Here is a 1,129,616-nt window from a genome sequence, read left to right as displayed (position 1 = left end):
CGCTTCACTTTTTTACATTTGTTTACCTGCACAAGATATTCTGATGTTCCTCTATAGTCCTTGCAAATGAATATTCCAGTAATATTCCTGATAACATGCAGCTGTGCATTCTCTGACTATGGAAAGTTCTCCACCACTGGGGAACTTATTCGATATTCGATATTTGCACATATCCAAAAACGCGCTGATATCCAAACCTTTCATAGCATTGGTGTGTTTCAGGTTTTTCTTTCTCCTCGCCAGCCTTAGTCACTGTTGGCCGGTGGGTTTGTTTGTGACGCACAGAGCCGATATAAACAGGCAAGAGGCGGTAAAAACCTCAGTTGTGATGCATCTGACGAATCTGCTGCATGCATGTTCTGAATAATAAGTCCTGAATAATACTGGCACGTCGTACGTCTTAATCGGAAAATGTTTAATTTGGAATTAGGGCTGCTTGGGAACATTTAAATGGAATATGCTGTTTACGTGATCCGTATTAAATTTGGGATATTATCTTATTCAGAATATTAGTGGTTGTTTGTTGAGGTTGTCGGTCTGTCCCATGCTTGAACGGAACATCTTAACAACATCTTGAGGGAATTTCTTCAAACTTGGCACAAATATCCACCGGGACTCGAGGACGAACAGATTAGAGTTTGGTGGCTGGAGGCTAACGTTGAAGGTCACTGTGACCTTGTGACCATCCCATCAGTGTTAAATTGTTCAGATTTGGACTCAAGAATTTGGTGGTCAAAGGTCATGTAATTTCAACACATGCATTATATGACATTTGGACAAACACTGAGTGTCATTTGGACTGGTTGGCAGTGACATAAGGCTGTGAGGTGGTAATTGTACTTTCTTTTTCTGTGGTATCAGTATTGTTTTCTAAAAAGTCTAGTATTAACATTGCATCTGTTGTCTCCTGGCTTTTGAAAAGCTGTATTTGCATTGTTATTCCATTATATCAGTGGCATAAAATCATCTTAAAATGACAATAATATCATTATCGCAGTTATCTCTGGGAGAATATATTGTCCAACAAAAGTAGTTATTGTGATAACCTGTAGGTGATAATGTATCAGGGCTTACTGTGTGATATTATTGTAGAAGTTTGGTGTGAAAAATCCACCCTGCGCCAACATGAGAACACCAAAGGTGGCAGCCATGCTGAAGAACGTTTGGGTGTGTGTCTGCATCGTGTTTGTCCAAACACTTTGTCTCTTATGGCAACAGTCAAAAAGAGATCAGTGGAACATGTAACAGCACTTTCCATAATTGTTCTGGTGCTCAGCAGAGTGAAAATCTGTGAACTTGTGGCTCGTCTTTTATCCAGTGAGGGCTGTGCGTCGATTCCTGAAGCGCCAAGACATGCCAGCATGTTTTTATGCAGGTTTACACGTTCTGGGCCAACAAAAATGTACTTTGGCCACTGAATTTAGGGGCTTCTTGGCCTGTGGGACCCGTGCTTAAAAATGTTAGCATCTATCCGTAGTAGGGTTGGAAATTTTGTGCCTTTTTCTCAATTGATAATTCAAAGTTTTTCTCTAATTTTTCTCTAATTTAAATGAGGTGTGATTACCACCATTTCTAGACTATCAATTGATCATTGATTAATACATTTTGACTTGGTTAAATTCTCACTGGTGATTAATTCATTAATCATCACTAATCAACCTCTTGCTTTCTGTCAGTCTGTTGTTTTTTTTAAAGATATTTTTGGCTCAGTTCCTCAGCATTTTTTTTATTTGTACTACAAAACCGCTGTTGCCTCTAAAAACAAGAAAGCAATTAATACACTCGGCCCGTCTGTGGATACACGCCGATGGTAACAAAAAGAAAAAACTTGGACGGATACCAGCTGATAATGCTCTGACTCCTGCTCAACGTTCATCTTCAGGGCCGCACAGGTTACATAACGCAGTTTTCATTGCAGTCGACCGACATCAGTAACCGTAGCGCAGCTGTATTTCTCTCGCCGGTCCTCAGCCGCGTAAATCAAATGCTGAACATTTGGAGCTAATTCAACCTCGGTGAAGAGAATTCATCAAACTGTACGAAGCCTAAGTGGTTATTCAGATGAGTGGTTTCCTATAAAAGAGGGAGTTGTCTTCAGGCGGTGTAATTTAGATATGATCTATGTGTGCGTTTAGGAAACTACAAGAGGTTTGCATGCTTTTTTTAAAGCCACTTAAAAGCAACTATGGATTCTACTTTACATTTTCTCCTTTTAAATACATTTAGCACGTTATTTTATGAATATCCAGCTGTCATTTACAGATTTTGGGAAACAAACAAACCTTAGACCTCTCAGATTTGACATTTGTCTCTGTTTTAAACGGTTTTTCCGTCCACATTCTTGGCAGACAGACTTCCAGCAGTGCCAGTATCTATACCCCTTTAATGATTGGCCTCTTTCTCAGCCGTCCACCTGCTGTTAATGGCGGCCGGAGGCTATTTATTCTGGACATTTTGGATCACGTCGACTTTAAACATAATGTTCGATTTTCACTCTTTAATCATTAGAGAGTGAGTAAAAACAACATGCAGCCAAACTGGCTTTTTCAGATGATCTTTTGTTAAGACCTCCGTCCTCAGTGAAACACCCTAACATCTGAAAAAATGGTTAAATCTCTCTTTCACTCTCTCTTGGAGGTGCAGTATAGGTGAGATCACCTGTACTGTGCCTTACTTTACAATTCAGTAGTTTAAGCATTTATTTTCTGCCAGAACGCTGAAAATAAAATACAGGTTCGAAGATGATTGAGGGTCATAAATGTTGTGTATTGAATTCTGAAGCTTCATGGCTTCATGATACACAAAATGTTTTTTAAGGCCTTGCGGAATACAAGCATGTGCTTAATGGACCACTATAAATGATGAACTAAATAAAACATTGTCTAAAGTAAGATAAGTTTCCTGATTCATATTAGGAATTTTCATTTTGATTGACATTTTGGATCATTGTGACTTTAAAGTTAATGTCAGTCTTGAATTTTTATTAAGTAAAAACAACATGCATCTAAAATGATGAGCTGCAAAAGATGTTTTCTTAATTTTACACACAGCCTCCAATCAGGCTTACTCCACTCTATTCTCAAAGCTCGGCTTTTCTTGTCTTTTCATAAAAGCATGAGGCAAAAGTTTGGGAAAACTTCGAGAAAGCTCTGCTCTTGGGTGTGAATAACTAGGACTGCCCCCTGAAAGTCACTGTACACAGAGCGATGCAGCAGTGTGACAGGCTGTAAGCTTTACAAACAGAGTCTCTAAATCACCACAAAGCACAAAACTAACTGTGACTGAAGCAGCGATAGAAGCGGTCGTCTGCAGCCCAGGAGAGACGCCTCGTGGTACGATGGGATTTTAAACCTAAACTATGAGCAGGATGCACACTTTTACTTTCTCTGTGGGGTAATCAGATGTTTTCACATCACAGATTATAAGGAAAGTCACTAAAACATGAGGACAAGTTTTGTGACTCACATTTTAACAAACAATGCACCTACTGCGACTTGAAAATTGCAGAAAGCCATACTGCAGTTTCAATAAAATTTCGACTAATTGTGCACTCAAGTTGGGTACAAGCCTAATGAGGGCAGAGGGACTGAAACTGAGGCAAAAAATGACATTTAAAACTCTCCAAAAGTGTTTTGTGACAGGCAGTTTGAATGCTTGAATCAGTCTTACGAGGTACTTATTTTATCATCCACATTCTGGTCTGTCCTGTGAAACTGGTTCCTTACAGAAAGATAGCGGTACGACAGTTTCTGTCAGTGGTTTCCAAAAAAACAGCGAGAGGCAGATGCACTGCAATTTGGGCGACCACCTCTTTACAGTACACTTACAGTGAATGCATTTCTAAATTTAAAAGGATAAACTCTGCTGCTTGTCTGTGCTGGTATGGATTTGATTGCATAACAGCAAATGCTCATGGGCTGCATGGTTAATGCTAGCGATTTGTTTTCCTTTTTTTTTTTTGTACATTCATTAAAAATAATTGTGCTTTCTACTGAGCATACCACAGACTGGCACCTCCTCTGAGTCGCAGCTCCTCTCTGGGCCAACATAAGCCCTGCATACCAAGGAGGGACTACTTGTGTTTACCTCTCCCTACCGGTACAGACCGACGGCAGACTGAGGGTCCTCTCCTTTTTCTTCTGTGGTTTCTGGCAGCCAGCGCCAGATTCCTCCATGTCTATCACTGCAATCAGCAGGCCAGACCCGCAGTCAGCCAAGCAGCTTGAAACAAAGCAGCATGAACGGCCGAACATAAAGTAGGTGAAGCGTTTCTTCTTGGATACCGAGAGGGAGGATCTGTGCTTTCTCTCTCAGCTCTGTCAGTTTTCCCCTCTCTGTCATCCGGAGGACAGTTTGTCTTTTCTTTCGTGAGCGCGGCATGCATCATTTCCCCCTCAGAGGGGCAACTTGGAGCAACAAAACTTGCCCTTAAATGTGTTTTGACACCTAACACTGTCATAAAGAAGTCAGCATATTATCTCCATGAGGTGCTGGTACACACTGTCTCCTCTGCTGATTCATCACTCTGACTAAATGAAACTTCCAGGATCCCACACCTCAAATTATACCATTACTCCATCAGCAGATGATTTCTTTCTTTCTTTTTTTTTTTTTGCTCAAACCAAAGTACGTGCTGATTTGCTAAATGTCTTATTTAAAAGGCAGAGGGTGTAAAGCATTCAGAAAATAAGGGTGTTGGTTAAAAATGCATGTAATGCAGAGACATGTTTACTGAGGAATGATAAATAGCATGATTTGCGCTGGCACCATCCGAATGCTTTTCTTGGAGCGCAGCTTTGCCTTCAGTGATTATTTGGATTAGACTAAATCATACTAATACTCCTCAAGAAAACAGCAGAGAAATATTAGTCCTGCAGTTTCTTTTTGAAATGAAACAACCTTTTGAACTGTGACATTCGTTAAGACAGTTGTTATTTTGTGATTCAGATTTTGAATATGTGGAAAATCTTAATGTGTCTGTCCTCTTGTCACAACTACAACCAACACAGTGGCTTTAAAAAGTGGCCTGATAATCACCCAGTCATTTTGTTTTCACTTCTTTCATTTCACTTCTCTTTATTCAGTCAGACTTGTGGGCTCACAAGCAGTTTGGAGTCGATCATGTTGCTCTAAACAGTCAGTAGTGTGATGGATGTGTCCCGTTCATGTGAAATTACTTTTGTACACTGCAATAAAAAACTGATCTGAGAGCAGGACTCTCAAACTGCAATCAAAATGGATTTACTGCAAGTAAAATAAGTTTGTCATAGAAATTGTATAAATGCGAATCAAAAGTTTTTGCTTGCAAATCCAAAAGTTTTGTCACAAATGCCAAAGTTTGGCTTGCAAGTCCAAATCCAAAAATGTCCACTATTATATAAGCGGAAAACTTTGACCACGTAGTGTCGGCCCTGAAGGAATCAAAATGCTTTGACTCACAAACCAAACTTTGATTCATAAGCCAAACTTTAGAATTTGCAAACAAATAGTTGATAGTTTCGCTCTCAAATCTGTTTTTTATTTACAAAGTTTTGCACTCAAACCTGTTTTGTTTGATTGGATAATAAGGACACAAAAGTAATGTCACAGTTTCTGTCATTTTAAGTCAACATGGAAACTCTTGGTAGGAGCGGTTAACTTAACGCGTCATGTTGGCTGAAGAAATATGTTGAAGAGTCGACTTAAAACGTCCTGTACAACTGCAGTAATCTCACCCACACTTTCTGCGCCGGCATTGAAAGATGATGCCCTCATTCTTATTCCTGCTTAAAAAGTTCTGATTTACATTTTCTGATTACGACGGTTAAGGGACACGCTGATATTACTCGTGTTTTCGGAGCCTTCTTTGGACATGTACACAGCACATTGTCTCTCTGTTGGGGTTTTCTCTGCAGTTCGTGACACGCTGCCTCTCGCCTGTTTACGATCATCTCTGTGGGCTGGAAACAAACCAACTAGCCAGCAGTTTGTTGGGCTGCACTGGAGATACAATCTGAAAGGAAAAGCCCACATCTCTGGTTAGAGGGAGAAACATACCAACTTTTGAACATTATGAAGGACAGTTTTCACTATTTTCTGACATTTTATGGATGTTGCAGCCCTACATCAAACATGACAACATTAGTTGCACTGTTGCTATTTGATTACATCTAATGTAGGGCCCGCAAGGTACACAGGGGCCCCTCCCTCCCCTCCTGTCAAAGCAGGTACCAATGTTGATGAGAGGATGAAGCAGAACTAAAGGGAAAATAATATCCCGGGAGTGAACGGGATGAACAGTAATCAGGTAAACTTGTGTTTGCTCCTTTCCAGATTTGATTTGATTCACTCGCAGTAACATTAAGTTTGCAGGGCGTGATGCTGCGGTGAGTCTGTCTCCTGCTCACAGACGCTTCCAGGGCTGCTCTGTGACTTTGTGTCTGACAGAGGTGAGAATGAAATACAACTATTTATCACATTTGATGAACACCAACGTCACGTCAAACAAATGTGCACACTTTCCCACAGCAGCCTCTGGAGACCAGGCTGTCTGTCTGTCCAGACAGTAAAACTGTTCAGGTTACAGTAAAATGTTCCCTGTCAGTGTTATTGTGTCTTGTGTGTATTGTGTACAGCAATGCATCATGGTCCATAAAACCATCTAATATCTGTAGCATCACTGCCTCTCTAAAAAGTCAGAAACCAGCCTGTTTTCAGCTTTATGGATTAAGAAAATACAGTATTTGCCTCTGGGATGTAGTATAGAAACATAAAGTTGAATAAAATGGAACTCAAGTACAAAATAAGTACAGTACTTGATGTAAATGTACTTAGTTACAGTCTACAGATTAAATATTGAATTTAATATCAAGTAACTGAGTAATTAGCAGGCAGCAGACCCATAGTTCAGTGTTATATTTCGGTATTTTCTACATTTTATATATAAGATTCTACACAAAATGGTTTTCATGGTTCTCTGGTCAGTTCGCAGGACCCCTTAGCAGAATTTTGCTTCGGGCCCCCGGGAGGTCAGGACAGTAAAAATTGACAAGTAGATTTCTGACCCACGTGGGCAAATGAAAAACGACATACATGTTGAACCTTGGTGTGCACAGCTGCATGTAAATGGAAAAAAAATCATTTCAAGTAAACAGCTCAGTAGGGATATTGTCTTTTTGGGGAATTAAGGCAAAAGGATTTGAAACTCCGAGCAGCCACTCAGTGAAGTCTCATTACTTTATAATATAGATATTTACGTCCTCATACTGTCTCGTGTTGATAACATAATTTTTCACACCTAATTTTCTTTAAACGTCTTCTTCAGCCTCAGGTAGCACCTCAGTCTGTGGTCTGTTGCACGCTGCATTTTACACTGTAATTATCAAATTAACCAAGAATGACACTGAGCTACAGAATGTGTCGACGCCATGGAAGGAAATTTAATGAAATGTATGCAGATATGAATCTCTGTGTCTCCTCTCTGCTATTTGGGCTCCAGTAACCCTGAACTTTCTACTGAGCAGTGAAACAGTTTTAAGAGAAATGTTTGTTATTTCACACCAAGCGCACGGAGCCAGCAGTAAACCCGTCTGTGAACTTAAGTGCTCTTCTATAAACTTCTCAACAGTGTATTCCCTAGTAAAAAAAAAAAAAAAAATGCTGTGTTGGTCAGAGATGGATAGGGGGCATTTTGGGACCAATAAACCCAAAGTACACAAATACCTCAAATGAGATGTCTCATTGTAGCCTGCAGACTGATTTACTGATTCCCAGAATCAAAGGCCGCTCACCCTCATACCGCCGCGTTTCACAAACAGAGTGGGAGTCGGGGGAGGACACACAATGGCTGTGACAATATTACTGTTATTATCATTCCGCTGTTGTTCACTCCACACTATCAAATCACTGGTAATAGATATAATTCATGGCCTGTTGCAAGAAATGTCGAAATCCCTTTTTAATTTGGCTTCTGGAAACCCATAATGCATTGCTTTGTCCATAAAAAGCAAAAGTGAAATGTCAGAATTTCGACTGAGGCTGCATATTTGTGTTCATTACCTGCTGGAGCTGACGTTTTGGCTTAAAAGTCAGAAAAGTGAAAGATGAAGCTGTCCTCTACCTCGCCTGACCCGCTCTCTCCATACAGCAGCAGTAATGAGCAGTAATGACTGCTCATCCTCTCCCTGCTCTCCAGTAATGCACTTAGATATGATTGAATCCTGCTCTCCGTCGGCTGTTTTTCGGACACGTGCCTGAAAAACTACCCCATTACAAACCCAGTTAACTGCAGTGATCCGGGCTGTGGCGGGAGCACATCTTGCAGTATCATTAATGCCACTGCTCATTACGGCTTTGCCCTTGAATCCACACATACCGGCAGGAATCGAAAGTGTTTCATGGCTGCAGCCATGGCAACAGAAATTCTGCCTCTTTGACTTTTTCCTGGAAAAATGCATCTTTAATCGACTGCACTGCACACTCAGTGTTAGTTACAGAGCAGGGGCCTCATTACAGCAACTTCCTAAGTCTGAAATCCAATCTTATCTCGGTTTAGGATGAAGGTCGGGATTTTTAGTAACTGCATTTAGGTTTGGGAATAAAATCTTATCCCAGTATAAGAATTTGGCTATTATAGAACAGTCCTAACTTAAGAATTTAGGAATCCTAACCCTGTAAAGCCTGAGATACCAAATAATACCAGAAAATTCTAATTTTTTAAAACTGTAGTGTAACAAAATCCAGAAATCAATAATCCATAATTTTTGTTTTAAACAAAAACAAATATTGTTCACAACATTTTTATTTCACAAAAAAAGGCTTGATCAATATAAACTGAACTGGTCACAGATTTGGTGAAAATCAATCAAAAAGATAATAATTTGCAAGCACTCTCTTGCTAATTTAATTGTTTACAACATCCAAGTTATTATGATGAAAGCAGGTTGCATAAAACAAAAATATTCCACTGTAGATTTATTTTTAGATTACATTTAATGGTGGTGCTGTGGTTAGCACTGTCGCCTCACAGCAAGAAGGTTCTGAGTTTGAATCTCCCAGCCTGCTAGCAGGCAGTGGAGTTTGTGGCTGGGGTCTTTCTGTGCAGAGTTATTATTCAAAATAATTAAACCCTGCATACTGACGTGACGCCATCTACCACCTCTTGCCACTTCAGACCTCTCAAAGAGGTGGGGTTTCCCCTCCACCACCACCAACACAATCATTGTCTTCGTCTCTTTGAAGCTAAAATTAAAAGCCCATGTTTTGCTTTGTTTTTTACATTGTAGCAAGCTAGCCAGTTTGCAAGATTTGTACAAGCTGTTTCTTTTAAATTGTGTTTTATAATGTGACAATGCTGTGACTAAAATCTATTTGTGTTTAGGGACAAAGAACACTTGGTTAGGGTTAACTCTGGTGAGAGCTTTCATGAGTCTGGGGTTGCCATCTAGACACAACCCTGTAAACTCGATTCTTCATGCCAATATCTGTTTAGCACGTATGCAAGACTGCAGGTATCCTTGACAACGGCTGTCTCACTTGGCTGTGTGTAGATGCTGACGCCAGATCTCGCGAGGATGATCATTTTAACCCAAACCATGATCTTTCCCTTGTGTTTTTTTCCCCCTAAAAATAAGCAGATCTTAAATGAGGAGGGATTAAGTAACCGCTGTGCAAGTCTCAAGTCTGAACCTTGAAGTTTCAAACAAGTCTCAAGTTTCTGTGACGAGAATCAGCAAGTCACAAGTCAAAGTTTCCGCATTTAAATCAGCGAAAAGAGTGTTATTTTCAACATTTACGAAAACTGATTACACCTCGTATATCTTACTGATATGTGACATTTTCTGGCAATCGATAACAAGCTTCCTAAATGGATAAAAGTGGAGAGTGGAGCTCTGAAATTAGTCAAAGGCAAGTCAGGTCTTTTATCAATGTCATTAAAGCAAGTCTCAAGTCCTCAAATTTGTGATTTAAGTCTGACTTAACTTAAGTCTGTTAACTCAAGTCCACCAATTCTGGACCACAGAGTTTTTACATTATAAAGCATAATTAGTTTGTACAACATGCATAATGAAAACAAAACATGCACAAAGATAAGATACAAGGTCTGAGATAGGATAAAGCACAGCCATGAGTTTAGGAATTGCTTTTGAATTAGGACGCTCCTGTCTTAAATGAAGATTTAGATTATTAGCCGTAATGTCATAATCATCCACAAGCTGTGACAAGTCCTACAAGTCCATGTGATATCAGCCTTGTTTTAAGAAAAACTTTTCATCCACAATGTCGGTGTGATTCCAGGTTTAAAACTCACTTCTGGAACTGGAGTTGAAAAAATGGGCAGTCAGTGTCGAGCTCTATGAGCCCCCAGAATCGTATCTCTGCAACCTTCTGCATCCACAAACAAAACTGAACAAAATGAAACTCGTGCACATAAATTATTCAATCTACCCCGTTTTAATCTGGTTATTCTGTTAGTGTGTTTTTGGGAGATAGGCCGAGGTCCAGACAGACTCAGGGCTTCCCGAGCTTGGCACGAACCCACTCTGCCGCCGTTAACTTTGTGTTTGTAATTAGTTTAATTCTACAGTTATTAAGCCGTCTCGCAAATACTGAAAGGAATTTGAGCTGCAGACTGGATTCTCACAGAGCTTGACATTCAGGCCTGCCCGGATGAGTCTGGTGCCGCGGTTCTTACGTGGGATGATTCCACATGTTGTAGTTTGTTTTTAGCTCTGCGGCTCTAAACTGTCAGTGGCGCACACACACTTCAAAATGAGAATCCTGTATACACACGGTCACAAGCGGGCTGAACCGAACAAATATTGTGAGAGGAAACGCTGGACCTTTGAACACCATTCCTCACAAGAAGCATGGGATGAGTAGATTTAAAATCTAAATATATCACAGACAATAATTATTATGTTCATGGCCTACCAATAAGATGCCTTTGGTAAAGACTATAAAATAGTAAATTCAATACCTCACCTTGAGAAATAGATTTCTGTTCCCCACAAAGTGTGTTTTTATTGAACAAAAGATGCCAACATTCACAAATATTACATTTCTAAACACAAACAGCCACACATCGGCTTCAACTGATTAAAACTCATTCTAAAATTGACAACATTTTGATTTAAATTATCTATGGAAGCCCTGAGACGCAAGTGAAAAAAAAATAAATCTGGTCATTAATTTTCTAAGTTTGATCTAAAAAATTTTTCTCCTCTGTATTTGTAACTTATGGAACAGGTGAAAATAAGGTTTTGCAAGGATAACCTTTCTAGGTTCCTTAATTCAAGCAAAAAAAGGGGTCACACAGTCTCATTTGAGATGCTGGTACCAGAGAACGTTTCGTATATTGAAAAAATAATAAATTGATTATCGAAATTTCTGTTGGCAGAACGATTAATGGATCCGGGAGTAAATACAGACATAACTCAGCACATAAATGAGCCCATGTTCCCTCTCAGAATCCTTTCATCTTCATATAATCTAAATATTTAGTAATGTCTGTTTCCCAAAAACAGAGGCTGGAAAGTAAAATAATAACCTCATGTTTTGATCTTTTGGGCTGAATAATGCATTTAGTGTTTTTCTTTCTGTTCCATTTCCTTTTGTTATTCTAATTATCCGTCTTTATTTTTGCCTCAATTACCGTAATGACCTCTGATGTTTATTTTAAACAAGCATCGATGCGACAGATAAGTACATCTTTTGAAGTGACGGGGTGTTCATCATTTCCCTCAGAGAATATACAGCGCTGATTATACGCGTTGCCGTATAATCCGAACTCTTTAAGTGGTTTACCTGCCGCCTGCACTGAGCGCTGGTCTGGATCCAGAGTGGATTGAGAGGAGCAGCTTTTGGCCTTTGTAGTCCCCCAGAGAGGCCGGAGTGGACAGGGCTGTGTTTAGTCTAACCCCGGTGTGTTTCTTCTGCTCTTTAAGCCTTTGGAGACGCCAATCTCAGAGCGTCTGATTGACTGGCGGGACATCATTCACTGTCAGCTCCCCAGAGCCTCGTCTGATGCTCCACATCAGCTTCTCCACCGGTGACACTGTCCCACAGTCGACGTTACTGTCAGAGAAGGCTGATCGGTGTATATGAAAATATGTGGGTCATTATACATAATTATCTTCAATCATCACTTATGACTGACTTGCCGTCCTGCGTTTCCTTACTTTTCTCATTTTTCTGTACTCTGGTTGCTTTACCAATCTGGATTATTAAGTATTCAATGTCCTTTTATTTCTCTGGTGCGTTTATCAACAGCTGGAACAAATCCTACTGATACTACTTTTAAGAAATGACCCAAAGCAGCATGATTGGGCATGAGTTGCCAAAATATAATCTCTTATTGAAATAATTTACTTTTCTTCTTTAGAAAAAATTGAATCTTTGAGGTTTGGAAACCGGCCGAAATTTGTATTTTAAAAATTGATCACAGTGAGTCCTGAACCTCATTTGTTATTATTTGGCTGCTCAAAAATTCAATGGTTGCAATTAAAAATATTAGAATATTAACCATTATTGGCGTGTAGTTAAGAATTTTTGATGTTGCCGTGGTCAGCTAATGTCCTATAGGGTTTATTTGGCGCATGGCGACAAAAAATAAAATGTTTAACCCATTTTTTCTTATAATGTTGACACCAGGAATCCAGTGGACCTGTAACTGATATAGTACCTCCATTCAAAGCACTAAAACTCAGTTTTGATGTATGAATTTTCTGTTTGGCGTCATGACTGTTAAAGTCTGCCTGTATTTGCAGACTTTCCCCTTCATGTTCAGAAAGCAGAGTGCAGCTCAGAGTTGGTATCAGGCAGCACAGGAACAGACACAACACCGAGCCGAATCAGCAAGACAGTATAAACAACCTGACCACAGACTCCTTCACCAGACCGGCCTTTTTGCTGCTGCAGAAAATCCTCCGAAACATGTTACAATATTAAATAAATCAGCTGTGCGGAGGACCCGCTGCCGTCCGTCAGGCTGTGATAACTCGGCCCGTCGCTGCCATTCAGATGCAAACTCTGCACAGGCCAGAAGACTGGGGCGCCATTTGTTATTTTTAAAAACTCCACAGGGAAAAGAATGGAAGTTTGTACAAAGCCTCAAATTATGTGACCTTTTCGCGAACATTTTGCCCCATCAGGCCACCATCAGCGCTCTAAGAAACGCTCAAATATTTCCCAAAGTTATCTTAAAGTCGTCTTTTTTAGATTCCATACCCGATTAGCTGACGTCTTTCTTCTTTTTCTTTGCTTTGTGGACATTTTTGAGGTTCGTGCTTTGCCTTAATCGACACAGTGTTGTTTTAATTTGCTATTATTTTAAAAACGATCTCCATAAAGAGCCGCAGCAGCTCTGCGAGGGATCTGGGTGGTCTGAGTTGGTCTTCTTTCTTTGTGGGAGCTTCTCGGTTGACTGTCTCCGGACCACTCAGGTAATTTGAGTGACTCCTAATTAATTGTTACAGCATGGCAAATAGCAGTCTCAGCTGGCGTCGGACTCGCATTTAAAGAAGGAAAAATAGAAGATTGTAACAGTGAGTCAGTCTCAGGGTCGGGTACCGGGCCTCTGTCTCTGAGCCACTATTTTCATACCTCTGTGTCTGGGAAGCTGAATTGGAGCAATAAATGTTCATAGACGGTATGATGGATTTTCACGGCACAGTTAAGGATCGGTCGGAGCAGCTGGACGGACCGGAGCGACGTCGAGCTGAACGTAAAAACAGATGGAGCCGATGATGGTGGATGGATGTCATATTTATCATAAAGACGCATCATGGTTCCAGTCAATTTAAGCTCTCCAGTTTCTCCATCAGTTTACACTGACCAGCGACCGCAGAACATTAAAATGACATCAACCTATTGTGAACTGAATTTCTGCAGGAATTTAGTCCAATTTTGTCCAGAAGATATTATTCCTGGTTGACAGCTGAATGAGCCTTTTATTGTTTTGTCATCATAGCAGTTTCTCTCCTGACACCATAAAAAGCTGATATAATCCTATTAAATATCACTCTGTTTTCACAATACCCTAAATCATTACTCATGCCAGCCCGTAAATTATACATTTACTGAAACCTCCACATGCATTTCTCTGCTTAACTCAGCTTTTATTTTGTATTTTGTCTGGAAAAAGCATTTTATTTATTGCAGATTCTGTTATGACACCATAAAAAGTTGGTAGAAGTGTGTTAGATTTAATTGTTTTTCATTTACAATCCATTACAGCGTTTCCCATCAGTCTATTGCATTGTAGCTTATTCCAGTTGCTCAGTTTACTACTTTTACTTAATAGAGACTGTTGACTCGCTTATATTTAAAATAAAAATGCAGTTAGTTAGCATATTTCCTGTCATTACTATGCATTACTATCATTTGGCACAACCCACACTAGTCAGGTGATGCAGGTAAAATATCAATTTAAAGTGAGCGAATGAATGATAATGAAATGAATGCATTTATTTACATATTTGTATCATTATTTTTTGGCCTTAAATGCAAAACTGCATGCTAAAAATAAAATGATAATGTGTTCAGACAGCGTAGACACTAAGGGACTGTTGCCAAAGATTTTCACTTGTGTTTTTATTAATATTTGGTTGCACCGCCTGATGTTTTTTGGGCTGTGAAGTTAAAAATCCAGCCATAAAAATAAAATGAAATCATTTTAAAATGTTATTTATCAAAGAAGACAGATCAAACACTCAACACATATGCACAATATCATAAACTCTAATGCAAACCCACAAATTATACATTTAACAAAACTTCACCAAAAGCATTTGAGTAATCTGCTCTTTAAATTTATCTGGTTTATCTGGTAACGGTGGTTCGTAGCAGTTTGCACTGATTGAATAAAGAATACTGAAATTGAATCCACTTTTTCCTAAATGAATTTCTGGAGCCTTTTTTTTGTTCAAAAGATATTATTCATGGTTGACAGCTAAATTAGTTTGTTATTGTTTGGTCATGATAGCAGTTTCTCTCATGTCGACATAAAAATCTGATATTATCCCATTAAATATCACTTTGCAAACACAGTAACATAAATCATTTGTCATTCCAGCCCATAAATTATACATTTACTGAAACCTCCACAGGCATTTTCTTTACTTTACTGTGCTTTATATTTTGCATTTTGTCTGGAAAAAAGCTTTTATTCATAATAATTTCTGATACAACAACATAAAAAAGCTCATATAATCATATAAATATCACTACACATGCAAACAGAGAAGCTCGTGCTTTTATTCTCCTTATTTTGAGACTGATGTTAAATCCTCACTATAGTGACTGTTGTGCAGCAGAAATTGAACAAAGTACATGATGTCAGCACAATGCTGTTAAGCTTCCCTACTGAATTCAATTAAAATGCCTTACCTGACTTTTCTCACACTGATATTGCAAAAAATGACTGCTAACTTTATTTTAGATTCAAAATGTAAGTTTTCTATGAAATATAATTCATTTTAATTTAATAAATTTTACATAACAATTGTTTTTGGCCCATGTCCCACCGTTCAGATTAATGTTTGTCCCTTTACATGAAAGAATTTGGGCACCTCTGTCATAAACGGTCGTGTAAACTCCCAGTAGTTCATAGCAGTTTGCACTGATTGAATGAAGAATATTGAAACTGAATCCAATTTCTGGAGCCATTTTTGACCAAAAGATATTAGTCATGTTGACAACTAAATGAGCTTTTATTCTCTCATGAAATCAATTTTTGTCAATTATGATACAAGATATAACCAGATAAGATATCCATAAATATTCAGTAAATATGATCATATGACGATTTTTTTCCGTGATCATTACTTGATTCCATTTTGATTACATCTTAAAATATGGCAACTTTAAAATGAAAGTATTCAGATTACAAAACTTTTTTGTAATCCAATTGATTTTCTGTGTAATATGTAATCTGTAATCCAACCCTGCTCACGCTGCAAATCACACAGTATGAATTTAGCACCAATGTGACGACGTCTCTTGATTGGTTGGAGTATTAAATTCACTGGATTAAACAGGCATTCACTGTTATTTTATCCAGAAACTATGAATTGGATTTTCCAGAAAATGTCATATGTACTGATTTTGTGATATAAAATATACTGAGACAGATTTTGTATCTGTATCTTCAGAATATAATTTTCCATTTACTGAATGAATAACATGCCCTATGAACTTAGTAAACACATTCTTTTCCTGTCTAAAAATAGTTTATTTTAGAGGTTTCACTTGTGCATTTTTATCAATAAAAGCCCTCGGCAGAAGTTACATAATTTAACCCTTTCAGAGACGGTGAGGAATGTCCTGAGAGTTGCCTAGTAAAAGTGTTTTATTGATTCAGAGGCGCTCAAATTAGCTTTAAGGGCGTGATAACAAGTCGTACACGCTCACATTTACGCCCAAGAAAGAAAAATTCATACACATAAACAGATTTTTAAAACAAAGACGATGCTGTGGTCTCTGCCTTCATATGGGCATTTAAGCACAGCTTCTGTTTTTGTTTAATAAAGCACCAGCTTGAGTCGCAGAGTCGGCAGGGATCGACCATCCTGGTTGCTGAGACGAGTTAAAGATCTTAAGCTGGGTGTCTCTGCTCTGCACCCAGTGGGCTTAAACATATATCACACTGGCAGTAGGCTGTTTGCTTTCAAACCCCCCCTCCTCCTCCCTCCCTCAGCCAGGCAGGCCACTGATCCCCTCTTCGTTTCTATCTCACAGTGAATCCCTTCTAGTCAGCGGCACAGCGTTGAGTTTTCACAGTCAAACAGCACCATGCTGGCCGAGAATTTCTTTGATCCCCTGAAGAGCTCGTATCAGACGGAGCTGCTGAACAACCTCCGTCTGCCAAGTTAATGACTCCTCTTAACTTAATGCTGACAAAATGAAAGGAATAATCATTTGTAGCATAGAATAGTTAAATCATCCAAGATAGGAAAATATCTGTTTTGTGACTACAATAGCACACAAGAGTGACTTGATGAGCTTCCAGTTCATTAAAGGTTTTATTGTGGCTGTAAATACCAGGTGTCAGGTAGGTCTTCCTGGGAAAAACACTCTGAACTGAGCGGTGATAATTGCTAAGAAAAAAAAACGCCGCCTGCAGAAAATCTTGTCAACACAGAATCCGAACAAGATGACACTGAGTTTTTCTTTATTATTATCATTTTTATTACAGAGCTCAGCTGATGATTTGACAGGAAAAAGGGTAGCGAGAGATGTTGTATTTTTTTTTTTGTTAGAATCTTTTTTACACAAACTGGGCTATTTATAGCTGTAAAAACATCACTTGAACAGATGCAAAAGAAAAGAAGAATGAAAAAAATGTTTGTGTGTTGGGTGCTTAAAACCTCCCTGCATTGTGTAACACGCAAAATAACACTACAACAATTAAAATCCTGCACCCAGTGGGAAACCCTCTCTATACACAAAGAAATATATCATCATATTGTCTCACATACATTAACTTGAGCTACTTTATTAAACCATTCACAGACATTCCCCCAGTAGTGTTAGGTAGTTAATCCTACCTTTGACAAACCTGATGAGAGACCTGTTGTTGCTCTGGGATTGAGTGTCCATCTCTTAAAAAATGGAGTCGGTCATAAATAGCTCTCGGTTTCGTCTTGCGATGTACATTATAGCAAAAACTCTTTCTGTCATTCAGTCGCTGGGACGTCACACTCATACCTCAAGATAATTCTCGCTGCCTTATTCTGTGTCTTTTGGAGTTTCTAACTAACCGATAGCTGTGTTGCCCCAAATGGCTGAGCATCAGCTGACCTGACTGCCAATCAAAGCTTTGGTTAACTGTTCTAATACCTTCATAGACAAATATAGCAATCTTAAAATGTAATTGTGGATACAGCAGCTTCTAACAGTCTTTAAACTCTGCAGTCTGTGCAGCTTTCTTTTTGCACTATCTAGTCATTTTTGCACAATCTTGTGCTGTCTGTCTGCACATCTTCAGGTCCAGTGTGTGGAAAACACACTGGGACCAACCAAACATCTTATATGGTTGCACACTAAATGTACTTTATGTGTACTGTGTAGCATCCTCTTCTTTTCTCTTTTTGCACTCATTTGTATATGTACACATTTCTGTTTATATACGTCTGTCATGGTTTTTGCTTTACACTTAAAACTCCATGTCAGGGTTTTTCCTGGATGTTTTTGAGACAAAGGTGGCAAAGTCTGGAGAACATACGTGGCATGCAAGGTGTACACATATATATATATATATATATATATATATATATATATATATATATATATATATAAAATATAAGAAGCACTAAAATGTTTTGGTACTTGGGTCGCAAGTTATTGAAAACACTGCACTTATCTTCTGCTAAACCAGGTGTGCTACATGAGACAAATTTAGTGCATCTTTTGACCATAATTTTCACTAATATGTGTTAGGGTTTAGTCACAGTCAGCACAAAAGTATTGGCACAAAATAAACAAAAAACTTTGCATTTTTGTTGGAATTTTCAACAAAGGTGGCGACCAATAATACAAAGTAGTGCAAAAATATGACCGAAATTATTATTTAGCACCCAGAAACATAATTTAACAAAAACTTTATTTTAGGTACCATATATAAGCTGGATATACACATTTAATAAATAGTTTAGAGCACACTATAATCACTGGTGGAAGACGTATTCAGATCCTTTATTTAAGCAAAAGTAGAGATCAGGGGCTGATTAAATACTCAGTATCAATATGGGTTAAATTCTGGCGAAACACACGCAATCTGATACCATGTGGGGAAAAAAAGCATAATCAGCTACAAATTCCTTTGCCAAAACAATCACATAAATGCTTAAACTAAACGTGGAGTGAAATGCTGTAAAGAGAGATGCGTCAGTAACACAGATGAGCAGCGTGTGTCACATGAACAGTAGCTGAACGTGAGTGAGACCTGTCAGTGCTGCTGTCATCATGTCAGCTCAGTGAGCTTATTTTAAGCTCAGGGGGGAAAAAACAAAACAGCCGAGTGCACTTTTACATTTCATTTTGAACGCTTGACTTATTTTATATTATTACATCTGTGGTTTTACTATGTTGTCATTCATGATTTGTTTTTACAGCAGCCTCCACTTTCAGGTTTCCACTGGAAGACGACTTACAACTGTTATAATGGCTTATTAACATTTGTTAAACATTTATAAAATGCTTTTAACAGCTAAATATGGAGACAAAAATATTTCCCAGACATGGTTTGTCTGCAGCCGGCAGTCAGAGCTCCAGAGTTCACCCGGCAGGGGACGAGATGTAGAAATATGCAGTGATTCTGAAGGAGGGCTGGTGTGAGAGTGAGGACTGTGAACTGTCCTGCTGACCCCTGTGACTCCTTTGATCACTGGACCTTGGTGACAGTGCACCATTCCGTGCCAAATTGCCATGTCACAACATGGCAGACCATCTATCACTCTAGATTTCCCTCAAAGAAGCGACAATTATCTGCAGCAGATTTGAAATGCTGCAAGACGGCAAAGCAGAAAAAACACTGGGAGCAGCTCTGCAGCACCACTGACCCATTTTCTGTGATTTATTCTGGAAAATAATTAATCATTTAATTGATTACTTAATTGACAGAATATTAGTCAACAATTCTGATGGTAAATCAACCCTAAAAAGTTGACAGACACCACACATTCAGTGGTACAAACTTATCAAGTGTTGCTTTTTTCGGTTCTCATTTTTGGTCGGACAGATCAAGCAACAGCAAAGTATAGACTCATATAAACATTATCCCTTTCAGTCATCACTTATGAGCCACTAGATGCTGGTTGCATCTGGCAGTTGTGGTGGCACTGCAGTAGGTGCTTCACCATCTCTACTGAGTGACCTCATCTAGTCTGTACATGACAGGACTAAACTCTCATTTCATTGTGCAACTCCGTGTTGTATCATGATAATTAAGTACCTTAATAATGCTCCTCTCTCTCCTCATTCACTCTCTTGCTCTCTTGATCAATGTAGCAGCATCTCACCCTGCTGACGTTGAGCCAGGGAGGCGGGGCCAACTTTGAATGTTGATTCAATGGGTATTCTTTGTTAAATGTTTGTCTTTTCGGGGTTCAGTAAATTAAAATAGCGGTAGATCCCAACTGTGTTGGAAGCAAACGGCTTCCACTGCTGCTCTCCACATAGTTTTTCTTCTTATTCTTATTATCCACTCTGTGCACATGTACCTCTCCTTTTAATTTTGTCAGAAGTACATCAGATTCAACATTTAGTTTTTGAGAAATTGTGCAAAAACTAATTGCATCTGTTCAGTACTGTCTGCATCTCAGCGTCTTCCCATAAAAGTCAGTTTTGTAGCCACTTCAGGGCCAAAAATGAACACGACTGTCACCTAAATACTGAAGGTTTTTAGAAATAAAATACATGAATGCAGCTGGTGGCTGCTGTGGAGCCCTGTAGGTGCCACGCCGGGTGTCCGTGGAAGTCTTTACATTTCATTGTGCGTGAGAAAAATGCTTCAGAAAACAAACAGCACGGAGACTGAAGCAGTGGAAAATGTCTTTTCTTTCTGTGTTTATGTGATGGTCTAATTTAAACTAAAACAGATCTCATTGGTACAAATTGCCTGATAATTTGCTTGTGTGAAACACAGATGTTCTATTTCATAGTCCAATAAATTTACCCACAAGAATCCCTCGAAAACAATCAGGATTACACTTTAAGTGCCGCTATTTAGCATTTATAAGCAGTCTAGAAATATTTGATTCAAGGTTCATAACACACTATAATGGAGACATATAAAGGACATTTTTAGTGTCTGTTATTGTACAGAATTTATCAGTTATAACAGTTATAACTTACTATGAAGACATATTTTATATGGCACCACTTTATGACGGTCATGTATATAATGTATTACAAACATATTTATAATACTTATTTACTAATGAAACATACTTACATAAAATACTTATCTGCTTGTAGCGCTGTATAATTATAGTTATAAGCACTCATAAATATTCATTATGCTTTATAATAATAATTATAACACATATCATAATACTATATATTTTTTATTCATTTATTTATTTATTTATTTCAAGGATCGTAGTGTATTACAGTACAGTTAATATTTAAAGAATGGTTAATGGTTAAATGAAAAGAAGAAGAAGTTTAATAGCAGGAGTATTAATGAAATTAATGTTAATTTGTTATATGTCATTTCTCAAAGTTTAGCCTATTTGATTTAACTAGACACGCATGATATGGTAAAAATAATCGTATTAGGATTACTATTATTCTTATTATTATTATTGATCACGAGTGGTGGGAATGAAAAGTTTTGCATCACAATTTGCATTTTCACTGAAAAAATATTTAAATTACTCAAAAATCAGTTGCCTTTAAATTTTGAGTTTTCTCATTTTGTTCATTTTTACAGCGTGGTTTTTGATAAATAAGAGAATGAACACTTATATCTGCTTATAACCACACTATGAGACATTTATGAAATGTTTACATGTTGTGTGTAAATGCTAAATTGGCAGATTTAAAGTGTTGCCAAATAAATTCTGCTTAGAAAACTGTTTCTTCACATGCAGCATGTACAGACAAATGTAAAACGAAGTGACTTCTTTATGCTCTTGCAGGCTTTCTGGGAATTCTGGGAATCTGCAGGGCGTATAAATCAAAGTTAATCAGCCACCTGAGCAGGTATGATGTCTCACTAGTGTTTTTATGTTTGACAAAAGAAAGATGAAGTAGAACAACCAACACATTTTTAGTGTTTGACTGCGGGGCCTTTGGGAAGAATGTGTCTCCCACTAAAGCGTCACCTCTTAAAGAAAGCATATTACGTTACATACAAACATGTCATTTGTGGGACACTGGGGTGGAAATGTCTCCCTGGGGAGCAATCAGACTGACTCCAGCTTTTTAAAAAGTCTCCTCTCTCTGCCACTCCTCATTTTTCAGACTCCTGGAATTAGCCGAAATCCTAGCTCGTAGTATTTGCCTTACCCACAGAGCTCAGTTACATTGATTAGAAATCAATTAACATTTTCCTGTTGTGAAAGTCGCTTTGTAATTCAGCTCCACTGGAGATAAATCAGAGCTGGGAACATTTTGCATGCAGCGATTCTTGTATCTGTTTGACTCAAGAGAATCTGGAACTGCGATTAATGCAAAATTATATTTATTTTAAAAAGTAGTTCGGTTTAGTAACTTTATTGTCCTACAAAAAAAGTCAATAACAAAATGCAATAATAACAATACAGCAAACTTCAAATAGTCTGCTGATTTAAGCAGATTAAATACGTTTATTGCACATGAAATTAGAATTCAAAGAGAAAATGTTGAATTTCTTAACAGATGAAGTTAATGTTATTGTCAACAAATCCTATGAAAAGGTTTCTTAATACTTCCTGACTTCACTGTGGTACTCAGCACCAAGATTTAAACAGTATGTCCTCTTTCTATTAAAGACATAAATCTTTAAAAAAATGGCTCACGAATATATAGTTTACATTTTTAAAAAGAATCCTTCCTAAAGCAGCTGCTTATTGTATATTTTATCAAACGTTACTCAAGATATTTTAGTTTTGGGCAATATTTCAGTGGCAAATTAATGCACATTTGGTGCATTAATTTGTTTTAGTGGGTGTTTTTAAGACAGTAGGACGGTTTGTGTGGGCCTGAGTCAAAAAAAAACAACAGTGTGTGCGTTCACGGAACATGTCACCCAGTCCAACAACAGCGTGACTCACTGATGTGTTTTTTTTGGACAACAATGGAAACTTTGCCATAACACAACTACCTTGCGGTCAGACAACCTTTTTTCTGACAGGAAACCACCGTTATATGAGCCAAACACCGCTGTCTTTAAAGCCACGAGATTCCTGAAGGGTCATTTTACCTCGCAGAGTTGCTGGTCTACTGCTGCTTCGATTGGTTAGTTTGTTTGTGTTATTGTGTGACTTTGGTGTATTCAAGGGTTAGTTTGGACTCACCAGTAACACAAACAAACTAAGAGATCGAGGCAGCGGTGGACCAGCAACTCCCAGTTTCTGTGAGGTAAAAATTTTGCCAAAGGAGTCTGGTTGCTTTGAAGAAAGTGAAATTCGCCAGATATGATGGCCGTTTGCTTTTGGAAGTAGCCGACAATGCATATACATATACATATCTGTATACTGCGTATACAGACACGCTGCAAATAAGAAAACAAATGCAAAAGGAAAACACTGCATATCCAGTCATACAACATAAGTGCTTCAGGCCTCTAGGGGCAGTGCTGAGCATTTGTATTCTCATATGCAACGCATTTCTGTGTATGTAACTTGTTTTTGTATTTGCTATGCGTTAACCCTCGTCGGCCGCCATACATATTCTCTACAAATTAGTCACAGTGGAGGAAACCTTTCTACATCACAAGCAGAGATCAAATTTTGTCCATGCTGATTATAAACAGCAAGGAAATAGAACGTGGTAACTGATATAAAATATAAGAGTTTTGGCTGGACTCCTTTTTTATCAGTCCCCAATGCAGCTGCAACTATTAATATATTACTGACTGTTAACTTATAATCAAGTTATTGTTTTGAGTCATTTTTTAATTAAATCCTCTGATTCCAGCTTTTCAAATGGATATCTTTGGATTGGAGACAAAACAAGACATTTGAGGACATCATCTTGGGACATTTTCTGATATTTTATAGACCAAATAACTAATTGATTAATCGAGAAAATAGTAAACGTCTCTGTCTGATTTGTTCTGTACCACAGAATTATGTCCAGTTGCTCATTAGCCATTAGCCACCATCCTGGCTTGACATAAACTGCTTTTTCTCTCTAGAAGTGAAAATTATTTTTTAGTCTTTCACAATAAAATAATGCATCAAACAAAACATCAAACAGGTAATAGAATTGTATTAGCTAAAGCAGCGTTTCTCAGATAGGGGTGCAGAGACCCCCAGAGGTCCTGTGGCATGTGTATGTATGTTATGGGCATTCTGTGTAGACATGGTGCAAATATTTGTAATACATGTTTAATATCTTTCTAATCCAATTCTGTTGTGTTGTTCTTTCACATAACTAAGTAGATTTGTGAAAAAAAAGGCTACATAAAAATATTCCAAGAGACATACATGAAGGTGCCCCTGGTATGTTTTCTCTCTTGTAAGGGGTTCATGGCGAGGAAAAAGTTGGACCTGAAGTGGTTAAGTGCAAAGACAGTAAATGCATCATCTTTCTTTAGGCTCTGGGAACATTAGCTAACCTGAGAGACTTTCTGTTACTATTTGGACAATTTTGGAAATGCACTCAGGGGCTTCAAACCTGATCCAGCCTGTTAACTCCAGCAACAGAAAGGGCATCTGCTCAGTAGGGCCGAGGGTGGCTGTATAAGGTTGCACCCGAACATTTACGCACTTGGCACCGGCAACAAAGCAGCCATTCCTCTGGCAACCACCGCCGGTCATTAAGCATAATTTGTCTGGTATCCCTGTGTTGAAAATGCACAAAGGAGTGTGAGTAAAGCCAGCGTGAGGTTGTCTTCTGAGCTGTCATGTGGAGGGATGGTCGGGGGCCCCATGCTGGGCAGTGGTGGTGGTGGTGGGGGGCAGACAGCGACAGAGAGGCTGGCTGGGGGAGCTCCCAAAGGACTGCTTGGGGACAGCAGCAACCCGAGAGGGATGCCCCCCCCCCCTCCCAAAATCCCACCTATAACCACTGCACCACCCCCTCCCTGCAGCCGTGTGTCTGACAGTTAAAACAACAGCCCCTGTGGCCAGCCAGGCTCCATCTCCCCTACTGGATTCACGCTTGTTTCTCAGTTCCCACCATCCTCAACTACACCCTCCCCTCTGTCTCCTACTTCTGCTCCATCCTCCAGGAAACCTACTCCTCTTCCTGACTCTCTTCCTCTGTCAGGGCTCCTCTGCTGCCCTTGCAAACAGGTTCTACTACAAGACACTGCAGCGAGTTAAAGCACTTTAGAGACATTGAATTTCACCTGGGATTTTAGACACTGTCAGCTTGATATGTCGCCAATTAACAAGCAGCTGCAGCCACTTTTATCTCTACTGCTGATTATGAAACACCACATGATCAGAGCTGCTTGTCTGATTGGATCCGGTTCAGTATTAGACATGTCGACACAAACCAGAGACCTGCAGACCTTTTGTTGAACCAATTCGACTCAATATAACTTGGACCTAGCCTCAAGGGTCCAGGGGACACCTAGGACATGGAGTATGAACAAAGAATGAATCTACTCAGCAGCCAGGCCAAAGCGAGCCTGACTCGCCTCCAAGCGGGCTGCGGTGACACCTTGTTGACCATGGCCAACCTGTGACAAGCCTCCTTTTCTCCCCCTCGAAACAAGCAAGTGTTGTGAAACTGAGCTTGTGTGCAGGAAAGCAGAGAGAAAAGTCATGTTTAGCTCTCAGTATGTCTGTAGATTCACACTGAATCTTTATGTTTTGAAATGTAGTTTCTCTCCTCTGTCGCTGTTTGTACTTCCAGGTGTCTGCTTTATTACTCACAGTTTGTGTCTGTTGGTCTGTTCTCACTCACGATTGTGTCAGTAAACTGTTGTGTGCATGCATGAAGCACATGCTGCTCGTCTGGTAGGAGGGGCTCAGGACGGAGAAAACAAAATCTAACTCAGCGAGAGACTCAACAATCAACCGTTTTTAGGCTTTCTACCTACTGCAGCTTTTAAGTTAAATTCTTTATTTCCACTCCGTAGAGCCAGTGTTTTATTTGGTGGCCTTGCTGCCCTAGCATTTGGTCTTTGTGCCCTCAAAAGTGGCCTTAAATAAAAAAGAGCCCCTAAAATGATAAATTTCAGGCTTGGTTGATGCTTTTACTTGAGGTTTTTGACGCATTTCAGCTGCAGTGGTCTGCACCTTGGGTTGGATGCACATATTGTTCATAATCTGGAATCATTTGAAAACGTTTATGTGTGACACTAGGTTTTGTCCACACTGGTAAGTCTTCACATCTGCATGTCAAAAGAACATATCAGTCTCTTCCAAAGCCCTGTGCGGTTATGGTGTTAATTTTGGGCAACTGCAGCTGCATGGTTTGGGGAAAGATCTGGTTATGGTTTAAAAAAAACATCAACAACAACAACAAAAAAAAACAATGCTGATTGTTGGAGGACAAAACATGAATTCCAGTTTCAAATGTACCCCATCCATCTTCACTGACTGTCTTCCTGTCAGACTACTTCCTGTTACTTTTACTTGCTTTGGTACTGAAAATAACCATTGTTTTTTTTTAAGCTATTTAAACAAATGACCTATGGCTTGTTGTTGTGGAGATTAAAGCTTCCATTTTTACATTGTCCTCTTAAAGTTTGCCAGCTACACTGAAATACCAAACCAATTAAAGTGTCTCTTTTCTTCCTTTTACTTTTCAGTCTGCGCTGCCTCCATCATCCTGTGACAGACAGACCAACATCATCTGGTAAGGACCGTTTGATTTCCTCAGGTTAAAACTGTGTCACTGCTGATTCTTTATGCCACTAAGCTCTAATTTGATTTTGGGTCATAAGTGGAAGCTGTGAACAGAAATTCCTTAGCTGCTGGCTCTTTGACACTCAACTCATTCATACATATACAGTGATGTTGCTGCAAGAAGCAGGAGCTGTTCACGCGGGGAACATGACTCTCAAGCTCTCAAGTTTTCTAATACATCCACTGTGGAGAGCGGAGTCAAGAGGCTCAGTTTTGTACTTTTTTACATCAAAATTAGTGCATATATACAGGTATTTTAAGCTAAGCATGTTAAAAATAGATAATTAAGCCTTTTTCCATTGCCAGTAGAAGAAATTGCCTTTTTTTTGCTGTCTGATGTTCGAGACTCAGCTCATATCAGTGCAGGACAGTGTCTGTGTGCAGCTCTTGGTACATCTGTAGCTTATAACTGAAACTCTGTGGTTTGAAGTTTAGTTTCTCTCCTGATCACCATTTGTACTTTGAGGTATCTGCTTTATTTTACTGTTTCATGTTCGCTTCCAGCTGGATAAAAGTGTTAGGTTTCTTCTGATGAAATCCCAACATTTCCTGATTTTGCTGCTTCATGATAAAAGCTTTTAGATAACAAAACAAGGGACTTTTATTGTGAAGGATTTATAGGAAGTAAAAAGTCACGGCAGGCCAGCAGCACGTGTTCTTCATGTCCTCTGCAGAAAATGCAGTCGTTTGTTCTGGGAATGAACGCCAATAGCATCCTTTCCCAAAGCCAGATGTTGGAAGGTGTTAGTGTTTTTTTTTGTCCAGTGTAAAAGAGGCTCTACAAATGGAAACCTAAAGCCCCAAAATGAAAAGAAAAAGATGCATTTTCAAATTGGTTTTGGTTTTGTCAAAGGTTTGCGTATTTGCTAACCTGAGGAAATGCTGCCGTTTTTGTCATGTGTTGTCATTATGTCCTTCCACAATTTACACACAGTAGTTTTACTGGTTGTTGGAATCTTTTCGAGTGAAATGCAGCTACTTCCGACCGTTTCGCTTTGCATTTTAACTGTGCTTATTAGCTACGAGTTAACGGTGGCTACCAGCTGCCAGAGCCATGTAGAGAGCGTGTTGCAGAAACATCAACTAGGCACATTTGGTGACGCATCTGTAATGTCCAAACCAGAGGGCAACTATGTTGTACCCAACCTTTGCTACTTCTCAGCAGCATCCTTTACGCCATTTTTGCCCCAGGATGATGAAGACATTCATTCTCATTATGTATTTTTCATGTTTTACATAAGGTTCAGTCTCAAAACAATGATAGCTATCATATCACATTCATGCAGGGTTCGTTGTACAGTATAAAGGAGCAAGTTGGAGCCATAGATGGTGTATTAAATAAATTGAAATCCTATTTAATATACAATCTATGTTTGAATCGAGTTGTTTCCCCCTGTCTGCAGAGTGTTAACTATTCTACAAATAAAAAGCCTGACCTAAATCCTGACGTCTTTACAGTCTGTAGCACAATTTCTTTCTATTTCTATTTGTGAGTTTTTTTTACACTTGAGAAACTGCTGATTTAAACCAGCAGAGCTCCCGTTGAATAACAGAACACAGGAACTTCATGGCCTCACTGTCACGTTTTATGATTAAAAGGAAAAAGAGCGAGAGAAAAAAAAAAAGATTCCGTCTGCCAGAAATGGTATGAAATCCCGTCTGCCTCCACTTCTGTTTGAATTCACAGCAACAACGCTGCCTGTCGCATGTTGAACCAACACGAGAGGCCGGCTGAGGTGTGAATTGGAGGAGGTGTGAGAAGCTTATAGAGCCAATAAAGTGATTATAGGTTCCTTCCTATCAAGCCTGCGGAGCTGCCTGACAGCTCAGTTCAACAGCAGCTGATAGTTAAACAAACATGTTGGTTTTGTCTTCACAGACGCTCAAACACACACATCTGTCTTATTTAATTTATCATTTATTGACTCAGTCTGACTCATTGTAATTCATGGATTCAGTCACAGATTGTTTGTTCCATCTATGCTGCAACTAATCCTTATTTTCTGAGCTTGATGAGCCTTTTTATTCTTTTATGAATTGATAAATTATTTACTGTATATGTCAGGGAATAGATCCATCACAATTTCCCAGAGGTGACGTCTGATTAACAAGCCAAAAGATATTCAGCATGTCGACATGTAAGACCGAGAAAATCAGTAAATCTGAGGAGATGGAACCAGGAAATGTTTGGTGTTTCAGGCATAGCAATATTATGGGGTTCTCTGTAGAACCATCTGGGGCAGGTTCTTGTTAGCACCATTAGAATGTGGAAAAGTTCTGAATAGAACACCCAAAGAGGGGTGTAGGTGGAACCATTACACCATAGATGTGTTCTCTGTAGAACCTCTCATAGGGGTTTCTGAGGTGTTCCACAGAGAACCTGACTGTTTAATCTAGAACCCACCGAGGGGGGTTTTTATCAAGAGTTTCACCTACAAGTCACCAAGAGGGTGCTACTAGGAACCCTTTTATATTATGGTACAAAGAACCCTTGATAAACCCTGGACAAAAGTTCTTTAAGGATCTGAACCACCCTTAAAGAAATTCTCATCACAGGTGGTTCTAGACATAATCCTTTATGTTGGGTTCTTGGTAGAACTCTCTGAAAGGGTTCCATTGAAACCTTTATAAAAGGTTCTACCAGGGAGTGTTCAACAAGAACCTTTTATGGCTCTAGTTAGAATATTAATGTGGTCAGATTTAAAGATAGTGAGAAGTTGATCAGCCACAGACTGTCTGTCAGAAACTCATTTTTATTTACATGTTTGCATGAAGTCACTCCTTCATTTGATTTGACACAGAGCAGCGACCGACATGAAGGTGAAGTATGAAGTCATGAAAGTGTCGCTCTGCTCAGAGCTGAGCCACTGGCTGGTGAAAGTGACTGTCTGTCTACGGCCTGCTTTCACTCCTGGTTGTCTGTCACAGTGAAGCCACGTGGAGGACCGCTGACGGCCTCACCCCGCTGACGGCCTCACCATGATCTGCTGCGGCTGCAGGAGCCGCGGAGGTGAGCTGGGAAGCGCCTGGGTGGCAGGGCAACACACGGGGCCTCCCTGGCTGGCGCCTGTAATTTTACCTTCCCATTCATCAGCCAGAGATATTAATAATAACAGCACATCTGGATTCACTTTACTGTCTCGTGTTAACCCTTTCCACTGCAGCGCTGACTGCTACTGCAGCGGCTGGCCAGCCCCAAACCCCCCCGCACCCGCCCCAACTCAAGTCCCATTCCTCTTGCTGTCAGTCTTCATTTCTCTGTCTCATCTGCTGCTGCACCGTTTCCTTTTTCTGCTTCACAGAAAGTCGGCTAGCTCACCTGAAAAACTTTGTGTGTGTTCACTCTGACCAGTCAGTTGCTCTTCTGTGACCATGTGAGTGGCATTACATTATAAATAACGTGTAGGCGTATAAATGAAACCATTTCTGTTTTTATATGTAACATTTTTTAAATCTGTGTAACAAACCACACAGGGAATCCCTGTTCCCTCTATGTAATGTTTTCCCCTGTTCTTTCTTTTCAGTGATGCCCATGTTAACAGACAGGGATGTTGTGCACCACATGGCTGCAGCCATTATTACAACATAAACTCTTCTGCAGTATTATTCACCATGGCTGCACTTTATTGCAGCTTAGCTACAAACAGTTTGGACAGCGAGGTGTCTCTGCCAGCGGTCTGCCCACCCTCTTGACTCTCCTTTGACTCCAGAAAAATCTCTTTGCTTTTCATTGTTTCTCGCACCGAAAGCAACAACAGAATCACAAACGGCATCATGCAGCTGCATGCCCAAAAAGGTCACACTCCACCTGCACACATTCTGGACTTAAAAGGGACAGTTCACTCCAAAGCAACACAAAAAACAAAGCAGGAACAGAAAGACAGTCAGTTACACCACCCAACACATTTCACTCTGAACCCTTACAGTATTTTGCATAAAAAAGAATGCTAAAAGAGCGGCGGTCATTGAACGTGCTCCTGTTTTTTGTGAAAGGTGAACTGAAGGGATTAGTTTGAAATGAATGAACATGAGCGACTCCTGAGAGACATCACCCGATTAAAAAAAAACGTGTGATCAGACCAGAGAGACAGAGTGTGCAAATCTGGACAGAAGCATCACTGTGGTATAAAAACTTTGTTTGATCATGCAGCTTGAAGTGTATGAACTACACTGAAGACTGGAGAGAAACAGACTGATTGATCTACGCTGTATTCACTCTTCCGCTCTGCCTCGTCTCACTCTTCATATCCCTGCAGTTCTCATGTATTATGGGGCGTTCAGTTTGCACTGGGCAGTCGGAATTTCGTGTTCCCAGGTGGAAATTTCAGCAGTATGTTGGTGTTCACATTTGCTGCTGTGTAAAAAAAGTTTTCAAATTGTTGTGAATTATTGTTAGTAACTACAGATATGAGTAATCCTGGATCTTTAATTTAAAACATATCATTTACCACTTAGTATTACTTCATTATTAAGACTTCAGCATCCCTGGAAATGGAAGAAATGAACGTGAACTAGTTCATTTTAATCTGTGTGAACTGAACTTTGAGCGAGTTCTTTTTAAGCATGAACTTGCACAGCACTGCCCATATATACATGAAAGTGCTGAGCCCTTAATGAAAAAGAAAAAAAATTGTTGACTTCATCAAATTTCCTATTTTTATTATTTATTTGAGCAGATAAGCATTCAAAGGAGGCAGTTTCCATCATAAGTTTAACCTTCTCAGTGAATTTTCCAATTTAATATCACAATATTTATATCCAAATGAAAAAAATAAAGGTAGATGCAAATAATAGAACAGTTAGAACAGTCAAGAAAGTTCAGAAAATTACCTCACTTTACTGTAATACAGCCTTTAAAACCAGGAAAAGATAACATTTATGCCATATAACAATATCCAAAATCTAAGATGATATCTACTCTCATATTGTGATATTGATATAATATTGATATATTACCCACCCCTGTTTGGTGCAGGTATAAACAAATATAAATATTCTGAGCCCTAACTGGTCTTTTTCAAAGTGCAGGGGTTCTTTTCACCTAATTCAGTGAAGAAAGAACTAATTAGCCGTCCCATCCATTTGATTTTTGTCACCGAGCCAAACAATCCAAAAATAAAAACCACACTTTGTTTCATGTCAACATGAGACGTTGTCGGGGTGTAAAAACCCAGACACTCGCCTGGCCATGTGCCGCCGCTACCATATACGAGTGTCCGTAGACACCTCGGCATGGAGGCAGAGTAAATCACCCCGCTGAGCTGTCTATAGGTGGAGCCAGGGCCCTGCTACTGGCCGCCAGGCTTGGCTCCGCGCCCGTCGCCTGAGCCTCCCGCTGGTGGCAACAGGTGACAGAGGTCTGCTGTGTGTAGAGCTGACAGCCCCCTCGCAACGCATAGGAACACTTGCTTCATTACCAGACCCCCCGCCCCCCCTTCTCCTCCTCCCCTCCTCCAGCTGCAGAGAGAGCGACAGGGAGACAGACAGAAGTGGAGAGAGGCTTTACTGCTGTTTCTGTGGCACTAAACATGAGTTTGAGAGGAGGCAAAAAGCTCAGTGTGCATCACTCATCTGCTCATGAGTCAACACTCATGATGTCACACGCCGCCCTGCCAGCCTCACACACAACTATACTGTATTACCAATTTTCGTATAAAAGACCTTATTTATTAAAAAAGGGGGAGAGACGGCTCTTTTTCCATGCAGTGGACTGAGCCGTACCTCCCAGAGAGCCCTGACTGTTAAACCATCGTGCCACAAACAACCTGCTAAAAACACTTAGAGTATTTCTCCCATACAGAAATAAACACTGGCCAATTAGTGTTCTTATTTTTGGAACTATTTTAGCTGCCAGAGGAGTTGAAAATATAACCAACCAGACGTGGCCTGACACGGAGGACTGCAATTTCAGTCCCCGACATCTCCGCATGGACATCCAGGGAGCTGCTTTAGCTATCAGGGCTGTACGTCGGCCTCTGGGATAGTTTATGTCCCTGAAATGAATCCTCGCCGTGGAACAATAGCGCCACTATTATCCAGCACAGAGAAAGATGAATTCACACGAGGACAGGTCATCTTGATTTATGAAGTGTGAATTAGGAGCTGAGAGTTTGAGACCAAGGTGGGGTCGGTGAGGGGGGGAGAGGGGGTTGCATGGCACAAACAGCCGTCTGTGCTGTAGGGGCTGGAGACACCGCGACCTCCCGTCATCCCCCTCTCCACCACCACCACCAGCACCACCACCACGCTCTGACTCCCGGCCTGTTCGCTCATTCACAGGAGCCCCTGGCACGGCTGCAGCTCTGGCTTCTGATGATCTGTAGAAATCCAGCCAGATCGCCATGTGGGGATCAACGCCTCAGCTTCGGCGGGGCGTTGAAATGCGCTAAATGCCCTGCTAGCTGCAGCAGACGCCTGCTGTGTGTCTGTGCTGGTCGTCAGGCTTCATTTAGATCACACGGCGGGTTGATGGAGTGCTGAATCATCCATCAAGAGCACAAGTATTTACTTTGATTCCAGTAAAATAAAGGCTGATCTAAAACTGCTGACCTGGACTTGCTCATGAGCCAAAATGGCAAAGTGCGAGAGTGTGTGTGTGGCGGTTGTGTGTGCAAGCGTACTTGTGAGTATTCGCCTATAGCAGAGTTTGATATAATATAGCTGATGAATTACAGCTGACTGTAGTTGATATGGTTTAAACCAGTAAGTGGCTGTTAACGAGCTGCACATGGGAAAATAATCTGACAATCAATTTGGGAAAAAAGACAAAAGATGGTTGCAATGCAGCAGTTGTAATAATGAAGATTTTACTGTCAAGCATTCAAGAAAAATACTTAATTTCCTGTTTGTGCAGCCTCACCAGAGACTTCACTTGTGTGCCACAGCTGAAGTAGGTGTCAAGTGAATGAAATTTGCACAGCATGGTGTTGAGCTGCCCCCTGGCAATCGAAGATTCAAATCATCAGTTGGCGATACCTCAGTTAACTGAGATTCTTCAAGTCTAGCAGTTGTTTATTTATTTATTCATTTATTTATTGTTTCATTTGTCAGTCATTGAGCATTATTACCAAAGGACAAAACACACAAACCTACAAAAGTGCACAGGGATAACATTTCACTGAGGAATTACAAATAAGGGGAATCATAAATATGTTAGCAAAGTAAGCAAACTTTTTTAAAACATTATCATCATCAGCTTAATTCAAACACAACAGAAACAAAATAAATCTCTGGTTCGTCTTTTTTCACTTTAACAATGATTATCAACTCTGGTTTGGGCGAAATAATTCATGGCGTGAAGGAGCACTGTGTGCAGGGCAGGTGACGCCAGACAGCGGCTGCAGCGCTGTCAGCAGCCTGGGAAGCGCTGCTTTCTCAAACACATCTCTCTCAAACAGACACTGCTGCTGCAGTGGTGCGCGCAGCAACCAGCGCATCCAGTGCGCTCTCAGCTCAGTTATGAAGGACGAAGAGATGAGAAAGAAAGAGAGAAAACAAAGACTTACTTGTTTTACTGCTATCAATGGATAGAAGCTGGGGTCTGTATGTGGTTTAATGTCAAGTTTTGCAAGTTTTTGCGATTTCAGATTCAATGTTAATTCCATTATATTGGCAATATTCCATCTCTCATTGGGCGTAATAGTCGCAATATGAAAATTCTCCTGCTGATATCCTTATAAGTAATTTTCATATAAACAAAACCTCTATTTTACACCTTTACATTAACTGTATTTTTTTCTTTTTTTGTAAACCCCCAACCATAAAGTTCAAACTGTGCCTATGCATGAGACTTCCTGTATCCTTGACAACAGCTGTCTCACGTCACTTGTACCTGACTAGCTAGGTTGCTATGATGATACAAGAAAAGACGGGTGTTCGATTTTTGCTCAGTGATGTTAAAGTCTGTAAGTCTGTGAGTCATCTTTAAAAACCAAAAAGAAACACAGTGCTTTGTGATTTGTTAAAGCTATAAAATATAACATTTCTCCACTAAATTGCCTAAAAATGCTATACATATGTTATAAAATTCAAGACAGCAACTCTCTGATTTGTCTTTTGTTATTGTTTTCCACCAAAAGTTGTCGGATAGCATTTAATTTTCTTCTTATCAGAATACCCTGTTTCAGTGCTCCTACTGAGCCAACACAGTGGTCCCATTAAAATTAGTGAGGCATCCACTTTGTTTTATTATCACAGCTAAATAATGTAGTTTATCAACATTCCTGGTATTATCAGTAATCTAGGAGGTCAATATACTGTGTGTAAAATTTTATTTCGATCAACCTTGACAAAAGAAATGCTCAATAAAATTCAAAATACTGGAAAAATGATTATGCAGAAAGGAAAATCAGCACGCACCAAATGAGCCAAAATCTCTGAGGAGGAAAAATTTAAAGGAAGTCATAATTCAGGAGTTCATAAAAATACTTGTCACAGTGCCACTAGTTGACCTATTTGTGTATTTTAATTAACTTATGTAACGTCTAATACCTGTCTAGCAGTGCAGATTTGATTCTCATCAACCTTCTGATCTTTTCAGGACCTCATCACGTTGTTTAAAGGCAGAAAAATAAAAAATACGTTTCATCCAGCTTCTCTCAAAGAACCCCTAAACTGACACAGAAGAGCACCGTCGCATTTCACGTACGTTTTCCCGATGAACCCGTCAGTCACCTGTATACCTGAGTGCAAATAATCCAGTCTCCTGCGTAATCGCTGAGGACTTCGGTCTGACTTTCTGGTTTAATGACTTTGTTTGGATGCAGAGTTTCTGTCTGTGAAAGCTTTTATGGAGGAATGGAAGGAACACACACTCACACCAGGCTCTGGGTGCTTTGAGGATCAACTCTGCGACCTGTGGGAAAAGTGAGCTAAATGTGCTAATTATAGTGCTCATTAAAAGCCACAGATATTTAGTGTATGAGTGTTCTCCACAACCTGAGGATGACTCTGTGTAGATTTGTATTAAGAGTTCATTTGAATAACATATTATCTAATGTACTGACCTGTGAGGCTCAGGGTTCAATGTGTGTATCAAAGTATTTGAATAAAATATTCCTACTGTCTCTCCTTATAAATATTAGAAATGTGAATAAAATTAAACCTTTATGGACTGAAAGACTTATCTATGGAAGCCCATTTCTGCCAATGTAATGAAAAATAAAGATCCCATAAGTCATTAGATGAGAGACACTTTCTTGAAATATTGAGTTAATATCTCAAAATAATGACTCAGACATAAAAATCTTAGTAAATTTTCATGTTTCAGGTTGATGCAAGCCTGAAATTGTTCTATTAAATGCTTTATGAGACACAAGGTGGACAAAAAGTGACTTCTTGTAACAAAGTTCTTGATTCAAAAAAAAAAAGTGTGACTTTCAAGAATGCAAATCTGCCATGCGACTCATGGTCAGTGGTCCGAAGTAGCAATTAATTTTAATTAAGCTCCCAGCATGAGTGGTTATTGTGATTGTGTGCTCTTGGATTGCAGAGGGATGGAAAAAAGTGCTAAACAAACTAGCAAATTGCACACCTCCCGAGTGCCAGAGTAAACAGAATAGCACCCACTTCATGTCTGTGTGTATTCAGCTTGGCAATGTGGCCTCAATTAGCACGAGGTGTGAAACGGCGTACCGAGGGAGATAAAGCGTGTGAAAGGTGCTTTGTGTGTCATTGATAACCTTCTGCACGGGGTCCCCTGCAGATACGAAGCCTTATAACGGTCCACGTGAATGATTTTGTTTCAAAGAAGGACTCCTAAAGCAGATTTTAAAAATATCTTTGTGGTTTGCTCTTGCAGGGATGAAAGCTATCGGAATCATTGAGTTCTTTCTGCCGTTGTGTGTGTGTGTGTGTGTGTTTCTACCTGAGCGTGCCTTCTCTTGGTAGCGGCGCTGAAGGTGTCTGCCAAGAGAGAAGTCTGCTTTCCCTCACTAAATGAGAAATCAGCAGGGAAGGCTACAATGACCTGTGCACGGCTCAAACAAGGAGATTCATTTTGAACGCATATCCTTAAGCGCAGGTTTAAAAGTCTTCTCAAGAGCCAGACCCCACGAAAAAAAAAAAAAAGGTCATTACATCGGTTGGTTTATTAGCCAAAGGGAACTGTGTTTGGTTAACTCGAGAATAAAAAAAAAAACTCCTCCATTAAGCAGGCGTCTGTCTCAAGTAGCCTGTCTTTTTAAGGAGGAATATTTCACTATCAAAATGTTCCTGTGGTAAAACAGTAGGAAGGGATTAGAAGAAACAAAAACAACTCAGCGTTAAATGAGCCTGACACTTAATGAGAACCATATTTGGACTTCACCCATGCAGCCACATTAGAAGATGAAATATTCCAGTGTGTGAAATATTATTTAACATGCCAGTTTCACTTTGAAAGTTCCTCAAGTGTGCGATTAAGCACGACAAGCACTTCATTTAAATTGTCGAGAGGAAAAGAAGTGGTCTTAATCTTTAATTGCAGTGATTTCTCGTGTTTTTAAGAGGCTGACATTAGCTTTATATGGATTACTCTGCACAGTCCCACGTGTGAAAGTGCTGGATTGATGTGTCAAGTGTTTTCTAGGGGGGATTGATAGTTTATGATACATGCAGGTCAGATGAAAAGTATAAGGGTGACGTTTGCCAGACTTTCTCACCATCATTCAACCGGAAACTAAACTCTACGAATCGACTTAGTGTTTGAAAATAATGACTTTTGAATCTGAAAATAATGACTTTTAATCTGAAAAAATGACTTTTAATCTGAAAAAATGACTTTAAATCTGAAAATAATGACTTAATACCTAAAATAATGACTTAAATTACGAAAATAATGACTTGGTATCTCAAAATAAAAAGTTAGTATATAAAAACAGTGAATATTTGAAATTACTGACTCTCAGAATGATGGATCTTTTTTCCAGTCACATTGGAGGAAATGGGCTCCGTACTTACAAACAGACAGTCAGTTGATTTTCAGGTTTCAGGCTGATATAAGTTTGAATCTGTTATATTATTTGCGACTGAGCACTTCAAGTACTTCATTTAAATTGTAATGGAGAAAATAAGAGATTGGTCTTAATGTTTAATTGCAGAGATTTCTTGTTTTTAAGAGGCTTACATCAGGTTTGTGTGTATCTGTATGTGTGAGCAGTGAATGCACTGGATTGAGCCTATCTGTCAAGCTTTTTTTTGGAGGGGGGGGGCGATAGTTTATGATACGTGCAGGTCAGATGAAAAATATAAGGGTGACATTTTCCAGACTTTTTCACCATCATTTGACCGTAAACTAAATGAGTCGTGTGCTCAAGTGCTTGTGTGAATTAGCTCATTCAAATTGAAACAGAGATGCATTTATCTAAAGCGCGATGGTTTATGGCTGATGTAGCAGCTGGCTAAGTTCTTCCATTAAATTATTTTTCAAAGAATGATTCTCTGAGCATGAGTTTAGACAGGTTCGCAAATTGTGATACTTTCCATGGCTGCCGCTTAGCGAGCGTTGTTTATTTGGGAGCTAATTTGTCCGGCTTTATTGAGAGGCTTGCTGTGGCACCGTTACAGGCAGAAATATTGTCCCACTTGAGTTGGACACGGGTAGTAAATACACTGCAAAAAGTGTACTTAACAGGCCATTTCATCTCATATTCAGGCTGTAAATCCTGCTTCTCTTCACATTAGTGAAAGGTTCTGCTAACTGGATGATATTATTTCACTTGTTTGATGTGCAGTGTGACTCGTTTGAGTGTTTGGGATCATTTTTAATAAAGGCGCATGACCGCACAAATTTGCGAACTAATTGGAAATTTATTTTTGTGTTTCCACTTATGTCCTGTTGTATTCAGGTTATTAATATGATCTTATCCTTCACTGTGTGACAGCGTCACATACAGTATATTCTGTATCAGCTTATTTATGCTCAAATGGAAATTTCTTTTTGATGTCTCGTAAATCATTTTATAGATTTTCCACAAAATTCAATCTGACATATTTGGAAACTTTTGGATTTCCACAAGAATTGAGGATAAAGTTTAGATGGTTTGAAGGATGTTTGGCTGCACAGCCTGAGTTTTCTAATGACTGACCCACTGGCTGGTTGCTGCTTATTAACAATATTGTACCTGAGTGTATTAATCAGCCTGTCTTCGTCATCTGTGATGTGAAAACCTCAGATTTTCATACAGTCAGAAAAAGTAAAAGTGTGCTTTCTCCTGTAGTTCAGTTATAAAATCAGAGCATGCTGTGCGTGCTCTGCACTCCTTCACGCTGTGAATTAAAAGTATAGTTCACCCAAAAATGACAATTTGGTCATTATCTGCTCACCCTGAAGCTGATTGAAGTTTGGGTTGAGTTTTTTAGTCCGCAAAACACTGATGGAGTTGAACAGGAAAACAGTGGAGGTGAATGGTGACCAGTTTTCAAACGTAAAGAAATAACAGAATAAAAACGTAAAATGCCTCCATACTGCTCGTCTGTTATAATCCAAGTCTCAAAAAGCCTGAACTTTCCAAGTTGACCAAAGAAATGTTGTTTACACCGTGTTTTTGGCCCAAATCTTCACTGCAAATCCTTTGCTTGGACCCTCGTTTACGTGCACATGCACACCGTCTGAACTGTGCGTGTGTTGTGACAGTGTGCACACGGCATGGCGGGACTTTATGAGAGTTGGAGTACGCCAGATGAGCAGTATGGAGGCATTTCATGATTTTTTCCCAGTTCTTTTTTACGCTAGAAAACTGGTCACCATTCTCTCTCACTGGGAGATTCTGCAACGCTGTTTTCCTGTGAAACTCCAGCAGTGTTTTGCAGACTAACAAAATAAACCCAATCATCAATCGGCATGAGGGCGAACTATTCCTTTAAGGGTTAATTTCGACCAAACCAGATCAAACAGTGCAATGACAAAAAAACAGGTTGAGTTTTATTTTGTTTCTGTTGAGTTGTAAATTTTTTAAATTTTTTTTTACAAAAGGAGAAAACAGCTGTTTCTGGTTAAAGAAAACTTTTCTTATGCTTTAAAGAAAGGTCTCTCACTGCAGCAATAATTTCTATAATGCTCTAAGACTGTTAGAATAATAATCTGAACCCGTCAGTGACAAAAACATGCAAGCGTCATCTGTCTTGCTCACTCAGGTGCCCTGAGCTGAAGCAGCTGACAGAGCATCATCTGCACTCCATTTCACTCTTCTCTGCTTCCACCACAGTTAGTTTTGTGGTTTGTGGTAAAATTGTGTCAACTCCTGTGTGTGACGAGTCTTGTGCGACACATATTTGAACAAAATATATATATTTGTGGACCAACCAACTCTGATTAGAAGGTGTTAACATTTTTAGAATATGAATTTCATGACATAGACCAGTCCCAAACTGTCTCTATCTGAACATTGGCCTTGCAAATCTCAGGAAAATTGAAAACAGTGGGAACATTTAGTTTACAGCTTAAAAAAACTTGTACAGCTGTTTGCAAACGTACCGGAAAGATAGTTGTTGGTTCACTCTCATTCCCAGGACATCAAATACCAACATTTTGCACTGGAGAAGCAGTGCTGACACAGCAAAATAATGAGTAATACAGGCAGAGGGCAGGTCTCTGCAGATACAGCCACCGGCACACACTTCTAGTGGGTCATAAGTGATGATTGAGAGGGATTATGTCTACATGAATCAATGCATTGTTTTATAGGAAACTGTTGCATGTTATGCTTTTCATATGACAAAAGCACAGACAAAACAGAACTCACTATTTTCATCAGGAATATGTAATATGTAATGTATTGACTGTAATGAACAATAAAATGATTGTGATGTGTCAGAAACTAAGGAAACATTCAGAAAAAGTTAAGAGTGAAACGTAATGTTGAATTACTTGCAGCTGAAATGCTGATTCCAGGTCGGAAAAACTTGTATTGTTTGTCTGTTTCACGTTGATTAGAGTTCAAATTGATGCCGAATGAGTTAGTGTTTGTTTATGAGTTGTAACAAATCATTAATAATCTTTTAGAAGGAGTAGATGTTTATAACAGTGACACTGAGCGATATGTTAATGGAGTCTGGCAGGCAGTCACTCATCTCCAACTCCAGAGTGTGTATTTTCAGAGCAGCAAGCTTTTGTTTTCAGGACTTAACTTTACATTGACAGACAAATGACAGTTAAAGATCAACTTGCAGTGGAGGACTGGTCATAGCTTGTTATTATCAAATTACAATGTTGTGCCCATCTTGTGCTCCTGCAGTATTCCTGCGGCCTGCCAAAGCTTCCTTGCGTCTGGGAAGAAGGGGTGGGGGAAAACAACTCACTTCAGCCATAGATTGTAAATTAGGATTTTAGGATTACAACCTATTTAATATACAGTCCATGGCTCCAACTTGCTTTCTGGACTGCAGTACTTATTTTTGGGCATGCAATTGTTACAGATTGCTCCTTTAAATATGGTGAAAATATGTTGGTAATGAAAACAAAAAAGTAAATTTCCAGAAATGTTGCACTTTCTTGCAGTATTTTAACGTTGCTGTGGCCCCTCTATGAGATTACAATACCATCAGTGGCCCCAAGCCAGTTAAAGTCTGAGACCCCTGCTTTATACTGAAGCTCCAGCTGAAGGATTCTCCAGATGAAAGACTTCAACAGTCATTCCCACTATGAGACTGATTTAAGGACGTCTGGCAAACCGACAGGGGGCGTCTCCTCTCGCTGCATACCCCCTCCTCCTCCTCCCCCTCCTCCCCCTCCACCACCACCAGCCCTCTCCAGTGCGGTGGAAGAAGGAGGTATTGGGGATCTCCTCCTAGACAACAAACCCACATTCAAAGAGGGGCACACGAATTACGTCACGCTCCGTGTGGAGAATATAACGGAGGGTGGCGGGTGAAGCTCAGCGCTTTTCTGTGGAGGAGACACCGGGAGCATCATGCCGAGCCGGCGCGCACGGAGCCCGAGGAGAGATCTGAGCTTTGTCACGCAGTTTGTCATGAAAGAATAGTTTCCACTGATGCTGCTGCGGATGAACTTTTTATTCCTGTCACGGATTTTCATCATGGGAAACTGAGTTTTAAGGGACACTCAGGTCAGACGCACGTTTGGATACGGCTCACGCGTAATTGCGCACAAGAAAGTGGCCCTCGAGCAGCTCCCGTGCGCGCACTGATCTCACCACCGGAGCGTCTGGCATGGATCAGTCCCAGCAGTGTGTGGCCATGTATCTGCTGGTGCTCTCCCTCGGACTTCTGATCGACAGGGGGATCTGTCAGCACTACTTCCTCCTCCGCCCCATCCCGAGTGACAGCCTGCCGCTTGTGGAATTAAGAGAGGACCCCGACCCGGTCTTCGACCCCAGGGAGCGGGACCTTAACGAGACCGAGCTCAAGAGCATCCTGGGGGACTTTGACAGCCGGTTTTTGTCCGTTTTACCGCCCGTGGAGGACAAATACACCGGGAACGACGAGCTGGATGACTTCGATATCCAGAAACCCGGTGGAGTACTGCCGAAGGAGATCCGAGCGGTGGATTTCGACGTGCAGTTCGGCAAGAAGCACAAGCCGAGTAAGAAACTGAAGCGCCGGCTGCAGCAGTGGCTGTGGGCGTACTCGTTCTGCCCGGTCGTGTACACGTGGACCGACCTGGGGAACAGGTTCTGGCCGCGGTTCGTGCGGGTGGGCAGCTGCCTCAGCAAGAGGTCGTGTTCGGTTCCGGAGGGGATGGTGTGTAAACCCGCGAACTCGACCCACCTGACGATACTGAGATGGAGATGCGTGCAGAGGAAAGGGGGACTCAAATGCGCGTGGATACCGGTGCAGTATCCGATCATCACAGACTGCAAATGCTCCTGTTCAAGTTAAAAAATAAAAGACTCTGAAGATAAATTATAAGCTCATTATTTTTGTGATTCTTTTTTCACGTGCACTACCGAGTGTAGGAATGTATTTTCTGTATATGCGGTGCCATGCAGTTATATATAGCTCCCTGTACAAAGTCAGTATTATTTGTAACCAGAGTCTACTTTATTTGTGGAGAATATTGGTTATATATTTTGTATTTATGGAGATATGGCGCATAGAGCCACGTAAGGACTTGCTGTTTTCCATATTTGGATGAAGCAGATCGACCTCAGAGTTAAACGTGGATAATCGATACAGCCGTGTATCTGTGACTTGTTTTATCCTGTAAATTAAGGAAACGTGCTATTTATTCTTTATATTCGTACAATAAAACGACACTGAAATGATTTTAAATGCTTTTTCCTTTTCCTTCCTTTCATCAATGAGCGATTGGATACCTTTAAGTCACCTGCCATAGTGCGCACAGTGTGTAGTTCTCACGCTAACACCATTTTACGCATCACATACTTCTTACAATCATGCATTTATATGCAGCACCATATGATGACTGGTTTACTCCATAATACAGTTTATGTTCTAAGACCATGAAATTATAGAAACAAAAGAGGATTTAGAGGCAGATATTGGATTTATGTATATTTATAGGGTTGCACTTTGGTAACACTTAATCGCAATTAAAAAACTTAAAAGATTTAGACAAACCAGACATTACCAAATGTGCCCCCCCCCCCAAACAAACACCCCCAAACAGCAAAACACTGAATATTCTCTAACAGCATTACATAACCTGAAACATAATGCAAGTGAATATCAGCTAACATGCAACTCCTGCTCCTAAAAATAATACTTGCCTCTTTGCAGCCCTTTATTTTACAGAAGATCAATTAGATTTTATGTGATCAGTCAAAAATAAAGTGTCCTGGCTGCCTTAAATGTTTAAGTTGACTGGATTTGAAAAGACAAGTTGAGGTAATTTTGTAATGATTCACTTCTTCTATTGTCATATAAACTTGATATTACTTCAGTTGTACTTGAAAATACATGTTCAGTAAGATATAAGGTCGAACCAACAACTCCTCAGTCACACATTTATAAAGTTTAATATGTATTATAAATCTATTAAATTGTAAGTGTAAGAGGTTCCATACGTCCTTCATCACGGTTCGCAGTGTTGTCATTATTGTGGGAACAAGCAACCATGACTTACCTTAAAGTGTGTTAAAGACACACAGCAAGTTTCCATCATTGCTTCAAACTATAAAAAAGGATGGGGAGTTTTGACAATCAAACAATGCATGCTGGGAAGTCTGCTCAGATGCTAAGCATGTTTCTTTAGAAACTTCATTTCAAGTCCAAAGACTTCAAGTCAGAATAGCCTGTGTTGTATAATAGCCTACTGCAAATGTTTTTGACCCAGTGATGGTGTTTGCTATAAACTTTTATGACTGTCATCTGTAGGCCTAGTGGATGGAGTTCAGCTTAGTTACCAAGAGTTGCATGTTGCATGTATCACAGTCTTCCTGGAGTAAGTTTATTTGAATAGTAATGAACCTCAGAGTGTGTATAAAATCTAAGAAAAACATCTGTAGCTCCATTGTCATGCACTTATTAGCATATCAATCCTGAACTACATCATATTTAATTAATAAAAGACCATTGTTTGAGAATTTAATAACTAACTAATAGTAATAAATGAACAAAAACCTTACACATGATGCTTGCAGTTGCAATCATCATACATCATTGCTCATAGAAACATGTTATGAGACATTCGGGGCTTTGGGATTTCTGGACACCACAAACATGGTCTTCAACTCTTGGATCACCTAAGTTAACTAAATGAAAAATTATAGTTATTTCCATTTTTGGCAAATAATTACCTCATTATGCTAAATACTCATTAAACTCTAAGCAACCAAACTAAATCTCGCATGCTGAGTCTGCAGATATCAATCAGAGGAAATAATATTGCAGAGATTTTTTTTTTTTTTGCAGTGCACGCGGTCAGTCGTTCTCTCCTGGCCTCCAGTTAACCGCCACTATCTTATCACCGTGAAGCTGTCAGTCATACATCAGACCCACTACGTGCTGATAAAGGAAGCAGCAGAGATTCGCTGATTGAAGGAATCAGCAGCTGCTAACAGTTCTCACTCTTTCATCTGAACAACTCCTCCTCCCCATTTGCAGCTCAGCAGGAGCCGAGGTGAGGAGAGGAGCCGGGTTTCTGCTCCGGTGGAAGAAGTGTAGAGGCTGATGCTCCACATGTCACTCTGACCGAGTCTGTGAAACCATTAGAGCCTATTTGAATTACTGTTCTTTTATATAAATCAGTGTCAGACTGACAAACAGCAGGGTGTTCATTAATGCTAAAGTATGTTTGGCGTGTGGACGGTGTCTTCTGAGGGAAAATGACAAGAGTGACATTTACAGGACAATCAGCACAAGAAGACACAAACAATCATAATGAAGCAATAACTTTTACACCACTGCTTTTATTGGACAGTTAATATCACTTTGCAAATTAATATTTTAGATACAAAATATCAACTCAAATCAAGAACAGTAACAGAAATAGTCCTGAATTTTACTGAATTATTGTAATGTTGAATAAACATGTAAGCAGCATTTTAATGTTGTCGCTGGTGGAGGTGGAGCTAATATTAACCATTTTATTTATAGTTGGGTAAGAAAATGCATCATATTTTTATGAGCTGATCACATGTTTTCAGTGTTTGAAATATTAATCTGTAACAAACTGTCAAATAAATATAGTGGAGTAAAAAGCGCAGTATTTCTCTGCAGAAAAATAGAAATATTCAAGTAAAGTACCTCAAAACTGTGCAGTAACTGAGTAAATGTACTTGTTTAGTTACTTCCCACCACTGATTTAAGTACCTATAATAGCCTGTATAAAACAAGGTTGCAAATCTTGTGCATTTTCTTTAACCAATAGTTGTAAATGCAAAAAATAGATTAACTATTAATAATTAATAAGATGCAAAATGCACGTTTTAGTCTCATTTTCATTTTTTCCTCTTTTTTTCATCATTTTACATTTGATTTTAAGTTTTCTTATTCAACAAACAGTTCTGCAAAAAAAAGTCAAATGAGGAGGAATTACAGCCATTTCTAGACTATATATGAATTATTGATTAATACATTTTTCATCTGTCAAATTCTTAATGGGGATTAATCGATTAAGGGAAAGGGTAATTAAATTAGCTCCAGCTGTAAGATTAAAATGCTATTAACACAGTAATAACTCAATGATAACTTTCCAGTGTTATCTTGTGTAATAACGCCTTTCTGTTCTGCATATTATTTTTGATATGTAAATACATTTTGCAAATAATACAACATCCAGTTTCCCCACTTTAAATGCCACTTAAGTAGCTTTTTAAAAAAATATATTTTTTGTGCTTTTTGCTTTTATTGGATAGTGAGAGCTGAAGAGCAGACAGGAAAGGTGGTAGAGAGAGAGGACGAGACGCAGTAAAGGGCCACATACAGGAAGCCAACGAGCGGCCGCTGCAGAGGACTGACAGCCACAGTACCATGGGACGCACGTTTCACCCACTGAGCTACAGGAGCTTTAAGGTTGCATGCATCACGTTTTTTTTTATTGAAGCTACATGATGTTAGAGTGAAACAATCAAATTCCAGCCTACATGATTTTATGGCTGCACCAGTCCATCAAACAGAAATATTAGCATGTTTTGTGCATAATTATAGACACGTTTTCCCTGAAATTCTGCTTCTTCAGAGGTTTTGGGGTTCTCCACAAAGGGCAAGAAACTTAACATAACACAACTGACTGTTGAATACAAATTTGAATGCAGGACTTGTAGTTCTGTTCTTCCACTGTAGAAGTAAGAGCTCTGAATGCATCTTCTAACACACATCCCTTCTGCTTCACATCTTGGCAGTCAGGTTCCTCCCTCTCATTTCACCACCACCACATAATAGCCATTTCTACTCACTCTGAACCTGATGATTAATGATTAATCTCTTCAACCCTTCAACTCTTCCCTCAAGTTTCTTTTAAATGTAGAAAAAAAAAGGTTTCCACAGCGTCACACATACTGTATATTCTGTGTCGGCTTGTTCCAGCACTTCATCAAAGACACACGATGCTATATTTTTTAACGACAGCACCGTTACATCAAAAGGAGATATTGTACGTGTCTTGTGTGTTATTTTATTAATAGTTTCCCTCAAAATTCAAACTGACATTTTTGTATTTTTGGAAACTTTGGGATCTTCCCCAGAATCTGAAGTTAAAGTCCTGTGGGTTTGAACAAAGTTGGCCGACCGACATGAGTTTATAAAGACGGAGCCGCCGGTGGGTCATGCAGGATTTAAGAAGCAAAAATAATCGTTTTTAATAAATTAGTTGCTCTAATCGCCTGACTTGTGTTTAGCTGCTTCCCTCTCTCGCTGACTAAAGACAGCTCCCCCTCCCTCTGTTCCACCAGAGCCTCAGTTGGGCAGACTGTGGGGCACCAGAAAGCCTGTGTTTTGTTTTAGTTGTGTTTAGTCCGTAATGATGCTCCTTAGCCTCAGAGCCAGCTCTGCACGTACACATGCAGCAGACAAATCCCTGTACTTGTCACCGGATAGCAACGTTAAGGGCGAAGATCTCCACTATGCAGCTTAAACAAACACAATAAATAGCCTTTGATGTATGTGTGTGTGTTGGATCCTCGGTGTTTGACAGTGATCCTCTTGTCTTCTCCATGATACTGTTTGTCCTGTTGCGTAAAGCTGACAAGCTCTGTGGATGTCCACCTATTTCAGGTTTTGTGTGTCACAGTTGGGCGTTAAAGCTCCCAGAGGGTTTAAAGGCTGGACGGTTAACAGCTGCCCCACAAAAATCTTAGAATAGTTTCTTATAACTTCTACTGTCCGCTATATTTTATAGAGCAGTTTTAGAGCCAGACATAAGGAAAAAAACAAGAGGAGGAGGATTTTTTTTAAACTGGCATTTCGAGTATAAATTTGAAATGTTGGGAGTAAAGTCAAGTGTCAAGCATAAAACTGAATTAAGAAAAGACAAGATACACTTTCTTGATCCCACACAGTCAGAATTCACTCATTACAGCGGATCAACGGTCAGAAATCAAATTATTTTCAAAATGTTATTTCAACTGTTTTCTTGATGTTTTGACATAATTCTTCAAATGCAAAATGAAAAACATCTTCCTCCTAGCATTTTTTCCCTTATGCTTGTCTCTAATACTTAATATTTCAGCCTGATTTTGTCTATTATGATGTCCTGAAGTAGCCTGGCGAAGGTAATGGAAGTAGTCGTTGTCAGTGTTAAACAGTCAACCATCTGTTGTGACTTATACCAGCCACCCTCAACCACTGGGTCACGGCCCACTGGTGGGCCTTTAAGGGCCGCAGAGGCAAGTGGTTGTATAAAAAATTCTATTCTGTGATCACAACACATCATCACATAGAGAAAAACTTGTGGTTAGCTTCTTCGGATGCTGTGACACAAAATGATTTGGTTATTTGAAACAAAAAGTTGGAGACCACCAACTGTGGTTCAAATTCAATTTGTGATCTGTGGTCAAAACAATCATAGTAAAAATGACTTCATGAGCAGGTTGTTAGTTGTTGCAAAGTTATAACATTACTGTACAATATAAACAATATTAAACAATACAGTGGCTAGCGCTTTTGTTCACCAACTTCCTTCCTCACTCTCCGATGTATCATCTTGTGTTTCCCAGATGTTTATCAGCAATTAGAGGTGATAAAGAGGACATGACGCCACTGATGGCTGGGCAAATGACACACAGTTATACTGAACAAAATGATGTGTTTTTCTGTGCTTGAACATAATTTTTTGAAATAATTTAAGTACACAGCTCAACAAAATATATAGCAGAGTCGTTGTAAGATATTTCAAGGGAACAAAATGTAGCAAGTGCGCATCCAGAAATGAGTACAGCATCCAAATAGCAAGTTGGAGCTATTGATGGTGTATTAAATAGGTTTAAGTCCTATTCTATACATGATACATGGTTGAAGCTCGCCAGACTCGAGGAGGCTCAGGCAGGCTGCAGGAACGCTGCAGGAATGCAAGACAACATTGCAACATTGCAATTTAACAATAACAAGTGACAAGTTCCCCACTGTCAGCTGATCAGCTCTTTATAACTGTCAGTTGTTTGTCGACGGAAAGTTAAGCCTGTTATCCTGAAAGCAAAAGCCCACTGCTCTGAAAATACAGTTCAGTGACTGCCTGTCAGACTCCATTAACATTTTGCTCAATTTAACTGTTATAAACATCTATTCCTTCTAAGAGATTAGTAATGATTTTTTACATCTCATAAACAGACACTTGGACATTTGGCAAACATTCGGCATTAATTTGAACTCCAATTAACGTGAAACAGGCAAACAGAAATAACAGAATAGATGGAATATTTCCACCGAGCATGTTTTCTAATTTCTCATGATTTATCAAAGCCATTTTATGTTTTATAACGCTGCATATATTACAAATTTCTGTGTGGAAATGTTACCGATAATGCCTTTAACAAAGAGGTGTCCTGCTCAGTGTATTTCTGTTTCCTCGTGTGTTCAGCTCACTGTGGACCTTTAAATATCCTTTCTATGATTAGTTTTGCAGCCATATATTCCAGATCCATATCTGAGAAACACCAGTTCCTCCTCTTCAAGTTTCTATCTTTCTTTCCCTCACTGTTGCTGTTGTAGTGCGGGCAAAGTGCTGACGCCGGTCAGATGATTTGTGTGTGGAGTAATACGTGTTGACAGAGCTCTCGGTGCCTGCTAATACCAGCTGCAGACTGGAGGATGCAGGGCTGCTAATGCCCTTCGTCACTCCTGAGCTGGCTCAGCGTGCCGCTCGTCGGCCTCGGCTGTCCGCAGATCTCTGCAGTCTCAGATACCCAGCAGCGTAATGCTTTTAGCCACCAGTAATCCATTAACTTAATGATATCTTTGGGTATGGGCTCATTTTTATTGCTTCTCTACTCCCTCCCCCTTTAACCTAATCAACTTTCTTTTTCTTTTTTTTTCTGTGGAGATATTCTGAAGCCAAAACCTTGCTGCTGATTAAATTCTGCTACGGGGTTCAGATATTTTCCTGATCAAAGCAAACTTCTCTTAAAGTTTTGCCAACAATATCAAACACGAGTCGTTCATTTTTCATTACAGATGATAAAATTGGTTTTAATAACTTTGACTGCCTCATTAATAGGCCAAAGGTAGCCTCTGTGGCACCTTCATTATGAACGCAATAACAAGGCGAGTGGGCCAGCTTGGTTTGTAAGAGTCAGACTGTTTATTCAATGAAAATGACAAATTTCAAATAATGCTGTTAAACAGTGGAGCACATGAAAGGATGTGCTGTAATGATGACGTTTGAAAGCTCTGAATACGTGTTCACCGCTGTGCTCGGACCACAACTCTATAATAAAATGATACACAAGGTTTTTTACGCAGTGATGAAAGCTGAAAAATACCTTTTGATCTCCAGAACGCCGCAGAGGGGTTTGTCTAGAGAGAGAAATTGTTCAGTGAGTTCAAATCCAACTGATTTACTATCTCAGAGATGTATTTTTATTGTCAAAAACTTGGAGAGAATGAACCTTTTCCTTTTGTTTTAAGTCTTTAAAAGTCTAAATGTTCGAAGTAAAATAATTTATTATCCCCAAAAATGACTGTTTACAAGCTCATGTTGTCCATTTGTGGGGAATGTGTATTGAATCAGTAACAAACTAATCCAGAGAAAGTTTCCTTATGATGAAATCACAGATATATATATATAAAAAAAACACCTTTGGTTTGATTTGACCCTAAAAAATCTTTAACTTACGGTCCACTTCCTAGCTTTTTTCCCATGCTTGCTTGTTTGCTCAGTTGTCAGTGCTTTGAGATTGTTCTGATGGCCCGTTATTTCAAAACCCAAATAGTCAGAAAAGTCTACCATTGGACTGAAAGCTGGCAGTGATCCCGAAAACAAATGTCCGTTGCTCCAAAGGCCTATTGCTCTGAAAACGCACACTTTCCCTTCAGTAACATACTAACCCTAACAGGAAGAGTGTGTATTTTTGGAGCAATGGGTATTTATTTTTGGGATAACAGGCTGAAGAATGGGCTTCCAGTCCAATGGGTTTTGGTCCTGGTGACAATTCTGTTGTCAAGTTGTCATCTCATGATCTTTTTGTACTGTTTCCAAGGTCACGTTCATCTTTAATTTGTGTATCTCAGTTTGTATGTGTGTATTATAAAGGGTTTGAGTTCCCAAATTATTTTGCTTCTTTGTGGGATACCTTACCTCACAGGGCAGCTGGATTCACAAGATCAGGCAAGGTGAGGTGGACTCCCCGGGGAACGCTGGCAGGGAGTGGCGGTGGAATGGGAATCAGATCTGGAGCTGGTTGAGCGGACAGTGGAACCGGGCTCAGCAGCCTCCCAGTGAACATGGATAGATCAGTCAGAACACCACCTCTGAGACAGTTAGAGACCAGATAGACAACAGGAGGGGACAGGAGAAGCAGGAAGCAGGAGAAAAGTGAGAAGGAGGTCGAGTATCAGTAAGTGCCCATGGGCATCCCTGTGTGTCAGGAGCGAAATCTGTAAGCAAACCACCCCGGTGTAGTCAGACTGAGGGCAGACTGAACACTACGGCAGCTCCCAGGGACCCACTTTTTAAAAATGACAAACCGCAGCAACCCACGTCACAATACACCTCATCAATAAATTTCAAGAAGAGTTCATTTGTGCATAAATGACCAATCCTGACCAAAACAGCCTGGAGGCCAACAGAGGCCAGTTTGACGACAGGGAAAAAGACTACATTACTGAGGTGGTGTTCTTGCTGGATTTGGCCCCCGGCACCCTGGAGCTAACCAAGCTTCAGTAAATTAGCTAACCGCTAACTGCGGTTAGCTTGGTTAGCCCCAGAGTGCTGGGAGCCAAACCCAGCAAGAATACCACTATGGTATGGCCACCCTGATGTATTCCCTGTAGATCCCTGTAATTAAATCACCAAGAGCTGAAGCTGAAAACCAGAACCAGAAAACATTTTCTCCATAATTTTGTTTTTTAGAGGTATATAATGTATAAATGGATACATATCAAGAAACCCCAGGGGGAAACAATAAGAAAATAAACAATGTTAACAAAATTTAATTATCTTGATTTATGTTTTTGTCTTAAAGTTCTAAAACTGCAGAACAAATAACAGTTTTTATTTCTCATGATGTCATTAAACTTCGCAACAAAGAGCCAGAATTTACTTATAAAGCCAGTATATTAATATTTATTGCCTTATTGTCTTGACAGTTTTTCTTGAGTGGTTTATTGATGTCCTTAGTTGGTCTATAAAATTGTGGACTTAAGTCTTTATACATTTCCAAAATATTCTTGGCTTCAGATGAAGCACACTTTAGAAACTGCCTGCTGTGTTCCCACATTGACATAATTGAGAAAGATGAAAAGTGGAAGATTTTGATTTAGTTTTAAATCTGTAAATTGAGCTCTGACCTGTTTTAACTTATATTTCATCAGTATTTCACAGCTTGTTGGTGAAGACAGGAGCTGCTTTAATGACCTGAGTGATTTGTCTGAGTACATCTGTCAATATGATCAAATATAAAGGAGTTGCTTTCATTCACTGTCCAGCTGTGGCTGTCGCTGAATGAAGGCAGGTGTTCACTCCCAGTGGAACAGGGAACAGCTGTTCCTGGTGTTCATACAGCTCAGATATCAACCTGTCGCTAAATTAAAGCCTTGTTTCTGTCCATCTTTTTTTGTTTGTCATATAGAACATTTTTATGCTCGTATGACCTCTGGTCTTCTGTTGCCAGTAGAAGTCACTGCTGCACTGGCTGACTGTTCGTACCTGTGTGGCGTGACGGCTGCGTGGCTGAGCCCACCTGCCTGCAGCGTCCACACAGGCAGCTTTTTGGCTGTGGAGCTGCTGCTGCCAGCTCTATCTTTCCAAACTGAGTTTTGAAGTGAAGAAAGGAGCTGTAACCAGAAAACAGTGTGATTTTTTTTCCCTGTTCAGAGAGAAAGAAAGAGAAAAGATTGCACATGCATCGACTGGCCAGGTGTGCGGAGATGAGAAAATAGGAAGGATTTGAACTTCAAATGTCCAAATGAGTGCATCAGCATGAGCATCCTCAAAGAGAACTGTCTAAAGATGTGCACGGATAACCCGATGTGAAAGATTATCAGATCTCACATCAGACGTGGTCTGACGGTACATTTTACAAACTTTGTATCAAGAATGCAGGCCTTAAGAAATCCTCTTCATTTCATGATCGGCAACAAAAACTAACCACGAACCATTTGGGCAGTTTGGCTCCTTGATCCATCCCATTGATATCTGGAAAAAGGTTTCAAATGGCCAATTTAGACTGATTGCAACCTAAAAGGATGGGACAATTAACAACAGAAAACAGAAAAGACAATTCCTTGGTTTTTCCATCAGTGCATATCACACATGACAGACATAATAAGATGAAAATGACATAACAAGACAAAAACAATTTAACAAGATGAAAAACATATAACAAGACAAAAATCTTCGTAAAAGACATAAGAGGGTGAAGACAATCTATCAAGAAGAAAAGGATGCAACACCACTAAAAACTATGTAAAAGTTATGAAATAAAATCAACTTTTAAAGATGAAAAAGAGAACAAGTGTAAACAGAGAGAGGGAGCCTCAAATGTGAGGCTCAGGTAGCTTTGCACAGAAACAAGTGGTAGAAATGTCTTTAAGAGGGCGACTTTTTACTTATACATATTTCAGAACCTCTTACTTGAGTAAAGAAGTTGAAACCGCATTTCTACTTTTATACGAGTGTCTGTACTTCTGCTTGAGTACAGACTGTGTGTAATTTTGTAAAAGATAAAGTTTGGCGTCAACCAGAATTTCATCTTCAGTTTTTTTTTTTTAATAACAGTATGAATGTTATTTCTTAAATTAAGTTACAGAAATCAGTGAGCGCTGAATATGAGAAGCATTTGTCGCTGCCCCGCATGAGCAGTTTGTTGGTGTGCAGTCCTCTGAAAGGCAGACACGTCCTGTCAAAAGTTTTTATTTGTTTGGTAAAGGATGCTGTTTGGCATGCGGCCCAGTTCATTGTGCTCTCCCACACATCAGATAATTGGAGGCTTTTGAAATATCCTCTCTGCTGCTGCTACTCCCCGTCCTGGTCACGATGTTCAAACTGGGATGCGTGGCAAGGTTGATGTTGATTTTTCCAGCATTTTTGTCTGCCGTAAATTTCAGCGAGCTGGGTTTGATGACTTGTGGGGGGTGATCCTGCTGTTTGATGTCCAGAGCTCGTTAATCCAAACCTCATCTGGTATGCAAGGTCAGACCCTACTTTGATGTGCACGGGCCGGCTCTGCCAAGTCTAGAGAGTCGACAGGGCACTGTTCGTTTACGAAAGATCAGGAACTGTAGCAACCCTGACACATTTTGGCTTTTGTCCACCAACTACTGTGAGGATGAGGTCTGGTTTGTTAAAGGGGCCTCTTAGCTCCACTGCAGCTGAAAGCGCACACATGAACGTTTCCTGAGAAGCTGAATCAAATACAAATCTCTTCCCAAACACACAGGGTAATTGGAGGAATGTGTGGAACTTGTATGTTTTCCTCAGGGAACGACCACTGCAGTTTATAAGAAGAAATCTCTGTGATAACCCTGAACATATAAATGAATTATTAGCGGGTGTTAACCTGCTGCTTCAATTTGTTTTTTAAAGACTCACCAGAATCGTCTTTATGGTCAAACTTGAGCTTTTCCTTTTACTTCTGTCATCCCCGCACCACATAACAACAAAAAATGAGCAATAATTTATCTTTTGTTAATTTTGGGTGAGGGGCTTTTTCTGATAAGCGCCATCGATTTGCAAGAACTCAAAAACTTTTTGCATGTTTGGTTCAAGTTCCTTAGAAACAGGGAAGAATGAGTAGAAACGGCGTGTTTGTTATGTAAAATAAAGCAACAACAGCCCCCACTTTGCACCCAGCGCAGGAATTCACTGCAATTAACTCTTGAGCGTCGCATGTAAATATGAAGGTTTGGGGCTCCACGGGCAGGCCGGCACTCACTCACACAGGGATCCTGGGCCTTTGTTCTCCCGGGGCTTTGGCTGGCCGCCACACTGCCTCAGTTGGCGGCACCTAGCTATAATTTTCTCACAATGGCTGGCGTGTGAGCCGTCCATCATTCCCCTCCCGTGTCTCCCTGTTTCTCCCAAGCACCCCCACCCCACCACCCCTCCGCTGGCAGGTTTACCCGTTCCCGAGTGCATGCCAAGTCTTTCCTATCATTCTGTCATCTCGCACAACTAAACAAGCTGCCCGAGGATATTTATTAATTCACTCTCTTCACACTTGGCTGTGCTTTGATCAGATGTTAAGTATCTACAGAAATCATTTCTGGAGGTCTGTCAGATTCTCGTGCTGCAGGACCTCTGCAAATTGTTTCCAGGTCTACCTCTTTCTGATTCAGCCTCTCACCTAGAATAACTTCAGAAAGTGATATCAAGGACTCCTGCTCTCTTGATATCTTTTCTGATTCCTATAATACCAGTCAGTATTCACTTCATACCAGCAACAACAACAAGACAGTGGAAAAAACTTGAGGTGCAAAGGAGGTGCAGAGTGATAAAAACCAGAGAGGATGTAGCTGTTTGACCACATTTAGATTTTATGATTCATGATTCAGTGATGGTCACATTGCTCACTGCATACGGTTGGATAGTGGTATTTTTTTTTAGATTTGTAAATGTAATTTAGTATGATGTGTAATTACACTGGTATTCAGTCACTCAGTGGTCAGTCTTGGAACCCACTGGCCACCCACTGGAACACATTAAAGCGATAGTTCGCCCAAAAATGAAAATTCACTAAATATCTCACCCCTGTGCTGATGTGAGGATGGGTGAAGATCTCCAGTTCACAAAACACTGCTCGTGTGGTGTAATCCAAGTGAAGTAAGACACCATTTACACCATTTTTTTGTCTAAATGTCAACTGTAGCCTCTCAGACCTGATCCACGTGCACCATCACCAGGTTTCCAACGCTCTCGCTCTGTAGTCTGCAGCTGCAGCAAAGAAATGATGTTCCTCTCCTATGTCGAAGTCCTCTGACATTTTCTTCGTTGAAAGTTTGGGAAGTCAAATGTATACGTAACAACTATTTGTTTATTTGTTTAGCGAAACTGAGGAAGCCACAGGCGAAACGTGTTATTCACTAAAGTCACAGTAACATATTTTGATTTGCCACCAAAGAGATGTTAACTGGGACTGGCACGCATCCAAAGCCAGCTCAAACATGATTGGTCAATCCTACTCGGACTACAAATGGAAACCAGAACGCTTCTGATGGCAAAATCTTGTCCCTCGCCTGCAAATTCTTATTCATATGCAGATACCTGTTTATATAAAGGTATTTTCTGTCATTTAGTTCCAGCATGTAAACACAGCATTGATTTGAATGCAGCCAGAAATAACTTATTGTCAGCCAAGCTTCTTTCATTCTCTACCGTTGGTCGTAAAAGCCAAAAAAAACTAACAAAGACCCCCAGAAAAATATTAGTAATAAAGAAAACTGAGAAGCAACCAAATAACCAGGAAGAAGCATCAGCTGGAATCATTTGTTTTGTAACTGGACTCTTGTTTTAAGATCTTCCACGGTCAGATGTTTTGGTTCAGGATGGTTTAACAATATTTGGCAAATGTCGAGTTTGGGAAGTTGGGGTGTGTGTGGCTTCTTTCCTGGACGTTCTCAGCTGGATTGTCTGTGTTTCTGTCTTTTCTCCAAAGGCTGAGCATTACATAGATGCTGTTGTTGTTCACCTTGGTTCTACAGGGATTTAGTATGATTAATATGGTGGCGCTTGAGAAGCATCACTACAGGTGAACGCTGTGTGTTGACAGCTATGTTTGCTGCAAGATTCTGCATCTTTGACTCATGTGAACTTTGAGACGGGGTATTAACGGTGCTTGCTTGGTGGTATTGACCTTTTGCTAGCTTGCATATCACTCTTTGGTTCGCATAACATTATTTTATCCCTGATTTTCCACTTGACAACAGTTTTTAAAGATCGCCGACAAAAGCCCCGGATCAGAGGCAAATCGGCGCTCGCTCCCATTAGCGGTGATTGCTACAGGTGAACCTTTCAAATATGCAATTTGAGAGATGCGCTGATGTGTTGCAGATGCCTGAGTGATATCTAGCAGGTTAAATATGTGGACCTGTCAGCAGTTCCAAGTCCTGTAATGTCTGTTTGTTTATACTGGCAATGACGGCGGCAATGACCTGAAGCCAATGAGAGTGCAGGATACAAGCCGAGGGAAATATTGGGTTGTAACACCTGCAACAGAACATCGGCCAACAATAGACATGGTCTTGTTATTTTAATGTATCACTTATTGCATGTTTTGGAGACAGATTTGTTGGGGATTCCTCCTTGTGAAACATCTTGTAATGTCTTGGAACTAGGAACCTTTAGAGGAACTTTCCAAAGGGTCAGGAACTTTGCTGAACATTTCTGATTGGTTGAGTGCTTGCAGTTTCATTTGCATTTTCTTTCAGCCGCCATGTTTAAAAGTCTGCAGCCAGAAGCCTACTGGCTGACGTAGATAGTCAGCTTGCAGCTTTTTTGGCATATCATGTTATCATATATCATGTTTTCTGTTAAGATCTTAGATCTTGACCACTGGAACTTTAAGTAGAATTTCAGATTCAGATTATCTCAGCTTGCTGGCATACCTCATGATGCTGACAGTCTGCTGTTGACCGATGAGGGAAAACGGGCCCGGCTCAGTGCTGCTTTGCTGCAGGCACAGGAGGTAATGTTCCAACAAAAAGTGAAAAGAAGGTCAAAAGGATATTGTCCTAAGTTGACCAGGAATGTTCACCATGTGGTTGTCAGAGTGAGAAAGAGAAGGTGAATTCATGTGACAAACTCGGATTATCTGAGAGTGACAGTTTTGGCAGCCTTGCCGAAAATACCAAAAGTTCATAAAACATAAAGGTTATCAGGAGCAGAAGCCCTCCAGCAGCAGAAACTGAGACTAAACCAACTTCATGTCTCCATCCTGATGACAGAGAACCATCATTAACACGCCTGTGGGTTGCTGATATAATTGCTTTCTGTCAAGGTGCTGCACAAACATGTCACTGTATGTTTTATGGGCAGGACGTGTCCCTACTTCAGGTTTAATCCCAGATTTCAGCAGTGAGATTTAAGCGAGCATGCATGTCACAAAGATGCATTTCTTCATTGTGTTTCTCACTTATTGAAAAGGAAAACCTGACTGACAGGTATCTCACATTTGACCTGGAGGGTCTAATACTCACAGAACATAGATTTGGTTGCAGAGGCATTTCCGTAGTTATTGTTTGTTATAAAATAGTTCCAGCATGTAACTCCTCCTAAAACCACAAATTGGTGTTTTTACATTTCTGTTTGTGTACGAGCTAAACAAACAAGATACAACGTGTTAATTAGTGAGCTTTAGGCCCAGTGTCCACATCGTGTTTTCTCTGGCAGAAAGGTGCTGGCAGGGCGATGCTGCGATGAAGCATCTGTGCGGTTAAAAAAAAGAATCTGCACGTGGGTTTTGTTTCTATGACTACAATATCCTGAAAATTGTTATGACCGCTGTTGTTTGTATCGCCCCTTTGGTATGTATTATCTATTTGTATCTATTTGTTTGACACTTTTAAACTATGAGCACCGACCAGAGGATGCTTGCTCTCAAATTGCCCTTTTGCATACACATGTGCTGGCTTGGTTGGCTCTCTCCTCATTAGGGAAAACTTAATAAAACCACTGGCACTCAGAAAACAAAAGCCAGGTTAACTGTTTTCCCATTCTTCCAGTCTTTGTGCTAAGCTAATCTCTGTACAGCTCCAACTCCTACTCGACACACAGACTTGGGAGTGGTATCAGTTTTGTCACCCAGCTCCTGGAAAGAAAGCAAAAGGGTTCATTTCTCAGCATGTTGAACTATTAGACAGATTTCCTGGATATAAAGTCTGTCAATCACATTACCTTTCATTAAAGAGTCCCAAAACCAGAGAATGGCATGCCATACCAAATGCGAGGTTTCCCTTGTTTGCCCCTAAGCGTCTTCACTGGAGCCACTGGTGGACTAAGAAGGGGTGTGGAGGTGTCTGGTCACATTGTGTCTGAAAAAATGCCACAAAAGTGCCCTCTTGGTTGCCCCTAAGGTGGATAAAACATGATAAAGTGACCTCTAGGGTGCCCTTCTGGTGGACAAAATGTGGTAAATTTCTTTCCCAGAGGCCTTACAGTGGAATAAATGTTATTGAAGTGCCCTAAAGAGTGACCTACAGTGGACAAAATATGGTAAAGTGTCTTCCTAGGTGCCCTTCTAGTGGACAAAACATGATAAGGTGCCCTCTAAGAGGCCCTTTTATTGGACAAAATGCAATAAAGTGCCTTATAATGTGTTCTTCCAGTGGCCAAAACATGATAAAGTGTCCTCCAGGGTGTCCTTCAGTAGACAAAATATGGTAAAGTGTCTTCTAAGGTCAACAAAATGTAGTAAAGTGCCCACTAGAGTGCCCTTCCAGTGGACAGAATATTGCAAAGTGCCTCCCAAGGTGCCCTTTCAGTCACCAAAATATGATTAATTGCATCACAACTTTCATTGTACGGGTGCTTCACCTCATACAGCTGGTGCCCTTATTTTTTTCGACCCTGCCCCTCAGACAGCCTGAGTCCGCTACTGACTGGAGCTGTGCCTCGCTCAAGGACATTTTCTTGTGCCGGTTCCCTTCCCTTCCCTTGTTATGCAGATGCAAACTCACAAACCCCTCTTCCTCAACCTATTTTGTGAGCAAAGCAGCCTGACCAGAGCGAAGGCAGAAGAAAAGCTTATAAAAGAGAGGAACAAGGGAGGCAGGCGGCAGAGGATGGAAGACTACAGATTTATCACCCAGGCATGGAGTGGAAAGAAGTGCTGCTAGTCTGGAGAGCGGGTTTCCACTTCACTTTAATTCAGTGTGAAGTGTTTAAGACACACGAGTGTGGTTTGGGGAGATAAATGGGAAACCCAGGCTTTTTCCGTTGAGACTGACATCTCTCTGTATCCTGAACTCTCTCAGTAGTATTTGCCAGTTAGTTGTTGACAGGCTTCACTGGTAATTTGCTGCATGTTGGTTCAGTATTTCAAGCATGTCTTGTTTTGGGGTTGAACTCCAGATAAATGTCCAAATTTATGTTTAGCCGGCGAACATTTCTACTTTTGTTGTGACACGACTGGAAGCCATCAGTTCTGAATTCTCAATGAGGGGAATATTAATGACAGCTGCTTTGTTTTGAACCGCACTGCAGAGTATTCCAGGGGATATCCGCCATCTAGTGGTACAGATGTGTGCAGATGTTTTCCAGAACTTGTTCAGTTCCCATTCTGCTTGTCTCAGTGATGATGGACGCAGCGTGCAAACTGCCACTCTGCTGCGGTCCATGATTAAAAAGCGCAAGTGTTCAGCATGTTAACCGGGGCTAATATTAGCACTGGACATTAGCTAAGCTTTTATCTGATATATTTAGGTCTAAGTTTAACATGAAGGAATCTGTTTTGACATGGTAAATCAGGATATTTCTGCAAATATTCAATTAAAAAAAGCTTTTGTAACTTCAGACAGAGGCTTTTTTAACACCTAAGATTTGCATCTTTGAAATGTCTTTGTGTGTGAAGAATTTCTTTGCGTTAGCTCTGAGAAATCTCCACTAAATGGCATGTTTGATGAAAGCTGAGTGACTTGGCCCTCATATTCTGAGGTCATTGGCACATTAATGGCTGCTTTATTACCATAGCATGTTAACCCGAAGCACTGCTTGCCGTCTAAGAAGAAACCGAGGAGCTGCATGAAAATGATTACACCGCAATTATATCAGCCACTTTGTTGCGACTCCTCACTGCCCAGCTGTCTGCTGCCTGCTGCCAAGAAATAGATTAGTTTCACTGCTCCTCTAATAAGACTGTTAGACCAACAGCATGAGCCCAAATAAATGAATGAAAGCTGCAGATAGGGGGACAGAAATAGATTAATACTGTCAGACTGTGGCGTGTGTCTTCATCCAGTCGTAGCTGGAAAACTGGCAGAAGCGAGGGGAGATTCTCATTATCTCCGAGGAACAGTGAACAGCCAGAAGACTCTCACCACGGTCAAAACCTGTCAAACGTTCTCACACAGGACAGGCCAACGTCAAACAGAGAGTGTTTTGTATCCCCGGAGGGCAGAAGTACAACCCAGGCGGTAATAAAACTCAGGCAGACCATGTTGGTCCTGTAAACGTAATCTGCAAAGTGTTAATTACAACCTGGCGCCTCTGTGAAGCTGTGTGTGCTGGAAGTCAGCTGAGTCGTCAGCGGCATCCTGATCTCCTTCTTAAACAACGCGGCTCGAGCCGTGGCGACAGCCTTGGAAACGAGATTTTCTCTCTGTCGATGGCCCTGTTTGAATGGGCTGCTTTAAACAAATTAAGAGCCGGTCAGATGCTGTGTTTGTGTGACCCCTCTGGGGGGTTGTGGGGGGGCTGCAGCCAGAGATCCTGAGTTGTTTACTGTCATTCATGTGAAGAGCAGAGAGGTTGTGTGTTTACCACACACAAGTCCTCACAGAGGCTCGCCCAACAGTGAAGCGACAGAGATGCAAGTTTGATAATCAATTAATTCTTTTGTTCATTTTCCAAACAGTCTCAGCGTCTCCAACATGAGAATCTGCTGCTTTTCTCTGTCATATAGAACAGCCAGCCCCTCCAGGAAGTTGTGTAAGTCACGCTAATTTAACTAATCTTCATGAATTCTACATGACCTTGTAATTTTGTCCAATCCCCACAACTTTTCTGCAAATTTAAGTCCCCCATGCAAATGCCATGCATGTATGTCTCAATGAACTGACTCACTGTTTGCATTATTTACTTTTTTTTTCATTAAGTCATGGGGACTGAAAAGAACACAAGGTTTGTCAGTGTTATTCAGTGGTGGACAGTAGTGAAGTGCATTTACTTGAGTACTGTACTTAAGTACATTTTTTGAGTATCTGTACTTTACTTGAGTATTTGTTTTTTTGGAAACTTATTACTTTCACTCCACTACATTTCAAAGACAAATATTGTACTTTTGACTCCACTACATTTCTAGGAAGGTTGTTGTTACTGTTGGTGTTTTTTCTTTCTAAAATGCAGTTGTCACATGCTGTGTTCCTCACAAAAGGAAACCAATCACAGTAGCTCCTCTCATATGGGACTGATGTAAAAGTGGAAATAGATCATCCAGGCGCTCATTGTAACAAGAACAAGGATGTTCTCCCTCTTTAATTCAAACAAAAAGTGGTAATGGTGATGGCAGGAGAAAGACAAAATTAAATCTCAAGATGTTATTATAATTATTCATTATTCCAGGTAGCTTTTAAAGTTGGATTGTTTTTGTCGGGATGAAAAATACCACATAATTCATGTATATATACTGCTTCTGAAGACAGAAAGAAATCTCAGTTATTTAACAGACTTGGAGAACTCATCTTACAGTTATCTTCAATCTAATGTTATGATGTGATTTTAATACAGTTACATCAGAAAATGACAATAACTGTCCTTTTAGTTTTTGATTGTATTTCTATGATAAAGTTTTTATAGGTGTTTCTATAAACTTTGTGTAGCAGAGTGATTCTACAAGCATCAGTGCATCATTAGATGGTTTCAGAGAGTTACAAGCTTCTGTAAATGCATCATGAAAACAATACAGCTTGTATTGATATTAGAAAATGTACTTTGTAATTTGTACTTTTGAATACTTAAGTATTTTTAAAAACATGTACTTTTGAATACTTAAGTATTTTTAAAAGCAAGAACTCTAGTACTTTAACTCAAGTAAAATTTTGACTGAGCAACTTTCACTTGTAGTTGAGTAACATTTGACCAGGAGTATCTGTACTTTGACTCAAGTACTGGGGTTGAGTACTTTGTCCACCACTGGTGTTATTGACATTTATCAATACTCCTCTCTTGTCCTCTTTCATATTTTATAATTGTGTGCTTGCTATTCTAACTGAGTTCAGCAAAATGATTTTGCTTTTTTGTGGAATACCCCCCAGATGCACTTCTTCAAATGAACCATATTTTATTACAATTTTTGTAATCTGGAGGCTTTTTGTTATGGTTACTTAGAACAGTCAGAATGGAGAGTGGTTTTATTTTCCCTAGAACAAGCTGGCTTTTATTTTGAATGAATTATGCAAAAAAGAAAAGACAACTTCTTTTGCGATTTTCACTGGCTCCCACTATTTTTGCAACACTTTTTTTTTTTTTTTAGAAAAGCTGCTGCAACAATCCCAAAACATGCCAGTGAAATCCTGAAAGGACTGAATAGTAAACTGGGTTTCGAGCAATTTATTGATGAAAGACAATTGATTAATCGAGATGGGATCGCAACTCATGATTATTTTAATTATCACTTAATCTATTGATCATTTTCATAATTAATTGATTAGTTGTTTGGTTCATAAAGTGTTGCCCTCAAATGTTTTTGTCTACAAACAGAAGATATTCAGTTAACAGTGTCACAGAGGACTAAAGAAATAAGAAAATATTCACATTTGAGAGGCTGAAATCTGAGAATTTGGCATTTTTGCTTAAAAATGTTACCAGAATACTTGTTAATTAATTGAGGAATCATTGCTGCTCTAAATCGAAAGAAAAAATTGGAAAGATTCATCAATCAGTTGCAGCTCTGCCCGCTGGCTCTCCTTTTATACTTTTCTTTCACTGTTTCTGATTAATTACATCCATCAGCTACCAGCTCTGTTTGATCCTGCAGAGCAATAAAAAAAAAAAGAAAAAGTTTTTTTTCTGTTTTTCAGGAAATTCATCCCTCCTCTCTTTGGTGAGACTTAATTGAGTAAGCTCTCTCCCTGTGCAGCCCCAGAGGAGCAGGGTTCAGTCAATGAGCCCCTCTTTCAGATTTTGTTATTTTGTTATTGTGTAATGGCCTCCAAAGGTTGAAGGATGGCTCCTCTACAGGTCTCCCCGAGGAGCAAACCCTCTATCTAGACATTAATCTACTGCTGTGAGACAGACACGCTTGTTTAGCTAGCACAAAGCCCAGTAAGCTGTTGTCTCTGAGAAAAAGCTGGCCGTCTCCAGAGCCACTGGAGGCTGCGATGGCTGGAGCCAGAGTAATGACCTGTGAAATTCACCGATAGACTTGTCCTGTTGCACACAGGTCCGCCGGCACCGGGCCTTGTTCGCGGCCTGCCGCTGATTTATCAGCGCGCCCCTTCTGGTGCCATTGGCTTTATGGAGTTTTATGTGGGTTGACCAGAGGACCCCAGTTTGGGGAAAATTAATGCAGTGTTCGTGAATGGCAAAGCTTGGAAAGGCCTGTATATATACATATGATATTCTAGCAGCACAACTTGACATTAAACTCCTGAAACTGACACTGAATAACCTGCTGGTGAAATGCTTTAAAAAGCTACATTTTAGGTTTCTAGATTATTTGGTTTAATTGTCAATATTTGAGCTCCATTTCCACCACTGTATCATAGCAATGGTTTCAAATATTTACACTGCTTTCTCCTGTGAAACAGTCAATATTTTCTCTCCTCCTCAATCAGATTAGGATGTGAGGCTGAAAGTTAAGGAGAGGCATCTTTGAAGGTGGTAAGGAGAGTAGCTGTGTCTTCCCCAGAGTAGATTATACAAAGATCAGAAGGGCAAACTTCCCGCTGGCACCTTCTGTCTGCTAGATACAGTTTGACTTTGTTACCTCAGTTTCACAGCAGAGGGAGATTCCTCCTTATTCCTGCCCTGTGGGTGTTAAAAGAAACTGCTCGCTGGAAGAGAAGCAGATTTTCATGTCTAAAACTGCTTTTGTACAAGCGCTTGTCAGACTCTCTGCCGTGCTACCTTCTTTCATGCTTTTTATTTGACTTTCTCCTGTTCCCTCTCGCTCTCACATAACAGTGCTTCATCAGGTTGTATTATTACTCAGTCATTAGTTGTTGAACCAGACTCTACACCGAAGCTAGTTGTTTTGCGAGGCTGCACAACACTCGGCAACCTTGAGGCCTGGTCTGGCGTCCCTAAGAAAAAAAAAAAAGTTCCACAGACTTGGAAGAAACAAAATAATAATTACACATTTTTGCAAACAAATGTCTGCACACCACAGCATATAGCCTTACCTAGTCCAAGTTTAAGTTTGATTACTGTAACACAGAAAATTAATATTTTACAGATGTTTTTTCTAAGAGTATGTTAGTTAGGCTGATCTTTGAAAAAATGTGCTCCTTCCCTTTAAAACTCTCAGTAAGAAAGAAAGAACTGGATACACCAGGCACTTAGAAGTTAGCCTTCTTGCAGAAATCTTGCTATTTTAACCCAAATTGGGTTAACTTTTTCCTCCCTAAAGCCAACCAAGGAGGGCTTTCTGGCAGAAATCCTTGAAGGCAAACTTCTCCCAGCAGCGGTTGCAACCACCTCTGTTCGGTGTCAATTGCATGCCACAACATTTGGTGTAGCTGTATTTTGTAGTCATAGAGCTTAGTTGCTGTACAGTGCCAGAGGTGGGTTGTAATATCGAAAAGAAAAAAAAAGGTGTGAAAATTTGTCATAAATTGTGAGAAATATAGAAGAATTGTGAGGAAAACAGGAGGTGTCACTGAATTGATGTGGGCTGCACAGTGTTGATGCTAAAATGCTAATGCGGGGATGCCAGCTTGCTAATGTTTGGCATATAGAATATTTATTATGTTCACAATCTTAGTTTAGTGTATTAGCATGCTATTAGCACTAAGCACGAAGTATAGCAGAGCTTTATTGGCAAAAAAACCCCTTCCTGTTGGGTTAATGGTAAGACTCCAAGAGGCTTTTTTAAAAGTCTGGACAAGATACATCTGCCTACTGATTTTCATACATCTCGGTGAAACGCACTATGAAGGCTGCTTCATGTTCGAGTTGCAACTTCCTGTTTCCTGGCAAAACATGGGAATTCAACGCCACGGTCACGCCATTCAGCGAAACCAAAAAAGCTTTGCAGTTAAGCATCAAGAGGGGCTTGAGACAAGACAGCATAAATAAAACATAAGAAAAATATCCAATTATATATATAAAAAAAACAAAATATGAAGACAGTAGAAACAATTTGTCCAAGTGTGACTTCAAATAGAAGAAGGAGATGTACAGTTTTGTGGAGGAGTGCAAAATATTTGAGGAGGAATGTACAAGTTCGCAGTCCAAGTAGAAGCTTCAAATAATTGTTTTTGTACAGTCTGGCTCTGACGTTGCTCTCTCATGTTTTACAGGTAGCTGAGCAGCAATTGAAAACGTGTTTATGGAGCCAGGATGACATCAGATACCATGACTAATCGATAGGTTTTCTCTCCGCCTGCTTGCCCTTCAGGTGTCCGTGAATTCAGAGGGAAGGAGGCGGAGTTCATCTGGTGTAATAAAAGTAAGCTTGGAGGAAAATGTGACAGATGTGGAGGCCTGTGCCAGCGAGAAAAGCGAGAGTGGGACTGTCAGACATGTCGACTCCGGCGTAGTGATGGATGGAGAGTGAGGTAAGACAGATGACATCGTCTGTCTGAGGCCGTGTTGTCATAGTGGAGGATTGCCGCTTGTCTTAACCTCTCAATATCAGAGAGCAAACTGAAGTTTGTTTACACTGCTCCAGTGGAGTGATTTAGAATGAGGGGCGAGGGAGACGTGGGTGTAGAAGGTATGCTCGCTGGAGGGCCGGATCAGGTTTCTAAACATTCCCTTTGAAATCGAATAGCAACCATCCCAGGCGTTTTAAACTCAACCAGCCCCGCTTGGTTACAATCCTCAAGGTAGAGGGGAGTCCAAACACAAATACAAACAGAGAAAATTAAACATCAGTATCGGTATTGGCCTTTAAATACTCATATTAGTCAACATGCAACCTGGATTCTGGCCAGTGATGAAGCAGAAAATAAAAAAAAAAGTGGGTAGATTATTGGTACCAGTTTGGTATGGAGCCATCATAAAACAAAAATGTGAATAAACAGATGTTTTTTTGGCCATATTCTATCAACTTTTAGGATTCACCTATCCGACGTGTCAAACTCAAGGCCTGCAGGCTGAATCCCTCATTTTATGTGGCCTTTTGAATAATATATTGTGTAATACAGCAGCATGCTGTGTTATGAAGGTACAGTGTCCCAGAATGCATCCTGATTTTGCTGTTTGTGCACTGAAGGCGCCTACAGGGCTCAGCAATAAGGCTTACCTGATTGCACAAGGCAATTAAATTGCAATGTCAAGCAAGAAAGTCTGGCAGCTTATTTGCCTGACTGGGTGAGTGGTGAAAAAAAAAAGTTTAACTATTGAACTATTTTGATAGTCAATTAATTGTTAAATTAATACATGACATAGCAAGATGAAAAATGATGCAACAAAAAGAAAAATGATGTAATAAGACAAAGAGATGAAAAAGACATAAGATGAAAACGATGTAACAAAACGAAAAATATGTAACAAGACTAAAAACAATGTAACATGAGGAAAAAAGATGACATAAGAAAAAACAGATGTATTGAGCAAAAAAGGCGTAACAAGACGAACCAAATACAACACAAATATCTGTACTTCTGCTTGAGTACATTTAAAAAAGTATAATAGTTGTACACTTGCATGTCTGCTTGCCTTTATTATTCTTAGACTTCTGCTTTCAGACTTATTTAAGTTGAATTATTCATTTAAAACCAATAATAATCAAATTCAGAGGCAATTATGTAACATGATAACAAGCAGATATGTTTATCTAGTCTTATATTTAGAACCGGACCTTTGAGGGCGACCAGAATTCTGATGTTGCCTGAAATAAAATGAGTTTGACGCCCCCGATCTGTGTTAGAAAGATTGTTGCCTGCAAAGGTAAGTAAAATGTTTTCTGCGAATCAAAATGTCAGTAAAATAAGTTCCCCTGAGCAGCTACTCACGTCTTTGGTTGCATCTTTTGTATCAATTGCTTACTTTCAACAATGCATCATGGAAAAAGCTTATTTCTGGCTTTCAAACAAGGGCCAGAGTTAAGCAAAGAGCTGATTGATTTATGGTATTGTGTGTTGCTAAAACAATAAGAGGTCCTGGGGAAAAAAACAAAAACATCCCCGGAGATGAACTTGCTGAATGCTCTTCAAAACAACATGGTTTGGGGTGTGTGTTATTGCGATGGAAGATGGATTGGAGTCTGGCTTATTTTGCCAGGAGTCAGGTGTGGGGTTGGGGCGGCGGAGGTGGGGGGGATCGGGGTTGGTGCATCGGCGCTGGGGGTGAGGTGGGGGTTTAGGCTCTTTTCCAACCCCTGCCTGAAGTCAGTGCTGGGCTGGGTTGTTGGGTATGTGTGTGTGTGTGTGTGTGTGTGTGTGTGTGTGTGTGTGTGTAGGGCTGGGGTGGGTGGGGGGTGGTGGGGTTGGGATTACACTGTCACACTGTTCATACTGTTTATGCATACCAGGCCACTGTGAGTGCCTCTTTGTCGCGTAAGTGTTTACTTGAATTTATTTTGGGAGAATTCCACATGACTGGGACGGGGATCTCTATAAATTATGGAATCGAGCGCTTTGTGTAATGATAACTTCTGTCAGTTAGTCAGGCTGTGTGACAGTGTTTTTAAGAGTGTGTAAATACAGGGGTGGTGAAAGAGGGAGAGGGGTGTCTGCGTGTTGAAAGGTGCTGCAGACTTTCTTGTTCATTTAGTCTCCTCAGCAGAACAATAACAATGCTTTCAAATGAGCTTCTTACACCACGTTAACTCACAGAGAACCAGACCTGGAACGTACTGTGACTGTGTGTATTGCTTAAGTACAATTTGAGATATTTGCACAGGTAATATTTCCACTTAATGCAATATAATTGTAGTCTGTGTTATGACTGAGGGCGCCTGCAGGGCTCAACAACAATTAATAAATAATAATAGCTTACTTGTTAAAGTAATTTTTCATGCATAAATGGCAGACAGTGCTGTTTACAGCCTCTGAAGTATGGGTATTTCTAGATTTGCGTTGTTTATTAGCATATTAAACAGAATATCTTTAGGAGTTTTGACAAAATAAGACATATTAAGAAATCACTCTGATCTTTGACAAACTGCGATGGACATTTTTCCCTTTTTTACGACACGCTAGTCTAGCCAGAGCTGCAGACTGTCTTGTTAATTTAGTCTCCTCAGCAGAACAATTTTTTGAGATATTTGCACTTTAGTTGATACATTTACTACTTAATGCTACTTCACACTTCGACTGGTTCTGGATTGTCGTGTGACTGTGTCTGTGTTGTTTTGGTGCCTTTCATACTCAGTTTTCTTTTTCAGTATTTTTGCCAGAGACAACTGATTTGATATATTTTGCTTTGGCCACTTCCTGGCTGTGACACCGATTCTGGAATACAGACTTGAAACATGATGCTGGTGAGCATGCTAGCTAACCATGGCTGCCTCACTGACTGGAAGCTGCTGTCTTGCTTGGTATTTTATGCAGACTTTGCTCAAACAAACAAAATGTCACAACCAAGGAAAAGAACTGCGCAGTATTCTAAATAAATAGATCAAAATTTCAGTGGGAAATACTTTAGTTATTCTGCTACCTCTGTAAGAAAGTTGTTACCAGAGTTGTGCACTCAAGTCTCATGACTTGGACTCAAGTCACACATTTGATAACTTTAGACTTGATCAAGAAGAGGCTTGCAGCTCCACTTGGACTTGAGCCTTTTGACTTGAAAATACCTGATACCTTCCCACAAAGCCAAAGATTAAAATTTGTAATTCATTTCCTAAATCAGCTGTGAACAATATTTATTCCTAACAAACTCACACTTAATTCCTCAGATCCACTTTGTTTAAACTGATCCAACAGAATCCAATCAAGTTGCAAGAACCACGAAGAACGAACGCTAATAACTGCTGAGCACCCGCTGAAAAGAATGTCAGCCAAATATAGTTTTGTTTGTGTACAAAAACTACGAAAATGGTCAACAAAAACAAATTGCAGTAGATCAGAATTACAACAACTTTCAACTCTGTTCGACGTTTGAAGTCGAGGCTAACATTAACATAGTTAGTGAGCTAATGGTTATGTAACATTAGTTTGACAGCAGAACGCAAGACTTTCTAAATTGACTTGGGGTTTGAGTGCAAAGACTTGAGACAAAACGTGACCTGTAAAACCATGACTTGGTCCCACCTGGCTACTGCTTCATTGCTTCGTTGCAGTTTTTATATAAGATGTGTTTTGGAGGTGACATCTTCAATTTGCACTTTTTTTTTCTATACAGTTAAAAAAACGATCTTCAGTCAAATGATGAAATGATGAAAGTTGGAAAAGAACAGCTTTTTGTCAAAGGAGTCTGGTTAGAGTGATCAGATGTCTTTGTTTTCAGGGGGACAGTCCCAGTTTTTGGTGGCCTGTCTGATTCGTCCTTGTTTTCAAGAAGACTGAACAGAAAGAAGAGTTAAGGAAATAGAGTTGTTAAACCGACTATTTTATTTAATAGTGTCCTATTTATTATTAAAGTTTGGAGAGGAAGAAGAGGACTGTGGTAGTGCAAACATGAGATACTTAATACCCAATTTTATCAGTACATGAAACTGAAATTGCCTCCCATTTTTTATTTCATGGATAATAACTTTTAATGAAGTAATGGCCGCCGAACTTACACCACCACCACCTTATAACCTTGTACAACTCCACTTGGAAAAAATCTAAACTATCCCTTTAATTAAACAAAATAGCCAGTGCTGGAGGCTGTCTGCAGCTGGGGAACTGTTGAAACAGTCAGACAGACTGGCTGTATTGTCCTCTGTCCTGTCAGAGACCGACTCTGCTGTTCCTGAGAGATTATTTGATTTGAGCGACTAAGTGCCAAATCAAAAGCCGAGTTATTCTGCGGTCGCCTTCAGTCCAGAACTCCACCGCTCTCTGCAGAGTCAAAGTTTGTGGGTTAGAGACACAACGCGTTGCGCACAGCCAAGCCATACACACACCCAATACCTACACGGGGGCCGAGGCAAATCAAATGGAACGAGTGGCTGAAATTTAATCACTCGCCATACAGTGGACGTGTTGGCATGTCAGAGGCATGTACGGGTTTTCACCATTATCAAGATCATCAGATGAGGATGAAGTGGAAACAGAGGACATCTACATTTCTCTTGGCAAGCACTTGAAATTAGAAACGGTGGTCATAGATAACTCAGAACTGGAGCCATTGTTGAGGAAAGAACCCTGTGTGGTTTATAGGTGTACTATTAAAGAGAGAACACTAATGTGGTGCTGGACTGAGAGACTTTCATGTCAATAAGTCAGAAAAATGTCATTTTATGTTTGCTGCATATAAGATACATTGAGTTTAAGGATTTAAATCTCCAGTGTGTGCCTAACTGATTATGTAATTATGGTTAATTAAGAAACTGGAGCACTCTTTGGTGTCTTTACCTTCAAGTGCAACAGCACCATCTAGTGGCTGTTACAGTGCAAGTTTCCATGAGTCATACTAGAGAGTTGCAGTGGAAATAAGATAGTAAGTCTTATTGACTGTGTTTCTGTCATATTGTTTCCTTCTTAATGGATGCAACTTATTTATCAGTGGTGCTAACAAATAATAATAAGAATGATAAACTTATACAGCACCTGTCAATGCACATTTATAAAGTGCTTTACAGTAAAAACAAGACATTTAAGCTTCTTTTGGCCCTAACCCTAACCCCCCACACAATACCTCCTCAATTATGGTGCAGTGCTTTTATAAAAAGAGGCTGAGGTCTAAGGAAATTAAGAGTGGTGTTTTAATTTGTCACATGACTCTCTGGAGGCCATGTTGGATCCCCGTTTTTGCAGTCTTCCGCACATGGTTCAGCTCCATCATCTCTCTCCACAAAAATGGTCAGAAAATGCACTTTTTCTGTGTTTGTAAAACGAAATGAAACTAAACTAAACAGAAAAGACAACTGTTTAATGTACTTTATTTGACAATTAAGTAATGGATAATTGCCTTGAAGTAACACCGTACCATTATGGATTCCCACCACAACATTTTTTGGTATTGTGTATTTCAGTTTACATACAGTTCAGCCAATGTAATATCATAAATATCATAAATCATAAACAGTGAGACAGCAACACAACAAATGGTGGCAACATGCTGCACGTCAGGAAAGACACAGCTGGAAACTGAAAACTTTATTATTATATAACATTATTATCTTAAAACTCAGTCTAACAGCAACAGATAACCGGAGAAGGGAAGCCGGGACGTGTGAGGTGAAGATGGTCGCGTTTCTTCAATCGAGTCAGAATCTGGGAAGCAGAACTTTGGATGAGCTGCAGAACGGAGAGCAGCGGATTACAGTAATCTAAACCACTGGTTACAGAGGCATGACTGACAGTTTCCAGATTCATGGCAGAGAAAAATTGCCTGATCCTTGAAATATAAGTAATTGTAAATGTAAACACTACAAATACACTACTTCAGAGGTATCAAGTCTTAACATCTTAAGTGTCTGTGAATTTTCTGACACTGTTCTCCCCAAAGTTAAACACCCTTAGTTATCCCCTGGCCTGTAGTGCTATTTATCCATCTAGATGGTTTTGGTGTACGTTGCAGTTTCGGAGATATCTGCTGCAGAGATCTCTGTCTTCTCTCGAACATAATGGAACCAGATGGCACTCAGTTTGATCAATTGAGGATTGATGAGGAGCTACAGTACTTTGTTTCTACGGTGCAAAGAAAGCAGCTCCTGCATGAAACAGATCACAACAAGGTCTGTGAACTATCTTGATTAAGTGGGTCGTGATTTCTGGAAAGAGACACTGCTGTTGTGTTTTCTAAATGTATTTTTTTGGTGCATTGAGCACAAGTCGAGTGCAGTACAGTCCCATTATATATGAGAGAAAGCAGATATCTCCAAAACTCTATCTAGCTTGATAAACACCACTACATGTGGGAGGAAAATTCTGTTTTTTCATTTTAGGTTGAACTGCTCCTCAATGCTACTGAAAAACACTAATAACAGGAGCCATGGTTAGAGCCTGCAAACTGCTTGTTTTGTCCAAACGTGTTCAATGTAAAACAGAAAAAAGCAGCAAATCCTCTAATTTAAGATTAAGGAACCAACAAATGTTTTAAATTGCTTAATAAAACACCCAAGTCAGACGTAAGGTTGTACCATTTATTAGTCGATTTGACAAGTGGCTCAATACAAGGATTGATGACACTGTCCTACCCTGAAAGGCTCTTGATTTGAAATAAATAGATTGTAAAGAAAACATTTCATTGAGATGGTTAGTATAGAAAAAAAGTCCACAACTGGAAACATATTTATACCAAATCTGTTCTTTTCATCAATTAAGAAATCAGATGCAATAAAAAGAAAAGTTCATATAAACACGTTGCGTAACCCCATAGCCTATCACATGGTGGTCATGAATGACATTCTGATTGCGCCTAAACTAATCTGTATCTACGGCCTGGTGCACTTTGAAGGAGTTATACTGGAGCTCTATTGGCAAGTCACCAAATTCACCTGCAACATGTAATATGAGAGTGCACTTTTGTTTTTCAGCTGATCCTGAATGTAAACTACTCCTCTAACTTTAGTCTAAACAGCTCTTAATGTTTCAATAAGGCATCAAGTATTTATCTGTTCTATGCATTTGTGAGAAATCTTCCAGCAGATTTTTTTTTTCAAAACAACACAGACAAGACAATAAAACTGGTCCAGTCTCCATGCTATGCTCTAGGGGTACTCCTTTATTGAACAACCTGAAATTCTAGCTATCTTTGGGGTAATGCCTTTTGTGTTTAGTCTTTGAGAGAAAGAAAGGCACAGTCTGCAGAGCAGGATTAGACAGAAGAGTTCAGTCGAAGTGCTTGGTTGCTGAACTCCTCTCAAGGGAGCAGAAAGTAGCGCACATTGTTGTGGTTTCTTTTCCGTTACAGAAGATAAAAAACCCTTTTTTTTTTTTTAACTCTGGGAGGCCGGGCCTGCAGCTCCTGAACCCATGCAGGCGGGTGAAATGAAACGTCTGCAGCTGCAAGTTTAAAAAAAACAAAAAACAAATCTGGTATTTCAGTACTTGACGATTTGAAACACCAGTAGCAACAGACAGAATGAAATCTGTTTTGTGGTCAGCGACAAACAATGCTGAGCGGTTTATTGTCAGGCGTTATCCACACCCAACCTTTCCCACAGCGGTTTCAAAGCCTTTATCGACCTCAAAGGCTCATGAGCAGCTCTGACAGACCGAAATAAGAAGCATCGTCAGGTGTAGCTTCCACGATCGCCCGGCCGTGTCAACACGAGCACTTATCCTCTGTTTTTTTTGAAAAGTCTGAGAAGATTCAAAGCTGCTGGTTAAAACCTCGAAGGACAGACGTGACAAACCTCCGCCAGGACCGAGTCTTATCTGAACCCCAGGGAGGAGCACAGATACTGTATCTGACTCCCCACATGCTTCAGCCCATTTGGAAAACCGCACTGATAAACTGGCTGCGCTGTGGAATGAAACTTCTTTTCAAGGCGATGACGGTGTGCACAGTTCAACACAGCGTGGAAGTCAGAGGCTGCTCTGTTGGAGTTTTTCATCACGCAGAAATTAGGGCTGTTGTCTGCTGCTTAAAGGCTCTACCACAACTTTATACAGCATTAAAGTCCAATACATTTAGAGCTATATAAAAAACAATTAAATGGACAGAATGATGGTATACCCTGGAGGGACAGGTTCTCTTGTCCCACGAGAAATGAATATACATATGCAGCAAACATAAAAAGAAAAGGAGGTAGCTAATTTATGATACAGTAAAACAAATAATACTATATACTAAGAATTAAAAACTGGTTTACATTAGCTATTGTTTGATATGGATTCACAACACTTGACACATTATGAACTAAATGTCTGCTACCCATAAAAGAAGCTAGCTACCCCTCCTGCTCATGTCTACCCTTTCAAAACTTCTTTACCCGAGACATTCCTCTAAAATGTTGTTCAACACAGATAATCTCAACGAACACAGAGGAGAGCAAGATTAATCAGGAAGTTGTGATCAATAAAAATGCAACTAATCCCGGTGAATTCTGCAGGACCCTGCAGTTTTGTTCGATCACCGCAACTTCTCAGCAAATTTGACTGATCTGTGTAGCTTCACCAATCATAGCAGTGCCCCCCATTGAAGTTTTTTTTTTGTTCTATTTTTGTCATGAATACTGAAATGGATACAAGGTTTGTCACTGTTATTGAAATTTATCAACTGTCCCTGGAACAAGCTGCATTTGTTTGGGGCTACAAACGATTAAAAGTCGAGCATTAAGTCAATCACCAACTACTCTGATAATCGATCAGAGTAATATTTTTTACAAAAAAAGTCAAAAGTCTCAGATTCCAACTTCTTAAAAAAGAATATTTTCTGGTTTATTTCCTCCTGTATGAAAGCAGACACATTTTGGGAAACACTGAACTAATGAAATCCTGCAGGGACCAATATAAATGTATAAATGTTGATATTTCACAGACTCACCAACTTAAATGACGTTTCTGTTTTTGACACTTATGGGACACTTCACCTCAAAATCAACAAATACATATTTGCTTCCTGGCCTAAAGTGCTATTTATCCATCTAGATTTTTTTGGTGCAAATGGGACTTGTAGTGAGCAGTTTCATGTAGGAACTGACTTCTCTCCTCAGGAGAATCTATCAAAACTACTTTAGAATCTACCAGGACTATTTTCATTTCTACTAGAAAGAAAGTAGTTCCTACACAAAACTGCTCACAACAAGGTCTGTGGATTATCTTGTGGAACCAGGTCGTCGTTTGTGGATTGGTTTTGAATTTTTCAAATGCTTTTTTTTCTAGTGCTTCGAGCACCACAAGGCGGGTGCCATTTAGTCTCATTACATTGGAGAGAAGGCAGACATCTCTAGAGCTGATATCCTCAAACCTCTGCAACTCACAGATAAAGAGCACAACAGGCGGGGGAAAAATATGTAGATTTGTTTTTGGGGGGAATTGTCCCCTTAAAAGATGAATGCGATTTACGTTATTTTCTTCAGGACTGTAACAACACAATGTTTAACTCAAAACGCAGCCTCTTGCATCTCCAGACATTACCCTTCTTCCAGTTTCTTCTTGAACAATTTGTAGACATGAGCAAATAAATAATCACAAACAATAACTTGTTTTTCTTTTTCTTTAAATCTAAAACTTAAACTTCTCCTAAAAGAAAACAAAGAGCAAATGAACCTCCAACGTCCTTCCGCGATGGATTCTTCAGGGATTCTCCAGCCAAAGGTTTATCTAACTCCCCATGAACTCCCCATGAACTGTTAGCTTTAAAAACCATCTGGTTTGCAGAGTCCGGAGTCCTGTCAGTAGTTGCGAATGCTGAAGAAGCCAACGCTGGTTGGCGACTCCTTGACCGTGACAGTAACTAGATTAGCAGTGACATCCGTTACGAACACATGCTCTATCAGACTCCGCGTGGGCTTCCAGTCCTGGTTCTGGACCGCCACCGAGCGATTCTCTCCGGCGTAGTCCTGATCAGAGTCTGAGCTGGTCTCGTCTTCACCCGTGCTCATGTCGTTCATTTTGGCTTTCTTGCCGTCTTTGGAGGCTGACCTGTCCTGCTGGCTCTGGACCTCTGCGGAGGACTTCTGCACGCCGCTCTTCTCCAGCCTGCCTTGGACTCTGGGGGTCTGGATTTCACTTGCTTCCTTGACGCTGTCCGCCCCAGGCTGGTTCTTCCTGGCCTGCAGTCTTCCAGGGGTCGCCGGACTCTTGGGAGGATTATACTCCTGATTTTGCGTGACGTTAGTTTTCCTCGCTGGGTTTGTTGCATTTCTCAGGCCTGATACCGGGGTAGTGCCATTTCCAGGAGCATCACTGCTTTGCACCAGTTTGTTCTGAAGGTTGAGAGGCTGAGGACCAGAACCTTGATTGGAGGAGGCGTTCTTGGACGGTAAGGACGCCACGGCTTTAGTATTGGGTATCCGTTGCAGTGTTGACACAGGGGCTTGGGGTTTCTTTTGTCCATTGGGGGAACTTAGTGTATGCTGAGTGGTTCCTTGAATGGGGTGTTTGGATGTATTCAAATTCAACGCTGCCACCCCTTTTGATTTACTAGCAGCTGCTTTCAAATCCAGACTTGTCCCGCTGTTCATACTGGAGATGGACAGTTTACCCTCAGTGACATTCCGGCTCTGACTGGATTTGTTCAGGGCGGGGGAGGCCGCTTGGACTGCCCTGCCAACAGCCCCACCCTGGGTCAGAGAGCTCCTGTTCTGACCACCCACTGCATCCCTCGCTGAGCCCCGATGGAAACCCATGAAGGTGAAGCTCGCTGGGTGAACCGGCTTCTTGATCGCGCCCGGAAGATCCGCATCTTTGGATGTCTTCAGGATCTTGCGAGGGCCCTTGTTCTGCTGGAAGTCCTTCACGTCGGAGGGCAGAGGTTTCCTGCTCCGTTTCTTTGGGGGCTCCTGCTTCGCCACGACGATCTGCGCCTTCTTCTGGGGGACGGGATGGAGGTCTCGCGTTCTGACGCCCGGGTTTGGCTGTTTGACGTGGCTGTTGTCGTCATCGTCGTCGTCTGATGAGGATGAAGAGGAGGAGCACGAGGATGAGGAATCAGAGGATGAGGATGATGAGCCAGATGAAGAGCTGCTTGACTTTGGCGCTTCAGGCACATTTTCCTAAATGCAAGAGCAAAAATTAGATACTGTGTACGATACTACGCCATCAAAGAATCATATTCTGCTTTAACGTGTACTTACTAGGATTTTCCGAGGTCGTCCCCTCGGCCTTTTCCCTTTCTTCCGTATCAGAAGCTCCTTTTCTTGCTCTCTACATAAAAAAAAAACCAGATTTCATCAAATGATCAGTGAGGGATGAATATTTATTCATTAACTAATGCAATAACTCCAAAATTTCCTTGTAAAAAACACATTTTTGTAGACTGTTTTTGACTTAATTGTCAGTGATTACAACAGAGAGAATAGAAGAAGATAGCCAACAAATTTAAATAAAAACTGTGATATGTGGTCAATCAGTAGCCTGGAATATCACATGACTCACGACTACATCTAGGGCTTCAGATTTCAACTTTACTTTCTGGGGTTATAAGAAATCAAGATCATAGATAAAAATTAAATTTATCTCTAAGATTGCACGCATATCACTTAATGTGTGTCTGAGTGTTACACGGCTAACTTTAAAGGTGATAGATAAACCACTCATGATGTGTTTAATGTCTCCATTAGGACACTCACTTCTTGTTGAACGCAGCCAACAGTCTCGGGTCAAGGATGTTTTCTTGGGGCTCCCAGCTGTTGTGTCTGAAATAAATGGACATGAAGACAGTCACACGTCACGTCAAGGTGGCCTGGGAAGGTTAAATGTGTCCTCCAGGCCTCAGCAGTGACCCCAAATACAGAACACGACCTCTCAACTGAGTTTCTTCATTTGGAAACAGGGGTCTGTTGTTCCAGCAGCTGTGAACACACTATATCCAATCTGTCTAATCAAATTATTTAAGTATCGGCTGAGGAAGACAGTTAGCTCAAAACAGAGCAGGAACTAAAATCTTTTATTTCACAGTAATGAAGAAAATGATACCTTAAATTAGGACAGCTTTCTTTTAAATAGACAAATACACCAGTTGAAATTGAAACTGGTTGAAATTTAAATATCTTCGGACAATTTCAACGTCATTTACGTTCCCAAAACTTTCTGTATCAAGTCTATTTTGTATCAAGTGTGATATAACGGCTGGTAAGTTATCGCCGAGGATTGTCACAATACCAGAATTTAAACTTTGATACAATACTAGAATAAAAACTATACTCTATACCTTTCAATACCACGGCTAAAAGAAAAAGTCCTACACAGACCAAACAGGATAATTTTCTTTTTTTTCTTAATCAACAACCTGCACAAACTGCCTGTACAGAGGAAGTCGCTTCACACTGTGTGGTTTCGCTGCATGCCATTTCATTTTTATAGCTTCAGTACTTTCAGTGTTATCAAATGCTGGTATCGTACGTGTGCCAGACACCGCAAGTAGGTGGGAGTGTAGAGGGAAAAAAGTAGTGGGAACATCACCGATTCTGAAATTGAAAGCTCAGTTTGATCGATTCGATATTGAAATCGAGACAAACCTGTTAATTCTCATTTTTTTCATTGCATGTCAGTTTATTATCAACCGCTTGTGTCCACAGGTCTGTACCGTCTAATTCAACAACTGATTATGAAATATCCATGTCAGTCTTAATGTGAAAGCTTTACATGCAGAGTCAACGACTTGAACGATGTGAATCTTTGACTGAAACTGGCTGCGTTTCCGATCACACCCGTGTTATGCAGCAACTGACTAGCTGTACAGAGGTGAGAAAGTGGGCAGGTTTTGAATATTCGAATACGGTTTCACGATAGACCGTGATAAAATTCCCAGCAATTACTGTTTCAAAATTTACTTGTAATTAAAACTTTTTGATCGACGCGCTTTAAAAACAGGTTTTCAATATACAATTTGGTGAAATGATTTCAGTTCTTTCTGATCAATTTGAGCACATTTTAACAATATCATGATAATAACACTGATACCTGTGGTAACTCTAATCAGGATAAGAAATTTCAGTTTCATCTCATCTCATATCAGTTTGCTGAGGATAAAAATGGGAATGCAGGGTAAAGTGTAAAGTTAAGTATTAGATGCATTTTCTGGGGTAGTTATACAGAAATATACGGGAAAGTTTTGCTTTTTTCAGTGCAGAAGGTAATTTAAAATTTGCCTCCCACCGAAACCAAATCAGATTCAGTTTTGAGTTATTGTTCTTTCCACCGCGAGCACAGCTGTGGTAAAAACCCAACTGCACCAAACGCACCAGGAAGGAAGAACATTTTTAGGTCATGGAAGAGCTCTGCCATTTATGGGAAGTCATGAGAACGACAACGTTGCTGTGCTTGTGACGGCACAGCATGGGATGTGTTTCAGATAGCAAAAATAACGCTGATTTTCAGATGCACCTGTACACTGTTGCAAGAACCACTGCTGTTTAATTTCTTAACTAATCAAGTGTACCATTTGCTTTGTTTTAGCTGAACTGTACTGCATCTGTCCAAGCATCTGTCAGCTGATTCACCAAACAACAAGTATTTTAGTGAGAAATTACAGTTCTCATGGTTATCTTTGACTAAAATAGGGCAGCTGACCAACAGAGGGGCTGGTAAAAGGTTGAGGCGACAACATCCAAAATCTTAATTTTGTCCAGAAGTACAGTTTACCTTCATGGATTTAACAGAAGCCGAATTGACAAGAAGACTGTCGACATATGACCCCTTTTATTTTCAGTTTATAAAGTTACACGTTTTTATGTACGTGCAAGAAATTGTTAATATTTCATATTTTTAAAAGGGAGTTTGGTGTAATATTTCCCACGCAGAGCACAGAAAGCTTTAGTTTGATTAAAACTGCAAGTATATATATATTTTTTACATTTTGTCACGACTACAGAAACACTGGGTCGCTGCTAAAATATTATACGGCCATCCAACATTGACTGCTGTCGTCGGTGTGATTAATGGTACAATAATGTGTGTATGTGTGGCCGACCAGGCTAACTGTACTCTGTTTCTAACAGCAGTGTGCAGTAAATGGTTGCTCTTTGTGTGCGTTTATCTGCCACTCACTGCTGAAAGTACAGAACATGATGAAAAACGAATAGTACATTATAAACTGAGTTTTATAGTGAAAGAGCGGCTTTATTGGTCATGATTGAGGGCTCTATATTGCAAGAAATGGTACAAATTTCCCCACTTTTAAGTATCTATGTGCCCATGATGAGCAGTATCAGGGGTGTCTAATATAACTGGATTATTTGCACAAATTTGGGAGGATAGAAACTTGTCTAGCTGCAGAAACAAACTGAAAACTGACACGTTCTTTGTTTTATTCTCGAAGTGATCTGAACTACATGCATGAGTAATGACCTTTCTCTCCTCATCACTTGTTGTTGAATAGCCTATTCTGATCAGCAGTCACCAGTGAAATAATCATCCCCCACCCTCCCTCTCCACACACACACACACACACACACACACACACACACACACACAAAGGATGTGGTTCTAACAGAAAGCCATGGAGCTGGCAGGCAACAGTGTGCATTGATGGTGGATTACAGCAACAATGTGGAGTGAACAGAAAGGGCAAGTGACAAGAAATGCAGGCACAGTGGAGCCTTACAAGCAGCAACATAAATGCACATGAAAAAAATGAGAACTACCTTAAAATCGGGGTTTTGTAACGATTCCAACATTATGGAAGGTAGTGTAAGACAAATATTAAATAATCCTAGCAATTTTGTTTCGAGTTGCACACAAAAAACTTACCAAAAGTCAGGAATAAAATTAATTAAACACGATTATCTGAATAAATAGAGCGATTAAAACGCATAAAAATTGATAAATTACCAAAAATCCTTCGGCTTTCCGCTAACTTCCCAAATTTTAGATGTTATGAACAAAAGAAAGCAAATGAAAAGGCAGTATTTGTGAGCTGTATTTGAACAAACTGCGGCTACGAACAAAATGTGATGATATCGAGTAATATATTACATTTTAGACCCGGAAATTTGACGGAAAAAAAGACGGGTTTGACTAAAAGCAACAAGCGACACGTTGTTGTTGTTTTCATTGTTTCGGGCTGAGCAGCAGCTCCACTTGTACTTACTTGGATGACCACCCCCTCCACTTCACCAGAAACTCCAACTTTCCCTGCAAGAGAACCAAATACACGAGGAACGTTTGAGAACAGCCGCCACAAACCAGTCGGACAACAGTTATAACGCTTCCCAGCTCGGACCTTTCTGAGTCGTTTGTTTAAAATGCATTCCGCATCAAAAACCTGCTCTCCCACGGCGCTGAGCTCCTCCATGTCTGCCTTCGCCCCGAATAAGAATCCTTTATCAAAAGACCAGAGGCGCGTCCAGCCAATCACGATTACGCTCGCGCAGGACCGGATGCTTATCGTTCTGCCTTCAAAATAAAGTTCTTCATTGACTCGAGGTTGTTATAGTTTTTTTTTTTCAAACAGTGTTTTTACCAGTGGTGGGAAAAGTCTGTACTCAAGTAGAGGAGACTGATAATTTGTGTTAATAATTGTGGCAGCACTAAATAGTTTCTTTAATTGCCTATACACCAAGTGTAAAACATATTTTGTGAACAAAACAGTAGCAATTTATAGTTTGTTTTAAAATGTCAGAAAATTGTGAAAAATGTCAATTAGTGTTTCCCAAAGCCCAATATATTCAGTTTACTGTCAGAGAAGCCTGAAAATATTCACATTTAAGAAGCTTCAAAAACTTTGAAACTGTGTTGTATTTTCTAAATTATTATTATCATCATTATTATTATTATTATGCAGCTCTGCTGGCTGAGGAGTCGGGGAGAGGAGTGAGGAGTTGGGGAGAGAGACGGTACGGTGGAGAGGAGAGGCGAGCCGACCCAGACGAAGCTCAATCCAACTGGACGTTCATCTGAGCCGGTTTGAGGTGCACTCTTATGGCGGCTCCTCCTTCTTCTCCTCTTCCCTCGCATCCTCATCTCCTCCTCCCATTCTAGCTCCTCTGTCCCCACTAACACTAATGTGGGTGGAGGAAATACAATCAGAAAGTGTTTCTGAAGTTTGATTGCCTGTGTGCAAAATTACACACATATAGCCAGCATCAGACTCTGAAAGAAGTACACAGACTTTTTTCTCTCAAGGTCATATATAACATCTTGTTCAGTTTGTATGTTATAGATCATAATTGTTTAATCTCTGTTTTGTGGATCCCAATGCACACACAGACACAAACACTACAGCTGCTCCAGCTGTCATGTTGACTGATCTGACAGCTGTGATCCCGTCCTGTGCGCACTTTGGAGGTCTGTTGATATATATTAGGCTTTATACAATAAATCCTTATTCATTATTAATGAGGAGAATTTTAGACACACATGCTCTCATGCTGTTTAACGTAAATGAAAGGTGTTTTGTGATTGTGGAGATGTGTGCGTGCATCTCAGCCGAGCACTAGACACGCTTTTAACTTAAAAAAGTCAGTAAACTAGCCCATAATTAATTAATTAAAAACTTATATTAATATGAGTTTTGTCATGCACATTTAGTAAACTGATTTAAGCAATAATAATAAAAAAAAATCCTTCAAAATTTAACGTGTAAATATAATGGATAGTAAGCTGATTAAAATGTTCAGTTAATGAAAGTGAGTTTTTCACTATTGGCCATTGCTACAAAACATTGGTCTATTCATAATGCATTATTTTCTTAATAAAAAATAAGAATACAACCAATCACCCTAGAATCAAAGTTTCCATCAAACGTGCATCAGAAACTCTGCAATGCTAATATCTGATTTAATGTCACACATAGTCTTATTTTGAAAGTCATAACCGGACGTGTGGTGCTGTCGCGGTTAACTTCACGCTATTATGCGAAGAGAGGCGGGCAAATGAGAATGTGGTTCCTTAAATATGTCCCTTGGCAGCCACCGTCCTCTGACCGTAACATGTTCACTTGTTGTAAGTGAAAGTAGAGAACGTAAAATATTGATCACCCTTCTCAAATCATATCTAAAAATAAATGTTAAGAATTTAAAATAATTTAAGCCTCAGCGATCAGCAGATAGTCTAGCTGCTTTATGTTCAGGGGCAAAAATGCTCTCATTGAAGGCAAGTAACAGTTGTGCACAATTTTAAGACAAGTAAATGCATGATATTTAAATTAAACGTATTCATTCAAACATTTAATCATTGAATGACTTGAAACAGACTGATAGTAATGCACATAAACCTTTTTTCACTCACACACTGCATCAGACATTTCGACAAATTACGCAGGACAACAAAATAAATTATTTTATTACTTTAATTCTGTTCCCCCAATTCCGCTCTTTGGTTCCTGGAGCATTTCACAGATTATTTCCTCACGTGGAATAAAATGACTGTCCGCTTCTCAACTTTGACTGTGGTGCGTTTTTGCTGCATGGTGATCAAAATGAAGTTTGTTTTGTGTTTTCTTTGTCTGGAAGATGTTTTGAACTTCCCGATCTGAAAAAGAAAAACAATACAGCTGAAATATTAATATATTATTGTTGATAAACTTTCAGCAGAGTTGTATAAAAGTGGTAGAAATATATTTTGTTTTACAACATTTGATGATGATTTGACAAGTTGAAAAAATAATTATTAATTGTTATTTCATGATTATTAAATAATAGTGAATAATTGTGAATAGTTAAGGTTTTTGGGGAAGACGTGTCATGAACAGTGTGTTTATGACTGTCGTCATTTAGCGCTCTTCTGTGAGTTATGTCATTTTTAATCCAAAATTGACATTGTTTGAGATTTCTTTGTTATGACAAACTGACATTATGAAGTACTACCATTTGGCCTTGTCATAGAGAGGTCATTAAACATAATAAGGCCACTTTGGCAACAAAGTACAGTATGAAGCTGATTTAGCTGACAGAGTTAGTCATGACCAAATTACTTTTTGTTAAAGTAGGCTAACTGCTGTCTGTTGTTATGTGTATCTGGTGCTACCGAGTTGGCTCCGTTAGCCGTGTAGCTAGCTGTCTAATTAGCTGACACAGCTCTGGAGTGCCGAGAGCCAACCTGTCAAACTGGCCACCATTTGCACACGTCTTTGTTGTGCACATATTTGCCAACTATGATTAAGCCTTTTAACTCTGGTTGCAGTCTGTTTGTTTATGTTGCACATATCAGACACAGCGTGCTTCATACAGATTAAAAGGTCCATTCATATAATAAATATTTTTAAATGAAAGTGAAAAATACAAAAAAAGTAATTAAAAGGCAGGGAGGGAGATACATTTTTAAAAGTATAATAAAAACACAATACAACCAACGATATAAAAAACTTAATCCCAGTGACCTCAGAGGACTGTGGACCGAAAAACAAATAAACTAGCTACATGTTATCTGTCCATCAGGTACAACTGTACTTTATCTATATCATTTAATCATGACATGTCCAAATGATAGCACTTTATTAGAAGTCCAGCCAGGACATTATTCATGACACTGTTATAAAAGCTTTTCACTGTGTGATAAAACTTAATGACATCTTTATGACAGGTCCAAAAAGTACCACTTTACCTGAGGTCAAGGAAAATTCATGGCTCACTTATAATGGTCAGACTTTAATGTAATTTTAAAACATAAAGCTAAACACTTTATTTATTTATTTTCTGATGTCATGACAAAGACATTGTCTGGGCTGATGTCATACCAAGGACATTTTTGACATTTTGATATAAAGCAGTGTCAACTGTACATTAAAAATGACATAACTGACAGAATGGCACCTAATGACAGCTTAAAGACTCCTTCATGTTCATATCAGGTGCATGGCATGATTATGACAGTGTATTGACAGTCTTATGCACACCCCTTCAAATAAAGTGTGACCAGTTTTTGTTGAGAAGAGTTTCGTCTGATGTGATGATTACAGCGATTTTGAATGAATATTAACATTAAAAGTATTTTTCGAATAGTTTTGACACTTATCAACCAGCCCCACACAGCAGACAAACAATTAAGACAAATAAAACTATTTTTTAAATTACTCGGTCGTTACCGTTTATTCTTGCGTGTCCTCTTGAGTACTTTGTAGGACGTCATCACTGCAAAAACTACAGCAAGGAATCCAGCCACTGCAGCCAGTCCGATGAAGACATTTTGGTGATTATTCACATCTACAGCTGAAACTAAACAGAAAATAGATTCACATTTGAACAATTGTTTAATGTAGTTTTTTGAGCTGACATTTTTTACGAATTTTGTTATTTTATTTTCTTCTGTTTTTTTCTAAGAGAAGTAACTGGATCTTCAGGAACTGTGAAACCTGCAGTAACCAAAGTACTGCTTCTACTCAGGCACCATGTTGCATCAGCGAACCACATGATGGCGCAATAACAACAGGCTGAAACCACCCAGCACGCTCCCCTGAATTTGCAGCCATTGTCCACTTCACATCAGCAGAGCTCATCTTGTGAATGTAGTTAATAACAATTTATTTTTTATTTTAATTTCATGAGCTGTTTTTTGAACTGTTTGGTTTTTTTTGTGGACGCTTAAAGGAGCAATAATTGTGCATCTAAAAGTGAGTACTACAGTTCAAATAGCAAGTTGGAGCCACAGACTGTATATTAAACAGGTTGAAATCATATTTAATACATGATCTATGGTTGAAGCGAGTTGTTTCCCCCGCCTCCTCCTCCCCAGACACGAGGAAGCTCAGGCAGGCACAGGAACGCCGAAGGAACGCAAGACAAGTTTAACATCATAATTCGACAATAACAAATGATGACAAGTACCTCCTCTGTAAGCTGATCAGCTGTTTATAACTGTCAGTTGTCTGTCAAAGTAAAGTTAAGCTCATTATCCCAAAAACAAAAACCCACTGCTCTAAAAATACACACTCTGGAGTTGGAGTTGAGTGACTGCATGCCTTACTGCCTGCCAGACTCCATTAACATTTTGCTCGATTTAACCGTTATAAACATCTGCTCCTTCTGAAACATTATAAGTGATTTCTTATGACTCATAAACAGACATTTACTCCTTTGGCAAACTTCAGCATTAATTTGAGCTCTAATTAACGTCAAATTTCAAAGGATGGTTCTGTAGCGTTGTTGTCAGAGAAGCCAGTAATTCAGCTTGGCATGTTTCCTCAATCTGTGATGACACGATTTATTGCAGTAAATATATTACAGATCTATCCTTTAATAAGTTACTCAGCTTTTGATATCATATGTGCATTTCTACTATTTCAAGCCAAATTTCCAGAGGCTTTAATGTCAGACGGCTGCAGATCTCGAGACCTCCTTTCCAAAAATCTTTCCAAACTTACCTTAAGCAACGCCAGATGTACTCACTAGTTTCAACCTACAGCAGCTCGACGACTGATTTGGACATATGTGAAGTCGGAAATGATGGATGAATGGCCTAGTAATGCAGGGAGCAGGTGTTGGAGCGACACACTTTCGAGGCCACAGGGAGAGACTCATTAGTCTGAAACAAACTCACCCCGAGTCGTGGCGCTCGTAACCAGCATGTGTTTGGTGGCATTCAGGTGGCCGTCGTTGACCTCCGGCTCGATGCCCAGGATGTGACACATCAAGGCGTAGACGTTGACCGACTCGAAGGGCCCGACCTCCAGGTTCTTGCGGAACGCTGGACCCACTGCCCTGAAGAAGGCCTTCATGTCCATGTCTTGGTTGTCAAAGCCGTGCTCGCCCCTGTTGAACTGGACGGGGAAATACTGCGGGGACATGCAGAGATGGAGAACATGACTTGTGTGACACAGTTTGTTAGATTCAATTAGACTGTAACTTTATTTTACAGTACTCTAATAAAACATTACAAGCTGTATTTTCTATATAATTAGACAAAAGCTAGACATACCATGATCTGTATTAGTCAGTAAACAAACACAGCTACACCGTAACAAGGAGTTTTTTTAATCAAATTAGACAAAAACAAGAAATTATATTGCTTTTATTAGAGTATTAGTCCTGTTATTAGATCCTTCAGTTTAGTTTACAGTCAAATTTTGTTGTTATTTGTCCTAAATCACCCTCTTCTAAAGTTTAATTAAGGTCTAACAATGGGAAACAAAAAAATAGTTGACAGTACAGTTCGATTCTAATGTGTCCCTTATTACCCTCTAATAAGGGTCTAATAAAGGGTCTAATACTGTCTAATAAAGAACACATCATTTCTAGCTTTTGTCTAATTTGGTACAAAGCACAATGTCTTATTAGTGCACTGTAAAATAAAGTGTGACTGTATCTTATATAAGCCAGTGATTTTAGCAGTATATCAGCAACAGAATTCACACATCTTGGCCTACTCTTACTCAGTCAGCAGAGGGAGGTATTGGCTAAGTGAAAGAGAGGTTTCCATGCTGGAGAATGAAAGCCTGTTTTCTCTTTGAGACTACTATCAACCCATGAAAGTGGCTAAATGAGGATTTAACTCCATCCCTAAAATTATAAGATTTATAAGACATAAATACATTTGATAATGTTGTAGTATATGTTCGTTACCAATAAAATGTGATGGAAACGTTGGTTTGTAGAATCCCTGGTTATCTTTTAGCAATTATGCAACATCCTCAGCAAGCTTATCCTTGTTCAGATGAAACTAAAGGGAGTTAAAGTCAAAGTGGCCATAAAAGAAGAGAAAAAAAGACTATAGACTATCGACTCTAGATAACCTGCTTCATCAGTGGTCTCACTGGACTGATTATTTTCCTCATATCCAGCATTTGAGAGAATTTTATGATTTGTTTGTTTTAGTCTTTAAAGGAGCAATATGTACGTTTCCCCTCGCCCTCTCCTCCCACGACTGGAGGAAGCTCAGGCAGGGTTTAGGAACACTGCAGGAGTGCAAGACAGCTGCAATATTGTAATTTGGACTCCTGCCTCCAAGTTGATCAGCTGTTCATAATTGCCAGCCTGTTATCCTGAAAACAAAAGCCCACTGCTCTGAAAACACACACTCTGGACTTTGAGTTAAGTGGCTAACTGTCTTACTTCCTGTAATACACCATTAACATATTGCTCAATTTAACTGTTATAAACATCTGTGCCCTCTACAATACAATTAATTATTTCTTACGACTCATAAATAGACATTCTGCATTAATTTGAACTCTGATTAACGTCAAACAGGCAAACTAGAACAGTTATTCCAGCCCAGAACAGAAATTTCAAAGGAGGAAACAGCAGCTGTAGTGTTGCCAGTATTTAATCTTAGCATGTTTCCCTGATCACTGAGGACATATCATGGTCATTTTATTACAGTAACTATATTACAGTTTTCTCCTTTAAATTAAGTTATGGCTCGATGGTCCTCAGTACTGACTGACACATTCAGCAGAAAGTTACTGCACAGTGGAGTGACTGAGCCAAATGAAAACGCTCATTTTTGAATTTCGAGGCATGAATAGCTTCATGAAGCATTTGAGAGCGCTGCATGTCATCAGCCAGGCCTGGATTATCCCGAGGATGTGCAAATGCACTTGATTAAAATTGTAATGTACTAAGATTAGAATTTAAGTCCTTGTTTCTGGTTGAAAAAAAAGCCCAGTTTCATTCTCATTCCTATGAGTGCAATGCAACTAGTAATTGCAGCAAAGACTGAAGGATATTTCTAGAATTACCTGGATGGCACGCAAAGGTTGTTAACCTGCCTTGTCTGTATTAGTATATCAGCTCTTGTCATTTGATTTTCTTATAACCACTTAATCGGGGCATGATAACATGTGTTTCTGACAGCTGTTAATAAGTTACCAGGGCCATTAAGGCATGAAATGTATAAATAAATGCTGTAGACGCTTTCGTTAAAGTCATGTTTTCACATTTTCCTGCTGGTTTAAAGCTGCACTTGGCAACTTGGCACGTTGATGGGGCACAAAGGGCAACCTGAGGTAACTGTTTACTTTAAAGGGTAAATCAATAGGACTTACAGTGGGCAGAAAACTGCTGCTGCACATCTCTTTATGGTTTTAAACTTTCCAGCATGTTTCATTTCTGGCCAAACCCGAGTAAGTGATGTCGGAGCAAACATACCATCTGACATGTCTGAACTCTAGTTGTATAACATCGAGCAGCTGTATTTCTGCAAAGATTCCTGGTTTACAGGCCAACCAGATCTTGTGCAATAAAGATATAAAGACAATTTGATTTTATCTGTCAACGCACCCCGTTGATTAGGTATCCAGTATCGGCCCATAAAATGATGGGGAGGATACGATCATTTTTGGAGAAGTGTAAACGCTCTGGCATATCCTCCTTCTTGTACACATGGAGGTGTGGATGAGCTCCCTTCAGGGCGTTGTAAACCTTCTCCAGCTTGCCTGGCTTTGGCAGAAGCATCCCAGAAGGGCCGTAATCCACCAGGTGGAAGGACAGGTCCCTGAATGAGAAGCCCGGGATCTTGGACAGGGTGATCTCTTCCACCAGGCCACTGCGTAACACCGTGGTCATGCCATGGTCCGCTGTGATGATGATGTTCAGGCGGTCGGTCAGCCCGTGTTGCTCGGCCGAGTGTCGAATGTAGCCCACGGTTCGGTCCACTTGCTGGACCATCTCCCGACGCTGCGGGGAGTCAGGCCCGTATCTGTGGCCTGTGCCGTCTGGTTCGCCAAAGTACAGGGACACAAAGTCTAGATCCTGATCTCTGAACCAGCCCATCACCTTATCTGAGTTGTCTCGCCAAGCGTTCTCGTCCTTGTAGTCGTAAAGCAGTGGCTCCACTTCCCGCACCATGGCAACCTGTCCCTGGTAACTGGAAGCCGTGCCAGGAAAGTGAAGGGAGCCAGCTTTTAGACCCTGGAAAATAAGATACATTAACATTAACGCACAATATGACACATGCACTTGACATATTTACAAGCATGCCAAAGGTTCTGTTGATACTGTGGGTCAACATTCAAGGACGCCAAATCAGTAGTTGCTGGGTTTTCATTAATTTTCTTACATCTACTCCTGAACCATTTAGGCAGCCTTACAGCAGCTGTCATTTGTATGCAGTTAACATCTATACCCACAAAATGATTTGCAGTATAACTGCGGTGATCTACCTGAAATTATTCAGCAGGCTTTCAGAGGTGTTTTGTCAAGAGAAATGGTTTCTAGTGCCGTAAACAGCAAAACAGTCTCTCACAGTGATAAGATGGAAATTGTGCTGCACAGACCTGTCTCTGCGCCGTGATCCAGATAGGCAGAGTGCCATTGTCCCACCAGTCATTCACAAACTGAGTCTGATAGTAAGGTGCCTTCTCGGTGGTGGTGGTGTTGAACCACATGTTGTGGATTACCCCGTGATTCTCGATGTAGCGGCCTACAGAAGAGAATCACTGTCAGTCTGCTGGCACTCATTATTCATAGCGTGACACATTCACATTAAAAATTCTATCAACTTAACGGGCTGAGTGGCATGACGCTTTTGGACAAGGTCTTATGACCAACTTCGGAGATTAGAGGAATTTAATTTCAAGGAAGTTAAATTTCTTTTAGCTGGCACTGATGATTTGAGAGTCAAAATAAGAAAGGGAGCACAGAATTCTTCCCTCAGTCATCCAAGCATAATTATCTTACTCAGCTATAAAAGCTGTTGGACCCTGGGACATTCAATTACAACTAATTCCTTTTTCCCGGGGCTTTTTTCAATCCTTCCAAAGTAAACTCTGAGCGGTTTCCTATTCCGCCATGATATGCAGATCCCCTGCCAACTGGAAGCACTGTTGTAGAAAATGAAACACTTTACCTGTCAAGAGGGTGAAGTGTGAAGGGCTGGTGACAGTGAGGTAAGGAGGTGTGACATACAGAGCTTTGACTCCATCCTTGGCCATTTTGTCGAGGTTCGGCGTGTCCACATCGCGGTCGTAATCCCAACGGAAGCCGTCGAAGGAGATCAGCAGCACTTTCTGTCTCTGTTTGTTTGCGGGAGCCCCGAGGACGGACGAGGCCCAGAGGAGGACGCAGACGCTCCCGGTCCACAGCATGGCAAACGCTTCCTTGACACAGATCCTTCCTCGACTGACTGTGTGCTTCAGCTGAAACACTCATTTACAAGAACATCCACCTCTTGGCATCTCACCTGAGCTTTTTGAAGCTAACACCTTCAGAGCAAAGTTTCACCAACTTATCTTATCTTACAGATTGGACAGACTTTATCTCAGCACTTTCTGCATGCGGCCCGATGATGTTTATGAGCCAATTTTACGGCTGGGAGTTGTGTTCACAGTGAATTTCCCCCCTGTTTTGCTCTTGAGGACTGGCAGTAAAGCAGATTAATCTCTCCGGGCATCATGGCTGTTTGTTTCCCCCTAACTCGCTTGTTGATGCTGTCTTTCTGTTTGTCTGCCTGCCCGTCTGTGTGTCGGAGTTTCCTGTGAATCATTGACAATGCCGGAATGACACTTTGATGGGTTTCACCTTGACTTGGGATGGTGCATGATTGATCTGACACCAGGAAAATGAAGAGGAAAATGAGAGTATATATCTCTTCGTCAGCTGGCAGTGGTCTCTCGGGAAGAAAAGACCCTAATAGACATATTCATTTTAATAACTCTAATGTGTATATTAGCCCCAGGATATTGTTAAAAAAAATCTACATTGATTTTTTTTCGCAATTTCCATGACGATGGACAAACTATTAAAACGTGAACTGCAACCCTCCTCAGTGTTTCAGCTCAGATCATACTCTGTTCTCATCCAGATATTATATATCACTGCTTTGTGATGTAACCCTATCAACGTCCATCAAATTGCTCGACAAGCTAACTCTTCAAATTTGTTCTTTATTGTGTGTGTCCTTGGCAGAGGTTCAAGGGAATTGTCCAATCTTTATGGAGATAAGGGATAACATTCATCAGCTTTCATTTACCTCATTCATATTCATTAGCTTTGCCCATATTAACTCTATCCGTTCGTCATCCACTGTCAGCAAGATTTGGAGGAGTGTTTTGGACTGCTGAGACTGCTGCTAGTCTCAGATCTTTGCTATGAGAACTTTATCAAACACACACACCCTGAACTTGAGGGGCAAGCAAACTTTATCTGACCCTCTCAGTCCTGCACAGAATTTCCACAGGGATGCTCACATTTTCTTGAAGAAGAGAAGTGAGGGGTTTTTGCCTTTAGCACTCCCTGCTGCCCATACACAACCACTGCAGTATACCTTCCCCAGACAGAAAGCCAAAACAACTTCATCCTGAGCCACAGCATGTACAGTAGAAATATAAGAACATGGCATTTCCCAGGCTGAACCGGCAACCAGCATCATTCACAATTTCTTGAATGTATTTACCCTCTGTGGGGTAACCTCACTTTGCCCAAAGAATAAGGAAAGTAATAGTATATATGTATAATTTAACTAGAGTTCATGTGTATACATGTGTATGTACAGAATTCTTCATATGAATCATATTTGTTCATATATATGAAGGTTGTTTGACTTGACATGAAACCAGAAGTAATCAAGACAGTCAACACTTTTTCAATTTTGTTCAAGTTGTGTTGTCCTCACACACACCCGTCACACATTCTGGTGCACAGAGATACACAAACACTAAATTGTTTTTGCTTTTTTCTGTCATGATGCTGTTGCAGCCTATTTAGTTTTATAAAAAAAAGTGTCTCTGAACAAACATGCAGCATAAAGCTGCTCAGTTTCAGCCAGAGAAAATGTAAGTAGGTGTTTCAGTGCTGTATGCCTGGATTTATTCTAATCTTTATACAACAGACCAACAATGTCACCAGAGTTGCATATATTATGATTTTTAACAAGATTTGAACTGTTTTTTCAACCTAAATGCAGCATTTATTTTAAAGGTTCAGTGTGTAAGCTGTAGGGAGACTTATTGTCAGAATATGAAAACTGAAACATAATATTCATAATTCTGTTTTGATTAGTTTATAATCGCCTAATAATAAGAATCATTGTGCTTTTTGTTACATTAGAATGAGCCCTTTATATCTTGAGAGGGTGCAGGTCCTCTTTAAGGTGAGGCTGCCATGTTTATACAGTAGCCCATAGTGGACAAACTGAATGCTCTAGAGAGGGCCTTCTGTGTTTTGCACGATTTGGTGCTGTTGCAGGTTCTCCTAGATGCTTGGAAGCAGGCCCGTAACTACCTACTGCCTTTTTAAATTTTTTATTGGGCCTACATTATATTCCTTAAAGCATTAAATTAAAGCGACAACTTGTTAAAAATACTGAGTTGCATCATGGTGTGTTGTGAACAGAGGTGGGCATCATCTTGCCAGCAGAGCTGACAAGCTATGTCAGCCTCCTCAGATATTGTGCTGCTAAATATTTTGGAGATTTCCTGATTCTTTTTGCTCTCTAATGCCATCATCTATCAGAATCTTTCCAGAGAGAAAATGTGCAGGAGATGAGGCGCAGATTAGATTTTGGCCATATTTATGATCTTGTGTTGGATTGATTGACTGACACTCTTTCCTAATGTGTGGATTTATACGATGGTCTTCAAAATTTGCCTTCAAACCCCCCTAGCAGGGCTACAACTCAAGACTTAAGTATTTCTTTGCTTTCTGCTTGGACTCATCACCAGATGCCAATAAATCCTCCACACTGGTCTTTTATACATCTGGACTCTAGTCCACTAAATGGCAACAAGCACTTATGAGTGTGTTTGTGAGGACTGTCGGGTTAAAAAACACTAACTCTAACTCATCTCACAAACACGTAAACACTTTAATATTTGTGTCTCCACAGTGCACATAAAATGTTTACTCCTAAATCAGAATTGCTGATGAAAGAGGAGTGAGATCTAAATGTAAAATACATGAACACAACCACTCTTTATAGGTGAAAATAAATCCTTTACTTCATCTGTATTCTGCTCACTTTGGAGTTTGAATGGCAAGCTGCTCCTTTCCCTGCTGTGACTGGAAGTAGACCATCAAGTTCATGCCAGCGTGCCGAGATCGATGTGTTTTGAATTGTGAGCAAACAAACTTTTAATGCATGAATGGCTTATTATCAGGTTACATGCAAGTAAGTCCAAGCGTAAAACTTAAATCCACAGGAAAACTCCACTGGAGGTGTTCACACATATAGTTCTCACTAAATAACTGCTACAAATGTTTTTTCTTTGATGCTACAACATAGTTAATTATCGTCATACTGGAGAAACACAGAATGTTGTTTGATCAGTTCTGGCGATGAAAGAGCTCGAACAAGGCTGAATGTGAAATATTGATCATAATCCTGTACAACCCAAAAAGAAAAAAACACAAACACTCTTCAGTTGCTATCAATATGTGCCAAAATATTGTGCAAAACGTATGCATACAGCTGTAAGCATACATCTCCTCACTCCTTTTAAACTTTTCAGTTTTATGAAGCTTTATGGTGAGTTTCATCACATATACCTGTTTGGCCCAAATCTTAACTGTCTGGGTTAAGAGTCACTGCTCTCATAGTGCCATTTTTGGTCACAGCAGGCACATACTTTCAGCTAAAATCTCAAAAAACCTACTGTATGCTACCTGCTCAGCATCAAACAGCAGACAGACACAGCTGACAGGTTACTAGCTAACTGAGGATGGTTGGGGACATGCTACACTATCGTACAAATCTTTGCATTTTAATGCATTGTAAGAGCAACAGTAATTACTTAAGTTGAAGTCATTGTTTTTCAGTTCAGTTTCTTATTGCACTGAAATAACTTTCGCCGTCAAACAAATTGAGCAGAGGAGCACAGCCGCAGTATTTTCCAGGTTATTTTCCCTAAAATATCTGACAGGTGTTCTAACACTCATTAGTCAAGCTCACCCAAACAATTAGCCAATTTAAAAGTTTCACATGACGTGACAGTGATAAATTACTGTGTAAAATATAGTAAAACAAATGGAGAAGCTTTAGCTTAAAAAAGATATCTAACTGCTGAGGCCAGAACCCCAAACACAAATGCGAGGTAAAAAAAATGCAAATGCAAGATTTAAAAAAACATGGATTAAGATATGTTTTAAAAAACAGCATTTATTTAAATTCATGCAAACTTATATTTTTGTTAAAAAATAGACTAACAGGTTCCACAGATTCAAGGGAGTCATGTAAAACCGCTGAAAAGATACGAGGCCTAATATGTCTCTGTGTCTATATCTAAATATATATCAACACTTATTGCCCTTTATAACTAGAAATAAAATAGCTGTTATTCTTATGTGCAAATGAAAGCATGCAGAGGTATTCATCTGTCTGCAACGCATTGGTTTTAGCAATTCATCACTAAAATTTAGCATTTTAGGAAATATACAGAGGACAGGACCTCGGTGTCTTCGGTGGCAGCTACAGACCTGAGCGGGAGCTTGTGGTGCAACAGAATAAGTGCTGCGAGGAGAGGACTCCTTCACACCTGTCAGACAGCCATGCCGAAACTGAAGAAGGCTGAGGAGGGTGTTGGCACCCAGGACAGTACACACCCACATATGGTCAACATGTGATGACAGCACAGGCCATGCAGGTCCAGAGATGCAGCACAGTAAAAGCTGTTGTGATCTGTTTTATTCACATCCATTGTTACTGTTGTTAGCCACGGGCAAAATTAACCATCTAATGTCCACATCAGCACTTTAATCAACCTGAATTTATACTCAGACTGACCTTGAGTGTCTGTCTGTATCCTTGGACAAAGTCTATATGTGCATGCTGCTCCTGTTATGCGTGTTGACGTTGATTTGATAACAATGAGATTAACATTTAGAGTGGGTGGCAGTCAGTTCCGCCTGAATGACACAGTGTACGTAACATACTGTATTAAAATGGAACAGCAGGAATATGACAGCAGATATTCCTATAATACAGTAGCTCTTCCTCCAGCAGACCACGAGCATATAATCATTTTCTCTTCAGTCCACCAGTGTCTTGAATCTTACTGCTGCTAAGCTGCAGTGCAACTTATTTTATTAATAGTAAGTTCACTGCGTATGACAGTGTCTAGAATAGTTTGGGTCACATAAATGCCAATGTTGTAAAGGGAAAAACAACATTTATTAATGACTTGGTTAATTGTTTTCATGCAAAGAACACTTTTCAACACGTTTATTTGGGATTAAAGTGCCTGTGAACGACAATTTTGATCCTATAACTTGATTACAACCCAATCAGACTGTTTTAGGGCTTCTTAAAGTCGACATGAAACTGAAAGCTGAGTGCTGTTTGCTTCTAGATATTTACTTGTTTCTTGTACAACCAGCTAGAGATGGACACAGTAGCCAGTAGCACTGAATGAGCCATGCAGCTACAGGGATCCATTACGCTGGCTGCATATTCCCAGACTGGGACTTCCTACGGCCAGACTGGCAGTAAATGCCACCTCCGAGACCAATTAGCAGTTAGGGTTAGGGTTGGGGTTAGGCATCCTGTCACTGAGTTGGCTAACTTAGCTGCATGGCTAACAGAGCTCATGGCAGTTAGCGGTTAGCTAGTTTAGCAACAAATAAAGCTATCAGGATGCTCAGGAAAGCATCAGGAAACTCCGTAAGCGGCCTCGGTACTATATTCTCTGTCTGTCGGCCCTGGTACAGACCTGCTCACCGGGAGGCCTCTGAGCCTGGCTGTGTTGTCCGCTAACGGCAACTGAGTTAGCAGAAATTCTAACCCAGAGTCGAAGCTGAGCAGCAAGAGAACATCGGAAGGAAAGCCAGAAAGCATTTTCTCCATAAAAATATGATGCAGTTTCACCTAAATTAGTGAATACAGTCATTACAAGTTATAAATTGTGCTTTTGAGGAGTAACATTAGAGAAAAGAGAACCCATAAGAACCCACGCTCCATGCAGCTAATGTAAGTTGCTGGTGCAACTGTCCACTGTAAAATGCCTTGTGCATAATCTGCTGTCACAGGCATCACTTTTCCCAAACTGAACAAATGTTAAAAACCTGCTCACTAGCAGGTGGAACTCCAGCTGTGGAGACTGTAAAATGAAGAAATAGATACCTTGTGGAGTCTTTGCCCGTTAGGCACTGCAGAGCAGTGTTTTCATGAGCGGACGTCTTTATCATGCGTATATCTTCTGGTCTATTAGCATGTGCTTGAGGATTGCACATGCATGCAACGAGTAATGTGACACTCTTCTTTGCTGAGTGTAGAGGACTATGTGCATATTGACTTTTGGAGATGGTAATGTGCCGTAAGCAGGAAGCAATGTACCAGTACAAAAGAAAACCACAAGCAGATGTAAACAATGTTGGTTTCAACACAAAAAAATGCTTGACAAATGTTTTATAGGTTAGGAAATGCATTAAATATGTTTGTTTGGCATTGAGGATACACACAATGCTTTTGGATGAATAAACCTTGAATGCAGAAGAAACATGTTTTAAAGATAAGGCGAGCCATGCTTCATATTTTTCTCATTGTAAACAAATTCAATGAAAAGACCAAAACCAACAATCAGTTTTCTGTGTGTCAAAGCTGATATATTTCTTCCTCTGTGCCACAGAGCTCCATTGTTATCCAAAAACTATTAAAAATACATCAATGAGTCACACTGTTGCACTGGGTGACGTGTTGCTTCATTACCATGAACACACACACACACACACACACACACACACACACACTGTAGTTTATTTTGACTCAATTCCACATACACAGTCCTACTGCCCCAAATACTCAATATACTTACTGAACATATATTAATCCGCAGCTGAAAATAGTCCCAAACAAATGCACCTTTTCCTTCTGTTTGAGTGACAGCTGTTAAAAACTGTTTGAAAATGTCGCTCCGTGTCCCAATGAGATTAGCCGTCTAAATAAAGGTTAAATACAAAAAAATTTAAAATGCAGTTTGGGAAGGAAGTTGCTCCTGATGGTTGCAGGCCCCTACACTAGACGGTTCTACCAAGAACCTTTTTTATATTGTAAGGGTTTTATCTAGTTCACACTCAGGGGTTCTGCTCAGAACCTTTAATATTCCAAGGATTTTATGTAATGCACACTTAGGGGGTTCTACCAAGAACATTTTTATATTTCAAGGGTTTTATCTCGTACACACATGGGGGTTCTACTGAGAACCTTTTTACAGTCCAAGGGTTTTATCTCGTACACACATGGGGGTTCTACTGAGAACCTTTTTACATTCCAGGGGTTTTATCTCATACACACTCGGGTGTTCTACAGAGAACATTTTTATATTTCAAGGGTTTTATCTTGTTCACACTCAGGGGTTCTCCGAGAACCTTTTTATATTTCAAGGGTTTTATCTAGTACACACTTGGGGGGGGGGGGGGGGGGGGGGTTACTGAGAACCTTTTTTTAAATATTCTAATGTTTTTATCCAGAACCTTTGATAAGCCTGAGGTGAAAGTATTCAAGAATCCTTAAAGAATTCTTTTTCTGGTTCTCAATTGAGTCCTTATTCCTTACAGAAAACTCTTGACAAAACCCCCAAAAAAAGGATCCTTCAGAAGCAAATGGTTCTGGGTAGATCCTCAGCCCTGCAGGGAGAACCCTCTTGTAACCCTTATTTCCAAGAGCGCATTAAGTAGTGGACAACATTGACGAGCCAACGTGAGCGATGTGCAGTATGCGGTGAACGTCCATTATCGCCCCAAGATATCTCAAACTGTGGCACGAGTACCGTATGTGTGCGCGGTGCATGTGTGTGTGAGAGACAGCGAGAGGGAGAACGAAGGTGAGAGAATGAGTAAGAGCTGGGAGCAGAGTGGAGGAGGCTCAGGCTTGTGGAGGCAGCTAGGCTGATTTGCGGCTTCATTCCAGCGCGTGGGCCCTTTCAGGCTCTGTTGCCTGTAACAGGTTGACGTGATAAACTCTGTAGCCGAGCCAGTCAGATGTGGCACAGTGGAGGCGCCCTCCTCCTCGTTCCTCTCCCCCTTGGCCTGGTGTCTCATTGTGGCGCTGTGGGGCTCCAGTGTGCTGGCATTACACTTTCGCACGGCAGTAATTGATTTCTTTAATTTGCTTCAAGAGAAACTGTTGTCAGCCAACCAGGCAGCCATTTTTCAGGCCACTTTAATTAAATGCCAGGTCTTTAGGTGTGATATGAAATTCGTTTGGCTCCTCTGATCTTCTACTCCTCAGACAATTCATTAACATTTTCGTTTCTGCCTTTATGTTTTACACAAAGCTTCAAAAAGGAGCCCATCAGTGACATTTCGGTTCCCGCGCTATACATTCAATCATTTATTTAAGTGCATTTAAACTAGAGATTAAGTGCAGTGTGGCTGTTTCACTTGAGATAATACAGAGTCTGCAGAGCCTCTGTCAGCTGGGGAATTCAAGAGAATAAAAAAAACAGGCCTCCAGTCGGGTGTCTTTTATTGAAGGCTCTGTTCTGTATTGTAACTGTTTCAGGTTACTAAACTGTACCTGAAGACGAGGAGATAACAGAATTAACTGCAGTCAGTGTCAAACAAGGATTCAGGTACACGTTCCTCCCTGTCTTAATTCTCACCCCGCTGGCTACACTCTTAGAAATAAGGGTTCCAAATCAGTTCTACCAAGAACCACTGAGGAAAGGGTTTGTCAAGTGTTCTTGGTAAGACTCGGGGTTCCATGAAAAATACTTTTCACCCAGAGACCCACTTTCAGAAGAAAGCGTTCTTTGAGGATTGTTGAAATCTTTGAAGAACTCTTTCATCAAGGGTTTTTTGTACCATAATATAAAAAGGTTATCTTTAGAACCCTCTTGAAAAAAAGCTCTTAAAATATTAAAAGGTTCTCAGTAGAACTGTCTGTTCTATGTTAAAACCCTATGAATATAAAACAGTTTTGGGTGGAACCTACCAGTATGCTCTGGATTAAACCTTAAGAATATGAAAAGGTTCCAGTAAAACCCAATGAATGTGTTCCAGGTGAAATCCTTGGTTTCTAAAAAAGTTCCCAATAGAACCTCCTTAGTGTGTACTACATAAAACCATTGAAAAATAAAAAGTTCCACCGTAGAACTCCTGCAGTGTGTTCTAAATGAAACCTTTGGAATATAAAAAGGTTCTTTATAGATCCCCCTGAATAAAACCCTTGGAATATTAGAAGATTCTCAGTAGAATCCCTGAATGTGTTCTTGATAAAACCCTTGTAATATAAACATGCTCTTGAAAGAATTCCCTTTGTGTGTTCTGGGTGAAACCCATTAGAATTTAAAAGGGTTCTCTGTAAACCTCCTGAGTGTGTTATACATTAAACCTTTGGAATATAAAGAGGCTTTTGGTAGAACCCCTAGAGCGTGTATATAATATAATATATGATAATATAAAATGGTTCTTGATAGAGCCCCCTGAGTGAGTTCTAAATTAAACCCTTGGAATATAAAAAGGTTCTTGTAGAACCCCCCGAATGGGTTCTTAGTGGCACTGTCCAAGGGTGGAAAGGTTCCAGACAGAACCATTAGGACATGTAAGGGTTCTTTGTGGAACCTTTCACAGATGGTTCAAGGTATAACCTTTTATGTTGGGTTCTGGGCAGAAGTCTCTGAAAGTGTTCCAGATGAAACCTTTAAAAAAGCTTCTACACAAAGGGTTCTCCTATAGGGGCCCTGTATGGTTCTGGTTAGCACCTTTATGTGTAAGAGCGCAGCAGTGACATTAATGTATGTCTGTGGTGAGCAGGTTTCATCCCGATGGCCTCTGTCTCTCTCCCAGCTGTCAGGAGTGTCATTAACCCTGTAATCTGATACGAATTACAGGTTTAATTGCGTCGGATCACTTTTACGTCTCACATGTAAAAGCCGATGAAACAACGCAGGGCAGGTGGATCTTCGGTCTAAAGCAGCAGAACCATTTATTTCAGCCATAATAGCAGGGCAGCAGGCACACCTCCCTAATAATATCCTGATGCCTCCCCACTCGCTCTGACTCAGAGATCTTCTGAAAGGCCCCTCTCCACTCATCCTCTCAGAGTGGCCTTCCTCTCATGGAGATGAACAGCAGCTGCCTCTTCCTGCCTCCCACCATACGTCAACACATCAGCACCACTCTGCCTGCCTGCCTGCCTTCAAACACCAAAAAATATGAGGCTCGCTAAGCCCGAAAGAATAGCCTGCTGCAGCTCATATTACAATGGTTGATATGTATTGACAAAGATATTTTTGCTGGCGGATACCTCAGTTACAGCTAGACTGAGCTCGCCGAGCAGGATTTTGTGTGAGTATGAAAATTATTATTTTTGGAGCAGGGGGCAGAAAAGGAGGAGGACTTGTATTGGTGAGGGTCTAAATGAACTTACAGTAGTGGCATGGCTTCATCAGACTTCTGTCCAGATTCAAATGTCTGAACAAACATTAAATTGCACGGACATTCGCGTTCACGTCTGACATTTCCTCTAGTGCCATCATGAGGTTGATAGTTTTGATTTTTAGTGAAATATCCCTCGGCATCAGCTAGATTCATTGGTTATTTCACAAATTCCCGGTTCCCAGATGATGATAACCCTTTATTGTTCTGCTCAGTCATTTGATAGAGCACAAAAAAGCCACTAGATGTTATGATGTTATCAGTTCACCTCCTAAAAAAAGTTGGAAACAAACAAGACGCTCCAGATACGTGGACTATCTTTGGTATAAGCACATTTTTTTCAACATATTATCATTTCAGAGCTCTCACTGGACAGAAATATGGAACTTGATACAACAACAAAAGAGTTTAATAAGGGTCAAACATTTCATTTGTTATTTATGATAAATGTAGGGAACCTAAACTAATTGAAACTAATTAAAACTGACATTTGATACAAGATTATATGGTATTATTTCTATGAAATAAAACCAACTTCTGATTAGTCATTGTTGCTATTATTGTAGAGTTAGTGTTATTTGCTTATATGTAGGCTGGAATAATTTCACAACCATGATTTTTTAGTATCTACAACTGTGCTCAACCAATGAGCTGTCATTTAGTGATGATAAGATAATTAGGTTTCAGTTTTTTATAAAATAATCTAATGCTCCAAATTATTTGAGCTGCTGCAGGGCCACACAGATGAGCAAGTCAGATTTAATCAGCTTTTTATTTGACTTTTTTTTTTCTTTGGTAAATGTATTTGGTACTTTTATCGTGATGTGATATCTCAACCGTTTTATAGAGGTCTGTATTTTAAAAAATGGAGGGTCTGTTACAATAGAAAAGAATGATTGTGGAAATAAAAACTGCAAAGAAAAATTGTGAGGGTGAGAAACATCAGATGGTTTATGACATTAGGGATCCCCTGACTTTCCCTTTAGCATCATCATGTGATTGAAGTTTGTGTTTTTGAGTTAAATACTGCCATAAAAAAAATCATTTTGATTAAAGTTTTGGTTTATGACCAGATACCTGCCAAATAATGGAATTATTAATTGATTCACATCAGCTTCAGCTGTACTTTATATGGCAGTATCGCTTTAGAAAAGTGTGGTGAAAAAAAACAAAATGTGAAAAAGACTTGTGCCAAAAAAGTTTCTACTCCTAATAATCACATAACAGTAATGGATGGGAACAAGGATTCATTCGCTGTGTCTTTCACTGATTTACTTCAATTTGGTTCAAATTTGCGATGCAAACTTTGCAGCTACTGGGAGCATGTTAGCATTCTGACTGGAGCATTCAGCTAAAAGCACAACTGCTCCTGAGCATGAAATTACAGAGCTGCTATCATGGCTGAAGACTCCTCTTGTCTTGTTTCTTTTTTTTTCTTTTCTTTTGAAATGGAAGGTGCTTTTCCAGATTGTTTCTCTGCACTTGTGTTCATGGTCTGCGTTTTAACTGAGCATAAATTAAGAAAGGAAACTCTCTGGCATCACATAACTAAGGAGCCCATAGACTGAGCCTAACCCTGCACAATGGATGCGGCTCCATCGCAGCCTGCTGGAAGCGATTCAGACCGGAGGCCTCTTCAAGCAGTCTGTTCTTCAGCAGCCGCATTTCAATAACTGTTTCGAGTTGTTTTGCAGACATATTTTGTGTTTTACAAGGATATTGAACACACATTGCCAGCTCATTCATAATTGATGTGCTAACAGGTACTTTGTAGCTGGACTTTACTCATTTTAATTACAGCACGCAGCACACTGTCTAATCTTTATTTTCTCTGTCCTGGATAGCAGAAAAATTCCTTCACAGACTTTGGGGAAGTCGCATAAACAAAAAAGAAAAACTAGATCGCTGGAGGACATAAAGGCAAAGTCAATAACTATGAAACACACCATTAAATATTAATTTCATAATAAATAAAAATCGGTATTCATATACGTTGACAAGTGAATTTCACACTACAGAGACGCGGGCTGTTCCTGCAAAAATAGACCCAGACATTGGGGGTGAAAAAAACAAAAAAACAAATTACCTCGACTTTAAAGAAGTTGTCCACACAAACATGTTGGTTTTTGAGAAACTGAAGAATCATGGTGCATGCAGTGTCAGGACTTCATCCCAAATGCATTTAAAAAAAGGTTTTCATCTGGAAATAGAGCGGGAGGCATTGTAAATGGGACATTAAAAGGAATCCCACATCAATTTCCCATACCAAATGCTGCATAACAGGAGTCATTTTGACAAAGTAGCCGTGTGATTATTTTTTATTTCCATTTGAAAGCAATTAGCTGAAAGGTCCTTCCCTTGAGTTCTGTGGCAGAATGTGTGGAATGACTCAGGATAATTGCTGTGAAATGAACAGAGTGCCAAGTTGAGAGAAGCACGAAAAACCGCAAGGGTTCCCTCTCCATGGAAACGCCCTCTGCCTTTGTCAGTGCACCAGGAAATTAGGCAGCAAGTGATAACGGGGCTTGAATGAGTAACAAATGCAGGGGGGCGAGTGATATTTACTCCATTTCAAGCCATTACAGAAATTGAGTGTTTCCCCACGTCTCACGCTGTGCCTACTGAGTGCTGGATACAGGAGGAGGAGGGTCATTAAACATGGCAGCCGCCAGCGACGTACTTGGAGAAAGCCGGGTTGAACAACACGGTGTTCGCACCACCGATGGGCAGGACAGATATAATGAAGCCCAGCGCTGTCAGCGTATGGCACCAACTGATGAGACTGATGCCTGAAAGGAGGACAAGGTGTTAGACGAAAAGACAAGGCTGAGACAGTGTTTGCAGCTCATCTCATGTCTTTGCCACAAGCTGCCTCCTCAGCTTCTGCCCTAATTGCTGCCTTGCTTGGAGGCAGCTCTCCCTCGGTATGCCTTTCATGCCTCCCTTAATTACGTCAGCCGGAAAGGAACGTGATTGTTATTGTCATTACTCTCGTTAGTAATTAAGCAGCTATTGACTCCTTCCCTACATTCGGCCTGTTTGATTAGGCCTGAGGTCTGGAGATATGGATTAGGCTCTCACAGTGCTGCAGCCTCAGAACGCTGCCGTCTTTTGTTGGCCGGGAGCCACACGGCCGTACAGATACAGACTGAGGAAGAGGAGGGTGGAAGCAGAGCTTACTTTTTATGTCGGCGAAGTAGACAACCTTCAGCCTGTGGTCATCACAGAGGAGCTGGAGCATACTTACCTGTTAATGCTACTTTATTATTGGTGACACCGGAGTGTGCGCCTCCCCAGAGCTGGAGGACATGGAACTCACCAACGCGGGAATGTCAACAAGTTTTGGCCTGGCAGTGATGGAGGAGGAGGAAAATGATTTTGCATACTCCAGGCCTTGAATTGCATCATTTTAGGGGCAAGGCCGCTTGCCCTTTGGTGTTGTCAATTTTTTGAGGGCACAAAGGCCAAACGCAGCAAGACCGGCAAATAAAACATTGATTTTAAGTCCATGAAAATATCACAATGAATTTTACTCAGGGGTTGAGGATGATTTTATTTTTATTCACTTTTTTCCTAACTTGTTAACTCCAAGTACAGGGACACTGGAAGTCAGTCAGAGGTCAGTCTGTTGATTAATTCATTCAGTCATTCGCCTTTATTTACTTCTCGGGGATACACAGAGGGGTGGCCCTCACTTTCAATGAGGCCGAGATTACAATAGACAAATTCAATATCAACAAAACAGAGAAAATAAAGACATTAAAATTTCTGAGCATGTTTTTTAAAATCTCACACAGTTATCAGGGACTCAAGATTTAAAGTGCATTAGAAGTTATTCCCTGAGTCCAGAGCACAAAACCTAAAATCAGTCTTGCCAAGTTCAGAACTGACACAACATTAAGCGTGCATAGCAAGGTAATGTAGGTTGTAGATAAATGTACACTAGTGCTGGTCTCATCTCACAGGCAGAGAGGCCCAGCTAATGTTTTAGAGAATAAAATGATGGGTACTGTAGGTACCGCTGGTGATGAATCTAAGACCAGAGTGGTATATTACATCGAGGGGCTTAAGGGTGGTAACAGCTGCATGTCTCTAAATTATATCACCATAATCCAATACAGATTCAATAATCTTTTTCGACTGAACATTGGAAAGCAGGATCTGAAAGCCAGTTTTTCCCCATCACATTAGCGGTAGTGGCCTTCCATAGTGCAATGAAGAGCAAACAAGTGTATTTATTACAGTTTTAGCTGTTTGTCTTTGTTGAGAGAGACTCCAGTCTGCAGTGTAAACCACAGACTTGTAGAGTGAAAAGGAATAGATGGTTATATCACCTCAACACTTATGTCCATATTCACACGCTCCCTTTCTCGCACTCATCCTGTGCGCTTTGTCTCTGCAGTGAATCATCGCACTTAAATAACCTGGTCTTCCAGCGGTTCCTCCCAGGCTCCAACTCGAACCTGCTGCAGTTTATGCGTGCAGCATTTTGCTTGATGTTACCGTCAAACATCTCAACAAGAGATAGTGGTTTCTAGAAACCATATTGTCAGGAAAGAGACAGAGGAGAAACAGTTAAATCAGCCGGTGCACAGCGGTCATGGCCGTTGTGGCAGCTGTGAAAATCTTTCCCCGGCATAATGTATAAGTAAAAGTCAGTAGAGCCCCGTGAGTGAAAGAAATCATATGTTATGGTGACTCATCATGCTCTTACATCTCTCAATGAAAAGGTTTCCTTGGAATAAAGCAGTGATAGCCAGCATGGGTGAACAGACAAGAAAAGAAAACTTCAACTTCAACAACAAAAAGTGTGAAAGTTAATTCTTGACCTCGGAAACTGTGATTTAACGAGAAAAAAAAAATCTCTTCTCAAGGTTCCCTTATTTTTCAAACCTGTATTGTCCACAGAGAGTGTTTTCATAGACTCCTTTATTCAACCACTATTCAGAATAATCACTGTCAGATTTTTTTAAAAGCCTTAGCTGAACACCTTAATGATTAAAAAATGGGTTTATGTTGGGAGAAATTTAATTCCATTTTAAAGGTATATCTGAATCTTTCCCCAGTCATTCAGCATAAAGTACATCTGTCGTGGAAATAGTCATTCTCACTACTTTGTTATACCACCTCTACTGAATACTAGAGGTGCACAGAGATCTCATTTTTTCTATCTGTATTTAATTATTTGTATCTATATCTGTTTAACCAAGAAAAGTATCTGTTTCTGTATCTGTATTCAGAGAGAAGACCGGTGTGGTTTTGAAGCTGTGTTAAGTCGAGCAAATGCTTTATTTTCTAACCTACAATTGTTGTTCCTTCAAAGCATGAAGTTGATTTAATATCGGCACATAATTATATCCACCAGGCTTAAACCTGGAGGGGATCATGTGATTGCTTGCGTATGTGCCTGTGTGTGCGTTATCAACAGACCCGTCATGGCTGGTGAGCCTAACATTTCTGGTATGCTGATGATATGCTGAAGGGCCTCTGTGAATCACAAGTTTGATAAACCTTTTTCTATGACTCCACACCAGAGATATTGTGTTTTTGGTCATCACATTCTTCTGAACTGAATATCTTAGGAATGCCTTGAGTGAATTTCTTCGATCTCAGTCTTCATTTTGACTCAAGGACTGATTAGATTTTGGCGGTCAAAGATCAGTGTGACCTCATGTTTGTAAAGTTCTTGTAACTGCAATATTTCATTTTCTTGAAGTATGGAAAACAGTTGAAAATGAGAAGAAGTATGTGCCACTGTCAGGACGGAAAATATGTCTCCTTTTTAGAGGATGAATAAGATACATGCATGGAGTTTGAAATGAAGCCCCCAATGTCATGTCCCTCACAAAGGATAAATATAACTTGCTGAGTCTACATCAAATTTCATGACGTTTGTTCGAACCCTATGCTCACAGACTTAAAAAAAAAATTAAATTAGCATTTAATTTTGTAATGATTCATAAAAATTGACACAAGCATTTCACTGGTTTATGCAAGTACAATAACCACTTATCACCAAAGGTGTCACCAAAATCAAAGAAACAGATCCCGTGGGTTGCCATTTTAAACCCCAGGGATTCCCTCCCTTTGGGAAGGTGGCAGAGTAGGATGAGAATAATAGTCTGAGTATAGAGGGGGGAGTTCAATAATCGTGCAGGAGTGACAAGGACCCAAAAGCAATTCCTGACTGAGCACTAATCCCCACTTTTTTCCGTGGGACGCACAGAGAGTGAGATAAGCCTGGAGGTTAATGCAGAGGCATCTCTCCTCTGTCCTCGGCGGTGACAGCCCCTGACAGGCGGACCCCAGCAGCACGCCTTGTTTATGTTAATGTAGGTGGCCCGGGCCAGCTCCCACACTGAGCGGCGCAGATAGAGACGTCAGAGGCTCGTCAGAGTGGCACTCGCAACCTCTCGCCGGGCTGCCCTGGATCTCCGCGTTCGCGTGTTGGGGGTTTTGGCGGCCCGTGGAGGAGTACCCAGGGTGAAGGAGATGGGTGAGGTGAGGTGGGCCTGCTGGGACTCCCTCCCACCTAATCATCTGCGGATGGTTCATCTACTTCTCCACACTTCGTTTAAACCACAAATGACATCTTGGAGAGGAAAGGAGAGGGAGAGGATTCTGCTTTTAATGTATGCGCCTTTGAAAATGTGCATTTTTATATCGACTCCTTCTCTATTCTGTTTTATTTTGACAGGGTCAGACCCTGACAGTTACAATCAAAACTAGCCATGCACTGCTGGCTTTGCCTTTCTTTTTCGACACATGTTGTTTTGTTCATAAAACTGCCATATTTGACTCACCAAGCATCATACACACCATACATCATATTGGTGTAATAAAAACACTGTAAAATACAACTATATACTATAACTATATAATGCATCTATAACTATCATTATAACAGTCAATTATTTTAATTGTTCAAAAGATAATTCATACAATTATAATAATTACTCTTTTATAAGGTACAAGCTTCATTTAAAGGGTTGTACAGTGAAATTCAAGTTTCCCTTTATGCTACTCACAAGACAAGAATTATATGATTGGATGATTAAGTAATAAATCATAAAAATAAACTGTTCTTTGACTGTTGGTTGGAAAATATGAGCAATTTGAGAAAGCCAGTTTGATCAGTGAATAATAGATATGTATACTGATATGAGTTATTTGTTTATTTGACAGGGACGGTGCACAGCTCCGTAGCTGTACCTGAGTTAGCTACAAGCTAATTTTCATCTGTTCAAATATGCAGTCTGTCCCTGAAATGTTCAGGAACATTTCCTGCTCGGGGTCCTGTGTAACTGGGAGCAGAGATCGATGTTCAAGGAAATCTGTGCTGCCAGTTTCCCACCTCAAGACCTAGTGAGTTTTCAGGGAAAATGCTGGTACAGCTGTGATGTGAATGAGCAACACTGCAGGGGACAAACACATAGAGGGTGACGTCTGTCTGACGAAAGATGCCTTCATGTGGAGTGAGCAAACCAATCACAAGACTCCAACAACGACTGGTGCCGCAGTGACCACAGACATCCAACACTTAAGGTTTTGATCCGTCCTCCACATGTCTGCAGCCCCCACCAGCAATGTTTCAGAAACGTTTCAGCAGCAGAGCGTTTTTGCCTGATCGTGTTAAGTTGCTCAGATTTGGTCCTCTTTCCTTGCTCTTTTTGGCTCTACCATGGAAAAGTACATTACGTAGTTAAATAGGTTCTTGTCTCTCCGTCATTATGATCGCAAATCTGCATGGGGTCTTTTATTTTGAAAATTTACCAGCTTCTCTGTACTTTTAATGTGTCTGACTTCCTGCCCATTGATCTGTGCTGTGCAAATTGACAAGGCATCAATCAAAAATAGACTGCACGTATTTGAAGTGGAGACCTGCTTCTGGGACACGCCTAGGTGCAGCTGGTGGAAAGTTGGCGATCAGCTCTGGCTGCCGCGGCGCAGCCATAACGCAGTGCAGCCATGCCTGGTGGAATTTAGCTGTAAGGTATTTTCACAGCAGGTACAATTACTTCATATTGTGCCTTAGTACCCCACTCCTCCCCCGCGATCAGAGTTCACATTAGTAATATTGTTCTGTGCCCGAAGACCCCACTGGCAGTCCTTGTTTTGGTACCGTTTGCTTTCATACCTACTCAAGGCCACCTTTTCAAATCGACCTGAGTACGGATCAACAAACCGTGCATGTGTTCATTCAAAGCCCCGTAGGTTCAGTAGCTTGTATCAGTTTATTGCCATCATTATTAGCATCAGTTCATCTTTTTGATTAGCATCTTTCTGCTTAATGTGTGAATAGTGACCGCTTCCTCGTGTGGTCATCAAAGGGCCTGACATCAATAATGTCTGTTCGTGATGACTGGATGAACAATGATTTGTGCTCATTATATATTCATAACTTCACCTCACCATCCTATGTACTGTATTTTACCCAAAGAATATAAACATTTTCAACTCTCCAGCCTTAAAAATTCACTTCTAAACTTTCATCCGCCATCAATTTCAACACTTTACCTCCTGTGCAGCTCCCCCGCACCAGCGTAACGTGTTGTCCCCTTGTTTATCTGTTTGCTACTCTGAGGTATCACTCTCATCATATGCCTTGTCTCTCACTGATGAATGGTTGTGGCTTGGTGACCCCCCCCCCCCCCCCCCCCACCACCACCACCTCTTGTTTGTGTCAGTGTGATGTAGGGCTGACCCGTGGAGGTGGGAGCAAGGTGGGGGACATTGAGACAGATGAAGGGTCAGAAATGTGTGCTGAGAAGCTTCTCCTCTGGGTCTCCTTCACCCCCGTGCGCTCGACCCGCGCCAGCCTTTCATTCTAATCTGATGATAATGATATTTGCTCAGGACGACCTCTGCTTGCACAGTGTAATTACCCACCCAGCTTTCTATGATCTCAGCTATTGGAAATCGATGGGCCATAAGAGGGCCCCATCAGAGCTTATTATTATCACTGCTCGCTTTTCGTTACAGCGCGATCAGAGTTAATATGTTGTCGAGTTTTTTACTGCATGTTTTTGCCCCTTTTCTTTACGTCGACTACTGTCAGTATGTTTAAGTCATTGTTGGGCTGTTCTTTATACATGCAGTCGCCAAACTTCTCACAAAAAATGTAGATGCTTCTTTATGGCACTATGAGCTCATCATGTGGTTTATACTGTGAATTCAAAGAGGACTTTAAGTTTGAAAAGTATTTAGTTTGTGAAAACAGGAAGTATGTCCAGGTGATGTGTAACCCTCGATAAATTATCAGGGGATGAATATCATGTTTTATTTTAATGTAAAAATACAATTATTGTTGAGAACAGAAGGAAGTACCTGCCAAAATAATTTGTTAATCATCTGTCTATCATCTTAAACTTGCAGACAAATGATCTTGTTTGTCATATGGATCTAGTTTGGTCATTTTCCATTGTGCTGTTGCTTTGTTTTATGCTAACATGATTAGCATAATGAGAAAATATCAAAGGAAATCAAATTTATTTTCAGTGTTTGTCAATGTGACTTTTCAAATTCCGTCAACTTAAAATTTTAAGGCTACCCGTATGCTAATTTTTTTAAGTTAAAGTCAGCGTAAAGAGAATTCAAAGGTTTTCTTCTAAATTCTTGCTGAAAACTTGAAGAGACTGAGGGCCGTGAACCGACACACCACCTCCCCCTCACCTCAACTTGTCTATATCGCACTTTAAATTTTATTTATTGCATGTGCTTGTCATGCTCGTCATGACTACAGGTGGAAATTAGCATCTCGCTAAATCTGGTGCAACCATATTGTCATTTCTTGTAAGTGATCAGTGTCATTGAACACTGTCTTTTTATGAATTAAATAAACTAAAAAAAAAATTCAGTCAACTAAAACTTTTTAAGTTTTTACATTTTTAGTTTTTTCAATTTGTGCTCAACTATGTTTGTTCTTTATATTAAACTCTCTGCTCAGCTTCTGTGGACATTGTTGAGTGTTATTTTGTCCCCTTAATAGCACCTTTGGCTTAGTAGCACTCAGCGGTTCCACGCTTATCCATGCATTTGTGAGTGGATGCCTATTTAAATCGGTTAGGTGAATCTGCTCTGGATGACTCCCTCCATTAGCTACTCATCCAGGGTTAAGTGCCCTCTGGAACAGACGGCGCTGGCCATCAGGTGACCCTGCCTCTGCACTGCCTCTGATTGAGACACTTCAGTTGAGGCCTTGCCGCCGTGACCTTCCGGAAGCCCGCCGCAAAGAGACCTTTCTTGTACTGCCAAGGGTACGCGTGTGGTCCACTGATCTGAACATTATTGCCACTACTTCAGCCTTATGAAACCCAAACTTGTTATTTCAAGAGTAAAGCAGTGTCATTGCGGTGACCTTCATGCTTGTTATTGTCAGTCTTGTCAAAGAGATAAGAGGATCACAGGTGAGATTTCATCAATGAGGGTAAACGAGGGCAGAGTTAAAACACACTTTTGGACACGAGACCGGGCCTGGCTATACAATTAAACAATGGCGATGGACTTTCTCTGTTGAAGGCCTGTGTTTTTTTTATTTATTTTTTCTCCAGATCAGGTCATAGTTGGAGTTGTATGTCTTAAGTCATACTCCCACAGCCTCTTTGAGCAGCAATTTCCTTTTATTGACCCCTGTAAAGTGCCTGGCTCTGTAAACATCCAGGGGCTGTCATGTTTTTATGAGCTAAAGGGACCTAATAACACAGCAATCAGCATTTATTTGAAGACGGCACGTTTGTGGGTTTTCACAAAGGAGTCTAATGCGAAACACGTCTCCAAATGCACAGGAGAGCCTCTGACCTCGGAATAACAGCGATCGTATCTTAAGGTCACAGAGCCTCGCGGAGGTCGCGAGATGGATTTTGATGAAACAAACATTTTGGATAGAAATATGAAAAGGATTAAAGCCCAAGGAGAGGGGGTCAAAGGATGAAGGGAAGAGGATTGGAGGTGGTCGCTGGCGACGCGGATTGGTTGTGAAAATGTATTTTTAGCCCAGGACAGAAAAGGTGACAAGGGAGGAGAGGTGGAAGTGATCGATATGTTTGTGCAAAAGGCAGAGGACTGCCGAGACACAACAGTGGAAGTCATGAGTGAAGCAGTCCCTCAAGGGGACGGCAGGCCCGGCCAATGTGGAGACACAACAAATGAGGAAATGGTAACAGAGATATGGCTGATGAGCAGGGGGGGTGTGCTGGGAGTGTGGGGGTGCTGCTAAGTGACAGGAAATATTTGTTATGAACAAACTGTAGGCCATTTGAACACAAAGTCCAGACTTCCAGTTACCAGACTGAGAATGGACAGAATACAAAGAAATATGCTGGCATTGACTAGTTGAAGTTGGTCCAATTCTATTCTAAGAAAGGAACATTGAATGTGGTTCTAATGCTTCCTTAATGCTTTTTTTATTAGAGAACAAAAGCGTGAAAATAATATTTGCATCGACAGTTGTGACACTTCAAGATAAAATCATGCAGTCTATTGCTTATTTTACAAAAGGTCCAACCGTTTATCAGCTGTTCTTCAACTTCTTCTGCTCTCTGAATCGACTTTGTGAGGTTAGAGGACAGAGATCTGAGATGAACCACAGAAGTTAATATAGATGGATGCCAAACCTGCTTTTGGCAATACAAGTGCTCCAACTGAGCTTATTTTTACACTGGTGGATAAAAAAAATATACATGTTCTAGCTTGTAGTACCAAAACTGTTGTTTTTAGATGCTTCATCCTTCTGCTCTTCTTCCAGTGCTTCGTTTTCTTGTCCTTCACAACTCAAAAAAAAAAAAAAAAAAGAAAGAAAGAGGACAGTAGAGTGTCTGACTTTTTCTGGTATTTTTAATTGTAGTGACATTTTGGTCCTTTTGGTTAAAGAAATCTTTCTATCAGCAAACTCTGTATATGACCTTTGTACTGTTTCCCCTGTCTGTCTCTGTGGTCGGTCCTAGTCCGGCCGTGTCCTTTGCTGAGCCTGGTTCGGTTGCTTTCTACCATCAGCTAACATGTTAACAGTTAGCCCTTAGCTACTTTAGCAACAAGTAGCAGTTTAAGCTATCTGTCCATTAGGAAACTGTGTAAAACACGAGAAGTGAAGCTGAGCAGCCGGAGGATGTCAGAGGAGAAGTATTTTCTCTATAAAATGTGATCCAGTTTCACCAAATTCTGTTGTGTTTTTGTACAGTGAGGCACAGCCCCGAGAAACACTTTGCTCAGGTTGCATCATCAGAAAGAAAGCATTATGCAAAATTAGCACATTAGCAAAATTAGCATTTTTTAAATTGTTTTTTTTAGGAAATTAGCAACTCTGAAATACCATTACCTGAGAATACCTACAAAACAACTTTTTTGTCATTTTTCGGCCAGATCTTGGTGAATTGGTGCACAATACAAATGTGAATATGAAAACGAGCGTCCCAGCATGGATGCTGCCTTTTATTTTGGCACTACTTTTTCTGGAACCTTCTGTATTCCTACGCATCAGCACGCCTGTCTGTGTTGCGCACTATGCCACAGATCAGCTGTTTGGGTCAGATTTACAGTGGTTTCTGGAAGAGACAACAAATGCAAGAAAATAAAAATTAGTGAGTGAAAATAAAAATGAGTGAGGGTGTTCACTGTGGAGACACGAGGAAGACTCTATGAAACAGGAGCTTTTGCAAAGGGATCCTTGCTGTGGTTTTTCATAATCCTTTTCAGAAAAATGATCACTGCAAATGCAGAATTGCTCCAGTGTTGCACGTTGAGTGTCGATGTATATATTCAGTGCAGCTTTCCACAGCTGTCTCAAGCCAATATCACTCAACTGAACACAATGGAATATATGGTGACAAGGACACTTGTTTGTTTGAACAGCCCAGAAAACACACACACACACCATCTTTGAAATCTTTAGGAAAGCGAAGTTTGATTTCAGGGCAGCACTGCTGCCTCACAGCAAGAAGACTCTGAGTTCAAATCTCCCAGCCTGCTGGGGGGGCTGGAGGGGTTTGCAGCAGGGGCAGGGCCTTTTTGGGCAGAGTTTGCACGTTCTCCCCTTGTTCGCATGGGTTCTCTCCGGGTACTCCGGCTTCCCTCCACAGTCCAAAGACATGCAGGTTAATAGGTTAACCGGTGACTCAAAACCAGCTGTAAGTGTGAATGTGAGCATGAATGGTTGCCTGTCTTTATGATTTGAAATTCCACCACAGCCACGTCCAACGCCCTAACTTATTAGTGCATTCATGTGGTGTCGGAATAATCGGAAAAATTGGAACAACAACTCTGAAAGTTTATTGTTCCTTGTTGACATCATATGTGCAGAAATGACAGATGAGAGTTAACGTACTATTAGGTTGTTGCTGTCAGTTGCTGTCCACATAGAGTGACCTAGATTAATTAGAAAAGTTATTTATTAGTATTAACCCTGAGAACAAGTCCCCCCACTCTATCCGTATTACCCTCTCTTCTTAGTAGCACTTTCTACTTGATTTAAATGCACACGAACACACCAAAGTCAGAATAACGACTTCCCATCTCAGAAACTGGGATCATCCGAAGAACCCCTGAATGCGCTCCACTGTGTATTTTTTGGTCACATGTAATTTGTTATATAGTATTAGTTGCTATTCAAGTGACCTAGATTCATTATAAACATTATTTATTGCAGCATTAACCCTCATAACAAGTCTCCTACTCCACCCTTCGTAGCATCCATGGTGTTTCTTTACAACTTAAACGCACGTGAACACACTGAAATCTGAGGAGCATGTGAATACGCTTATTAGTTAGCAGCCTTGTTGAGTGTGAAAGAGTCATCTTTTTGTTGCTGTGGTTTCCATGACAACTGACCAAACTTCATTTGCCGATGAAAGAAACCAAGAGTTGAGGTCAAAAGCTGGCAGTTAGTGGACCTTGAGTTGAGATTATTTAGTCAAGTATTATAATATAAATAAATTTAGTCACATCTGTTGTTTGCATGTTAACAAAAGCCTGATTTTTTTTTTTTTAAATCACTTCAGTCAACAAAATTAAACCAGTTCTTTCAAAAGGAACAATGTCAGTTGAACATATACTCTCAAAATTGTACTATAAATCACATAAGGTCACTGTCAGTCTCTCAGCCTCTGTAGTAAATCATGACTTTGACATTTTATTTTGCTGCTTAGACACATTTTTGCGCCATCTAACATGACTCACATTGACACAGTTTTTCTCTGCTTTGTGGACAAACAAATTTCCAACAGCTGATTTCTCATCATTATTCCAACTTTCAACGCATGGTTAGTGTATACCAGCAACCTTTGGTCTTTACTGTGTACAGTGTGTGTGTGTATTTGTCTGACTTTATGAGCGTGAGTGTGTGCATGCATGTGTGAATTTCTCTCAGCTGTGACTGGTTAAATGATTTCTTGAAGGGCTATAGAGCGACCATTTCATTTTGGCACCTAATAACAGTCAGGTCACACTGTGCCCCGGCTGATCCTCTTTGATATGGTCTGTGCACTTGCCCAAGTCCTCTTTCACAGGTGCCAATCATTATAATCAAGCCCTCACCCCCACCTTCAGCCCCAACACCGTCTCCAGCCCAACCCCTGAGGGCACATGGTGGCTTCACAGCACTTGTGTTGAGGAAGAGGAGAGTTTAATCTGCCCCCTGTTCTGGTAGACCGGCCATATTCTTTGACCCTCACTAAAGCCAGTTGGCAGCCTTATTCCCCATCTAAGCTTTCTCCAAAATACAGTTGTGAACAAAAGATTCTCTCGCTCTGTCACTGAACGTTTCTGCTAAGCATGCATGCTCTTACACTGGACCAGTTGCCTCATGTGCAAGGGCATCATGACTAATGGTTCTGGAAGGCAGAGCTTTTCCCCACTCATGCACCCCAGACACATTTCCCCAGCTGGCGTGGGGATTCGAACGGGTCACCTGGCAAAGGTTACCCATTTCAAAAAGGCCAAAGGTCAAAAGTGAGCCTGGTTTCCAGATTATATTTAGCGATTGGCTGGGTATGCCCTTTTCTGAGATGAATTACTAAGTTTATTGCTCTCCCCAATGGACTGGTCAGTGTTAAACCGATGACAGCAAGACAGAAATCAAATTGAACTCAAGATCAAATCAGGGCAAACAGGCGACAAAGGCAGCCTCTCCGTTAATGAAAACCTGTAGACCAGCTGATAGCTGCTACTTTTTTCTTTTTTTTCACATTTTCTGATGCTGCTGCATTTCAGAAGAAATAGAGAAATCGCCTATTTAGTCTGTTGTTAGCGCAGCATTTTGTTGTAATCTTATCATTGTGCATTGTGTCATCAGTAGGTTTCAACAGTGAAGGTTTGTAAGATTCAGGGGGATCTATAGAGGGTATGCACATCCTGCAACATGGCTGCCTTTAGGAGGGGAACCTGCAAAACAGAGAGTAAAACAACACATTATCTGTGTAAATTAAAGGCAGCTGGACTCAAGAGGGATCCTTACAATTTACTAAACACACAGTGGTTCATGGACATTGACACGTCATCAGGTGTCAGGTTTTCTGACATTTTTGACACCAGGAAAATACACAAATCAAAGGAGGCAAACAAGAGTGTTCACTTTGTGATGTCAAGGCAGGATTTGTTGGCAAAATTAAAGTAAAAAGGACACCAAAGGATATTCTGGTCGTATGTGGACAGGCCTGTGCAGATATTTTTATTTTATGACTTTTATTGGAGAGAAATGTTTGCTTGCAGCAGGGTTGGTTGTGATGCACGATTGTTGCATGGAATATAAATGAAAGATGCTAATGTATGTTTTTACCCAAAAATTCAACAAACCATAAGAAAATGGCAACCGCAAATTGACATTTCAGTGCCTGGATTCTAGTTGCTTTTGTAAATTGCAGTGATCCATTTGCTTTAGCTTTTGACAGTTTGTAAAAAGGTCGCTTTGATTACTTTTTGAATCTATTCATAGTTAAACCACACAGCAGTTCTTTCCTATTCTAGATGTGTTTTTTTGTGTTTTCATAGCATTCCTGTTTTCTATTCTTTTTCTTTGTTGGATCTCAAAGATGGTTTGCATCCAGAAACTTGTCCTCTTCTCGCACTGTATTCTTGTGATATGCTCTGCTTCTTCTCCATTGTGTTTTCTGGTGGATTGCAATACCAACTTTTTGGTGCATACTGCCACCTATTGTACCGGAGAACATAGATCCAGGATATATAGACACTTTTGCAGCCGACGACATCGAAAAGCTGCCATGGTGCAGCTGCAAAGGTTGAATTAAACGTTTTACCAGCACCAAAATCACCAAAATGTCTGGTTGTTGAGTATATGATACTTCAGAATTGATTTGCCGGTGGTCGATATAAGTTCTAGAATAATAGAAAAATAATTGTATGTGTTGAAAGAACAACTGACATAATTTCAATCACATTTCAATGCTGAAGGTCGGTCGTGTGCCGGCTGGGACAGGCCGAACTCAACCTGACGTGTTTATGTATGCTTTACGTCTATATGTGCATAAATGTGAGGATGATGCAGAATAAATAATAAAGGCACTGAATTTGCAACCTAGTCAGAGCAGAGTGCTGCTCTCTGGCTCTCTGCTCCGGTTTGTAATGTAGGTCGCAATGGCCCACATTTCCCATCATGCCTATTGTTTGTTAAGTGCACTGTTAGTGCAAATGTTTCTACCTGTTAGTGTTAGTTGTGATTTTTGTTAATAATTGGCAGTTTTGGGCTGGGTTATTGTCTTGACCAGTAAGGTAGCTGTGTTTTACTACAGTTTCACACACTTTTCAAGTGTCAAAGAGCTCTTTTGGTGCGTGGATTTGTTTAATTTCTTTGATGTGTGATACTTTTTTGATCCAGCATCCAACCCAGTAGGTTCAGGGATGTACCTGTCTTTCTTACATTGTTTTACACCTTCCTTTTGTAACATTACTTTTGCAGTGTTACCCCCAACACTACCCACCACCACAAATGACAATGAAATCACATCACATTAAATGCTAAAGGTTTGTGCATTACTCTGCAAAGAACACTCACTGGCATGACTTTCCTGAGAACAAGAACTTTATCGTCAGTGACTGCTTCAACGTGATTGTTCTGCACATGATAAATTTGAAGAAACCAGACCATTGCTTTAGAAAATCCATTGCAACTATCATTTTTTCAATTCTTCGTGCAGCTTGTGGATGATATCTCGAAACCTCACCAAGTAAAACCAGCATGGTGCCTTGGCCAAACGAAAGAAGAAAGAAGCTACTCAAATATAAAACATCCACAACACAAAAAGAACAAACTGTTTTTCTGTGTTACACCTGAAAATAACGTGCAAACAAACCCAGACCAGGTATTTCCTCTGTTTTCTTAAAAAAAAACCCTGAATTTACAATACATCACATCACCAGAGGACTGCTTATTCATTTATTTATTCATGTATTCATTCCTGCCCAGGGCCGACCATCATATGGTTTACGTTTATACTCTCCATGTAACATTGGAAAGGAATCTATATTCTGTCACAAAGTGATTGTTTTCCTTCGGTGTAGTCTTTTCTAACAGAAAATGTGAAAATAATTCAGTGAACCAATTATAAAAAAAGAGCATGTATTTCCTTCTTTCTTGTGTTAGGATTTGGTGGGTGTAAAAAAAAGTATTTCAGAGAGGCACAGATAGTCTATGGCTCCTCATCACTTTATAGTTTCTTCTGCAATTATTTTTTGTTTTTCCTTTCATGATCATGTTGTCAGATCCATTGTGATACATTAGTTTAATTGCTGAAAATCACCTCCGTCTCACAACACTGCAAGTCTTTCCCCAGTCACTGAATTACCCATAAACCACACTGATTCCCGTCACATACGGGGAGTGTCCTCCTTGCCCACCCTCCCCTGGGACACATTCTTTCTACCATCTGCTATTATCAGAAACTCTTAAAGCTTTAGTTGTCTTTCAGCCAGGAGTAAAGCGCCGTCTCCCCTCATGTGCTGTAAAGCAGAGCCTCTTTTTGCCTAAAAGAAAGCAAATTTATAACTAAATTTCGAGCCCGGTGCTGAGCTCAGGATGCTGTATCAACCCAAAACATTGGTATCTGATGTCCTTGGAATGAGACTCAATAACTTTCTGTCTGTTTTAAAACAGGAACTGACAAATAATGCTACTATTCTACCTTTAAAGGGTAATTCTGGTATTTTTACATATTTTGGCACAAATCTGCACCTGTCACAGTATGTCCACTGAAAGTGCTTGTTATTGCCACTGACAGTCTCAGATTGTTACTGTTGAAATTAGAAGGACAGCAAATTTACCTCTCAGAACACAGGAGCTGCTGACCCACTGCTGCCTCATTCAGTCTGTTTTTTTGTGTTATTGTGTGACTTTGGTATTTTAACACATTAGCTTGGACTGAAGTACAGTCTGAAAAGGTCTGTCTGTCTGGGGATCTTTTTTATAATGTTGTCAGACACTTGGAATAACAACTTGAGCCTGTCAGTGACAAAAACAAGCACCTTTAGGCTACACTCACACTGCAGACAAAAGTTGGCCAAATATGATATTTTCTTTTTTCTTTGGTCAAATGTTAGTCAGAATCTAATCAGATTTTTTTTTTCCATGCCAGTGTGAACAGCTCAGATCACATGGAAACTGATCTTTTTTAATTCTGACTTTCTTATGTGGTCCTAAATCAGATAGACATCAGTGAACAGTAATATTGGAATTCATGCAACTCATGCCTGAAGTGTTTTGTGGAGAGGAGCCGTCACATGAGGTTAAAAGTAACCTATGACGTCCTGAAATCTTGAATGAAATCTGTTTCTGTGAAGCTATTTATTAACTTCTTACAAAAACTTATAAATGAAACGCTAAACACTGACTTCAGTGGCATCCATATTTACTTTTTCTTTGTTATTGTAATTGTGGGTCATGGGTCATTTCAGGACCGTGACCTGTTTACACTGGAATCTGATTTTGACCACTTTTGAACAAAAATAAAACACAGCAATAAATCAAAATTAAGCACTAAGGCTTGCAGTGTAAACACAGCCTTAGTAGACGTACTTTGACTGCACCAGTTCCAGATATTTTTGGTCAATTAGTTCCCAAAAATATGTAACAATTAGGGTCCCAGGTTTAAAAATACCACAATTGCACTGAAAGGACCAGTCTGTAGGATTTAGTATCTGCTAGGGGTGAGCTTCAAACATCTCCCCACACCCTCCCCTTCCAAGCGTGTAGGAGAACCTACATAAAACTTGTGCAAAATGTGGAACGTCTTCACTAGTGCCAGTGTTTGGTTTGTCCCTTCTGGGTTACTGTAGAAACATGGCAGTGCAACATGGCAGCCACTGTGGATGAGGACCCGCACCCTCTGTGGATATAAACAGCTCATTCTAAGAAAACAAAAACACAATAATTCTTATTTTCAGGTGATTGTACTCAAATGAAAACATACTTAAGAATATTCTACTCCATTTCTGCCACATTCTGCCAATAAATTCCCACGAATCTTACACACTGGAGCTTTAAGTAAAAAGCCTTAAATTCAGTTTGTGAATTCATGGTAAGATTATTGAAAGGACGGGATGTTCATCCACTGCTGATGGCTGGTCTGGTAAAAAAAAAATATTTGTTTTTCTTTGAATGACACAAGCCTTTAATCACACATTTTGACTTTAAACACAGTTTATTAAAAAAAAGAACCACGAGTTCCGTTCCTACGTGGTGTAAAGAATTAAATAACCTTTAAAAAGGTCAGAATCTGCAGTGGTGTCAACATTTGTTTGTCAACGTATTTCTACAAGTTATGAGTGATGAGTCATTCCTTAACACTGCGAGAACGTGCAGTTTCTGAAATGTGGCTTTTGAGGTTTTCAGTCTACATGCAGCACCTTTTTAGTTATTTAACTTAGAAGATTTGATTCCTGTTGCTCGGCGTGTGTTATTTTCGGTCCTCTTCACACTGGCACACACTTGGCGGAGGCCAGAGCGGCTGAAGATGTGGTAGCAGCATGGCCTCAACCTGTGTTTTAGCCCTAATCTGTAATTGCATCCAGTGAAGGAGGAACAGCCTCTCTGACGTGACCGGCCATGGAGCGCGAGGCCAGAGCCGCCGCGCAAAGCCAGAGAGAGATGGAGAGATTGAGCAGGAACAGCAAACACAGATAAAATGAATAAAAAAAAAGAGAAAAGCAAACGGATTGACTTTGGTAAGAGGTCACTTTTGAAAGTCCTCCCAAGTGATTGTTCGAAAGTACCATTTTTTCTCAGTTCAGGACACCCCAGAGATGTGAAGTGTAAGGTTATAGTATGGCCCAGTGCTCTATATTAATGGTGACTTTGGCTCACCTAATACGGATTCTCAGGGTTATAGCCCCCGGGTGCCTGCTGAGCAGAATGTGAATGCAAAAAGAGCCAATCCCTCTCCCCATCCCCTCCCTGGTCACCAGGGCCCCACCAGCCCTCGCTCAAGGTTACAGCCCATACAGCCTGGCAGCGATGAAGCCATCAGGACTGATTTTAAATGATACCCTGGACTAGCCACCACTTAATGTGTTCCCTCTCCCTTTACTTTTTCTTTAAACTCTTGATTATCCCCTTTTCAAGTTGATATTGTAATGCATGATCAGAGGAGAGGCTGAATGGGAAAGACGCGTTTCTCCTTGAGTCGGTCGCCGGAGTTCCTGCTGGGAGAAAAAAAGGAAAGGTTATGATCAAGGGCCTGCCTCTTAAGCCCTGAGCTATGCGCAGGAGGTTTTTGTATTTCGGTGCGTTTCAATGTGAAACCGAGCCTGAGTGTAAATAATTTGCTTTGCTAAACTCCTGCACGACAAGCCTCTGCAAAGTCTCACACATCATGTGTTCATTTCCAGAGAAACTACACAGCTTGCAATTCTCATTCATTCACATCTGTAATTACACTGTTAGATATCCTCCTGCAGAGAAAAAGGTCCCTGCCATGACTGTCAAACGATAGCTCAGACGGACACTGGCACTTTTTTTTTTATGTTACTCCCTTCTCATTGCTCATGTAGATTCCGCTAATGCTTACTTGACGAGTAAAAATGTTATTCTAATGATGGTCGAGGGAGCAGGGTTTTTGCAGGTAGTTGTTATGGAAACTGCAGCTGCAGCTTAACTGTACGATAAGCCTCCACTCTTACCGCTCCCCCCCATCTTCTCTTCCTTTTCGATCTAGTGAACACAGCATGTTGGAGTCATTACCAGAGTACAAATGGTTAAGGACAGAGCCGAGACATGGGGGACAACATTCACTCCGAGGCTCAGAGAGCGTGTGCAAACTGTTCGGCATTGGTATCTTTGAGCCACAATCTGGTCTCCAAACGGGAGGATTGTGATGTATATCTGTTCAGTTTCAGTTAAAGGAGCAATACGTAGCGATTTCACATGCAAAAATTAGCAGAGTTGGAGCCATAGAAGGTGTAATAAATAGTTTGAAATCCTGTTTAATATACAATCTATGGTTGAAACAGATGTTTCTCATAGCTTCCTCCCACCTATATAAAAGCTGGCTGCAGGAGCACTGCAGGAGCGCAGGACAGACCAACGAGTCCTAAACTATAAGTTGATCAACTCTTTATAACATCAATAATCTGTCAATGTAAAGTTAAGCCCGTTATCCTGAAAAAAAAGAGTTAAGTGACTGCCTGTCTCACTGCCCACCAGACTCCATTGACATTTTGCTCAATTTAAAGGTTAGAAACATCTACACCTTCTAGAAGATTATTAATGACTTCCTATGACTCATAAACAGACACTGACTCATTTGGTGAATATTCTGCATTAATTTGAACTCTAATTAACGTGAAAAGGGCAAACAAAAACAGCCGGAGGAGCAGCTTAACTACAGTCCTTAACTACAACACATAAGTCACATGACATAACGCTCATGTCACGTTAGACACGTGAACATTAACATTCTGAAACAGTTTGGTTAGGCACAAAAACTAATTGGTTAGTTTTAGGAAAAGATTGTGGTTTGGGTTCAAATAGCTACGTTACGTATTTCACTGTCGATGGAAGTGACATCACTTGCACAACCAATTAAATCCATTAAGAAATTTTAAATCACTAAATAACTCCACGTTTACTTTTCGTTTGATACCTCTCCTTAGTGGAAGTCCTGTGGTTCTTTGAGGCATCCATCCGCCCAACCTCCTCCAAACGTAGACTTCCTCGCTCTTTATACATCTCCTGTCAAACTTAGAACGTCCACTGGGGGGCGATGTCGAGCAATAAACAGACAGAGACTCATCATCACCGTTTTCAGAGACACTCGTCTGATCAGAATTGTCCGGTTGCACGATTTACAAAACCAATAGTGGAATATTTGTTTTCCTCACTTTAGTGCTTCATATTGATTCACAGCTAAATTACTAAAACAGCTCATTATAAACTGTGTTGTTTAAATGCTGTTTATTTTGTAGCTGCTGGACACGAATCACTCAACAGAGTGAAGCTGAAATTCCCAAACTGTGATCAAATTCTCGAATGATTGCTGTGGCAAATTTTTCTGTGATCTTTTTTTGTTTTGTTTATCACATATTATTCTCATTTCAATTGCACCAATGATTAGATCAATTCCAGACCCTGAAACTGCTTCACTGCCTCCCACCCTTTTATCTGACCACCAATTTCAAGTGTTTACAGCTTTCAAAATAAAATACTTGAGTTCTTTAAGGGTAGACACAACAGGTGAATAGGGTAACAATTTTATTTAATATGTTAGATATCACCATGCATTTTCCAGTTAATTACTTACAATAAGGCAATTATTTTATTATTATTAAAATTAAATATGTTTCTTGTAATGTTTTATAGTGTGAAGTTGTAGCCAAACAAATGTCCTAGAGAATCTGAGCAAATGCATTCAGGTGGAGCTTAAAAGGATGTTGTTTTATACCTGTAACACACTTATGAGATTACGAAGGTTTATACACATTTTCTATGAATAATATCACTTATTTTGGTGCTGATAGGAGGTGAAGAGGAAGTTGTTGAGTTTATGGTGATCAGGGATCAAATTGAAAGCACTTTATTACGTTTTCATACAAAGGTTTGCATCATTACTAACAGAGAAAAAAGCTTTGCTTATTTCACCGATTGTTACTCCAGACAGGTACCCTCAGAATGAATTGGCATATTTTGCCACAGGTGTGTCTGAATGGAGTGTAAACAGAGAGACAACTGCACTCAAATGTGTCAACAACCTTTAAGAGATGTATTTTGCACTAAATCATCAGTGAATATGCCATTATAACTCAATTGCACATTTCACCTTTAGCAAAAGGTCTGTTACCATTGAAGGGATGGTTCAGTTTTACATGGGGGGAATCAACTTAATATTTTGAATTTGGACTGCAGTACTCATTTCTGAACACTAGGGTGTTACATGTTTCACAGCAGTAGCAGGTTTATACTGAACGTACAAGTGCTGTGTTATTTAACACACAAATGCTCAGAACAGCACCGCTCAAAAAAAGCTTCAAGAAAATAAAAAGATCAAGAGAACGTAGACATATGAACAACATATGTAAATATAGACAGTGCAGGCATTGCAGCTGCACTGGGGTCCATTATTGTGGGGTAATATGTATGTTGATGTTGTCCAATGTTATGTATCTTCTTGATCATGTGACATGACAAGAAAATATGCTTATCATAGGCTGCACTGGGACCTGTCGTAATTATTTTAGGCCAGCTGAGAGTCCTCAGACCAGTAACAGTTATACACTGCCTTCCAGAATGACCCAAATGAATGCGTCTTTGTCGCTGCCATCCAAACGTAACAAAAATTATTCACATGACTGTTTTGCGATCTGCCTACTCTGTGATCATTGTTCTGTTGGGTTTCATAAAAACTATTTGGAATGTGAACAACAGTCTCCCATCTTAAACGATCAGGGCACTCGTTGTTGGCCCAGCCGTTCACCAAGATGTTCTCCATATATAGGATGATCACACATCCCGAATTACAAATTATTGTCCTGAAAATAAACTGTTATACTAATAAATAATTAATAACATGTGAATTTGTGAAAATATTCAGATCAAATCAGTTATGTAGGCTATAATTTCTGCTTTCAGTTAGTAAAAAATGTCCTGTTTGTTGTTTTAAAACATGTAAGAAAATGATTGTGTTTTCACTGACTGGGCCATCATAAATATAAAACTGATGTCATTTGACCACTTTAAATCAGATGAAAGAGTGCAGATGCCACTGCAGGAGGAATATGTGATAAAAAAAATATATTATGGGAAGTAAATGTGTTTGTAGCTACTAAAAAGGCATTTAAAGTGACTGTAACACACCTGTCACCTGTGCCAGGCTGCTAACAATGTGCGCTGGCACCCCCAACCCCCTTCCTGAATTTCACACATTCTCATCTGGTCAGCCTGTATGATCATAATATTCATGGCAAGACAAGAAGTTCCCATCAGGTAAACACAAATATAGGTCATTACAGACAAACAAAGACAACAAAGAACAGATTCTGCCTTTTTTTCTGATGAGAACATTCTGTTATTTCTGCAACATATGATAATAATTTGCAGGTAGTATGGGACTACACTTGTGTATTTATCATCAGGTAAAGGTATGCATCTCACTTTGTGACTCATCTTGAGGTTCAGGGACATGCAGATATATGACGTGCTGAGCAAAACATCCAACCTTCATCCTTTATCCACCGCCCGTTCTTCAGTTTGCACATTTCAGTGGTTACGCCGACGTCTATGAATGAAGAGTGAACAAGTCTGTTATTTGAGTATAATACTGGGGTTGCTCATCTGGTCTCGGTGTGTCCCTTTAATTATGTTATTTATTAAATTGGTATTTATTAATTGATGGAGGTATTATCATAAGGCGCTCAAATGATGCCGAACCCTCCGCTGCAAGTGGAAGCTGAAGCAGGAATTTTCTTCAATTTAGACTTCTTAGTCCCAGCACAAGCAGTTCAATTAGTCAGTGATGGGAACCTTTTATTAAAAAATACCTTCAGATATGTTCCGCGAACGAGACCTCTCACATTCCTGGCACAGCTTGTCTTTCACCGAACAAATGTTTAATTCAGAAAAGAATTTAGATTGGAGACGGAAGAATTTTTCACAAGATTGAAGGCCAAACAAATTGTAATTACTGTGAATAAAAAAAAAGATATTTTGACTTTTTTTTTTTTTACCGATTTCGACATGGCAGATAATAGGATTGAACTGTTTGCAGTGACTAATGAGCTCCATGTGAGATCACTCAAGGTTATAGCCGGCAGCATCACATCTTAATGTGACTCGGTGTGTGACAAGTTCCCCCAGTTTCCATCGAGGTTCTGTCTTACTGAACTTCCACAAACTTCCACTGAAAGTGCGATGATGTCAGTAATGATCTCCAAGTAAACCCAGCTAAAATAGCACAGTGACCTCATTATTGTTTCCATAGTTACAGAATGGCAGGGTTACAGTTCCTATCTATAGCGGCATTCACTTCACACAAAATACTGCATTTTCACAGATGATAGTGGTTAACAGCTAAATAGCACAAACAGCTCATGATGATCTGATTCATGGGCGGTGTTTTCTAAGTGCTTGCTTATTTTGCAGCTGGACACTAATGCACTCAGCAGTGGAAAGCTCAAATTCCCAAATTGTGATCAAATTCTCTAACAATTGCTTTGACAAACTGAATTGAATTTGGTGGTAAATGACGGTGCAGCGCCGTTGATAATGGTTTGCATCGGTGTTTTGTGTCTTGTTTATCAAATATTATCATCATTTAAATTGCACAAACAATGGTATCAGTTCCAGACCCTGAAACTGCTTCACTGCCGCCCACCCACCTATTTCACTCTCTGTGCCAGAGAAAGCATCACACACTTAATTGAACCAGCTGGCTTTGTCAGGCAAGGATCCAAAACATGGATCTATATTTACTAGGTTATATCACTGTACATGAGTCAACTAAAATAAAATTAAACTCGTGTAATGATAGAAGACCCCATTGTCTCTCAGGCATATAATATGCAGAAACATGGCGAACCACTCTCTTTTTCCATCTGGGTAAAAAAAGGTAAAATTATCTTCCTGCGTGTGAGAGATGAGAGTTTGATTTTCACTAGTGAGGTGGCTGGTTTTTGTTGTTTTTGTTTTGCAGGCACGGTATTGCCTGTTCTCGTTTGGTATTTTGGTGACTCATTGTAAACTCGACTGCGCCAAAGGTGGAGGAGAGGCACAGCAGGGGGGCGTGTCAGCAGTAGAGAACTAGGACAGATCGGTGTCAGGAATAACAGAGATTGTGGCTTGCTTGTCTACTTGGTTTAGGTCATTTGTTTATACCACAAGTTGCCGACATGTTCTGTAAATGTGCAACATCTCATCTCATAATCAGGGACTTTAAAGGGGGGCAGTAAGCGTTTCTGGAGAAAGATAGATAATTGCTGAGCCTCATTTCTGAGTTGTCACGCTTTGGATTGGTGGCTTAAAGTGGTTGATTCTTATTCTCAAGTCATGAAGTACTGATGTTTTGGGAATTACTGACTTGTGATTGGCTCCTGTGATGAGCTAGATTTTTTTAATGCCTGAAAATAGAGCTTCACTGTTGGGGATGACAATCAAGAGAAACATTTCCTGAAAGGGCCACCAAAAGTGCCCAAAGTACTGTTTTATTAATGTATATAGTGGAAACCCTTAATACTAATTATTAAGAGCCATAGCAGTATGTTCAAATGTTTTAACTAATCGTATTAATAGTAGTAATAAAATAGCACTTTTCTTATCAGTATATTAGCCTGCATAGGTTATTGTTTTTTCGACCAGCCATACCAAGAATGGCCAGTAGGTGGCAATAGTGCACCAGATATGGGTGCTGTTTTATAATTATATTGGGCCTCATGCAAAAACAGTTTCGTGTCTTTTCTTAAATTTCTCTTTTTTTGTACAAAGGGCTCGTATGAACTCATCAGATTCAACAAACGCTTATAACTTCAGATAAATGTGTAAATTATCCACCTGTGTGTATTTGAGTGCATGTGCATGACACTTGTAAATTAGCGCAATTAATGCCCCAATAATACCATATATGGCTGTGCTTCCTGCTCCATATGTCAGGAAGTGTTCATTCATGAAAATGAGAAAAGAGAAGAAAAAAAAACAGAGCTTAAAGAGTTTGAAGTTTAACGTCCTGCTTTCAGAGATCCATAAAGGAAAATCTGTATCAGCAGTGAAACTAAAAGACCTGTTAAAGCAAAGAAACAGGAAAAGTGAGTGCTGTTAATGCTGTGTCACCGGAGGGTCGGACTGTCACTGAAATAGAGGACATGTCTCGATATGAAAATGACTTCAGCGGAAAAAAAAACCTCTCTCACCACAGACACAGAGGCGATCGATGACGGCAGCGAGAGGAGAGGGTTAAGGGGAAGTTTTTATCATAGAGACAGAGGACAGAATAAGCGAGGATGTTCACCTGGACAGAGACTTTATAAAGTATAAAATCTGTTCGTACGAGTGGTTCTTGCATGAGGCCCAAAGAGTACAATGTGATCTCATCTAACAGAATTTCCCTTTTAATCATATATTTCTGATACCTGTCACTGATCTAATCTCAGTAGCTTTACAAGAACATAAAGCTGAAATCAGCTCAGTTCTAAAAGAAGAAGAAATACTTCAATGAATAAACCAACTCAATCAAACAAAATATTCTTCAAAAACATTCATTTACTGTAGCGTCTCTCAAAACAAGTCATGGAAAATTATGCCACAAAATATATAGCAATCCTTTATAAATTTAAATTGATGCAAAGCACAAAGTTTTTTGGTATGAAAACCGTCATTGGGAAACACCAGACCAGACTTTTCTTGGTCTTGAGAGGCTGCAGTGTTGATCAACTGACACACAACCTGCACTGAACATTTACTGCCAGACTGACAACTTAGGCAACTCCAGACCAGTCATCTTTCTGCTGCTCGTGCTCTCTCACTGAACCACACACACATTTCAGGTCCTTTTTTTCTCAGTATGTGGTTGTTTATTACAACAAGGAGACACGCTTTGTTTGGGAAAAGGCTGCTGGCAACAAGACAAAAGACTGCTGAAAAAAGCAGTTTGGGAAATCCTACATCAGAGTGCAGAAAGCAAGCTGACTGTTGGTCCAATTCACTCTAACCAGTCAGTCTGTGCTGTTTTAACTCCACCTTTTAGTAAAGAGGCATAACAAAAGGCAGGACAGAATAGAGTCTATTGGTTCTGTCCACAAATTTGCCAATGAAAATGCATGATGAACTGGACTGCCTGGTGAAACTGTCCTGAGGTCCAACTCAGAAAAGGTCTGGCTCACAGTTGGTGTTCCAGCTCATCCCTGTTCCAGTGTTGGATGGGACTGAGGTCAGGGCTCTTTGCAGGTCAGTCAAGTTCCACACCAAACAGGGAGAACCATTTCTTTTGTGCTTGGCTTCATGCACTGTTGCCTCAAAGTTGGAAGCCCACTTTAGTCTAAAATATTAGTGTCTGCTGAAGCTTAAAGATTTCCTTACTGACAACTGTCTTCAGGTCAACTGGCTCTGCAGTAGGAGAGAAACTAAACTTCAAACCACAAAGATTCAGGTAGAAGCTACAAAAGTGCTGAGAGCTTTAAAAACCTCTTCTCTTGGCAGTCCTGCATGCACGACTTCAGTCTTGGCTCTCCAGCTCACATCAGAAAATACTCTACTGCCAATTAGTATTAGAGTCCCTAGACGAAAAGTGCATGAAATTATGTCGACAAGCTGTCCACTTACTTAAACACATATTGTTTTTTGTGTCTTTAAGAGCAGCTCTAATTACAAAAAAGTCAAGAAAACACCACGGTATGAAAAATAAAGATAAGTCATTTAGTTTCTGACAGCAGTGTAGACAGCAAAAACAATTTAATTTGAGAGTATGAATAAACAATACAATTTTATCAAGTAAAACAGAACAATGTTGCATTTACAGGTGAGAAAAGATGCCTGTTTTCTGATAAACTAATGAGCAAAATGTTTAAAAACAACAGACTGAGATGTAAACAGAATTGCCACAAATGAAATATGTTAAGAGAATAACCAATTATCAATTACATCAGTAAATCAGCTGTATTTATAAAGTGTGCATTCTGTTCGGTGTGCACCAGTGTGTAACCCAACACACTGTGATTTCTCATTTCATAGCGTGTAGCAGGACTCCATCTTAGAGACTCCAATTGAACGCTCCGACCACGCATTGTTGAACCGCGGGTTCAGCTGCAGACAGGTGCTCTTGAATATTCATTGGCAGTGAGCCCTCACAGATTCTAATCACTGTCAATATGTGTGCACTTTGCAACTGTCAACTATTCAGAAAACAAAATATGCCCCCCGCTTCAACTGCTTATGAAAATTTATGATGCAGGTAGAAAATAGAGGGTTCCCAGTATATTTAACTGAGATTTACACTAAGCTTGAACAATGGGAATTGTTTTTAAATTATGTGCAGGTATGGTGAGATTGAAGGTGGGGCTTTACGTAATACTTAATCTGTTCAAATGTGTCTGTCTCATGCTAATCCGGTTAAAATCTTCAATTAAAGGCACAAATCCATTTTGAGCTATAGGCGCTTATAGTACAGTTTGTACACTTAAAGGAATAGTTCACCCCAAAGTCAAACATAGATATTTGTCATCTGGCCTGTGGCAGTGTTTCCATCAACATGGTTTTGGTGTGAGTTGCAGAGTTTGGAGATGGATCATGGACACAATAGTCTTCTTCAGAGTATAGCTCCTGTCAAAACCCACAACAAAGTGTTAGAATTTTCCATGAAATTACCCCCAAATTACCCTGACATTTACCCCAAAGTTTCTATATATTTTCCAGAGATCACATCAGTAGTGATACTTAACGCAGAGACCTCTTGTATATCTTCGGTTTCGGTCTGACCTCTGCTGATCATTCGGGCTTAATTTCCAAACGGACGCAGTCAAACTTCTGTCGATCATGCCAGCTAGTTTCTGCCCAAATAATGCTGACCATGCCAGCTTTATTTCCAAATGGTTTCTGTCTAACTGTCTGATCATAATTTGAAATGAAGCTGCAACAGCACCTGTAAGATGAAGTATACCAGAATTAGAAAGCACTCAGCTTGCGATGCTCAAAGCCCCCAAACAATACAATAGTAAATAGTTCCTGCATGAAACTATTCACAACAAGATCATAGATTATCTTGAGTTTTCAGATTTTTCTACCTTATTTTTGGTGTTTTGAGCACCAGATGCCAAGTGCCATCTGGTTCCATTACATGTTAGAAGGCAGACATCTCTATGGCTGATATCTCCAAAACCGGCACCTCCCACCAAAACTATCTAGATGAATATGTTTTCTGTATTGTGACCAACGTACGAGAAGAGTGTAAATTTAAATCTGAACAACCTATATCTCGTTTTAGTGGCTGACTTATCTTCTTTGTGCCTACTGGTTCATAAAGAGGTAGAGACATCATCTCTTTTGATGGTCAAAACTCGCTTTTGCTCAAGTTTATTTGTAGAGCACATAAAAAAAAAACAGCAAATGTTGACCAAAGTGATTTACAAAGAGATTAAAAAATAAAACACGGGGAATAACTAACAGAATACACAGCAATGATCAAGTAAAACTACAGACAAATAATAATATGAACAGAAGCATAGAATAAACAGCATCAGAGAAATGACAAAATATTATAAAAAATAAATATGTCTTCAGTATGAAGATTGAGAGGCTGAAGAAAAGAGATGGGCCTTTAGACGAGATGTAGCCTCAGGTCAGCTTCATTTCAACTCTGTCTCCCCTGTCCTTTTGCAGAAATGTTTTGGACACCGTTGTTTGCAGTTTCTCTCGGAGATCTATCTAAGGTGGCGACAGCTGCTCAAACTCCACCCACTCCTTGTTATGGTGACATCCATACATTCCTGTCCTGTTTGTTACACTCGCTGTTTATCTGAAAAGGTTACTGTCCAGAAAATGTTCACGGCGCTGTGCATGCATTTGTTATGAACAACTTTCTGACAACTTTCTGAGCCGTGCAGCGAGGAACATTTGACAGGGTCCTGCTGCAGTTTCAGTCTACATGATACAGCTGAGGATCTGATTTTACATAACGGCTGCAGTGATGGATGGGTCTAAAACTTGCAATAAAACCTGCCTCCTCAGTAAGGAGCTCCTAACCCACTTAGGAACGTACCATATTTCAAAGTGAAGCAGGTCCTTACTTTATCTTGTGAGGAGTTAAAGAAATAAAGGTCATGCATATGTACCCTAGATGTCTACGAAACTTTTTCTTTACATTCAGCTATAGCTCATTTGTTACCGAGATGTCTTTGACCTGAAAATATCCAAACCGATGCTTATTTGCGAGTGTACCCTGTTTGTGCCAGGACTGCGGAGGCCTTTGCTCTCTTTTAAAATTTTTAGCTTTTGTCAAAGTCAGAAGAAGCTTTCTTAGTTTGCTGAAAAACTGAAAACAATCAGCAAAATCTTTTCGAGAGGATGCTGGTGTGGGCGGATGACAGGGCTCGAAATAGCGTTTTTCCTCGGTGTCCTGCAACTGTCATGAATTCTGCTTTCAACTGCCCCGGACTTTACTTCACTAATTTTGTTTCAGTAACTTGCATCACTTCATGGACTCAGTCTGGTCTGTCAGGGCAGTTCTGCTACTTGTCCCCTGCATTTATACATAGAAATAGAAGGACTGAAAACACCCTGGATGTTTGGCCACAATCAGCTTTCATTATTCTTTTAGTCACTGGTTGAGTCACTGTTTCTCTTTTATTTTTGTTTGATCACTACATCACTGCAAACTGAAGCGCATATACAGAACTGTCTATGATTGACATATGGCACTGGAAACTTACACACACACTTTTTGAACATATCTCATAGTTCAGTTTAGTTTAGTTTAATTTACTAGGTTCCCCATTAGTTGTGATTAGTCCCCAATCTGGCGGTCTGTTTAAACTGCTGAAACCTCCCATCTGTCCATCTGCCTGTCAGTGCCGTCACCGTCTGCACGTTCCCACCCCAGCGTCCACCTGCAGGCTCCGACAGGGGGTCCAGTGTATGTGTTCATCACTCCTCAGTATCTCTATGTAAACATAATCTGCGAGGAGTGATGAGGTCGGAGCTCAGACGGCAAACTCTAACTATGTTCTGCTGCTGCAATAAACATTCTGAGCTGTCAGTGTCCTTATAGCCACCATTTCACTTAATATTTCATTACATATTTCAAAAACTTACATGTCTTAATCTCATCTCCATATTTAAATAAGCCTATTTATAAATTGCATTATATATCATACTATAAACCATCTTATGAATTATATTACATATTGTGATATAATAATACTGTATACAACTTTAATGAAAATACTACCGCTACTACTTATATCAATGATAATATTAAATACTATGACACAGTGTGAGCACACATGTGATGTATTGTAGAGCTTGAGCTCATGCCACTGTCCATTTTTGTAATTTGCACACCTAACAATTAAATTTGTACATATATATATTTGGGCTTCCCCAATATAGAGCCGAAGTCATGCCCCTTCTGGTGGACCACCACGAGACCCAGCTTCGGAAAAAATATGAACTGTAGTCAAAGTCAATTTACTCCATTTAAAGGATAATTTTACATTTGTAAATTACAATTGTAATCACAAGTTTTTCTGTTGTCCCAGAAGTGTCCCAAAGACTGTATCTTTGTGTCCCAGGTGCTATTTTTTATTGTCCCTGGGACAACAGGGCATCCTTAATTTCAAGCACTGATGGATGCATCCATAAAGTGGGTAACCATGACACAGAAGACTGCTGTTTGCTTTCATTTCCAATCACTAGTCAGTTTCTTTCTTTCTAACCCAAATAAACACTTATATCAGAGAATGCAGAGAGAGAAAATGTCCTGCCAACAAATGCAACGATAAACAACATTTTGTTGTTTAGTTTGAAGGACTTGACAGCTAGATGTCTACTGACGTGCAAATCACCAAGTGTAAAACACTGCAAAGGTGTGGAGAGGCCTTTCAGTTGGAGCGTTTACAGCTTTTTAGCCTTCGTCAAAATCAGACTGTCCTCACCAGAAAAACAGAGGCATCGGCTGTCTCTTCAAACACTTAAACTGACTGACAAAAACCTTTTAGAGAGGAGGACTGGGTTGGATTGGTCATCAAAGTGAGTGACTTTGAAACAGGGGGACAGATGTTCACATCTCATTCCCAATCTACACTCAAGGATGGATTCTTTTAATCATGACCACAATGATCTTTTGAGGCGGCCATTTTCTATGGAAGGCACTGGGGAAAAAATGGGTTAGCCAGATCATAAAACATATTTTGGAGGACAATGACATGAGAGATGGATGTTCGTGTCCTACTTTCTACCAGCAGTCAATTCTTTGAACTGTAACCACAATTTTCCAAACCAGGGAAATGTTTATGTTTAACCAAAGTTCAGTCCTAGCAGAGGCACATCAGAAAACATATGGCATGAATTTAATGGCCGTATGACTTTTGGAAAGCAATGACAAACTGTCGGTTTTGTCTTTTAGATCAGACAACTTGCTGACATCCATCCTTTGTGTCTGGAGAGGCCTTTGTGCCGGAGCATTTAGCTCTCGTCACAATCATACCGTCCTCATCAGGAAAACAAAGGCATCCACACTTAAAATAACTGACAAAACCGGTTGGAGAGGAGGTCTGGGTTGGATTTTTCCTCAAAGTGAGTGACTTTGACACGGGCGACAGATGTTCACATCTCATTCTCGATCTACACTCAGTGATGGATTCTTTTAATCATCAACCGCAATGATTTTTCATGTGCTATGGAAGGGACTGGCAAAAAAAAATGGGTTAGCAAGATCATGAAACACATATATATTGGAAGACAATGACATGTATCCAGCAGCCAGTTCTTTGGACTGTGACCACAATTTTTGACGAACCCAAACCGAGTAAACGTTTGTGTTCAACTGAAGCTTTATCCCAACAGTGACAAGTCATTTAGGGGAGTTATTACCACCACTTAATGATAAACATTCAAATTTACTGATTTAGATAAACCTTTTTAAATTAAAAACATTATTTGATGAGTTGTGTTGACATAATAATGTTGGTAATTGCATCAGTGAAACATTGTGTGTAATTTAAACTCAAATTTCTGCATTAATTAATGTAAAACAAATCTTTTTAAAGGATAAATCAAAAGAGTAGTTAAAACTACCTTCAACTGTAGAGGAAAACCTAATTCTTCTAACTCAATGTAGTTCTGTGGTTGAACTTAATTTCATCAGAAGTTGTCATAATTTGAAAGATTGATTTTTCATTCGGCCACATTTGTTTTGTACAGCATGAAGGCAGTGGTAATGTGACTTTTAGAGGACAGTGACAAACAGAGACAGCCTCGCATCGTTGTGGACGGCGATCACAAACAACCAATTTTGTCATTTAGATCAGACAGCTCGCTGACATCTATCCTTTGCGTGCGAAATGCTGTCGGAGCCTTGGGGGGGGGTCTTTGTGTTGGAGGGTTTACAGCTTTTTAGCTTTTGTTGAAATCAGCAGGTTCAAACAGTGTCCTACAACCAGCTGGCACCGTCCTGAACCTCAGGACTCCACTGAACTGGGATGAGGAATGCGAGGTCAGAGCCAATGCCATTGCCAGGGCTGACTGAGTCATTTTACACTCTGTCATCACTCTTATCACAATTTTACCCCCTCTTTCACTCTATCTTGATTGGTCACTCCTCTCTGGAACACGTCTGCACCCTAGAGGCTTTATCTGTGATTCCTTATCATCCCAAACTCTGCCTATCTCGTGCAGCCCCCCCCCCCCCACTTCTCCTTTTCCCTTCTCTTTTTCTCACTGCACCTCTCTCACTCTTCTTTCCCATTTGTCTGTTGCTCTGTCATATTTGTCCTTCTCTATCTCCTGTAATAGAGCTGGAATTATATTTTGAAAGTAAATAGCATTGAGGTAAAATAGATGTAGGTTTCAGCCAGGCTTCCCCAGGGGGTACACATCTATAGCTCCTGACTTAATTATATTATTCATTCTTGGGTACATTTTCTGTCATATTTCCTGGTTTTATACCCTGTAATCACAAGGGATGGACTTATCACTGCAGTACATCAGTGAAGATAGCCGGACTTTACACTTTGCACAATGTCAGCAAGGCTTGACACTAATTATGATATTTTCAAAGTCAGTCAGATTCACAGCAGAAGCACATTTATGCAGGATCCATTTAAATTCTTAATTGTGCCTTACTGTTAAAAGTAGAGAGTCTGGGTATTTGGTGTATAGCCTGAGGAGCTGTTTGCCCTTGGCGATTCTTTCATCTTCAGATTTAATAGCATGAGTCAAACAGTGTTTGGTAAATTTGACTGGGGTACATCAAGTAGCTGGAGTTCCTTGTGCTAATATTGACCTGAAGGAGTGGGTGAAAAGGAACGTGTGGGACATGAAGATCCCTCGGAGGTGGAACAGGGGCTGAATGCAGTGAACATCGTTAGAGGACGACTGTGTTTGATATGTGTCCTTTGTCTTTCTTGCCTTGAAAGTCACCCGTATCCAAGACTTTTTGTTTGGCATCTGATTTTCATAATGAAGATGACGGTAGCTACTTTAAGGTCTTTCAACACCGCTTTGAGGTTTTTACGTGAACCTGTCACCGAGTTCAGCTGACACTTCCCAAAGTGCACCATGTTCCTCACAGTGCATTTCAGAGGAAAGGATTGGTGCTGATTAGAGAGGCACAGAAAATAAGTGACCACTAACCATTAACTGTGGTCACACTTAACACACAGCATGTGACTGCGACGTCATGACTGTGACATTTTCTTTGTGACATTGTAATGACATTTCTACCACACTGCAGTTACAACATTACCATAAGTTATGTTGCTGAAATGTTACAGCTTAACAGGTATTGCATGGTAATTTTGCAACCTATGGTCACCGTCTTCTGCATGGCATTTCTGGACTTAATATAATGATGTTGCTGCAGTGCAAATCACCAGGTGTCTAAAAGCACAGTATGTTGCTGCAACATTGTGATTGTGGCATTCATTCATTTAGGATGTAGCAATTTTCCTGCAGCAAATGTTAAGTTGCAGCAACATTCCTGCAACTTTGCATTTAAAACATTAATTTGCAGCAACGTTACTGCAAGATTACACTTAAAACATTACATTACAGCAATTTCCTGCAACTTTATATTTAAACCATTAGGTTGCAGTGAAATTACTGCAACATTATAGTTAAAGGGTTATGTTGCAGCAATGTTACTGCAACATTACACTGAAAACAGTACATCGTAGCAACTTCCTGCAACTTTATATTTAAACCATTAGGTTGTAGCGACATTACACTTAAAACATTACGTTGCAGCAACTTCTTCCATCTTTGTATTTAAAAGTTGTTAGTTGCAACAACGTTACTGCAACATTGCACTTAAAATGTTACGATACAGCAACATTACTGCAACTTTACCCTTAAAACATATTGCAGCAACGTTCCTGTAACTTCACATTTAAAAGTTACATTGCAGCGATGTTACTGCAACATCACACTTTACAATTGCAGCAACGTTCTTGACTGCCCTGTCTTAATAGAGACATTGCGTGCAATATCCCGGCAAAGTTCAAAATAACGTGCTGGTGACAACACTTTTACTCAACAGACTGCCATAACAACACGTTGCAAATATTACATTGAAACTACATTCCTGCAAGGACTTTGTGATAGTAGGGCAGAACCAACACAATATAATACAGTTGCTACTGTATTTGGGTTTGAACATTTGTGGAAGGTTTAGTCATTGTTAGACATTGTAATGTGGACATGTTACACATTATACCTTTAAATGCTGTTTGATGTACTACACAGCACCCAGCATGTGTTGTAGCCTTAGTTACATTAGGTTCAACAGGCTTGTGAGGCTCACAGAGACACAAATATATATATATATATATATATATATATATATATACATGTGTGGTATTCATTCACAGTAACAGAAAAACCAGAGCTTTTGTAAGAAAAGGTTCACACTATCAATGAACTGGCTGAGTTTCTATTGTCAGAACAATAATTACATTTTTTCATGTATCCAAGGATGTTATGTCCCTTAATATATTGTGCATGCTTGACTATTTTGAAAGCCATGTTGTAGTGTTTCACACCATTGAAAAGGTTTTTCTTTTCTTTCTTCTTCGCAGCTGTTGATTTCTATTCATTTTGGTATGAAAATCAATTACCAGACTGCTGAAACTTCTTTCAGTTGTGTAATCCATCACAGAGAATGTTAAGTCTGCAGAGGTTTTTCCTCAAAGTTTCAATATTATTACAAGGTAATGTCATAACAATAATGGAACTTTGAAAAAAGAAAAAAAAACATAATACAGACATGATTTTCAGTGTGATGGATGACACAACCTTCAGCGAGTGAAAACCTTCATTAATGGCTTGGAATGGAGTAAAAATATTATTTTCAAAATGGTCACCAATAGTGTTGCGTAATTTGTAGTTTCTAGACGAATTATGCAGAAATGCTGCATGTTAGGTGTCGGTCGTCTGTTTTGATTGTACGCTAATGAAGGACCTCAAATAATCAGTTTTCTGCTTTTAAAATTCTGCTTATTAATTTTCTGGCTGAGAATTAGATGATGAGAGTTGATTCTGTTTGAATGTAAGGATTTTTTAAAAAACACCAGTGGAAAAAAAAAGACATTTCATTGTTTTCTTTATCATTTTTAAATGCGCTCAGCGAGCAATTTTCATTTAAATGAGTGGGCGGCATATTTGACTCCAGTATCAAGTTCTTCTAATATATCTGTAGGTTGTGGACTGGACTATTTCCTGGCTAGGAACAGTTGCCAGGCAACCAGTGGAGACTCCAGGTATTTACTGTTCCCAGCCAAGAAGTAGCAATTACCCCTTTAAAATGTTCAGTGTGTCACCTCTTACACCTCAGATTACAGATTTGTTTCATCCTGTTCCCAGTCATCCACTAAGCTAAGCTAATCAGCTGCTGGTGTTAGCCTCATATTTAAAGGGTTGGTGAAGGTTTTCCAAAGCCTTTCTAAAAACTTTTTCTTCCTTTTAAACTGATGTAGGTTTCTGCAGGATGACAGGTTCGGTCAGTTCGGTTCCAGCTTGGAGCGTTTTGCTGCTTTTGATGCTGGGGCCTTCTGCTGCTTGTCATCCCCTAACTCTCTGCTCCTTTTCCTGTCTCTCTTTGGTCGTCCCTAAAAAATGAATCAATTAATTAAAAAAAAAAAGATCTTCTCATCCAACTCTTCACCAGAGAGTAAATAAGCACATTTCCCAAAAAGCCAAATCACTGCTTTAATGAAAATAATCTTGCAATCTCAAAACATCAGAACGATGATGGATCAAAAGTAAGTTCATCAACCCAGACGCAGCCTGTGTTCATCATGAGCTGTGATGAAAATGTCATTATTTGATAGTATCACATTTTTGTAAAATGCTGCACGGCCAGTGAGTGTTAGAAATACAAGACCATTGTTTAAATTTTTATTTTATCATGCATTTCTGTGAAAAGTAGTCTCATTTTATTAAGTTAAGTCACAATCCCTTCACATACTGGCGACTACTTATTGTGGCCATTTGTAAGGATATTGAACATTGCAATTGTGCAGAATTGTGCGGCTTCATTGTAAAATAATCTGTATCAGACTTCTATCCAAAAAACAATACTGTTGTTAAGGCTCTGCCAAAATGAAATGCTTTTTAATGCAGAGGATAACTTCTCCTTCTTCCTCATTAGTTTCCACTTTAGTAGTTGATGTGTGGCGATGCAGCATCACTACACAGGAGTGTAAATGTCTGGAAAATTAAAAGATTTTTTAGATCTTGTTCAAGTTAAAAGAAATACTACATTGTTGTTCAGGTCCAAAAGGCATAAATGTTTTGTGCTGCTGTGACAGTAGTTGCACTAAATTGCACTTATTTTTCTTTACCTTCTTTACCTGTAGTGCTATTTATCCATTGAGATAGTTTTGGTGTGAGTTGCAGAGTTTTGGAGATGTCTGCCTTCTCTCATATATAATGGAACTAGGGAAGAGGGTTACAGGTCCATAATTTCATGGCAAGTAGGTAGTAATTAGCTAGTAACATATTTGACTTTTTTTTTTTTTTAAATTACCCGCATTGACCCCAAATTTCATAGTAAGTAGGTAGTAATTCTTTCAGGATTGGTAGGAAGGAGGAACACAGACTGATACTGGGCATGGAAAAGCACAGGTTGTGAGAAAATAGCTGCACACTCGTAGCCACAGTGCAGAAGACAATATTCTTCTTCAGAGCTCCTTTCAAAACCCACAACAAAGTAAGTGGTAATTAGCTAGTAATGTATTAGAATTTGAAATGAATATGAAATTACCCCCCAAATACCCTGACATTTACCCCCAAATATTGCTAAATATTTTCCAGAGACCACATCAGTGGTGAAACCATTTACTGCAGAATTACGGGAAAAAAAATACATGTAGAAAAACTCAGCAGCAATGGCCTAATTACTCAAGATAATGCAGTTTTGTGTAGGAACTACTTTCTTTGTAGTAGAATGAAAGTAGTTCCCACATAAAACTACTCACAGCAATGTCTGCAGATTATGTTGAGTAACTGGGTCATAATTTATGGGAAATTTTTCAATTTTTTCCATATATTTTGTACGTAGTCCCATTTCATTGGAGAGAACACAGACAACTCTATGGCAGATATCTCCAAAACTAGATGGATAAAAAGCGCCACAAGCCAGGGGGGAAAATCTGCTTTTTTTTCATTTTGAGGTGAACTGTCTCTTTAGGATCAAACTGGGCTGCATGTTGTCTGTGAACTAAAATGAGTTTGACACTCCTGTTCTGCACGGATGGAAAGTATAGACTGCAGTGGCGCTGAACTGTTTGCCAATAAACATGTTCATCGCTTCAGATTAAACAAAATAATATTATAAATGCATATTTGTAAATCAGTATTTCTTAATTACGAGAGCGCTGCTTTGTGTTTGATTCAGTCTCTTGTCCTCTGAATGTGTGCACTTGACTTTTAATGGCACATTAGTATGTGTGTGTGAGACTCCCCGCAACACCTGGCTTTCCCATTTCCTCCACTCCAGTTCATTCAGCGACACATTTTGCTGGCGCTGAACTGACTTTTGATGATTATTTTGGCACCAAACATATTTTTATACTCTTTGAAGTGAATATATTTTAGAAACAGCTTGAAGTCCTCGCTCCCTGTGTTTAGTGAAGCTGTGGTTATCGCGGGTTACAGATCTGGAGACTTCCTTCATTTCCCTGTTTATCAGTTAATTCCGGCCAAAATGGCTTATTGTTATTTCCGCAACATGTCTAATGGAACGGCATTATCAAGGCTCTGTTTTTATGAGATAATGCCCGGGAAGACACTGTTCAAGGTCTGGCATGGTCTAGCAGATGTCAGATTACCACAAGAAAAGGCACTGTAAATAAAAGCACAGGCTGTCATGCTGTTGCATACCACTGTACACAACAACATTGTGAGATATCAAAATGATCAGCCTATTACAGCCTTGACTGTGCTAAAATCCAATACATGGCCTTCCTGTGTGCACTGAAAATCACCATCACCTCATCCATAAATAAAGCAAGTAAAGGCATTGTACAAAAGGAAAAAAAAAAAAAAAACGACTTGTCCAGTCTCCAGCGAGCTCCATTCCATTTTTTTTCCCCTTCCAGAGGCGAGTCACAGCTCACATTGTCTTATGTTTGCTCCATGTTGTCATTCTCAGCACATTTCATAATGGATGAACATATTTCCTTCGTATACAGGAAAGCGCTGATAATGAGAGTTCTCGTTCTTTAGAATTTGCACCACTGATGATAATGGACTTCATTATGTCCCTCTTCCAGTAAGCTGTCACCCTGAACAAATTTAAATTAGCCAGCCCAGAACAGATCTTACACCAAGATTATTTCCATTCAAGGCACCATTTGGAGCTGTTTTGATTCCCTTTTAATACAGGACTTTTCACTCCAGCAAGCAGCAGCCCTGTTTATTTGACTGTCACAACATTATAAATTACTGGCAGCTTTCTAAGCAATGACAAGAGGGGAGAAAGTCACCTAGAAGCAGCCCCGGCTAAGAGAACGGGGCTGATGTGAAGGATGCTGGCTCACTGGCTCCGAACAGGGCAAGGTGGGGTCTTGGGCAAGGGACCCTGAGGGAACCATGCGGTGGAAACCATACTGTGACTCATTCAATAAAGTTAATTAATGATATTTTATACATAATGAGGGTCGGCCTCCCATGTGGTCCTCTCTCAGGTTGAGTTCATGGAGAGACAGCAGTTTTGCTGCGGCTGCAGGGACCATTCTGGAAACAAAACAAGGGTTGTGTCAGGTTGTGTTAAGGTCATTTTGTTATGACTTTCTCTGTTTCAAACACACATTTTCATTGACATAAGCCTCTGGCGTGCACTGCTGAATGGATGTTATATGAAAAAATATTCTTTATACTAGGTCAATATTTTAACAATTATTAACTTAAATGCACAATATCTAAATTCTGGTCTCTCTCACTTTAAAACAAAAGACGTAGTTTGATGACACTGTGCAGCATGGAATCATGGGACTTGTTATCCTCGCTTTGAAACAACCTGATAAAAATCGATCTGATATGACTCAGGCAGAAATCGTTCATGGAGGCAGAAATATTTAAAAAAATTAACGTAATGTTTAGTCACGTCTGCTGCCTTTCTTCCTCACTCTCCAATGTATCTCATGTTTTTTTTTTCCAGAAGTTATAGCAACTAGCGACTTGCTAGCAACAGGAGCAGGAAACACACAGTTAGCTTGAATAAATTTCATATTTCTCCAGTTTGAACATTGTTGTAAACATCTGGGATAATGTTAACAATTGTCAGTATTAGCAAAAACATGTTAACATGTAAGGATGTTACTGATTAATAATTGATTGATTAATTGCTGTTAAGAATTTAGCCAAAGTGTATTAATCAATAATTCATCAATAGTTCAGAAATGCCTGTAGTTGTGCCTGATTTGACTTATTTGTGTTTTATCTGTTGGAGGCAGTTGTTGAATGTGGAAACTGCAACTTAAACTTAAAGTGAGAGAAAAGAAAAACATCAATATGTAAACAAATCAGAAAAAATTATCTTATTACTTATTAGTTATTAATCAATTAGAATCATGTCAAAATATGGTTGTGCTGAGCTGAAGGCTCGTCATCTCAGCTGTTAATTCATTATGAATTTCTACAATGGAAATATTTTTACATGCTTTATCACAACACTTTATTTCCATCTACATACAGCATGTACACAGAACAAATGCTTAGACTCAGGGACGATCCCAAAGAAACCGAACCTCCTTAGTGATGCAGATCGTCACCAAATGCAGAACGCAATCCTGCAGCAAGATAAGAGCAGATTTTATCCGTTTTTAATTCCTGTGTGTACACAAAACAAGACAGAGGTGTCTTAAAACACCAAACAAAAGCAACGGCGTTGACAGAATAGAAAGAAAGGGGGCAAAGTTCAAATTAATCTGATAAATACAAAAGCATGTTTGCATTGCAAATATAACGAGGCAACAAATATAACACCATTAACACAGCGCTGTAAGGAATAAATAAAGAGTTTTCATTTTCATAAAATATTTCTGTTAATAATGACTTGCACAGATAAAACAAAATATCATCCACTTCATCCATCCATCATTAATCATCAAATGAATTATTGGACACACAAACCTGTGTGGTTTAGTGTTCTGGTTGATGTTCTGTTAAATTATTGTGAAATTGCATAAAATTTAAAAGCAGACATTAGTTTCACAGTGACGTCCTGTTTGTCTGATTATTTGATGTCCACTAAAAGTTTCTGACTCTAATGGATTTTATAAGTGTCTGACAACATTGTGTAAAGGATTTGTAGACCTTTTTGTTAAAGAGTGAGTTCCTTTTAGTTTAACCGGTTTAACTAAAAACAATCATTTGACAGGACTCCTGAGGTCAGTGGCAAAATTAAGACCCATTCAAAAACGTATTGCACGTATAACTCATTTAGATCCCACAATATATAAAAATAGAACCCAGGTTTATACCGGAATATACCGGATTTATAATGCATATAAAAACTAAGTCTGATATCCTGAAAACAAAAGCCCACTGTTCTGAAAATACACACACTGGAGTTTGAGTTAACAAAGAACGTTTTCATTTCATCATTACAGTTATTCCAGAGAGTAACTTCTTTGATTGTAATGTAATAAACATCTATCCTACTTCTTCTTAAAAATACTGATGATTTCTTGTGACTCATAAACAAACTCATTATGCAAAAATGAACCATTTTTTAAAATTTTAAGTCCAATAAGTATGAAATGGCCGAACAAGAACAGTTCTAAAGGAGAGCACGCTGGCTGTAGCGTTGTTATCAGATCCTTTCATCCTTAATGACGTTTCATGATTATTTTATGATTTAGAACAGTAAATATATTACACATTTCTGCTGTAAATTTCATGGGAAATGTAGTCCTGATTCTAAGAAACATGAGCCTAAACAACACCATTTATTTTCTGCAGATATTCAACATTTAATTAGCAATAGTAATGCAGATATTTAAAAAAGTTACATATCCTTATCCTTATACCTACACAAGAGCAGCAGGCCAGCTGAACCTGATCAACTATGTCACGTAAGTAATGTGACCTAACTCACGTGATTTACATCGTAAAATGGTTACATTTCAGTAAGGTTTACACACAAAAAGATCATAGTCTGGGTTGAAATAATTACCTTATGTGTGACGGAAGTTGCTCAAAACTTTTAAATGCGCACTCCCTCCAACTGAGGACTTTGCTGCCCCTCATCCTGTCATACTTACTACATCCACAAGGGGGCGTTGGCTAACAATAAGCAGGTATATCATTTGGAATAAGCTGCAGCCAGGAAGGGGACGGGCTGCATATGAGCTGTGCAGTCATTCATGGTTTGGGGTTGAGACCCTGACAGAAGAGTGGACAGCAGATTTACTGAGGGAAAAGAATAAAAACAACACGTCATGTTTGCATCTTTTTTTAAACATGATCTCAGGAAAAGATGTTGTTCACAGTATGAAGTGTTCACACTAAAATAAAAATAAAACACACACAGCCAAGCTTTTCCACATATCATGTTTATCTGCTTGTGGGCCGAGGATTTGCTGCCAGTTTGTGGTTCTGATTAGCATGTTTTCAGCTGTATTGACTCATGGTGAGACTCCAGGCTGGCTTCCCTCGAAAGGTGTAATAAACAGAACCTGGGAGGCTGCAGCATCTGCATTAACACCTTGCCGGGGATGTCTCCTAGGGCCCGGGAGCCGAGGACAGTGCCTTCCCTTCACACCTCGTTACTCCTGTTCCCTCCCGTGACCTTTCCCTGCAGGCAAACACGCACCCCATGAGACGGCAAGCCAATCAGTACCCCACTCCCATCCCAGCCCCACCCCTCGCAACCCTTCCTCTTTGCTTCATTCCTTTTTTTTTTTTTTTTCAAATAAACTGTCGCTGCAACTGTCATAGACTCTTTGGCTGAGTGGTATCGTTGTCTCCGGCCCCATCATTGTCCTCCACTCTATCAGTCAGCGGTGTTTACGTTCAGGTGATTTTTTGCTTTGAATCACTCCAGCGGAAACTGATGTGACCTTGAAGAGTACGTCTGTGCCTTTAAAACCTGAAGGGGAAGGAGAGAACGCTCTTTGAAAGTCTTGTCTTTCATGTCACTAATAGACAGGAGGCTGTCTGAATTACCTTTTTTTTTTGACCAGTCATTACAAAGATCAGGACGGGCTTGAATGCATCAAGCCTTGGAGAGTGAAAATGGAGTTCTCCAGGTGAAAGGAAAACAGGCCCTCTGGCAAGGTTGCGTGGTTTGTCTTTGATGCTCCTGGCTTGACACGGGGACTCACCTTGACTGGGTCATTTATTCAGACACACACTACGTCACCTGGCACTGGGAGGCTGAGAGACAATTGCATTTAGCCTTCATGGAGCAATGATGCCAGGGCACCCGAAAACATCTATATTTTAAACTTTCAATGACCTGTCACAGTTTGAGTGCAATCTAGAATTAATAAACAACATTTTTAAATGACTCTGCTCTCAACTTAAATTAATTCTCAGTTAATTTTCCTCCTCAAAGTGAATATATTAAAAAAATGTTTTTACAGTCTCCCAGAAAAGTAAGAAAAGGCGTGAAAGGAGGCGTGAGAAACATGTAAATGGCACAGCGCCACTGGCTAGATGGCACTGCCCTTATCCCTTCTACCTTCTGAACAAACCATCCCAACCTGACCTAGGACGTCTGCAAGTCTCACACCATAGATGAGTTGCAAACTGCAAGTGTGGCGAGTCAGAGCACAGAAAAACCCTGTTAATTGGTCCAGTCTGGCTGGCCCCTGTCAGACGAGGCCTTTCATGGCCTTTTCATGGGTTTCTCCTGGGAGAACTGAGGAGGCTGCCTGTAATGAGGCACCGTACCTGGTTGCAGAGGGGGGAATCAGGAGGGTCACTCGTGGGCAATTAGGGAGAAATAATGAGAGCTTTCTCTTTCTCTCTGTCTCTGTTTCTGCCCCCCCCTCCTCCTCCCCCTCCGCCGGTTTCCTGTGAGGACGGTGGCTCATCAGGTAACTTTTTAGGGAGGGGATCCCGTGAGAGGCAGCTCGAAGCCAAAAGTAGCACTGCAAGAGGAGAGACGGAGCATTGTGGATTTTTAACAAATATGCACAAAACAGTATTCACCACACATGCTGCAGCTCTGCTGACCAACAGTGGCAGTGAGCCAGCTTGCAAACTTGAAACGATGATGTTGAAATGTGTGTACGTGACACTTATCCTGAGAGATCTTAAAGGTTTTGTTCAGGCTGCAGGCAAATCAGATTTGTTTCTTGCATCAGATGTTTAAGACAGACTGTCTGCACTGGTATTTGCAAGTGATCTGATTGGATTTGTGCGTCCAGAGCACTGATGGACTTGCAGGCGACCCTACTTGATACAGATCCTTCTAGGTCGCCCCTCCAGTGGAGAAAATGTGATAAAGTGCCCTCGAGGATGCCCTTTCCTGTGGAGAAATCATGAGAAAATGTTCTCATGGAACACTGAGTACACATGGATGCCCTTAAAGTGGATAAAACATGATAAATGATTCAGTGCACAAAACATGGTTCCCTTTCAGTGGAGAAAATGTGACGATTGATCAATTAGTTAATCCTGTCACAGTTTGTTGGTTGAAAAATGGGTGTTATTATTATAGATAGGTACATACCAATTTATTATCAATCAATCTGTCAATCATTTTATCCTCTAATCGATTAGTTATCTGGTCCATAAAATTTTCAGCAAATGCGGATCACTGTTTACCAAAGCTCAAGATGACGTCCTCAAATTATTGTAAGAGAGGAGTAAAGAAACCAGAAAATATTCACATTTAAGAAGCTGAAATGAGATAATTTTGACTTTGATTGATTATTAAATTAATCAGTGATTTTGATGATGAATTAATCAGTTTGAGTCCTTTTTTTAAAGAAAGAATTCTTTAAAAAAATGATAAACTGATTAATCCATCTTCAAAATTGCTGATTAATTTAATAATCTCTAAGAATTGATTAATCGTTTCTGATCTGCAACAATTGTTAGCTGGCATTTTCAACAAAAACAAACCTAGCAAACAGCATATATAAGTACAGGAAAGGAACAAGCTGACTGAGGTTCTGCTCAGGACAAATATGCTCAACTGTTATTGGAGCAGAGAGCAAAAAGGGGCGGGACTTAGGAAGAGTCAATGGGGACTGCATTTCAAACCACCTCTGAACATGGCTTGGATCCCATTTGCAAAAGTCAAATTTCTTTCTTTTTTTTTCCTTTCCAGACTTTCTAAAATCAATTTGGATACAGTCTGGTTTTTACCAAAAGTAAGATTTGGGATGGCAGTGTGAACAAGGCCAGTTAGTGACAGGTGATGCGTTCGAATGAGCTGAGTTTGTATGCACCAGCTATCATAACTGACATGTTGCTGGTGCCCAAGGGCTATGAGCTACTATAGCTGAGGTTGTATACAGTTCATTGTCCAAGGCCAGGATGAGATGCCATATCTAAGCTTGTATACAGTTCATTATACAGAACTAGTCTTCCCATCACTCCTGGGAATCCAGTTTTTATGCAGCTGGTGTTGGCTACTGTAGCTCCTTCCTGGCTGCTCCTGCCTGCAGACGGATTTCTACTTCTTTGACAGAGATTGATGTGCTGCCTGTCCCTGGCTGTAATAGCACTCAATATCCACTGCACTTAATATCCAAATGGCACCAAATCAAAATCAGCGCCAGTCTGACACCGGGGTGAAACACCTCGTCTAAGTACAGCACCTTATTTACATGCACAGGGCCGATTCATTTGTTCAGTGGCTGAAAGGTGATCAATAATTTACATTCAGGTAAGTGCTTTATGTGTGTGAAATTGTCCACACGCCTCTAAGAATAATGGAGAAGTATTTGAATTGCAATATACATGGTTAGAGTTGTTATTAGCTGGAAAGAGCCATATAAATTGATTAAAAATCAACTTGAAATTGTGCGGGGCAGTGAGTCCTTTTGCTGTGCATTTGCGGCTAAAAGGAACATGATTAAGTTTAGAAAGTATTATTTAGTTTTGCTTGTTTAGGTGTGAAAAAGCCAGAGAACAGTGGACAAAAAAAAAAGAAGATTCGCCTTTTTGTGCAGCCCGAAGGTTGTGCATTACATCAGACTGTGAGACCTACAAACTAAAATCACTGTGAAGCTGGTCCTCCCACTTCCTTCTACTTCAATGATAATCACAGATTCCCTCTCTACTGGCTGCGCCGGTCTTGCTTTTTTCTTGCTTTAGCCTTCAATTTTGCTTTTGCTGCTTTAGCACGCTGTTGAAAAACCCTTTTGAATACATTTGTTGTTGAGGGAATCTAAGCCACGGCGGGTGGAAGCGTAGCCGCTGCCCTTTTTCTGCGGACGGGTCGGACGTTGAGCTTGAAGGAGAGAGAATAACGTAGGTGCAGATCGGTACTGAAGGCTATGTTTTGCATTCAGCTTTTTTGTTTTGAAGTGGTACGACACACTGATGGCATGACAGATCTGGGTTAGGCTCCAGACCTTGTTTTGAATCTTGCCGTCGGAGAAAAGGGCCATAAATGTTATAGCAGTGGTGGAAATCCCTCCCTGGTTAAAGCTCCATCTGTGCACACGAGTAGCAGAATGCGCGTGAGGCAGTAAAAAATGAATGTGAGGATTGTGAGATGGCCCAGTGAGTCTGTTACGCTGATAGAAAATGTAAAGTGCTATAGTCATGGATGTAATGTAGAATGATTGTCTGTCTCCCCTGTTTATTTGCCAGTGTAAGGGCTGTAATGGAGACAAATGCTCGTCTGAGCCTGTGAACCTGCTGCTTTGGTAATCTAACTCCTCGGTATATGTAGCTGTGGAGGCAGCCTGCACTGAGAGGACTGTGTGAAGGCAGGTGAGAGGTCCTCAGGTGACTAACCTGGCTTTTATGCCTTAATGACTCCTTGTTACTCTCATAGCTATTTCCCAATTGCCACCAGCAATTCCACCCTCTGTGTCCATTAGATGCGGGGAACATGGATCAATATGTGATGCAATTTCCCTGGGGAATAAACGAGGCTTCTTTAGGGTGGCTGGCCCACCGTCTCCCCCTCTTTTTCACTCTCGTTCTCCTTCTCTCGCTTCCTCCTCCTCTTTTACATGCTACGCTGAGTAAACCTCAGGTAGGTGTTGCAGAGACAAAAGAAGATTTTGCTCAATCACTTATCTAAGTCAAGTAAAATTCACCGACGACAGGAAACACTTTGTTACATCAGCTAAAACAGAAACCTGTCACCCAGGTCTCTCTGAAGCAGATGAAGAATGAGTCATCAGCAGTCCAACACCCACCCAGCAGCGAGGCTGGCACTCAGCATGCCAGCAACATCATCTGCCTTACAAGGAATGTTGCCCAGCTATTATCTTTGAACAATGAGACACGGTTTGCTAGTATTCGATTTCGCAAAGGTCAACATCATTTTGCCACTGGAGTAAAGTGTTGTTTTCATAATGAATATGCCCTAGATTATGCACAGACACAACACAGCCTATACAGACTCGGTGCAGCGCATTAAAGCAGAGAGAGCAAAAGCACATTATAAAGCAATTGCATACCTTTGTTAAAAGAACCTTCAAAGTTCTTTTTTTAGGCTTGTGTCATGATATTTTACTGCAAACTGTGTTATTCCTTTGGCCGCAATAAAACCCATTAATAATCAAAGTAATGCTGAGCTGCAAAGGTTGTTTTAAAGATGCTTTTCATGTACCCGGCCCTCTTTACTTTGTCAACTTTCTGTGCTACTTTAGACCAATGTGTCCGCAGCATCCTTAATGAAACGCAGACAAAGCCCCCAGCTCTTCTGGGATTGTGATGTTTCCTCATGATTGTTGTTCTATTTTGAAAACCTATAAATAGGAACTACAGATACGGTATTATTTTAAAACAATGATGACCCAAAACAAACTGTCCCATCATAACTTGCCCCGCCACCTTTCCTGAAGACATAAAAACTTAAAATGCATGTTTCAGCACCCTCAACTGTTCCGACGGGTATGAGGAACTGCTCGGACCAAACAGCCCTGCAGCCTGGCAGGAGGATGTACGCTGTCAACTGAAAACATGCAAATTAGGCAAGGCCCCAAGTCCCAGTGGCATTCAGGCGATGGTGACGGCAGTCAGTTTCTTTCTCAAGAGACAGAAACCCCACCCTACAGGACCCAGCCACAACCAAAGAGTTATGTTAAACGCACCGGGGGGAAGCCTTAGGGCTGCCTTCAGAGAAGGCCAAACATATCAGCATTTCAAATGTTATATTTAATTTCTTTCTTTTAATAATTATTCTTCTCTAATTCTAATTTTTGCCTCATTTTCTAGCAAGTTTGCCTCAGAAATGAACGGGTTACTGTCCTGAAAACAATGACATAGCATTAGCCAATCAGATTTTTTGTCTCTGTCTTTAGGCAGAGACAGGTTAGAGCTGGCTCTGTCATTGGTTAGGACTTAATGACCAGGACAGAAGGCTGCGTGAGCCTGTTTAGAAAGTGACAGGTGAATTAACCAATAATGTTTTGATTTATAGTGGGTGGGACATTTCCAAAGGCCAGTGCTTTCATGATGTAGCGTAGGATCTGCAAAGGACTTTAATATTTTGGAGACTGAAAGGATGTCTGTCAGAAAATGACAATTAGACAGGAAATGGAAATGATCTCCTTCTCAAAACAAGTTTCATAAGTCTCACAGTTCTGCCGCTAGGTGTCTCTCAAATCTAAACAATTTCAAAAGGCACAGTTTGATGTCATCATAAAGTATTGTGGGATCGTGGGACTTGTTGTCTTCATTAAAAACTACCATTATAGATGAAAATCTGTCTGACATGACTCAGGCAGAAATCATGGACAACGTAAAGTATTAAAGTTTTATTCTCATAATGTTTAGTCACGTTTGCCGATGTCCTTCCTCACTCTCTGATGTATCCTGTGTTTCCCTGGAAGTTATAGCAAGTAGGAAAAGCATCATTACTTTGAACAGAGTTATGGATTTCTCTGGTTTTAATATATATTGTCAGAAACACTTTGGAAAATGTAAATACACTACTCAACAAAATATATAGCAGGTATAGTCCTCATAAACATTTTAATGCATGTTGTACCTTTACAGTAAATAATTACAAAGTTCTCAGAGTAACTGATGCCAAACTCCCTTCATCCCCAACAAGATGGCTTTGTTTGCCAACAAAGCCATCTTCTAAAAAAAAATTGACATCTCAATGTTCCTCCAGTCCTCATATAGTTGTTCATCAGTTTCTCAGCAAGAGACTACAGGCAGTAAAGATAGGCACAGTAAGGCCGTGCTCAGACAGACAATCAGGCCACTATACTTTGACGCAGTGGGGCTGCCGATGGGCTCCAGCAAAAACATGCAGGTCATCTGACAAAAAAGGTAGTTATTTTATTTAGTACTATTTTTCTTATTTTACATATTTATATTATGGAAGTCTGGGGATGTCATCTGGTACAGACATAGACACTCAGAAGCCAACAGTATGAAATTCTCCTCCACTGTTGTTGTTATTCAGCATGTAGGAATGTGACTGTCCCGCCCCTCCTCACTATGATTGGGTAAAAAGTGTGAGTGACAAGTGCACCATTCGTGCAAGTGCAGGAAACTGGTATGCAAGACAACAGATCATGTGCAAAGCATTTTACAGGTCATTTATGGAGTTTCTCACTGATAGCTTTACGTGTTGCTAAAGTAGCTAAATGCTAACTGCTGTTAGCTGAGTTAGCCATGCAGATAACTTAGCTTTAACTCTGCCTCGGGATGTCAGGAGCCAAACCCAGCATGCAAACCGCTTTTAGTCTATTAAATGTCAATAAAAGAACATTTAAGTGTTAAGTATATGAAAGTGCATATAAAACACTAAAATACTGAGAATAAAATGAGCACAAGTGGAAAATGTAGGACAATAAAGTTAAAATAAAACAGTAGTATAAAGACTTTATTGTATAGCTTATATTATTAGAAACTATAAAAATTATGTGGTGATGGAAAGTACAACATTGTTAAATGTAGGCTGTCTTGTAAAAGTGTGTTTTAAGGAGGCACTTAAAAAGCTCCCTCCTTAGCTGCCTCTTTTTTTTACAGGAAACACGGAATATACAGAAGCAAATAACACCCTGCTTTCTGTTTCATGTGGACTTTAAACAACACGCCCACATGCAGCCCATTGCATTTCTTTAATGCCGTGCAGCTTTGTAAGAACCAACAAATGTGTAGTGTTCACAGTTTCGCACAGTGACGCCTGGCTTCCCTTTTTAAAGCTACAATTGGGCCGGTGCCGTGTGAACCGCTTGATTCATTCAGTTTGTTTGGTGGAAGTCCTGTAATGATGGGGGTGGGGGTGGGGGGGTATGTAGTGCTTCATCTGAATGTTTTCTTGCTGTGGCAGTTTGGATCCTTTCTCAAGGTTAATTGTCTCATGACAAGAGATTGTAAATGCAAAATGCAATGTTTACAGGGCAATGGACCACATTTTTTGCCTCCGGTCCACACTGTCACGGGTCAGTGAATTTCTGTGGGCTTTAGGTTTTGTAGTTAGCACCACTGTAGCAGTTGAAAGATGTGCATGGTGCGGTGGGTGATCAGAAAGTCTGAAATTGGCCCGGAGAGAGCACCGCTGTCAGAAAAAGACCACAGCACTGAAGAAAAGAAATGGAAAATGCCATCCCCTGCTGAGTGAATGAATACATGAGTTTCTCTGTGAACTTTTGGTCGTACTGCTTGGATCACAGCATCAGCAAAAAGCACTCTTAACAGTCTACAGGTTTCTAAAGGGTATAATAAACAGGAAGGGTTATTTATTTCAAATGCATAGGTTGGGGTGAGGCAGGAGCAGGAGGAGGGTGTTCCTCTCATAAAACATGTCAGTGTGAAAGCAGAAGGAACCGACAGTTAACATCTTCACTTATCCCATTGTTGTATTTGTCCACAGGGGGGATATTTCTGTCAACCCTTCCGTGATGATTTCAAAAGGATGTTGTAGGTGTTTCCCTCCGTGTCTTTAATCAACACACAATGTTATCTTCCGCCAGCCCCGGCCCCGCATTTGTCTCCGTGACTGTTTCAGGACGGTGGCTACTGAATGGCACCATTCAAGAGATGAAAGAGCAGTTGGTGGAAATGTCGTAAAAAAAAAAAAAAAAAAACGGCAGAAGAGACAAGACAGATAAAGAGAGAGAATGAAACAGAGGAGACAAAAGCGACAAAAAGAAGTCTCTGGTTCAGGATCTGAAGAGGAGACATCAGTATGTGTGGGCAGTGTTAAATAATTTACTCCTCCCTGATCAGACCCTATTTAATTAGCCCTTGTTCCGCCGATTTAATCAGGCCCTTTTGGTTGGGGTGTTGGGCTATGAACTGTGAGGGGCGAAGAAGCATCATATGTTCGCCTGCTGTGTGATCACAGCGGGGCCTCAGGTAGAGGACACGGGGACACGTCCTGCCGGCTGACTACAGTTATTGCTAACAACACTAACAGGGCACAGCAGCAGACCTCAGTGACTCCTATAGGCCTGCTAACAGGTTGCCGTCTAACACCTTTCATGGCTTCACTTACTACTAGTTAGCCCTCTAATTACACTCCTCTGAACATGTCATACAATTATCTCTGTAGGAGAGAAAAGTCCACACCTTCCATGCTCAAGTAGAAGTACAGATACATGCGTGGAAAAAAAAGACTGTGGTAAAAGTAGAAGTACTAATTCAACTAACGTACAGGCTCTAAAATAAACTCTAAATATAAAAGTAAAGAGTTGCCCTGTGAAGGACATTTCTACCAACTGTTTTTGTGCAGAGCTTAATAAACCTCACCTTTACTCCACAGTCGATCCTCCCTCTCTTTCATCTTCTTATGACTTTTGTGTCTTGTTTTGTCTTCTACATGATTTTCCTCTTATTACCTTGTTTTTGTTTTATGTCTTTTACATCGTATTAGTCTTGTTACGTCTTTACTGTCGTTTTCCTCTTGTTGCATCTTTTACATCTTGTTATGTCATTTTCGTCTTGTTATGTTTTTTTGTGTCATGTTGTCTTTTATGTAATTTTCCTCTTATTACAGTCTTTTACCTTGTTTTTGTTTTGTTATGTCTTTTACTGTCTTGTTACATCATTTTTGTTTCGTTATATCTTTTACGTCATTTTCATCCTGTTACATCTTTAATGTTTTCCTCTTGTTACATCTTTGTAACATGTCTTGTTATGTTATTTTCATCTTGTTAAGTCTTTTACACAGTTTACATCTTGTTATGACTTTTATATCATTTTCATCTTGCTATGGATTGCTATGTCATTTTCATCTTATGTCATTTTTGTCTTGGTATATATTCTACAATTTTCATCTTGTTACGTCATTTTCATCTTGTAACATCATTTTAGTCTTACTAAATCTTTTATTTCATTTTTCGTTATGTCATTTTCATCATGTCATGTTGTTTACGTCTTGTTACATCTTTTATAGTATTTTATGTCTTTTTGTCTTGTTACGTTGTTTTCGTCTTGTTACATCCTTTATGTCATTTTTCATCTTGTTATGTTGTTTATGTCTTTTTATGTCCTCTCTACGATTTTTGTCTCATTATGTCTTTTTATATTGTTTCAGACCTGCATTAAAACTAAAGCGACAAGCTTGTTTTGAAAATGTAAAGAGTAGAAAGTACAGATATTTGTGGATATTTGTCTTTTTCTTGTCAGAAAAAGAAATACTCAACTAGCGTACAGATACCAGAAAAATCTACTTAATTACAGTAACTAAGATTTTAACCTTCCCATCTCTGTTGTTGTATGACATCGTGTGTATTGGTGAGTGTGTTACTGAACATCAGACCCAGAACCTTCCCTGCACCCCGTTTCTTCGGATTAGTGGCAGCATCTTTGGAGGGTGGATCTTTCTGGAAATGATAGCAGAGAGGTAGGGGTGCATTTAAGTATTGTGTTGCCCAAGGCTAGTTTAGAGGAACTGCAAGCTGCCAGAGGATCCAATTTCAGGCCATTTCCCCCCCTAAAAAAATTGTCTGAAGTGGAAAATCACACCTGATGGCCCACTAGCATGGCTTTCAAGCCACTAGATGGTAGTATGGAAGTCTTTGTACAAATCAGTTTTCTGAAAAAAAAAAAAGGGTTATGATAAAAAAAGAAAGGTTGGACAAAAGTCCAGATGACCATCTGTGTCCTTTGGTAAAAGGCTGTGTTCTCGTTTTTTTTTTTTTTTTTTTTTCCCACATAGTGTAGAGATGGACTTTTTCTCACACTGTAGGACAGACATGAATCTGCTAGTGGAGGATATTGAATTTGTTTCAAGCTACACTCCCACGACGTGCAGCCAGTGCTGAGGTACACACTTTGATTTGTGACATGCAGAGAAGGGGGAAAAGAGAAGACGATGAGGAAGAGTAAGAAGAAGCATGGGGAACAGAAGTGTAGTGTCCCGCTGAGGTAATTTGCCTTGGGTCTTATAGAGCTTACTCGCACTGCTGGCAGAGTCATATGCAGGCTGATACGGGAAAAGGAGAAGATGTGGGAACAGCGTGAGAAGCCAGCAGAATCACAAGTGTTGTGGCTTTACCTCATAGCTTCAGAGGAAATAAGAAAGAGTGAGATGGAGAGAAGGCTGCGAGTGGAGTAGGGTTTAACTAATGCTCAAACAAAGGTAACCGAGCATGTGTGCACAGGCACATGCTCACATACAGTCGTCTTCCAGTGCATCTGGGAAAGCTAAGGCCAATTTTCATGGGAGCGTAGCAGTTTTGAGCACACATAAGCGCCTGTGACACCTTTGGCAGTGCCAAGAGCCCACACATCAGCCGGCGTTGACAGCATGGCTGGCACATGCCTGAGGGGCTGGGAAACTTCCCCTCTATAATTGCATCCCATGTCAACCTGTGACAAGTCGGGCTCAACCAGCATGGGAGCTCACTAATCACCAGCCAGACGACCTCCACCTCCTTTACCCTCTCGTTACCCACCTACGCCCACTTTCATCCTGCTCAACACACTCCAGCTATCTTTGTTTTTTTGCATCTGTAGGGGCAGCACCCCTGAGCAAGCCATTATATCTTTATCTCAGCACCTGATGCCATCAGCATGACTCAACAGTCAAAGCAGCTCAGTCTCATTAGTCCTCCTCTTTAAAAGTATCTGTTAATTTAGCCATTTTCCATTTAATCCATCTGTTATTCTCACTGGCGCTCTCGAGCTGACACGTTTACTCATTTTATGTTAATTACATAAAATTTGTTAAAATGGGTGCCGGGATGAAAATGATAATAGTCTGTCTGCTCCTACAGGACTGCTGGCTGGCGATTCATGAGCTTCTTCACACCTCCCTTGAAAAGTCTGAGTGTGACTACGATACAGTCAGTCACCAGACGCGTTATAGGAATGTACTTTTGTGATTTAAGATGAGGAGGCGATTCGCAACAAGTTTATGTGCGTGACGGCAAGTTTGTAAAAGTCTGTACGGCGGAAAGTCCTTGTGATCTTTGATAAGAGATATCTGTGTGTGTGTGTGTGTGTGTGTGTGTGTGTGTGTGTGTCTGACCACATCTTTGATCTTTCCTGAGTGATGTGCGTGTGTGTGAGTGAGTGAGAAAGAGAGCGACATGGTGCTAGTGCCTCCTGCCTCCTACAGATTGAGGTGAGAGCAGCCAGGTGGGGCCCGGTCGTGTCTGTGTGCCACAGTAACTGGATGTGATGGGTGGCCTCTGGGGATCTCTGCCTTAGAAGTGCTAAACGAGCGAAGCAGAGCAATCACACTGTTCCTGTGTGCGTATGCGTCTGTGCATGCGTGCGTGCGTGTGTGTCGCAAGCCCACACACACCTATACATGATAGTCAGTTTGCTTTCCTGTTGCCACCGGCTCGCTGTCTGTGTAGGTGTGCGTGTCTGCTATAAAGGACACTGCATTTATCCGCGGACTAAATATAAGTGCCACGAGATGGATGATGAGATAAAGAAGCCTTTAATGTATTAAATGTTGCCCGGTAACAAGCCTTTTAAATAACAAACACATAAAGATGGCTGCTGTTTCAGGTGATGATAAGTGCTGCAGACAGTCCACATGCGGGGGAGCTGCAGTGCTGCTCTCCTGCCACAAAGGTGGTGACAATACACTGGTTCCTGTCTAGAGATTACGACCCCACCCTTCTCTAAACACCTCCACACCCCCCACGTCTCAATGTGATTGTTAGCCTCATGCCCCTGAAAGGGCAAACTGCCCCCCACCCCTTCATTAAACAAATGGAATTGACTTGATTCAATTAAGGAGCAAAATTTCCCCTCCCATGAGAGGAGCCGGCGTTTGTGTAGATTTCTGCAGTTTGCACATCAGCTGTGACTGGGTGTGGGTTCCTGTGCATGCTCGCACATATATTACAACATGCAACCTGCGAAATGAGCTCTCATGCATATGAAAACAAAACAAACGGGTGTGTGTCACAGGTTGTGTTCTTGCCGCGGGCCAACAGAGGCCCCAGTGGTGGAACCACAGAGGCCTCCGGTAACACCTGGGCCCCACGGCTCCGCCTGCGCCCTTGTGCGCCGCCAGATCCGAGGTGAATGCCAAGGAGTCTCCGAGCCACTCCATCAAGCAGCCCCCCAACCCCACCCCAGGGGAACACCAGCCAATGAATTACAGATTAGATCATTGTTACAGGATCATAACAGTGATCTAATTGCCAATTTTCTCTTTTTAATTGAATTTGGTGGAGTGAAGAGGCAGAGATAGGATTCATGGGACTTTGTGTGGAGCCGATTGGAGTCGGTCCTCTGTTGACCGGACACGACGGTTAATGAGGGAAAAAATACCGGAGCTTGACATTCGGCAGCAGACTGGGCGTTGACTGCAGAGACGTCAGGCCTAATATACTTGACAGTGCTTCTTGCTCAGGCTGAATCTAGTTTTTGGAACGTTTAGGGTGGTGGCTCAGTGAAATTAGTCAAATTGTATTGGCAGCATCATGCATCACAGTTAAATAAATGTAACAGGGTTGCACACCGATGCTTATTGATGGTCTAATCTCCTTTTCTTTTCCTGGTTTGTGTTTTCTAGTTCAAATTGCTTTCATCTGGACCTTTATCACACCAAATTAGCGCATATATAAACCTGCTAAGAATAGACCATTGATTCCTTTTCCATTGCCAGTAGATGAGTTTGTCTTTCTGTTTTTCTCCTGGTGTGCACTGGAAAGGCGAGACTATGCTCATGTGTGTGCAAGAGAACAAAGAGAGAGTGGTTTTAAAAGTTTCTATGTACTGAGCTTTCAGTACTTTTATAGCTTCTAACCGAATCTCTGTGGTTTATGGTTGAGTTTCTCTCCTTCGTCGCTGTTTGTACTTTCAGGTATGTGCTTTATTTTACAATTTCATGTTCGCTTTCAGCTGCGTAAGAGTCAATGAAAACCCAACATTTCTCATTTTGCTTCATAATAAAAGCTTCCTAGACAACAAAGTAGCAGGGGGGCGCCCAGGGGCCTGGGTTATATAGCTGGAAAGTCTATCATGATAGTGAAGTTTCATATCAATAGATATCAATAATTAGCAATAATGTAGCTTGTGACTGATGACATGTTATGTACTCCAAACAGTGGAAGCAGCTGAGGTGATAAAATTAGTTTGCTTGTGTTACCTGTATTGATCACACAACTATTCCTGCAGTTTACACACAACACTGTTTTGACAGTTGTCCATCCATCCATTTTCTTATGCTTATCCAGGGTTGGGTCGGTGTGGCAGCAGGCCGAGCATGACGTCCATATCTCCACTTCCTCCACCTCAGCTGGCTCCTTTCAGTACAAAGGGTACTGGTGACCTGACTTGTTTTGTTTTGTTTTGTTTTTTTGAAAATCTGCACTCCTTTTGTGCTCGGTTTGACCCTGATATTAACCAGTGCCATCACATTATGAAACATAAATAGTCTGTGTAGAAATAGAAATAGTAAATACTATATTGTCTACCATTTATGTGCAAAAGGCAGAAATTTGTCTTTGCTTACATGTGAAGAAAAACTGCTATTAACAAACGCTACATATCACTTCCAAGCAGAACACAACAAATATACATTTACATACAGACACAATAGAAGCTACATTAAAAGATCACCAGGTACTTGAGGTTAGGAGAAAGAATAACTCAATATAAAGTGCTGTGTACTGAGGTGGTAGGATGACCTCACTGATTAAGATATTTTATGGCAACAGGATTAAACGATAACATGCACAATTACGAACCAACACGTACAAATCTCACAAGACTTTAACAAATCTAGGACTCACTGACTGTTTCCCACAGAGACTCCTGAAATTCAGATCAAACTGTCAAACTGCTTTGTCTATTTCTTGCCTAAAATGTTTTCCAAAACATATTTTAGTGACTGTTAAACTTTAACATCGGAAAGTTACTCACCAGGCTGCCGTGTTGAAAGCAGACGCAGGGAAGACCGAGAGAGATTTGCATGCATGGACGTACACTTAATAGAACACAAAATAGAGAAGATATATATCTTTACATTGCAATTCGTTGTTTGCTGACATCATATGAGACTGAACATTGTATTTCGCAACATTTTATCAAGGTACTTTCTCATTGCTACTAATGACGTGTCTGTCGCCGACAGATATCACTGTCGTTTTATCGTCCAGGCCTGAGTTTGTTGCCTGTCCCCATATCCCCCACCCCACCCCAGCTCCAAAACCGTGCATCCTGTGCGACCCATAAATGAGCTCCACAGTGTTGTCTGATTATAGCTCAGTTAAATTAGATGAGATAAGTTAGCCCCACATCTCCTCCGCAGCCTTGCTTGAGAGCTGACAAGCCCAATACATCTGCTGTGGCCATGGTAATTGAGACGGGGAGGGGAGGAGAGGGGGTCGACGGTAGGGGATGTGGAGGAGTGATTTGTGTGTGTACATGAGTGTGTGTGTGTGTGTGTGTGTGTGTGTGTGTGTGTGTGTAGAGGCGTGTGAATGGGAGGAGAGGGGGGGCTCCCTCTGTCTCTTGTTCCTCAGTACCTGTCATTGATGAGGAGCCAAGGAGAAGCTTCAGCTTGAAGCTGTCATCGGCCCTCTGAATCTGTCTGCCTCACTCTATCATCCATCCCTCCTCCTCCTCCTCCTCCTCCTCCCTCCATCTCTCCCTCCGTCTCTCCCTCTCTGTGTGATGTGGATGCAGAGTGTGTGAGTCGTGAGCCAGCCAGGAGCGTGTGTGCGCCATAGGAATCCGCGCGACCGGCTCTTGAGGCGTTCAAATCGGAGACGCCGGCCGACCGACTGGGGTGCAGGCAGCCCGCCACCCTGACACCACCGAGACCGACGCTCCCTCTCCCGGACTGACAGGCCAATCGCAGGCCACCGCTCGCCCTCCCTCCATCCACGACGCTCTCTCTCTCCCTCACTCACACTCCCTCCTCCTCCTCTTCTTCTTTCTCTCTCTCTCTCTCTCTCACTCTGGTTTTCATTCCTTTGCGTTCAATCCGTGCATCCCCTCCGCCTCCTCCTCCTCCTCCTCCTCCTTCTCACACCTTTTGGTCAGAAGAGGAAGAGGAAGCCCAGCCCAGGGAGAGACGCTGAGAGGATGAAACTCTGACACGCCGACAGACCACAGGGAAACAAGAGCACAACTGTGAGTACAGCAGTCCTTTCACCTCTCACTCAGGCTTAACGCTGTCACACACACACACACCTCGTCTCTCTCTCTCACACACACACACACACAAACACACACACACGTGTCCGGCACATTTACTTCAAACACACAGTGACTTGACTCTGCGTACTCACCATCAATCCATTGCTCAAGTGTCTTTGTCTCTTTCAGGCAGTTTGATTGTGTTTCTGTCCAACATGTGCACTGTGTTCCTTTATGTCTGCTGTTTGCATTGAGCTTTGTGATGTGTTTATTGCAGTGCACACAGAATGCAAACAAAAACAACCCAGCAAAAGTGTTTTCCAGACTTTGCAATACGTGTGTGACATTTTCCCCCACTTTAATGGATTCACTTCTGTGCTTTTTGCCAAAAGTCAACAGTGCATTTTGATGTTTCTTTGTTTGGCTCAGATGAAAAATCACCCCAGCAATATGCAAGGTCAACTGAATAATGTTCCACACACTGCGCCTCATGTTGTGAGCTTCTTTTGTCTGTGCACTTCTGCTGTTTTTATTGGCAATATAGTCATGCTGGATCACCACATGAGGACAAGCGTCCCTGTTCTTATCTCCCATCTTAAACGTATAAGCTGCTATAAGCCAATAGATGCCTGCGGGGTGAAAAAAGGGGGCGTACTTTCTTCTCAACGGCACAAGAATCCCGAGCAATCCCCACTGCTTATTGTTTAGCGCTCAGCCAGGGGAGGTCTGCATGCCGGGCTGATCTGCACCGTTTGCGCCACACTATTTTTTGATTATGTTCCTGGTTCATCTCTGGCCGAGGCGATTTCCTATTTCCTTCTCCCATTTCGAGAGCGGGGAGTATAATATGATAGCGGCTCACATGCGGGGAAGTGCAGACAGTGGATCCGTACAGAGGACACAGATTGCATTTCCCCTGGAGAATGCTCTCGCTGTATTAAAGGCACTAGAGGGCTGCTCGGCACTTGTCATCAGCTCCGCTAGTAATGCCGGCGAGGGGAGAAAGTAGACGTGGTGTTTACCGCCACTCTCTCATTTAAAGAGCTCCCATTGGCCCTAATGCCACAGCTGCATCACACTGGCCCGTTGCAATCCAGGTTATATTACATTTGTGAGGCCGAGGATATTGTGCAGCGCCTCACTTTGCACTGACAATCTGATGAGCAAATGTGGAAAATGAAAAGATATATATGTTAAACATCCCCTAGTATATTAGATTTCTTGTCGGACTGTAAACTCCTAGAGTGAGAACTACAGTATTTGCATTTTTATGATGAGGTTTAACATGGATCACATGCTCCACAGCACCTGTTTATGCTTCAAACTGAATTTACATTACTCCTCATTTTAGTTGTATTTCATGTCCTTTTTATTTCTTTGATTTTCTGGCACATTTAGCTGCTATAGGTGATGCAAATAGATAAAAGCTACTCTGGACTTCAGCTTCTCAAATGTGAAATTTTTTTGGTTTCTTTCCTCCTCTCTGTCAGTAAACTGAATATCGTTGGGTTGTGGACAAAAGAAGACATTTTGTGGACGACATCTTGGTCTTTGGGAAACACTGACCGACATTTTTTACAGTTTTCTGACATTTTATAGACCAAACAACTAACTGATTAACACAGGAAATGATCAACAGTGAAAATAATCCATACAGAAAAGAATTGGTCCAATCGGAATGTGATGCATGTGATCCACATGTTCGGATTTATTTTTCAAGTATTTGATTGATCAAGAAAATAATCAACAGATTGATCGACAGTGAAAGTAATCATTAGCCGCAGCCCTAATATTTTATGTTTTCCGCGTTGCTGAATCTATATGCGGGATCGATTTTGACTGTAAGAAATGTGAAGTGACACATCAGTGGCTCTCGAGGCCCCCGACAAGCCCCCGGTCGCCCATGTGTCAGCAAAAGTGAATGAAAAGCCTGAGACTCACTTCCTCCTCGGCCTGGCCTTGGCAAATTTACAGAACCCTTGTGGTTCAACGCACACGCACGCACACGCACACACACACACACACACACACACACACACACACAGACACACAACGTTAAATCAAGGTAAACAAGACAATTATCTATCCTTCCCTGCTCTGTGGTTGCCCCTCTTTTTCCCATGCAAGGATTATTGGAAAAGACTGATTAGTTAGAGTTAAAAGGCAAACCGACTTAGTGTCCTACATAAGAAACTCCTCTGACCATGCCGCATCGCCTATAACCACCATCAAAGCTGTGGTATCCGTGGCACAGGAAAATTACAAAAGCCACATCACAAAAAGTAATTTAAACTCTCTCGATTAACGCAACTTTCATTTTTGGACTTGCCTGTGGCTTTCATTGGAAATTCCTGTAATTTAAATGCGGAAAAGCCTGTCTGCTTCTGACTTGGTCACTGACCGTCAATTTAAATTTATCTCCTCCACGTTGTGTGTTTCATTGTTGAGGAATATATTCAAGGCAAGTTAATAGCCTTTTATGCTCGGAAACATATTTAATTACATATATCTTTCTCCGCGGAGCGTTTACCCCAGAGGTGCTGTTAATGTAAGTCTGTGATCCTCGCAGTTATTAAAGCGTTTGTGAAGGCCAGATAAGTTACCGTCATCCCATATTTATTACTATCTGCTCGTGTATCTGCACTTATTGATTAGATGGTTGGTAACCAGTCCTGATCATCAATAGAGATCCTTACAAGGCGAGGGCCAGATAGTCTCTCCACTCTCCCTGAAGGCTCAATTACACGGCGTGCACAAGGAAATGCGGGGGGAAGGAGTTCAGCTTCTGACAAGGTCAAATTATACATGTCAGCCTCAAATCATTCTGTTGAGGTATTCGGCCACATCTGAATGTATAAAGAAAGACACATTTGGAGAGTCAATAAATGTTGTATGCCGGAGCTCTTTAAATATTCAGCTACTTTGCTTATTAAATTATGTCTACTGGAAGAGACGGTTTGAGCTCCTCCTGGGTGTTTTTCATTTATTCTCAGAAAATCTCCACCTGACTTTGGGGTATTGGAAGCCAGTAATTGCACATCTTGAATAAATGAGTGACGGAATTTACTAATTTGCCAACTAGTTACCATTTAAACGATGCTGATTACAATTGAAATCCCATCATATGTTTTCCAGTCTTGACAGAAATGCAGTGCTACTTGTGGAAAAGTTGATGCCGTAATTGGTACTTTGTGGGGCTGTTTACTCTTGCTGGTTATTCGTAGACAATGGCATACACAGCCTATTCAAACACTCATGAATACCACAATTCAATGATGAAGGACATGTGTAGCAAATATTGAAGGTACTTTTTTTTTTTTTTTTTTCTGTTGGTGGAGAGCCAAAAAGCAGAATTGATTTGTTGAGTGAGCCTGGGAAGGATAGCCTCTCCTCAAAAACCCTTTGTGAGAAAGATGGTAATTGCAGGGCAAAGTGCTGCTGACAAAATACAGGAGGATTACCATATGACTCCAATTGCAAGGTTTTGAAAGATATGCATATCAACAAAAACACTAGTTTCATCTCACAAAGTAGCTTCTACACTTCCAACATGTTTTGAGGGTCAGCTCACAGCACATTTTTGTCATTTACCCGTAGTGCTATCTATCCATGCAGATAGTTTGGGTTTTATTTGTCTCAAGTTTGAGATACGTGTCTTTAACGTTTCTGCCACCAGGACAATACAATGGAGGGAAATGGAATTCTGTTTGTGCTGCTAGAAACATTGAAAAATCCCATTTATGAACTCAACACCGTTTCTTAAAGGATGCAGCGTCAGTTCATATGACAAATGGGCTGCAAATAACAGCAGGTTGACGTACTGATTTATTTATTTGTTTGTACGATAAATCAATCAATCATTTGGTCTTTAACATGTAAACAAATGGTTACATCTTAAATGTCGCATCATTTCTGCTGTCATATTAGACTGGGAAAATCTAAATAAATTCACATTTGAATAGCAGGAACCAGTGCAGTTTTATCATGTTTCATTAAAATAGTTTCAGGTGTTGTTTTGGCAAATTGACCATTCAATTAATCGATTAATCAGTTTAGTTGCAATAAATACTATCACCAGTAATATCTGATGATTATCCAGATCAGTGATTGCAAAATAAACGTATATGAAATGTATTCATTCCATTATAATCAGATTAAATGACTGTTAAGTTTCTCACCACCTCAGAACAAACTTATGCTGTCCAGTGAAACACAAGAGGGCTTTTAATTTGAAAAGGATACAGGAAGTTTTGTATTGACAGTGTAATAGGAGTTAGAAGTGTTAATAGGAGTAGGTTCAAACGAGGCAACACTTCTTACTGTAGTGATAGCCTACATTTCCCATCATGCCCAGTTTTTTTAGTGTTTGTAATGTGTCTTTTCAGAATATGTTGGTTTATGTTGGTAGCCTGATTGTTGTTTTGCGTTGGTTCATAGTTTTAACCATTAGTGAGGTGGCTGTCAGATTTATTAATGACAGCTAACGTGTTTAGAGCACTTGTACCCTGTGCTGATTGGCACTGGGGTTAACGTTGCTAAGAGCTGCTTCCTGTTGCTAATTTCGTGCTGCCTGCAACAATATGATGAACTAAACTTATGAATCAGAAATAAATGCCTGTAGTACATGTCTCTTTCAGCTTAAGACTTCTGCAGTTGAGGTAAATAAAGACCTGTTTGAGGAAGTATAGCAGGGGTAGTTTTTTTTTAATAGTATAGTCTTGCCCCTGTACAAATTGTTTTATTTATCGGCAGTTAACTGATAACAAAGACTAAAGTTAATTGTCATGTCTAATCTAGAGATGCAACATCAATAAAATGTCAGAAAATAGTAAAAAGTTTCTTTCTAAAGTGATTTCTTTAAATGTCTTGGGTTTGTCAGTCTAAACCTCAAAGATGTTTAAAAGATAATAAATGAAGAAAGCGAAACATCTCCATATTTTAGAGGCCATTTTGCATGAAGAGTTACTTTAACAATTAATTGATGATCAAAATAGTTTGATGAGAGCTGGAATAAAAAACAGACATTTTCTATGGGGATTGTGCACCGATTTTGTGATGATATGTTGATGCAAAGGTACTAAGAAAGTTGCAAATATTAAATATAATTAAATATATAATAATGAAATATTTAAATTGTCAGTGAATTGTAGAGAAGAATAGTGAGATAATAAAGAATAATTACGAATAGCTGAATAATTATCAATACTGTCCAGTATCAGTACTTTTTCCTCACAAACGTCCTGCAACGTCACAACCAAAATTGTCATATAATCCTCGATGATCCCCACCTTTGATAAATTTAAAGAAGCTACCCCACATTTCACTAAATTTCAACACAGAATTTTTCATTTTGGCCAATTGCTGAATATTTTAATATGTAAGTCAATCAGGGGCAGGTTGTAAAACAAGAAGCAGCTTGTCAGTATTTACACCTTCTGGGGAGCTTCATATCAGGCCGATATCAGGTCGCTATATCGATTGATCGGTGTATCGATCAAGCTCTGTTTTAGGGTGGAGGTATGGTGGTTAGATGTCATGGTTAGACATCACTGGGAGGAGCGTGAATATGTGTGGAAATGCGCAAATTACCTTGTTAAAGTTGTCCTATACCTAAATTGTAAACCAAGTGTTTATTTAGTCCATTTCATTATAAAGTTTATGGCGGCCGTGGGTGGGCTTTTGCCACTCAGTCGCTATTTAATCAGTCTGTACCCCCAGCGTTAACCTTCATTACCTCTTTGTGTCATTCTCTGCAGGGTCATGCAAAGTATCATCAAATATTTATGATATTAATAACTGCCTTTAGGAAGGAAAAAAGGAACATAAATAAATCTGCTCTGCAAAGCACACGATTAAGGAGCCCATTCTATTTAATAAATGGGTGAAGGAGAAATAAAAGGGCAGTCCCAGAGCAAAAGGGGACGAGACGTTGCAAAACCCAGCGACTAAAGCCGGAGACGCCACAAAGCGGGAGCGGCAGACAGCTTTTGTGGTACGGTGGGATATTTCCTCTGTAAATTTCTTCATTATCTGCTGTGCAATTGTTCTTCTGAGAGCTTATGCGAGCTTGAGAGAAATCGTTGTTGTGGATGGCTTGAGCATCCGCGGTCCCCGGGGGGCCTCCTACATCGACAGACTCCAAATAGACGAACACGCAGACACCCACACACATGCGCACACATATGTACGCGGAGCTGTTTAGCATGGAAGCCGATTGAGGCAGGGCCCAACATTAATTATCTGTTTTTCAGCCGAGGTCTGGTGACAGTGATTAGAGTGAGGGGTTTTTTGGAGAGTGGTGCACACGCGGTCTAATGAGGAAAACTGGCCTCTCTATAGAGCTCTCCAGGCACACTTGATCTGCTCTGTGGCTCTGCAAGTGTATTTGTGTGTGTGCACAAGTGTGTGGGTGTGACTGTTGCTCCTCCAGGCTCACTGCTGGGAGAGACACACTCTGAATGTGAGGTTTAGAAGCTGATGTAAGAGTTGAGACACTCCCAAAGCAAAAAGGTCTTTTACATAATTGCTGTTTAATTGTGCCTTATTGTGATGATTAATGTTCGGTTTGCTGGTCGAGGCCGTTTTGGTGCTCGCTAAAGCTTGAGCTGCTTAAAAAATAATGTGATTCTGCGAGCAGACCACATGACAGCATGGACCAGTCTGTATCCCATGGAGTCTGTTTGGGAAAAGAAGCAAGCTGCTTTCCTTGTGAGAGAATTATAAATGGCTGTGTCCAAACTTTGGCAGCACTGAGCCAAAAATACTCTGCACAGTAGTGTGGAACAGCAGTGGATCTTGTGTTCATCTCAAAACAAAGGGATGATTTTCTACAGGCGGAGAAAGAAACGACTTGAATGGGGTTAGAGATTTAAAATTCAGAGTCAAATGCGCACAAGGTTCAGGTTACTTTGACCTAAATATGCTGTGATACGCTGCAGGGTTTCATATGTAAAACATTGTTTTATCTGAACACGACAGAGTTCAAACTGAACCAAATGCACAGACATTTTCAGCAGCAGGAGCAGCAGATTGCATGGCTTGAAATAGTAGTTTTCTTTCAGCAGACGCACTGGTCCAGCACATCAGCTCTCCAGTATCGTCGACTAAATCACATTTGTGAAAATGCCAATGTTGCTGTGCACCTGACTGATAGATTTCTGCCCGCACCAGGTTGGCTTTAGGCAAGGGCCTACACGTCATTTTCCACACCATTTTGTCCCAAAGTCGATTACTTTGCCTCTGCAGCTATGGCCGCCTCTGAATTGAACCACACATTTAGCTCGGGAGCTGCCAATAAAAGTCAGAGAGCCCGGCTTCCATCAGCGTAATGATATTTCAGCCTCAGTATTAGTTCAGCACTGTTCTCCACAGCAGTTTCTGCTCAATTAAAGATGGTCCATATTTAAATACGTAGAAAATCAGAGCGGCGGCCCGGCCCGTGTGCATTCAGATATGCTGTCGAACGGTTAAATGATGAAGTTTGAAATGGACTTTTTAAGCAGCCGAACGCTCCACACCTTTCGAGTTTGAATAAGGGGAACTGTTCATTTGTAGCTGTGAAAATTTCCTTTAACGTTATTGATGTAGATTAACTTTTAAAAAGGTAAGTAAGTGAAATGTGAAATAATTCATCAAGAGTCAGCCATGTAAGAAATGTGATTTTCGCTGGCAGAAAAAGCCCGTAGACCATTACCCCAAACAGAGGAAGTAGATTAAGGGCGGGTCTCTCTCTCTTTCTGTCTCTCTCTCACTCTCCAGGCCTAAAAGTATGAATAGCACATTTCCAACTAAATTGCCAGGCAGAGCGGAGGAAATAAATTTCAGCTGGTGTCAGCCCTGTGCGCTCGTGGTTTGGAACTTCCGTTGTCTTCCCTTCCCCGGCCACTTCGGCTTTATTTAGCGGGAGCTGTCATTTCCCATAAATCCCTAGGAGGAGGCGTCCGTCAGAGCTGCCAGCTCCCCTGTGTGGAGCACCTGTAACAGGGGAGCGAAGTGACAGTTGTGCTGGGACGGTCCCATCAAACACACAGACACACACAGACACACACAGACACACACAGACACACACAGAGGATTGCTTGCTCTGAGACCTTTTGTGAGTTTCTAAACAGAACAGCAGCTTCCACACTTATTAAAAAGTCAATACATCATAAGAAATGTAATAGATTTCTGGGCTACAAGTCGATTTGAATATCTTTAGAAGATTACTCACCCTTAGAAATGTGTTTCAAAAGGGTTCCCTCTGAAGGGCTGAGGTTCTACACAGAAGCATTTGCCTCTAAAGAACCCTTTTTTGAATAATGAGTTCTTCTGTGATTGTTGAAAGCAAGGGTGTTAAAATGTGTTCTCTCAATTTAAACAATAACTGTAACATAGACTGTCAAAATGATGGATGATGACGGTTTAGAATCTAGAGAACACAATATGGTTCTTCATAGAACCCTTAGACAACAAGAGGGTTATAGGTGAAACCCTTATGAAATATGTTGATATAAGCTTCCTCTGGGTGGTTTCTGCATGAAATCTTTAGGATAATAAAAGGGTTCTAGGAGGAACGTCCTGGGTGGGTTCTAGATCAAACCTTTGGAATATAAAAGGGTTCAGGACAGGGTTCTAGATGATACCCTTGAAACATAAATGGGTTCTCGATAAAACAACCTGGGTGGGTTCTGGATGATATCGTTGGAATATAAATGGGTTCTTGACAGAACAACCTGGGTGGGTTCTAGATAAAATGCTTGGAATATAAAAGGATTCTCAATAGAACAAATTGTGTGGGTTCTAGATGATATTGGAATATAAAAAAGGTTCCCGGTAGAACCTCCTGAGTGGGTTCTAGATGAAACCCTTTGAATATAAAAGGGTTTTTGATTGAATAACATAGGTGTGTTCTAGATGATAATGTTGAAATATAAATGGTTCTCGATAGAACAACCTGAGTGGGTTCTATGAAGTCTTCGTATGTAATCAGGTTCTTGGTAGAACAACGTGGGTGGGTTCTGGATGACATCATTGAAATATAAAAGCGTTCTCAGTAGATTGCCCTGGGTAGGTTCTAGATAACCTTTGGGTGGGTTTTTGATAAAATCGTTAGAATATAAAAGGGTTCTTGATAGAATAACATTGGTGAGTTCTACAATAGCCTTGTGATATAAACAGATTCTTGGGAGAACTCCTGGGTGGGTTCTCGTTAGCACCCTTAGAAGGTGGGGAGGTTCTGGATACAACTCCAAGAGAGGGTTCGAGGCAGAACTACTTACACCATAGCAGGGTTCTCTGTAGAACCTCTCACAGTTTCACGGCTGGTTAGAGTTATAACCCTTTGTTTCAGGCTCTGGATAGAACCCTCTAAAACTGTTTGTAAAACATTCTACCAGGAGACAAGAAGGGTTCTCCTATGGGGACAAGCTTATGAATGCTAAATGGTTCCAGTGAGAACCTTTGTTCCCAAGAGCGCACCTGTATAAGTGTAAGTAAGCAGCATTTAAATAACATGTTCCTATAGACTGAGTTAGTTTCTTTTGTGCCTCAATCACAGTGTTTTGTATTTATGTCTGCTCCTGTCAGCGCTGACACTTTAATAAATGACCGTAGTAAAAAATTTACAGAGCACACAAGGACATCGTATCTGTCAATTGTCATTTGCCACAGACTAATTGTTTTATTATTATATTTATAAATGTTGCTTAAAAATGCTCGTGAGGTGGAAAAAGAGGAGAAGTCTTTTTTCCTTTTTTTTTTTTATCAGATTCAGCTGTCAGCACACATGCTCCATCATCTGCGCTCCAGGAAATTAGAAAGGAGAAACGTTTGACAGCACAATTTCACAAAACACCGCCACGCCATCATTTCATTTTCTCTGAACCTTTTTTTTTTTCATTTATTTATTTCATTGTCTTTTGAAAAACAAACAGAGCGATAACAGTGGTTCCTTTTCAGGTAATTCATCCTTGTTGCCTGCGTTGTGTTTTACTCTCACCTTGCACAGCTTTAACCCCGGCTGATTAGCCGGTGCACAGGTCGGGTGTCACCCAATCAAAAGAGGAGAGGTCATATTATGTAGGAGATAATTAACATGAATAAAGGCCAGTTTGGTTTAACAGCTGCTGCTTTTTGATGACTGGGATCTGGGTGGAGGTGTTGGCTGATCTGGATCTGCACTCTTAGAAACAAAGATGCTAAATTAAACCGTAAAGGGTTCTTCTGCTTACCCCCACAGTAGAACGCTTTCGTGTTCCTGCTAGAACCTTTCATAAAGGTTCCACTCGGCACCCTTTCAGAGAGTCCTGTCTAAAACCCAACATTAAGGGTTGTATCTGCAACCAACTGTAACAGCTTTCACCCAGAACCCCAGAGAACCCTTCGACTGTGTAATGGTTCCACCCAGAACCCACTCTGGGGGTTCTATTCAGAACGGTTCCGCATTCAAGAGTAATGTCTAGAACACATTCAGATGGTCCTACTGAGAATCCTTCTATAATCCAAGGATTTTATCTGGAACTCGTGGGGGGGGGGGGGGTTCTGCTGGGAACCTTTTTATATTCCAATAGCTTCATCTAGAACCCAACTAGGAAGTTCTTCCGAGAACACATTTATATTCCAAGGCTTTTATCGAGAATCCACCATGGGGGTTCTACCGGTAACCTTCTTATATTCCAATGCCTTTATCTGGAACTCAACTGGGGATTCCTCCAAGAACCCTTTTATATTCCAAGGGTTTTACCTACAACATATTCAGTGGGTTCTACAGAGTACCATTAAATATTCCGAGGGTTTTATCAAGAACCCACCCCAGGGGGGTCTACTGAGAACCCTTTTATATTATGGCACAAAGAACCCTCGACAGCCCCTTTCTTCAAAAAAGTGTTCTTCAGGAGGACATGGTTCTGGGTAGAACCTCATTCCTTTATGAAGAACCCTTGTGGAACCCTCATTTCTCAGAGTGTGCCCTTGGTGTACTGGCCTGAGTTGCTCCAGTGAATCTTGACCAAGACGACAAGAAGTCATCAGTCGCCGTGCAGCCGCGGCGGTTATATATCACCAATATCAGTGGCTGACGGCTGCTTATCTCTCAGTTATCGATTGGAGGACTGTGCAGGGGGGACTAAAGCGGTGCGGCCAATCAATGGGGGCATTTCATTCTCCTTGAACGTCTGCTTTTTGATCCTCGACACCGATTGGTCGGTCTCACTCCGACGCTGCGGGGATTTTTTTTTTCCTGTTCTGTATTATGAAAAGGAGTGGGTGGAGAGTGATGAACACTTTGGTGTTGGCAGCCTGCAGAGCTTCTCGCGGATGTGCATGGCATATGTGCGAGAATCCTGTTGTGTTCCCCCTTCACTGCCAAGAACCCACAGATCTCGCTTAGAGGTTTGATTCAAATTTGCACTCTAATTTCGGTACACATAATTCCATCACAGAGATATGGAGACCAAAAAAGCTTTTCCACTCACAAAGTTTCCCTGGATTACCTCCAGTGTCTCGGCAGCTGAAGTACATGTGTAATCTGTGCAAAAACTGTGAGAGATCTTTGTATTCCACGTGCTTGTTGGAGATTTCATAGAATTACTGAGCTATGCTCTGTACAGCTGACATTTGAAGTCATTAAATCCAATTGTACGCATAATTTGTCTATTTTCAGCGAATTGACATTTGCATGTTGTGTGTTTTTATGTGGTTAAAAGGGACATGGTGTGTTCCGGGACAGTGGCTCCCAACCTGAAGGTCGGGAGAACCTGAGGGATCATGAAATAAATCTGACGGAATGACAGCTGAAAGAGGCACCAGCCAATAAAGGTGGGAATAAGCCTCATTGAAGAAAAAAAGTATGATTGCTTGTCATATTTTAAAGTTACTATAAGGAGTTTTTATCTGGTTATGTAAGAGTCTCAATTTAATACTGATGCCTTTACATGCCCTACATATCCTACAAGAAGACTGGCTGTTTCTTTACAGTCGTTCTTAATGCCTGCTGGATTCTCTGTGAAATCACATTAAACCAGCCTGTGTTTACATCTTCCCAGACAAAGTTACAGTGAGCTGGTTAAAAGTTTTACTTTGGATGTCATATTATGTGGTTATCGCGATGGAAATGCTACCGCTTTTGTCCCCAGGGGCCTCAAAAGTCAACAAAATATGAGAGAAAGATGAGAGAAACCATATCTTTTGCATCAATTCCTAAATCCATGCCTGTGTCCTGCCCTATCACAGACCTCTTATCTATCTAGTTTAAGAAATCCTAACTTTAATCTGTGCTTTAATCAGTATCGAGACTGCCTGTTTCGATGACAACGGCTGCCTCACTTCATTTGTCACTTGCTACCTAGCTTGGGCATGAAAATATGTTGAGTCAGAGGGATTAATCAAGTTGATGGAGAACAGGAAACCCCACCAATATGATCAACGTACCTGGAGATAAAATGGTTATTTGATTATTAAATTAACTATTTTGATAATCAATTAAATGGTTTACGGGAAAAAAGAAAGCAAAATTCTCTGATTACAGCTTCCTAAATGTGAATATTTTCTGGTTTCTTTTCTCCTTTGTGACAGTGAACTGAATATCTTTTGGTTGAGGGTGTTTTGGTTTTGGGAAACTCTGATCAACATTTATCGTCATTTTCTAACAATTTACAGACCAAACAACTAATCAGGGAATCTAGAAAATAATCGACAGTTAGATTGATAAATGATAAATGATAAATAATCATTAGTTGCAGCTCTCCACAGTTATTTTGACTGTAGGACAGGCTCCAGTGGTAATGTGTCCGAAATCTACTTCCCCCAGTTCAAATTTTACTCTTTTTATGCCCCTATAGAAATTTTTTTTATGTATTAGTGGTTATCAGTTAAGAATGATTAAAGATAAGTGTTTATTGTTAATTACTTGTTTGATCTGGGGCTGCAAATATGCGCATCACAGTTTTTCAAAGTCCAAAGTGTTGTCTTTAAATGTCTTCTTTTGTCTGTCAGTTTTTGCATGAAACATGACTTAAAAGATTAATTGATTTTACTTTCACTTACTTACTTAATTTAATATTTTAGTTATCTTTTATAGTTTGCATGGTTGGGCAAGTGAGCTGCTAGATTTACTTTCCTGACATGACATTTTATCCAGCTTTCAATCCTTATAGTTGAACCTGCTATGCTATCCTAATTTAGATTTAGGAAATTCATCTGTGAGGACACTTCACTATTAGCTAAATTCCCATCGTACGTTAAGACAGGTTTTTCTCCTCATGCATTTAGGAAACATGTTTCTGCAACAGCAAAACTCCTAAATGTCATCCTAAACTGAGATAAGATAAGATTTCAGACTCAGGAAGTTTCCATAATGAGGCTCTGGGGGTCTAATTCTAAACAAGCAACATGGACAGAATTTTTCCTCCCTCAGTCAAATCTGTGACACTTTCTTTGAGCCTCTTCTGTCCCCTTAAGGGAACAGCATCCTGTAATGGACAGAAATTAATTCAGCACATAAGCAAGCCAATCAGAGCTGGTGGTGTTGACAGAAACGGAGCAGAGAAAGACAGAAAATATCAAACGTCATTCTACGATGCGTACGGTGCTGATATTGTCGTTACGGCTCAGACCTTGTACACCTTGTGGCCCTCTTTATTTAAACCACTTTTGCTGATCAATCACCCTTCACGGGCTGAATACTGAGGCTGAGTGAGTTTTGAAGTGAGAACATCGATTGTGATTCTTTATTGTAGCTTAACTTGAGATCGGGGGACGAAAGGTTGATGGAGTTTTTGTCAGTCTGGGTTTGGCGTGAATGACTCCTGCTGGTTTTGAGGTTTTCCCTGAGCGGTGTTTATAATCATCATCATCATCTTTGCAATGACTTAAAGTCTTAAAATGTGGTAATTAATCCTCTGACATTTACAGGACGGTAAATCTCAGTTGGAGGACGCTGTCCTATTTGTCCTCCTCTCTGTATGTATAAATAACCAGGTTGTCATTGTTCTTTACATGTGAGAAGTTAAGATGATCTCTTCATGCTTGGTAAATAAAAGCTGGAGTACTGGATTTTTCTGGTATTCGTATAAAATATATGAAGTAGTCCATGTACAGTAGATACTAGATTCAGGCCTCAATTGTACAGAGCATGTCTGGCAGGTTGCAAAACATGAGGCGCAAACGTGAGGCTCTGATTGAGGGTGAACAGAGATCCATGTGAAGCCCTCAGACAGAGGAGAAATTACAGGCAACGTGCCCAGTGAGCAAACGTTAGCTTAACACAAACCGTGAACTGTATTAGTTCAGTTTAAGTGAATGAAAACAACTCACCCAAAATCTCAAGTACTGCATTTGTCTCCGGGCTCCTGTTTTCTGTTCAAGTCACGGCTGGTAAAATCACATAGCTTCAGATGTCCTGCAACAGCCACCGCTAGTTTGTCCTCCATGATTGTAAACTTTGTTCTCACCACCACACAAGGCTTGTCTCCCAATTAATAATCCAATTGGACAATGGGAAAAATAAAATGTGAGTGATGTTGGGTAGTTTTTTGCTTCGAGTTGAAGTTGAAGCCTCTTGCTAAAACATTAGGAGTCTGGGTTGCATTAGGAGCTCACTGCCAATAGAGAACAATAGAAACCAGTACCATTAAAGTGATACAGATAACAAGAATTTAATTTGATACCTTTTCTTTAGTTTTAGTGGCATCTTAGTACTCTTAACTGCTACTCAGCTACAAATAGTGCTCGACTTCACCACCTCAGAATATATGTACTTACTAGCTAGAGCTGCTGTGGTAGCTGGACAATCACATGTTGCATTAAATTGAAGAACACTTGTGGTGATTGGCTACCAGCAAAAGCAAAGCAAAATGGTACATTTTTTTGGATCTGTGGTACAAAAAGGTTTCATTGCAGGTATTGCTTGACTAGAGAAATTTTGACGCTATTTGGTACTGGGTAATTTCAGTCAGAACCTTAGTATTTGTGGAATTTTTTCTATATTTTTGTAAATATTTTAGAACATGAGCCTGGGACTTTCCAGGGCACGTGGGGTGAGCTGACCCACGAGGCGTATGTCATCAGTATACATCAACAGTGTTTCTGTAATTACTCTCAGTTCCAGAAGTGGGAGACAAAAGTTCTCCACTGCAGGTTTAAAGTCCTCGAAGTGAGTTTTGAAGCCAGGACTGTCAGAACCTGCTCGATTCGTCGGTGTGTCAGCGGTTATTGATTAAGGAATCCATCAGCTCTCCGCATTTTAAAATCCAGATAAAAATTATCCAAATTTCCTTGAAGAGGGATTAACAAATAACGATTGTTCTCGGTGAGAGGCCGCCTGATGCCATCTGATATGCTGTCTTTCAGTTTTTGTATTCACAAAGTACTCTGTCGAAGTGTATAGATGGCTCATATTGAATTCATAAGCCAGTCATGCAGGAAAACGGAGCAGCTTTCTGTGATTCACTTTCAGATGGAAAATGAACAAAGACGGTTATGCCACTCTATTTGTGGTTCTGCTCGATCCAGAGAGATCACTGTTTGCATAATATCTTTCTTATAGGTCTCCTTAACCTTTGCGGAAGGCTTATTGACTCTCACTAACCTTGCAGGGAGCTGCTGGAGGACAGGAGATGATGAGCGTGCTCAGTGTATGGAAAAAGGCCCATGTGGAGGTTTTTCCGCCCCCACCCTGCCCTTGCCGAGCGACACCTCTACCAACGCTTTGCGTGACCTTTGCCTTCTGATCTCTGTTACCATGGTGAAGCCCACAATGTTGTGAATTCAGGCACAATAGACATATGATACAGTAGCACAGTGTGCCTTTGATGTACATCCAGCAGGTAAAGCAGAAGTATAATGGCGGTTAAGATAGAGGTTAGAAGAGAAAGACAGTTGACAAATGAGTTAATCTCTGCAAATCGACAATTTTGTGTAAACTGTAGGTTCATATGTCAGATTTTCAAGGTCCCTCTTGACACACAAAAGTATGTCATGAGTTAGTATTATCCTCCTCTGACCACTAGGGGTGCAAAAGTAAAGTAGCAATACTATGACAAAGTGCACACTAAATATATCACTGCCAGTTACATCTGCAGCGTGACGAAGGCTGCAGGGGGGTACTTGTACTTTTATGAGTATTTTTTCAAGTCTGTAATTTTACTCATAGTTAATCACAGTAGGGCAAAGTGCAATATCCTAGTTGCAGAACCAAATCACATTTTTTTTGAAAAAGGAATAATGATAAAACAGTATTTATAATGAAGTACTGTAGTGCAGCAGAGATGCTCTGGTCTTTAAATATTGCTCTATAGATGAAAGGAAACATGTTTGTTTGGTACACACCCCAACTTACTAGTTTTTCCAGTAAAATTGTGATGAAAAAAATGATCATTCCCACTAATCCTATCACATATGGTACTTTCAGTCAAAATAATCACAATATAACTTTTATACTATATCATGCAGACTTAATACTGAGTACAATTTCATCATTTCAAGTTTACAGTGATAATAAAATGATGACTTACCTGCAATGATATGGTGTTCACAAGATGTTACTAAAACAAATACCAATCATGATTGTTGTTTTTTGTGTGCTGCTAATTTGTATACTGAGCTACAAGAAAAGAATGTGTAAGTGACGTACAAAAACACATGAGCTCCAGTTAAACCTCGTGTCTGCTGTTAAAGGGATTTTGTCCTCCTTTCCTTCTCTTAAAATGTCATTTTAAAAAAAATTTACATCTTTCACCACCATACATATATTTCCAAATTGGACCAAATTGCAAAAAAAATAGCTGAATCCACATAGTTATTGTAGCTGAACAATCGCTATTGTTGCTCGTGCATGTCCTTAATAGTGTGCAATAAAAGGCGTATAACCTTTGAGCTATGCTTCGAAGACCAAATTTGCACAGGTAACCATATCATTTCGATTCCTATTCTTTACAGATTCTGTCTGACATGTTCCATTTGTGACTGATGATGGTATTTGAAGTTAAATTATAGTCGTCCAAAGATCTGAACACGGTTAGCCTGCAGTAAAGGTTTTGGACAAATGAAGCCGGAGCATTTCAGTCTTCTTACAGTTAACAAACCATCTCCAGGATGGGGCCAATATTCAGTGGCTATAAAATGTTGCAAATGTTTAAGAGTTTCGTTAATGATCTTGTAAATGATACATTCATCAGTAGTCATAAAACTCCCCTTAAATATATCTAACCAGGAATGCAGGATGTTAGTGAGCAATTAGCTGCGTCACTTATGGAAATTGTTTCATTTGGGGCTTCAGTGTCAGCAAACAAAAAAATAAGGAAAGGTAGAAATTAAAGGTCCAGTGTGTAAGATTCAGGGTGACAGAAATAGATCATGTTCATGTTCTCATGAGTGTATAATCACCTGAAAAAAGAATCGTGTTGTCATTACCTCAGAATGAACCCTTTACATCTGCAGAGGACGCCACGTTGCACCACCATGTTTCTACAGTAACCTAGAACAGACAAACACTGGCTCTAGAGAGGGCCTTTCGAGGTGCAGGAGTATATTTTTCTTTCAGACCACTTGAATTACAATAGCAGAAAGATTATTACAGTTTTTTTTTTTGCCTCACCACACCTTTAACCTGGGCTTTTTGATATTTTAGGTATTTGGAATTAGTGCATGCTCAAAACAAATACAAAAATGCCACGTGCACAAGTATTAGAATCAGTTTTTAGCACAAGAGAATAAGTAGAGTCCACAAGTAACTGTATTAAACCAGGAGGAGCTAAGACTTAACCATCAGTCAGCGAGCACATAGGATGGCAACGTATCAAATAGAATCTCTTGCATCACTGTTGACGGTGCACAGTGAATTTCCTCGGATTCGATGTCGAAACCAGAGAATGGGGTCTTGGTGTTGGCGGTGTTGGAGGAGACTGGGGAGGGGCCAAAAAACAAGACGGAGCTGTCGAAACACTGAGAGCCATCCTTCACGTCTGACTGTAGTGGTTAAAGGGCAGCCAGGCTCTTAAAGAAACCATTAGCATTTAGATTTGAGATGCTCCCCCCACAGAGCTGCAGGGAGCGGGTTGCGTCACACCTCAGACTTTTTTTTTTTTTTTGCCTTGAGTGGGCCCAAGTGGCAGCTCCGTAGCCCTGATCAATCTCTCAATATGCCTAAATTGCTTTAGATGACCTCCTCGTGAAGAGACAGGATTGGCCATACTGATGCTCCTCCAATCAATAGCAGATGCTATCATGGCCCATCAACAATGAAGTGTTTTTAATGGAGGTCAGGGCATGGAAGATCTAATTCATTTTAATTTGTAAATTGTGGCATGACAAAATTCTAATCAGGGCGCTTTGCTATCAGATATGCAGACTTCTGAGTCTCTGGCTCTCGTTCCTTCTTCTCCACCTCATTTGCATTCATGCCTGTCTGTGAATCCACACAGGACTGGAAAACATGAATGTATACATGACATATATTAAATATCAGTCAGCAGCGAGTATCACTCAGTTTTTAATATTGAGCATTTCTTTTTTTTTTTTTAGGTGTATCATCTTTACCCAAGACAACTTTCACTCAGAAACACACCCTTGCACGTGTTCCAGCTCATTAAGTAAAGATTGAAAAGATTACAAATATGACATGTGCAATTTATTATCTTAATTAATTCACTGTCTTCCGTCAGAGACAGGCAGGGTGGCTCTGTCGTCTAGAAACCATTTTTCGGAGGGGCTGTTCATCGGGAGCCGGCGCGGTGTTGTTTGCCCAGATTAGTGTAAGAGGTGAGCCTTTTCCATCTCTCCTTCCATTTCAGCTAAATTTGCCTCAGCCACAGTAATATGCACCGTGGGACCCCCCCCCCCCCTCTCGTGAGCGGAAATGCAATTGGAATGGGATGCGGCCGTCCGTTGTGATTGTGTGCAGATGAACCTGTCTGCCCTTGCACCCCGTGCATGAGCGAGGCCGTGCAATGCTCATCGTCTGCGAAGGCTCTCAGTGCGGTGGAGAAGAGGGCAGGTCTGGGGGGTCACTGTCTCCACACAAGGCGGCACGCTTGCTGAGCTGTGACCAATGCAATCGCTAGAGAAGATCGCCACACCATTTCGAATGGATTATGCTTCCTTTCAACGCAGAGGGAAATTGGCAAAAACCTCCCGTCATTGTTAGCATAAACACAGAAAAGGTCGCTGTCATTACAGAAATATTCAAGTCAAGGATACTGCCGGTAAAAAAAAGAATAAAAAAGCTGTGTTTTGTGAAATATCAAAGAGCCTTGACGAAGTCCAAATGTGACGAACATGCATTCATTTTAGAGCGACTGCACTGAAGCTGTTCAAGGTCTGTTGTACCTCCCCCAGTGGTTGTAACACAGAAATCTATGAGTGAATTATGGAGAATAATTATTGATGAGAGGCAAGGGCATTGTGCTGTAAAGGAAAAAAAAAAGGAAGCTTCAGAAGAAAGCGGCGTCAACCCCCGTCTTCACTCCTGAGTGTCCCCATTGATTTATCAGGACTCTATTTTTAGTTGCACATGGAACAGTAATGGATTCATGGGAATTAACAATGATTCATGCGAAGCTAATATCAGAGATTTCAGAGGCTCGATTAATGCTGGAGGAATTCAGTGCCTCAACTCCCCAATTATTCATAATATTTCTCCTACTGCATAAACACAGACGCTTCAACCTTATCAGAAAGGCTTGTTAGAGGAGCAGGTGTGTTTGCTCTCTTTTACACTGCAAACTGTAAGAACATCTAATGGGTTGCAATTAATAGCATGAACTTTTTCCCTTCACGCTCGAGCTGATAATGGAATAATGCTGTTGGATCCCTGTTATCAAAACAACAACTCTAAAGCCACGTGATTGAATTACCCATTTATCCCTGGTGGTATCTAGTCATGCAGATCATTAGGGTTTTCTTCACTGAAGATTTCTGTCCCAACCCCGATACAATGGAGGTGAATGGAATTCTGCAGTGTCCAAAAAGGTTATTTACATATAATCTGTGCAGCTACTTTCAGACAGAAGTATACAGTTTTAGAATTGGTTGGTCAGCAATGCAGATATTTCTGGGGCTTCATTTGTCACAATGTCTCAGATTTATACTTGAATTTAGATCACAGGTGTGTAAGTTTTTATCCTTAGTATTTTTTATGAATCGAATCTTAAAGGGATGCTTCAGCCCCCCAAATCAAAACTACATATTTTCCCTCTTACCTTTAGTGCTATTTATCAATCTAGATAAGGTTTGGTGTGAGTTTCTGAGATATCAGCAGTGGAGATGTCTGCCCTCTCTTGAATAACTCTGATTCTGCCACAAAAAGAAAGTAGTTCCGGTAGATTCTACCATAGAAAGTAGTTCCACCCTGAAACCACACTGGCCTATCACTACCACTTAATTAAATGTATGGTAGAAAGGTAAAATTTCTAATTTATCTATTGATACACACCTTTTAAGTTGCAATCCTTATTTTGATGAGTTGTGTTGACTTAATAATGTTGATAATTACATTAGCTTCTGTAATTTAAACTCAAACTACTGCATTAATTGATTTAGGACTAAATTCAAGTTGTAGTTACTTAATTTTAAAGGTTAGTGGGTTTTTTTGTCTTTTTTTTACTGCATTCATTTTATTTATTTATTTATTTATTTATTTATTGAGCCAGAACATTTTTTAAGAGTTTGCTCACAACAAAGTCTGTGGACTATCTTGAGAAACCAGCTCATAATTTATGAAAAGTTGAGTTTTTCAAAGCATCAGAAGCTGAGGGTCATCATAGTTCTATTATATTGTTGTGAAGCTGTCTGGTTGCTTCTAATGTTCTAAATAAATAACAGTTTAAATGTAGAAGTATTGGCCTTTTCGTCCTGTTTACTTTTTGCTTAATAAGTTTATACAGTCAGGTGAACCCAGGAGCTTGGTCACAATAATATAACACTGCTCTGCATCTTGAGACTATTAAAAAACACTTAAGCTATATTATACTCTATCATACCACACTACTGTGCATTATAGATGCTGCTCCATCTGTTGTCTGGCCGAGATCTTAAAAATGTTAAATTTCCTTTCACCCCACTGTTGCAGCTACTTTGTCTGCTATAAATGACGTTGACAGGACGGATGCATCACACACTGCTGATTGGTCAGGGCAGAATAACAATCCCTCCCACACAGAAAACAGCCTGCACGAACATAATGTCAGGCTGAATAATGAAGTGGAACAAAATGGCAATTCAGTCTGATCGTCGGGCTCAGTTTATACAGCATCATCTGTTGGTCTGCGATGGACTTTAGATTCAATTTGATGGTTTGCTTCGCTGGATGAACGAGCACTTTGTCTGTGGTTCTACATTTATGATGACTTGTCTAATGTCGTAGGAGATCCTAATAGATCTGACTGGTCGGAACTTTTCTATTATCTAATTGAATCAGGCAAACATCGAGGGCCTGAGGCTGTTAAATGGTGTGTGTGGTCAACTATCCCAATACAAAGACAGAGGAACTTATACACTCTCAGAAATAAAGCTGCTTACTAGAAACATAAAGGGTTCTTCTGTTTGTCCTCATAGGAGAACACTTTTTTGGTTTCTCTTAAAATATTTTATAAAAGCTTCCACCTAGAACTCAACCATTCCTACAACCATCTGAGAAAGGTTTCCCACAAAACCTCTTATGAGAGGTTCTACAGAGAACCTTTCTATGGTGTAATGGCTTTACCCAGAACCCTCTCTGGTGGTTCTATTAAGAACCCTTTTGTCTTCCGGGTGCTAACAAAAACTACCCTGGGAGTTCTATTGAGAATCGCTTTGTATTCCAAGGGTTTTACTGAAAACCTTTTTTTTTTAATTCCATAGGATTTATCTAGAACCTGTTGGTGGTTTCTGCAGAGAATCCTTTTCTCATTCCAGAGGTTTTATCTAGAACCCACCCAGAGGATTCGACTAAGAACCCTTTAATATTCCAAAACCCATCCAGGAGTTCCTTCTGAGAACTTTTTCACACTCCAAATTATTATTATCTAGAACCTATCCAGGGGGTTTCTACTGAGAACCCTTTTTTATTACAAAGGTTTTACCCAGAACTCACCCAGGGGGTTCTACAAGAACCTTTTAGCTTCCAAAGGATCTATCCGGAACCCACCCAGGAGGTTCTACCCAAATCCCTTTAATATTCCAAAGGTTTTATCTAAAACCTATCCAGGGGGTTCTACAAGAAGCCGTTGATATTCCAAAGGTTTATCTAGAACCCATTCAGGGAGTTCTACCAAAAACCTTTAATATTCTAAATGCTTTATCTAGAACCCACACAGGAAGTTCTACTGTGAACTATATTATATTCCTCAGGCTTTATCTAGAACCCACACAGGAAGTTCTACTGTGAACTATATTATATTCCTCAGGCTTTATCTAGAACCCATCCAGATGGTTCTACCGAGAAACTCTTTGTATTCCAAAGGTTTTCTCAGGAACCTACTCAGGGGATTCTACTGAGAACCTTTTTATATTATGGTACAAAGAACCTTTGACAAACCTGTCATGAAAAAGTCCTTCAAGGATGTCAACAATCCTCAAAGAACTCTTTCTTTCATAAATGGTTTTCTGGATGAACTCTTCCATTAACAAAGGGTTCTTCGGAAGCAAATAGCTCTGGGTAGAACCTTCAGGAAGAACCATTTCGGAACCCTAATTTCTAAGAGTGTAGGCTAATAAAAACGTCGAAGGTATCAGGAGTCTTTGGATCAGTTTTGTGGCTGCGCACCTTTTATCCTACCTTTGTGCGGAAAGCATGAAATAATGACATTTGAAAATAAAAAGGACGACGTCTCCTTCTAGAAACAAACTAATCCACAGACCTCACTGTGAACAGTTTTCAGTGGTAATACTTTCAACTGAAGAAATAATCCACACTTGAGTATCAAGCGTGTTTATTTGAATCAGTGTCTTGAATACAGTCAGTGGAAGAAGTAATTTCAGTGTTATTACCCCAACGGATGCATTAAGAGTCAACAGCAGAATTCAGATTGTTGTGAAAAGAGAAGCAGAGTGTTTGCATGCAAGATTTGATAGTGTGTGTTCAGGTGTGTAATGTAAAATTTGTCTGAATGTGTGTGTTCAGGCTTGGCAGTCCTGCCACACAGCGGCTGATGTTGTTTGGTTCGTGCACTGGGGGATGACAGTGGCAGCCATGGCGCTGACCCCTGCCTTTGTTAGGACAGCGCAGGCAGTCAGTTCTTCTTCCAGACTCGTATTTTTTTTTACACGGGCGCTCCCGCCGCCGTCCTCCACCAGGTGGGAGTCCTCGCCTCACAACATTAACCTTACCTCAGAACTCCAGATAGCATCGTGTTGTTGTTGTCGACAAGATCAATGGAGCACAAAAAGCTCCTTTAGCTTAGTGTTGAGTTTATGAAAGGAATTATGAAACGGTTCTTATGAGTTTAGTCTTCCAAGCGAGACTTTTCTTATAACAACTCTGCAGTGTCTGGCAGAGACGATTCAGGTCTCCTGTTGAGTCAATATGTTTCCTCTCAAGAGCTTTCTTGGCAGAATAAAAATACTTCACTTGGTGTCCTTTACCATCAGTGTCTTATCCAATCAAATACCTTGCTTCTGTTGTCACATTTTTCAATGAATAATATTATGGCATTATTATACCCAGTTAGTGTCTGTAATGTATTTATTCTTAAAATGGGAAGAATTTCAGCACAGACACAAAGCCTGAAGCCTGAAGACTTTTAAGCCTCAGACAAATCATTTTTAACAGCAAATACTTTGTTTTGACAGAAATGAAGGTCAAATAAAGGTCAACTGATATTATTGTTAGCTTTAGGTAAATTTGATCTTTTTACTGAACTCAGGTTTAATAGTATAATAAAATATATATTTCTCTATTTGTGTTTTTTTATGTACAGTTATTTAAAATTATTTAAACTGGTGAAAGTTTACAGTTTAAGTCCCCTCATATTATTTTGTTTAACATATTATTCATATTATTGATTGTTAACCTGCTAAATATCCTGCTTTCATTATATCACAGTGTTAACCACTTTTAGAAAAAAATGTGTGTTTATTTTTCTATTCTATACATTGAATATTATACTCTACATAAAGAATGGCATCTCATATATTGATATTAGGGTTGTTTATTGGCAAAAATCTGGTGACACAATACGTTTCACACTACAGATTACAATACAATATATTGCAATATAATCAAGGCCATATATTGTTTTTTAAAACTAATTTTAGGAAGTTAGTATAAATAACACACCACCATACACATAAAATCTAACTTTTTTATGCAGTCAGAACATAGATGACATCACTGCTGTTTTGCGAATAAGGGTTTAAACAAAACTAACTGACAGTAACATTAACCTTACCTCACGCTCTTCTACTTCTACACTCTTCATTCACCAAATCTAAACTCACCAAAACCATTTTGGTTCATCTTCCCACTTTCCAACAAAGATAAGATCTGAATAAACCCTGCATCACTGTCCTCTTCATGATTATATGATCACAATGAAGTTGACCTTTACCTTTAATTCATCGAGTTAGATATGAAAATATTCCGTCTCTACGCCTCTGCTGGCAGCCGTGAAATCTGCACCCGTCAAATACACCCACTCAAAAGTGTTTGTTTTGCCACTGGCAGGCTCAGATTGTTGTTCATTGTTGACATTATGGAAAGGATCCCTACACAGATTAACCTTTTTGTTTATCCAGAAACAGCCGTTATATTGCCGTGCACAAAGCTACAGACTCCATCGAAAAACACAATTATTTTACCTTGCAGATCATCATAAAACACTGTTAAAAAGGCCGTCTCTGCCTCCTTCAAATAATAAAACTCATCGAAACCATCCTTTTTAGTCCTTACATTACTACAACAAGCAACAGGTCTGCGTTGGCCGATATAAATCCTTAATTCTGAGTTTGACGTGGAAAGAAACTGCTGTTATATCGCTCTCCTCAAAGTCAGCTCACATGCACACGCTGTCGAACCAGCTACCAAAACAAAGGACAGAGAAGCTCAGGTTCTAAAATGTTATATTTTAATACAATATAAGTGCTAAAACAATTCATAAATAAATAAAAATAATTACTCAGATGTACCAGTTGTGAGCTGTTTGTGGCAATCTCTTTAAGTCAAGTGAAACGACTATTTTCCATTGATGTAGTAAAAATGATGCAGTTAAAACCTTGTATAATTTGCACATATTTGACTGTTGAGTCATTTCTTTTTAGCCACAAACCAGCTACTGGAGGTGACGTTACAACACACCCCGACTGCTCCTGTCTTTCTCTCTCACGTTCCTCCAGCTTCTCGCCTTCCTCCCGCCCCTCGCTGCTTCAGTACGTTCATAGAATGGAGTTATTCGACAGCTCGGGATGAAAATTTTAGCTGTCAGCTCGCCTACAGCAATCTTCAGCTGTTTTCATCCTTTTTGCATCTTTCCATTGACTCCGTACACATTTGCGCCAACTCTAATTTTTGAGTCACGTTCGGTCTAAACACACCTCGAGGCTGCAAAGTTGACACCTCATGAAGATTCATCAGACCGGTTATGTCAGCAGCATTTTAATGATATGTTTCTACGTGTAATTAGAACCTGCCATATTGGAATATTTAAATGTGGTGTAAATAACACATATACATAACCAAGATGCCTAAAAACTTTAATTGGATGCTGGGCAGCCGTTAAGAATTATGGATGAGGGACAAAATTTACAAATTGCCCCCCGCCATCCACACCCACTCCAACACCACCGCCACTGACCCGTCCTCAGCTCTAATACCAACATGGGCAATTTCAAGTAAGCTCTTGGCCATTAGCGGTGACACAGATGGAGTCTCTAACAGCCATTTCCAAATCCGGCGCTATAGACCCATCCAGGTCACGCTCCGCTTTGGATGCATATACTCATTACGATTATAAAGCACAAAAGGTCAAGTCATTTATTTCAAAACACATAAAAATGACTTCTTCTTTCAAATGAGGCTGTGACAGTCATATTTCTTCTTTTACCTTTCAACCAATCATGGAGAGAAAAATGCCCTCCAATAAAGTCTAAAGAAATTACTGCGAGGCTTTAAATCATGAGATCAAGTCACAGGCAAACACAAAAATTACAGAGAGCAGGGTCATCAACTACATTTGTCCAAGGGCCAGAAATTTTTTTGAGCAGACACTTTACACCTAATTAGTCTATTATTGTTTGATATGTTCACTTTCTTACATAATTATTGTTATTTTTATTAGCCTTTATCAGTGTGAACACACAAACATAATATGGAGAATCCATAATGATAATTAGATATTTAAAATGTTCTCAGAGCTGCGCCGAGGAGGCAGGTTACTGAGGAGTGATGGGTAAAATCTGTGAGAGGCAGGAAATATTAATAAACTTTAACCAGTTCTGTCATTACTATGCAGTTGCAGGATTATTGTGGGTGTGACACCTGATGGCAACAGCAGACGTGGTTTAATACTAGAGGTCGCAGAATCCTGGGGGCAGCAAAACAGACTGTTGTGGTTTTGATAAAGCAGTCAGGCAATCATTAGCCTTTTTCTATCGTTTTGTGAGCAACTGTGATCTGATTTTCTGCTCCACACAACATGAGTATGTGAGCAGCTGCTGTCGGCGGGACACGGTGAACTTTACCTCACCGTGAAGCTGGTTGGAGGTGTGCAGCCTGTCGCCTGCATCTCTGCATCCAACGGCTCACTGTGGCTGCTCCTTCTTGTTCCATCACCCCCTGACATGTTACCATGACGGACGAAGACGTCGTATTTCCTTTGACAGCTTCAAAATAACAGTCAAGTCCTGATTTGCAAGTGAAATGCTTTTAATGTGAAGCTGCAGCAGTGGGAAATGTTGCATTAGCAGTAACTTCATACAGCGTCTTTTGATGACCACATATTGAGATTGAGAGTTTTGAGAAGTTAATTTAGCAGGAGGCTGTCAAGTGCAGTCACCTTTAGCTACCTTACACCCAGCGGGGAAAATTGTGAGTTATCGTAAAGTCACAGGTTGTGCAGATTTAGGTGGAACATGTAGAAACTATCACAAAGAAAAGGACACTTCCTGCGTTAAAGTTTGAGTTTTGAGCCCAACTCAGACTCTTGAATTTTGAAATAAACTAAAAAAAAAACAAACTTAGTTGCGATAATTAACTTTTCTTCTTTAGATAAATTTGAATCTTTCAGTTTTAGAAACTCAGAAATAATTGTATTTTTAAAAAAATTGGTCACCTTGGGCTGTGAAACCTATTTGCCATCGTTTGGGTGCCTGAAAATTCAGTCGTATTAATTTAAAATATTAACCATCATTCACTTTCACTTCAATCGGTTTACTCATTACTTTTACTCAATAATTTATTAAATTGAATTGTTGGGGTTTTTGAAAACTCAAAGATTCAAGTTGGTCTAAAGATGGAAAATAAATTCTCTCAACAAAAGATCAGTCGCTGGTAAAACGTTCTCTTAACAGTTTGAGTTGGGCTCAAAACTCAAAAATCTATTGCAGTAAGTTTGAAATTTTGAGTTTTCTCTACTTTTTCATTTTTACAGTGAACAAATACTGTGAAAATATCGATCTATAAATCGATTTGTCTGTAGTATAGAGATATTAGATGGACATTATATCAAAATTTCTAACTGATTTAATTTCTCACTCTCAGCTTTGGCGACATGTCCCACATTGTCCAACACAACCACACTCTTTGTCCAACATTTGGTTCATTAGGACCTGGTCACCGTGGACAGTGAGCCCGATTGGACGAACATTACTTAGGACAGACTTTATCCTAGTTGTATAGTCAACGCTCAAGCATCTTTTGACCTAAAAAGAAAGCAAAATTATAGTATTTTCCCGAGAAAAACCCACTGTTCACCGACTTTGACAGTGAAAAAAAGGAAAGAATTTGTACAAAAGCCATAGAAGACGACAACAAAGCTTCAATGTACTGGATGAAAGCTGCCTGTGGGTAGAAAACACAGTCTGTACTAGATTCAGTGTTTAGGTTGTGAGATGTCAGCGAGTTCAAGGCGAGGTTATATAATATCGTGTTGCCTTGAACCAGACTCAGACGCAGTAGTGGCACTTGTGTTAGTCTTTGTGCTTCAGTCACTTTATCTGAAGTTTTCTAAGCAGAACAAGAGCCAACGAATTGGACTGTGAAACTTCTGAGCTGATTTGCATTACCTGGTGCTCAGCGTTATCTGGAGCGACCCAGCCGGAGCTGTCCAAAAGCGTATTATGCAACGCACTCGTCCAAATGCGGCACTTTCACTTTTCAGACCTGTTACACAGCCACCACTCCTTCAAACCTATTCTGTGAATTAATTATTAATGCTTCAGGTCAGCCCCTGTTGGAGGCACTGAATCGTGAGAGTAAGCCTCTTCAAAAACTAAACAATGTGACGTTACTCCGGCTCCCTGTGTTGCACTACAGATAATAATATTTTGAAAAATTTCATCAAAAATGAAGCGAAATATCAAACAAAAAAAAAAAATCCCACAAAGCTTTTATTTTTGCAGTTGTCACCATTAAATGAATGACAGCTTTATGACGGAGACTTCATGTTCAAACGTCTGAAGTTACTCAAAAAGAAAGTCACTGTATGTGAGGAATATTTTCAAAAGCTTCATAATATTTTTTTTTAACTTTATCTAAACTGTGCACCACCATACCTCCAAATTATCTCTGTGAGCTGCCATTCTCTTCCACATAACTGACAAATAACTTCACACGAGCCTTTCATAGGCCTATCTGAAATGTTTTTTTCATGACTTCAGAATCTCGGAAATTGGACTCAAATGCCGTCCATGAATGAACCATGATCTGTACTTAAATATTTTAATAGCAGCATGCACACGCAGCCATACAATCCAGGCAGTTTCTTTATTTACAGGTCTTAATATTGGCTTTGATGTTTCCAGTCAAAACAATGTCAAAGCATAAAAAAAAAACAAAAAAAACCCTGAGATTGGTTTTACACAAATGCTGTCAGAATATTCTAATTTTATTAAAGTATATCCTGTTCAGAGCTCTGTGGTGCTCAAGCCTTTCCCAGCATGCAGTGGTTGAGGGGAGGGGTCTCTAGGTCGCGCTCTGCTTTACAGTATAGACGAATACGGCGACCACGTTGTGTGTTCCGCCATCTTGGTCTAGAAAGGAACCCCAAATTAGTGAGACTCTCACAAGATTTTTCACGGTTTCGGTCGAAATGTTCGCTCTCACAAGATCTTGCGGATGTGGGCTTCCTGTGCAGACACCGTGTCTGCTGTCACCTGCTAACAGTGACAGCAGGGATAATTGGATTGACAGCAGCCTTCAGTAAATGATGAAGATTCTTTTATTAGCGTTATTCAAATGTTGCACAGTAGTTAGACGTTGGTTGTGACAACAGCAATAACTGGTTAATGAAGAAGAGGAAAAACAGACCACCTCCACCACATTTAAGTGATTAAGTACTGTGTGATATATATTTAAAAAAATCTATACGAATTCACACATTTCATCAGGTAACAAAGTTCCTTTCTGTCTATATTTTTGATGTTGGTCCTCTGTACACTCAGTGAATCTCTGTAGAGTCTCTGGTCTCAGACAGCAGTTCTCTACATGGAGTGAAAGTTTTGCATTCTGTTTTTTTTTTTTTTTTTTCCCAAAAGTCGAAGTTTGACACGACTGTTGGAGCAGCGGAACTGCACAGGTTCTCCCCGACTTCCTAGACATTATTTTCAAAAGTAACGTTTCAGAAAAAGTAAGAGTAGGAGTAGAAAATTATAAACTGCGTATGACGACTCGCATTCATTCATGCTCTTACCGAAGGGAGACGCCACCGCAGCGATGGCGGCATGTTAACTTCCAGCACCAGGTTCAATTCATCATACTAAAAAGATCTAATGGGAACACTTCATTTTCCACGTGCCTTTATTTCATAGTAAATAGGTGGTAATTACCAAGCAATATATTTGAAATTTATCAGAAATTACCCACAAATTACCTACAAACTACCCTCAAATTTCACGGTTGGTGATGTGACAATTGTCAAATACCATTTTCATGTAGTTGGTGATGATTACAAACAAATATTTGATGCCAAAGAGCAGCAGCTCCTCTTTAAATAGGACATTGTTGTTATTCTTTATTGTACTTTTTTGTTTGTTTGTTTGTTTGTTTTCTCTCATTTTGACATCAATTTTTAATAGTTTAAGACTGATGATTTATTGTTTACCTTTGTGGCACCTTAGGAAGAGTTGTTGCTACCTTGGTTGATGGTTGACTAAAGTGTATTTGTTTAATATATTTTATCAGTTTCAGTTTACAGTACAGTAATAAAGGGTCTCATAGTGTCTGATAAAGAACATATTATTTCTAGTTTTTTACTAATTTAATACAAAGTACAGCTTGTTACATCTTATTACTGTACTGTGAAATAAAGTGCAACCAAAATCTCTAATCCAACCTCAAACTTTTTTTCCCCCAAAGACAATTTATGAGACGTCGTAACAAAACCAAGGCTTCTGTCGCAGCAGCTGTTTCTGTCTGCGAGTCTCTCTCTCATTGTGAGTGTCGAAGCTCATTTTTCACATGTTGTCAGGAAGGCGGCTATTTGCCACTTTCATTGTGAACTATAAACACGTAAACAAGCATGTCAAAAAAGGATCAACAGCGCTTCTCTCAGCGAATAAAAGGACACGAGGAAACAACAGACGAGGAGCTGCAGTTACACGCATGAATGCAACTGGTTGTTGTTGTTTCATATATTCCAGCTGAGGACTAATCGATGAGGAGCGTATACAATCCGTATTCTTTTACACTTGTGATGCACCGAAATTGCTTATTTTGTAGGAGAAAATCTGATACTTGTATTTTATAGAACAATAGTGGTGCTCTTCTTCTTGAAAAGGGGACATTCATACTTTGATGATTTGATCACTTTGATCGGATTGTAGAAGATCTATGAGCTACTTTTCTTTCATACAAACCTTTATTTAAACTCAAATAATCACTGAGGTTGCCCTCATTTACAATGATTACAAATGTTAAAGATAAATATGACAGAACAAAGATGAGAATTAAATAAAACAAACTAAAAGAAAAGGTTCACTTTCCATAATCAGGGGACCACAACTGTAAGCCAATAATTTGAGCAAATTGGATAATGTCCGGAGTTGCAATCCAGCATAGATGAGAGCATCCCATCCAGGCGTTTTGCTCCTGGGTCATGCCCCCACCCGTTTCTGGGTAAAAACAACCCCTCTAACTGGCGGTCACTACAAATTCGGAGGTCTTTGCCAGTTTAAACGTACAAAATAAGAAAACGGTGGTACTGTTTAGCTATTAGGAGCCCAGATCCTCCCATTGCTTAGACCCTTTATTTTGGTGTTTTGGTGCTGTTGAACCAAACCTCATTCTAAAAACAGGCGTTTTATGGTAGAGGCATATTTTTTTCCACTGTAAAAATTTTTGCTCAACCGTCACCGAGACTCTTTTCTGATTCACTTTGCTCTACAGACACAACCGGCGCACATCATTCACTCAGTGGCATCATTAACTAACTTGTGATCAAGTGTTTGCCACAGACGCACATACTGACCAGCTGCATTCATGGTGCTTGTTTTCATCCAAGGGGAGGTGTGGTAGTGGGATGTGACGCGTGGCTGCTCTCATCCGTAGCTGAGATGAAGGGTGGTAGCTTTCTGACAAGGGCTTCCTAAATAAACAGATACCAGTGCTTGTTTTGCCTCTCTTCCAAAGAAGACCAATCAACCTTGTTATATGTTATACAATATATAGGTATCACCAGTAATAACTCTGAGCTCCGAATGACCCACTGTGTCCAACATTTGACAGTTTTTTCTACACATTATATGGAATCTGGATCTGTGTCTGCAAAACAAGCCATTTTTTATGCTATTTTTTTTAACAAGATTGTCTTTATGATATTTAAATGCAAATTTCTCATCAAGCCAGATGCTGAGATTTTTGTATTCAGTAAATGTCTCAATGTTTGATCCATTTGCAGCAGATGTGTGCATATTACTGCAATCAATACATCTGGCTGTAGTGAACAGCATATATTTTATTTTATTTGGATAAAATGTTTGATTGGAAGATTAACAAGAGCATCTTGAAGGAAAAAAATACCAATTTAAAGCTGCAGTAAGTAGTTTATTTTTTGCTTCTTTGGGCAAAAGTTCCATAATAACTAATTTAAACATAATGTCAAAACTAATTCTGTTTTCAGGCTTTAGAAAATCTACGAGACTTTAGCCAGTCACAGGTTGATAAGATAATTGATTGTAGAGTCTCATTTTATTTTAATGTGTTAATTTTGAATATTTGAAATGCATTAAATACTCATTTTTTCAAAGTACTGATACTCTGTTACCAGCTGCATTTTCCCACGCTCTCTTCCCTCTGACAGCGAGTTGACACACACACACCGCTGCAGTGCCCACATAGTCCCACCTCCTCGTACTTATTCACAGCGCTGTCTTCTTGTCACTTGTCTCATTTGCTCTATTAGAATATCCATTGTCATGTTACAGCCTTGTTATGTTTATCTTTTCATATCAATCTAAATTTTTATGCCCCAAGTGTTGTGTCAGATTTTCCCCGTTTTATCAAAAATTGTATTGAATATTGATATTTTTCAAAGTATTGCATCAAAGTTAGAAATTTCAGTGTCTTGACAACACTGCCCTGTTCTTCTTACCATGACTTGAGTGGTGCGAGCATAAACCAAACGGTTAGTTTGGGGTATTGGTTTAGAGATTTCCCTGTGTTGGCAGGAATAAAGAGCCTGGGGCTAAGTTCTAGGGAAATAAGTCCTTCACTATAGTCACAAGGATGTTGGTTTGTTGAAATTATAGAATGGATTTTATTTGACTTTGGCTTGTAAAAGGGGTTTCTGAATTAGATTATTTTTATGTAGAAGACTGCGGGGACTAAACAAGCCTTTCAGCTGGATAATTTCTTTGTGGAACATTTTCCCAGTATTGCAGGTATCATCTGCCCTTGCAATCATTTTTTTGTGATCGCAAAATTGTGAATTGCTCGAGGGAGAGACTGCGCCGTTAATACCTTTATTACTTCTCATTAAAACCGTTGCTTCTTTAGCTTGAACAACATGGAGCATATACCTAGAAATGAGACTCTGAAACAAATGATATTTGCCACCCGGACCTGACTGGCAAAAGTGTTTTGTCTCCTGGGAGAATATTAAAATTTCTCAGCCGGTCTCCGGTCGCGTAATGTGATATGAAAGATGGGCGGAAAGCAGAGAGGAGTGGAGGCCAACCTCTCATCACCTGGTCACCCAGACCGGCAGACAGAGCGCTGGCCGTCTGTCCACTCGTCTGATTTCCATCCCCTTGGCACACTGGGTAATAGAGATCAGTAATTGGGTGCTATAAATCCTGGCCGAGGACAAGGTGGGTCAGAACAGGCTGATTACTTAGGCATTACAGTCAATCTAAGCAAGTCCTTGAATTGAAAGATTTGGTGAGGTGGATTCTCATTATCGGGCTCGGTGCATGTATGCATTTGTGTGAAAGAGTAAGGGCCAAGGTCCCCTTCCCATCCCCTCATGTAGGATGACATTATGCAATGCTCCAATGCCCTCAACCATGCAGACTCATAAACATCACAACAAATTTATTTTCCTCATCCCCCCACAGTTTTATAAGAATGTTTTCAGAATCGTCAGAGAGCAGTTGGAGGGAGGTTTTAAGACCCCGCCGAACCCAACGGCTCCTCGGTGCATTAAGGACCTCTGTCTGCGCCGGGTGACACGTGCACTGCAGGTCCAATGTTAGACCACAGGAAAGTCTTCAGGTTTCAATCTGCAACAGGCGTGCAACCAAACTCTTCTGCCTCCATCATCCCTCGGCTTCAGTTTCACAGAATGGTGTTTATCTTTCAGCGTAGCCAGAAAACAAGCTCTCAAGGTGATTAGCCCCGTCATTTAACATGAGGAAGATTGATGGCTATATGGTGAAATGCACCTTTCTGTTATTTTTCATCTCAGGGCCTATGAGCTAAATCCATTTTAAGCTCCTCAGTAAGAAAAAGACTCTATGGAAGGTGAATTAGAGTGTAAAGCCGATAGTCTTTCTCAGCATTCTCTCCAGCTGAGGGTGTGACTTACTGGATTATGGGAACAGTAGTTTCTGCTCCAACCCCCTTAAGTTCTCTGATGTGGCTTTTATATTCCTGCCTATTTTGATACAGTTTTTTTTTTTTGTATCGGGAGCGCATCGACACATTCTGACTGTGAATTTCTTCATCACAAGTTATCCCGCTCCTTTGTGCCATCAGGCCCCCGAAAAGTCTTTGATTCGCAGTCTTCAAAGTCGTTTGTCTGGGGGAAAAAAATAAAATAAAATCAGCAGACGCCTAAAAAATGTAGACTCATGTTATGAATAGTGATGTGGCCAGGGGATCCAAAATATGGGCTAAATGAGCAAATGTGATCAATTATCTCAGCATACATTTCGGGCTGCAGAGAAATATAAGCAAGAGGAAAAAGATATATGACAAATTTATGCTGTGGCATCAGTGCAAACCCCTGCAGTGTGAAGTGTTCCCACTCAGAAAAGCACTCATGCTACCATCATCCCTCGACTCCTATAACAGCATGCTACTTCACTTAGCAGCCTCCATTTGGGATACAGCACAAACACTGTTTTAGCGCTTTTATCTTAATGCACTGCAACACTCTGTAGCACTAAAGGCATGATTATTGTACAGAGATAGGAGCGGCGTGCATTTAAGCAAGACGTATTTAGACAGGAACTTAGCACCAACCTAACCACTCAAGGGCAGATGGCTTTGTGATTCTCATTGCTCATTTGGTTCATTTTGTTAAATGGACTCTTTCCATATATTTTAATATAACACTAATTCCTCGCATCGTTATCCCAGTTTAAGCCATAATGTCCTACTGAGTGTGTTTACTGTTTTGGAGAGCGATTCATCAGCCAGATACCAGACTGGTGTCACTTTAACCATCTGCTGGCTGGTTTGGCTGTGAAAAACTTGCTCAAGGAGAAAAAAAAAAAAGAAAAAAAAAGAAAAACAGCTGAAGGTTAGAGGGATCACAGTGTGGTCGGGTTCCTTATTTCCATTTTTGTGATGATGAGATGAGCGGCATATGGCTGCTGTCGGCTTTGTGGCGAAGCCAGGTGTGGAGGTGAGCCGCGGCAGAGCCTCGGCCGCCACGCCTGCCCCATCCGATGGCGTCCCTCAGCACGGGAGGATGAAACGTCCGTCACCCTCGGCTCTGAGCGCGCCCGGGCCCGATGTGACAGCGAGGCTTGTTCTCACACTTTCAGAGGCCACTGATTTAATAGAGGCACAGTGTCAGCGCTGACCTCATCCACTGATGTCTTCACAGCTAATGCCCTAACATGTGACACTGACACTCAGCAAGACAAACAGTAAAGGAGGGAGATGGATTGGCAGAGAGTCTCATATGTCTCTCCCTGGGTGGAGGAGAATGATGGGCAATAGACAGGAGGACAGCAATGTCAACAGGAAACAACAAAATCGAGCATGACATAGTTTATTTAGTGAAGCCTCATCATCATGTAATGTTACATCACATCATGTCATGTCATGTAACATCATGTCATGTTACTGTGGTGTGGACAGGCGTGTCTGGAGCACATTTTAGTGGAGTAACCTTTAAAGTACAATACTGATCGTCTGTTCGTGTCATGTTTTACATGCTTATTACCGTACATAAAAACCTGAAACTGAAAACAAAGCAGGGTATAAAAGTTGATTAAAATAAAATACTGAAATCGCTTCTTAAAAAAAACAAACAGAACTTACACTGAAAATATGCAAAAATAATTAAATATATAACACACATAAAATTGTCTGAAACAAGATGTTTTGACTGACCTGGATGTTCAGCTTTAAAGTTTATTAATTTAAATATTAAAAATTAAATACAGCAGTTTAAACAGTCATCTTTTGTTAGATGCCTTTACAGAGTGATCCATCTGTCCAGCATTTATTTATTTATTTATTACTTATTTATTTTTCTTATATACAAATGATTATACATATAGATAGACAGTGGTGGACAGTAGTGAAGTACATTTACTTGAGTACTGTACTTAAGTACATTTTTTGAGTATCTGTACTTTACTTGAGTATTTGTTTTTTTGGAAACTTCTGACTTTCACTCCACTACATTTCAAAGTCAAATATTGTACTTTTGACTCCACTACATTTGTAGGAAGGTTGTTGTTACTTTTCGACTGATCTTTGAAGTCAGCTGTTGGTGTTTTTTCTTTTCTAAAATGCAGTTGGTCACATGCTGTGTTCCTCACAGAAGAAAACCAATCACAGTAGCTCCTCTCAAATGGGACTGATTTAAAAGTGGAAATACATCATCCAGACACTCTCTGTAACAAGAACAAGCAAGTTCTCCCTCTGTCATTCAAACAAAAAGCGGTAACGGTGACGGCAGGAGAAAGACAAAATTAAATCTCAAGATGTTATTATAATTATTAATTATTCCAGGTAGCTTTTAAAGTTGGATTTTTTTTTTATCAGGGTGAAAAATACCACATAATTCATGTATATATACTGCCTCTGAAGACAGAAAGAAATCTCAGTTATTTAACAGACTTGGAGAACTCCTTACAGTTGGCTTCAATCTAATTTTATGTGGTGATTTTAATACAGTTACATCAGAAAATGACAACAGCTGTCCTTTTTGGTTTTGATTGTATTTCTATGCTAAATGTTTTATAGGTGTTTCTATAGGCTTTGTGTAGCAGAGTGGTTCTACAAGCATCAGTGCATCATTAGATGGTTTCAGAGAGTTACAAGCTTCTGTAAATGCATCATGAAAACAATACAGCATGTATTGATATTAGAAAATGTACTTTGTAATTTGTACTTTTGAATACTTAAGTATCTTTAAAAACATGTACTTCTGAATACTTAAGTATTTTTAAAAGCAAGAACCCTAGTACTTTAACTCAAGTAAAATTTTGACTGAGCAACTTTTACTTGTAGTTGAGTAATATTTGACCAGGAGTATCTATACTTTGACTCAAGTACTGGGGTTGAGTACTTTGTCCACCACTGTAGATAGATAGATAGATAGATAGATAGATAGATAGATAGATAGATAGTACACATATACATATGCACGTACTTCTACATATACATATACACACATGCATAAGCATATACATTTATATATTGCACAAACAAATTTAGTGAAAGACGGGCGTTTTGAGGAAATGTACATTTTCCAAGTTCCTAAAATTTATCTTCCTGAAGCCTCATGGAGAAAGTGAGTCTTTCCATTATAAATATATCATAAATTAGATTATAGCAGTTCTCTGTTGATGGGATTTCTGTCTTAAACAATTACAGGGAAATTGGAAGTTATATAGCTGCAACGCTGAGGATTTCAAACAAGTATTTTGCTTTAAAACTTATAGTTGTTGAAAGCGCGAGTCCAAAAAGAGGTTTGCTGCATTTAATGTTTCCCAGACTAAATCACTAATTCTGTCTAAATCCTATGCCAAAAATACATAGAAGAAGTTGTAGTGATTCACTTTATGGAAGCCAGAGTTCCTCCAGCAGCTGGAAGAGCCCGAGTGATGAGACGTCTGAACCGGTGTCATGAAATATCTACTGAAACTCTTCCAGCCAAACGTTCTCCGTGAGGTTTAACTTGATGTTCTCCATTGAAATTCACAATGTTCTCCTCCTCTCACTTAAAGTGCTCTCGTCTTTGTGTGACTCATCTCATTTGCTTCATTTGAATATCTGTTGTCTTGTTAAAGCCTTGTTAAGTTTGTTTTTAAATAAAAATCCAAAAATGCATGCCCTCGATGTCAAGTTTTCCTCGAGGTATCAAAAATGGTATCGGATATCAAAATTACTTAAGTCACTTTAAGATCAACAGTATCCACTTTTCTGTGCCGGCTCATTACTGTTGCCTGACTGAGTTCTGCCCAAAATACAGATTTGTCTTCCTTCTTCTTCACTGCTAAATTGTGACCAATTAAGCCCATGCAACAGCACCGTCACCGCCTACAGTCAAAGAAAAGATTAGTCATTACCTGATGATCACACTCACCAGCCATCAGCGATTGAAAATGATTGTGATAGTTTGATAGTTTTCAATGTAAGCTAGTTAGTTCAAACTTTTACTTTAAAAGACAAATGTTACTCAGCTCTAAAAAAGTTACACTTAATCAAGAAAAAATCATACAGAGCCGCAACCAAAGAGAAAAGAGGAGAGAGAGGCCCGACGCATTTTGGTTCTGAATGGATGCCCTTCAGAAAGGCAGAGTAATCAGTCAGGCTGCATACAAAGTGAAGAACTACTGAAATCAACTTAGCTGCCTTTGTGACAGTCAGTGCCACTGCTTTATGATTATTATTTATTATTAAAAGCAGCCTGTAATGTCAACCAACTTAATTTGCTCTTTTATGTGATTCTAGCATCACATCCTCATTCCTTATCGACAGAGTGGATCGTGTGCTAATGCCAGCCACTTCTGTCTTGCCTGAAACTGCAGAGGAGAGCAGGTAGCAGCCTGTTCCTTCATGTATGATCTGCGTAATCCAACCTTACGGAGGCGCGAGGCATTTTAGACAATGTGAGTTTGTTTTTCTTCTTAGTGTAATATAAACTTACCATCATATATATGTTTTTTGTTAACTACAGCAACACTTGGTTAACACACCCAGCTTCCTGCAGGTCCTCTTTTTCTAAATCCTTCTGTTTAAATAAAAGTGTAGCTTACAGCCAGCACTAGCAATGTTAGTAATAATGGGTGCAATTATCAAATTATGTAACTATACTAAAATAATAAAGCTTCACAAAAGTAATGTAATAGCACTGAAACAAAATAACTACTCTAAAAGAATACAGCAACATGAAAATAATTTTGCTCTAAAATAATAGAAACACGCAAAAATAATATAGCTATGTAAAACTAATGCAATTGCACCAAAATAATATAGCTACACTAAAATAATATGAATACACAAAATAATATTGCTAATAAAAAGAGACTTAAAGCAGACATTTTAAAGTAACGCAAAAGTTACTTTTCCTACTAACTAATTACTTTTATAATGCAGTAGTTAACTTGCCAAACACTGATCATTCCAGGGTTAATCTTGTGAAACTCTTGCAGTTTGGTTAGTTTAAGGCACAAAAACTAAGACGTTAAGTTTAAGAAAAGATCCTGGATTCACTAAAATAATTGTTAGTTACGTTAGTTAAGCAAATTTATGTCACATTACATACAGGATGCAAGTTAAAATGGGTCAACATTTACTTTTGGTTTCACACAAGATGCAAAGGGCAACCTCCGAGCTGAAAGTTTAGGTGTATTTGACCCATCTATCCACCTCAACCTCCTCACTACACAGACTTTGCCACTCTTTGTACTACGTCACCTGACTTCCTCGCTTGCTCCCGTCATAATTACTACATCCACTAGAGGTCACCACCTAACAGTAAACACAAATATGGGTAGTAATAAGCTGCTTGCACAGGTGACTTTTCTGGTGAGGACAGCCTGGATTCTAGGTGTATTATCAAATTTATTGTATCATCTATCAGTATGAGAGAGTAGTATCATGGACCATCTGTCCAAAAGTAACAAAAGTAAGTTTTGTAGCACGTGTGTCATGGACTTGAACTTAGTGGAAAAACCAGAGATCTGTTCAAAGAGAGAAATACCCAAAAATATAGTCAACAATACCAGAGCTAGCAAAGAGCAGTTAGCCAACAGACTGTAACATCATGCTTCAGTAAAGCTGCTGTGGTCACACCAGTCAGCAGAATACAAGAGAGAAGAGCAGTTTGTTTAATCAGGGATGTTTACCAGATTATGTGAAATAATCAGCCTTCAAAAGGTGCTGGGACATGCATGGACCCAAATTTAAAAACTCCCAGTGGAGTTTCTTGTTGCCGTTTTCCTCCAAATCAAGCTAAAGCTGAAACAGGCCTTTAGAAGTAAAATGTAATTGAAATAAGGGAAACTAAAACTGAACTGAAACTAAATTCTTAAGGGAAGTAGAACTGATTTGAAAATGTGGAACTAAAGTAACCTTGATGTGATTCCTCTCCTTGCTGCGCCATGGTGTGCTTTATTATGTTTGTGTTGTATTATACTCTCTGTTCATACATAGCTGAACTCTGCTTAATGGACTAACCTGCCAAACTCACAGCAGCACAAACACAAAGGACCCGCTGCTTTTAAAATGATTGAGCCATGACTTGTCAGCCAGAATCTACTTTCGCCCTTGAATACTAAATACGTGATGTTTATGCAAAGTCACGTACACACTCCCAAAGGATCTTAGCCTGGATTTCCAAACTCTTAAAACAAATCTTAACATGTTGTCAGCATAACAATGTCAATAAAATGACACTTCACTTTCTGTGTCAGTGAGGTATTTTTTATTCTCCCAAAAGGAACAGCTTCAATAAGACCCCCTCCTTCCCCTCCAGCATTCCACATTATCTAAATCTGTGACACAATTTCTACAATCAGCCTGACAGCTGCCCTAAAACAAATTAAAATGTATGAACTGAAAATGCAAATGCCATCCAACTCATTTCAGAAAGTTTTCTTCTGTTTAAATGTTTGCTGTAATCATTGTTCACGCTGTGTAGGGCAAACCCAGAGGCATATTTTATTAATATTTAAAAATCTATTTTTATCTGCGAATTTCTGGCATAAAAGTTGCATAAAACTTTGAAAAATTCTTTATACAGAGTTGAGTGTCTTAGTTATGTATTAGCTGGTAATTGCTGGAGACAGTGGAGACCTAGACTCTTTTAAGTCTAGTTTTATGTTGGCTTTGAAAAACTTGATATGCAAATTATTTTCATATTTCAGACTTTCACATTAACATATTAAGTAAGGTTATATTGTCAATGTTGTTGTCGACACATTTGTGATACTGCTGAAAGTGGGTGATAAACAAATGATTACCTGCATACTGATAACCTGTTTTTATTTCAAATAAGTTGTTCAGGGCCGTGACACGGTGCGATGCGAAAAAACTGAAGCACATACTGCGCCAATTTCAAGGTAAATACTGCAAAAATGCCCGTAATAGCCTTTAATTTCTCAGCCTGATTTTGCAAAATCACATTGTTCCTTGTGGTCAGGCACTGGTTCACAGCAGAGGGGTTGGGCATCAATTATTTATTACATGCAAGTCACAGAAATGAGCTACCATTTCTCTCAAGTAAAACAGGAGTGTACTTATACTCCTACGGCCCCAAATTCCCGGCGTACTAAGTTCCCAAAGTCCAACGCCCTAAGTTTGCAAGGTCCAAGGTTTCCAAGGTCCAGTGTTCTTAGGGTCCTGTGCTCCCTGGATCCAATGTCCCCAGGGTCCTAAGTTCCTAGGGTGCTGAATTCCCAGGTTCCAAAGTTCCCAAGGTCTTATGTTGCCAAGGTCCAATGCTCCCAGAATCCTTAGTTCCCATGGCCCTGTTCCCAAGATCCTGTGTTCCCCGGGCCCTAAATTCCAAAGGTTCTATATTCCCAGGCTCCCAATTTCCCAGGGTCCTCAATTCTCAATGTTCTATTTTCCCAAGGTCTTATGTTCCCAGAGTCCAGTATTCCCAGGGTCCAATGTTCACAGGTTCCTATTTTCCCAAGGTCCTGTGTTCCCAGAGTCCCGTGTTACCAGATTCCTAGGTCCCAATGCCCTGTGCACCCAGGGTCCAATGTTCCCAGGGTCCAGTTTTCCCAAGGTTCTAAGTTCCCAGTCTTACAGAGATGGCCATATATCCTGCCCCCAAACTCATGAACTTTGCCACAGGAGCATAAAACACAAATTAAATGGCCTTCCTTGAATCAGCAGTTTAGCACGTCTCTTTAGCCAAGTCTGGCTAAAGATTTACTTTAATTTAAAGAGGTACTTTAGTGATTCAGTATTTCTCTTCCATAAAAGTTGGGGAACTCACAACAGATGGATGAAGCCGAGGCTGAGACATCCAGACTTTTAGTCCTTGTTATCGGGTAAGATCCAAAAACACTCAATCCTACACTTCACATAATGCATCTTAATATGTCTCTTTGACAGACGGTAAACACCCACGTCTTCAAACTCCATGACCCGGTTTGTTATGAAGCCCTTCTGTTGTGACACCGTGGTCTTCTTAAACACGAACCAAGATTACCCAGATGACATCATTCGGGACTCCCTGAAAATTAAGTGTTTCATCAGAGAATGGTGCCTTATGTGTGATGCACGAGTCGCCGTGTTACTTTTTAATAATAATTTTACCTTCAAACAGAGATCATTTCTTTTAGGATTCATGCCGATAAACTAAGAATTTTCATCCATGTGCTGCTGGCACGGCACGGTGTAAAATTCACCATCATGTTATCCTGGAAATATTTATAAAAAGCTAAAATAGATGGATTAAATTATGTTGAACAACAAAAATCTACTCAGATGGAGGTTCTGTATTCTCATATCAATATGAATTAGCATCTTCTATCAATGTCCAGTACAAAGAGGTTTGAGACCTGATTTACAAATTATAGGAAAATTTGAATAATATATACCTTCATTCTTCACATGCATCAAATCAACTCATCTCATAATCTATGTGTATATTACTCCAGTTATCCTTATTTTCCACATTTTGGAAATAAAAGTAGAGTCACTAAAACCAACTTGTCATTGTCATCAAACCAAAATAATGCAGGATTTTCGTTCAGTGCAATTACTACTGGGTAAATGGGCAAATTAGTGCAAATTAGAAGCAAAAAATAAGTAGTAACCCACATTATTATATTTTTATCAAACTAACTCACCCTCAGTTGTGGAAAAAAGTTTTTAGGGAGTCTCAGCATGATTCGGGTTTATAAGCTCTTCCAGAACCACAGGCAGGCTGTTGTTGCGTTACCATATTATATTGTTTTCACAGGCTGGAGTAGCACTCCACATGATGAGTAAACTGATCTTGACATTTAAAGTCAGAAGAGTGCTTCTTTAACTTGGACAAAAGCAGGGACTCAGTTCTGTGGCTCAGAAGTGATAATTGGTGCAAAAATATTAAATAGAAAAAATGGTGATTGCATTGTTCAGGTGCTACACTCTTAGAAATAAAGGTGCTAGAGTTCTTTGGCTTCTCCCCATTAGAGAGCCCTTTTTGGTTGCTGGTAGAGTCTTTTCTAAAGGTTACAGTTGGAACCTTTTTAGAGAGTTTTACAGAGAATCCAGCATAAGGATTATTCTGGGTTTCACAGAGAATGCCCTGTGAGAGGTTCTACAGGGAATCCTTTTATTGTGCACTGGTTGCACCCAGAACCCTATCTGGGCGTGCTAACCAGAACATTTTTACCTTTTACCTAGGATGCAAACAAGAACTCAATCTAGCATTCATCCAGGGGGTCTACCAAGAACCCTTTAAATGACGAGGGTTTTATCTAGAACTTTTCTTGAAAAAATCTTTCTTCCTAAAATAGTTCTTAATTGAACCCTTAGTCTTACAAAGAACCTTTGATGAAACCTTTCTTCAAAAAGGGGTTGTTCAGAGGCAATTGGTTCTGGGTAGAACCTCAGCTCTGGTGGGAGAACCCTTTTGGAACCCTTATTTCTAAGAGCGCAGGGTTCATATTGATAGTAAGCTGCTTTAAGTTTTATTGTTTTTAATTAATTTAACATTTAAAATGCTAAAACTTAACGCATTTTCCTTGAAGGTGAAATTTAAGTCAGGTATCAAGATTTGTACGCAAAACTAAAGAACGTGAAATTACAATTGTTCCTTAAAAGTCAAAAGGTTATTTGTCCAAATGTCACCAAACTATCAATCCAATCATCTACGTACAAACGATTGTATACCGCCCTGCGCAAATCAGAATTTCTCGTGCTAACCCACTTGGCGTGTCAACATCTAATCAGTCCAATTTGAAATGAAGGGAAGACGAGGAGAGAAACAGAAAGCCAAAGAAAAATGAAGCGGGGGGGTGAGGGGGAGCTGGGGTGGGGGTGTAGAGTCACCGCCTGGCCCTGACACCTTGTGAAGAGTGCTCATTCATCACACGGCGCGGGGCTTGAGCCTCCGTAAATCACTGTGGATAAAGGACGCGCCATAAAGAATGGAATTGTGAAGGTAAGGGTTTTAAATCCCCCTAGATGATCCGAGATAAACACGGAGAGACTTTTGACAGTCCCTCGTTACCGCCACGAGCGAGAGGAGCTGTCACCGCTCCCTCCTCGCCTTTCATCTCTTGGTAACAGTCTGGCTGCTAATATCCTCAATTATCTCTGCAATATGTTGCTGGGAAAAAGGGAAAGTTCCGAGGAGGCATTCACACAATTTAAAAGTTTTAATTTGACAGCTTGTGGTGTAATGATGACTTGTGATGAGGGTAGAGGGGGCCCCCGCAGCCCACACCGAGAGTGTGACAAGTGATCGGGCCGGACTGAGAATGGTTTGTGGATGTCAAGACTTTCTGGATCAGATGTCAGGAAGCCAAATAGATGTTTCACAGGTTGATGTGAAAAAAGGAAAAAAAAAAGAAACGCTCCAAGCTCCTAATTGTAAACGGCAGTGGCATTTCATCTGCCGGGCTCGTTTTTGGTAGGAAGGCAAATATTTGTTTCATTTCCTTCAGCTAAAATTCTTTCTTACAACCAAATTAAAATAATTTAATTCTTCATTCTCCAGATGAGGCCTGTAACGGCGTCTCAGGTGAATGTCTCTGAGACCTCTGTGACATTTTCCCTCTCTTGTATCGAAGAGAGAATTGTAATAAAGCAGAGTGTTGCACAGTGTTTGGCTTCTCTTCTGAACTCACTACTGTTACAGAATCCACCAGAACGCGCAGGAGAACAAACAGAGAGCGTCTGTCTGATGGTGACGGCCACGAGACCGACGTGTGAAAGTTGACTCTCAGGAAATACAGACGCTAAATAGATCCATAAGGTGTTCTTTTGCTTGTCCCTGTAGGAGAACCCTTTTGCTTTCTAGTAAAACTTTTTAAAAGGTTCCATTTGGAACTCTGTCAGACAGTTCTACCTGCAACCCAGTATATATGGATATAGCTAGAACCATCTGTGAAATATTTCTCCCAGAACCCCCTATGAGAGGTTCTACTGAGAACCCTTCAGTGGTATAATGGTTCCAACCAAAACCCTGTCTCTTTTATATTTTAAGAGTTTTATCCAGAACACACACATTGGGTTCTAGCGAGAACATTTTTATATTTTAAGAGTTTATCTAGAACCCACCCAGGGGGTTCTGCTGAGAACCTCTTTATATCCCAAGAGTTTTATTTAGAATTCACACATGGGCTTTTATGTCGCAAGAGATTTATCTAGAACTTACACATTGGGTTCTACTGAGAACCTTTTTATATTATGGTACAAAGAACCCTTGACCTCACCAATTCTTGAAGAACTCTTTCTTCCAAACAAAAAATATTCTTTTGATGAAAAGGGTTCTTAATGGATTTCTTAGTCTTACAAATAACCTTTGACAAACTTTGACAAAAAATCTTTAATTTCGCAAGCAAATGGTTCTGAGAAGAACCTCAGCCCTTCAGGATGAACCCTTATATCTCAGAGTGTTTCCTCCTACCTGTGTACTCAGCAGGTAATCGTCTCTTTCCCTCCTTTTTTTTTCCTTTCTGATATATATACATAGCTTCAAGTTGGAGGATAAACCAATCGATCATTCCAAGTGTCTCAAGTAATAAGTGAAAGTGATAAATCAGGGCTTTGCACTCAGGTTTATGAAATATTGTCCGTCCTGCAGGTGTGGATGCATTATCTAGCAGTCAGTGTTCCTGGGCTTTAGGTGCCGGTGTCAGAGCACGTAGGCAGAAACTGTGCTGCGACTAATAGGAGGATCCGCCTACGGTGGAAGTGCCTACTCCATCAAGGGCTTTGTGCTGCAGTGCAATTAGTACACAAAATATTAACATAAGGATCAGACGTGGTGTTTCCACTGGGGCGCAACTTAAAAGTTCAAGGTAGTTCACATCAGCGTAGTCGTGATCTTTTTTCACTTGAGTAATTGCCTCAGGTTCATTCAGCTCGAATCAGTGTAAGGTGAAGTCAGTAGCTTCACTGGCATAATGACAGAGTACACACTTTCGTGCTCACATTAACAGCTTTTTCTTGATAGATAAAAGTCCCAAATAATGGCCTCTGTGATGGAGTGAAACCAGGATAACAAATTGGCCCTTTGTGATAACAACCCCCCTGTGAGCTTCCCGGGCGTGAGAGATAGACAGACAGCTTTGAGGAGAGTCGGGTCTGCAGCAGCTCTGCACCAGGGGAAAAGCTCCATGCCCTACAGAAGGATGGATAGTGCAGATTTGTAATGGTTCCTCTGCTTTTGACAAAGTAACCCAACCTGCAACTTTCATCCTCATTGGCTGAGTGAAAGGGCATTGGCAGAGGAGCTGGCCTGAGATAAGTGAGGTCTGTCGCTCCGGCTGGTACGTTATAAATCGCTGCTACCTCAATCATGTGCGTGAGACAAGCGAGCTGTCTCCTGTGACAACCTGCTTTTGACTTGACATGATGCAAAAAAACAAATTGATACAAGGCGGAGAAGGAGGGATTGAAAAGAATGAGGGCTGAGCGGATGTGGGAGGTGATGTCTTCCTCCACAACTTTTATTTCACATTGCATAATGTGAAAGTTTAATATTAAATTAAAATTCTGTACACACTTCTTCTAAAAAAAAAAGTAGAGCTGCAGGACAGAAGAGTGTCCAACACTGATTAATTAAAACCCCTCTGATTCACCTTATTTGTCCAAATTTGTCCAAAGAGGTATTTCTAGTTAATGTGCAGATAATTTATCAGAATTTAAGACTTTCCTGACCTACTGTGAGCAAATCTTTCAAGTTGAGGTTAAATAAAGGTTTCATTCAGGTTTAAGCCTCTTCACCACCCACCAAATTTTCTAAATTAATCGATCAGTTGTCTGGTCTGTAAAATGTTAGAGAATGATGAAAAACGTTCATCAGATTTTCCCCAAAAACCAAGATGATGTCCTCAAATCTCCACAACTTAAAGATATTCTGTTTACTGTCATAAAGGAGTGAAGAAACCAGAAAATATTCAAATTTAAGAAGCTGAAATCAGAGAATTTTGACCTGTTTTCTTAGAAAATTAATCAAACTGATCAATTAATTATCAGAAGTAGGGCCCAACCAATATTGGATTTCTAGGGCTGATACTGATATTAGGGAGTAAAATCGATATATCAGCTGATATTCTTTATACAGAACATAATATATAACATATATATAACATAAACACACATTTTTTGCAGCGATACCTCAGAAATGGTTGTGACAAATATATGTAATGGATTTTTTACAGTTTAATTATAAACTTTATTGTCCAAAATTACATCACAGCACTTCAACAGTAAACACTCACCAATATTTTTTGATAATTATAAGTAAAAAACACAAATAGAGCAAAATATATGTATATATTAAATGTGAATTAAGAAAAAGAAGCAAATATGTACAAAATACTGAAAAGAAAAGCAAACAAATAAACACAATCTGCATCGTGTTCTGTCAAAAACAGAAAGTTTTCATATCGGCACATATCAGACAACATATACGCTGATACTGATATAGTCTCTACATTTAGGAGTTTTTATGCTGTTAAAATGTCAAAACGGGTCAAAATGGACCCTAACAGCAAGCTGCTGAAGGGTCACTTCACCTATAATATATTCAGTTTAACCCCACACAAAATATCCAGCCAAGCAGATAAGTTTGATTTTATTTCTCAAAATTTTTAGATATGCTCCTCAGAAAAAAAAAGTGCCACTCTCCTCTCAACAGTTTTAACAGTTTTTTGTAGAAACTCTTCATGTAAAAAAAAAAGAATATTCAATGAAAACTTCTTTTCAAATTTGTCAAGGACCTCAAAGTAAATTCCATCACCTTTATTGTGCTGAATTCTGAGCAGCAGATTTCTCAAAACCTCTGAGAATAAAACAATATGCATGAGTAGATTTGAGTGATTTGGGTGAACTAACCCTTTCACACTCCACAGCTCAAGCCACACAGGTGTTCTCACTTTTTTTTTTTTTTTTTTGGCTAATTAGACTTTTTTCCTCTGACTGCGTGGGCGTGCACAGACTGCGGTTGATTGACATCTCACTGAGTCTTTTGTTTGTTTATCACACATTGAGTTGGATGTGCGGGGCCTCCGATGGCCCATACTACTGCATACCTTCAATAATTAATATAACAGCGGTGTATCTCATGGATCAGCTTGTGCAAGTTTCTTCTATCGCCGCAGGTCAGTGCCATCAATGGATACTTTCTCTGTTGCTAAGTGCTCAAAATGGGGAAGAATCTTGCTGTGTTGCATGTAATGCAAAAGAGATTACGTAACCTCGGCTGTGTGTTTTATGTGGGTGTTGCCGTGGACAAGCACAGTACTTTGTTGATCAAAGTCGCAGTGAAATAGTGGAGATATTTGACAGAGGAGTTGGGCTGAGGAGATAGATGTTTCCTTTTAACCCACACTCCTACCGAGTCTGTTCTCGCTCTGGAAAAAGCCTTTGACTTTTTGTTCTTGTTTTGACCGTGTGCGCAACACAAATCTCTTGTTATTGTAAACCAAAAAGCCAGGCATTAGCTCTTTGGCAAAGTCTCAGACAAGGGTATTAATCACATGACCACAGTTCACTGAACTCTGCCTTGAAATATGAGACTCATTTCTCCTTCCTGGATAATCAACTTAGGAAAGAAAAAAAAAATCAGATATTTCACCTTGAAATGCTTCATAACTTGCTTGCGGGATTCTCAACTCGTCATGCTCATGGCTGATTATACCAGACTGAAAGAAAACTAATGAAATAAAAGCTGGGATTCTGCAGCACAGCTTCTCTTAACACATGCACACCACTCTGTGCATGCCAACAAGCAAATGAATAAATCTACATGAAAGCTCATATTAATTGAAATGTAGTTTTTTCTACTTTTAGAGCCGACAGCAGATGCGAAATTCTGGCCTAAACACTGTATTTTGGCCAATTCTGGGCAGGCATGGATCTGTTTACCAGACCATTTACTTTCAAGATCATCAATCAATCACAGAGCCTGGGAGACAGCCCTGTGCCTCTCTCTCTCTCTCTCTCTCTCTCTCTCTCTCTCTATGTACAGTGCACACCTCACTCCTCCATTTAAGCTGTGGCTTTACTTTTCGTAGCTTATAAGTCAGACAACATTATGTAAGGAAATCCTTAAGATAATCTTATTTGGCACATTAAAGGAGGAAACACTACAAAATTCACATCATCACACCTGATGTCAGGTGTCTCAGTATTTCTTTGAGTGTTGCCTGCTTGTACACCAGAGGATTTTCAGATCTTAAAGGGACAGTTCACGCCAAAATCAAAAATATATATTTTTCCTTTTACCTGTGGTGCTATTCATCCATCTAGATTGTTTTTTTTTTGTGAGAGTTACAGAGTTTTGGAGATATCAGCTGTAGATATGTCGGCCTTCTCTCAAATATAATGGAAGCAGATGGCACTCGACACTCAGCAGGATTTGTGTTGCTCAAAGCGCCTGAAGAACTCAGAACCAGTTTCTCATTCCAGACATCATGAATCAATGACTCAAGGTAATCCACAGACCTTGTTATGACCAATTTCATGTGCAGACTTCTTTCTTTTGGCGCACTCCATTTCAGCGTGTCATTTAATGCATAAAATCGAGGGCCAGGAAACCTGTTTAAAGGGCCACTTCACGCATAAATTGTCCCCCCGGCAATAGAACCCAATGGAACTACTTTAGAATCTACTGGGACTACTTTATTTCTGCTAGAAGGAAAGTAGTTCCTACATGAAGCTGCTCACAACAAGGTCTGTGGATTATCTTCAGTAACTGGGTCATGATTTTTGGAAAGAGACGCTGGGTTTGAAATTTCCAAATGTATATTTTGGTGCTTTGGGGACCACAAGCTGAATGCCATTTAGTCCCATTAAATTGGAGAGAAGGCAAGTATCTTTATGGCCAAAATCTCCAGAACTCTGCAACTCACAAAAAAATCTACATGGATAAATAGCACTACAGGCCAGGGAAAAAAACATGTATTTTTGGGGTGAACTGGCCCTTTTATTGGGGTGTAATCTGTCAGTAGACAGCAGCAACCACATAACTGTCAGCTGACAAAAGAGACATTTACCTTCAAGCTACAATGATGTTAATCAGTTATCAAATTAATCATACATATCTTAATCATAAGAACTCACACATAGACTATTCAGTCAACTACACACTTGGCGTTTATACTTAACAAGTTCTGTGTGGCGATTCCAGGGATCTCACATAAACTTGCAGGATCGAACATGACTTCAGAAAAAAAGCAAAAGGAGGTGGACTGTCTTCGTCAGCTAGTTGCACTTGTGTGTCCAATGTTTTACACCAGAAAAAACTTTGGATTAATTGTGAAATTGTGGCTGAGAAGTTGGAATCAGCATGTCTGCAGCTCAGACTGGAGGTGAAGTTGATAAATAGGAGCAGCTACTACCAGTGAAAGAGTCCTGAAAATCTGTACGCAAGTACAAGTACTGTTATGTTATTAGAATATTTCCCAATTACAAGTAAAAGTACTGCTGTTAGAAAACTACTTAAGTAAAAGTACAAAGTATGAGGCACAAAAACTTCTCAGAGTATTAGTTACATTTAACCAATGATGTCACAGTCACCTCTGCAAAGTAGGGTTGCAAATTTTGTGTGTTTTTCTGAATTGTTGAAAATGCTAATAATCAATTAATCATTAAAAATCTATAATATACAATTTTTTTTCCTCACTTTCTCTTTTTTCAGGGTTTTTCTTTTCTTTTGGTAATTTTTTCTCATTTAAAGTCACAGAATGGCTGCAGACAGACAAAACAATGTCAAATGAGCAGCAGCAATTAATCGATTAATGATTAATCATTAGCATCCTTACTCCAGATGTGTGCTGCAGGGTTTTGTTTTTCTTTTGTATGTTCTGGTTTTCATCTGTCTGTTTGTGATCAGATCACCTGATTGGCTAAAATGCAGAATAAAGGTTTTGATATTAATTCAAATTGTACTCAGTACTGAACTATGATTTTAAAAGTAACTAAGTAGATTATCTTGCAATGCATACTTAAGTACGAGTAAAAGTACTGACTTGAAAGTCTACTCATCAAATTACAAATACCCCAAAAAACTACTTAATTACAGTTATTTGAGAATTTACCAACATCTGCTATTGGGTGTTGGGTGTTTGTGCTTAATATTCAATCTCTGTTCCTTTAACACTGCAGGATTCAGGTGTTAAATATGATGTTTGATGCATTGTGTCTGCAGACCCCTCACACCACAGGATCATTAGATAATCTGTTCAGGCCAGCCTGGACTGGAAACAGCCCTGCATTTGTCAGAGGGAGTGAAATTTGACCCAAAATCTGCCCAATTATCCTCCAGTGTTGGGCCGGCATTAGCTTCACACACCATTTTATGCAAATTATCCACTTGTCAGATGCTGAGTTTTAACACAATAACAACCCACTGAGCACAAAATATTGTTTAAGGACAACTTTGTTGCTAATTAGCTAAACATCCGATGTCCACTAATATCCCCATAAGCTGTTGTGCTAGCCACTTGTAGCGATCATACCAGAACAATTATGTTACAGAAAAATATATTGAACTCTTCTTCCAAGTGATAACCTTTTTATCATTAAATTTATTGTCAGTTTCTGTTGGTGTTTTCTGTGTTATGATGCACTTGATCAACTCAAAGGGGCAATCCACCCACATTTAGCTGTGATGACAGTTATATTTATAATGAGGTCTGAATTTGGATTTTGTTGTCATGGCCAAAGCTGGGCCGGCCTCTCAGGCGCCAGTGTTAGCCTGTTCCCAGAACTCTGAATCACATCTCACATATTTTTTTTCTGTGAATAATATGAAAATGAGCCTGGTATTGTGCTCATTGATGGCTGAGGCTGAATGAATGAATGGCTTTATTGGCATCTGTCCTGACGTACGCCCCCGTGACCCAGCGTGTGCTCAGGGCCACGTTAGTCACTCTTTTTCAGGATGATATGAGAGTGGACAGCGTCTGAAAAGTTTGTGTAATCTTTTGCCCCTCCTGCTGGGTTACATCCTTTCATAAAACCATGTTGAAAATCTTTAAAACTGTAGATAATATCCACATGCCGTCAATATGTTCTTTGAATAGACTCTACTGGTCTTTAAAGACTGGTAGCCATTGCATGTCTCACGCAACTTTTTCTATTTCTTCATAATTCTAACTTTCTATCTAATAAGTTTGTCTTTTCTAATTCATAAATTTGAGCTTTTACAGTTTAGATTGACTACAACTTTTTTATCTCGTAATTCTGACTTTTTGTCTCATAATTTCAACTTTTTCTCATAAATATGACTTTTGAACCCATAATTTCAATATATTATCTCACAATTTTGACTTAATTTCTCATTATGATTTTCACTCTCATAATTTAAACTTTTTTATCTTAAAATTCAAACTTTTTATGTCACAATTACAACTTGCCAGGGTAAGGTTTTTTTTTATTTTACTGGCAGAAATGGGCGTCCATATGGAGCAGAGTGAGCTGCTCCTCTTGTATTCCTACAGACTCTCTGTGAGAACCGACCATGCATGTGCAAACCTGCGAAAACGTTGGCCTTAGTGCAGTCGGAGGCACAGAGAGCTTCTGCCTCAGCTTTCAGGAAAGAGTTTTTTGAGCAATTTGTAGTAAAAGCAGTATACTTGTACACTTCTGACTAGTTTTACTGGAGTATGTGTAAATGTGAGGCGATGAAATGAATAAATTTACAAAATAATTAATATATATTACTGCAGACATGATGTATAGTGCAACTATATAGCTTTGGTGAGACATTACCTTCCCTGCCAGGTACAGAATACTACTTCTAGCCCTGATGTTTGGATGTGGATGGATGGAGGAGGTAAACTCAGCTGAGTCTGGCTACATTTCAAGGTAGTGTGGACGTTGTAGACATGCCTTAATCAATACCAATAAGGCTGAAAATCAGAGCAGTCTTTCTCAAATGACTGAGGTTAACAAACCCTCCAGCAACAAATTTATTGCTTTTTTTTTTTTTTTTTTTACACGCGGTCGCAGCTACACACCCCTACACACCGGCCTAACAAGGTAAACAAATGGCAAACGTGGCCTCCCATTTTTAAAAGTTTGGAAAACCCCATTTACTTGGAGAGACTTGAAAAATGACTATTCATGAAGGCAGTCAGATGTTGGAGGTCAAAGTGGTTCCCTGATGGTTCCACGTCCTCGTGCTGAGCAAAGCCTCCTCTGTCACCTCCACTGCTGCTCCCCTCTCAAACAACGCTCTGCATTCAATCCTTTCAGGAGGAGCTGTGCCCTTCCTACCAACACGCTGATGTTTAATTCATTCCCGGACACCTGGGGGACACTCATAACAACAACAGGAAAGAAAAAAAACAAAAGGAGAGAGACAGACACGGAGAAAGAAGGGGGATAGAAATGAGAAGGAGCTAAATGTTTGCTTTGTATTTGCTATCAGTGGATGTTAAATGAATGAAGGGCCTGCAACAAGACCGAGGAGACTTAAGACATTTGTGAGGGAACATCGGGGATGGGAGGCTGTGAAGACAAATAAATCCTGTTTCCCTCTGTTTTGCTTGACTTGAGGAGCGGATGGGGGGCAGCGAAGATGTTGCTGGACACCTTGGCGTGCTCCCTCTTAATCAGAGGTTGATTAAGCGCGCTTTCAGAGGCATGGATTAGGGGGCTCCCCTCGGACTCCGCTAAATTGGTCGGAAGGGAAGGAAGGCAGAGTGTTGAGCGCCGCCGAGGGAACTTTTGATGTGTCAGTCAGGGAGTCTGGCATGGTTTGCTTTTATTGACCTTCCCATCCTTGATTTGTGACAGATCCCCCGGTGCTGGGGTAGGTGCGCAATGAGAGGTGGAGGGAAGGTTAGAGGAGATTCAGCTTTTGAAGAATTTCCAAATTCTGCTGATTCGGTGGAGCTGCCACAAGCATTCCTGCAATTCATAACAATGAAGGGCACAGAGCTGCTAAACATCTGCAGCCTAGACGTTTTTTGAAGATTATATTTCTGTCACTTTTGCTTTATTTGACGACAACGGGAAAAGACATGTGGCAAAGGGTCCTGGGGCAAACTCAAACCCACGATGCACCTGCACAGTGTGCATCTGAGACCGGAGGTCCTGAATATTTCTCACCAAAGACCCCTTACAAGACAGAGAACATACCAGGGATTCTGATTATTTTTTAATGATAATATAGGCTGGTCTGGGACCTGAAATAATAGAGAGAGTTGTTTTCTGCCATTATTAGGTGATGCATGCTTAACTGGTGGGAGGAAGATATTTACTTTTTGTTCTGAGATTTGTTCTGAGGGGGAGTGAGAGGGGTAGGGGGCGCTGCTTACCACTGACCCTTGACTGACCGTTGCAGAGGTGTGGACAGTAACTGTGTTTACTCAAGTACTTTTACTTTAACTACTTTGTACTTCCGCACCACTGCAGTTTAGAGAAAATTCTTGTACTTTTTACTCCACTACTAGCTGCTAATTACTTTTTAGATTAAGGTTTTTCTTTTAATCTGATAAAATAATAATAATAAAATACATTAAACCATTGGTCCTCAATATTTTCAGGTTGTGGCCCCCCCAGATGTCAGAGTTGTTTTCAGGTCCATCAAAGAGACATTTCACCTTTAAACTTTCCACATGGTTTCATTTAAATAAATGTCTTTGTGCCAAACAACTCAAATTATCCACTATTTCACAAAAAAGTGAAGTTAACTGTATGTTCAGAAGTTAAACGGAGCTCCACCTCAAGCTACAACAATAAAATGCTGCTGAGACGATGATGATGAATCATCAGCCAATAATGTCACATATAATGTCAGTCACAGAGGCCAGAATGAATACTTTCACTATAGATATTTTAAGTATTTTGTAAAACTTTAAATTCAGGGCTCTAACTCGTAGGCTGGAGTATTTTCATATCGTAATTTTGTATTGGTAGGCTACTTTTATTTAAGTAAATGTTCTCAGTACCTCTGCATACCTGTCTGTCAATACATGACCATATTTATTCACTGTATATTAATTATAGATTGTTAGATTAAAACAATCTGTGAGCTATATTGAATTGAAAAGTTTAAATATTATTTGTTGAATTATGAAGTCTGTTAACACAAATGTAAATACTTTTTTATAATGTCATGATTATTTAAATGAATAAGACTGAGGGCCACGGACCCCTGAATGTCCCCGGGGCCCTGTTTGAGAAACTCTCAACGTCTCAGACGATTGATCTGCCAGGAAGTCCCGGCCTCGTTTTATATTAGCCGGTACTTTCCATCCGTCTTTCATTGAAATATAAACAATAGGTTTTCCTCATATCATCTCGTATCCACCGTTAATGGATTCAACAAAGTGCCACGGCTCAGGTCTAAATATATCTGTCCCCCTGTATGGACAGCGCGTGTCATTTATGGATTTATGGTTAATAATAGCCTGATGCTTTTTCCGCTGTCAGACTGGTTTGTAACCCCTTCACAGAAGGAATGGCATTATTCATGTTGCGGCGATGGCACCGCTATTAATGTAATGAGTCAGGCTGTTAATGTGATCCCGCTTCAGACACAAAGGGGATCTCTCAACCTGAGCTCCTGCTGCAGACAGGGGACCTCTGTGCCCTACATAACAACGATGGGACGTGTCATCGCTGATTTATTTTGCCCTTGAACCTCCTAGTGATAGGACCTTGTGGGATAGCCTTTAAAAGAAGCGCCCAGAGATGAAATGAATGCTCTGTACCAAACTATTGAAAGACGTGCACTACAGCTGAAGGCTTTTAGAGGGAGTGCTGTAATCTAAAATGTGCTATTTCTCACACATGGCGCAGCTCTGGGATGGGCTGATCAGATAGCCCGAGATGAATCTGACTTGACCTGTGAGCAGCAGTCACCGCCTCCTGCATTGCCGGCCATGAGAGGAATTTGCAATGGATTCCAGATAGATAGAAATCAATTCAAATTCAGCTGAGGCTCTGTAACCTCGATAAGGCGTTGCTACACCTATACTCGCAAATTTCATAATGAATAGATAAGGATTAATGTAATTTCAACCTGTCAGCGCCTGCCAGATGGCATGTCATGAATGAGCTTATCATTGTGCCGTGATTTTATTTACATCCAAGAACATAAACAGCCCTGCAAATTCGTGTCTTATCCATAAACATGACTCCATGGTAACCGTCCACAGAGGTGCATCCTCAGAAGTGTTTTAAACCGCCTTATTAGCTCAGTCCTCCTGCTCATGTAATTAATGTCTGCTTACAATGCAGCTAATATCCACTATGTAACCTGTGAAGACACGCAATAATTATGTGACCGTTTGAGTGACAGAGATCAGGGAAGCAAATAGAGCAGGCCTGTCCTCAGCCTCATCAGGAGGGGCAGAGTGTTGGTCCAGGTTAATAGGCTTCCTCCGGGGAAGGATTAGCTGGAGTTAAAGAAAGTAAGGAGGGAGGCATTTGAATTCACTTTAATAATGTCAAATACCCTAAAAATCTCTCTTTTGTAATCTCATTGTCACGGGCCATTTGCAAGATCTTGGTCCAAGGCTTTATGAAGTTCCCAACGCAGGCATTAAAAAACACTAAGATCCTGTGAAAGTACACTTTATTTGAGCTGGACACTCAGTAGTACCATCTAGAAATAGCCAGCCATCTGTTTCCTGCTTTTGCACCAGCCAAAAAAAAAAAAAAAAAAAAACTGAGTTAGAAACATTCTCAAGCTGACTTGAGTCTCGAGCGAGGAACAAAAGAGGAGGACGAAAGTGCTGCGCCGAACTGTGACTGAAGATACCGCGGGACCAAAAAAGTCCAGCCGGGGTGTCTGGATCTCGAAAGTCAGCGCGGGCAGGAAAATCTTACTTTATAATCGTAATGCCACTTGTAGTGGAGTGGACCCGTGATCGATTGGGATGTGAAGTGGCTTAGCCGTACCTCTGTGTGTCAATAGCTTCCCCCTCTCCCTCAACCTTGTGATAAAATAGAGGCTCATGGTTCTAAAGTCGGTCTGCACCTGTGAAACTGCCTGTAGCCATTCTTGACAACTGCAAGAAATCATGTGTTAAAAATTGTTAGCAACTAGTGTTGCCACGATACTAGAATTTCTAAATTCAATACAATTCCTCTAAATATTGATTTTTAATGCCACAGGGAAAAATTCACTCAACAATGAGAGCATAAAATTTTGTATTTTTATTAAAATAGAAATGTAACAAGGTCATAACGTGATTACTGATATTCAAGTGGAACTTAACTAATATCAATATTCTTTGGGGTGAAAATTTATTCTTTAAGAAATTAAATCTATGTAGTTTGTGAAATGTTTTGCTCTCTGCCAGAAAACACCCACATCTCAGATAAGAATTAACAACTTCAAAACAACAATTTTTTTTATTTTGTTAAAAGCCTTCAAAATCTAAAACTAACAGTGTAACATCTGCTCTTATAACCATCTTTATGTTAAAAATGTTTTTAATGAAAATGTTGACCATTTAAAGTTTTGTCCCACATTTCAGATTTTTACAAAAACAATTTATAGATACTTCTGATCAAATATCACTCAACTCCGAGTGAAAGTTGCTCAGTCAAAATTTTACTCAAGTTAAAGTACTAGAATACTTGTTTTTAAAATACTTAGTCAAAAGTACATGCTTTTGAAAATACATAAGTATTCGAAAGTACAAATTAAAATGTATATTTTCTAATATCAATACATACATAGTTTTGTTTTCACTTTTTTCAGACCGAGTACGAGTACTTAATAATGCCATCAAAATTTTACAATAACTTTTAAAACATGTTTTATTTTCATTAGATGCTCACTTTCTAAATGTAACAAATCATTGTTGCTGTTTCCTGCTACGAGTGTAACCATGGTTACTGTACACATGACATTTTTAGGTCATTTATAGTAAGTTACTTTACTGATTTTGTGTTCCTTATTAAACTGTGCAGTTTACTGTGTACATGATATATTTCAGTATAATAATTTCACAACATTATTATGGACTTGCACAATTAACTATTATAAATGGTGTTAAATATGATAATTATTTCAGTATCATTTACAGCATTTTAACTAGTATTTTAATGACACATTTACATGTGTAGTATTGAAGTTTCTTCTTCACGTCCCTCTTGTCTAAGAGCTAATTAGTTCCTACCTGTCATTGTTTGGGGGGGGACAGGTATGAGTGTGGGGCCAGGTGTGCAGCAGTTTTGTTGACCCTGCTGTGAACCATGTGAGTGAAGTTTCGTGTCCTGTGCTGTGAGGACGTTTTGGTGAAGAATAAATACACAAAGAGAAGTTGTAGAAGCTTTTTACGAAGAAAAGACGGTTACAGACTGATGGCTGCGGTGTTTTCTCTTCGTCTTCGGATTAATTTACCGACGCATCAACTAGTTTACAGCCGCCGGGACTTATTGGACAGCGGCTGGCTGCGGGCTGCAGGTGGACTCATGCATTTCAGTTATACGGACAGTTTGCAAAGTCTCTGCGGTCTTTAGTGGATGACGTTGAGGACAACGAGTCGCTGACGATGACGACGCGTCCAAAAAAGACGGTAAGCATCAGGAAACGCTTTGAACTCTGCGTCATGGCGGTTCGTTAGATCAGAGTCTCCCAGTCAGGTTGTTGTCAGGCTCCTGCAGAGGCTTGATGACGAGCTGATCATTTCAGTCAGGTGTGTTGGAGCAGGACAGGTGTTCCTGAGGACCAGGGTTGGGGATCACAGATGTTTGCTTGTATCGAGACGTGACGTGACGTGGATTCGGGTTGTGGCGTAGTTTTATGAGTACAAGTACGTGAGGACGGTGCTGGTATCGATATCGGTGCATCCCTAGTTTTCACAGTGTATTTACAGAAGCTTGTAACTCTGAAACCACCGGTTGATGCACTGACCTGCTTGTAGATCCACTCTGTTACACAAAGCCCATAGAAACACCTATAAAAACTTCAAAATAGAAATGCAATCACAAACAAAAAGCACCATTATTGTCATTTTCTGATGTACCTGTATTAAAATCACTGCATAAAATCAGATTGAAGCCAACTGTAAGGAGTTCTTCAAGTCTGTAAAATAACTGAGATTTCTTTCTTTCTTCAGGGGCAGAATATACTTTAATTATATGCTATTTTCACCCTGATAAAAAACGTTAACAACATTAAAAGCTACCTGGAATTAGTTCTCTTTTTCTAATCATAATAACTTCTTGAGATTTAATTTTGTCTTTCTCCTGCTGTCACCATTACGAGTTTTGTTTGACTGAAACTGGGAGCGTGCTTTCTCTTGTTACAGAGGACACCTGCGTGACGTATTTCTGCTTTTACATCAATCCCAGTTGAGAGGCCAACAGCTGACTTCAAAACTATGCTTAACCTAAAAGTAACAAGTAACAACAACCTTCCTAGAAATGTAGTGGAGTCAAAGTCATACATTTCCAAGAAAAAAACAAACTCAAATACTCAAGTAAAGTACAGGTAGTCAAATGTATTTAAATAAGTACTCAAGTAAATGTACTTCATTACTGTTCACCACGGTTTAGAATATATTCTCTAAGTAAAAACCACAACCCCTTGAAATCCGGTTTTGTCCCAGTTGTCTAGAATGACTGGATTTTCACCTTCTTTGTACTTCATCTGCAGCTAATTCCTCTGATCACACGATCAAAAGCGTCCAAACTTTTACTTCAGCAAACTCAAAGCCAGAACACAAGAGCTGGAGGTGTTAAAGGTTGAATTGACAACACATTAGAATGCGCTCCGCAGCGCCAAAGATTGAGACAAGGATTTAATTGGCTCCATATCAGGGTTAGATAGCACCGTTGTTGACTTTTGATTAGAAAAAAATAAAAGAACAAGGTGACTTGATATTGTAGTGATAAGCAAAAATCCCAACTCGATCACATCAATAAGTTTCCCGGGTGCACGTAGGTGGCTCACCTTGTAACCAATGACAGTGTCCGCAGTGTCTCGCTGGCAGATAGACATCAGTGGTTTTCAGGCGAGCGTGCATTGTCATACATTTATTGCTGTGTGTGCAGCGTCTGTTTTCCTTACAATCGTTCCGGTTGTTCTCGACATACTGTTGACTTAGAGGTCAAGCCGCGCAAAGGCATAAATTTCTGGAGCGTTGATGTTGGCTAATTCACAGCGTGTCACACAGCAGCTCTTCAAAATAAAGGTCACCTCTGAGCAGCACTTTATGGCTTTATATCCATTTTATAGGCAACCGTGCAGATTCACCACTGTACATTATCAGAATCTGAATCACCTTCGTATGTTCTTTACCTTCATACAGACACTTTGTTTCAACTCCAAGTATAATCACACATGGAGTTAAAGGGACACTTCACCCTTAATTAGAGATATATATTTTTCCCCTGGTCTGTAGTGCTGTTTATCCATCCATACTGTTTTGGTGTGATTTGCAGAGTTTTGAAGAAATCATCCGCAGAGATGTCTGCCCTCTTTCCAGTATAATGGGACTTAATAGCATTCAGCTTGTGGTGCTCAAAGTACAAAAATAATACATTAGAAAGCTTCAAATTGAAAAGGCTTTGTTGTGAGCAGTTTCATGTCGGAACAACTTCAGTTCTGCAGCAAAATCTACTGGAACTACTTTCTTTCAACTGGATCTATTCAAACTCACTGTCATCAACACTTAACCTAAACCTTCACTGACCTTAGTTATTCGGTAATTATTTGTACAATGTTAGCAGCAACTGCAATCTGAAAATTTAGGCAACTAAAACGTCTTGGTAATGTTCTGGAAAGATCGCAGTTATGATTAAAGCTACTCTCAGGATTGGTAGGAGGGAGGAATGCACACTAATATCTGAGAGGTGCAGAGCACGGAAATTCACAGGCTGTGCGAGGAAATAATTGGACACTCGTAGCCACGATGCAAAAGACAATATCCTTTATTTTACGAAGGTTTTGACATGTCAGCCTTCCTAAGACTGTCACGTGAAATTGGATGAAACAGGCCTGTGTTTACATTTTCCCCGGCAAAGTTACAGCGAGTAGTTCATTATCCAGTTAAAAAGAGGCAGGATGAGGTTTTTAATTACATAATTTTATTTTTTATGTTATATTTTGTGGTTATTATGGTTGTAGTAGCTTTAAATATTTTGAAAAAAGAACTACATTAGCAGCGTTTTGACTTTTTTTTTTTTGCAAATTTTAAAACAATGAATCAGAAGTGGTGGATGGAAATGGCAAATTTCACAAAAAAGGTTTACACTTGCACATATTTTTGAGGAAAGGACCTTCCTCACATTAATACACAGATGTAACAGACCAGTTATATTTATTGACGTCATCTTGTTGTGCCCTCTTTGTCTGCACTGGAGAATTTGTGCCACCCTACTGATTTTTCTCTCTGTGGTCTTTATTTTGCAGATTTACTCAACAATTGGCTAAAATTTGCAATACATTTGGATGGAAACACGGCTAATGACTGTTGGTATGAGACATAGGGAACCCTAACCCATGATGTAAAGGGCAAATGCATTATAAGTTGGAGTATACAGTCAGTAGATCCTGTACTCCAACAGAGACTAGACTGACTCAAAACACTGACAGTGAAAAGAAAAAAAATCTGAGAAAATCAGCATCCTAACCAACAAATCAGTAGCAGAAGAATCTCTTGAAAATATGATAGCTGCCAAATCAAATGCTTAATTCCAATCTAACCTTGATCCTAAATTTAATGTACCGTATTGTCCAGAACACAGCATAAGAGAATTCAGAACACTTTTAACTTTATTTTAGTTTGTTCAGTTTCTCAGCTATGAAAAGTCTTTATACAAAAGCAGTTGTTGCAGAAGGGCAAGTATTCTGACAATCAGGGTTGTGTTGCATGAATTTATGTTGTGCATGTGAGAAACACCATAATTTATGACCTCATAAATGATTTAACTTGACATTTAATTTTATTTTGCATAGAACCATTTATCCTTAGTTTTCCAGAACAGGTTACTTTGTGATATTCAGGAGATTAAAAACAAAAGACATAAGCAAAAATGATAAACTTATCCTCTCATAAAGAATAGCTACACTGTGCAACATGTGAAGTATAATTTAAACAAAAGACACTGAAGGTCCCAGTGTGCACAGTTGTGTTCAGGGTAATGAAATGTTTTGGTGTCTTGTAAAGAGGGCGTGGCATTTTGTGTGCATGACACAAAAATAAGAAAGTAATCAATCATGTTAAACTGCTAATAGTGTTCAGCATTCAGAGGTTGTTCATAGAGACCAGGATGTGTTCTGCCTCCAGTCCAGCTTTTGGAGTGGCCATATTCAAATTCAGTGTGAGAGTTTAATGATTTGATTCACAGGGCACTTAAATTTCTACCAGCCTTTGCAGCTACTGTACATGTTGATTCGAGGTTGAGCCCTCTGTGGCAAGACTGTGTTGACATTATGTCTCTTTGTCTAAGCTTGTTATCTTTGTGCACCACAGTTTGCTTCACTCGTTCCAAAATGCCACTCTATGTGTCTTTAGTTGCGAGCATATTAGTCTCCATGGAAACTCATTTTACCAATACTTCATTGGAGCCAAATGACCCTGTACTGTTACTTAGCTTCTCGCTGCTTTGTGTGGAAGTGTTTTCTTTTGGAGATTAAACGTTCGAAGGCAAATTGAGGTCCCGCTGGTTTTATCGCCGGGATATTGAATAAGCATATGTGGAAAATACCAAAGCGTGGTACTGTAACACATTATTTGAAAACAGATTATGATATATTTCTCTGCTTCTTAGGGGCTGGGGGATAACAACATGTGTAATGCCAGGGGTGCTGCACTATTTTATCAGGTGGAAACAGGGTGTATTTGACTCTTTAATATCCTTGCCCCTTTAATACAACACATTTGACAGCAGAGCATTTCTTCAGATTAGTGAGCAGACATGAAAACGCTGGTTGTTTTATGTAACCATATTTTGCTTCCTGTGGTTCTACCTGCTTTTGCTACCGAACGCTATCTGTTCCGGGATTCCCTCCGGAATATTTACGCCATTCCTGTCTTCAAAATGTCCACAGATAATTGCTTGAAGGAAGCGCCCAGGAAGGTCAGCCAAGTATCCCGCCGTAGGTGCCAAAGTGAAATCTACAGGACTACAATTACTTGGACAGACTGAGGCGGCGGAGCAAAGTGAATGACAGGTAGGAAATAATTCATATGAATCACCTGCTGTATTATGAATAACCACCTGCTGAGAGGACATAGCACGGTCAGTTATCCTCAGAATTGGTTCTGAATAGCCCTTTTTGTCATTTGTTGGTAATTGCCTTAATTCTCTTGATAATATAGTGAAATTAACCTCGGAGAACATTTCTTCCTTATGGCATTTATGAGACAAGGTTGAAGTTGACATGCCAGCAGTCCCACAATTATATTTAGATTATTCTACTCTGCTGCTATTTGGCTTCCTCGTTTGATGTCGACACTTTAGAGGAGTCCTTTCTGCTGCCACTAATAATTCATAGTCTTCGTTTTACCAAAACATACAGTGTGGAATCCTACACGAAGGGCGTTCTTCAGGAAATTCAGGATCACTCACGTCTATTTTCTATTTAGGCTACATCTGACCTTGTAGTGAACAGACATAAAAGGCTGTCAGTCAAACCATCATGCCGTCTTTGTTTCTTTGTGGTTGTCATTCTCCAGAGGAGTCAAGCAGCCACTGACTTAAATCTAGTGATTCTATGCTCCTGGCAAAATGCTTCTCTGTCCTTCTTTCTACCGAACTCAGCGACCGCCTCGGGGTAAGGTGGAAAGAAGGTGAATAAAATAAAAAAAGTTTTAGAACAGCGTTTGGATGGTTACAGAATTTAATCAACGCCAGTAGATGGTTAAATAGTTATTTTTTTTAAAGTAACACTCTGACCTTTAAGAGACTTTTAACCTTTTCTGTCAAACTGTAGTGGCGAAGAATAAAATGTGTTGACACATCTGCTGTTAAAGTCGCACTAAAACTTGTTTTATTGTCAACATGAACGAAAAACAGCCTGATTACACATTATAAATCTTACTGATATTTGACATTTTGTGGCGATCAATAACAAGCCTCCTAAATGAACAAGAATGGAGGATTTACGCCACATCGCTGCCCTGGTCATGACCGCCGCATGCGCTTCTGACGCTCCAGGCAAAAAAACAATTACACCACCCCCTCCCTTGAAACATACCACACCAGCAACAACACAGAAACATAAATATGTCATACAGGTAATTGTGCAGGCAAGAGTGCAGAAAGTGTGCATTACACAATCTGCAGACATTTTACGGATCCATATACAAATAACGTGGCTACGTAATAACTCCAATAACCTGGTTCAGAATTCTTTACAGTAGAGTCCTGACAGCAGCTCTTTTCCAAATAATCCATGATCAACAAGAGCACATCTTACCTGTCAGAAGTTTACTTGGTGCACCGTCATCACAGCAAAGGTCTTAACTGCATCATCTATCTGCTAACAGCGCTAACACCTGCTGCTGCTCCTTCTGGAGCAAGACTGGTAGCTGTGCTAACGCTGATGGTCTTTCGGTTTGGTGGTGAACTTGACTCTTCCTTGCTAACACTCATAATGTTTTACCAACAAATCCCTCTGGTTTTTGGAGTGCTTGCTTTGATAGTCTCCTCTTTTTGTATTCACAGCCAGATAATTTCTCATTCCTCAGTCCTTTTGAGTCATCTGTCTTTTATCAGTGTTTGTAAAGCAAGTCTCAAGTCCTCAAATGTATGACTCAAGTCAAGTCATGTGGCTGAAGTCCCTCACCTCTGCCAGACACCTCTCTTCTCTCTTTTGTATATGCACGCCTCTGCTCAATGTTTTCATATGGCCAGAACAGCTTACCATGTGTCCTTGAGAGTCATTTCAAATTGTAAAGCTCTGACTCACTGTGGGTTATCCTCTCGGGCAGAATGGCCAGCTCCGGCCACCTGTGCACTCTTACACATTTTTATATATAAGGCAATCCTTGGTCTGCTCCCACGCTACCTATGTGTCTTTATCACGCAAAAAAAGTGCCAGGCAGTATTCATTGCGCTCTCAGGACTTCTTTACGCTCTCTGCTCCAAATGCCCGGACAGAAATTGGAAAAAGGGCTTGAGGGTATTCTGCCCCCTCGGCCTGGAATATGGTGCAGAATTACTTAAAGCTCAAACACCTGTTACACAACTGACTCTGTTTCAATGCTTGCTAATTGTACTTTGTCTCAATTTGTGTCTCTGTTTGCAACTTTGTGCTTTGGCTGCTGACTGTCTTGGTCAAGCTGTGAAAAAAGAGATTCTTAATCTCTGTGGGACTCTTCTGGTTAAATAAAGGTTAAATAAAAAAAACAACAACACACAGGTAGTCTATTTAAAGTAATTGGCAACCAGCCACAGTAACAATCAAAGAGCATGCAGCGTTGGTGCAAGGAGGAAACTAGTTCACTGCAAAAAATGTGAGCACCATCCATTAGACTTCAAATTTCTTCATATATTCAAAGCATAAATAGTCACTACAAAACTACCTCTACATCAGAATATAAAGTAAGGAAGGACTTGTATAATATCTACAACCTTATAAAAGAGAGTCTTTTATGATGTAAGTGTACTCTGTGACCACGCTGTCAAATCTCACAGCAGCGGGTTCTCCTCTGGCCTCAGCACTCCGGTGTTTGAATCATGGAGTAACACACACAGCGCTGAGGTCACAGATTGGACTAAGAAATGGCAAACAACGTTAGCTCTCCGGCTGTTAGGCTGTTGGAAATGAAGTATATCCCAAACTATTTAGTGCCCACACAGATATCGCACCAGCCGTGATGCAGTACCAACATCGTCAGTTGGTACCAACAACACCCACCCACTAGCAGTAAAATAAATAACGTTTTTCAGTTTATTTTTCTTCTGCTTTTTCTTTTTTAATTTGACCAAATAATTACACAAGTAGGGAACAAACTATAGGCCAATATGAGAATTCATTCTTGTGTAGCCTTAAAGGTGCTGTGCACCAAATGTATCACTCCTGAAAGGCAGAATCTGTGATCCAAATCTAAACACAGCAGTCACTTCTTAATCAAATTTCAAAACACTTAGTTGTAGCCTGTTAGAAATCACCAAACCTGAGGCCAGACTCTCAGTCACTGCCAACTATTTAATATGCAGACACTAGATAACAGCACAATCAAGTTATTAATGTTTCCTGATGCTGTTTGAAGTTTGTGGTCAAGAGTAAACACCAGTAAACGTGCACATATTTAAATTAATTAGGGATGCCCCATGACAGTGGAAGGTTCGAATCGTCAGTCAGAGATGGATTCTTTCAGTTGAGCCGTGATTTTTTTTCTTTCTTTCTCAGTGCGTGTTACAATAACAGGATAAAACTGATTGAAGGTTACAAAAACACACAGGGAGAACATTTCAATGAGGAACTTTAACTAAGGTGAATCATAAATATATATTAGCTTAGCATCCACATGACAACATGCAACTTTCAGCTCTTGCTTTTTAGCTGCATAATTGAATACAGGCTGTGGACTCTGCAGGTGATGCGCTGTCAGCCACCTCACCAGGGCGCACCAGTGGAGCGCACAGAGTAGGTGACGCTTGCTTGTTTGCTTGTGCTTGTTTTTGCCACTGACAGGCTCAGATTGTTCTTGCGAGTTTCTTTTTTAACCAGTAAGATATGTTTTTTTTAAACCAGAGAAAGCTGTTTTATTGCAAATTCACAGAACAAACTTGACAGAAACAAAATAAAACTCACCAAAAATGTTTTGGTTCATCGTATCGCTAATCCAAGAATCACCAGCTGCGATTTGATGGAAATAAACCCTTAATTTATGGCGTGAAAAAGTGGCAGGTGACACTGGATTGGCTGGCTGCTGCAGTGCTGCAGGCTGGGGAGAGAAGCTCTGTGGTGCGCTGATTTGATGACTGAATTATGGGAGGATGCACACTTGTAGTTTCTCTGACCGTGTGAAAATCTGATGTTTTCACATCACATATGATGAAAAAAGAGTCTTACTGGTAAAACATACTCGTAAAGGCTGATATATTTGCACTGTACAGCCAAATCTGATTCGACTTTTAGTCTGAGACAACCCAACCATTAACATTAATTTAGATGCAAAAACATCCACATCTTTCACTGACTTGCATTTATATACCGTGTATTTTACGGATGAGATCATACTGATGAGGACCCAAATTTGACATGATACTGTATGTTAACGGTCAAAATGGAGACGCACATTCCCTTTAACACATTACGTTGATTTGCGTTTCACTGCGTTGGCATCTCATCCACCCATGTGTGCTGCCTCTGATGTCTCTGCATGTTGTTGACCGCGGTGTTTAAGGGAATTTCAGACGTTTGTCCGTCTAACCACCAGCTGGCCGGCTGACTCAAACCCTCAGCAGAACATCAAACATCACAGTATCTCACTGCTTGGCTCAGTTTCACATAAACAGATCAAGGGTAGCACAATGTTTTTATTCCAGTTGATATGGAAATGTCACATCATTTCAAAGAGAACTTCTGTTTTATTCATGTCTAATATCCCTTTACTTCTGACTGCCTAACACGGACCTGGAGGAGCTCGAAGCAATGCTATGAAGCAAAAGAAGCTTTGCTGTAGGAGGTACAGTGCGCTGTACATGCAATTGTTGTGCTGCAAAAAAAAAAAAAAAAAAATGTGGGATTTGTAAATACTTCTGAGGAGATAATATTAGCCTTTTCTGTACAGAGGGATTTTCTGCACAGATTCTAAAGCAGATTCTTCTTTTCCTGCTTTAAGGCAATTATTGTTAGATTTTCGCTGCATTGATGCCTCACAGTTTGAAGTGATGATCAGGTGAGTGCGAAATTGGTCAGGATGAAGTAACCTTTTCTGAGGGGAAAAGAAATATATATCTGCTCATATTTAGAAGCAGAACACATTTGATAGCTTTTGCCTCTTTCTTTCTATCACACAAGATTTGTTATTTTAACAGATGTTACGAGGTTCTGTTTGAAGAAAAAGAATATTTGTCATCAGACAGGAACATGTCTGGATGGTATACTGTAACCATGCTGATTTCAATTTCTGTTCTCATAAAATTAAACATTTATATTTTTCTTTATTAATAATGCTGATGACACTGTAATTAGTTTCTGTATTCAAGCAAAATATCTATAAGCAATTAGGGCAAAGTGTGTAGTTAATTACAATAATTTATCTAGGGCTGCAACCAAGCTAATTATTTTCATTGTCATTATCATTAATCTGCCTTGTTTCTACAGTTAATTGGTGAACAATATAATCTGTAAAATGTCAAAAAATAGTGAAGAATAGCCAGGTGACTTCATCAGGCTGCTTGTTTTTCCAGACCAACACTCCAAAACAAAAAGATATTTTCCTCACTATCATGTAAGACAAAGAAAAGAAGCAACTCTCACAGTAACAACTGAGATTTTTGCAATTTTTTGGCCGATTAGTTCTCTGTCAAACGGCTAATTTGCTGTAAACTTACGTGTGAAAAAATTGTGGTCTGTTGACATCAGAATAAAACTGAGTATTATTTGTTAAAGTACTCAGAAAGCATGTGTGAAGGGAAACTGGTAACCATATTTCATTGGTGGAGAGGGTCGTCAAATGATGCCGGCAGCAAAGTAACCTGAAAGTGTCCCGGTGACCAGGCGAATCTGCGAGCTCCTGTTTTATTTTCTCTGGCAGATGCGTCTGGCTCCCCTCCCGCTCAGACAGATTTCCAGTCGACCTGGATCTGGTTCAGGCCAGTCACAAGCGTTTATCTGGTATGGAGTGGGTTTGATATGAAACAAACAAGAATATCAGCATGTAGAGCCAGAATATCTCAACATCTCAGTGATTTAAGGGTTTATTCAAAAACCCAACAACCAGAGTCTGTGTTTGTTGGAACATTGGGAAGGTGAACAAAGATGGTATTGGTGAGTTTTAGTTTCTTTCAGTCAAGTTGTGGTTTATGATGATCTACGAGAAATTACTGTTTTTGTCAGTGGAGTCCAGTGGCTTTGAGAACTACGATATTAGCGACCATTTTGGGTCAAAAGGGCTTACTGTTTAACAAAAAGGTCTATCTTTGTAGGTATCCCTTCCAAAATGTTGTCAGTAACAAAACAAGTCACAAAAACAAGGACTTTTAGTGGACGTGCTTTGATGGAAGTATTAGACCCCAAGGATTATAATGCAGCCAAATCAAATTTTCACAGCAACATAAAGCAGGATAGACTTTTGCTTGCCAGAAAACAGACATAACAAAAAGTGTTTTAGTCAATATATAGTACAGTCCATTCTTTGTTATTTTTTTTAACTTTACAGTGCAATCATTCTTTATATAGGCTTATCAAATACAACAGAATTGGCTGTCTGAGAGATCTGTAGAGTTATCATTTCTGCATCGTCTGATTCTGTCTCCGCCGGCGTCAGTGCTGAAGGAGTCGCACTTGTTGACAGGGAGGGTAATAGAAAAACATACTCCTCAGCTGTAGTAGGACGTGTGTCTGGCTGTTCATCAATGCAAGTTTTTTATTTTTCTTAAAGAAGTTAAACAGCGAGCTCTATTTCATTTTGATAAACTAGTGGCTAAAGTGTTTTAGCATCAGCTGCAGGTGTTGCATTGTTTATGACACCACTGAACTCCCATGATGCTCGCTGGGGTCATGGGTCAATGGCTACCTGCGTATGTATCAGCTTTTAAAAATTTGATCCGTGAGCAGGCAGTGCATGATGGTGAATGTTGTTTTTTGATCATTTGTTGTTGTTTTTTATTTCTGTTACCTGCCGAGGGACTACAGATGTAAATTAGCATTCTTGCTAACTCTGGCATGTTTACATCATCTATTATACACTGAGGTCCCTGTAAGTAAATTTAAAAAAAAGTTTTAAAAAAATGTATTACTAAGACAATAATTAAAAATACTGAATATGATTTTTGGATGTGCCATCTGCCTTGTTGAGTGGCAGAGGCACACCCATGGCTACGCTATGGTTTACCGCCATTGTAGCCAGCTGAAGCGATCTACTGGACCAGTTCCAAAACTCTTTGCACCTATTAGTCATTTAGTTACGGACACATATATGCAACACCATCACAGCTCATCTATGCACGCTGCAGTCTGTTTACAATTTCCTGTCGCTCGTGTTTTGTTGATCTAATTGGTCGCAGGTCTATCAAACTGCGTCCCACAGGAGTTTTGTTCTACGCCTGTTGATAACGTCCCTTGAAATCCGAAAATGAACTGAGAGGTTCCAGACTAATGTGCATTTGCAAATTGGTTTGGCGATGCCAGATTAACCTAAAAATGACCCTCATACATTTTGTAACATAATGACATGACTTTGATAAGTCCAAATTATAACGATGCTTTTGTCTTCACTGGCGTGTGTTTGTTATTGAGGTGATATCTGTCTGGTCAGCTCTGTTAGCCACCACTGTTTTCTGTTTATTCAGGGACTCAGAATGAAAACATATGAGGAATGACCTCTTTTACACCAGAGGAAGTGACTGAACAGGTGTTCAAAACAGTGAAAAGGAGGCGAATTAGTTGTTTGGCAGCAGCGGCGCCATGCAGACTTGATAACGTTCTGTAAACTAGCAACTTTAATACCTTGCAATGTCATATTTGACCTCATCTGCATGTTATCTCAGCCTGTTACAGCGGCACGACTGGCACCTTCCTCGAGGGCCCTGCTTAATGTCTCCACTCGTATGTCTGCTGCCACACCCTATATATCTCCATTCTCAATTATACATGGCTGGAATGGGAAATTAACATAGGGCACATCATAAAAAGCTTGATAACAGAGCTAATACAATTACATTAGAGTGATTAAAAAAGGTTAAATAGGTGATCTATTACATTGATCTTAAATGCATTCAGACTTAATTTAATTTAACAGTGCTATAATGCTGTAGTTAAAATATGTCCTATTAGTGTTTGGAGCCTGCATGTATAACGATTAATTATTGAATAATTGTTCATGCATTTCAACACTGGCAGGCTCTGAAGGGTGATTTATTTTCTTCAGTGGCTGTACAGAGATAGGGCTTAATTACAGTGGATAGCCTTATCTCCCCTCTCTAATCCTCTCTTTGGAGTCTCCCGCGTTCACGCCATCTAGTCGTCGATATCATCAGACTGTTGGCAGAGCCAGACAGAGAAAGTGATCCCCAATTTCTCTGTCACATTAAGGCCCATTCATGAAGTCTCTCCGCTGTGGACCTGATTTAAGAACTCCAAAGTGGGAGGAAAGAAGAGTCGCTGAGTGCTGAAAACCTCTCCCTCCAGTCGGAGGTCAGTGCTGGCTGGCACATTACCCACTTGTGCTGTCTTTGTCAGCTGGATGGACTGAGGAATGTGTGGTCAAATCTGATCAGATAATGGGCTCAGTTTGTTGCCAGGAGCAATTTGTTGCGGATATTATTGTACTAATGTAGACAATTTGATTGCTTACTGCCTCGCTACAAGTCCAAAACTCTGTGTCTGTGCTGTTCACGAGGATGTTGACCAAGTACTTGCCAGATAAGCCATTTTAGCCCCAAGTGCATGCAGACAAATATCTGTTTTGACTTTCAGTTGACCACCAGTTTGACTTGATGACTCAACCGTGCTAGATCTTAATCAGGGAGACTCACAGTTTAATTATTGTCAGTTGATGGAAGATTTCCACCAGTGTTGGCACAGACAGTTGCATATATCAAATAAACTTGGGATGGCAGCTTAGATAGACTGCATTCTGAAGTTTCCAGCAGAAGTGGGATCAGCTGATGTGTCCAGAATGATGTGTTTGAGCCACAGCAATGTGATGCTCAAGATACTGCAAGGAAATACACTTGTAGGCGAAGGAAAATGAGGGATGAAACGTAGGGTTTGGACTAAAGAGGAGCCGACCTCCAGACAAAGAACAATGCAGTTGCCATCTTTAAACCACCAGCCAGATCAGCAGAATGGACCATCATGGACACCCCAGGAGGAGAGCAGGTGAGCATGGATGAGATTCATGCTACAGTTTGGACTGAAGTCTGCTTCTGGCTAACACCGGGACAGGAAAAAGAAACAAACGAAAAGGGACTGGCCAAGTAATGGGGAAACCAGAGACTATTGTCCCTACACAGAGAGTCCTGGTCCCCAAATCGCAAATCGAGGTATTGCACTTGATGGAAGGACCATTTCTGAAGTGACAGGACGTAACGTGCAAGACTCCAGCAGGCCGAGGGGACGAGGTCTCTGTGTTTACATCCATGATGCTTCGTGCGCAAACTCAGTCAAAGTTGACAGACGATTTCGGGTGGTATCTACAGACATGAATCACCAACACTTCTTGCAGGGACTCTTTCAGAAGCTGGGCAGGTGAGCGGTGGCAGCAGCAGTAGTTTTCCAGTTTTATTTAATTTTTGTTTAAGAATTTTATTTTATTTATGTATTTTGTGTGCAGCATGGAGGAACTACAATTCTAATTTCTTTGTACAAACCTGAGTTTTGCAATGATATATGATCCCTTGATTCCTTGATAAACCACTGCAAAATGTAGAAAACCTTATAGTTAATCAAGCAATGATATAATTAAACCTTAAACTCTTCACAGTGAGTTATTTTCAGCTATTTCCTTTGATTATAATTGGATGTATTTCATCAGAGAATGCCTAGATATAACTAAAAGTATGTGGACACTGCTGTCTGTAAACTTTTTTCACTTTCCTTTGTCCCAAATGAAATCAAATCTTAATGCAACACCATACAATGATATTTTAGACAAAAGTGTTCTTCCAACTTTTTGGAAAAAGTTTGATTCAACACTCACAAAACCAGGTCCATAAAGAACTGTTTTTTCCCAGTTTGGTGTGAAAGTACTTGACTGGCCTCCACAGAAACCCTGGCCTCAATGCCATCCAGCACCTCTGGGATGAACTGGAACACTGACTGTGAGCCAGCCGTCACCACCCAACATCAGTGTCGAACCTCATGAATGCTCTTGTGGCTGAACGGGAGCAAATCTGAGCAGCCTGGATCAAACATCTGGTGGAAAGGCTGAAACCAGAAGAGTGGAGGTGGATATAGCAGCAGAATAATGCTTGAAAGGAAATCGTTCGACAATTACCAACCCTGTCGCCAAACAATACATTTGATATTGGTGGATTCTGCAAGACCCGGGTTATGTTCATTGACAAGAGTTTTGAATTCTTTCTTTTTACAATATACCTCATGAAAAATGTGGTATGGTTGGATAATAATGTGGTTATAGCAGATAAACAATGTTTAAGTTATCTTTAAGGTTACGCAACTAAGAAAATTAGAGCGGGCATGTGGTCCCACGCACAAGTCCCAAGCCAGACACGCTACATGCCCATCCACCACTCCAACCTACACACTCTCTCAGAATCATGAAGTGCTGAATAGGCCAAGATTAATGCAATTCCTACGCATGCTGGTCTTAAGGCCGGTATGTAGTTGTGTGTAGGCCTAAGCTGTAGCCTACACCATTATGATCATTTATACTGTTTGTGTCTCCCTTGCTCTGCAATTACACCACCAAAATGCTACTTCACAGGAGAGTTTTTATGCTACTGGTTTTGGCTTCTTTGTGTACTTCAAACAATGGTGACTGAACCTTAGCTGGTCAAGTTGAAACTGAAGCTAATAAACGTTTGACAACCGCTACTTTTACTGAAACACAAAAAAAGAGAGGAGATGTCTGAGGAGATGGGACTTCATCGGTTAACCCCTCCTTGATTTGGTCCACGTTTGTTCAACTCACGTTCAGGAACCAGCCGGAAATGTGTATGAGGAAGTGAGATAATACCTAGCAGCCTAACCTGTTGTGTGGCGGCGCACTTCATACCTAGCTCCCAAGCTTTTACATGTAGATGCAATCATTAGATGTCTAGGTTTGGGCGTCCACATATTTTAAGGGAAGCCATACTACTACTACTACTATTGCTCCTACTAGGAAACAACACAATATATTGCAGTTATGTGCAGACAGTCTGATAGACCCTTTCTGAGCAGACACCATCATCACTTCAGAGTACTAAGCCACAAAACCTATGAAAATGTCATCGTGCTGAGCAGATGGTTGCCAGAATTGAATAGTGATGACTCAAAATTGAAGTTTAATCACATACTAGCTGCTTCTGCCAATCAAATAAAAAAGAAGACAAAGATTTAAGACGATAAGTGCACCGTCCGGATGGAGAATGAGTAACTAGAGAATAACCAAGTAAAATTATATTAACAGGTCAGTCTGACAAGTTAAATGAAGGTCCAAACATTGCTTCTCCCTAGACTTGTGAGTGAAAATATGCCTTCTAAAAGCAGTGCTAGGACGGCGACGTGCATGGTTGATGGAGTGGAATTATACACATTGACTGTCTTTGAAGTCCTTCACTGCCTTCCTGTTTTCTGGAGTGATGAAGACGGCGCCGGAGATGCTCAGTATGCTGATTTCTCAGCAAGATGACAGGGGAGGCTGGATGTTCTGCTGTACTTTTCATTGGCTGAGTGGGTTGATGTTTGTCGGAGCGGCAGGCATTACGGCTTGTGACTAGTTTGGGCATCCTAAACATCGGAGCCGCTGCCGTATTCCTGGTTTTTCAGTGACCGGAGAGAAGAATGTCAAACTGAATGCACTGACAAATTCGCTCCCATAAACCGTCATTCCAGCGTGTTCGGGCTCAGTGACAGCTCTGCCTGAAACTGACACAACTCCCACTGCAAAGAGACGAGCAGGCTAACTAATTAGAGCAGAGATCCAACACAGATGTTTTAATGAAGAGATTTTATATCACCACACAGAAACCTGAACTACTTTGTCATTTGTCTGTGTTTTTTACCTCCCTTATTGCACTTGGAAACTGCTTCAGGAAGATTTTAATACAAGTTAAGAAAGTTTTTTATTTTTTTATTCTCAGCATACTTTCATGATGAAGAACCCTTGCCTTGGATTTCATTTAGTTTTAGAAGATTAATCCGTTTTAAGGCACATTAAGCTCATTCGCTTCCATTTATTTTCAACTGATGATTTAGTATCTTCTTTATATTTTCTAATCATTATTCTGCCATTAAGCTACGTGGAGACCTTGTTTTTTGATTTGATGTTTACAGATAGAAACAACACTTTAATTTTCTCACATGCTTGTTACTATCAGCTTCCTGCTCTACATCTTACACTTTTTAATTTAAGCATTTTTTTCCCTTTCGCCAAATTATTATCTTTTTATGCCCTATCAAAGTGGATTTTTGTGATGAACGATATATCTGAGGCTGATGCATTATCCTCCAATGTGGACCCTTTTTTCCTTTTTATTACAATAGCTGTGATTCTTTTGTGACTCTGAATGAACACCGCGAGTATAATAATGCGGCAGATTAATTCGTATTAATTGCATTGCCTGTCAGCACTTTAAAAAAGGAAAAAAGATAAAGAAGAATGCCAGTGAAAGCGGCCTTTTCTTATCTCAGCTATAATTTGATCACAAGACTTGTATTGACAGCAGGAGGGACCTCTGGTATTTCTCAAAAGTTAGCCTTTATTGTCCTCCTCACATTTGTGCAATCGCAAAATTAATCATAATTATCGTTATCTTTCCCTGAAATTACGGGTGCATCTTTGTTTTTCCCCCTCGAAGACAAATATTTTATATAAACACACATCTCATGTCACCTGATTATTAAATTATTGGTTGTGGTTGAGTAATTTTAATTCTCTTTCTTTTCCTATTTTATTGTAATTCTATGGCAGAAAAATTTAAAAGAAGGTAATAAGACTAAGTCATCGTCTCGCCAGGAATGCAATCAATATTCAAACGAGGTAGCTGATTTCTGTTAACTGAATACCATATGCCGGCACCTGATGTTATAGTGATGGTAATAGCACTGTCAAGTTTGACAATGTGGAGAAAGCAATACTGTCATTCCCCATATTCACTTTTGAAAATCTCATTTTGCTTTCATCTCTTCACTAACACAGAGCTGTCAACATGTAATTCAATGAGTGTCACCACTGTGCTTGAACATTTTCTTCATCTCTTTTGCCAACGGTGCTCGCACCATCCAGCACGAGTTTACTTCTGTTGTGTTTAAATCATGTCACGGCCACTTTGGTTGCGATTGTAGTTAATTATAATGCTGAAACATCACCCCACCTTTTGCATTCTGCGTTATTTTTTTTTTTGCTAAAGGTCCTCTTGGTTTTTGGGGAACATTTGATCTGAAAGTGATGTGTTGATGTTTACAGTAATGCCTCTGCACAATAGCTGCCTTTATTCAAAGTTGCGGATGAAATGGGCTGTCAGAATGGAGGAAATTGAAACCAGTCAATATCTCGGGCATTGTGAGAACACTATCTTCTGCTTTCAAAAGCAGTCAAAGCCCAAAACACAAACACACACATAAACCTCCTTATGCACACACATATATAAAATATGCTCTGCCCCCCCCCTCCCAGCCTTCCACTGAATGAAACGCACCTCAAGAGGTAGCATTAACAAGTGAGCTTCAGCCGAGGCCATTCAGATGAAGCCAAGCAAATCGACGCAGGCTAACAATATTCTGCATTTTTCTTATTGTCAGCATGTCATATAAAAAGACTGGCAGCAACAATGAATTGACCCGTTTATCCAAAGCCTCATATCTTCTTCCTCTGTGCCACAGAGTTCCACTGTTGTCCAAAAACTAAACTCGGCAAGAGAAATGGTCCTCCACTTCCTTATTGTGATGTTGGTTGTTATGTGATCTTCAAATGCTTCATATCCCAAAAACTGTACAGCCAAAGCTAAAAGGCTGTGTATGTCAGTAAACCATAATAATCAATAAAAGTCACTTTACAAGTTATATGAAATCCAATAATCACACAAAACATGCCGATACAAAACAATACTGAATGTAGAAACATAAACAAAATATTTCTAAATGTTCCATATGTACATTTTTAGTTTGGGAGGCTTATGTTGTTTGAGCAGAGTGCAAAGATCTTTGATAGTTTCCCCAGTGCCTACATCGATTATGTTTTGTAATGTTGTCTTAAAATGCTTCATAGCCCTATAGATAAAAGGTTGTGTACATCAATAAACCGTAATGACTTATCAAATTATTAAAACTGTGTCATAAATTAAAAAAAATGTCTTCATAAAATTTGCATAAATAAACACACAAAGATGTTTGTTAGTTTCATCTGCGATAGAAACATTTCTCCAGTGCCTGCATCGGATATTTTTTTGTTATTGTGTTGTCATTTTCTATATTATCTTAAAATGCTTCATATCCCTAAAACCTGCACAAGATAGAAGGCTGTGTAAGACAACAAACCATAATGATTAACCTTTGCATAACCAAACACACAAAACTTATTGATCGTAACAATTCTGAATGTAGGAACACAAACAAAATACTGTATTTCTCAGCACAACTGACTCAGTCCCGTTTCTTTCAGGGTCTCTGACATGAACTATCGGACAGGACAGGAGAGCTAAGAGTATTCAGAAATGTCGACAAAGCGGTATTTTCTCAGTGTCCATTTAGTGACGGTTCTTTTGCTTTCGATCATCGCATGTTTTTCGTCAGCTGTCATGGAAATGTACATGTTGAGAATTAATCCAGAGCTTCGCAGCCGTGACCAAATGGACCTTGAGGTCAGAGCGTTTGGCCCACTGCAAGGTTGAGAATGTCCTTTGAAACTCGACTTTTGAGTCAACATCCTTTAGAAAAAGAACGGGAGAAAAATGTTGTTCCCATGACAAATAATGTGATCGTCTCAAAAGCTCAAGGACAGCATGAATACATGTATGAACCACAGGGTGGTGATTGTTGAAAACGTCTAATACTCAACACCGATTCCTGAAAAATACTTTTTTGATACCACTTGTATAAATTTTAACAAAAAGAATGACAAAAAATTATGGTGCAATTACTCACTGAAGCTTGTAAAAGACCTGAAACCCGCAGGAGAAGCTGTTTTTACTCTGAGCAAAAACATTTCCTTACCAATATCCAGGGATTACTGAATTGCAATAGCAACAATTTTGATCTAGTCAGTGTTAGTTCATGAGATTCAGTATTGTGACAAAGCACCTGTGCTAATCACAGACTTCAATACAATCCAAGGTCTATTTTAACGGGCAAAATATTTCATATATAAATTAAGGAACTCTCAGCAAAGTTATTCAGACCATTTGGGAGAAAATGAGAAATATACAGAAATCTATTATTTTTCCCATGCTGTAATCTTAGTCAGCACTCCTCTGGCAGCAGCACTGATTCTCGCTATCGCCCTTTACACCTGATAGCTTTTTTTTATTGGGACATTCTTCTTTCTGTATGAAAATTATTGTCAAAATCTGGAGGTGAATGACAAGGCATTTTTGATATTCAGTAGTATTGAAATAGTTTGATTGCTACCATAACTGTATCGATATTTGGTACTGAGCCCTTGGGGTGAGATTGTTTTAAACTATCTCTTGTTTGTTTAAACGGTGGGTAGAAATTGTTAAGGAGTCCTGTATTTCCTGAGCACAATTTAAAAAAAACATTTCCAAGCAGACATTTTCCTTTCTCAGACAGGATTTGAGTCACATGTTTAATCTGTTTCCTTGTTAAATGGCAAATACGTTTATCTTCTCCCTTTCTTTACCAGAGATCCAAAGATTCAAACGGATCATTTACATACAAAGGGATGATCCCTCTTTCTCAGCGCTACGAGTGATGGGAATTATCCGGTGTAGTGCTACTTGTGTTGTTGGCTTGTTTCACCATAAGACGTGTGAACAACACTTCAGTTGTTTCCAAGCAGGCCGACACTACAGTCATTTTCATCAGCACTCTTGTTCAGGTAATGTTCCTTCAGGCTCGCTGATTTCAGGGCTTATCTTGTTAAGAGCCCCCTGCTTCGCCACAGATCCGCGCGGCTGTCAGAGGCAGGGCCCGCGCTTTTCAGGACTATTATTGGTGATCGTAGAATGACACTAATTAAAGTCATTGATGTTTAAAATCAAGCGCCGTACGTCCCGCTTGTTTTGTCACAAAAGCTCAGATAGCTTCTCAACCTGGGCCCGTCGTGTAGTTATCATGTCATTTGTTTTCAAGCCATGTGGAGAAACTTAGCATGTGTGTGTCACTTCATTAAAAAAAAACAGACACCTCAAGATAAGGGAGAGCTCTGCTTGAGATATTTACATTTTAATTTTTGCAGGGGTATTCATTTGCTTTCACAAGGTGTAATACTATAGCTCACTGAGTCAGTGTTTAATCTAGTTTTTATTACAATGGAGCAAAATGAAAAATGGCAAAGACTATTTATAAGGTATCTTCCTTCCCTCTCAGCTGACTGTGGTGACATTTTATGCATTACTTGAAATACTAAGTGATACACCAAGTCAAATTCTTGATGTTCCAGCAGATTGTGAAAATTTAGTCTGAATGTTGTTGCTTCACTTGTCCTTAGCTTTCATGCTAAATAATAAAACCTTAGTCCTGATTGAACCCAGGGCTCTACTCAATGTACCTTTTACATTTTGCATTGCTGTCGCCCGTGCAAGCAGCTTATTATGACCCATATTTGCTTATGTTGTTAGGTGGTGACCTCCAATGACCGTGGTAATTATGATTGGAGCAAAGGGAGGACGTCAGGTGAGGTGGTGTAAAGAGCAACAGAGTTCACATAGGGAGTAGAGGAGGGTGATGGACGGGTCAAACACACCCGCTGACTTATTTTATCTTGCTAACTAAGTCCAAGAACATCCAAGAATGTCAACATTTTGACAGGCATCGTGACTATTGTGATCCCAACACATGTTCCTAGTTTATTCTTTATTTTATTTTTGTTGTCTTGCAGCTGAGCCACTAATTGAAGGATTGGCGGCTTCCTCGTGTCTGCGTGTTAAAGTGTCCTTGGGGCAAAGCACTGGACTCCAAATTGCTTGTGTGAATGAGTTTGGTCAGCCTCTGCATTTCCGTGAGCGAATGGGTGAAGTTGACGTGTATCGTAAGAGTAGAAATGCAAATCCATCCCAGTCTATTTACCATGCGTACTGGAGAACAACACGAGAACACACACACTCCTCAGAGAAAACTTGTGCCGTTGTTTTGTGAAAGTTTTGGTACCACAGTTGTCTCAGTTGTTTCGATAGGCTACATCATTAACAACAAGCCTCCCCCACATGCCACTCACCTACTGTTGTGACAACGGAATCGTGAGTGATAAAAATCCCAAAAAATGTGAGTTGTTTTTTTTTTTGGGCGGATTTTTAAAATATACTGCTGGTGAAGAAAGTCAACAGAAAACTGCAGAGCTAGTTGATGCCTCTGTTTGGTTTTATCACTACCAGCGACTTCTTTAATATTACACATAGTCCTCCATTGTTAATATAAAAATGGCGATTGGTGCAGCTTGTAGTAACTTGTTTCCTGTCTGCTGTCTGACGTCATGTTAAGACAAACCCGTTTCAATAATTGGGTTGAGGGATAGTCTTTTCTGCTTTTTGCTTCTGCGGATGTGCGTGATTTCTGACGGGGGACGCACGTGCTGTGACAGCGAAGTGGTGAGATAAGAGGGACGATCGCCACATCAAGCGATGCAGCTTTGTATTCAAAATAATTCAAGGTGTGACTTCAACCGAAACTGACGTTAAATAGATCCTTAAGGCCTAAATGAGGCAAATTTCGACATATTCATCCTGTGATAAAACATGCCTATCCTGTTCCCCCAGTGCTTAAAATAAGTAAAGCATCTTTCCAAAATATGATTGATGGTAGGTGAGAAATGATTTCTGACCTGCTGCATGTAAACATGGATTTTACAGTAAGCAGGTTACTCCGGTGCAGGTAAACATTCTGCAGCCTGCTTTCTCCCACCCACTTGATTTCTTGTGTAAACACAGTGACTGTGATGTGTCTGATTTCCACTTGGACAGGACTGATTACTAATACCCAATAATTTATTCTCTTATTGGTGGAAATTTACATAGACAAACACATTTTATCGGATAAATGAGTCGATACTGTTTTCAATTAGCAGAATCGCTCAAAGGACCTTTTCTGGAATGACTTCAGGGCCCGATTCGACCCAAGGACCACCATTTGAATAACCCTGCCTCAGGGTGTAATGAATTGACAACCTCTGATTTGAGACTTTTGCTTCAGTAGCTGCACATCAGCTCTCACCTCCCTGTTGTTGGACTGGCGTTCCGGATGCTCGATGCATGTTCCACCTTTATTTATGGCCGTAGTAGCATCTGGCTGGCAGCCACAGCCGGCCGCCTCCCACCCCACCCCCACCCCCCCTCCTGCTTAAGATGCAGTGGAGCCTCCATGGGTTAGGAGGGCCAGCTCTATCAATCTGCTCCCTTCCGGCCCCCACGTTCCCCAGTGCGGTTAATCACTGCCACTAATTAGTGCTAATTACTCATCGCTGCCCGGGAGAGCCCCCCTCGCTGGCTCGCACTGATCTGAAGGTCCTCTGTGGCACCCCGCTGCTTGGCATTCCTCAGGTACGGGAGGAGGTGCAGGGACGTGGGAGGTGCTGAGGGGACGGAGGAGGCTACAGGGAAGCTCATCTTTGCTAAATTACCTTTATTTTGGGTAACATTTTTTGCTAAATCAAACCCATCCCCGGTGTTTAGCCTCCGGTAGCTGCAGGTAGAAGGCTACGTCCCTGCGGGCCTGCAGGGCCGTGGCGTCGCTTTAGCCGAGCAGACTGGTTTGCGCTGGTCTGCTTTGGTCTGGCTGGTGGCCTTGTCTGCATGCACGGGCCCCGGCCAGGCTTAATGAGCCAGCACCTTTTTGCTCCCTCTGTCATTAATTGTCTGCGGCCATGACTCTGTGGGTTACGTTGCGTTTGGCTGACTTTTTTTTTTTTTTTCTCCCAGTAATTTTGTTTTAATAGATTCAATTTGCTTTCATTTGCTTTGTATTGATTTATTTGTCCTGCTTTGTCTTGTCAACCATAGAAACCTATAATTTCTCACAAAACTTTGCGAGGAAAAGGCAGAGAAAAAAAGCTCATTTAATTTGCTAATATTGAGCGAGTTATTAAAAAAAAACAGAGAAATGACAAATGATGTTGATATGGTGTGCAAGTGAGGCTTGACTAAAGCTGAACTCATTTCTTGGAGGCAAGAAAAAAACACATAAAAATATTGGAGGTTTCAGATCAGGAGCAAACGGTGAGGCTTAATAAAAGGTTGAGAGGTTGTTAAGTCTGACAGGTCACGCCGCTAAAAGCTATCATTTGATCTGTCAGGTTTTTCTCCATCCAAAAAAAACCCCCCAAACATCTCTGTAATGTCTGGTAATGGAAGGTGAGCATGTCATGTCAGCCCTAAATAATTAAACAATGACAGCTGATTGGGGGGAATGAGTAAATTGGTATTTCAGGACAACAGTTTGGACAAAGGGGCCGAGGACGTGTCTAAAATAGATTGCTTTAGCCTCTGTCAGAGGGACGCGGAGCGCGGCACCGAGTGTCACCGGGAATCAACGAGAGGGTAAAGCCTTTACCTCTCACTGACCTCCAAATGTGAAGTGTCCAGCTGTAGTAACTGTGACAGATGAACCGGCCACAATCATAACACACACACCGACACACACCGACACACACGGAAAGAGTCACAGAGAGACAAATATCCAGACATAGAAAGTTTCAAAAAGAGAAAGCTGCAAGTTCGCTTTGACCGAAACTCCTCTAACACTTTCTAATTACTCATATAGTATTGTGTATTTTATACCTAATAATTGTTTTTTCTCAGTGACTACGCTGTATAAATAACACTTGGTCCTGATGGACAGTTTTCCCTTGTGTGAGCTGAGTCTGAGGACAAGAACATATGTTGTACAGATTGTAAAGTCTGTACAACGTAGTTTGCTGTTTGATGTCACTCTTCGAGGTTAAACATGTGTTGTTAAAAGGGCAGACGTTACAAGCTGTAGCTTCAGCCTACACTTTATTCAGACCTCAGAAATCTTTCAGTTGCTTTATTGTGTTGTTTTAAAGGTCCAGCGTGTGAGATTTACACGGATTTATTAGCGGAATGTGACAGAAATGGAATGAAATATTCATAAGTATGTTTTTTATTAGTGTATAACCACCTGAAAATAAGATTTTTGCGTTTTAGTTGCCTGAGAATGAGCCTCTAGAGGGTGCAGGTCTCTTCCACAGAGTCACAATGATGTTTCTACAGTAACCCAGAATGCAAACTGCCTTTTAAGTTTTTCACGAGTTTCGTCCCTTATTTTTAACATCCTTAAAGGGCTGATGTCACTGAGAAATACTTCCTGGCTCTCATTTTCCACTACCATCCGACAACCCCCAGTTATCATTTCATGACCCTCTTGGTGGTCCCAGTCCCCAGGTTGAGAACCACTGCTTTAAGTATCTGCCTCTTTCTCATGCATGCATATGAATTTGTGTATTGAACCTGGAAAACAAAAGTATAAGGGAGTATTTTCATTTTGTTTTATTCAGCTGAATATTTTTTTACTTTCAGTAGATACAGATTGAGAATATCTCCAAGAAGCCAAACAAATCAATCAATTCCAAAAAAAAGACCAGCTTATGATATCCATTTTTTAGTCTATAATTGAGTCCTAAAAGACTTATTTTCTTAAAACAAGTGAAAACGCTGCCACTACACAGACCAATAAATTGTCTGCGTCTTGAAGCAAGAAACAAAATAACAGGTTCCTGCATACAAATTGAGAAAAACGGAAACTTAATTTTGACTTCGGAAGAAACTGAAGCTCATCATTTATTCTTGACCTCACAGGCAGCAGCTGAGAGAACAATGTCACCACAAGGTCGATTTAGTAGCCGTTCAGCAGCTTTCAATTACATAATATTATCTTCATCGGCAGATGGTGGCAGTACAATTGTAAATTTCCATTTTTCTGGCCACTTAAAGGACTTTCTTGTCGATGTTGGCGTAAAAAGCTGCGGTTCAAAATTCCTTTTTGACCTTGGAAACAGCAGCTGAGACAATAATTTTTCTGTAGCACAGGGTTGATTGAGTAGCTGCGCTGTAGCTTTTTAAATCAACTCAGATGGAAAGCCAAAAATAAATAGGAAATGTAAATTTGAAGGCTTAAAATTCAGTGACAATTGTGTTGCTGATTAAGATCATGTGATATGATCTGAAGTTCCAGAAATGCTACTAAATGGAAAGAGTGTTTTATCAATTGAAACAAGTTAATTTGCAATAAAAAATGGTTAGTTACAACACAAGCAGAATCTTTTACCTGTTATCAACAAAATTAAGCTTAATAGACATAATTACAGCCAAATATTAACTTTTGCAATAAGTGATACTGATATTCAAGAATGTGGATTATAATCTGAATGATATATACAAGACAATACATTCATTATGAGTTTAGAAAAAAGTAAAGCTATAATCACTTAAATTGTCCAGTCATGTAAATGTAAGTGAAGGAGATTGACACAAACTGAGTTTCTGAGTTCGTGTTCGCTCAGCGGCAGAACTGAGCTGACCAGACGTCCTCGTGTCGAAGCTTTTCTCATCCTTGTGATATTTGTCGCCAAGGCCAAATAAAAAGCTATACGGGCAGGTAAGACCATGAATAGAAAACACTCTCTGTTTATGTCTCTCTCTGTGTCATTACTTTCGGGGAGAATAGCAGTGGTTTTGAAAGCAATCTCAGCCGCAGCCTCTCAAAGAAGAGAAAAGGTGTCGGAATCAGAAACGCATCCGGGCAGGATAGTAAACTTCAAACTTTTAAACAAATGACAGGGCGGCGTTCTCTTTCCACCCTGATAACCTGATGGATGTTTCTCTGATGACAGGAAGGTGAAATTAAGTTATGGTTAATAACTTTTCTTTGACAAGCTGAGACAAGTGTTGACAGTGAAAGATGTCACAGATGTTTTTCTTAAAGCCTCACTCCAGTGTATTTTGACATTTTTATGATATTTCATATTTTTCTGAGTCATTTTCTGAGTCTATTTTGATGAGTCATGTTATTTTTTTTTTAAATATATAACTACAAATCAAAATAAAAGATCTCTCAGGACGCTTTTCAAGTAGAGCAGGTCTGGATCTCACTCTGTTTCCACCATGAGCAAGAACCAGGCAACAGTGGTGAGGAAAAACTCCATGTCAATAGGTAGAAATCTCAAATGTTCGTTAAACATTTTCTGACAATAACATAATTATCTGCTCGAGTTAAAACATTTAAGCAGTGGTGAGAATGGGATGAAGACGTACGCTTGCGGCGGGCAACCTGTAAATTGAGCACTATTTATTAATTGATTATATTAAACATTGTTAGACAAAAATACAGTGCGGATTAAGAAGCTGTTCATCACATTCTTCAATGACAAAATCTTATCATGAATGCGTCTGACATGTGTGGCACTTTGCACCGTACAATATGAACATTGAGCATTTTTGTGCAGGTAAACATATTTCACCAGGAGCTGCCAGCCTGCCACACAGTGTGGCTAATGCTAGCCGTGCTAGCAGCACCTGCTCTGCTTGCAGGTTTACGTCCACGCCTGTGCTGCGTGTGGTTACACATTTTTCAGTCGAGTGGTTATACACTTGATTATTCTAACACAGCTTACATTCATCCTTACACTCATTCCCCATCCTTATTATCCTCATGAAGTTACAAAATGATTTATACAGAGTTTCAGTACACTTGAGATAATCATACAGAATTGGCCCATATGTTTCTATAACATGTAGCTAACTAGCTTACTGTTATGGACAGGTGACACAGTGATTTAGCAGGTTAGCTAACTCACATGATTGCACAAATTGCCAGTGTTGTTTGTAATTTGTAGGACCCCGTGTACTAACTCTGAGGACCCCATAGGGGTCTTGGGTCCCCTGTTGAGGATCATAGTCTGACAAAAAGTGTGTTAAATGCCACAACCACATTTACCGAACTAAGACCTGCTCGTAAAACTCAGATGAGTGAATTCAACAGAGAAACATGTCGAACCAGGCTCTCCACTCTTCAAACAGTCATCAGCTCTGGTTTGGTCGAATCAATTCCTTAATTCAACTCCGAAGGCGAAGGATTCAGCTCATCGTCGATGGGCGCTGATTCTTAAACTTATGTCAAACAGCAATATTAGCAACTAAACTAAGGAGGGCATCTTTTACCAAACTTTGTCTGAACTTTGTGAGATCTTTGTCTGGTCTGAACCTTTATTTGAATCCCTTCACCTCATCTAAGAATCATCACCAGTGTATACAAAGTATTTTATTTATTGTTGTTTTTATTTCATTTTTTCCTTTCATAAATCCCCTTCAATGTCATTCCTTTGCTCTCATTATTTGATGTTGTTTTCTTGTTTTTGAAAAAAAAACAATTTAAAGAAGTATTTTAAAAGAAATGTGCCCAACGTTTTATGCAGGCGTTGTTCTTCTTTCCCTCACGTGTTTCTTGCAGTGGGACTTTAAAAAGAGACACCAAAGCATTTTTTTTTTCTGAAAGAATCTCTCTCAATGGAAGACATGAAGCCTCTTTACGGTTTGAAAATACATTTATATCTTGTCAGTATGCCTCCCTTGAAAGTGTATTCATCTTTCCAATAAGATAAATTCCCTCTACACAAACTTTGTTCATTAAACCTCCGAGAATCATTCAGGTTTATTTTTAGAGAGATATTCATCGTTATAGCGGTGTTGATTTTCTACACAGTCTAGTGGGTTTTATTCTGTTACTGCAGGTACTCCGGCAATATGTTTCCTCGGAGCAAACACGAAAGAGATGAGGTTGGAGGTGATCTCCTCAATAGTGGATTTCAGCGCTCTTAAAAATTCAGGTCCAGGGACAGGAACGTTATCGCTGCATGACTAGTATTCTTTTGTCAGGGGCCTTTAAAGGAAATCCGCTGCGTTCGTACATCCAACTGTGATTTCTCCTGGTCCCCCGACAACATCAGGTGTGTGAAGGTCGGGCGTCGCTTTGTGTTCGCAAAGCACTTCAAAATAAACGCTCGTTGTGTTTTATTTACTCAATCAAATTCTTTTAAATCAAATTTAATTGGTATCTCATTATTTTTCACTGTCAAGCTGTGTTTTAAATTATAGAACAAATTGACAGTTTTTATCAAAAAGGAAAGAAAATGTAACACAAAAGACCTGGGACAATGGAAGAGAGATAGCCTGTGCCAGTGTTTCAGTTGCAGAGGATCTTCTTTGCTCATTTGGAATAGCCATTGATAAACAAAAGCTCCCCCTCGCCCTTATAAAACGTGCCAAATCTGTGCTTTGTTTATGGGAGTCTTCTGGAGGATTTGTCTGTATGATACTTTGTTTGCTTTGTGTTACATTTCACCCACCACGCTAAACCCAAAATACTTTCACATAATTGAGAAACAGCGGGTGTCCAATGAAGATACTCCATCTGCAAATAATGTTTTTGTCACTACATTGTTAACTTCTCCAGATGCAAATGCATGCAGATGTCCCCAAAACCCCCTAAAAAAAAAAAAAAAAAAGGCGCCTCCATCTTAGAATTACCCTGAAAGAAAAGGATGACACAACAAATCGCTTTGCCACCTACCCACCTAACGTTTGCATTTGTAAATTGGAAATAATACATCACCAAAAAATGGCACAGATGTCACGGACACGGGGGACAACATCAAACAAACTGTAATCTGTTGCGTTTCACCGGCTCTTAATTGACCTTTTGTTCTCTCCCCTCGTTTCTTTTCTTCTTAATTCTCAATTCGCAAGAAATATAGCCATAAACCTGAAGCGAAAAACCCTGTAAAGCCAAACCAAAAGGCCATTCTTATTCATTAGACGAGCTCGCAGTGTTGTTGGCTGTCACTGCCACCGAGGGGCCTGTCCATGGCTGCAGCTGACATCTGTTGGCATAATGTAGCGTCCAGGGCTGTGATAGGCAACGGGATCTGATTTATAAGGTTCCCTGTTTAAGTGGGTGTCTTAAGGTAATTATAAACTGGTGGGGGGGTTGCTACTAATTGCACCTTCCCTGATCTGTAATGAAGGCCAAACAGCATGAATGAGCTCATCCTGCGCGTCTCAGGCAGTGGAGGAGCGAGGGCAGCTGAGCTTGACCAGTTAGTGTTGGTTTAGCTCTGGGCTGGAGCTCCTCACCTGCTGTTCTGCCGCGTCTTCAGCCAATTTCTCTTGAGTAATTAACTGTGATGCCACATATGGCGCAATGGTGGAAAATGTGATCGCTGGCGGATGCAGAGGAGTCGAAGAGAAAAACTAAACGCGGGAACCCTGCGGTGACCACAGCTCCAAACACCCAGCGCGAGCACAAATGGGATGACTGGAAAATTCTTTTGACATGCACAATTAAAAACAAATGTTGTTTCCACATGACACAAATGAGCGTAATTAATCACTGAACAAATGAATTATTAGGAAGATTAGAAAATGAGGTAGATTAAGTACACCAATGAGGCTTGAATTATTAACAATATTTGTATGAGTTGATTAAGATGTTATAGAAAGAGAGCACATTCTGCCAACATGCAACAAAGTAATTAGAGGTGGAGTTTCACATTTATTATACATCGGGAAGCAAAGATGAGCAAAGTTTCCAAAAAATATTAACAGCTGCACTCACCCTAATGAATTCTGAGCCTCTTGCATTAATTGTTTCTCTCATATTGTAAGTTCTCACACTTGAAAACTTGCATTAATTGTCATGTATCATGATCATGAGTATCATGATAATGTATTTTTCGATTCTCAGAACATCATGATATTGTGATACATGAAAAGATTTATGGCAGCGATTAATTTTGTGGTATTTAAACCCCCAACTGCGAGATAGCGGTGCTGTTACCCGTCTTCCCTGTTGTGATGGTGGTTTGTTGTTTATACATAACAGTTTTCCAAAAATTAGATAAAGAAATAGCCATATATCATTTTGCTTACAGAATAATACACAGGTAGATACAGAGAAAGTTGACATGGCACAATTAAAACAACACAAGAGCAAGATAAATTGGATATATCTATAAAAAATATGACAAAAGAGTAAAAGAAAGATTTAAATTAATAATTGTTATTGGTTTTACATGACCTGTTACATGTTAAAACTTAGGTCAGATTCCTTTTAACACCAAATTTTTTAACCCTAACCCTATACAACACAGTTAAGGCAGCACAAAGAGCAAGGTAAATGAGATAAATCTAGATAAAATAAGACAAACAGTAAAAAAAGGAACATAAACAAATAGTAAAAAATTTAAAATAAAAGTACAATGATAATAAGACCATAGGTTTTAAAAATATGTAGTAAAAAGCACTTGAGACATTTCTAAGAATCACAATCAGGCAGTTGGTTCCAGCTCTGTGCTGCATAACAACTCGAAACCACGTCTCCTTGTGTAGTTTTTGCCCTGGGCACCACCAGCAGTCCACTCCCCAGTGATCTGTGGGGTCTCCCAGGGTTATATTGATCAAACACGCCAGCTATATATGTAGGGCCAGCTCCACATAAGGATTTATAAATAAGCATTAAAACTTTAAAATCAATTCTTTGGCTCACTGGCAACCAGTGCAGGGATTTATGAAACTGGGGTGATGTGGGCTGTCTTTTTAGTTTTGGTTAGAACTTTTTGCAGCTGAATTTTTGAAAGTTGATGGTCTTTTAGTAAGTCCCCTGCTGTGATCAAGTTTGCTGGCGATAGAAGAATGAATCATTTTTTTTCCAGATGTTCCAGATGTTTTTAAGGTGAAAAAATGTGTCTTTTATTATTGCTTTTACACGACATGTTGCATGTTCAAACTTAGGTCAGAGTCCTTAAAACACCGAGGTTTTCAACCTGCTCTATTGTCTTTAGTGCTTTGTCCTTTAGCTGTGCAGCAACCTGAGCGTTTCATCTCTGCTGCTAAATAGCTGTTTTCGTCTTGCTTAATTCAAGGAAATTTCGAGCCATCCAGTTATTTATTTGCACGATGCATTTGCATGATGACTCAATAGGACTTGATAAGAGAGCAAAGTAAATTTGGGTGTCATCAGTGTAACTGTGATAAGCGAGGTTGTTGTTCTGAACGATGTGGCCAAGTGCGAGCATGCACGTTTAGAATTATTATTTTCAATAGTGACAATTTAATCCCCGTCCTCTAAGCATGATCAGTTTTCCTAATTAAATAAAAGTATATTGGGAATGTAAAAGCACTAAAACTGATGTATTCCCTGCATCACTATTAAAATTAATATAATTTAAAACCTTTATAAGAGAGTTCTGAACATTTCATATTATAGAAAAATACATGCACGTAAGAGCAGAATGTACGTATACTCTATTGTTTGTTATAAACATAAGAAAATAATGGATGTGTAGATGTGATAGGATGGTGGAAAAAGAAGGGAACAGGCCGCTTGTCGCACTGCGATTGGCTGAGAAGGTGGATCAGGTTGTCGTCCAGTTACCAAGCAGCATGGGAAGAGATGAAACACAAGTACTACAGCAAGGAGCCTTCAGCTGAGCCACTTGGATGCCACGAAGCGCACAGTAACTGTTCTCAAGCCAGCTTCTTTCTCTGCTCCCATAAGAAATCGGCTAAAAATAAAAACACAGAGGGAGAGTTTCCCCATTTGCTGAGTGTGTAACAAATGTCGAGCTTGACGGAAATCCAAAAGAGGTTTTAGATATGTTCTTAAAATATTCATACAGCCCTCTCACAGACAAACAAATCTGAAGCTTCTCTTTGCATTTGTTTAATACTGTAGATGACTTACTGTAGTTAAAAGGCATCTAACATGGCTAGGAGGATATCTAATAGAGTTATTGTGGAGGAAGACAATTTCACAGCAGTATTTTAGGGCTAAGAGAGCGTTACAGGGTCAGAGAGGAACATCCTGTGCCAGTGAAAGTCAAGTACACCAAAAGCAACTTTATCTACCTGCCACTAAATATTTTGGATGAAATGTCATTGCAGCCTGGATCATGTTAACAGGCAACATTTCATTTCAGTCTGAGTTAATTCTCATACTGCACTACATGTGTATGTATTCTAACACTTTGACTAAGGTTAGGTAATAAGCATACATGTTTTTTAATCTTCAAACTGTCTTGTGTCACTTGCAGTATTTAACCAAGATTACAATCTTCCCCAAACCTTAACAGAGCACTTTGATTTTCCTAAATGCACAAACACGACACCATAAAAGTGTCCATCATGCGTCAGTGATTCCCAACCAGGGGTGGTTTTACTTCAGGGGACACTTTTGCTGTTACCAGGGGGGTGTGGAGAGCTTGTAGAGTAGCTCAACTAATTTGAAAAAAAAAAAAAAACCTGAACTAATGACTTGAATAAAAAAAAATACATCCACACATTGAGTCAGCTATACCAATTAATTTAGGTGTGAATTGAAATTAAAAGTGCATGAAAAGCAGAGCAGAGGAGATGCAATAATCAGCTAAAAGTAATGGATAAACTGTTTAAATAGGTCAGTAAAACTAATGGATGAATGCTTGGAACATCCTGCACATGACACTCCATGTGGGTGAATGCAAACTTGCACAAAACAAGTTATAAATATTCTAACATCCACTATTATATCCATTTTTGTATGATTAATAGTTAAATAACTTCCAGTTTAAACTCAAATGAACAGATTTGGAACGTAAATGGTGTTGTTGATGAAGAGGTGCTTGAGTTCATCTGCGCTGTGGGCGTACATCTTACAAAAGAGGTTGGGATCCACTGTTCTAGTTGGAATGAGCAGATTGTTGAAGAGAAAAAAAACAATTTAAAGCATGTTATCAGTGAAGTTTTTTTTTGTTTTTGCAGGGCATTTCATTTCATTTGAAATGTATTTGCTGTTGTAGTGGTATAAACTGTACTATAAACCCCAATCCTAAAAAGTTGTGGCGCTGTGTAAAAGTTAAAATAACAGAATGCAATGATTGGCAAATACTGTTTGACCTATATTCCATTGAATACAGTACAAAGACAAGATATTCAATTGCTGACTTGATTGTACATATACGCTCATTCCTGCCTGTAACATCTTCCAAAAAAGTTTACCACTGTGATACCTCACCTTTTAACGACAGTCAGTGTTTGGGAACTGAGGACACTAATTGTCGAAGTTTTGAAAGTGAAATTCTCTCTCCTTCTTGCTTGATGCACGACTTCAGCTGCTCAACAGTTCGGGGTCTCTGTTGTCGTATTTTGTGCTTCATAATGCACCACATGTTCAATGGGAGACAGGTCTGGACTGCAGGCAGGTCAGTCTAGTACCTGAACACTTTTACTATGAAGACACGCTGTTGGCAGACGTGCACGATGTGTCTCGGCGTTGTCTCGCTGATATAAGCAGCGCGTGTGTTGTATGTTGTTCCAAAACCTTTATGTACCTTTCAGCATCAATTGTGCCTTCACAGGTGTGACAGTTACCCATGATGCCATGGTTGCTAACACACCCTCATACCATCACTGATGCTGGCTTTTGAACTTTGCACTTGTAACAGTCTGGATGGTCTGCAGCAGCCGACCAATAGCAGTTTTCCAAAGTGCCCCTAAGGAGTTTTCAGCTTTGCTCCTTACATACAGAGATTTTGTCCAGATTCTCTGAATCTTTTAATGACATTATGGATTGCAGATGGTGAAATTCCTAAATTACTTGCAGTTGTGTGTTGAAAAAACATTCTTAAACTGTTGTACTATTTGCCCACGCAGTGTTTCACAACGTTGTGAACCTCACCCCATCCTTGCTTGTGAACGTCTGAGAGAATGAGGAGGAGGAACTGCACAACTTTCACAGTCTTTTGTTGCCTTAGTTTCAACTTTTTTTGAATTATGTTGCAGGCATCAATTTCAGAATGAGCGTATATTTCCAGAAAAAAACAAAGGTTATCAGTTTGAACATTAAATGTCTTGTCTTTGTGCTGTATTCAATTGCATACAAGTCAAAAATGATTTTTTTTGGAATTGGGGTTTATACTGGGCAGTATATGAAATAGGTTGGTGAAGTTGCAAATGACTCCCAAAATGACATATATGACTAGTGAGGAGTACCAGCAACAGGCGTAAAAACATGGTTGGTTAGGTTTAAGCACCAAAACTACTTGGTTAGGTTTAAGAAAAGATCTGGTTTGGGTTGAAATAAGTATTTTATGTGATGTGATTTGACTTTTTGACACAGAAATTGTGTGACAGTCCCCATCCATCCCAGCCTCTTCCCTATAGAGACGTTCTTGCTCTTTATACTCCTCCAGTCATAATTACTACAGCCACTGGAGGTCACGGCCTAACAATAGACTGAAGTGTGAATAGAAATAAGCAGCTTGCACAGATTACCTGTATAGCTGTATTTGGTGAGGATGGGTTACTTTCAGAGACGGGGTTAAAAATAGATGAGACGGTAAAACTATTATTATTAAAAATGAGTTAAATTAAAATTAATAAGAGAATGTATTGTACATGTATTCATGTGAAAGTGTCAATATACATGTTTAGGATGATAGTTTAAATTTTGAAGCTGCCCAGAGTGAATTTTGGCTCTCATGGTTTCATTTTACATTTCTGAAATTAAAAAAAACCTTCAGAAGTAATTCGCAATAAGCACTGTAGTATATTCTATTAACTTTTTCATAGAATCCCTCATAATATTCAGGGATAATTTTGGTAATAAATGGTTTGTCAAATGATCAAATGTGCACAATGAGCCGTGGTTCAAGATCGCTGCTGTGTAAAGCAGCGAGGTATTAAAACAGGGAGGTGAAGCTGTGTTTAAGCACTGAGTTACAGAGGAAGAGTTTCCGTCAAGTGAGTGACACAAAAGCAAGATTAGGGGATCAAGTGCTGAAAGATGAGAGAGGAATTTAGTGGAATTGACAGCACATTCAAGGGTTTCCGAGAGGAAGAGAAGACAAGAGACAGGGCGATAATTTTAGAGATTTGAAGGGTCAAGATTAAGCTGCCTGATAATAAGCAGAGTGAAATGAACCAATTTTGAAAATATATGCTGATGCAGTGTAGACCGACGGGGGGAGGGAAGACAAAGAGGGTTGTCAGTGCTTCCACAAATGACTTGGTATCAGACAACAGGCTTTTGGAAATATTGGATTGTACAGTCAGACAGTTTCACTGCCTGCCGCACTATATTTATGCACAGATCATATTCGAGGCTGCATTAGGTCTCCTGCACGCCGCTGTTTCTTCACGGTAAATGTGAGAGACCAATAAAGAATCCAGATTTCTCGTGGATGTAATTAGCCGATCGTTTCTAATAGTGTCCATAGCAATGCATTTTCATGGCAGTGTCATTTTACCCCGGGCAGTATGCCTTGAAGTGTAATTTCTGCCTGAGCGTTTAGACACAGAGCTATCGATTGCATTCAGTGAATGATCTGCTCAGAAACCCATCATCTACTTTAATAATGTCACTCACCGCCACATTCTCTCTGCTTAGTTTCCATTAATACCCATCCTACGTGACATTGTCAACATTCACTGCTCAAACAACAGGGTCTTTGAAGCATGGCTGGTTCGCAATTGGGTCATTTAATCAATTTATACAATTGAACCTATTTAACATATTGATATGCAGTTACCCTGTAATGTGCATGGCCTTTTATCGCCTTGAGTGAAGGAAACTCCAAGGGAGCTTTTCAGATCTTCTGCCATTATTTATCATGTGACATTTAGCTGGGCCCTGATGGCGGCAGCTCTCCACTTTAATTAAAGGTTCAACCTCTTCACTGGGTGACAAATTGACTGGTTTGTGCCTTGGAAAAGTGGTGGAACATGTCTAGTCCACCCTGCCCCTCACTAACGGTGTGCTAACATCGGGGAGAGGGAGGTGGAGCTGGCATTTTAGTCAAGTCATCAGCGAGCAAGGTCAGAGAATGAGCCGGATTATCTACTGCACGGCTCTCTCAGACTAAATAAAACAAAATCATTTCTATCTGGTCTCTCAGAAGCTTATATGTCTGGAAAAAAATATCACAAAATAGATGTTTTTCTCTTTTTGTTTGTCCTTAATATTATTTCCTCCTTGTGCTGTTCTTTTGTTAAGTTTTTTGTGACCTTCTGTTTGTGCAGATGCGAGATCTGCAACTCGGTCGGTAGCAGCAAATGGCTAATGGTCCATCCCCCGGTTATTTTACGGCAGGCTGGAGAATATGTCCACTTTGCATGGTTCCCTTCTTCCATTTTTCAAACTTCGCCTGAGTTGGGGGGCGACACAGCTTGAAACGGGTTTCAGGAGAAGCAGCAACACAAATGGAAGAGTAGGCCCAGATGATACAATCACTTTGTTCAGCATGAACACTTCTGCAAACATGTTGGGGGGGGGTGGGGGGGGTTTCTGCAGGGCAGGCGCCAAGGCTTCTGTGTAAGATGAGATGGTGTAAACAGGCAGATTGGCTCTCTCCTCAACGTTAGCTCCTTGAGATTTCATGCCGGCTGGATTTATAGAGAGTCACAGTGCATCGGAATCTGCCTTGGGCTCCTCTGGGGCCAGTATCACAGAGAGCACAGAGCTGTGAACTTCAGATGGTAAACCAAATATGAATCTATATATATAAAAAAAGGAATACATTTTACCATCTTTAAAATAGAGTCCATCTTTTTATTGTGCCTTTCACATTGGAGCACCTCCTCGGCCTTCATTTTCATGCTACCTATAATTTATACTGTTTTCTCTTTATTACGTCTTTTACGTTTATTACTTTTAGTGTTTGAAAATTAATCTTAGTACATTCTTATTCTTTATTTTCTTAATTTTGTTGCCTCTTCTTTTCTGAGGGAATCTAGGCTGCATCCCTGCACAAGAGGTGCTACAAAGAAATAATATTAATAACACTATTACTATCTGGGTCATTTGGACGCAATGATAAAAATAAAGCTGTAGTACAAGCTATAGTCCTGGAATGTGGTGACCCGAAGATGCAGTAATAAAATGGCGCTTAAAATATACGTATAGTCACTTTATTGCAGTATCTATATGCTGCCGGGGTGTGGAGCGATGTTCAGACACGTTCCCCCTGTCAAAAATACAGAAATCAACTCCTGCATTTGTGTGTGAAGAGTTTTTGTCGGGCACAGATGAAGAAGTTCAGATATTATATAATGTCATCCAGAACTCATAGAACTTTAGTTACATATGTGGGCGTGTATTTATAGATGAGCATGTTTATTTCAGACATGTTAAAAAGACAAAATATATATTGCCTATAAGTAAGAAGAAAACAAAACAAAAATAACCAGTAAACTTATATAACACGTTCTCAATAAATAACATAAATAGTCCAAAAAAGGTGTGGGCTGCAGCTACATCTTATGCCTACCCTTTTAACCATGCATCTCGCCTTGGCCTACTCTCTCTTAGATACTAATAATATCAGACATTTTGCTATGTACGTGCACTGATTTAAAATCGACCAAATCTTTTAAACATTTAGAGCCTTTAATCTGACTGATATGACTTTGGTGCTTCTCTATAAGTAGTTTTCTTCACACAGAGTTTATAACTCACAATAATCAGAGTTCACAGCAAGTTCACATACAAGACATGATGCACAACTTTCTTTATGCAACAGACAAGCAAACATGTCAGCAGCTGACACAATGCAAAGTATTTCCCAATATCTGCTGCAAGTGACATAGTGCCTGTAGTGAACATACTGCCCCTGAATAAAAAAACAAACAAAAATAACTGTGTTGCATAAATGGCTTGTTGGTAAAATAATGTTTTATAGTTTTTTCACAGAATAAGCATAAAGGACATTGTGCAGGGTGGGTCTATAATACATAACATATGAACATTTGACCCTACAAATATAACCGCAGATTAACAATTTGCCCTGATATTTCTGAAACAAAAAGAAGAATGCAGGTTTCAAGAAATGTAGAACACTTAAAGTTAGTAGTATGAGTTGTCTGTGGAGATTCTCAGTCGTCCAGGTCGTGGCATTCATAGAAAAGGTCGTCATAGGCAACTGGACTTCTTGAAGACGTTTCGCCTCTCATCGACTGGTTGGGAGTTCCAGGTATTCAAACTCTGTGAGGTCATTAACACCTTGAGAGGCAGACTCATACTTCTACTACAAAATTAAACTACTACTAAATTAATAGCACCTTGAGAGGCAGACTCATACTTCTACTACAAAATTAAACTACTACTAAATTAATAGCTAATAAGACTTTAGTTATTTCACTGTTAACAAACAATAAAATGACATTGAGATGTTTTTGTTATGTGCAACAACAATAATGTAATTGTTATTGTCTCCTATCAGATATACAGATGAGTTCATATTAAACAAACTAATCATAAACTAACACATTATAGCATTGCTAATACTTGGGACTAATTCATCGTAAACATTATTTATTATACTAAAAAAAAGATTACCTAAGTTTAATTAACAATCAAGTTCCTGTTTTTTAAAGATGGTTATTATAACATGTTACCCTCCAGAAACATTTAAATAATGCATTACATTACATTTTGGTCAGTGAAATCTACTGTAGAGTTAAGAGACTAAAACTAAAACAATTCAGATGGCTAAAATATGGCTAACACTGAAACTAAATGGAATTTTGGTCAAAAGGCTATGACTAAAACTAAATCAAAATATTCAGTCAAAACCAGAGAGTAAATTAGTTCTTGCTTTGTACATTATTTGTGCGACTTCAAAGCACGAGTCTTGAAAGGTAGAAGCAGCAGGATTTGTCCAGGCTGTTCGTAAATGATCTTAAGAGATGCCCGGACATGAAACACGGATGTTTTGGGTTGGTCCCGAGCGTCCTGAGTGCAGAACATTTATGAGAAAATAAGGAAATACAGGCAGGGGGTTTGCAGGGTCTCTGCAGATACAGACACCACCACACACTTCTAGTGGCTCATAAATGATAATTAAAAGGGATTATGTTTATGTTATGTTTTTTTTTTAGGAAAATATTGCATTCTATGCCTTTGGAACAGCGTGTTAGTGTGTTTTCAATATCCTACATTATTTACTATCCTTCTGGCTCTTTTTTGTAGTACACACAACGTTTGAGGTGCTTTTGTCGGCGCTAGTTCACACTTCCACACAGTGAAGGAGGGGTAGTATTGTTGTTGTTTGTGTTGTCAGTACACCAAGCCCGTAAATGGACAGGAGAAGCAACTCGTCCCTCAGCGCAGCGGAGTGGACGAGGGCTGATAGAGGGACCGTGGCTCCCCAATAACGGTCCCGTGCAGAAGGGACAGTTGTCTCTGCTATGAGCCCTACTTCCTTGACAGCCCCTGGGATCCCTTTGTCCTGTTGTAAACTATTCTGAAGGAAGGACATTTAATTGCCCGGCACACACTAATGAGTTTGCAAACTAATTAAAGGGGGTATATTACGCCCTGTGGAGGCCCACATCACTAAGAAAGCCAGGGACATCTTTAATGAGGAGCCTTGATAACCCTTCAAAGGAGGAATGTGTAGTGTCTGTAATGATGCCCAGGGTAAAGCCGAGCTCAGCCAGGGAAAAGTGTGTGTGTGCTGGTGTGTGTGTCCCTCACCTCGGGTGTGTGGAGACTTGCAAGCAGATGCCAAGTGTTTTCAGTCCATCGCCCACAGCTACCTACCTACATGTCCTAATCAAAGAGTTTCACTCTCCTTCCAATAGGTTCAAAGAGACCAGCTCCAACTCCTCTCTCAGTGGGTGGTACACAGAGATTTCTGGGTTGTTTCATTTTCCTGTATTGTATTATTCACTTCAGAATAATTTGCTTTATTAAGGAATCAGAGGAGGCCTTTTAGGAGCATTTTTATGAGCAACTCGAATGACCTATATCACATGCGTAAGAATGAAAATACGGGATACAGAGGGAAAATCTTGGCTGGGCGAGAAAGGCAGAGGCCTGCATCGGACAGATGGACTGAATATGCCATCAGAATCGATGAAGGTCATGATTAGTCCTCATTTTGGACTTCATTAAATCACCCGGGGCGTTTTATGTTTTCAAACAAATTAAACTCTTTGACTGTTGCTGCGGTTCAGCCGTCATATCTGCCCGAGCTCCTGCTGCGGCTCGATGCAGCCGGCAGCCCTCTCCTCTGCAGAGTCAGTCCCCCCTCCAGTAAACAAGTGCATTTTTTTTGTTTGGTCACAATATTTTCCTCCCAGACAGTGACGGCTGTTATTTTGCCCGTGGCTCCTGTCAAAACTAACATGGCTTAATTGACTGCGAGCGAATGAGCTCCTGGATTGATCCTGTCAGGCTCCTCAGGAAGTGATGCTGCTCCATCTGTGAGGCGCAACTCCAGCGACAGCAGCAATCTGTTGCTTGGGACTGAGCCAAGGCTTGAAAAAAAAAAACGGGGGAGAAAAAAAAAAAGTCAAAATTACAGAAAGTACCTCAGGCGCTGTGTGTATTCTGATCAGCTGTCAGTGATGACACACTCAGATGAACACGCACATGCAAAAGCAACTCAAGAGCGAGACAGACAGACAGACATCCACATACACACAATGTAATTTTTGCATCATGCTTAGCAATGTCACATTCAAGGGGGCCTGTGTCTCTCCCTGCAGGTACGGCAGGAAATCAGAATGGTCTTGTCTGCCTTGTTAGACATTTGATGTCAGGCGAGGTTGTCCTCAGGGTATATTCAAAAACACAGCCTGTCATCTTCTCCTGCACCGCTGTCATTTGTCCAAACAATTGTGGCATATACTGTCATCTTAAGTTTTTACCTGTAACTCAGCTCAGCCAGGCCCAGTCGTGACCCCGCCAGCCTTTCACCTCCTACTCTCTTTTTCACTCCGTCCTCGCCTTTCATCTCTCACAGTCGATCCCTCTCAGACCGAGATACTGTATTTCCCCGGCTAAAGAGTGCGATGCAGCAGCGCCTTCTGGCACGATTAAATATTTAGACGGCTGTCTATGTAGATGGCGGCTCGGAGACGCGGAGGAATAATCTGGGAGACAGCTGCTATAGCACATCTGGGTGTCACTGATAGCAGAGGAAGGTGTGCGGCTGGCGTTGCTATGGAAGGGGGGAGACTTAAGAGGCACAGCTGTCAATCAGCCGGGCGGCATGGGCGCCGAGGCTTCATAGCGTCCCCGCTATGGTGGGCCGGCTCGCGCAGACTGACGCCTGACAGACTGAGGCTGCCTTTGACGTGTGAGCCGATGGACTTTTTGCCGGAGACGGGCGAATGCTAACGTTGCCACTAGCCACACTTTAAAAATGCATCAGCTCAGCCTGCCTACACGCCGATCTAATCCAGTTAATCTGATGTTAGCGCCGCGCTACAATGATAAATTCAGAATAAAAGCAGCAGTAACCGACTTCCCTCTCTCAGCGCGACTCCAGCAGGAGGCATTTTGGGTTTTTTAAATAGTGCTGATCCTTGTTGAGGTTTGCTGGTAACAGGGGGTGGCTGTAGGTGCAATGTGTCAGAAACATTTGAGGAAGATTGAGTGTGAAAAGCCGCCCACTTCTTCCCCCTGCACTCTTCATCCGCCAGCAGCCTGAACTTGGAGGCTGCACAGCGGCGCTGCGAGGCCGGCTGGCCTGAAAATCACTTTGTGTTCCTCTCCCAGGCACATGCGATATGGATGCGTCTCCACTCGGCTCAGGCCCTCCCGACACCGTGATTAATGGCACTCGCTTCTCTCCCCATCTCATTCTGTTACTGTCAGAGTTAAGTGGGCCGAAGACAATAATAAACAGTCAGTCTTCTGTGAACCCCCTAACACGATCATTCCACCCCACCCGATTCCCCCTTTCCAATGAGAAAAAGAGGAAGAGAGATGGAGTGAGAGATAGAGAGGAAGTGTGTGCATGTGTGTTGTGTGTCTGTGTGTGTGTGCGCAGTACATGTGCTGCACATGACAGACAAATACACAGTTAAAGACACAGAAACAGGACTCAGTAATGGAAATGCAGGCTGAGAGATATGTTAGTGAATCACATTGTCTCTTAAGCATGTGAAGTTTACAACATACAACTGCATGACTAACTTTTTAAGCTTTTTGTATATTACTCTGCATACTTACATTTTTATAAATTTTTCAGATTTCTGCTTTACAGTTTTAGATGTTGTGTATTTCTCTCCATTTACATCTATTAGCAGAGATATAAAACTTGCATATTATTGCATACAGAACTGATAGGATAGCTGAAATTGATAAGATCAGTATACTTCATCTGATTAAACCCACATATGAATCCCAGGTCGGCCTCGATCGTAAACCATGTCAGTATGTGATTATGATAATTAATCTCATTCAAAACATTTGAGCACATGATGCAATGAACGTGGTAAACATTCATTTATTCATGGTTTATTTGTTGGGGTATCGGTGTTTATAGTGGCTTTTAAAAAGGAAGTAAAGTGCGTACAGCAAGATAAAACATAAATTGAACTGAGCAAAAGATGCAGCTCTGTGGAGTGACATGTGAGACATCAGAGACAGCCTGCAAAATGTGTGCAGATAAAAAGGACACGGTTTTTGTTGTTTTTTGTTTTTTTTTAAGTTGGACAGGTATCAAGGGTGAGAGCTGAACTTGTCAGCTATATTGCCCAAGCTTCAGAGGAAAGCCCTCATACACTTACACACACTGAGGCAATGCAGAAGTATAGTGTCACAGAACACGATTTTATGTGTATCTGGAATTGATTTGTATCACTTGATGTGCTTGCTGGATGATGCATCAGCAATTAATTAAGATATAGGAAAACTTTTTTTTTCCCTGTTATAATAACAAGCAAGGAATATTTTTGTGTAATTTTTGCTTTCGGGAATAACGAATTCAAATTCAGGTGCATCCCTACTTCAAATCGGTGGAAATACAGATATCTGTCATGGGAAAGAACCTGTTTTGCTATTTTCTGAAGTATCTTGGCAAATATAATATTTCATGATTTTTTTTTCAAAATGTGACCTTTATTGTCCAATTTGAACCCACATCTTCCAAGATATATTGCTCAATTAGGGTATAAATGTAACTTTCCTCCCTTTTAATAATACTTCATGTGCCAACTTCTTAAAAACAGTTCATTAACTAAAAAGTGAAAATAACTGGACTTTATTCACATGCTGTGAATGATGGAAACAAACCTAATCTTTGAATAAACAACAAGCTATTAACATTTATGAACGAAACATTCCTGTTTTTATACTACCATATTCCCTGTTGTGCCCCACTGGCAACATCCTATCGGCAATGGAAGCTGAGGAAGCAAGAATTTTTTTTTTTTACCAGTAACAATGCAAAAATATGTGTACACAGTTATCAATTATTCACATGTTTATGTTATTAATAATCTGTAGAGTATAGGTCTCAAAACACAAGTTTGTCTTTGAGTTATTTCATACCCTTTTCTGGCCAGTGTCTCATCCAGAATACAGACCTTTAAAGCAAAGTTGTGAAAATGCATTTATTATTTTTCAGCAAGAACATACAAAATCCTAGATTCACCCACTCAATCCCACCATTTAAGGGATGAAAGAGGGACAGTTAAACTGGTCACAGCCTGATGTATGCAGCCTGTTTGTTTTAAAGGGTCATATTAGAAGAAGCTGATGAAGAAAACACCTTTTTTCAGGGCTTTTAGGATAAACTCCAGAATTCTGAGGAAGAAATTGAGATAGCTGCAGCCAGAAGAAAGCAAAGCGAACAGAGCAAGCGAAGACACTCTGTATCTCAGACCTGCCGGTTTAGTCACTAGTGAGCTGTCTCTCCCTGCAACTCCAACCTCCTCCTCCCTCCACGGGCCTGTCACTTCACTCTGCCATATCCTCTTCAGTGGAGCACTCCCCGCTTCTCTCTCTGTCTCTGCAAGACACCGACCAACCCACCACACGAGCAACCCACTGCTCGTCCTGCAGCAGCAGCAGCATTGCTCCGTCCTCCGAGAATCGGAGCAGGAATAAAGGGCTGGAGTTTGAGTTCCAGTCACCGACCTCGGTTTCAGGGCCTCAAAAGCCTCCACCGAGGCTGTGAGACCCTTCACCGGCATTACATCCTCCCCCTCCTCCTCTTCCTCTTCTTCTAATCTTTCTTATTACTGGGGATGACCTGCCTCACAGCCCCGGGCTCAGTGACCGAGAAATCCTGCGTCCCTCGCCGTCCCCATCCTCCTTGCTGCCGCCGGATTGTCTTTGTGTCTACCGGAGTGGCCTCGGAGAAATGAAGTGCCATGATCTCATCACGCCGAGCCCATTGTTTTCACTCTCATGCACACTGTGTAATAGCCATGGAGATAAGGGGATGATTCAGGCCTTTCACGGAAGGAAATGTGAAAAGCCTGCCTGTGAAAAAGTGAAATTACTGTTTTGATGGCTTTTGATGGCGGGGGGCATAATTGCTGGATGGAAGGAAGGATGGAGGGTGAAATACACATAGGAGATTAGTATTTCTAATACTGGAGACGGTTGGTAGGAGGCCTGCAGAAGGTTATGCACGCAGTGGGTAGTTCTAATGAAGCTGCCATATATGTAGAATAGCAGATTGACTAAAATAGCTCATTGTTCTTCTTTTCACCGCAACCTTTGCCCCTCTGGATTGAAACTACATTCTTGATGGCAGCACTGATTATGATATTGTTCGATGCTCATTGCCATAGTAACGGTGATTATTTTCACATTGTTTGTGCATGAAATAGTTGCCGGAGCCTTCAGGAATGGGAAACGAGCTTAAGTATTTTTGGCAACTGGCATAAGGCTCATCAACACATGCAGACAACACGGGTCGGAGGATTACAGCTTGTAGTAATGACAGGGGCAAAGCGTAAATAGTATAAATACTCCATGGGATTATAATTAGCCTTACTCTGCGCATTTAGACACACTCAAGTGGAACTAAAACCTTATTGACTTCTGGAGACAATTTCATATTAATTGGATGCCTGCACGTTCTCACTGTCTATTTCTTTGGTTTGTTTTCGAGCTGCTGACAAACACGGCGCAGTGGAGAGCATGGCGGATTAGCATTAGCCACCGCAGCGGCTCGACCGCGAGCGATGCCACCTTCGTGTCCGTCACCTGGGCCGACGGCGAGGGCGTCGATGGAGGAGAGGGACGAGAATCAAAAGGCAGTCAGGACGGCTTTGAAGCCGCCTATGAAGAGCAACTAAAAAGCGCAAAAAGGGGGATCGATGTGAGAGGGAGACTGATAAGATAAGGCACATGCTGGTAGGGGCTGTATCCCTCGGGTGGAGAGACGGCAGCGTGGAGGCGAGGAGGACGGGGTTTCCTGGTGATACTGGGGCCAGGACATGAGAGGAATTAATGTGAATCTTGTCCGCTGCCACCACCGCCCCCTCACACACACATAAACACACACTCTATTTCATCTTCCATCTCAGCATTCAGCATATGTCCTCCTCCCTCCACTGCTCTCCCTCCCTCTTTCTATCTGCGCACCGTCCACAAATTTATCCCTTATTTTCCATCCAGAAGTGGGGGAAAGTTGTAAAGCTAATTAAGGAGCGGGGATGCGGCAGCTCGACAGATGTGCATTGAGATGGGTGCTATTGAGTAGCGGGGATAATGGTGTGTGGACCTGGTGGGCAGCGGGGTTGTGTTGGAGGGAGCTCCTACCTGGGCGTGCATGTTAATCAGCGCGCCTGTCTGTTGAGAGCCGGGGAATTAAGGGGGAAGGGAAGCGTGTCGCCAGCCTCCAGTGAAGAGACAAGGCTGGCAAGCTGATTAAGAGCACAAATTTGCCAGTTTGGTCAGACAGGGAGATATGTGTACGAAGGAGGAAAAGGGCAAGAAAAGTGTGTATTGATTAACAGTGCAGGTGGTGGTGGAATTCAGGGGAAAAGAGGTGGGTAGAAATCTACCTACCGTTGTCAAACTAAATAATTTCACAGCACTTGAAGGCATCACAATACTTCAAAGGGGCAAAAATCACAAAATGGCCATCACATATCTGCAGGGAGGCTGTGAAAGTTGTTGATAAATGTTAATAACTTAATGATTTCTCGACCCGGTGCTGAGGTTTCCACCTGTGAAAACTCAGTTTGCCTCCACTCTGAACAAAAAAAAACCTCACAGCCTGATGAATTTCATGACATTCACAGTCTCCTTCACATCCACACGCATTTACAGCTGCTCAGCAATGGAGGACGCAGCGCCTGTGTGAGCAAGCAACATTCCAGTGATGAAAGCTTTTGGCTTGTTTTCAAGCAAAAACAGGCAATGACAAAGAAACGTTCTTTTGCTGTATTTTACATGAAAAGGCTGGAATCTCAATGACAGATAACCACTGAGATAACCTGTAGATTACTTCATCGTCTTCTTTGTCTTTCAGCTTCTCCCTGTAGGGGTCGCCACAGCGGTTCGTATGCATCTGGCTGGCTCGCCCAAACTGGCACGGGAGTTATTTTATGATCCACATATTTGATTTGGCATAGACTTCTTACTTCAGATTTCCTTTATCCGGGCGTGAGACCAGCAATTGGGGATGCACTGGATATTACATGCCTGGTAGCTGGGGAGCAACCTGTGGTTCAGTGTTTTGCCCAAGGACACTTGGACAGAAGGAAACGGAGATCGAACCACGAAACCCTGCAATTGATAGGCGATCAGCTCCACTTCTGGAGCCGCAGCTCCTTTTTATTTTACACAAATTACTGCCCGGGCCTTTAAATAGCCGATGCCAGTCATTAAACTGTTCTAACTTGCAACGCACGACAATGTGCAACTGTTGGTCTGATAAAACAAGGGCCGAAAACGGACCACTCGATAATGGAAATGATAATTAGTCTCTAAATAATCTCATCACACAGCCAAACTACCACAGAAAGGTGACCTGGTTGGATGCCAATTAGCAGCATTTCTCATGTATAAAAGAGGCGGCTTTAAAAGCAGCACAACTTGAAAAATCATCCGTGTCCAGACTGAAAATACATAAGTCAAAAAATTGTTGCTGCTTTTTTTAATGTCCCAATCAATAGAATTAAATAGGGTACAACAAGCACACGCCACATACAGAGAGACAGCAATCAAAAGTTGAAACTGACAAACAGGGAGATTATGGACTGTATACATCATATATACATGGTTATTTCAAAGTTTGTCACCACCCCTCTGCAACTAATATGGGCTGCAAGAGACACGCCAGGATTTTCAAGTGTAAATGTGAAACCCATCCATGGATACATAAGATGCCCCGGGCTGTTGACGTACGTAAGGTAATGTAGTTCTTGTAGTCCCAAACACGGTCTGATCATAAACCTAACCAAGTAGTTTTTGTGCCATAACTGAACTGAAGCCGCTAAAATGTACCTCGCGCTTCGGTATCAGACGCCGAGGGGCGGTGACAAATCATCGGTAGGTGATGAGTTGGTATGGGAACGTGTTGGAATAGCCTGATTTGATTCTGAGATATAGTAGTTTGGGAATTTTACTGTTTTTCCTACTTTTCCAGAGTCAGTAATTAATGCCTTTGGACTAGAGATATAAAGATCAATTAGTCGATCAAAAGAAAATTTGTCATTAGCTATTTAGTTAATCTATTAATTCAGAATAATTAATTTCTAATTCATCAAAGCGATCATTTCAGTCATTTTTCAAGCAAAAAAATGGGGTCCAAGCCTTTTAAATGGAAGAATTTGATGCTTTTCTTTGTCATTTATGATCATTATTGAGTTGGGTTTTGGATTGTTGGTTGGTAAACAGAAAGAGATTCAATGATGCCACAATTTTTTGGACATTTTATAGAATAAATCATCAATCATAGTTATTGTAACCCCAAACATGGTCTTGTTTGAAACATAACGCAGCAGTTGTTTTGCACACACTTAACCAAGTAGTTTTTGTGCCTAAACCAAACCAAAATGCAACCGTTTCACAGCACTGTTTCACAGTGTTAATGACGTGTTAAAACGGCTTCCTGGTCACGTCAGGTACAGCAGCTAAAGGGTAACTTGTGGTTCAGTATCAGACACTGAGGTGTGTTGACAAATCACTGGTACGTGACGAGTTTTGATGAGAACACTTTGGTTATTTTGTCACTGCAAAGTCCTTTTTTAATGAAGTATTGCTGTCATTTTATCCAACTGCTTTGCTGCAACGGGAACACTGCGCTGTCTGAATAGAAGTTTGAAGCAGTGCTGCCGCTTGATATTAAAATTTGAAAAGAATAGTCATTTGGTTTAGTGACACCTTGTAAACAACACAAAAGTTTTTCACACTTGAGTGAATAATAATTCACTCCCATAGATAGATTGATGCACAGCTTTATGCTTTCTTCCCCAGATATCTGCAAGTTTTTAATTAGAATTATCTCCCTTTTCACCAACACAGCCTGATCTAATTTCTCCCTAATTGTTGTTATTTACACAGTAAAGGTTTACGGGTATTTATCGACATTTCCTTTCCCAGATCTCAGTGTCTGTCGTCGATAATGAGTGGGGAAATTATTTTTAACACTCAGTCATTATCTCTGTGTTCAAGTAGTCTTCCTTTTAATATGCTAATGCGGCTGATATAATCAGCTGGTAATTGTAAAACACTTCAAGTACGACACATTTTGTGGCACTCTCTCCTGAATGAAGAAATCACAGCCAGTCAGCGGCACAGAGCTGTGGTTTGGATGTGCCGACGATCTGTTTGTGTTCTCGGGAGACGTTGTGGAGGGAACGCCCGCCATTCGATCCTGCATGGCACGAATCCAAATCACACAGAGACACCTATAGAAATGTGTAGGCTGGCGTAAAAGCCACATTGCTGTTAGTGATGCCACCACCGCCCACTTCTTTTGGGCTTTTTTCTCTTTTCTCATCTAGCTTTTTATTCTCAGAAAACCCACCTTTGATTACCATTGATTCCCCCATACAGTTGGTTTATACCTGCGTGCAAGTCACAACATCTTAAATGAATCTTTTTTTTATTGTGTGTTAACCAGAATGATGAAAGAAGTGTTCTCCCCATGTCCTCCGGGGATGCTAGTGCTTTTCTGCGGGAGAGGATGGGATCCTGACTTTGTTTTTCTCCTTCGGCTGTTATTTCCCTGAAGAGAAGAGCAGAGTGAAGGGAGCTATGAGTGATCGACTCTGCCTTTATTCTCCAGGTTTTCGGGGGATTTGAAGTTATTGAAAGTCTGGGGATGGGTGACAGCTCGGAGATGTCTGTGTGATGCCCGACAGGCGTGCGCCGGCCGCGCCGCGCTGTGTTTTTGCGTGCGTGCACGTGCAGGCATGCGTGCGTCCAGCCTCGCAGGCGGCGAGACCGAGGGCACCGGCTCCATGTTCTCAAATACATGTTATTCTTGTGGCCAATCATTTCTGCTCACACATGACATCTCTCCCAGATTGATTTCATTCAGCTGTAGAGGGCGGCAAGATCAAACAAATGTTGTCTGAAATAGCGGCGGCGGTGCAGGGAGGAGGAGGAGGAGGAGGGAGGGGGGGTCAGGGGTGGGAGGTTGCTTGCTTGAAAGATGAAGTGAGGGATGGAAATGGAGAGAAAAAGAATCAGTCATCCAGTCAGCACGGTGCCACGCGGTGACATGGTATAGCGGTGGAAGGTGTTACTCTATAAACCAACAATCCTTTCAACAACTGCGCCTCTTCACAGCGAGGTGGCTTTTTTGTAGAGGTGGTGCTGGGGCCCTATTCCTTCACGATGCCTCTGAGTACCCATGCAAGGAATAATGGATGCGTAATATGGAACGACAGCTTGCAGAGCACTATCATTAATGTTGTAATTCACTTTTAGTGTTTCTACTATTGCGCTGCAACAGGAGGCACAGATGTCACCTGAATCTGCTCCTTCTCGCAGCCAGAGCACACCCGGTTTTCACCAGCTGTCTTGGAACGCACCCTGCCAGCCCCCCCTGTGTGGGCAAATGTGGGCACGAGTGTGTGTGTGAGTGTGTGTGTGTGTGTGTATGTGGTCCTGTTTTTGCTAGCCTTCTGACTATAAGGTTTTGGATAGAGGATTTTTCATTGCATTTTCTCTCCGTTATATTTGTGCATTTAACATTTTGGTTGAGGGATTAGTTTAAGGATAATTAATCGTCCCTGCATGTTCTGTTAGATACAGAGGTCTTTGCTCTTTTATCATTTGTTCTTGTAAACTTGGGTTATAAGATGCATAAAGTGAGTTTTCACTTTTCTTTTAGCCACCCCCGTTTCCTCCAGTAAAGTTAATCCATCACTTTGAATGAGAGGATGACAAGCGTGTTTGGCAAAGCATTACATAAGCATAAGCTATAAACTTTAACATATCGGGAAATGAAAGTTATGTTTATCACTTGATGATAATGTACATTCTCAGCACACAAAAGTACTCGATCACAACCAACTTTAAGCGGAAAATGAAAGCAATAACATGTTTATTTGTGTAGCACCTTTCACAAAATAAAAAAAGTGCTTCACATCAATAGAAAATAGACTCTTAAAAATAATATTAAAAATACCAATGGCAAAAAAACCAGCACTACCTGCTATATTTGTAAAATACGATGAAAACTATATGCAGCATATGATTCAAAACATTTCAGAATGACCAAAAACTGACAATGAACTGGTTTCTCTGCCAGTCGTGGGAAAGTTTCCAACAGGACTAAACTCAGCCAGCCTCACTTTGATCTTCAGTACCTGACAGTGAATGTTACATGTAACATGCAAGGAAATTAATGTAAATGCAAATGCCCAAATGTATTGGATCTCTTTGTGGTTGATTTGTGTCTCTTTCTTATCGTTTTGCATTTCTTCATTGTTGTTTTGTGTCTTTTTGCAATAGTTTTGAGTCACATTTTCACATTTTTGTCTATTATTGTCTTATTTTATCTTTTTTCCTTTTTGTTTGTGTCTCATTGCTGTCATTTCTTGTTTCTTTGTGCTTGTGTTTTTTCTCTTTGTGGTACCTTCCTGATTGTTCTGTTTCTGTTGTTTTGTGTTTTTTTTATGGTACTTTTGTATCTCATTGTTGTCATTTTGCACATTTTTTGCCTCTCTGTTGTTTCATGTTTCTTTGTGGTTGTTTCACGTAACTTTTCTTTAATTTACTCTCCAATAATTACAGACCAGGCTCTGGGTTGAGGTTAAAGGAGTGCAACTACTTTGTCACATTCCTTTAAAGTGCAATGCAGTTGCAATGCAGTTTTTTTTTCTGAGGCAAAATGCAAAACAATAAGTAAATAATGATATGGATTTCATGGATACCGGGGCTATAATTGAAACAGGTGTGATTAGCATATTGTTTGTGTTTCATGCTGCACCGTAGGCCTGTTTGTGTTATACGGGGACCTATATGGAAATGAGCGCTTTGAAAAAAAAAAATCAACAGAAATGTATCCTATTTCTTTAAAAGGGGCACAAATTTACTGTGAAGATCATCCTGGCAAAACCACAGAGGGAAATGTCAGAAAGGGAAAAAAAGGTTCAAAGAGAAAATAGCTGACTGACTCTGTAAGTGAAGCTAAGCTCAAAATGAAAAATGTTCATTATATGCCCGTCAAGGTGAAAGGAAGCCATCTCCTCGCTGCTGCAGTTAAAATGTCGACCTCTCCTTCTCTGAGGGCGAAAAGAGGGGGGAATGTAAAAAGAGGAGAAAATACTGCATGGTGTGTGTGTGTGTGTGTGTGTGTGTGTGTGTGTGTGCACACATTACATGTTTTGCATGTGTGTGTGTGTGTGTGTGAGTGACTGATCTGAGCTCCAGTTCAGACAAGGGCAGCGATGTTAATGGTGCTGCTCAGTAAAATGACCCCCACATCCGTTTCTTCATACATTTTACAGTGCTTCAGAAGTCCTCATATTTTCCCCTTGTCAGCAGTGTTTGTGTATCATTGTTGTGTTGCATGCGAGCACATGCGCGTGACCTCCACAACAGGCACCCTCTCGGACCTCTCGCTTGTCTCTTCGCATGTACCTGCTCATGTTAAGGCAGTTAAATCGCACTCGGGATGCATTTTATCAGCAGCGAGGCAGAATGTTACGGTCGACCTCTGCGGATCACAGATGCCGTCCCCGGTGCCTCATTACTGACAATTTATATAATCTAATGTTACTTGAATTGCTCAGTGTGTTGGCAAATGTGTTTATTTTTAAGAACCGCTCTCATTCTGCGTTAACGCCGCAACCGCCACGATGCTACGAAAAACCCCTGCAAAATGAAGCAGCAGGTGGGAGCCGAGCAGCTGACCATATTTTTTGACAAAAAAAAAAAAAAAATCCAGAAGCAACCTTCATGGCCTGACTGCTAATGAGTGGAAGCCTCACAGTTTTGATTTGTTAGATTCTGTGCCGGTGCCAAGGCCCGTTACAATTTTCATAAGGATTCGATGCCAGCGTGGCCAAGCTTTAACTATCTGTTATGGATTATGAGCTAACCTTCCACCTCTCCATCCTATTTCTTACTGCAGTGTTGGATGTGAAAGATTTTCACGTTTTTTTTTTTTTTTATGAATTTGAGCAACGACATTAAAGTACAACAACTTCAAACTTGGTGCAGATATTATATCCCATCATTAGAAACCTCTCTGCTGCTGCGAAGCTTTTTATCTTCGTTGTCTTTGTAATGTATCAGTTAAGAGGGAAAGTTTCTGTCTGGTGAAATTCTTCATTTTTCTTATTGTCAATAAATCCCATAAAAAGCCCAAAACCAGCAGTCAAAGCATCGACTAACTTGCGCGTATCAAAGCCTGAGAGATCTTCTTCCTCTGCGCCATAGAGCCCCACTGTCCAAAAACTATTCAAATTAATCCACAGTGTTGCACAGGGTGACATCTTTCTATATTAGTTTAATTTAGGCTTAATCCCACATATACCATCTAGAAATACAAGATGTGTGTCATTGAGCAATAATGGAGAGGACATGACAGATTTAAGTTGGTGTAAGTTTTGTAAAATTGAATTATTTGTACATGAGGGGTGATGAAAATGAAGTGTTCAACCTTTATAAAATAACTGGACTGAGTAACAACACACTGCCTTTTGTTTTTCCTCCCAGAAACTGATTGGTATAGTGTGGCGTTGACGCCGGACTTCGCTCTCTGCATCAGCAACAAGTGATTTCTCTCCTTCCTTCCCGACACCTCCGACCTCGTACCTCCAACCTCTCACAGGTGAGATGACTCACTCTCACAAAAACATTCTGCTGAAGGATAGTGATATAAATGACTGTGTTGTTGTGAGACTAAGGAGGGGGGGTGGAGAGCATCTGCGCACCGGATTAAAGTGTCCAAAACTTCATAAGGCGAGATTTCATCATCAGTCTTTATCAGACAAACTAACAACACATGAAGATAAACAATACAGTATGTATTTTACAAAAGCTTCCAACACAACCCTCTAGATCAGCGGTTTGCAGACTTTTTTCCTTGGAGCCCCCCCCCCTTCTTGTATCTAAGGACAGCTGAGCCCCCCCACCCAAACACACACTTCTGCAGCGTTTGCACAGGTGCTGGAAATCCTTGAAAACACTTAAATTTTACTGCAGTGTTTTCCAGGTTTGAAAAGTACTTGGGTTTTGGATAAAGTGCTTGAAACTGGTTGAAACTGTAATCACATTACTGACTGAATTTATTAACTTAGTTAACTTTTTAGATATTTGCTGAGACAGATTGTACAGGACATTAATGATCAATCATTTATCAATTAATTGGTGAATAAAAATTTAACTGATTAAAGATGTATTAATTGATGATTAATCACAACACAATAAAAAAATTAGAAAAAATATATTATTATATTTAAGTAATCAATTGTTAGCATTTTCAACTATCAGTTAAGGAAAATGCACAAAACTTTCAAAGCCAAATCTATTTACAGACACATTTTGGTTGATAATAGCACAATAACTTCTGATTTAATGCGATGAAGCGGTGAAATGATCATTTTGTATAATTAATAGCTGTAATGTGCTGGAGAAGCTTGAAAATGAACCTTTAAAATGCTTGAAAAGTGCTTGAACTTGACTTTGGAAAAGGTGAACAAACCTTGAAGTTGTGATTTTAGTCGACGTGAGCAAATCTAATTTTTAGGACCTCAGAGTAGAAAAAGTCTTGGGGACCCCAGGTCAGGAACCAATGGTCTAGATTACGAAAAATCCAAATTTTGCAAAGTATGGAAGCCCATTTTTGCCAATGTAATGATAAAAAAACGTCTGGATGAAAATTATTGTATTTTATTATTGAATGATAGTGAAACAAACTTTATTCTGAAAGTTTATCATTATATTATTATGCATGATAAATATTAAATCTTTATTTTGTGATACTAAGTTATTATTTTGACAAAGTGAGTCATTATTTTGAGAAAGATTTGTATTATTTTGCAAAACTGGGTCACTGTTTTTGAGATACTAAGTCATTATTCTGAAATACTAAGTCTTTTTTCCATCAGATTGGCAGAGATGAGCCTCCATATAAGAGTTTGGGAAAATATAAAACATACTTAATATTATAAACGCAGTATTTTTAGAGGATTAGTGTTTAACACCCTGTCAGAAAATATTCAATAGACCTCACTGGCCAGAAACAAAAATACGTGGAAAAATCACTAACACAATGGTTTGTGCTCTCAAAATTTAGCATCTAATGATGAAAAATACACTGAAAAAAACCCGACTGTTCAGAGATGCAGATTGTTCTTTTTTTCTCAGTTATTTTTTGCTCAGAGAACTAAGTATAAGAAGTGAAGAAACTAATTTGCTAGGACTGAGATGACCTAAAAGTAAAATTAATAAAACATAGAAATCTTTCTCAGTACACTGCTCCTGTATTTTCTCATTATTTAGCTCATCCTCTAATTAAAAGATGTCTCAGCAGGTCTCTAAATGCCATATTGACTTTAGTTACAAACCACTGGACAACAAAGGAAATACCATTTTTCTTCTTTTGCCATTTTGTGTAATGAGCCGCTGTTTCCGCGTCCCTCTGCACGCTGTTGAAAATGCTTTCTTCCTGTCAGCCCGTGCTTATATGCGGCCGGTTAAAAGACATCAGGAGCAGACTCATTGGAATGATAATATAGTGTGTGTCTGCACTTACCGAGAATATCTCGAAGCATGTCAGACTTGCATCAAAGCCGGTTGTTGTAATTTTCTTTTCAAGGGCAACTTGAAAGAGGAGTCAGGAAGAAAGTGGCATTAGTTTCTTGTTTTCTCCTACAAGGCAGCCGGTTCAAAAGTAACCCGGCGCTTTACTGATGGGAGGGTAGGATGATTCAGCAGGAACCCAACAGCCCATCTGACTGATTCACATTTAAACATAAACAGAAATATGGCTGCTCCAGGGAGCTCCGTGGAGGAATGGAAAGTAGCCCCAAATTTCACAGCAGCAAATCAAACGTCTTTTTATTTAACTCTTCCTCTCTGTTTTTCCCTCCTCTCTCTGCGGCTCCCTGTAGCATTGTGCACACATAACAGCGCCTACTGATTGGGCTTATTTGAAGCACGTACCCTGACAAAAAAAAAAAAAAAATGGAGAAGAGGAGATTTTCCCGTGTCACAACGGGATTGAATGTGGTTCTCCAGAAGAGGAGGGCCTGAGAGGATTATATGGCTCAGTGGGCGCTGTATTGTGTGGGGAGTGGATACAGCAGGTACCCACCGAATCCCAGCCAAGAGACAGACACAGTGTTGCTAGGGATAATGTTGCCTCCCAGCAATTAAACTCTGGAGGTTTTGGAGTGGTTTAGGAGGAAGCTTGTTAAATTATCCCATCGCTTCTTCTCCCCCCCCCCCACCTTTTCTCTCTCTGTCGCTCTGCCTCTCCATGAGCCACGTTTCTTCCCTTTTTAGAGATGAAAACCTGAGAACTATAGGGGGAGTCATTTGCCTTGAATACTTTGCCGCCTTATTGAATCCTCTCCTGTTGGTTCTTTGGATCTTTTTTTTTTCAATCGCGCACGCCGCAGAATGCACGCAAATTGAGACATCAAGGAGAACTGCGCCCGCACCCTCATCCTGTGGAGGTGAAGTGACACTAAAAATGCCAAAAGCTGCCAGTTGATGGCGGCTTTGAATTAGGAACATATGAGCTTTTGAAAAAAACAAAAACCAAAAAACAAGACACTCTGAAATAGGCATAATAATCTAAACTTTATGTTTTATACTGAGATTTCAGTCATAAGAGGTTGTTCACTTTGTAATATCACTTTTCATTAACTCAGTGAGGATTCAGGAGCTCATTCTTATGCACTTTCTGTCAGAAAGGTATCTTTCTTTTCAAATTTTTGCTGAAAAAGGAGCATATGTAGTAGTAGTGTTTTAATTACTTTATTTCATATTTAGGATGTAAATCTTCTATGAAATATAAAACACTTTAATGTCATGTAATTTTACATGTAATCAGCATTTATTCTTGGCCTGCGGCTCTCCATCCAGATTCATTTCTGGCCCTTCATAAGAGAGAATGTGGACACGTCTGTTCTAAATGATAGGCTCCTGATTACTGTGACATACTGTACATTTCGTCAGCAGCACAATACGCCTCCTACTTGCTTCACTGAACAGTTTAATATGTAATGATACGTCTCAGTAGTTGAATATGCAGTTGAGTAGTAGCAGCTATTTAGATTTACTCAATTCCTCCACTTATGTACAACTATAAATACTTACTAAAATATGCTTCTATTCTACTCTGTTACATTTCAGAGATAATGTTGTACTTTGTACTTAACATCACTTAATAATACTACTGCTACTGTCATTACTACTACTATCACTACTACTATTAATGATAATAATGATGATGATGATGCAGATGATAAAAAACCTGATTTGAGCAATTTTTCTTAACAAGGCTATAAAGTAATTTACAGAGAGATAAAAACAACAATATAAACAATACAAAATCTGCCAACTATAGTCACAGTTACAGACTAAGCTTTTGGATACCTACAATAGTCATATAAATCATAAGCTTGACCAGGCACAAAAATGCTGCTTCCATATTAATGCATTGATAATAAATGTACAATAATCAATAATATACAGTAACACTGAAAGCAGATGTTCCACTTGCATAATGACTTGTTATACTTTTGATATTTTAAGCACTTTTACTCATAATTCTCTATTTGTAAGTAAAATGTTAAACATTTGAAGTGTTTTGTGTCGTACTACTGCTTTTAGTTAACGGTATGATCCTCAAGGTTTTCATTAAATCATAACCCATTTTTGATAATATTTATTCAGAAACAACAATTCAGTGTTTTTACAGTCTGTAATTTCCACCTTGGATTCAATTTGCCCTCTTATGCAAACTTATGCATTCACTTGCTCCTCGGCTGGTCCCGTTTCCTGAGTTTGGAAGTCATTCTTCCGACTCCAGTGTGTTGGTGAGGTTTTAAGTCATAATGTGGAAACAACATGGCGCTACAAAGGGCTCTGTAGTCTACTTGAAGCGTCTGGGTGATGGTTTGGCTGAGACGAGTGTCCCAGTGAAGATCTGTGTTGATACTTCCGGTCTGCTCAAACGGTTTTAAGTTTTATGATTTGTCCCAGACTTGTTGCTGCACCGGTACTTTACCTGACTTGTTATCAAGGTTAATGCTGATAAATAACTAAACCAGTGGACACCAACAGTAACAAATTAATACATGTTACAAATCACATGAGACCAAAAAACATTGATATGCCTGTAAAAACTGTCTTACATCAACTAAACATTTACTTTTGTCCACTGTGCTTCTGTGTATGATGTAAACTCATCAAGCTGTGTACTAAACTTTTTGCTGACTTTCAGAGTTGTTGTTCCAATCTGAGGGGGTGTTCACACACATTTTTTTCCGACTGTGTTGGAGGGGAGGGTTAAAATGACTGAATGGCTAAAAGAAAAGGTAACAGCTTCTAGTCTGTTTACATCCATACCAAGGTGCTAATTTGCCATTTGTAGCATACAGTTTGCTAGCTTGGAGGTTGTTGTTTTCCGTAGCTACAGGGGGACTTTAAAAATGCAGATAAGGGATACGGCATTTGTCACCTGAAACATAGCGGAAGTAGCAATCCACAATGGAACACACAGATTTTTAGTGCGGTTTTAAAAGAGAGAACTTACAGCGGTTCCCCGAAACTCGTGTTGAGTTCACTTTGTCGTCGTTTTGCCTTTGAGTTCAACCTCCATAAAACTCTCGTCTTGGGTTGGGCTTTATGGAGGAGGGGTGTTGCTCACTAACTTTGACCACTGTCCTCGTCCTCGGGCAAACAAACAGCCCATTTCAAAGGTGAAAGTCCACGGCATTCGTCTTGAAAAAAAAACATTCTCTCATTTATTTCCAAATGTGACACTGTGCTTCCCGATACCCTTGGGACTTCTGTGTCCGTAGTTCCAGGTCGGTTCCCAACAGCACAGCAGTGCTGCGTTAACCTCTTTTCCATACCCCTACACACACGCACACAATCACACACACACACCCCAAGGTAACTGTGGGTAGTAGAGCCCCAAAGCTTCGTCGTCCAGGACAAATTGGTAGCAAGCGGCTCATTTACTCGGAGCCGTCATGAATGGACTGTGCCGTGACTGTGTAAACAAGTGCAAAGACTCCCAAGGGCATTCCTGCATAAATAATGACTCCAAGAGATGTTTGCCATTTGTACCACTCACTGGTTGCAGACATGGGTCAGCTAGTCTCCTCTGTGGGGAGTCTTCAGTAAACAACAGCCGCCATGTCCATTAACGACTGTGTGGAAAGTTTACCTGGTCACAGGTGCAAGGGCTGGTCTCCCAGGCTGGGGGACGTTGGGAATTTATTTGGCTTCTTCCGCTGCTTATTTGGAAGCTTTTGGTTTTCGGAGACCAACCTAGAGGCTTTCTGCTTTGGTCTGAACCAAAGTAAAGAAGTTTGCTTCATTATATGTTTGTTTTTGGTTGGTTTACCCTGTCAGTGCCCGCTTTAAAACAAGACAGAACTCCTAAACCAAACTTGCACGGACTCAAAAGTAGTTATTTTGTCATGTGGACATTTGAGGGATTGTGTTTTGTCATCCTGCCAGGTTGGAGATTGTGGCGACCGGTGAGGAGTCAAAATGCATCACATCTCCTGTCACTGTAGCTGAGCATAGGAGCGTCTACAGTTTACTCTAAAAACACTCGTCTCTCCAAGCGTGATGGACTCAGGGAGCTTTGTGTTGGTCAGTTTAAGTTTGAGCTGAGTTTTCCTAGAAGGAGAATGTAATTACCATAATTACTGGTACGCTTGAATTTCAGCGGTACATTCTCACCTCACCAAATTAACTGGACTGAAGAATTCAACACTCTTGAGTTTGATTAAATTGCTCCAAACACTTTTTGTGTGAATGCACCTGAGGTTGGCACTAGAGAAGGGAGCCGTGTGGTTGTAAACAGCACTTTTTTGTTCTGGTCTTATTTTGATTAAGCTGTTCGGGTTCACCTCCAGTGTGTGACTCAAAATCCCTGTTTCTCCGACTGAACAAGAGAAGCTGCCTTTAATCGTTTTGCAGAAATTCCTAAAAGTAGAGCAAAAGGTCAAAAGTGTAAGCTCTTTTAATATTGTGAGTGAGTCAGGTGTCGTACCCGGGTGTCTTATAGTTAGACTGTGAGACTGTACTGGTGATTGTTGAGATGTTTTCCAACAGGTTACTTGAGTAATTGAGGGTTTATTTCTTTTTTTAACCAAGTAATTACGTGATTAAGTTGTAGCTTGGCTCCATTTTCATTACACACTAGAAAACCAAATTGTTAGAGGGCTCTAAAAAGGAAGGACATGTTGTTTCCTAAATCAAAAGAATCTGGCCTTCTTCAGACTGCCAGCACAGATCTGTTTTATTGTCATACCCAGGTTGTGTCCAGATTGATTTTCGAAAGTTTAGACAGCCAGAAAAACCCACAATCAGATCTTGTACAGATGCATCTGGACACTGACCGGGATTTCAAAGTGAATTTTGCATCACTCGCAACGTTAGACACAACGGCAAAAAAAAAAAAATGAAATCCAGAGTGACGGGAGTGCATCAGACCATCTGACCAGAATCCATGCTGCTGCTAGCAGAGTGTCTCTTTTATTTGTCCATGGATTGTTGTTCCCTGACACTTTTGGGGGGACTTCTGCATGTGCAAAGCTGGAGTTTTCCATGCTTCCACATCACCAGCATTTGTAGTTACTGATGGCTCCACCGTTTCTACAGCAAGCTATCCAGATATTGTAGTTCAGTGATGTCTGGACATACTGATCACTTGCAAATAACAGTGCGGAAGTCTGTCTTAAAGATCGGATTTGCCTGCAGTTTGAACAAAGCCTTACGGTCTTTTCACACCAGGGACAAAACGTAAAAACGAAACAAAAATGCAGGATACTTGTAGACGATTTTTTTTTTCAAGTTCAGATCTTTCACACCGAGTCAGAAACAAAGAGTTAGAGAGTAAATCCAGAAATCATGGACGCTTCAGGCAGCAGCAATGAGAAGTCTATCTTTCGAGTCGTAAAAGAAAAAAAACCCCGACATACCTCAGTTTGTCTAACCCAATTTTGAGAAAGAGAGGAGAACTTGGTGAGTTTCGCTGCTTGGTTCAAGGAGCTGAAACTGTACCACAGGCACTTCTGGATGTGTTTCAGGACGGCACCAAGTTCTTTTTATTGCTTGTATTTTTCGTGGAAAATGGATCCTGTCCTTTATTTTAGATTTTTTAAATACCCTTCTGAGTTTATAAAATAGTGGCAGTGTAGTCGTCTTTAGTTTGATTTTAGGTGGGTTTCTTTTACAAGCCCTCAGGGGATTTTTCATCCCACCTGTGCATTTTTTATGTTGTTGTATTTTTCTTCCCTTTTATTTTTATTATATGTACAAACAAAGAACTAAACTGAACTAAGAAGCACTGGAATCATTTCTGACAGCTGTTTATACATACTCCAACAGGAGGGCAGGTCAGATTATGAATTTAAACAAAGACAAACTTTTTGATAATACATAAATCAGTTTGAGTCTTTTTTTTTAAAGGAAATCAAGTTTAATTCTCTGATTTCAGCTTCTTGTATGTGAGTGTTTCTTTGGGTTGTGGAAAAAACAAGACTTTTGAGGACGTCATCTTGGACTGATCAACACTTCCTGACATTTTATGAACCAAAGAACTAATCAATTACCGGAGAAAACGACTGACTGATTAATTGACGACTGAAGCTCGTTTGCTGTTCGTCTCCACTGTGTCTTTGAAATCATTGTCTCTGTAGTTCTTTTCCCTTTTAATCATATAAAAGTGAACGATCCGCCATGTTGAACGTTTTGAATGTGATGTCATCAATAACACAGAGTTTGATTGGTCAGATATGTTCATGTCAGAAGTGAAACTTCAGAAAAATCTACATCGGTCAGAAAAATAAAACCCATTGATGTGAAGGCTTCCATTGGCTGCATGCAAGTTCAAAAACTATGAACGTGCAGATTATTAGCATGAAAAAACAAACACATCTGGTGTGAAAAAGGCCTTCAGACTTGTCAGGCTCAGCTCAACATTGTCAGGTTTGATTCAGCTTTTAGCCGTCTAACCTGTCAGTCTTTCCGTTTTACAGGGGCTAAGCTATACTTAACTTGCTATTATGGTTAATACTCTGACATTTAACATGTCACATTATAAAAATACATTAAACATATAGCTGAACTGATATGAGAAAGCCACACGAGCTCACATAACCTCCAGCCACCGTCATCCAGCTCAGTCTTCACTGGTTAAAACAGCATCACTGTCGTCACCAACACTTCGCTCAAGAAGCAGCGGTGCACTGACCTGATATCATCTCCAGCTCCGTGAGCATTATGCTCTTTTGACTGCTGTTGCTGCACGTCAGTAGCTGCCGGGAACTCTCCAGTCAGCTATGTTTTTAGACGGCCACCCAGGCTGCAAGCAGCACTCCAAATTGTGTTTCATAATTGTTTGGCATATAGGTTTCCGCTCCAAGCGTGGGTTTGAGGGAGAATGGAAAGCAAGAGGATGTGTCAGTGGGAGAGAGGGGAAGAAATAAAGAGGAAGACAAAGCAACACCCACTCCTCATTAGCTTAAACATTGCGTGTATCCGTTATCCTGTAAGATAACGTTTGAAGGAGGGAAAAAAAAAAAAAAAATAGCGGAAGCCCACATCCACTGCGCCACGACATGGGATGGAGATATAAAACAAATCTCCACACTTAGACTCTGCCATCTGTTCATCTTGGAGAAGAGCACGCCTTTGCGACACTTTTTCTCCCCTCCCTTAGAAACCATCAAGCTCTCTCAGAAACCATACAGCATGACAAAGTGACACGCCTGGATGCCAACCCTGTGGCTGCGTGTTTTCTTCCTCCTCCTTCCTTTACAGTTCCACTTTTTTTTTCCGCCGGATAGTTTGCATATCTAAATCCCGTTTTTGATAGCATATGCGAAATACAATGTGACATAATACAATTTGAGCTCCATGTGAGAAATGGAATTATCTTGGTTGTGATTGTCAGCGCTGTGTTACAGTAATCACTTTCTTCCAGGAGCGAAGACGTGACTCACTCACAACTTGACCTGCTGTCATTATCTATTCACTCTGACAGTATTTATGCATTTGGCTTGATATTTTGTTTTCCTTCAGGTGAATTAGAAATGAATTTGGAAAGAGAATAAATAAATGAAGGAATGATGAAAAAATGAGTAATCCCCTTTGCAAATTGGAACAAGGAGTAAATCCCACCGGCAGTAAATCCCCCCACTGTTTCTATCGCTGCCTCTTTTCTCTCTCAAAACGCTGTTTGGATGCTTCAGAGGAAGTGGTCGATCTTCACAGTGAAGACACGTCATGGGCTGCTTCTCTGTGATCTCCGCAGCCAGACAAACTCCCCGGTGGTCTAATTGATACAGGATGTGTTTCGCGGGCCTCCAGAGGAAGGTCACATCGCATGAGTCCGACACACTGTGAGGTGTGAGGAGATACACAGAGGATAGGAACAGACTCCGTCTGTGCCACCTAACAGTGGCTTGTTACACGTTGCAGGATCATGTATTTTTAATTTATTTCCTCACGTTTATACCTACTGCGCCCATTCAGCTTTATTTACCAGCTGATTCTCCATCCTAAATTTAACGTTGGAGCTTGATTTATGTAGTTTGGATCAGCATTTTTTCCAATGTTTGAGGATAAACGTCCAGAAATCTGTTTGGAAATAAGATTAAAATAGACTTATAACTTCACATCTACAGTATGGCATTGTTTTTGTTAGTCTGCGCCAATTTAATGGCTGAATTTCAGCACCAATAACTTAACTATCTATTTTAATACCTTAATCCGTGGAATATTATCCATTTAGCATATATGCTAAACCTCTCAATGTGTTTATAACATTTTATCAAACTTTATGTGCATAGAACATTAAACAATAGATCAATAAATATTATGATTTAGGAATAATATCATATATAAGGTCAGGAACACCCACAATTGCAATTATTTGTTTTATTGGTGTTCTCTAGAGATAACGCTAAAATTATTTTGTTATGTTGAAAAGATGAGCTTTGTTATTTTGAGGTGAGGAGATAATCAGCTCATTATCATAAGAAAACAAAAGGTTGTTTCCTCTTATTACTTATATTATTATTAAAGTCATATTATATTATAAATTATTTCATTTAGTTTGGCTCTTAGCTGCTGGCTGAAGCAGAGAGGTGGGAGTTGGTTGACCTCTCATCTCTGGCTACTGTCCAAACAAAGAGAAAACAGCATCTTGAAGGCTGGAATCAGGGGTGATCAAATGAACCAGACACAAATTGTCTGTAATTATCCCGTGATGTTAGCCCAGTCTCATTCCCAGTTCATCGCATACCAGCAAATTTCGTCCCTGACCCTCTCTGACTCACACAGACGGGGACAGTATCCATTCATGGCTGAGGTGAACTCAGTGGACACCCATTCACGGCTTTATGAGTCGCCCTGGGCAGCGGACGTAGCGTAGAGAGCGAGAGGGTCCACAGACGGAGGAGGTTAGGAGGTGGGGTGGGTGGACGGCTGGCTCAGGACTTTGAACCAGGAGAACAGGGTTCTGCTTGACACCAAAAAGTTATTAAAGAGTTGCATAAGGTTATGTCCATGACGTGACTTTCTTGTTATGAGTTGCTCCGGTGACACCTGACTTTTGTCATGTTTTGCAAGTTGCTTCAGTGATGTCATGTGACATACATAGTGTAACGCAGTTATTGTAACACTAAACATGGTCTTATCATAAACCTAACCAAGTAGTTTTCTTGTAGAATTAAACAAATTTTTCAAATTGAAAATGTTTGTTATCTTGAGATATGAGATTAATATTACCCAGTTATCATGAGAAAACTTATCTCAAGATAACAAAATAATTAACTTGAAATTTTGATTACGACATTTAAAAAATAATTGCAAGTCTGCTATTGGTTTCCATATGATCCTGTTAGTAGTTAATGCTTTCATTGCAAATATTCACCAAAAATGCAGAGAAATATCAGCTAAAAAAACAAAACGGGTCTCGAGGTGAAACCGACAGCTGCAGTTCACTGACACACGTTCTGCATGATGAGAACTTTAGTACCAAAACTCAGAACATAGACATAAAAAGATGCTGAAAAACTGTGGACAAAAGGGCAACAGTTATTAAGTTTCCTGCAAAGAAATAGAAATATTTTTGGTGTTAATTATGGCCAAATTAAAAATTAAGTTATGATCAGGTGTTTGAACAACACTTTATAGTTAAACCCAACTAAAAATTCATTCATCGTTCACTCACATTCTGGAAACTTTGCCCTCTGTGCATGAAGTGCATGCTACTCTGTAGACCAGTTTCACATTTTTGCATTCAGACTAACTAATTCTAAGTGTACCAATTTATCACTTTGTCTCCAGTATTTAACCTATAATTACTACCAAATTACAGTTTCTTTCCAGGGAATTTTTTTCAGGAAATAATTAAGGAATTACAAACAATGTCCTAAAAATATCCAAGAGTAGTACATCTGAGTACAGAAGAGAAAAGAACAAGCAATAACTGCTCAAGGGCTTAAAATAATATTTATACATTAATTGTTTCGATGGAATTGAATCACCTTTCCTCCCGACTGCCGTGGATTAAAGCGGAGCACGTGTCTCTCTGTATTTTGGGCACCGGTATCTGGGCGACGCACCCCTCCCACCCGCCTCTGCCAAGCGGTGACACATGGCCGGCTATGCATCATTTTTTGAGTGTTTGGTTGAAGCCTCGTCCTCCCTCCACGGCCCCGCAGCCTGCTTCCACAACCCGTAAAGAGGACATCCATCAGGACAGGTGTAATTTGCCATGCAGTCACGCTTCTCTGCTAATACAATTTGTTAACCAGTTGTTAAATGTGTATGTGCGTGTGTGTGTGTGTGTGTGTGTGTGTGTTTGTGTGTGTGTGTGTGAGCGCAGACTTATGACCCTTATGTTTTCAGTGATTTGGTTTTGCTTGATTTTCTTTGCACTTTGAATAACTTTTAGTTCACTTTCAGAATTCACGTCCTTTTGAATTCTCAGCTGTTTTGTGAGGACACTGACGATCGTAATTGGCTTGTTGGCTAATTAAATTTTGTTTTATCAAAATAATTAAGAATTTGTTCAAAGAAAGGCAAACTTCTCTTTTAATCCTGTTGAACATGGTCTAGATGAAAAGAGCCCTGAGCTTTCAACTCAGAGAGATACAACGATAATTTGCAGGCTTAACTGGTATTTACTGGCTGAGAGTGACATGGCAGGCGATGATGGACCACAGCACACTCTCAGAAATAAAGGCCCTCACTAGAACCGATAAGGGTTCTTACTATGGGCTTGTCCCTATAGAAGAACCCTTTTTGGTTCCCGGTAGTACCTTCTACCTAGAACCCAACATAAAGGATTATACCTAGAACTTCATATGGTGTAATGGTTCCACCCAGAACCCTTTCTGGGGCTTCTATTCAGAACTGTTCCAGGAACCCACCAGGGGTTCTACTGATAACCTTTTTAGATTGCAAGGGTTTTATCTACAACCCAAAATAAAAGGTTATACCCACAACTGTCTTTGAAAGGTTTCTTCCAGGACTTCCTGTGAGAGGTTCTATAGAAAACCCCTCTATGGTGTAATAGTTCCACACAGAACCCTCTCTGCAGGTTCTATTTAGAACTGTTCCACCTTCTAAAGGTGCTACCCACCCAGGAGGTTCTACTGATAACCGTTTTAGATTCCAAGGGTTTTATCTAGAACCTAAAATAAAAGGTTAAACCTGCAACCATCTTTGAAAGGTTTCACCCAGGGCCGCTGTGAGAGGTTCTATAGAGAACCCCTCTATGGTGTAATGGTGCTAACATGAACCCATTCTATATTCCAACACTTTCATCTAGACCACACAAGGGGTTCTACCAGGAACATTTGTAGTTTCCATGGGTTTTATCTAGAACAAACTCGGGGGGTTCTACTGGGAACCGTTTTATATTTCTAGTGTTTTATCTAGAATCCACTCAGGGAGTTCTACTGAGAACATTTTTGTATTCCAAGTATTTAAGCAAGAACCCAGCCAGGAGGATTTATTGAGAACCCCTTTATAGTATGAAGAACCTTTTCTTTAAGGATTTCAGCAATCTTTGGAGAACTCTTTCTTCTAAAAAGGGTCCTCTGGATGAAAAGGGTTCTTAACAGAACCTTCAGTCTTACAAAGAACCCTTGATAGAAGCTAATGGTTCTGGGTAGAACCCCAGCCCTCCAGGAAGAACCGTTTTGGAGCCCTTGTTTCTAAGAGTGTACTTCACACTCCAAACTATTTGTTGCTCAGTGACATTGAGGTGACCCAGAAAATTCTATGTCATTAAATGCTTGGAGGATTTTTCGCCGCTGACCGCAGTTTGTTCTCAGCTCGACAACACGTCGCTGGTTTCTCTCACTGCAGTTTGGAGTGTCATCTTTTTGTCCGTCCCGCTGTAATGAAATTCTACAATTACCGGCCTCTTCAGACCCGTTTGTTTTGTTTTCCCACCTCTTCCCCCAGTCTTGCATCACAGTCGCAGCTCTGCACTGAATGCTACCGAATGGCTTTCCCAGATACCCTCACACAATGCAGTTTAATTCTGGTTACACAACACTAGATGTCACTCCAATGTTCTGAGATTAGTTTGATGTGACTGCATTTGCCCACAACCTAGGTGGACATCCCTATTCGCCTTTTAGTGCATTTCCACACGTCGGCTTGCATGCTTTCACATCACATTACATCACATATCCCCATAGTTAACCATGGATCAAATGCTCGTGTCATCCAAGTCGGAGATGCTGTCTCAGATAAGCAGATTTAAAGTGTGTGTTATTTGAGCAGAAAACTGAAGAGGGGTTAGCACTGTGGTGTGATCCTGGGTCTCAAGGGGAGGCTCCCGCTTGTCAGAATGTGCTGTTGCAGGATCTTCCTGATGAAGTCATTAAGAAGTCATTAAGAAACCATTAAGAATCATTAAGTCGGTGAGGTGGCACTCCAATGCGCGCACAGCGAAGCGCCAGGCATCAGGAAAACTTGTTAATCACGCAGTTTATTTGTTTCCCCAGTGTGAGACTGTAAATACTATGACAGTGTGTTGAAGTGTGCATCCTAATGAAAGTCTGTATTAGCTCCTTTGCCAGTGTGTGAACGCCCGTCTCCAGAGGCGCCACTCTCATCATCACACAATGGCTGCCTCCTCGCCAGCTTACTCTCTAAAGCAATAAACAAGACCACGCGTTTCTGATTCTGTTCACTCATTTTCCCCTTAATCGGCCAGGTGGCTGATTTATAAAATGGCAGAAATATCAGGGAGCGGTGTGCTTTGTTTTTGTCCCTTCTGCATCGGTTTGAGATCTCTGGGCCGCACGCTCATGCATGCATGTGCATGGGTATGTGTGTCGCCAAGTGTCTGCACTTGTCATGCATATAGGCGTGCCCGTAGTGTTTTTCCAGCTGATTGTCTGCGACCACTAGAAGCCCCATACTGTGACAGGTCGGGAGGAGGAGGGCGCTGCTTGACAAACCACTGAAGAGCTCTTATCTTACTCATTAGGGCCCGAGCAAGATGTTGCCTTCCCCCATAATTATCTCCATACAGTAAATCTCTCATTAGGAGGTCCCTCTAAATCAAACCCTCCGAGACACGGGGCTATCTCCAGGATGAGGAGGGAAGGCTCAGGTGCAGCTTGACGCTGCTATCAGCCGGTAGTGGGCTCAACGCGGCGAGCACTGACGTACACGCTGACGTCCTTCACAACAGGAGGCGAGGTGTACAACTTACATGTCATTTCTTTCTATATTTTTTACAGATAAATAATGATAAAATACACAAAATAACATATACTTCATTAAGAAGGACTTAAAGGAGCAGATTGTAACAATTGTGCATTGAAAAATCAGTACTGCAGTCCAGTAGCAAGTTGAAGCCATAGACAATAGTTCATATTAAATAGGCTGAAATCCTATTTGATATACAATCTATAAAGAGTTATAGATTATAAAGAGTTGTTTCCCCCGCCCCCTCCTCCTCAGACTCAAGGAAGCTCAGGCAGACTACAGGAACAATGCAGGAGTGCAAGACGAGCGCAACATCGTAATTTGACAATAACAGGCAACAAGGACTCAGACTTGATCAGCTTTTTATAACCGTAAATTGTCTGTTGATGTAAAGCTAAGCCTGTTATCCTAAAAACAAAAGCCCACTGCTCTGAAAACACACACTCTGGAGTTGGAGTTCAGTGAATTATACTTTGTCGTTGTAAACACCTACTCCCTCTAAAAGATAATAAATGATTTCCTACGACTCATAAACAGACATTTACTTGTTTTGTGAACATTCAGCATCAATTTCAACAAACAGGGACACTGCAGCTGTAGCATTGATGTCAGAGTAGCGAGCATTTCAACTTAGCATGTTTCCTTCAGTTCAGATGAAATACCATGGTCATTGTATGATTATTACAGTAAAAATATCACAGATTTCTCCTTTAAACCTTGAAGAAACTAACATTTTACAGATGAAAAAAACTCTAAAATACTCTTTCAACTTGTCAAGGACACCAATTTTGAAAAATCATATGCCAAACAGCTTGTAAACTTTGCAGAGAAGAGCTCAAAGGCTGCGAGATGTGAGCATGATGGCTGCCGACTGAACCCGGAGTGCCAAAGAGGAAAAGCTTTAGCTTCCCATGCCTTTCTTTGATTGTTCGTGTTTAGCACTTCTTTCATATTCTTCCACTTTTGGTGACTTCAGCCGCTGTCATGGAAATAATTAAGTGACTGTGTTTGCGATCACACCGTGTGATAAAACACTCCCTGCAATTAGCTGTGTTGCCTTTCCTCAGGTTGCTTGAGACAATACAGGCTGTTTACATTTTTCTCTGAAACTGTGAGAGACTGCTTATGCTGCTTGTCAAAGCCAAGCATCGCTTTCTTTTATCCACGACTACAATCTTTCCTTAAGTTAAATAGTTTTTTGTGCCTCTGATAAAAAAGCAGATGATGTTTTCCTGATGACAGGAGCATCATATCAGGAAACACGTATGGGTTGGGCATTGGAGTTCATTGTTGACCTTTCAAAACACTTTGATGAACTTAATCTGCGTTCATGGTCTGCCAGTAGCAGCATGGATTCTGCTCAGCTGCACTGATGCACTCCCATCGCTCTGGAATTGATGTTGGGTGTCAAGTTGCAAGTGATGCAGAAGACACTTTAAAATCTGATTTGAGTGTCCAGACTGAGTCGTGTCTGCAGAAATCTGATTGGGATCGCATTTCAAATCATCCAAATGTGGCTCGGATCCAATTTGCAAAACACACATTTCCAGATGCTTCCTTAAATCAATCTGGATGCATTCTGGATTTGCCAAAAACAGATTTGGGCTGGCAGTCTGAAAAATGTTTTGTTGTTTAGTTTGTCTTTTCATTAGATCTACTCCCTTTTTAATGGCCAGTTCGGTTGGCGGCTTTACCGGAGTGCAGCTTTATCCAAGGCAACTTCATTTTAGAGTTTTGTCGAGTGTCTACTTCACAGATTAAAAGAGGTACACACCTACATGCTAGAAACTGTGGTTCCCCTGAAAACACCTCAACAGCAGCTCTGACGCGATATAAATCTGTCACCCTTGACATGTTCCAGCTCTGCGGCCCCTAAATCATTTAAGCCCGCCCCCGCCCCTGCCTGCTGCGACCAAACAACCAAAATAAACAATAAAAAATGCAGGTGTGTTCGACAAAGCGTGTCCTGTGATCACAGGATTGTAAATCCCTGCATGAACTTTTACTGCTGCTCAGCTGCTTGCAGCCATCGAAGAATATTGACATAAATGCTGTCAAAATACCAGAAAAGCCACATGACAGATGGCTTTCAGCTGCATTATTGGGCTTATGGATGTGCCTTTGTCCACACATTTGGCTTGACATCTCTCCCCACTGCTTTTCCTTCCCGAAAACACAACCCACCCGCTGACCGCGTGACCCAGGTCAACCAACTTCTCTCAGGGATTAATCCTTGCTGTGTGTAAACACATTAACTGGCAATTAATATGGTGATTCTGCTCCAGATGTGCTTGTAAAAGTGGAGTTTGGACTTGGCAAGCAGCTTTTCTGATCCATATGGGTTAGCTGCCGAAGCAATATTCCACCTGCTCCTGCCGCCATTATTTTTCACACAGGCAAACAAATGCCCCAAATGAGAGCCACAGCATTTGGTTTAGCGGCGCTGATGAGGGAGGGTGGGGGCGTCGGAGGTGGGGTGGGGGTGGGGGGAGACCGCCTCATTCCTGCAGCATTCATATACACCTGGTTAGTATGTGTTGAGACGTGGCACAGAATCTGTTTCTGCTCTTCCGTTATGTTAATTTCAGTCCTCCCACACTTGGAACATGATGATGTGAGGGTTTCATCAACAGCTGCAACTGTCTGTCGAGTGATACAACATTACTGCAGTATCAGTAGTTTTCTGTCAACTAGTTAAAGTCGACAAACTTTCACCTTCGGATTGCATTGATAACGCGGAAAAAAAAAAATGATGTAAAGCGGTGGAAATAGTGAATGTGTAGCAGTGGCTCAATCCCGTCTGTGGCATTTCACCTCACCTGCTAACTCAGACACACAAACCCAGCCCAGGATTCCTCAAACAAATTGAACCGAATTGTGCTAAATTACTTTTTTTATCGATCCAGCTTATTTTCAAGCCATGTAATTTAATCCTCCTATTACTAGGCCTATATATCATCTTTGTTTATAAAGAAAGGGCGATCAATAAAAAATAATACTGACTCTCTTTGAAAATGAATCAATGTGAAACATGATGCTGCAGTATTATCATTCAAAAGCGGTGTGGCAACCTGATCTGCCTCAGATGTACTGTCACAGCTTCAGTGGCAAAGGTCTTATCTGACTGGCAGCATGGAGGCATTAAAATAAAACAAACAGGGAAAGTAACACACTGAAACAGATAAAACCCATGCTGTGTGTCAACCAGAAACTTAATTTCTACCCCGTGCCCTGGATGACTGGATGTCGTGTTCGCCTGTCGCCTCGCAGTCCTCCGGTTTCTCTCAGTCAGGTGCACGCGGGTCACAGCTGAGATATTGTGTAATGCCTGCTGAGATGATCAGTTGCATCAACCAGCTGCAGAAAGAGTGATTGCATGCAGGCTCTGTTAACTCCTGCTCTCATCAGGATTTCCTCAAAAACACACGCTAATTCTGAATTCAGAGCAGCAGCCAAAGCGAGTGGCTACTTTTCATGTCACACATCCTCTCGGTTGTTTTTCCACTGCCACAAGAATTGCGGCACTCTCATCATCCACGAGAGACTCCATGATAGAAATATAAATGTATGCATATTTTAAAGCTGTCCTCAGTAGGAAACACCCACATTTGAAAGTATTTGTACTGAACAATCACAGGATTCCCAGGCTGGTTGCATCAGTTCCTCCTTCTCTCTCTGCCTGTACCTCTGTGTAATTAAAAAGCAGGTGTACAGCAAGACGCTGTTTTTGACATGACATGTGACTCTTGTGTATTGAAGCTCATTAAATGTTCATCTAGCATGTAACAATAAAGCTCTCATGCAGATGCTAGCCTTGATAGTTGATGGCCCTTTCATCATCTTATAGGCATGAGCAGAGACCACGGAAAAAAAGACAGTGATAGAGACAGAGATACTCCATCTGTAAGAATTTTTTTTTTTCCAGAAAATGTAACTTTGCCATTCAGAAAATGGACATTGAAGGCAGATGTTTTGTTATAATACAATACCACTTCAATTTGGACACAAACACTGGAAAACTGCTTGACAGTACAAAGAAGTATGACTTTATGGCATTTATTTTTTTTAGGCTTTTTATGTGTAAAAGTCATAGGTCATTTTATTATTTTATCAATTAATTGGTTAGTTGTTTGGTCTAGAAAATGTCAGAAAATACAGAATACAGAATACAGAAAAGACAATGATCAATGATCAACACTTTGTTTGCAGCAACGTTATGCAAGAATTCGTATATTTTGCAATTTTAATTTTTTGCAGTTTTCTTTGCTAATGCAGCCAAACATCAAGCAAGTGCAGTAACACAAGACATAACAAGCAACACGACAGCAGGAGGGACAGAGGGACAGATGGACAGATGGACATCTGTCCGTTAACATCCTCTACTGTTACTTCACCTCTTACATGACTGCCGTAGGGGCAGCTGAGCCTGGTTCTGTTGCCTGCTGGGTTCCCACCACCTTTGGCCCGATAACCTCCTCCTCCCAGCGGTCCTAAGTAGGCGTGGGTGGAATCTGTTTTTTCATACCTTCCTGACATTTTGCATACAGTATTGTGGCAATATTTGTGTAAAACTTCAAACTTCAAACAACTTGAATCTACTCAACTGCAGACTGTACTCGCTCAACATAGGCGTGACGCTGCTCCAGCAGCGCCGTCGCTGTACATTTACTGCCAGAGTGACGACTCCACTGCTCACCTTTTCCTCCACTTAGCGTGCATTCTCCATCAGTTAGCAATTAGTAGGCCACTTGCCCTCTCTTACGCTTGCTAATGTTGCATACTCACTACAATACATCTTCTGACCTGTCAGTAGTCTGCAGTGTTTGCTGTGTTACTTTTATCATTACGATTAAATCCAGGATTCTCTAAAACAGAAAAGTTTTTCTTTACTTTTACTAGTCAGCCCTGGAAGTTTATCTCCCTGATGCCATGTTTCACAGCTTTTCTTAACAGAGAGAAGAGTGTTTGCATTTAGGATAGTATTAATAATCATACCTTCCAGATTTCTTAATACCCCAGCATACTGTAATACTAATAGTACCACCCAAGTCTAGTCCAAAGCTAGAGATGTAAACTAAAACCAACACGTCCTCGGTTCTCAGAGCTCCCAGTCTGGTTTGGGCAGAGTCAGCTAGCTTCACGGCTAACACAGCTAACTAGCTGTTAATAGTTAGTAGCAGAAGGTGGTTAATTTAGCACCAAGTAAAGCTGTGTGTCCAGCAAGAAACCAAAAAAAAAAAAACTGTAAACAATTTCTCAATTAAATGTGAGAGTTTCATTAAAATCAGTGTTGTGTGCCTTAGTGCTGAGAACTGTTAGGCACTGAGCTCATACCTGGCAACCCAAGTTAACACAGCGTGAGAACGGCCGGTTGGGGTGCAGAGTGGGAATTAAAGAGGCACCATTCCCCCTATTTCAAGTCAGTGTAGCATCAAAATGATTTAGAAGCTCTTATTTTCGGGTAAAATAGTTACGTAATGTTGCTTTAAATATTCCATTTCTTGCTGGGAAATCTAAGCACTGAGGGGGGAAAGTCTACATGTCTAACATCTTCTTCAGTAAATGAAATGATGAAATGAACATTACCACTCCAGGATGACTTCTGTGCTAATATGCACCCTAGGAAACAGTGGGATTTGTGGGAAACTGTGACCTTAATTTTCCTACCACTTAAAACGCCACTGGCCACAAAGGAATCACAATTATCTGGACTATATTCCTGTAAATTCATGCTTAAAAATGCTTTACATGGCACTTTTATAGGCAGTGGGGATGCTTTGGCTTAAATTAGACATCAACAGTAAGAAACTAAAACAGGATACCAGGCTGCTGGCTGTTTTTCGAGTAACAGCCACAAACCTCCCACTCTCCGCCACATGGGCTCTGTCCTCCAGCTCGGCCCGGATGGACTAGCGCTCCCCTGATGGTTGCATCCTTTCCCCTGAGGTCCGCCGTGTGCCGACGGGTAAAGGGGAGAGATGCACTAGCAGACGCTGGCCACAGTTGCTCTGCCTGGCAAGAGCATCGTGTTGGCTCCGGCCAGGCCCGAGTCTTCCAAGAGCTCTGTCTTTTCCGGCCGGCCTGAGCGCCCGCATGGGGCCTGGCATGCTGTGCGTGAGCTTGGCATCCCGGACAAACAACAGGAGGTGGAGGCATCCTCGCTCTTTCTCTCTCCTGATGATCTGCTCCAAGGACGATTTCCCTTCTCTCAAAACTGGCTGCAGTTACGCACACAACAGCAGCAGCGTTTACAGACCTTCAAAAGGAATAGAATAGAACAAAAAGGAACTGAGGGAAAAGGTTTGATTAGCTTTGAGTCATGTTGTATAGACTCGCATCCAGGCTAATTAAATTGCATTCATGTTTGGATACAGATATATTGACATGCAGAAAGTGCATGCAGAATCTGTGGCAGGGCCTTGGCCTCTGTGCTTGAAAGATGGAAAATATTTGCCAGATTCTCTCCATGTCTGTTAATGGAGGAATACAAACTAATGACATGTTTTTTATTACTGCTGGGGCAACGGCATCCTGATAATCAGGCTGAATTTGCACCGTTTCTCCGCATTATTTAGTCTGACATCATGTTCATGCTCACAACAGTTTCTCAACACGTCCTCATGCCTCAACAACAGAACAGGTCTTTTACCGGCTATGCTTGCTTATAAGTTAATTTAAAAATATTATAACCAATCTAAAGGTTAAATTGCAAAATAAAGCATATTTTTCAAATCTTCCACGACTTCCCAAAATGCTTTAAACATGATAGTAACACCTTCTGAGGGTATGATGTGTTACAAATAGTAGCGACAAACAGTGGAGCATGAACGCTGTCCAATAAACATGCGCTTTGTAATGCAGTACACAATGTCTTGGCATATTAGTCATGTAGAAATTCTGTAATGCATAATTATTACAAAAATATGTTTCACATTTACACATAAAAATCATAATTTAACAATGGCACTGGGAGGCTGGCAGGCTGTGTGTTTTTTTTCCCCCACATTTTAACACCAGCGCTTCACAAACCTGAGCTGCACCAGTTTATTGTTGTATTTATAGCAAAACATCTCTGCTAAAAAAGTCCACTAAACACCTCTGAAGGAAAGTCAAAGATTGCTTAACAAACTTCCTGTATAAATGCTGCCAGCTGAAATCCAGACAAGCATAGAACTCCTGCTGCCAGCTGTATTGTTTCGCAGCAGACAGTATATGTTACTGACATCAATTCAAAACACTCTCTTACAACTGTCTGAATGTGTTTTGCTTGTTCCATTATATCATATGGTGAAAGTTAGAAGCTGCAAAAGGTGAAAAGGGACCAGTGATGTGAGGAGAAACCATCCAATCCTGCCTGTTTATTATTCACAGAGCTCCAAAAAAAAAAAAAGAAACACACACATCTCTTTTATTTGGATTACATCTCCATCACTGTTTCCAATGTGTCAGCATTATCATATTGATCTCGTACTGTGGCTAATGAGCTGGAAGCTATACTCTCTCCACTTCTCCCACCACGCTGACTGACCAACAGGAGATTTGAATCCTAACAACGTCCTTCAGGCGTCACGTGACCGAAAAGGAGCATCTCATTTCCATGCAGAGCTCTGCGGATGGCTAGTTTTCTGACCGCCCCAGCTGATGAAAATAAAGGAAACTGTATTTTAAAGCAGCGCCCTTCCTGCAACCCCCATAATTCATGCTGTTTATGATGTAAATATTTCAGAGAGGTGAGATGACCCCACAGCATGGCAAAGGCCATTAATAATCATAAAAAATATGAACCGCCCTCTCAATGATTAATTGCATGCGTTTTGCATAATGCTTTGTTTGCGGTGAGCTTTAAGCAATTTACCATCAGCCGACCAAACTGTCAAAGTAACCAAGGCTACTTCAAAGTGATTGTGGTCCCCGTATCACTGGTTACTCTCCAGTTATCTCCATAAAGGCTCAAAGGTGGCGTCAGCCTGTTATAAAACCAAGAACTGTGTGTCTATAAACAAGCATCACTGCAAATACTTGTCACAAAGAGTGACTCTAACAGTTTCATCAGTAGCTTCTTGTGCTGTAAGTGATGCATTATGCATATGGAGCATGCTCCATATCGTTGGTATTGATGAGTTGTGTATTGTGTTAAGATTAAAGCTGGATTGCACCAACAAGGAGTAATTAGAATTATTGTTTAACTTCAAATTATGTTGCACCAAACTTTTAAACTAGGTTAAAATTTAAAAAAGTTTCAATTTAAACCTTAGTTTAGTTTTTACTTAAGGAGGTTTAACATTTATTATGGCTGCCTTTTTGAGATGGATCGAACAAAATAATCAAGTTCCTTTAAAAAAAAGTTAAGGGACAAACTCGAGCCATATGAGTTTTATGGCATGTCTCTTCTTTCTTTCACCCCAGTTGATGATTTGATCGATAAGTTTTTCCTCAAAGGAGAAATTAGAGCTTAGCTGCTGAGCCTAACAAGGCTAGCTTACTTTTAAGATAGCTAACAAACAATAAGATGGCAATAAAAACAGTTTTTAACAATATAACAATCTTTTTTTTTTTTACTTTTTAGCTCACTGTCAAACAATGTAACATTTTGTCATCTTTTTTAGCTAGCTAGTAAACAATGTAATGTTTAGCTAGCTTTTCATCAAGCTAGCAAACTAGTGCTGTTTGTACACTATCGTAGTACACTTTGCACACTATGTACTCACTTGCGTAGTGCCTGAACTTTGACAGGGTTTAAATCTGGATTTACTCTTTTTAAGCCTAGTTTCACTTAACTCTGATATGAGCTAATCTTAGATTAAGTTAATCTTTGTTGGTGCAACCCAGTCTATGAGCTGTTTGGAAAACTGTCATTTACTTTGTTTTGTGGTTACATTTTGAAATCTCCCTGATTAATAACCACTTTCAAATGACCTTTTTTAAATATTTTGTCATTAGCATACCCAAATAACAAGGCTTGTAGAAGAACTGAGAGGTAAAAATGCATGTGTAAGGACTAATTTGAAAGGCAGTTTGTGAAAATGTGCTCACTGAGTGTTCATTCAGTGTGGGTCTCAAACACAACCTACATTACCTCAAACAAGAGGGAATGTGTTTTGTTTTTTTGGCTCTCATCCTCAATAAGTCATCTTTGAATATCATTAACAAGGCTCTGCTCAATGTTACAGCAGTGAAGACATTTTAAATCATGCTAACTACGTCTGAGGAGTTGGTGAGTTTTTAGCTTAAGGTGTGATCAAACCTGGATTCTAACAGGTGAGGCAGAGATAAACAACCCTAAACTCTAACTAAAATGACATATTTTATAGACAAAGTTGAATCAAAGTGTTTAAATGACATATGCTATAGCTTTTGTTCTTGTAAAGCTTAATTGTGTTTATTCTATGTAGCTTTGGGAAAAAAGAGTCAGCAAAATGAACATAATGTGATGCATAAAAGTTAATACAGAATAGTACAATATAAGGCATAAAAAGTAAGATTTAAAATTTTAAAAAGATTAGAAAAGAAAGACATTGGCATAGATGAATATTAAAGTAGTACAGGCGTGTACTTTAAGAGTGTCTCTTTAAGATTCAATCAACATATTTATATTTAAGATATTTATATTTTGTCTAAATAATCTGCAAAAATTATCTGCCAAAAATATCTGCCAAATGTTGTAAACCTGGTTTCTTGGCAGGTTCAACAAACCCTGCTGGCTCAGCTGAGAGCAGTTTGTCAACTGGACGGTTCGTGTTGTACACTTATATTAACGTTTAATTTCATGTGGAACAGACTGATTGGCTCATTACTGGATGCCTGTAAAAAGATAGAAACTTGTTTTAATATTGAAAATATGAGTTGAATATGAATTTGCAACAGCAAACCATAGGCAGTATAATAAGTGTCAGAGACTCTGTGACGTCACCCATTTATTTCTCGAGAGAAAGTGCTCTGTAGCACGTGACGTAGCCTGCACGCTGCACCGCCCACTGGCCGGAGCGTGGCGTGCTCCATTGTATTGAGATTCATCATAGTAAAATTTGGTGTGTTTGCTTATTTTTGGATTAGCCGGGAAGTTTGGCGCAAAGAGGTGGAGGGTGAGCAAACCAGCTGAGCTGGTATTCACCTGTCACTCAAAGCGGCCTTAATTATGCATAACTTTAAGCCTTAATATAATTGAAACAGCTGAGTTATATAAAAATTCAAAAAGTCGTAAACCTGAACTTTCTGCGTGCAGGAATGCATATGTTTACCTCATTATTTGAAAGTTTGGCCGTGTTTATTAGGAACACTCAACACTGTAACATTGTATATATATGAGTGAAAATAAAAAAAATGCAGGCTTCATTTAATAAGCAATTAATGTGGCGATTTAAATTAATGATCAGTTAGACATATAATCAACAAAGTGATAAGAACATTATTATTATTATCAATATAAATTCTGAAATGACTGAAAAGATTTATTAAACTGATAACACAATTCATTAATTTATTTGTATGCAAAATCAAGATACAGATGTGTTACACTTCAGATTCAGATCAGATTTCTATCCCAGGCTAATTTTTGCGACCCCGGTTGTTTTTCTGCTTAAAAAAGGTCATAACATGTCATATTGATATCATATACCGTGTCTCTCAGGAGTGGCTGCTCTCACTTGTTGCATACAGTGCATATTTACACACACTGGATTATTCTCTGCTGTATTTTTTATAGTGGCCTCTGCTGTCATAAAATCCAGCTCAGCGGCACACAGTTACATTTGGTGGTAAATCTGCTGGATTGTTTTATGGCACAAAGACAGATTGCTTCACAGCCCAAAACAGGAAGCAGGTATTGTTCTCTCGCTGTATTCAGAGGGTGAGCATCAAATACAAGAAAGCCGAGTCCCGTGTTTGTTTGTGTCCTTGTGGCAAACGATCCAGTTCCAAGTTATCTTGGAGAAAATTGAACAGAGAGAAGCATCCTTACAGTTTTGGATGGGCTGTGTGCTTGATATCGCATGTGTGACCAATTAAAACACACAGCTGTTCTTTCTCCCATCTGTTTGAAGCGGCTCTGTATTATAGACTGTTGCGGTGTCATTCTCACAATGAATCACCGGGCTCCTCATTTGTTCTCATCAGTCGACTTGCTGTCTGATTTATCCTCATCCGTCTCCTGTCCTCATGTTGTTTTCTTGTAGTATCTTAACTTATACGATTAAACGCCAGAAACAAGTTTTTAGAGGCCAGAAATGTGAGATTTAAGCAAGAAAGAAACTTTTGAAAGTAGAAATAACACCATCTTCCTACTACAAATGAAAATCATTAGCAAACTTGTTCAATTCAGCACATTCAGGGCCTTATGCCTGGTCTGCTGTGACTAATAGCTCATGTTGGCTAATGTAAATACATCTTATAGATACTGAATATTGAAGAAATAATGTTACTCACAAAAGAAAAGTTCCAGACAAAAGAGGGGTGTTTAACTTAAGAAATAACTTATCAAATTAGAAAAGCGTATTGACTCGTCTGTCGCATTTGAACGTGTACATTTATTACATTTGTAGTAAAATAACAAAAGGTAACATTTTGTGGCCCCTTTCCACTCTTTCTCAGTCAGTTGCATATTGATGATATCTTAAAAATCAATAAAGACAGAGCACATTTAAGCCCCGCCCGCACCAGAAGGGAAAACAATCCATGGCTCTTCACTGACTTGTATTGTGTGACGGAGTCACTTTTTGTCTGCTAGCAAACAACAGAAGAAAGTCTAAAAGCTGCTATGTGCTGCGATGCACTACCAAAAAGTTTTTATGAGCTGCCAAACCGAACAAAAACAGTCATTAAGAAGACAAATGTGGATGCAGACGTGAGGCGTCGGTAGGATGAATGAGGAAACTGTGGAATCCTGAAAATTAAGATGAGATCTAATGTTTTTAGCGAGCTGCAGTCGCTTTGTAAGCATTTAAGCACTTTGTTTCATAACGTGGGGCTGATTTTTTTCCCCCTTGTGGTTTTCAAAGTATGACACGTTCTATTATTCTGTGATTGCCTCTTGTTGCCACGGTGATCGCTGTTCATAAAAAAAGTTTCATCGTCTTACTTTAAAGGAGTTATACAGTTAGGGATGTTTCTGGCGACTAATTTCCCTGTCGATTAAACACAAAATTTAATTTAGACTAGTCGACTAGTCTAACACTAAGAAAACACTCAGAAAGCTGTTAAAATATAGCAAAATGTATTAATTTATATTGTTAAACACTGTCCGAAGATATACTGTGTGTATTAAGAGTCATTTGAAGATGTTAATCACAGTCTACAATCACCAACTTGTGTTTTAAATACTGCCGAAATGCGCGCTACTTTGTAGTACTGTGCTGTGCAATACAAACCTTACACATAAATGTACAAAACATGACAACAACTCAATAAACGCTTCACCTTTTAAGACCGAAGAGTGTCACAGTGTCTGCGGGTAAAGGACCCTGAGCTAACGTTAGCTGCCAGCCTGACACACAGTGTGGCTAATGTTAGTGCTAGCAGCAGCAGTGGCTGCTCTGCTTGCAGGCTTATGTCCGTGTATGTGCTTAATGTGGGCACGTTTCTCCAGTCAAGTGAATATTTATCAGCTTATTCTGTCACAGTCTACATTCATCTGTCCGACTTGTCCGATATAAACATCCAGGGTTGCCAGGGCGATCGGTTCATACGCGCTGGGCGAAAGAGACTGCCGTCTGAACATGCCGCAGCCCCAACTAGTGGCGTGCAGGTGCATAAAATCTTAGAGGCAGCAGATAACTGGCATTGTGCATGAATGAAATATTGCTAAATATTTTAAACGACTAGTATTTCTGGTGCCGACTAGCGTGGGTGGGGAAGTTTAATCGTATAGACGACTAATCGCCTGCATCCCTATATACAGTATGTAAGAATTGGCCACCTGTTTATTATCCATGCTGTACCATATTAACAATGTAAATGACATTATACATTTAGCTACCTTTGTAAGCTATTGCTAAATAGACAATGTTACCATTAACAAATTTTAACCTCCTAGTTGATAAGAAATGTTGCAAGTTCAGCGTCAGACTTCATCCCTTTACTTGTGAAGAGCTGCCTGCAGCAGCAGAAAGCAGCCTCACACAGCCGGTGTGTCCCAGCCATCAGGGCAGATCTGGTTAGCATGCTAACTTCAGCCGATATCTCTGCAACACAATGCATCCACGTCTTTCACACAGCGCCAGATTTTTCCACCATCTGTTGATAATTTATGAAAACTTTTGAGCATCTTGAACTCTTAAACCAAAGTTCCTGTATATATAAATATGTTTGTAGCTCCTTTAAAGATGGTCAGGGGTGCAGGGATGATAGCAGCAGCATAGCAGGGGATTACACAAATTATATTCTTTGACTGAAGTACTAATTATTATTCTTTCACATTGTTTTTCGTGCTGAAACAATTACCCGACTAATTCCTGAAATTATTTTTTTGACAATAAATTGCATCCATCATTTAAAAAACAAACACTTCTCCCGTCTGATGATTTTACTGCTTTTTCTTAGTTTTATAAAACATCAAGATCAACAGCCTCTTTTGAAGACGTCCCTCAGGTGTTTTCACCATTTTCTGATTTCCTTTATGGAATAAAAAAATCAATCAGTTAATTGCAAACATAATTTACAGACGAAGTAGAAGCTCTGTTGAAAAAAAATCACTGCTTGTAGCTGCAGTTACTATACCAACGAATCACATGTCATAGTGACACGTCGATCGTCTGAGCCTCGGGTTGACTGAGTCACCAGCGTATTGGATCAAGCAAGAGACAGACAAAACTGACCAAACAAAGGGCTCCTCTAGTGGAACATTTCAAGCGCTGGCAGTCAATAGTCTTATTTGATGTAGATTCCTGAGAGGCTGAACTAACCTGCAGCCTGAGTAAAGGCTGGCCCTGGATACGAACCACTGCCCCCCCTCTCCCCCGTTCTCTTTGGACGAAGACAATACATCTTGTGGCCTCGCAAAACAGGTGCTGGCAATTTAGCCCCGACCAGCAAGACATAATGTTTGATTGGAGTGGAGCCGGATCAGATTGTTCCCATCCAATTGAGCCACAACCAGCTGACATTTTCACAGTATTTAATAAAAGCCACTCTTGATTAGTGAGGCCTTACCACAATCTTTTTATTTATTCTCGGCGGCAGAAAAGCATTAATTCACAGTAATTAATGAACAAGTGGTGGAGGGCCTGGGAACAGCTGCCTCCTCTGGGAGGCTGGAGGAAGGGACTCTTCCCTTTGCCCTGATTAGATGCACTCCATTTCCAAGCTCCCCATGACACTTTTACTGTCTAATGATAGCTGCTGCTGTAGTGCTGTACCTGGGTTTTATATTGTACAACATATTGGAAAGAGCCAGACCTGTTTGGGTTTTTCTGATTACTGCTGCTGTGCAGCATGTTCCTGCTTCTTAGGGAACATGCAGGACTGTGAGGTCCAGACTCACCGCTCTCTCATTGCACCGACGGTGATTCGTGTTAGTAATGTTGTTTCAGATGCATCCTCATACCTAAATGACAGAATAGGTTGGTTGCTAATTGCTCCCAGTGGAGGCTGCCGGCAGCGTCAGACTCACCAGACCTTATTACATTGAGTCATGTGCATTACACACACAGTTTACATTGTGAAACGGTTGTAGTTTGGTTTGGTTAAAGCACAAAAACGGCTTGATTATGTGTAGGAGAGATCAAAATTCTCTGATTCAAGCTTCTCAAATGGTAATATTCTATGCTTTTTTTTTAGTCCTTTATAACAGATGAATTGAAAATCTGGCTTGTGTGCAAAACAAGACATTTGAAGATGCCATCTTGGGCTTTGGGAAACACTGATTGCTGATTTTTCACCATTCTCTGACGTTTTATAGACCAAACAATTAATTGATTGAGCCAGAAAATAATTGATGTTGAAAGTAATCGTCTTGAAAGTGATAACACCTGCACAACAACGTCACAGTTGTAGTTTGGGTAGGTTTAGGAAAAGATCATGGTTTGGGTTAAAATAACTACATTATGTATGTCACGTGACATTGCACACATCATTTATTGTTGGTTTGAGTTTGGTTAGGCACAATAACTACTTGGTTATGTTTCAGAATAGATTGTAGTTTGGGTTAAAATACTATGTTATGTATGAAAGCTGCGATGATTAATTGATTCTTAATTGATTATTAAATTAATCACTAACTATTTTGATAATCAGTTTGAGTCATTTTACAGAAAGGAGGGAAATATCTTCCTGCATCTTATACTTCTGCAGTCATACTTGCTACATCCACAAGGTGGTGCTGCCAAACAATAAACTGACATATCAGACAGAATAAGCTGCTTGCACTTGCAACCAGCACACAGGTTTTTCTGGTGAGGACGGGCTGTTTCAAATCAGTGCAACACAGAATATTGACCAATTTATGAATAATCAAACATCTAAACAGCACTTTGCATGTTCTGTCCTGCAGCTACAGTGGTGGAAGTGAAATTTACAACCACTGATTAGCATCAAAACTGAGATGAAAGTGTTAAAAATCCATTTTCAGAATATGATTTTATGCAGCAGCTACAGCAGACGTGTTATGAGTCCATTTGGAGTCGTTCAATTTGCCATCCATCTTATAATGTGCCCATTCCTGCATTGAGATTTTTTTTTTTATTTAGTTCAGAGTCATTTTGTTGTCTTCCAGCCGTTCCCTTCTCATATCCTCTGTCTTTGGCTGTCACTCGATTTTAGTCAGACGGATAAGCTGATCTCTTTTATCCACACTTGATCTTTTTCTCTTTTATCACCATGTCTTGATTTTTTTTTTTTCCCCTGACATCCCTCTTCCTTCCAGTTGGCTGGCCATAGAGCTCTGCTTTATGAAAACAGTTTAGACTTGAAAGGCAGGAGTGAGGTGGCGTTGAGGCGGAGAGGGTGGGGGGGGTGTCGGACAGCCTACAGGTCAGACTTTCATTCGTGTTTTGTCTGTCACCGTGAAAGCCAGGCATCAGCGCCTGGCATCCCATCAGCCACTAATTGTCTGCTTGCTGCTTATAGATACTGGTTAAAGACCTGGGCTTAAATTTAGACTTGCTTACGTGCCAAAAAGTAAGTTTTTCCTCCCACATGATGGTGTGAAGTGAGGGGAAATCGTGATAGTTGCTGTCACTTCCTGGCTGAAATGGTGAAAGTCACTGTTTCATTCCTGGCATGGACCACAGTTATACTGTAGTGGCTGTAACGTGTCCTTCTAAAGCTTATTTCTCTGCAGATTTTTATTATTGATAATTATAACATAAATCAGTAACTGTTTAGTCTTTAAACAGTTAGAAATGATTTGAACAGGGAACATGAAGCATCATGAATTTATGCATGAAAAAGCATGAGCACTGCTATGACTGATCAGAATTACCTGGGTGTTATAATCATGTATTATTTCTTCATGACTTGGTGTGACCCTTCAAATAAAACCAGCCTTTCTTTATATTTAGGCATTTGGAAAATAAAAATGCAAATTAGATCAAAAATTTGGACCTCATTTCAATTATCGCTCACTCAGTTAGGAAAAGAAAATGTGTCTCTATCATGTATGCTTCAGCAATGAATGGATAATACCTGTGATGTCATGATTATGTCACCATTGATCATGTATTAATTATCTGTATAAAGGCGGTCAGGTCGGCGGTTTATTTGACGGGAAAGTGACACTGAATTAATCAACACTTTCAGTTCGACAGAATACGTGTCCACTGCTGTGACTGTCCAGCATTTTTGTCTGTCCCCTTCATCTGCAGACCAAAGAGGACATGAACATTATTAATAACTCAGAAATCACAATGATTAAAATACTTTAGTGGTGCATTGATTAACACATTGTGCTTTCATTAAGTCATGCAGGTAAATCTGGTGCATTTCTGGTTGTTCATGAGGTACTACATGAGTGAATTCATGGTTTTTCATGTCTTCTTTTGACCTCATTATGTAATAACACCTGCATTTTGTAATATCTGTCTGCCACATTCTGGTATAAACAGCTTGAACATAATATATTCTAAACTTTCTCATGTTTTGTAATAAGTTATTACACATTTCAGTGGTTATTGATTGTGGGAGTTGAACTTATATATCATGAAAATATAATAATAATTAATAATAATCAATAAATCCATTTTTTGCTCATTATTACTGCTGCACTTCTTTTAAAATCTTGTTTTTTCCTTGATTCTATACATTATATATACTTTATTTTAATTGTATTATTATTATTCTTCAGTGTTTTTTCCATCCTATGTTATACATTTTATTGGTATCTTATTTTCTTTTTCTTTTACTACTATTATCAGGTGCGTTTTATCCATGTCAAGATGCATCTTATTTTACATTTATTGTGGCGTTCAGTGCTTTTTTCTGTTCACTCTGTCCTTTTCATATAATACACTGGATGCATGTCATTTCTCTGTATTTCTTCTATATTTCTGATACTTCTTCAAACAAAGAAGTTTATCAGTAATATTCTTATTATAATGCTCCGTGTTATTACAGTTTCATTAAAAAAATGTAACTCCCACATCATTGAATAACCACCGCAATATGTAATAATTGATTGCATAATGAGCCATTATTACATAACACCTTGATGGAAACTTTTTAATAGAAGTGTAGTTATCAAACATGCACAGTCAGTGCCAGAAAACTAATCATAAACATTACTCATCACTTCATACTGTTTGTTCTACATTTTTGGAAATGTAATAATAGTTGAATAGTAGAAGGGTCCACAGTTTGACTCCACGCACTGAAACACAAATCTGCTTTTGTATCACACGTTTACTAAGTTTGGAAATGAAAGGATGATATTCCGTCTTTTTCTTATTGTCGATAAATAATCAATCGATGAGCCACACTGTTGCACTGGTTGACACAGTCGCTTGTTTTGACTTGAACCCACATCCTGCTGCCCGAAATACTCACAGAGCATCAAGTTTGTTCTTCTCATCCAGTTGCTTAAAACAGTCCCCAACAGATCCACCATTTTGTTTGTTGAACAAGGAATGCTGGGAGAAGCTACTAATGTGAAAAATTACCTAAAGCTAAGTTATAAAAACTGAGTCCTAACTACTTTTTTCTTAAGTATTGAAAGTGTACATGAGATAAAATATTCTAACAAAATCAAATGCAAGAAAGTCATTTGCCAACACAAAGTGCCCCTTGATTGAATTGAGTGAGATTGAGACTTCACAAAAAAAAAAGAAACCATTTGTTCAGAGGTTGTACATAAACCACAAAGAAATGAATGAATGAATACTGAAGTATTCATGAGAAAGTTCAAGGAATGTTAGTTTTTAATTTGTACATAATGCCCAGCAGTCAGTAGAGAAGCAAGGGCGAAATAAAACTTTTAACTTTTACGGTCCAAAATTGTCAGACAGAATTATTTCCTGGATGTGTACATGTTTCTAGTGTGTAAATAACTGTACAAAGTTTTTTGTTTTTTAAGATTTTTTCCTATTCTATCAGATAGATGCGTCCTTTCGTGTTTTAAGCGAGTTTTGCAGCCACCGAAGTTTCTTCTGCACACTTGGAAGTGGGTCAGGTGAGGTGTTTGCGATATGCGAGATCACCGCGATGTACCACGACAAAAAAAAAAAAAAAAAAAAAAATTAACTACTGAACTACAAGCAAACTACTGCAAAATGCTGTTAAACCACTAATTTTATTACTTAGATCCCAACACTTGTAAGTTACAAAAATGATTCACGCTTGAGAAGCTGGAGTTTTAGTTAATCAGTCACTTTAAACAATTATCAAGTATTGAAATTGTGAATTAATATTGTATTTTTTGATGAAGCATTTGATTCTACTGACTGTAAACAAGCTCTTTCAGCACCACTTATAAAGCGTCTGCCTTTGATAGTGCTAAACCTGCACCAACCAGCTCTCACGCTCTTTTTTTGATCATTATCTCTGAAATCAATAATGACAAACTCGCTGAGCATCATCCAACAATGCTGAGGCAATAATCATCTAAACTCTATTTTTTTATTTTTTTATTTTGGAGTGCTTATTTCTTTCTACCCTCTAACTGTCCCTGTGTGATCCATCACCGGAAATCAAAGCAGGCAGGTAAATAAAGACAACCACTTTTGTTCTCAGAATATTGGGGAAGTTAAAGTTATTTCTGAAAACATCTGCGAACCTGTGTGTTGTATTAGCAAAACTTTATCGACGTATCGTACCTGGTGATTTAGTACTTATGGCATCATAACACTTTTTGTTGTAAGAGTGAAGGAGGAGCAGCCAGACCAATTTTCACCTGAGACAGTCGATAATCAGTCGGCGCTGTTTGGGTGACATTAGATACACGTGTAGCCATGCTATGAGCAAGTTTTAGATATTACATTTCATAGTATGCCGCCGATTAGATTGTATGCATGATCAAGTTCTGATGGTGTCACGTTGGAAATGGACAGCATATTTTATTCAACCTTCTGTTCTAATTTGTTTGAATGTATGAATAATGAGGAGAGCAGAGCGGCTGTCTATTGAACCTTGTATTTATGGGCCCAATGCATTAGAAAGTGCAATTCCTGAATGATAGAGAAACCCATTAAAGTAGTAATAAAATTGCAAATGTCTCCCTTCTCTGTTTTCCTGCCTTTCAATATGGGCAGCGGAACACGTTGCTCTCACCAACTGTGTGCGAGCCTCTGGCGAACACATACATAGCAATATGATACAGAACACATTTCCCAATCCAATTCCTCCCCGTTGCGTCGGTGAAACACTTGGTGAGATCCATCTTTTTCAATTACGCCGAGAGAGGACACGCATTCCTTTAAGCCTGGAGGGAGAGGGAGGTTTTAAGGACAGGTCTCATCCCCAGATCTCAGGCTACATTAAAATGTATTGGTGCCATTGGATATTGAAGGAGAATCTGCCGGATTAATCGGCAAGAGCCTTGCTGAGGAATCGTCGTCCAGAGACACGCACTTACTTACAGGGAAGACTGCTATGATAACAGATTTAAAAAACATCAGCTGCACGGCGGGGCTCGCTAAATGTGAGGGTTTGTCTGAGATGGTGCAGAGTAAAGGATAATTCCAGTTTATTAGAATTTGGGTCTAATTTTTGTCATATAAATCTCATAATTTCCATTCATTTCTATGCCATTATTTTGATCTGTTTGGTCTACATTGATAGTACTCAGCAAAATAATTGCTGCCAGCTGAGAGCCAACAAATCCTCCAAATCAAATGAAAAAAAATTTGCCACTGCCATGGTTACAATTTGCCTGGGTTTTACACCAGGGGAAAGATTGTGGAAAAAAAATTTGAATACCAGTACAAAATGGGAAAAGAACATCAGACACCCCACTAACAGGAAGTTGTTGCAAGAACGTACTTGCAACATAACTTCTGACGTCGTAGCAACCTACCAAGTGAAAATCCAGAGTGCCATTGCCACCACATACTTCCAAACATTGCCTGTATGTTGCATGAACATAGTTGCAACATACCTTTGGTGATATTTAATGCTATAGCAACCTACCACGATTTCCAACATTTTTCTGGTTTAAGGTGTGGTAACAGCCGCCTCAGCAAGGTAAGCAAGATGTCCTGAGATATTCTAAGGCCAGATTGGATATATTTTATGGCTTTGCTCTGCCTAAACCTAAAGCTAACTAATGTACTTAATTCAACTCAAACCATGATCATTTCCTAAACCTAACCAAATCATTTGCGTGCCTTTATTTTGAAAGTGTAACTGTAGAAACTGTAGAGCCCCTATGCAAAACAGTTCTGTTCAAGATTTTCAGAACCTTGGTACTATCGATTAAACCAGCCCACGTTTCCACCAGTTTTGTGTAGAACCATTGTAATCATGGATGTCATCAACAGAGGGCGCTGCAATGACCTGTAAAATATGACATGGCCACTTTGGTTCACAAGGAAAGCCGGCTAATTTTTGGTCCCAACTGGGAACGAACTTTTCAGGTTCTGAACCAGTCTGTTTTTGGTGGAAATGCTCAGAGCGGTTCAAAATTAGTTGCTTGAACCCACAATGGCCAGTACAATGTTGGTGGTCTCTGAGCTTCCAACCCTATCTAATGGTGATTCCACATTAGCTTCCTTACCTTACTGATGTTAGGACTCAGGGACTGTTCGTTTTAAGTTATTAAAGCGCCCCCAAAGTGCTATCTTAATGTTAGCCAATACTGTCATAACCACAACTTAACTACTGCTACTATGAGGAACTTTCCTATTTTGTTGATTTTGGAGGCCCCAGTGGACAAAAGTGGTAGTGTTTCTTCCACCATATCCACAAAATAAAAACACCAGAAATAACATGATGTAAATAAAAATCTTCTCTTGCTTCTTTTTAACTGGTTAATGTTCTACTCACTGTAACTTTGTCTGGAAAAATTTAAACAGACTAGTTTCTGTAAAATAAAAGAAGCTGAAATGAAGCCCTAGACCCTCACCCCTATGGAGTTTGCATTCGGGCTGAACAAATAATCAAAATTTTATCGGAATTGCAAAATGGTCTACTGCCATTTTCAAAATTGCAGGATGCGCAACATTTGTTAAAGGTGAAATTTGTGTCACAGTACCATTTTTTTTGTTACCATTTGCTGCAGAGGTGTCCTGACCAACACATCATTCACTAGACTTAAGGAAACAACTTTATTTAGTGCAGGTCCCTGAAAAAATGACACACAATAATCATTTTAATATTTTGGTTTTTTTGGTAATGATCCTTTGTTGTAATATCACAAGTCATATTGCAATGGCAGTATCAGTCACAATGATTGCAACTGGATATTTCTTCAAAATCATTCAGCCCTAGTTTGCATCTTTATCGCCTTTTTCAACCTTGATGAGTTTGCATCCCTGGGCGCTGGTCAGCACACAGTGCACAATGTTATAAGTGCTAGGAATGACGGCCAAAACTATGAAAACAACATCCAAGTTGATTACAGCGAAATGACTAATGAGCTTTAAAGTAAGAGGCGAGCAGGGAACAAAAGAGGGGACTGTGAAAATGCCGACACGCTCACCTGAAGGTGTAAGCAAAGATTCACAAGTCACCCACTAATGGCGTCGACCAGCTGCGGTGTGAAGGAACAGGAGCTGTGCAGTGAAAGGTTACAGGAGCGGAGTTTGCCCCCAGCCAGGCCCCCCTCGCAGCGCACTATAATCAGTTCAGTGTGTGATCATGGTGTTTGGTGTGTGATCACTCAAAAACCCTATTGTGAATGGGGATTGAAAACACCAGGACGCTTATGAGTAATGGACAGAGAGGGGTCCCTGTTCCCTAACCCACCTTCTCCATCATACACCGCCACTGCCCTGCAGGCAGGCGCAGGGGAGGGTGGGTGAGCCGCAGCAGCGGGTGGGGAAGCAGTGGCAGGGCTGCGAGCGTTTGATGCTCGCCCCACCTTCCCCCGTGATTCACAGCTGGTCATTTGTTTGCTTTATGTAGCGCGGCATGAGCGCTACAGCGGCCTTTCTGATCACCTTAAACATGCACAGGGGTGTGTGAAACCACGCCGGCAACAAGCCAGTCACATCCTCAGCTCCTAATCAGGGAGCCAGGCAGCATCCCTCCTCCTCCTCCTCCTCCTCCTCCTCATAGTCCTCACTCCTCTGACCGACCAGAGGAAGGGAATTACATTTCCCCTGGGTGGCCTAGCGCTGAGAAACAAGCCCCCACTGGCCTTGTGTTGGGGGGAAGATGAAGATAGCCTGTGGGGTAGATTGAAAAAGTGACAAAATCTTCCCCAAATCAGAGAGGTGACCTAGCCCAGATTGTTTGGCAGATTAAAAGTCTAAGTTTGTGATACTTTTCATTTGTCAGACTACGGTGATTGATTTGTGCTCTAAACCCTTTTTAAGTGCAGTGGCATCACGGCAGTCACAAGGGGCTGTGTCTCTCCCAATGACATTAAGAACACTGAGGTAGAGACATAGAGAAGCTCTTACCTCTATCTACACACTGTTTTATTTGTTCCATTGCGATATTTAGTGATGACAGGGTTAGTCAATTAATCAGTGTGTCAAACGAAAGAAAATCTATTGACGATATGATACCTTATCACAGAAATTCCCTTTGTATCCTCGGGCAGCTCCTTTCACGAGATTTAAACACACATACAGTACACATATGACATTTTTCACAGATGTACAAAACACATCAAACATTTGTGACAAATACAGAACATCAGTTTCAAACAAGCTGGGACATTGTGTAAAAACAGAATGCAATGATTTGCAAAAACCTTTCAATCTGTATTCAGTTCAGTTGCGATTAGTTTTATTGTTTTTGTATGAATTTAATTGCAGCAACTTGTTTCAAAAAACATTCAGTCTAGTACCTGAACTCTTTTACTACGAAGCTACACTGTTGGAACATGTGTACGATGTGTCTTGGCATCATCTCGCTGAAATAAGCAGGGATGTCTCTGAGAAACACGTCTGGATGGAGTCATATGTCGCTCCAATCCCTGTATGTACCTTTCAGCATTAACGGGGCCTTCAAATTCAGAATTAGTGTATATTTATAAAAGATTTTTCAGTTTCAGTTTCAGTGTCTTTGCAATGTGTTCAATTGAGTACAAGTCAGAAATGATTTGCAGATCATTGCATTCTGTTTGTATTTATATTTTGCACAATGTCCCAAGTTTTTTGAAAATGGTGTTGTGTATATCACATTTCAGCCTCTGGATTCAGATCTTTCTGAGCATGACTTGCTTAAAAGGTGTTTGCCACAGGTTGGCCAATAATCTTTGCACAAATTTGAGTTTGATTATAGAGTTTAGTTTTTCATTTTACAGGCAGGTTGCTGAGCGGGCCTACGTTAAACAGTGAAGTAATCTAGCTAATATTTTCTGTATTTTCTTACAAATAAATTCTTTATGAGGAGTCTGTGATAGGATGGCAGCCAGGTATAATAACAGCCACCTGTTTGTATGAAGAGATTTGTTTGATTTCTAGATTATTACTGAAAGCAGCTGACAACATTTATAATAGATAGTAAATTTAAGTCCTTCATCTAGAAAAAATACCCAACAGGTTTGAGCATATTACATGGGAAGATTTGTGGCACTTTTTTGTTTTATATAATTGTGAAATACATATTTTTGGTTGGACAAAATAAATTAGTGGAATTTTAATTTTTTTTATATCATTTTATTGACTAAACAGTTGTTTGGGTAAATGAAGCTGAATTTCTCAACATCTTTAAATGATTCCTCGCTAAAACTAATGAGCTAACAGACAAGTTCTCCAGTTTTTTTTTTCACGGTTGCGTCTCTCCTGTGCTTACTTTTCTTCAGGACTGTCAGTGCAAGACACCTGCAGATGAATCGTGATCAACGTTGGCTTTTAAACTGACTGCATTAGTAAAAAACTTGTTCCAAGCTTGACATTGTGTTCGTGCAGTAACATTGACATTGCTCCTCTCTATCAACAGTATTATCTAAATCATGTTATTCCACTAAATCTTTTCTGAAGGCTCCATAAAGAGTCTGTGTCGTTTAAATAGGCACTGGATGCCTCTTGCCCGATTCTCTGACCCCGTGAAGGTCACTGTCGGTCTTTGTAGTAAAACTTTATGGGATGAAAGAATCCCCAACTGAGTGGAGACCTTGGTCTGTAATTGCTTGATACCCTTCTGCTTAATACAAGAGAAAGAGAAAGAGAGAGAGACACTGAGGCTCAGACAGCGAGAGAGTCTCATCTGTGATATTCACAGATGAGATTGAGTGACATGGGGTTGAATATTCCGGATGATTCAGTTGGACGCGGCGATCGGGCTCATCCTCCATTGTTTTTTTTTTTTTTTTCCTTCTGTATCGCCACAGATGGGATAAGAGTGCGAGGGGCTTTTGTTGTCTCCGTGCTCGTCGCTGCTCCGTTCTTTATGATCCCGATGTCCCCAGTCTATTCTACACAGAACCAGCGATTGTCTGCGCAAACAAAACCTCCCTCCCAAGTGATCACTTTCATTGAACCATAGACACTGTATGAAAATATGTACTCCGCTATTCAGGCATGGGAAAGGGCAGCCGTCAACAATACCTTTGCCTTTTTCAATCCGCGGCGCACATCAAAAGACGACGCCGGGAAAAATGCAGCAGAGTTGCCAAGGACTTCACAGTGATTTCACTTTTTTTTTTCTTTTATTGTGGCTTTTTGTGTCCTCTTCATAAAGAATAACAATGGCTTATTGTCTCTGCCTCTCGCTGGGAGCCAGGCAGGGACTATCAGAGGAAGAGTAATAGGACGCACAGGTTGGGGCATATGTTGGCGCAGACATGGCCCCTAAACTTCCCCTCCATCATTCTCTCCATTTACCCACCGCTGAGGCACATCTGGGTCCAGGTGGCATCCGAACATGTTGTCAGCATGTTGTGGTAACTGCCTTAATGGCTTGAGTCATTCTAACTGACAAGATGGGAAAACAGACATGGCAGAGTCTCACTCAGCCTCTTTATCTTGTGTTTACCCACCACTGTTCGACTGATAACAAAGAGCCTCGTACCTCCATGGCCCGGAGAAGCCCCGGCTGGGCTGGCCAGGTTAGAGTCTTCAGGGTTTTCATAAAACAGATTAAATAGAGCCGCTTCCTGCTTTGCGGCGGTCAACTCGTGCAAACACACGGCTGAAAATGAACAGCGAGCGTGACTGAATGACATTCTGTTGTTGTTTCTTTAGCACTGTCTTTTCAGTAGCGTTAGCCTATCAAATTAAATTAACAATTAAATTACTTAAGATTGACGTGTCTGTGAAATGTTTTGGTTTGTTGGTGAAAAGGTTTGGCTGGCAAACACATATTGTTGACGGTATCAGCTGTTAATGTATGTTTCATTTAGGTTTGTGTGTGATCAGTCGGCTGGTTTATTAAACATCGGCACCAGAAACAGTTAAACTCTCGTTCTTGAGAACTGGGGCAGAACCAGATTTTTGGGGAGTTTTGAGTTATACGTTTCAATTTTGCTGATGAAATCTATTGTTTGCAGCTCAGACTCTTAGCTATTAAATCTTGTAACAAGCCAACCTCCTGGTGATTACATTTTCATTAAATATAGATGGAAATATCTTACAGAACTGACAAAATAAAGTAAGGTTTTTTTATTTCACAGTATAGCCGTAGTGAGCAGCCATTTTATTTCTTAAAGGTGCTAAGAGTTCTCTTGATGCTAATCAAAATACACATTTTTAAACCATAATTCTTCTTTAGCTTTGATTTAGAAGGACTACAGAGTTGACATGTTATGGCTGAGACACATCTGACAACAAATATTATCAAATGAATTTGTTGAAAACTAGTTTGGCAGTGCTTGAGCAGAATTCCTGCAGAGTCCTTACACTCTGACGAATTAAATCATGTTTTTGCAAAAATCTGACAGACTTTAAAGGGCCAACATTAAAAAAGAAATCGATTTTGTTTTGAATCGTTACAAATTACATCAGCAAGTCTTTTCAAATTCAATCAGCGTAAAATTTTAAAGCAGTCCAAACACTAACTTTTTCAAGTGAAAACAGATAGTATAGCAAGTAAATCTGCCAGATAGCTTTGGAAGATAGTAAAACAGAAACAGAAATAATACCCACAATGCCTTTCAGGGCGATCAGGAAAGCCAGTGCACCCTTTGTCCTGCTGTGATAATCTGCTCTGTGCTGTTAGCAGCTGTATTTGTTTAGAATTTACCATCTGAGCCAAAAAGTTGAGTTTAGTCCCTGCATGTACAGGACATACGCACGAGTCACGCACACACTGAGTCGACATATTCAGTGTAAATATCTTTGTAAATCTGCATGTGTGCATCAGTTCCGGATCTACCCGTATTTTGTGCACACACGCACACACAGACACACTCGCAGGTTAACACCAAAAATGTCTAAAATAAAGAATAAAAGTTAGCTTTAGATGAATCTTAATGAGCTGAACTCCCAAGATGAGCTCAAGGATTTTTAATTGACAGCACAGTCAGCTTGTTGCCTACGCACACACATGCACACATGCGCACACACATCAAATAAATTGGCCCTTGCCTCCGTTGAGCTTTGAGTGTTGCATAAGAGCTTCCAGGTACATCCTAAAAAATAGCGTTTTATTTTTTTCTAATAAAAACTTAGAGATTAGTCCTTGTTTGTGATGACAAGCAGAGCTACGATGACCTGGAGGAGTTAAGGATATTATCTGGATAGCAGAGGGACTGTGAACCACCATAAGTTATAGTGAGACGTGCACTCATGTTTAATTAACGCAGAGTTCAAGAACTGCTGGCTTCATCCGTTACAGAGACGGGCAGACGGAAGCTCCTTTAATTGGGGATGAGGGAAAAAAGAAGGGAAAAAAAAAAACAATTGAGCTGAGTGGATGGGTCATGCGTTAAGGTCAACATTTTTCATGGAAACCTCCAATCCTCTCTCCCGTACAGCATGATTAACTTTGTCACAGCTTCATTTTCTATTTGTGTGCGGCGAGATAATGAGTTTAGAGTTGAAGCTATAATTCATATTTTCTTCATTTCCGCCTCAGTCAGACTCAAGGTGGGTTTTTTTTTTTTTTCAATGTGTTACTGCTGGAAATCAGGCCAGCGATGTGGACGCTGTGACCTGAGGATGGACGAGGTCACTCAGGTAATGAGAGAGCGACAGTATAGTGTGAATTTCTTTTATCCTCTCAGAATTACATTGACACAGAAGTAGATTCAATATACATGAATGCAGATCAATGCTGACTACTGTTTACACACACAAATGATTCCTCTTCTGCTAATCTACACCGCTTAGTTTCCTATTCATGTCAATTTTGTCACTGAAAACAATGACAAAGGAATGTTAATTTATGGATTTTGACACAATGAAAACAAGACTAAAACTAAGTAAAAACTGACATATGGAACAACAACAAAAATAAAATTAAAGAATTAAATATTTTCCAGCTACAACAGAATCCTCTGCTGCTGATTTTGCACTTTAGCAACCTTATGTTCGCTGTTTGCAGCTCCTGGAAGGAAAAAAAAAATATTTATGGAATAAAATCCAAGAGCTGAAAATTAGACAGAGCAGCAACGAAGCAGCTGAGACAAACCACGAAAACATGCAAGCCATCACAGCAACATTTATAAAAGGTCAGCTAACATTACGAGGGGCTGTGGATGTGGAGGTAATGTTAACATTACTGTCAGTCGTGATTAATGTCGTCTGTCAACAATCTAAATCTTGCACTTGAAGAAGCCTGCAGTATTTTAGTGAGCAAGTGTGCACTGCAGTGAAAACCGCAGGGAGCTGCTATTTTTGATGCTTGATTAAGTGTTTGAGTCATTTTTCAAGCAAGAATATCAAACACTTGCGGGTCCCAGCTCCTTCAATTAGAAGATTTGCTGTTTTTCTTTGTGATTTATTGCAGAAAATGAAGCATCTTTGGTTTTTGGACTGTTGGTTGGACAAAAGATGCAATTTGAAGATGTCACTTTGGGTTCTGGGAAATCGTGGCTAGCATTTTATAGACTACAGGATTAGTCAGTTCATTGTGAAAATATTTGGGAGATTAACTGATACTGAAAATAATCGTTAGTTGTAGTGTTTCTCAAATGTTTAATACATAATCAATAACAGGCATTCAGTTGAAAGGGGTTTCTCGTTCTCCAGATTTTCGGTCTGTGCCTGCTGCACAGGTGTGTTTTTTCACCCATATGTCATGGTTTTCATTGGTTTTCATTGGCTGCAGTAATGCAGATGAAAGGTTTGGATATTAATTCAAATGATGACAGCTGTATTTACTAAGGAGAGTAAGTTTATTGTACTTATGTCACTGTGTGTATGAAGTATTAGGGCCTACAGCTGTGAGCATCTGAGGAGGGTTTGGAGGTGCAACGTTTGTTTTTTTTCAGCTGAGACACTTTGGTTGCTATAATCAGGGGCGTTTCTAGAGGGGAGGTATGGGGGGAGCGTCGGCCACCCCATCATCCTCAAGTACGATTGTGATGTGATGATCTGTCCAGGGAGAGATGGCACCTCAATCTGAGCCAGATCGGTGTGCTGAGGATTCATGAACGTGCATGGTTTTCTTTTGTATGCAGCCTAGTTTTAATTTTTTACAAGGTTAATTTACTTTATGGATCATTTTACAACACAGAGTTTTATAATGAGGCTGTGTAATGAGACCATGCATTAAAAAAAACAATATACAGCAAAGGGGTGAATAAATACCAAACAAAAATAATAAATAATAAATCATAGAAATGAAACTATTTTTCATGGTGGAATGCTGAGGATGAATTTCTCTCAGCCTGAGGACAGAGGGACAATAGAGGTGCAGTTTCTTTTTCAGGACATACAGAATAAGTCTGGAAGCTTTATCTTGTATTTTCAAGGTGCCACTCTGTTGTGTTGTGATTGACAGGACTGTTTATCTTTTGCATGAAAATAATTAAATGCAGAAATGTAAAAAAAACAGTAAGATACTACGATATTAGTAATTAAAGTCTGGACACAGCTCTGGCTATGATACATAATGTTGGCGGTTGATTCATGTGTTATGTGCAAGTTCTTAATTTTGCAGATAGTTTGTGTTATCAACAAATATTGAATGTAAAAATGACGGCACAGGGAAAACTGAAGCATGTAGAGAGAGAGGACAGACCCACCCGTCTATACGGGTTCATTAGATTTTGTGGGTGAGGAAACATTTCGGCGAGTGTTGTCATTTGGTTCAAGACCTGAAGTTAGACAGAGCCCGGTTCTTGGTGTGCAGTGTACAGTTTGTAGTATTCGTTCCGCCCCTCCTCCACCGTGTTTGGACAGTTGAACATCACGCAACTCAAGCCGACTAGAAAAAGACGCGCAGAATATGAGAGACGCTCAACGCCTTGTCACATGCCTTTTCCCCTAGTCTCACATCCATTGTGTAGTGCCAGATCCTCAGAGAACTTTTCAAATAGAGCAGATCTAGACCTAAATACTGCTCTCTAAGTTGTTCCCACCAAGAGCAAGCACTGAGGCGACTGTAGGCAAAAACAAACTTAAAAAAATAAAAGGGAGAAACCTCGAGCAGATCCAGGTTCTTTATGTAGTGTGGGGACCGTGGTTAGAGATTGAAATTTCACTGATTTAAAGTAAACTAAACTACTGAACAAAAACTATCAATAATAAAATGACTGAACTGTGGCTGAAACTAATATACTTTTTTATCAAAGGGATAAATATGAATACTAAATCAAAACTGTGCCAAAATGAACACTGTTAACATCAGAGGTTCGTAGACCTTTTTGAAGCATTTGCTGTTTTCTCTGTTTCTGACTTATAATGATATATATATCTGTATTCAGCTGTTTCTCGAGGTCACTTGGCGAAGAAATGTAAAATCACAGCCTGAAATGAAAAGACAGGACAACCAGTTTCATAAGGATTTTGGCAAAAATGTACGTTACCCTAAGAATTGGAGATTAAGTAAAAACGTGAGGCCCCTGCACAGCCCCTGTTTTAACTTGTCATCTCTGATTTACTCTTGCAGATGGAATATTAAGTATGTTCTTTTAAACACGAGAGGGAGGGAGAGGGGGGGGGGGGGACGGTAGAGAAAGGGAATTAATCCGCTTGGCTTTATTTTGATAATGTTTTAGAGCTACGCCTGCCCAAATCCATCGGCAGAGCTGTTCTACTTTCTCTTCCACAGACAAGCCAATTCTTAATCCCAATTCATCTAATTGTACCTCAGAGTGCTAATAAATATTGTTATGAATTATTCAGGCTCTGAGTGGGCTGATGACACAGAAACGGGTGCAGTGAGCGGAATTCAAAGCACTTCAAATTGGAAATGGGAAAGTGCACTAAATTCTCTCAGAATTTGAATTAATGAAAGTTACATGGAAAATGAATAGTGTGGGGACCTTCTCCACACGATTATTGTTCTAATGGGGATGTTAGTGCAACTGTCCAAGGCAAAATAGTGCTCGTTCATAGAATGCAAGCAGATATAAAAGGTAAGTGGCATTAAACCATAATGTTGCCAATGATAATAAACACCCACTGCATTAATATGCCTATTATACATGAAAGTTTGTGCACTCAACAACTAACTAACATTGCCCGCACCCAGGATTTTACCTGGGTGCTTATGTCACAGGAAAATGGCTCAATAATCTATTCATGCTGCACCTGGCAGTCATTTTGATGTCGTTTAAGTGCTGCTTTTAATGCATTCATCTCTTAATTTGCCGCCCAGATCCTGTATGTTTCCAAATGTCACCCATGTTCCGCACAGCTGGGGGTTTTACAACTTGCTTCATGACTGCAGGTCCACAGGGAGCACCCGGGGATTAGGCTCTGTGGCAGCATTGTGCCGAGCCTGTCTCGTCGCGGTACTGTTCCACTACTGAGCTCCACTAATGGCCGCGGCTCAGACCAGGCCTCATTAAGGCAAACTGACACCAGGAAACGGGGGCTTGCGGTAGGCGTGATTAGATTAAAAGTTCAGACAAGCCTTTGGTCTGTGTAATTTGTGGGGCTCCGGTGATACACAAATAAACAAAACGCAAGAGCACTTTAGAAACAGCCCCCTTAATTAGCTCATTGGGACTTGGGTAAGCAATATCAACACCGTGGCCTTGGGCTCTGGAAGTAGCTGCTGGAATAAGAGCGGAGCAGAGAGGAGGGGAGGGGGGGATGTCGGAGCTGAGGGGAAATGAGGGACAGAAGAATTATTCACTGTATGGTCATGTTTGTGTGAGTGTTATTTTTCGGCGGCAGAAGCAGGCGGGAGGTCATTGGAAGCAGCAGCTCAGGTCCAAGCTGCTGATTTGGGGCTGGAATTAAAATGTTCCACAGCTGTTTGGCTGGTCTCTGTACCTTGACTAATGAGTTGTGGAACAGGCTGATATCTCGCCAGTCGGTGACATCCTCACTCCGACCAGTCAACTGTTTCAAAGTGTTTTCTGACTAAAATAGCACCTGCCCCACTCAGCTGTTGCTACAAACAGCTGCCTTCACAACATGTGGACGGCGCCGCGCTGCGTGCAGACGCAACTTTTCATCCGACCACCGGCACGATTACAAGGCCTTTCATATTTGACACCACATATGGCTCTACTTTTTACACAATGACTTTGCTATTTTCTTTTCACATGCCAATTTAGCCGCAAGAACAAGAAGAAAGACAATTTAGTCACTGTTGCCAGGGGCTGTGGAACACACGCTGTTTGCTCATGCGGATGATATGTTACCTGAAATGTCTTTGCAAGGTCTTTGATAAGCTTATTAAAGGGATAGTCTGGATGTTTTTTATTATACGAGGTCTATCTATCCTATCGTCAGTGTATCACCTGTAGTAGATGGCTGTGGCATGACCCTGGTTTTAGAAAAGCAACACAGGAAGCTCAGCAATGTACTGCTGTGGGCACAGTCAGCAGCAGCACAAAATTTAATCAATATCAGTTTAAGTGTAAGTTATATTTAGAGTATCTTCATTGGTTTACCTTGCCTTTAGACAGCCTTTTGAAACTGGAAACTGCTCTTATACAAGTCCAATATTGCTCTCTCCAGAGAAACCCTTTGGCAAAAACGGTAATTTTACCTTGCAGAAAATGGGAGTGTCTCATCTGTCGCTGCGTCAGTTGCTTAGTTTCTTCATATCATTGTGTGACTTTGGTGAATCCAAACGAAATGACCATTTCACTAAAGTGTGGTTGGTTTGGAGCGGTTCTGTCTGATGGTCATAGCTGTAGGAACATGATGCAGTATGTGTGAGTTTCACTTATATGATAAAGAGCCGTAAAAATGATGCAAATGTTCATGTACACTGCATATTTTCTTACATGATTATGGACGTTAAAATAAGTTTGATGATAATTATATGACATATTTGTTGATGAAAGGAAGAAAACACACAAAGTGTAGGCTACACACACATACAACAGCGGCTGGACACTGATGCTGTTGATACAAATGACATTACAGCCAAAGCAAAAGCATCAGATCAAATATTAGGCTAATATGCATTTGGGGCTACTGTGCAGCGGCAGCGCATGAAAAACTTCTCTCGTCCTTTGCTGATACTGCTGATTTTCTTGCGCTCGGGATTCACGCTGATGAAACTTTTCATACCGCCCTGTATAACCTCCTCTCCACTAGCTTGATAAACGTTCGCTCCCCGCTCCACTGGCACAGAGTTCTGACCTGCCATTTTTGACAGATCCATAAAGAAATCTGAAATTCGCTTTTGCGTTACCATTTTCTCGCGCCAGTGAGCGCCTGTTTGCCACAAGCGCGTGGTCATGTTGTGAAACCTAAATGTAATTTCCAACTTGATGGACTTGATGAACTAAAATATCATTAGAACAAGAACATAACCAAAGAAAAAATAAATGAAACTTAAGTATGAGGCAGCAGCCTCAGCAAACTTACATCCCACAGCCTTGCTGACAGCAGGTAAAGTGGTGAAAATATTATAAATACAGTGTATAATTAAAGTGAAATTTATTTTGCTGTCCACAGAAGTACATTAGAGTCCTGCACTGATACTCTTTTTTGTTTCTCAACACTGTGAGTGTGCTGACCACCATCTACTGACTGTGAATAAGTACCTCACACAAGCCCACTTAGATAACACAAACTATTAAAGCTAAACTTCTTTAATTTTCTAATAAATAACCATTGTAACCCTGTTAGTTCGTCTCTGTTCTCACCGGTCAGCCTTTAGTGAAGGTTTAATTGATAAGCAGTGACAGGAAGTGTTGCATTGTATTTGCTTTGACAGAAACTTTGAGGTTGTCTGTTGAATCTCAAAACCTTCTGAATACCAACCAAATAACAAAAACTGCAACTCTATGTGGAGCAGATGAGAAAATAGAGTTTGATGTCAGCAGTGTTCCTGATTGCTGATGAAGATTAGTGTGTGCTCATTCAAGATATGGTAGATAAAACACTAAAGAATCACACAATAGCTTGTCCTTTGTGACAATCCTGCTCCTAAAACTTACATTTCTATATGACTGAATAGTTTTGGAGGAAACATAATTGCGTCCCGAGTGTCGTTCTAGCAAAATGTTCTGGAAATGTTTCTTTTTTGTGCCGCACAGAAATCGTAGGGGGGGTGTCAGGGTTATATTTGGTTCTGTAAGACACGGGACAGGACTGTTAGCATCCTGTGTCTCACCTGTAGTGAGCTTTAGTTTGCAGATGTGTCTTAGTCTGGACGCTCTGTCAGCTCATTTGGGTCACTCACAACATAATGTACATGGCGGGGCACCATTTAAAGTTGATTAAAGTAGTTTTTATTGTGTGTCAGCTTCTTCTAACTACACTGCATTGCATTTTATCCACTGGAAGGGCATGCTAGAGGCCACTTTATCATGTTTTGTCCAGCAGAAGGGCACTTGAAAGGGTACTTTACCACATTTTGTCCTCTAAAAGGGCATTTCATCATGATCTGTCTGCCATAAGGGGCACATTTGGGTCTTTTTTTTCAAGCATGAGGGCACCAGGAGGTGCGATCGCCCCCTCTGACCCCCTGCTTGAGTCCACAAGTGGTGGTATGGAAGACATCACAGAGAACAACAGTCCGTGGACAGATGCTGAAATTAATTTTCAGCTGGAAATTTGGGGGGCAGACGTCTGTGCACCTACTTGTCAGTGGCGTTGTTTGGAAGATGTCCATGCACATGTCGTCGTTACCACAGCAACACACGCAGATAGGTCGGTGATGTCTGGACGTACATATCTGTTCTCATCACGTGCAAATAACAGTGAGGACAGTCTGTCTCAAAGATCTGATTTGAGAGACAAATCTGATTTGCCTGCAGCCTGAACAAAGCCAAATAAACACAGCGAAGCATGTTTTGGACAGTGATGCAGAAAGTACAGCTGCCCTCTGCTTCAGTGATGGTCCGAATATCATGTTGACATGTCGTCACCGAAATTTGTAAAATGAGAATAGCCACATCATTTAATTTATAACCTCTGCCTACAAAGCATGCGGCCATTCTGCAGCTTCTGGCTACGGAGGAAGGACAAAAATGAGAAACATAACAAATTAAACAACTGAAAAAAAGAGACAACCTTGACTGTCAGGGGCCGCCTGGAGGAGTCAAACGCCCGTCCAATTAATTGTGTCTGGTGCCAGCACTGACTGGACCCCTGTCTGATGGTCTGAAGTGGTTTTTGAGCGCTGTTGCCAGTCCTAGATGTTTTGATGCCAGTTTGTTGGTAATTGATGACAGTGATCCTTGTCAAGCAGCTAAAACAAGAATAAAAGTGTCCACTATGTAAGTTGGTCATCACTGTCTGAGCATTTCTGCTTTTTCTGCAGCATCTGTACTTATTTAACACCTTTGATAAAGTATAGTAATATGTATTTTTTTCTCTTGGGAGCACCATCAGTAAACATTATTATAGAAGCTGCATGATAGCTAATCTGATTGATGGATCATGCATGAGTAATGGTGACACATAAGTGATGGATAGTGTTAATATCTTTGAAAACATTTTTTTCCCTCTAAAAAAGACAGCAGCAGGCAGCGGCACTCCTACACTTATTTTCCGTCCACCAGTTAACTTCCATTTATCATCACATTTGTCAAAATATGCGCACTAGATGTATTTTTACTTCTTTGCTCGTTCTCCTCGGTCGATAAAGTTTCCCGTGTGGTGATCTGCAGCCGATAGGTAATCAGATTTAAGTGATTTTCCAAACCTTTAGCATTGAGGCTTTAAAATTGTCATTTCAGGCTAGCTGTCAGAGAGAAGAGAAGAGAAGAGAAGGGAGGCAGTTCAAGCGGTTCTAACAGGCTGTTTGTGTGTGTGTGTGTGTGTGTGTGTTGTCATGGCTGCACCTCTGCAGTGTATTTAATAGGCCCGTGTCAGGTGATAGAGAAAGTTGGTGCATTCTTAATAGGAGATGTGTCTTTTCTATTTTCTTATTGGCTCAAATTGAGCCTTTTCAGGTTGGAAACCCAGAGCCAATTGGTTGCTATTCAAAACTCACCTAACACCTGGTCACCATAACCAGTTAGGATGCATATGAAGCAGTGTGATAGCATCCTCATGCTAATGATCAATACTCTACTTGTACTTGGAAAGCTTTTACCCAAAATTCATTTTTTTATTGTATTAAAGGGATAGTTTGTGAGCTACAGTCAGTGTTTTACCTACAGTAAATGGCAGTCCCCTAATTTTGGAAAGCAGAAAGGAGCTGCTACATGGAAGCTAAGCAATGTGCTGTTTAAGTGAAAGCTATATTTAGAATATTTTCTCTGCTTTACCTTTCTGTCAAACAGCTTTGTCCAACTGGAAACAGCGTTACATAAGCAAAATTACACTTTCTCGCTCACTCAACCAAACCCCTTTGGCAAAAACAGAAATTTTACCTCGCAGTATATGAGAGTTGCTGGTCTACTGCTGGCTCAATCTGTTAGAGGTAAAATTTCAGATTTTGCCAGTGGAGTGTGGTTGGTGTGGAGAGAGAGATATTTGGATTATGTATCTGTCAGAAAAGTCTGTCTGACAGCAGAGCAAAATTATGAAAATATTCTAAATATAGCGCACACTTGCAACTGATAATATTTTTTTAGGTGGCTAAAGTACACGTTGCTGCTGACTCTGTCCACAGCAGTAAACTGCTTATTGCTCCTGCTGCTTCTCCAAACCGGGGGCCGCCATTCGCTGCAGATGATACTGTAGATACGGCCACATTCATTGTGGATGGAACCTCCAGATAGCAGTGGAGCCACCCCTCTGATGCAAGATTCAAAAGTGGCCCAGAGGCGTAACTCGAGACGGGTTCAGCTTGATGCATTTCCTCTGATGTGCGAGAGCATCAACTTGGAGACGACCAATCAGGCCCGTTTTGATTCCCTTGAGAAACAGAAGCTCAGTTGTTAGCAGCCGAGCTGTTAGCCGCAACTCAACTCTGCAATAGCACTTCAAACGGACGTGGGAAAAGCAGATCGTTGTGGTAAACGGCTTCTCCACTCGCTACCTTATAACTTTAATGAGCTACTGGGACTTGAAAATGACGCGTGGAAACGCCTCGCTCGAGAATGAAGCTGCTTCCACTGAAACAGGAACAGGAGAAAATAACTGTCCAACCAGAGTTGAGAACTGTATGTAAATTACAGGCTTAACACCAAACACACCCAAAAGCTTCAGCACAGTGAGAGGCCAGGAGGAGCATGCTCCTTTGACTCCTTTGTTGTGATGTTGTATTGTGCAGCAGTGCAATGTGAAATTGCGCACTGCACACTTGAATGGAGAGTTCAAGTGTGCTCACACCAGAATTTAGTTTCAGAGGCTTTTCTACTCTGACAAGCCCCCCAGAAATGCAAGAATAGAAACGATGAAACTGTAATGATACCCAAAAGGAAATAACTGCAGGAAATAGTGAAAAAAAAAAGGGACAAGAATACAACAAACTGGGGTAAAATCAACTGATGGTGCAGTTTATGAATGAAAGGTATAGGAAACACGAATCAGTAGAATATGTTGAGACAAAAAGTAAATGCAGAAAATCTTTGAATATGAAAATTCTACTAGTATTGTGATTATTTGCACAGAATATGAGCTGTCCGCAGCAACCTTATCAGGCTTCAAAGCCAACTTGATCCCTTGTGGAAACAGAGCAATTTCAGGTTTGGAACAAGACTGTCTTTCAAAAATGCATCTCCTAGTCAAAATAGTGAAGATCAGACTCCCAGATTTTTTGCGATTTTCTCTGTTATTTCGATACGAACCAAACGTAATACAGCCAGCAAGGCTCTTAACTTGATGGATCTCAGAGATGCAATGTTTTATTTTACAAACAACTATCATGTACTGTACCTAAAGTCGTCGTTAATCACTTGTAGTTCTCAGATATTTACACATTTTTGTTTTTGTCAATGAAAGGTCTTGTATGGCTGCATTTGTTAAGTTTAAAGGGATAAGGGATTTTACTGAAACTTGAGTATCAAGGTGGCAGTAGTGTAGTAGCAGTGTTTGCATTTTGAAGTCTCCCATTAGAAAACTGAGGGCAGACGTTGGAAAATTCGGTTTATGTTCGGTTGAGGTTGGTTTTTGCCTCTGGACAGTAGAGCAGAGAGTTGGAGTTGGTAAACTAGGTGAAAGTTTTGCTCTAGTAAATGAGAACTTGAGTAAAGAGTAAAAAAATGAGCTTTCCACAAGTGTTAAGCTAATAGCAAAGTGTTAGAGATTGTAAAGATAATGTTGAAACCCACGAGCAGCTTTATTTATCAGGTCCGGGCAAACCTGCTGCGTGTGGACAAGCCACGTTTACTCATTTAATTCAGATGTGTTTTATTTTGATTTCTGTTTTTAATTTTAGGCTGATCACATCAAAAATATGACGCCAGACATTTAAAACTTCATTTAAAAACCACAAATGCAGAAAAATTACATCTGGTTCAGGACTGCATCGTGCTTTCTACATCATTTTTCACCATTTCAGGTTGGACTGGCGCTCTTTCAGTCATCTTGTTGTGCCCTCTTCTTTTGCAACTGGTATACTAGTTTGACAGACAATTTGCAGTTATGAACAGCTGATCAACCTACATTGGAGGACTTGTCTTCGCTTGTTAGTGTCACATTTCAATGTTAGGCTCGTCTTGTGCTCCTGCAGCCTGTCTTAGCTTCCTCAAGACTGTGGAGGAGGGGGCGGGGGAAACAACTGACTTCAACCACAGATTTTATATTAACCGTCTGTGGCTCAGACTCACTGTTTGGACTGCAGTACTCATTTTTGGACACGCAGTTGCTACATATTTCTCCTTTAACCAGCGGTTAAAATTTGTGACACATTTGGATGGAAACAAGGCCATTTTAACTGACATTGAAAGTTTTAAAATTATAACCTGCAAAAAAGTGTAAAGATGTAAAGGTTTCATTCGCAGTGTCGCTCAGGGTTTGTGAAATTAAAAAACAACTGTGAGGCAGAAAGTGACAGACAAGTCAGGCCACTTTCTTTTTCCTTTTAGATTCCTGTCCTCTGGCTTCTGCCACCCACAGCGCTAAATCACGGGGCCAAGATGAGCTCACTTCTGCTATATATATATGTGTGTGTGTGTGTGTGTGTGTGTGTGTGTGTGTGTGTGTGGAGGGGGGTGGTCACGGGGAGCTGCGAAGTGCATCAGTCCCATACCTGTCAGCAGGCCTACACTGCATGCCAGGTCCAAAGGCCAGGCCTGAGCGGTGGAGAACGCCGTGGTCGCCTCCACACCGCTCTGGTCCCAAAACATCCACGCTGCCCACCAAACAAAAACCCAGAGAGCGAGCAAACAAACCTCAAAGTATTATTATTATACAACATATACACATGGTGTGTTTGCACAGGGGCACTCTGTTTACAGTAGACATATACAGTATACATACACACACACACACACCGCCTCATAGAAGGTGTAAGCACACACACACCGGCACACACTCGGCTCAGGAAGCACAGAGTAGGAGGACAGGCCCGGTATCTCATCTCTTCCCCTCTTCCTGTCACTGTGCGGTGGTGTGGTGGATTCAGGCCTTGTGTTTGGCACAAAGGCCTCCTACATGCCTGCAGGCCAACTCCTACAGGCCGGATTTACCCAGCAGGTTCCCTCCCACCAGGATCCCGCTCTGAATCATTAACTCTTACCGAGGCTTTTCCGCAGTGTCAGCCATTGACAGAGCTAAACCTAGCTAATGAAAAAAAAAAAAAACGCAGAGGTCACTGTCACTTTTTTTGTCAGATTTTTGCATTACTCCTCCATTACTGAGACCGTTATTCTTCTGACAGAAAGTAGCTTCACTTTTTTTCCCGTCGCTGCTGCACTACCTCAAAGGCAATCTGATGGATTCCTTTTACTACATGCAAAATAATCTATTGGCGAAATAGATATGTATATTTTTCAAAGGCAAAAATACTCTACAGGCAGGAAAAGATTCACTAGTTGAGGTAAACTTTAATGGGCAGAGCCGAATAACCACCATTTCTACTGAGTACATTTTACTAAAGTGCTGAAGATCTAAAACTGGTTCATTATATTATCTTCTCTTTCCACATTTCACCTGGGTGTAAGAGTATTTTTTTTAAGCGAGTTTTCTTGGCTTCTGCCTCCATGATTTTGCCTCAACTAATGACATTATTTCTTCGCCTGGTTCTGACCTGCAAACTTTCATTTTTGCAGCAAATGGAAGAGCATTAGAGTTGTGCTCATAGGCCTTTTCACAGCGGGCGTTTTGACTTATTGAAGTCGGAAAAAACACGTGTTACCAGAGCTGGTGACTTGAGACTTGACTTGACGAAATCAAAAAAAGACTTGCAGCTGGACTTGGCCAAAGATTAAAGTGTTATTTAGAAAGTGAGCCACCAATTACATCATTTCCTGACTCAACTAAAGTCAACGCTATTCATTCACAGAATCCTTTCGAAAGCATGCAGTCAAGTTGCAGGAAGGACAATGAAGAACTGATGTTATGTTACAAAGCGGCAGTTATACAAATGATGACTAACTACAGATTAAAAATGTTTTAATTGATGATGTGTGTTTTGTGTACCATTTATCCGGAGCTCACGGGTTTTCTCACAGTGTGGTTTGTTCTGCCTTGTTAGTCTAAAAATGGCACATGAACACATTTGATATTATTTTTGCTTTACAGAGACGTTTGTTGAAAAAAGACAGGTGGACAACAGCAGCACTTTCAAGCAAGAGCCTTATGTCTAATTATTATGTTTGATTAAATTAAAAGATGCATTTCATATCTTATTTTTAATCATAATCAGTTAATTGATTAACATTTTCAACTATTAGTTAAGGAAGATGCACAAAATTTGCAGCCCTAGTTTGTGTGCAGAGACTATGGTCACCAAAAAACAGATTGCAGTACAAATTGCAGGTTTAAAACTTGTTTGTAATGTTGTTAATCTGGTCACTTTGTAAATTAATGAGGCTCAAAACTCACTGTAAAATTACAGTAAACTACTGGCAGCTTTGGACACCAGCAGCTGACTTCAGTAGTGAAGGTTTCCAGTGTAATACTGCTGCTACGCCTCCATGTTTACTGTATTTCTATAATGTTACTGTTGTAATGTACTGCACATTTATTACATTTGTAGCTCTTTAAGTTTTCTTTATGTTGATAAAACACTACTGTAAATTGCAGGTGTACTGCAAATATAAATGATGTAATATAATGTAAACAGTTATCATATAAATCTGATTTCATAAAAATAAGACAAACACTGACTGTCCAACTTACTGACAATAAATGTGTAAAGTAATGGATGACGGTCTATGATGATCCGAGGCACTCTGATGATAAATTTAAAAATTAAAAAAAGGATTTTTAAATTTATTATCGGAGTGCCTCGGATCATTCCAGACTGCCATCCATTACTTTATTACTCTTTCATCATCAGTAAGTTGGACAGTCGGTGTTCGTCTTATTTTTTTATGGAATTTTTGGTCCCAGCCTTGAAGACCACCTGATTTTTTTTTTTCTTTTGCATTGGCAGTACTACTTTCTTGACCCTGTGCAGTATAAGTATAATTTAATATTTGTGTGCCAAAGATAATTTATTAAAAGGCAGCATTGCAAAGTCCTTTATGAGGGCATTAATGTAAACTTTTTAATAACAGCAACCTGCCGATCTTGAGCCTGAACATCTAGTAACAACTTTGCAATCAACTCTGCAAACATTTTATTTATTGAAACAAACAAACCTCTGATTAACATGGTTTATAATGCCTTTATATGCACACTATTTTTATTGGAAGAGGAGGTTTATTATCCAGGTGTCCAGGCTTGAAATAAGAAGGAACAGCAAACTTTTTTTATATTGTATTTTGGAGATTATTATTATTATATTTATTATATTATATTTTTACAGCAATTTGTTACAGGACTCAAGACTTAAGTGCAAAGACTTGAGACTGACTTATGACAAACAAAACTAACAACTTTTAAAGTGGCATTTTTCTTCAGTCAGCGTTGAGTTAACTGCTCTTCACAGCTGCTACCACAGCCTCTTAATTGACTGAGAACAACATTGGTGTGACAGATTTGTCAATCAGTCATCAGTTCGGGCAAAATAACAGCAGGAAACATCAAATATGACCACGATGTCAGCCCGAATGATAAAGTTGAAACAAAAATCGGATTATCAGGCTGATTATTTTTTTCTTTCTGCCTCCATTACCTCGCCAAGAAACCTCGTTAAGTGAAATTTCAGTTTGATGTTTCACCCAGCAGACAAAGAAATGACCTTCAAAGGAAAGCAGTGACAAGAAAAGATTAGTACAGCTAAAGGACAGTGGGTTGTGTGTGTGTCTGTGTGTGTGTGTGTGTTTCAGGGGTCAGGGTTGTTTCAAGGATAAGAAATTAACTTCAGTCATGGGAAATATTTTCCTTTTTTTATTTCATTTATGAAGTTTTTTCTATTATTCTGTAGCTTCTCAGTAATGTTCCTTATGTGTAATATAGAACAATCAAATCTTGGTCAAAGCACGTGTGTTTCAGCATCAGGAGGCCTTCATGAAACATTTTCCCACGTGACCCGATATTTGCATGATGATGTTGCTGCATAAGTAGAAACCCCACTGAGGGAGGGAAAGGAGGGCATCAGCGCTGTAACCTACGTAACTTCTTCTTCATTCGATGTGATGTTTTTGCACTTTAAGAAACTTGTTTAATCGCATGTAGTTTGGGGCGAAAACCATGTTTCTTCATGCTGTATTGACATGTTTTGGCCCATTCTATCTCAGTATTCATCTTTACTGGGGTCTGGACAGTTATTTACTCGGTAGGATGAGAAAGCTGAGACTCTTGTGGACTCAGTTGGATTAATGTGATGATTTTAGTCCCAAAAGCATCTATATAATTGTTTTAAGACCGTTTTTTGAAACTTGACCTCACTAAAATTGCCCATTGCGACCTCATTATCACACCTCGTGAAGCTTCACAACCACAAACTACAGAACCGTGGGGTTCAGAGGATATGTAGCTTTCTTATGGAAAATACGGGGGTTTATGAGCAATTCCCAGAACAGAAGTGTTCACCATCCAGTCACAGAAATATTTTTTTTACCATTTTATTCACTTTTAAGTCATCAAAAATGGTAAAATGTTGCGCTATTTTTTGTAATAAATGATGAACAGCTTATGAGACATGACAGAGCGTCATGGAGATATCCATCACATACTTCAGTCATGATGTTCCACGCCCTTATACACTCAAAAATTGAAAAGGCACCTACAGAAAAGACCGTGTTTATTACAGATTTATGACTAGAAAAACTTGACACCGTGCTGAGCTGCATTTCAATTTCAACTGCAGGTTCCCAGCTTTTTAATGATGTATACTACCACAATGTGGTAATGTGGTAAAAATGACAAAAATGGTAGGCAGCAGGGCATGGAAGGGGCTAAAAAGGAGGCGTACAGGATAAAAGAAACAAAACCACATTAAATCAAATACTGCGGTGATACAACAGGAGAATGAGGATTGAAATTAGGAGGAAAATGACATCAAATGGACCCAATGAAATGGACAATGTTATGGGCAAAGCTGGACATTACAACATGAAAAAAAAAAGACAAGTTGTAAAATGTGATATGTGGAAATATTCTAACTGAATGCTCCCACAGTTTCTCAGGTCCACAGCTTTGTAAAAAATAAAAATAAATATGGTAATTAATACAGCAACACATTCTCTGCCATTTACTTGTATTAACTGGCTGAAAAAAGAGGAATTTGGTAGATTTGAGGCACGCGCCGGCCAACGTGGCTCTTCGACCAAACATGTTCATCTGAGCATCGTCATTACGTCTCTACGACCCCAACAACACCAACGTACGGACACACGTTGGGGGCGCGGCATCTCCGGGATGTCATAATGAGTCTGGACAGAATCAATAGACATCAAAGGTATGATTGATGACGACCCAGAGCCCCGCGCACCATCTCAGTCGTGATCCACTTATGGCAAGGTGCACATTAGCATGCCTTCTTTAATGAAGGAACAAAAACAAGGCACGGTCCTCGCGGGACTGTTGTCTAATTTTTTCCCGTCGCGCTTGATTGGGCTCGGTGGCGTCCTAGTACCCCATTCCAGTCACCGTCAACTAACTGCCGTACTCTGGGGCCTCCAGACCTGACTTAATCAGACCAGATATACATAAATAGCAGGCCAGCCATATGGTTCCAATGTGATGGCAAGTTCCTCATTACATCAGCTGTACGAGCAGCTACCTCCAGATCTTCTCCAGCAGGATGTAAAATAAATAATAAACAGCTGCGTTATGAGTGTAGGCATGGCCGACTGTATAGCATGTTCATATATGCTGCATACGTGGTGCAGTAGCCTCAGGCAGGGCAGCATTTACCATATGCACTGGCCTTGAGGTCAGCGCGGCGCTGGATACACAACATGTAATTTAGTCATACGAACACTCCAGTTGTCAAGCAGGTTACTGGTGGAGGGGGGAAAAATGTATCGGCGCTCCTGGCTGTGGAGTTGGTGGGAGGGAAATCTATAAATGTTTGCCGTATATTGTGTCAGAAGCGGTGTAATTGTAGCCCATTAAATCAGCAGGGTGTCCGGTGGGCTAGCTCTGATGAAACACCTCTCCGCTTCTGCCTCCACCATCCACAGCAGGGTCAGCAGGCTGGGGATCACTGGGATGATTTAAGACCCGGGTTGCTGGTTAATAGTTAATGAGAGCGAGTCGTTCAGAGGCTCTCGATGGTTTCCAAGGTCCGGCCAGCTCAGCGGCGGCAGCCTCGCAGCCACCGAGGGCTGGGATTGAGAGGCAACAGAGAGGTCTAATCACTTTGTTAAATAAAGATGGCCTCGTCTTCATCCTCTGCACACAGCGAGACAGAAAACAAACACAACGGATACACCTACACGCTCCCACGCTCGTGTTCCCCCCACCTCATCTCCCGCCCTGTCCCAGAACCAGATTTACAGCTGTCCCCGTCGCCTCGGCAACTTGTTCCCTCTGATTTTTTTTTTGTCCTGTTGTTCATCATTTTTCCATTTTTCAGGCCCCGCGCGCGTCACGCCATAATTCAGGATCACCGGATACCTTGTCATTCAGCCGTTTCCCTGGGGAAAATAAAAGGGGCTGTTTTTAGGGGGTGGGGGGGATAAAACCTGAGGCTTTTACACACAAACGCTTACAAGGGTACCTCTGTCGTGCCCCTCCATCCACGACCACAGCTGCAAGGAGTGATAAGTGAGACAGAATCAAGGGCACATTAGTCTGCAGAGAGGAAAAAAAAAAAAAGACCTACAGTAGGAAGCCGTTATTACTACAGGTGTTTTGCTAATGCATAAAGTGGCCATTATCTGAGCACGGCTGCCACACTTCTCCTTTGGTTCAGAGGTGTTTATTGGTTTATTAGGATCCACACTGACTTCACTGTACCAATTTAACGCAATGGAATTGAAATAGAGCAAGATATTAGTGTTGTCTGCAGGAGAGGAGAGGAGTGTGCTGCGTATCCCGTTAATGTTGTTTCATTACGAGACGGGATTAAGACCTGCAGAGGTGACGGCGAATTATAACCGGACTGCCTTTCTTTATGTTCCACATGAGTCCGTGCATACGGCATCACGCAACTGGCTTTGTGTGTCTGTTCCTCGTCGGCTGTGAGAAAAGACAGAGATTGGGTGAGAGCTGCAGAGAGACTCTCCAGGGTTTAGAGAGAATGCTCATTAAGGCCTCCTATAGCACAGCCAGCTCATTCCTCACAGTCCCAGCGGCCGGCTCTACTACGCTCTGCTTCCTCACCACATCCTCTCCCCTCTCTTTATCTGCTCTCCTCTATTTCTGTCTCCTTCTCTCTCTGTCTCCTTCCCCGTCTGTGTCTCACCTGCTTCCCTTCGCTCGGTCCTCCACCTGCCATTTGGAAGCTCAAACAGCAGATGTTTTTACATCAGGTAGATGCTGATGTGACGGCTTGCATGGATGTTAGCAACTTAGAAATATAGCAAATACAGTCTGGCAAGTTAAGCTTGAAGCAGAGTGTGTCTTTAGCTGCTATTTGCTTTATTTTGTGCAACTGGGCTCTACATATCTTTCTGTGGTCACTTCTGCATCTACAAATCACAGCTGGATATACTGATAACTTCGATTTTAATGCATAAACTTCATATTTGCACACTTCCTGGTCTTTACTGTCTTTGAGTGGTGAGGGCGGAGGTGTCGAACAGGTGGAGCCGTCACGGTGAGCCCAGCTCTGAGTCTCTGAAAGTTCACTGCTGTTTAAGAGACAGTTTTATATTTAACTCGCCCGTTTTGAGTCTTCACTCTTCAGCCAGTCCCACAATTAGGAAGAGAACACTCTTCTTTGTTTCTGCCTCATTTCCTGGTTTGAACTTAATGAGGTTACTGTATTATTGCGGGAATATCTCATGCAGCAGCTTTAAAGGATAATGCTGGTGTTATTTTGTTTTTTTTTTCTTTTTAATTTTATAAACAAATCCCCTGGAGAGACAAAAAACAATGAGTTTATCCTGTTATCTAATGCCTCCATGCTTTTTTTGTAGATATTTTTGGTAAAGAAATATTAAAAACATACAAAACAGCTGAACAACTGCACATGAATAACATATCGCGGCATGGAAAAGATAATTTTATTCTTAATCACCTCTACTGTATGTTTTGTTTGATATTTCTTTATTTAGTCTTATTCTGGTGTCAAATGATCCTGTTAGTTTTAGTCATATTTAGCCAACCTCATTCTGTGTTTTTGGTCAAATTTTAGTTGAATAAAAGTCTCAGAATTTTAGTCTTATATTAGACAGAGATGGTTTGTGGTATTCTTACCAGCCGCTTTATGGGCACAGTTTATTTGTGAGCCTTATAACCCTATTTTGGTAAGATACTACACTGATATCAGAATACAGATCCTAGACCGTGGTATATTTTTGTCGTTGGACATAATTTAGTCTATCTTGTCAATATATTTTAGCACTATTTTATTCAGGGTTGTGGAGGGGGGTAAACCCAAGTAAAGTCAGTTTAAATGAGGCTGAGAATTTACTCATCTATTTTCAGATCAGCTGTCAATCAATGAGGGAAAACAAGGTGGGTAAACTGTAGTTTGGTGAATGCAGCACAGGCAACTTTAGGGCTTCGATTTTGCTAGCTAACACGACCCACAGCGAGTTGACAAGAACGTGCATCGGGCACAGAACACTCTGTGTGATGGACGATGTAAGGTGCCGCCTGCGAGCAAAATACCAAGTTTTTAGGGAGTTTCTTTTCTAGAAAGTAACCATGTGTGTTGGGGAGATGACACTGAACATGCTTTAGGAGGATGGTATGTATTTACTTTAAGATAAATGAAACAAAACAAATTAAATGTTCTAATCATAATAAAGAGACCAAAATTGGTGAGTGTCGTCTTAATACTTTTGTATTAAGAGACACAGACAAGCTTGTTAGTAGTTATTGTTGGTTTTGGTCCTTATCATGAAAAATACAGCAGGTCATTTCCTGTAATATCTGTTTCTGTGATTCCATAACATTGCGTGAAATTGTGTTGGTTAATTGTAAACTTTGCTAACTCCTACTTTGTTGTGCATCACAGAAGCAAAATGGTGGACCCTGTGTGTGTGTGTGTGTGTGTGTGTGTGTGTGTGTGTGTGTGTGTGTGTGTGTGGGTGGGTCGGGTGTATTTGCGTGCTCGTGTGTACAGATGAGTGTTAGTGACGTTATCTGTCACGCAGACAGGCAGCCCGCTGTCGGCTTGATTACCGCTGGCCAGCCAAACGCTTGACCCGCGAGCGGTGGAGGCCCCGGCGGTGGCAGCGGTGGGAGCATTATCCACCTCCACCCCTGCCTGTGTATAATGGCCGCACCGTGTGATCGATGGCCTGTGTACCTGTGGAGCCCAGCAGCTACAAAGCCAGACGCACACACACACACACCGATACAACCAACCGGCTCTCATAAAGGCCAGGAGACACACAGTGCTCCTCAGGAAACACCTCGAAGTCACACTCTGACACATGGATCCATTATACAGGCTTGACTAGATGTATGGTATATTCATCATCTTGTCCAAATACACTGCAGTCTCAGTGCTGAATAGCCTGAATGCCAAAGCGCTCACTGGCGTTACACCTTTTTAAAAATGTTGACAAAGGATTTCAAATAAACAACGTGTGCAGATTATAAAAAGAATCTCTGTATAATCAAACTTTACTTTCAGACTTGAAATACGGTTTCTTTTTTTATCTTGTCCAAGGACATTTACTGCCAACGCCAAATTCACCAAACACTGAATTGCTCAAATACAACAGTTATTAAACACATATTTGGCAAAGAGAGAGGCTTTCACAGTCTTTAGAATGCCAAAAAGCATTCATTTACTATTAAACTTTCCGGATCCATTATGACCAGATGTTGAGCGAACTGCCTGAATGCCGAAATGCTTGAATTGCTTGTCAACTTGTCAACAGTCAGCTCATTCTTACAATCTACGTGTCAAATACAGCAGCTTGGTCAGACTATGGTGCTGTAGGCACACCTCTAGCATCATTTCTGGAAGCGCCCCTCTAGCTTTATGTTATATGTGCCGTGAAAGTCAGGCGACATAGTTTCAAGAGCCAGAAACTCCACAGATGGTTGGGTCAAACAAACAAAGACTGTTTCCTGGGATACTTGGGTTTGTGTCCCCCGGGTTGCGTGTTACATAACAGGTGGGAGTAAGCTGCACATGTACAAGTCATAAGCAGGAAGTCTTAACATTCAAGTCTCAAGCAAGTCCCAAATTACCATGGTTTGAATCAAGCAAGTTAAAAGAAGTCATACCTTGCATACCACTGTTCTCTTCTTATTGTCATCATAAGCCTTGAATCTTGAAGGTTTGTGCATGTAAAAATTACCCAAATTAATTGTGGTTCTTGAACCGGTTCAAGATCCTTTGTACTTCGGTGCTATCGATTGAACCAACCGTCCTTTTCACTAGTTTTCAGCAGAACCATTATAATTGAGGATGTCATCAGCAGAGGGCGCCCCACAACACACCTGCAAAATATAACATGACCACTTTGGTTCCCAAGGAAAACCTGCGATTTTTTTTTTTGGTTTCAGCTGGTGACCAACTTACAAGTTTCTGAACCAGTTCATTTTTGGTAGAAGAGAAAAGTTCAAAAACCAGGTTCTTGAATGGGAACAGAGCTGGTTCCATATTGATGTAAAAGGCCCAGTTTTGGCCATTGATCGAGCTGCTTTTGAAAAATATTGTCCAAGAATTTGATATAAACAGTGAATTCTTCATCTAGACTAAATACACTGAATCTTCATTGCTGAAGTGCCTGAATGTTGATTTTGCCGAATCCCGAATTTGCCTGAATGCTGAATTGTCCATCTGAGTTTTTCATCTGACATCTGATTTACTGAGTACATTTTTCCCTTTGCTTTAGAGAAGTATTTCACCAATGGTATGCCAGATTCTAAAAAGCATTCCTGTATTATCAGACGTCCTTGTTTGACTGTACAGGTTATGTCAGAATTTATGAATACAGCAAAAGAATAAAAGCTTGCCAGTTTAAATGAAGTCTTTATTTGCGCTCCACACGTTGAGGAAATTTTCTTTCCTTTAAGGTGTTAGGCTCTGATTTGAGTTCCTCTTCATACGAGAGGAATTCTACGGACGCCTCTTTAGATTGATCACACATCCATAAGTAGGAAAGGAATCGTGTTCTGCGTATGGTGCTATACATATATATATATATATTCCCCATGCGCACCTGTGTTCCCTGCACCGTCCTGTTCCTGTCCGTCTCCTCCATAAACAAAATCCCTCCCGCTTGATCTTTTCAAAACTCTCCGTTTGTCCTTTTGAGAGCCAAGGTTACCATGTCCATCGCTCCCTCCCGCCGCAGCAGAGATCTGTCAACAAACTTCTGAAGACTTTCTCACTTGGCAAACTTAAAGAGGAGCGGGGTTGTCCCAGGAGGTAATCAAGCTCCTTCTCCCGCAACCGGTATCTTTAAACAGAATAGATAAAGGAGGAGCGGGTCATGCAGGAGAGCTCAGGTACTCGGCAGGAAAAGTTCAGTGTATTGATGTGCTGCAAAGGGCTGCCGCTTCACAGAGAGAGGAGCCCGTCAGACCCCAGGCTTGATACCTGCACAGGTAGCCCAAAGGGAGCTAGGTTAGTGCCCAGAGAAATTGACTTGCTGAAAAAAAGATTACTCCCTCTTTCTTTTTCTTTTTTTTTTGCTCTCTGTCTTGGCCGCACGAACCCTCTTTCACTCTCAACTTTTTGTGGAAAAGAAGAGGAAAAAAAACACGTGGATAAATGACTGTCTTCTTCACTGGAGACTAATGATCCACTGGTGTCTTTCAGTCTTGGCACTGAAAGTGGAGAAGAGCTTTGATGATGGAGGATTGCGGCTGACAGATAAAAGCTGGATGCCCCCCTCCCCTCCCCACCGAGATGCTCCCCATCTCTCATACTACTTAGTTATGTGCTCCACTGTTATTGCTATGGTAACCCATTGTTATTTTATTTCGTCTTTGCCACGAAAGTTCAAGCTGAAGGCAGAGGAACCTGGTACGAATCGAGGTTGCCTCTCACTCTGTATCTGTTCGTCTGCTTTCCCCGTCTGCCTTTGTCTCCGTTCCACTCTTACTGTCTGGATTGGCTCGTCCTACAGAATGCACTTCTGTAGCGCGATGGCGTGTCGCTGAATGCCATATTTTCTTTAAGGTTCCTTTTGTTAGTCTTCCCATTCAAGTCTTCAGATAAACACTTGTGGTTTTCTAACAAATTTCTTATATCAGAACATCCAGTGACACCATTATACAATGAAAGGTCACAATATTGAGTGCTCCGTGTATAAAACTCTGCAAAGCTCTGTCTGATTTTTTTGTATTCTTTGCACTGACTTCCTTACCTTCCTCTATACTTGACTGTCTTGAATAAAACCGTAGCTGCTTTAAAGCTAGCTTTGTGCAAATTCAAATGCATTATTTAGTAAATTGCTGTTCTGAGCTATTAAAGGGTAGAAAGAACTTGAACTCCCTGAGAAAATGTGGCTGTTTTCAAGCCCTTTCCCTCTCCTTCCCCACTCCTCACTTTTTCATCCGAGCACAATTTGATTTGACTTGATTTGATTTGAGCCCTGCCACTTTCAGTTTGAATAAGGTAACCAAGAGTTATTTGCTAGGAGAGACAAGGGCCTCACCGGCCGGGAGGTTTGATGAATTTTCACACTGCTTAAAAATTCTAACTTTGCTTTATTCAAATGTAGCACATGACTACAAAGACCCGGTGTTTGATGAGGTGTATGAGATGTAAATGTCGAATGGAGCCTCTCCACTTATCTGCCCCGCCGAGGAAGGTGCCCAGCATCGTAATCATCTGATCTGAATGGATTCAAAGTGCGCTCCTTTATGTGAATGAGTGCTGCTCCATTGCTTTGACGGGGGGAGCCGTACAGTAACATCCCCTTGGGGCGCGGTGGATCAGATGGAGCTGGGAGATGTGTGCTGCAGCTTCTCTGGGATCTGAGATGTGGAGTACAGTTTTTTTTTTTTTTTTTTCCTCATGGCGTCCATTTTTCCTCAAGGAGGAACACTTCAAATCCCAGACTCCCTCTACGTTCATGCTACATTTGTACCTGATTTTTTTCCAGCGTCTCCCAAAAAAATCAACTTGCATCCCTTTTTTTGATACATCTCTATTACACACAATGATTTCAGTCATACTGAGCCATTTTTCTTCTGTAATCTAGCCACTCTAATTTTAACCTTTGACATCCTCACCGTCAGCTGCTTGGAGTGTTTGCATTTCAGTCATTTAGAATTACTCCACTCTTGTATGTATAGTAAGCCACTCTGGATGAGAGTGTCAGCTAAATGTCTAAGATGTAAATGTATGTAAATGTGAGACCTCCTGTGTGCGACTCCATGTCTGACTGTGCAGAAGCATCAGTGGCTCTACTGGGGAACCACATCAACTCCTTTCATTCAGTCCACAAAGTACCACAATGTCCAGCATCTCTCTGCAGCCACTCTTTGAATAAAGGTTCCAAAAAGGTTCTTCCTCATGGGCCGTGGTTCTACACAGAACCATTTGCCTCTGAAGAACTTTTATTTGAAAGAAAGGGTTTGTCAAGGGTTCTGTGTAAGACTAAGGTTTCTATAAGGAACCCTTTTTAGAAGACAGAGTTACAAAAGGTTTATTGAAATCCTTGAAGAACTCTTTCATCATGGGTTTGTCATGGATTTTTCGTGTCATAATATTGATAGGGTTCTTGGTAGGACCCCCAGGGTGGGTTCTAGATAAAGCTCTTGCAATGGAGAGGGTTCTCTGAAGAACCCTCTGTGTGTTTTAGATAAAACCCTTGGAATACAAAAAGGTTCTCTGGAGAACCTTCTTGGTTTGTTTTAGATAAAACATATTAACAATATTTTGGGTTTTTTTTTTTTCTTCTCGGTAGAATCTCTTGGACGGGTTCTAGATAAATTCTTGGAGTATACAGAAGGTTCAAGATAGACCCCCCACTTTGGTGGGTTCTTGAAGAAAATCCTTGGAATACAAAGACATTCTCCTTAGAACCCCCTACACATTCTACATAAAACCCATGGAATATGAAAGGGCTTTTGGTAAACCCCCCTGCGGTTCTTGATTTAAAAAAAACATGGGGCATAAAGGGTTCTCTTTAGAACCCCCTGAGCATGTTCTAGATAAAACCATGGGAATAAAAAAAGGGTTATCGATAGAACCTAGATAAAACCTTTAGAAGATAAAAAGATTCTCGGTAGAACTCCCTAAGTGGGTTCTTGTTGGCGCCGTTAAAAGATGGAAAGGTTCTGGACAGAAACTTCAGAGAGGGTTCTGGGTGAAACCAATATACCATAGAAGGGTTCTCTGTAGAACCTCTTATATGAAATCCATCACAGATGGTTCCAGGTTCAGCCCTTTATGTTGGCTTCTAGGTAGAAGTCTGGAAGGGTTCCAGGTGAAACCTTTATGAATGGTTCTAACAGGGACCAAGCATGCTTACTAGAACCCTTTATGGTTCTAGTAAGCATCTTTGTTTCTAACAGCGTACCATTCAGGCCTGAGGTTGGCAGTAATCTGCGTGATTCTGGATTTGCTTAATGAAAAAGAAAAAAACAGTAAAAATAAAATATCAGAGCTGAGATGTGAGCGATTGAGGAGCAGCTGTTTAGTAACACAGCAGATGTTCTCATATCATCAGCAGCGAGAGGCTACATACAGTAGCTTTCTGCTTGTACAGTTGCTAATGTGTGAGCTCATGCCTACCTCTGCACGTCGCCGAGCCTCTGGATGGCCATGCATCTGTCTGGGGGCAAGCTGAGCTCAACCTTAAACGCTTTGTGCTCGTGTGACCAACAGAATGCGTGCGCCTGGGCATGCATGGGCCTGTGTTTGTTTGTGTGTATTTGTGTGTGTGAGCCCTGAATCAAGCTGCTCGCTGCCTGCCTGTCTCTCGTCCCCTCCAGAGGGTCATTCAGCCTCTCTCCCAGCTTCTAATCCCGTCTGTCCGGGGGAGATAGAGGGGAGCGGACGGCCGCGGCGCACCCGGGGCGCCGCAAACACAATCACCAGCCTTTCACAGACACTTAACGGGGCTTTGCGCTTGTTCAACAAGGCAAAACGCGGCAGGAGGGATCAATTTAATACAAGGCCTGACTCAAATGGAAAGAGGGTAAATAAATAAGCAATGACAGCGAGGACTGTCGCACAATTTGTGTAGTGGCTGTCCACTTTTCTCTCAGTCTCTCCTCTGTTGCTCTTCGCCGTAGCACCTATAGGATTCCATTTCCTCCCTCAGCGGCATATGGGGACGAGCTTAGAAAGAGCAACCCTGGCTCCTCTCTCTCATCAGGGTGTGTTATTTTAATAAATCACTTCTGCCATTGCTTGGTACATTAATTCCCCGGGCCCAGAGGGCTGTGTTGCCACTAGCAGCGATCTGCATGAGGCGCTAAATGATGTGGGGGATCCCCCGGTGAGAGAACAGAGGCTCTCTGAATCTTCCCTCCATCTCAGCCTTGTCGGTTTGGCTCTCACCCTGGGCTGGCCCAGCTTTCAGCAGACATCATAATCAGAAGAGAGCCAAGGCCTCACCGCGTCGCACATACCAATGAGACGCACATATAGCCAGAAGGGAAGTCACCTGACACCTCGCTCTGCAGACACTAGCCCCTCGCGTGGCTTCATTAAGCTTCTTCACTCTGGGGCTTTATCATACGATGCATGTATACGGCAACTTTATGCACGCATGCAGCATGCCCTCTCTCTAAACACATTTTAGAAGAGAGTCGTGTGTATTCTCTTGGGGAGTTGTTCCCTTTTCATGTAATCCAAAGACAATAAGTCTCACAGCAGTTTAACCTACATGTTCCTTAACCTCTCGGTTTGCAGAAATGTTCCACTTGTCAAATGAAATTGCATCACGTTTTTCTGCACCGAGACGGTCGTAGCTCGCAGAATGAGCCACGTGTCCGCAGGTGGCGGCATGCATAAACACTACGTAGATGTAGATGCGGCTGTTTTACATGGCTGCTTGATTGAATCCAGCGCAGTGTGACTGCAAAGAGGCAGGTGGTGAGAGTAGCAGCCGCCACAGTGGTAACACCAGCACTGGTAGTGTTGATGGGAGTGATGTGAATGTATTTCTCCACTTGGGGTTTCCAGACACCCCCAAGTCCCCCCCCCCCAACATCTTGACGCATCACGGACTATCTTGCAGTTTTTTTTCCCCTCTCTTTATACATCATAACTCCTTAGACAGAGGTGAGGTTGCCATTGGTATGCACAGACAACACCGGCAGATTCACCACCCAGAATACCGCTGGGAGATTATACCCTTCCCGCTCCACGCAGCAGGGATTCGGCCACCGTAAATAGAGCGCTTGGGAGTGTGCGGTGTGCCCGGAATGACAGAGCACCGCGGCGGCTGAACACGCCAGCCAGGCGCCGAGCATAAACTCAAGGACTGCCGCAAATACAGTAATCTCTCATGCTTTTGGTTGTGGTTTTTACCTTTTCCTACGGGGACTCAGAAATCGGTGCACTGGAGATCCGTCTGGCTGATTGTCAGTGTGCAGTGGGCAACCGTTGGGGCATGCAGGACATAAGCTACAGACAAAATCTGTTGGACTGCAGAAAAGATATATCACATAAGATGGCAGGAAGAAAATGACTTTGGTACAGAGCTGTTCCTACATGTGTCATCCTTTATGTTAAAGCTACTCAGTCAAGGCAAGAATTCGGCATAATCAGAGTTTGCAGAAGAGAAAATTGGCCCCATTTATTAGCTTTTTGCTCAAACGTTAAACTAGTTTATTGATAAATTATTCATTGTATGTTTATAGAAAATCTTCTAAAGGACAGAGCACAAGTTGTATCTGTGGTTCAGCATGCAGATCAAATCATAAAAGAAAAGCAGGAGTTCTTCTGAAGGGCTTATGTAGTATCAGAGACAAAAACTGAATGACAGCAAGGGAGGTAATTTGAACGAGTATAATGACTTGCTGTTGCTATGGTGTGCAATGACACACAGTGGAAGCACAGACGCAGCACAGTGAAATTCTAGATGAGAAGTACTACGGCATGTTTTAACAACAAGCCCTGCTACCTATTACATTATGAAGGGGTAAATAATGCAAGTAGAATTTATTTCAAGTTTAATTAAAACATTTCACACTTTCAGTTTTCATCGCCAGTCTTTACCAGCTTGTTTTTTTTTTTTTTTCCCACATAACGATTTCAGTTTGTCTTACTTGTGAATACTCTGACCCATTAAAACTGCATCTGTGCATTTGACTTAATATGGGCACGGAGGGCTGTCTTAATTAATAAGCAGGCATCCACCAAACTAATCTGCCTGTGTTGTGAAGTCTGTCCTTTCCATTAAGTGGGACTCACATTATCTCCTAATCAAATTAGTCACTTAATTGTGGCCCTCCCTTGATGGATCCCATGAAAAAAGGAGCGCCGTGTTTGCTGGAGGGGGATGTGTGAAGATGGAACACGGCTGTTTCATTACGATATGAATTTTTTAATAACCAAAGCGTTCGCTGTCATCTCCTTGCTTTGAACCTTTGCAAAGGGTGAAGTTGAATTTGACATTTTATCCTCTCACACAGTTGAGTGTCTAGCTGGTGTGTTGGGGCTAAGTACCTAGCCCAAGGCCACTACCCAATTGCCCGACAGGGGATTGACCCCTGTCATCCGCTGATCACTAGTCTGCTTTCTTAATCACTTCCCCACACCGCCTGCCGCCGCACTACCTGATCTTAGTCAATACATTAGCTCCTTCAGCTCTGATAGAACTGCTATTCCCCGAGTCATGATTAAGGAGGGGAACCTTATGTGACCAAAGATGCCTCTCTGTCCATCCTCGGCTGTGCAGATCGGCCCCTGGGAGCTCACATTTTAAGCGAGAACGAAGGCTACCCCCGCGGCGTTTCGAGAGGTTGCGGTGGCCAGCGTCCACGGGGGGAAACCCCCGGGTGTCTGATGAATGGCGGCATGTGTGCTCGTTTGTCCTGCTGATGGAGTTTTATCCCCTGCCCTTTCAGAGCGGCCAGACAATAAAGAGAGCCACAGCCAAGCGTGACAGGTTAACCCAACAGTAATAGAATACTCTTAATAGTCTGGCTTGAGCCAAAGTCGGCGGCGGGGCCGGCCAAATCGCCGGGCTACCTCGGCGGTGAGAGTGCAGAGGCGGAGGGGCGACGCGCCACCGGCTCTTGCTGTTGTTGTCAGACAGGGGAGCAAGGACAAAGAGGGCAGCTTGATGGCTTAATGGGTGGTTTGATGGCTTCACAGGGTGAAATTGAAGTTGGTGAGGGCGACCAAACAGATGAACCAGGGTACGGGGAGCATTATACAAAACGAAAATTAGCCATATATAAGCGTGACGTCGAGTAACTGTATCGCATATAGATTTTATAGGAATCCTTGAGCTGTAGCGAGGTGGCATTGTCTCCTCTGCCTCCTCCATATGGATTTATAATGGATGTTATGACACTGCGATGCCTATAGAAGGTAGAAAATAAACACAATCAAACCGAGCAAACAGTCAAAAGAGATTTAGATGATGTTGTCATGACGTTGACGTGAACGTGCCTGTTTTCTGGCAGATAATCCTCACAAAGAGAATCCTCCGGGCTACATGCACCCGCGCAGGCAACGCTCCTGTCGGTATTTGTTTCTGTAGCACCTCCGCTCGCAGTTTGTCATGTCTGACTTGGGCTTTAATTAGGCCTGCGAATTGAAGCGGCGGCAGCAGGGCTGGGAGCCCTCTGTCCACAGCTCAGCCGTCCTCCACGGCGTCTCCTCGGAGGACCTCTCTGCTCTGTGTGGTTAAGATAATAGAGGCTCGCTCAGAAGATGTTAATTGAGGGGAGATAAAGTGCAGTAGTGGCTGGAGGGATGCAATGTGCGGGGGTGGAGGGGAAGGAGGGAGGGCTACCTGATTAGAGGCTGAGGTGTTTGACTTACAGCTCTTTTTTTGGTGATATATGTACAGCTAGATTTTTCAAAAAAGAAAGGAAGAAAAAAAAAACAGCAGCAGCATGCTTCAAAAAACCCAGACCTGAAAGACAGTTATTAAAGTTTCTCCTGAATCATTTGTGTTGTTCGCCGCTGTGCCGTGCCATGCCGCACTAGCCTTGCACGACCTGATAAGGCCGGGAGGATTAATATATTTCACCTCCCAGTAGCTGCTGGAGCTGAATGGCGCTGTCAGGTTGTGAGAGTTGAGAGTTTGTGGAGCTTTTTTTTTTTTTGGGAAGGGAGGGGGCAGGGAAAGGCGCAGCAGGCAAGCAGGTAGGGAAGGAGGCAGGCTCTACGTGGGCCGCAAAGGTGGACGCGGAGACAGAAGTGATCTGACCAAAAAACAGCTGAAGTGACAGAAGCTACATTAATAGTGGCATATGTCTGGAGCGTGGAGAAACTGAAAGGGAGAGAAAACAGACCCTCCACCAGCCCGAGAGAGGACGGAGGGAACGAGAAAGAGGAGGGGAGGACGAAAAAGGCAGAAAACAGTGCCAGCAGCCTCTATAATTGCCTCAATGCCACTGGGATTGCTTTCATTCAATTGAAGCATTCTCTTTCTCTGTACATTCGAGGTGGAAAGCGCGCACGGGAGCAGGGAGGAGGGTTTGGGCCGGGTGGCGTGGGCGGGCGGGAGATCCGACGGTGCCCTCCCTCTTTCGGTAACGTACAGCGATGAGGGCGATAGCTCCCCTGTAGCAGCTGAATCTCTGGCATCAGTGTGAGCAGCAGAGAGAGAAAGAGAGAGAAGGAGTGAGCAAACGAGTGAGAGATAGCGCGAGTGAGCGCTGTGGAAGAGTGAGGTAGCGATAAGGAGGTAGGTGGACCGCAGATCAGACCTGTCAGATGTGATTGCGCACCCAAGTGCAGCCCCGCATGTGAGTGTGTGTGTGTGTGTTTTATATTTCCCAAAGACAACCTACCTCCTCACCTCCCTCATAGCAACACACACACACACACATACACACACCACCACCACCACTGCCCAAACACACTCACATTCCTCGAGGAATCCTTTATTTCTTTATTTGGGCTCCTGTTGGTGCGTGCATTGGATGCTCTGCTCCCTCCTCCTCCCTCTTCTTCTTCTCCTCCTCCTCTGTGTCCTGCTCTTCTCTCCTCCTCCTCCTCCTCCTCCTCTCCCCTCTTTGCCGCTCTCACAGCCTAGTTTTCTTTTTTTTTTCCTCTTCAATCTTGTGTGTGCAGGTTGTATCTGACGGAGGGACCGGTGCCGCGCTCTCCCATCCCCGCGCTCCTTCAACAACAACACTGTGAGTATTCTCATGCTAATTTGGCTTCTCCAGCCTTTCCCAACGTCGGTTTGTCTCCTTCTCTCTCTCTCTCTCTCTCTCTCTCTCTCTTTCTTTCCCTTTTTTTTTTTTTTTTATTCTTTGCCTCTTTTATGTTTTCATCCACGGCGCCAAACGCAGCGGCGGCAGCGCGGGAAGGGAGAAAAAGAAGTGGAGACAAAAAGGAATGCACAGAAATAGAGAGAGGAGAGGGAAAAGGGAACAGGGGAGGGGAAAAAGAGACAAGGGGGGGAAAGAGGCTTCTGCTGTTGCTGCTGCTGCCGCCGCTGCTGCGAGCGAGCCGTTCTGCTTTCGGAGGTGTTTCTCTTGGAGGATGGTGGAATTGCCGAAGGGATGAAGGGGGCGGGTCTTGGTTTTGTGAGTAGATAGTTGTGCGAGAATGATAGGGGATGTTGTTGACAAGCATAGAGTGGCTCATCAGACAGCCGGGCAGCTGGAACCAAGGTTTTCTCTGTTGACTAAACTTCTGATTCATCCGTCACTTTCTATATTTGCACACACTGAGGCACCTCTGCTCCATCTTCTCTCCTTTCTTTACTTACATTGCTCTTATTTTATTATTTTAGAGTGAGCGCTTTTATGCCATGTAGCCGTTTGTCATGATGATGTGAGACGTGTCGTCGGTGCAGATGGGAGATGAAGCGTGGATGGATGTTTGTCTTGGTGCATACCTACGCCAAGATGTTCTGAGCATATGTGTGTGCCATTCATAATATGCACTTAGTTTTAATGACTACAGTAGCAGCTGCACAAATGAGCTTTTTTCATTCAACATTTGTTCCCACATGCAGCATGTGTGTGTGTGTATCAAGAATTGTGAGAGAGTTAGTGTTTATTTACATGTTATTCAGAAGTGTGCATCATCGGGTTCGGCTTATTATGCATACACAGTAATGAGCACATAGTGTATGGATATGGTGTGTGTACTCTGTGCATGTGTGTGTGTGTGTGGAGGTCAGTAAGTCAGTGTCCATTCCCACACGCTGCCCTTTGATCAAAGGGCCACATTTAGTCCGCCCACGGCATGTGTCTGAGCCATATGAAGAGTGGGTGTACTCTATGCATGTGTGTGTGGGGGCTAAGATGGATAGGCCCCTGTGCCCTCAGTGCAACGCCATGGCTAATGGGCACGCAGGTCAGCAGGGGTGGACACGCATCCGGCTGTGTGGATATGTCACAGAGACTGAAACCTCTCCCAGGCCTTCGCGGGGAGTCACGAAAACACAAATCTTTGCAAGAGAAGAAGCATATTGGGCCAACAAAACGCTCGGAACACACTTTGGCAGATTCATTTGGCAGAGTAAAAGGGATTGATCTGAGCGTGGCAATTAGGCAAATTTCAGAACTAAGCATCTGGCGAGGCGAGAACGCTTCGCCTGGCAGAGGATTACCATTTTAGTTCCATTTTGAGACGACGACGCAGCCCAGAATGTGTTATTTCACAGCACTCCAGCAGCACGGCGGCTCAGGCAAAAAAATAAAAAATAAAAAAACGGCACATGAGGGATCTTTGTGCAGCATTTATGTTGTGTATGTTGATTTCCACGACCTGCAAAGTAAGAGTACTGCTTTGATTAATGATGATTAGGTTTAATATGTGTGTTCGTAGCCGTGGCGGCCGACCTCCCTTTCCCCGGCCTTTATGAAAATGAATCGTTGGAGTAAAATGCCTGGGATGATAGCAGCCTGCCGATGAGCTTGCTTTCTAAAGTAGGCTGATATAAATGAGAACCATTCCCCCAATTACGGAAGATTAGGTTACCCTCCACCAATCTGAATCCTTAAATCCCTTCTGTTTTTACAGCTCTGTCTGCCGAATGTAATTCAGCTTCGAGACCTGGGCAGAATAGCAATAAAAGAAGGTAGAAACTTTACCAGTGAAACCAAGGCAGTAAAAATATCCATCGGGAGAGAGCTAAAGCACATGATAATTGACACAGTGCTGTGTTGCAGTTGGCTGTAATTAACTGTGTAACAGAGGTTGTCAGTTGGAAAGGGAGAAAGCCCAGACTATCTTAGTGCATTTAACACACTTGAAAGTGCAACATTTATCGTGTCTCTCCAGCCTTCACCAAGGGTGCGTTTCAGGTTAGCGTGGGCCTCTTAGCTGTATTTATCCAGATCTTTTACTACAGGCCCAGTCAGGCATTATACACCACTTCCTTTATCCTTTGTACCACAGTTTGTACACATGAAAAATCAAAAGGAGCCATTGTTTCTGGGGCGAGCGCAAAAAAAAAAAAAAAAAGCTTATCATCTATTTTTAGTGCACTTTTCCTCATTGTTGCCTGGGCCACGATTCATGCTTACGTCTGGCGGTTGTGTGCCATAAACTATGTTGTGCTTCGCAGCCAAGCGCTGGCTGGTGACAACTCTCACCCACACATAAGTGATGTATGAGCCATATACCACAGGCCCCCTGCTGCCTCGCCAGCCGCTTTTGAACGCACAGGACCACAACAATGTCATTCTCCCTGTGTGATAGCACCCATATGCGCCGAGAGCACCTGTATTAGCGTAATGTGCCAACCCTTTATTTCTCATCACTTATCACAACCCGCTACATGCTGTACCGAAAAAGGGGGGAAAAAAGCTCATAAAGATAAAAATCACATTTCACTAGAGGGTGCTTGTGTGACAGTGATATATGCTGTGAGCATCCTGCCACCTCATTGAGATGGGAGTGAGTTCTGGGTGGCTAAATCAATTTGTGCAAAGGCTGTTGGCGCTAGTATTGGTGTCGTGATATGATCTTTGTTGTCCATTTTTAGAGGTCAGCGTGAGCGCAACGACAAGGGCAAACGAACCTGACCGCTTTCTCTCTTGTTTCTAGGCTGGTAAACGATCCCCCCCGAGAGGATTGTGGGTAAACTCGGTCTTGATCAAAAAGGTATATGTTGTTTTTTTTTTTTTCTTATGTTCAGACACTATGGATTCTCTATTAAGAACGCACTTCCATCCATTACCGCACGCGTCTTGATAGAGTGTCCAGAGCCAGAGGCGAGCCGCGTCCGTGCATTAATCGCTGTAATTACTCAGCGAGGGTGACAGTGATTCTGGAGGTGCATCTGAGTACATATACCAGTATGGAGGACTGGGGGCGGGTGGTGGTAGACCAGTCGATAGCTGAACCTGACTCCCTGCTAATGTTAGAGATCTCCTGTCAGGAAGAAATGACGAGACGTGTCAGCAAGTGGAGCGATTCCCTCACATCCGTGTATTACTCTATTGAAGGGACAGTTCACCTCACAATCAAAAATACATATTTTTCCTCTTGCCTGTAGTGCTGTTTATCCATTTAGATTTTTTTTGGGTGTGAGCTGCAGAGTTTTGAAGATATCTGCTGTGAAGATATGTGCCTTCTCTCCAATATAATGGGATTAAATGGCACTTGGCTTGTGGTGCTAAAAGCGCCAGAAAAAACACATTTGAAAAATTCAAAACCAGTGTCTCCCTCCAGACATCCAGACCTGGTTACTCAAGATAATCCACAGACCAGGCCTTGTTATGAGCAGTAGAAACTACTTTCTTTCTCCACCAGAACCACTTAAGAGTCTAGTGGAACTGCTTTCTTTTCTCCTACAGTGAAAGTAGTTCCTACTAGGAGCTATCTAGTCCTTTTACACTGGAGAGAAGTCCGACATCTCTGCAGCTGATATCTCCAAAAACTGTGACTCACACCAAAAAAATGTAGATGATTAAGTGACAGGCCAGAGGAAAAATATCTGTTTTTGACTTTGAGGTGAACTGTCAATGTAAAGGGGAGTAAAGCAGCACAAATAGCAAGCTGGAACCATAGACGGTTTATAAAATAGGCTGAACATACGATCTAAGGTTGAAGCGAATTGTTTCCCTGATTGTAATTTGATGGTAACAAGCGACGAAGAGCCCTCGACTGTAAGTTGATCAGCTGTTTATAACTCTGTCAGTTGTCTTTCAGATGTAAAACTAAGCTTGTTATCCTGAAAACAAAAGCTCCCTGAAATACCTGCTCTGAAGCTTGAGCTCAGTGACTGCCTGCCTTACTGCCTGCAAGGCTCCGTTAGCATGTTGCTCAATTTAGCCGTTATAAACATCTACCCTTTCTAAAAGATTATTAATGGTTTGTCACACCTCATAAACAGACACTAACTCATTTGGCAAACATTCAGCAACTCTATGTAACATGAAACGGGCAAACATAATAAAGGATGTTACCAGAGAAGCCACTATTTTAACTTGGCTTATATCATGGTAATTTTATGATTCATTCCAGTAAATATATTACAGATTTCTCCTTTAAACTCATAATCCTGGGATTTCTTTCGTCTGACACGTTTTGTGTTCATAAAGCTGGTTTTACAAATGCTGTTCAGCCCTTTGATACACGTGATGTGATGTGTCTCGTGCTTCCAAAGCATGTGAGTAAAACGAAAGAATAACAGGGCGTGAGGCATTCAAGTTACATAAAAAAAGAGGAGTCAAAGTTCCCTTTCATCAAATTCACCGAGGAAGACGTCAGAGTAGCGGCCGCACTCTTTGACTGACTTGTGATCTCTGGGAAGTGCAGTGCAAAATCACCACAGCAACGACTGCTTAGCAACAAAGATGTTGCCAACATAAAAAACAAAAAAAAACAAAGAAGAAAGAAAAAAAACAACAACAACAAAAAAAAAGGAGATCTCGGAATTATCATGTTGGAATATAACTCTGCCACATTTGTTTTTGTAACACGGGTCGCTGCGACGTTGGCCGTGCAGATGTTCATTGTGAGAGATGCTCGTAAAGAAAAGGAGGCGAGTGGTCAAATCAAGGCTGTCCAGTCAGGGAAATAAAAGCGGAGGAGGGAGAGCTGAACATGCTGCAGCTCTGAGGGCTCCTTATTGTCTGTACAAGGGCAGCAGAGTTACTCTTTGTGTTACGCTTCTGGAATGTGCCTTATAACGATGTCAATGTGCCACTTAATCAGAACGGCATTGTTGGTCATAATAAGTGAATGGACTTTAATAGGTGAATGTCTCCCACTTCCCTTCTTATCTCCCAGTGACTTTCACTTTCTTGTACTGCCTTCAGCGAGCAATCATGGGAAATATACGACCGTTTTTTAATTAAGGACAGTTTGTAGCATCATGGAAGGGAAGAAGTGTTCTCGTGCGCGCACACACATATGCATGTAGAGCCAGATTTTTTTTTTTTTTTTTTTTTTTTTTTTTAGGGTTTGGTTTTCTCATTAATCACAGCAGAACCATGTCTGATACTCGCGTACAGGAGATGAAACCAGGCTGGAACGACGGAGTTGAATATTTGAACATCTCAGTGCTGATGTGTGCAAAGCAGAGTGTGTGTCTGCAGGGGAGGCTTTGAAATTTCATCCACTCCATCCCTTTTAACTCTGCGGAGGGGATGTGTGTGTCTCGCTCCGGTCGGCCAATGGCTGTTAGGAAGCTCCTGAACACCCCCCCCCCCCCCCGCTGCCGCCACCGCCGCCACATCACCATCCCTCCAACCATTCACACACGCACGCACACTCCTCGCTATTTGCCGCCCCTACTCTTCCCCCCACCCCACACACACACCTCCACCCCCCCTCTCCTACTCCACAGACCTGCATTGTGTCAGATAGTTTAATGTGAAATTGCTTTTCTTTCAAATTTCCCCCTGGAAACGCAGGTCGTCGCAAAATGTTACATCTCATAATGGCGTGTTATTGTTGTTCTTTCATACGAGTCCTTGGCTTCTGAGTGCAGGATTTTTCAGCGCGCAGCTGAGGTCACACTCGGCTATTTTTCCCCGTGCTGGTGCCGCTTCTCCTCTCTTTGTCATCACGGATTCTACACCGAGCTCTTCCTCTGCTGCGCCCATGGTAACCCCGCTGAAAAATTTATCACCACCTCACTCTATGATTACGCTATGCATTAGCAGGGCTTAAATTTAATTTGTCGGCGGGCCCTCGCGGCAGTGCTACGGGCCTGGCCTATCAGAGACACTTTGTAAAGGCCCTGGAAGAGCCTCCCGGGGTGATCCTATCAGTCAGACACACTGTCAGCAGACACACTCAGTTAGTCAGCATTGAGTCAGAAATGTGGCCCAGCCAAGCCACACGCCACCGTTGGCTGCTCCGCTGGGCCGCTGCTGTGGGCATCAAGCTCCCCCGCCTGCCAATCAAAGCTCCAGCAAGGATGCTGACCTTTGTTCCCCTGTTGAAATGAATGCTCTTCAACAGGTGATCCAACCGACATCCCTGCCTCGGCACCCTCAAGTTTAAATATAGCATGCTTCTCTGTTTTTTTATGTTCCGCCCTCCCTTCACATTAGCTTGTTAGAGCGCTGCTGTGTGTTTATGTCATCCGCTCTGTAGGATGTACTCACATTATTTCATATATTTTTAGACTTTATTCAGTACACAATGTCAATCCTCTGATGATCGCCTCAATAATAATCACCTGTCCTAAAGTGGCTATTAGTGCCTTCCACTCCTGTGATTTACATTAATACTTAGTGGTTAATGTCATGTTTCTTTACTGAGAGTATGTGGAACATTTAAGTGCGAGGCACCACCTCCGCAATAATACGCCGTGTGTGATTATGCTCCCTTTTGCTATGCCTTATTTTTACTTTCACATTTTCATCCTTGCAGACGACTATCAAAATAGCCTGATCTGAGGCCACTCAAGGCTGCTTTTATCGCCGCTCGCAGAATGAGAAGGTCAATTTTCAAGGCATTTCGTGGGGGGAAATGTTTAAACCAGCTAGTTACTAAGAGAACCAAGAGGGCCTTATGCTTCCTGCGGCTCTAATTGGGATCCATTTTCATTTTCATATGGTTTTAAATGTCAAGAACAGAGCACACGCAAAGTGTTTTGAATTTGCTCAGGAAGGCCTCAGTCCCTGGGTCAGACAGGTTGAAAGCATATTGGTTTATTATGAAAAGAGGACATACTGTAACAAGGCGCTCTGTAACCGGGGTTTTTTACCATTGGAAAAAGAAGAAAAAAGATGATATACTGCTTCTGACCTCATCCATGGTCCGCTGAGAACATAATGTCAAAAGTTGTCAGCGCCTTTCTTCATTTGACAGAAACAAATCCTCAGGAAGGACTCAGTGGCCCTCCCTCCCCGTGTGCAGCCTGTACACTCTCCTCGCCTGTGTGGGTTTCCCCTGGGGGCTCCAGCTTCCCCTCACGGTCCAAAGATATACAAGTTAGGTGGACCAGACCAAATTCATGAATGGGAATGTGTGTTTTATTGTGCTCGGCCACAGCAGAAAGTGCCACAGCAGAATTTATTCGGCCGTCCTCGTGAAATAGGTGATTGTGGGAGCCCGGCGATGTAGAGACGCCACACAGGTCGTGTTGGTGCCGCCTGGTCGTTTTTGTCCCTCCATGTTGTACATGGAAACTAGAGGAACACAATTAAGTGATTTTGATTAATTTGTGATGCAGACTTAAGCTTTATCAGTGCTGCTTTTCATTTGGCAGGTCATGGATTTACAAAGGAGCAGAGGTGAAACAATAAAGTGTGATAAAATTCCAGATGACTAGTTGTGGTAACAAGTTAGCAACAGTCTACCGGACATCGGCACAGCGGCGGCAACGTGGGTTTGTTTTGCATCAGTGAAACCACAAAAGATATGATGCCATTTCAAATTACTGAGAGGTTTTCAATATAAAAGTTGGTGAAATGACGTCAGTGTGTGTATTGATGTGTATTGAAAAAACATATTTTTGCAAAATAATACCTTTTTTCAACTGCGCACTGTCCTGTAAACCCACTGGTCTTCGTGACCGTGACCTCTGCTGACCTCAACAGTGCCATCTAGTGGACGGCGGACTAAACTAACTAGACTAAAAGTGTGAAATGAAACTGCTTTTTCAAATCCTGACCATGACATTGTGCATTTTTAGTGGGAAACCAGGCATGCTGTCGTCATAGAAACAGATCATAAGACCATGATGTTTATTATAACTTCAGTAATATCTGCTGCTCTCCCTTCAGTCTCCTCTCACTGTGTCTGTGACACAACCGTCAGTGTTGACTGGCTGTTTCTCGTGATATAAAACCGACCAGATAGCACTGTGGGCGGGACACTGAGCAAGACTAAAGAGTGTGGTATATTTATACTTCATAGTGTATGTCATATATAAGAGTATTATCCAAAAATGATCCGATCCATGACTCAAACTACAGTGGCGTCAGATCAGATGTGTTGCTTTCCACTGCCTGAGACTTAACGGCCATTGTCCCAAACTTCATTCTACATAAGAAATATAGTTTAATAACTTTTATTTGCAGTTATACCTGAAATAAAAAAAAGAAAACATCACCCTAACTGTTTGACCACAGTCGGTTTTCATGATTCTTTTAGTCGCTCGTTGAGTTACAGTTTCTTGTCATCAGTACAAACTGCAATGCGAATACAGAACTGTATCTGATTGGTATACGGTGATGGATGGATGCCATGACAGAGTGTAAGAGCACATGTGAATGCATTTCTTTGAATTTAAATACAATTTAAAATTATATACATTCAGTGACACATTAACACAATACTTTGCTGTCCCAGACAAATGATCTTTTTAATGTCAGCAGGACATCCTTAACTTTGAGCGCTGTCTGGAGGGCAGTTTCACACAACATATTTTGTCCTTTAATTTGGAGGACTTGTTCTAAACGGAGATATAATGGTAGATTTTGAACCCTCTGGTTGTCTCCTCTGTCAGGTGGTTTTCAGTTGATCAGCTGCACAGGTTCATGTCATCATTTCAAAAGTTGTGTGAAAGCTGGCCGCAGCGGTTTCGACAGAAATGGATTTAACGTCGTCCAAACTTTCGCCCGTTATAAATTCCTGTGCGGTCGAGCCCTGAGCCCAGCGATTTGTCCAGAAACCTGCACAGGTTTAATCAGGATCTTTTCTGTCTGCACCCATAGCATGCTGGGTATATGTGACCATGAATAGCTGTAAGGACAATACATTAATGAAATACCCAGGAGTCTGGATTTCGTATCTGGGGTTCAAATGCAATTTTTCATCCTGTAACAATGTATAATCCCTTGTCCAAGCAGGCCTGTATTTCTACCTTAAACATCCCTTTCATTCCTTCATTTAATAAATGACACCCAGAGGACGAAACGGGGACAAGTCCCCGCTGACACCTATGAAATATAGACTGATAATGCTCCTGCCACTCGCTTAATGCCGCTCCCTTCCACCTCCTTCTGTCTGACAGGCCGGCCCGATGCATGTATCATAATGAGCCGATCTCTACGCCGTCAATTAGGAGCACCTTAAAGCATGTGACTGAACTTCTGTGATTCCTGAGAATAAAAGGCGGAGATGAAGGATCTCTCCCGGCTCCTGGGAGCGAGCGCCATTTCTCCTTCGAGCACGCGCAGCGTCCCCTCAGTGTTCGCTATTTCTGCCAGACGATTACAGTCCGAGTGTCTGTTGCTTCTTTATTTTGTGTACGTGTGTGCTGTGAATGTGCGGTGGCGGTCCCAGGGGTGGTGTGACGGAGAGGAGCAAAAGCGTACCAGCTCCTCCGCCCCCCCCCCCCCCCTTGCAGATGTGAAAAACTCAGTCAGTCATTGTCTGCATGGCTCACTCTGAATGATTTAATTACTTGCTTTAGACTTGAGCAATTATAGCTGAGCAGCACATATGTTAATTATATCTGACCTCACATTTTTGCTGCTCTGTTAATTGTTCGCTTAGATGACATTCTGAGATGACTGTCATTGCTGCCTGCGTATCGGGCAATTTGAGGGGAAAGAAACGATGGCGAAATGGCCGCGTAACAGATTCTGGTCAATGGAAAAGTTTAAGCTGCAGTGTTCAGTTCCAGATGGAGGGGGTCACAGCATATAGGCCCCAGGACTCGTCCTTTTAACCCCCCTTGTCTCCCTCTGTTGCCAACGGTTAGATGCAACCCTCCACATCTCTATGAATGAGGACTATTTTTATGATTTCATGAACTATTTTAGCAAACTTCAGAAGCGCATCAGCAGCTGCGGCTCAGGGGGCAGGGCCGGTCGTTCACTGGTCACGGGGTTGGCAGTTCTCCTCCTGTCCGCGTGTCAGGTGTCCTTGGGCAAGACTCTGAACCTGAAGTTGTCCCCTGTGGGCAGGACGGTACTTTGCATGGCATCTCCGCTGCCATCAGAGTGTGAGTGTGTGTGGGTGGTGGAATAAGAAGAAAAATGTGAAGCGCTTTGTCTGTTAGGGTAGAAAAGCGCTATATTGAAATGCACTCCAGTTATATATAGTTATATGACTAAATATATAGTTATACTCCATATTACAGCTATTTGAATGATGCTTTCATAAGGAAAAGAAATGAACAAGAAAAACCTATAAGAATTTGCCTTCAAAAGTAAATATTTGTCTATTGTATTGTGTGTCTTATAAGAGGTTTGGATGATTTACTCAAAGTTTTTTTTTTTCCATATCCTTAGTAGAAGGTGTGCAATAGCTGATTTTCATGACTGACGCACAGCACATTCAATATAAAGGTAGTTTTTCATCAAATACGGTCAAAGAATATTCACCAAACTAGCTGTGAGCGTGATGCAACACCACATGGGAACGGCAGAAACGGACGGCGCCCACGCAGCTGCAGTTAATAACACAATACATCCAATACATGACAACAGCAAGAAGTGCATTTATGCTGCATGCATAATCAGACAACTGTGCATCGGTGATGATATTTCAGATGGATCGGCTCTCATTACGTAACATTACATTAATAATATCCAAAGTGCAGCCACAACAGGAGGTGCAATGCATTTAGTCTATGCCTGTTAACTGTGCACACACGTGTAAGACAAACTATCATCACAAGCTTAGTGATTATAGTTTTATTGCAAAAATAATCCAAAGTTGTAGGCTGACAATATACACGTGTTAATAATATAAACAGTGCAGCCAACAAAAAACAGGTTGGCTGGTTATTAACGTTCCACATTTCTTTGTGTGTGCCTGGTGTGCACACTCTTCCTGGTGAGCTACTGGGGTGCCCCATATATATTTATGTAAGTGCCATGATGTATATGTGATAATAGTTTTTTTACTCGTATGCCTACATGTGCTGCAAGGTTTTTATGTAAAAGATCTCGTATCTGGTTTGACCGTCATGTGCTGTACATTACTTTCCAGGTTGTTTGTTTTTTAATTTGAGATTCAAAAACTCTTTAACAAGAGAGATCTGGCCAAGGTAGCAGCCAATTACAACATATTAAAATGCAACAAATACAGTACAGATACATACATACGTTCTATCTATATTTTTCCCTCTGGGGCTGCAAATGCATGCGTGTTGGCAGGGAGGGAAAGCTTTGTCTTTAGTGGGCACAGATCCTGAAATGCGATGCCAGTAATGTGAACACAGCACTCGTGTTTAGCAATTAGACGGATCCACAATGCTTTTTAATCAGTAATAAACTGAGACTGTTTCATAAGCAGTTAAAAACTCCTTGTAGCAGCTTAAAAAATAGACTATATGAGAAAATGAAAACTAATTGAAACAATGTTGTGTAACCCAACTAAAATAAAATTTAAAAATCATACAGAAAATGTCTTAAATTGCAGTCTACTGCTACTGATACTGCAGCAAAAGCGAGAGAAAGTCCTCGGCACACAGAACAGGATCACTCTTTTTCCTTCTTTTTCATGAACAACAACAAAGTAACTAAACACTTTCTGGTTTTGCTGCAAGCCAAGTTTTAGGCAAGACAATAAAAAGTGAAATTTTTGTACTTTCAATACTATAATTAATAAAATGATCAAAGAATTGATACTTTTGACAGCCTTACAACAAATATTAGGAGGCACTGGTGCATGTCACTGAAGCTGTGAGTGTGTGTTGTGTTTGTATTGTAATACCAATGCTGAATTTCATATCTAATCTTGCAACACATAATATGACATAATATTAACAAGACAACAACAAAAGATAGAACTAATACTGAACCTAAGCTAAAGCTGAGCAGTTAAAAACAATAAAAAGTAAAGTAAAATGAGTAAATCCACTCTGGAAACTAACTGAAACCAATCTGCATTGAAAACGGAAACATCAAACTAAAAACAACAACTATAAACAAAACTATAACTCTGCGTAGAACTCGCTTCCTGTGGTTCATGAGATGATGCATTTTGATTCTCTCTTGCCATTATTGCCCAGGAAACATCTAAACCCACTAATGTCCCAGCTCAAAGCTCATAGTGTCTGTTCTAATGCACGTTTGCCTTCCCTTTCCGGAAGTCCTCGGCTCCAGAAATCCATTAAAAACAGCTTGCAGAGACAAATTGCTACCTGAACTAATACGTCTTGTTGAACGACACATGTATTGCAATTTTTCCGAACATGGTTTTATCACACAGCTTATTATCGCGTTTAATGGGGACTGCTTTCACTTTTGCCATTACTGCACACCGTGGTTTAATTCTCTTGGCAGAGAAGAGGCAGAGCAGAAGTTAAGGCAGCGTGGAAGGCAGATACACACAGCGAGCTCTTCAAATTCATTTTGTCTTGTGATATGATTGCAGCTGCGTGACTGTGGCCTTATAAAGTGATGGCAGGAGAAATGAAAAATACATGTGCCGCTCAACACAATTACATTTGTTAATGCAGCGCTGTGCTTCTGCATGCTGTTTCTAATGGACTGTGCTTTTGTTTGCCACCTTAAGGGAGCAGAGACATTTTTTTTTGCTTCACTTCACAAGTTTCCTGTGTTACAGTTCGACTGCACTTCATATATATCTAATGCAACATAGGCTAAAGGGATAGTTCGGGTTATTTGAGGTGGGGTTGTATGAGGTACTTATCCATAGTCTGTGTATTACTTACAGGAGATGGCAGTCGATGTGCCCCCAGTTTGAAGGAGCAGCGGTGTAGGAAGCTTAACATATTTTAGCCACCTAAAAGATCAATATCAGTTTAAGTGTATGCTATATTTACAGTATTTTCACCTCTTTGTCAGACAGCCTTTTCCAATAGGAAACTGCACTTATATAACTTAAATATTACTCTCTCCAAACCAACCAGACTTCTTTAGCAAAATCATTAATTTTACTGAACAGAACAGAGAAGTCGCTGGTCTTCCGCTGCCTTGATCGGTCAGTTTATTTATGTTATTGTGTTACTTCAGTGTTTTTTATTGCTCAGCATTAAGTTCAAGTCTCACTAACATGAAGAAGACATAACTGTCATCATCACAAATGAAGCTACAACAAATCATGAACACAATTAATGCCAAACTATCTATTTTTGCAATCAATAGTATTTTTATGGAATTTTAAACCAATGAGTGCACAGCAGATTGTCAATTTAACACAAATTTACACACACAAAAAACAACTTTTGTTTACATAATATATACGGATATGCGATAAATATCAGGGCCAATAAATTATCAGAGATATTGGCCCATCCAGCTATATTGGTATGTGTTGGTATTGGCATGTATTAGGAACTTTGATGACAAAAAAAAACAAATTTAAAATTTGAAGAGTCAAAACTGTTCTTTCTTTTCGTTGTCATAGTGATGACAGGTTTGGTTCGGGCAGTGCATGGATCACAGGTTTGATCAGCTTCTTTTACATTACAAAAATGAGAAATTATCAGTTGAAGTGTGTAAATTTTATTATATCAGCTGAAAAGAATCCACATAACGCATTCAAAATAATATACACCAATATGAGAAATGCACAACAGGTGTGCCAGTTTTACGGAGCACATCCAAAATAAAGGAGCACGTTGTCCAAACTTGTCCTAATTATCCCTCACCCCCACTGGCTGGAATGCCATGTATGAAAGGAAGCTTCCTTCCAGGTGCTAGAAGGCAAAAACAAAAATAAAAATGAAGAAAGACAAATGCCAAAGCCATGCCAATGCCATTTCTTTTTGGCATTTCTTTGTTCACTCCCTCCACAAACATCAAAAACAATCTGAGGTGTAGGAACACAAGCTGATACATTTCCATGTCTTTGCATACAAGAGGTGGACTTACAGTATATGTGTTGATGTGCAGGACTGGGATCACCTGCAGCGGGGTCCGATCCAGGTATTTTCAGTATCAGGTAGAATATAAAGCCTGATCCATGTCAGGTTACAGGCCTGTTTGCTCAAATCAGAATCAGAAATCGTTGTGACTTAGTGAACAGAAAGTGAATGAACAGCCATCTTGTATCTATAACATTTAACATGGTGAACCTCTAAAGTGCCACTGAGTATTGTGTTCATGCAGGAGCTGTTAAACTCGATCCGAAGCCTCCTGACCCACCGGATCATCATATTAGCTCGTTGTTCCAATTCACTCCAGGTATTTTACCCAAAACTCCTGGGTGTCAACTTCACACAAACTGCAACATAAACTAATCCTTATATAACCAAGTGGTTTAAAGGTGATTGTTAACCCTAACCTGGTACCACTTTATAGCTTCCTAAAATAATAATTTAAATGAATATAATTCACCCATATACTTGAATGCAAGGGACCATAAATTGGCACTGATCTAAATGTTTGCATTGATTAACATAAATTTAAAACAATTATTTAAATCACTTAACAGGCTGCCAAATAGGCACTAATCAACATAAATGTTGGCAATGATGAACATAAAACTTATAGGCTAAACTTTTTAAAAAATAAAGAGCAGCAAAATGTACAAAAATACTCCAAGAAAATTAACCCACTCTGTCATTTTGACCCATTAATGCATCAAAGGTTACAAATTTCCTGTTGCACATTCATTGCACTGCGTCCAACTCCATGTCTCATGTAAATCACATCGACAGTGCTGAACCCTTTTTCGTGGACATCAGACAAGAAGACGTGTATAAATCAAAAGGAAACTGCAGCATCACCGGCTTCAGTGTTTCACTTGGATTCCTTAAGACTTTTGCAATGCAATAAATGACATATTTATGAGTCTAAAACAGTGGAAAGAGGTGTTGCAATTTGTGTGGCGTCATGTTGTTTAATGCCCGCTCTGATTGGTGCCTTTTAATATGCGGCTGGTGTAAAATATACGCCGCTGTCATCTCCCCGTCGATGCTCATTTTCCAGGCTTGTCCCTCCTGAGATATTAAATCATTTTTGCAGTTTTTGACTGATGCTCTTGTAATGTGGGCACAGACGATTGTGCTCTTTGGAGCTGATATGTTACTTTGGAAAGTCACATAAGTGCTGGTTGCCAGACTTCTTTTGTGGATGACAATGCTGCTCGTTGGCATTCAACCTAATGTGACTCACCGACGTATCAGTGTTTGGAATTGTGATTAAGTTACTCCAAAGAACTCTTTTTTCCTGTTAGGTGTTACTTTACGTTTTTGCTAATGTTGCAGTACAGTTCATGCTGGTTCGTCTGTATGTGTAGGTGTGTGTGCGCGTGTGCGTGTGTGTGCGTGTGCGTGTGCCCGTCTGTTTTGCTTGAGACTCTGAGCTGATGGCGGCACACATTCATTAAGCGCAGCGGCTCAGGCTTCTCCCCACCAGGATTCACAGACAGCTGTCAGTTCAGTGAGGGACTCCTGCACTGATTGTACATCAACATTCACTCCGACTCCCACATTCCACTGCACATCTACTTCCTCCGACATTTACATACCCATCGACACAGGGCCGCCGCAGTGTGAGCGCTGGGTGACTGTCAGGACCGATTACGCAGCTACGACCTTTGCTCCTGCGTGTATCCGAACGTGCGGGTTGACGTGGGTGCTAAAGTATGGTAGTATGGGAATGTGGAATATAAGGCTTGTATGGATGGATATTTTTGCCATTTTGATGGCAGATGAACTCCACAACAAGCTGACAAGACACGCAGCCCTGACCTCACATCACCTCCTACAGTTGCTATGGCGAATATGTTAAAAAACATGCCTATTTACGAATCCAGCAGGCAAACTTCAACCTGTTTTCTTGTGCCCACTTGATGAATATAATCCAATTATTACTCCACTTTTAGCTGCGGTTTGGGCTTTTTAGCTGCTGAGTATTCAACTCTCATCACCGGCTATATTTGCATCCTCTATTTTCTATTTTTACAGCAGGTTTATTAGAGCTTGTTTGCTGAAAACAGTTGCCTGTTGCAGCTGGAAACAGGGTTAATGAGAGCGTTATAAGATGCAGTCATACTTTAAAGGTCCAGTGTGCAAGATTTACAGGCATTTATTGGCAGAATATGGCAAAAATGGAATATAATATTCATAAGTATGATTTCATTGGTGTATAATCACCTGAAAATGAGAATCATTGTGTTTTTGTTACCTTAAAATGAGACCCTTAAATCTACACAGTGTGCAGGTTCTCTTCTACAGAATCCACCATGTTGTTTCAACAGACAAACCAAGGAAGGGAGTGTGAGACAAGGTGTTTGCAAACTTTCTTAACTAACTTTTTTATAACCATCCTTAATAAATGGCAAATTGATAGTTAATTAAGCCTTAGTTCATAGTTTTTCCACCATAAACAACTGACTGTTCAATAATTATTAGTAATGCTATAATTTGTTATTTTATAATCTGTTTGTTAAATTATATGTTGTATCATATCTAAAAGGAGACGATCATAATTGCATTCTGAATAAATAAACTGTATATCGTTGGACACACTGTAACAAAACTGTAACTTTATAAACTGTATTGTTAATAATGATAATTTGTAATCCTTTAAGAAATCATTAAAAACAGATGCACCAGAGATTTATTCATGTTTAATAATTAGTTTATAAACATCTATTAGCATTGTTTGATTTGACTGCTGATTATAAGACCCTCCGTTATGTTTCGTATGTGAACCCAAAGCGGGATCTTTTCCTGGATGGTACCCAAGTAGTTTTTGTGCTTTAATTTTGAAAGTCTTCCCAGATTATGCATAATCATTATTAATAATTTGACCATGGAGCCCTGTGTGTGTAAAATTGATGGTAGTAGGTTACCTACAGTGTAACGGTTTGAAGCGTAGGGCCGCTGACCAAGCTGCTGTATTTGATGAACATGTTGTCTATAAAGATCACCTGGATGTTGATGCTTGTAAAGTTGTTACTGATGTTCAGAAGGCTTTGTAAAAGGTTTATAACTACTGTGTAGTGCCTTTATAAACATTATTTGGATGGCTATTATAAAGTTAAAGCAACCAGTATATATAAAACTCTACAAAACAATTGCTTATTAAATAGTTGATAAAACAAATATGAACATTATTTGAATATTTGTCAGTAAAATAACTCTAAAGTAAAGTGTAATTAACTGTCAATTTTTTATTGATGTTACCAAGTTTTATTTTGTTACCAAGTCTGCAAGCTCACGGCTAAATAGCACTAAATCCTACGCACTGGTCCTTTAAATACGACGTAAAACTCAAAACTCTGAGCTAAAAGAAACAAGTTCATAACTCCAAGCAGCCTCCTTCACGTTACACAGCCATTTGAGTGCACAACTGAAACATTAATCAATTATTTGATTGACAGAAAATAAACTGCCAGCATTTTTTTTTTTACAATTGATTGATCAAAAGTGACAAATATGTTCTGGTTCAGTGTGAAAATTTGGCTGCTTTTCTGAGTTTTATGCAATTTAAAACTGAATATCTTTGGTTTTGGACTGTTGCTCGCACAAAAAAGAGGCATTTGAAAACATCACAGAACTTTTTTTTTTTATATTTTATAGACTAAACAGTTGATTAATCAAAGTAAATAATGGACAGACAAATGATCATAATAATTATTAACACTGTTCCAGCCATAGTTGATTCATTCTCAATATAACAAATGAAGAGTTTCTTTGTAAAAAAAAAAAAAAAAAAGAGAGATGAGGCACCATTTTAAAATGAAAACAACACCTGTTTCCTTGGAGTGCACAAAGACATGATTTATGGCCATTCAGATATTGATTAGCAGAGCTTTGAGTGAAATTCTGAGCTTTTGCACAATATAAGCACTCAAAGAAAGTATTTTATGTCCTAACCTTGTGCCATAAGAAAGTTTTAGTCGATGTTCTTTTCATTGTTTGTTATAATGTCTCTTTCATTCTACCTCCCTGTTCCTGTCCGTTGCTGCAGTAAGGAGTTTTTTTTTTTTTTCAGTCATTGGTATTCAGATATGCTGGCCCGAGGTGGCAATCTGTTAAAGAACGTGGAGGGGGGTGTCACCTCTCAGTTAAGGCGGCGCTGCCATCCTCGAGGCCTGGTGTGCTTGGACAGCTGGCCTCAGAGTTAGCGAGTGTGACTGTGGAGGAATGGACGCTAAATAACAGAGCCTACAGCTCTGCCCTCCCGCCTGGCCGGCTGGCTGGCTGGCTAGCAGGCGTGACGCGACAGGACGGAGGCCAGAGCCAGCTACAATCCATTACTTTTACCTGAGGAAGAGGGGAGGCAGAGCGGGAGAGAGAGGGAGAGGGAGAGAGATTGAGTTAAGGGCCAGAGCACCTTTCAGCGCTCTCTTCTGCATGCTAATTCCACCGGCGCTTTCGAAAGGGATCAAAATCTGCTGCCTGAGAAACGTGGCCTCTCAACTCACTAAAGGAAGGGGAAAAAAATCCTCCTTCCTGCCTGATGCTTCACCAGCAACCAGTTTGCACACATATGCATATTAACACACAGCTGCACACAGTGTTTAAATGAGGCACAAGTCTGGTGTTCCTCGACTGTTACGTCAGCTGGCTCATAAAAACCCTTAATAGATATGGAGATTGAACCTGGAAATTGGATATTTAATGTTATTCTTTTGTGTTCTTATAATTATACACTTGAAGCATTATGATTACACAAAGTACCAATTAAATTTATGGATTTTTCAGAGAAGTCTTTATTTTGTTGTGAAAAGGATAGTTTGGATTTTTTGAAGTGGGGTTATGTGAGGTGCTTATCTTTCGTCAGTGTATTACCTGCAGTTTGGGCACTAATGCATTACTCAGTAACTCATTACTGTAATTTTATTACTCTTTCCAGCAGTGTAAGGGATTACAATTTACAGTTAGCAATCCAAGTAGCGTTGTGTTACCGCATTACATGGTTTGCATGCGCGGGTGAGGTCATCTGAGTCTAAATCATCCACCCACCTGAATCTATTATTTTCTCCAATGTAGAAACTTGCACCCGTCTCTGTCGGCTAAATATCCTTGTAAGTAAAAAATCAGTTAAAGTGTACACTGTATTTAGAATATTTTCACTGCTTTACCTCGCTGTCGGACAGTCTTTTCCAACAGGAAACCGCCATTATGTGAACCGAACATTGCTCTCTCCAAAGCCACCAGACTCCACTGGCAAAAACAGAACAAAAACAGAAAATGAGTTGCTGCTCTGTCACAGCCTTGGTTAATTTGTTTGTGCTGTTGTGTTTGGTGTGAATTTGTAGACCAGCAACTCCTGTATTCTCCGAGGTAAAATTGCTATTTTTGTGAAAGGAGTCTGGTTGCCTTGGAGGGAGTGAGAATTTTGGGTGATGAGATAAAATGACCTTTTTTGTTTTGTTTTTGCCAAAGAACTCTGTTTGCTTTGGACAGGGGATGATATTTTCCTTATACAACTTATGTTTTGCTGCTGTCCCTGTCCACAGCAGGACACACCTTGTCTAAACTGGGGACATGTTGACCACTAGGTAATAGACTCATACAACCTTACTTCAAAAAAGCTTAACTTTCCCTTTAATGCTTCTGGTTGTGGGTGAAGAAATGATGAGAAAATGACTTGATAAGAAAAAAGGTGGTAAAAGGTATTAAATGCCTACCTGTCAAATACCACATGTTGCCTGCTGAGTGATGTCACGACACACATCCACACCAACACAAATCAACTACTACCCCCCCCTCTAAAATTTCCCATGCACGCCAGACACAGAATGCGATGAGCATTTGTGCAGAGACCATGAAGCAGAGGGTGATTTTTGAGGCGCTGCTTAAAGCTATCACTATCGGAGTGGAAAGTACACATGACAACTGGTTTGCAGGTTCCAAATGAGAAACCACCACAAACAGTGTAGGTGGGGGTGATGGGAGAGGAAGAAAAAAAAAGCGAAAAAAAACAGCAGCCTGGATTGGCACCCAGTGACAGTGATAAATTTCACCAATCGTCCAGTGTGAAGATCTGTCTAATCTTAGCGGTGGCTCGCAGCGGGGTAGGACCCCATCACTCTCCCATTATTTGACAACAAAACATCCGCGGAGAGCAGCGAGCCAGGTTCAGTTAGCTACAATACACTCCCCGCATACACAAATACCCAGTGAGGGGGATTATAAAGTGGCTCTGTAGCCGGCCGTTAAAGGGGCAGGCCATTAAAATGCAGCCGCAACCACCTATCCCCACTCTAACGGTAGAGTGGTTGAAAGAGAACAAAACAAAGCCGTCTGTCAATAGCCTTTAATTTTGAATAGAGAGCAAATAAAATTCAATGCCTATAATGGCCTTCATTTTCCTCCAGACTCTTGAAATTGATTCGATGGCTTAATTTGGCACTGGCAGGTGGGATGCGATTGGCAAACATATACGGCTGCATGCAGTTCACCCCAGATGACTCAATAAACAGCATTTGCAGCAGTTTAGCAACAAAACGTTTTTCCAGGGCCATGCATCACGGTCCATATGCATCTATCACGGCCATGTGGTGTTGTGTTGGCAGTTACAAGCTCGGCGTTTACACCCAAAATGTTATTTTGATTTCACTGACACAGAGATAATGTTTCATAACACACAGTCAGTCACGAATTAGCCCATCTGTCTGTTTGAGCTTCCCGGTGCTGATGGAGTCTCTGTGTTTGTGTTTGGGTGTGCGTCTGCGTGTGTGTGTGTGTGTGTGTGTGTGTGTATGCGTGTGTGTGTTTGACCACAGTGGCTCAGCCCTCTCCCCACCAGGATTCACTGACGGCTGTCAGCTCATTGAGTGACTCCTCCGCAGATTGTATTTGAGCCAAAATCCTGATCCCTCGTCTCGCTGCTCCTCTCGTGCTTTGCTTTCTCACTCCTCCCCGGCTTGTCGACATGCATATGCTGACACACTCGCACATGTATATACAAGCACTCACACACACACACACACACACACACACACGCGGGACGGTATGTTGTGTTACGAGCTTGTGTGTATTCAACAGGAGACACTGGCGACTGCGTGAAACTGAATCTGAGAGTGAAGCTCGTCTGTGTAATTCATTCCAATTAGCCTGTTCAGATCCAGCTCCACATCTGCTGCTCTAATGGCACCAGTTCCTCCCAGCAAACTAAACCAGTGCCTGTTGTGAAGAGGCAATGTCATTCCTTTTTGACAAAGAACATTTTTACTGCAGTTTATGATCAAATCCACTAAAATACACAAAACTATCAATGAATGTTTCATATTAACAACTGCTTTTTGTGCAGCCAAAAAAAGCTATTATACCAGACTGGATGTTCGATGTAATGAAAGAATATTTCACCCAAATGTAACACTATGGTCGTTTTAGAGTAGAGGTACAAGCTATATCAGGCCGTGGCTGTCTTTATATCCAGCCATTATGGGAAATTCTGCAAATCAATGACTATAACTGCTTTGCAGGAATATTGGTTTTATATTGGATTTTTGTTACAGCTCATTGATTTGTTCGATTTTGAGCAAATATATGCATTCCTCTGGGGCTATTTAACCCACACTGCATCAAGTGATTTTCCAGAAATATACTTCATCATGACATTAATCAACATTGTGACTTATAAGATTGCATATGCCATGATATACCCTAATTAAGTACTTTTTGGGGGGTACTTTTATGAGTATAGTCTCAAGTCTGTACTTAAATATGCATTACACTATATAATCTACTTAGTTACCTACAGTTTGTAATAATATCCAATCCTTTCATCTGCATTTTTATAGCCAATTAGGGCAAACGCTGCAGCAGGCGCAGGTTCGGAGAGGTGACCGTGACCACAGAGCCGAACAGAGCAGGAGTTGGGAGTTATTTAGACCAAAGATTTGGAGAAACAGAAACTGCTTTCAATCGAATGTTGCCATTGATAATACATTTAACATCAGTGATTAAAAAGTGACTAATTCTCTTAGCAGTTTTTGAGAAGAGTAGTTTTTTGTTAGTAGTTTTACTTGTTGTTGAGTAATATTTCAGTGATGTAACAGTACTTCTACTTGACTACAGATTTGAAGTACTGTATCAAGCTGTGACTGGTGTGTGATGCATGAGGATAGGTCAGTGTTGTACTTTACAGTGTTGCTGCTAGTGAAGATTTAACCATATATCAGATAGATCAGAGATTTTCCCAGAATGTTTTTGCAATGTTTGCTCTCCATCTCTGTTCATAATATGTTATGTTGCATTGAAGTTTAATCACATACCAGCTGCCACTGCCAGTCAAAATGACCGAATTTAACTTTGGTTAAATGCAAGAAGTCGAAATCTGGTAGACGTGTGCAGTCAGCATCAAAATAAACTCACAACACAGATTTATAAAATGTAAAGAAAGGACATCCTCACACCTCTTATTACTTACTAAACAGAGAAATACAACCAATTATCTTCTGATTTTAAGTTTCTCTCTCTAACCGAACTGATACAGGCTTTGATTTCTGCGTTAACCCAAAACACACTGAAGTCTGACAGAGACAAAATAAAAATCACCAAAACCGTCTCTTCCAGTTTTAAGATTTTTGGTTTGATCCAAATTAACTCCTATTTACTTACATAAAATAACAAACAGAAAAAGGAGTCTATAGAATTAGAATTAGAAAAGCTTATGGAAGCCTGTTTTCACAAACATGATGAGAAATTATTGTGAGAAAGTTTCATTATTTTAAGAACGTTTCCCATTTTAATGACTTGCAGGATCTTCTTTCATCACATTGGTAGAAATGAGCTTCCATAGATGAGAATCAACGCTCCAGAAAGCCATCACTTCTATCACATTCCCTCCCTCATCCAGGCTACGATACCTGCTCTCTGCTGCGTGCTACAGGTGCAGCAATTAAAACGTCAGCGGGTTTGAAGGATTGACAGATCTCACAACACCGTTAGATGCGAAGAGACAGGATTTTACATCTCTGTAAAGATATTACAGCATCACCGTCACTACATTCTCCGTCTTGATGATCACAAACGAAGCGGGATTTTAGTTGTTCGCATTCGCGCGCCTGCGTCCAGTTGATTGACCCATGCAGTCTGTTGGTGGAAGTCACTGCATTCCTTTGCTGCAAAAATCACTGAGCTTTTTATGAGGAGATGCATCGCTAATGTCGGTCGTAATGCACCTGAAGCAGAATAAATTCATTGTTGAGTTTGGTCTGTTCCTGTTCCTGTTGTTACCCTTTGACAACCCATTTGTACAATCCTGTAACATCTTTCTTAGATGGTACCCAGTGTTCCTCTTTCTATTTTCAGAATTGATGAGCGCCTGATCTTCACATTCATGTTCTTGATAGCAGAAGGAAAGCTGAGAGAAATGCAGTGATTCTGGTGGCATTAAACTTTTCGGTATCACTTTACAATAACACTGCCCTTACGTTTGGAAATGCTTTATCAGTTGTTAATAAACAAGTTATAACACAGTTTTCACACATCAGTGTGGGTTCACTATTTGGCAAGATCCGGTTACAGCTCACTGCTGATTAATGTTACTAATGAGTTACTACCGTTAATAACTGGTTTATTACAAAGTGTGCCTTTGCCTTTGAATATGTCAAGGATCACAACATGACCAAAATCTTTATGCATGAATCTGGTAATTTGATATGTTAAAGGAGCAATATGAAGCAACTTCACATGCAAGAATGAGTAACAGTCTGAATGCAAGTTGGAGCCACAGACTGTGTATTGAATAAGTTGAAAATCCATTTAATATATGATCAAAACTGCAGGAGCTCAAAATGCAGCATCGTAAACTGATGATCACAAACTGTCAGTTGTCTGTTGATGTAAAGTTAAGTCCATTATCCTGAAAACAAAAACCCACTGCTCTGAAAATACACACTCTGGTGTTTGATTTCAGCCACTTCCTGTCTCACTGCCTGCCAAACTCCATTAAAAAACTCCTCAAGTTAACCGTAATAAAGATCTGCTCCTCCTCAAAGATTAGTAATGATTTCTTACGACTCATAAACAGACACTTACTCATCCTGCAAACAATCAGCATTAATTTGAATTGTAATTAATGTGAAACGTACAAAAACAACCAGTCCGGTATTTCAACCCGACAAGTGATGAAAAGTGATGGTCATTTTTAAGAGATTTATTGTAAAGTGGTGCCGACTTTTCTTAAATTGAATACTTTTTCAAGAGTAAAACCTTTTATTGTTGTCAAGAAGTTTTTCTATGTTGTTTTTTGTTGTGCTGAAAACATTGCAGTGTGCAATGATTTGATGCTATACATTTCTCTGTGGCTCTGTAGCTGCTCTGTTGTGAACAAAGCCCACAAGCAGACAGTAGATGTTCATCCCTCCGTCTCATCAGACTTTTTCTCTCCATCCCCTCCTTATTCCTCATCAGAGAAGAGGCGGGAAGCCTTTGCGCTGGAAGTCTCGCATTGCCGAGCAATTTTGATCATGGTATGAATTTTTAAATCTAAATCCAACAGGAAAAAATGAGTGTGGTTCTGAATAAGGAATCAAAGCTCTTTTTTTGAGTGTTTTTCATATCCTCCTCCTTGTCAAACTCATCTTTTATTGTCTTTTTTCCCCCCGTGCTCTTTCTCTCTCTCTCCATAAACCTCACCCGTCGCCTCCGCACACCATTTTCTAAACAAGTACAAAGACATGATGATGCCCGGATTGAGAACCGGTGCGATTTACATGACTGATTACAGTGTAATTTCACACTTATTTGCATGGATCTCCTCAACATCCTCGCAGAGCTAATGGATTGTTAGAGCTGTGCAGCCCAGGCCATGGAAATGGCGATGAGCAAGATGGAGTGAAAGACAGAGGGGGGGTGGGGGGAGACAGAAAAAGAGACAGAGAGGCAGACAAAGTTCAAGTTAAAGTTCAAGGTCGTTTATCTCCATAGCCCTTTATCACGCGCACGTCTCAAAGGACTTTAAAGGGACGGACAGAAAAAAAGAAAAGAAAGACAGGAACGAAAAAAGAAAAAAATCCAATTACATCCAACTAATCAGCAACCAATCACAAAACAAAATGAAACAGTGTGTTGAAAGGACGTGGCTGCTTTCCAAACCTTCTAATCAGCCTGAGAAAGAGACAGACTGATGCTTTATTAAGCCCTGGAATAAAACAGCTCCGCACTCCTCTGCAGGGCCGGTTTGTTTCGTTAATATACAGTAAATGACTGTTCACCTAGTGAGTGACTTCAGACTTAGCCTGGTTATAATAATACAAAGGCCACGAAAACAAGCATATAGGCCGTCCGTGCAAGCAGTTTATCATGACAAATTTTATTTATGAGTTTATTCACAAGTGCTGGCCGCTGGTGACAGTAATAATTATGATGAGAGCAAAGGAGAAAGTCAGGTGATGGAGTATAAAGAGCGACAGAGTCTGCAAATGGAGCAGGTCAGGCTGGATGAATGAGTCAAACACACCCAGGAGACTCCTGTTCATGTCCTGTGTGAAACCAAAAGTCAGCACCGACTTACTTTAACTTAGACACGGAACTTAACTTCGTAACTTAAGTTACATAACTAACCAGCGTATGCGTTTTAACCCCAATCCTGATCCTTAAACCAAACTAAGTAGCCTCTTGGTGCCAAAACCCAACCATTTCACAACATTAACCATGTGACGTCATTTTGGAGCCGTCATATACACTGTAAAAAAGAAAACTGTAAAAAGAAAAAGTTGAGAAAACTCAGAACATACTTCAATAGATTTCTGAGCTTTGAGCTCAGCTTAAACCAAAGTTTCAAAAAGTTTTTTACCGACTACTTTTCTTACTCAAGTAAACTTTTAGTTTTAGAAACCCTAAAATAAAAAGTATTTCAAAAATTGTTGAGTAAACCCACTGAAGTGAAAGTTAATAATGGTAATAATGTATTATTTTCCTTTGCAACCATTTAATCTTAAATGACCTAAATAATGACAAATCAGGTTCACAGCTCAATGTGAACAATACAGTTTTGGGAGTTTCTAAAACTCAAGTTTATGTAAAGGAGAAGAGAACATTTATTAGTAGCTTTTGTTTTAACTTTGAATTGGATTCAAAGGTAGTGAAGGTTATGATAACTCTGTTATTCAGGTCTGAGAACATGTTGACACATTACTAAGTTTAAACCGGTTGCACCAAACAAAGTAGTTTTTATCTGAATATTAGTTCCTACTAATTATTCACACCTATTAATTACTGAGTGTAACCTTAATATAGCGAACTGCACCAACTGACAAAACTAGCTAACTGATTACATATTAGCTGCATGGACTGAATACTAATCGAGGTACTCTGTAATTTAGTTGACACGTCTGGCACTTGCTGTTTAATTAATGATGTAAGCTGTTGTTATATTAGAGGCATCATGTGACTCAACAGTAACTTTAATTAACAAACATCGTCAAGGATTTTTAACCATCTTAATTGTTAAAGAAAGGGAGAACAAGACAATGTTATGCCGATAATTTTAGACCAAATGATCAACTAAGGTCAGCTGTTTATGTTGCATGTAAGGGCTGAACAGTTCATCTAAATTGTAGTGAAACTGCGATAAGTACAACATCATGCCGGCTAAATAAAATGCTTGACACAGGCCTTAGCAAACATCACATCGTCATGATTTTTATATTTTTGTCCGTGAAAATTAAATGCAAAAATGACCATTCCCACTAAAATCGTGACTCATATTGCACTCATAGTATATAATATAAAAATAATCACATTATAATTATATTTTGCATGTTGTTCAGCTCTATTGTATATTCAGATTTAGTCATAACTGATAGATGCGTCACCCTAACTGTACCTCAACTGTATCATAATATCATAGGAAAAAGAAAAGAAGAGAAGAAGAAAAACGTTGGTGTCGACATCATGATATGTTGTTGGTGAACATTATCTGATTATCTTTCTGTCTGTCCAGTGTGCTGAGTTGAGTTAATTAACTTTACTGCCATTAAAACAAAAGTTGTTGGCATCTTAAAAAGATGTTCTTTCCCATCATCTTTATTCTGAAGCTGAAAGTAATTTCACCAGTTTATTCTGTCCATGTCAACAAACAAACTAACGTTTCTTCTCTCGTCAGAACATGTAGGACAGTGGACGTCATGTCATTTTCATACAGGAGTTGGCAGGTGATAGGAAATTAATTACCACACGACCCTTTAAGCCAAAGGTCTCAGATGCATCTTTCTTAAAGGAAAAATAAGTTTAGACTCACAAACATCATCCCTTTCAATCACCACCCACTAGAAGTGTGGTGGTGGTTATATCTGCGAACACTCTGCCCTCTGCCTGCATTTCTCTTTGTCTTTCTGTGCTCGGGATGTTTTACCAACCCGTGATGCCTGTATCTGACGTCGCGGGAGTGACACACAATGATAAACTCTCTTTCTGGTGCGTTTATGAACAGCTCGGACAAATCCTACTGATTCTACCATTAACACCGTTGTTAGACAGTGGCTTTGTTGAGCTCGCGGTGCAGTAGGACCAACAGGATAACGTGCACAAAATAGTATACATAATTTGCAAAGTTTAATACATTGCACTCTTATTAAAACTGTTATTTCTGGATGTTGTTACACCTCCAGATGCCCCTGACTCTCTGTTTGTATTGTTTGCCTTAGTTATCAACAATTGTGTACTTTTTAAGTTGAGATTAAATGAGAAATGTCTGCTTGTGCACATATTTAACAATAAATACCAAACAAAAAGAATCATGTTTGTATTCTTATATAAAAATCCAATCATGTTTTCTTCCTGTAAAACAAAGATGTGCATCTATGCAGGCTTGAACTAATCAGTGTCAACAAATACATGACATCTATCCATCAATCAGTCTTTAACTTGCAGCAGCACAATGAAGATTCATTAGTTATTAGCAGCAGTATGAGACATCAGGTGATGAGACGTCACCTGTCCTGTCCCAGTCAGAAATACGTCACGACACAAATGGCGTTTCATCTTGACTTTTTAATGAAGCAACTTGCTCTTGTAAACCACCGCTGACAGTAGTGGGGAGCAGCTAAGACTCCAGGAAGGACTTTAAACACAAACTTGGTGATGGCTTCATGGGTGCATCCCCATTCAGAAGCATTAAAAAAAGTCAAAGAGTAAAGAGTATTTGACGCAGACGGGATGTATAGATTGGATTTTGTGCATCGCTCTCATCGTCAAGGCTGCAGAAGATTTGAGTCGCTGCTATTAGCGGTCAAATGTGTGTCACAGGGTCTACATATCCGACTGTAAAAATGCACTAAAGCCGTCCAGCTCTGCTCTATAAAGTGCAGTATTTTATATTTCTCTACAGATGCCATTTATAGTTTTGTCTGAGAATTTCATCAGTGCTTTTATGAGAGGTTGGCCGTATTTGACACGGCTTTTATGAGGCCAGTTACTTTTTATGTGAAGCCTTCAGTGGAAATGTTGATGCGGTATGATCGCTGGATTGGGAAGTTTATAGGGATCAGTGCTTCTGTACAATATACACAGCGAACATCCAAGAAGTAGTCGCCCTGAGCTCATTATAACTTTCGAATATCTAATTTAATTTCTTTAGGCTCAAACTCCCACTGTGTTGAACAGACAAATATTTTGTCTTATTTTCATTATTTTGTGATTTTAGCACTTATATTTCCACATCTTCCTTTAGAGTCTCCTTTTCTCTTTCTTTTCTTGCAACAAGTAATTAATTTCCACTTGTTGTCATTAGTTAAACCAGTTTAAAAAAGAATTATGGCCAAACTCCATGCAAATAGTGATTAATTGTGGCTGGCTTTAGTCCATTTGTTCTCATGGAAGCTGTACAGGGAAGCTCCCCGGGTGATTCATTTCTCCTGGTTCCAGAGATACGTAGCTCGTCTGCCTTTTCATCCCCCTTTTTGTTTCTCATTGTTTCCCTTCACTTTCATCATAAGCCGCATGCTAATGTACAGTGCGGCTGCGGTAGAGGCTGGAATATATCATTTTCTGATTACATTCTATAAATGGATTTGTGGCTATTTGCACAGAGGAAGTGTCACGGCGACATTCGATATGAAAAGCTGACTTTCCTGTGCAGGTACAGCCGCAGCAGGTTGTCAGAACGTCCGTCTGCTCTGCAGCAGCTCGCCGTTCTGACGGCGAACGCTGCTGAGGGAATTACCGGCCGTCAAGGGGAAGCTCTATTAGAATATCTGTGATGGATCCCAGAGTGAGAGTTGACGTTGAGGCTTTTTTTTTTTTTTGCCGAGTGATTTTTTAGGTACCTTATGCATAAATGGTGCAATTCAGACTGCTACTTAAGCCCCTTGCAGAGGTGCTTAAGTCTTCTCTCACACACAATTTCCTCCCCGCTTCATTCTGACATTGAACTGAAGTGCAGAGCTGCTCTGCTCCCAGCAAGTTGCTCACTCAGAATGGCCATTTGCATTTTTTTAAAGGTTCCTATGAAGTCCAGCGTGGTTCTGACCCGTATTTCTGAGAACAAATTATATAAGATAACAACAAAGCAGTCACCACACACACCTCAGGGACGGATTTATGTTTTGAAAACTCCAATCAGACTGATGCAGAAACCTAGAATATTTTATGAGGAGCATATTGTATTCAGATTTATTCTTTTTAATTAATACTGTGAACTTGAACGTTCCTCGTCAGATATTTCTCTGGACAGCTCCTTCTTTTCTTTAAATAACAGTCATACTTGTACATATTTTTTCTGCTGTTTTTGTTTGTCGTATGTTATTCTCAATTTTCTATTTATGCTGTTTTTGACTCACAGTATTGTTGCCTTAATCTTTATTTATATTCATATTGTTTTAGTCCCTGTGTTTGTTGTTATGCACCCACATACCACAGAAGATTCCTCTTATGTGAAAACTTACTTGGCAATAAAAACAGATTCTCTTTCTGATGTGGGTTTGTTTCAGTAGGTCAACCGCTTCACTTTTACTGATTCAGTCTCAAACATTTTTTTTCTTCATTGAAAGATCTGATTAAGGGTCATTTTAAAGTCGCACCCGCCCTGATTTTAATCTCCAGTATTATTTGAAGTGGAGTTTTTACGAGGTTTTGCAGTGCACCCGGTTTGGAGAAGTAGCAGGAGTAGCTGTCATAGGAAGATGAGCGATCTTGCGGACAGGGTCGGCAGCAGAACGGATTTTAAACACAGAAAAAATATCAATATCGGTTTAAGTGAACACTATATTTAGAACGGTGTTTCTCAGACTTTTTACTCTGCATACCAACTCACAAAAAGTTGAGCTCTTGTGCTCGGTTCACTGTCTCTGACTTCATTTTTGCTCGAAATGTTCTCCTCCTGTTCTGCACTTCTCTTCATAATAGTTCCTGTTTGGAGCCGCGGTTGCAGCGTTTTTGAAGCGTTCGTTTTCATTCTCTTCATTTTACCTCCGCGGATGGATGACGTATGCATGCGGTAGCATATTCATAATATTTCTAAAGTTTTTAAGTTTTTAATTTACTTCAATTTAAAAAATATATATATTTCTGACATTCTTTTGCGTACCATTAGAGGGAGCTCATGTTCCACCTGTGATACACGAACCACAGTTTGAGAATTTAGAATAAATTACAGCTCTCCCTTCCAGTCAGACAGCCTTTTCTGACAGGAAACCACCGTTATATAAGCCAAATATCACTCTCTTCAAAGCCACTAGTCTGCTTTTGCAAAAGGATCAGACAGGTTATTTGTGTTATTGTGTAAATTCGGTGAATTGAAGCTAACTGTTTAAATTGCGGATCGAGGCAGCGGTAGCCAGTAATAGATGGTGTTGTTCTGCCAGGTAAAAAATTTTTTCCAAAGGAGTCTTGTGGCTTTGGAGAGAGTGATTTCTGGCTTATATAACAGCACCTGATAACAAGGTAAAGTGTTGAAAATATTTTGAATGTAGTGCACACTTGAAGTGATATTGATTATTTTAGGTGGGCCCTCTTATAGGTGGCGAAGCTGACCCCGTCTACAGCAGTACATTGTTTAGCTTCCTACACTGGTATGCCTTCTCTAAACTGAGGACATCGACTGTAGGTAATGCACTGACTGAGGAGAAGTACTTCAGACAACCACACTTCAAAAAAAATCTCTAAGTTTTATATGAAAGATGGAAGTATGTACAGCGGTAAATGAATTTGAAAAAGCAGTAACGTGGCCATTAAAGACCAAACACATACATGAGCAAAAGTTCAGACTAAATTAAATACTACCACAATAATCAGGGTATTTCTGTCATATTGATTTTCTTGATTATATGACAGACTAGAGTGAATTATTTTTGGTTTTGAATTCACAACGGCTGCTGAGCTCTCCTTGCAGGCTCTCCTTTTCCTCAGTCGAGCGCTTCTGCTCGAGATGGTGTAATTATAAGGTTGTTTTATTGCCCCCTTTTGTTGTTTCAGTCCTCTTGCACCTCTTACATAACACCGTGGTTTAGGGCTGCGCAGCTAATCACAATGTTATCAAAACTGCAATGGTTTGATAAAGGAAACACGTGTGACAAAACCACAGTACAATCAAGTGCTCGACTTGCTTAAGTCGCTTTTTGGAACGAACTCGTCCACTGTGGAGCCAGTAGCAATGTTACTTTCACTTTCAGCCATACTTGTTGTTGTGTGTAACGGTGTGACATCATGCTGTCAGTCATAATGTTGCTAATGTCACAATATCATTTTTTTTGTCATATATATCGTGAGTGATAGGATGGCTCACCCCGACTCACCGCTTTTCAGTGGCAGCATCTTTCCTGCATTTACCTAGAAAATATCAAAGTCACCCCTTTAAGAAACTCGATAACAAGATCTAACAACCAGTTTGTTATCGGTGACCACAGGGAGTTGAACAAACCCCCTTCGACACTTAAAAAAAATCTTGTTGTGCTCGCTGAATCACCACCAGGTCTAACCTGCTGTACTGCAGCTCCAACGCCTCTCCACCACTTACTGTACTGCACCTCGGTCCAGTCTGCACGAAACCCCCACACTGCCACCCCCTCCTCGCTCTGTACTGTACTCTTTATCTCTCCCTCTTTGTCTTCCTCTCTCTCTCCGTGTGTGTCTTCCTCCCTCCTCCTCGCCACGGTGGGGCTCTGCCAGGGGCTTGTGATCGGATTTAGCGCCGCGTTCTCACTCCGTCTCCCAGAGATGAGTGACAGATGGTGGCCATTAGTGTATATTCCATGCATCTGTTGCAAGGCGCTAATTTATCTCATTAGGGGAACGTGTGGAGGGGGAGGAGGTGTGTGTAGGAGCGGGGATGGAGCATTTTATTATGAGTGTAAAACACAGGGAAAGATGCACCGAGCTGGCTGATGCTGAGAGAGAGGAAAGGGGGCGGAGCGTCAGAGTCATGAGGTCATGGAGTACAATCACCAGTCTTCAAGATATCTCTGCGTGTGTGTGTGTAGGTATGAGTGTGTGTTTGTTTTTATGGGTCATTCTCAGACAATCCCACTCACATATGTGCAGCCCACCCACAGACACACACTCATATAAGCAGCCACACCCCCGCACACCTCCGTCATACTGCGTATTTACATTAAGGAAGGCGTGCGGCGCACAAACTCGGGCTTAATTAATGTTCCAGCGTTCGTGTGCTCGACTGCGTGCCGTATAAAGGCTGTGTGTTTGTCGGGGGAGGGGTCGACAAAGTCTGGTGGATGAACCATCAGTAAATTGACGTGTGCTGCTTTTCTGTCGTATGACACAGTTTTTTTTTTTTTTTTTTGCAGCTTTCTTCTAAGAATAATGTTACATCTGTATTATGCCATAACCATAATACATAACACATAACACTCTCCACACATGTCTGAGTCAACAGAGTTTACATAAATCACAGCTTGTGCAGATAATAGCAGCCAGACTCTTTGAAAACTAAAAAAGAAAAGGAGAGTGCATCGCTCCCATTTTAGCTTCTCTTTATTGCCTCCTGGTAACTTCAAGAATTGATATTACTGAACAGAACAGATGATCTTCTGATCCGTGCTCGGTCGTAGCCTGAGGTGCAAATTATTGTTTGTTAGCACTTCTGGTCCTTAACGGTTCTCGTTCTGATTCTTTGAGCGGCCGGGTCAAAACGAGTCACATGCTTGTTTCAGTGTTTTAATTAAGAACTATTTTTAGATTCTATTTTCATGCAAAAGCATTTCATGGTTTCAGCTTCACAAACGTGAAGATTTTGTTGCTTTTTCTTTTAATGACTTAAATTCTAAAAGGTTAAAAGGTTACATGAAGCTGAAGCTGGACTTCAGTTTAGTGGTGTTAAGTTCTGGATTCTGGTTTTTGAGGTTCTGTCATAGATGATGCATGTTTCAGAAATAAAGACAACAAAATGACATATCAAAGGAGAAAACTAGACAAGATTGAAGCCCTAGCAAGAAACAGCTGTTACTTTGCTGTCCTCAAAGCCTCCAGACTCCATTAGTTTTACCTCGCGGATCATCATAAAACACGCGTCATTCAAACTCGACAGAAGCAGAACAAAACTCACCAAAACCGACTCCGTTAGTCTTTCCGCCGTTCGAATCACCGACTCTGGTTTGGTCAAAATGGACCTTTAATTTATGAGTTCGGTGTGAAAAGAAACAGGCGTTCGGGCGCTCTCCTAAAAAGTCAACAGTTTTGCAGAGAGGGATTCACACGCATGAACATGCATGAACAGTCAGACCAGCAACCAAAACAAAGAACAGAAGCACACACAAACACACACACACACACACACACACACACACACACACACACACACACACACACACACACACACACACACACACACACACAGGGTGCTGCTCAGGGTGCCAGTTCTCCTCCATGTCTTTTCATAGTGAATAGCTGTTCGCTGCTATATTCATGTTCAGAATCTCAGAATGTTTATCAATGAGCTGAAAAAACGAAGAAATGTTCCACGCTGAAATGTCGCACAGATCTCTGCAGGGGTTGACACCACGAGCGACCCCGTTCACATTCCAGTCATTTAATCTATTTTTAACCTAAGAATAAGGATTAGTGCAGCTTTAAATTAAACTGTAGTCCGTGAGTTTTCATTTATTGTGGTTGCTGTCATGGTGATACTTTCCTGCTGCACTTGCCAGAGATAACTTGTCAATCAATCAGTCGCCGCCGTATCTCTCCTCGGATTTTCTCTTAATGAGGGCTGATTGTTTCTGCTGTGGTGGCTGGCTCCATTCCTCTTTTCACTACCTTTATATTTCCTGGGCTTGATTCAGGTAATGATGACAGCTCTGCGTTTGATTTAATGGCAATAATGGCGCCGTCTCCAAGTCTGTCATGTGAGAATGATTAACCTGATTAGAATAAAAACGCACTAAAAAGGTGATCCATGCATTATTTTGGCATTAATACTCATTACTGAATGAGTTTTGACACTCTGGTGTAATTAAACAAAGGGAAAGCAGGATAATTGCTGAGAGGATTGACAGCCTCCTCCGCGTTTTACATTGTGGCAGCGTAACAGAAGTGAGCCGTAAGTTTTCTATACAAGATTTTAGTTCAAAAAACACCAGCTGAGAATCAATTTTAGCCCAACAGCTGGAAACTGGGCCAGTCTGTGAACTGTGGAGGCTTTTCTGGACGATTGAGAAAAAAAAAAAAACGAGCAGTGCTGTATTTTAAAGTTGACTCAGAATGAAAGAGCTAAAAGTTCAGGTTCTCCAGCATGGGCAGAGTGGGAGCAACAGAATGCTAACAGAACAATTTAAGGGTGTTTTCTGCAACTATGGGTATTTTTAAGTCCCAGCAGTGAAATGTTGATATGTGAGTTTTGATAAATACACACAGTGTTATTTAACATCTTTAATAATAACTGAATAATGTGACTTTTAAAGCATTTTACGGGTCCAAACATCATTTTTGTTCATGTCCCAAATCCATGGTCTCACTTTTAAGATATGTATAATGAGTTTATTCAGATGCAATATGACATTATTCCAAATGAAAAAGTGTCACGTAAATATTACTTTACACCATAATAAAATTATTTACCACAGTTTATTAATTTTGTACTTTGACCTACATTTTTAAAGTATCTCAGTAATACTGTTGAATTTCTGAATATGTGATGCTACAAGTCAAACTAACACAACAGACCTTGTTAGCTGTCACTTATCTGCAAAATTAGCAAAAATGTCGGTACTGGAACATTTTGAGATGTTGTAGTAAAGAGCTTGAGAAACAGTTTCAAGGCAAACAAATGGTAACTGAAGTATTTTTCACTCTGGAACTTAATACCCCATTTTTTTGTGTCTAAGTGACTAATGGGAACAACAGTTTTGTAAATCGTCCCAGTATTGAGCTTATTATTAAAGGTTACATTATTATTACCATTTACCATATCAGCACTGCTTCATTTTAGTTATTAATATGATTTTTTTTATTTGCAAACATTATTTTAGCACTAAAGAACTGCAACATCTGTCATAAACATCCAACATACTTTCTTTTGTGTTTATGAACACAGTTGACAGTTAACAAGGTTACTGTCTAATGTTACACTGAAGACATTTAGAAAATAATGAAATCATAAATTCTTCTCTAATTTCATTATACAATGAGCATTATACAGAGCTTAATGAAAATTCATTTAAATGTCTTAAAATTTTATAGAAGTTAAAAAAGAGGAATGTAATAAATGAACATTAAAACCAATAAAAAACAAACATGTTCCAGATTAAAATCTTAATGACTACATGCAATTTTGCGTACCTATTTATATTTATTACAGTCTCTAATAGAGCTTAATCTTTGCTAATTATGGAGAGTCAAACATGCCTGCAGCTGCAGAAACACCCTTAAATGTTTATCTTTTACATTAAAATGAATAAATGAAGTCTGAAATAGCTGCATCCTCTTTATTAGAAAGCAAGAAGGCTTAAATGTGGCCTGAAAAAAATAAAAAAATAAATTAATTAATAGCGTTAACAATACACCCAACATGAGTTAGAGCCTCCCAATCATTACCACCGCAGTCTCATTTGTTTGCAGTAATTATACCTACAGTAGGTAGCCTAATTACTCCAACAATAACACGGTGATGATTAAAAAAGTAAAAATGTCGCCTCCACAGTCGGACCAGCCAAAGGTGCCACATCATTTATCCTCCTTATGGGCTTAAAGTGCAGCAGTGAGCATGTTTAAATTTCTGTCCAAAGTGTTAACTAAAGTGGATTAGAGAGGCCTGTACTCTGTTCACAAACTCCCTAATACCTCCAAAAGATTGTTTCAGCACATATTCATGAATAAAGAGCGAGTTTAAGGAGATTTGGCATCAGGGCTCTTATTGACCCGTCTTCTGTGTACGGTTTTGCGGGGCTATCTGGGAGCCCAGGGGAAGGATTTAGCCTGCCCAGGAAAAATCTAATATTTCTCCACATTAAAGTCAAATAAAAGCCACCTGGCAGCCCCTGTGTGTGTGCGGCGAGGAGATGATACAGTGGTGACCTACAGCCATTCACTGGAGCCCGAGTTAAACACTCTGGTTTGGCCTCCTGCTATCTGCTCCGGGTGCCACAAGAGGTGACACATTCTCATAAGCAGGCGGGAGGCCACAGTGGGTGTTGATATGCTGTCGATTGATGTGTGTGTCTGAGTGGGCGTGCGTCTGTTTGTGTGCTCGAGCGCGCACGTTTGTGTGTGTGTGTGTGTGTGTGTGTGTGTGTGTGTGTGTGTGTGTGTGTGTGCGTGTGCTTCAGAAATACGTCTGACTGTACGTGAGTTGAGACTGGGTGAGCTGTTCCTGCAGTTATACATGTTATATTTAGGTTTCAGCCTCTGAATCTGGTGTGAAAAGACACAGCAGCGTTTTCCTCTTTATTATTTCATGCATGGAAAGCATAAGAAAGGACACGGTGCATGCATTTTAGGTAAATTATGTTCATTTGTTTGATTTATAAGACAAGTAATGTGCTGTTTTCAGTATTTTTGCAGAACGCTTCTCGGGATTTTTATGAGTTACTGCATCTATAGGGGTCATTAAAACAATTCTGAGTATAAAAGCACAGGTGAAAAGCAGATTTTAAAAATACCATTTGCAGCAAAACACTCCATAATTTTATTGTTTGTTGTTCTTTATCTCTTACCAAAGATTTAAGTGCATGATGTGATAACAATCTATTTTTTCTCTTCACTTTTGGGAGCATTTCCTGAGCCGAGAACTAATGTTTTCAAATTGTTCTGCCTCATTTTTTAAAATCAGCAATTTATTTATTTCTATATGGTTTATTTGATCGGGACACATTCAGTATAAACAAACTGAGAACAAATGCAAATGCTAATTTGCAACATCTGTCCTTAGAAGGGAAATGAAAATAAAGATGAGATAAAATAATAAATAATAAAAATAAGTAGGAGAACATTAAGATCAAACTGAATGAAAACTGTGAACAGCAAAAAACAATAAAGCAGACATGTAAAGACTTTACATTTAGAAACTCAACATCGTTTGTGACAGAATTAACCCGATTTTTTAGCTTCCTTAAAAATGGTGCAGTTTGCAGGTGATCAGGAAGTGAGAGACTCTGAGCAAAGAAAACCACACCTGAAGCTACTGTGGTGGATCTGCTCTGTAGTTTCTCTTGTATTTACTTAAAATGTGAAAAAGACGGCACCTTATTTGCTTTTTTCCCCCAAGATTTTCAAGGTCTGATTGTAAAGACTCAATGGATTTAATTATAGACGTGTTGGTTTGAGACCAGGTGGACGGATTTGAGAAAATCACCAAATTTAGAAACAGCAGTGCGAAGTCAAATGTCAGACAATTTCATATCATCTTGAATCCACTCAGGTTAGCCTTAATGGTTTCACAAATCTGTTTAGCATGACTTTTAATATTTAACCGAGAGTCTAAATTATCCCTAAATACTTCACCTCTGTTTCTTGTTCACTGAGCTCACCTTTAATTGTAACGTTCAGTGTGACTCTGTTGCAGGTTTGGTTTGCTTTTCTGCATCACAGGATGCACCAGATTCACAGACGACTGCGTCATCAGCGTACGTCTGAAAACTTATATCAGGGTTTTAATGTACACACTGAAAAGGATGGAGCCCAAGACAGTTGTTTGGGTAATTCCTTTTCAGTTTTGTGAAAAGTAGACTTAATGTTATTAATCACCACAAACTTTTCACAAACCTTTAAATGCCTTTTTTTAGCAGCAATGCAGAACATTTGATATCACACAGCAGTCTTGGGAGGTATAAAGGTATTACAGTATATCAGAGTATTATTAAATCCAGATGGTTTGATTTTCAGTACCCTCATAAACACAGATGTGAGTTTTATTATTATAAATAGGATAGATGGGGAGACTCTGTATTGTCATGTGCAGCACATGTCGAAAGGTCAGTGTCTGCGCAGCAGTGCAGCTGAGCAGACGTGGCATCTGGGGCATAAAGTTGCAGGACTTACTAGTAAGTAGTTTTGGATTTGATAAAGGTAAGTGAACCAGTGCTGCAGATGACTGACTGGTCAGACTCGTCATGAGAGTGTGACTTACGTGAGTGTGAGCTGCCGAGCTCCTGTATGCGCGTTGTTCCCAGCTGTGGGAATAGCATCGCTATTGCAATTAGCTCTGCCTGTATTGAGCTAGTACTATAGTACAGCGGAGTTGTTTTATACAGATACTGCTCATCCCGTCTACCCTGGTAAAATGTCAGGAAGGTATGAAGGTATAGGAGTATATGAGATCAACTCAGCCTGCCATCCATTTTTAGATTAAGAGTGAGCTTCACTCTTCATGTTGTAAGAGCATGGAACAAGCAGCATCACCAACCTATCTGCATGGTTGCTACGGTAATGGCATAAGCATCAGTGACTACGTACGCCGGTGACGCAGCTTCCCAACGTGGAAGCATGAGAAAATGGAGAGAGAAGCATCAGCGGACACGTTATTTCAGTGTTTGTCCGTGGACTGTAGTCCTCTGCGTCGTCCTCCAGGCCGCTCTGCTGATGCACAGCGGTCACTTGGACTTTGTCGTTGTGTGTCGCGTTGCGAATGATGCAGGACACACTTTGAAATGTGGCTTTAATGTGATTCAGAAAAACTGCATTCATGTGGGTTTTTAGACTTTCTAAAATCAATCTGGATACAATCTGAATATGCCAAAAAAAAAAAAAGCCGTTGGATCCACTTAGATGCTGATGTGGTTCTTACTCTTCTATACCGCCAACCACACGCTGTCTGACATGACGTGTGGGCTACCAGTTTGTTTACTGCCACTCTGGCAGCCTGCCAGCTGCTGTCAATCAAAACACAAACACAGACACACCCCTTCAGAAAGGAGCATTTCAGACATTTTACCCCCCCAAGACCTTTTACTATGGACTATTAATAATACAATACAAATCAATAGGATTTGTCCAACTGTTGTTAAATGCACTAGAAGGATGCTTGATTGTTGAGTATTTTCTCCAGGATGTCAAATACAGATGTTTTAGGTTGGCAAAGTGTCCCCAGCATCAAAATAATGAGAAAATAAGGAAGGACAGGGTCTCTGAAGATACAGCCAGCACTGCCTCCACTTCTAGCGGGTCATAAGTGATGATTAAACAGGATGAGTGCGTTGTTTTTTTGAGGAAATGTTGCATATTATACCTTTACCACTGATATCCTAAGGGAACATTTGTTTGCATGGATGTCAGGTTTATTTATCAGCCTGAAGGAAACGGTTCATCAGAGGCCGTTCTGTTTACATGATGATACACAAAAAGGAGGCGGCTGATTTTCACTCTCCAGCTGATCATGTGTGTTTGCAGGCTGAATCCACGGGGAGCTGGATCACCTATCACACAGAGGCTGCTTCAGTATGGATTTTGTGTACCTGTAATCCTCTGGACATAAACACTGAACACTCCCACTAACAATGTGTGCAGCCTCCACAACTTGGAGTTCAGTCTGCCTAATTAAAAAAAAAAGCCTGTTACATTTGGTTAAAGAGTTTCTTTTCAAGCCTGAGTCTCAAGCATATCTCACTTTTTTCTTTTATTGTGCAGGTTTGTGACTGATCTAGAAAGGTGTTATATACATAAATAGTACTAGCAACAAAGTATATATCATCGAGGGCTTCAAGGACTGATTGCTGCACAATAAAATTATAAATAATAAAATGGAATGCCGAAGGTTTGACAGAAAAGTCTGAATATTGCAGAAGATTTAAGCAGAGTATATAACCTCGATTTCAAATGGAACTGTGTGATTTAGCTCTGTCAATCTTCTCCAGTGGGTTGCTTCGAGTTGCTCCTTTTTGCTTCTCTTCTCTGACATTATCAAGAGATTTCATCATTTCCCGTGTAGTAGCTCATTTGGGAAAATAAGTGAAAAGTTGTTACAAAGCACAGAGGAAATAATGCACCACACCGGCGTCGTTAAATCAAACCTAACACCTTTCGGGATAAAAAACAGAGATTTTGTTGCAGGTTTGGGGGAGATTTATTGCAGAAATTGCAGGATCTTTATCTCGGTTTTTACGCTGCTATGGCCGCCGTGGAAAGCGTTTTGTTCGTATCTCTGTGTACTCGTCTCTGTCTGCAGTCACATGTCTCTGTGAAGCCGCTGTACTGTGTGTTCCCCGCTGCCTGCAGCCATGCTGGATGAAAGCTGCGTTGGTGGCGGATGAGGCTCAGATGCAGGCAGCCTGCGGTGAATTGGTGAGCAGCGACTTGTCTTTATGGGGGCCAGGTCACCCGGAGGTCTCCTTTCATGAAGGTGACAGATGTACAGGGAGATGTGCATCGCGGTGTGCGCGTGTGTGTACGCGTAAAGGAGGTCCTCTTTTCGGATTTTTGCATTGATCAAATTAGACCTTCCCATAGATGAGAATGTTCATTTAAATGTCAGGACTCATATTAGCAGGCCTCCTGTGAAATATGGGGGATCGGGCGGAATCATTTAGATGTCAGCCTTCGTTTTATATCTTCACTTTAGTGATGAATGGCACCAGTTTGTGTCTACTGAGCAGATTCAAGGGGAAGGTCTCATCATGTCAAGTCAATATTCAAATTAGGAGATGCAGGAGATGGAAATTTTCTTGAGGAAGGAAAGGAGAAGAGTTCTGCCAGTGTTAGTTTTTGAAGACTTTTAAACTACAATATTTAATATCCTTATGTTTATTATCTTTTAATCGTGTTGCAGACAAATACACAAAGACTGAGGAACAAAAGGGTTCCTGTAAGGGAGAAAAGAAAACAGCAAACGAAGTTATCACAATGCAAATCTAATCTATTGAAAGGTGGATTTCTAAAAAGCATTTAGGTGCGAGAGTTGCCCTTTATGCACCTATTCAAAGACAAACCAGGCCTCAGACAAAAAGGGGCCCCAAGGTCCCAGAGTCACTGCATGTCGAATCAATTTGTAATTTTGTAATTTGTGAGTTTGTAAAGGGAATTTATAAGAGAGGATAAAGGGCACCTGTGTCAAAATCTAGTTTTTTTTCTTAATCATTTTAGTTTGTGTTGCCCTAAAAGAAAAAATGAATAAGGTTTTGCCAGGATATTCTGTCTAAGTTTTTATTTCATCTGTAGAAAAGGTGAGGAAAAGTTTTGCTTCTTTTGGCTAACACTGACGGCAGGTTAGCACCAATTAAAATAACATTTCTAGCCAAAAGAAAGACACGGCAGTGATGTTACATAACCAGGGCTGTATTTACCTTGGATTTAGACTAGTTCATGAAGACATTATGAACCTACTTAAAACATGGAGTAGTGGTGCACTTCTGCCTCTTGTGGCCGAAATGAAACACAACTAAAGCAAAAGTTGTTTTTTCACTTAACACTAACACTTAAAGGAGCAATACGTAGCCATTGCACGTGTAAAAATGAGTACAGCAGTCCAAGTAGCGAACTGGAGCGACAGACGGTATATGATATAGGTTGCAATCTTGTTTAATATATGATTTATGGTTGAAGCGAGTTGTTTCCCCCCACCCCCTCCTCCCCAGACACGAGACAGACAGGCAGACTGAAGGATCCTCGTAGGAGTGCAGGATGTGTGCAACATTGCACATTGACAATGACAAGCAGAATATGGACCCAATAGAATATTTACAATGCAAATTTTTGGGACCCTGTAACGGGTTAATCCAGCCGTGTAAGAGAAACACTGCGACTGTATTTGGCCTTAAATGAAGAACTGCATTGTGAATAAACATTTTCAGCTATTAATGAACACAACTTGTGTGAAAGAAATGAAAACAACTGCATGTTTTCCAGATGATTTACGGGACAGAGCAGTTTTTTCAGCTGAGTTGCCTCCACACTTCTTGTCCGAATCACCACAAACTTTTTTTACTGAGCCCTGAAGCAAATGTACATTATAGCTGCATCCCAGTGAGAGTCAGCCTGACACCCTGAATAATTCACTCAGCTCTATCAACATGTTTTGGGAAAAAAAAAAGAAAAAAGAAAAAACAGAAAGAAAGAAAAAGTCCTTGCCTCCTCGCTCCCTCCTCCTCCTCCTCCTCTTCACTTTTTGTTTCATTATAAATCACACCATTTCTTTTTTTTTCCTTTTTCTTTTTTCAGGCTCTGGTTTGATGTGCAGAGATGCACTGAGAGCCGTGTGACGCTAACAAAGCTAAAGTAGCTAGGATATACTCCTCTGAGAGACAGTCAGCCAGACAGGCACCTGTGTGCTTGTCAGCCTCCCTTTGTGTCAGCCACCTAATTGGGAACAATTAGCCCAAAGGTTGTTTTACATGGCAGAACATGATAGACTTCAGTTATTCCATTGTTCCTGTTTTCTGAATGGCGCTATCTGAATGAAGCTCTGATTGGAATTGTCTTTCCCGACGAGGCGCAGCGGCATGTCAGCCTGTCAAAAAGACACTTCCTGAAAGCTCCCTGAAAATAGGCGGCAGAGTCGGGGAGGTCATTGTCATCAAACGAGCAGGCGTGCAGTTTTACTGCATGTATCTCATGATCGGGCCGGGTTGGGTGCTGCGGGGGCGGCGGCAACAACAAGCCTCTCATTTCTATCAGCGTTTGTACCGAGAAAATAAGAGGCTGTCATCCAAGAACAGTACGGCCGCGCGTGTGTACGATATGATCAGTTATGGTGATAATAAGTCATGATGGATTCTCATAATGACTCCACTGGCTTTGCCACCGCGCACACATCATCACCTTTCCCTTCCACGCTCATTTGTGAACACGCCGAGGCCAGCTCGGCCTGCTGGTTGCCAAATGGAGCTAACCCGGAGCCAGCCAGCGCTGAGTCTCCTGTCTCCTGTGGCTCTGGAGGGGAAGCCATCTTCTGAGGCCAAGGCAACGTCTCCTCGACAGATCCCTCTCCTCTGTCACTCTGCGGGCGCCGGAGTGTTTGTGTCAGAGTGTGAGCGTCTTCCTCTCTGTTGGCTCGGCGCTGGCCTTTTATTAAAAGTCAAATGTGATCCTGATATCTAATATTATGTTGAAGGAAAAATCAACCACTTTTTAAGTGCATGTCTGGTCAGTGTTGATGGTAAATGTAGTCAGTTAACTGCTGCTATATTGACGGAGAAAGCTGCAAAATCCGTTGCTCTTCCTGCACCAGTAAAGTCACTGTGATGTGAGTGAATGCATGAAGAACTGCAGCTTACTTTAGTTTGGATTTCTGATGTCCACCTCTGGGTAGCCAGTGAGTATTTGTGGCACCTAATGCTATGTTTTGGGCAACAAAGTAACTACATAGGCGAGGATGATACATGGCAACGTGGGCATGAGCATCAGAAGCTTGTGTGCAATGCATCCTGGTACATGTAGGCACTGCTTGCATGGCTCATCAAGCAAGGGACTGACTTTCATGAGACAAGGAATTTATTGATTCAGTTAGGGCTGCGATTAACAATTATTTTCATTATAGATTCATTTGATTCAATATATAAATTCCTAAAATGTTGGTAAATGTTGGAAAGCCCCTTGCAATGTCCTCAAATGTCTTGTTTTGTCCACAACTCAAACATATCAGTTTACTGTCATAAAGGACTAAAGAAACCAGAAAATATTCACAAATTATTCAAAATGATCAATCCAGTATCAGAATATTTAGAGAACCTGAATAGTCGATTGATAATTGATCAACTGTTGCAGCTCTACCTTCAGTTGACTACGTTCTCCGTCAACACTGACTGGACATCCACATAAAAATGTGTTGAATTTTCCCTTTAAAGAAATATGTTTTGATTGAATATTCATGGTTCAACTTAGTTAGAAATAATGAAATAATGGATTAATTTTTTTTTCACTTGATGCAACATTTTTTGCAACAATTTTAAATATTTGTTTTATATTTAAGCCATTTTAGACCAGAAATTTTAAAACAAATTCAAAACTGGTTCCAGCTTTATTCAAATTCAAAATGTTGTGGTTCTGGATTGTTTGTCAGGCAAAACATGTGACTTTTCAACATTTTCTAGACAAATTAAACTGACTTTTAATTAATCCATTTAAAGTTAACAGGGCTAAAAGTCAGCTGCAGGCATGAATTGATTAAAACTGAAGTGGGTTGTACATGGGAAGCTCTTATTTTAAGATAAGATAAACTGATCCCACGCCAGGAAATTAAAGAAAACTGTAATTCCACTCGGCCTTGAACACGTACACTACCCTTTTGCATGTAAAGCAGGCATGATAACCGCTAGGATGCGGATAAATAATGTGCTCCCTCCTTGACTGGGAATCAGACAATGAGAGCGCTAAAGAGCTAAAGACTAGACCACTGGAGAATCAAAGTGGGGGGGGGGGGTGTTTATGCATGAAAATGTTGCTAGTATTCATAGCAATAATGCAATTATGATTATTTTGTTACCACTGGTGCTCCATGGTAGCAAACAGTTGTTGTATTCACATCCAGCATACACAAAGCAACATGATCATTACAACTGCCGTCTGCCGATGCTGGAAATGGGTGAGATGACAGCAGTGAGACTGAACCAGACAGTAAATGTGCTTCAAAGCTCAAACTATGAGCTAGAAGAGGTTAAAAAGCTCAGCTGAGCTCCGGGTTTGGGGATAATTCCCTGCAGATCTGTCCTTAAACAGGTCCACAAGTAGGGCTTTGATTCATTGTTAATATAAAACTATTGATTAGTGGAGCTTCAGTGTAAGTTCCTTTATCATTGAGTAAGGAGTTTTCGTGTCCCGAGATGCTCCAACTTCTGTTTCAGAGGCTTTTCCAACCTGACAAAAATAAAAAATCTGGAGGAAGTATTGAATACTGTTCTTTTCGGGGATTTTTCTAGGCAATGTCGATGTGCAACTTTGCACCTACATCTTTCGTCTGTTCTCGGCTTTGTGTTTGTATCAGCAAAATATTTTGTCGTGCATGTGTGTCCACTCCGCTGTGTGTTTTTCGGGACACCTGCCACAGTCTTCCCACATCCTTTTGTGCTTTGCTGCTGGAGCTGAGTGGGTTTATGTGAGGGGCAGTATGGTCCTGTAGGGAGGGGGGGAGGGGAGGTGCTGGTGGTTCGCGTTGGCAGGCGTGCAGGCCTGATCCATGGCTTCGCTCTTTCTTTAGAGCTGGGGCCTTGGCTGTCGTTACCGGAAGTAGCAGCAGGAGGATGGCAGTGTGCTGTAATACCCAACAGTGTGTTGGTGTTGTATTTGTGATATAAATACAGAAAAGAAATACCTGTGTAGTCAAACCGGGCTTGTGTATTTTTATGCCAGACACGAGAACATTACTCATTTTGTTTGTTTACATTCGGCCTTGTTATGAATATGATTTGCATGTGTACATCCAAGCAGGTCTTTGTGCATATGCATGCCTGTGCATGTTTTTCCCTGACTCTGTGAGCGAGTGTGTGTGTGTGTGCCAGCGGGTGCAGCTTGCAGCTCAGTGTGTTTATATATTCCTGCTCTCAGTGTGCGTCCGGCACTGCGGCACTGCGCCCGGCTTCACCTGAGGCCAAGGAATGTCCTCTCTTCCTCCTCCTCCTCCCAGCGTCCCTCACACTCCTCGCCCACGCCCTCAGCAGGGCAGCGGGCGCCTCCGCACAGCCCGGGCCAAGCAGACCTGCCGGGCATCTGGGTCGACTTAACCCGTCTACACTCACCTGGACCTGGACAAGGTCAGGAAGTTGGGAAAGAATACATAACCGCAAAATGCTCAGGCCTGGGGCAAGGAAGAGCAGAGGCAGCGTGAACCCAGCAGACCTTCTGTTCCTTTTCACAATGAACTGAAAATGAATTCCACTGTACAGTTAGTGCAGGCTGAGAAAAATCTACACTTTTTCCAATAATTCAATGATCAGGAGGTTACAGTGGAAACAAAACGAAAGCAAAAAATGTAACTCAGCCAAGGTCAGTAAAAGTAGACGAGCTGCGTGTTCCAATACGTGTTTCCTTCGCCCAAAAACATGGCGAGTCTTCTCTGTGCTCAGGCTGCTGTGGGAATGAGTGAACCGGGGGTTATTCTGGGGATTTTCATGCTGTGCTGCACACCAAATAGGCAGAACCACAGTCAGTCAGAGCAGGCAGAGAAATTCAGAACTAACCCCGGGATCACTCAGTGTCTCTAGCAAAAAAGCCAGATCTCTCCTTCACCGCCCTGTGTTCTCACACTGCAGACGGCGTAGCTTTGTCTCGTCAATCCCACACTCCCAGAATTCAAACTAATACAAGCCCGGCCCACGAGTGTCTGACTCCGTCAGGATGCGAGCTACAAGAGATTTGCTTCACTTCAGCGCCTTTGAAACAGGTTTTCCCTCATCGCCATTGTCTGTTTGACTTTTAAAGACGATACTCCTGAGGAATATGGGCATGGCAGATTCCAGGCTTTACTGGTAGACAGAAAAGAGGAGGATTGCGACGAACATGGTAGACGGCGGCCTCTGACTGGGAGCCACTCAGCTCATCTAATGCCAATAGAGTTTACACTCACCATTGAAATGGGCCTGAACTACTTTTCATGCAGCGTAATTCCCTGGATATTTTCCGAGGCCTCGATTCCTCTCGCAAGCTCATTCTCTTACTGTCTCCGCTCCCCCCCTCCTCTGTCCCCTCTTCCTTACCCTCATTTTTATCACCGTCGTTAAACTGGACCTCCTCGCCCCCCGACAGCGGTTTTTATAGTCCTTGAAGTTATTAAACATGTATAATTACTTTTAGTCAGTTCTGCCGTGGGGAGATGAAGAGAGAGTGCGGAGGGAAAGGATGGAGATGGAGGGAGGGGGGTAGTAGAGACAAATAGAGTTGGATTTTGTGTGCTCGTATATCCTCATTCTTCATGGAGAGAGTGGGAGCACTTTGTGTGTGTGTGTGTGTCGTGTGTGTGAACGCATGTGTGTGTGTGTTTGCCCTCCCGCTACATCCTGCTCATATTTCTTTTATTGGCTGTGTGGCGTTGCTGTCGGAGGGCCCGGGGCAGCCACAGGGACAGCAGGTGCGGCCTCTGTGTGCTACTGTATTAGCGGGTATAAAGGCATGGACTGCCCAGGAGTGAAGTGCATGCTGGGAGCCATACGAACAGCTGCCGAACGGCCACCGGGGCCTCTATTGTTTAGAACGGTGTTCATCTCCTATTCATTATTCACAGGCCGGCTGTGTTTGCAAGCCGTCTAATTTAATCTTTTTTTTTTTTTTTTTTTTCTGTTTTGGGGCCTTTTGAGCAACAGACAGGAGTGTTAAGGTCAAGCTCCAGTAGGGGGCACTCACCCCGTCGTGTGGGCTGACAATTGATTTAGGTCATCCGGTGAAGGACGTACAGTAGGAAGTGGTGTGCGCTTGTGTGACATTTTGGACATGGCTCCTCACAGAGTCCGCCTCCGACGAGCGCGTGGGCTCTAAATATAAACCAGGAGACGGTTCTCAGCTTCTCAGGAGGATTTTAACTCCTCTTTAACCGGCTGAATCTGTTCCCTCTGCAGGGTTCACACAGGTGACAGGATGACGCTTCTCTGCTGAGGATGCAGAGGCTGATGGGTACAGGGGGAGGCAGGCAGGCAGGCGGGCGGCGGGAGGGTGGGGCCCGGCGGGGGCTTTGGGAGAGGGGCATGCTGGGCAGTTGCTGCAGTTTTGGAAGAGGTCGGCTGAGGACAGAGGAGTGGCACGCGCCTGTGGCATTTCTGTCTGCACAGGGACATCTGGTGGACGCAGACGGGACTGCAGGGTGATGCTGAGACAAACGCCTGAACATTTCTGTGTTTTCTCAGTGAGCGTTTGATCAGCTGCAGGTTTTCACAGCAGGAGTTCAGAGTCTAATGAGTTGTGAACTTGAAGAGATGGATGGAGCTGCTTGTCTTTATGCTCCTGTGACTAATATATCAAAATATAAACTAACTGTGAAGCATTTACTGGATATTCAAACCTCCTCTGCAGTGTCATCTCCAGATGTTCTGACTTAGTCCAGCTGTGGACATGGAGCTCACATTTTTGCAGTTGTGTGTCTGTATGTTGCTCTGACTGACCGGCCTCTCATGACTGTGCTGCTCTGTCATCAGGCTCGGCCAGTAGATGGCAGCAGTGCTCTGGATTTGCTTTACTGTAAAACAACAAACCTCAGGAACACCTCCTGTATGTGAAGGAATGAAGTATTCATTCATCTATTATATTTCTTTTTTTTTTTATTGATTGACCATAATAAACACTTTGTGTGATTTCATATTGCAAAGGAAATAATGAGATTATCTCATCTCCTCTCTTATTTATCTCCTTCCCTTCTATGGTGAGTGCTGAAGGAGATATTCAGCAGGAAATTACTCAGAGCTGTTTACATACAGAGTCGGTTGTAAAAGAAAAACATTTTTTAAATCAGATTTTGAATTATTCAAATAGGGCTGTGGTTATTTTCGTGATCAATTAATCTGTCGGTCATTTTCTCGGTCAATCAATTAGTTGTTTGTTCTGTAAATGTCAGGAAATGGTGAAACATGCTGACCACCGTTTCCCAAAGCCCGAGGTGACGTCCTTTAAAATGTCTCGGTTTGTCCACAATCCAGTTTACAGTCAGAGGACTAAAGAAACCGGGGGAAAAAAATCACAGCTGAGAAAACAGAAAACAGAGAATTTTGACATTTTTGCTTTAAAAAAATGACTAATCAATCATCAAAATAGTTGACAATTCATTTAATGGTTGATTACTAATCAATAAATCAGCTAGGACAAATTGTTGCAGCTCTGTGTTCAGGTGAAAACAGCGCTGTTTGGACCTAAAAATATACAAAGAAATCATTTTGTTGAAATGACATATTTACTATAGGAATTGTGTTAGTCATTAGTGCTTATCAAATAACAACAAAGACTAAAGTTAAAATGTCAATCCTAGTTTCTCAGAGTCCAAACTGATCCTTTAAATGTTTTGTTTTCTTAGTCCAAAATCCAAAGATGTTCATTTTAACAATACATAGATAAATAATAAACAGAGAAAAGCAGGGAATCTTCATATCTGAGAGGAATTTGCTGCCATTTTAATGACTTTAACGATTAATCAGTTATCTGAAAAGTTGAACACTTTAATTCTTTTTTACTGTTTGCATGTTTCTGTCAAATGAGTTGCTAAATTTAATAGATCAACATGACATTTTATTGCCAAATGCAAGTGAGCAATCCTTATTGTTGAACCCTGTGATCATCAAGCCACATTTTAACATTAGAAATGTTTTTTTTTCCCCGTCCACAATATCAATAAGCATTTCTTAGCTGACGTGAGGCGATAGCTGTTAAGCTTTAGGTTGTTTAACGTCTCTGAAGTTTTAAAACGATTTTATTTTTTAAAAGTTTGCTGCTCAGGCAGATAAACAAAAAAAAAAATGACCCTCATCGTAAAACATCTAAATCATACAGATATTTAGTGGAGTCAGCAAATCTTTTTCCTCATTAATTTAATGTAAGTATACAAGTTTTATTTAATCTAGTTAATTAAACTTCAGATTTTTAGCATTTATTGTCAGAGCAGTTATAAAAATAATGGAGAATGGAAAACATCTCACTTAAAGTCTTCAAGTCTTCTTTCAAGTAAACTAATGTCAAGATAAGGAAGTTTATTTGTTTTGTCATTTTAAAAAAAATGACCTCAACTTGTCGTTTCAAATTCAGTTAACTTGAAATTTTAAGGCGTCCCATAAACGAACTTTTTTTAAGTCAAAACAAATACTGTCAAATTCTCCCAGAGCTCATAGGTGGTGGCTTTAAATTGTGTGTTTTATTTGACCAACAGTCCAAAACACAAATATCCAAGTCTCAGAAAAGAAACAAATATGAACCTTTTGAGACCCTGGAACCTTTTTACTTAAAAAAAGAAAAAAAGAAAAGGAATTGGTTGATAATCAGAATTGTTGCAGTCAGCTGACCGATCATTTCAGCTCTCACTGCTCTTGAACGTGTGGCTGTACTGTAAACACAATGCTGCAGGGCAAAAAGAGAAAACTCACTCATCTGTAATTATCACTTGTGTCCTGATGTCACGTGCGCAGCAGCATGCAGGTTTCCAGGCCTCCACCAGCAGCAGCGGACTGAGAATAAACTGGGAAAGCCTTCCTGTGAATGTATCAGCAGCTCTCTGCCAGCTGCCTGTCTGGAATAAACAAACACAGGCTTATTTGTTGCAGGCGGAAATAGGCAGAATCAAACTATATGCCGCTTATTAAAAAGCTCTCCTAATCTTTCGCAGAGCACACATTGCTCTGAGATAAAGACCACCAAATTAATTACCGGTTAATTATCATTTCTCACACTGCTCGTTCGAACGAGGACAATGGAGTCTTTTTCCCTCCTTTTTTCGGTGCCGCTCCTCCCCCGTACATAGGTTTTCCTCTCTTCCGTGGCCTGATAAAGTGTTTATTTATTCCTACAGTATATTTGGCACACGCAACCTTTTTCCCAGTTACCTCTGGAGCATCTGCACTTGAGCACGCTGGGAGAGAAAGAGGAAATATGATTTGAATGCAAATCAGTGATGTAAACACAGACAAGCAGCAACATGTTGTGCTGATTATGGAATAATATTCAAATAGAGAATATTCAAGAGGAAAAAAAAAATCCTCAACAGGGTGAATAATCACTTCAGTGAAACTGTCAATGAGCAAAAGGAGAGGAGGAACATTTACAGTAAATAGTGAGATGACTGTACTTATCCCTTTGTCCTCTCACAAGACAACATGATTAAAATGTAATGTTTAAATTATGGAAATGTTTGATTGTGCATTGTTCATTTTTTTTTTTTTTTTTTTTGCGGGCTTGTGACTGGAAGCGGCTGCTTTGAATCTGCAGACAGGCAGGTACCGAAGGAGAATGAATTATGCTACTTTTGACATGCCTGTAGGCAAGGCACTTTACATTAGAAAGATGCCATTCAGGCTCCCTGAAAACGGCGACAACGCACTGTAGTTTAAAGGATAACTCGGATGATATTCTATACTTTTTTTTTTTTTTACTGTCAAAAAAAGATCCTGTGAAAAGACCAAAACCAACAATGAATTTCTCCCACTAACAAGTGTTTAATATATCTCATTCCTCCGCGTCGTAGAGCTCCAGAAAGCTGTTCAAAACATCAGTGAGTCACACTGTTGCACCGACTGACGTGTCCCATAACATAAACACGCACGCTGTAGTTTATTCTGACTCAGTCTCCAGCCTGCTCTCGCCAAACAGCGCGTGAATAAAACGGCAGTGTCTTAAGTCGTTTTGTGTGCTTTTCACGTGTCATTCAGCAGCGATATACTTGCCAACCCTCCTGATTTCCCTGGGAGACTCCTGTTTTCATTGCCCTCTCCCGGGGTCACAATTTTCCCCGCATTTCTCCCAAATTCATGGCAAATTTTCTCACCCTTTTTTTTTTTTCCTTTTTGTTACGACAGCGTGTTTTTCTGGCACTGTACAGCGTGCGCAAATCTAAAAAGTCTACTGTTCCCACCCATGCAACAATAAAGCTACACCAAAATCATTTCCTGGCTTGCACATTTGGACTGTAAGGCTAAAATCCGTTATCCCTCTGGGTTTTCCAGCTATAGGTCATCTGCAGGCATATGTTTGCAAAAAAAAATTATTCAGATGGAAATGGAAATAAAAATCTGCTTCAGTGTGTCATCAGCATGCAGGAAACAAAGTCTCTGAAGGATAAATATATCTAGTCTGGACCCTCATATTCACTACTCTGGAGGTTGGCAGGTATACATGCCATTGATTCTCAGACTGGTAACCTCAGTGGTGGCTGCAGGGACACTGCAGGCAGGGTGTGGATGACCAAGTTGAAATGTGATTTATGTTGGGGAAACAAACAAAGAGTTTGCTCATGCTATCTTGCTGAGATCCTTTTTTTATGAGTTGCTTCCCCTATCATTGTTAATGATTGATTGAAACAAATTGTAGGCCTTCTTAACTGGAGCATAAGAGTTTAAAAAACTCATGTAGACTGTAGTGAGTTATGTAAAGAGAGCCTGTTATGTCAGAAAGAAAACATGTCAAGCAACGAAGGATAAAAAGCGACAAAGTCCGTGCGTACGGAGGAGGTCGGGGTGGATGGATGATTCAAACAAACTGTCACCATGGAGACTGCAGTGTGTGTCCTGTGTGAAACCAAAAGTCAACACTGACTTATTTTAACTTCAGCACTTAACTTACATAACTAACCCAAACCATGACTTTTTCCTAACTTTAACCAAATAGTTTTGTTACCAAACTGCAACCATTTCATAAGGTTAATGTTAATGCTAGATCACCATGGCGACAAAGGCCAAAACACATTAAACAGTGTTGAATGACACGTTCAAAGACACATGCTATCCCAATATACACAATCCCATATACACTAAAGCGCCAAGTGTGGATTAATACGCTGCTGAAACTAGTCCCCAATAAATGCATTTGAATAATATTTGATAAAAACAACAGTTAGGTTTTTTTAAGCCTTTTCAAAAATGAAAATATGTAATTGAGACCTCAGGATTGACAGTTGACAGTTTTAAAAAATGTAAAAAGTCTTTTTTGTTGTTGTTGTTGTTGTTGTTGTGAATCAGCCTGATGAAACTGTATTTTGAAGGTATCTAGCTTCCATATTGGTTACGTGTCTCTGCATGAAACAGGATATTGAGGTGAGACACAGGAAGAAAAGGAGGGAAAGTGGGTGTTTCAGAACCAGAGGCTCGGTACCATGCTGTTGCAAGCAAACAAACTTATAAATCTTAGCTCTGTTCTGCAAAGTTGAAGGCTGATTGATGGGTGGATGTTGTGATATTACTTGTTGAAACTGGTAGTTCTGAGGCTATATAAGCACATATCATATTTGGTTTTACAGGAGGAACATGTACAATAAAAAGAAATGGATCATTGGTGTTTGTTGTCATATATTTTAAATGGGTTCACAATTTAACTGGGGAGGCATAATTCATTTCATCTTGAATTTAACCAACTTGCCGCCTGTTGTCATTCTGCTTGTACGGTCCATTTTTTTTTTGTCTTTCTTTCTTTCTTCAAATAGAAACTGACTTCCCAACAAGAATGACAAGGATTCCTGAAGTTTTGCTCAGTAGTTTGATCTGGTCCAAAAAGCCTCGCACTGTAAACTGAATAAATCCCTTTGATGGTGGGCCTTGTTGCTGCTCTCTCTGTTGCTGCCGCAAAGTTTATGAAACAAGGGCTGTTGATTCACGGGTCAGGGGAAGGTTGAAACAGGCGCACGTTGATTCTTAGTTCAGGCTGATTTATTCACACGTGCAGCTTAATGCAATGAAGAAAAAATAACTTTTTTATAAGTGCAACCCTGATTCCAAAAATGTTGGGACACTGTCTAAACGAAAATAACATAATATTCAAACTGATTAACTGTATTGTTTTTTGTAAATATACACTTATTCTAAATTTGATGCCTGCCATGTTGCAAAAAAAGTTGAAATGTGTGTGTTTGCTGCTGTGTAAGATGACCCTGAACTGAGGGCACTAATTGTTGAAGTTTTTAAAGTGAAATTCTTTCTCCTTCTTGCTTGATACACGACTTCAGCTGCTCAACAGTCCGAGGTCTCTGCTGTTGTATTTTGTGCTTCATAATGCACCACACATTTTCAATAGGAGACAGGTCTGGACTGCAGGCAGGTCAGTCCAGTACCTGAACTCTTTTACTGCAAAGACACGCTGTTGGAACATGTGCAGAATGTGAGTCTTGCAGAACTACGCAGGGACGTCCCTGAAAAAGACACAAACACAAACACCCTGATGGCATAATATGTTGATCCAAAACCTTTCAGCATCAATTGTGCCCTCAAAGATGTTACCCATGATGCCATGGGCACTAACTTAGCCCCATACCATCACGGATGGCCTCTCTAAATCTCTGAACTCTAGAAGGTGAAGTCTTTGCAACTGTGCATTGAAAAATCTGCTACCCCATCCTCACTTGAGGCATCAGGATGAGAGTATATTCTCAAAAAATAACAAAGTTTGTCAGTTTGAACATTAATTATATTGTCTTTGTACTGTATTCAATTGAATGTAGGTTGAAAATCATTGCATTCTGTGAAATCATATATGAATTACCCTGCAGTTTTCTCTGGGTATCAGTCTGTAAGGGAATCATAGTTCCTTTCATTCAGTTTCACTCATTACTCTCAGATTTCATAAAGAGAAACAAGGACGTCACCTTTCTTGAGGACACAACAGACAAAATAAAAAAAGTTGATAAGGTATTTCTATGCTTAAGGTAACTGTGAAAATAATAGCCTCACTGTAAATTTGACAATTTTCTTAAAGAAACTCCTTGATTCGACTTGCTGCGGTGTCAGTTGTTTTCTAAGTTTATCTACAAAAATGAAACTCGGATGAACTTGTATTTCACCCTAACAGCTCCAGAACGACTGAGCAGATTTTATTTATCTGCATCAATATGTTTTTTTGTTTTTTTTTTAGGAACTTCTCTTTCAGTTCATCATTCAAGGCAAACATTTATTGAGCAAGCAAGAGTTTTGGCACAGAGCGTTTGACACAAGAAAGATGTGTCAGTGCTTGTTTTCATTTTAATGCGACAGTTAAGTGCAGTGTGTTCAGCTTCCCCGGTGGCTGCAGCAATGAGAGGCACCGCAGGGAGGAACACACAACAGTCTGTTAGGTCGCCTGTGAGATCTGGCAGATTTCAGTTTTGCCTCTTCCCACTTAAGCCCAACAGTTAATGACAGATCAGCGCAGGGGTCAGAGGTCACGTCAAGTGTGGCGTCATACTCACAGGGAGCTAATGAAGTTCATCTGTGAGTCCTCAGAGTGTGTGAGTCAGTTTCAAGCGTGGATCAGGTGGGAGACTCTCTGATAAATAAGCATACATATGAAGTGTAATTATTCTTATTCTGGTGATTTTCCTAGACTTCAGTGTTACAGTAAATAATTTGAATAACTCAGCTTTTGGATCCCATCCACTGTCCTTCTACACAGAATCTCACACACAGAAAACGAGACGAGGTGTAACGTAGAGTCCATCTCCTGGTGAAAAATAAATATGCAACGTACAAAACATTTTAGTACACTCGAGTGTGCAAATGTGTTATCAATTGGTTTTCTAGTTTGCTATTTTGGAAGAATTAACTTTGTACTAAGTATATTTTAGTTGTAATTAATTGGAGAAAAACACAATTTTAAGTGCAGTTTTAAGTGCTTAAAGTGGAACAACTTCAAGTGTACGTGTGTGTATGTGCTAAAACACATACATTTGTGCTACTTTTTCAAATTACATCAATAAACTGATGTTGAAGAGCACTTTAAATAGACTTTTAATGAAGTGAAATTAAAGTACGCTATAATAAAGTAATAATTTTACAAACTAAACTGACTTAAAGTACACTTATGTACAATTTACAATACCCTCACAATAAAATGCACTTCTTGTAAGTACACTGAACTACCACTCTAAATACTGCAGAATTATTCTATTGATTTTAGTAGTTTGAAGTTGAACTTAAAGACTTCTATTTTGAAGAATAGTTTTTAAAAGTGCACTTTAAATATACTTACAGCCTTGTCTTGTTTAAGCTCCTGGATTTGCACATCAGCAAGTTCTGATTTACACATTTTTGTAGACTCTCAAGCCTGGGACCTACTTTTATTTTATTTTTTTATTATCACTGCCCTCAAAGACCCTGAGAGGCATTTCATAAATATATATATATATATATATTTTTTTATGAATAATAATAATAAAAGTCTGGTTAAGACATCTGGTCTCCTGTGTTTATGACTTAAAGGACCAGTATGTGGGTTTTAGTGGCATCTTGCAGTATGCTTGCAGATTGCAAACACCTCGTCTGACTCTCTGCTTCCAGGTATGTAGGAGCACGAATCGTATTTAGAACGTGAAAAGCCAAAAAGCCAGTATTTGGTTTGTCTGTTCTATAAGAACAAGTGGGGGAAAAAAAAAAATTAATTAATTTTTCACTGGTGAAACAGGCGGGGAAAAGTTTTGTTTTATTTTAATCGGTGCTGCTAATCCGCTGTTAGCTTTAAAATACATTTCTATCATAAAAGAAAGGATGGATCATAAGATGCTAAGACAATATATGTATTCCTACTTTGTGTTTAGAGAGTAGTTGCAGGTTTATAAGCACTTTCCTTAAGAGATTGTTGGTGACATTCGAGCAGTGATCAATTATTTGATTCATCTTTTTTACAAAAACATGAAAGTTTGGCTTCTACCAAACAACATCAAATGTGTTTTTCCCCTCAATCAAAGCTTTATTTCCACAACATCATCAGATATCACTCTATCTTTAAGATTTTTATTTGATAGTAGATGGATTCAATTTTTAATTAATTCATCATCATCACCCAAATTAAACCTCACCTTGAAGAAAACATTAATACTTGTAAAACACAGTGCACTTCAGCCTCTTGTGGCCAAAATGAGTATTACAACAACAGACACTTAAAAAAGTCACCCTGACAAAAAAGAACATTTTCTTCTCTTTTGGTACCCATACCAGCATCTAGTTTGACCAAAAGTACAACTGAAAAACTGTTCCACTGCATTACTTCAACACAGTAAACTGAAGGGGGGAAAAAGGAAATGCTGCCCTAACAAATGTGTAGCCTCACTGTGCCAGATCATGAGACTTAATCCAGGGTGGAACAACCATAATGATACTAATACATGTTCTGTATGAATGCATGCTGGTTTAAGTGAAGCTCCTCTTCAGGCAAAAGAACATTTTTAACCCAAAAAGATTTCATTTCATCCCTTTTCCCTCCTAACCACACAGCTAAGCTGAACCCAGCTGCCATATTGCTGCTAGCAGTGCATGCTAAGTTTCCAGTTGCCTCACTGGTACTGTACTGTTTGCCCCACTGGTGGCTGCCGGTGTCAAAAGCTTGACTCTGCTTCAAAGCCAGTGGCGAACAGTAGAAGGCTGTAGTTGTAGTGAGCGGCCCCCAAGTGTGCATTTGTAGAGCCGTATGAATAAGAAGGCGCTGCAAACCTTTTCTTTGCAAACTGTAAAAGAGTAAATGTTGGAGCCGCAGCTTTAATGCCGCTCGCCCTCCACATAAAGAGTCAGTAAACAGAAGTAGCGGTGTGTTTTGGGGCTGAGCAGTGCAGAGCAGGTACACGGGCATGATGATAAGACCAGGGACGCCGAGGAGACCCAGCGCAAATGAAAGGCTAAGTAAGGCAGGCAGGCGATCTTGTCATCACATTAGCCCGGCCTCATTGTAATTGTGAGGCTGCTGCTGTCAGCCCCGGTGCAGCACAGAGCTCCCAGTCAGAGCCGGAGCCAGAGCCCCGGATAAAGTGCTCCGCCGACTGGAGATAATTGAAAATCCAAAAAGACTCGGGCTAATTTGATTACGCCAGGCAATCGCTGAATTGTTCCCATTATTAAAGGGATTTGATTATGACATGAAGTCAAGTAATTATTGGTGCCGAAACTGCAGGAGCTGTCCCTTCTGATGAGGGCCACTGCTACAGGGAAACAATGGTCCCCGTGTGTGCGCCTGGTTTGTGACAAGAGCGAGCATGAAAGTAATTCATGTTCAAAGGAAATTAAAGAAAAACAAAATGTCAGTTGTAATACTCCTTTAATCCTCCGCACTTTTTTTTTTTTACAAAAATGATCCTTCCAATTTGACAAGAAGTGAAGGTGTTGATCCACTTATTGTTCAAATTAGATTAAAATTTCACACTTTCAGCTCCAAAAGACATCAAGAAGGAAACTATTTGAAAAATTTGAATTTGATACCCAGAAATCCTGAAATGTGATGTCAGTAAACCGAACGCAGCACTGTGGAAGCTCTTTTCTGCCGATGTGATGAAAACCTTAATATCTCAAGATAATGAGGTTTTTAACTATTTTGTTATATGTCATTATTTTACATTATTTTATGCTGCAGCATTTTGAACTATAGTTGAAGTTTGTTTGAAGAATGAAGATTTTCATTGATTGAATTTCATTGAAGAATGTTTAAGATATTTCAAAGTTGCAGAAAACATAACTGGACAGCTGACTTCCCTCATTGGTCAAAATTTAGTATTATCAAAAATAACACTCAGATTTCTGCACTGAGCTTTGATGCAGCAGGACAGAGAGAACATTTTGAGAGAGACAGTTTTTATCTGTAAGACAGGATTATATTTTAACCGGTTATGTTGGATTATCTGAATCAAACGAGAAATATATCTGGGAGTCTTCTGTGCAGAAATGGAAACTGAGGCCATATGGTCACTATATAAACTGAGAATAACAAGGGAGCAAGGACGGATCCCTGAGGTTCTCCACAGGAAAAATGAGGTTTTCAAATGATCAGTCTCCTTTTAGACTGATAAAAATGAGCTGATATGCCAACCCATCGCTTAAGACATTCAGTTAAAATCACATGGTCAAAAACTATAGTAAAATCTAAAAGCAATAAAACTGATGTTTGACTGTTGTCAGCTTCTAAACAAATATCATCAGGAGAGCTGTCTCAATACTGTGATCCACCCTGAACATTTTCCAAGGGCACTTTTGTCCATTGTTTTGTGATAATTCATCATTTCACAACACTATTAAATCTTTATTTTGAGACAGTCTGTCATTATAATGACTTATAGGATCTTTTTCTTTCAACACATTAGTGTAAATGGACTAGCACACCCACGTTTAGTCATACAAATCACAAAAAAGTATTTGATCAGATGTTGCCAAGTCATATTTTGTTTTAAGGGCTAAAACTTTCTCCGACTTCAGTCATCATATCATAATCGATGTCTTGCTCCATGCTGCCAAAAGTCAACATGAAGACGGCTTTAACTGACTGCCACCAGACACAAGAGTGAGAACTGATGTAAAACGACCTCCATTACACTGATCATCAGCTGTGAGATACAGTTATGTATGTTCAAAAAAGAAAAACTGCAGTACAAATAGATAAAACAATAAAACTACAGCGCTGCTCAGCCCGATGTATATTACATTTGTGAAGGCAGCAGTATGGCTCTGCAAGCTGTTTTTTAATGGATTTCTGAGAGCAATGGGCACAGAAGCAAACCTGCAGCCGAGCAGACTGTCGTGCAGTTTCTGAAATACATCGCCAGCTTTCGACTTTTCACAGGTTTTAACGGCAGTAAGAGGGGGGGAAAAAAGTGAAATTGCAGCAGTTTTAGCCCTTCACTTTTGATTCATCACTTCCTGAGGACGAGGCAGCCCCACCGACAGCAGAGTATAATTTGGGCAAATAGAGTGAAACTACAGCGTCTCACTTAGGGGACGAGGAGGAGGCTCTTCTCTGTTTCTGCCCCACTTAAGTGATTTAGGCTGATGGGATGGGTGTGTTTGCGTGCTGGTGCAGCTTTTGGCTCAACGGCAACAAATCTGTGTTTACTTGCAGGGGGACGTCTCCGAGCCGGGACAGGTGAATAAAGGAAAGTTCAATAGTTCGACATGCTCATCATTCTCGCCGTTGCCTCCCCTCGTTTTGCCCGCTGATTTAAATATCAGCTGAATTCACTGAACACTCCCATTAAGGCCAGAGACAAGTCGTGTGTAATGTATGCCCCCTCATGCAGCTCCCTCATATTTGCCACACACACCGCCTCTCCTTCTCCTGCCTTTGGGCGCTAAATTCATATGAGGGATTAAGAATCCTTTGTCACTGGACCCCATTGACATTTGAGTGAGCATTAGTGAAATTATAACTGCATCTGGACAATATCCATCCACGTTTTGCTCCTTGTGTGACGACGGGCTGCAGGGGGGGGCGGGGGGGAGGCGGTGTAGCCGCACGGTGCGACCAGAAGGGAGCAGTCTTGTGCCTGGGAGTGTGTGCGCGCGCTTCTGGTGTGTGTTTGTGAGTCTGTACAGTACATACACACGGGGTATGCAGAGATGGGAGTGTGGAAGTGTGAAAGAGTGATTTTGTCCCCTTTGTATCTCGGCGAGCGGCGCCCTTAGTTCTGCTTGGATGGAGGTATGAAGAGTCACAGTGGGGGAAAAAAGGCGCAGCTCTCTTTAAGGCAGGCTTTACCCACTCGAGTGTCCCCATTTGAGACACAGTGCCCAGCTTATCCCCCCCAAAGCACCTTTGACTAGGCCAGCCTCGCTGTGCTTCCCCCCCCCCCGTTTTAGCGCCCACCCCACCCCGTTGGCCTGTGTGCGCGAGGAGCGAGGGCACCCCGACCAGCAGAGATGACTCATCCTCAGCCTCCTCTATCTCTCCCTCTCTCCTTTAACCAAATTTGAAAGTGACTGTGTTTGTAATTCACCTCTGCGCTTGAATAAAGCAGCGCTCCAATCCAAAATGAGCTTTATATACTGTAGATGTGTGATGGCTGTTTGTGCTCCCCTGTCCTTAGTGGCAGCAATAGAACATGAGTGGTTTGAGGTTTATTTATTTATGCCTTTCAGGCTCTCCTTTCCTCTTCATTTTGGGGCTAAGAAATGGCAAGCAAGTGCCGCTGAGGCTGCAGAGATTAGGTTAGCATTGATTGCTTTATTGGTGTGGTTGGATTGTTTCGTATCTGGGAACATTTGATGTAAGCACAGACATTTGTCTTGTCTCGTGCTTGTCTCTGTTTCGTCGAAAGATCATTCATTTCTCTCAGTGCGTGGGATTTATTGGTTATACAGAAACAGGGGGAGCAAATGTTTTTCGTTATGTATTTTTTCAAATGATGAATTGAGATATAAGTCCAATCTCTGGCCCTGCTATTATCACTCTCATTGGAACTGTTGCAAGTAATGTTCCAATTTTAATCAACACCTAATTACATCCAATAATGCACATGTAGCTAATCGGCAATTGTAATTACTACGTATTCCAGCCTGAGAGGTCTGACTCACTCGGCTGCTGCTGCACACTTTTGGATGTACAGCAGCATTGATCATAAAAGTCAATCATGACACACATTATAGTAACTTTTTTATGGGGGCTCTGTGACGTTATGCAATCCCTCCTCCTCAGTTTGATGCCCATTCCTTTATTTATTGTGCTGAGCTGGTGCTATCCCCTCCAGACCTCATTGTGGATGTGTTTGAGCGCGTCAATACCATACTCTTTTGGCATCAACCATCAATAGTCCGCCCATTAAAATGTGGAATTGCTTAACGCAACACAGTAAGATGCATTTCTCTGTATGGAGACGGGTATTTGCAAATAGCCCTCAGATCAATGGTCTTTTACTGCCTTCTGAAACCATTGTCTGCAAAACAATTGGAAATCTTTGGGAGAGTATAGTGGGGGCAGCGTGAGAGGAGCTGGAGGAGGCGAAGCATCCCAGCACAGCGGCGAATTAATTACCCTTGTGAAGAATGAAGGTCTGTGAGATTTGCTTTTTGGGCCATTATCAAGTGACACTGCGAACGATTGTTTGTCCCTCTCTGGGTAATGTAGCCCAAACAATGGCTGGCCCAGGCCATCATATGGATCATTAGCAGCTCGCCGTGGGACCCCGTCCTACGAAGTTGCCCTTCCGGGGGGCTGAGGGGGGTTGCTGGGTGCTCTCCCTCCTTCTCCCTACCAGGGGACAGACAGCTGACAGCCCACAGGAGGAGACGGGCACTGGCTGCCGCTCATTAGGAATGGATGCACTCGAGTTGGGTCGTCAGAGCGAATCCCAGCGGGCGGGAACGTGGCTATTACTGTAACTGTTGGACTGCGGAGGGACACCAAAGCTCATGGAGACACCAGAGAGACAAGATGGTGCCCTCAAGTCCAAATAACAAATGCCAACAGTGTGTTTTTGTGGATGGATTTTTTTTGCTGTTAGTGAACAGTTTAAAATAATGAATTGCTCCTAAAAAGGAGATTCTTCACTCTTAAACAGATGCCATCAGTCTGTGGTGTTCAGTGTGTTTCAAGCTTTTCCTGATTCATTTCATACGCGCCCCAGAGGAGAGGACTGACTTTTTCCTTTCAGTCAGAGATGGATGTCAAAATACGTCAAAAAATATCTTGTTCAAAATTTCAAACACTGGGATCAAATACAAAATACTTGTAAGAGAAAATGCATTTAATAAAAATACAAGCAGGCCTCAATATATGTTTGACCATAACCCGCCTACTGTGAGATGAGCTCTGTTAATTTCTTGCAGAGCTTTTCCATTTGCACTTTTGGCCGCACCAAGTCAAACCCAGTAGACCCGAGGCAGACCCTCTCTGGAGAGCGGCCAAAGTCAGCCCGACCCACCTCAAAGTGGGCTGTCATGACGTCTCGCCAACCCGTGGCCCCTCGTCCTTCAACGAGGGAGTGCCACGAGAGTAAACTCTGTCACGGAGAACACAAATGAAATAGCAGTTCAAAATGAGTGTGTTGGTGTGCGTTTAGCAAAAGATTGCGATTGATTATGTGTAATTGTTGTGCAGTTTTTTTACAGATTAAACCTGGGGATAAAAATTTGAGAATATTTGTGCAAAATTAATTTTTTGTTTGCTCCTTTAATAAAATGACCTAAGAATGGGGCAAAGATTTGCAAATTGTCTTTGGCACTGAATTTTTGAATTTACCTGCAAAATTAAAACAGTACAGCAATCAGTACCGGTCCTCTTGTAGAATAAAATAAAGATAATATAATAAAATAATGTTATATTGTAGTTTATATCATCAAAGTTTGGTGCACTCGCAAAGCTGTTTTTATTAAGTATTTTAAATACATAAACATAGTACCTGAAGGTATTTTGTAACAAATAGCATCTTTTTTCGACCCAGTGAAATACATATTACAGAACACTCAAGATTTATTAAATATATCTTTTAAATGCATTTAATTGAAGTACTGCCCATCCCTGAAACTAGTCGTAAGGCGATGACATGAAGCTCAGCAGTGTGTGTAAAGGAGTGTGTAAAGCCCCCGATGGTTTCCATTCTGATCAATTGTACGTTGTGCTACTTTGTATGAGGCACTGGTGTCCCTGTGTCTACAATTGACTTTTCTTATTGCTGTTATACATCATTGCAAACTTAGTTAGTCTAGAAACAAGCTTTAGCTGTTTGATTCCATAGGACTTACGGCAAAAACCTGCTGCGAACTGTATCAAGGATGTTCTGGTTGCTGTGTGTGACAGTGTTATTGGTCTGTGTTGTGTTTATCGTTGCGTCCATTTCTCCCTTGAGGAGGAGATTTTAGTCTGATTGAGATTTTTCACTGCTTAAAGGTATAATATGAAACGTTTTCTTTACTCATATAAGCATAATTCCTAAGAAGTGTAGAAGTGTGTGGTGGTGGCTGTACCTGCAGAGATCCAACCCTCTGCCTGTTTTTTTTTTTTTTTTTTTTTTTGTTATTTTCTCATTATTTTACTCTGTTCGGGATGCTTTACTAACCCAAAACGTCAGTATTTGATGTCCTGTTGTCCGTCTGGTGTTTTTACTAACAGCTCAGACAAATCCTACTAATTCTCTCTTTAAATAAAAGCCTACTAATTTATTATTTAGTTTAATTTACTAATGCAGGTAGCTTCCCACTTAGGTCACATGCAGTGTAAAATTTTGATCATGCGCATGTGACATGAAGACGAGAGTCTTAATGTAATTATGAGCAAGTGTGTAGTTCAGTAAATGTACAGTTTCTGATTAAACCAAACATTAATATGTCAAAGATAAATAAGACATATCATTTTAGGGTGGATTCTTTTTCTCCAGCTGTCTGTGTCTTAATATAACCTCATTTTGGCTTCTTCTGTGTGTAGAAACTGATCTGAACACAGCATTTTTTACCTTCGTTCCTTCACAAACGAGCAGAGATAACAAATGTCACAATTTAAGGCTTTTCCACCCTCGAGGTTATATCAGCGCTAAAACAAACAGGCTAACAAAATGAATAAATAAATGAGTAAAACAGTTTACCTTGAACCCGTGGTCCAATTTGTTTGTCCAAACAAACATATAATTTAATTCCATTGCATGTTTTGAATGTAGTGTGCATTGCAAGAGAAACACATTTCCCCAGCGAAATGGGAAAAGCACAAACAAAATTGGCAAGGTGCTGATGGATTTTATGTACAGAGGATGCATAATGCCCCGTGTCAAAAAAGCAAAGTGAAATTTCCTGTTAAATATGCAAAATCCCGGCTGTCTATTGAATGATAATGGCTCGGCACCTTGTCGCTGGGTTGCTGACTCCGTTGGCTGCGCTTCAAAGGCCTGTTGACTAACTTTGAAAAGACCTTGTGTTTCCTGACTCTGGGCTTTCTAAGATTGGACAAATGCAGCAGAAAGAGGGCTGTACGAGTGCCAGTCACGGCTTCCCCGAGACGCCGGAGGGATGTCAGCCTTTGAAGTGATAAAGACCCACTGTTTCTCAAGACAGCCGTTTCAATATGGCCGGGCTCTGTGATGCGCTCATGTTTTTTAAAAATGACCGTGTTGCTTCTGCGCACCGTGCCTTTCTTTAGGGGGGGTCACATGCTGCATGAGTTAAACTCTTAACAGTTTCTGTGAAGTCGGGGTATGTGGGTTTTAGCGTGCTTGTGGTGTGATGGCCATAAGTATGTGGACACCCTGGTGTCTGGGGCTGCCTTTAGTTACAATGAAGGAAGATTTTAAAGGTCCAGTATGTAAGATTTTGGTTGATCTGTTGGCAGAATATGGTAGAAATGTAATATTATATCCATAAGTATGTTTTTATTAGTGTATAATCACCTAAAATAGGATTCATTATGTTTTTGTTACCTTTGAATGAGACATTTATATATTTACTGTATAAACTACAGTATTCAAATTGCAAATTCTGTGTCTATGTAATCATATTGCATAGAAATAATGGTTCAAACTCCAGCAAAAATGCAATAAATTCCAATCACAATATCTCTCATAATAGTTTAAATATTCTTTTTAGTTGCACATCGTTTAGCCCTGTTTTATATTTTTCTACAGTAGCCCAGAATGGACAAACCAAACAGGGACTCTAGAGAGGGCCTTTTGTATCCCAGTGAGTGTCACGGTTTCAGGTTCTACTACTACACACTTGGATGAAGGCCTTTTTCTAGTTTTAAAAAGTTCAGTGCACAAAGCCAGCTCCGTAAAGAGACGGTTTTCCCAGTTTTGTGTTGTGTTTTTCAGCTTTTCTTGTAGGGGGGCTCCAAGGAAGAAGGGTTGGGAACCGCTGTGTTGGAGGCCCCCAGGCAGCAGGAATCTGCTGATGAGCCCTGACTGAAGCCCCCACCCACCCATCTTCTACCCTCTGTGCATTGCGTATATCCTGTAGTCTCAAATTACTCCCCATCAAAGACACAAGGTTCCTCTACAAGACATGGCCACAAGAACAGATAATAAAACAGGTTGAGGGTTTCAGGTCCTGGGGCAGTTGCCCACTTTGCCTGGTTAGTAATCCCACCTTGCATCCTTGGATCTACTTGAACGCCTCCTGTGAGCCAAACCTCATCGGTGTTGGACCTCACTAATGCTCTTCAGGAGCAAATCCCTGCAGCCAGGCTCTAAAATCCAAAAAGCCTGAAACCAGAAGAAGCCGTCGTAGCTACATTTTTTTCAACCATCATGTTCAACAGTAATAAAAGCTGTAATGTTTACACGTCCACACACTTTTGGCCGTGTTTTCCGTGCCGCTAATTCATCATCATCATCAACAGGCGTCACCGCCGCGTCCTGATTTCGCCAAATCCAGCCTGCGCTGCGCGTTGTTCAGCACCCCGCCACTTGTTATGTCACATGTGTAAAGGCTTAATAAATGGTGTGTGGAGCTCCACTTCATGAAAAATGGGCTGCTCCGTGTAATCAATGCGGGAGCAACGCGAATCCGGCTGGCCATTATTCCGTTGGCCTAATCATTTGAAGAAGCCGAGACAAACTACCACCTGTGCTCTGAGCATTGATCATGTGTAGGTATTCTATTAAATCTAATAATACACTTTCTTTTGGCTAAATCACCCTGCACATTTCAATACCAAATGACTTCTGTTCATTCTATTAAAGTGGAACTACTCTCAATTATGTTTCATAGTCCTATTGTCTGATACTAATGAAGATGAAACACTTTCATTTTTCCACTTAATTAGTTCATATTTAACAAAGGTGCTGTGCCATCAGACTCCAAGGAAGGAACGCTTTTTCTTTTTCTTTTTTTTTTTACACCCCCCCACCTTACTCCACCCCCCACCTCTGTTTCTTTTTTGCCTCCAATGCATTGAAAATAATCCTTTTGCTTTCATCCGTCTATAGAAATTGTCTTTCTGTTTGTATATTTTTTTTTTCATTCCAACACTGTTTTAATTGAATTCCTCAAAAGAATCCACCTGATCCTCATTGCGTTTTTTTTTTTTTTTTTTTTTTTTGGTTGAATGAGCTTATGCGTTGTGAATGTACTGATACTCCAGGTCCAGTTGGCAGGCAGTGCCAAGGACAGCTAATTGAAGGTGAATTGATAATGCCCCAGCTGTCTGTGTGTTGCAGCCTCATAGCCAGTCTGCTGTGTGCGTCTTTGATAAGTAATTCATCTGTTTGGCCTCGCAGCACTGCCTTGTTGCTTTCATGTCACTCTCTCCCTCTCTGTCTGTGTGTGTGTGTGTGTGTGTGTGTGTGTGTGTGTGTGTGTGTGTGTGTGTGTGTGTGTGTGTGTGTGTGTGTGTGTGTGTGTGTGTGTGTGAAGCCTTGGATGCTCCATCCCCCAGGCTATGTGTCTGTAGTCATGGTCAACAGGGGGTGAATCCTCTGCTCTCTCTGCTCTTGCACTCTTGGTCTCTGGGTGGCATTATAGTACTTCATCTTTCTCTCCCAGGCTTCATTCTAATTGGATCCACTCCCAACTTGCCACACACAAAAAAAAAAAAAAAAAATCTCTGCAAGTCAGCCACCTATCCTCTCCTCCTCCAGAGTTCATCTTCAGAAAACAATCCACCAGCGAGGCTGAGACGCCGACTGATGTGACACCAAGAGGTGCGGCTCGCCAGGGGACGCCGCGTGACCCGCTCCCCTGTCGCTTTAAAGCCAACTTCTCTCCCCTCGCGTGACCCCCGTCGCCGGGCCCCCGCCTCTGTTTTTGCGGCGCGATTCATTAACATGTTTGAGGTGGACATGGCGGGCCACAGAGCGGCATCTGAATCAATGCCCTCGCCTCCCAATCTGCCCTTTATCATGTTAATATGATTTCCATTGATGGAACGCTTTTTCAAAATGGCATCCCTCTATGGTTTTACATATTGACTTTTTAATTCATGGCCCTCAGTGCCGCATCACTCTTGTTGTGCCGCCGCTGCAAGAACGCTCCCAGATCAGAGACGGATGTTGCTTGAGTGTGGAATTGACTTCAGGGCAGTGTTTTTTATTTTCTTTTTCTTTTTTTTTCATGTTTTGTGCAACTGCATGGGTGTGTGTTTGTGTGTGTGTGTGTGTGTCTCCAGCTCCACCCCTTTCTCTGTGAACCACTGTCTCCCCGATGGTGTGTGTGTATTCTCTCGTTAGGCCTGAGCCAAAAAGAGATAAAACAAAAAACAAAACTCCACTTCAGCTTCATCTCGCTGGGGCGATGAGTAACTTGCCTCTCTGCTAATGTTCTCACCAAAATACAACCCGGCCTCAATAATAATAATGTTTACAGCTTCTCCCAATAGCCAGTGGAGAATTGCCTGAACCTGTAACATAGCTATAACAGGAAATAGAGAATTTAATGCCCCGCAGAGTTACGTCATACTAGCAGTAAAATACATATTTTATTATATATTATGCAGACTGAAGGGTGTATTTTCGTATTGTGGCTGTGTTCTGAAGAGTTCACTGGCCTGTTAGGAAGACAATTAAGAGGTTTAGTTTTGCATGTTTAATTGAAACTGGAAAAAGTTTCTCACTGGTCCTGGATTATCAAGAGGAGTCTGAAGCTTTGCACGAGTTCTTCCAGCTTGTTTCAAACATTCATTCTATTAGATTTTTTTTCATGCATCTTTACATGAGACTTAATATTTTGCAAGTGGTTCTTGAAAACAGCTAAGACTTATTAAAGCTCCCAGAAAACAGCTACTGACTATTGCTTAGGCAGCGAGGGAGGGACTTGTTGCAGACACTGAGTAACTGATTGCACCGTGCATTAGCATTAGCATTAGCCCCAGTTGGGGGGTGGAACCAAAGTTAGCGGTTAGATGAGTTACTTTAACAACACGTAAAGTTAAAGTTACTGTATTCTGTCTGTCCATCATAAAACACTGTAATCAATTTTCCAATCCAATATTGATTAAAAATACAATTTTTGTCCCATCAGAGTGACAAAATTACTTAATATTAGTGTATAATTAATTATGTAATATATTTCCACAACCTCGTATTATACTTTTAATCTGTCTCTCTTTAAAAATCTTAATCAGAAAAAAAAGATTTTGCATTAGAAATAGAAAGTGATTGATTGAAGATAAGATAAGATTAAATAAGACAAACTATTGATCTCACACCAGGGAGATTCACTCGTTACAGCAGCTCAAAGATTGAAAGCACAGGTAGAAAAAAGCGAGGGATAAAAAGAAATACAAAATTAGGTAAGGATAGAATAAAATATGAGAATAAAAAAAAATTAAAAATATGAATTAAGACACAAACTATACACACCTTTTACATATACAAACATGGAGATTGCCGCAGAATAATTGCAGTGTTTTTGTACACACATTGTGTAGCATTATATCACGGGAGAAAAAAATATAGATAAATATTGCCATGACAGAGACTTACAGGATACAAATTCATCATAAGGAAATTATTGCAATATATAGGTAGATGCAATCTTTTTAAGTACGCCGAGGTAATCATGGAGACTTTCTCTGAATGATGATGAGCACCTTCATACAGAATTAATAAATGATTCCATCGAGTTATTTCTTCTTTTCCGATTTGGTTGCATCCTTAAAATAGAATCTGCATATGAAGTCAGTCTTGTTTCACAGATTGCAAAGGTGTGAATTCACTTTTATCAGTGCCTCAGTTTTATTAAATGACTTTTTAGGAAATTCTGCTTCAGTGATTTGATGTTTGATGTCAGGTGATGTCAGAGTGTGTTGGGCATCAATGATATGATGATCCTGGCTCCTCCTACTTCATATGTTCTAATAATAATAATCTTTATTTATAGAGTGCGTTTCAAAATTCACATTACAAAGTGCTTCACAAAGGGCAGCAAAATACAGCAGACATGTTCGAAAGTCAGATAAGCTAGATAAAATAGTTCAGTGCAGCAAGAATAGGAAAATAAAAACAATTCAAAACAGTTAAAACTTAGATAAAATCACTATATTTAAGAGTCCCCTGGCAGGACACTGAATCTGCAATTACTCCTGATGTGGTCCTGATGTCCTGTAGGCAAAGAAAAAAGCAAAGTTACTTTAGACAAAAGTGAAAAACGACAAAATAAAAAAGGAAAAATAGAACTGCGGTTGAATTGCCAGCCAGTTTTCTGATGCTTTCGAGAGACATCAAATAGCCGCCGTAAACTTCATCGCCACCAACTGTGAGCAACAGTTGACTGCTCGTATATGAACAATTAAATGGAGATAAAACCATTGTCAGTGCACCAACATTTGATGCACAGTGATTCAATCATCCAATCGCATGCACGCGTCGGATCATAAAACGTCTCATTTACAGTGGCGGCGGCAGCAGCCAGCCAATCGTTCTGTCTTTGCTTTGGCTGTTGACACTGAGCTTCAGCCGCGTACGTCTGGGGTTCCTCGGTGGAGAGCCTCACAGATCTACGTTGAGCTCACTGATTAAGCAATGGCTCTTCTCTCCATTTCAAATGACAAGCTGCCAGGGACTTTGGTTTTAAATTGTGCAATTAGTGATCTGGCATGCTTTGCTTGGCTTCAGTCAGACTCAAATCCCAGTCCAGGGCCTCGCCGAAGCACAGTCGACAACACATACTCCAGGAGCATTTGTCAGACAAATTCATCTGAGCCTCCACTTCCACTCCGCTCTCTGAGCACACTAACCTCCCTGAAATGTCAGCCAGAGTATTTACCGTCTCACCGGTGGGTAAACAGTGGTGATCCGGGTTCAGCAGCATCAGATTTACTGTGATTCTTCTCAATCAGAGCAGATTGTAAATCACTTTTTTGTCTTCTTTTTTATGCAGATGCGCAAAATTATGTTGAGTTTGCACCGGCCTCTGCAAAACGTGGAACTGCTCCTGATATTCAGTGTATAAAAGTGATCTATTTCCCTGCAGTCATAAATTATAGATATATTTACATTTACAATATCCACCTAGGACTGCTATAATAAATCTACATAATCTTGTTGGGTTTACCGCAGCAAATATATAAATTAGGTTACTCGTTTTAGGTTGCAAAACTACAAACCAGCCACCTCTTGATCATTATGTTGGCTCAAAAATGAAAACTGGCTTATATAACATAATTATTATTGTACTATATAAATAACCTAAGCTTGGATAATATTGGGAACAGCTTAGATAATAGCCTTAATATTTAATTTCCTCCTTTGAAGTCCCGGCTGGGTACATTAAAAGTTCAAGAAGAATATGGTAAAACTTGTCATCACCACCAAGATTCATTTGAACATGTATTTTTAATAGACTCTTGTAGGAGTCGAATTTCCACTGCTCTGAGAACTGCTTTCATTTCAGCAGTAGTTTGTTTCATGTCTAAAGCCGAGCATCAGGAGTCTAGCATCTGACCAGCTGGGATTTAATGTGCCTTGCTGATAGATGAAAAACTTGCTAAGTTGCAGAAAAAATATTCAGAATTACAAGTACCTTTCCCCTCCTCCTCCTCCTCCTCCTCCTCCTGCATCCAGAAGTACAGCTGGATACTAAATATCATTTTTCTGGTTGGCGGAAACGACACTCATCTGCAGAAATGGTATTATCTGCCATTTATCACTGCTGTATTTGCTGCGGTAATTAACTTTTTAATGCTGGGGAATTTTGATATCTATTACAAATTAGCACTATTTTTCGTGCTTCTCATCGGGGACACAACAAACACGAGACGTTCAACGCATTAGAATGCAAATTTTTTCCCTCTGCAGCTTTTGTTCCGTCGCACTGACAACTGTTGGATCGGCGCGGCGAGCAGAAGCAGCCAAACAGGATGTTCTAACATCCATCCACGGTAGATGCAAGCGTCCGCTGTGAGAGGAAATAAAGTTGTAGGAATCATGGCCTACAGTATATGTCCCAATTTTCGGTTCAGGCTTTCAAATCTATGAGAGTGATTTTACTGATGATCACTTTTTTCCCTGAGGAACAGGAGCTGTAAATGTTAACAACACTGAGTTTTTAGAAGCTGGCACGGCCTGAAATCCCATCTCTCTGCCAATATATCTTTCTGCTGTTTAATGTGCTTTAACCCGGCGTCACTGGCAGTGATGGAAAGTAACTCTGTGCATTTCCGTTTGTGCTTGTACTTAAAGGTTCTATATGGGACACTCACTGCCACTAGCTGTCGCACTGGGGCAGCGGCATGCCGCGCCAAAACAGATGTGCATGTCGGCTCTGCAAAAACTCCATTTACCGAGCAGGTCATTGTGCGGCACTCTTTATTCAGACTCAACAGACACAAAATAAAACACATCAAAAGCATCTTTGTAAAATGTTCCAAAAATCTTCAAATCTTGTGCAGTCAAAAATGCACACCTAATTAACAGGCTGCAGTGGCTGCAACTTAACGGAGAAATCTGAAATATATTCACTGTAATAAATCATAAAATACCATGGTATGTTATCAGAGATTTAGGAAGTTGAAATACTTATTTCTCTGACAACAGCAGCACAGCCACAGTGTCCTTAAAATTTTATATGGTTAAATTGAGCAATTTGTTAATGGAGTCTGGCAGGCAGTCACTGAACTCAAAGTCCAGAGTGATAACGGGCATTAACAGACAATTAACAGTTATAAACAGCTGTGTCTGACAGCGCAGCGGAAACGATCCCTACAGAGACCTTTTCTGTTAGCAGTCTTTTTGTTTAACCAGAAACAGCTGTTCTATTGTTGTCCTCAGAAGCCTCCAGACTCCGTTGACAAGTTGACCTCAAACATCATCGTAAAACACGTTCCATTCAAACTAGACAGACAAAACAAAACTCACCAAAATGGTCTTTTTTTTAGTCTTTCAGCTGTTTCAACAATCGCCGACTGTGATTTGGTCGAAATCATACAATAAAAACATTTCAGTTTGCATTATTCCGGATTACCTGTCCAACAAAGTTTATTCAGATTCTAATATTAATTGTCACTACATGCTACAATATTATGCAACCCCTGTACATGTTAATGCATCAGTAATCATAATAAAATAACACTCTATTACATTTTGATGCAAACATTAATGCATTTTTACTTAATTAGAGTTTTGTACACTAATATAGACTAACCACCTAAAGCCAGTGACTCCTACGTTCTGTGAGGTAAAATTATTGTTTTTGTCGACGGAGTCTGGTGGCTTTGAAGGGACCGATATATAACGTCTTCAGTTCCCCATCAGAGAGGGCTGTCAGAAAGGCTCTGTCTCTGCAGGGATCCTTTCCATAATGTTGTCAGACATGTAGAATAGCAGTCCGAGCCTGTCAGTTGCAAAAACGCCTTTAGCAGATGTATTTTGACGGGTGCATTTGCCCCTAAGGATTTCATTGCAGCCTGTTTCGCGGCTGCCAGCTGAGGTGATCTACTGGAACTTTTTGTAAGTCCTTTTGAGATGTGAGATAATTTGCTACATAAATGAAGTCAAGCATTATTGAGTGATGAGAACAATGCATGATTGAACAGTGAACATCAGTTACAAGTGGTTAAAGTGTGAAAAACTATTGGGAATCACAGCAGGTGTTTTTTTTTTCATGACACCATCATGCCATAAATGGCACCGATCACATCCATTAATCAAGTAGCTCACAACACTCAGACATTCAGGCCGACCACAACCATTGTGTACCGTGATGTAATATCCCGAGCCTGCATGTTTCATCCACACGGTCCCACCATGGTAGTTTGCTCTTCTCCCAGAGCTAACATAGCAATTACAGGCGCTGTCAGTCACTGTCAGATGTGGCATCGGTGATCAATCCAGCCCATTGGACTCAGGACATTAGACATGAACATACATGCAGGGGAGTTAAATCCTCCCCCGGCTCCCCGGCCTGCTGTTCAATCAGCTTCCTCCGCTGGGACCGAACTGGGATCCATTTTGTGTTGCAGGCTGCTGTTTCTCCTGCTACTTCTCAAGGAACATCTGTCCATTTCCACCCACAAAATCCCAGCTATCCCCTTTTCATACATGAAAATTCAACATTTTTGCTGCTATCAAAACTGTGTTTGACATTGTGCCTTGTGTTTCTGTCCATCTTTGTTGTTGTTTTTTTCCTGTATCATCCTTATTCTGTTAGATAACTCGCCAAATGCAGTAATGACACCTTTCTACACAAAACAATGGTTCTGATTAAAGATAGATAAATACATTTTCATTCCAACCGTCCGAAACATCAAAGTGTAATGTCAGGTTTTGGTGTCAGTCCGTCAGAATGAATCCGCGAGGACTTCTTTTTACAACTGCCATGTTACACTGGCGCTCAGCGCCAATATAGGAAGATTTCCAAGGTGGAAGTGGCAAAAATGCAGTTGACCAGAATGCACTGCAACAATAAAACATGGTAACTGTCCCACTGCAATGCTACACACTAGTAGCATAAAACCTGTGTTAATTTGCTTTTTTTTACATTTAGCACACAAAATTTAATGCACTTTCCTGTTTTGTTTCTCAACATCACAGGATTCAATATGTGCACATCATATTAAACTTCACAAAGAAAAGGTAGTATTTCTACCAGGTATTTTTGGTATCACAATCCCCCCTTTTTTCAGTTGTGCATTGCATTGTGGGACATCAGTGTACACCAGCCTACTGAAATGTCAAGCATTTAAGTCCACATACTGGCATAACCAAATGTAGTGAATCTTTTGACTTTTTGTGTTAATGCACTGCATGCTTACATGACATTTAGTTTGTAGAGCTGAGCTGAGACCTACAGCAGCTGTTGTCTCCATGATCACTTCACACAGATCTGATGGAACCTTCCACACATTAATAATAATAATGATTATCATTACACTTTATTAAACAAGGACCATGCACAAAAATTCATCTTTTGTAATGATATATCAATGCCTCCAGGATTTCACTGGCTTTTTGGAATTATTGTAGGTATAAAATGCCTGATTTTATTTCCATTTTCATAAAAGACTGTGCTGCATGTTACAATTTTTAGGCATTTTTTTTGCAATGAAATTTTGGAGCAAGTGAAAATATAAAAACAAATTCTGTTTTGAGTGTTCCAAGTAACTTTACTTAAAAAGCTCAGGGTTAAAAAAAAACATCTAATAAAATATTTGTAAATACACCTGGGGGGTATTCCACAAAGAAGTAGTAGAAGTAGAAGTTTTGGAGCTCAAAATCAGTCAAAACAGCACAAAATTCTCAAATTTAAAGTGCACACAGCATTAATAAATATCAATAACACTGATGAACCTTGTGTTCCTTTAAGAACCAATGACAAAACAAACAAACAAACAAACAAAAAATTAAATTAAAGTCAGATCATTCCAGCATACATGTATGATATTTGCACCGGGGCTGCTGTGATTGGTGAAAAAGTTGCAGTGATAGACAAAATCGCAATGTCATGCAGAATTCATGGAGATTGCTTGAATTTGTACGACTTGTTCTGATCTTAACTTCCTGTAGGGACTGAAGTGGCTTTCTTGAGAGACTTGAGAATTGGCGCCACCTACTGCTTGTGCTCCAAATTTGGTTAAAATGTGCAATACATCTGGATGGAAACAGCTACAGAGCCCTTAACATATAGGTCTGGTAAAACATTTGATGTAAACAGTTTCATGCACATTATCTGATTAGCCAAAATGTAGAGTTGGGTCTTCAGGGGGCTGCCAGTGAAAGCACTGCCCATCTACCCCCAGATGTCCTCAGCACACCCCTGTCTGTTAGGATCAGCAGGAAATCAATAAGTGAAATAGAAGCAGGGGAGACGAGTGGGGAGACCAGAGGAATAACAGCAACACATGATCACAAAATAACTGGTGGTTCGTACTGAACACCACGGACGGATGAATATAAGAGTATCTGAGTTTTTCCTCTAAGTGCACAGTTATCATGGTGTCAAACCTCTGAGGGGGAAAAAAAGGCATAATAGCCCCATTCTTAACTTTATTTCATTCTGTGCATGTACATTATTCTCATCCGCCCCTGTCGACCTCGCACAGCACAACAGATAGAGATCTATAACTACGATCGCCAGTCTGGAGGGAACCAGGGGGGGAAAAGGGCTTTGTTAAGGCTACGGGTCCCCGCCTGCACGGCTGCACTGCCGCGCTCCTGCATGGGTAAAGAAACAGCCATACACACTGACCTCAGAGCTGTTGTTTAATCACCAGGGCATTTTAATGGCTTGTCAGAGTAATGAAATATGGTTGGAGGCTACCTGGTGCAAACATTACGATAAATCCCTCTCACACAAGCCTACGCAGGGCTTAATGGTTATAAATCATCACTTTGGGGAGAGAAAAATGACAGCTATTAAAATAATGAATGGGATGATTAATTTTTCACATTAAAGATTAAAAGCTATGAGAGGTATCATCAGATATTTGAGCCGCCGTAAACGTTTGAAAGTGAGAGCTTATTTTCCGCACTTTATGACGCCCTCCGTTTCTTCACTGTCATCCAAGTTTCTGCCCCGTTTTTTTTTTTTTTTTTTTTTTCCTTCCCCTCCTCTTTTTCTGTGCACGCCGGCTGGGTGCGCCCGCCAACACAGGCATTCCTTACACCTAATTTGTGCTCTTGTAAAAGTGCTCTGAGGAAAAGCCTTGAAGAACACTCATTGCTTGAGGCAGTACAGGACCCTCTCAGCCTCTCTGCAGGGGCTCCTCAAGGCTCTCACCGACATTATTTCATACCTCTAAAGCTGTCATACCTATAGCCCTTCACAAGAAGAATAAGAAGAGCTGGCCACAGATAGTTTGCTTTGTTTTTTTGGGGGTGTTTTTTCCTGCTACATCTGCTCCGTTGCTAGTGAGAGCTGATTAGTCAACTTTCTGCTTCGAAATGCATGTCGAACAAAGACAGTATATAATAACACATGCTCACTGAGCTGGCATAAATCCCCATGTATAGACAAACTATGGCAAGCTTTCTCTCTTCGTCAGATGGCTCCCAGGAGAAGGTGTGTTATTGCGCACTTCCAGGGGACTCGCCGCGTTGTTCAGACATATATCACCCAAATTGCGCGGCGAAAGATTAGAGGGGAGAAGCATAATTAGAACATTAATAACCATACATGTTAGGGAACATAAGTAATTGAGTTTTTTTTATGATGAATGGGAATGTAAACAAAAGGCAGGAGAGTGAGAGGTTCAATTAGATATTCCAAGCAGGGCTCTGTCTCAGCAGAGACGTGAATGTAGGCTTCTCCCACTGTTGCCCAATTATTTCTGTGTTCTCAGGCAATGATAGTATTGCTTGTCCATCTGCAGCCTTCAAAGGGATATTCAAATCGTCTCATTGAAGCAACGGCTCCATTTGTTGGCAGAGAATAAATTGTTGGCTGGAAATTTTTTTTTTTTTTATCCGCTCAGAGCAAAGCCAGGTATTTGTGCAGCTAAAGTTATTTACAAAGTGGTGGGAAATTTAAACGACTCCTCTGGCGTTTCCGCGTGCCTCTTTTTTTTCTTCTTCTTCCTTTTGATTTCTGCTTTGTGTGCGTGTGTGTGTGTTGTGTGTGTGTGTGGTTTTCTTTTCTGTTTTCATTTCACATGCTGTCACCGGAGACACGCATGATGGCCGCCCACACCTCCTTCATGTTCTTCCAGCTCTCTTTTTTTTTTGCCGTCTGCTAATGATCCAGGGACACCAAATAAAGGGCCACTGAAACAAAATGGCCACCTTAGCTGCCCACTTATATCTCAACCCTCCCCTCTCGAATCAATTCTGACATTTCATTCTGCCCTTATAGAAGGTAATGGTGCATTCAGAGGTTGTTACCGATAATGTTGAAACGGTATTGCTTGGTTTCATTGGATAGACGTACTGTAACCTCTGCAGCAGGATGGCTCCGGCACCTCTCCCTCTCCTCACTGTACCTTCTGTCTCGTTGTTTTCCCTCTCACACTGAGACAACGCTGGTATTTACCGGCTCAAATATCTCTTTTTGCACAAGTGGGAGCAGCGTTTTTCATTTTCTGTTAACAAGTAACCAACCAGTGTTTGTATTTTCCTCCCACTCTTGTGTTCACACAACATGAAGTGAAAACACCCTTTTAAGTCGGCTAGTCAATATGCTGTTTCTAATATATTATTTACTGCCTATGGGCTGTATATCAGAATGCGCTAAACAACTGTTTCAGTTTTGCAGTCATAATCATGTAGAGAGAAATCACAGAGCCAGATGTCTGGCCCTCGTTTTACAGCATTTATGTTTTCCTCTGAGTTTATGTAAAATTCATCCTTCCCTGTTTTATTTATTCCCCCGTTTTCACAGACTCAACAATTAGTCAATTCCCAATCAACAAGAGAAAAGAAATTGCTTTTAATTACTTTTGATAAATGACAAATTGTGTTGGCATGGCTCCCTGCAAATGCTTAATCAGGTGCGGGGCGGGGTAGGGAGGCGGGTACTGGGAGAAAGGATTTCTGCCGGGATGAAATCAATGCGCTTTCTCCGCGGTTCACCGGCTGGGCTTCTGGGCAACAGCCAACCTGAGGCCTGTGAAGATACACAAGTCAGCAGAAAAAGCAGCCGCTGCATGAGAGCAGTCACACACACCGAGGCATAAACATGCTGTAACACTGGAGCGCTGTATGTATGGGCTGTGGAGCAGACGTGTATATATGTGGGTGGTAATGTTCGCTCACAAGATGAAATGTTCACAGACATTAAGGCTGATGTACTTTCAGACTCAATCATGTGCTCATTTAATCAAACTCTTTGTAACCAAAGTAATAAAGTCACATAATGCTATTACTTCAACGTAATAACACCTTTTTAAATTGGTTGAAAATGAAAAATCTCATGTACAGCTAACAAACGCAATTTAGAAGCTCTGCCGTCATTATGTCTTTCACCACTGAATCAACAGGGATACAAGAGGATTTGACAAATTCTCAATTATTAAAATGCCTTTAATGTCACAGCATGGTCATGTTAGACCTTATAGCAGACAAACTACGAGGAATATTTCACTATAACTATGTCAAACAGTATAGGTGTTATGTTTTGCCTCGCCTGGGTGCGCATATGCGTGCATGAACGTTCAGTACCAGCAGGGGGCGATAATGACAGGAGGAAAGGACAAATGTAGAAGAATGAGAGAAGGTCGACATAGGGTGAAGGCTGGGGTGGATGGGACTTTCACACAGGTGGACAGGGTTCAGTGTGGAAAAAAAATAATCAGCATTGAATGTTTTACGTAAGTTTTGTTGAAACAGACATTTCAGATTTTCAAAACAGATATTTATTATTTCTAACTTGACCGCAGAATGAGAACACGTGTAGTTTTCTCACCTCGGTGAGGCTAAACGTGACACTGTCGCAGTGGACCAGCAGGTCTGCTACATGCTTTGGCGTGACACTGGGGTGCGTCTTCACAGTTCAGCTGCCAGGTTTGGTATCGTGGTGCCTGTTCAGAGACCAAAACAAAAACCTGCGGCACAGACGTTTAAAAATTTTGTGCCTGTTGTGTGTGGATTAAAGTGAGATGCCTCGTGTTTATCAGTGTTGCTATGTGTGTTTGGCTTGTTCTTGCTGTTTCCCTCAAAATCAAGTTTTTATGCTAAGCTAGGCTAACTGCACCTTGACTTCAGCTATGCATGTATGTGGTTATCAAATTAACTCATTCACAAACGCCACCTCTTTCTTCTGCACTCAGTATTTTAACCACAGCTTTATCTTTCTCCTTTCTGCAGGTTTTGTCAGCACCTGTGGCAGCAGCAGCGAGTCGAGTGACCCAGCTTCAGCCCGACCGGCTTTACCTGTACATGGAGACCCCCAGCTGGGCAGGTCAGTCTCTTAACAAACCCCTTTTTCAGCCCCTCGTGTCCGCGTCTTGTCTGCACAACCACCCCTGCTTTGGGTTTGTTTTCTGTGGGTGAGCCATGATGGAAAAGTTTACTTTATCCTTCTGGGTTGTTGGGTTGTTCACGCTCAAACTGCCCGAACGCAAGAAATGAATCAAAACGTTCAATTTGCTGTGAGATTCCAGAGAATATCTGGCCGAGAATCCATTCAGCCCGCACAGAATCGCATATTTTTGTGATTCTCTGCTACTTAAAACTCCCAAACCCCATTAACAATGATCAAAAATCCAGTGTAGATACAAAATAATGTATGATCTGCAACTGCAAGGGATACTCGCTCCTTAATTTTACTCGAAAACCTCCAGAAAATAGAAATACTGGTGTTTGGATTCTGAACATGGTGAACTTGCCTGAGCTTTTTGTATCTTCTGTGGCGTTCACATCCATTTCCTTCTACTCATGAATCCATATGTTGCAGATATCACATCCTCACAACTTAAAATTATTTAAGTTGGCTTTTTCTTATCTTTAACCATCCTGGTTAAGTTGAAGTTAGATCTAGGAAGAGAAAACAACTTAATTAGGATTAAAGAAAGATAGTTTTGGTTACAACTCTATTCTGTTGTGTTTAGGGAAAGAAACAGTTGTGTGCCATACGAAAGAGCAACTCTTTATTTAAAGTTGAAAAAGCATTGTGGGCTTGCCATCATTTACAATGATTTTCAATGATTTAAAAAGATTCTAGATAATAAAAAGTACACGATAAAAGAAAACAAGCAGATAAAACAAATATAAATGCAGTTCAGAAAAGATATGAGATACAAAAAACAATTCAAGTAAAACAGGTAGAAACATTTAAATTCACCAAGGACTGCTTAAAGAGAAAGAGAAACTAAATGCAGATTTTTCAAGATCAATACAAACTTGCAGAGAAAGTCAGTCGTTGTGTTTGATGTTCTCCAGAGGATCAAACTGTAGTCTGACGCAGAGTTTTTCAGCCTTTTGTAACTCGAGGCCCGCTTCTGAAGGTTGAGAAGTTTCTGAGGACCATCATCCCTAATAGATGAGAAACAAAAATCTAAATGCAGCAAGAAAAAAGAAGCAAAATTAATGTACTCAGGGTCGTATTTCCTTGCCGCATGCTTTGGAGCTTTTATTGTTGCGGGGTTGTCTCTTTCATCACTTTTTACCTCCAAAAATCGATCAATTCTGTGCCACTGTATCCATGGGAACAGTCGCAAAACATGTTTGTCTCTACCTGATGATGCGCCGAAATCAGCATGGTGGTATTAAAATTTACGGGTGACCGAAGTTCTGCATTTAAATTTGATGATTTTCATTTATTCTTGAGCACATTTAGATATAAAAAATGACTAGATTTGACTAGACTAGACTAGAAATAGGGACATTAGTTACTTCGTCAGTAGGGCTCTTCTCTGATTCGCTGCGATCAACAGGCAGAATCAGCACACACGTCATTTACTCGCAGGGAAGTGACGTCTTCTGCGGTTCGTACCACTGAGCAGGACAGATGGGAGGGGGGTGTATGAACAAAACTTTGAAAAAATGTTTATGCATGTATTATTTTAAAGAGTTTGCTTCTATTAAACATATTTCTTCAAGCACATAATTGATTTCTAAATACTTTACTGGAAGGGACACGTCCCCTCCCGTCCATCCAGCAGTTCAGCGTCACGCTCCTGACAGCCACAGCTGCTTGAGGTCTTTGTCAGTTCAAAAGTAAATATTGAAAAAAATACGTTTTTTGAGCATATGAACGACTGATGCTGTTGTTTTTCTTGGAATGACACTTTCTTTAGATGTCTTGAATTTCACCTCCACTCCCACACACGCTTCATTCGGTAGTGAGACTCACATTTTCGGTATTTTTTATTTATTTATTTATTTTGAGCGGCCGTGTTCTCACCTGGCCTCGCTCGAGAAGCTCCCAGAGTTTGAGGAAAACGGCTTCACGCCCTCTCGCTGTGGATGCGCCCTCACTGTAATATGGCCTGTATGTATGCACGCCTTACTCTCCCCTATCCGGCCATATTGCGCTAATGCGTGCTGGTTAAGTAGCGGAAGACTAGAGAAAGACTCTTATCCATATGCCTGAGAGCCCAGGAGCCGGCATGATCTCTCCCCAGATGGAGTCCTCTGCCTCCCCGCTCGTCCTCCGCGGAGCCATATAGCAGGTGGCAGCGAGGATCAATGGGCCTCCGCCATTACCTCCTCTCCACTTCACATCTCCAGCCTCATCTCCAGGGGGGGCCCGCGGGGCGCACGGTGCATCTAGCTGCAGCACACCGGGAGAAATAGGGACGTTTTCCATTAGTCTAATTGCTCGGTTATAGTTCTATATTATTGCCGTGATCACCACTGTGGCTTGGTAATGATGGACCTCCCGTGCCCCCACGTATAGCTGGTGGGTGTTATGTCTCCCCCGTCACCGCCCATTGAAAACTCCACTTGCAGTGGGTGTAGGAGGAGAGAAGGAACTTATCGCTGAGAAGAAAACAGGAGGATAAACAACCAAGGAAAGAAAAAAAAAGAGCTCTTCAAATGTTTTGATGTAAGAGTTTAATCAAATAGCCTCAGCTATTTACATTCTCAACAGGTGCAGCATTTGGCTGATTTATGGAATAAACACTGGAGTTCTAGTGCTTGTTCATTTGCCTCCACTAAAAACTGGCAATATGGGGCTAATTTGCAATAATTTGCTGCTGCTGTGGCCACTGGTTAAGAATGTTTATATAATCATGATATAATAAGAAAAATGAAAATGAGTTTTTCACGCAGTTCGGGCCCTGTCAAACACAGCTCACGGACTCGCTAAATGATAATTACATTCCTCAAGCACAGTATTACATTTTACCCTCTTACACGGACTTTGTTCACGGTAAATGGGGGGGAGTATTATTTTCATTCTTGGGCGATACGACCCAGCATTATTCCCACATCTGAGCTCGCTCAGTACAGTGGAAGGTTTTCCCCCCCATCAGCGATTACACGAGAAGTCTTCCATCAGTCAGCAGATGAGGTGAGGATTATAATGAATTAATTTACCCTCCAAGACTTTCCTCTTTCTGTTTATAATATCCCATTTGCATAAGATGGTCTCTCATGATCGAGACATTGGAAAAGCTTTAGTTTAAGCTGCCGAGGACTAATCGCTGCTGAATATTTCACAGCTGACCTGTAGCTCTCCCTACAGGTCAGCACATAAAAGCTGCTTCCTGTTTTGGATTTCCTCTCATACAGTAGGATTGTTACTGATTATCTTGACTCTTATTCCTTCGAAGGAGAAAATCCTTGGCTGTGATTCCTGTTTTTTTTTTTTCTGTCTTTTTTTTTTTTTTTTTTTTTTTTACAGGTGTGGGTATTGATCTTTGCCTTTGCTGCAGGGGAGTGTGTTCACTTAAAAGGCCCACTGATGTAGCAGAGCTTATTAAACAAATAGGCCAGAGAACAAGGCCACAATCGCTTTGAATCATGGAGGAGGTTGCCCCGTCTTAAAGCACCACTATATCAAATATGAAACGCTCTGCTAACAAGGTGTGTAATCTATTTTAATCAGATCATATTTTATGAAACAAGGAGAAGGTTGAACTTAAGTAAGAGAGAAAGATGGAGATTCCGGGGGGGTTGGGGATTGTATTTTGAAATTGGATGTGACGGCCAGGGACCATGACTCGATTTTACATGCATGGCTTTATAATGAAGCCACGCCAAATGGTCAGTTATGGTTAACTTTAGGGGGAGCCGGAGCCTTTCTGCTGTAATGGGAGGCTAATTCGGGGGCCCGTGACGCCTTGACAGGCTGCAGAGCGGAGCCGGAATATGGATAAGGATGTACGTTAGAGGCTCCGGGGCTGAAGCAAAGGTCTGTATTTGTCTGCAAATTGCCAGGTTGCCTGAGGATATAACAGGGTCAACGGCAGCGTGGCGCGTTTCCCTGACGGTGTCACAGACATAAATACGATACAGAAACACACTCAGACGGAGGGACTCGCTAACTCGCGCAGGAGTGACTTCTTGTTGTCATCGCATTTCAGGCCATGATCCTTTTTATATGTCTTTACACTGGCTGGGTTCATAGGCGAGTGTTTTCAATCACCCTTTTTTTTTTCCCCTCTCTTGCGCCATAAATTGTTTCAGATCCTGTGACACTAGACTTGGTTATGAATATATGAATATATATACACTGTGAAGACCTTAGGAAGCTCCACTAGTCAGACAAGGTAATGGATAGAGAGACATTATATACTGCTCTGGGAAGCACCACTTGTTAGCAAAGCTCTGCCTGGATTTTAATCATCGTAAGAAAACATTTAACAACAAATGGCTGCCCACAACACTAAAAAACACATCAAACTTGAGTTTTAACTTGAAGTTGACAGTGTCGTACAGTTCCCCTTCTCCCTGGAAAAAAAAAATCCCCTGCTATTATGGTAAATGATCAGAGAGAGATATTATATACTGCCGGGAAGCTCCATTATAGGAAAATCTTTCCCGGATTCCAGTAATAACAACACTCGAAAATATGGTTATATATGTAATACATGGTTTGTACAAAGTCTGTGCAAAGTTTGGATAATTTCAACTGTACAACCACAACTTTAGTTACAAGAAAAACATATTAAATATGACATTTTGTTATATTAAACTTCCCAACACAAATGATTATTCCATTAATTCATGGGTTCAGCTTTCCACATGTGAAGATTTGCTGCTTTTCCTTCTGATTATTTTAATAATTCTAATTATTTATGTAATAATGTGTCAGTGTTGATGGTTGGTTGGACAAAAACAAACATTTTGGACTCTGGGTCATTTCTTACCATAAGTTTTTATTTTATTTTTCCCAACATGATGGATGCAGGAAACTGAATGATAATGATATTATTTTATTTGTTTTTACAAACCAAACAATCAGAAAATAATCAGCAGATTCAGGGTTGCAACTATCGATTATTTTCTTGATTGATCAGTCAGGTGTTTAATCCATAAAATGTCTTGTTTTGTCCACAACCCAAAGTTTACAATCATAGAGGTGCAAAGAAACAAGAAAATAATCCCATTTGAGAAGTTGGAATCATAGAAATTGCACATTTTTACTAAAAAATGATTCAAAACAATCACTCATTAAAATAGTTGGTGAGTATTTTGATATTTTTACCTATGAATAATCGATTAATCTCTGCAGTTCTGCAGCAGATGAATCTGAATGAATCAAATAATAATCAGTTCTGTTGTTAGTTCCACCTCAATCAGCTACAGCTGTAAAATCCTGCTTATATATTAATGCATGCATCATAATCATCTAATCAGACCACTTTACTGCACTGAGTACTTTTACTCTGAACGCTTACTTAACTACATTTTCCTGGTCTTTCTTACTCGCAACATTTTCAGTGTCTGAGTATTTCTACACTGTGGTATTAGTGGAGTGAAATAATCTAAATTCTTCCTCCACCACCTCCATCCTTTAAATCTGAAATGAAACAACTCTGTCATCATATTTCTCATTCATACGTTGCTGCATAAGTCCTCTGTCGACCCCTCACTCTAGAAATTAGTGGGTATTAAACAATCAGGGTCAAAACATACAATTAAAGTTAAAATGAGCAGCAGGTAGAATAAACAGGGTGACACTGATTACTGTGGGAATGAAGGAATTTTCAGTTGCATTTATAGACAGGATTTAGATGTGATGATAAAGGCTTCGAAAGTCTGGAAATTTTGGGTTTAGTTTCCTTGAAAGTGCTTGAACTTTACTCTTAAATAAAAAGAGTTTCAAACTGAAGTTGACTGTGTGTCACATGCAGTTCCTGTTCTTCCTAAAAGAAAATCCTGTGCTGTTATGATAAATAGTGCAGATATTAATAGATATCTATTAATAGATAAGGAGAGATTATTCATTGCACCGTGAAGCATCACTTTTTAGAGAGGCCTCCTGTGAGCGAGGCCAAAGAAATTCCCCAGACATCAGTCACTGTAAGAGCACTAAAAGAAAGCATTTAGCACCAAAAAATGTTCACAACTGAAGAGTGTCGTGCGTAGTCCCTTTTCGGCGTGTTGCGTTATGATAAATTCTCCAGACATCTACATTTTTTGGGCCTCGAGTGTTTCCTCCGCCACCGCCGCCGCCACCGCCACGGGGGTGATGAGGAAAAAGGGGAAGAGGAGGAGGAGGAACGGAGGGAGGAAGAGGAGGGGTGCCTGCGTCTTTAAAAGCTAGATGGAGTGAGGGAGTGGGGCGGACGGGTGGCTGGCAGGATTGTGCTGACGGCAGGGCTTTGGTTCAGAGCATGCCCATTAGAGGGAGCCATAAATCCTGGGCTCTCTGGGCCGGGCTGTGTCAGCAGTCCACTGAATGAATTGATTTTAAACGCCACTGAAAAAAAGAGAAAGTGCAAGAGAGAGGGAGAGAGGGAGAGAGAGTGACTATTTAATTCACCCTCCGCCAGAAGCCCACACCCCGTTCCACCCCGCTTCTCAATTCAGGACTGTCGCTGAAAAGGGGGAGGAGAGAAGTCTAGAAACACTGAAACTGTCACCGGCAACGAGCCCTGGGCTACACGGCCCCCGCGCGTTTGATTTAAACAGGAGGGAAACACACAAACCAAATACATAATCTCAAATTCCATACAGCATTTGTTCTCTCCCACCCCTCTAATTTCTCCTCTCAGCCCTCTCCTTTTATATCTCCACAAGAGAAATGAGACATATCGTAAAAAAAAGAAAAAAAAAAAAGAAAAAAAGGCGTCGCTGCATTTGAAATTCAAATGTGTTGGATTTTGAAATTGATGTATGTGTTTATTCATTTACGAGCAGCATCCATGTGTGCATGCATTTATATATTATCAGCAGCGATGAAATGCTGCATAGACGGCTCGTGGCCCATCTCTCTCCCCGTGTGCCCCCCTCGTCTTTGTTTCTTCCTTGAGCTGCGGCCGCCGCGTTGTGTTCGGCGTCGCAAAAAAAAATATGTCTGCAAACAGACACGCAGTAAATTGTGCATGAGGACCGGTTTCAGGCGGTCATACTTATTTTATGTAAACACATTTAGTATCTGTACCAGCTCTGTGTTTGTCACACTTTATACCCGCGCTCTGACATCCCCCTGTGTACGTACCTGTTGGAGTGTCTTCAGACGATGTGCTGCTGCTGCTGCTGGAGTGTGAGTGCTGTTCTCCCTCCTGTACAACAGTGCAGAGAGCAGTGTTACAGGAGCCTGCGAGGCCGGGCTGAGGACACCGACCCCGTATTACACCTCCATTGCAGCTGGGATCTCGGGAGAGGGCAGGCCATTTTTATTCATAAATGTGCAAAATCCCACTCATGAAATAATCAGATTTTCCTTTTCTCATTTGTGTCTTTCTAAACAAGGTTATTGTATGTCTGTTATGCAGTTGTTTGTGCTTGTTGACATTGTTTTGTCATCTTGGGACAATGCTGGACGGTTGGGGATTTACTGAAGTGATGTGCATTATATTGAAATTAAGTCATATGTTGATTTTTTTTATTTATAACCTGCAGAAATCCATCTTATCACATTACAGATGCAGCCTGTAAGTCCATCTGAATTAAGAGGAAGGAACCAGTTTTTGATCATTAGACTCTTGTGATGGATTTGGACTGTGAGTTGCCTTGGATTTATCACACTGTCTGATTGCCAGGCTGCTTTATAGGTAGGGACACACCGAATTTAAGTAGGTTTCAGTTGAATGCCCTGACATGATTAAAGTCATCTAAGTCCACCGACTTCTGGAGAAAATATCTACATGTTCCACTTTCTTCACCTGCCAGTTTTAAACTTTTTCTGCCTGTCATTTGGTGCTGGGCAGGTGGTTGCACAGTGGATTTATCAGTGAGAATGAAGAGCACAGAGACTGAACCTGCACAGTGAACTGAATGTGCTTTAAAACCATAAAACCAAAACAGTTGGCTAAAAGAGGCTGAAAACCTGCAGAGATGGTGACGCTTCTCTGTCTCTTCTTTTCATCTCTTTGAACTTGTGTGACTTTCTTCGGGGCAGTTTGCACGAGCATCGTTGGAGGGCAGTCTGAGAACAAAATTTCATTTCCAGCAACTGCACTGTAAAAATAAAAATGTTGAAAAAGAAAATGCTAAACACCAAGACACCTTCCTGAAATAGATTTTGACTTTCGAGCCCACGTCAAAATTTAGGTTTTGAAAAAGTTTTAAATGTTTTGTTCTTTAGATAAACTTGATTGCATTTCAAATATTGTTGAGTGAAAATGAATAATGATTAATAGTGAAATGTTTTCAGTTAGAATCACTGAATTTTTGCAAACATTTTTTTCAAGCAGACCTCAGATATTGTGGTGTGCAGATATGGAGTACATTTTATCAAGAGCTTGTCCAGACTTTTAAAAGGAAGTTTTCAATTGTTAAACTGTTTTTTCTCTCCTAAAGGGAGTGGGGGTCCTTTGTGTAAGACTGTGACTTCCTGACCTCTCCTGACTCATTTGTCCTTTTTCTTTTCTCATTATCTGCATTTTATTGTAGTTTTATATGTGTGCAAAAACAAATGAAATTTAAGAAAAATACATTTAAGGGTTGTCTCTAAAACTCAAAGATTCATGATTATCTAAAGAGGGAAAGTAAATGATCTCAACAAGTGATCATAGGTCAGAAAAACTTTAAGTTTATTTCAGAACTAAAAACTCTAAATCCTTCTCGATTAAATTTTCTCAGCTTTTTTTTTTTTACAGTGCATGCTTCACTGTAATTATGTGCATTACGAAAATAAGAAACTTAAACATGAGTGACCTCTTCTGCTTCTCACAGACTAATTTAAATCATTGGTAATGCAAAAATATTGATAAGTGGAGCCTTAATGCTGTAACTCATTTTACTCGCCTGGAATCCTTCATTTGGAAACCAAATTTTGTAAAAAAACAAAAAAAAAAAATCTGTTCATATAATTTGAACATGAAATGATGAAATGTTATGAAGGGGAGGAGGGGGAGGGAATTTGGGGGGAAGAGAGGAGAGGGAGGGAGGGCAGCGTCCTCTCTGGCTCATTACGCTGTTTAAAGAGCCGGCGCCTCCGAATCACCTGCACAGCTCCACGCTTCAAACAAGCTCAGCCACCAGGGATCATACATCAACTTCTCCATCAGTCCCCCCGGCTTCACTTTTTCACTATTCGCCTCCCAACGCACAACTCTCACATACAAGCCCGTACGGCGAATGTGGGGAGCGGATGGCGTCGCTTGTTGAATACTGATGTCACGCCTGCTACAAAAAGAATAATAAATCGGTTACAAAGCAGCCGTACGTTGTTATGAATGTGATCATGAATTTAATCGAACGCTTCCAGAGGACCGGCAGCATCCGAGGCCCAGTTTGTGGCCTCAACATTCTTAATGCATGGCTCTCCTCTGCATGTAAAATGTACACTTTCTCATGCCTAATTACCCACGGGCTAAAGCATGAAGAGGACTCGCTGCGTATTACTATAAAGATTGCGAGGATATTTCACTTTGAAAAATGGCAAAGCACACAGGACTAAGGGCTTGATTACAAGGAGTGGGGCACACAGCCTCTACATCTTCCTTCCCTCATTTCAATTATGGCTGACTGGAGGCACGGCGCTGCCACCATCCTCAAATAAAACTAAAATATGATAAAGCTGAAATATCAGGCCCGGGACCGCTCCAAGCCTCGAGCCATGTAAGGCGCAGATACTCTGCACGTAATTACAACATTTGCCAATATTTTTTTGACGGGAGGTTCAACGCGGATGTGAGTGAAAGGGGGAGGGAAGGCATGAAGAGTGTTCATGACACATGATAAAAAGCACATTTCATTTTGCCTTCCCTATGGATAACAGGAGACATGCCTGCATACAGCTGCCACGGCTCTCCCCTATGTGAAAGTGTAGGATAGCGGTGTTATTTTTAAGTTGCGAGATCATTACTCATGTGTAAGATGCATGAGCTAACACAGAGGATCTGCTGTCATAACGCAGGACAGCGAGCTTGGGGAGCGCCGGAAAGAGCATGCCGTTTCCAATTATATGTTGCATGAAAAAGGCATCCCTGCGTTTAAAATAAAGTCCTGCAACAATGCGGGCAGCTGTAAGCAAATATTTTTTTGGTAATAGAGGACAGAGAAATGTGCTACGAAGCATATTCTTGATTCAGCTCATGTTTGCCCTTTTAAACGCTGCCCTCCGCGACCCCCTACAGATGGAGGTGATGTGTGATGTGGCCGATTTCTCGCCGTGACGCCCCGACAAGGTGGATCTCCTCTGGTGCCCAGATCCCTCGGTGGCCTCAGCGCCCCGGGCAGCCGCGGTCCGGCCTCCTTCACGTCAGTGTTAATATCAGTCCAGCATGCTCACCGCGCTGCCTGTGCCACGCGGGGTCAACGCTCCGCAGATCTGGGCTTCCTGAGGAAACCCCAGCCAGCGTGGTGCAGAGTCTCCTGCTACACTGGGAGCCTGAGAATGAATGCGAATTGACAGAGGATTTGCAATGAATGTAATCTATCTTAGCACATTTTAAATTTAACCGTTAATTGCTTTGAGAATAGTCTTGGTTCACTGTTTATTTGTCGAGCCACAGCTTGTAAGATAAACAATTTAGCAATTAAATTTAGCAAAAACACATATGTTTACGAAACGTGTGTTTTGGGACCTGACACGTCAACTCTCAGCAGAGTCATGTCAGTGTTATCTTCTTGTAAATCCTCTCTTATGACTGTGAGGAGCTCCAAATGAATAGCACCAGCGTGGCTATTAAACAGAAGTATGAGCAACCCTGTCTCCAAGAAATTATGTTTGCATATTATTAAATTGTTTTCATAATTAAGTTAAGAGACAAAGAAGTTTGTTTTTTTTTTTTTTTTTTTTTTTTTTTCAGCGAATGAAATATTTCATGTTCGTACCGCAATGCAGAGGTGGACTCAGGATGTCTGAGGTGCAGGAGGTGAAAAAATAACGCCACCAGCTCTGCGTGGTGGGGCCTCAGTGCGCCAATGCATTTATAGTGACTGCTTTAGATTAATTTATGTGACTCAAAGTACAAAAATCACTACTCCTCTGTCATAAAAACACACAAGGAATGTCGATTAATCTGTTGATTGCTTTCCTGATTAATCGATTAGTTGTTTCGTCTATGAAATGTCTGAAAATGGTGAAAAATGTTGATCGTTTTTTCCCAGAACTTAAGGTGAGGCCTTGAAACGAAAGAGAAGTAAAGCAACTTGAAAATAATCCCATTTAAGAAGCTGGAATCAGATAATTTTACGTTACCAAAATAGTTGGTGATTGATTTAATAATCGATTAATAATGGATCATTCGAGGAATCGTTGCAGACATGTTTGGATGATTATGGTGTGATTTTTGAGGGGATCTGTACCAAACAAAGATGATTTCTCAAGTTTGTAGAATATGATGCGTAGGCGTGGACCTCTTTGCAGCAATACTTAATTTTTAATGGTGTTTTGACACATAGTCTTGCGCCTCCTGCAATTTGAAAAATTTCTCCAGGATTTCACTGACTTTGCTCCGGCTTGATTTCGGGTCAGCTTGTCTAAAAAAAGTATGATGTCTCTTACTGAAAATGAAAATTACGATCGCGTTTGTCCACCAGTGCCACAGTGGACCTGCTGGGAGGTGGGATGGCAGACATATAAAGTGCGGTTTATGACGGACTTGTAATAAGTTATGCAGCATTCAAAGGAGGAGAACTGATGCTTTTTATCTGAAATATATTCCTCATTATTGTGTAGATTTTGTAGAAGTACCTGATATATAATTTTGTAGAGCTGTTGTTGCTCATTAAATGTGAAAAACAACTGATGCCTTCTCTTCCTCTTCCTCTGGTGTGATTTACTGGACTGAGTCACTGGAGCTCTTCAGATAAAGAATCTCAGGCTTCTTGTTTTGTGTGTTTTGTTTTTTATTTTTATGTTGTTAGCTTTTTTTTTTTTTTCTTGGACAGTTGAAGTAGCTCCAGCAGCTGCTTTTCAAAGTGAAGGAGGAAATGTTTCGCAGAGGGAAGAGCCTCTGCAGCAAAATCAAGAACGATTCCGCCCCCTTCGCTCGTCACAGTGTGGGGGATTCAATCAAAAGTCTGCCCTGTGACCCGTTCTCCTGGAAACAAACAGCCAGCAGAGTCTCCAAAGACCAAAGCCATCAGAGGAGGGCGGCTTGTGTGCGAGCTAAATCGTGGCACCTTTCTGAAAGCTTCCATCATGGAAAAATTGTTAGTTGTCGCAGTGGAGAGTGACTAGCATGGCGGTACATTGATACATTGATGCAGTGAATGCCTCGGACAGTGCAGTAAAAGTGCTGAGGTTGAAATTAAGCTGTTATCTCTGGCATGTATCACTAGGGAGGCAAGAAGCAGTGGTGCAAAGGCAGCAGCCTGTTTGCTTTACTGTTATTGCCTCTGCACGTCCGTCCTCATCTGACTCCCCTCATGTTCGGACATTTTAAATGCGTCTGTGTTTGTCCTTCTTTGATGTTTGGAAACCATCTTTCCTGTTTTAAAGAGCATCAGTCCCCTTTGTTTTTCCGTAAAGCTCATTAACATAGCTGCATGTGGCATTTTAACATCAATAAAACATTACCACCTTAACTTTAAGAAATCGGTGTAATTACCAGAAACACACACTGAGTAAATTGGTGGTCTGATGCAGTCTGAGTGCTGCATTTTACACTGTGTGAAATCCTCATTAGTTTTTATTTCTGTTTAACAAAAGTAAGGAATTTATTGGTTTTTATTTCAAATATTACTAAACAGGTCAAAGTTGTATTTAAAAAATGAAAATAGTTCCAGTTTTGGTAAAAACTGTAGGTTAACCATGTGTTGTTTTCTTCTTAGAGAGACTCTGGTGCATAATCAGTAGCTCATTAGTGTTTTGTCCCCATTTTTAGCTTCACTGTCTTTTAACAAAGGCATATTCTGAGCTGTCCTGGTAGGACGAGGACTTCATGTACTGCGGAGCGAACAACAACAGAAGACAAAACAAATTTGCATCGGGGTCATTAAATCATGTTATTAATTTTAGAGGTCCAGTGTGTGAGATTTAGGGGGCTCTATTAGCAGATATGGAACATAATATTCATAAGTGTGTTTTCATTATTTTTTAATCACCTGAAAATAAGAGCCATCGTGTTTTTGTTTCTGTGGTGAGCGTGGTGTATTTGACCGACTTGGCAGTTCAGAGGTGCCACCAAAATGTTCAAAGTATAAAAGTAAAAAAAAAAGAACTATCCGTCACCCATTTTGGGTCATAACCCAGAGTTTTGTGAAACGCCGTCCTACACGCTTTGAAGGGGAGGGCGAGGCGAGGGGTGTTCAATCTGTCGCAATCTACAACCTCACTGCTAGCAACAAAATTCACATAGGTGTTTTAATCAACGCTCTATTTTCATGAGATTTTTCCATACTTTGGTGAAACTCTGTGAAAACTTCTCTAAACGATGAGCCCTAACTGTGTGTGTCACTGGGGGTGATTTGGTGAGCAGACTGCTTACCATAAATTCTCATAATAGTCGCTTTAATTTGCCTCAAGCAGAGGGAACCAGGCCTTTTGAGGCTGGCATTTATTCTCAAAACTCCAAACTCTGTCCATGTTTACCCATTGTCTTGATAGCCTCAGTGTAATATACATTTCCACTGAGTAATTACTTTCCACTGAGTTGTCATCTTCAATAAGGAAAATACAAACTTTCTTTAGAGAAGCAAACAACACCAGGAAGTACTGTGGCGCTAACTTTTAGAACCACAAACACTTCAGTGGCATGAGCTAGAGGCTATAATGGTCTCATTTGTTTACAAGTGAGGTAAACAAATGTATCACAATTAATTTGACAATGATATATTGATGTTCAAAATGCTGCACATAGCACCTTTAAAAAACCTATTTCAATGCATATTATCATAAGGTAGACAGTGAATAATATCCCTAAGGCACAGCAATTGGTTGATGTGACGGTGTGAGATAATGACGAAAATCAACAGATTGGTATTTAAAGATGGAACACAGATACCATTCTTCAAAATCTGGACCTCAGTGTTTTTCTCACAACATGAAGGGCATTATGTTTTCCAGATCCCGAGATAAGTTTGCTCGTTAAAAGTTCAGGGCACTCGTACGTCATATTTGTCTTCCTCCGGTGAAGTGAGTGAGGGGAACATAGGTGGAGGTGCTGGTTCTGTCACGCCGCGCTGACAACCCCATGAGTAATCTGGTGCATGATAAACAGAGGGTCGAGGTGTCACGGGAACACCTCAGCGACTGGCACAAGGGTAATTACTCTTCCTGCGTGGGTGCAACTCAAAATTTTTGAACCTTTTCTTTCTCCAATCATACTTGATGGATTGAGTGGAAGAGGGCGATCATCTGGTTCTTAGCAGGCTCACTGAGCGTGGTAGGCCTCTGTTGATTAATGATATCTGCTGCAAGTCACCAAAAGCGGAAATTAAGTATTTCTGTTTAAATGTAACATTTGTCTCCTTTGCTGGTGTTGAGAAAGGCATTTGTCAAAATCCCCCGGCTTTGGCGAAAGGTGGATTTCCTCTGGGAGCATGCTGGGAATTACTCCCTACTTTCACATTAATGGCATTCAGTGTTCCTGTTTTATACCTTGAATCTACTTTTCACCCTTTCACCTGCCGACGTATTTTGAATATGGAATCGTTCGCTTTAAAAACCCTTCGCCGTGTGACAGTTTAGGATTAAGCACATTGTAGATTTTTTCTCCAGAAAGACGAAGAAGAATGACCTTGGCTGCACGAGAGGAAGTGATTCCTGATGGCATCTCTGTCTGTGGCGGGCACATGGGAGGGGTAGTGGTGGTTTCACTGGTTGAGTTGGGTTACCGTTTGTCCTGATGGCGAGCCCTGCCGCGCTGGAACAGAACAGACTCCGGCTCCTGAGGAGACTAATGGTTACAGGGCCTGGCCATCGTCCAGTGCTGCCCCAGCCACTGCCTCTCCCGTCGCTGGGATATCATTACCTCCAATGTGTTACATCAGACTCGCTTGGTCAGGCTCTGAAACAGTCAATACTCCACAATTTAGAAAATCAGCCAAGTTTGCAGAAACAAAGAGGCAATATCGGAAATAAAGACGGATATATAATCTGACGCCAGGCATTTTTTCATGCTGGGTGAATTATTTGTTGTCCGGAAGGTGGGGACGTGGAAGGGGTAGAGGGGAAGGAGGGAGGGAGCCAGGGATCTGTCAGGGGTTAGAGGAGGTGGTCAAGCGGCCTGAATAAACGTGCAAATCACAGCGCCCGACCACTGACCCTCCCCATCTCATACAAGCAGCCTCTACTTTTTCCATCAATGGAAATCTAATTGCTTGAAAAGCGATCAATGGAAACTAAATTGGTTTTGTGTGGAAGCGCGCATGGAATAAGCTCTGAGCTGTTTTAATGTGTGTTGGTTTTGCATCTTAAATCACGGTAATATTTGGAGCCGGCCCCCCTGCTCTCTGGAGGGGGTAAAGTTTGGTAGTGTCAAGGCACCGGGGAGGAGGCACTCAATCAAGCTCCTAATAAAAATCACAGGCTTAATTGTTTTTCCAAACTCATAAATCGTCCAACTTAATGGGTTAATATTAAGACTTATACGAGGATGGTGGGATGCTTGTTTCAGAGCGGCCGGGAGCTCTTCTTTGTGGAGCTGCGACCACTGATAACCCTCTAGTGATCTGATATGACTAATCCCCTCTAATCCTTAATACACTCCTTAACATGCTCCTAACTGACAGCAGTCGATATGGGTGCACTTCTCTGTCTTATCGCTGATCTCTTTGTCTTTGTACACTCTCTGCAGCGAAATTCGCTCTTCCACTCATCCTTTTGACCGCCGATCACTGGCACATCAGCATCAGTGTCACACGTTTTAGCTCCGAGTGCTTCTCGATAAGCGGCGGCTTGATCAGAGTTTTGAAATTGCACTGACTTGCGGGTTACCTAGGGGCTCGCGGGAAGCGAAGAGCGTGGCGGGGGAATGGTACAAAGCCAGACCTTTTTTCTACCGCAGTATCCGAAACTGCTGCTTTTTTTCCCCCCACTTGTCTTTCCCGGCGGACAGCTAGATGGACTGCACAGGAGGTTGGGATGTGGCTGGTGGCTGCCGATCGTGTAGCCTTACCCAGGAAAGAACAGTCCCAGCAGAGTAATTTATTGACAGCATTGAGATGTGTTTCTGGCCAGGTGCTTCTCTCAGCCATCCCTCAGGTGCTTATCTATCAGTTATCAGTGCAGACAGAGCACAGACCCAGGTTGTATTTCTGTCTGCTATTGTAATTACATTGTAATTGATCCGAGGGTGTGCTGGGCAGTGCCCGTGCAGTAACTTTGGAAGGGCTTTCTTTTCTCTTGTTATCTGGAGAAGTGCTACAGTATCATTGTAAGTAAACCTGGTGATGCTTTTTACAACCTTTTGTTGTCGGACCAAAATCTTCCCGTAAAAGTAAAAAGCAAAAAGATAAAAAAGTGATTACATGGCAGGCGAAATAAAACTGGGAAAGACACTGAAACGGGAGCACATGTTTATTGCAACACGTTTTAGTTCCCAACTCGTCAAATACAGCAGTTTGGTCAGTGACTCTGTACTTCAAACTGTGACGCTCTACGCGCTACTCTTGTGTCAGCTCCGTGGTCAAGTTAGCAATAATCAATATGCAATACATGGGCAAACTTTCAAAAGAAAGGCCCACAAATTATTTGGTTAGGTTTAGGAAACAAGAATACTTGGTTAATTTCAGAATCTTGGCTTTGGTTAAAATAAGCCTCTTAGTTTAATATGTTAATGTACAAATCCTGTGATGTTTTTTTACGTTTTGTTGTGGGACCAAAATCTTCCCATAACAGTAAAAAGCAAAAGATTAAAAAAAAGTGATTACACGGAAGACAAAATAAAACTGAAAAAGACACTTAACCAGGAATAGGTTTTTATTGCATTGTCCATTTCACGTTAATTAGAGATCAGCTTAAAGCCGAATGTTTGCTGAATGAGTAAGTGTCTGTATATGAATTGTGAGAAATTATTCATAAACTTTTAGAAGGAGTAGATGTTTATAATTGTTAAATTGAACAAAATGTTAATGGGGTTTGGTAGGCAGTAAGGTGGGCAGTCACTGAATTCAAACTCCAGAGTGTGTATTTTCAGAGCAGCGGGTTTTTGTGTCAGAGTAACAGGCTTAGCTTTACATTGAAGGACAGCTGGTAGTTATAAACAGCTGATCGACTTGCGGTGTAGGAGTCGTCCTCGCTTGTTTATGTCAAATTGCAATGTTGCACTTGTCTTGCGCTCCTGCAGTGTTTCTGCGGCCTGTCTGAGCTTCCTTGAGTCTGGGGAGGAGGGAACGGGGAAAACAAGTCACTTCAACCATAGATTTTATATAAATAGGATTTCAACCTGTTGTACATGCAATTGTTACATATTACTCCTTTAATGTAAATAAGGTAACTTGCGTAATTTAACGTGTTAAGTAACACAGCTTGTATGCGTTACGTACGTGGACATAAACACAGAGTGAAAATCCTAAATTAGTTTCCATCGACATGCAGTACATGGACTTTCTGGCTTTTTTTATGTCACCTGATTTTGACAGCACATTGAAAGACTATGGGACAACAGAAAAAATTGAAAACAAACAGAAATGAGTTTCAAACTTTAAAGCACAGGGACACTGACCAAACTGTTTTATTTGAGGCACTGGGAGAGAGAACAGGCTGTTTATTGAAAGCCATAACATGCACATGCAAAAATCACATACTAACAAATTGATTTGTTTCCACATGCACATTTGTAATCATTTTTAAAAACCTCAGACAGACAGAAATGCTTACTTGTCAATATCCACTTTATTGGAATTAATGTTGATCCCGTAAATCCAAGAGCGTGTCTCTTCAGTATGTGTGCCATCACTCCCACAACAACAAACAGCACGGTTTGTGTATCATTCCAATCACGCATATTAACCAGCCCTCGCCACCCATCAATCTTCCCGACGCCATTTTGTAACTGATGCTGAAATGATGTTATAAATGATGTTTGAAAATATCCCCGTGCTGCCCTGCATCAGCAGTCTGAAGGCCTATCAGATGTTCTCCGCACACATCTGTGAGCTGTATTCACCTCCGGGAAATTAGCAATCAACCTTTTACCAGCCAACACCTGTATAAGGAACACAACATTTCCCCCATCCGGCCGCTCGTAATGTCAGGTCACACACTCTGCACGCCCGTTGTGTCGAAAATGTTATTGTTATGTTGATAGTAATTTCACATTGCTAATCACTGTCGTGGCATGTAATTTGCATGTCGGCCCCTTCTGTGTAATAACAACCGCCTTAAAGCGCTGCCGAAAACCATCTGAAACCAGCGTTCGTCCATGCTGTTGCAGCTCTTGAAGCTCTTGTGCAGTCTAATGTAAGTATGCACGCTCTCCCTCATGATCCCTCATTTATCATTTTGACACTGGCTACTTTTTTGAAGTGGAGAAAAATGTTGCAGTCAGCTCTTCCTTTGGTCTCGGAAAATATGTGTGAATGAGTGCGTGTATGTTGCGCGTGCGTGCTTTCGACTGCTTGTGGAAGATAGAGAAGAAGAATGTGAGTGTGTGTGCGTATGTGTGCGCGCATTCCTGTACATTATTGTGTGTTTGTGTACATGCATCAGTATGATTAAGGAGCATGGGAACATGGCACTGGCTATTTACTGCTGATAAACCGGAGTGTGCATATGCTGTTGTGTTGCATCGCCATTTCTCGGTTGCTTGTTATTCTTATTCTGATGCTCCATCTATCCTGCTTTATGTAAGACAAATTGGATCCTATTTTAAGAAGCTTGTTGACCTGATACAGAAACAAAACGGTTCTTTTTTTCTTTTTTTTTCTATCATCGAGCACCAATTTTTGCTCACTCAAGTTAACTTTATGTAACACTCCAGTGTCATTAAGGCACCTCTCAGTCCAATTATGACCTGGAAACACTGTTTAGCAGAACTCTTGACATTTACCTGAGCTTGGGCTAATATCCCCGTTAAATTGCATCAATAGATATCTGAATAGGTATCTATATTGATCGCCATGGAATCGATTGCTGACATTATGATCCTTCTTACAGTGTGCTGGTGGAGAGCCTCTGATAAACAGTCTGATCCATCTAGCTGCACAGAGGGATAATGTTACTTGGCTTTTCTGTTGTGTGTGTGTGTATGTGTGAGCATGCGTGTGTGTGTGTGTTGGGAGTGTGTCATGGCAGGTTACAAATGAGTTTGTTTGTGTTCTGGCCGCAGAAACCTTTTATGCCCCGGGCTGTGTGTGTTGTGTGGGTGGGTCTTGGTGAATGTGATAGAGACTAAGGATCTGTATGTGTGTGTGTGTGTGTGTGTGTGTGTGTGCGCGCCCAAATAGCTTTATATGAGTGGGATGGTTATGAGTTTGAGATGCCTTTTTAGTATTTTGCCTGTTGTTACCACCCTAAGCCATATAGTTTGCTGTCCACTCGGTTTCGATCCCCGTGCTCGCGCTGAGGTCAAGCAGGTGACCTATTGGTAAAAGTGCCTTGCGTGCCAATAAATGCCTAGCAGTATTAATCACATAGGAGCCCTCACTCTGTGAAGAGGTCAATGCTTTAAAGGGCACCCAGAGAGCTGCCTAAGACTGAAATACAGCCAGGGCATCTTTCCGGTTGAATGTACCAAAAGTTTTATTAGTTCCCCCAATGAGGTCAGTCTGCCCTGCATAAATGAAATCTGTCGATATCCCATTATAGGCTTTTGGAACTTGATTGTGAGGCATCTGTCAGATGCATATTTCATTCTAAATTTAGTTAGCTGGCTGTAAGTAATGCATACATTACCACCAGCTTATTTCCCAGTGTACACGGCTGCAGAACATCTGTTTTTCTATTAAGTGAGAGATGAAATATTAATCTGAAAGCAGATCTGGTGTGAGTCAATCACTGACAGACCGCAGTGACAGCTGCTGTGAAAGTAACACTATCATGTCAGGTGTCTGCCTGGATACATCTGATCACGACATCAACGCACACTGTAGCTCAGAGCCAAAACACGAGCGGGTTCGCCGGATCAAATGGACTGTTTTATTAACTGGGTCGATCTAAGCTGGTAATTGGAGAGCGGTTACAGTTAGAGAAATGCAGTGTTGATTTGTTCAAAAGGAAGATGCTCAGATCCTGGAATTCATCCTGGTGCTACAGTTTAGCTGTTAGCTGCAAGCACACACAGGAAAGCGCAGGGCCGTGATGTACCGGCAATAACCAGAGTCTCACTGAATCGTGGAAGACCTGTTGACGAAGGAACAGAGACCAAAATCAACATTGATTACGTGGTTGGGGAATGAGAATTAGAGAAACACTGATGGCCGTAATTTTCAGCAGAATTAGTCATCTGCATTGTCTCAAAGTCATTCCCATGTACGACTGCCTTAACAGATGTGCACAATCAATATAATGTGTGCTCCACATTTTCTCTTGCTCTGTCCGCCTGTTGAACATGCTGGGTTGTTAGAAATCAGCCGTTACAGCTTCCTTCACACTGCAGGCAAAGAAGAACTGTTTCTCAAGTCAGATCTTTAAAACAGACTGTTATTTGCATGATCAGGTCTGATTTGTACGTCCAGACATTAACGTCCTGTCTGCTGCTGAGGTAACGATGTGGGTGGCAGTAACGACATGCGCCGGTGATGCAGCTTTCCAACAGGGGAGCATGAGAAATGGAGATTCAACAACTCATCCTCTAAACAGTTGCACCGTGAGGTGGCAGTGCAGAATACGTCTGCACCACGGTTTTGATCCGATGTCCATATGGCTGCATTTCCCACATGCAGCATCTCAGAAGCGTTTCAGCAGTGGAGCGTTTTACCTGCCTGATTATTTTTACTGGCTCAAATTTTGTTGATTTGGTCCTTTTCCCGATTACTTTGAATAAGTAGGTTACATATTCATGTTGTTTCTTTATGTTTCTGAGTCTATAGAAAATGCGTAGTTAAGTTTCTTTTTTGTCTGTTTATATGATCCTCAGGACATGGTGTTTTATTTAGAAAATCGATGGGATTCTCTGTGCCATTTTGAGTTTGTGGCATCGGAGTTGATTGCGACTATCCCACACAATACATCTGATTCCATCTGAAGTGCTGCAGTGCTGAAGCAGCTTTCCAAAGAATAGGTGCCAAGTCTATCTTTGACGAGGGCCATGTCAAACTGCGCAGAGCATAGAGGATCCAGTAAATTTTCAAAATAAAACACCATGTGCAACCATGCGATCATGTAAACAGACAAAAAAGAAACATAACTACGTAACCGATCTTGGTAGAAGCAGGTATTTCAAAGGTAAATAGTCCTATTAATCACAGCACAACACAGAGAGACTAAAAGGAAATTTAACCACCATTGTACATCTGTTTACACACTGAGAGACCTCGTATATTCATCCTCCACAGTCCATCATGAAAAATACTTTTATTTCTATGATTTATTATGTTAATCATGCATTCATTTATTAAGTAGACTAAATTAACCTAGTAAAAAAATAAACTAGCCTGTATACAAAAGAAGACAGTGCACCTTTAAAGATACTCATCAAACAGTCGGTTAAAGGTCCCACCTCATATGAGAAGATACTGGATACCCAAACTGCAGAAACATCCCTGTGTAGAAGCACACTAGTCAACAAAAACCTGAGCAAGTCAACATAATCAGGCAGCCAAAACACTCCACTTTTGAAACACTGCTGGTGGGGCATGAAGCTGCGTGGGTAACTCAGCACAACACGCCCAGTGTTGTCATTGTTTGGTTTTTGCTCTCCAGGCTTTCTGAAGTTCAGTCTGGATGTGCCAACACACTGATTTGGGCTGGCAGTGTGAACAAGGCCTTGGATTCCAGGACTTCTGTGAACTGCATGTGATGTAATGTGAAGAGTAAACACAGGAAGCCAAAGTCTGCTTTTACTCAGTGTGAAGAAAAGTCTGACTGACCATTGGATGGCATATTATGGGATGGATTTTACATTAATCACTAAATACATCATCCAAACATTGAATGTATCAATCCACTCAATGAATTCATTGAACAAACAGAGATCCATACTATGCAATTATTGCCCTCTAAATAGCCCCTGTGAATACTTGAAAAGCTAATTGTATGTCAATACAGCTCAAAGGCGAATTCTATTGACGCGCAGCATTTGAAGAATCTAGTATTTGGCTCGGTTGCCAGGTGACGGGAACTAGACCTTTGCTGGAGGTGGCTGTATTGAATGTTTCTCATCAGCGAGAGTAATAAAGCATCGCCATGATCATTTGAGGATGATGTGGAATGTTGTGGTCACAAACAATAACAGCATGTGCATTTTGCATTTTAGCATGAATAAATAATTACCTATAGCATACATTTGGGTTGTTAGTTCACTTAAACGCATCACGACGACACCACTTGTACAGTCTTTACAGCCTCTGCATTGCTTTTTAGTGTTGTGTAACTGGAATGTATACAGCAGGGAAATTGCTTTATTGCATTAGGGCATAAAACAATTACAATGAACAATGAATTGTGAGAAACCCACAATTTGATTAGAGTGCAGGAACTGTGATTACATACAGTAGTTTCAGCCTTATGTTAGCTGTGCTGCTGTGAATGTGGATTAGTTGTTGTACACAATGGCCACTGGACTCTTTACATGTTTTTTTTTTTGTCTTTAATTAAAGTTGTTGTTGCAGAGTTCAGGAGCAACATTTGCTTTTTGAGATGATACGATGTGATGTGTGCTTAGAGTGTGCAGACCTCCACCGAGGCTGCAACATCCTTTTTATTTTCTAAATGAATATGTGTCCTGGAAAATAAGCACACGGATAAGGAAAAACACGTTAATGCAAAAGTGTAGCTGTGTTAATTGGAATGTGATCGGCTCTGCTCGAACACATCTGGATGTAATCTGCTTTGCATTGTGTTCAGATTTTAGACAGGTGTGCACGCAATCTGTGCAACATGCTTGCATCCATACACTGCATAGCACTGTTACAGACAGGGCAGAAATTTCCCCTCAGTTTGGCCTTCTGCCCCTCAAAAAAGTGATCTGCCCTGCAGCCACAGTGGCCCGCACTCCTCCAACTGATTTTGCTGTTTTGTCCTCTGCCTCTTTTCTGTCAATATGGTTTTTAGACACTGGTGTCATTTATTGAGATTCTAACTGTGCAGTTTAATGTGAGCTGCTGCACAGATAACCATGTAACCATTGATTTGGTGCCTGGTATGAACCACTGGAAAACCGGACTGTTTAAGCGTGATACAGACTCACAGCAAATAGAGAGCGCTCAGGACGAGTGTGAATATGGACAGAAGTGTCGACGTGATATAAACTCTTTTCGATCATGAAGTTTAATGATTCTCTATTACTCTGTGGTTTAAACCGTAGATTGGAGTTTCTGTAACCAGTGACAAACAGATAGACTTGTGTCATATGTGCCTGTCTCCTGGTCATTTTATTTCTGTCAACATGATGAGAAAAAAATCCTGCACCACTGATCGCAATATTATCAAAATCACAGTATGACCCAGAGCCCTGAAATTTTTTTGATGAAGGAAAAAACGTGAGACAAAATAGGGTGATAATGAAGAACTGTAGTGCTGTAAAGATGTCCTCACCTGCAAATATTGTTCTCCAGATGTAAGAAGACATTTGTTTTTACCTCATCACGATTCTTTTTTCAGTGAAGATGAAAATTGTGCAAATATCATCTTTCCCACTGATTGTATCGCAATCGCAGTTTCAGTCAAAATAAATCGGATTTTGTCTTGTTATCTCAAAATAATGACTTACCAGCTTAGACTTATTTATTATCTCAAAATTACGAGTTAGTATTTTAAAATAATGATAAACTTTCTCCAGTTCATACGTTGGCCTAACCTCTTAAATTATGAAAATCCAGATCTGGATACAGATATTTGTTTCTAGCAAACGTAAAATGATTGTTGTTGAGAGTAAAAAAAAGAGAAGGCTGAAAGAGACAGGCGTTTAATTACTGATCATGTTGAGTCATGAGAGAGACTGAATAACTTTTGTTCAAACTCTGATTGAACAAAATTAAATAAAATGCCACAGAGCATTTTTTTTTAACGCACATGCAGTCGTGCATCTCTAAAAATCCAGATCATAAATGCAGCATGCATGATCACTATGACCCAGATGCTTTATCAGTGACTTCCATTGTTAGGAGGCAGACGTCAGGGCTGCACTGTACGTCCCTGCAGATTTCCCTTCAGGCCCGACCGTGTGCCGACATGGCACTGTCCTCCCTCTTGAGCTAAAGATGCTTGGACATTAGCATACACAGGTTGTCACGGGTAAATGAATGACAAGACTTTCATCTCCCGATGTGTCAGCCTCGCTTAGCGGTGACACGGTTCAATGTGCCCGCAAAGTGCCACTTTGGTTGCCTGTGGAACCAGCGTACGATTGAAGCCCTGCCTCACAAAGATTACTTAATAAATAGAATAATTTCACCATCAATATTATCCCAGCTTTGTGACAATGTCAAAAGAGAGCAAGAAAACAACCAATCTATATTTGTTATGAAACTTTGCCATCCCCCCAGTGTTGTGTGCAGCCATTTAAGCCATAATGAAAAATGGAGGTATGTTTTTGTACACAGAGGAAGCGTCTGTCACTGATTTCATGTTTTTTTCATTGCTCGGCTTCTGTGTTTTGCAGTAAATTCTTCTTTGCTGTCTTTTCCTCACATTTGCCTTATGATACTCTTGGTCACGGTGAGGTTTTATTATTTGGCACGTGCAGATGCAGACATTTTTACAGGTTTATACAGATATGGTTGCTGAACTCAATTACTTTACATAATCTTAACCCTGATAGTTAAAGGGATGTCAATTAGTTTTTGTTGGGGATATTTAATGCTCATTAAAAAATTAAATGCGTGCGGGCTCAGTTTGCAGAGGGAAAATTTAAAACCTGAATATTTTATGAGACCTGTCTCGTCTGTCTTGATGACTGTGACTAGTTCTGCTAGCAGCTGCTCCAAATTTTGCAAAAGCCACCCGCGATCCAGTCTCAAAACTTTTGACGTCCTGTCCTCAAAATGGATGACATCTTGATTCCCCGGTAATGAAATCATCACTGGGATATTGCAGACGGTTTTAATTCTGATTAAAAGTCATTTTTTAAAGAGATGACCTCAAACATCTCACTTCTCTCATCTCCGCTCTAATTCTTCATTTCCCATTGCTCGGAGCTGAAGTCCTGAGTTGGCAAAATTCCGCTTGCGAATAGGAGACGTTTATCAAATTTCTCCATTAATCTGATGTGCAGGCCTTGATTAAAATGCTACCCCACACAGACAACGCAGATGCTCAAAGTGCAGACTTATAGGAATGTACAGATTGATACAGATGTGCCGCGCTCCTCCGCCTTGTTCGGACGCGGAGGGTGGCTGCAGTGGGAATCGATAAAGGGAATGCTCGGTGATCGGGGGGGTCGGCTTTTGTCTTTAGTGTTTGTCCTGACTCAGCACAAAGTCAAAAAGGCAGCATGTGACCGGAGGGAAGACTGATGTACCGAGCACCCCCCTCCTCTCCTTTTCCTCCTCCCTCCTCCTGGTATCCGGCGGTCAGGGATTCCACAGAGCGAGCAGAGATTGATTCACCCCCACACCCCCACCCCACCCAGAGATAGGGCTTGTTTTTCACATAGGGTGATATGAGACTTTCAGAGAGGGTCTAGGGGGCGGTGGTGGGGGAGGGGGGGTATTGTGCTGGGGCAGTGGGATTGGTATTGGTGGAGATGACAGGATGGCGATGTGGGGATAGGCAGGACTGATTGGAGTTAAGAAAGAAGTGAAAAAACCGAGACAGAGATGGAGAAGCGGAGGCCTGCTCTCTGAGACTGAAGGGATTTGCCCGCCGCTTCACTCCAACCGTCCTGAGCCCGGAGGCTCCACTCAGGCCGGCTGGTGTTGCTCGTGGACAAGTTGTCCTCCGGCGTATAGATCCGCTGTCTTCTAATGCTGATTGATATTAATCAAATTGTCTTTGACTGACACAGCAGCCAAGAGTCACGATTTTTTAACCCAAAAGGCAATTTTCTAAAATGGGCCGGGGTTGAAGTCTGCAGGCGTTCTTGCCGACTGCTCCTGCCAGGGCCACTGACCCCTGGATAGCACATGTAATGGATGAGTACATATGCCTTGTGCTGTCTCCCTCTCTCTGAGCGGAGGAGACATGAACTAATTAATTACGGGGGATGTTGGCCAGGCTGGACGCTGACACGATCGTTGTGGCTGTGTGGTTATTGACTACTCCACAGAGGAAAGTTGCTCATTTAGCACTGTGTTGCGAGCCTGGGAGGTCACTGATCATTGTGGAAGGAGCATATGCTCTGTGTTTGTCTGTCTCCTGGCTTGTGTTTGCTCCTGTCACATGCAATGTGTGCATGTGTGTTTTTCTTCTCACGTGTGCGCATGATGTCACACCTGTCACATCTTTTTTTGCTGTTTTAAGCATCTGATTCGATTCGTGAAGTGTTATAGTACATCGAGGCCAGTTATAATAGGCAGCTTTTATTTCTCCAAGCTCAAGAGTGGTTGTGGACATTCCAAGTACATGGCAAGTAGAGTAGATTAGAGGGTTATGCCCTTGAACATCTCCGGTTCTCTGTATTATTCTGAAAATATAGATTACAGAGTCGGGGTCAGGGAGAGCGCCACAGGAGACTATAGAAAACCACTGCAATCATCTCAGCCAGTCTCCAGCCCTGATTCACAGATGCTTTTGAAATTCTAATGCGCGCCAAGATGGATGTGGAAAAGTACTCAACTGCAGCTTAAAAACAGATAAATTATGATGGCCATCCTTTTACAAAACAGATTGCCTTAATGGCAGGGCCTAACTGTGTCGGAGCTTACGGTGTTTCAGCTTTAAATGGCGCACCTCAGGGACCCGCCGAGGTGCTGCAGATCAACCTTGCTCTTCGGGGGAGGAGATGCTTTTCTAATTGCTTTGGCGTTTGACTTTTGACTATTGGTCCTCAGGCATGCACACCAAGAGCCAATGAGAGGCTGATGAGGGAAGGTCTTCTGGGAGATGAGTTAGGCAAGTGTTGCAGATATTGTCAATGGGAGAGGTTAAGGTGGAGTCTGTGATTGTGCCGTTGTTTTATTTATGAGGGTTAACGCAAGGCTGAGATTCATGGTGGGAATAGAGTATACAAGCTTTAATTCTGATTTCTCTGGCAGGTAGGGTTGGGTATTGACGCCCATTTCTGACTTGAAACTGGCTCCAAATTGATAAGAATTGGTAATTTAATTCCACCAAGGACGTTATATTTCAGTGCGGTTTGTTTGTCTGTTTGTCAGCGGGATTACGGAAGAACTGCAGGCCCGATCTTCATAAAACTTGGTGGAAGGGTGTAGCATGAGCCGAGGAAGAACCCATTAAATTCAAATCGCGGGATGGACTCACGAATTATGTTTCGTTTTTATCAACATTGCAAGACGGGGCATTTGACCTTGGGAAAATAAATGCCATACATCTTAGAATCCAGTAGACAGTGTCAAAACATGAGGGCTGCCCCTAACCTGAGATTTTCTGCTCAAGCCATTAGTTGACTACTTGTCGCACATTTTTGATTTTATTTAATTCTTTTAATATACTGTCTTGGAACAATCAGCAAGGAGATGGAACATTATCTTAATTTATTTTAACACAGTATAACCTTGTTGTGCCTCCCGTCACCACCTGAACGTGGCGTACAGTCGGAGCTGCTGTAATGTTAAATAACCTCAGATGATGTCATCAAACCGGCCTCCATCGGTCTCAGAGGCCGTGTCCCGGTCTAACAGGACTGCTAACTGAGCTAAATAGCTAATGATGGCTACAGCACAGTTAGCAGCAGTGTTACATGAGAAAATGCCTGTGTTGCAGCAACCTTCCAGGCCATATGGCAGGGCACGGCTCCCGAATGGAGTTTGTGAATCTACATTCATGGGTACCAGTAATCCTCTGGCGTAGCCACATGTAGCTGCTCAAACTTCACACAGGAATCAGTCCTAATGGAGTACAGTGGTTTCAAGGAAGGATCGTTACAGTTGTAATGCTGCTTTTTTTCTCACGTTCACATATCATGCAACTAATCATATTCTTGTTCACGTCCAAATGTGAACTGTCTGCATTAAACTCCACCAGAGATATTAAGGAAAAAATGTTCTTTATGCCTCACGAGGACGGGCAATGATATTGACCGTGAAGTTTGCGCTTGCAGATTTGCATATCAAGAGTGGACTGTTGGCCCTGGTAGAGGTCTGTGCTCTTCAAGTGGCCTTTTAGTTTGTGAAGAAATATCTTTTTTAAGTCTACTTCCCGATCCCTAAAAGACAACGTGCTGCTCTTTCATCTGCATCAGGGCGTCCCAGACTTTTTCATGTTAAGGATTGCCACAACAGATGCACATAAGACCAGAGGATTCTGTCTTTAGGAATCAGGAATCTGAGTTTTTGTTTCTTTTTTAAGTTTGAAGACGATAAAGTCTTCATAGTCAATCAATGATCAAACTAGGATCACTGTACATTTCTCCCTTTGTTGTCCCAACTTCCAAACAATGTGATAAAAGTTAAATTATTCTTTTCTTCCTTTTGCTGGAGACGCCCTACCACCCACTCAAGGAGCCCTGCTGGTCCCTGGACCCCAGTTTGAAAATCACTGATCTACATCACCAGTTATGCATGCATCAAGCACATATTTAGTTTTTTTTGCAGTAAGGCAGACCAGGGCTGGGACGCAAAAGTCTGGCTAAGCAAAGTTATACATTGAAATCTAATCATGTCACAAAAATAATTTTATTTAAGAGAAGGAGTCTGTCTAACATGATTACTTCCCCACTCGTTGTCAGAATGATCCAGCACGTCCAACTCTAGTAAAAACAAATGTAAACATAAAGGAATCCAAAACACTTTTGACATTAATAACTTGTTTATGACAGGCAGAAGAAATATAGTTGCCGTTTGCTCTCAGCATGTTTTGTTTAGTCGTACTTCAATGATGAACCAGGAATCAATGAGAACTACAAACCCCAATTTCAAAAATGTTTGGAAAATAACTGAATGCAATGATTTGCAAATCCTCTTCAACTTGTAGTGGCCACATTTCCCAAATGCTGACTGAGAAAAAGTGATGGAACACAGCGGTCCAATGTTTTTTTGGAGGATATTTCAGACAACAAATTCAAAATAAGTGTATATTTAGTTTAGTTATTCAGTTTGACCATTAAATACCTTGTCTCTGTACTGTATTCAGTTGAATGTAGGTCAAAAAGTATTTGATAATCATTGCAGTATGTTTTTATTTACATTTTATCCAGCATCCCAACGTGTTTGTAGTCGTCAGAATTGGAATCAGAATTGAATCGATGTGATACTAGGAGGTCCTCAGATTCATCATTACACTTCTTTGTCTTCATTATTTTAAATATCTTGAGCTCCTGTTTCTGTTAGTGGAGATCCCCACCAGAATGGCTCTTTTCGCCTCTTAGCAGAAGTAAGAAACCTTGAGGAGGAAGGAGCCGCACTACACAGCTCAATTAAAAAAAGAGAAACTGTTAATAAATTATACCTTTAGTATCTTTTCTCTCTCTGCTGTCATAAATCCAATAAAGCTAAGGTCCTGTGGGTCTCCTCATAATAGATGAAGACAAAACTCCCCCCGGGACCAATTAGACCATCAGGAAATTACTATCTATTGGACTGTGTACCATTAGAAAAATCATATTGAGGATCTTTTCAACAAACACTTGTCAGGAAAACATGATCTCGGTGATTCACGTGAGGCTGGGAGATTTTATACCAGTGGATATCATCTTTATTTCTTCACGGCGCCACAGTTACAGTGATTGCCAGCTGCACAGGGCATTTTCTGTGAACATCAGTGTTGGCGTAATGACCCCGCCGTATCAGAATCTAACAGCTGATGGTGAAGGAGTGACAGTCGCCGTTTTCCATTCCCAGCTGATGGAGGTGACAGTGATGTGGCACAGGCAGGTGACAGGAGTGAACTGGCAGCTGTATCTTATTGCACTTGTTTTTGGGGGGTGAAGAGGGGGGTGAGCTGAAGTTGTGGGTGGTGGGATGATCTTCTGCCTGGCCAGAGGGAGATGGCGATTCATACATTTTTAATGGCTGTCTGGGGGTGCTTACGCAGCTCCTCGTTACTGCCCATCCAACCTGTCATGGCACCGTTCCCACCATTGCAAGCAACAGGCCCTCCTTTACACACCTCAATAATTTAGTGCATGTGTTTACAGAACGTTGACAAAGTCAAGTGCACTGGCCCCTGCATACGTCCCCGAATGAATAATACATGTGGCCCGTTCAGGAATGTGCCTAGCAGTATGGAAGTTCAGATCTACCACACATAAGCAGAGTAAATGTCCTGACATTTCAAATATCCACTGTGCTGAAATGTGCTGAACGCACAGAACTGCTCAGACTCCCCGTGAAGGAGGAGAGTTGGCTGTGGTGGTGGTGGTGGTGGCGGTGGTGGTGGTTGGTGATGGTGGGAGGGGGTGAGGATTGTTCTCCAGAAATAAAGAGTTCCTCTTTCAGAACAATGGCCTGAAAACAAACCCTGCATGGCCACAGGCTCTTTGACGGGATGTTACTTGTTTGATGCCTCCGTGCTTTTATCTGTTGTTTGAGATGCTTAGGAGAATTACAGACAGTGAGAACATGTGGGTGTTATGTTAAGCCAGAAATACTTTTTTTCCCCTGTTTAAGACTGGGAGTCCAAACTATGATCCCATGAGGATGAAAAAAAAAAAGAAGAGCTCTGGGGAAGGAAGGCAGGAATCTACATCGCTTGTTTTTTTACTCCTTACACTTTTTTTTCCCTCTCACATCGAATGAAGTGCTGGAATCTCATCAGGAGTGAAACGATGACTAATCAATTTTTACAGTCCCCCCGGTGCAACAGCCTAGGACAAGGAAAAGCCTCTAATTTTACTTGTACTTAACAAATGCATGAGTTTGTGTGCTGTTGAAAATGACACAAACTAAATCATGGTTATGAATGACGCTTGTGTAAGTAATCCATGGGCGTGAATTGGTAAACAGCATCCTCCTCCCGTCGCTGGGTTTTATCCCTTTGCTCCTAAAAATAACAATCAACGCAGAGGAATTACAACTTTACAAGCCGCTGCGCCGTTTTACAGTGGACAGAGATGTAAAACACCTCCCTGCAGTCACTCCCAATCAGTGTGATTTTTATGCACGCCATGACATGTGTGCAATGCGGTGGATCACGTTTCAAATGGAGTTATTTGCAAGGAAGACATTATGCAATATTGTGTTAGACCTGTGTACACTACATACGCAAACACAAACAGACATTGCTTGCATTTTGTTTTCCCCAGGCGGCATCGGTGTTTCTGAAATGAAGCAGACAGCAAACATTTCCTGTTTGTTACACTGTAGGTGCTGTGCTGTCTCCGCAGGAGCAGACGCCTGAACTGTTGTTAGAGGCTAAAAAACACACGCTGCCACAATCCTAATAAGCGCTCCAAGCGTAATGAACGTCTCTCACATTATTCAGATTGAAGTGTTGTAATCAGTCTGGAAAATGTGCTGCAAAGTGTCACACTTTTTCAATCTAGATCGGTATTGTCGGATATGTGGGGCAACATCAGATCGCAGCAGCGCTGTTACCTGAGTCTGACTTGTATTTGAATCTCACCTCAGGTGGACGTGGCAGGAAACCGACCACATAAGACAAGGACTGTTGCCCTTTGTCTCTTTTTGGCTGGACTGCAACAAAGTGGGAGCCAGCCCTGCGAAAAAGTCTGTCACTGACTGACTGATGAAGTTAAACTCTCGTCAGTGTGTTGGAGTTTCCTCGTCGAGCGTTGTTCTTCCAAAATGAATCTTTCAACAGGTCAGATGTGGGTAGGAGCTCATCAACATTTTTTTAAGATCTTTTTTTATCACAAATTTTTCCCGCAGTGGCGGCGGCACTGGTTTAAAATAGATCAAATTACATCAGTGACACAGCAACAACACTCTTACATATTTTAAAGAACCAAACAGGACATTTGTAATAAGTAAAAGCAGGAATTATAACCTCCAAAAGTAATTTCACCAGAATATTTTCACAGATTCATATGGTGTTCATATTATCTGTTACTATAGTGGTTAACTTTTGGGATAAACAGGACCGGATACGGGATTTGGCACAATTTCTCCCTCGTATATGTGCAGCCCTCTAATGCCGTGTTTTCACTACAGGTTCGACTGGACTCAAATCTGTTTGGTTTTCCCTCGTCCAAAGTTGTGGATCATACTTGTTATTTGTGATTTTTTTGGCGTCTCCTTGGTGTAGGTTCCAAGTGAGCTGAGCCAATACTAGACGGTGGATCGGTCAGACAATCATCCCTTACGTGACGCGGAGCAGCCACAGTTGTCACGTCATCTACGCTCCGATGTAGGATTTCCCACACTCTAAACAAAGTTTGTCTCTTTGCTGTGACAAACAGCCATCCCATTCCTGCATATGTGTCACACTAAGGATGCACTTTGATGCTGCGTTATTATGCTAATGAGTCAGGAATCCTGCCTGTGTTGAGAGGATACTGTCTGCAGATGAAAAAGAAACTGAGAAAAGCACCTGGAAGCTAAAGCCATACCATGCAGTGGAAGCACAGTCCAAGTTCTAATGTGTTCTCAAACCTGCCCCTTATTAGATAAACAGCTATAAATGGTCTCAGCAGATCCACAGAGACCAGATATACCTGCCAGAGCAAATGAAGCATGAGCTTGCAGATTCATCTGGTTCCAAGGCAACCCTGACCGCGTTTCCTTGCACCATCATCCACAAATTCTAAAATAAATAAATGAATTAATTAATTATAAATTATCCGATTTTATTACACAGCCAATCACAGTCAATTATGACATTCTAAGGTCTGTTATTTCTGTGTAACAGGAAGAATAGACCTTATTATTTTTTTCTAGTAAGTAGCCATGTAAAAAGTGGGATAATGTGATTCAGGACCCCTCTGCTTCATGTGGGGATCCTGCATCATCCTTTTGGGGTTTAATTTGCACTATTTTCATCATTTAAAACAATAAACAATAAATAACAGTAAATTTAACATAAATAGCAATCACAGACACGTCTTTTCTGTTAATTAGGGGACTAACCTGTGCAGCACTATAAAGAAGAGTAGACCTGCATTTGGTATGGAGCCCCATCACGTTTTGGGACTTTGGGGGTTCTGTAATATAGAAAGAACGACACGTCATGTCAATAAAGTGTCAGCATTCATATCCCTCGGCAAAACAGATCACAGCGGACTGACCTGCAGGGACACTGGCTGTAGGGTATAGTACAGGGTGGCTGTTGCAGAAATGGCTATATACATCCACACACATGTGAGCGCTGCATTCACCTGGGGGGACATGTTGACGGGCGCTGACTCTTGATTGAGGGGCTGTCCCTCTCTGCCTTTGCAGATTTATGACTGAGAGGATTTGTGTCCAGTCCAACATATCTTGTTGATAGACAGCCTTGTAGATTTCCTCAGAGTGGATTTATGTTCAGTGGACGCCAGCGCTGTTTGGGTAGTGCTCTGCACCTCACATACCTCACATACCCCCATTTTACACTTGGCTTGAACTTTACATGTACACGCAGCCGCGTCACCCTGCTCTGAGTGGCTCTCAACCTCCGGCCATTTACTAGAAATGTAATTATTTATGCTTCAGCGTAGAGACAAGATTTTATAAGGAGGTTCACATTTTATCTAATTTTCCCTCGTCTCTGAAGATGTGCGATAATGGTGTTGAATTTCTAGCGATGCCATATATGGAATATTATTTTACTACATTATTTTAAAGTCAGTGTGATTTATGGGGCCCGGGCTCAAGACGTGATGATCGTAATTAATCTGAACCGTCGTGAGAGGAAAAGGCCAACCACTGATCTGTACACGGCATATGGCTGAGGGATCTTATTCTCCCTGCACCAAATCTCACTTCTTTCACCTGAATCAGCACGTTTGGCTTCCCTGTGCGAGGGTGCTCCGCCACAATCCAGTCATCCCTCTTTAACACATATGTCTGCTCAGCCATATGGTTAAAAAAGGTGTGACCCCAAAAACACGGGTGTTACCACAGAATAAGAATGCACTTTTTGGATTAAAGGAGAAATCATAAAATGACCATGATTTTTCATCAGAGATCCAGCAGCTGCGATGTCCTCCTTTGGGCCTGAATAACAGTTTTTGTATGCCTGTTTCATATTAATTAGAGTTCAAATTAATGCCGAATGTTCACTGAATGAGTAAGTGTCTGTTAATGAGTTTTAAGAAATCATTAATAATGTTGTAGAAAGCGCAGATGTTGATATCGGTTACATTGAGCAAAATATGAATGGAGTTTGGCAGGCAGGAAGACAGGAGGCCACTTAACTGAAAGTCCAGTGTGTGTTTTTGCAGCAGTTGTTTTTTGTTTTCAGGGTAACAAGCTTGACTTCACGTTTACAGACAACTGACACTTACAAGCAGCTGATCAACTTACATTCTAGGACTCGTCGTCGCTTGTTATTGTCAGTTTACCACGTCTGTGGCTCCGACTCTGTTTCGACTGCAGTACTCATTTTACATGCACAGTTGCTCTAATTTCCCGTTAAATTTGAAAGCAAAAAACATCTTGTGTCGCCTCTTGTTAGAGACATAGTTTGGTGGGAATCAGGTGGAACCACACAGCATTTGTAGCTTGCGTGGTCCAGACTGAGACGCTGGCTCATGTGCTGACCTCCACATACTGAGCACATTTGCAGAAATAAAGCTCGTCTGAGCCTCAGACCGGCAGACAAAGGAGACACAAGTAGCTGGAGAGCTGGAAAGACAGAGAAAATTCTGAGTAATATTGATCTTAGTTAATTAGATTCCTATCTAGTCTCTGGGGACTGGTGTTCCGGCAACACATTTTAGAGTGAAGAAAGTGGCTGAGAGATATACCAGTATATGAACTCAGTTAATTTAATTTCAAAGCCCCGAGTACAAAATGTGATTTGATTATTGGGAATATTTTTCATGTCTAATTACAATTTCTCTTTTCTCCCCTAAAGTTTATCTAAACTTTTTTTCCCCCTTTTTTTTCGGCGAATCCTAATGAGTCTCAGTCCTTGTTTAGAACTAATGACCAAGTGTTTATCTCCCCTCGCCAACCCGCCCTCCCCCACCACCAAATCCCTCCCCACGCAGTTCAGTAATTCAATATGTAGTGCAGAAGAATTAGATTTGTAATTGAACGCTGATATTGTTAGTTTCTCCACACATTGAAACTAAATGAATTTGCACATTGAATCACTAATTAGAAGGTATTTAATTTCACTTTACCTCACGTTGACGCCTGTGCAATAAAAATATTATTAAGGTGAGTTCAGTTACCATTTTCTTGTCAATGCATTTAGCAGCGCACAGGCAGGTTGTATTCAAACTACACAAAAAGGCATGATGTATGTTTTTATCCTGACTCAGTAGATTTGCAGTGTTGTGGTTTCACTGGTGTCCTGATCCTGTGCAGGGTCTGCTCTGGGACTTCCTGGGTGTGTGTTTGTGTGTGCGATGGCGGGGAGGGGGGAGGGGTCATGTTGGGAAGCAGCGGCCTGACGTCCCGGGGCCACACGCCAGGTCACCGGCTTTCATGGCTGATCTGTTTGTCATAATGGCTTTTAAAAGGTCACGTGTTGATTAAAATGACTGATCGTTAAAAGCATCCGTTGGTAACGCGCGCACGCACGCACACACACACGCACGCGTGCACACGTATATCCGCAGGTCGTGTCCAACGGTGTATAGTGCCATTTGTTATGGATGGATGCAGAGAGGGCCACAGATACATGAATTAGTGGAGTAGGTCAGGCAAATATATGAAAAGCTCCACACTGTGCTGAAATATTGTCACATTTTTCTCGTGTCACTTGGTGCAGCGAGTGTGTGTGTGTGTGTGTGTGTGTGTGTGTGTGTGTGTGTGTGTGTGTGTGTGTTTGTGTGTGTGTGTGTGTGTGTGTGTGTGTGTGTGTGTGTGTGTGTGAGGGATTTTTTAGTAATATGGTCAAAAGCAGAGATACAGTACAAGCAGAGAAAGAGAGACGTGTAGCATTAGCACCCGCTGAAAAGGATTATCCATGTATTCTCCTCACACTTGTCATCATTTATCTCTTAAACATTTTTTTTTTTGCGCTGCTGTGGCCCTCTGGCTAACTAGAACCACCAGAACTAGGGTTCTTCTGCTTGGGGGAACCTTTTGTTTTTGGTTTCTGGTTCGGCCATTCACCTGGAACCCTCTCAGAGGTTTCTACCTAGAACCCAACATAAAAAATTGTACCTAGAACCATTTATAAAAGGTTCCACTCAGAATCCCCAGTGAAATATTCTACAAAGAACCCTTGTATAGTGTAGTGGTTCCACCCAGAACCCTCTCTGGGGGTTTCTATCCAAAACTTTTGCACATTGTAAGGATGCTATCAAGCGCTCTTAGAAATAAAGATGATAATTAAAAGCATATAGGGTTCTCCACCTTAGGAGAACCCTTTTTGTTTCCTGGTAGAACCTTTACACTTAAAACCCCCTAGGAGAGGTTCTACAGAGAACCTTTTTGTGATGTAATGAGTTTCACCCAGAAGCCCATATGAGCGGCTCTACAGTTATGGTTCCAATGAGAACTCTCTCTGGAGGTTCTATCCAGAACTATCAAGAACCAGTATATTCCAGCAGCTTTACCTAGAAACCCAACGGGGTCCTACAGAGAACACTTATTATGATATAAAGAACCCTGGAAAGAGTTTTTCAGGATTTCAACAATCATTAGGGAACCCTTTCTTTCAAAAAAGCTTCTCTGGATAAAAAGTATTCTTAATGGAACCGTTGGTCCTTGACAAACACTTACATCTAAAAAGGGTTCCTCAGAAACAAATGGTTCTGGGTAGAACCTCAGCCATTCAGGAAGAGCCTCATTTGTAAGTGCGATGCCAGATTCTGGTTGCTCTCTGTGAGCGGCTGGCTGTGGGGACGTACCTGTCTCGCTTAAACCCGCCACCCCTTCCCGAGCTGCTCCCCGCCCCCAGGCATCTCGTTGTATGGGGGCTATAATTGTTGCTGTAAATTCTGCCGCTCCCCTACGCCCCTGTCTTAACCGCCCATTACGCATGGTTCACTACGGCCCTTGTTGATTGCAGCTGTCAAGAAGGGCAGATTTATGCACTCTGGCTCGGAGATGGAGGGATAGAAAGGGAGGAGCGAGAGAAGGGTGATTAGGGGGAGGCGGGTTTATTGGGTGAGCCCACGCTTGACCCCCTCCTCCAGCCCGGTTTACCCTCGTCGGCGTAGGCGGAGATGAGTGAGGCCGATAAGCCGAAGCGGGCCGGCATAGGAGGACTCGGTCCGAGCTCGAAAAACGAGCGCTCTAAAGTGGGCTGGTGATGAGATCCGGGCCTGATCCGTTGAGCTTTGTTGTGTTTGTGTGTGTTTTCTGCTGTTCACACACACACACACACACACACACACACACATACACACATACACACACACACACACACACGCCTCTCAGCCCTCAGCCAGCCTCTCAGACACCCTGTCCTTTCTCAGAAAACACCACTTGTGTAACAAAGGCTGCTAATCTGTTGAGTACAGCAGTGAGCCCAGTGTGGGGGGAAAAGCACTTCCTCAGCCCATCACAGAGTCCGCTGTGGTCACACTCTAATCCACTGAGGCATCACAGCACTAAAATAAACCATTATACTCTGATAGGTCCTCCGCTCGGCTCGACTCGGCTCGGCTCTGTGCCGCTGAGTTGTAATGAATCAACAGAAAACCAATCCGTTATCAGTTACTCACTTAATTAATTGTAAATTTGAATTATAAGAAAAAAAAACAGCAGATGTTGATTAAATATTCTCAAATGTGAGGATTTGCAGAATTTCTCCACATATTTATAAACTGAATAGTTTCTTCTAATGCATCTTTTTGTTTGTTTGTTTTGGTTTGGGTGTTTTTTGTTTGTTTTATGCTGGTCGCTCAGAAAGTTCATTTTAACAGCAAATATTGATTTAATTTTAGACATATTTTAGCCTTTTTTTTAAAAAAAAAATCTAGTTTGTCTGAATCGTTTTAGATTTAGTCTAGTTTTAGTGGACGAAATGTGCCGTAGATGTAGTCAACTAAAACACAACTTAATGCATTATTTCAGATTTACATATATATACATATTTACATACATATATAAGTGAAGAGAAATGAAAAATAGAAAATCTGCATATAAAAACTATTTGTATTCTGCTAAAATGTATAACAAAATAGTGTAACAACAGTATAATATAAATACTGTGGATACACCAAAAAGATAGGTGCTGGAACCAAATATGTGTACAGAAAACTAGATATTTAAATTTTTCTCAGGGATTTCCAAACTCGTATACCTGGAGGAAACATCTATTAACCTGTTATGAACCTTCACATTAAAGATAGAATCAGTAGGATTTGTCCCAGCTGTTCATAAACGCCTCAGAAAGATACCAGAACATATAACGTTACATTATGTTACGCGCCATTATATAATCTGTCATTATTTGTCATGTGTAATGTTGTCATCTGGTGTGTCATTATGTGTCATTATGTTAAGTATACCTAAATATGTTGTTAGGGTATCTTATGTCATGTTAAAGTAGCATTATATGTCTTATGCTGTTCTGTGTCGTATTATTTTGTCATTTGGTTCTATTATGCATGGGAATGTGTCATTTTGTTAAGTTTATCATATATATAGATAGAGAGCAGCAAATTATCTGCTGACAAGAGATTGTGGTGATGAATGGGTTAAGCAGAGGACTCTCTGGTGGGAGAGCGAGGCTCGAGTCCTATCCTGGGAAACTAGGATTTCAGTTCAGTGTGAAATTAGTCTTCAGACTTAAATGATTTGCAGTTTTATGACCGGCAGTTTTTTACAATGATTCTTTTCCGCTTTCAGTCGCAGTTTGGTAAAGTTTAGTCAATAACAAGGTCATGGTTTGCCTTTGCCATGGGTGCAGATAGCATTGTTGGCTACAGACACCTGGGTGTGTGTGTCTCCCACGCTGGACTGTGTACACCCGAGTGTAAATAGCCACATTGACTATTCATACTCGGGTGTAAATAGCCATATTGTCTCTTACACCACATGTGCCTTTTTTTTACTAGGCGTTTTGTATTTTACTTTATGTCTCGTTATAATATAATGTGTTGTGTTATAATGTTTGTTGCGTGTAGTTATGTGGTGTTACGCATCATTTCATTTGCCATTATGTGTTCATTGTGTTGTGTATTATTCCATATGTTATCTGTTACTTTGCCATTTTGTGCGCTGTCATGTGTCATTACGTCTTTAATTTGTTAAAGGTAATGCTGCTTGTTAATCTTAAGTTTTATTCTATTTGATCCTATTTTATTGTATTCTGTTTAGTTCTGTTCTGTCTCGATGAATTTTCCATCCTATTTTGTCCCACAAGTGTCTTTTAAACGGATCCATCCACACTCTGGAGCCGGAGCTGCTGTTTGTTAGATAGTGATAGATAGTGCTTGTTGCCCAGTTGGCAGCATTACTGTAACGCAGCTAAACGTGCACAAGTCTCTAAGTGGTCCCTAAGTTGTCCTGTGGGATGATGGGATGCCATAGTAGCAGCAGTAATGGAATTACAGGAAAGACCCTGCCCTGGTCGCACTGGCGAAAGGTACAAATGGAGGATGAGATGGAGAGAGGAGGAGGAGGAGGAGGAGGAGAGGCAGAACCAGAGCTAACAGACCAATCTACACTATGGCACTTATGGAATTACCCAGCTCACCTTCTTTAGGAATCAATGGCGCTCATTAATAATTCACACGGTCTTAGGAGGGAACCATAACTGTCATAAATGGTAATCTTGTTTGATCATTACAATCCTTTTCATTGGGATAAACAGACAACATTATTCATCAGCAAAAAGTATAAATATTCATGACACGCACACTTTCTGTACACAGAATAGCAAGCGACCTGCAGAAAAAAAAAAAAACATATATCCAGGCTGTATTGATGCGATTTCCCCTGAATGATGAAATAATTTACAGAATTGATTAGGATGAAGGCTAATCTTTATGAGGCATATATGACTGAATATGAATGCACCCCTGCTCTGTCGTGTGCTAGATGGATGATGGACCAGCATTTGTCTTTCAGCGGAGCATCATGGAAACATCAGAGGAAGTCCGCAAACACTCACAATGCGTCACCTTCATTTCTTCATTAGCTGCCGAGGGTATCGAGTCTTAACCGCTTTGAATTTTTATTTATAGCTCCATTGCGTCCTCAGACTCGTCGAAAACACAATCACAGTTACAGCTGCAATCCATATCTATCTGTTGTGTCTAAAATAAGTGCCGTGATATTAGATTGCGACGACGCTGCTTTGCTTATGAGTAGGAAGAAACAGATGGGCTATTACAGATACAGAGACTGAAGCAAATTGAGGTCATCGAGCAGGTCTTGTGAATCGTGCGTTCAAGACGTCGGGCGTTGGTGTGAAGGAAGGAAGGAGTTTTGTTTAAAGAGGTGTCTTCGGCGCAAATGTATTCAGCGCATATGGGAGAGGACGGGCCTCTGGGCACAGACAGCCGTCAATGGGCAGGGATAATTTGATGAATGCGTTCCCCGCTCCCCCCCCCCCCCCCCTTCACCATCGCCGCCGCCACCCCTTCATAACCAGATTTCTTGTTCTCTGGCTTTATTTTTGTCTCTCAGATGAAGTGAGAGTGGTGGAATTTGCTACATTTTGTATTCATGCTGGCTCGTCTGTGTGACCGCAGGGCCGGGTGACTTCGATAAAAAAACAGAAAGTAAAATCTGAATCTCTCTGTTCAGGCTCCCTCCAGCGTTGTTCCTCCTCTTTTGAGCCCATGTTGCTCAACATGTGACGGTGTTTAGGAAGGAATTGTGCAGGCTGTGTCTAAAACGTAAATGATGAGCTGTCATTGCAGTCCACATCACACGGGCGAAGCAGGTTTTTGTCTTTCAGCTGTTTCTATCTTCAGCCACGGGATCAGATCTCGGCTTTGTTGTTCGTTTTTTTTTTTTTTCCTCACAAGTGTGTCGGTGCGTGTACGGGGTGCGTGGGAGCAGCCGTTGAATGCAAGCTACTCACCACCGGGGAGCGATTTAAGGGCCTTTTATAGAGATAGATCCGTCCGGTTTACTGGGCTGAAGCTGGCTACCAAGAATTGTGACAGACATGTGCCTGCTAGACCTCATACATAAACCACTGGGGTGTTTGTATGCATTTGTGTGTGTGTGTTGTGGGAGATAGCGATAGCTGTTGTATCTCCACTCACGTGCCTTGCCTTCAATTGCCCAATCAGTCAGTGGACCCTTCAGACAGTCTCCTCTTAATAAGGAAGCTTCCAGCCCAATTCCCACAGATAGCCTAAGTAAATCAAACCGGTGAGGAGGAGAGGAGAGCCTCTTCAATCAGGCTCTAGAGAATGGAGCCTGGGCAACTCTGGCACTCCAGACAATAAGAGAGCGCGGGAGGGAGGAGGAGGAGATACAGTGATATTCCCGTATGGTGATGACTACACTCAGAGTGAGGTATACCATTCATCTGGCCCCAGCCATCTTCTCAGAGCTGCATCTCTGCACCCTCAGGTCCTCTACACTCTGCATCCCGCCGTAAAACATTCCCCATTGTAATTCATGTTATGCCGCGAGAGCCTGGGCTTTTGGTACAGGCTCACAAGTGCACGCACCCCCTCCTCCTCCTCCTCCTCCTCCATCCACCCCGCTTGCAGCCTTATAATACGGTCCTCATGGCGAGCTGAGCGAGCCATAATACCATGTTTTGTATTCAATCCCGATAGCAGCCATTTCAGCAAAGCCACAAACCAGGGGCCCCAGCTTGCGCATTGGTCAGGGTTCAGGTTGGACCATTCCGAGCGGTCCCACGTCGGCAATTTGGGGCAAGAGCGCTCCAGGCCACATGCGCCTTGTCCGTCCATCACAGGTGTAGAAGAGCAGGGGGAGGACGAGAGGGAGCTGGCGGGGGAGGGAGCTGGTCGGAGGGGAGGAGGGGGACAGGCTGAAGTTGAAAGGCGAGGCCCTGGCATCTGCATCAGGCCAGGCCAGCAGATGTGGCGATCCTGGTCTATTTGAGCTAAAGTGATGATTAAGGGATCATGGCCCTTAAATAGACAATCCTGTTTACCCAGTTTAGGGCTGCAATCAATCCGCCACTCGCCAGATTAATTGAGACGCTTCCGATTGATTTTCTTTTTTTTTTTTCTACTCTCACTTCCCTCCTCCTCCTCCTCCTCCTCCTCCTCCTCCTCCTTCTCCTCCTCCTCCTCCTCCTCTACTCCTGCTCGGCCTTCCTATCAATGACTTCTCAAACTGCGAGGCCATAATTCATGAGAGAGGGCTGCAGGGGTGGAGAGAGGGCTGAGTGCATAGGTAAGTGCATGTAAAAATGTATGACATCATGTTAGTGCCTGCCTACAGAGCTGTGCAGGCTTCCTGCAGCTTTCAACGAGTTCAATTAAAGACTTCAAACACCTTTTTGAGACCATTATGAAAGCAAGTTAAGACCTACTTCACACCCAGACTAGCAAAAAAAAGTACAAAGCATTAAGGAAAAAGTCCCAAAGTCCCAGAACTACTTGCAAACGAAATGGCCTTCCTCACATTCAACTAACTACATACATGTGTGTATTTGACTTGACTCTGGAGTTATTGGAAATGTTTGGGAACTCTGTTCAGCATCCTCCATCGGCTTTTGCTGGTGAGTCAGTGACATGGCGCTACTAGCTTAAAAATACATGTGAAGTTTGTGGACAAAGCAGCTAAATCTGTCCATTTGAAATTGATTTTTTTCAGCAGGTGTCTTAGTCACAGCAATACTGAGCTAGCAAGGCAGTTTTGTGTTTCTATGTGTGGTATTTATTTAGTTTGGGAAATCCCACAATCTCTAAAAAAGCATTAATGTTAAGGTCAAGCTGGCTGCTGACTCAACAGGGACAAGAAATCGTCTCCGTTGTTTTCCAGTTATTAGTCTGATCCAATGTGTTTCCAGAGAAACAGAGATAACAGTGTCGATTTTTTAAAGCGACTTGTCTGATGATATTAATACATTTTGATTATATTTTTTAGTTTATTGGTAACATGTTATATAATCGGACCATTGCTTCAGTCCCAACCGCATCACTGTCATGCTAATAATGACGTTAATGCACGCCCTCTCATGCAGTATTGCTTAATTATTGGCTGAGAGCAGGTGTTTTCTGGTGGCATTTCATGGTGGATTTATATTTTCTGACTTCCCATGACACCCTAATGCCTTTATACACATACTGGTTTCATTTTGTAGTTCTTACAGAGTGATCAATACAATTTTTCAAACAGACATTTAAAAGTGAGGCTGAAGTCTATGCAATTTTATAAATGTAATGTTATAAATAGTAATAAATCATAAAATTACCATAGCATGTCATTAGAGCTCAGGGAAAGATATCACAGTGTCCACCTTTCAAATTTCTATTTTTGGGTTGGAACAATCATTTAAGTTGCCCGTTTTACATGAATTAGACTTAAAATTAGTGCAGAATGTTTGCTGAATACATAAGTGTCTGTTTATGAGTTGTAAAAAAATCATTAATAATCATGTAGACGGAGTAGATGTTTATATCGGTTAAACTGAGCAATATGTTAATGGAGTTTGGCAGGCAGTGAGTTCCAGAGTGTGTATTTTGTTTTCAGGATAACAAGATAGCTTTACATAGACAGACAATCAGCTGATCAACTTAAAGAAATAAACTTAGAGTCGATCCTCCTCCAATTGTAATTTGTGCTCTCTTGCTTTGTTCCTGCAGCCTGCCTGAGCTTCCTTAAGCCTGGGGAGGAATGGACAGGGAGAAACAATATTAACAAGGGCTCCAACTTGCTATTTTGATTGTGGTACTCATTTTTGGATGTATAACTGTTACATATTGCTCCTTTACGGCCTAAAATTCAGATTACTGAAAGACGTTCAAGCCCTTCTTTGAACTTAATGCCCATTTCACCGTGACCTACCAATTTATTTCTTTGTTCTTCCTCATTCACACTTCTTATGGCCTCATCTTCATTGTGTAAATGTGTGTTGGTGTAGGAAATGTCATAAGATGTGTCAAGGTGTGGAAATCTTTCTATGTTCCCACCTGTAACGATGCTCATTAGTGAAAGGGGGAGGCATCAGTTAATTAGTCCAAAAGGATGAACTTTGCGCACACGTACCTGGCAGCAGATGATAACCACATCACGATATGAGAGTTCTTCTGGAAAAGAGGCGAGAGGAGAAAGGCCACTTAAAGCCTGTCTCCTGTCTCTGCGACTGTCTTTTTTCACTCTGTGGAAAAACAGTGGACACGTGTGATTGTATGTTCGACGTATGTTTATGCACATTTAATTGGCTGTGAATAAGCTGTCTGTTCATTTATTCATTTATTTATTTATTTATCTTGATTGGAGAATGATGGGAAGAAAGGTGATCACGACTGAACTCGTCTCCAGCGGATCTCCTTCATGTGAGACAGTGTCTGTCAGCCATCACTACCATCTGTCAGCCCACAGAATCTTTAAAGACTCTTCTCTGCACTTTGCCTTCAGGGCAAACACATTTCTCATGTTGCTACCCCTCCGCCCCCTCCCACCATCAATCCAACGCCACCCCCCCCCCAACCCCGGCTTCCAATAAGCAAAGGAAAAACAAAAGCTGGAAAACAAGGCAATGAGGGTATCAGTTTTGGCAGCGCCTTCTGAGCGCTCACTCTCACGGAGGCAGATTTGTCAGGCTTTGCGAGCCTGCTCCTTGACAGCTTAAGCACAGCAGCTACCTCACTGTGAATTTTCTGAAACGTTGTGTGAAAAGTAGCCATAGATCATCTCCGAATCCCTTTTCTCCGGTCAGTGTGATGAAGCAACGCGGATGATTGCATGAGCGTGTTATGTTAATCACGCCAGTAATGCAGTTTGCCCGTTGGTGATGCTTTATTGGATGTGACAGCGAACATCAACAGGGACAAGATGACATGTAGTTAGCCATACACATAGTGTTGAAAAACAAAAGGAGCATTCCTTCAATCGATTCCTCTTCGCTTGTCACCAGAACAACGAAAGAACTGGTCATAAGCAACCACAGTTTGGTTTGATGTAAGTAAGCTAACATAGAAACCTATTTTACAGTCACAGGTTCCATTTGCATCGCCGTAAATGAATCAGGTTGATTTTATGCTCCAGAATGTCAAAATATATGCCAGCATGCCACATGATGGTGCTACTACATATGTATAAAAGCATTTTAAATATAGATTTCTCAGATGAGACCTGCAGGTGCGCAAGCAAGGTGCTTTGTGGAAGCGCGGCACTTCCTCCTTCTGTCTTGTGCTCTAATTTGATTACAGACTGATTAAACCCTCCCTAATGCAGTCAGAGCTACGGCATGCTAATGTAATAAAATCACTTACAGCTAAAACAGGTTAGCTTAATTGGCAGGAGGCACGATGCTGGGATTTGCATTAAATTATTTATTTGCTTAGCAGACGCCCTTATGCAGGGCAACTCTCAATTCCATTATACACATTAGCCATTTGCGCAGCCAATTTAGCTTGAGCACCTCGTTCAAGGATAGAACAACAAGTGTCGAATCGCCCCCTCCGCCACCATTACCCCATCCACAAACCACCGCTCCACCTTCCCTCCATTTTGTGTGGTCGTATTTCCTGAGGAACGTCGAGAGAACAGGAAGTGGTTCCTGGAGCGGAGGCCACCGGTGACACATTGTTGGCAACCTCGCAGAAGCCTCTCAGTGTTTTTTTTTTCTTTGTTTTTTTTCTTTTGCCTTCCAACGCTCCAGCATGTCCACTCAGTGTCTGGTGTTAAACATAAACAGCACACAGCAACATTAGTGCGCTGTCCCGGTCAGTCCACTGAAAGTCAAAGCGTAATTGAGCTGCTCCATTAGCACGGGGATCAAACAGATGGTGCCCCCGTTCTTTTATTCACCCATTTATGTGGGCATGTCATTCTTCCAAGTGTAAAAAAAAAAAAAAGCAAGAGATGGAATGAGTGTTTGCATGCTTGTGTGTGTGGCAGTGGGTGGGGGTGCTCATGGATAACTGTGGATGCCTCCAGATTCCCACCTGTTAACTAATCTTTCTACTTGCTCTGTCAGCACGATCATCTCCTCCTCCAGCAGCCTAATGGCTAACCTCGTTATCAGACAAACTGTACACACCACTGATTGGTCGCTTCATTTGGATGAATTTCATGGGTGTCAGTCGGATATATGGCACCTACCTTACCTTAGTATAGGTTATTACATGGCTTTGTTTAATGTTATATTCTGATTTGGTCAGTTACAGCATTCTAAAGTCTGTTGTTTCTGTATATCGGACTGTTGCTATGAAGAACAGACTGTTGCTATGGATGTATTTCTGATCATAGACTCCTATAAAGCAATAAAATCATTTTTAAATCCATTAAATCATTTTAAATTAGTATTGTGGGTCAAATTTTTGAAGGCGGGGGGGGGGTGAGTAATCGTGTTAATCTGCTTCATGTCTGGGTCCTTCATCTTGTTGGTGTTTATTATATATAACGACGGTGTTAACGGTCGTGTTAACGGTCGTGTTAACGGTGTTTATTATGTATAACGACCCTCTCACTGTACATTATCACTTTGTTGCCACATTGTCTATGCAGCAGTAAAAAATGCCAAATAAAACCCAACTGAAAAATCATACCCAGCTCTATAAGTCCCACATATTTTAAAGGGATAGTTCAGATGATTTGAAGTGGGGTTGTATGAGATACATAGTAAGTGTGTAACCTACAGTAGATGGTGGCTGACAGTTTGAAGAAGCAGAAGGGAGCACCAGGTGCTCCAAATTGTATTTTAGCCACCTAGCAAAGCTCACTATCATCATTTCCACAGCTAACCCTAACCCTAACCCTGTCCACAGCAGTACACTGCTTAGCTTCCTACACCAGTGCTCCTGTGGCTTCTCCAAACTGGGGGCATGTCATCGCCATCTACTGTAGGTAAAACACTGACTATGGATAAGTACCTCATACAACCACATTTCAAATTCAAACCATCCCTTTAAACTATTAGAATGACCACATAATGGTATCTTGCCGGTCCCATTTTTCCAAAAAAAAATAGTGTATTTTATGTAAAAGCCAAGCATTTGGTAGAATTGTTATAGCTTTGACTGTTTTTCTCTGCTTTTGCAAATGATGCCACTAATAACCGCCACAACAATGGCTGCTTTCAGAGACCCAGATCTGCTACGTTTCTCAGACGTGCTATTGATGGTATAAACAAAACACATGTATATAATCCCTTTCTGCCTTTTTATCATATTATAAAAACCACACTGACGTATCCCACTTAGTAACTGTGTTGATGAGAATCCATTTCTGATTAAGCAACACTTGCCAAGGTTTATATTTGGCTTTGCGCATTCAATTTGCTTTACATTTAATACAGTGTCTCTCACCCAGTAACAGAACTGGCTGCCTGCCACAGAGGCTTTTGATTGGAATTGAATGCACAGTCATTTTCTCTAATATAAATCAATACTCTCCAAACCTGCCACAACACATTTTAGATGCTCACTATTGCTCAATTGCAGTTTGGAGCACTAGTGAAACGGTCAAACGGTTGACACATTTTGTGCAGCGAGATTGGTCTGTTTGTGAAATCTTGGAAAACAAATCACTTAAGAACCACTCAGACTTAATCATATTACCTTGCTAAGTAAGAAGTTTCAGATCCCTTCTTCCTCCCAAACTTCGGAAACGTCTCCCCGCGTCGAATGTGTGCAGGCTCATGGCAGTTGATGGCACCGTCTGCCCCGCTCGTCTGTGTCGACCATTGTTCGGTGTCATTACGCCGCTCCTTTATAGTCCTGTTTGAAATGTGAGCGGGGTTAAATGGCTGTATTGGTTTTAAAAAGGAGTGTATTACAAAGTGAAACAATTGACCAAATTATCAGACACTCGACTCGGTGCTGCACCGTATGTGTTTCTCTCCACTTTTTTCTTCTGTTTTTTTTCTTTGTTTTTTTCGCTGCAACAACAGTATTGTTTGCATTAAGGGCCTGGCTGGAGTAAATGGAGCTGTTTTCAATTAGTTTTCAAAGTGCTTATCCCATTAAAGGTAATGACTTATTGATTTAACGACAGTGGCGCTTTTGGTGTGAAACGTGGTGCTATTATGACTCTCTCCTCTGTTGTTTGAAAGGGGCCAGCGATACTGAGCACTGGGTGAACGGCTTCAGTCTCAGCCTTCCCATGACCATCGCGCTTGTTGTTTTTGCGGCGGTCCCCGGGTCATTATTGAGTGGCATAAGTAACTCTGTGCTCGCGGGGCGGAGCAGGTGATTTTTCTCCTCCTGGCCTTTTGCCAGCCGTGTCAGCTGGGATCCAGGAGCCATCACAGAGGTGGGAGAGCCTGATGTCATTGTCAATGTTCCTGTGCGTCCCGCAAACCGCAGTGCAGAGGAAGCGATGGAGGGCCCCGTGCAAGCTAATGTGCCCGCTGCCTCCCCGTGGGTTCCACTTTGCCATGCAGCCATATGGCCGCGCTCCTCCCCTCAGTAATCCCTCACTGGTGTCAGCATCCAACCCAGGAGGGCCACACTTTTGTGTTTTCTCCTTCTCACTCTCCCGCTCTGTCTGTCTTTCTCTCCCTCATCTTTCTCTTTCCCTCCCTCAGATTTTTTTTTTTTTTTTTTTTTGTTCCACAGACATTTTTTTCTTCTTCCTTCTTTGGCATTCTGTGTGTCTCCCTGTTGAACTCCTTTTGTTTGCTGTCTCATTCTCTTCAGCATGCTAAAGGTTGAAACATTGTTTTTTAACCTTGACAGAAGTTTCAGAGGCCGAACAGCTCATCGGTACAGTAATATGCACCCCGCTGAGATAATTGGCTTTCACTTATAACTCATCATTGGTGGTTGCTACTTGCTAATGTTCTGTGTGTCCTCAGTATCGCCAAAAACACTGTTAGTTCAAGGCTGACAGCTTTATTACCAGGGAGGGTTACTTTAAAAATGTGCTCCAATATAACTACTAATTACCTAATCCAAGTATCAGTAGTAGTGTTTTGCCTAATATGATGTTTTATGTTTATTTATTGATTTTTGTCTAGAAATTCCTTGCAATTAATCCTAAATTAATAGATGTAATTATATAAAAGTAATTTCTTAAGCATTTTACAAGGTTTCACACCCAAACCTTGTAAAATGACAAACTTATTCAGGTGTGTGGTGTATGTTTTTACACTACCACTATCACCACCTACAGTCCGCAAATATTTTTCAAAATTAGTAGTATGGTGGCCTCGCGGCTCAGTTGGTAGAGCGTCTGTAACTATGTACCGAGGCTGTGTCCTCTGTAGCGGCAGTGGGTTCAACTCCTGCCTTCGGCCCTTTTCCACATGTCATTCCCCGCCTCTCTTCCCTCTCCCTCTTTCCTGTTGGTTAGAGGCATCATTTTCAGTCAGAAGTGACTCAGTACTCTGACGTTGCTCCTCTTTTCTTACATAAAGACAAAATAATGGCGAAATTTCCACCTAGTGAAGCATTTTTTTTTCATTCGAGGCCATGATAATGAATTGAGTTTAAGATTAGCTGCTTGTGAGACTCGTGGAGTGCAGTGTTCTATATAATTCTTTATTTTAAAATGTATTTTAAAACTGTAATCCTGGTAATAATGCCCATTTTCTTACAGCATTGGAATACAGTTCCAATTACGTAATCCTGTTACATGTAATCTGTTACGCCCCAAACTTGTTTATTACCATTATGACTCTTTTAAAAAACTCTGTACTATCATATACTTACATAGACGAGGTGGTCCTCATTCTGATTTCCTGTCATTAATTGAACTCCGCACATGTGGCATCGCTGCTGTTTGGACCAGGAGCATCATGAGTTCCACTGACTTCCTCTCTGCTGGAGTGTGGGTATGTACGGGACCAGCAGGAAGATGCGCAGTTGCTGACAGTCGCTGTTTCAAGTAATGAGACAAGTGATAAGTCAGCTAGCGACCTTGTCTTATTCCCTTTTGCTTTCTCTCTCCCATTTCAATCTGAGATATATATATTGTATGCACACCTAACTGTGCTGAGGGGAGCACAGTTATGTCTTTATCTTCCACTGTAATAACAAACAATAACATCTGGACTGAAGTACGATTAAAATAAATTAGACAATCTAGAGAACATTAATTAAAACCACTGATAATTAATTAATTGTCAAGTATTTCTGTTAAACAAAAAGTCAGTGAATACACTACATGGGCAAAGAAAAAAAAACGCAGTCAACCAAAAATCTCAGCCTGATATGTGATCGTTGAACGTTAATCTGCTGCTGCAGCCTCCACTGGTCCGGTTTCAGTTTCTTTTACCAGATTTGGGAACTTGGCTGCAGGGAGAGCATCAGCGAGGTCCAGCACTGATGTTGGGTGATAAGGCCCAAAGGTGCTGAATGGGGTTGATGTCAGGGCTCTGCAGGTCCCTCTCCACCACATTAGTTCTGGTTCCTGGACCAGTTCCATTCAAGTTTCTTGGAACGTTGGTGAACCAGCTTGTGTTTCAACCAGTTTTAAAGAGAACCATTGTAATCAAAGATGTTATCAACAGAGGCATTGAACAAGGATCTGTAGATGTGACACACTCACTTATTTTTGGGAATAATTTCTGTATGGAGCTGAAGTTGTGCTCTGGGACACTTGTCATTCTGAAACAGGACAGGGCCTTCTTCTTACTGGTGCCAAAAATCCACTGCCGTACACCACCAAACTTCAGAACAGCTTCTTTCCTGAGGCCGTGAGACTTCTAAATTCATCCTCTACACTTCACCATGAATAAAATTTTATTTTATAACTTTGTATTTACACAAGAATTAAAAATGAGGGAGAAAAATGTACGTGGACAGTCCCATGCCTGTGTGTTTCTTAGGCCCCAAACTGACTAAATCCGCCCTGCGACTGCTGTAGGTTATTTTTACGTTATAGGATAACATTCCACCCCTGTTAATAGAAGCAAAATTTGGTTGTTATCCTGACCAGTGATAACAGCCATGAGCACAAACAGAAACTTAATTAACAAAAGATTTAAGTAAAAAGGTTTCACAGCAAGCCCACGGTTTGACTGTGGGTGTCTGTGTTCCACAGCATAAAAATATTACAGCAATGACCTCTTATCACCAAAGACGGGACAAAATCAATAAAAGAATGAACCTGCAGGAGACCACTTTAACCAAGATACCCCTGATGAGGACATCTGCATGTAATGGGAACTTTTTTAACCAAAAGAAAAGAACCTTGACTTCTTCCTTTATCTGATTGTCATTTTTAACTGCCTCTAGTGGCTTTTGGAGTCGGCAGAACTCGCTGTGAAAACCTTGAAGCTTTTCAAGCCCATACACAGTTATTGAACAGCTTGAGTCACTGCTCACTGTCAGCGAGCAACTTGATTTCTGTTTCCCTGAGGAATGAAAATGAAATTATTTTTGCGCTCAGTAGGATGTGTGATTGACACAGCCTACAGAATGCACACATTCTCTTTTTTTGGAAAGGCTTTAAAATGTCCATAATTTTTTTTTTAATTTTCAATTATTGTTATTATTTGTTTCTGTTATTTATCATGTTATCTTTTTAATCTATATCTTGAAAATGAAAATATATTGTATTATATTTAGTTGACTGTTGGCCCTCTTTTCTGACCTCTAACAACATGGTGGTGATTATATGACATATTCCAACCTACTTTCTAATCAATACGTGCTCAGACCCAAACAGCAGATAAGGTTGATTGAAGCAGTCGCAGTTTAGTGAGGTTTGGCCAGTAAAACTACTTGGTTAGGGTTTAGAAGATCGTGCTTTGGGTTGTATGTCACGTAAAAGAAGTGACATCCTTCACACGGACGCATAGGATGTCACATTCATATTGAAAGCCCGGTCTCCTATTTGAAAGTCCTGTGCTTGTTTGAGCCATCCATCCACCCCGCCTCCTCCGAATGTGGACTTTCTCACTCCAGAAGGTCCATGTCCACATGGCATTTTTACTGTGAACACCAGTGTCTTTTTTCAGTTGTTCCCAGTGAGGAGAAAACACCTGCGACAGCATGCAGCTGCCCAGAGAAAAGGCGCTGCACCCAGTGCCTTTTTTCAAAATGATCTGCCTTTTTTTGTGTGACCGCTCCGAGTGTTTCAAGTTAAAAATCTTTTATCTTGTGAGAGAGACGCTAGTAACCAAGAAAATGGAGGAGAGGTTACCTTTCTGTGAGGGCAGGAGAGCCGAGGCTCCACTCACTATCTCAACTCACAGGATTATCTATGATATCTCAAAGGATTCGTGTGAAGTTGCTGCGGATTAAAACTCAACGTTTACAGATTTTGCTGCGTCATAATAAAAGCTTTCAGATAACAAAATACCAAGGGACCTTTATTGTGAAGAATTTATAAAAAAAACAAAGGTATGTGGTTAACCAGCATTTTACTGCTGCCCAACTCAAGATGAGCCTGTATCAAGATACACCTTCAAGTGTGTACAACAGATACAGATCCCTGCAGTGCTGGCCTGGTTGAGCACAATGAAAGTGTCAAACAAATAGATACATAGAGATAATAAAAACCAAAAAGGGCAATGCTAGACACTGCAACAGCAGCGCAAAATAGAAACAAAACCCACATGCAGTGGGTGTTTTTTTGTGTCATCCCAGTGCTCAGCAGCACCCTGACGGCACCTTTCTGCCTGAAAGAAATCCTATGTGGACATGAGCCTCCTGTTATACTTGCTACATCCACTCTGGGGCGCCACCTAACAATAAAAATCAGTCTGAATAACCTGCTTGCAGTTGCAACCAACACAAGTTTTCCTGGTGAGGGCAGACTGTTCTAATACTTACCTGCCATCAGGACCACACAGGGGTAAAAGACTGAAAAGATTTGGACTGCAGCCCCGGTGCTGTGTGCATGTGTGAGATTATACATGAACACTGCGTATTCCACTGCAGACTGCGTATACACAGTTGACTGAAGCAGTTTGGAGAAAGGAGACATCTCATTTGTTCCAGCACTCCACGTTCTTCATAGAGAACCTGGTCGGAGCAGCAGTCAGGAGTCAGTCAGGCCAGAGGCCAACAGAGGAGTGAAAATCTCTCACACTGTACGTGCACGGAAGTTCAGGCCTGTGTTTGGTGCGCTGTATTCACATTGCCCCGAGCTGTGAGAGGTTGCTGCAACTGTACACCACCTAGTACTACAAACAACGGGGCAGAAGTAGAGTGCAATATAGTAGAAGATCATAAGGTCATCTGAGAGTGGAGACACAAGGTTATGATCCTCCTCCGGATAACTCCTATAAATAGACCAGAGCTGGGTTTCAGTCCGAGAGGTTTTATGCAAATTATGACAGATTCCAGCAGAAAAGCTCACGGAAAGTGGCAGAATTGAATCGACTTATTTTTAATATTGCAGAAGAAAGATGGTTATGGACAATGGTGGGAGAAAGAAAGTTTAAAAAATCTTTCCAAAACAGTTGCACACCAAAAGCCGATCACTTGTTCCTTAAATTAATGTTTGTTTGCAATTTTTTGTTCTAACTATGACAGACAAAACCGTAACCTCCCACTTGGACCTATGAAAAACATGATTTAAGAAAAAGCTACAACAATAACTACAGACAATGATTAGCAGCTATATTAGCTTGGCCGTTGTTTGGCTGATACCAAACCATCATTTGGAACCTTGCAGAGATAAATAACTTTATCTGCTGTATTTTACACACTAGCCACTGGTTTTAAATGACAGCAAAAGCAAAAATCCTGTCTCTGTATGAAGATGTCACCCTTCGCTTCAGAACAACAGGGAGGAATTAACCAACTCAATCACTAAAACTAATACACTACACATGACCTTTACTTTTAATTCTATTAGAGGACAATCAAAAAACTTCAGATGGATAGATCAAGTTGCCTTCGAGAGTCTAAATTAGTCTTACCTTTTCTGAATTTAATGAAGGTGGTCAAATGCAAATGTGGAACTGTGGGCTGCGTGAGGGTGTGCTGTGTTGTCTATCCGGCGTGGTGTGATGATGGATAGGGCTGCCAGCAGACTGGGGTTTCGCTAATACTGGAGCCTCTGTAGAAATAAGGGGAGGGATGCATTAATGGATGTGTGTGGAGGGTTTTGTGTGTATACCTGCATGTTTGGGTTGAATGTGTGGTTTCTAGTGCAGGTATTTCAGGAGAACTGTGAATTGTACACCAGAGTGCCATTTTCCTCCTATAGTCAGTTGAATGGGTCTTAGCTGTTTAATATCACCCTGGCTGTAACAAAAAAATGGAAAGACTGGGGTTGATGAAAGTGTTTAATCAGTTTTGAATTTTAACTTGGCGCTACGTGAGTCAGAGCAACAATATGTTTGTCTGGGGTTGATATTAACTAAAGCGGGTATAGTTCAGCGAATGTGTTCACTTTGGATGAGATAACTACATATTTAATGTAGAATCTATCGTTAAAGGACCAGTGTGTAGGATTTAGTAGCATCTAGCAGTGAGGTTGCAGATTGCAACCGTTTGAATACCACTTCTTTCACCCTCCATTCGTGAAGGAGAACCTACAGTTGTGGCAAAAGTTGCGAAAACCATGAAAGGTCTTATCTTGAGACACTGTTTGGTTTGGCCATACTGGGCTACTGTAGAAACATGCTGGCGCAATATAGCAGCCTCCATAGAAGAAACCATTGCCCTTTGTAGACATAAATGGATCATAAGTAACCAAAACACAATGATTCTTATTTTCAGGTGATTGTACACTAATTAAAGTACACTTATGAATATTGTACTCCATTTCTGACATATTCTGATCCAATCAGACAAGATGTGTAGCAACTATATCCTCCCCAGCTCCTTTCTCTTGTCCAAACATGGTCACTTTTGGCTCCAAACGACAAAAGATGTCGATGGCCGTAATGCCAAACTCAAAGCAAAGACCATGCAGTTATTTCTTTATAACTGCCAACATTAACCGTCTGGGGATCATAAATATCTACAAGAAAAATTTAATGGCAGCCTTACCAACAGTTGGCAGAAGTTGCTCAGGACCAAAGCACTGGACCAAATAACCAACTTCCATTACAGCCATCAGTCCCTACAGTTTTTGGGTTGACCAGATTGCTCACCGCTGCAGCTAAAAGCAGCAGCACTGACAGCCGCCTTGTATTTCTTCGGTGATGTTGTCTCGTACGGTCGTAGTCGTAAAACTTTGATTTTACTGACTGAAAATTGCTTAACAGCGTAAGTATGCAGCGTCCCAGCTCAAGATGGCCAAGCTGGGCAGCTGTTACATTGAGAGTTGTTGCGTTATGACTCTGCAGAGTGTAAACAGCAGTATATATCTGTGTGTGTGTGTGTGTGTGTGTGTGTGTGTCTGTGCGTGTGTGTGTGTGTGATTGAAAGCCTCGGCAGCACACCTGCTCGGCTTGGACCAGCAGTGTCTCTGGACCTCATATCCCATTCAGGCGAGCTCCTGTGCGGAACAGGAGCATATGGTCTAAAAAAAAAAGAGTTCTCCTTTCCTTTGTGCCACTGTTTTACAGAAGGCCCATATACCCCCAGTGCTCCCAGGAAAGCTGTTCCTTCTTCTTCTTACCCACAGCACTTTGCCCCTGTCTGTCTGAGCCGCCTCATCCGTGATGGCTTTGGTGGTGTTCATCATCTGACATATGAATATAGACACCCTGGGAGGCAAACCGAGCGGGAAGAGCCATCTTCACTCAGCTAAAATAACTGTATGACTTGAATTTATAATTTACTTCAAACGCCTGTGTCTTTTGGCGTTGATACCATATCTTTTTTTCTGCAAGATTATTCTCAAAATGAGGATAGAGGAAATATATTGTGGCTGAATTAGAAAACATCATATTCCCATTCAGACTGAGAAAAAGCGTTTCTCTCTGTAATATTTCAGTAGGAGTGCTTATTTAAGACGAGGCAGTGGATGGATTATTTCTGCATATGAGATTTTTAGGATTGTTGCACTCCTATGTGCTATTCACTATTGATGTGTTTTCTCATCGATGCAGAGATTTGGGTTGAGGGAGCGCCTCCACTCTGGAGGAACACCTGTTTCAGCCTGCCTCCAGATGGTTAGCAAATCTAAATGCATTTTATATGATGTCACACTAATCTGAATATAGCATGGTGTGCACATCAAAACCTATGCCTTAGGTGGTGACGGTGGCATCCATATGCCATCATACATGGAACATGTTTACAGTAATGTAATTTTATTGCAATATTTTGCCTGCAGAGCCCATGCCACTGAGAAGAAAGACAGTAAAATATACAAGAAGATTAAATTTGTCACAATGTTCTTGATAGCCTCAGACATGCTTGGATGTCATTTAGACTTTTATTTATTTTTAGCTCTCATAGGAGTAGTTGTGACATGTGGAATGTTCCTTGGCATTGTCTTGCGATTGTCATTGTCTTGTCTTGAAATAAGCAGGGACGTCCCTGAAAAAGATTTGTCTAGATGGCAGAATATGTTGCACCTCATAGCATTAATGGAGGCTTCACAAACTTTGAGCTTTGTACTGGTAACAATCTGGATGATCTTTTTCCTCTTTAACTCCATGCATGGTAGAGTGTTACTGAGCCCATGTAGTAACATGTTTTCCATAATTATGTCAGATTTTAGGTCATGGGCATTCAATGTTGGGTTTCAGCCAAGATTTTTCAATAGTCTTTGAATTGTTTAATGACATTTTGGATTGCAGATGGTGAAATCCCTAAATTTCTTGCAGTTGTGAGAAATGTTGGTCTCATACTGTTGTCTTAAACCCCATTCTTGCTTGTGAATGATTGAGCCTTTGGAGGACGAATCAGCTGTCAGCTAGGTCACATGATTGCTCAAGGATTCATGGGTAGCTTTTTGTCAGTGTTGTGCAAATGATTCATTTATTTTGCAGTTTTTATTTTACAAATAGGTCGATTTATCTCTGCTAACAATATGTTGGAATTGTGTTAATGTGTATTTTCAGACATATTTTAAATTTTGGGGAAAAAAAAAATCAAATAACTCAGCAGTCCCCATGCAGTACCTCTGAGGACCCCCTAAGGGTCATGGACCCCCCTGTTGAAAACCCACGCTGTAAAACATTGAAATTTCTGCAGACTTTCTGACATAATCAAGCTGAGATTTTATATGCGAGCACAAATACCAACAACCAGCAGCTTCAGTCCAGAAACACTGATAATAAAAGATGACTGACAGTCACTTGTCTCGAACTCGCTGTCTTTTAAGCTCATAAACGACTTCAAACCACGTCCAGCGTCACACTGTGAAGTAGCTGGAACATGTTATCCAATCAGTCATCCGGGCAATATTAATAGAAGCACACAAACATGCATACTTACATACTGTATATGCAGAAGCTTTGATCACAGCACTTCCTTCATCATCTACAGCCTTTGCGTGACATCCCCCGTGTGATATGTTACTAAGAAGCCGGTGCCCCGGCTTCATAGGTTCACATGTATATTTAATGTCCTCTCTGGTGCATTAGAGAGCCGTACAGCTGAGCTACCAAGTTCTCGTCAGTTCACGAATGTCCACATGTGTAAGCAAAGATTTCTGTGCATTAGCCTGGGAATAGTTACATGGTATATGCACGTGGGTGTGGTTTTTTTTTCTGCATTTGCTCATCAATATTTAAAGATGTGTAACATATTCTATAAAGCTTATTTTTAGGTCAGGCTCCTTCCTCCTCTGTGTGTGTGTTTAGTTGAGTCTAGTTGAATATATGTCTCTTCTTTTTTAGCTTCTTGCATGTGTGTGCTTTAGCGTGTGCGAGTAGCCCCGGCCCCTGCGATCCATCCTCCTCTGCACCGGGGTTAAAGCCGCACACTCAGGGCACAGGGGCTGCGGGAGGGAAAGCGCGGGTGGGCGGCTCATTAGACAGCGCTCCCCGCGGAGTGTGAAGGAGAAAAACACCCATTAGCAAAACAAACGATGTGCCCATCGCTCACACAAACACGCCGATTGTTTACCGAGAGCCAGGCGGCCCAGCCCGGCGGCAACCCGTGCCTGCTGGGGGCTTCCTGTCAAAGTACTTCCGGGGTCACGCATGAGGGTGAGGGATGGAGAGGGTTATCTGGGATATATACAGTACTGCGTGGATGCCTGTGGTGTGTTTACTGTACGAGCAGGAGTGAAAAGTCATATTACTTTTGAAGAGGTTCAATTAGTATTAAAGAAAAAAAGGATTAAAGGAGTATTAGTGAGTTTCTATATCAAACGGTAGATAAAAAAAATGTAAAGTATGATGCAAAACATCAATTATTCAGTGATGCATTAATGTAAAGCTGAAGATTTTTTAGCTTACTTAAGCAACTAGAAATTATTGAGTTTTATTTGGCTGCTTTTCATGTTGACCCTAATAAATGACAGTCTGAGAGAACTTCTTTTATTTTGAAGCCTTCAGTAACATTTAGGTTGTCTCTCCAAACTAAATGGCATAATAGGTCATTTGTCATTTCAGCATTTTCTGATCCAGCGCCCCTATTAGCAGGACAACATCATTTATTAAGTGCCATCCAAAACGGTTACCTTTTGGCTGTGTTTACATGCACTCTGATCCAGACTCTACAAAGGCATCGCTGGATTCCCAGAGGACAGTTAACGCCACGCTAACTACAACAATAATGGTTTTCAACATGAAGAAATAGATAAAGCGGATAAAAAAAATCACAAAAGACGTTTAGTATTGGATGTATCATTATGGAAAGGTTCAGGTTCATTTTACACAAAACAGGCAACTCAACCAGGCGGTCACACGCTTTTTCTCATAAAAATAGACATAAATCAGAAATATACGCTTAGATGGAGACCCTGTTTAACATGTTGCTAAGTAAAACGATAAAATAAAAGCTCCTAGACACAATGAGAGCTTACATAAAAGTGGCAATAAGAAGTAACAAAAAGTAAAAACTTGAGAATAAGTAAAAACTTTAAGAATTAATATAAACAGTTCAAAAATAAAAAAAGGCATGTGAGTCAACTAAAGAGCTTTAAATTGTTCTGCATGTTGTTCCATGTTGCAGTTGCACGCTATGAAAAACTGGATTTTCCAAATTCAGTAAAAACAGCCGGCACATTAAAAGAAACCATTTCTGCCAGTCAACAAAAATATTAGACATCAGACATTAGACTCTTTTCAGTCAGGGGCACAATGATAAACAGCCAAACTTTTTATTATAGCACTTTGGTCATGGAAAAGGTCAACCACACTGGTATTATTCAGGTTTTAGGAGCATTCCTTGACATGTGTACAGCACATTCAGAATATGCATCTGCTGTTTTCAGTGCGTGTTTTACTGCAGTTTGTGACACATGTCCTCTTGTGCAGCGCAAATATTGGAGTGGCAACCTTTTCAATAAGGTGGTTAGACAAATAAAAGAGGGAGGATGCTGATATCTTTGAAAAAATACCATTTTGAGGCAAAGAAGCGTCCATAATCGGAGTATGCGCGGCTGCATGGAAATGAGAATATTCATCTTCTTTCTCCTGGTATACATCTGAGTAGGACTATTGTGTTTTTCAGAATAAAGGCAAAACATGCAGTATTTTCTGCATGTAAATGTAGTCAGTGAAAATGAATTGAACATGATTTATATCACTATTTTCTGGCCTGCTGCCTCCGTGGTTTTGTTCAGACAACTACAACTACTTGGTTGGGAAAAGATTGTGGCCGTGCTTAAAAGAAACCAACCTTGTCAGTTAGTAGTAGACAGGATCTTAACAGCATCTGAACCAATCGGTGAAGCTGAAAATCTCTTCAGTCTCCCTCATCCTCACAGTGTGACTCTTTTTAATTGAGAAATTCCACCTGTTTCCTTTGTAATTTCACATTTTAATGTCTCGGCCATGAGACCGTCCGGGCTCTCCAGTCGTCTCTCTGATGTCCGACCTCCCTCTTGCTCCTATCTCAATATTTTCACCTCCAACTCTGTGAATTAAAAAAAAAAACGGGGCTGGTGATTGTCGGAGCAGCAGAAAGAAGAACCGGGATGGTTTTGATGAGTTTTCTTTTGTTTCTGACTTTGAATAGATAGTGTTTTACAATGATAAAATTACTGTTTCTGTAAATGGAGTCTGGTGGCTTTGGCAAGAACAATAAATCGACTGTTTTTTGGTTAAACAAAATCAATCTCTGGATAGATCCTTTCCAATCTGAGCCTGTCGGTGGCACTTTTTAGTGGACTTACTTGGTTGATAGCTCGCAATTTCCCATAAGGATTACTTTGCAGACCGTTTTGCCGCTGATGGCAGCAGTGCTTTCGCTCACTACTGGACCAATTTCAAAAACCAATGTCCCCATTAGTCACTTAGAGACAAAAACATGGGGAAATAAGGTCCCGGTTGAGAAATAAAAAAAATTACCCTTTAACGCTCTAGACACACCTGAGCGCCTGTTAAAATCATGAAAATCATTTTCAGTGTATCAAAACATGGAAAAAAGTTTCTGATCATTGTGTTGTAGATACTTTTCTAAGTTGTCATCAAGAACCAGAACTGGAAATATACATTGTTGGTAAAGAGTGTGACAGTAAAAAGCAGGACCTGCTCTGCTCTCGCTGCCGGCGATGGGCTAGAGGGAAGAGTGACGAAGAGTCAGCAGAGAGGTCGTGACTTTTCCACGTACAAATTTTTCTTGTAAATAACCAGGATTCTCAGTGAACCACAGTGACATTATTGAATTCTACCAGGGTCTGAAGTGTTAAGCATAATTATTTAATTCAAGAAATGCTCAAAGAAAGTAGAGTTGGATTATCTAGTAATTTCCCCAGTACTTCATTTTGATTAACTGATTTAATCATCCTCAGAGCCCAAGCTGACACCTTAAAATGTCTTCTTTTGTGTGACCAACGGTCTAAAACCCGCAGTCGTCAGATTTGAGAACCGGAGAATGTTTGATATTCTTGGTCGTTAAATGACTTCACCATTTTCTTAGGATACGATTGTTTCAGCGCTCGTCTCGCACCGACCAAAGAGATCCTCCATCCCCGTTGAGACAGTTATATGAAATATGTTGTCCTGGTGCATGTGTGTGTCATTCGTTTGTGCAGTGGAGCTCATCCCCGTGTGTGAGCAGCAGGCTGGGCGTAGCCTCCTGGGTAATTAGCGTATCTGAGGCAGGTTCGTCTCTCTGACCTCTGACCCCAGGAGTTGTCTTCCAACGCTGCGCCATTCCCCTCCTGCCCCGACGTCAGCGCTGTCATCTCCTCATGAATCTCTGCCAAACAAAAGACCAAACAGCATTTGATCCGCGGGTAGCAGCACCAGTGCTAATTTGCTATTATGCGTGATCTTCCAGTCATTTGTTTGGCTGACTGACTACACTGTGTGTGTGTTACGGTCTGCTGGCTCTGTCTACGGAGTCCTCCTGCCGTCAGGTGAATGATGGAAATAATTTTCATCAGATGAAAATCAGGCCAAGCATCACGCCTCGTGGTTTTTCTGTTTTTCTCTCTCTCTCCCCTCATGAAGCCAGACTTTTCTGGAGTCTGGCTGGGTTTTATATTCAGGAACCTGCTTCAGATCTTAAGTGGAATCACCCAACCTGATCCCCACCCTCGCTGTGGTCTCTATCGCAAGTCTCGCAGATGACTAGTTTGTAAGTTTTGCAAGAGGTGGTAGGAGGTTTCCCTCTCCCTCTCTTGTCTCTCTGTCTCGCTGCAGCCAGATAATTAGCTGCCGACTGTCAGATAATTAGCCAGGCTGCATCTAATTTTGGTCACAACCTCGGACGATAATGGTCAAATGAAATCAATGGCGTACAGAAATGTGTGGGATTAGCTAAGCAGCATGTGCTCAATTAGCTCATTCCAAATGGTCTGTCCCGATTAATGAGTTAGTTGCTTTGTGTTAATGGCTATAGTCCCATCATCAGAGTGGTCACATGTTTATATCTCATTTATGAATATCTTAAACAAAAATTAATAGGATTATGAGCTGTATATTTATATATATTACACCTGTTTCAACAAGGCTCCCACACAATTTAAAACAGCCTAGTTATTGTTTTATATTTCAAACTGCGTCACCAGAGGTGTTGACTGAGAAGAAATGGATAATAATGAGAGCCATTGTGCAGATTCCTTTTGCCCATGTCGGTTTTTCAACCAAACACACTTATGTACAGGTGTTTCTGAAAATACTGCGGAATAGCATCCTGAGTTGAGCATTTTGTCAAGGAAATGATCTTCACCGAGACGTTCGGGGCGCCTGGGAGTGCCATTAAGTTGAGTAGCAAGCGTAAGAGGCAGGTGTGAGTGAGGAAATACCCCACCTTCAAACTCCCACCGACGCCTCCCAGTGCCAGCCGGGGATTTGGGTTAATGCAGAGTTATAAAGACATTCAGTAGAAATGGAGGATTGGAGGCGTACATCATCATGATGCACCTCTGTGTGATGACAGCCGTACTGTATGTGACAGTAAATCCTTGATACTTATGCATCATTTCCTATTTCTTGCTCGCTGACGACTGAGGAGAAGTATCAGCAGTCATACAACAATTTCTGCCGGGACATCAGTCTCTCTGAGAGCTGCAACACTGGCACTCTGGTGTTTAGTGGAGGATACGGCTGCTTGCAAAGCTACAAAAAGCCCACTGCCAGGATTGATTTGGTCACATAAAAAAAATAAATAATGCAGTTATTACAATGTGGCCGTTATTTTCGTAGTTTAAGCCAGATAGATAATTTTTTTAATGTTAGCAAAGTCCAACATCAGCATTCTTGTCTGACAAAACAGCTGCGCCAGTTTTAATAATACTGTACTAACTGACTTACTGAGATCTGAGAAATTGGTGACACCAGAAATGGGTCAAAAAGGGTCACCATGAGCGGTCAGAGCAGTTGTAGACCCACGGTAGACGAGTTACTCCTCCCTTATAGCAAACAACATTTGAAGCGATCTCCATCTCAGACAAATTTCCAGCGTCGGAATAAAATCATAAGAGTCTTCTTGGAGTGGAGGCACATTCCTGTCATCATCGTTCGGTGTAACGTGGTCCTAAAACCCAATCCGATCCGTCTTAAGTCAATTTTCATCCTGTCTTGACATTCTGATAAAATCAAACATGTTTAATATCATCGCACGTCTCGGCTCATGTCCAAAACTACAAAATTAAGACCCAAGCTCCCCCAGTGGGAGTGAAGTTTGCATCATGTTATGTATGATGTGGCTATTGGCTCAGGGTTGCACTTTTTAAAGAGCAATTTGACAATGTGGTTGGCTAAACTGAATGGAGCTGGACCAGGCGCCTCATCCAAACTCCTGTCATCTTGACGGCAGCCTTAAGAGCCTCATTTGGCGGACATTTTTCCCTTTGGGCTTCTTGAGATTTCGCCGTTTTCCCTGTGAGTTTGGGGAAGGGGTGGACGCTGCGCATGTGTCACACACGCCTTTGTGCGCGTACACCTGAGTGTGTTGTGTATGTGCATGTCTCTCCCCACCTCACTCCCCTATGCACTTTGTTCCTCTGTATCTTTTTTGCCAGGGAACTTTGTGTGACATTAGTATTCCAACAACATCGCAGGGGTCATGCGATCTACGCCCCGCTCCCTCCCAGCAGTGCATCTCGTCGCACCCTCCTCCTCCTCCCCCCCTTCTTCCTCTCCCCTTCCCTCCCCTTTCTCCATTTTGTGGGCTGCAGCACTGCATTAACTAGAGGCACGGGGAACAAATAAAAATAGATGGGCAAAGTTGTGAGATGTGAGCCCTGAGGGACGCACTGTACGGATATACATTTTCTGTGTGCATTTGGAGCGGCCCTTCTCGTCAAAGAATATTATCCCAACCCCCTCCGCCCCCACTTCCTCACCCCACCTCACCCCTCCCATCTTTGGATCAAGGCAGTAATTCAATTGGGGATAGACAAGAGCAGGATTTCCTTGATGCTTTTTTTCCTTTCCCCATAAACGGGTTGTCTGCCTGTCAGCATTGATAATGCTAGCTGGTGCACACTGCGGCTAACTCTTCCCAACCCGCGCTGCCATTCTCCATACTGCTCCGGCATTGAGGAGCTTCTCCATGATTTACTCTATGCTTGTCTGCCCATCTGGCTTTTTTCTCTTTGGCTCTCCCTCCAGAGGACTCGGCTGCCCGTCTCTCATTCTCTCCCGCTGATCTGTTTTTCTGTTTGACAATCTAAGCATTGTCCATCTGATACGTCTGTGTGTCTACGGCTATCTTTCCATCTGTGGAGATGGGAATGAAATGTGATCTGACAGGAGGCTGGATTTACTGTATGCTACCTTACAGTCACTCAGTCACCCCTGATCTCAGCTGTTTGATCTGATCTGTTTGAGTATCTGAGCTGATCCCTTCTGCAGCATATCTGATCATCCAGCCTGGGTTAAGTTATGGTCAGAAATAAGCCGATCCGCAGCAGTAGACGCTCTTCACCTCATCAGTCAGCTAACAAGGACCCACATAAGTAACTGATGTACAGGCTGACAGGTGTGATCGACCAAAAACCTCAACGCCGAGTGTGGTCGGTTTCCTCTGAGAGCTTCATCTTTGCGATTTTATTCTGACAGTTTCTTGACAGTGTTGACTTCAGAACTGTATCTACCACTCAGACATGCTGTTATCTTTTTCTGACATGTTCAACATCATGTTAATGGGTGTCAGGAGAATGTGACAAGGTGTGGCAAACATCACAGCTGCACTTAAACAGGCTCAGCTTAAGTTTTTTGTCACTATATAGTCAGAGCAGAGATCAGGCAGAATCATGGGAAATGTGAGGGGAGAAAGTTCACACGAGGGACGAGGACAAGTGAGCGCTGTCAGCTGAGAGTTTAGTGATCACAAGTATGTCTAAAGAAAATTCCTGTGGGCACTTGTGGACATAAAGCATATTGAGTTCTGTTTGAAGTTGATGTTAAAGATGTAATTTGAATGTTTTTTTTTCCCTTTGTCTTTACAAGATTTTCCCACTTAATGGTATGAAATATTACTTTGGAAATTATTTAGACAATAAGTGACAAAGAAGTTAAAATTAGAGCATGGATTTTTTGAACTGGGGTTGCATGAGGTGTTTATCCATCATCAGTGTTTTACCTGCAGTAGATGGCGGTCAGCATGACCCCAGTTTGGAGAAGCAGCAGGAGTACCAGTGTAGGAAGCTAAGCAATATGCATCTGTGGACAGAGTCAAAAGCAAAATTATATATGCATTTAGTATTTTCACCACTTTATCTTGCCATCAGACAACCTTTTTCTGATGAAAACTGTTAGATAAGCCAGATTTTGCTCTCTGGAAACCACCAGACACAGAAGTTACCGGTCTATCACTACCTCGATCAGTTAATCTGTTTGTGTTATTGTGTTACCTCTGTGAATCTGAGCTAAGCTTTGAAAGAGACCAAAGTCACACGATAGCAGGAACTAACTAACTGAAAGGGGGGAGCAGTAGACCTGCAGCTCCTGTGTTCTGCAAGGTAAAATTGGTGTTTTTGCCAAAGGAGTCTGGTGGCTTTGGGGAGAGAAATATTTGGCTTTTATATGGGTGGTTTGCTGTGAAAAAGATATTCAAAATGAAGTGTACAGTCTAGGTGGGAATTTCTGGTGGGGTCGGGGTATTTGTTCCTCACTGCTTTTGATGTCCACCCTTGTGATTGTTCTTTTTTTTTTTTACCGCCAGTGGGGATACATGGTATCCCTGCTTCTGGTCAGAATAATTAAATTAAATGCATTTCCTCTGTCCACCAGTAGATGGCGCAATTTAAGAAGCCATATTAGCTCTATTAACAAGACCTTATGGATGCTCCTTTCTTGGACAGAGTCACAGAAAGAAAGAATATACCTCATGCAACTTCACTCAAGAAAATTGAAACTATCCCTTTAAGAACTCCTCTGCAATACTGAAACAGAAAAAGTAGCTGTTTTGATAATTGTGCTATGCGCCAATAATCACAAACATGTTGTGTCTGCTCAGGTAATAAAACATTGCTTTCATTATTATTGGAAATACTGACGATACACTGCAACTGAGGGGAATGCTAAAGCCCAACCAATAACATTTTCCCTTAATTTATATTCCCTGATGCTCATTTCATAAAAGTAAACAATAAAGTAGATTACATCGTCCCAGAGTTCTAACATCCAACGGTTAAATGTAGTCTCTGCAGTTCTATAGTAAACAGAACTACCACAAAGGTGTTAGGTTTTATTTTATCACTTTGAGGGCAAAGTATGGCCACTAAAAGTGCTTGTTTTGCCTCTTGACAGGCTGAGCCTGTTTTTCTAAGTGTCTGAACATTATGTAAATGATCCCTGCAGAGATAGACCTTTTTGTTCAAGAGTTACATCCTTTTTGTTTAACCAGGAACTTTATCGCTCTCCTTGGAGCCCCCAGACTCTATTCACAAAAACAGCAAGTTTATCTCATGTAATGGCAGAGTTGCTCATCTATCGGTGACTAGATTGGTTAGTTTGTGTCATCGCATGGCTTTAGTGTTTTAACACATGTTTAAACCAAAGTCACATATGTCAATAAGCATATGTCAATAATACAGCAATAAGCATATTGATGGGCACATTACGTTGCAGCCATTGCAATCTGTTCTGTGGCTGCCGCCTCAGGCAATCTACTGAACCAATTTTGAAACTTCCTCTACCTATATGGACACAAGAATATGGGGTCTAAGCGGGTCTAGGTTAAAAAATTACCCTTTAAAGGTGGAATCAGTAGAATTTGTCTGAACGGTAAATGTACCATTATTTCCCTGGTTGTCAAATACTGATGTTTTGGGTTTGGCGAAAAATCCTGAGCAAAACAGTGAAGGAAAATACAGAATTACAGGCAGACAACAGGGTCTCTGCAGATAAAACCACCGCCACTCAGATTGTGATTGATTGGTGACTGAAATTATGTTCATATGAGTCTAGGCACTGATTTTTGGAAATTCTTGCATATTGTGCCTTTAAGCTATAATGTACAGTTTTGTGGTTACGACCAAAAATTCTTGCAAAACTGCAAAGAAAAGGCATTTTATAAATGAGTGATTCCCAAAGTGTGCAGGTGGGGAAAAATGTATTTGAGATTAATAAAAGATTTTTAAGAAGTAATCAGAACTAATAAAACAAAGCCATGGAATTAAAGTATGTGCTATTCTTAATTTGTCTGACCTAGTTTAACACGTTAAATATTTGGTGACCTATCACATTAAAATGGGATTGTATCTTATATTTCATCTTCAGTATGATTAGTCTCATGTGTTGATCAGATTTATGTTAAAAGGTTTAGGTGGGCCGCAGAAGATTTCAGATTTCAAATTAGGGCCCAGCATGGCAGCTATACCAAAGATTACCAACTACACCATCCTATTTAAACAACATGTCAAATCCCGGCGTGCCAATCAGTGGATCGCTTTCCATCAGAGTCTGTCTGGCTAAAAATATCAGAAAACTGAGAGTATTTAAATCTAATTGTAATCGTCAAAGATCTGGATGTTGTATCTGATAGAATCGCAGAGCGGAGCAAGAATCCAAAACAAAACCGTTAAACGCAGAACAAGATGGAGAGAGCGAGAGTAATAGGCTGCATCAGAGTGGTGAGGAAGCTAATGCCTCTTGAGACTGTTTGTAAGTGAGGGAGGCCTTTGGATGGCGAGCTGACTTCAGTATGTGCATTACTCAGCCACATAAATCTGGGAGCCCCCGCCTCGCCTGCCTGCTTTGGTTTGGCTTTAATTACCTGAGCTATCCTGCACTCACCACCAGCACTTCCCTAATGGGGCTGCCTCACTCGGGCATCACTCACACTCAGTCCGGCCAGCTGGCAGGATGGCCTGGGGGGGGGAGCCTGGCCCTCCTATTATAACTCCAAGTCTGTGCCCTAACACACCTGTAGTCTGATAGTGTGTGTTTGTGCGCTCGCATGTGTGGCTGTCCATCTTCTCAGCTGTCACACAAACTTACTTTTGCAAGGGGAAAACAAAACGTTAATATTTCTCGTATAAACAGTCCTAAAATATTAACCGACTGGTGTTTTTATTTGAGCTCATGCTGACCAAGAGCGGCCACTAATTTGGCCTTCCATTACACCATTAAGCATCGGGTTAGTTATGTGTCCTTGGGGGGCTTTGCTGTCAGTCAGTGACATGTCACGTCAGCTTCACCACTTGTCAAGTATGTGTGCTTTCATTCTCCTTGTGTACAGCAGCCTAACAATGTGCCAAGAGCTTTCAGCGCTGACTTAAAATGCGTCGGCCCTTTTTGTTCCCCCCCTCACGCGAAAAGACACCGGGAAGACTTGGTATGAGCTCCTCGCGCTCCAGCCGCCGTTGAATGACTCACAGTGACCTTGGAGATTATTGCTATACTAGACAGAAAAAATGCTATATGTTTGTCAAGAGCTGTCTGTCATCAATGAGCTTTTGTGTTGGCTATCGATCGGCTCCTGGGCAGGACACCGGGGTTGATGGATGCACAACAAACAGACTCTGCATCGCCAGCAAGCCGCCCAGCCAGCGGCCCCCCTCATGATGGGATGTCAGGTCCGGGAGGCTGCCGCTCGCCCCTCACGCCTGCGCTTCCTCCCTTGGATGTGAGTTCACCCAAGTGCTTGGCCCCACCCTCAGCCTGGTGCAGAATTGAGCTGCGTCCCTAAATGGCGATTCATTAGTAAACATGAAGTGGATTACTGTAGTTTAGCCCTGCTACCCATGCGTCGATAACAGGCCCTGATTGCTTTGTAAAATGTTGCGAACTGCTAGCGAGAGCTGTGCCACTGTATCTGCAGCGTGCACATATAAAGATAACAACACAATTCCCCTATCAGTTGACCTGGTTTCTCTTCAGTTAGCAAGCTCCAGCCCCCAGGGTGCAATTGAGAGCGCCTTGGTCCGATACTGGATACAACAGAAATGCCAGGCGCGATGCAACAATCATCATCCCCTGTGATTTTGGCGATTTTTCAGGAAGTGAGCTACCACTGCTACATTATTCAGCCTCTGTCTCTCAGACAAGAGAGAATGGCATTAAAGTTAATTTCAGCACGGCTCCAGCTGGTGCTGTTGCATGCAAAAAGAAGCCGCATTGTTATGTATTTTTATTGTAAGGGGAGAATCAGCAAAAGGCGTACTGTTGGAAAATCAGCAAAGCGCTGTTGTGAAGTGTTTGTTTCCCTCTCTTGACTGGGTTTAACCCTGCCTGGCTGCCGAGCGTGGATACGCTATGAGGTCAGACTGATCGATCTGCTTTGATATTTTATAGACCCCGCTCGGCTTCCACCAGTATGAGCTGCCCAGTATTTTCCCAAGCGCAGGATTACTAATGTGATCCACCTGTGGCCACCAGAGATCTTACACAAACAGACATCACCAAGGACACCTCATAATATCACGTACTATCACTGAGCTTCACAGGTCAGATTTCATTACAGAGTGTTTCAAAATTACCTCAGTCCCACATTTCTTGACTTGCAGACTGCTGGATGTGTTCCTGTTCTTTTGGACATGCCTCTTATAAATAATGCATGCTGACTACAGGGGATGAAGGAAAACTTTTTTGTTAAGAACACTCTCGAAACTAGGAACCAGGTGTGTAGGCATGTAGAGGTAATGAATCAATCAATGCACAGTCTTATTCAGACTTGGGGTTCAAAACCTATAAAGATACCAGTATTTCTGAAATACAAGATCTCTTTTAGGGGAAACATTTTCATGACTTAGGGCTGAATTCAGTCTTCCTGTAACACAAGTTTCATCCATTCTATACCAACATATATAAGAGTGGCTGGTACATTAGTCTATTTTGAAAGACACTATTGAAACTTGTATGACTATTTTGTTTGTATCTATCCTGCTGAGTGGTTTGAACCACAGAGTCACTTTTGTCTGATGAAAAAAAATGCTGTAGTGTCGGTCCAGTCCTTTCACCTAGTCTGTGGCAAACACTTAATCGCTGTTAGTTAGTTAACAATGTTACTTTGTAAATGACGTGTGTGCAGATTGTGGCTGTAGATGGAAGCGAATCAGAAAAAAACAAAGTCCTAGTGATGGTGCAACTAAAGTTTTTACTGTGGGGAAAAAAATACCACCCTACCATAAAACAACTGCATTTACAATAGAGTTTGGTTTGTCCACTCGAAAGACCGCCAGGAGCAGAGGTATTTGAACATTAATAATCTGTGTATATTGAGCGGATCTACATTTTAATAATGCAACTTGTAAACAGCATAAAGTAACTTAGCAGATGGAGCTAAAACCAACCTGTTTTCTATTTCTCTTGGCTGGTAGTAAAAGTTGCTACATAATAAAGACGATCCTGGTCTGAGAGGAAAAGTCCAGGGCTGAATTTCATCACTGTTCCCCCATGAATTCTCACCATGTCTGCACGTACATTGTACTATGAGGTACATGAGAAATAAGGGCTCCAAATTATTATTCATACAGGGCTGAAGTTTTACCCAGAACCATTTGCTTCTGAGGAACCATTTTCTGGAGAAAGGGTTTGTCAGGAACCCTATTTAGAAGGAATGGTTCTTCAAGGACTGATGAAACTCTTTGGTCCAGGGTTCTTTGTACCATAATGTAAACGGTGTCTCGGTAGACCCTCTGGGTGGGTTCTAGATAAAACCCTTGGAGTGTAAAACGGTTTCTGGTAGAACCTCCAGTGTGTTGTACATAAAAACCTTGGAGTACAAAAGGGTTTTCGGCAGAACCTGCTGGATGAGTTCTAAATAAAACCCTTGGAAGTTGGAAAAAAGTGCATTCTAGATAGAACCCTTGGAATATTAAAGGATTCACGATTGAACTCAGTGGGTAGGTTCTAAATAAAAACAAACTAAGACCCTTGTAATCTAAAAAGGTGTTCGGTAGTACCCAGTTGACGGGTTCTTGTTTGCAACCTTAGAAGGTGAAACCATCTTGGATAGAACCTGGGTGGAACCTTTCAAAGAAGGCTATAGGTGTAACCCTTTATGTTGGGTTCCTTAATAACCTTAATAAGAGATTATGCCGGGAACCAAAAAGGGTTCTCCTGTGGGGACAAGCTTTATGGTTCTAGTTAGCACTTTTATTTCTAAGAGTGTGTTCTCGAGGAGTTTGTAAGTGACCAACAGCAATGTACCTGATAGAGGAATGGTTAAAATGATATATGCATGGCGGGTGCAAATATAACAGAATAACTATGTTGTCGTTAGGCGGCTGTGACTATTATTGCTGTTGCTTACTTTTCCTTTTTGTTTATGTGTTTGTGTTCTTCTTTTGTGGTTTTCATTATATGCTTTTCTTAACTGTTGCTCTCTGTATTGTATCACTTTACTATTGAGAATAAAAATATTGAAACAGACCAAGGACACTAAAAACCCAAATACACACACAGACACACACACCTCCACCCAAACAGCACAGGGAGCAGCAATTGACCTCGACAGTTAAACGCCTTACAAAACAGGAAACATCACAAAATATAAACTGTGAAATTTTTACCGCCTGTAACCATCTTTCTTTGTAGTTTTACTGTCACATTATCCCGAAACATCTGGGCCAAGAGTGTGCGGCACTAAAGTGTGTAATCCAGCAGCACCGGTGGAGAAAAAAACAAAAGAAAAACTCAGCCATACTGTGTGTTTCACAGGTGCTGGACTGGATCCAAATTGATAACAATTTTTCAGAGTTTGCAGACTCAATAACACTTAGAAGGATACAGGAAAACAACAGCGCCGGACATGGAGGGGAGGTCTGGCAGATTACAGGAGATTTGTCGGCCCCTGGGAATTCTCACTCAGCTGATGTTGACAAAGCAGGGCTGATGTGGGTTAGTGGAAAAAACAAAAAAATAAAAATAAAAAAAAACCCTTTTGGAGGAGAAACCATCCATGTATACAGGCTTGTGTGTATGATCCATTTTGAACTTTCTTTGTCTCTTCCCTGTCAACACCCTCTCCCCCCTTCTCTTGCACCAAGGGTAGAACATCAATGAATAATTCATCAGTCAAATCCAGAAATCTATGAAATAAAATCATTTGTTGCCCTATAGTGTGCTTGACAGAGAGATTGTTTATAAGGGTGGTAAAGCAGGACTCGAGCGTTGGTAACAATCAATAGTCTGATGGAATCCCGAGGCCCCTCGCTCGTTGCCAACGCACATCCAGACTGAGACATCAACACAGCTTTTGGTTTTTCTGTCCTCCTGTTTGTTTCTCCAGAACATTTCAAGCCAGATGGGCAGTTCAGACACTTTTCATTGGTCGTTTTGTATTTGCATTATTTATTTCTGCATTAAAAAGCTCCTTCTCTGCACATCTTGAGGTTGTCATTAGCTGCAGTATGTTGCAATGATGCTGAGAACAATTAGGATAATAATGCCGTGACCGATCGTAATGGTGATAATGATAATGAAGAGATAATGATAAGAAGGAATGGAAATGACTGTAGCAAATAGGGTTGCTGTTTTTAGTGTGATTCCACAACAGCAGCAACACACTTTTCTTACACCAATAATAATAATTATTATAATGATGATGATGACTCCGAAATCACCCCACCATCCCCTCTCCCCCCTCACCCACACTGCTTCCCATCAGAAACAGGAAGGGTCACAGCACTCCTTCCGCTCATTTTACCAGTTACCCCACCACCCCCACACCCCACCCAGTCCCTGTACCCTGAGCCATTGAATGGTGAAGCAAGAGTGTTATTTATTTCACTAAAATTCTACGTCTGAATCAGTTCATTCCTCAATTATTGTTGGTAATTGAGGGGAACGCAAACCTTTTTTGACTTCTATGTTATATATAAAATGGTCCACTGTAAGTCTGGGGGTACGACAGCAAATACTTGTGTATCTCTTGCCAGACAGCGACAGAATGACCAGACTGTGGCTGGGTGGGTGTTGTCTTTTAGTGTCCTTTGGGCACTTCACTTCCCTGATATCACTGATGCCTTGAATGTTGGTACCGATGATGTTCAGGGCTGTTTTAATAACCCACTGCAGAGTTTTTCTGTCCTGGGCCGTGCACATCACATGTTGTACATCCACAGTTCAAAAAGTTTTTTTACGCTTCATTTTAGTTTTTAGTTTAGTTGTAGTTAACTATGATAACCTTGGTGAGTAGTTCCCAGTGCCAATGACTTATTAATCTGTCCACTGTAAGTGAACGGGCCTGGTGCACTAATGAGGAATGATTAAAGAGAGTGAGGAGCCACTTGAAGAGGCAGAGTGTCAAATGAAGGCCAGCGAGGAAGAGAGACAGATATAGAACCGGGAAAACTTTCATTATGGACCTGACTTTGTGTCCCTTTCCTGTCTTAACATGGCAGTGCAGCTTGCACAAACTGCTGACACAAAGTCGCCATCACATTATTACCGACTAAACCAGGTCAGACACCCCTCAGGTGATGGAGAGATGGAGCAGGGAACCCCAATTACATATTCTGCATGGAATATTTTCGCGTTTTTAAAATCTTTAGCCTTGCATTTTGCACGTTCACTGATGCATTTTGAGGTGGAGGGTATGTCAGATTGTCTTTCTCGTGAAGTTACCATGTGATCCATTGTTGCTAACAAGAGTGTCTGTACACCCGCATTAATATTACAGCTAACTGACCAATATAGTTTGACTTGTTTGTTGTTATGGATAGAGTCGGCACAGGGATTTGGTAAGTTAGCAACTTCACTTGATTGTTCAATGATTCATGGGTAGCCTTTTGTCAATGTTGAGAAAATGAAATGCTTCTTTTTTTCTTTACAAATAGACTGATTTGTCTTTGCTCTGTCGGACCCCCTTGGGGTCCTGGACCACCTGTTGAAGACCCATGCTCTAAAGCTGTGGTTCCCAGCCTTAAGCATGCAATATTTACTTGTAGACCTTCACCGGTTGCTCATGTCTACCCGTTGCACCCATCTTAACCAAAGAATAACCTTTTTTTCCTTGAACATGTATTCTCTAAAGCAAAGATTACAGAAAAGTGTGAAAATGAACATAACCTTGTGTAGTAGATTTTGTCCTGCTTTCTTATTCTGCTAAAAATCTCACAACCCCTCATATTTCAACTGTGTGGAGTTCCCAACCCTGCTGTAAGATTTAAACGTTCCCATCACTGGAACAGAGACACCTGTAACTGATTCATCTTTCATCTTCACCCCACTAAGGGGTGACCACAGCAGATCATCTGTCCACCGGTCGTGTCTCGCTGCCAAACCAGGCCTCACCCAACTTGTCAAGGGAATCTGATTCACGGTGATCTGAATGTTTGCTCTGGAATAGGCTTTTTACACCATTTTGTCCAGGCTTGGGACCAAAAATTAGGAATGTGCTGACTTGTGCATCCAGGCTTCAGTGTTTGGCTCAAGGAAACTTCGACATGACACCGTGAAAAACAGCCTGTCCACATACTTTTGGCCACATAGTATGAATAATGCAATCAATGAAGAGCCGTGTTGTTCAGGTCAAAGAGCGCTGCTGCTGTGTGTCTGTGCTGTGTTTTGTTCTTTATTAGCTCCCTCCCACCTCCTGTTTTTAGCCCTTTTTAATTTCCCTACAGCAGAGAAATGTACATTATTTTCACTTTAAATTCAACAATTGATCCATTAAACCTGGGTTGTGTTATGAGAAAGAGACCACCGAGAATCCCTCATGGGGGGTAATGCTCTCTGCTGTATGTAGGTGTGTATACATTCTGTAGATAGAAATTGGCCCTAATCGGCCCCGTGGCTCTGTAACAAAAAAAAAAAGAGGAATCCACTTAGCAACGTGGCTAATTTGCATAGCTTTGAAGAAAACAGGGTCTGCGTTTAGTCAGCTTAGATGGCAGAAGCAGGAAGAACGTCAGAGTCTGACACTCAGCGGGAGACGAAGCAGCTGGCTGACTGGTTTGTTTGACGTTTAGGCTGGATGGATGACTGGCTGGCTGCACTGGTGTTGCTTTGATGTACAAGGCCTCTCATCAAACTGTGTTTATGAAGGTGCAGAGAGATACAGAAAAAGTAGCTGCCTGGTAGGTTTTATGAATTAAAGGGAAAAAACAAATTCAAAAAATGTTTAATTTGTTTGCTGCTGACTGTGCTCCTGTCAGGGTGGAAGATATCTGAAACAGCTTTTAGACCATTAAAGATAATAAGGGAGTAAAAACATAATACAGCGCTGGACAGCAATTAAATATTATCAACTTTTAACTGTTGGTGGAATCATATCATGGTATCATTTTTACTAAATTTTTATGATTATAAAATTAATGGTTTTAGGCACAAGTACACTCTACAAGAAAAATAGCATTACAGATAGCTATGAAGCCATTGTGTTTTGTGTATTACACTTAAAACATTCTGTTGCAGCAAAATCACTGCAACGTTACACTAAAAACGTTACCCCTCCAAACGTTCCGTTTCTGCAACGCTATTCAAAAATTTTATTTAATTGCATTATTACACCCAGAATGTTACATGGCAGCAATGTTATTGCAGCATTGTACTTAAAACATTACATTGCAGCAACATTACTGCACCATTTAAAACATTATGTTAGCAATCTTCTGGCAACTACCCTGTCTTAGCAGGGACTTTTCATGCAACAATTTGGTGATATAAAAAGACGTTGTCACAACATCTCCAAAAAGTGGGACAGCATTGTGAGGACATTGAAAAGAACGTGCCGACGACACTCTCACTGGGTGGCTACAACTTTAGGCAACATGTGATGTGTGAAAATGACTTCTCACAATGTTGACTAAAGTGGAAATAATTTGTGTCTCTGCACCGTGATTCATATCTGCTACAAGATGGGAAACAGCTAGCCTGTTTTTGTTCAGTTTAAAAAAAACCACACCATCTCCTGTCTGTTGCTTCATAGTTCATGTGCAGAGCAGCATCAATCTTTTCATCTAACAGAATCAAATTAGTTTCAGTGATTATTATCATTTATCTGGAATATGATCAACATGTTGCATCAAAGTCACTTCAAATATAAGGCTTCATAAAGACCACTAGTGTCATACACTGCAATGATCAGACTGTTCCCTGTCCATCATTTCAGAGGTGAACAACACCGACTCAACCACACTGATTTCTCATAAAAGACCAATATATCAGCCAATCATCACACATCTGACACCCACTATCTTCCTCTCTCTCCTGACCTCCTGTCTTCTGTCTGCGTGTCTCTTACAGCACAGCGGTCTTTGATTTAAGATCTCTGCAGCAGTTTATGGTGTATATATCCTAAATGGGCATTTTAATAGGCTTTTACTTTTTTTTTTTCATTGTATTGTGCAATGTAAGCAGTAATCATAAATTATAATAATTATAATTTGTCGCTGCCGGCTGAAAACCTTGCACGGTATCTCTGAAATGTCAAGTTTTCACAAAGAGAAACAGCCTTGTTCAGAGGTTGACCACTGCTGCGTGTGTGAGGATTTGAAAGGATTAGCTTAATGGTGTTTTTTACTTTGTCTCAGCATACAGAAGCATGCATACTACAGGTGCATCATTATTTGCATCTGTACCTTTTCAACCAACAAAATTATCCATCTCTGTATCTGTATTTGGACAAATAACCAGATGTGGGCGTGGTTTATAACAGAATTCATGTTAAATCGGCAAATATATTTTTTTTATAATCTAATATTTATTATCAGTGCAAAGGTTGTGCCTACAAAGCATCAACATGATTTAATATTGACATCTAATGGTTTTAACCACATCCTCTTGCTGTCACCATTCTTTCTTTTTATTTTCAGTTATACTAGTGTTTACGAACTGTCTGAAGCCCATCACCGTCTCCCCTTTAACTGGGTGACATTGAGAAATAAGAAACTGAAAAACAAAGTTTTATAAATTTGAAGATTCTGTTTTGCATTGTAAATAGAAACTCCACAAGTATATCAAATGTCCTTCAGAAATAATCTTGGTGCATTAATTCAGTGGTTGATTAAGGTGATAAAACCTTTTTTTAAGTCTGCTGAGGTAATCATAGAGCTGACTTTTTCTGAATACTAATGATAAATGATGGAATTATATAAATATTTGTGCTTTCAGAAATAACGTATTCAGATTCGGGTGTATCCCTAATGTATACCTGTATAACATCAAATTTGGAAAATAACTGCAGAATTTCTTTTATTAACCCCAACAGTTTCAGAGTACAGTTCACTTATACACAGCTGATGTAAATATGGACATGTGCATTCCTTATGACTGTATTAGTTATGATTAGCAACAACTTTGCCAACAGCCAAAAATCCAGCAAGTGCAACACAAAACATAGCAAGTCAGCTAACAGTACTCAGACTGCTCAGCATCTGTCTGTCTGCCTTTTTATTTTGTGAAGCTCTCATCAGCGACTAAAAGCCAGTCCGACAGTCACTCTCGTCCGGCAACGTCATCTTCTGTCTCTTTGCCTCTGCCACAGCGTCTGTCAAAGCTGCCAAGCCCGGTTCTGTTGTCTGCTCGTGCTGGTGTTGTGCCAGAACCAGAGCCGCTTCCTGCCAGCGTCCCCTCCACCCTGGGCCCTGAAATCCTCCTCCTCCTCCACTACTGGTTCGAACACCAACACTCCCCTGGTTCTAAGCTAACTAGCTAACAGCAGCTTAGAATTAGTTTACTTCAGTGTCCATCAGGAAAATCTGTAAATCACAGAGAGTTGAGGCAGAGCAGCCGGCGGACATCAGAGGGAAAACCATGAAATATGATCCAATTTCAAGAAAATCTGTGACATTAAAATGTTCCTCACTTCCCCGACTTTGTGTTACAGTAGATTCAGTCAACCCAAACAATCTGTTGAAAATGACTGATTTCCCCTGTGGAGTTCGGTTGGTTTGGAAAGAGGGTTAGGTTAGGTTTCCTGTCAGAAAAAGGTAGTTTGACAGCAAGGTAAGGTGATGAAAATATTCTAAATGGTACATTTAAAACTGATAAAATTGTTTTTAAGTGGATCTTTTTTGATGCGGTACCTCTGCCTCTCTGTGGCGTGCCAACTACCATCTACTGCAGGTAATACGAACTGTTCCTTTAAGGCCAAATAGTTAAATAATGTTGCTTTAAAGCCGCTGAAATGAAAGAGAGAAACTAGATGTTAAGGAGTTAATGTAATCAGTTTAATGTTAACAGACAACAACGCAGCTCAGATGGACCTTTTGTGTGCATTGAGACATGGTTGTTTTCCCGAGACAACAACAGCAAAAAATAAAAAAATAAACACATCTGCATTGGAGCTTGTTCCCATTTTTCTCTCGCCTCTGTATTTTTTATTCATATTCACTCTCTTTGCTCTGGAAACTGCCATCAGCCTCAGAGGCAATTTACGGTACCTTTGAACACGTCCTTAACGGTACCATCATGCGTCCATCAGTGCCACAGTGAACACGATTTTATTACTCAATTTGATTCCATACAAGGTTCATTCCCCACATTTTTTATGCATCGTGGGTTTAGCTCAGGCAGAAAATAATCTGGACAGCAAGGGCTCTGTATTACGGTTCAAACAGGATAAAGCACTGACAAATTTCGGACCGGAGGACTAGTGAGCGGGGAGGACAGGGAGAAAGAGAGATTAAGAGCTACACCATTATTTACCTCCTCCTCTAAGGTGCAGGATACTCTGTCGTTTATAAATGTTGGTAGCTGTTATTGGTTACCTCGCAGGCTTTTGGGGAAAGAGGAAAGGAAAATGAAAAAAAAAAAAAAAAAACTTTGGGAAAGACCCAGGAGGGGGTTCGATACAACTTTAATAATGCGTAGCAGGAGCTAAATGAGCCATTCTGCGGTACTTTAAGACGTCTTCCCTCCACCCACCCACCCCCCCCGCTCCTCCACCACCCTCCTCCTCCTCGCCCCCCTCACGGTCTCAGGGCCTGAATTATTAAAAGTGTTGTTTTCCCTTATTGCATTGCAGCAATGTGCCTCGTTGCTAGAAGTGAGCTGCACATTCTGGAGTTTGAATGCTTAAAGCGACCCACCTCCAACAGCAGAGCCAGGGGAGCAGGCCGGAGAGCAGGCGGCCGGGGGCGCCGTGCGCACACACACACACACACACACACACACACACACACACACACACACACACACACACACACACACACACACAGATACATCTATCTAAATAACAGCAGTCACCTATCATGGTTAATAGATGTTTTTCTTCCATTTCTTTTCTCAGATTTTAAGTAAGTTGTGAGCAGAAAACTTAGAAAGGATCTAACTGTATTTCATTATAGCATGTAGGGCTGCGGCTGGTGAATATTTCCATTTAGTCTTTAAAATACCAGAAAATAGTGAAAAATATCCAGCGTGATGCCAATAATTTTCCCTGATCAAAAATCCACAACCACGATGCCCATATCTATAATGCATGATAAACTTACATTATAATTTCCTTATAGCACTGTATAATTATACATATTATATAATACCACATATCATATGCCATGATTCTTGCAAAAACAAAAAACATGTCAGTGAGTGAACAGCAGTTGTGAAGTATTATGATACTTGACCTTATAAGTCATTGTAAAATCAGGGCAGAAATTTCAGGGAGGCCATGAAGGCCACGGCTGCTGTGCCCCCTCAGTTTGGCCTCGTGCCCCTTGAAAAAATGTTACGCCCTGAGGCCACAGTCGCCCGGATGCCCCGCCCACACCGCCCCGGCTGACTTTGCCGTTTCCATCTCTGCCTTTTTCCTGCATTCCACTTTTTAGACAGGGTTGTCTATTGTTGAGATTCTCAATTTTTATTTAGCGAACCCGCTACTCGCACTTAATGAGTAGTGGGTTTGATTTCCCTGTTATGAACTGCAATATAATAAAGCAAGAAACTCAACATATAATGTTACACATTGCTTGTATATCATTATGTAATATAAGTCCCCATTCCCATCTTCAAATAAGTCCAATGACTCTGATTAATCCTGGCCGAAGTGTGTATGAAATTCTGACTCAGTAGTATGTATAGATATAGGTAATTTGTAAATAATAAGAAATTATTTTGCTAAATAAACTTTTTTTTAATAGTTATTTAGGCCTGTTTCAAATAAAATTCATTTCAGATGAAATCCACCTTAACCAATAATTTAAATTCATTATTTTCATGGACTTAAAATCACAGTTTTTTATTGGACGGCCTTGCTGGCTGCTCAGGTGTTTGGCCTTCGTGCCCTTTAAAAAAACTGACAGGTGGCCTTGTCCCTATCCATGATTAAACGGCAGGCCTGTAAAATGTTTAAAAATGTGTTATGATTGTTGTTATAAAGAATAATGAATGTTTGGTGCTTATAACTATAATTATAAAATGCTTATAAGCAGATTATAACACAAATCTATGTTGATAATGCATTTTAGACATGGACTCAACAGAAAATCCTGCCCATTTTTTGCAGCAAATCTTCATAAATGAGTAGCTGGAACTGTTGAATATTTAGCATATTTACATGAAAAATTACTTGAGCAATTAAATAACTATTAAAGGAACAGTGTGTAGGGTTTAGTGGCATCTAGCACTGAGCCTGCAGATTTCTAACACTGCACCTTCACCTTCCAAGCATGCAGGAGAACCTGAGGTGACTGTGAAACTCATAAATGACACAAAAGGCTTTATCTAGAGCCAGTGTTTGGTTTGTCCATTCTGGGCTACTGTAGAAACATGGAGGTGGACCTAGACCGTTCTTAGATATCAACAGCTCATTTTAAGGTAACAAAAATACAACCATTGTTATGAATATTATGTTCTAGTTCTGCCATATTCTTCCAATAAATCCCAAAATCTGGACCTTTTAAATAGTCAACTATTTTATTGTTTTTATTAATCAAGCAACTGAATAATCATTTCAGCTTTAATGCTGTGCATATTTGCATCTCTAACACCTGTAGAGGCTGTGGATTTTGGTTGCTGACAAGATGTCATCTCGTTCATCTCTAATGTCTAATTGTTTCCACTATTTTCTGCAAGTTATTCTCCCGTAGCAGCCTGCGGGATGCTGACACACTTATATAGAAACACTGATTTCTGTTGTAAATGCTTTACTGCACTGACAGATTGTTTCACTTGTTTAAAAGTTCTGCAGTGCATCATACTATGTATACTTTCGGTGCAGGGCATCATGAGTTTTTCCAATTCCATCCAAGTACAAATTTATGTTTTCTTCTTTGGAAAAGTTTTGAAAATTGTTGAAGTTTAAGGTTGAATATCGGCATTTAGAATAATTTATAAGCAGATTCAATCCTGAAATATTGGGAGCAGCATCAGCCTTGAAATCTATGTTGGCCAAACCCTCCATGTACGTATGTGTGATTGAAAAAAAAAAAGGAAAAAAAAGAAAATCAGAAAGAAGAAGAAGAAGAAGAAGGAGCTCTGACTTGCAGCCAAAAGAAAATTGAGCCAGACTCAACCAGGTATCACGCACTTAATAAAACAATACCCTCTTCTTCCCTTCTTCTCTTCTCGCAGGTATAGTGCATGCACAATGATTTGGGTATTAAATAATTTGATGCCTGTAGTTAAATACTTTTGCACCAAAAAAAACAGAGCAATGAAGGAATAAAAGTTGTAGATAATGCAAAGTAGACTGTAGGTTACATTCCTCTGCCACTCCTTGCAAGCCACACACAAACACCCACACACCCACACCGATTCACACTTTAATCACACAATTAATAATTAATCAGAGGCTGGGCTCAATGCTGTCGAGTCTGCAGATGAGAGAACACCCAGCTGCCGAGAGGGGTCCTAAAAACGCCAGATTAACGACCAAAAACAGGATTATCGTCAACGGTTCATCATGAAGCAACGGGCAACATGTCTTGAGTTTAGCTTCGATTTTTGTTAAAAACGAGGAGAACCACAGATGCTCCGGTGGTGCAAACATGCAGAGTTGAATAAATTTTTCATAAACAAAAAAAAAAAAAAGCCATTGGCTGTGCAGCTCTGCAGAGTTTGTGAGGGGTAAAATTAAGCTGTCTCTCCTATGTGACATTTTCTACATGCAAATATGGAAAATTTGATTATGTGCTCTGTTTGCTGCATGTAAACACCATTAATAATACCATAACAAACTGGTTATAGAATAATAGGTCAGAGATGTGTCTTTACTGTTTGTGCACAACATAAAAAAAAAAAAAAAACACCCGCTGCATTGATTTGAATGTATTACACTGCTCTTGAATTGACCATAACAAACACCCGTGATCATTTTGTTCAATTTATTTATTCCCACTGATGGGTTTAATATTTTCCAATACTGTTAGCGGAGAGATCAAAAGTCACTGGTTTATCCTCTCTTCTTTTTTTTTCTGTATGCTGTCTGCGTTTGCAGAGTTGCAGCAGAGAGCAGAGTGTTTACCCAGCTGTAATTACAACATGCACAATGACCTCATTCTGCTGTGTCAGTAGCGGTAATGTATAGCCCTTGATCTTAAACTGCAAAGAAAAATGGTATGCACTTATTTTCAATATGCTGACTACATTCCCGGCATTTTTTAGACATGGCCGTGACGGCCGATCAGAATTTGATATAAGCACTGCTGCTCCTATTCGTCTGACAAGGTCTCTCTGCCTTAATATGCATTCAATAATGTGAAATGATATTAGCTGTAGGAGCTCATTGACTGTGCACTCGGGGTCTCGCGGTGTCTCTCTGTCTCTGTCTGTATCATGCTCTTTATCTGTTCCTCTTCCACACACACACACACACGCACACAAACGCATGCACAGAAGAAATGGAAAAAAAAAAAGGGGGGAGGCTTGAACCGCGGATAGCAACAGCAGCAGAGCAATCACACTGAAGAAATGCCCCCCACGCCTGGCCCATTAATAACAGTAATACGCACACCGCGCCCAAGCCAGCACTGCCGAAAGCACCACTGACACTTTAATGGGCATTTTTTACTTTTGTTTTTAAATAATGCATGTGCTGCTTGTCAGCACTGCTTCACTCCACCCCTGGTGTGCCTTTGCAGCGTTCCTTTGTGCAGAAATTACAATGGGGACCTGTGTTTTCTGTGCTGCCTGCTCCATAAGCTGCATTCATCACATACATGGGGACGTCAGTGTGCAGTACATCACACTCTTGGGGACATGTGTGTGTGTGGGCACACATGCATGTGTGTTTTTGTTTGGCACTGAGCTAATTAAGAGTGTCTTTGAGAGGGTGAACTGTGTGCTGAGGCTCAGCGGCAGTGGACACGACTTATGTACTGTTGGAGGACTGATGCTTTACATCCTCCAGCAGGCTTGACAGGATGCCGGTGCTGTCAAGTATATTCTGTCTGTTTTTTTTTTTTTTCGTTTTAAGTTGGAAAGCCTTGCGTAAAACCAGAGTTTAACTGGAACCTCTGGGTTCTGTTCCATTAATAAAATAAACAACTAAAACTCGAGCCTTAGAATATAAACATACTAAACAGAACATGTGGTTCAGTCCATTTGTCTGGACAAAACTGACCCCTCTCCCAAAAAAAAGGTGAAAAATCCTGGGTTTTCCCTCCTTAGCGTGTAAAACAAGTCAATATATTTTTATTTTGTCACTCTTCTATTGTATTTTTTTCACATATCAATGCATGATCACCCTTTTATTAATATTTATCCAATGAAAAGTAGTAAAAAAGAGCTACCAACTCTTTTTTTTATAATTTTAGGAATTAATTTTGGTGTTTGACGTACAAGGTCAGCCAGACAGCAACGATATGCATGTTTTGATATGCAAAAATACCTGAACTAAATACTGCTGAACTCAAAAAAAAAAAATCTTGACAAAAGAAACTGACTCCCGGGCAGCGCACTGCAATCCTGGTGGTATAATGACTCAGGTCACTTATTCCTGTATTCTTATTCTCTTATTTGAAAAAATGCTAATTTGTTCCAGAAGCGACCCTGGATGTCTCACCTGTGTTAGAACTTAACTGTTTGCATGCTAAAATATGAATCTTTACTTAAAGGCAGAATGAGTAGGATTTGCTGTTTGGAGTTTGTAAATTCAGCGTTCATGGCCGTTCCTCCCCACCGCCACAACACCAGAAGCGTACTTTAGCAAGCTAAATAAGCTAACCGCCCGCACCAAGGTTATTAGAGTTAACTAAAACTAAACTAAAAACTAGAATGAGGAGTGAAAAAAACATTTTAATTCACTGAAATAATAAAAATAAAACTAGAATTAAAGCTACTACAGGGATTCTTTTTCACTGGTTATGAAACGGTCTCAATTTATTACCAGTGTCTCTGTGTGAGACAACAAACGAGACCAACCACGAGAAAATCTGCTATTAGCCACATAGCATCTGCTGTATTCTTAATGTCTGCCACCAGGTCGGTGAGATCAGATGAAACAAAACTGTGTTTATATTTTCCCAGGCAAAATTACAGTGTGTCGTTTATTAGCATTGTGAAGAAGCAGGAGGAGATTGATTGATTGATTGATTTTTTGTGGTTATTTGATTTTTGACATTATATTTTGTGGTTATTAGGGTGGAAACGCTGCCAATTTTGTCCACAGGAGCCTCCAAAATCAAGAAAATATTAAAGTTTCTTGTAGTAGCTTCAAGAAAGAGATGAAAACTGAAAAAAATAAATAAATAAAAATGGCGCAGGAAATGTCTTTAGTTTTCGTTTTTGTTAATTTGGTCAAATTTGTCAATGTGACAAGCATGAGGAGGCGTGTCTTTATTGAGACTGGGATGGCCTTCACAAACTGTTGCTTTTATAATGTAAAATCTATTCTGACTCAAATGTTGCCTCCCGTAAGCTAAAATTAACAGTGAAAATAATTCAAACTAAACTAATACAAGACATTTTTAAACAAAAACTGGATGAAAAACAAAAATTAAAAAGGAAATAAAGATTGCACCTACCTGTGGAACAGAAAACAGGAAAACTCTCCGAGATGTGAAACCCCGCCTTTAATTTACTTTCAGGACAAGCTTTGCCGTTTTGCCTCACTACATTTGACTTTTTGTCTTAGTGTGTCCACCACTCCAGTTTTGTAGCTTCTTCGTCCTCGTCTGGCTCACCTGGTCATTACACTTTGATAGACCTCACACTCTACGGTGTTACTGGCTGATGTCTACACACCCACCGCCCAAAGAAAATGCAGGCAGAGGGTAGAGTCTCTGCAGATACACACACCACCACACGCTTGTAGCAGGTCGTAAGTGATGCCTGGGCTGAATGGAGGCTGCTATTAACAATAAACAAGCAGCATCTTGAATATGGATCAGGAGGCTGGTTTGTTAGCTTGTTTGGGAGGGTTGAATCCTCACTGAACCACGGGAAACGAGACATTGTTTACTCGAAGTCTCAAGGTTCTTTCTTTGCAGGATCTCGATATCGCAACAGTTGCTTGTTTTGTCGCAGCAGTGCAAGGCAAAACAGAACAACAAAATTGGATAAAACAACATGTTTGCTCCTTTTTAAAGTTGGTTTAATGCCTCTTGGATTAACTCAGACTGTTCAGACAGACTGATAGCACACACTGAAGTGTCCGTGTCGGAGGAGTAACTGTTTTATTTTGGGTGTCATTTCAACTCACAGTTTTGGACAGTTATAAGTAATATGAATTGTGACGATGAAGTATTTACTACAGTGGAGCCAGGGCAGGGGGGCAATATAAAAAAAATATAAAATCCTCAGATTTTCAAGATTAAAGTCGTAAATTTTTGAGAAAAAAAAAACTTAAAAAACTTTCTGAGATTATGAAATCATAAATTTGCAAGAGAAAAACTCATTGCTTCCCTTTGTAATTCTTCTTTTTTTAAAACAGATTCAGGCTTTAACATTTTTTTTTCCAGGTTTAGAGATTTGTCTCACTGTTGTCATCTTCTAAATGCATCTCATTCTGTTATTTCAAAAGTTAGCAGGGATGCGCCTGAATACGTATACATTACTCGGGAAAGCACAAATAATGCAGTGAAAACCTATTTCTTCCATCCAAATATGGTTGTTATTAATTCTAGAAAAACTACCATAACATGATATTAATATGTATTTATAATATCCAAGTACTGTGGGTTGCAGTTAGATTAACACATCAAGAAACATGAAATTGAAATTTACTGTAAGATTATTCCCTTTAACTGACGGATCATTTTTATATCTTTACAGTTAAAAGCTCCTATTTCCGAAGTAAAACAGAATATTTTTATTTATTGATTTATTATATTTCATTGTACCCCAGTTAAAGGGCTGGTGGTGGGGTTCAGTTTATAAAACTTAGTCTTGTTAAAAAGAAAAAGAAAAATATAGATGATAAGTGAGTATAAGGATGTGGAAATTTATTTCATAATAAGTAAATAATAAATGAACTTGATGTTTTAGGTTGCAAAATAAAATATTTGCCTGATTTAATGTAACTTCTGGTATAAACCACACTCACCTCTGGTCTTCTATCTGAATACACAGATACACAGAGACAGATAATATTGTTGACTGAACAGATACAGATACAGATAATGACATCTCTGTGCGCCTCTTGTTGTCAGCTGTGCAACTTTATTGACTGCAGACAAGCTACCTTTCTCTATTTGTCATTATCTGTAAGGTCAATAAACCTCTGGAATCAATATTTATAACAATCGATGACGCGTTCTCTATTATTTGTGAGCAATTATTTCCTCTGATTGAATTTGCCTTGTTTTTTTTTTTTCCTCTCAGAGTTCAGCATCTCGCTGCGGTTGCCTCTGGCTGCTCCCTGTCCGTTTAAATGACGCCTGCTTGTGTTTTCTTTGTGTCCCCGCAGGAAACACGTTGTGTAAGTCAGGAAGCATTGCTGTCTTCGGGAACGTGGTGTACAGCGGACTGCTGAACGATCACCTCTGGCATTTGGGAGTGCCCCTCTTTACAAGACTGGTAAGAGCAGCGGGCCCCTGTGTGCACACTTACCTCCATTTTGTCAGAAGGGTTTCGTGCGGTTCTGTCGAACCCAAACAGGCTTCAGGTGCAGAATTCCCCAAAGTCTCTAATGGGGCTGCTTCTGACGGCCGCTCTGTTGACATGTGTTAGCTGATACTCAGCGTACAGGATGTGACAGTCCTCCGCTGTGATGTAAGACTAGGGCATCCCACCACCGCTTAGCATCTTATTTCATATCAGAGTTTTTCAGACTCGAGCTTCAGGTGGGAGAGTCCCATGTGAGCCATAACAAAGATGTCTTCTCTGGCCCTAGAAACACAGGTGAAGTCATCTAAGGATTCTTTCCGGTAGAAGCCGGCCTGGTGTTTAATTTGCACTGAAAAAAGGCCGACTGAATAATTCATGAAATTCAGTTTTATGGCAACAACTTAAAAAAATTATAAGGCTTTAATTAAGAGCCTGAGCAGCTGAAGCCTGTGTTAAGAATTAATGATAAATGTCTATCCCTAATTGTCAAAGGGAAATTGAATGTTTGTTTTACACTTACTCTCACTGGCGCTGGAATGTGAGCTGTGATACAGAGGAGCTTCTTGTGAACGGTACAAACCACGAGGATCAGAGAGCGGTTTTTCCTGCAGAAAAAAAGAAATTCAGCACAGCACTTTTTTTTCCTCCCCGTTAATTACCCTCTTTCTAAGCGGGTCGCAAGTTTTCATCAATGTTTATTATTGATTAAATCTGTCGTTGTAGCTGTCATTTATGAGTCGGGAATTACTGTTGATTGGTGCACAAGGGTTGCATATAATTGGGTTACATTAAATAGATAATTCAGCTGATCTCATAAATGTCTAATGTGAAGGCTTGTTTGATTATCAATTAATGTCAAACGGAGATGCAAGAGGCTGTTAGGACTCCAGTTGGGTTTGCTTGTGTTGTAACTGGTAAACTGAATCTGTCTCCTCACAAGAGCCTGTACAGTGAAATATATATATTATATAAAATACACGCACAAATGAATTCAAAGTAAAACTCAAGCATGCATGCGCTGACACATGCACACACACACACACACAGTACACACTGCAGCCAGTAAACAAGTCCTTAAAGATGCAGCACATGATAAAGACATCAAACACGACAGCTGACAGAGATTCGGCTTTCAATTAACCAGAAACCGTTGCTCTTTTTTCTGTTGTTATTAGTCGTAAAGAGAATGAAGGAGGAAAATAATTAAACTGATGTTTTCATGGTTCAAAAGTCTCCTCGTGGCACCTTTTTTAAAAGCAGACAATTTAATAATAGGATGGAATTACTGCCTTATAAATAGTTTCTCTGTGAAATTCCTCTTAAAGGGGCAGTTCACTGATTTCGCACTCCAGTATCAGTTCACACGCCGTATTTGGCGCTGCTCAACCAACAACCAAAGTCGTATAACGTGTGACGCGGCTCTTTGAGAGCTCTGTCAATCCGAAAAATTACCCTAGTGATGTCAGAGTGATGTCATCATGGGCATTGCAAACAAATCAGGCTGCATATTTTTGTTTGAATCCAAGCTGATTCTGAGAGATTGGCGATCGAGCCCGACCCGATCCCGACAGGATTCCTGTTTTTTTGTCTAAAGCCCACACAGGTAAATTGTGTTACTCTGTCGCACAGTTGTTGCTACCATGGTTACAGCTTACCTGTATAAAATGTTATTAAAAAAAAGTAAGTAAAAAGTACATGAAAATTCCATTATATTAAGTACGTCAAGTGAAATTGTAAAGTCAGATTATAAACTTAAAATGTTCTGATTACATGCTAACACATCACGTCAGCGGTTCTCAAATAGGGGTCCGGGGACCCTCATGGGTCCATGGCACTCTACTAGGGGGTCTGTGAAAAGTTTTCATACATTTAAATTATGATGACATAAAAAAATCAGCTTAGTTGCATTCCCAACTCGTCACATAGCCATGATTTGCCACCGATCCTCAGTGACTTAGAGACAGAACTGGATGGCACCCGTTCGTGGCTGAAAGCGTTGGGGTTGGATGGACGGCTCAAACAAGCACTTTCACCCAGGAGGCCAGGGTTCATGTCCGGTTTAACTTTGCGAGCCACTTCATTGACATGACGTGATGCGACGTAATGTAGTTATTGTAACCCCAAACATGGTCGTATCCTAAATCCTATCAAGTATTTTTTTGTGCAAAAACTTGACCAACCGTCAACTGTTTCACAGAGGTAATTGTGTGTTAAAAAGACTTTCTGTGTGTGTCAGCAAGTAAAGAGTACCTTGTGTTTCAGTATCAGACACCAAGGGGCAGAGACAAATCGTTGGTGTGAGTTAGGATGAGAACACGATGAAAAAAAATTATTTATTTATTACAAAAGGCTTTATAGTTCATTGCACATTCAAATCTATAACTTGTAATAAACATATTTGCGTGTGAATCTTCCTCCTGCCAGTCAAGCATGTGTCACCCACATATCCATTAATGGTGGAAACCGTCTCTCATGAGGGGTCTCCAAGTCCTTGACTGAGAAACTCTGCATTGCATAACGTCATCAGCAGTAATAAAAAAAACCAAAAACATTTCTAATCTTGTCATTGATAAATATCAAGTCTTCATCTTCATGAACTCTTGGTTTGTTTGGAGTTGTTGTGGAGAAAGCGGCTAGAGTCCACTGTGGACGGTTTCAGTGCTGTCCTCCTCTGGTAATGGTTCCTCCAGCACTGCTAAAGCTCCGTTTGCTGACCGTTTTTTTTTTTAATTTTTTTTTTTTTGCCTGGACCGGGCTTGACCCACCGGGCCGAGGTTGGTTACCCACCTTCCACCTACAAATGGGGAGGTGTGGAGTTCAAAATATGTTTGCATTTACCAGACAGGATAGATCTAATGAAAAGACTCACACTTGGAGCTTGAAGCGGCGTCTGCTGCTTTGATTTCAACCGCTCCCTTTTTATCTGACTTGAACAAGTCCACCCACTTCATGGGAGCTCAGTACTAAATTGCCGATGTTCGCCTTTAACCCTTTTTTTCTATGAGAATGATGCAATTTGTGTCAAAATTGCACCTTTTTCTCTCAGAGTCATAAATTAGTCAAACCAGAACACACAGAAGTTGTACTTAAACTGCTGGAATCAGTGTGACTCTTTCCATATATCAGTATCCCCCACATTGGCCATAAATGTGGGGGGAAAAAAACATACAGAGAAAAGCATATAAGAAGACACCTCGTATAACGTCTTACCTCATAATCCTCATGAGTGAGTGCAACAGGGATGATTTGATTTGTTAAAATGCACATGCAAATACAAAAAAAACATAAAATATAATTGAATAAATTAACAATAATTACAAAGTAACACATCCCAGGAGTTATGCATGCAATTTAAGCATGACACAGAATGAAAACACTCATGGTCTATGGCACCATGGTGGCAAAATAGGTTAATGTGAGTGTGTGCTTGAACACACAGGCCACACACGTTGCTCATGTTGTGCAGACAGCTAACGACTGCTGTCAATGGCGTTAACATCCTCTGTGTCCCTCCTTGCACCGCTGAGTAACCACCAAGCTCACAGGCTGTTGAAGCGAAAGGTGCAACTTCCCGCTGTGACACAAAGGTGCGGCCTTGTGTAGCGTTCGGCGCGCCTGCTGCCGGCACACCAGGTCTGCCAGGCAGTGGTATCAGCATGACACGCAGCAAGCCTTCATATCCCCAACACACAGCCCCTAATTACTGCACAGCCCTGCCAGTTTGCCGCCCTGGGCCAGTACTGCCTGCTCAATGCCAAGGTGTAAACACTGCATTATTAACACTACATACAGTCTGTGCACACAGCTATGTTTAATATACTCGACGTATGTCTACACGGAGGCGTTACTTTAGTGGGATTCTTTACATGCAGCCATACAATAGATTTATTGTTTCCCAGACAGTGAGCTCCAAAATCACCAGATGGGCGATTTGCTGCGTATAGCGTAATGTATGCTTACAAATGATGTTTAATGATGTCTTCCAGGGCTCGGAAACAAAACATTACCGTTTTCGAGGCTAAATATGCAGGCTGTGTCAGAAGGCTGGAGTTAAAGAACGAAAACCATGAATTTTCTTGTTATTTCATGCATATTTATTGGCTGCCAAGATGTCTTGATGGCATAACTTTGTTCATTACAGTAAGTCAGAGCCCACACATGAGCTGATTCATCAGCCAGTCAATTTAATTTTGCAGATTGAAAACCAAAATGAAGAGCGGCCGAAGCTAAAAACACATCCATCCATAATCTATACCTGTTCATCCTGTGCCAGCCAGGAACCCGTCCCAGAATACACTGGGTGAGAAGCAGGGGACAAGCTGCCAGTCTGATGGACATATTTATGGACAGACAGCCATCCACACTTTAATTCATAAAGTGCCAGAAAGTTCAAATCTTACGTTGCTTTGATAAATACCAGTCTTACGTGACATAATGTGCTCATATTTGGTGGAAGTAAAGGAAAAAATCTGTTGCATTATCTTTAATTAAACATTAACATTATCACTCTTTTACTTAAGAGATTTTTCACCTACATATTTAATATCTTCTGGCAAACGATCTGCATGTGTCTGCTATCATAAACCACTCGACGTTTTTCAATAGAGAAAACAAGTCATGAGGAATTAAACCAAAAGTAGACACTGTCTGATGAAATGAAGTGCGTGTGAGTCTCAGTTGTAACAGCATGAGCTATGGTTGTAACACGGCTAATATTTCAGTCCAGCAATGTTTTTTTTTTATGTTGATTTATAAAACATAATGATTTATTCAAAGGTAGTGGATGTACCAGTTGGCCCTTTTGTGTCCTTCCCTGTTGGCAAGTACAGTGATTACACCTACGTAGTCAGTGAATTTGATTGATGGAAGTTGTAAAAAATAATATACAACCCTGATCTGATTCTGAATATAACTGAATGCTATCTTACTGAATACAGAGCAGTTTATTGGCCAGCGTAGCTCATGTTTTTTGGGGTGACCCTGTGTTACAAATGAACCACGGGTTGCGCCCATGCTTTAGCATTTGGCATTATTTGAAAAATATCCCTGGATCAGATCTCAATTTTTGGTTTTCCAGGGGCCACTCTCAGCAGAGTCCATGAATTATGTCGATATTTTTCAGAGATGATAACACTACACTCACCACATGCTGTTGTGATGACTCCATTATTATACTGCATCATGGGAGAGGCACATAATAGAACATTAAAGGAGCAGTATGTAAAAACTGCAAGATTTTGCACCACCTGCCAAATTCATACTCCCAACAAACAAGGGGCTGCAGGTCACCAACGCTAACTGCTGCTAACTGTTCACAGTTAAAAAGGAGGCCTGAGACCCTCACAGACTTTCACCTCTTGAGGTACAAAGTGATAGCCAGGGCTAGCTAATTAGCATGCTAACATCTCTACAACACTATATGTCTCAGACAGAATGTCAAAACTGTTATTTCTCCATATTCGGTTGTGGAATGTTTTAAGTTAATATTTTTACATACTGCACCTTTAAAGTATTTAAAGCACTACATGAAACTGCAGGTATAAGTCTCACCTTACTCCAAAGTTAAGAATAGTATCCTCCACTGTATGAATGAATCCACTATGTGGTGTCTTCAGTATTCTGCAGCATATTAGTAGCAGCTTGGTAAGTGCAGGAATTAGCAGCAAGTGTGTTTAGGAGTAGGTATCACCAGCAGCCAGGTTGAGTCGAGTACATATGAAGGTTTACAGTAACCTCATGCATGTCATGTCACCGTCATACTAATCACAGGTCATTCAGCAGTTTCAGTTATCCACTTACAATCCAGGATCCAGCTCACATGGTCATTTCTGGCTGAGTGTTAGCAAGTATTTAGCAGCTGCAGCTAGTACAACTTCCTGTTACTATAGGAACAGAAGTAAATAGAAATGCAAAAGTCGAGCGGGGTGTACTTGATGGAGCTGAGATGCTAACGAAACATCCAAAAGTTAAACAAAAGTATCAAATGAAGTGGTCTATTGATATTGGTAACCGTTTAGAGGTACTGGTCTTGGTACTGGTACCGGTATCATACTCACTATGGACAACCCTACTTCAAAAAAACCCAACTATCCCTCTAAGAAGGGAAAGAGGGAGAAAGCTTAAATGCTCCTGTTGTTTCAGTGCAGGAATTCAAAGCAGCATCATTCTTCACAGACTTTGCTTTGATGACGAGCTGTATTTAGTATAGAAATGTCGATACTTACCTGTGGAGCTGATGAGAACAGATAAAACGAGCTTTGCCGAGGTTCCTTGTCAGAGGGTTGTAAAACAGGTCACTCCATAAAGTGAAGTGTGTGATTAGAGGGACTCAGGATGGAGCTGCACGTCTTCCCGTCTTCCATTGACCGACCGGGTCCCTCACCAGCTGAGACCGGGCAGCGCGGGGCCGAGCATTTGATGAATGAGGACGATAGGTCGAGCTAGCCGTAACTACGGCCCCCAAGTCCTGCGGGATTTTGCAGGGCTGAGAGTGAGAACTCTGGGGGAAGTGCAGCTCACTGTCTCCTCTGGAGTCTCTCTAATGACAGAGACCTGAGTGTAGCTTGACAGAGGATGCTCTGTAAGTAGCAGCACGCTACAGAGGAGAGGTGAGATCATCATAAAATATTAAGACAGCAGATCTCGAGTCGGTGAGGGTCGGAGACAGACGGACATTTTAGGCAGAACGCGCTCTGTGTGAGGCCTTCACTTCCTCTTCTCTCTGAAAGCTCTATCTTTATAATGGATGGCAGAGTCTCTGGGGAGTGTCTAGACTATGGTGGGAAATCTAAATGGTCGGGAAAAAGCCACTCGGTAGCATCCTCGCTAAGCGGCGTGGAGTGGAGCATGGGAAGAAGTGCAGCTCGAGAGGGAGACAGGAAGCCGGGGTCTGCACCCCGAGCAGCGCCATCTTAACCTGAATTCCATTTTTCATGTGTAATTGACGGAGATTCCTGGAAAGGAGTCGTGGGGATTATATGATGCTGAAATGCCCTCAGATTCTTATTTTCTACCTTTTTCCCTAATCCCTCAAACCCCAAGTGCCCTTAGCTTCCGACCATGATGCTCTCTGTCTACATCCGCACCACCCTTGCCTGTTCCCCTCGGCTCTTTCCCTCATTTTTTTTTTTTTTTGCCCCCACCTTCTTCTTCCTCTTCTCCTCCCTCTCTCCCCCTCAGTTATTTATGAACGGGACTTGAAATAGACTTTAGTATTTGATAAAAGCGTGATCCTTAATCCGAGTTGCCTGAGAAGTGCATTTCATTTTTATTCCCCCATCAGAGATTGATGGAGGCGTGGGCCGGTTACCCACTCTGTGATTGCTAATGTAAATTCATTGGGTTCCGGTGGACATGTAGAAAGATATGGAGGACTTGTATGTGCACCAATAAGAGATTGTGCGTGTGCGCAAAGTAATGGAAAGGCTGGATTGTGATGTGATGGAAAGGTGAGGAAAGAATTATAAGATACACGTCTTGATTCATCCTCTAAAGAAATCAATTCTTCTAAAACACACTATATAATTCATATTATTTATCACTCATTCTTGAGAATTGGGGAAAAAAAAACATATTTTGAGGGGCTTTTGATTTTTACTGTTATTATTATGGTGGGAAAATATATTTTAACAGATCAACTGGCTGTTACACTTTGTAACAAACCTTCTAGTGATGAATTTACAGAGTTGATAAAATGTGTCTTATTCTAATTTCTTGTTTAGCTTATTTAGTTTCGACTTAGAAGGGCTAAGAGTTGACATGTTATAGTTGAGACATAATCAATAAATTAATCCTGTCACAATCTTGTCACTTGAAAAACATGGAGCACACAGACATATGGACCCGTCTGTCAAGTCCGTCCTGTAAAGGTTATTTTTATCTGTCAATCTGTTGATCTTTTTTTCCCCAATAATCAATTAGTCGTTTCATCCATTAAATGTCAGAAAATGTTAATCAGTGTTTTCCAGAGCCCAAGATGACGTCCTCAAGTGTGATTTTTTTATCCACAACTCAAAGATATTCAGTTTATTGTCATAGAGAAGTAAAGGAACCAGAATATATTCACGTTTAAGAAGCTGAAAAAACGGACTCGACATGATTAATAGGTTATCAGAATTGTTGTCGATTAATTCAATAATTGATCAATCGCTGTAACTCTGACAAATTTCTTAAAAAAATAGAAAATCTACCAGTGCTTGAACACCTATTTTAAAGCAAGAAGTGAGACAGAAGAGCGTTGGATATAGATAACACTTTTTGTGGCTGAGTTTTTGGAAAAATCTGACTGATTTGACGGATACGGGATAACATTTTCATAAAAATCAATTTTTGAAACAAAGATGACTATATTAGCACAATTTTATACGCACATCACATAGTAGGTATTATCAGTTTTAGAAGTTAATTAGTTAATTAATTAGTTAGTTTAGAAATTAAAAAAATTAAAGCAAACCAAAACATTTCAGGAATTGCATATATTTCATAAATAAACCCCCCTAAAAATATGTTTTAACCCAAAAAATTCAAATTAGACATTTGTTATTAACATTTTTAAAGTTCTTGTGCCAATTCCAACATATGGGTGATATAAAATATATTTGCAAAATCATTATTTGCGATTCTTTGACTGCCTTCGTGCCATTTCATATTTCAACGCTCACTTGTGCTTTCCTGAAGAGGAGGTGGGAAAATAAAATGGGTGATAAATTTAAGATGACAGTTACGCCATATGAATGAGGCCCCTTGTGTATCAATCCGCTCAAAGCCAGCTGCAAATTTAACTCAGCCTCCTTATGTGGCAATTACTGATGGGTAACATAACCTGAAAATATCTGCTCCGTTCATTACGCCAATGTTCTCTATAGCTGGCAAATGTTCTTTAGGATCCTACAGCAAATTAGCTCATCCCCCAGGATGTCTTTTATTGGATGATCCAGCGCCGGAGGACGCCGCAAAACCACTCGAGCTCTCCGCAGCCTGCCCCGGTTGCCACAGGGTTAATATTTAAAAGCGCGAGCTCCCAGTCGTGTATTGATGATATGTTTTGAAAATTGCTGAGGCAGGCTCATTGTTACAGGGCTGTCTAGAAGATAGCCAAGCCCCCCCCCCCCCCCCCACACACTTCCTCCTTCCCTCCCTCCTTCCCTCCCTCACCCCCCCATCATGTTTTCCCCTCCCCCTTTACAGCCACCAGATGGAAAACACACTAAAGCATGTAATGTAATATAGCCTGGCACACAAAGGTGTTTCACACCAACTTCATCTGGCCTCTGATCCGCCTCAGAAAGGTTTTTACCAAACACACTCCTGGTCACCAGCCTGTGGTCAGTTGCTCGCGATGGGGGAGAAAAAAGAAAGTGCACAGGCACACACATGAAGACAGTGAAGCTCAGCAGCTAAAAGTAGAAAACAAGTGGAAAATAGGCTGTGCCTCCCAATTGCCTGTGGCATACTTTAAGGTTTTCTGTGAGCTGAGATCCCCCCCCCTTTTTTCTTCTTCTTCAGCATTGTCTTCTTCTTCTCTTCAATGAACTAAAACTGCCACAACTTCAGTGCAACATCTCAGTCACAGACAGTGAAACGAAGAAAGAGGAGCAATCTGTTAGTCCTCCACTATCACCAGCATCATCATCAACACGAGCCTCTTCCCCTCCTTCCCCTCCTCGCCCCCCCTCCTCCTCCTCCTCCCCGCGGAGCTCTCCACCACGACTCCCGGCTTCCTGCCTCCCCCTTTCCTCCCTCGCCCTCCCCTCCCCTCGCCTCCCCACCTCCCCCCCTCCCGCCTCCCCGGGACGCTGAATTTTACAGTACCGTCTGCAGGATCCCGGTTTTGTTCGGCGCACTCCTCTATGCAGAGCAACACGGCTCCGGTGGAGGAACGCTGGAGGCAGCTGTCAAGCGCAGGCTGCCGCTGCCGCTGCTGCTGCTCTAGTTGAGCCTCGGCGCTGTACCGACTGATTTCACATTCACCAATAAGAGACGGCACAGGGGGGAGAGAGAGAGAGAGGGAGAGCAGAGAGACAGAGGGAGAGTCTCGAAGTGAGTGGTGTGGAGAGGCAAGTGGAGTGGAAGAGTGTCAAAAGAAAAAAGAGGTTACAACACCTCCCCAGCTCTCTTTCCTTTCTCCCGTCTGCTGCTTTTTCCCCCCTCTTTCTTGTGTTGGCTCAGAGGAAGAAGAAGAAAAAAGAAAGGGGGGCTTTTAAAAATTAACTGAAGAGCAAGCTGCCTGTAGAGAAAGAAGCGAAAAGAAGAAGAAGAAGAAGCAAAGGGGGGGAACCTCAAGTCAAGCCCCATTGAACAGTTGAGAAGGGCGGGCTGCCTCAGTGGAACAGGGACCAGTAGAGCTCTCTGTCCAAACGCTCGGACTCCTCTTGACACCCACACTGGCTGGACTGGTCACAGTGCTCGGCCCTTCTCTCCTGCGCCCGCCTGCCCACACCTGTCCCACTTCCACCATGATGATGTACTTTTGGGTGAGTACCGGACCACAAAAGTGTGGATCTCTTTTTGCGCTCACACCGCTCCGGCATGGGTAGCGAGCTGGTGTGTGTAGCATGTGCGGCGTATGCGTCAGAGTGTGCTTCAGCCCCTACAGTATATACAGTGTGAGTTTGTGTGTGGGTGTGTGTGGTGTTGCGCCTCCCACATGCATGAACAGAGCTGATGGTTTTCCACTTCCATGTGTTTTATTGATGCTGCAGCCAGATGCTACAGAGGCCTGCGTGTGCGTGTCGGATTTATTCAGCCTCTAAACGGGCGAGGATGCTGGAGTGTGATTGTTTCTTATACTGATACCTTCACAAGTAGACTTATTCAACTTCCATTGACAGCCAAACTACCCAGCATGCAGCATGTCTGCCATTTGAAACCATATCTCTCCGATTTTAACGCCAGCATCTGAGAATGAAGAAGTGCTCGGGGTCTTCTGGGGACACATTTTGATTTCCTCGCCTGTGCTGTGTTTCAAACGCCTTTTTTTGTTTTTTGTGATGTTGTTGTTTCTGTCGGGCCATACATCCATGTCAGCCTTTTTTTTTTTTTTTTGCTTTTTCATAAATTAAGCAGCATTAAGCGCAGAAATGAGGGTGATTACAGATTGTTAACCAGAGCTGCTGATTAATTCTGTTTGAGATCATGTGTGATTAGTCAGATTGGTCTTGTCTCCTCGGTGGTTTGTATTCTCACCACAACAATACCCGCCCAGTGCTCGCTTCTTCTGCATTTATACTCTCTTCTTTTTTTTATTTCTCACTAATGCACAGAGCAGATCATTTTAATCCTCCGCTGTTTTTGCAAACTTGTGTTTTGCACCTTCACAGAAATACAAAGTAAATGAAATTATTTTCCAATGCAACACAAATTTCCAGCACTGCCACAGTAAACAGTTTGAGCTGTAATGCAGTTACAGACTGTGTGTGTGTGTGTATTTGTGTGTGTGTGCAGCTATTGATCGTGAGTTCAGATTTCTGGGGAGAGTGTGCATCTTTTTTTGGAGGGGGAGGAAAGTTATTTTACGTGGATGACTCCATTATATGACTTAATACTTGAACCACATCTTTTTTTTTTTAACTTGGAAGGAGAGAGCAAAACATGAATAACAAAACCACTTTAAGCATGCTGTGAATGAAACAGCACTGGCTATTGATTTAGAGCTCAGATTTCAGGAGGGAGAGGATGTTTTGGGGCAGAAGTTACTCTAAGTGGAGAACTGAGCTCAGGTTTGAACCGCGAGAAAAGTTTGCATCTTGTTTCCAAGGTGCTGAAGAGTGGAAGTGACAGGAAGGTGTACGATTTCCAAATTATGTCATAACTAAAAGAAACTAATACAGTGTGAGGTGCTTCTTTAGGCCTCGCTCGAGCACGGGCCTCTCCTGATGCTTCTCGTTTTCTCTCGTGATGCTGTGATGATCAAGAGAGAAGGAGAGGCTCGTCACTGTCTTCTGGCCTCTTTGAAGGCGCAGCTCACCTTTTCTCCACCTCCAGCTTTGCCACCGATTCTCCCTGCAGCCGGTCGGAGCGATGACCACACACAGATGTAGGCTGAAGCAGTGATGCTGACAGGCTCATCAGGCTGCCAGTGGGCCTCCTGCACTGTAGTCAGTTAAGGAGCTACTGCATCTGTTTGTGTGTGTGTGTGTGTGTGTGTGTGTGTGTGTGTGTGTTTATGAGTGGATCCATCAGCGTTGTTGTATCGATACTTAACTAATACTAATATCTGATCTTAAGACCTCAGTTCACTTCACTCTTTATTTCCCTGCCTGAAATTTGGCTTGCAGCAAAACCAGACAAAGCTCAGTGACTTTCTCACTGTGTGTAGGTTGTTCACTTAAAAAAAAAAGAAAATGATCCTACTTTGTGTGCCTTTTCTTTTGGTATCAAAGCAGGTATCAAGTACATTTTTTTATACTAGTATTGTATAGAAGTTTAAAATTCTGGTATTGTGACAACCCTACATTCTTCTCACTCAAGAAGCATCATTTTGCTCTCAGCATTAATTCAATATATGACTCTTTAATATATCGTTTCCCTCTGTGACTGTAAAATCAATAATTTTGTCTTTTTTGTCTGCAACTTTAATTTCATTCTGCAGTCCTTTGTTGTATAATAATAAATACTTTGAAGTATCAGGATATCTCATTTCTGAATTCTGCATCCAGGCCAGTTTTTTTTTCTTTTTCTTTTCTTTTTTATTTAATTAGGTTTGTCCCACAGAGATCAAGGATCTATTTTCCAAGGAAGGCCTGTCCAACACTAAATAACAGTCAGTTTTCAAATAATCAGATAAAACATTTGTGCACCAACAACCTGGACTCAGTGGATTTCACCATAAGTTTAAAATCGTTCAGGGTTCCTCAGCTTTTATATTTAACATCGTTCTGTAGAGTGTTCCATGCAGTAGATGCAGAAAACCCAAAAGCTCTCTCTCTTTAACCCAGTGAAAACTGACCTCCCCCAGGTGGCCCAAAAATCCCTTAAGAGCTTCGTGCAGCAGAAAACTAAGGCTCGTTTCTTTTAGCGACATAAAACCATGTACGGTGCAAAACATGGTGACAAACTCTCAAAACACCTTTGCTCTGAAAATTTCGAAACTAAAAAAAAGAACGAAAAAATTGTTTTTGTTTCTCCATTTTTAAATCTTTTGGATCCATATGTTTGGTGTGTTACTTGAGTGAAATTTGATTATGATGTATAGATTTTAGGGTTGTGAAACATTTGAAGAATGAGCAAAAATACCAATATTGGCACTGATGTAGAGTTCAAAGTGTTAAAAGAGAAGATAAGTAAGTGGGAGTTTCACCAAAAATAGCTTTATAAATAAACACCAATGAGTAATGCAGCATGGACATAAAGAGGAGCAATTCACAGCTACAGCTAAGAGGAAACCTGTGATTTAAAAAAAATAATGGATGAGAAGGACTGTATCAGTGTTTAGATAACCTCAGTATGTCAGTATGTTATGTTAACAGGCACAGATTTCAGTTATAGATTAATAGTTTATTTAATTTACCACGCAGAATTTATTTACTTCATTTTTTGGTTGCTTCTCTCACCTTTACATCATTGTAAATTAATATCTTTGGGGATCTTTTGGGGACAAAACAATGGCACTGAACAACAATGACGCTGAAAACGGTTGTCAATTAAACATGTGATGTCAGACTGGTTATGTTTAAAGTCAAAGGATGAGAATCAGCTTATGGAAAATATGAAAAACAAAACATTACAGTGATAGTGATAGGGCTGAAAGGATTATAGTGATCGGTAAAAAACAATTTGGATTTTCATTTATCAAAAAGAAAATCCAAATCTCCTCTGTTTCCAGTTTTTCAAGTATGAGGACTTTCTCTGTTTTCCATCACAATAAATTGAACGTCTTTAGGTTTTGGACTGTTGGTGTGACAGATGCTGTTTGTCCAAATCATTTTCTGTTGTCATCATTTTTCCTGTATCGTTAATGTGGTGAAGCCAAAGTCAGTTTTCCCAAAGCTGGACATTAAAGCTCTTAAACTTTCTGCAAGGAGTTTTTACCTGGCTGTAAAACGGTCTAAATTTAATACTGATGCACAAAACTATCAGTGAGAACATTGTCTATTTCTATATAGTTATTCTTACAGAATGTCTATTTGTACTCAGGTAAAAATGTGCACATGGTCGCTATTTGGCTTTCCACACCCAACCCCCTTATTTAACTATAAACAGTGACAAATTCACTGGAGATCAGAGGCCGTGGTGGATGAATGGGTTAAATGCAGAGCTCTCCTGCAGTCCTGTCCTGGCAGATGATTTGATAGTAGTCTAAAAGTGTAGTGTGTACATTTTCCCCAATGAAGTTACAGTGAGTAATATGCTAGCCACTTAAAAAGAAGCAGGAGGAGATTTTATTATATTTTGTGGTTATGGTGAGGCCTTTAAAATCAACACAGTATGAAAGTTCCTTGAAGTAGCTTTAACTATCCAATGAGACAAGCTATTTGGTTCTGGGAAATTGTGGCTGAGCTTATTCAGACTTTTCTGACATTTAGACTAAACAATTCATCGATGAAACTGAAAAATAATTAGAAAACAGATTAGAGAAAGATAAAAATTAATGTTGCCTGAGCTGCCTGAGCTTCCAACCGTAGGATTTCAACCTATTTAATATACCTTCTATACTGCAGGACTCAGTTTTGGATGCATGTATATTACGTATCGCTCCGTTAAGGTTCCAGCTCCAGAATTGCAGGATTATGGGCGTCTTCTCAACTTGTCAGGTTTCTGTGTTTTGCTGCAAACCCTGAGAGCAACATCCACTCGGCAGCAGAACAGACGTGACAAGTGAAACTGTGAGAATATTGTGTTGCACTTGTCATTCCTCAGAACAGTAACATCACAACCAGCGCATGATCAATGGTTTTCCACCCATCCGTGGTATCTATAGTGTGTGTGCTTGTGTGTGTGTGTGTGTGTGTGTGTGTGTGTGTGTGTGTGTGTGTGTGTGTGTGTGTTAGTCGGCCAGCGTTTAGCTGCGAGAGGAGGGTGGGACCGCCTCCTGTTTGAACTGCAGGTGGTGAGCATTACCTGCGGTCCCTCCGGAGGCCTGTCAGCCGTGCATCAGTCTGGGGAACCTGCAAGCTTCCCTCATTAGAATATTTATTCACCAAGCAGATGTTCTTATCCAGGGCAATTACCTTTGGCTTACATTTCCCTATTGCCCACTGATATAGATGAATGTGTATACAAAGACGTCCCAGGTTATGCATGGGGCCCCTGGGTGCCACCCACCTTTCTCCCCCATATGCATGGCTGGCGAGCCAGCGACCGTCTGGTCCGCCACAACCCAAACCCAACCTCAGCTCCACGGCGGTAATTGGCGGAGGTGGAGGCGACATCTCCTGCGATGGCCACACAGTGATGGAGAGACGGCCTGTATATCATTCTCTCCACCCGGCTGTTCCTTTGCATTAGAGACCGGGAGAAAAAGGGAAGAGGCATGGAGTGGAGAAACCATGCATGCTTCTGTCCTCCCCTCAGCGTGATGAATAATTTAGCAGTGCAGGGCCCTCGCTGTCGAGTAGAGATGGTGGTAATGGGGAGACTGGATATATATGGCATGGCAAGGAGCAATGGTTTACGTTAGACTTCCCCGACCAACGCACTCAAGTGTGCCGCAGGCTGCTCACATGGTGTGTTTGGCCTGCATTAATGCTTTGTTTTTATCTGCAAAAAACCCTGACAGAGACGTCCACAAGCGGCAGCTTAAAAATCAGGAAGGATCCGGTTTGAGGCTCTGGAGCTGCGGTCATTAGTAGGAGTGGATTCCCTTTAGGCAGACGCTCAATCAAATCTGTTGTGATTCGGTCATATATGGTGCATTATATTGCAAATTGTATCAGTGGGTTAGATTTTCTTAGAAGATGAGGAATAGCCTGGAGCGCTCCTACACGCGGTGCATATATGTACAGCATGTGTTGTGGTTACAATGCATGCATATGGTCTCAGCCTCTGGTGAGACATTACAAACCCACACGGAGGCGTTTGCAGTCTAAGATGTTGAAATTCATGGCGGACGGTGTGTGTGTGTGTGGAGGCAGAGCTGATCAGCCATTCTGGGCGGGAGGGCAGCGAGTCCAGGCCGCCGGTTTCATATTGCAAGATGAAGTGCTTGCGATCGTTTGTTAATGTATTAATTGATCTGTGTCCTCAGACGGGCGAATCAGGAGTAGTGTCACGTAGACTCTTTAGTACTCCCCGAGACGCCTTCATTAGCTGCTGCTGGCCGGCTCTCCACCCCCATTACAGGACCGCGTTGCCACACACTTTACCTGACTGCTGTAATAACTTTAGACATTTCTATCTCCCCGGCAAGTCCTCCGACAGCCAGAACAGTTTGGGGGCTTAACATCAAATGTGAGGCGCTTCTTTGAAAGGCTTATACTGCAGGTGATTCACTCCGGGGCGTCACGTGGGCTTGTTTTGTCTGCGAGTTGTTGCTCTCCTTTTCTCACAAGTTTCAGTAACGGCTGTTGCAATCAGTCATTAACTTCCAGCTCAATGTTTTATAATCTGGAAGGCACACACGCCTTTGTAGCAGAGCTGATGTAACAGCTCTGCTACAAAGCCGAGCTAAGGAAGCAGTGGAGTTGCTACATCCAGGAAACGTGTTATCTGTTAAAGCACTGATGCCAATGAGATTCAAGTGACTTCATCATGCTGTAAATTGCATATTTCTCCAGTGTAAATCTGACAGCATGGAAAAATCAATGCGGAATCAGAAGAATTAGGGGAGTAAAATTTTATTTTTCCTCCTTTTTTTTGAATTCCAGGCCGCACCCTTTAAGCTCAGTGGGATCATTAGCAATCAGTAGCTTTAGTTGTAGTAGTAACAATAATTCTGTCAGCTTTTGGTCTCTTCCCCTTGGGGCTAATGGGTCTAGAGCCCAGCTAATTGTGATTAGGCTCTGACAGCAGGTTTTACTTGCAGGATTTTCACACCACAGTCCTCTTTGATATTAGCCACACAGCTGATAAAGAGATTAGATACAGGAGGAGAGAGGAGGATGGAGGGGAGGGAGGAGGGACGGGAGGGAGGAGGGGGAGGTGTTCTTAAACTACAGAAAGACACCTACACGGGGGAAATCACTGGCGAGTTTAGCAGAGGAAAATAGATCCGGACGCAGTAAAAGCCTTGCGCTCGCTTATTGCACCTGCTATCATTAGCGCTTTTGTACACATGGTCAGCCTCCCAGGGAAAAGTCATTATCCAGCTGTGCCGTTATTTTTCTGCTGTTTTCTCCTAGTGGAGTGTGACTTCAGGGCTATAGCCAGCGCACCATTTAATGCCTCCAACACAATAAAGGACTCTAGCCTTAATGATGTGGGATTGGATGGCCATGCCTCAGGTTGTCCAGGGGCTTGTGAGCTGTTACTACGAGCGGCCATTTTGCCTCGCCGCTGCCGAGGCTCCGTGTCAATTCAACTCCAGCCATTCCAGAGGAGGCGAAAATAAAAATCCGATTTAATGATTAACGGCGGCGGCGTTGTTTAAAGGGTCCTCTCTCCCTCTCTCTCTCTCTCTGTCTCTCTTGAAGAGAGTGAGTGAAGGAGTGAAGCTCCAACAGCAAAACAATGAGGAGTGGAGGAGCCGGTGGAGTAGCAGGATGGAAAGTTGCCAGCGCGCGCCGACTTGCCAAAACACGAGGTGATATTGTCTGTTTTCCACTCGAGACTGAGTGAACAAACCCGTACGAGTGAATCACACGCAGAGGGATGTGTGATTATGCAGAATAATGTTTTAAACTAAAGCCAAGCAGACATTTTACATCTTACTGACTCGGAGAATTAATTATTAAGACGATGGCTTTGCCGACAAATGATGAAACAAAGAAACTGGAGCAAAGGTTCAAAGATTTTGCCCCAAATTTCATGACGTCTTAAGCCTAAAAATAGAGAAAGGCATCATTTGAGCGTTGACAGTAGGACACCAAGTTAAGTTTTGGGATCATAGCGTGTGTCTGTTGAGCCTGGAAGGAGCAGGAAAACATACTTCTTGGCAATTTGGCCTAAAATGCCTCCCTTCAGCTGATCTAAAAAAAGCTTCTCTCGGCACTGATTCATTTGCAGAAATTTCCTTTCCTTTCCTCTTCCAGTTCAAAAGCTACTTTAACACAAGTATCTGTTTAAGAGAGCTTTCCCATTGCCAAATGCCATTTCCTAGTAATTATTTTTTGCAGGCTTATTTATTTATTTTACTTTTTTTGCGGTTGGCCTGTTGCATTGCCAGTAACTCCAGTAAGTCTCTCATGGCAGTCCTTCATCCTCCTCGGCAGCGTCGCAGCAGAAGGCGTGTGCATTGCTAACACGCCTGTGCCATAGATATGCCCTGAAGTGTCAGCTCTCACATAAGGAAAAGATTGGAGGAGAGGCCCCTGTGAGAACGGCAGCAACATATCCACTGGCAACCTGCCACGCATGATAAGAAAACCACTTCTGCCCCCTCTCCCTCTCACAGCAACAAATGTAATTTGTGCGCTTTCCACTATTTTATACTCAGTTATTCAAATAGAATCATCAAGTCATACTCTTTAAAATTCAGAAAACAAAATTGTTGGCAGTAGTTTTTTGTGGTTATTATAATATCTCTCTTACAAAAATGTTTGTGTAAAGCTTTATTATCATTTTTGCTGTTAAAATCATATAAAGGTAGAAGAGAAAAAGCATCAGCCAGAGACAAAAAGAGTCACTGTGCCTGTAACCAAAGACAAAGCTTGTAATTCTAGTTTTACAGTTTCTATATTAAATATAAAACGCAGACATTTCTTTTTCAATGTGCGATTTTTTCACCAGTGAGTGTGAAAGGGTTCACTGCCAGCAGGTGTATCTATGGTACGGTAGGTGTCCTTAGAATTCATTGAAAATCTCATTGGGACACTTTCCTTATATTCTATAAACAAATTATGTAATCTAATGTCCCTGTGCAACTCAAGTGTTCACATTTACACATATTAGCATATATTAGTTTGAGCTGTATGGAGAGAATTAGTTTCAATATTAGTGACAGCTGCGTGTTTCCTGAAATTAAAAACAGGTTTTATATGATGAACTGTATATGAGGCTTTTTGGTCATTTGGGTGTTTTAGAAACCTCGGGGGAGTTTACAGTACATTCTATAGTGCAATTAAAAAGGTACAAATGGTGCATACTTGATTTCCTGATTCCAGTATTTTAGGTTCAATATATCCACCTGAGTTTGAGTTTGGAGAAAACTTTGGTCCCACGTTCTGAGTGGAATTAAACCAAGTACATCTATACATAAAATGAATTTGCCTTGGTGTTTTAGTGCATTTTTGGTGTTCATTTTACTTTAACAGGACACGTTAAATTACATGGTTGCAACACCAGTGTGTATGTGCAATTACAGGAGAAATCTGTAATATATTTACTGTAATAAATCATTAAATGATTATGGTATATAATCACAGACTAAAAATTGATTGACTGAAACTGGTGCCAAATGTTCACCAAATATGTCAGTTTCTGTTTATGAGATGTAAGAAATCATTTGTAGTCTCGTAGGAGTAGATGTTTATAATGGTTAAATTTAGCGAGCAACTCGCTTCACCTACAGATTCTATATCAAATAGAAGTTCAACCTGTTAAATATACCATCTGGCGTGCAGCACTCATTTTTGCATGTGCACTTGTTACATATTGTTCCTTTAGAAGAGCACCAAGGATAAGACAAGAATGTCTCGGGAATTATTTCTCTTCTAATCCTTGTTGTAATTAGATGTCATAGATTTACGTGTGTGGTCATGTACGTTTGCACGTGAACATTGAGAAGTTCAGCATGAGTGGCACAAAAACATCAATATACAATATTACAGCTGGACAATATATTAATATGATATGGATGTGGAGTTTTAGTTATCTTAATTGTATGTGGTTGTAGCGTATTGGCCTGAGTGCATTACAGTACAGAAATGTAATTTTCTGAAATTACCAGACTGTTCTATTGCTTGTTTTTTGTGCATCATTATATTGTCATGATTGAGGTGTTTGGCCAAAAATATTGTGATATTTGATTTTGCCCATATCACCCAGCCCTAACAGTACATTATTTATATATCAAGATAAATGTGTTTTGTGGAAAAGCCTAAAAATGTCAAATTATTGTTGTATAGCCTTGTGTTTCAGGTTTGCATTACATTTGACTGCGTTTGTAGTCTGTTCAGTGTGAAGTCTTTCTCAGACAATGGAGAGAATTTATATGTGCAGTCCACCTTTTATAAAGCCTTGAAAATGTGTCTGTTGTTTTACTAATGAGAGGAAAAAACAAGAGCCTGTTAATTCCATCTAAATGCACTTATTTTGTCTCGTTTATGAAGAAGCTAAAATCTCCTATTTTGTTGTCACGATGAGAGGAAATAAAAACAATGAGATGGCCTGTTAACTCGGCCTAAATGAATTTATTTCTCATTTATAAAGTTTTGTATATGTTTTCAATAAAACCATAATATAAGGAGGTGCAGAAATGGAAGTGAAAATGAGTTGCGATGGTTTGTCATTTTTAAATAGCGGGTCCCCAGGAGAAAAAAAGTTTGTGAAACAACGCCTCAGAGTATCTGAAAGAACACCAGCATCAGATTTGCTGCTGTGTGACTACAAGCCTCTCTGACCTGCAGGACAGAGTTTAATAAGTGAGTCGCAGCTGCACCATAACAACAAAAGGAAGAACTGCTGCACATTTGCTTATATCAACATATATTAATGTGAGCTGCATGGGAAATTCTAAAACATTGTTCTTAAAACAATATAAAGAAGTCTGCTGTATGTCTGTAGTCATGGAAACAAATGTATCAGGGCAAAGTTTGTGCAAATGATCTGTAGGTTAATACTGCACAGGCAGCAAACTAACTTTTCATTTAAATTAGTTAGAGCCATAGAGTTTAATGTGGAAATCCTCCAGGTGTAGTTAGGTAAGTAAATAATTGAGGAGTTCATTTGCAAAAACACATAAACATCATTTTTAAAATGAGTAAAGCAACACCAGTTTGATTGATATTCCCCTGAGTGCCCAACGTAAACACATAATTTATGAAAATTTTAAAAAGAAAGCGTGATATAACCTGCTTGTTAAATAAATAATAACAGATGTTTCTGCAATTCTCTTTCTGCACCATGTATAGGTGGTTATCTCTACAACAGTTCCAGTCATATCCACTTTTCCTCTGGCGTTTTTCATATGTGTTTGTCTTTACAGCTGCAAAGGCTCTATTCAAAGCTTGTTATATACTCTTCTCAATCAATCCCTGGGAGTATAAACCCCCCTGTCACGTAAAAAGGGGTTAAGAAACAGTGTGGCACACAGGCTGTAAAATTAATGGCAGGAGAGTGACATTAGTGTTATAGGTTATTGACCGATTTCATGGAATTTATGACCCTAATCGAGAGGCAGTGTCAAAGGGAATGAAGCAAATAAGAGTGGCGCTGACAGCGGGGGCCGCACTGTGGCCACTGGACACCACAATTTGAGCCTTCCCAGTAAATTGTGGCTGGGACTTTATAAGTCTCGGCAGAGGCCCCATTCGCTCCGGCTGCCCGGGTCCCGAGGCCATGCCCCGGGCCTACCTCTATCCTCCAGGTCAGACACAGCCGGGCTCAGCGGATGATGAGAAACTCTACCTCATCTCACCTCATGTCAGGCTTGGCCTCTCCCGGTGTCAGCCGCTGTCTGTGTGTTTGTGTGTGTGTGTGTGTGTGAGTGAGTGGGTGGGTGTTTATGTGCATCCACGCATGCGTCCCCACTGCTGTCAGTGTGATTTGAGTGTGTTTGTTGGGGAGGGGGAGGCGGAGGTGTTCTTTCTCATGTAGTTTTCATGATCATTATATAACCTGCTGTATGTTTGGAGCCGCCGGTGTCTGTTTCTGTGCCCGGTGTGAGCTGGTCAAAGCTCCTGTTTAAGCTCTGACTAGAAACAGAAATATTCAGCAGTGTGCAAAGGGCCAGTCCATAAAGATGACTGAACTCCTGCTGATAAATAATTCTCACTTAAAATGCTGTATAATGTGACACGGATGTCATTTTATCCCCAATATACCGTATAGATGTATAGAACACGACTGTGGCGAAAGAATCCGAACGGCAACAGTGTATTTTTTTAATTTTAATTTGTGTGTTTTAATCTTCGATGCCCCATTGACACTTTGTGCACCGAAGTTCGCACTTCTCTCGCACTAAACATCATAAATGTGTCAAACCAGAACACAGACATCATGAATAGAATCGCTAGAGATGCACGATATCGGGTAGTTGCCGATATGCTGATATGTGGACATACATTTTCCCAACTAACTGCAGAGAACATCAAGTCTTTCTTGTAGTGGAATTCATTAATATGATTCATTGTTATTGTGCCTGATCTTATTTTGATGACCCACTGGCAGATGCAAACACAAAATACAAAGCTTTTAAAAATGTACACATTCACTGGGCCAAATAATAAAACTACTGCTGGCAGATTTTCTTTTTTTCTCTTAATCCATCATAACGATCATGATGACGGCTCTTAAAATGAGCGATTAAATTTGCAGCGATGGAGGACTGAGACTTGGCTCCTCCTCTCGTGACTGATGCTGAACAATCATTGCAAATAGCAACTTTGCTATCCGTGTCGGACTCTTCAAAAGACCTCCATGTCGGACACACACTCACGTCACAAGTGCACAATTTAAACACCATTTTATTGGCAGAAATGTTCATTTTGGGCCATGGTTCATATTTGGGCTGTCACAATATCATGTTTTCCCCACATGATTATTGTATCTGTAAAGAATTTATGATAACAGTTTCTATAGAAAATATGAAAAGAAAAATGCTATTAGTCAGATTAACCTTTAATTTTGTTCATTGTGTGTTTCATCTCTTTTGGCAAAAAACGGGTGCAGAAAGTGTGTAAAAGCTACAAAAAGTGCACTTGCACTTAAAGGACGAGTGCGTAGGATTTAGTGGCATCTAGCAGTGAAATAGCGGATTTCAACCAAATGCAATCACCTGCCAAACTTGTAGGAGGACATACAGTGGTTGTGAAAAATGCAAAGGACCATATCTAGAGCTGGTGTTCAGTTTGTCCGTTAGAACGTGGTGGTGCAGCATGACGGACAAAAAACGGCTCATTAACACAAGGAAATGAAAACACAGCAGTTTCTATGAAAAGAAGACAGACTATTTCTGCCTGTTGAACCTCTTAAATGTTACGCACACTTCTTTAATAGATAGTGAGAAGGTGTGTGTGCATGTGTGTACTGTCATATTTTTATTATTAACAGGATCTCAGTCATTTTTATTTTTAAAATATCACTGTTCTCGTCAGTACTGCTCCGTCCATATGCTGGGTTCACATCATATTGCACGTTGCCCACGAGGACGTTCACATTACCCTCGCTGTAATTTCGAGAATTCCTCACAGGTACAATATCTCCCTATATAAGTGTCAATGCACCGCTCACATAAGAGCTGCAAAGCCACCATCACTGGCAATTACATCCAATATTAACACAGAATTAATCAACTCACCTTAATTTGAAATGAGCCACAAATTGCATCTGGTTTCTCACATTAACAGTCTATTAATGCAGTGATGTCAGCTGTGTGTTTAAAATATTTGGACATACAGGCAGAATAAGACCAGCCGCATGACAGATGACAGAACGGCTTCTTTTATAGATGATTTTTTCCACAACACATAAAACAAATTGCACAAACAGACTCTAATGAGTCAAACAGAAGTCGACTGAGGTTTAAGAAAAGTCCATGGTGGAACCAAAACCAAGTGAGGTCGAGGAGAGCTCAGAACAAATGCCAGAAAACTGACTAAAAAATGTATGTTATGTATGGATTCTTGAAGAATTGCATGTTGTGGTTGGCTGATATTATGTCCAGAAAAGAATAACTTGTTCAACAATATTTCTTTATGTGCGAAGACAGTGGCAGAGTGGATTAGCACAGACAAAACCTAGAATGCTAATGTATTTAAAAATGTACAGGAGCTGCTTTTTGCTTCTTTTTTTTTTTGACCGGCCCCAAGCCAATCTGAGTTTGAGGCCCCTGTTCAACCCTGATGCACAATATTTGACCTGTCCAGCTGAGATGTGCAGCCACTGTGCCATAAGTCTGTAAATAAAGGGCACAAAGACCATGTAAATCCATGAATCTTCATCAGAAAGTCTCTTCCTGAATCTGTTGTTCAGGTGCTTGGAGATGGTGCTAAACAGAGGCGAGGAATTAATATTTAAAACAGTCTCGCTTCACCCAAAGACGCTTTCCTTCATCTAAAAATAGACGCTGACATTATCTTGTTGTCAACAACTCTGCTCGGACCTCCCAACGAGTGGCGGCCCGGCGCTGTTTGTTTACCCGGGGTCCTTCAGGCTGTGTGAGGACGGTCAGCTGTGGCGGCGGTGCCTCCGCCGTTCTGCCCCTGCGCTCCGCGGCTTTGTGCGGTGGCTTTTGTGCAGCGCACTAACCTGCTTTAAAATCCCTTTAGTGTGGTTCTGACATGCTGTGCTATCACATCGTGGCCTCTGCAGAATGTATGGAGCCATTCAGACACTGTGCAGAGTGAAATGAGTTTTATCCAGCGGTTGACGATTGAATGTAATGGCACTCTCTCCGGGGAGCAGAGTTTTCTATCCACTGATGTTCGCACTGATACGATGCAGCGCTCGCTCGGCACCGCTGAGGAACAGCTTGGTCTCAGCTCTTTTAAATTATGCATTTTCATGACTAGAATATGGGAAGAGAGTGTGCCACTTCTGGATGTTTACCTTAAACAAAACGGATGCAATGTCTCACATGTTATATAATCACATGGATGCATTAGTGTTGCATCATTTTCTGAAAATATAAGGATGAAAGTTGGGGGAAAAAAGAAAGCATTAAATAGAAAATGATGTTGCATGAGCATAAAATAAATAATACTGATGGTTTTAGAGCTCAGGAATGACATGTAATAAGAATTAATATCTGTATGAACATCATCGTTTGTGGTTTGAGAGCTTCCGTGACAGCTTAATCCCAAGACACGACAGAGACAAACAGAAAATAAATTTCTCTGCCGCGCTGATTGATGACGCGCCGACAGTCTGCCTGTGTTTTTCATATAGTGATGAACATATAAACAAGGGCGGCCCTCTCCCCTTCTCATCATCGGCCACGCCGCGGTATTTGACAGAGAGCGCAGTTGTATGCTTTTTAATTAAAAAGAAAATTCAATAACCTTATCAAGACTTGCCATTTTAGTTTGAGACGTATTGATCGGCCGTTCAGTTATGCAGATCCGCAGCTTTTCATCTTCTGGGCAATTTTGCGTGGCGGCCTCTGGTTACTGAAAAGATCTCATTTCAGAAAATCTATTTCATATATTATTCAGGTTATGTTTAGTTCGGCTTACAATACAATATTCAAATATGTTGTCATGCCATGTACAGTGTGTCTTAATACCAAAGGGCGACAGAATAGAGGTTACGTCTGTGGCTGAGCGGAGCAGTTTGCACAGGAAACGCTTGTTCCTAAGACATGCTTGAGCTCCGAACATGAAATTAGAGTTTGTGAAGTGTGTGTGAAGGTGAGGTCTGTCACCAGAGACTCAGGACAAGATGGACAAACTCCCGCTAGTGAGAGGAGGGAAACTGTGCCACTGATGATCTGTCGCAGCAGTAGGCTAATTGCCCGCACACCTCTGTGTATCTCTCCCCTCTTTTATTTATTTTTTTTCTTCAATATGTCTGCTAATGGAATTAAAAACATGTTGCCAGGGGTCTTTGCAATTTAGAAAATAAGTCCATTAAGTTCATTAATTTAATAATGGGCAATAATAATGAATAAAAAGTATTGCTCAATTAGAGGGGAGCGTACGGTTGGCTGTTTCACATTCATTCGAAATCACCTCAGTGTGCAATAGCTTAATGAGATTATAATGGAATTGATATCACATAGGTAGTGAATTAAACCGTTACCAGAGAAGCCATTAGGAATGAAATTCTAATCCTGAAACACTTGTCACAGCTCAAATAGGCTTCTACTTTTGTTATTAGCGTCAGAAGAAGTGACGAGGAATCAACTAGAATCCCGTCTGAAGGTGAACCTCTCGTGATGATGATGATGAAACAAAGCGATTTTCCTGGATGCGTGTTAATGGCCGTGAATGTCAGGCAGCCCCTCGGTATTTGTTTGGTATTGTATCATTGCTGTATTGGTGGCATCAGCCCATTGATCCCATCAGCGGCCGCCTCCTCGGGTTTCATAGCCAGTGTTTCCAGACCAGCAAAGCTGCTGAGGGCTTCAGTTAAAATTACACAGACAGCACATTCATAGTAATCTAAAAAGGTCAGGATAAATTACACTGCTTATTTCAGTGAAAAAGGCAGGTAATGTGATCTGCTGTGAGTAGTTTTTCATGCTGGCCCCGGTACATTCTCCCTGCGTTATGGCGCAGATTTGACTCTTTGACTTTTACACGCTTGACACTTGATGTCAATTTACTGTCTCGTTTTTAAGACCAGGAGGGATCGGACGAGATGAACTTTTCCTTTTCATCAAGATATTACAATAATTTGAGGTGTTTTATATTCATAATGGCTTTTTTACAGGAACACTTAAAATAATGTGTCGTTGGAGGATGTTGTTAAAATCAGAAATAGATTGGTTCATAATTTAACTTTTCGTTTAATGCGGCCGCAGTGATACACCTTGTAAATCCACGTTATCAGCAGTTTGCGCGGCTTCAGCAAGGCAAGCATGTCAAAATATATTATTAGTGTCAGTCTTAATGTACTATATATAATGTATAATGTGCTATATATAACCGATTCAATCAAAAGATGAGATCTCCGCTGTTTGAAAAATGTGGAAACAAGAAATTAATCAGAAAAGGGGGAAGAGACTCCAACAATTTAGAGTAGTTTTTAAAGGAGCTGGCATGCCCTTGGCTGACAAAATGAGCACATTTTTTAGCCCGAGTCCTTTTTATGTTGGAGATACAGTACGATAAAAATGATTCAGGCTGCTTTTTCTCCCCAAAATGGAAATATTGTGTTTTCAGATGGAAAAAGTACAAATCTTTTGGCTACGCTTTCCACATAATGCGCTCTCATGAATCTGAATGGAACAGTTCTGGAACGGGAAAATACGACCGCAACAAGCCGCAAAAAGTAAATCACACACTGCCCAAAACACACAGGTGCGTTCTGACTCTGTGAACTCTCAGAGTGCGGCGCGCTCGACTCCGCAACCCCGGGTTTGTTTCCTCATCCTGTGGCAAAATAAAAGAAGTCAAATGAGGATTTTGGGTGATGTGAGAGGAGAGGAGCCGGGAGATGACAGCACTGAGCATCCTAAAAAAAGAATGAAAGGAATTAATCAGTAAGATATGGTTGTCTGCGATATGAAAATAGGCTTGTGTGTGTGTGTGTGTGAGAGAGAGAGAGAGTGTCAAGCTCTCTGTGCGAGAAATGGAGTTTTTTTGCTGCTTGACAAAACGAGACAAAGAAATGAGGAAAGTCCCGGATATACATACTGTACTTAATCCTGAGCAAAGCTGTATACACTCTGCTGTATGTGTGTGCATATGGGCGAACATGTGTGTGTGTGCTTAATTAATATTTAAGCCACCTTCAGCATACCCTGGAAAGGAAGTAAAGGGGATTGTGTTCTCATGGATCCTTTAATCCTCTGAATTAGCAGTTTAATAACAAGAAGCCATTTGTAGATTAGTAAGATCAAGCTTCCAAGACGTGCTTGTGTACAATCTACTTAAATGCTTTGATTTTTGATGTCGGAAAATTCCCTTCACGCATCCTGCATATACAGTGAGAGTGCAGCCGTGCATGTGCGCGCAGTTATGGCTTTTTACAGGGTTAGGCGGCAGGTGCTATTGTGTCATTATTTTTTTATTCTATTTTGGATCAGTGCTGAAACGATTGGCTGGAAAATCGAAGCGCGGGTTATTAATCAACTGAAAATTTGATCGCTGATGAATCATTTAAGAAGGAGCAAACGTTCTCAGGTTGCAGGTTTGATTAGAAAGTGTTAGCTCCTATTAGTCGGCAGTGGAGGACAAATGTCAGAATTCCATATTAGAAAAAAATGATTCTAAATGGATTTCTGCATATGAAGGCAGAATCTGGATTTGATGTAGTCACATTTGAGCGGACTTTGCTTGCATGCAGATAAACAGTCTGTGGGGAGAGCAAAAGAAGAATAACTCATTGGCTGAAATGCAGACTTTAGAAGGACCGAGGTCGATGCCGAGGTGGTGTTCTTGCTGGGTTTGGCTCTTAGCAGCCTGGGGCTGACCGAGCTAATGGCTAACTTACTTTACCTCGGTTAGCCCTGCCTGGCTCAGCTCGTGACTCGGCCCCGTGTTTCTGGGAGCCAGACTCAGCAGGAACACCACCTCGATACTGTAACCTTTACACTATCATCAGACTCACTTGAGCAGACTTCACTATGCAAAAGCAGCACTTAATAACTTTATTCACTAATTTGGATGAAACTGGGTCCTCTGTTATCCTCTGGTTTCCACTCTGATGTCCTCCAGCTGCTAACATAGCTAACTATAACTGTTGGCTAGCATTACCATTAGCGGGCAACAGAACTGAGTTCAGCAGCGTCCCAGTTAGCACGGCTGGTCATCGGAATAAACACAGCCTCCGTGAGCAACAGGGAACACAGGACCGAGGTTGTACCGAGATGGTGTTCTTGCTGGATTTGGCTCCCATCCTGGGGATAACGGAGCTAACCGCTAACTTATTTCAGTTTGGCTGGTCAAGGTGAACAACCGTTGGCTCGGCTGCGACCCCTCCCTAATAATAAAAGTCCCTCCCTATCTGATTTACAGGAAACGTGTAACCAATAAACACTCAACTGGCCGTTTCATGTGAACTTTAACCAGAGCACTTCTGTTGCAGGAGTCTGGACACAGACCCCGGGCTGCGGTGGTAAAGTCCTGTACTTTGTACTCCCACCATCAGTTTATATATAAATGTATTATTTTAGATACACATTGTCTGTGAACATAATCTAGCAGGACTTACATTTGTCGCCAAAATGCAGTTATTAAAAAACAAATGAGTAAAATACAAACATAATTTCTTGGGGACGGGGTGGGTCACTGTGAGGCACATCCGGGTGCGCCGTGGGATTTACTATTGCGACATTCAAAAAGTTATGAATTCATTTTTAATCTGCTATATCAGTATTTTGTTTCTCAATACAGAGGCAAATTCTATACCTTACAAAAAACCTTCCTTCAAAGCAAACACCAGTTTTTTTTTGTGATTTGTGCAGTTGCTGGATGGTCTGTCTCTCCCTCTTTTCACTTCTGTTACCTAATTTTTAATTTTGTGACCTGTCTGGTTTAAAAGGGTGCGTACAGAGTTTAAAATTAATTCTTGAATTACTTTGTTAACAAATATTTCATGAGTAATACTGGTACTGGAGTGATAGCACACGTCACAGAGGCTTTTTTGCATGGATGTGACTTTGGCGTGCTCTATGGTGGCACAAAAAGTTTGAAAAATGATGATAATTGATCGATCAGGAAAAAATAATAGATCACATAAATAATCAGTAGCTGCAGCCATGTTTTTGGACATCAAATATGAATGAGTGTCCAGTGTCGGTACGCTACCTGTCTGACCACAGCAGCAATAAAACAGCCTGAAAAACCTTCAATCAATTTTATGTCTTTAGACTTTTCATTTATCTGTTTGATATATGTTTGTAGTAAATATAGTTGTTGTTTAAAAGCCCAAAAGCGTCCCTGAGTTTTCTCTACTGCTGAATAAGTGGGAGTGTTAAATAGCTGCTAACGCTAAAACTGAGTTTTAAGTTTTACTGTCACACGTTATCTTACACTTATGTATGTGTTTCATTCTTGTGACTATGTTTGTCCACAACTCTATTCCAAAAATATCAGCTGAAATAATCAAAATCTTGAATAGGTTGTCCTCACCTGCTGTGTGCACATGTACAGTATGTATATGTTTGTGTTTTTCATTGACTGGTTGTTTCAGGGTGTGTGTGTGTACAAAGCGTCGCTGTGTGTTGCATCAACACAGTCCCTCTGATCCTCACACACACACACACACACCTAGATCCCATCTCCTCTATCGGTGCTCGGCGTCATCATTTGCCAGCGATGACAGCCGCCTCTGTTTAACCGCCACAGATCAGCGTGTCACAGCAGCCGCCGTGTTTCTAATCATCCTCGCGCAGAAAATCTCCGTCTTTGTTGGTGTTCGCTGATAGCGTCTGTGTTATCCCCGACTCTCCCGCCCGGCCAATATCACAGATTGATTGCTTTTGTCTTGTTATCGGGGTCGTTCAGGTGAGATTGACATGTGCTCGCAGGATAAGGAGGCTCTGAGGGTCTCTCTGACGGTGAAGGAGGGGGGCGTCCTCGGTACAGTGTTTTAAACATGCATGATGACCTGCATGAAATGTTGATGATGAATAATCAGCCGCATCATGAGTAAATAGGTCAAAGTGGCTTCTATGTGCCTCACGTTATGTTTTGGCTGATATACATGTGGGCAACTTGATCTTTGTGGCAAAGAGGAGGAGGAATTCTCTCAAATTTTGCTCAACTCTCTAAAAATCTGCTCCTCTGTCTGTCAGCTAGAAGCCCAAACTCTCACTCCAGCAGACTGATGGCAAAGAGGAGAAATAAAGACCTCAGACGAATGTTTGTTGCACAGCGAATTCTCTCGGCCACTCTGCCTGGCGGTTGCCGGGCGGGGTGGCTTCATGCTCTGCACACTAGCCACACATCCTAAATAATTCACACTCTACTTGAGAATTCTCCAACGGACTCACTGCCGCCATTAGACAGTCTCTGGCTGCCAGTTTTTCTTTTTCTTTTCTTTTTCGGGGGGCTTGTTTTTCACACTCTGACTCCAACTTTTACAACCTCAACCACCAAAAAATGGAGGAGGAGAAGAAGACAACGAGGTGGGGTGTGAGGGGGGGAAGAAATGAAAAACGAGTAATATCTCGGGTCGATGAGAGTTCATGGACAATCCAATATATAAAAGAGAGTTTACATGCATAACACTTCAACATTAAGATTTTTCACAGAGTTCAGCATATTTTCTAGAACTCTCCCTCTACTATTTTTTTTTTTTTAATCTGAGACGCCTCTTTGACAATGTCTTCCTCATGCAAAATGCATGAGCGCTTGTGGATCGATACAGGCCCTTTAATCTCTCTACATAGACAGCTCCCGCGCTCAGGCGTTGAACCCACACCCATGGCTGCCACCGCTGCAGCCCAGATCAGAGGCCAGAGGGAGGAAGGGAGAGCTGCCACGAGCCGCGAGAGTCACCATCACGGGGTGTCGCGGCTCCCGAGGTGGGCCCGTTCGCTGCGGAAAAACACAAACTCTCCAGTATCCTCTAAACAACGCTTTTATGTAGAGTGTGTCCCCTCCTTATGCTTCTTTCCCAACATTAAAGTCTGCTTGCAAAACAGGTGCTCACTTGAAGAATGCTTGAGAAAAAAAAAAGGAAGTCATCTCTGGTGTGCAGAAAGTCTGGTTAGCCATGGAGGCCATTATTACTCTTTCTACTGCCCAGGTTTTTTCCTCCAAATATAAATTCCAAACACACCGCTGTTCCCGCTGCCAGATACATAAAACACACAGAGGTGGAAGACATATTCACCTCTTTTACCTCAGAAAAAGTAGGACTTTCCAAGGTGCTGATGATATTCTATAGTATTTTATCTTACTTTACTTTATTGCACTTAATTTGAGGGACAGCACACGTTAATAAACACCAGTCAATAAAAATACAAGATGTAAACATGCAGGATTTAGCAAAAATGCTAATTTTCAGATATCAAAAGAAAAGAAACAAATGTACAAAACACAGCATGTCAACTTACAAGAGCCTGTACACATCCATAGTTTTGGTGCTTTTACTGCATCTGTATTTTGCAAAGTGTAAAACCAGCAGTGACCATATCAGCCTTTTCACCTCAATCACCATCCTGGCTGCTGGGCACCAAATGCAGATTCATCCACCACTGAAAATAGTCCCCAACAAGTTCTGTTTCTTGCTGTTTGAGTAATGTGAGCAGTTGTTTCTGGAAATTATGAGATGAAATTATGCATTTGTGAGGTGCTTTTAAAGATTTACATCATAAGTAGGAACCAGTGTGCTTTGAGCTGAGAGCCGTAGACAGACCAGCACATTGTGGGTTCTGTTTTTTTCATGGGATTTTTTTTTTACAGTAACAAAATGAAGGACAGTGCAGGCCTTATCCTTTAAGTGAGGAGCGTCAAACACACGGCCCACCAAAGGGTCCAACTGGGTGACTTTCCAAAGTGTTAAAAAAATGCAGAGCAGTCGTCGCATTTAATGACATTGAACATCATGTACAAAATAATCTGTATCAGACTTCTATCCTAAAACCATGTTGGTGGAATCCTGTTGCTTAAACGCCGTCAAAGCTTTTGATCTGTAAATTGTTTGTAAAGCTACACGGGAGCAAATGTCTGGAAAATTTAGAGAATTTATAGATAGTCTGAATCATAGAGAAGCAAAATACTACGTTGCTGTTCAGCTCAAAAATACATCAATGTTTTGTGCACTTGTGATCCGTATATTGTAATGTACGTGTGATGACTGTAGGGTGACTAAATGTGGGAAAAGACTGAAGAGACTGTTGAAATGTTCAGGATGTACTTTTACTTCTAATCACTAAAGAATGGGGGAAATTGGGGAAAGTTTTGTCGTTTAGCTTGAGATCTAATCAGGCGTCCATGAAGTAAAATTATTTTTCAAGTTTTGATTGTAATATTATTAATTTAACAGAGTGATATTATGAAGCAAATTTTACCTGCTTCACATTCTGTTGTGTAGTTTAACTAACATGCTTCATGTTTTGTAGCTTTTCGTGTGTTTTGTGCATAAAATCCTACTTTGATTAATGTGCATCATCGTCTTTAAATAAATGAACAGACGTACGATGTGATGCAAAAAGGAAATGTAGTGGAGTAAAAGAAAAAAGGACCTCAAAATGTACTCAGTTACTGTCATTACACTCACCAGTGTTCAGAGTAGAAAACAGTTATTTCAGGCGCTGTTTTTAGGTTAATTCAGCGTTTTGTTCGATCAGTTTGTGATACAAATTATTACAATGGATATTTGAGATGTCACAGCTTATATGTGATTACAGAGAACTGTGTCTGTCTCTCAGTTGAGACTCGCTGAGCTGAAACGTGGGGCTGCCACAGGAAAAGAAAGCCTTTTGCTTTTTTGTTGTTGTTGTTGTTTTTTTCTGTTTTTGTTGTAAATTTTGTGCACAAAAGAAGATTGCTTTGGCTTCCTTTTATCAACACTTTTGTTTACTTAGGATGTGCCAAATGCGGGATTTAGTGTCACATTTGTCTGAGTGTCTGGCACTTTCACTGAGCTCATACTTCAGCAGCTCTTATTATCAGCCATTTTGAAGCTGTTACTCATTTTGCCAGTCATTTAGTTATTTTTGAGACGTTGTCATTTTCATGTTGAGGTACACTCCGTCTGCGTGGAGCTTTGATCATATTTTGTACAAACAGATTTAGGAAACAAAGAAGAAGCACTGAAGGTTTCTTCAGAACCTTGGTGTTTGTAAATATTAAATGAGGGAGGAAACATTATTACATTTAACAAAAGTAGACGTTCTCGGAGGGAAACAAGGCCAAACGGAATAAAACATTATCACTGTATCTGAGCTTTTTGAAATTTGGCTCATGTAGACTCTTTTAAGTTGGAGTTGATCAGCGTGCTCGCACACCTTTTAGATGAAGAAAGAAATCTGAAAGAAAAAGTTAACTGATGAACAACACGATTTAAAAAAAAATCCTTTGAGTCGAGACACAGAGCGATCAGTTTAGTGGAGTATATCGGGGCCCACCTCCGGATAATGTGTGGCGCTTTAGAAATGATCCAATATGGCTGATGCATCAGCTCTGCCTCCCCATTGTCTTCCGCCCTCAACAACTTCCCCCTCTCCCTCCTCCGCCCCCCCCACCCCATAATGCAATGCAGCTTTTGTTCACTCATTCTTTTAACCGTTTCTTTGGCTGCAAGTTGTCACGGCGGGACAAATTAAGGAAGCGGTAATAGGGTTATGTCAAGTAGACGGAGGTGCCGGCTCTGTGTGGATGCTTCCCTCCCTCTGTCTCCATGAAAGGTTACCGCGCTTGCCGGGTTTTGTCTCCCCCGCTGTAATGAGAAAGGCAACAGACGAGCCTCTATCAGTCCTGCAACACCTACTGACAGATAGCATTTAGAGACTGGAGAAAAAGAAGCATTAGGGAAAGAGCGAGTGAGCGTCACAGGAAGTAATACAGCAACATGAGCATGACTGATCACAACGGACACGCATGACCAGGGGAGACAATCCTTCTCGCCAAGGGTGCTGTGCTTACCTGTGACACCTTCATGTGTATATACGTATGTATGTTTGTAATTTTCCCTCTCACAGATACAGTTTGACGCCTCGACATTTTCCATTGGAACCATCGATATTATGCCCTCAACAGGGCGGCATTAAACCCAGACATCTTTTAAAATATTGAGCAGGGATCGCAGCATTTTGGTTCAGTATGATATTACATTCATGACTCCCACTCCAGAGATATTACGCTCACATTTCTTCCACCTCCTTTGGGCAGAATTTCTTAAACCCTTTCTCTTCGAGCCGCCGTCGTTTCAGGGCAGATGTCCGTGGAAAATCTGTATCAGTGCGAGAGTCCCCGTAGCTACGTTTTGATGGCGGTGGAATGGAAAGAATGCAGGAGGTGGCGGGGTTGTTGTTGTTGTTGTGTGCTGCTGGTGATGTGGTCAGAGGGCAGGGTTGGATCTTAGGTAACAACAGCGGACGCTCCGGGCACTTCATGCTACACAGGAGGGTTTTATAGCCCAGCAGGCTCCACACACACACACACACACACACACACACACACACACACACACTCAAAAAAAGACACATCTACAGCCAGAGACACACCAGCAGAGATACAAACACCCAAACACTGAGGGAAACACATTGGGACTAGGACAGAGGCACACACCCACACAAACTTTATATTTAGAGCTTCTATTTAAGTAGCACTTCTCAAAACACAGGCGCTTACCAAACAGGCATCGTAACAAAAAAGGACACTGGTAAGAAAAAAAAAAGAAAGAAGCTACATAAAACATTCAACAGTCAGATTTATGAAAAGGCCTTTTGGAACAAATGGTATTTGAGAAGCGATTCAAAGGAAGGCATTGATTTAGCCGCTGCGACGACCGCAGCCTCCAGGCTGAGATGGAAAAAGATGGATCACTTTTTAGTCTTGAGCCTGCTGGACTCTGACGGTTACGCTTGACGAAAAAATGTGGCGCTCAAAAAGGGGTTAAAAAGGTTAGAGATGGAGCTGGGGCAAGCCCTCGATGAGCCATTACACTTTCCATAAATGATCAAGCTCAGCGCTGAAACATTAACCCGATGTATGGATGCCATGATTCTTACAATGTGGATCTTATTAAAAATCCTGATCAAAGTGTTTTTAATACAGAAGCAGCAGGTAGTTCCAACCAACAGGACAGAAAACAAGGTGTCTTTTACAGTAATGACTCATGCACTTTTTAATCTGACAGAGTGGGACACAAGAACAGCAGTTTTAACAACTTTTGACCTGATAATCGTGCTCACGTGCAGACATGTTATGGCTATGAAATGATTTGCTATAAATGTCTTACACAGATCAATCATAAGACTGTTTGCTTACGATTTTTCATGATTTGTAGATGGACTTATTAGTGGCCTGGCTTCTTCTTCAGCTAAAATAAGACACCTGCTGTAAATTCCTGTGTGTGGTTCATTTGGTGCACCAGAATCTGCTTCGAAGTGGACCGAGACCCACCTTTTCAAGCGTCTCGGTCCGGCTGTTTGGTCTGCATCAGGGCGAGTCTCAAAAAATAATAATAATAACAGCCTGGAGAAAGTTTTAGCAGGCCAAGCTCTATTGAAACAGGAGCTAGCAAGCTAACGTTAGTATGCAAGAAAATGTATGTGTTGCTTGGCAACAGTCCAGTCCAGTGGTGGAACTATTTGTTGTTGCTGTTGGACTGAATATTAGCACGGCTGTGATTCGGTCATAAGCTGTAGATATTCAGTCCAACAGCACTCCCTCTTGTCTGATTTTGCTTCTGCATATCCCAGTGCTCCTCCATTTCTGATGGCTAAAGATAGTTTCTCTGGCATCTTACTTTATTAAATTATCACTTTATTGAGTCGTACACTGTGGGCCTCTAGTTCAGATATGATGGAATATTTGCTGGATTGATTGATGTAGTTAGTTTTAGAGTTTCTGGTTGTTACAGATGTTTTCAGAGTGAAAGACTAGCGCTCGACCATTTTCATCATCATCTCTTTATCTATTTTTTTTTTTTGATTGATTGAGCTTATTCTGTAAAATGTGAAAAATACCAACTAGAAGGATGCCAAGAATAAGCTAACAGAACTTTCCAATCTTCAAATTGCTTGTTTTGTCCGACCAACAGTGCAAAACATTAAATTAATGATGCTGGAACCAAAGACTGCCTGATAAAAGACTTAAACAATGAATCGATGCATCTGTCTGAGACTGTCAGTTCTAACACATTTATCTTCATCAGCTAAATGCACCATACGTAGTTTTTGCTGCAGAGATGGCATTTGATGATGTCATGAGGCGGTGTGGGATCATGGGAGTTGTTGTCTTCATTGTTACAGTAAATGTAATCAATTCTGGAGAATAGGATTGTAGTAGTAAAACAGTTAGTTGGTGAGTCTCATGCCGCCACGTTGGGTCGGTGGCTGTTTGATGCCCTGGGAATCACTTACTGTGATTGACCAAAGTCTCCTGTCATAGGCTAGACCTCCTAAAGCCTGAAAACAGAGCCAAGAGGAGGAACAGAAGTCTTGTTTTATCTCAGACCGCTTGAATTACATTATGTCAAAACAACCATCACTGCCAATGAAAATCTTATTTTGACAACATTAGCCAAATGGGTGCTTATCTGTTTAGTAGAACACGAGAGACTGGCGTCTCTCTGTAGTTCCAGCTTGTCATGAAGCTCCCTCCATCTTGGAAACGCCACACCAATATTTACCTTTGTTTTATCTGTCCCCTTCCTCCATAAACTTCTCGGGTTGTTAATCTGTATGTTCGTGTTTTACGGAGACAACTTCAGTGACTGCAGCACATTGCGATGAATAATTACGCTCCATCAGGAGTGATTTTCAATCATGTGGACTGACTTGAGGCAAACACTGGGGGGCGCAAAAAATGTAGGCTTATGTGATGTTAGGGAACGTCATGATCTGAAGAGACTCTGCATGCTCCGCCTGATTTTGGGCTGTTTTGGGCGCTTCATCTATCCTGCAGGTGCAGGGACGGGTTCTAGTGGCTGTGATCAATCATCCACTTATATGAGCTACGCGGTAGTTATTGCCGGGCAGCGCGTTTGTTCCTCTACCTGTGAAGCCAGATTCAGTGATGAATGTGAGTACATTACCTTTCCAGATCTGCCGCTACGAACAGTCGGTGGCAGAACTCTGGTTTTAGGCTATTTTAATTAACTTTTTCCCTTTCAACTTTGTTTTGAAGACAGCAGGAAGACGCCGTAGTATTTTTTTTTCTCTTCTGTTGCATCGAAGCCAACACATGGTCTTTCAGTGACTATTATGCTGCAAACTGAGGTTATCTGCACACTTTACAGCTAAGTAAAGTAGCATAACTACCCCTAATAGCTAGACACACACAAGTTACACACACATACCTTAAAAAGGGGAGTTAAGCCAGTGACACATACTGTAAGAGCATCAAAATACATGCTAAATCTCATCATGTCAATTAAAGTCTGTGACAATTATACAACTGTGTTTTTTTCCTGCTTTGCCTCAGGATTGAGGGGGCGTTGCACCCCTGTTTTCAGCTTTGGGAGGGCATTTAGATGGCGCCTGTTCAAACAATAGAGTGGCTAGCTAGTTTTCCGACTTCCTTCGTCATTCCTTGATGAATCATCTGGCCTGTTTTGTGTTTCCCCGTAAGTTGTAGCAACTAAAAGGGGTGAAATGTATATAAGGCCACTGGCGACAGGCGACCAAATCAAGATGCACTGTTGCCTTGGATATAAATTACAAATTTTTCTGGTGTTAAAAGATTTTTGGAAACATTTGCACCAATGTGAAATATATAACAACAGGTCTTGACATTTTGATGGTGAAATGCTACATATTACGCTTTAAGCCAAAGAAAAAACAAATGTACTAAGCGAACCAGCAAGCAGGAGGAAAAGGCAAATGGAATTATTCCCCTGATGATAGGAGGCGGTGTGGTTTATGGGAAATGTGGTCTTAAGTTGGAGAAACATGAACACTAACAGCCTGAATTTGAGGCAACCACTCGTCCACAATGATCCCATTCATTGATTTTTAAATTCACCACTGTAAATGCACTGCAAAATCCACCTTTTTTTTTTTTTTTTGAATCGCACATTCACCGTAAGCATTCAAGGCGTTTCAGATGCTGATAGCCGTACAGTTACAGACTCACATATATTCACACATCTCCTGACACCTCTCGGCCCGGCTGACGCTCCATTCTGATATGATATGTGTGTGCTGGAGGCCGCTGTGGCCCCGCGCGTCTGGCGGTATTGATGTACCATTTCTCACTCGCCGCTGCTAAATATGAGAGCATGGTCGCTGCAGCGTGAACCCCTGACCCCTCTGGGAGACACAGCAGCATTCACAGTTGTGGGAAATAGGTCTCTGGTTCCCCAACTGCCTGTTTAGAGTAATGGTCAAAGGTATGCCTGCTAGAAGGGAACATTACTGGGCATGACCAATCTGCTCCCAAATGGAATACACTTTATGTCACTGCACCAATCTATGTAATTGACTTCGCTTTGGGCTGCAGCCATTACAGTTAAAGTTGCTTTTTTTTTTTTTTTTTTTTTTTAACAGAACGTCAATGAAATCTGAAATGCACAGGGATGGTAGATTTTTAGAATGATTGCTTCAGATAGATATGAATTATGGGACATTTTGGCTATAAGAAACACCTGATATGTGTAATGTTCTTGTCGAGCAGCGAGTCCTGACGGGTATCTTCACACTCACGAGTGCAGGGCAGTGCTGGTTTTCACCGCTGCCAGGTAGCATCCACTCTAGCTGCTGAGTGAGGGATGAGTTAGGCCCAGGACAACTGGTGAATGCAATTAAGTTGGCGTAAGAAGAGAAAACCCTGAGGATTGCATTTGAGAACACTGGCCTGACTTACTGATCTGTAACTTAGCATGATTACAGTACTGCTTGTATCGGTTATAAAAATAGATAAAAATGAAATAATTGGCAGAATACTTTCTTATGAGCAGATAGTTTATGGTTTGGAGGAGAAATCTACAATATATTTATAGTAATTTATCATAAAATGACAATGATATGAAATCAGATATTAAGGAAACATGCTAAAATAAAATGTCCATGCCAGGCTGGAATAACTGTATGCAGTATGTCAGTGGAGTCTGGCAGGCAGCCTGTGTGTATTTCAGAGCCGTGGACTTTTGTTTTCAAGATAACGAGTTTAACTTCGCATTGACATTTATAAACAGCTGATCAACTAACAGTGGAGGACTCCTTGTCGCTCATTATTGTGAAATTGCAATGTTGCACTCAACTTGAGCTCCTGCAGCCTGCCTGTGCTTCCTTGAGTCTGGGGAGGATGCAGCGGGGAGAAATACGTTGATCATATATTATAATACTTTAATTCTTACATATTGCTCCTTTAAGCTAGAGTAGCCTGTACAGACAAGAGTGCAGCAACCTATGGTGAACAGTGACATGTCTAAAGAAAGGAACATCCAATACTTGATATTGGGCAACATCAATAATGTCTTCAGTCATGGTATCATTAAATAATTTATTTTATTGGAATTCATTTGGGAATCTGTTTATAAATGAAATAACCAGATAGGGATTTAAGTTTTTTTGGCTAATCCAGCCAGTAAAATATCCATTAACTCAAGGTACTGACCAGTGTCTGAGGCTGACATGTGGATGAGCAGGTCTGATGTGGACACACATTTTTAAGTGAAGGATATTGATTTTTTTTTTTTTTTTTAACTGAAATCACCTTGCCTTGCAAAGATTCCAAAATTACCATGAAGCCATTAAGATTTGCAACCTTGCCTGCAATGGTTTGGTACAGTACAACCAGGGATATAAGAACGTTATTAACGCTAAAGAAAACTTTCACATCACCTCACAGTAAACTACATGGTGTGTCAGTGAATGAACACAAAGATATTTACTGACTTTTTTTTATCACTAATCTGATTGGGTGAAATTTAGTAGCCTGAAATGGATTTAAGTTTGAGAGGCCTGTGTTAAAGGATGTTTGGTGTGTAGCTGATGGTTTAGGGACAGAAGATGATATATGACAGATTGTAAAGCCCCACAGACAAACTTGTAATTTTAAATACCTACAGAAGTCCACATAAACACGCACAGCACCACAAACGCATCCTTTTGTCTCTCTTACATTTATTTCCTGCCTGCCATTAAGCTCATTTCTAACTAACCGCTCCAACCCTGGAGGACAAAATGGGTGAATGCATATTTGCTGGCTGACACATTAGCCTCTCCATGTACATTCAGTAGTCACACGCTTACATGCACCATGTGACATCGTCCCCAAGAGCGACTCTTGCCGCCACTGAATTTTTCATCATTGATCTGATGTGATTTCCATGCTTGGCCGTCCCTCTGCCCTGTCAGCTCCCGCTCCATCATGGCCTCTCTCGGCCTAGAGGGCTAACAGGGCGTGAGCCATCAACCCCCGTTTGTTGTCTCCCACCATGCTTCAACAGAAACCCTTCCTGTCTTCCACCCACCACCTATAGGATGATCACACACACCCCTGGCCTCAGTGCTTCGCGGCGACAAGCAAACCAGACCTTTGGATAAGAGGGTGGTAAAACGCTCGATGTATTGACATGACTGTCCACTGCCATAAAGCTCCATCAACCCCTCCTTTCCTTCCCTGTCAAAGCGGCAGGAGGAGCGGTGTGTGTATGTGTGTTTCGGCTGTAGATGGTGCGGCGTGGAGGGTTGATGTATGGCAGTGTGGGAGGCTCGGTTTCTGCTCTGCCTCCGCCGATGGAAGCTTTTTCGAAACGTCCTAATACCTGGCCGGAGCTTGGTGAGCGATGGCCGGAGCCAACCTGCTGATCTTAGCACCGGGTGCATTAGTTTGCCATAAAGAAGCAGTGATTTTGAGACGCGGCAGGCGAAAACATATGAGGATGAATGACACCATATAAAAGCCAAGCTCTGTTTCGAAATCCATTAGAGAAGCAAGTGCCTGAGCGCCGAACGCAGCAAAAGCCAGGGCCCCCACATCCTATCCCAGCGTCCAATTGAGGCATGGATCGCAGATCACTCTTGCAGTTCCTCCCTTAACTGTCCATTTAATCAAAATTTTTAATCAATGCATTAGTACATGACAGCTTTGAGGGGAGAAAAAGCATACTTCACTCGGTGCCAGATATTGGCATCCAAAGATAGGTGGGAGATGAATGCGACTCATTTGGTGCTGAGATTGAACAAGTGCTTTTATTTTTCCTGTGTGTGTGTGTGTGTGTGTGTGTGTGTGTGTGCGCGTGCGCGCGCATGTACGTGCAGGCGCACTTTCTTCTGGATTTTATGAGTGCAGACGTGTGATTGTGTGCATGTTTTTCTCTGTATGTGCCCCCCCCCCCCCCACCCCCCTCCGCTACTCCCTCCCCCCCATGGCACTGCCTCCTAATTACTCAGATCTGCGCTCAAAGTGAAGAAATAATGAACGAGAGCTTTAATTATGCCTCCAGACAAAGGATCCCCGATGCCTCCACAACACCGCTGGCACGCTGAGATGGGTGAGGGCAGGTTAAACAGGAACCTTCTCCTCTGGGTACAGAAAGCTGGTCAGCCTTGAATACAGACCGAGCCTGCAACCTGACATGTTGCTGGAGAATGCAATATATTGGCGGGGAGGAGGGAAGTCAGTAAAATGAACTCCCTGAGTTAAGAAAAAAAAAAAAGATGAGCTACATAGGTTTGTTATCTCTAACAGATATGACACAACCTTTAATTAGCGGGGATCCCTGAAGCTCTGGGCCTGAGATATAATCAGCGGACCTTTAGCGAGAGCACAACCCTCCCCTGTCTGGGTACCCCCGGGGCGGGCTGATCGAGGCGTCCTCGTGCCCCCTCTTCTACAGCAGGGTTGGCTGGCACTCTGGAGATGCCAGATAATGAGGAAGGCTGTCAGAGGGGCACTTCAAGGGTGCCCCTCCAAAGGCCTTGCAGCTCCTCAACGAAATCCACCAGCGCCAAACACTGCCGCTTTGTTTTCTTCAGAGCGTGTCTCCAGAGGTCTTGGCTGTGCGTCCAGCGGGGGCGAGCGGGTGGGCGTAGGGGGGAACCAAAGTGCTCCCCTTCGGACTCTTGTTCAACTGGAGTGATCAGATCAGTGGCTCAGCTGGGCTAATTATACCCTACACTGTGACTAATGGAGAATCGGACAGAGTTTCATATTTACTTTCATACATATTTACAAAGTTTGTGCATAATGTTGCATAATCCCCATTCTGACATGTTTGTATTGTTCTCAGTCTGGTGGTCCTCCTGATGGGGGAGCTGTGTCCATAGTCAAGTTCAGAAGGAGTACATTTACTCAACTACTGCACCATCATGTTCCACTAGAGTATTTACAATTTCTGCTACATCTATTCCACTACATTTCTTTTTATATATATTTTTTATTGACACTTTAACATATTGGATGCATATACATCACCCATTTATGTTTGCCTGAAATGCCCTATTTTGATATCTATCACAAACACAAGGGAAAAATTAGAGCAAAAACACAACCTGATCTTTTCCTTGTCAGATAATAAAATCATAGATTTGTAAAAATGAAGTCTGGATTGCAGGGTATTACATAGTTAACCCATCTTTTTCCGCCATGACACACACAATTCCATCTTATGGTTAACATATTTTCTCCATTTTGTAAATGTCAATTGTAATGTCCATCAAGTCGTTTAAAGTTGCACTCTCCTGTGATAACCATTTTCTCATTGGGGCCTTTTAGCAACTACCAGCAGCACATTTGGTGTGTATTTATCTTATTCTACCATTCTTGAGGTAAGATTCCAAAAAAATATGCTCTTACTCTCCATGGGCACATGACATCTGAAAATATCTTGTAAGGCACTGTGTATCCCTCTCCAAAAAGTATCTAATAGCAGGGCAATCCCAGAAAACGTGATAGTGATTTGCATTTAGATTTCCACAGTTTCTACAGCAAACTGTGGAGTTACCGTCGTAATGGGATGTCTGAGAGGGTGTAATAAAATACCTTATTAGACTTTTCCAGCTAAATTCCCTCCAATTTTGTGAACCGGTGCACTTCCATTGAATATTCCACTACATTTCTGAAGGTGATGCTGCACTTTTCTATAAATCTGACAGCTACAGTTAGCTTACTAATTAACTGAAACAGGAGCTGCAGCTACACGTGAGTTTGTGTCCTCTGTATTTTTCAGGGAATCTGGAGAGTTTATAAACCTGGGGCTCCTTTACATTCCGATATTAAATATGAACACACATTTGGTTCAGAAATTTAAGATTCTGTATATATTCTATACTTTGAGGCAATAAGTTAATTTAAAAAATGACAGATTATGTATTTCCCCAGCAGAACTTCTTTCCTGGCAGCGTGCGGAGGACTTCTGAAACAGACTTTGAGGAGTAAAACTTTGAAAAATTGATTGAAGTGAATAAAACATGATATATGCAATTTTTTAAGACCTTTTAAAGACTTTAAATTTGAAAAATGCTTTTTAATTATGACAAATAATATAAAATATGCTGTTAAATAACAAGATTTAACTTACGAAATATATGATCGTATTACAAAAGGGGGCGACAGGCCCCGGTACGCACCGTTACAACAGGCCCAACAGGCACACAACACACACGCCATAAAGTGTATATGTTTTAGAAACAATATGCTGAATTTTACAGTTGATTGAGTTAGTTAGGATATTGTACTGGGGAAATAAAGAGGTCAAAGATAAAGCTATCAGAACCACAGTTAGCACTCTGACTGTCACATGTTGTTATGATCAAATGGAGACTTGACATCAGACAACAGACATATTACCCAGAAATGATCATTGCATAACTGCTCACAAGAGCTCCACGCATTGTTGGAGGACCTGCTCCCTCCACCCCGTGGGCCTCAGTGCAACCTCACTGCCTGCACTTGTCTGGCATTAGTTAAAAATTAGCTTCAAGATCCTGATTGTGCTGTAAATAATTTGTGTTTCACTTTCGATTCATAGCTCCATTTGGCTGATAAGACATAGGAAATGTTTCGAATAGAAGACCTCTGCTTTAATGGATGATTTTACATGGTGTTGTTATTGCTACTCTTACTTAAGTAAAGGATCTGAGTACTCCTTCTTCCACTGTCAGAGTGATGGGAGTTGAGGGAAATAAACAGTCATCTCTTATGAAGATTAGTGCAAGTGCGCAGTATTGATCAGCGGTCATACGATAAACAGTGGAGAACAGGAATGCGCCGCCAATCGTTTGGGCCCCATTAGTCGCCGCTTGTATTGCCTTTGATTATTGCTGACTGAGCTCCCAGTGCATGTGATGGCTTTTTACTGCTGGAACTGCTGCTTTCAACCTTTTTTTTTTTTTTTGGTTTGAGGAGCACATTAAAATAACACAAGCTCAAAAGACGAGCCACTCCGTATCTTCTGTCACGCCAAAGACGGACGTGCCGGTGGATGTTTTTGAGAGGAGATTAAAAACCGGATTTAAAAGCTTGTAATGCCTCAAATCAGCCGAATCTTAGAGACCCAACACACACCTGCACAAATCCGCACACATGCAGACTCAATGACAATCAAAGACGTTTAAGTCCTGCCTCGGAGGGTAATTCCTGTTCTATAGCGGGCCGGCAACACGGGCTCAGAAGACAGACGTGACAGAGTCGACAGTGACAGTGATGATGATGGTGATTGTGGTAATAATGATTATGCTGATTATTACAGGGCTGCCACAGCGATGTGGTGATTGCGCCGCGAGGAAGAAATAGAGGAAGACAAAGGGCGACAGTGACAAAAACGATGATGAGGATGATAATGATTAAGATCACTTTTTTTTTTTCTTTTGGTGATCAAGTGTGAGCCGTTCGCAGCGGTTGTTGATCTTTCTTTAATTGACAGAACAGCAGTGAGTGGGGAGTTAACTGAGGATATCTCTACCGCGTTTCAGGGCTTTGATTTCACATGACAAAAAGAAAAAGGCACCGTTGAGAACATTCCAGCAACTCCCTTTGAAGGGAGTGATCTGGCAGTGCTCATTTGAATTATTAACTGGGTGAGACAGACAGACAGAGCAAAAAAAGGGAGCAGAAGAGCGACAGACAGAAAAGCACACAGAGGAGAGACAGGGAGATGGATAGCCATCTTTAGCGGGCGATGCCAAACCGTTCAGCCTAAACCACGTCAGATATCTGCGATGACTGATCTGTGCATCAAACAGTCAGGCCAATTATCCAGGAATGAGACTGTATACCTGCAATAAACATGGCTGCCAGTGGAGGTGAGCATTTATTTGAATTACTGACGCTTTATTTCTTTCTGTTGAGTTCATCAAATGCAACTATGAATGTGTAATTGCGGGTCAGCCGTCCCCCTGCTGCATGCTGGGAATTGTTTAATCTGCAGAGTGAGTTAATTCTCCTCCGTGGTCGTGTTGTGTTTCCCACAGCAGGAGCCTATTATTACTGTCAGTGTGGCCAAAGCACCGAACTTAGTCGGTCAGACTACAGGTAATATACACTGTAAAAAGTGTATTTCATTAGTAGGTGAAGTAATGTGATGTTTTGAATGAGTTTCACTCAGCAGTCTACTTTAGTGGATTATAACAAGTTGAAATTACACCTCATCCCCTTATCCTGCTGTTCTTATTTCAGTTAAAGCACATTAGTATGGTTTCTCTTGTGTTGTCGTATTGGCTGGACGTGTCTTTTCCAGATTCCCCCCTGCAGCTGAGCTGCCATTTTCTCTTGGTGGCTTAGAGAGAGGAAGTCTAACACGAGACAAATGTTATTTTAGATATATCGTCCACCTGAATTGGTTAAATTGTTGTTGCAAATTGCTGATTTGAAAGCAATCTGATTATCACGTACCTCTGACTTAAAGCAATTGTTTTCATCTATCTTGTTAGCTTGAACTTTTGAAAAAAATTATTTGTGTGTTACCAATTGAAGTTTTTGGGGGTTTTTTTGGTTTTTTTTTAACTTGGTCTAATAATTTTTTTGTGCTTTTGAAAACAGAGACTCTACTTATGTCTGTGCAGGACAGCAAAAGGAAACACTTTTTTTAAAAGTGTCTGTATGTTCAGCTCTCAGTACTTTTGTAACTTCTAACTGAATCTCTGTGGTTTGAAGTTTAGTTTCTCTCCCAAGTGCCTGTTTGTACTTTCAGTTATCTGCTTTATTTTACTGTTTCATGTTCGCTTTCAGGTTGATAGGAGATAGGAGTCGTGTTGTGTTACTGCTGATAAAAAACAACCATTTATTGATTCTGCTGCATCATAAAAACTTTTAGATAACAAAACAACAGGGAAATTTATAGGAAATAAGATGTTTATGCGCTGTTCAGATGCTCGACTAAAGATGAGATTAGTTAAATATACAACAAGGAGCGAAGGAGAATGTGCATGAAAAAGGAGCAAAAGAATCACAGTAGTTACTGACAGAGATGACAAGCCTTCATAACCTCCAACGAAAGGAAGTAAAAATTAACTAGTTGATTCGCTGAAAAAAAGGAGAGGGCAGTCATCCAGAGGTCTAGCCACCCAATATGTAGAACTCATCATCATCACTCTCCATTCAGTCCTTTGATTCCACTGGCCTCTCTCTGACAGATCACGCTCGAGGATCTAAAGCCGTGTATCTTGTACAGATGATAAAACTCTTGGAGGCAAATTTGTAACTTTGGGCTTCATAAATATAAATTGTCTTGACTCGATTGTAGTGAGATGAATTACAAGATGAAGAGTACAAGAGTAGCCACACATCCTGGTGGTGACCAATGTACCACCGACCTCTACTGTGACGCAAAAGTTTTGAAGCTCGGGCTGTGCTGGATAAAGTTGGATTTTTGTGTTTCCCTTCAACTTGAAGGTAATGGAGTCTCCATACCCTCCTGGCACCTGTGATGTAACACATTCTCTTTGCTTCTTTTTAAAGCCGTATCAAACAGAATTGATCAAAACAATACACGTTACAAGGAAGCTCTGGCTTGTTTTGCTCCTACAGTTTAGTGTGCTCTACGGTACGCGCTCAGTCGGATGCTCGTTAAAGGATAAATCTGTCATATATTTACTATAATTTAACGTTTACCGTGTTACATTCGTCTTGCACTCCTGCAGCGTTCCTGCAGCCTGCCTGAACTTCTTTGCATGTGGACTCACCTTAATTTAGGATTGTTTATTAAATAGGGATTCAAACTATTTTAAATACCGTCTCTGTCTCCAACTGGCTATTTGGATTGCAGTTTTCATTTTTGGATGCTACATATTGCTCCTTTACCAGAGGGATGTCACTAACAGGCCTGATAACGGCCGCTTTTTGTTTTAATGCATTTACCCCCGGCTTCACAGATATATCTGTTATACATGCTGTACGGTGTGTGTCCTTGAGCTGCACACACACACACACACGCACAGGGAGGAGAGGGGAGGTGGTGCCGGCCACCGAGGGGGTGTGTGTGTTTATGTGTGTGTTTGCGGGGTGGGGGGGCCCGCAATTAAAAGGCAGCATGCAGTGTCCCACGAGGTGCTAATGCCCAGGATCAGCTGTTCTAATGTCATTCACATCCCCTCTGTTATTCAGCCGGCCCCGTTTGATGTATGAATCCATCGGGGACTTCATCAGTAACCCCCCCCCCCATCCTGGCTCCCCTCCCACCTCCCTCAATGCTACCACCACCACCACCACTTTTATAACCCCACCCTAACCTACCCAACCCCCTGTCGGCTCTACAACCCCTCCTCCTCCTCGGCTTGCACAGAACCTCCCCTTCTGTGTCTGAATGCTTATGTTGGCTTTTATCGCACTCAAAGTAAACAGAGTCGCGCCAGGGATAGTGAGCGAGAGAGAGAGAGGGAGAGAGAGGGGAGAGAGACCTAAGGAGAGACAGAGACGGAGAGAGAGAGTGCGTTAGTGATAAAGGTGGAACATGCACATTGTCTGCGCACCGCTCGCCTCCCCGCTCCATCTTCAATAGAGACACAAAAGCCAGCAAAAAAAGGGAGATTTAAAAAACACGAGGAGGCTGAAGAACGGAAAGAAGAGGAGAAGAAGAGAAAGAGAGAGAGAGAGAGAGAGTGAGTGAGTGGGAGCGAGCCAGAGAGAGAGAGAGAGAGAGAGAGGAAGAAGAAAGAGAGTAGAGCGAAAGGATCTCCCTGCTAAATGCGCAAAGCGTCCCGTCACCCCACGCTGAGCTCCATGGCCAACTCCGGCTGCCTGCTGCTCTCCGGCTCCGGGATGCTACCTCACTCGCTCCAGTGTCCCCCCGCGTTCCTCTACCTGCCCGAGGTAAGACTGACTGAAGCTCGCTTTGTCGCCCTCGCTCTCTCTCTCTCCCTCTCTCTCCACACTTGCTTGCTCTCCATCCTCCGTGCGCTCGCTCCTCCGCGGCGGCACGTGATGGCACCGCTGCGCTCGCTTTGTGCTCTCACCCTTAGTGCTTTCACCCCTCCCGTAACCCTTGACCCTCACCCTGCCTTGTCTTTTGTGTGTGTGTGTGGTTGGGGGGTAAAGGGGATGAATGGGAGGATGAGGGGGTGGGGGGTGCTCACCCCTTTAATTTTTATCCTGTTCTTCATTTCCTCTCCTTTCCCTCCCCCCTGTTTTTTTTTTTTTTTTAGTGATACTAAAGCGGTGAATTAGCGATGGCCGTGATGTGGGACCACGCAGTGTTTGTGTACATCTTCATGACTCATTCAGCTTGGAAATGTTTTCCCGGTCAGTTAGTCGTGCTCATCACTTCCTCGTCACTTCTCTGCTGTAAAGATAAGGCTGTCCTGCAGTTAGGCTTGTGTGTTTTCAAAGAATAAATCACTTCTTCGTCTAGATGCCAACTTTTTCTTCAGCTGTTCGTTGAGAAATGTGCAGGAAAAAGACCAATTTGTCCACGTGTTGTTGCTACCTGTGTGCTGCCGAAATTCTGACTGTGTTACCTAACCTGACCCCAGCCTGGATCTGCTCGGCAAAACTCCAAATGATCCTTTTTTTTTTAATTCCTTTTTTATTAGTTCAGTTTAAACCCCAGAAATCAAGTATTTAGAGCTGTGAGGCCACTGACATGTAACCGTCATTGTGTGTAACATTGCTGGTATTTAAATTATGTGAAGAAAAACATATGTAGCTCCAGTCTGAGTGCATTTTAGTTTTGTGACGTGAAAACAAAACTGAATCTGAATCACATGTTTGTTTGCTTTTGGTTATTTTATCTCTTCTTATTTAGTAGTAGCAGTATTTTTATTTAGTCATCATTCAAAACACATACAGTGTGTAAACATACAGTATGCATTATAAGAACACAACTAAGGATTATTTTTACAATCTGTCAATTATTTTCTCAATTAATTGTTTAGTTGATTAGTTGTTTTGGTTCATAAAATACTGAAAAATGTTGACTAGTGTTTCCTCAAATGTCTTGTTTTGTCCACAACCCAAAGATATTAAAGTTACTGTCAGAGAGGAGTAAAGAAACCAGAAACAATTCACATTTAACAGGCTGAAATCAGAGTATTTTGACTTTTTTCCCTTAAAAAATTACTCAAACTGATTAGTCGATTATCAAAATAGATGGCAATTATTTTAATAATCGATTAATAATGGATTAAGCGATTAATGGTTGCAGCTCTAATGTATTATACAGCATAATATACAATAAATAGAAACACTACAGACGGTAGAAGCATAGTCAAACCTTTTATGCATTAAGTAGTGACTGAAAAGTGACAGGCAGAAGCAATATGCTCACATATCTCTTACACATCCTACATTCGTATCACTTTAACCATGCACTTTATTTTTGGCTTATCGTAGTCATATATCCCTTGTTACACATGTTAAAATCATGTTGTTAGGGATAAAAGAAAAACCATAGATTTGTAGAGAAACACACGTGACATTTAGTCTTGTAAAACTTGTTTTATATTTTGAATTGTCTCAATTTTAAAAGGCCTGCAGTGAGTTCACTCTTTCATTTTTCTAATGGTGATCACCATCAAGTGACAGCACTTTGAATAATTATATATCTCTGCAAATTAACATTGATTTTTCCTCCTTTTTTTTTTTGCTTTTTGTCCGCCTCCTTTGGAAATTGATTCTGTCACTGATCCCCTTGTTTTGTGAAACCTGAAGACGGCAATTTTCTGAAGGGGAGGTGAAAAAAAAAATCAACAACAAGGTGACTCTTAAGAGCCCGTATGCCTGTCAGTCAGTCTGTCTGTCTGTCAGTCTGCTGAATTATTCACATGTTTTAATTCAGAGAGAGTTGAGGACAGGAGTGCTGGGATGATCTGGGATGTGTGTGTGTGTGTGTGTGTGTGGGGGGGGGGGGGGGTGGGGGGTGGTGGATGGGGGGGTCGAGCGTCCAATTCAGTTTTTACTACCAGCAGCATGTGTTGCAGTAAACAGTGTGCGTTACTGCAGTGATTGCTGCTCCTCGCGATGGAAACTCCTGCTTCTTTCTCATTTCGAGTCCTTACCCCTCCCCTTTTTCTCCCCCACCATCATGGTAATGGTCCTCACCCCCTCCCACCCATCTGTCCAGAGCGGGCACACCCCGCCAGGGATTGTGTGTGTGTGTGTGTGTGTGTGTGTGTGTGGGGGGGTGCATGTGGACAACCAGGTGACACCAACACAGACACTGTAGAGGAGCCAAGGCCACAAACTCTCATTCTCAAACAAAAATTACACTTTGTGTAAAGATTTATTTTTTATTCTCAGTAAATTAGAATTCTGGCTTAGTGTTTGTATTGTATTATTGTAAAAATGAGGATAATCTATCACCTTAGGTTGGTGATCCGCAAACAATCATAACAAAAAATACTTTTAAAATTAGTTATTTTCTGACTGAAGATTCAGTTTTCCTCAAAACACCTTAGTCGCCAGACTATTTTTATAGTAGTTTTGACTGGAGTGTCAACAATTAATCGATTAGTTTTCAGTACTGAATTAATCGCCAACTATTTTGATAATCAGTGAAGGTCTTCTCTTGTTTTGAGGAAAAACTCTGCTTTCAGCTTGTCAAATGTTTATTTTCTGGTTTCTTTACTCCTCTCCAACAGAAAAACAGAATATCATTTTGGCTGCGGACAAAACGAGACATTTGAGGACGCCATCTTGGGTTTTGGGAAACATCAGCCAACATTTTATGGACCAAACAACTAATCAGTTAATTAAGAAAATGTTCAGCAGATGACTCAATAATGAATATAATCATTAGTTAAAGCCCTGAATTTAATGACTGTTATATTTTATATGCTACAGTCAGAGGTGCAACAATTAATCGATTACTAATGGATTATTAAATTAATCACTAGCTATTTTACTAATGGTTTAATCGGTCTGTGTATTTTTAAGAAAAATAAAAAGTCTAAATTCTTCATCACCTTGGGTTTTGGCAAATTGCAGTTTAACATTTTCCTGACATTTTATGGCTCGAGAAACTAATCGAGTAGTCGAGAAAATGATCGACGGATTATTCGTTGCAGCTGCGGCCCTAAATTTGATGATGGCAGTATTTTATATTGTACGTTTTTATGTCAGGCCGTGAAAAGCCTCTCTGAGCTCCTTTTCCACGAGTAAAAATGTTAACAAACTGAGTTTAGGTGGGTTTACCTGCCACTACATCCCCGTTACATCCAAATCCTCAGAATGGCCAGTAAGCCTCTTGAGTGTGTGTGCGTGTCTACCTTGCCACGTGTGTGTGTCCACAGTAGTTTCCTTTTAAAAGTCTGAGACGGAGGTGAAATTGACACTTCTTCCTGTGTGCTATTTTCATGAAACATCCCTTTCTGCTTCGAATCCCTTTAATGTATCAGCAGCTTTTGTTCTCTTCTCTTTTTTTCTCTCTTTGCGGTAAATCCTCGCCCTGCAGCGCTGTGAGGGGAAACAACCCCACTGAATCACACCGTGGCCGGCGTCTCTCCCTTTCCTCCCACATCACCCATCCTTCGTAGGATGCTGCCCCCGTTTCCCGCCTCTCCCCCACCGCCACCGCCGCCACTCCTCCTCTTCCTCCTCCTCCTCTCCCCCATCTCCCCCTCGCCACAGTGCAGGGCTGCAGCGTCGGCTCGTGTAAGATGACAGCCAGAGAACAGAAGGGGAATAGATTGAGGTGATAGCCTCTGCCTCACAGTTTGTTTGCATTTCAAATAAGACACTGTATTAAGTTGGGCTCTGAACAGCTTTGCTTATTATGTGTGAACATGGCGCCGCATGATATCACAGGAAGACAGGAGTTTATTACATAAAAGATTAGCGAAGCATACCTTGCCTTTATTTGTGTGCAGCAGTGTTTGGGTGTGTGTTCCCAGGCAGTTTGCTTTGATGCTCTTTGTAGTCGGCTGCGGCGCGTATAAATCCCGGCTAAATGTTTGTTTTCATTAACACAAGGAGAGACTCCCTGCGGTGTGGTGGGAGAACTGTGGGCTTCTGATTACAAAAAAAAAAAGTGGCGGTATCACAGTGCTGCTGAAGGGCCGTCCCTCTTCTCGACAGAAGGGAGAGTTTCTCCACCGGCTTCATCCTTCCTTCCGCAGGATGATGTCACTTCTCTCCGACCGTCAATTTGTATTGTAGTGGCTCATTTCATGAGTTATGGCGCTGGATATTGAGGGAGTTATGAATTACAGTGTGGTGAGGCTTTTACGGGATGCAATGCTCACCGCTGTAGGCCTGTATTAAAGTATAAATATATTTATGGTACAAGCCGAAGCTGACGGGGTAGCTCAGGTTTGCTCATGGTAGTTAGTAGCTGTCTTCAGAGCCATAAAAACATGGCATCTCATGGATTTTCTATTTACCAGGCACTGGGTGGGCATATGGCAACGCTCGTAAATGTAACTCTATTATCTAAGACGGTGCTGTTGGGTGGGAAGCAGGGCGTTAGTTATGTCTAAAGAGGAAAAAGCAGCACTTGTTATTGTCTTGATGTCACATCTCTCTCTCCGTCTTTGCCTCGGACTTATCTCGAGATCTCCCGTTTTCTAAAATTGCCTTCCTTTGATTTGTAATTGGATTTTCTATCATGGCATTCCGCTGCGCTGATGTCTATTGTTATTGTTGCATCTATTGATTTCTTTTTTGTGGCTTCTTTGGTCGGGCTGTTTTGAATTTCCCCCTTAACTGTACACGGCTTCAGTATCGTTCTAAATGGTTAGGTCACCTAGAAGAGGCGATCCTTTTATGTCGGTGGATCCTGGGAGGAATTGCCCGGCCTCTCTGGTTTCAGCGGCCTCCTCCTCCTCCTCCTCCTCCTCTTCCTACTCATGCTGATCTCTTTTCTACGACTGTACTGGGATCCGACTCCCCTCCCTCCTCACACACACACACACTCTGATACATCTGGTTAAAGGCGAGGGATGCAGAGAGGAGAGGACTGGGAATACTCGTGACACACTTCCCCCTCGGTTCAGGCCTTGATCCTGCCTCCCAAAGCGCCGCTATTCACGGGGACTTTAGATATCGAAGGATTCAGGTTGGCGGTCTCTCGGGGACGGACTAATGCGAGCCGCGCAGAGACGGCTCCTTCCTGGGGGATAATTATTGTAGGCCAAGCTGTACTATTGACAGCTGTAAATGGAGATGCTGTCTGTAACTGGGGAGGCCTAATAGGTTTTTGTCCCTACATGGGCTCTCGTTAGGCCGATGTGGGTGCATCGGAGATGAGTTTGAGAAATGAGCCGCGGCCTCGCTGGGCTTCAAATGGGACTCAGAGAGACCGCCACCCCCACTGCGCCACCTCCCTCCTGACCTCTTGGGAAAAGGGTTAACACAGTAGTTGGTTAATTTTCGATCTACTATTAAACCCTTACTATTCATATGCTGCTGTCATCTTTAAAGGTAAAGGCTGGTGATATTTCACAGTTACTTTATTGTCATCAGATCACATGAAAAGACCAAAACCATCGAGTACTATGAATGTTATCTTCTTCCTGTGTGCCAGAGAGCTTTATTGTTGTCAAAAAAACTATTAAATACACAGCAGAGAACCACACTGTTGGATTGGGTGACTTGCAGGCCTGTAGCTACCATTTAGGACACCGAGGTCATGCCTTAAATCCTGTAATGTGTATATATTTCTTAAAATGTTAAATTAAAGCGACTAATTGCTAAAACGACTTAGCTGTATTGTGTTTCCTGAATAAAGGTTGCCATTCATCAACTTGCCAGCAGAGCTCTGCATGCACAACTCGTTACATTATGCTTGTATTCTGCATTGTATCGGTATATATTTAATTTAAATGACATTTTAAGTCAAGACAAGACATTTACACACTAATTTTTCACTGTCATGTCATGTGTAACTTAGATGATGGCTCACTCTTTGGATTAGCTGAAGTAATGAATGTTAGAGCACTTGACAGGTAATTTAAGGCAAAACCTGCTGTTGTGTTCCTCAATTTGTTTGACGGTGAAAGAGAACGGAGTTCAGTCTGGTCATATTTGTGACTCATCTCATGTTGGATTCTGGTCTGTTTTCATGTCGGCACTGACGTTATTATATATACAGCACCAGTCAAAAGTTTGGAAGCATCATCTCATTCCATGTTTTTTCTTTATTTTTGTTATTTTTGTACACTGCAGTTTAATGCTGAAGACATCAAAACTGTGAAATGTGAAGATATGTAGTAAGCAAAAAGAAAAAAAGTGAAAACAAGGCAAAATATGTTTCAAAAGTAAAAAGACTCTCACACTGTCGTCTGCAGCTGCAATCAAGGATTCAATAACACTGTCGTTATTAAATCTTTGATTGAAAATGCAGAAGACAGTGTGCGAGTCGGTTTTTGTGTTTTATTATAGACCCACACATTGACTTAGTGTGCAAAAGTTTTTTTTTGCTCTTTAATCTTTTAGATTCTTCAAAGTAGCCACATTTTGCATCATAATCTGAACCATTTCTTATAAAAAAAATAAAGAAATATACACTGAATGAGATGTGTGTCCAAATTTTTGACTGTAACTATATATATTTCTATATTCAATTTCTGTTATTTTTTTCAAGTTATTATTGCTGCTCTCAAATACATAGATTTATAGTACATTCCTCAAATATTTCCTGTGGGGGGGGGGGGGGCATACCCCGAACCTTTCAAGGATTCAAGACCTCAGTGTTTCTAAAATCCTGGTTACGGCCCTGGTGACACATTCCTTCATTACCATCAGCACACACACACTGTAGTTTATTTTGACACAGTCACACACACACACACACACACCGTGCTGCTGCATGAAATACTCACTAGAGCACCGAATGTGTAATAATCTGCAGCTGAAAATAGTCCCCAACAAACGCACTGTTTTCTTCTCTTGGAGGAACGAGGAACAATGGGCTTGGTGCTGACAGGGTAGAGAAGTCAGAACGTGTTGAGAGACAGACTAACACGCCGTTGGTGTAGGTCTTTTTTGGAGAACAATAAGAAAAATATAGAAAAACACGAGTCTCATACTTTAAAACTACTTGTGAGTCAAAGCCACATCTTCTGATTTAGGCATTTGTTGCATCCGTCTTCACAAGCTATCTGATTTCTCTCTGTTGTGTTGTTATAGGTAAACGCTATATTTGAAATATGTTCCATTATATCACAAAGCAGTGCCAGCTTTGTTGTTTTTCAGTCAATTTAGTCGAGCACAATTCACTCAGATTCAATCAGGCACAAATCAAAAAAACTTAAAAACTCAATTTCATGGGCTCTGGAATATACCTCTCAATATGTTCTATGTTTTGGTGTGAAATCATTCAGCGTCTTTCTCTCGCCGCCGTTCAGCTGTTTTGTCCCTTAAACAGCTGATTCATAGCGGCATAACAAAGGCGGAGGGACTGATTGAAATGTTTTCTCACTTTTCTGTGGCCCGGAGGAGAATTGTAAATCACAGCTCAGTCGTTTATTTTGAAATTTCATTTGGTGTGTGAGCGAGTGCTGCCTTGTTCTTCACAGAGACTTCACAGTCAGGCTGACTTGTGTGTTTTTTTTCTTAAGGCTACCCACCGTCTTACTCCACTAGACCTTTGTAAATGGAACAAAATTAAATTTGTTCCCTGTATAGAAGAATGGCACAAACAGTGCAATAGATTTACTCACCAACAAAGCTTTTTCCACCGGGGGTCTGCCTGTATTTTTAATGCGAGCGTACATATTTGAGCTTACATATGTAGGAATTCTTGTCATCTGTAGGTGGATGCTTGCAGGGCTTTGCATGCACGATGCTGTGCGGTGCATCAATAAATGTGTATTTACATTTTGCCAATAATGCTAAATATCCTCCAGTCATTAATGTCGAGCGTTAGCCTGTAGTGTTCCTGTCTATATTCTGCACCCATAGTGTCAGTGAATTAGCATTCACAGTGCTGCTGATGCTAATATACTCCACTTCTGGAAAACAAAGCTGCAGTTGCAGATGTCCTCACCTCACAATAATTACCAACCTTGTTTTTTAGAAGGTGGCAAATTTATAATGAAGCTTTTAATTAACATGAGTGTCAAACATTTAGTGCTGGTGAGAAAATATGACACCACAGGAGATAGTTGCTGTGTTACCTGCTGATCTGTGCGGCTAGGAATCATGAAAGTTTTGGTTAGTGGTGGTGCAAAGTATTTTTAATTTGATCAACTTTCATTTTTTTAATTAGCCTGAGTCCTGTCTCAAATGTCCTTGTTTTTTTTTTTTTGTTTTTTTTTTTTTTATCATAACCCTATTCTGTTTTCTTAGTCGAGTTTTAGTTGACTGAAAGTGTGAGCATTTTAGTCTTATGCAACAAAAACTGTAAGTCTTTTTCAGTCATCAGTTTATATTTCTGTCAATCTAGTCGAGCCAAAAGCAATATTGTTTTGTGTTTTTTTTTTCTTAACAGCTACTTTATGCTCACATTATTCCCCTTCTGATAAAAGAAATGCATTCAGTTATTTTCTCGGCATCATTGCAACAAAACTGGGCCCAAATATCACCTTCTTTCTTTCTCTCAATCCCTGTTGTTGTCATTGTTAACTTTAACTTGCTTTCAGTGAAATAGTTGATGTGAGTTACTCTGACTGTGCTAATTGTGTGTTGAGGACATTATCACTAATGTGAAGCCTGCAGTTAACAGAAGAAGCCTGAGCTTTCAAACTTAAAATGTTGTCGCAGCCGTATAAGAACTTTTTTCCGCGTAAAATAATCCAAAATTTTGATTTAAGTCAGGAACCTGCTAATTAAAGACAAAGTAAACAAGATTACAAGAGTCCTACAAAGGTATTCAGATTGGATATCTCTACCGGGGTTGTCACAATACCAGATTGTTAAACTTGGATATAACACTAGTATTAAAAAGTGATATTAGATACCTCTTTTGATTCCATGGCAAAAAGAGAAAAGGGGCACGAAAGAGGATTTTTTTTTCCCCTAAAATTAACAACCTGCACACAGTGCTGGTACAGAAAAAGTCACTGAACCCTCTCTGCTTTGCTGCAAGCCAGATTTCAGGCAGGACAGTAAAGACTTAACAGAATTGAGGTCTTGAATGAGTGCTGAGATCATTTCTTTTATAGCTTCGGTACTTTTGCTGCTATAATTAACAGATATTGTATCAGTTAAACACGTGGTTAAAAAAAAAAGTACAACCCCAAACTAAAAAAAAGAGTGAAACTGTTGGACCAACTTGAAAAAAAAATGTAACAAACAAATGAATTAAATGAAAACACTTGCCTTAAGTCAGATGTACTTAATAATCTGATAGCTTTCAGCAGTTTACATTAATGCTACTTGAATTTAAGGTCAACTTAAAAGTTCCCAGTTTTCCAAATTAATAATTTACATTATTCAAAAGTAAAATACAGCTTCTTACCAACCTAATACTGTGGTCTAAGGAAAAGTAGTTTTTTATAGTAATCCTAGTGTGTTACTTCAGTTTGTTAAATGATTTTAAGACAACTTGTACAACATGATGCATGATACATGTTGTGATGTTTTTATTTGTTTTGTGTAATGAAATTGTGGCAGCAAGTGAAAATTGAGCATTGCTAAATGTCAATAGCAATGAGCAACCTTGTGTTCTTGGCAAAATAAAACAATAAAAACACACAAAAAAATAGTAAATAACAAAATAATGAGTTGGTTCATTGAGATGTACGCGTGTGACATTTGTGCAGAGGACTGCTATGACTGGTGGAATCTGAATTTGCGTTAATTGTTGAGATCACAACTTCCTGGAGGAACTAATATAGCTTATCTAATCTTAAATCTGATTTTGTTTTGCATTAGACTTATCTTCTCTCAAAGTCATCAAGAGGAAATGGCAGCTCAACTGCAGGGGGAAAAAAATCAGGAAAAGACATGGACATCAGGATGTCAGATGGACAAAACTAAGAGAAACCAGACTTATGTGCTTTTACAGAAATAAGAATAGCAGGTTAAGAGAATGGGGTGTAATTTAGAAACAGACTACCATCACTAAAGCAAAGCTGAATCAGACTACTTCAAAACATTACATTACTTCAGCTTCTAATAAATACACATCTTCTTTACACCTAATCTTTTTGCAGTGTACTAATCAGTGATATGATTTATTTCTTTACAAAGATGCAGAGGGTCAGATGGAGGCTGCTGGTTGCAGGGGGGCCGTTGACACTCACTGTTGTCAAATCTGCATTGCAGTGGCCTTCTTTCCCACCCGGGCCTTTTAATACAGCTCAGGAATGTCCGCTTGGTTTAGAAATCTCCGCTGCTGCTCGGTGCGCTTGAGCGCTCCTTTAGGCCAAACGGAGACCGCGAGCGAGTGAAGGGACCGGCGAGAAAGAGAGAGAGAGGGGGAAAGACAAGACGCACGACACAACACCTCCCTGTCCTTACACTGCGGGAACTCTCACTACATCACATACACTTATATACACACACACACGAAACGCATACAGTTACAGGAGGATAAAGACAGGGGGATAACCTCGCAGTAGAAACCGACTGTAGCCTCTTTTTTTTCCCCCCAAGAATATAATGTGTCCTGAGGTTTTCTATTTCTGCAAATGGCACGCTAAAATGCTCAAGCAGCCTGAGCAGCTTGAGTCCAATTATTTCTTTACTGCAGTATCTTAGCCAGCTGTGATTAGTATGTTTATAATGTAGTGTCACTCTCATACTGTCCTTCAAGCATTCTCCTCTCGGTGGGATCCTCTCAAATGAGACGTATTACCCTGTTTGCTGAGTTAACAGAGTGGCCGTACAAGTGAAAGCAAAAAAAAAAAAGAAGAAGCTATCACAAGCCATTAAAAGCACTGCACCTTTTTATCACCAGCGGCTTAATGGCAGTGGTGAACAGCAAAGCATTATTACCGCTTCTCCTTGTGCTCCTGCAAGCCTGTTTTCTCCACTGCCAGAAGACACGCTGCTGCTGCTGCTGCTGCTGATGCTGCTGACAAATAGATCTCCAGGCAAACGCTGAAATTTTGTTTTTCAAAAGGTCATTATCTGTCTTCATCGGAGCAGCAGGCGCGTTGCAAGGGAACCGAGTTTGAGGGAATTTATTTCTCATCTGAAACGGGCCTAAGAAGAAGTTTCTCCCCCTCCCTCGTTTTTTTTTTTTTTTTTTTTTTTTTGATCTCATTATTTCATCTTAAAGGATGCAACTGTACAGAGTGTTTGACTACCAAGAGGCACCCTGGGTCACCCACTAAAGAAGATCAATATTTGAACTATGCTGTTGTGGGTCAGCATGTACGGGTGTATAAAATTAAATGGGGCTTGAAATTGATTTCAAGTTCTCCTTGAAAAAGTCTACAGGTATTCTGAAATGAAACGGAGAGGGGAAGTGCCGCAGCGAGGAGATGACCTCCACCCAGGCAGATTCATAATTGTTTTTGTTTCTCCAAATTAAATGAGCCCTTTTATTATTATTATTATTTCTATATTGCAGAGCTGGGGGTCCGAAATTGCCAGTTATGGCACGTTCGTTTTTAGAGACCTAAAGTAATATAAAGTAATGGCCATGATTCCCGGCACATCTCCACTGGCTACTCCCTTTAACACTATGAAACAAATGATTATGGGATGGACTTCAAAATAAAAGATGGGGCCTTCGTTTTAGTTAATCTCAGCTCTGCGTCGCGTGAGCAGCAGGAGAGATAAAAAATAGCAAAAGCTCAAACTTTGTTTTGCGTTTTTTCCTCACGGGCAGCCAAACAGGTATCCCGCTGATTTCTCCGCTTCTCTTTGGGTAATCGGTAAGAAAGGAGAGAAGCTCATGTAATTTAGCCCAAATCAGAACCGCCCTCCTCCTCCTCTTCCTCCTCATTTTTCCTCTCCTCAGATGGAGAGTCTAAATATCACTGCTTTTTCTCGCAGCACTTTGTTAGTGGAGCACGCCTCTGTGTTTTTCTAAAATCATCTATCAAGGTGAGATCTGTGGGAAAGAGCAGCGCCTCGGGCTTCCTCTCCGTGTGCTTATGAGGTTTTATTAGGTCCCACAGGACCACTGCTTTGGTGTGTGTTAAAAACAAATGGAACTTACAAATTACAGATTACAGCCTCCGCAGGCGCGTGCATCCGCCTCCGAGTGAGTGTGTGTGTGTGTGTGTGTGTGTTTGTGTAGAGACAGGTGCAAGTGTGGCTAGTTGATGAAGGAACATGTTGGTGTGTGTGTTGGAGAGAGGTGGTGCGAGCGGCCCCACGTGAATGTGTTTATGTCCGCCGCTGCTGCAGCTGCTGGGAGAATAGTGCTGCATTAGTGATGGTGGTGGCAATACAGAGGATTCAGGAGGCATTATGAGCAGGCTGACAATAGTCACTCTTAAAGGGTGCATTCACTCCACAAAGGCAAATAAATTCACTCCTTACTAACTTCTAGTGCAACTTTTTACACCATGTACCACCTCAAGTACCACCATTATAACTGACGTTAAAATACAGTCACATGGGCCAACCGTATTCAGCTACAGACAGTTCACACAGGAGGCTTGTTTATTCCTAATAAGATTATTTATTGTTGACTGCTCCTAACTAATCATGGAGGACGTATGCATGCACTACATGTATAAACGTGACTATGTAGCAGAATGATACTGAAAGAAAAATATTACAGGAAAGACAAAACTTATTTAATTCACATTTAAGTGATTGCATTGCAATTCCAATTTTTGTAGTATTTTCATTGTAAGTTTTTAAATTATTGTATTTCATTTTTAAAATGCTAAGAGATTCCTCAATGTACCACTAGAGGGAGCGTGAGAGCTAAAGGCAAACAGGGTAATGGTCCTTAATGTGTCAAAAAGACCAGCGAGAACATTTAGTTAATTTTTTTCAACACAATCTCTTTGTTCAAAACACAAGAATAGACACTTTCCCACTTACATTTACATCAAGGATGATCTACATTTACAAATGAACTTACAGCAACCTCCGCTCTCAACCGCTTCGAGCCTCCCGTCCCCACCTGAACCCACCGTGTCTTCATCGCCCCTGGACTCAGAGTCCTGAAAGTCTTTAAATCACTTGGGTGCTGAATCCCCGGTCATGAAACCTGCCTCCGTCGGTCTCTGCCTCTGTGTCTGAGTCTCACAGGACTGCTAACTAGCTAACAGAGCAGAATTAGCAGGAGCACGCCGGTGATTTCAGTGTTTTAAGAGGCTGCTGCTTTCTATAGACGTTTAAAGTCCCTGTGAAAACTGTTGACGTTGTTTTCTGTAAATTAACCGGAGTAACAAAGACAGGAAAGACATATTGATGAAAACATCTAATTAGATTACAGATACATTTAGCAAAAATGAGCATTATTAGCAGGATTACAGTTTTGGTGATGGGAGGGTGTGGACAAAGGAATAAGCTTATGACAGTTTATATGAGTGTGAATAGCATACCACTATATATTAATGTGCATTTGTGGACAAACAATTAATAAACCTACAACAAACATAAATTATCATATTTGGCTAAACAATTGCACCATATTTGGCACTGAGATAATCCAAAAGGCATGGAAAATAATGAAGTTACATAATTTAAGTATTGCAATACTTGCATTAAATTACGAGCTATGATTTAACAATTAATTGTGTTGGAATACATATTTAAAGTAACTCTCCAAACCTGTTTAAAATGCTACAGTATCTGTTCGTTTGAAATGTGGCTTGCATCAAAACCAAACAGTGTTCAGTGACTTTTTTCTGTGCCGGCTCTGTGTGCAGGTTGTTAATTCAAAAAAAAAAAAAAAAAAAGAAAAGATTTTTCCCTCACTGGTTTCTGCCTGTTAAATGGAAGTTTTTTTTCCCCACAGTCGCCACAGTGCTTGCTCTTGGTGGGAAGAGTTAGCTTTATAATCGGTGCATTCTAGATCTGCTCAAATTGAAAAAGTGCCCTGAGGTAACTTTGTTTTGATTTGGCGGCATGCAAATAAAATTAAACTGAATTTTTGCCACGGTATTGAAAGGAGGTTAGGGTTTTAATACCAGTATTGTATTAAAATGATGGTATCATGATAAGCCTACTAGAGATACTGCAAGAGGTTAATAAAAAAAGGATTTTTTTTCCCCCTAATTTGGGTGAAGCGACCCTTTAAACCGTAACACATTGTCAAGGCTCAACAGAGATGAGGATTTTCCATTGCCCACTCCTCCTATTCATCCCCTTCCTTCTAATTTAATGACTCAGAATTGTAACTCCAACATTGTTATCATTCAGCAATAGCGAGTAATGAATAGCAATTAACGTTTTCAAAGGAGGGAGTAAAGCTTGAGAGACGTCGCTTTTCACCCAGAAATGTTGAAACAGCGCAGTCGTGGGAGATACTGTCATGTAGAGAAAGGGCCTAATTTATCCGTCCAGCTGTTTTTGGTAAATAACTTTTTTTTCCCCTCTTCTTCTTCCTGTCACACAGACTGCTATCAGCGCAAACACAAGTAATCATTCTAATATCCAACACATTCTGGCTTCCTCAATGAACTGTAATAAACTGTAATAAATTACTCTGCACATTTTGTCCAATGATTGCTCTTTCTGGTGCCGAGAGAGGAAGTGCTAATTAACTGGATATGAATGAAATTCTAGGGCAGCGTGGTATCAACGGCAGGGAGACAAATGCGATTTAGTTCTGTCGCGAGCGAGTGGAAAATTGCTGTGTAAATAGGAGGTTGTTGCGGCAGAGCGTTTTTCTGTGTGCTTACATTTCATGGGTGAGAATCCAATCTCACAGGGCAGCATGTGCGGACTGCCCTCTCTGATACACTCCACCGTCCTCCACCTACTCTATGATAGCGCTCTAAAAGCTCCCCCAAATCTCTTCACACACACTCACATACACTCCCACTGACACAGAGAAACACAAACACATATTTCAAAAGGTAAAAGCTATTGTCGAGCCGAGGAGCCGCGCCGGCCGAGGTAAAGATGTAAGCGGTGTGCGCCTGGCAATTTGACTCATCTTCCAATTCGCCAAATTCCCCTGACACTTGATTTCACGCAACATAAACAGAGCAAATTCTAATTGTCACACTTGTCCTGTCCTTTACTCTACTTTTGCATGTTCTTTGGTCGCTTTTACCCGGATGTAGTGGGTCCTCGAGTTGGAAAAAGACCGCCGCCGCCGCCGCCTCCTCATCCAGACTCGCCTCTTTTCTCGCTTTTTCATCTGTAGCTGCAGTGGCCGTTTTTATCTATGGGTTTGGGCAGTTTTGGAGAGAATTACGGTGACAGAGCCATGGAAATGATAGGCCGGCAGTGACATATCACTGCCTCATAAATTCTACATTGCTCAAGATAATTTACGAGGGAGGTTTGTGTGCGTAAGACAGACAGTGCTCCATGGTATCCATCCACTCCACTGCAGCCTCCATTCACTTCAGCCCTGCAAGTGCAGTCGATTTATCGAATCTGAATTTATTTTCACATTCATTCCTTTCACTCCCAAAGCATCACTTTGAATGATTATGATAATTTCTTTCACCCTTTATTTTTTGCTGGGAATATGCCCGGGTATTATTTGTTCTGTCAGGATTATTACAGATAAAAGAGCAAACTAATAGATCTTGTGCGGCGTGTCTACTACTTTACAACTTGAGAAGCCTTCGCGATTAGGTATTCTGCCATCAGCAAAGGTCATCAGCTCCCCTGATCGTGCTGTATGAGCACGAGGCCAGGCCAAGAGGCAAGACGGCTCTGACATTGGTAATCATTCTTCATGCATATTTCTGTTTGAGGGAGGTTAGCGGAGCGCTGCGCACTAAGCTAGAAAACTAGCATCTTATCCCACCAAGAAATCAAGAAAGCATCTTAGGATGAGTTGCTGAGGTCAGTGTTTTCCATGCATTACTCCAGTGTCGACTTATTTTTTCCCCACAAAGTTCCAAAGGCATTGATATTGCTCCTGAGAGGAGAATTGGATTTTCTTTACTTATTTTTCTTACTTATTTAGTTTGCATTGTTCGTGTTCTTCCGTATGCTCTTGGTTTTTTTTTTTTTTTTTTTTACAAGGTCTGAATTCTCTCTCCTATGTTACAAGCTGATTCAATGAGCAGAGTATGACTGCAGCCCTAGGGCAATAGAAGTTTACAACTCAGTTAGCACGGTGCTCTGTGTCTTTATCCAGTTAGGTTTTTAGGCCCTTCTTTTGGCTGCAGCAGTGCCTCTAGTCTCTCCTCCCTGCGAGGCCTTTTTCAATAACACCTTCCACCATGTCGATTTACAAAATGGATGTCTTCGCAGGGAGAAACTCCCCTTAAGGGACCCAGCAAAGAATCCAGTGGGTGCGGCGGAGTGCAGATTGCACCCCGGTGGCCCTGAAGAACCACTCGCTTGATCTTCATGCAAGACGGTTGTTCAGGGGGGCTGAAGCCGCGCGTCAGCCGTGTGTTTGTGTTTGAGGAATACTCTATAGGTTTTCCAATCAGTGCCAGTATTCCCAACACGACTCTGATGTCAGCGCACCTGCTTATTGCCGTGGCATACCTGTGTCGGTTTAACTAGACAGGATGCACAATGGAAGCAGACAAGGCTCTTTCACAGGGGAGTTAATCTAATCTACTCCCACTCAACTTGGACATTCGCTGTCACTGACACGCCGGCGTCGTCTCCAATAAAACAGGTGAAGGCAGAGCACGTCGACTGCGGCTCTGCAGGTAACTGGGGCTGGCACTCTGCTGGGCTTTCATGTTAACCCTCTCCGGGCTCCTCGCAATCATTATACATGAGCGCTCATTCTCAATTTAGGCTCCCCTTCCAATCAGTTATTTTTGCTGCCTTCTCATGTCAGCGCACCAACCGCGATGCCACTGACAGCATCGGTTTCCAAAAATATGGTTTCATTGTAGTTTTGTCAGGTGTTTTGGGATTTAAAAAATCCGCCACAAGGCAGATGTTAACATACCTTCTCTTTCTTCTCTCCTCTCTCGCTGTGCCTGTGTGTGAGTGTATGCATCATGCGCGCACAGGTGACGAGTCAGTAATTCAAGTGCTCAGCAGCAGGTTATTTCCTCTGAACCGGGGCCCTTATTTAATGGTAATTGTAGCAATTAGCATGTGAATGAGGTAAGAATTGGATAATAGAACTAAGATAAATATTGATGTTAATTCACATTGGAGGAGTCATGTGTGTGTGGGGGGGGGGGGTGTACAAGTTCCTGTAAATTTATCCTGAACTCTCATTTGCATGCATTAACGCAGGGCAATTACGACCTCAAAAAAACATCAATGCTGCTGATGTTAAAAATAAATCAAATGCTCTTCGAAGGCGACTTTATCATATCGGGGGGGGGGGTAGATCCGGGCCTGCAGAGGTGTTTTCAACTTTCCTCTCCCTCGGCCTTATTTACTTTGGCGTCTAAAACCAGTAGTAACCAGCTGCTGGGAAGGTTAAATGACATCCATCACCTGTCAGACGGCTGACCTGGGGATGAGGCTTTTCATTTTGACTTTGTAATAACTGCAGCTTCACTCACAAAATGAGACGGATGACCTTGCGTGGGCCCTTTCGTAGGCTCCCCAAAGCTCTCTCATTGCAGGTATATAACAGGTGATGGGACTGTGTCATTTCCTCCACTGAGATGTGGTGGCGGTTCTCTTGTTGGAGGGGTAAGGAAGGAATACGTGGAGTCCAGCACCAGGTTGGGTTTCCATGGGCACCTGCTGGGTGATCTGCAAAAAAACATTGTGTAAAAGGTGAAAAATAGATTTATATAAATTCATGGGTGCAAGAATAAAAAAGTTAATTGTGGGCAGGCAGCAGGTGAGAACAATAATAAATCACCCCTGGAGAAATCAGAATTAAAAATGATTATGCAGTATTTTTAACCTCTGTATCAAGCTTATTTGGGATTTTCTATGTGAAACCCTACAAGATCCTGCCATAAAATGGGATGTCACTGTTTGATCTGATAGTGATGTGGGCTAGCTGGTAGCTAAAAAGGCAAAAACAGCCAGTGGACAACAACAAATTGTGGACAGTACATCACCGAAGGCCTAATGGGACGTTTGGGAGGATTTTGGTGCACTTGAACACCGTGAGAGTAAAGTTCAGTGGCGTTACCGCTTGTAAAAAGTTTCATTTTCATTATTAGCTCTTGATATCCGCAAGCTAGGCTTGTCATCACTATCGACAGCTGCAGGAGCACAGCTGCCGCGCCAGTTGGGAACAAAAGTGAGTGACTATGTGTTTTTAATCATGGGTGCGGGTTGGGTCATGGTACGGTTAGGTACTCAGTACCTTTAGGGTATATTCAAATAACCCAGTGCCAAGTAATACTGAAACTTTACTTGCCTGCATTCAATCCTTTTGGTACCCAGATCTAGAAAAACTATTTATGTAGTTTTGCGGACAGCCAATCATCACAAGCATTCTTTACCTTCGAAGAAGTGCTCTACTGGTATCAGAATCTCTTTAAGGTTACTGGTATTGTAATTTTGTAAATGATACCCAGCCGTAGGTCAAAGGGCTTATATTCATTGTTGTCTGGATTTGACTTGGAAGTATTTGTGGGCAACGGGTTTGTTCTGGTTCTCAGCTTTGATGGCGGGTGTGGGTTTGCGAAACAGTACCCGTGCTGGATTCTGACACGGAGAGAGCTGCCAGCCTGTTTCTAACAACCGGTAGCTCAAAAGGGAGAAGTGACCCAGGATAGATGATGCTAGGAGGTAGCCGGGGTCTTGGTGGGCTGCTGTGACTGAGCAGTTGTTGGGGTGGAAGTAAAAAACACTCTCCCGGAAGGCGCCCGCCATCTGGACATCGGCCCATGTCTGCAAATCAGCAATGTGCAGCCGATGGGCCATCTCTACCCCCCTCGCTCACGCTCGTACGAAACATTACGACCGTACGCCCACTCGAAAATATACGCCAACATTCACATCAGCCGCCCCCGTCCTCTTACACCCCCCTCCCCACCTCCCACCCTTCCTCCCCCTGTCTGCTGTTTTTGAAAGAAAAATGTGAGAGAAGAAAAAAGCGAGGGAAAGAGTGCAGTGCCAGGGGCGGGCAGTGGAGAAAACCTCATTTCTTCCGGCGTGCTGCAGCGAGTGGGTTATTGAGGTGGCTGTAATTTGATAAGGAGAGGAAACTCAATGGACTGTGAGCAAGTCAGCAGTTTGAGGCCAGTCACATTTCTGATGTGATGTGGAGGTGGCGGTGGTGATAGTGGAAGGAGGGATGGAGGGGAGGGGGCTAGAGAGGAAGTGAGTTAGACGGCGAGGGCGAAAAAAGGGATTGCAGAAGAGAAGGAGAGCGGGGTTCCCTGACACTGGCGGCCTTTTCTCTTTTCGTCCTCCATGGGAACAGAAGAGGAAGAAAATGGGAGCACTTATCCTCCCCAGGTCCGACTGTCTCTCGGACGCAGCCAGAGGCACATTCCCAGGCAGATGGCCCATATACATCGGCCTGATCACTTCTAATCTGGAGATCTCCCCACAGAGCCCCGCCAAACCCTCCCCCCTTCTATTTCAAACGCTCACGCCTTTATCCCTACCTTTCTCTCCGTGCTCTGAATTTCCACTCTGCTCACAAAGTCACTTTTTGTTGTTGTGGCTGTTTCTCGCTCGCTAGATAAGAGACACAAGTGTGATCAGCGGAACCTTTGAAGTTCCCATAAATAATCGGGCAGCGTGGCCCACTCCGGAGCCCTCAGCTTCCAGTTCAGATCAAAGATTAGCCTCACGTCGGCCCCAGCCCTGGAATAAAGCACTTTATTGGATTCCAAAAGCTGGGCAAGCAGGCCCCTTTCTCTCTCACCGCGGGTCCCTCGTCAGACACAAGGCCCGAAGACTTTCACACGCAGCCTATCGAGCTGTTTGTACTCCCAGGATCCACAAGAAAGAGAAAACAAGAAAGCCTGAACAGTGCTGACTTTTTAATCAACACCACGTTCAGAGGCAATCAGCAACCAAGGTCTGATGTCTGAGAAATCTCTTTGTGGAAAAAAAAAAAAAAAAAATGGGACGGGGGGGGATTTTTGAAGTTACTGTTAAACAGGCTGTAAAATGCTCCCTCAGACCTGCGGGGCATTTGGATCTGGCGAGCCCATGCAGGCAGTCAGGGCTGTTCACACATGAGCAGGCGCTCTCATCTGGCTGAGGGCGAAGTCAATCTGGGGCCCGGTGTTTGAGAATGGCAGCCCACCATTCAAAAGGTCGGCGCTGGGCTCCTCTGGCTCGTGGTCACACATCTATCTGGGTACGTTGCCGGACTGCACTCCAGGTTAGAAAACTGGCCCGCGCCGATTCTCCGATGCCCGGCTGAAATGAACGCCGCCAGCATTTAGATGTCTGAGGAACTAAAGGGTAGGCTGGTCTGTTGTTAGCTGGTTAAAGACAGGGCTCACTGAGCCTTTTGTGAGGGATGAAAAACGATGTCCCTCTGCATGCTACACTGCTCTGAGGAAGAAACAGCTGATGAGGGTGGGGGGTTGCGGCTCCTCCAAACCCTCAGAAGAAGAGCAAGAATTATCTTCCTTTATGCACCTCCCACTCTCCACCTTTCAATAAGTCTCCTGCACCACTCAGCACCGAGAGTTACTGTGAAGACTTTACAGGTCTACAGGAGCATCAACAACACTGTGTAAAACATTAACAGGCCTGTTTAATATCCCCATCCTCCATTGCTACAGCTCTCCTAACATTGCACATTTTTGACAATAGGTAATACTCAAATCTCTCTTCCAGAGCCTAAATCCCCATAAAAACACATCTCATCGTGGCAGCTGTATTCTCTGGGGATTTGATGTTCGTGTCATGAAAAGCCATACTGTGCAAGCACACTGGAAGCGCCCACGCACAGATTAGGCTGGTCATACCAGCTCTCTCTCAATTTTTACATTTTTTTCCTTTATTTCCTCCTTTTGAATTATACTTGGTAAACAGCTGAGATTGTACCAAAGGGAGGGATTTTATGAGCAGGAGGAAATGTAATGACAATAAAAAAAAACAACATCATCACTGCAAGATGAAAATTGTTTCAACCTGAGAAGCCTCTTTAAAGGTGCACCGTATAGAGGGAGGCTGACCGAGCCAAAGACGAGATGAAAAATAATTCTGTCAGCAGACACTTTCTCCCTACATCACCCCATTGCACTCCTAATTGATAAATGATGTCCATTCATTTCATCAAGGTCAGCGTACAATTAAAACATTCATGATTTATCAGCCAATGAGCAGAAACCAAAATCAGCAGGGATCGCAGGCAACAAACCTTGATGTTTGATGACTTGAACACACACACTCGCGCTGACACACACTGTAGAGGAGTGTGACCTGAGCAGCTCGCTGGGGATATCAAATAACTCTCAGTCCAGAGTGACACTCCGGCTCCTGCTGCTCCCAAGTGTGTGGACTCTGGAGGGTGATGAGTTATCAGACGCACAGGATACATCTCTATCTCTGCTCCCTGACAGCCCGTCCATATTTCAATATATGCTAATGTCTGTGTTTAGGCTCCTCAAACACTGATATTAGTTCCGGGGCTGCGACTAATGATTATTTTTGTTGGCGATTAATCTGTTGATTAGTTTCTCAATTAATCGATCGGTTGCTTGGTCTCAGAAAATGGTGAAAAATGTTGATCACGAAGCCCAAGATGACCTCCTCACGTCTTGTTTTGACCAGAATCCGAAGATATTCAGTTTACTGTCAGAGAGGAGTAAAGAAACCTTAAAATATTCACATTTAAGAAGCTAAAATCAGAGAATTTTGACTTTTTTTGACCAGTACTATTGATATTTTTTTTTCTTGATAATCATGAGATCTGCTTCCTTTTTAGTTGTGCTGCAACACTCAGTCGATTGAAAGAATATTAGTATCCGACTATTTTGATAATCGCTTTTCTTTGTCATGTATGACAGTAAATTAAGAATATTTCAGTTTTGGATTGTTGGACAAAAGAAGAAATTTGAGAACGTCACTTTGGGCTCTGCGAAATCGTGATGAGCATGCTAATGTTCGTGCCACTGAAATACTGAAAATTCCTTCAAATATTGCATAAAATGGTGAACAATACTTCTCTTTAATTGGATAACAGTGAGATCTTTTTCTTTTTTGTTTAGCTGCAACGATCAGTCGATCGAAAGAAAAGTAGTTGCCATATTTTGTCAAAATTTTATTTATTGATTAGTCATTTGAATTGTTCTTTAAGCAAAATTTCTGCTGGTTCCAGCTTCTTAAATGTGGAGGTTTGTATCTTTTCTTTGCCATTTATGATACTAAATAAAAGTCTTTGGGTTTTGGACTGTTGGTTGGGGGAAAAAAAGCATTTGACGGCATCGCTTTAGGGTCTAAGAAATTGCGATGATGAAAATTATTTGTTGCAGCCCTTCTTTTTAGCAAATTTATTTGCTAAATTTCTGTGAAAAAAAAGGGGGATTGCAGAAATTATTTTTCAAAAACATTAACTGAACATTCTCATATTAGTCACACACTCCCTACACGTTTCCCCCCTTTTTTCCGCACAAGCTAGATAACTGCTGCATCTTAATCTCAGAAATTAAAAGAAGCATATGTGCCTCATGGTAATCTGTGAGATAAAGCAGTACCATAACCAGTATGACATTAAATTAAACATACAGGCCAGTACAGTCATGCTGGAGCCTCCTGTGCTCGTGCTTTTTGGTGGATTTCCAGCCTCAGAATCTGCATTACCTTTGCATATGAATTAAAAAGGTCATTACAAAGTCTCCTTTTTGATGTCTGAGTGATAAATAATATATATAAGCTTTTGCAAGATATGGTCTTTCAAGTTCTATCAGCGGATCTTTTCTTAATATATGCGCTACATTACTGTGCATGCACACCCTTCGGTGCACATCCCCCCATGCATACTCTAGATGTATGTTAATGACTTTAATGGGCTGTTCTGTTTCCATTTAATCAGAATCTAAGTTCTGGGATACAGCTGTGTGTTCAGTGGTGTCGAGGCATCGTGTTCAGGCCCAGCTGAACGCTGCTGCTGCCGCTGCCTGCCTCAAACCCGCGCTCCCAGCTTCCCCGAGACTGGCTGAGATGCCTGCTTGATTGCACTCTGTGAGGCTGTGTGTGTGTGTGTGTGTGTGTGTGTGTGTGTGTGTGTGTGTGTGTGTGTGTGTGTGTGTGTGTGTGTGTGTGGGTCTCTGTGTGTGGAGGGGGAGGTGTCAGGTGAAGTTTAATGTTCTTAAGAGAGAAATCTCAGTGTGAGAGAATGAAATATGAGAAGCATGCTTGATGTGTGGCGACTGCAGTCTTACAGTTTTCACCTCAGATGCTTTCGCCCCCTCGCTGCTCCAGTGGAGACTTGATAATGGGGGCTTGCAGAGCCTTTGCAGCCACCTTCCTCCCATGTATGCTATGATTTCATGGGCTGGAAGAGAACAAAAGAGATAAACAGGAATGCATTTGGCTGATTTCCTTATCAACTGTAATGAGTTGCCTCACATTTCAGCGTTTACTTCTGTTCTTCGCTCTCTTCTCCTTCTCGCTGCCTCCTCTCTATCCTCCCTGTGGTGTTTCTTTGGCATTCCCTCCCCACTCCAGAGCAGCCCATCTAACTGAACCTGATACTGAGATTTGTGCGGCTAATTCCCTGCACTCACACGGCTCAGTGTGGTGTCATAATTGGCACACCATTGATTTATGTCTCCTCTTACAGCGCCCTGAATGGCTGATGAGTCGAGCTTCCTGTCATAATAGGCCTTGTCCAGGCCTCTTGCCGCTCGGCTGCTCACCACACTCCTTCCTGTCCTCCGCTATTTGTTGTGGCTGAAACGCGGCTGAAACTATGTTAATTTCCTTTTTACATGGGGACAACACGGGACAAGTGCTCATATTTTACCTTGTAGCTAATAACATTCTGTACATTTGGTTTCATTAATGGGCTTTGAGACCACATAAATCCACATTGTTCAAACTCTGTTAGCCTGTAATCTCATTGCAGTTGTCTAGTAATGCGATGCAAGACTACACTAGAGGTTAATGGCTTGAGTGCGTTGTTTTGTTCATTTAAAAGTGAGACATAATCTCTGTCAGGCTGACCCATGTTGGGGCCAGAGAGGGATTTTGAAGCATGCTCTCTTTCTCATATGGGCAACCAGCGGGGGACCGTGGCTCCTGCTGGGAGTTGGGCTCTCCCCGGGGACTGCTGTAATCTCGTTGTCCCACAGTAGGGGATGGAGAGAGGGGGAGGAGATGGGGGCTGCAGCCCTGGGGAGTCCCGGGCTCTGCCGAGAGCACTTTCTCCATCTTCCCACCTTACTCTGCACTGCCAAAATGCTAAAAGTAAGCAGTAAAGATGCTCTAGTCATCACAACGGCTCCTTTGCAAGCTCTGCCTTCATTGATTTGTTTGTTGGATCTGATGAGGAAGGAATTGTGCTTGATGAAATGAAGAAGTTGTCAATGCTTTCTGTAGGCAGTAGATGAACTTTGAACATATTTGTGACATTCTCTCCTTTCTCAACATGACTGCTTTATGGCAAACTCTGCCCACAAGCACTTAAACTAGCAGACACACACTCGCACATCATCGAACAAACTAACCCATATTAAGGCTATGTGAATTGGCACATTTATGAAAAATGTATTGAAAGCTGTAAGCTATGTGGATGGTAAGCATAGCACAATAGTATATTCTGCCTTGATGTTATTTTTTTTCTTCATGCTTGCATTTCATTAAAGTTTCAGTCGGCTGGCTTTGAGAAATCAGATACCATCACAAAGGCGGTAGATGCATTGAAATCAGACTGAAGAAGACAAGGCAGCGCGAGCGATGGAGCTGAGTCGAGGGTCGGCTGGATTTAGAGTGGTGAGCTGGAGAGTGAGCAAAGCTAAGATCAGTGGAGGGCTTCAGCCCCGGGCGTGGCCCTGCCTCTTCAAACTCCCTGCGTTCGCAGAGCTGCTGATCGGACAGGCGGGGCTCAGCCAAAATGAGCTGTCAGGCAGGAGTCGGGGCGTCCATGGGAGGCTGTGTGAGAGCGGCAGCACGTGGCTAGGAAGGGAAGAAAACAGCGTGGAAGGAGAGGAGGAAGGAAGGAGTAGCAGGGAGGCAGGCAGAAAAACCCCAGACCTTGTGTTTCTAAAGCCCAGCTCATACATTGCTAATGCCTGGAGTAATATGGGTTCATTCATAATGGATAAACCCTTGGCCCCTGCTTGCAAAGTATATCATGCGCACTGTAAAGAGGTTAAAGATTGGGTTGTGTTTGCCAGGAATGTGGCGACCACTTCTGGCCCATGCATTAGCGTATGCTATTGTTGTGAACTTGGGCTGCAGGGAGGGGCCCACTGCATTACAGGTCTGCAGGCCTGGGGGTCCTGGTGTACAGACAGTCAGAGGTAAGCCTGCTGAAGATATCTGAACTCATTCTCTGCGTTTTTAGAGTTTGGTGCTTTTCTAGCTCAGGTTTTTTTTGTTTTACGTTACTTACAGCTGCCATAACATGACAGTAAATGAGCCAAAATGGTACAAAAGGGCGGGTAGGCCTTTTATTTCATAATACTCTGATGACAGTATCACATTGTGTTGTGCAGCAGAGAGGGAGGCTGCGTGGCTGTCAGCAGCACATGCCACAGATCAGTCAGTGCTGCTGGGTGGTTCTCTGCAGCCCACCATCTGCTACATCCCCGCAAAAACAGCAGTCCTAGAGGTGGCTTCTAACTTTGACGTAAAGCAACAATATGCAGCAACTGCACATGCAAAAACGACCAATCCGAATAGTGAGCCGGAGCCACGGACTGTTGATCAGCTGTTTATGACTGTCACTTGCCTGCCAATGCAAAGTTAATCCTGAAAACAAAAGCACACGTCTCCGAAAATACACCCTCTGGACTTCGAGTTCAGTGACCGCCTGTCTCACTGCCTGCCAGACTCCATTAACATATTGCTCAATTTAACCGTTATAAACATCTACTCCCTCGAAAAGATTATTAATGATTTCTTTTGACTCATAAGCAGACACTAAATCATTCAGTGAATGCTCTGCATAAATTTGAGCTCTAATTAACAAAAAACGGGCAATCTAAAATGGAGGAAGTTTCAAAAGGGAACACTGCAGCTTTAGCGCTGTTGTCAGAGAAGCGAGTATTTCAACTTAACATGTTTTATTCATCTCTGATGCCATATCATGGTCATTTTCTGATTTATTACAGTAAATATATTACAGATTTCCCCTTTAATCAACTGTTTAGAACAATTGGAAATACAGTAGATACAAATTAAGAAAAGGTTGTTGGAGTTTCTTCTCTACTGAATTATCACATGCTGATAGCTGGGCCAAACACGGTGCAGTGCAGGAGAGGTGAACTGCTTTTGAAGATGGAGCATCAGTGAAACACTTCTTCTTTTTCTTCTTCTACCTCCCTGCTTTTTTCCTGTCCCTCTCTTCCTCTTTTACCTGGGTGACTGTGCACATAAATCAGCACTCCTGTTTGGCCCCATTACCGAGCACTTCCTCCGCCACCATCCGGCCTCCTCCTCCCCTGCTCCGCTGCCTAAACAATGCATGAACCTCTCAAAGGGCAAAATGCTGCACCACTTAGCAAATGCATATTTTATAGTGTGTAAAACTATGTACAGCCTGCCTTTTGACTGCCCCCCTTTTTGCTACTCCGCCCCCTCCTCCTCCTCCTCCTCTTCTCTTGGATGATACTGATTGGCTGTCCTACAGGGGTCAAAGTTCATCCCAAGTCTTCTGCCGCACAACACTTCTTTACACACTGTGCAACGCAGTGATAAATATGTTTCTCCCATCATAGGAACATGTTATCAACCAGCCAGCGAGATTTGAATGATTAAAAAATATTAAACCTGAAACACAGATGCTCCGTCTTGCTGCTTTATTGGACCTGTACAGACATTTGAACCGCTAGAACAGGGATAGTCGACTAAATGAACTTAGTATAAGGATCAACACTCAGCTTAAATGAATGACAAATAAATCAGATATTTTACTACATTTTTTAGCTGCAACTACATTTTAGTTGTAAATGTTTAGGTTACGTTATATAACATCTAGAGTACAACCAATACAACAATTAAATACTAGTACATTCATAGTTTTCAGTCTAGTTTCCAGCAACTATTTTCTTAAATGCATAATGTTTTTAGAGGAAAAACTCAGACTTTAAAGGGATAGTTTTAGTCCACAAAACACTGCTGGAGTTTCACAGGAAAGCAAAGTTGCAGTATCTCCCAAACAATTTAAGTAAATGGTGACCAGTTTTCTAACAGAAAAAAACAACCAAATAAAGCCCATAAAATGCCTCCATGCTGCTCATCTGGTGTAACCCAAGTCTCCAAAAGTCCCAACATGCCGTTCACTTGCGCGCATGTGCATGTGCACATGAATGTGGCTCCAAACTAAGGATCTACAGTAAAGATTTAGGCTAAAAACATGGTGTAAATGACGTCTTTAAAGTCAACTTGGCATGTCGGGTCTTGGATTACACCAGGCGAGCAGTATGGAGGCATTTTATGTTTTTTTTTTTTTCAACACTATCCCTTTAAGTAGCATTCAAATTGGTCCCTCTGATAAGGCGCAGTGCTTTGGCGCACTGAATGTGTTGTAATTTCATTTCGTATAATCGCATCAAGCCCTTGATGCCTCTTGTCAGATTACACACAGTACAGTGGAGTCCAAATGGGGGGCGAGACTGTAAAGAGTCCAATAAAAGCTGGGAGAACTTATGAGAATAATGTATCACAGAATTGTGGTTGTGGCTTCATTTACGCCCGCAAGTCCGCCTGCTCATGTTCTGTGGTCCCATAATTCTCGAGCAATCATCCAGAAGCCTCCTTAATGCGCCGCGTTTCAGTCAGGGATCACTGAGCATTCTCCTTAGGTCAGTGGTCTTTGGGTTAATGATCTTATTACGGCGCCACGGCTTTCAGTATTAGATGTCTGTTTGCCAGGGATTGAGACACAACACGATCTCTCATCCTCGTCACACCTCTGTTTTGTTGCTTTCCTCTTCCATCTCCACCCGCCCCGCCCGCCTCGCAACCGCTCTTTTACTCATGTCACACGGTTGGTGTGTGTGTGTGTGTGTGTGTGTGAAATTCGCTAAGAAACTTTCTGCCTTTCTACAACTTACCCACATACCTCACCTCTTTGGCCTCCATTTCCGCCTTTCCCTCCCTCACCCCAGCCCCATCTCTCCAATCCCACCCTCCCCCCTTTTCTCTGTTTTTTTTCTTTCTACCCATCTCTTTCTTTCAATTTCTCCCCCCCCGACCCCCCCCCCCCTCTCCCACCCTCTCTCCGCTGATCGATATTTGGGGCTGAATTGGCTGAAAGGGGAAAAGAAGCCTGTAAAATTGAGGAGACAGGCTGTTGGAGGGTAGCCAGCCTATCTCCCTGGCTTGTTTATGCTTCAGGAATGATTCCCAATACCAGATAACCTGCAGAAAAGTCAGCATGTGTCTGTCTTGAGGGATGGCCATGGATCCGCCAATTTCTAATTATCGGCCAGCCGACCACTTATCCGAACAGTATTTATTGTTATTAAAAATGTTAATTGCATTCCAAATTAGGCTGCTTTTCCTGCTCGTTTTATGTAATACTAATGAGGAAATGGGTTTTTATATCAAGTTGTACACTAAAAGTTAGATGCCTGAGGCAGTTCGGGTCAGTTGCTGGAATATTCCGTCCAGTCGTTGCACTGTGGCGCTCTATATCTGTGTGTGTGCGTGCACAAAGGGGCCCCTTGGGGAGTTTGTCTTTCTCTATTTGTGTTTGTCAGGGGATTTTTTGAGGCAAACACACACTTCATCACTTTGACATTGATTAAAAATACATGGCCCTATTCTCGGGGACAGTCAGTGCACAAATCAGCACAGTGTTCAGTTCAGCACCCGCCGTCCAAAGCTCTCCGGCCCCTGCTCCTCCGGTCTTAGCATCCAGGCCTTTACTCCTTTAATTGCAGTGCTGCTCTGGGCAGCGTAACGGCAGCTCATAGGGCTGTGGGCGCACATCCATCCGTCACCGCGCTCCGCCACGCTCCACCGCTCGCACACACACACACACACACACGCACATGCACACACTCCATGCAATCAAGTTTAAGGCTCAGTGCGATCATCATTTTTAAGAGCAGTCGGATAAACCTGGCCGTGATGCTCATCTTCGCCTTTGCATCAAGCAGATTCACCTCAGGACGAAAACATCCACTTTTTTGTTTTGAGATTTTTGGTGCTCCATCTATCTGTCCCTACCTCTACTTTGTCCCCTCCTCCATCCTCACTCCTCTCTTCGCTCAGTCCCTGAGTGCCTCTCTTGTTTCCTTTGGCTCATCTGTTAAGTGGGAGATAAACCTCAGTTAGCTTGTGTGGAAGTCTCTTCAGTGGGGACAATGTTATCTGAGATGCAGCAGTACTCTGAGAAGCACAGAAAGGTATATGCTTGTGTGTGTGTGTGTGTGTGTGTGTGTGTGTGTGTGTGTGTGTGTGTGTGTGTGTTCATACTCGCGTGCATACAAGCAGGCATACACTCTCAGGTGTGTGGTGCCCTCGCGGTTTGTTCTCTGTTGTGGTTGTGGGGTTAGACGAGTGTACCCGCTTCCTCCCTCAGCTAATGCAGCCCTTCCCACTCATCCCGCCGCCCTCCACTCTCGGAGCGTCTGGTGTGGTCATCCGTGCCTAATGGGCTTATGTCGGGGACCCGGTTTTCGAGCTTTGCCAGCAGAATTGTTGCTCCATCAGTCGGTGCGGGGGCCATTTTGCTGGGATAGCTGGGTAGCGGTAACCCAGGCAGGGCAATTAGAGGGTATACGGAGGGGTAACACATCCTCTTCTCCCCCTGTGCTCCTCATCACGGCGCTGGGGTGGCAGCGCTGCCGATCGATGGCTGGACCTGGAGGGGGAGTGGGGTTGCTGATTAGGGAGGGATCGGTTAGAGAGCCCCGGAGAAGCCACAGCCACTTCTTTTCCTCTGTCGTTCTCACTTCACTATCTCCACCTCAGACGTTCTTGCCCCCATTTGAAAGCAGAGTGTGTGTGTTCCTGTGTGTGTGTGTGTGCGTGTGCGTGCTACCTTTACCCTGACATCAGTGTGACATGGCACTTAATGGACTCTGCCATGTGAAACAAGCACCCTCAGTTAATTACCTTGCCAAGGCCCTGGCCTTTCTGGAGCAGTTCATTCCCACTTGGGCAGGGACTGCTCCTGCATGTGTGTGAGAGACACTGTGTGTGTGTGTGTGTGTGTGTGTGTGTGTGTGTGTGTGTGTGTGTGTGTGTGTGTGTGTCAGTGAATGCACGTATGAGTGCACGAGCTCCCCATTGTTACTCTAATCCTCTGAAGTTGAATCAGATTCGGGCTCTTCCCTCTAAAAACAAGTGTTTTGTTGTCGCTTTTTGCGCAAATGCAGCAGGCTGAGGCTAGAGGCGAAGCGCTAACAAAGAGGCGAAGATACAGTAAAGCTGGAGGCTATTCTGGGAGTGGAGGGCTGCAGTGGTACACTTCCTGAATAAGCTCGCCTCCCTGGCTTCATTCATATGTCGATTAGCATTGAGTCCTCGCTCCTCTCTCACATTTGAATGGAACTGACAAGCACTTTGTCAACAGTTGCACAAATGTCTCTTTTCCGATCTATCTGTGTACTTGAATGAGCTCATTGAAATGCTGAATCCTTAGTGGATGCATGTTTGTTTTCATATGCTCAGTACTTGACACAAATATTTTCTTCTTCCTCTTCCTTTTCCTCCTCAATCTGTAATATATTTTCTGTAATTTATCATAAAATGCCCACGATATGTCGGCAGAGATTTAAGTTCATATACTCACTTCTCTAAGAACAACAACACAACTACGACTCCTTTGAAATATCCTTTCCTGGCCAGAATAACTGTATTTATTTGCTTGTTTCATTTTAATTAGAGTTCAAATTAATGCCAAATGTTTTATCAAGTGAGTAAGTATCTGTTTATGAGTCATAGGAAATCATCAATAATCTTCTAGAAGGAGCAGATGTTTATAACGGTTAAATTTAGCAATATGCTAATGGAGTCTGGCAGGCAGTCACTGAACTCCAACTCTAGTAATGTTTGAGCAGTGTGCTTTTGTTAACTTTACATTGACAGACAGTGTTCCTGCAGCCTGCCTGAGCCGATTCGAGTCTGGGGAGAACAGGGTGGAGAGAAACAACTCGCTTTAAACATAGATTGGATATTAACCTACTGAAAATACAGTGGAAGAGTCCAACTCGCTATGTAGACAGCAGCGGTGATTTTTGGATGTGCAACTGCTGCATATTGCTCCTTTAATGAGTATGCCGTAGGATGGGAATTAGACCTTTTGTCACTTTGTCAGTTACTCATACTTGTGCTTTACTCTTCAGCTGGCCCTGCTGACAATGCAAACAAACGTCTGCAAGGGCAACATTCTCAGGTTGACTGCCTAAAGGCTCTGCTTTGAAACAGGTGGTGTGGAATAAAATATTTAATGGCATACTCTGGAACTGCACACAGCATATAGGATACAGTGAAGTCCAGTCCATATGTCGCGGAAGTAGACAAACCCCACAATTTTATGCACCTGTGCACCTACAGCCCCTCACCTCCTCATGTATAATAATATGTGAATTCATAGAAACCAAGTCAACTGCGGCTAACTCAGACATTTTTTATGTATTCATGCAGCTTGTCAACACTGAAAGCTTTGAAGGCTTACTAGCAAAGCTAGGTCAGCTACTTTTATTGCTAATTATCTGCTACATGTAAAAAATGGTGTATCCGCAAGTGTGTAATAAGCTTAATGTTTAAGACCACAAATGGAAATGGAATAATCTGCAGTAAGAATTAACTCCTGCCTCTCATTTGTCTCCCTCCTCTTTAGCTGTCTCACTCTGCCTCGGTCTGTGTTTTGTATTGTCAAAGTGAAAATTAATAATGAAGACCGAGTGAACAATGGCTGTCGCTTTCTGACGTCTTTGATGTATTCAAGCGTTCACTGTGTAGTCAGTCCAAACTTTTCAAACAGTTGTGGACTCAAACTCATCACTCCACAGATGCCACTGATATCAGAATTGACAATATACTGGACTTTAATAAATGTATAATATCTGATAATAATAAATAAATAAATTATTTTTATATAGGAATATAGCAGAAGAAATACAGTTCAAAATGGGAGTAAGGCTGCAACTAATAAGTATTTTCATTATTGATTAATCTGTTGATTATTTTTTGATTCAACGATGAGTTGTTTGGTCTGTAAAATCCCGGAAAATTGTGAAAATGTCGATTGCTGTCTCCCGAAGCCCGAGGTGACGTCCTCAAATGTCTTGTTTTGTTCACGTCCCAGAGATTCAGTTTACCATCATAGAGGAGGAAAGAAACCAGAAAATATTCTCATCTGAGAAGCTGAAATCAGAGAATTTGGACAATTAATTAATTATCATAACAGTAGCCAATTAATTTCATAGTTGATGAACCATTAATAATGATAATAAAATAAGATTCAACATGTTAAATTCTGTTTGTTTTAAAAGCTGCAACATTAGATTTCAAACTAAACTTAATTTCTTTATATTTCTACGTGTCTCCATTTGCACATGCAAAAGAATCTGAGTGTGACACTCAATAAATACACTGAAAAAAGCACATTACACACTGTGGAGTTGAAGTCAAGTAGTATATAGTAATAAGCAGAAATACGGATTATCTCCCAGAATAGGATGTACGGTCAGTTTTTTCTTAGTAAATCAGACCTGATTGGCTTTCTGCAAATCGTCCGAGACAAGAAAGCCAATGGGGAATCTTATATATTTTTTCTATAAGTCAAAAGTTCATCCGCAGTAATAATCCATGAGCTGGTCACAAGCTTAGTCTCACAGGCAGACTGCCTCCGTGCTCTTCATATCCTGTTTAGATCCACAGTTACACAACATATAGTCAGCATATAGAAACAAATACAAAATTGATTGTTTATTTCCACACAGTTGTCAGTATTCTCTCCCTTCCTGCTTAGTGTGCAACAAAAACGAATTAAGTCGATGTTGACAAACTGTACCGTGGCATCGGGCCTTGCAGTCCCGTGTTTTGACACCAGGATGTTTCATACTCGGCCTCAGAGTCATAGCTCCCTGTCCCCTGGTTTAAGATGTTTTAGTGAGGCTACCCTGTGTTTATCTCTGAATTACGGCAGGTCGGGCCTCTAAATACAGTTTATATGTTGTTGTCGCCTGCTTGCCGAGATTTCTGAGAAGTGGCAATTTTCGGCTGGAATCAAAAAGCAGTATCGATTGCGCCGACGGAAAGTTCAACTCCCAAAATGAAGTATGGATGTGATTTGAAGGCTTGGAACTGAACTAAGGCACTTTGATCAGGAAATTTGAGGAGGCAACAATTGTGACATGGTTGTCTTCACTGTAGATGAAAGGAGAGAAGAGGTAGTTTTTTTTTTCCTCCCCCCCCTCTGTCTGTCTGTCTCCATTGTGCATTTTACAGTAAACAGTCTCTGACAGAGCTTCCATCTCTCTTTGAGATGCATGTTATCCAGGATTCAATCAAACTTGAATTTTGAAAAAAAAAAAAGCATCTTTTAATTAGCTCATTGTTCTTCGCTGCTTAGTTGAGATTAAATTTCATAGACACAGACAGCAGCTTTCATGTTCAGAAGTTTCATGTGATGGATTCTCTTTGAATGTGCCTTCTTTATTACTCATAAACTTCACAATGGAGTCCAACGTGTGCCAGCCCAAAGTTAGCAGACCTCTCCATCTCCCGAGTTGTTCTATTCGTCATGGCTGATTATACAGCATGGACTGCCAAAGTAGAGTGAGGCCTGGCTTTACCCCTGTCATTACCATAGTGTGGATATACACTACATCAGCTCTCTTTCAAACTTCCAGGCTGGTGGCAGGCAGGCAGGAGAGACTTTGGCTGCTGGGTACTGCTGTACGGGGCGTCAACCGCCTTCATTAATGATGCAGGAGACACTACCTCTTCTCTTGCCAAGACAGACAGAGGGAGAGGAGAAGGGCCCCTGAACTGAACAGCCCCATGGGTTAGCCTCTAACAATGTCCCCCCCACCCACCTCCTCCCTCGCCCCAGCCTGCCTGCAGACTCAGTCCAACTCCCCGTCTACCTCATCCTGTCCGTCTCCGACCGCAGCCAGGTTGAAACTGAGCCGGTCCCAGTGCAGCAAAGGGGGGGAAGGCAGGTGAAGGGGGTGGGGAAGGGAAAGAGGTAGAGTGACAGATAGCGGTTAAGGATGCTGACCGGAGCCTCAACCGCACTTTGCCGGCCAGAGAGATAAGCGACATCCTGCTGGATTGGCGCTCGAGAGGGGAGTTGGTCCTCCTTTCTGCAGCGCCATTCATCTCTTTTTTTTCACGCATCATAGCTCTACAGTACTTCTGCAGGATCCACTTGTGCATGTGTAGTTATTTAATGCAGTTTGTCCACCAGCTTGACTCAGGGTGCAGACAAAAATTTCCAAGAGCTTAATCCAGGAAAAAAGGTGCCGTTCTTGATTAAAGCACAAAAAAAAAAAAAAAAAAAAAAAAAAAAGTTGCTTGTGTTTTGTGCCATGGCTGCCCTCTGGCCTTCTTTTATCAAAGCAGCTGAATGTACCAATTTGTTCCTCTGCCATGATTAGATAACAACACGCAGTTATTCTGAGGATGTCGTATTTTTATATCTTATGCAACCATATGTAACACAGCCCCCAACAGGAAATACCTGTAAGGCTCTCTGGCTGCTGCCACCACCTGAACTCGCTGCATTCAAACTCCTTCGAAAAACAGCCATTTTTTTTCTGCATGCTGTTTATAGACACATATATGTACATATACTGTACATAATCATCCACTCCTCGTTTGCATATTCATTCAATATTTATGTCTTTGCAGTATTTGTCTTGCTCATAAATTAATTTACTGTGAAACAGAAACTTATGCTTTTATTTATGTCATTGGTCACTGGTGATTTTTAATGTATATATATACATTCATTATTTATACTTCAGTGCTTAAGGGAGCAATATGTAGCAACAGCACATGCAGAAATGAGTTCTAATAGTGAGCTGGAGCCACAGACATATATTAAAATAGGTTGAAATCCTACTTAATTACAGTCTATGGTTGAAGCGAGTTATTTCCACTCCTTCCCAGACTCGAGGAAGCTCAGGCAGGCTGCAGGAACACTGCAGGAGTGCAAGATGATAAGCTGTTTGTTCTGTCAGTTGTCTTTCAACATAAAGTTAAGCTGGTTATCTTGAAAAAAAAAAACCCCATGGCTCTGAAAATATGCATTCTGAAGTTTGAGTTTACAAACATCTGCTCCTTCTACAAGATTATGAATGATTTCTTACTACTTATAAAAAGAGATTTACTCATTCAGTGAACATTCAGCATTAATTGGAACTCTAATTAACATGAAATGGACAAATTAAAAGTTATTCTGCCAAGCAATAGAAATTATCAAGGAGAATGCTGCAGCAGTAAATATATTACAGATTCCTCGTGTAACACTGAGGTCCTTCTCACCTCTGTTGAGAGTTGCACGTGCTCGGTAATGATCGGGCACTCCCGAGAAAATGGTGGTGGATAAGGACAAAGTTAATATGTGAAATGCAAGTGAGCGTTTCAATTATCCTAAAAACAGGAGTTCAGTTGGGTGGCGTTAGAGAACGCGGGTAACGTTGCAACGTTTTTCAAAGGCACATCAAGTTTCACTTGCATGGCAGTTACGAGGGTTCCTGAAAATCCGTCCTTTGGCGCCCTGCTGGTGCATGTAAAGAAACATGAATGCTCCATCTCTGTTGTTATACACCCCATCCTTAGGTGACCCTGTTGTCCATGAATGTCCATTAGGTGAGATATCTGTATCTGTTGGCGTCTTTCATAATGATAACAACAATAACAACATCTGTAGCTGTCTTTTTGTGTGTTATTTAGGTCAGTGGTGTAGTGCTGTTCACGCTAGTAGGACCGCCTAAAGGTAACAGCGTGTATGTGTACATACGCTCGACCCATAAAGCTGATTCTGACTCTGCTTTCAGAAAACTGATCTGCAGTCCCAACTGAATTTGCAAGTCTTTTAAATTGCTCTAATATCGCACAATTAACGGACTGTGGTTTGTGAAAATGTAAGCAGAGACCAATTTAAAATTTCAGCCGCCGTGAGGCTGCTTTGTGGTGGATGTAAGGGATGAGGTGTGGCACATCCCACCCACATCTCCGTAATTATTTGGCTGAAAGCAATAACCCACTTTAGTCGAGTTTTGTTGCACTCAGCACAAACTCTACAGTGGTTTGTAAGACACAAACCGACATGATTGAAAGGTGTACTAACTGTGGGAGATGGTGTCTTGCCATGCAAACTATCCTTTCCCCCCCCTCCTCATCTCTTCCCCACCCACTCCAAGCAAAGTGGCATTTCCATTTTAAGATTGCCTCCCAAGCCCCTTTGTGAATAGAATCGAATTACGCTGAAAAGCACCGATTGATTCTTTCTGAGCACAATAGTTTTCATCATTTAAGCCAATCCCAGCAGGTTTCCCTTTTCTTGAAGTACCTATTGAATCCGGTCCAAGGAGTCATTGTGGCCATTTCATTGTTTCAAAATGGGTAAATGGGTGAATGGGTTCTGGGATCAGGAAACACAGCTCTGAGGAGCCGTGTCAGAGGGCCCCGATGTGAGATGTAGATGGGGTGGGGGGGTGGAAGTGGGGGATGGGGGGGTCAAGAGTTCAGCCGGTACATGCTTGAGGTCCAGGGTATGCATTTCACTGCTTTAATACACCAACGGTCTTGTCACAGAGTCTACCCAGAACCCAAGGGCCCTTTTTAATGGCAGCATTTCAGGACTGGATTCCAGCTCATTATGAGTGCTAATTTGCCACAAGGACGGAGCAGCAGAAAGCACAGGTCCAGGCTCAAAGCGAAGCTGGTTGAGAGGCAGGAGAGGCTTTTTCATGCATGGCACATTTTTGATGGAGGAGAAAGAAAGAGAAGGGAGGTTATCCTGGAGGTGTTTGATAAATGAGCACCCACCATCCAGCTCTTTGCAGCCACCCACGCCCGGGCCACCCTATCCCCACCCACCCCGAGCTTCTGATTACCCTTTGAGGGCACTGTAATGTAGCCTTCATGGTCATAATCTTGCTGCATACACAGCACAGCGAAGGCAGGGCAGTAGGCCCCACCCCAACAGTGATGAAAGGCAGAGCAGGTGAGGAGTTCACATCTGCACACAGGCTTTAATCAACTTTCCTGCAGACATGCAGTAATGTAAAACAGAGGATGAGAGGCCAATCCCGTCTCTGACACTGTAACAACCCCCTCCGCCTCCCCCTACTAGCCGCCTTATCACCGACTAAGTGAGAATGGGGAGCAAAAGGGGGGAACATCGCTTTTCCAACCCCGCTCAGCGGCTACTGACATCAGCTGCCAAGTTTACAGGAGCGGGGGGCGGGGGCAACAGACAGCTACCTGTGCTGACGGACAAAGAGAACAGGGGCACTCTGGGTAGTCCACAAAGGGTTTGAGTTGGACGTGTCCGCAGGAGCTGCTGCAAGTGATGTTCAGCCAGCAATACATGGACGAGATCCATGTGCACTGTCACACCGGCACTGGTGTTGTATATCAGTGAGACACTCCAGTTCTCATCTGGAGGGTTGCCAGTCTGATGAGCTGGAAGCTAGGATATTTTTTTTGCAAATTTTACTTTTTTTTTTTCCTCCCTTCATCAACAGCAGTGCTCTTACAGACAGAAAAAAAAAGAATCCAACATGCTCTTTAAGGCTTTGCTTTTAAACCAGATACGAGACAGGGCCTTTTTGTTGCATTAAAATGTGTGAAATGTGGATCATTGCGAAATGTCACCGACAGTCATGGTCACGTCCCCCCACCTGCTTATGAACACAGACCTGAATTTCATCGCGCTTCGAAAGGCAACTTCCTCTGGCTGCGACCGAGGAAATTAGACCATTAAGGGTAAGAAAAAGCACAGTGAGAGTTTTCTGTGTGTGTGTGTGTGTGAGAGCTGCTCCAGTATGTGTGTTTATGTGGGATGTTTTATTAAAGGTGTCTGTCTATTGTGTTTTAAAATGGAGCTTGCTTGACCTCCACTGCACGACCGGGCGCTGTTGAAATATTTACCATCCGCAAAAATTGTCACTTTGCCCGACGTCCCCCGATCAGTCATCTGGCCCGTGTGACCCTCGATTACTTCCACCCCCTGCCTCCCTGTCAGGCCTACATGATCAGGCCCTGGTGGCTGCTTTTGTCCTTTTCCCCCTGTAATGTAGTATTTCATGCTTTCTTGCCCGATCTGCTCGATCAGCAGTATTCCCTCTGTCCCTCTGCACTTCCCCCTAGTTCACCCTGTCCATTTCCTCCCTCCATTGGTTTGACATACGCGGCGGAGAGCAGAGAACTCGCTTTTCGCCGAGGTGGATTCGGTGGAAGTTTAGATCATGATGCGCTTATTGACTTTCTTTCGCCTCCTGTCTTTGAAGCTTGTCTTAGAATAACGGGGAATAAAGAGAAATGTCAGAATGACCAGAAACTGATATTATTCTCGATTCTCCTCCTCTTATCTAATTAAATTCTTGCCAGGTGTTATCTTTGTGCTTGTCGCAGCCATTCCTTCAATGTTGACGAATACTTAACTGTCACAAAGTAATTATAAAATAGTGATATTCCCACAAAAATGATGAATTAAAGTTTCACTAAAACAGCCAAGAGTAGAAGTTAATATGTAACATGAGGTTCCTGAATGAGATCAGATATAATCCTTCTGCTCTTTCCCTCCATCGTTGGATAAACACAGACAATCTCCGAGCTCTCTTTATTTATATCCTTAAGACCAAACCCAAACCTTGACTGTATATTTTTCTTTTGAAGATCCCTTCCACGGATTAAGGTGCTCCTAATTGACTCAATTATCGCGTCCAGTCAAAGTTTGAAAAGTAAAGTGTGGGTTGCTAGGATTTTTCTGGCATTAAGTCGTCATTGAGGGGGCACGCGGGCCCAGTGTATTTACTGCCAGAGCCCGCGTTTATCCGACCTGATGCCTCTAATGCGGGTATTAATCTCCACAATGCGTTCTCCCTCCAATATGGGTCGTGTCATCTCTGGTTAGTGGAGTCTCCTGATGAAATTGTCCAAAACTCCACCGATCAATCAGGCTTGCCGAGGGATTGATTTTCTTTCATCTTTCTCGTCTTCTCTTTCTCTTCCTGCCCCTCTCGATTCCGAGGCCTCTGATGTTTCTCAATGTAAGACGAATGTCGCGCAGAGGGTAAAAGAATGGCTCGCTTTGACCCACACCTACAAAACATTTCAGTTTGTTTTTTTTTTACTTGCTTTCTTTCTCTTCCACTTCAAATCCTGTCTTTTTCTCTTCACACGCCGGTAAAAGAAGCGCCTCTCTCATCCAGATGTTCACGAACGTTGAAAAGTATTTCTCCAAGTCCTTTCATTTTCTCTCTTTTCTCTGGTTAAAATATGCATTGTTGGAGTGGAGCGGTGAAAAGGCTACAAAGCAGGCGCGCAGGCAGGTCTGCCCCCGGTTTCCCTCTTCGGCTCGGGACGGCGCAGCTCGGCAGATCAACACCCCCCCGCCCCCCATCTCTGCCCCCCATTTATATGGGCCTCACGACTTTCCCCATAATGAAATATTCACAGGTCACTGGTTCCCTGAGAAATGATGGGGGTCAGTCAATTGCTTTTCAGCGAGTAATTTTCTCCCCCTTCAGACGGCCCTGCTTGTCGTGTTGACAGTCATTAGCGCAGGAGGAAGGCTGGATCGAAGCGCAAGTGTGACACTTGTCAGACAGTAGCAGTCTTTAGCTCCTCTGCCTCTCTTTTATTTCCCGCCACCTTTTCTTCTTCTATTTTATCTCGCCTTTTTTTTTTACACTCCATTTTTTTTGCGCATCCTGCTGCTTTTCAGCTTGAAGTCAGCTGGATAAATCATGCAACTGCGGTTCTTTATTTTTATATTTCTTCCAGCCTCTATCTTTACCTTTTTTTCCTCCTTTTTTTTGTCCAGCTGGTTAATTCAATCCAGAGTATTCCCTCCCCTGTTACTGTATAAAAATTAGCTGGCTACTGCTCTTCTAAATGCCCCTTTTTGTGTGTAATGATTCACTTTGAAACAAGGCCATCAAAAGCCAATCATAAGAGACACTTCAGATTTGGTGATTGGTGATTAGACCTCTGGAAATCCCAGGGAAAGTTTAGCCAAGGCTCTTTTTTCTTTATGACTCGGCCTGACCTTTAAAGATATTACCATTTGACATGATGAATGGTGCACAGAGGAGACAGAGACTTTTCCTATTAACCAGCTGCGGTGGAGGGAGATCACACTCTTTCCTTAATCCCCCCACCACCACCTCCCTGTCCTTAAAGGGGGGGAAAGAGAGAAAGAGAGTCACGTCAAGCGGTGACACAGTGTTAAAAATGATGCAGGAGGGGGGTTTCGAGTGGGGGTCCTCGCTGGTAAAGGCACCGCAGATGACTAGCCTGACCCCGAGGAAAACTCCAATTAGCTAACAGTAATGGCCGAGCCCGGTGCCTTGTGTCTGCAGGCAGCCACAGCGCTGACCCTTAGGCCTCACGTTCCCTCTATCTGCTGCGATGTGATGGAGAGCTGCAGAGCAACCATGGCAATCTGTTTCCATTGTGTCAGCTGCCACATAGTAGCACCGTATTCAGAGCCTCAGCACACACACACACACACACACACACACACACACACATGCATGCATGTCTGTGTACTCAGGTTACACCAATACATCCAGCTGATTCCGGACTTTAAATAACCACTGGATGTCAGCAGACAGGCTTGTCTGATATGATGCAGGCTTTGTGTTCAATTAAATAAATAAGGGTCTGGATCCTTAACTCTGCAGAGGAGGGTTTTTGGTCCAATTTGATGGTTGTTCTGGTTGTTAGGCAGCAGGATAAAGTCTGGAGATCGAATAAAATTTGGTGAAAGTTGGAACATGGACATGGAAGTGATTAATTTTGGGTGTGAAGCCAGGATTTTTTACATGGTTTCTTAACTTTGCAGTGAAAAATTACATTTTGGATAGAAAGCAAATGGTAAATGTGTCCTATAATTGTCTGTCACCATGTGTATTTAGATCCAAATGATGACTTTTGAAGCTTTTACGTGTTTATAAAAAGGCGGTTGCTAGCAAGTGGCTAAATGAGACTGTAGAGGTTATCGTGACCATTAAACACTCATCACTTAGCGGTGGTAACAGGAAGTCATTTTACACCTTATCACGGTGTTTACACCTCTAAAATAATGTAAGTGGTGTTCAACTGTCAAAATTATCTTGATGAACAAAACAAGCATCATAAATTTTAGTTTGCCACAGACCTTACTTTCTGCAATAATCCAAAATGTAGTGGAAATATCACATTGGCTTTTTGAGGAGGAAACCAGGGCGATGCTAACTTCCAGGTGTGTCAGCTCTGCAGTGCGCCATACAGAAAAAATGTATGGAATTGTGCAGCCTGCGTGAAGTGTGAACGTACTTCGTGATTGGACGAAAGTGTGCCCTCATCATTACTTGACAAGAGTGGTCTGTCTAACAAACAGCATCGCAGTGTTTTTGTATACATACCATTTTCTTTTTTAATTAATCTTTTGACTGTGAGAATAGCCATGATAAAACCCTGTTTGTTTAATTTTTCCATTTTTTTGTGCTTTCCAGCAGTTTAACAAGCCGGCCTTCACCAAAAGACCGTCTAATCTGGTCGTTTGTGCAAGCAGTTTATTTCTTATTTACATTTTCTGTTGAGCCGTGACATCTAGTGGCCGTAGTAATTATAATGGGAGTAAAGGAGGAAGATGAAATAGGATGGGTGGATCAAACACCCAGATTTTTATACCAAGAGACTACTCTTAACTTAACTTATGTAACATAATTTAATTTGCATATAAACTAGCAGTGAGAATCACCAGACAGTTATTATGTGTAACGTTACATGAGGCTGAAACTGGTGAAAAGTTCTGTGTCAGTTGAAAGATGGAAAGTTTGTGTAGCGTTCATGTTGCTAACTTCATGCTGCAGAGCCTTGGACTTGTGTAATGACATGTTGTGGAGCACTAGGGCTCCAAACACAAGTTTACTTTTTGTTTTTGTTTGTGATGGGCCTGATCACAACGTGGTGGTTTATATTACTGATTGTCATTGTTGTATTTTCTTTAGTTTTAAACATAAGTGAGATCTTCAGACTGGCTGTATTTTGCTCAGATAAAGTCAGGACGGCGTCCCCTGAGTTGAAAGTCAGCATAGTGTTAATGTAATGACTGTTTTCTATTATGCTGTATAATTTTTTTCCCAGCCCCTACAATAAACTTAATCAAACTGCAGCTGTTTCGCAACATTAACCACGTCACAATTAAGTTCCTGTACGCCTGTCGCTGGTACTTTTATATGGTCAAATATGTTGTTTGGGACAGAGCGACCTCAAGAATCAGAGCTTTCGGTTTTTGGTCAATTTTAATTGTAAAACAATAGTATTTAAGATTAAATCAGCAGGATTAGTCGCTTTGCTGTAAGAAGCTTCAAGCCCACATAAACAGTTTCTATTTTTTTCACTGTTTACCTTTAGAGAACAACCATTAGCAGATCGAAAGTTTCCTCTGAGGTGTATATGACAGCTTCAGTCCATCTGTTTTACTGGCTGAGTGGTCTTAAATCCACCTGAGCCTTTTACACCAAGTGTTATAGACTGAAACATGCACATAAATGGAAACACACAGACCAGCCCATGCACAGCCAGTTATTACTTGTCCATCATCGGGACCAGAGCAGGACAGTCGGACGGCCACATTTCTCAGTCGTCGTTCTGAACATGCACGCAGTAACAGACTGTCAGTTTGGCCTCTTGCGTTTCATTTCCTTCCCTTCAGCTGCACATCATATCATCTCTCTTTTGCATTATCACGGTGTTTACATCTCTCACGCTGCTGCAGACTGCACACAAGCCCTTTTTGTCTCTTTGACAGCATTATTTCCTTTTGCAAGCAGCTCATTTTCTGATTCCCAGCATTGTGAAAAGTCAAATCTTTCATTAGGTGCTTGAATAAAAAAAGAATACAGCTGCCTCATTTCCCATAATGTAAATCAATGTGTGTAATCCCTTAGTTTTCAGAACAAAATCCCACACTCTGTCCTCAACTGTAGTAATTTCCCTCTGAATAGAAACATGACAACTTTATTTATATATTCCTTTGGCTGCTTGTTTATTCATTCATTACTTTTTTCTTTTTTAATTCAACACGTGTCTGCTGAGTATGCAACCTCTTTTTCAGGAAATCGCCCTGCAGTGCTCTCGCGCGGCAGCGTTAACTTTCTGTGCAGTCTCAGGTTTTCTGCTGATGGCCAACCAGCAGCTCAGTTAGGGGATAAGTGCTTTGCTGAAGGGCATGTGGGTTGGAGATGGTAACTTAGAGGAAAGTTAATTTACCTGCCAACACTTTACGCTCGCAGCCAGTGTGAGGAATTATACTCAGCAGAGAGGAAATTTCACTATATTTCAGCTTTCTGCTTCCACTGATAACAAATGTATCTCTCTTAGTGAATACTAGATGTTAAGTATTATACACTTAATGAAATGTGTTTCAATGAGGTGTAATAGGAGCCATATAGCAACTCAAACTGTACATCCATTATAAAAATATGCTTTTCTAGGTCTAGATTGACAGATAAGGCTGGTGTTTTTCCATATTTCTGATTCCATGAAAAGACTAAAACAAGTGATGTGCTACTTTTTTTTACTTCCCTACCTGTAAATCTTTAAAAATGTCTCATAAATATGTAGTTTAATTCTTAAAAAAGGGCTCTGCTGGCTCCTGAAATTTTCAGCAAACAAGAGTCAAACAAGAGGATTCATAGTAATTCTTGGGGGACTATTTTCAGCCGCGGAGTAATCCATATTTGGTGCTTTTGTGAGTGTTTGGGGCAGCAGGATAACAAAATGATCTTGATACGGGATTGTGATGAAATTTATGATAAACTGGCAGAGATCTAACAGCCTTTCATGCAGCAGAAATAAACATTACAACAACAAATCAGTCTGCAGTTTTTGCCACACATGCCCGTTCTCTACCGCAACGCTTCATCTGAGCTCCCGTCGAAGAACACGTATGATGAAAAGAGTGGGAGCGAAGGGGCACGAAAGCGACAGTGAAATTGGACCTGTGCAAAGCTGAGTCAATTATATGGAAGTGGTTTGGATATCTCAGAGGCAACAAAGCACAGATTAAGACGGTCTGCTGCAACATTCTGCCGGCCAGCACCGACCAAGACAGGAAACAGCAAATCTTTTCCATCACTTGAAAAGGCGCCATCCCAGCAACTACATATCTACACAGACACATGTTTACATCGCTATTCTGTTCTATTTTTAAAGTTAAACTAATGAAACCTCTGGTTCTTTCGGGCTTCAGTTATTATCAAGACACTCATCAGACTGGCAGCAAATTACACAGTATATAATACTGTATAACTAGACCATAACTAGAGCTCGGTGATATTATCAGCCCAACATCGGCCCATCACAGCTGTATCAGTCTGTATCAGCATCAGCGTATATGTTTTTTTTTAACAGAACATGATGCAGATTGTTTTATATTTGTCAGCATTCTTAATTCAGATTTAATGCAGACATATGTTTGCAGTTAGTAATTTATAAGTATTAAAAACAATAAATAATATGGTCTTTATTAGACATTATTAGACCCTTATTAGACTTTATTAGAGGGTAATTAGGGACACATTATACCAGAACTGTACTGTAAACTAAAGTTTCCAAGTGTTTTACCTTCATTAGACTTTATTAGTTGGTAGTTAAGGACATGGGATATGGGATTTCACTATAGTTCACAGTACACTTCTGTGGTAATATATCCTTAATTAACCCTCTGTCTAACAAAGAACAGATTATTTCTAGTTTTTGTCTAATTTGATACTATGTTCATTTATTGTTCAACTAAATTATTCCGCCTCTGTTACATATCTTTGCCACTTTTGATGGATCAATGTGTGTTTATGTATATTTTTAAGATTCTGTGTTTTATATGCCGCATAAATATAAAGAATACTAATATATCGATATCACTTTTTTTTTTTTTACTCCCTCATATCGATGTTGGCATCAGTCCTAGCCATGATGTCCAGCCCTTGCAGAACTGTGGGATTGTGGGATTGAGTCAACATAAACTATGTGTGTGTGTGTGTGTGTGTGTGTGTGTGTGTGTGTGTGTGTGTGTGTGTGTGTGTGTGTGTTTATGGTAATGAAGGCACATGCGCTCCAGCGTGGGGTGACAGTGTTGTTAGCAGGATCAATTCACTGCTGGTTTGTTCAGTGGGCATTAAGAGAAATCTTGAATATCAGCAGCTTTATCCTTTAACAGTAACAACTTGTTATTGCAGCCTCGTCCTTGTTCTGCGTTTTGTCTCGAGCATATTGAATCCGGAGCGAAGCTGCCCCGCAGTTCACACGAAAATGTCACTCTGCTCATAATGTGCCGAGCAGTTTGGCCCGTGTGTGTGTGTGTGTGTGTGTGTGTGTGTGTGTGTGTGCAGCTGGAGGCCCCATTCTTACAAACTTCTTACTTAAAAACCAAGTGGTGATTAATTAGGAAAGATAGATCTTTGCTTCCGCCTATCTACTTCTGTATCCATCCTTTTTTTTTTTTTCCATCTCCGCCGAGGGGGGCAGATGTTTATACAGAGTAGATATTTCAGTGCACCAAAGCCAAATATACAACCTCGATCAGAGAGCAGAGCCGTTTCAAAGACGGTTTGATCTTGTTTAGATTTTGATAAACATGACCAGAATGTGAGCAGTCTTTCATATTACAGTATGTGTGTGTGTGTGTGTGTGTGTGTGTGTGTGTGTGTGTGTGTGTGTGTGTGTGTGTGTGTGTGCTGATTATTTTACATGTAAACACGGGACCTGCTGTGTATCACTATTACAGCTTGTGTCAACATGTAAACATTGCACGGCATCAATCTTGCACTCAGCACAAGTGGACAGAGTTATTATGTTAAAAGCCCATTTGCCCGACATATTCTTCCCAAAGATGGCCCCCTGCAGTGGGAGGAGCCTCATCCAGCGAGTATTGATAGGCTCATTGATTGATTGATGGTCCCTGGTGATTTATCGATTCATCTCAGTTCCAAATGAGCTACGAGTGCTTTCCTGCCCAGAGGAAAACAACCGCACTCTCACACAAGCCCCGTAATGAGAATTCACCGACTTATTTTGAGCCGCACGGCGCCGCGTACGTTCCCCCTTCGAATCTGATCTTTTTTTGAGGGGTGGGGAGAGACGCGCTATTTGAAATTGAAAATGAAAATTGTTGCACGGTGTTGTGCTGTGAGATTTAGAGAAAGATTCACTCAGGCAAAGCACTTTACCCCATCACTGTACAAAGTCAATCTCCTCCTCCCGAGGTTTTAAGAAGAGTTTCGGGGCGTCCTTAGGTAGTTAAAAGTGCATCGACTGTGGATGGGCGAGTGGGATGTGTAGATTAATGCAGTGGAAAGCCATCCCTCAAAGTGCTTAGAATAATTAGAGTCAGGCTTCCAACAGAATGGGCATGTCACTGGAGGAAATTGTATTTTTATTTACTGTGTCGGGTCTCCCTTGGCCTCCCTCTCGCTCTGTCTCTGCCTCTCTCCATTTGTACGGCGGCGGGGCTCGCTATTCAGGAGCCGGGTGTTTCTCAAAGTGTCTTAAAGGTGCTGTCAGCGCGCCGTGATGCATCTCTTGGATTTGTATCTCTGCGTGTTTCCACGTGTGGGCGCACACCATTTGTATTCTGTGGCGGCATTTGTATTCAGGAGTGGATCCGAGTTCTGTAGGTGTGCATATGCACATATGTATCAGAGCTCGCAACTATGTATGTAAATCTGTTGCATTAGCACGTGGGGGAATTTTTCAGTGTGCACATATGTGAGGGAGCGTGTTGCTCTTCATGGTGCATTTATGCAAGTAGTGTGTTTAAAGGTAGAAACAGTAGGATTTGTCTGAGCTGTCCATAAACGCATCAGAGAGACAGTTGATTGTTGAGTGTCAAATATGCCAAACGGTGACATTTTGGGTTGGTAAAGCATCCTGAGCAGCAAAATAATAAGAAGATAAGGAAATACAGGCCCACACTGCTCGTGGGTTGTGAATGATGATTAAAAGCGATTGTGTTTATGTGAGCCTATATATTGTTTTTTAGGAAAATGTTGCCTTCAAGCACAATTTTAAGGTACTTGACTTGAGTATTTCCATCTTTTTACTCCTGCATTTCAAAGGGAAATGCTTACTTTTTCCTCCTCTGCATTTATTTGACAGCTGCAATTACTTTGCAGATTAAGGCTGTGTCATAAATCATTCACTAATTCACCACTACTTTATTTTACACAGGGAATTATATCTATAGAGCTATACAGTGCATACAAGATGCATTTTCAAGTGTAGTTTTAATTCATTTCAGTCACTTCATAGACATCTGTTAAAACTTCTCTTTTTCCGATGATCAATGCCAAAAAATCCACAGAAAAATCTACTTTTATTCAATCTTGTTAGACAATAAAACATACAAAATTGTAAGGGGGATTAATACTTAGTGATCAACGATTGTACATTACTTTAACAATGCAATATGGGATTAATTTGAGCGCATAAAAAAAGGAATAATATGTCTCACAAGTCATCCAGAAAACAGTGCAAAACGGTGAACGCACTAATAATACAACACATTTCCACAAAGTAAGCACTTTTCTATACATTTTGCTAATAAAACTAAGCTTATCTAGATAGAAATAGTATTTTTACATTGTAGTTTTGCTACTTTTACATAAGAATTCTCACAAGACATCCAAAAAAACAGTACTTTTGGATACACTTTGCTAATTATACAAGTATTATCTTGATGGGACTGGTATTTATTAAATTGTAGTATTACTACTTTTACTTTCATAAAGGTTCTGGGTGCTTCGTGCAACGCTGCTGTCATTAAACAGTCGCTTTCTGTTGATCAGTGTCAAAAAAATCTGCCTAGAAATCTACTTTTATTCGATCTTGTTAGACAATAAAACATAAAAACTTCTAGAGGGGGGATGTGCAGTTTGCCAGATGATAAAAAAAATCACTTTGTTCTCTTAGTAAATGATCATAGATTGTACTTTACTTTAATAATACGTTGTGGGATTAATTTGAATGCAAAAAAAAAAGGGAATGATGATTCTCACAAGACTTTCAAAAAACAGTTGAACGCACTAATAATCTAGATGATGCTGGTATGTTTTACATTGTAGTATTGCTACTTTTCATAAAGGATCAGATCGCTTCCTCCAACAGTTCTTGTGTTTGTGTGTGTGTGTGTGTGTGTGTGTGTGTGTGGTTGCAGTGTTAAGGCATTTCCCATCTCAGAGCAGTGGACGCTGGTGGACAGCGAGGCGGGCCATTGATAAATTGATCACAGTGAAATTGTGGAGTAGTGAGACATGCACTAAATCCCTCCCCCATCGCTACACATCCCACGCACACACACACGCTGCGGCTCTGGCATCAATTATTGTGGATTGCGTGGTTGACAGAGTGTAAACCAGGTGCCAGCCCTCAATCCAATTAAAGAGATTTAATTGGAGAAAATAAATGGAGTGTGTCCACAAAGTGCTGGCTTACCCACATTTAGTAGATTTTTTCTTCTTTTTTTTTTTTAGCTTTTTGAAAAGTAAGGTTTTGTTTATGAAAGACCGATTGAATCTAATAAAGCCTCAAGGCTGTTGCTTTTCCCAGACTGCCTTGCTCCACAGGTCAGTAATGCAAACAATCCAATTTCTCCCGTCTGAGAGCTGTACTGGCATGTAGAAATGGGATTATTATCTAAAATGGGCCCAGCAGGTGTTTCCGTGATACAGTGTAATTTTAGGAAGGTGATAGTGTTTCGCCAGGTCCAGGCTTAAATTCCCAGAGACACTTTTAAAAGGAACATCTAACAAATAAGTTGGCAAATCTGCCACTCCTGCCCATTAGCATTATTACCACAGATCAGGCTTCATAATGGGGCCGTTTCCTGGACCGATCCCCTGCGTTTGTACGGAGACGGCAGCCATCACAGTGGTGAGGAGCTTGTGGAGCTAAAGAGAGGCGGTCAGGTAGCGCTCACGGTGGTCCCGACTTTTTCCACACCTAGCTCTTTTCTATCCAAATTTGTCCCTGGGGATAAGAGAGTGTGGCTCATCCCCTGTCGCCGTCCCTCCCCTCATCTCCTCACGAGGGACAGACATGCATAATTCAGGATTGTTATCTGTCGGCTGCTAACCCCCTTCTTCCCCCAAACGCACACACACATGTGTGCAATGAAACAGTCTGACTGCACATCAATGATTCACCAGACAGCACCCCCCCACCACACATACACACACACACACACACACACACACACACACACACCCTCCCCTCCGTTGAGGGAATCATATGGAGCCGACAGGGACTCCACAAGCATGCAACTTCCTATAATTGGAATGAAAAAAGGGTGAGAGGGGGAAATGCTGTATCAGGGATCTGGCGAGAGCGGCATAGGTGTTCAAACAGCCATTCAGCAGTGTCAACCAGCAGATGGGCGACTGGGTGCGTGCGTTGGCCCACTCGTTAGCCACCGAGAGAGGAAGTGAGAGGCGACGTGGCGCCAAGGGTTTTAAGAAGGAGAAACACTTCAGAGTTTGGATTCATCTCTGTGAAGAAGACAGATTTTAACTGTCTGAAATGCAGCAGCACTGGGACTGGAGACGGTTAGCTTTCCTATGAAAAAAAAAAAAAAAAAGATCCCTCCCAGCTTCCTGCTGCGAGCATCTCTGTATCCCCAGCTTGCCCCTGCCTCTTTATCCTCTAAGTTCTCTTTCTCACCGCGCTCACCTTTTTCTTTCTTAAACATCACAGGAACAAATCAGCAGACAAGCGATTGTACAAGTTTTCTCAAGCTTTCAAGAATTACCACCATTTCATCATGGATAATCACAGTTAATAACCCTTCTCATTAAGGAGACGAGAATCACGGGTCATTAATATTGTTAATATCTTCTCCCTTTCCTTCTCTTCTATCTCTCTTATTCCCCCTCTCTGCGTGCCAGAGGGAGTGGAAACAAAAGGATGACTAAAAAAGAGCTTAGCGCGACAGTGATTAACCGATAGGGGTAGATGGACTGTGATGAATCAAAGTTATCTCTCAAATCTTAATAACTGGAATTAGCCCCTGATTAGATGAGCTTTGGCTACAGCAGGGAGTAGTCTGCATTTTCACTTCAAAGAATCCCGCCCATGTAAACCTGTCCCTCCTTCCACTGCAGAGCAAAGGCGCACAAAAAAAGAAAAAGACTCAGCGAGGCAAATAGGCCAATGGAATAAATTACAAAGGGAGCCATGAGAGAGCGGAGAGGATGACGAAAAGCCGAGATAACATAAACAACAACGTTACACCTGTTCTCCTCCCAGAATTCAGCCTTCTTTTCCCGTTTATCTCCCTTTTCCACTTCCCTCTTCTTCTGACATGCTCGGGGTCCAGTGGGAGGCGTCAGAGTCTCCGTGACAGGGTCATAATGAGAGTGGCACTCTCCTTCATTTGCATATGTTTGCCATTGTCACAGCGGTCAAGGAATGTCATGTCGAGATTCCTGCATGCTTAAGTAATGGCATTTTGTCCCCACGAGGAACTCTGGCCCCTGTATCATAATCCCAGCATGTGGGGGGGGGGGGGACGACTGAATTAACATGACAATCAGCTGACTCTAAAACAAATGTTGGCATTTTTATCCCCCGTAGAATTTCAAAGGACTTATCTGCAGTCTGAAGAGCAGCGCACTGGCATGACGACCATGTGGAATTGATTCACTGGCTTATATGACCAGAATGACAGAACATCCCACAGTTCAGTTATCACTTTTCATTTTCGTTCAGGTCTTTATCTTAGTGATCAATAGCAATCTCAAAAGATTCAGTTTGGGAGGATTTTTTAATAGAATATGTGTCAATATCACTTTCTTCTGACAACTTTAGAAAGAACCAAAAAAAAAAAAAAAAAACAGAAGAAAAGTAGATGAAAAAGTTTGTTTTTGATGGGGTCAAAGCAACACGGTGTCTGTTCCCACTAATAAATGAGTCTAAACACCAAACTGGATGCATCCCACAAGTTAATCCAAATTTTGACACCCAGACTGGAGTAATTAGTCCCAGATGTAAATATCTGTTATGCAACAAAAGAGGCAACAGCACTGAAACAGACAATTATCTCCTCTTATGGCGTTGGCAAAATGCTATGAGTCTAACCATGTGTAACTGATGGCTTTTTCACGGGGCCTCTAGGCTTATTTGGATGTGTTTTTGTTTATTTATTTATTTATGTGCATTTTTTACCATGCAGCGCCTGAGCCCAGACAGAGCTGTGGCTGAGACAGACAGGTTCATTACATGTCACAGGAGTTCAAAGTGATCCTCTGTCTACTCAGTTTATTAAGTGGCGCTCCGGCGTCTCTGAGGTATAGTAACACTCGCAGTCGCATCGCTAAGAGCAGTCCCATCTCGGTACGAGGCTCCGCGTGCAGTGCCTCCGCCGCAACGTAATGAAGAAATCAGCAAGGGATTGAGGAAAATGAACTCCCTTTCTAATACCTCCATCCAAGGCCGTGGAGCAAATAAGTGCTCCCAATAACGAGGAAAAATCACGTTAGAGGGGATGAAACATATGTGACATGTGAAAGCGATTAAGCCTCTCGGAAAAGAGCGGCAGAAACACGCACGAAATCTAAATTGACTTGGACGCGGAGCGAAGACACCAAGTGTTTATTTTCATGAATTGATTTTTCCACAAATGAGGTGGAAAAATGGAAAGACAGGAGTTTGCAAAGGGAGGAAATGTGAGACAAAACAATAACCCTCTCCCCAGCCTATTTGAAATCATAAACCCACTGTAGTGGTGAGGAGGACCGGGGTTTTGTTCAGACGGGGAGGGAGGGGGGGGTGTTGTGAATCTGCATTAAATAGGGCTGCTTCTCCACATCTCCCCGCTCCCCCTCGCTCTCTCCCAACATCGCGCTGTAATTGGTTGACTGGGGGGAGGGGAATAGCCGTTGCACCAAATATGTGCCTCATCATGAGAAACTCAGCTGAAGGTGTTTTGTTTTCTTGTTGTTGTTTACCTCTTCAGAGTTTCTCTTTTCTGGCTCACCTTGGATTCACTGTGTGGCATGTGGTTGTAATTAACACATGCTGCAGCCTCTGGTGAGTGTTAACAGAGAGACTTGGAGTAAGATCATGTGGCTCGCCTAATTAAAATGGACCCGGCTAGACAGCCTTTATTTATGCGCCTTCAAGACAAAATGAATGCCAGTTGCCTGTGGAAATCATCTCAGGCCGTCTTTTCGCCTGCCTGCCTGGCTGTCTGTGTGCGGGGCTACAATTAACCGAGCATCAGCAGCAGAGCCGGGGACAACAAGAGGCTTTCATGCAGCTGGCTGAAAACCACTCAGTGTTTCGTTTGTGTTGCATCAACTGATTGCCGTACGTTGGCCTCCGCTGAGCTGCATTACACTTTTCACTGTAAACTCTGTTCGGGTTTGTGCTGTGACGGCCCAGCGGGATTTGTCACAAGTTTGCCACTGTCACTGTCAGGCGGTCATTAAAACCAAATGAGCATTGTTCTGGAGAGTAACGCTCTGTGCATGATGCTTCGCATGAGACGCTGGAAAGCTTAAAATTTAATTAGAAAATGCTATGTCATCTGTGCTCTGACAAAGCAAGTTGCTTGTGTACATTTTCCATGGAGGAATGAGACAGCGATGCTTTATGTTAAGTCAACATTTAACTATTCATGCTGTTTGGATTATGCAGGAACGCTGCAGAGCTGTTCATAAATCTGTTTGAATTGCTCAGCGTATAGGATCAGGAGGAACATTTCTTGCTTGAGACTATTAGTGTCATACAGTAGGATCCATGTAAAGCAGGAAGGCCTTCGCTGAGAAATGATCCAAGCTGCATGTGACCGATCCGCGGCCATAAAGCTGCCCACTCCATCACGGCCGAGATTGCCAAGATTGATCAGCCCGCTCCCATTTGAGTGATTTCCCCCCGGATTCAATGCAACGCAATTAGTCGCCTGCCGTATTTTGCCTTTGCGTTGCTCTTTGACCCTCTGTCGCGCGTATGAGTCAGTGCAGCACTCTGCCGATATGAGTTCCTCCTAACAGCTCCTGTATTTGCACAGCCCATCTCCTCTTGGCCTCTCAACACTTCCCCTCCCAGCGCCGCTAAAGAGGATCACGGATCGTTGGCGAGCGGCCAAGTCGTTGTACCTGCTGAGATGGAATATAGCCTTGACCATCCAGACTGGGGTTAGCACCAGCGAAAGTCTCCGTCTCTCTCTTTGAACGCTGTGTATGAGGGGAGTTTCTCTCAGACTGGCAGCCTAAGCAGTGGGCATCGCCACGAGGCCTTCCTGACCTCTTTGGCTCCTGATGCTGACTGTAAAAACAAAAACTCCGCTCCAAAAGTGATCTCCTTAAGTAAGGGTTTCCAATCCAATTTTACACAAGGAGAGTGCTTAAGATTAGAGATAGTGTTTTTTATTGTGCTCTTCAGTAATAGGAGTAGAAAGGGTGAAAGGAGAGATGGAGGGAAGGAGGGAAAGAGGACTGAAGAGGATGGGAGATCGATAAAGGCTGCTCTCTCTGGTTGCCTTTATTCTTCGTCGTCGTGTCCGTGGAGACGAGGTTTAGGCGGCTCATGGCAGCAGGCCATGTAAGGGGGGCATTAAAGTGCCGCAAAGGGACCTGCTCTTTTCCCATAAACAGGCCTGCAGGTAGAGAAACGCTCGCCGGGATCCCAATATAACAACAGCTCGTCGCGCTCGTTCGCGGCCATAATGAACAGCAATCTCTTTCAGCGGAATGAGATGTGCCGTGTACCTGACTAGTTTGTCGTGGAGGGCTTTTCATTAGGCACCATGGATTATCTTGACGACGGCGAGTCAGCCCGAGCAAAAAGGGCGCGTGGTCGCAATGGGACGAGCACAACTCCCCTGATTTGCATGGGCCTTTTTTCTTCTCCCAGTTCATTTCCAGTTGAATAACTCGTTTGTCACATACATCAGAGGAAGGCGAAGATCATACGAGAGCTAGTGTTACTTTGTGTTTCACTAATGAGGCCTGTACTCTCCGCCTCCTTGCTTTTGCCTTGCTGCCCTTTGAAACAGCGACGACATGGCGCTACAACACTCTGGTAGTTTTCTTTCTCCAAAACCGAGCTCCAGGCTGTTATCCTGTTTGTGTGTCACTTGGCTCTGTCTCAGTCCTTTTGCGCTTGTTTAAGGCTCAAATAGCAGCAGACCTGACACAGATACACTGGCCTGCGTGTGCCCCGTGAGTGTAACGATTCATATTCTGACCCGAGTGCGCCAAGGGACACTCGAAGGCAGATGACGATTTAACAAGTTTAGTAGAACAAGTCATGACAAATGCAGAACTGAGGCGTGAAGAAGAAACGGAACAGAAACCAGTGCAGCCAGTGAGGAAAGAAAACTACATCAGAGATTTCCCAAAAACTAAGGGACTGTCAAATAAATAGCAAACAAGAAACCAAAACTGGAAGCCCTCCTGCAACTGGCACAGCAGAAATAGCAGGCAGAACAAAGAGCCCAGAAAGTTCTTAAGGTTCATGTTCATGACCAAACATATCTAGAGATAACTAAGAACATAGTCAACACCACCTGCTGTGTCAAAGTCCAGTTTAAGTTGTCAAGTAGTAGTACCACTAGTACCACAACACCAATACCACGTTTAAAACGATACAAATAAAAATTAAAGGAAAAGGGAAAATAGTGTAAGTATTATCATGACAACTCTAGTCCAAATCTACATTCTCACACAGTCCAATCTGTGAGATCATCCTGATTTGGACTCAACAATATGGATTGCCTGCTTGTCCGGGGCAAGTGAAATGTCACGTTGGGCTAGTAAATCTGGCAATTCACTTGTCTGACTAGGTATGCAGTGAAAAAGTTAAACTATTAAGTTTTTTCACAATCAGATAATGCTTAATGTAATTTTTTATATAAAAATGTTAGAAAATACTGTTTTCAGTCTCTCAAATAGAAGATTTCCTTCTTTTCTGTGTATGTGAATATCCTTGGATTTTTGACTGACAGAACAAGACATTTAAAGACATCATTTTGGACTCTGAGAACCCGGGATGGACAGTTTTTACTATTGTTTTTATATTTTATAGATGTTGCAGCCCCAGATTAAATATGACAGTTTACTTCAGCCTTTGCTTTTATTTGATAACTGCTGATAAATAAGACATTTTATTTGGGGCGAATAAAAATTGAATTTTCCAAAGAGGTTTTCAGACCCACTTGGCCTGGCAGTGTTTTGCAATGTGCATCTGTCAGTAAAAATATGCAGAAAACATTAAGGAAACATGCAAAAAAAAAGGAATTAATAAACTCGGAGGCATATAATTCTAACTGATGGTACAAGTGGGAACCAGTTCTCAACTGGAGTTCCGATTCCCATCACTATAATTGGAATGTGACATATACATGGAATACAAAGGAACCTCGTTATTCAGCTCTGCGTGTTCATGATTACAATATTTTCCAGGTTTTTGACTGTCTGCACCTACACAACTCAGCCACTTTAGCTCCAACAAAATTATGTCCACAGTAGAATTTTATACCAAATACTGTTTATCTTTAGAAATATGGTCCATGAAGTCCAGTTTAAAGGTGTTTTCACACTTACAGTTTGTTTTCTCTGTTCAGAATCAGCTGATAAGTTTGTGAACTTGAAGCATTTTCCCCTTGGTTCAGTTTCTTTTCACACAGGGAAACATTCCTTCTGCTTATTGGTCAAAGTAAACACAGGAGGAAGGTCCTATCTTCTGAACCAGTGCATATTTCTGTCCTCAATTCATCCTTTGGCTTTTTCACTATTAGTACATGAGCTGCTACAGTCCATGTGCTCTACAACATCCCAGAGCCAAGACTGCCCTTTCTTGGCAATCTCGTCCTGCTTGTTTCACCCAGCATTCGAGTCTGATTGCTATGTTCACATATGACCAAAGGAAAACAAATAAAATGCTCCAGGTTTCAAAACAATGCTCTAAATGAGGCGGGTGTAAATACACCCATTATAATATACTGTGCTGTTTTACCAGTGCATAAAACACTGGGCCCTAATACTGTTTTTGCACCAAAATTAGCGTGTTTAAAATAAATGTGGCTAAATCCAGGCGTTGGACCCTTTTCCTGTTGCCAGCAGGCAAGTTTGCCTTTGTCTTTCTTTTTCTGATGTGTGCAGGGAAAGCCGAGACTCAACTCATGTGTGCAGGATAGCAGAGAGAAAGACATTTTTTCAAAGTGTCTGTTTTCAGATCTCTGTACTTTTGTAGCTTCTAACTGAATTTCTGCGGTTTATAATTTAGTTCCTCTCTCTGGCTGTTCGTACTTTCAGGTTTCTGCTATATTTTAGTGTTTGATTTTCGGCTGACAGGAGTTGTGTTGAGTTACATTTTCCTTATTTTGCTGCTTCATAATGACAAAAGAAAATAACGGGATTTTTACTGTGAAAGATTTATAGGAAATAAGATGTTTATCCACCCTTCAGCCTCTCGACTCAAGACGAGTGCTTCATTAGTTAAATACACACCTTCAAGCAGGTGCAAACTCCACTCAGCTGAGCAGCATGTGTATGAAAAAGTTTGAAGTTATTGAGTTATTTGAGTGGGAGTGAATGCCGATTGTACCTTTTCCCATTGATGACAAAAGCCAGATGTTAGCAGGCATTTTTTGTCCAGTGTGAAAGGGGCTTTACTGTTTTTTTTATGGGAGTCTCACTGAAGCAGTAAGGGTTTTGCGTCCTTTAACAGCCTATGGTGCTGCAGTTTCCCAAATTATATCAGATTAACCCAGCTACCATAACAAGATTTCTCAAACTAAAGTAAAGGTTTGTCCTGAATTCTGATTTTATGTTTACGATAATGTTTGATGTCTGATGATAACCTGCGCATCAGTGTAAACACACTCAGTAACTCCTCAGCAAATCCTTACAAACATCAATCAGAACCATGTGCGGAGATCTTGACAGTGACTGACAAAAAGACATAAGTGAAGCTTTGATCTCCTTAATGACATGAACGCGGGTTTGATGCACAAACAGTCAAACGCAGCAGCTTCGTGTTTGCAGGCTGCTGAGCTTCCTGCCTCTGCTGGACCACTGAGTTTTGACGTGTTGATGGTTTTGCACGGGCCAGTTAAAAGAAGGGCGCAGGATCTCGTAGTTCTTTCAGCTGTCATACCAGGAGGTGCATCTTTTTTTAGGTAACCAACCCCCATTCTCCTTTAAAACGGGCGCTTAGAAGTTGAAAATTGCCAACATCAAGAGCTTCCTTGAATTAGGATGCCCCGCAATGCAAGTGTGTTATATAATGCCATGACTGGAGGGAGAGGAAAAGTAGAGCACAGGGGTAGAGATTAAAAAAGTTTCTGCATAAAAAGAGAGGGGGGAGGAAGAGATGAGCATGAAAGGGAAAGGGGGGCGGAGGGATTGAGGGAGAGACAGAGGAGATAGAAATACAGTATAATGAAAAAGAAGAAGGGGGGATTAGGTCAGGCAGGAGTGAGGGTCCAGTCTTCCAGCAGGAGCAGCCTTGAGGCCCTGCAGGCTGCAGGAAGCTGGTCAATCCTCCTCCTCTCTCAAGGCTTCTTCTCCGCTCTTTTTTCATTTAGATAATGGAGCATTTCCTTAATTGGCAGAGCACAGTTTAGGCCGAGGTTTGTTTGCCAACACGTCAGAGTAGAATTATTTCCACTACATTTACAGCACAGTGTTGCTCGGCTCACTCATTAAAACCACTGCCTCCTCCTGCCCAGATAGAGCTTTCCGTGGAAATCTCCAGAAAGGGGCCAAACACCACAGCAGCAGAAAAGAAAAAAAGAATAAAACACATTTATCTCCTATCTCACCATCCCCGGCCAGCTTGTAAAGGAAGAGACAGAAACTTCTCTATCTGTTTACTGTTACTGTTTTTCTCCAATCATAAACCCTTACTTCTGGCTGCTATTGTGTGCTTTTTCCTCCTTCTCGCTTATCGAAAGAGTTATGCATTGAGCTCGCATGATCTGTATCTTTAAATTTGATTGAGGGTATTTGCAGGGGGTGTTATTGGATTTCGGTGTTATTGTCTCACCTTTTTCCCTCTGCGTTTTTAATGTTGGGATGGATATCCGCTCCAGCAGCACTGATCTCGCTGTTCTGCTCATTAGTCTGGATTCGCGGAGCCTAGTGCTTCGTAACAATAAGACATGCACTTCTGTAGTCCAGCCATTACCGAGTTTAACAATGTGCACCAGCCAGAAAAGTCCATTATTTCTGCAGCTCATCATCTCAAGCATCCACACGAGACAAAGGGTCTGTGAAACTGCTTCTTCATTGCAAAGGGCCATCTATCACTTAAGGCAGGAGCAGAGACTAAAAAACATATGTGCTGTAGATACCACATACTGCGTGTTCTGGAAGCATATGGAGGAATCAGACTTACACGACATTAGACATGGGCTCAGTATCAAACTCTTCCTGGGTACCAACTGAAATGTGTCTCTAATGAGTATTCAAAACTATTAAGTACCAAAAGGTGCCACGTTTCCACTGAAAGTACACAGAACTTTTAGTCACAGGAACTTCTCAAGGAACTGAAAGGTCATTATTGTCTTTATTTCCCCTGCTGTCTCAAGAGCCACAAATATTTGGCAAATTAGGCCGCTGACGTATGAAAAAGAGATGGCTATTTTTGCAGGTACTTTTTTTTGTGTGTGTGCAACTACAGAAAAACGTTGACATCGTAAGATTTCATCCTCAGCATAATGCTCAATAAGGCCAGGACTTCATTGTCGGTCCATCTGTCATATGCCTGCTTCTGTAGCCGTGTTTTCACCCAAAGTGCCCAGAACATTTAGTCCCTGGAACTATTTTTCATGGAGCTAAAAACCTGCCAAGATGAGGCAAATTATTTTTGCATTCTTTCTTCTGTAACTCCATGTTGACGTGTCGAAGCACAATTAAGAAAAGACAAACTGGCTTGCATCTGCAGAGTTTTAACAATGGTGTATGAAATAAAATGCTGCAAGCAATCACCCCTAAAAATCCTGTTTGGAAAGTGCTACTCCCTGAGCAGGGACTTATTTTAGAACACAACTGAGTTCCTCTAAAGGTTGCCAGTCTCTAGGAAAGTTTCTGTGGTGGAAAAGTGGTTTTATTATTCAATTCAAAATTTTCTGATTTAAAGGTATAATATGCAACATTTTCTTTAAAAATAGTGCATAGATTCATGATTTATGACCGACTAAAAGTGTGGTGGTAGGTGCATATGCAGAAACCCCACCCTTTGCCTGTATTTCCTTATTTTTCACATTATTTTGCAGTGCTCAAGACACTTTATCAACCCAAAACTATATTTGATGTACTAGTATTCTTGCGGTGCATTTACGAACAGCTTGGACAAATCCCACTGATTCTGTCTTTAAATAAGGATTTAGACGTAATTTTAAGTTAACAAGGTTTTTGGCTTCTAAATTAAACTTGGGAGCATTTGAGATTACACAGAGGTATAAAAAAGCGACTGTCGGAGGAACTCGGGTATCATTTTGGCACCTGGTATCTAAAAATTTCAACTGATACCCAGAGACAGAAACAAAGGCAGGGATACTGAGCGCTGGGAAAGCTCATAAAGTGAGACACAGGTTAATTTTAAAAGTAGGAAAGTGGGGCTTGGAGAGGGGGAGCAGCTGCTACTTTAACAGACCTGTCATTGAAATCAAAGGCCCTAATCAAAATTTTATCAATTAATTGATCTTTCCTCTTGTGCTTTGCCATGAGTGCAATTGAGATTCCCCCTGACTCTTGCCCCTCCGACAGCGAGCCATGCTCTACAACATAAACTGTGTTCATTAGCAATGATCAAGGAATTCTCTAATCTGAGCTGAGCTGTGATATGATGGCTGTTTCCCCCTGACTTATTTAGTTTGCAGGACAACTCTCCCCAGCTGCCTTCCCAATCGCACTGCTGAACTCGCACGTCTTTCATGCTGCTTGTTACAATCAAACAATGTACTTTAACTTTGATCTCAACTGTAGTTCTAACACTTGCCTCCTGTTGTGTGTTTCTCGCAGGGTAACCAAGAGGCCACCAACCCCCCAGAAGCGATGGCCCAGCCGTACACCCCAGCCCAGTACCCGCCTCCCCCACAGAATGGCATCCCCGCAGAGTTCGCGGCACCGCACCCGCTCCCGACACAGGACTACACCGGGCAGAGCCGGGTTCCCGAGCACGCCATGACCCTCTACACGCCCACACAGACGCACAGCGAGCCGGCCGGCACTGACAACAGCACGCCCGCCATCACCGCCACCACGACCGCACCGGTCAGTGTCCTTCATCATCTGCAATCACTGTTCTCAACAAGCTGTCAGCAAGTAAAATATATTACTATCATTATTTTATCTTTTTCTTTTACATTACACTGATCAGATCAGACGTCTAACAGCACAAGTGTTCACTACTTCTTATTTGAAGGAAGTATATATATATATATTTATGTCTATCCATAATAGACTTTTAAGAGTCTCTAAAGTTTTGAAATAAACCAAAAAAGTTATGCCGACCTATAATCTTTAGCTGAGGTACTATATTTTTTTCTTTAGACAAACTTGAATCTTTTGAGTTTTAAAGCTGAAAAAAACACATCACTCAGTGTGCAAAGTGATTTTGCACAACAATTTTTTTAAGGTTTCAAAAACTCAAAGATTCAAACTTATCTGAAAAAGAAAAATAAATTATCTCAACAGAGAATTGGTAGTTGGTAAAACCTTCCCAAAACTTAAGAGTTTGAGTTGAGGCTCAAAACTCAAAAACTAACAGCGACAACAACAACAACATTTGTGCTGGAAGATGTCTGCCCTTTTCCTGTTTATTGCCATAAAGCAACGTCTCTCAAAAATACAGAAGATTTCTATATTTGCCTGACATAAAAAAGCAAAACATTAAAAAACAATTAGGATAAAAATCTTGCCAGCAGTTTAATACTGGAATTATATAGCCACAGAAGTTCTACAAAATTTAAAATGGTAATGAAATAATAATAATTATACCTTTAATTATAAATTGCATAAATCATAGTATTACACAATTATACTTTAAACGAGGTGTATGAAACTTCTAAAAAGGAAATGTCTTAATTTGCAAATATTGTCCTTCTGTATTATTGTTATATATTTATATTTAATTGTCTTTGTAAACAAACATTTTGTAGCCTCATTAGTTTCACCCAGAGTTGCATGTGGAAACTTTGCAGTTCTACCAGTGGTGTTTCGATCCCTTGATGCACATACCATTTTCCAAGCAATTTTCCCTTTTTTAATGTTTTCTTCATCACAACACAAAAATTACCTCCCTTAATCAAAAGCGAGGGCTGAGACGAGAAGTGAAACGGACTGATTATTAGTTCTGCAGGTAGTAGAAGAGTTTGGCATCGTGGTAATGCTTTGAGCTCGATGTTGGAGGTTAACTGGGTTTAAAATGTGCTCTGGTGAGGAAACATGATCTGTATCTGCCACAGATATCAGTAACACCACCGAGTTCAAACTGAACTGTTCAAAAAAATGCAGCATGCACTTTGAACTTGTCTGACAGTGTAGGCATAGTTTACTGTGATTGTTTTTTATCCTGTGATTATGATTAAGATTCATCCGCTGGCTTCATAGCTAAATAACGCTCAGAAAAATGTTGCACAAGTCCTATATTTGTCTTTCAAATGTAGTGGAGTAAAGGTTAACTAAACTATAAAAACTCAAGTAAAGTACAGTAAGGCTGGGGCAATCATCGATTACGGAAATATCTTTATTTGCATATCGTGCGTTGCAATGAACTGCTGCGCCTGGAAAAGGCACGGATTTACCAGGAGAACAAGCCGTAGCAAACAAACGTTGTCGCGCTCATCTAAAGCGTGGGAGTATTTCAGACTGAGACGCAACATTATGCTTCTCTGTAAAACTCCACAAACTGTAAGCAGAAGTCACTTAAAATTAATTTTCTCGATGTTTCTTTGTGGCCCTCGTGTTAAAAGTTAACGTTACACTGCACGTCATCTGATGTCGTCATTCTGCCATTTTATACTTTTGAATTACTTTTATACTCAGTTTGCTTTAACGGCCACGTATGAGTGAGAAAATTGCAACAACTAATTTTGCGGTCTGTTGTCAGAGTCCATGTCATTACCAATTTAAGTTTTAAGTCAAGTACTTAAGTAAGAAAATGTTCGGTTCCGGGAAAAGCTTGACACATTATTTAGAAATTAAATTAATATGCGTCACAGCAATTCTTTTTTATTTTGAGGTCCAGTATTTTTCTGATCAGTCATCTGACAAATGAAGTCTATTAAATAGGGAGGAAATTATTCTAATGTGCTTTATGTGTCTGTTGTCAGGATTCTGACTGAATAAAATATAAGTTTTGATATTTATTTGGAGTAAATTAATTGTTAATAAATTGTTAATTAATTGAGTAATAAAAAAGAATCTTTAGATGATCATTAAATTAAACGACTAATAAAAAAAGTGATTAATTGTTTAAAAATAATTAGTTTAGGTGCAGCCCTGAAGTACAGATACTTGCAAATGTACTTAAGTACAGTAATCAAGTAAATGTACCTTGTTACTGTCTCCCTGGTAAAAAGTGCAAAAGAGAGAAGCACTTTTAACTTTGCAAACAGCCAAAACCAATAGCTGTTCAGTCAGATCAGCGAATTATTTGTTCCTGCATCCAAAAGTTTGACACATCGCTTTAAACATAAGATATTATCCTCCGCATGACTGTGCCAGGACCTGATTATACCTCCCCATAAGAGTGCATATATTTGAATTACTGGCACTCCGAGTGGAAAACAAACCCCTGGCAATGCTGCACATTGAGATACACGATACGCAGCTTGGAAGTGAGTGAAATTCTAAATGATGCATTATACATTTCATTCTTGTGTGCTGATACTCTTATATGAAATGCCTTGACCTGGGATTTACCTTCACAAGAGGCAGATGTAGATAAAAAGGAGGGCGACTTAGCTCCAAACTTTAGAGACGCGGCTAGAAAGGCTGATAATGCGGGCGGAGATGAAAAAAAAAAAAAAAAAATAAGACCTTCAGACCTTCTTTTCTCCTTTGGCGTGAAAACACCTGCTGGGAGAGGTCACGGCGAGGCCACGGCCCTCCTGAGAGGGATCTGGGTCACTCATAAAGAGCATTGTTAATAACTCCATTTTCCCAGCCTCACAATTACCGCACGGCTACCGACATTTGGCGGCGGAAAAGTGCTTATGCAGCACAAAGCGGAGCGATAGCGTCGCGTGGCGTGTTATCATCGCCCTGTAATGTAGCAATGTTTGATTTGAAGATTTGTGTGACGCTCTCCAACTGCTCCGTGCTTATGCACCGCACTTACAGTAATGGCTGACACACAAGAGAGTTTAAAGTGAGGAGAGACTTGGCAGGAGGTTCAGCCTCCTCCTCCTCCTCCTCCTCCTCCTTCTTCTTCTTCTTCCCCCACTCCTCTGCTCGCTATCTCTCACCGTCTCCCTTCTCTCTCTCCATTTCGCATTTGATTTCATTTCATCTGTTCACCCGCTGTGAAGAAAGCCCAGAGATGGTGGCCATGGAGAGATGAGAGCTCGCCTTGCTTGCCTTCATGCTTTTTCCCCCTCTTGCGCCGTCCTCGCTTTCCTCCATCTTCATTCTCTGCATCCACGCTCTCCCCACTTCCACCCATCTTTTCTCTGGCAGGACAGAGGGATGAGATTAGTGGGGTGTAAACAGAGAAGTCTAATCCTCAGGGGCCGCTGGTGTAGTGTCGCCCACCGCTGTGTTCCCCAGCTTTAATGACAGACCCAGCCTGTTTGCTCTGGGTGCCACAGACGGGCCCGGGTGCCTTTGATTAGGGCACCCTGCAGAAACACAGATTGAGGGAGCAGATCAGCGACTCACTGCGACTCCCCCCCCCCCCCTCACCCTCCTCCCTTGGCTCGACTCTGCTGCGCTCAGCTCCTCTACCCCACGACGACGCTTTACTCTGCACATCTTCTCGACTTAAAGACTTAAAAAGAGTCAAGAGAGAGTGAGAATTCAGTGAAACGTATGGATTCTGTGTGAATTCCCCGCAGAGAACGGAGAGAGTGTATGTTTTAATGAGGCGCGGGGACTCTCTCTGCTTCTCCTCTCTGTTCCTGTCTGTGTCTACCAGTCACTTGTCTATACTGGGAAGGTGGCGTTGTCCAGAGCCAGACCTCTGGGACCTCGCTCTGTGCCGTGTTCAAACACGCTGACTTGAAAGCAGGCGACTTGAGGAAGAGAGGCAGCCCCCAACTTTTCTCCAAATCCTTAGAGATGAGGGTAGCAGAGGGCTGCCAGGGAGCTCTGCTGGAGAAAAAAAAAAAAAAACTGAGCTCGTTATCTGGCTCAGTTCAAATAGTCTGAGGTTTGGTTGAATTTCATGAGTAATCATTCTCTTTTCAGATAACAAATTAAGGCAGTGGCGTTAGGGCAGCACTCAATTCCAGATTTTTCACAGCCCGTGTCAGCGGCATGAAGACTTTCCAAAGGGTATTCTGGGGGACTGTGATAACATAGACGCGCACACACACGAACACACAAGGGCGTGTGCAGAAAACATGGGCGAGCACATGCAAACATTCATACATACGCGCGCCCTCTCATCTCTCGTGAGCGGTGTAGCTTTCAGAGGCGGTGCTGATGGCAGCATGTAGGCCGCCATTAAAAAGGGGATGACTGTGTTATCTGTTGGTGGGAGGAGCCACCGATTTACCCCCACTGTGAACTCCCGTTTTAAAAGATGTCACAGATACCCTCAGTGTTCATCAACATAAAAACACGCCTGGATAATTTAAAGGATATGGCTGCTATTATTCTTTATTTTTGTTGTCGTCAGTGGGTCTATTTTCTGTTGAGAGAAAAAGAAACTCCAAATGTTTTTAACCACCAGGTTTGCTGTATGATGAATCCTGCTTGATCATAATCTGGAGGGGCGTGGCCAATTGTTTGTTCGCATAGGTGATGCCGCCAAAACACTATGTAAGGGTGTTGTGTCGTGTGTAAATGTGTGTACACACCAAAAAAAGTCTGTAAGAGGAAGAACTTGAGCAGAAGTGAAAGTGAAAGTATTGAGGCTGTTAATATCAGCAGACTGAAGTGAGTGAGTGAAGGATTAAAAAAAAAAAAAAATTAAGAGTTACATAAATTCAGTTTTAATTGTTTTGATCAAATGGCTGGTGATAAAGGAAAATAAATTAAAACTTTTTCCTTCTTACAAAAGCTTAAAGGGAAAATTCTTTTTAATCTTTTATTTTGAAATATTTAACTTATCTGATGAGCTTTTATTAGATTACGTCAGTGTCTGGGCTCCACAGACGTCCTCAAATTTCTTGTTTTGCCCGACCAACTGTCTAAAACCCCTAAAATATTGAATTTAAGATGATATCAACCAGGTGAACCGCTGAATATGAAGATTATACTTGATTATGGATATTTAAATTCTGAGTATAACAATTATAAATAAATAATTACTGTTATTCTAAGTAATAATTATAAATAATTTAATATTCTTTAGACTTAAATACACTTAAATGTAAATAAATAAAATAAACTTAAATTTCCTCAAATTGGACAAATAAAAGTAGACTGTGACAAGACACAATTTTTTTTTTTTTACCTCGGTAAGAGTGCTCTCGACCACCTTTAATATTTTCTTCTACCTTAGTAAAGAGCAATAATAAGAAAACATTGGATCCTAGACATCAATGTGTACTAACAAAATAACAACAAATTGAGTAAACAAAGACAAATAAGAGAAGTTTTCTTTGTAAATGCCCCAGTATTTCCCAAAACTTTCTGACTTCTCTTCATCTCAGCTCCAAGCCCACTGCTTCCTACTGAAGAAAAAAAAGGTTCAGTTATTTTCTAAAACAGCTTCTCACTAATCGTGCATTTGTTGGGGACTATTTTCAGCGGTGGATTAATCCGCATTTGGTGCTCTCGTGAGAATTTGTGGCAGCAGGACGGCGTTTGTGGGAATAAGTCAAAATAAACTGCAGTGTGTTCATCGTCATGAAGGAGCATGTCAGCCAGTGAAACAGTGTGGCTCACTGATGTGCTTTTAATTTTAATTAAGTTTTTGGAAAACTATGAAACTCTATGGCGCAGAGGAAGACGATCCGTCAGGCTGCGATACACAAACACACAGTACTTGTTAGTCGGATCCCTTCTTTGTTTGTTTGGTCTTCTGATGGGATTTGTTGACAATGAAAAAACAAAAACAACAGAATATCATCAGGCTTATTAGATTTTCACAAATTTTAAATGAAAACTGTGAAGACTGTCTGAGCCTGCTGACAAATTTAAATGAATTTGTTTTTGTTTATAACATATGAATAAGTGAAGATGCAGATTATGTTTCTTTGATGAGAAACAAAACTGTTATCTCTCTCTTTTTTTTTTTTTTGCTTAACAGTAAAGAAGAAAAGTTAAAGTTGCAAATGTGCAGAATTTCCAAAATCCGTTTAGCAGACAAACTGCAAAATTTTAACCGAAACAAGGATGCAGAATTACAGCTGAAAATGTATTTTGTCATGTTTTTTTTTTTTCTTTTTTCTTTATGGAGGATGACTGGTGCTTGTGAGCCTCAGCCACTGATACTAGAAGAGCCTGTGATTCAGAGTCATTTACAAAACTCTGCCTCATAGTTTCTGAATTCACCCGACAAAGTGATCCAGAATGAGAAAGTTTAAGAGGAACTTTTTCGACCTGGACCCTATTTTCTCATGTTTTTGTGTCTAAGTGACTAACAATGACAATAATTATCTTAAATTAAAAATATTGAGTGGAGCAAGAAGGAGGTTAGATAAGGAGCGATGTGTAAAGCCAGAATATTTTCACATCTAACTCAGTAAATTAAGGGTTTATTTGGACCAAACTAGAGTTGGTGGTTGTTGGAACAGTGGAAAGACAAACCAAGACAGTTTTATTGACTTTTATTTTGTTTCTGTCTGTCTGGAACCTGGTGGCTTTGGCAAGAGCAATAAATTGGCTTTTTCTGGGAAAAAAGGGTCTATCTCTGTAGGGATCCTTTCCATAATGTTGACAGTCATTTCGAATAACAATCTGAGCCTCTCAGTGGGACTTTGACGGGTCACAGTTCCCCGTAAGGATTACACTGCTGCCCGTTTCAGGCTGACAGCTGCAGTGGTCTCAGTCAATACTGGACCAAAACACACAAAAAAGATGGCAAAATAGGGCCCAGGTTGAATAATACCAAAGTTCTTGTTTAGGTTCACTGATGCGTTTGACAATAATACACGTTAAGAGTTATAGTCGACTTCTCTTCCTCAGGTTTCATATATACACGCTCATAACTTTACTTTTTAAATTAAAGATGCAAATGTTTTCGAGTGCAGTGGCTAATTTTTGTATTAGTAGCTCAAGAAGGAAACTTTCATGCCCAATCAAGCCTCACTGGTCACAAAAAAGTACAGATACTTGTGTAAAAAAGACTGTGGTAAAAGTAGAAGTACTGATTGAACCTATTTAGTCAAGTAAAAGTAAAAAGTCACCCGCTAACTTGAGGACTATTAAACTTAAACCATTCTTCAAACAACTTCAAAAAATATATATATATTTTGTTCAGCCACAGCAAAGGCTGGTCCACAAAAGTTCTTTAAATCAAGGTGTTCTCTGGAAAGGTGGGTCTTAAAACCAGTCCTGCGGTGCGAAACGGGTTCACTAGACATTTTTTCTCCACTGTCAAGTCTCCTCGTCTTATTACGTCTTCTACATTGTTTTCATCTTATTACGTGTGTCGCGCTTTTGCGTGATTTGCGCTGATGAGCACATCAAGAATTTGTCATGTGTTATTGTCCCATCCGTTAGTCCCATCCAAAGGCTTGTTGTATCTGTGGGTAACTTTTGCGACTTTTTTGCTCGTTTTTCTTGACTTGGTTTGGCTCGGTGCATCAGCCCAGCACAGCAGAGTTTGCAAGCTTGAAGGTGTGTATTTACTGATTGAGTGCTTGTCTTTAGTCGACCATTTGAGTGATGTAAAAAACGTCTGACTTGCTATAAACTCGTCACAATAAAATTCACATTATTTTGTCATCTAGAAGATTTTATTATGAAGCAACAAAATCAGGAAATGCTGGGATGTCATCAGCAACTGTGTCAGTAGAAAATACTGAAATTTGTGTTAAAATGCAGGGAGTAAAATTAAAAAGTTGTCAGAAAAATAAATGCTCAAGTAAAGTACAGATACCTGCAAAATCTACTCAAATACAGCAAGAAGGTATTTGTACTTAGTTACTTCCCACCTCTGGTTTATGCAGAAAATAAACAGGATTTTAACTGTCACCTGAGCGCCCAAAATAACTCTTCTACCTTTCACTAGTTTAAATGAATCAGGGGGAGGAGGTGGGGGCGGCCCCTCTGCTCCACACTCACTCCCGTCACACCCCCTGCTCTCTCAGGTGATGGAGAAGGAGATATATTTGCAGCTCCTTTAGAAAAAGAAAACAAACAGTGGAGGACCGGGAGAGGAAAAATAATGAATTAAAGCTCAGGCATTATAATTCTTGTGAGCGAAGACTCAGTATCCCCCCCTATTTAATCGGATGTAATCTACCTGCTTGGCAGCATTCCAATCAGATAGTTTCAATTATGCTCTTGTAATGCCACTCTGCGAGGAGGGGGAAAGTGCTGAGCAGAGCACTTTGCAGGCGATTTGCAAATAACAGCAAGGGAGTCTTTTAGAGAAATGACTGAACAGGAAGCCGGAGAGTTGCCGGAGTTGACAGCTCTCTCACTCTCTGGTTTGCTGGCTTTGGCGGTGACGGCGTGTTTTGCATCCCACCTCCTCCTCCTCCCCGTGACAGCAGCTGTCGGGACAGTAAAGTGCCACTGAAGGTGGCCTCCTATGGTAATACAGAGGTAATTATTTTCCACTGCAACACCACCATCTCACAACCAGGCAGGCTGGAGCCTCGGGAGCGGCGCACAGAGGCAGGCATCCCGGATCTCGGTGACACTCCAACTTATTGAGTTAGTAGGATGCAGCTTGGGAGTCAGCAATTCAGTATTTGTGTTCTCCGCATGTGTATTTGCCCCCGATGTCAACGTGCTGCCGGCCTGTCTGAGCGCCGAGTGAAAGTTAATCTGGATGTTTGCAAACACGCGACTGCGCTCGCCGTGATAAAAAGCCAGACAGACAGAGCTGGAGGACAGAGGTGCTCAGTAGTCTGGCAACATACGCTAAAGGTCGATAGTGTCATGTGTGACCGATGAAACAGATTGACCCGCGGGGCTCTGGTACCTTGTCACCCTCCACGGTCCCAGCATCTGTCTGCAATGTGTCACCCCCGGGGCCCAACATGGCTACTCAGGCTATTAACCTCCAGCACGCGAGGACACAGCAGAGTTAAGACCCCTCCGCCCGCCTCTCTCTGTCACAAATCCACTCCTTACCAGCCGGTCAGCCTGCTCGGCGCGTCCTCCGGCCCCGCTGTCCTTCGCCACTTGTTAACCTCAGCTCCGGATGCTTTCGAGCCCGGGTGGGACTTAGGTAGCCGCCACCAACCTGCCCTACCTGGATGGCTGCAGGGGAGACAGAGTGGGACCTTGAATCAAACAACTGTCACTGTTAACAATGTATGTCACCGTCTCGGAATGGGCCATAAAAACCAAATAAATGACGGCCATTACAGTGGAGATTGTGATTATGATAATGAGAATAATAAAGGCGATCATCATTACGATCATGATGATAATGATAATACTGTGATGATGAATTATAATGAATAAATCCCTACCCCATTTCCTAAATGGTGGGAAATGTATCACTAAGAGTGGCCTGCAGCCATCTGACAGCCTCAGAGCAGGGTGAGGGTTATCAGAGTGTGTGTGTGTGTGTGTGTGTGTGTGTGTGTGTGTGTGTGTGTGTGTGTGTGTGTGTGTGTGTGTGTGTGTGTGTGTGTGCGTGTGTCATTTGAACCGTTTGTACTCTGGAAACAACCTACTCCCTTTTCACGTCTGTATCTCAGTACAAGATTGTGTCTGTGTATGTGACTTCTCAGCCAGTGTATAGTGTGTTTGCCATGCTCAGAGAGCACTTCCCAGGAGACCTTGCAGTTTACATATCACATTCAAACAGCTTTTGTGCTCAATATCTGCCACTTCCACTCTCTCGTTTCTCATTCTTCACTCCTCTCTGTGTGTTATTATAGTCCTCTGAGTCACCGGCACCAAATCAGGCTTCATCTTCGGTCATTTTAATCATTCGCTGATGCAGAGTGGAGACTGTTCCCGCCAGAGAAACCACACCACTGGCTGTTTGCTCAAATGCTAAAAAACAAACTTAATGGTTTCTTGATGAGTGACCTCTTGTGGTCATGAGAGCAATTACTGTCCTCTCTCAGAGGCAGAAGTGGTCCAACGCTGTCATAGATTTGCAGGAAGTCAGGCAGATGAGAGATCAGAGCTTTGCTGATGATTGCTTTCCTTTAGCCACGACTGTCTCTCTCTAAAATTCAAATATACACCTGCTAACATGCACACAGTTCACTAATTAACTAGTTAATTGGCCATTATGGGATTTTGACAATATTTCGATTAATTGTGCATCCCTAATCCAAATGCTTGGAATCTCCCAGGACCCCGTCATTGCCGCTTGCGGCTGCAATTTAAAGATTTTTTTCACTTTGCACGCAGCCAGGCTGTTTTCCCTTTCTTCCAGTCTTCATGCTAAGCTAGGCTAATTGTCTCCTGAACTAAAGCAAATAACCGTACCTTCCAAAATGCTGAACTTTATTAAACCATTTCTTCAGTTAACAAAAGTAGTCCAGCACTGTCATAGATTTGCAGGAAGTCAAGCATATCTCTTCATAAAATGTAAAAATTGTGGTTTTTACATGCTAATATTTCTTATAATTGCTTAAACTTTATTGTCCACAGTGTAAAACTGTGCCTGTAGTTTCACCATAAAACAAAAAAATAACTAAAAATACAGTATAGAATGTATATGACAGTACATCATCTCAGCATACAAGTTTATAAAAATACAACTCGCAATGCACGAGTCCACACTATACACCATATCACAGTAATTTACTGCAGCAAAGTCAGAAGCACCGCTTTGTATCTGAGTTCTATCCTAATTTCATTAATTGCCTTGACAGCTCTTGGGACAAAGGATTTCTTGTAGATATGTGCTGCCCTCAGTAATCTGAAACGTCTCACTGAGGGTAAAAGTTCAAATTCACTGTACAGTGGATGTAATTGTTAATAATTATATCGGCTTTTCTTCTGAAGAGTTCATCATACATACTACTAAGCCCCTTTTGTGCTTTCTGTGAATTTTTGGAGGCCGTGTGTTCTGTTCCTCCTCTCAAAGTTTACTCTAGATATTTTGTCTCATGTCTCCTAAAGAGGCGGTCAGTTGATTCATCTGCTCGGCGCTTCTGTGCAGCATTTTCAGCGTTAGAGATGGTTGCTGGATACAGTTTGTTGTTACAGCTCTTGCAGGTTTCAGGCAAGGTGGTACCAAACATGGCAACCTCACTGTGAGGTCCCTGCACCCAGCTGGTGCCAGCTCAGACCTCCACCTAAAACAGAAAATTGTCGCTTTCACATCTGTGTTTGGGTACAGATTTTGCAGTTGCTGAAATCTCATCCACTACTCAGACAAAAAAACTGGGGGGATTTTCCAGATGGTTGCACTAATTAACAAAGTATATATGTTTTTTTTTTTTTTTGTTAACTTTTATCTAAATCTTCATGTAAATGCTACTACAGTTAACATAGACATTCGCTAAATGGTAGATATCAGTAAATGTACAATATTTTTTGGATGTTTGTCTCGAAATGCTCACAATCAGCTCAGACCCCAATATTGCTGCTTGCGGTTGTAATTTTTCACTCCAGACACAGCCACCTGTTTTCCCTTGCTTCCGTTCTTTGTGCTAAGCTAGGCTAATCGGCTCCTGGCTCCATCTTTACACTTAACCTTCCTACATGAGTTTGATTCAACTACAACAACATAACCTCCCAACATGTTGAACTATATTTAACAATTTCTCCTTTTAACCAAATAGTTTAGCTGCCTTAACTTAACCAAACCTTCACCACAGAGATCGCAGGTTATAAAACAATTATATGAACAACTTGTGACAACAGTCAAATGCGTTTTGAAAGATCCAAGGTTTCTACACCTTTTCCAAGGTCAAATTCAAGCACTGTTCAAGCTTTTTCAAGCTTTTCAAGCTCCTTATAGCTGTGGTAAATTACATATTTATATACAAAATTGTAATTTCATTTCATCACATTAAATCAGATGTTATTGTGCTACAAACAACAAAAAAACATGTTTGTAGTGTCATCTGTGTATATGTAGACTTAGCTTCCTATTTAACGTGGCTGAGCCAATATAAGACAATCACTCAAACTATCAGTAGACAAATAACTTCCATTTCAATACAATCTTTATAAAAATGTTTTGAAACAGCAGCCTCTCAGCATGTTGTCGTCCCTTTGTGTCCCACTCACTGTAAGTGCAGGCACACACAGGGAAGCGAGGCTCGAGCATCATCTTCATTTTGTGCTAAAGGCAAAACTAATCAGGCTCTCTGTGGTTTATTTTTTTATTTCTTTATCCAAAAAGCAAACTGTTCAGTAAGACAGCAATTTGTTATGAACATAATGCAATTACAATTTCGAGTAGTTTCAAGCACTCTGTCCAAATCCACAGCACCTTTAAAACCTTGAAAAAGGGAAGAACCTCGAAGACTTTGACCTGTTTTGCAAAATATGAGAACATGATATTAATTTTGCCACAATGGTGCATAAAAGAGAGGATAAAGTCTGCTGTTGACCAGTGAGGTTTTGTCAACAGAAAACACATCAGAAAAAGAAACTGCCTCAAAAACAAGGTCCATCTGAACAGACAAGCCGCCAGCGCCCTCAGTGAAATCCATCACCGGTGTCACAGAGAGAAACAAGTGGAATTTGTCATTGACATCAGACACGTCATTTATATAGAAATGTCAGCATAGCATTCGCATAATGATGGAAACAACAACGCTGAGGGCTTTGGGCCTCGCACTCTGATGGCTGTGTGCAAACGTCACCAATAATGTGTCTTTAGTCTAGACATGTCAGGGCTCTGTGGGATCTATATCCACGCCTTTTTGTCAGCGCCTTCAATCTTCCCTGTTGCTCAAGAGCTAAGTGCAAGAGATTAATAAGTGGATTTGTAATGCACAACCTCAGGTTTGACACTATAAGTCATCGGCTGTTTATCGCTTCGGCTTTCTCGGCGGATTGAAAAATGGCAGACGCTGAGTAAGTTAGTTAGCCAGGGCTCCCCACCCCGCGCCCCGCACCCCGCACCCACCTTCCCATTTCAACCACCCCCACCCCCGACTCACTTCCCATACTTCAGGACCGGGAGGTACAGTATACTGTAGCAGCTAATGAGCAGCTTGTGTCTTCTCTGTGTTTGTTTCCCTCCGGCAGACAGATGATGTGACGCAAACAGAGGGCTCTCAGCAGCTCCAGCTCCAGCACTCAGACTCTTCAGAGAAGCAGCAGCCCAAAAGGTTACATGTCTCCAACATTCCCTTCCGCTTCCGGGACCCCGACCTAAGGCAAATGTTTGGGGTGAGTACCTCGAAGGGAAAAATTCCAATTTATTACAGCTTGCGTCTCATTTTTGTAGGTTTGGCTTTTATCTGCTGTTATGATAACACTGCACTCGCTAAGTTCATTTCTGTGATCTGGGAGATACGCTACAACACAGTCTGAAACACAAGCAGTCGAGCGACCAGATGGGTTGTAAAACTGAAATTTAGCTCACCAGATATGTTGGGAATACTCCTCATTTCAGGGCAGGGCTCCGACTAAAAGTTATTTTCATAATCGGTTCGTTTGTCAAGCATTTTCTTACTTAATCAATTAGTTGTTTGGTCCACAAAATCTGAGAAAAATGTTTCCCAAGGCCCAAAGCGACATTCTCAAATGCCATCACAACTAAAGCTGCAACTTAAGATTATTTCATTGTTGATTAATCCGTCTGATCTCTGTCTGATTATCATCTTGATTCATGGATCAGTTGTTTGGTCTATAAACTGTCAGAAAATGGTGAAAAATGGTGATCAGTGTCTCCAAAAACAAAGATGGTGTCTCGTTTTGACCGCAACCAAAATATATGCAGTTTCCTGTCACAGAGGAGTTAAGAAAGCAAAAAATATTCACATTAAAGATGCTGGAAACAGAGAATTAACTTTTTTTTCTTAAAAAACTACATGATGAAGTGATTAATCATTGCAGCTCTCCACAACCCAAAGATATTCAGATTACTGTCATAAAGGACCAAAGAAACCAGAAAATATTCACATTTGAGAGGCTAAAATCAGAGAAAATAAAGCAATGACTGGGGGAATTGGGGAAAAATCACAAAACAAAGGCCACAAATTTAATGAGAGAGGCGGTTACTCAAACCAGCATGTAGTAACTCCATTAAAATATGAAAATATGAAAGGTAAAGAAAAAGAGCTCAGCAGTGACGTTCTGGAAGTGAAAATCCCACTCATATTCTGAATATAGGATGTAGATTATTAGTCGTAATTTCATAACTGATTGTGAAGTGATGCTTGAAGCTCCTGTACAAGCCACATTTGCGAACTTTTTTCTCTTTTACCCACAATCCTGAGGTGTAACACCGACGTCCGTTTGGTGAAGCTCGCTGTTACCATGGAACAGTTATTTTACTCTTAAAATAATTATGTGCACAGTCTTGTACCTTTGCCCCTTTTTGTCATTTTCAAGTCTTTTTTGTTTTTTTTTTTTTGTTTTTTTTTGGTCATGATTCATCTCGTAGTCTGTGGTTTGGTTCCAGGCTTAAAACTGTTTGTATAAGGATTTTCTGGAATATCAATTGAGGGAATTAATGCGTGAATTCACTTCTGGAACTGGAGCGGTGAAAAGTGGGCCGTCACTGTTGAGCTCTATCAGTTATTATCAGTTAATGATGCAAGAAAACACTCCAGCTAGTTGAGACACAGTAATAAGCTTATTGTTCATGGTTGTCTTCTCTCCCGAAGAGGTTTTGGTCACCTGAGGTTGGTTTAAAACCTCTGACTGCTCAAGTTGTTTGCTCTGTCAGATGTGCTTCCCCAGATCTCAGCAATTAACTTGGTGTGAACAATTAACAAAAGGCCAAAACTACGAAAAAAGAGAATTAACTTTAATTTCTTCTGTCTGTCTTATCTTATTTTCCTTGATTACCAGTTTAGAGGACACATACAGAGTGGTCAGCTGCAGATAAATGCTATCAGATTACATATCAGCATACCAGAGGTCCTCGACAGATCCGCTCTCTCTCTCTCTCTCTGTGTCGTGCCCAATTACTGAAGCAATGAATAGCTCAACAGCTCACCCCTGTGCCTCACAAAAGCCTCAATAAGAATTGAACCAAACATCCCCAATTCAATAACGATAATGGATTTGAATGGAGACGATTGCCAAAAATGTACTTTAAATGTTATGTGCTAATTGGACCATTAGCACCCAGAGGCGTTAATTCTCATCGTTATGAAGACAACATCCAGCTGATGATATTAATTACTCGAGAGGCCTGGCTGTGGCTTTATAAATTGCAGACAACATGGCTGCTCGGTCTCCCTCTTTCTCTCTCTGATTGTTGGCTTTATTGTTCCCAGCTCCGGTGCAGGTCGTGTGGAATCCAAATCGCCTCAGTAATTAGCTCGGTGGCTTTGTGTGCCCGGCCGCTGCATGCAGATATACGATACAAAATTGATCGCAGCCCACCCAGCTCCCCTCAATCACCCTCCTCACCCACGTGGTGCCCGTCCCTTCTTGCTACATGCCCTTCCCTTCGTGGTGGTTGGCATAGTGGAGGATCGTGGGATTGATTGTCTTGGGTAGAGCTTGGCAAGGAGAGAGCTGGTCCGCTCCACCCTCTGACATGGCCTCCACAATGGGCCTTTGTGCGATCAGCGTGTGCAAAGCCTCATCCTTCTAGCTCTAATGGTTTCTGGAGCGCCACCGGCTCAATACGCCATTACTGTCGCGCATGAGTGAAACCCACAGAATGCGGGCGGGAAGAAAGAGTAGAAGGAGAGCGGAGGTGCTGCACGGCCCACTAGAGAAGGCCCTTACAGCAAGGCAAAGTCCCGCCAGGAGCTCCATCTGCTCCTACGCGGCACGGAGAAACCCTCTCAGGTTTCTCCACCGGCGGAAAGCGCCGGAGCTGGCACCCTAAAACAAGAAGGGATGGCCTGAGATGCACCCTGCACGCCACAGGATTAAGGGTGTGGAGGAACCTGTGAGCCTTTAACGAGGCGCTGAATGAAGGGCTCATTAGGACGACCACAGCGGACCTTAATCAGTAATTAGAAACTGTGATCTCTGAGAGCTAGCGAGTGCGGGGGAAATGAAAACACTCCAAGTGCGAGCGAGCAGCGAGCTCTGTGCAGCGCCCATGCTGCGCTGCTTGAGGGTGCCCTCGTTTGTGCGACTGGGTTCTTCAGCAGTGCTTCTCTCAGTGCATGTAAGGGCTCTCACAATTCCCCGGAGCAATCAGGACCTCTGCCCCCCCCCCCCCCTTTCCTGCTGTCACACTGACTGCTGTGTGCGAACACGCTCCACGCCGGCACTCCGCTGTTTGAATACACAGGGCTGCTGTAGCGTAATTATAGGTTTCTGAAGAGCTTAAAGATATTCAAGCTAATCAAAGGTGGAGGCGCAGCGGCCTCGACCCTGTTTGTTGCTCCCACACGAGAAGATTTAAGGCGGCGGGATGACAGCGTGGTGTAATTTCATTTAGAAAAAAAAACCCAAGTCAATGCTGCATCAAAGGACCACACCAGTGTGTTTACAAGACTATTTTTTCTACTATTCCAGGCATCCAATGGTTTCTGTTCATTTAATTTCTGTCTAAATATCAATCCAATATATGTATATTTCTCTGTGATGTATTTTAAGTGTAGAATTATTCTTAATAACAATAATACAACAGAAGTAGAGATGCACAATATGGATTTTTTTCAATCAATATGATGATTACCAGCTTCTCATGGCTGACGCCAGTTAGATAACCGATAATTTCACATTTTTATATTTTTAAATGAAGTTCATATAACCAGTTTATGCACACCTGAGGGTAAGAAAGGCTCAGATGTAGTGAGTAAAGATGGATGATTTAATATTCCACATCTCCTTGGCTTTTATATAGCATGTTGCCTAAGAACTAGAATTAAATGCTTTGACATAATCTGTCAAATCAGAAATTATTAAAGCAGATAGTTATTGGCTAATATAACCTGCCTACGTGCGACATCCGGTGTGTGTCTGAAGAAAAGCACTTCAAAAACAATGCAGTGTAGTTTACTGGCCATTATATCACACTCAAAATCATATGGACAGTCTTTTTAAAGAAGAGTTTGAAAATGTAAATGACAGTTCTCAAGGTATAAAGCCAATGATCTGTTGATCTTTACAAGTCAAGACTCGATAGTCTAACAACTGCAGAGCCATCAGTGCAAAAAAATATGTTTAAATAAATCTAAATCTAATCGTATCATGAACTTTAAATTAAATAAGTCAGATTGATTTGTGGATTTGGAGAATCTCGACAGCCCTACTCCTTAGAACAATATAGAAGAATAGGCCAATAATACGATTCATCGTCCCCGATATTTGAATGAAATGAAATGGATGAAAATTAATAGGCATCCAAATGTCTTAAAGGTAAATCAAAAATATATATTTCCCCTCTTACCTGCAGTAAAATGTATTCATATAGATTGTTATGATGTGAGACTTCTCACAACAAAGTCTGTGGATTATCTCAAGCAACCAGGTCATGATTCCTGACGCTGCTTTTGAGGTTTTTGAATGTATTTTTTTGGCGTTTTGAGCGCAACAAGCTGAGCGCCATCCAGTCCCATGACATCGGGCGATATCTTCAAAACTCATCAAGTCACATGGATAAATATCACTGCAGGCCAGAGGAAATATGTGTATTTTACTTGTTAATTTAGGAACATGGTTTTCAAAATGGTCAGCTGTATAATAAGAATAAAAAACGGTGTTTCTTAAACATTTTTTTCCTGCAAGTGACAAACCATCACGACCCATTCCTCTCATGAAAACAAAATAGGAGGAACAGGAAAACAGTTGACACATTTGAAATGCTGTATAAAAGGTGTACTGCAGATATAAATCTTAAATTTGTAGAATTTTCTCCGTAGTCTTTTATTTATTCGTGGACCTAAATAAAATCTCCTGTGACCCACCTGTGGGTCCCGACCCAGTGTTTGGGAATGACTGGGATAAAACATGCAAAAACTCTGGTCTGGTCCTTTAACTTGTGGATGCTTTTATTTCCTGTATCAGTATTGAATGTTTATAGTCTCTGGATGGATGATCTGGCTGCAGCCTCTCAGATGACGTCAGCCCCTCCCCCCCTCCTCTGCCTCCCCACCTCCCCGTCCTCCCTCTGGAGGCTCCTCCCATTGAAGCTATTGTTTATCGGTGCTGCTGATGCAGCTGTTTCTGTGTGTGTGTGTGTGTGTGTGTGTGTGTGTGTGTGTGTGTGTGTGCGAATGTGTGTGTGAGTGGGTGGGTGGGGATGGAAGTGCATGAGATCACTGGTGAGCAGCGAGCAGTCCCCAGCGCCATGTGGAAATCCACAAAGACGACTTCCTCTGAAACTAATTAATCGACGCCACAAGCCCATTACGCTCGGTTAAAACAATTAGCATCTGCACATTGCGTGGGGAAAGCATTGTCATCCCAGGCAAGAAGGGGGCATCACGCTGGGATATAAATGCTTGTGTGCGTGATCGAGCCAACGCTTCCCATTCGAATCAATGAAGCTGAGCGCCATATGAGGCAGATGTGTGGATAGGATCTATGGAATCTCCTTTCAGGAGCGGATATATGGGGGGGGGGGGGGGGGGCTGGGGGGGGTGAGATGCACCCTGCTGAAACAAGAGGAGGTTTTAAATAACCGAGCCTTGTTTTTCCTTTAACTTGATGCGGTGAGGTCGCTGCATAACCCCTCCAAGTGGGAGGGAACATATGTTTCTTCGCTAACCCATAAACCCTCACCTCCTCGAGCCCACTCCACTCACTTCAGCCAGATAATAGCCAGCTCCTCCTAACCCCTATTAGTGGCTCAGTCAAACGATCCATCCATTCCCATTGAGCGTCGACCACATGGAAGGCCCATTTCTTCCCTGTTGTGCTGAAATGAAGGCGACGCGGACCGCTTGACAGGGTAATTACTTTTAATGAAATAATACGGCCATTGTAGACAGCAATTAAAAGTCGCTCTCACTCCACTCATTAGAGGAACTTACAGTTTACTTTCATTCCTCTGTTTTCTAATGATCCAGAGGCAGGCCTGTTAAATCGAAAGGCTGGAGCATGTTAACCCCCGGGGACTGGCCCTTAGGTCCTGTTGACTGCGAGAGCAAACAAACAAAGAGAGGAAGAGAGAATAAAGAAAAACGAGGCATATAAAAGGATAGCGAGGTACATTCAGAACCGATCCTCCAAACTTTCCGCAAGTCAGAGCTCGGTCATCTGCTCTGGAGACTTGAAGAAGAAGTGAGTTTTCCCCAGGTGATCGCGAAGGTGGAGGGTCTCCGTATCTCCCACCACATCAAAATATAATCTGATGCTTCCCTTTTCTCCTCCGTGTTAAAACAAGCGGGCAAACAAACATCAGAAATGCTGATATGTAATCAAAGATTTTGGTATTTTTACAGATCCTGTGATCTCTTTTCATATAGCATTGATAGAAACACACAAATGCATTAAAGCAGGAGCTATGAGTTCTCTTTTTAAAGCGTGCCAGCCAGCTTCAAGAACTGTTTGCCAAGCTAACAAATGCAAATTGACCACCATTTCCTTCACAAAAGTAACATTTCCATATTGCCTTAATGGTTTTTCTTTCTCCAGTCGTCCTTCTCATGAATTCACAGCTAGTGAGGCTTTCTAACTCCATCTCTGCCCCACTCCTGTCTTCTCTCTTTCTTTTCTCTCTGCAGCAATTTGGAAAGATTTTAGATGTGGAGATTATCTTTAATGAGCGAGGATCCAAGGTAAGTGAACTAGAACGCCAGCTGCTTCATTACCATGTTCTTCTTCTGTTTCCTAATGATGGCATTAGTGTAGTGTGTACATTGGCTGAGAGTAGTGGTCCCTAAGCCTGGTCCTGGAGAGCTGCATCCACCATGCCTCTCTTTCTCGGTCTCCCTCCCTCCCCATTGTTTTTGTTGTTGCAGCTCTAACCCAAGTTGTGAATCATTAGCCCTGTCAATCAATTCATTATTGAGCTGTTTCACAATTCACTTAATCCAGCAGCAGGCTGCAGGTCTTCAAGCTTATGGAATTGAAACTGCTTGTTTAGGGGCCGGGTCCTCTTTGAAGCGTGGGTGTTGGCGCTACATTATTCAGGTTTTATCATTTATCGTTTTTAAATGCATTAGAATTCAGGATGAGAATAACGTTCTCTGGTTTTGCAAATAATTGTAGGTTAGTAATCCTACTTTTTCATCACATTTCAAGCTTTGGACCAGCGGGATATTAACTGTTTGCAAAATGGAGGCGTTTACATGTTCAGTTAATGTCCACATCTGAGACAGTTAATAAGCCTGCTGTTATTCTTATTTTCTTATCTTCAACAATTCCCATGAAAGACCAGAATAATGTGTGTCAGCCTGAAGGTTGCTACTGAAGCTTTAAATCTTTAAAATCGCATAGAATTCAAAATAAGAATAAATTTGTCTTGCGTGTTTTGCAAATAAATGTAGTTTGGTTTATCCTATTCTCACCTCACATTTTAAAGTTTGGACAAACAGGACATAATATAACATTCAATTAATGTCCACATCCAAGATCATTTAATTGGTCGTTTAAAGGAGCCAGTAATAAGCCTGCTTATTGTCACCAATTCCCATGAAAAGAACAGAACCAACAATGTGTTAGTCCGTCTCTCAGCAGATTGTTTCCAAATCTTTAAATATATACACAGATTTATATTTAAAAACAGCTGTGCTTTTAATATTTTTTGGACAACAATGGAGCTCTATGGCACAGAGGAATAACATACTTTGGTTTTAGTCTTTTCATGGGATTTGTTGGCATTAAAAGCATAGTTTGAATTTTTTGAAGTGCAGTTATATGAGGTACTCGTCCTTATTCAATGTGTTACCTGCAGCAGATGGCGGTCGGCACGCCTGCAATTTGGAGAAGCAAGCGTAGGAAGCTGAGCAATGTCCTGATGTGGGCAGAGTCAGCAGCAAAACATATTCCAACCACCTAAAAAAAATCTATAACAGTTAAATGTATGCCATATTTAGTAGCCTTTTCTAGCTTTTCTAACTCTTTCCAAAGCAATCAGACTCCTCTGGCAAAATCAGTAATTTTACCCTGCAGAACTGACCTACTGCTGCCATGATTGGTTTGTTTGTTTGTGTTATTGTGTGACTTTGGTGGTTTAAAGGTTAGTTTTGATTCACTGAAGTCAGAAAAGGCTGTCTGAAGGCAAGGTAAAGTGATGAAAATATTCTAAATATAGTGTACATTTAAACTTCAAATATATTTTGCTGCTGAAACTGTCTACAGCAGTCCATACTCATACAACCCCACGTCAAAAAAAATCTGAACTATCGCTTTAAAGGACCAGTGTGTGGGATTTAGTGGGATGCAGCATTGGGCTTGCAAAGTCCGTGTAGGAGAACCTGTGGTGGCAGCAAAATCTGTACAAAATGTGAAAGGCTCCAGAGTTTGATTTGTCTGTTCTGGGCTGCTGTTCGGGCCGGGTACTGTTAAGCATTCCTGAGATTATCCATTAACATTTTATGCATTTATTTTAACCAGACGTCACAGGCGTGCAGCAGCATAGCCATACTGTTAAACAGTTTGGTTGCATCTTGGCACACTGATCTGTCATTTAGAATTAGAAAGATGCAGCTACAAACATGGCGGCGCAACATGGCGGGCTCCATGAAAGAGGACCCGTTCCCTCTGTGGATTACAGAAACACAACAAATCTAATTTTCCAGTGATTATACACAAATGAAAATACACCTTTCAATATTATATTCTATTTCTGCTAATAAATCTTACACATGCTGGAGTTTTAATAAAGAATAAAGACAGCCCTGTCAGATCAGTTGAACATAAAATTAGAAATAGTTAATATCATTCAAATTCATGTAATCTTTTTTTTATTTTAACAGTGGTTTTCCTTCCCCAGTCTTGATATGTATGCATGTGTGTCAAAGATAATCTGAACTCCTAAACCAAGAATACCAAGAAGCCACCAGATAAATAGCCTCCGCGCTGCTGCGTCCCCGCAGAATCAGTCTCCTAACCACCTACCATGGACAGGTGAAGCTTGCGGTGGTGTGAACAGCCGAGTGCTACTCATCCAGCTGTTCATTTAATAGAGTGTACTAAGCTCCACAGCTTTCCATTCATAAAGGAGACAGGATCCCTGGCTGGGTGTTGAGGCATGAATACTATTGATTCCCATTCATACCTGCGAGTAGTTTGGGCTCGTATACAGGCATGCAGGGAGCCCTGCAAGCAGGCGACACTGCTGCTGCTGCCGCTGCTGCTGCTGCTGCACTCAGACAAGATTGAGCACCGGATAAACCTGCCTCCTCCGCCGTAACAAGCATTTATTGTTTGTGCCCTACAAAGCCATTACCCATGATGCCTCTCTCCCTCTCTCTCTCCCGCACCCTGTGTGCTACATAATGAACCTACCAGGCCATTAATAAACAATCTATTTCCTATGAAGCTTTGGCAATTTGCATTCAATATGTTTGTCTCCTTTGAAAAATGGTGGCTCCGCTCTCCCCTCTTGTAAGCTAATTATTTGTGCATGATAAAAAAAAGATAGAGGGGGTAACCACAGTCGGGTGAATGTCCAAAGGATTAATTTTGCCCTCAATTCCTTTTTTGAATTTATTTCTTTATCTCTCTTTCCCCAAGGACAGGTCCCGTGTTATTTATGCTAGGAATAGCAGCCCGGAGATCCTGTGTATGCATACGAGATCACACCGCTCGCCATCTCTCACATGTATTACATCCTCAAGCAATTATCAGGCAGTGCCGGCCATGCTCCCGCTCCCCCTGCCCATACCTCTATAAGTATATATAGAAACCAAAGGAATGGGACTTGTTTGGCCAGCATATCTTAATGCTCTCGCTATAGAGCTCAGGTCCAGTATCCCAGTCCACATAACTCAAGGAAGTGACAAACCCCCCAGGGGAGCGAGGGAGACAGAGAGTTGAGGGGGGGAGGGGGATGGAAATGAGAGGTTGGGTATATTTTGGTCGGGGTTTAAAGTCAATATCCTCGCTCTTCTCTATCACAGAGGATGGTATTTGTGGTGACACCATTCACTTTTTCGCATCAATGGGCCGGCGTAATTTTTGCCTCCATAAAAATGTCCTACTTATCAGAGCAGTGGATTAGAAATAGTCAGAGATCAAGTTAACATCTCTCTTCGGAGAAATCCGCACTCCTTCTCCTGGTGCCCGCGTCTTCAAAGGGAGACGGGGGGCCGTTTGAGCGGCCGCCGCGCCGCTGAAGTTGTGTAGATAATTATACGACTATTATGGCAGCTAACACAGTGTTTTGCATCCGCTGCTTCCTGACATTCACCCATGGCACCGGTGCTGTGCTGTTTAATTGGGTAAAGCAGGCAGGTTTGCTGGTGTTGTTGTGCGAGGTCATGTCACCGTTATCCTCTCCTCCTCGGATCTCTCTGTTTGCTGTTTCCTGACGCCTCACTAACTGCCTCTAATTAATCTGGCTGCTTACAACTCGACTCTGCCGCCGCCGCTGCTGCTCACCTACTCCTGTCTTCTCACCTCTCTTTCCCTTCTCTCCTCCCTTCCCCTTTCTTTTTTTTCCCCTCTCTCTCTCTCTCTCTGTTTGTGTGTGTGAATGTGCGTGTGTGTGTGTCCATCCCCTCCTTCTCCTTTTTCTCCACCGGTGGCTAACGTGGCGCTCTCAGGGCTTTGGGTTTGTAACTTTTGAAACAAGCACAGATGCTGATCGTGCACGGGAGAAACTAAACGGTACAATCGTAGAGGGACGCAAAATAGAGGTGCTTTCATTTTTTTCCCATCTTTCTCTACTTCTTGCCTGCTGCCCCCTAAACTTACCTATAAACCAGTGCATTAGCATGTGGCTACTGTGTATTTGTGTGTGTGTGGACTGTATGTGTGCCTGGATGCATGCATGCATAATGGTGCGTATAACTTGTCCTCAGTAGAATGCGGGATCCATACATGTCAACCTGGACACGCAAGTTGTCCATCATTACCTGACAATGCAGAATGAATGCATGCCATCATCCTCTGGGTTGCTGTCAAATCTGAGAAGACCTGCACTCCCCTGTCACCATCGTTTAGTGTTGCCTGCTCTAATTCTGCTCTTGTTTACGACGAGACGAGCCCCCGCTCAGTCATTCTCATCAGGTCAATAGAAGAAAATCAAAGCACTGTCTGTGTTTTTCTTTTGGAATCCATTTGTTTATCCAACCAATTACTGAATTTCGAGGATGCTCTTTTTTTATTCATACCTGTGGGTAATTGGTGCATGCTTTCCCCCTTCTTTCCAGTAATTTAATAATCTGTAAGAGAATTGAAATGATGAATAAATTCATGAACGGGTGAACCCAAACTCAATCACACCAAAGTGCTACAAACATTTACATAATCATTTATTTATTTATCTATTATTTTATGAATTTGCCTTTAGTCGTCTTGGTTTGCTGCTTGCTTGTGGCCCATCCTGGAAATCTGGATAATAGATGTGAAGGTCAGTGATAACAGGCCGTGTGTTTTGCTGCTTCGAACAGGTGAACAATGCAACAGCACGAGTGATGACAAACAAGAAAGTGGCCAATCCTTACACGAATGGTAAGTGTCAAACTAAAACACCTAACACTAATAGCATTTCCATGTTGTTTACACACACAAAATATTCAGTTTTTTGCCCTTAAGAAGGGCCACACCAGGAACTATCACTATATAACTATATTGTTCTGGCGCAGGCTCAGCCATCGACTCGAGTTAGAACAGTTTTTAAAACTATATATTTATAGTTATAGTTATCGTTCTGAAAAGGATGATATTCCCACTAAGCTGTTTACATGCCTCATGAAAATGAATGTTCCACCAATATTCCTGCTTCCATGCAGCCATGCATACTCCAATTATCGAAACATTTTCCAGCAGCAGTGGACTGTGCAAACACGGGCTATCAATTTTATAAGCTGAAGCAAAGGTTGGCGTTGCGGTATTTACACATACGCAAAAACAAAGGTTTGTTTCTCCTTCCAACCTGAAGTGTCACCTTTTTTATTTTGCGCATGCATCTCTACCTCAGCCTAAAAACCTACAGTTAGGACGCATTTTCTGAACGCGTCGTATAAATGTTATGATCCACGATTCAATTTGACTCACTCAACCACTTGATGCGATTTTCAATGAAACATTTTTTTTAGCACTGATGGCTGTGCCGTTGATAGACTATTGGGTTTTGATTTGTACAGATTAACAGATCATCAACAACTGTCATGTTCCTTTTTTAAAAGACATGTTATGGACTCTAAGTGTCATATGGCCTGTGAGAGATGCTGTGTCATCTTTGAAGTGTTATCTTTTTCCTTCTGACATGTGTATGATGTCGCAAGCAGGAACAGGTCAAAGAAAAAAAAATATACTGGGATTGATTTTTGATTTAATATGGATATTTTGACATCTGTTCCTAATGCCTGACTCATCCCTGCATGTCCCACATGTCTTAATTGGAAAATGCTAAATTAAGAGTAAGGCCTAATTCAGAACATTCATTACATGACTCGTATCAAATACAGAAAATTGTCATATTCTCAATAATAGTTGAAAATCAGTGTTCATGTAACTGTAGTCATTTTCAGTTAAGTGTTTTGTCTTTGTCCTCCAGGCTGGAAGCTGAATCCAGTGGTAGGAGCTGTCTACGGTCCTGAACTGTATGCTGGTAAGACACCTTCAGCCTCTGCAGTTCAAATTCTGAGTGTTTTTTTTTTTCTCTCTCCGCCTTCCACCACACGTACTGCACCCGAGTACCTGAGGCCGCTATCAGCCGCAGCCAATCCCAATCTGACCCCTGAATTTCTACAATCGGGCTCATCCTGAACCTACTGAACATGAAATTCCCCTCAAATCAAAGTGAATCTGAGAGCGGCCCAGATAAGCAGTGGATGATCCAAGCCTCTGTGAGTGGCTGAGGGAGCCTGAGCCATTGTTTGCGCCGTGTGCAACTGTAAAGCTGAAAAAAATGATTTCAAGAGCAAGCGCCCCTGCAACTGTTATCAGATTGTGGAGGCTGCTGCTGTGGATGGATTTGCCAAGTGCGCCAGATTGACTTTTACAGAGCTAACCGAATAAGGGAGATTGAGTGAGCGATATTGTTGGCACCTACCCTGTCGAAGGCCGCTATTCCTTCTGGTCTCAGTAATGGAGGAATGTGATGAGCTCAGTGGGGTTTTCCCTATCTCTCTCTGCCTCGACATGCCAGCTTTATTGCTGTATGTTATATGAACCCTTTGCATTTTAATGAGGGGGAAATGGTACTATTTCATTTGGAAGAAGTGCTGAGCACATCGCGCCACTTTAACGGCTTTCCTTTCTGCTCATTAGACTAAAATCTGTTCATTCCCCGGACAGCTTTACGGCGAACCTCTAAATAACTGTCCATGACAGAAAGCAGTCATCTATCATTTTTATTTCATCCCCAACCCCTCACCCTCTCCATGCCTCCTCCCCTGCCTCCCACACACCTCCTCCTCCTCCTCTTCCTCCTCCTCCTCCCCCCAACACTCCCTTGATTTCGACATCTTCCCCTGATAATTATATGCACACACACACACACACACACATCCCTCTGTAGGTGCATGCATATGCTCAAACTTTGGCTGGGCGATACGGCTTATAAATAATATCTCCATATCTTTAGGTTATGTCCCAAGTATCTTGATATATACATTCTTTCTAAAATAACATTCCATAAATTCTCAAATTGTGCACTATGGCTGAGTGCAATGACCAAGTTTCGGAGCCCTGCAATTATGATAAAGCCAAAATGTGTGAGAAAACAGCGTTATAGAGAAGTACGGCAGTGCTGCAGAGATGCTCTGGCCTAAAACTCTTGTTCTCCAAATGTATGAAAACACTTTTGTTTAGTCGAGATTCACAAGATCACAATTTGATGATGATCACGATGATCATATTTTCAGAGAAAATGCAAATTATGATGCATTTTATTATGCAAAAATGATCATTCCCACTAATTGTATCATATTTTGTAATTGCAATGTCAGTCAAAATAATTGCAATAAAACTTTTTTTTTTTTACCATTTTATAGAGTATGATTTATTGCTTTATATCAAATGACCCAGTAGAGTACAGTACAGTAGCACTGGGCAAAATGGACAAATCAAATATCACAATATTTTTATTAAATATCTTGATATTGATGTTGCACTAATGTAGGGTCAGTAGGGACAGTCGGTGCTTTCACAAATATTAACTCAATGAGAGTTTTGATAAATAATTACCAGTGAGGTGGATATAATGACGAAGCAGCTAGAACAGCTAGAACAGTCACGTTAGTGAAAGAAAATTATAGCACTTTATTTTAGCAGCCTGCAAAACCAGAAAAAGACGATACTTGAGCAACAATCTATTTGATTTATTTTCTTCTATACCGTCACATTTATGACAGTGGAATCAGAGAAGAGAATTTAAAGGGACAGTTCACCCAAACATAAAAATTCAATTATCTCCTCACCCTCATGCTGACTGAAGGTTGAGTTTAGCTTTTTTTTAGTCTGCAAAACACTGCTGGATTTTCACAGGAAAACAGTGTTGAAGAATCTCCCAAACAACTGAAGTGAACAGTACCTAGTTTTCAAACGAAAAAAAAACAACAACAAAAAGCCTCCATACTGCTCGTCTGGTGTAATCCAAGTGTCCTAAAGCCCAAATGTGCCAAACTGACTAAAAATGTTATTTACAGTGTGTTTTTAGCCTGAATCTTCAGTGTGGATCCTCAACTTGAAGCCACGTCCACGTGCACATGCACACTGTCTAAACTGTGTGACGGTGTGCAAACGTCCATCAGGACTTCAGGAGACTTAGATTACACCAGACGAGCGTTACGGAGGCATGATCTGTTTTGTTTTTTTTTCTAGTTGTTTTTTTACATTTGAGAACTGGTCACCATTCACTTCCATTGTTTGGGAGATTCTGCAGCGCTGGTTTCTTGTGAAACTCCAGCAGGGTTTTGCAGACTAACCACATTACGGCACGGTAAACTGGAATTTTTACGAACTTAAAAATCTGGAAATTAAGTCTTAACTTATATTAACAGCCATTCACTGACCTATATACACACACACACACACACTCTCTCACACAACACTATCCTCTGCCCTGTTTTTACACTCAGACCAAAGCATTCCAGCATACAGAAATAGATAACCTATGTAGAACACAGACACTAATACATGTCCCCTCTTTCATGCGCACTTTCTCCATTTTATACTCACACACACACTCACGCACACACACACTTCCCAAATCATCTCATAAATCAGAGGGAGTGTGGTCCACCACTCCAGGCAGGGGAAGCAGGAGGGGTTGGGTGATTTATTGGCTGCTAATTTTTCAAGTCGTCTTGACATGGCACTGGAGTTTGCCAAGCCTAAACGACAACATATGCTTGCCAGCTGGGAAGATGGGAAACATAAATAAGAGATACATTTTTGAAACAAAACCGCCCTGATGAGCAGCAAAAGGCCGTTTTTGCTCTTGAAAAAAAAAAAAAACAGAGACCAAGCCTTTGACTATGATGTTTCTTCCCCTCCTTCAGAAAAAAAAAAACAAGAATCAGGTTCGCAATATTCAGGACGTATTCCAAAATCATTATAGCTACAGTTAATATACTTTTGGTGGGAGTAAAATGGGATATAAAGGCGATTAATCACTGTTTATCAGTCCTCATTTCTGTGCGGGAGATCAGTGAAATTGGGAGCCATAAATCCTGGCTCGGTGACAGCACACTTCGTCTCCATTCGTCCTGGCGCTACAGGTTTATTGTCCTCAAAACCCATTCAGGAGAATGACGGATGAGAGCCTCATGCCGGCTCCTCGCTCTTAACCTCTTCCAGGGTAGATTGGCTCCTCCTACTGATGGAGGAAGGGGTGGGGGTGGAGGTGGTGGTGTGGGGGGGGGGCCAGTTGGTAGGGCACAGGCAGGCGGCGCCAACCCCCGAGTCCATGTCCTCTGTTGCCACCGAACATCCAAACCTCCCCCAGAGCCCTGATGGAGGGGAGGAGGTGGAGGAGGAGGAGGGGGTGGCGGGGGTCGCGGTCCAGGAAAGAGGAGCAAGGTGATTGGGTTCCCAGTCAAATGGAGGGATTGGCAATAAAACATGGCAGTGGCACAAATCATGGTGTGTGGCAGCTGGTAGGCATCCAGTGTCTGTGCTCACCTTTGTCCTCTTTTACTGTGCGCTGATCTGGTTTACATGAAAACTTTTGTAGAGCAAACCTCAGAATCTGTCCCGCGCTGCCTCGTCTATATAGGTCTGTCCATATATACAGTAACAGCCACCATCTGTCTTCGTCCTGGTCCTTTTTATTTGCTTATGTAGCTTACACGTGTGATTCAATTATATATACAGAGACAGAGTGTAGCTAAAGCAAGTACAAATGTAAGTATGTAGAGGTACAGTGTGTAGATACAGTATGTGTATGTATATGTACTTGGGCTGTCAAAATTCTCCAAATCCACTATTTAATTAGATTTTTCAATTTTAACAAAATTTCTTCAGCACTTATAACTATGCTATTAATAAACTGTTGAGCCTTGATTTGCACTGATCAACAGTTTATGCCCTGACAACTGTTTTTATATTTTCAAATTACTTTTTAAGTGTGTGACATAACGGCTGGTAAGCTACACTCTGTTGTCCTTCAACTGTTTCTTCAGACACGCTAGATGCAAAAAGCTTTTGATCACAATATGATTTTGCTCATTTTGCTCATTTTTTTAGTTTGGTATTGAACATTTGGCAGCCATAATGTGTACACACAGTTTACATTTGTGTTTATATATTGTTTTTACATGCATGTTAGTATTAGTGCTCCGGCGTTGTGTTGTTTAATCCAGCCCCGACTCCTAAAATTGAGTTTAAATTCAATTAAATTGCAAAAGCAAAATATGTCTTGAGGGAACATGATGAGAAAATGTTGTTAATTACCTGGCAAGTCACAGAAGCGTTGATACCAAACTTATCAGAATAATGTTCACTGACAACATATTTCTTTTGGTTTCTGCCAAAATACACAACCTAGATACAATAGATACACTGTCTAGTCATGACCACAGACATAAGATTTAATTATTAATATTTACCTGAAATGACATCTTTCACCATTTTGTGATTCTTACTCGAGAAATAGAGATAATTGAGCAAATTAATCGATAATGAAAATAATCATTGGTTGCAGTCCTAACCATGTGCATGTATGGGAATTCCACAGATTAATAATATATAAAACGTGGAAAAATGTAAATAAATAATTAAGAAAACTATTCAGAGGCAGATTCGCATGCAATACAGATTGCTCTGTTATCTCATTTTACAAGAATTGGCAAACTTTTCTGGATTGTTCCTTGCGTTTGTTTTCAGCACCATGGACAGCTGCCACTTAGAAATCCCCCTCATATGGCCGATCCCCTCAGGCAAACAGAGGGAGACGGAGGAGACAGTAGATGAGCGGCTTTCCATTCACCAGTTCATATTTTCTGCTACTAAGGTGGCATTTTCTTGAGGACTTGTGAAAAGCTACCAGCTGTGTAAATGACAGAAAAGAAAGGCTAATTGCCATCTTAATATATGTAGACAGATCCTTTCATTGTTGGAGTGTACGTTAGGGGGATAATTAAGCTCCAGACTCTTGATTAGATTAAGCTGTTTTTGGTCCCCAGTGCGTGGATTAAGTGCTCATTGCCCGATGTATTTGAGCAGGAAGTATTAGAGAGATCAACCTTGTGGAAAATCAGATCTTTCTTTATGGGAGCCGGTTATGACCCCATCATTGGCACAGAGCTGGATTACCTCAGGTCCAACTGGCTCTGCAGGTATTGAGCTTCTCTCAAGTTGACACATATGACATATGAGGTGCAGCGTGACCCCGCCGCCCTCCAGCGCATAACTCATATTTTCTCCAGCCCCCCTCCCGGAAAAGGTGTTTGACTTTGGTGGCTAGACCAGGTTTGTGCTCTCATACACCGTGGCTGTTGTTGCTTTTCACGGGCTTACCAAGGTGTGACAGTGCCTTTGATTTATGGGTTATTATTGAAGCAGTGTAGCCTATCGCCAACTCATTATAAGTTTACATTCACATACATCACTGCATGCATATTGCATACAAATTTCCAAAAAAGAAAGAAAGAGGCAATTGGACTTTCTGGGGCCCAGAAATAGTAGTGATTTGTTAAGAGGAGGGTGGGGAAAAAAAACACACCTCGGAAACTATCAAAGAGGATTGTTTTTGCCCTTTAGCAACTGCGCTCAGATGTCCACTGCTCCAAAAAAAGAGACTAATTTAAATGTCAAGGTCAGCATTATAAATCACTTGGGGGAAAGGGGGCACCCTGCGAGTCCAGGCAGTCTATTGGTACGTTGGCAGCAAACAAAGTGCCATGCACCTCGCTGGGTGTGCGGAGGGGGGCTATGTGGGCGTTACCTGGCCAAATGAGACGCAGAGTTTGAATATGTGTGCGGACCCACTAATGGAGCGTGATGTTAATGGCAGAAGACATTAAACCTGGCTCTCTGTGTTTTTAAAAGCACCACTAATCTGTCTCCCTGTCAGCTTTATTGAAGCAGCGGGGCTAGGGTGTGCATCGTTCATTAGGGTGCTCACTGGCCTCGTCCACCTGCAGGGTTAACACTGCGCACGGCACAGTAACGCCGGGCCGTCATTCCCCAGGCAGAAACGTATACGCCGCCGGTTATATACGAGCTACCATGGATCTTCATTGCGGCCTAGTTTATCTGCGATTGCGAGGGACTGCCTGCCGTCTCCTCTGTGGCGGCGGGTTCATCTGAAACACATTGGATACATGTTATTAACCTGCGTTACTAACCCCAACTGAGCCCCCAGCCCCCCCTACCCCTATAGGACCTGACAGGAGCCTCACGACTCCCCATCAGAGAGTGATTTCTGATTGGACAGACTGAAGTGGTCTGTGATGAATTCGCCCAAAACAAGTCATGGAAATGCATAAAAAAAAGAATAAGGTGAGGGGAGGGTGATGAGGAGGCGTTACTGGGGATGAAGAATAATGGGGATGACTGTGGACTAGGCATTGGGGGAGGGAGAGAGAGAGGAAGGGGGATGTGAGGGAATTTCGATTGCTGGAATAGAGGAGGCCAACTTAATCATGTCTAGAGATGGTGTGTTTGTATGCACCTCCACAGCTTGTAATCAGACAGCCACTGGACTGATTGAAGGTTAAGTAGAGAGCTCGCCCGTCCTCTAATCTGTGACCGCAGACATTCTGTCGCACCATCACACCAACCCTTACCACTCACCCCGACGCCTTTCACCCCAACCCTCCCTTGTCTGATTCACTGGTAGCCGTCAGCAGAGGACATATGTAGCTGCGTGATTGGCTAAAGATGGTCCCAGATGGGTTTAGAGATGGGGGTCATGCTGAGGTTTGGGCCTTGGCTGTCCAGCCCATCTGCTCCATTTCCCCTCGGGGAAAGTTCTGAACATCTAGTCAGGTTGTTCAACAACGCTCACCTCCCATTTGACTCTACCCAACACCTAGAAACGCCCTCTACCTCTCCCCCGTCCACCCTCCCGCTGTTCTCCTCGCTGCTAGCCCATTGTGTCTAAACTATGCAAAAGCCGTGGTGCGAAACTAGTGGTATTGCATCCATTACCTGCCTATGCTTCAAGGCTGCCCCTCGCCAGGCATCAGGAAAGGATGCGTACAGCAAATGTGGATCCTTGCTGAGTACGGCACAAAGCAGCGAGCTGGGAAAGGGGAGAGTGCTCGATGAGCCGCACCTAGAAAAGATTAAATCTATTGTTTCCTTGTCTTCCCCATAATGCATTCTGTCATAGGGAAAGCAGTGCCACACGTCTCTCTCTAATGTATTCTGTCATAAGGTAAGCAATGCCAAGCCGAGGATGTTCTCTGAAAGTCATTTTCTCTTCTCTTGTGTGTTTCCTTCCACAGTAACAGGGTTTCCCTACCCTGCCACAGGCGCTACGGTGGCCTATAGGGGTGCCCACTTGCGAGGTCGGGGGCGGGCTGTCTACAACACGTTCCGCACAGCTCCACCACCGCCACCAATCCCAGCTTATGGAGCGTGAGTATTGAATCTCTAATCTGAATCTAGAAAACAGTGAGCGCTCCAGAGTTTTAGTTCAGTTCAGTATTAGAGTGTGAGGACCCTCTCACAGCAACCTTGTTTTATCCCGACATTTGCACTTTCCAGTTTGATCGGAATCAAAATAACAGCTGCGAAACCTGCCCCAGACCACAGTTTGGACAAAACAGCCAAACCTTCACATTAAATTGAACCATGGTTCGGTTTGTTTCTAGGGTAAGAACATGTCTTGGATGCTTCAGACGTTTGGACCAATTGCAGGAAGTTCTGGCAGGCGATGGTCAGAACTGGAAAAAGGAAAAACAATGAAACAAAACAAAATGAGCCGCGGTAGAACATGCTGAGATGAGGAGAGCAAATGTTTAATTGAAATTTGGTCCATTGACTAAGTAAAGAATCAGCTTGGCGAGTGTAAAAAGGCCCTTAGTGACTGTAAATAACACTTTCCTGCTCTGATTACGTGTTTGCATGTATATGTTGGAGTTACACATACTGTATCTGCACTTCTGCTTAATTTAGGTGTCCTAGTCATAATTACATAAGAAGAGTTATTAAGTATGTACTTTATGTTTAACAGGGTGGAGGGATGATAGGTGCCATAATATATTTTCTGTCCTAGTTATGTTGAAGATAAGTTATTATATAGGACTAGAATGGGGGTCAGCAACCTGTTGGTCCAGAGCTGCATGTTGCCAAGACAAGAATCCTTTCCCCCCCCCCCCCACTTTTTAATTTATCATTATTGTATTAAGTGGTTCTTACATTCTTCAGTTGTAAAAATGTGTAACCTTTACACTAGATTAAAAAAAAGTTTAAAAAATGGGCACCACAGCCCACAGCCCTCAGTGCCTTTTCCTCTCCTTTTTGCAGGTGGTTAGTCTAGTGTTCTTTGGCTAACTTTGGGCGCTAAATCCAAAAAGAAAAGCTGACAGTTGTGCCTCCAGATAGCACTTTTCCCCCCCGAGACTTTTCCAACTAGTCTCACTCTACTGTTGTGAAAGGGCCTATTTTCACCATAACTCCTGATTTTTTTTTTTTTGTAAACCTACCCAAAAGTTAAAAGTGGCTTTTAGTTTTCACTGTGCTAAACTTAGAACATAGTTAGAGTACAGTAGGCCTATGAAAAAAATCCTCCACACAGATATTTTCGTTATTTCTTGGCCAAATATATCTTTTTTAACAGTAAAGGTTGCTGATCTCTTGACTAGGTCATGCATAGAAAACTGATCAATATGAAAAACCTTAAGTTTTTTATAATATCAACACTGCTCTTCAGGTTTTTCATTCAACTGACTTTGCTATTCTTCCTGGAGGGGTGTTTGGGGAGTAGAATCATTGTTGGTATCTAGGTATGTACATGCCCTAACTCTGCTCATCCTTATATTTGCACGCTGTCTGTTGACAAAGGAGGAACTAACAAAGCCACAGGGAGAGCTGTAGAGAGCTGAGATAGCGTATTACTGGGCAGATCTCACTGGACTGTGACCAGGGCCTATGCTGATCTCCTGGCTTTGTGCAGCACTGCCTCGCACTCGTCTCTTATCAGCAGTGGTCTGTGTGGCCGTGGGAGAGGTCTGACGGAGACCGGCCGAGGGCCCGGTATAGCTGTCTATCTGTGATTAGATCAGGATCCGTCTTACTGCAGAGAGACTCGCCGCTGAAGCCGGGGACTGGAAATCCCACGTCCCCTTTCCCCTCCCTCCCACTCCGGGGCCTTTTGCTACTGATGGCAGCTGGTTGATTTATATAGCGGAGTCATGTGACGGAGCTCCTTCGCTGCCTCCTTTTGTCCTCCCCTTCCCTCTCCCCGCCGCCACCAGCTCTCCTGACAACACTGCAGCAACTGGAAAGACAACAATTTTTACCAGAGCAGAAAATTGGACGGGGATGTGAAACGGTTGCACTTTTCCCTTTAATGTGTCATTCATTATTTGTGGTATGGTGCACTAAAGCTGCTGCGAGCTGACCCTGCAGACCCACAATTGGCTGAAATAGGAGGAACATCAAGGGCTGAGATTCAGTAGGGTAGCATGTGCCCCTAATCAACTAACGCTCCTTTCCTGTTCTCTAATTTCGCAGGGTGGTGTACCAAGATGGCTTCTATGGTGCAGAGATCTATGTAAGTACAGTTGGCTTGTCCTCTTGCCTGCTTAGATGAAACAGAAGTAAAGCAGACAAAAAGCCCAGCCCTGGAGACAAAAACGTGATCTCCTCAGCCCCCAGCGTTCTCCCAGCCTCGCTGCCAAGCCGGCGTCGATTAGGCCTCTGTCTGCTGTGCCAAGAAACCCGACAACAAAATTTAAAACCCCCTCAGCTCCTCCCTCCTCTCCCTCTCCTCTCTTCCTATGATCTCAGACTTTGGCAAAGAGGCAGACCCGGGCTCAGTGTCCCGTGTCAAGTTAGGTCATTTCTTACTTTAGATTTGTCTGGGTTTTTGAGGCGGTTTGTCTTGTGCAGCCCTACCTCTTCCCTCCTCTCTCCTGTTTTGTGTTTGTGTACACTCTGAGGGTTTGGCTGGGATATCCCTGCCTGCCCCGGGGGGTCTGTGCAGGCCTGAGTGGAGCCGGTTCCTCCCAGCCATCACCATGTGGGAGATAAGAGGAGCGGCAGCAGATAAAGGGATTAGCTGCCCCTCTGGAGCTGTCCGTGCAGGCAGGGTCACATCGGGGGCTGGCCCTGCTGCACGTCGCCCTTGACAGAGAAAAGCATGGATGCTGTGGAGATAATGCTGAAATTACCACGCTGCCCCACTTTGACATTAGTCCAAACGTTTGTGGGAGGATGTAATTTGTCCCTTTGATTCTGCTGCTTTTTTCCTCTGCTGCCGTCTGCTGAGATAGCGAGATGACAGCGGGCACAGCAGCAATGACAGTTGCCTCTCACTTTCGCCCTGACGACGATCAGTGTCTGGGAATGAAATGCTGAACCCCGGTGATATATGGCTTACACACCAGCCCACATGATAGGACTGTATTTCATGATTTTTTATTGTGGCGAGCAGCATCCACCACCGCAGACGAGACCGCGGCTGCGCTCTGAGTGATACTGTTTGTCTCTCGCACTCGTTCAGCCACCTCCACCTCCAGCTAAGTCCCGCACCCCGTCGTCCCCTGACCAAGGCCTGGCCAGGTTGGTCCATCACTCAACCCGTCATGCCAGCCCCTGGTGCTTTACTGCCATTAGTTTTAGCACTGGCCACTGCACTGCTTCAGACTGGCTGAGTGTGCGTGAAGGTCTCGAGTGACCAAGAGGAAGCTGTCCCTTAGCCCTCAGTGTCCTCCACAATCATTCAGTGGACACTGGCTGGTTGTCAAGAGAGAGGTAGAACAAGTACACACTTGTTACTCAAGTACAAGTACAGATACAGGGAGAGACGCTAATGTTTTTAAGCAAGCCCTTAAATTTGGTGGTCCAAATGTAAACTTGTGCACAAACTACACAGAAAAGGCAAGTTAACACAATGTGACACAGCCTCCCTTAATTTTTGTTGTCCACTTTTTCCATGAATTCTGATGTGGTGTCCCTGGTTGAGGGAACTGGCTTTACATACCACAGGCTGATACTGATTTTAAAGAGGAAAAATTCATGGATTACTGATATTGTAGCCAGTATAGTGAATTTCTGAACTGGAATGAAAGTAGGACTTGTCTATATGGATTGTGCACTGATTTTGCACCACTATGACTAAGCAAAGGTACATTGTTTTTTCTGCAGTATGTGTCCTGTAAGGAAAGTTTCCATATTGGTGCATACAGTGAACATATAAACCAATCAAATCAGGCCAATATTGGTCCAATATATTGGCAGACTGATATATTGATTGTGCTGTAATTACATCCTTAGATGTGTCATGATCTAGTTACTTATACTACTAGCTTGCAGTATAGGGATAAAACTTGGTGGCCACATGGAAAAAGTGGAGCTAAAAACTGTTAAACCATTCTAGCTTCAAATAAAATAAACTTTGCTTCAATGCACAAATCAAAAACAATCAGTTTTTAATGTCAGCAACAGAACTTGAAGTCTAATTCATCTGTACAGGAGAAATCTTTTGTTCAGTCACAGCAGAGGCTGGTCCTCAAAGTTCTTTGGATCAAGGTTTGTCTAAAAATCAGTCCTGCAGGCCTTGGCAGATTCACCAGATGCCTTTTCCCCGCTGTCGAATCTCGTTCTCGTCTGTTTGTCTTTTACGTTGTTTTCGTCTTGTTACGTGCGTCGTGCTCGTGCGTGATATGCACTGATGGACACACCAAGCAATCATCTTTTCTATGCGTTATTGTCCCATCCATTTAGGTTGAAGTCAGTCTTGACGTTGGAAAGGCGGTGTGCAATGAAGCAAAATAAAAAAAAAATCAATAATTCCCCTCAAATCCATTAAAACTAAAGTAACGAGCCTGTTTTGAAAATGTAAGGAATAGAAAGTACACATATTTGTGTTAAAATGTAGGGAGTAAAAGTCAAACTGTTATAATAAATAAATACTCAAGTAAAGCATGGAAAATCTACTTAAGTACAGTTCCAAAGTATTTGTACTTTTTGACATCCCACCTCTGCCAGCGGATGTGTCGAAGCCTCCTTTTGGAAATAGATGACCTGCTAATCCATTAGCAGAAAGGGAAACTAGATGCACACTACACACATTGCATGTGCTAATACATATTCATGCATGCACCTTCATGCAGGAACACACATGAGCGCACACATACATGAATGCACAAACACACGACTCTGCACGACAAAATAACAAATGTGCTGCACTGTTGTGTGCAGGATTTGACAATGTGGGAGAGTGATTTATTGGTCCGTGTTTGTTCAGGCTGTTGCTGTAATCAGCGCAGTCCCAAGGCATGGCCACATCCCACAGGAAGTCATCTGCTTCGAGTGCTGCGACTTCCTGTCTCTGTGGAAAAGCTTGCGTGGAACCGCGCGAGTGAGATTCAATTGCCGTGGCCCCTGACCTGATTTCATGTGCAGCCGCGGCCACGACCATCACGCCGTCGCCTCTCTGCACCGCTCTCCGTCGGACGTCTTTCCCCTCGAGTTTAAAAATGAATGAAAACATGCATTATTAAAAGCCACCTATCCACCGTATGGACGCAGATGGGCACACACTCCACTGGCACTAATAGAAAAACAGTGGGAGAACAGCTTCATTTTTCAAAGAGAGTAATAGCAGCACTCCACAATGAGGTCTTTAATTCCTTCCCCACTCTGGCAAATGAATACAGCGGTCCTGACTCCCCAACGGTCCAACCGTCTTCTGCCTTCTTCCTTCATTTGTGAGCCAGGGGGGTCGTGTAAAGGAAAAAGGGGCTCTTCAATAATGAAGCAGCAGAACCTCCTCAATCTAAAAATGGGCTGGATTTGGGGAGTTGGCTCACGTGGCCTCTGTTATGCTGTTGCTGCTAGTCGGATGAGCCCTCAGTGTGACAATGACACCGTCCCCCCCTAAATAAGCCGCCTCTCAGAGCATCATTCATTCCCCTGTTGCCACCACCTCCCTAAATACACCATATATCAAACAGCACCCTCTGGTGTCTGGAAGGGAACCTGCAAACGAGGGAGTGTGAGCTGATGACCAAAACACTGTGCAGTGACATTTAACTATTAAGGCAATTTAAAGCTGTGTGTCTGTGTTGTTGTTTCCTTGTGTCTCTGAGATCTAACCTTTCTCTGTGCAGGTTGAGCTTAATCATCGATTAACACTGTGGTATTTTTACAGGGTGGCTATGCAGCATACAGATTTGCCCAGCCCACCACCACCGCTGCTTACAGTGACAGGTGAGAATCCCTACAATCCAGTTTTTTATCTTTTTAACAAAGTGAACGCCATCCAGAGACTGAAATTTAAGTGCTGCGTGCTTCAACAGTCCCAGATCGTGTAGGTCAGTGATTCTCAACCGGGGATACTTGCACCCCGGGGGGCACTTCTGCTGTTGCCAGGGGGTACGTGGAGGGATTGTAGAGTGGCTCAACTAATCTGAAATGCAGAATGGATGATAATGATGAAAATAAAATCATTGTTTTAACCATAATTAATGCTTAAAACAGTAGAGCCACATACTGGGAGCTGCATTGATTAGTCAGTTAATCGATAGGGTTCAACTGTGATGCCTTTCAGAAACCTATTTGCCCAAAGTCAAGTTTTACTTGCCCCTGTACAAACTGTTTTATTTATTAGTGCTTATCAAATGGGAAGCGATGTAAATCCATCCCTGTTTCCAAGGTGATGTCTTTAAGCGTCTTGTTTTATCAATCCAAACTCTGAACATATTTAGTTTTATAAGATAATAAATGAAAAACTGTGAAATCTCCATATTTGAAAGGCTTTCTTATGTTTTTTTGGGTTTTTTTTTTGACATTTTTAGTGATTAATCAATTACCAAAATGGTTTAATAGTTAAATTCTTTTTTACTACTTGCCTACTAGCCTGACATAGCATTTTACTTACCCTAGGGCAAGTGGGCAGTTCTTGTTGCGGAGCCACGATCGATTAGATGTCAACTATTAATTTAATCTGCAACTATTTTAATAATCAAGTAATGACTTTGAGTCATTTTTGTTAAGAATAAATGTCCCCAATTCTCTGATTTCAGCTTCTCAAACGTGAATATTTTACTTTTTATTCTACGACAGTAAACTGAGTATCTTTGGGTTATGGACCAAACAAGACAATTGAGGACGTCACCTTGGACTTTTTGGAAAGCGCGATCAACATTTTGTACCATTTTGTGACATTTTATGGAGCAAACAACTAACTGATTAATTGACAAAATGATCGACAGGTTAATTGACAATGAAAAGAACTGCCCTATCAGCTATAACAATTAATTTGTGTGCTTTAGCTGCAACTAAGAGTGTGCAGAAACTAGTTATCAAGAGAGCAGAGTTAGCTAAAAGTAATGGATAAACAGCTGAAGATCACTAAAAGTTATTGAATAAGTGGTTGAAACGCATCTTTTTCCATTGACTTTGACAGTTCAAACGTATGAAAATATTATAACATTCACTATTATATACACTTTTATATGATTAATAGTAAATGTTGATGAGGGAGTACTGGAGTTGATCAGACTAATTCTATGTTATCAGAAATCAATATACAAATCATTATATTACTACAGTGGCCCAGTTATTTTTTTGGAGTGTCTCTCCTATTTCCACTAAACATAAACAATGTCATGTGAGGTCAAGATCTCCACCAAAGCATTAATGCAAATTCATGGAACAGAAACACAATAATCTAAAATAGAAACAGCAGGAGCCTCTTTGTTAAGCCTCTATTGCGCACGTGTACAAGACAACACAGAAATCCATCGCAGAGCAGGAGGAGATTGCATTTTCTCCCCATCAGCAGAAGAAACAGGATGTGATGCTGATAAAAAATGATAAAAATGATAGATACGTCTATATTACGTCATTACGTCTATAGCTGTTAATGTGAACTTCGATTTAAAGCAACAAGTTGATCCTGTGGGCTGTCAGATCGAGGAAACAATGAGTGAAGTGGAAACAGATGAGGAGGATTGAAAGAAAATGAGAACGCAGCAAAACACACTTCATCTCAACAACATGAGTCTTGGATTGCAGAAAAGATCACAGAATTATATCTGACAAGAGTGGATTTTTTTAATCACACTATTTTACAGCGCACTAATAAGGCTAGACTGCAACTCACAATTATTTTCATTATCGATTATTATTTACTCAAGTAATCGATTAGCTGCTTGGTCTATAAAATGTCAGAAAATGTTGATCACTGTCTCCTAAAGCCAAAGATGACATCCTCAAATTAAATTTACTGACATAGCGATCAATAGAAACCAGAAAACTGACTCAATCTATTATCAAAATAATTGATGGTTAATTTAATATTTTAGCAGACTAATCGATTAATCGTTGCAACGTAACAAGCCGTACTTTGGATCGCATTAGACAAGCTAGAAATGCTGTGTGTGTCCAAAACATGTCACTCAGTTTAAAGCCAATCGAAGAAGTTAAAAAGAGTAAACTACTTGCAGTTTCTTTGGATGCTAGACTTCGGTGGATGCATCATATTGATAATATCTTAACTAAAATGGGAAAGAGCGAACCGAGTGATTTAAGCTTCAGTTCCATCACACCCCAACTGCTGTTCAGTAGTTTCTGCAGCGAAGAAAGAGCTTAAAAAAAACCCCCTCCAACTTGCTCAAACAAAGCTGCCAGATTTCCTCTCTCTTTGTTCCGCGCACACTAATGTTAATCAAATGCACAGAGATCTTTCACAGCTCTCCGTCGAGAAAAGATTACAGCGCAGTCTTCAGTGCTCTTACTCAGGAAATGTCTTGAGTAACAAGGAACCGCTGTTCTTTTCTGTCCAGACGCAGACGTAACCGTCCAACTAGACAGGCCAGTTTAGGGAAACGTTTTACCGCCCAGACCGAGACGAATCACCGCAAATCTGCTGTAATTCACGGAGCCATTACAGAGTGGATCCCTCCACCGAATCACATCATTAAAACAAACACCAGGGCTGCTTTTGAGAAAACATTAAGAGAGTAGCAAACACAAATAACTGCATGAACAAAACCTGCATGCTTTATGTTGTTTGTAGTGTCTGGTTTGAAAATGGACTTTTCAGGGAAAGTGTTGTTGCTGAATGTGTATTATGTTTAAAATTAAGTAAATCTGTGATATCTGAGTTGGACTCCAGGAAGATTAACTGAAATTATAGTGTTAGCTGATAGGAATCCTAATGAACTAATAGTTTGTATCAGATTAGAAGAAAACTAGAAAGAATATGTTCTTTATTAGACCCTTTATTAGAGACTTATTAGATTTTATTAGAAGTAATTAGGGACACATTACAACAGAACTGTCCTGTAAACTAAAGTGTATTAATATAAACCCTAGTTAGAGTTAATATGGCAGGCGTTACAACAGAACTCAGCTCAACTCAAACTTTATTTATATTGCACATTACACACACAGTAACAATCATAAAAATGGAAGTGCAGATATAAGATGAATATGCACATCGAAACGTCTGCTGCTACACAAAAGTTAATGCAAAATATACAAGAACTGTACTGTAAACTAAAGTTTATTTTGTACGACTGACTGCACAGACTTACTGTTAAAGTGTTGGCAGATAATGTGATTTGTGTCCCTGATTATCCACTAATAAGTAGGTTTACAGTGGGAGATAATACGCTTTAGTTTACAGTATATTTCTGTTGTAATACATCCTTAATTATGCTCTAATAAAGGGTTCAACTGATAGACTGTAGTATACAGGACACGTCTGTTGTAATGTGTCCCCAATTACCCTCCAATTAAGGTTCTAATAAAGGTTCTAATACTGTCTAATAAAGAACATTATTTGTAGTTTTTGTCTGATTTGATACAGTTTGTTACGTTTTTAGAGTACTGTAAAATAAAGTGGGACGGATTTTTGTTTTAACAGTGTTACCTAACAAAATTCAACACATCTACGGGCCAATCGTAGATGTTGAGTGTAGCCCATGTGATGGATGGGGTGCTGCTTCAAAAGAATATTCTACATTTTCAATATTCTCTGTAGGTTATTTAGGGTTTCTTGGGGTTTTTTTTCTTCCTCTCCTGTTATCTTATCTATTAGGCAAAGCGCCGTATTCTTTTTAGCTCGGAGCTAAAGAACACACACAAAAAAAAGACTAACCTTGTTGGACTCAATGAGAAAAGCAGTGATATATGTCGCGACTCTCCGCTTGTGATGGGAGAGTGGGTATATCACTGTGGTATTTATGAATGGCCTCAGGTCTGTGGAAGGGAGGCAGGGAGACGGAGGGAGGGAGAGATGGACCGGCAGGAACTCTATCACTTCTGAGTGATGTCACTCTGGTTCAGGTGTGCTCCGTTTGAGGAGGCGTCGCTGATTCATTTCGGCCCCTGAAAGCCGTTGTCAGCCGGGATGTGGGCTGGTTTGGGAATCTAATCTGGGAAGGATTGAGCATGTCACTTGTGATAACGTACACCCTGCCTGAGAGCCTGAAGATCATATCGATAATGTAAGATTTATCAGGCCTCGCCGCGGCTCGAATTATGAGCAGCCGTGCTCGGCGAGAGCAGAAATTGGACAGCAGCTTTTTTTTTTCTCTTCCTCTCAGAGTGATTTAATTCCTGTTTCTCTTGCCTATACTTTTCCCTGAGATTTAATGTAATTCGCCTCCAAGTTGTTTGTTTTGCTTTGTCTGTTTGTTTCCTTTTGAATAAGCGGTCATGCCCATTGGATCAATAGGGGTTTGTCCGTATTGTCTCAGCAATACCTTATCAGACTTAACAGTGGAGCAGTGAGCCAATCATAAAAAGAGGTCACCAGGATTGTGGAAGGCGTGCGAAACCCCTGCAAAATATGAAACATTTATTATCTGAAAAGCCTTCAGTGCTCACTGGCTGCATTACCAAAGCTCTTTAAGTAACTAAACAGAGCTCATAGCAGCGAGTCTGATGTATCGAAGAGGTCTTGTGAGGAGCCAGTCACATTGTCAAAGACGCTGCCGGCTTCCAATCAGCTCTGTCGAGGCTCTGTGACATTGCGCGGGGTGGTTTGACCTGCTGGTCGTCAGCAGTGCCACTCTGGTGAGAGTCATTTTGTAGATATATTAGCCTTAGAGGGCCTGTGGGGTTCGGTGCTCACAGAAGATAAGAGGACCACGGAGACTTCCCCTGACCATCTCATGGCACCGGCCTCCTCCCCAAGGAGCCGAGACAGCCCTTCTGATTTCACGTCCTGCTCACTGACCTTGGGTGCTGCCGGACTTAAATGGGCCGAGCCATATTTAGATCTTATATAACTCAATGTAGCTCATGCGAAAGGCATGAGTGCTGTATGTCTTGTTGTCTCCTTTAGGAGAATTTCTTCCTCTCTACACTTTTTTTTTTTTTTTTATTCCTGGTTGATTTGGTGCCCTCAGTCCTTGGCTGGGTGTGCCTTATCTGCTCCATGCAGACCCTCATTTGCAAGCGAGCATTGAAAAAAAAAGGGGAAGTAAATAGAGGAATATGTGAAGTCGAATAAATAAATAAATAAGGCAGACACATCTTGTCCTGTCTCAGAAGGAAATTGGAAGGATTAGTTCCAAACCAGCAACAATGAAAAGACAGGGGCGTGAGCCCAGTGTGCAGCCTGGGTAAACAAGAACAGGGTGAGAGACCAAGCCCTCCAGCACCAACTGTGTTTCCTCCGCATCTTTCTTTCTCTCCGTCTCCCTCTCTCCGCACTCATTACCTATTCTATCCACCTAATCAAGATGACAATGAAAAGACAAGTATAATTCACCAACCTTTGAACTCCCCTTTTTGAACCACCTTGTATAATGCAGGGAGCCCAGGAGGCCGAGGAGGGAAATAATTGATTGTGTTAGAGACTTGAAAGAGTTGACTTGAGGGGTTGAGCATTAAACAAGCATGCATAAATGTTCTGCTCTCCTCGTCAATGATAGATCAATGACCGTGTTCTCTGTGCCTCCCGTTGTGCAGCTATGGCAGAGTCTATGCAACAGCAGACCCCTACCACCACACGATTGGCCCTGCCGCCACATACAGTGTGGGGACTATGGTAAGTCTATGAGACCGCCGCCCGTTTTCTGTCTGCACCCTGTCTGAAACATCACAACACGAGCTAGTACACACACACACACACACGATTCACACTTCAAAATAAAGACCAGAGGCTGCAGCGCTCACTGGTTTTTATTTATGTATTTATTCATCAGTCGATTCAGTTTTTGTCATGCTATCTGGCACACCCTGCTGGAGCTGAGCAGTACTGTAAAACCCCGGCATGTGGAAATTGGCTCAGACATTTAGTGCAACAAACTCATGTTATGCCACGCAAGCTCACCTCATGCAATATTAATTTGACACAAGTTCATCCTGAAATGAGAATGAGAGTGATTTACTGCAGTTATTTTTTTAACTTGACACAAACTTTGCATCTTACATAACAACTACATTTCTGTTCATTCTACATAACTCAGCTCGCTGCAGAGTGAGTTGGATCATCTTTATTTTATTTTTTTTTCCATTCAGCCAAACCAAACTTGAAGGGATGAAGTTGAATTGTTAATGTCTGTTTTTAGCTAGCTTTTGCAGCTACTGTAACATCAAAGATGAAAAGTGATGATAAATAAAAGAGCATCTTTTTTGAAACAGAGAGAGCTTCTCTTTGGTTTTGTTTTATGATGATGAGGGGATGGGACCGGGCTCACAGACCAAACCTAGAGATTAAGGACCATCAAACGCATGCAGCAGTGTGCCGTGGGACATGAAACAGAGAGCAAGACGGAGTGGGGGGAGTTGTCTCGCCCTCCCCTCCTGCCCACAAGCTTGATCGGAGGCGTGCTCTCTGCTTGAGAAATGACTCAAATTTACCATTCCGGCATGCATGCGATTTTTCAACATCATAAAGAAAAAAAAGCGTACAGTTCCCCGGTGCAGCTGCTAGCTAAAAGCTTTCATTAATTAAGACATTTCTTTTTCCTCTTCATTTACTTAATTAAAAAATGTGCTTGAATGTTTTTTTTTATTCTTTCTTCTTTTTCCTCCAAATTTCCTTCCATTTCTCTGACACTTTGTTCGTCCTCTCGATGAAAGTAGAAGACAGGATTTGGCCCCTAAAAATATCAGAGCTAATGTTGTGTGTGTTGGGTGCTCAGGGAGCTAACACAGACTCAAGAGGGAGTGTGTGGTGTGTGTGTGTGTGTGTTCGTGTGGTGTTGAACAAATGGCGAGGCTACTGGGAGATGGGCTGCGCTGAGGCCAACATCGAATAAACTCGTGAGCTAAAGAGAAAAGACCAGCTCGATTCCTAATTCTTTAATCATGTTTGATTAATGGTTCTCTGGCAGAGAGGAGTCATTTTTGCATTTAAAAGCTATACAATAATTAGTTCCTCTGAGGTTGGAAATTCTCTTTACTCATTTCCAGCACACAGAATCATCTCATATGGATGAAAGTTTTGTACGAGCAAGAGGGCTCCCCGAAATTAGGCAAAATTAGCCTTTGAAGACAGTCAGTAGCCTTTGGAGTTTGCCTGAATTCCTAATTGCAGCAGAGCCACCGAAAGATGAGAGGAAGGACTGTGTGTGTGTGTGTGCATGTGCAGGTGTGCATGCATAGGCCCACATGCATGCTTTATGTGTGTGTGTGTGTGTGTCTGCCCTAGATATCTTGAGCATGGTGCTAAATCTAAGGGCTAATATCCTGTGGAGGTTCGCCCCTCTAGAAAGGTGCAGGCACCTCCGCTAGACTTGAAAAGGAGCTGTGATTAAAACCTCTCTGAACTTATTCTGCTTTAGTTGAATCTCTGATATTGTTACAGCCTGAAAAGGATTGGTTTTCCTTGAGTAAAAAGAAGCACAAAGGACACTACTTTTGAATGAATCGCTTAATGTAATGAATCATAGAAAATACGTCACACCAGGCAAAGTGTTGCTCTGATTTAAAATACTTTTTGCACCAATTAAGCTCCAATCCACCTTTTAACTGTAAAAGACCCTGGTCCTAACACACACTACAATTATTAGCTTCAATATATCAAACTATTAATCGGCCTCACGATCATTCCGATATATTAAAACTAACGTAAACAACTCGCATGGAAAAAGGAAGGAAATTTGTGGATAAAGAGAAACCGACTAAAGCTGTCACCTGAATACTGATTGGTACTTTTTCATCTTTGATGTTGCAGGCTAGCCTATACAGAGGAGGGTACAGTCGCTTCACTCCCTACTAAAAGAAAGAAAAAAAGCGAGAAAAGACAGAGACATTACCCCAACAAACAAACAAACAAAAAAAACAATCTAAAAAAAAGAAAAAAACAAACAAACTCAAAACAAGCGAACACCCGGTCCTTGGTGGAGAGCTAAATCAAACTAAAAGCTTCCAGGTCCCCATGCTGAGCCCCTCCCCTGACACCCTCTCAAGCCGATATTTCTACAACAACCTATTTGATGTCATCATTGGTCTGCTCTTGTTTTGTATTCATTTTGTGCTTTTGGTTTTCTTTTGGAAAGTTTTATGCACATGTGCATTATCTTGATTGCTGTATATGGGTGCTGTGTCACCATAACCAATGTGAGCCTCCTGCAGCACGCATGATGCATGCTCAGAGGTGTGTGTATGCAGCCGCTGTCATCTGACTAAGAATATACTGGGGCATTTTTACGATACGCTGTAAACACGACAAACACAAACCAGGTCCGATCAGGTTGACACTGATCACTGATACATCTCAGTTTGCTACTTTTCTAACCTTTATCCTCCATAAAACACACAGAAGTAAATAAAGCCCAGTCCACACGCTGACTAACATGCCTTGGTAATTCTTAGCTCAAAGACGGCACTGCTCTGATTGCTTTGTTTTTCTTTCAACGTTGGAGTCCTACTGTTGTGCACTCGCAGTGGAGCCTTACAAGCTGTACTATGTGGTATGACAGCATGCAGAGTAAAGGGTCGTGAAGGTCAGATCTCTGTCTTGGACTCACAATGCTCACACTCCAGCCCAGTCTCCTGCAAACTACTGTGCGTTTATATGCAACTTCTCTGCGTTGGTGGTCATGTTTTAAGGGGGAAATGTAACGCTGGCTGGGTTGCATTTGGGGACAAACTCATGAGGCGCTTCATATAAGTACATTAACAGTAAATATCTTGTCTCAAGCTAGTAGATGGTGGTGATATTTTTATTACATCAAAGGACCACTTGATCCTGCTGAAGTGCCGCCTCCTTTTCCTATTTGGTCCAGTGGCAGTTGAGCAAGCTTGGTACCTTGTCGACTTTCTCCTTGTCTGGTTTTTTTTTGTGCTATGTGCTCAGCTTGTCTTTGTTGAAAAGAAAAACAAATTCTGAAGATGGTTGGAAGACTGTGCTGGGTGTAAAAATTACACATTCACATCTTAAATTAGCTAATGTTAACAAAATGCTAGCTAACTAGATAGCTAATCCACATCAATTGTTAGCTAACTAGTTAGCCAGTGATTTGACATTAGCTTATTTAAGATGCTTTATGTCACTTTTACATGAAAAAGGAAAGTTGAACAAGGCACTGAGTTTGCTGAATGTTATAGAAGCACCAAACAAAAAGGGGTGGGACTCAGGAAGGGTCAATTATAAGTGAACACGATTAACTACGTACTTGTAGCTGCCGAAAATGACTTTACTTGTCTTTGATTAGCCCATGCTTGGTAAATGGCCACGTCTTTTAAACTGCCTGAATTCGTAACACGGGCTTTCTCATCCTTCTCTTTTTAAGATTTTGTTACACTTTGGCTTCATTGAACACGTAACACATGCAAACCTTTCGCAGAGTAGCTGCTGCAACACTGTGCTTCTATTATAACCAATGAAACTGGCAACATCAGGCGTGAGAAAAGTGCACATGCGCCACAGAGATCCGCTCTACAAACATACAAATAAGCAGTCTTTTAGTTAGATTTTTCAAGTGAAGTGTGTGCAGCCCTTTTGCACAGAAATGGTTCATAACATGTCTATATATTTTCTAAATTAAACGACCAGTATTTTAGCTTATTGGCATTTTTTTTGAGAGTTTCTATTAGGACTGGAACGGATGATTATTTTTATCTTCTTTTTTTTGCACCCCTTAAATGAGCTAATGTAAAAAAAAATGCTTATTAACTAAAGTTTTGCTAACGTTAGCTAGCAAGTTAGCTAGCATTTTATGAACTTAGCTAACTATGTCAGTGTTATTGGAGCATTAAAAAAAGGGGGTGGGACTTAGGATGGACAAATTGTAAGTGAACACAGACCAAACTAACAGCTGAGCAGGATTGGTAACCTGGTTTCCTGTACTTGGATACGCTATGTGCTTAGCATACATCAACTGTTAGCTAGCTAGTGTTTTGATAACATTAGCTAACTTAAGATGTGACTATATGTCCAGACGTATATGTGTTCTTTTCAACCACAGACAAGTTTAGCACCTCAGTAAAGAAAACAGGAAGGGAGAAAGTTTGCTAAGATTCTGCGGGGTACCAAGTTTGCACAACAGTTTTTCGACTACAGAGCGAAAACAGGCGGGACTTCGGAAGAGCCAATTGTCAGTCAAGTGATTAGAAAGGATAATTGACTAGTCATTGACATCACCGTTAAGCAAAATGCGATGTATCTGCAGTGTACGTTTCCCCAAAATGTCATCGCTAAACGCAAACAGTTGCATGTGAACCTAATTTGCAGAAGACACGGCTGCATATCCTCACTAATTCACCATGTCAGATAAACTGTACTGGAGGTGCACTGTAAAACACCAAACATTTTCCACATGGACTCACACACAGTACCGACACAGCACCGTGGTGGGTGAACTTAACAGAGGGCTGTTCTGCAACAAGTCACCGGTCTCTCTGTTTTTAAGCATTGCACAAAATGTTTTACCTCAGGATAAGCTAACTGAAACTCACAAACTAGAATACAGTGCTATTCACTTCTCAGCAGGCAGGATAGTTTCATTTCTAACACAACCAGCAGGTTTGCAACACGGCTTTCTAGAGGAGCTGATTTTTTTTATTTTTGTTTAAGCAGAGACCCCAAGAGAGGATGATAAAATAAGACTGTACTGTTGTTCTTTATTAAAGCTACTGTATTATATATATATGTAGACATATACTGTATAAAACATTTCAACTGTATACACACACAAGTACAGTAAGATATTATATAAAAGCACCCAGGAGTTAGGAGACACAATGTAAATGTGTGTAGAGTGCAGCAGTGCTCGCCTCTTAGTCGACATACAGTGGTTGCATTGGCTTCTATTACGACTTTGTGCTACGTGAGGTGAACTGAAAAGAAACTCTCTGTAGCTCCTGCTAGCTGTCAAGATTTCAGTGCAGCTATGGAAATACAACTCAAAGCTATTGCCAATAATATTTAATTTATATGTACTCACACAAGTGTTTGTGGTCTCAAAAGAAAAAAAAAATGTTTGTTGCACTTTATTTATTTTTTTTGTTTTTTGTTTTTTTCAATACTTTCCGAGATGTAACATATTTATAAAAGTATCATATACAGCTAGTTATGTTTAGTCGAGATGTTAAAATGATATAGAGTAATGTTGTATATCAAAAAAGAAAATTAACCCATTATCTCATAAGTCAAAGAATATCTTTATGTGGATAAACAAACGTTGTTCTTCCTTTTATATGCTAGTACGTACGCACCATTTGGGGTTTTTATATGAGTCAAGAGGAACTTTGAATATTATTTTTACCATTTTCAAACAGGAGATCTGGTTTGTGCATTTGTAGGAGTTTCTCGTCTAAACTCTGCAGCAGAGTACATGTGTGGGTGTTCAGTTAGTGACCACTATTAGTAAGCTAGACTGGTATGAAATAGATTTTTTTTTTCTGATCTGAATGTGTGTGCCTATGTGCTATATATACATATATATGCATTAGAATGAGTGCGTGTATGTGTGTGTGTTTGTGTGTGTGAGGGAGGACACAGAGAAAGAGGAAGAGAATGCAGTTTGCTAACACACAGTAAGCTAACAGTTGTGCATGACTTCACTCTAACAACGTCCCTGTAATAACATCACTATAGTTTAATTCAGACCTCACTGACTTTAAAGCTGGGGTCAACAGTTCTGCAGAAGGATAGTTGTTTGTTGAATGACAGTCTTAGGTCGTCTTAGGGAATGAGACTCACCAATCAGCTGTCTTACCGACCCTTGATTGGCCAGAGTCTCCCGTCACAAGCTAAGTTTTCTGGAGCCAGGAGGACGAGCAGAAGTCTAGTTTTCTCTCAGACCACCTGGACTACATCATGCATAAAGGCAGTCAAAATCGTCCCATATTTCTCCTAATTTATGACAAATTTTCCGTACCTTTTTTTCTTTTCTTAACTCAAATGTCCTGGAGAGAAGAATTGCCTTTTCTTACAGGAAGTTTTGTGAAATGTTCACTTTCTGTGTTGCTGTAATCACATTTGAAAGTTGAACTAGTTTAGGCTCAGTGCTGTGGTCACCTGCAGGCGTCTGTTTGCAACAAAGAAAATATGTTTTTGTTTCCATTCATTAAATCTCAGAATGCAGGTAACAAAGTTTATAAAACTCATATTTTTCTGGGGGGAGAACTGCCAGACCCACCAGTTCAGTTTCCCTCTGTTTTTTTTTGTTTTTTTTGAGGTCTAAATGTTGGGTAGTATGCTTAAAGGTTATTATAGAACTCTAACCAAATTACGGCAAAAACAAACTGCCAACCCCAGCTTTAACTCTGACCAGGTTTTCCACATTAAAATTATTTAAGGACTACATTTGCTTTTCGGTCTCTTTAACTGGTATCAGAACAGAGCAGGTGCATAAGCTAATGCTTTTGCATACAGTACGTGAAGTAATCTTATGTGATAAAATTATACTAAAAGCGAGAATGTATATAATTATAGAGTGTGTGGAGGAGAAAAACACACAATAAAAAAATCACAATATAGTGCAGCCCAACTACAATCACAAACATGATGGTAGAATTTATGGTAAGACTCATATACTGATGTTTCGCCATTTGATAACAATAAGTGAATAAGATAAAGTAAAGGAGAAGGTGGAGGAATATGTTTTTCTATGGGTGACTACACAGATTTATCTAAAGACTGTAGGTAGATAATATGATTTGATCAAAGGAGTGGGTGTCGGTGTAGAAGGAGCAGATGGTGTCCCTTAATAAAGTGTAATAAGTGTCTAAGAGAGGGAGACAGTACACTTTAGTTTGATTCTGTGTACTGTGTCCCCAATTACCCTATGATAAAGTCTCATAAAGCGTCTAATAAAGAGTCTAATACTGTCTAATAAAGAACATTATTTCTAGTTTTTGTCAAATTCACAGCTTGTTACATCTTATCACGTCTTGCACAAACTAATATCTATTAATAAAATACGAATTTCGAGCCCTGAAATAGGATTTTCAGTTAATAATTTGTGCTCACAAACTACATCTTGTAATGTTAAACAAAGAATATATCATTATTGTGAAATAAATCCTGCCAGAGTTATGGACCCTGATGCATAGTACATTATCCCTGCTGATAAATACAAAAACAAAAGAGCTGATAAATTACGTAATATCTGATTGGTGCACAGACTTATGTATTTACTGACACCCAGTCAAGCATTTTAGGCTTTATCAAGGTATTTCCAGTACTGATCATCAATATCAGAACCATCCTATCAATTGTTCAGATATCAATTCAGAGCACAAAATACAAATTCATGTGTGCGTTCTTGCTTCATACAGATTTGGTGAACACTCAGCCTCCGCTGTGCAGCTTGATCTGGTCATGCAACTCTGACGCCACACACAAAAACTTTATCTTACTGATAGTTTATCCAAATGTCTTGTGATCAATAGTGTTACAGTGGACGTGTTCTTGAATCTTTTAAAGTTTGGGGAATGCCCAGTTATTTATACAATTAATTTTATGTTGTATTACACTCAAGCATTAGCACATGCAATTGAAAACTTAAAGCCAGTAGTCTTTGAGTCAGATCCTGATTAACCACCTGAAGAAAAAGACATAATAAAGTGATTTTTTTAAATCTCAGCTCTTTCACTATTATCCTTACAGTCATGTTATTACAGGGACAGTTTCTGAGTTTTGTCAGCTCCTATCAGTCTGCACGGGTTTGTCTACAGTTTACAGAAAAAGTTAAAATTAGCATTGTTTAACTGTTTCAGCGTCAGCTTATCAAGGCTTAAATGTCAAAGTCATAACATGTAAATAACTGGCAGTCAGTACTGTAGAGGTCTGAGCCGTTTAATTATGCTTACTGTAAGTCAAAAGTAATTTAAATGTGAATTTATATAAAACAAACACTTTGATATATCTTTTGGTTTACTTTGCTTTTTTGTCGTATTCCATAACCAGCTTAATATGCAACCAGACCTCTATTTGAACATTTGTTCGTACTTATTAATAGTAGTATTGAAATATGTTTACATGAAAACACTCTTTATTCATCATTTATATTTCATACAGTGTTCACTAAGCCCTGATAAGCTGGCAGGTGCATTTATTAATCCACCTAAAAGATTTGTACAAAAGAGAACCAAGCAAAAAAGTTACAGTACTTGTAAATACATTTAAATGTATATACACACACACACTATATCGCAATTCTCTGAGTAACTGTTTTATATGTATTCCTATATGAAGTGGGGTTATCTGTGTATTTTCAATTCAGCTGAACTTGTTCTTGAATTGTATGTAATTTCTATCATGAGAATATATTGTCTGACAGGTGTAAAGTACTTTTCTTTTGGATTAATTTCATAGGTAAAAAAGTATACTATTATGACTTTTTTTCTTTATTCATGAATTATTTTTGTTGTCAATATGTGACATATAAGTAATCTCTGATTGTTTTGAGTGTCAGAATAAAGCAGTTATAAGAACATTATGTCTGCCTTCACACATGGATGTTGTTGTTGCTGTTGTTGTCAACAAAGTTTTTTTTTTTTTTCATCATTATCTGGTTTGGGACTTTTTTTTGTATCTGTGCACATTAATTGTTTAGTTTACAACATGTTCGCACTTGCTGCCGGCGGTGTCCGGCCTTACAGACTGTTGCAAAGAGGGACAATTTTTGGTGGTCGAGAGAGCTCAACGCAATGCAACTTTAAAAAAAAGAAAACGTTAGTAAAACATCTTTTCTGCCTCACATTTAGAAAAAAGCACTTTAAGCATCTTACATATTTATCACAAAGAAATGGGCTGTAAATACTATTGGAAATATTGTTTTACTCTCACAGTTGCACAGAAACTTTGTTCCGTTGCTCTGAACGGCATTTCTGAATTTCATGTACTTTTCAGTTTACCTCATCTGAGTTGTCAAATTGTTTCTTTATGCGCTTTATGTTCTGAAATCATAACCGGTACCTCCCGTTTTTTCAGCAAATTGAACCACGTTTTTTGAGGGATTATGGAGACGATACTTTTCTTCATAGCTAGCAAGTTTCTTTAACTTAATTTAACTTAATCTCTAGGTCAGTTACCATGGTAACCGACTCTTTGAACCTATCGTATCTCTGTCATTCATGATGTGAGTGGCCGCACTGATCATACTGAACATAATTCCTATAATATTGGAGATTATATGTTGATATTTGTGGTGCAGCTGCAGAATGTAGTTTGAAAGTGAATTTTTTTAAACAGTCTGAATGTTTTTACAGCATTTTGGTGACGTGCAAATCATCAAACATGTTACTACTGGATCAGATTGTGAGCTTAAAATCATGTCTCTACATCTCTGATCTGTATAATTTTTAAATCTTCAGTTGCTGGTTCCTGTGTTTTGTCCTCATCAGGTTAAAGCTGAACAATTACATTTGAAATCTAATGAAGGGTGCAGCTTAATTACACCATCAGATCGAACCACTTAATTATCCAGAAAGGAAATCTATGTCTAGTAAATGATGAATTAATGGATAACGCTGAATAAAACTTTACTGTTTTATTGTGTTATTGACCTTTTTCACTGCTCTGACTCAGGCTCTGTTTTTAGGATAAGTGTGGAAACATGCATTAATATCTTTATGTCCAGTGGATTAAAATGGAGGCTCTGCTTTTTATTTACCTGTTGCCATGGTGAATCACAAACTAGGAAGTCCACTGATGATCATTTTCTTATTCGCTACACACAGTCTTAACTCAGAGTGAACATGAGTTGCATCAGAAATTATGCAAACAGCAAAATCTAAAAAAAAAATTCGGACACACTACTGTTTAACCACATGTTTGCATACAAGTTAGAATAGTGTTAATTTTTTAGGATGTGCACATCCATCAGTCCAGACAGGCGCAGGATACGTCAGCCTTAGACTTGATGTAGCAAACATTTAACTCACATGACTGATCAGCTGTTTCCACACTGACGGTCTCCTCATGGCTCTATAATAACACAACAATGATGTGACCTTCTTCACATCCTGTTTTCTACATTGTTTTGCACCATTTGAGCTTTGACTAGTGCTCTTTTAATAACGCCATCTTGTTGCACCCTCTGCTTCTGCAGTGGTTTTCCAACTGGCGCCACCTACTGCTTATGTTCATGAACCATCTCCTAAGAATCGCATAACAGTAGTGGATGAAAAAAAGCTTTCATTTGCATTTTCTTTCAAACCTTTTGGTTAGATGCTAAAATCCAAACAGAATTTGTTAAGTTAAAGTTGCAGTGTGTTGAACTCTCTCAGCCGAAACATTCTGACATTTTGACATTTGTGTTACTAAGATCATCGATATCAAAATTTGAAAACCAAAAATGCCGTTCACGTCTATTGTATTGGGGTGGAAGCAGAGGTCTCAGAAACACTAAATCCTATAAAATAAAATCTAAAACTATCTGCCTCGCTCAACACTTTCAGGTCGACAAGTGGACAGATGCATCTTTTTTGTGATCTGGGTGAAGCGACCCTTTAATGGGCTCAAGTTTTAATTGCTCAAGATAAACTTGTTTTAAGAAACTATGAAAGAAGCACAGGCTGTAATACCTGAAGTAACCCTCCCCTGAACGCTTCACGTCCGTGGGTGATTAATATATTTGTCTCTGCAGCCCTTTCAGTTCTAGGCTGCCTGTCAGTGAGGACTATATGTAGCTCCACCGCTATTGTGCTTCCTCCCCGCTGAGCTATAAGACTGCATGTGGATATTTTTGTATGGTGGGTCCCCAGCGAGCGCTCAGTAAATCTCAAGTATAGGATGGATCGGGGGAGGCGGAGATGAGGCTCAGGCCGGCTCGTCCGTGTGAGGAGATACAAAGGGAGGCAGGGTGGATGCTGATTGAGCACGCCACTTGTTTGACTGTTTGTCTCTCTGGATTGGAAGTTAGTGGGGGGGGCAAGGCACTACAAAGGCGTTTCCAAATTAAAGCCTCGTCTTCTTTCATTTCTTTATTTATTTTTTTTGTCAGAAGCTCCACGGAGCTGCTGAAGATCACTCTGAATTAGCGAGCATCTGTCATGACGAGGGTCCGGGGACGCTCGCCTCGCCTCGCCTGCCCCCCCAACACCCACACACGCCCCGCCCTCCCCTCCTCCGCTGCCATCCAGCCCCATTACACTAAGACTTTTCACTTTGCACTGCCAAAGTGCCGATCTCCACTTGTATGATTACAGCGCACTCTGATCTTTATTCTGGGGAGAGCAGTAGCACTAGTTTTGGCAGGCGCAAGGCCTCTGCTCCCGCTTCTTTTATGCCACATTACAAGAACGGGATGAAAAGTGAATGAAGCTGTTGTCTCTCTGCTCTCAAACTTTTTGCAGCTGAGTTTTAAGCGTTGCTTCCTTTCCGATTGTTTTGACTCTTAACCTTACAGTGTGAACTTCAGCTCCTTGTAACAGTGTATGTTACATAGATGGGAAAAAAAAATGTTGGGCTGGGAGGACTTTAGAGAAAGTGTGTGTTGTTTATTCCATACATTATCCCATATGTTTATTTTTTTTTATTCAAAGAACTATTTTCTAGCTTTCTGTGACAAGATCCTCACTCCTAAAAACTTGTTCAGAAAGGAATAAACTTGCACTGAGCCGCTCCACACTGACTTTTCACAGCACCTCTCATTCTGTATGCCTATCAGAAACATAACCTTCGTCTCCCCACTTTTTCTCCCCTGTTTCCAGTAAATACAAAAGGAAGAGCTGTACTCAGTATTGATGGACATCACAGATGAAAACAACGAAGAGAGGAGAACTAGCTTTAAGAAAATAACACAAGAAGAAGAAGAAGAAGAAGAAGACGAGAAGGAGTCCCTCTACTGAGGCTGGCGAGGGAAGACGGGAGGCGTACAAAGTGGCGCCGCGGCGGCGGTGTCAAACCAGCCACAAACTTGACAGACGGAGTGAGCCAGTTTCCACCAGGGACCACCTTTTTGCCGGGTAGAAAAAGACAGAGAGAGAATGAAAAGTGTCCCGTTATTATAAAACATTTTATTTTTCTATACTTTTGTGATTTACAATGGTAAAAAGTGTGTATAAAGCAGTATATATGTACAAATCTGTTTTTATGTTTTTTGGTAAGGGAGATGAACAGTTGGCCCTTGATGCTGATTCTGTGGTATGCAGGAAGGAGGAGGGAGGACCCCCGCCCCCCCTCCTCTCTCTATGGCACACTGCTCTGTCGCCGAGGTCATGTAAACAAAAACATAAACGGAAAGGTGGCAGGGAGAGCTCGGCATCCAGGCAGAAGCACTTTCTACGCTGTACTTTCTGTGGGTGGAGTCAAAGGTCAGCCCCCCCTGGTCTCACTGCTCCGCCTTCTTCCTTCCAACCTCCCCACCCCCCCGACCACCTTCCTTACTTCCTTACTTCCATTTTTCCGGACCGGTGATGTCGCTCCTTCCTCCTTGTTGCGGTGTCACTGACCGGCAGCGCCTACTGTTAGCAGCGTCCCCCGTGGATACTGTCGTGATGTCACTTTCTCCTGGCAGCACCATTGGGCATCCCCGCCCTCCCCAATGGGCAGTGTCACTGGTTTACAGCGTTGGGGAGTGGGGGGGTGAGCCACGGCGGGACGGTGAGACGGTATAAAGCCGAGCCTCCCCGGTCTGCCCCTCTCCACGCCCCAGCAGAGGTCAATGACTGAGGACTAGTTAGAGAAAATGGCGCAGAAGTCGCCGAATTTACTCACCTGCCAGACTCCGAGCCCAAGCCTTTGTGTCACTCTGCACCGACGGACAAACTATCAGACCAACGTGATAATAAAGGTGCGTACAACTACCAAGGATGCACGTTTCCACCTGACGAGAATAACTCATCAACGTCCATGTAACAAATTGAATTATAATCGAATAATCCCATTGTACTACATCAGCAGGTGCATAACCAAAACACAAGCCTGAGGCATATAGACTATGTCGCTAGATAAAACATTATAGAAATACAGTAGTGCCCATCCAACGGTAACAAGGAACGAGGGCTAAAATATGTCAATTTCTTTTGTCAATGTATTCTGAGAATATTTATTTGTGTGTTTATTTTTTTGTTCTTTTGCAGCACTGAAAACTTTTAAAGAGGAAAAAAAAGTTTTAATTTTGGTGGAAGCGAAACCTTAATTCTTTATATCAGGAGAGTCACTGTAAACGTGTTTAAACAAGAATGTTGGTTCAGTTCTTTGAATGTACATTAATGTCTAGGGTGTCCAATAAGTATGTATTCTTTTTCTGTATATAAATATATATACATATCTATTATATGGGCTGTGGTGATGTCAGGGAGTAGAGGGGGTGGGCAGGAACGCCTCTGGCCCCCGAACATAGATATCAGACCCCCCCCCTCCAACTAAATATGTCCCTGATATTTACTGTAACATGTGATCATGTGTTATATGATTGAAAGTGTGATGGTGATAGTGTGAACTGATCTCCCCTGAAACCCCCCCCTTTACCACACAAACAAACACACACACACACACACACACACACACACACACACACACACACACACACACACACACACACACACACAAACACACCCTGTGCGGATACTCACACATGCAGACTTACACACATTTTTGCCCCATCAGATGCAGAACATCACATCCTACTTTTAGCCAACAAACACTTGAGGAAAAAAAAAAAAGAAAAAAAAAAAAGAATCACATCTGCAGTAATTTTGGCCCTTCATCGGAGCTGCGAAGACTTGCTAATTAGCGCAAGGTGTTGTGGGTGTCAGATAAAAAGTTTATGAATATTGATTTTTCTTTTCTTACTTGAACCAAAGTATGATTTGAACACACAGTCTCAGTGCTCTTTGATCAGGAGACAGCGAGACTCTGTGATGACGGCGGAGCCCGGATGTGTATTGACGTGACCCAGATTTCATTCGCTCATCACCGCTGAGGAAGAGCTCGCTGTTCTGCTAATATAACGAGCCGTGCCGCTGATGAAGCCCGGCTCGCAGCTTCCCGCAGCAGCCTCGGTTTATGAACTGCTGTTCTCATGCTGACCCTGGTGGGCGGGCGCTTTTATTGCATATTGGAAATAACCTGCTGGCCCTGACAAGAAACTTTTTTTTTATCAGAGGCGAGCAGGTTCGGGTGAAGCACAACTTTGTTTGAGAGTTCAGGGTACACTACTTACAGTAGTTAGTAGTGGTTTTGTGTGAATTGTTCCAAGAGGGTAACACTCGGTTAAGCTCCTGACTTCCTGTACAAAACTACAGTGTGTACTGTTAATATCCTGTACAGTAAATCTCACCTCACACTTCTTGATTAACTTCATCTTATTTCAGGTTAAAAAAAAAAAGAAACTTGTTCTGAATCAGGGCTCCTACCCGCGCGACCTCTGTTCATCTGTAGACAGCTTCTCATATATTACAAAGAGTATCTATATCATGGCAACTAACTGTTGTGAAGTCTAATTGGGGTAAAGTCGGTCATTTGTTCTCCCATGCAGCGATCATATGCAGGCTTAGCATTTTTATACCTGTAGGTTTGTTTCCGAGAGTCACATGATCCATCTGGCCTACTTTGCAGACTTGTGGTGGGTCAGAAAACGACTCAGGAGCAGGTTGGAGTTTTACTTTGACGGGAACTTCCTGGGAGGCAGAGCCGCTCCGGAGGCAGCTGAGTGGTCAAGTTCACTGACAGAGATAAAGAGCCACCATTTTTTTTTTTATTTCTTTTTTTTTTTTTAATTTCTTGGCTTAAGGTTTGGTCCACTGAATGATCTATGCACTTTGCAACAAAAACAAATGATGTCACATGAGATAGGCACATTTTTGGAAGGCTCCACTGTTATCTATTTATTCTAGTTAGCTCATAGTTCATAAAATCTCATAGGCAATAAGGCTGACGCTGTTCTATAGTTTTTCTTGTCAACAAATCCCATGAAAAGACCAAAACCAACAACGTGTTAGTCCGTCTCTCAGTTCTTTGTGACTTCCTCTCTGTAGCCAGTCGGCTCCCACTGAAGATGTAAATGTGTATAAATGGCTATAAAAAAACAAAAACAAAAATATATATTTAATTTTTTTAAGTTACCCTAGTGAGTATTTGGGGCAGCAGGACAGTGTATGTGAGATTCATGTTACATGTTATTATTATTAGTAGTAGTAGTTAGTAAAGTATTATTCGATAACAACTATTTTGATAATCGTTTTAGTCATTTTTCAAGCAAAAATCTGCTGGTTGCAGCTTCTTAAATGTGAGTATCTGCTGCTTTTCCTTGTCATTTGTGACAGTAAATGAAGAGTGTTTGGGATCTGGACAGCTGGTTCTGCAAAAGAAGCAATTTAAAGCTGTAACTTTGGGCTCTGGACATTTTATAGACTAAACCAATTACTAGATTTTTTATAGGGGTGATGCAATTTAACATAGTTCAAATACAGAGTATAAAACTGATGTGTTGCACACAATTTATAGCTGTTGCTAATTTCCAACTAGTTGGAATAATTGTGAAAACAATCACCAGATTAATCAATAGTTAAATTGTTAATTGCAGCTCTAATTATTATTATTAGTGTAGTATTAGTAGTAGTAGTAGTAATAAGGGACAGTGTTGCCAGTGTTGTACTAAAGTTAAGTAATTTTCATCTGCAGTTTTTCGGCAGTTTTCAATTGAACAATGATTTTCAACAATAAACAGGACACATAATACTAAGTTAAGCACATCAGTACATCACTTTACAATCATATTTGGTTATTATTATCTAAAACATTTATGAGAATATTATATTTCATGTAAAATATGTAAAGAAATCCTATCAAGCAAGAGCCAGTGGTCGAGGGAATAGCTTGCTAACTTTATAATACTTGGGTGTGTCGGTCCAGCTGCATTAAAGCTGCAGGAATTCATATTTTAGGCCACATGTTGTGGAGCCAAAGTCCAACCCTGATCCCATGTCAGGTCCTGTTCTGGTAGTTTTCACTGTGGTAGTGTATTTTGTCATAAAGGGTCATAACTACAGCTCCTGTGAGTCATGTCACGTTCACGTGCTTCTCGGATGGTCGCATTTTCTGAGTTGGGAAGCCGTCCTTCTGATTTCGGTGCGTTCACAAGCCTTTAAGTCGTAATGTGGGAAAAACATGGACGCCGCAGACGGTGGGGGAGGTTTGTTGTTTCATGATTCATTATCAGATTCATGCTGTTATCCTGAAACAGTCTGACTCTCTCCCAGACTTGTTGCTGCACCGGTACAAAACTAAAACCACTAAAATATTGCTTTAAGTGGCTTATTATCAGGGTTAAAGTTGCTAAATAACTAATGTAGTGGACATCAACGAATGGTTACAACTTAATATCATGTTACATTACATTGTGTGAATTAATACAAAGTTTCAGTCAATGTTTGCAATGTTTCTGTCTAAATGATGTCAACAACTCAGCATAACTTGTACCAAAATTTTCTCAGTTGTACCAATTTGAGGGACATTCACAAGGATTTTTTCCAGTCTGTCACTAATGTTTCTGATTATTCCAAACACCACATGAACGCACAATGAGCCTCATGGGAGCTGTAGTCGACCAACGAGAAAATAATCAGTTAAAAAGAGATTTTTATTGCCTTACAATTTTCTGTGGGTTCATGTCGATGTGTGAGCTGTTTCATATCACGTTATCTTCTGATCATTGTCAGTATTTTAAATATTTAGTAGCTGAATTTTAACTTATCTAACTAGTTAGTCTGGCTGGTCTTCCATGTTAGTAGCCATGCTAGCATCAGTGGTCAGGTATGGATTTAAACAATCATTTATGTTTTTATTTTAGGTGCTTTTTTTCCTCCTTTTATTTTCACAAAACGGTGGTTTTTTGTCTCGGCTCGTCGACGCTCAGCTTTAACTTTATTTCTCCGTCCGGAGGAGTTCTGCCTGCAAAAAACAAAAAAACAAAAAAGAGTCCGTCTTTAAACTCCAGCCTGCTCCTCAGCAGCGGGACGAAGCGAGGGGCGGGGTTAAAGCGACCCTCCCTTCCGTCCTTCAGATGCCTTCAGTATATAATGAACTGGTCCTGATCTTCCTGAGCACAACTGCTTGAGCTGTGACACTAGCAGGATGTCCCCCCACCCCCTCTGAGAGTCCCCTCCCCTTCTCCTCCTGCCTCCCTCCTTGACCCCGACATACCCGCCCCTGTACCTCCTCCCACCATCCCGACCCCTCTCCCACCCATAGCCTTCTAGTATGTGAGTCGACTGGCCCCTTTTGTATTCCTGGTGTTCTGTACATAATAACCCTCACCCGTCCTTCCCCCTTCTCCTCCTCCTCCTCCCCCAGCTGTCCTTTCAGAGGGAAAAAGAAAAAAAAAAAAAAACATCCTCTGACTCCCCGAAATCTTGTATTTTGTTCTAATAATGACAAAATTTATTTATAAGGATTTTTTAAAATCTATCTCTTTCTCCTTTTTGTAAATGTTCCAGTTAAATAAAGTTTAAAAATGTTAAAAAATTAAATGGATATATTGAAAGGTTAAAAAATGTCTCTAGAAGTCCCTGCCCCCTCCTCTGGCTCTGTACTCTGAACTTTGTGTTTTTGTTTTTTCTCTTTCTGTATGCTTCTCTTTACGTGCTTCAGATGAAGAGTTCTATTTATTATGACATTAACGTTATTATAATTATGACTAATTATTAATATTATCATCATCCTCATCATCCTCATTATTATCATTAATAAACTTGTCTACTTCAGCCTCGGTGTCTCTGCGCTGTTTTGTGGTGAGTGATGAGTTGCTGCGTGCTCGGGGGGCGGACTGGGACCGCTGGTAAGACTACAAATCCCATGACACAACATCACCGCAACGCCATATGAGATGAGCCAGGTGGAACAGGGAGGGGCGACGCTCCCAGACCCATTTGTCTTATGCCAAAACCCCTCCGGGTTTACAAGATGGAGAGCACCTGTCTGTCGCCGTGGCCGCCATTTACCTAACCGGAGCGAAGACAAACTCTGAGGCTGAAGCCTGCAAGAGGAAAAATATAGACGCACGCCTTCAGGGGGAAGAAGGAGAAGCAAAAAAAAAAAAACACAAATGTAAATACTTCAAAAGATCAGTGCCTCTCCATCACTGTTGACTTTGTTTAATCCTTTGAGCCTCTACAAACAATGGGAGATGGGATTTTTTTTTGTCACAGCCAAAAAAAAGGAAGAAAGAAAAATTGACAATCCAGAAGACACTGTTGTTATTTGTGTCACTGCTACGCCACATCAAAATGTGCTACACAGCCTTTTTTTTTTGTACATTTTGGAGTGTTTTTCAGTCCGAGGCCTCAACTGGATCCCATTTAATAGTTGAATTCTTTCCTTCATCGTTTAGATTGAACCACCAGAATCAGTTAAAGTGGGAAAATGCTAATTAAGGCTGCATCAACTGTTATGTTTTTACATTTGAAGCTTGTATTCAAATATTTTGTATAAAACAATATCCTCGGTTTGAATTCAGTGATTCATCAGATTGAATAACTTCCTTTAATGAACGAAACGCATCAGTTTCATCAATATAAATGTGATTTATGGTGCTGTCGATTCAGGAGCCTGACTCTCCTTGTGCGCGGCAAGACAGAACTTTTTTTTCGTTGCAGTGAAAATGTTGCTTCTGAGACGCTAAACGCCAACAAATATGGATTGAAGCAGAATATTTCATCAGATGAAAGCTGAATGATTGCATCTGTCTTTTTTCGATACATTTTAACTTTTGGACTTCACAACACTTGTTGGATGACACGACTCGGAAACAATCCTACGCAGCCGCCACTGAAATCTAAAAAAGTATGATATTAATAATATTAGTTTAGCCTAATCTTTATGAGCAACTGTGTAGAAATACTAGCTTTAAAATGAGTGAATTATGGTCATATGGCTTATAAATACTGTCTTGATATTTTTATTTTTAGGCTATGATGCATTGCACTGATTATATGTCAGAATCGATATTGCAGTAAAATTGTATGGATGACTATTAGTGCTTTTACAAAATATTAACAATGAGATTTTTTCAGTAAACTTGGTAAAAGCAAATAACAGCTAAGAGTCTGATCAGTTCAAAAACTTCATCAACATCACTTTACTGTAACGCAGCCTTTAAAAACCAGGAAAACCTTTTCGCACATTCCTGTGTTTTCACCTGAGATTTAGCAAATCAGTCAAATGACAGATTAAAACCTAGATATATTGTTGTGTGTATTTATTTCAGCACGACACTGACATTTAATGGAACAGCTAAATAAGAAAGTTGTTTCTCTTGCTATGTTCACTCTCACATGTTCTGTTTTGTTTTTTTTTTGACTACGTCAGAAAGTTAAACTAACACAACTAATGGATTTTATTTTTAACAGAAAGTTTTCAGCCGTCGTCCTAAAGTTTGTGTTTGACCAGTGAGCCACTTTCAGCACCGCAAACTCAACCTAACAGGGACCTCATTACAGAAAAATATGTCCTAAGTGATTGTCCTGTCTGAACTTATGTTTCCAAGATAGGAAACTCATGGCTGTGTCCTATCATATATGATATGAGTATAATAGATTTATTGCCCAGCTCTGTTTCTAACCTTGAAAACAACTTCCAAACTTTCAAGAGTTTGCACAAACCCCGTTTACACCTACAGTAAGTTCCCATACAGTCAGTGTAATGTCACCTGATTCCCACTTGGTGGCACCATCTATCTGTCTCATCCATTCCTACTGGAGGCCTCAGTGGTTGTATCATTCATCCCACAGCCGCAGATTTCAGCTTTGACCAGGACTCCTCTGTGTTAACGCGAGTGTTTCATCTTCCCCCGCAGCCTCACTGTGTCACACCAGCTCCTCTCAGACACCTGATCCACCTCCGGAGTGAAATATTATCTCCCCCTTTTTATTCATACATGTAACGGTTGATTAAGGTCAAATGGGGATCTAAAATATGATAAAAGCATCTGTTGGGCTCGAATAGAATCTGTCACCCCAACCACAGCAATTGACCATAATCACACAATTATGAAGCGATGAGACACTTTGGCTTTATGGGGAGGGTGCTTTGCTAAAATGGCCCACGTAAAACCCCATCTGTACAAATGGGCCTTGGATTTGAGCCAAAGCAGGGGCTAAAAGACCCGATATATCAAGTCACGGCACATCTAGCAGAGGGGAGCAGAGAGCGGCTGACAAAACGGCAAGTCTGTTGGTGTCAAAGAAAAACACGGCTCAGATATTTGTGGGCGCTATCAATTTTGTAGGTACAGGGTTCCCTCGTGTAATTTAGGCGGCAAATAAAATTAACAAAGATGATTCATGAGCCGAATGACGAGTGAAACCAGAGCAGCTGATAGCAGTTTGCTCTTCAGTTTATTCAAGTATTTATATGACACTAATTAATCTCAGCTGTCACAAGAGAGGCGCAGAGAAGGTTTTTTTTTTTTTTTTACTGCTACTGTTTGTATCCTTCAGTGTACGTCAGTGTATGTGCATCTGTAGACACATTTATGGAAATAGTTACCTATATTTATTTCCTATGGCAAGAGCTGTGCATGTAGATGCAGAAGCCAGTAGATCCTTCATGCTTGCTTGTCTCCTTTAATTTAAAAAGTTATTTTTTCAGTCTCCAGGATTTTGCAGGCTGTTTTTGTGATTGTTGTGGCCTAAAAAAAATATGATTTCATGGCAGCTTTTCCAAAAGAAATTGCAATACTTTTAGGTGTTTTTTTTGCAATGACACTGCAGAAGGAAGTGAAAACTGCAAAAGAAAGTTGCAATTCTGTTCAGCATAATTCATCAAAATCAACTTCCGGGGAGAATAAAGCCGTACTCTATTCTGAGCGTTTTTAGTAACCTCACCAAAGAGGCTCAGGATTACAGAAACTACAAAATATGCTTTATTTGTAGATGACAAAATGCATCTGGAGGACAAAAAAAAGTGTTCTTTTCAGTACCCCGGATAAAATAAAATATAAGTGCAAAAAACCTAAACATTGAGTTGGTTCACTGAGACGTACATGTGTGATGTTTGCATGGGGGATTCATGGGAAGCAGTGATGGTTGGTCAGATTTGTGGAAAAGTGGCGACGTTTGGTTGAATTTGCATGAACTGCTGCAATGGCAACATAGCAACTTCCTGGAGGGACTGATTTATTATCGGCTGAAGTTAAGGCTGCTCTTGGATAATGTCCAGGCATGAAAATGAAACGTACAAAATGGGTCTCGGGCTGTTCTGCCCACACAGAGAGACCTGCTCCACAACATCCTGGACTGAGCTGCTGCACCTGAGGGATGGATCGTATTCTGAGCTGACAGAATCACACAAAACTCAACAAATCTGTTGCAAAATTAAATACTGCACTCCAAGCTACGTTCTCTCTTCTCAAAACTGATTCTTTCCACCAAACAAATACATGCAGCTATCATATGAATTTTTCTCTTGACCTCTCACCTCAAGATATCTGAATGAAAATCACATCCAATCACAGAAAAGCACAATTCTTACAGAAATCCCCAAACACCAAAAGTGAGAAGAAGCTGAGCAGTTGGATCCAGAAAATATTTGGTGCTTGATAGATGACTTTTAAATCCATAATCAAAACTGAACTATATCAGTCATTTAATTAACCATCAAAAAATGGAATTTGACTACACAGGAGAGGTTCCATATTTATTTCAGTCAACATATTCCAAAAAGTATCTGCAAGCCAGTTTCACAGAAAACTCAGTTCAGCTTCCTTCATCAGCTGTAACTCTGTGAAAGGTGCTATTGGATCAAAAATAAATGTGAAGTTTGCAGACATCGCGGCAAAATCCATCCATGTAATTTTTATTTTTTTTTTTAGCAGATATTAATCACAGCAAGCCTGAACTAGCAAAGCAGTTTATGTGTGGTATTAATGGACTTTGGGGAATCCCACAGTCTCTAGAAAACATTAACATTAACTCAAGTTGGCTGCTGACTCTACAGGGACTAGAAATTCTAAGGGTCACTGCTAAGGGTCAGCCTACTTGCTGGAGTACATATGAGTGCAGGCGCCTCAGTCTTGACTGCATCACTATCGTGCTGATAATGATGTTAAATCACCACCTCTTAAGAAATTCTGTTTAATTAAAATGCATTTTATGTTACTTAAGGTTTTAAAAAGTGTTAAATTAAACTTGTAAATGCTAATAAAACTAATAAATTAATTACAGTAGTGTTTAGTCAGTGGGATAGTCAACACCATGTTCTGTCTCACTGCAGTGTTTTAACTGCTCTGTGTGTGTGTGTGTGTGTGTGTGTGTGTGTGTGTGTGTGTGTGTGTGTGTGTGTGTGTGTGTGTGTGTGTGTGTGTGTGTGTGTTGTCTGGATGTTTGGGAGCTGCAGACTCTCGTCCTCTCAGAGTATCTCAGACAGAGAGGGAGCAGCAGGTTCCTTGTCTGGAGCTTTAGACGGTGCATCCATCAGCTCGGCACTCCACCATCTGCTGCTAACACTGCAGCGCTCGGCCCAGCTAAGTGCCATCTGCAGCCGGCTTCATTTACATCGCTCTGAGAAGTTTAAGTTTGGACTCACAACAAGTGCTGAGTGGAAGAAAAGAACGGGAGCTACTTCACCAAACGCTGTGATACTGTTTGTTAATTTTAGAAAAGCCGGTGGAAAAGATTTATTAAGGAAAAATCTGTGGTACATGTTCTTTCTGCAGCAGCAATCAGGGCGAGCAGTTAGATATTTTGTTCACACACTGTGTCCAACTCATAGTGAGCCAACTTAACAAGCTGTAATTACAGAGTCAGTCCAGAAGAGGGAGACAAACGCCTGGCAATCACGGGTTAGGATGTCCAATGATAACAGTCGAGTTTTACTCTCACACACGATCATAAAAAGCTCAATATCAGATATTATGAATGAGACCACATCACTGAAATAAGCAGACCATCTAAAGCTGCAACAATTAATTGATTAGTTGTCAATTACTAAATTAATTCTGGTTTCTTTATTCCTCTGTGACAACAAACTAAATATCTTTGGGTTGCGGACAAAAGACATTTAAGGACGTCATCTTGGGTTTTGGAACACTGATCAACATTTTTCACCATTTTCTGACATTTTATGAACCAAACAACTAATTGATTAATCAAGAAAAAAAATGTACAGATTAATCAACTAATTAAAATAATTGTTAGCAGCAGCCCTCGTAGCATCATTTCGGTTCTGGAGGTGTCTCATGCACCAAGATTGTTCCTTTTTAAGTGAAGGATATTTTTATATATACTGATACATATTTACTGTAGAGTTTCTATATCCTATAAAAAACAATATTTTATATATGTATAAAAGTTTTCGTAGTTTCTGATTTTACCCCATCCCCCAGTTAAAGGGGAGGTGGAGGTGAGCTGTAGACAGTTCATAAAACTTATTTTAGCTAAAAATAAAAATAGACAGAGATGAAAAGTTTGTCACTTTGGAGGCACAACAATTACACTGCCAATGAAAATTAGGTTAGAAAAGAAAATATTTACCCAATTTACCCGGCTCCCGGTATAAACCACGCCCACTTCTGCTCTTCTATTCAAATACAGTGAGATAATTAAGTTGAACGGACACGGATACAAATATTGTCTTTATGCACCTATAATAGATAAAGAGCTGCAATGTTTAATTGATTATTAAATGAATCGCAAACTATTTTGATAATCGATTAATCAGTTTTATTTTAGCTTCTCAAATGTGAATATTCTTTGCTTTCTTTGTTCCTCTATGACAGTAAAGTGAATATTTTTAGGTTGTAACATCATCTTACGCTTTGGGAAACACTGATTGACATTTTTCACAATTTTCTGAGATTTTAAATCAAACTATTAACCGATTAATCTATTATATATTATATGTTATAATTGTAAGTCGCAGCCCTATTAATCCCAAATTGGAAAATTCCTGATGTGTTACACAGCCACTGGATTGTTGAGCGTACTGTATGACCCACACAGAGGTTGCTTTTGGAGATTTTTCATACATACATACATATGACCATGCATACACACATACATATGACCATACATACATACATACATACATACATACATACATACATATGACCATACATGCATACATATGACCATACATACATACATACATACACACATACATACATATGACAATGCATACATTCATATGACCATACATACATACACACATACATACATACATAGGGTCATACATATGACCATGCATACATACATACATACATACATACATACATACATATGACCATACATGCATACATACATACATACATATGACCATGCATACATACATACATGTGACCATACATACATACATACATACATACATACATATGAGCATATATACAAACATACATATGACCATACATACATACATACATATATATGACCATACATACATACATACATATATATATACATATATATATATATATATATATATAAATTATTTTTATAATTCTTTTTAATTTAAAATTTTAAATTAATTGTGACTTCTTCATGTTATTGAATATTTTTGCATATGTTTATGAAATAAACAATGTTCAAATTGGAAAAGGAACATTCTTTTTCACTTATGCACCATTATGGTACAATGTGGCCTACAGGCAACGAACCCCAAAAACTTCCAAAAATAAAAATAAAAATAAAATTTCTTCAGATTATGTTTATTTAGTCTATTTTGAGACATAAAAACACATTTCCCTCACTGGCATCATAATGTGTACCATAGAGGGATATGACCATACATACATACATACATACAAACATATGACCGTACATACATACATACACATACATACATATGAGCATACATACATACATACACATACATACATATGAGCATACATACATACATACATATGAGCATACATGCATACATACATACATACATATGAGCATACATACATATGAGCATACATACATACATACATACGTACATACATATGAGCATACATACATATGAGCATACATTCATACATATGGCCAAACATATGACCATGCATACATACATACATACATATGACCATGCATACATACATACATGTGACCATACATACATACATACATACATATGAGCATACATACATATGAGAATACATACATACATATGACCATGCATACATACATATGAGCATACATACATACATACATATGACAATACATCAATCCATACATACATACATATATATGACCTTACATACATACATATATATATACATATATATATAAATTATTTTTATAATTCTTTTAAATTTTAAATTTAAAATTAATTGTGACCTCTTGATGTTATTGAATATTTTTGCATATGTTTATGAAATAAACAATGTTCAAATTGGAAAAGGAACGTTCTTTTTCACTTATGCACCATTATGGTACAATGTTGCCTACAGGCAACGAACCCCAAAAACTTCCAAAAATAAAAATAAAAATAAAAATAAAATTTCTTCAGATTATGTTTATTTAGTCTATTTTGAGACATAAAAACACATTTCCCTCACTGGCATCATAATGTGTACCATAGAGGGATATGACCATACATACATACATACATACATACATACATACATACATATGACCATACATACATACATACACATACATACATATGAGCATACATACATACATACATACATACATATGACCATACATGCATACATACATACATACATACATACATATGAGCATACATACATACATACATACATATGAGCATAAATACATACATACATACATATGAGCATACATACATACATACATATGAGCATACATAATGATGACCATACATACATATGACCATACATACATACATACATGTATACATACATACATACATATGACCATGCATACATTCATATGACCATACATACATACACACATACATACAGACATATGGTCATACATATGACCATGCATACATACATACATACATACATACATATGAGCATACATGCATACATACATACATATGACCATGCATACATACATACATACATACATACATATGAGCATACATGCATACATACATACATTTGACCATGCATACATACATACATGTGACCATACATACATACATACATACATATATATGACCATATATACATACATACATACATACATACATATATATTTAAATTCTTTTCATAATTCTTTTTAATTTAAAATTTGAAATGAATTGTGACTTCTTGATGTTATTGAATATTTTTGCATATGTGTATGAAATAAACAATGTTCAAATTGGAAAAGGAACGTTCTTTTTCACTTATGCACCATTATGGTACAATGTTGCCTACAGGCAACGAACCCCAAAAACTTCCAAAAATAAAAATAAAAATAAAATTTCTTCAGATTATGTTTATTTAGTCTATTTTGAGACATAAAAACACATTTCCCTCACTGGCATCATAATGTGTACCATAGAGGGATATGACCATACATACATACATACATACATACATACATATGACCATACATACATACATACACATACATACATATGAGCATACATGCATACATACATACATACATACATACATATGAGCATACATACATACATACATATGAGCATAGATACATACATACATACATATGAGCATACATACATACATACATATGAGCATACATACTTATGACCATACATACATATGACCATACATACATACATACATACATATGACCATGCATACATTCATATGACCATACATACATACACACATACATACATACATATGGTCATACATATGACCATGCATACATACATACATACAAACATACATACATACATATGAGCATACATGCATACATACATACATACATATGACCATGCATACATACATACATGTAACCATACATACATACATGCATAGATATGACCATACATACATACATACATATATACTTAAATATATAAAAATTATTTTTATAATTCTTTTAAATTTAAAATTTAAAATTAATTGTGACTTCTTGATGTTATTGAATATTTTTGCATATATGTATGAAATAAACAATGTTCAAATTGGAAAAGGAACGTTCTTTTTCACTTATGCACCATTATGGTACAATGTTGCCTACAGGCAACGAACCCCAAAAACTTCCAAAAATAAAAATAAAAATAAAATTTCTTCAGATTATGTTTATTTAGTCTATTTTGAGACATAAAAACACAATTCCCTCACTGGCATCATAATGTGTACCATAGAGGGATGTGACCATACATACATACATATATACATACATATGACGGTACATACATACATACACATACATACATACATACATACATATGAGCATACATACATACATACATATGACCATACATGCATACATACATACATACATACATACATACATACATATGACCGTACATACATACATACACATACATACATATGAGCATTCATACATACATACATATGACCATACATGCATACATACATACATACATACATACATACATACATACATACATATGAGCATACATACATACATACATACATACATATGAGCATAAATACATACATACATACATAGATATGAACATACATATGAGCATACATACATACATATGAGCATACATACATGTGACCATACATACATATGAGCATACATACATACATATGTACATACATATGAGCATACATTCATACATATGGCCAAACATATGACCATGCATACAAACATACATACATATGACCATACATACATACAGACATACATACATACATACATACATACATACATACATATGACCATACATACATACATACATATGAGCATACATACATACATACGTACATACATATGAGCATACATACATATGACCATACATTCATGCATATGGCCAAACATATGACCATGCATACAAACATACATACATATGACCATACATACATACATACATACATACATACATATGACCATACATACATACATACATACATACATACATAGTTATGACCATACATTCATACATACATACATACATATGACCATGCATACATATGACCATGCATACATACATATATACATACATACATATAAACATACATGCATACATATACATACATATGACCATGCATACATACATACATGTGACCATACATACATACATACATACATATGAGCATACATACATATGAGCATATATACATACATACATATGACCATACATACATACATACGTACATACATACATATGAGAATACATACATACATATGACCATGCATACATACATATGAGCATACATACATACATATGACCATGCATACATACATATGAGCATACATACATACATACATATGACAATACATCCATCCATACATACATATATACATATATATATACATTATTTTTATAATTCTTTTAAATTTAAAATTTAAAATTAATTGTGACTTCTTGATGTTATTGAATATTTTTGCATATGTTTATGAAATAAACAATGTTCAAATTGGAAAAGGAACGTTCTTTTTCACTTATGCACCATTATGGTACAATGTTGCCTACAGGCAACGAACCCCAAAAACTTCCAAAAATAAAAATAAAAATAAAAATAAAATTTCTTCAGATTATGTTTATTTAGTCTATTTTGAGACATAAAAACACAATTCCCTCACTGGCATCATAATGTGTACCATAGAGGGATGTGACCATACATACATACATACATACATATGACCGTACATACATACATACACATACATACATATGAGCATACATACATACATACATATGACCATACATGCATACATACATACATACATACATACATACATATGAGCATACATACATATGAGCATACATACATACATACATACATATGAGCATAAATACATACATACATACATATGAGCATACATACATACATACATATGAGCATACATACATATGACCATACATTCATACATATGGCCAAACATATGACCATACATACAAACGTACATACATATGACCATACATACATACATACATACATACATATGACCATACATACATATGACCATGCATACACACATACATGTGACCATACATACATACATACATACATACATACATACTTATGACCATACATGCATACATACATACATAGTACATACATACATACATATGACCATGCATACATACATACATGTGACCATACATACATACATACATACATATGACCATACATGCATACATACATACATACATATGAGCATACATACATACATACATACATATGAGCATTAATAAATACATACATACATACATACATACATATGAGCATACATACATACATACATATGAGCATACATACATACATATGAGCATACATACATATATATGACCATACATACATATGACCATACATACATATGACCATACATACATACATACGTACATACATATGACCATACATACATATGAGCATACATTCATACATATGGCCAAACATATGACCATGCATACAAACATACATACATATGACCATACATACATACATACATACATACATACATACATACATATGACCATACATACATACATATGACCATACATTCATACATACATACATACATACATACATATGACCATACATACATACATACATACGTACATACATATGAGCATACATACATATGTCCATACATTCATACATATGGCCAAACATATGACCATGCATATAAACATACATACATATGACCATACATACATACATACATACATATGACCATACATACATACATATGACCATACACACATACATACATACATACATACATACTTATGACCATACATGCATACATATGACCATACATACATATGAGCATACATACATACATACATACATATGACCATTCGTACATATGACCATGCATACATTCATATGACCATACATACATACACACATATATACATACATATGGTTATACATATGACCATGCATACATACATACATACATATATACATACATATGAGCATAAATGCATACATACATACATACATAAGATCATGCATACATACATACATGTGACCATACATACATACATACATATGAGCATACATACATATGAGCATATATACATACATACATATGACCATACATACATACGTACATACATTCATATGAGAATACATACATACATATGACCATGCATACATACATATGAGCATACATACATACATATGACCATGCATACATACATATGAGCATACATACATACATACATATGACAATACATCCATCCATACATACATACATACATACATATATATGACCATACATACATACATACAGATATACATATATATATAAATTATTTTTCTAATTCTTTTAAATTTAAAATTTAAAATTAATTGTGACTTTTTGATGTTAGTGAATATTTTTGCATATGTTTATGAAATAAACAAAGTTCAAATTGGAAAAGGAACATTCTTTTTCACTTATGCACCATTATGGTACAATGTTGCCTACAGGCAACGAACCCCAAAAACTTCCAAAAATAAAAATAAAAATAAAATTTCTTCAGATTATGTTTATTTAGTCTATTTTGAGACATAAAAACACATTTCCCTCACTAGCATCATAATGTGTACCATAGAGGGATATGACCATACATACATACATACATACAAACATACATGCATACATATGACCGTACATACATACATACACATACATACATATGAGCATACATACATACATATGACCATACATGCATACATACATACATACATACATACATATGAGCATACTTACATACACACATATGAGCATACATACATATATACATACACACATATGAGCATACATACATATATACATACATACATATGAGCATAAATACATACATACATACATATGAGCATACATACATACATACATATGAGCATACATACATATGACCATACATACATATGACCATGCATACACACATACATATGACCATACATACATACATACATATGACCATACATAAAATACATACATACATACATACATACTTATGACCATACATGCATACATATGACCATACATACATACATACATACATATGACCATGCATACATTCATATGACAATACATACATACATACATACATACATACATATGGTCATACATATAACCATGCATACATACATACATACATACATACATACATACATATGAGCATACATGCATACATACATACATATGACCATGCATACATACATACATGTGACCATACATACATACATATATACATATGAGCATATATACATACATACATAGATACATACATATATACATACATATATATGACCATACATACATACATACATATATACACATATATATAAATTATTTTTATAATTCTTTTAAATTTAAAATTTAAAATTAATTGTGACTTCTTGATGTTATTGAATATTTTTGCATATGTTTATGAAATAAACAATGTTCAAATTGGAAAAGGAACGTTCTTTTTCACTTATGCACCATTATGGTACAATGTTGCCTACAGGCAACGAACCCCAAAAATTTCCAAAAATAAAAATAAAAATAGAATTTCTTCAGATTATGTTTATTTAGTCTATTTTGAGACATAAAAACACATTTCCCTCACTGGCATCATAATGTGTACCATAGAGGGATGTGACCATACATACATACATACATACATATGACCGTACATACATACATACACATACATACATATGAGCATACATACATACATACATATGACCATACATGCATACATACATACATACATACATACATACATACATACATATGACCGTACATACATACATACACATACATACATATGAGCATACGTACATACATACATACATATGACCATACATGCATACATACATACATACATACATACATACATACATATGACCGTACATACATACATACACATACATACATATGAGCATACATACATACATACATATGACCATACATGCATACATACATACATACATATATACATACATACATATGAGCATACATACATACATACACATGAGCATAAATACATACATACACATGAGCATAAATACATACATACATACATATGAGCATATATACATACATACATATGAGCATACATACATACATATGAGCATAAATACATACATACATACATATGAGTATACATTCATACATATGGCCAAACATATGACCATGCATACAAACATACATACATATGACCATACATACATACATTTGACCATACATACATACATACATACATACTTATGACCATACATGCATACATATGACCATACATACATACATACATACATATGACCATGCATACATTCATATGACTATACATACATACATACATACATACATATGGTCATACATATGACCATGCATACATACATACATACATACATACATATGAGCATACATGCATACATACATACATACATATGACCATGCATACATACATACATGTGAGCATACATACATACATACATACATACATACATATGAGCATATATACATACATACATATATATGACCATACATACATACATACATACATATATACATATATATATAAATTCTTTTTATAATTCTTTTTAATTTAAAATGAATTGTGACTTCTTGATGTTATTGAATATTTTTGCATATGTTTATGAAATAAACAATGTTCAAATTGGAAAAGGAACATTCTTTTTCATTTATGCACCATTATGGTACAATGTTGCCTACAGGCAACGAACCCCAAAAATTTCCAAAAATAAAAATAAAAATAAAATTTCTTCAGATTATGTTTATTTAGTCTATTTTGAGACATAAAAACACATTTCCCTCACTGGCATCATAATGTGTACCATAGAGGGATATGACCATACATACATACATACATACATACATACATATGACCGTACATACATACATACACATACATACATACATACATATGAGCATACATACATACATACATATGACCATACATGCATACATACATACATACATACATACATACATACATATGACCGTACATACATACATACACATACATACATATGAGCATACATACATACATACATACATATAGCCATACATGCATACATACATACATACATACATACATACATACATACATACATGACCGTACGTACATACATACACATACATACATATGAGCATACATACATACATACATATGACCATACATGCATACATACATACATACATACATACATACATATGAGCATACATACATACATACATACATATGAGCATAAATACATACATACATACATACATATGAGCATACATACATACATACATATGAGCATACATACATACATATGAGCATAAATACATACATATATACATATGAGCATACATACATACATACATACATATGAGCATACATTCATACATATGGCCAAACATATGACCATGCATACAAACATACATACATATGACCATACATACTTACATTTGACCATACATACATACATACATACATACATACATACATACATACATACATACTTATGACCATACATGCATACATATGACCATACATACATACATACATATGACCATGCATACATTCATATGACTATACATACATACATACATACATACATATGGTCATACATATGACCATGCATACATACATACATACATACATATGAGCATACATGCATACATACATACATACATATGACCATGCATACATACATACATGTGAGCATACATACATACATACATACATACATACATACATATGACCATATATACATACATACATATATATGACCATACATACATACATACATACATATATACATATATATATAAATTCTTTTTATAATTCTTTTTAATTTAAAATGAATTGTGACTTCTTGATGTTATTGAATATATTTGCATATGTTTATGAAATAAACAATGTTCAAATTGGAAAAGGAACGTTCTCTTTCACTTATGCACCATTATGGTACAATGTTGCCTACAGGCAACGAACCCAAAAAACTTCCAAAAATAAAAATAAAAATAAAATTTCTTTAGATTATGTTTATTTAGTCTATTTTGAGACATAAAAACACATTTCCCTCACTGGCATCATAATGTGTACCATAGAGGGATATGACCATACATACATACATACATACATACATACATACATATGACCGTACATACATACATACACATACATACATACATACATATGAGCATACATACATACATACATATGACCATACATGCATACATACATACATACATACATACATATGACCGTACATACATACATACACATACATACATATGAGCATACATACATACATACATATGACCATACATGCATACATACATACGCCCACTTCTGCTCTTCTATTCAAATACATTGATATAATTAAGTTGAACGGACACGGATACAAATATTGTCTTTATGCACCTATAATAGATAAAGAGCTGCAATGTTTAATTGATTATTAAATGAATCGCAAACTATTTTGATAATCGATTAATCAGTTTGAGTTATTTTAGCTTCTCAAATGTGAATATTCTTTGCTTTCTTTGTTCCTCTATGACAGTAAAGTTAATATTTTTAGGTTGTAACATCATCTTACGCTTTGGGAAACACTGATTGACATTTTTCACAATTTTCTGAGATTTTAAATCAAACTATTAACCGATTAATCTATTTTATATTATATGTTATAATTGTAAGTCGCAGCCCTATTGATCCCAAATTGGAAAATTCCTGATGTGTTACACAGCCACTGGATTGTTGAGCGTACTGTATGACCCACACAGAGGTTGCTTTTGGAGATTTTACATACATACATACATATGACCATGCATACACACATGAAGCTCAGCGTAAGTTCAATCAGGAAGACCTTCTATTACACTGCCTTCATTCACAACTTTCCTTTACTCCAGCTCTCTCCTCCTATTCCCTCTAATCAGCTGTTTGTGGGCGTTCACCTTCGTCTTTACTATCCAATGCCAAACTTTAAATCGCCTCTGTCTTTGCTCCATCAGTTGTCATTCAGTCAGTAGCGCGACCCTCCTCCACCCCTCTCTCCTCCAGTCATTGGACCCAGGTAGCCACAAGATGTTCACCTCGATCCTCCCTGAAGCCCTCTCCTCCAGTCTTCAGGTCCAGGCAGCAGGAGTCTAGAGCCACACGGTGTTCACCTCGATCCTCCCCGACGCCCTCTCCTCCAGCCTTCAGGTCCAGGCAGCAGGAGTCCAGAGCCACTTCACCTCACCAGTCTCTGCTTCGCACCTCTTCACCACCACCACCAGTGTCTAGACCCCGGGGGGTTCTCTTCTCTACAGCTTCATCTCCCCCATTTATATATAAATATATGTATATATATATATATATATATATATATATATATATATATATATATATATATACATATATATATATATATATATATATATATATATATATATATATATATATATATATACATATTGTTTCACCTCAATGGGGTCTAACCGCCAAAGACTGTTCATGTTCATATATCATGCATGTGCCAATAAACCATTTCCCTTTTACTCTTAGTCTCTCCTGATTGAAATACATATGACCATACATACATACATACATACATACATACTTATGACCATACATGCATACATATTACCATACATACATACATACATACATACATATGACCATGTATACATTCATATGACCATACATACATACACACATACATACATACATATGGTCATACATATGACCATGCATACATACATACATACATACATGCATACATACATACATACATATGACCATGCATACATACATACATGTGACCATACATACATACATACATACATACATACATGTGAGCATATATACATACATACATATGACCATACATACATACATACATACATACATACAAACATATATATGACCATGCATACATACATACATACATACATATATACATATATATATATACATATATATATATAAATTCTTTTTATAATTCTTTTGAATTTAAAATTTAAAATGAATTGTGACTTCTTGATGTTATTGAATATTTTTGCATATGTTTATGAAATAAACAATGTTCAAATTGGAAAAGGAACGTTCTTTTTCACTTATGCACCATTATGGTACAATGTTGCCTACAAGCAACGACCCCCAAAACTTCCAAAAATAAAAATAAAAATAAAATTTCTTCAGATTATGTTTATTTAGTCTATTTTGAGACATAAAAACACATTTCCCTCACTGGCATCATAATGTGTACCATAGGGGGATATGACCATACATACATACATACATACATACATACATATGACCGTACATACATACATGCACATACATACATACATACATACATATGACCATACATTCATACATACATACATACATATGACCGTACATACATACATACATACATACATATGAGCATACATACATACATACATATGACCATACATGCATACATACATACATACATACATACATACATACATACATATGAGCATAAATACATACATACATACATATGAGCATACATACATACATATGAGCATACATACATATGACCATACATACATATGAGCATACATACATACATACATACATATGACCATACATGCATACATACATACATACATACATACATACGTACATACATACATACATATGACCGTACATACATACATACACATACATACATATGAGCATACATACATACATACATATGACCATACATGCATACATACATACATACATACATACATACATACATACATACATAAGAGCATACATACATACATACATACATATGACCGTACATACATACATACACATACATACATATGAGCATACATACATACATACATATGACCATACATGCATACATACATACATACATACATACATACATACATATGACCGTACATACATACATACACATACATACATATGAGCATACATACATACATACATATGACCATACATGCATACATACATACATACATATGAGCATACATACATACATACACACATACATATGAGCATAAATACATACATACATACACACATATGAGCATACACATACATATGAGCATACATACATATGAGCATACATACATATGAGCATACATACATACATACGTACATACATATGAGGATACATACATATGAGCATACATTCATACATATGGTCAAACATATGACCATGCATACAAACATACATACATATGACCATACATACATACATACATACATACATACATATGACCATACATACATACATACATACATACATACATATGACCATACATACATACATACATACATATGTCCATACATTCATACATACATACATACATACATATGAGCATACATACATACATACATACCTACATAGATATGAGCATACATACATATGACCATACATTCATACATATGGCCAAACATATGACCATGCATACAAACATACATACATATGACCATACATACATACATACATACATACATATGACCATACATACATACATACATATGACCATACATACATACATACATACTTATGACCATACATGCATACATATGAGCATACATACATATGACCATACATACATATGACCATGCATACATACACACATACATACATATGATCATACATATGACCATGCATACATACATACATACATACATACATATGAGCATACATGCATACATACATACATACATATGACCATGCATACATACATACATGTGACCATACATACATACATATGAGCATACATACATACATACATACATACGAGCATATATACATACATACATGTGACCATACATACATACGTACGTACATACATAAATACATGTGAGAATACATACATACATATGACCATGCATACATACATATGAGCATACATACATACATACATACATATGACCATACATACATACATACTTATGACCATACATGCATACATATGAGCATACATACATATGAGCATACATACATACATACATACATACATATGACCATACATACATATGACCATGCATACATTCATATGACCATACATACATACACACATACATACATACATACATATGGTCATACATATGACCATGCATACATACATACATACATACATACATATGAGCATACATGCATACATACATACATACATACATATGACCATGCATACATACATACATGTGACCATACATACATACATACATACATACATACATACATACGAGCATATATACATACATACATATGACCATACATACATACATACGTACATACATAAATACATATGAGAATACATACATACATATGACCATGCATACATACATATGAGCATACATACATACATACATACATACATACATAGATATGACCATACATACATACATACATACATACATATGTCCATACATTCATACATACATACATACATACATATGAGCATACATACATACATACGTACATACATATGAGCATACATACATACATACATACATACATATGACCATACATACATACATACATATGACCATACATACATACATACTTATGACCATACATGCATACATATGAGCATACATACATATGAGCATACATACATACATACATACATACATATGATCATACATACATATGACCATGCATACATTCATATGACCATACATACATACACACATACATACATACATATGGTCATACATATGACCATGCATACATACATACATACATACATATGAGCATACATGCATACATACATACATACATATGACCATGCATACATACATACATGTGACCATACATACATACATACATACATACATACATACGAGCATATATACATACATACATATGACCATACATACATACATATGTACATACATAAATACATATGAGAATACATACATACATATGACCATGCATACATACATATGAGCATACATACATACATATGACCATGCATACATACATATGAGCATACATACATACATATGACAATATATCCATACATACATACATACATACATACATACATATATATGACCATACATACATACATACATATATACATATATATATAAAAATTATTTTTATAATTCTTTTAAATTTAAAATTTAAAATTAATTGTGACTTCTTGATGTTATTGAATATTTTTGCATATGTGTATGAAATAAACAATGTTCAAATTGGAAAAGGAACGTTCTTTTTCACTTATGCACCATTATGGTACAATGTTGCCTACAGGCAACGAACCCCAAAAACTTCCAAAAATAAAAATAAAAATAAAATTTCTTCAGATGATGTTTATTTAGTCTATTTTGAGACATAAAAACACATTCCCCTCACTGGCATCATAATGTGTACTATAGAGGGATATGACCATACATACATACATACATACATACATACATATGACCATACATACGTACATACATACATATGAACATACATACATACATATATACATACATACATAGATATGAGCATACATACATACATATATACATACATACATATGAGCATACATACATACATACGTACATACATACATATGACCATACATACATATGACCATGCATACATACATACATATGAGCATACATACATATGAGCATACATACATACTTATGATCATACATGCATACATATGACCATACATACAGACATACATACATATGACCATGCATGCATTCATATGACCAAACATACATACACACATACATACATATGGTCATACATATGACCATGCATACATACATGCATACATACATACATATGAGCATACATGCATACATACATACATACATACATACATATGACCATGCATACATAGATACATGTGACCATACATACATACATACATATGAGCATACATACATATGAGCATACATACATACATACGTACATACATATGAGCATACATACATATGAGCATACATTCATACATATGGCCAAACATATGACCATGCATACAAACATACATACATATGACCATACATACATACATACATATGACCATACATACATACATACATACATACATACATACATATGACCATATATACATATGACCATGCATACATACATACGTATGACCATACATACATACATACATACATACTTATGACCATACATGCATACATATGACCATACATACATACATACATACATACATATGACCATGCATACATTCATATGACCATACATACATACACAAATACATACATACATATGGTCATACATATGACCATGCATACATACATACATACATACATATGAGCATACATGCATACATACATATGACCATACATGCATACATACATACAGACATGTGACCATGCATACATACCTACATATGAGCATACATACATACATACATACATACATACATACATACATATGAGCATACATACATATGACCATGCATACATTCATATGACCATACATACATACACACATACATACATATATACATATATACATGTGACCATGCATACATACATACATACATATGAGCATACATACATACATATGACCATGCATACATACATACATACATACATACATACATATGAGCATACATACATACATGACCATGCATATATACATACATACATGTGACCATACATACATACATACATACATACATACATACATACAGACATACATATGACCATGCATACATACATACGAGCATACATACATACATATGGCCACGTATACATACATACATATGAGAATACATACATACATACATATATATGGCTATACATATGACCATGAATACATACATACATATGAGCATACATACATACCTATGACCATGCATACATACATATGACCATACATACATACATACATACATACATATGACCATGCATACATACATACATGTGACCATACCTACATACATACATACATACATATGAGCATACATACATATGAGCATATATACATACATACATATGACCATACATACATACGTACATACATACATATGAGAATACATACATACATATGACCAAGCATACATACATATGAGCATACATACATAAATATGACCATGCATACATACATATGAGCATACATACATACATATGACAATACATCCATCCATACATACATACATACATACATATGATCATACATATATATATAAATTATTTTTATAATTCTTTTAAATTTAAAATTTAAAATTAATTGTGACTTCTTGATGTTATTGAATATTTTTGCATATGTGTATGAAATAAACAATGTTCAAATTGGAAAAGGAACGTTCTTTTTCACTTATGCACCATTATGGTACAATGTTGCCTACAGGCAACGAACCCCAAAAACTTCCAAAAATAAAAATAAAAATAAAATTTCTTCAGATGATGTTTATTTAGTCTATTTTGAGACATAAAAACACATTCCCCTCACTGGCATCATAATGTGTACTATAGAGGGATATGACCATACATACATACATACATACATACATACATACATACATACATATGACCATACATACGTACATACATACATACATACATATGACCATGCATATATTCATATGACCATACATACATACACAAATACATACATACATATGGTCATACATATGACCATGCATACATACATACATACATATGAGCATACATGCATACATACATATGACCATATATGCATACATACATACATACATGTGACCATGCATACATACATACATATGAGCATACATACATACATACATACATACATACATATGAGCATACATACATATGACCATGCATACATTCATATGACCATACATACATACACACATACATACATATATACATATATACATATGACCATGCATACATACATACATACATATGAGCATACATACATACATATGACCATGCATACATACATACATACATACATATGAGCATACATACATACATGACCATGCATATATACATACATACATGTGACCATACATACATACATACAGACATACATATGACCATGCATACATACATACAAGCATACATACATACATATGGCCATGTATACATACATACATATGAGAATACATACATACATACGTAAATATGTCTATACATATGACCATACATACATACATACATACATATGACCATGCAAACATACATACATGTGACCATACATACATACATACATACATATGAGCATACATACATATGAGCATATATACATACATACATATGACCATACATACATACGTACATACATACATATGAGAATACATACATACATATGACCATGCATACATACATATGAGCATACATACATACATATGACCATGCATACATACATATGAGCATACATACATACATATGACAATACATCCATACATACATACATATGTATGACCATACATATGGATATAAATTATTTTTATAATTCTTTTAAATTTAAAATTTAAAATTAATTGTGACTTCTTGATGTTATTGAATATTTTTGCATATGTTTATAAAATAAACAATGTTCAAATTGGAAAAGGAACGTTCTTTTTCACTTATGCACCATTATGGTACAATGTTGCCTACAGGCAACAAACCCCAAAAACTTCCAAAAATAAAAATAAAGATAAAATTTCTTAAGATTATGTTTATTTAGTCCATTTTGAGACATAAAAACACATTTCCCTCACTGGCATCATAATGTGTACCATAGAAGGATATGACCATACATACATACATACATACATACATACATATGACCGTACATACATACATACACATACATACATACATACATACATATGAGCATACATACATACATACATACATATGACCATACATGCATACATACATACATACATACATATGACCGTACATACATACATACACATACATACATATGAGCATACATACATACATACATATGACCATTCATGCATACATACATACATACATACATATGCGCATACATACATACATACATACATATGAGCATAAATACATACATACATACATACATATGAGCATACATACATACATACATATGAGCATACATGCATACATACATATGAGCATACATACATACATACGTACATACATATGACCATACATACATATGACCATACATTCATACATATGGCCAAACATATGACCATGCATACAAACATACATACATATGACCATACATACATACATACGACCATACATACATACATACATACATATGACCATACATACATACATACATATGACCATACATACATACATACATACATACATACATACTTATGACCATACATGCATACATATGACCATACATCCATATGAGCATACATACATACATACATACATATGATCGTACATACATACATACACATACATACATACATACATACATATGACCATACATACATACATACATACATATGAGCATACATACATACATATATACATACATACATATGAGCATACATACATACATATATACATACATACATACATATGAGCATACATACATACATACGTATATACATACATATGACCATACATACATATGACCATGCATACATACATACATATGAGCATACATGCATATGAGCATACATACATACATACATACATACTTATGACCATACATGCATACATATGACCATACATACATACATACATACATACATACATACATATGGTCATACACATGACCATGCATACATACATGCAAACATACATACATATGAGCATACATGCATACATACATACATACATACATACATATGACCATGCATACATAGATACATATGACCATACATACATACATACATACATACATACATATGACCATACATACATATGACCATGCATACATTCATATGACCATACATACATACACACATACATACATACATATGGTCATACATATGACCATGCATACATACATGCAAACATACATACATATGAGCATACATACATATGAGCATACATACATACATATGAGCATACATTCATACATATGGCCAAACATATGACCATGCATACAAACATACATACATATGACCATACATACATACATACATACATACATACATACATACATACATACATATGACCATACATACATACACACATACATATGGTCAAACATATGACCATGCATACATACATGCAAACATACATACATATGAGCATACATGCATACATACATACATACATACATACATATGACCATGCATACATAGATACATGTGACCATACATACATACATACATACATACATACATATATATGAGCATACATACATACATACGTACATACATATGAGCATACATACATATGAGCATACATTCATACATATGGCCAAACATATGACCATGCATACAAACATACATACATATGACCATACATACATACATACATACATACATACATACATACATATGACCATATATACATATGATCATGCATACATACATACATATGACCATACATACATACATACATACATACATACATACTTATGACCATACATGCATACATATGACCATACATACATACATACATACATACATACATATGACCATACATACATATGACTATGCATACATTCATATGACCATATATACATACACAAATACATACATACATATGGTCATACATATGACCATGCATACATACATACATACATACATATGAGCATACCTGCATAATACATATGACCATACATGCATACATACATACATACATGTGACCATGCATACATAGATACATATGAGCATACATACATACATACATATGAACATACATACATACATACATATGACCATACATACATATGACTATGCATACATTCATATTACCATATATACATACACAAATACATACATACATATGGTCATACATATGACCATGCATACATACATGCAAACATACATACATATGAGCATACATGCATACATACATACATACGTACATACATACATATGACCATGCATACATAGATACATATGACCATACATACATACATACATACATACATATGACCATACATACATATGACCATGCATACATTCATATGACCATACATACATACACACATACATACATATATACATATATACATATGACCATGCATACATACATACATACATACATATGAGCATACATACATACATATGACCATGCATACATACATACATACATATGAGCATACATACATACATGACCCTGTATATATACATACATACATACATACAGACATACATATGACCATGCATACATACATACGAGCATACATACATACATATGGCCATGTATACATACATACATATGAGAATACATACATACATACATAAATATGGCTATACATATGACCATGCATACATACATACATATGAGCATACATACATACCTATGACCATGCATACATACATATGACCATACATACATACATACATACACACATATGAGCATACATACATATGAGCATACATACATACATATATATGACCATACATACATATGAGCATACATCCATCCATCCATCCATACATACATACATACATACATACATATGACCATACATACATACATACATATATATGACCATATATACATACATACATACATATATATTTAAATTCTTTTCATAATTGTTTTTAATTTAAAATTTGAAATGAATTGTGACTTCTTGATGTTATTGAATATTTTTGCATATATGTATGAAATAAACAATGTTCAAATTGGAAAAGGAACGTTCTTTTTCACTTATGCACCATTATGGTACAATGTTGCCTACAGGCAACGAACCCCAAAAATTTCCAAAAATAAAAATAAAAATAAAATTTCTTCAGATTATGTTTATTTAGTCTATTTTGAGACATAAAAACACTCCAAACATTTTTTCCCTCACTGGCATCATAATGTGTACCATAGAGGGTTAATGGAGAAAATTAAAATAAGTGTTATGTAGGCTGTGTCAGAATCCACTTGCATATAACCTCTAAACTGGAGCACTGAGTCGACTCGTCCCGATTTAAGTTTCTATTTGATTGATTAATTAATTAATTCAGGCACATCCTAGAAACTTTGGAATATTGTGCTGTCGTTCTTTATTGAAGCCATATGATGTTTCAATTCTCAAACCGAGAATTTTTCTACAAATAAGCCTGACACATCGGTAGCTTTAGAAAACTTGGGACCTCCACGAGACTTTTAAGTGAAGTTTTGTTGGTTTGAACAAAGTTTGACTGAACAGCATGAGCTCCTAATGAACTACTTAACAGCAGGAAGCTGCTTGTGATGTGGTTAAAAACTCTGAGAAGGATTTTTTTTTTTTAAAGCTGAATGGTGAAAAGTTTCATAGTGGAAGCGGTTGATTGCTGTATTAGGTGGACATAAGAATGCAAAAAAAAAACAAAAAACCCTGTAATGTTACTCGCAGCATAAAACTATGTTCGTGTTACTTCCAACAATGTTCCTGCAGTGTTTGCAGGATTCTCAGATGCTGCAAAACTACTTTTGAGTAAGTTGTGTGTTCAGCCTTGTCAGCAGGGCGCTCCAACCCTCAAACATGAACTACACAGGCGACAAGAAATAGCACCCTGTGTGACACTCGCTCCACTCTGGACGGCTTAATATGATTGTGTTTTAATACCCATTACAACAGTGTGGAGGTGCTGTCATTAGCAATTCAGCCGACCTGAAACTCACCTTCCCCCCCTTCAGCCTATCAGGGAAAAGAATGATAAGAATCCTGAAAAGCACTGAGCTATAAATGGAAACAGAAGTGCTGGGCTCAACAGAACAGCAGCTCCAGCCACAATTTGTGGAATTAGGTGAGCACACACGGCTGGTGACCCGCAGCATTGTGGGTAATGCAAGGGCAGACGGGGAACTGGGCGAGCTGAGAGCCACCCGTTAGAAAAACTCGCTTTGTTGGCATGAAGTAGGGAATCGACGACAGCAGACGCAGGTGAAGAAAAGAGGAAATGTAGTGAGAAAAGAAAGGAGGGAGTGTATGTGGGGAGAAAGACGAGTTTGTGTCGTAGCATGAAAGTTTGTGTGAGAGTAGGGCTCAATAAAACTAAACAGTCTCATTTTTTCAATTGATAAATCAATTGTTTAGTCAAAAAAGACAAAGACTAGAGGAGTGCTCTCAGAGTGCAGAGTCCTGCCAAGATGGTGAAGCACCTACTGCAATCAATGCCACCACAACTGCCAGATGCAACCTGCAGAGTTCTGCAAAGTTCCACCAACATTAGCATGACCTCCATATATAAACAAGATTTCAGACTGAAGCAGTTGTTGATCACTCGCAGCCCCGAGAGGCCGGTTAAGAAAAGTGAGAAGTCAGCTGTCAGTTCCTGCCTCACCACCAACTAGTCAAGTTACGGCTTACATCCAAGTCTGTCCAGACTCTTATGATGTCTGTAATGAATACTTTGAGCAAATTTATTACAGAACTTCCGACTATATTGACCCGCAACTTTGAAGGAATTTAATAAAAGGTATGAAGTGTATTTTTGGTTAAATGAAAGTTCTCACCGTACACGTGTGATTCCAGTGAATAATTTCCAGTGAGAAACATGCTGTCTTCACCTAGAGACTATTTTTACAAAAGAACACAGAGGACTGATAGAGAGCTGAACATTATGATGTCACAGTGAAGTTGACCTTTGACCTTTATTGTTATAATTAGCATATGAATTCTTAGGTTATGGCCAAAAATGTGTTTAGTGAGGTTGCTGTGACCTTTGACCACCAAAATTCAATCATGTGGTCATTTGTGCAAAGTTTGAAGAAATGACCTTACAGCGTTCTTGAGATATCGTATTGACAAGAACGGGACGACCTGCAAACATAATGCTCGTGGCGATGGCGTTTTTTTTAAAAGGTTTTTCAAAACTTGTGAATCACAGAGGTCCTTCAGTGCACAGTCAGGAATGTGCGCAAAAAAATTAGGCTGATCGGTCCAGTCGTATTCCAGATTAGCTGCAGAAAAGCTGCAGGTCCATTGATAAAGCACATACTGACTCAGGCACACATGGAAGCGATCATATAATCCCCTCCAAGCTTCTGCTTATTATGTCAAGAATCAAGTGGAACAAAGGTCAGGACAAAGACTTTGTGTCTTTACAGAAGAGATATGACTATTCTCTGCTGCTACTCAATTTGGAGGCTAAAGAGAGACAAGTTTCCTTAAATTCTCTTCCTGCAGAAATTCTTTCCTTTTTTTTTTAACCCATCTCCAAAATTAGCTCAGTCTGTCACAGCCAAAAGAACGGCAAGCTCTGAGGACGAATAGAATGATGTTACAACTGAAGTGCACTTTCATCAGAAGTGATCTCATAACAGAGAGATGAAATAGAAAAAAACCCCACAAGAATACAGGTAACTCCAAACTGAAGAGGTGAGAAGAAGGAAGACGAAAGCAAACACGAATGTATCTGACTAACAGATATGGAAAAGATCCAAAGAAGAGTTTTTATATCAGTCTGGATCTTGCGAGCTCGTTGAGAACAGCTGATGATTTCTTAAAAAGAAATGAATGAAACAGTCAGTACCTGATTGTCTGTTATCTCGCTCACAGTCAGAATCATCCTGCAGAAATCTTTTTTTTTTTTTGACGAGTCCACATTTCAGATTTTGGAAACCATGTACATTGCGTCCATGGAAAAGGACCATCTAGATTGTAGATTGAAGGCACCATTAATACTGAAAGGCACATGCAAGTTTTGGAGCGACTTATGCTGCCATCCAGACAACGTCTTTTTCAGAGACGTCCCTGCTTATTTCAGCGAGACAGCAAGGCACGTTCTGCACGTGTTCCAACAGCGTGGCTTCATAGTAAAAGAGTTCAGGTACTAGACTGACCTGCCTGCAGTCCAGACCTGTCTCCCACTGAAAATGTGTGGTGCATCATGAAGCACAAAATACGACAACAGAGACCCCGGACTGTTGAGCAGCTGAAGTTGTGTATCGAGCAAGAATGAGAAAGAATTTCTTTTCTAAAACATCAACAATTCATGTCCCCAGTTCCCAAATGCTCACTGAGTTTTGGTAAAAAAAAAGTTTATTAAAAGTGTTGCAGGCAGTTTGAACATTAAACATCTTGTCTTGTCTAAATTTAGGTTGGAAATTATTTGTAAATCATTGCATTTATGTTTTATGCAGCGTCACAACTTTTTTTGTAATCACAAAATAATTGATTCAGGTGTTAAATATGTTAAATAAAATTATAATGTTCTTTGAGAGGCTTGTTTAGGCTCAAAATATCCGTCACACTGCTCAGGCAGGGACCTCTGATATCACATGTTAAAGTGTTACAGGTAGCCAACATGTGATTCACAGCGAAATCACAATATCGACATGATGATGATGTATCGGTCTCTCTCTTTTCTCTGTGCTGCCGCCCGCCCGGTGCAGGATTTAGAACCACTACTGGTGTCCATCTGCACACCGGATTTAAAATGTGGCTTCGCTGTGACCCGTCTGTTGTCCGAGGCCTCTGGAGACGGAGGCAGGAGAGGACGCCGTGCCAGGAAACACTCGCTCACTCTGACAGCCTCCATCCCTCCACAAACATGTGCAGTTATGCTGCTTCACTTGAGGAAAAAATCATTATCAGGTGGTATCACACATTCAGTCAGTGAGATCATGAGGAAAGATCTTTTTTTTTCCTTTGGTGACGAAGTGACGTGCAGCTGATCACCTGACTGTGCTGTGAAATGTGGGATTTAAATATTCTGCACCTTTTGTCTTAAGTGGAGTATGAAAATAACCGTCAGCTGCTGGTTAAGTTGTCATTTGTTTTTGCATGATGAATCTAATTTGAGATCAAACATTTTGGAATGAAACTACGTGTTTACAGACCTGTGGGTTAGTGTTACAGCAGAGAAAGTGTGACCTGTGAAAAATGAGGATGTACATGACAGAATCTGTGTTGTGGACGATCCTGCCTGTTGGTTTAAGGCAGCTTACTGGGCGTCTGTTCCAGCCAAATCCATTTTTATTCACCCTGTGGATTATAGGACGGGTTGGCAAGGCTGCCCTAGTCGTACCAAAGCCAAAAAAGGGCCATGCAGGTGGATGCCCTGCATGTAGAGCATGGAAAATAGTGGAACATTTTTGATGCCTCCAAACACACATCCCCCCCCCCCCCCCTATATTTTCACTTTCAAGCCAAGAGCCAAATCAGACAGTGTTTGGATGGCGTCGGGCTGTCTCTCTGTGCGGCCTCTAGAGGGCGCTGACACACTGGCGATGACAGCTGCTGTCGGGACAGGTGCTGAGGACACACTTCTCAGCCACCGCATGTGTGTGAAGTCTCAGGGATGGTGCTAACAAGTGACGCTCGCCTGCAGAGAACGTCCTCAATCAGACCTCTGAGCCTGTCAGCACACAGGAGGGGAAAAAAGGGATGCTGCTCAGTCTGACATCTCAAATCTGACGGTGATCTCAGCTTTCATCATTACACCGGAGAGTAAAAATAGATCTGAACTGAAAAGATTGGTTTCTTTAATTATAGAGTATAAAGGCATGTCTGAGCGATTTTTCTTTAGCTTCAAAAAGAAGTTAATTTATACTTTAAAACCCTTTTCTATATTAAAGAGAGATTGTACATGGAATAATTTGCTTTAAGAGGATCAGACTGATGCCCTGAATGTTTTTATGGTTCTCAGTCCAACTGCCATTCATGTAAACACATGTAGATTTTGCTTATAAAGCTTAACCTATAGTCGTTTTGCTAATGTCTATACAAAAGATGCAATGTTTTGTTGTTACTTGAAGCTGTAAGTGATGCTCTTGGTTGTATATCAAATTGTGTTTTCCATTGTTACACTGTAATATACGGTTCTTCCTAAATACTGTAACTACTTGGTTAGGTTTAGGGAATCATCATAGTTTGGGTTAAAATAATGTATTACATTACGTTAGGTTAGGTTATATTCAGGGTTGGACCAGTGGATGATGCATCGACCACTGAGTCCTCTAAAATCACAACACTGTGATTGATAAGACTTCTGTATCTGAGGTAGTGTGTCCCCTTGGAGTTGCCATAGAATTGTTGCCTTGGTTCAATCAAGGGTCCAAAGGGCTCAGCATGATTAAAATTAAAGGCAGAATCATTAGGATTTGTCCGAGCTGCTCATAAACGCACCAGAAAGATGCCAGGATGTCAAATATCGACTTTGTGGGTTGGGCCTGAGCGTCCTGACCACAGCAAAATAATGAGAAAATAAGTAAATACAGTCAGAAGGCTGCAGGGTCTGTGCAGATACAGACACCAGCACACACTTTTACTGTGTCAGAAAGAGATGATTTAGTGGGATTGTGTTTACATGAGTCTATACATTAGTTCTCGGGAAAATGCTGCATATTATGGCTTTAACCATCTCCACCTATTCAGAACGGCACACAATCTGAAAGGTAAGGCATAAAAGCATGCTGTCATAGTCTCCTTCTGGCTGTAAGCCATTGCCTTCCTGATCTGATGTTTGTACTTCCAACACGATGACTTGCACACATGGGGATGATGGTGCACACTCCCTGACACTCCTGGACATCCAGGATATTGCATTTGAAAAGTAATGGTAGGACTGTGTGTGATGAAGTGAGACTTCAAGTTCTTTCTCACCTCCACACATCCAGCAGATAGAAGTGGGTGTGATTATCGAATCATCGATTTTAGAAATTTTCACAATAAGGTTCTGATGTCTTGTTGGATCACAAAGTTAGCAGCAGAGCCTCTGCAGTGAAGTCACTGAACTCTCCTGCATCTTTAAGTTTTCTATCACATATATCAGCTGCAGTAACTGTCCACCCAGAAACACAGTGGCTTACTATTACTCTGTGACAGTTCAGCTAATGGTTTTGGATCGCCAGCATCTCTCCCCTCTGGTTTGCAATCCTGTGAGGTACAAGAAAACACCAGCATGTGTCTGCCATCAGAATGTGTGTTTGAAAAAGCCGGAAGTTTATCTGTGACAGGTTTTAAGACACTGATACATCGGCTCTGTGTACACTCATTTGTGAACAAAGAGCCAAGCTAAGCTCAGCTGCAGGTGGAAGATAGATATGTGAGGAAATAAACTTGCTTGTACAACAGATGAGCTCAATAAACATGCAGCGCAGCCTCATTTTATGTATATTTGAATCAGTTTTGTTTTCCTCTTTTTTGGCAACATATGGCAGGAAAAGAGAAAATGGACCGGTGGCCTCAGCTGTGATGTTGAGTTGTTTACAGTGACTGCATCATCCATCAGGCAACAGGTCTCAGCTTGGCATGAGTTCCCAGAGTGCACAGATGCTTAATGGCATGACAGGTTGTGTCCAGGCTCTCAGGCCCAAACTGAAAACGCCGCTGGCTGCTGGACGGAGACACCAGACAGCCTCAGGACACCCGGCGGACTCAGCATTCAGAGCGGCCCGTCACGCCAGCTGAGGCTGCGGCTTCAGACACGTACAAGGCATGAGGAGCTGAATGGCACCACAGTGCATCGGCTCGAGATGACAACATGACCTGAAGGCAGGAGGATTAACGTCACAGATGGGGGGAACACAACCCTTGCTTGTGAAAGAAGTTTTACACACCATTTACATTTTTTTGTTCTCAATTAAAGCCAGTTTCTATGTGATAACATCTGTCAAGTTACTCTGATGGCAGAAGCATGGCTGAGCTGGATGATGACTGATGGATGCACTCCAGGTTTTATGTTATGTTGTCACTGTCGCACACTGTATGTGAGCAATTTTCAAACCCTACACTGTGAGGTGGGAATATTTATCGCACTGGTACTTTTCTTTTGTAGGAAAATACTGAAATGCAGAAACATATTGTGACATTGTTACTTTTGCATAAGAAAATCCATGAGTGTTACAAAAATTACTCTTATGAGTGTTTTGCACATCTGGAGTCAACTTTTAGTTCAATTTAGGCAACTAAAATTCAGTGGATGAAAAGAATTCATGATTTCCTGATCTGTTGCCATTTTGGTAAGGCCTGGTTGCGTTTTTCGTTTCAGTTGGTAAAAGATTCTACCCCGCAAAGCAGTTGGATTTGCCAGGTCATGTGAGAATCCATCTCACCAGGTTTCAGGGTATACACTTGTAGTCAAACTACGGTGGTTCGGATGAGAGTCCTATGAGGAAGCACCGGCAGATACGGGTGTGGTTTAGGTGTGATGACAGCGAGAAGCGACTGTTCATTCCAAAACAACAATAGTGGCACAGATGCTATAATAGCAGTCATATCAGAACTGAAGAGAATTTCTTCATTAAAGATGATCAAAAAATAACACTGAAAGGTTGTCACAATGGAATAAACGCTTTTGCTCTTCCTCAAACTGATCAGTATCCGATTAGTCTGTTATAGACAGTGAGTATTTTATGAAAAGTGCCTGCCCTTTTCCAATGACGACCTCTCAAATGGTTCCACCAGTTAAAGGTTTACTGGACCTGAACTACACTACATAAGTCGTGATGTAATTCATGTGACATTACTCACGTGGTTTTCATTGTAAAATGGTCACAGATTGGTTTGGTTTAAGAAAAGATTGTGGTTTGGCTTAAAATAGCTACATCATGTATGCACATATGTTAATACAGTGGTCATGGGTAATCTACACACCTAAAAAGCCACTGAAATTTAACACTGTTTCATAAACTTCTTTTAACCTGAAAATAGCCAAATCAATACTCACTTAGTAGCTGCTATTAATAATCATCCCTGCCACGTACATGTGCATAGGCCAGGCACATAATGGTTATTCTTGAAAAGAGGACAAATAAATCAAGACTTCTGATCAGAACTCATAAACAAACAAAATGTTTGAGAATAAATATTTGTTTGGTAGGATTTACACTCTGTTGTCAGAAGCAGCGGAGTTGGAGTAAAGTAGACGGAGAGCACTGAGAGCCTCACTGTGCAACAGAGAAACCCAGGTTTCAGGGGTGTAAGCTGAGATGCCATTGGTCAATACTTGGAGACGACGGGGATAAATCTGGCCTCCCTCTTGGGATCTACAAGAGCCAAGTTTGGCCTTTTACCTCACTGTTTTTCCCCGACTCTGTCACAGAAACACTTCTGAAAATAGCTCCAAGCAAACCCAGATAGAAGAGACGAGAGCGGGTTTGTAAATGCCACGAGCTTGAGCCACGGCGACGGCTGAGATGACGTTTGGTTTCGCCGTCTGTGAGGATATTATTTTGGGTCAGATGTGCTTCTCTGCCATATTGTCCGGTGAAGCGGGAAGGCCAGGCCACAAAGAGAGAGCATATGCCTGCCTTTCCCTCTGCTGCCGCCCCTGACATGTGTTACTTCCTCCTCACTCAGCCCACCTGCTCAGCCAAGCCTTATAGTTTACTACGAATGCCAGCCTACAGTAACAGTATGCAGAATGTGTCAGTCTGCAGAGATTAGCCCTGTAAAGCCTCGTCACAGAAGAAACTGAATCGGGTTGAAATGAAGCACCATCAGAGATCAGAACTGCTCTTAAATAAAGTCCAATTACCAGTAATTCTTATATCTATAAAACTTCTTACACATCATAAGCAGAGTCATTACAAATTCATTAGAAAGAATTAGAGGTATTTTTTGCATTTTTTTGCATTACCATAGTGAATGCACAACAGTATATCTTAAGACAGCCCAAAACATTTACATATTAAAGTGCTTCCCCACTCAGTTTTGATAAAAGTCTTAAAGTCTTCATATTTCCCTTTGCATGCCTGAATAATTTAAAAGGAGGCTGATCAGGGCCGAATCGTCCCTGAACAACATTTTGTACAATGGAAACATAATCAACATGGCAACAGTCAAGGAGGTTACTGCAACATTTATGTTGAGATCATGGTAGAAAAAGATTGTAGATGGTACGTAAAGTTTTCAGTCTGACGTAGAGCTTATTATCTCACATTCTGCAAGGGTTGGGCAATGTCAAGTCCACACATTCTTTACTCAAGTAGAAGTACAGATACTCGTGTAAAAAAGAAAAGACTCTGGTAAAAGTAGAAGTACTGATTCAGCTTCTTTACTCAAGTAAAAATGAAGAAGTACAGGCTCTGAAAAGTACTAGTATTAGTATAATTATTTGTCTCAAATTTTGTTTTTCATATTGTTATGTCTTTTAGTCTTGTGTCTTTTTTTTGCAGTTTATTGTCTTGTTACGTCTTTAACGCTGCTGCTTGTCTTATTACGTCATTTTTATCTTGCTACATCTTTTCTATTGTTTGTTCTTTTTCATCCTTTTTTGTCTTTATGTCTGTCGTGTGTGATATGCACTAATGGATTCACCAAGGAATCATCTTTTCTGTGTGTTATTGTTCCATCTGTTTGACGCTGATGCGAGATAAAAATAATCAATAATTCCCCTCACAGTCTAATCTCACTAAAGTGGAGAGCCTGTTTAGGAGTAAGGAGTAGAAAGTATGGTAAGTTTAAGTAACTTAACTCTCTCCCTCACGTCTGCTGTAGTGTAAAATGTTCTCAAATTGTTAATAAGAATTAGATGCAAGCCATTCAAATCAATACAAAAAACATGAATCACGCACCATTAAGTATGACTGTGACTGACTCCCAGCATCCCTGGTAGGAGGCCTGATTTAAAATTAAATACAGAAATATGCATACACGTATAAATCCTCCACCTGCCACCCACAGAAATGCATTATTTTGTCTGATGTAGAGACCTGCACCCACTCCTCAGCCGGTTCTTGTAGTTTATCTTAAATTTTAAATGATGTCAAGCAGCACAAACTGTCCTGGTGATTTCTTTATTATCTGTTGTACTGGTGTATAAGTGTTTTCTTTGACTTTAATAGTTAAAGAGGCTACTCTCAGTCATTTACATGCATGCACTAATAATCATTTCAGCAAATATTTTTAATATTTGAGCAGCAAACGAAAAATGTATGAACTTGAGAAGACAGAGGAAACCCTCCAGAGGAAACAGAGTTTAATAATCAGTACAGTTGCCCCACTGTGCCTCATGCATAAATGTGCATACAGCATCGCTTTTAATGCCGAGACGCACCTCACTTTCCATCTGCAACTCTACCTGTCCCTGTTGGTTGTGTTACCTTTTAAATTATGCGGAGCAGTACAAGCTTTCTAGCAACTACAGTCATCTCTTCATCTGCATCTAGATGAAGATACACCGATACATTTTTAACATTTAAAATTTTACATTACCTTGAGGTATATTAAAAAATGACCTGCCAATTCCCTCTTTGGCTGATTCTAATTCACATTTTAGTAACTTTTCTTTAACTGAAAATTAAATAGCATGTTCATTATAAAATACTAACGATTGAGTAACTTTTACATTTTCTCCAAAAGTGCTTGACATCACGGCTTGGTCTTTACCTGGTTGATCAGTGCATTGCCAATTTAAAGCCAGTATTTCCACAACTTCTCTACTTTGGTGCTCCCCCACAGGCAGAGTCATATCATTTTCTACAACCAAAGGTTTGAGGAAGTCTGTATGTATATTAAGGGATGTCTGCCTGCTTGTAATGGCTAGACTGATCAAAGTGTGACATCATTTTAGACATAAAAGTAATTCTAACAAACAAAAAATCAAGAGATAATAGTTTCTATTAAATGCAAAACCTTACCTAACTTTTTAAAAGGTCTAAATCTGCATAACTTCTGTGCTGACCATGTATTTCTACATACATGTTATCATTAGCTGCAGTAAGTCGCAGTTCTAACCACAGGTCGGTGTGTTGCACTTCCATGGGATCAGCTGGCCACAGGCAGGCGGGAGCTGTTCCTGTTATCTTCTACAACAAGCACAAACCTGAAAACTCACCCAACACCAGCCAACATGGAATTATCTCTTGCTTTACAGTCCCATCTGTTTGCCTTATCGATCACCTATCGATCGAGGAAAGCCAACTCTATATGCTGTTGATCACAAGCACGGACATTTATTATGGTGCGGCGATCGATCGGGGTCATGCTGTCCAGCCTCCACCATCGGTCGCAGAGAAACAAATATGGCCTTGCTGACATCTCTCAGTGCAGCCCTGACAGGCTCATAAAATCCCACTGATGTCCTCCTGCCCGGGAGAATGGATTCATTTTTTTCAAGGGATTCATCCACAGGGGAAAGAATTAAGATTAATGGCTTTTTGGGCTCTGCCACAGTTTACAATTGTCTTTCTGAGTGAGATTGTTTGCAGCCTGGCAATGTGATATATGCAAATGTGACCTGGACGTGTTTAAATGGGCGCTCACAAAATGATCTTGTGCTTATTGACAGTCTGAGCTGAAATGTGAAAGTGAACACTCAGTACAGGCTAAAATACCAAAATGTTAAGAATTAAGGCAAAGTGCATTAGATAGATAGGGTGCATTTATCGTGCAAATCAGCAGGTGAATTTCTCGTCTTTGAACTCTAGAGGGGGATCGTGCTTTGACCCAAACAGAAAAGTGGAACTAAAATAGCTTCAGGCAGCGGGTTTGTGGTGAGTTTGAGAGAAGAAGAGACAGACATGAGTCACCTGCAGACAGCCTGCGCTGGTTTGTTAAAGTCAAGTCCGTCTCAGTGCTGTTTCATGTCCTGAATATCAGCGTGACCTTTCAAAAAAAATAAATAAATCCAACTTTACGCATCCTGCAGACTCAAGAAAACAACACAGAGGTTCTGTGCTGAGAGGAGGGCAGTAGAAAAAAGCGGTGAGGAGAACATTTGTTGGATGATGATCAAGGGCAGCCAAGGTCAAAGCTTAGATGGTTGCAGCTGCAGTTTAGCACTGTTGCAGCGGGTGAAGAGGAAACGATCCAGTGATCATTGCACAAGAGCAATTGCCACTGTCGACATGTCAGAGCTTCCTTGAATGCCTCATCCTTCAATGAGTTACACTGTTATTGCAACAGTAACTACAGTACATTCTGTATGTACATGCTGTGAGCTTAATGGAAAATAATCTAACTAAATGTTAATGGGATGCAGGACACACAGTCAACACCTGGAAACAAGGAGCTAAGGACAGAAACCATGATTGGAGGACTGCTCCACCTCTTTTGCTACATCAATGAGAAAAAACCTCCCTTCAAAATCAAAATCAATCTTAAAGTCTGTGTGTGGGGAAGTTTTTCTTCTAAATACATTAAGAACAAAAAGACTGAAAGCTATGTTGTACTCAACTGTTAAGCTGTTGTTCATGATTTCTGTGTTCAGGGTTTTTGGTTGGACCTGAATTGTGGCTGGGTGGTGCAACATATGATGATTTCAGCCTGAGTCACATCAGATAGATGAAGACGGAGAATTCCCATGATCCCACGCTACTTCACAAGTTCATCAAACTACATCTTTTGTTGTTGTTATGATTGAGAGACCACCACAGCGGCAGAGATTATACGCTGTCATAAGTCAAGTTGTTACTAACATACATAAGATATTTAATCAACCACCTGCCAATAAGTGGCATGTCAATATCTGAATATGCTGGAACTCACTTTGTCAGCATCCACAGAAAAACATTTTGTGGACATCGTATCAGTTTTGTCAAGAATCTCCTAATCAACAACAAACTGCTGGAGTTTCAGGTATTTGGTTCAGGTCCTGCAGTTATGATGCCAAGCAGCTTATTGATTCTTGATGAAACTAAAGGAATCATGACGATCCAGAAACAAAACCAGGGAAAATAGTCTTTTTCTATTTTTTACGTCTTTATCAGCTAAAAGGTCAGATTAAATCTATTTCAGTAGTCTCAGATTACAAATGGCGTCAGGAAAATAGAGACATAGCTCCACATACAAACATAAAAGTAAACCTTCCTGGTTTGGGCTGCTGAATTCCTGTGAAGGGAAATCTTAATGTTGCAGCATGCAACAGTATCTGGGACAGTAGTGTAATTTGGGGAAGATCGTTAACCACAAATAATGAATATTAGCACAATTCCAATAAAATAAAATACTCTTTAAAACAAAGAACAATATACTAACATACACAGTGTGCACACATTACAGCTGTTCATGAGTCTCACAACACTCAAGTTACAGTTGCCAATTCATTATCATGGCCAACAATAGCAACAGAGGAATCCAGTTAGCTAACTAACCTGTCAACACTAATACTACTCCCACTGGAACATGGACTGTAGGTGGTGTTACTGGTGACTGGGATGGTGTGTCACAAAATAAAACACAAACCAGGACTGGAATAATTATATGGCAGTTTGAGTATGAAGTCTGAATAGCACACTTCACAAAGAACATTTACATGCACATGATTACCGTTATCAGTCTAAACATGCAGTTGTGCACAACAAAGAGAGGAATAGCTGGACAAACAATTAATGGACCTGTCAATCAACATAAAACATTATATTAGGCTAAACAATTTGACCATATTTTATATATTACTATTATATTATTACACTAATGGAAATAGCATGGAGTCTTAAAAAAAAGAGATAATTTGAACCTTATACTTTTGACTGCAAAAATCTAATCAGTTCATCCTTGAGTCCAAGTGGACGTTTGTATCAAAATTGAAGACATTCCCTCAAGGTATTTTTGAAATATCGCACTCACAAGAACGGGATGGACATGAGGTCACAATGACTTTGACCTTTGACCTTTGACCACCAAAATCTAATCAGTTCATCTTTGAGTCCAAATGGTCATTTGTGTCAAGTTTGAAGAAATTCCCTTGAGGCTTTCTTGAAATATCGCGCTCACAAGAATGTGAGGACCCAAAAACATGATTCTTCTGGCCAGGTCTGTCGCTGGCATGGAAACATAACAAAAAAGGTTTTTCAAAAATGTTAATCACAGAGGTCCTTCAGCATACAGTCATGAATGTGCACAAGAAAACTTAGGCTAATCAGTCCAGTAGTATGCAACGTGAGCTGCAGACATGCACACACACACACACACACACACACACATGTGCAAAAGATCAACTAATCATAGTATAATATTATGTAATATAAAATCATAAATAAAAAAAGGAAAAGTGACTGATTTAAAAGCTGCCTCTTTCACCTCCATGAAGCAAAATCCTGACCATGACTGGGGGCATTTTCAGTGGTGTAACTCAGTGCAACTTGGACTGCTGCTCTCCCTTCATCCCCTTCATCTCCCCTCGCTCACGGGAGCAGCTTCTTCTTCTTTTTTTTTTTTTGCTGACCTGAAAAATGATCTGCTCCGTGACTAAAAAACGATGATACGAGCCGAACCATGAGTTTTGTGATCCATTGCACTCCTACTGACTACATTTCTTTTAACAGGCAATTAATAATTTTATTGGAATATAATTTTAAAGTAACCCTTCCAGCCCTTGGGATGAGCTGGAACAGTGACTGTGTTATCAGCAAAACGTCTGTGATTGACCCATCACTAATGCTCTTGTGTCTGAATGGGAGAAAATCCCTGCAGGTTTGAAAGTCTGAAACCAGGGGAGCGGAGGCTGTTATAGCAGAACATTAATACTCATAGTTTTTAAAGGACATGTCCAGGTGTCCAAATACTTTTGGCCATGTAGTGTATGTACTGAGTGGGACAAACTTGTTTGTGCTCTCTGGTGGACAAACTGTGTTATGGCAGTACTATTTCCAAACTAACTCAAACAAATCTGTCAGTATTTCTTGTTCCATATCAGCCGACACATACGCTGATACTGATGTATCTTTGATGAGCTAAAATCACCCATGCTCTAATGTATGCTTGTTTACAGTACTGTTAAACATATAGTACAGTGCAGATACTGTGCATGCATACACATACATTCATGCATACTGACAACTACAGTTGATACATCAAGAGATAAAGCACAAAAATAGGAAGAAAAGGCGAGCACTGACTCCGTTTGTCCCAGAGAACATTTCAAGGACAAACCTGTTGATGTGAGCTGCAGCAAGACAGACAGAGAGGACGTGGAGCGGAGCGGGAGACGCAGAAAAATAAAACAGAATGAGTTGACAAGTGAACGGGTCTCGGGGAAGAGTGAGGAGAGATGACGCATTTTACTGTGAAAAAGAGGCTGTAGTATGTTGAGAGTTGTAAGGCGGCCGGCGCTCCAGCAGCAGAGGGAGGGATATAAACGGGATGGGTAGAGGCAGGGAGGGAGGGAGGGAGGGAAACAGAGAGGAGGGAGGGAGAATGAGAGGATAAATCCTTACTACATAATGATTAGAGCTCACAAGCCCTTCCTGTGACATGGAGTGTAGGAATCAGGATTACAGCCGGCCAGCGAAGCCAGAGTGAAAGCTCTGCTGATGGAGGAAGGAGGGGCTCAGGTGGGAGAGGGGAAAAAAAAGACAAACAGGACAACAAGTGCAGATAACTGAGAACAAACAAGGTGTGTTTCAAGGGGAGGCAGGGGGCAGATCCAAGATATTTTAGAAGATACAAACTCCAGCGGCTGACTTGCATCTGTCCCTGTAGCCCGGCCATCTGTCGCCGGCCGCTGACACCCTCGTCCCGGGCATCTGGATCACATCTCTGAGTCTTATTTTGATGGAGCGGCCACAAGAGCGCCGCTCGCACCAGAGGAGGGCGAAGAAGGGAGGCTGAAGGGAAATGAAGACAAGGGTCACCCTGCAGAATCCATGATAGATGGGACTCACAGTGCGGACAGGTGTCTCGGCCGAAGATGGAGTACATCTGCGTGACGGAGAGGGACGAGACTGAGCGCTGAGGATTTGTTTTTGCGCTGATATATAACATGGTGTAAGTTTCTGGCAGCTTTCAGAGCTTTTCTGAAGTCTCATTCTCCAGCCAAGAGAGGAATTATCTTTTTCCCCCCAGAGGTGAGCAGCTGCTGAAGACCTTAAAAAAGGCAACTGCTTTACACACAAATATGCACGCTCACAGGTTTTTCCTCAAAGCATTCTGGGACATCTTACCTGAAAAGCCTCTTCTGAGGTAGCTGTCTCAACTTTAATTCTAACCTGGAACATTTAGCCGAGAGCACAACTGTGGACAGCTGCGATTTGTAAATTTGTTTTGTTTCTCCTTTTCTTCTTCCTCCTCCTCCTCTGGCACCTGCTCACTTCGATCTCCCTCCATCACTCCGTTCATCCTCCTCCTCCTCCTCTTCTTCCTCCCCCCCCCCCCCCTTTTTTTTTTTTTTTTTTTTTAACCAGCGAGTGATAATGTGACCTTCTGCCAAAGTGCTGGAAACCATGCCACCGTCGCAGCGGGCTCCTCTGTTGCTGCCACTGAAATAGACTCAAACAAGTGCAGGGAGAGGAAGAGGAAAGGAGGAGGGAGAGGACGAGGGAGGGAGAGGAAGAGAAAAAGAGGGCCAAAGGGGAGAGAAAGAAGGAAGAGTAAGGAGAAGAGGGGGAGAGAGAAAAAAAAAGGAAAAAAACAGGAGCAGGACAGCTGAAGCTGCAGACACGGGATGAGTGGTGACGAGCCAGGGCTGGATGTGGATTGCCAACACAGGTAACAGATCACCTTCATCTATCATCATTACTTCACTGAACACAACATTTATCTGTCTGTTTGTGGTTGAGGGTAGAATTTGCCCTCAAATGCTGCTTTTCACTTAAAAAGTGTAAACAAGTATGTGAATGCTTTCTGCTTCTTTCTGAGGTGTGCTGTAGTTTTTAAGTAGCACCCCCCCACCTCCTTCCTCCTCCTCCTCCTCCTCCTCCTCTCTTCTAACTGTCAATAGAGGAATTATCAGAGCGCAGAGGATCAGATCAAAAGCAGCACTCGGCAGGATCCTTGTCAGGGGGGATCAGACAGCGTGCTGTGTTTGGTTTTTGTGCCTTGTCGTAGGTGTGTGTGGTGGCTGTAACTGTTGCTTTAACTCACTGAGCTGCCGGGGGGATTAAGCAGAGCGGATCGATGCGTCATTGTAAACAGTTAGAGCAGCTGAGAGGGGCTTTGATACCTGCCCGCCGGACCTGGGATAGTGCTGCCACCGCTGCTGCTGCTGCTGCTGCATGGGAAATTGAACTGCCACTGAAGAGTGACTTTTCAGGATGCGAGAGAATGAGAGGTTCCTGTAATTATTGAAGGATCCGTTCTGGCACTTTGGCTCCATGAATACAGAACAGGGTTTTTTTTTTTTTTTTAGGCACGAGAATGAGACCTGAATTGGTAAACTGAAAGCTCAGTTCTGTCTGAGGTCGAACTGTCACTGAAACGTAGCAGAGGAACAAAATAAACAAGAAAATGCTCACTCTGATGGCTTGGTTAAGATGTAAGACTTTTGAAGTTTAATCACACGTGGCAATGAATAAAAAGATAACAGAAAACAAGTACAAGCTGGGAAAAAAAGGAAACAGCTATATTTCATCAGCAGCGTGTTTCCTCAGTACAAAGTGTCAAGGAGCCAAACACACAGGGAGGAATTCATCTACAACAACTGACAAGATTAGAGCTGCAATGATTAGTTGCTTATTAATTTAGTCGCCAAATTTTTTGTTAAACTGTCAGAGTGTTTTTTTTTTTTTTTAGAAAAAACCCAAGATTCTCAGATTTCAGCTTTTTAAATGTGGATATTTTCTGGTTACACCTTTATGACAGTAAAAATGAATGTCTTAGGGCTGTGGACAAAACAAGACATTTGAGGACATCACCTTGGGCTTTGGAAAACACTGGTCAAGAGTGAAATTAATGGTTAGTTGCAACCCTAACGTGAACAAGAGCAAGCAGGGCAAAATAAGAATAAAGCCATGTTTTATCAGCAGTGTGTTTCCTCATTACACCAGGAGCCAAACACACAGGGAGGAATTCATCCATAACAGCTGATCAGGTTGTCCATAACCGACTGAATAACTGCGTCTTTATCTCAGAGGACCAGTTAGGTTGTTCTGTCATGGACCACCAAAGTCTGTCAGACTGAGAAGTACTGGTTAAATGGTGAAAATGGCTTTAATGACAGAAAGGTCACATGTCAGAGGAAGGTACTGGTGTGTACGTTTGATGGGTTCAAATCAGACTCAATGCAGTGAGACAAGGAATCCACTGGGACCTGTCCTGCAGATCAGAGTGTGGGGTCTGGCTTTTCAAGAACTGAACACGTCTCTTTCCACCTCTTTGGCCACCATCCAGTATTTGATTTAAAGGGTCAGCTTACAGTAGTAACAAATAAACATATTTACAGTCCTCACTTTCCTCTATAGTGTATCGAGCCATGCAGCTCATACAGAATACAACTGTGGGTCAAAATGATCCTCACTGACTGCTGATGTCTGACTGGGGCGAGACTGATGAGAAGGTTTTGATGCCTGGTTTCAGCTCATCCAGAATACAGTTTCATTTGCTTTTAGGACAGTGGTTCCCAATGCAAGGGTTGGACCCCCCCAAAGAGTCTCACAAATATGGAGATTCCCCACTTTTCTCATTTATCACCAAATTAAACTGAATATCTTGGGGTTTGGGACTGACAAAACAAGACATTTCGTCAGGCTGAGAAACTGGGATGGCCATTTTTCACTGTTCTCTGACATTTGAGACATTGCAGCACTAGATTAAACATGACATTTAACTTAAGTCTCTGTTGTTTTTTAATAATTGCTACAGGCATGTATATTTCCGATTCACTTGCCCAACCAGGCAAGCGAGAGAAAAAACAATAGCCTTGAACCCTGATCCAAAATCCAAAGATATTCCAGTTACTGTGATAGAGGATTAAAGAAACCATAAAATGTTCTTTGCACTAACCAGTGGTTATTTACTTTAATTTATTTGAATAATATTTAAAGGTAAGATTATTTAATGATTGATAAGCAAATAAGCAAAAGTTGGACCAAAATCTTAAAAAAACACCTCACCTCATGAACCCTGAGATGTTCCCAACCTTTTATTTTATTTTATTATGACTCTTCAAATCCGAGGAAAACCTACTTAGGATCCCTCATCTTGTTTCAGAGCTGTGAGCAGTTCAACCAAAGACGGATGTTCCCGTCTCAGACTGTTTCTTTTAATAGTTTCTATATGCCTGAAGAGGTAAAACTCTCCAAAGATTGAACATTTCAGAAAAAAACTTTATGTAGCGGAATATTTTCTTCTTCTTTCCTATTTCTTATTAATCATTTCATAAACCTAGTCTTAAACTTCACTCTTTTGAGATTTATGCCTCCATCCAAACTCGGTGAAGGTGGATGGAATTTTATCTGTGGTGCTTGCAGCATTGCTGGGAAATGAGAAAATCTATTTCTTTTTTTCATAATTTGGACGAACCGACCCTTGAAAGTGAAGCAGAAACTTTGTTCTGTATTTGTTTCAACAGTTTGGATGGTTAGATATCAGCAATTAGTGTCACTGAATATCCCTTTTTTTAGGATGTACCTGGCAACTAATTACCCTGTCAATTAAACTCAGATTTTCATTTAAAATAGTCGACTAGTCTAAGTGTAAGAAAAGCACAATCTATTAATTGATAGAGTTAGTCCAAAGAAATATTGCGTGCATCATGAACATTGCACATTATCCTTCAAAACATGACAACAACTCACGAAAAGCTTCAACTTTTCAGATCAAACAGGATCACAGGGTCTGTAGTTAGCTGACGGAGCTGACGTTAGCTCCCAGACCGACACACAGTGCTGCTAACGTTAGCAGTGCTAGCAGCAGCAGCCTGCTCTCTGCATCTGTGCTGAATGTGGTCACACATCGCTCCGGTCAAGTGGTTATATGTCACTTTATTCTGGCAACGAGGCAACGTTTAATTGTACAGTCAACTTATTGTCCTATGCATTATTGGTTATACTTTTGGTAAAATCCTCCACCCCACAGGTGGAGGTGGACTTTATGTACACATAAACTGTGCTTTTCCTCCACCGCCTTCACCTGAGAGCGTGGAATGAGACAGTGTGAAGAGTGCGGCACCAGTTAGGCAGGTGAAAAATGGCTGTTCATTATGTTATGCCAACCATATCCTAGTTTCAGTAATTGGATGTACTGGTATGTATGTGGGTGCAATATGAACGTCTATGCATGCGTGACTGTGTGTGTGTGTCTGTTACGAGGCAACATGTGACAGGAGGAACCGATGCAAGGACTCAGACCATCACACAAAATGTTGCAATCTCACACACACACACATTAACACTTGTACAAGCTAACACACCAACAACCATGACAGAGGAACCTGCTACTGGACATCAGGCTGAGGGAGGAGTCTGATCAATAACACAGCTGATACATTCAGTGATTAATCACGTTTATTTTGTTTTAAACAGATGCTCTACTAATCCCACAGCCACCCCCCTCCCCACTGCCATCCCACACACGCACACACACATTTGTACTTCTGTACATGTGAGGACTGTGTTAGGTAGATGAACACGAGGACAGACTAGAAGTTTCACCACTACCAACATTTCCAACGTAGTCGTCCATTAGTCGTGACTAATCCGATAAAAATGTGGAGCAACAATTAATCTGATTAATTTAATACGTGTATCAGTTACAGTTTGACATGTAGGATTATTAGTCCAGTGAAAAGATAATGAACCAAACTAACAAGCAGCAGTGAGCAGCTGTGATCAGTTGTACGGGCTGAGACGATATGTTTATCATTTATTAGCTTAAAATTTTGTTATGGATGTGATGTCCATTGCGTCGCTTCCATTGCACGATTGATGCAATTATGTAATTTAGGTATGAGGATGTGTTGCTTCTAGATACTGTATGCAAACACAATGCGCATCATGCCAGTCTTTGAGTTTGTATTCCAGCAGTATCATTATTATACTGCATATAAAAGTGGTGAATAAAACACTTTTTGAGACAAACTTTAGCTCCTAGATTCTACCGCTGGTGGTACGAGAGTTCCCTCTAGTGGTACGTGGAAGAATATCATTAGCCAGAGCAGAGCTGAAAGTCTGAGCACACGTCTTATGTTAAGCATTTGAAGTAACACGGGTCCATTTGTTACGATAATATTACCACAATCATAATGCTAATTTCTGTTTGCATGTTAATGGTAATTCCCATTATGTGTTAGCATTGAGCTAAGTAACTAAGCACAAGTTCTTTATATATGTATTAAATCGATTCAGCAATCAAAAAAAAAGTGACTCTCTCAGTCCAGATCAGCCCAGCAGTTCACTTCAGCTCATTTCAGTTCCAACAACCCGGCACGGAAGAAATTAAAAGTACCATCCTGTCACCGTCCTCTGCCTCTAGTGGCTCACACATGTCGAATTAATCTGCTAGATGGAGCATCCATGTTTCTGGTTGCTTTCAGGTCATAGTGGAGCTTGACACAGAGGCAGAAAATGCAACTATTCTTTAATTATTCTGAGACATAACTTTGTATACTGGGTGGTTAATATGTTTCTGTGGTGTGATGAACTCAGAACACACATGTATTGTTGCTTTGCATAATCTTTAAGATAATCTATTTTTTTCTTCCACCTCTGTAACATCGACAGGTTCATGCTGGAGGAGGCTTTGCTAATCCTCATTACACTTCTGACCTACATCCAAACATTGCACCAGCTTGTCTGTCCATCTTTTCCTTCTTTTTGCTCACAAGCCAAAACTGAACTGCTGAACTGCAGAGTGCAGGCAGAGGTTATTTGTTATCAGCCCTCATTTGCTGATCTGCAAAAAGGGACAGATAACCACATGATAATATTTTCAAAAACTGGTCCAGGGGCCACAGAGCACCCAGATTTGCTACATTTAGAGTAGCCCAACTGTAAATTCAAGTAAAAATAAATAAAGGCTAATTCGACACAGTGCAACACAGCCTTCCTTAACTGTGACACTTGTGTTGTCCACTTTTCTTATGAATTATGACGTGGTGTTCCCAATGGAAAATGAGCTCAACTTGTCAGCTAAATGAGGAAACTTGTTGAGGAAACACACCGCAGCACATTACGTCCTTAGAAAAAAAAAATCATTACCATAGTCCACCTGTTGTGTTTCTGGTTCTTCTGGAAGGATCACGCTATAGCAGGTTGAGTCGACTTAGTAAACCCAGACTTCAGCATCCTGGACATATCAGTAGCTAGCAAGCAACGAGTGATGTTTGCTGTTTTTCTAGAATATGAACTAAAAGGCACGAAAGAACCAGGATGTTTGTGGAACTGTAACGCCGTTTTGGCGAAAGCTATAGTAAAAAACGAATGTAGCAGATACAAGCATTGGAGTTTTACACATTAAGTCCTGAAAATCTGGTTATGCTGGCTAAAATCAGATTATCCAGGACTGGTTAGCAGCTGCCCACAACACCAGCTAGTGGTTTTAGAAGTCAACAGGTCTCTCTTTCACACACACAGTCATTTACACAGGACAGACAACCACAGAGTGATGCAGTGTTTTAGTGCATTTAGTTCTGTAGTTAAAAGTTAGTGTCAAACACAGTGATTGCATCTTTTCTTGTCTATACTGTTAAATCACTGTATTAATCTATGTTATTGTAGAGTAAAACATAATTAACATCAGTGGTGATAGATTAGACACTCTCTCTCTTTCCCCTGCCATAAATTCCACTTAGTAACCATCTGCGATATTTGAATATTTAAATGAATATTAGTGTTTGTTGTGCTTCTGCCTGCCTGAATCATTTCAGTCAGTCAAACTCATGACAGATTCTAGTTGTTTTTTTTTGTTTGTTTTTTTATCCAGTGTTTGGTAGCTTCATAAAAATCCTGTGTGTCCAGTGACGCATGACATGCATGTGGGTTTTTTGGAATAAATAGAAAAAGACCTGTGTTGCATTGCTAAAACTTGCAGTCAATTGACAGAAAACCTTTTGTCAGTGACAAAATATTTTGATGAGCAATTTCAGCAGTTAGGTGATTATGTAGCCATTTGAAGAAATCACATTGGGCTGAGATTTTTCTTCATTTTCTGACTTTTTATGCTGTAGACTGAATTAATCAAAGAAAATTATAATTGAGTAATTGCAGCCCCAGTCGTCAGCATGAGCAATGATTAGTCAATATGTACAGAAAACAGAAAACCTGCAGAAACTCCAACTTAACAGATAGTTCCTTTAGTCTTGACCTCAGTGTTTAAGACCTTGAGAAAGTCCAGAAGAAATACTTTGTGTGACCTGTCAGTCGAGGGTTAAGTTTCTTAATCAACATCCTTTCACATTATTCATGTTTTTTGGGGGGATTTTTTTGACAACTTGCTCTGTTGTTGCATGTGAGCTTGCAGCGTCTTTGCGTGCGTTTGCAGCCTGCAGTCAGACTGAAATGACCTCTGGGTTTGTATCTCAGGGTTAGCGGCTGCTTTGTCAGCTGTCCAGCTCTTCCACGAACACTTAGAGCCGATCTGCTTAATCAATTGTTAAAACACCAGACCTCACGCCATCTTCAGTGTCTCTGCAGGCAGAGAGGAGAGGGGGGGGAGGAGACTGACAGGACACGGGGAAGGCAAAACAGAGGAAAACAACGGGTTGGAGGGAACTGGCTGAAGGGATGCTGCTTGCATAGACGACTGTTTCAAATGGATATTGCACTGATTGACAGCCAGTCACAAGCATCCAGAGCAGTAAACGTTTACTGCAGGGGAGGGGCGGGGGTTGCGGGATATCAGAGCAATTTATCCAAGGTCATGAGAGAGCAGTAGTAAATTTCGCTCAGAATCAGGCAATGCTGCATCACCACGTGATCCTTTTCCCGCCAATTTATGGAGACCTGACAGGCCACTTTTACATGTTCGAGCACAGATCTGTGTTGCGATACTGCAGGTGCACAAGTCCTCAGGGTGCTCTCACACTATGCAAGCTATCTGATGAGATCTTAAACTCCGGGCAGAAGAAGTCTGGCAGGCTGTGTTGCTCTCCCTCCCTAAGTTTATGGCTGTGCTCACGGGCACAACAGAGACTCCAGGCCCATTTATATTCATGGCGCAGCGCTGCTTGCACCTCGTCTAACGTCCTGTCCCTGTTGAGAAGGAAAACTGACACGCCATGGGCGGAGGGGGGCACCTCCTCTCTTTCCTTGTCATTCTTCTGCCTCTTGTGGATACTGACACCAACCTGAGTGTTTGTGCATGTGAGGCGCGGATGGGTGCATATGTGATTTGTAATACGGGAAATTGATTAGCCTAATTGCGTTCTATTCAAAGCCGCATGTGTGCCGCTTAATTTTTCACAATTAGCCGTAAGCGGTGACACGGCGGGGAGCGTCTCCATGAAAGATGATGACAACGATAACCTTAGAAATGAAGCCTGCAAAGTGAAGGGGAGGGGACTGAGATGGCGGCTCTTGGCGTCCAAACAGAATGAGCAGTTTGACTTTGCCTGATGAATCTAAAGAAATCAGAGTGGATACTCGCACTACAGTCTAACAAAAAGTGACACAGGGCGTCCTGGTGGCTCAGTTGGTGGAGGCAGAGTGTGACTGTGACGTGAGGGTTTATTCTGGCTTTCTTTGTCACATGTCTCCTCCCTCCCTTTCCTGTCCCTCTTGTCACTCTCCGTTGTCACCTAACAAATAGAGGCAAAATGCTCAACAGACCTCGAAAAGAGGCTCTAAAAACAGGCACAACTTTTGGCACCAGGAGTTGCATGAACACCCCTCCTGAAAGATGAGGAATTGTTCTCTGCTTTCCTCGAGACTCTTTATGCTGGCAAAAATCAATACATCATCTCCAGAGAAAACTATAAAAGCCAGAGTTGTTTATGACACGCTCTGATTGCTTTCCATGGAGCAGGTTTACATGTCTGAGCTGCAATTAGGGGGACTGCATCTGTCTGTCACTCACTTTTTACAGGTTTTGGAAAACCACAACCCTGAGCTTTTTTTTAAAAAAAATGAATTAATCAACATTTCTGATGCAAACATTGTATTAAATTATCCTGTAATTTATATTGTTAAACAAGTTGCACACAGAGAATTAACATCTGCAGCTTTACACAGCTTTTTAATCTCCTTTGGCTTTTGTTTTTGCTTCGCTTTTGTTTTGCTTGTCTGCGGTTGTCTACGGTTTTTTGGTGTTTTTATCAGCATCTAGCTGGTAAAGAAAAGGGACCCCCTTAAAAAAGACAGATATTTCTTCAGAATATTTTCTTTTTTGAGGGGAAACTGAAATTATATCGCTTGTTATAAAACAACCAGACTCCTTTGTGCTGAACGCAGGAGTTGCTGGTCTACTGCTGCTTTGATTGATTTGTGTGTGTGTGTGTGTGTGTGTGTGTGTGTGTGTGTGTGTGTGTGTTATTGTGAGACTTCTGTGTACTGGAACAAAACTTAAAAAACACTCAAGTCTCACAATAACACAAACAAAGTCACCAATTGAGGCAGCAATAGACCAGCAAAATCTGTGTTCCTAGAGGTAAAATTACTATTCCTGCTAAAGGTAAAGTGGTGAAAATATTATCAATATAGTGACTGTCATCTATTGTAGATAATACACTGACCTCAAACAACCACACTTCAAATAATCCTGACTGTCTCTTTAAATGAGAGTGTTCACTGATAGCCACACAGGTGTTTTCATGTTCTTCAGGGACTGCCTGCCAGACTCCATTAACATTTTGCTCAATTTAAACTTTATAAACATCTACTCCATCTAAAAGATTATCGACAATTTCTTACGACTCATAACTCATGACACTTACTCATTTGGTGAATATTCGGCATTATTTTTTTTTAACTCAAATTAACTTAAAATTTGCAAACGAAAACATCATAGTATTATTCCAACCCAGAATGGCAGTTTAAAAGTAAAACACGCTAGCCGTAGCACTGTTGTCAGAGAGGCCAGTTTTTCAACTTAGCATGTTTCCTTCATTTCTGGTGACATATCATAGTTATTTTATGACTTAGAACAGTGACTATATCACATATTTCTCTGTTACGGTTATTTAAAAAAATAGAAAATATATGCCTGACCAGAAACCACTAAGAGTGAACTGGCCCTTTAAACTGACTTTAGTTGGGTTTATTGTCTACATGCCTCCTTTAAACACATTAGCGGGAGGAATAGAGGAAAAAAACATTGTCAGTGCAATTTATAGCTCTGATAGGACCACAAGACCACACACACACACAGGATAGATTAAAAACAAAGTGGTATGCTCATATGTGGATTAAAGCGTGTGTACATGTGTGTGTATGTCAGAGATCAGCTGTATGTGTGGGCAGCCGCCGAGTCAACTGGGAGAGCAGGCTGGTGACAGCTGGACCGGTGGCAGGGGTGGAGGGTGGGGGCGGTCTGGTTTCTGCACAGGCAGCCGTGGTTTCAGCTTAACCAGGGTCTTACACTGATCCCTGCTCCACATACGGATGCACATGAGGCCGAGCGAAGGGGCCGCAAAAGACTGGCGGAGGACTTCTTCCGCCACCCTGCAGGTCACCTACCAACACGGGCTCATATCCAGGTCAGCCCGCAGGGTCAAAGTAGGAATATTAATATCAGAGCGCCGTGTCAAGGCCGTTAAGCTTCAGGTAAACATCCGCCCATGTGTTACAGCAAAATGGATTACATTCTCAACACCATTGTCGTGTAATCTGCAGCCTCCCAAAGATTATTACCCTCCAAACACTTGCCCATACAATCTGTTCAATCTCGCTACACGGCGTGCTGACAAAGCCAACGTCGTCTGATTGAGTGTTGCACTTGCAATAAATGTGATAAAGCAAAGAGGAGAGATATATATCAAACATCTGTCCAGTGACAAGCCAGCACCTGAACCTGTGTCCTTGGAGATTTTGACGGAAATGGTGATCTGGTGTTGCAAACTATTCAGACGTTGTTTTAATGTAAAGCTACACAAAAGACTCAAGCTGTGTCACATGATTATGGTTATACCACACACGCTAGGGAGGGAACTGAGTTTCTGCACTAGATGGGATTTCAAAGACAGAACAGTAATAAAGCACAACTACATAGCTTTCCATCTGCTGTGGCATTTAAAACCTGCTGATCACGGCCCCTCTGATGCTATAGAGTCAGAAAATCCAACTGCTCCGTTCAGCCCCACTTCTCTCCTGAATATTTAAATCCTTTAATGCACAGAGACGCCAGCCACCACCGTCGAATACCCTTCAATTGATTCCTCTTGCAGTATGTGAAAATTTACAAGACATTTCAGGACCTTCACTTACCCCCCCACCCCCCTTACTCAGACACAGCAGTAAAGATCACACCAGATTTATTGGGATTTCACTCGGACAGGTTTTCATCCCATGGCCGATCAATCACCTGTCGTGTATTGTTAATGTAGAGGCGTGCATGTCTTAAATATGTCGGCAGCGCCACAGGCAGACATGAAGGCAGGGGGTCTGTGACAAAAACCAATATCTCTGAGTGAATCTGTTTCACGTCCCTCTGTCTTCAGGGGTCAGCAAAAACAGATAAATCACATGTGGTTTGGACTGAAAAGCCTCCACTGTCGTTTCACTTCGGCCGCACCTCTGCAGGAAACGCTGCTGGATACTTGCTTGGTCTTATACCTTTTCATATGACAGCGTGAGGCTGCCATTTATCACAAGGCCATGATACAGAAAACTGTACCGTAAAGAGCCGGGCAGTAAATCAGCAGACAGGTTTAGAGATGGCCGGCAGGGGACCTCTGCCAAGCTGCTCAAGAGTTAGTCACAGCAGGAATTAGGAATCCTGAAAGCTGACCTTCAGGAAATGGAAAACTCAAGATATTTTGTCCAAATGGGTCCAAAAAGGAGACAAAAGCATCTGGTTTGAGTTCGGCCTTTAGCTGATGTGGCGGGCTACATGCCCAGCCATCACCCTGGTCTCTGCACCTTTATGCTCCACCTCACCACCTAAGAGTGAGGATTTTATTTCCTGTATTACAAGTATTATATTTGCCTACGACAATCTAAGTATAAAGGAGGGAATCTTTGTCTGTCCTAGGAACATTTCAAAAACTTTGGTGCAATTTAGACACATGACACGTTGAATATAATAGACTTTAAATTTGTTTAAACTTTAAGCATGTTATGTCAAGATTAACTGAATCAGCCTCAACCCTGCAAATGTCATTACTTAGTCAGCTTCAAATAAGGCTCAATACTAACAGGGTTCTCTTAACCGTCCCTCAGTCTGACATCACCCCAGCTTTAGCAACACGGTAATGCCAAATTCAACAGGATAACCTACAAAATATAAACAGTAAAACAACAAAAAAACACATGACAAAACTTAACTAGCTTTTGAATTTGGAGTCGGGTCATGAACCGCTTACATTTATACGTCATTGAGCTTGAAATGTTACTGGCAGGCATTCGTAAAGAAAGCAGTCGGGCAGAATAAAATCCACGTTGCCATCAACAATAAACTTTTTATCCACTCAGCTCTTCTGTCCTCTGAGGCTGGGGGCCAATGTAGAGATTATGCTGCTTCTTTGACATGGTGTCAGATTGGAACTGAGTAGGCAAAATACATCAGGTCTGCGTTACGTCCCACCCCAAACAATAGAGGATTAAGGAGCTTCTCTCTTTCTTAAAGCAGCACCGCTGTCTGACCAATGAATTTGGTTGGACAAGAGCATAACAATCAACCAACTGACCACAAGATGTTCATTGCAACTTTTTCACACAAGCAGCTAGCCTAGAGGAAGGGCTCACGGATCAGGCATGACCCCAGACAATGCTGCAAAGAAGCAATAATGGGAGCCAAGAAATCCGGACATCCTGAATGTGCTGATCCAAACGCCACACACCCCAAATGGTCACCCTATATAGAGCATTTATGGCATTCACTACTCCCAAAAATAACTAATGTAAGCAGGACCAACCTGGGAGAAGGTGAAATAAGAGTATTATTGGTATTAAACTTTTGTTAAATCCATAAGGACATAGATGTGATGATTTAGTTTTATTGCAGAAATTAGAAGTACTTTCTGTGAATAAGCAGTCTACCATAATCTTCTGAAATATTGCACCAGCTGTTACTTTTCTGTATATGTGCATTCTGTGGCTTTATGCCCATTTTAAAATGTATTAGAATATTGTCAACATAAGTTTATTCTTTCATCTTTACATAAAATCTTTTTTTTTTATTTGAACAGCTATTACCTTTGTTTTGTCCTATATCTTTCCTTCCACTGTTCCATAAAGGACAAGTAACCAGTTCACTACATGCTTCAGTTCAGCTGAAATAACTAAAGGAATCGCATCACAGAAGTGGCAGGTATGATTGGTGTGATCTAAAAAAGGGCATTGCAACCCATTAAAACAAAAAAGTCTCAGACTGTGACTGAAACAAACACTAATTGTGAGGTTCTGGGATAGTGAGCACCTACACAGGATGGCAATTTTTGTTCATTAATATTTAATTGGATATTTGCGAACTTAATGGCACGGATGCAGCAGTTGTTTGCGCGCTCTGCTGTCCCACCGAGGTTTGCTAAATTCAGCCTCAGACTCAGCTTCTTGTACAGGACTTCTGACGCTAAGACATTCAGGAAACAAATACTAACATGCAGCTTTTATTTTGAAGTTTCATGCTACTTTATAAAATGTTATAAAGCATACCATCATCTAATGGAGTGAGAAACCATACAGTACATGATTATCCTACATCAAATACTATGATGTTATCCAATGTTATTTCCAAGTTGCTTTTGTCAGTTTCTAAAATGATTGCTCTTGTTGAATTTTTACAGCTTATCACGCAACAGTTCTTTCTCATTTTAGATGTGTTTGTTGTGTTTTCGTGGCTTCCAAGCTGAACGCCGACACTGCCACTCAGCAGTCTTTTTGTCACTCAGTGGGTCTAACCATAGTGACTCCGCCTACTGTGACATCACATTCATACCATCTATTATCTGGATTTATGATTCTGATATTGAAAGTGTTCAGCTGAAAGAACCTGACCTTGAACTGTCACACAAGCAGTTAAAAAATCCATAGTGTGATTGCTTTTGGTATTGGTATTTGTTATTGGAAATTAAAGTTATTTTTGCCTTTTTTCTCTGGGACTTGTACAACAGTACAGTCTAATGTTCTTTATCTGGACTACTGCGATTGAGAAACTGGTCTAACACTTAATTAACTCCATTTCCATTACTCAGCGCTGAGCCATGTGGAGCTGTGCCAGACTCAGCCTCATGAATATAAAGACCAGTTGTTGTCTTAATGTGTTTAAATAGAGCCCTAACAAAGCTAACAGCATGTTTGCTGCTTTGTTGTGACTCTGTATTGGCCTATAACTAATGTTATAAGCTGTTCAAATGTTTTAGAGGACCAGCCAAGAGCAGCCAAACAATTCACGGATAAATTATAAACTGAGGACTGAATTTGGCTTTGTTTCAGTTTGTCTTGTGTCTTCTGCATTCTGAACAGATGTCCAAAGAAAGGATAACAGCATGAGATGCAGCTTTATTTATGATGATGATCTGGCTTAAGATGGTCTGATTCAGCATTCCCCAAATAATCGGTCAGGACCTGCAGGGACGGGTCAGAGATAGATGCTGGGTTGTAGATCTATCTATGATTTTGGCTCCAGATATTGTTGTGTTTATCAGAGATGGGTCAAGATACTTAAGAGGAAGCACATTTAGACCAGCAGAGAGAAGCTTTGGATTTACTACAGCCTGAAGAGAAAACCGAATATACAAAATACTTTAGATTTGACATTGACTCAAACCTGTGGACACAAGCCAACTATGTCACACTCTGGGTATTTTTGGATGCAAATTTTTTTTTGGCTTGTCACCTCTTTGTGCTTGGACTGTAGTTGTGATGCTGATGAGTCTACAGATTAGTTAAATGTAGTTAAATGGTTGTAAATTTAAGGAGATTAGAACGGCTGTATTTTTTAAATCAGAGCTTAGTTAAACATTTTCATACAGGTGAAGCAAAAAGGGACGTGACCGTCGTAATTATGTGGTTATAAATTAGTCCTCACTCTGTAAAGTTATAGTGGAGGTCAAATTTTTCCTCTTATTATTAAACAATCAAGCTCAGAAAACACTGATCCTAATTCAGGGGGTAACTTCCACTGAGTCACACTCACATCACAATGCAAATTTAATAGAATTCAATAGTCGTACAATAAATCCCATATTTATGAAACTTATCACGTTCTTAAAAATGAATGGATGGATGGATTAATGGTAGCAAGCTGTATCTATTATAATGGAAAGTCTTTGTAAAGTTTCTATAAATACTGAAATTAAAATGTCACATAATTAATTCACTTCTCCAAAGCACAGAATATCCACAACAAACTACCACGGAGTTGATATTGACTTCAAACTGTTCTCAGTCTTCAATCTGAGATACTTTATTTGTCAAATATTGTAAAAACACATACTGCAGCAAAAACTTCCCACCCGATATTTAGTCACTCCTGAGGATGACAACAAGTCCTCCAAACAAATCTGACAAGGAATCACACAAATCTCTGGATGATACAGTTAAACTGTAAAATATCCTGCCGCCATTATATATCTTTGTCACAAGTCTTATCTTACACTTTTAATGCTAAAATTGTGTCTTTATGTATATATTCTTCATTCTCTAAGTTGTATTCTGTATAAAGAATATGAGCTGAAATATTAATATCCAGATTATTTTACTCCCCATCAGTCCAAAAAGATCCAGCATCCATCAGGCTCTGATAACAACTTGGTTAGAGACAGACTTGACTGGTCAAAAGGGACCTATATTGACTTTTGATAGAAGACAGCAAACTGTAGTGTTAAAGGGACATATCACCCCAAAATCAAAACTACATATTTTCCCTCTTACCTACAGTATAGTGCTATTTATCCATGGTTGGTTTATTGTGCTCAAAACATAAAAAGATACTTTTTAAAAACTCAACACCAATGTTTCTTTTCAGAAATCAAGACCCAGTAACTCAAGATAATCCACAGACCTTGTTGCGAGCAGTTTCACGCAGGAACTACTTTATTTCTGCTGTAGAATCTACCAGAACTACTTTCATTCTGCCAGGACAAAACTGGATTGGATTATCTTGAGTGACTGGATCATGATTTCTGTCTGGAAAGAGACACTGGCGATGAATTTATCAAATGTATTTTTTGGCACTTTGAGCATCACAAGTCAAGTGCCATTTAGTTTAAAAGAAAGCAGACATCTCTTTAGCCAGTATCTCCAAAACTCTGCAACTGACACCAGAACAATCTAGATAGATAAATAGCACTACAGGTAAGAGGAAAAATTATGCGTGTTTGATTTAGTGGGTGAACAGTCTCTTTAAAGTTGCAACACTTTCCACGCCGACAGCCTCCCCGTGACATTTTGTGAGTGTTTAACAAGACAAGAGTCATAATTCAGGTGTCAGATAAACATAAACACGTTGTATTAAGGCACTGAAAACAAATGACTGCTACTGTTTTTCTTAGGAGGACAGCAACAAACAAAGGACAGTGTTCAGAGAGTCACAACACGTTTCAGCTCTCAAGCCAAGCATTAAAGCAAATATTGATACAGCAAGAATCATTTTGTATGGTGATGCAGCAGATTCTCACCGGAGGTCTCCGTTGGTTCTTCGCTCTAATTAGCTACTTCACTCATTTATAAAGTGAAGATGGACTCATTTCTCTTGTGACTTTGCTCTTGTCGATTACAGAGCGTTGTAGCTTAAGTGGACGGGTGATAAAAGCCAAAGTGAATGGCTGGTTTGTGCAAAAGTCCTATCTGTTTTCGTATGATTCCTATAGAGGTCACTAGGGGTCATTGATTAGTACAAAACTCTTGGAGCATGGTGTAATATCAGAAATTGTCCTGGCCTGTTTGGACGGTCAGCAGTTTTACTGATGATGACACAGAGGAGGACGAGTTTATCAGCGTGAGCCGCAGACGCAGAGCGCTGCCGCATGGCCGAGTGTATTGATCATGTGGCGGGAGACAGGGCAGGTGCACATTGTTAAACAGCTGCAGCGGAGGCGTCATGCCCGGAATATAAAAGCCGTCATTAAACACCGAGCCAATGAGACTTCACTCCTCAGCCAGATGTATTTACCGCCGCCGCCTCACGTTAATGAGCTGGATCAGGAATCAGTTGGAGGACTTGTCACCTCAGCAGCAACTCATCAATAGATGCCATTTTTTTTCACAACTTCTTGTATGTGGTCAATATCAGAAAATGAAGAGCTGGAGAATTTGAGTTTACAGGATACAGTAAGTGAACCTATTGTGGGGAAGCACAATGATTTGACACCACAAAGAAATGACATTGAATAAAAATACAAAAAAAATGATTGTTCTTGAAAAACTGAGACAAACCATGTCTTAGTACTAAAGCACATGAGCTCCTCTTGAAATAAATGATAGTATAAATATGCCTATGTTGTGTGTTTATTCGCTCATTACATTATAATTACAGAATATTTATCTTCACTGATTAACACAATGCTGTGTGTGCTGTTTGCTGTTTGTGCCACCTGAGCGAAGCAGAGGTGACTGACAGACAGACAGACTGAACATGTCACTTACTTTGATTCCTGCTTGCTTTTTGTGATCGTAAATAGAACTTTCGGCTCTAATTCCGTTTTTTTTTTTTTCCCTCCCTGATTATGACAATCCACAGACGGAAGGTTAAATGGCGGGGAGGTGAAGGGACAGTTAATGAGAGAGAGCGTTAGAGCGGAAAACAGCTGTTTCTGCACGCCTGTCAAGTTCTCACATGTAAAAAAGAAAAAACAAATGTCCCGGCAAGTTTATTTGGACTCAAGAACTCTTCACATTAGTTTACATTCACCGATGATGATGCTTATATGATTCATGAAAGTGTGTGTGTGCAAGAAGTAGGAAATGTTGCCTGTGTTGAAACAGCAGCCTTCTGTTCTTATATTTAGCTTCTATGAAATATTATTAACTATTAACTGTCTGTAGTTGTAACAGTTGAAAAGGTTTTGCAGCAACCCTGAAAATGTATACATGTGCACATAATGTGTTTTAGTAGCTGTGCACACTGGAAAATAGGACTCCTCCAAAGACCACTGTGAAATTCTAACCCTGTCTAATTCCAGTTATTTGTTATTTCTGCCAGAAAAGACAAGAATTCACAACTTCGAACTGTTAAAAAATGTGCTAAAAGCCTTCAAAATCTAAAAGCAATAATACCTGCTGATAATATAAATGTAAATGTGCATTTAAAATCATCTTTGTTACTTTTTCTGAAAATGTGGCCCTTTAAAGTTGTGTCACAGAACTCCATCATATCTTTTTTTATTCTTTAAACTTTATTTAGTCAGACATAAAAAGGATTAAGGACCTTGTCTCACTTCTTGGTTTCAAAAAAACAACTAATTCATTCCACAGTATTGCTATTAAATGTGTCTAAATCACAGCGCTTTTTAAATCAAAGCTAAATATGAATTATGGTTTAAAAATGTGTGGTTAGCATTTAAAGAACTCTGAGCAACTTTAAAAACTAAAATGGCTGCTCATGACGACTATACTGTGAAATGAAAAAACTTTCATTTTATCAACTTTGTAAGATGTTGACGGAGGTGACAACTCTCAGTTCTGTTTAATAACTGAATAATGTGTTTGAAATTAGTACTTTTTTTGATTTAATAAAAATATATGAACATATAAATAAAACAAAATAAGTCAGTGCCACTCTTGGGCCCCTGTATGTGACGTCAGCTCTGTAATAAAGAAGTCATGGAGAGTTGTTTTCAGTTATATTCATTAAATATATGTTTTTAAGGATTTATAAAATGAGTTTACAGCAACAAAAAAACTAAAAAATAATTGTACGCCAAATGTGTTTTTTGTGTGTGTCTGACAGAGTTGACAAAATTCAAGTCCTCAGCTGCAATTTACAATGATTAATAGACAAAAGTTGGATCTTTTAAAATATATTTTCCCATCATAACTGAATTGGTTTGGTTTGGTTCCAGTTCTCAAGAATGAGTGATAATGATGGCTACAATTTTTTGAAAGGAACACAGCCCTGCAGAACAAAATAAGAAAATAAATGAGACGTAAATTATACCGTGAAGAAAAAAAAAACAATGTGTGAGATTACAGTATATATCTACATATAGGATGTATTGTGCCCAGTGTGTATTAAAATGTTCATATTCTCATCACTGAGTCTGCGAAGGCCATACATACTGAGCAGGAAGTGTCAGTGTGTGCAGGAAATTCAATTCACCTTATCAACAATATTCAACTAACAGGAGCAGATAACATATGTGCCGGCTGAACATGCAGATGTGGATATTTGCATTATTACCTTTTCAGTTTATCAAACCGTCCAGATGTCAGGAGTGTGAAGGAAGGAAGGCCAGAATAAACCACGAGGGAAGAAAATGACCTGATAGTGTGCAGCTATTTTGAATGCAGCCTTCTTGAATGGCAGCTAATTCTGTAAAGAAAACTGCTTCCACCATATGTCACCCACTAGAGGGGGATAAGCACATCTTAAATGTTTGTTAGGAAAACAACACTCAAAGCAGAGGATATAGAGACTGACAGTGAGGGACTGCTGACGTTTCGGAGCAGGTCTTTTCTTCGAGAACGTGGTCTCACGTTAAGCGTTAATAAATCCAATCTCTCAGTAGATTATTTTCACAATTTTCACATCATCAGTAGAACGTTAAATAGGAAAGTGGTTGCTTGGAGCTATTTTTGAAGCAGCTCCTTCACTCACTTTTCTATGTTCCTTTGTACTTGTAGTCACTTTGGCAAGAGGCCAGTGAGACAGGTTGAAAGAAACACTTCAGCTCTTTAAATAATCTGCCCAGGGAGATAGGATTGTGCAGCGTGAGTGTGCTTTTTTAATCAGTGGTGGAGGAACTACTTAGATATTTTAAATTAAGTAAAGGCAATAACAAACAGGCAGACGGGGGACGTTCTCATCCTCAGTTACAGGTAAAAGTATTAGAAATTTAATATAATAAGTGTGTTTTCGTTTGTCCATAATCTCCTGAAAATAAGATTGTTACATAAGAATGATTTTTTCACTTGCCTTAGTCAGAAATCTATTAGCCAAAAGTTAGTTTTTACTCGGTCCTGTGCAAACTGGCTCATTTATAAGCCATAACAACAAAGACAAAGTTAATTACCATGTTTAATCTAGGCAATGTCTATAAAATGTCAGAAAATAGTGAAAAATGTCAATTTCAGTTTTTCAAAGTCCAAAGTGATCCTTGAATGTCTTGTTTCGTCAGTCCAGCCCCCAAAGATACTCGATTTAAAATGATAATAAACAGAGAAATGCAGGAAATCACCATATCCGTAAAGCTGAAAACAGCATTTTCTGCTTTTGACACACTCTACTGTATTTACACGTGTTTACTTCATGTGTGTCGGGCAGATCAGAGGGCTACACAATGTCAAAAAGTGTGCAAATGCAGCCAGAACGGATTAATTCTGCTCCCTTATTGCTTAAGCCAACAGAGCAGGTGGTCAGGGACGCAGTCTGTCTAGATGCTGAAACAGTGATGTTGCATCTTTACTTCTTCCAACAGTGGAAATGGACACTTGCAGATCTGCTCCTCTGTGATAATGACACTGAAATGGTCGAAACACTGAAACAGGGCGGGCAGCTCCAGCAGCCTCAAGTTTTGAAGTCCATTTTACATCACATGCTCAACATAAAACGACATGTGCGCTCAGACTTTTGGGCGCATATTTACTTTGATCTGTGGAAACAAACTAATAGCTGCTGGCTTCACATTTCTAACTGGGCAGGACATTGCTGCTCTTTCTCGCCGCCAAATTTTTCCCAGTTAAATTCCCCTTCAGCCCAAAAACCATTTCCCCCACCATTATGAAAGAGACTTCTCTAAAACTGTTAACAGACACCTCGAACTGAAAACAAGGTCAGTTATGACTCTGAGTGGGAAGTCACAGCCGGTGGCAAAACACTACTGCCCGTATTCAGTGGCCCGTGTATCCAGGAAGTAAACCTGGACGCTAGAAAACTTTTTTGGCTCATGTGCCAGGCGAGCAACTATCTGTTTGTATGCTATGTCTAGTTAATTATAATACATCTATGGCTTCAATACTTCACACTGAGCAGCTACGGCAACCTCAAAGAGTCAAAACTCAAATTCAAATTTTCCAATGACAACTTCCAAAAGACATTCCATGCGAGGAGAGGACGGCACATAGATTTATATTTCTTATTTCATTTATTGGTCACTACTCGATGAGCACAACAGATATATGTTCAGTTTTAACGAGCCACACAACAGTAAATCATTGCTGTTATTATTTTGTGTCTGAAATTTACCAGCTTCTTCCATATTTTACCAGCATTTGGCTGGAGGCTGATTACATGTCAGCAAAATAGGTTTGTACTTACATGTTTAGGAAGAATAAGATTATTTAACTGAGTGTGATGACATAAGAATGAGCAGGTTCATATGAAGTTTAGACCAAATGGGTCATAGCAGCATGTCTTTATATAACATAAGGACAGCAGAGTCTTTGTAGTAATTGATTCCACTCACTTGGGCACCAGATACAGTGTGACTCATGCTGCATCCAGTTTGTAACGGCGTCATGACGCAAACAGCAACCTGTCTCCTGCTCACGCAGCTCAAACTACACTACGTGCCTTGTGTCTGCCACAATCAGGCTCCAGAGCCAGATAGACTGTGTGTCGTGATGATTCAGGATGGATGTACCTCGTCATGCATCGTCCTTTTTTTTTTTTTTAATCTCTCAACCCAATGGATGTCCACAGTGACTTTTGATCCCAAAAAAATCAGAGTGAAGCCTTCAACCCTTGTGTACACAGGAATCTTTTTGGAGGATTTAGTCCGAGCACAGATGAAAAGCCTCTTTCCTTTATGTATCGGTGCAGTTTACAGATTCAGGCTGATTTTTGAGAGGTCAGTGCCCGGCAAATCTACAGAGCCAATCTGCAATTCAGCTGCGTCACGAAGCTTAGCTGACTGCACGATTCAGAACCTAAACATTAGATAAGGTACACTGGAAGCGACAGTTTGCCAGACTGGGCCTCTGTTGTTAAGTGTAGTTTCCCTGCCTTGGTATTTAGAGCCACAACTTCCGATTATTTGCACTGTTGATAAATGTATCCGATTACTCTCTCGATTAATCAGTTAATTAATCATGTTGGAATCTTGTCAGTTGAAATAAAGGTCCATACATGTGTTTTTAAGTCTTTACTGTAATTGTGATTAAGCTGTCCGTCATTTACATGACTGATCAATTAATTGTTTTGTCAATAAAATGTCAGAAAATGATGATCGGTCCAAGATGATGTCCTCAAAAGTTTACTGTCAGAGAGGAATAAAGACACCAGAAAATATTCACATTTGACAAGCTGAGATGAAAGAATTTTGACATTTTTTTTCTTTAAAAATGACTCAGAAGGATTAATCAGTCAACAACATAGTTGAAGATTAATTTTACAGTTGATTAATAATCATTTATATGATTAATCTTTGCAGCTCTATTGGTATTAGAAGGCAAGTTTACAATACAAATCCTTGTCACAAAGTTATTGATGACTCATTCCCTGTTTGGTTTAATTCTATATCCACCACCCCAGGATTCGACCTTCATATATCTGCCTCAGCGGTTTCCCTGCCTTGATTAAACACGTGGAAGGTCGAAGCTTTTAAGCGTTTTCACCACGCACATTAACCCTAAACTATTCCCCCGCTGTCGCTGCTGAGACATGGCTCGTGTCATTGAGAGGAATGTGGCAGATGCCCTCTCACGATGGGGACTAATCAATTTATAAAATGATTTACGAGGCAGCGGCTACCTGGAGAATCGCATGTAGGACATAGCATGTACAGCTTCCCACGCGTGTGTGATGTCTTTTATTTGGATTTCACCATGTGACGCGACTGGAAAAACAATCCCGTGATAAGTATTCAGGAGACCCTCCAGCAGAACGTCCCCGTCTGCCTGTTTGCAGTCCTCCGAGAGGAGCTCACTGCACTGTAAAAATAAACTATTCAGGCTGCCTTGGACTTTTAATATAGCTGAATTTCAAAAGACAAGCTGAGGTAATTTTGTAATGCTTCAAAACAAGTAAACATTTAAGTCAGATGTACTTGAGAAAACATGTTTAATGAGCTTAAGATATTAAGTTGAGCCCAACATTACAAACAAACTTGATTTCCTTTTACACTTTCTCACAAAGAACTTGCAGCTGCTCCTGCAGGAGTGACTTTGTTCCAGCATTACTACAATTTTAAACTTTGATACAATACTAGAATAAAAAAAACATACTTGATACCTATTGAAGTCTTTTCTTTTTTTTTTTAATTAAGAAGTTCAGGCAAGAAAAGAGAGACTGAACTGTACTGAAGTCTTAAACGGGAACTTAGTTTTGTGTTGAATAATGTGGTACTGAAAAAGTATTGATACTTTTGACAACCTAAATTCACAGTTTTTTCATTATTGTGAAAGCAAGCAACCATGACTTATATTAAAGTGTAAGATACAGGATGTTTTCATCATATATGTTTTCTTCAAAACACTCTACAAAAGGAAGGATCTGAGGAGGGTTTTAACTCCCAAACAATGCATGCTGGGAAATCTGCTAAAATGCTGATTGTGTATCTTAAAAAACTTAATTGGATGGGTTGATTGAACTCTGTGTTTTACGTGTTTTAAGTGGCCATGCATAAATGAAACTTTTATATTTATGTCAATTTAATGAGAAAAGATAAGTCTGTATGATTTTTTTACAGTGTGCTCAGTCCCACACAGGAAGTAGAACATGGAGAGAGCTGCACCACACAGCTACACTGAGCCTCGTGCAGTAGCCAAATCTCTTGATAAGTTTATACACTACAATCAAGCCGTAGGCCATGACGCCTGGCAGGGATTACCGAGGGATTACAATATATTCACCCCACTGGGATTCCATCACATGGTGGATCAGATCTGTGTGACAGGGGACCAGTATGCAGCACTCCCTCAGGGCCACAAACACTACTGTGACAGATTTGACAAAGAGCCTAAGTCTGTCTGACAGCGCAACACAAACCGCTGTCTGGCTACAATGTGAATGTTAAACTAACACTACAGGGTTTGACATCACGGCGCTCTGCCATGGTGTTTCTCCTCCATTACCTTCCAGAGGGCAGAAAGCAAAGCAATTAGGGGTTTGGAAGAAATTAAGATAGTTTGGCCAAGAGTTACTGGTTGCAATCCAGTCCATTAGTGATGCAACGTTGCACAAAGAGCTTGGCTTTTTTCAAAGGCCAACTTAGGGATTTGAATCCTTTTGTAAATACAGACTTTGCTGTTTGAATAATTGAAATGTCAGTTCCAAAACTAGAGAAGAAAAACTTTCACAAACAGCTTACAAATCATAATAATGAGACTATGGATTTCAATTAATCCGCAGAGCCAAAACCATGCATGCAGACCTTTGGCAGATTAAGTTTGAATGCTCTGGCCCGCTGGAAAAATTAAGCAACAGCTTCAAAAGTAATGTCACGAGAGAAAAATTATAAATCCTCTTGTTCTCCATTTGTTGCATTAAACACTGGACACCATCTGTTGGGTTGGACCGCAGAATACAACAGCAGCAGGGTGGCAGCTGCCACCCTAAGACGCAACAGCCTGGCCACAGCCTCATGTCGCACGCTGACACAATCTAAAAATACTACTGTGGGCTCCGTTAATGGGCTCTTACACTGTCTTAGTTATGGCAGGCCGACCAGCACTGAGCAGAGATGAAGCTAAAAGGTCATTAATCAAAATAAGCCAACTCTAAACAAAAGGCAGTTTGGTTTGCCCGGCCTGGCCCGGCCAGCTGGGATTACTGAGTATTATGACAACATTTCAGAAAAAGACAGCAACTGCTCCTGTGTATCTAACATGTAAATCCCCTCTCCTGACCCCTCCCTCCACTCTGACCCCTCCTCCAGGCAGTAGGTGACTGAGATGGGCGTTCGTCTAGGCTGCTTGAGCGACTCCCCGTGGTGGCCGCCGCCGCTGCTGCTGCTGCTGCTGTTGTTCTGCACCGTGCCCTGCTGTTCAGGAAGGCCGTTCGGGATTCCCATGCCCTCTGTGAACGTGGCGGTGGTGTTCAGCGGCTCGGCCTACCAGACGGAGATTAAGGGCCGTTTGAGCCGGGAGAACTTCATGGACCTGCCTCTGGAAGTGAACCCCATCACTGTGCTGGTCAACAACACAAACCCGCGGGCGCTGCTCACCCGCATCTGCGACACCCTCTCCACCAACCGGGTTCATGGCGTGGTGTTCGAGGACAACGTTGGCTCGGAGGCCGTGGCGCAGATCTTGGACTTCATTTCCACTCAGACAGCTGTGCCCATCGTGGGCATCAGTGGAGGCTCGGCTGTTGTCCTGCCGTACAAGGTCAGTGTGGGGATGGGGACAGGAGTGGGGACAAGGAGAGTCCAGGAGAAGACCAGTAAAGAGCTGGTTGGGATTTTATCTACAGCCGGTAGGGCTGGGATGATACACTTACCTCCTGATTCCAAACTATCACGATACTATCATGTGCTCACTTTTTTAACCTTTGACCTTGGGAAAAGTTAAATTATTCTCTCATAGAAACTGTATCACTGGGCATATTTCCAACAACTCTGCACATCACATGTCAGTCAGTCTTTCTTTTTGTATTTCAGCAGCATCATTCTTATACTGGATGTAAAAAGTAGAAATAAAATACTTTTTGATGTACATTTCAGCTGCTCCTGCTTATCAAGCTTGTGTTGTGTAAGTGAACCATGAAAAATAAGTCTTTAGCCAAAATTATAGTGCCACCTAAATTAACATTCTTCTTAATATGAATTTAACTTCCCATCATGTGTTAGCATCAAGCTAACAGAACAAATGCTAGGTTTTATAAATCACGTGACTAGATCACATGAAATTATGTTCGCTATGAGATCTCAGGAGACTGTGCCAAAATCAGAATTGGCAGGTCGGACCCATGAAAATTTGGAAATTAGAATCGGTCATGATAATTGCAGTTGGTACGTCTCTATTTCCTACGTACATCAAACGGCTGACAACAAGGTCTGTAGATTATTCTGAGCAACCAGGTCATGGCTTTTGGGAAGAGACATTGCAGTTGAGTTTTTCAAATGAACTTTTTAGGCACTTTGAGCACCACAGGACGAGTGCCATTATACTGGAGGGAATGCAGACTCAACTTATACCTAAACAGCATAGATGAATAAATAGCCCCATAGGCCACAGGACAAAAATAAACTTTTGATTTTGAGGTAAACTGTCCCTTTAAGAGAATCGATTAGTTCTCCCAGTCCAAACAGCCACAGCTTATGTAACCCTAATTGTTGAATATAATTGGAAACTGATCAAATGAACCCCAGAAATTTGTAAGAAAACCACCAAGAAACTCCATAGCAAGGACTCAGGCTGCTCACAGGTCTATATTAAAAAATTGAACACAGTGAGTCTGAGAGAAAGAGAGACAGATGCATTCTGGGTAAAGGAGCCTGATTAAATCTTCAAGTAATTTCTTATTGATATGATTCACAGTCAGCAGCTCACATAAGATACTGCAGCTAAACAGAGAGCGTATAAAGTAATGAACGCAAGAAATGTCGGGGTGAATACAGATCATCAGCTGCTAAATAGCAGCTGTAGAAATGCCAGTAGCTATAGTCCACCTCTGGGTTATAAATCACATGTAATTTTCCTGATGTTAGAGGCTAAATGACAGACTCTCAAATTCATACGCTAACAGGGGCAAGCCAATGGCTTTTCATCATATCACACCATCATCCTGGTTTGTAACGGCAATAAATTCCAAGTTTTAGGAGACTCAGGCAGGTGTGGAGCTACAGAGGACAGGTATAATATCTCCAGGCTGATCAATCTGAGAGCATTATGGAAAAGCCTGCAGAGTATTGTTTCATATATACGGAAACACTAATAAATTACACATCTGCGATGATGATGATGAGGTCTCACGGTTTGTCGTAAACACTCTCATGTAATTATAGAGCTCAGGGCTGGGAGGAGAACTCCTCTGCAGATACTTATGATTTGCAGTGATGCAAGAAATATTCAGATCTTCCACTTAAACATACTACAACAGGCAGGTTATGGCTGGTTACAAAATTTAATACCGATGCCTCTACATGACCTAGCAAACAAAGACAATTAGCTATTCCTGCGGTTATTGCCACTGGGTCAGATTCACCTTGAAAGCAGATGAAATGATATGGGGCCTGCAGACCGGAAGAGCCTGCGCTTACAGTTAAACAAACAGGTGAAGTTACAGTGAGTACGTTAGCCAGCTGAAACGAAGACTTTGGACATTATATGTTGAGGTTATAGCAGAGGAAACAACCGCTCCTGCTCACAGGGGCCTCCAAAATCAACACATTGTGAAAAATTCTTGTAGACGCTTCAAGTAAAAACAGCCATATATGAAAGTGTAAATCACTCCACTGCAAGATAAAGTCTTTTATTTGAATTTTTAAGTCAAAATTAACTACCATACTACTTGAGTATTGACAAGCAGAAGTACTCATTGTGCAGATCAGGATAAAAAAGTTAAATATACTGGATACTTATCATAGATCCACATTTATGCAGCATTTTAATGTAATGTTGGGTAAGGTAGAGCTAATAATGTATCTAAACAGTGTTTTTCTATAACAAGGCATCATATTTTATAAAATAATCATATATAGTGAAGAGTTGGTCGATGTCTACTGAATTATATGATGGACAGTGATATTTTTTGGCAGGGAGAAGGGGGCTGTTCAAAGTTAGCTGACTAACTATAGTGAGGAGGCTAAGTGAAGAGCAGGAAGAGCAAATAACAACAGCATGATTGAAAGAAACGTACAAAAATCGGCCCGCGGAAAATAAATACCATGACCATCAATACAAACAAGTGTCTTTGGATCGCCTAACTAGAAAGCTTTCATACAAAAAACTAAAATAAATGGAGATCCAGTGCAACGACCAGCAGCAACAGCTTCTTTTTGATTTGCTCTCCCACATGTCAACAACTTTGCCAACAACTCCTGCCTTACGGCAACTCTAATGGGACACACTACATCAAATATGGAAGGCTTTTCAATCACTACTATGGTAGAGGGCTCAGTGATGGCATCATCCATCGGCCCAACATGAATATGGTGGATGTAAAGTTTTTACGTGCAATTAAGCAGCAACAACAGCTGTCAAGTAAATATCAAGGAGTAGAAATCTAAAGTAGCACTGAACAGAAATTCACTTTCACTGCTGCTGTTTTATCATTTGCTCATGTGAGACACATAAGATCAGATTTTTTCCTCTTGTCCAAGTCATCATCACCTCGCTATAACCCTCCATACCAGCAAATTCATGTTAATGTCACTTTTTAAGATCTCCATTCCTCCCATTTGTTGTCAGGTGTAAATCACTCCAAGCTTTCACTGAATTTAAATAGATGGTTCAGTTTTGTAATTTAGATATTCAATTAATAAGTTCAAACAGAGTCTGCAGTCGAGCTTGTGGTAATTACAACCATTAAAGCAAAAATGAAATACTTTTAATCATGATTCACCCCAAGGTGCAGATTTATTTTCTTGAAAACAGTCTAATAATCACACCAAAGCCTGCATGTGTATTAATTTCTGTGCTCATTATGACGCCCATAATGAGCATCAGATAGATGGAGAGGCACAATCTGTCATTTTAAACTGACATAATGATGAATAAATATCAGAAATACCAATTTACTCAGGAATTTATTAGAGTTGCAGAGGTTCAAGAAGCAAGAAATGAATTAGGGAACTTTGTAAAGGTCAAACATAAAACACAAATCTCTAATTTGTTCAATGCATCAATTATATGCATTGACGTGTTTAGTGTTAATTGGTCACTATATAAAATTTCTGGACTCTACAGATGGTGTTGAATCATTATCAGTAGATCTAAGATGAGATAAAAGACTCGAGGGATGCTTGTGACACATATAAACCATTAAACTGCTTTTATATTTGAAGCTGGAAGGTTTAGCAGCAGAGATCCATCTATAGGAGCCTGATCACCCACTGCAAAAGGCTCAGCTAGGGACACCAACTGTAATCCTTTCAGAATGGCTTTTTTTTTTCTGGTGTCTCCTGCAAAAGATGACACAGAGCTTGGCATCACAAAACAACATCTCATGTTGAAAAATACTGGTTGAAGCCCTGCAAAAAGACTCTTTAAACCATTCTTTAACAATCAACTAATTATCAAGAGTTTTGTTTTTTTACCACTTGCCTGGTCAGGCAAGTGAGTTGCCAGATTTACACACCCAACGTGGCATTTTAGTCGGCCTGGGCAAGTGGATTAGCCCTATTGTTGAGCCATGTCGAGTCTTGCAGCATTTTCTATTTTGTCAGAGACGAGGAGATGCTAGGAAGACTCCAGTAATTTCCTTAATTCATACGGCTCCCCTGTCAGCTGCATCCATTCCAGAAAACATGTTGGGTGATCCTGCCATCAGCATGGCTTCTCGAGGGTAATAAAAGAGATGTCACTCAGCAGTTAATGCCTCCTGCTGCTCATTTGCACTCTAACTATTCTAACTTGAGGACAGTAACAGCGACCCGATCATAATAAATTACCAAATAAACACGTGTAATAAGAAATAAGCCTGATGACGAAGGCTGGCAGCTGTTAAAATGAATGACTGCTTTTTATCAGTAATTAGCCGGCAAAGGAAGTTGAAACCATTAATATGTGCTGTGTAGGGAATGCATTAAGAGTGCATTACAGTTGGAAACCAACCTTAATATTCTGCTACCCACTGAGACACCGGGCCTCTGATTGACACGTACGCCTTCCTGCCTCACATGATGATTTGATATTTCGCAGGCAATTAACAATGTCCTATAGTTCTGGGCCCTCATGCAGTCAGTGCTCCATATGTGGTTTACATGTTTTGACCCTTTCACTGCAGGTCTTTTGCATTTAGATTGCTGGAGACCATTTTCCTGTTGTCAGGACTGCCACTGGTGTGTTGTGAAAATTAAGTGGCAAAACCTCCAAACTTGTTTGAGAGAGGTGTTTTATAGTAGATCAGAGTTTTGTTACTGTTGTATAAAAATATAGTTTTGAAAGCTCTTATTTGTTAGTGAGTTTTCAGTTGCAGGTGGGAAGTTCTGACAACCAAGATTTCACAATAAGAGCTCCAGTAAAGTATTATATTGGATCAAATCAAACCCAGACAAATGCAAAAAAAAAAAAAAAAAATCATCTGAATTTTCTTCATCTCTTCATCTCAGATGAACAAACTAAAGCTTTCATGATTGACACTGAATATAGATAAATCTCCTGTATTTAGGCTGATGCATAAATTTGCGGACTTTTTCCGATTGTTGGGCCCACTTTACAGCTCGTCAGTGACCCGATGCCTCGGCTTAGACGGGGCTGCCAGCGGCAGGCTGCAGGTCTGTCAGCATATCTGCTTAACATCAAAGGGACCATTATAGATTACATCACGCCGAGGGAGCTGGAGTAGTGTCATTTTACCTCTGGGATCAGGCTGTCCAGAGTGATTATAGTGGAGCATATCACAGAATCCAGATGGCATAAGTCCAAGTGGAAGTTACAAGTGGAAAACAATGGACTACCACGTCCTCACGTCTCAAAATGACATCGCAATTGTTCAGTATATGGGACATTTTTTGGTGAAATTTTATTCGTTATATACATGACATGAGTAAAGGCAGTAAATATTTGTGTTTTGTTTGCTTTGTGTTATATTTGGACAACTATGGATAACAGCAGTGTCTACAGATTTTCTGGGGATCAATAAACCACTGTCTTTATGCTTTAATTGATTAATATTAAGTTATGTAAATGTAACAATGTGCACATGACAGTTATGTACCAGACACACAGAGATGAGTTTAGTCCAACCCTCTTTGAGTTTTCTTCTCAATAATCAGGGGCGCCGCCCGTCGATTGATTTATGGGATGCTGTCAAAGGTAGTCAACAAAGCAATGGAGCTCATTCATTTTTCATACGTATCGCTGAAAGCTGTGAGTTTGATCTTTCTCGAAGTGACAGCCTAAAATTAGGTGATAAACTGATTCCTGTCCCCAGGATATTTTAGTTTGTTGATTGGCAACATCAGAGCAGACACGCCATTATCCTCTTCATTTTCTGCCCAATGAGAAAAAGAAAAATATAGTGACAAGGAAAAGTTCAACCAGTGAAGGAAGTAATGTTAAGATGAAAGTTCACTCCACAGAGAACATTGCTTATTTATGCATTTGCTATTTCAGATGGACAAGAAAATCAAAGCTGCTCTTCACTATTGCCAGCAGATCAGTCAGCTCCCCTGGGTCTGCTCGATGTGTAAACAGCGGATAAATCAATAGTAGTTATCACGGCTGACACAAACATCTGAAATGTCTGTGAAGCCCAGAGAAAGCTGGATCTGCACCTGGTTTAAAAGCTAAAATATGGCTGCTTCTTAGCCAGATCTTCAGCAAGTCCTCCAACCGAAACAACAAAATTATTATATTTTTAAGCAGTGGCCTCATGTGAACACAAGCTCCCCAAGTCTTGCACGAAATTCCCGAAGTCACCATCAAGATTTCACTTGACGGAGGCGAACGTGACGGCTCTTTAAATCCGTCGTTCTTGCTCCGGTGCAAGAGCGCAAATTCAGAGCGCTTCAAAGTCAAACACAGCAGCATCTGTCTTGTCTTTTCATGACAACTCTGCATCCACATTTTGGGAATTAAGTCCACGGATCACATGCGGGTCAGACCACGGGGGATGATGCATACAGAGCAGTGATCCATTACACTCCCTCTAAAACTAAAACTATTTGGGATACGTTAGGGAGAAATGGTTCTTCTATGGGACTTTAAGCTAGTGACACCAGAACGGACCATTAATGAGATTATACAGAATCTCAGTTAGACAAAGAAGAGCTTTAAGTGAAAATCCTTCAGGTTTTACTACAACAGTTTTGTTATATCATGGTTGGAAATGCTGTGATGATTCTCTGAGTGAAAAAAATAAATAAAGAAATCCAATGACGTCCTTCAGAAGTAATTACAGACCCAAGGGGGTTGTTGTAGCTTCATAATTCCTGACCAGACATAGTATGAATTCTACTTCCCTCTCATTATGCATCTAGTTCAATATCCTGACCTAAAATTCAAACCACCCTTTGAAGCATTCATCGCGAGGTCTGACAGATCACATCCTCCGAGCCACACAGTGCCATAAGTGGACACAGCGCGAGACAGAGACGAGCAAAACCCTGATTGTCTTTGCAGGAACATGAGCCCGAGGCTTTTCTCAGAACTAGAGCAGTCCTCTTTTTTTTTTTCCTCTGTCTGCCGTCGCTACAACCTGAACTCACTTGTCTCTGAGTTCACCTCCCGCTGCATTTTAAAACCACTGGCACAGTTACAGTGTAACCTGTCTAGACTAAGGTACAGCAAGTACAGAGCAGTCATACAAAGCAGCCACAGAGGTGCAAGACAGTGACTCAGAACATAAATGTAGTGTAACTTAAAAGAGCAAAGAGCAATATGTAAAATTAGTTCAAAACATTCTGAGATTATCGACATAATGTACATAATAACATTTTGACATTATGTCAGAGACTTTTGTGAATTGTGTTGCAAAGATATCCACTGAAGTTAGCATGCTAACCAGCTAGCCCTGGCCCGTCCTGTCTCGTAACACTACTTTGTACCGCAAAAGGTGACAGTCCGATGATATAGCTCAGACATTACAGAAGCACTCTTATCTTTGTAAGTCTAATAAACAAAACTAATGCATGCAGACCCTCCCCAGGCAACAGATGGTGAAGCACCTACTGCAATGTCACCACACCTGCCCAATGCAACCAGCTGAGATCCACCAATATTAACACGACCTCCACATATGTTGTCCTGAGCTGAAACAAGATTTCAAACTGAAGCAGATGTTGATCATTTGTGGCCCCTTGTTTGTCTCCACCAGCCAGTAAAGTAACAGTTTACATCCATGTCTGTCCAGACTCATATAAAGTATGTAGGATGCTTTGAAGGAATAATAAACACTACACTGACCTGCAGCTCTGAAGGCACTGAATAAAAGGTGTTGAATTTTTGTCATACATGTGTGATTCCAGTCAGAAACATGCATTATTCTATCAGATATATCTCTGTAATTTTGTCGTAATTAGAATATGAATTCTTGAGTTAAATATTTTAGTGAGGTCACTGTGACCTTGAGCTTTGACCACCAAAATCTAATCGGTTAATCACAAGCCAAGCGGAAGCTTGAACCAAGTTCAAAGAAACTCCCCAAGCGCATTCTTGAGATATCACGTTCATGAGACTGGGATGATCTGAAAACAGAAAGCGTCCATGCATAAAAACATAAAGGCACAAAAGTAATTTTAAAAAAGGGTTTTCAAAGTTTTTCCAAAATTCTTAATCACAGACGTCCTTCAGCATACAGTCATGAATATGCAAAAAAAAAAAGCTGATCAGTCCAGTGGTAGAATGCAGATCACTTGATCACACACACACACAATCCCCTGGTGAGCATTATAAACTCAAAAAATGTCAAAAACAGAATTAATCTTGCACCTTGCACCTTTTTTCTTCATCGGCCGATTAAAAGTGGCATTAACAGTCCTCCCAAATGTATTTGTTGTTAAAAATTGTGTTGTATATACTGGTAATATGAAGGAGACAGGGTTGTGTGTGGACTAAATGTCTGACTTTCTCGTCAAAAAACAAGCAACTGTGAAAAAGAGCTGCAAGGATCAATCAATTAATCAATTATTAATCTACAATTAAATTATTTGAATAGCATTGGAGGTAGAAATAATTACATATGTCTTAATTTTGGCGTCAAATGTAGGAATAACTTCAGTGCTCATTTGCATATTGGTTCAGTTCAGTTCTGTTGCTCCACGCCATCTATCCAGCATCGTAATCTTGGTGTTTAAGTGGAAAACGGCCAGGGGTTTGTGTGTCTGTTCCTGGTTGCCGTGCAGGATCTACGTGACGTCAGCAGCACAGGAAGCTGGTGCCAGGGCATTTCCTGCTGCGCGGCGGAGGCAGACATATGTCGCAGCAAAGAGCCTCGGCCAGAAACCGCTCTTTATAGAAGGATGGAGAGCGAGAGGGGAGGGGAGCCGGGGACCATACACCACTTTGTGTTCCATATCTCCAGTGCTAATTTCACTCACTGCCACAACACGTTTACCGCAATACATAATTTCATTGTGGTTTCGGCCCCTTCAGTCTCGTTTCCTTTAGATTTTTGGATGCATTCCAAGTCTGTCAATTGGCATCACTCACCCGAGTCATTCAAATAACCTTCAGCTATCCACAGACTGTTTTAGAGCCGGTAAACACTGCTGTTTGTGTACCGGCTCTGTTAATTTAAAAAAAAAATGTATTGGTTTTGGTGACATAGCCACCACTCCTGTCTAAACAGCTGTGGTTTAGAGATAATCACTGCTCTACACTCTCATCGAACTCCACCTCAGACCAGTTTCAAAACATCCACAAACTTATCTTCTGGATGCACGTCTTAAAACACTGCAAGTTCTGAGCACTAGAAGCTACGCGACAGAATTTTAGGGTTAAAAAGTTAAAGTTGACCACCGCAGTGTGTCTGTATCTGTGTTTGTAAACAGATATGAGTTCTTCTGTATATTTCATCCTTGTAAATGTAATCTCAGCCTTGAGAAGCTAAGCTTTCCACTCAATGGCTGTAATCTTCTTTGGGACTGTAGACTATTACTGTGAGCTTCTGTGGACAACACTGTGGAAGTGCAGCTTACTGACTGAATACAGTCATGGTTTACAAACACACAGGTTCTAATCTAACATACAGTTACTCTAGTGAAGTACCTTCAGTTTTCAGTAATGATTTCATTGAATTAGAAACAAAGAGATTATTATTCGGTTAATTCATCTATAGAAGGTTTCTCAACTGAAAAATTTGTTATTTAATCACAAAATGGTCTTCAAATATTCACAAAGAGTGAAAAAAGCAAACAAAACTCACAATAAATCAAAAATATCATATAGCGATATTTGTAGAATCGCTATACTTAAGAATCGCAATATCGAATCAGGAGATAAGAGTCGTCTTAGCCCTATATAATACCTAGAAAAATATCAATATTCAGTATCTGGAAAAATTGACACAACACTGAAATTTTCATCTCGCTGTTGGAGAGACGAGAGAGCAAGAAAGCACAGCTGGTATCTGTGTATCAACACTGCAGAAAATTAGTACTTTCAACATTCAGAATAGATATGTATTGCTATATTGATCATTTTGACAGCACCAGGAGCGACAAGTTACTCTTTTAAAAGAAAAAAAAACATCATTTTGGAGATTCTGCAACTCAGTTTTCCTGTGAAACTCCAGCAGTGTTTTGTGCGCTAAAAAACTAAATCTGACCTTCAATCGACATGAGGGTGAGTAGATAATGACTCATTTCTCATGTTTGGGTGAACCATCCCTTTAATATTCTTTCTGGTTGACAGTTTCCACCATGTTGGACCTGTAACCACATCCAACCGTGATGTCACAGTGTAGTGACACACCCGACGGTACTCTGGACCGTTGGAGATCGGACAGAAACATTCAGTTTCCCTTTTTTAGCAGTTGCACGATTCAGAATTCTTGGAGAGAGATCTGCCCCACGTCCGAGTAACTATTTAAATTACTATAATCATTTTGCCTTTAGATGTCGTCATATAACTGAGGCTGTGTATTGTTTAGAAAAATTACAATACCAGCACTGATACTTGTACCGTTAAAGTGATACTGATAACAATAAAGTATTCTGTGATACATTTTTTTGCAGTGATTGGCTGCAGTGATTGGCTGCGAGCAAAGCCTTTTTTTAATGAATGTAGATACCAAAAGGATTGAATGTAGGTATCATGACTGGAGAAAGTTTCTGCACCACTTGGTACTGAGTTATTTCAATCGATATTGAGTAATGATACCCAACATCATGTATAACACATTGTACCATATGTTCTATTGAAGCCCACTGAATTCTTTAGTCTGCATTTGGCTGCTGTAAAGGTGATAACTACTGGTGGAGAAATCATATTACATTCTGTGTAACCGACTGTGACTGCTTGTTTCATTTTACTCTCCTACTAACCATATGCCTTGGACGGTACTGTACACGCTCTGCACACTGGCGGGGCGGTCGTGACTTCAGGCTTGGAGCTGCAGCTGAGCCTGTGGTAATGCCCCAGGCTCATTTGGACTGCGCTATCAGCCTGCTCTCTGCTAATTGAGCTGTTGAGATTGTAGTTTGCATGGGGCTTAACACTGACAGACCCTTGGGCTGGTAAGCATGTACAAGGCATACAGAAAATCGAGCACACACGTAAACACACACTCTGACGCCTGAGCACCTGTTGGGGAACAAACTGATTGTGCGTCGCTGCAGATGCTGGAGTGGAGCGGGCAGCAGCACGTACAGGAATAATTGCGGTAACACTGACAGATCTGCTGTGGGACAGCGAGGAGAAGAAGAAAATGAGTAGATTTATATGACGTTCTCAAGCTCCTCCGTGACTAACCTGCATAAGATCCCTGCGCCCAGTATGGATGCATGCAGCCAGCCGGCCTCCGCTGCAGTCTAATCCATCTTAGTCCACAGCAGCTCCTTTTTACACAAACCAATTCCTGGTGAAGACGCTGATAACCCAATGTCATTTATGTGAATATTAATCAGTAACACATGAGGCCAGGCATTTTAAAGAAAAGATATCAGCTTTGGGTTTTAATTCAATGAATTAAAAATGAAAAAGAATAATTACCAAAGAATGGATATTATTTCTTCTTTGAATTCACAGTGCTGGGTTGGAATTAGCCCGTACCACAGCCAGATGGCCGGTGCCTGCGGCCGTGACGCCCCTTCTGAAACAAACTACCCACACAACCAGTTATGGCATGCTCGGGTTTTTTACTTGTTGTTGTGCCCTTACAGCCTCTTGAAACCCAAATCCACAAGAATTTAATTTAAATTAGACGTGCTCGTATTCTGACTCTTTATTACAAAACGCAATTAATTCCAGGGACCAATCTTAAAAATTCCTGCAACTGTGCAACAAAACCCCTCTGCTCCTGCTTAATCTGCCTGAGTCTGAGCCAACCAAACATAAGGCAGCTGCAGCGGATAGATCCCTTTGACACAAACTTTATCTTGCAGGAATCAATATCAGTTCATGTTTATGCTATACAAGAACTAAAGCCACCGTCTGCGCTCTCCTCACAGCGAACAAGACTCCTTTAATAAATGGAATTTCACCACACAGAGCGCACAGCAGTTGCTGGTCTGCAGCAAGTAATGTTAGGTCAGATCTGAACTAACGTTAAAACACTAAACTAACAGATTAAGGCAGCAGTAGTCCAACATCCTCTGTGCTGTGCAAGGTAGAATTACTGATTTAGTCCAAGGAGTGTGCAAAGAAAATATTCTAAATATATATATCTCAATTTCCTCCCAGTTAAAGTATTTTTTCACCAGTGGCCATGATAATGACTCGCCAGCCGTAAAATGAAGAGACGCGCACTGCACGTTAGTGTATCTTTCTGTGCATCTTTTTTTATGTAACTGTAATGGATTACATTTACCTTTTTTTAAATCTTGATTATGTAATCTTGTTACATGTAATGTCTCTCTGTTACTCCCTAAGCCCGAGGAACATTAGGTTGTCTGACAATAACTGCGGTTATTTATTGGTTTGATTGATGGTTTACAGTCTAATAGTGTGTGTTTGTATTGATTACTGACAGTGGCTGATCAGGCAAATTATCAGCTAATTGTGCTGCTGCTGTTTTGTCCTCATTTAATGTAATTATCACTAACTGTTAGTGCACCACTGGTTTTGGCTTGATTTCAGCCACAATGCCTCAATAAATTTGTATGTTTAAAAGGCCAAAGTGGCTCTGCCCTCACTCAGGTTTGATCGTCGTAGGTTCAGGTATAATTCACATATCGTGGGGCAGGCTTATACTCTTTCAATGAATAAATGAATGATAAATTAAAAACTGCATGAATGACCTCTCTGTTCTATCAGTCTGTAGTTACTTCACTGTTTAGGGAAATAAAAAGTCAGAGGAGTGTGAGAAAACAAGGGCAGTGACAAGTGAAACAAGGCAAGAGAAAAAGAAAACACTTTTCAGGGGCGTGAGCGCGGTACAGTCAGGCACAAAGTCAGTGGATTTAGCCGTGACGTCTGAAATCGTAAGATGCTCATACATCACAGGGCCGCCGAACTCCTCTCAAGGACAACAGGGAGACGGGCTGAATAAGATCACAGGCCTGTTTGCAGTCTCAGGATACCTGACCCCTGCAATCCACAGCTCTGAGGGCCCGGCGCTCAGGATGGAGTGGTTTTTCCCCAGAGAGGGAGAGGGTCAGGAGGGGGGCCACCTACCTATCAGCCTGACGAAGGCAAAGAGCTTTTATATAACAAGATCACACCAGCAGAGTCAAAACACATATTCCTACCGCAGGAAAGTTAGAGCTGGAAAAGTTTTAGATTAAATTGTTAATAAAAACACGTCTCATCATTACATCTCTAAAACAGGGGTGTTAAAGTCTATTTCAACCTGGGGCATCATCAGAATTATGGTTTCTCTCCTAAACGTAAGACCAGGCTGAGATAAATGTAGGGTAGGAAGGGAGAAACTGAAAAGTTTCAGCTACACTTGGTTAGGGTGTTACCCCTTGAAACAGCTATATGATACTGAGGTGCCTTCAATGCCTCCTTATTGCAGTCTTGAACTGTATTAGGCCACAGGCCACATAAAATGAGATGTTGGATGTGGTTTGGCCCAGAATTTTGTTTTTAAATAATATTTTTATTGGGGTTTTTTTTCTTAAAGATGCAGTGGCATTACCATGACACAGGTGCAAGTCACATATGCATCTTTCTATATCTTCCCATCCTTCCCAGCACTCCTTTCCCACCTTCATCCATGCGATAATGTCAGGAATTAATGGGTTACACTGGTGGTTCATATGACAAAATATGAAAGTAGAAAAGGAAGAGCAAAATCAGTTATTATAAAAAAAAGCAAATATATTAAAAGAAGAAAAGAAAAAAAACAGACCACACACAACATGTTTCTCTGTTGTAATTCCGTATGTACGTTGTATATGTGTGTGGCATGAAGGAACTACAAGTCTAATTTCATCACGCAACGCTGCATCGTGTCATGATAATAAATTGACACCTAGATAATCTAACAAGCGTGTGTAGTCACGCCACTGTCATGCTACTACAAATGATCGACGATTTAATGATGATGTTTGTTTTGCAGAGCAGCGTGGCAGCGTAACGACGAGGCAGGGTAATTGGAATCTGTTGAAGAATCAATAATCTCTGTTGAAACTAATGGCTCTACACAAAGAAAAGCGTCAATCCATCACTGTCACGTTAATTATGACGCCTCGGTTTAATTAACATGAAGAGATGAGATCAAGGTTGAGTCGACCTGTCAGGCCTCAATCAAGTGCTTTTTTTTTACCAGAAAAGATTCAAACAGGATTAATCGATAAATTGTTTTGAGTCATCTTTTAATTTAAAAAAAAAAAGTCAAAATTCCCAAACCAAACTAATTGATTAATTGAGAAAATAATGAAAATAGTCTTTAGTTGCAGCTCTAAAAACAATTCGGCATTCATACATTTTTAACTTAACTTTTGAATTAGTAACTGGACTGGAATACATTTTTAAAGTAACCTTGCCAACCCTGCTCTTAGTAGAAAGAAAGTAGTTCCAGTAGACGCAACAATAGGGAGAAAGTAGTTCTTAGATGAAACTGCTAACAGCATCATCTGTGGCTGATCTTGAGTAACCGGGTCATGATTTCTAGGAAGAGACTCAGGCTTAAAATACATTTTTTAGCACCACAAGCCAAGTTCCATTATATTAGACAGAAGGCAGACATCTCTACAGCTGATATCTCAAAAAAAAAACTCTGTAACTCACATTAAAACTATCTAGTTGAACAAATAGCACTACAGATAAGAGGAAAAATGTGTATTGATTGATTTTGGGGTGAACTACCCCTTTAATACAGCAAAACAATGTTTTAAAATACTGGATAAAATTGTTTTGATGAAACTCTCAAGGGAAAAACATCACACACCTCAAGATGCTATATTTTCCCTACTCTCTACTTTTTTTTTTTTTATTAATACAGTTAATAGAAAAAAATCGTCCTTGTTCTTCTCTCAAGGTCATTGCATTTGCAGGAAAGACAGATGAAAGGCGGCGCCGACGGCGGCCTCAGTGATAGTGCTATCCCTCTGAATTTGCAAGTATGGATGACGGCCAGTGTTTGCGCGGCAAAAAGTAAGACGTGTGAGTTTAAGTGATGAATGGGTCTGCGGCTCCTGGAAGAACAAAATAAAACAGAACCACTTAACTCCTGTCAAAGCGGCACTACAGACCCCACCGGTGGAGCAACTCACTTCTCTGTGTGTGGTTTGTCTCGATGTTCCCTCATACACTCTCAGAAACAAAGGTGCTAATGAGAACCGTAAAGGGTTCTTTGGCTTGTCCCCATAGGAGAACTGCTTTTTGATTCCTGGTAGAACCTTTTATAAAGGCTCCACTTGGAAACACTTCAGAGTTATATTTAGAATCCAACATAAAAGGTTCTACCTATAAGCTTCTGTGAAAGGTTGCTCCCAGAAGCCACTATGAGAGGTTCTACAGAAAACCCTTCTATGGTATTATGGTTCCACTCAGAACCCTCTCTATTCAGAATTGTTCCATTTTCTGAGGGTGCTAAGAAGAATCTACTCAAAGAACCTTGGATAGGAACCTTTTGATATTCCTAGGGTTTTATCTAGAAAACACTTAAGGTTCTAGCATTTTATATTCCAACTGTTTCATCTAGAACACACTGAGGGGGTTCTACAGGAAGCCTTTTTATATTCTGAGGGTTTTCTCTGGAACACAGACAGGGTTCTACCAAGAAGTTTTTGATATTCCAAGGTTTTATCTAGAACACAGTCAAGGGGTTCTAAGGGGAACCTTTCTACATGCCAATGGTTTTCTCTTGGACCTGCCCAAGGAATTTTACAAAGAACCTTTTTCTTTATTTTATTTTTTAGTTTTATCGAGAACAAACCCAGGGGGATCTATCGAGAACAATTTTAGATTTCAAGGATTTTCTCTGGAACACTCTCAGGGGTTTCTACAGAGAACCTTTTTATATGATGGTACAAAGAATCCTTGACGAAAAGGTTCTTCAAGGATTACTTCTTCCAAAAAGAGTTCTTTGGATGAAAAGGTTTCTTAAGGCCTTACAAAACACCCTTGACAAACCTTTTCCTCAAAAAAAGGGTTCTTCAGTGGGAGATTCAGGAAGAACATTTGCAGAACCCTTATTTCTAAGAGTGTAGGAATAAAGAGGGTTCTCCAGAGATCAAACTGCACACATACAAATTGAATTAAGACGTGTTAATTTGGCTTGTTAGTCAGGATCAAACTGCGTGCACTCGGCTAACCGACCATAAAGCTCTTCATACATTCTGATGGCGTTTTCTTCTTCTTCCAGGGTGAGGGCTCCAACTTCCTCCAGCTGGGCTCCTCCATCGAGCAGCAGATCAACGGCATGTTCAAGGTGATGGAGGAGTACAACTGGGACAGCTTCGTGGTCATAACCAGCCTCTACCCGGGCTACGAAGCCTACGTGGATTATATCAAATCCTTCACAGACACCAGCTACTTCATATGGGAGCTGCAGGACGTGCTGACCTTCGACATGTCCGCCGACGGCCTCAACGACATCCGAGCGCGACGGCTTCTGCAGCAGATCGACGCCCAAGTGCTGTTGGTCTACTGCTCCCACGAAGAGGCTCAGTACCTCTTCACCATGGCGGCCGAGGCCGGACTGGTGGGGCCGGGCTACATCTGGATTATCCCCAGCCTGGCCGTGGGGAACCCGGACATCCCCCCGCCTGACAGCTTCCCCGTGGGTCTCATCAGCATCATCACAGACCGGTGGAGGATGAGCCTGAGGAAGAGGGTGCGGGACGGGGTGGCCATCGTGGTGAAAGGCGTGCAGAGCTTTCGGAAACAGAGAGGCTTCGTTCCGGAGGGTCACAGTGACTGTCACAACCCCGTCAAGCCGTCCACTACGAATGACACTCTGTTCAGGTGAGCTGAGATGCTTGAACCTGCTTAAACCACCTTTAATTTCACACTTAAGTTTGTCCCCTAAGCAAAATATTTTCTCTAGTCAAACACTGACACTCATATTTAGAAAAATGGCCACTGGGGGCCACTTGAGGAGCACTAATAAATGACAAGAGTGAGTTACAGAGTGGAGGCTCTTCTGCAGGCTGTTAATGGTGAACATGAGATATGAACTGCCGTAACTTTAGACTGTCTCAAGTGTACTTTATGGTGTCTCATCTGCTGTGTTTAGATAAAAGTCACGGATAAAAGTTTCATTTCAAATTGAACTCCTGAGTATTAGATGCACTCAATGTGCTGAACAGTTACTGCAACTGTGCAAGACGAGCAAACAAACATCTAATCAGGACTAACGCTGGCTTAGTTTCAATTCTTCTCCATTAACAGCCAATTATTTATACCCAAATGAGGAAAAAGGTCATAGGTCACTGGCTTCCAAAACACTCTGACAAAATATTCATGGAAGTGTTTTCTGAACCATCACTTTTTGACGTTAAATAAAGTTAATTGTGAGGAATAAAAGAAACTGATGCCAACTGTTTTTCATGTCAAAGTTGTATTTTAACTCGACAGTAAACCACCTGCATGGACAGCTTAAGGTCAAGAAAAAACAACAATTACCAACAAAAACCACCATGTTCTGAACAGCATGATTTTTCCCAAAAAAACAATTCATAGATTTGTACAAAAATAATCCCTCTCAACTGCATCAGCAGTGACCCCGCCCTCTGCCTGTACCTTCTTATTTTCTCATTATTTTGATGCTTTAGCAACGCAAAATGTCGCCATTTGACGTCCTGGAAATGAGACTCAGCAATCAACAATCTTTCTGGTGCATTTACAACTGATGAATACTTCTTGTTCCAACTTAAACAAACTGCAATTTGAGCACTAGGCTATGGCATGATGGGAATTGTGGCAATCAGAAGGAAGAAGGAAGGAAGGAAGAAGACCAACAAATAAACTTTTGTCTGTAACTAAAAAATGACAAGTGTAGATTATGTCTGGGATGACACCAAAGATGGCTCTGTCTCTGTCCAGCGAGAGCAGCTCACTCTGCTGAGGTTGCAAAATATAGACGCGTTAAAATTTTGATTCGGTGTCTTTACACCGGGCATCAACCTCACGCTTACGTGCACATAGTCAAAAAATAAACCTGAAGTATAAATAAACACTTCAGGTCTCAGGTGCCCCAGAGAAACAGACACGGCTGAGGTGTGAGCCTGCAGGAGCTGCAAACATCTGCACTGATTCAAATGACAGCATAAAGTCAAAGTCTATGTGGATGAGCTCAAAGCATCATCATCTTAATAATGTCTAATACCACAATGCAAATCTTATCCAAAACGTTAACTCCTCTGATGGAGCACAGAGTGAGTTTTGGTGAGCTGACAATGGAGAAGCAGGGTGTCAAATCTAAAGGGATGGAAAAGTGTTAAAATTCACTCATCGCTTGTGCTGATTGGCAGGGCTATGCAGGCAGATATTCCACTCCACTTTTTGCATCAAATTACGGAAAGTAGTATCAATAAGAGCATTGATATGTATCGTATCAATAAGCAGTATCGATAGCGGTACCACCTTCTACTGAGATCTTGAGTTTATCATTTCCACGCATTCTGTTAGGGTTAGGAATGTTGTCTGACGGTTGGGGATCACACTTTCATTAATTTCTGATGTATCATCACCAACTTCCTGGCAAAAAGAGGTCAACAATCATTTATTTTTTCATGACTTCCCATCTGTTTGATGTTTTGAAGCGCATTTTATGGCAACTGTCACTTTCCCAAACTGTGTCCTCTGCCCCGCTGCCATCTATCTGCTCATCTCCTCAGTATCAAGCGCTCCCCTATAACTCTTGGAGACCGTGTAGTAATTTAGCGGGGGGATGATAGATAGGGGCGTGGCGTCTTCTTATTTAGACCAAAAGAGCAATCTGTGGAATGTAGCAAAAAAAAAAAAAGGTTGAATCAGTATAGGGACGTGTCAGAAAAGAAAAAGTGTTCCAGCATTAGTTTTTGGCTCATGGTAAGCCAAGGTAATTTAGGGACAGTGGGCGTGTTCTGCGCGTATGTGTTGTTGTGGATGGTCACCAAGGGGCTGCTAACGGGACACAAGCATCATCAGACACTTCTCTTGCATTACGAAACATCACTCTGCTCTCCATCTGATGTCAGAAGTAATTTTTCTTTCGGAGTCCTCGGAGCCGTAGGGGAGACAACTTTTCCTTTTGTGAACCCAAACCGTCCATGAAAAAGTGGAAATGGTGAACATTATCTCAGGCTTTGATACTGTACAAACTCCTCCTTTTTAGACTGTCTAAACCCAGCAGGCACGACTTGAGTAGCAGCGGCTCTCATCAGTAACGTGAAGGTCGGAGAGATAGAACAAAGCACTTTCTATTAACTTTATAGTCGGCTATCTCTTCTCTTCCCAGCCAGATCAAACATTAACATCCCCCTCGGTTCTCAGATTTGTCCTCATTTGATTGGAGATTTTTTTCAAACAGGCTTTTGATAATGAGACAGCTCACCTGTTAATGGGATTATCTCAGATTACCAGATTAAACAGGCTTTTCACACAGACCAGGCTGAAGGCAATTCTCCTCCCAGCAGGCTTTCATCACCTCTGCTGGAGTGACGGTGAGGTGAGAGAGCAGCACCGCAGGTCTAATATAACAGGATGTGAGTGATGAAACAATGGAATCAAAGGAGGCAGATGACTGTTTTCTGCGCGGTACAGAAGCTGTCAGGACACCTCGTGTCACAAACAAACTGAAAAAAGAAGCTGTGTCTTTCTGTTCCATGACGAGGCATTTGTTACATCATTCTCAGGTCATGAGACACAGAAAGTTTTTTACGCCCTTTGGCGTGTCGTGCAAACACACCTTTTAGCATCTGTATGATATGCACCAGGTGATGTGGTATATAGAAGAGCTGGGAATGATACACTTATCTCCTGATGCAATACTGTCACGATTCATGGCTGCTGATTCAATATGTATTACGATTCTTTTTCTCACACACAAAACACAAAGAACATATAATCTGGAGATGCACATAAGTACACTTGTTTAAAGTTCACATACTTCTCATGTCTGTTCTGAGCATTGCAATGCAGCATCATTGCTATACTGCATATAAATAAATAAATAACATAGTTTTACTTAAGTAAACTAGCTGTTCAAGCTGCCAAATTTAAAGGAGCCCCTAACAACTACACAAAGCACAAGAGTCTTTAAATTAACATCCTTCACAGCTGCTGACTTCACGATATGAAGTCAGCAGCTGTTGGTCTGTGTCCACAGAGCAGAGAAAATATATTCCTAGAAATCTGCACACACATGTTGTTTAATGGTATGTAAAACTGAGCCATTTATTTAGATTTATGAAATATTGAAAAGTCAACATCCAAAAATGGACGTTATATGTTTCACGTGATGTTAAGTGAGGCAAGTCACATGATGCGCTGTTTTTTTTAACCTAAATCATAATCTTTTCCTCAACGTATCCAAGTAGTTTTGGTGTAATTTGCCCCGAAACATTTTAGTCTGTAACAGTCAAAAGTCTCAGTTGAGAAATTACAGCATCTGCTGTTCCTCTAATCCTATGTGATAACAAGCTTGACACATCAGGCTTCAAGGGACATTTTTCAGTGTTTCTGGACAGAACTTTCATAGAAGCAGTATATCTAATATGCAGCATAGTCCAGCCATTGTGCCAAACCAGATTTGGCCCCCCGACAGGGTGCCAGGTGGCCCTCTGACCATTTTCTAAATTGACAATGAAAATAAATTAATTCTTGTATCATTTTTTTTCCAAGAAGGAGGGACAGATACAGCAGTTTTGTGTGATGGGATAAATTAAACTGTTAGTAACAGAGCGGGTCGATCTTTGTGTGGCGGCCTTGCAAGTTCTGGAAAGGGCAGTAGAAGAAGAAACAGAAATGAGGATGATTCTGATCCCATAAATTTTTGTATTTCACACTAAAAGAGATTAGAAATGCTCTTTATTCTGTACCTGGTTGGAGCAGTTCATGATTATATTTCTTTGCAATTCAGCGATTGCATGATGGAAGAGGTTCCAGCTGTGGTTAATATTATATAAAAGCTTTCACCAAAGCATTTGCAACTAATATGCAGTTGCAGTTATAAATGCAGAAAAATGTCTGCTTGATTAAAAAAAAAACACCACTCAATTCTTGCTCCAAGATAATAAAGTTAATAAGTTAATCTGCAGTTGAACTAGAAAAAACTAATGTTATAATGCTATGTAATAAAACTGATGTTTATTTATTGTTAATGTTTGATTTCAACTGACCTCTGGGTCCCTGTTGTTTTGCAAAAATGGCCCCCAGGCAAAGCACTCAGCTTGCTTTGCCTGGCGTAAAATGTAAATGATGTTTTCTTAAATTGAAGTGACTGATCATCTTCCTCTTTGGGGTTTCGTTTCTCTACAGGCACATGTTGAATGTCACCTGGGAACACAATGACTTCTCCTTCAACAGCAACGGTTACCTGGTGAATCCAGCCATGATAATCATCACTCTGGACAGGGAGAGACAGTGGGACAAGGTGAGCGTCTCACGCAACGCTGCCGAAAAAGTTTCTGTGTACACGCCAAATTTATTTCCGCGAGATTATTACTGAAATTCAAATTTAACAGAAGAGCTGCTCTACAGTTACACTGTGTCTTTCGCTGAAGTCTTTCTCTGCATGCTAACAGCAGTGATTTCATACATCGCTGGTCTCTTTGTAAAGACCAGTTAGAGGAGTCAGAGCTCCACTGATACCAATGAACCACTTAATGAAGGATCATCTCCTGATACACACACAATATTAGACATTTCTCACACACACACACACACACCTCTCACTTACTCCTACCCTCCATTTCTTCAAAAGATATTAAAAGAAAACCCACACACGCACACTTTTGTCAGGTATCTTTGCAGCAGCGTGCCGCCTCGCTGACTTGGCTGGAGATTGAAACATTAATTTAACCACAGGGGGGTGAATGTGATGTGGACACCAGGCTGGAGTTCACTTCCTTCACTGGCTGAATAGAAGGTGTTTAGTTAAACATCACGCTCAGAGTAAACAGCCGCAGGCGTTTCAAAGCTAATTATATTATATTGATGCTTTCGCTCGCTACTTCCTATTAATTTCCAATATGTTGTCAAGGCTCTGAGCTAATGGGAAGCTGTGATGTGAAGTGAAGCTGTGATAAAAGAAGCAAACAAACCATTTGCGTGTGAGAGCAGACAGCAGCCTGGTCGAATGATATGGATATTTGTTAGAAGGGAAAATACTTTTTTGGTGTAATTACTTGCAGTCAATAGCCGTTTTTCCATGAACAAATATTTGTGTACATGCATATTTTTATGCAAGTATTGCATGAAAAAAGTTGATAGAAATGGAAAAATGGAAAAAAAAAAAATCCTCAATTTCTCAAATTTGTTTGAGGTGGTTTTTAGAGTTAAAACACTTAATGAGAGACGGAGACATCCATCCATCAATCATCTATATGGCTTATTGGGGCTGGGCAACATACATCAGACCAGCAAAACACTATCCAGCTTAATTTGGCAAGGCCACGCCCCTTTTTTGGGGGAAAACTCACAGTTTCATATAATGGAAGAGATAGGAAAATGCCGAAAAGCTGCTGTGTAGCAGGTTGTAAAGCAAATAAACAAAAAGAGAGCTGCTAACGTTAGCTTAACGTTAGCTTGCTGGAGTTCATTCATATCATGACGGCGGACTGATTAACATTAATTTATTAAGATTTCGCAAAAGCTCAGGTTCAGGCAAGGTCGCAGAATATTTCTTAAACATGTCTATAAAACTAAGGTTTGTTTAACACAACATGAATTCATACAAATTTGTCAAAATTGTAATTCAAAAACACGTAAATTTACGTTGTTGTCACTGGGGTCCCTGGTTTTCGATCCCCCAAAAGGGGGCGCAGCTTGACGTACCTGCATGTGTTGGTCTAAAGGTGTTGGTAAATATTTGTAATATTCAAGTATGAATTCATGAACGTCACATTTGAGTTTTCGGTGTTTCCACTGGTCGCTGCTGCTGCTTTACTTCAGTCAGCCATAAAGTGTGTCGATGGTGTGTAAAAAGTTTTTTCGCTGTGGCAGAAAAAAGTAAACTTAGGCTCATTTCATTTGATTTCAAGGATAATCCAACGTAGCATCAGGCATTAAGAACAACAATACAAAAAAAGTCAGTCTTCTTGTGGTTGGTCTTATTTGCTAATGTCGGTCACGAACAGTTGATGAACAGTTAAAAACTCCTTGTAGTAGTGTTAAAAGAATTTCCAAAAAGTTTCCTGTTTACGGCGGACTGTAATGGTTCACATTCAAAGCTGCTTCTCAGTAACACAACCTTCATTCTCCTCAGTAAACCCAGTTTTCATTTCCAAACTTCGCTGTTTCAACAAAGCCGCTCATTTACTGTTGTTTTTGGCTCACAACATGAGCTCCCCGCTGAAGAGCCCTGTGATCATTCAGAGGCTGGATTTACTCACCTGTTCGCCAAAATACTGTCCGCTGCCTGACTTTACTTTGAAACAAGCAGCTAAAACATCAAACACTAATGCAATAATATTCCTTTGGCAAACATACCTAGAACCCTGCATAACCTAGAACAATCAGAGAAAGGTGTCACGCAGAACCGCCTGTTAGAGAGGTGCAATGGTTCCACCCAGAACCCTATCTAGGGGTTCAATCCAGAATCTTTCCTCTTTCTAAGGGTGCTAACAAGAATCCACCCAGGTGATTCTACCAAGAACCCTTTTATATTCCAAGGGTTTTATCTAGAACCAATGCAGGAGTTTCTACCAAAACTTTCTTTTCAACAATCCTTGAAGAGAGGCTTCCTTTTGATGAAAATGGTTCTTAATGGAACCCTTAGTCTTACAAAGAGCCCTTGACAAAATCTTACTTCCAAAAAGGGTTCCTCAGAAGCAAATGTTTCTGGGAATAACTGCAGCAATTCAGGAGGAACCGTTTGGAAAGCGGAGGTGTTCATCTCTAAAGGCAAACTGAAACCAAAAAACACGTATAGGTCAGTTCTCCAGTTAGTACCCCTGACCGAGGTGCTGGTTTAGAACTGTTCCCCGGGTGCTGCACAGTAGTTTGACTCTGGACTCTGTTTGATCACAATAAAGGTGGCCTGTACCTTTAAATTATTACGTTGAGATAAAAGTGCTGTGCCTCTTTCTTTTCTGTTAAAATAGGCCTGGTCTACCAGTCTTCAGTTTTTTATGTATCAGATAAAAAAAAAAAGACATTTTTTTTTTCTGTCAATGATTCTGTCCAGCACTGCTGGGGGACGCAGTGCATAAAACATCAGTAACGGCTTGGCAGCGACAATGGAGGCAATCTTAAATCACTCACTCAACAAACAAATGAATGCAGGAACAGGTTGCAGAGTGCAGGTAACAAAGACTAACAGGATGAGCACCTTCACACTGAAGCTTTTCTTTTTAGTTCCCTTTTATATTCCTGATGAGCTGGGTTCTTTTAATCTGAGCACAGACAAAAGCAGCTGCATCCCTCACTTCTGTCTGGTTCCTCCTGTGTTGGATGTTCACGTTGAAGGGCATTGTTCTCCTCTGCAACAATCCCAGTAGATTAGGGAGGTTTTTAACCGTCTTAATATCCTCGTCCTCTGTGCTTCCAAAGACAAACAGCAAAGTCGGCTCTAGAAACATCCTACAAGTGTTGCACCGTCTCCTCCAATTCTATGAAATGTGCACAAACTCTAAAAGACTTAAACTAAATTCAATTCAGTGACAGTAACATAAATTGGATACGCCACTGTCCTGTGACAAGATTTACTTATAGAGCACTCATTCATGAGAATTGGGACAAAACTGTATTTTGAGGGGCTTTTGAATTTTATTCTTCAGTTATGCTGAGAAAATATATTGGCCCTTGTAACAGGCCAACCTCCTGGTGATTTAATTTTTCTGAATCAAATGTAGACGTCAGCTCTGTCAAATAGAAAATCTGACAGACTTGACGTCTTACAGAATTGACAACATGTTATTTCAGAGCAAAGTCGCAGTGAGCAGCCATTTTATTTGTTAAAGTTGCTCAGAGTTATCATAATGTGAATCAAAACACAATTTTTGATCCACAATTCTTATTCAGATTTGATTTAGAAGGGCTACAGAGGTGACATGTTATGGTTAAGACACAAAATAGAAAGTTTACTGCTTAAGCAGTATTCCCACCTTTTTAAAACCAGACCTTGGGGTATAGCTAAGTCTTTTTATGCCTGATTAAATTATATTTTTGTAAAACTTTGGCCAACATTTTCATAAAAAAAATCATTTTAAACCAAGGATAATTATAGTAGCACATTTTACACCTATGTTATCAGTAGGCATTGTTAGTTTTGGATTTTGAAGCCTTTAAAACACATTTTTAAATTGTTTAAAGTTGTGAATTCTTGTCTGGAAAAAGGTGTTTTCAGGCCAGAGCAAGTTTAGAAATTAAAAAAATCAAAGCAGACCAAAATATTGCATACATTTCCTGTCTATAAATGCTTAAATTTCACCAAAAATGTGCACTTAGAGTGCTGGTATTATTAAATTTAAGCTTTTGTTGGTGGGACATGATTTGTCCCAGTTCTCAAGAATGGTTAATCATAAGTTCTTGGTTCACATAAAAGATAAACACGTGAGTTGAAGGTAAATGTGTCCCCTCATTCACCCACTGACTCTAGTACTCATTTCCATCACACTGACCTTTACATAAACCTTTTATCGGAGGAAAATACATTTTTGCCACTCCTTCAGAGCCCCACAGACAGATTTCATGTGAGGCAATACCTTTTCTGTGCTTAACTTTCTGCTGCCTCTGGCGTCTTTTCTCTGAGAGCTGAAAATCAATTCCACCTTTTGATTGCCTTTTTGCCAGCCTTCTTATTGTACATGTTGCAGGGCGGCCTGCCTGTTACGTTCATACATCACCTGTGGATAACCAGCCTCGGCCCGACACTGTATAGACTGATAAGTCGCATTACGCTCCTCGCCCTCTGTATTTATTAAACGCAAATCGCTTCAGTGCTCTTATCAAATAGAGTTGCTGTAATTCGCTGCTTCCCGAGAGTCATTTGTTCAGCCGGTTCTCCGACTTCCTCCTGGATCCAAAACTCAAGGTAACATGGGAAGATGGAGGGAGAGCATTACAAAAGAGAGTGGCGACAGAGAAGAGAAACCCTGGAAGTGTTCCTGTCATCGCTGTTATCTGGCAGGGTGATATACGGGACTGAAAAGCTGCCGTTCTCTGGCTGTATATCTGTGATACATGAACACCAACACTAAAGTTACAGCTGGTTTGTGAAGATTTTTTTTTTTTTTTTGACCGATTCCGATTTTTAGTTTTTTAAAAGTCTGACTTGTCGATTCCAAGTATGACCAATTCTAATTTTCTAACTTCTCTTTATGGAAAATTTTATTGTGTGTCCATAACAAAACATCCACTATTAAATAATTTCTCTGAAAGTGCCAGAGGTAACTGTTAGGCCTTGTCAACTTTTCTCTCTCCCTCTCCACCTTCTTCTTTTCTCAACCTTTCTTCTCCCCTCTTCTCTCATATTTTCTTTCCCCCTCTTCTTCTGTCCCCTACTCCATTTCTCCCACTGAGCCTGTGGTGTAACTGTCATGGGTGTAGTGGTGCCGGAGCTCTGTCGCTTTTGTCTCAAAATAAGGAAAAAGAATATTCTCGATGTGCATAATCTGCTTTATTTAAGCACCAATCATTACTGAAGCATATTATGCGAGAGAGCCAATAAAAAGAAACTGAACGGTTGTCATATTGACATTTAATTGATGAGAAAAATGTAATGCAGACTTTCAGTCGTAGCAGAGAGAGAGTCAGAGCTCATGCGAAGCCACTGCCGCGAAATATCCTCAACATGAAGACACAATTCCAAAAACTGTCAGTCAGACAGTAACTGTCTGTGTTGGTGTGCACGTGACGTGAACAATTCCTCAGCGCACGATGCAGCGTGTTAGTTTGACAGTATCAGATTTTCCCGTGCAGGCTGGCTGGTCACCGGTAATGACTGACCAAGCTGAAAAACATCCGATTGCTATCACCAGCTGATGGACGTTGCATCTTTGGTGCAACCAAATCAACAAAAAAGAAACAAGCGCAAGTTTGCAATAGCTGTGACCAGCAATTGCGACATACGTACAAGCATGCATCCACATGTGTGTGCATTCACACACAACCACTTGAGTTCTGTGGCTAAAGTGTAAGTAGCAGGACAAAGTCACACTGATGTAAAAAGGAGCTCTTTGCCAAGTCCAGTGACGCCTGCCACAAGCCTCTATGACAGTTCATGAGTTACACAAGGAGCGTGGAACAAGTTGTTAATGAAAAAGGAACTCTGCTGAGTGCACTGATGCCTCCCTCAAGAGTCTGTGACAAACGGTACATGAGTTTGATCATGTTACATGAATCCATTTAGAAGTTCTGCACCTTTAGGCCACTCCCACTGCCCCTTTTTTCCCCAGATGTCATCAACAGTTTATCAGCTGTTGTTTGGCTCATGACCAACCTTTCCACAAAATGATGTGCAAGTCTGTAAATCCATTTGGAAGTTATGAGCTTTTTTTGTGATAGGCCACTCAAATTACCACGCCTCCCTTGAGCCAATCAGCATGAACACATACATACTTGACGTCCAACTAATCAACCTCTCAAGCTGCTGGTCACAAGTAAAAAGATCTAATTTTTGACAATGGATTTTTAGCAATGAATATACAAACTATGCTACAGTGCACTAAACTTCCTGTCATTTAACAAGCCGTGTGAATCAAACCAGGTGGAGTTTTTTTAGTGTTTCCCAAGATCAATGAACAATGAAGATCTTCACAGTCTGAGAAGCCGCAGGGACATGCTGTTTTTCATCCCAGTGTATTTTCCTAAAATTTGAAATTCTGATCGACTTGACTAAATCCCCGTGAGTGGAGCGATAGGTAAACGGCGGGACTGATCAATATGACTGGCAGGAAAGAGGAAAAACTCAAAAGTCCAGAGAGAATTTCTGGTATTTGCACTTTTCTCACCCACTCTCTTTTCATCTCATTGTGACGAGCTGTACTGACTGGTGTGATCAGACAGGATTGTCCCCCTTCCTGCATAAACAGCAGAGATTATGTGGGAGGAGAAACATTTTGTCCAGGCTGACACTTTTTTTTTAGCTCTGCAGGAAGTTAATGACATTTACAGCGGCGGTCGAGTGTTTGTGAAGTAAACAGACTATCACTGATATACATGTGCACATGTAGTTGCAAATGCACTCACATTTGCTCTGACTACCTCACTATCAGACATGATTCTAAGTGTAATTGATCCCTCCACAGAATATAAGATGAAGAGAACGAAACTGTGTGACTGTGACACATCTATTCCCACATGGTAACCCGTGCAGATTAAAGATCGCTCCTTCCTATCAAGACTATAGATTATTTCACTGGAGTGACAGATTCTGATACAGGATTATTGATTGATGAAAAAGGAAATATATTCTGGAGATGATACTTACAGATTTGTTTTATCTTCTAGATTTTAGAGTTCACAAAGTTACTTTTGAAAGCAGTTCAGGTTTAAGTTTCGGTTGGAATTATAAATGAAGCTGAAGTCAAATAAAAATGGATGAACAGTACATGGACACATTTTTGTGCACTTTTCGTCCGGAGCCGTTCTCATGGTTAAGTTCCAGTTCATAGAAATCTTAATGCATGCAAAGGTATTTTCTTCTGACCTTGTGTCAACACTTAAGGAAAAGCCCCAGCCTCTCAACAAACCATCAGACTTTATCACCCAACATCAGTGGCGAACCTCACCTCACTAATGCTCTTTTAGGTTAATGGAAGCAAAACCCTGTGGCTGTTATAGCAGCAGATTAATGCGGATAGTTCTGGAACAGCATGCTCAATAATCACGTACAATGGTTGTCATATATACCTGCACAATACGGGGAAATTCTGCAATATGACTTGCAATGAATAAACAAATACTGACGTATGTATGTTAGCATGTCGTCTCCTCTGAATCCAAGTGGGAGTGCTGTTTTTTTTTCCACCACATTTACCACTAACCATGCTAACTAACCTTGCAACCACCATCAAATTGACACCAATTAATCTGAGGATAGCAGACAGCGAGCTGGGGCTTCATCTGATTGACCGAAGGATGGACTGCAAGGGGGCTGACTACTACAGTGCTGCATTCAAAGAACCGAGGCATCTGTTGGATTTCAGCTTTTTACTTATTAGTGATATCTAGCATTAATTATAAGCATTCAAAGACTGTAAGCTGATACAGGGAGAGTTAGCTGGGCGAGCCAATTAGCAGATCACTTGGTGAGCTAAGCTACAACAAAATGACAAAAGTAGATTAAAGTAAAAACAAAGTATCTATGTATCTGTCTGTCTGTGTTTAGTAGTATATTTATTAGTGGGCACCAGCAGGAGGGCAGGTACGTGATGTCACATGGAAGAGATGCGTTTAAGGTTTAGAAATGTGTGGGGAAATGTTGTTTCTGTGGACGGTACCGCGTTATTTGATCACTAAAGTAGCTTCACTACTGAAAAGCTATTTGATGTAGAAAACAGCGACGTTACGATCACGTTACTGAGAAACGTAGTTAAACTAGTAACGCCGCTACTGCCCAACACTGACTAGCATTATTTCATTGTCACTGTTTGACCTTAAATAACGTTTTCTTTCTCTCCAAACATAACTTTATAACTTTAAACATTAATATTATGTGGTCTTAGATTATGTGCATTAGAGCTATAATGCAGCAAATCATTGCAAACGTAAAGTGTCACCTTAGTAGACACCTCCTCATATACTTTGGTTTTGTTTTATTTTATTGCCACAGTAAAATGAATAATTAATACTTTTTTTAATTCATAGTTGATGATTTAATTATTTTTTTGTAATTACTGCCTTGTAAATGGGAATACTTAAACACTTTTTTTAAAGGATTATTAATCAAATTAAATCAATGCAGTAAAGTTAAAGTGATGGCGTATATTAAGGTATGTTTTGGTAATAAATCACCTCCGTCTAATCATCCTGTGAACATGAAAACAGGTTTGACCCGCGGAGAGATCATGTTCCCCGAGTAAAATATTTAAAACCCATTTGTAGCTGCTTCTCATTACTACGTGCTTACAAATGTGAATATCTGTTTGTAATTCAGTTGCTGTATTAGGGCAGCCAAAGCAGCATTTATTAGTCCCGTCTGATTCAGCATAAAGTTAACAATCAGTGGGATGTGTTGGTGTTTCGGGTAATTGAGGTCCAATTGGTCCTGTACGACCTTCATTCCTTCATTTCCCAGCCTGATCCAAACAGTAAGAGTCAGGGAGGCACACATGTGGAACGTGGCACTAAACAGGTCACGGCTTCTTCAAATAAGTGAGCTCGAAATGTTTAATTTCAGATCTTGATTATATATTCAGCTTGCTTGAACGCTCATTTCCCCACAACATCCAATTAAAATTAGCTAACTGGTAATATGGCTGAGGGTGGAATTGCTTTCGTTGCGTTAGCGGTATAATTGCACTCTCTACATCCCCAGTCACCCGAAAATCAATTTCCTCTAAACTGTCTACGAACTAAAGCTCTCCTCGCTGCACCGGGTCCAGATGCACAAATCACAGAGACGTACGATAACAACATATACAGTTGGAGAATTGGGGACTGTATTAAGATTGGAGGCTGTGATAAACAGTTTTATGTGGTCATGTGTTCTCTAGTTTCAGCAGATATATGAGAGGCAAAGAGGCTCATTTGAAAAGACATCACTTTTCACCTTTATTTGTAGTTTTTTGTGGCTGAGGTAGACAGGTTTCAAGCATCCTCTGCTGTTTATTTATGCGGCCCTCTCAAAAGAATCATTGTTTTCCATTTCTTGAACACATCAGTGTCATACAGCAGCCACCTGGAGCAGAGCTGCAACGATTTATCTGTTATTAATCAAGATTAAGAAGAGTGTGACTGAATTAATTAATCAATTAATTGTTTTGAGTCATTTTTTAATTAAAAATAATAATTATCTTTGGGTTGTGGACATTGAGGACAGCATCTTGGACTCTGGGAAACACTGATCAACATTCTTTACACTTGTCTGACATTTTTAGACCAAACAACTAAATGATTCATAAAGAAAATAATCGACAGATTAATGGAGTTTGGAGTTTTGTGCAGAGGCTCATGTTGATTCACACCTACTCTCTCTCTGCTCCCTCAGGTGGGGACCTACGAGACGGGGATCCTGCAGATGAGATACCCCGTGTGGCCGCGGTACGGCTCCTACCTGGAGCCGGTGTCGGATTACAGGCACCTGACTGTGGCCACGCTGGAGGAGAGGCCCTTCGTCATTGTGGAGGCAGTGGACCCTGTGACTGGTACATGTGTCAGCAACACTGTTCCCTGCCGACGGCAGTCCAACAAGACGGAGGCGTAAGTGATGCTGCAACTCCTCAACACTGAATACAAAGTGCTTGGACATGAAAAACTTAAAGGGTCGGTTCATGTAAACATGGGGTTGGTTGGTAGCAGAATCAGCTGGTCAGCGTGGCCCCATTTAGTAGAAGGAAAGTCTTGACAGGGTCGGCAGAAAAACTTATTTTAGTCAAATAAATAAAGGCCCACCTAAAAAAAAAAACAACGAAATGCTGTTCGCTGTGGAGACACGAGGATAACTTATGAACCAGAGGATGGAGAAGAACAACTTTTGCAGAGGGAGACTGACAGTTTTAGGCCATGTCATTAAAAACAATGTACATCACACGTCAGTCAGTCTTGCTGAGTTTTATTTCAGCAGCATTGTTGCTATTCTGCATATAACTAAAATAATTTCTGAAGCCAACTGCTACATTTAGCTGTTCCTAAGAAAATAATAAATAAAAAATATGTGCTTCCCTTTGTTGGCACCAATGTCTAACTAATGGAGGCTGTATTTTTACACTCAGTGCGAATTTTAAGTTTGAGTTTTGACCCTTTAAAGTTTCTGTAGCTGCTCAGTGTCAACGCGCTGAAGGTATTTCCCATTCTACATTAGCATCATGCTAACAGAGTCAGTACCAATATTCATAGGTACGTCAAATAAAATAAAATTGACTCAGCAATTAAACAATTAATTATATAATCATAAAAAAAGAATCACAATATTTGAGTGAATCAATTTTCTTGGATCTTTGACAGATATTTTTCATTGTATCAACCTAAAACTAGATTTGGGCTCGAATATCTAAACCAAACCTACATAATCGACACAAGATCTCGCAAAAAAACACAAGTCTTCTAGAAGATTTCATTTTGTTGTCGTGTAGCAAAGACAAAGAAATCTTAGGCTTCAATATCTCACTCGGTATGCTGTGATGTTGTCGTACATGGTGGAACACTTTGAGATTCTCTTAATTTAGTCCATTTTTACTCGTCAGTCTGAGTGTAAAGCACCTCAAGTCAAATAAACTCATCTCATGCAAACCCACTTCATATGACTGTACAGTCCACACAAGCTCTTACATGTTAACATGCCCAGCTTAATTGATTTTGTATCTAACTTGAGAGTGCCATTAGGTTTGAGATTAAGAGGCTCTTCCCCTGCCATTAGCCCAGCCATGGCTTCTTATCACTCAATGAGGTGAGATACTCATTAGGCTGCTTGGCCAGAGTGCAATATCCCAGGGATCACCCTGTGACCCAATCAGGGAAATATATGTGCTGCATGGTGGGGTATCAATTAGATGGGACGATTAGGCCATGTCATCAATCCTCAACACCTAGAGACTGATATTGGTGTTCATTAGTGTGGGAGAGAGGCGCTGGCCATTACCCATTACTGACAATAGCGTTAACGAGATCGGGGGTACAGAAGATGAAGATCACATCCCTTCAGTGTTATGGGGCACCGCAGTGCTTTATCGCTCATGCCGACCAAATCGTCCTGCGTGCATAAAAAGTGCGTAATTCCCCTTGTCGGAACAATGGCGCATTTTCATGGAGCTGCAAAGGAAATCAGAGGCAGAAGCAGATAAAGTCAATAAGAAGTTCAGCGAAGCAATCTGCGCTTTGGTCAGCTGAGGGAGAAACATTGACCAACCAACGTTGCACTGAAGGGTGAAAAGGTAGATTCTCTTCAACAGCAGTCGAACTGATCTGAACAGATCTCTGTGCATAATGAGACTACGCTTGCAACTATAGATTACTTTCATTCAGTGGCATTTCTAAACCAGTTTTAGTTGGAGGTCCAGACTGGGTTGGGTCAGAGGGGCACATTTGACCCAGTACACAAAGTAGTAGTGCACAAAAAATAACATTAAATGCCACTATATGTTTAGATAATTGATAGACTACTATCATTAAATTACTTTGATACTGAAGAAAACTTGTGATGATTCTCAGGCAATATTTTTTGTCTGTTTTCTGGACACTAAATCACTCTGTGGCAAGAAGCTGAAAAAAAAGTTTGTCCACTAAAGTTGAAAGTCTTTACTTTTTAGGCAAAGTGTTTTACTTACTATTTACACTATACATATACCATATTTAGCAGAAAACACCATGATTGGTCTTCAATTCATTAACATGGTGTCAGTGCCATATCAGTGCAAGACGTAAACTGCAAGAAAGTGACATCTTCAGATTGTATATTTTGTCAGATGTCTGTGTGCTTCACGTCCTATTTTTCAAGTCTTTCCTACAATGATTACTTTCACCATAGATCAATCCGTTGATCATTTTCTCCACTAATCGATTAGTTATTTGGTCAAGAAAATGTTGCAGCTCTACGACAAAATATATAAGCTAACACAGAGCTAAAGTTTTAAGATTTTAGCTTTAAATTAATTAAAGAATTAAAGGAAGCATGCTCTCTAGTGGACAAACTTCCAAATTACGTTTAAGTGCAATTTCTTATTACTCATCAGTCAACGTGCACCAAAGCTGGTATATATCTGTGATATCAGCCAGCCAATTAATCAGTCAGCCTCTTTTTACAACCAAGATGAGAACTGTGTTGTCTAATGCTCGATGCAGGGTCTCCTCTCTTTGTCTGAATCTCCTCCACGCCACCCAAAGTTCCCCCGCAGCCATTAACGTTCCCACACCTCAGACCCACATCAGTGCTTTTTGAATGGAGAATTATTGTTCATGCAGGCTCTCCATTTCAATCCCTCAACCCCTTTTCTATCATACATTTATGCTGCCCGTCACACCATCTGTGCAGTTCCCTCTTTCGTCCTCGGAGAGAGGCCTGACGAACGGCCACCGGTGCCCGGCTCAGACTGGACTGGAGTTTCCCGAAGCATTTAACACAAACTCTCTGCTTTGAGTCATACATGTTTCTCCAGTCGGATGAGAAAAATCTCAAGATCTCTCCCTCGCCGCTTTTGTACTGCAGGCACACTCTTCTCCCTGAGAGCACACTGGAGGAGATTAACTCAGAGGTAATGCCCCAGTGAAGGGTGGTATTGACCTGGGAAGATAATGTCATCATACATTAGCTGCGTTCAGTGGGAGTTAGATCATAAGTTGATTTAATTAAAGCTGAGACTGAGTGCAGCAGTTGGTAGATGAGCTCCCCTGAGCCTCCGAGCAACAGGACCGAGTACACAACGCCACAAAGCTGCGCTCAGCAACTTCACACATCAGTGGCTTCACAAGCTAATGTTTGAGATCTGTACGCTAACTTTTAGTAGCCGACCAATGCAGATTTTCAATGGCTGATGCCAATGTCGATATTTAGAGGACAGTGCAGCTGATGGGTGATATGATGCCAATATTAAAACAAAAAAAAGTAATGCACAGTTCCATTTTTTCATGCACATAGAACTCTTAAAACTCTTACTGTTAGCCAGTAACAGTTTTAGATTTAATTTGCTGTCATTTAGGATGGAAGAAAAATAGAAAATAGTCACAGTAGTGACTGAGAACTTGTACTACAGAGCTGAAAGTAACTTTTACGTCTTACAGTTCCTCAAAGAGCACAACTGTCTGCGAACAAAGTTCAGTTGTGTAGAGCGTGTGCTCTTTGTTTGTGTACTTCTGTGTGTCTGTGTTCACTCAGACAACACAGGCGTCATGCCCGCCCAGTGCGCCGTACTGTGACACACAGTGACAGGTGAACAAAAGAGGAGCTTCGTTTGGAACTATTATACTATTACACAGTAGGATGACTCTTCCCTGCAACTTTATTCAAACACACAACAACACAACACAAGAAAGTAGTTCCATTTTCAAACTAACTGCTCATCAACTGATGTATAAACCCTGTCAGGGTCGTGCACAAGATTTGACACAAAATATTAATGTAATAATGATCTTATCACTCATCCAGAGTTGAAAAAAAATCAGAAATTGACCAATCAGAATCAAGTATTTAACACAGCGGTGTAATTATCATGTTTAACAACCCACTGGTTAGTCGCACTTTGGACGGAGAACTTTCTCACTGCTGCTCAGAGCAGCTGCTCCTCAATCTTTTATTTGGCTGCTTGTGAACTGATTACCCAACAGGCCGACCAGGCACAGACTGAAAGCCCCAAAATTCCCTTTGAAAGACTACCAGAATAGCCTGGAGCGTTCACTTTGTGGTTAGAAAAACGATGCCAGTATAACCCCTTCAGTGAAGTTTTTATCTCATCTGGTTTTAAGTAGATGTTTAAGTTTAGTTCAGTTTAGGTTCACCATGTTGACACCATGCCTAGAAAAAAGAAAACAAAACTTTACCTCTGTGCAGGGTTGCAAGTATTTTTGTCTTTTTTCTTCAAAAATCATTTCTCATACAATCATACATTATCATCAAAGACTGAAAATTCAAAAATCACGGGCAATGAAAAAAGTCTAATGTAACCTCCACCTCGGTAGTGACTTGACAACCAAAGATGGTGCAGAGGCTTTTAAAGCATCTATGTCTGGAGGCTTATTACCTCATAATCCATCAATGCATGTTGATGTACATTAACTGAGCAGTAAAACTGAAGAGAGATGCTGCACTTTCACAAGGTTTCATTTCAATAGTTCTGAGACGCCAGAAGAGATAAAAACTCTCCGGAGATTCACATGAAAGAAACACTTTATCTGATCTTTAAGGGAGCGGATGGAGAGGTTCGAGAAACAGCAGCGCTCAACAATAAGGTTGGCCAACTTGCCCAGTGCAAGTAAGTAAATCTGGCAACTCACCCTCTTGGAGGTGGTTGGAAGGGAGGGAGACTTTCACTATATGTTTTGTTTTTCTGGTCCCGGTAGTCGCAACCACTTTGCATTTTAGTGTCTACTAATTTGACAGATGTGCAGCATCACAGGACACAAGTTGTTTAAGAGGTGGATGTTTTAAACGCTTCTCAGTGAGGGTGTTGTATTTAAACTTTCTTGAGAACGGATACAGACACACCCTCAGCCACACAGAGGAACACTGACAGTGAAGCGCACACACACACACCGTCACACACCGCTGCCTGTCACCATCCATAGAGCTGCTTGTAAACATTATTCTAAGAATTTCCATACTTTGAATAAATAACCTCACACACATTTGCAACAGTTCCCAAAGACCTAGTTTAATGCCACTGGCAGCTGATTTAAAGCTCAGCCTTGAACCCTGGCATCTGGTGAGAGGGGGGATGCTGGGACCACTGTGTTTGCCCTCAGTCTGCTGTGGCAGCCTTGTTTTCCTCTAAAGTGTTCATTTGTTTCTGTTTGCTGGGGCTCGGCTCTGCATGTTCGCCGCCTCGCCGGTTCGTCTCATTGCCTCCTGGTCCTGATGTGTGGGTGCGGATCCATTAGAGTGAAGGTCTGGGGGAGGTTAGGGGTGACGTGTCATTAGTGCTCTCTGCATTTCGCCCATGGCTCACTAGTTCGCTGCCGCATCACCTCAGACTTCCCACCTTATGTGCTACAGAGGTGTGTCTGTTTTGGATTCTCTGAAAGCAAAGACGTTTAATGGTGGACTATAACCTCTTTGTGGATAAATAAAAACAAACAAAATGGATCATCAAGTTCGTCGAAAATGGTCCTGTCAAGCTGACAACAGGGAAAGTCGGCTACTGACGCTTTTAGAGTAGAGAGATAGATCCCTCACACACAGTAGAGTCTTCATTTATGGAAATGTTCGCTCTCAGAATGGGCTCTTCTAGGTAAAGTGGCCTGAAAGGTGAATTATGTAACAGCCCAGTGTTTGAAGATGGAAAAAGTATTGGATGGAGTTGTTCAACCCCTCCCCTCCTCCTCCCCAGACTCAAAGCTCAGTCTGCAGGCTGCAGAGATCAAATCTTCACCAGTGCAACATCATAATTGCACACTTAAAAGTGATGACGAGTCCTTCTCTGTAAGTGGATCAGCTGTTTACGACTGTCTTTCGATGTAAAGCTAAGCCCTTTATCCCAAAAATAAAAGCCCACTACTCTGAAATTGCACACTCTGTACTTGGAGCTCAGTGACTCCTGGATTTCCTACTGTCCAGACTCAACTCAGCCATTAAACATCTACTCCTTCAGCAAGGTTACTAATGATTTTTAAGACTCATAAAAGCGAACATTCAGTATTAATTTAAGCTCCATTTAAAGTGAATAAACCTGAAACAGAGGATCACAGCCCTAGTTCTGATTCATTTCTGTTCATTATAATGGATGGAAAACAAATGTGCAAATATGATGACAGGCTCCGGGGTAATTAATCTGTGTATTATCTTCTGTGAATAACTGATTAATCATTTAGTCTGCAAATAGAGAAGAAAACAGTGAAAAACGGCCCCCTTTGAAAGGCATCTGCAAAAGTGCTTGTTTTGTTTGTCCAGCAGTTCAAAATAATGATGTAAAAAGCAGAAGTTAAAAGCGGTGAATGTTTGCTTGACAAAGGATGCATTTTTCAGGATGTTTTACGAGGCTGTTTCCTCCCCTCTTCTTCTGACTCACGTCACTGGCGTCATCCTGTTAGTGTGAAACTGAAGGACATTTTCATCCCCACGTTCCCGGTAATCCTGCTGATAAGTAAGGGGAATTGATTTCAACCCTTACGTCAGCCTCTTTTACTTGGTATGCTGAGCCTCAAACTGTTCGTTTAGCTTCTGCTGCGTGTTCTGTCTGAAGATCAGTACTGTACATAAGCAGGCACGCCGTGTCTTTTTTTTGTTGTTGTTGTTGTCAGCATGTGGTAGGTATTACACAGCCGTGTGTCCTCATTAAAACGGTTTAGCATACTTTAGTCCACGCCGTGTACAAGTCTGGGTCAAACTGTTTGGTCTCTGGAGGAGAGAGAGACGTGAGGAAAACTGTGAGAGCAGGGGAGGACAGATTAAGCGCGAGTCTCCGATGAAATACTTAACCAGGTGCAATGGGTAGAATTTTAAAAGCAATGCAGGACGAGGCACAACATGTCTGCAGCAATAAATAAATTACAATAAAACATGACAGGACTGCTGAGGGAACAGGCAGCTCGCTTGCCTCTACACCACATTTTATTATGCTGTGCTACTAGTCTGGGTTTGAACATTTTGCATAGCACAAAACAAGAAGAGGCTGGTCTTATTAGAGGAGTGTCAGGGGTTTGGGGGTAATACAGGTTTAATCTTAAAGGGATAGTTTGGATTTTTTGAAGTGGGGTTGTGATCTATAGTCGATATATTATCAGCAGTGCATGCTGGTTGGCACACCCCCAGTCTGGAGAAACAGCAGGAGCACCAGTGTAGGAAACTAATCTTTAAACAGGGTCAACATGCTCCCATCCCAACTGTCCCTCCGTGTCTAGTACCCTTAAGCTACTGTGAGAGGGTTGCACTCTGGTTAGGTTTAGACACTAAAACTACTTTTATAGGTTCAGGCGTAAAAACTACATGCAGTGTTGTGCATGAATTCACTAAAAGAGGGCAGCGTTCATTGCACATGCTCGCGTTTTTTGTGAACGGTGAACTGAATGGATCAGTTTTGCAATTAATGAAGGTGAGGTAAAACAAAGAGAGAGACAGATAGATGATAGATTTTTGGAGCTGTGAGTTTACTTCAAAATTTAAAATTTCTTAACTATGAACGTGAGCTAGTTCATTTTAATCTGTGTGAACTTAACTCTGGGGTTACCATGACTACGAAAGTCACGTGTCACTGAAGCTACTCGGGAATCATGTGACGTACAGAATTCACGTGTCTCTCCATGCTCATGACACAAAAGTCACCTGATGAAAGACACATGACGCGCATAATGTTATGTACCTTAGACATTTTGGTTTCACAGGGGACATGAACCCTCGGTCTCCTGGGTGGAAGTCCTGTGATTGTTTGGTCCTGTGACGTTTTCCCTCTTTATGCTCGGTCAACAGGCCGAGGCGTTTCATAGGGGACACACTTTAAGCTCCATTGACTTTGTATTGTGTGACAGAACTTTATAAATCCTGTCCTGCTGATGAAGAAAGTCAGCAGATCAGACACACACAGGGACAGAGAAGCAGGAAGAGGCGGGGCGAGCCGCTGTGTGTGCAGTAATTATTCCAGAGGTGTGTGTGTGTGAGAGAGAGAGAGAGAGTGGAAAAGAGAAAGCAAAAGCAAGGTGAGCAGATTAAAGCAGATTGTGACTAAACACTAAAATAAGGTGGAGAAGTAAAATTAAAATTAGAAATAGCTTATAAAGCAATATATTATTCATAAAATTCCAGAACACCACCATTCAGCACCTTAATATCTTAAGGATTTGGACTGTTGGTCCTATTTGATTATGTTTCCCTGGGCTCATGCAAAAACAAATAATAAGAAATAATCTCATATTGTAATTTTTGGATAATTTAAGCAGACACAAACAAAAATAACTATTCCTGTAAAGCACCCCTGCATCCCAGCAGATGCACAGAAATTCTGATTGTTGGCAAATTTATACTGACCCCAGTAATTATTGTGACATTGCCAACACAACCCTAGCTTACATTTAACATGACCCACTGAATAGAAATGGCAAACGCAAATGAGCTTCTGCAGTAACTATAAGTAATAAAAACACAATAAATGGTTGAACCACAGGTTTGCACTGCAAACCTAAAATGATTCCCGGCTGGAGTCTTAATTTAGACGTGACACACTGACTCTTTAAGCACTCATTTACTGCCCCTCAGGTAACATTTTAAGGCCGGTGGTTAAGGCCAAGTTGCCATTATCCAGTCCAAATAATCCAGCAATGAGTTTCACTCCTGTCTGCCATTGTTTGTTTGTGATTAATTTATGTCGGATTTGTTTTGGTCCGCCCAGCTGTCCGTCCATCTGTTGGGGCCGTGACATAATGCGCAAGCCTGGGGAGTAGCTCCAGCTCTCCCTCCTGCAAACTCACCCACTACCCCCCTCATTTTCCTGACGTCACAGGGCCAGCCTCGATGTTGAGGAGATTGCTGGTCCTCTCCTCACCTCCATCACTTCCTTCACCTTTTTTAACTTTACTCATCATTCCCTTATCCCTTCTCAGCCATACCTCTTTGTGTAAATCAGTGCAGTTGCAATGATTAAATGATTATTAAATTAATCACCAACTATTTTGATAATCGACTTCAGTCATTTAAGTATTGAAATCTCAGCTTGTGGTGCTCTTTGTGCTTTGAGCACCCCAAATTGAGTGCCATCTAGTCCCATGGTACTCAAGAAAAGGCAGAAACTTCTATGATCCATATCCAAAATTCTGCAACACACCAAAACTGTCCAGATGATAAATAGCATCACTCACCAAAGGAAAAACATGTATTTTGGATTTTGGGGTGAACTGACCATTAAAATATGGATCAAGATTTTGCTGTTTTCTCCATTTCAAATGTGAACGTTGATTAAAGTGCTATTCTTGTATCATCCAATAATTGGTGATTAACTTTGATAACATATAATCACAATACAGTAATATATGAACAGTCTAGATCAACAGAAACCTATAATATAAAGAACGTTGCTCAAAGAAACAGAGCAGGAAAGACACTGCACTGAAATCCAACTGAAACTTTCAAGAATAATCTTCACTAAAATTTTAAATTAATTCTAAATTAGCGAAGAACAGATCCATCTCATTCTCTGTTTTTGTCTCTTTCTTTGTCTTTTAGTATCGTGGGTCACACTGAGCCATACACAAAACTGTGCTGTAAGGGCTTCTGCATAGACATCCTGAAGAAGCTGTCCCGCACCATCAAGTTTTCCTACGATCTCTACCTGGTCACCAACGGCAAGCACGGAAAGCTGGTCCGGGGCATTTGGAACGGCATGATTGGAGAGGTAAGAGCCACCAGCAGCTCGCTGCGCGTGGCAGCAGTCCCACTTCACTCAGGACATCGGCAGAGTGACATCGCCAAGATTGTGAATGAGGTCAATTCTCTGTTAGCTGCTTCTCATCACTGCTGTACACAGCCAGGAGTGAAAAAAACACGGCTACGGTGCAAAACCTGAATTTATTTTCAAGGAGAGAACACGTGTGCAGATACAAGTGGGGTTTTTTGTTTGTTTGTTTGTTGGTGTGATTTGCAGGTTAGGTTGATTAAAGCCTAAGAGGTCATTTTTGAGCTTTCTGTGTATGCAAATCTTTAATTTGAAGTGTTATTGATTCTTCATTTGTTACGTTTGCATGTGATCAGAGTGAAAACCCACTGCATCTTTTTCTTAAGTAAAACATTGTGTGCCAACCATAAATAAAAATGAAAACCTCAGTCAAGAGTCTTTTTTGCTTCAGTTAAAAGATAAAAAAAAAAATAAAATAAAAAGGAAAAGCAATTTAAAGTCAAGATTAATGAGTACACGAATAGGTACCAAGGGCACTGTGGTGGGTGAGGGAGGGACTGTTGTACAAAAAGGAGGAGTAGGTGTCCTTGTGAATAATCTCCACAGTCAGATTCCTGGGGCCGGCCCTCCTCTTGAGGAGTTGGAGGATACAACATTAGTTTTTTTCCCCCCCTTTTTTTTCCACAAACAGGAAGGCTATTGTGGTCAATGAGGCATCAACTTCCATAGGAGAGCTAATGGCTTGCATGAGGCGGAGCGTCTGGACTGTAAATCTACCAGCTCTCCATCAGTATGATAAACAGTGGTGTGGTGTGGCAGCAGAGCCTGGAAAAGGGGAGGTTTTTCGAACTGTGCTGGATGTTGGAAGCCATCCTGCAATTATTTTGACTGAGACTGTGACTGCTATGCGTGCCGTGCGCGATTTGATTAGCGGAAATGATCAGTTTTATGTTGCAATTTCTATGTTAAGTGGAAAAAAAAAACTCATGATGATGTGATATTTATTGAGGTCTGTAACAAACATGTTTTATTTTATCTGGAGAACAAGATTTTCAGGCCAGAGCATCTCTGCAGCACCACAGAAACTCATAACACTGTTTTCTCACATTTTTCCTTTCTCAAAAAATTGCTATTTGGTTCCGGATCTGCAAATTGGATGTTACACCTGGCCATATTGATTGATTAATTGATTGATTAGTTTAAAGACAAAAAATGTCAATATTTCCACCCAGTGAAGCTACACTACAATACAGGCCATGATTATGAACTGGAAACTGTGTGCGCACTGTGCTTGGTAGGAGTAATCCAGTAATAATCTCCATTTTTTTCTAAATGTATATGTAATCTGATTACATCTTTATCATCTGTAACTGTGAAGGAATACAGTTAACTTGAATTTTGTATCCAGATTACGTAATCCTGTTACACGTAATCCATTACTCCCACGCTTGGTTCTGACAATAGCGAGAAGAGCATCACTTCCTATTCAGCCGGAGCAGCAGTCACCTTTAACCTGCAGCGATTAAAGTTCCACTTCCTGCCTGTGATATTTTGTCAGCAGACGCCTTATGTAATAGGCATTATGCTATATGCTGCAATACCTTCTCATGGATTAGAGATGGATTAGTTGGTGGATCATGTTTTACAATGCAGTGGTGGAAAAAGGCAAGATAACATCAGGATAGGCTTTTCAGTTGTGTCCGTCTGGCTGCTGGGTGGTCGCCGGAGGAGGCAGACAGTACATCACCCTCGGGGACAGAGGCCGAGTGTGTTGACTTCGCTGATAGATGAGATTTATCTCAAAGGTCAGCAGTGGACGTGCAGTATTATGTCGGACGCCGCTGCACAGAGTCCAATTTATGACAGCGCCAGACAAACATCTGCTTTCCATTCGCACTTTCATCTCACCAAAAACATATCTCTATTGACTGCAGGTGTTCTACAAGCGGGCGGACATGGCCATCGGCTCGCTGACCATAAACGAAGAGCGCTCCGAGATTATTGACTTCTCGGTGCCGTTTGTGGAGACGGGGATCAGCGTGATGGTGGCCAGAAGTAACGGGACTGTCTCACCCTCTGCCTTTTTAGGTGAGGAACTCCTCTGTGCTCTGAAGTCATGAAGACACTTGACTTGGCTTGAAAAAATGTGCTCAGTTTAAGCTATGATGTGGCATTGTGGTCTAGTTGTTACGTCACATATGGTGTACTGTGATTGGATGGGACTGGGTCGTTCCAGCCAGGGACCTTTGTTGCACTTCTCTCCCCTCTGTATTTCCTGTTGCCTCTCTACTGATTACTTTTTTATTTCATAAAATTATCATATTCAAAGCTTTTTATTTAATTATTTTTTTCCTGCTTGTAGTGTCTTGTATGATTTTATTATTTAATCAAATATCATTTTATATGCTCACACTTACAAAAAAAAGTTGAGAAAATTTCAAGGCAACAGAGTCTCTAAATTTTTGATTCATTTAACTCAAACTCTTAAGTTTAAAAATAAACTTTGAAAAGTGTTGAGAAAATTTGCCGTTCTTCTCAACTTGAATTGTTGAAAAAAGAAAACTATTTAAAAAAACTGAAACTCAAAGATTGAAGTTTATTTAGTTTACTTTTTTAAAAAGTCAAAGTCATCAGTCTTTGTTTAACTTGCCCAGTTTTCTTCATCACTACCAGCAGATGAAGTTTGAATCTTGAGCGATTCCTGTCTGTCACCTGTCTGACTCTGCCCTGTGTCCTCTCTCCCTGTAGAACCATACAGTCCAGCCGTCTGGGTGATGATGTTCGTCATGTGTCTGACTGTTGTGGCCATCACGGTTTTCGTCTTTGAATACTGCAGTCCGGTTGGGTACAACCGAAGCCTGGTCACTGCAAAGGGTGAGCCCCCCCCGCAAACACACACACACACACAACCACAACGGCATAGCAGACGAAACTATGGCTGCTTGATAAGCAATAACTGATTTGTTTGTTGCATGTTGACCATTATGTGGCAGCAGGACACTGCAGGTGGTTGTAAATCCCTCAGAGCGGGGCACAGACCTCAGCACAATTTGGGAGGGATGGTGAAAATGACTGGACATATTCCTGGGTGAGCACAGCTGTCTGGCTGCGCACAGAAACCAGTGCATCCAACGTGGAGCCAAACACAGGCTAAACGAGAAAGTGTTCACATGCGGGCTACTATTCTGATCAAAAGTTTGTGACGTGTTGATTAACACGTATTTCATATTTTTACGGGTCGGGTGGCGTGGATGGGCTCTCATAATGGGTAAGGTGGGTGCAGATATTAAAAAATTCCTGACCCACGCATCACTACTGCAGTTTCTGATTATTAAGCCACCTTTTACCATCAGCAGAGAGATGAAGAAAACAGGTCGGTTTTAGAACCACTGTCTATGTTACTAACTGCCGCTTACAAGGTTCATTATTCAAAGGTCAATTTATGTGAATTATTCACGTAAAAATACCCCCTGCTCCTGGCGAGCGGACAGACTATTGAACCAAAGTCCAAATCACCAAGACTCTTTTCTGATTGGCTTCCATATACAGACACAATCAGTGTAAATGTAATTCACACTATAAGTACTAACTGGTCCGGGGTCAGCACCAGATATGGTAAGACAGATATGGGGGACATAAACAAAACCTTCAAAGAAAAAAGTTGTTTGAGTGTGAATTATTTCAAAAGTCTTGTTATCCTGAATGTAAGCAAATAGTTAGCTAAAAAAAAAACAAAGAAAAAAACAGTGTTAATCACGTCCCAGTATGTTTCACAGCATTAATCTCCATCTAAAAGGTATCTTGTGCTTCAGTATCAGACACCGAGGGATCGTGACAAATCGTCTGTATGTGACGAGTTGGGATGGAAATGTGTTGAGATTGAACCACGGAGCAGTATACTCACTAACTTAAACATCTAATGCAGTAAAATGCAGCACAGAACATTATAGCAGCTGTTTGATTAATCCAAAAACATCACAATATTATAATACTGAGAGGTACCATTTTACTGCACAGTGAGCACCTTAGCGAGGACTTTCTTATTTTTGGACGATTAATGAAAACATACTTAAGAACATCACATTCCACTGCTGCCATGTTCTGCCAATAGATCCCCATAAATCTTATACGCTGGACCTTTAAGTGCCCCGAGGGGCTTCAGAGAACATGTGAAATCCAAGCCTATTTACAGTGGCCACATATTGGATCAATGCCTGGAAAATTGAGATACTGCAGTTTCATCTCTGAGCCATGTGGTCTATAAAACATCTTATAATGGATGAAGAAAGACCAAAGGGCGCTGCGCTCGTGGCTCAGCTTCTGATCTTTGTCTCCATGTATTTTAAGATGCCTCCCATATATGATGTAGAAATTAACAGCAAGGTCAAATATGACATGTTCTCATTGCACCACAAGGACGTCAAATTGGCGCTATGTGTTTTAGTTTAACTGAGTTGTCCTTCAGAATACCAAACAAGACAGCTGCTTCACTGCTGCTACTGTGCGTTATTGTCTCCATAAGTCAGTCAGCTGACATTTGACATTTGATTTCAAGTTAAAGATGTAAGAGCTCTTCATCATAACGGCAACACTGACATATTTCGATTTGTACTGAAATACTATGCCAATAAAAAAAAAAGGTCACTTGTTTCTGGATCTTATTTAGTACCACATACCCAGTGGTGCTGGTGACTGGCACTAAAAACAACTAATTCCAGCTTTTGTCCAGCTTTCAACAGCTTTACATTACTATAGATTGTGCATCAGATATCAATTAAAAGGAGAATTGAGATTCAAGACACTGTCCTCACCAAAAAACAACACTTAAGTCATTTGTACAACATCAGCTCTTTGCTTCGTCCTCCCTAGATCCCGGAGGTCCCACCTTCACCATTGGGAAGTCGGTGTGGCTGCTGTGGGGAATCGTGTTCAACAACTCGGTCCCCATCGAGAACCCAAAGGGCACTACCAGTAAGATCATGGTCCTGGTCTGGGCTTTCTTCGCCGTCATCTTCCTGGCTTCCTACACAGCCAACCTGGCAGCCTTCATGATCCAGGAGCAATACATTGACACGGTCTCTGGACTGAGTGACAAAAAGGTACGCAGCTCTGTCTTTGTCATTGACAGTCCCGTGTGTGTGTGTTTTCAGGCATGTTGTTGTGTTTGATGTACAGCTTAGGAAAAACACAAAGTGGTCTATTTTTGGGTGTGTAAACAGCGTGTGGCGGAGCTATGAAGGCAAATATCCGGAAGTGGCAATGTCATGGCCGTGCCTTTTCACTTTCCCTGTGAAATATAAAAGGGTTCATAGAGTAAGTGGTGAAATTGAATTACACGACTAGACTCTTCAGCCAGGGATGTCTGTGAAAAGCCTATGAAATGTAATACACAAGTGGATTTTCTGGGGAGACGGCGATTATAATTTCTGGTATTATCTTATGCATATTTGCCTGGCCTGAGGATCTGTTTTATAGGAGTATTGACAAGGAAATCCATGTTAAACCATCAGCACAAGAATTGGTTTGTAGACTCTTTGCTTGCGGGCAACTGAAGGGATTAAAGAGGCATTTGAGGAAAAGACCAAGCTGTCCACTGCTCATTACGATTCTGGCAAAGTCATTTACAATTCCCGTTTCATTATACATTAACTCTGCTATGCAGAGAAAGGAACAAGAGCCATTTTGACAGCGAGCCCATAGATTATTGAACAGCATTCTGCGAAGGAGCATGTAGAGAATGGAGCCTTGAACTGCTGTTTGTCCAGCTGTGCCGAACCCCTCAGGTTAAGTAAATGTAAATGAGGTACGAGATGAAGCCACAGAATGTGACCTTGTATCAGAGGAGAGAGTGATGAAGACGAGCAGACCTGCTGTAAGGACACTGCGCTGTGTTGAGGCAGATGATTACCTCATCCCTACAGAATGGACACTTCACTTATAAGAAAAGTCCTTGTGATGGGGTAACACATCATGTTAACTCTGACATTGCTTAACCTCCTTCAATCCACTACATCTCTGTCCAATAGAGTACCAGGACAGTGAAAATGTTTCAGTAACATGCCATCAAGATATAATGTGGTAGCTTAATCTACGAATGTTACACGGAGATATAAAGACTGTCCTCACCAGAAAAACAACAGCATTAGCTGTTTGGTCAAACACTTTGAACAACAAATACGTTTTCCTGATAAGAGACTCCTTGCGGTCTTGCAAATAATCAGTGCTGCCTGTCAGACACCAAGGTCAAAGTAGTAGGATGTTGTTGTAGCGCTGCAAACCTTTTAGAGGGGAGGTTGTAGCACGTTTGGCTGAGCATTTTGATTCTGACAGCACAGACAACATTTCGCATTTTGTTTCTTATCATCAATCAGTGTTAGTTTCTTTATAGTATGAATACAATCTATTCCTAAACATTAACCAAAGAAGTTTTTTTTAGAAGAAGCAGCAGCGTTTCAACATAAAGTTAAGAATAACTGACTACACAATAATTCAGAGCAATAAATAACTCTGTAATTCTGACTTGACATTACCACAGTCATGCACAATTAACATGTGCATGGCGCTTATTTTTGCACATGATTTTTACATTTCATATTTCAAGATTTCTATTTCGTCTTATATTTTATATGTAGGACTTGGACGATTCGTCAACATGATCAATGTCATTGATTACGGAAATAAGTCGATTTGCATAACGTGCATCAACTATGAATTGCCGTGCAGGGTCGAAGCATGGATCCACCCTGATAATATGTCACAAAGAGCCTTGCCGCGATCATCTAAAGTGTGGGAGCATTGTGGACAGACATGCAACAGTGTGCTTCTTCTGCAAGCTCCGTGAACTGTAAATGTGTGAACACAGCAGTACAACTGCTCTGCTCACGCGCTGGAAGTGAAACACCTAGTAATCTGTCTTCTTGCAGCAGCAGCAGCAGCATCCAGTTTACTTTCTGTCAGCGCCATAGCATGATACATCAGGATCTTCAACACGTGGAACGTGTTTCTTTTAGTAGAAGTCTCTTAAGATAGAGTTTTTCGATGTTTGTATAATTTTGGTTTGCGGTATTGAATCATACAGATATAAAGGCCATTCACATCCACCACTACTGTTCACTTGGCTGTATAGTGTAATTCTGTTATTCTGTGCTCCTAGTACTTAGTAGTGTTGCTCCTTTGTAGCTCTTGGTTGTCTATGTTTTAACAGCTACTCTGGTCTATTATATGAACCTACTATTCGTCATCTAAATGACAGGGCTGAGGATGGAGGGTAATGTATGCTGTACAAAATGTAAAATCTCTAAGAGACAAACTTGTGATTTGGGTCTATACATATAAAATGTGACCTCAAGAGCTTGCTCAAGGTTTGATATCAGAATGCAGAAGATGTCTGATTCATTTTCAGAACGTCCTGACAAGATATCGTCCCCCCCTTTCTCATACACAAACTTTAGCGCAAATTGTCCCTCAGCTAATGTGCTGAGAACGTATTTGCATAAGGTTAATGAAAAAGTGCAATTTTGTCGATTGTATTTCCACCCCATCCCACTTCCTGTCCTCGCAGCTAATTAAATGCGTATAGTACTGCCAAAAGCAAAGGGATAAAATGAGAAGTTCATTTCTTACTGCAGACAAGGAAGGGAGGAGAAAATCTGGATCTCTTTGGATGCTGTGTCCAATTGTTGAACTGCAGAGTTAGAAGTGTAAATTAACAGAGCAAGAGGGCAGCAGGATAACAAGCACAAATGCACTTGGGAGTTGAGGCAGAAATCACAAAAATTAAGATGTGGTGAATGTCATTGTCTTAGTATTTTTATAGCGCCTCTAAATAACAGTAAAAAATACTGCCAACCTTCCACCACCAGGGTGATGGAACAACCTTTAATTTGATTATATGCTCATATGCCAGGTCTCTACAGTGATAATTCCTAGGGGAAATATTATTAGAGAAATAAATTACACAATTTCTATTCAGTTACTGATCATTTGTATCATTGTCAATTCTTTTTCTACCTTTCTTGACAGTTTCAAAAGCCACAGGAGCAGTACCCTCCGTTCCGCTTTGGTACGGTCCCAAATGGCAGCACAGAGCGCAACATAAGGAGTAACTACCCAGAGATGCACTCCCACATGGTCAAATACAACCAGAAGGGAGTAGAGGATGCCCTCAACAGCCTCAAAACAGGGTAAGTGTCTGCCAAAGATAGTAAAATACATATTTACAGCAGAATCGAGAGCCAGAGCGGAGCCAAACTGTTATATAATGACCATTTAAGTAAAAATCCTTTTCTTTACCCTGCTAGGAAACTGGATGCCTTTATCTATGATGCTGCTGTGCTGAATTATATGGCTGGCAAAGATGAGGGCTGCAAGCTGGTGACCATTGGCAGTGGGAAAGTGTTTGCTACCACTGGTTATGGCATTGCCCTGCAGAAGGATTCACGCTGGAAAAGACCCATCGACCTGGCCCTGCTTCAGTTCCTGGCTGATGGTAAAATCCTCATATATATACAATAGATGCTGCATGAATTTCACAGAGTATTACCAGCAATGCTAGAATAACTGTATCTGCACATTTTCCACGAACCTCAACCGAAATAAGTGGATAAGAAGAGAAACAAGGAAGTGGCAAGGGGAAAGTGTATATGAATATAGGGTACAAAATATTATTACAGTAAAAATTTATCTAATGAGAGAAGCATCAATGAAAGTAAGTTTCAGGAGGAGATTTACACTCACTCTGCAGACACAAGCTCCTCGGGCAAGTTATTTCAATGCCTCTGGCAAAAGCCTGGTCACCTTTGGCTGAAGTACGCAATAGATGGTAAGGAAGAAGGAAGGAGGAGGAATAATACAACACTTTGTCAAACTCAGAGGCCAAACAAAAAGTGCTGTGATATTATTATTATTATCTCACAGAGCAGCATTAATTTCATTGACTAACCATTTTTGTTGCAGGTTTAGTCAATGACAATATTTTTTCACAAAAACAAAAAGATGACAAAAACTATGACAAGAGCTATTAACAATTTGGTCAATAAATAAAAAGTGACGAAAATGTTAGGGAGGGATGAGTGGGGAAGAAATCAAATCCCCAAGGCACAGAGAGTCCAGCCTCTGACTGAGCTGCAGACTCAAGAGAGTTCTTATTGTTGTTTCCCACCAGTCTCTCTTTTTTTTTCTTTTTTTTTTCTTTTACCTATTTAATCTTCTAAAAACATACAGCTTCAACATGAAAAAAGTCTTTGCACCAGTCACAACGACATACAATGGATGGCAAAGAGTCTCCCATAAATATGGAAGCTTAGTTTTATGGTGGTCATGACCTAAAAAGGTGGGAACTGTTGCTTTATATTAGTTTAATCATGTGGCCATCATTTGCTTCTCTTCCCCTAGAAGAACAACTGCTGTCTACTTTAAAAAAAATGATAAGTTAGCCTATCAGGATTGATTTGGGATTCACTAAATCACAAACAGAAGAAGTGCGCAGCCTTGTACAGTTGTATCTGAGGTGCTGAGTCTTTGAGAGAATTTCATGATCCCCTGAAAATGCATTTCATGAGAGGTTGGAGGGCTTTTTCATTACTCATTCAAAGGCCCCTAGTAATACTACTGTTATGCAAATAGGGCTTAAGTCTGTATTCTGTGCCCCTCGCTCACAGGTGACACACAGAAGCTGCAGACTGTCTGGCTCACGGGCATCTGCCGTAATGAGAAGAAAGAGGTGATGAGCAGTAAGCTGGACATCGACAACATGGCAGGAGTTTTCTACATGCTGCTTGTGGCCATGGGCCTGAGCCTGCTGGTTTTCGCTTGGGAACATCTGCTCTACTGGAAACTACGACACTCAGTCCGCAAATCAGAGCGCCTGGATTTCCTCCTGGCTATCAGCAGAGTAAGTAATTGCCACATATGAAAAAAGTGCAGATAGAGCAAAATGGTTTTAAGTTACCTTTGTACAAAAATTAAATGTTTGGGTCATGCCGCCATCTACTGTAGGTAACCCACCAACTATGAGCAAGTACCCCAAAACAACCACACATCAAGTTATCAGAACTATCCCTTTAAGAGAAAAGTGCAGCAACAATACTTTCCTTTAATGACAGCTGTGGTTTTATAATGTATGTAATCAGCCACACAAGTAACAAAACACTTTTTGCAGACAGAAGTTTAACAGAATCTAATAGTTATGTATGCGACAGCCTCGCTGCATAAAAAATGCAATTCAAAGACGGTTGTCTCCTTCTCAGGTATCCTTCAAAACGTAGCTCAAGAAATATTGGCAATGCAGTAAGTAATCAACACACTATTAGAATAGTTGAAGGGCAGCAACAATAAAAAAAAGATAGTGAAATAAAATGAGTTTAAAGCAATAAAAGAACTTCATGGATACTTGGTGAAATATTGTGATGGCCGTGATCCCTGAGAAATTGAATTTAAATTGTCCCATTAAAAAACCTTCATCTGTGTGTCGACGGTATTCAGAGGTGAGATTAAGTATTCTAAACAGATACACAATTTGAAAGTAAAATAAAGCCGGTGGGATAAAAATGGAGAAACTAATATGGTAAGTGCATGATCAGCAACTCGCTCATTTATATGCCTGAGCTGTTTTAAGAGCAAGTTCTGTGCAAACAATATTTCAAACACAGCAACACGAACATGAAACCATCAGATACAACAAGGCTGTCTTTTTTCTGCATTTATGTTTTTTATTATTATTTTTGCACCTCATTTGCTTTGTAAGTTAATTGAAATTTTATAGAAACTGACCAAAACTAATCATCCGTGGAGAACCATGACTGCAAACCTTTTGGAGTTTAGCAGATTCTTGGTTTGGTCTGATGAAGTTCATAATTTCACCCTTGCGTCTCTCTGCAGGGCATCTACAGCTGCTTCAATGGAGTAGAGTCAACTGACCGCAATGGGAGCATGCAGAGTCCGGATGTCACCACCAACTATTCACAAGCCAATATGCTAAAGATGCTGCAGACAGCCAAGGACATGGTGTCCTCTGCCAGAGTGGAGAACTCTCTAGACAATGCCACCAAAACAATAGAAAACTGGAGCAGGCGGGGAGCTGACAATGTGCGGGCTGGCCTGCCACCCAGAGTAACAACCACAGACATGACCCATGGCCGTCTGCCCTACATCTCCAGCATCACAGACAACCATTCGCCATACCCTCAGAGGGCTCTCACACCCACCTTCCCGGTTCACTATGGGGACACGTCCACCCAGCCCCTCCTGGATAAGCCCCGGGTGGTGACCCGACCCACCCCGCTGCGCTACACGCTGCCCACCCGCAGCAGTCAGCATGTCTTAGAGAGGACTCTGCCGATCTCCAGCCTCAGCAGCCCTCATATCGCCATGCGGGACCCTATCCCCTCTGGTACTTCTAACCCCCACCACAGCAGCAGGCTGTATGTGGAGAACCAGGCCCGGCACCCCACGTCCCCTTTTGTTCCTTACAGGGAGTTCCAGGTACCCGATATCTACGTGGAGCACAAAGGACCGGTGAGGAGGAAGTTTAGCTACCCCCCTGACTGTGTGAGCCGGAGGAGGAGGTCCCATAGCTACGTGTTTGATGCTGCAGACCCCAGAGTGAGAGGGGACTACGACGAACCTCGATCCTGCCTTGCTGAGTTGAGGGCCAATCACCTCCTGAACAACCACGCCCCTGTTGCTGCTGCCATGGCCTGCACCGCAGGACACTACCCAGGCGGCAGCACCAGCTGCAACTCCTGTATGAAGTCCTATCTGGAGCCTGAAATGGATGACATACCACTCTTGGGGAAGGAAAAACTCAACCGCCGCGCCTCATTCCTCAAAGCCACGTGGGGCAACGACAGGATCCATCAGGTGGATGAAACAAAGCCCTCCACGTCCACATCTCAATCCACCCGCGTAGACATGCCTGACCTTTTTCCACGGGTGGTAGTGGCCAACCCAAAGCCCCACAAATTATACGGCAGTCTGGGGCACAACCTGTCCTGCTACCCCTTGGCTGCTGAGCCTGCCTACTTGGACCCAGCCCACATGGGCTCCTACCCCTACAAGCAAAAGCTCAAGTACTCTGAGTCCACCCGGCTGCCCTCTTACAGGGAAGCCATCCTGCAGAATGCCGCTGCCCTGCGCCGCTCCTCCTCCACAGTGGTGCACAGACACTACTCCACCTACCTGAACTCGTACACAGACTTACCGGTGTATGTGGGGCCACTGGCCCAGGGACCGTCCCAGTTCTATGACGGCTCCAAGGACATGTGCCACTTGTTTCCCTGTACAAGCCACTGCCCAGATAACGCGGCAATGCTGCCTCGTATGAGCGACAGCAGGAACAGAGAGCGGAGACAGGTGTTGGTGGCGCGCAGAGTCAACAGTCCCTATGTGCCAAAGCCCTGGGGCAGAGTATCCAGCCTGGAGTCTGAGGTCTGAGCCCCCATCCTTACTGGACCTCCACTAGGCTCTCAAACTGAGCCCCTCTGAAGAGAGGCACGCCTGGGGGGGTTCTCCCCTCAGCCTCTGGTTAAAGCAAAAATTAAACTCTACACCAACAGTGTATTTGAGAGTGCTGACTCTCAATTATCAGTGCAATAATATCTTGGGCAGCGACATGTAAAGGAGAAGACACTGACGAGCAAATTCCTAATGGGACTTTGTGAGCCAACCTTAAAATATTAATAAAAGAAAAGGCAATGTTGAAAAGTATTTAATACATAAGAATTTAACCTGTTGATTGTTATTTAAAGGATTTTTAAATGCTGTGTTGCTATATGGAAGAATTCTGGGAGACAATATACTGTAGCCTCTCAATCTGATTACGACTTGAGACATTTCTTTTTCTCTCTTTTTTTTTTTTTCAAAATCATTTCAGTACCCACCATGTCAATTGAGAGATTAATTATTAAGACAATTTTGTGATTAAACCACCGACATATCTTCCCTGAATTTTCTAAGTCAGCGACCTTGGGTGCGCAGTTGATCTGAGGCTTTCTGCTCCATTGGTCATTAATGTAATTTGACTGGGATTTTAAAAAGGGAAAACCATAAAAAAGTATCACGTGTATTTCCACTGTTACACTACCCTTTAATAAAGAACAAGGTCATCTCAAGGGCCTTTTGGAATCATCTGTCATCTCAATCTGTATGTTAAACATGCTCTCACATCATACGGTGGCGTAATGAATGTGACTTTTCACTGCTGCTTTATTTTGCATACAATCTATTATTTCAACCTGCCAACAGAACAGATGATTATGTGTCTTGATCGAGGTTCAGTTACAGCTTTGTGGGAGAGGAGAGCGATGGATTAACACAAACCGCAACATACACAAACTCAACAGTTCGTGTCCTCTATTGAAGCCCGTTTCCACCAGTGAAAGAAAAGATTTATTTATTTCATAATTAGGACTTTTTACTTTGTATCTCATCATTTAGATTTTTTAAATTTCATTATTTTGATTTTTATCTCATAATTATGACTTGCCAGGATTTTTTTTCTTCCACTAGGTCGGTCAATATATCAGTCGGGCTCTAGTTTAAATAATGTTTGGCCGGACAGCAAGTTTGGACTTCTGTGAGTCAGTGAGGCTGAAGAACTTTAATTTAAAAATGGAGGTAACAAAAAAAAATCTGGAAGAGGTGATGAAACCTTTAAGAAGAGTCTGAGTGTCTCATTTGGCTTCCTCTGAAGTTTGATTCGCTGGCGAACACACTTTACAACCCTGAAAATGAATAAAGTTTACTTTCATTCGCACATTGTTTCCTTAAGACAAATGTTAGCTGAGGGGGGCCGGGAGCCAAATTCAATCCTTAATCCTTAAAAATCACACACTAGTGGGGGGAACAAATCAAAACGCTGGAGCCTTAAACACTCCCTTCACAGCAATTATCCATTTTCTAATGTTTGAAATATCACAGCTCGCAGTGCTTAATTCAACATGACTCCCATTTAAGCGCTCACATTTTAATAGTTCTGGTCCTAAACAGTCTGATTCACCTCATGTGAATATGACGAGTCATCAAAGCAAAACCACAACTGCATTAATGTGATCAGTGATCCATGCAGCCGTGGAACTCTCATGCCTTTGGGCTATTGTGTGTTTTCAGGTTGGCCCAGAGACAAACAGGGGTATAATGGCGCAGCGATGAGGCATTTATGTATTCTGCACTCTTCTCTACGACGTGCAGAATTGATGGGAGGGCTGGCTGATTGCACTGCGGATGATAAATGATTCTACACATGCACATAAAATATCACAAGCCATTTGCAATGTCCAAAAAAAAAAATATCCACAGCCACACACGTGCTGTTGTGGTACAGGAGTGCATACTGCTGGAGATATTAAAGGGGTAGTTAGGGTTATTTGATGTAGGATTGTATGAAGTAGTTAGGAGATGGCAGTCGGCACGCCCCCGGTTTGGAGAAGCAGAGAGGGACACCAAACAATGTACTGCTGTGGACAGGGTCAGCTGTATTTTAGCAACTTAAATTTTTTTTTACTTCACTTGAGTTCCATTTTTCCAACTTGATGCTTCTACACTACATCCCAGAGGAAAATACTTTTTAATACACTAAACTGAAAAAAGTCTGTTTCCTGACTTTGCAAAGATTCATGGTTGTCACAGGACAGTGATGCTACAGACCTTTGATAGTTTTACAGACCATGATGCATTGCTGTAGATTAAACCAGCCAACAGTGGCCTATGAACCATAATATCAATAATATTATTATTATTGATCATATTAATCAATAAACATCAACTTAACATTACTATGAATGAATGATATCAAACCTGGAGACGAGGAAACAAGTTTACCAGATTACTGTTCACTCCGTTCATTCTCGGGATGATATTTTGTCTTAAATTCTGCTTCATCCTCTCATCAAAGTTGTAAATATTCACACCTGCTTTGACACAAGGGGAAGGCGGGGCCCTGCACAACTTTCCTATTGTGTGTTTAGGGCCGACCGGCGCTGGTTAGAGGTAATCCAAAAGTAATGGGAAGTAATCTAGTTACATTACTTTAATATTGTGATAGTTGGATCAGGTTACTGACTCCATTTTTAAACAGGTAATCATTAACTGTATCAGAATACATTTTTAAAGTAACCCTCCCCAGCCTGCTATTAAGGCTAATTGGATTCTGGATTGGATAAAGACCACTCAGTCATGCAGATATCCATGTAATATTTTCAGTGAAACTCTCCATTCATTCTTTTCCAAGGAAAATTTGACTTTTGATGTAATTTGAAGGTCTTTCTGTGTTAAATGGTCTGTGTGGCTCCATCTCAGCATGGTGCACTTATTAACTGGAGCTTCTGACTGATACCACTGAGCGATGAGCACTTTTCACCAAAGCCCAGCGCCGTATAGAAACATGACGCCTAATTGGACAAAGAGAGATTAATGCCACAAGCACTTAATAAGTGTGAGAACTGACTCTCAGCTGAATAAACTCATTTCTGGAGCCCTAAAGTGAATCTCTGCAGATGAATATATGAACTCTTTCACTATGCTCACTGACCAGACCAATTCTCATTCATTTCACACAATAATTAATGACTAATTCTGTCATCTGTGTGCTTTGTAACGTGACAAATTCATTCCCTCTCACTCCTCTTTGAAATGTATGAATTCGCAGAAGGTGGGCGTGCAAAGACGAGCCATGCCTGACAATTCATTTCCCAATTTTACTACATAAATACTGGACAAGATTATATCAAGCGTCAGGGAACAGTTTATGAATATGATTTCACTCTTGATTCCCTCAGCATATTGAAAATATTGAAATTGGATAAAGTCAGTGGTACAGCTGAGCTGCTGATTTGTATCTGTAGGCAGAAAGTTACCCACAAGCCCAGGGCTCTCACTTGAAGAGGGTTTTTAAAAAAGATGGCGTCTAATGTCCCATTAAGTGAACGATTCATTTTCACTGCTGCCATCCTGAAACCGGTTGAATTATTGTCTTCTTTCTCATTAGCTGAGATGAACTACAAATAAACAATGTTGGCAGGGGATGACAAAACACAGGAGACCCCTCCACATACCTGATCACCTGACGGAGCACACGGGTCATACATCAGACCAACAACACGACATCAAGCTCCAGTCGTGTGCAGCATGAGGAGTGAGGGAGTAAATGGCAGGTGTGGAACATTAGAGGTGTAATACTGCAGGATTACAAAAATACACTTTAAAATAAAGAACAATATAGAACCATGTGCAGTGTGTACACATTTCCACGCTACACACGTCTCAATGTCTAATTTATAGAAACATTTACAGGTAAGACCAACTAATATCTACCTTGTTCTGCAGATATTCTCAGGTATTTTTTACCCTTGTTACATTGTTTTTCATCTTGTTACATCTTTTTCGTCTTAGGTCTTGTTTTTCCTCGTGTTTTTCATCTTGTTACAGTGTTTTTAGTCTTGTTGCATCTTTTTTGTTTTGTTACATCTTTCTGTCTTTTACGTCGTTATCATCTTGTTACATTGTTTTTGTCTTGTTACATTTTTTACATTTTACATTTTTTTCTTGTTACATCTTTTCTGTCTTATGTCAGGTTGTTTCTCATGTGTTTTTCATCTTGTTAGCGTTTGTAGTCTTGGTATGTCTTTTTTGTCTTGTTACTTTGTTTTAAGTCTTGTTTTGTCCTTTTAGTCTTTAGTAATTTTTCATCTTGTTAAATCTTTTTCGTCTTGTTACATTGTTTTTGCCTTGTTACATCTTTTTCCTCGTTATGTCATTCTTGTCTTTTACAGCATTTTTAATCTTATATTGATTTTCATCTTATTACTTTTTTAAATCTTTGTTGTTTTCATCTTGTTACATTTGATGTGTGTGATATATGGGAATTACCTCTTTTTGTGTGTCAAAATGAGTGTTGGTGTTGGGAAGGCGGTGCACAATGATGCAATATAAAAATAATTAATTATTCTCCTCAAACGAATTAAAAACTGAAGATCTGAGCCTGTTTGGAAAATGTAAGGAGTAGAAAGTGCAGATGTTGGTGTTCAGATGTAGGGAGTAGAAGGTTCCCAGAAGTATAGTAACAAAGTATTTGTACTTAGTTACTTCTCATCTCTGGCATGTTGGTGTGTTTGAAGACTCAACTGCTTCAGCTCCTCTCTTGTCTACTTCCTCCACTTTACCCTTCACTTTTCCTCTCAGACCCCTCTGCTTAACCCACAGACAATGTGTTAGTGATGTGTTTAATCAAACCACCTGGATGGGTTAGAGCTGGCAAAGAGCCAGACTTCACTCTCTCTCACACACACACACACACACACACACACACACACACACACACACACTGACCCATCGAGGCCCTTCTCATTAGCTCAGTCATGATGTGTGGACCCGGGCCGGCCAGCTGAGCAGGTTTCTGCAGAGACCGAGGCCTGCTGTTTGTTTGATGAATCCTTGAACTCCCCTTCCACCACAGGAATGACAGCTCTGTGGAGGCAAACGCAAAGCCGCAGGGGGGGGATGGTAGTCGCGGTGGTGGTGGTGGACAAAATAACGGAAACAGCACATAAAAAAGATTTTTTAACTTTTATCCGACTAAACCGCAGATACAAAGGCAGGGACGCGGAGAAGTTGAACGTGTCACCTTTAAAAGATGTCTGATAATCAGCGCCTTTATTATGGGAGTTTTTTTTTTTTCAAAGCAAAATGATGCAACCGAGATCCAAAGAGCAAACAGTTGGTGCTGCACTGCAGGTGTATCAGTCAAACTCAGACTTAAATAGTCAAAGCTCTAACCTGGCAGGACACGTACAGGAAATGAGCCCTGAGTCGTATGATAATAAGACAAACAAGAAAACCTCTCTCTGAAATGTTTTTTTTTACAATCATTTTTGGACTTCAAGAGAAGAAAATTATTCAGGCCAAGAAGAAAAAAAATATTTACAGCCTGACCTCAATCAAAGTTTGGTTGCAGTTTAGTTCACAGTACAATATGTATAATAATTTCCAATAATTTCACATTTTTTTGTCTTTAAATTAATTAATCAATCGCACACAACAAAGCTAACTAATAAACCTAACAATAAACTTAATACAGCGATTAATCCATTATTAATCAAGTATTAAATTAATTGGCATCTATTTTGATCATCGCTTCATTGTTTTGAGTCATTTTTTAATTAAAAAAATAATCGGGGCAGTCACGTCGATGTAGTTTTGATGAATGTACTGGATCCATTTCATTAGGATATGTAGTCGTTTTAACTGTATGAAGCCCAGGTAGAGGAGGAGGAGGAGGAGGAGGAGGAGGAGGAGGAGGAGGAGGAGGAGGTGGTGCTGACATGAGGTCAGAGGGTGCAGTAGATTAGGTTAATGGAGGGATGAAATAATGCGGTAAGGCAGACTGGTATGGATTAAAGCAAGGCTGTTGACCCTTTAATGATGCCAATTATAAAATGCATAACTGAAGGCAAAGATCAATATCCTGAGCTTTATATGACTATTTGTCAAAACTAGCTGCTGCTTTGTAGAGTATTTCTGACAGATCAGTTCCAACTACATTTTATGCATAGTGCATATGCATATTTTATACATAAGTGTAGATTTTCACTTCAGCTTCATGTTGAAACCAATGACTGTATATAAAGATGGACGACTGTACACCATCTGTTTGCCCCCTAGTGGCTGGCTGCAGTATAGGTCATAAACCCCGCCCCCTTCCACGTTAGCAGATAGGTATGGGTGTAACTAACTAAAAAAAAAGTCTAAATATAGATCAAATAAATTTTTTTCCAAAGATGAATTCTCTCATTTCCACCAAGGAATCATCTCTATGTGTTATTGTTCCGTTCATTTAGGTCGATCAGTCTTGATGTTGGGGAGGCAGTGAACAATGACGCAAAATAAAAAATAATCAATCATTTCCCTGAAACTAGTCATCAGTCTGGAAGGAAAAAATGTCTTTGTCCAACTTGAACCTAAATGATGTAGAAAATTAGTCATTTCTTTCTTTCTTTCATCTTGTGTTATTCAGTATATAGTTCATTCAAAATGTTGCACATAAACATATTTCCTGAAACTCAGTTTGCTGTGCAGTTTTGCACAGGTGAAGACACGTCCACCTACGCAGACACCAGTGTGGTATCAACAGAAAGACATGCACATCTGCTGTGTCCCATTTGGAGAATCTATTAATACTACTGTACACTGCCTGTCTGTGTCAGAGCGTTCAGTCGGTAATTTTGGGCTCCACATGGACTTTTACACAGAGGTCCACACAGACGCCGGCTGAAACTAAATTTACCTCTCTTTGACCTTCACAGCTGCACGGATGTGAAAAGTATAATTTCAACTAATGTCTTTCTTTGGGCTTTTTTTTTTAAATTAATACATGCATCACTGAAAGATGTCTTCGCGTTCATGACAGAGTTTCTGATCCATAAAACAAGTTCAGGTGTCGCTTGTTGGACCTGAGCCATGAAACCCTCTCTCCACTGTGGTGACTTGGGAGAGGACAGACCACAGAATCACATTATCTCCAAATTTTGATAACAAGATTTCGGATATATTAAATTATAAAATATATGTAGAAGAATGTGGATCCAGGAGAACGCTGAACCACTTCAGGCACTTTTAGGCATCAGGACAGACACTCAGACATGTCACAGCCAGAAAAGTCTAACCATTAACTCCGTTTATTGAAACGAAGCCATTAGAAACAATAATGGCTCTCCCACTATGATAGAACAAGTCTGTCAACAAGCGTTCGAGGACGGTGAGATCTGAGCCACGCTCAGTTTTGTCCTCTCTGACTGGTGGAAGGGAGCACAGAGCACATTACGTCTGTGCATCATCACCGATTCAAGCCTCACAAAGGCTTTTCATTCATATCTCAAAAATTAAATCACAGATAACTCTGCACAGTAACAAGTGTTGCTGCATTAAAACAGAAAAAAACAATCATGATGTCTTGGATTTATCTTGAGGGGGTTGTGATTTATTTTTACTCTTCAATTATTCTGGGAAAATTGATTTTAAAAGATCAGACTCTTGGCTATTAAACCTTGTAATGGGCCAAACTCCCAGCAATTAATTTTTTTGTAAATGTAGATGTTTAACAAAGTTGACAAAATGTTCCTTTTTTTTTTATTTCACAGCATAGTCATTGCGGGGGGCAATTTTATTTTTTAAGGTTGCTGTCATGGTAATCAAAATACACATTTTTAAAGAATAATTCTTATTTAGCTTTGAAGGGCTACAGAATTGATTTGTTAGTCCAGGAAGTAAGATACAGGTCCTTTTTATGGCTGATTAAATTGTGTTTTTGCAAAAAATTTACGGAGTTAACAGAAATCTGGGACGCAACTTTAAAGATTTTTTAAAAAGATGACTAAATTTTTAGACATATGTTATCAGTAGGTATCATTAGTTTTACATTTTTAAGGCTTTTAACACAAGTTTTTGTTTTTTTTTGGGTAGGGCACGATTTGTTTGTATCAATCATGAAAATCATATCAAATTATGTCTCTTGCATCATATCAGTCAACATTAATGCCTTTCCGTGCCATTAACAAATGTTCACGTCCTGACTGATTGAATGAAATAAAGCAGTTTCAGTCCACAGAGGATGGATCCATAAGCCGGGGACACAGGCTGGGGACCGGCCCCTGGTGGCTTCAGTCTAATGGCATCCAGCCAGTCGGCCTGGCCCACAGGGCCTCAGCATTACATTGTATTTGCGGGCAGATGCCTTGGCATCTGGACCCAGGGTTAGTAAGCAACCATCAGCATGTGCTGGCGCTGAGAGAGGCGCTCTGGGCCGGCCAGCGCGTGGGGCCAGGAGGCCTCAGTGGAGCAGATTGTTGGCCATGATGGAGTCTGATTTCCATCATCCATTATCCAAGGCCTGCAGATAAGTCAGGCTCCCACAAGGGCCTTCCTCTGAACTGCACTCTCAGGAAAAGATGGTGGGGCCACATGTGAGGGTCTGTGGTGCCAGGGACAGCAGGAATGAGATGATGCAACCAGAAATAGTGCCAGTAACTCACACATACATGCAATGAATGAGGAACAAAGTTGTCTAGCGTACAGTTTTGATTGAACTTTTGTTGAGCCAGTAAATTGAATTAGATTAACAAACAATGCACAGGCTGTGACATTGTGTGCAAATAATCAAAAAACATACAGGCGAATAAATTGAACTGCTTCACCTGACAGATTCATAAATCATGACCACTGCAAAAATAGAAAAATAAATACAAAGCAACAACAATACAACAGGTAACAGTGTTTTCTCAGAGGTGACTGTGACTGATTGCTCTGCTGTGTCCCATGTTGGGGCTCGTGGTGTTCTGTTTGATTGAATGTGCTGTTAAAACCTCTAACTTTCAACTGACAACAAAGATCAGATCATCCTGACAGAAAAAGTCCTCCATACATTCATTCATGCCTTTATTTAATCACATCTTGCAACATTATTACCAAACACAAATAATGTTATTGGACATTTCTATGAAGCCTTAGGCTTTGTTGAATGACAATATTTTTTTTAATGTTAACAGCAACAGTTTACTTAAGGTTATGATTAGAAGGAGGTCATGCTTAAGGCAAATAAACTATGATATGTCCAAGGTAATGAAACTGACTACAGACAGAAGTCAGACAAAACACACTGTTCAGTACTGACAGTCAGTAGAGTGAGATGATCTTTTTGTCTGATTTCTGCCTGCAAAAGTTTTCTGAATATGCACGTTCTGCACACTGTTTGTCTAAGGTTAAGCAACTGGTTAAGGTTAATGAAACAACATGGTTACAAGTTTTAAAACAGCGCAGATTAAAGGACCAGTGTGTAGGATTTAGAAGCATCAATTGGTGAAACGCCTCCTTTCACCCTCCCCTCGCAAGCATGCAGGACAGGGATACTCAGCTTGCTTTGACTGGGGGCCAAGGGCCAGAAAATAATACACAATAAAAGACTCTTAACACTTTAATTTCTTTTCAAATTAACTTAGATTAACTTATCGCTTAACTTATTAACTACATTAACATGATGTAAGGACTGTCTTGTCTGCAGATGATTGTGGTATAAGCGCAGCAGTGTGTCTGTGTGTGTGTGTGTAGTGGGTGTGGATGAGCAAAAGAGAGGAAGGAAAGAAGACAGTGCCATGTCAGGTGTTGGCAATCAGAGCAGAGATTAAAGTTTAGCAGTGAAGTTGTGTAGTGGCAGTAAATGTACAGTTTGCCCACAAAAACGCTGCAGAAAAAGAATGAGTCCCCGTGTCTTGCTTCCCAGTAATGAAGGGAGTCTGTGGGATTAAACTGGAGCAGAGTGAGCTGCTCTCTGGCTCTGAAGCGCACTCTTTCAGTGCCTTTTTTTACCAGGTACAAGCCCTGCGTTTATGCACATATTGTTGAAAAGTTGAAAAGTCTAAATAAATGCTTCAACTCCCATTAATGTCAGTCAGACACAGCTGGGACACAAGACGCAAGGTGCTGGTGCAGACAGCTGCATGGATTAAAATGACAGCATTTCTGTTGCATGAGATGTGCGACTCAAAAATATGTCTTACTCGCTCGTGGAGCCTAAAACACACTGCTGCTGAAGGGTGCAGCCGCCCTTTAAGCTAGAAATGCCACTGTCCCATTTCCAGCGTTGCCAATCCTGGAAAACACTCAGAAAAAGTTGTTTTGTACAGTGCTGGAGGTGTTTTTTTTAATTAACAAAGATATAAACTCCACTCGCTCCCCTAGCAGCTGGACTTCCTCGTCACCTCTGTTTCTCATGCGTGTCCAGTAATATATTATGAGAGACTAGTTGTTGAGAGACATCAGTGACTATAACTTGATGCTTCCTATTGGTGCTAAGGGCTGCACTTGACACACATATGATCAGTGCGTTTTCCACTTTACCTTCTGCCTCACTATGGGCTGGCTCTCTCTTGCCCTGGCGCTAAATATTGGCATTGGATGTGAAACATAAGGTGCAGAATCCTCCAATGATTGTAACTCCACTGGATACTGAGCTTCACAAGGTTAACACTGCAATGACTGGTACTCAGAAGTGTTTGGATTGCTTTTAAGTTTTTAGATTTTGTTTTTAAAGCACTTAGTAATTTAGAATTTCCTCCATCACAACATTTAAATGAAGCTTTTAAAGCTTGATGAAGCCTGTCCTTGTTCATTATGTATTATTCTTTGTTTTAAAAGCACTTTGTCGAATTATGGGAGAAATGTGTGAAGTATAAATGAATTCCTAATATTAAATGGCCCAATATATACAAGTACCTTTTCCGTGAGGACAAAATTTTCATCGCTGACCTTCTCATACTGGTATTTGACACGTGCTCCCTTGAAATCATGATTGCACTCGAGAGCATATGGCCTTAACTCTAAAATCCCAGGCCTATCGCCCTTTAATCATTCACTTTCTCCAACCACATTTTGCCATCTGGCCAAGATATTCAAACCAACGGCCTGCTGCTCTCGCTCTCTCTCTCACACACACACACACTCACACGCTCACACACTCACACACACACACACCTGTCCACACTGTGACAGTGGTGATGATTCGTTTGCCATCAGTTTGATCGTGCAAGTTACACGACTGGAACTCTTTCAGACTTTTTGATGCGACAGTTGAAAGGAGCGCAGAGGAAAGATGTGATTTAATGTGTTACATTGTTTTTAGTCCTGTTACAGTTTAGAGCACAGCTGTCCTGTTTCTTGTTTTTCACATTGTTTTTTATCTTGTTAGATCTTTTTCATCTTGTCACATTGTTTTTGTCTTGTTACATCTTTTTTCTTTGTACGCCTTTTCTGTCTTTTACATAATATTTGATCTTCTTCTTGTGTCTGCTGTGCATTGGATGCACTGATAGATACACCCAAGAATCGTCTTTTCTATACGTTTTGTTCCATTTTGGTCTTTTTGTTGGGAAGGCAGTGCAAAATGATCCAAATTAAAAATTAATAATCCCCTCAAATGCATTAAAACTAAAATAATGAGCCTGAACTGAAAATATAAGGAGCAGAAAATACAGATTTGAGTTCAAATGTAGGGAGTAACAGTAAAAAGAAAAAGAAAAACTCACCTGAAACACCTGAAAACTCTACTGTACAGTACAGTAACAAAGTATTCGTATTTAGTTACTTCCCACTTCTGGTAAGTCATGAAAGCCACACGATCCTCCTTCTGTTTCTGTTGGGGAGTTGACTTACAGTTGTGACCTTGTGACATTGATGAGTATTTATTCTCCATTAAAGTGGCACGCCATTAATTAAGCCACGGGTTGATCAATTAACACAAAAGGCAGCGACTCGAGACCATTTGGAAACACAATTGATTACATGGCATCCTCCCTCCTCCTGTAAGCCATCTTCATGTCACTAATGTCATGACGCTTATCTGCAGCACTCAAGCTTGCATTCAAATTACAGCGGCGTCCTACAGAAACCTTGTATCATCAACGCTGTTACACCTAATACACTCAAAACATGTGAGACAGTAAGAAGGACACTGCTGTTTATAGCCAAGGTAAAGAACTAAATCCCTGAAAATGTTCTTTCTTTTCTATATGGAAATAAATGCATACTGATAACAGGCATCTTAACACACAAACACACACACAGACACTGGCTGGTATCATCCCAGTGTCCTCCTGAGCCTCGTGTTCGTCCACAAAGCGGCTCCATAACTGAATTCTCGGGACATCCACACTTTGAATAAATTGCCTCACACTCCATAAATTTTCCCAGATGCTAAGAGTCACTTTGAGAATAGGGCGAGGGTTTGTGGCGGGCGCGAGGGTGATGAGAATAAGAAGAAGATGGAGTTCGACAGATAAAGAGTGTAAAGTGCAAGAGTAAAAAACATAATGTCTACTCAGGACGGTCATAAACTTTACTCCCCACACTGCTCCACTGAGAACAAATAAACTCTCCCCGAAACAGGAAGTCGGTGTGATACGTGTCTTAAAATACTAAGTTACAGTATCAAATATTAAGAATTCAGGTTTCTACTAAAACATCCTTAAAAAGGTGATACCAGTACTGATATATTTTGATTCTTTTTGGACATAATGGGACATTAAAACTCCAAATTAAAAGCCCACGGGATGAGAACCCATTTTTATCCCAGGCTTTCTAAAATGTGTTTAACGTTGTGAAATGCTACAGGTGTAACAAAACATCTGTATTTGTCGATCTGGGAACGAGAACGGGCTTATATGAAACAGTAAAGGAGTTCTCAGATATTTTAACAGGGCCAATAATGAAGGGTCCCATACTGCCCTATGGTGCACGATGAGGGTATTAAAAGGATATGCAGTTGGAGAGCAACAACAGTTGGAAAGCAAATGCAGATAGTTTTGCTAAGAGACAAATAATAAAGAAAAAACAAGCCAAAACAAACATAATCCCTGTTTGGGATGGATGTTCATGAGTGTTTAAATTGAAGAAGCTTGTAGTTTATTCATAGCTAACTTTGAATAATACATTAATCCATTACTGGCTCAACTAAGCTCAGAAATCATGGAATTATACCCTCCACTAAATCGTCAAAGCGAATTGAATAATAATTCACCGGGCAGTGAGGAGGACTTTTTGTTCTGTGACACCATGAGAACATGATGATAAAGTCTGCCAAAAAAAGCTACTTACGGTACACGTCACCGGAACGAGCTTCTGTGTGTGACCAGAACATTAATGTGATCTGTAGAGAACAAACCCGGTGCCCGTAAACCTCCGTCGTAAACACTGGTAATTCAGTAAAAAAGCATTACAATTTAGCTTAAAGGGACAGTTCACCCCAAAAATACAATACATAGTTTCCCCCTGGCCTGGAGAGCTAGTTGCACAATTGGGGAATTGTGGAGATATCAGCAATAAAGATGTCTGCCTTCTCTCCAGTATAATGTATTTTTTGTGCTTTGAACACCACAAGCCAAGTGCCATTTAGTGCCACACCAAAAAGTCACACCAAAAAGATCTGTATGGATGATTAGCACTAAAGGCCAGAGGAAAATATAGATGCACATGGCATGTTTTTGCCATTCGGTGTAGTATCCTGGTCTCTTCCCAGTTTTCGTTAAAATACTATGAGAGACCCGAGTAGTGTGCCCCATGTACTGAGGCTATCAGTCCTCTGCAGTGGCTGCTGGTTCAACTGCTGGTGTGTCACCCCCTCTATCAGGAAAGGAGTGTAGCCCTTTCCCATCGCTCGCCTGTCAAATAAAGGCAAAATGCCAAAAACTCACAGTATGATAATACTGTATTTTGCATCTGGCAACACTGGCGGGCAGTGGTAGCAGGCTCCTCAGCCTCCTGGTGAACATGGCCAAACCAAATACATCCTCTGAAACCAACAGCTTTAATTGTTGCTGAAGTAGCTAAGTGCTAACTGCTGCAAACCTTAGCTGTTAGCTGCCATTACAGGGGAGTGGAACTGGGCTCAGTGAAAACAGCCAGACCAAATACAGGCTTCCAAACCGACAGGGAATACAGTCTTAAAGTAATTTACAGAGTTTCCTGATGGAGAGACAGATTTAATTGTCGCTAGAGTAGCTAACTGCTATCTGCTGCCAACTATAACCATTAGCTGCCACTGCAGGCAACAGAACTGGGCTTAACAGACTCCTAGTGAACACGACCAAACTATTGACATGAGCTTATCAGTGTTATCCACCTCTCATGTCATCTGGTATCGACCTTCAAAATCCCATATCAGTCATATGCCTCCTCTCATCATGTGCTTAATCCTCTAGCGTTGCATGTCTTTGGTTATGGTTGGTGCAAGGGCAATGGGAGTGCTTTAATCGGGTCCTGCCTTCCTCCTCCATTTCATTTCCCATGCCTATGAGAGAGACATGAAAGGAGGACAGGCCGGATCATTTTGGAGAGCTATTCCCTTTGTGGTAATGAGACAGAGCCGGCTCCAAGGTTAAGTAAAAAAAATGAGAAATTTCTGTTTCCCACTCGCTCATTCATCTTTTCAGCAGAGTTCATTTGTAAGAAAATTGTTGAGACTGTTTTTGTATGCACGCGGGGAAGCCTGTGAGTAATCAAGGTAAAATCAATAAAAGTTTAATGTTCCCTGAAGAAATGTCAACATGTTTGTCCATTAAACCCCCTCCTCTTTTTTTATTTAAAGGAATGTCTTGACTGAATCTATCCATCAACGAACTGACATGAGACACTTCCTCTGTCTGTAAAATGATGATGAAGGCAGTTTTGACGTAAAAGGTTGTGTTACCCAAACACTGCAGGTTTGACCGGGATGATGAATCTTAGCTTGGAAGTAAATGAGAACCACTTACCCTGAAATCCAATGACCTGACCTTGAGAAGGGCCCTTACCCCCTTAGTTACTGCAGTTGTGCTGCTTCGTGAGCAAACCGTGTTCCGTTTTTACCAGATTCCACCAAGATACATCCATACTCTTGGAAATAAGGGTGTTAACTAGAAACATAAAGGGTTCTACGGCTTGTTTGCAATGGCGAAGCCTACCTAGAACCCAACATAAAGGGTTATACCTATAGAACCAAATATGAAATGTTTTGCCCAGAATCCCCTATGAAAGGTTCCACAAAGAACCCTTCTATTGTGTAATAGTTCTAAACAGAACTCTCTTTGGAGATTCTATCCACAGCTGTTCCACCTTCTAAAGGTGCCAATAAGAATCCACCCAGAGGGTTCTACCAAGAAGCTTTCTATTGGGTTTTATCTAGAACACACTCAGGACGTCCTACTGAGAACCTTTTAATATTCCAAGAGTTTTATCCAGAACTCATCTAGGCCGTTCTATTGGTTTACAAAAAATCTTCATGATCTCTTGATGAAAGAGTTCTTTAAGTATTCTAATAATCCCCAAAGTTGTCTTTCTTCTAAAAAGGGTTCTTTGGATGAAGAGGACTATAATGGAACCCTTAGTCTTATTTCCTTCAGAAGCAAACAGTTCTGGGTAGAACCTCAGCCTTTCAGGAAGAACCCTTTGAGAACCCTTATTTCTAAGAGTGTAGACTTTACATACATACCAGAACTGGCATTTTATCTGCACTATCAGTATGTACCAATTGTCCAATATCAACATTTCACTCAGGTGTATTTGATTTCATCTGTGTAATAGTTTCAGTCCAAAGGTCCAGACTAAACAAGGTATGTGTGAAAGCATCCTGAGCTGCTCTTCAAAGTTAACTTTGAAAGAAATGTTTCCCTTCTACTCCATCTATGACCCGTGGTCAGTTAAAGTGAGTTTGAGTGCCTGATTTATAACAGGTCCACATGCCCTTCCGGTCAGCCCCACCGTCCTTCCCGTCAGTTCAAACGGCCTTGTCAATCGATCCCGGCATCATTGTAGTTGTGTCCGATTGGCAGTTGGCCCAGGCACACTTAGAGCCAATACAAATTCCCCTTGGTTATCCCAGTTGCACCATTTGTCAGTCCATATGTCAAGAGTGCCATTAAAGGGATAGTTCACCAAGAAAATTCAGCTACTATCTGCTCACTTTTATGCCGACTGAAGGTCAGGTTTAGTTTTTTAGTCTGCTGCTTGAGTTTCACTTGAAAACAGCATTGCAGAATCTCCAGAACAGCTGAAGTGAATGGTGACCAGTTTTCAAATGAAAAAATACGCCATTTTCCTTTGAAACTCCAGTGGACTTTAGTGGACTTGGACTTACTGGAAAACTTAAACCAGACCTTCTTTCAGCATATGGGTTAACTATGCCTTAAACAACCTTTTAGTCAAAGGGCCCCTCTAGTCAGTTTAAATGCCCCTCTGGTCAGCCTTAGTGCCCTTCCACTGTAGTTGAGGCTGTTTCAGATGCCTCTGCAGATGGCCTTAGCACCCTTCTACTCAGTTGTAACGCCCCTCTTCTCAGCTCAAGCGCTCCCCTCCCTACAGACTCAGTGCACAGCATTGTCAAACTGACACCGGACAGATCGCTGGTGTGATTGTGTGGAACTGTTTACAGAGTTCCAGACAGGGTGGTTGTTGAAAAAGAGCGTTCATGCTCAGCAAACCTTTGCCGGATAAATAAAGCGTAAAGAAAATCAACAGCAGCCGTTTCAATGGATATCAATCAGCTGGTGTATATCAACATCATAAACTACTTGCAACATCTCCAAACTGTCTTCAAGGCCAGGAAATGTAGTTACAGTATCAGTGTCATAAAGCATATCCTTAGCTCCCTCTCCCTCCAGACAATGCCATCCATCAGTTTGGCTTGATCCATGAATTGTTTTTTGCTCCGTAGTTAATGAGCCCGCAGTCTGGCAACAACGAATCGACTCATCCTCATACTCTCCTATGGATTTCACCATCACAGACATTACAGATGGTTGACTCCTGATCATTTTTGTCATTGATTTTCTTCACAAGGCCAAATGTGGCACAGCAACAACGCAGGAGAAATGACCACATAAATCTGCCGTGATGCATGCAGCGCGCAGGAGGTTCTACTCTGCAAAGTGCGCTCAGTCTGCAGCTCAGACATAAACGATCGGGAGAGCGAGAGTCATCCTGACAGTTTTGGGTGGAGCTGAGAAGAAAAAAGGGCTTTACTAAAATGGTGTTATAAGTTTGGAGCTTGAGTGAAGTTCTTGGGCCTGACAGGATATGATGTTTTACAAAACTACAATATCAGTGATAAAAATAAGATTTATACATATAAATACATTTATATAAATGTATGCCTGTACATCAACCAAGTTCTTCCAAGTCAAATAAAGGAAGATAAATGAATAAAACAGTTCATTCTAAGTTTTAAAAAAAGGGGGGGAGTACAGACTCATGTGTCAAATATAATATATAAGATTGTTTACTGTAAGTCTTTCTATCACTTTGCAAGAAGAGAGCTTGTTAATCCAAAGGTTTATAGATGGACAATAAACACCAGTGCCCAGCAAAAAGACACTTCGCTTGTCTGAGTATAAAAGGTTAATTAACTTAGTTTCATGAGTTCTCAGGGCTAATGTTCCTGGAAAAATACCAAGCATACAGATCTCTGGGTTCAAAGGGATTTCTCTGTGGATGAAATGACTCATAGTTTGACTCAGTAAAAAGAGCCCTAGTACAGGTTACATTTTGTTTCTTTTTATCTTGCAGTTTTTTTAATTTGTCATGAATACTTGTACAATAAGTGTATAATTTAAACAATATCAAAATCTCCCATCATACTTGGTTGCAGGTCTCTCTCTTCCACAAGAGGAACTGAGAAAAAAGTAGATCTACTCCTGCAAGGACAAACATTAATCTCCTCTCACACTCTGAGGGGACTACAAAGCAAGAAGAGCATTTATTATTCTGTATAGCACATTTCATTACAGGTAAAGTGCTTTACATTAAAATGCACACAACAAAAAGCAATATGCACGCAGAAAAATGTAATACATAAAACACAAATAAAGGAACGACAGCGAAAAAGCAAACATACATTAGAGACAGCACACACCGAAACAGAGAGGAAGACAGTTTGTGTGGGAGGGAAAGGTAAAGAGTTGTGGGTTTACAGCCACTCTTCTCTGAAGTGGAAATTTCCCTGGAGGAAATCAGCGAGAAAGTAGAAACCATTTATGTGTTCAGTCCTCCCTATTGCAAAGAAATTATCCCGTACAAACCCCCACATTTCTGAGAGCCGAGCCACCTTGACCTTCACCACGCTCTACCTGTTGTAAAGCCTCTCAATTTGCAGCCCATTTTGCTGGATATAAAAGTGGAGCGAGCTCGAGCGTCAGAGAATAACATGCACTGACATATCCATGAATTCCAATGAAAAACAAACGGGCGCAAGCATCCAGGTTGCTTTACTGGTAAACTTAAGAAGTAACAGGACATTTCTGGGTGTAGTGTTCAAAGTAAAAAACAAGTCTGACTCTCCAACCTGTACGGCTTTCACACAAAGTCAACCAATGTGGCTGCGGTGCACAGTGTCATTGTACCGGCTACTGCAACTTATTTTTGTCACGTTTTTCACAGTTTATTAATCGCAATTCTAGAAATGTAACTGAGATGCTGATCTTTCCTTGAGGCCTTATGCACTTGGCTGAGCACTGTGGTGAGCACAGGAGAAAGTGTGGAGGAAAGTGCCACAAAATCACAACTGATTGATATGGTTAATGCTTAAAAATAGTCAAGCAGTGCTGCCCTCAGCATTTCATATCACAGGCTGCGCCAACAACACTGATCAAAATGCATGGAGCATACGATTGACTGGGAGACCAAGCTACACTAATTAACATACTGTACAAAAACACAACTTTATGACTCTATTCACCGATTTGGATGAAACGGGATCATATTTTAGGGAGAAAATGCGATCTGGTTTTCCCTCTGATGCTCTCCAGCTGTTTAAAAATGAAGACAACAGACAGAGAATACAGTACTGATGGCATTTACTGAGTTTCCCGATATATTCCTGTGCATCTCGACAGCTTTACTTGTTGCTAACGTATCTAACTGCTGTTAGCTCACTTAATTGCGCAGCTAAGTCAGCTGACTGCTGACTCAGCACCGGTGTACCAGGAACCAAACTCGGCAAGCAATGCATCTTTTACTGTCGTGTTTGGTCCCAGTCTCGCCAGGTTCACTGGGAGCTCCCAGTCTGGGAGGAGTCAGCTGGGTTAGGACCCCAATCAGACAGCACGCAGTTTTGGCAGCGAGAGGCGTCTTTCTCCAGTTCTGGCTGCTGCTGGTTATCTGGAACTAAATGATTTTACTAACAGTATTTGAAAAGAAAACAGCAGCCTGGAGGCAAATTAGTGCCCCGAGACTTCAGGCAAGTTGTTTTCATTCATTTAAACTTTATTAATAAATTAGTGGTGTGTGAAAATGTGTTCCGATGTGTGTTTGCAGAGGGAGATTTTTGTTAAAGGTGTTAAATGTATTTCTGGTTCATTTGAATGTATAATATTGTGTTTTGTGGTAACAGAAGTTACAGTAGTGCCTCCCACATACACTTGCAGATGACTGATGTTTCTCAAATGAAGATGCCACTCCTGTGGTGCTCTGATGAAATAAATACTAAACTGAGGCCGCAGCATTACAGCAATTTACAAGATATATTGTACATGTAAAAATTCTCCTTCAGGCCTAATTAAGAAGCTCACTGATGTCTTTTTTTTCAAAGAATTTATAGAACAAGGACACTCAGAACTCGGAGGGTTTGATCGTTCGTTTGTTTTTACGCTTGTCCTTTGTCCTGCCAGTAGAGGTTTTTCAATTTTTCATCAGTCAAATCGGAAATGTCACCTTGTTTTTTTTTTGTTTTTTTGTTTGTAGAGTACAAAATGTCTGCAAGGCTATATATGTATAAAAAGGAAAATTTAAAAAATGCCTCATAAAATGTGTCATTTTGTTATATATTTCAGTAACTCATGATGTTGACTTGCTTTGAGCATTAAGTCATGCTCCAAAAAGCAAAAATAAATGAGGTTATGTAAAAAGGTATATTCATGTCTGATAAAATCTTCAAATATTATACATCTTGTCTAAACAAAAGTCACACAGTCAGTGCTAAACAGCTAATTAAGTTAATTAACCTGCAGTTTAACAAACAAGTGGATGGTAAAGTCATTACATGACTACAACTGCAGCTCCAGTAGTGGTTTAGTTACACAGTGAACCACAGTGAAGATGTGATTGAGAGAGACAGTCTGTGTCTCTGTGTTCCTCTCGCGCCGGCCAACAGACAGATAAGGAAAACAGACAGTCCAATGAGCAAAACAATAAGAGTTGAAACAAGAAGAAGGAGGAGGATTAAAGAGCAAACAACAGAGAGAATAAGAGACAAAGAGCAGAGAGCCTTTATATCAGGAAACAGGAGAAATGGCTTTTAATCTCCATCTTGTGAGGTGACACTTTAATAGATGTCTCAGTGTTTGTGTGGGGACATAAATCTGCGAACACAGCTTTCTTTTAGGGACCATATGCAAGTCCCCATAACATAAACCATTAAATTTTAGGTCAAAGACTTAGTTTAAGGTGAGGATAAGGGTAAAGATTTGACAGCTAGGAAATTAATGTACAAACCACAATTCCCAAAAGGTTGTGATGATGTGTAAAACATAATAACAGAATGCACTGTACTCAATAGAAGACAGTACAAAAAAGACTTTGTTTTTGTAAATATACACTCAATCTGAATTTGATGGCTGCAACACATTTCAAAAAAAGTTGTGACTGGAGCAACAAAAGACGGCTTTGGAGAGACATATGATGCCATCCAGACGATGTCTTTTCCAGAGACATCCCTGCTTATTTCAGTGAGACGATGCCAAGACATTCTGCACGAGTTCTAACAGCGTGTCTTCATAGTAAAAGAGTTCAGGTACTAGACTGACCTGCCTGCACTCCAGACCTGTCTCCTATTGAGAAGCACAAAATACAACAACAGAGACCCCGGACTGTTGAGCAGCTGAAGTTGTATATCAAGCAAAAATGAGGGAGAATTTCACTTTCAAAACTTCAACAATTAGCGTCCTCAGTCACCCCGAAATGTTGACTGGGTGTTAAAAGAAAAGGTGAGGTATCACAGCAGTAAACATGCTCCTGTCCAAAGTTCCAAATGAGTGTTTATTTGCAAAAAAAAAAAAAATATATCAGTATCAACATTAAATTTCTCGTCTTTGCACTGTATTCAAGCGAATATAGGTCGAAATGTTTTTGCAAGTTATTCCATTCTCTTTTTATTTACACAACCTCCCAACTATTTTGGACTAGGGGCTGTAAGTCAATGTAATGTCCTCTGAAGTGATGTAAACATGACTGTGTGTGTGTGCATGTGTGTGTGCTGAGCTGAACTGAGAGTGTGTGTACTGACACTTTGCCCTCTTCCTGTACCTTCAGTCCCACAGGTCTCTCACTGTACACAAATTTGCTCCCTCTCTGCACGGCCTCTTGACTCCTTTCCACTAACTCAGTTTTTATCTCTTATTTTTTCTTTCTTTCTTTCTTTTTTTTTTTTTTTTTTTTTTTTTGCAGAGCATGTGGAAACATTTCAAAGTCACCAGTGACAAGGTCAGAATGTCTTCACATCACATCACAGCCCCTGAGAACACAACTGACAACTCCACTTTTAAAAAATGCAAATAAAATACTTAAAAAAGCACATTGCCTGTTATCAAAAATCATTGATGGAGGCGTCTACAGTGGCCAAGAGAGCTCATCGCACTGCAGCTTAATTACACACGCGCTAACAGACAAAACACAAGCAGATTAAGCAAACTTCAGCAATTTGACATGTGCAGCATTTAGAAACAATGCTACACTAACCAGCAAATCTGGGTAGAAGAAACATCTTTTTCCATCATATTCTGTGTGCTCTAACAAATAATATATACAGATTCGGGTGCATCTCCAGAATAACGGAAACAAGCAATGAGTTTTGGTGAGAAACACTAAATGCAAACATGACTTTTTGTTTGCAATAAAACTTAACGCTTCTCTGTTGAGCCAACCTTTATTTTTTAGATATAGGTATAGATCAGAATTAGAATCTATCAGTTTATAAATTGATCATCAATATGTAGAAATCTACTGACTGTAAATGATTCCAGACTTCATAAACGGAGACCTGGAAGCATCCAGGTGGCTCTCTGCGCGCTGATAAATGTTTCGGCACATTAAATCTGGCCGTTTACTCTAATGACTCGACTTCTTGTTCCTCGGCGTTCCCTCTTTGACTCTTTGATGAAGCCATGGGTTCTTCTGTTCATCTGAGGACACCTTATTTGCTATTCATCAGTGTCCAAAGATTCAGGAAACTTTTCTGAATGGCCGCCAACACGGCGCCATCTGTCTCCACCTGTCCAGCGCTGGAGGTGCAACATGAGAAATTGATATCTGGTGCTCCAGCTCCACCAGCAAGAAAAGGAGAGAGGGAAAAGACAAGGAGCAGGCTAATGACTGAAAATGATAATAGAGCAATGGTACAAACATGCACTCCACCCTGAATCAGACTTCAGCTGGTCACAGATATCACCTTGGTCGTTTCCTTCGAGTGTTTCACTGTAATTTCAATAATTTGCTAAAACAGTCTGATATGTGGATAAATAAACAAACATGATTATAGAAAAAGAAAGGATGTTCCTCGATATGTATCTGAGAACAGCTGTTGCAAGCCACAGAAGTGTGTGCCCTGCTGAGCATCTGCCTTTGCAAATTGATTACCCAGGGGGGAGGACAGACTCTGCCCCCCCACCACCATCACACACTAACCACAGCTGCTGCTTTGATTCAAAGTTGACTGCAAGTCCGCTGTTTTCCCCACGCAGAGGTCCAACTCTGAACCGGGACCAGCGTTACCTAAAGACAGGGTGCTAGCATGAATACACAATATTATGGTGGTTGAAAAGATCTTTTTCGAAATGTGAGGTAAGATCAGATAAGAGCAGATAAGACAAGACAGAAAGGCCCCGTCCCAGCCACAAACTCCCCACCGCGGATTCAAACTCAGAACCTTCTCACTGTGAGGCAGCAGTGCTGACCTCTGCATCACCGTGCTGCACCAGATAATACGTGTATACATGGCACATTATATCAAACATAATATTGTACATGATAATAATAATATTCATGAAAAGTAAACAAGCAATAAAAGGATAAATCTCTTGAGATGCATGTCTTTTTCAAGTCCTCAGGCACAAAAAATGGGAATTACCAGATGTTAAACAAAAATTCAGTAAACAAGTATATAAATAATAGTAATGATAGTCAGTTATTTGTTATGTGAGCCTCAAGACTGAGAAGAAAAAAATCATACAGCAAGTTGGAGCCACAGAGAGTTTGTTAAATAGGTTGACTTCCTATGGTTAAAGTTAGTTGTTTCCTCCTCCCCAGACTCGAGGAGGCTCAGACAGGCTGCAGGAACGCAAGAGGCAGACTTTGTTGCTCCTTACACTACGACGGCTGTTTATCATTTTTGCTCATAAATTCTCAGAAACATGAGGTTCAGCAACACTGCAGGTTAACCTCTGTGGTCCTCCAGCTGCAGGCCAACCTCACTGCCTGCACAAATTAATACTATAAATGATTAACTTGAGCTCATTAATTAAACAAATATACCCCTGACATTTGCCAGGCTGCACGAAATGCTGATGAAATAGAAGGAAAAAGACAAATTTGAACGAATGACGAGACGAGGGCATCAAGGGCTGTAAAAACTGCAGAGCTGAGTGAAACAAGGAAACTGAAAAAGAAGAAAGGAACGTTACATCACCAGCAAACATTCTAGACTTTAGTGCCAGTTCTATTGAAGCTTATGGAAGATGCAACGTCAAACACGCTATTTGGAAACTATCTGCAAATAAATGTGCACATTTAGAAAAATCAGTCAGTGTGGTACTCTCTGAAGACGTAATCACCCTTCCTCCTTTATTAGTTTTCTCGGAGTGAACTTTCTAACATTAAAACAAACTTTTTTCCTGTCGGTTTATCGTTTTTGTCCAGGTGGTTAGAATTATATCCTCCACTCACTGTGAACAGGTTGACATTCCTCATTCCAGCCATAAAACACAAACTATCTTAAAAAGGAAGTCTGTAATATATTTACTAAAATAAAGTTTAAGGAAGTATAAGAAAGCATGCTAAGTTAAAATATTGCAGCCGTGTCGTCCCCCTAAAGATTTCTATTCTGGTCTGAAAAATGTTTCATTGTTTCCTTGTTTCACATTAATTAAAGGCCAAATATATGCTGAATAATTGCTAAATGGGTCAGGGAAGTAATTAATAAAGGTGTAATTAATAAAGTAATAAATAAGTAATTAATAAAGGTGTAGATGACAGTTATTGAACTCCTCCTCCTCCATCTTTTCTACCTTCTTTGTCATTGCCATCCTCTTTTTCACCTTCATCTTCTTCTTCACCTTTTCTTCACTGTCGTTGTTGTCCATACATAAGAGTACATAAGGGTAGCATACCAACATTTGACAATACTATAATTTATGGAGTTTGTCTCAGACCTGTTCAGAACTAAAGACATGTTATTATGGTCCAGTTTGATGCAGACAGTTCCTGCAGGACTTCAAACTGAGAGGACACATTATTTACTCAACAGTTCATTGACCGCTGATCATTCGAGGAGCTGTTCGCTGCACTAAGAAAGAAGGGCAGGAAATTGGTCTCTGGTTTATCCTGCCTTCAGTAAATTACATCTTCATGAACGGGCTGAGAGGAACCTCAGTATGCGTCCCTGCTTCTAAAGCTAATTAACTCAGACACTCTGAACGGAAACAAGACTTGACCTTTGAGTCTTTTCTGGCATTTCTGGAACCAAACATTGATCTCAGTTATCACAGCGACTCTGCAGTTTTCTTCGCTCATGAGCTTCATTTCTGCATGTCTTCTCTGCTGCAGCAAAGTTTGGTTTAGTGTGAAAATAACAGAAGCTGTTGCCCAAAATATTTAGGGTCCTTTCGTCAGTGTACATAATACAAGCAAATTACAAGTATTTAAACGACTCGTCATATTTTCTTAAACAGTTTGACTTCCTCAGGCTACATGAGAATGAGTCAACACTTTGAGCTTTCATATTCAGCCTTGTGGTGATTCAAATGAGAACATAAATTCAGCCTGGGTGCACATTTCTGTAGATGAAAAAAAATCTGTACTGCATTAATCACTTGCACTTTTTCAGGCACTAGATGCTCCAAGCCTAATTATGATGATGAATAAATATTGACACAACCCTGAATTACATAATCAATGCATTGCAGTGGAGATTTATCATTGTTCCATGCAGGCACTTGATTATAACTTTAATAGTTATTTACATTAGTTATGAAAAGCAATTAAATTACTATATTTTGTATGTCAGCCTGCCCTGAAACTGTCTGGATCCCTCCTGTTGACGCCTGCCACAAACTTCTGTCCAATTCTATCAAGACAAAATATAAGAGGCACAAGATACCAGCAAAAAAGTTTTCAGCCCACAGAGAAGCAGCATGTAGCAAGTTAGTGTAATTAGCTACCAGAACAGAGGGGGAGATGATGCAGGGGCGGCTACTTACGTCTAAATTCCACCATGCACGGTTGCGTCGCGTTACGGCTGCGACCGCGTCAACCAGAGCTGATTCTACACAATGCTTGTGATTCCACCAGTGGCGCCTCAGAAGCGGCTCTCCACCCTGCTCAGTTTCAAACATGCGCAGAGGCTATTTTTGACGGATGCCGCATCAGTTAGCACAGATCAGATCGAACGGGCAGGAAAAAAATGACCCTGTGTAGACTCACAATCATAAAGACAGACACAAAAGAAACTATCAAAAGAAACTATTTTAACCACGTGTGTTTCAAACATAACTGGAGGTGGACAAAACGATTGAGGATATAGTTGAGGAAGTAGTTCTTCCCAGGGCTTCAGGGAAAGAGCAAATGATTTCATAAACTGTCTGCATGTTGCATAAAGGTAGCGCATGTGAAACTGGTTATTTGTGCAGCATGTCATGTATCATATCATGACATATAAAATATACTGTGTCAGAAATAGCCTGCCAGTCCCATAACTAAAAACGACGGCAGCATGACATGAATCATTACGTTCAGTGAGATGAGGCAGGTCGGATTTGATGGTTGAGTAGGAGGCCGGCTCCATTTCACTCCTCGGAAAACATGGACAGACAAATAACATAATATTGATCCAGTGTAATTCCTGGAATGAACCTGGGGTTTGAAAGATTTGGAGCAGAGGTGCTGAGGCCAGAGGAGGAGGAGGAGGAGGAGGACGGCAAGCAAGCAGAGTGAAGTAATAACGTCTTTGGAAGAGTGAAAAAAAATAAACTAATGGCCAATAACTCCTCTCGTGGAAAGACCTTTTTCTGCCGCTTTATGTGACGCAATAAACAGGCCAGCAGAGAGGAGGAAAGAAGGAAGGACCATTTTATCAGCTGGAAATTAGTCTGTCTCTTTTCAGCCTCAAAGACTCATATTAGTTTTATTCTTGTCATGGTGCACTTCCCAGAAGCCTCTTGTCACATTTGCCGGCATGCTTGTTTGGTCGTTCTCCTCAGATTTACACACTCAGTCTGCGGCCTCACTGCTGGGAGACTCACTTCTTGTTTATTTCATGACTTAACAACAGAAGAGACGGTCACAGAGGTGTTATTGGATGCTGACAGATTAACTTTTTCCATCTTCAATATCCAGTAAGAATATAAAACGGCCTTCAAACCGTTCAAACGGTGATGAAAGACAACAGTAGTATAAACCATGAACAATTCTTCGGGTATCTGTACTTTTAACCTTTACCCCTTTACTGTCCCCCTTTCCTGTCACATCCTCAGCTGTCCTACAAATTAAAGGCATAAAAAACAATGTAACAGAATGTGACAAGACAAAAACAAGACCAAAATGACAGAATAAGACGCACCAAGGCAAAAAAATCTTTACTGCTACTTGAGAACAGAATGTGTGTATGCTTGCCATCTCTGCCAGAAGCGGAAAATGGGGCTTAAAACTGATCTCAGACCAGGGTTGAATACTGGGAAGTGTGACCTTGGGGTCGTGTCACTGAATTGGCAAGAAGAGATCATTTCCTGTCTTTTAACTTAGATTTTTCCAATAGTTAAAAGAGTAATACTGACAGCAAACCATGCACGATCACGCAAGAGCCCTGTTTGATTTGAAAATCTGTCTTGGATTTGCAAGCGACAATCATTTGTGAGACATGATGCTGCAACCCTTTGCAATCTGCTTGTAAGTGGTGCTCTCAAATTGCTTTTGTGAAATGGGCCACTGGTATTTGCAGGAAATTCTATCTATTCCCCTTTTCCCAAGATTTTTATCCTTGCTGGCAGAATGGTTCTGGGGATAGAAAAGTTAGTTAGTCAACACGTAGCTGTGGGAACATGTTTCAACCAGAGGATGCTGCGGGGGGATGCGCAAGTTTCCCCCATATGAAAAAGATCAGTAAAAATGATACATGCTGTGAGCTTACTGGAGATTTTTTCTTCCCTTAAAACAAAACAATTTGATTATATTTAAAAATATTCAGCTTCTTTCTAGTAGGGCTGTTTTTGCAGCGTTGTTACTTTTAAATCATTTTCATTTTTTAAATTTCTTAGTGTACGGTGGCCATAGCACCTGCAAGCTTTCGGCACAAAAACAGTGATGTGGCGGAGAACTTAATGATTTGGAGGTGGTGTGAAAAGTGAAAAGGTACTACTAGAAAAGGCCAGTTCACCAAGGATGAGTCCCACTTCATTTTTCAAGGTGATTCATCCTATGCTTGTTGAGATATGTCTGTTTGAACCATGAACACGGCTGGAAAAACACACATCATTGCATAATGTCATGTGTGTCCTCCTTGTCCAACCTTGACACTGAACCTCGGCAACTACTTCAACAGTCATTTCCATCATGGGTTCATCCCTTCAAGGCTACAGACCTGGAAGAAGAGAGATTCACGGCGTACATGCATGGAGGACGGATTTGTGGCAGCCGAAGCTCGACAATGCGGCTGATGAGACGGTCATCAATCTCAACTTTAATCTAAGAGGCTGACAGTCATAAAAAAAAAAAAAAATACGCCAACACTGATAATTGCTTCAGCTACAACATTCAGATATGTATCAACCTGTTCACATGGATCACACGGGTCCCATTTGCATCTATTCATGGCTGTTTTCTCCAAAAATCAAAGCTGTGAAGCCTCAAATCACTTCCAGCACAGTGCTAAACAACAATCAGCTGGCACACAATGAGTGGACAAACTCCCAGTCTGCAGCAAAGTCACGGGGTTAACAAACAGATCCTTCATTATAGCCAAAACAATCTTCTTCTCCCACACAATTAGTGCCAAAGCTCCCAGCGGAGCCCCGACAGCTCGGAGCTGCCGTCTGCCTGCTCCTCTCTCCGTCCAGCATGAGAAACATCCGTTCTCAGCGGTTTCTTCACTCTGCTCTCTGCAGCCTTCAAAACAACAGGCCAAGTGTGTTTCCAGGGAAGGCAGCGAGGGGCCTGGGGCCACAAGAGGGTCCCCAATAACATGAACAAAAAGAAAACAATGGATTTAGGTTTTCAAAGATTTGTTTGTCTTCTCTCATTATGTCTCTTTAGTAGATTATAAACTTTGCATTTTTAAAATTTATTTTTATTTGAGTATCATAAAAACTAATGAAGCTGAAACCAAAATCACAAAATAAAGAACTATATTTTCTTTTTCTGAGATAATTCACTTCATTCAGTTTTAGAAATCCCCAAAAAATGCATTTCAAATTGTTAAGCAAACTCTTTGAAGTGAATAATGGTTAATAAATCAATATTTTCAGTTGCAACCATTTTTTTGCCCTAGTAGTGAGAAAACTATTTTTGAAATACAGATTTTTGTGGGTGTTACAGCCCCCAGCCATAAGTATTGCACATATCTGTGTGTTTTTGCTCTATTTAGCTCCCAGGTTTTCAAGGGGATGCTGAGGGTCGCTTGTTGCTGCAGTCGTCCTCGTCCTCCCACTTTCTCTGTGTGTGAGATTTTTGAGTTGCTTGTGTTTAGCTCCAGCTCCTTTGCTGACATGATTTTTTCTTTTCTAAACTCAAAGATTGAAGTTATAGGTCTGCAAAACTTTAAGTTTATTCAAAACTTTGAGGCTGAGTTTGATTCAAGTTTTCCCAACTTTTTTTTCTTTTTTTTTTTACCATGTTTCTTGATCTCTGCACCCACCTTTCTCCTCAGCCATTCCAATACTAACGAATGCATTAACCAGCAGCGTTATTTCCACAGCGTGTGCTTTACAGAAACCATGTATGGCAGCTGAAGGGCCTTTGATTCATGGTCATGTTCAATTTGCTCGACTGATCTGAGCCAGGAGGCTTGTTGGGAGGAGACGCCGCCCGACAGACCAGGCTTGTCCTCCGAGGCCGAGCCGAGGCAGCGTGGTCAGGGTGTGACCGCACCACCAGTCCTGCGAGGGAATAGATGAGGAACATCGACACGACGAGCAGTAATGTGCCCATCCATAACGCGCTGGGCAAATATCCCATAATTACCGTGTGCATTGGGGTCCAAACATACATTAGCATTGATCATTACAGCACAAAGCTACCTGGTTGAACCAACTGATGACACCAATCACAGCCTTAATGAATCCCACTTAGCACCAGTGGCTAGTTATCCCAGAATGATTAACTTTCCCGGTAAATTAGAGGCACACATCTGTCACAAGGTGCTACGGATGCTTTGTAAACCCGTAGATCAGAATTACAAACCAGCAGAGGAGCCGTGCAGGTCCTGTCGTAGCCGGCGGAAAGGGACCTTGGTTTTCCTTTGCAGGTAATTGTGTTTCATGGTAAATACAAACTGTTCAGCTTTTCTTCACTCTGCTGGGTTTTCAGAGTGCCCTTTAGCGAAAAGTAAATGGAAAAATAGTTTGCATTTTTTCAAATGACTTTGGTCACTTAGCAGAGCGATGAGCCGTTACACGCGGCCTTAACGACTTTTCCTCCTCCGGCTATTAACGGAACAAGTCGGCGGATTTACAGCTCGTGGTGTGTATCAGTAAAATGATCTGGATTATGATTCTCCTCCGAGGCAGGAGGGACGGAGTCAGAAACAAAAGCGTTTTCATATTTGTGGAGCGTTTTCCATACAGAGAAATTAAAACGGCACAGTGCTGACATCATGATTACATCACAGTGTTAGCTGGAGGCAAACATGAATCAGCTCAGAGTAGCAGACCACAAAACCAAGAGAAAATCTCATCTTGCCGTGTTGCCGGTGCCAAAACTGAAATGGCTCAGAACTGAAGTGTTATCGCGTACCAGCTGCTACTGCCAGTCAAACAAACAAAGACGACTATGGTTAAAAGCAATTAGACCAAAACTGGGAGGTGTGCATGAGCCATAACTAAATGAACTCACAAAATGTGGAGAAGGAAAATAATCTCACTCTTATTAAACAGAGAAAAAGTTGACTTTCCACTGTTTCCTCTTATAAAACAATCACCAACTCTGATTTGGTCGAAATAAATCCTTCATTCACCAGATGGAAAATGGTCTGGCTCTACAAGCTGTTTTCCTCTTGCTTCTCCTCTTCTTCTCTGTCTCGCCTACAGCCAGAGACAGCATGTAGGTTGTGAGGTTGGGACATGAGCAGAGCAGACTGAGGATCGATTTGGATCAATCTGTATTCCCAAAAATTTTTCTCAAACTATTACTATTACTATACTATTACTTACAATTATGATTAGGTCACCACGACAAATTCTGCAAAATCTGTGTGCCGTCTCAATTTAGATAAGAGACGTTTTTTTTCTTTACTTAAAGCATTATAAGTTTTGTGCGCTCATCTGTGCTTCAATTCCCACCGCCTGGAAAAAATTTGCATCCACTATTGGTTTTCTATAGACCATACACTCATTATTTTGCTGCACTCAGGACACTTTATCAACCTAAAACTGTGATATTTGACATCCTGAGAACAAGAATCGACTATCTTTTTGACAGCAGATAAATCCTATTTATTATACTTTTAAGTAAAAGCACTGATAAAATTTTGTAAAAATACGCTAGTAAAATTCACATGAACACATAAAGAAACAGGTGATGGAGTATGAAAAGCTGCAGTATAATTGCAAGGATGTAACATAATGTATGCTGGGAAATTAATGTTGAATAGTGGTGTAGAGTTATAGTGGCAAAAATGGCAATACTCAGGTAAAGTGCAAGTTCCTGGAAAAGCAGCTTTCTGATATTGACCTCTTCACTGATTCACTCCGGCCCGTAGCAAACCACTGAGGACATCGAGGCCATGTCTCCTGTGGCATTTTCTCAATCTTTATTAAATATTTCTTAAAATGATAATGTTGAAAACTGGTCACCTCACTTCGTTCACTTACATAGTTTGGGAGATTCTGCAGTGCTGTTTTCCTGTGAAATTCCAACACTAAAACTAAACCTGACCTTCAGTCGGCATGAGGGTGAGTAGATAATGACTGAATTTTCATTTTTGGTTGAACTGTCCCTTTAAGATCGTTCTTGTGTTTTAATATGTTACGATTCAGCAGTTGTGAATTATGGACGTCAAGTTATTATTCTACCAATTTGATCTTTTGATGGTTGTTAATTTTTTTTCTTATCAAGCTAATCAATAACTTCTGACTCTTCCTAAATGGGATTACAAGACACCACCATGTTACAACACATACATACAACTTCCAGTAATCCAAGTATTACAATAGTCTCTCAGAAAGAAAAACATTTGATGATAAGGACCTTCTTTTCCTCATCTTCCAGGCTTTCTCCAACTAACTAACAAACTGAACAGCAAATTCAATCTGTGCATCATCCATATTCACAAAATCAATACATGATGCTGTACTAGTGGACAAAGTGAAACTCTTTTTCGTCATCAGCCAAACAGCACATTGAACAAATCCTTCCAGATCGTGTGGTGTCTTGTTTGTGTTCAAAATGAAACCTGACACCGATGGGAAAACGTTCCCACACTTCTCTGCCAGCCGGCCCACCTCTCCGTGCCACTCCGTCCTCCTTTTAATTGGCGAGCAAAGACATCCAACACCAATTAGGAGTCAGCATGAAGAAAAGGAGTTAAGAAAGCTCAAGTTGAATTCAGAAGACGCTCAACAAGCGGATGATCTCCGCCGTTCCCACGGCCACGAAGCGGCCGGTGTCTCACACATGCCAAAATGCATTAGCAGAGATTTAACCACACTGTTCCCAGCTTTCCTCGAGAGGCAAGCGGGAGCGCCGGTCGCCCACAACAGAAACAAAGCAGCAGCCATGAGAGAGGGACAAGTGTAAATCTCAGGACAATTTCAGAGGCAGGAGCGACGTTTCAGAGGGACAAATATTGTGTCGCGTCTCCATAAATATGGGCCATAAAAACAGACGTATCCGTTGGTCCTTGGAGAGCGTTCAGGCAAACTGGCTCAGATTACTGAGACAGCAAGGACGGTTCTGTTTATCAAATGGACAAACTTGTGGATCATGGTGGTGCAGTGAGCTCTTTGGATGGGATATTAAAGTGATATTTCACTTTTCCTCCACCACTTTTACTTTTAAAAGAAGCTATCCAGTAGAACATCCCTCTCAGTGATGAAGCTCATGTCATCCTCTGCTAGTTCAGCTTCTTCTCTACGATGATCAATACAAAAAAAGGAACTATTTCTTGAAAGATGTGACAAAAATAAAAATAGTTAAAGAAGTTAATAAGGTAAATTGCTTGGGTTTACTTCCCAAGGTTCCAGCTCCATTCTCATTTTTAGAGCTGCTGCTTTCTGTGCAGTGATATAAACCCAAGAATCACCTCGTAAATATGATTCACGGTCCCATGTAGTCTTTCGTCTGGAGCCGTGAAGTTGTTGAGAGACAGCCGCGAGGAGCTGAGTCACTGCATCATGTGAAAACTCAACAAGCACACGAATAAAATACAGCAGACTGTTTGCTAAACCTCTCAGCAGAGCAGCTATTACCCAGTCATAGCTCAGCAACCCTAACTACAGTACACTTCAGGCCTGTCGAGCTCTGATTTCTCCACGTTCAAGCCACAGTGGAGGCCTGTAACTTGAACAACATGTGTCTTAACGTTCTGCTTTCCTCCTCCTTTTATAAATCTAACCTTTTTGCCGTATGTAAGAGCAGTAGGGCTGCCCCCTAGTCAACGATTCAAATAATTAGTTAGAGCCCCTGTAGTCGACTGAGATTCTTCCAGTCATTTGTTTTTTTAGAACAGATATAAGCACAGGGAGAACATTTCAATGAGGAATTCAAGGGATTCATGAATATTGTTTTATATTAGCTGGTGCACTGGAGAGAGAGGGTGAAAGGAGTGGTTGGTAAAGTGTTAGCTCGTGTTTTTATCTGCTTTATTGATCACAGAGCAATATAACAGCACGACAGGCTGTAAACTTTACAAACTGAGTCTCAAAATCACCACAAGCTTGTTTTGGCCAAGAGAGGGCGCTGCTCACAAAACCAGCTTCATATCACGCTTATACTAAATAATTGCTTGTGCTAGCTTTAGAGAAAATGTTGTGGAAAACTCAGCCAGAGGCTAGCAAGTCTCCCAACATCACCACGACATTTAAAAAAAAAAAAAAACCCAGTAATGTATACCATATTATCATTGTAAACTGTAAATGTGCTGTGCAAGAACAGAAAAACACAGAAGTAACTAAGGAAGGTGAAGGTTAGGGACGGGTCAATTAATACAAAATAAAGATGCAGCAGCTATTTTCCAAAACACCTGCACATCACCTTGAGCAGAGGTGACTGCATACTAGCGAGTGGACTTTAGTATGGGAGAAGTAACCGTGATATGTGAATTCTTGGCACTTGTCTGCACATGTGGGGCGTGATTAAGCAGCCTTATTCACCAGTCGTTTGTGTGAGGACAAATTGGAGGCCGAGGCAGGCATTAATGGGCCAAAGTCATGGAGAGACGGCGGTGGGATGAGGATAGGTGAGGGGAGAAACGCGGCACCTGGAGACTAATTAGATATGACATCGCAAGCCTGCTATCAATTTGTAGCCTACACACATGAGCTTTGGCAGGACTGACCCAGACCAAGGGCAAGGCAGCGAGGTAAGAAAAACAAAGACGCTTATTGACGTGTAGAAGAGGGGGAAAATTACAGTCCTGTGAGAAGAAGACTTTTTTTATGGGAAGCAAATTCTCAAAACACATTCAACAAGAACTTTACAGAAGTATCATTAAACAATGTTAACTGATTCCAGCTTCTGGTTCCAGTGTGATGATTCCCTGCTTTTCTCTGTTTTGTTATCATTTTAAATTAAACATCTTTGGGTTTTGGACCGTTTGGTTGGATAAACAAGATGTTTAAAAACGTCAGCATGAGCTCCATTTTTCACTATTTCCTGACATATTTTCAGACTTGAATATTTTTTCAATGATTAAGCAATAATGAATCAACAACAAAATAATAATAATCATAATAATCACTATGTTTGATAAGCACTTCTTTGTTTGAACTAATCTGATGTGATCCAATCACGTTGCAGCAGAGAACTTTGAAGAACTAACATTATATTACTAAGCTCCAATTGGAAAAAAATATAATATATTGAGAGATTTAAAGAAAAGTAAAGTATTGGTAAATATCCAAATTCCGATATCAGATTGGAACAGAAAAAAGTGGATCTGTACATATCTAAACCAAACTAGTATTTTCCTGAACCTAACCAAGTAGTTTTGTTCCCCAAACCTGACTAAAGGTCACTTGTTACCATGACGACAAAGCTCACCTGACATTTGGACGTCAAAAGGATGAAAAAAACTCCAGTGAGAGTGTGTATTTTCAAAACAATGGGTCTTCTGAGCAGTAGGCTTTTGGGTTTGGGATCACAGGCTGCCGGACAAAAAGCGACTTTCGGTCCAGTGGGACATTTTTCACACTATTGTGGTTTTGGAATAATGGGCCGTCGGATCAATGGGCAGTCTCCCGCTCATGCTGACGTCATCCATTTCATCTGGGTTGTCATCCATTTATTCAAAACCTAATTTGAGTGGATTTGTGTGTGTGTGTGCGTGTGTGCATGTGTCTGTGTGCATTTTTCACACTCAGACACACAATACACCTGGTGTAGAAGAGCAGATGTTGAGAGTCGAAGAATTGGATACAGATTGAAAAAACAGCTGTTTTATCATTTTACAATAAAAATAGCGAAATGCTTACAGGTTACACGTGTCCTCAGCAGTGATGGCGACTGCATAAAGGGGACAATGACCTTGAGCTTCCTCTCTTCCCATGATTCTTACTGTCTTATAGTCTCATGTCATACAGTATGAAGGAGCTGTAGAACGGGGTCTCTCTGACGGTTAAAGCTTGTGACTGAAGTGCTAACCCTTCGAGAAACCCTGGTATTTACGACTACAAATAACAGAGTTGCTGGCTGCACATGTGCACTGCTGTACACAATGCAGGAAGCAGCAGTGGAGGACAGAGACAGGAGGGACAGATGGCCTCAGACGAAAGAGGAGGGGGGGGTACAATATGTCATCAATTCATTTGAACTGCTGCCTGAATCCCAAATGATGCTCCTGCAAAATTTCAAAGACGCAGCAACAGATTGAACGTCGAGCCTGTGAGAAAATCCAGGCGACGAGGGTTTAATTGGGAGCGCGGACATGCAAATCCATTGCGGCATCAAAGACGGCTTCAATTACTACAAACTTGTCTTTTCGGATGCATATTGCTGCAAGAGTTGCTCTAAACTTTGTGGGAAAGGTTCAGTTCGATCCCTGAGCAGCATCGCAACAACAATCTGAATAGAGACACCTTTGTACACTTAATGATGTGGGTTGTTTTCACAGTGTTGTACTCCATTATCAGCAGTTTCTTATTGTATAACCCTTTGTCTAAACCACAAATGTCATGTCAGCATGTATCAGAGCAGCCACACGTCACTTCCCCTCGACCACACTGCATTTTGAGTGAAACCGAACACTGCCAGCGCCAAATAGAGGAGAGTAGTGTCATTTTCATGCATATTCATGTTGGCAGTGTAATTCAGTCCCTCCAGGATGTTCTGGGATGTTTTTTGGATTGGTGAGGACTAAAATGCCTGATTTTATAGCAGCTTTTCTAAAAAAAAAAATATGATGCATATTGCAATGCAACTGCAGGACCAAGTGAAAAAAATTGCAAAAGAAAGCTGCGATTTTTTCATATAATTCATTAAAATCAAAGCCACCTTGTTCCAGGGAGAACCCAACCACCCAAAGGCTCAGGATTACAAAAACTCAAAAACAAAATGTTTTATATGTAGATGAAGAAGACAGCAGCTACTAGATTATTGTTGCCAGTAAGTTACTGTTAATTTGATAATAAACATTTAACAGTATAATTAAAGCTAAATAAGATTTGAACACTTTTAACCTGATTAATCTTTGTGATGAATAAATGTTAACTGGTATCTGACAGACAGGAAGATTAAGTCTCATCTAGATTCTGCTGTGCTTGTCAGGGCAGTGACTGAGATTGTGAATCAATAGATGCCCTGCCAGCAGCAGCAGACAGGACCTGAGGCTATGGATTTGTCGAGGAGGAGGAGATCGCTCACCGGGGGAATGCTAGAAAGTCAAAAACCTGTATGAGTGATACAGTACAGGACATCTTAATCTGCTCTGAGTAGCAGCAAGACAGTGGGATAAGCTGCATGATCTCAGGAATCTTCTCAGCTCAGTCAAGCGTGTGGGCACGCTCATGCATAAATCCAGGCCTTAATACATCAGCACACACACACACACACACACACACATACACACAAACACACACGCACAAACAAAACATCCGAGCAGGACAGCACAAGTGGGGAGGAGATGTGAATGAGGCTTGTAGGCAAACTGGGTCATCGCAGCAGTGAAAATGTAAAAACATGCAGTGATATAAATCAAGAATATGAATGAATCAAAGTATGAATGAAAATGAGGCGCAGCTCAGAACCCACAGAACCCAGGTGACGCTCAAGCAGCTGCCCATTTGGCCTTCAATGGTTGAGACAAACAATTTATTGTCTGAGGTGTAATGATTTGTGTTTTTACAAGTCCTAAATCAAATTTTTATATATAACTAGCGCTTCGTCTGTTGGCTCGATGCTAACACATAATGGGATTTCCCATTAACCTGCTAATGGAAACTAGCGTCTCAATTGTGGTAGGATTGAAGATTGAAGATCACATGCCTAACATAAAATGATGCGTGTGCTCAGACTTTCAGGCTTACACTTCCTCTGATTGGTGGAAACAAACAGCTGCTGACTTCACATTGCTAATTTTGCATTCACAAGGATTCCGGCAGACGGTGGACAGCAGATGGAGGACACCTGCTGGACGGAACGGGAAAACATACAAGCTGTCCAACAGAACGGCAGCACAGCGAAGCATAACTCTCTTAACATAAAGTTATTCATTTGTTTCCAACATTAATAGTGAAAGGAGTGCACTGCATTTGTCATGATTTTGGCTGTAAGAAGAACTCAGCAGTAATGAAATTAATATACTGTGATGCTGTAAATGTCAGCAGAGGGATGCACAGTAACTGAAGTGGGCGAGTGAAAGAGTTGAAAATTAGACCTGAAGCCTTTTTGCACCATTTGCATGTTTTTCTGTGTGAATAATTTTCATGTTAATGGAACGGTGGAATTTTTTTAAGACACAGGTCAATTTTTTGTGACATTTTGCTTCCAACATCTGACTAATCAAACTGCATGTTGTTGACAACATAGAATTCAAAACATCAAACATGGCAGATCGCTTGTTCCACCAAACTGAAATGAAAAATGGAAAATGGAGAAAAACTACAGTGAGTCAACGATTTCAAAGACGTCATGTGGAGAGGAACAGATAATGAGCTACAGTATGATATCAAGCCTCAACAGTCGACAGAAAACATCTTTGTTTAAACTTCCACCCAGACAACCCCAAGCTGTGGAGGAGTATGAATCAAATGAGCACTGTGCACAGCTGGAACTGTTTACAAATCATATGAAACATTTTACCTATTTGCTAGCCGCTATTCCAGATCAATCATCTCTCTGAAATCTCTCCGCTGCTTCTTCAAACTTGGTGCCATCCTGAACTACGTTGTGAAGCAGCTGTCTGACAGTACCAGTCAATGAAACTCACCAAGTTCTCCTCGCTTTCTCTGCGTTGGCTGTACCCAGGTTTTGCTGTGGTGGGATTTATTTTCAGAAACTTTATGATTTTTTTGCAAGACTGTCTCAAACTGTGTAATAGTCAGGGAGGTCAAAATTTCACCTGTGAAATATTTGCAGCAAACAAAAATAAAAGGAAATTTGTTGGTAAATCACTTCCTGCATGAGGCACATCATGCACAGTTTCCTCCAGAGGCAGACATAGATGCATGATAAATCCAGCTGTTATGGAACATAATGTCCAACACAGACAGCTGGTGTAAATGACACTGCAGCCAAAGTCAGTATGGGCACTGAGTTTTGTCAATGACCACAGTGTCCTGCCTGTCCGCCGTCCCACTGCGGCTGTTTCAGCATCATCCCTCTGCAGGCTTTAAGCCGTTGTCACTTTCACCATTTTGCATTCCAACGGCGAATCCTAATGAGCAGCGTGGAGGTGACTCCACGACCCCACCCCCACCCCCCGCCGCCCCGCTGTCCAACCACATCAATCCAAACTTCACTGACACTTAATCCTCAGTGGACGACTCATGTCAGACTCAGCTCCTGACGGAAGCTCCTGGAAAAAAGGGTGGTCACTCAAAATGCAGCAGGTACCTTTGACCTTAAACTGGCAGAGAAAAACTTTATTATGCAGGCGCCAAAAAAGACAAAGATTCCTGTTTTCCTACCAGGAACAATTTAGTGAAACAATTCATGAGATGTCAACGAGCGTATCAGCCACAGTATGCAGAATAAATCCACACTATCAGAGTTATAACCGGTGCTGTCCAACTTCTGTCTATGGACACGCTGCTGTGGTGTTTGCATGCACAAAATACGACTCAGTGTGGTGCCATCAAGCTGCAGAACAACTGGAGAGTGTCATGATTAAGGGTACCCTCTGATGAGATCTGCTCCTGGTGAAAGGCTGCTGTTACCTCATAAGGTAACTGAAGAATGGACCCCAACAAGTCACAAGAACCTCAGATGTTATAGAACTTACATACGTACAAAGTCTTTGGAAGAAGATGTTTACCACTCCGACTTTTAATCAGTTCTTTAGAGCGGACCTTCACCATTTTATTCTTGAATTAGATGAAAATACTCAAAAACAGAACCAAATAAAACATGCAGGCCTCCATCTCCACAAAACACTGCTCTACAGCCCAACCCTGAAAAGAGCAGGGAAGAAAATGAAGAATGAAAAAGATCTTAAATTGAGGAAATGGCAGGTGGTTTATAGGTAGGTAAAAGAATTTAAAATGAACAGTGCCGGCAGTGTTGTTTTTTCTTTCAAGGCAATAATTTCAAAGCTGTTTTCACTTTAAAGAACAAAGACGCACTCGTCTCCACAGCTTTATGCTCAGAATCTCTGATTTCTGTCATTTCAGTTCATCAACACTCTGAGTGGGTCTCTGCTCTGCCATCCAGCACAACACATGACTCCTGGTTCATACTTAATGAGTGAAGAATACGCTCCGAATGATGATGAGCAGTCGCCTCTGTTACCCTCCGAAGGACAGTTACATATTAAATAATTAACTCTGTTAACCTTCCCACAGGTTTCCTACAGGTGTGGCCCTGATGTCACCCCATTGAACGGACCCGGACCTGGAGGAGAATTTTAACGAGCCGATTCATGATGCACTTAAACAGAAACGGGGGGTTCGACTCGCGGATATGCAGGAGTTCATGTGTATGCACAGGTGTACAGCAGAGGTTTGACGGAGTCATTTTACGGATGATTAAGAGAAATGACTTTCCTCTTGTTAAAAATAATTATTAACACTTCAACATTAACTGCGTCCTCATCCTTATTAATTCAGGAATTACAGAAATTCAAGGAGTGTTAAATATCAGTCACTAAAATATCTTGGTTCTGAAAATAAACAAGAAAGATTTTAACCAGGTAGGAACCCCAGACCCTTGAAAGATCTCACTAGAGTGATGATGTTAATGATGTTAACCCAAACTGATTTTTTCCAACCATAATGAGGAGTTTTCTGTCCCTAAACCTACCCAGATCTTAAAGAAAGTGTTGTCCCATTATAAAACATCAGTTGGTACAATGTACATAATGAATTGCACAAAAGTTTAAAAAATTAGGGTTTCCCTTCTAGACACAACCTTTTTGCAACAGAGAAACTCCGATCACACTGTCAAACTATGCAGTGTTGACCAGAAGTGGATCAATATCCTGTTACTGCCTCACCTCTTCCTGCCTAAAATGTTTTCAGAAACATATTTTAGTGATTGTTTAGCAGTAATATGATAGTTACTCACCAGGCAGCCATGTTAAAAATGGATGCAGTGAAGACGTAAGGGGCTTGCATGCACAAGCACACACACATACACACACAAACATGCTAAACAGAAGACTAACATATCATCGATGCTAGTTTCCAACAGAGCTCTGCAACCTTTACTATCAAGAGAACCATTTTTGCCAAAAGAAAAAAAATACGGAGCCGCAATAATTATTTACTCTATTTTTCTCTGAGACCAGACCAAAGAATCAGTCTGGTCAATGAAGTTGACAGATTAGTCTGGCACCAGACAATAATTGGGACAATATATTTTAAAAACTGGTCCAGTATTGAGCGAGACCGCTGTAGCCGTCAGACATGAAACAGGCTGCGATGTATATGAGCGACTGCAAACCATGAAAATACGTCCACTAAAAGTGAGAGACGGACCTTTTTGTTAAAAACAAATTAGTTAAAAATCCAGTCAAACAGATGAACTCAAGTGTCTCACTTTCTGGACATTTTTGATATATATAAAATGAGCAGCAGTTTGCTTCTACATGTGTGTGTGAGGATGTGATTGGTGAGTCTTCGGTGTAACACACAATCACAGCGTCTGCTGATGGATTAGGAGGTTTCAGACAGCTCTGTGGGAGGAAACAGAGTCATCCCTGAGATGAGATTCACAGCCTCTCTGCTACCAACACCATCCCTCCCTCATCTCACAGATACAGCAATATATCATGTTTTTTTTTATTTTTTTTTTTATTTGTCATGTTTATTTATTGTTAGTGCGAGGAGGATCATCTAACAACGTTAGCAAACCAGAAGCCACAGTCTGTGTATGTAGCTGAGGCACTGAGGTCTGACGTCTTGTCAAAGTCCTACCACCTTTATTAATGAGTCTCAAAATCAAGCAGGACTGAAATCAATAAGATTACAAATATAAATCTTACTTGAGTCTGAGTTTCAGGTCTACACTTCTGGATTGTGGCTTGTTTGCAGAGTAAGAGAATTTTAATCAGAGCCTAGATTCTCAAACTGTGGTACGATGGTGGTTCACAAGCTGCCTCTAGTGGTACGTGGCGCAATGTCAGAAATATTTTTTAAAAATTAATGAAATAAACTGACAAACATATAGTACGATCAAATGCTACAGAATTTCAAATGACATCACATTAAATAATATGACATGTAATGTAAAATTTAGCTTCTGTAATCACAATCATGCATCAGCCATGATTAGTTACGAGCTGAAACGCGATGGGAAGATAATAAGCAGACATAAAATGAATGGTTCAAAGACACTACAATCATGACTCCAGCTAACAAAAAGCAGTGCAGATCATGTTCAAAGTGAAGTGGAAAACGGTGAACAGAGCACAACTGCTAGTGGCTATACTTAAAAAGTGCCGGTGAAGCACCTGCTTCAGCGCTGACAGAGAAACACGGAATTAAAGGACATGGATGTAAAAAGTCACAGTGATGCTAACACTTGTGCTAGTGCTAAAAACACTAAATGCAAACTGAGCAAAGAAGAATCTAGTGTCTGCAGAGGCTGCGACAGAAATGGTATTTCGCTGTGTGCAATGATTCTGAGCCCAGTCGCATAAAACACCTTTAGTTTATCCTTAAGTAAAATATTTCCCCAAGTTAAGGGGTTAACTGAGGAGTGTTGCATAAAGCCTCTTAGGTCGTCTCCTTGCCTGAGTGTTCGGACCAATGGTTTGTCTTAATCTGCATACGTCTGTACTAACACTTCCTGTTTTGGGTGTTTAAGTGCATTCACATAGACATTCACAGCAAAACTAAATGCACTGCGAGTACCTGGATGTCTTACTCAAAATGTCCAAAAGGCTGAGTGTAGAACGATGGACACTTCTCGCCCTCAACAGTTGCCATCTTGTCTATGTAGTGAAATTGGACACAAATGAATAAACAAGCCAGTAGAAGTTTTGGCAGGTGGCAGTAAAGCTCCGCCCGGCTCCAGTTCGCCCACGAAAAAGAAGAAGCTGCTATTTGCTTTTTCGGTAACAGGACAATGGCCATCCTTGATTTGAGACAGCACTACCCTGTCGAAGTTCACACACTACGCAAGTAGACCACAGTACATAGTGTGCAAAGTGGACTCCCTTAAATCATCCTTTCTTCCTAAAGCATAAGGTTTCCCTTAAATTATCATCTAAGGTTGGAGATAAATCACACACCCATACACATCATTGCTGCCTCACGTATCCTGCGTCCATTTAGAGTGATGGTTATGTGCATCCACAGAAATAGCCTAAGTTTCTAAGTCTCTAGCCGAAGTGTTTTATGCATCCATGCACTGTTTTTCAAAACTCGCTTCCCGTTTGATTTGATTTGCAACTCCTCAAAAACTGCAGCTTCAAAACAAGCCCTCCACCGACCTCCCAGCAGAGGCTGGGGGAGTAGCAGATTTCCTAAAATCTTTCAAACACATTATTAGGTTTGTGAAGGTAGAAAATGATCCAGATATTTGGCCTGCAGCTGCAAATAAGCCAAGGACTTTGTTCCTTTTAATCTGTCCTTCTTCAATCCAAAGATTTCCATAAAATTATTGCTGTTTGCCACTTCCCCTCTGAGATGTTCCTTTTGTCACAGCGGGGCAAAAAAAAACGACCCTGAAATGGTATTTAGACCACAGCACATTAAAACTCAGAGAAACCAGGGGAATAAAATAACAATCAACTGTAACAGCCAGAGGCAACCGTCCGTGAGGTCCAGGACCGTGGGATAAACGACTCAACAGCGGGAATAAAACTCATTTATCAATTTAGAGAAGTTCCACAAGAATTTAGGGATAATTTCTCACTTTCTGTTTGCATATTCACACACTTTCAATTCATTTTTATTCCACTGTCAGATAGTAATGAATCAGATATTCATATGCTGCCAAGACTGGATCAAAGTGGTGGCAAGTATATTAAGTTTATTTCCCTGTAGGTCGTATTTCAAAATCATCAATGCTTTCCATCGCTCAATACTTTGCAACTTATGTATATTGTCCCTGACTCTTGGTTCCTGCTGAAGATCTTTATAGTTTCATTTCATTTTTAAAAAGGTTTAGTCGGGGACTATTTTCAGCAGCAGATGAATCCATATTTGGTTCTCTAGTGAGCAGCAGGATGTGCGTGTGTTCATGGTGATGAAGGAACATATCAACCAAATTAACAGATTATCAAAATAATTTATCTACTTAGTTACTTTTAAAATCATAATTCACTACTGAGTAGCTTTGCAATTTGAACATGGAGGAAAACAAAACCCTGCAGCAGGCACAGGTTTGCAGAAGAAGAAACAGAACGCCTTTGATTGAATGCTTGATATTGATCATGCATCAAATATCAATGGTTATAAAGTAACTGAGTGCTGAAAAGTAATATTTCAGCAACAATATTCTGCTGACAGACCCACCTACCTAAACACAGATTTCAGTAATCTTTCCACCACTAATATCTGCAACAAGTCCATCCCTCGCTGGTTGTTTTGTAGGAAACACAAGCAATAAATAATACTGTACTGCACTGGCAATTATGTACTTTGCTATGGCCATGCCAATAAAGCTATTTGAACTTTAATAAGCACTCTGGTAGCTGTTTCATAGGAGCTTTAAGCCCCGTTGGTGTTGATGGAACAAGAATGATGATGATTTAGCTCTTCAGATGGGGCTTAAAATGGAAAGTTTGTCTTGTAAAATAATAAAACAGTACCATTTGTCCACTCCCAGTGGCTCATGGAACTCCACCACTGGTGTTTTCCCTTCGAGCTCCTGGCAGCCTTCATCTCCTCAGTGTTGACTGTTTGCAGAGCTTCATGTGGACAGTGTCTCCGTCTCCCTGTTTGTACCCAGAGATCACAGGAGCCTCCACGGTTAGAGGATCGGGAAGAACAAACAGTCCGAGACAGAGCGGCCGTCACGGGCTGGTATTTTCTCTCTGTGTCACATCGTCAGAGAAACGCAAACAGTCAGGATTTCTGTTCTTTTCAAGGATCTCCTCACCTTTTATTTCTGACCTTTAAGAGTTGATCTGCTGCCAGCTTTTTGTTCACTAACAAAGTGTTTTTCTTTAAAGGTTCAAGCAAGTATCTTGTAAATAATTCTGTTTTGAGTGTCCTGCAGTCCTCAGCAAAAATGTTGACGGAACAAAACTATGACAAGGGATGTATAAAAAATAGGATTTTACTTTTTCTTTTCCTGTTGGTGCTTCATCTTCCATTTTCTGTTTTGTTTTGTTTTTTGGTAAAACCCTTTACTTTTAACCAGAGATTAGAACTACAAAAAGTACAAATACTTTGTTATTAGGTATCTGTACGTGAGTATTTTTTTTTTTTTGGACAACTTTTTACTTCTGCTTCCTACATTTTAGCACTTTTCTTTCTAATCCTTACACTTTCAACACTCAGTACTTTTTGTTGTTGTTGTATCTTCCTAAAATCAAGACTGATTTCAAACTAAAAAGATGGAACAATAACACACAGAAAAGACAGTTCCTCTGTGTATCCATCAGTGAACATCACAAGGACAAAAGACGTAACAAAATGTCGAAAACTACATAAAAGACTTAACAAGACGAAAAAGATGTAAAAAATGTAACAACAAAAATTACGTAAGAGATGTGATGGGACAAAAATGCCATACAACAAGACAAAAACTATGTAAAGGACACAGAGAATAAGATGTAAAAGATGCAACAAAACAAAAACAATGTAACAAGATGCAACAAGATGAAAACGAAGCAAAAGATAATAACAAGGCAAAAATTATGTAAAAGAAGCAAGAATGAAATGAAGAATGTAACGAGACAAAAATGACATAAAAGACAAGACAAAAACAGACAGAGAACAACTTAACCATGGAGAAATGGCAAGTTTTTAATTTTATACTTTGAGTAGATTTCATAGCCTGTACTTTTTCACTTATACTTGCCGCCTCTGCTTTTGACTACAGTATTATTTTAACATATTGTTTAAATGTAGCAGTGTCGGCTCTGGAAACACAAAGCATCACTGCATCCATCCGGTTAAAGAGTAAATCTACATGCAGCAGATCACCTCTGACTGGAGACCAGAGGCTGAGTTTCAGCGGCAGCCTTCTGTACAAGATGGAGTCGTGTGCGAGCAGTGAGCGTTATGAATGACAGAGAGGCATCGCCGTGCGCTGTGTGTCATGGACTGAGTCCGTTAACCAGACAGGTGTCAGAGTCTCCAGTTCCAGTAAAAGGTTTCTCAGTGAAGCGGGGAGCCGGCAGCAGACAGCAGTCAGACGCTTGTTGACCCAGCAGCTGTAATAGAGAGCTGAGCTGCACGAGACGCCGTCCTGCAGCCTGTCAGTGCAGCAGAGATTAAGAGTCGCGGAATGACAATCTTGTTTTCCTTCTCTATCTGCCGAAAAGTCAAAACTCCTGTCACCCCGAGAGGAATGATTATTCTCAGTCACACTGATACGAACACGAACAGGAGAAATAAGCTACATACGTTCCTCTGAAGCAGGCGTCCAAACGTTTTATCACGTATTGTTGGACATTTGTTGCGTTTATTTAGCGTCTGAGCTGAAATGACTCCTAAAGGTTCAGAGACATAATACTGAGTGGATTAGGATTAAACCAATATGGGCTTTTGGAAGCTGATACTGATGCTAAAGTGAAAGTATTTACCATTAACATGCCTCCCCATCCAACGGCAATCCTGCCAAAAGTACAAGGATGCAGGGATTAGTGTTTCCCTCAGGATGGAAAAGCCTCTGAAGCAGCGTTTAGACCATCATGTGATACTGAAACTCTCACATACAAAAGAAAGTATTTTTGTAGGTGGATGAACGTCTCCTGAAGGGATAAAAAGTAAATAAGTTAGTAAGTTGAATAAAATGTCAATTGATTTCGTCATAGTTTTTGTCATAAAAGTACTTTTTTGGTTCTCGGCCTGTTTTTGACGGTGAAAAAAAAAAATTCTTTGACTAAGACTACAGTGAAAATTATTGGTGAGCAGTGGATAACATGTCCAGTCTACACTAGGTTCCAAAATAAGGGTTCCAAAAGGGTTCTTTCTGAAGGGTTGGGATTCTACCCAGAACCATTTGCTTCTGACAAACAGTTTTGTGAAGAAAGAAATCCTGTTGAAATCCTTGAACTCTGTTGTCCAGGGTTCTCTGTACCATAATAAGAATGGGTTCTCGATAGAAATCCCCAGGTGTGTTCCTCATAAAACCGTTGGATTATTAAATGGTTCTCTGTATAATCCCCTGGGTCAGTTGTACATAAAACCCGTGGTTTATTAAATGGTTCTCGGTAGAATCCAGTGGGTGTGTTCTACGTAAAACCCTTGGGTTATAAAACGGTTTCCAGAAAAAAAGAAAAAACCTGGCTGGGTTCTAGATGGAACCCTTGGAATATAAAAAGGTTCTCAGTGAAACCTCCCTCAGCAGGTTGTTAATAAAACCCTTGAAATAGAAAAGGGTTGTAGGTAGAACCCCCTGGTGGGTTCTAGAAACCTGAGAGAGAGTTCTGGGTGGGCTTTGGATAAAACCTTTGGAACATGTAAAGGTTCTTGGTCAAATCCCATGGGTGGGTTCTACACAAAATTGCATTTGGAAAAGGATCCTTCTATGAGGACAAGCCACAGAACCCTTCGTGGTTCTAGTTAGCACCTTTATTTATCTGAGAAGTGTAGCTGTTACAGTTTCTGAGTATCAGGCAGTTTTAGGGCACAAGAAGAAGAAGAAGAAGAAGAAGAAGAAGAAGAAGAAGAAGAAGAAGAAGAAGAATCTTAACAGGGTACTGCTGATAATAAAAATCTGGCGTCTGCTGCTCTGAAGCGTTGAGTGATGATGGACTGCCGGGTTTGTCGGGTCAAAGACGCCTCCTGAATGTGAACACGTTAGCGGTTGCTTGTTCTCGTCCGCACGTTTAGTGTAATGGTTATAAATCACGCGCTGACACTCTTTACCAGACACGACACCGGCAGAATATTTAACCGCGGCTTCTGTCAATACACCACGGAGGAAGACGAGAGACGTACAGAATGAGTAAAACTGAAGAGGAGTGTCAGGGATGGTGGAAGTGAGCAAGGAAACTATGTCCAAGGTCAAAATAAAAAGAGGACGCGGTGCTGTGGAGACGCACAGATCGTTCTCTTGAGTGCTCGGTTGACCTCAGCACTTAACTCCAACATTCATTTACAGTATCTTCAGGTATTACAGCCATTACTGGATAATTTGACACATGGACACATTATGAGACATTGGCCCCCAACTCTACCTTAACAAAAAATACACCCAGACTGAAAGAGACCCAGTGTCTCTTTCTAGACATTTTGTTTTCCTGTGTCGTTTTTTTTTTTTATATCTTTGTACTTGTTATCTGTCATGCGTAACTTTGTAGTTGTTTTATATCTTATTGTGGTAGTTGAGTGTCCCTTTCTAGTTTTGTTTTGTCTTTTTGTAGTTGTTTTGTGTCTTTTCTGTGCATGTTTTGTGTCCCTTTGTCATGTTTTCATATCTCTTTTTGTTACATTTGTGTCTCTTTGTAGTCATATGATTGACTTTCACAAAGACATATCAACAGTCACTTTACACAGACGCTCTGGCCACAGACACTTCGACCATGTGTCTAGAGAACACTTCCAATAATCTATCCATGACTCTGCACCTGAAGCTTTACTTCTAATACAAACTGCCAAGTGTGCGTGTACAAAGCTTTAAAATCAAGGACTCAAATGCAGACACTGAGGCAGAACAGGTCGAAGAAAAAGGACTTCTCTAAATCAATCAATGGGCCCACAGTCACAAGAAGGCAAGCAAACAAATCCAAACAGGCAGCAGGTCAGAATACAGGTATCACATATCAGGTACAAAAATCAGTGACAGAAGTGCAAAAACAGCAGCAGCGTTGCCAGATCAGATATCAAGTTTCAGCCCGTTCACACCTTAAAAGTTGCTGAATTCAATTAAAAAACAGCCCAAACAACAACCTTGCCACAAACTTGTATAAAACACATCATGAGCCAAACAAGGCTTCATATCTGCTTCAAATAACCCAAGATGCAATGTCAGATAATTAAGCCACCAGAGTGCAGACAGACAGCAAAATGCACAACATTATGAAAAGCATCTCTGGCACAACCACAAGTGATCAGACACTGAAACATGAGCCACAAGAAAACACCATGATGCAAATGATGCACACACAAAGCTTCAAAAAACTAGCCACAATTCACTAAATCAATCACAGTGCAAACAGGCAACATGAAAATTCCCTTACCTTTACGCAGAATCAACGCCTTCTCTTAAAGTTGAAAGTGGCTCATAACTTGAAGATCTGTGTAAAGTCACTGCAGTCCAGGAGGTCAGCTGGCTCACACATCAGAGATGGATCAAATCTCTCTGAGCAGGGTTGAAAGTAGCAGACATCCATCCATTTCTGCTCACGACTTGTTTGGTTATAGTGTTTTTATGGTGTTTTCAAATCCTGCCGAATGTTGGCGACACTGGTAAGAGGTACAGATGGCTGGAATACAAGCATACCTGACAAACTGGCAAAGTGAAAGTGCTGGTGAGCTGGGTCCACACACTGCAGGGCTGATGACAGAATGAGAGACAGGTGGGGATGATCTGAGGTGACCAGGATTGGGAGGGAAAGTCCGGGGACATCTGGTGGACAGGTGCAGAATAGCTCATCTGGTAAAGATGCATGGTGGACCTGCACAGGAAGGTGAGAAGAGGCTGGAGGCACAGAGGGGCAACAGAGCAAAATAAAATTCACTAAAATGACCAATTCTCAGTTGTTTGCCTCCATCAACCAGTCAAGTTGTAATTTACATCCATGTCTGTATATATAATGTCTGCAGTGAAATACTTACCACTATATTGAGCTGTAAATTTGAAGGAATTTAATAAAAGGCATTAAGTTTGTTTTCTTTTGGAAAAATGAAAGTTCACTCACTATAAACGTGTGATTCCAGTGAATAATTTCCAGTGAGAAATATGATGTTTTCAATTAGAGACTATTTTTACAGAAGAGGACAGATGATTGATAGAGAGCTGAAAATATTTGTGCATGATTTGCATATGAAGTCTTAAGTCATGGCCAAAAATGTGTTTAGTGAGGTCACTGCAGCCTTATGTTACAACCTGTTCACCCGTTGGGGAAAAACATGTAAAAGCATCACATAGTACCTTTAACTAAATAATTAAAATACACATAGGCCATGGGAAATAAAGAAGCAGAGATACAAAATACAATTATTCTGTTTATTTGCAGTAACTTCTGGATAAAAAACGTTGTGCATCACCTACATATAATTCAATGGCAGCATGTTTAATGTTTTCTTGTTTCATTTTATTATTTGAAAGTGCATAAATCTGAAGCACCGCAGGCTGATTGGTGGAATGTTATGGGTATATTGGTTGGGATGTCAGAGTGTGGAGTGCATGTGTGTATAGAGAAATTATGACCCTAACCCTTTTTTTCATAATCATACTGTAAAGAATCTGGCATTTAAAGGGTTAAAATTCTAAATATTAATGAGCAGTTTGTCATCATGATCAGGACTGAGGTTAGTTAAAAGATTTGACCAAAGAAAAGTGGAAAATAATGTATAAAATAATTAATATCCATTATTTTTATACCTTTTATAACCTTAGAGGCATTTTTGTCCTTGTTGTTAATATTGATCTACATTTTATGGTGCACACAAAGGTTAAAGAGATGAGCTGTGGACAGCGGTGGTGTGAGCATAAAATTAAATGTGGGGACCTGTACTGTACATTATTAATTATTAATGTCTGTTCAGACCTCCACCAGCTTGAATATTCCCACTTCCTCCACAGCAGACAGGGACGGAGCGAGAACTGAACCACAAACAACAAACTCCCTTTAGTCCAGATAATCTCATTTTGTTTTGAGACAAGAGTTGCGGAAATGTTCCCTGAGTTTGTCTCCCGTCAGCGGGGACAGAGGCAGCCTCCTCGGTCCTGCACGACGATCGGGCCGTCAGAGCAGCTCAGTCAGGGCTTGGCCACCGTCCCTAAAATACCGTGACCCTAATCTCTCCCCAAGACTTCTACTAAGCCCTGTTTGTGCTAATGAACCTCACAGCGGCGAGGCATGAGGGAGAGAAAAAAAAGAGGTCATTAAAAAAAAGGGGGAAGCATCTGTCTGGAATTAAAAGAAAGCCATCTGTCAGTACAAGATGAGACTACACCTGGCTGGTAATGAGTTCCAAATGTGCTAAAACCTCAGGCAGGGAAATATTAAATGTGAATGATGCTGAAAACGAACAAAGGGAGGTGGCAGATGAGGACGATTGCTACTTTTAATGCCTCTTCTCAATCTTTCTTTTGGGTACTTAGTAATACTGCCCATAAACAAGCCTGTGGCATCGCTTTAATGCATTCACGCCTTATCTTGTAGCCGCTGTGTTTACTGCCGCTGCCTGAGATGACTCCCATTAGCGAGGCAGAGTCAAGGTGAACACAACCTTTCAGCCATGATGGTTGTACAGCACGACAGCAGACAGAGGAAACACGCGACCCGCTAACGAGCGCCGAGCGGCCCGAAACGGGACGCTGTGTCCAATTTCCCCCTGCGCCGCCTGTGACTCAGGTCTGCGGTGTCCTGCTGCTGCTGACACTTAATAAGGCCGGTTGATAGAGTCATAATCGCCTCCGCCGCCGGGGCTCACCTGTGGGGGCGAGCAGGTCTCACAGAGGCACCTGAGGCAGCCAGAGTAAATAAATCGAGTAATAAAGCAGCAGACAAGAATGGATTCGGCTGCAGATGGTACAGTGTGTGTGTTACAGTACCATCTCCTCTCAAGGACAAACTTGGGAGTAGTACTCTGACCATCCAGCCGGCTCCACAGACTGTCACTAAAGGGACAATAGCCAGAGTTAAACTTCCCCTCCTGTCAGTGAGAAAATTGGGTTGTTGCAGCACAAACTGGCAGCAATTATTAGGAATTATTAAATGGACAGTTAACCCCAAGTCATTTCTTTTTCCTTTGGACTTGCTATTTATTCATCTAGATTTTTTTTTTAGAGAGTTTTGGAGATATCGGCCGAAGAGATGCCTTCCTTCTCTCCAGTATACTGGGATTAGCTGGCACTCGGTTTGTGGTGCTCAAAGCAGACAGAAAGTAGTTGCATGAAACTGCTCACAACAAGGTCTGAGGATTATCTTGGGTAGTGTGCCATTTAGTCCCATTATATTGGAGTGAAGGCTGACATCTGTACAGCCGATATCCCCAAAACTCTGCAACTCACACCAGAAAAAAGATAAATAACACTAGAGGGGTAAAATAGGGATGAGGTAACTGGCGACTTGTCCAGGGTGTACCCCGCCTCTTGCCCTCTCCTCAGCTGGGATAGGCTCCAGCCCCCCAACCAATAATATCATGACATCCACCTGCTAATCAATCTTCAGCTGTTAGCAGAGCAGAGCCAAGGCTAAGACTCATTAGTTAGGTTATAAACTGGCAAAAGACAAATCATGTCATTTGAATTGAGTTACAAATTACACATATGTTGTCTGTCTGTTCAAAAAACATTTTCACAGGACAGGAACGTCCCAGTTTGTGGCAGGTTTGTCACAGTTCAGATTAGTTTTGTTTGAAAACGTTCAGTGAACTACGTCTCTCGTCTCGCACTATATACATCACCAACACCAGCATCACTGTCCTCTGTAGTGTTATCTTACCTGAAGTGTTTTATTCAGCAACTCCACATTGGAGCCACGAGGAGGTATTAACTCTTTTTTGAAAAGACAAAAACCACTTACTCTCTAACACCTTTAAAACATTCAGGTAGAAATGTGAAAAATATGCCAGATGATTCTTAAGTAACTGCAGAACATGTACATGATAAGCAGGGTTCATACCTATACATTGAAAATAATGTAGGAAATAATGCACAGTGGGAATTATGCTTGATAAGCATTTGTAAAGAATATGTCGCATGCCTCAATTATAGGGAAATATTAACGGAAATATGGGAACGCAGCGTACACACACTGAACAAACTCCCACCAGTATCAGCAGAGTTTAATTCTGCAGATAATCTGATCGAGTTGCTGCTTCAGTGAAGAAGAGAACACATCTGCATGATTGCATTAATTCACAAGTTTTCATAGATGCTGATGAAGTGAGAAGTATTTACCAAAAAAAAATCAAGAATTTCACCGCAGGACATCAAATATGTGCAAACAAACATCAGCTGGTACCTGCTCTCTCTTCCAGCCGGCACAACTGCACTGTATAAACCACACAGCAATTAAACACACTGTGAATTAATTAAACTGTGCCAAGTTTGCATTTCCAATTATAGCTCTGCCCCCAAACACAGAGACACACCCCACATACATAAAAGGGCAGAGGGTAAATTAAATTACGGCGGAGCAGCTGCGCTGAGATTGAAATTCAGAAAGGGAGGTTTGGTTTGATAATAAAAACACGGATCCTGTATGTCAATAAAAAACTAGTGAGCTGCTTCCTGCTTCGGGGGAAGATTGAGGTGAACGGAGGTGTAAAAAAAAAAAAAAAAAAAAAAAGATGGCAATTACCTGGAGAGCAGATACAAATACTGCCAGCCGTGAGTGTGTGAAATTGTGTAGGAGTACGACTGAATACAAGAGTGTGATATGACTAAAGTAACAGTGAAGCCGCACTGATTCATGCATTCAATTCCCCAGAGAGAGTCTTATAATTTTATTGGCACTGAGAAAGACCTGGATTTGTTTTGTTTGGAAACAGGCCAGAGCACGATTCGTCATTTACGAGGTGAGAGAATTTTAAGTTACAGCATTTAAATTACTCCTGCTGTAATTAGAGAATGCTGACGTTCAACATGAAGTCTTTGACGCTTTTAGTAAGATTTATTGACTCTTAAAGGTCCAGCGTGTGAGATTTAGGGGGGTTTATTGGCAGAATATGGTAGAAATGGAAGATAATACTGCTAAGTATGTTTTCATTAGTGTATAATCACCTGAAAATAAGAATTGTTGTGTTTCAGTTTCCTTAGAATCAATACCTGCAGCGTGTGCAGATAAAGTGTTCAGTGTGCAGGTCCTCTTCCACGTACAGTCCACCATGTTGCACTGCCATGTTTCTACAGACACCAGACCTCATGTATAAGTCATTTGTACTTTTGTGGCATGCATCAATACTTTAATACTTCCTGTTCAGATCAAAATTTGCCCCAGACCACATGAGCCAGTACGCACAAAAGCCCACTCATGTTTTATCCTATGAAATATCAATAATGATGAAGAAAAAGAAATATACTTTATGAAACACAAAAAAAATGTTATACAACTATTAATTCTTTTAATCATTTTAAATGTTTACACTTAAAAATGATTAGTTACCAAGACAGATACTTCAGCTTCAATCACAAACAAATGCAAAACTTGATTTGCATTTTCATTGCCACTTTTATGGCGCTGAGCCACGCTGGAGATGGACTTACTCTGAAGTGGGGACAAACCTGTCTCCAATCAGGACGGTGACGTCTCGCCCACCGTGGCCAACCTGAGATGACCCTCCTTTCTCCCCCTCGAACAAGCAAGTTCTGTGATACAAGCTCATGTGTGTATAGGAGGACAGGAATGTCCACATACATTTGGACTTTAAGTATGGTTCATAATATTTTTAGTTTTCACTGCCAGAGGTCACTCTGATATTAGGTAAAGACTTGCCTAATTGATTTAAAATGCATGATGCTTTAGTTTTGTTGTGTTTCTAAACTGAAGCTAGTGAATAAATGTTATAAATGAGGGCAGGAGGTTGTAAGAAAACCCAATTTTCCCTTTTAGTAACTGAAGTTCAAGAGGTTCGGATGAACATAAAGCTTTTATTGTCTTTGTGAATCATGAAAATCCAACAGAACATCCATTAAAGCAGTAAACATCCATATAAATGATCGAATCACAGGCTGGCCAAATTATTGTAAACAAACACCAGAGACATGGAGGAAAGATGAGAAAGTAAAGCGATTCTCAGAAATACACAGAGGCAACCCATGGAACAAAAACAAAGAACAGAAATCAAATATGAGAAAAGAGAAACAAGGATTATGAAGTATTTTGGTGTGTGGGGGACACCGATTGTCAGTTACATAAAATGGCTTACATGCAGATGTTGTCAGGCAAGCTGCTTTTTCAAAAGACGCAAAGAAAACAGCAGTCAATAAGTTTAGGGCAAGAAAATGAGCCCATAAGAAAGGCACACTTCACAACTCCTGACAAGAGTCATCAGAACTACATTTAACATATTCAGTACCTAAGCATTCACTCACACGGACGCACCAACACACACAGTCATAGCTTCGTCTCCACATTGAATTATAAATATCGATCCAAGGTTAAAGTGTTCGTAACTTTCATTCAAATGTGCCACAAAGAGAAGAAGACCTGTAGTGTCAGAATATAGAAGAACAAAAACCAAACAGCACACACTTGAGGATGAACACATGTAAATGACATAAATAACAATGAGCATTAATGAGTCTCTGTATGCAGTGACAGATTTCCACCTGAATCACACAAAAGCTGACAGACAGAAGCTCAACTCATGCAGCACTGATGCGACCTGAAACTGAAATCACAGATGATCTCAAACGAGCGAGAACCTGCCGAGTCCAGATTAAACACTAAATGCCCTTTTCCACCAAAATAGCTCTGGTTCTTGAACCGGTCCTGCTCAAGATTCTTGGAGTCGTGGCGTTTCGCCAGCTGGGACACAACTTTTGGGGTCTCGATGCAAATTATTTTTGGTGGAAATGCTGCGGATGGTTCAAAAGTAGGTGCACAAACCAGACATCACTGGTAGCAACCGGCTTACTTGACCTTAACTACATTATGTAGGGCTGTCCACACCAAACTATAACTATAACTGTAAAAAAAATCATTTTAACTAACTGACTGGCAGTGTCCAAACCACAACTATAAAAGTGCAGTCCAGACTCGGCCATCCACTTGAGTTAGAGCGATTTTCAAACCAACATTTTTATAGTTACAGTTCTTGGCGTGGAGTCTTTTAAGTCACGTGACATAACACACATGGTTTCCGTTGTGAAATGGCTGCGGTTTGGTTAGGTTTAGGCATTAAAACTACTTAGGCAGGTTTAGAAAAAGATCGCGGTGGGTTTGGTTTAAAATACGTACTTTACGTACATCACATTAAAAAAAGTGACGCCACTCACAAATGCTGCAAAGGAAGTCACATTGATCACAAAACTTAACTGACTCAAAACTTTAATGTTTGGTTCAAACAGGACTCAAACCCCAGTTTCCTAGGGGGAAAGTCCACCCCACCTGCTCCACACCCACACCCACTAGAGGTCGCCACCTAACAATAAAAGGACATATCATTCGGAATAAGCAGCTTGCACATCCTACCAGCAGACACATTTTTCTGGTGAGGACAGGATGGTATTTTTCACACCTCGATATGTGAACCAAAGCTCATGTTTTTGTTTGCTTCTATACATTTGATCTGGTTAGTTTTGATATCACATTGCAATTATGTAAGCACGCTAAAGAACTAAAGATGACGTACTTCTTGGTGTCATCAACTATGTGAGCTGCGTCTTTATACACTTGCAATTTACTGGTTTGTAGACAGGCATATGTCTGATGTTGTCAATTTTTGTGAGTCTTTTCCAAATGGCTCTTTATTAAGTGGGTGGACCAAATGCCAGTTAAACATTTGGTTTCCTCCTCTCCCCACGTGCTGCCATGGCTCATTTTGTCATGTTGATGTTCTAACGATCGCCTGCCAGAACTTTCTGCGACTGATCCAAACGTCTAAACTATCCAAAAACATGTTTGCACCCTAGAAACAAAGGGATCCAAACCTAGAGCACCAAGGTTTCTCACCTTCATATCTATCTGAAAAGTCTGGAAGTCCAGACCAAACGAGGTAGTGACGAAAGGGCCCTCAGAGGCTTTTTTTTCTCACTGCAGTTTGGTGACGACAGATCATGTAGTGACAATAAAAACTGACAACGCCACAAAGCAGAGGGACCTCCTCAACCTTCAGCGGCACTACAGCAACGCTACAATGCATGAGTAGAAATCTCACAGTTGCAGTGCCATAAAAACACTTGAGTCACAGCACATTACCTTTCAATTTAAACTGCATTACAGCAGTTGATGAAAAAGCTGCACAGCCTCTCCACAACCCAGTGAACTACTGTACACACAGATACTTGGTTTGCATTTTAATTGACCTCAACTGTTGTGGCATTTAAATCCAAATGTGTGAAAACTAGTCGTGTTGCAGTATGTACACCGAATCCGTCCCGTTTATCACAACGCTCTTATCTGTGGTAACGGCATCAGTTTAGCCATTTAAGGGATATACTCGATCATATCAGTTTTCTCATGGTAACAGGCTAATTATTTTGTTATCTCAAGAAAACAAAGCTCTGATCTCGTGATAATGGGATAATTATTTTGTTATCTAGAGAAAACAAAGATCACATCTTGTGGAAATGGGTTAATTATTTTGTTAACTAGAGAAAACGAAGCTCTGATCTCATGATGTCATTTATCACAAGAAACTGCCATAAATTAAGATACAGACATTTTTTAAATGTTCTTATCTCTAAATTATAAGTTAATTTTCTTCACCACAAGAAAACAAAGTCATTTTCTTGTAATAAATTATGTTCTTATCTTGAGAAATCTGCCTTTTGTTTTGTTGAGATAAATTAAACTGTTAGCATGAACTTGTGATTTTGAGATAACGTTAAAAAACAATAAACAACGTTCACGGCCTCCGTACTTTTCAGAAGATACATGTACAGCAGAAGTGTTTGTGCTATGGATATGTTGCTGAATACAACAGTAAAACAGGCTCAGAAATGAAGTGTCACTTAACCTTAAAACAGTCTTTCTAAGACAAGGACAACATTTTTCATTATCAACCAAAATTCCAAATGATATGAACAGTGTTTGGAAGAAAAAGTTGTGAACGTGGAGGTGAAAAAGCAGAGCACTCTTTCTTCCACTGAGTCAGTTGTTTTCTATATCCGGACACTTTTCTGTTATCGCACTTAAATCAATCAGTAATTTTAAGTCAGATAACACAGTAATTCCTGGTCTACCTCCGCCTCAATCTGTAAGTTTATTTGTGTTATTATTTGACTTCAGTGACTACAAGCTATCATTTTAAAACACCAAAGTCACACAATAACACAAACAAACTAACAGTTTGAGGCAGTGGTAGACTAGGACCTGAACTGTTCTGTGCGGAAAAAGTTAGATATTTACCTGTTCTAAACGCAGTGTGCACTTGAACTGGGGTGAATTTCACCTTTTCATTAAGTGTCTAAAATACCTTTTTGCACTTTGACCCTGCCCCCTGCAGAACATTGCTTGGCTTCCATGCTGGCACTCCTCTCTGCTTCTCTAAACTGGTGGTGTACCGACCAGCATCTACTGTAGGTAATATGTCTATTGATAAGTACCTCATACAGTCCCACATCAAATAATCAAGTTATCCCTTTCAGCATCACAGATAAATTCACAGAAGTAATAAGAAGTAATGCATGGATAAGTTTGACTCAAAATCAGAAAGACAAAATGAGACAGATGTCAGGGTAATAATGAGGTCCATAGATGCAGGCACAACTCAGAGAGGAAGCTGCCGAGCCTCGGTGAAATCAGCATTACTAAGCTGCAGTACAGTGGGTAGTGTAGTCACACAATTGGCTCACTCCGCCTCACTTTTTGGCCACTGACGTCTTCCCCACATCCAGAGCTGAAGCACTGTACATCACTATTATCCTGTCAGGTGCTGTGCTGTGTGATAGATACAGTATGAGGCTGACAGAGTCATGAATGGGTGCTGAGCAGTAAAAGATGGGAGACATGCCCTGTGTGTGAACTAAAGGCAGCGAGTGCCTGGTGATAAACAGAGATGGAACTCTTCCTGCAGGCCTATCTGTCAGCAGATCTGTCACGGACGGGGCTTCATTGTTCACGAGGGGGGCGAGGAGATCGGAGCTGAGGAATGGATACATGTCAGCCATGAAAAGACTGATCATCCCTGATTCGTTCCTGTTGGTTTCTGTTCCAGTTTAATTATCAAGCTGTGAAGACGCCAAGCAGTTTAGCAACAGAGCACAGGTCTGGATGAGACAGGCTCTTTTTCTTGTCACTGCTCGGCTCTTTCAGGTGCTTTCAATATATTTTTATAGCAACTTTCTGTCCAAAAGGTCCAGTGGATCCCCCTCCCACTCCTCCATAGTCGGACTAAAATCTCTTAAAACTCTTAAAACGTCATTCTGCGTCAAAGAAAGTGGTTTAAGGATCATTGAACAGTGTCTGACCAGAGGTATGGACTCAAGCCACATGACTGGGACTCGCAAATTTGATGACTTTTACGGCCTTTTCACACCAGAAGCGTTTTTTTCGTGCAATTAATTTGCACGTTAACATTTTTCGTGTATGTATCCATTGCAGCTTTCTCATCAGAATTTTGCTAAATGATATTGTAGTTTTCATTTTTACAGATCAAAGTTGATTTTGCTGAAGTTTATCCAACATGGCAGATGGCCTGTTGCAAACATGCTTCACAGAACTCTGTTTTATATGATAAAAGAGGGAAAAAACTACAGAGACAATGATTTAAAAGACAACGTGTGGAGAAAAGCAAATGAGCTTTAGTATGTCAGTGATGTGAATATCAAGCCTCACCGGTCTATGGGAAAAGTCTTTGTTAACCTTGCAACCGGGTGACCTCCCCCCTGTCGGAGCATCAATGAACCCTGCACACAGCTTGAACTGTTTACAAATCATATAATACATTTTACCTATGGAGAGCTTCTGCTCCGGGTCAGTCGGCTCTCTGAATTCAATCAATCAGTCCTCTACTCCTTCAAACTTGCTGTCATCCTGAAAGACGTCCTCCAAGCGAAAAAGATGGAAAAGTGTTATTTAAGTGTCAATCCATGAATGAATTCATTTCCAAAACAAACTAATGTTAACTCTCTTCATTTTCAGCAGGTTGACACTTAATTCCCCAGATTCACTTTTGTTTGAACCAATCCAACATCATCCAATCAATTTTGTTCACGTACAAAAAAACTGCTAAGTGGTCAACAAAAAATTAATTGCAATCTGTAAGACAGGCGGCTCGAAAATTACAGGTGGAGACGCAACAACTTCCAACTTTGTTCAATATTTGAAGTTGTACAAACAACATTAAGTCGAAGCTAATATTAACACGCTTAGCTAACATTAGCTCAACAGCGACCTGGGACTTAATTAAGACCCGGGACGTAATTTGGAACTTGCAGAACAACGACTTGGTCCCACCTCTGCATCAGACACCCCCCCGCTCTGATCCAATCCAACATCAGAATTGGGGGTTGAATTCGGCAATTATTTTAACTTTGCCAAAACCAACAATACAACAAGTAGGATAACTTTATATAGTTACGACACTTCGGATGAAAAAGTGTGATCATATATTTTTGAAAGTTGTGTAACTGCAAATCCTTGTGAAAACCTCAGACTATAAAGGTGTTTGTTGACAAAACATCTGTTTAATAAATGATCCTTTTCAATTCCCTTTCATTGTTGTCATGCACTGTTCCAGCTGTTGTGATGGAACAAAAACACTTGACATTTGGTCCCTTTTAACAAATTTGACAAATTAGTCTTAATTACATTTAACATATGCAACAAAAGTCCCATAAAAAGGCACACTGTCCAACCAGCAGCAAGTAAGGCCTCGTGTATCAGAACAAAGAGACTGGCCAATCAGATAGAGATTCTTGTTTTAGACAGTTATTTTCCATTAAGAAGAGTGAGTTCTCATTTCTTGATGTCAGTCAGGATGATGTTGGCTGTGACAAACATGAGGCAGGAGATGGCCCACAACAAAACAAACCACACCCAAAAGGCGTGGCGGAAGGGAGACTGGTGTTTGTTGATGGCATCCCTGCCCACCACGGGCTCCAGATGGCGTCTAGCGTAATACACAAGAGAGGCTGGGATAATGTACTGGATCCCTGTGCCGGCGTAGGCTCCTGTAATGCCCACCAGGGACTCCAAGTTGTGGGTGCAGAAGGCCACCACAATCGGGGGCACCAGGGTGATGAGGGGGAACACGACACGGTCCACCACCCACGGGTACGTGCCTCCGTCCCGGTGGAAGAGGGTCTTCCAGTTGTTGCGCAGTGTGACGGCGATAATGGGGAAGTTGGTGCTGATGGTGAAAACTGGGAACAGGCCGAGGAAGTAGCGAAGGAATGGAATATCTAACACGTTGCAGTTGTCCGTGAAGTTCAGGGTGTACATGTCGTGCAGCCGCGAGCTCTCGAAGCAGAAGATGGCGGTGAACGAGAGGAGGACGTAGAAGCCCAGGATCAGAATGTAGTCTGCCAACACCAAGACGCCGACGCGTTTCTTGTCAGAGATGGGCGTCACCAGGGACGGCAGGGAGTGTTGACACATGAAGGAGTAGACACACACCCCGAACAAGTTGGGCACACCGGAGAGGGAGGCAACTGGCGGGTTGCCTTCACCGGTGCCTTTACCGATACGGATAAGAGCCAGGATGATCATCATGGTGAATGCTGGGAAAAGACAACAGAGGAAATGGAGTTAAAAACAAAATGCAATTCTTATGCCTCTTTTGAAGGACAATGAAAAAAACGAAACTTATTACTGAAAACAAAAATTACTGAGAATGACAGCCACCATTAATCAAAATAAACAATGTATTATGGCACCAGACCATATCCTTGTCATCCACAACCATGTAGTACAAATATTAAACAAACTTACAGAAGAATCAGCAAAAGAAAAAGCAAAGAAATGTGCAATATGAACAGTTGGTGGTGCTCATTTTTGACTAAGGTGTCATTAAGATCAACAAAAGGGCACAGGTCAAATTTCAGAGGTTTCAAAAATGACGTGGAAATATGAAATTTATGTTTTATCCAGCTGTTTTTATACAAGTGAATGGAAATAATTCTAATGACTGCAGTCATGTAATAATTATGACAGGTCTAATTTTAATTACGGCTGCAATTAGCAATTATTTTCATTGTTGATTAGTCTGTCGATAATTTTCTTGATTAATCGATTAGTTGTGTGGTCTATAAAATGTCAGAAAATGGTGGAAACTGTCGATCAGTAGTGATGTAATGATACCAAAAACTCAAGGTACAACAATAATACAATAATGTCCTCTGTATGATGTATGTACAACTGCAAAACAAAAACAGTGTAGTATCATGGTAGATATCGTTACTGTCCGGTACGGTATTTAAACATTTTTTTATTGCGATATCCAAATATTCGATATATTGTTACACCCCTATCAATCAATGTTTCCCAAATCAAATGTTTTGTTTTTTCTACAATCCAAAGATATTCAGTTCACTGTCAAAAATGAGTAAAGAAACAATTTAAGGAGCTGAAATCAGAGAAAAGTGATTTTTTACTCTTTAAAAATTACTCAAACTAATTATTATCAAAATACTTTGCAATTAATTTAATAATCAAACTCTAATTTTAATGTGTAAATGTTACATATTATACCTTTAAAAGGGGAAGGTTTTATACCACATGTGAATCAAGTTCATTCTCCCAGTGCGGAGCTGCCTTCCAGCTGTTTGTCCCAGAAACATCGGGCGTAAAAAAACAACTTGGGAGCATTTCATGGCTCGACATAAAGTCAGTGGCACCAGGTGAAGATAGAGAAGTCTCCCCGTGTGTCTCCACCTCCTGCTGTTCACATCCAATCTCCAATTGATTTCCGGAGGTGCCTCTCCGGCAACTAGCATGAGCGTGTCTAAAGGAGACCTCCGAGCCTGACGTGCGGTCCTGTTACGGGCTGACAGTCACGTGGCCCCGGTAAGCCATCTCACCTCCGCGCACACACTCAATCAGCCCGTGACACCAGGAGTTAGTCATAGCCCGGCGATGGCCAGCAGCCAGCTCCTCAACTTTCATCATCAAGCTGTCCTTTAAACACAGGGTGACATTTAAGAAGCACCAGTTGGACCATAATTTGCCACACATATGCAGAAAATGGTTCTATATCATACGCTTCCATACACTCCCTGCTGCCTTTGATGGAAATACTTAAGAGGGCCTCTACAGCGGCTCCTAGAATAGTTTCTGTTTGCAGCACAGGTTGCAGCGCTTCAACAAGGTGGAGGGGAAGATGGGAAGTTTCAAACAGGCCCTATTAATCAGTTCCTGTGTGCTCCTGCAGTGGCACTTTAATGTATGTCAGGAGGATAAAATTCATTCCAATTATCAGGGACGGGCTGTACAAAGGGAAGGAGAAACCATCAGCGACAAAGGCGTTCAGGACAGAGGTGGGTGTCTGGAAACAAATTAACAACAAGAATGGAAAGTGTCTGTGGAAGATTAAGAAGGAAACAACAGTGCTGCTATGACTGCTTATATATTATTATTGTAAGAAGACGAGTATTTTACAGACGTAAAGACCATAATCATCTAAGGGTGCTTTCACACCTAAAAGTCCAGACCAAGGTCTGAACCAAAGTAATTTTTTTTGAGTCGCATTTGGTCCGGTAAGTTTTGCTTTCACATTGCAATCTTCCAAGTGGACAGAAGAACTTAACATGTCATCACTTGCGTGGGCTGCGTCTCCCTGTATGTGACATCGATTGGTTTGTAGACGGGTCAGTGGCCATTTATGGAAAGAGATGCTTGAACAAATTCAGTTTTTTTTCCTCTTTACTCTTTGTAAAGCTGTCAAACCAGAGGTCAATTAAAATTCTGGACTCCTCCTGTCCTCATGTGCTCCCACAACTCAATTTTGTTTTGGTGCGTTTGTTTTAAAACCTAATTTAAAATAGAACCTCCTCCTAACTGGGATGCTGGATTCTTTATAATTATATCATATATAATGATGTCATACTGAGTGGTGCATCATATTCAGTCCCTCTCATATCTGTACTTAACGACAATTCCAACATTTTCAACTGGGAACTCAAAATTCCGACTCTCCAATGCCAACTGAACACTCCATAACACAAGAGAAGTGCAGGGAGATGAAGACGGAGACGAGACAGAGGAGACGAGTGAATACAACGTGGATTTATTACTGTGTTTCTCTCTGTAACACAATCTCCAGTCTTCGGTGTAGTTCTGACACTTTTTGATCATGAAGATCAACCAAAGTTTCTGTCTATATTTGTGTGCTCTGTCTCTCTGCTGCCATCACACTTTATCTTTAATCAGCTGATGATGTGAGCGCCGTTATCCCTCAGGACAGAATATCATTCATAATTGCAAACTGATCCGTTCACAAAAAATATGAGCACATTGAATGAACGCCGCTCTTTTAGTGCGTTCATGCACAACACTTCTGATGATATCCTGCCATAATTTCCTGTAATTAGTGCTAAAGTCCAAACCATACAAAAAATATTTTCATGCTAGAAACCACCCCTGTCACTGGACCAAAGTCTGGCTTTTTGGTCTGGATCGTGGTCCGGAGGAGGTTTCACACCTGTAATTTAGGTCCAGATCAAACTGAAAAGTCTGAAAGTCTGGACCAAACAAACTGGTAGAAAGCTGAGCCTCCAGGGAGAGAACAATGGGTCAAGATTGTCCAGAATACCTACTAAAGCTGACGTACCAACTAAAAAGTGAAGGTGATATCCCTGATAAGAACTGAGAAAAATGGATCATTTACATGGAACGCTATGTCAACAAGTAACTGAACTGTTAAGCTTTGGTATAACTAAAGATTATATATGTCCTTATAGCCCCTGACAGTGTCTGTTGTATTCTGGTTAAGGCTGTGTCCAAAAGGAGAGAGGAAGACGGGATGCAGATGCTCAATGAAAAATAAAATATTCAAGATGAACTTCCTTCATTGGTTTCTTATGGAGCATAAATCTAGGAGAGGAGAGCAGAGGGACGATGAAAAACGAAGCATCGCCCACTACAACAGAAAAATACTGCATATTCAGATTCTGAACAAACAGCTACATTACTCACCCTTGTCTCACACTTTCCATACACACACATCACAGTGGGTGTAAGCACTCACACACATCAGTCTGTAAACCTGTTGCACAATTGTTCAATATTTAATGCATCTCTGGCTCACAGCCAAAGTAATCTCTGGCTCTGTGAGTTGCAATCCTCCCTGCTCCAACCTGATGTAGAGAGGTCAAATGGCTGGGCAACAGACCAACCTTCAAGGACACACACCTACAATCGTAGCGCTGCAACTAAAGATTAGTTTCATTGGTGATTAATTGGCAAATTATTAACAATTGCATGTGCAAAAATGAGTGCTGCAGTCCGTTAGCAAGTTGCAGCTATAGGATGTGTACTGGTACAATGTTGTTTTCCCCCACCACTTCCTCCCCAGACTTGAGGAAGCTTAGGCGGGCTGCAGCTACGCAAGACAAGAGCAACACTAATTAGACAATAACGTGCAACAACTAGACCTCCACTGTCTGTCAGTGCAAAGTTGTGTTACATTATTCTGAAAACAAATACACACTCTGGAATTGGAGTGTGTAACACAACATCTACAATATGTCTGAGGAAAGTCCTGCAACATGTCATTATTATATCTGTGTCTTTCGAGGCCTGCTATGCTACACAAAAACATCTTAAATGTGTGACAGAGCCATCACTTTACCCCATCTGCCTGCTCCCTTTGCTCCTTCTGTCTTCTCTTTCTCCTTCAAACTCTCATCTTCCTCCCACCTTTCTGTCTGTCTGTAATGTGTGTGTGTGTGTGTGTGTGTGTGTGATCCAGCGAGCAGAGCCACCTGTCTGCCTGCTCAACACGACGGAGGAAAAGGTGCGGGACAGGAGAACGAACGGGAGCTTTTCTCCTCTCTGACACCAACACTTGGGAGGAAGGAAACAAGCATGGGGCTTTTAATTAAAGTGTCTCAGGGAGGCTGGGCAACAACACAATACCTAAAGCACCTTTGTGCAAGTCTAGCCAAGATTAAAGGGATAATAAGAGTTTTTGTTTAAGTGGGGTCATGTGAGGTACTTGTCCATAACCAGTGTGTTATCTACGGACGACATGCAAGTTTGGAGAAGCGATCCCACTTTTCTCCATTTATTATCACATACGCTGCAGCCCCAGACTTAACATGACAATTAATTTCAGTCACTGTTTATATGCTAATAACAATAACAATTTGGACTGGGGCAAGCAAAAATTGACTTTGGGCAAACAGATTTCTGACCCACTTGCCCAACAAGGCAAGTGAAGAAATTACATAAGCCAAATAGCGCTCTCTATGAAGCCACCAGACTCCTTTAGCAAAAAAGAAAAAGTAATTTGACCTCACACAAACAAACACTAGAGTTGCTGGTCTACTGCTGCCTCAATCTGTTCTACCAGTTTGTTGTGTTATTGTGCGACTTTAGTGAAGCAACTTCTGTGTTCTGCAAAAGTGAAATCACTGCTTTTCCCAAAGGAGTCTGGCGATTTTGAAATGAGTGATATTTGGCTTATAAAACGTTGGGTCCCTGTTAGAAAAGGCTGTCTGACAGCGAGGTAAATTGGTGAAAATATTCTTAATATAGCCCACACTTGAACTGATACTGTCGTCTACTGCAGGTAATACACTGACTGTGGATAAGTGACTCATATAACCACAAAAAAGCAAACTATCCCTTAAAGATGCTGCAACAGAGACTGTAATGAAGGACAGCATGGCTGGCCGTACTGGTAAGCTTCCAGTTAAATGTAAAATGAGGGTTAATAACGAAATAATTTTCCAAATCCCTCCAAATTGCAAATTCTAAAGCATAACATCTCTTTTTTTCTGCCCACAATTCACAAAGGTTTATGCTAATCAGAGGCAGAGAAGTCATTTATCTTACTTAAGACACAGGAATTAACCCCTTATTTTTCAAAGAAATTGAAAGTCAATCAGATGGTAGAGAGGAGCTGAACACCAGGAACAAAGCCACTAGATTGAAGCTTTTCATAATGTGCTCATTTGTCACCGACTCTCAGTTGCATCATGCTACACGAGGTGGGCAAATCACGTCGGCCTGTGACAATTTTATCGCGCTCATTGCACCTATAGCTATGAATCTCAATGCTGCAGCACTACGCAGCCATGAAATCAGAGCATATTAGCTTTGATCACCTTGACACATTTGAAGGACCAAGGAAACACAGACTGGTATTTTATTTACACAGTAAATTCACTACAGCCTTGCAGGTCACTGGGTTGATGTAAAAGAGGGGGGTGAGTCACATTCAAATGCATTATTCAGTGTCTATCACAATGAATATTGAACACAAATATAAATAAATATACATCAGCCTGATGCTGTTTCAATCTAAACTTGTCAGCTCTTCTTATAACCATTATTGTCTCAATACAGTCAAAATACAGACATATAATAATATATAATACAGACTCTTTCTATTAAATTGATACAGAGATGCTGCATTGACGTGATGTATTGTAGTGTGCAGCACAAACCACCAGGGGTCACTCTCTCAACTGGTAGACAAGGCCAATAAAATTAGAGGACTAACGCTGCATTTGAGACAATGTCAGAGGTCAGAATCTCCCAGCTGAAACTTCCAAGTTCAGACTTCAAAGCATCCCTGGTACAGGATGCCAAAATGCACAAAAACATGGCTGACTCTGACAAACCGGGCGCTGCCATTGCTGTGTGATGCCAGATAACTTCTTCTTCATGAAGTCAGGGTAGATGGATTTCATAAGAAGTGAAGTTCACAAGTAGGAATTTTCAATTGTGCTTTTTCTAATAGAAGGTTGGATGGTCATCTGCTATATTGCACATTAATTCATACACGAATATGACAAATGTAATCGATATATATCGCTCAGCCCTACCTGGATAAACCATTTACCTCTGCAGATATCTGACAGGATATGGAGACTACATGCACTTTCAAATTGACACGCTGGGCCCCGCCAATACTCTGCAGTGCACTTGACACGCAACAACGGGAACTGAGCAAATTGAGCAGGTGTCAAACAGCCACATATCACGTCCACGTAACTAGTGGCCGTCCATCTTGCAGCCTGTGATTTATATTACCTGGATGGGGATGGCAATGACCTTGTGAGGAATGCTTCAACTTAACAACCCTCCAGAGGAGCCTCATACAGCTGTATTCTCACTGGTAGCAAACAAAGCTGTAGCTGTTAAGCCAAGGCTGGCACACACTCTCAATGCTCCAAGGAGTCATTGACTGCGCACGAAGAAGGATTCTTCAGCGGCTATCTCGGCAGAGATGGGATTCCTGGACTCAATTAATGAGTAGAAAATGGTAGAAGGTGAGAGGTGATCAATCTCATGTGCGACAGAGCACGAGAGAGCTGCAAGTTGGGGGGTCTCGCTCCTCGGAGAGAGTGACTCGGACACTTAAACGTGAGCAATTCATTGATGATAGTGAGAAGGTCAAGGACTTCTCAGCTCTGCTTTAATGCTCGAGAGGAGTGGCGCTGCTGTGACAGCACTTCAAACACTGAGGAAACACACTGTACTCTAATGCAATGAAAGGTTCTGGTCAGTTGAATCAGATTCAGCTGTAAAAAAAAAAATGAATATTCGATGATTCGTTCTTTTTTTCTTCAGTTCAGTGAGCCATACCTACATAAGTAAGTTTTATCAGTAAGACTCATGTTTTAAAGCCTTTCATCGTCATCTGTGATGTGAAAATACCAGATTTTCAAACAGTCACAGAGAGGAAAAGTGCGTGCCCTCCTATAATTCAGTTATAAATCAGCAGACGTGCAGAGCTTCTCTCCCCAGACTGCAGCACTGCAGCAGCCGCTGTCCAGCATCACCTGCCCTGCATGCTCCGCACTCCTTCAAACTGTTAAGTAAGGATTTACTTCAACCAAGTAGAAAGACGAACCAAGATGTTTTCAATGAGTTTAATTTTCTTTCTGTCCAGTTTGACTAAAGCGGACAATGATTTTTTACAAAGGGAGTGTGGTTAGTTTGGTGAAATCTTAATTTTAATTACTCTATAAAAAAGCTCTCTTACTCTAGCAACCATTTCAAGAGCTGAAACCACCCGTTTCTTAATTCCTCATTGGTTCTCCCTGTGCATTTTTATTATCTTCTACTGGTTTTATCCTGTTACTGCAATGAAGACCGACCCGACAAAGGAAAGAACTGAACTCTGAACTGGAAGAATCTCAGTCGACTGAGTGTTTTCCAACTGATTATTTGAATCTTCGACTACCAGGGGTCAGACCCAGTTCTGGTGATGCTGCACTACTGTTTTCCCATCTTGTTTGCCAATTTAAACATCTCCCCCTCTAGTGGATTTAGAGCACAGCAATCACTCCATCATTAATTAAGACAGACACTCCTTGAGTGCTCTTGGATAATCTCTTAGGCAATTAGTAGCCCTGGCCCTTCGCCCGGTTCTCACCAAGGTCCCAGGATTTCTTGCCACGCTAGAGCTCGATCACTTCAAACAGGACAGGAGCTAGCGGGCTGCTGCTGTTGCTGTGTTCAGTGGGCGACTGGGTGATAAGCGTCTGCCTCGCCTCGCAACAAGTTGTGTGATCTCAGATAGCGCTATCAGTAAACACAGCACAGAGCAGCACAGCAGTTGGCCTACTGTTTAACACTCCACACTGCAGCTCAGGTTCACAGTGACGAGGCAGCCAAACTCCATGACACCATCTGACAGCTTCATGAAAACATCAATTAGCTGACTCACTCAGCCGGAGCTCGGAAAATTTGTACATCATCCACAGATAAGAAACTAATGCACCTGTCTCCATAACCTGCAAGACAAGGAACAATCTCATCTTTAAAACAGGAAATAACAAATTATCTGCTGGTGCTTACTGATATATAAAGTTACGCTGCACTGAGATGCACTGAATCAGTGTGGCTGGCAGAAGAAAATCATAATAAAAAGTAAACAGTTTAAGTTCAAAGCAATGTCTTTTTCAAAGTTAACGGATGTAAAACTACTGAACAAAAAGTCTTTCTATAGATTCATTAAGGGTATTTACCAAGCAAAAAGTGTTCTCTGGTTCCAGTTAGGGATATCAGTCTTTTAAGAAATTAACCAAAAATTAACTAACCGATAATGTTCTCTTATGATTTGGTTTGGATGGCCTTGTTAGTCTAGAAATGGTAACTGCACCTCATTTGACAACATTTGGAGCCACTTGTTGACTGAGAACAGGTGGAAAGTCCAGCTGTTTAGAGTAAAAGTCTTATTTTTTTATTACACTGTGTGTTTGCACTTCAAGAATTAGTTTCACATAGGGCTGCGCAAAGTGCAATGTCCTGATGTCCTGCAATTTCAGTCAAAATAATCACATTATGACTTTTTTTTTACTAAATCATGCAGCCCTTGTTTCACTTAAGTGTTGCTACAATTGTTTAAACAAATAAAAAAAAGACAGTTTTGTATCTTAATAATTATCAATGATTAATCGATTGTATTGTGAACTACTGATTAAGGAAAACGCAAAATTTGCAACCCTTGTTCCACCTTCTCAGATTTCCTGCTTGTCTTGTTTCATATCATTGTAAACTGAGGATCTTTGGGACTATTGGTTGGACAAAAAGTAACAATTTTGTCGAGGTTACCTTGAGCTTTATTCACTGTTTTATGAGAGATTGATCAATTAAGCAAAGGAGCATTATTGTAGAACTGAATGTGTGGGTGCATGTTGTCCGGCATGTTTACATGAAATAAAAGACATCAGGAGATGGCAGGAGACAGAAATCTGATGGTGGAGGCCATGTGGTGTGCACAGACTGTAGAGAATAATCACTTCTTTCAACAATCAAAATGGACAGTATTTTAAGTATTCTTTTACTGACTCTGTTTTATAGCTCTTTAATTGAATCTATTTTATCTTTTGTACTGGTCTGCTGGTTTGTGAATAAGACAACGCTGCAGAGTGGTGAAGACCTGCTCTAAGATCCCAGGGGTGGCCCCAACTGAAGTCTCTCCACTCTGCATAAGAGGCATCTGGTCAGAAGGGTCACCTCCATCCTGACCGTCCAACCCCACCCCTTGTAGCAGGAGCTCCACCTTTTTGTCCTCTGGGCAGAGGTACACAGTCCCTTGGTTCAGGAGCTCTACAGCTCGAGCCTCCTTCGTTCCTGAGGCCGTTGCTGCCATTAACAAGGAATTTATGTCCATCTTTTACGGTTGAGCTTTGCAAATTCTTCTACTTGCACTTGTCTTTGCTGTTGCTAAATGTACAGTATGTTTCAGATATTCCACCCTGGCTTTGGCCTACATCAGCTCTTAAACCTGCAACCAGCTGAAGCTGGACGGCTGTCTCCTGCTGGGACAGTTTCATCCAGCATCCAGCACGGCAGGTACAAAGTCTCATCTTAAAGTTTCAAAGTTTTCTGTCAGAATGGGCCAGAAAAAAAGCCAATCCAGAGGAGGAGTCTTTGTTATCATCTTTAATGCAGAAATTATTCTTCAAAAATGTGATGGAGCATCAAAAAAATGTTTATTAGAAAGGTAAAGAGTTAAAAAGTGTAAATATGTGTAAAACAATACTGGAGCTGGATGATATGGTAAAAAAAATGAGGTTAAAAAAATCATTGCGATTATTTTGGCAGATATTGTGATATGATTCATGATAAGTGGGAATTAGAGCTGCAGTGATTATTGATAATTAATCAACTTAAATTAATCACTTACAATTTTGATTGATTTGACTCGTTTTTTTAAACAGAAAATGTCTTTGGTTTGTGGACAAAACAAAACTTTTGATGGGAGACACTGATCACCCGTTTTTCACAATTTTCTGACACTTTATAGACCAAGCAACCAATTGATTCATGGGGAAAATAATCAACAGATTAATCGATGATGAAAATAATAATTAGTTGCAGCCAGGGTTGGAAATTAGCACCAGCCACGAGATAATTTCCAACCTTTGTTGTAGCCCTACTGGGAGTGATCATTTTTGCACCACAATGTTCATTTCTACTACAAAACGTGTGTGTGTGACGTTTGTTGGGGTCTGTACCAAGCAAACATCTGGAGAACCGGATTTGTCACCCGGGGCGTCTCTGTAGCGTCATCATAATGCTGTTTTGTCACACATTTTCATTCATTAATTGCAGCTTCTGTGATTTGGATATCGCACTATATAACAACACTATAGTATTGGCAGAGTTTTGTTCCTGCCTGCTGCACATTCGCACAGGATTAAGGACACATTAGAGGTTCACGGGTTCATGATTTGAAGAAATAGATAACAATCATGAACAAATAGCTTCTTTTGAAACAAACAGTTGAAGGTAAAGCTTTAATTCCTCCCTTCGAGTCACTCTTGCCATGGAATGAAAGCAGCTCTGAAGTAAACAAGACCTAGAGGTCACCGACCATAATTAAAAGCTTAGTTACCGGCTATAGATCCAATTGATCACGTTCTCCAACCAATGCACACATTCACCTAATCACCCTGAACTCGTCTCAGCAGGAAGTCAAACCTCTCATTACGCAAAGACACGTCAATACTGAGCAGGGACGGAGGACAGGGGCAGAACAGTGAAAGTGGCCGTGATCATGTGTCTGTTTTGTTACACTCCACAAAAGTCTGATAGTTTAGTCCTTGGCTGACATCAGGAAGACAGAGCAGGAATGATGTTTTCTAGTCTGTGTTTTTTTTTTACCCCCTTAACTGTAATTTTTCAGGACCTCTGAACTGTAGTTCTGCTCTACGGTTCATTAAGGCCTGCTCATATTTCACCAATCCCCCGTGAGCCGCATGCTCTGGACAAACCGAACTTTCCACTCAACCGGCCACCAGAGTCCCCCTGACCTTCAAAAACAATATCTCCCTCCCTCGCCCATTTAGAACGACGCTGGGCAGCTGCGAATACCCCCGCGGGCACTTTTTTTTTTTTAACTCCGTACACCATGTTGTAGTAAACTAAGAGCATTAGATGGATGGTGAGGATCACTGAAGCTTTGACTCTTTGTCTGTGCAGACGAGGAAAACTGTGCCATTGATATATATTTCACATAAATATTAACTTTATCACAGTCGGGTCGGTTACTTTAAAGTCCCAATGATTTAAAAAAAAATGACCATTAATTTTATGTGTTTTCATATATAATTTTTAAGGATTTATATTTTAACATGGGGAATAAACCTTAGCTTTTTATTTTTATAAACTACACACAGAGCACCTCCAAAAACTACTCACCTGCACTCAAAGTTTTAGTGTTTAATAAAATTATGGAAGTCCTCCAATGTGATTTTAAAAGTAAGTTATGATCATGACAAATTATCTCAAAATACTGGCCAAGTTACTCAAAATAATGATTTAGTTTGAAATGGTTAGTCATTTTTTCAAGATAAATGGGTAATTTTGTGACATTTTCAGATACTAAGTCTAAGTTTCTCAATATTTTAAGACTTGTTTTCTCAAATATGATCTTAAAGAGTTCATATTTTCACACAGGGAAATAATCCTTAGCTTTTTATTTTTCATAAACTACACATGAAAATACAGGCACTCCTTTCAAGTGCAGTGCCTATAAAAACTGTTCACCCCCCTCAAAGTTTTATTGTTTTATAAAAGTCCATTTCTGCCAGTGTGATAAAAAAAAAGATCTGTAAGTCTCAAAATAAACATTTAATATCTCAAAATTATTTTTTTTAAATATTAAGTCATTATTTCAAGACAAGTAAGTCATATTGAGAGAATTCTAGTCATTTTTGATACAAAATCACTACTTCAAGATAATAAAATTATTATTTTGAGATACCAGGTCATTGTTTGGAGACAATTTCTCATTATTTAGGATAAGTTATTATTTTGATAAAGCTTCTTATTGTTTCAAAATAAGTAATGTTAAGGTACTAAGTCATTAATTCAATAAAGTTTCTCAATATTTTGAGATATTAAGTCATTCGGAGAAACTTTCTTACTATTTAGGATAGTAAGGCATTTTTTTAAAAGTCATTTTGAGGTTGTTTTTTTTTCTAATTATTTAGAGACTGAGCATGATTTTGAAAAAGTTTGTCAAGAGAAGTAATTCTGAGGTACAAAGTCATTAAAAGAGTTTCTCACTAGTTTGAGATACCATGTCATTACTTCAAGATAAGTCATTAATTAGCTTATTATTTCTAGAAAGGTTCCCATTATCATAATTCACAGGAACTTTTTTTATTGCACTGGCAGAAATGGGCTTCCATATGAACCCAACCAAACCCAAGATGATTTAATGTGTTTTATTTTATACTGCTCAACAGAAAAATGTCAAAAAGGAAGTGTCAGAAAAGTCACTTTAACTCCACTTTGATTCAACACTGGAAGACGATACAACAGGTGTCTGTATTTACAGTCTAACTCTCTGCAGAACTATTAAGCAGAAAACTCTTACAAGCTCTTGTAAATGAGCTCAGAAAAGATGCATCAGAGGGAAAACGAAGGAAAATGTCAACATGTGACAGTCGCTCCTGGGAAGCAGAGGATCCATATGCCACTCACTCAACAGTTAATATAGACAGTAACCCCTCTGAGGCCGCGAACAGCCACACATCCATCCCAGGAGAGATGGACGGAAGTGATTAATACTCGTTTACCGAGCGAGGAGGCCGTTAACTTATTCCCTTCCTCTCATACCACTCAATATCAATTAGAGGAGCTCTCTGCTCCTGTCAGCGTTAAGGAGGTGGTCTTCTGAAGAGCTGATAATGATCCCTCATGCTTTCAGCGTGCAGCAGGCAGGAAATGAAGAGGCCGACTGCAACAGGTTGCAACACTATTTACCTTCCCAAACGCTTATCGACATAACGTGCAAGGAAATTATTATTACTCTAACTCTGTCTCACATCTCATTTTAATTTAAAATGTCTCTTTTAGTTTGTTTTGTTGAAATGTGTTGCAGGCATCAAATTCAGAATGAGTGTATATTTACCAAAAAAAAAAAAAAAAAACAGTTAAGTTTATCAATTTGAAAATAAAATATCTTGTCTTTGTACTGCATTCAATTAGATACAATTCGAAAACTATTTGCAAATCATTGCATTCAGTTTTATTTGTTTTAAACAAAGTCTCAGCTTTTTTGTAACTGAGGTTGAAAAATAAAATGGTGAAATAAGAAATGACCTACCCCATAAATCCCAGTGCACCATGGAGCACATGTCCACAATAAAGATAAGAATGCATTCAATTACATTCAGTAACAAATGTCACTATTATTTGCCCTGATTGGTAGCACACTCTTTGCCTCTTTGAGTTTTATTTCAGATGTGCCCAAACACAGCTGTCAGGAGCATCTGTGCAATTGGTAAATAACTGATCATGAGCGTCTCACACATTCGAGATGATGCCTTCAGGCGATTACCCATTAGCTGCTGAAAATGGTAGAACAGTTGAACACATCGCTGTCTAGTTTTGCTGAAAATGAATTTGTAGTGTTGAAGATGCTGCTCATATTCCACGGCCCATCCAAAAGAGTACAGATGGCCTGAGCCTGAACGCTGCCCTTTGCACCACTTTCCATTTTAATTTAGGAACAATTAAGCAGCACGGCTGGGGGAAAAAAATGACTGCAGTCAGGAGTTCTGGGTTGTAAAAGCAGTGTCACACTGACCCGGGCTAACAGCTACTCCATTGAAAATCACAGCATGTTACAGGCAGCACAGCAGCAGGCAGTCACACCATCACTCATGTTTGGAGTGAAAAAAAAAACAAAAAAAAACAGGGCTCGCTGGACGAGAAGGTGACTACAGTTGAGTGGCAACGATGGTGACAAGGCCAGAGCTGAGGGCAGGAGGCAGCGCCCCAACACACCAGCCAGCTGCTAACCCTGACATCCAACACGCCACGTCTCAAGCCACGTCTCAAACCTGCAGGGGAGTGTGTGACACTACAAAGGCAGATCTAGAGTGGAATAGGCTGTCTAACATTTGATTTATAGGCACAGTTTGTGATCCACATGTAAACAGGGGAGTAAATGTAGGATACTGCAGCTACTTTATACAGTGCTTCTGGGAGCAGAACATCCCTTTATATCACACCAAACACCTTGTAGCTGTCTTTAAAAACAAAAAAAAAAAAACAAGTGTAGTATTTTCTCTTGTCCTCGAGCAGCAGCTCATCCAGAAACACTGTTACAAACAATCTACAACTGTCTTTACACACTCAGTTGCATGGAAATTCAGGAAACTCATCTTCTTTGCTTTTTAGAATTTGACAAACATCTCAGGATTGATAACAGAGTACTCTTAGACCGTGTCCAGACCTGGGATTAACACGCACCCTGGGTGATATGATCACAAGTGGACAGCTCTGTGTACCTGGGTTCACACCTGGCGTGACAATGCATCTCCTGATGCTCATGAGTAGGGCTGGGTATCAGTATTCAATACCTATGAGGCATTGAATGATCATATCAAAAGTCACCGGTCAAACGATACCTGCATTTTGTCCTTTTTGTGCCCACATCTGGAAAAAATGTTCAATGTGATGTGACATTTGATTGTCCCATTTATGCAGCAGCTACAATCTATAATACAATCATTTATTGACAGAGTTGGCAGTTTAGCTTGCCAAGATGCCACCAAAATTCAAAAGCATGGTTATATCACACGTCTGTGGTGTCTGATTACCTGCATTGTCAGCAGCACAGCAGGAGAGCTTGGATTTCATAACTATACTGCGATCAGGACAATGCCCACTTTTCCTTTTTCTGGCTAAGTCACATTACAGAAGGGCGTTAATGACAGAGAAAGAGTAATGGCTCGATTCCGCCAGGCACAGTTGCACTGCGTTATGGCTGAGCCACGTCCGTCAGAACTGATCACAGCTATTCCACACAATGCTTGTGATTTCACCAGCAGCGCGTCGCAGATGCAGCTCTCCGCTCTGGTCCGCTTCAAATACGCACTGAGTCTATTTTTGACTGAAGCCGTGAGCTACACAGAGCATATTGAGCTGGCAGGAAGGCAAACACAGGAACAGTATAGAGAATCTGAGAGAGTAAACAAAATCAGGATGGCAAAACGCTCCGCTTCTGGAGGGACATGAAGCTGTGTGGAGGATGGGTCAAAACCGTGGCGCAGACGCGACGTGCTCAGTGGAAAAGAGTAAAAGCGTGCGTCCAAACGCACCACAGTGTCTCTCCTGTCTGCTCTTCTCAGCAACACAATGTGATTTTTTTTACAAGAAAAGAAACGACTGAATGTTTTGCATTTAATGCAGAATTTACAAGCAGGCAAAACTGATTAAGAATTCACCATAGTCATTTTACTGCCCAGCTCTGTCTGCAAATAAACATGTTTGCAAAATGTCTTGTTTTTACCTTTGGCCCGCTGGAACAAACACACACAATGTTTTTCCACAAAGGAAGAAATAACTTGATGTATAACATTTGCTGAATTTATAAGAAGGCCTAAATAATTAAGAATTTGTTGTAGACAGCGTTTTACAAAGTTTATAAAGTTTTGCCTGATTCAACAACTCTCAAAACAGGCAGATTTTTTTTTATGGAGTCTGGGCTCTGCAGCAGATGTTGTGTTGTGGCACTACAATGAAATACTCGACGGACATACAGGATGTCACTTAAGTAGGCGGTCTTTCAGTGTAGTGTGCCACCTCTGAATGTGGTCTGAATGCGTTCACACCTGTAGTTGGAGTCATCCATCTGTGATCAGTTCGCCCAGGACGCAAGTTAACACCAGGTCTGAAGATGGCCTCATTCCAAGTGTTGCTGAGGGTTACGACCCCTGTTCTTAAAGGACATTTCTGATATTCGGTGCCATCTGCTTCTGCGTCTAAGATATACCACAGTATGTAAGATGTGTTTCACTCAGTACTGTGAGAAAAGGAACGTTTATATGAATTCTGTTCTGCAGTGTTAATGTCATTTTCTTTTGGCTTCTCTTGCTAAATATAGTGCTGCAGGGCAGTGCATGTTTTTGAAGGGAAAAAAAGCGCTTGGCTAATTACCTGTCATCTTCTTCTCAATGTCATGTTCATTAATAACATTTTCCATCATTAGCATGACACATCAAAGCTCAACCAAACATTTATCACAGCGTTCAACACACAGTGACTAAGACTACAACTGAAATTTATCGTTATTTTCTTCACATTTTTAAATCACAATATATGAGTGTCCTTTTCCACGTGTTATCGCTCAAATACACAGAGGAAACACAGAGCTTCCACTGCAGCCATTTTGAATCATTAGCCAGTGTTGTAAAAAGCCCCGCAAAAGCGATAACACCAATCAAATACATGAGCTGCCGGAGGAGGCTGAAGACAGATGAAGAGGAGTGAAAGGTGCGGCTAAAGTGCCCATGTTATTTAGCCAGCCAGACAGTGGACAGTGTGTGGATGCTGCTGTGTTTGTGTGTTGTTTATGCGAGCTAGCACGCAGGCTGTGCCGTGCGGGGGCGGCGGGAGCGCCATGATTCAGTGGTGTTGTGATTTTAACAGCGGACCCAGGACGGGCGGTTTATTTTCGCCCGTCGCCCTGTGAGTGACGGTCCAATCAAGCTTGGGACGGGCTGTCAGGCCTGTCAGGCTGAGGAATGAGAGGAGATGGGAATCAAAGACACAGAGCAGGACCGAACCATGATGGACGGACCTGAGCGCAGCAGCCACACAGGCGAGGGGAGGAGGGAGGGAGAGATGAAAGAAATGGGGGGAGACACAGAGAAAATGGAAATATATGTTGGTAGAAAAAGAGGAGGCAGAAAGAGGGTGAGAAGGAAACGGTGAAAGGCAAAGAACAGGGGTGGGCGATATGACCTAAAATATATTTCACATTATTTATTTTAATGGTGATGTTTATAGCTGCAACTAATGTTTATTTTCATTACTGATTAATCGGATTATCTTCAAGATTAATTCATTGATCATTTGATCTATTAAAATGACCAAAAAAAAAATCCAAAACCCAAAAACTATTCATTTACTATCATAGATCACAAAGAAAACCAGCAAATCCTGAAATATTTAAGCTGAAGCCACCAAATGTTGTCAAGATGAAAGGATTAATCTGATTATCAAAATAGTTTAATGGACTAATCGATTAATCAACTAATTTGCAGCCTTAGTGACAGTATTATATCACAGTATTACAAAAATAATATGGGATACTCCGTTCAAATATGATTCTATCCATTTTCACTCTATTGGCAATAAAAAAATAAATAAATAAAAATGAGGTATAGGCATATAGGTATAGGCATATAATTTAACTGGCTTCAAATGAGACTCAACATTCACATAGTTTCTCTTGACTGACCCTCAGTATTAGAACATTATTCCTGAAGAAGAACACTGTTCCAGCCTGTAGGAGTTTCTGCCACCAAATCCGCCGTAGGTTCAACAAGCGGTTTGCTGCGACAAGCACCTGCTTTTATCTTGGTCAGTCATCCTCTATTAACTTTAGAATTTTAGCCACCTACTTTACCCGGCCGTGCATTTGCAAGCCTCAACATCATAAACAAGCTGGTTACAATGAAACAGCTGCTAAGCAAAACCCACTAGCATGGGAGACTAATAAGAAGGACACAACAGCTTACTGAAAGCTATCCATGAAGAAGAAGAAGACCTGCTTAAACACATCGACAAGAAGACAGCAGACATACAAATACTGCTGACCAAGATTGAAACATCCCTCTCTACACTGTCTGAACAAGTCCAAGAGCCAGAGACAAGCGGATGAAGGCAACACGAATGAATACTGGAGCTGCATAGAAAAAATGGGAAAACAGTAGGTACTCCTGAAAGAAAATACTGATGACCTCGAAAATCATAGCTGCTCGCACAGTTTAGGTTATGTTATTATGTTCACTCTAATGCTGATTAACATAACTGCCATTTTGCCTCAACAATTATTGACACCATACCACCAAAAAGTACACTAAAGCGGTCAGGTTTGGAACCCACTTTTCTCCTCGCTGCATTTATTGTTGCCTAAAACTGTTTTGACTGTGCTTCTGTTCCAGGGATAAAAAATGTCGCTCCCTCTGTCTCTCTTTTGTGAATAAACCTCTTCCTGCATGCTAAAACATTTATCATTATTTTATTCTTTTCATTTTTTTTCCATCTATGATGGTATTTGAAAACCTGCATCCTGGGTGAGCGTGGCACCAGCGACTTCACCGGTGTACCGCCCACTCCTGCCACCAAATGGGAAATAATTTAAAGGATTAGATGATTCTTACCGATCCAGCGCATGAGTGAGGTGAGAATCTGAAGATATTTGGTCTTCTGGGCGTTGAAGAAGGTGAACGGACCCAACAGAAGAGTGAACATGCTCTGCAGGAAGAGACGGAGAGGAAGAGTTGATTACTCTTACTGATGTTTAAGACAAACAAACAACAATCTTAAATCAGTACTTTCATCGTGACACAAAGGGATGACAGGAGCCAAACTCATGGTCTTGTAAAGCCAGGCTTTAAGAAAGGACCTTCCTTTACTGTCCAATAACAAGAGCAGGCAAATAATGAGAAACAATAACGGTGAAATGTCATCGTAAATGTCAGAGCTTGTCGGTGAGTAAGTTTGATTTACAGGGGATGAATATTATGAACATCTGTACAATGCTACATCTGAGGTAATTCTAATTTTTAATCAGTTGTTTCTGTGTAAGACGTGGATTTATCCAAAGTTATGGTAATTCTTCGGGCTGAAAAATGGTAAACAGATGGTTCATTAAGTTTAGCAAGTACTTATTTATGTTGTGTTTTATAATTAGTTAGTTCTGTAGTTATAAATCATATATTGTAGCCGATAGGAGATGATCGCATTATATTCTAATTAGTTAACAGTTTGTTGTTGCACATATTATTGCATTTTATGCTTTATCACGTATTTGTTCTTATTTGTAATGTTTACCAAATGATTTGTAACTGTTGATCAGTGTTTCTCGAAGCCCAAGATGACGTCCACAAATGTCCTGTTTTGCCCACAACTGAGACTCTCCCGTGTGTGTTTGCTTGACTCCTGTTAATTATTTGCAGTTATGATACATATCATTTGTATCATTCTCCCAAGTGCTGTCAAAATCCCATCAGCCCTCTCAAAGATAGGCGGGCAGATAAACAGGTGGACCAATCCATAGTCCACCAAAAAATTTCAAATCCTCTCAGGCCACAGCTCTGATTGCCTATCTGATACTTTTCTTTATCAAGAGCTGCAATCAGAGGCAGTGGCTCAGCTACTGTAGCTCCAATTCCATCAGTTCCCCTCTCTCCTCCTCCTCCTCCTCCTCCTCCTCCTTCACCCCTGCAACTTGCTCCCTTCATCCATTTCTTCCCTCTCACCCTCATTCTCCGATGCTCTCAGGTCTGACTGCGCAGTTTGACTGGCATGTGATCTCAGAGGTAGTCCCTTGTGGGCCATTTCATCTGAAGAGCAGCTTTCAAACGCGTCTCTCACCCTCCAAGTACAGACGCACAGTTACATGCACACCTCAGCGAGGACACAGAGTAAGACTTCAGTGTTCAGCACGTAGCAAAAAAGCAGGGATGGACATAAGCTGGGGTTGTACAGTAAAATTCAAGCACTTTTAAGATACCTGAACCAGAAATTTCCAGACTCTTAAAGCCTTCATCATCACATCGAAACTGAGATGCCAGGTGGAAAAGAAAAAAAAAAAGAAAAAAAAACGGATAAACATCCCTTTTTTATTCTGGTGCCCATGTCAGTCATAACTCAAAAGTTTTCAGTTTACTGTCATAGAGGAGAAAAGAAACCAGAAATTATCATTTGCGAAACTGAAACCAAAGACTTTTGGCCTTTCATATTTTAAAATGTGACTTGAAATGGGTTATCGATTATCAAAATAGCAGGCAATTAATTTAGTAGTTGATTAATAATCAATTAATCACAGCAGTTCTAAAGACAATGATTTCATTTAAAAAATTAAAAGATTTTTGGGTTACCCGATTTATTGTGTAGTATGTTGAATATCCAGCATTTTTATACACTGTGTGTTGGAATCAGGACTGTCAAGCATTTCAAGACTTTATATGAACATCGCATAAAGACTCAAACTATATCGTTAGGTTTTGGACTTCCAAAGCCAAAATGTCATTTAAACAAGTACAAAGAATAAGCATAAAATGTGTAAAATTGATACATGATTCTAAACTCGGGTGCAGGAGGCAGAGATTATGGGAGCAATGCTGCACACTTACTAATTAATGCTGTAAATTAGTAAGGTAGTGGTACGGTGCAAAATGATGATTTAGAAGTATCTGAAAGTATCCTGCGGAGCGTCTCCTATGTTTGAACTGATGGATGAGGGAACAAGGGAGCAATCTCAGATACGTCTAGAGTCAGCTATTATTTCCACATGTACGGATGGACAGCTGGGGTATCTGTGGGTGTGAGAGGGGGAAAAAATAATAGCCTTTAATTCTGCTGAATAATGATGATGCCCGTGCGTCTATATATTAAAGTATTACCAGCTGTCTTCTTGGCAAAGTGCAGCCTAAGCTCAAGCCAAGCCAAAGCATAAATCTGCAACACCTATTGGAGGTAATGAATGAACCATTATGAAGAGAGATGTGTCTGAAGAAGAAAGTGAAATTAATGGCAGCTGGCTGACAGACGGCAGTATTTTAGCCCTGATTGTTTCAGCGCGGCCGGCCCATTCCCAGCACCTTTGGTGTCTGTCTAAAGATCACTTTGTAAACGACAGCGTGACATCAGCCTGGGACTAAGTTTAGATATATTTAACTTTTAAACATTTGTCACATTGAATGAGAATGGCTAATTGTGTATCTGATATAATGCAACTACTTCAACTATTGACAAGCTTGGAACTTTGAGTGCATTTATCAATAAAATAAAGATTAAAGTAAATCAAATCAGATCACTAAGGTCCTCTGCTGCTTTTCTTTTAAATGTTCCTTATGTGCCTTCTGTTTTCATGCCCCTAAACTATGGAACTCATTGCCTTTGGACATAAAATCGGCAAGCTCTCTCTGTATTTTAAAGAGGAAACACAAGTTTGCAGACTCTTGGTTCAAATAAGGAGAAACTGAACTGGTCATCAAGTCCAAAGAGTCTATTTCTATTGCTTTTAACATAGTTACATATCAATTCAAACACGGACAGATCTTAACACCAGGTCAAAATCCAGCTGGTGTTGCAGAGATAGTAATATCCCTGAGGTTTAATAGCACTGAGCATGTTTGTGTGTGTGGGCATGTGGTTGATGAATGTCTCAACAGCTTCTGGACCACTCATGAATCAAGGCTGCACCTCCAACAGCTCAGAACCCCCCCCCCCACACACACCCCATAAACCCTGAACCTCCCAGTGGCCTGAGGACACTGGACTGCTCAGCCGCATCTCAACAACAAGAGCAGGACAACAACACAACACCACCATGAACATAAATATCTGCAACACCCACAACTTAAAAAAAAAAAAAAAAAGCCACATTAGTACCAATTAGATCACCATAGATCACCAACAAATATCATAATGTGGCTATCAGACAGATCATGTCCAGCTGTTTTTAACATCAATAGGAAGTAGGGATGTCACAAGAATAAATACTCTGGTATCAAGTCAATGCAAAAGTTTTTAAAACGTGATGACACAAATTTTTTTTACATTACCAAAGGTATCGGAGATGTGATTCTTCCTGACCTGACAGACACACCATGCCTTCAAATGCTGTAATCTGGCACGAAATGCCAAAGAAAGAAGAAAACACGGTGAAGCAGCGACTACACATGTATGATGGCGAGCCGCAGCCACGGCTCTGCCTCGACGCAAAAAGAAAAACGGTAAAAAGAGTCGTCTTTGGAAGCAGTTGACCGTGTGTTCGACGCTGATGATCAGGGATTAATAAGTGAGTGAGGTTTACTTATTGTTAAAGTCACATTAACACAAATGTGTCCTTGTTATCCTGAAATACACATTACCATCTGAGACAGCTGCACGGTCGTGTTGATTACAATGGCTGAACTCTGCAGGCAAACGTAATGTAAACACAGGCTCGTAGGCTACCGTCCTGTCATCCATCAAAAATGCAAAATATAATGTCAGCATTTTGTCTCTCACCATGTCAGTAAATTTAAACTACTGCTGCACTCCGAGCTCAACTTATATTCAAAGTTCAGCAGCAGAAATCACTTTTGCATCACTTTCTGACAGCGTGTCAGGCATAATAAAGATCCCCCTCAGTCTTCTGTCCTTGAAGCTCAAAAGACTTTTGTGGCAATGGAAAATAACATTGGCTGAATTTTATTGTTTGGTTTTTACTGTGGTGTTGCGCCGAGTATCGTGGATCGTGGAGACTCTTTGGCGTTTGTATCGAACGCCAAACTTTTGGTACCACGACATCCTTACTAAGAAATGTCTCTCGTGATCAAAGTCCAAGTTGCTTTGCACAGACTACAACACAGGAGGAAAATCAACCCCAGCAAAGGTGAAGGGAAGAGATAAATTTCTCTACATAGATCATTCTGCATCCAGCAACAAGTCAACCTGTGTTTTGAGAAAAAGTAACTCCAATAGGAGTAGATTCAATAGATTTTACTACAATTTATCATACTATTACTCTTAAAATCTCATGGGCTGTCATCTGATTATGAATTAACCTGTGGGGGCCAAACATTTTGGAGCTTCTAGTGTAGTCAGCTGATATCTGAGCCAAAACTTCCTCTTCCATATGCTGATCATTGTTTAAAGCCCAATAAGCAACTTGAGATGCAAGAATGAAGTTGAAGATGACATCTGCATACAGTGCAAATACATTTTTAAATAAAATACAACAGATGGATGCTGGTTAAAGAAGGCTGACATACCAACTATCCATTCTGATTTACATTTACATTTCCACAATTCTGTTTTTTCATGCATTTTGTCCGATTAACTTTATATTTCAAATAGAGCTGACAGTCCACCATATTCTAAACATATGATTTTTATGTTAACTTGTAAAACCTCGGTATACTTGGGACGATGGCTGGCACTAATACTCCGCTTAAAAGAGTTAAGGTTAATGGGCTAAAACATGTAAAACCACCAAGACAGGCCATTAACTAGACAATGAGGATTATAAACTGAAGGTTAAAAAAAAGTATATCCTCTCACATCAAAGACAGAAAAGGCTTCGTCCTCTGAAAAAGGGTTGAGTTTGATGGAAATAAGATCAAAAAATGGACAAGAAAGAGGAGAAGGCACAGTTTATGTTTTTGGATAAGAAGTGAGAGGAAGTGTGAGTGGGCGAGGGTAAAAGCATCAGATGCCATGTGCTGGAGGGTGACTCAGACCCAGAGAGTTGGCATGATGATACCAGAGCAGAGAGACAGACTGGTAGGGTCACGAGAGCACGACCAGCAGGAGATAACACTTCACCATTCCTCCTCAAAAAAAACAAAAGACCGTGCTATAGTGCACGTTGAGTATGATCTGGCTGTGAGGGACGGAGCAGGAAGCATTCAAGAGGTGAGTCCAGTCCAGATTTGACAGCTCAAGTTTCCCTAGATTACTAGAATATTATCAAATTTCAGAGAGACTTTTCTTGTTTTCTGATCTCCTCCTGTTTTAATTTGCTACTTCCTCCATGGAACGAGCTGCCTCAAGAAATCAGGTCAGCAAAATCAGTGATGTCTTTCAAATCTCTCCTTAAAAAATACTTGAGCCTTTCCTGATTTTCACTGACCGCCTTTTAATGGTTTTATATGTTTTATTTGCTTTGATTTTTAATGACAGTCTCTTTTGGCTGCTTTTATCCATTTTATGTGCTCAGATTTTATTGACTGTCCTTTGCAAGTTTTATTTATTTGGCCAGAAATTGTTTTTTTATATAACTGAATTGCTTTTATGATCTGCTTGTTATGAAGTCGCTGCTTTGTGAAGCAAAGTACTCTAGAAATAAAGATTATTATCATTATGTGAAGACATATGAATAAATGCAGTCTAATATAAGTTTCCACAGCACTAATTCCATCAGATTGCACAGTCTCAGGGCTCACTGACTATACTGACAGATATCAAGGCCGAGACGCCCCCTTCCATGTGTCGGTCATTGTTTAAGGTCTCATTAGCATCTACATCTACGGGTATCTGCATAAATTTGGGGATTCTGGGATATTCGGCCAATGTGTTCTGCCTCTTTTTCCTCTCCACATGGACTGTTTATCTGCAGGCAACCAAAGCCCGCTCAAACATGATTGGTCAATATGACTTGGACTGCTTAGCTCCCTACACCAGTACTCCTGCTGCTTCTCCAAAATGGGGGCTTTCAACCACCATCTACTGCAGGTGATGCACTCACTATGGATAATTACCTCATATAACACCACTTTAAAAATCTCACACCATCCTTTTCAGGACCAGACACTTTTGCAAAAGCACCCAGAGTCAGCTAATGTACAGTATAATGTCGGGTTATCTCCTTTTCTGGTCTTTTCTGGCTACAGTAATGGATGAGAAAAGGGTCAAAGTGGATGGGGCCCTGTGACCCACAATCCTGTGATTATTTGGCAGCAAACATGCTGTTTGCAGAACCTTGGCTGTGGACACTGTCTCTATATGTACCTCAACAAATAGGGAATCAAACAGTGACATGAGTAGATTTCTTCTTCTTAAGAAAAAATGGAAAAAAATACTTGTCTGTGTGCTTCTGTTGACATGCAGCAAAGCTGAACATAATGTCAGTGCTGAGAGTGTTACAGGAAGGCTGTTATACATGCAGAGACAATGTGTTTTGCACTTTGGACTTCATGATGTGTGAAACGACTGAACACATTCACTGATCTGCACATGCAAAAAAAAAAGAAGCTACAGACAGATATGTGCAAACCTACAGAAAGAAAAACGATCATCATAATTCACCCAAGTCCGCGATCAATGGTGTCATATTTTTAACAGTAATGATTAGATTAACATCTCACAGTACAAGCTTAAAACAAGTAACGGTAGTCCGCCTCAGCTGGGAATATGCAGCAGTGTCAGCTGGAGAAATAAAACTGCCAGACAACAGGAGAACAAGAGATGAATATAACTAGAATTTCATAACGCAGACAGATTGAATGACACTTGGCTCCAATGCATTTATTCATTTAATACTTTGTTCAGGCTGTTCTAGCAATTTCATCTTACTCTTGCTCGCAAGGCCAACATACAGATTTTTGTCTGCATTTTTTCTTCCTCGCTACAGAAACTGCTTACGTTTCATGCTCGGTTTAATAAATGTCTCAATAAACAAAAACAAATTTTGTCAGGAGAAAAGTGGCATGAATCAATTCTGGCTAGATCCTACACCCTACCTACCCCCCCTCCATTCCCACCTCTTCAGCAAGCTGATGGGTTTTGCTCCTCCGGAGCAGCACACTCATCAACTTTGAGCATTTCACTTTTGACAACAAAGACATTCTTAAAAATCGGCCATTTCTCCTCCTCAGTATGAGACAACACTTTCAGCAACAGCCACCTGGCTGGCTGCAATCACACACTTCAGTGAAACACAATAAACGGTGAGTTTGAAATGAGAAACTGCAAAGGTGACCATGGCAGTGATGGATACAAATGCTGAGGACTGTCCTATTACCTGCACAGACTGAGGGTGCATCAGTAAATACTGAAGAAAAAAGACTCTGCGTAACCCACCCAGCATGTAAGCTCATATCCATTCATTCATTCGTGCTTGGTCCAATTATTGATTTTATTTTATGAATTTAATTGCAATTTTAAAACCTTCTTTTTGGGATTAAAGAGATGGACATTCATGTTGTGACCTAATCTGTGAGCCGAAGGAGACTCGCCACAAAACTATTAATTAAACCGAAAGAAGCAGAGGAAGTAAGTGCTGTAATCACAACATGCATCTCTTTTTCATTTCCTCTTATCAGTAAAACTATGCACACATTTTAAATAAAACACAAAATTCTTTAGTCTTCTATCTATTTGGCGACTCAAATAAAATCTCCTGTGACCCACTGGTGGGTCACGACCCAGTTTCTGCAAATGACTGGTCTTCACCAGCCTAATTTAGGATGGCTGAACAATTCTGAAAAAAAAAATTACAATTAATTATGATTATTCTGACTGATATTGCAATTGTGATAAGATTTGCAACTTTATTATTCTTCTTTTAATTGAAAAACATGTTTTAATGACTATAGTGTGTTTTTTTGCAGAAAAGCCATATTGCTATTTTCATAATATTTTGATTAATTGCGCAGCCCTACTTAAGATTCCTAACTCAGGATGAGAATTTAGATATTACAGATCCATCCTAACTGAAGAATTCCCTAAATTTCAACAGGATTTTTCCAAAATGTAGTTAAGAAACATGTTTCTGTAATGCCAAAAACCCTAAATGTCATCCTAAACTGATATAAGATTTCAGATTTCAGACAGAACAGATCAGACTAATGTTGGGGAAAAGACCTTTTTTTAAAAAGCAACAAAATAACATAACTTTTGCACAAGTATTCAAGTTCTCTCTGTGACGCTGCAGAGTCATAATTTGGCAGTAAGAGATTAACAGGGCTTAGATATGGTGAATGATCTCAATAATGGTGAAAACCCGCCACCAACAGGCAACCCGGGCTGTCAATCACTTTCAAAGTCTACACAGGCCGGTGTTTTGGATTTGTGCGGGATGAGAGAGTGCAGAGTATGGAAAGGCATTTAATTGGCATTAGATTGCATCACTCAGAGCTCACAAGCCAATCCACTGCTCTTATTAATTGCCACATATGTGAGCGTTTCTCCTGAGCCACGTGTTGCGTAGGGTCTTCATCCATCACAGTTGGGCTACATAAGTCAACCGCTGACCGCCCACCCCATTTAAGTAATTAATCAACATATTTTTCTGTTCTTTTCTGGAGGGTCAGCCAAACACTGCGATGGCACAGATGTCCTCAAGCTCTTGGACGTCACTGCAGTGGAATTTATATCCAAGAGAGCCATATGACTGCTTTGTTCACGGCTGCCAAGCTGTCAGGCACTACACGATGAAATCACTGTGCAGCCTGATGAACGATTTTGGCTGATGTTTCGTCAGACGCAAAGAGGGTTAAACTGCAAAAGACCCAGAGGACGAGCGGAGATCACGCCAGGGAGGGAGTCCAGCAATGAAAAATCATAAGTGCCCTGGTGGTTCCATGCGGTGGTCCAGCCTGGACTCTAATAATCCCCCCCACAATCAAACGCAGAAAGATGGATTATGATTACCAATCCTCACAGTCCCAAGATCCCCAGCCATTTGTGTCTGATGTTAATCTTTATTCCAAACAGATTTCTAACAGAAACTAGTGGACCTGCAGGTCATCATTCATTCGCTTTTTCTTTATTATGGGATGAGTGATTTTTAGTCATCGGCATTGTCACAGCTCTGGAAAGAAAATGAATATAAAACTGATTATTCAAACTAATAAAAGCAAATGGAAGTTGGAGGTGACTAAAGGGTGATGTTCGTGTTGATTTATCAGGGTTTCTCCAAGGATGAACTAACTTTAACTCACGTGTCCAGCTGCTATTCATCAAACTACCTTCAACTTGATGTTTTTTTTTTTTTAACATCTCAACCTGTTTGTGACTGACTGTGTTGCTTCTTCTATATTTACTAAAAAATAAACTTGTGCTTTTCCTCAAACACTGCAGCCTTGATTGAGGAATGTAAAGCAAACAAATGCTACATGATTAATCATTTCTTGTTGAATGACAGTAAACAGACAGATGAGATCTCATCTCATCATCATGGAAAGATGATGATTCATATAAATATGTGTCCTTTTCTTTATAGTACCTCTTTGAAGCTTTATACTACAGTATATTACATAAATATAGTCTGTTGTTAGGGGAGTCCCTCTTTAATTCAATTGAGGAAGCCATGTTTCTATCTCTTTGTCAAGCAACTTGGCTGGACGTGCAACTGGGTCAGAAACCTTCTTGCCTGAAGTCAGTTTTTACTTGCCCCTGTTTCATTTATTGTCAGTTATCAAATAACAAAGACTAAAATTAGGGTTAGGGTTAATTAAAACTAATACTAAAACCACACAGCCTCCTACAACAGAAAAAAGAATTGTGTTATTTCAATATAGAAAAGAACAAATAAACTTATTCCGCATTCATATGGGGAGAAATATTACAAGCAGTGAGTGCATTAAAAAATTGCTCTATGTACGTGAACCTACTTAAGCCCCACGGAGGGCATAAGTAGGGACCCTTTTACGGCAAACATCTTCAAAAAACTGCACGTGCATTTCGGTAAGGGAAGCAGTGGTCTCTGCAAGTCATCCAGACAAGTTCTCAGACTGCAAACATTGAATTAGATGGTTTACAAGAACCAAAATCACCAAAACGTCTGGTTGTTGCATGTACAGTTGTCAGAATTAATATTCCACTGGTTGACTCAAGTTGTACAGGATTACGACTGTCAGCGGCATCTATGGCTGCAAGCTATTAAACGTGTTGACCGAACTGAAGATCTGATCAAAATTGCTTGCATTTGCGGCGCCCATTAACAAGCTGTTGTGGTCCGCCATACCTTCGTTGCCACACTGTATGCACAGCTTAGTTGTGGAAGATTTGAGTTGATGAAGGATAAAAGTTACATAAAAATAAATAAACAAGGAATAAATCCTGTATATCTCACTTTCAGTCAACTGTATTTTAAAAAAAACTACTGTTTTCAGTTACATTACAATGTTTAGCATGATATACTGTAACCCTGCCTCTTCCAGTAAACATAAATATTAGCTGTAATCGATTAATAAGATGCATTACGCAACAGAAACATATGTAGTTGCATTGCGGACAGCTCTACACCAATTGAAATACAGATCTGTGTGTTTCCTCAGCAGCGGAGCAGCTACTGCAAAAACTGCAATAATTCAAGACCTCTACAACTGCACGCATCATTTAACTTTAATTAAGACCTCGAGTTGAGACCTTGAATGTGTAAAGTATAGAGTCGAGAAATCTAAGACTTTTTTCAACCTACAGACAGTTTGACAGAAATTAAGAAACATTCCCAGGGTGAACGATGCACAGTTTGCTTTTCTTTTCATTAACATTCATTGAAATTTATCAGCAGAAGGAAATGAACCAAGTATTCATCAATACACATTTAAATGACTCACAGACCTGCAATATTGTCTACATACTGTTTGTGTGTTCATGACAAAGACAGGCGTCAAAGTCTAAAAAAACAGACGGATTATTTCGATTTCCAGACAATATTTCATCTTAATGATGCAAAACGAAATAAAATGCTCTGTGACTGCATGATGTTGAGAAAAACACCACTTCCACTACATCATACACACAATGCGATGAAATATCGGATATTATGGAGCAATTTATTGCCTCGGTTGTGACATGTATGATAAAGGACTTGAGGGTAACGTGACCGTGGTGGTATGGAATAGAAATGGCATAAAATAGGCCATAAAAGCCCAGGAGATACGTACAAACCCTTATGATAGCAATAACAAGTCAACTGATTCACTGAACACACAGACAGCAGGGAGGGAAGAGAAGTAAGACAAAGATGAACATGATTATTGGGGGGGTAGATAATACAGAGGGGAGCAGACACGGTGCCTCGGAGGCATCACTACACAGTTAAAACCATGTTGGAACTATACGTTTGTCAGGATGAAAGAGAGTCTACCTTCAGCGTCATTAATCACCAGCAAGCATCTCCATCAGGCAGACGTAATTAACATAAATAAATAAATACGAGAATGGATGAATACGATGATTTGACCAGTCAGATTTCAATTAATGACACCAATTAAGATTTATGGTCCCATCCTGCTTTAGGTTTCCTTTATCAGGACAAAAACGAACTGTGGGTAGTTAACCTTGTGTGCGAATGCCAACATTAAGCAGCATCAAAGCTATTATGTTTGCAAAGTGACATTATATGGTAATTAATATCAATTAACAACAACACGAGTGCACTTTCCCAAAGAGAGTAGAGCCAAAATTATTAGTCAATGAAGCAACGACTGAACATAAAATTGAAAAAAAATTGATAATCAAATAATTAAATAAGAAATAAACTGTAGATTTCAACACTGAATCATAAAATGAGCCTGATATGTCGAAGGAGGACAACAGACAGTTATAAACAGCTGATCAACTTATAGTGGATGGCTCTTCGTCGCTTGTCATGGGCAAAATATAATCTTGTATGTTTGGTATCCCTGCAGCCTTCAGGCAACCTGTCTGAGCTTGGAGTATGGGGAGGAGCGGGCTTGGCGAAACGACTTGATCTGATATTTTGAATTTAGTCCGCAGTACCTTCTTTTAGACACTATTAAGTCATTTTTCCAAGATAAAATGCCAACTCTTCTCTGATCAAAATGCGTTTCTGTTTTATATCATTGTCAATAAATGTGCATGTTTAGGTTTCACGCTGCTGCTCAGACAAATCAAGCAGCCACAAACTCTGCAGCACCCCAGCTGGCTAGGGGGGGGTTTCGAACTCAGAAACTTCTCACTGTGAGGCGACAGGGCTAACCACTGAACCACCGTGCCACCCAGATTAAACAATCAATCAAATGAAATATTGACAGATCGCAAGCAACTGTTATTTGGTACCAGAACAGAGTGACAGAGCATGAAAGCTGGACAGCAGCCATTTTTAAGCTGGGAGAAAGCATAACAGAAAAAGAGTGACATCGAAGACTACAGAGATAATGGACATACAGTACATACAAACAATAACACAAAGTAGTTACAATGACGTTATGCGATGATATGGAGGTCAGCAGGTAGAACTGCTTTTTCTCTTCATGCACCCTGGTTGCAAAATGCTGTTTCTTTAGAAGCACTCCCCGCTTTGAAAACCTTTAAAGGTCTTTTATAAATTGCCCTGAAGGAAATGTATTGCTGCTTTACATAATCTTTGACCTGTGGTGAAATGTGATATGGATATTGCAGGTAAGGCCTGTATGTTTTATTATTTCCCTTGTGTTGTTTTTTATGTGCTGTATGTTTTCTAACCTGTGAAATTATCATTTATGTGAAACTGGATGCCGTCTTGGCCAGAACTCCCTGGAAGAAGAGATTTAGTATCTCAATGGGACCTTCCTGGCCAAGTAAAGGATATATAAAAAAAACAGTGGAAATGAAGGAGAGAGAGAAGAAATGAAGGACAGTTATGCTAATCTTTTAGCCAACAATATAGGAAAGTGGTGGTGACTGATTTCTTTTTCCTGCAAATTCTCTGCATTAGCTGCGTCTCTCTTAAATGTCTGCAGAGGTTTTACAAATCAGCCTCCATCAAGTGTTGACAGTGCATCAAAATGAGTGACAAGTGTTGGCTGGACTTCGCTTTCTGCTGACTCAGAATGTAGAACAAAACCGTAGATCTAAATCAGTTCAACCTCTGCAGGAGGACGCTGTCCATCCCTACAGCTGACGAGCAGGGGACACTTGTCTGAATTTCCAAAAAACTGAGTTTAAAATGTTATTAACGAATGTCAGATTTAGGGTCAATGTTATGTTAATTTCTCTGAATGTTTATGTGCATATTTTTTGTTGTGTTTTATGAGATAGGCATAAAGGCTGTATAACTGAGGGCTTATCTGTCACAAACAGAAGCCTCTCCATCCATCTCTTATGTGACCGTCTCTGTCAGCTCTGGACGCTGCTCCCACCCCTCTGGGTCTCCGGGTCGCCATCGAGCTATATAAATTCAGCTTACACACACAAGATATACACACCCTGCACCAACACATATATAGATGAATAAATAACGCCATCTCTCTCTGAATGTGCCTTGCATTAAAAAAAAAAAAAACACTACTGAGGCAGACTTCAGGAAACCAGTGAAGCAGACTGTGGACTCACTGTCAGACCAAGAGGAGGACGATTCAGTTCACCAGAGGTCCTTCAGCCACTTTGTTCAAGTGTTGGTCTAACAATTATTTGTACAAAAACCAAACATAAAACATAAAATATACTGCTCCTATTTTGGTATCTATTGTTAATCAATATCAATACAATGTATTCAAAATATTCAAGCCTCAGAAATATACACTGCTTGGCGAAAAAAAGTCACACATATTTTGTTGGACCACCTTTAGCTTTGATTATGGCACACATTCACCATGGCATCATTTTCATAAGCCTATGCAATGTCACAACATTTATTTCTGTCCAGGGTTGCATTCATTTTTTTAATCCCTTGACTTCTCTTCACACTGTGTGTGTGGAAATGCTCTTACTTTCACTATTAAACACAGCCCTGAGTTCTGCTGTTGATTTTTAACGATTTGATTTTTTCATAATTGACCTATTTGCTTAGTTAAATCCAGGTGATGACTTTCTGTTTTTTGGCCGGGCAGTGTAAATAATATATCATTGTAGTAAACACCAGAAGCAGCAACAACACAGCGTAATATGAAGTATAAGAGGATTCTTTTTGTGGTTATCTTAAATGACTCGACAGCTAATATCTGCTGCTACAGTATCTCTCCTCCAGAGGAAATGTCTTTTTAATGTTTGTTTTCCTGGCTGAGACTCTGACTCTCTCACAGAGGTCTAGATTCTACTACACAACAACAAGTGCTGCTTTTTTGACCCGTGTTGACAACTGAAAATAGGACAACGCCTCGTCGGTCCGTGCTGATGCACGTCTCGCTGGCACTGCTGCGTGGGCTCACACAGATAATAAAAGGCTGTTTAGACACTGTTGTATACTGCCAGTGTGTTTTGGCCCTGAGTGTAAGTGAGTAAACGTAAGTGTGTAAATGTAAGTGAGCCAGTGAGTGAGTCACAAATTCACTCTTCTCACAGGAGCCAGCAGGAGGTCAGACAATGTCTCATTTATTCAGGATTCAGGATCACAGAATCGATCATTTTGTCAGTAATACAGCTGTCGAGCACTTTGATCCAGCACTGTACTGTATGTCATCGTCAGACACCCTGATCAAACCTGGACTTGTTTAGAGCTGATAAGTGCAGCACTTAAACATCAATAAATCACATTCCTCTGATTATTATGAAGATCACAGTCAAAGTTGTAAGTGTGCATAACAACACTGGTGTTATATAGTTTATTAATAGGTTATGACTAAGACAGACTATTTTTTCGATTAATTAATAGTTGTTTGTTTTAAAATGTCAGATGAATCGTGAAAAATGTCAATAGTTTTACTCACTCTTGTTTTACTCACAACTGTCTTTTCCTGGGATAGACAAAGTCTCATTTTTGTGGAAAAATATTAATCCCTAGTCTACGACACTCAATATCCGTCACGTTAGAGTGCTTCCTTTGACTTTAGATCTTCTTCTCACTTCAGACAGAAGAAATGTTTAAAAGGTTGAATCATTATGAAGTGTCAAAGTCAATCAAAAATCCACCTGACCGACCCCAACAACTGTAACTATCGTTCATCACGATGGCTGACAGTCGGCGACCACTGAGCCCTCTACCATCGTATCGTCATTTAAAAGACTTCTCTATCAGAGGCAGGGATGGAAGAATATACCGCCTGTCGACAATGGGCTGAATCCATCGCCAGCTGTTTTTTCTGGACGATTTTTGGAGCGAGAGGAAAACAGCCTGCAGAGCCAGACTCTTTACACTCTTTTCATGCAGTGAATTAAGTTTTTAAATCCACCAAACCAGAGTTGGTCATTGCTAAGAGAGTGAGAAGACTGACAAAGATGGTTTTGGTGAGTTTTAAATGTTTTTCTGTCGAGTTTGAATGAAGTGTGTTTTCGTGGAGTTAACAAGCCAATTAAGCTCGTCTCAGTTCAGTAAAAGGGAGAAACTTGAATTCAGAGGGTGAACGGTTGTATTTCTCTGTTTAAAAAAGAAAACAGGCGTGAGAATATTTAAGTTCTTGACACGTTTTGAGTTTATAAACTCTGATCTCAAGAAAGACTAATATCTATGTGACCAGATTTGAAAGTTCACACCAGAACATCTATAGACAAACTCTTTAAGCAGCTTTCATCTCATTTGCAGTTGGTGAAAACGAAAGACATCCAACGCAGAGGCCTATACTGTTAATTAGGTATGTGGCCCTGGAGACCGCCATGTCTCACACGATTAAAGATAGGACTCTAATGAGGGGATGGAAGACAACTCAGACAAAAGGAGAGGTGAAGGAGGGATAAAGTGAGGGCGGAGATGTAAAGAGAATGTATCATCGTGTTTCCAGAGACCAAGTGCAGGTCAGTTTATTTTAAACTGTGGAAAAAAGATGCATCACTAACTGAAGTTGAGAATAAAACAAAGGTCGTCAGGTTGTTCAGCTCTGACTGGACTGCACAGACAGTTTTTCACTACAGTGTTGCCAAGGTCCCACCAATCCCATCACTGTCAGTTGCAGTATGCCAACAGAATTAATGGGTTGGCGGGAATGTTTGTGGCAGAACTCGTGTGCAAAAGTTAATCACACGTTGGTCATCTGCAGTGTGCCTTGGCAGGCGATTAGGATGTTCCACTTCCGTGATTTTAATAATAACAACAAAAGGTCTTTCAGCAGAGCACTCTCACCATTCAGCAACAAGGTCACACTTACCTGGGGTCTCGTTTACAGACTCAGGATGAAAATTAAGCAAAGATAATTCCAAAAAAACAAAGGCTAAGAAGAGCAAGTTACACGCTGCAGCCTCTTGAAAGATACCTGCGGTGCTTGAAAAAAATCTTTCTATGATGGATCATTTAACCATGTCAGAGAGCAAAAGTCATTTTTTAAGAAAAAGTGTCCAAATTCTCTGATCTCAGTTTCTAAAATGTGAATATTTTCTGGTTTCTTTAATCCTCTATGACAGTAAACTGAATATTTTTTAGGTTTTGGACAAAACAAGACATTTGAGGACACTGCCTTGAGCTTTGGGAAACATTGGTATTGGCACATTTTTCATACTTTTACGGACCAAACAACTACTTGATTAATTGAGAAAATAATCAACAGATTAATTGATGATGAAAATGGTCATGAGTTGCAGCCCTACATCCTATACAACCCACTGAGCCAATACAAAACAAAATTCATGTGTTTGAGAAGCAACGGACTTCTTATATTTCCTTAACTGAAAAGCAAACTATTCAGTCAAACAGTGGTTTATTGTGAAAGTAATTCAATTGAAATTTCAAGCAGTTTCAAACACTTTTCTAATCCTGAAAACACCACAGTAAAATTCAAGCTTGTATGGATTTCCAGCATCTGTACGAACACTGACTGTCTTGTTTTGTCGGTCTAAAACTCCAAGATATTCAGTTTAATATGACAAATAGAGAAAAGCTTGAAATCTCCATATTTAAGAAAAACACTGGTGTGAACTGACGTACTTGGAGTTGTTCACTTGTTCACTTGTATCCACAGGTTCAAGGACACAGATGTACTAACGACACAGTTCACATAGTAAGGTGCCCTTCAAAATAAGTGCCCCAAATGAACTGTTTTCTTAATATGGCTGTACTTTTAAACCTTCATTTAAGATAATCCCATTGAGGATGTATTTAAAAACATGTATTCACAGGCATTCATTGCTTTTGAAAGGAAAGGACAGTCACTTGTCAAAGTAAACACTGATGAGCATCCATTCACTGCAGACTTTATGACTTTGAACAAGCTGCTGTTTCCAAGACATCCACCTAATTAAAACTCCTAATGCGCCGTTCTGCTCCTCAAAAAAGAAACCATTACACACCTACCAAGGTAAAAATAACGAGCAACAGCACACAGCGAAGATTTATGACAGGCTCGGGACATATCTGGGGAGGAAATGAGAAACGATAATTTGCCTGTGCTTTAATAGGACGGCGGTTATTTCACTCCGCCCATCATCCAAAGTATTGTAAAGGGGAGACAGTGACGGGGGGAGGAGGAGCAGGAGGAGGAGGGAGCTACATTATAGCACAGGACACTTTCCCCTCAAATTAAACTGATGATAGACTTTATGAAAAAATAAATCAACAAAGAGGACATTTTTGTGAATATACAATACGTCAAGAGGTAATTGAAAAAGACAACCGCTGGATATATTATTTTCCATTTTGGGGGAAGGCCACAACGGGTCAGCGGCCAGCACTTAACCAGCTGCTCCCTCAGGAGCGACTACAGAGCGCCATGACCTGATAACCCAATCAATTCAGAGAGACACCTGCAGCGGACCCAACCTGCAGCAAGGAAATACACAAACACGCAGCTGGACAAGTAATGAGCTAAAGGTTTGTGCAGGGTCTCCACATGGGCGGCCATTGTTCACCTGCCCGCATTTTAAACGTGGCCACGAATTGCTGCAAGTTTCATGGAAATAATGTTAATTCGTCTTCAGCGATCGAGACCATTACATCACTCTGAAACGTCCTTGTAACAGATCAGCTTCACACTGCTTGCATTCAGTGTGCAGGTTTGTCTCCGCTCCGTGCTCGCCCCCCTTAATCGAGGCTGGGAAACAATCATGGCAATGACAAAAAGAAATCAACATTGACTTTTAGCAGGAAACGGGTCACAGACAGCAATCTAAACGTTTTGTTGACCCACTCCGACCTCCTCTTTTGCAGCTCTGCATCACACTACTTTCTCCTTTGCTCCTGACAAACGAGTCATAATTACTTTTCTCACTTGAATGTAAACATTTGTCAGTTTGGGCCATTTGCTGAAACAACTGATGCTGGTTTTATTCTTGGGAGGACAGTCTACTCAGGACCAAAAACACACGATACCCTGATCTGATAAGACTTAAATGAATAAAGGCGACTAATAAAAGCATGATGCATGAATAGATACGTTATCTAGTGCAAACAAAAGTAAAAAAATTAATCAATGAATCATTCGGTTTATCGGGCAGCAACAAATCGGGCTGAATAACTTTCTAAACCTTAAAAAAACAAAGAAAGAGAGAATCCACAGCGGCCATCAGATATTGTTCGGTGACCTCTGTGTCTCCTTGACAACTGCTCCCTCATCCCCAGTCACCACCAGTCATTCCAGTGCCAGCAGCGTCATGCATCTCCTCCCCCGTCCTGATCCGCTGCTCTGATACAGCTTCCCGCTGTTGAGTGGAGTGGACTCCCCCCGTGTGGATCGCAGCTCTAACACTTCTTCCTGCTGAGATAATCTCTATTAAACCATCTGCACTGTCGTCTCCCCACAGCTCCAGCCCTCGCTGGGAAAGTCGCTGACGCTCGGCTACAGTATATACCTCCTTACTGTACACGGGACGACAAGTGAGGCTGATCCTGCTCCTAAGTACCTCTAATCAGATCAGTTATGTTATTCTGATGTTTGTACTTGAATGGTGTGAGACTTCATGAACTGAAGTTTGTACAGAAGGTGACATTATTACCCAAAATGTCCATCGTACAGAACAACTTTCTGTTCCAACTTACTTTACACAATATTATATTAAAAATCAATTGAACTGAACTTTCAATTTCAATAATCAAATCAAATCATGGTCTTAAAATTGAAAGTCACATCAAATCATGGATTTGGGGTATCGTGACACTCCTATTACTAACTGTAGTTGTTCTAACACAGTTTTCCATTTCATTCAAATAAAGTGGTTTAAATAATCTGGACAAACTGATTGTCTGACTACTGTTTCTTGTCCGGTCAGCGATTTTGCCATGTACCCAGATATCAGCAATTAACTTGGTAAGCACAAAGACGGTATCAGATCTAACTTTTGGTTTCACTTTGCTGCACAGTTCTAACTGTCAGTCCTACGACAAGAATATGCAACAAAGCAGCTGCTCACCCCAGCTGCACCTTGTGATTCTGTCCATGACTGTCACAAACAGGATCGAAGACACGGTGAAATCCAGCACCCACTGAAAATGTGTTGAAACTGTTTTACTGTGTGCTGAGAATACAGACACAGCTCTCACTTTGGTTTATATAAGGCCATGGTACCCCCGCAGTAAATTAGGAGAGATTAGATTTGGTATATCCAACTAACGATACAAACTCTAAAAGAGTCAGGTCCATTTACACAAGCCTTTCTCTCTGAAACTATACCATATATGTCCCATATGCGTGCTAATAACTGTGTGTAACAGGCTAAAACACTGCAGTGAAAAGACAGAGGGAGGCATCCAAAGAGAACGGGCACCAAGGTCACTGAAATTTCTCTTGGAATAAATCTTTATTAGTCAGTTAATTAATCAATCAGCTCTGTATTGAGGAAAGTAGCAGGGTGGGTCATTTATGAACTCTTAGGGGACGGGCAACAACTTTGCCCGCACTTCATATTAACTTTATTTCAATACACGAGACAGCGTATGGCTTAATAGAAACACACTATAATTGAAACATCTGCATGAAGATAAGCAGTGAACAATGCAGTGTAAGCATAAACTGTCTTTGAGCTCATACGCTGCATTGATTTTCCATCACTTCCCACATACTGGGAGGACAATAAATCAGACATTTAAATTGCACTGGCTGTCCAGCAGGGTGGAGTATACCAACCACTGCTTGGCTAGCCACTGTGACAAAGCCCCTGCGGTGAAATTCACAAAGAGAACTTAGCAGGGGACAATCAAGGACAGAGAAGTTTAATTGAGGTCTCGGGAATCTCTGCTGGAGCTGAACAAAAACCCAGAAAGACCCCACTGTTGCACGGCTGCTTAATCTTTTCAATCAAAGCTGTGTAAAGGGCCAGGATCAACACTGAGAGCTCTGTTATGCAATGGCCTCGATCATCTCCCTTTCACACCCCGCAAAGCCAACAAATATTGTAGATATGGGACGAAAAGCCCTCAGTCGTCCGTTCGGACAACAAACGCGAGAATCAATCAGCTGCAGAGCAAATCACAGTCAATTGATCTTCTTAAGAGCTTTCAGCAGTTACAATGAGAAAAATGGCTGGTGTTACATGTCCACAGCTGACAGCGCTGATGTGTGAAGGCAATACTTATTAAGTCAAAGATGTGACCTGAGGAAATATCAACCAGCTGCTTAAGGTCTTGTTATCAGGAGTAATTAGTCCTTCTCTTTGTGAATTCAGCACTTAGGTCTTTATAAAAACGACAACGCGCACTACAAAGAGAGTCACCATTCAGTGGTGTCTCTGAAAGATGAGTAAAACTAGTCGCGAGTATGTGAGCTAGTATGTGAGCTGGTTCCTTTAGTTAAACCGTGGTGCCCATTCTCCAGTCAGAAAACAGTTATACCCTTGCAGAAGACAAGGGTGCAACAAGAGCACCAATCAAACTTAAGACTGTGAAAAACAATGTAGAAAACAGGATGGAAATATGAATTCTCTATTTGTTTCATGTATCAACATGAGGAAGGTTCCATCAGATCTGTGTAGTGATCATAGATGTATTACAGAGCCACAGGAGCGATGAGGAGACTGACAGAAAACAGCTGATCATGGGAGTTTAAGTAGCAAAAAAAGAGAACTGCAGTCCAAATAGCAAGTTTGAGCCACAGACTGTATATTAAATTGGTTGAAACCGTATGAAGTGAGTTGTTTCCCCTCCTCTCTTCTCTTCTCTTAAGCGTGTTATACATATATGTTTCCTTAATCTCTGATCATGGTCATTTCATAATTTATTACAGTAAATATGTTACAAAAAACACCTCAAACGATATATAAAAACTTTCATGAAATTGAAGACTTTGCATTTGCATGAACTTTTACTAGTGTGATTCAAAATGTGCATAAGAAAACACTGATGGAAACATGGCCACTGTGTAGACCATGCAGAATTCAGCTAATTTAACTTTGCGGAAACCACACACTTACCCCGAGTTTCCCTATAGGCCGAGTGTCAACGTCAAGACTGACGCTAAGTTGAAGTGACTGGCACATGATGAAGGAAGGGGCCCAAGGTGTGGAGCTAAAAAGAAAATGTGACGCCTGAAAACACACTAAATTCAAACATCCCCTCCAAGTATTAAAAAGAGAGAAACACAGGTCCGGCGATCTGTGGAAAACACACACGGTTCAAAAAAAAAACTTTCAGCAACAGGTTGAACAAAAGCACTTGCCTGTTGAAACAACGTTCAAGTTACTGACAGCGTCTGCACTGAAAAATGAACCAAACCAGGGTTCGGGCTGAACGTTCGCTCCTCATTTCCTTAGTGTCCATGAGGAGCGCTGCGGTTGTTGGTAAAGGTCTAGTCGTCTGTACAGGGACAGCTGTTCTCAAACCTAAAAATAACTCACAATCTGTTGTCCACTGCAAACAAAAGCACCCCAATCGCTGAGGAGCAGCCATCTGGGGGAAACCTGTCAAAGCTGTTGAAGAGATTCACTCGGAAAATCTAAGACCCTCGAGTCCAGACAGAAGGGACACCAACAAATAAGGTCAACACCTGGCTGGTAAACTGCTTTAAAAGATGGTAATAGTAGATTAGGCTAAAATTAAAATAATTGCAATATGATTTTCTTAACGAATCGTATAGCCCTGGTTAAGATCAACATGTGGGTTTTATACCACAGGTATTTTTTTTTCTTCTGACATGTGCTAGATGCCACAAGTAGGTGGGGGTGGAGAGAAAATAAGAAGTGGGAGAGCTGCAATTCTGTCTTTGATTTCAATTTCACAATTTCTTGATCTTTTTTTTTCCAGAACATGCGATCTGCATTATTTCATTATCTTCTGGCATTTTACAAACAATAGATTTATCATTTAATTGGAAAAATATTAAAGAAGTTAACTGATAACTGTGAATTAACTGTTAGTTGAGATGTGGCCTCTTGTCTGGAACTTGTTTGTGGTGATTCACATTCACATCTGGGCTGATGAGGCAGACAGATACTTACAAACATCATCATTCATAAGTCCGGTTTAAGGACAGGAGTCAGTGAACGCTTCTCAACTCGTGTGGACAACAGTTTATCCTGTGGGACTCTGTCTGTCCATCAATACAACAACAACTCCCTCAGTCCAAATCCCTCTGGCATCAGCCTCCTTTACTGTCTCTTTGCCTCTCTTCACGTCTCTCTACACCAATCACCCACACAGGGATTAAAGCTCTTTAGAGCAACACCATAATCAGGCTGCTCTTTAATCTCCCGTCATTTTCTGAACTCTAAAAATGTTATGGCTGCAGTAATGTCTGTAGCATCACCCCCAACGATTCTCCCAGCAGCTCCCTTATCACGCCACCGGTGTCCAACAATCCCCACTGCACATACAGCCCTGAAGCACCTACAGTAAAAATTCAATAACAGGAGCTGAACAAAAGATTTCACATCAAACTCTGTATTAATCACAAGAAAAACTAAACTATTACACAGAAAAGAACTGAGAAAAACATTTAATTATTGCCATGTGAGCCAAAAATAGCTTGTTGTTTTTTATATCTATATATACATAACTAATGTTTGGTACCTTAGCTTGATGCTAACACATAAAGGAAATTCCCATTAATGTGCTGAAATTAGCATCACAGTCGTAGTGATATTATCTTGAAAAACAGATCCTGTTACTTCACATTAGGGCTGCACAATTTTTGGATGTACTGAGGTCTGTACTTCCAAAGCAGCTAGTAGATTCTGTCTTTTTTTTAATATAATGATGGGAAAACATTATTCCTATTGTTGCTGTCTTTCTGTTGGGTTTTCAAACATTGCAGAGTTATGCATTTACATTTGCTTGATATATTTGTAATAAGTCAGGGACAGTCCCTTGCTTCAAACTTGTTGTCTTTATTCCTCTGACTTTATTTTCCAGGCAGCAATTTTGAGCATGGCTTCACCGTCTGACCCCTCTGAAACTCTGCACCTCTGGCAAACCTGAGTGAAAATGGTCCGTTACAAAAACACACGCTCGGTTCAATACTGTGGAAGAAGAAGGGCACGGTGTCCTTCCAGTGCAGCTCACACTGTAACACAGAGAATACAAAGGAGCCTGAGTGGATCCTGGGTGGGGCAGGTTTTGATGGTTCTCTCCACAGGGTAGAGCACAGCTGATGAGAAATAGTCAATTATTTAGACTCATCATTCAGAGCCCGGGCAGTGTCTTCAGGCCAGAGCCTCTGACCCTGTGGAGGCGCACAGACACAGAGTGGAGAAACAGTCCAGCGTACAGTATCCCAACAGGACCTGCTGAATGTTTCATCACAGCTCAATGATTCCTGATTTATTTAAGGAAAGGTCAACCGGGACAAAAAAGAAAGAAGATTTCCAGGATAAAAATATGTCTATGAGCAGACGGGTCAACGACTGAACTCAAAAGATGAAAACAATCATCAGGGGACTGAAGGTATTTCTCAGCTGCAGCTAACAATTTAAATCAGGACACAATGTATACACAATGTTATGACACAATTTCAACTTGGGCTACATCATCTGAGGGAGCGCAGTGTCGAATTTGGCTCAATTTAGACAGGATATGTTCAATATAAATAAACTAATTTAAACTTTGTGCAGCGGCGGGAGGCTGGGACTCACTGATGTAATCAATGTCATCAATTACGCCAGTGATGAGTCTCAAAGATGGTGGCTCCCATTCAAAAGAGGATTCCTCCTGAGAACAAGCTGCTGCTTGAAAACCTCGTTCAGGATCATTCTGTGTTTTGGAATTTAGATACAATGTGGTGTTCTGTACGCTTTGCAAATTGGAAATCTCTTGTCTTTTCACAGAAAAACAACAAGTGCCTAAAGTAAAAACAGCAGAGCACTTGATTATTCCTCTGCACCTCTGCTGTTATGCTAATGTTACACCAAGTGTTAACTAACCTTGTAACTGTGAAAGACTAGACAGAAACAGACACCAATGCAATAAAAAACTGGACAAGCCAAATAAAATCTAAAAAAAAAAAAAGATGAGACGAAAATTACTGCCTACATGATTGTGGATGACAAGGATATGACCTGTGTTGGTCACAACACATTGTACATTTGTGATTACTAATTTAAGTAATAAGCTTTGTATAATTAAGGCATTATTTATGTCAATAAATTGGTAAAAAATATATTCAAAAGTATATTTGCCTATCCATCTATATGGGTTTATAAGCACTTGCAGCACATAATAACTGACCAGCTAAAAGAATATCTTATTTGACAGACTGACAAAGCATTTAATTTGAATTCTTCTGCAAAAGTCAGTCATCCATCTTAGCCTTTCTTACCCTTAGATGTGTGTAAACTACAGGTTGTATGAAATTATCGGTTATCATATCTGACATGAGAAGCAGGTTATCATCAGTCATTGGTATGGGCTGAAAAAAATCCATATCATGCATCACACAAGGTTTGCAGTTAAGAATGAAAGTGTAGTTACAGCCTCATGTTACCTTACTCACTGAAGAATTGGTTTAATCACACAGAGAGGTTTCATATTTCGGTATTGCAGCAGTACTTGTACAGTCAAATATGCTGAGCGTCAGTGTAGTTGGAGAAAAAGGTCAGATCAGAGCATCCCTATTTGTCAGTGTTCTCTGGTAAAAACATTGGGTAGTGTTACAGATCTATTTCCCTGAGCGGTCGCGATGAAACTGGGAAATGAGTCTGAAAAACTGCTAGTGTAAACAAATTGACCATAGATTACAAATCAGCATTATTTCAATTTGCTTACACAGAGTGAGAGCCTTATCCCAGAGGAGATAAAGGGGAAGAGTTAATTTATTGGCAAATTATTTGGGGTCTGCTCATTCTATTAAAATCTAAGTGAGGATAGGAAACAGAGGGAGAGCGGGGAGGAGGAGGGAGGCTGAGAAATTATACAGGAGGAGATCAGCACATCTATCACTGTCGCTGAGCAAAGTTAAAGCTCGGGTGGAAATCGCAGAGTTTGGCTCGTTTAAAGCTTCAAGGACACTCGCACACTTCCTGTGGGCTGCAGAGGTGGGCTGTCGGGGGAAGTTTAAGTGAAGGAAGGGAAGGATTTAGAGGACGGACGATGGTGTCGGAGCTGCATCTGACAGAGATGCAGGTGCATGACACCTTGTTCACACAGGAGATACAAAGACCAGTTGCAGCTGGACTGTTAGGGCCATAAGTTTTCTTTTTACTGTTGAGCTGCTTAATCACAAATCCCAAGTGAAACAAGCTGTACTCGCATAAAAACAAGTAAAAAAAAAGTGCAAAGGCTCTACTTGCACAATGTAGTGTGACGTACATCCCCTTTACAGACCACCATCACATTTCTTCCAGTGTCAAATCTGCAGTATACGACTGTGGTTCCTTCTGGTTTCTTTAATTCCTCTCTGATAGTAAACTGAATATTTTTGGGTCGTGCACAGAGCAAGACATTAGGGGAAGACAGTGATCACACTCTTTCACTGTTTTCTGATATTTTATGGACCAAAAAACTGATGGACTAATCAAGAAAATGACTGAAAGATTCATCGATAATGAACATAATCATTAGTTGCAGAGCAGGAACTAACTTAAACTGTCAGTACCTTGACTTGTAATGGATTTAACTCGTTTTTCCTAACTTGTAGGTTGCTAAGAAGTTTTCCTGCCATCTGATGAGTCTGGATTTTTAATATTCTTTCTGCACCACATTTTAAGACTAGATCTGTGACTGAAATTAGTTCCTGGAGATGAGCAGGCAGAACCATGATACATATATGCTCCGGCGTCAGGGCCCGCCTCGGCACCGACTGAGATCTTGACTACAGTTGCAGTTCCAAGGACTTAAAGGAGACGTATTATGCTCATTTTGGGGTTCAAAATTTTATCTGTGGGTTCTAATAGAATGGGTTTACAGGCTTTAATGTTCATAAAACACATTATTTTTCTTTTATTGGCCATTTTTGCAGGTTTTTTATCCACTCTCTGTCTGAAACACAGTTTTAGCTCCTGTTCCACCTCCGAAGCACAGTCTGCTCTGATTGGCCAGCTCTGCATCCGAGCACGTTGTGCTCACATTTTTGTTGAAAAACCATGAAAAAGTATATTTTGTATAATATGAGACCTTTTAGGAAGATGATGACTGGTTGAGTTTTTTACAGGGGTACATCTATACTGTTGGGACACAAATGAACTCTTACCAGAAAGACCCGGTACGCATCTTTTCTGGTGACAGGGCCCCAGCACGGGTCTGTATCGTTGTACTTCACATTTCCAGCGCTGCAGGAGTGGTTTCCACTGCACAAAAAAAAAAGACACAAACAATTAAAGCTTAACGTTTAACCCTAACAGTGTGAGATACTGCCATGTGAAAGTGACGCACACTGCAGAACGTCACCACTAATCTTTGAAATTCAAAGTTTTGAACTCTCATTACAACTTGTTATGTAAAATGTCTGCGTTTACATATCATGAAAGACACAATCAGATGAATCAGCTGAAGGAAAAGCAGCAGTAGAGGTTGTGTGATAAGAGTATCTCTTAAAAGTAATCACAACCCGCATCAGTGTTGCGTGACAGACCAAGCTCAAGCAAAATCATCTGGCTCTGCCCATGATACTAAGAAGTCTGCGGTTTGTGCCTCCAGGCGAAGCAAACTGCTTTTGAAGTCTCAGTTACATCTCACATTTATTCTTGCTGGAAGGTTAGCAAGGTTTGGACCACAGCGGAGGAGAAATTTAATGCGATAAGACAGCGTCAGTGTGCTGTGCCTCAGGACAGGATCAGAGAGGCCCGCTTTGTCACAACAACAATTAAAAGAAGAGGAGGTAGAAGCTTATATGGTGACATTTTCAACTCTAAATCACAGCTGTGTGATTGTATTAACAGGAAATCAATTAAACTGAAAGAAGATGTTTTCAAATACTTCCTGCTAGTTTTATTAGAGATGCAACGATTGCAATTTTCATGGCATTCTGTTTTTTTTTAAGGGTCTGACCTCTGGCAGGTGGATCGGTACATCCTCAAAGTTTACAGACACTGAGGCTTCCTGTACCTTTTGTTTTTAAAAAGTTTTTTTTCCCTTATACCACTTTTTAAATATATTTGCTCTCATATAATCCTGTACTTTTTTCTTTTATTTATTCATATATTTATTTATTTTATCTTTATTTTCTACTTTTACTGTGCCCATATCTTATTTTGTATATGTATCTGTCATTTAAAAACAAAACCTACAAATGCTGGTGTGGATGCACATTATTTTCATAGGTTAACACTGTGTTAACGTTATATTTGACTCTGAACACTGAAGTTAAAAAAGTAATTGAGCTAAAAGAGAGGCAGTTTATTAAAGATCATATATTAAACTTTCTTTAAAAATTTAAAAACTGCCTGAAACTATCAAAAACATGTCAGGAACTCTAACTGTCACCATGCTGAAATTATCTCACAAAACCAGCACTAAAGAGGGGATTCACCATTTCTGTGGTCCAGCATCTGAAGGACAGAGTCCATAACTATATGAAATAACTTATTCTCACCCACTGTGGCCAGCGGAGCTGCAATAAAAATCTGTCTGGAAGCAGGTCCGCATGATTCAGACGCCAGCGGCAGCATGAAGAGGTCAGCAGGCCTAAAGGCCTCTGTCACCAAAGCTTTATTGTCTTAATCTTGAGTTCAGAAGGTGACAACAGGACTAAAGTGTGGGGGCAGAGGAGCCAAAATGGAAAATAGCAAATGTTCCAAACGTTCCTCAAGGAGAACATCCATAAAACCCATCTATGTGTAATTTATATTTTGCGATAAAACTGAGGATGAACGTGATAAAGTGAGTATATTGGTCTTACCAGGCCACTTCCATCAGTGATATAGGCACAGCTGCTGCGTAGATGGCCAGGTCTCCATACAGATAGACTATGATGCAGATGTAGAACATATTGACACCAACTGAAAGACAAAAGATCAAAATATGAATGAGTCAGAGATGAGGACAAAGTTAAAGACCAGAATTCCACTTTAAAGTAACATGAGGACAAGAGGTGACAAGCAAACACATTTTTCATCTTTACCAGCCGTCCAAACCCGTCATCATGAAATACAGTTGATGGATGTGTGTCAAACTTGACCACCGTGGTGCGATCTCTATTAAACCGCACTCTCATCCACACCTCCGCTCATTTCATCCCTCCATCCCGTTTCTGGGGCAGCAGCCTGTGCAGCACAGGCTCATCTTATTGGTCCAATGGAAAATATTAATAGCATTAATTAAAAAACTAATCACACCATGAAGGAAATCTTCCCTGTCAGCCTTTACTCTCCGCAGCCACGAGCTCTTAACCATCTGCCCTTTTCTTTTCATCAGCCACCCGACTGGCAGGCCCGACCCGGCTGCCTTTGCCAAGACAAGATCGAGAGCTTCAGCCAGCAGACAGATCATCACAGTGCACCACACATCCATCATGCTCTTGAATTCTCAAGAGGGGGTTCAACCGTCCAACTGGACCCCTCAGCTAATTCATTACTGACAAGGAAATTAGAGCATAGAGTCCATTAAAAAGAAATAAAAAGTGACAGATTTACAGCTTTAAGGAGCAGACTGATTTTTTTATGAATTAAAGGCTGATGGTGTCTATCAAACAGCCGAATTACGATGTGATAGAAGTTAACACATAAGTAACTGGCAGCCTAATAAACAATCACTTGTCGAGTTGTAAAAAAGCTGTTAATTGATTCACAACACAGTCAGAAACCAGAATCAAAAACTGGAGGCCAAAAGAGTCAAATCAAAATCAGAAATACTCTTTTAGTGCTAAAACTAACAATTATTTTCATAATCGATTAATCTGACGATTATTTTCTTGATTAATCAATTAATTGTCTGATTTTAATCCTTGAACAAAAAAAGGAAACATCTGCACACCAAAAATCTCCTGTTTAAGGTATTTATATGCATTATTTGCATGACATTTCGAGCTCCGGACTCTTCCTCAGACTGCAAAACATCACGCAAAACTTTAAACAGGATCTTTTTCTTGTGTGGATCTTTCCTTCTATTTTCAAGTTCTCCACAGTCATCCAGCGATCTCGAGAAAACCAAGGCTTTTTTTTAATGACAAATTGTTGTTATATTGAGAAATCGACCTTTTGCTTTCTGTTCTCACAAGAAAACAAGCTTTGTTATCTCACAATCTCTGCTTCTGTAAAATTCAGTCTGTTACCTTCATCACACGCTGACAAGGTAGTGCTAAATTCATCTTTTCTTTTTCCGTACTGTCCTATTTACTTATTTTTAGAGACATATTGTTAATGGTGTCGTTGCCTCGGGGGCTGGCTCAATTTAGATTTGATTTGTGAAAGGCTATAATCTCAGTTCATCAGAATTTCACTCCGATATTCCCACAAGAAGTAGAATCGGAATATAAGGAGAGAACGATTAATGAGGTGAAATTCAAAGTTAAAACTCACTTTCCTCCTCCTTTATTTCAGAGCCTCTCAGCGTGACAGCGGCACGTTCTGATGACTTATTTGTGACCATGAAACTCACTCTACAGGGGAGGTCAAAGCAGACTTTTTTATAATAGGATATTAAAATAATATATTTTTCCATTCCTGTTATGTAAAGTACAGCATTAAATCCCTACTGTTAAACCTGCATAAGGCAATAAAAGTGTCTTCCCATACGATGCACTAAATAGTTTGCGTGTAGCTGCTCACAGAGAGGCTGTCTGGTCTGCTGTCTGTCAGAAGCAGAGTGATGATGGATAGTGATGCGTTTCACAGCTACATGAAAGACTGGGCTACTACGTGAAGACCCATTTTGCAGCATTTTTGCCTGTGGCTCTGGGTAATTGGGAAATATTAGTTACAGTGCCATGAAGGCCTGCAGCCCTGCGGTCATGCAGGGCTCCCGCCTTGCTATCGCTTGCTGACAGCGGCAGCAGAGTACAGTCCGCCCTGCTTCTGCTATCTGCCACTGGGACGCTAATATGCCTCGTCCAACGATGTGCCACGGGAGACATTAAGCAGCGTAGAGAAAGACTTGTTTCTTCAGATGACAATGTGAGAAATGAGACTGTGAAAATTAATTTTCCGGACTCTTCCTTAACCCTGAAACATATTCCTGTCCAGTTTGAACCTGGGCTGTGTTAATGTAATAATATCATATTATATTGTATATCAATTGGCAGCCTGTGGGTCAAATCCGTTACCGTTTGGTGACACCGTCAGCTGCTCAGCTGCTCAGCTGCTCCGTCTCCTTGTAAACATTCCTTATTACTAACACAGACTTCATGCAAGCATGTGTCTGAGTGTGTGCGGTGGCTGTATCCAGCGCCATTGTGGCTGTGACGTCACTGCCTGTGTCGCTGCGCACATGACATGACCACGGGGGCGTAAATGTGAATATGACCAGTACAGAATCGGATATGTGACGCTGACACTCTCTGGACGGTCAATTGGTGCATCCCCACTAATAAAGCAGAGAAAATTAAAAGGATCATCGTTTTAAATGTTTAAATTGCTACCTGAACTCGCAGACACTCTGGCCTGATTTATAAAAGAATTTTAAACTTTGACATAATTCTAGCATGAAAACAATGCTTGATACTTGTTTTCATACCGCAGCAAAAATAATAATTTGTATTTTTTTAATAACTTGCCTGGTTACACCCTGCTGAAAGCCAAAGTTCAGGCAGGACAAACCTTGGTGGCAGATTGTAGATCGCTTCAAATCTCCTTCAGTGCGTTTGGGTCTTACAAAATCTGAGTTTTTTTCTGTTACTTTCTCCCCCACAGGTCAACATACTGTATGCCTCTAACCATCAGTAAACAGAGCTGAGGTCTGAAAGGACTGAGCTACAACATAATAGGCTTCACTTAGTCTCATTTTGAGGAACAAATCAAGCTTTCATGGACTGAGCTTCTTTCCCGGAACTCTATTTGTAACATCGATCCGTTGTGTTGATCACGGTTAGCCATTATAATTTAGCCCCTGAATTAAAGTGCATCTCTTACCAAGCTGATACAAGAAACTGTGGTAGCAGAGGCTTATGGAAAATGATTGGGCTGCAAGCTCAAGCAAACATATCCATTTATCTTCTCAGTGGTTCAGGCACTTTTCATTTTGCCGGTGCTCTCAATGCTCAAGTATGACATTTAAGTAAAAGTCACTGAAGTATTAAAAATGGATGTGCCCATGTTTGGCTCTCATTAAAGACAGAAGCCCGGGTTACAGCGGAGTGAATTAGTATTCGCCGCCATGCCCCTCCGTATGTCAGGGGAAGGACGGCTCACGCTGAAGAAACAATCCTGCTGTTTGCGTAGCCGCCATGTTAGCCACCACATCACATCACATCACAGAGGTAAGAAAAGCTGAGACAAGATGCTGATGCAAGGACAGCGCTCTGTTAGTCTCTCTCTCTTTGTGACTTTAGCCAAAGTCGTCTTCTAATCAACTTTCAAATCATCAATGTGAAGGTTATAGTAACACCTTTCCACAGTGGTGCAGATAAACCAGCCCCCATCAACATTCCTGTCAGTGGCTGCAGGTCAGGCTGATACGATACCCATGGCCTTATTCCAAGCCTGCCTTACCGCTGCTGCCACGTCAATTTCAGTCCAGGAGGAAGTCAATGCCCTCTAGGAGAGCCTCCTCAACAGCAGGAGAGATGCCTTTTAATTGCCTGCAAAGGTGCAGAACAGAAAGACGAGCGTGCAATCCCGCTCACGGTTTATTATCTATGAAGCGTGGGGAAGCAGCGCTAAAATCGTTTAAGCGTCCTGTAACTTGATGGACTTGTTTACACTCTTCCGTGTTATTTACCTCCCTGAACTGAACGCACGAAGGAAAAGCTGAATACGACTGTCAGTCCAGACTGCAGTTGATTTTGTTTTGCTCCGCTTTCCAAGAAAGAGAAACTGCTGGTTATCACATGTCAACATCTGTCCCCTCACACCCCATAATCCCTTGCAATTTCGGTTTGTGTCCTGGGGTTTGTTTGAATTAAATCGTCACTTTTAACTAACTGCACAGCCATCCTTTGGAAGAGATCTGCATTTTAGTAGGGCTGAAACTAAGAATTATTTTCATTATTGATTCTCAATTAGTCATTTAGTTGTTTAGTCCATAAAATGTCAGAGAATGGTTGAAAATGTTGATTTCCAAAGCCCAACATGACATCCTGAAACGTCTGGTTCTGTCCCCAATCCAAAGATATTCAATTCACTGTCATAGAAGACTAAAGAAATGTAAAAAAATAATCACATGTGAGAAACTGAAATCAGAGAATTCTGACATTTTCTAGTAATCGATTATCAAAATAGCTGGTGATTAATTTAATAGTCGATAGTCTGGTTGCAGCTCTAATTACAACATAACCAAAACCCCAAAATATTAAATTTACTAACACAGAAGAGTAAGAAAACCTGTAACTGTTAAATTTTGTGCATTGTTTATAAAAAAATAAATAAATAAAATAATTACCCAATTGTCTAAATGGCTGGCACTGAACTTTATGCAAAATAATAATTTAACATCAAATTAATCAACTTCGTTTTTCAGCAATAGAATAAACAACCTTAATATAATCATGCAATCAGATAAAAAAAATAATTAAACATCCACAGACTAATAACTTTAGGTGCTTAATGAAGAATTCAGATGCATCTTACGGCACCTGAATTTGTGTTCACCCAAGTATTTTGACAGTTGTAGCAGCCCTCAGCATGTTTTTACATAAATTATCATTAGTGTGAGCATGCTGAGGTCATCCAGAGTTAAGTGACCAGCAACACAAGTCTGTTCTTTCTATTAGTGCTTTCACCCTGCACTGAGCCTACAAGTCAAACACTAATCAAGTCAATTAAATCCAACAACAGACTGATCCATGAGGAACAAGAGTTGAATCATTGTGGACAGAAAAAAAGTGTTGATTAATCGATTGGTTTATGCAACGTAAAAAAAAAAAAAAAGAGTTCTAAGCTGCCGGTAAACTTCATCAGAACTGCAGTCATATGTTTTAATAGCTTTAGAAACACCTTTCCAACTTCAGATAAGGTGTGCCATGTCCAACCACGTCTGTAATTTTCCAAAACTGACAATCTGACATTCACATCCACTTCACACTGATTCATCAGCTATTCAGAGGTGAGACAAGCAGCTGGCGTTTGAACTTATGACTCCACAAGACTATTTCTGTCACTTTTCACAAGAACAACTGAGTGAAACAATATGAATACATTCCAGGAGAGACAGATATCCAAAAATGATGCTGACATATCACTACTCATATTTCTATTTAAATGATACCGCATCTCACATCCTCTCATGACAGCTAAATGTGTGGAAAATTATTTAGAGACAAAGCGTCTCAGTGACGTGGTTGCTTGGATGCAGTTCAATACAAGAGGCAGGAATCACGTCATTGTACAATATAGCTGGTGTTGTGAAACTCATGGTCACAACTTTAACCAGCACAAAAACTGCTATTTCCTACATAAACCATCATGCATCTCTGAACAGATGCACTACAAACACTAACCAAAGATAATATATGCTGTTTTATTTTGCAGGTCTTTTGCAGCTTACTGGTGCAGGCGTCCCTCTTCTACGCTCATGTCTCATTAAATATATTTCTATAGAAACCAGGCTGAGTTCAGAAAAATATGTTAGTTATGAAAAAATACAATATACTTGACTTACGCATTTACAGAAGGAGGTTCGTAAAACCAATCTGGTTTCTGCCCTGCCAGCTCCCTAGTCTAGGGTTTAAGGTGAGCCTCACATGTGAACAGAGCAGCTCAGAGTCAGAGTGCACGTGTGGGCATGTTGGTGACGTGCTCAGACTTGCGAAGCCACTGATTTTGTTTTCATACAGACTATGCACCGATCAATATCAGACAACATGACTCTATTATTTTTGGGTTTAGGTTTTCATGCCTTTTAATGCCTCTTCATCATATGTGATGTGAAAACATCAGAATACAGTCAGAAAAGCAGCGCACCATGAAGTGTCTCACCTGCCGGGCAGCCTTTTTTTTTCCCAGGATGGCGAAGGCCTTGCTGCCGAGCCAACACACCGCAGTCAGCTCATCTCCGCGTCTATCATTCCGCTCTGCACAGTTTGCTCCGTCAAAAGTGCAAAAACGCTCATCATTATGAATGACACCTCCTCCTCCTCATTTTGTAGGCGTCTCCTCTCACCTAATCCAAACAGATTATTTCTAACGTGTGAAGACGCTGGATGCGAACGCTCTCCTAATGCATGCTGCATGTGTGAAAGGGCACATTCGGACAAACTCTCCACGCAAGCCAGTATCGTATCTTTGGTTTGTCCATTCTGGGCCGCTGTAGAGCATGTCAACTCATTCTAATGTAACAAAAACACAACGATTCTTATTTTCAGGTGATTATATACAAATAAAAACACTTACTTATATTCAATTCAAATTTTGACATATTCTGCCAATATATCCCCCTAAATCTTCCACACTGGACCTTTAATATCTACAGATTTTACATGATATCTTCCTTGACCTGTTACATTTCTTCATCTGTGCACGTACAGGAAGCGGCAGGTAAAAGCCGAGCAGGTCGGGGCTGTCAGGACAGACAAAAGAGCCGCGTTTCCCTTTTCCTCGTTCAGCATGTGCTGGGACTCGTGCCTATCTAATTCATTTCTGATTAGAGTCACCGGGCAGCTTTCCCACTGCATGTGGAGAGAGAGGGCGAGGAGAGAAAACTCATTTCCTTATTACCAATCGATACCTCCACGTGCCTCACCTGCACACCGCTTCACGATGGGAAAGGTCATCAGCAGAGATTTTTTTTTTTCACCTTTAACAGGCCGGACTGTCGAGCTGAGTGACAAGAGGCTGAATGGATGGGAGAACACTGCAGCTTTAACAGCATGAGCTGCATGATGGCATGCATGCATGAGTGCGTTCACACGTGTGGGTGCGAACATGAGCCGACTGGATGTGTGTTACGCTGTGTGTGCCGAGGGCTCCACCTAGTGTCGAAGAGCTGAAGGACAGGACATGTCAGCACAGATGATGTTGTCAGAGCTTTGACCTTTTGTTGTTCCTTTATTCCTGCGACAACGGGGACGCCGCAGACTGTTGAGTCACTCGCATCGGGTTATGAAGAGCCGGTCGGCGTAATGCAGGCAGACAAGGGGAGGGAGGAGATGAGGAGAAGATGAGGAGAAGGAGGTGCTGCATGCAGACACCAATCCTGGAAAATGTTCAGTGATGGTTCGAGGAATGTAACGCCGCAAGGTTGCTCTGTGCGGTTCAAGGTGAACGTGATTAAGGCTTCAATTCAGGTTGTAGCCCCTCCCACACACAGGCACAGTAGAAAGATTAAGAGCCTTGATGGGGTCTCAAACAGGTAATTACAACCAAAGGCAATTTATCCATTTATAATTACATCCAATTAAAAGAGCCAGCAGCCTTTCCTCTGTGAATGTGACGATTGGACAGAAAAGGTGTAAAAATTATCCCACACAACCTTCACTACTCCTCTATAAATGTTACACGTGGCTAATGACGCTGGTGTCTGCGGCTAATTGAAAAATGGGCAGTGAGATTTGATGCTCGAGGCCAAAGGAATATTACCTTTGTTGAAGAACATGGAGGCCATTTGACCCATCTCAACCCGCTCCACGATGTCGAAATGATCGACGTGACCTCCAGATCGCTCTGGAAAAAAAATAAGAAAACAGAAACAACATCTACAGTAAGCATCATGTACATTTTGGAAGTAGATAAATATCAAAGAAAGTACATCACAAGGTGGATGCTTTTACATAACAGAACACAACATTTAAGCTCTTTTCACACTGGATAAAAACCCACCAACACCCACTAACATCTGGCTTTCGTCTTCAATGGGAAAGGGTACAATCAGCATTCGCTTCCAGGTTTAATGACTCTGCAGTAGTCACAGGTATTTATCCATAGCGACAGAAACATGACACACTAATTTTTGCCCCTTTTCGGTGGCGCCTCCGTCAGTAACTTCTGCAAATCTTTTCCTACTTTTTCATCCATGTGCTGCTTGGCTTGACTCAGTTTGAGTCGGTGCTTCAGCCCAGCACAGCAAACTCATTTGCAGGTGTGTATTTAACTGATGCATGCTTGTCTTGAGTCAAGCAACAGTGGAAAAATATGTTATTTCCAATAAATGTTCCATTTTTTATTGTCTAAAAGCTTTTATTACAATGCAGTGCACTTGGCCATTGTTCTATTAGCACTTTGGTTGTTAAAAATGTATACTTTTCTCTGCAGGAAACCAGTGGATTGTCTATTCTGAGTAGGGAATGAGTCCTTATCCCAAGTGAGGGAGTTCAAGTATCTTGGGGTCTTGTTCTTGAGTGAGGGAACTGCACCGGGAAGGCAAAGTCAGAAGCCAAAGCTCTTGATCTACCGGTCAATGTTCATTCCTGCTCTCACCTGCGGTCATGAAGGGTGGGTCATGACAGACAGAACGAGATCGCAGATACAAGCGACCGAAATGGGTTTTCTCAGGAGGGTGGCTGGCATCTGGGACAGGGTGAGCTCGGTCATCCATGAAGGACTAAGAGTAGAGCCGCTGCTCCTTTGCATAGAAAGGAGCCAGTTGTTGTGGTTCGGCCATCTTGTAAGGATGCCACCTGGTCGCCTCCCTAGGGAGGTGTTCCACGCAGGTCCAGCTGGGGCAAGGCCACAGGGAGGACTGGGAACTCCTCCGGATCCCCCAGTCAGAGGGGCAAGGGGCAAGTAAAACTTGACAACGGGCAAGTAGATTTCTGACTGAACCCTGCTTGATCATAGTTACCAATTTCCCCAGTTAAAAAGACTATTAAATCTTGTCACATACTTGCATGTCCATGTTTTCATTTTTGCATCGAATTACAGAAAGTAGTATCAATAAGCAGTATTGGTAGCGATAAAATGCTAACAATACCCTTCCCTCGTGATACTATGTCCTGTCCAGAGTTTTTTTTTTTTAGTGATGATCTATGTCACATAAACACTTGTCGTACTCCCGATACTCACGAACAGACAAGATGGGCTTCGTCTCCGGCTCTGAACGACCTCGGCCCGTGACATCATCGTCCGAATACTCAGATGTGGAGTCGCTGTCATCAATCTGTGGAGATAATGTAAGTGAGTAAAGCTCGGCAGCATTTCAGTTGCCTGTTTTTCTAATTTCTCAACATAAACAACATTCAGTTTACAAGCGATTAACGCAGCGTTTATTTGTTCTGCATGTGAGGCAGGGGAAGGCAACATCTGGAAATTACAAACAACAGCTGGGGAAGCCCTTTGGAGAGTGGAGGACTCCACAATTCACACCAATCACATACCCACACGTCGCTTTTTATCTTTTCACAAATTCTCTGCAGATTATTGTCAATTAGCTGTCGATGATAGTTGCGCGTGTCATCAGCTGAGTTAATAAGTGACACGCTGGCTGGGACCGAAGGTGGAGGAGGAGGAGGACATGAAAAGTGACAGGCGATAATGGCTCGGTGACAAACAACAAACAAGCAGCAGCAAACGTAAGCAAACCCAGCAAAATAACAGATTAACATGTGCAGCTCTGGATGAGAGTCAGATGACTGTTCATGCCTTCAGGCAGCGATAAAGAAAAGTCAGACTAACTTTCTAAAACACAGTCATCTGTGAATCCTCAGAGTGGACGTGAATGTTTAATTTCTACTTCATGCAGGTGAATCACAAAAGGAAGTGCAGCAGTTTTCTATAACACAACCAGGATGGAGCAACATTCAATATTAGTATAACAAGACTCTGATTTTACTTGAAGCCTTAACATCCAACATAATGTTCCTAATGGACTAAATGAAAAGACTTTGTGCTCAACTGATATAGTGGTTGACTGATATTGGCTTGATTTTTTTTTTTGTTTAACCAGGGAGTGAAATGCTGCAGACACCATTGTTCTTTGTTTGCTTCCTTGCTTGCTGAAACGGTAAAATAAATTGCAGGAGACATTATATTGCCTGGACTTCTATTCCCAGTGTAAAATTGGTTCCTGAGGTGCCTCGGTGGCAGTTTGATCACAAGCTGCTTTTTTTTCTTTCTGCTTTTTTCGCTGCCGTCATTTCTTCGCAGGTTTTTAACATTAGGGGAGAGAATTTCTTGAGCCATGCTATGAGGAGATGTGGCCGTAAAAACCAGTCTGGTCGTGCTCCACTTGAACCTCCAGCAGAGGGCGGTCACGTCTCAAACACTTAGTGCTGCACATTAATCAGAACATCACTCAGCGTTAGAGTGAGGGTTTCAGGGTAGCAACACAACCACTTATGTGATATTTTAGGCCACTGCAGGCAGTCACACAGCTGGGAATATCCTATAAAGAGTTCAGCCTTTACATCTGGTCACATCACATATAATTAGACACAGTCTGATTTATCTCTCCCTACAATTCTCCACATGCACATGCAGACAGAAAGATCATTCTTTAAGTCATGGTCTCCAGTTTCTTCCTTATAAACTTATATGAGACTTTCTCAGAAAACATATATGATGCATCGCTGTAAAGAAACAGCCCTTCATTTTTTGTTAATATGCTTCAGTCAAGCAGAGAGACATAAAAGGCATTCAGCAGCAAACATTTCCAGTTTTCTCCCCCTGTTGTTTTCCATTACGTGGGAGGAAAAGGCTGAGAGGAGCACAGGAGCCATGAATCAAGGCCGAGTGTTTGGGGCTCAGTTAGAGTCGGGCTATTGTCCTCAGGCTCATAACTCCTCAACTGGAAACCCACAGGCATTAAGCAAGATGACTTCTGTACCAGGGGAGAAACAAAAAGCAAAGGCCGAGCCATTAAAAGTGCACAAAGTCTTTTTCTTAGTCAAAGTAAAAATGATTGAAGGCTGGGCTGTTCCCTGCAGAGATGGAGTACAGTCCTATACCGACGGCTTCATCCAAATTGGGGTTCTTATAGACGGGTGGCAAGAGACACATTTCACTTGTGCTAAGATTGGACAATAAAACAACAACGGCCTACCAAAAAAAAAAAAAAGAGAGTTTCCTATTAAAAGGGGAGTTTCTCTCCAGGCTTGAAATATTCTACAGTCGAGTTATTTTACTGGGCTACAAATAAAAACAGTCATTGTTTCTCTCAACCGAAGTTCAAATGTGAAAGAGGAGACGTCTAAATGGTCAAAAACCTCAGCTCAAACAAGGAGGAAATCATCGAGGTCGCTCAGTGTTGATGCTGCAGAAATACTTACACTGTGAGCTTTAAAATGTCTGACATGTTTAAGTAAACTGTAAAGTGTCTTTAAAGGAACAGTGCAGACTTTTTGAGGTGAGGTTGTATGAGGTACTTGAGTTTGGAGAAGCAGCTCAGCAACATACTGCTGTGGACAGGGTCAGCAGAAAAACATAAAACTGATATTGATTTTTTTTTAAGTGTCTAAAATACATTTTGCAGTTGACCCTGTCCAGAGCAGTACATTACTTAGCTTCATCAGTTTAAGTGTCTGCTATATTTAGAATATTTCCACTGCTTTACCTTGCTGTCAGGCAGCCTTTTCTGACGGGAAACTGAAGGCGTTATATCCATTTATGCTCTCTTAACAACCACAAGACTGCTTTGGTCATTTTACCTCGTAGAACACAGGAGCGGCACGTCGTCCGCTGCCTCGATTGGTTACTTTGGTTGTGGTTGGTTTGTGTAACGTCACATGAGGCTGAAACTGAACTTCAGTTTAGAGGTGAAAGGTTCTGTGTCAGTTGATGTAAATGGATTGTGTTTGTGTCACATCCTGTCACAGTTTTCACCCTCTGGGTAGTTTGTTTAATGTTCATGGCATCCTCCAACCGTTGTGGGGTGCTGTAGGATTCTGGCTGCGTGCGCTGCAGACGCTAAGGCTGAGAGAGAGCATAATCCCCATAATGCATTGCTGAGAGTTTAAGTTTGCTATTTTATGTTCCAAACTATAAATGGTACATTTTGTTAGTGTTTGTCGTGTACAGTTGTTACTTTATGTTAGTGTAATTGCCATTTTAGACACAAAAAAACAAAACATAATTTCAACCCAGACTAGAAATTTCAAAGGACACCACAGCACTGTCGCAACTCAACATATTTCATTAAATTCTGATCACATATCATAGTAATTTTGTGATTTATTACAAAAAATATATTACAGATTTCTCCTCTAACTCAACACTGATTAACTGATTGCAGTTTCACCGACAGCAAATGTGCAATACGACAATCACCCTGTGCAAAAGCTTAACAGTTGCATTTACACTGTGCAACTTTACTGTCTTCTCTGTCACACAGCATTTATATTTACACTGTTATATAAACACATATTTTCATATCATGATGTACATTGTGTACATAATTCTTAATTTTTCTTACTTCCATTCTATATCTCTGCTTCTAATCTATTATAGTATATACATGTTTAATAATAATTTTATAGTATCAATGTATTATTGTTCAGCACATACCTTTACTGTATACATTCTGTTTTTATTATCGATTATTGTCATTTTCTCTGTCTATATTTGATAGTTTACTGTACATATTTTTTTTTAAATATCTTGTTATATTTTTTAAATTTTCTCTTGTAATTGCACTATGCATTTATATTTTTTCTATTCTTGTGAGGAGCACCTGTAACGTGAACTATTTCCCCCTGGGGATCAATAAAATATTTCTGAATTGCAAATTCACACTAGCAAAATTCTATGTCATTATATCAACACAAATGCGGTGTAAAAGTATTATCCTGTATTGAGTGCACCACCGCCCGCTGCACGCTCCCATACCATCCAGTGTTTGTGTTTTCGGTGCCAAATCTGTGCCATAACAGGATTTGCATAAGTCTATTTTTGAGAATCAATGAAACAAAGTAGATCCGACGTGCTCCGAAGGAAGAAAGTACTTCTGCTAATCTGTCTTGCAGTGTGGTTCTACATTCAGAGGCACACCATCACACTCCCAGACAGAAATCACTCTGGATTTGTGTTTATTTTGACACAGATTATTTCACTGGTTTATCTCTGTAAAAGAAGATGAAGTTCATTCTGTTATTAGCTCCTTAAACACGCTTCAACATGTCAAAACGAGGTCTAAAAGGACATTAACCAGAGCTGAGGACTGAAATGTCCCTGCAATGCATTTATACTAACATTAGTTCCACTTTTTTGCCTGCAGGGTGTGAGTAGTGTTTGGCTTAATGTCTTCTTCGACAAACTCCCACTGACAGACAGGAACATTTACTTCTTTAATATTTGGTTTGTCTGACACATCCTCACAGCAAACAGGGAACCGTCAATCCAGCCAACAGCCTATTACAGATATTTACATATAGAGTGAGACTCTGCTCCTGCACAGAGTTTATTATCTCACCTCCTCCTGCTCTCTTCTTTTCCAGCGCAGCTGAGCGTTGGCCGCCGCCATCGCCTCGATCACAAACGTGGTGGTCATGTAGCTGGTGAGAGGAGAGGGAAGAATGAAAGATAAGATGACCAACAGTTTAAAGAGCCACCATTAATGATCTGGTATCATTTAGGCCAGTGGTATTCAACTCCTGGCACTCGATATGGTGTCGAGTGCCCTTCTGACGATTTTCTAATTCAGAATGAAAACTAATTGATTCACACTGTTTTTCAAAGAATGGAGAGAGAGATACGGCAGTTTTTATGATGAATAAATGAGGCTGTTAGTAACAAGGAAGGCTGATTTTCGTGTGCTGTGCAAAGTGGAATCAGGTGGTGAGCTCTGCAGGGGACGACAACGATTAGCAGAAGAGGAGAGAAAGTTACACAAAAATAAGGATAATTCCGATCCCATAAATGAGTATTTCATACTGAAAGAGCTTAAACATGCTCTTAATTCTGTCCAAGGTAAGAACAGATTATGTTAGGTGTCCTGAAGGAAACATAATCCGAGTTCCGGAAATACATACTTTTTTAATTAATGAGGGGCAAACAAATATTTTCAGAGATTTCACAAGAAGTTTGCTAAAAATCAAATAATGTGTTTTTATACTTAAAAAATATTCAGTTCTGTTAACTTATTGCAACCTGAGGTTTGAGTTTATGAACTCAAGAAAACTGTGGCAACAGATCGCCTCCATGTTTCTGAGAACAGGTATATATATTATTCAGGTTTACAGTGCAGGTTATGTTTATGAATCATTCCAACGTTTCAGTGATTGCATGATGGAAGAGGCTCCGGCTGTTTAATGTTGTGTGAACTCTTTCAAATGTTGCCAGAGTATTTACAACTAAAATGCAGTATAAGTTATTAAATGCAGTAAATTATCTGTCATATTCTGTGCATGTAAACTCAGTCATTGTCTCTGCTGTTGTTGTACGCCTGACAGAAAGAGCAGTGACGTGTCGGAAATGTAAAAGAGGTGGAAAAGTAAACACTGCAGGTGTTCTCTGTGTTGGGGAAGAACAAGACTTACCTCATGAATCCTAAAAAGGAGATGAGCGCTAAGCTGACCACCCAGCCAGCTGTGGCGAAGGCTCTGGGCATCGTCAGGGCTCCGGTTCCCACAATCAGATTGAACATATACACCAGCCCCACCTGGAGAAGACATGAGCAGGACAGGAAGTGAAGATGTGTAATGTGTCTTCAGTGTTGTCTCACTATCACAGAGTGCAGGAGGAGGATGTTCAGTTGTAGGATTACATCTAATAGAATTAGATAAATGCAGAAACAGTCGTGTGTAATGTTTGTCCTCTCAGTTGTTGCTGTGATCAGCTGTAAACAGTAGACAATTCTGATTGGTTTAAAGAAATACAAACAAGCCAGAGATGTTTGGGTTCAGCCAGAACTTTGTCCAACGCTGACACAGCGCTAAAACAAAGTGTGGACCTAATTCCTCTACAGGGATCAATCAAGTTTCATCCAAAATTAATGATTTACTTAATGTAGTTTTTCTTGAGTGCAAAATCTGCAGCTCCACAGTATCAGGTGATCCTCGGGGCCCTGGCTGACAAAGGTCAGACTACTGGGTGAAAGAATCAACCACTGTCAAGGAAGACAACTGGGCTAACAGGACGGCCGTTGGCCTTATCAGGTAGCAAACTGCTTTAATGATTCAAAGCTTTAGCTTCCTGAAAAAGAAAAAAAAAACACTTGACCAGCAGAACTTAATCTCTGTGGAGAGTCATGCCGACGTAAGCAAAGTCTGGAACTGAAATGAGTTGTCAAAACCATAAAGAGGCCTGGTGAGAAAAAAAGAAGCAAGTGTGTAAGCATTTTAACTTCCTCTATTTTTCACAGCACTTTCATTTCCATCATCCCGGCTTACAAGAACATAACTCATTTCATCACCTTGACATAGAAAAACATTTTCTGTCCTAGGTTGCCAAAGTATTTACATTCAGTTTAACTGGCTCAAGACAGGCATTTAGTTCAACCTAACCAATAACATAAAAGCTCAAATATCTGCAGATCAGCAGAGCAGTAGGGCTGCAGTGTTTAAAATTTTATTTGCCCCAATCAAATGGACATGTGAGCCTCTGGCTACCACAAAAGCTCTCCTATATGTTACAATTGTGTCCAAAAATGATTACTGCAGTCCAAATAGTGAGTTGGATCTACAGACAGTATAATGAATAGGTTGAAATCCTATTTAACCTACAGTCTACGGTTGAAGTGAGTTGTTTCCCCCTGCCCCCTCCTCCCCAGACTCAAGGAAGCTCGGGCAGGCTGCAGGAACGCTGGAGGAGCACAAGACGAGTGCAACTTTATAATTTCACACTATGATTCAGCTGTTTATTACTGTCAGTTGTCTGTCAGTGTAAAGTGAAGCCCATTATCCTGAAAACAAAAGCCCACTGCTCTGAAAATACACACACTGGAGCTCGAGTTTGTTCAGTGGCTGTCTCTGTCACTGCCTGCCAAACTCCATTAACATTTTTCTCAATTTAACTGTTATAAACATCTGCTCCTCCTAAAAGATTATTAACAATTTCTTACAGCCCATAAACAGACACTTACTCATTTGGCAAACATTCGGCATTAATTTGAACTCTAATAAATATGAAACAGCCAAACAAAAGCTGTTATTCCTGCCCAGAATATAAACTTCACCATGGCTGTAGCGTTGTTGTCAAAGATGCAAGTACTTTTAGCAAGTCTAAATTATCTCTGATGACATATCACAGTCATTTTATGATAAATTACAGTAAATCTTACAGATTTCTCCTTTAAATTATCAAAAAGAAATCAGGAAATAACCAGAGTCTTCTGCGGGATACTCACAAATGCGGAGTAGGGTTCCCCGGTCTCTGTAATTCCACCTGCCATGGTCGATGACACTGGTCCTCACCTGAAGGAAAAACAACAGCCAGCTGAAGACAGGGCTGACAGACAGCAGGGCTGCAACTAAGGATTATTTTCTTTGTCAATTAATCTGTCAATTAAAATGTCAGAAAATTGTGAAATATGTCAGTCAGTGTTTCCCAAAGCCCAATAGGACAACCTCAAATATCTTGTTTTGTCCACAACCCAAAAATATTCAGTTTACTGTTATAAAGGATTAAAGAAACTAGTAAATATTTACATTTAAGAAGCTGATATAAGAGAATTTTGCCTTTCCTTTCTCAAAAAAAAATACTTAAACCAATTAACAGATTGCCAAATACTTGGTAATTGATTTACATTAATCAATTAATCGTTGCAGCTCTAGTAAAAAATACAAGATTGGCAGAAGAATGGAAAAGTTATGCAGAAATCTGTGTAATTCTGATCCCCGAAAATGTTTTCATCTTCATTGTCTTCATCATAGTAGAGCTTAAACATTCATTCTGTCCCTGATAGAATCAGTTCATGCTTATAGTTTCAGTGTTTGTATGATGAAAGAGATCCCAGCTTTGATTCATGTTGTAGAAACTTGACCAAAGTATTCACAGGTCTGAGTAAAGAAATCAATCAGACAGCTGCAGCTCATCCAGAACGCTGCTGCTGCTGTCAGAGTCCTCACAAACTAAGACAAAGAAAGTAGAAAGTAGTCCTTAAATAACTGCACTGGCATCCTGTGTGTCAAATGATAGATTTTAAAATCTAATTACTAGTTTATAAAGCACTAAATAGTCTTGGGTCTAAACACATATGTGATTTATTTGCACGTTATGAAGCACCCAGACCCCTCAGGTCATCTGGAACAGGTTTACTCAGTTTTTACAGGATCAAAACCAAGCGACATGAAGCAGCTTTCAGTTTCTATGTTCCACACCTGTTGAACAAACTTCCTGAATATTTGAGGTCTGCTGAAACTGTCAGCTGATTTAAATCAGGGCTGAAAACATTATTGTTTACTGCAGCTTTCTGATTAAGTAGAAACATAACTTCTCATTAAATGAATCTGTAACTACTCGTTTTACATTTGTTTGCTCTCTTTTTTCATTTTTATTGTCTTTTAATATTTTAAATGTATGCTTGCAATTAGAGCTGCAGCAATTAATCGGTTCTTAATTGATTATTAAATTAATCACAACTATTTTCACTTTTCAAGGACAAAAGTAAAATTTCTCTGAGCTCAGCTTCTTAAATGTGAATATTTGATGGTCTAGACAGTAATCTGAATGTCTTTAGGTTGTGAGTAAAACAAGACATTACAGGACATTATCGTGGGTTTTAGGAAACACCAATCAACATTTTACACCATTATCTGACTTTTCAAAACAAACAACTATTAATCAATTAATGGAGAAAATAACTGACCAGTTAATCAACTGACAGCTGGTCACTTCTGCAACACTGTTTTCCAGTGAAACTTCAGCAGTGTTTTGTGGACTAAAAGACTAAACCTGACCTTGAATCGGCATGAGGAGGAGTAGAAAATGACTGAGTTTTCATTTTTAAACGAACTACCCCTTTAACTGCTGAACATTAGTACAAACTAATCACATAAAGTCACTTGATGATTCGTTAATGATGAGCAACAGGAACTCATGATACATCCTCCATTGATTAATGCATTAACTAATGATAAGACCTGCATTAGTTCAACATGATTAAAGTACATGATATGAAGCCTCATAGTAAAGTGCTAGCAGCCACTGTTGATGTCAGTAAGGTGATATTTATCTGCTACGTAGCTAACTGGCAGCGTCAGTTACAAAAACTATCGCACAAAATCACATATTGACAAAAATAATTTTTCTAAAACTCATTGATAAAAGTGGGAATTAGTTATTCCGTGTGGAGTCACATGTGTGTCATTGGTGGACACGAAAGTAAACAGCTGTTCTCACCTCACTTCTCTCCAGTGTATGTTGCTAATGTAGCTGCTAGGTTAGCAGGATGCTCCAAGCTGTGAGCTGGATCAGATCCTCACCAGCTAACAGCTAGCTGGATAAACGCACACCGCCGCTAACATGAGCTGCTTCTGTCTTAAATAAATAGAGGGGGGTCGGTTTAAAACGAGACCTCAGACAACAACACTTTCCCATGAACCACCAGGGCTCCAACACAGAGCTAACTGAAGCAGTAAACTAAAGAGACCAGCTGACCTGCTTCCGCATGAAGACGTCATGTTTCCGTCAACACAAACTCGGCTTTCCGGTACAACATTTCAAAGTAAAACAGTCTCTGTCGTACTGTGATTAGAACTAGAGCTAAGTTTGTTTGTTTACACCAATGTTAAAAGTCATGTGGCCCTATCTTACACCCGGGACAAAGCCGTTGTGCTGGTGGCGCAGGTGGATTTGCAATCTCACTCCAGCGCAGGTGCCATTTTTGCCACGTCTACAAGGTATTAAATGCACTTGCGCCTGGTTTGTGCAGCAATGGGCGGAAAGTCTAAAAAGCTGTTGTTTGTATTTGTATTTTCTTTGTTTTTGTATTTTATGTTCAATAATAAATCAGTGTTATCCACTGAGATCTATATTTATATGTACAGTTTCATGTCAAATCCAGTGTAATTTAATGTAACCTATAATGTTTCGATAAGTGATCGACATTACAAGGCTTTTATTTTGAAGGCAGGATGGAACTGACTTTGTCGTAATTATGTTTGACTTGATACTCGTGATAGTTGGTTTGCTTTGCTGGTTGTTGGTTCGGAAAACAAATCACGAGGTCGAATCAAATCTAATTGTTAGAGCGCGTGCTGTGTATCCACTCCATCCCTGCGCACTGATCCTCACACTGCTGACAGATTTCAACACAATTAGCTCACTGACATACATATGTAAGTACACTTTGGTTAAATCAGTACAGCTTAACTTTGTACCCGCCCCTTCGTGCTGCTTAGGCAATCAAAACGAGCTGCCCCTTAACCAGTAGTCATGTGACAGAATATACAAGTCATATGAAAATACAGCTGTCAGTGTAGTATTCACTGTGAGCAGTAACACACTCACTTTCAGTAGATTGATGGTGATTTAAACATTTTCTAACCTGTGTTTTTGTTGTAGTCTCTAACACAGCTTCAATGGGACAGTTCTCTCCAAAATAAGATGTATATATATTTTCCTCCGTGGACTGTAGTGCTGCTTATCCATCTAAAAAACAAAAAAAAGCGTGCGTTGCAGCATTTTGGAGATAGATGTCTACTTTCTCTCCAGTACAATGGAACTAAATGGAGACTTGTGTCGCTCCAAGCACCAAAAAGGAAGTAGTTCCACTAGATTGTAGTGCAGAAAAAAGTAGTTCCTACATGAACCTGCTCACAACAAAGTCTGTGGACTATCTTGAGTAACCTGGTCATGATTTTTTGGGAGGAGACACTAATTTAAAATGTATTTTTGGTGCTTTGAGCAACACAGGGCTACTGCCATTCAGTCCCATTATATTGGAGAGAAGGCAGACGTCTCTATGGCCAACAGGGCCGTGTGTAGCTTTTTTGAGGCCCAATGAAAAATGTTATTTGGGGTTGCATGCACCCGGTGCACCTTTGATGGAAAGGAAGCTGTGGAAAAATTATTTTCTCTCTCTCTCTCTCTCTCTCTCTCTCTCCCAATTTCAAATCACGAATCTCAACCAGCAATTTAATCGTAATGAAAATGACAATAAATAGGAAACTCTGGGGCTCCTCTACATTTAGAAAATCCTGAAAACTCTAACATCTGCCAAAATGAGACAGATGCTGAATTTTCTTTAAGATGTTTACTTTAATTTTCAGGAACAAATTTGGAATGGAAAAATACCACACTACTGATGTAAAAGCATTATATAAAAATATCCCAGCTAGCTGCACTTCTACAGATGGGGGTGCACTAACCACCCCTGAAATCTGACCGGCCACCCTTTTATCCTCAAATATGATTGGTTATCTGAGGCGGAACCTTATTTTGAAACAAGTGTTTGATGATTATTTTAAATATGCATTGTTTTCTTTTGTATGTAGCCTACTTTCAGTTTTTTAAAGGTTAATTTGGACTCAAGAATAAAATCATTCCATAGTTTTCAACAACAGCCGTTTACTTCAACAAGCAGCTAAAAAACAAAACATTGTTCTCAGAAGAAGCAACAAGGCACATATATTTAATAGTCGCCATCTTGGATCTCTCACACTCTATAAACAGCGTGTCAGTACAAAGATAGATAAACTTCGACAGTAGTCTTGTCCCAAACTGTGCCACAGAAACACTAAAATAATAAAGCTTTATGTGCATTAATAAGAGAACTGAAGCAGATTTTTAAAAGTGACGCAAATCTTACTTTACCAGTTACTGCATATAAAAGTAATTAGTTACCAGGGAAAGTAATTACATTACTTTTGAGAGAAGTAACAAGTGACTATAGCTCATTTCTCATAACAAGAATTTTGAAACCCAGTGCATATACATGTACGTCAGAAAAGTGACAACAGTACAGAAATAAAGGACAAAGAACACAGAGTCGATGATTTCTGCGACTCTTCTGTAGAATCCGGGTTTCTTCTTGTCTTTTCCTTGACTTGCAGCTGCCCGCCGCGCTGCCTTCACTTCCTGCAGGATCTGTTTCAGCAGCTCGCGGCCACAGGGCCCGTCCAGAGGAAGGACACTTTTCTCTGCTTTCACCCGACCCGAAGTTTCTTCAGCTGCAGCGGGCTCTGTGTGAGGAAGATTATTCAGCAGAATGAGACGCACAGAGGAAAATATCAAGCTGGGTTCTGTGTCTATATGTTCATGTAGGGTCACTGATCTGTATCGGGGCGTGAATTATTCAAAGTTTCTCTCATGTGGAAGGCGTTGTTCGTAGTCATGAACCAACAGAGAATTATCTGCTGAATCTGCAGCTCTTCTTTATTTCACAGATCACATCATTTAATAACTAACAAGTTTTATTTATCTTATAAGATAAAAAGAGTTTTGTAGAATATTGCAACCTAAAGTGGGTACACAAATTTATGGTTTTGATATCAGTACAGAAACTCAAAGCCAGCTAACGTTGTTTAAAGACAAATTTCTGCCTTCTGGATGCAAAAGGAAGACAATGAAGTATTTCCTGTTTTATTCGATTCTAAACTTGGCTAAAGTTGCTGCTGTTGCATAAGTGCTGCAGTTAAAATACCCCAGCACTGACTTTTAGTTTCACACGGGACACAAAGTGTGTTTGTTTGACCCACAACCTCCTCCATACATGGGCTTTCTCACTCTTTAGATTACAGCCTCCAGCCTTTTTTTTTCTCTGTGACATTCGCTTGTAAAATGACACACCAACTCTGCATAAGTCAGTGCAGACTAAGGCCACGTTAACATGACAACAGACAACACACTTTACAAAAATAACATAAAAATGAGAAATCTTCAGTTTGCAGAAGACGTACCTTTGTGAAAGTCGGGTTCCAGCTCGATCTCCACTTCAGCACCGTCGGATCTTTGAGCGTTATTACTACAACCACAGTCGAGGTCGGACAAGAAGCACACCAGCATGGCCTCCAGGACGCTTATCCCCACCAGGGCGAAGATCGCAACGCAGTAGCTGGCTGGAATAAAAGCGCAGGGACGTTACAGTTCGGTGTGATATCAGTTAAGACTCCATCATTTGTTCAGACTGCAGGGACGTCAGATTTGTTTCTCAGATCAGATCTTTAAGACAGACTGTTGACACATATGAAAGTGGCATAAATCAGAATTGAAAAGACCAGATTTCATGTGATTTGTGCTGTTCACACTGTCACGAAAAAAACAGATCTGAATCACACTTGAGCAAAAATAATCAGATTTGGGTCACTATTGCCTGCAGTGCGACACATCTGCAGAAATGTGATTGGAATCGCATTTCAAAACACCTTTTTTTTGCAGTCAAGAGTTTCTAAAATCAATCTTGATGATGCCAAAAAGTAAAACTCTGGTCTGAGGTTTGTGTGGCAGCGTACCGATCAGCGGCAGCTGGTCTTCAGTAGACGGCAACATGTCTTTCAGAATCAGCAGCAGGACGGAGATGGAGAGCAGTATGGTCACTTTGAAGCTCATCTTTTCACCTCTGGCCTCACTGATGAAGAAGGAGGCCAGATCCAGAACCAGTAAATAGAACAGGGGCACGATGAAATTTATCACATAAAGCATCGGCTTCCTGACCATCGAGACCTGGAAAAAAAAATCAATTAGTTTATTAATTACAGGCAAATACACTTGGGGAATGGGGAATAAACTATTATCAAATTGCATCACATTACTAACCATGTATGTAAGTCTGCTTTGAGTCATACCGCTTTTGGTAATATTATAGTCTTCAGTTCTCATGAATTGAAGTTGCCATTCTCCCAGAGTGACCATGATCTGCTCAGAGACTCTCGTAAGGGTTGAGTCATTGCTGAAAGATGTGATATACATACTTGTCGCTGTATAGGTAATTAAAATAAATAAATATATCATTAAATCAAATATGTTCCAAAGCTATTCTGGATTCTGGATAAAAGTGAGGTGTAACTTACCTTCAGCGGTCATTGATCCAAATGTGATGTTACAATCTTGTTTGTCGAAGGGGAACAGCCTGAGGTTTAGTTTACAGGTGGAGGTCAGCCGCTGACGAAAGGCTGCTAACACCATACCGTTGGGATAAACGGTGGCATGAGGACCTCTCTGAACACTCCCAGTGTCAGAGGCACTGACGGAAGAAAGAGGGTTTTTATGTGAAGAGATTAATGATTGTGGCAGTTTATTTATGTTTTGAGACGCTTTTCAGAATGAGCCGCCTGCTCATTCAAACTGCAGTTAGGTCATAATATGATTATAGTAATAAAACATATGATATAATAATACATACTCCTCTTGGATGCTTATATCTGGGGCCCACAGCTTCGATACCGGAACAGACAGCTTGTCTATCCCACAAAAGTCTGATGGATGCCAGGCGAGGAATTCATTTGTCCAACTCTGGGAAAAGACAAAACTGAGTCTTAAAAATGTTTATGACAGCATGGAAGACTGTAAGAACAGTGTCAGTAAACTTAAAATCACAGGACGTAGATGAAGTTTATGTATCTAATGATAAAAGACCTCTGATATTTGAAAATGCAACTGAATTCTTTTCTGAATTCACTTCTTACCATTTGAACAAAGATGTGACTCATGACAGTTTGAAACTTCTCATCCTGCAGACAATCAGCAGCACTGTGGTCAGTATTCACAGACATTTACTATAAAAACAGTACATTTATTCAAATAAACATGTTACTTACATGCTACATGCTTGAATATTTAAATAAATTAATGAATACATAGATCTATAACAATTAATTTCACCTATATATGTCTTCTGTAATGTTATATGATTCTATATCATGTTTTAACTGCTTATGTTATGTTTTCTGAAATGCACCATTTTAAAGTTGCTTTGTATTTTGTATTGCATGATGCTCCTGTCAGCGTTTAGCAGCTCATGTTTTGACTTCTTCAGCTCTAACCTTACATGTTGTGTTTTAATTGTTATTTTAATAGACAATTAAACATCAGGCTGCGTGACAAGAGTTGAAAATTAGCCTTTTGAGACATTTACAGTGATGCTGATAAATGTGCATTGTCGCTGAGAATAAATAAATTCATGAAAAATAAATGAAATAAAATATTTTATAGGCTGTTTATACACCCAGTTTATGGTGAAACAAGTTAAAGATGATGGAGTTTAATACAACAGTCCTTGATCAATTCTGCAGCGTGTTGGTGTTGAAGAAAAACAGAACAGTATCAGATTATAACAAGAAAACAAGATGTTTTTAATGTTATAACAACATACTATTTATCTTGCAAGAATATAAATGATGTAAAAGATATATATAAGATAATATATATTTAACCAAGCCAAGTCGTGACATTGTTATAACACCACATTATAACAATATTATCACATGATGTGAAAAGTTTAACATAATAACAAGATGAATAGTACGTTAGAACTTTACATTGATACCATGAACAGGTGATGTATTGAAACTTGTGGTCACATTTAAAAATAGAAAATCATGACATTTTGTTATTTGAGCCTAAACACATTAGAAAATAGCAATTAATGAATTTCCCCAAATATTTATGTGTTATATGCTTGCCCAAGTAAGGGATAAAATTATAACTTCCTGCATTGTTTGATATCACACTGTGTAAGTCCAAAAATCTATTTTTTGCAATGATTGATCAAATAATCAATTATTAATCAATTATTAAATTAATCCTGAACTATTATGGTAATAAATTAATCGGTCTGACTAATATTTGAAGGAAAAAAAGTCAAAATTCTCTGATTCCAGCGTCTTAAATGTAAATATTTGCTAGTTTCTGAATAAACTGAATATTTTGAGTTGTGGACAAAACAAAACAAACAACAAAACAATCGACAGAGTACTCGACTATGAAAATAATTGTTAGTTGCAGCCCTAATTTTTTGTTTCATGTGAACTGACCTTTTAAAGAGATCAGATCCATTCATGAAAGACATAAAGTATATATATAAGAAATATAAAAACATGCTCACCACTTCTATAATGCCGTACAGCAACATGTCCAACTGAATGAGGGTGGATTTCTTCCAGTTTTTCACGGGTCGCATGACTGACAGAGCCTCATTACTTGTTGTCAGGTTCAGGTGATCCAGAAGAGTCAGGTATGAGCAGTCTGAAATCTGACTGCTGGAAAAACCTGCTGGGAAGGAAGACAAAAAAAAAAAAACTGATCCAACACAAACCAGCAACATCTCCAAATTTCAGCTGCAGTGTTTTATGTAAAAATCAAAATCCTTCTTTTATGTTTAACTCACCAATTAAAGGAAGAAAAGCTAGAATCCTCAGAGCTGACATGGCTTTCTGGCTTCATCTCCGTCTGAACAAACCCTTTTAAACTGTGTTACAAAAACACCTGAACAATACAACAGTTTAAGTGCGGAGGCGACATCAATAGATCTAATTAAATGCCCTATTCAAGTGTGAGAAAGCTTCTGTGGTCTGTTGTTAATGGACATAACGCAAATCGCCCCATCGTTCCTATTGTTGGCCTGCAGCTGAAGCCAAAAGTCAACATCAGGTGGGAGTGGAGGAGCTTTCAGAGGCCACACTGCCGTCGACGCTTATGACACCTGTGCAGCATGAGATGACGAGATCTGTCAACTTATCTGTCTTAAGGCTGCCAAAAATAATGTGTTAAAAGGCAGAGGGCATATTTTTAATGAAAAGATACGTATTTGAAAAACTGCATGATTTATTTATTTCTCATGCTGCCTTTACTATTTCTATTCAATGCTTTACTTATTTACCCACAGTAAAATATCCTCCATCTTATCTGGAGGCCTTTCCTAGAAAACACTGATATATGCTATGTTAGCCTGTATTTGTCACCCTCTTGTCAGACATGAAAGTGTCCTTACATAAAACAAATATCATTTTCTCCAAAGGCACAAAACTCCTTTGGTAAAAAAGAGTAATTTTACACGGGACATGCTGGTCTACCCTTGCTTTGATTGGTTAGTTTTACAGCACACACTTAAACTGATTTTATGTCTAAAAAGCAAGAAAAGCTTTGATTCCTACACTGTTCCTCCTGCTTCTTCTACAAAGTCAAGCCATGCTGACCGCCATCTACTGTGGATAAAACCCTGACCATGGATAAGTACCTCATACAGCCCCACTTTTAGATGGCTCCACTCTAGCAGCAGCTTGTTGCAGCGGCTGTCCTTCTTTTTAGCATCTTTTATTTATGTGACAATTTTTTTTTTTTTGTGGCATAGACGTTGTAGCAACAATTTATTTCCCCACTAGGAATAAATTACTCTATTGATCTTGCTGTTGCAGAAAATAAAAGTCTGGTCAGTTTCATAGCTCAGATAAGTCACTCTGATGGTCTGTTGATCTGAAAGATAAAAAGAGAAAGACACCTCCTCTCCCTCAAGGCACTATATCAAAAGTTTAAACAAAGCCTGAAAAGTGTCAAACCCACTGTTTTGTCACTGGTGCGTTAAAACTACGATGTGTTGAATTAGCAGAGAGATGCACCGGCACAGAAGCTAACGTACTGCTGTGGACACGGTCAGGAAGGAAACGGATTTTAGTCACCTGAAAAGTTAAGTCAGTTTAAGTGTGCACTATATTTAAAATATTTTACCTTACCTTGCTGTCAGACTGCCTTTCTGAAGAGAAACTGATGTTACATAAGCCAAACATCAATCTCTCCAAACCAACCAAACTCCAAAGGTGAAGTCAGTCATTTTATCTCACAGAACATGAGAGCTGTTGATCTGCCGCTGCCTCAATCAGTTTGTTTGTGTTCATATGTGACTTCTGTGTTTTCAAGGGTCAGTTCAGATTCACCAAAGTCACACAACAACACAAACAAACTGACCGATCGAGGCAAAGGTAGACCAGCAACTTCCACGTTCTGTTGGGTAAAATGACCGACTTCAGTTTGGTTGGTTAATGAAACATCAATTTCAGTCACCTGACTCCATTTTGTACTCTGCAATATCCTCCCATACTGTGCAAAACTGCACAGCCTCATTTATTTAAATAAGTCACACTTGCACATATTGTTTGCTTTTATATTTTTTTATTTTTGACCATCCACAATAATACACTGACAATAAGTACCTCATACAACCCTGCATCAAATAATCCAAACTATCCCTTTAAAAGTGTCCAGCTTTGGCACCACACAGAGGTATTTTTATTAGGGACACAGTGGCAGATGGCAATGCAAGCCCGTACCTTTGCCACAGATAAGGCCTAGGGATTAAAACTTTGGTACTGAAACAACCCTCCCACTGTAAAACACCAGCCAGACACACAAAAGAACATTTTTTATTTATCTGTAACATCGAGTTTTTTAAGTAAATAAGTTCAGCCAACCCAACAAATGCAGATTGATTTAAAAGTCCTGGATACATGTTGGTACACGTGTTACAGTGATGTTCAGGAGATCTCAGGGGTAAACGTCAGCGGGCAGCTGGAAGTCTTTGAAGGTGTAGAAGGAGATGTCTCCGTAGTCGACCACCGCAAACACCACCGGGACGTCTCCGCTCTGGAAGGCCAGCAGCTTGATGGCTCGCAGGTCCGGCACAGGACCGTCGAAACTGAGACACAACTTGTTGTCAGTGTTGAAAGCTCAAGACACAATCAGTAGCAATTAGTTAATGAATCAATTAGTCATTAAATATTAAGGCCATTGTGGTAAAAATAATTAAGTGGATAAATTACAGACCCGAGAAAGGGGGGTAATATTCCAAGAATTTCTGAAATATCTAGGGAAAAACTCTGAGATCAAATTTGCCTGAAAAAAACTGAGATGAAAGTCAGAAATTTACTAGAAAGTATAATGTTTTTTACTTTGCTATTTGGCTTGAGCAAAAGTAAATACCTGAGGATGAATTCAGTTGATGATGAGGAATAACGGGGGACGGGGACTGCAAAAAGGCTCAGCTCAAAATGGTGCGCCGTGTCACGCAGCGCTGCATCGCTCGCAGTCAGTTAGGACAAGGTGTGAGAGAATATATCCGAGTTTGTTTTCTCGCAAATTTACGACTTCAGTCTTTTTGCAGAATATTACTCCTCTGTTTTCTGTTTTCAGTTTCACATTACTGTAAATTTAAAATTTGCATTTTAAAACACCGATCAAACAAAACAAGGAAACTGCAGACGTCACTTCGGAGAAGTTGTGATAAGCAGTTTTACCATTTTCTGACATTTTACAAACCAAATAATTATTTTTATATAATCAACAGATCCATTATTTACTTGCTGATCTGTCATAATTAGCTAAGAAAAAGAAAGATGAGACAATCATCTTCAACCACTGTGATTTTTATTTAATTTGCATCAGATTTCTGTTGTTTTCCGTAAGATAATCTTGAGTAAACATGCCCTCTGATTGTTTACCTGCACACACACATGCGGGAGTAAGGTTTCCCCGGGTTGCTCTTCTTGAAGTCAGCCACCGAATCGGGTTGGTAAACATTGAAACAAATCCTCCACTCATCTGACCCTTTTAACCTGAGGGGACAAAGCACAATGTCTTCCTCTGAATGATGGACTCTCCATCAGGGTACAATACATCATCCTCGTTATATGAGAGCACAACGAGGCAGTGACAAACGCCAGAGAGCCGCAGCATCTCGCTCCTTTGTCTCCGCGTCTTTATGTGTTTGTAAATTAAAGATCATAAATCGTGATAGCAGAGAGACGAGCCGGGTTCACGTAAAGTCCAAACACTGATTTATTTCTTCACAGGTGACTCAGAGGTGATGTTTTATGATCATAATATCACAAATAGAAGCTGCATGAGGTCACAGCTGGACATCTACATGGTTATATTGTCCATGTTTAAAGGGACAGTCCAGCTTTATTGAGTATTATTTACAGTAGATCAGAATCAGAAATATTTTATTGATCCCCAAGGGGAAACTGATTACATTATAGGTCAGTGTTTCCCAAACTTTTTCCTTGGGGACCCACTTTTTAAAACGTAATTAAAATGAATTTGTGCGCAAATGAAGGCTGACCATTTTTACTGCCAATTCTACATCAACATAGTCCATCTCACTGTTTTTATTTTCTTTCATCAGGAAAACAATATATGACTTCATAAGTGAGACACAATGTGCATTTAGACGTAATTAACGGGGTCTTGTTTTTTCCCACTCATCATAAAACAGTATACACATTTTAAATGCTTTATAACAGGAGTACTACAGATATAAATCTTAAATTTGCATTTTCACATTCAAGAATAAAAAAAACATATATAAGAAAGACAAAATAAGAAGTACATTGCTAAGCTTCCTACACCGGTGCTCCTGCTGCTTCTCCAAACTGAGTGCGTGTCGACCGCCATCTACTGTAGCTAATACACTGACCATGAGTAAGTACATCATAAAACCCCATTTTAAACAAGGCGAACTAACCCTTTAAAGCCTCTCCAGATTGAACTGGCATCAGATAAGACACATCATTTTCATTTTTTTTAAACAATTATAACAGGAAATAAAAAGAAGTGATACCTGGACGTTCCCTCCAGCAGATGTGTAGATTTAGTCACACTGATTTTATCCAACAGCTCCACTGGAATAAAAAACAAACATCACTGACTTGAATCAGATACAACTAGTCCATATAAATTAAAACTCCAGAAACTATACTTGGTCCGTGTGGTCTCACCGGTGGGGGTCGGTTGTGTTGGGTCATGTAAAGGAGTGACTTCTCTGTTCCACAAGTGTGCTGGTCGACCTTTACGTTTCCTCTGCCGCCTCTCCAGGAGCTCCCGATATTCCGCCCAGTTTCTGCACTGCAGAACCTTCAAAGAAACACCGGACCCGTTTACACCTGCTACTAACATGAATGTAGCTTGATCCTAAAACGGCTTTTTGATGTTATGTTCCAGCTACAAACCTCTCTGTCTCTGTTGATGTCCCACTGGCGCCTGCGCTTGTTCTTTTCCCGCTTTTTCTCCTTTTCGGACATCTTCACCTTCACCAGGTTTATTCTCTTCCTCCAGGGTCCAGTGTCACAGACCCCGACATCCAGAGGCCCAGGGACCAGAGAGGGGTCTGGAGGGAGCAGGCGGTCGGTCTTGCTGCCCCTGGAGCCCAGGTCAGGGAACAGGATGGAGCTGAAGTTCCAGCGTGAGCGACCAGAGGAGGGCCGGTGAGCTGATCGGTCCTCGAGAACATCCGTCATCCACCACGTCCTGCCCACGCTTTCATCTGCTGAACCTGCCGGGACAATCTGGGTCCCCGAAGGTCCAGGAGATGACATCAGGTGTGATTCAGGAAGCTTTTTCTCCTCCTCACCTTCACGGACACTTTCATCCACCTCCATTTTGTCAGCTGTGGGAACTTCTTGTACTTCAGTCTGACTACAACAAGAACAAACATTGTGTAAGTCTCTGATTTACAAAAAACTCAAGTCATTTATGGGAACAACACTTGATTTTATACAGGGCCTGTGTTTACCTGGAAGATGCGGAGGGACTGGCGCTGCGCTTCCTCTTCAGTTGTCTCCCTGCTCTGTCACGTGACTGAGGCAGGTTCAGCTGTCTCGCATATGACGACGGCTCCAAACTGGAAGAAGCACAACACGCGCATCACGCTGATGTTGAATCCTGGACTTTCACAACAACATCAACCAAAATACTGAGTCACTAAGGCTGGTTTTACACAATTAAAATTCTCCTGCAACTAGTTGCAGGTTGCAAATTGCATGAAACATAATTTCCATGCACCTTGGCAGTTACAAAAAGCAATTCAAGAATATCAAAGTCTCATGCAACACAATTTGATAGTTAATTTCACTAAAATTAACTGGCTAGTTTAGTAATTTTTTGTTTTCTTGCTGGATTCTATCAAGTGGGAAGTGTCATTGTAACTACATTTGCATCTTTGGATCTTATCATTTTCTTGCTGGATAATATTAATTTGGACGTGTTGTATCAGTTTTTCCCCTGGCACTGGCTGCTACTTTGCTTCATGATGACTGTCCCAGAGAACAGGAAGAGAGGCATCAATGCATTGATGCTTATTGATATTCAGAAGGAAAAAACACAACCTGTTGACTTCTCAAAAGAGAGTCCAGTGGATCATTTCACATTTTAATTGAAGGAGTCTGATCCAATGAGCCTCTGGTGAGAGCATCCTCTCATTGACTCAAGGAAAATAAATAAATAAAAAGCTCTTTGCTGCCACCTTCTGACCTTAGTATGGAATTGTAGCTTGATATATGATTTCAGATAACTGCTCTGATTCTGATAAAATATTAAAGTGCAGCTATAGCTAAGCTAGCAGTAGCATTAGTCACCTGCACTGTAAACAAACTTTGCCTCACTCACATTTGTCTGTTCATCAAGGTTCTTCTGTTTTTGTTCATTTTGGTGATAAACTATTGTGCTGAAATCAATCAGAACACCATCATAGTCTGATTTCATCATCGGACACGTTATCAGCATTTTGATTGGCTGCTGCATGAAACAAAGCTTTGCAACATTTGCAGCTGAGTTTCAGACAAGTTTGAAGTGCAAAGGACTTGAGAGCATGGGAGTCCTCAACTCAAGAGCTTTTAATATCCCTTGAGGAGTCAGCAGCCAAAGAGAGCCTAATGCTAAATGCCAAGAAGACAGAATGCCTGATTCTGACTGAAGAGCTGGATCATCCATCCATGAACATCGACAGTTTCAAATATCTTGGATGATATGTAGTCAACAGCAGAAAAAACTTCCTAACAAGGAAAGGACGGCCTTGGAGTGTTTGCAATATCCGATATGGCAGTCGGAGCTACCAAGATCAACTTTTTTAAAGCCTGTGTGGAACGTATCCTTCTTTACAGCGTTGTAACATGGACAATGACTAAAGAGCTCCAGGATCGTCTTCACAGAACACACACAAGACTCCTCATTCGTGTCCAGAGCCTCTCATGGAGGAGCCATCCAATGAAAGCTCAGATTTATGGTGGCATCCCTCCCCTCTCGGCTACTGTAGCACAAAGAAGAGCCCACCTTGCTGGACACTGCTCCAGAGCAAAAGACCAGATAATCTTGGACATTCTGCTCTGGACTCTTCTTGTCCTTCAAGAGGAACAAGACCACTCACATTTGCAGATCTGCTAACTAGGGACACTGGACTGACTGTGAATGAACTTGGTTCAATGAGCAACAGAGACCAGTGGAGGCAACATTTGTCTCAGATCTCAAGGGCACTCGAAGGATAAAGATGATGAAAGCTGCATGAAAGTTTCACTTTTTAAAGCCAGCCTAAAGATATATTTGGACAGGATTAATTTCTCCAAACTATATAATGAAGTGCAGTCTGAGAGGGGCTTTAAATGAGGATATAGATAATGGATTAATGGATGGAATTGCTCTGTTGCTACCAATAATAAAATGACTTCCTATTATCTGATATTTCTGATTCCATCTAAATGGGGCATTAAGATTCTGTTACCTGGGATCAAATCTGTGCACCACATAGCCGAGCCTCTTCAAATGCCCGAACACCTTTGTGATAAAACAAAAGAGTTGTTAAGCCACTTCAGTAATGCAGTCCTCCTTCAGAATATCTGGGCATTTCCTTGTACCTGATACTGCTGGAGGCTCACTGTGCTCGTGGACAGAAACCTCTCAAAGCCATCCTGGATGGACAGCGGCAGGTCCCGATAAAACACCTGCAGGTTCCCCTGCTCACACAGAACAACCACATCAGTCAGTATTTTACAGATCACATGTTGCAGCAGGGCTCTAAAATGTGTTATATAAATATTATTGAATAACACAAAGAGATATGTGTCCTGAGAGGGTAAACCACATCCTGGTAAACAGGTTATATTTGCAACTCACACACTCCATCAGGTAGAGAGCCTCTTCAGGGAGGAGACACTGCTTGCCGTTGGCAGAAAAGCCCATTGTCTGCCAAAACTTTCCCTGTGTAAAAACAATTTTCTCAAATGTTGGAAGCCACAGACCAACATTTTACAACAAATTTATCACAGGGTGTGTACTGATAATTTGTTTTACTTAGTCATACAGTACTCACAGCTGGAGACCGGAGCTCGACTATCTGCTCACTTGGAATCCATGTGGCCTTCACAAGGTTTCCTCTTCAGTAAAATAAAATCAGACAGTATCTTTCTCATGTCAGTGCAGTACAACCTGATCTGACTCTTTTATCCCATTAACATCAGCCCACATTCTTAATACTGAAGCCTGTTCTTCTTTGTGGAATATCTCCCATGTGCACTTCACACACACTTTAAAAATAAAGCATATTTTGCTAGAATTTTCGTAATCTCAATCCAAGAAGACTCAGTACAAAATGTGGTTTTAATCTCACCAAAACAAAATTTTTACATGCTCCTGCAACGACACTGCAAAAAACGGCTAACAACATTACAACTTGCATTGCAGTTTTTTTTTTTTTAGAAAAGCTGCCATGAAATCAGGCATTTTAGGCCGCAGCAATCCAAAAAAAAAGCCTGTGAAATCCTGGAGGGGCTGCTGTGTGTTTGCTTGCCAGAGCTTCCTTGAAAGCATCATCAAGGATCATACATCAGTACTTATATCAGACGATGGATGGATGGATTGAAAGAATACTCACAGCCTCTCCACTCTCTCCTCTGATATGAGGCTCCAGTGCTCATCCAGACTCTGTTCGAGCCGCCGTCTCTGCTCATCTGAGTCACTGGGGAAGAAATCCTTCTGTCCTCTCACGGGGATCTTGTGACTCCTTGACCGGGCTGCAAACAGTTCAGAGGGGCTGGAATTTAAAGAAAGACAACAACGCTCAGCTTCAGACATGTGATGCTTGTATTGCAAGATAAAGGCAAGACATATAAATATAAAGGTCTGGACACAATAAAATCTTGTTTTAGATCTAATTTATCAAAGGTGGTGATAATTACAGTTTTGTAAGACAGTGAAGGGCTGAGAAGGAAAACCACAACGGCTTTATTTCTAGACTCATCAGTTCTAATAAATTTGATTCTTTAGTGATGCAGAACAACTGCAGCAGTTGATTGCTTAGGGCCGTAATTCACTCAGGGAAGTTTCAGTGACAGCAATGCTCTCATATATTTTTAATCCAAAATGAAGTTTTTTTAAATGTGGTTAAATACACTCAAAATAGGCAACTGATTCCTTTCACATTGCTGGTAGACAAACCAAGACTTAACTCGTGTGTGTGTGGAGGAGACCAGAGAGAAAGAGGTTTTCTGTGTTTTCAGTTCTTAAGACTTATGTAGCTTTTAACTGAATCTCTGTGGCTTGAAGTTCAGTTTCCCACCTCTCCTTCTCATCTCCTTATTTTGCTGCTTCATAATAGAAGGTTTTCTATAACAACATACTAATTTTTATTGTTAAGAATTTATAGGAAATACATTTTTTTTTATTCAGCATTCAGATGCTCAACTCAAGACAAGCCTGTATCAGCTAAGTAAACACTTCAATCGGGTGCAAACTGCTGTGCTGGGATAAAACACAGAGTGAAGCCAACAGCATGTGTGTATAGAGCTGCAACAATTAATCAAATAATCAATTATTAATCAATTATCAAATTAACCGTGAACTATTTTGATGAGCGATTTATTGGTTTGAGTATTTTTTTTAAGAAAGGAAGTCAAAATTCTCTGATTCCAGCTTCTTAAAGAGAAATATTTTCTGACTTCTTTACGATGATCAACATTTTCACCATTTTCTGATATTTTCTGGGCAAACAACCAAAAGGAGCAAAAGAGTCGCAGTAGATACAGACGCAGACAACAAGCCTTCTTTGTCTCCGTTGAAAAGGGGCAAAAATGAGCGTGTCCAGCTGAGTGTTGTGTTTACATAGTGAATGCCAATTGCAGCCATTCCCAGTTAAGCTTAATTTTAAGTGATACACTGGTGTCAAACTATGCAATGGTATATAAAGAAAGAGTAAGCGATGTGGACAAAATTAAATACCAAATATTATTGACCCAATACCTCGATATCGATATTTATCAATGTCATGACAACACTGTAGGGATAATGTTCTCCAATGTTCTGCAATTTTGTGTCATCATTACTTGAATTGAAATACAGCTGCATGAAATGGCTCACAGTATTGTTTTTTTTTGTTTTTTTCCAGTGTTATTATGAGTCATTAAGTCATGATTCACTGCCATGAGACCTCGCCCAGACAGGTTATGTCCATTTAAAGCCAGTGAACTGCATGATGCCTGTCCAAAAATATACCGTGGGAAACGTCCCCTTTTTAAAAACAGTAATGTACACTTACAACCCCGCAAACAGCTTTTATTCCAATTAATTCCTAATTCATTTATTTTATATTTTACACTGACTGCCAATTTGTTTCACAGCTATGTAGAAAACCGATAACGACTTATTAACTACTAGGCTAAATAGTTAGCTTACAGCGTTTATAAAAAAAAATGGGATTATCTTAAGATAACTGCTGTACATTACATGCATGTGCCTCAACCTCAAAACTTTGCCAGCTAACTGACAGTTAAATGAACTGCTGTCCCACCATGTGAGCAGGGCAGCCGCTTAAAAGCTCCGACAACCAAAAATGTAAAATATACAGCCACTGAGCAAGAAATATGTAAAACTTACTGCTCCCCTGTCGATGCATTTACTAATAACTGGCAATAAAGACAACTACGTACGTTAGTATCTCGTTGAAGAACTTCTTCTCGGTTTCTCTCTTGTTTTGGTCCGCCATATTTACCCGGCGTGCTGCAGGTGTCTTATGGGTCCTACTGCCCGTCTGGTCAAAGGGCTTCGCTGCAGAAGGTGGAATGGGGCGGGGTCATAGATGGGCGGGGTCTGATTAAAAGGTGGAGTCGGACGTGACCCTGCCCCAAATGACCAGAAAAATAAAATATGCAATAAAATATATGGACTAGATCTGAATATGCATAGCGCTGACAAAATAATAAGTTATTAAAATAAAAAAATATATATATTTGTTTTATTAGGCTAACACAGGCAATGCTCCGCCCATCAGACGCCCAGCTCCATTCTGCATGCCACAGCAAGGGGGTTATTAAAAATAGTTTAAAGTATCACCAGCATTTTTTTCTGGAATAATGATATATCAGCCAGTACATTTATTCCTATGATTCACTTAAATGTTGTAAAGTCTTTAGTTTGACGTTTTTCGGATGATTTTCCCTTACTATTTTCTGCAATATTTCTGAATTTTATGAAGTTCATGTAAACAGTATATTCTGGTTGGATATTCTGAATTGGGCCCTCTTCTGGATTGAGCATGTGGGATTATGCTGGTATTATTCTGGTTTTAGGAGCATTCTTTGGACATGTAAACAGCAAAATCCAGAATATTTGTCTCAGTTTAGGTTTTTACAGCAGTTTGTGACACACAACCCCTTCTGCACTGTGCTTTAAACAAATAAAAATTAATACAGTAATACCGTGCATGCGTGCGGCCACAGAGCTCAGCGGTGAACGTGAGGTCATCCTCTTTGCGTACCGGACTACAGACTATGATGAGCTGAATGTGTGGCATGAACTGGACGGCAGGTAAACACTTTGAAGGCCAGAAACTAATACTAATACTGTTAAAATACTTCTGTTATTACTGTACTTCTACTACCAATACTTCTGCTACTACTATTACTTCCACTACTACAAACACTACTACTACTACTGCTAAACCCTGTTTTGAAAGATGCATACAAATTCATGTTATATATGTGTTTTTAGATTGTCTTTCTACTTGAGTGGAGACGGTGTTTTATTCCAAGTCCCTCAAAGAACAAATACTCAAGTAAAGTACAGATACTCAAAAAATGTACTTAAGTACAGTACTCAAGTAAATGTACTCCACTACTGTCCACCACTGGGTCAATTTAAAAGTTTATCTGAGTTTTCCAGAGGTGGCGCGTTGCACTTGAGGCTCCTGATTTGCATAAAGTAGCCTATATGTCAACTTTATGCAAATGAGGAGCCACCAACGTGGTGCCCCGTCTCTCGAAATGCAAGGCGACGCTACCAGAATGCATTGTGTGTGTGTGTGTAATAATAATGATATGCATTCATGTATTATTCTATTAAATATAATTTTACACTAAACCCTCTGAAACCCTGTTTTGAAAGATGGATACAAATTCATGTTATATATGTGTTTTTAGATTGTCTTTCTACTTGAGTGGAGGCGGTGTTTTATTCCAAGTCCCTCAGCTCAATGCCCTGGAAACCCACGTATGTATCACCTGGGATTCCAGTTCAGGTGCAGCTACTGTCTTTTTGGACGGGAAGAAAAGCTTGACCAAAATTTACAAGAAGGGTCACAGCGTCCGTGGAGGAGGCACGGTTCTCCTCGGGCAAGATCCAGACACTTACCTGGGAGATTTTGATGCCCAACAGAGTTTTGTTGGGGAGATCGGAGATGTTAATATGTGGGACTCTGTCCTCTCAGAGAGCACGATCCAAGAAATTTCCTCTGGAAAGAGGGTGTCAACAGGGAATGTTTTTGACTGGGAAACTACACAGATTAGAATTAACGGAGAGGTGGAGGTTATTAATCGTGAGCTGTAGCTGTAACACACATGACAGGCTGGAACAATGTAGGTAATGATAAGTATGTGAAGAAGATGATTTGTTGATCAAAATGCATCTTTGTTCTTGGTTCAGTTACTTTTCAGTGCAATAAAAATCTGTGCTGACAATGTGGTAGAATATATTTGTATGATAATGTCTAATTTCAATGTCTAACATGCACAAAAAAAGAGAAGCAAAGTGCAACTGCCCTTTGACCTCAAATGTTGCAGTGTCACTGAGTTTTAAAGTTCACGTGAAGTCAAAATCATGTAAGTGTTGTATTATACTTTACCTATACTGCAGTATCTGGCCCAAAAACAAGACCATAAAAGTTTTTGCCAGGATTCTGAGGTATTTTAATAGTATTTCAGAGTTTTAAATCTTTATATTTGTAATGATTGTACGTGAGGGCGTTACTAAATCTGCATCAACTATGGTCAGTTTAAAAGATGTTAATATGTGGGACTCTGTCCTCTCTGAGAGTAAGATCCAAGACATTTTCTCCAGGAAGAACGTGCCAAGAGGGACCATTTTTGACTGGGAAACCACACAGATTAGAATTAGCGGAGATGTGGAGGTTTTGTCTCATGAGCTGTAGCTGTAACACACATGACAGGCTGGAACAACGTAGGTAACGTTAGAATTATATTAAGTTTTGGCGTGAACTGTCCCTTTAATAATTTTAGTTTTTCAAAATAAAGTTGAATTGAGTGGAAAGAAAGGAACAATTATAGACAATTTATTTGAAAGTAATGTTACTTTAAAAGGTGTGCTTAATTAAATATACTTACTATAATAAAAGTAAAATGTGTTTGAACTGCAATCATTTTTCTACCTGGAATATGACATCAATGAATTATTGATTACATCTATTGGCAACTCAGATATTTTGACAAATTATAAACACTATGATAAACTGAATAGCCTCCTCAAATCTTCAGTATATTTGTTGTTTTAGCGCCCTCATCTGGACTTTGAGGAGATTTTGTCCAACAGGCTTATATTAATTTTAATTTTGTGCAATCACGTGGTTACGGTTAGGATTTTGTATTTAAAGGAATCCAATGGCACCTTATTTACTTTGTTATATGGGTTACTTGTTTACATGCTTATAATGTGTCTTTCTAGCAAAGTGCACGCAAGGGTAAGGGTGTGCATCAAAAAGTCACTTATTTGAATTCACACTTCACAGGCACGGACGGGGTTCGAACCCGCGATCTTCGGTTTACGAGACCGACGCCTTACCACTTGGCCACCGCGCCTGGCAGTGTAAACGGACCACACTATGATGATTTGTAGTGAACTGTACCATAAGTGGTGTGGCGTGTCTTCTGTAAATATTAAAGACACGCTATTTTGTGCGACCCTATGAATTCGCTCGGCTCGCCTGCTGTGAGAGTATTAAATTCCAAACTCCATTCAAAATATGTACTTTTTAAACTTTTACTTTGCAGCAAACGGTCTAATCTTTTCTCCTAAAACGATTCGGAAATTCGGCCACACTCAATACACCAAAAAGCACGATTCGTTCAAACTTTTGCAAAGGCTTTTCTTGAGCTCGCAAATTATTTTCTATCTACCGTATCAACGTCAGCCTCCATCACGTAGGAGCTAAAGAGATGTGGACCCATTAAAATTAAAGATAGACTTCTTGTGTTCTTGCAATCGAATGGTCCAGAGGATCTTCATTGTGACTATAAACTGTTTTAAGTACTGTTTTATTTATTCATTATATTTGTGTGGATTGTGAGGTCATAAAAGGCGTCAATGTGGAAGTTTGACGTACCGTTGTCAGAGGGGACTCTTAATCAAGAACACATCCGGAAGTAGCTGAAGTTGGTCTTGTCTATATGGGAACTCCTGACTTGCGAAAACTCTCGCGAGAATTATTATTTTATCCATAACTATGATCTTTCTTTAACTTTAACCAAGTGTTTTTGTCCCTAAACCTAACTAGGCCAAGATCTGGAATCACAGCTTTGTCACATTATAAAATACCATTAGTTTGTCCTCTATGAAGAAACAAATCTCGCGAGAGTTTCGCAAATTAAGGATTCCCTTTTAGACACGTCTGCTGAAGTGGTTCACAGCAGATGTGAAATCTTTCCCTGAAACGTTGTAGTATCAGGTGACAGACTATGATGTGAAACTCCTATGTTCGTACGTCAGATGGTGCGACGATTGTGTGGTCTTTGGGGATTTCAGAAGTAGCTCATGCTGTAAGTAATATGGCTTCGTGAAAAATCAGTGCTAGCGTGTTCTGAAGCTTGTATATTAGCCAAAAGGTTAGCATGCTAGCCGAGAATTCCAGCAAACCGTGTTGCCCATGTCAAATTGTATTAACAACCACGTAGACTTAAATAAAACCGTGCTAATAGACACGTTTGCATACTCTGCAAAGAATGAATTAGGACTTTTTACACGTCGTTGTGAGCTGTTCTTTTATTCGGCTTATTAAATAATAAACATCACTATGTAAAGTTATAACTATATAGGCCTTAATAGAAGATTTCATTTCTAATCGCTTCTAGACTGTAGACAAGGGAAACTCAACTTGCTTTGCCCAGGGGACACTTGTAAAATTAACAAACAATAACGTTTAGATTAGCTGAATAAACATTGAAAGGCCCATAACTCATTTTCTTTGAAATTATTTTCATATTTCAAGTCTAACTTATTAACTAAATTAACTTGATGCCAGGATTTCCACTAAATCAGATATTGTGCTGCATTCAATAAATGCAGCTGTATTTTAACTGTAAATGCTGTGGAAACTGTTGAAAGAGTTGATACAACATTAAACAAAGCTCTAACCTCGTTCATCATGCAATCACTGAAATGTTGGAATGATTCATAAACAAACCATTAGGACTGCAAATAAACAATTATTTTCATCATCGATTAAATGTGTCGATTATTTTCTCGATTAATCGATCAGTGGTTTGGTCCGTAAAATGTCTTGAAATGGTGAAAAATGTTGTGCAAAGCCCAAGTTGACATCTTCAAATGTCTTGTTTTGTCCAAAATACAAAGATATTCAGTTCACTGTCATAGAGGACTAAAGAAACCAGAAACTATTCAGATTTGAGAAGCTCAGAGAGAGAGATTGCTCAGTGCCTAGTTTAAATATCTCAGTATATTTTGTGTCCTTGTTCCAGTCTCTGACAGAGGCTGTCTGACCTGCTGCTGCTGACCCTCCCTGCCTGCTTCACCATGCCTCTGGTGGTGGACGCTGTGTGGGCGCTGTGGAGCATTGGAGCCGGCATCTACGACTACTTCCACACCAGCGCCATGGAGGAGAGGATCCACACGCTGGAAAACGTCCTCTCCATCCACCAGTTTGTGATCGCAGGCCTGTCGGCAGGCCTCATCCTGCTCATGACCTACATACTATGGAGAAAACACTGAGACCACACTGACCAAGGCTGTGCACCCACTAGATGTTACCACATTACCCAAGGTAGTTTCCATCCTGATGCTGGCCAGAGAGACATTTTGGATTATGATGTGACTGCTCACACTTGAAGATGAAGCATGTTTTGGAACAATCAGGACGTCCAAATGAGGTCAGGAGCACTGATGGACGACTGAATCGAGCACCGAAGCTCCATAGGGACTCCAGCAACATGCGGTCTCTAAAAACCCATCCGGTACCCTTCAGGCTGTGGTCCGTCTATCTCTGTTTGTCTCTGTGCTTTGGATGTTAAACTGGCCTGAGTAATACTAGTACAAAATCATAACAGCTTCTCAAGGCAACTTTGCACTTCAACTTTTTTTTTTTTTTTTTGCCAAGCTTGAAGGAGTTGATTGTCCTCTGAGATGATATCCATTAATTTAAACATCTTAGTGTGTGATGAGGGGCTAAGAACTTTAGTCATTGTCAGTGACAACAACTTTCTCTGTTTGCTACAGTTTTAAACTGTTTCCCCTGGATCACAACGTAATTACCTCGAGGTCAACAATTTTATCATGTTTACAAATTAATCAGATTATTTTTTTGATATAACAGCAGATGTAGTACGTATTAATTTCTCTAAGAGCCTGAGATACTGATAGTTATCCCATTGTCTTCACTTAACTTGTCATCTTGACTTAAAGGGATAGTTAAATTAAAGGGATTTTTTAATGTGGTGTTGTATGTTGTACTCAACAAATGCCTCCGTCGGACAGTTACCGCCATTCCCAGACTACTGATTAATACATTTTTAAACAGTGAAATTCTTAATGGCGATTGTAAATCATTAACATCACTTGTCAGCACACCCCAAATTTAGAGAATTAGCAGAAGTACGTGACTGGTGAATCCAAACTAACTGTTTAAAACACCATAGTCACACAATAACATAAACTAACCGATAAAGGCAGCAGTAGACCAGCAACTCCTGTGTTCTGTGAGGTAAAATTACTGACTTTGCTACTTAGCTCTTAGATCTGATTGTCTAAAAAACAAAATAATTTTACAAAAATGTCAAGAAAAAAATATTCTTACACCAGTTGTCCTTAATAAACCGTAAACCTCGCTCTTCTACTGAACTAAGATGAGCTTCTCCGTGAAACACACATCAAACTAAAAATAAATCCTGAATCCACCACGTTACATGTGAAAATATATGAAAAGCGTGTCTGACAGCGAGGTAGAGCAGCGAAAATATTTTAAATATAGCATAAACTTACTTAAACTGAAGCTGATCATTTTTTACATGGATAAAATACATTTTGCAGTTCAGGTCCAACACTAACTGTGGATAAAAACATCTTACAACCCCACTCAAAAAACCTGAACTATCCCTTTAATTATTTATATCTGGAAAAAACATTTATTCCCTGTTCTTCCTGTCAGCACTGAGAGGAACGATCCCATGCCGAGACCCACTTCTGTATTCTGCGAGATATGTGCGGCTATATCGAAACTTTTTAGGTCATCTGAACAGTGTCTAAAGAAAACAAGCACTTTTAAAGTTGACTCTTGATCTTAGGATATTAGATTTATAAAAAAAACATGATAATTAAGTTGTGATCTTGAGACAGCAGGCTTAGAAAATTGCAACGCTTCAATTTCCAGGCCAGTTTCATGGTAAATCGGTGGTAATTAGTAAGTAATATATTTGAAATTTCTTAGAAATTGTTCACTAATTTCATGGTTAATTATGTGATATTTAGCAAGTACCTTTTTCATGTAATTGCCAAATAACATATTAAATTTGCAGTTAATTTCAAAGAAAGTTCAAATATGTAAAATTATTATTTCCACCTACTTGCATAAAAATGACACACACTTATCATGAAATTTGAGGGTAATTTGCGGGTAAATTCAGAGAAATTTTAAATATGTTGCTTTGTATTTAACACTAAACTGCATGAAAATGGTACTTGCTTATTATCACATAATTAACCATGCAATCTGAGGGTGATCTGGAGGTAATTTCTAAGAAATTTCAAATATGTTACTTGGTAATTATCATGTATTTACTATGAAATTATGAGAGCTGGAAATTGAAGCATTAACAAAATCGTCAACAATGATGGGCGTTTTAATCATTTCTTTGGGGGGATATTTTCACACCAGTGACTTAATTCAACACTGAAGTTTGACAGGTACACGAGGTAAAATTGTGTTGTCTCTGTCCACGACGGTGCAGGCAGCTCTTTGATGGGAATGTGTGGCTGTGAGCCAGTGGGTCTAACTTGTAGAGTCGGTTGATCTTGTTGCACTGTTACAGTAAAGATTATAATCAAAGCAGAGATTTAAAAAAAAATGCACAGATGCCTTCAGCTGCTGCAGGTCTGTAATTATCTTGGTTTCAGGTGACAGACCCAGAATAACAGGATAAGCGCACAAAGACACTGTGTGGAAGTTCAAACACTGGGAGATGAATTCATCCTTTATGTGATTTCTGTTTAATTTTTCATGCTGAGGTGAAGGGATTGGAGGTTAGTCTGTTACTTTAGTGTTATCTAGGTTGTGTGTGTGCGTGTCTATTTAATTTTTCCAAGTTTACATTTCTATCAACGCTGTTTCCAGTTTGTCATCCAAATTTTCCTCAAGTTTTTCATACTAACTGTTAAAAAATGGTCATTTTCAGAACTGTACCTGCTTCCATCATAGGGATCATTTCCAGAGTACTGAATGCACTACTGTATGTTACTCTGACAAACCACTACCATGGCTACTATTAAAGGGAATATGTTTGAATAATAAACTATAATTTAAGTCCAAGCTGTTCTTCCTCACACTTGTTTGTGTTTTAATGATTATATTTGTTCCCTGTCATATAGGGGCTGCATCTAATGATTATTTTCATAGTTAATTAATCGGCCGATTATTTTCTCAATTACTCGATTAATAGTTGTTGTAAAATGTCAGAAAATAGTGAAAAAACGTCAGTGCTTCCCAAAAAATTGCACAAATCAATGAATCGATTATCAAAATAATTGGTAATTAATTTATAATCAATTAATCATTGCAGCTCTAATTTTCTAGAATAATTGTTTAATCTTGTGATCTATAAAATGTCAGAAAATAGTGAAAAGTTTCATCTCAGTCTCAGTCAGTTTTCAACTTTGGAGAAGTGCTTGCTTTAAAACTGTATCAGCATTACTGTCTTTTCTTGTGACCAAGTTTTGTTTTCTTTTTTTCCCCCATTTTAATTCATTTTGGAGGTAACAATTCATATGAAAACACCGTAACAGAATTTTTATTTACTGTGGCTCATCTTTTCAATTGAGTAAACCTTATGTGCATTGCTTTCTATTATTGAGATGTGAGATAAAGTAGTAGTTGCATTACTTTCAAAATAAGTCGCTCTCTGACTAAATAGTTTCCTCATAGTTTTAGTAAAATTAGTCATAAATAAAGATGACTAAAGCCTCGCTTGCTACTTTGCATGTGTGGTTACACTTAGTTTGATCTGTCAGTCTTGTCTGATGTTTGAAGTGAGTGGGAGACTAACAGGCAACAACATGCCAGGAAGTTACCATTTTAAGGAGCAATGGCTTGAAAATGACAAGATTTTATTGAAATTAAAGTTAGTTTTCCAGGAACTGTTGGAGTGTTTTATCTGTGGGCTGTACAGGATGCCTGTGTGACACATCTTGAAACATGAAACTTTGTTGGGTTTAATTTGTCACCCTTCTAAGGAATGCTGTCAGCAAACAGACTTCTGGTTGTTTGTGGCTTAATAAAATCTGATTTACTGTGATGAGGAAGTGAAATAATGATTTGGTCTATAACTAAGCCATTTACCAGCTGTGAGGTGCTGGAAAAGCTGAGAAATGCACCTTGACAAGAGTTTAAATTTGACTTTGGTTTAGGTGTAGGATCGCTGGAAAAATAACTCCAATGATTCATCGATTATCAAAATAGGTGGTGATGATTTTCTGTCAGTCAGCTAATAAAAAAAAGTCACAGTCTTGCCTTGTAGAAACTGAGATGGAAAACAATGTAAATATAGAAACAATGTGAGAGTTATGTAATTAAAGGGGTGTGAGGACAGTTTAAAAAAAATAAAAGATATACTTTACATTATACAACACACATCAGAGACTACAGATTAGGGCTGCATGTAAGGATTATTTTCATTATATAATCTGTCTATCTGTCTCAGAAAACGGCGTAAATGTAAATTAGTATTCCCTAAAGTCAAGGATAACATCCACAACCCAAAGACATTCAGTTTACTATCATAGAGGAGTAAAGAAATCAGAAAATATTCACATTTAAGAACCTGAAAGCAAAGAAATTGGACTGAAAAAAAAAACACACACAAAAAAAAAAACAGTTATTCAGTTAATGAAATAGTTTATGATGATTTTTCTGTCGACTGACTAATTGATTAGGTAACCAATCGTTGTTACTCTAGTCATAATTAAAAAGTCAATCTTTGTGTTGAATAGACACTTCACAATGGAAAGAATGTTTTGCACTACTGTATTATGGCTTATTTTCATTCATAGAAAATAACTGTATATACATGTCAAAGTTGAGTTGCTGCAGCAGAAAATCTGCCTAGAAAAAGTTACATTCTTAGAGATAATAACCTGCCTGAAATGGAAAACTAATGTAAAAATAGAGAAACAATCCTACAGTTATGCAGTTAAAGGGTAAAAAATTAAAGTACTTTACATTATGCAACATGCATCAGAAGACTATAAATCAGGGCTGCAACTAACGATTATTTTCTCTATTGCATCTGTTGATCATTTTCTTGATCAATCGATTAGTTGTTTTGTCTATTAAATGCCAGAAAATGGTGTAAAACGTTGATCACTGTTTCTCAAAGCCCAAGATGATGTCCTCGAATGTCTTTTTTTGTCCACAACCCAAAGATGCGAAGTTTGCTGTCAGAGAGGAGTAAAGAAGCCAGAAAATATTCTTACATTTAAGAAGCTAAAATCAGAGAGAATTTACATTTTTAATTTAAAAAATGACTTAGAAGTCTGTAGAATATCCCACAGTTGAACCACACTGACATTTCAACATCAAAAATCAAAGCTAAACTGAGACTTGCTGTCAGTGATTTCCCATGCTTTCAGCTGTTTCTGTCCACTGATGGACTCTGATTCATTGTTACAGTGGAAATATATCGCCAGTGTGTAACTTCAAGTTGCCTACTGTGTGTGCTCATGAGCTATTTTAGGCCTCATTATGTTTTGGGGTCAGTGGTTTAGTCATGTGCAGGCAGTGCTAATGTTCAACCATATCAGGAGAGATTATAACCATATAATATCTCTTCTAACCATACAGGTTGTCTCCTTTTTCTTTATATTTTTCAATAAGCAGTTTAAATACTTTATATGAATTTATATTTAAGGAATGATCTTTATAAAAATCAAACATTTTTGTAGTTAAAATAAATGAATAATGTGTGATGTGCTAGTGCTATATTTCTTCGGTGTTTAAAACAGTAAAATAAATATTATATTAATGAATATCCATAACTAAAAATGAAATTTACACAGTCATTCATTACTTCTTGTGGTTGCTGAAATTTTAACAGTTTGAGTTTTTATTATTATGCCAATTAATTGCTGGATACTAGCACTGATACCCTTTAAGTTTAATGACTATATATCGTAATCAATAAATCATTACGCAAATACACTTGAGGCTTGATTTTAACAGGGAGGTGTCTCAAAATGACTACGTTTTTAATTATTTTAAATGTGATAATTTTTTGTCTTCATTAAAAAATAAAAAATCCAAAGGAAATCAGATTATATACAATTTACATGTATTTAATAATAGTAACGTTTTGTGTCTATGACCTTATTTAGCTCGCCATGCTGCAGGCGGCAAATGTGCCTCTGCACCGGCCTCCCATTCGTACAATCAGTGAGACCGGCCAATATTCCCACCAATGAGGTCGCAGGGTCTCACAAACAAGCACGGTGATTGGGTAGAGCCTTTAGAAGGCGGGATCTTTCAACACAGCGGAGGATTCAACCTACATTTGTCAAGTCACTGAAACTAGTCAAAGTAGACGGAACTCATATTAGTCTGCTTTTAAAATAAAAGCATGCACTTGATCAAGAGGCCATTTTTCAAGATAACATGTATTTAATCTAACAAGTGTTTAAACTGAGATGTATTTCAAGTTTCCATAATGGTATATGTATTACAGAAAGACTAAGTGAAATGTGTATTTAACGATTTTGTATAATTTTTTTATAGTTTATTTAGAAAATACTGACCGGAAAATGTCTGTGTTATTTTATGCTGTTTCTCAGTACCGCTAACCCAACTTGCCAACAGGCGCTAGGCGAGATATAACGCGAAATTAGGTGAAATTATGGCATCGAAATCTCTGAAAGCGTGTGACATTTTTGAGTATAAACAGCTGTCATTTAGCAGCAGCTTTTAAGGTCCTTATTGGTGAAATCAGAGTGCCGGGCAATGCTAGCCAGTTAGCCCGGGTTTATTGCTAGCTGGCTAAGGAAGTTAGCCAGTTAGCTAGCAAGCCGTGTCTGGAAGGGAACCTCAGACCCGGAAAAGATCTCGTGAGAGTGACAATTTTAACCCAGAGCATGAGCTTTAACTTACTGTATCCACGTATTTTTTGACCCTGAATCTACACAGACTTTAGCCACAGCATTGTCACGTTATATATATAATTAGTTTGTACAACGTGCGAAATAAAGTAACAATTCATACAAATCCCGCGACAGTTGCGCAAATCAAGGGTTCCCTTGTATAGACGACGAGCCGCGTCAGCTTCCTAGAGGCTGATCTTGTTTCGCGCATTTCAAGCCTGTCCACCGACCTCTGTAACTGTTAAACCGATACCAGAAGGAAAACATTAGATCCTGGCGTCACCAATGTCAAATATAAAAGGCGAAAACTTCCATACCGCGCTTTTAAAATGAAAAGTCAACAGCGTTTCTCTTAACCGGCTGGTTTTCTGCAAACGCTGCTCTTTTGTTTTGACAAAGGAAGAGGAGCTGAGTTTCTTTTCTTTCTTTATTTTATTTGTACACCACTTCATATCTGGTGGTGGGACAGTTTCAGCGTCCAATTTTGGCAATGGCTCCACAGAAGCAGAGCTCCTCAGGTGGAAGCCACCCTGTGGGTTTTGGTTCTGGAGGAAAAGCCAACGGGTTCCACCAGTCGTCCTCCTCTGCGATGGCTGCTGCAGCCAAGAAGCCCAACCTGCAACTCATTCAAGCTGACCACGAGTTGTTCCTGCAGGCCTTCGAGAGTGAGTTTGTGCTGTCATCGAGTTGCATATTTACAGATATCGGTGTTAGAGTTTAATTAAATGTAACAGGACTGGTGAGTCACTACAAAGCTGGAGGACTAGATCATTTTACAGCTGTAGAGCTGATCTAATCTACACTTAAACTATCATCGACGAGCCATGTCATTGTTAATACTGTACACTTTGGTTTCAACTACGACCAGTGTCTGCTATTAATTATAAGTGTTTCAGTGCTGTCAAACTATTCTTGACATTTGTCATCTAACTTGTTTTAAGCTGCAGGTTGTCTTGTTGTTTGCTTATTTAATTCACGATGAACTTACATGATGAGGTAAAAGGGTTATTGGACACAGACAGACAGAAAATCAAATTGTTTTATTTCATTCTATTGTTGTATCTTTTTAATGTACATGTTAAGGGTCTAAATGCTGCAAGAAATGATTGTTCTGAGTCAATAAATGTATACAAGTGATTGAAAATTTAATTGTTTACACAATGTAAAAACTGGATGGAAGCAAAGTTACTTGACCACAGCTTTATTAATATCCTTTTGTCTGACAAATGGTCAAAAATGAAATGTGTGGCATTTTTACTTGATAAATGACTTGATTTATTATAGAGTTGTAGCAATTAGTTGCCTAGTTGATTAGTCTAATCTAAGATTAGATTATCTTTAGGTTTTGGACTGACAAAGCAGGGTATTTAAAGATGTCACCTTGGGCTTTGAGCAATTGGAAGGGACATTTTTCATTATTTTGTGATATTTTATGGACGAGACAAATAATTGATTACTGTAGAAGATAATTGGCAGATAAATCAATGATGAAAATAATTGTTATTTGCAGTCCTATCATTCATTAAATGAATGATTGTTTCACCACATGGTACACAGTTTATCATGCTTTTTGTTTGGCTTGATGCTTGTTTAAATGAATAATACATAAAATGCTAATGATGTAACTATATTGTTTGCAGAACCAACCCAAATTTACAGGTTCCTTCGCACCAGGAACTTGATTGCTGTGAGTGTTCCCTTTCCTTGAAAATAGTAACAAGATTAACTTGATCATTCGTGATCAGAGGAAACAGTTTTTGTACCTCTCTTGGTATGTTGAAGTAGAAGTCTTCATGTGTTTTATCTCTCCCTGTTTCATTGCAGCCCATATTCTTGCACAGGACACTCACCTATATGTCCCACAGAAACTCAAGGAATAACGCCAAAAGGTAAAATAAAATCTAGTCATGATGTATTTGCTTCACATGTTGCTGTAATGCAGAAAATCAGATCTGTTTCCCTAGTATTCATGGAAAACCTTTACCTAATCAGTTGTGTTTTGTGTCTTTTCATGGCTGGTTTCAATCTGTTTTAGGTTTCATAACTGTATGTTGGAATGAAACCTGGTGTTGAATAGTTTGTCTCTTAAAAAGCAGGTCAAGTGTTATCTGGAGTGAAAGTTAACCGACATGTCTGCAGGCTGCTGTAAGTGGGGGTTGACTGGATCAGTTAGAGCTGTGATAGGAGAAACGTTTTCAGTTAGGCTGCTTTGCATACAGACGCTGGAAAGAATACACACGGGGCTGCTTGTGGTTCAGTCTGCTCTGAAGGGGCGTGTTCAAATACGGAGAGCTTATGTTGTCACGTGGAAGTTATGTTGAAGGACTTCAGGTTATGCGTGTGTTGAAAACCTTAGGTTGCATAAATTGCATCAAAATAGGTGACAATGACAGATTTTCATTAGCTGTAGTTAAGGGAGAGGTTCAGATTTTTTGAAGTGGGGTTGTTTAAGGTACTTATCCATAGTCAGTGTATTACCTACAGTAGATGGCAGTCGGCTTGCCCCCAAGTTTGTAGGAAACTAAAGCCTTGTTTAAGTGTGCGAGACATCATAGCATGGGCCACCCTGTCGCTCAGTGTTTTGTTCAATGCAGTCTTCTCCGAAATGCCAGAAAGTGTACATAGATAATATTTATCTGTTTATAACTGTTAAAAATGACATAGGCAACGCAAGATGAGTTGTTCTGACCATTCTTGCATGCGAAGAGATTCTCAGTGGGAAATGCAGCCGTATTATGATGCTGATGCATCCTATCGACAAGGAAACGCTGCTGCAGCTACAAGTAGCAGCTAAAAAGCTTTATTTCTTTAATAGGATGAGGTAGGAATCTTAATATCTAGTTAAGATGCACTGTTTACACACCTGTCATTCAAAAATTAAAATGGTTTTATTCCCTTGAGAGGTTTGGTACCTGAACCCTGCTGCTTAAATTTTCCCCCTCCATGGTAATCTTAATTTAAGTTCCTAAAGTGTGCAATTACTCACGTAAACCAAAATTAATTTGTTTCAAATGAGAAGATCCCATCGTCATGTTTGTCACTCATAGATAAGTCCACTGTTGATCACATAGAGTTTTAACACTCTGTTCTGTGTGTAAGAGTGCCGACATGTGTAGATTTTTCTGTACTTTTGACATAGTGTCCAGTCGCTACACAACAGGTCTTTACATGATATTTGCACAGGTGATCTTGCACACTCAGTCTTCCTTCATGTGGAAGTGACAGGTGTGACTTGTGGCAGATTCGACAAGTTACAAAACTTCAGAGGTGCACAGCCAAGCAATGTGACACCTTTTGTAGCTTTTGCGCTTGAGCTGGCACAGGATATGATGTCATTTTTGTTGCGTGCCGGACATGCTACGGCAAGCATAAATCCAGATTAAGCCATGTACTGCTGGGGACAGAGTCAGGAGAAAAGCATATTTTAGACACCTAGCTTAAGTGTGTGCTATATTAGTAAGTATTTTCATGGCTTTACCTTGATGTCAGACAGCCTTTTCTCAAGGACTGCATAAGCCAAGTATTACTCTCTCCAAAGCAGCAAGACTCCTTTGGCAAAAGTAATTTTACTTTGCAGAACACAGGAGTGTCTGTGTTTGTTTGACTTCAGTGTTTTAAAGGGTTAGCTGGGATTCAGTAGTTTTTTTTTCATTATTTTTGAAGCTTTAACATCAATAAAACTAAAAGACAGAATGAAAAAGACGATATTTTAGAAACTTCTTGATGATCATTATCTAAATCTGAAACACTCTCAGCCTTTCTCTGTTCTGATCGTCATTGATCACATTTAGTAGTTTTCTGCAGTCCTTATTTGGACATGTACACGTCAGACTGGTGCTTCTCTTCTTTCAAGGTACACTAATTTCTGTTCTTTGGCTGGAACTTGGTTGGGGACTAAAAATGGCAGCCACCCGTTAGCTCGTGTGTGATTCCTGATTTGAAGTGGAGGCAGTGAACCAGGTGACACATCGGCTGCAGCTCAGTTTCACTTTCTGCTGCTGTACTCACACATGCTTCAGTCACATGAACTGCCACTTGTGATTTGAGATGAATAAACTCCACACATAGAGCCAATTATTAACTGCTCACAAAGCATGCATAACCGAATGATTTCATGAATTAGATTAAACGCTCTTCATGTTTTTTACTTATTGGATCAGAATCTAAAAATAAAACCAGTTTACTATTCATGCAAGGTGGTAAAGGAGCAGTCCAGCCAATTTTTCATTCACTTTGTAAGGCTCTGTGCCTTCAAAATGTCTGAGTATCACAAGGTTTCTTTTTTTGCCTCTTCAAAAGTGTTTTTTTTTTTTAACTGGGTTCATAGCTGATCCTGTCTGTGCTGTTTTATGTATGTAATATAAGCTAATTTAAGTTTAATGCACCCAGCCATCAGCAGTACAATAATGGCATTCATGTTTCGAGTAAGTTATTTTGCAGGAGCCAACCCAGTGTTCTCTAATTAAAATGAATAAAGAGGCAAAACTTTTTTGATTCAGTGCTGATGTCAGTCTGAACAGAGCCTGAAGACGTAGGGGTGGTTTTCTGCACAGGCTCACAGGTGTTTTCAGTTACTTTGGCTCATTAGACCTCTGCTCAGGTTGAAATGTGGGTCACAAAACTCTGTACTAATGGGTACACTCCAGAACCCCCACCGACACACTGCAGATTTGAGCCAGGTGGGCATGCTTCACATTTTCACTGAAAAACATATTAAAGGTCTCATTTTTGCAGCAGTCTGTACTAGACGTTGTAGGACTGCAATGATCTTATTTATTTATTTTTAGAGAAAACTGTCCAAATTCTCTGTTTTCAGCTCCTCAAATGTGAATGTTTTCTGTTTTTTGTTTTTTTTGTTGACTTTGGAAAACAATGATCAACATTTCCTTTCATTTTATGGACCAAACAACTAATTGATTAATCCTAAAAATGACTGACGGATAAATTGATAATGAAAATGATCAGTCTACAATAAGTATTGGCCAACACCTCTGCAGCACCACAACAATTTTACAGACAGAAGTTGTGGCTTATCAAATATTGCACCTCCTGGGGTTTAAAATTGCACTAGAGCATTTTGTGATTTCGATAAAATTTTGATCAATTGTTAAGCCCTACAAATGCATATAAAAAGTTTTGGAATTGGTCCAGTGGATTGCTTCAGCTGGCAGCCCCAAAATGGGCTGCAATTGCTGCAATTTGCAGTTGAACAGTACTAATGATTATTTAGCTATTTGTTTGATTTTTGTTAATATTTTTCACTGTTTGTCGTTTGTTTTCTCAGTGTTCCTTTTTACAATTGGTTGATAATGTAAATGTTAGATTTCTTAACATGTTAAATAAAATATATAATATTCTTTAATAAAGCTATATGTATAAGAAAACAGCTTTTTGAGTACCTTCGCATAGTCCTTTCCGTGCACGTTCCACATAGAAAAGGTCTATTTTTATTCCAGCTCAGAACTTCACTATGTCAGCTTCTATATCTGCAGTCGATGAATTTACCCCCCTTAAATTTGGCATCCATCTCAAAAATCCCACATTGGTCGGGCTCTAGCTTTTAAAATATGTTAAAATCTTAAAAATTACAGACTAACACAGGTCTCACACATCTTGTTGAGGCTGAAATCAAATTAAAATGTTCTGCACCATCTCTGCCAACTCTTAAAATCTGAGGGGGGAAAAAATAACTGTTGTTAGTTTGACTATCAGCTGATATTAATAATTAAACACCATATGCACTGGCTTCAGTCACTATTCAAACACAAGTGTTCAGCACCTGTCATCTGTGTATTCACAAGGAAAACATCAAAAATACTACAACTAGGAATTTCATCGAGATATAATATATCAATTCTTTGGACAACGATAGGATATTTACTGATATCACAAAGTCCTCCAGGATTTGATTTTAATTTTTTGTCAGCTCACAAAAAACTTAATGTAGATCAGGGGTGGGAAATTATTTTTCATTGGGGGCCACATGAGAAATTGATCAGGCAGCTGTGGACTGGACACAAATGATTTAAGATCCTAATAGCAGCCAAATCTCTAATAAAATCTCTAATTATGTGTTTTTGTGGTTTATTTGAACAAGGTCTGTTTTTTTTTTTTAAAGCATTGCATGTTACAACAAGTATTTGCTTTACTGTAACATGACCAGGATTATGATACAGTTTACTTGATCGGGAGGCAATTAAAAGTACAGTCAGTCAGCGGACTGAATCTTTGTCCAGAAGAAATGAAGTTGGCTCTGATCCATTTCTGGACAGAAGAGGTCTGTTATTCTGCCTGTAGGACAGTGTCGGGTGGCGGTGTCTCTAACCCCTGCTGTTTGTGTCTGCATGCACAGGAAAAGCTCCAAGGTCGACAATCTGTTGTTCAAAGTGGAAAAGATGAGAGGCGAACAGGAGACTCACAGGTAAACACAGATTTATTATGCCTCATTTGTCTGTGCTGTTGCTGTTATTTATTTTCAAAAGATAATAATATCAACACTGAATACTGGCAGGCTTATTTCTTAAAAATATTAACTATTAATTAACTAGCTGCTATACAACAAACATCAGTAGAATCATAATCAGAATTTGGTCACATTACAGATGCTCCCATTCAGGAATAGAAAAATATATAAGCATAGCGCGATTATAAGAAAATAGAATCTGTAAAATATGTACAATATATATACACAATATATAACAGAAACAAATAGAAATGTAATGAAATGTATATAAGAAGAAGTATGTAAAAAGAAAATACAGGCTGTATTCTCCAAAATGCCAATAAATAAATAGAAAGAATACAAGAACAAATAGAAAATAAAGCTATATTTCACCCCTGCTCACCCATGTTCCCCCTGCAGTGGCCATATGCCCACCCCCCGGCCCCCAGTTTGGGAACCACCGAGATAATACAACCAGAGATGTTAAGGGGTAGTGGATACCAAAAACAGAAACATACTGACCATGTGAACTTTACATTTAGATTGATCAAATATAACATCACCTTTTAGATCTTAAAGGAAAAGTTTAAAGTTCTTCTGTTTGTTTCCGACAGCTTGGCCTCTAATCTGCAGCTCACCTTCACTGGCTTCTTTCATAAAGCTGGTAAGTTTGTCCCTCTCAGCAGCCGTCCTATGGCTTTTTAAGATATAGTTGTTCCACTGATTCAGGGAGTCTTTTGTCCTGATTTTTGTTGTGGTGTCTCAGGGAAGCTGTCTCAGGACAGTGAGAATGAGCAGAACTCCGTGTCTCTGGAGGTGCTGCTGGTCAAAGTCTGTCACAAGAAGAGGAAGGTGAGTGTGTGATGAACATTTAAAAAGGGATCTCTCCTGCTGAAATCCATCTGAATGTCTTTCTCTGTCCAGGACGTGAGCTGTCCGGTGAAGCAGGTCCCTACGGGGAAGAAGCAGGTTCCTCTGAACCCAGACATGAGCGCTGGAGTCCAGGCCAAGCCGGGCTCCTTCCCCTCCATACTGGTTCCCAGCAGCGAGTTTGAACCCAGCAACTCTCACATGGTCAAATCTTACTCATTGCTGTTCAGAGTATCGAGGCCCGGATACCCCCGATCGCAGATCAACGGTCTGTCCAACGGAGAGAATCACAATAACAGAGGTGAGCAGAGGCTGTTGAACACAGTCAACACTGTTTTTTATTTTATTTATTTAAGGGTTGCTCCAAGTTATTTCAACATGGGTCTTATCTTTGTAGTTTTGGACATTGTTTCGATTGGCAATAATAATTTTCATTTCAGTTTCTCAAACGTGAATATTTTCTAGTTTCTTTACTGCTGTATGATAGGGTTGTGGACAAAACAAGACATTGAAGGATCCCATCTTTGAAAGCTTTGAAAAACAGTGATCGACATTTTTCAACATTTTCTGTTTTTTTACTAACCAAACAACAATTTTTTCATTCACTCAAGCTTTATTTCATCTTGAGGAATCATTCAGGGAGCGTCCTCATTAACAATGATGTCGAGAGTAGTTTAAACAAAAAAATACAACAAGAAAACAAAACATATTTCATATTTCAAACATATTTCTTCAAAATCGTTCAGCCCTACTGTTTTCTTTCTTGCAGTTGTCATTTTCAGGACCAGCAGCCATGTTGTGTAGGGTGGCCATCTGTGCACCCATGGGTGCATGTGGTCAGGTGCATTGTTGGTGCACTCCTGTCTGTAGGCAGCAGAAACTCAGCGAACAAAAGTGCTGCAAAGAAGGCTTACCTCTGTACCGCCTTTGTGTTTTTACACTGATCCAAGCAGCGCCAGCATGAAGCCTCCCCAGTGTGTTATTTTACATCATCATTCGCAGTTTCATGTAGGAACTTTATTTCTGCAGTAGAATCTACTGGAACAATTTTAAAATCTACCTTAACTACTTTCCTCTAACAGAAAATGTAGGATCTTAGTGCCGTCTGTTCCCATTATATTCCATAAAAGGCAGACGTCTCTTGTGTATTCTTGATTCTGGGGTGAACTGTCCCTTGAAATTGTCTTTTGAATAAGGTCAAGCAGGGGATTTCTTTATTGTGTGTTGTGTTAGTGTATGAGTGTTTTCTGTAATGATTTACGTTAGTGATTAGAGAGGCTGCTTTCAGTAACTAACTTTGAAATATTTCAATGTGTGCAGTAATGTCACATTAGTTATGCTGCTATTATGATTTATTATAATAAATACATTACAGATTTCTCCTTTAAGCTCAGTAAGTAACTTGGTGTGTACAGTCTGATTATAACTGCTAGAAATTCTGGCAAAACTACAAAAATAAGGCTCACGTTGTGATTAACTAAACTCCGTCTTTTACTGATCTTTTTTCTTGATAAATCACTACACTGATGTTTGGCTCTTTGTGGTCTGTAATCAGGTTTTTAAGCCTCATCCTCGACCTTGTGTGGCGGGGTCATGTCATGATGTGTCTGTTTCAGATTTTACAGAGGAAGTGGTAAACAGGAAGAGGAGGAGCTCCTCTCTCAGGGAGGAGGGAGAAACCACATTTGTGGCTCAGATGACTGTCTTTGATAAAAACAGGTGAAGCTCGCAAACTGGCACCTTCTGACACACACAGGAGCAAAAGAACTGTTATCTCTGTGCTGCAGAATCAACGAGTGAGGAAACGTTGTTGTGTGCTTGTGTGCAGACGTCTGCAGTTGTTAGACGGGGAGTATGACGTGTCTATGCAAGAGATGGAGGAGTGTCCTGTCAATAAGAAGAGGGCAACATGGGAGACCATCCTGGACGGAAAGGTGTGTGTTTGTCAGAGAGAGAGACACTTGTAAAGTATTAAGACCCGGTACTGTTTATCCATCTAGATTTTTTGGTGTGAGTTGCAGAGTTTTGGAGATAAAGCCTCAGAGATGTCGGCCTTCTCTGCAGTATAATAGGACTAAAAATAAATTAAAAACATTTCAAAACCAGTCCAAAAACCATGAGATGGTTACTCAAGACAATGCACACACCTTGTTGTGAGCAGTTTCATATAGGAACTACTTTCTACCCAAACTACTTTGTTTCCACTAAAAAGAAAAAGAAGAAATGGCCGATGTCTCCAAAACTCTGCAACTCACATCAAAAAAACCTAGATGGATAAACAGCACTAAAGCCCAGAGAAAAAAACATGTATTGTGGTGAACTGTCCAGTGTAATGATGCTAAAACAGGTGCAATGTGATCTCTTTTGCTGGTTTTCATGAAAACCTGGGCAGCAGAATTTTACACAAGCTGAAACCACTGTGTTTTATTTTGGGGTTTTTTTTGTTTTGTTTTTTTGTTATCCTGAATAAAGTGCAAAACAAAAGCATGATTTATCTTTTTGGCACCCTCCAGTGTAAGGTAGGGTCTAACTCTTACAGTATTTCTTCGGTGATATATTGTTTATGTGTCTGGTCTGGTCCAAGAAAAAAGTTTTATTGCTTCTGACTTTTTGTGTAGTGCCAGACTTCCAAGGTTGCTAATAATACCAATTATGAGAATTTCTGTCATCATTCAGTTATCTGATGCTGCAGATAAATACATGTCCAATAAAATAAATATATGTCATCAGTATAACAATTATAATTTGCACTGTGGTCACCAATAATTTTACCAAGTGATATCTTATAAAAACAGAGTAATAAAGAGCAGAGAATGATCATGCTTTTCAGAGACATGGTTGCTGAGGCTTACATAAAACCATCTGTCTGTGAAGTATGTGTTGAACCAGTTTCTTCTTTTTGCAGCGTTTGCCTCCATTTGAGAGTTTGTCTCAGGGTCCCACCCTGCAGTTCACTCTGCGCTGGACCAGTGACTCCTCTGATCGCTCCACTGCACCTGTGGCTAAACCTCTGGCCACCCGCAACTCTGACACCAACCAGGACTCCAGACCCAGCACCCTGAGGGCTGCACACACACCAGGTGAGACAGAAACAGCACCACAGATGTGTAAATTTTACGGCAAGCAGTCTGTTTCAGTATATATGAGTATTCAGTTCGTGATGAAACTGATTGAAAGTGGGTGATGGTGTGTTTCTCCTCTGTGCTGCAGCTGTTAAAGAATCCATAAATGCTGATGTGCAAACTAGAAGAGAACAAATCTCAGCTGAGCCGCGACAGAAGCTTCGCATCTTCTACCAGGTCAGTTCACTTGCTCACCAGCTAGTCACGGTCGTCTCTTCACTGTCACTCTTGACGCCAGCCTTTAGCTGTCTCACTTAGCCGAAAACTCTCCAGCGAAGGGAGCAGGTGGATCATCTTTCACATACCTGCCAGGCGAGCATCTGACATACATCCCTGAGCTAAGTTTCAAAGGGGCTTTCTCTCTGCAAGCTTGACACAAAGCTAGCCAGCTAGTAACCATGTTTCTGTTGACCATTTTTTTTAATCCTGTAGGGTGTGACGTAAGCTCTGTGGAGGATATTTAATTGTATAACTCTAATGGACTTGGAATGATGAAATGAAAGTGATTATTTTCTATTTATTATTAAAGTTTGTTGCACATAAAGCTGAATTAAACAGTGACTTGTAAGAATGATAGTAATTGCTGCGTTTCACCATGTGGTGCTTTCCACAGTATACTGACATAAATTTGTCCCCCTCTGTCCTCTCAGTAGTCGCCATCTCAGGGCAGCAGGGATCAAACGCCTTACATGTTATTTTTTTATATGTTTGTCTCAGTTAGTGTTGTTTCGTCTCTCCTGTGCTCACTGTCTCGGTTCTTCTGTCCAGTTCCAGTACAACAACAACACGAGGCAGCAGACGGAGGCCAGAGACGACCTCCACTGTCCCTGGTGCACCCTGAACTGCAGGAAGCTCTACAGTCTGCTGAAACACCTCAAACTGTCTCACTCCCGCTTCATCTTCAACTACGTGGTGAGGAATCACACTTGGTGCAGAGGAAAGGGCCAAAAACCTAAAAATATCCTGATAAAAAAAAAAAAAAAAAGGCAAAGTACAGGTTTAAATGTCCTGATTTTATGATAACTGGTCGGTAAAAACTAAATCTTTTATTTAGTTGTTTGTGACTTTATTGACTAAAAAGACAGATTTGAATGGGCAGAGTAAAATCAACTCAAATGTAGGAGTGTGTTTGACAGGCAGTGTGTGTTGATAATTTAGTGATAACATAATGAAATCAAAACTATAACATGTTCAAATAGCGCACCAGCTTTTTGATGATATTGGCTGTAAAGGATCTAAATGTTCTGAATGAGAGAAGAAAACGTCTTAAGGAATTATGTGAAGGTTTTAAAAATGATCTAAATAGGATCCTACCAAAAATAACTTTTTTAGTGCAAGCAAAGGGGAAGCTCACAGAAATTATAACAGACAATCTGACAGATGTTTATTACTACAATTTCTGGTTGATTGTCAGTTTTTTTTTTTTTAACATGGGCTGCAATGAGAAATGTATTTATGAGACTAAAGGGAGTTTCTGTTTCAATTTGTGTGATGTCATGTCATATAATGTGCCTGTACTGGTAATACTTGGTTGAATTTGAAGCCAGCAGGACCTTCCCCAACTTTCAAACTAGTAACTTTGAGTACAACAACATTAGAGGCTCGTGGGAAGTCAGAAATCCCCCATTTAAAAAAAAAACAAAAACACCAGCAGTGTTTGAATCTACGCCGTGGTGCTTTGGACTTCAACCACATTCCCTGATTCTGATGTTGCTAAAACCTTTGTACTTTTCTCCCCAGTATGGACGTGAAATAGGCCTTAAATTGCGTTTGTAATGGTCTGAAAAAGATCTTAAATAGTAGTTTAAACATGCAGAACCACTCTTCTTTCAACATGAAGTGATTCTTTAACTGAGGAGAATATTGTTAGAAGACTTTTCTTTGAGTTCTTATGTTTAGTTTGGTGCTTTATTTGCTCCTCTCTTTTGTGAACACATGGAGACATTTGAAAATAAATTTGCTGAATACCAACTGTTTTCAGTTTAAATATATATAGATTTTTTTAAACATATGTCAACACTTTGCGCCTAATATATTGATTGTCAACATTTCTTATCATTCCAGAACTACTGATCTTCACCCTGTTCATGATCATCATATGAAGATGTGTGTTCAGATATTTCAAATCTGACAAATGACTCTGGAGGCAGTTGTATTGAGAATTAGAGAAAAATACTAGTTTTAGAAATGTGTGTTCTCTGCATTTATCTTCAACATGTTGTTTCTGTCAGTTCGCTGTTTTTTGTTTTTTTCTGACATGTACCTCTCCTGATCCTTGGCAGCCTCATCCTAAAGGAGCGAAGATCGAGGTCTCCATCAACGAGAGTTATGACGGCTCGTATGCTGGAAACCCGCAGGACATCCACAGCCAGCCGGGCTTCGCCTTCAGCAGGAACGGCCCGGTCAAGAGGACCGCCGTCACCCATATTCTCACCTGCAGGTACTGCTGCTTCTCTGACTCTTTACCTTCATTATTGAGCTTTACTACAGTCCTTTTCCCTGCTAAGAGTAAATAACAAATATCTTTTGAAAATATTTCTAAACAATATAACATACCAGATAATCAGTTTTTAGATACTGTCACATCTCAACGTTTTCTTCCTTTTTTTTTTTATTGTTATTCAAGTGTGTTTGTTTAATTTATAACCTTTATCCCTCTGTCCTCTCTTTGTGTCCAGGCCTAAGAGGATGAAGGCGAGTCTGTCTGAGTTTCTGGAGTCGGAGGACGGTGATCGGGAGCAGCAGAGGACGTACATCAGCGGACACAACCGTCTCTACTTCCACAGCGACAGCTGCATACCGCTCCGGCCTCAGGAGATGGAAGTTGACAGCGAGGACGAGAGAGACCCTGACTGGCTCAAAGAGAAGACCGCCAAGGTTAGTTTCCAACTGGATGAAGAAAGGGGCAATCCACTGATTTTTCCACATGGAGTTTACTTTAGGTGCCATTGTTAAGCGTACTCTGCCTGTTCTGTAATGTTTTATGTCTTTTTTGGCTTCTGTGTCGAGACAAATTAACCCTGATGAGGTCACAGTGATGTCAGCAGGATAAGGTTCAGTACCACCACTTTTAAAACACCAGCTGATAATGTTTATCCAGTTCATGAAGCAGTTATGTTGCCTTGTTGTAGCCAATTCTCTTCTGTTCCTGAATTTTTGTTGCTTAAATTGACTTTAGAAACCTGAGACTAATTTTCTAAACTGTTTTGCTCTCACTGCAGCAAATCGAGGAGTTCACTGATGTCAACGAGGGCGAGAAGGAGATCATGAAGCTGTGGAACCTCCATGTCATGAAGCACGGGTGTGTATGAAGTAGAGCTGAGGTTGAACAGGATTTTTATTGAATTCACATCTGCCTGTCATTTCTGAAGTGGGCTCACATAGGAGTTTGTAGTTATTATTGAATGATGCATTTGAAAAACAGTCATAGACATTTTATTTTCTTGCATTCATCATACTGACTCCTCTTTCCTCCTTCCAGTTTCATAGCGGACAACCAGATGAACGAAGCCTGCCTGCTGTTTGCCGAACACAACGGCCCCCACATCGTCAAACACAGCCTCTGTCGCAACTTCCTGCTGCACCTGATCAGCATGCATGACTTCAACCTGGTGAGCACGCTGACCATCGAGCGCGCCATGGCCCGACTCCGCCTCCTCCAGAGCCAGGCCCAGAGAGACAAAGACAGGGAGGAGGAAGATGAGGAAGAGGAAGAGGAGGACTGGGAGACGGCCGTGGAGTCCCAGCCGGAGCTGGATCCAGATCCTGATCCTGATCCATCCGAGTATAAACCCTGCAGTGATGAGACGAGCAACGGCTGCCTTGAGAGTGGAAGCCAGGCGGTGGAGGGGAGAGGAGGAGCTGCGACTGACTCCGGATCAGTTTAAACTGACTGTCAATCAGAGACGCAAAGATCCACAACAGACCAGAATCTACAAACAGGTGTTAAACACACACAGGTTACTGCAGGGATTCAACCAGAAACAACATGAAAGCATTGTTTTTTTCACACATTTTCAGCACAGAGATGATTTATTGTTTCATTACTTTTGGAAAGTGAGAATGTGAAGCTCAGAATCATCGTTATGTTCTTCGTTGTCTGTCACTTACCCTGACAGATGCTGCAGATGTGATGAGTTTTAGCTCTCAAACAATTATCTGCCCTCAGGTTCTGCATCTTTTCCTCTCATGTCTGATGTTTATTCACGACAAAACTATGGAGCAAGCACAAAACACAGTCAGCCTTCAGTCTGGATTGTAGGTAGAATAAAGCTGGCCTTAATTTATAGTTCCTTACCGTCAGGAAATCGCCTCAAATGGCCAAAACCAACACAGTGACACTGCTTCCTAACGTGCAGTGAGCCAACTCCAAAGTATGGAGCATGAAATGTTGTCCAGATAAACTACGAGTGATGTTGCAGCTCCGTTTGTGATTTCTCTGCCTTGTTTCTATATAATTGCAGGATAGTTAACTCAAAGCTACCACAATGAATTTTTCTATTTTGTTGATTTTGGAGGCCCCTTGTGGATAAAAGTGGTAGTGTTTCCATCATAAACTATAACGTCACAAATAAATTTATGCCAGTGAAAATCTCATCCTGCTTCTTTTTAACTGGCTAATGCACAACTCACTGTAACTTTGTGAAAATGTAAACAGTCGTGTTTCATCTCATTTCCAATAGAATTTGACCCGGTGGCAGGCAAGAATAACTCCATAGAAATAGCCAGTCTTCCTTCTGATGGTCTTGTTTCCTTCACATAGAGGCATCCGTATTAAATCGAGACTGTTTCATAACCAGTTAAGAACTCATAGTAGCTTTAAGCTTGACATAAATTGCACAAGTTTAGCAATGTTTAATTCCTGGTCCTATTGTACGAGTCAGTCGTCTGAGATGTAAAGCTAAAACTCAGACTGTACATTTTAAATAGAAAATAAAACTGTTTGCTAGCAGTAATGCTAAAGCTGATTTATAATTGTAACAAGGCAGAAATGTGACGTCTTTATCATCTGTGCAGTGTGGGAAAACTTCTGAGGGAAAAAAAACACCTGTGAGTCCATACATGCCACCGAAGACAGTACTTGTCGTGTCTTGTCGTGTTGCCATGGCAGTTTTAGACGCTCTGACTTAGACTCGACTCGTTGCTGTGCTTCAACTGTGCAAAACAAGAATTTGGGACGTGTCAGAAATTCATTTGATTGTCCAAAGGCCATTCACGAGCACTTGATCTGTCCTCGCTCCCTCCTGTGCACCGTACTGCAAATGCAGGCTGAAATGATTTGTGTGACTCCAAAATCGTGTCAGAAATGGGCTCAAACTGTGCAGTGTATGTCCAGCTTTACTTGGAACTCCCAGCAGCTCTCCAGTTTCTCACAAAACCCATCTTTTTTTGAGGATATCCGTATCAAAGTGGTGCTGTGGATCATGTAAGATTTGCTACTTGTAAATTAGTCTCTCATCGTCTGGTGATTACTCTGAGGAGGCGAAACCGAAACAAGGACGTTGGTGTCGATTTTGACCAAAGAAAACCCAGCAGGTTTTCATATCGGTCACGCATCACTTAGCAGGTTCACTGATGCACAAAGCAGATTAGGACACCTTCATTGGGAGAAACTATGTATGAATAAAGTAAAAATATATAAAAACGTCACCCAAATTTCAAAAAAAGGCTGATTGATTTCCTAAAAGCTGCTCACCGAAGTTAATATTTAAAAAAAAACACAGGGACATAGTGGATTTAAATCTGCATCTCTTTACATTGTATTTATTCAGATCTTCAGATGCAGCTTTTCTTCTGAACATCAAACTCAAGATCTGATATGAATCTGCCTCCACAGGCACTCAGATCCTGTACTGCAGATGACCAGTCAGATCGTTTTGTGCTCGCTCCATCGTTAAGTTAGCAGACTGCAATCATTTCCTTCGTCTTCCTCCTTGTGAAGAACCAATCTGTGACCTTCCAGCCACACTCCGCTCCACCAAAGGTTGTCTCTATCATTAATACCCCTTTTCCACCAAAATAGCTCTGGTTCTTATACTGATTGCTTTCAGGATTCTTCAAACCTTGGTGCTAGTGAACCAGCCAGCGTTTCCACCAGTTTTCAGCAGAACCATTGTAGTCAAGGACGCATCATCAACAGCCTGTAGAATATGACACGCTCACTTCAGTTCGCACTTCCTCCTTCAAGAAAATATATTTTGGGTTCTTAAGTTGGGACTTAGTGCTCCAAATGGTTCAAAATTAGGTGCGAGGAACAGAACTCGAACCATATTGGTGGAAAAGTGGTGTTTACATTCACATTAGTGTCAGATGTCTGATCAGGACTCTGTTCGTGTCTACAGGTGTTTTATCTGGTTCGTGATCAGGATTACCTGTAGTGCTATTAATCATTGTGGACAGTTTTGGTGTGAGTTTGCAGTGTTTTGGAGATTTCGATGATAGAGATGTCTGCCTTCTCTCCATTATAATGGAACAAATTGGCATTTGGCTTGTTGCACTCAAAATAAGGATGTTCCATGGCTGCTAATTTCACTGCTGATTAAATTAAAATTTTAATTTAGACTAATCCACTTGCCTACATTAAGTCTAATTAAAAGACGAAAAAATGTTGCTTGTATTAAGAGCCATTTAAAGCAGTTAATCAGATTCTTCAAAGACAGTCTAGTTGCACACACTCTGAGCTCAAAGCACCAAAAAAAAAACATTTTAAAAACTTGTGAGCAGGCAGACATCTCTATGCTTTATATCTCCAAAACTCTGCAAAACTCTCCAGAACTATCTAAATTGATTAACAGCAACGCAGGTAAGAGGGGGAATATGTATTTTTCATTTAACCTCAAGAATTTCAAGTCACTGCAACTTCACAGTCTTCTATACTCCATCTGATCACCAGTCCATGTTGATATTTATTGCATTGTTCATTTCTCTAAGGACTTGAGTCAAATACAGTTTCGCTCAGACAGCTGTGAACAGATGTTGTGATGTCAAGTAACAGCAGTTCATCTGAGACTCTAACCGTTTACACACACAGAGGAATCAGGAGGACTCACCTGGGACACAAGCAAACACTTCCAGAACGGTTTCCTCTAATGGTGCTAGATCGTTTTATTCCTCAGAAACACTCGGTGGTCATTCAGCTCCTCTACTGCCAGCACCCTCAACCGCCGCCATGATGTACCGCTGCTTCTTCAGATGGATTTGTTGTCTTTTTTTTTTTTCCTCCAGCGCAACAAACTGACGGTAAATTGTGTCCCGCTTTGTGCTCCGCCTCCTTTTTAAAACTCCAGACCGAATTTGTTTCGACGGGTAGACAGTGCAGGTTTGCAGAGTTTGGACACAACGCGAGCAGAAGTGTGTCCTTTGAGTTCCGTCTTTGTGTGTTAGCCACTTGCTTTTTCACACTGAAATGATTACTTGACTTGTCCAGACGGTTAGCGATCACACATCTAACCTGTTTGTCCAGGCGCTGCTTCCAGTTTCTGTCATGTGAGAAATTGCTGCTCTTGTTTCAGATCATTACAAATTCAGTCCTTTGTTGTTGTTTTTTTTGGATTGATGTTCTCACACATGACATCTGGGAACTGCTGATCTGCATTTTTCCTCAAAAGGATTATTTGAATTGGGGCTGAATGAGGTACCTAACCATAGTCAGTGTGTTACCGTTATCTATATTTCAGTCAGCATGCTCTGAGTTAGGAAAAGCAAAGAGGGGCAAGCAGCACGGGAGCTAAACCATGCACTGCTGTGGACAGGATCAGCAACAAAAGGTTAAAACTGCTGAAAAAAGTCAGTAGCAGTACACTATATTTAGAATACTTATCTTGCTGTCAGACTTTCCCAATGGGAAATCTACAAGCCAAACATTGCTCTCTCCAAAGCAGCCAAATTCCAGAGGCGAAATCAGTCATTTTATCTTGCAGAACACAGGAAGTTGCTGGTCTACCACTGCCTTGGTGAGTTTGTTTGTGTTTTTGTGTGATTTCAGTGTTTTAAAGGGATAGTTCAGAATCACTGAAGTGACACACTAACACAAACAAACAAACAGACTGAGGCAGCAGTGGATCAGCAACTCCTGTGTTCTGTGAGGTAAAATTACGAATTTCATCAATGGAGTTTGGTTGGTTTGGAGAGAGTGTTCTACTGTAGGTACTACACTGACTACCTGTAATTACCTCATACAGTCCTACATCACATAACTTCAACTATCAGTTTAATTAATCTTCTGAACGATTAATTGACAGTTAATGTAAGTGAATAGTTGCAGCCCATCCTCAGTGGAGGCAGAGCCTGAAACAGCACATATGAGCTGCGTCTTTTTTTGTGTGGTATTTCACAGCTGGTTTTGGTTTATTTTTTTCCTCTTTCTGCACCTGCCGTTATGTACATAAAATTCTGTGAAATTACGTGTAATAAATTAGCTTTGGGATATGATTGTTTGGAAACCTGAACACCACCTGGGATGTTTGGTAGTTTATTAGTTTACAGACCAAAGGGGATGAATTTGCTGCAGATTTCTCCGCTGTTGTTTCTCATCTCCTGTGAAAACTTCTTGCTTTTTCTTTTTTTTTTTTTTTAAAGAAAATACTCAGGCTGCATCTGTGAACTCACATCATCTGACCTGATAACACTGCCTTGTAATGATCTGAAGTGTCAGTGAGAGAAGAAGCACAGTGTGCAGATGCTGCATTGTAGTTTTTTTCAGTTTGCTGCTCCGTACTGATCCGATTGTATGCAGCCGTTAGGACTGGCGTTAATGCGGGAACCGATGCAGAAATATTTAGAGTTTTGATGGGAATAGTTGGATTTATTTGTGCTCTTTAAAAGCTTTACGTCAGTCAGAAGAATGATGGTAACAAATCCAGCGTGCACCGATCTGGTTTGCTGTGGCTGTTCATACGTGACAGAACCCACTGTAGGTTTTTCGTATTTTTTTTGTTCATTCACACGAGACCAGCAGCATTTTGCACAATATGGGAGGAGCCATGTCAAGAAAACAAGACTTTTCTTCAACAATTTAATGTAAAACCAGCTTGACATTGTGAACTTTGAAGTTGGGTCAAAATGGTTTTCTATTAAAAGAACAATTTTGTACTATTCTAGACCACGTGGTCCATTTCTTTCACTTTCTGGCAGAAACGTCTGAAGCCTAACCAAAGATGGTTCAGAAAGGAGACAAGGGTCATGTCTTGAAGGGAAACCCAGACCCGCAAAAGACCTTGTGAAAGTGATCATTTTAACCCAATCCATGACTTTTCCCTAAACCAAACCATGATCTTTTATTAATCCAACTTATGAACTTTCCTTTAAACAAACCATGATTTTATCCAAACCCAAAACAAGATCTTTCCACGACTTTCCCTAACCCAAACCATGATCGTTACTTGACCCACACCGTGATCTCACCCTATCCAAATGATGATCTTTCCTTTACTCAAACCACAATCATAACCTAACCCAAACCATGTTCCTTCCTTTACCCAAACCAACATCTTTCTCTAAGTCAAAACCATGATCTCACTCCAGATCTTGACCAGTGTTATGACATTGTAGGATGGTGTCACGTGTGCACAAATTTGCATCTTTGTTTCACTTGGAGCTCAAATTTGGTGAACTTTGACTGCTGAACTCACAGTTTCAACCAGTAGCGGCAGGCGATGGCCTCCCCCCTGTGTGACCATTTCCCCTGTGTGCCTGATGAGCTTTCTCTCATTTGATCGTCTTGTCACTTTTTGAATGTGCTACCAAAGTTTTACTGTAAAAAGTTGTTTATTAACCTCATCTTTGTCTTAAGATTAAACCTACAGGGCACCTCACACCTGATTGTAACTTCAGAGATTGTTTTTTATTGTTTGTGATCATCGATTTATGTGGATACATTTAGATTCTTACTTGTTGTTCTGCTGGCACAGGTGAGACCCCAACTAGACTTCCCTGCAGATTTGACTTTATGATTTTTACTCGACTGTTTATTAAATTTAAAAAATCTAAATTCCGCTATAAAATAGTATAATTATATTTAGATTGGATGAAATTATGTCCAACAAAAACTTCCAGTGGTTCTAGAGAGGAACTGCAAGACTGCATTAAATTAATAAAACTAGCCTTCGTGCAGAACAGCATACTAGAGATTCTGATAAATATTTTTAAAACAGTGGCCACAGTGAAGCTAACAGACACAACCGGAGATGAAATGATCGCATCGACCGTTCGCTAGTGATCACAGCAAATAAGTGAGTAACAAAAATGTGTTTTGACAAGTTTCTGCCAACTTTATAAACCATCAGAAGTTGTCACCAGACGTCTCTTTTCAAATTAACAGTAAACACCTTAAAACAACTCTATTTAGAAAATGTAATGTACATATTTCCAAAGGATTACATGTTATTCTAAATCCAGAAAAAAATGGCTTGTTCAATGGAATTTCTTTATCAGCAAATGCTTGAACTGATTAGCAAGTTATCAAGTGATATTTATGATCAAAGCATGAGTTTTCACTGCATATGTTGTGGCATTTCACAAAAGCAAAGACATAACCGACTACTCAGCTCGCCATTTTCACCAGGGGATTTAAAGACCGAATGAGTTGCTGAGTTTGTGTCCAATGCATGACCATCTAATCTATATACAAATGTCTAGAAACTGCTGTTTGCATTTTTCTGCTGAGTATGACAAGAATATATTAGTAAAGGAAACAAAAAAAGTATGCTTTCAGAAATTGTTTTGCAGTACTTGAACTTTGAAGTAGCCTCAGACCAATTTGAGTCTGAGACTCCTGCTTTAAATTACAAAAAAATCTCTTAAACACTGCAAACAAGACTTATTTGAGTCAAAAACTCGGCAGCAAAGTGCTCAGTTTACATCATATGACCTTTATTGAACAAAATATGAAGGATGACAGCAGTGACATCGGATGAAATGCAAACATTTGACCAGCAGGTGTCACTGTTTTGACTGATAAACACTTGGAAACAGTTTGCTTCAGTGTGGTTCAGTCATTGGTTTTCCCTCCTTCAGGCAGGAAGAAGATGCACTCAGGTTGCGTTCACTGATTCCAGGAAATCTGTACCATCGACTGGACCCATCCAGCGCTACACTGTCCTCCACAAAGACAAAACACTGAGCTCAGACGAGCCGAAAAACAAGGAAACATCTCAGAAGAACGAGAGCTGAGGAAGAGGTGGGCCCAAAATAAGTTTCCACTGTATCTTTGAAACTTGATAAAAGTCGGTGGCTGTGTGCAGGAAAAACACCCACTAATATTTATTATTTCAAATTTAAACAAGATGAAATGTCAAAATCAGCAGAAAGACAGAAGGAGCAACCTCAAGACTACAAGACTTTCTACAGTGTTGTCTTCTTGATTTTCTCCAGTGTGTTTTCTGTCTCTACTACTTTTCAAGTTGAAAAAGATCTCTTCTGTCACAATGCTCAGAGGTCTCACTGTTCGACTCTTCGACAGTAATGGAAAAACAGTGATAATCATTAGTTGCAGCCTTGTTGATGCCAACTTTTTGAAAGTGCTCTCAAAATTTGTTCAACAGCTGGATGGCAGCAGACCACTTTAACAAACATAAACTAGACTTCTCATTTGGTTATAAACAGCTAAAATGTTCTACAGGATCCACAACATTAGTCCTTTTTCTGTTGTTTTTAGGTCAAATCATATTTTGTATCAACACCACCACAGAAGAAGAGATTAACTCACACGAGGCCCACTCTTATTAACAGCAGTAATGAGTCAGATTGTAAACTGGACTGAACGAGGCAGATTCAGCACTCATAACATGTAGCTAAAACATCAGGATTTGTAAATACTGTTAGGATTGTCAATGCAAAAAGCTTTAATAATTCAAAGTAACAACTTGATTATGCTGAAGATGACAGTTTCACCAAAAACAATGAGAATTTCTTTAGCCTGGAGCGTTGTCTGTGCCATCAGAGCCAGTAACTTCTAGAGTCCAAAGCTAAAAAAAACTGTTAAACTCTTTTACTCACTAATATTTAAAACTGTTGGAACAGTTTTCTTCATGGAGACAGAAAAAATAGCTTTAGTGTTAAAACACCAAAGTTGCATAACAACACAAACTAGCTAAGCTACCGAGGCAGCAGGAGACCAGCAACTCCTGTGGTCTGCGAGGTAAAATGACTAATTTTGTCAATGGAGTCTGGATGATTTGTAGAGAGGCATTTATTAAACTTATAAATGCTTTAAGTTATTCATAAATTCCCAATCAGTGATACAACGGCTGTTGTTCCCTGTCTGAAAAGGTTTATCTCTGTAGGGATAGAAGACAATCTGATATATATATACAGTCTGATACTTGTGGCAGAAACAAGTATTTTTTGTGGACGTACTTTGACAGGCAAAGGATTTCGTTGTAGCCATCGCAGCCCGATTTGCAGCTGAGGCGATTTACTGGACCAAATCAGTAACTTTTTGTCATTCAGACCCCAAAACAGGCATTAAAAAAATAGCACCCAGGTTTAAAAATATCAGAATTACCCTTTAAGCATCCTTGTGCAATTTTTAGCATTTCTACCTAAAGCTGCATCAAAATGGCTCTCTGGCTTCACTGAGCTCCAAATTGTCAAAATTTGCCCCAAAACTCAGACAGACAGATAACACTCAGGCCGGTTTGTGTTTTTGGTGATTGTCCCTTAAAACCTCTGATGAACAAGTTTAGGAGGAAAAAGAAAAAACGAGCGAGGAAAAGCAAAAGCGAGGTGTGACTTTCACAGTGACGGGTTTTTGTTAAGATAAAAACATAAAAAAAAAGAAAAAAAACAGCAGCTGCAGAATGTAACACGCTCTCCTGCTGCTCCAAAAAACCCCACAAAACTTAACTTATCTATTATCTCATCGCCTCCGAGGAACAGTGTGTGTGTGTCCTGACAGGCTTTTTCGTCTGTTACTACAGCTAAATTAAGACGATGCATAGAACAACCCTTCGTCTCAGCGAGGGAGATGCCAAATAAAAAAAACAAAAAAAAAAACAAAGCTGTAAACAAACGGCGACCTCGTCAGAAGGCCCCGAGAATCAAACTGAAACTAAAAGCCTAAAAGAAGCTGTGATGAAGACAAACATCAGTCCTCTGACGTGGCTCCCTGAAGACTCGAGAAAGACTCGGCTCCACACTGACAGGGTTTACACAGGGTCTGGACTCCCAGAGAGGCTCCAAGGTGCAGTCAGTATGTTTACACGCACAAAATGCTCAAAATACGAGTTCTCTGTGTTTAATATATGCAAAAGGCGTTAATTGAATAGTTTGGATTATTTGATGAGGCTGTATGAGGTTTTTACCCATAAGGCACCAGCAGGGAAGCTGAACAATGAAGTGCTGTGGACAGGGTCGACAGAAAACTTATTTTAGCCACTTAAAAAGGTCCAACTAAACAAAACTCAAGTTTACGCTATATTTAAAATATCTTCACCGCTTTACGTTGCCATCAGACAGCCTTCTCTGACAGGAAGCCAGCATTAAATAAGTCAAATATAACTTTCTCGCAGGCAAAGTCCATAGACAAAATCAGTAATTTTACATCACAGAACACAGGAGTCTCTGGTCTACTGCTGCCTCGATCTGTTTGTTTCTTTGTGTTATTGTGTGAGTTTACTGTGATAAAAGGTTCATTTGGATTCGCCAAGTCAAACAATAACACAAACAAACTAACCAATCAAGGCAGCAGCAGACCAGAACCTCCGGTGTTCTGTGAGGTAAAATAAATGATTTTGCCTATGGAGTCTGGTAGGTTTGGAACGAGCGATATTTGGCTTACATAACTATGGTTTCCCACGGTAAAGCAGTGAAAGTATTCTCTATATAGCGTACTCTGTTGTCACAAGCTAAATGTTAAAGCTAATCAGAAGCTCAGTTATGAGTGTATATTGCAGAGAAATTGTTTTTTCTCCAGGGGGAAAATCAAGGTTCATGACATATGTGGAATAATAAACATGATCCACACTGATCATGAGCCTTGAATAAATGCAGCTCCCCATTTACATGTATTTGTTCACAGGTCAGTCTTGTATGGCAGTGATGTCAAACAGCAGCGAGCCAAAGCGGTCAATGCAGCGTCTACGTTTAAAATGCCTGTGGTGTCACTGGTCAAATCCCCCTCTTCCTCAGAAATCAGTTAGAGAAGAGTTATGAAAATGAAGTGTAACGAGGTGACAATTCTGTCTGACATCAGGTAAGTTAATCACTATAAATGCATGTAAACACACTGAACCTGCACCTCTGGAGCCAAAGAAACAAGCAGCTGTTTTAAATCCAAAAAGTCGGAGCAAAACTGATAAATGCAGCCAATCAGAAACGAGAATATATTTATTTGTCTGTAAGCCTCATAATCTGTTTTCTGCTTCCTCCTGCAGCACCATGAACTGCAGTTTTTGCAGGACAGAGGAGGCTGCTGCTTTTACAGAGTTTTGCTTCGACTTGAGCCTTCAGACGTGAGCTCACAGCTGTTGTTTACCGTTTTCCAGGTCATGCAGGTAATTTTAACCCATTTCACTGGAATTTTTCATGTCTGGACAGCTTGACAGAGATCTAGATTGCATAAGGAGACATCGAATTACGGGCAAACTTGTCTGGAAGAACTTCTAGGGAGAAATGACTGATTTTTTTTTTCTTTCTTTTTCTCAGACTCGTCACCTGTCAGCGGCTCGGGTGTGAGAGGAAAAGAAAACAGATGAGAGAATAACTGAGCCGGTGACGGGCTCCTGAACTCCAGCAGATTAAAGGATCCATCTTCGCTTTGAAAAAAAAAAAAAGTCGAGTGATAGTGCCCTTTAAAACACGAGCACTTTCCAGCCGGAGTGGACAAAAGAGCAGCCGAAGAAGAGGCAGTCCACCGCCTGGTCCACCAGCCAATCGAACACCACCTCCCGGTTCCCTGAGCCGATGGTCACCCTCAGCTTGAAGTTGCCGCCTTCGCTCAGGTTGTTGTTGCTGATGGGAAACAGGTTGACCACCTCCATGTCGAAGGTCACGGCGGAGCCCACAGTGATGCCCGGCAGCTGGTTGGTCATCTCTTTGCCGTTGACAAATACAGCACCTGAACATCGACACACGGCTGTTACATCACTTCATTTAACAGTTTTCACACCTCAGATCATCTCAGCAATTCATTATCTGAACCTCTCAAGTCTCTTTTGTCATTAATTGCAATAAAAAGTTAACTGAGTGAACTTACGGTTCATGTTTGTTGTGCCACTGCAGTGAAGTTAGTTAAGGAGTTGTATACAAAACAAGGTGAGCGTTGTCTCACAAGGGTCTGATTTTTATCCAATCAAGTTACACTGATATTTGATGCTCCATCAGGCGGTAAAGGGACTTTAGAGAAAACTTTCAAAGGACTTTCAGGTTACTTTCAACTGTTTACTTTCATTTTAATACTATGTGCCTCATAATTATTGACATGTTTCTTACTGTTTATTCATGAATATAGTTCTTAAGGCGTGACAGCGAGACTAAGGCGAGGATGCAGCACAGAAACAAGACAAGCCAGAGCAATAAATGCCCATTTCAAAGAACTGACCTGTGTCCGTGTTATTGTGAATTTTTCTTATTGTCAGCATTTTGCTGCTGACCCTGTTCACAGCAGCACATTGCTTAGCTTCCTACACCAGTACTCCTGCCGCTTCTCTAAACTAGAGGTGCGTCGACCGCCATCTCCTGTAGTTAATACACCAACTGTGGACAAATACCTCACACCCCTTTTAAAAAAGTCTGAAATAACCCTTTAATTGTAGTTGTGCCAGAACATATTGTGACAGTTGTGCTAAAAAAAGATGCACAATAATTACAAAGTAATGTTGAATTTTCTTGTAAACAATAAAGTTATGTTTATAGTCAGTGTTACTAAAACTGTGTGTGTGTGTGTGTGTGTGTGTGTGTGTTGACTGCATTTCCTTCCTCATAAAACAAGCATTTTTAAACCTGCATTGTTTACTGGCCAGCATTCTTCTTCCCTGTTTTCGAGGTACTACAAGGAACTTTGATATTTTGTTGATTTTGGAGCCCCCTGTGGACAAAAGTGGCAGCAGTTCCACTGTCACAACCACAAAATATAACCTTAAAATTTTTTTATCTGAATAAAAATGTCTTTTTAACTGGCTAACATACTACTCAGTCCAGTTCATCTTATTAGAACTGGACTGAGTAGAAAACAATTTAAAATACAAGTACCAAGCATATAAGATATTTTAAAACATCTAATGCTTGAAAAACAGGGGCCCAGACACTTTAACAGTCATTAAATATATGTTCACTCACACCGTTTCAATTTAAAAGTCTAAACATTGGTTAAAAAGCTAAGATTCTGAAATCTCCTTGTAGTAACTTTCAGACAGTTTAGCTACAGATTGTGCAACAGAACAGGTAATTAGTCTGACAATGACGGAAAAAATATATGGCAAAAAGACAAAATGACACTCAGTGTCTGTGTCTGCGTACCATTAGTTGAAATGCAGACGGCCTGGTCTCTCTGAAGTGACTCCGCCCCCTTCTGGCTGTCCACACACACACCCAGACTGTCCTTCCGGTCCATCTGACCTGCTGCAGAGATCCTACACACACATGCGCACAATATAAGACAAAACACTCGTCAGATTACTTCAAATTTCCAAATAGTTTAAAGAGGTCACACTTCCACATCTAATAATCTTGGGATAATAGTGCAGCAAATTGGTCAATATGCTCGAATTAGGGCTGCAGCTATTGCTTATTTTCATTGCTGATTATTTTCTTGATTAATCCATTAGTTGTCTGGTCTATAAAATGTCAGAAAATATCAATCAGTGTTTCTCAAAGCCAAGGATAATGTCCTCAGATGTCTTGTTTTGTCCACAACCCAAAATATTCCTAAATAGGCCGATTTATCTCTGCAAGTAATAGGCTACATTAGTGTTCATGTGTATTTTAGAGACATATTTGAATTTGGGAGGGGGGATTATCAAAAATCCTAACAACAATTTAATGGGTCAGTGTTTCTTACTTGAAGGTCAGCGTCTGGCCACAGAAGTATGTGGGTGCGTTGGAGTAGAGAACGGGGCAGCGCGACTGGGAGGAGTCGTTCCGCAGAGCGATGTTTCTCCTGCTGCTCAGGATGTAGCCCTCAGTGCCCGGACACCACTCTGATGGAGAGAGAACACACACACAGACACACACACACACTTATTAACAAATGCATCCTTTTTGTCTTCAGTTTCCTGGTCTGCCTTCAAGTTGATGAGTAAAGAATGAAAGAATGTGTGACATGAGGCAGCAGAGTCTCCACCCACCGTGCGGTGCTAGTGTGGTGTATCCGGTCTGTGGGATGCTCCAGGGGCTCCACTCTGTGCGACCCTCCCCACGAGCGCAGACCCTGAACAGGTAATCAATGTGAGGGTCGAGGTGGAGAACCAGGAACTCACAGTCCCGACCGATGTAGGCGTCCTCATACTGGCTCCCTCCGCTGCCAGACCGCCGGTACTGCAGACGATAATCTGCTGCTGCAAAGTCTTCGTCCACCTGAGGCACAGGTAATAATTATATTAATATGTTCATCATGTGAGTCTGTTCTCTGTTTTTATCCCCTCCACCCCCTGCTGACCTTACACCAGCGGACCAGGATGCTGCCCGGTCTCTCCTGCAGCTCTTCGATCTGGACGGGCGGGTGGGAGGAGACGGAGCCATGGCGGGACACGCGGTCCCTCAGCAGACCCAGCAGGGAGTCGTCCAGCTGGGCTGAAACACTCGGCACGTCCACCAACGCTGGAACCTCGGGTAGGCTGGAGAACACGCAGAACCAAAGATTTCAACAGAGTGGAAGAACAGCAGGGTATATTATTGCACTTAGCAGGTGATTTGTTTAGCTCGATGGATGGAAACACCTGCAGTCGCACAGAGTGTCTCTGTCCTACCTGTCCAGCTGGATGTGCATGGCCTTCTTCGTGAAACTGCCCAGTTTATCCTCCTTCTCCAAAAGACCACAACGCAGAGCTGCTTCCCCTGGACAGACAGAAACAGACGTTATATGTGACACATGAATGACTTTCCTATCTGATGATTATAGAGATTATTTTCTCTATAAATTGATTAATTGCTTAACCCAAAAAAATGGCAAGGTGACCTTGACAAGTGTCCCATTTGTAGCCTTAAGATTATATTTTATTATCACATAACAACAGCAAAACGCTGTGATATAAAAAACAGACATTCATTTGTTCTTCCGTGATAAAAACAGAAATATTTTGCAGATGTAAACGTCGTATTTCAGGGACCCACCCTCTCTCAGCAGCTCGTCAGCCTGGCCCACCCCGTGCTCAATGAGGCTCTGGCAGTCATCGAGCGGTTTGACGCTCTCTGCCTCAATGGCGTCCACCTCAGCAAGCAGGGTGGTCAATCGTTCCGTCAGCAACCGTGTCGCTGCCGCCTGCAGCTCTGTGAAGTGCCGCCGGAGGGCCTCGCGCGCCTGACCCGAGCTGCCCCGAACCTGAAGAGCACAGAGAAGAGGAAGAAGGTAAGAATGAGGCGATACCAGTCACTCGTTCAGCACTTAAACATCTGGACAGATTACAGTTGAGTTGATTAATCAACTAATTGATTAATTGCCAACTATTTTGGCAATCGATTAATCGATTTGAGTAATTTTTCTGAGGGAAAAAGGGCCAAAAGTCTCTGATTCCAGCTTCTTAAATGTGAATATTTTCTGGTTTCTTTCTTTACCTCTTTATCAAAGTTAACTGAATACCATTACAGTGTGAACATAAGACATCTGAGGACGTGATCTTGGACTTTGGGAAACAGTGATCAACATTTGTCACCATTTTCTAACATTTTAGAGACCAAACAATAAATCGATTAATTGAGAAAATGATTGACAGATGAATCGACAATGAAAACTGTCCTAATTTGCAGCCCTGTTTAGTTTAAACAGATTCCCTGTCCACAAATGATCGAGGATGCCATACAGAAAACATGCTGTTACAATGTGATGACCGCTTACATTGGGACATTTTTAACATTTGGAAAAAATCTAACTAAACTAAACAACTAATCTATTAAAAAAACTTTCCAAGGATATCTACATGCTTCATCAAGTTAAATATAAGAGTGTGTAATGCCCTCTGAAATTGAGAGATGAACAGTTATATGGAAGCAGAGGAGAAAGGGTTAAAATTATGAAGAAGGTAAACCCACAGAAACTGGACTGTTTGCAGAGAAGCTAGCTGCTGCATGCCGTCTAGTTAGAGGCTGTACTGGTCACCAGGGGACAAAGTTTGCAAACAAGAGCAGCAAAAACCCCGAAGTCTGTAACAAGATTACACAGGCATTCAAGTCAAACTCTGCTTGCTTTCACCAAAGATTAAATATAAAGGCAGAAAATAGTGAAAAAATGTCAACTAGTGTTTCCCAAAACCCAAAGCGAGTTCCTCAAATATCTTGTTTTGCCCACAACCCACAAATATTCAGTTAACTGTTAGAGAGGAGTGAAGAAACAAGCAAATTCACATTTAAGAAGCTGAAATTAGAGTTTTAGATTTGTTTCAATTAAAAATGATTCAAAATAATTTAACAGTTATCAAAAGAATTGATTAATAATCGATTAATTGTTGCAGCTCTACATTCACTACACAATGAAAGCACAGTGGTTTATTACATGTTGCAGCTGGCAAAGTTCATATAAACTTGTCAGTCCACTCGCTCTGGAATTGGCAGTTTTTACAATCAACTTAACGTTGATTGATTAAGCTGAGTGAAACATGCTGAAGCTTGTTGTTAGCTGAGCTAACCTGACTTTCTCTGTGGCTGAGTCAATAAGAATTCTGACTTTTTTTTTCTTAAAAATGACTCAAAACGATTAATCGATTATAAAAATAGTCAGCAGTAAATTCAGCTTTGTACTCCTCATACAAGCCCAGCAATTTAAACTATCGATTTAAAAAGACAAGTTCAATAACTGACAATGTTTCCAAAGTTAATTAGCAATTCTGTTTAATGATCTTAATTGTGGTTTTTGTGTAATTACTACCACTACTACTACTACTACTACTACCACCACACTTTCTACCATACACAGAGCAAGTACAGACAACCCTCAGTGACAAGTAGCTCGTCAGGAAGCTTGCTGGTTTGTCATCGGCGGTCGAGGTCTTGTTTCAGTTCCTCTTTGCAAAACACACTTTTATGCACACACACACACACACACATACACACACAGATACAGGTCCAAGCCTTTCACAATGAGTGTGCAGAGAGAGTGATAGAGAGATAGCAGGAAACGGAAGAGGATGATTGACAACTGCTGCACTGATAAAACAGGGACAGTATGACTATGAGAATGGAAACACACGCTGGGTGTTTAGCCAGAACACACACTCAACTGCGTGTGTAAGTGTGTGTGCATTGAGCAGAAACGGGACCTTTTCCATTGGGGGAGATAATAAATCACTTCCTGACGACTATCAGCACACAGCAGACGACCGACGATCAAAATTTTGTGGATCCTAAAATAATAGTCAGTCTAAAAATATGAGCAGACATTATGAAACGTGGGAGGAGCTGACGAGACAAAGAGTTTTCCCAAATGTTTGGATGACTCCTCTCGCAAGAACAAGATGCTGCAGTGATAGTATTGTCTGAGTTTCCAAACACACACACTCTACTGTCTCCTTTCTTATTCTGCGTGTGTGTGTGTGTGTGTGTGTGTGTGTGTGTGTGTCATGTTTCCTGGATTCCTTTAATCTGGTGGTGAGACATCTCTTCTGTGGGAAAAGAAACCCCACAACCACAGACTCCATCCAAGTTCATGTATGATGAGACGGCTGGGATCAGGCGGAGGGTCACAGACACAGAAAAATCTACTGTGAGAGTTTTTAATTAATTTAAAGAATCTGATCTCTATGCAATGTCCATGACTGTGGATTAGAAAAAACAGACGAAAAGCTAGTCAGTGCATTGTATTATTATATTATTTTAGGCAATATTTATCTGATTTGTGTGAAAGCTGAAGTAGGATTGCACCAACTTTTGACTTTTAATGACCACAATTTGTGATTTTGCTGTTAAATGTTATTTTAAGGAGCAATATGTTGCAATTGTACAGGCAAAAATGAGAATCCTGAATTGATTTTTTATATAAAAAATAATTAGCACTGAGACAGTTAGCCCATTGCTAACACATAATGGGAATTCCTGTTGACGTGCTAATTGACATTAGTATAATGATGACAGGTATATTAACTGAACTGAAGGTCCCATTTTACTTCACACGCTCAGCATGGCACCAGCTCGATGAGCAGGAACAGCTACATGTAGCAGTTTACTTCAATAAGTATTTTATTTACTGCTTTCATACGCAGTATAAAAATGATACTGCCGACTCAGGAGATAAGTATCATCTCAGCCTTAATGTTTATATTCCTCAAAGTAAAGTTTCAGACCAAAATCAGGTCTAATATCAAAACAATCTGAACTGAAACCCAGCCATAGTGACCATACATACTGTATTCCTGAATTCAGAACAAAACTCAATGAATGATTTCAATTGTTTTTACTTTTAGTCTTTTGTTTGACAGATGAAAAATGAGAATCTGGCCTGGTCCGTCTCCTCTCTTTCACCTCCTTCATCTCTCTTCTCCGTCCATTGCAACAGGAAATAGCAGCATTGTTTACTGTGAGCAGCTGGAGGGATAAATCCAGGCGGCAGGAGGAAGGAAGAGATAGCAGAGACGGAGAGAGAGAGTATACTCTACTGGGATTTTGTTGGGTCAGAGACTAACACACTCTACTCTTCCATGGCCTGGTTGAGTTTATTTGAAACAGAGTGTGTGTGAGAGTGTAGAAAGATGGCAGTCAGGGAGAAAAATCCATTATAGGGAGGGAAACATCAGCTGGAGCCATTTTTCTCCACGAATAAAGTGAAACCAAAGGATGACAACCAGATGGTGGCGCTGACCGGCCTGTTTAGTCTGTTTTAAATCCATATATGATGTGTGAGCAGGCGGTGGTACCTGTTTGCGGGCCTGGTTGAGGCCATGCAGGCGCTGCTGGAGTTCGCTGCGGTAGTTCTGGGCCGCCTCGATGCTTTCCTTCGCCTCCTGCAGCAGCACGTCCACCTCCACAGACATCCTCCCGCCTCCTGACACACACGACAGAAGGATATTTACAAAACACAACCAAGATGCAGTAAAACCTGAAACCAGACACAAACAAATGCCTTTACTGTGTTTAGAAGGTAAAACGACTGAAGCAAAATGTATCAGCTCACGTCCTGAAGTGCTGTTTCTTTATTCATCTTCAGCTGAATGACACAATTACACAGCTAATTCTCTCTATTTTCTTCTTTTTAAGAATTGTTTGTGTGTTTATAATCACACCTATCACTATTTTTCACTGAGCTTTACAAGATTAAGTTCGTTCATTGTATTGGGGTAGCAGCACAAATCTCAGAGGATGATATCTTCAAACCTCAGAAGATAAAAAACTTAATTATCTGCATTGCTAGAGACTGCTACAGGCTGAAATGCATGGTTGAAACACATAAATCCTACAGTATTGAGAATATAAAGTTACTGTATTTGACAACAGGGATATAAATTAAGTATCCTGATCAGATTAGAGCGCTATTTTGTTCTATGTGTTTGTTGTTCTATATTCAGTTCTATGTGATTATGTTTGAGGTTGACCTACACCTGGGGGGGTAATCCATCAAGGCTGATGAATAAGTCTGTGTGTACTGTAAGTGAAAAAGCCTGGCATGAATTAACTTCAACTTCCACTCAAGGCTTAAGCTGTTCCACTAACACAATTTAGCCTGGTCTAGTCGATGCTAACTCAAGCCAGGCTAAAACAATCTTGCATCCTGAGTGTGGACGGAGGACATAAGCAGCCCAGAACAGCGGACTGTCGAGAAGAGGATAAGTCACGAAAAGAAGAGAAAATGAGAGCAGTTTTCTTCTCAGCTGCAGAAAAAAACCTGCAGATAGAACTGGAGATATTTTGGCAGAAAAATGCAGAAAAAGTAAATGAAAAACTATGATTCCATGCATATCATCCTGCATCACTAGCTCACTTGATAGCGCATCCAATCAGCAGCAACACGGGCTGGATTCCAACCTGAGGCTGACCTACATGTCGCCTCCTTTCCCATCTTCATCTGTAATATGCAGCAAAATGACCATGTAGTGTTTCAATGGAGGGTTTGCACATGGTTAATAATCAGTCCGTTTACTATAATTAACATTTTAATTGAGTTAATTATTGAATCAAATTGTGTGAAGAAAGTAGATTTGTTTAGCAGCTGAACCTTTGCTGAAAGCATCAAACTGAATAACAGTTGGCTTAGGATGTTATATACACCTCTATAATGCCACTATATAACATCTACAATAAAAATAATGCACCATGAGAAAAATAAAAATGTATGAGGAGTCAAAAGTGTAATAACCTGCATCCTCTACTACAAAAACTACAAGGTACAAAACTGCATGCAGATCATTTTGGCTGGCAGAGGATGTGAAGCAACAAGAAAACCACTTCCTACCACCACCAACCTAGCAGTCCGTTAACGACCCGACTTTATGATTGACTTGGCTTCAGCACACGGCAGCATGGGATTAGACCGACCTTTAAATACACTTTGGAGAAGGACTGCTCTGTGTGGGCCTCTGATACAACACAAACCTGCCTTACACAAATAAAACAAAAAATAGGTGCACTTATTATACAATACTGCCTCCAGAATGCACTCAGTGAAACCTGGTTGTTCTTGGCAGGTAAAACATAAAGTCAGGTTTCTCTGACCTTAACATTTATTATCAAAGATCACTAAAATAATGCTGCCGGTTGTTTTGGCTGCATGTTCAAGTTAAAAGTCTGTGTGTATCTGATAGCAGAGAACAAAGTAGAGTTCATCTAGTTTTAAAGCAACGACTCCGTCAGATATAACGTCAGCATGAATGTCACAAAAACATAAAACATAAAACTAGGGCTGAGTACCAAACCTCCCTCCTCTACTGACCGGACTGACTCACAGTGCAGATCACAACGCCTCATTTCAGCGTCACACGTCTGAACTACAGATTGAAATGGTTCACGTCTGGTCAGGACGTTACAGACACCAATCAGCTAGTTAACATTCGAGCTGCAACGATTAATCGATTATTAATCGATCACCAGCTATTTTGATAATCGATTTTAGTTATTTTTTAAGAAGTTCTCAGATTCCAGCTTGTTAAATGGAAATATTTGTTGTTTTCTTTACCCCTCTATGACAGTAAACTGAATATCTTTGGGTTGTGAGCAAAACAAGATATTTTAGAACATCATCTTGGGAAACACTGATCAAGATTTTTCACAATTTTCTGACATTTTTAACTATTAATTGATTAATCGAGAAAGTAATCCACTGATTAATCGACTATGAAAATAATCTTTAGCTGCAGCCCTGCAGCGTTCTCTCCTCATGGCTCTGACAGCAGGTAAACTACCGTTAGCTCACAGCTACTGCAAACAAGGTTGAAACACCAAGATAAAGAGCCTAAAGTGTGGTTTAGATCTGAAAGATTTTTAAAAAATATCTATTTGCGATTTTGGCTGATACTGCAATTGCAATATTATTTGTGATATTAGAGGGAATAATAATCTTTACATCATTCTCATTTTTTTTTACATCATTATTCTTATTATTCTCATTGAAAACATTAAAATTATTATAGTGTGATTTTTGCAGGTATCTGTACCAAACAAAGATGTTTTCTTAAGTCTGTAGAAGATGATGTGCAGGCCAGGAAGGTATTTTGACACATTTTTTGTCTGTAACAAATATTGCATCTCCTGCCATTTGAAAACTGAAGCAGGCCATATTGTGATTTCCATAAAATTTCCATTAATCGTTCAATCCTAAAGTGGCTGTAATTCACACAAAAAAGGGCCCAACCAGTACTGGATTTTTGGGACCAATGTTGATACCAATAATAGGAGCTGAAAAAAATCTGATATTGATATATTGACCTATATTCTTCGTAAGTTACAGAATATAGAATGTAAACACACATTTTTTGCAGTGGTACCTCAAACACTTTTGTCAAAAATACGTAATGGAGGCAGGCTATTTTACAGTTTATCAATACAATTTAAACTTTCACTGGTATTTTTTAAAAGTTATAAATAAAAAAACACACATAGCACAAAACATATGTATATATTAAACCTGAATTATGAAAAGGGATCAAATATAAGTAAAAACAATCTGCATTATCTTCTGTTTCATATTGGTGCAATATCGGACAATATGTAGCAGTGATATCAGCTGACAATCTCAGTTGACCGATATATCAGTTGGGCTCTCCTCCATGAAAAACACATCAACCAGCAGTGTGGGCGTCGCCGGCCTCTGCACTGGGTCGCACAGATATAAATCACTAGATATGACGTGTCTGACAGCACTGATGATGACGACAACAGCTTGTCTGCAAAAAGAACGGCTGAAGCTTGAAGCTTTTTAGTGTTGAATTAATGTAGTTCATCTATTATGCAGATCTATTATGTAAATTTGTTAAGTGTTTTATATATTTAAGGAAACTTAAAACTCTTAACAGTTAAAGCTGCTACAAGGAACTTTAATATTTTGTTGATTTTGGAGCCAAAATATAACAAAGTATATATTCTCGGTTTCCCACTTGAAGGAGACAACTACAGAAATAGCAAAGTTTCTCCCTGACAGTCTCCTTAATTTCTGTAGGTCATATAGAGGCATCAATGTTAAATTCAGACTGTTTCATAACCAATAAAAAACTCCTTGTAGTAGCTTTGATATACTGGTCAATTTCAGCCTTACTGATGAAAAAAGCTGCTTATTAATGTTGTCAACGATAACTTTGTGCTTCTTTTTTCTAAAAGAATCGGTTCGGGCATTGGTACTGTTTCTAAAAAATCATAATCTGCAACAGTCTGCGTCTAAAAGTTTAGGAGAGTTTCCTGCTGAACATCTACAGCAACATGACTCAGAAACACTTTTCCAAAAGTATTTACAACAAAATTCATACTAAAGCCAGAGTCCTTTGCACTGGTTTTAATTGATACATACCTCTGAATACTACTTATCAAGCATCAGTCTGGGTTCAAGGCTAGAAAACACTGGGATAAAGGTGCTGCAACATCCCACTACAACATTATTTCATTTCCAAAATAGGCTGTTAAATCCAAGTACAACCACGCAAATATATTGCTAACAAACATTCACTTAAAATTGATATTAAGTATGGAGGTCAAACACAGCTCACGCCGCAGACAAAATGAAACTGAAGACAAGATGAATTTCCTTTTACAGTCCCCTGATTATCTTCCTGACAGAGCAGTCTATTTTTGGAGAGAATCAAGAGGAACTTAAAATTCAAATAGATTACTTTTATAATCTGTAAATCTATTTATAATAATCTAAATCTATCTATTAATTAGTGATGTCACAATACTAAAAACTCTCTGATAACCGATAACAGCACGATAAATAAGTCCATGATAAGATGTGTCATTTAAAGCTGCGATGATTAATCAATTATTAAATTAATCGCCAACTATTTATGATGATTATTATGATTTATTTATGATGGTAGAAATAAGCCTTCTATTGAAGAACAACGCTCACTTCAACCTTCAAATGATGGAGGCTTTAAAGTAACTTTCTTGCAACAGTGATGCTGAACTTGGACTGCGGTAAATGTGTATCAAATCCTCTCATATGAACTATCAATCTTATGCAGAGCTACATCCTCTTCACAGCCGAAAGTGGTGACACAACCTGGCCCCTCGCTGTGGTCGACGCTTCCTTTACAGCATCTAAAGAGGAAGTCACTAACAGGCCTAATGCTTCTGCCACATACAGTACAGACTGAGGTTGGATACTGGAACTTGGTGCCAGTGTGGCACCCGTTCCTACAGGGCCGGGACCTGCAGGACAGAATCATAACACAGACTACAGTGCCACATGCCTGAGCTGCTGACTGAAACAGTTTCCCTTTGGTGCAGATGTTACAGACTCATCGCCAAAGTTAGTTAACATTATGGGAGCAATGTGGCTCTGGCAGCATGTAGCATTAGTTAAACTAGTAAGTAGCCAGGGCTGATTTTAAAGAAATATCTAAATACAGTTACTTTGACTGATATTGCAACTGCAATACAACTTGCGATATTAGAGGGAAGGATAATTTTTATATCATTTTCATTGAAAAACGCATTAAAGCGATCATGGTGTGTCATTTTTTCAGGGATCAGTACTAAACAAAGATGTTTTCTGAAGTCTAGAGCAGTGGCTCCCAACTTTTTTTCCTAGGAGCCCCACCTACTTCAATCTATGAAAAGCTGAGCCCCCCAGAGAGAACCATTTTGATCAGATTCCACACAAACACACAACTCATAAACTGCTGAAACGCCAAACAAAGCTCCAGTGAATTTATACACACATGACTGCAAATGTACGCTGCAGATTATGCAGGCATGCGCTCGCTCGGACATAAACAACATGCACACAGATACTGCCCCCCCCCCTTGACTTGTCTCTTTCTGCTGACAAACTGCCCACAACGGTCCAGACGTTAGCAGCCACCCACAACACAGATTTTCTTCTTCATCCTCTAAAAAGGGCGCTGGCCCTCTCTCCATCTCTTTAATCCTGTGGCTTATAATCCCCCTCTCACTCCAAAACCTGCTAAAGACTCAAAGTGAATGCTGGGAACTTCGCCAAACTGGTTTTCCTATAACAGAATATCTCCTGTCTATCTGATACGGGTGTGGCTAGAAGCAAACTAACTGAAATCTCCTTTCTCTTTATTATTTGTCTTTATTTCTTGCATGCTTGTGATGTAAATATACAGCCTGGGAGTTACAAGCAGTGGGTTTTTCAGAGAAATTAGGTCAACCTGCATGAAATGATGTCCTACTGTCCCGCATTCACAGGTCTGTCAGCCTGTTTATGGTGTCAGAGATACCGAGTGTGTCCCTGTCTCAGGAAAGACACCTTACAGACACTTTGCATGAGGTGAGAAAAGCCATGTATGAGACATTATTACACATTTCAGCCACTGTCAAACCAGCACAGAGGAAACTGCCGTTGGGTGTGCTTGTTTATTCTGGTTCATCATTCTGTGTTTTATTATTCTCCTCACAGGGATAGTTCGGCTTTTCTGAAGTGTGGTTGTATGAAGTAGCAGCAGGAGTACCGGTGTATGAAGCTAAGCGATGAAGAGCTAAAACTAACAATTACTTTCATAGTCAATTAATGGGTTGATTATGTCCTCAATTAATTGATTAAGTGTTGTTGTTGAAAATGGTGACAAATGTCAGTGTTTCCCAAAGTCAACGACGATGTCCTCAAATGTCTTGCTGTCAAAGAGAACATTTAAATTCTGAAATCAGAGAACTATGACTTCTCTTTCTTAGAAAATTACTCAAACTGATTAATCAATTATCAGATCAGTTGGCAATTAATTCAATAATCGATTAATCGTTGCAGCCCTAAAGTAATGCACTGCTGTGGTCAGCAGCATATCAACCACCTAAAAAATATCAATATCAGTTTATGTGTACGCCAGGGTTGCAAATTTTGTGCTGTTCTCTTAACTGATAGTTGAAAATACTGCCAACTGATTAATCTTTAATAATTTATAAGATACAAAACACCTGCCATGATATAAACCAAATATCTCTCTCTCCAAAGCCACCAGACTCTGTTGGCAAAAACAGCAAGTTTTGAGATACTGTTTTTTAGACATTTCACATGAACAGCACTCTCACTTTGTTTTGATTATGTTAAGATCTATAATGCTTCATAATGTTATAACCACTGAGTTTCGTTCTATCAATAACTGTCACCAACAGCAGGGAGTTTACAGAGGCTTCATGCGACTCCTTCAAGCATGCTGCACATGCCCTGACTAACAGGAAAGTTATGAAAGGCACTCAAGTGCAACCACACATTATTATTATTAGAGCAGCAGACCAGTGACAAGAAGAGACAGCAGGAGACATCAGACATGTCTAAACTCGTTCACAGCAACTTCCGTATTTTTTAGTTATTTTCAAGTTACACCTCCGCCCACCAACATTGGGGCTGCCCTGTATGTAGCAAGGCTCCTTTAAGAGGATCATGAATGTATAATGCATAATAATTACATGATTCAGCTGCATAATTTTTCATATTTTCGTGTTGGAATGTCACGAGGAGGCAGATCTGTGGATCTACAGTAGTCCAGACCAGCTTCATTTGTCTGACGCAGAGATTCCAAACTCCGTTAGGAAATGTCGCATTTTTAAGTTGGTGCTACAGTCAGCAAATGCAGATACATCATAATAATGAAAGTAAGGGCTTTCCTGAATAAATAATGTTTTTATGTAAATTCGGCGTTAAAGAGGTTCATAAGCAACATCTTTACCCACGAAATATCAAATCCCAATAGATGTTACAAGCTGATACGGTTGTTTGTTTTGGTTTGGTTTTCAAGAAAGTAAAATGCATAAGATGCATAATTTCTCATATTTTCATGTTAGAAAGTAACCAGGGGTCAGGTCAGCATAGAGTTCTGGTGATCATGTTTCACTTCACTCTGGCATATGGTGGTAGCTTCGGCAGAACTCCCTTATGAAACCTCGTATTTTTAAGTTCGCGCTACCGTCATTAAACCTAGATAAATCACAATAATATAAATAATTGTATTCCTAAATAATTATTGTATTTAAGTAAATTCGGCGTTGAAGCTGTTCACTAAGCAACATCTTTATCCATGAAATGTCACTCAATCAAATGATTGGCGTTGCTCGTTAAGGTGGATTTGTTCAAGAGCGTAAAATGCATAATTCAAGCGCCACAATGTCATATTTTCGTGTTGGAATATCACGAGGGGGCATGTCAGTGGATCTAGTTCTGATCATTTTAATGTATCTGCTGTGGGGAGAGAATCACTCCAGAACTCCCTTTAAAAATCTCGGATTTTCAAATTGGCGCTGCTGCCAGCAAGCCCGGACACATCACAATAATCTAAACAAAAGTTTTCCTAAATAAATAATGTATATAAGTGAATTCGGCGTGGAAGGTTTTCACTAAGCAACAGCTTTATCCATGAAACGTCAACTCAAGTAGACGATTCACGCTGCTCGTTAGGGTGGATTTTGGATGAAGATGATGTTGACAGTTACAGACGAACAAGCAAAAAAGTTGTCAGTATCAGCTGTAAACGAGCATGAAAGAGTGGAGAGATTACACAAGTGGTTCAGGAAAGCTGTAAGAGGCACTATTTGCAAGTTAGCGTTACGATATTACCATATTTTAACAGAGTTCACGTTACGTTACGTTAACGTTACAAGACAGGAGGAAAGTCGGGGCTAGCTTGTGGCCAAAAGACAATGAAACTCGGATCATGCTTGGGAGAGCAAACACAACAAACACCCCTATTGACGACTGAATAAAACAACAGCTAATCGGTGAAATTAACAGCCCCTCTTCTTATATGGAGAAAAGTTTTCAGACGTACCGGTTTTAGTGCTTTCTGGTGGCCATTACGTCCCAAAAGTTTGTGTATCTGCTCGTAGCCGCCGCCACCACACCACCGCTAGATATGCCGAAGTTTTGCTCAAGTCCAAAAATGACACTTCCGAGGCTGTACGGACAGCAGCCAATCACAGACGAGATGCATTTGATCGACAAGAATACAAACCAATTGAATTGAGATTTGCTCCACTCTCCCCTCCCTAATAAACAGATCCGTCAGATCAAAGTGGAACTGATGAAATACATGAAAATCACTGTTTTACGCTTAAAGGTGTAAGTTGTAACAAATCTCTATATTATGTTATTATTTTTTGTTTTATTGAGACATTTTTTAGTCACGAACAGACGTTTTGCAGGTTCGCAACCCCTTTTCTTTGAGTTTTTCAAATTGCTCTTAGCTCAATGCTTAACCCTCTTGCCTTTACAGATAATTAAAAAGCAACAGGTTTTTACAGTATTGAAGAAATATGTTTGAAGAAACTCTCCAAAATTAAATTAACTGCTCCTTCCTAATTGTGGTCTTTATTTCTTTATTCATTTAAATGTGTCTATTTAGTTTTGAATTTCTAGCTTAATTTTCAATTTATTTAGAATATTTATTTGTCTCTCATTACATTGATTTATTTATCTGTCATTACATTGATTTATTTTGTTTTCATCCATTATATCTTAATGGTTGTTGTTGTTGTTGTTGTTGTTGTTGTTGTTGTTGTTGTCAGCTGTTGAAAAAAATTGTAAATGTGTGTCCAAATCTGGACTGAGGTACATCACTGGTCTGGAGAATCACATAATAGAAGAATTAAAAAGTAAAGTACAATGAATCAGTGGCGTGAGAGTGTGTATGTGGAGTGACATGGCCCTCTAGTGGCTGTATATTGACTGGTACACAGAAACTCTTTTAAAAAAGGTAACATTGTTTTGTTGACTTATAAGCTACATGTTTATCACATGTCTCTGTTAGTGTGTCTAGTAGGTTGCAAATTTTAAGCACTTAATCAATCATTGGTGACATTAATGATCACTTAATCCATTTATTTTTATTAGAAAAACATACAAATTTTGCTTGTACCAAACACCACCAAATGTGTTTTTTCCTCCTCATTCAAAGCTTTATTTCCCCAGTAATAAAATTTACACCTATTTAAAATATCATCTATGGCCCCAACTCGCAATATCTTTTGATAAGCTTTGCAAAGGCAGAACACAGGGATTTCCAATTAAGGGTCAAAGGTCAAATCAGAGGTCAAGATTAACATGTAGAAAAAATAACCTGATTTAAAGCTATAAAACTGCCACACATCCAACTATCTGCCTGTTACTATTTTGGCTTGACAACAACAAAACTTTAAAGTAATTTTTCTCAGTTCTGCACTCTTGAAGGTTACTGTCTTTTTCATTTAGAGCAGCCCAGTCTCCCCTACTCTCTGAATCCTTCGCGGTCCCAGGTTCAGCACCTCGGACAGTGACGTCATGACGCACTCAAGTAATAAAAGATCCACTTGTAGAGCAAGAGAACTGATCTACTGAGTCAGTCTTAAAGTTTTACCTTAAAAGTATTCAACATCAGTGAAGCTTCCAGGTGAGCAGGCACACAAGTGAAAATAACGCACAGATTTCCAAAAATATGAAATCAGGTCATGTATCCATCAGAAATCTATTCACTAGAAATCCTTAGTTCTATTTTGCTGTAGTGTGAATTGTGCAGGTCAGGAGAGAGCAGTGAGTGCGCTCAGCTGTGCATCGCTGATCTGACGGTGCGTGGACCGGCCGAAGCGCGTCTGAACAGAGCTCTGCTCAGTAACCTACTGCTGCTGATATCAGTGACGCAGTTGGACGGCAGCGGCGGTGGCCGGGATCTACGTCTGAGCAGCCTGGCGGGGACAATCCTCCCTCAGATTAGCGCTTGACCCGCAGGATTTGTTGGAGAGGCACCTGATTCACCGGCACGCCGAGTCCGAGCAGACAGAATGAACTAGATTCACATTCATGTTCCACAGGGGCATTTTCCCCACGAGATTCTCCTTCCCTTATATTGTCTAGAATGACTGGACGCATTTTACGCACGGATATCTCCAGGACGCGCGCCCTCTCCAAGTGACCAGCCATGGCAGGTTTTACGCACAGCGCGAAGATGCCGACAGTGAGAGTGTTTAAGAAACTTTCTGTTGGATTTTACATTTCTAGTTAGTTATCTGGGATTTAATAATGTGTGATGTTCCTGCTGCCGGTGGTGGAAACGTCTAATCCCTCCCTGATTACCGCGCACGGATGGATTGCCGGCCAGCCGACTGACACCGGGGCCTAGTCAAATTCATTTAACCGCTATGTTCGCGCTGTGACTGCTGACTTAAAGCCATTTAGCTCAGTCCAGCATCACTTTTAGGCGCCAGCTTCTCCCACCTGGTGCCAAAATGAGGAGAGCTGTCCTGAAAGAAGCCGCCAAACGGTTCCCCTGGCTGGCCAATGTCACTTTGTACGGGTGCTTATTCGCCGGCGGTGACCTTGTCCATCAGCTCATCGCTCAGAAGGAGCGCTTGGACTGGAGACACACTCGCAACGTGGCCATCGTGGCAATTAGTTTCCATGGAAACTTTAATTACTTCTGGCTCCGAGCCCTGGAGAGGCGGTTTCCTGGGAAGTCCGCCGGGATGGTTTTCCGAAAACTCCTGCTGGACCAAAGCTTCGCGTCGCCTTTGGCCACCAGTGTCTTCTACACAGGTGAGATAACCTGATTTCAACTCAGCAAACCAGCATCTGAAGCACAGACACAAAAAAAATACAGTTTGTTTCATTCTAGGCGAAGTGCAGACACACTCTCTGTGCCAGTTTGGATGGAGAAGGTGTGCACTTGAAGAAGAACACTGTAAAAACGAAAAAGTAAAAAAAATAACAAAAATAACAAAAATAAAAACCTAAAAATTTCAAGGCAACTTACTTTAATAGAGTTTTTTTTAGTTCAACTCAAACTCTTAAAGGGATAGTTGGTGTGAAAGCAGCCATGTTTCCATAGTCTCAGCTGTATATATTCATGGTTCCTGTAATGTTCTTGATGACTTCCTGAACCTTCCTCTAGCGCCACCATCAGGAAGTTTTCAAAATGTAAAGGGACAGTTCACCCTCAAAATCAAAAACACGTTTTTCCTCTGGTCTGTACTGTTTATCCATCTAGATCTTTTGGGTGTGAGTTGCAGAATTTTGGAGGTATTGGCATATATATCTCAATATATCAACCAGTATTCTTTAATTAATTAACAATTAATTGATTAATCTGTTATTAATTGACTATTAAGTTAATTGTCAGCTATTTTGATAATCAATTAATTGTTTTAAGTTTGTTAAATGTGAATTTTTTTGGTTTCTTTGCTCCCTTATGACAGCAAACTTAATATCTTTGATTTGTGACAAAACAAGACGTAATCTTAGCCTTTGGGAAAGACTGATTGACATTTTTCAGCATTTTTTGACATTTATGGACCAAACAACTAATCAAGTAATCAAGAAGATAATCGACAGATTTGTCAGTGATGTAAATAATCGTTAGTTGGAGCCCTAATTCTTCATAATATACAGAATATTGCATGTAAACACGTTTTTTACATTGATCTCTCAGAGGTGGTTAAAAATGCTACCTATTTAACTAACAAGTAAAAATAATTTGCATTATACTCTTTAAAAAAATAGTAAATTGGTCAAGCTCTAGTTTGTGGTGATTTTATTATTGTGAAAACAAGTAACCATAACTAAGTGTATCAGAGACAGACATAAAAGTTTTCATCTTTCATTTTATTCAAACAAGAAAGAAAGGTCTCTGGAGAGTTTTAACACACAAACAATGCATGCTGGAAAAACTGTTAAAATTCTGATTATGTTTCTTTAGAAACTTAGTTTAATTGGTTGATTGCTCTCTTACAGTACATTCATTCAACTCATCATTTCAAGTTAAAAGACCTAAAGTTAGTAGAACTCAGGTTTATAAGTTTGGATGTGTTTGGAAAATAAATACTAGAAATTTTAAGAGCAGTCAAGATAAGATAAGATAGAACTTTGTTCATCTTTAAGGAATTTTTTGTGCTAGAGATTGCTCCAAATTTACAGTAACGTAGAATAAAACCAATAGAAAACATTAGAGTATTAAATATAAAGTGTAAATGCAAAGCAACAGTGCCTAATAGAATAACAATAGAAGTAATATAAATTAAGTCAAAAAGTAAGCTAAAATATACCAAATAGAAAAGGGGTATTGGCAATGTCATTGAAAGTAATATTGGCAGGAATATTGACAAGTAATAAAAAGTAATTTTGCACATGATAGTGAATGTATTAATTTTAATAGATAAAACTATTCTATACTATAACATCTATTAAAGTTTTCTCTCTATCAAACATCACATGGGCCAAGATGAGGAGTCATTACACATTTTAGATTGGCTATCCACCCAAACCGTGTGTAAATGTTTCCTCTGTCCTGCAGGGGTGAGCTTCCTGGAGGGGAAGGAGGACATCTTTGAGGACTGGAGAGAGAAATTCTTCAACACCTGGAAGGTAAGGCAGGCCTCGGCCAGCAGCATCAAGCAGAGGAAAGTCACCTTCCCTTCACACACTGCACACAGCGAGGCGAGCTCACAACCAGATTAACCTAGATTGTCCCACTGCTGCTTTTGCACTGTGGGCACGATGCCTGCCTGGCTGGGAGCCAGCCGGGTAATTCAATCCTGTTTCAAGGCGTTCAGGAGCTGAAATCCTGCCAAATGTAAAGCACAGTGTCATGCAGCTTTAATGGTCCTGGTACATATACAGATATTCGGTGGCGCCCAGTGAACAGGCACTGAAAATGTAGTTTATCCACATTTTGTAACCTGTGCAGAGCAGAGTTTGCTCCACAGTAATCCCACAGACTCTTTCTTCACTTTTCCCAGCAGCATGGAAGAAAGACACTGGAACTTCTTGATCTTCTCTGGGTTTTACTCCTGGACAAACTGTACATTTTCTGCCACTAGACAACATCACTGCTAAACTTTAATTCCTCTGCTCTGATCACCAGCACCTGTCTGCTCTAAATGTAGCCACAGACACTCTTTTCTCCATTCTTTCTTTTGCTCATCCACACCAACACTCACAGGGTCGATGGTAAAATAGTTCAGGAGGTAACGCTTCAATTTCCAGGTCCCATAATTTCATGGTAAATAGATGGTAATTACAGAGTAATATATTTGAAATTTCTTAGAAATTACTCACAAAGTACCTCCAAATTACCCCAAATCTCATGGTTATTTAGGAAGTACAACTTTCACATAGTTAGTGGTACTTTGGGGTAAATTTGCAGTTAATTCCAAGGAAAAAAAAAATCCAAATGACCACATACTTACCATGAAATTTGTGGTCTATTTGCAGGTAAATTTAGAGAAATTTCAAATATGTTGCTTTGCAATTAACACAAACTATATCAGAATGGTACTATAGTGCTGCATATATGATGTGACCAAAAAATCTTTTTCTCCAGATGAATGAAAACATGTTTGTTTGTTTCAGAACTCAAGAAATATCACATCATCATGATTTTAATAGTGTTTTTTTTCCCAGTGAATATGAAAATTGTGATGCAAAACTGATCATTTTGTACTAAGCATATTGCCTATTGCAATCTCAGTCAAAATGATCATAATATGACTTTTTTTTACCCAATTGTGCAGCCCACCCACTACAGAGAAATCAAATGGCACATCTGGCCAAGTGATGCTGTCCACGGTACTGAAAGGAGCACTGCAGGACTTAATTCTGGCCTGTTAAATTAGCTTTGTTTTGTTATATATGATCAGATTCCCTGTGTGTTCAGACATAGAAAGGACAAAGAAATGATTACTTATTCGACTTTCACTTAGTGACCCACTAGAAGTGTGTAGTGGTGTCTGTATCTGCAGAGACACTGCAACCCTCTGCCATATTTCCTTATTTTCTCATTATGTGCTGTGCTACCAACTCAAAACATCGGTATCTGACATCCTGGGAGTGAGACTCAACAATCAGCTCTCTTTCTGGTGCGTTTAAGGACAGCTCGGATAGATCCTACTGACCTTTAAAGACAGATGATCTCCAGTGCGCTGACACAGACATGAAAATGACTTTGTTATTCAGTCCAAGAAACTAATCATCCTAAAAATACTAATAAACCTAAAATGCACTCAAAGCCCAATGTGTGTGGCATTTAATCAAAGAAGATTAAACGGGAAGTTTGTGATCAAGCAATTATTGCCACTTCCACATTTCCGGCATTTAATCAAAACTATAAATATCCTCACTGCATGTAAATCATAATAATAGATTTTGCATGAATTTGTTCTTTATGTCTTCAAGAAACTCATCATATCCTATTTTCACTTTCAGACTGGACTCATGTACTGGCCATTCATGCAGGTAAACATCAAAACAATTTCTTGCTTTGTGCATAAACTATTTGTATATCTGACTTGTGTTTTTTGTTTAATAGATTTAAAAAAGGAAGATTATTTAGAAGACCTGAACTGAAATCCAAAATGTTATTATTGGTGTGATATTGACAGGTTATACTGTCAAAGCGCATCTAAATCATCTTAACATAGGCGGGTGACAAACTCTAATTATACTGATGATGTACTGATGAAGAGGAGATACCTCTGAGATTGAGTACTTTTTAAATTAATACCTGTAAATACCTGTATGACTTTGTTTAAGTTAAAAATTCAACCTACTTTTTTTAGTCCAACCATTAAGAGATTAATCTGACACTCATTATTTCATGCAGGAGATTAAACAAAACTGATAAACCTGATAGTGATTCACACTAGATATTTTTAAATTGAATCAACATAATTCCATTTATCTAAGTGACACTGAATGTTTAAGTCAAATAAATCATTCTTCAGAGAGTCAAACTATTTATGTATGTGTCAAGTCATTTTCAGTGTGAACACATGTACGTATGCAGCTTTATATTTTCACACTATGAACCTTTGCAAGCTCTGGTCGGTTATTGCATGTAATCTCACATTGAGTCCCGGGTGTTTTTGGTATTTTTTAACCTGGGTCAGCCTGTCAGACAGACTGTCAGCTTGATGCATGAATTTGATACAAATAAGAAATAGTTAGACCTTAAACTTACAGAGTTGTATTAGACATGACATAGCATGCATGTCTATACAGTTTCTTAACCATTTTCACAGCCTGTTTTCTGCCCTCTCATCTCACTGCGTCTCCACAGTTTCTGAACTTTGTCCTGATGCCGTTGTACATGCGGACGGCCTTCATGGGCTGCTGCGCCTTCCTCTGGGCCACCTTCCTGTGCTTCTCTCGGCAGAGCGGCGATGGCACCGCCGCCGTGGCTCTGGCCTTCGTCATGGACCCCCGTAAGACCCTGGAGGAGATGCGCGAGGCCAGGCTGGCCCGAAAAAAGCAGAAGATCCAGAGAGAAAACTGAAGGGAGCAGGAGGAGGATGTTTCTGTCTTTCAGGCCTTTGAGGTTTAGAGGAGTTTCCACTTTTGCTTAACTGCACCCAGAAACTGAGAGAAACCACAGAGAGCTGAGGATCTGAGGAGCAGGTCACTGGTTGGAAAAGAAAATCATTGTCACTGAGTACATTTATCTGTCACATACGCACACGGCACTCGCAATGGAATCTGATGGTTGCACTGATATGACCAATAACATAATTAGAAGTTGCTGAAGTGTTGATATTTTCCTCCTGTGCTGAATATTTTGACTTGAGGAAATTTGGTAAATGCATTTGGATTTTATTAGTATTTGTAGAGATTTTGTCCTAATAGAAGTTCCATGTAAAGGGTTAAATTATTAAAATTCCTTCTCAGGAGATTATGAATATTCACAAGCACGCAAGTTGTTGAGAAATTTGCTGCAGCCATGACATCGTGTTGAGCTTGTATGTTACCAGAAAATACGGTTTTCCTGAGACAGTGACTGAAACTGGATGATAACACTTTAAATTACATTTCAGAACAAGTAGGTTGAATTTAATAAATTAAAATGATGGAAATATACTTAATTCTTAGTTGGCATGCACATAATATAACATCCACAAAGAGTTGTTTTTCCCAATGTCCACTACCCTGGACATTACGGCTTTTATTTGAGTAAATATGGTTTACACATTTGGATATCACTAGTATTTGTGGATATTTTGTCCTTATTGAGTTTCTAGAGTAAAAGGTTAACTTATTAAAATTCCTACTCATGGCATCAGGAATATTCACACGCAAGCAACTTGTTGAGACATTTTGTTTTGGACCAAAGCAACAGATTGAAGAATTGGGCAACACTAAAATAGTTAAAGTAGAATGAATTTATAGGATGTGATGTCTGAGTGCACCTTAAGCAGATATTCTTGTTTACAGTTGCAGTGATGAACAAATAATGCTCTTGCCTCCAAACCTCAAGGGTTTCCACTGAAATGAGATTTGATCCATGAACTGGTTACTTTAAAGGACGGTTCAGCTGTGATGGAGGACTGTGACTGGTTGCTGTACTGGTGGCGCTGGTTTTACGTGAGTCCACAGTGCAGTGAAGCTCCTGAGATCAGATTTAAGGGCTCAATATTTCTGCATTACACTAGCTGTGCCTTCTGAGACTGTTCCTGACCACAGGTCTGCGAGCCTGAAGTGTTTGACTGACTGCAGACAGTCATTAGTAATAATCAATACAATGAGGTTTGTATATATTTTTGTGTGTGTTTAAATGGAGTTCCTGCATTTTTTTGGGGGGTGCACTGATGTATCAGCTGATCACATGGAGGAGTCTGAGGCCTGAAAGTGTATTAACTGTTCCAAATCCAAAGGGTTCATCATCTGGGGAGCAAATATGTGCCCATTAAAGGGACAATTCACCCCAAACTTAAAAATAGATATTTTTCCTCTGGTCTGCAGTCATATTTATCAATCTACAGTTGTAGATAGTTTTGGTGTGAGGTGTTGAGTTTTGGAGATGTCATCCTAGTTTCATTATGTTTGGGAAAAGGCAGACATCTCTACGGACAATTTTTCCAAAACTTGTGAGCTCACACTAATACATCCATGATTAATAGCGCTACAGATTTTGGGGTGAACTGTCCCTGTAAATTTTATAATGTGGAGAGGAAGAGTCAGGGTTCATGAATATCAGCAGATACTATGGAAACATGGCTGTTAGTTTTTAATGGTGCTTTCACCCCTGAATGTCCAAACCAAAGTCCGTTGTCTACGTTCGATCCGTTAGTTTGAGTTCACATTGTAATTATGTGAGCGCACACATCCTGTCATGATCAGCTTTGTGAGCTGCAGCTCCCTTTACTTGACATTAGTTGGTTTCTGTTGTGGTTGTCAGTTCATTTCCCCTCTCATATCACTCAACCGATGGTCCTAATTTTTTTTGTGCACATGCATGACTGTATGTTGAAGAATCTCTGTGGTTCAGAATTAATGAAAAAACCTTGAAAAAACTTTTTTTTTTAAAATGACTTTTATGCCTTTATGTTTTTGTGGCCGGTCATTCCATTCTTGTGAAGGTGATATTTCAAGAATGCCTTGCAGACATCAATTCATACGCTAAAGATGACAAAATTACACACATATCTCCAAATGGATAAAGTGATGAGGTGATGACATTTATATACAATGTTATTGCTGGATTTGAATCCTGGTACCTCAGGGCTGTGGTCCGCTGTCTGTCCATCAGCTACAGTGACACTTAACGACACCTACATCTTAATGACATGGTTATGACAGTGTAATGACAGTCTAATGCGCACCACTTAAAAGTGTTACCAATATATCTGAATACACACACAATTCTTATTAGTGGGTCTTTTTGTGGACTGTGTTGATAATAAAATATCCAGAGAATCATGATGCAACTGGAAATCCTCTGTAGGCTGAATCCCTGTTTTGTAATTTTGGGACAAACAAATGATCCAAAGTTTAGCACTTCCAGTCAAAAGGGCTCGTTTTTATGTGTTATTACCAAATGTATCAGTGCATCCCGATTGTGTTGTGTCTCCTAGTATGACCTGTGAAGCTACAGTATCTTAATCCTGTCCTCTTACTTGAAACATCACATAGGTTGCCATCAGCCCAGATACCTTATCAAGTAACACATCACCTACCTAAAACAGACCCATGAATCACTCGCGTTTAGATTTTAATTATGTCCTAGTGAAGCTGAAAGATTTGTGACTTATATTATTATTTATCCAAAAGACAGCAAAGACAATGGAAGATATAATTTCTGAATATATAGCACGGTTATTATAATAACTCTGGATGCATTTATGTAATATTGTACTTTCATGGACAGCATGTACCTGTCAGTTACACTAGGGAGGACCAAGTTTATACTCACTTTTAGAGGTTTGGACACAGCCCTTCTGTAGAAATGCTTTAAGTGAATGACAACATAGACATTCTGTGTTTCCATGTAAGAAACAAAAATAAAACTTTAAAGAATGCTCAATAATAATGAAAGAACTTTGTGTGAAAGTCTTTATTGATATGGATTTGGACGACAAACTGTGAGAACCTCAGCTGTTTTGTTGCAGTAGTATTTTGATATGTTCAGAAACAGGATCCTTATTTGGTGTGTGAACATTTTGTCATTTTGACCAGACAGGTAATCTGTATAAACCAGTAAAATTCTTGCTTTATACGTTTCCTCTTTTCTGTCAAGTGGATGGGATCATGTCCCACAGATTCAGATGAGATTTGATGCTGGAAAAGCTTGAAAAAGCGCACTGATAATGCAAAAATGCTTGAATTCGACTTTGGAAAAGGTGTAGGAACCCTGAAATTGTGATTTTAGCTGATATGTGCAAATCTGATTTTGATGACCTCAGAGCAGACAAAGTCTTGGGGACTCCCCGTGATTTCTGACACCGTCCTATTGGGGGCTCGAACCTCAGGTGGGGAACAAATGTGCTAGATACGCCTTCAGAGGGTACAATACCTACAACAGGATCCCCACCATGTTGGGAGGGAGAACAGGCTGGTAGTTAACACACACACACATGCATGAAATTCATCTCACTCAGCTATAACTATTCCTCAACATATCAAACTATTCTGTAAACAAAATTCCCCCCTTTTGTCAGTGCAGGTCAAAGACACATGTCTGTAATCTGCTGTCAGTGTGGACAAGACTGTGAAAACGTGTAGCCCAGATATGAAGCAAGGACAGAGAGGATTGGAGTGTATAACAGCCTCATGCTCTAGTGATGGTGCGTGTGGATTAACCAGGATCAGATAGGCCTGCTTAATCCCTCTGAAAAGGACAGAGTTGAACCAGTGTGACCTCTGACCCCAACAACAGGAAGTGAAATTCCCCAATCAGAATCAAGGATGCTGTCAGGTGCCGCCCTCCTTCAGTACCCCTCAGAAACATAACTAACCATACTGTACATCATGTAAGTGGCCAGATGCAGAGCAGGAAGCAGAGGATTAAAATACAACACACTCGCCCACATTCAGGTCCAATAATTGGGAATATTAAATAATAAAAATGTCAAACAGAGAAATAAAAGGTGGCAAATGAGTTATGGAAGCATAAACTGAACAGAAGATCATCAAAATGATGAATGAAATACAAATGGGAATATATTATATATAGCAGCAAAGATATCTGTAGAATTTCTCTGAGCTGTTCTTAAATGCACCAGAAAGATGCCAGGATGTCTAATACTGTCATTTTGGGTTGGTCCCGAGCGCAGATGGCTGGGTATCTGCTGTTACAGACACCAGCACACTTCTAGTTGGTCATGATTGAAAGGGATTATGGTTATATAAGTCTATACATTCTTTTGTAGGAAAATGTTGCATATGCTTTGACAGTGCTTCAGCGTTACTTCTTTGATAAAATAAGATAGAAGCAGCCAGTACTGATGCTGATGCTGATATGTTGGTCTATTTGTTTATAGATTAATAAATTAATTTGTAAACAAAGAAATTATTAATGCATTTTTTAAAATTGTACATGTGGTTATTAATGAATGAGAGGCTTCATTACTATTTCAAAGACAGTTGTGGTCTTTCATGCATTTTTTTTTCTCTTTAATGATTTTTATTGAACAACTTGTCATTTACTTTATATAACAGTAGGAATGTTGACAATGTTAATGTAATGTATTTCTTTCGTTTTGATTGAGGTTAACAAATCAATGTTGTTTCCCGATAAATTTTTATAAAAATCAGTTTCACTAACGATGTGGTCTTTGCCTCTGATGTGTCCGACAGCATGTGAAGGCAGCGCCAGACTCTGGTAATCCATCAAAACGTCTAGACCGCAGATACCCCTCTCCACTCGTCTGATTGGACAATAATATTGTCCACGCCCTTAACAATTTGATTGACAAACAAATTGACCAATAGCAAGAGGCAACGACCCTGCCATCTAACTTGTGATTGGTGGATTGGTCTGGACAATATGAATGGCAACTTGTATTGTTCGACGTCTTCCCAAGACAGTAGCAACTTTGAGGTTTCCAACTCCGGGAGAGTCCTCTAATAGTCATCTTTCATCGATTTGCCTTCAGATTTCACCGATAAACTCCGTCGGTAGTAAAACACGAACATGAAGAGGATTTAAATTAACCTTGCGTCGAAAGAAGCTTACTGTTGAGCGTAAGTTTTAGCTGTGTTTTGTTTATCTCAGCTGGGATTTAAATGGTTAACGCTAAACTCTGTTAGCTGAACTAGCTAACTTATTTGCATTTCTAAGCAGAGAACAGTCTTCTAACTTTCCTTTGTTGTGTTATCAAAGTTTTGTGGTTAATAGTTTGATCTAATCCTTTGGAATATTTATCAAAGCAGGTGTTACTAATGACAAACAGCATGTGTATATAAAGTAACCGTTATCTTTTAAATAACGTTTGCCTCGGGTTCCTGTTTTTTGGTTCGGCTTGCTGTGACCAAACTGCATATAAATATAGTATCTACTATAAATGATCAGTGGCTTAAGTCACATTTAATTACACTTGACGAACTTTAATCGTGTTTTATGAATCTACAGATTCCATTCTTTAATTCGGCATACATTCAGTATTCAAAGAAATGTACTATAACTGTATGTTGAAACTTCTTCACCCGATTTTCCGTTATCTTTCTTATCTTAACACGCGATTAACACTATGGACAGCTGTGGATCTAAAAACTGAGATTTTATCTTAGACAGTGCTACCTGGTGGTTCACTCAGTTGCCGTATTAACGTGAAAATCTTTGTGAATTGTCTGAAATCACTTCCATTAACATCTGATGATTTTCCATTAAATGGTTTAAAGTTAACGGTAAATTGCAGGATTTCTAAATGGACTTTGTACCCACAGGAAGCTGTCTAGTTTAAATGCGTTTAGTAGAGGAACAACCCCCAAGAAGGCTTTAGTTTTTGAGATACCTCTACCTGAGGTAGAACAACAAAGAACAAATTTTTCATAAGTTTAATATGTCTAGTTTTTGAAATGGATGGTAGTATAAAAATATTTTACTTGTATTTTACTAACTTTTCTTAGTTTTTGGTTGATGTTTGGATCCTCCCCAAAACCAAAAACAGCTAAAATTTAAGCCTCCTCTAAAATGGTTAGCATCTACCTTATCAGATGAATCTCTGGAAATACTGATCAGAATTGCACCAAATTTGGACTGGATGTTCACAGATTGTTATTACATCCAGTAAAGATAAGATTTCATTATTACCTTCTACTGTCTTTGAAATTTATACATTTAAACTCACATAAATTATAGTTAGGTATAAAAATCCAAAAGGTATGTGTAAATGTCTGTCATTATTAAAGTAAGGAAACCAGTCACCAAAAATACTTGTTTTAATTAAACCACAGACCGGAGTTGGCGTGACAGGGGAGTCGGCTCTCCGTCTGGGTTGGGCTGGAGATGGGGGATCCGGAGCCTCCAGAGTTTGGGTCCCTGGAGGAAGAGCTGGAATACTGGAAGGAGCAGGCGGCCAGGCACCAACAGAGGTGTGTCCCCATGTTTATTTAGTTTTCAACAGACTGGAATCTATTTTCACTTCTGCTTTCTGCAGTGCATCTAGACTATTCCTACACTACTGTTGCAATATTGAACTATTAAGTCAAAAATAGCATGATATTTGATATTTTTCATATCACCCAACCCTACTGTTGGGTGGTTTGTTTATTTATTTATTTCCCCTTTATATAACCGGGCAAGGCATTAAGAACAAATTCTTATTTACATGCAGAACCTCTTGAGGAAAAAAGGACAATGCATCATATTCTTTAAGCATCATATGTTTGCACTCTTTAAGAATTTAGGGTATGTTATTCTAGAGAAGATAATGAATGTGAATGTCAACAAAAATATTGTATACTGTAGTATAGCCTGAAAATATCGATAATATTTATAAGCCCGGGCCATATAGCTGAAATACCTATCACGATAGTGAAGTTGCATATCGGTCAGTATCGATTATTGATCATGTAGGTTGTGAATGACGACCTGTTCTGTACTCCAAGGGGTGGAAGCGGTTTAGGTGATAAAATGAGTAAATATCACAATACTGTTGACCAGATACCTTGATATTGCAACAATACTTTAGGGATGACTATTGTTGCTTTCAAAAAAATTAACCCAGTGAGATTTTTTGTAAATAATCATCAGTAATGAGGATATAATGGCTAAGTGGGCAAAGGCAAATAGGCAAAGATCAGAAAATTACCCCACTTTACTATATGTAGCCTTTAAAACCAGCCAAAACAAAATGCTTATGCCGTATCACAATTTAACAATGTGGAAATTATATCATGATACCTAGTCAATATATTGCCCAGCCCTAATTATTTATAAGCCATATCACCGAGCCCTAGTCTGATGGCATAACTCTTGGATAAGTACCTTATACAACCCGACTTCAAATAATCTGAACTATCCCTTTAACATCTTGTGGCAATGAGATAAAACTAATTCTTTTAGGAATCCTGGGTCTCTGTGATAAATTCTGTAAAAATAATCAATACCTTTTCACTTCTCTGCTGTTCAGTTTATAGAAATGTGAATCTGTTGATTTTCCTGCAACACAAACAACTGCAAACCTTGAGGTGTTTTCCTATTAAACACATTTCTGTGATGATTAGACTTTGGTGAATAATCCATAATGCCTAGAGCCTCCTGTGGTTGGGTGGGAAATGATCGGGTTATGTTGTCTCTCCAAGTGGGTCTGGTTTAGAATTATCCTGGCACTCCTTCCTTTTCATCTTGGTCTGATTATTTTGCTCCAAACATGGATGTGATTACTGTAGAAATCCAGAAAATGCAACCTAATAAGCCAAGCTGAATAATATTCCAGATGATTTGCTGTGATAATGTCCAAAGTTAACAAACTTATGGCTTATATTCTGCCTATGTGCATGTTTTCAGTGCGGAGGAAGCCCAGGAGGAACTGCAGGAGTTCCAGCAAATGAGTCGAGACTACGAGGTGGAGCTGGAAACAGAGCTGAAACAGTGTGAGGCGCGAAACCGTGAACTTCTTGCTGCCAACAACCGCCTGCGGATGGAAGTGGAAAACTACAAGGTACAGAAGACATTTAGCAGTCATCAGATACTGAAAAAAATGTCAATATCCTAATTTTCCAAACTAATATCAAGACACTGAAAGCTAAAACCAGAGGGCTGTACTTCAAGGAAGCCCAACATCACCAGGCTTTATTTGCATGAACTGCTCGATAAAACCAGTCAGAGATGACGGTGGTTAACAACTTGCTTTAAGGCAGGCTTTCTTCATCAGACTCACATAAAAAAGTGCGTTTGGTGAGTCATTTGATTCTTCTTCCACATGAAGTGAATCGATCACAAGCAGCCCACTTCAGTCAAGATGAACAAGTTGTTATTATGAAGAGATGTAGAAAATACAAACAATATCACAGCAAAAAGCAACACTGTTGCTGCAATTAAGGCAAGAGAAGAAGAATGCTGCAGAAAATTACTGATGGACTGAATGTGATCTTCATGCTTGTGGGTTTGACACTGTCCCATGATGACAGAGACGTGGAAATCACAAATGGTAAAGAGGAGTAGTATTCAAAGTGTGGATGATATGCTGTGTAAATTTAAAGCGTTAATATGACCTGAAGCAAACAGGAAAAAAATCTCTGCATCACCAAACAGAGGTTCCCATGACAGCACGATACATACAGTTTGTTGTTGCTGCTTACGTTATGTTACATTTCAACACGATAGGAATTCGTTTGGTGATATTACGAATGTGCAGCTCAGCAACTTTTCATTTTTTTGTAATTTATATTGCTCATAAAGAACATCGTTAGGAAAAAAAATTGCTCAAGAGTGGCGCTTTTTTACAGCCAATTTAATCTGGTAGCTGAACTCTGAACTCATAACCTGCTACTGACCAGTTTATGAGTTCATCATAAGTTACCATGGTGATCTAGTCAGGTTAAAAGAGAGCCACCTTTGTGACACTGAAACTCTGACTTAAGACTCAGCGTACCTCGCTAACACTTCAATCTTGCTTCTTAGTACACCCCTCTTTGTTGAAATTTACCCTCAGGTTCTCAAAGACAACAGTCTGATGGAAACAAGTGAGATATGAAACTGTGGATGATTGAATAGTTGGGAGATTAAACAGTTCTACCCAAGTGCAGCTGGATAGATGTACTACTCTTGTAAGATGTCCTCCTAATATCGGTCATGGACTCATTGTCTCAACTTGTTTTTAAAGCCTGACGTATAAAGCTGCTGCTATAGCAGGGATGTCCAAGTTATTTTAATAACATCCAACCAACTGGCCCGTTTAAGTGTATTTGACTGGGGATTTCCATACGCGTCAGGTGATAGATAGTAAGTCGAGTTATATTGCCTGTGCTGAATAGGCTTCATTGGTTCTCTTGTCTGAGAACACACACACACACACACACACACAGATAAACACAGACTTCCACAGAGGATTGATTCAGGCAGAAAAAGGCAGCTGATGACTCGCTCGGTTTGTGTCTGGAGGGGATCGTACTTCACATAAGACCTATCCCAGTTATGTCATGGTTCACTTGCCCCCTTTTCTCTCTTTAAAATTTTTTATTGGTTTATCAGCCTGCTGAGATCACAAGAGGGATGTGTGCGGGCAAAAATAAACACAAAAACAAGCTTTAAAAAAATAAATCTGTCTTCCAACTTTCGTGGTAAAACTTTGCTCATGCTCTGTGCGGTGTGTAGCTGCAAGTGAGGTAACTTGAAGCTACTATGAGGAGCTTTTAACTGGGTCTGAAAGGGTCTCATTTTAATACTGATGCCTCTATATGACCTACATAAGTTAATGAGACCATCTGTGAGATAACCAGCTGTTTCTGTGTAGTTATTCTTCATTCCTGCCACCAGGTCGGATTCTCCTTGAAATAACATGAAACGAGTCTGTGTTTACATTTTCCCAGCCAAAGTTATAATGAGTAATATGTTAGTCACTTGAAAGGAAGAAGAGAGAGGGGGGGGGCTTTTATTTGACTTTTTTTTTCTTCTATCACTTTTGATTGTTCCTTTATTACCCAATTTTGAACAGATTTATCCTTGATCTTTGTGATTTTATTGATATTTTCACAAATTCATTCTATATTTCCTTTTAAAATAATCAACTTCTGCCTATCTCAATTTTTTAAACTACTTTGTTTTGCAACTCCTGACATTTTCTCTCATCATGTGGTAATCCAGATTTAAGAGGCGCCTTCAGTGCTAAGGCTCTGCTTCATTAACCTCATTTAACCATGGTCAATTGTAATTTTTACAAGAGTGTGAGACCTTTTTGCTAAATTCATTTTTAGTATCACTGAGTCCAGACATCATTATAGTAGATATCTTTTGGGGTACAACATATATTTATTTAAAAACTCTTTTGTCTATATAAAAATCATTATTTAGTCAGTTTTCTTACAATTAAGGCGAGATTATGATCTGATATACCTGTTATCAAATTGAAAGATTTTGTGTTTATTTTAGGTTTGTTTTAGGTTAGGATCCATCTATGTTTGTGATAATTAAGTAAACCTTTTTAAGCTTTGAAATCTGATTTAAATTTAACTTCTCTATTTGCTTCCTTGACCCAGCCAATATTAAAATCTCCTAATACAGATTATTAAGTCTTGGTAGCAGTTTCCTTTAATAAGAATTTCAGTTTGTCTCGTCTACAACATGTTACTATAATTGGTGGTCAGTATATGTCAACGATAGTCAAAGACATAAAAGCAATGCTTTCCAAGTCTTTCTAGGAATTATGATGTACTTCTGCACATTTAAAATAGTCTTGAACTCCTCTTCCTCCTCTGCCTATGTTCCTATCATTTCCTAAAAACGTGATAGCCAAGTATGACAAAAGCAGTCTTTGGTGTTTGTTTCTGAGAGGAAAGTATGAGCAGTATGCAGAGACTTCAAGGAATTTAGCTAAAGCATGCTGAAGCTTGACACAGTGTCATGTTGTGTGGTGGTACCTGTTCTCTGTTCCTGACACATCTATCTGTGAGCACAAAAACGCCTCCTGGAATCTCAGCACTGAAAGACACTTACCATTTTAGACAACATGTATAAAGATTCAGGACTGGATGATACTAATCTAGATGTATAAAACACTGTTGGAAGGAGCTAGGAGCCCTTTAGTTTTTAAACCAGTAGAAGTTAGTGCTCATTAACTGGATATATTTTTGGTTTAACTAAAAAGCCTGAAATATTTGAAACATTTGAAGTTTTTATCCCATATGTCTCATGCTATTCATCAGCTGTACACCAATATCTGGACCAACAATGACAAAAAATTCATTTAGTAGTAGGGGGGTCATGATTTGACCTTGTGTGAAATATTAACATATTTCTCCAATTCTGTTGTCTTTAATAAGGTGAAACTTGGTGCACAGCTAGTCCTTAAGCATATGCATGATGCAAGAGTTTTGCAAATCAAGGGTTAGACGTGACTCAGACAGAGGATGATTCAGCTCTCTTTCACATCACAAAACATTTGGTGTCGCTGGGAGAAATATGGGAGAGTTGTGACTCTGTGAGGAAACCGGGAGAGGGCAATCAAAAACTTGAGCCCCCTGGGAAAATTGGGAGAGTTGGCATGTTTGGCAACAAGCACTCCACTAGTTGAACTTAGAGTGGTTCTGTTGGAGTCATGCTTTGCAGTTGAAGTTCTCCTCCAGTCCTCATAATCTGTCATATTTTTTTCTGTCCGTTGTTCGTCTTCTCCTGACCCTGTGATCGTTGTCCTGCCAGGAGAAGTATGAGACGCAGCACTCCGAGGCCTACCGGCAGATCTCCACCCTGGAGGGAGACCTGGCTGAGACCACTGCCGTCAGAGACCAGCTTCACAAATACATCAGAGAGCTGGAGCAGGCCAACGATGATCTGGAGAGAACCAAGAGGTCAGAGGACACTCACACAGAGCTGCTGGAAGCCCACCTATGTTAAGATGAAGGAAAATTCTGTATTAAAGAAATGAACGAATGTGTTGAAGAAATCCATGTGGCTTTCACAATTTTGCAAACCTAAATAGAGGTAAAAGAAGAGAGAAATGAAATGGATGTTGAACTTACTGTGTTTTCTCTTTTCTGTCAGAAGTAATTTTTTACTAATGTTTAACTTTAAGGTCATGCTAACTGATTCTTCACCAGTTCTATTTTCACAGTGCAAGTTTAACAGTACAAGAAACGTAGCTGGCAAGGCAACAGAAAAGTAGCCTAAAGGACCCAACGCACTGAAGTACACCTTAAGTTTTGAATTATGCCTGTTGTTTTAAATGTCCGAAAGTGAACTGTACAGTTCTGTGATTTGTTTGTGAATTATGCTGCAGACTGGAGTCTCTGTTTGCAGTGACAAACAGACAGATCTATGTTATTCTCCTCTGTGAAAATGTCAGTTGCTGTACAATATTTTATTCAGCAAGTAAACAACTGCAACCTCCTTCTGAAATACTGCTGGTTCTGTGCTGTTGCCATTTGAAATCCGCTGCCTGCAGTGTGCCATGGGAGCATCAATTGATGTGTGTCAGTTATTGCTTGCAGTGCATGTGGGCCTTAACAATGCCTTTGGCTGTCTTCATCAGTTACATGACGCGTTATAAGTGGCAGCGGTTTCTTGACTCTTGCTAAAAGTCCTTCACCGTGTGTGTTTCAGGGCGACCATCATGTCACTGGAGGACTTTGAGCAGAGGATGAACCACGTTATTGAGAGAAACGCCTTCCTGGAGAGCGAACTGGACGAGAAAGAGAGTCTTCTGGTGTCTGTCCAGAGGTTGAAGGATGAGGCCAGAGGTTAGAGCTGTCATTTAAACGTTCACAAATAAACCTGTGCTGTCATGGAGGCACAGGTTTCAACTCTCTGTGGGATATGATTTTAAAGTGAGGACTGAGGCCAACAGTTTTACACGTTCTAAACACAAAATTCTTCATGTGTCAGTGGTGATATCGCTGTGAAATGATCAGTGTTCAACCTGCTGAGATAGCCATGATTTCATTTTTGTTTTCCTCAATGTGAAAACCGTTGTTATAAATAAAAATATTGCAGGAAGGGCTGTGACGATCACTGCATTGTGGTATCCTATGGGTGCCTTCTGCAAGTTTGACTAACTAAATAAATAAATATATACATTCAAAACAAAACAACAGTCATAGTTCTGTATTTAACCTTTGTAGCCTTCTGAGTTGGAATACAGCCAAAGTGAACACAGTTGGTTGTTTTGACGCCTTGTTTCATGTCCTGCATTGCAGCTGAAAGGCTTGTTACATAATTTCAAAGTCTTTCTTGTACGTCTGTAACTGGACTTTATTTGTGTGTGTGTGTGTGTGTGTGTGTCTGTGTGTCTGTGTGTCAGACCTGAGACAGGAGCTCGCAGTGCAGCAGAAACAGCAGGTACAGGACAGGAAGCCGTCCCTCACCAGCGCAGTCAAAGAGCCTTCTGCGTCGTCGTCCTCCTCCTCATCCTTGGCTGGTTTGCCCACCCCGCCCCTCACCCCCCCAGACAAAAGGACGGAGGACAAAAGCACGTCTTCCTCCTCTAACCAGCCCGCCACCCCCTCTGCCACCACCACCACAACCACGCCATCCAGACCTCCAGCCTCAGCAGAGTCCTTCACCACCCCACTGCCCTCCGTCAGCAGAGGTTGGTTCATACGTATTGTGTTGTCAGTGCAGATCAGACACACCAGTATACAAGATGCATGCACGTCCCCCTAACTTTAAAGGGACAGTTCACCCCCAAAATCAAAAATACATATTTTTCCCCTTACCTGTAGTGCTGTTTATCCATCTAGATAGTTTTGGTGTGAGTTGCAGAGTTTTGGAGAACTTCTCTCACCAATATAATGATGGCACCAAAAAATACATTTGAAATATTCAACAGCAACGTTTCTTTCCAGAAATCATGACCCTGTTACTCAAGATAATCCACAGACCTTGTTGTTAGCATTTTCATGTAGGAGCTACATGTGTTTATAGTCGATTAATTGTTTAAGTAAATTCTCAAGCAAAGATCCCAAACATTCACTTATTTCATCTTCTCAAACTGACAGTAGACTCAATAGTGATGTTTCACATCTGTCGATATCAATAATTATTGATCCTGTAGGTTGTGACTGGCTACATGTTATGTACTCTAAGGGGTGGAAGTGGCTGAGGTGATAAAATATGTAAATATCGCTGTTTTTCTGGCCAGATACCTTGATGTTGTAACAATATTGTTGAGATGACTATTTGTGCTTTCACAAAATATTAACCCAGTGAGATTTTTTTGATAAATAATCATCATTAATGAGGATATAATGACTAAGTGGGTAAAGGGAAATAGGCAAAGAGAAAGAACATTACATCACTTTACTATATGCAGCCTTTAAAACCAGGAATATTATCATATAATACCAATGTATTGGCCAGCCCTTCTTTGGAATCTTGAATATCTCTGCATTCATCAGATGGTTTGTCTCTGCAGGTGAAAACCTCTCAGGGACTCCGCTCACCACGTCGGCGAGAATCTCTGCTCTGAACATTGTCGGAGAGCTGCTGAGAAAAGTCGGGGTAAGAACTTCTCTTGTGATTTTTGACCTCAGCACTTGCACCAAAGGACCAAAGAGAACTTCATGAATCAGCCCATTCACACTGTGTTTTTATCAACTGCTGCCTTACCATCATGTGACGCTGCAGGGTGCCTCTGGTTTTTTTTTTTACATTCCTGGGTGTTTTTTGCAACCAGTGTTTCCTCCACCTCAAAAAGAAACAAAATATTTATTTATATTATTTATCTAATTCATGTGCAGCTCAGTGAGAGCCTTTTACTGTCGTTTACAGTCGTATAGTTTCTCTCCTCTCCTCTGCTCTCTCTGTGTTTCACTCACTGTTTTCATATGCTCTCCTGACTTTACCCTGAGAATCAGGTCAGGACATCCTTCGAATGTGCTCTTCACACATGCAGCATGCATTAGGGGATTGTCCAAGTCAGTCTTGTTCACACATGTTGGAGATACTCTGCATGGTTCAGGTGAAGGGTGGCGCCTGCAGAGTTTGCAGGAGGATAAGGACTCATTCGTACTGATGACTGTTTTTGTGTTGGTATCAGTACAAACCAGGGTTTCAAAATTAACAAACTGTGACAGAAGAGGAGAAGAGTGATAGATGCAGAGATCAGCTGACTCCTGTCTGTCGCCTGCAGGAGACGCACTCGTGGTGCGCTGTGATTTGCAGGATGCACACTTTTACTTTTCTGACTGTAATCTGATGTTGTCACATCACAGATGACAAAGCACACCTGCAGGCTGTAGTATGAAGCAGCCAGGCTTTCTTAGTATGAGCTTGTTAACCCAGCCTGTCTTCTTCATGCTCTGTGTGTGCTCACGTAAAAGGGGGCGTTGGTACGTCATTTGACCCTTCTTTTGCTCGCGGAGCCGCCCACTTCAGTCAAGATTAACAGGTTTTAATAATGGAGAGCTATAGAGACCTTAAACTGTTTTTAAACTGTTCCTAGAACCTGGAGTCCAAGTTGGCGTCGTGTCGGGATTACGTCCACGAGCAGACGGCTAACCGCAGAGGCCATGCTGGTGGACAGGGGGCAGCGTCGGGCCAGAACTCCTCAGACACACATCCTACTAACGGCCTCTACAACAAGGGGTGAGACGCTCTGTCCTGCACTGTGCAGCCAGTGGGAGTACAACAGGTTAACAGCTGCAGATATCATGTCCAGACTAGTAAAAGTTACTCAAACAATGTTGTACTGGTTTGTAAAAGGAAAAAAATACTAAAGCTTTAAAGTGATCACAGATCTGCCAACCTAAAAGCATTTTGTATGGCAGATACATCAAACTACGCTGGTATGATTTGTCACTATCAACTACACAAAAAGCTGATGATGCCTGTGAGTTCAGTTATTCATGTGCTGTACTCAAGCCTAAAAGCAAGAGGTAGCAGCAGCTAGCCGGCCGAAAAATCATAAGGAGAATAAAAAGAGTTCAGCCAATCAAAGTGCTGGATTCTTTACACCTGTTGATTTTTAACCCCCCCCCCATTCTTCCTCCTCCCTGCAACGGGCCTCCTCATATGAGCACACTTCTTTTGACATTCCTGCAAGAGCAAAAGGACTGGGCTGGATGTGAAAACTTGAAATTGTGAACACGGACTTGTCAGCTGTGTGAAAATCTTTAACATACTTAGCATAATGTCACATCTGTTACATCTCATAAACAGACTTACTCATTCGGACAAAATCTGGCATTAATTTCAACTTTAATTAATATGAAATGGACGTACAAAACAGTTATTCAGGTCTGAAATGGAAGTTTGTGGTGATGCGATGCACAGTGGTACTTAAAATATTTTCCCAAGGTTAGCAGGTTTGTGATCACTCAGTATGGTTTTCATCTGCTCCCCCTCCCCCTTTTTTAATGTGCTGGTATCTTCTAAACGCACCGCCCAAAAATTGTCAAATCAATATTTGATCTGTGTTTTTGTAAGTTTGAAGGTTGTCTGAAGTTTTCAGAAATATGTCTAATGAGCACATTTTTTGTTTGAAGTTTTTGATATTTTTAGATCCAGCAGGTGATGAGGGAATCACTCTCTGAGTGTGTTTGCTGTGTTTTCAGGCTGGTGAAGAGGTTAGACTTCGGAGCGGGACCCAAACTACTGCTGTGACCTTGATCCTGAGTCCTCCACCAAGCTGCTCATTCCTTCCTGTCCATCCGGCCTGCGTCTCCCACACATTTAACGGTACTGTGTGTCACACATCATACGGACCACTCTCACTGGGAGCTGCAGTGGTGACATGGATGGATACGTTGCTATGGATACTGTTGGATTACACAGTCAGAGTTTTGGTTCATTTATTAGCAGGACTTATTTTCAGCACTCGCACTTAGCTTTAACTAATTTACTGGACTCGTGCTGCATGTCACCACCTCACCTCTTTTTTTGTTATTTTCCAAGTGTTTGTCTTTTTTTTTTTTTGCTCAAATGTTGTGTTAAAACTGAACATAAGGTGAAAGATGATGTCAGCTGATGCAGGTTCACGTTGAGACGAAGATGCATCCACTTGAGCTCAAAAGGTTTGAACTTATGGAAAATAATATGCAGTTATTCTAAAGCTGTAATGTGTGACAGGGTTTCTCTCACTGCACTGCCGTGGAGGATGAATTTCTAGAAGGAAACGCTGCATAAATGTACAGAGAGACCAGGAGCAAAAATGGCCCCATTTACACTCATCATTTCAAGTTTTTTGTACTCCAGTAAAATACTGATGAGATGATTGGATACTCATTTAAACTTTAAATTCTTCTTGGTTTCCTGCAAGTCAGGGTCAGCTCTACTCCAGAAGGTGGCAGTAATGCTCCTGAAGCTGTTCAGTATCTCACCAAATGCCAGAATAACCTGTGCACTTAAGCAGTTTAAAGGTGCAAGAATTTGCCACCTTTCGAATACATATAAACAAATAAAGGGGAGAGCATATCAAGAGAAAATTAAAACTGCATTTTGGGGCCGCAACTAATGATTATTGCTGATTATTTTCTTGTTCAATTGAATAGTTATTTGGTCTATAAAACCCTCTGAGGAGGTCTGAGCAGTAGGATTTCAGTTGGTCTTGAATGCTTTGTTGATGCATTTAAACTCTGGCTGTCACTCTGCGATCCGTCCAACATGCATGAAGTGAGTGAGTGTAAAAGGGGTCATTCAGCGAGTTCCTGTTAAGTATTAACCCGGTCTGAGCACATACATGAAGTCGGTACCTGTTTGAACTGCTCGTCTGCTAAAACACTTCAGTGGTCAAACCTGCTGTTTTAAACCAAAGTGAGAATTTCCTTTATGTTTAGTTTGAACATACCTGACTGCTGAACACCTGGAAGGCACTTTTAACTACATGAGAGAGTTTTTGTCTTTAAGTACTACTTTTAAATTGTCAGGGCAATCCAGTCAGTTTTGCCCTTTGTCTTCATAAAAACCACATTGTCAGTTGATGGTCTGCTTTTATACAAAATGCCTTTGCAGTTTGTTGAATGAGAGTTTAGCAAAAAAAGTGAGGGAAAGTGCCACTAATCCCAGAGAGAATGGAAATAATAGTAGATTTAAACACACATTGTAGTCCAGGGGTCAGTTTCACACAGATAAACTTTGACTGTGGCTTAAATAAAACAGACAGTCAGACGTCTCAATTCATCTGTTGCACAAAGCAGTTTAGTTCTGGACTATCTTAGGTAGGATGAATTCTGGGTAAATTAAGACCTCTTTCAGACGAGTGACCACATCCAACCGCTCAGCTCCGTTTATTAAAATATGTAAAGTTACGAGGACATTTTACTTGGACAGTTTAGCAAAGAGTGCAACAGTACAAAAAAATATGTTTTCCTCTTTTTTTGTTTTTGGGTCCTACTGATCAGTATTGATTGTTGCCATGGTAACATAGGTCTTAAGCCTGAGTCAGCCTGAGGCTAAGATGTCTAATATTTTTGGCTTACAGTTACTCAGTCTTTATTTTTTGTGAAATGGTTTTACTTAAAATAGACCTGGGGTCTGCAGCCTGCAGCTCTTTTTTTCCCTCGTCAGTGGCTTTGACTAATAGTCTATGAGCAAAATGAAGCCTAGTTTAACACGACAGACTAGTCTAAAATATCTTTGTGAAACTGGTCCCTGATATTTTTTAGAAATTTTAGATTTTTGTAGATTAATTTGTTTTCTAACTAAATTAGTATCTGTGTTGTCCCCCATGATTATCTGAAGGTGGGATTTGAAGTGTGAAATTCTACTCATACTAGAGTCTGAGAACTCAAGTATGGTTGAAGACGACAAAACAAACGGCATGATGATTTTGTTATGCAAACATGCTTTCAAAAACACTGCTCTGTTTGTGTTAAGGTTTGAATTACATGTGTTTTTATCACTGTGACTCAGTCTTGAGGAAAAATGAAATGACGTAATATCGAAAAAGCTTATTTTTGCCTTTTGAACGTAGATCTTGCGACAACTAGGGGTCATCAAAGGTTCTGCATCTTAAAGCCGCCTTAATCAATATGTTTTTGTGTAAATAATTAATGATATATGAGAGGAGTTGCTTCTAGTAATGAAGATTTATCACCATTAGGCTTGGGCGGTATAAAAGTATTACAGTATACCGAGGTATTAAGAAATCGCGACATTCTAAATACAGATGCTCCTTTTTCTATTAAACTGATATGGAGGTGATGTATTGTAGTGTGCAGCAAGCACCAACAGAGGTCAGTCTGTCTACTGGTGGACAAGGCAGAGCAGCTGGGCTGAGAAACATGGCGACTTGGGGATAAAGTTACAGGATTAACTAGTAAGAATGAAGAAAAATGTAGCTGCCTTGGGAGTATTTTGGATTTGGCTCAGCCAGAAACCACTGCAGACTACTGACTGGTCAGAGTAGGATGTCATAGTGAGTGTGAAACTTTATCAAGTTGCAGAGGGTGACGGTGAAAGTGCAGGGAGTGGAGGAGAAGGTGAACAGTGAAGTTGTCAGTCTGGCAGTAAATGTACAGTGTAGGTTTGAGTTTGTCAGAGAATGAATCAGAGTACCGTCTGCAGCAGAAAAGAATTACGTTCAGCCGTGTTACACTTTTTAAACATGGCTGCACAATTAATCACAAAATTCTCAAAATCGCAATATGGCCAAGTGCAATATCCAAATCGCAATATCACAATATTTTAATAGATTATTTTTCAGTAAATTTTAATACAAAATTGATGATTCCCATTGATCGCATCACTTTACACAAATACCACCCTAATACTGTATAACCCACAAAATGTCAGGAAGGTTTGTAAAAACAGATACTGCCCAAGCCTAACATCTTCACCAGCTCTCATTCACTGATTTCATTCACTGTATGATTTACTTCAGTTTTCTGACAGTTGTTCAAAAAAATTTAATTTAAACTAAACTATGGAACATTCTAGAGATAAAACGGTTTCAATTATAGTGACCAGAATTATCACAGTTATGGTTATTATTATCGCAGTGTTGTTAAAATGTGCTATAAATCTTAAAAAAAAATAAATAAATAAAAAGTGAGTCTCCATAAGCTTGCTATGGATGCCAAATTTAAAAAAGGCTTCAGGAAAAAGAGAGAATTTAATAGTTGTGAATCCAGATTTTTTTTTTCTTTAATTGGACAAAAATGGCTATTTGATCTTAAAGGTCGCAGTCCCGATTTAATACGTGGCGAGTTTGTTTCTGACAGACAGGCGTCCAGATTTCAAGCGCCACACACCAGAGTCACGAAACTCAAATCAAACTGTCGAACGAGGCGGTGCTGATCAAACATGAGAAAGAAAGTTTGCAACCAGGCGGCCATTTTTCTTTCACACTGCCCCAACTTGGAGTCACTCCGAGCCGCGTCACGTGTTTCATTGCTCTGATTGGTTGTAGGTCTGTCTGATTGCGTCCAGAGCCTTGTGGTCTTGCACCTGTCGATTACATCCCTCGAGAATTTAAGAAGAACTGAGAGTTTCCGGACGAATACTTTGATAAATGATGATTGAGCCTCGTACGTTCAGTTTCGTCACGGTTTTGCACCTTTGGATCGTGGAGACATTCTGTAAAATAAACGAATCCCTCAGCAGAGCTCTACTTCTGTCTCTCCAGGAGTGAAAATAGGAAACGTCTTCTGTTAGTGAGGAGACATGAATACTTCAGTGAAGGCTACTTGTGTTTTATGTTAAAAAGAAAAAAGTTTGTAATAGGTTGATTTGTAGTGTTTATATACTCTACCTCTATGGCAAACCCTTTGAACATTTTACTGTTATCAGTAATATTATTGCAGATATCAACAATTTCTTTCAAGTGGACTGATCAATAACGTCATTTTGACTGGTAGCATTTATTATTAAAGATTTCTACAAAATTATTGATGTAATTAATTTCTTACTTGTGGTAATGTTCATTGCACTGACTTCTATTCAAACTCGGCCACAGATATCTATAATTTAATTTTGTTTTTTAATGTTGTTTTGTTGCTATAATTACAAGTCGTCATATCCATAATGTGATCTTCAGAATCGGAATCAGAAATACTTTATTGATCCTCAAGGGGACATAGTTTGCCTCACAGATGCATGTAGTCAGTTACTAAATACAGATTACATTGCAATTTTTGTAACAGAATTAATTGAACTTCAAAAAATGTAACTTAATCTGAAAACTTTTGGATCACTTCAAAATCTTAGAACAAAGGAACACTTTGTTCCATTAGATGAGCTGACCAAAAAGTTGCAAAAGGACTCCCGCCATGTTTTGGTACTGGACTGATCAGGTTTACCTGATAAGGCTCTGGTACCGTAATGTTGCAAATAAATGTTATATTGCAAGTTGGCAGGAATCCTTTTGCAACTTTCTGGATTACTTCAAAATCTGACACTGAAAATATCACACTAAGAATCGGACGCAACCATAAAAATTTGAGTTCCACAATTTTTTTTTTCTCTGTAAACATTTTCAGTGCAAAGTGTGGAGCAGCTGTTGAGTTAATCATCATGAAAAAAAGTTTTAAGAAGTTAAAATTGCCACATTTTCAAGATGTAATTAAAAAAATGTAATCATTGGCAATGTAACTATAATCCATGTAACCTGGTCTGATTATTTACTTTTTTTTTTTTTTAAATATGATTACACAATCCCAGTTACATGTAATCTATTACTACCCAGCTCGTATAAGCCAGTATTCTTGCTAGCGAAAAAAATACTGATGTGTAAATCAATTTTGACTTGTTGAAATGTAAATGATGTGTGAAAATATATTAACGGATAAATTAACATGTTAACGAGTTAAAATGTCATTTCCACTTGAAAAGTGAACTGCTGTTGATCAAATGTTCGGAGGGTTTGCCGTAGTGTCTCTACTGTAGGTCACTAACGTAGGCTGAATGTGTAGGTTGTGGTTCAGTTGAGTCTGTAGGCAGGATCAACTGACAGTGAGCTGCTCAGGGTGAGTGTAAAAAAGCAGCAGCGGACTGGTCCTTTAATGTAAAGGTCAAAGGTCAGCGTGTGAAAGCGGGCGAGGAAAATTCTGAGGTTTCTGGTGTTTTATTTTCTGCCTTATACGACTCTATAAGAGTACTTACATGAGACCTGTTCTGCTCTTTGTTTACCTTCAGTGCTGCTTATGTTTCTGAAAAAGCAATAAAACTTGAAATGTCAAAATAAAAAGTCTCGATTTGATTTTGTTCTGAGAAAGTGGAAGAACTGAGCCGACACGTGCGTGTGAGGGTTTAGGAGCAGTTTAATAGCACTTCATCGGTTCACAAAGCAGAACGTCCTGCATCACAGCAGTCATCGTACAACTCACTTTTATTATCGTTATATTATTATTGTGTCTCTGTGAGGTTTAAATCACACCACCTACTCTAAAAATGAATATACAACAGTTGGGTTACAAACATTGTTTTACATTCAGCTTCCAAATAAACAGATTCTCTCTAAAATGTTCTAAAAATAAAAATAAAAACCTCTGAGGATGTGCAGAAAGAGAAGAACTAGATCCAGTTTGTGCCTCCAATGAGCAACGATTCTTATTTTCCAAACAATAAACGAAGAAGGTCATTTATCAAAACTTTCTGCTGTACTCGAGATATTTGCTCTCTGACCCTAACAGACCAACACGTCAGTCCCTTCAGGATTTTGCGGGGATTGTTGCAACCTAGAATGCATGGTGGTTTTTAAAGTCTTAGAGGATTCTGGAAATCAGAGCAGCTTCTCAGAGCTCACTGTGTAATTAACTTTGGAAAAACAGAAACTTTACTCAAATGTAACGGCACAAACTGAGACTTAGAAAACTGACTGATGTGAGAATTATTTAAACTATGTGGAATATAAATAAATCTAAATATATTAAATTCACATAAATTATGTTATATTAATCCACAAACATTGAAAATAAGGCTTTCTTCTTTTTCTTTCCTTCACTTCATTTCACAAAACCTCTTGATAAACTTTCAGCTGGGAATCAGATTCCAGATATTTTATTTTATATCCATTTTAATTTAATTTAAGGAGTCAAAATCTACAACATTATACCTCCAACATGTTGCTCATTGCATAGTAATTATTTTTTTCGATTTATTTCCCCCAAAGAAAGTGGAACAATTTGGAATCCAGGACCTGCATTGTGATAAAGGCACATGACGTAATAATAATAAAAATAATAATAATAACAGCTCTTTGGCTGTTTGAGAGAAGCTGTGAAAGATTTAACATGAAAAATAAAACAGCGGACTGAATGACAGACCAGCCTGTGTTCTTATCATTTAATTTTAAGGGCCTTTCAATAAAGAAACCTCTGTTAGTTCCTATTCCTAATCTATTTCTTGAATTTATTTTTGAGAAGTGGGGAGAAAAACAAAGGCTACAAAGCAGCTGCAGCTGGGTTGCACCAACAAGGATTCATTTTTAAACCCAATTAACTGATGGCTAGACTTCAATTATGTTGCACCAAACTTTTAAACTGTTTTAAAATGATTCAATTTAAACCTCAGTTTCTACTGCAAACCTAGAATGAATTAAATTCTGTTCCACCACCAAAACTTTAGACTCCAGTTAAAACTGTGACCCAGTATTAACTTTAAAATAGCACTCAAGAAGCCAAATAATTTCTCGTGATGACTCGGATTCTCTGCCCTGGGATGACATGAGAGCTTAGGTCGCACGGCAGAGAGCAGAGGGATGAAGAAGAGTCGGGGACTCTAATGAAACACACTCGCTCCTCTTCACTTTGTGCCTAAATTATCATGGATCAACCAGCAGCTGGAGATTAGTGTTGCAGCTGAAAGTTAACAGGTTTCCCTATTCTTTTATACTTACTTGGTCCCAACTACACTCAAATTTTTTATATTTCTTTATTTTAATGTGGGTATGCAGGCCTTTCCATATTGATTTAACTATTTAATCAGTTTTAAAGTCAGTTCAGAGATCAGTTTTAAACTGTGCAACAGAGCTCTGCTTAATTTTAAATCTGTAAAATCTAATCCTAGATTAAACTGATCTTTATTGGTGCAACTCAGTCGAAAACTGTTTGACTGACACTCTGGATAATTAAAAACAGAGCACTGATAATGTCATGTGACCACTGGAGCATTTCAACTCATGGATGTGTTGAAATGAACATGAAAGTGCACTATTTTGTTGGGACAAATTACCTTTTTTCTTCTCTTTTTTTTAAACCCTTTTTTTTACCCTAACTTGTCTGAGTAATGACTTAAATTTCATTTTAAAATGAATTCATAGTTAAAACATCTATGAGACTCCTGTGTTTCTGTGTTCAGGAACATTTAGATTATTGTTAAAGGAAATTAAATTAAAATGTAAAGTGTTAAACAGCTTCTGCTCACTTTACTTTAAGGATAATGGTCCGTCTACTCGTCGGGGGCGTAGGTGTAACCATCCCCGCAGTCCTCCAGAGGGGGGGTGAGGGCCCGAGGAGACGGGGAGCGAGGCTCCTCCTCATGCAGCTCCACTGAGTTCTCTTTGATGGTGCTCCTCCGGCTGATGCTCCCTCCGAGGGCAAAGCTCCTGATGCTGCTGCCGCCGCCGCTGCTGCTGATGCTCCGGGGGCTGGGGCTGCCGTACACCGCCTCCCCGCCGCCACTGCCGCCACGCCTGGGAACACCCGACACATCAGGAGGAAGAGAAAGAGGAGGAAGAGGAGGGTCAGAAGGAGATGAAGGATAGAGGAAGAACAGAGAGCAGCGTTGCAAAGCGAGATTTTGTTTTAAAAAGTTGAAGCCCCTGAAATGTTGCAGCAGGTGTAAACTGATGAGGAAGTTGAAGTAAAAAGCCCGCCGAGGAAGAGGAGAAGTTCCCAGGAAGCTGTGAGGACAGTTTAGTGTCTGAGGACAGGTGTGAAACAGGACACGAAAGGAGGAAGAGGAAATGGGAAATCACAAATGATCTCATGCCTTCACAGTTCTTTTCTCAGACACGACAAAGAGTTTAATTACAAAGGAGTAGGATAAAGAATGAATGTAGTTTCTGTCATTGCAAACCCACACAAGAATATTTTCATGCTTTATTTTGCTGTCAGGCAAAAAACTGCTGCTGTGTAAGCCAAATATCACTCTGTCCAAACCAACCAAACTCCCTCACAGAACACTGGAGCTGTTGGTCTACTGCTGCCTCGATCTGTTGTTTGTTTGTTTGTGTTATTGTGTGACTTCAGTCTGTTAAAGGGTTGATTCTCATTCACCAAAATCAAAAACAAACAAACAGATTGTTTTTATTGTTTTCATATTTTTGTATGTTTGCTTTTCTATATTTTTATGTCTCTTAGCACCTTGAGCTGTGAGAAACAAATCTTTGTTCCTGTGTGCTCTGTATGTGGATATGACAAATAAACAACTTGTTCCCTCCTCCACACACTTCTGGTTTCACCCAGCTCCCCGCCACTTTGCCCTGTCGTACCTCAGTTTGCTCCTGAGTGAAGCCACCTCTCTGTTCAGAGTGTCGTTGGCCTCGCTCGCCTCCTCCAGCTCCCTCTGCAGTTTCCTGCGAGCTGCGGCCATGCGCTGAGACTCCTCCTCCGCCTCCTCCAGCTGGTGCTTCAGCTGCTTCACCCGCACGTTGCCCTTCTCCGCCTGAACGGAGGGGAGAAATGTTAGCGGGAGTATGACTGATGATAAATGACAGTGGAACATTTTACTGATGTTTTGATCAGAGTTACCTGGTCTTTGTACTGCTGCGCCTGCTTCCTCTCATCCTCCATCTGGATGGTTAAATCCTTCAGCTTCTTCTCTTTCTGACGCAGATTCTTGGCGTTGGCCTGACGCTCTCTGCACAACACGATGACACAAAATATCAAAATTATTTGCTAATCATTGCATTCTGTTTTATTTATGTTTTACACTGTACTTCATGCAACCCACTTCAAAACTATCCCTTTAAATGTTAACTTTTGGAACTGAACTCTGTTTCCCACCATGCACCATTACCTGCTCTCTATCTCCAGCTGCTCCTCGACGTCTCTCAGTTTGGCCTCGAGGGCGGCGATGGAGGATTTGAGTTTGGAGCGGCCCTGTCCCTCCAGCTCCTGCAGTTTGGCCTTCAGCTCTCGGATCTGTCTCTCCAGCTGCTGCCTGGATCCCTCCTTGCTCTGAGAGGAAGATCTCTCTGCTGCCAGCTCCGCACCCAGCTGATCCACCTACACCACCGCAGGCAGGACAGGACAAGATAACACGTACTGCCTGAACTGTCCTCAGCCAGCGTTACATTCTTTCAGAGGTCTTTTAATGGTTGCAGCTCCAGACAGATTTTTTTTTCTCTTTTTGGCCAAAATGGTCTCTTTTGATCATGAAGGTTGCAGAGCCTTGTCTTGGGGACACAAATGACCTGTAACTTTTTGCTGGTGAACTCAGACAAGTATTGCTCTCAGCCCCGAACATCTCCAAAAGTCATTATCTAAATGATATAGTTAATCTCGATGGCCTCAAGAAATCTCAGATTTACCTTTGATCCTTATGTGTCCTTTAACTCCCACATAAAACTGCCTTTTTCACTTTCATAACATTCCTAAAAATCAGGCACTTCCTGTCTAAAACATAAAATTTAACTTGACTGCAAAACACCAATTACAGTCCTCACTACACCCATCTAGTCTCAACCCTCTCTAGTCCACTGCAGGCTTCAACCTACCAGCTGCTGGCTCTTCCTCAGTCGGTCATTGAGGCTCTCCACGTTGGCCTGCTCTTCCTCCAGCTCCTCCTCCAGCTGGTTGATCTTGGTGTCCAGGCGGCGCTTTTCATCAGACAGCATCGATCTGGACGGAGGAGGATGATGGGGAGATGAGAGATGAAGGAAGGTTGGAAAGTGAATGTCAGAGGGTGACATTGCCCATTCATAAGTTTTTCAGCTTCTCCACTCACAAAAAATTATATTTTTGAAGGTAAAAAAGTGGTTCAACTTCCTTTTAACACTACAAATCATGTAACTGCTACAGCCTGACTGTGGGAACAGCCAAACATGTTGGTTTTTCAAGTGATTTAGGGGAACTTGTCCCATTCACCATTTTTCTCATAATTTGAATTTTCTCTATGATACAAACACAGTTTACATGAGGTCCAGACCTGTTTTTCACGAATGAATGTATATTTCATTGGTATGAAGACCTTCTGATTTTTAAAAATAAATTATATGTCCACATTATCCTGTTTCACTGCTTTTCAAATTATATTTAAGCTTAATAGAGTTTTTTTTAGTATCAGAAAACACTCACTTTCCAGAGGAGTTACTGGCCAGTTCTTCAGCCAGCTCGTCTCTTTCTATCTCCGCCTGCTTACGAGCTTTCTCAGCTGCTGCCAACATCTGGACAGGAGACAGACAGACAGACAGGTGATGATGCTGGGATGAATAAGGCAAGACTGGATCTATATCGACTCATTTCATAACTGATGACCAGTTTTTTCTTTTGAAGCTGAACTGTCCGCAGGCCTCACCTCGTGCAGCTGAGCGATCTCGGCCTCCATGGTCTTGGATCTGCGTTCGGACTCCCTGGCTGTGGCCTGGACCTCCTTCTGGGCTGCACGTGAGTCCTCTAGCTCCCTCTGGAGGTCCTTCACCTGGCCCTGTGAGGGGAGCAGAGTGAGTGACACAGTACCACAAATAACCTAAATGAGGCAGTTTGATATTCTGTTGGGTAAAATGACTGATTTTACCAAAGTAGTCTTACAACCACACCTCATGAGAACCTGTTTATTGTGTGTGCTGACCTGGATCTTGCGGAGCTGCTTGACTGCTTCGTCGCGCCCCCTGCTGGTGGCCTCCATCTGGTCCTCCATGTCCTTCAGCTCCCCCTCCAGCTTCTTCTTGCTGCCCGACGCTTGACCTCGCTGCTTCCTCTCCTCCTCCAGCTCCGCCTCCAGCTCACGCACCTGACGGACAGACAGCAAGGAGGACAGTTAATCATTTTGTAAATTTTTGACATTTGTACATTTCCTCTTTTTTTATGCAGATTCTCCACAAAGTTTTAGAAATGAGGTCCCTGGTCTGACCAGCAGTAGATTGTACTCCACCTGTTTGAGGAGCTGCTTCCTCTTCTCCTCGCCCATCTCATCACGGGCGTGTAGCTCCCTCTCGTGCTGAGCTTTCAGGGCCTGAGTGTTGACCTCCAGACGCAGCTTGGCGTCCTCAGCGACCTGCAGCTCGTCCTCCAGCTCCTCCATCTGCGTCCTCATCTCATCCACGATGGCCTCCAGGCCGCGCTTGGCCTTCTCCAGGTCATGGACCTGACAGAATACGGAAAGAAGACGAAATCAGACATGATGTCACCTCCTGTAATAAAAAGTATCTGTCAGTCATGTGTCTCCTCTTACGCTCTTTCCCACGTCGTCCTTGGAGCTGATGAGGTCCTCCATCTCAGCTCGGAGGGCCTTCACGGTCTTCTCCGCCTCCTCAAGAGCATCCTGGTTCTCATCCAGCGCTCTGGCCAGAGCTAACACCCGCGTCTCCTTCTCCCTCGCATCTGCCTCAGCTCGATCACGCTCCTCTGCAAACTTACAGGACACTGTACGCTCCTCAGCCAGCATCTGACCAACACCAGGACAAATGGAGATAAGAACGTTGTGTTTTAAAAACCTGTCTTATAAAATGGAATCTGTCTCTGTATCAATCCACACAATATACACTCTCCTAAAATGTGTTTAATGTGTTGGACTAAATCTACTGTCCTTCTGTGCAAAAATATGCTCCAGAGTTTATCTGAAGTTAATATGAAGCTTCAGCAGTCTGAGACAGGTAAAGTCAGACCTGATCAAACTTCCTCTGCTTCTTCTCCAGGTTGGAGACGAGCTGACGCTGGCTGTCCAGGTCCATGAGGACGTCCTCCAGCTCCTGCTGCAGACGGATGCGGCTCTTCTCCAGCTTGTCGTACGCCGAGGCCTTCTCCTCGTACTCGTTGTTGGCTGCATCCAGGTCGCGCTGCAGACGCTTCTTCCCCTCCTCCAGCAGCTCCGCCGTCCCCGACACCTCATCCAGCTTCTTCTTGTAGTCCGACAGCTGATAGAGGACGAAACGGAGCTTTTACTTGTGTAAAGAAAGTACAAGTACTGATTCAACTTCTGTCTTTTTATAAAAGTGAAAAAGTACAAGCCCTAAAATGTACTTACAGTATAAAAGTTAATTGTCTTGGTACGTCTCATTTGGTCTTTTTTGTGTTGTTACATCTTTTTCCATCTTTTATCATTTTGTTGTGTCTTTTTAGTCTTGTTATATTTTCTGCGTAGGTTTTGTCTTGTAATGTAATTTACATTGTTTTTCGTGTTGCTATGTCTTTTATGACGTTTTTGTGTTGGATCGTCTTTTTTAGTCTTGTTGCATCTTTTTTGTTGTTACATTTTCTACATTGTTTTTATCTTGTTCTGTCTTTTATATTTTTTTTTCATCTTGTTAAGTCGTTTATGCTGTTTTCATCTTGTTAGGTCTTTTTTGTCTTTTTCATCATGTTAGGTCTTTTTACATCTTGTTACGTGTTCAAAGTCTTTTTCGTCCTGCTGTGTCTTTTATGTTGTTTTTTGTCTCATTGTGTTTGTTGTGTGTGTGATATACACTGATGGACCTCCTCTCACTCTAATATCTGTTTTAAGTTACTGACCTGCATGTTGAGGCTGGACACCTGCCTCTCCACGGCCCGTTTGCCCTCCGTCTCCTCCTCCAGCTGCTCCATCAGACTGTTCCTGTCGTCCTCCATCTGACGCAGACGTCCAGACAGATTCAGTTTCTGACGGGTCTCCTCCGACAGCAGCTCCTGAAGGAGGAAGACAAGGGAGAAAGAGACGAGGAGAAAAGTGTCAGTCAATCCAGACTGAAATATCTTTGGTGATTGCAAATTTCCAGAAGATATATCCTGTCGGCGTTGGTGACGTCATGTCAGTTCTTTGGGGAGAACTGAATAAAATTCACAAAATTACAATTTTATAAACTGATGTTTGTTACCTGAGCGTCCTGGAGCTGGGAGGACAGACCGGAGATGTCTTTACTCAGCTTGATGTTCTTTCCTTCCGCCTCATTCAACAAACTCGTCACGTTGTCCAGCTCCACCTGGCCGAGACGAAGAGACAAATGAGGAGGGATAAAAGAAAGGTGTTGAGCTCACAAATATATAGTTAAATCAACTTGAAAACAAATCAAAATGAACAAATTATCTGTTAATTTCCTGTTGATTCATTGTTTAGCTTTCAGTTGGTTACTGTTTAACCTTCAGTATTTAAAACTGAGATATTTGTATCTTCATATATCTACAGTAAATATACAGACCAAAAGCAGTATTTAGTTTATCGTGCTTCAGTGTTATTTCATTAGTAGTTTTATATCTCACCGTCATCTTGGAGACTCGGTCCCCGAGCTCGTTCCTCTGCCGCTCGCTCTCATTGAAGCGCGAGTGCAGGTCATTGAGCTGACCCTCCACCTTCTTCTTCTTGTGCTCCACGTCCTGTTTGGCACTAGCAAGCGATCGCAGGTCAGCGCTCAGATCTGCCGCCTCCTTCTCCAGAGCCTGCTTGGCTTTCTCCAGACCAGCTCTCACCTGAAGGGAGAGACAGTGACAGAGTCCGCCTCTGTGAGTGGTTTTAAAATGAAATAGATGTAAAGTAATAAAACAACAACCTATTGTGATGAAGGCAGAAATCTCTGCACCCAAATTAGAATCTAGACTGAACTGTAAATTGTTGTAATGTGATGCTGTGTGGTTGAACTCTACCCTCTTGGCCTGCTCCAGCTGCTCACTAAACTCCTCCACAGCCTGGCTATGTTTCTGTCTCAGGTCCTGGACCTGAGCCTCGTGGCTCCGCCCCTCATCCTCCATGGCTTTCTTCAGCGAGGCCACTTCCTGCTCACGCTTCGCTCTGTCAGTCACATACAGACAAGAGGACATCACCACAACGTATCCAACTGCGACACAGCCTGAAAAAAGTCAACTTTTATGATGATGACACTGTTATTTACATGACAGAACTGTGTATCATTTACAGTCCACTTTTAGACTAAATGATGTTAGCTTTGTCTTAAATGCAGAAAAAAAAAGAAAAAAGTATGTCTTATCAACTAGCACCATCTACTGGCGGGCAGATGAAATGCAATTAATTCATTCAGCCTCTCCAAATGCAAGCATAACATCCTGATCAAATGTAGACAATGTAGCTGGTTTTCTGCACCTCAAGGTGCCAACAACATACACAACTGATTTAAAGTCTAATTGGAATGTGTGGATCAGTCAGAGGTCGTGTATGATCATACGGACCGGAGCTCCTGCTGGGCGGCGGTGGTATCCAGGCTGTCCTCCAGCTCAGAGCGCAGAGCATTCAGCTCCTCTCCGAGATCCCGTCGGGCCGCCTCCACCTTCGCCCTCGCCGACCTCTCTGCCTCCAAGTCCTCCTGCAGCTCCGACAGCAGGACCTCCAACTCCCGAACCCGCTTCACCGCCGACCCACGCTGATTGCTCTCCTCCTCCAAGCTGTGGACAAGGACACACTTAAATAGTTTTCACCTGTGATACTGAGGACAGCAGTGAGGACATACGCAGTGTAAACCATTTTTTTTCCCTAAATTCTTTTTGTTCGGTTGATTTTTACCAACCCTGGGGGACATTTATCACTTAAAAATGACATGTTTTCAATGCCAGTACTTTCAAATAATAGTATTTATCCTCCAGCATTTTATTCCTGGCAGCAAACATCTAGACCTTCATGAGGAAGGGAAAAAGAAAAACTTTTGTTTGCTTTGTTTTACAGGTTTCTGAGGTTATTCCTGTTCGACAACATGTTATACTTATGAACATCATCTATTTGTGTTGTCCCTCTTACCGGGCCTGTGTGGCCTGGAGCTCCTCTTCCTTGGCGGCGAGCTGGGCCCGGAGCTCGGCTAGTTGGGCCTGCAGGTCGGCGTACTGCTCCTGGAGGTCGGCCAGCTCTGCCTCCACCTTCCTCTTGGCCTTCTCCACGTCCTGACGACCCTTCTCCTCCTTCTTCATACGCACTGCACACACACACACACACAGATGACAGGGAAGTCTCTTAATTAAAGCTCATTTTCAGTCCAGTGAGATTATTAAATTCATTTGATAAGTTTGAGTAATTTCTAAAGAAAAGGTCAATTCTCTGATTTCGGCCTCTTAAATGTGAGTATTTCCTGGTTTTCTGACCTTACTGACCAAACTAATCAATTAATTGATTAAATAATGAAAATAATCAGTTGCAGCCTTGATATGAGTCGAGTATTTTGTCTGTGCTGACGAACCCTCCAGGTCGGAGATCATGGACTCGTGTTTGGCCTTGAGTTTGGTCAGGTTCTTGGACTTCTCCTCCTCCTCTGCCAAGTTAGAGCTCATATCAGCCATCCTCTCCTCCAGAAGCTTTCGCTCCTGCAAACAGAGACACAAGAGCGCATAAGAACAGTGCCTGCTGTGAATCAAACACCACAAAACAAAACTGCGTCTTCTTCATGCCTTCTGCAGCTTGTTGTTCTGGTCCTCCATGAGCAGAACGTCCTCCTCCAGTTTCTTGACTTTTCCCTCCACAGCCACTTTCTCCAGCTGCAGCTTCTGCCTGGCGTCTTCCTCCTCGGCTATGTGGGCCTCCATGAGCTGCAGGAAAGCAACGTGTGGTCTGTTAACATGAGTCTTTTTTTCACTGTTAAACAACCATGAGATGCACATGAAAATGTATCTGATGTGACTTGTTTATAGACATTATAATGCAGAAATCATACACATTAGCTTTAATTGTAAAATTTGTTTTTGATAATAAAAGTACAACAATAAAGTTTGTCCACCTGTAGCTGCTGCTCCATGTCCTTCTTCTCCTGCTGCAGGGTGAGGCCGCGCTCCTCCTCCTCCTCCAGCCGGGCCTCCATCTCATGCAGGACCTCCTCTAGCTCCTGCTTCTTGGCCTCCAGGCGCACCCTCATCTCCTCAGCCTCGGCGTACAGCTCCGTCTCTGCCTGAAGCTTGCTCTCCAGCTGGGCACGCTCCTCCATCAGCTACCAACAGAGACGTCTGTCATTTCTGGAAATGTTCTTTTAAGATTAAAAAAAAAAGATAAAATACTATGTTTATTTCACCTGGGTGTGTTTCTGGGAGATGTCCTTCAGTTCGGACTCCACCTTGGCTGCCACCTCCTTCGCTGCCTTCAGTTCCTCCTCTTTCTGACCCATTTCCTCTTCCTGTCTGGTGACCTGCAGCAGCGGCTTCACCTGGACCACAGACAGACACATCCACAAGTCAGACATGGTTTCTTTTATTTATTTATTCATTATGTCATATTACTGATTCTTTTTGATATATAAGCATGTAACAGGCAGGATAATGTACAGTGAGCAGCCACTATTGTGAATTAATGGCATAAAAGTATTTTGTGTCACATAAATATGTGCCAAATATTTTTTTCTTGGTAAGTGACCATATAATAAACGGGATCCCCTTCAGGATGATTCGACAGTCAGTCAGGATTTATTTCACAATAAAGACCTGCTCACTGTACATTATCCCATAAACATTGGTGTGTGTGTGTGTGTGTGTGTGTGTGTGTGTGAGTGTGTGTGTGTGTGTGTGTGTGTGAGTGTAACCTTGGTGAAGAGCCTCCACCACTGCCAGTTCTTGAGTTTGAGGTAACAGGCGCAGTTCCTCTGGATGACCTTCATGGCGGTCAACTGCTGCTGACGTTTACTGAACGCTCTGAGAACACACACCATCAGTAAGATGTAAATGTGTTTATCTGCGTGTGTGAGAGATGTGAAATCATCTGAGATGGTAAGGTAAGTTTGTGCACTGGGCTCCTGAAATGCTGTAACAGATATTAAGATATGTTTAAATCTCAGTGTATAATCGTTAGTGTGTCTTACTTGCGGCCCAGGAAGCCTCTGGCGCGCGCCTGGAAGGCGATGATGATGACGGTCAGTTTGAGGTCTCTCTCCTCTTCCAGCTGGGCCAACACTCCTGTCCTGAAGAACATCTTACTCTGACCAATACGGTACAGGTTGGTATCCAGTTCCAGGTGCTTCACCTGAAAGATGAGCAGAGGTCCACAGTAACAAGTTACATTTGCGCCGTTAGAGTTGCTCAAGTACCTTTTTTGAGAAATCATACTTGTCAGCTTAGTTTTACACTAATTTCCAGAGACACAAGGGAAGCACAGAAGGGGAGTAAATTGGAAACCTCTGTTTTTTGCAACACAAAAGAAAGAAACACAGTATGTAACACTGAAGCAGGTCATGTCTGACCAACACTGGGACTGCAGAAATTATCGGCACCAATCTGTAATGTTCAGGCCCATCCAGCTCACCATCAGACAGCAGGCCTGTTTCCCGTCCATGAAGCCCTTTGGGATGGCGTTGGCGGCCAGAATCTCATATCTGCAAACAAGACAAACAGAAATACTTTACTGATCCTCAGGGGAAATTGCTCATGTTACAGATGCTCCCATTCAAGAACAGAAAACATATTGGAGTTGGTGGAGTTTGGTGGAGAATCATGAGCGTTCACTGCCCTCCAGTTGTCACAAGGTGGAACCACAATACTGCATTTAAATCAATGTTTAAAACACTGTTAATGTACGCATCATTTTATTTTTGTTGGGGTGTTCATTCACACTCATTACATGGTGTAGCAGTTCATATTGTTTAATGCCTCTGGAAATGTGTCTTTTAGTAGTAAAAATCCACATATGGGTAGAATTTCAGCCCTTCAGAAAGAACCTTTTTGGAACTCTTATTTTTAAGAGTGAGACGCTAAATGAGACCCTGTATTACCTGGTTAGAGGATTCTTGTGGATTTGAGTTTTCAGAGATATTTAATAACGTCATGTATTGTGCAAACAGAACTATGAATATTGTTATTGATACCTCTAAATAATAATCATCATCATCAGTATAAATATCTGTTTGCTCACCTCTGCCTGAACTCCTGGAACACGATGCGGTTGGGGAATCCCTGCCTGCAGATTCGAATGCCCTCCAGCACGCCGTTACACCGGAGCTGCTCCAGCACCAGGCTGGAGTCCATCTTCCCCGCCTGTAGAACAGCAGCAGAACAATAATCGATAAGCACCTGTTAAGTTCAGACTTTCTCTGCTCTGTAGACTGCAATGACAAGAATTCTGTCCTACAAACATTTAAGGCTTGCATAAAAGAAACACAACATATCATCTTAACTGACTGAGCTTCTCATCCTAACCCTAAGGGAGATGCCAGCCACCCTCCTGAGAAAACCCATTTAGGGTGCTTGTATCCGCGGTCTTGTTCTTTCGGTCATGACCCACCCTTCATGACCATAGGTGAGAGTAGGAACGAAGAGTCAGAGCCTTGCCTTCTGGCTAAGCTCTCTTTTCATCATAACGGTGCAGTAAAGCAAACACCATACCGCTCCCGCTGCTCCGATTCTCTGGCCCATCTCACGCTCCACTGTCCCCTCACTTGAGAACAAGACTCAAGAACAAGGACTCATTTCCATACTTGGAGTAGACAATCTACCAGTTTCTTGCTGAGAACCATGGCCTTAGACTTAGAGGTGCTGATCCTCATTCCAGCTGTTTTACACTCAGATGTGAACTGATCCAGTGAGTGTTGGAGGTCACAGATCAATGATGTTATCAGGACCACATCATCTGTAAAAAGCAGCTTTGCAGTCCTCAGCCTACTGAACTGGAACCCCTCCCTTCCATAACTACGCCTCAAGACCCTGTCCACAAATATCACAAACAGGATTCGTGATAAGGCGCAGCCAAGAACCTGGACACGGCTCTCACTTTGTGCATACAGAGATTGGATGGCCCTGAGAAGTGAGCAGTGTAAATTAACTTAATGTAAAAAGCATATACTGTATGACCTACCCTCTTTTCGTGGTTGGGGATGATGCAACGGACGAAGTTGGGCTGGGTGTTGTGCAGAGTGGTCATCAGTTTCCCCAGTGACTCCTTGTACAGCTGACCCACAGTACGGAACATGCCCTTCTTGGATTTAGTGGAGGCAGGCGAACTCTCCGACATCTTGGTCATGGTCTCCAGACCCACCACTCGATCCACTGACATGGAGGACAAACACAGGAAAAATTGAATCCTACACTGATTTTACTTCTGTCTCTGGAGCTGCAGAGTCTGGATCTATGAGGACATGAGGCCTATGTGGTTACATTCTTACATTCTTTCCACAGGTCCTGGATGAAGCTGCTGGAGGAGTTGTTGAGCAGAGCGGTCACATTGTCATTCAGAGGATCCATGTTCTTCGTCAACCAGTTGGCTGCGTTGTAGTCGACCTGGACATGTAAATGGAAGCCATGTTTGTTGATGGTGATCATGATGACAAAAAAAAAAATATATATATATGTAACAAATGATAAAGCCGTTTTTCTTATGGTCAACAAACTCTGATTAGAACGAATCAGTTGTGCAACTCAGTCTAATTATTTACAAAAGTTCAGAGTTATAAGAAGGACGATTGTCTCACTCCTGCAGCCCTCGGTGATCCTCACCTTGCCAGCGTAGTGCAGGATACTGAACATCAGTTTATCTTTGTGTTGTTTGGGTTTGGAGAATTTCACGTGACCGGTGTGGGTGTTCAGCAGCTTGTCCACGAAGGAAACATCAGTGGCTTTGGGGAACCAGCACTCCTCATCCAGCAGGGCCAGGATGCCGGGAGGGTTATTCTGAAGGACAAAGAGTTATACTTCAGGACACTGACAGGTCAAATGGCTTAAGTTAACAATTTATTTTAGAGAATGTGTGTGTGTGTGGCTCTTTACAACTATTGCAAGCCCTATTTTGTTAATTAAATGACAGGGCTTAGATATAACATTTATAATTTGATTTCGCTACAATTACAACACAATTTAGCTTCACTGTCACATTCGAACACTTGAACAATTAAAAAGATATATATTATGTGGTTAATAAACTTGATATTTGAATTTGTAATAATAATAAGTTTCTATACTAAGACACCCTATCTTTATGTCCTCTGTGCTATTTTCATTGTTCCTGGAACAACGGGACAAGCTGGACATATGGTCATATAAGGTTATCATAACACTACTGTAAGAGAGTCTTCAGGCCTGCAGGCAGAGAACTGATCCCACAGAGACGCTTTGCTTTTTCTCATCAGATCTACATGGATCACACAAACAACCTATTTTTGATTCAAAACTGTTTTCAATAGATGGTGACAGTTTCTCTCTCTGCTCCTCAGCTGCCTCTTTAGATCATTCTGAAGTATCTTTCCGAAACTGATTAACTGGAATAATGAAATCTATAGATGCATCAAACTCCTGGTTAAAGCAGATCATGTCAGGCTGACCGGCCTCTCGATGAGCTCGATGCAGGGCAGCAGGTCGAGGCCGAAGTCGATGAAGTTCCACTCGATGCCCTCTCTCTTGTACTCCTCCTGCTCCAGGATGAACATGGTGTGGTTGAAGAGCTGCTGCAGACGCTCGTTGGTGTAGTTGATGCAGAGCTGCTCAAAGGAGTTGTCCTGCAGCCGAGAAGCGTTTGAAGTCAGTGATTAAAAACAAACAGCAATGAAGTATTCAAATGTTTATTTTCAGTGAGGGTTCACCTCAAAAATCTCAAAGCCTGCGATGTCCAGGATGCCCAGGAAAGAGGCCGACTGCCTCTTACTCTTATCCAGTGTCTTGTTGACTCTGGCCAGGATCCAACGAAACAGGCGCTCGTACATGGCCTTCGCCAGAGCCTCCACCGCAAAATCAGCCTGGAGGAGGAGATGAGAGGAGGAGGATACAGATGAGGGATGGAGAGAGCCAGGAGAAATTTTTGTTATGATTCATTTGGGGAACTCCATTTCAGAGGGAAAAATTCTATTCTATCTCTTATTTATTTTCTGCGTCTGAGGTTTGGTTTGTTGTTACCTGCTGCTTGGTCTGCGCCTTCTGCACCACCTCCCTCCCCACTTTGATTCGGGGGGTGAGGATGGCGCGGGTGAAGTCGGTGACATTGATGCCCTGCAGGTGACAAACCTTCTGGGCAGCTAGAGTCGGTGGGTGACATGAAACGGAGAAGATGTCAGAGAGGTTCATAGGTGAACTTAAAGTGCTGGTGTTGTTGGTATTTTAAAGTGGGTACTTACCCGTGTTGTCCGGCATGGTTGCCTGCTCGCTGTTCCTCTCCTTCTCGAACTTGATGTTGCCCAGCTGGAGCACAGTGGACACCACCTTCAACATCCCTGCAAAGACGAGGAAAGACAGGAAGACAATCAAGATGATGCATAAATGTACAGCAATGTTGCGGATCTCCTAAAAGACTTTCTTTGGATGATTCAAGTACTGAAACCACAAATGCGGATACCAGATTTAGAGGTCCACAGTTATGGAATTCAATGAATTTGACAAATTGTTATATTCCTCACCAGCTTTTAGGATACAGGGAAAGAAATACTTATTTCATCTTGAACCTTACTGTAAGATGCTTCTGTTTGTGTGTGTGTAAATAATTTCAGGAAGATCTGCGGTGCAACTATTACCCAGTCTCTCTTCCTCAGTGAAGCCCATGATCTCCATGGCCTCCAGAGTCTCATCAAACATCATGTCATCCTCCTGACCGGGGATCTCCACGTGACCCGCCAACAGGAAGCGATAGCTGCTGAAGTCCTCCAGCAGGAGCTCCTCTGAACACACACACACACACACACACACACACACACACACACACACACACACACACACACACACACACACACACACGCACACACACACACACACACACACACACACACACACACACACACACACACAGGCACATTTCTTAACTGTCAAAACCCAGACAGCTGTTTAATATTCTGACACGTTTAGGAAGTTTAGCGTAGTTTATTATATGGACTGGAAGAAGGAGAAAAAACATCTTCAAAGATGTAGTTGCACTTTTTTTTAATAAAAATATATATATCAGAAGACAGACATAGCCAGCTACACTGATGCGTTAGTGCTCGACGTTTTGTTGATGTCATTATTTTGAGATAAGTCAAGGGCAAGTTTCTTATTAGTTTGATACTAAATCATTATTTCAAGATAATTTAAAAGTTTCTTATTATTTTGCCATACTCGGTCATTATTTTTAGATGCTAGCTCAATATTTCGAGATAATGATGTCATTATTTTGATCAAATTCTTCATTGTTGTCTGAGATGCTCATTATTTTGAGAAAACGTGTCACTGTTTTGAGACAGAAAGTCATTTTTTTTGCAAAGGTTTCTCATTATAATGATTCACAGATGTTTTTTTCCATCTCATTGGAATAAATGTTGCTGCAAGCTGCATTTTTTGATTGATGTCGTGGTAAGAAGAATTTATTCTAATTTACAGTGGCAGCCTGGCAGAGTGTAGGGTTAAATAAAACTGGAAACTGGCAAAGAGCAAGAACAGGTTCTTCTTTCATCGTTTACACGGCACAGGAATTGTGGCGAAGCAGTTTCTTTTTAGGTAAATCTCTGCTAAATATTGCTGTAAGCCCATTAAATATTAGAGTAAGAAGAGTGTTTAAGTTTTCTCTTGCTCATATTGTAGTTGCTCACCCCTCATCTTGTCTTTGGCTCCGGCCACCATGTAATAGAAGATGTGAAAGGCTCTCTCAGTGTTGGCTTGACGAATACAGCGAGACTTCTCCAGCAGGTCTGATCGAGTCAGGAGACGGTTAAGCAGATAACAACATCTGTTTTCAGTTAATGTTTCGAGCAAAATGGCATATTATTTTAGGTTTAATTCTATATTCAGAATTTAACAAACAAACAAACAAAAAAGGATACAGGTGTCAATATTGGCCCCAACAATGTAGCCGGTCACGTCAAAGTTGAGCTTGATGAACTTTCCCTGTGGACCGAAGAGACAGCAGCTTCATGACACCATCAACCGCTGAGATTAAAAATACAAGTCTGTGTGGTTCTGACAGCTGATTTACAAGCGGTCAGAAAACTTACAAATCGCGATGAGTTGTCGTTCTTGATGGTTTTGGCGTTTCCAAATGCCTCCAGGATGGGATTGGCCTGCAGCAGCTGCTTCTCCAGCTCCCCCTGCAGCCAATCACAACGTTACACATCTGTACGGTCGATCTGTTTATTATTCTGTATTCTTTTAATGGTAAATATGAACATGACAGGCAACACATGCAAAACAGACGTATGTTTAATACAAACCATATGGAAGCACATTTATAATGAAAAAAGATCCTGTAAATCATTAGAATGAGAAACTAAGTCATTATTTTGACAAATTAAGTCATCATTTTGAGAATGTTTATTTTGAGATACCGAGTCATTATTTTGAGATAATTAAGTCATTATTTCAAGATACTAAGTAATTTTTTTGATCAGGTTTCTAATTAGTTACTAATTATTTTGAGATGGTCATTGTTTTGGAAAATGTTTCATTATTTCAAGATACTAAGTCCTTTTTTTTTAGGTTTCTCATTCTAATGACTTACAGAAATTTTTTTTTCATCACACTGGAATAAATGAGACTTCAGAAGACTTTGGAGTGAAAAAAAAAAAGCTTTCTGCCACCTAAACTTTGAAGTATGAGATTTTATACTCACAAATGCCAGAGATCCTGCCTGCTGCTGCTGCTGCAGAAAGAAACAAGGAACACAAACTGATTAGAAACTCAACTCTTCTCTCTTGGTTTCTACATTTTGCGTTTTCCCCCTAACTTGGCGAGCCACATGACAGCTTGAGATGCAGCAGAGCAGCAGGGCCAAAAGTCAAGCATCAATAAATCTCGGCTAAACAAACCAGAGACAGTTCTTCACTGGATTGTGTGCAGATGAGCGAACAGCAGCTGTAACTTTCAATCAGCGTTACGGAGGATTTGTGGGAAAGATATGAAGACCTGGCACGAAGATCTCCGCTCCATTAACGGCACGTTTACTGATCTCACTGCTATTTTAGGATTTTTCTCTTTTTATATCTTCAGAGTTGGAAGAAGCCCCAGCAGCAGCATCACAGAAAACAAACATCTATCCTCACCTTGACCACAGCTGCAGCCACTGCATCCTGTCACGTACAGTAAAACATGTTAATTTGTGACACTGGACACAAATTAAGACCAATTTTTGTTTGGATAATTTGTTTAGTGACATCTACAATACATTCAAATGATAGTAACCAAACTGGTTATATCTATTTAATAATAATATAATAACATTTAATTTATCAGTTTTAATACTAATTAAATTAAATGAAATTAAATTTAGGATAGCCATTATGGAGCCAAACAGAGTTCATTTTCTCCCATCACAATCAGACATACATTATTGATCCCCACAGAGAAATTAGGTCACATTACAGTTGCTACTATCCTAGAAAAGAAATAAATTTAAGCATATATGAATCATAAGAAAATGGAAAATAGGAATATAAGAAGTACGCAAAAATGATTACTAAATATAAATTTATACTACAATTTATAACAAAATAATAATATCACAATAATAAACAAAAACAATTAACAAAATAATAATAATAATAATAATATTAACAATATATAATAAATATATTGCTGTGAAAGTTGTTCGAGTGCAACAATAATTGTATCTTGAAAACACAAAAAACTTTCAAGAGCACTTTTCTGATGAGTATCTTCAATTTTCTGAGTATTTTTTACCTTGTGGTATTGGTAGTTTTTGCTGAAATAAAGGATATGATTATTTCTTCTGCCACTGGTTTCAGTAAATATCATGAATGAGGAGCTGAACTGTGAACCAATGTGAAAAAAATGTTGTGTTTGGGGAGGATGAAAGTTTGTCATGTGTCTTTGTTAGAGGTTAGTGATTTATTCCTATCAAACTCTATATCTGTGGCTCCCTCATTGTATAATTTGTTCTTGGAATTCATTATTGTGATGTATTTATTAATTTTATTTTTTTGCTCTGTAGATCCAGATTAAAGGGACGTTTATACTCACGGGATTCACTTCCTTCTTGCCCTTGTGTGAGGAGGCGATGACAGCCAGGTACTGAATCACCTTCTTGGTGTTTTCTGTCTTCCCCGCACCAGACTCACCTCTGGGTGAGGAGTGACATGAGAGAGGAGGATGAAACGAAGAAGAGACAGAGAAATTATAACAGAGAGAGACAGAGTTGAACAATATGGACTGTGAATAAGGCCAAAGGAAGTAGTTGATTAATCCAATTGCTGATAGACAACAATTCTGATAATCTATATATCTTTGCAGACATTTTCGAAGCAAAATTGCCAGAAAATTACCAGGTCCAACCACTCAAGTTTTATCAGTATGGAGATGCTTGCTTACCCAAATTAAAGTAAGTAAAAAATACATTTGCACACCGCCCACATTGTGGGAACTCGTGTGCCTTTCGAGGACAAAACACAGGTTCCCACAACATGGTTCAGAATAGAGCAAGTCTCCAGGGAGTGGATGTAAGGCGATGCATTTGTGTGTGTGTGTGTGTGTGTGTGTGTGTGTGTGTGTGTGTGTGTGTGTGTGTGTGTGTGTGTGTGTGTGTGTGTGTGTGTGTGTGTGTGTGTGCTCACATGCATGGTACAGTGTGATGGAAAAAGGTCGAGTGTTGTATGTTTTGACTCACGTGCAGAGAATAGACTGATCCTCACGGTCTGTGGAGACAGAGAGAGAGAAGCTGATGTTAAAAGGGGGGGAAATAATGTGAAATGTTGACTGAGCTGAACTCGTTAGTTGAAGCCAAGCTGAACAGACCAAACATGAACTCTGAGGCGGTGGCGGCGGTGGTGGTGGTGCTGCTGCTTCACGCGGACACGAGAGCAAAACTGCTCTGAGATCTCGTTCAGAGGGAGATTAGCCTCCATCACTCATATCATCTAAAAATAGCAGGTGGATGCGGGGCTCCATCGCTGTAATCTTGTCTCCCTGCTCCATGTATGGCCATTCTGGAGCTGAATGGAAAGTATGGAGTTGGTCTGAGGTCACCGGTGGACCATCCAGAGACGAGACGGCACGCTCGGAGGCTTCAGTCAGGGCTGCGCACTGCCAACTTTTATTTTTATTTAACTTTCATTTGATAATTGTATGTGTGTTTGCTGTGTCATTAAATCTACCACAAAAGGTTTATAACTGGTTATGAAATTATGTCAGTTTGATGCTGATGCTTCTGTTTGACCTACATAAGCAAACGAGACCATCAGCAAGAAGATCATTTGTTTCTATGTAGTTATTCTTAATTCCTGCCTCCAGGTCAGATTCTCCTCGAATTCAGATTAAACAAGTCTGTGTTTACATTTTTCCAGACAAAGTTACAATGAATAGTATGTTAGCCAGTTAAAAAGCAGGAGGTGGAATCTTTTATTTACATAACTTTAGATAATTAGAATATTAGATCATTTTAGAAGTTTAGAAAACTTCTTTTTTATTTTTTAAACTTAAGACCCTGAGTTGAGCTCAGAGTCTTAACTATTTTTTTTACAGTGTAAAATCAACAAAATATTAAAGCCCCTTGTAGCAGCTTCAAGCACTGAAAAATATATTTCAGACAAAGCTAATTACATAACAAGGTCAGTGGATTTTCTTCAATAACCAGGTCATGATTTCTGTGAAGAGAAATGTTGTTGCTGTTGAGGTTTTCACATTTTGCCACCACAAGCCGAGCGCCATCTAGTTCCTTTATATTTCAGAGGAGGCAGACATCTTTACGGCTTTTTACTCCAATTCAATATCTCTTTCTCTTCATCTCCACACTGTATGTTGGTGTTCAGTTTGCTGTCTGCTGTAATTTAATTTGCCCCCACTGACACAAATTGTTAGAGTGAAACTGCTAAACTTATCCTGGCTGCCTTGAAAAAAAACATGAGTATTGCATTTTTAATTAAAGAAACAAACTATTATCAATAATGTTAAAGAAATAAACAGACAGAATTAGCGGTGTTTTCCCAAAATACTGCTGGTTCTGTGGTGTTGGCATTTCAAATCTGAAGCCTGCAGTGCACCACAGGAGCATCAATTAACACACATCAAATGAGGCATATCAATCATTGATTTTAGTGCGTTTGGGCCTTTAGACCTTAAAACAAGAAAGTGAGTATTAATTAATTCATCAGGTGTGACTTTAAATAAAAAACAACCAACAGGCTGCTGTGACACACACACACACACACACACACACACACACACACACACAGACAGACAGTTACCCTGCATCATGTTCCTGTAGGCGTTGTCTGTGATGGAGTAGATGTGTGGTGGCACCTCGTGACGTTTCTTGCCCTTATACATCTCGATGATCTTCTCAGAGTAGATGGGCAGCATCTTGTAGGGATTCACCACCACGCAGAACAGACCTGAGTACGTCTGTGAGGTGGGGAGGAGGCGACAGGAGACATCCACACCGTTTTACACCCTGACGTCACAGCGGTTAGGTCACATCACAGTCAACTTCCGGTCTGCTTTGTTAATGTTTCTAAATACACTCATGTTGCTGAATGTTACGTGCCACAGTGTCGTGTGTTTCTCGCTGTGCTCTCAGTGTTCAGGTACTGCACCTCCTCCTGCTCCTCCTCCTCACAGCTGCAGTGATTGGCAGCAGCTGTAAATCTGCAATCAGGCCTGGAGCTTAAAATCAGGAAGACGGGCCCAGACCTCAGTCTGTATGGATGGGAGCAACCTTTGCTCCTGCTGCACACCCCTGCCTCCTTTTGAGTGAAAACAACCACTCAAATGTGACTGGTGGGTAGGTTGAAAAAGTATCTCATTGCGAGTATTTTGACTGATATTGCATTTTTGCAGGAATCTGTACCAAATGAATGTCTGTAGAATCTAATGTGTAGGACAGGATATCTCTGCCTCACAACAATCATATAGTTAAAAGTTTTTGACACATTTTGCTTTTACCAAATATTGTACCTCCTGTGATCTGAAAATTGCAGAAAGTCACATTACGATTTCATTAAAATTTAAATTAACTGCAGAGGCCTACTGGTGGTAAATACATTCTGAGGTCTTTGCCAGATTAAATGCATAAAATAAGAAAACCGTTAAGCTTTTAGGAGTCCAGATCCTCTGGCTTGCCACATGAGCAGTTGTGCTGTGCCTTTCCTTAAATTTACTCGGTATATCATCCACATCTGCTTTATTTTACTGTTTCATGGTTGCTTTCAGCTGATAGAAGTTGTGTTAGGTCACTGCTGATGAAACCAAACATGTCCTGCTTCATGTGCTGCTTCATGATAAAAGCTTTTAGATGACAAAATAATGTGGGACTTTCAGTGTAAAGAATTTAAAGGCAATAAAATGCTAATCCACTGTCTAGGCTGATAAAAGATAAACCAGGCAGCACATTTGTATGAAGAAGGAACAAAACAGGTGCAGTTACTGACGGAGGCAACAAGCCTTTATTTCCTCTACATACGTGCCATGTTTCCATCTCTGCCGATCAGCACTGAAGCCAACAAATACCCATTATTTTCAAATGACAAGGTTGCACTCATCTTGTGCTCCTGCAGGTTCCTGCAGCCTGCCTGAGCTTCCTCAAGTCTGGGGAGGAATATAATTAATATACAGTCTGTGTCTCCAACTCACTGTTTGGACTGCAGTAGTATTTTTCAGATGTGCAAATGTTACATAACTTCTTTAACGCTCTTCATTCTCAGCAAGTCAGCATTTAATTCACCAAGTTCGCTTTGTTTGGATCAATCCAACAAGAACCATGAAGAAGTAACACAACATTACTGAGCTCCAGTTGGAAAAAAATACACCAAAGATTTTTTTTGTGTGTACAAAAACAACAAAGCAGTCGACTGGAAGTGAACTGCGGTATACAAAACATGCAGGTCGAAAATTACAGAAGGAGAACTTCCAACTTCACTCAGTCTGACAAAGAACGGTTAATCAAGGCTAAAATTAGTGAGCTAATGCTTAGCTAACGTTAACTTAATAGCTAATGAACTTTGAAAATCAATGAGGCTGGAGACTCACTGTTACATTTTGACTTGTTTTGGACTCAAAACTCAAAGTTTAGGACTTGGGACTTGACTTAGGACATTGGTGCAATGACTTGAGACTTGCAGAACAATGACTTGGTTACAGCTCATATCCAGAGTTGAGCGTATGATGTTTTTTTTTTTGCTGCTCAGATACTGTCTGCTCATATATGGACTGGAGGGACTGGAGTTCTTAAGTTCCAGTGATCTTCATGGCAGTCTGTATTAGATGCATCAGATTTGGGTTTTAATTTTACATCCAGTACCTTATTAGACTTTGTAAGACTGACTGAACAAATAAAAACATAAGCTGTTGATCCTTTCAGTACATCCTGAGTCTATGTCGAGAGCAGAGTGACGGCACTCAGTCCTTAAACATGGACTTTTCTACCTGAACGTGGAGTCAGTGTGAACCTCAAAGGGTTTTATAAGGAGAAGCAGCGGGTTCCCTCTGATCTGCAGTCACCTGCTGACCTCGGCTCAAGTGGCCTCTTTTTAGTACACAGCTCTCTTTATATTCAGGTTTTCATGTAGATGTTAAAGTGCTGCACATTCTTTCTTTCTCCACAGTCAGTTTTAAAGCAGCAACGTGTTGCAATGGCACATGCAAAACTGAGCACCGCAGTCCAAATAATGAGTTGGAGCTGGAATAATAGGTTTAATACACAATCTATGGTTGAAGTGAGTTGTTTCCCCTGCCTCTGTTCTTCAGACAAGCTTGGGCCGGCTGCAGAGCACTGCAGGAGCACAAGAACAACATTATAAATTGACACAAGGAACTTGTCTACTGGCAGTGGGAAAAGGGTTAATTGCCTCTTTTTTGGCAGGTTACCCAGGTTTTGGTGTAGAAACAAGTGACGACAAGTCCTCCGCTGTGAGCTGATCAGCTGTTTAGCAGTGGGCTTTTGTTTTCAGAATAACAGGCTTAACTTTACATTGACAATGCGTGTTTGTGTGTGTGTGTGTGTGTGTGTGTGTGTGTGTGTGTGTGTGTGTGTGTGTGTGTGTGTTCCTCACATAGATCAGGCTGGAGAAGTATCTCTCTCGCAGGTTGTGGAGGACGGACGCCTCGTTGAGGAAGGTGAGAGCGGCCATGTCCTCCACCTTGCTGAACTTGGGCGGGTTCATCTTCTGGATGTCGTCTTTGTTGATCGTCACTTTCTGACCGTTGGAGAGCTCCACCAGCAGCTGCAGCCAAAAACACAATTATTAATGCAGCTTCGTGTTTTCCAGTGAGCATAATGTCACGTAACGTTCCTGACTGAGCCAGAACATTTCTGAGGATGAGTGAGGAGACATCAAAACAGCTAGTTAACGTTACATTACGAGCTCGATTAAATCCAGTGTGTTTTCCTTCCAGTGCAGCCCCTCGGTCAGTTTGTGGTCAGCATTAAAGCATTAATATATGAAGGGTTAAAAGTCGTAGTAAAAAAAGAGGATCATCAGATAGCGATGACATCATTACCTGATCACCCTTCTCCTCCTTTACGCTGGCCGGCTCGAAGCCCTCCCTCTCCGACGGCACCCACACCATCTTCTTGGCCGCCCAATCGGCTTGCGCCAACCCGCTGTTGTGAAAGTCATTTTCCAGGAAGAGGTACTTGCTGTCGTCTGTGGCCGGGTCAGCCATGTTGGAAATATCACTGTTGGCGATTGACTCGGATGTGCAGCTGGTGTCAGCGGCGTCGGAGTCGATTGCTGGTGGTTCAGAGGCGGCTGAGCTGACGTCTGGATTGTCGCTGGCGACTGGGTCAGCCTCTGCTGGGTCGATGGGAGTCGCGTTGACCTCTGATGTCGGTTTGACCTCTGACCTGCGGACACAACGGAAATCAAACATTGAAAAGATGAATTATAATGCCTAAGTCACGTCCCTTCTGGTGGACCCACCACTGTCAGACTGTGAAGACACATAATTAGAAAGATCACACACCCAGAAGTCGTGCAATTGACATCACAACCTTCTCCCTTCAAAAGGTCACGTTAGCCATTGAAGCTACGAATTTAGGGGCATGACTTAGACACTCTATTTGACCTCATGGCCAAACCGTGTAATGACAGCGGCAAAAGAGACTTTTCCCCCATAAGTTTACGCTGTGCTGCGATTTCAAGAATCCAACCCTGTGGCAGACATCATGCGTAACCACATAAAAATGAACAATCTTCCTGCAGGTGGTCTCGTTTGCTTATGTAGGTCATATGGAGGCATCAGTATTAAATTAAGATGGTTTCATTACTAATTAAAAACGCTTGTAGTAGCTTTAAAGTTTGAAAAAATCTTTAGCTCCAACGATTAAATGGTAAATCAATATTTTGATAATCAATTAATTGTTTTTAGTCATTTTTTGATAAAACTAAAGACATCTGAGGACGTCATCTTGGGCTTTCGTGAACACCATTTTCTGACATTTTATAGACCAATCGTGAAAATAATCGACAGATTAATCGATCACAAAAATCATCATTTGATTTTGGAGGCCCCTTGTGGACAAAAGCAGAATTGTCTCCACCACCATAACCATAAACTATAATGACAAAAATAGAATTATGGATATAAAATCCTCTCCTGTTTCATAAAAAAGTAAAATGTCTATTTTTTCTGATTTCAAGGAGAATCCAAACATTTAGAATAACTATAGAAACAGTCGATCTTACGGTCTGGTTTGCTTATGTAGGTCGTATAGTGACAATGGTGTTAAATTTAAATTGTTTCATAGAACTAAAAACTCCTTGTAACAGCTTTAAAGTTTGAAGAAATCTTTAGTTATTATCCATCAAGCATTTAATCCTAAAAAAACTAAACATCTTCATCAAATTTTGATTCAACATGCAAATATTTTTTGATGTACAGAGCAAAATTAAAACATAGCATCAAGCAAAGTAGGACAAAACATCAGTCACAGTCGCAGTCTCTATAATTTAAAGCTGCTACAAGGAACATTTACATAACAGCTGCAAAGATCACTTAGTTAATCTATTAAATTAATATTAAACTATTTTGATAATCAATTAATTTGTTTCTAATCATTTTTTAAATAAAAAGTGTTTTTTATTTAGCTTCTCATATGTGAATATGTCCTGGTTTCTTCACTCCTCGATGACAGTAAACTGAATATCTTTGGGTTTTGGACAAAACAGTTGAGGACGTCATCTTGGTCTTTCATAAACAGGATTTTCTGACATTTCATAGAGCAAAAAACTAATCGATTAATCAAGAAAATAATCAACAGATTAATTGATTATGAAAAAAGTCATTATTTAGATTTTGGAGGCCCCTTATGGACAAAAGCGGTAGTGTTCCCGCTGTCATAACCATGAAATACAATGTCAAAAATAAAATTATGGAAATAAAATCTTCTCCTGTTTGATTAAAAGTAAATGTAGGCTAATTTTTTATCTGATTTCAAGGAGAATAGAAGCATTTAGAATAACTACAGAAATAGCCAATCTTCCTTCTAATGGTCTGGTTTGCATCAAATTTAGATTTTCTGTTAAATTAAGACCGTTTCATTGAGTTAAAAACTTCTCGTAGTAGCTTTAAGCTTCAAGCAACTGTGCAGATATTCTTTCTTTATGCACCATCAGCAAAGAGCATCAGTAAAACACTTTTAAACACATTATTTCTTCCTCCTACTTTGACTCAGCCTGCCTCCTTTCCATCACACACATCATTTACATTTTTCATGTTTCAGTGAGCTGCCTGACAAATTCTGCTGATAACGGCCTCGGCACATTTCCCTAAAGGTTTCCAATGAGCTACTTACTCACTTATCCTTGTCTCTGTCTCTTCGTGCAGGTCACAAGGCTGCTTTGACCTCTCATTGAACAGCAGGCAATAAAACATGAAAAGTAGCAGCAGCAGCACACAGATAACCCCTATAATCAAACAACTGAGCTGCCATGCTGGAATGCCCATGTTTGGCTAACCCTTTGCTCCTGGTAGCTTGGTAGCCCAAAGAGGGATGCTAGGGACTTAGCAGGCATACTACCTTATAAGGTGGCAGCTCATGTGTCCAGCCAAGCTTACCGTTTACACCAAAATGGTGACATGTCCCAAGGTGCATCCATGTGTGGCCAAAGTGGGCACACAAACAGAGCAGGTATGTGAGCAGGGATCAATATCAAGCATCTATAATGAAGATTTCTAACATTTTTACAGAAAAATATGAAGCTTTGAGTGAAATTAAAACACAATAATGAATAAAATTCCATCCAGGAGCTCATTTAATCTTCTTTGAAAGATTAATTACGAATTTAAATTAAACTTTTTCATTTAATTTTTTTTTTTACCCTTCAAAAGCAAATATGAACACAAACTGCTCTTATTTATGGCTCTAATGTGCCATAAATATGACTTTTAGTTTTTAAAAAGCTCTTTTTTTAAAAGTTTTGTTGCATGTTTTTTTCAGTATGGATTAAACATGTTGCATGTTTAAACCATATTCAAAGCCTCTGTGCTAATTAAGCAGCAGAAGTCCTTGCATGTTAATAGTCTCCACCTGCCTTCAGCACTGAATTTGTTTTGTTTCATCTGTGAGAGGAAGAATAAAGCTTCATACTCACCGTTCAGCGATTCAGCCCTCAGTACAGGATGCAGGGAAGTGAGAGTATCATGTCAGGTAAATGAAGTGACGATGATAGTGATGATGAGGATGGTGGTGTCCTCCTCCTTCCTCCTCCACAGCTATTTAAACCGGCCCGCGACACCTGGGGGTGGAGCGGCGGCGCGCGACCCGCTTCGTTTCCAAAGTTGGCAGCGGACACGAGCGACGTCCGTTAGCCAATCAGAGCGAAAGGAGAGGTTTAATTGCTCTGGCCTTTCAAATTAAAAGCTTTGAATTGTGCATGGAAGTAGAATGATTTACTGAAACTGAATTATTGCTTGCATGACTGTATTTGGCAGTTAGACTAATAAGTAAATTGAGTAGGGGAGAGTGGGGAACCCGGGTAAGTTGTAACACTGGCCACATCTACAACAGCAGAGGGAGATTTCTTAACAGTCCCTCCAGGATTTTGCAGAATATTTTTGAGATTGTTGCGGCTTAACATGCCTGATTTCATGGCAGCTTTTATAAAAGATTGCGATGCCTGTTGAAATGTTTTTAGGCTTTTTTGCATCAAAGACAGCTTGTTCCAGGGAGAACAAATCCGCACTCCAAAATAGCTCACAAATACAACAATTCTAACAAAATATGCTGTATTTGTAGATGAAGAAGTGCACAGGGCATCGATGAATGTCAATAACAATGATAATAAATGACTGGGTTCATTGTGACGTACATGTAGGATGTCATTTGCAGAAAAGTTGCAGAGTTGCAAGGCTGCGCAGAATTCAGTTTTGCAGTTTCAGGATAATTCATGTATTCTTTCAGAAAAAAATACATTTAGTTAAAGCAGACAAGCATATGATTATATTAGCGGAAAAAAACTTTTTATTTGTTTATTTTTCAGTGAAAAGCTAATGATACTCATTGAGGACATGAAAGCATGCTGGTCCTCTAAATAAAATAAATTAAAAAAAATCACCCAACCCCATTTCAAATCATCTGAACTATCCCTTTAAGTGTAAAGTCAGACTTCATGCTGGTTGGCTTGTCGTGGTCTGGTTTCCATGGTGACCATACCAAACAACAGCGCACTTCCTCATCTCTCTGCAGGCTTATTAATATTTCTGGTAACCGTTTTTTTGTCCTAAAGTTAAATGTCTGCTGAGTGTCCAGAGCAGGAGGACTTGGACAAGTTCTTCACCGTGTTTGACGGCTCTTCCCCGGAGGATGTGTCTCATGCCCGGCGGCTGTGGAGCTCTCTGTCCTTGCTTCCGCCGCTCGAGTCCCGCCTGGAGTCGGCAGACATCCGGCAGAGACTGCCGGTGTCCCGGCCGCAGCGCACGGGTCCCAAACACCCCGAGCCCCGGCAGAGACAGGAGGACAGAGAGGGGGACAGACAGCGGTGTGTGTCCATGTCCCAGCAGAGGACGGAGCTCCACAGAGAGAGCAGAAGACCCAGAGGGAGCGGCAAAGCGAAAATGCTGAAGCATCAAAACCGTCCAGACTGTGAGATGGACCAGGAGCTGGACAGACAGCTGCAGTAGGACAAGGACATCCAGCATATAGAAGAACAAATATGTCAAAATAAAAAATCAGTTTAAAACTTTTAATCTCTGTATCTAAATTGTGAGGAAGGAAGGTGACTTGAGTGTAAAATCAGTGCAACAGAATGCTAGTGTGCTTACACATGTTAACATCTGGAAGAAGGGATGATTGAATCAACATTGTTATGGAATCGGCAACTCTTGTTTTTGTATATAAAACAAGACACTTTCAGAAAAACTGTGCTTGAGTCTTCTCTCCGTGCTGCATGAAGTAAAGAGATTTGATTCATCACACCGTCTTGATAATTCTTCAGAGAACTAGCAACGCTCACTATTTAGATGAAGAATTTTTACAACAGACATTTTATCTAGTGGCAAAAATGGAATATAATAACATTGCAGTAGTTGTAAATGCTTTGATGAATCAAAATTTCTTTGATAATTTCAGATCAGCAAAGTCTGTAGATGATGCTGATGATTGGCCAAACAGTGTCAGACAAGTTTGTGAAAATAGGGTTTTGATAAAATTGAGAAAAAGTCATAAAAGTTCACATTTTTAAAGCAGAAGACTAATTGAGAAAAGATGCAAATGAATTGAACAATTAAAATGGTGAAAGAGGCTTTGGTTTACACCAGGATGATTGCAAAAACAAAAACTATATTGTTACAGGGCCACCTTGAGGTCATTGACTGTCAGAACAAAAACAATGGTGACACTGCTTGGATCCCCAGGGATACCAGTTAATCCGTTAATCTGTCACAGTCTACAATCACCAAGTTGTATTTTAAATTCTGGTGAAATGTGCGCCACTTTGCACTGTGCATTATGAACATTGCACATTATCCTTCAAAACATGACATGCTTCACCTTTTCAGACCAAACAGGATCACAGTGTCTGCAGATAGACGAGCTGATGTTAGCTGCAGTCTGTCACACAGTGTGGCTAACGTTAGCAGCGCTAGCAGCAGCAGCAGCCTGCTCTTCTTGCAGGTTAATGTCTGTGACTGTGCTGAGTGTGGTTATGCATTGCTCCAGTCAAGTAGTTATATTCCACTTTATTCTGTCACAGACTACATTCAACCTTATTTTAATTTTCTATATCAAAACACTGACAAACCGTTCTAGTTTTACGAGGTTATGTGCTCCATCAGGGCATACGCGCTGGGTGAGAGGGGCTGCCATCTGACACGGCCACAGCCCTGACTAGTGGTGGGTGGCTGCAAAACACCGTTGAGGCAACAAAGTTGCTCAGATCCTTATGGCTAATTCAGACTACATGCTTGAGCAGTGGATGTGTGTCTGTCTTTACCTGTTGGTTTTTATTTCGGTGCACATATTAACAGGTTCGAGCAGCGACGTGGCCTGCAGGAGCAGCGCTGCAGCCACATTTCACCTGGAGATTCAGATTCTTCTTGCCTATTTTTTCTGTGCAAGTTCCTGCAAAAATATAAATACAAAGTGAAAAAAAGTGTTATCCATTCTTTTTTTCTATTTCAGAAGTCTACTACAAACTCAATGTAGAAAAGGAGTGCCCATTTTTCCTGCTTCCAACACATCAACTTGAAGAACTGACTGCCTAATATATCCCACCCACTGACAGGTGCTGCTGTAAAAAGATGATCAATGTCCAAGTCACGTGTCTATATTTTTAAAATTACAATCACTGAAGGTTTTGACTGCAAACATTTCATTTTTTTTTACATATAAATGAAATATTTCAGCTTGCCTTTTTTAGTAATACTACAAACATAAAAACACACGTTTTCTATATTTATGTAAGATTTATATAAGATTGAATTATCTGATTGTATTTCATGTCTTAAACTCCTACTGGTGTCAGCTGGAGCCCGTACACAGCAGTTTTCTTCAAACAGCCTTACATAAGGTGAAGTGAAGCCTGTGTGGATATTCAAATTCCAAATATCCAGTGGAGAAGGCCCAACCATAATAGGATAAGAAGAGGCCTGCTGACTGTTGACTTTAGCTAATTTGGTTAAAGTTTTCAAAGCACAAAGAGCACACACGAGCCTGTCGTCTATAAATGCTCTTTAACCTCTCAAACCTCCGGTACCCATGTAATTCACCCTTAAGTAGCTTTAAAGTGATCCGTCACCTGAGTCTATCTTGAGCATCAACAATCCACCTCTTTGCTGCTGCCTGTGATACATTTATAGTCTCATCGCTGTTGAAGAAATGCACAATAAACTTGCTTGCAGTTACAGTGACTTTGTGTCAAGTTTTAATGGGAGCAGAGGGAGCAGAGGGAGGCTATATGTAGTTATATTCTAATAAAAATATAAATATGGCAGTTTGGAACATACTGAGGATAAATGGATGGCAGTAAAAGCAGACTATCTTTCTACGTCCTGGTAAAATGTTTTACAGCCACATTTAATGTAAAGTCTGTTTAAAAATAGAAGCTACATGGCAATTCCTGTTTGATAAATGGGCAGCTCCTGCTTGAATAGCAGCACATGCACTTGAAAACGCAAGATTTTACTATTTAAAGGAGCAATATGTAGCAATTGCAAGTGCAAAAGTGAATACAGCAGTTAAAACAGAGTCAGAGCCATAGACTGTATATTATATAAGTTGAAACCCTATTTAATATACAATGCGTGGTTGAAATGAATTGTCTCTCCCCCATCCCTCCCCCTAGACTCAGGGAAGTTCTTCAGGTTGCAGGAACACTGCAGGAGTGCAGGATGCAACTGACAATAATAAGTAAGTATTGTGTGTGTGTGTGTGTATCCAAAGTCTGATATGTATTGTTACTCTGCACTCCAGTGTTATCCAGAAACTAAGAAGTCAGTTGGCTGTGGGTCCTTCCTGCCGAAATTAGACAATGTGACTCTGTTTAGGCCTTTAAATCCAAACTTAAGACTCATTTGTTCTCCTTAACTTTCAATAGGTCTCATTCCTTGATCAGTTCAGGCCTTTGCACCTGTTAACATGATCCTTTCTGTGGGTCGGTCTCACTCCCGATGAATCTTTTAACCCTCGTATTTATAGTCCATATTTGTCCTGCAGACCAGAATAAAACTGTAATCTGTCTAACGACCGCTGCATTTCTCTAACCCTCTGTTTTTGTTTCTGCTCCCACATGCCTCCGAGCTGTTTCTCTTCCCATCTCTCACACATGACATGTACTGCATGTCTGTGAGTTATGGAGGGGGGATTCCTCCTCTTTTCTCCTCTTCTCCTCTTTTTCCCTCTTTCTCTTCCCTCTTTTGGGGAGTTTTTCCTTGCCTGAATTGAAGATCTGCAGACAGAGGGCAGAGGCAAATTGTGATTTGTAAGTTTGAGCTCTATAAATAAAATTTGACTTGACTTGAACTATAGAAACACTCAGGCTGTCCTGAGGCACAGCAGAGTGTTGAGATAAATGCTGATGTCTGTATGCTAACATGTTATCATGATGACGTTCGGCAAGCCATATTTAAAATATTAACCATGTCAGTTTAACAAGTTAGCATGCTAATATTTGGTAATTCAGAGAGGGGCAGAGAATGTGGGCCATGGTGAGATGAAGCGAGGAGTAGGGATTAATATTTTCCCCGAAAACCACACATTTTCTATCCTGGGAACAGGATCCCATACTTGCCAACCCTCCCGATTTCCCTGGGAGACTCACGTTTTTCATTAATTCTCCCATATTTTTCACGATTTACGACAGTTTTCCATTCCCATTACCCTTTTCTCTCAAGTGTTTAAAGGAAAACAATATAGAAGATAAAAATACAGAGGTTGAGAATAATAAAACGATGAAACATTCAATATAAATAACATAAATCGTATTTGTTTTAATGTCTTTTTGTCTTGTTACATCTTTTGTCTTTTATGTCAGTTTTGACTGTCATGTGTTGCACAATGATGCAAAATAAAAATAATCAATAATTCCCCATAAATGCATTAAAACCGAAGTAACAAACCCATTTTGAAAATATAAGGAGTACACTAAAAACCTAAATGGTAAATAGTACTTTAAAAAAATGAGGGAATCAGTTGCCAAAATGTTATCCAGTTCATAAACTCAAAACCTGGAGTCCAGACTAAAAAAGTAGGTTGTGAGTTTGCTTTTAAAAATATCAACACACTCTGCCATCCTCAGGCCAGTTAAAATACTGGTCCACGTTTTAACATTTCCAGTTAATAGGTGTAATGATGAGAAATTCCCACAAGATGTCAGTAAAAGCTCATTAATGGATTTCACTTGCTGTACAGAAACCTGTGTGTGTGTGTGTGTGTGTGTGTGTTTCTGTATTACTAGAAAGCAAAGACTGTAAACTGAACAAATAGAAAGGTGAGTAAAACTGAAGTTAAGTTGTTTACCTTCCACTACAATCAGTGTTTATCTGTCCTCAGCAGGATAATTCACTCTGTGTGTGTGTATAGGTGTGTGTGTGCAGGTGTGTGTGTGTGTGTGTGTGTGTGTGTGTGTGTGTGTGTGTGTGTGTGTGTGTGTGTAAGTGTGTGATATCTGAGCCCAGCAGTCTGGTCTCTCAGGGGTGGAAACAGATCGCTGTAATATCTGCACGCCAGCTGTTGCTCGCTCAGCTTGCTGCACTCCATCAGCGCTCATATGAGAGATGGAGCTCAGAGGGAGTATTATGGTCAGTGGGAACTGATGTTCCTGATATTTAACTGACATTTCATAGAAATCCCCAGGAGACATAACTGTCTGATACAGAACTGATCAGATGAGCGTTCAGCTGCACAACGCTGGCAACATGTTGCTTAAAGTCCAGCAGCATCTCTTCTTCTCTGAAAGAGTGTATTTTTAAAAAATACACCAAGGTTTCATTAATTTTTAAAGTTGCAAACATTATTTTCAGCCAAAGGTGGATGTGTTTTCTAGTAGATATTGTTAGATATTTTGCATTAATGACAGTTACTTGTGCATAGTCTCAGCAAAAGTTTGTTTAAAATAAATACCAGAGTTCAAAAGAGTCACTGGACCACAGAATCAGGGTTTCCAGGTCTGTGTGTCAAAACAAGCCCTATGGTAGGTCAAAACCAGTCCAGAACCAGCCCAATGGTCAATAAAGCTGGCACTGGAAGCTGCAGAGTATGGGGACTTTGTATTTTGTGTGTGTTAATTTGGGTGTGACATGTGCCAGGTCCGTGTGTGTGTGTGTGTGTGTGTGTGTACATGCTTATCAGGAGTAAGTTTTGTTAGATTTAGGCATAAATAATTACTAAATTATTTTATTAAAAAATAAATGTGCATTTAAAGATATTATTAATGTAATTTGCATGCAAAATAAAATCACCCAACCAGCAGACAGAAAAATCATCATGCAGCAACGCTTCAAAAGACACAGACCTGGCAACCCTGCACAAAGTAAACTCCTCACGGCCTCCGCATGGCCTTTCAAACGACATAACCTGCAAACAACTGAGCTAAAGCTAACAACATTAGTGTGCTGACTGAAATCAGATCAGAAACAGTAAATGACCAGTACAACCTTGAACTATGGTGCACAGCGTTGATAAATGATATAAAATGTTATCAAATCAAGCTACTTTTAATCAGATCCTCCTTAATCATACATTAAAAAAATGCAGTAGCGTGTGTCAGTGTAGGTGTGTTCTGATCGTCTGTTTCTGACATCTTCACCCCTCAGGGACGTGCAGAGAGTAATAAAGACAAGGCAGGAAGAAACCTGTTGAACACCAACACTTAATTCCCGAAGTGTCACCACAACAATGCAGCTGTAATTAAAATGGATGGTGTGTGTGTGTGTGTGTGTGTGTGTGTGTGTGTGTGTGTGTGTGTGCCTGTATCACGGGGGGCAGCTGCTCTGCCAGTCGACATCTATGAGAAAAACACATTTACTCTTATTTATTTTGTTATATATTAAGTAAACTCAGATATTAAGTTGTGTGAATCCAACAGACGCACACACACACACACACACACACAAACGCATCAATCAGGTATTCAGATGGTCATCTGAGAGGCTCGACACAATCAGCTGGATTTGTTTACACACGACAATCAGGCAGTCAGAACAAACACACACACACACATCTCTGGACTCATGAGGACACCGATTTACATAATGCATTTCTTTTCTCTTATCTTGAGGAAAAAAGGACCCACAAAATGTCATGACTTCCCAGAAAAAACGACATTAAGGATGATGTTGAGGGTTGAAGCTCAGATATGTTCTAACAAAGGTGGAAGGACAAAAAGACACACACAGAGCAATGTTGTGCAAGTTCACACTTCACAAGAGCTCAGAGTTCATTGTGGAGACAGCGGTATTTAAATGAGGGTTTTGTGTGATTTACAGATGTCCGTCATTGGGGAGTTTGGACGGGAAGCGGAATGACAGCAAGTGGAAAATTGTTGAGCTACAACAAAACAAAACATCTGAATGGGAGAGCATGTGTGAGAAAATCAAGAACAGATGAAATTAAGTGAACATGACAAGATATAAGGTGAAGAACAAAAGAAAACTTGGTACAAACTTGTGCTTTTGATGGCTGAAGCTCAGCTGGACTGTATTCTGTTCCCTCCATCCATGATCCCATGACAAACAGTAGAGCTCAGCGCTAAGGTGAAGTTGGTTTTAAGTTGGATATTCGACAGACAGATCCCAGCAGTGTCTTCTTGAATATCCAACTTAAAACTAATTTCACCATCGTGGCTGAGAAAACTTTTACAAAGGGAATGAATATGCTTTATATTGACTGTCAAAGCTCCAGCAGACTCTCTGTGTGTTTCCAGCGCAGACACAGAGAGTCTGACAGCAGCTGCTCATGGCTGCTTCTGCATTTTCTCTTCAACCAAATATGAAGCACTTTCGCTTCTTGTTGTGACCTTTCATGCTCATATGTGGTTAATAATACAGCACTTCAAAGGGACGTTCCCTGATGCAACCTCACAGTAATAGTCCAGTTAAGTAGCCAGTGGGCCTCTCAGGCCTCTGGAGGGTCTGGATGCTACTGAGGAAGGTGCAGATTGTCATCGTCAGCTAATTGCACTTTTGCTTTTGTTCTGATTTGCACCGGAGAAATAAATTAGAGTTGCCCAATCAGATATTTTTGTTGTTGTCTCTAGGCAGAGAAAGTTTAGAGCTGGCTCACTCGTTGTGTGTTTAGAACAGTGGTGCCCAACCCTGGTCCTCAGGGACCCCTGTCCTGCATGTTTTAGATGTTTCCCTGCTCCAACACACCTGATTCAAATGATGAGGTTGTTGTCAGGCTTCTGCAGAGGCTTGATGATGAGCTGATCATTTGAATCAGGTGTGTTGGAGCAGGGAAACATCTAAAACATGCAGGACAGAGGTCCCTGAGGATAGCACTTTCTTTTTCAAGGTGAGCTTTAGCAACGGAGCGGAGGATCTGCCACAGACTGTATTATTTTGGAGACTGAAACTGCACTCATCCTCAAGTCTGTTAGAAAAACTGTGTGTGGCACTGAAACAGAATTCATATTCATGATTCATATAGATTATTACAGCTCTTATCAAATACAAACTAATCATAACTTATCCAAATGGATAGTAACAGAGTCAATGACAATTATCTATTGTTTAATACAAGTTTAAGTAAAGAAAACACTGAAAAAACATGACTTATGCTGCTATTATTGTGTGGTTTTTGCTGCCCTGTACTGAGTTTGACATGTGACAACCCCACGCTACAGACAAACACTGTTGTCACCAGCTACCTGACAGCCAACTGCTTATTCCAGCAAAAACTTTTGCCATTTCTCTGCTTTTTTTTGCTGTGTCTGGCTAAATTTTGGCCAAACTGAAGTCCCAGCTCTAATAGTCACAGTTTGCCACTGCTGGAATGTGGGTAATTAAAGCAGATATGAGCTCATGTTGTGTGCGCGTGCGCATGCTGCAGGCCTCCCCTGCAGCATGCGCACCCTCTTCAACCCTGAAATGGTCATGAGGGAGCCAAAATCTTCCCAATTATCCTCTAATGTGGGGCCAACATAAGGTAGAAACATAATAGAAAAACTGGCTGGCAATGAATGAAAGTGTGCCGGTATAGATCCTACTGGGTTGATTGGGTGGTGGGAACAGGTGTGCAGGTGGGTGGGGGAGGTCAGGTGAAGATGAATGTCAGGAGCACAGGGGGAGTGACAGGAGAGTTAATGCCCAACAGGGAAAAACAGCAGAATAGGAGAATATGAGACGAGGAATTGGCTGACATTGTGACGTAGCAACAAGTGTGTGATATTTAATACGAACTCACCTGCACACACCAGCACAGTGAAGTGCTTTATTTGGTCAGGTGCAGGACTGAGGATATTTATGGATCTGTCTCCGGTGTCTGTGACATCCTGTTGTGTAATACAAGAACAAAGACGCATGAAAAAAAAACGTCAATGACAATAAACTGGAGAGGGACACAAATCACAGTGACACACAAGCTTTCCAAAGGCAAGTCCCTGAGGCTGAGTTTAAAGGGAGGTGATATACAACTGTCTCCTCTCCAATAAAAGCTGCGTACCCAGCGGGATGTTTTACAGTTGATAAGCACCAGGAGCAGTCTTGTAAAAAGTCCCACTTTTAATGAACAAGCTTCATGGCTGCTCTCTGACTTTGAGACGTCCTCTGGGATTCAGCAGAAAGGTCTCAGAGCTGCGTTAAACGGCTTCACTGTTAGTCTCTCTGGTGGATGTTTGATCAGCAGCTTTACTGTACCTGCAGAGGATGGCTGCAGCTCACGCATGCTGAGGCAGTAAAATATTTTACTGCTAATAAAGAGACATCTTTGATGTTGTTTTTCTTGTTCTTGTTTCTTGGCTTAACCTAACTGAAACACTTCTGCCTGGTTTGTCTGAACAAATCATTTGCTCATTAACATGGCAGCTAAAAGTTTTCACAAGGCATTTGCTTAGCTAAAGCTAGATTTAATTTAACTTTAACTTTAACCACCTGCATGAATATTGCTTTAAAGGGTTAGTTTGTGTTATTTAAAGTGGAGCTGTGTGAGGTACTTATCCATAGTCAGTGCAGACGATGGTCGACATGCCCCCAGTTTGGAGAAGCAGCGGGAGAACTGGTGCAGGAAGCTCAGCAATGATCTGTTTAAGGGTACGCTATATTTGGAATATTTTCAGACAGCCTTTTCTGATAGGAAACCACAGTTATATAAGGCTTTCTCCAAACTCCATAGGCAAAATTGGTAATTTTACCTTGCAGGACACTGGAGTTGCTGGTCTACAGCTACCTTGATCTGTTATGTTTTTGCATGTTTTAGCGTGACTTTGGTGTTTCAGAAGGTTAGTTCAGATTCACTAAAGTCACACATTAACACAAACAAACTAACAGATCAAGGTAGCTGCAGACCAGGAACTCTGGTGTCCTGCAAGGTAAAAATACCAATTTTGCCTATGGAGTTTGGTTGGTTTGGAGAGAGTGATACTTGGCTTATATTTGGTTTCCTGTCTGTCTTTTCCAAAGAGCTTAAGTACGACATAGAGTTGGCACGATACCATAATTTTAAACTTTTTTTTCCATCGTTTCAACGTTTTCCCATCCACTTTTAAGGTTATGAGTCATATAATGATTTGAACTGTTGTATTGTTATTGTCTGTGTGTGTGCACTTTGTGTTATTTGTGATCATATGTTATGTTTTTTTTGTTGTGCAGCGCTCACTGAAACAAATGCAAATCTATCTGTGTATCTATCTATTCTTTTTTTTCATTGTAACATCTGGCTCCACTGAGAAGATACATAAAATATCATTGTTAATGAAAACTGGTGTGCATTGATCAGCCTGAGTGGAGGTGAGTCTGGGGTGAAGGATGGGCCGTTCACTTCATGAGAATAAAGGGTATCGATCGCCAGGATGTCCTATTGGAAATGAATTGTATCATGAATAAATGCCTCCTATTTTCAGGTGCAAAGTAATAACTTGTTTCCTTTCTCCATTTTATTTGTATAACTAATGCAAGACTCACTGTAAACACTACCCGGTGATGTATATCCAACCTCAGTGCAGTGAATTAAAGCTCTTGTTTAATACTGTGCTGTTATTAATAGAGAAGGTCATGCAGTGAGCCTGTTTGCACTGACTGAAAAATGCAGGTCCACCTTGAGATGAAGCATTACTATCATCAAGCCCCATTAAGCCCAGGAGCGGCGAGAATATGCATCTAATGTATTCTCCAAGGACTGAGACTGAGCTGCACCTCATTTAGTGCCAAACAAGAGCTTCAAGTCATCATTCTGAGGATGGACAAGTGTATCGACTGTCAAGGAGGACGGACGTATGACGTTTTTACCCACATCTCATCAAATATGTGACTTTTGTCATAATTCAAAGCTGCATCATCAAATGACTCAGTGTGATGTGATGACGGTCACTTATAGGTTGAAACACACAGATTTTTTTTCCTGTGCTTTTTAGCACCTTTCAATTTTTACTGTTTTGTTTCACTCTCATTTCATATATTCTTTTTTCAATATATTGTGCAAAATAGTACTTTTCATTTTTTCATTATTATCATGTACAGTATTATCTTCATCAGGTGCAACATTGTTTTTTTTATTACTTTTCAATTTCAAAGCATGTATTGCTTTTCTATTTTTGTTTATTTTAGCTTACTTTTTAATGTAACTTCTGTTGCCAGTTGTTATTCTATTAGACACTGTTGCTTTGCATTTCCTCCTTAATACTTATATATTGTTTTCTATTGGTTTTATTCTATATTACTGTAATATTCCTGTAAAACTTTTTGGGGGGGTTAATAAAGATCTATCTTGTTTTATCTTCAAAAACATTTTCAGCAGCAACAAGCAGCTGCACATTACCTGTCAAAACACAAATTTTGTGTTTTTTTGCAGTGCTCAACTGGTCAAAATATAAAATAATGCAACTGCGACAGGTTTGAACATAAAATATTTAAGTGTTGTGTTCTCCAGTTCATTGAATAAGCCTAAAACAATCTGTTTTCTGAATAAATAAGATAGCTCTTTATGAGATAACTTGGCTGTGTTTTGCTGATTTTTCATTTTGAAAAAAAAAAAAAAAATCCATCTGTTTTTTCTAATATCTTGTGTGTGTGAAGTTTCCTCACCTGCTGCCTTTGGTGTCGTGCACAGCTCTATAGACTCTGGCTCCTTCGTTATAAATCTCCCATCTCCATTTACAACATGTGACAACGAAGTGAAACAGAAGCTTTCACTGCTCAACTAATTTTCCCATCCTGCATCTCTGCTGGCCATTACAGCCCAGGGAGTCCATTCATCACATCAGTCCGCGGAGACATTATGGATCAAAGTGAGTCCAGCTGACACATCTGTAAAGGATGGGAGGGGGAGGAATCTATATCTGCAGGTCAACACCGAGTTCATCTTCAGAGTTCTCTACAAACCTGAGAAGTTCAGGTAACAGCACTCATTTGATTTAATATTAATACTTGCAAATTATGATTTTATGCACTCAAATTAGTAGTTTGTGCCCCCACATTACTTAACTACTTCCTTTTGAAATTAATAATTTGTGCGCACAATGAAAAGACCCAAACCAGTGTGTCTGATCCAAACAGTTTTCATGAAAAATAGGTGAAAAACAGTACGCAGAAAACAAGCTTTCATCATATCTTTTTCTCACTTTCCTTGGGTTTGTTCTCTTTTTATTTAATATGTTTATTTTACTTAAGTTTTTGAATCTCAGTGAAGATTTTCATTTACTTAAGAAAGCAGGAGAAAGAAAAGGAAAAGAATGAGACATATTAACATTGGTCTCACTCAGGGAATTCAGGACCCTTTTTAAACAATAACTGTCTCTCAGGAAACTTGATATTTTATGCCTTGCAATGAAAATGACTTTAAAAAAAGTGTGTGCACTTTTATTTTTGTACTTTTTGTACAGACTACTTTGATTTAATCCACCTGTACGGCACATGAAACATAGCTATTGTCCACCTGCTACATGTTGAATATTTTTAAGTGTTTGATAAAAAAGAATAAGGTGAAAAAGGTTTTGCCAGGATAATTTTTACAATAGGCAAAAAACCTGTCAAATTAATACAAATCAAATTACATTTCTGGCTTAAAGAAAAACATGACAGTGTGTTACAAAATTTTTTGTCAGATGATCCGTCGCAGCGCCCTCTTTCGCCTGGCAATGAAAATAGCAATTGACAGAATATCACGCCATTGGTGGGAAAAGAGTTAATTGCCTTGTGAACTGTTAAACACACTTCATCCAAACTTTCCACTTTCCAAACTGTTTGTTGTTGTAATACTCATTTCGACCACAAGAGGCTGAATTGCACACAAAAGGTGTGTATATTGTGTGTTAGCAAGTTGTTACTCGAAGGAGAAGAGAATTGCCAGAATTCAGCAGCAGAAGAAGATGATGATGTTATGTAGCCTGAAAACATTAGCTGCAGAACATGGGATAGAAAACAACGCGAACTGGGCACAGAGCGAAGCCGCTCGCGCTGCAGACCGTGGGACTCACACCAGAGCCGGGGCAGAGAGCCCTGCAGCCCCCGGGCCTCTGGGACGGTGTTGGACACACACACAGTGACAGTGATGTCACAAACAAAATATGAAGTCATAAACAAACAAAAATAAAAGTGTGAAGTCGATATTATGTTTAAATTGTTAACAAAAACAGTTTTCTCAGTTTTTTGTCTGAAAAGTGGATCTTTTTGATGCAGCCAACCAACATTCAAGTGCTTATACATATATATATATATATATATATATATATATATATATATATATATATATATATATATATATATATATATATATATATATATATATATAAAAATGAACGAAGCTGGAAAACATTTTTGTGTGGGTGTCTGAAACTATCAGATCTGTTCTTTCTTTTGACGTATTCCATGTTGACATATTCACAGAACTGAATGTTCTATGAGTGTTGAAATGTTGGTGTTGTCAAAAATCCTGGCGCTGGCTGGCAACTTTAAAAAAAAACACAGGCGGGGACAGAATTACTGCTTGTGTTAGCTCGATAAAAGACAGAAACTTGGATTCGGATGGTGATCCGTGGTGGTATTTTTCTGTTTATCGCATTCAACCATGGTTGTCTTTGTTTTTTTGACTGTCAGTGGCAGCTGGTTTGAGATACATTTTCAATTTTGAGTCATTACTACTCAAAACACTGCAAGATGACATTTTTGCTCGGTTATGTTGTCTACTGCACTGAGGCCTGCAGTTTTTCCTTTATTTTGCTTCCAGCTATTCATTACACTCTGTAATCAGCATTTACTTTATATTAATAAGTTATGTAAAGGTTAAGTTTCAATGTCCAATTAAAAGACGTAAAAGATGTGAATAGTTTTTCCACCACTGATACCCACAAACCAACTGCCACCCAGTAAACCTGGCACTTCTGAGCATCCCCGGAGGCATGGATGCCTGCTTTGCCTGGTTGGTAATCCAGCCGTGCCTGTTGCCCTTGGGTCCAGCAGCCTAATGAGGCTGTGATGCTCATTAGACATAAGGAAACAAAACTGTTGGATGCTAATCAGGTAATTCATAAAATACTCAATTGATTAACTTATAATTAGGTGGCAATTAGGGTTATTTTGACCTGGAGGACATGGGGAGTACGCAGCAAAGATTTACACCAGAGTTATCCATCTCAAGTGACTTTCAGCTGTATCTGTGATGGGCTTCATTAATTGAATCCAGTCAGAAAAAAGACAGGAAACAGGATGTGTAATACATAGATAAATATATGTAAGTAAATACATTCAAACATATTTTTTTTTTCAGTTGTCACCAGCATGTTTATATCTGCGTACAGAGGATTCACGACCCGCCACAAACCACCAGTTTACAGACAGGCAGCACAAAGATTTAGAACTTGTATTTGGATTACGTCGACCCCAAAACCTCCCTGTTACTCCTGCGACTCTCAGCCAATTTAATCCCAGCTGTTTACAATCCACCACGCTTTACATAACACACAGAGTATTCCCAGGCAGAGCAGGACACTGGACACTGTCAGCATCCAGGACAAACTGTAGTGACCGCAGCAGATTTCTTCCATCTTACAGGATGTTTCTGACTCATGGAAACTTTAAACATCTGATCCTAAACAGCACAAAAATCCCTGCCATGACTCATCTGTGTCAGAGAAAACTAGATGGCATTTTTCTGGGTATTACTTTGTTTTGAAAATGCATGAAATAACATATGGCTGAAATATTTGTTCATTTAAAGGTGATGTGTGTAATATTTAGGAGGATCTATTGGAGTACAATCTTCATGTTTAGTGTAGAATCACCTGAAAATAAGAATTGTTTTGTTACCTTGGAAGGAGATGTGTATATCCACATGCCCAGCTAGCAAAATTTGGTTCCCAGAATGTTCAGGGGACTGTTGTTAAGATGACCCCCCCAAAAAAGTTACTTCCTGTGTTTTTTTTAGAATATTTTGGGAATGCTACCTTGCACAAAAACATTTGCACATTGTTCTTAGAACATTGTGGGAGGGTTACCAAATAGGACGTGTTTTCAAACAAGCAACATGTTGCTTGGCCTGATCGCTGATGCACAGTGCAGATCGGAATATCCTCATTGAGAAAAACTGAAACGATCTGATGTTTGCTTGTTTGCATTGCTTCCACTTAAGAAACAGTGTCACAGGCTCTTAAAAGTTCAGACCTATAGGTTACAGGTTATGAAGTTCCAGCAGCAGAAAAAGCCTTTTTCAGCCTGTTTACGTGTGGAATTTACATGCGTCGGGTGATCTGATCACAAGTGAACAGTTCATAGGCACAGGTGTGAATCCACCCAAGATGCCTTGAGGACACATTGAGATATTTTAAACAGTGTGTATGCAGTGTGTCCTGGGTCACAACGAAGGCCTGCCTACTGAACTGATGTCCTGTGCATAAGCTAAAGGACATACACATCTGGGCGCCAATGCCATAATTTTAAAGTGTGAAACAACAAGGATCCACAACGCCAGGCAAAATAGATTAGGAGGAAGTGGATTTGGAGGAAATCCGCATGTTGTCTGATTTCCATTTGGGACCAAGAATCAGTACAAAAAAACTTCAAAACACCAAACTTCTTTTAATTAGACTAGGCTTGGGAAGTGCATTGCTCCCTCCTGAAATTCTCCAGAGGACACAGAATTAAATAATCAGTGAAGTCATGCTGCTGTGCCTCGTGTGTAAATCAGCATGCAATGTCTCCTCCTGGGAAGATCTTCACAATATTTCCCACTGAGGAAAGTGTCTCCATAATTCACATCACACCTGATCCCTGTAGGCTGTATTGCTAAATGATGTTCAGCAGTGTGAGCTTTCCTGGTGACTTCTTTACTGTGTGTTGTATAAGTGTTTTCTTTAACAATTTGCTTTAATAATTTGAGAGGGTGCTTTCAGTTTCTTTTCCATGCGTGCAGTAATGTCACTGCAGCAAACATCATAGGAAATTTTAGTGAGAGGAAAGAGGGGAGAGGAAGCAGAATTAAATCATGCTGCTGTGTCTCATGCATAAATGCATGCACATAAATGTCTCTTGTTTTATTGTATTTCCCATCTGCTATTGATCAGGATGTTAATTTTTATGACCCAGTCTGCTTGGATTAACCAAAGCGGTCCGTGCATATTGCAAACAGAAATAATGGAGCTACGTGTTTATTTGTTTATAGAGCAGAAAAGTGAAGTGTAATGCCAGGTGTGAACTGATGTATGTGATTGGATCACCCAAGACATGTTAATGCCAGGAAGAAAACAGGGACCTAGAGTTCTAGATCTCTTTTGACCTAGCATCCACCATCTCAGTGCACAGAATCCTGTTTACTTTAGGCCAGTAATTTAATACCTTCTGAGCTAGGACCCAGCAGAGACATTCATAAATTATTTTTTAAATATTGACTTTGTAGTTGAAAAGAAACAACTCTGCAGTGTCCGTTCAGCTGAGATCTATGAATGTCAGCTGCAAACACAGTCACTCTATCTCAGACTTTTCTTTTAGAAACCTGGAGCAGGATTTATTTCTTAGGTGTGCTGTTCATCCCCTTGAGACTCACATACAGTACATTCATGCAGCTAATTTTCACAGAGGTCAAAGGTGAATGGTTCCCTGCAGCAGCCGCAGGTTCAGCAGCTTCCCCAAGGACACTGTGACGGTGCAACATATTAACTTTCTGAGAGGATTGACCCTCTGACCTCTGGGTGATGGGGCTGTCAATCATGTGTTTCAACACACTTGTGGCGCCTCAATGAAAAATGTATAACCCACAGCCCTGCCAAGCGTTTCATAGAACATGTTTGATGGATCAGAATAAAGTTTGGTACAAGAGTGAAAGCCTTTATAATTAGCTTTGTGCTCTAATAATTCATTTCATGGGTGCATGGTGTCAATATTTGCCCAGAGCCTTTTCAAAACGGTGAAACTGTTGCAAAAAAATGATTCCTCTCCTGCTTCTATACTTCTGGAGTATATTACTATAATGTATATAGAAACTCTAGTATATAAAGTCCATAAAGACAACGGGTCTCATACAAGAACCAATTTGTGTTCCACTTCAGATTCAGCAAACACTCTTAACTGCACAACTTGTCATCAATTGCTCGTTTCAGCCTGATGATTACCACCTGTTAGTGAGCAGGTGGGCATTTGTGCGGATTGATTATTTGTCGGATTGGCTCCCCGTTCATCCAACTCACGTCTTCATAAATCATCCACCAGCCACCCACACAAACTTATTTTCTAGCACCTCTACCCATCTTTGTAGACTGTATTGCCTTTTAAATTATATTGAGCAGTGTGAGCTTTCCAGGTGATTTCTTTATTGTGTTTTGTATTAATTTATGAGTATTTTTACTAATAATTAGGGAGGCTGCTTTCAGTTTCTTTCCCCTGCATGCAGCAATGTCACTACAGCATAAATGTGCAACCTTCAAGCAGCAAAACTTTGTAGTTATAATCAAATAAATTACGCTGCTGTCTTGTTGTGGGTAAAGGCTCAAACTGCGTCTTTGTCTCTCTCTCTCTATGGGGAGACGGACACTCTTTCTCACCTGCAACCTACCTAAGGTTAAAAGTTAATTTATTCCACTCCCACAGTAACTTGCCCAACACTGGTCAAAGGTTCCCTGTGGAGTTTACACATACACATTCACAGCCACTTTTCCATCTAAATGTTTGCAAAGATAAACCAAATTTTGAGTAACTTGGCTGAAAAATAAACAAAAACCCAGAATAAATGCTTTTTCCCCATTCACTACCATTACACAATTATCAGGAGTTGGTTCATCCATTTCTCCAGTTGGAAAAATTATTATACCATTGCAGAAAATGAGAGGGCAACAAGATGGCGTGCTTCAAAGACTGTAAGTCAAACCGCAAACAATGAAAAACAATGCTGAGAAGATGATGGAAACATTACTTCTCTGTTCATTTCATGTAATTAATACAAAGAAGGTTCCATTAGATCTGCATGGAGCAATCACAGATGTGTTATATCATGAGGAAACAGCTGATAAAATGTTCACTGCATCAGAACTTATTCAGAAAAAGTGTTTTCATCTTCCATTAACTTTTGTAAGGGTAAAAACCACCTCAAGCAAGAGTAAAAACTTTTTGGCAAAATTGAGAATTCATCAAAGTTTTTCAAATTTTACCATTTCCATCAATGTGATATTTCAGCTAATAGAAATGCCAAACAAAAGGTCGGTGTAATGCACCCACAAAAACTGTCTGCCAGCAAAATGCAGGAAAAAAAAAACACTGCAAGCTGGCAAACGTGGACGTACTGTAAACAAAGAAGATTTAAATGTTTTATGAGGAAGAAAATGCATTCAAGTCAATTTGTCAGGCCTCAAGGATACACACAGTGCTGTTTGGGAGACAAACACTGAATATGAAATTACAATTGTTTGTTCAGAGGAAGACTCCGCAGGGCACTTGGAGAGAATTTGTTGTTACAAGTGGTTCTTGTATGAGTGCGAGTTGTTCTGTTAAACAGCTTGACAGAAATAGTCCCATAATTTGTGCATTTCAAATGGTCTGCAACTACAATTACATGCTGAACTTTAATTTGATGAAAATGATCAATTGCTAATGAGAACGATCTGCTAGCCTTGAGGCTTGTCAGCATTTTTTATGCATATGTAGCTGTTGTACGGTTGGCTGCAGGTTACTATTCCCACCTTCACTCATGAAATACACTATCAGAGGAAAAAAATCTAATCTTTGTTTTGCTCTACAGGTTTTCCCTCTTGTCACAGTTTGTCCTGAAGCAAGAATGAAATGTGAAAACCATCACAAAGCTGCTGAGGACTGAAGGCAAGGAGCATTTTGTCATTTAACTCCAGTTTCACCAACAGGATCAGCACAGCTGAAAAACGAGCAGAGATGTAGTTTTAATAGCATGATTTTCACATTCAGCATCATAAACGGGGCGTGTCCTGGATGTGACCTGTTTGAAAGTGCTATGTGTAGTATTTTCAGACAGTTTCCTGTCCCGAGGCCGATCACGCTCCTTCTTTGTTCCCTGTGTCTCCTCCTTATTCAGTCCTTGTTTGTCGAGGGACAATAATGAACAGTACAAAAACACAGTCATTGTAGCTTCAGTGGCTAATGTTAGCTTGTGGAGGGAGAAAGTCTCTCTGATTACGAATCTTATCTGGTCTTTCTGACTTTCTTTACTTGTAAAATTATCTTTTAAATTGGCAAGCATCATATATGTAAATTTTGGCACAATTCAAACAGGATTAAAAGATATTTGTTTCTTGCAGGTGACTACTGTACAGACTTTTCTAAAATAAGGTTCTATTGAAGTCCAGTGGAAGAGGAAAGACTTGCTGCTATAACTGCTGTACGACTGATTTTATAACGGTTCTCTGTTTGTGCTACTGTTACGCTACTTTTCAGCACCTACCATTATTTATAGGCCACTGTTCAGCAGAGGTGTATGTCCTCTTTAATAACAACAACAGAGATCATATCAAAGTTAAAATACTACACATAGCACCTTGAAATATGCTGGAGAACACCTGCTTTCTGTCCACAGAGACTCTTAAGTCCCATAAGTCAAAGTTTAAGATCTCAGTCTGTCTGTCACATTTTTATTTCCATGTAATTATATAAAGAACAAATCTGTCTAATTTTATTAATTTCACTGACTCTTCCTCTGTCTCTTGATAATCTTCAAACAGAAAATAAGGACTGCTGTGCTTTCATGTTCGGTGGCAGAACCCGTGGCCAGTTCAGACCTCTTTGTCTCATCACGCCTCACGTGGCCACGCCCCCCAACCCCCACATGACCCTCCCATTCCCGTGAATGGCTCAGCACTGCTCCTCCCCCAGCGAGTCTGTGTTCTCCCCCAGGTCTATGGAGGCTGACGTGGCTCTCATCTTTCCCCGCCCGGGGCCCGGACCTGGACCCGGTCCTGGACCGGAACCCGGGCCCCCGACGACGAGCCCGGCTCTGGTTCCACCGTGGCCGGGGTAGACCTCCACGGTACTGGAGATGGACTGGAGGGAGCGGTCCCGGAAGTAGTGGAAAGCTTCCTGGTCCAGGTAGTTCTGCTCCTCGCGCAGGCCCTGCTCGAACAGCTTGCGTTTGTGTCTGAACTCGATCACCGTCTTGGTGTAGGAGTTGAGGGTGGTGACGGAGGCAGCCATGCAGCAGGTGAAGGAACCCCAGGCCATGCTGGATAGAGAGAGACACAGAGACATGTCAGTGATGAGAAGATGAGAAATTGCAAATCATTGCAGATGGAAAAGATGGAGGTAGTTTCCTGATTAAAACCACTCAAAGAAACATCTGTGGTGATTCAGTGAATACTCGAGCTCTTCAGCTTAATGTTAGCGGCCACAAAACTGATGTTCTGCTAAGTGAGCAAAGGTCTTGGCTCAGGGGTGAGTAGGTGTGATATTTGGCAACTGATACGCTAACGGTCCCTCAGTGAGGAGTCAAACACTGTGCACCAAGAAAAATGTCAAGCAAAGATCCATAAACATGCTGAGCAAGTAAACCATGAAAGGAGACGAGAACAAAACCCCAAAATGAATCAGAGTGACTGATGCAATCCATCACTCTTTATCTTAAAAGACAGGAGTCCAAATTGTGGTATAATTTGATATGACTTGGTTTAATGTCAGTCACAGCCATCAGTCACTTTCATCTCTCTGTCAACCGTCACAGAAGAAGAATCTTACAGTAAAACACAATTAACAATAAAATTACAAGAATAAATCATAAACAAATAACAACATTTTTCACATAGACACCAGTCGATGACACTTTATTAGAACTATTGTTTCAAAACTTGGCTGGACTTTCTTTTCTGATGTAAATATGATGCATGATGATCAATGTCAGCTGTTGTCTTGGGTGTTAAATTAAGGTTTTCAAATCTGGGTGAACATAGATTTATAGATTTTTATGTGTTTTGTAGGGCTGCATCCTATAATTATTTTTTAATAGATTAATCTACTGATCTAATTCTTCGATTATTCTCAAGATATTTTTTAATTTCTCGATTAATATTGCAATTTACCCAAAATAAATATCAGTTATTTCTGTCCAGAGTTGCATTAATTTTGCACTCAGATCTTGTATCAATGATGGGAGAGTTGGACCGCTGTGTAAAGTCTTCTCCAGAACATCCCAAAGATTCTCAGTGGGGTTGAGGTCTGGACTCTGTGGTGGACAGTCCACGTGTGAAAATGATGTCTCCTGCTCCCTGAACCTCTCTTTCACTATTTGAGTCCAATGAATCCTGACATTCTCATCTTGTAATATGTCTGTGTCAGAAAAAATCCATTGATGTAAAAACTGTTCATTCAGTATATTCAGGTAGTGAGCTGACCTCATTTTTTGGTCTCATAATGTTGCTGAACCTCGACCTGAGCTCTGAAGCAACCCCAGATCATAACTCTGCCCCCACAGGCTGGTACTGTAGACACCAGGCGTGATGGGAGCATCACTTCATCCAGCTCTCTTCTTACCCTGATGCCCCCATCACTCTGGAACAGGATAAATCTGGACTCATCAGACCACATGACCTTTTTCCATTCCTCCAGAGTCCAATCTTTATGCTCTCTAGCAAACTGAAGTCTTATTTTCTAATTAGCGTCACTAATAAGTGTTTTTTTTAAGGCTACACAGCTGTTTAGTCCCCATTCAAATGATCAGCTCGTCATCAAGCCTCTGCAGACGCCTGACATCAACCTGATCATTTGAATCAGGTGTGTTGGAGCAGGGAAACATATAAAACATGCAGGTCAGGGGTCCCTGAGGAACAGGGTTGGAAAACACCGCTCTATAGGACCATATTATGCCAATACTGGCCCAATATTTTGGCTAACTGTTAGACGTCTTTAACATAAGTCACAAGTGTTAATTCTAGTTATTTTTAAATGTATTAATCTAAATATTGTCTTAGCTTATGTGGCTGCCTGGCTTGGTTTAAAGTCAGGGTGAAGATTTTATAAAAATACTTTCACTGACCCTGTTTTCGCTCCTCTCAGGTTAAAATCAAACTCAGGTCAGTTTCTAGAGAGCTTTAAGCAGAACACCACTCACCCATCAGCCTTTGAAATAAAGCACATTCACACTTTTTACACGTCCTGAAGGAGCTTTTTTTCTTCTCCAGTCGAGGTTAATCACTCCGACTGAATTTATTCCACTTTAACAATCCTGAACTGCTCCCTCATGGTGCTGAGTGAGAGGCCTTCACCTGAATGACTGACAGAGACAATCTCCTTTTAACAGGTTCTCGTTGCAGATATTTCACTACGTTGTATTCCTGCACACACTTGATTTATGCACAATATTATTATTATTATTACTATTACCATAAGGTTTTCTAAAAATCAAACATGCTGCTCATATGTGTGATTTATTGGTCTCAGAGATTCTCTGTCCTTGATCCACAAATGAGCAAAGTGGACTCAGACAGCAGCTGCGGTGTGGAGCAGAGAGCCAGGAAGGTCAAGGTGCGTCTCGTCTGGCTAATTATACCAGAAACAATGACCCTGTCGCTCCCCACGTGCCTCGACGCCGCCTGCTGAGAGCTCAAACACTCCTACAATACATGTGTGCCTCCAGCAGCGTCCTAAACACATGATTTATGATTAAACGAAGGGATGATGGGTCTGTTTATCTGCACGCCATATGTGTGTCGGACACCACTGATCTGATTTTGAAACAACATTCATCCTTCATCTGTGATGCAGGGGCCATTTAAGACTATTTGTATATGTGTGTGTGTGTTTTTTTGTGTCCATGGTAAAAAAGCAATATATAACAGTGGAATGGCGGTCTTCAGTGACTGCCCAAATATAATTTCTTATTTGTGTGTTATTTGTGTGTGTGTGTGTGTGTGTGTGTGTGTGTGTGTGTGTGTGTGTGTGTGTGTGTGTGTGTCTGTGCAGACTGACCAGAAGGACCAGCCGTAATCCCAGCTGTGGGGTCTCCAGTCTTCAGGACCCAGACTGACTGTGATCTGGAACACCTGAGTGTACATCATGTGGGCCACCATACCCAGAAGACCTGCAACACACACACATACACACACACGCACACACACACACACACACACACACACACACACACACACACACACACACACACACACACACACACACACACACAGTCATTACAACTATCAATTATTTTTCTCTGTATGTTCATGAAGCATTTTCTGCTCAAGCTGACACATTTCACTTCCCCCGTCTTCTTGTCTAATGGAACCCATCGATAACGGATCTTTTGATTAACTTTTATCGATTTTTTTTCATGACAAGGTCAAAAATGTAATGAAACTGAAAATCAGAATTCAGGTTTATCTTATCTTAATCACACCAGTCCAGGCAAATACACATCTATATTTCTTTTACGCTCCACTGCAGCCTCTGAAATTTGCTTCATGATCACAAACTTACACTTTAGTGTATTTATATCCTCAGTATGTTCTCACATAACACTCACTAACCTTCTGCACAGATAATCTGACATAATAATTAGATAATTACCTTTAACAAAACAACAGTAAATCATATCATGTCTAAACTGTAGCTCAACATAATATCAGTAATAAATCAGAAAACATGTAACTATCATAATTACTCATTATACAGAGCCAATTGATTTAACTTGCCAGTTATGAGACATCCAATCAATTAGAGACGGGGATATAATCACTCATAAACACACAGTAAATCAAAAAGCCACCATGTAAATGAGTCAATGAGACATTAATGCAGACGTTATACATCACGACCACACATCAGCCAGGCAACAGCGTGTGTGTGTGTCACGTGGAAGTGTTCGATGGGTTAGAGCCACGTGTCAGGCTCGCTGAGGTTGCTGTGTGTGTGTTTGCATGTGTGTGTGTGTGTGCAGCATCATGCCACAGTAAATAAAACTCAGCTGCTCCAGATTTACAGATCGCCATAAAGTGAGCGTCATTTCTCTTCGACCTTCAAGCCCTGACGACAAAGATTTCTAGGACGTGTGTGTGTGTGTGTGTGTGTGTGTGTGTGTGTGTGTGTGTCACATGCCAGTATGTGTTTACTGTATGTTTGGCTTGATACAGCTTTAATATTACCTGTCACAAATGTTTATGTCCAAACCATTGACTATAAATAAAGATGGACGACACGTCTCAACTTCCTCCCGAAGCATTTGACAGAAAACCCAGAGCATGTGAATATGCCAGCTACAACAGGCTAACCTGCAAAATAAATAGTAAAGCACCATAAAAATATCAAAACTTCTTCTACATCTGAAGTCAGTATCGACTGATCCTTGAGCTCCAGTTTTGAAGCAAAGCAAAAAGTAGTCCCAAAAAAAAGTGATTCATTTAGTGTTTTCCGGTTTGGGACGTCAAAGATAAAGTAAACTTACATGCTTTGCTCCTTCCACAGCTTCCTCTTACACAGTCTACATGTTGAACCAGAGTCGGCGTTAGCACAGAAAATAGTTATTGGATATAACTCCAGTTCTAGTACCTGTGTAGCCCTCTACCTGCATGTTATCACAGCCACAGTAAAGCACATCAGTTTAATAAGCTGAAACATTTTTCATGGAAATGAGGGTATTGTAAAGCTATGTCCTGTCAGAATGTGCCACCAATGGCGATGAAGAAACCGCCCACTGTATGTTTTTTTTTAAACATATAATGGCCCTAACATGCCGCCCCAGAAAAGCCTGTAAAGTATGTATTAGAAAGAATCGCTGGTGTGTTGGAAAACATCCTTGGAGGGTCCTGAGGAGGAGGCAGGCAGTGTGCAGCGTAGCAGACACAGAGCCAACTTCTTATGTAAGAGGTTTAACATGAGTTGGGAGAAAAATCCCTGGCATCTCACACAGTGAAGTCTTCCAGGGGATAACCTCTGACCCCTGACAACCTCTCACAAATCTGCAGCAGTCTCCCTCCACCCAACCTCCTTCTCACAGCATCTCAAGAAGAACGATGTCTGTCTGTGTTGTAAAGTGGCTCCAGGTTCCAAGTTACTGGGCCTCATTCACCAAAGTTTTTTCTTAAATTTGTTCCACAGTAAAGTCTAACTCAGATTCACAAAGATTTTCTTAAACTGCTCAGTTTTTTTCATATCTGTATTCTTAGATTCATAAGTGCAATTGTCCTTATAAGCATCCATGGGCAAACAGCCCACTAATGCCCAAATAAGGGCATGACACTGCAGGGCCGTGTGCACACAGAGAGCACCCAAGTAGAGATATAATTCACATATCATCTGTTTATATTGTTCCTCTTGCTTATACCAAATATCATATTGTTTGTAATAATTAGCAAGTATTGTTTTCATGCAAGTAGGTTGTTTTGTAATTACCATCAACTACATGAAAATGGACCTTGCTAATTATCACATACTTAACATGAAATCTAGGGGTAATTTCTAAGAAATTTCAAATATATTACTTGGTAATCACCACCTATTTGAAACTACTAAACTACTCCTACGAAAACTAAAACAGTTAAAACTGACAAACTAAATGGCATTTTCACCAAAAGACAATGACTAAAACTAAATCAAAAATTGCAGTCAAACACCGGATCCATCCATCCACTCCATCGCCTCCTTAAACGTTTTTTGTCGCTCTTTATGGTACATCACCTGACCTCCTTCTATGCAACTGTCATTATACTATGGCCACTAGATGGCACCGCCTAATAAAAAAAGCCAAACACGTCAATATAGATCGTAATAAACTGCTTGCACAGATGACCTTTATGACCCAACGGTGTGTGTCTTATCATCTGTCCATCTTACCAGACAGCACAGTGAAGACAGCGGCGAAGGCGTTGAGTTTGAGTCCGTCGATGACGTTGCTGGAGTGGAAGAGCTCGAGACACATGAGACTGAAGCCGACCACCAGCAGCAGGATGTATAGCACCTCTGACACCACCGACAACCACAGCACACCTGCAAACACAACACACACAGCTCAGTTATATGCAGGTATACACCGCAAAAAAGTGACTCACAAACATCTGGATCGCCCCCTGGTGGCTGGCTGCAGCACAGGTCCTGGTTCAGGTGTTCATGTTTCTGATCAGTTTGGTTTTAAGTAATTATTTGATGCTATAAAAAGAGGGTTTCGTGCCATGATTGACAGCTGAGCTCTGCATCCGGTTAAGATGGAGGGTGTGTTGGTGGGACCTTGATAGTACAGCTCCAACTCTGATGCCTACTGTGCAGACTGGCTCCGAATGACGTCACCAGAACTTGTATCCAGGAAATTTTGGCTTCATTTTTTGTACAGTGGGAGGAAGTGGAGACATCATCCACCTTTATTAATGTCAATCACATAGACCTGCAGAAATACACACAGAGGCACTGCTGATGTACTACACAAGACAACTCTTTCCACTCTGGAGTAGGAGTTTGAAATGAAATCTGTCTCACTTACATTTTGTCTTATACTGACTGGGACCAGGACCGTCACATTTTCAGGCTGGGTGTCCGAAGCCCTGACAAATATTTGCAAAACACTAAAAGTCCTGGTTTTCAAAATTCACTTACACATTGGTCTGGTTTTCACCACAATTATACAGGCTACAAGGGTGTCTGGTGTAATTCAAGTCTCCTAAAGCCCTTACATGCTGTTCACCTCAAAGACGTCATTTACATCATGTTTTTTGGCCTAAATCTTCACTGTAGATTCTCAGCTTCATGAGCACATACTCACCATCAGGACTGTGTGGTGTGACATGCACACCTAACTGAACGGCATGCTGGGGCTTTAGGAGACTCGGATTATGTCAGGTGAGCAGTTTGGATTCATTTAAGGTTTATATTAGGTTATTTTACATTTAAAAACTGGTCACCACTCACTTCAGTTGTTCGGGAGATTCTGCAACTGTTTTCTTGTGAAACTGTCTTGTGGACTGAAAAACAAAACCTAACCTTCAACCAGCATGAGGGTGAGTAGATAAAGACTGGATTTTCATTTTGGGGGAACTATTCTTTTAATGTTTTGCAGCCTCAGTTGAAATTTGAATAATAAATGCCAAGCACAATGTGTGTAGGTCGTCTCCATGTGCACCATAGTTTATGCATGTGCAGCAACGCCACATCCAAAGTGCTGGTTGAAGGTGACTATAGATCAGCAGGTGTGGTGATCAGAGGTCTGTATGGTTATACTGTAGCAGCTTGGTGTTGCTTTCAGGCAATTTAATGAAGGCAAATGGAGTGAGCAGCCATGCTTCACAGGTTCTCAGCAAAATCCCCTGAGTGGGTTCTGGAAAAAAAAAAAAATTGGTAGAAACCCTGGGTTGGGTTCTTGGATTAGGGATAGAAATGGGTAGAATCATCACATCATATAATAGTTCTCCTTTAGAACCTCTCATAAGGAGTGAAACCTCTTACAGATTTATCAATATCAGTCCTGCTGCCTTCAGGTGCTGAGAGAAGCTTTCATACAGTGTAAAGCAGCTGTGGACAGGTGTAAGAATCAGTCACATTCATTCACAGATCAGCTCAGACTGATTTACAGACTTTCCTGCTTTAATTCACCCACGCTAATTTCAGATGCACCCAAGTCACTTGGCCTGTTGGTCGGTGCATAAAGTACTGAAATAACTATCCCTGATTTATAAGTTTAATTTATAATAATATAAGTTCTAGGTATATTTTATTTTTATGTCTGAAATAATAAAATGTGTTTTATGCACCCGGGCAGAGACCCTTCTGGTTCATTATTCAAGTGTCGGAAATGACCTTTTTTATGAAAACGTGATCTCCTCTGCTGCACAACAGGGATTTGCCGCAGCGTAAATGAATCACAGGGTTCATTATTATGGCTCAGTTTAATATGAACATGTTCTCAGATGAAAATCTAAAGCAAGAGTCTGTTTGGAGCAGCCGTTTTCATCCAGATGACACACAAAGAGTGCGACTGGTGCCAGAAGAGGAAATACTTCAAACTGAATGCAGCAGTGACTTGTGGGATAGCTCTCCTCTTATTCTGACTGCATTTTCCCTTTAGCTCTGTCACTTTACACACATGCACATGCTGACGCAGAAGTTCACAAGAACGTGAAGCTGTATTGAAGGGGCTCCTGGACTCTGGAGGTCAGGAATATGAATTGTCAAACATCTGAAGCTTTTTCTCAGGGAGAAAAACCTCTGAGACCTGCTGCGAGGTGAAATGTGTTAGTGCTTAGTAGTTTTAGATCCGATTCAGAGGGCTCATAGTTTATTTAGACCGAAGAAGTTCATTTGATTAAACACTCATATTTTTGTCAAACTACAGTACAGACATTCTCACCTGCAGCTCAGCTGTGTGGCAAAGAGAAAACGTTTTTTTTTATGAGTTAATAAGACATGAGTTTCAGCAACTAAACCAAGATGAAACAGAAACAGGAGCAAAAAATACTTTTATCATTTAACAAAATATTCCAACCTTTTTCTTTTCCAGATAATTTCTCTGCTGTAGCAACCTGAATGTGCTAAATTTGGAGCAATGGGTTCAGAAGGTTCAGAAACCCTGTAAAATGTGGGTGTTGACCTTCACTACTGCTCCATTCATGTGCAGAGACAGATGTGGACATTAGATTTCCATTTTGTTTTTGTTTTTTTGTCCTCCAGGCACAAACTGAAGGATTGTTCCTGCATTTATTCACTCTTCATTCATTCATTACGTGTTCGGTAACCCAGAAAAACTACAGATGAAACTTCGATGAATCTTCGGAGAATGATGACACATCTCTCCTCCACAGGCAGGACGTCAAAACAAGGTGACATATTTGTCTCTGACTGGCCCACAGGAGGATGGGAGTGTGTGTTTGATATCACCACCTGCTTGTTTGACACACACTGATTGGCTCTTTATTGTGTTGGTGGAGCCCTCTGGTCATACGGGGCTGTACGCCCAGAGGAAAAAAAAAAAATCCCATCAGAGCAGAGAGAGACATTATGCAGGATGATGAACAAGTTTTACAACCCTACTGTACTTCTTCATGCTGTGGAAATGTGAACATTTTTAAAGTAGAGAGGAGTTGTCATCCTGGAGCTGCCCTCAGGATCCACTCTCACTACAACAACTTTTTTTTTTCTCCACAGCTTTCCACATTTATAATTTCTAAAAGGCAGCGGCTCGTCTTGAATTGGCGAGGCTCACAACACGCCGTTAAACAGGATTATCTGCTCCGCTCTGCTCAGTCGCAGATGTAGATGAGTTGGAAGTGCGACCTGCAGGCTGAGTTTTCAATTTGAACATCAGTGGGTTTGGGGGAGCTACGGGATCCCTGAGCAGCCAAAATCGATCGCTAATTCTGTGTCACGCTTCTCTCTAGGCGAGGCGAGGCGAGGCAACTGTATTTCTATTTCTTCAAAGTGTTTTGCACACGACATTGAGTGTAATAACAGAACATAAAGGTAAAATGGTAGAATAAAAGAAAAAAGAATACTGTAGAGTCAAAAAAGTAATTAAAAGTCAAGAGATATGATTGAATCCAAATGCATTCCTACATTCTTTGAAATAAGAGTTCAAAAATGATTCTTACAAAAGGACTGAGGTTCTACCCAGAACCATTTGCTTCTGAAGGAGAAAGAGTTCATTAAGGGTTAGTAGTTAAAGGCGGTAAGACTGAAGGTTTTATTAGGAAGCTGTGGAACATGGGACTAATTACTGTCAGACCTCGTGAAATTCAGGTTTAGACTCAAAATGCAGACAATGGTGGCAGAGTGGTGCAGTTAAACTAGGACACTTCACAGTGAGATGAGGACAAACTGGCAACTGAGGAGAGGACAGGCACAACACCAAATACACTAGAGAGGGGGAGGGTAACAAGACCCAGGTGAGGGCAATTAGAAGCAGGTGAAAATGATCAGTGATCAAAAAAAAAAAGGAGGGGAAAAGAGCAAAGTCAGGAAGACAAGACAACAAAGACAAGAGGGAAAGAAAGAATGACAAAAGAGTTACGTCAAATAATGTGTGAAGCTAACAAACAGGCAGGGCCGAGCCCCACTTTCCTCAGTGTGAATCAGCTGATGCACAGCTGGGCCTACTTTCATTAATTATTGTTGTTGTGGTGAACGCAGCATGCTTCATAAACACAAAACCAACCAGATCAAGCTGGAATATGAGAAGGACGAAGCGAAAAAGTCAGAGATGTTTGTAACGAGATTTTGCATCCAAGGTTTACTGCCATTAGCAAAGGCACAGAGTCCCCTGTGCAAAGAAAAACATCTACAGGAAATCATTTATTTCTGCTGCCACACTGTGCCGCACACTGCCACAGCACTTTACATCGATCCATTCTTTCGCCTGCCCTCAACTTAGTCTTCACCATCAAGAACCTGCTGCTCTTTTTAATGTAGCTTCTATTGTGTCTATATGTAAATGCTTTTTTATGTGTTTTATTTGGTTGTGATATGTTGTCTTTAGTTTGCTGAATGTCCATGTGTTTTCTGCACATGGACATTCATCACATGTAAAGTTTCTACCGTTTGCACAAAAATGGCAGACAAAGTATTTTTCTATTCTATTTTATTCATGGGAAAATGTCACCTCCAGCTCTGCTAAAGAACCTGATAGTAAGTAAAAGAATCGTTTTATATGCCGCACTGAAACTGTGTCTTATTATTGCACCATAACATAACAGACTGTAGGTCAAATCTTTTGCACTGAATGGGTTTTTGTCATGTCAGAAGTATTTTGTGGCTCACCGTGCAAATTCAGCCTTTTGCTTCATTGTTTTTCAGAGCGACTTTTTACTTTGATACTTTGAGTACATTTCAGTACCTGTTCAGTTCAATTTTACTCGGGTAAAGAAGTTGAATCAGTACTTCTACTTTTAGAAGTTTTTTTTTTTTACACAAGTATCTGTACTTCTACATGAGCAAAGAATGTGTAAACTTCTGCTGCCGCTGCTGAAAAATGAAACAGAAAGAGCAGAGAAGAGAGGAGTGAGACGGAGATGATGAGCAGGAACCTCTGAGGGCATCAGTGATAAAAGCAGCACAAACCAACTTTACGATGTCAAGGTGCACAGATCAGAGCATCTGAAGCAGAAACGACAGACCTGCAGAGTGTCAGCTGCTGAAACCTTCAGAATTACCTTTGGTAAACTGAGCTGCTCTTCCTCAGGATGTTGTTTTCTTTGTGGCCGCACAAGCAGCACTCTGGTCATCTGGATGGTCTGTCATTAAGTTGGCACACTACTTTGGTCCAGAGTTTAATATCTCAACAACTGATGGATGGATTACCATGAAATTTTGCACAGACATTCATGGTCCCCAGAGGATGGATCTCTCTGATTTTGATAGTCCTCTGACTTATCTTAGTGATAATTTCAACTGAAATATCTCAACAATTATCAAATGGATTACCATGAGATTTGGTGCAAACATTCATTTCCCCCTCTAATCATTTTGGGTGACTTTTACTCCGACTTTTCTCCAATTTGTGTTTGTATTTAGTGGTATTTTGCAAATGTTACCATGCTGACACACTAAAGTAAGATGGTGAACACAGTACACATCTACAGTAGGTGGCAGTCAACACACCCTCAGTCTGGTGAAGAGATAGAAAGGTGCATATATGCAACTGTACAGCTGTGGACAGGATCAGCAACATTTTTAGCCACCTAAAAAAAGGTCCACCAAACAGCTTTGCTGTTAGACAGCCTTCTCTGACAGAAAATCAGTGTTATTTAAGTCAAACTAGCCAAACTTAGGCAAAATCAGTAAATTTACCTAGCAGAATAAAGGAGATGCACTGCTTGACCTTTTTGTTTGTTTATGTAATTGGGTGAGTTTGGTGAATCCAAACCAACCCTTTAAAGATCGTGTAAAGGAAAAGGGGAGTTACGTGTTCATTCTAACATTCTACATGCTAAAAAATAGTTACTGAAAATGTGAAAACACTGAAAGTTAGACCCTTAGACTGTTGTTTATGATTTTTTTTTTTGGTGGAGCTGAAACATGGCTTGGTGACGTTCTGAAGCCATTGTCCCCAAGCTAGCATTGGACTTTAATGTGTAAGATACGAGTGCAACGATTCAGACGGCCTGTAAAAATCTGAACATGAATCAGACAAAAATCAGTGCAGCACTAGCGTATCCATACCTCTCATTAAGATGTGCATATTTTTAATTTTTGGCATCAATGAACTGCCGCTGCAACTTTCCTCTGTTTTCTCTCTTCCCCTGCCTCCGCCTGCACCGCTCTCGCTGCATACCTGCTGTCTCGCTCACACAAAACAAGCACTCCACCCTCCCTCTCCTGTTTCTCCTCTTCATTTCCTCAAAACAGACAATGAAACGACTGATGTCGCTCCATGGTGCACCACCAAATTTCCATAACATGCAAGTTTGGAATAAGTTTGGGTTTCATAAGAAGGAGAAGAAAGAGAAACACTGCTGCAAATTATTTATGCAAGAGGCATCAGACAGCAGAGTCCAGAGCCACGAGTCTCTGACCCACAGAGACAACATGACACCAGGAGAGCAGCTAACACGTAACATCACTGTTCCTCCACACCCCACGTCATCTACACGGTCAAATTCAATCAAAACCACAACTGTCTCTCCTGTTACTATATGTAGTAAAACTATCAGGATGGTATGGTATCAAAATGTGGCATAGTGGTGTTTGACATTGAAACAGCAGAGCAGAGAAAACTGGTCATTTTTTCCATGATTTTATATACTTAGCAATTTTTTAATAATTCAAATTTTGCTGAATGGGTAATAACACATGTAGCAAACTCAGAACACACAATTATTGTTGTTTTATGTGACCTTTAAAACACAGAAGTCACACAATAACACAAACAAACTAACAGATTGAGGCAGCGGTACTCATGTTTGTTTCATGTAGTAATGTGAGTAATGTGTATTAATGACTGACCCATCTCTACTGACGGCAAAAGCCAGATATTAGTGGGTTTTTTGTCCAGTGTAAAAGAAGCTTAAAAAAAAAAGATCGATGTGCCCAAACATCTTGTTCCAGATTTGAACCCTGCAGGTCACACAAGTTGCATGAATGACATGTTTGACTCCACTGGTCCAATTTTTAATGAAGTCTCAGCGTCGCTCCGATACACCAGCCGCACTCTGTGGCTCCTCGTTAGCTGCAGCTTTAATTTCCAACCAGTCGATGGAAACAAATTTCAGGGGTATAAAATGCCTGTAAGGGAAACTCACAATGCTACAATATTGACCAAAATAATTCTCTCCCCTGCTCCTGTCTTATTGAATATGTATCAGTAGACGGAGCGGACTGAGACTTCATTAAACTGAAGACAGTAAATAAAACAGGTTTTGAGGGACTCAACCAGCAGCACTGATAACAGGAAGGAAGGAGCTCATCGGACCGAGACTCATCTCAAATAATTACATCTTTAATTACTCGCTCTGTGTGTGTGCGTGCGTTTTCATAAGTGTGTCAGTGGTGCATGATGTTGACAGTTTCTGCCTGTTCTACATTTCTGACACCATCCTTCAGGGTTTCCAAACATGTCCGTGTCGAGACATCGAGATTTAATAAGATTTGGACCTCGAGGGAATCTCAGTGACAGATTATTGATTAATTGATTTAATGCTGGTTTTAGAATATAAAAAATTGAATCAGAAGAGACATTTTAAGACACTGAGGTATTTTCCAATGTATTTAATTAGAGATGCAACTGATTATTTATGTCATATTTCAATGCATTTTGAGATTATTTGGTTAAATGATGTAGTTACAAGTTACAAGTTTTTTAAAACTGCATTTTATCTCTAGAATGATGCAATCAGCCACAGTACAGTGGCTACACTCTGGTTGCCTAAATGGGCACTAATCAGAGTTACACATTCGTATTACACATAAATACATGAATTTCTGCAGTTTGACCTTTAATTTATTACACATAGCTATATCATTACCTTTAGGGCGTGTCTATGATGCAAATGTATATGCAGCAGCAACACAAACCACATATGTTGCAGATTGCTGCCGTACAGACAAATGTGGCGAATTACCAGAAGTAAACAAGCCACCATTGCTGCGGTGGCCTCTCCCTCCACTGCGTGCACGTTTGAATGCAAGGGTGGGAGAAATACTCAAATCTTAGATGCATCATGACGTGGATGTGGAAGATTCTGAATCAGTTCATAAAAGTCAAAATTCAATTTTCTAAATGTTGATTAACAAGATGATGACAGATCAAAAAAAGCGGAATTAATTTGCGAGGGCAGAATTCAGTTATCAGCAGGTAACAGGGAGAGATGTACTTCATCTTCTTTAAAGACAGTGGATGCACTCATGTGTTGATTTTATGTCTGAATATTTGCATTCGCGAGAAGAACGTGAAATGTGTTGTGAATACTTTTTATGCCATGACCTAGAGAGTAACGTTAAAATCACTTTCTACTCAATCACCCCTCTGCATCCTGCAGCTCACGCTGCATTGGTATTGTTCAAGTTCACGCTTAAAAAGAGCTAGCTCAAAGTTCAGTTTACACAGATGAGCTAGTTCATGTTCATAGCTCACAATTTGGAACTAAGGTTACAGTCCTAAAAATGAACTAGTTCACATTCATTTCTTCCTTTTAAATCTAATTTTACAAAGAACCTCCTCTTACCAGGGACAGTGGAGTCTTTATGATGATGACATACTAAATAGTGTATGATATTCATGTTTTAATTTTAAGGATTACTCATATCTATAGTCATTAAAAACAATTTATAACAATTTGAGAACATTTTACACTACAGCACACAGACAACTCTACCACCAACATACTGTTGAAATTCCCAACTGGGAATTCAAAATTCAAACTTTCAAGTGCAAACTGAACGTCCTCATAATGCATGAAGAGGGAGACGAGACAGAGGAGACGAGTCAGTATAATCCAGATCTATCAGTCTGCTTCTAACTGAAACACAATCTTCAGCTGATGATGTTCAGTAATTGCAAACTCAACCGTTCAGTTCACCACTGACAAAAAATATGGACGCCGCTCTTTTAGCGCATCCATGCACAACACTGCAATAAACAGCCTCTCACCAAAAAATGAAATACATCAGGTCGGCAGATGTCCCGCCCCCGTCAATAATAGATTAAGAAGCTTCACTCCTTATTAAAGTAACACCAGCGACTGTCCGACCAATGAGAATCTGGCCAGACAAGAGCCTACTGACCGACCAATCGACCAACTGACCAGAAGTTACTTGAAAGCCTGGTGCGTCTCATACCTTCATAGTTTGTTCGTTTGTGTGAGTCGGCGAGGAGCTACATACTGTAGCTGCAGTGAATAAGGAGATCAAATGTAAAGGCAGTTTAACTGAGTGGTGAAATGAATGAACAAAAGTGACATTTCAACAGTTTGGTTAATCATGCATTTCTCAGGTGGGTCTGCTTCCTGACTATGACCCTGAGTGTTTTCTTCTAATTAAATCAGATTTTTTTTTGTTTCAGTTTGCATTAAGCATGAACTTGAATCTGACTGAGCAGCAGCTGTGTGTTACAAAGCCCAGCAGTGAGCATGTAGCGCTCATAGGAAGGCAGATTAACATATTGTATCCTTGTGTGAGAAGCAAGGTCGCCCCGCTCAATACATCATATCATCCACCACTGCTCCGTGCAACACTCCTGCTCTTCTTCCAGATGGCATTAACAGATGAAACCATCAGAGAAGTTTCATTATTAACTACCTGCTCCGCATGAAACAGACTGAAATTAGAGGCTACGCCCACATGCACCAAAATATTCCCTTTCTTCTGGACGCTCAGATATTCCTTTCATGAGCTGCAGGATATAAACACCATGTGCTCTTATCCACAGTTAGAAGGAAGCCGGAGGAGGTAACGGAGATATTGTCTCATTATCCTGCACCCAATACGTAGAAATATACCCTGGTTGTTTTGCATCAGGATCATATTAAAAAACAAGAGAAGATGTAATGAAGTGAAAGAGAAGAGACTTTTTAACCCCTCCCCTTGACACCATCATCCCTCCCTTGTTGCTGGTCTACCACTGCCTCGATCTGTCTGTCTGTTCACTCGCCATCCCTGTGTCCACTTTTGTCTCCGCTGGGTGCTCTGATTTCCTCCCAAAGACAAGCATATTACTGACAATACTTAACTAATCCTTCTTTTGTTTATAGGATGAAGCACCAAAGGTCATCCCTTCATCCCTCCTTCAACCACTTCATACCTCCCCTTCAACCCTTCATCCCTTCCCCTTCATCCCCACCCTTGAACTCTTCTTCCCAGCCGCTCGACCCTTCATCCCTTCCCCTCAACCCAACTCCTGCTGCTTCTCCAAACTGGGGGCGTGTCAACAGCCAAGTACTGTAGGTAATACACTGACTATCTCATACAACCACACGTCAAATAATATTATGCATCCCTTTAAGATGCATGGATTTGTTATGGCTGGGAAAAAAAGTAAATTGCCTTTATGATTAAAAATGAGACTGACGTGTATCGATTGCACAGGGTCACCACAATCTCCTGAGAAGAAATCAATCAATTCATGAAGGTAACAAATCAGCTTGAAATTAGCACAATGTAAAGAAGATCTGTGTTCTGATGATAACATAAATCTCTTTATGTTCTGTTCAGTTTATTGTTGATGGAAATACAATGATTTTCTTGGGAAAACTGGCGTAATAACTGCTTAAAATTTGGATGTGAACATTAGGCCTCATCTGCAGTTTTGTCAGAGTACAGGTTTCTCTTTCTAACTTCCATAAATCAAAGCTGACAACACACCGGAAAAAAATGAGCTTGTTTCATATCAATTAATACACGTCACTTTCCTTCTACTCCCTCCTCCATCAATATAATCACAGAGAAGGTCTGAGGATGCTTCAGATAAACTGTTCATAGAGATTCTGAAACCTTCTGATGATGGAATCAGAACACTTTTGTTAATTTACCAAACAGACAATCTGGTGTGTGGCTGTAGGCTGGATTTGTATTTCCCTCTCAAGCTCTTCAGAAACTCCAGATCCAGAAACACCGCAGACTTCTCTGGACCCGAGCTCATCTGAGATGGACTGCTGCAAAGTGGAAAAGTGTGCTGTGGTCTGACGAGTCCACAAATCGTGGACGTCGTGTCCTCCGGGCTAAAGAGCAAAAGGACCATCCAGATTGTTACCAGTGCTAACTTCAAAAGACAGCATCTGTGAAAACGCCATTAATGCTGAAAGGTTCTGGAATGACATATGATGCCATCCAGACAATATCTTCTTCTATCTTTATCATTTCAGTGAGATAATGCCAAGACACAATGTGGACGTGTTCCAACAGCGTGTCTTCGTAGTAAAAGAGTTCAGGTACTAGACTGACCTGCCTGCAGTCCAGACCTGTCTCTCACTGAAAATGTGTGGTCCATTATGAAGCACAAAATACGACAACAGAGACCCCGAACTATTGAGCACCTCAAGTTGTATGTCAAAAAGAATGAGAAAGAATTTCACTTTCAAAACTTCAACAATTAGTGTCCTCAGTTCCCAAACACTGACTGAGTGTTGTTAAAAGAAAAGGTGATGTATCACAGTGGTAAACATGATCCTGTCCAAAGTTTTTTGGAACATGCTGCAGGCATCAGATGCAGAATGAGTGCATATTGGCATAGAACAATAAAGTTAATCAGTGTGAACATTAAATATCTTGTCTTTGTACTGTATTCAATTGAATACAGGTCAAAAAACTTTTTGCAAAACATTGCATTCTGTTTTTATTCATGTTTTACATGCCATGTTTTTGGAAGTGGGGGTTGTAATGTATAGAAAGCAAAAATGTGGATGCATTAAGATGTAATCCTAATGGAATTGTGAGGTGCCAGGAGATTCCCACCCATAGTAATTAACTCTGCAGTATATCTACCGCCTGATTTCCAGCTGTTCTCTGTCAGATTGTCTTATATCTTCCTTACTAAGCAGTCAAGGGACATCACCTGCTTGCCTGAACATTGAACTTTTGTCTTGTTGCCTTAACCTCACCTGATTTAGTTTGTCTTTGACTCCTGCCTGTTATGTGACATTGAGATGAACTTATCAACATCCAGAATCAACAATGACCTTAGAAATCACATTTTTTCTTTCACGCAGGAAAATGTGGTGAAAATGCACTTCTGAGAACAACTTAACAAACACAGTAAGAGATCAGAGCCGAGATGTGAGTGTGTGTAGATATTTTTTTGTTTTGCGGTGGTTTTCCCTGGGCCTGACGAACAGGTGGGGAGCGGCAGGGAGTGGCGGCGATGCCTAATGACCATCATTACTCACCTCTCTCCGACGCCGGGGCGAGATCAATGAAGCTCCGGCACTTCTCACCTGAGAGAGGGGAGAGGCGGGGGGGATGAAGGGGAGAGGTAGAGAGGGATGTAAAGAGGAAGAGAGATGGGGAGAGGTGAAGAACAGGAGGTGAAATGAGCTGGGAATGAAGTACAGAGGGGGATTGAGAAACAGAGAGAGAGGGGAAAGAAAAGAGAGGAGGTGGAGAGGATGAGGTGATTAATGAGAAGAAGAAAAGGATGAAATTAATGCACAGGGTGGAGAGAAAAGGATAAAATGAGCGTTAGTGTCAGTGCGTCAAACTGATAATGCATCAAACAGCGACACAATGTGACTCCTGAATGTCACCTGGGTCTTATTCCACCATCCAGTACTGAGGAATTATTCAGTTCAACTGAAAGCAGCAGCACTGCAACATTAAAATACTCCAAAAAAAATAAAATACCTGCATTGAAAAGGTCACTTAAAGGAGAAATCTATAATATATTTGCTGTAATAAATCATAAAATGAGCATATGTCATTAGAGATTGAGGAAACAAGCAAAACTGAAATACTACAACCACCATGTCCTCTTTTGAAATTTTCATTCTGTGCCAGAACTGTTGTCTGTTTTTGTTTGACTGTTTCAGATTCATTATTTGAGTTAAAATTAAGGCCGAATGTTCACCAAATGAGTGAACATATGAAGCGAGTCATAAGAAGTCATTAATAATCTTTTATAGTAGGCGTAGATATTTGTAATGGTTAAATTGAGAAAAATGTGAAGGGAGTTTGGCAGGCAGTGAGACAGACAGTCGCTGAACTCAAACTCCAGAGTGTGTTTTTGGAGCAGTGGGCTTTTGTTTTCACAATAGCAGGCTTTGCTCTTACGTACACCTCCTTTAAATATTCATTTTCCCCTCAGGTTGAGTAACAATAACTTTTATGTACTTTTCATGTAGCGCCATCACCAGGTCAATTTAGTTTATGACCAAATACCTGCAAAAGTAATGATATTCCCATCAGCCCTGGCTTTGTGTTCAGAGCAAATGTTAGCATGCTAATATGCTAAACTAACTGTGAAAAGGGTAAATATTATAACATCAGCATGTTAGAATGTGGGACTCCCTAAAATCAGAATATATTATTCATTTGTATATTTGGTCCCACACCTATGTACATGTACATTTTTATTTTATTTTAAATAATCAGGCTTCTTTCTTCAGTTGTTGCTGTTTCTACCAGATGTTTTTTTTCCAGCTGATTGTTGATTACTTGATGTTTCTTTTAAAAAAAAGAACTGATATGTGTTGTATATGTTCTGGTAAGTAGATCAGTTGTGAATAAAACTGCACAAATTTGATCAAAACATTTGAATTAAAAGGCAAAAGTGTTTGGTAGCAGCCAAGTTACATTACAGTAACTGTAACACATTTTGTTGTCACTGTAATATCATGAATTTATAAATTATTGTTGTTTACATTTAGTATCTTATGAATCTTTATCCTATAGTCATACATACTCAACAGTTGTACTCACAGTGACTTTATTGTATTTTTCTCACATGCTGTCAGTGCAGTACTGATGTGAGAGTTTTGCATGCCGCTGTATCATTTGGCTTTTTTTCTTGCACTCTGAGGCTGCAGAGAGTTGATCAGAGCTCGCTGGGACCCTGCAGGTCACAGATCAGCAGCCACAACATGAGCCATAACTCAGCCTCTGCAGTGTTGCAGGCAGGGCCATCTATAACCAGCCTGAACACCAACACCCTCACACTGCAAACACACACTGGACCTCCCCAACAAACACACACACACACACACACACACACACACACACACACACACACACACACACACACACACACACACACACACACACACAGATGAAGATACTGTTTGTCTTACTGAGGACTGAGGATAATTTAACTTTCAGAGGCTAAAATAGACTTGGACTGAAACTTGAGTACATGGTGAAATACATACAGAACTGCTGTCACTGCTTTTTATTCAACCGTATCTCTTCTATAGATGTTAATGATTTATTTACTTTTAAGAATTTAAGCGATTAAAACTGTATAAATAATAATTCTTATACTGAGGTATGTTTTAGCAGAATATTAACCCACTTGTATCTGTAAAAACAAAGAGCAGAAAACAGAAAACTTTAGTTCGCGTTTGGCTTGACTGCATGTTTTATTCTGCAGCGCTGCCTTTAAGGGGTTTTAGGTTCCTCTCAAGCACTACATGCCCTCTAGTGACCTGTTTAAGAATTGCACTGTAACACTGCAACACTGTAACAAGTAAGGTACAATGAAATTGGCATTTTAATCACAATTTAATAACATAAAAATATATTATCAAAAAGTAATTTAATAGTTGACAACTAATTGATTAATCAATTAATCAACAAATCATTGCAATTCTACATCACTGCAAAAATCAGACCTTTAATGTGTTTCTCAATAAAAATAAGAATAATGATTCCATCTAATTAGATAATTCAAAATCGTTGAGCCCAACTTTACATCCTATTAATATGTATGCTTTAAATCATTTTTTAAAACCCTTTGATGACAGTCGGACAGATAGTTAGCTGGCTAATAACTGATGTAGACCAGCTCATGCAGTCATTAAAGCTGGTTACATCCAATAGCTAATTTTAACAAAATGCTAGCTAACCAGCTAACTAATATAAATTACATCAATGACTGGCCAGCTGGTTAGCAAATATTTTGCTAACATTAGCTAGTTTAAGATGTGACAATACATATGTTGCTTTCTTCAGGTCCTCCAGCAAAATCTTTTAACTGTCTCCAGAGTTTGTTTTTTGCATTTTTTTGCTTTCAACATAGACGAGCTGAGCACAGATCATATCTAAGTACAGGAAACAGAAAAGAAGAAAGCAGACTGAGGTTCTGACAGGTACCAAACTTGCTCAACTCTTAATGGAGCACAGAGGAAATATATTATTTCTATTTTGTGACGCTGCGTGCCTTCCCAACATCAAGACCGATTTCAGCCTAAATGGATGGGACAACAATACATAGAAAAGACTATTCCTTGATGTGTCCATCAGTGCATATCACACACAACAGTGATAACAGGGCAAAAAAAGGATGAAAGACATAAAAAAGACAAAGACGGAGACTCGTCCATTGAGAAAAGGTGAGGTTCAGTTAGCTTTGCACAGAATCAGCTCAGACAAATGTCCTTCAGAGGACGACTTTTATACTCTGAGTACATTTCAGAGTCTGCACTTTTTTTTTGCTTTTACCAGAGTCTGCTTTACACATGTATCTGTGTCTGAGAAAAGAATGAGTATACATTCACCACCTCTACTACTCAGCATGCACTGTGCGTTTGGCAGAACCAGTACCTGCTGGGACTCTGTGGACTTAACTGGGCTGTCAGAATTCATTACTGAATGGTGCTTTTGGAGGAAGAAGAAGAAGAAGAAGAAGAGGGCTGGTATGCTGCTCCATCTTAAATCTTCTGTGACCACTTTGTATGCTGCCAAGGCAAAGTGATGGAGGGCATGTCAGACACACCACCTGTCATGTCTCATGTGCCCTCTGGTTTCCCTCAGTGAGTTTGCTGCCCATGAAGAGATGACCTGACCCCCTCTGCTGTTCATTATTCCCTCATCATACAGAGGCAAGCTTTCAGTACCGGGTTTGGTCCAGTCTTTGCCGTCTGTGTCACATCTGGTGTGAGCAGGGTAACGGGAATACAGAGGAAGGACCCAAACGCAGACAACTGGTGCAGGTTAGTGATTTTACACACAAAACGAGGTAGAAAGACTCATGGGATGGGGGGGCAGGAAAAGGTCAGAACCAGAGTCGCAATCCAACTAGTGCTACTTTCAGCAAGAGACCTTCTGAAATTTATGGGAGAGGTCCACTGGAGGAAAACAGGGCAGGGTCATGCTTTTTATATTTTAGTCCAAGTGTTGATGTTTGCAGTTATGTTTAGAGGGAGGATGCACGATGCAATGTGCATTTGTAGAACACAAGGCTCAGTTACACAGACTATGAATGAGAGATGCTGAAGACAGAACTGATAAGTAACATTTGTCAATACAGTATATAACTTAAGATCTGATTCTACCCAAAAAATTCCAATATACCTGGAACAAAATCCATGTTTCAGTGCTTGGATTCCAGTTGTTTCTGCATGGATTTGCTTCTCTTTTCTTTTTAACTTTTGGCAGCTCTTTCTCATTATAGATGGTTTTTTTTGTGTGTTTAATGCTGCAACTCAACAGACTTTTTGCCACTCAGTAGGTGTAAAAGCATACTGTGCCTGATGTGTGCAGCCTCTGTATGAATTGAGATGCTGATGAGGGAATGAGATGCAGGTGAGGAGGTGAGCGGGCAAGTCCAGGCATCTGCAGAAAATAGCGCTGAAGGGTAGAAGCGGAAATGAGGCTGGAGAGGAGAAACAGACGCAGAATGTGACAGTCTGTGTGCCACCTGCTGGTTCTTCTGTATGTTTAAATCACCTGTTGTGTCTAAACCTCCTGCATTTGAGTCCTCCTACTTGTTTGCCAACTTTACTAAAATTAAGTAATAACCTCAGTCAAAAGTTGGTCTGTAATAAATGCAGCTCGCGATTTGACAAACAGTGCAGAGAAACTCATCTGAAGTGGTTATAACTCATGTTCTCCAAGGTTAAAACTTGAGGTGTGCAGAGAGAGTGTCGAGGACACCGATGAACATGTTCATGACTTGGTGGGCTGCAGTGAAAATATGCCACAGCCAAAAGGTGAGCAGCACAGCGTCTGATTAGGACATGAATCTAAAATGTAATTAAAGAGTGAGCGGGCCTGTCTGTGACCTGATGACAGCTCTAACTAACAGCACAATCAGTATTCCTACACCTTCCCTCTCCACATGGGAGACAACGGCCCTCTAAAATGTCAATTAACCCAAAAATCCCAGTTATCGCACTCCCCGTCGATCAGGTTGTAATGGAATAGATTCATTTAAAAGAGGCTTCAGGTGGTTTCACATTTCTTCTGGTATTTTTACTTCACAGTCCCAACTCTCACTTTCACAGTCCTCATTCATTATTCCCTCGCCCTGCAGCCAGCAGCTCTGCAGTCTGTTTAATCAGTGATCCGATGTCATTCGGGGCTAATTGCAGTTGTAATGAGTATGAATGGTTTTGTGGAACTACGGCTAACGTACCATCACTTCTACTGTTGTGACCCTGTCGGCGTTATTCGCACCGGACACAGAGGACCAACCTGGAGAAGAAGAGAAGGAGCTGCAGAGAAACCACAGACTCCTTTGTACCTTCATTCATTCACATTACAAATAAATTAACAAGGCATTTACAGGTCTCAAAAGGGTCAACCAGTTTATAATTACAATCCTTTGTCAGACTCATGATGGACAGATTAAAAAAGGATCAAAATCGATGCAGTCATTCTCCCTCCCAACTCATCAAACAGAGACGCCCTGACGCAGCCCTGTTCCTCTATAGCATCAGTTCTGCACATGCAGGGCTTCACGGTCAAGTTGTCATAAATTATGCTTATTTTCAATATAAAGCTCGCTGAGAAATTTAATAAATACACAGCTAACATTGTGAAACAGTAGGGTTGAACAGTTAATCAAAATTTTACCAAAATTGCAGTATGGCCTACAGCAATCAAATTACAGGAGGCACAATGTGTGTTAAATACAAAATTTGCGTCAAACTATCGTTTTAAATTAAATATCTTACTGCAGAAAATGTCCTGGCCTACACATCACATTTTTACAGACTTAAGAAAACATCTTTGTTTGGTACAGATCCTTGCAAAAATCACACAATGATATGTTTTAAATGAAAATGAGAATAAAGATGTAAAAGTTAGCTTTCCTTCTAATATTGCAAATCATGTTGCCATTGCAGTATCAGTAAAAATAATGTTCAGCCCTATGAAACAGTCACAGTTTGGTTAGGTTTACGCACCATAATGACATAGTTAGGTTTATGAAAAGATTTTCATTTGGGTTAAAATGAGTCTGTTAGTGACATAAGTTAAGTTACATAACTTACCAAAGTTACATAAGTAAAGTTACATGCATCAATTGTATGTAGGGACGTCCCCGATTTAGATTTTCTGTAGTCAAATCAGATTTATATGAATATTAGATGATTTATCCTTCTATATTTTTTACAGTGCAGTCCGCCACACTAAACTCCTATATGAGCCTACATGAGTATGTTTTACCACTTGGCATTTTAATGCCTTTCTTCGTCATCTGTGATTTGAAAATGTCAGATTTTCACACGGTCAGAGTAATTCAAAGTGTGCATCCTCCTATAGTTCAGTTATAAAATCAGCTGACCTGCGGAGCTTCTCTCCCGAGGCTGCAGCCGCTGTCCAGCAACACCTGTGCTGCAAGCTCTGCGCTCCTTCACACGTGACTTAAGGATTTATTTGCACCAGAGTTGGTGATTGTCAGGACAGTGGGAAGACGAATCAAGATAGACAAGAAGGATTCTTGTGAGTTTGGCGAGATCAATTAATCAGCTACTTCTGGTTAAACAAAATGTATCTTACTCTCACTTTCATGATCCTTTCCATAATGTTGTCAGACACTAACAATAACAATCTGAGCATGTCAGTGGCAAAACAATCGCAAACAAAGAAGCGTCACCTGCTCTGTGCGCTCTGCTGGTGCGTCTGGATGAGGTGTCTGACCCCGCATCGGCTGCGCTCCATTTCTATCTCTCTTCTCCTCTTCCATCATAGTTAGTTTTGTGGTTTGTGGTGATTTAGAGACTCAGTTTATAAAGTTTTACTGCCTGTCATGCTGTTGCATTGCTCTGTGTATAATGATGCCGATAAAAATTTGTTCACCACCTACTCTGTTCACCCTCTCTCATCAGTCAGCTGACAGTGCATGAAGTCCTGACAATATTTTTTAATAAGTACACCATCCAAAATAAAATATATTTATGATTTACTTTAATTCCTCACTGAAATGTTCTCCCTGTGCATAAACTTCTGTCTTGTTATCCTGTAACTGTAATGCCCACTGACTAAAAAAAAAAGTTTTGTTTCTGTGTCTAAAGAGTTTAAATGAAGTGTATTTTATGGGCAATTAAAGCTCATCTTAGTTCAATAAAAGAGAGAAATTTCAATTCATATGGTGATCAGTTGTATTTTTCCTGTTTAATGGGGGAAAAAGTTGTGAGAATATTTCCTTTCTTGACATTTTGTGAGTTGATTTTGTTTATTTTGTTGTGGCTCACACACAGCTCGTGTTTAACCACAGCTGTCTTCAGATTTTTTGACTGTCAGTGGCAGCTGGTATGAAATAAAACTTCAATTTTGGCACCAACAACCCTAAAAGATGATATTTTACCTTGGTTATGTGGCCTCCTACTCTGCATTTGCCTCCAGTTTTCCTTTGCTTTGCCTCCAGCTAAAAGTGCGACATAATCATGAGGTCGGTCCAAAAAGTGTCCATAAAATCGCAATGAACAAAATTAAGAAGTATGTTTTAAAGAACTGTGAAGAAATGAAAGTGTCTGCTAGAAGGTGCATTAGTAACTCTGAGGAGTTAAAAAGCTCTGATTGATATGAAAGTGAACTTTGTGCAGACTAAAGCCTTTTCTTGGAGCTCAAGACTCTGCTCTCATCACTGCTCTGAGAACAGTGTTGAGCTGAGCTGCTTACGAGTCTCCTCACCAGTCGTGCCAGATTGTAGTGATGTAATGAAGTTAGTAAGCCTCGCTGAAGTGATCGTGACAGCATGACAGTGGGACGTTTTAACCTTTAATGGCCCAGGTGGCCTGCTGCTCTCGGTCAATATAAAGTGACAGCAGCAGGATGGACAGACGAAAACAAAACATCTGCAGATATTATATCACAATCAATGTACACTGCCTATAATTAAGTTTAAAAAGTCCAGTCAGGACGTAGACAGGCAGAATCAAACTTGAGTTGTTTAATCATTGTTTAAATTCTCTAAAAGAGACGAATCTGGAGCAGTTTTCACAGCAGGCTGTGTGCAGAGCAGCAGGAGGAGGAGGACGGGGACACTCAGGAGCAGCTCAGTGAGACTGATGAATAGAAACAGTAAAGTTGTACGACATCAATTAGGACTTCAACAACACGGAAACACTGAGAGAAGATGCAGATTTTTGTTATCAGGACTGTTGATTGTAACTCTTAATTCTTATTTTTGCCAAATAGTGAGCCATGCTGCAACATTATTGGTGATATTTCCTGACAGTTTAGAAAAGCTGCCCCCTCAAAGTCCGAGATTCAAATCATCACTCCTCAGTCGACTGATAAAGGTAAAACATACTCATTTGTAAACAGATCACAACAGCTTGTCAATGTTCACTGCAAACACGAACAGTTTTGATCGCGTCCTCAGTCCAGTCAACATGTTTAATTTCTTGCAGCCATAGATGTCACCGATTGTTCTGAAACAGTCGTAATCCTGTCGCAATCTGTACAACTTAAGTCGGCCAGTGGAATATAGATTCTGACGTATCGTACACACAACAACCAGACGTTTTGGTGATTTTGGTGCTCGTAACATGTTCAATTCAGTGTTCAACGTTTGCAGCTTGATAACGACTGGGGGAGACCGTTACGTCTATTGCTGAATGCATGCACAGCTTTTCGATGACATTGGCTGAAAAAGGTTCCATTGAACGGCCAAATGTGAAATTTGCACAGTTAAAAGTAATGCTAGATTAATTGCTTTAATTGCAGTGTTGTCACAGATGTCTGGAAAATTATCAGCTGTGCACGTCACACTAAAGAAAAGAGTGACGGATTCTACAGCCGTTTCCAGAAATAAGGCTGTGTGGAGAATCAATCACCAAATGAATTACCTTTACTGGTGTAGAAATGTACAGTCATTCTGAAAAGGTTTGTATTTTTGAAGACTAAAAAAGAAAATGGACCTTCCTAATAAACGATTGCTGTATAGCACACTTTTTAGGTAATCACAGAAGCTTGCATCAGGAATATGATATTTAGAGGCAGATAGCATAAATTTCAACAACTGCTTTGTCACAATTCATGTGCAGTCCTTGTGTATCTGCAGCTTTGAAAGGGTTTGAGAGTGAAACAAGAGGAGGGACAAAATATCACAAAGAAAGTGTGAAATGACCAGAGCAACTTTATCAACCAACAAGAAACTTGTCCACAATAGTAATGAAAGAGGAACTTTGTCAGTAGAAGAAAAGCTACAGAGCAACTGGTCCACGAGCCGATCTGCACCAGTAGCACAAACAATATTCGCCTGTGTGAGCTGAAGTAGACAACCAGGTTTAGACCAGACAGTCTATAAAAAGCAGATATACTGTCTATGTGCATCTTCTAACCTCTGGTTCTCTGTGGTTCTGGTTCACTGTTCAGTAAACTGTCAGCCATCTGTTCTTTCTGCCACACGGCACCTTTGTCGTCTGTCTCTGTGTGAAGCTGAGGCAGAATCACGTTTTCCGCTTCAGGTTCTGATGTGGATTCAACCAAACACAACCGTCACTGATGAGCTGCCACAACACTAAAACCCTTCATGCAGGGAGACTGTTTCTGAGCTCCACACTGAAGGTCAACACTGAAAACTAAATCAGAGTTGAAGAGATGGACCATGGACCGATTTCTAGAATTAACTTCAGCACTGAGGATCCAAAATTTCAAACCATGATGTGAACCATAGATATTACAGCTGGGCAATAAATCAATATGATATCATATTGTGATATGAGACAAGATATCATGATAGATTTTGGATATTGTGATATCGTGATATGGATTAAGTGTTGTCTTATCCTGGTTTTGAAGGCTGCATTATAGTAAACTGATATAATTTTCTGAACTTACCAGACTGTTCCAGCTGTTTTATTATTTGTTTTTACCCACCTATTCATTATATCCTCTTTAGTGATGATTATTTATCAAAAATCTCACTGGGTTAATATTTTCTGAAAGTTATCCCTGCAATATTGTCACAGTATCTAGGTATTTTTGTCACCTTAGCCACTTCTACCCCTTTGAGTAGACCTACAATGATTAATTGATTATTAATCAATTATTACATTAATCACCAACTAGCTGGGGGCAAAATTCACAAAATCTCTGCTCCATAAAATCTGTTTTACCACCAGAGGCCCAGTTGCAAAACAAGCTTTCTGACTGTGTGATAAATCATGACATCCAGGGTGCACGTGGAGGTTAACAGTCATGAGCTGGGAGTTTCTTATCATTAAGAACAATAAAGTATTTATACGTGCTTCATAATGATCCAGCCAACCACCATCATATATTTTAAATTTGTTCCAAAAGGAGGAAAACAGCTGAATAAAACATTGAGTTCAGCAGGAAATCCACCATATTTTCTCCTGGTGGGCTTTTCTGTAGAGTTCACACACGACACCAAGGAGAGAAGAGTAAACACACCAAAAATATCCATCAGTCCATCTGTCCATCCTTCCAGATTTAAAGGATAATACTACATAATGACTTTAACTTTATTTTTATTCTTTCCTTATTAGTTAACATTAAGTATGGTGTAATGTACAGTGATTATTCCTTTGTCTATATTTTAATATAATGACCTGCTCACTGTGCATTATCATGCTTGTTGCATGGTTATTTACCAAGAAAATCAATAATTTGGCATATTATTATTATAACATTCATTTCAAAATGATTTTAGTGATTTAATGATTTTATTGTTCTTCCAGAGTCTATGATCAGAACAGTGGTCTGTTCTTCATAGCAACAGTCTGTTATACAGAAATAACAAACCTTTTAAAGTTGTAACTGACCAATCAGAATGAGTGTATTCACCATATTCTGAATATTAGTGGAAAACTAGCATACAGCATTAGTTCTCTGGGAATCTCTTTCGATCCAAGCAAAATTAGTATTGAATCGATATCAAATTGAACTGAACAGTGTATTGAATCAAACTGAGACCTTGAATCGATTTGTGAAATCCAAATCGATACCCATCCCCACCTCCTCCCGTCATCCTGAGTGTCACCTGGGAGATCTACATCACGTACATTACGTATGTTCACTGCATCCAGTAAACAAAATGAGCTCACAAAGTGTCACAAACTGAAATAGTCTCACACTTATTTTCCTTATTAAACAGAAAAATACAACTGTACTGCTTCTGATTCAAGTCTCTCTTTTACTAAACTGAGACAAGCTTAAGCTTAAGACATCACTCAAACTTGACATAAAAACATGCAAAACTCTCCAAAACTGTCTTTATTGGTCAATGACCCAACAATGACTGGTTTGGTTGAAATAAATTCTTAATTTACAACGTTAGATATTTAAAGAGTCTGGTTCTACAGTCTGTTTTCACCCAGCTCAGAGCACTCGGCTCTGGCTGAGTGGGTGTGTACTGTGCTGCTGGATAAGAGCACATTGCGGAGCAGCGACTGTGACTCTGCCAACCATTACATTAGTAAACTAAAATAACAAATATCACCCCCAAAAAACAACCAGCAATGATGGATTCAGCCCATTACCCAACCTTAACAGACACACAGTTTCTTATTTTCTTTATCTCTGTCTGTCTCTCTAAGCTGTTTATTTACTCTCATACACTGCCAAACGTGTCCTCACACACACACACACACACACACACACACACACACACACACACACATGAACACACACAGACAGTTCTTGCTCATTCACCGTCACTCTCACTCTCTCTGGTTGCAGAACAGAAGCAACAGATCCTGTTTGTTGCTCATTTTCACCCTCTGAGGTGGACAAAATAACAGAAACACTCACAGCACTAAAGTGTGGGATCGGAGTTTATCTTATCTTAATTCTCAGAGATTACAACACACTTTTATTTCAGAATTGATGACATGGGCCAAAATAGCAAAGAGGGCACTTGGGGCAAAAGACCAGGTGCACCACCTGAGGTCTATCTGTGCACGTGCCTGGCACTCAATTCCTGATTCAATTCTGTTTGTGATCTGTATCATGATTACAGTAAATATTATTGCTGCTGGTTTATGATATCTTGCAAAACAACAATTACAGCCAGGTGCTCTAAGGACAGTCTGGGCTCAGTTCAGTATACACAGTGTTCGGTGATCCTTAAACGCATCAAAACAACCTTCATAAATCTCCTGAATACGTTGAACAAACGTTAAAACACAACAAAATAAAGAACACTTTGGTTTAAACACAGACTGAAATAACCATTATTATGTATTGATTTTACGCACAAACATGCGTCTTTTGTTCGTGCGTAAAAATGTCATGACTGACCTGTTTTGTTCATTTATGCAGGAGGTGATAAACAAAACCAAACTTCTGCGGACAACAACAGCAACTGCTGACATGCTCAAAGTAAATCACTGATTTCTGGAGCCAGCTCTGCTCCTGAATCCACTGAGGGATCTTTCTTTTTGGAACCACTTGTTGTATCTTTGCTGCCCTTAGCTAGAGGATCAGTTTTAAGGTAAACACCACTGGACTGATGTGCCCACCTGCCTCATGGATGTTCTCCTCGCAGGAGTACCAGATGCCGGTGTGGAAGCGACGAAAGAGGAAGCGGTCGTCCCCGGTCTCCCAGCTGTAGTGCACCTTGTTCTGGTCCGTCTCGTTCACGCCGTAGTCGATGCAGTTGTGGCGCCGCTGCTTGCTGCAGTTGGGCTTGGGGACGCGCTGGGTGCCCTCGCACCAGTACGTGGTGATGAAGGCGGTGGTGGAGAAGAAGAGGGCCACCAGGTTCAGACCCACGGACAACAGCGCGCGACATTTCCTCGTCGTTTTCATGATGTCAGTGCGAGCGACCGCGTCCCGGCAAGCGGCCGGAAAGTTCATCCAAGGAGGCGCTCAGATGAGGAGCAGGAGGTGGAGGAGGAGAGGCATGGCGCGGAAAAGACGCACAGAGAAATTACGCGCGTCTCTCGGGGTCTTTTCTCCTCTTTTTGTTAGTTTGTCCTCAGAGAGGAGACAGGAGACAGGTGGTCCCGAACCCCCGAGGCACGAGAGGAAACTGTAAATGATCGATATCGTCTTCCATCGACTTCAGCATCACATCAGGACCGCGTCCAGCAGCGTCCAGCAGCGTCCAGCCTCACCGAAAGCAGACTGAGAGGAGACTGTTGACTGTCAGAGAGCTGCGGGACCACTGAAGACATGTGATCCTCTCTCAGTCTCACTCTCTCTCCCTCTCTGTCTCTTGTGCGTCATCACCGTGACCGGACTGGTCTTATTAAAATAAAATTTAAAAATATCTGAAGGCGCGCAAAGAGCTGCTACAACAACTACTACAACACAACTAGTAATGTGAGTGTTAAAATGGGACAATTTATGAACATTTGAATTGTGGAACAATTTACTGAATCATCCCAACATATCAGTTACCTGATACAGTTAATTCAATGCACAGGAGAAAAAATAAATAATTAAACACAGAATTGATGAGGTCCTTCTCAAACTCAATATGCCCCTGGAACACTTTTTCAGGCACTTCTGGCAAAATGGGACATCTTATAGTTAAAACAAAAAAAAAAAACTAGGGGTGTAATACATCAGTCTGGATCAATACATTGATTCAGTGTTGAATGATTCAATATGATCGTTGCAAAGTGAAAATATCATCCATATCGCCATCTTTAAAGGTCTTGTAAGGCAACAATCAGTGTGAATTCTGAGTTTGTCACAACAGGGAAACATGTTATTAACCATACAGCCAAATTTGAATGATTAAATTAGGTCTAAAATCATGAGGAAATAGCAGTTTTCTCTGCTCTGAAATGCTAAAATAGATAAAGATGTCATGTTTTCATGTTTTTCAAGTTTATTTGTCCAGAGCAAGCAGACAACAGTTAATGTTGAGCCTTGATATGTGTAAATTGTTTCAGATTCGTACATATTGCATCTTTAATTATTTATTAAGAATAATAATGTCATTAATTACAACTTGTATTCCCCTTCGAGAAGACTGCTTTATAGTTCTGCCAACAATCATTCAAATAATTCCTGGTTCTGCACCACAGCTATTCAGTGTATTCTGTCGGGTTGCAACTAGTCGATTAATCAGTCGATTATTTCCTTGATTAATCAGTTAATAGTTGTTTGAGCTAGAAAAATTTTGAAAATTGTGGATGTTTCCTGTCTTGTTTTGCTCACAATCCAAAGATCTTCAGTTCTCTCTCTCATAGAAGAGTAAAGAAATCAAAAAATATTCACATTTAAGAAGCTGAAATCAGAGAATTTTGACTTTTTTCTTAAAAAATACTTTGACTGATTAATCGATTATCAAAATAGTGGACAATTAATTTGATAATTGACCAATATTGCAGCTCTAACCCAGTTTGCACCTGCTAACTAACAACACACTGACAAAACCACTTTGGTGGAGGAAAAAGCAAACATTTTTTGTGGTGATATTTCAGTTGACATCTTTAATACCCTCAAAACATGTCATCTTCAACACAACAGTTGTTAAAGTAACACGGGGAGGGATTGGCTGCTCTTTTTATTTGGCACATTGCTATTAGGACACAATGCACAGTACAAGAGATATACAGCTTTGTTTTCTGGGTGTGATAAAGATTTTCAGCCTCTGCTGGACACTAGCAGGACTTTATGTCTTGTTTTATGAATGTTTAATATACTGTATCAATCCAGCCTTTCAGGGACAAACGCTATTGTGCAAAGTTTGTGCTCAGATCCATCAATTAAATGCCGACAAATCTCTCACAGAATGAAGATGACAACCGTAGTTATTAGGGAAACCCCCTGTCCACAATGACAGCCTTGATATGTCAGTTAAAATGGAAGAAAACACCTCTGTGTTATTTGTTTTTGCAGGTGTGATGCGCTCGATGAATATGCAGAAAGTGTCCGGCCCTCTTATCGATCGGCCAGCGCAGAGCTCACATCTCCAGGCAGAAAAAAAATCACCAGCGACAAGGCCGAGCCGCCCACCGCACCGCACCGATCCATCACCTCCCATTTTATGGCTCCCACCTCCAGATCAATACAGCCTGCCTGTGTGTGTGTGTGTGTGTGTGTGTGTGTGTGTGTGTGTTGTATATGTGATATGCTGTATATGTGATGTATGTCAGCTTGGTCTGATTCAGAGTGACAAAGTACTCCAGGGGAGTCAATAAACGAGCAGAAAACGGTGCATTGATGAATGTGTGATAATGCTGTTTGATTTATCTGCAGTCTAACTCTCAACAGTTAAAATATTAAGACAGAGGATATTTAATGACTCCAGTCAGGAGTTTAGTAACACCAGTTTAAACACTGGAGTCCAGACTGCGACTGTTGGGAAAAGACACATCTTATACACACAGAGCTCATTTATTCTCTGAGTCAGATTTTTTGGGAGCATTTTAGTCCATTTTTCCTCAGGCAATTTAAACACACATGCAAAATACGCTGGATATCTGTCTGAACTTTAGTTATACAGCTCATTTCATTCCAGGTGGATGCACAAGGTGCTGCACAAAGAGTGAGACACAAAAGTTGCAGCCACATGAACACACACACACAAAAAAACCCCAAAACATTTAAAACAGATGTATAAAAAAATACATGCTTTATCTGACTTTGTTTAACAGGTGTTACTCTGTAGTTGGTGACCTGTCATATATTAACATGGAGACATATCTTATATTTCATTGTTGGTCCAATTAGTTTTGTGTTCATCAGAGTTGCGATTAAAGGTTTGTGTGCCTTAGAAGATTTTCTTATTTCAAATTGGGCCTTGGCTTTCTTGAGTTTAGCAATGGCTGCTTTAAAGGATAAAGCATAAAGAAAAGCAAGAAATATATATATATATATAATGAGAAGTAATTTGAAGAGTTCAGTCAATGGAGTGCAGATTGCCAGACAACAAATGGTGAAGCACCTACTGCAATGTCACGAAAACTGCCAGAGATCTGTAAAGTTCCCCCAACATTAACATGACCTCCTCACATGTTGTCTCGAGTTAGAACAACATCTCAGACTGAAGCAGTGCCCTGCACCAGTCTGGTTCAGGGTGCAAAAGCACGCATTGCACCTAAAGTATAACATTTTGCGCCCTCATCCGCGTCATCCTTCACACCTGCCGCTGTGCCCCCTTCTCTGTCTAACCTTTTGCATGTAGTGTTGACGATTATGTTAACTGGCTTCCCCCACCTTCCCTCTCCTGTCCATGCTTCCTGCCTTCTGATTGGTGCAATCCCAGTCAGCTCCACCAATTCCTGGGATTCAGCTGGGGGAGCGGCAGCTATATAAACTCAGCCAGATCTTCAGTCCAGGTGCTGATGACGTGCCTCTCAGCAGCGGTTGTGTGAACATTAATGGTTGCATTAATGATTTTGTATGGAATGATGCACTTTTTTGTAACAATACCTGATCCATTTAAGCAGCTGATCGTTAAGTGGTTCCCATTGTATTAATATAAATATTTGATGCTTTAAACAAACATATTGAGAATAAAAACATTCGGTTGGTTTCTACTTTTACATCAGAGGATAATTTGTTAGCATGTTAGCTCCTGAAATAGAGCTGTGAATCACTTTGTCTGTGTGACGACTGAATCCCCTTTTTGGCTTGAAAACACACACAAATACACACACCTGCACACACACACACACACACGCACACACACACATATTTTGTGCAGTGTTGTTGGATAGATGCCCCTGACAAGATTTCCCACTGGATATATGGGACCATCTGTGGGTTCGCCCCAGCTTTGTTTGCCGTCTGAATTAAATCCCGGCACCAGCCAGTAGATCACGACGTCCGAGTTAACACAGCTCACTGCAGCAGCAGCCGGTAACACGATACACCCCAGGCAACAACAGCAACACACCCGTGCTACACCACTGCAAACCTTTCTCCAAGTACCCTCTCAGTATTTTAGATGTCAGGAGCAACAAACGTTTATTGTTCAGGCTTTGTTTCACCTTCTGGGTTTTGCGCAGAATCTTTTGCTGAGTGCAGGATTTACTTAAACATTATCAAGATCCTTCTTTTTCAGTTTATTACTGTTTGTAGTTTTTTCTGTCCTCTGCAGGTTACAGATAATGTTTGAATGGAGTGTAACTAATGTAAGATAAAGTTCATGAAAAAGGGGCAGATTTTCAGCCTGACGGACTCATCAGGCGAGTTATGTTTGTTGCTGCCATTTCCCTGCACACTGACATGTAGTTCAGAGTCAGACTTAAAGGAAAACGCCACCTAAAACCTGCATTTGGAGCTCGCTAAACCTGAGGACCAGATAAGAACTTTGCTGGATTAAAAACGTGATAATGTTCATTGCTTTGTGTTTTATGATATCTGTGAATCTATGATATAATCACAGGTAAAGAACGAATGATGTATGAATAACAAACCAAAGTCTTGCAGTGATTTTTTTTGCTTTCTTGCCATTTAGTCTGTCCTGAGTTATGCAGAGACGGTGTGTCATTTGTCATTTTATACACAAATGTCATGGAGGAGGTGGAGGGAGATAAAGTGAGAACAGAAATGATTTAACAGCATACAGTATGTTTTATGAGACGCTGGATTATTTACACCATGTGTGCCATAATAATAAGAAGAAGAATGATAAGAAAAAGAGTAAGAAGACGAATGAACATTATTTGTATAGCACCTTTCATACAAGAAATGCAGCATAATCAATAAAATAAAACCCACTATTGAAACTATTAACACTATTATCAGCAGTGCGCTCAGCAAACAGTGCATCCAGTGCGCTCTCAGCTCAGCTGATTGATGCTCAGAGCACATCTAAACAGGTTAAATCCTGGAACAGTGGGCTCTTGGATTCTTATTCCACATAGTGCAGCCAAACTCAAGGCTAAAAACACAGTATAAACCTACACATGAAGGCTGCTATTCTGTCAGCATTCATTGGTAAGATGTGAAGGATGAATTATTTGTGTTTTTGTGTGTGTGTGTGTGTGTGTGTGTGTGAGAAAAAATTTAAGGGGTACTTGTTTTCCTTGTGTTTTAATGAATGTGCCTGCAGGCTGATCTGTGGAGAAACACTAACAGCTGGGGTCTGTATCTCTATCTTTATTTCGGATTCGGATTCTCTGGCAATTCTTGCAATATTCCATCATTCACTGAGTGTCATAGTTGGGATATGAAAAATGCTTCTGCTAATATCCCGATCCTGATAATCCTATCCCTGGTGCAGACAGGCCTTAACTTTAATTTTGATGGAGATGTCCACACAATGACTGTAAAAGTCTTATGTCTATGATGAGTTTACCATTTTACTTTGGGCTGCTTTCTTGATGAGGGCCAGCACAAATTTAGGCTTTGCTTCAAACCTGAAGCACAAGAATCTGTCGACTTCAAACTTGGACGCTATAAGTTTAGATACTTTGATGCTGCTTAAGTGTTTTCTTTACAGGGTCATCTGTTGTATTTTCCGTCAGCGTGTTGCTTGGCTGTAGTTAGTACGACTGGGGTGATGTTATGGTGAAAAGCCTTATTTAAAGCTTTGTGGGAACTTTATCCTGCAATACAAACTCAGCTGGTTTTGTTGTTACACTGCAGCCGTCTCTGCTGTGTGACCCAATGCCGGTATGTGTTGCTGCTGTATGTTAATACAGTTGATAGACATGCCCTGTGGTATTGCACTTATATTTATGTACTTTGGGTTTTCTGCCAAATAAATGCTGTTAAGATGCCTAACACAGCCCTGGTCTAACTCTGGTAATGAATCACATTACATTTACTAACCTAAAACTACATTACGGAGCAGCTTTTCTTCCCAAGACACAAACAAGCTTATACCTCAATTTTATTCCTATTTGGAGCCAAGAAACACAAAGCCTGCATTCACCAATAAAGTGAAAACAAGTAGAATCATGTTTTTAGTGGAGTATCCTTTATTAATTTTTTGTAATTCTGCAATACAATTCTGTCACCGTAGACTGTGGTGTTTGTATTATTATTATTAATACCTGTATATCTTGTATGTATATTGTGTGTGTGGTGTAACAACACATCTACCCTTCACACAATCTTTCAGACTCAGGGGTCTACAACCTTTACTCGCAACAGAGCCAAAGATACAATTTAAAAATCTCTATTTTCCTCTGAGCCTTTTAGTTTTTTGGATTTGGCATCCTAGCTTAGGGAGACTTAAGACAAGCTACTGACAAATTTTAAGAAAAAAGCGGGCAAGATGTGATATTTTTGCTATTTGTGTAGATTTTCTGTAGTTGTAATGCGTTGATCTCTTTCAGCTACATTATCCCTCTCATAGTGTGCGTGCGTGCGTGTGTGTGTGTGTGTGTGTGTGTGTGTGTGTGTGTGTGTGTGTGTGTGACAGAGAGAGGTAGAGGGAGAGAGTGAATTCCCTCCAGCTGTTCCTCAGTGTGTACTGTGGGCTGTTATAGGACTCTACTGATCCTATTAGGACTCAGTTTATACACACACACTCATTAGAGGGGAAAATGACTCCACTCTCCAGATTAAACACACACACACACACACACACCACAGAATATGGTCTCTTAGCCAAATTAAACTTGACATTTTTATCACATACATTCACACAGTGAGATAAAGATGCCTGAAAGTTTGCACCATGTTTCATGTTTCAGAGACATGGTGAGTTATTTTATCATTTTGACCAGGCAAAAGCCTGAGGTCAAACCAGAAATAAATATAATGTTATATAAGTGTGGATAGTTGTCCACAGATGCCCCATGGTATAACAGAACCTTTGACATTTTAACCTGTGAAGAAAAAGGCGATGACGTGAATCCAGACCAGACATACTCTGTTCAATAAATAATAAGATAAAAAAAAATCAATATCAGAAAAATACAAATCTTTATTTTTTCTGATAGAAAGTCAAATTTACATGTTATGTAAATATCTTATCAATTATCCACTGGTACAAGAAGTATTCTGATTATTTCCTTTGTACAAACACCACATTGTGAAAAGTAAATTTTATTCATTTATTTTATTTTACCTTTATTTAAACAGATAAGTCAACTGAGAACCAGGCAACCAGGCAATACTAGACAGTACTAGACAGTACTAGGCAACTATCAAAAGAATCAGCTTATACCAGTAACATAAGATCCTGTTCACAAGTGTGCTTTATCACCACTTGCACCAATCTGCAGTTCAGTCTTTCCCTCAGCGTGGTGGAGATATTGCACAGCCAACACGTTTTACAAATCTACTGCAATGGGCAAGAATGCAAAATCATCAGTCATCATCCTCAGTCTGACAACTTCATTACGCTCTCATCTGCTGGTGCTAGTAACTATTTTTGTGTTTTGTCAATGTTTATGGGGTATTTTCCTCGACATAAAGAAAAAACATGCATCAGCAGTCACTTGGTTTTTCCTGGTACAGCTTCTGCTGTGTCTCAAGCACCTTAACAAGCACTCAGCACTCTCGCACAAACTTGCACAGCTCTTAAAGTGACAGAGTTATTTCACAGAAAGAAATACCTTTAACTGCAGTAATTTCACAGGGTGATCATATAACACTATTTAAATACTTTAAAAACACTCTGTACCCTTTGTCTACCTGGCTACATCTGTAATAAGCTACTAAACGTGGGTAACAGATTGAAGGCATGGGGTTTTTAGCTTCTTTTGCAACTTGTTCCAGTCATTAGGAGCAGTGAACTGGAATGAGAAACAGTCGAAGGAGGTGCAGACTTTTTGGGATGTTAATGAAATTGCTCAAACAGAATTTTTTGGAGGCAGAGCTGTACTTGATATTATCATAATCTCAGATGGGGAGGACTGTCATTTTAACCAGTACGTGCTTTTCAGAGTGGATAAAGGATGCTTTGCTACGGTACCGAAAACCAATTCTTGATTTGACTTTGGAGAGCAGTCCTGCATTCAAAACCTTACTCAAAGACGTACTGCACACTTAAATATGTTTTTGAGCTGCAATCTAAATTATCTGACTGTACTGTGATCAAACACATTAATGCTGGTGTTAATATTTCTCAATAAATTTCTAAATACTGACATTTCGAGTTGAAAATCACTCAAAACACCCACTGCTTTAAATCAACTCGAACTTAACAGGGCCAGCGCTGAGGTAGAGCCGACTGTTTGGAATATTTATTTATTTTTTTTAAAAAAAGGATATTAACACCATCTGTCTCTCTGGTACAGTGTTTCATTACCTACTAGTCCTAGTAGTCCTGAAGTCCTGAAAAATGTATTCGCAAAATCGCATCACGCTCGATGTGAATAGTCAGGCATGTTGAAATTTTGCCTCCAAATTATTCAAAATTCACATCGCTGTTGGTGTGTTAAGGCTTTAAGAATATAATTAAAAACTTCTGTTTCCCCTTGTAGTGAAAAAGTTCCATGCTGTGTCACAGACACACTGACATAGACAGACAGACAGACAGACAGACAGGAGTGCAGGCAGCAGGTGAGGGTTTGGATGGAGGTGAATGGGTCTCACGGGAAAAATGCATCCCGTCTCCAACGCAGATTAACACCTCTAACAGGAAGTGATCAACATCTGGACGCCCTGCTGGAGGCGTCAGAGGTGAGGAAAGACGCTCGCTGCAGCTGAGTCTGTAACTCAGGTGTCACATTTCCACCTGTCACACAGACACACACACACACACACAGAGGCATCTGCAGGCACACACAGTGCTGATATTTGAGTGCTGTCAGCGGCTCAGAGCGACCTTGGCTCAAATTGACTGCAGCCTGTGAAGTGAAGTGGAGGTTGTGTTTAATCAAAGTCAGCGCTTCAGCTTTGTGACTCTGTGTGACTGAAACCAGGTTTCATGACTCGACACACTGAGGCTGCACATACTGAATACCCGTGGTGAAGAAGTACTCAGATCCTTAATCAAACAGGCAATCCAAAAAATAAATGGTAGCCACAAGGAAGGGAAAGGTTAGACAGCCTTTATTACACTGGCTAAATCATTTTATAATGCCAACATGTTTTGACAACTGCAGGTCTTCTTCAGTCTTTGTCGTCTTTATCCAGCCCGTGTCTTCTAGACAGAAACGAGCTCAATTTAAGACCAATATGAAACTTTGACAATTTTCCATTTGGCTCTTGAGAAACAGCCTTTGCTTTGTCTCAACACAAGACTAACTGGAGTCCAACTGAAGAGCTTACTTTTTTTCTGTCTCACTGTATTGAGCTTGAATGTGTCTTTAATGATCAGCTTTGCTCTAAAACAAAACTCGATTGTCTTAAATGAGGTCTTAAATTTGTCTCAGTGGTCAATTTTAAGTCCTGTTGCTCCATACGCTCGTCAAGGAGAAAACTCTGAGACACCTATGAGTTCAGCAAAAGATCTCCTGCGTTTCTTTTGTTTTCTGGGGTTTAAGAGAAACAGATGAGACTTCAGTGAGCTCAAAATAAGAATCTCATTTATTTCTCATGAGACAAAGACAAGACAATTGTGAGAAACTGAATTTTGCAAATGTCGCTCATCATTTTAAGTGATAGTACATTAAGAACACTCTCATACATTAAAACAGTAACGTAGTAGTTTAACGACTTTAAAAAGCCTCCACATTGCAGTCAGAAATCTCAGCGTTTCATGCAGATACGATATTTATCTGCTGAATCTGATGACGTGCCGATAATACTGAGCATTTCCAGTTTGTTGTTGAGATGTAAATGTTGGATGCAACAGCAGTGTTTCCATCCTTTCCATCGTCTCACAGGACAAACAAATACATTTAATCTCTCCACCCTCACACAGTTTATATACTCTCTCGCTCAACACATTTACAGCTCAGTTATTATCTGAAAACACTCTGTAGAAACACGTTAAACAGACTCTCAGCTGTGATTAGTGACAGTTTGATTCTCAGTGTGCATTTTCTTGAGTTCAAACAGCCGTCCCCGTAGTCTGAAACAAAAAAAAGAGAAGTTTTCTTTATAAATTCATGCGCATCTGTACTGTCGGTGTGCCAACGACTCAATAAATCATCAGAGGGAGAGGACGTGTCTCTTCATCACCTCAGTCTCTGAAGTTCTTAAACTCTTTTAGCTTAATAAAACAGGATCGACAGTGTGAGACAAATCAACAGACTGTATGTGACTTTTGTTTAGTTTAATCTTGTAAATGTTTGAAGCTCATCCCGGCTCGGGCTTCAACAGTCCCCTAACATCTTGCACAATGAATAAAAAGTCATTTCCTTTATCCATTCTGCCTGTTTGAACTTGTGTTTAATTAAATCCAGACTCTTACACTGCGGGCCAACACGATGCTCAAGAGGCACAGCTGATTATTTCGGGAACATTGCAGATAAATAAATGTTTACAGGCTGTTGGTCTTTTTCCACCATTCAACGTCTGCAGCCTTCGACACACAGAGGTGGAGAAAACAGAATACATTTACTGCGATTTAGCTCACGTTTATATACAACCCAGGGTGCTCTATGGGGGCTCTTCACGTCGGTGGCAAGGCATATAGGGGTCTCGGGGCATCAAACTGTGCACTTTGCTGCAATGTTAATGGACAGGGCCTCAATAAGTTGTGATGCACCACATTTTTCAAAGTCACCCAACTCTTGCCTAATAAGATACTCTGGTAGTTCAGGATCCGGTTCTTTAAGCAAATTCTGCCGACAATGCCCTTTATAACATCCACACTGCCAATACAGCAATAATCTAACTTTGAGGAGGGGGAATGTTCAGTTCTTCAGTTCTAAAAAAGCAGGGAAATGTCATCTTTCTACTCGACAAGGGGGGAGCAGGAGAGCAGGCCAAGGTCTGCTTTGCCGCACGTCGGTAGCTTCTATAGTTGTCACTCATAAACGTCACATGATGGCCGACTTCTCACCGTCGCCATGGGCTGCGGCCTTCCGGAAACCCACCGTGGCCTTAGGGCTGCGGCATGTAAAGTAGTGGCCTGCAGATTGAAACACACAAGAGAGTGAGAGTCAGCAGTGTTTACAGCATGTGGCTCAAATACCCCAGAGAGTGAGGCACCTCAATTACACCTGCCTTCGACCAGCTCCTGCCTTACTGCCATTGGCTCACAGCAAAGTGAAGTCCCTCCACCTCACACACAGACAACACCACTGCACACACAATCAGTGCCAACAGAATGTAGGTCAGATGAAGGTGCTGGTTTACCCTGTTACCCAACCAATTTAAACACTGATATTTATTTATAACATTTTATTATGGTAGCTATATAACAGTATAATGGATGTGGAAATTTTTGTAGAAATAATTTACACTTGATGCTGCCTGTTCATAGGTTGGAGCCTGCATGTCGCAGTGGAAGTTGTGTCTATGTTTTGCCAGAGAGCTGACTGGATCCCCTCCAGTAGCTGAATTTAATTTAAACCAGTAACTACTGCCATGTTCAGTTTTCAAAAAGTGGTCTCACTACATTAAAATGGTTACTGTGGGGACAAACATGATCACATATGAATACAACTGGGCCCACTGAATCCACAAGAGCCTCAGCTTTCCAGTCAGACCCAATTTATGCAATTACAATACTGCTTAGAGACGCCAAAACTGCATGTGATTAGCATAAAGTGGACACGTCTGCAATGGGGAGCCTCTTGGGTACCGACTGAACTCATTTTCATTCAGATATCTTGAGGTGAGACATCATGGGATCCATTTAAAAATGGCCATCCCAGTGTTCCCTCACCAAAACCAACCCAAACCTGGTGGAGATAATAAGTCCCATTTACATAATTATCCCCACCAGAGATAAGCCTTGAAAAAAAAAAAGAACTTTTTGTTTGCAGGACTTTTTTTTTTTTTTTTGGCTCCATGCAGCCACAAGCATCACACTTCCAGGTCATCCCATTCTTGTGAATATCATATCTCTAGAGGGAAATTCCCTGTCCTTGTCCGCTTGGGCTGAACAATGAACTTATTAAATTCTGGTGGTCATGGCTAACTAACAAAACATGTTTTTTGGCCGTAACTAAAGATTGTATGCAAATTATGACCTGATTTCAAGCATTGCTGTGAAGTAACTACTTACATGTAACTAGTTAGGTTGTCAAAAGTGTCAAAGAATCAATACTTTTTCAGTATTGTTTAACAACAATACTAACATTTCATAATCAATTTAAAAGACTTGTTATTTCCAATTCAACTCACAAGTAACTAAAACTGTTAAATGTAGTATAGTACAAAGTACAGTTTTCCCTCTGAAATGTAGTGGAGTGACGTAGAAAGAATGAAAAATAAAAGATGTAACTGTCTGAGAGACATTTTTATTGAAATGTAATAGAATTGTTTGTTTTCATATTTTCTGTTGCATTCATACAGTCATTAAAATTTGATCAAAGTGTAATAAATAAGATGTTAAACAGGTAATGTTGATTTAAAAATTACCTCAAAATGACCTCCTTAGAAATATTGTTTGGTTGAAAATGTGTTCCTCTTTATATAAGGTCTATGTCGATGTACAGTGTAACAGGTCACATGACCAGAGTTTAGTCAGGGGCACACCTGTTGCATTATGGACAGAAGCAATACAGCTGCAGAGAGAGACGAAATGGCTGCAGAGGAAAAACATACAGCCCCAAAAATAACAGTATTCTGCACAGTCTAAGAGGTGCACACAGTAACTTGTCATTTTGTACTTTGATTTGTTTTATATCTGTGTGTAATGTTTGTTGAAATGCTTTTGCACAGACAATACATTTTCTGTTGTTGTTGGGACCTGTCCATTAACAGACACTAGCGCATGGTTGGGCCTGTCTAATACTGGACACTTGTTTTAGAGACTTTAAAGTAACTAAGAGATTTATATCTGAAAGCTTGTTTTTTTATGTTTTTTATTTGATGTTTTCAGTGTCTGATGAGCAAAATTGGGAAAATAAAACTTCAAAAGACACCTGTATGAAGCGTGGCCATTATTATTGTTAGTATTTGTATTATTATTGGACAGGTGTCATCAAAAAAGGCTTAGGTAAAGTAGCAGGATCTCATATTTTACTTATGCACTAAATCACACCTGAATCTAATTGGCATCGAGTTTTGCAGCTTTTCACATCACACTCTTCTTAAGTTGAGTTCATTTCACTGCTAAAACTGCTCTACTTTAATTGTAGTACATTATGAATGCAGCTCTCGTACAGAACCACTGTGCTATTGCTGCCTTTACTTGAGTAAATGATCTAAATCCCTCCTTACTGTTGTTGGTCACCTCGTTGACTCGATACCCTCCCTCACTCTCAGCAGCCATCGCAAAAAAAAAAAGCAGTTTGCAGTGAAAATTACCTGCGAATCAATTCCACGCTCAGCAGATTCCTCCTGGTTGTGTTTTTCCAATTAAGTGTCTGGATGGGTGCATGGAGGAGGAGGGGCGTCTGAGGAGAGGTAAGTTGTTTATTTTGGCCAGTAAATGACATTTATGCAAATTCCCTCAGGATGGATTGCTGACGGAGGTGTGCGGCGTGTCGATGCAGACATTTTTACAATCAGTTTACTCCTCTGGACCTCAGTATAGTGGTTGGATTAAGTGACAGAGCGGCTGCGGTGCTGAGTCTTCAACTACAACGTGACGACACCAGGAGCTGAACGAACCACATGATGAGAGAGTTAGAGGCTGTAGGTGAAATAACCAGGATCATCAGAAAAGACACAAGTCTGTAAACATTAACCACCAGATACGTTTGGCGGTGTGTTTACCTTCATTAAATCAAATGAAAACAGTAGCAGGTGCTACAGTTTGACTACACAGACCTGTTCACATATCAGGCCGGTTGGTTATACCTTGTTAGGAGACATCCGGTTACCAGGGATCATCATAATATCTCCAACTTTCTGTTTAGCAAAAGTACTTAACTTTTAAGTTAGGAGCCAAGCTAAAGAAAACCAGGGCGCTCCTCACCACAGTTCAGAGCCATCAGTCTGGAGGTGGCCTGCTGCCAGAACTAACCAACCCCAGATAAATGGAAGAAAATCCATGCATGGATGCACTGATGTATTAAAAAATACTTCATGCTTCTATGCAACAAAAACTGCAGGTTAAAAGATGCCAACATCGGCTGTTTGCAGGAAATCAGACTCAAACTACTGGTCATCATGTATAAGAAAT

At 40.6% G+C, this 1,129,616-nt stretch overlaps 16 protein-coding genes, 2 long non-coding RNA genes and 1 other non-coding gene across 29 annotated transcripts; 10 read left to right on the top strand and 9 right to left on the bottom strand.

Moving 5' to 3' along the window:
• Nucleotides 1-21,619: 21,619 nt before the first annotated feature.
• LOC146309112 (uncharacterized) lies at nt 21,620-65,906 on the top strand. The gene is made up of 3 exons (XR_014772439.1): nt 21,620-21,684; nt 26,393-26,439; nt 65,753-65,906. It is a non-coding gene; the product is annotated as an uncharacterized LOC146309112 (long non-coding RNA).
• Nucleotides 41,250-42,691, top strand: LOC146309113 (noggin-like). Its single transcript, XM_084743968.1, has one exon. It carries the CDS (start codon nt 41,637-41,639, stop codon nt 42,303-42,305), a length of 669 nt encoding a protein of 222 aa, XP_084600094.1. The 5' UTR covers nt 41,250-41,636; the 3' UTR covers nt 42,306-42,691.
• Nucleotides 65,907-75,697: 9,791 nt separating the features above from the next.
• On the bottom strand, nt 75,698-81,341 carry cbx2 (chromobox homolog 2 (Drosophila Pc class)). The gene is made up of 5 exons (XM_084745085.1): nt 81,229-81,341; nt 81,097-81,140; nt 77,636-77,701; nt 77,141-77,210; nt 75,698-77,059 (listed from the first exon to the last, which is right to left on the bottom strand). The coding sequence occupies exons 1-5, from the start codon at nt 81,298-81,300 to the stop codon at nt 75,737-75,739; spliced, it is 1,575 nt and encodes a 524-aa protein (XP_084601211.1). The 5' UTR covers nt 81,301-81,341; the 3' UTR covers nt 75,698-75,736.
• A 1,936-nt stretch (nt 81,342-83,277) lies between these two features.
• LOC146309110 (ectonucleotide pyrophosphatase/phosphodiesterase family member 7-like) lies at nt 83,278-91,083 on the bottom strand. Its single transcript, XM_084745033.1, has 6 exons — nt 90,729-91,083; nt 90,157-90,302; nt 89,162-89,791; nt 86,481-86,715; nt 85,030-85,159; nt 83,278-83,477 (listed from the first exon to the last, which is right to left on the bottom strand). The coding sequence occupies exons 1-6, from the start codon at nt 90,964-90,966 to the stop codon at nt 83,420-83,422; spliced, it is 1,437 nt and encodes a 478-aa protein (XP_084601159.1). The 5' UTR covers nt 90,967-91,083; the 3' UTR covers nt 83,278-83,419.
• A 70,008-nt stretch (nt 91,084-161,091) lies between these two features.
• On the top strand, nt 161,092-681,203 carry LOC146309109 (RNA binding protein fox-1 homolog 3-like). 6 transcript variants are annotated; one of them, XM_084743794.1, is made up of 17 exons: nt 161,093-161,471; nt 224,636-224,758; nt 273,467-273,581; nt 347,435-347,499; nt 426,856-426,949; nt 513,828-513,937; nt 622,989-623,291; nt 636,432-636,575; nt 642,995-643,048; nt 646,982-647,074; nt 647,831-647,891; nt 648,940-648,993; nt 656,282-656,414; nt 658,515-658,554; nt 662,158-662,216; nt 667,935-668,013; nt 670,147-670,241. In XM_084743794.1, exons 5-17 carry the CDS (start codon nt 426,928-426,930, stop codon nt 670,189-670,191), a joined length of 1,197 nt encoding a protein of 398 aa, XP_084599920.1. In that variant the 5' UTR covers nt 161,093-161,471; nt 224,636-224,758; nt 273,467-273,581; nt 347,435-347,499; nt 426,856-426,927; the 3' UTR covers nt 670,192-670,241. The 6 variants fall into 6 exon arrangements, with proteins under 6 accessions (XP_084599924.1, XP_084599920.1, XP_084599922.1 ...); XM_084743796.1 differs by lacking the exon at nt 670,147-670,241 and adding an exon at nt 680,079-681,203 and having other exon boundaries at nt 161,094-161,471; XM_084743797.1 differs by having other exon boundaries at nt 161,098-161,471; nt 622,989-623,240.
• Nucleotides 681,204-729,509: 48,306 nt separating this feature from the next.
• Nucleotides 729,510-809,660, top strand: grin2ca (glutamate receptor, ionotropic, N-methyl D-aspartate 2Ca). Its single transcript, XM_084744356.1, has 13 exons — nt 729,510-730,687; nt 754,983-755,433; nt 771,626-772,227; nt 776,725-776,839; nt 786,560-786,771; nt 796,367-796,535; nt 798,470-798,623; nt 799,284-799,409; nt 801,405-801,634; nt 804,558-804,718; nt 804,836-805,023; nt 806,195-806,427; nt 807,414-809,660. The coding sequence occupies exons 2-13, from the start codon at nt 754,999-755,001 to the stop codon at nt 808,965-808,967; spliced, it is 4,179 nt and encodes a 1,392-aa protein (XP_084600482.1). The 5' UTR covers nt 729,510-730,687; nt 754,983-754,998; the 3' UTR covers nt 808,968-809,660.
• A 59,239-nt stretch (nt 809,661-868,899) lies between these two features.
• On the bottom strand, nt 868,900-935,556 carry slc38a12 (solute carrier family 38 member 12). The gene is made up of 10 exons (XM_084744125.1): nt 935,281-935,556; nt 933,287-933,353; nt 931,479-931,600; nt 930,413-930,494; nt 926,074-926,167; nt 924,652-924,735; nt 916,884-916,983; nt 915,237-915,333; nt 888,543-888,636; nt 868,900-869,954 (listed from the first exon to the last, which is right to left on the bottom strand). The coding sequence occupies exons 2-10, from the start codon at nt 933,329-933,331 to the stop codon at nt 869,191-869,193; spliced, it is 1,482 nt and encodes a 493-aa protein (XP_084600251.1). The 5' UTR covers nt 933,332-933,353; nt 935,281-935,556; the 3' UTR covers nt 868,900-869,190.
• Nucleotides 935,557-937,756: 2,200 nt separating this feature from the next.
• LOC146309106 (5-hydroxytryptamine receptor 3A) lies at nt 937,757-943,658 on the bottom strand. The gene is made up of 8 exons (XM_084744352.1): nt 941,924-943,658; nt 940,506-940,550; nt 940,223-940,332; nt 939,891-940,063; nt 939,637-939,797; nt 939,333-939,543; nt 938,781-938,939; nt 937,757-938,063 (listed from the first exon to the last, which is right to left on the bottom strand). The coding sequence occupies exons 1-8, from the start codon at nt 942,140-942,142 to the stop codon at nt 937,783-937,785; spliced, it is 1,359 nt and encodes a 452-aa protein (XP_084600478.1). The 5' UTR covers nt 942,143-943,658; the 3' UTR covers nt 937,757-937,782.
• A 562-nt stretch (nt 943,659-944,220) lies between these two features.
• Nucleotides 944,221-950,790, bottom strand: tsen54 (TSEN54 tRNA splicing endonuclease subunit). Its single transcript, XM_084744952.1, has 11 exons — nt 950,510-950,790; nt 949,949-950,012; nt 949,753-949,836; nt 949,494-949,592; nt 949,361-949,413; nt 947,381-947,488; nt 946,818-947,283; nt 946,587-946,722; nt 946,430-946,490; nt 945,309-945,422; nt 944,221-944,506 (listed from the first exon to the last, which is right to left on the bottom strand). The coding sequence occupies exons 1-11, from the start codon at nt 950,707-950,709 to the stop codon at nt 944,356-944,358; spliced, it is 1,536 nt and encodes a 511-aa protein (XP_084601078.1). The 5' UTR covers nt 950,710-950,790; the 3' UTR covers nt 944,221-944,355.
• Nucleotides 950,791-953,329: 2,539 nt separating this feature from the next.
• On the top strand, nt 953,330-954,584 carry LOC146309104 (C-reactive protein-like). The gene is made up of 2 exons (XM_084744537.1): nt 953,330-953,436; nt 954,048-954,584. Exons 1-2 carry the CDS (start codon nt 953,333-953,335, stop codon nt 954,451-954,453), a joined length of 510 nt encoding a protein of 169 aa, XP_084600663.1. The 5' UTR covers nt 953,330-953,332; the 3' UTR covers nt 954,454-954,584.
• A 1,062-nt stretch (nt 954,585-955,646) lies between these two features.
• Nucleotides 955,647-955,718, bottom strand: trnat-cgu (transfer RNA threonine (anticodon CGU)). The gene has a single exon. It is a non-coding gene; the product is annotated as a tRNA-Thr (tRNA).
• Nucleotides 955,719-956,534: 816 nt separating this feature from the next.
• On the top strand, nt 956,535-958,526 carry LOC146309102 (uncharacterized). The gene is made up of 2 exons (XR_014772496.1): nt 956,535-956,675; nt 957,615-958,526. It is a non-coding gene; the product is annotated as an uncharacterized LOC146309102 (long non-coding RNA).
• Nucleotides 958,527-964,178: 5,652 nt separating this feature from the next.
• On the top strand, nt 964,179-979,511 carry LOC146309101 (polycomb protein suz12-B-like). Its single transcript, XM_084744156.1, has 16 exons — nt 964,179-965,150; nt 966,126-966,172; nt 966,310-966,374; nt 970,838-970,906; nt 971,542-971,591; nt 971,694-971,779; nt 971,852-972,098; nt 973,414-973,516; nt 973,626-973,731; nt 974,703-974,877; nt 975,008-975,096; nt 975,688-975,831; nt 977,202-977,359; nt 977,598-977,796; nt 978,141-978,220; nt 978,401-979,511. Exons 1-16 carry the CDS (start codon nt 964,976-964,978, stop codon nt 978,804-978,806), a joined length of 2,199 nt encoding a protein of 732 aa, XP_084600282.1. The 5' UTR covers nt 964,179-964,975; the 3' UTR covers nt 978,807-979,511.
• Nucleotides 979,512-989,555: 10,044 nt separating this feature from the next.
• Nucleotides 989,556-1,005,557, bottom strand: crlf3 (cytokine receptor-like factor 3). 2 transcript variants are annotated; one of them, XM_084743908.1, is made up of 9 exons: nt 1,005,426-1,005,557; nt 996,915-997,042; nt 993,187-993,394; nt 992,823-992,910; nt 992,513-992,690; nt 992,202-992,430; nt 991,916-992,054; nt 991,375-991,487; nt 989,556-989,974 (listed from the first exon to the last, which is right to left on the bottom strand). In XM_084743908.1, the coding sequence occupies exons 2-9, from the start codon at nt 997,029-997,031 to the stop codon at nt 989,709-989,711; spliced, it is 1,338 nt and encodes a 445-aa protein (XP_084600034.1). In that variant the 5' UTR covers nt 997,032-997,042; nt 1,005,426-1,005,557; the 3' UTR covers nt 989,556-989,708. The 2 variants fall into 2 exon arrangements, with proteins under 2 accessions (XP_084600034.1, XP_084600035.1); XM_084743909.1 differs by having other exon boundaries at nt 996,915-997,096; nt 1,005,426-1,005,525.
• Nucleotides 1,005,558-1,007,359: 1,802 nt separating this feature from the next.
• mpv17l (MPV17 mitochondrial membrane protein like) lies at nt 1,007,360-1,013,171 on the top strand. Its single transcript, XM_084744038.1, has 4 exons — nt 1,007,360-1,008,160; nt 1,009,914-1,009,984; nt 1,011,824-1,011,853; nt 1,012,677-1,013,171. Exons 1-4 carry the CDS (start codon nt 1,007,854-1,007,856, stop codon nt 1,012,890-1,012,892), a joined length of 624 nt encoding a protein of 207 aa, XP_084600164.1. The 5' UTR covers nt 1,007,360-1,007,853; the 3' UTR covers nt 1,012,893-1,013,171.
• A 4,736-nt stretch (nt 1,013,172-1,017,907) lies between these two features.
• Nucleotides 1,017,908-1,029,587, top strand: LOC146309098 (nuclear distribution protein nudE homolog 1-A-like). 2 transcript variants are annotated; one of them, XM_084744473.1, is made up of 9 exons: nt 1,017,908-1,018,072; nt 1,019,285-1,019,422; nt 1,020,840-1,020,993; nt 1,024,689-1,024,837; nt 1,025,589-1,025,725; nt 1,026,286-1,026,573; nt 1,027,399-1,027,484; nt 1,028,428-1,028,570; nt 1,029,539-1,029,587. In XM_084744473.1, exons 2-9 carry the CDS (start codon nt 1,019,337-1,019,339, stop codon nt 1,029,585-1,029,587), a joined length of 1,092 nt encoding a protein of 363 aa, XP_084600599.1. In that variant the 5' UTR covers nt 1,017,908-1,018,072; nt 1,019,285-1,019,336. The 2 variants fall into 2 exon arrangements, with proteins under 2 accessions (XP_084600599.1, XP_084600600.1); XM_084744474.1 differs by having other exon boundaries at nt 1,028,428-1,028,616; nt 1,029,539-1,029,586.
• Nucleotides 1,029,588-1,036,869: 7,282 nt separating this feature from the next.
• On the bottom strand, nt 1,036,870-1,060,922 carry LOC146309097 (uncharacterized). Of its 4 annotated transcripts, none has more exons than XM_084744692.1 (43): nt 1,060,298-1,060,922; nt 1,059,850-1,060,020; nt 1,057,048-1,057,204; nt 1,055,472-1,055,499; nt 1,054,829-1,054,928; nt 1,053,892-1,053,918; nt 1,053,462-1,053,491; nt 1,052,848-1,052,940; nt 1,052,677-1,052,740; nt 1,052,446-1,052,544; nt 1,051,399-1,051,542; nt 1,051,006-1,051,101; nt 1,050,788-1,050,906; nt 1,050,478-1,050,630; nt 1,050,220-1,050,393; nt 1,049,399-1,049,572; nt 1,049,068-1,049,182; nt 1,048,761-1,048,951; nt 1,047,822-1,047,943; nt 1,047,216-1,047,285; nt 1,046,776-1,046,936; nt 1,046,500-1,046,608; nt 1,045,996-1,046,127; nt 1,045,708-1,045,914; nt 1,045,382-1,045,519; nt 1,045,174-1,045,297; nt 1,044,741-1,044,912; nt 1,044,179-1,044,391; nt 1,043,639-1,043,783; nt 1,043,258-1,043,464; nt 1,042,876-1,042,980; nt 1,042,535-1,042,687; nt 1,041,691-1,041,939; nt 1,041,258-1,041,470; nt 1,040,958-1,041,170; nt 1,040,655-1,040,816; nt 1,040,382-1,040,510; nt 1,040,162-1,040,250; nt 1,039,582-1,039,705; nt 1,038,882-1,039,090; nt 1,038,614-1,038,722; nt 1,038,355-1,038,527; nt 1,036,870-1,037,553 (listed from the first exon to the last, which is right to left on the bottom strand). In XM_084744692.1, the coding sequence occupies exons 1-43, from the start codon at nt 1,060,667-1,060,669 to the stop codon at nt 1,037,310-1,037,312; spliced, it is 6,279 nt and encodes a 2,092-aa protein (XP_084600818.1). In that variant the 5' UTR covers nt 1,060,670-1,060,922; the 3' UTR covers nt 1,036,870-1,037,309. The 4 variants fall into 4 exon arrangements, with proteins under 4 accessions (XP_084600818.1, XP_084600817.1, XP_084600815.1 ...); XM_084744689.1 differs by lacking the exon at nt 1,036,870-1,037,553 and adding an exon at nt 1,037,641-1,037,783; XM_084744691.1 differs by lacking the exon at nt 1,053,892-1,053,918.
• Nucleotides 1,060,923-1,064,428: 3,506 nt separating this feature from the next.
• On the top strand, nt 1,064,429-1,065,037 carry hoatz (HOATZ cilia and flagella associated protein). The gene has a single exon (XM_084744750.1). The coding sequence runs from the start codon at nt 1,064,531-1,064,533 to the stop codon at nt 1,064,918-1,064,920; it is 390 nt and encodes a 129-aa protein (XP_084600876.1). The 5' UTR covers nt 1,064,429-1,064,530; the 3' UTR covers nt 1,064,921-1,065,037.
• Nucleotides 1,065,038-1,084,186: 19,149 nt separating this feature from the next.
• Nucleotides 1,084,187-1,115,890, bottom strand: gsg1l (gsg1-like). The gene is made up of 5 exons (XM_084744309.1): nt 1,115,083-1,115,890; nt 1,102,603-1,102,650; nt 1,090,145-1,090,297; nt 1,087,289-1,087,400; nt 1,084,187-1,084,553 (listed from the first exon to the last, which is right to left on the bottom strand). Exons 1-5 carry the CDS (start codon nt 1,115,417-1,115,419, stop codon nt 1,084,187-1,084,189), a joined length of 1,017 nt encoding a protein of 338 aa, XP_084600435.1. The 5' UTR covers nt 1,115,420-1,115,890.
• Between the last annotated feature and the right edge of the window lie 13,726 nt (nt 1,115,891-1,129,616).

Source organism: Lutjanus erythropterus, chromosome 19 (assembly GCF_056507025.1).
Source record: "Lutjanus erythropterus isolate fLutEry1 chromosome 19, fLutEry1.hap2, whole genome shotgun sequence".
Lineage (NCBI taxonomy): Eukaryota > Metazoa > Chordata > Actinopteri > Lutjaniformes > Lutjanidae > Lutjanus > Lutjanus erythropterus.
The sequence above is the reverse complement of the archived record's forward strand: the minus strand, read 5'-3'. Positions and strand labels throughout refer to the sequence as shown.

Excerpts from the sequence above, each read along its gene's own strand:
- LOC146309113 (XM_084743968.1), top strand. The coding sequence starts at position 41,637 with ATGGATCAGTCCCAGCAGTGTGTGGCCATGTATCTGCTGGTGCTCTCC.
- cbx2 (XM_084745085.1), bottom strand. The coding sequence starts at position 81,300 with ATGGAGGAGCTCAGCGCCGTGGGAGAGCAGGTTTTTGATGCGGAATGC. Across the intron at positions 81,141-81,228 it reads TAAACAAACGACTCAGAAAG|GGAAAGTTGGAGTTTCTGGT; the intron begins GTCCGAGCTGGG and ends GTTCTCTTGCAG. Across the intron at positions 77,702-81,096 it reads TGGAGGGGGTGGTCATCCAA|ACACAACAGCTGGGAGCCCC; the intron begins GTAAGTACAAGT and ends CATTTATTTCAG.
- LOC146309110 (XM_084745033.1), bottom strand. The coding sequence starts at position 90,966 with ATGCTGTGGACCGGGAGCGTCTGCGTCCTCCTCTGGGCCTCGTCCGTC. Across the intron at positions 85,160-86,480 it reads TACGAGCGCCACGACTCGGG|TTTCAGCTGTAGATGTGAAT; the intron begins GTGAGTTTGTTT and ends TTTTCTGTTTAG. Across the intron at positions 83,478-85,029 it reads AGGACACGCAAGAATAAACG|ATCGGGAAGTTCAAAACATC; the intron begins GTAACGACCGAG and ends TTTCTTTTTCAG.
- LOC146309109 (XM_084743794.1), top strand. The coding sequence starts at position 426,928 with ATGGAGACCCCCAGCTGGGCAG. Across the intron at positions 426,950-513,827 it reads GGAGACCCCCAGCTGGGCAG|GAAACACGTTGTGTAAGTCA; the intron begins GTCAGTCTCTTA and ends GTGTCCCCGCAG. Across the intron at positions 636,576-642,994 it reads ACCTAAGGCAAATGTTTGGG|CAATTTGGAAAGATTTTAGA; the intron begins GTGAGTACCTCG and ends TTCTCTCTGCAG.
- grin2ca (XM_084744356.1), top strand. The coding sequence starts at position 754,999 with ATGGGCGTTCGTCTAGGCTGCTTGAGCGACTCCCCGTGGTGGCCGCCG. Across the intron at positions 801,635-804,557 it reads CTGGACTGAGTGACAAAAAG|TTTCAAAAGCCACAGGAGCA; the intron begins GTACGCAGCTCT and ends CTTTCTTGACAG. Across the intron at positions 804,719-804,835 it reads CTCAACAGCCTCAAAACAGG|GAAACTGGATGCCTTTATCT; the intron begins GTAAGTGTCTGC and ends TTACCCTGCTAG.
- slc38a12 (XM_084744125.1), bottom strand. The coding sequence starts at position 933,331 with ATGGCAGGTGGAATTACAGAGACCGGGGAACCCTACTCCGCATTT. Across the intron at positions 930,495-931,478 it reads TCCTTTTTAGGATTCATGAG|CTACATGACCACCACGTTTG; the intron begins GTAAGTCTTGTT and ends TCCTCTCACCAG. Across the intron at positions 926,168-930,412 it reads AAAGAAGAGAGCAGGAGGAG|ATTGATGACAGCGACTCCAC; the intron begins GTGAGATAATAA and ends TTATCTCCACAG.
- LOC146309106 (XM_084744352.1), bottom strand. The coding sequence starts at position 942,142 with ATGTTGCTGGTTTGTGTTGGATCAGTTTTTTTTTTTTTGTCTTCCTTC. Across the intron at positions 940,551-941,923 it reads TGTACGGCATTATAGAAGTG|GATGAGAAGTTTCAAACTGT; the intron begins GTGAGCATGTTT and ends GATTGTCTGCAG. Across the intron at positions 940,333-940,505 it reads GTCACATCTTTGTTCAAATG|AGTTGGACAAATGAATTCCT; the intron begins GTAAGAAGTGAA and ends GTCTTTTCCCAG.
- tsen54 (XM_084744952.1), bottom strand. The coding sequence starts at position 950,709 with ATGTCTGAAGCTGAGCGTTGTTGTCTTTCTTTAAATTCCAGCCCCTCT. Across the intron at positions 947,489-949,360 it reads GTGCACAGATTTGATCCCAG|TTTGGAGCCGTCGTCATATG; the intron begins GTAACAGAATCT and ends TGCTTCTTCCAG. Across the intron at positions 946,491-946,586 it reads AACACAACCGACCCCCACCG|TGGAGCTGTTGGATAAAATC; the intron begins GTGAGACCACAC and ends TTTTTATTCCAG.
- LOC146309104 (XM_084744537.1), top strand. The coding sequence starts at position 953,333 with ATGCGTGCGGCCACAGAGCTCAGCGGTGAACGTGAGGTCATCCTCTTT. Across the intron at positions 953,437-954,047 it reads TGGCATGAACTGGACGGCAG|ATTGTCTTTCTACTTGAGTG; the intron begins GTAAACACTTTG and ends ATGTGTTTTTAG.
- LOC146309101 (XM_084744156.1), top strand. The coding sequence starts at position 964,976 with ATGGCTCCACAGAAGCAGAGCTCCTCAGGTGGAAGCCACCCTGTGGGT. Across the intron at positions 974,878-975,007 it reads GAGGGCTGCACACACACCAG|CTGTTAAAGAATCCATAAAT; the intron begins GTGAGACAGAAA and ends TCTGTGCTGCAG. Across the intron at positions 975,832-977,201 it reads GCTTCATCTTCAACTACGTG|CCTCATCCTAAAGGAGCGAA; the intron begins GTGAGGAATCAC and ends GATCCTTGGCAG.
- crlf3 (XM_084743908.1), bottom strand. The coding sequence starts at position 997,031 with ATGTCTGTGGAGGTGGACGTGCTGCTGCAGGAGGCGAAGGAAAGCATC. Across the intron at positions 992,691-992,822 it reads ATGCACATCCAGCTGGACAG|CCTACCCGAGGTTCCAGCGT; the intron begins GTAGGACAGAGA and ends CGTGTTCTCCAG. Across the intron at positions 991,488-991,915 it reads GGCCAGACGCTGACCTTCAA|GATCTCTGCAGCAGGTCAGA; the intron begins GTAAGAAACACT and ends ATGTGTGTGTAG.
- mpv17l (XM_084744038.1), top strand. The coding sequence starts at position 1,007,854 with ATGAGGAGAGCTGTCCTGAAAGAAGCCGCCAAACGGTTCCCCTGGCTG. Across the intron at positions 1,008,161-1,009,913 it reads CACCAGTGTCTTCTACACAG|GGGTGAGCTTCCTGGAGGGG; the intron begins GTGAGATAACCT and ends TCTGTCCTGCAG. Across the intron at positions 1,011,854-1,012,676 it reads TGTACTGGCCATTCATGCAG|TTTCTGAACTTTGTCCTGAT; the intron begins GTAAACATCAAA and ends GCGTCTCCACAG.
- LOC146309098 (XM_084744473.1), top strand. The coding sequence starts at position 1,019,337 with ATGGGGGATCCGGAGCCTCCAGAGTTTGGGTCCCTGGAGGAAGAGCTG. Across the intron at positions 1,019,423-1,020,839 it reads GCGGCCAGGCACCAACAGAG|TGCGGAGGAAGCCCAGGAGG; the intron begins GTGTGTCCCCAT and ends GCATGTTTTCAG. Across the intron at positions 1,028,571-1,029,538 it reads AACGGCCTCTACAACAAGGG|GCTGGTGAAGAGGTTAGACT; the intron begins GTGAGACGCTCT and ends CTGTGTTTTCAG.
- LOC146309097 (XM_084744692.1), bottom strand. The coding sequence starts at position 1,060,669 with ATGTTTGATTTCCGTTGTGTCCGCAGGTCAGAGGTCAAACCGACATCA. Across the intron at positions 1,053,919-1,054,828 it reads GCAAGAAGGAAGTGAATCCC|GATGCAGTGGCTGCAGCTGT; the intron begins GTGAGTATAAAC and ends TGTACGTGACAG. Across the intron at positions 1,048,952-1,049,067 it reads CCAGGACCTGTGGAAAGAAT|TGGATCGAGTGGTGGGTCTG; the intron begins GTAAGAATGTAA and ends CCTCCATGTCAG.
- hoatz (XM_084744750.1), top strand. The coding sequence starts at position 1,064,531 with ATGTCTGCTGAGTGTCCAGAGCAGGAGGACTTGGACAAGTTCTTCACC.
- gsg1l (XM_084744309.1), bottom strand. The coding sequence starts at position 1,115,419 with ATGAACTTTCCGGCCGCTTGCCGGGACGCGGTCGCTCGCACTGACATC. Across the intron at positions 1,087,401-1,090,144 it reads TGTCTTCACTGTGCTGTCTG|GTCTTCTGGGTATGGTGGCC; the intron begins GTAAGATGGACA and ends TGTGTGTTGCAG. Across the intron at positions 1,084,554-1,087,288 it reads GATTACGGCTGGTCCTTCTG|CATGGCCTGGGGTTCCTTCA; the intron begins GTCAGTCTGCAC and ends CTCTCTATCCAG.